The 945,321-nt window shown below is 41.2% G+C and overlaps 8 protein-coding genes and 1 non-coding gene across 11 annotated transcripts; 5 read left to right on the top strand and 4 right to left on the bottom strand.

The window, feature by feature from the left end:
- Positions 1-3,078: 3,078 nt before the first annotated feature.
- Positions 3,079-120,042, bottom strand: LOC124711507 (peptidoglycan recognition protein 1-like). The gene is made up of 6 exons (XM_047241621.1): positions 119,871-120,042; positions 85,685-85,826; positions 26,730-26,935; positions 10,951-11,164; positions 7,383-7,501; positions 3,079-3,776 (listed from the first exon to the last, which is right to left on the bottom strand). The coding sequence occupies exons 1-6, from the start codon at positions 120,040-120,042 to the stop codon at positions 3,574-3,576; spliced, it is 1,056 nt and encodes a 351-aa protein (XP_047097577.1). The 3' UTR covers positions 3,079-3,573.
- Positions 7,175-320,257, top strand: LOC124711589 (trichoplein keratin filament-binding protein). Of its 3 annotated transcripts, XM_047241738.1 has the most exons (11): positions 27,004-27,175; positions 141,946-142,129; positions 193,426-193,636; positions 202,528-202,816; positions 222,395-222,621; positions 231,741-231,869; positions 249,154-249,393; positions 268,036-268,141; positions 290,192-290,353; positions 303,330-303,473; positions 319,949-320,257. In XM_047241738.1, exons 3-11 carry the CDS (start codon positions 193,434-193,436, stop codon positions 319,976-319,978), a joined length of 1,530 nt encoding a protein of 509 aa, XP_047097694.1. In that variant the 5' UTR covers positions 27,004-27,175; positions 141,946-142,129; positions 193,426-193,433; the 3' UTR covers positions 319,979-320,257. The 3 variants fall into 3 exon arrangements, with proteins under 3 accessions (XP_047097696.1, XP_047097694.1, XP_047097695.1); XM_047241740.1 differs by lacking the exons at positions 27,004-27,175; positions 141,946-142,129 and adding an exon at positions 7,175-7,205; XM_047241739.1 differs by lacking the exon at positions 141,946-142,129.
- Positions 156,821-156,894, bottom strand: Trnat-cgu. The gene has a single exon. It is a non-coding gene; the product is annotated as a tRNA-Thr (tRNA).
- A 69,647-nt stretch (positions 320,258-389,904) lies between the features above and the next one.
- Positions 389,905-390,663, bottom strand: LOC124711510. Its single transcript, XM_047241624.1, has one exon. It carries the CDS (start codon positions 390,661-390,663, stop codon positions 389,905-389,907), a length of 759 nt encoding a protein of 252 aa, XP_047097580.1.
- Positions 390,664-391,649: 986 nt separating this feature from the next.
- On the top strand, positions 391,650-472,366 carry LOC124711511 (midasin-like). The gene is made up of 16 exons (XM_047241625.1): positions 391,650-391,819; positions 417,189-417,457; positions 417,952-418,185; positions 421,941-422,187; positions 423,509-423,659; positions 445,699-445,829; positions 447,167-447,330; positions 447,468-447,588; positions 448,411-448,577; positions 450,840-450,967; positions 453,575-453,727; positions 461,150-461,372; positions 464,741-464,852; positions 471,457-471,688; positions 471,861-472,077; positions 472,291-472,366. The coding sequence occupies exons 1-16, from the start codon at positions 391,724-391,726 to the stop codon at positions 472,364-472,366; spliced, it is 2,721 nt and encodes a 906-aa protein (XP_047097581.1). The 5' UTR covers positions 391,650-391,723.
- A 148-nt stretch (positions 472,367-472,514) lies between these two features.
- Positions 472,515-485,197, bottom strand: LOC124711512 (glycine-rich cell wall structural protein 1.0-like). Its single transcript, XM_047241627.1, has 2 exons — positions 484,002-485,197; positions 472,515-472,593 (listed from the first exon to the last, which is right to left on the bottom strand). Exons 1-2 carry the CDS (start codon positions 485,195-485,197, stop codon positions 472,515-472,517), a joined length of 1,275 nt encoding a protein of 424 aa, XP_047097583.1.
- A 776-nt stretch (positions 485,198-485,973) lies between these two features.
- LOC124711514 (midasin-like) lies at positions 485,974-641,731 on the top strand. The gene is made up of 24 exons (XM_047241629.1): positions 485,974-485,987; positions 486,773-486,958; positions 499,914-500,060; positions 502,965-503,103; positions 533,715-533,955; positions 541,077-541,285; positions 541,891-542,037; positions 561,200-561,452; positions 561,725-561,847; positions 565,516-565,703; positions 567,301-567,303; positions 573,978-574,110; positions 574,411-574,559; positions 580,727-580,899; positions 584,313-584,465; positions 584,604-584,746; positions 588,347-588,549; positions 598,172-598,294; positions 598,480-598,674; positions 604,397-604,687; positions 614,770-615,063; positions 631,658-631,786; positions 634,726-634,870; positions 641,721-641,731. The coding sequence occupies exons 1-24, from the start codon at positions 485,974-485,976 to the stop codon at positions 641,729-641,731; spliced, it is 3,792 nt and encodes a 1,263-aa protein (XP_047097585.1).
- A 726-nt stretch (positions 641,732-642,457) lies between these two features.
- On the top strand, positions 642,458-770,581 carry LOC124711323 (midasin-like). The gene is made up of 20 exons (XM_047241341.1): positions 642,458-642,509; positions 649,369-649,580; positions 651,673-651,830; positions 667,379-667,722; positions 667,843-668,060; positions 690,647-690,921; positions 693,622-693,919; positions 700,456-700,614; positions 716,623-716,789; positions 719,565-719,869; positions 728,551-728,682; positions 732,376-732,581; positions 736,320-736,434; positions 739,898-740,188; positions 741,967-742,176; positions 749,065-749,195; positions 752,881-753,040; positions 754,880-755,040; positions 765,497-765,684; positions 770,454-770,581. Exons 1-19 carry the CDS (start codon positions 642,483-642,485, stop codon positions 765,651-765,653), a joined length of 3,726 nt encoding a protein of 1,241 aa, XP_047097297.1. The 5' UTR covers positions 642,458-642,482; the 3' UTR covers positions 765,654-765,684; positions 770,454-770,581.
- LOC124711322 (midasin-like) lies at positions 770,463-917,370 on the top strand. Its single transcript, XM_047241340.1, has 24 exons — positions 770,463-770,747; positions 772,182-772,431; positions 777,992-778,218; positions 799,159-799,373; positions 804,123-804,454; positions 812,325-812,495; positions 823,694-824,083; positions 828,979-829,119; positions 829,947-830,923; positions 834,619-834,760; positions 837,531-837,722; positions 839,798-839,959; positions 849,779-850,013; positions 856,239-856,367; positions 864,937-865,262; positions 873,621-873,855; positions 883,056-883,240; positions 889,300-889,384; positions 895,049-895,347; positions 901,714-901,878; positions 903,719-903,853; positions 904,568-904,707; positions 910,227-910,473; positions 916,394-917,370. The coding sequence occupies exons 2-24, from the start codon at positions 772,192-772,194 to the stop codon at positions 916,571-916,573; spliced, it is 5,550 nt and encodes a 1,849-aa protein (XP_047097296.1). The 5' UTR covers positions 770,463-770,747; positions 772,182-772,191; the 3' UTR covers positions 916,574-917,370.
- The last annotated feature ends 27,951 nt before the right edge of the window (positions 917,371-945,321 follow it).

The following is a 945,321-nucleotide window of genomic DNA, read 5'->3' on the forward strand; positions in this document are numbered from 1 at the left end:
TGTCAGATAACAGTAATTGCAATCCACATTAAGATTCGTAACTTTTTCCGAAGTCTAGTTATCAGAACTACGCGATACGTGTCTGAATCTCTAGTTTCGTAGTTGAAACTGAATTAGTCTAAGATAGACCAACGCGTGTGTCGGATTGGCCGGTTGTAAGAACGAGACTCTGGGGTTGCAAGTACAGCACGGGCGGCATGTTAAGAAGGGGATGGACCAGTGAGAGAATAGCATCGTATAGCGGGAGTTTTAAATTGAAAATATTTAACTTATCGTAACGTTACATAACTTGAATTTTGTGAATTTTTTCCTATCATGTGTTGGATGTTCACTTGATGGGCCACATTGAACTGTGGGCCGCGTGCGCCCCGCGGTTTTGGACACCACTGCTCTATACGCTCCAGCACGATGCTGCTTCTGTTCACAGTATCATTCCCAAGCTTCTTGAAAACTCTTAAGCTGAATTCGACATGCACCGAGAACATTTTATTAAAGGTTGTTGTTGTAGTCCTTAGTCCGAATACTGGTGCTCTCCATCCTGTGCAAGCCTCTTCATCTCTGAATAACTACTGGAACCTACATCCTCCTGACTCTGCTTACTACACTCGTCTCTTGATCTGGCTCTACGAATTTTTACCCCCCCCCTCCCCCCCCATGCTTTCATCCAGTACTAAATTGGTGATCCCTTGATGCCTCAGAATGTATCCTGCCAACTGATCCATTCTTCTAGTCAGGTTGTGCCACAAATTTCTCTTCTCTCCAATTCTGTTCAGTTCCTCCTCATTAGTTACACGATCTACCCATCTAATCTTCAACATTCTTCTGTAGCACCACATTTCGGAAGCTTTTATTCTCTTTTTGTCCAAACTGTTTGTCATCTATGTTTCACTTCCATACATGACTGCACTCCAGACGAATACCTTCAGAAAAGACTTTCCAACCCTTAATTCTGTATTCGATGTTAACAAACTTTTCTTCTTCAGAAATGCTTTTCTTGCTATTGCCAGCCTACATTTTATATCCTCTATACTTCAGCCATCATTAGTTATTGTGCTGCTCAAATAGCAAATCTCATCCACTACTTTAAATGTCTCATTTATCTAATCTTAATTTCCTCAGACTCCCCTGATTTAATTTGGCTACGTCCCGTTATCGTTGTTTTGCTTTTTTTGTTGACGTTCATTTTATATTCTCTTTTCAAGATGATACCCTTTACATTCAGTTCTCTTCCACGCCGTTTGCTGTTTCTGATAAAGTTACTAAGTCATCCGCTTACCTCGAAGTTTTTACTACTTCTCTCTGAACTTTGAATTCCTGCTCCAGATTCTTCATTGGTTTCCTCTACAGTCTGCTCAATGTTGCAGATTGAATGAATAACATTGGGGATAGGCTACAAGCCTGTCTCACTCCCTTCTCAACCACTGCTCCCCTTTCGTGGTTCTCGACTGGTTTCTGTGCAAGTTGTTAATAGCCTTTCGCTCCGTGCAATTTATCGCTGCTACCTCCTGAATTTCAATGAGAGTATTCCAGTCAACATTGTCAATACCTCTCTCGAAGTCTAGAAATGTTATGAACATAGGTTTCCCTTTCCTTAACCGATCTTCTAATAAGTCGTAGGGTCAGCATTGCCTTCCGTGTACCAACATTTCTCCGACACCGTAAGTGATCTGCCCGGAGTGCCGGCTTCTACCAGTTTTACCATTCTTCTGTATATAATTCGTGTCCGTATTCTGTAACTGACTCGCAAAATTGATAGTTCGATAATAGTCGCATTTGTCGTTACTCGTTACAGTCGCTAAAAACTCCCAAATAACAGGAGTTTTTAGGTAAGAAAATATATATGAGAAAACATATATTTAGAGCACTGTCCCGGTTTATAGATAGCTGAAAAGTTACCTGTTTTGTAACTAATTGAAATACTGTAACAACAATCTTCTGAAGACATCAGTCATGCCAATTCCCTGATACAGTACTATCTGGTGAGCTCCTAGAATTTGAGCGTCCTTAATGATTATGGTAAATATCAGGACGTAGTAAAGGCGATGGCACATGATGGTGCATTTTCTGCAGTGTAAATCGCCATAAATACCCTCAACTGATGTGACGTTTATGTCCTTGCTGAACTGTCACTGTGTGCAACACGAAAAGAAATTGTCACTTTCTATGCTAGAGCATGCTGAAAAGGAATGCCTCCGAATTTATGTGAAACTCTGTTTAAGGAAGCAAACATCTTTATTCTTCATGTCTACTTGTTTGCAGCCCTCTGCTATTGGAGGGCTCAGAATTGTTGCGTGATATATGGCGACGTGTTAACGTAACTATGTCGGTGCGTGACAAACAGCGAGCTGTACTCAAGTTCCGAATTTGAAGAGTCCATCCACACACGGACGTCATCATGGCAGTGCCAGACCACACACGCCTTGGGCTCTCTCATCGACCATCCTCCACACAGTCGCGGATCGGCACGATCATATTTTCATTTGTTTCCAGAACCTTCGAGACCTTGACTTTGATAGCGATGAGCGGTGCAAGCAGAGGTCAGGTGGTGGCTCCGCCAACAAAACCAAACATTCTGTAGCGACAGTATCAAAAAAATGGTCTCTCGTTGGGAGAAATGTTCGCCGCCAGAGTAACTATGTTCAGAAATAAATATGTAGACATGAAGAATAAAGATGTACAATGTTGATAACATTTGTTTTATCTAACAAGCTTCAAGAATTTTCGCATGAAAATTTCGGAGGACTTTTCAGCACGTCTTCCATCCATTAAGAGACTCGACGAAAATTTCAATTACATATTGTCGTACTTGAATTAACACTTCTCGTCGACCAGACGTTATTTCTCGATTGTGAATTGTATACGAAAGTAAATGATTTGTCCTTATGTTTTTGGAACGTGATTTCTTTTTCTGAATGTTTCTTTCTATCAACAGTCTACTTGTAACGTTTCATCTTGCTGCGAACTGAGTAGAAACTAGTTATGACAGAGTTTTGGATAACGCTGTATCGAAGGAAGACAGTTTTCTTGCCTGGTCGTGCTGCACTAAATTTGAGGTAAGTACAGGAGAATGAAATACACTTTCCTTGAGAGTTTGTTTTATATTTTTACGTGAAAGTGACAGTTCAGTACACCGCACAAGCTCTGGACAATTAGATGATCTTACGTGACACTTACTGAAAATCACATCATATACTGACCGAATCACTTTACACAAGGGAAAACAATAGAAGTCTTAGAGGCTTTTCTTTCGTGGCTAAGAGTAGGTCGTACATTTGTTTACGTAACTGATCTGCACGAATGACCAGCTATGCTGTCACTCGTCGTACCCTGCCGATTGAGTTCCTGATATACTGCTACATTGTGCAGGAACGGTAAAGCAAACTTCTTCATAACAGCCATTAATTTTAATATTTGTCGTCGTTTTTGCGATGGTACAGTATAAAGAAACATTTCAGTCACTCCGATGAGAATATTGCCCTCGCGTCCACGTCACGCGCTAAAAAGGCACTCCTTACATTACACAAGATTAGTAAGTTGGACCGACGCTTAAGGAACCGCCGCCGGCTGGAAGGCCTACAGCCTGGGAACGATGTCGCGGAGCGAAGACCAGTGGGGCCACTTCTGAATGTTGGCGAAGAACGCGTCGCCTGGACACTCCGTGGCCCTGACCTGCCGGTGGCCGAGCAGCTTGTAGTCGGCGGCGATCTGCCCGCGGGCGACGCCGCACCGGATCAGCTGCTGGCCCGCCTCCAGCATCGCCGGCGTCGGCAAGTTGCCTGCACACAACACGCACAAACATTGTCCGGAGGTTGCAGGTACAGGTCTGTGGGAGAGAGAGAGAGAGAGAGAGAGAGAGAGAGAGAGTTGCGGCACGTTGTGACATCGACACGGACACAATTGTAATAGCAGGCGACATAGTAAAACATACTACACTCAGGTGAGAAAGAAACTGGTATACACCTGCCTCATACCGTGTACAGCCCTCGCGAGCACGCAGAAGTGCCGCAACACGACGTGGCGTGGACTCGCCTAATGTGTGATACAGTGCTGGAGGGAATTGACATTACGAATCCTGCAGGGCTGCCCATAAATCCGCACGAGTACGCGGGGATGGAGATCTCTTCTGACAGTACGCTGCAAAGCATCCCCGGTATGCTCAATAATGTTCATGTCTGGGAAGTTTGGCAGCCAGCGGAACTGTTCCTGGAGTTACTCTGTAGCAATTCTGGTCGTGTGGGGTGTCGCATTGTCCTGCTGGAATTGTCCAACTCCGTCCGAATGCACAATGGACATGAATGGATGCAGGTGATCAGACAGGATGCTTACGTACGTGTCACCTGTCACAGTCGTATCTAGACGGATAAGGGGTCCCATATCACTACAACTTCACACGCTTCACGCCATTACAGAGGCCCCACCAGCTTGAAAGGTCCCCTGCTGACATGGAGGGTCCATGGATTCACGAGGTTGTCTTCATCCCCGTACACGTCCATCCGCTCTATACAATTTGAGACGAGACTCGTCCGACCAGGCAACATGTTTCCAGTCATCAACAGTCCGATGTCGGTGTTGAATGGCCCAGGTGAGGCGTAAAGCTTTGTGTCGTGCTGTCGTCAAGGGTACACCAGTGGCCCTTCGGCTCCGAGAGGCCATATCGATGATGTTTCGTTGAATGGCTCCCAAGCTGACACTTGTTGATGGCCCAGCACTTAAATTTGTAGCAGTTTGCGGAAGGGTTGCACTTCTGTCACGTTGAACGATTCTCTTCAGTCGTTGTTGGTCCCGTTCTTGCACGATATTTTTCCGGCCACAGCGATGTCGGAGATTTGATGTTTTACTGGCCTCCTGATATTCACGGTACACTCGTGAAATGATCGTACGGGAAAATCCCCACTTCATCGCTACCTTGGATATGCCATTTCCCTCCGCTCGTGCGCCGACTATAACGTCACGCTCAAACTCACTTAAATCTTGATAACCTGCCATTGTAGCGGTAGCAACTGATCTAACAACTGGGCCAGACTCTTGTCTTATAAGGGTGTTGCGGACCGCAGCGCCGTATTCTGACTGGTTATATATCTTTGTATTTGAAGGTGCATGCCTCTATCAGTTTCTTTGGCGCTTCTGTTTAATACTGTCAGCTTTGATCCTAATTGTATGGTGAAGCTGTTATCAACCAGAAGTTTGTTATGAACGGCACCTTGTTTGACTAGGCGCTGTACTGTTTTGGAGGTGATACGCTGTTGCCTCCTATCAACCTCTGAAGTGACTCAGTCAGCCGATTAAAGGGGGAAGAGCTTGGAATCCGAATCACCGTGCAATTTGGCATTTATAAATGATTTCCAAAGGTGACAGAAGCTTTAAGTGCCAGAAAAACTTCTAAGGCTGACTGGGGATTGAATCATAGACCATTGGATTTGTTGGCTTGATTTTTCTCACTTCCTGGCAGCCTAATAGCTATAAATACTACCATAACAAAAGGGTGAAGCAAATTATTCACCGCAGCACGTCACGTCACAGGTGACTAGCACCAGCAGAAGTCACGAAATTGGGACCATTTTAATTCCACTCTTAACAATGAATGAGAATAAACTAATCAATTACTTGTTTATTATTCTGCGTGTCTTATTCAGCGTGATTGTTTAGGAATACTTTCTATCCGTTTTAGGCTTGTGGCCTATACAATGTGCGTTCCATTCTGTGCATGAGACTTTTCTCATCATCTCCTGCGTGTGTCCAAGCCAGGGTGCTATTCTTGAAGCAGTAACGTTAACTATGATACTATGATACAATGATACGATAATGTGAGTAGCGGGAACTCTCTTATTTTCGTGTTTTCGCTTATTGTGTGTTGTGTTTCTGGGGCACAGGTAACGAGTGTGGGAAACCGGCTGTAATCAAATTCAGAATTGTATAAGACCAGTGGTCATTTATCGGCACGTTGATTCAAGGCGGGTCTGCCTCTCCACCTGGCCTGGCTTGCCAATGCAATTTTGCACGTTTGCTTTTTTCACTGTTGTTCATGTTAAGGCACTTACAAAATTGTCAACCAACAGTCAAAAGTCGGCCGTTGTGACCGAGCGGTTCTAGGCACTTCAGTCCGCAACCACACGGCTGCTACGGTCGCAGGTTCGAATCCTGCCTCGGGCATGGATGTGTGTGCTGCCCTTAGGTTAGTTAGGTTTAAGTAGTTCTAAGTTTAGGAGCCATTTGAACAATTTTTTAAAGTAAATCCTTCGCTATGCACAATTTCTCTCAGCAACAAGACAGTTTCATTTACGTAACATAGTAGTTTTTGAAACAGGTTAGCCTTAAGGACGAATCCAGAAAGCAAAACATAAGACGCAGTCTTCTTGGAAAAATAACGTATTTAATGAATTTTGAATTATGTAATTTAATACATTTTCATAATGTAGACACATGTTCTGGTTGTCTCAGTTTGGTGCAGGGCTTTCGATTTGATGCCACGTCAGTGGCTTGCTGATGTTCCTCTGTTCAAGTACTCGTAGCTCCTCATATGACCTCATAAGGCTTTCGTGAATGCGCTCCACATCTTTCCCCCACAGAATAATGTGAACTGCTCACTGGGAATCGAAACAGGGTCCAACCACTAGACGATACAAGCAGCCTTTTTATTAGGAAAACGTAGCCTTGCCGAAACATGATACTGAAGAAACTAATGCATTTCATTTGGGATGTATTATTTCGATGAGTATCGTCTTTTGACAAGCTATGCATCATCGTAGGCAATTCACGTATTCGTGGAACGTAACTATTTTGGAACGGAGACAGGAAGTAGTATTTGTAACTCATAATTTATATATTAGTCACTTATCGGGTAACGCAGTGTTCTATCTTATTGTTTTGCATGACTAAATTCGCTTACTTTGAGCTATTGAATTGCGTTAGGGGCATTGCGCACTTGTATGTAAATAGATCTAAACGTTATTTTCTTTTTAATTTTCTTCAGAAAACTTCGGAAAGGTGGAACAATCTATTTATAAGATAGTGATAAACCGTTATGTACAAGTATCGGATCGATTAGCTTTCGTATGTAACGCCACTTTAAAAGTGGTATTCTGTAGCAGCAGTGCTTCAAAATGTAGATCGTATTAAATTAAAAGTTAGACGGTACTTTCATTCATTTATTTATTTACTTTCTTTTCAGTGCCGTGTTCGCAGGGACGCTTGCTCGGTGCCTGAAGGTAAGTGCAAAAGTAAGGAGGGGGAAAAACAATAATTTGACGTGGACAGTGATATCTAGTGGGGGATGGATGTACTTGCTTTTCAACCTTTTTCTCTGCTATCATTCAAGCGGCTCATCTCAAAGATTAACCTGCACTGAAAACGAATGTCCTGCAACAAGTGTGTGGGATACTCACTCGTGTAGTCGCCGATGAAGCTGATCCCGATGCTGCGGCTGTTGTAGTTGGGCGCGTGGGCACCGACTATTCCCCAGCCGCGTCCTTCGTACACTTTGCCGTCGCCGCCAACCACAAAACTGCAAAGCAGAAAAAAAATTGCATTGTGCTACCTATTTTTGGTTTCAGCTTGCGCTGAGTTGGTCTGAAAGTGTTCAGTTGCGGACAGTTAATCGCTCATCCACTCAAACGTTACTCTGAATTTTTACTATGCACGTTTTCTGGGAACTGAGTACTCTTTGTCGAGACCGCCGTAACAGCTCATCTACCCTTTAGTGGAACATCCACAATTTTTGTCGCCCACCCCGGGACTCCGAGCAAGGCAACTAAGTGCTGAGAGACTGAGCTCGCATTCGGTAGGTTGGTGGTTTGAAAACCTGTCCGGCCATCCAGATTTACATCTTCTGTTTTTCTTAAATCAGTTAAAGCAAATGCCAGGATGGTTCCTTTGAATAGGAAATGGATGATTTCCTTTTCTATCCTTCCCCCAACACGCTTCATGTCAAACTACCTAGTTGTCGGTAGAATGTTAAACCCTAATCTTTCTTTCTTCTTCAATCCCGCGTCCGGCCATCCTGATTTAGGTTTTCCGTGATTTTCCTAAATCGATCCAAGCAAATGCTGGGATGGTACCTTTGAAAGGGCACGGCCGACTTCCTTCCCCATCCTTCCCTCATCCGATGAGACCGATGACCTCGCTGTTTGGTCTCTTCCCTCCAAACAAACAACAACATCAATCTTTCTTTCTTCATTTACACTGCCCGCTACACGTACCTCCTATATCATATTAATTATTCTTTGTTTCCTGAGAATTTGTCCTATGAATTTATTCCTTATATTGTGCCATAAAAATATTTTCTCCTCGATTCAGTTCATTTCGGTTCAGCTCTCTAGTTGTCCGATGTACTCCTTCAATCCTCAACTTTGTCCTGTCCACACCCCCCACCCCCCCACGCCATCTCCCCGCCGCCGCCCTGCACCGAACCCAGGGTTATTGTGCGGTTCGGCCCCCAGTGCCCCCCCCCCCCCCACCCTCATACCAGGCGATTGTAACCTCATATGTTTGCGTGGTAGGGTAATGATGGTGTACGCGTACGTGGAATTGGTGTTTGCGCAGCAATCGCCGACATAGTGTAACTGAGGCGGAATAAGGGGAACCAGCCCGCATTCGCCGAGGCAGATGGAAAACCGGCGTAAAAACCATCCACAGGGTGGCAGGCACACCGGACCTCGACACTGATCCTCCGGGCGGATTCGTGCCGGGGTCCGGCACCCCTTCACGCTCGCGAAGCAGCGGGTTAAACCGCGCGGCTAGCCGGGCGGGCTATTGTGTAGTTACTAGGGGGAATAATCACTGGCAGGAGGAAGCGCAAAACCACTGTACACCAGGCAGATAACAAAAAAAATTCTGAAACTGACAACATACTCTAAACTGAAGACTTTTGCGGAAAATAGGGAAAAATAGAAAACGAGATTTGGCGACCAATCTACACGTTGAGAACGAAGGTAGCAGTTAGCATTTCTGTTAACTTTAACTGTAGTTCAGACTTCATATTCAGACGCAGATGTCAACTGCACCGTTATTGGATGGCCCAGGTGGTCTGGTAGCTGGGGTAAGTGAGACCGTGCCAGCTCAGCGGCACAGTGCTGGTGGCTGGTAACACACTTTCGTGTTCAGATAGCGCGTGCGACTGAATGGTTCACTTCTTGCTGCCGCCCCCCACTGCTGCTGGATTTTTGAGGTGATTCCAGGGTGTGGTTCTTTGTACTGGCATATGTCTAATTAAACAAACAGCCTTCGGGGAAAGAATGGTCTTGATTTATACACGCATAAAGGAACACTGTAAGTTTTGTGTATTTACACAGAAATATGTTATCGGCATCTACATCCTGGAAACCACTGTGAAGTGCATAATAGAGGGCGCTTATTTTATCACATATTAAGTTTAATTTCCCTTCGGTGTGCGTAAGGAGCGCCGGAAGAATGACTGCCTAAACGCCCCTGTGCGTGCTGTAATTAGCCTAATCTTGCGCTCGGGGCGTATAAGCGAGCGACACGTAGTGGAGCTGTAGTACTTTCCTAGATTCCTCACTTAAAGCTGCTGCTTGGAAGTCTGTAAGCACTCTTTCGCAGGATAATTAGCGTCCGTCTTCATACATCAGACAATTCAGTTGCTTCAGCATCTCTGTGACACTCTACCGTTCGTCAAACAAACTGTGACCATTCGTGCTGCCATTCTCTGTATATGTTCCATATCTCGTGTTAGTGATATTTGATACGGGTTCCACATACCTCAGAAATATTTTATTGCGGGTCACGGATGTTTTGTAAGTAATCTCCTTTGTAGACTGCATTTCCCTAGTGCACTACCAATGAAGGAAGTGTTTCAACTACTGCAACTACAACTGAGCCGGTGTGATCATTCCAGTTAATATTCCCACAAATTGTTACAGTATTACGCATTTGTCGACCGATTCCATTTGTGACTTGTTGATATTGTAGCCAGAGGATATTAAATTTTTGTAATTTTGTGAAGTGCACAGCGTTGTATTTCCGTACATTTAAAGCAAGCTGCTAATCCTTGCACAACTTTGAAATCTTGTCAAGATCTCACTGAACATGTGCGCAATTTTTCGTTATACATCCTGAATCATCTGCGGAAAGTCCATGAGATTACGTTTAATACTGTTCGGAGGTTGCTTACACGTATATTACTCAAACGCCAGTGCCTGGTACCAGTTGCAGCGTACGGACAGGATAAGTATTTCTCGTAGTGACCGAATTTAAAAATGTAACATGCTTTCATAATCAGTTCATTAAGACATATATCTTATATTAAAACTTTAATACAATAAGACAAATGTTGCAGTTACGAACTGTGTGTTTGGCTTGAGACAACGTAATACACCGCGCACAGATACGCGGACTATAAAACAGTTCCTTGCATACACAACCCACGCCCACCCACCCACACAAAATGTTGAAAGGAAAAAAGTGTATCGCTTACTATATTTTCGCCGTTCATGCGTTAAAACGCCAGCATCACGCGTACGTTTTAAACTATTACTTATTTATTATTAATTCTATCAGTATCCACATATACTACTGAATGTACCTGCAAAATTATCATTCTGCGACACAGTTAACAAAATATGGCGTCATAAACATTGAGATGTGTGAAAAGTCCGCTGTCGCTTAAAACGCAACGCAAATTTCCCAGACTAATACTAGTCCACTTAGCGACTTCCAACAACCTTTAAGGATAATTTCAGACTTTTCCTCGCTTATAAACTTGAATACGTTTTATGCATGGAAGCTCGATGCTTTAAAGAATCTTTGGTTTACTGGTTGGTATACAATAGGAATAGAAATGGTCCCAACATGCATTCCTGGAGCTTGCCAGAATTTATTTCCACACCTGTGGAAGACTCTGCATCCAGGATACAATGACGCGCCGTGCCTACCGAGAAGTTCTCTGTCCATTGACAGGTAACGTTTTATCACGACCGGATGAGAGGACATACTCACTTGTAGCCGATGTCGTTCCACTTGTGCTGGAACTGGTGCATGTCCTGCATGGTACGCATGGCCTTCTTGCAGTCCTCGGTGGTGGCGCAGAAGCCCGGCTTGTACGTGTGGTGGATCACGACGAACGGCACCGGCGTCTTCATGGTCTCGCGGGCCGTCGGCGGCCGCGCCCCCCACTGCGCCCGGGTCACCATCTCAGGGCACCGGTCCGGGTCTGCAACGTTAGGCGGCTGGCGGAAGTGCTGCCTCCCGAAAGAGTACACTCTGCCAAACAGTGTTCTAGCGTGTTGAAGCCTTAACCTCCCACCGTGTACTTCCATCAAGTTTGGAATGGGTAAGTGGCTCAAATCGGGGAACTGGATGAAATAGTAGCAGTAAGCACCGTAACCAATCATCAGTTTATAGGTTGGTTTGATGGCGCACCCCAAGATCAAGTTGTAGGGATGATGGAGAAGTGTAAATGTATCAATTTCAGAAAAGGAACCCTCGTCCGGAAGCGAAGTCGAAATTTAAAAACAAAAATCGCTCTGATGTCTGTTACAGGGGATGTCTTTTACTGCAAGATCTTTGCTCTCCATATTTTGGAAGGAGGTGGTATGGACTAAAACAAGAAAACATAGTTCAATAAACATGGGGCTCCCAAATGTCTACCTTAAGAGGTATGAGCATTTGTTCAGGAGAAAAGGTGTGTTTCACAGTAGCTAAGATGAACATATCCTCATATCTCTTAAGGCATGCATTTTAGAGCAAGTAGTGTGTAAGTCGTGTAAGTCCAGGGACCGACGACTTCAGCAGTTCGGTCGCTTACATTCACACACATCTGAACATTTCTTGTTTTGATCCGTACTAACCTCCTCCCAAAACATGGAAAGCAAAGAGCTTGCAGTAGGAGAGATCCACGATTTTAGCATACAACTTTTGACTAGGTCGTTTCCGAACCAAATTGGTACATTTCCCCTTCTTCATCATCCCTCAATGTCTGTAACGTCATCACAGAATCACCCTGTACGTTTCCCGCCCGTCTTCCCCTACAGTGTTTCCCCTCAATTCCTCAGGTTTTAACACACATTTTGTCAGCCTGTTCCTTTACATAGTTTGCGTTTTCCGCATATATCTTTCCTCGCCGTTTGTTGCCAGAACTTCTCGACATTTGTGATCACGCCACTAAATTTGTAACATTCTTCTGTAACACCACATGTCAAACGCTTCGGTTTTCTGCTGTTCCGACTCTCTTTCCAGTCTATGAGTAACTACCTACAAACGCTCTGCTCTATACGTACATTCTGAAAAATTTGATTTTCAAATTGTGTCCAGGCTTTCATACTAGTAGACTTGGGAGAAATGCTCTTGTTGCCAGCGCTAGTCTGTTTCAGTTGTGCTTCTTGCTTCGTTTGTCATGTATCAATTTGTTTGTAAGATAAAAACATTCTTTCACTTCGTCTACTATAAGGTCCCTCAGTTCACATGTCGAGTTCATTGGTAAACGTGTTTCTGCCTCAATCAGACCGCTTGTACTACAACGAAATTCAGCTTATCTGTTGCAAAGTATGTCAGGAGAGGGGAAGAGTCCCTGCATAAGCTAATAGAAAAAAGAGTAGATTACTCCAGTTTTTTTAAAAAAAGAGCTTTAATGTAAATAATCCTTCACATTTTCTCTCTCTCTCTCTCTCTCTCTCTCTCTCTCTCTCTCTCTCTCTCTCTCTCTCTCGGTGGTCCATTGATCGTGACCGAGCTAAATATCTCACGAAATAAACGTCAAACGAAAAAACTACAAAGGACGAAACTTGTCTAGCTTGAAGGGGGAAACCAGAAGGCGCTATGGTTGGCCCCCTAGATGGCGCTGCCATAGGTCAAACGGATATCAACCGCGTTTTTAAAAAATAGGAACCCCCATTTTTTATTACATATTCGTGTAGTACATAAAGAAATATGAATGTTTTAGTTGGACCACTTTTTTCGCTTTGTGATAGATGGCGCTGTAATATTCACAAACACATGGTTCACAATTTTAGACAAACAGTTGGTAACAGGTAGGTTTTCTAAATTAAAATACAGAACGTAGGTACGTTTGAACATTTTATTTCGGTTGTTCCAATGTGATACACATACTTTTGTGAACTTATCATTTCTGAGAACGCATGCTCTTACAGCGTCATTACCTGTAAATACCACATTAATGCAATAAATGCTCAAAATGATGTCCGTCGACCTCAATGCATTTGGCAATACGTGTAACGACATTCCTCTCAACAGTGGGTAGTTCGCCTTCGGTAATGTTCGCACATGCATTGACAATGCGCTGACGCATGTTGTCAGGCGTTGTCGGTGGATCACGATAGCAAATATCCTTCAACCCTCCCCACAGAAAGAAATCCGGGGACGTCAGATCCGGTGAACGTGCGGGCCATGGTATGGCGCTTCGACGACCAATCCACCTGTCATGAAATACGCTATTCAATACCGCTTCAACTGCCACGCGAGGTATGTGCCGGACATTCATCATGTTGGAAGTACATCGCCATTCTGTCATGCAGTGAAACATCTTGTAGTAACATCGGTAGAACATTACGTAGGAAATCAGCATACAATGCACCATTTAGATTGCCGTCGACAAAATGGGGGCCAATTATCCTTCCTCACATAATGCCGCACCATACATTAACCCGCCAAGGTCGCTGATGTTCCACTTGTCGCAGCCATCGTGGATTTTCCGTTGCCCAATATTGCATATTATGCCGGTTTACGTTACCGCTGTTGGTGAATGACGCTTCGTCGCTAAATAGAACGCGTGCAAAAAATCTGTCATCGTCCCGTATTTCTCTTGTGCCCAGTGGCAGAACTGTACACGACGTTCAAAGTCGTCGCCATGCAATTCCTGGTGCATAGAAATATGGTACGGGTGCAACCGATGTTTATGTAGCATTCTCAACACCGTTTTTGAGATTCCCGATTCTCGCGCAATTTGTCTGCTACTGATGTGCAGATTAGCCGCGACAGCAGCTAAAATACCTACTTGGGCATCATCATTTATTGCAGGTCGTGGTTGACGTTTCACATGTGGCTGAACACTTTCTGTTCCCTTAAATAACGTAACTATCCGGCGAACGATACGGACACTTGGATGATGTCGTCCATGATACCGAGCAGCATACATAGCATTTTGATCACAATAGCCATACATCAACACGATATCGACCTTTTCCACAATTGCTAAACGGTCCATTTTAACACGGGTAATATATCACGAAGCAAATACCGTTCGCACTGGCGGAATGTTACGAGATACCACGTACTTGAAATATTTGGCCCGGTCACTATCAATGGACCACCCTGGATAGCTCCCAAGCTGAAAGAGATTTCGGTTAAATGCTGTTTTCATCTGAGAACAGACGACATACAAAATGCATTAATCCTCGCAGTTATAATACTCAGTCGAGATTTTATTGGAAGTGAGTAACTAAGCTGAAAAGGCTGGTCTCACCTCTGGCACTTGAATGAAACCTTGAATTCATCTCGCTTTCAGGGACTGAATGGGTTTCCGCCACGGCGGCCTTTGTAAACTAGGTCACTGCGTCGCCACCTGTTGAGTCGGTGGTCAGCTGGAAACAGAGCGACTGCCGAGGTGGTGTTTTTCTTTTCTGCACAGCTCTATTGGTTGCGTGTCGTCACGGCTGATCGCGTCAGCAATCCACGTCTCGACGAGGAGAGCAGTCACGGGGAATGACGGGCCGGAACAGCGGGAACGGCGGGCAGGTTCGCTGCTTGCCCAAGTGTACCCGTCGAGACTTGTTCGACGACTTCAGTCCTCGGGGCGACGTGGTTTCCTCCTCCAAGAAGGAATGTGATACATGACTGTTTCCAGTTATTAAAACGAAACGCAGTGGTCCATTTCACGTGGCCTATTATATGCAGGCAAGATTAATAAGAATTCCGCCTAAGCCTCCGTCTGCGGTTGTAAGAACAATGACGTGCATATCGCTCCATCTGTTTGTTCGCCCCCTGTGAATGTTATTTTCCGGAAGTGTGTGATTTCCTAAATCCTCCGATTGTTAACTCTCCTTCCGTTTCCTTCGTAATTAAGAGGAAAGATTTCGCATGGGCCGAGAATCTTTAATGCATATGCTAGCAGTTACAGAAATTTACAATTAAATTTTCGCGAAAATGTTCGTGAACAGCCACCCACACCCTGCCACAGTGGATTACATCCGATTTATTTTCCGTCAAGTGTCAGTGTCCCAGTAAGCTGTTTCAGGTATGATCCAATGATATGCTATGGCCAGGTTAGAGACTGTTTCGTATGTTAAACGTGATACTTTGGATTCACGCAATTAATCTAATTACGATTTCGTAATTGTGGTGAATACATTAAAAGACAGTACCGGTCCAGCCTTTCTATCGGTGTCTGATTTGAAATGGTTCTCATACAACATTTTATCCTCCTCGATAAAATGCGAACTTGCGCAAGTCTCAATGTTCATACTGCGCAACTTTTGAAGGAGAAAAAAAAAAAAGTGTCTCTGTTCGATCAGTGTCTGATTTGAAATGGTTATCATAGATTATACTATCCTCATCCATAAATGCGTATCTGCGCAGCAGTCTCTATGCTCATTCTTGTCAGTTATGCTTATGTTAATTCTACAGCGTTCCATCCTTTTTTTATTTTATTTAATTTTTTTTTTCAAAAGTCGCACTGATCGATCAGTGTCTGATTTGAAATGGTTCTCGCACAACATTTTATCCTCACCGATAAATGGATATTTGCGCAACAGTCTCAATGCTCATTCTTGTCAGTTATGCTTCTGTTAATTCTGCAGTGTAACATTTTTTTTCTCAAAAGTCGCACAGATTTTGAGCGTCCATTCCCTGGTTGATATATAAAAGCGTCTGTACTTGCAATTCAACACTGTCCATATCACTGAGAAGCTTAAATACATTGATTATTTCATAATCCTCAGTCGCAAAAACAGTAATTATGGAAGTGTAGTGAACCACTGCACTAGGGGGACTACAGAGGACGAAGACTGCCCCAACTCGCTCGCATGGCAAACGGGACCCCAGCGACGATTTCTCGGGCGTCTTCGCCAGTCGTTCTATCAAGAAAAAGAAACGGGATGACGAAAAAAAATTAAATTGGTGACGCATTTACAGCAACTAGTGTATCTGTAGATAATGTTGAAATTCCAAGGGTAGCGGAAATAATATACGAGGACCGAAAGATTGCCTGTAACTTGTACACAAGCCACACTGTTTCCCGTGTTGTTCATTCTGTACATTGGCCGCGCGGGGTAGCTGCGCGGTCTCGGGCGACTCGCCACGGTCCTTGCGGCTCCCCCGTCGGAGGTTCGAGTCCTCCCGCGGTCGTGGGCTTGTGTGTTGTACATAGCGTAAGTTAGTGTAAGTTAGATTATGTAGTGTATAGTCTTAGGGACCGATGACCTCAGCAGTTTGGTCCTATAAGACCTTACCACAAATTTCCAATTCTGTACACTGACAAGCAGGAAAAGAACCCGTAGAGAAAAAAGTAATTAAAGTTCAGGGAGAAGAAATAAGACTTCGAGTTTTAACTATTACACTTAAATCTGTCAGAGACGACAAAGGACTCGAAAGAGCAGTTAAACGGAATGGGTAGTGTCGTGAAAAGATGTTAAAAGATGAATAACTACAAAAGTAATACAATGTAGTCCTGTTAAATCAGGTGACGCTGAGATAGTTAAATTAGGAAATAGATTACCGAAGTAGCAGAAAAGTTTTACTCGTTGTATAACAAAATTAGTGAACATTTCCAGGTAAAGATGCATTAAGTGCAAACGCAAGCAACAAAAACGTGTCTGAAAAAGATGAACTGAAGGACTGTTTCTAGAATGACGTGTGGTTAGAAAGTGAAACTTGAACGATAAACAGTTCAAACAAGAAGAGAATAGAAGCTTTTGAAATATCACTCCACACGAGAATGCTGACGATTTGATGGGTAGATCGGATAACTAATGAGCTGGTACTGAATCGACTTGAGGAGAAAGTACATTTGTGGCACTACTTGACTAGATCAAGCGATTGATAGGACACAACCTGACACATCAAAGAATCTTCAATTTGTCAATGGGGGGAAGTGTGGGGAGAGCCTAAAAATTGTAATAGGTAGAACATGGCTTTACTTCAGTAAGCAAGCTTCAAATGGACGAAGGTTGCAGTTATGCTAAGATGAAGTGGGCTGCACAGGATAGACTACCGTTGAGAGCTGTATCAAACGATGTTTCGAACTGAAGAAAAACAACAACTACATCAGCAACAGCCATTATTAAGCATGGTATTTACTCACGGGCGATGTCGGTGAGTTGAAGCGCCGTTGCCAGAAGCAAAGACAACAGGGGCGACATGTCGAATGGCCGGTGGTGTCCGGTAGTGCGCGGGAGTCCAACGAGTACTGACCAACTTCCGCTGCGGAGGCCACGCTTAAAACAACCGCTGCGCCCGCCTGCTTCTGCCGCCGCTGCGCTCTCGTAGCTGGTATGACGTCATTTGCCCGTCCGCACAGCATTTTATCGTCCTATCATCCGGTATGTTAGCCGATAGCGCTGGACGGACGTACATTTTCCTGGATCTGTCTGTCTCTCCCCATGCTCTGCGATTCCATGCTTTCTTCGCTGTTATTTTTGAAGACTACAGGTACTTCATCGTAGGCTAATACATCACCTGTCTTACGAATTCGTTCGAGGGATAAATCTCTCCAAGTGCGCTTTGCTAAAAATCTCTATCTTCCAATACGTTGCTGTGTGACAGTTATTAATGAATGTGAGAAATACCAATTTGCACCGTAGTACGGATTCCACTTCACTATGTAGGTCCCATTATTGCTCCGTGGATCAATCAGTTCAAAAGCCAGATTGAGGTGAGTGCGTATCTCCTCCAGTAGAACCATGTGCAGCAAAGTACTCGAGTGCACAGGCAAGCACAATCGCAAATGTTTTGAGTGACTGGGCCATCATTAGAAGTTGTACGCTGAACAGCCTGATTTCACAGTAACATCACAAGTTTTGGCATGTATTGATGGCACACTGCGAAGCTACAAAGGAAAGATACCCGCAGTGTACACTAAACACCAGATGTGAGTTGAAAGATGCGACACTAGTATTGAACTGACATCAAAAGTAAAAATATAACCCTAACTCAGTAACTAGCATTAACTATAAGGGGCGATCACAGAGTTTCCGTTCCAAGGCTGCACAGTCCACAGTCGGTATATGCCAATCAGGTAAAATCGCCTTGAACACTGAGGCAGTTTTCCCACTGACGCACCAGGCTGAAGGTACTGGTTTTGCAAAATCCCGTGACCTGTTGCGCGAAGAAGCCCGGAATTCCCTGCTGCAAAGGCTCGTCCTCCAGCGAGGGATCGAGACTTTAGGGCGGGTCTGATTTACGACATTTGCGATATGGGGACTCGCGTTATTAGGGAGCAGCAACACCATTTTGTCGCAGATTTCCCAGACGTTTCAGCTTAATTGCGCGCCGTAATATCTCCATGGTTGCGCAACACCGTGATAGACACACCTGGTTCCTTGAAATCAATAACCAATAGGCATCCGTAAGAACAGGGTGAACATCACCTTTCCCTCAGATGCCTGGTTCTTAAACTTCTTGGGACGAGGGGACGATGGATGTCACCACTGCATCGTTTACGCTTTCAGACTCTCGTTCCTGTAAAGCACGAAGCTGGCAACCAGATCGACCGGCGTCTTATGTCGAATAGCAGTCAGCAGAGAACTTGGTGCACCATTCCACAATGGTGGTTTTCAACAGATACACTGCCCCATACGCATTCGTCTTCTTCCGATGGATATCTACAAGCTTGTCCTTCGGCAGCCAAGAAAAGAATTACGTTATCCTGTTCGGAAGCATTTAGTAATAACGTCGCCATAGTTTACGTTTCCACATTTACCAAGCGCTCGTCGAAAAGATACGAATGCCACACTAATCTCTTTGCCTACATGTAGGTGCTCTTATACCCGCATCAGAGTGGCGCTACGTTGCATATACGCTGCAGCAACGCCCTCTAACAGAAACTCTGTGATCGCCTCTTATATGTGAAAATATTTGACAGATATTACGAGTTTATGATTTCAACTTCAATACATTTGTCCTAAGCAGAGTGAAGCTGAATTTCCACAGCATATGCGAAATATACACTATGTGATCAAAAGTATCTGGACACCGCCGAAAACATACGTTTTTCATATTAGGTGCATTGTCCTGCCACCTACTGCCAGGTACTCTGTATCAGCGACTTCAGTAGTCATTAGACATCGTGAGAGAGCAGAACGAGGCGCTCCGCGGAACTCACGGACTTCGAACGTGGTCAGGTGATTGGGTGTCACTTGGGGCATGCCGGCCGATGTGGCCGAGGGTTCTAGGCGCTTCAATCCTTAACCGCGCTGCTGCTACGGTCGCAGGTTCGAATCCTGCCTCGGGCATGGATGTGTGTGTTAGTTAGGTTTAAGCAGTTCTAAGTTCTAGGGGACTGATGGACTCAGATGTTAAATCCCATAGTGCTTAGAGCCATTTGAACCATTTTTGAACTTGGGTCATATGTCTGTACGCGAGCTTTGCACACTCCTAAACATTCCTTGGTCCACTGTTTCCGATGTGTTTATGAAACGTGTGAAAGGACACGTACAGCACAAAAGCGTACAGGGCGACCTCGTCTGTTGACAGACAGACAGCCGACAGTTCAAGTGTTCAAATGTGTCTGAAATCTTGTGGGACTTAACTGCTAAGGTCATGAGTCCCTAAGCTTACACCTTATTTAACCTAAATTATGCTAAGGACAAACACCCACACACCCATGCCCGAGGGAGAACTCGAACCTCCGCCGGGATCAGCCGCACAGTCCATGAAGCAGCGCCCTAGACCGCTCGGCTAATCCCGCGCGGCGCCGACAGTTCAAGAGAGTCGCAATGTGTAATAGGCAGTCATCTATCCAGACCATTACAATGGAATTCCAAGAAAGTACTATGACAGTTAGGTGGGAGGTGAGAAAAGTTGGATTTCATGGTCGAGCGGATGCCCCACATCACGCCGGTAAAAAGCCAAAGGACGCCTCGATTGGTGTAAGGAGCGTCAACATTGGACGATTGAACAGTGTAAAAACGTTGTGTGGAGAGACGAATCGCGGCACACAATGTGGCGATCCGATGGCAGGGTGTGGGTATGGCGAATGCCCGGTGAACGTCCTTTGCCAGCATGTGTAGTGCCAACAGTAAAATTCAGAGGCGGTGGTGTTGTGGTGTGAACGTGTTTTTCATGACTGGGGCTTGCACCCCTTGTTGTTTTGCGTGCCATAATCACAGAACAGGCCTACATTGATGTTTTAAGCACCTTCTTGCTTTCCACTGTTGAAGGGCAATTCGGGGATTGCGATTCCATCTTTCAACACGATCGAGCAGCTGTTCATAATGCACGGCCTGTGGCGGAGTGGTTATTAAACAATAACATCCCTGTCATGGACTGGCCTGCACAGAGTCTTGACCTGAATCTTATAGAACACTTTGGGATTTTTCGGAACGCCGACTTCGTGCCAGGCCTCACCGACGGATATTGATACCTCTCCTTGAAGAATGGGCTGCCATTCCCCAAGAAACCTTCTAGCACCTGATTAAAGTATTCCTGCGAGAGTGGAAGCTGTCATGAAGGTCTAGTCTGGGCCAACACCATATTGAATTCCAGCATCACGTTATCAGTCAATCTCAGCCAGGTGTCCGGATACTTTTGATCACATAGCCCACGTACCTCCTTCCTGTTGCTTTTGAATATATTACATGCTTTACAGCCGAAATTATTGGTTTCTTCAAAAAATACGTGTGAAACACGAACTTAATAAAAATGTAACGTGCACTACCCGCATTTCAGTGCTACTCACAATTGAAGAATAAATAGATTAGTGCATCATTTATAATTTACGTCAGAATACGCTCTTAATATCTTTCGAATACATTTAACGAGTTTTCTCTTGCCACTGTGTTTTGCCTGCTGTAGTTCACAACACACCGATAATATTCTCATCTCTACATTTGTTTTATAATATACGCAATATACACTGATGAGCCAAAATACTTTAACCACCTGCCTAATAACTTGTTTGTCCGTCATTGGAACGAAATGCGAGTGTTATTCGAAAAGTAAGGAACGATCGGTCGCGGAGTGGAAACCACAGTGAAAATCCGATGAAGTTTTGCACAGATGTGTTGGGCAGTGTCTCTAGTACGTCCGTTACGTTGTTCTTTTTAGTTCTGAGCACACAGGGAGCACATAAAGGTACCTATAACAGTATTGTCTCCCTCAAAGTACGAGGGCCTGGTGAGGAATCTTGCCTGAAGCTATGCAGCCAACATTAAATAACTGTCGTGTGCTTTTTCTACAAGACAATTCTCAGCCGCATTCTGCAGGGGCAATGAATATGCTCCTACATCGTTTTCAATTGGAAATGATTGATTACCCACAATACAGCCCGTAATTGTCTCCCTCTGAGTTTCATCTCTGCTCACAAGAACCCTGGCTATAAGACAACATTTTGGCACAGACAACGATCTGTAGGCCAGCGTAGAGAATTGGCGAAAAGCGCTGGCGGCTGCCTTCTATAACGAGGGTATTGGAAAGTTTGTACAACGCTACGACAAACGTCTAAGTCGGATCGGCGACTATGGAGATAAGTAGCTGGAAGTTGTAGCTAACTGTTGCAAATACAACAGTTTTGATTTTCACTGTGGTTTCCATTTCGCGACCTATCGTTCCTTACTTTCCGAATAACCCTCGTACATCACTGATTCTGCGTATCAGACATCCGGCAGTTTGTTGGTAGCTTTGTGGAGGTATGTGGCATTAGATGCCTCCTACGCAGAGGTCGCGTAATTCACGTAAATAACGGGCCGCTGATTTGCGTACGCGGTGATAGCGCCCGACAGCGACCCAGATGGGTCGCCGCGACATCAGTGTGAGTTAACTATAATGCTCCTCAAAGCACTGTAGCACGGTTCTGCCTCCGAGACACAGACAGTTATACTGCTGAAAGATGTCATCGCCGTGGGCGACGGTCGAATCCTGATGGTCCTATACCCATTGCAATCGTAATCGACGATGTCGTTGGGTCAACATGTGAACATGTGGGGATGGTCTACTGCGGAGCTCTATGCTCAACAATTTGCGATGAACTGTCTGCTCCGCAACACTTGGGCGTGCACCAGCAGAGACGCCACAGATCACCATCCATCCTAATTTACAGAGCAGGCAAGCCTCCAAACGCCACATTGTGTGGAGAGTCCTGGACGTCCTCCTGTTTAGCACCTAGTTGTAGTTTCACTGTCCTTCTACCTCTTTCCGTAGACACTTAAGACAGCAAGTAGCACGTGAACATTCGACCAGCTTAGCCGTTTTCGAGGTACACATTCACAAGCTCTGCGTAATAATAATCTACCGTTTATCAAAGTCGCACGTCATTATGTTTCCGCATTTGCGGCCCATATCTTCGCTAGGGTGGTCCCCCTTCTGTGCCTGCTCCGCTTACTGAACTTTTGCTATCGCTTCACGTGCCCGTAACGCCATCAGGCGGCATCCAAAGTCGCGGTGGAAAGTGATCATAATGTTTTGGCTTATCGGTGTGTATCTTTGCTTTTTAGCGTCTACTTTACGACTGGAGTAATTGTCAATTTAATTGTTTTGCGTTTTATGCACTGAATACACTCAAAAGTAATTAATAGTTGCCGGCCGGGGTTGTAGGCGCTTCAGTCTGGAACCGCGCGACGCTACGGTCGCAGGTTCGAATCCTGCCTCGCGCATGGATGTGTGTGATGTCCTTAGGTTAGTTAGGTTTAAGCAGGTCTAAGTTCTAAGGGACTGATGACCTCAGATGTTAAGTCCCATAGTGCTCAGAGCCATTCGAACCACCCCTGCTTACCTTTTTGCACTTCCTGTCGATCTCATTTTTGAGACGTTTGTATTCCTTTACGCCTGCTTCATTTACTGCATTTTTATATGTTCTCCTTTCATCAATTAAATTCAATATCTTTTCTTTTACCCAAGGATATCTACTAGCCCTCGTCGTTTTACCTACTTCATCCTCTGCTGCCTTCACTATTTCACCTCTCAAGGCTACCCATTCTTCTTCTACTGTATCTCTTGCCCCTGTTCTTGTCAATCGTTCCATAATGCTCTCTCTCAAACCCTTAACAGCCTCTGGTTCTTTCTGTTTATCCAGGTCCTATCTCCTTAAATTCCTATCTTTTTGCAGCTTCTTCCGTTTTAGTCTACAGTTCATAACTAATAAATTTTGATTAGAATCCACGTCAGCCCCTGGAAATGTCTAACAATTAAAAGCCTGGTTCCTAAATTTCTGTCTTGCCGTTATATAATCTATCAGAAATCTTCCAGTGTCTCCAGGCCTCTTCCACGTATACAATTTTCTCTCACTATTCTTAAAACAAGTGTTAGATACGATTAAGTTATGCTCTGTACAAAATTCTCCCAGGCGGCTTCCTCTTTCATTACTTACGCCCCAATCCATATTCCCCTAGAACTACTTAAACCTAACTAACCCAAGGACTTCACACACATCCATGCCCGAGGCAGGATTCGAACCTGCGACCGTAGCAGTCGCGCGGTTACGGACTGAAGCGCCTAGAACCGCTTGGCCACCACGGCAGGCAAGCAGGGGTGGCTATAGGACAAATGTAAGGACGTACAAACATGTATCATTAGGGGTAAGATAGATATTGCCTACAGGAAAATTAAAGAGACCTTTGGAGAAAAGAGAACCAATTCTATGAATATCAATAGCTCAGATGGAAAACTAGTCCAAAGCAGAGAAACGAAAGCAGAAACGTGGAAGGGGTATATAGAGGGCTTATACGAGAGCAATGCACTAGAGGGCAATATTATGGCGATGGAAAATGACGTAGATGAAGATGAAATGTGAGATATAATACTGTGTGAAGAGTCAGTCACAGCACTGAAAGACCTAAGTCGAAATGAGCCCGGGAGTAGACAACATTCCATTAGAACTACTGACAGCCTTTGGAGAGCCAGCCCTGACAAAACTCTACCACTTGGTGAGCAAGATGTATGAGGCAGGGGAAATACGCTCAAACAAGATGAATATAACAATTCCAATTCCAAAGAAAGCAGGTGTTAACAGGTGTGAAAGTTACCGAACGATCAGCTTAATAGGTTACGGCTGCAAAACACTAACACGAATTCTTTAAAGACGAATAGAAAAACTGTTAGAAGCCGACCTCGGGGAAGATCAGTTTGGATTCCGTAGAAATGTTTGAACACGTGGGCAATACTGACCCTACGACTTACCTTAGAAGATAGGTTAAGGAAAGGCAAACCCAACTTTCTAGCATTTGTAGCCCTAGAGAAAGTTTTTGACGGTGTTGACTGTAATACTCTCTTTCAAATTCTGAAGGTAGCAGGGGTAAAATACAGGGAGCGGAAGTTTATTTACAATTTGTACAGAAAGCAGATGGAAGTTACAGAGTCGAGGGGCATGAAAGGAAAGCAGTGGTTGGGAGGGGAGTGAGACAGGGTTGTAGCCTATCCCCACTGTTATTCAATCTGTATATTGAGCAAAAAGTAAAGGAAACAAAAGAAAAATTTGGAGTGGGAATTAAAATGCCTGGAGAAGAAATAAAAACTTTCAGGTTTGCCGATGACATTGTAATTCTGTCAGAGACAGGAAAGGATCTGGAAGAGCAGCTGAAAGGAATGTACAATGTCTTGAAAGGAAGATGTAAGATGAACATCAACAAAAGCAAAAGCACAACGAGGATAGTGGAATGTAGTCGAATTAAATCGGGTGATGTTGAGGGAATTAGATTAGAAAAGGACACTTAAAGCAGTAAAATAGTTTTGCTATTTGGGGAGCAAAATAACTGATGATGGTCGAAGTAGAGAGGATATAAAATGTAGACTTGTTATGGCAAGGAAAGCGTTTCTGAAGAAGAGAAATTTGTTAACGCCGATTGTAGATTTGTCAGGAAGTCGTTTCTGAAAGTATTTGTATGGAGTGCATCAATGTATGGAAGTGAAACATGGATAATAACTAGTTAAGACAAGAAGAAAATGGAAGCTTTCGAAATGTGGTGCTACAGAAGAATGCTGAAGATTAGATGGGTAGATCATGTAACTAATGAGGAGGTATTGAATAGAATTGGAGAGAAGAGAAATTTGTGGCCCAGCTTGACTAGATGATCACCGGTTTATTATTGGGGGGAAGCGCGGAGGGTAAAAATCGTAGAGGGAGACCAAGAGATGAATACACTAAGCAGATTCAGAAGGATGTAGGTTGCAGTAGTTATTCGGAGATGAAGAGGCTTGCACAGGACAGAGTAGCATGGAGAGCTGCATCAAACCAGCCTCTGGATGAAGACCACAACAAACATGGCCCAAGACAAGAAGAAAAGTGTAGTAAATATGGACTCTAGTACAATAGACGGGTTTTATAATATCGAAGACGAGCAAGTGCTCATAACTCTTAAGGTATAAACTTTAGAGCCCATGTTTACTAGAAGCTTTTTCCTTGTTTTAGTCCTTGCTACCACCTCTGAAAGTCATGAACCCTACAATGTTAGCAATAGCAGTGCCGGAACATGTATACTACTGTCAGAGGTATCAGAAGAGTTTTCACTCGTCGGTTTCCGAACCAGGATCTCTTTCGTGAAATTGATACGTTTACCCTTGTCCATCAATCCAGAAAGTGTGTGACATCATCACGGAATAATTCTGTTTTAAGTCATTGCATAGTTTTCGATGGAGCACATGTAGAATGTAGGAAAAGTGAATTTTGCAACTGGCATGACAGAGGCTTTAGATGAGCATAGAAAAGTCGCTGATCGTTTCCTTTATCTTACAAAGGCACTGTGTATGCTACAACAGTCTCTGCAAAAGCTGAGAAAATGATAGAAACGATAAAGCAGCTGAGGTCGTTACTAATTAGTAGCGAGAGAAAGTATACTGGTATTACGGACTTACACGCACTGTAGTTTTGTACATAGCGTAAATTTAAATTTCGTCTTTCTTTCTGTTCCATGCAAAGTGACCCTAAGCCGAGTTCGCCATCGGAAAATGAGCGTAGATGACCGAAAGTCAGGTTTTCACTAATGAAAGAAATTTCATGAAATTATCACTGCTGGCGCTTCATTTTCTTGTCATACAGCAGTGTATCCCGTTCTTATAAGCTAGAAAGGTGTGTCCTCCGTGAAAGTTGCTGTAAAATCTACAGAACCAACCACAATGTGTCCGTGTGAAACACACACACACACACACACACACACACACACACACACACACACACATATATATTATGGTGGCCAGTGCCATATTTCAGGTTTAAAAATTATCTAGTGAGGCGGTGAAAGCAGATTTTATATTCAAAATTGAAGTTTTGTACTACGGTACGTGGAAACGTCAGTTTTCGGAAAAGCGCTGGAAATAGATGGCGCATACATCTACAATCTTTTAAATTGAGTTGAGGTATTAGCTGTTTTCCATTGTTTACCGATTAAAAGTTTTTTATATTGTTGCTCAAAGATGTACCAGGCGAATAATAATTCGTGGTATTAATGTACTACAGCCATCTGGTAAACGTTTTCGTCGAAACTAGTAATGAAAAGAGACTATAAAATAATCAAAACGTTTCATGAGTCGTGGCGGCTGTTTGCCAAGTTGTCGCACAGCCTCTGAGGCCGTAAGCGTACCACCAATCGCACGCGACCGCGCCCGCCGTGGCTACTCACTCGGGTGCACGGCGGCCGCGAGCAGGAACTGCACCACCAGCATTGCTGCCCGCCTGTCGCTCTGGACTTTCCTCCTGCTGGCCGCCCCTCGTGCCGACAGCTCAGACCGGCTCACCTTGCCCTGCCGCCTCTTTTTAAACTGTGAGCCGCCTGCGAGCGCCGGATTACTTAAACCGCCGCGCCGGACGAGCGTTGTTAACGTGTTGCTGCGCCGTTTGTGACGTCACTGTGCCCTGTGCCGGCAGCGGCACTTCCAGTGGTGGGGCGGCGAGGATCGGGGAAAGACGGTTTGGCCAAGCACAGCACAGGACAGCCCAGCTCTGCCGACCGACCAGGGGTTTCGCACGTGCGGCGGCCGCGGGGGAAACCACGTGCCAAGGCCGGCGGAGAGGTGACGGGACCGGAGAGGGGTCGCCGTCCACGGGGATTTTACGAGAGCCACTCGCGTAAGCAGCACGTGTCCACATTCATTTTAAAATAAATTTATCCAGTGTGGGGAGCTCAGGAAATTATGTAGGCCCATTAAAAACTGTCGAGAGATACCGCAACTAGCAGCAAACATTTAATTACCTTGTTACCGTTAACAATTTTCGCTATTCTTCCTCAGTTTCTGCTTCGCCGACTCTTGTATTGCAGCTAACAATGAATGCAATCCTATTCGGATTTTGTAACTGAACGTTTTGTTACTGTTTGCACTGTACGTGTTACACCTGATGCTATTAGACATCTGCAGTGCTATACAAAGAAATAAGCAACAGTTGAAAGATTTGTTGCAAAAAAAGCTATTTCCAGTTTTCCGACTTTTGGTAAACCGAAAAAGCTTTTAAAAAACAGAACTCTTAGATGTGTAAAATTTTTCTTTCTCTTTTTCCGTAATGGTTAAGCCAGTATTTACTCTTTCATGTTTCACGGCACGAGTCTCACATTTTTTATTTTGTTTGTGGACATTTGGCCAGCCGTCCTTCCACGTGTCTCATTGTTGGAACTACCACTTTCTTCGTCACAAAACAGGTATTATGTTTGCTGTTAGAAAAAAAAAATGGTTCAAATGGCTCTGAGCACTATGGGACTCAACTGCTGAGGTCATTAGTCCCCTAGAACTTAGAACTAGTTAAACCTAACTAACCTAAGAACATCACAAACATCCATGCCCGAGGCAGGATTCGAACCTGCGACCGTAGCGGTCTTGCGGTTCCAGACTGCAGCGCCTTTAACCGCACGGCCACTTCGGCCGGCTGCTGTTAGAAAGATTTCATAAAAAATGCCTGCGTCAGTCATTTTGTCTGATAACTTCAACTCAAATACAGCATTTATTGTACTAATACAAACTGGATTTCATTCTTCACATTCGCCCCTCTGCTAACGTCTGGCTAATCTGATTGCTCTATCTGCGTGTAGTCCATCTTGAGTTCGTCTTTCGCACGGTTTATTAAAACAATTTAGTACGCAACTTTTTGATGATTTGTGAGCTGACCAAAAAAATTGGTGCATATGCACAATCGTGACCTGTCACTAGGTGTAATAATTTATCGTCCCCACTTAACGCTTTGTGCCTCCAATTTCTAATTGAATTGAATTTCGTGTAAGTTCTCTAGGTTTCTAAACTTTCCGCCTTTCACGTACGGGAATGCGACTGCTGCTTTCACCATCTTCGCTAGAAGTAGTTTCTTTCACATCAGAAGTCTCAAACTAAGCACTAGCTCCAGAGCTTAATAATCTTTCCTTTTCCAAATCAATCATTATTCGTTCAGCAATGTACAGTGAGGAAACAACAACAATATGCTAAATAGAATCAAAAAATTATACACGACTGACAAGCACTCCGCTGCTGTATTAAGTTCCATTTAATTTAACTTTGACCGCAACAAAAAGGAGCTTCCTTTTTGATGCAACAAACTAACCAACCACTGTGATAAGAGGGGTTGGCAGATATCCGGTCCTGTGTGGCCAAATTATACAAGTTCGGACTGTCTGACTTTTTTGAGGCTTTTTACGATGAAGTAGATACCTCACAACTGAGGCCCGTTCCACGTTAATACCGTTATTTGCGAGTAATAAGCAGGATTAACGACAGGTACCATAAGGACATTCACAGAGTGATTCTGTGGTGACACAAACTTTCAGGAATGATGGAGAAGGATAACGTGTCAATTTGAGGGGAGGAAGCCGGCTACGGAAACGACCGAGTCGAAAGTTATAAGCGAAAAATCATTCTGCATTTTCATTGTACCTAACCGGCGCTGTAAAGGTTTGCTTCTTGAACGTAATTAAAAGCAAGTCTCATCGCATTGATGGGCGGCAGGCTTTTGTAATACACCGCTGTAAAATGTTATCATAAAACAAACTGCTAATTGAATTCGTCGGAATAAAAAACCCACGTTGACATAAAAGCGAAGCGACCGTTTCCTAATAACTGCGAATATTAAGGGGATGCCGCTTGTTAAGTCAATAATGTAAACTGAAGGCGGTAACCTATAATAATAATTATTTTTTTATTGTATTAAATAACTAGAAATGAAACCGATTGGTACGATACGGTGAAAACATTAACACTACAAAGTACGAATTTAATTAGCGGTTTCTTTTAAGATAATCTTTTGACTACCAGTGAGCCGACGTAGCTGCTAGAAAGAGCGCCCCATCGCTCCTAGCTAAAACATTCAGTAAATGGACAGTACTTATAACAACTTGGCGAAATTCTTTGTGCTTTAATTGGCAGCTCTGCAAGTCACGAAACGCAACAGCCAATGAGATACTTTTGTCTTGTGAAATTAAGATGAAAAAGTGTAACTTACACTGAATTTGAATTTCCAGACTTCATCAGTTGAACGAACAACGAAGTAGTCATAACGTGTAGACCATTAAACGTTAATTTGAGTTGTATTTGGCCTACTTTGCCTGTGCTAGGAATTACGTCGTCATGTCGTGCGTGTCAAAATTGTTAAGATGGATAAGTGTATCGTGAAATACAAAAGGACTTTGATAACCGTGATAGTGGTATCGAATCGACAGCGTGTAGCAGTAAAAGTGATCTATCTCCGGCAGCGTGTGACGATGAATTCTGTTACTATGGTAATTCCACAACAGATGATAGTGGTACTGAAAGTAAAAACATATACATGGATTCAGTATGACGAAAAACGACGGCAGAGTTTGTTTCTTGTGTAGGTCTGTGCGTGAAAACATGAGATTGTCTCTAAAAGCTGTCACTGCGAACAAACATTTCTGTAATGCGTTCGTTAAGTGCGACTTTAAGAATTGGTCCATTGCCCTAAAACGATTCAAATCTCATGCAAAAAGTAATTTGCATATGTATTCAGTTAGTACAAATAATTCTATGAAAGAAGGAGTAATTATTCTGTCATCAGTTAGTCATTCTAAAGCATAAGAAATGCAGGCCGCTACTGTTTCTTACTTCAGTATTATTGTTGGTTTGCCAAGGATTCACCTTGTCTGTTCATGGTGATGAGTCTTCTGATTTTGTCAAATCTTCTGAAATCACGTTCCGAGGATGTGCCCGTAATGAAACTCTGGCTTAATCAGACTAGTTAACAATTGGATGTCTCATGACATAATTAATATTATAACATTGATAAGCAAGTCTCTTCGGAGAATTTTGATTCAACAAATAAAAGAATATGATTTATATGCATAATGTTGGACGAGACATCCGATGTATCAGTTAGAGAGCAGATGTCTGTCTGTTTTCATTCTACTGACCAGAATTTTGCTTTTTATGAGTTGTTTCATGATTTTTATGAGCGCCTATTAACTGTGATAGATACCGTGTTTAAATCTGCGAAGGATGTATTATTAAGATATTCTATTTCTATGAACAATTGTAGGCAACCCTATGACGACGCAACAAACGTTGCCGGTTGTTTACAAGAATTACAGTCACGGATAAAAGAAACTAAGCCCGCGGCTATTTACATCAGTCGTAGCGTCCAATATTTCTACGGAATCCAAACTGATCTTCCCCGAGGTCGGCTTGTACCAGTTTTTCCATTCGCCTGTAAAGAATTCGCGTTAGTGTTTTGCAGCTGTGACTTATTGAACTGATAGTTCGGTAATTTTAACATCTGTCAACACGTGCTTTCTTTGGGATTGGAATTATTATATTCTTCTTGAAGTCTGACGGTATTTCGCCTGTCTCATACATCTTGCTCATCAGATTGTAATTCATGAGATATTCAAGAAAAGTGGGGATTTCTATTTTTTGACACAGTGGATCAAACAATAAGTAGCTTTAAAAGCAGGTTTCCGCCCGAAATTGCCACGCCTTCTCAAAATAGGCAAAGAAGATAGTAGTTACGTTACATCTTTCCAAAGTGACGACTTCGAGTATGCTAGACTGAGTTTTCATAGAGATATTTTGTTGGATGTGGTAAAATAACAATGTTACACTAGACAGCTTTTAAACCGTAGTGAAATACTTGAGTACGCAAGAGGATGACAAGTGTGTAGCTCTGAAGAACATAATACCAGAATATGTAAAATTATTGCGACTTCTTTTAACGATATCTGTATCCACGTGTACTGCAGAACGTTCGTTTCCTGCACTTAAAGACAGAAAACTTACACCAGAGCCGCCATGAACCAAGACCGGTTAAATCGTGTAGCATTGTTGAACATACATTCCGATCTCGCAAGGGAACTGAACCTTTAATCAACGAATTCATCAGCAAAACAACTGCCAGGGGTGGCACGTTCCAGTCTCACCCTGCTTAGATGAGTGGTCATCTATTTTACCAGTGTATGTGTACCTTGTTCGTCGCAGGTGATGAGGTGATGGTGGCGGCTAGTGAAGAGGATGATATTTGCTTTATGCTAAGAAAATTATTAGAATAATAAGATAAATGGGGATAGAAAGTAAACTTTCAAAAGATTGAATATCAATGCAGCGGAGAAAATGTAGGAAACATAATAGTAGATGGACAGCACGTCAAAGCATGTAAGACATTTAAATATTTTGACAGCATCAGATCGCAAGATAGGATAAGTAATTGAGGAATACAGCAACGAGTAGCACAGAGGAAAACAGCAAGCGAGAAGTTTAACCCCTGTTACGTTCTTCTAAGATAAGCTGGAAAGTAAAGAAGATGCTCTGTACAGCAACTTAACGGATACGACTGCTAGCAGTAGGGTTGCCGAGTGACCGGCCATGTATATGCGAGTCCGGCCTTCGTTAGGCTTTTCAGCGGTGAAGTAGATAACGTACAACTAAGGTCCGTTCCAAGCTAATGATACAAGCGCGAGGAAGAAGTATGAGGAGGACTAAGGTATATACCATAAGGATTTAAAGGTATATCAGTTACTGAAACTGGCAGAATATTGCTCTGCAATTCTAAGGCACAATGCCAATGCCGAAAGAACCGTCGAAAGGGTGTTCTCTTTCACAAACCCGCAGTCAACTAAGAAATTGCTAACCGACATGGTCACAGAGATAATGATGATGATGTGTAATTCAAAATTATCCTGTCAATAGTTCCGTGAAACGACTTCCAGGAAAAACGAATGGGTTCAAAGAAGAAATATTAATACTTAACTACAGGTTATTGTTATTTCTGTACAAGTGTAACTGAAGTAACCAGAGTTACTGCACAAGTGTTCTTTTCCGTTCTAATGCAGTAGGTAACTGTTTAATTTCTTTAATGAAGAACTTTTAATTATTTTGACATAAGATTATCTTAGGAAGAAAAGTAAGCACTTCATGTTACTTGCTCCCATAACTGTCAAATTATAATGTTCTTTGCTGATTATTTTTTAGTTTAAACACTTTTTTTTCATCTCTCAAAAATCTGTAACTGATTATTAGTAAACTATTGAGAATACCCAGCTGACTTCGAATCTCTTTGTAATAGGTAGCCGTGCTTTTAGGACAAAATATTACTACTGAAATAAACAACAGTTACGTTTACAATACTGGCGATGTTCTCGGTGTCATATCGCACGGTTACAACCTTTGTGTGCAAATACTGATGTAGTCAAGACCTCGCATTTTGAAGAAGGAAAGCAAAAAATAAGATTGAGACGCTGTTTTCTTACTTTAAATGCCATACCAATAATCAGAAGAGACTGAAAAAGAATGTGTAATGCCGACTTACATATGCTGTAGAATCAAGCGAGTATTCGTTTTGTGAACTGAAACGCCGTTTTCTTCCTGCAATGTATGTGTAATTGTGTGCCAGCCAGGCTTCGCCTTTTGCATTAAGCTATCTTCGGCGGATTTAATCTAGAATAATACAGTTTCGTTTTGTATGTGATACTTATATATTAGAAAACAGTTGACCCCATACTTTTTAAATGACTAAATCCTCACCTAACAATCATTCATTTGTGCGGCTAAAATCTGCATTCCCTTTTACATAACCATAGATTAAAGGTCGCAGTTATAAAACATCTACATATTTTCACGTCGCGCTCTTTTTGTTTTACAGTTTCAATAATCCGTTAGCTAAGTGCTGTGAAACACTACTATATATCTGGTAAGAACTGCTGATTTTCTTAAAACAACTGTAAGCGATTGCCCTTGCCACACTGACTGTTTACTAGTGTCTCATTACTTATCTGTGTATATGTGTGTTGCCCGCTTTTCCCTCTTGCAAGCTTAGTAAAAGTCTTTAAATGTTTATTCTGATTTATGTGCATATTTTCCGTAGAAGCTAGCTTGCGATTATGTTCTCTGAGATTTTGTGCAAATCAGGAGTGATTTGTCCCATATTTCCAGACTCTCATGCGTTCTTTGTATCACATCTCGCCCATTGTACCTGCTAGCTCCCGGTACTTAATGTAACATGTGATACATTTTAATGTCTTACTTGTTGGAATCTAAGAAACTGAACGATTCCCTTAATTCTTGGTGGTTATGGAAATCTTCATGAACGATGCCCATCTGTTATGGAATATTCAGTACCAGGTCTAATTCAATATAGATATAATTCAGGATCGCCATTAAATGATAGTCGTCGATATATATATTGTTGGTTTGCATAATAATTGACTGATCATTTGATTTAATTCAGAATAATCGAGTGAACTGAGCCAGAGGTGCAATTAGTGGCAGAATCTCAAGATTAATTAAAAGTATCTGCAGCCCCACGTGCTTCTCCTGGCTCGACAATAAATAATTTACATTTAACAAGCAGAGGACAAACCTCTGTCATCAAAGGATAGTACACATTCAAATTCTTGTATTTGTGCATGGGGGAGGCTAAAAGTAGACGACTCAAAGCTTAAACTTGTCATTAATCAGACAATCAATCGGTTCCCGAGTTGTGCACTCTATAAACTGAATCTTTAATAACAAAAATAAAGGAGTGCCCCCGTATACATTTGCGCAGGGGAAAATGCCATAGGATGTATCCTATAAAAAGGAAATCAGGATGTATGGGATTGATCATTGGCAGTAACGCCGAAATCCGGTTGAAATTGGACTGAACATCTGTTGTATTCAAACATTTGGAAAAATACGGCACATTTACACAAAACCATTATGGTTGCTGGTGCCTCCTTTAAGTAAGCACGCAAGTGCAACAATTAAGCAAACTCCTTGCCTCATGGGCTAGTAAACCATTAGTTACCTATTAACATAGGAATAATTTATGCTCAGAAATCATACGCGCAATTTGCATCCACGCCAGCACCACATGGAAAAAGGAAGAGCAGCTAGAACGATTACAACGTGCACCACGAACACACATAGTCGGCAAAGGCTTACGCATCAATGATTAAGCAGGAAATTCACAGCTCGAACTGAATGGGAATTGCGATTCGAAATGCAATTCAGATCGGAAATAGTGATTCAATAATGCACAGAAATACCGAGTCACTTAAAGCGGACAGAAAGAACCATGTGGCCGAACAAGTTCTGATGTAGAACAAACCACGAGCATTCCACAGTTCCGAAGTGTTAAACCTACAACAAATTGCAATGGCAAAATAATCACGACCTCAAGCATACTGTTGGCCACATCAAGTGGCATAACCATACAAGGCACCCGGACAGGGAAATAAAAAAAAAAACCGACGATACGAATAGTCATAAATGCACATAAATGTAGTTTAAACATTTAAACCCCACCAGTGAAGAAAAAGAGCTGAAAAGCGACGAGCTGAAGTCTCATTCGTTTTTCAAGCACGTGGCACAAGTTACACAAAGCCAGACCAAAATAAAATATTAACATTCCGAAAAATTGGTTAATCTGGAAAGTATTACCCACACAGTAAATTGCTGCGAAATAATTGCAAGACGAACAGTTTCCGAGAACTTACGACTTTCTAACCATCGACAAACTTGTGGGATAGAACAAACAAAGGAACACGTACTAAACGAATAGAAAATACAAAATAGAGATGAAACTAACGAAAACACGAATTCCAGCTGAGACCAAGCGTGGCTCGTAAACCACGCTCCCACATTCCTCAGTTTCGGCTGAACAAAGTTGTTGTTGTTGTTGTTGTTGTTGTTGTGGTCTTCAGTCCTGAGACTGGTTTGATGCAGCTCTCCATGCTACTCTATCCTGTGCAAGCTTCTTCATCTCCCAGTACCTACTGCAGTCTACATCCTTCTGAATCTGCTTAGTGTATTCATCTCTTGGCCTCCCTCTATGATTTTTACCCTCCACGCTGCCCTCCAATACTAAATTGGTGATCCCTCGATGTCTCAGAACATGTCCTAACAACCGATCCCTTCTTCTAGTCAAGTTGTGCCACAAACTTCTCTTCTCCCCAATCATATTCAATACCTCCTCATTAGTTATGTGATCTACCCATCTAATCTTCAGCATTCTTCTGTAACACCACATTTCGAAAGCTTCTATTCTCTTCTTGTCCATGTTTCACTTCCATACATGGCTACACTCCATACAAATACTTTCAGAAACGACTTCCTGACACTTAAATCAATACTCGATGTTAACAAATTTCTCTTCTTCAGAAACGCTTTCCTTGCCATTGCCAGTCTACATTTTATATCCTCTCTACTTCGACCATCATCAGTTATTTTGCTCCCCAAATAGCAAAACTCCTTTACTAATTTAAGTGTCTCATTTCCTAATCTAATACCCTCAGCATCACCCGACTTAATTCGACTACATTCCATTATCCTCGTTCTGCTTTTGTTGATGTTCATCTTATATCCTCCCTTCAAGACACTGTCCATTCCGTTCAGCTGCTCTTCCAAGTCCTTTACTGTCTCTGACAATTACAATGTCATCGGCGAACCTCAAAGTTTTTATTTCTTCTCCATGGATTTTAATACCTACTCCGAATTTTTCTTTTGTTTCCTTCACTGCTTGCTCAATATACAGATTGAATAGCATCTGGGAGAGACTGCAACCCTGTCTCACTCCCTTCCCAACCACTGCTTCCCTTTCATGCCCCTCGATTCTTATAACTGCTATCTGGCTTCTGTACAAATTGTAAATAGCCTTTCGCTCCCTGTATTTTATCCCTGCCACCTTCAGAATTTGAAAGATAGTATTCCAGTCAACATTGTCAAAAGCTTTCTCTAAGTCTACAAACGCTAGAAACGTAGGTTTCCCTTTCCTTAATCTAGCTTCTAAGATAAGTCGTAGGGTCAGTAGTGCCTCACGTGTTCCAACATTTCGACGGAATCCAAACTGATCTTCCCTGAGGTCGGCTTCTACCAGTTTTTCCATTCGTCTGTAGAGAATTCGCCTTAGTATTTTGCATCCGTGACTTATTAAACTGATTGTTCGATAATTTTCACATCTGTCAACACCTGCTTTATTTGGGATTGGAATTATTATATTCTTCTTGTAGTCTGAGGGTATTTCGCCTGTCTCATACATCTTGCTCACCAGATGGTAGAATTTTGTCAGGTCTGGCTCTCCCAAGGCCGTCAGTAGTTCTAATGGAATGTTGTCTACTCCCGGGGCCTTGTTTCGACACAGGTCTTTCAATGCTCTGTGAAACTCTTCACGCAGTATCGTATCTCCCATTTCATCTTCATCTTCATCCTCTGCCATTTCCATAATATTGTCCTCAAGTACATTGCCCTTGTATAGGCCCTCTATATACTCCCTCCACCTTTCTGCTTTCCCTTCTTTGCTTAGAACTGGGTTTCCATCTGAGCTCTTGATATTCGTACAAGTGGTTCTCTGTTCTCCAAAGGTCTCTTTAATTTTCCTGTAGGCATTGTCTATCTCACCCCTAGTGAGATAACCCTCTACATCTTTACATTTGTTCTCTACCCATCCCTGCTTAGCCATTTTGCACTTCCTATCAATCTTCTTTTTGAGACGTTTGTATTCCTTTTTGCCTGCTTCATTTACTGCATTTTTATATTTTCTCCTTTCATAAATTGAATTCAGTATTTGTTCTGTTACCCAAGGATTTCTACTAGCCCTCGTCTTTTTACCTACAGCGTCCTCTGCTGCCTTCACTATTTCATCTCTCAAAGCTACCCATTCTTCCTCTACAGTATTTCTTTCCCCTATTCCTGTCAATTGTTCCCGTATGCTCTCCCTGAAACTCTGTACAACCTCTGGTTCTTTCAGTTTATCCAGGTCCCATCTTCTTAAATTCCCACACTTTTGCAGTTTCTTCAGTTCATAACCAATAGAGTCCACATCTGCCCCTGGAAATGTCTTACAATTTAAACCTGGTACCTAAAACTCTGTCTTATCATTATGTAATCTATCTGAAACCTGTCAGTATCTCCAGGCTTCTTCCATGTATACAACCTTCTTTCATGATTCTTAAACCAAGTATTAGCTATGATTAAGTTATGCTCTGTGCAAAATTCTGCCAGGCGGCTTCCTCTTTTATTTTTCAGCCCCATCCATATTCACCTACTACGTTTCCTTCTCTCCCTTTTCCTACTACCGAATTCCAGTCACCCATGACTATTAAATTTTCGTCTCCCTTCACTATCTGAATAATTTCTTTTATTTCATCATACATTTCTTCAATTATTTCGTCATCTGCAGAGCTAGTTGACATGTAAACTTGTACTACTGTAGTAGGCGTGGGCTTCGTGTCTATCTTGGCCGCAATAATGCGTTCACTATGCTGTTTGTAGTAGCTTACCCGTACTCCTATTTTTTTTTATTCATTATTAAACCGACTCCTGCATTACCCCTATTTGATTTTGTATTTATAACCCTGTATTCATCTGATCAAAAGTCTTGTTCCTCCTGCCACCAAACTTCACTAATTCCCACTATATCTAACTTTAACCTATCCATTTCCCTTTTTAAATTTTCTAACCTACGTGCCCGATTAAGGGATCTGACATTCCACGCCCCGATCCGTAGAACGCCAGTTTTCTTTCTTCTGATAACGACGTCTTCTTGAGTAGTCCCCGCCTGGAGTCCGAAAAGGGGACTATTTTACCTCCGGAATATTTTACCCAAGAGGACGCCATCATCATTTAATCATAAAGTAAAGCTGCATGCCCCCGGGAAAAATTACGGCCGTAGTTTCCCCTTGCTTTCAGCCGTTCGCAGTACCAGACCAGCAAGGCCGTTTTGGTTAATGTTACAAGGCCAGATCAGTCAATCATCCAGACTGTTGCCCCTGCAACTACTGAAAAGGCTGCTGCCCCTCTTCAGGAACCACTGCGTTGTGGTTGCAACTACGGTACGGCTATCTGTATCGCTGAGGCACGCAAGCCTTCCTTTCCACCAACGGCAAGGTCCATGGTCCATTGGGGGGGGGGGGGGGGGGGCTGAACAAAGTAATTACCTATAAAATCGAACAATAACAAAAACACTACCAGTCCCTATACCGAATAAAATATTCCGCATAATTCTTACGATCTGAAGCTATGAAAGAAATGGATTGAGACTTCATCTAGACTGAAACTTACACGATCTCAGTCATTATATCTTCCACGAGCAACCTCACTCACCAAATTTCCAGAAACCAGAGAAAAGCGCACTAGCAAAATCTGTGTCCACGTAGGTAGCGGGAGTTGTCAGAACGAAACATTATCATTAAATATAGGAAGATCAACAAAAACTGTATAAAAGTAAAATGTTAAGATCTAAACGCTTTGTGCACCCTGCCAACTTGAGCACGATAGCGCTTCGACCAGAGGGGGCCAAACCTCCTTGCCTCACTCTTAGCCTACACAGCAGCTGGCTTAACTGCCACAGCAGCAGACCAGAAGTTTACCCACCACCAAACACACTGAAAACCCGATACCCACACACATCATTCACTCTGTCATTCAAAGAGTGGAGGAATGAGAAAGGAGGATAGGAGTACAACATTAAAACAAATCAAGTGTGAGGAAGGTAGAGGAAACACAGGTACTTCATAAATCGATATATATGCGTGTAAAACAGATAGATAACAAACATAATTTCAGAAAATGTGTGGTGTTGTGGCAAATAAGGACTAATTCATCAGCTGAATCTTCTTCCCAGCATGATTTATGATATTCACCGAGAACTAATAAGTGAGAAGACTCTAAAATTAGCGTTTTTGATCTAAACATCTACATCTACATCCATACTCCGCAAGCCATCTGACGGTGTGTGGCGGAGGGTACCCTGAGTACCTCTATCGGTTCTCCCCATCTATTCAAGTCTCGTATTGTTCGTGGAAAGAAGGATTGTCGGTATGCTTCTGTGTGGGCTCTAATCTCTCTGATTTTATCCTCATGGTCTCTTCGCGAGATATACGTAGGAGGGAGCAATATACTGCTTGACTCTTCGGTGAAGGTATGTTCTCGAAACTTCAACAAAAGCCCGTACTGAGCTGCTGAGCGTCTCTCCTGCAGAGTCTTCCACTGGAGTTCAAGTCAAATGCAGGGCTAAGTCATGTGATAGAGGACCTAAGGTCTTTATGTAAGGACTTTACAAATGAAGATCATGTAGTGATAGTGGGTGGGGCGGGAAACAGTTTGGACAGGGGTGGGGCGTATGACATAGGCGGTGACCTGGACAAGATAGCTTCCCTGACTCATGGCATCAACGTACACTTTGTTGAGCTGTTCCGGCGTCATGATCGACCACACCTTGATGGAGCTGTGAGGCGAATCAATGTGGGGTTAGGAATGGCTCTAAGGACAACCAACTTTGCTAAAGTTTCTCTGGTGCCCGTCGGACTATCAACAGATGGGGTTTCACTAGGCATGGCCTACACCGAAACAAGACTGGGAAGGGAAGATTAGTACAGCTGATTCATGAAAGTACAGGGGGTGGATCTCGCGCCACACTTGGTGAAATACCTGTTGTCAAAGGTAGGAAAAGTAGGTCTTTTTTAGGATAAATCCAGACAACAGGTTCCCCTGCCTAAAGAGTATTTCCAGTAGTTTAAAAACAGTTACTCACAAAACAGATTTTAACACTTCAAATATCACATATACCAGATGTCACAAAGAAAAACAAACCATTGGAAAGAGTAACACGGGGCATTTCACAGACTTAACAGTCCTCCATCAAAACATGCAATAAATAAAAAAATACAACTATTAGAAGTTGAGCTCCAATCTTTCAACTGCACAGTAGTTTGTACTATTGAGCACTGGTGTAGAGACACAGAAATCCAACATGTAGTATTATCACTGTATGAAAAGGCAAACTCTTAGTGCAGAACTACTTCAAGGGGTGGAGGATCATGCATTTATATCAGAAAAGGAACACAGTTCAAATCAAGACCTGACCTCAGTACAGTAAGTGAAGATAAACACTTTGAAATGTCAGCTATTGAATTAACAGGGCTTGATATCATCAAGAAATTAATCATTTTGTGTGTGTATAGATCTCCCAGTAGTAGTGTGGACACATTTTTCAATAAATTAACATAAGTTCTAGATAAAGTCTCAAGTACAAAGGTCAACATAAATCTTTTATTAAATAATAAAATTGCAGCCAAATAGCCATATACAGTTACTTTGCTTAACATTTACATTTTTGCACATTCATTTATCGATTTCACTCTTTTACTGCACAGTTCTGTGTGATATCGTTCACAGGCTTCGTTACACAGTTCACATACACAGGTTGTGGCTGGGTCGTGATAAATTTTCTTTTTGCAAATTAGATGATGAAAGCCGTGAATAGAAAATCTAGTTACGGCATGTCGCAGTTCGGAGTTTGGTGCTGTCCATGAGCGGTTCGTCATTGCTTCGGTGCCATAGAACTCCGGCCATACTTTTTCTCATTTGTCCTCTATGATCTTCAGTTGATTTCTGGAAGTCCTGGTGTGTGGCATCATATATCGAAGTTTGATCTTCAATTAGGAATGTCTCTCTCGCTAACAGGTACACTAGTCTAGATCTTGTTGTCTTTGAGAGACCTACTGCTGTTTTAAGATAAGTCGATTTTACCTTTTCTAGTGTTTCTAGATTTTTTTCTGTCAGGTGGTCCCATAGGCAAGGACTGGCAAGATTTTTGCCTTGAATAATTTCATGGCCGTTTCTAGATTGAGTAGGCGGATGTTTTTGATGTCCTGTATTGCTATTATTGCTTGGGCTGCACGTTCTGTGTTTTGTGAAGCACTTGGCTGTTCGTTGCAATGTCACCCCTAAGTATTTAAAGTCTGATGAGATTTTTATTTTTTGTCCTCTGATGTTGATTTCTGCATTCTTGGGGGTTTTGCCTCCTTTTCTGAAAATCACCATTTCTGTCTTTGTTATGTTAAGGTTTAGTTTGTGTTCACTGCACCATTTGTCTATTGTCTCAATGATTTTCTGCAGCTTCTGTATATCTGTTGAACCTACGGCTATGTCGTCAGCGTATGCATATATGTGTACATCATCTTCATTTTCTCCAATTCGCAGTACTTCTTCAGTGGCAAGAATGTAGAGTAAAGGGCTCATTGGGTCACCTGGTAAGACTCCGTTCGATTGCAAAATGAGGTTCGAAAAAGAGAGGTTGTCCGATATTGTGATTAAGTTGTATTAGAGGATTGACTTGATTATTCTTGCCCATATGCTATCTTCTCCCATTGTGTTTTCCAGTTATCGGACTATGAGATCTCTTTCCAGTAGGCTTTGGTGAAGTCTATGAACACTGTGTAGAACATTTGTTTCTTTTGTAGCGCTTCGTCGATGTTGCTTAGAAGAAGCCTGACTGCCGCAAGTGTTGATCTTCCAGATCTGAAGCCCATTTGTCGTTCTGGGAGATGACTGTCCACACAGGCTTTGATTTTTTGTATAATTATCTTTGAAAACGTCTTTAACTGAGTATTTTCCAGGCCTAAGCCTTTGTACTTGTTTGGGTCCGTCGGGTCTCCTCTACTTTTGTAGAGGACTTTTCTTGTCGAGTGTCTCCATTGGGTCGGAATTCTTCCAAGTTCCAGGCTTTTGTTGACTAATTTGATCCATATGTGCTGGAGGGCCTCTTTTGCATCTTTTATATGTTCATAATATATATTATCAGGTCCTGCTGCTTTCTTGTTCTTCAGTATTTTTATTACTTCTTTTACATCTTCTTCATTTATAGTTTCACATACATTGTCTTTTTCCTTAGTCTGTTTTCAAGGTCTCGTTCTCTAAAAAAGTTTCTATTTGTGTTATTTGTTCTTGCAGGTTTGTTAATTTTTCTTTATCTATTTTTCTTTGTGTGATTTGGGGGGCCTTCCTTGCTGGCGGTGACGTGACATTATCTGTGTGGGGACATTAACATCAACACTAATATCATAAATGAATCCAGCAGCATCTTCATAAACATCCTTCGAAGTTCTGGCATGACCCTATTGGTCAATAGTGCAACAAGGGTTGCTGCAAGCAGTAATTGATCATGCGGCCACAAATATGGACAGGGAAAAATGTGATGTAGCTGTAAAAGATCTCGGACTATCAGACCATCTCTGTCAAATAACAACAGTAACATCAGGCATCGAATCATTCCCTAAAGTACAAGCCTACAAACGACATCTATCAGAAATCAAAATAAATGATTTTCCAAAAGAACTAGCAAAACAAAGATGGGATTAAGTGTATAAGGAAACCAAAGTGAATACGAAATTCTCTAAATTCTCCACATTGTTTAAATTGAACTTTGAAAAGGCATTTCCAAAAGTATGCATGTCTGTATCAACATCTCACAAAAGCAGATTAAGAAGTCCTCCCAAACACTTGAACACGCCATTTCCATGAAAACAATTCACAACGATCCTGAATTCTTAACCTTATATCATAGATACAAAAAGATCTATAGGAAGGTGCTGATTGCTGCAAAAAAGTCATTTAATGACAAAATAATATATAATGCAGAGAATAAAAGCAAAGCAGTCTGGGATGTTATAAAAAAGAAAACTGGGAGAGGCAAACAAATGCAGAATATCTATGGGAGGGGGATAAGGTAATAAATGATCCACGACACTTACTAAACTATGTAAACGAGCATTTTTCAACTATTGTAGAGAAGTTACAGCAAAAATTCCCCAAAACAAATATAACACCTGTAAATAATGTTCCACTAAATAGAATGATGTTACTTCCACAGGGAATGAAGTCAATGTAACTGTTCAAAAACTAAAAAAAAAAATAAAAAGTCAGTAGGCTTAGATGAAGTACCAATGTGTGTACTGAAACAATGCATAGCGATTCTACAAGGCCCCTTGACAAATATAATAAATGAATCCTTCACATCAGGGACATTTCCAGAGCAGTTAAAACAGGCAAGAGTTGTACCTTTGCGTAAGAAAGGTAATTCAGAAGACATAGAAAACTACTGGCCCATTTCCCTGCTGTCAGCATTCTCAAAAATAGTAGAAGCAATTATGAAAGACAGATTAATGAATTACCTGAATAAATACAGTCTTTTAAGCGAATCACAGTTTGGTTTCCGAGGTGGCGCCGGCCGGAGTGGCCGAGCGGTTCTAGGCGCTTCAGTCTGGAATCGCGCGACCGCTACGATCGCAGGTTCGAATCCTGCCTGGGGTATGGATGTGTGTGATGTCTTTAGGTTAGTTAGGTTTAAGTAGTTCTAAGTTCTAGGGGACTGATGACCTCAGAAGTTAAAGTCCCATAGTGCTCAGAGCCATTTGAACCATTTTTTTCCGAGGTGGCAAAAATACGGAGTGAGCCATAGTAGAATTCACAAAAGTTGTACTTGATGCTCTTTATAAAGATGAGTGTGTCACAGGCATATTTCTGGATCTTTCTAAGGCGTTTGATACAGTCGACCACAAGATTCTATTAAATAAAATAGAAGCATTAGGAATAAGAGGGGTAGTTAATGACTGGTTTCGATCATACCTAGCAGATAGGGTACAAAGAGTAGAGATAACACATACTTCAAATAGATGTAAACATTTAGTAAAACACTTATCAGAACCAAAATACATTAATACTGGGGTTCCGCAAAGTAGCATATTAGGGCCAATACTGTTCCTGATATACACCAATGACTTTCCCAGTCGTGTTACTCATGGTGACAAATTTCTCTTCGCTGATGACAGCAATATTATAGTCACTGAGAAAACCAGGGAACTCCTTGCCGAGAAAGCAAATGAAACTCTCAAGGAAGTTTATGATTGGTCAATACGCGATAAAATGACACTGAACATAAAGAAAACTAATGCCATGAATTTCAGTTTGAAGAGGAAAAATGACAATGTTAATATAAATGTAGAGGGCACCTCTATGGACTGTGTAACATCAGCATCTTATGACCTTAGAATCCTATCATCAGTGTGTAACATGCAGTGTGTTTTAGTTTCATATTATTCATATGTACACTCAGTTTTTAGCTATGGCATTCTTTTTTGGGGAACAAACGCACAAAGTATGAAAACAATTTTCAAAATCCAGAAAAGAGCCATAAGAATAATAACCAAAAATACTAGCCCTGCTCATTGTAAAGATCTGTTCAAAGCACTGGGGATTTTAACTGTTCCATGTGGATACATTTGCAAGTCAGTTGTACACATGAAAAATAACATTGGTAATTACTGCACAAACAGCTCTGTCCATGACCATGCAACAAGAGACTCAACTTAAATTTACCAAGAAAAAATAAACATAAAACTCAAAACAGCATTTTCTACCAAGGAATAAAACTGTACAATAAATTACCAAAAGAGAGTAAAGAAATTGCAAAAATACACTTTTTAAAAAGGCAGCTAGAAAGTACCTGTTACGCAATAAATTTTATATTTTGAAGGATTACGTAGATAAAACAGAGTAGGGCTTAGATTTAAAAAGTTATACAAATAAATAATAATAATTATTATTATAAAACATCCAAAATTCCACATAACACCTACACTTTATGTTTTTTTTCCTTTCTAGAAATACTTACCCCCAAGCTTTGCATAGCACAATACTAACACCTCTTCCTCTTTCTGAGCTCAACATCTCACTCATTATGGAGGGATGCTGAACTCAGTTTTTCAGGAAGTTGCAGTACAGAAATTTCCCAGAGATCACGTGTGTGTGTGTGTGTGTGTGTGTGTGTGTGTGGTGGTGAATGAAGTGTTATGAAACAATGTGTGTATAGTGTGTGCAGTGACTGATAGTGAGATATGAGTGAACAGTGCGGCATTATATTATTTAATAAGTTATTTGTAAAAAAGTATTGTATACTGGGAGTAAATCTAATGATTGTCTCTAACTCGAAGTCTGTAAATATATGTGTTTACGAATTAGCTTATTTTAAATTGATCTAAATTTGTAAATACTTTGACATGTCCTATATCCGTGTGAAAAGAGATCTACGGATGAATAAAGCTGCTGCTGCTACTACTACTACTACTACTACTACTACTACTTGTTTATGATCAAGAATATTACGCCATCTTGCTGTTCGCGCGTGTCGGGAGAGGTGTACAGCATGTTGCGAGAAGGCTGTGAAAACTGTAGCGCGACTTCTGTTCGTTATTTATGTCTCTCTATGTGTTGTGGAAGTTGTTCTTTGGCGTGTGTGTACTTTCTGTTCTGTGTCCTTGGTAAGTTCTCTCAGTGCGGTGAAAGTGTGTTGTTGCAAAGTGTTGTGTTTTCGTTTATTACATTTTTCCCTTCGACTATAGCCTTTCGTATGTAGTAATTTTCTTCTACTGTTAGTTGTCAGTATAGACAGTTGCTGTTTTTCAGAATGTGTAGATCGTTTTCAATATTAGTGGGGTTACGATTTCTGTACATTAGATGTCCTGCGAAAGTTGAATGTGTGCTGTCACTCTTTAGAGCTCTCTCGTGCTCTGTGTACCTCGTTCGGAAGTTTCTGCTTGTTTTTCCTATGTATTGGGCCTCACAGGAGTGCTGCTCCAGTATTGGTGTTGCTGAGGAGCGCCTGCAGGGTGCCATCCACAAGGCGCAGTCATGGGCTCTAGCCCACGGCTTCCAGTTTTTAGCCACAAAGTCGTGTGTCATGCAGTTCTGTCGGCGTCGTACCGTTCATCCGGAGTCAGAACTTTACCTTCATGACGATCCACTCGCTGTAGTGGAGACCTATCGATTCTTAGGACTGGTTTTCGACGCCCGATTGACTTTGCTATCTCAATTTCGTCAGCTTAAGCGGAAGTGTTGGCAGCACCTCAATGCCCTCCGCTGCCTGAGCAACACGAACTGGGGTGCAGATCGCTCTACACTGCTGCAGCTCTACAGATCCCTTGTTGAATCCCACATTGACTATGGAAGTTTGGTTTATAGTTCGGCGGCGCCCTCAGCGTTGCGTTTACTCGACCCAGTGCACCACTGTGGCGTTCGCCTAGCGACGGGAGCTCTTAGAACGAGTCTGGTGACCAGCGTCTTGGTGGAGGCCAGAGTCTTTCCATTGAAGGTTGGACGTACACAGGCGCTCACCAGTTACGTTGCACACATTCATAGTTCTCCAGAGCATCCGAATTACCGTCTCGTTTTCCCGACCACTGCGGTTCATTTCCTGCATCGGCGGCCCAGGTCATGGCTTCTGATTACAGTTCGTACCCGATACACCCTGTGTGAACTAGAGTCCTTTCATTTACCATCTTCCCTCCGGGTCCATCTGCATACATCTGCATTGTGTATACCTGGGCCGAAGCTTCGCCTGGGCCTGCCACATGGTCCTAGGGACTCAGTTAACCCCGCAGTGCTCCGCTGTCACTTCCTCTCGATTCTTGACGTGTTATGGGGCTCTGAAGTGGTTTACACCAACGGCTCGATGGCTGATGGTCATGTTGGCTTCGCATAAGTCCACAGCGGCCATATTTAACGGCATTCCTTGCCTCATGGTTACAGTGTATTCACTTAAGAGCTGGTGGCGATATCTTGTGCACTTGAGCACATCCGTTCATGCTCTAGTGAGTCGTTTCTTCTCTGTACTGACTCCCTGAGCAGCTTACAAGCTATCGACCAGTGCTACCCTCGCCATCCTTTGGTAGCGACCATCCAGGAGTTCACTTATGCCCTGGAATGGTCCATTCGTTCAGTGGTGTTTGTCTGGACCCCAGGACTTGTCAAAATCCCAGGAAATTAACTAGCCGACAGGTTGGGCAAACAGGCCACATGGAAACCACTTCTGGAGATCGGTATGTCTGAAACTGACCTGTGTTCCCTATTACGCTGCAAAGTTTTTCGGCTTTGGGAGACGGAATGGCATAACAGTACGCTCAACAAACTGCATATCATTAAGGAGACAACGAATGAGTTGAAGTCTTCCATGTGGGCCTCTCGCAGGGACTCTGTGGGTCTCTGCCGGCTGTGCGTCGGCCATACATGGCTGACACGTGGTTACCTCCTCCATTGCAAGGACCCACCTTGGTGTCGATGTGGCTCCCCTATGACTGTCGTCCACATCTTGCTGGACTGCCCAATTTTAGTCGGTCTGCAGCGGACTTTTAACCTTCCCAGCACCCTACCTTCGGTATTTGGCGATAATGGCTCAGCAGCAGTTTTAGTTCTGCGTTTTATTCGTGGGGGAGGTTTTTATCATGCCATGTAAGGTTAGGTGTTCGGCCTTCTCTCCAGGGCCTCCACCCTCCCTCAATTTTAACTTTTATCACCATTCCTTTGCATTTGTTTGTCCTGGTGTTTTTCTTTGCCCTTCATGTGTCATCGTGCCTTGTCTTTTGGGGCGGACATTTTAGTGTGTTGCAGAGTGGCTGGCTCATCGTCTTTTATTCTTTTGATTAGCCAGCCCAGACCTTCAGCTATATGGATTTAATTCCTCCTCCTACTTTTACTTGTAGCGTCAGTTTTCCCCGTTTTTTGTTCCTTCCATTCGTTTTCTTTTTAGGTGTGGTTCCGGATTCCTTTCCCCCTCCTTTTACTTTCCCAAGCGTACTGCGGGTGTTGTTTTACCCTAAGCCTCGTTTGCTTCAGGAAAAAGGGACTGATGACCCTGTAGTTTCGTCCCATCATACCTGAAACCAACCAAGCAACCAACCAACCAGTGCTTGATTTCAGTTAGATATAAAAGAAACTGCAACTGTCGGCACCGCTTCGCATGGCTCGTACTGACAGAAACTCGGCGATTTTCCTTCCGCCACGTGACTCGCGTTGGCTACCAAACTAAACACGGCAGAGATATTGGTGGACGCGGTCTATACGCGTGTGTGGTCTAGTCTAAAGGTACAGGAGACGGGTCATCCACCTCTACGGCGGTGCTGGTGTTCAAAGTACTTAGCGTTTCTGGAGTCGGCAATTTGTGATCGTTAGTTGTCAAGCAAGTTATTCTTCCAGCACGGGAAGTCAACGTAAATTCGGATGTACGTACCCATGTACGACCGTGGATTTCTGACTAGTCATTTTCTGTTTTTCTAGGTGAGGATTTGCGCTTAGTGGGTGTGCGCGTGTTAGATAGACAGGGGTTTCGTGCCAGCTGGTGCAGCCCTTAGCTAGCTCCAGGAGTGTTTAACGAAAGGGACATCTCGGCGAGATCTGGCTGAAGCAAATAAATTACATTTCATTCCGTGGAAATTAAAACTTTTCACGTATTGACCGTGGAACTGTTAGCCTGTTCTGTTGTTGTGGAGATCTATGGCGGAATTCCCCAGGAACCAGCACGCGGCGACTTAGCCACTGTTGCGGTGTACGAGGGTGTGCTGAAAAGTAGTGCCTCTAAGTTTTTGAGTGATAATTCTAAAAGCTTTTACAATAAAACCAACGTGTTATTAACATTGTATCTTTTTTATGCCTCGTGTGTAAATATCGGCGGCCCTCTGCCGCTAGAAGGGTTTGTAAGGTTTCGGCGTGTAATGTAAATGTGTCGGTGCGTGATAACTCGAAGAGTTCTTTCACACGTGGAACATTCCGTCCTTCAGCATGACAATGCCAGACCACACACGAGGTCTGCGACATACGCAACAATCCGACGCCTTGGGTTCACTGCCATCGATCGTCCTCTATGTATTCCCGACTTGGCAAGATCGGATTTTCATGTGTTCCGAAAACTTAAAAGGACACCTTTGAGGACTTCACTTTCATAGTGATGAAGCCATGCACTGATAGAGAAAGATTGTGAGGTTCGACTATTGTCCTGGGATATGTACACCCCTAACAATTGACACCCTGCCTCCACTGTCTCCTGCTGGCTCCTACCAACTTCCGCAGATCATCATCACGGCAACAATGCAGGAAAAGGTTCAAAGTCAACAAGTAAAATCTCCACAAAAGACAACACCACAATTCAGTGAAGTTTCGGGATTGCAACGGATGACGTCGAGCTCTTGCCACCGTATTTCTCGGTTCGGGAAAGGACAATCTGGGGTTGCGGCGTGCTGTAATCGGCGGAACGCCTTGCCAGTGCGGCAAAGCCTACATTAGTCAGACAACACTCACCTTTCCCAGCTCAATAAGTCAGCCATTGCCGAGCACTGTATCTACACAGCTATTTCCGTGGATTATTCTGCCACGGAAATTCTTGGCCTCGGTTATTAACGAAACGGTGGAAATAAGTCTGGGGGAAGATCTTACTAATCGTGATGGCGGCTTTCAGCTGGATAAGGCGTAGGATCCAGTGATCTCTTTAATATCTTCAGAAAGAAAACATTTTTTGACCAATGTCACGTCTAACGACATTGAACTTTATTAATTTTGACACATACCGACAGAAAGCAGGCATGTAGTGTTAACCATTATGCATGAGACATGCGCACCACAGATAGAGCAGTATTCGAAGAGGGCACCAAACTCGACAGAGGTCGCTCATCATCGGCTGCCTTTGCGCATGCGTCTCCACGCCAGTTTTTGTTATACAGTTAGAGGTGTGAACTAGCAGTCTCCAGTGCAAAACACTCATCTGATGATGGCTGAATGATTGTGGGCCGAAATATCGTGCCAGGAAGTCGACGTCATCTGGTTGCAAACCCGAAACTTCATGGAATACTCTTTAAGTCGAGGAAATTTCAAGAATCACCACAGTTGAAGTTAACACAGAAACAAATGCAATATTCTGGCTTGAATTAAACCGTCATGTACGTCCGTTTAACGCAAAATACCACCCCACAGGTACCTGCTTTGCTCTACAGCCGTGCATAGGAAACCGAAAGCGTTTCAATTTGAAACCTAGGCCCACACTCGCGAACGCACTTCGTGATTGTCTCAGTTTTCTGTACTGAAAGAAATAATTTGCTTGATCGAGGGTGTTCACTTACTTCCGACTTCAGAGATCCCAAACAAAACCGCGACCTCCTCCATACGGGCACACGACTCTATTAACTTCTACGCTCGTGAGGACTGTTGCCCAATTTCTTGCTTCGCGAGCTCCAGAAAGCTCCCCGGAACTGTTTCAACACCCGTGCCCTTCAGCCGCTCAGACCCCGTAGCTGTATGCAGGGAGTTCCATGGTCATATCCCGCTAGCGCAAATGACGCTTTTCTCGGAGTTGCTGCTTCCAGCCAGAACTTGTTGAAATTTCTTTCCAAGAGGTGTTGGAAAACACCTAACGTCGTGCAAAGTGGCAAAGCAACCAATTACCCTACGACCACAAGTCATTTCTGAGGACTGGGGAGGCTGGAGACTGCTCCCTTCCCTCTGACACCAGAAGTCGGCTCTAGCGTACACAACAGCTGCGGGACTAGCAGACAGGCGCGGTGAAGGAATGGCATGTTGCACCCCCACTTTCTCCATTCTGTCGACTGTCCAAAACCAGTGTTATAGCCCAAGCTGAAACAAGTCTGTGCAAAATTCGAACTGAACATAAAAAAATTAAGCATCTTACTGCGTTTGAAGTCGAGGACTACAAAAGGTGGTGCGAGCTGTGCAAGAGCTTCGGCCAGATTTAAGACGGCTTACGAGTGAAATTGCTTGTAATCCAAAGATGTATTCGGATCAGACGCATAAAGTTTTGCGCTCTGCATACACTGAAGAGCCAATATGCTCAATAATGTTCATGTCTGGGGAGTTTCGTGGTCAGCGGAAGTGTTTAAACTCAGAAGAGTGTTCCTGGAGCCACTCTGTAGCAATTCTGGACGTGTGGGGTGTCACATTGCCCTGCTGGAATTGCCCAAGTCCACCGGAATGCACAGTGGGCATGAAAGCGTGCTGACGTGTGTGTTACCTGTCAGAGTCGTACCTAGACACGTACCTGGGGTTCCATACCACTCCAACTGCACACGCCCCACACCATCACAGAGCCTCCACCATCTTGAACAGTCCCCTGTTGACATGCAGGGTCCATGGATTCATGAGGCTGTCTCCATACCCGTACACGTCCATCCGTACAATTTGAAATGAGATTCGTTCGACCAGGCAACACGCTTCTAGTCATCAGTAGTCTAATGTTCGACTCCGAAACCCCATATTGATGATGTTTCGCTGAATGGTTCGCACGTTGACACTTGTTGATGGGCCAGCATTGAAAACTGCCACAGTTTGCGGGAGGGTTTGAGTGCTGTCACATTTAACGATTCTCTTCAGTCGCCGTTGGTCCCGTTCTTGCAGGATCTTTTTGTGGCCACAGCGATGTCGGAGATTTGATGTTATACCGGATTTCTGGCATTCACGGTACACTCGTGAAATGGCCGTCCGGGAATGTCCCGTCTTCATCGTTATCTCGGAGATGCTGTGTCCCATCACTCGTGCGCCGACTCTAACATCACGTTCAGTCTCACTTAAATATTGTCAACCTGCCATTGTAGCAGCAGTAACAGAGTTTACATCTGGGTCAGACACTTTTTGTCTTATATGAGCGTTGCCGTCCGCAGCGCCGTATTCTGCCTGTTTACATATATCTGTATTTGAATACGCATGCCTATACCAATTTCTTTGGCTCTTCAGTGTACATCGAAACTGTGTCAGTTACCATTTTATTCCTACATGAGATCAAATTTCGTGAAAAGTTAAATTCCACAAATTTTATAGGCTACCTTTTGTGGCTGCCATAATTTTTGAAATGTCTTTTTTAGTTCCCCTGAAAAGTTACTTGTCATCTGTTCTACCGAGGCACAGCATTTATTTGTGACCTTACTATAAGGGGGCAGTCAAATGTAAGCGAAACATGTGGGGAAAAGTAAGTAAAAAATGGTTCAAATGGCTCTGAGCACTATGCGACTTACCTTCTTAGCTCGTCAGTCCCCTAGAACTTAGAACTACTTAAACCTAACTAACCTAAGGACATCACACACATCCGTGCCCGAGGCAGGATTCGAACCTGCGACCGTAGCGGTCGCTCGACTCCAGACTGTAGCGCCTAGAACCGCACGGCCACTCCGGCCGGCAAAGTAAGTATAGTGTTTATTATTTTAAAAGTAATCGCCATAATTGTTAATACGTTTTTCTCACTGTGCGACAAGGCGGTTAATGCCGTCATGGAAAAATGTTTGCAGTTGCATACGAAAACATGGCAGTACACGGGCGTGCACCTCTTCATGTGAAGGAAATCGACAGCCACGAATGTCTTTCTCCAGGGCTGCAAAAATATGGAAATCACTTGGGGAGAGATCGGGACTGAAAGAAGGATGTGTAAAGGCTTCGCAGAGAAATTTTTGCAGTGTAGTCGAAATGACTTCGGCAACATGTGCGCTGTCCTACACGCTCCCGATCTCACCCCATGTGATTTCCGCATTTTTGCAGCCCTGACGAAAGGCTTTGGCTGTCTCGTCACTCTTTAATTTCTGCACGGTTTCCAGACTATACTGAACACACAGGCTGTTCATATGCTGCGAACAGCTGACAGTCGGCGCATTAAGAGCAACGCGCTGAGTTCAGTTTGTTGGCTAGTATTCAAACCAGTCGCGTGCCTGTAATGATATTCCAAAAGAACATGTCTTGCTTAGCATGCGACGGGCGAAAGTGCATCAGAGTTTCTCCTGAACTCAGAAAAATCGTCCTCAGTCTGACCTAAGCGACTTAGAGCCCAGTGGAACTCGAGAACAGGCTGAATTCTGAATGGCCTTCGGAGTAATCTTGTTGTTTTCTACATGAAAGTTACAACATATTTCGCCAGCAGCATTGAAACCGTGAGTGGCACACTGCGTAAGACAGAGATGCGTTAAGAGTGCGTTAATGTTGGGCCTGTGGCAAGCGTCAAGCCCGGCGAATAGAGCAGCGAGTAAAGCAGTGTTGACTGCTGGCCTTAAAATGGAAGCCAGTATAGTTATAAAGTTATAACGGAACTTTTTCCTTTTATGTCTTCCCGCAGTTTGTGAGAAACAATGCTACATGCGATCAACTATACTTTATTCTTGACCCCCACGCTGCGTATCTCCATTTACAAGATAAATTGAAACAAAAAAATACTGTACCTAATTAAATTTTTTTCAAGTATGTATTAGTTATTTGAAAGCGTAGAGTTTTCTTTTCCTTTTACAGTTGCAATTTTTGCAAAAATTGTGAGAGAGGTTAGTGAAGTTGCACAGAAAGATTGTCAGAAATGAAAACTGCAGACATTGAGGACTGCAGAAAAATTGCGGATGATTACCACAGTGTTTGAATTTTTCCTAATTGCTTATGAAATATGAAGCAAAAACACATTCGAATTATTTGTCCTTCCCATTCTGGCTCTGTGTTTAGAAACTTCAATTGTAAACATTATGTTCTGTTGTGTTACAGTGAGTGGTTGATACTAACTGTAAGTTTTTAGACAATGCTGGTCGTTACGGATAACGAAGCGATGGTGGAACAGGTATGTCTTCAGTTTTGTTTCTGAATTTTCGGACGAAAGGTTCAAAATTGCAGACGACAGTCGTTTGGCAGACTATGAGAAACTAAAACTCTAAAATGCTCCTTTGTATAATGTTTTTAAATGGGGAATATTAGCCACAGAAATATAACATTTAATAATTTACAGGACGTAGTGAACATATCTGACAGTGGAAACAAATACACTAACAATAAGCGTGTCAATTAATAAGCAGCCACTGGAAGTCTTCAGGATTTATCTTTGTTGGAAACCAATCATACCTACAACGATTATTACTGCGAACACAAACTTTTCCCACAGACTCGCTGTTTTCAGTTTTATCTTGACTTCATTCCAATATGAACCAAATTGTAGTAGTTTTTGTCTTTCTGGTCCATCACTATAGGCCTTGCAAGTAGTTGGGCCAATAAAATTTCCGACATCTATGTTCGATACAAGCAGGTTTATCGGCACTCATTCTGCTGCTCAGTTACTAATGGTGGCTCAGAACGCTGCTCGTATATAAACAGCGCTGTGAGAGTACTGTGTACACGTTCGCATACCTCTTGTCGCTTGTCGCAACTCTGACATGAACGCACGCCTAGTCGCGTGGTGCCCGGCCTGCGCTCGCTGAACAGCTGTTTACCTGCCCCCATGCTGTGCTGCCGCGCTGCTCGGTGTGACGTGGCGAATCTCTTGCCGGCGGGCCGCGCCTGCGCTGGTTGACGCCCTGGACCCGGCTCCCTACTTGTAGCGGACCCCCACTCCGTGGTCGCCGCGGTTTGCTGCTGCCTATCTTATCTCCGTCCTCCATAACCAGGCGGCGAGAAATTGTGCTGGCGCCGACCGGAACCCGACTGTGTGTGTGTCACGATTGGGGGCTTCCTGCGGTAGCCGGAATCGAAGTCACTTATCGTAGGACGTTTGACCAACTATTCGCCCATCCAGTTGGGACACAAAGTAAAGCCCCTTACACCAGCGAGAATGTGTGCTCACAAGTGGTACAACGTATTCTTTCTGGGAACAGGGGGACAGTTATTAAGCTTTATATGCGTTATGGGATCGTACGTGGTGACGTAGAAAATATACGTTGTTTGTTTCCGCGCTTAAATGGTTTCTAATTTGATGTGATGCAGCATGGCAGTCACCAATCGTAAGGAGATATAGTCTTCTTTTTTTTGTTTTCTTTCGCAAAATTTGTCAAATTGCAACGCAGCTGTATGTTCCATGTAAATGGTAAATCTTGGTCGAAATGTGATTCACTACTTACATTCCAGATGCCCGATCATAATTATCATGTATCCATGTCCACGCTACAGTTACGTGTCTGCCAAGAACAATTTCTCGGTACTTCGCCCACGCTATATTCCAACTCGTTCTTGGCCGTAATTTACTCCATTTTCTTGTCAATCAGATAAACGTCTTTCTTAGATTGTCACGGTTACACAAAATTCTCTCTCTTCATCTTGTAGTTAACTGATCACACTTAATTTGCGATCACTATAGAAGTCTACAACTGGCGTTTGTGATCACTTGAATTGTTCGTCGCAGGTAGTTCCGCGAAAGGTAGATGCCAACACTTCCGCTTCCGCTTAGGATTTGGCGACCAACTGAGCTTGAATTGGCTCGCGCTCGTTGGGGCACCCAACGCTCGAACGAGCCAGCCGTCTTAATTAGCCGACCGCCGACCAGCCGCTCGCTGCAGGGTCGCAGAAAATGTGAAAGTGGAGCTAGAGCACAAAGAATATCTCTTGAGTGTGGAAAACTGTGCTCGTACCAGTGTTTAGAAACGACTTCACGCTCGTAATTAGGTGTTCATAACCAGTTCATCAGCAGTACGTCTCGGTAATTTAAAGTATGCTCAGAGTAACCGCAGTTGCTGCATAATTTCCTTGCTACAACAGAACTAGTGTAGCATTCATTGTTAATTTTCTCTTATCGGTACATGTTCTGTAAAGAAACACGTCAACGTCAAGCGCAAAATGGTTTTATTTATACGTTTTGTTAACGTAGTCACCTTGTGTTTCATCCGATTTGATACACTGGTAAATGGAAATGAGCGTATGGCATCGTTGGCCGGGGGGCCCCATTCGGGGAAGTTCGGCTGCCAAGTTCAAGTCTTATTTCATTCGACCCACATTGGGCGACTTGCGCGCCTTTCATGAGGATGAAATTATGATGACAACACAACACTCACAATCAGTCCACGAGCGGAGAATATCTCCAACCAGGCCGGGGATCGAACCCGGGCCCACTTGCATGGGAGGCGAGCACATTAGCACCCAGGTAAGTAGGCGGACAATATACTGGTAAACCTTGTAGTCGTAACATTTGTTTTACACAGTTCATCACCAACAGGAATTTACCATAAGTTGTGAAACTTGTATAAAGATTCATCCTCTTTCTTTCTCAATAGTTTCATTTTATCTTGTATCAGTTAATGTTGTATGCAATTGTAAACCCTACTTTTGTAAACCACACCCAAAATAAAATGGACGTCCCAAAACTGCGGACAAGGATGAAAGCATCGTTAAATTTGGTTGGACAATCGGCGAGTAAAGTTGCATGGTACTCTGATCCCATGTCAGAAAAAACAACTATCGTAAAATGTAGTTACAGCCATATTCAGCATGGAAGTTGGTGTTAGTGCCACGGTGCTTTACTAGGAGTGCTCTTGTAGGGAGTGACCATTAAGCCGTCTTACCCGGTAAGTTATGTGGTGGTCTGCGCAGTTTGACGTGGACGCCGAACCACAGTGAGGTCCGGCGTTTTTCACATAAAAAAGGTCCTTGCCAGAGGCGAAAGGAGTGATAAGTGGGGGGAGCGCTTGACCGACTGTTGGCATCTTATAATGGCATGTGAAGAATGAACTGGGGCAAAGGTTTATGTAAGTTGAGTGTCACATTTGTTAAGTGCTGACCAGGAGAAAAACTGAAAACGAGTTTACCATCCACCTTTATAAGGTTTTAACGAGAATCTACTTGATGCTGTACAGACATCTGTCTACCTCTTCTCGCCGGAAACGAGACACAGTGAACGGAAGCCGGTCACTCTCCACGTAAAGGACAAAGTTTCGTATCTGCTGAAAAGGGTGAGGCGCAAGCGTTGTGGAACAGCTGGATGAAATGTTGTGTGGCCTAGACTGAAGTACGAACGGGAAACGAGCCATTCTTAGTGAGACTCCATCTGTCCACAGTGGTGGTTTGACTATAGGAAAGGAAAGAGTGGCAAAGTGCGAACTGTTACAACATCCACCTTCTTCACCACCTTTTGACTTCCGCGGTTTCGCGCATCTGAAGAAAGTTGTATTTGGGAAAAGGTACGATTTAGTAGAGAGGCTGTGGAAGTCACAGACTGGCGTTAATAGTTGCATCCAGCGTCCAGCTTCATTGTTGGAAGATATTCACTGCAAGAACGTGTTACTCGTACATACATAAACTCGAAATCTTTGTTCACGTGAAACGTTTATCTCCGCTTCATGTCTTCAGACAGTGCAAAGAATGCGTCGTGGAATGAGATGCTGATGACTACAGTATGTGTTCAATCTTTACACTGAGCAAGCAGTAAAGGAAACAAAAGAAAAATTCGGAGTAGGTATTAAAGTCCATGGAGAAGAAATAAAAACTTTGAGGTTCGCCGATGACATTGTAATTCTGTCAGAGACAGCAAAGGACTTGGAAGAGCAGTTGAATGGAATGGACAGTGTCTTGAAAGGAGGGTATAAGATGAACATCAACAAAAGCAAAACGAGGATAATGGAATGTAGTCGAATTAAATCGGGTGATGCTGAGGGAATTAGATTAGGAACTGAGACACTTAAAATAGTAAAGGAGTTTTGCTATTTGGGGAGCAAAATAACTGATGATGGTCGAAGTAGAGAGGATATAAAATGTAGGCTGGCAATGGCAAGGAAAGCGTTTCTGAAGAAGAGAAATTTGTTAACATCGAGTATAGATTTAAGTGTCAGGAAGTCGTTTCTGAAAGTATTTGTAGGGAGTGCAGCCATGTATGGAAGTGAAACATGGACGATAAATAGTTTGGACAAGAAGAGAATAGAAGCTTTCGAAATGTGGTGCTACAGAAGAATGCTGAAGATTAGATGGGTAGATCACATAACTAATGAGGAAGTATTGAATAGGATTGGGGAGAAGAGAAGTTTGTGTCACAACTTGACCAGAAGAAGGGATCGGTTGGTAGGACATGTTCTGAGGCATCAAGGGACCACCAATTTAGTATTGGAGGGCAGCGTGGAGGGTAAAAATCGTAGAGGGAGACCGAGAGATGAATACACTAAGCAGATTCAGAAGGATTTAGGTTGCAGTAGGTACTGAGAGATGAAGAAGCTTGCTCAGGGTAGAGTAGCATGGAGAGCTGCATCAAACCAGTCTCAGGACTGAAGACCATAACAACAACAACAACAACAACAACAACAGTATGTGTTCTTTTGTGAATGATGACAATTTCTTGAGATTCTTCAGCAAGCATGGTGATACGGCATATCAGTATTTAATGTAATTTCACAAGAGTTCTTCGCCGTTTTGATCTGGATTGGTACCGGATGAGACACACTAACATTGAAAAGGTTGAATAATTATACGGAGAGCTATTTTGCTTTTCATGTGATGTTTGTGATCCCGTATAGCAAAGCAAAACGAGACTGATGCGCCAAAACATTGTGACCACCCGGTAGACAGCGTGTTGGTCCAAACTCTGAAACGCAGTACGGGAGCGATTCTGCGTGGCACTGATTCGACAGATCCTTGGTAGCTGGAAGCTTGTAACCTCCCCCTCACTTGTCGACCTTAATGGAAATTTGGGAAAAGCAATCGTCACCGAAGTCAATTTGTCGGTAAAGAGGGAGGAAAGGGTTACATCTAAGTGAAAGGAAAAATGCAAATGAAACTGGTGGAAATTAATTTTGAAAAGGGGTAAAGTTAATAAAGAAAGTAAATGTGCGGCCGTTACGTTAACAATTAACTAGCGGTAATTAGATATTTGAGATTTGGGGAAAATTACGGTCGCCAGTCCTATGGACAATTACTATAGTAACTGAAAATGAAAGATTAATGCGCATATAATTGGCACTAGAAGCGTGGCAACTGAAGGTTGACACGTGCAGTGTGAAAACTGAATGTTTGTCAGCAGTAATAAATTTCGCTGCACTCTGACTTAATTTAGCAAAAGAATTAATAAAACCGGAAAATCGAAAGTTAATTTAGTGACTGAAGTTAATAGTGAGCTTTCTTTCTGAAGCACATCGAAATTCAGTAAAATACGGTTAGTCTTGGACTACCTCAACAATCATTTCAAAAGCTACTTGAATCTACGCAATTTAGAAATAAGAGATTTAACTTTGAACTTGAATTAAATAATTCTGAACAATTAACAATAGTAAAATTTAGTACGTACCAAGCTGAGCTGCAGTCACAGGTAACTAAAATACGGTAACAAAACTCGCACTCTTAATTTGTGCTTGTGCAATCTAAATATTGTAGCCAGCTATGAATACCTTAACTGAACTTTGAAATTAAAGCAGTGAAATGGAATGATATTACGTTAATGCTCGCGTTTGAATTTCAACGACACTCGGGCTCATTTCGGAAAAGGAAGGGACCCCGCTTGGTAATGCAATTGGGACAATGAGCAACAAAGGTTCATGCTAAGTTGCTGTAATTTTGTGCTGCAACAATTTTAAAAGTTTGAAAAGCTGAGGTCTGCCATACAGGTCTAAAACTTTACGTGCTTCCAGTCTTCCTTATTGCTTGATTGAAGGTTTGAAGCCGTCGATCGAGGAGGTGGCGACAGTCACTCATTGTCGGCCGACGCTGTTGCAGAAGCTGGATGTTGTCGCGCCTTCTTCTCGACACGGTCACCAGACGAAACGGGCTCTTGATGTGCGCCAGCTAATGCTTCCCGTCCGCGACACCATGTCAGAAACTATCATCGCAAGTCGAGCGCAATTACATGCTGCCAAACCCCGAAAGCGCGGCAACTCGCGGGAGGTTCACACAACACACCTGCTCCACTGCACCACCCCCGCCAGACTCAATCCCGCGTCCGACCATCCTGATTTAGGTTTTCCGTGATTTCCCTAAATCACTCCAGGCAAATGCCGGGATGGTTCCTCTGAAAGGGCACGGCCGACTTCCTTCCCCAAACTTCCCTAATCCGATGAGACCGATGACCACGCTGTCTGGTCTCCTTCCCCAAACCAACCCGCCAGACTCTCTCTGCTCTGCTCGCGCTCCACGCGGTAGAGTTAACACTACCAAAGATCCTAAACACTCGGGTTCTCCACACGACCTATCGATGTATTCGTTCGATAGCATAGTTTTCCCTAGGCCAGACGCAGCGTATAAATACAAATAATATTCACAAAACAATCCAATTATAAATCGACATTAATGCATAAATATATACAAATAGTAAAACAATTACAATATATAAAGACACAGAAATGTCATATTTTCGGGTAACAAAATAAGGAAGAATCTATTGTACAATAGATGGAAATAGAAGGATATGCATTTCCGGCGTTACAAGCTACCCCTGTGGTATCAGGTGGCTACGTACAGGTCACTCAATTACGGGTGGATGGTTTGTGGTCGCGGAGGTGGCGGCCGATATCGTCCCAGATGTCTTTGATCGAGTTCATATCAGGTGGATTTGGTGGCGAAGACATCAGTACTTATTAACAATTGTATTTCTCAGACTACTGTACCACGATGCTGACCTTGTGACACGTACAGTTATCCTGCTGGAAAAATGCCATCGCCGTCAAGGGGAACATCAAGCTTGAAGCAATATAGGCCGTCGTTAGTAATGTTTACGTAGTCCACAGCCGTCATGGTGCCTTCGATCACAGCCACAGGTCCCACGGAAGCCCAGTTGAATGTCCGCCGAGCATAGTAGTATCTCCACGGGCCTGCTTGTGTGCCACAGTGCATATTTCGAGCACGTATTCACGTGGATGAAGTCGTATCCGTATACTACCATCGACCTGGTGTAAGAAGACACGTTATTCATCCGACCAGGCGACGTGTTTTCACTGATCACTGTCCAACCTCGATGAGCGAGTTCCCACTGCAACCGTAACTGACGAGGCCGTTACTAAACATGGCAACACGTACCGGTCGTGAGCTGGGGAGCCCCACGTTCAACAAGACACGATGAACGGTGTGCTGGGAAAGTCCTGTGCCTGCGCCAGCACTGCAGTTTGCAGTCGGACCTCTCACGTCTACCTTTCTGCTTTACACAGCAGGCAAGCCTTCGGCCTGCACGTTCTTTGATTAGACCTGGACGTCCAACACCGTTTCGCTTACTCGTGGTTTCACCGTTCTTCAGCCACTCTCCACAGATGCTCCCGACAGTGGCATGCGAACAGCCGAGCAGCTTCGCCGTTTCCGAGATGCTCGTTTCCAGGCGCCGGTCCAGAGCCATCTATCGCCAGGGTCGCTTATGTCAGTGGATTTCCACATTTGCGGCATGAACCGTCGTCATTAGGAAGATGCCCCACTCCTCTCTGCTGCACTTACATACTTCTCTTAGGGCATCACTTGCCGCGACGCCAGCAGGTAGCATTCACTGTCGCGGAGAGCTGCGGTCAGAATGTTCCGCTGATGAGCGTACTCCCTTTGACGACATTACTGAGTCCTCTGGTGAACCTTGTCATGCTGAAGCAGCTTTCCATCCGTACGCGTCCATACCTGGCGGGGTATCCCACGCCTCAAGACGAACAAAGAGATTCTTAAGCCGTGAGTTTAAATTCGCATTAAACGAATGTCATCTTCGAGGACTAACATAACAGAACGCTGGTGTACCGTCGTATAGTGGGAAGTTTCGCTGTGGTATGAATATTTTTGTCTGGACTAAGCACGATTTGGCGACGATTGAGTGCCAGTCTTTCACAATGCTAAAGAGCGTAAGCTTTTAGGAAGTTTCCTGACAAATGAAAATTTTGCACTGGATCAAGTACAGCGCTCAGATCCTCGCCTTTCGCAACCATTTCTATACCATTAACCAGGCACAGTTGTCGAACCTTATGCAACAGCAATCTGGCAGTACCTCTCTCCTGTGGAAACTCCTCCTTACCTCTCCTGTGTGCCTCGTTAGAGTACAATTACTTGGAAAACACGCAGATGTAGCGGTTTTTGTCACACTGCCAACGGAACTACGTTATTTGCGTACATGCGTGGCTCGGTAGCTCAATGATTAAGCGTTAGACTACGAACCCTAAGCTTTGGGGTTCAATCCTCCGAGATTCCTAGTATTAATTTTTGTCAGTTACACTTCTTCCACGTCTGACAACGATATGTGCACGTAAAAATTATCAGTGAGCACCGTGCCTCGGAGCCCACGTTGAACCGTAGGTCCCCCGTAACCACCTCAGGCCAGAGGTTGGAGGGAGACGAGAGCACACACCACCTCCAACAGGAGGACGCCGCCTAGCGGAGCACTGCGCTGCTCACACCGACACTCCGGTTGAGGACAGCTTTACCTCAAGGCGTAACGTTAACGCTTAACGAAAGGTTTTTGCAAGCACAACAATGAAATACGTGTATGTACGAGGGCTATCCACAAAGTACATTACGTTTTTGAATTAAAAATAAATAAAGTATTGGAAATTGTTTTTATTATATACAGATGAAAGCCACACTTCAATACTACTTTTCTACATAGTTGCCATTTAAATTAAGACACTTATCGTAGCGATGGACGAGCTTGGAAATTCCTTCGTCGTAAAATTCGGCCGCCTGCGCCTTCAACCACGTGGTTACCTCTTCTTGAAGCTGTGCGTCGTCATCAAAAGGCTGCATAGCCAACCGCTTCTTCATTGCTGGGAATAAGTGGAAGTCGCTCGGTGCAAGGTCGGGGCTGTACGGCGGATGAGGAAACAACTCCCACTTAAAAGATTTGAGAACTTCACGAGTGGCATTTGCCGTGTGGGCCCGGGCGTTGTCGTGAATCAGCAAGATCTTTGAGCCCAACTTTCCCCTGCGCTTGTTTTGTATTGCTCTTCTGAGGTTGTGTAGAGTTTGGCAATACCTTTGAGAGTTTATTGTAGTGCCTCTTTCCAGGAAATCCACAAAAATCACACCTTTTCTGTCCCAAAAGACAGTCATTACATGGTTGAAGGCGCAGGCGGTCGAATTTTTCGACGGAGGAATTTCCAAGCTCGTCCATCGCTATGTTAAGTGCCTTAATTTAAATGCCAACTATGTATAAATGTAGTATTTAAGTGTCGCTTTCATCTGTATATAATTAAAAAAATTCCAATACTTTTTTTTTAAATTCCAAAACGTAATGTACTTTGTGGATAGCCCTCGTATGTACACTTTGTTAACAACAATAAATCTGCTCAATTTATTGTTTATTTTAAAACTTATCACGAGAAACGGTTTGGTAAATTTTCATACCAAAGAAGCAGTAGCAACTCAATTGCAAATGGCAATTCCAGCTGTTTTTTCCAGTGGTACATATATTTACCAGTCTGACATGAAGGGTTAAACTACGGAAAGCTCTGTCGACAATTAGTAGGCGGACGGAGCAGCGTTAGCACAGCTGAAGGGCGAACAGCGTCAGATGGGTTGGTGCATGTGTCGCCGAAGATAAGACGTGTAGGACGAGGAGCCGCTATCCGAAGATGTGGCACGCGGATAGTCCTGCCTTCTGTCGCCTAATCAGTCGGGAATTTAGTCACAATGAAGGACCTAGGGGAAGAGCTAACTCGAGATGGGTACTGTTATATTCCTTTAAATGTAAGTAAACCTGTTAATTTATAACAAAACTGACTGACTGTTATGAGTCAGCTATAGACTTCCGAAAATGCATAGGATGCACTGATCAGATTGTGGTCCCATCTCCCATCCATAGCCGAGGCAGGATTCGAACCTGCGACCGTAGCAGCAGGACGGTTACGGACTGAAGCGCCTAGAAACGCTCGGTCACAGCGGCCGGCTTCATTAGTCAGCACAGCGCTGGGCCGCCTATTTGTAATGTTGTTTCAGTCAGCGTTGCCGCAGCAGGGACGAGGAGGAAAGAAGCTTCTGCAGCACTTGCTCGCGAGGAGATCAGTGTTTGATGTCCCGTCGACGACGAGGTAATTAGAGGCGGAGCACAAGCTCAGTTTAGGGAAGGATGAGGAGGGGAACCGGCCGTGCTCTTTCAAAGGAACCATCCCAGCATTCGCCTCAAGCTATTTACGGACATCACGGAAAACCTAAGTGGGATGGCTAAGGTTTGAACCTTCGTCCTCCCGAATGCGAGTCCAACTTGCTCACGAGTGGAGACCAAGATTACAGTGGAGGAGCTAGTGGTAACCCATCTAGTTCTCGGTTCCAACGAGTTCTCAATGTCCTCGAGAACAGATCTCAGTTCTGGGTTCTCAAGTTCTCGATTTTTCGTTCTCGCTGCTCGGTTCACAGATGTGAATTCGTTTCCGTTGAGCAAAACGGGACCAGAGTTCTCGTTTCTCGGATTTGTATTCGCTTTCATACGGGCGAATTCTTTGGTTTGTTTAGTTGTTATACAAAGTAAAATATTACATTGAAAAAATGTATAAGAAAACATAAATTACTGGCGAAGCCGGCAGTGCGGAAACTGGAAATACAGCCTACTCTTGGTGGAACGTTGACTGCGCGTGCGGTTAGGGCTGCCGCCGGGTAGAATGGTCGCCTGGTACAAGTCTTTCTAGTTGGCACCTTGCCTGTCAGTCAGAACGAAATGATGATGGACAGAACACGCAGTCTCCGAGCGGAGAAAATCTCCGACGCGGTCAGGAATCGAACCTGGGCCCCTCCCAAGGCGTTCTGCCGCGCTGCCCCTCAGCTATGGACACCAATCTGGGTCAACCCTGGGAATTGCCCTAGCGCACCAATTTCGACTCTTTTGTTTCGACTTCGTCCACTTCGAAGGTATGGACTTGTCATAATACAAAATTTCTTATCAAGGCCCTCTGTGGTAACAGCATGCAATGGTTCTCTGTAATACCGGTTTGTTGTAGGACAACATACAACTGACCATGCGAAAAACAGTGTGATCTTACATCGGTGCCAACGTAATTGTCAGGTTTTGAGCCTTACGGCCTTGGTGGTCGAGCGGTTCTAGGGGCTACAGTCTGGAACCGCGCGACCGCTACGGTCGCAGGTTCGAATCCTGCCTCGGGCATGGATGTGTGTGATGTCCTTAGGTTAATTAGGTTAGTTAGGTTTAAGTAGTTGTAAGTTCTAGGGGACTGATGACCTCAGAAGTTTAGTCCCATAGTGCTCAGAGCCATTTGAATCATTTGAGCCTTATTTATAGTTGTTGCAAACGACACCTTGATAGGGTTATTGAACTCGCTTCAAGAGAACGAGTAAACCGGTCACAGTTTTAAACACAATTTTAACCCGCAAACAGGTACCGTTACGAAGCGTCGGAGGATTAAGACCGAGTAGTTGCATTACAGGAACGCCGACTTCAATCCTCAAACTGCGTGGCGGGAAACCAGCCGGATTCAGTAAATTTAGAAATTCTTGCTGAACAGCATCTACAGTATCGAGCGGTTGGTATTCTTTCTGTTTTGGTATTACTTTTTGCAGAATAATATTGTTTATTTCAAATGCATTATAAAGTTTCTGACGATTCTGGTTGCGTAGCAGTATTATTATCAAAAGCCGATAAGTAATACGTACAACTTCCTGATCATACAGGATCTCTGTTAAAAGCTACTGCGAGGAAGAAAACAAAACAGTGCATTGTTGTGTGTACAATTTTTGTTTGGAATTATGTGTACGAAGAAACAATATATATGGGGTAAAAAATTTGTCTAGTGGTTTAGATGTACTGCTATCGTAGTTAAAACTTCGATGAACGTCACGGCGGTTAGGTTGATGTCTGGCCGGGTGTGGTAACTGTCGTCTGCGGTCGCGGCTTAGTTAGTGGCTGGTATAGCGGAGATCGCGGGTTCGATCCCTGCGTGTATGTCCATTTTAGCATGTACTATTTCTGAGTGCGGTTTCCGTAAGAATCAAAATGGTAGTGTCACCCAACGACACATTTCAGATGACAGTCGTTTTCATATGTGAAAAGAAATTTTAAAGGAAAAAAATGAAAATATGATGAGCTAAATTGCTCAGTGATAGGCAGAGCAGTATAACGAGATTCTCATTGCTTACTATCTGGACAAAAATACCGCGAGGATAAGGCTCGGGACCTTTGCCTTTCGCGTGCAAGTGCTCTACCAACTGAGCTACCGAAGCACGACTCACGCCCGGTACTCACAGCTTTACTTCTGCCAGTACCTCGTCTCCTACCTTCCAAACTTTTCAGAAGCTCTCCTGCGAACATTGCAAGGTTGCACACCGTTTTAATCTGCCAGGAAGTTTCATATCAGCGCACACTCCGCTGCAGAGTGAAAATCTCATTCTGGAAACATCCCCCAGGCTGTGGCTAAGCCATGTCTCCGCAATATCCTTTCTTTCAGGACTGCTAGTTCTGCAAGGTTCGCAGGAGAGCTTCTGTAAAGTTTGGAAGGTAGGAGACGAGGTACTGGCAGAAGTAAAGCTGTGAGTACCGGGCGTGAGTCGTGCTTCGGTAGCTCAGTTGGTAGAGCACTTGCCCGCGAAAGGCAAAGGTCCCGAGTTCGAGTCTCGGTCGGGCACACAGTTTTAATCTGCCAGGAAGTTTCACTTTATGTGCTACCTTAAAAACATCCTACTGAAGACAGAAGTTAAATTGGTGAAACATGTCTGCGTAAAAGAAAACTATGAAACGGTGCCTTGCATAAGACCGAATTTCTCTCCAGTTTTTATTGGCATGCGCGGAAATAAGAAGAACTAAAAGTTCCAAAAGATGACTGCTTATCGGCAGGGACAGCAACAGGAAGGGGTTACGTGCATCGCTAAATGACCGATATTAGTCCACTGTTTTTGTCGTCACTAGGATAATTAGTATTTGACACTTAACTTGTAGCACTACATTTGCTAGCTACTCAACATCTAGAGGGCACAAACCCTTCTTTAAGGTGTGTAAAGAGTGGCAAGTGAACTGCTCACAAAATAATGAATTTGTATTCAATTATTTCGCTTTCTAGAACACATTTCCCAATTCCTCGAAGTTTTCGTTGTCGGCCATCTCTACGTCGAGCAGCGTTGCACAGCGTCAGCCACACACGGCCGCAGTGGGGCAAAGGGGAGCGACGCGACGACGCCGGCGACAGTGCAGCTCTTCGTGGTTACTTTGAGTGTAGCAAGTTGTCGCTTTGAATAGATCGTACGTAAATGTAACTTGCATAGAGAACGGTGCTGTTAAATTTTGTCGCTTACACCCTTTTACATCAGAGAGAGGATTAAGGGCGCGTTCTGTCCTTCCGGTCAACGCTAACAAGCAGAACTAGAGATCGAATGTGTCTCGTTCGAGACTCTCGACAAAAATATCGAAATTATCCAGAAACTAGAAACAACTCGACATGGGCTGAACCGTGCTGCGCGTTCTTGACCAGGAACGCAAAACAAACCTACTGTCAGTGTAAGAACAACTCTTTAGGAGAGCACCTAAATTTGTGAGACATCTCAGAACCTTGATCTGTACAAGCACTTCCAGAAGCGTGTGGGAAAATAGCGGCACGGAAGATATCTAGGCTGCTACAATCAATTAAAGCAATGCTTCAAAAGACCGTTTACGGAGAAGGTAGATAACTTCTACGATGTCGCTTAGCCTGACACGAAGTATGCAGTTTGTAGTATTCTCTGATTGCTTTTGCAGTCACATCACAGTCTCAGACTTTCAGCCTCTTCTGTATTTTTTTGTGCTCTCAGAGTAATTAATTCCCATAAAAACTTCAAATCGCGTTTATGCCAAATCCTTTTTTTTTTTTTAGTTCCCAAATATATTTAGTCCATTTTAGGATGAGAATATGCCCACAGTAAGTACTTTTTAGAAAAAGGAAGACTCTTGATGTCCGAATACATCTTGCCTGAGGGGCAAGGATGGTTACCTAACGTTTCATTTTATGTAAAACAATGTTCCATTTTTAATTTTGTGTACGTCACGTATAATAATAAATATTGTAGCAACTAGAATCTGTGTTGCACGTTCTTGGTAGCACAGTAATTTTACTCCTAAACACGCTCCTAAGCAGACGAATCAAGTCGTCGCAATACATTTTGTACTCGTTAGCTGTTAGTCGATGGCTGATTGCTCTGAAATATTTCATGCCTCCTCAACTGGCGATTAGTGGCCATTGTACAGGGTGTATCGAAAAGAATCATCCTATGTTAAAAAATCGTAACTATTATGTTATTTGAGATATGTGCGTGAAAAACTTACAGTTGGAAAGTGCAAACTATCGAGTTTTACATGGTTCCCGCTAGATAGCAGCAGTGTGTGCCCACTTCAGTTCTAGTAGAAATGGTGTCGGAACAACAGAAAGCATTTTGTGTTCTACGTTTTGCGCAGTGCTGGTCAGTAACAGCTGTTCAGCGCGACTTTCGTACTTCGTATGGTGTGGATCCTCCTACAGCACAGAGCATTAGACGATGGCATGAACGATTCCGAGAAACAGGTTGTTGGTGTGAATTCAAATTGCAGGACCGTCCCCGAGGGTCTGATACAGACGTCGAACGCATCCACAATAGTTTCACAAGGAGTCCGCAAAAATCCGCTTGCCGTGCAGCTCGATAGCTGAACATGGTCCCCATGTCCGTCTAGCGTGAGTTGCGTCGACGTTTACATATGAAATCAAACAAAACTCAGCTACTGCAAGCTCTTCGTGAAGGTGACAAACAACATGTGGAGTTATGTTACTTCGTTCTTGGGAATTTGACAGTCTTCTTCCACGCTTATGTTTGGTGACGAGGCAACATTTACGGAACTACCACATGAAGTTGTACAACTTGAGGAGGACTCTTTGAAATTTAATGTGTTTTGTTCACATTCACGGGAAAAGGTATATTGTCCATTTTTCTCTGCCGAGAACACTTTACAGGAACCACATATCTTGAGAACTTTCTTTTCCCACAGTTGTAGACTCATTCGAACGACTTCATTTACCAACAGGATGCGGCACCACCACACTATCATCTGGAAGTGCGGGAATTTTTAAACCAAAGGATTACTGAACGATGATCGGTTACATTGGACCAAATGATTCAGCCTTATATTAGTTGCCTCCACGGTCACCGGACCTGACTATATGTGACTATTCCTTGTGGGAGTTTATAAAAGACTGTTTATGTGCCTCCATTACCAACAGCAACGAGTGAACTGAGAACACTGCATAACAGCATCTGTGGGAGCTGTAACTCAAGGCATGCTCGCTGCAGCGTGGGAGCAATCCGAATACCGCATTGACATATGCCGAGCATCTCAAAGCAGGCATGAACATCTGTGAAAAGCTATGAAAAAAATTTTGAATTTCCCGTTCATCAAAATACAAAATTCATTGTATATGTTTATTAGTTTCGGAAATATAGACGTGCCAAATCGTTTGATTCGTTTTGATACATAATGTATTTCGGTGTTTGGAACTAATACACCAGAAAGAAACACGAAACTGCGACTTCTTTTCAGGGACGTCCGTGACATACTCCCAAACCCATGACTTCCTCATCGTTGGCGTCAATATCCCCTAGAAGTATTGCTTTCAGTACAGGTCTTTTCGATCTACGCCAAACGAAAGCTCAAGTGGAATGACGAGTTTTCCTCGCGTTTTTGCCGTTGTACGCCTGCCAAATTGGAGCTAGAGGTATAGTATTCGCTGTGAGGAGATGATCATATCGTTCCATTCCAGAAGACGCCCGAGCCCGTCGTTCTCAGAGTGGGGGCCGGTGAAGCGTAGCGCCAGAAGCGTGTTCACGCAGAGCCTCACGAGACGTGCATCGACAAACTGTCGAGTTTGTTGAGGCGTGCGCTCTCATTTCCCGTCCCTTGGCAGAACACTGGGGAGTCATCGTTTGTGCTCGCAGCTGACTACACTTGCAACGTGTGACAAACATGGTACTGCATGCATCCTTAATCCAATCACACCAGAAAAACTTAAGCCGTTAAACCAAAATAAGGACGCATATCGTCCTCATCAATTAAAATCACGTTGCTTTTTCATTTGAGGCATACAGAGGCCAAGGGGTTATGATAAGTGCGCTCTTTGAAAAATACGAGTTAAGTGCAGAAACATACATAAAAATGTACTGACCATGGGATATAAATGAGAATTCGACACGTGTTGATATCTAGTGGCAGCAAGTTGAAGTACGATGAAAACCAAATGATATCCTTGGAAGCCAACAGGGATATATGAAGCATATACCCCATTGGCTTCTAACAAAACAACTGTTTCGTGAGGTATTGTATTAACATGCAGCCAATTTTGTGGTGTTCACTTTGAAAGTGTTTCACACCGCTCATTGTAACTACAAATGAGCACAGAAGGGCAAACAAAGCATTTTTGTTGCTTAATTTTAAACAAGTTATTCAAATGACTATCTGTGGTTTAAAATTGAAGTCATTAGGTTTTGAATTACGTTGTAGCCAAAAGCCAGATCAAATGTGGTTCATCAGCTTGTTTTTGTACCAGTCATTCATTTATGGGGTGGAACCAGGATTTTACTTTTGTCGAAAGTGCAAACAAAACATGTCCAAATGAGAAATTTTTCTCAGAATATTAATAAATGGCTCTAAGCACTATGGAACTTAACACCTGAGGTCATCAGTCCGCTAGAACTTAGAAGTACTTAAACCTAACTAACCTAAGGACAACACACACATCCACGCCCGAGGCAGGATTCGTACCTGCGACCGTATCAGCAGCGCTGTTCCGGACTGAAGCACCTAGAACCGCTCGGTCACAACGGCCGACAATATTAATAAAGAGTTGTAGCAAAGCCCAGCTGCAGATTTCTAGTAGTTGATATGAACGATTCTTTCGTGAAATTGGAAAGCTTTCGAGGCAAATACCTTGCGTCTAAGATACCAAGGATACATAAGATGACATGGTCCCGACTGAAAAAGGAAGAGTCTTTTACATTATTTTTAAAGTCTTTAATTGCACCCATGACTTTTGCCAAAAAAGATCTTAACAGTAAAAAACCATTGCGTAGACAACTTAAAAAATTTCCAGAACCGGAACGAAGAACCATGTTGAATCCTATCAAATTAGCAGAATACGATGATCTTCAAAAGCTTCTGGATTTCATCCCCGCCCTGCACCTCAAATTCTATAAAGCACTAAAATATGTAGCAAAGTCAGGAAAGAAAGGAACACAAGAGAAATGAAACTTTACGAAGAGAATAGTAATCACGAAGAAAAGATTTTACTGATCCTGATCAGTAATAAAATGCCTTCTGATGAGTGGAAGGACAAACATTGTTGTTTGTTGCGTATGATTATTTTAAATATTTGCGAAACTAAACTGTTGTGCTAATGCTTTTCCGTTCTTCGTTAATAATGTAAAAAGTTTTAAAATACATTGATGAACTCAAGGCTTCGCTTTTAATTCAATATAAAGCCAATGGATATAAATGCAGTCTTATTAGTAATTTGCTGATAATATCAATCCATTGGTTGAATAACATTGTTTTTTTAAAGAGGTAGACAAAACCTTACTGACGATACAAAGTTTCAGAATGATAAATTTATCCAAAATTAATTATAACCTGTAAACTCTGACCTTAATTTTCATTAAATTTAAAAAGTGTCACCGCCCTTGGCCTCTGCGTGCGTCTTTTACAGAATTTTTGTGATTTCTGGGAATTCGCTTCCAAAGAGCAGTCGACATCAGTGCATGTTTGATGCCGTTCATTCACAATACAGCACGGATGCCAAGCTTTCTATTATTTGTAACACTAGTTGAATGCAACCGGAGCAGCTCGAACGCCATAGCCGCAGTCTACGATCAAAGTTCTGTGTCACCCCCCCCCCTCCCCCCCCCCCCGTCCATTTCCAGCAACAGCTGCCTCTGCTGTGGTCGTAACTGCAGTCGACAGACCGACGCTACCTACGGCTGCGGGCAGCTGATCAAGCAGATGCTGGTCCCGCAGCCTGCTCTTCTTCCGTACTGCGGCGTACACAGCCACGAAAATCAAAACATGGATTCCGATCCCGGTTCAACACACAAGTATCAGGAAATTTCAGTTCCTCACGATTTAGTTTTCCGTGGACCGAAATCTACGTTAAAGCTGTTTCGAGATTCTCTAAAGCAGCAGAACGCCATTGACACCAAATGTATTTAACTTGTAACTGCAAATACGTATACATTCCACACGTTATTCGCAAAACTTCTAACGGAATAGAACTTTTGTTTTAAGGAGATTCCGTTGTAATCTGTGATCCAAGTTCACGTTCGCTTGTTGACTGCTGTCTACTGACCCTTTTCACTCATTACTGCAGCAACATTGTAAGCGCACCCTTTTAGCGTTGCCGGATACAACAATTCAGAGAGGCAAGTTTTTTAACTTGTATTACAGTTTCTTTCTTTCTCGTTTTCTTCAGCGCAATCCTATAACTTTTGAAGGATTGCAGTATAAGGGTTCCTTTCCTTTCTGCTGGGAAAACTTTAGCCAGAGGCACTATGTTTGGTTTATTCTTACAGTGCGTGGTGCCGCAGTGGTTAAGACACTGGATTCGTATTCGAGGGATCTGGATACGGATTACCCGTCCGCACGAATTTAGATTTTGCATGGTTTCATACGTCACGTTGGGCCAGTGAAGACATGGGCTCGTTTAACAAACCCACTACCAACTCCTTCCCACAACCTCGTTCACTTCGAAGCAGACATTAAATTTTAAAGTACTTCAGCCATTGTTTTTGTTTCACACTAAATTTGTCGCAACTAGCGTAGCATTGCTTGTACTGCAGTCGTAGTCGCATACCGCCAGAAACAAAGATAGGCGAAATCGTCTCATACATGCGAACGACGTCAAATGTTTGGCAGAACAAGAAGGTGAAATTTATAAAGCAAATGTATTTCTTAACTAGAATATACGAAAAACACAGCCTAAAGATATCGACAGGAAAAATCGTTTGACTTTTAACAGAACAATGACAAGAACAAGAACTATTATTGATGATCGATATGCATGCAACACTATGCGTACCGAATATGTCCCAAACGTTGCGCATAAAAGCGGGATTTATCCAGTGCTCGTACCTTGGCTGCTACTGGTGATACAAACATGGGGCTAGTATTTAGGATAGCCCTTGGACTAGGGACCATTTGTATATCCAACAGAAGGGCCGTCCTACAGTACAGATTCAGTGTGAATATTATATAATTCCTCCTGCTTAGGCAAATGGAGCAAACTGGGTGGTTGTGCTCTATGATGGGCTTTTGTGGGACTTTTGAGGTTCCATTAGTTCATAGGCGGTTCCTCGGAAAACCCCGAGCAACGGTTTTTTACTACATTTTCGCCGTCACCAGTGGACCAAAATCCAGCTGAGGATTCCGAGACGGCTAAGCACGGCAGTTGGCTGAAATTTTTACCATATTTCCTAAATTCCCTCTCTGGAACAGCCTTGAAAATTTCCTTGGTATCTTTATCCGTTTCCAGGACAGATAGGTTCAAAGTCACCAAAAGTCTACACGTAAAATCCGGTATGAGGCAAAATCTAAATAATAGATAACCACAGCGAATTGCTCAAATTTTAAGGATGTATTCTATAGACATGTGTGTAGAACTATTTCCCCGTTTTCAAAAATCTTTATCCTTTATCGAGAACAGCTCAAAAACTTGTTTATTTGGATACGCTGTAAGTGAGACAACAGTGCTAGGAAAAGAGTGAAGAAGACAGTGTCACGGGGATGGTGGGAGTAATAAACAGAAAGATAAACTTATAGTGTGTGAGAGATAGCGATAATGAGAGACAGAGTGTGTGACAGTAACAACGAGGAAGAGAGAAACAGTGACAGCGAAAGAGACAGCAGCAGGAAGGAAAGAATGAGATATTAGCAGTAAGAGGCAGCAAGGAGGAGACGGTGGCAGTGAGAAGAGATAGCAGAAGTAGGACGGAACGAAGGAGACAGTAGCTGTGCCACAGGAGAAAGTGACAGAGAGAATGACAATGACTTGGGCTGAATGAATGATTGAGAATGAGCAAGTGGAACTAGATGGGTATGAGCGACTTCAAGCGATGGACTAGTGGGTGTGAGTTAGTTACTGTTAGGGGAGCTTTTGTGAGTCCGAGGTGAGTTCCATGTCAGAGAGGGCGCGAATATGTTCGCAGAAAAAATTTTTGGGGTAATTCTTAAAGGTGCTGAAGAAGGTACACAGAAGCGCCAAAGAAAGTGGTGTAGGCATCCGTATTCAAATACAGAGATGTGTAACCAGACCGAGTACGGTGCTGCGGTCGGCAACGCCAGTGTAAGACAAAAAATGTATGGCGCGGTTGTTACATCTGCTACTGCTGCTACAATGAGAGATAACCAAGATTTTAGTGAGTTTGAACGTGGTGTCGTAGTCGGCGCACGAGCGATGGGACACAGCAAAAAAATGGTTCAAATGGCTCTGAGCACTATGGGACTCAACATCTTAGGTCATAAGTCCCCTAGAACTTAGAACTACTTAAACCTAACTAACCTAAGGACATCACACACACCCATGCCCGAGGCAGGATTCGAACCTGCGACCGTAGCAGTCCCGCGGTTCCGGACAGCAGCGCCAGAACCGCTAGACCACCGCGGCCGGCGGGACACAGCATCTCCAAGGCAGCGATGAAGTGAGGATTTTCCCCTACGACCATTTCACGAGTGTACCGTGAATATCAGGAAGCCGGTAAAACATTAAATCTCTCACATCGCTGAGGCTTGAAAAAGATCCTGCAAGAACGGGACCAACAACGACTGAAGAGAATCGTTCAACGTAACAGAAGTGGAACCCTTCCGCAAATTGCTGCATATTTCAATGCTGGGCCATCAACAAGTGTTAGCGTGCGAAGCATTCAACGAAACATCATCGATATGGGTTTTCGGAGCCAAAGCCACGACACAAAGCTTTACGCCTCGCCTGGGCCCGTCAACACCGGCAATTGACTCTTGATGACTGCAATTATGTTGCTCGGTCGAACGAGTCTCGTTTCAAATTCTATCAAGCGGATGGACGTGTAGGGGTATGGAGACAGCCTCACGAATCCATGGACTCTGCATGTGAGCAGGGGACTGTTCAAGCTGGTGGAGGCTCTCTAATGGTGTGGGGCGTGTGCAGTTGGAGTGGTATGAAACCCCTGATACGTCTAGGTACGACTCTGACAGGTAACACACACGTCAGCACCCTAATGCCCACTGTGCATTCCGGTGGACTTGGGCAATTCCACCAGGACAATGCGACACCCTACACGTCCAGAATTGCAGAGGAACACTCTTCTGAGTTTAATTACTTCCGCTGGCCACAAAACTGCACAGACATTTCCGTTATTGAGCATATCTGGGGTGCTTTGCAATGTGCTGTTCAGAAGAGATCTCCATCCCCTCTTATTCTACGGATTTATGGACTCTCCAGCAGGATTCATGGCGTAAGTTCCCTCCAGCACTATTTCAGACATTAGTCTAATCCATGCCACGTCGTCTCCGCACTCGCGAGGGCCCTACAGGATATTAGACTGGTGTACCAGTTTCTTTGGCTCTTCTGTGTAGAATGAGGTAGATGGTACCCCACATTTCAGTCGGAGTCTTTTAAATAATCAGGAACATATTCGTATATATTTTGTGCTCCGATTGGAGCACTTTTCCGCCTGTGTATACGAGTGTCAGAAGAAGTTAAATATTCGACTTTTAGCTTAACGTGATGGTGCTGTGGGAAGACAGTGGACTGTTTTCCGTCCTTTTTTACATTTTATTTGCAGGGGTTGTGGTATTACTTACAAATACTGCAAGTATATAGAAAAAAACTAAGAAAATTTACATACATATGTGGAACCATAAACAGATGTCTGCAAAAAGAAAAAAAAAAGAAAAACAGAGGGAGAGTATAGAAATTTTGTAAGGCGTTACAGCAGAAATTTTGAGAGCGGAAAAAGGCTGTAATTGTTTTTCACAATTTAGGAATGTCCTTAGGAGTATCTGTGTTAAACACCTGCAGACTACGAAGTAATATCCACATGAAATAAACAAAATGCAGAACATGTTAGCAAAATAATTAGCCGAAGATAGTCAAAATCAAAGATAAAAGCAGAAAGGACGAAATCAAAAATATAAAAATGAAAGGAGAAAAGCCAGTGAAGTACTAGGGAAATGTTGATGTCGCAGATTCCCTAAGCTTACAGAGTGCGACAAGAAATAATGGAGTAGTTGGTCTGAAAGAGGATGCCGCTTCGAAGGGAACAGCTCATGCCACCAACATGACTGGTCGTCTCGAAATATTCTTGTGAAATGCATGATTTCTAACACTCATGATGTGTGATGTTGTTATCCGTAGAAAGAAAACTTATCGTATTCTCTGTGATGTCGAAAGCAGGGTGCTGTTTGGCATTAACAGAAAAGAGAACAATACTGGCCACGGATGTGGTTGGTTTATCACCAAATCTGATGAGCCAGTTTCCATGGAAATGCTTCGCGGGGAACCCTGTGACAGCATTGTAGAAACACACATATGAAACTTTAAAGTTACACTGCACATTGCTTCCTCTCTTTACATGGGCGTTTCTTCGGCAGCAAATAGACCCTGCTAGTTGAAACTGACAGATCATAGTAGATGGAATTACTGAGAAAATTGGAGAAACTGGTTAAATTAAACAAAACATCTGACGTGCACAACTCTCTCAACTCAAATGTGGTAGTAGTCAAATTCCGTGATGTAATGGAAATGGATATCTCAGAAATTAAGCAAGAACGTGCATCATGGGGAATAGTCGAAGTGGGAGAAATAAAAGTAAGAAATAATAGAGGTTTAAGGTTGAATAACAAGTAGTCTATTTTTGTTGTACTGATTTTTGTTTATATCTAACTAATTGTCGGCTTATTGGGCCATCTTCAGGGAACAACTGAGTAGCCTCCGGAAGGGACAGTAGCTCTTAGGCAACCAAATATTGTAAGCAAAGATAAATCCAATTGCACAGAATGGCTGCACCATTTTTTAACGTTGTAAATTACACTTCACACAATGGACAATATTAAACGCAATAAAAAAACTAAACTGCTTAATATTACAGTATTACTGGTTGTACGATTATAATCCCAAAGGTTATTAGATCGTGACATTGGACGAGAAACTGTGAGCCTGAGCAATCTTGATGTATGTTGTGCAACAAACTTCTTTTACGTTGTAAATCACAGTTTACCCAGCGGACAGTACTAAACACAGTACATTATTGAAATACAGTATTACAAGTTATATTGTTATAGTGTTTAAGTTTGAGAGGTAAGCAAGGAGAAGAAAATAAAATTCTGTTTTCTGATTTTGTGTAGCAGTATGTTTCATTGTGACGATCTGTGGATATGTGACTGGTTGATTGCATCGTATGAAGCCTTAAAGTGAGGATGTGATCAGCTGCAATTGATCATTTAGAATCTGCTGGGGGCTTTAAGCTAAATGTTTTTGTACTTCAAGTGCTTCTAACAGGCTTAGTTTTCTTTCTTTCTTGGCTGTATTTAGCACTTGTGTGTGGACTTCGTATCTGTGTCCTTCCTTCTGGCCATGTTCGGCAAAGGTGGAGTCTAACTTGTGGAATCTCCAGCTGCGTTCGTCGAATAAAGCGTGAGCTGCTGTGCCTCTAACACAAAATTAAAGCCGGCCGCGGTGGTCTCGCGGTTCTAGGCGCGCAGTCCGGCACCGTGCGACTGCTACGGTCGCAGGTTCGAATCCTGCCTCGGGCATGGATGTGTGTGATGTCCTTAGGTTAGTTAGGTTTAAGTAGTTCTAAGTTCTAGGGGACTGATGACCTCAGAAGTTAAGTCCCATAGTGCTCAGAGCCATTTTGAACCATAAAATTAAGTTTTATAATTGCAAGGTTTGAGAGTTGTCTAATTTGTCGAACAGTTTTCGTAAATATGGGATTGCACACATGTTGGTTTTAGATATGACAATTGCTGCAGATGGGGAGTACACATTTCTGCAGATGGGGAATACACATATTGTAACAACTTTCTTCATTGTTTCTTATGTAGACAGTTGTTAGTTAAGTCAGACATATGTTTAATGCTGTGCAATTCTGTCTGAAAATTCTGTTGTGACATTGGTATGGTTGCAAGACCATTCTTGAAGATGGCCCAACAAGCTGAAAACCAGTTAAAAATAAACAAGGACTAGTAGAACTATTACAGCTTAGTTGTTATTCAACCCTAAATATGGAATTGTTCTACAATTAAGTGATGGCAGAATCCTTATATAAGATTAATAATTCACAAACAAAAGTAATAGAGAGCCGGTGAAGACCTACAACCAATCGCCCCCAGCCCTGTCAATTTCATTGTGTCTCATAATACCCCGTCGTAGCACGAGTACATCACGGCAGGTTTTGTCCGCTTTAGGGTTACACCTGACTTCCATAACCCATGCTGACGCTTAGCCATATCAGAATGAGCTATACAGGCGAAGCAGCGCGCGAAAAATTCGGAAAGGTATTTCTTTATCCTGGAACTGACTGCGCATCTACAGCCATATGCATCAACTACATAGTATGAACCCAAGACCGCCCAATATTCACACCAAACTCTAGAAGTAAGAGACAAAACGCATCCTCTACGCGGAAGCCAAGAAATAATTTTAAATGGTGAAACCTCCAAGCTCTGCGACTTCATGTGCTTCCTTATTGAGGAAACATGTCGCTGAAGCAGATAGGTGTTTGGACATAAGTAACATCTAACGATGCAGAAACCAACACCATCAATATGCGGCTGTAATTGTACTTGTAAAAGCAAACAGGGTAAAGAAACGTCAAAATGAGTTGGCACAGCAGAGGTACAATAGAAGGCAAATTTAATAAGTAATGGTATAGAAGGCGTCGCAAAACAACGGGCTTTCTAACCTATCCTTTCCTCATGGCCTAAAAAAGGACTCATAATGTCATTCACAAACTGTCTCAGGTGCCATCACGTGTGATACTGGCACAGCTGACTGATGAGTATGTCAAGGGCCTATACGCCAGAACTGGCGAGCCGCTCCTATCCCCCGCGGCCAGTCCGCGTCTTGTCACTTCCACTAAGCTAATGCGAAATTACAAACACAGTTTAAAAATGAATTCCTTACCTCAGTGGCACGTAAATGATTCCAGTACACGTGTGAAGGAGTCGAGACTACTTTCACAGCAAAGACTTCCCTAATTGTGTCTTCAAGAGACATTTTGAAACTACCGGCGCTACTTCCTAGTGACGGGGTTGACGTGAGCTTCCATGAGGCCTGTGGATGTAAGGTTTCTTGGTAGTAATCGAGGGCACCGTGACAGCTGTGATCTGCATCAACATTTCCCTTAATCTAAGATAAGTCGTAGGGTCAGTATTGCCTCACGCGTTCCAACATTTCTACGGAATCCAAACTGATCTTCCCCGATGTCGGCTTCTACCAGTTTTTCCATTCGTCTGTAAAGAATTCGTGTTAGTACTTTGCAGCCGTGGCTTATTAAACTGATAGTTCAGTAATTTTCACATCTGTCAACACCTGCTTTCTTTGGGATTGGAATTATTATATTCTTCTTGAAGTCTGAGGGTATTTCGCCTGTCTCATACATCTTGCTCACCAGATGGTAGAGTTTTGTCAGGACTGGCTCTCCCAAGGCCGTCAATAGTTCTAATGGAATGTTTTCTACTCCCGGGGCCTTGTTTCGACTCAGGTCTTTCAGTGCTCTGTCAAACTCTTCACGCAGTATCATATCTCCCATTTCATCTTCATCTACATCCTCTTCCATTTCCGTAATATTGTCCTCAAGTACATCGCCCTTGTATAGACCCTGTATATACTCCTTCCACCTTTCTGCGTTCCCTTCTTTGCTTAGAACTGGGTTTCCATCTGAGCTCTTGATATTCATACAAGTGGTTCTCTTTTCTCCAAAGGTCTCTTTAATTTTCCTGTAGGCAGTATCTATCTTACCCCTAATGAGACAAGCCTCTACATCCTTACATTTCTCCTCTAGCCATCCCTGCTTAGCCATTTTGCACTTCCTGTCGATCTCATTTTTGAGACGTTTGTATTCCTTTTCGCCTGCTTCATTTGCTGCATTTTTATATTTTCTCCTTTGATCAATTAAGTTCAATATTTCTTCTGTTACCCAAGGATTTCTACTAGCCCTCATCTTTTTACCTACTTTATCCTCTGCTGGCTTCACTACTTCATCCCTCAAAGCTACCCATTCTTCTTCTACTGTATTTCTTTCCCCCATTCCTGTCAATTGTTCCCTTATGCTCTCCTTGAAACTCTGTACAACCTCTGGTTCTTTCAGTTTATCCAGGTCCCATCTCCTTAAATTCCCACCTTTTTGCAGTTTCTTCAGTTTTAATCTACAGTTCATAACCAATAGATTGTGGTCAGAGTCCACATCTGCCCCTGGAAACGTCTTACAATTTAAAACCTGGTTCCTAAATCTCTGTCTTACCATTATGTAATCTATCTGACATCTTCCAGTATCTCCAGGCTTCTTCCATGTATACAACATTCTTTCATGATTCTTGAACCAAGTGTTAGTTATGATTAAGTTATGCTCTGTGCAAAATTCTACCAGGCGGCTTCCTCTTTCATTCCTTGCCCCCCATTCCATATTCACCTACTACGTTTCCTTCTCTTCCTTTTCCTACTGTTGAATTCCAGTCACCCATGACTATTAAATTTTCGTTTCCCTTCACTACCTGAATAATTTCTTTTATCTCATCATACATTTCATCAATTTCTTCATCATCTGCAGAGATCGTTGGCATATAAACTTGTACTACTGTAGTAGGCGTGGGCTTCGTATCTACATTGGCCACAATAATGCATTCACTATGCTGTTTGTAGTAGCTTACCCGCACTCCTATTTTTTTATTCATTATTAAACCTACTCGTGTATTACCCCTATTTGATTTTGTATTTATAACCCTGTATTCCCCTGACTAGAAGTCTTGTTCTTCCTTCCACCGAACTTCACTAGTTCCCACTATATCAAACTTTAACCTATCCATTTCCCTTTTTGAATTTTCTAATCTACCTGCCCGATTAAGGGATCTGACATTCCACGCTCCAACCTGTAGAACGTCCTCCTGAGTAGTCTCCGCCCGGAAATCCAAATGGGGGACTATTTTACCTCCGGAATATTTTACCTAAGAGGAAGAATTATTATGTTATGGAATATATCCACGAACCCTCTGTCCTGGACCCAGATTTCACTTTCATATCAAGCATGTCGGTAATTTGTTCCTAGTATTGGATAGCATTAGTATGATTAATTCTTTTCATGATTCCACTGCACACAGTTTACACAGTAACCAACATGCGAACTCTCCAAGAGAGCTTTAGCATTTAAGCAACTTGGGAGCTTGTTAGTGTCGCCGTTTGTGGAGACGACCGTCGACCTAGTGTAGCAAAAATGTGATTCACCTGAAGAGCCGACACGTTTCCATTGACCGACGGTCGAATCTCGATGCTGCTGTGCCCACTGCAGCCGTATTTGACGATATCCTTGAGTCAACTTGTGAACACGTAGGGGTCGGCTGCCGCGAAGCTCTGTATTCAACAAAGTAGGATGAACGGTGTGCTCCGAAACACTTGTACCTGCACCAGCATTGCGCTCTTTCGGCAGAGATGCCACAGATCACCAACTATCCAACGTTATGGAGCAGACCAGCCTCCGAACCCCACGTGCTGTCAAGAGTTGTGGACGTCCAACCATTCAGCGCCTAGTGGTAGCTTGACTGTCCTTCTACCTCTTTAAGTATAGCCGTGCGGTCTAGGGCCCCTTGCCAGGGTTCGCGCGGCTCCCCTCGTCGGAGGTTCGAGTCCTCCCTCGGGCATGGGTGTGTGCGTTGTCCTCAGCCTAAGTTAGTTTAAGTTAGATAAGTAGCGTGTAAGCCTAAGGACCGATGACCTCAGCAGTTTGGTCCCATACGACCTTACCACAAAGTTCCAAAAAAAGTCTTTAAGTAGAGGCTCACGATAGTAGTAAGAGAACATTCGACCAGCTTCGCCGTTTTCTAAATACTCTTTCACGGGGTCTGGGTAATAACTATCTGCCCATTGTCAAAGTCGAATATGTCATTGGATTTCTGCATTGTGTTTTCTCTAGGGTGATCCCCCTTTTGTGTCTGCTACGTTTACATACTTCTGTTACTGCGTTACTTGCCCGCATTGCCACCTGGTGGAATCCATGCCCGCATTGCCACCTGGTGGAATCCAATGCCGCGGTGGGCAATAGTAATAATTTTTTGGCTGATCAGTAAATAGGAGACTTAGGGCTCATCTCAGCACACATAATTTGCTGTCAGAATCTGTTTGCCGCCACGAAGGAAGTATACACAGAAAAAAAATCTTTCCTATGTGCATGAGACCTAGAAAGGCTAAACTATGTGTTGAAGGCTGCAGCTAGGTTGTTTGATTCAAGAAAAGCATTTGAATGTGTAGTCCGTAGAATACTTTTTCGTAGTCTGGAACGTTATGGGATTAGGGAAAAAGCCAACAATGGTTCACTTAGTATCTGTGAAGTAGGAGTGGAATTTGTCCGCCAGTGTCCACAAAAAAGAAGAGGTTTGAAAGTCTCTGGGAAAATTTGACTCGTTCCACATCCTTACGAAATATCGTATTCATGATCCATGGAACTAGTATTTCTCTAATCTCTAATCATGTAAAGTGGGGGTGGGGGTTCCCACAGGGTTCTGTTCAGCGTCCACTGCTTTTTGTTGAGGTATATATGACACCGATCTGCCACTTTACATGACAAATAACAGAAAAATTGTTGTCCTTGCAAATGACAAGTGTCATTGTGAAAAATGTGGAATGTAATATAAATGATGTAGCTAATGAGGTAGTCAGTAACAGCAACACATGACTTTCGGAGAACAGATTAACTCTTTAGTCTAACCAAACACAGTGTTTACAGCTTCTTACATGCGCTTCTTGTAAATACGACATTTTATTACCTAAACGTGGTGAAACTGTCAGTTAAGTGGAACATTTTAAATTCTTAGTACTAGAAGGTAGATGCAGGCTTTGTCGGAAGTATCACGCTCACATCGTGCTTAAAACCTTACTGTTGCTGTCCTCACTATGAGAATCATCTACGGTGTCCATGACTGTGGAACGCCAAGACTTTTTTTACTTTCAATCTCGTTATCTGGTATGGTGTTATATTTCGGGGCGACTTTGTGCACTCGTCAAGCATATTGTTAGGCCAGAAATGGGCGGACGGCCTGATCTGCGGTTTCAGTTCGCGGATTTGTGTAGGCGGTGGTATGGAAGTCTCGGGATTAGTAACTTCGTGAATCTTCCGCATACACTACATCGTACAACTTGTTGGCAGTATGGACTCAGTCAGGAAACAATGCGCAACGTTCAATCAGTGAACGCTAGACAGAAAAACTAAATACACTTGGATAACGAATGCTTAAGAGTAGATGGGTAGATCAGGTAACTAATGAGGAGGTACTGAATAGAATTGGGAAGAAGAGGAATTTTTGGTACAACTCGACCAGAAGAAGGGATCGGTTGGTAGGACGCGTTCGGATGCAGCAAGGGATTACCAATTTAGCGGGGGCTAAAAATCTTACAGATGAGTAGACTAAGCAGATTCAGAAGGATGTAGGTTGCGGTAGTTACTCGGAAATCAAGAGGCTTGCACAAGATAGAGTAGCATGGAGAGCAATATCAAACCAGTCTTTGGAGTGAAGACCGCAACAACAACAAAAACACTTCCGTAAGCACTGGATGGAAAGTGGTTTATTATTCAGCGGGTTTCATTTTCAGTACGCTTCCAGCGGCCTTAAAAGAGTTGAGTCATAAATCCGAAGTATTCAAATCCAAGTTGAAGATTTCCTTGTGACTCACTCTTTCTATTCTGTACAGGAATTTCTCGTTAGCAGTTGACAACTTTTCTCAGTAATGTGATATTTATTCGATTACTATTTTTCGTGTTTTGTTAATTATTTATTTTGTTTATAAATTTTGTGATCAGCGTTTTGTAATCTATGTACTGACTCGTTCCATGGCTAAGTAACTTTGGCTCGAGTGGGTACACGGAATATGATAAATACATAAGCTAAATAAAATAAGTAAAACATATTGTTGGTTTTTCTGTATAGCATGCGCGTATCGCACTCACTGCAGTTGTATTGCGTATTCAGCGAAATATACCGGACAGCGTCCTCATGTACCCTAATATAGTCTGGGTGATGGTCTTTCAGTTCGGTACACACACACACACACACACACACACACACAGACAGACAGACAGACAGACAGACAGAGAGAGAGAGAGAGAGAGAGAGAGACAGAGGGGTTGTTGTGTTTGCCACGCTGCGACTTCACCTCGTGTACACAATTTTTGTCTGCGTCTTTAGTGACTGCCTTATTTTTAATTTTTTTTCTATTGTGTTTGTCGTACAAACGTGCTGTGATGCACGTCTTGGCTAATCTGTTGTAGTTGTTGTGACACGTGAAATACGCTGGTGCACAAATTCTCTTTCAAGCATGAAAACTGTAAGAACGGTCCTTGCCTAAAACTCAGGATGGCGAGAGTTGTGCAAGAGCGTGTGAGTCCTCCAGCTCCTCGTGGTGACATCACATCATCGTGACGCGGCCGGTTGCGTATGTGCCATCGACTAAGCAACAGCTTTGCAGGACATTGTACTGCGATAGCTGTCAGTGATAAGTGGTGAAGGGGGTTTACTACTACCAGCTACGATTTACAAGTTAGCAGAAACAGTTTCGTTATCAGAGGCGGAGGTGGAAGAACCGAGCGCATTGCACCGGTTTTTACTTATTGCCTCTTACGCTAAGACTGCAGTTTACACTATTTTGCAAAGGCAGTAACGTCAATCTACTGTTTTCAGTATCTCTAAGGAAGAAAAAAAAGAACAGGTGAAGAGGAGGTGCCTGTTTTGTGTCTCTTTGTAACCAATACACATGGTAGTTCATACTGATTCTGTCTCACCTCAAGATTATCTAAGCAGGATGCCGCATGCCGTATTTAAGCAAAGGCGCTGCTCATTCGTCTTCGCGTGCCGTTAGGGGGCAAGGAAAACAAATTATACAGATCATAATGGAAAAAAGAGACACCGTCCAGGTGACTTGCTATGTTAATTATTTGGGTAGCCAGTTTCGATCCGAAATACAGATCATCTTGACATCCAGTGAAGCATTAGGGAACGTTACTTTATCAGCCATCCGACAATAAGCGCAATTTCATCGTCCTCGTATAAGTGGAAGAGACATTCACGAGAGGTTAAAATATTAAAATAATAACACAAAGGAACATAAAGACTGAAAATACATTTACTTAATACACGACAGTTAATACGTATGAATTATTGCGGAATAAGGGTACACATGCACAAGTTTACGAAAGATAAAAGAAGTTGGCCACGAGAATGCACCACCTGCAGTAAGTTAGGGGTCGAGAAGTGCATTCTTGTCCTCATTGTTCACGAGTTATTTATTACTCTGCGCGTTTCGAATTTTTCGCCAGTTTTCTTTGATCTCATTTAATCTCATTACGTCTTCATCGATTTCATTCCCTGTCGATCCATTCACTTATTTTAGCGATTGTAAATCAATTTAAAACGAATGTTGCTGAATATAAATGTGTAAGAGGATGTATGTCGGATTTCCTTTTAACTTCTCGGTGTGCAGATGCTGTGCACATTGTCTTAGAAATTGCGCTTTGCCTTGTCCTAGTGATATTGGGAAGTTTCTTGTATAAAATTGTATGAAATGTGTTTTTTTGTGAGTCAAGTGAAATTTTTACATAAAAATAGTAATTTTAATTAAAATGCGTATTCCTTTCCGATTTCGGTTACAACTTCTGTGAACTTGATTATGACGCTTGTTTCTCGACCGGAGAAAATTTCCCTACTTTTATCGATATAAGACGGGAGACCTTGTGTATGTGAAGCGCACGATGGCGCACTGACTGGCAAAACTTGTGGCAAGCAGTGGTGGTGGTGGTGGCGGCGGCGGCGGCGGCGGCGGCGGCGGCGGCGGTGGCGACGACGACTACCACCACCACCACCACCACTACCACCACCACCCGTCCGTGACACAAAATTAGAGTTTCTGCAAACGCATTTTGTAGTTACTTAAAAAAATTACAGAAAATTCCAGCTGCTGATACTGTCATTTATGTACTACAAGATGAATAGATAGATTTTCAGTGGGATGGCGATTTTATAAAGCAAGAACGTAGTATGATTATGTAATTGATGGGCTCGTCGTTTGGCGGGCATATTTGTATTTTAGACATCGCTCTTCGTGTAGAAAATTTTAACCGCACGTAAGTCATAATGGACATTGAACCACTGACTAAGTTTCTGTAATTTGTTTTCTTTTCAGTTGTGGTGAAGGTTCACTTATGCTGCACTTAAATGGTAACTTGCCACAAGACAAATATCTGTTGTGTGTTTATAAAAATCGTTAAAACTCATTGGTCATTAATGAAGTACGACGTTCTTTCAAGAAAGAAAAGCTTTCGTGTCGTAGATTCAGCAGATGAGTATTGGAGATAGGGTAAGGCAGACTTAACGAAAGCAGCTCAGATAAAAGCCGTCTGTGCCTTCCCTACAAAACATGAGATCCTTTAGGTTTAATGTGACACACGGAACAAAAGAGTAAATATAATGTGCACTGAACTGATACATACCAAGTGAAGTGATAATGGACCTCAACCGTCGAAACGTGCTAAGAGCTCAGAAATTTGCAGAAGTTAGACATTTTGTGTTAAAAGGAGAACCGCCGCCTCTACGTATGGGATCGCCAAGGATTTTCACATATGACCATTTTGCATTTACAAAAATTCTAATTTCATATAATTACAATCTTTTTCGAGAAACCTGTCAGTCTAGACACTAAATATATTCAAAGACGCACCTCGAAGACATTATCTGAATGGGACGGAATCCTGTACAGACAAACAAATTATTACAATTTCAGAAAAATTAGATGATTTATTCAAGAGAAAGAGCTTCACAAATTGAGCAAGTTAACAACGCGTCGGTCCACCTCTGGCCCTTACGCAAGCATTTTTGGGCATGTTATTGATAGAGTTGTTAGATGTCCTCCTCACGGAAATCGTGCCAAATTCTGTCCACTTGCCGCGTTAGGCCTTCAAAATCCCAAACTGGTTGGAGGACCCTACCCATAATAATGCTCCAAACGTCCTGAATAGTGGAGACGAGCACAAAGACAAGTAGTATAAACTCTCGCACATTACCTTGCTGAAATGTAAGCCCAGGGTGGCAACAAAACGCGGCGTACAGTGCCGCCGACGTACCGCCGTGCTGTGAGGGGGCCGCGGGTGGCAAACAGTGGGGGCTGCTATCAAATGAATTGGCACCCCAGACGATCACACCTGGTTGGCGGGCGACGGTGTTATGCAGCGTCTCCAGATACGTCTTCCCTGGTCGTCGAGGCTGAATTCGAAGCGGGACTCATCACTGAAGCTAATTCTGCTACATTCAATGAGGTTTCAGGTCGAATGTGCCCGACACCACTGCAAACGGTCTAGCTGGCGTACAGAGGTGAGTGACGGTCGACGCAGAGGCGCCGTGAACTCAGCCCCCTTCTCTCTCAGCCGCCTGTTAATAGTTCTTGTGGTCATCGAAGTACCAATTACGCGGCGGATCGATGATAATGACGAGTGCCTCTCTGACGATTGCTCGACCCTCTCTTTCTGTCGTCTCTCTAGGTCGACCGATTCCTTCTTGAAGCCGTGTTTGGGCATGGTTCACCCACTTCTGGCAACGTGGTCGAATAATGGCACTCCTCCTATTCAACTATCGAGCGATTCGCCGATTACTGTAACCGGCTTATTTGAGCTCAACTACATGCCCTCTCTGAACCTGCTTATATTGTTCACGCGCGTGTCTGTGAGGCATCGTCAGATACCTGTGTGAATACCAATTTGTGACCAATTTGCATAACTCTTTCGTGATGCGTATTTTTTGCCGTAGAGTGTATGTTCCATATGACTCCAAACGTTTTGGTACATGGACGCTGTTTAGCTCCTAACCTCACAACTTACGTTGTGATGAAGGTAATGTGGTGGTGATTGTAATGTGGAAAAAACTTGCCGGTCCCAGACTGCTAACTACAAAACTGTGATTAACACAAAGATTGTTACCTTTCAGGTTAGGAAAGGTACTCATGTACACTGAAAAGCCAAAAAAAACTGGTACACCTGCCTAATGTCGCGTAGGGCCCCCGAGAGCACGCAGAAGTGCCGCAACACGACGTGGCATCGACGCAGCTAATTTCTGAAGTTGTGCTGGAGGAAACTGACACCATGAATCCTGCAAGGCCGTCCATAAATCCGTAAGAGTGCGAGGGGGTGGAGATCTCTTCTGAACAGCACGTTGCAAGGCATCCCAGATAGGCTCAATAACGTCGAAATCTTATCAGAATCATCATTATGCTAGAACAGGTACAGTGGAAAATGATTCCCATATTTATCGATCGTTGGTTCAGAAACTTTACCGTAAAAAGCTATTTATTTTGTAGGGAAGATGCTTCACAGGATTACATAAAAAACGAGCTGAAGAAACCGGTTTTTTTTAAAATTGTTGTTCGTGACAAAGACATTTTCAAAATCGATAACGGAAGTAGTGACAAAACGGACTAGTACCTTGGGAAATCGTGTAAAATTTCCAGTAGAACACAGTGAAGATCTTCTTGTTAAAGGTGTATACCATGATAATTGTGCGATAATGTTTTTCAGACATGATGTTGCAACTCACGGTAGCGTTGGATGACCAAAAAATGATGAGATATCTGTTTGGGTGAATTTCATTTGTGAGCGTGTTCTTGTCTGGGGAGTTTGGTGGCCAGCGGAAGTGTTTAAACTCAGTAGAGTATTCCTGGAACCAATCTCTAGCAAATGAAAATGAATAACAGTCCGCGCTCTAAGAAATTCTCAAGAATTTTAATGGATAGGCTGCTTCCCAGAGATGGAGACAATATACAAACGGCTGTTCTAAAAGTTCTACGAAGATATGTTATTCGTTAGAAAAATAAATCAGCATAAGAAAACCACGCTATGCATTCGAAACACAACCTGTTCCATCTCATCTGATATGTGATATGAGACAAGAATCAAAGACCAAGAAGAGGAATGCATCTGAGTTGTTGAAACTGCTGCTGTAATGCTGGTGGACATTGGATCACGAGTTTGTGAACTGGAGACATGTCTCCCTTCAGACATGTTCTTGGACGAAATAACGACAAATAAATCATTCACACGTCGTACTGTCTGCCACTGATGGTTCAGATGGCTCTAAGGACTATGGAACTTAACTTCTGAGGTCATCAGTCCCCTAGAACTACTTAAACCTAACTAACCTAAGGACATCACACACATCCATGCCCGAGGCAGGATTCGAACCTGCGACCGTAGCAGCAGCGCCGTTCCAGACTGAAGCGCCTTGTCACTGATGAACGTAACTAAACAGTGGCCAGTGGATGGTCATTAAACATGCGATTTCCATAAAACTGCTTAACGGCGATATTTACTAACCAAGTAGCTTTTTAGGCGCACTGTTTCCCTTTCTGCAAGCACATTTTCCTGCTCTATAACTTTTCTCCTATAATTTTTTCGTCAAATTGTTCATTTCTCAGACACTGCACGTTTTACAGCGAGGAAATAAGTGTTTATCGCATAGTGAAAAACTAGCGTTTTCTGATATAGTGTGGGAGTAACAATGCTTCGTGGAAGCACATTACAGATAAGTTCACATCAGTAGTGGAGCGGTGTATTTTCTGGCAGGAATTTCGCTGACATCAGCATCAGCATTCCTGAAATTGATGACATCAGCATCGTATTTCTCGGAGTGACAGACGGCAGCGTGTGGTGTTTGGAGAATGACATCATTATCAATATTTCTGTAATTCCCACTCCATCCCTGTCGCCCCCCCCCCCTCCCCCCGTGTCCAATGGCATTATGTGTTTATGGAAGCGGAGGGGTCCCAGAGCTTCAAAGTCGTGTAAGCTTCGCCCCTGCGCTTTCAGCGATTTTAATTTTCGTAGCTTGCTTGCATGTGTGCCATAATTTCTTCGCCGTCTGTACTTAACGTCGGGTATGAGGCAGCACGAGCAGCGATCAGTTGGGAAGAACAAGTGTGAGTATTTGTCAGTTATTTTTTTGTCATAACAACGTGGTTATTATTACGTAACGGCACGGCATGAGGGCAGCAGTGAACGTTGTACTGCTTCCATGCAAGGCGGTGAGAACTATTGCATGTGTATTTTTTGTTTTGTTTTACAGATGCACTGACCTATTGAAAAATTAGTAACATTATGGCATTTTCTTATTTATTGTGTTAGGTTTTAGTTGTTATTGCTACAAATGACGACTTAGATGCGTTCTGCGACATTGTAGTACCTCAGCAGTAGCTGCACTCCCTCTCGACAGCATACCTGCCTCACCAATTGGACATATTGTCGTTCGATTGTGCTGTAACAAAGCCACAGCAGCCGCCATCTGCAGCCCAAAAACCCTCTAATCCAGTGCTAGCAGATCTGCTGGACAAGGGCGTGGCATCGTTCCATGACCTACTACTGCCTGAGCCACAGCAGCATCTTTCTGCGTCAAGATATGACAGTCTTTTGGGCTGCCAAGAAATCAGGAGGAATATAGCATGATAATGCAGGGTGTGTACGACCCGGGAGATCCGGGGAAAACCCGGGAATTTTTTTAGAATTCCGGGAATTTTTCATTGTTTCTGTTTTCAGTTAAATTTTTGTAATTTTGACTGGTAAGAACCGATACTCTGACAAAGGATATTACTGTATCCCGCTAATGCAGATAATACTGCAGCACAATAAAACATGAACGAGAGAAAAAACGAAAGTAAAACTTAAGTTCCAAAGGAAATGCGCCATGTACAGCAACAAAACACAGTGCTCATACAAGAGTCTGCCAACAGCAAAACGTGTCAAAGGCTTTAGGAAGACTTCGTAACAACAAATTGCCTCCGATGAGCGTGACATCACAACTGTTAACATTAGCTTCGTTTTAGGAGTTACGAACGGGATCAAGCGCATGCGCAGTTCAGTAGTACCTTCCGCCGCTTCTGGCTACAGAAATATGGCTGTTGGCTGTGTAAGCAACCGCAGCAAGCAGATAGATGCTACCGGTAAAAATTTTACTGGAGCACCCAAGTTGCCAGATTCATGCATGCGCGGCAGGTCCAGACCTAGGAGGGGGGGGGGGGCAAATTCATATTCTTGAGGGGAAAAAACCGTTTGCACAAAGCGACTAGCACCCAGCGCACGTAAGTCTATCGATTATTCATATGACTCTGAAACGCATCCCATCGGTTTTCTAACATTTTTGAACACATTCTAAGTTGATTTTTGAATGCGTGCATAGTGTACACGATGTTTCTGTCAGGGGAACCCTTGTCGCATGTCCTACAGACAAAAGCGGCTACCCGAGCTGACCGAGTAAAGGCGTACGGCTGAATGCCAACCGCTGTCTGATTGTTTGGTTGATCGGGTTTGCGAATGATGAGCGTTGTTATAATTATTAGCGAAATCCATAGATACGGACTAGAGGAGTGAAAATAAACGAATAACAGGTAAGAAAGATTACTTATTACCTTCACGGTGTATCGAAGAAAATGAAATTTTGTCGGAAAATTTTTGGCCAGATCGCTGTACTAGTAAGGGCCAGTTGTACAGTCCCCATCTAGCAGCCGCTTTAAGTTCTATTCTGGAAGAAGCGCGGAAAACACGTTGAACGAACACGTAACAACGCCTAACCGGAGAATAATCGCGGGATAACTAAACCGGTGATTCTGCCAGAGTTAGTGAAGTTAACCTGTGAATAAGCTTTGACATTGGCAGGAATAGTTACAGAATTAGTGATAACAAGACTGTTTGTTAGAATGAGGAAGGAAAAGAAACGGGCACATCACACAAATTATGGAATAATATGACGATTCCAAGTTTGTATAAAAGTTTCGTACTACTACTTATCGATCTCATGCTTGAGAAACTGGAGCATATGAATGAAGTGTGAAACTATTCCCTAACGTAAAGCTTTTTGCTTGTAGTAGGCCTAATAGGCATTTGATATTGGTACTTTGTGATTATTTAGTGTGTGTTACAATTGTTGCAGTATTAGAAAGGCTTAGTTTGTTTTATCTAGCAGATAGTGACAAAATAGACGTAATCAGATCGGGAAACCACACAAGTCTTGGGCCCTATTTGTATTAATAGCTTTTTCAGTATTAGACAGCGACATTTCGATTTTTCATGTAGCAAAACGTTTGACGAACTTTCGCAGAAAGGAAAGTACGTCATGCAAAGCTGTAGCAAGATAAGAGAGAAAAAAATTCTAGGAGCTAAGGATTGAAGAAATTTGTATTGTCTTGCTTGTCCCATGTCATTACTGGGTCTATGTATCCTATATTTAATTTTATGTCACGCAAAACAGCAAGTTGTTAGCTGATAGGGAATAAAGAATGCATATTTTCTGAAGAGTTCTCTCTCTCTCTCTCTCTCTCTCTCTCTCTCTCTCTCTCTCTCTTATTTTTTTTTTAATTATATATATAAGAAAGAGGGACAGGATGTCACCATGACATTTTAATTTCCATTGTCCTGAGTATGGTTTGATGGCATCCATTACAAAATATACACGTTTGAATTCCACATAGCGAAATACAGTGACGTGCGGTAGAAGAATGCTGTGTAGGGAGGCGAGGCACTACACTTTGGCGCATTTACGACCAAATAACCTGTTATACATTTCCTCGAACACATATGTTTTATGCATCAGACTCTTCAGAAAACTGTGCACTACAAAATGAATATATTTTGAAATTTTTTTTTTTTTTTTTTTTAGTTTTTGACGTCCTATCTCAAACGCTCGAGGGAATGGCAGGGTATTGCCCCGGTTCGGAAAGATCATAGACCCGGGGCTGGGAAATATCATGGACCCGGGGCTGATGCTCAGAGTTGTCTGAGTTATACTGGGGAAGTGGGAAGTCTCCACGTGAACCATATTTACATTTAGTGATTTTGCTGTTTCCTCTTCGTTTACTGCTCTCACGTCAAATGAAAACAAAACAGATTTCTGTAGCCGGGAGCTATCAAGTGAATTAAAATACATTCACATAATTATAGAAGGCTAAAATGTGTTGTTAGTTGCAGATTTTTTTTTATTTCCACCTTCCCGACGGTCACGAATTAATTGCCTTACAGAACAATGAAGTTATTTTTGTCGGTTTGCCAAAGAAATTTTCTTTTATTAATCTTTTCCGCTGAGGCGGACAATATATTTGAAACGAAGTGTTTAATTCCACACACTGTTCGCTGCATTTCAAGTGCGTGTTTTCAACTTCTAGCACGTATGGCATTATGCCATAATAAACAACCAAACATGAGATAACACAGTATTGGTATTCCAAGAAAATTTACATCCCGAAAACCACATTGATAAGCTTAATATCAGGTCGTGGCCTACTCCACTGGGAATCTGCACATACGAATGTGCACTTTATATGTGCACATTTTAGTGTGGGTCACGAATTTCCAATGCTTTTGGAGTATCCTCTGATGTCTTGTTTCTTTTATGACATAGTGTAAGATCTTTTAATGTTTTACATGTTCGAACATATGGGCTCCCTACGGCATCGTAGCTGCGTAAGCGCGGTGACGCATGTCATCTGTCGCTCTCTGGCAACTGCAGAAACGAACCTATTTCTATCTGGTCACTTGAAAATATTCCGAATGATGGTTTGAAAAGCGTTACCATCAAAGCAAATTTCCTTTTACGCAAGTTGAACTATGTGCGAGAATGTACGATTAATTTCTTGACTTTCAACTCTTTTATGACGAGCCATTTAGATGATTTTCGAGCCCAGAAGATCAGACATTTATGTCGTTATTAAAAATTTTACTGGCACATTTGTGTGATATACCGTAAATTGTAATACGCGCATAAAAACCAACATTGTATGTGAAAGCGTAGCTTCTCTTTCAGCGTATTAATTTAAACCATTAACTTCTTCTGTTTATGTGTTCACGATACTTAAGTTATGTTGCTATTGGCCTACTACATCGCGTGTCGTAAGCTCTGGATACCCGCTGTAATCGGCTGGCGAGATCACGTGACATGAGCTTACAAAAGCGCATCGCAATCTCGATTTCAATGCTTCGGAAAATAACATGCGGTGTTTGGTGGAATTCGAATATATACCACACACACACACACACACACACACACACACACACACACACACACACACACACACACACACACACACACACACACACACACACACACACACACTCTCTCTCTCTCTCTCTCTCTCTCTCTCTCTCTCTCTCTTGGTGTAATTGTGGCATAGCACCAGCGTTACACCACCTTGTTTATGCCACAATTGTACTGTTGTCTTTGTATCACCACAATACCTTCAAGCAGTGTTATTTAGTAACCCTTAAGAAAAAAAGAACCTGTGTATCAAATGCAAACTATTGTCTACCTGTCTACAAACATGCACTGTTGCTCTCAGCCAATAGCTTTAGGGACTCCACTACTATGAGGGAGAGAAGGCATTGCATTATTATTATTATTATTATTATTATTATTATTATTATTATTATTCCAATTCTTGGGTTTTCGACATTCGCTGTTGTGAGAAGACCATTAACAGCAGAGTTAAGAAAAAGTACTTTGACTCTGCAGTGGGTGTGATTCATAGCATATGAAGTTATGTTTTATGACAACATGGTAAAAAAAGAAAGTGTGAACTGCATCTAGTAGTCACCTGGAAAAGATATAGATACCTAATATCTTGAGCAGACTTAATGCATTACATATTAAGACTTAGTGCTCTAAAGTTAGAACAGATAACATTATATGTGTAAATGTGCTACAGTATCACAACGTTACACTAATGTCAGTATCCATTCATAAAAATACCTGTGATTACCCGTCATTTTCGATCGATTTTATAAACACTTATCACATGCATAACATGTTATGGTCTTTTGTGGTGTATTGTGTGCAAAAATAATGAATTTTTTGTCAGTCTGGGACACTTTCCAGATTGGATAAATAGCTGTGGGTATAATCATAATTGGAAAATATCATTCATGGAAGGCTATTTTTATTGTTGGGATGGTAACCCAGTCCAGTGTTTACAGATACACATGTCGATCAACTTTCTCTCCAGATAAGGAGAACTGGGAGAATCACAGCATTTTATCATTGTTTAGGCAAGCATTCTGTAAGCAGCGAATTGTTGTGGCCATCCATCTGTAAACCTATGTTTTACGATGCATTAAATACTGAAAAACACTCAGTCGATGTAGGTGTGCATCCTAAGCATTTACAAAGAAACATCTAATGGTGTGAGCAATATCATAAACAGCAATGAGAACACACCACAAACTATTATTAGTGTGTGTAGCCTACCACGATTTTATAGACATACTGGTGCTGACCGATGCTGTTCTGTGGTCATGGAGTGATGTTTACAAAATATTAGTAGGCATAAATCTGTATTTAAGATCTGGGTATAGTTAGCAATCCATACATGTTTTCTTAGTTTATGCCTATTTGTAAGTGTTGACCTTGGTGGTTAGTTTCGGGTTGGGTTAACATTTGGAAGAAGTACAGTTTGTTGGTACTCTGACTAGATGGTAGAAATATCTACCTGCACCAGCAATAAGAACATATGAATTTACATATAGAATACTTGTCTATTGTGTGTAGCAGTGGGCGGTATGTAGGTGCTTCTAGAAAAAAAAACATCATGATGCCTTTATTTTATAGTAATTCAGTTCCCTGCTGCACTGACAAATGTAGCGGAGGGAAATATATCTCACTATATACCCCCATACTTGGTGGTGCAGATGTGTCCCTGCTGGCAGTAGCTGGGTGGTGAGTAGCAGAGAATATTGGAGAAAATCGATTTTCGAAAATGTGCTGTGTGCTGAATTCACAGTTCCCATACACGGGGTCATGCATCTTTGTTTGTGGCGAGTTGAGATAGGAACAGGACATAGCCATTGTCAAATGCAATCAGTATAGTGCTGGCTGGCTGTGTGGCATCCAGGTGGTGTACAGCGTATATTTTAATTTATTGGTACATGTTAAGGTGTGCTGCTAACACATGCATAGGTGCAGGGCGCACATTATTCCAAGGGGAAAAAATGAACAACACACTTATTATTAAATTATGTTTTCTCTTACACATCTAGTGGGTTGCACGGCTGGCAATTCTGTCAGGTGAGGTGGTCATGAGGTTGGCAAAATGTATCGTATGCGTTTCATATAGGTGCCACATGACAGGGTGAATCACATTGTAAACATGTGAAACTTTCTTTGCTGTAAGTATCAGTTTACTGCATGTGGATGTAATTGATGGGAAGGCATTGTAATGGTTACAGACATAGTGAATAATAAAAGTTTGTCTTTATTTATAGTAGAGGCAGTGCCCATAATCGTGTTAAAGGCAGCCATACAGGTACTTAAAAGGAGATTTGCTATCTTAATGTCAGGTAACTAATTGAGCCGTTCTTACAATTGCGTTTTGGGCCATTCCGCCACCTTTTACAAGTGGTCTACATTTGACAAGAATTACATGTGAACATGTTAATGTCTCTTTTTTTACAATGCACACACAGTACAGTAGTACAATATCCTCTTCATATATGCAGCGCAAATACTGTAGTTATAAATGGAAGTTAAACACACAAAATAAATCAACCATACACTGCAAGATATGGTGTGACTGTGTGTTGATTTCCTCATTATATAATTAAAACTAAAGACAAGAAGACAGAGGTTAGCGTTTGAGACACTGGTTCTTATTCATAAGACCTAAAATCTGATTCGATCAATAGATGGAAAATCCTGACAAGCTGGGGCTTACAAAATTGCTTAGTCAGTACGTTTAACAGTCACCTTCTCAGTACCCCTGTGCGCTGTCAGGGGCTAGAATAGACCCACAGCCCTTTCTTGCCTGTCATAAGAGATGACTACCAGGAGTGGTTTTATTTGGTCACTTTTTACTTTGGTATTTTGATTATCCTTTGGACTTCTGAAGGTCTTTGCTCTTTTCAATATGTTTAAGTCTTTTTCCTTTGGCTTTTTCAGCTTTTTAGTTTCTGGTCCCCATTTTGGGTTTGATCTTCTTTTTCCAAGTTTTACGAAAATGCGTGCCATTTGGGAAAGGACGCCTTACTGTGGTGCATTAACCCTCCACTGTGCACTGTTATTAGTTGATCTAACTCTGCAACCAAAATCCAGTACGGTAGTCAGTCCATCGTGATGGGATTGTAATGTATGCTCTCGGTGGTAGCTGGGATAACACAGGGATGGCACTGTTGATGCTTGGGCTGTAACGTCCCATGTCAGCCAAGGGATGGTGTCTATCGACTTTGCGGTACCAGGACTCTGGGCAACGGCTGCTGTGCCAGTTGGACTTTCATTGGAGGCATGGTGGCGCCCATGTGAAGAGCCTCTAATCAGAGTGGGTGGCATTGAGGCAGATGATCCGCAGTGAAACGGATCAGACTGTGCCAACACAGCCGTCTCAACAGCCAGGAACAGTGATTTTAAAGCAGAGGTTAACAAGCCTATGACATTTCCATCTTTGACCATACCTCAAGACGAGGGCCAGCTAAGGAGATATGGAAGTGGACATTTTGCCAAAGTTATTGGTTTATTCCCGAATTGACGGCGAATCTTTCGCTACAATGAAGCACTGTTTTTCGTTGAAAATACTGAAGATCGATTTTGGGGGGTTGCAGCAACAGAAAAGATGAGGAATAGATCTTTGCTGATCGAAACGTCACACGCCAACCAATCACAGGCACTTCAGGCCTGTGTCAAGGTAGGAGATGTGCTAGTCACCATTTCTCCTCATAACGAGCTCAGTAGAACTCAAGAGGTTATGTTCCATGGGGATCTAACGCTACAAAGTGATGAAAAGCTGCATACTAATCTGGCGCAGTGTCGTGTCCATTTGGTTTGCCACATCCAGAAGGGACCCAAAGATAATAGAGTGGACACTGGAGCTTTTATCCTAGTTTTCAACGGCAACATTTTGCCTGTGTAGGTTAAGGTCATGGTTTTTAGGTGTGATGTCAGGCATTTTCCTCCTTCGATGAGATGTTTTAATTGCCAGAGGTTCGGACACACCTCGCACAGTTCTAATGAGGCTATCTGTTGGGCATGTGGGCGAGCATCCCATGAGGGCAGCACTTGTGAGCAGCCACTCAGTGTGCCAACTGTCTGGAACCGCACCCTCCTCATTCACCGCAGTGCTCAGTGTTTAACAGGATAAAATTTAGGAGTCTAGAACACTTGACCATCTGTCTTACAAAAAGGTGCAAAGAAAAATGTTTGAAAGGCTTCATCCGACTGATATGGTCTCAAATTTTGCGACTGTTGGGTCACAGTCGATATGTCACGTGATGACAAGTCTTCGCACGACACCTCCTGACGTTGGTTGTATTCCAGGGTCTGCCCTGCAGCTGATGGAGGGAATGACGGCTCCCATACCCCCTAACCCTGCAGCATCGGTGGTTCCCAAACCAACGGTGTGGCAAGAAATGCCTAGTGATCCTGGGATGAGGACACCTGTCCAGGTGCCTCCTCCTCCCCCCCCCGCCCCCACGCCCCCTCCTCAAGAGACAAGGACCAGCTACCCCAGGCTGCAGGGCCAAGAAAAGTAAAATCCTCTTTGCTCCCGGAAAATAAAATGGGGAAATCTTTACAGAAATTGAAGTCTCACAAGGATAGGAAGGAAGATACCTTCTGAGGTTTCAGATGTTGCACTTGACACTCCTGCAAAAGTCAAACCTATGCACCTTGACGACAGATCACACAATCAGGTAGACTGCAACCTGGTAATGAGGTAAGCACACCCATCTTTTTCATTCGCCACTTTCTCAGACCTGACTCCAACGCTCCTTCAATGTAACTGTAACAGCTACCATCAGCATCTGACTAATTTCCATCATTTACTGGCCACTTATCCGTAATTGGCAAAGCACTTTAGGAAACACGGTTTACGGCAACTCACCTCCTGCTCTGAGAAACTACAAACCCTACTGTACCAATCGCATTAATGTCGAGAGAGTGCCCGTTGGGGTTTGTGGCCTCATATGCTCTGATATTTTCAGTGAGTAGGTGCCCCTTACCACTGAACTAGAGGCCGAGGCCATCTACCTGTCAGTTTGGATGACAATCTGTAATATGTATCTACCCCCAGATGGACCTTTCCACTATCACAAACTGTTCAGGGTTAGTGGAGGAGGTACCTCCCCCCTTCCTCTTAGTGGGGCACTTTAATGGCCATAATCCTCTTTGGGGCGGCAACACTTTGTCTTGCAGAGGTTGGATACTCGAACACATCCTTTCACAATTGGACATCTGTCTGCTCAACACTGGAGCTGCAGCACATTTCAGTATGGCCCACGGAATGCACTCAACTATTGACCTCACAGTTTGCAGCCCAAGTATCGTATTCCTGATTCAGTGGCGCATCCATGGCGATCTTTGGGACAGCGACCATTTTCCAATCATTCTCTCCCTCTTCACTCACTGACATCTGGAACATGCTCCACATTGGTCGCTTCGGAAAGCTAACTGGCAGGCTTCCTCCCCTACAGCACTTTTACAGCCAGTTGTGCGACGGATATCGATAAAGTGGTACAGGATACTATTATTCATGCTGGAGTAGGAACGATACCCTACACTTCCGGTGCATTCCAACGACCGCCGGTGCCATGGTGATGTGAAGATACAGCCGCAGCTATCAGGGAACGCTGCAGGACACTTCAATGGCACAAGCGCCATCCTTCTGTGGATAATTCAGTATCATTCAAGAGACTCTGGGCGAAAGCATGGTTTTTAATAAAGAAAAGAAAACAGGAGTATTGGGAGCAAAATGTATCACCTGTGCGTTGTCACACCCCATAGTACAAAGTGTGGACTAAACTCCACCGCATTTGCGGCCATCCACCAACCCCAGCTGTTCCTGGCATCCTTGTCAATGGTAACAGCTGCACTGATCCTGTGGTAAGTACCAAATGTTTTGTCGTACACGTTGCCGAAGTGTCCACTTGCAGTAATTACCATCCTCATTTCCTGGTCCGGAAACACCTTACTGAACGCCACCCACTATCCTTCCATGCACACAGCTCTCGTTTGTCATACAACACCCTTTTAACGAAAAAGAGTTTCTCAGTGCTTTGACAGAGTGTCGAGATACGGCCCCTGGACCTGACAAAATACACAACCAAATGCTGCAATCTTCATGTTGATAGCATGAAACATATTCTCACGCTTTTTAATCGTATTTTGTTGGAAGGAGAATTTCCCTCCCACTGGAGGGAAGGTATTATTATTCCTTTCTGCAACTGGGAAACTGTACTTTAACTAACAACTGACCAATCTCTCAGACGAATGGACTGTGTAAGCTATGCTACGGTCGCAGGTTCGAATCCTGCCTCGGGCATGGATGTGTGTGATGTCCTTAGGTTAGTTAGGTTTAAGTAGTTCTAAGTTCTAGGGGACTGATGACCACAGATGTTAAGTCCCATAGTGCTCAGAGCCATTTGAACCATTTTTGTGTAAGCTATTCGAACAAGTGGTAAACTACCATCTTTGTTGGCGCCTTGAAGCTGGAGGGCATATATCATGACTCCAAAGTGGCTTTTTGAGCATCCTGGTTCGTCTGGAATCTGCAGTGTGCAATGTTTTTGTGCGTCGCCATCTGATTGCTGTATTCTTGACCTACAGAAGGCTTACAGTAGCACCTGGCGGCATTCATACTATCTATATTGCAGGATTGGGGTTTTGGGGCAGTTCATCCATTTTTATTCAGAGTTTTCAGTCTCTCCGACATTTTCGGGTCCAGACATTTTCGGCTCCAGGTTCGACTCTCAGCAACAAGTATATAAGTATGCAGGAAACTGGAGTCCCTCAGGGATCGCTTCTGAGCATACTGCTGTTCACTATCGTCATCAGTGCTATCGTAAATGCAGTGGGTGTCACAGCCGCTCTGTCACTGTGTGTGGATGATCTTTGGCTGCACTATACCTCTGCATCACTGTGCACTGTTGAGCAACTGCAAGGGGCTGTTTGAATGGTACATGACTGGACTCTGGGCTCCGAATGACAGCTATCAATTTTCTCCTGCAAAATATCGTGAATTTTTGCCGGCTCCGGACTGTGGACCCGCTGCACTCAGAAGTTTATCTGGTTGACCAGTTACTTGAAGCTGTTGAAACTTTTCAGTTCTTAGGTATTTTCACAACAAGCTAACTTGGCTGCCACTTGTCCGTCAGGTCAAGGCAACTTGCATGATAAAATTAAATACGCTCCGTTTTCATAGTACCTCCTGGTGGGGTGCAGACTGCATTGCTATTCTGAAATTTTACGAAGCTCTGGTTTTGTCCCGCTTGTATTATGAATACGTTGCCTATGGGTCGGCAGCATCGTCTGTATTCAGCTTGCTGGACCCTGTACATCACACTTGCCTGCGGTTGGCAATGGGGGCCTCCTGTACGAGCCATATTGACAATCTCCTGGCTTAAGCTGGTGTCCCACAGCTGGGGGTTAGATGGCAGCAGCTTCTGGCTAATTATGCAGTCACAATCTGTCGGATGACAACTCACTCATGTCACTCAACCAGTTCCATAACCAACAGCTCACCGCCCAAAACTGGGTAAACTCCAACAGCCTCGTTCAGTCTGTGTCCCTACAGCTCCCACCCGACACTCCCAGTAGTCTGTACGGATGGACCTCTTTTGTGACGCCAAGAAGGATGCTGATCCTACCTTTCTCCGACACATGTTTCGTTCGATCCTCCACGATTATTCTAATTTGATATGCATCTACATGGATAGATCGAAAGTCAACGACAGGGTTGGTTACACTTTTGCACATTCGAAGGGACATGAGAAGCACTCTCCGCCGAGTGCCTGCAGTGTGTACACTGCAGAGATCTTTGCCATATCTCAGGCTTTGCGGTACGCCAAATCCCTGGCCACGACGAATTTCTGATCTGTAGCAATTCCCTGAGTTGCTTAAAAGGCTTATCCCAGTGTTATCCAAAAATATTTTGGTCGCCAACATCCACGACCTACTGGTTGACCTCTACAGCTCTTGAAAGACAATGACCTTCATCTGGACACTGAGACAAATAGGCCTTCCAGGAAATGAACTCGCAGACCGTAGTCACGTACATGACTGCAAAATGAGGAAACAATGCTCATCGAAACGGAACACCGAGGCATCCGCTACCCTCTCGCTATAGAAGATGAGTTGACTGTATAGGTCATCACCTTTGGATAGCTGTTGGAAACGCTCTACAATGCTGCAAACTCTTCCAGTCTCCGTATGTTGCATTGTCTTCGACATTTTTGTCAATGAGAAAGATCGCCTCTGTGCTTTCTTTCTACCGACCTGTGTGTTGTGGGAGCTGCATACTTGACACCTTGTGAGAGCCAAAGCCTGTGAGATCAAAGGATCGAAACGTATTAATATCATTTTAGCACCTGACACAGACCTAGAAGTCATGATAGAAAAACAAAGCGTATGACAGTGTATAAAACTGTGGTCGTACCCGGATTGGATGTGTTACAGCCGAAAAACAATATATTAAACTGTTTGTGAATGACCAATACAGGAACCCTCTCTTGTAACTGATAATCTGCTGGATATGGCCTTCCTCCAGTACAGTCGGCAAAACTTAAGCAGATCTGTGCAAGCGATTTCGAGCACTGGCGCCGTGCTCCAATGGGGCGATACGTATATATGTAATGTTCTCAATGTGAACACACAGACGGTATTTGTTTTTTCGATGTATCGGAATAGAGAGATGCGGTAAAATCTTATAGGAGGTTCTATTATTAGGAGTGGTATAACTGGTTAAAGTTTGGATGCAGATAGTTCTCTCAAAACTACACCGATTTTGCTCATAAAACTAATAGAAAGCGGATGTATCTATCCTCGTGGAATCATGCTTGTTTTTATTATTATCGTCACGATTCCGTGCAAAAAAAATAGGTGTTACTACAAACCCTGTGTTATTTCATAGTTCATAATCTGTAATTATAAAGTAGACACCAGTTGTATTATAGCTCGTTGTGGAACCCAGAAATGATAGTGTTTTTATTCCCGACATATGAGTAGATTGTGTGAAAAGGGTGTGATGACCAAATTGCTACAGAACTAGAACACAAGAATCTACGGTATGATAGAAAGTTTTCAGACACGTTAGTAGACCAAAAAATGTCAAATGTAAGCACGCAGATGGTAAGAGAGATAGACACGGTAAAATCTTGTAGGAGGTTCTATTTGAAGTGTAATTATAACAGTGATGCATTTTTTGCATCAGTTGCGGTAGCGTGTATTGGCTTCGATTACATGGACTGAAGGAGATTGTCGAGCAGGCGTCTGTAGCGAACTCTGGCGCCAAATGGCAATAGATACATTCGTCAGCTGTATGCTGTCAGGTAATACACTTACTAAACTCTCTGCCCAGTACCATATCTCACCAGTTGAATATGTTTCCCACCAAAAAAAATAACCTATCACCTCAGCCTTTTTCCTGTCGGCTTGTAGGTGTAGTGTAGAGTCGTGTTGTGAAATTCTTTTTCCAGCAGGATAACACCATTTGTATGGCGTCGTCAATTTTTGAGCTGTATTGCGATTTTGGGCAGTCCTTGTGTAACGCTATGCATACAGTTTTGTAATGAGGCCCAATCTTTATGACAAATTACCTAATTAGGACCGATCTTTACTTCAGTTTCCGATCTAAAATAAATAAATTACACTAACCTAATCTTCCTCTCCCGCATCTGTGCAGTTTCCATGTGTTTGGTGGGAGGGGGGTGCACTTGGGCTTTCCATCCAGGAGGATCAGGGGTGGCCGAGCGGTTCTAGGCGCTACAGTCTGGATCCTCGCGACCACTACGGTCGCAGGTTCGAATCCTGCCTCGGGCATGGATGTGTGTGATGTTCTTAGGTAAGTTAGGTTTAAGTAGTCCTAAGTTCTAGGGGACTGATGACCTCAGAAGTTAAGTCCCATAGTGCTCAGAGCCATTTGAACCATTTGATCAGAGTTCGGGTTCCAGAAAGGACACTGTCATTTTTAATTTCCTGCCAATTACCGGGTGGGAGGGTGGGATGGGACGTCATCACAGTCCTGGGACAAAGAAATTCCCGCCAAAGTTCGAAATTCCCACCAATATGGTAGGTGGGGGAAGGAAGCGGCACGTGCAGGCTGACGAAAACGCATGACGTCTTCCAGTGAGTGGGTGTAGTTGGGGGTGGTAGTTAATTGATCAGTTTAATTACTCTGCATATCAGTTTGATATCAAAGTTGTGGTGGTGACCACAGTACCGTACTTACTACTGTCGTGTAGTTTATGCATACCATGGGTCTAGGTGTATATCGGCTAGCTTCAAGCACACGATCGCTGGTCAGATAGGTAGTTAGTGTTCCTTCTAGTCGCCGTTTACGTTGGTTCCATATCCTCATAAGCTGGTCACAGTTTTGCCATGACACTTTCCAGAGAACGCATTATCGCTGTGCCGGGGCTGTATTTGATGGATCTCAAAAAACCCCGTATCCTGTGGATTAGAATGTTACGCATTAATATTTAGGTAATTACTTGAACAGAAAAATGACCTTAGTTCGCAAACTGTTCACGAAATTTTATTATAAAAATTACCTTTTTAAGTAATCTTGGCAAAGGACCCCACGAGTGACAACAGGATTGTAAAATGCATGTAAGTTGGTGCAGTATACAAGGAAGAACGGTTGGTATTCAGGGATATGACAGAGATGATCATTCGAAGCAAAAAATTCTAGTAAACGTGGGCTCTAAAATACGTACCTTAAGAATTTACGAACATCTTCGACTGTGAAATACATCTCTTCTTCTGAACAAGTGTTCATAGCTCTTGAAGTATGTATTTTACAGCTCATTTTTTGCTTCGAATGACGGTTCCTTTCATAGTCCTGAATATTAAACATTCTGCCAGAGACACCCTGTGTTACAGAGTACGTTAATTAAAATTTTATCTCCCCTCTGGAATGACTGAACTGTAATGGTTTAACCGTATCCTCGCATTCCCTGTGTCGAGAATAGTGGGATATACATAAATTCCTCACTTAAAACTGGTTCTTTAAATTTTCTAAGCAGTTATTTATGAGTTAACAAACGTCTTTCTTCTAGCGTCTGCCAGTGAAACACTATATCAACAATTCTATGACGCTCCATATTTTGTTTGATGCACAAGAGTGGGCCTGGAATAAGCGACTGCAGAGGCACCCCCTCCTGCATGCTGCCGTGTCTGACGTCAGAACGCCGTTGTGTCGCCAGTATGCGCAATTCTGACCGCCATTAGCGAAAAAAACATGGCGAGGAATCCCCCACGCTAATAGCGCTGAGTTACGTAAGCCTCGAGTATCATATGTTACTGCATCACTCGCGAGGACATCAGTCTTAGCAGCCGACCGACTTGAATGTCGGTTACTGATCCCGAAAGAGTGAACTTTTTGCATTGCACCGGGGCTGCTGTTGTAAGCTCCAGGTCTCACGCCAACCGACCGTAAATTATGCTGGGCGCGTCTGGAACCGCAACACCGTGTTGCCGAAGAGTGAGGCGGCCCAGCGACAGAATTTTGCTCTGCTCACTTGAGTCTGCCTGACCTTTCAGTCGTGGGACTTACACGATTTCTGTTGTATTGTTGCCCGGAAATTTCCTACGTCACCATACCTGAACAATGCTACGAAACTCTTCTCATCCTGATTCTACTCGTTTAATATGAGCAAATTTTCAGTGTGTGACGACCTCAGTCAGACAACAAACCATGAGAAAAAACTGAAAATGGAGACGGAGCTCGAGGTAAAAAATACAGATGAAACTTATCCGGCAACTATCAGTCATCGAGCCTATCCCACTCAAGTTTACTATCCGGCCGTAATCTGTACAGTAGGTCAATAGCTGACAGACAACGGTTTTATGGCTTGTCATAATTTGTTGATTTTCTTTCATTTGTGTATAATACACTCTAAAGACAAATAAAACACAATATCTCCAAACCAAACACCGTGTATTAGAAAATAAATTAGTACTCGCTCTGAATGAGATGTAAATTATGATGAATGAATACCAAATTTTCTGCATCGAGTAGTAATAAGCGCTTTCGCTTGTGTTTGTAAACAAAGGCAACTCCAGAGAAAAATCTTTCGCTATAAGCACACCCGCAAGGCGCTGGAAGATAAATTCTGGCAAACTTCGTCAGATTCTGATAGTGTGTCGCATTAGGTGATGATCAAACATATGAAGGTCGCGATTGCAGTCGGTTCGATGTGTCCCCAAACAATGGTCTATCTGGCTTCCAATCGTGTTTGCGTCTTCGCCGTCATACTGACTGCTATTACTTTCGTTGGCCACCTCGTCAATGTTTCGTGAGTCACAGTTGATTCACTCTCGTCGCCTCCACTTCTTTGAGCTGGCGTTTCGTTGAGAACAGTTTTTTGGAAAATATATGTAGGGCTTGGCATGTTGTAGTTTGTTCTAAATGTCTTGTAAGTCCGGTCCTTTCTACAGTAGATAATGGTTGTTGTCTAGTGCAGTCATATCTGCTATTAAGTAATGATATTTTATTAGCTTTTCGTTTACATCGCAAATCAAACTTCCTGTGGAACGATTCTGACGTATTGAATTTCTTTTCTCTAGATTTTAAGAGGATGTGGATGGTTACGACAGTATAGATACGGCAGCGGCTCTATCTTTATTAATCGCTCGTAACTTACCTAGATGTTTCGTTTTTAAATGATTTTTCATGGCTGATATGTACCTGTCAAGAAAAAAAATCGTTGTGTTTATGATAGTTTAGGTATTTTTGTTAATTTAAATGATTTTTGTAATTGTGTTTCACAGAGACATCCAGGCAGCCCAAACAAGTTTAATTAAACCGAATATTCGATAAACAAGTAGGTAGTAAACGATATTAGTCGTGCTGTCTATGGGCAAACAGCTTGTTGATAAGTGTAATGAAACAATTCAAAACAAAAGAATAAAAAACAAACTAAGGCTCATTTTCTTTCTCTGCTATGAAAAATTGGAATGCGACATAACAAACTAACGGAAAATTTATTCTTGTCATTTACTATGTTAATACATTCCCAAACGTGCATTTTTTTTTTTGCCGATGACATTTTTCGTAATTTATCTTGCAGTTAACAATTTACTTTCAGTAATAATGTCGAACGAGAAATGAAAGTGATCGCAGCAAGGAACAATCAAATAATCAAGTCAGTCAATCAATACGTCATACGCCCGCATAACTCTTGAAGGACAATCCCTGAATTTACCCGAATACTCCCGATCATCTACGCGTGACCGCCACGGGCTCACCCAGATCTACACGTTACTACGTGCTTCGTGGCAGAGTCACGGCAGAATATCTGGCGTATACACTGCTGCTGTTGTGAAAATGGCAGTACCAGCAAGGAAGGAACAGTCCGAACCGTTCCCAAATCTGGAGGATGTACAGAACAGTGGAAGCATAATAGGTGATTACGCTGCAGACAGATGATGTGCACTTGGGACCAGCAGCGCCCTCTTTCGTGCGGCCAGGCAGCCGATTGTTAAACGCCGAGATCAGTCATGCAGACCCGTCACACATAGTGGAAACGTGCCAGCAAGTGCCGGTACACCTCGTCGATATCAAAGGGCGCAATATCAGCATATGAGGGACGTCGAAAGGAAAAGAATGATTGGTTTCCGGAAAATGGGTTTTTTTCATACCGCGTCATTGGCAGCCTGGACACATCTGCGTCGACGGTCGGGCGCCATCTGAGGACTGTATTGATGGGGGCGGCATGCGTGCCGTTGCGTCCCGCCTTCCACTGACCAGGAACTGCGAAGGCCTCAGATTGCAGTGGGCGCGTGTCTCAAGACGAGACTCACTTCAACGTGTCCCAAGATGATGGCCGCGTACATGTTAGGCGCTGCCATGGTGAATGCAACCGGTCACACTGCAGGATGGACCCATGTTGAACTCGTAGAGAGCAGGATCATCCTCGAGTAGGACAACACTGCCACCAGACACTGAACTCTTAGTAATACGGTAACGTCCCTTGGGAGAACTTGTATTCCGACGGTCCCCCAGAAAATGGCGGGAACTTCAAATTCCAATAGGACAATGAAACACACTTGTACTAACCTAACATAATGGCGGGAAAAAGGTCACTTGGGCTACATCAACTAACCCAAGTCACCTGACCGCCACCTCCTCCTAAGGATTCGTGGGAAAAGGACTCGACCAGAGCTGGGATGCTTGGGAGAGGAAGTTGTGTACTTTATTTTTTTTGGAACAATTTATTTAGGGATGGAGTATATTTATCACAGTGATAGAGAACACACGCTCTGACATGCCACACAGCATACAGACCTGCAAACTACTCCTACATAACTTATGTATAATGCTCTACACATGCACTTCATAATTGTAAACCGTCAAAATAACGCATTGTACAGCCTACAGACATGCAAAACACTCGTAAATAATGCAATACATTTACATCCAGACAGCCAAACAACTCGCAAATTGTTAAAATAATAATCCATCCAAAAGACTCTGCAAACATGCTTGCTAGACGTCAACTGTCGAACTCGTGCACCAGTCTTTATTTAAACAATTAGAGGCAGCTGTGTGTTCGCCACCATGAGGTCTGCAATCCAACTGATCTAGTAAATAGTACAACCATCAGAGGACACTGTCATCTGTTCCGTCATGTAACCCAAGATGGCAGCCATGACGTCAACTGATGATGCAAGTACCATTATCCAAACAGTGTGTTCACCAAGGTCTGGACCTTGACCACAGTACCACCACCAGAGAGCGCTGTCTTCCATTTCGTCACATAATCCAAGGTGGGTGGGGGGGCAAAATGGCGGGAAAACGACTCTGCCTGTGCTGGACGTAACTTTTTATTTTGCAGGCAGTGTCTCCACCACAATATGTAGAGTCCAGCTGGCCTAGTACACAATACTGCCACCAGAGGGTGCTGTCATCCACCCTGTGATGCAATCCAAGATGATGATCTGGGGTGGGGGAAAATGGTGGGAAAAGGACTCTGTCTGTGCTGGACATGAGTCTTTATTTTGCAGGCACTCTCTCCACCACGAGATGTATAGCCCAATTGGCCTAGTACACAGACTGCCACTAGAGGTTGCTCTCGTCCCTCTTGTGACAATATTTGAGATGGTGGTCTGGATGAGTGACATGGCGTGAAAATGACTCAGCCTGCACTGAGCTGCTGGGTAGAGTAAGCATGGAGTGTACTCTATTTATTTTGGAACATTTTATTGAGGGATGGAGTATATTTATCACACTGACGTGAAACACTCGCCCTGATGTGCTTGGGGTCACTATACACAGTCTGCAGACCTCTAAACTACTTGTAAATAACGACTCGAGACACGCAACCAACTCCTGATTTTCCAAAATAATTTCAGCACAGACATGCAAACTGCTCCTAAATAATGCAGTACACTGATGTGCAGCCACTAAATCGTGAACTGTCAAAATAACGCATAGCACAGCCTACAGACCTGCTTGCAAAATAATGCAATAGACACGCAATCAACGTGCACAAGCACCGCCCCCCACATCTTGTCCACTGGAGCGCACAGGAGATTAGTGGCAGCCCTTACGAAGTGACGCGGCGTCACCTCTCAAACAATAAAGAGACACATGAGGCGGCGGCATCACTTTCATACTTGACACCTGAGAAATTCCTCTCAGAATACGTGTTCATCAGTGCAGATGCTCCAGGGGCATGCACGCCGACACAGCCGCGAGCCACCCCAGGTGAAAGTCGCCTCTATTTTTGAGTATACAATTAGTGTTATACCGATGCCACAGACCTCCAAGGCATGCTCACGCCGGACTCATATGCTAGAGGCCTTTGGGCAGCACGTGTCTTTACATTGATGACAGAGTAGCAGAGGGTGCATTGTTGCTAGAGCAACATGAGACAAGCGTCTAACCCTGCTTAACTGCCCAGCGTGACTGACGCAACGCCGTGAAGTGTACGCTCGTAAGTACAAACCTTTGCAAGCACATATAACAAGGTTCTCAATCTTATTCTGATAGCACTTGACTATGTAAAAAAATAAGAATGGAGTCGACCTCACGGAAATGGTACAACGTCCCAAAAATAGTTACTGCTCATGTAGAGGCTCCTATGCACCAGCACAAAGGATGTGAATGAATCGAGCATTATGATTGGCCCTTATCGAATTTACTGGCCGAATTACTGACGCCGCCGGTATCGAAGCACCGTCCACCTTTTTTCCTTCTGCAGACGAGATTTTCAACGGTTATTTTACAAAGATCACCATATTACACTGGTAATTAAATCTTACAAACTACCATATATATATATAGTCAAATACGGTAAGACTCTTACGCATTTACACTGCTCCCACACCAAGGACGAGAGCTTGAATATTAGTGCGCGAAACCTATCTCCAACCCAGCCATATATCACCGTGTACCGTGTTGATGTAGTAATAATACAGTTCGTATCCTGCGCCAAACAGATTCAACCCTTTTGTATCATTCATACATACACCGTGAAGATGGACAGTACCGTATATATACTTCTCTCAGCACTAGATATTTTCCCACAGCCGATGATCAGAAGTCATCCACCCCCAACGTACAACCATAGCTACCCTCAGCGGACTGAAGTCGCTTTCAGAGCTGTTCTACAAATTCGGGATCGTTTCGCCTCGGCGCAATCACGTTAATGTTTCTCCTCTGAACCTGCTTCCTTGCTTGCTCGCTTTTCTACACACATCTCCAGATTCAAGGCTTACAAGAACACGTGTATTTTTCGCATGATTATCCATAATATTATACCATTTCGCGGTACTTCTCGATATCAAGCACTAGGCAGCAACTCACCGATCGCTAGCACAACGTAATTCCCAAGAAATAAACTGAAAATTATTTCTCTACAAACCCCCAAGCTTTAGCGACGGGCAGCTTGCTGTAAACCACTGATTAACTAGAAACAAATAGAGGAAACTGATATTTCCACTCGCGAATACCGATGTCGGTGATGTAACACATTCCAAATCATCCCTATAATTTATACAAGCCAACCAACGTCTTTCCCATGTCTAGAGAACAGGAATACGTGTATTCCACATGCTAGATGCACACACCACAATCGATCTTCTCTCAACTAAATAAAGCCGCGAAATGTAAAGAAGCAGTCAACCGAACAATTTACATCCAAGGGAATAACAGTCCATCGCAAACGCACCTCCATACACAATCTTCTCCATTTTCCACTTGACCATGAAAGCTTCCCAACACATACTAAGTTTTAGTTCGCGATTCGGTTGTCTAGAGGACGTCAAAGTTAACTTAAGATACATTCCTACACTCCAACAGACCTCTGCATTTGGACAGCTGCTGCCGTTAACAGGAAACGTGAATCATTCCCACCACAGGCCATGCAAACATGGAATCATTCTATAAAACCGGTCACATATACGTTTTATCATTATACTTTCAATTAAATGTTACGATCGCGGTCTCAATTGAGCGGCATTCGACAATGAGCGAAGTATCAGAAATACACCCTGCTGAAAGCTATGGCTCTGGAAATGGAAATATCTGTATCTTCCTTACGACTGGATGTAGTTATTTTCTTTACACATGTCGGAACACAAACACATACATTATAAGCCTGATGCTCGAATGCATACTGCTGATAATAATAATCGACCAATAAATGATTCCACACGATGCAAAATAATACGGACCGAAAATCAACGATGGATGGGCATGTCTCTTAGGTTTTTCGTGCGAGTCCTTCCACTGTGTCTTAGAAAGAGAGACGTAATTGGCCAGACGTTAAAAAATGCCCGATCGCAACAACTACTGCATGTTAGTGTCACAAGCGATCTTGGTTCTACAGGTGCAAAAAAGGATCAATCTTAAAAGCTACACCCGCTTTACAACATTACCTCTGAATGAGGTGATTTTTTCCGGACAAATACCGTGATGGTGATCGTGAGAATGGTATTATCAGACCAACACAGAGCCCACGATATAACTTTGTGGTAAAATTACCGTATTTTGAAAGAGATTCGGCTAAGGAACAAGGTATGTAAGCAGTATTTGCGACTCCCTCACACCGCCCCAGCTTCTGAGATCTCTAGTGTTACGCTATCCGCTAGAAATGATATCCATGATTTGGAATCATGGTCTTTCCATTCAAGCACATAAATGCGTTGGATCCTATTGACAACTCTTTTAATGAGTACAGCTACTACTCAGTCATATTTCTGGCCCTCTCTTATCTGGAAATGAGTCACCTCTCCCGAACCTAACTGCTACAGTAAAATTCCAACGTGGTTTTAGTCACCCACTACGCATCTTGCAACTGCTCCCATTTCTACAGCCTTCCACATGTGATCGTTCCAATTTAAGTCGGAACTGAGCAGAAGTCGGAGAAAGACATATCCACCACCTTCTGCAACCCATGTAGAAACAGAACGACCTTCGTTAGTGCAACTGGACCGTGTTTTGAGCATTTGGTGGAAATGCGTGCAATGTGATATGTCTCCAAACTAGATGCAGATACTACTGTCCGAAGCACATTCACATCCATTCAAATCAATCAGCCCAACACACTATCATCGTTTTTCTCTACCCCCCAACAGAGAAAAATTATGAACTATAAAAGATCCACTAACTTCATCCGATATAGAAGTCACCTAGGCACCGATGCTGGTGCAATGACGCATACGGCGGGGTATCGCAGATAAAGAGATTTCGCAATGCTCCCCAGAATAGCGCAGTATGCAGCCCTCCAAGCATTCCTAATGGTCTACCACGTCTCTCACCGAATTTACACCTCAAACTGGTGCTGTTACTGCCGCCTGTGTGGCACGATCCTATTAGATATACAGGCACTGCAGAGGCCACTTTAAAGTTTGATCGCCTATACTCTAGGCAAATGATCGTATCCCACAGACTGTACTAAATCGCATGAGACGCACCCTCTGGCCCTATTTAGTTGTCTGAAACACTGTTTTCTAACACGCTTTAGTACAATGCCACGACTTCGAGGCCTCTGCCAGGTTCTGAACTGGCATTTAGAAGTTCTGATCCACGGCCTTTTGCAGGAAACTAGATGTTGCACGGTTTAAATCATGTTCTTATAGCGGATAGCATAACATGCCGCACATCGGCTGATTTTAAATAAAAGACGGTTACAACATAAGCAAACTGGATGAGTTTGTAGTTCCCAAACTACAGTCTGAAAGTGATTCACGAGCTCCACATTTAGACTCGTCTCTCACATTCACAGAATAGCTGATGGCTCTGCGTTCCCTTTCAATTGATTCCTCATATTGCGCTCGTGTAAGTGATCAGTGTTTCGGAGCTATCCACCCCAGAAGGTGCTGTCTATCTACCAAAACTCATTCCTCGACTCAAGCAAGAGATATCAATCATTATGTGGTAACAACAGCATGCCAGTGCACGGATGGGGTGGAAAGAGACACCTTCAATGTACTCTAATAGTAGGCATCACAGTTGATAGTGCTAACAATGTTAGCAATTTTAACAGTAACTTCAACACCAGCCAAAGATGTGACAGCATGTTTCCCCAATTTCAGTATCATAGCTGAACCACCCCCTCTCCACTTTGCGAAGATCATTGCGAACATTGATAGATGACTGTGCAGTACGTTCATTCAGTGTTAATTCTTGAACACATAAATCATCAAAGTATACCAGACAGCGCTCCACACATTTCTATCGCCTCAAGCGTAGTGTTTAATTTACGTTCTATCTCTCTGTGTATGGTAGTCACAGGGCATTCTCGCTATCTTAGGGTAAAATTAGAGAGTGAAAGACCCTCCTCACACTGTCATTGACCAACCCGCCCTGCAGCACCGTTAGCGAATTAATCTGCAACCGACCGGAAGAAGACCGCTACACTTCACGTCTCGTAAATGAATGGAACTTTCCGAGTCCTCACCCGTCTTGAGATGTGCCCATGTCGAGGAGCTTAGCACTCCTTATCGATGTATAGTAACAGATTCCAAAGCGCTGTGATATAATAGCAGACAGTTAAGGAGAACAAGAAACCAATGATTTTTACGCAAGATGGAGCTTCAGACGGATGGAGTTCGACGCATTTTTACGTAAATCAACCAAGCTATCAACTAAAGTACTGTTCTAGAGTCTAGGATCGGTACCTGGAAGCTATTGGTAAGAGAGAACATTAACACACACACACTCCTAAGGCTACAACATTGTGCTCTTAAAACAGGCTATAATGTTAGATCGCCTGCGTTTCCGACGTATCAGTCATATGGAATGTAGCGTTGTTAATATTTCATTGTGAGAAATATATTCGAAGCGCATGATATACATTCTTGTTCTTGGTTACTCTACGATTAACTATGTTATCGAACAGTAAAATTAAAAAAACTACTTGTGTAAAACACTTTCTCTGCATTATACGAGCACAATATAACTTTCTGGAGACGTATAGTGTCCACTGTTCACACCCAATCACGGTTCAGAAATTATACGATGCCTACATCAGGCCTATATAAAATGATTGTTAGTAGTGGGGGATACCTCCTACAAAGAAACAATTAACGCATAGCAGCAGTGTCAGACATGTGAAAATTACAAGCCATTCCATCACTAACTCTGTAAACAGTACATCTGTCAGGCAAATGTGTACACGGGGATTGCAGCACCTCACAAGCACCTATCGCTAACTTAGGTGTGATGCTGAAGTCTCGATTTTACACCCAAGATGCGAAACGGGCGGTGGAGTACATCGCATAAATCAAAGTTCGTTTAGAGGCATGTGTCAAGTTTCATTACACCTTAGGTGGAAGTCCTCTGATGAATGACAGGTTTAACGTTAACGATCACAAGTAGACAGTGCTTTAAACCACATACAGAACACGTGGATGTATATGAGTAGAACGCACGCTATGTCACGCGACTGATGCATCTGGACAGAACACTAAAAAACTGACCTGAAGCAACTTCCCCTTCGCTAGAATGCATCAGCCAACCATTAAATCGTACATCGTTACAGCTCCATCTCAATCGATCACCCCGTTACCTCTCTGTTATCCTTTAATGCAGATGCAAGTAAGTTTAGAGGTGAATAGTTCCCTGTCCTCCTAAAAAACATCAAATACAGTAGTCAACTCGCGTGTAACACTGGTACCTCAATAGAATTACAATATAATACCACCTCAACGGAAAAAAATTGACTGCCCCCCCTGATTCCCTTCCTTTCGATGTCGATGTTTTCTCAGATTCCTCTTGCTGTCGCATACTTGTTCCCATGTACAAATTGTTCGGCGCGAACCAGAAGATACGCAAGTGCTTTCTCAATTTCCCCACAAATCGATGTATATTCGGTCATTTTATACCTATTCCCTCGACATTTGACGCAATTCTATCGATTTTATGTCAGATCTATAGATGCGATCATGACATAACCTCTCGTTCCGTGTTCTAAAGTTGCTTGTAAATGTAGCACAGCTGCCAACACCTAGCTCAAATGCACTGATCGGGAGGTGTAATACAGCACTGTACTCGACAGTATCCAGTATCCTCCACATTCGGAGAGTGTTTGCTCTGTTTTGTGTATGTCTGTTTATATGCATGTCGGAGTCCATCTGTCTGGGGCTCCATCGTGCATAAAAGTCATTCATTTATTGTACTTCTTAACTGCCTGCTATTATATCACGGCACTTTGAAATCTGTTACTATACATCGATAAGGAGTGCTAAGCTCCTCAACATGGGCACATCTCGAGATGGGTGGGGACTAGGAAAGCTTCATTCATTCATGAGATGTGGAGCGCAGTGGTCTTCTTCTGGTCGGTTGCAGATTAAATTGCTAACGGTGCTGCAGGGCAGGTTGGTCAATGACAGTGTGAGGAGGGCTTTCACTCTCTAATTTTACCCTAAGATAGCGAGAATGGTCTGTGACTCCCACACGCATCGAGATAGATCGTAAATTAATCACTATGCTCGAGGTGTTAGAAATACGTGGAGTGCTGTCTGGTAGACTTTGATGATTTATGTGTTTGAGAATTAACACTGAATGGACGTACTGCACAGTCATCTATCCATGTTTGCAATGATACTCACAAAGTGGAAAAGGGGTGGTTTATCTGACACTGGAATTGGGGAAACAAGCTGCCACATCATCAGCCAGTGTTGAAGTTAATGTAAAATTGCTAACACTGTTAGCGCTATCAACTGTGATGCTTATTATTACAGCACATCGATGGTGTCTTTTCCACGCCACCCGTGCACTGGCAAGCTGTTGGCTACCACATAATGATTGACTGATATCGCTTGTTTGAGTTGACAAAAAAGTTTTGGTGGATGGACAGCACCTTCTGGGGTGGATAGCAACGTAACACTGATTGCAAACATGAGTGCAATATGACGAATCAATCGAAATGGAACGCAGAGCCATCAGCTACTTCGTCAGTGTGAGAGACAAGTCTAAATGTAGAGTTCGTGAATCACCTTCAGACTGTAGTTTGGAAACAGACGCAAACGCCATAAAACTCTTCCAGTTTGCTCATGTTGTAACTCTCTTTTATTTAAAATCAGCCGATATGTGGCATGTTATGCTATCCGCCGTTAGAACATGATTTACACCGTGCAACGTCTAATTTCCTGCAAAAGGCCGTGGATCAGAGCTTCTTAATGTCAGTTTAGAACCTGGCACAGGCCTCGCAGTTGTGGCAGAAAAATGAAATGTTTTCACGCCTTTATTTAGCTGAGAGAAGATCGATTGTGCTGTGTGCATCTAGCATGTGGAATACACGTGTACCTGTCCTCTAGACATGGGAAAGACGTTGGTTGGCTTGTATAAATTATAGGGATGATTTGGAATGTGTTACATCACCGACATCGGTATTCGCGAGTGGAAATATCAGTTTCCTCTATTTGTTTCTAGTTAATCAGTGGTTTACAGCAAGCTGCCCGTCGCTAAAGCTTGGGGGTTTGTAGAGAATTAATTTCCAGTCTATTTATTGGGAATTATGTTGTGCTAGCGATCGGTGGGTTGCTGCCTAGTGCTAGATATCGAAAACTACCGCGAAATGGTGTAATATTATGGCAAATTATGCGAAAAATACATGTGTTCTTGTAATCCCCGAGCCTGGAGACGTGTGTAGAAAAGCGAGCACGCAACGACGCAGGTTCAGAGGAGAAACATTAACTGTATGCATCAAGGGGAAACGATCCCGAATTTGTAGAACAACTCTGAGAGCGACTTCAGTCCGCTGAGGGTAGCTATGGTTGCGCGTTGGGGGTGGATGACTTCTGATCGTCGGCTGTGGGAAAATATCTAGTGCTGAGAGAAGTATATATACGGTACTGTCCATCTTCACGGTGTATGTATGAATGATACAAAAGGGTTGAATCTGTTTGGCGCAGGATGCGAACTGTATTATTACTACATCAACACGGTACACGGTGATATATGGCTGGGTTGGAGATAGGTTTCGCGCACTAATATTCAAGCTCTCGTCCTTGGTGTGGGAGCAGTGTAAATGCGTAAGAGTCTTACCGTATTTGACTATATATATATATGGTAGTTTGTAAGATTTAATTACCAGTGTAATATGGTGATCTTTGTAAAATAACCGTTGAAAATCTCGTCTGCAGAAGGAAAAAAGGTGGACGGTGCTTCAATAGCGGTGGCATCAGCAATTCGGCCGGTAAATTCGATAAGGGCCAATCGTAATGCTCGATTTATTCACATCCTTTGTGCTGGTATATAGGAGCCTCTACATGAGCATTAACTATTTTTGAGATGTTATACCATTTCCGCGAGGTCGACTCCATTCTTATTTTTTATATAGTCAGGTGACATCAGAATAAGATTGAGAACTTGTTATATGTGCTTGCGAAGGTTTGTAGTTACGCGCGTACACTTCACGGCGTTGCATCAGTCATGCTGGGCAGTTAAGCAGGGTTAGACGCTTGTCTCATGTTGCTCTAGCAACAATGCACCCTCTGCTACTCTGTCATCAATGGTAAAGACATGTGCTGCTCAGAGGCCTCTAGCATATGAGAACGGCGTGAGCGTGCCTTGGAGGTCTGTGACATCGGTATAACACTAATTGTATACTCAAAAATAGAGGCGACTTTCACCTGGGGTGGCTCGCGGCTGTGTCGGCGTGCATGCCCCTGGAGCATCTGCACTGATGAACACGTATTCTGAGAGGAATTTCTCAGGTGTCAAGTATGAAAGTGATGCCGCCGCCTCATGTGTCTCTTTATTGTTTGAGAGGTGACGCCGCGTCACTTCGTAAGGGCTGCCACTAATCTCCTGTGCGCTCCAGTGGACAAGATGTGGGGGGCGGTGCTTGTGCACGTTGATTGCGTGTCTATTGCATTATTTTGCAAGCAGGTCTGTAGGCTGTGCTATGCGTTATTTTGACAGTTCACGATTTAGTGGCTGCACATCAGTGTACTGCATTATTTAGGAGCAGTTTGCATGTCTGTGCTGAAATTATTTTGGAAAATCAGGAGTTGGTTGCGTGTCTCGAGTCGTTATTTACAAGTAGTTTAGAGGTCTGCAGACTGTGTATAGTGACCCCAAGCACATCAGGGCGAGTGTTTCACGTCAGTGTGATAAATATACTCCATCCCTCAATAAAATGTTCCAAAATAAATAGAGTACACTCCATGCTTACTCTACCCAGCAGCTCAGTGCAGGCTGAGTCATTTTCACGCCATGTCACTCCTCCAGACCACCATCTCAAATATTGTCACAAGAGGGACGAGAGCAACCTCTAGTGGCAGTCTGTGTACTAGGCCAATTGGGCTATACATCTCGTGGTGGAGAGAGTGCCTGCAAAATAAAGACTCATGTCCAGCACAGACAGAGTCCTTTTCCCACCATTTTCCCCCACCCCAGATCATCATCTTGGATTGCATCACAGGGTGGATGACAGCACCCTCTGGTGGCAGTATTGTGTACTAGGCCAGCTGGACTCTACATATTGTGGTGGAGACACTGCCTGCAAAATAAAAAGTTACGTCCAGCACAGGCAGAGTCGTTTTCCCGCCTTTTGCCCCCCCACCCACCTTGGATTATGTGACGAAATGGAAGACAGCGCTCTCTTGTGGTGGTACTGTGGTCAAGGCCCAGACCTTGGTGAACACACTGTTTGGATAATGGTACTTGCATCATCAGTTGACGTCATGGCTGCCATCTTGGGTTACATGACGGAACAGATGACAGCGTCCTCTGATGGTTGTACTATTTACTAGATCAGTTGGATTGCAGACCTCATGGTGGCGAACACACAGCTGCCTCTAATTGTTTAAATAAAGACTGGTGCACGAGTTCGACAGTTGACGTCTAGCAAGCATGTTTGCAGAGTCTTTTGGATGGATTATTATTTTAACAATTTGCGAGTTGTTTGGCTGTCTGGACGTAAATGTATTGCATTATTTACGAGTGTTTTGCATATCTGTAGGCTGTACAATGCGTTATTTTGACGGTTTACAATTATGAAGTGCATGTGTAGAGCATTATACATAAGTTATGTAGGAGTAGTTTGCAGGTCTGTATGCTGTGTGGCATGTCAGAGCGTGTGTTCTCCATCACTGTGATAAATATACTCCATCCCTAAATAAATTGTTCCAAAAAAACTAAAGTACACACCTTCCTCCCCCCAGCATCCCAGCACTGATCGAGCTCTTTTCCCGCGAATCCTTAGGAGGAAGTTTGCTGCATTCCGCCTTCTTAGCGTTGCAGTTTTAATGGGCAAGAGCAGACTCGTTCTTTCAGTGTTGTGTTTGGTTGGCAGTCTGTGAAATCTCGCCCGTTACATAACTATTAGACACTCTGTGTCTCTCAGAAGGACACAAATGACTGAAACACACTTTTGCGGTGTATCCCAGGTCAGAGAAGTGAGGGGAGGCTAAGTACGTCATCCGTCGCGTCTGGAAAAGTACGGCAACAGCTTCGACTGTGTGCTTCCCCCAGAGCAGTTTTCGCGCGGTCATCCGCCAGCTGGCTGCGCCGGCAGCAAGGCCGAGTCGCAAGGTTTTTGTTCGGACGGGGCGCCGGCGGTGGTGCCCGCAGCGGCGTGACTCACCGCGCCGCTGGAGGCGACCGCTCCAGCACAGAACCAGACTCCGGCCGCTTCCAGCGCCGGCTGTGCTTTCCCTGCGTCCGCCATCGCCGCCATCGGAAAGCCAAACCCTGACCCTGCAAACTGGCGGCTTGCCACGCCATGTCAGGGGCAGCCACCCACAGATCAAGGTGCCGTCAAATTCGCGTCAACCATCAAGATTTGCGTATTCTTTGGTTAAGCTAACTCCATGATGGCGGATGCTGGAATACATGCTTTAGAAAGGACACGGCTGATTTCCTATCCCAACGATCCCACTGTCAACGGACGACTGAACTGCAATTTTCCTGCTTTCCATTCGTTGGAACCCGTAGATGGAACAGTTGTGGTCTGTTGTGCCCTGACTCATTCAGTCTTCCTGCCTCTACAAGCATACAGCTCTCCGTTTTTTCAGCGTGCACATGTACATATTTCTGCATTCATACTCCGCAAACCATTGTCAAGTGCGTGGCAGAGGGTCCTAACCATTGTACGGGTTATTAGGCTATTCCCGTGCCATTTGCGCGTGGAGCGTGGGAAGAACGACTGCTTGAACGCCTCTGTGCGAGATGTCTAATCTTGTCCTCGCGATCCCTTCGGGAGCGATACGTAGGTTCCACACATAAAGTTGGTTTCTTTTAGTAAGCAGGCTTCCGCAGAATAGTTTGCGCCTATTATCAAGCGTCAGTCATATGAGTTTCTTCATCATCTCAGTGACACTGTCGCAGGGATCAAACAAACCAGTGGCCGTTCGTGGTGTCCTTGTTTACGTTCAGTTTGTTCCGTTAATCCTATTTCAGACGCATCGCACGCTTTTCAGCTGTATTCTAGGATGGGTCGCACGAGTGTTTGATATGTAATCTGCTATGAAAACTGCCCGGTATCCTACCAGTGGATACTAGTCTGCCTACGACAAAACCGATGTGATCGTTTCAGTTCCTTTCCGTACACTAACAACTGTTGCCCTCGGGCACTTGTGTGGGTTTAGCGATTCCAGTTGTAACTCATTGATATTACGGTCGTAGGGTACCACGTATTTCGTTTTATGAAATGCACAATTTAACATTTCTGAACTTTTTTTACAAGTTTGCCAATCTTCGCACCACTTTTAAATCTTATAAAGATCTAACTGAATATATCTGCGGTTCATTATTTCATATAGTGCCTAATTATACGTAGATAACTGTGTGGCTGCAATTATTTTCTCACTGAAAGCTCGTTTCTCGCTGCCATAACCGAAATTAATACCATATTGACAGTAAACTATCAGTTTCACACACATCGGAAGCCAAGGTTAGAAGTGCTGTTTACTTTACCAAAAGCTCTGCTAGCAGTTTTTACTCCCTTCTTTTTGTCTTTTGCTGTGCATCCAGTGCCGTGATCGCTATAAGTTAGTAATTGATCCTGTTTCTCCATTGTTAACTTGTACAGTTTTCTTCTCAGTGTGTTCATTGTCTCTCATTTTACTCTTCTTATATTTCATTCTCAAGCCTACTTATTAACTGGATTCTTACAAGTGCCTTCACGTTCATAGACCTCCTGTTTTTTCCCCAGTCGTTCCTGTTCCTTTTCAACAGACAGATCGAGGGCGAAAAACCTGACCGTTCGTACGCACAGTAATCCTTACGAATTTGAATTTGTTGATAAGTCCACTCCGCGAGGTGATGGAAGTTTCACGTTGTATCTTCAGTATTTCTTGCTTGGCCTTCTGAAGATCGAAGAATGCTACGCGAAAATTAGGTCCACTTGTGGTGTCACCACCAGACACCACTCTTTGTTTTTTTTTTTCTTTTTTTTTTCTTTATTGTGATTTCATTCCCCTGCCCCATATGAACAGGGGAGGGCTGTCAGCAGCACAATCCGCCGCTCTTCAGCCGAGTGACACGACAACTAAAACAAGAATAAAATAATACATACATAAGGAGATAAAAAAGGGAACATAAAACAGAGTAAGGGGAGAAAATGGAGGTAAAAATACACTGACATGTAGACGTTCATTGGGGACAGCTAAAAAAGTCACCAGAAAGTTAAAAAGAAACACAGTTGGCGATTCTTAAAACACAGAGAAGACACTGGATGCTCATGCACAGGTTAAAAGTTGGCCACAGTATTAAAAGCACTCCGAAACAACGCATTTAAAACCCACTTGGAGCACACACGACGAAGAATAAAACTACCAGGTGGGACCTGCCGAGGGAAAGGTCAGAGAGGATGGAAAAGGAGGGGAGAGCATGGGGCAGCTGGGGAAGCGGCGGGATGGAGAGAGGAGGGGCAACCGTGGGTTCACGAAGAGGCAGGAGACACATGGGGCAGGAGAGGAAAAGGGAAGACAGGGCAGGAGGGAGCGCAGAGACATTGAAAGAAGGCACATGAGATGGAGGGGGAGTAGGAGGGGAAATCCGCTCAGAAGGAGGGAGGGGGAGGAGAGGGAGCCCTGAGGAGGAGGCAGGAAGAGGGGGTTAGAGTTGGTAGGAAGGGTAGATGTCAGGGCGAAGCTCATCATCCGGGAGGGGTAGGCGGTGGAAGTTGTGTTGGGAAAGGAGATGGAGGGTGTGGAGATGGAGAGAGGGAGGGACACAACGGTAAAGGCGCGGCAACTGGTTGGGAGTGGAGAGGAAGGGAGACACCAGGGGGTGAGTGGGATCAAGGCGGCGGACAATATATAGTGTGCGGATGTGTTCAAGGAAAAGGAGAAGGTGGGGGGAAGGGGATGAGGTCATAGAGGATGCGCGTGGGGGACGGAAGGCGAGGCGGAGTGCATGGCGTTCGAGGATTTGGAGGGCTTTATAGAACCGGGGAGGGGCGGAAATCCAAGCGATGCTGGCATAACAAAGGATGGGGCGGATCATGGATTTGTAGGTGTGAAGGATGGTGGAAGGATGCAGACCCCACGTCCGGCCGGACAGGAGTTTCAGGAGGCGGAGGCGGTTGTGAGCTTTGGTTTGGATGGTAAGGAGATGGGGAGTCCAGGTGAGGTGGCAGTCGAGTGTGAGGCCAAGGTGTTTGAGGGTAGGAGTGAGGTGGATAGGACGGCCATAAACGGTGAGGTAGAAACCATGGAGGCGGAAGGAGCGGGTGGTGCGGCCTATGATGATCGCCTGGGTCTTGGAGGGATTAACACACCACTCTTGCTAGGTGGTAGCCTTTAAATCGGCCGCGGTCCGTTAGTATACGTCGGACCCGCGTGTCGCCACTATCAGTGATTGCAGACCGAGCGCCGCCACACGGCAGAAGTAGTCTAGAGAGACTCCCTAGCACTCGCCCCAGTTGTACAGCCGACTTTGCTAGCGATGGTTCACTGCCTACTTACGTTCTCATTTGCCGAGACTATAGTTTAGCATAGCCTTCAGCTATGTCATTTGCTACGACCTAGCAAGGCGCCATATTCAGTTACTATAAGTGCTATCTTCAATAATGTATTCTGAGCAGATAATATTGTGAATCATGTACCGTCAAGAGCGACGTTCATCATTAATGGATTAAAGTTAAGTATCAAACTAATTACGTTCGCTTTCTGAATTCTCATTCCTTGTCATGTTCCAGACCTCACGTCAGTATAGTTCTTCCCTCATCATGCCAGCCTGCGTCAGCTAAAATGCGTGCATTTCGGCCTCCACTCGTAACACGGTGTTGGCTCTTCATCCAACACAAAACCACTTGCTACCAAAGATCGTCTTGTAAGTTCCCTCAGCGTTTTCGCAAACACTCTTCTGCTGTTTGCTGGTTGACTGAATCTAGCAGCATGTTTCGTTCTCTAGTTGAATCGGAACCGGAGGTGATCGCAAACACTCCTACAGTGCTCGAGAGTACGTTGCAGAGCAGCTCCATTGCTCTTGTCTACAATTATCTTGACACACCGGCGTCATCTGTTTGACCTCCCTAAAATTGAAACAAACTAGTTTCACTTCATAGTGTGCCGTAAAGTTAACCTTGGCGGCTGATCGCTAATGTTACTACTAGAGTCGACCATATTTTTGCCCTACACACATGTGCGTTATCATACATCACTCTTTACTCTAGGCATGCGGGTATTGTCTGGCGACCCAATGACTTCGATGTAATTCGGCATACTAGACGAAACCCACTTCTAAAGTAACTCCTCTCAAAGGATTTACATCTCCACGCTTCAAAGACAATTTGCTTGTGTGGATCGTGTTACTCTCTTAGAAAAACTCAAGTTTTATGATACTGGTTTGAATCATACTTAAGAAACTGACTGCAAAATGTTGTGCTGAATAACTCAAACTATGGTGGAAGGCCAGGAAATTTTAGTGACTAGGGAGAAATCACAAAGCGAGCCCCCTCAACAAGCAAAATTTGTACTTTTTATAGACGATTCTTGTGTCATAATAAGTCCCATTACAGAGAAAGCAACGTAAGAGTAGGTAAATAATGTTTTTCCAAGAATTATTAAGTGGTTTTCTGAAAATGAGTTGTCCCTAAATTTTGGAAAACACGCTGTATTCAATTTTTACAGCAAATATTCATTTCAACAGTTGATGTAACACATGAGCAGAAGTCAGTAAGTAGGGTAGAATGCCCCAAATTTTTGGGTGTACATTTTTGATGAAACTGTGAACTGGGAAGAAGCATATTAATTGTTCTTCGTATAATTGCTGGTCTTTGAAATTAATGTGTCAACCTCCTAACATATTTTAGATATATATCCACTCAATAATGTCGTGCGGAATAATTTTCTGGGGTAACTCGTCACTTAGAAAGAAAGTATTGATTGCACAAAAGAGAACAGTAAGCATAATCTGTATTGTTCGTCCACGGACGTCATCACAATACATATATTCCCAAATGAAATTCGTTATAAATATTCCATTACAATTTGAGAAGAACAGTAAGTTCCATACCTACAACACTATAGGAGAAAATGATCTTCATTACCCATTGTTAAGCTGTCAGTGTCTCGGAAGAGAGTTCATTTGTAGCAATAAAAGGTTTTGATCGTTTGCCCAATACCATAAAATAACTGAGAGGTAGCAAAGCAAGTTTTAAATCAAACTTGAAATTATTTATCCAGGACAACCTCAAGTCGCACTAAAATTGTTTTGCCCGTGGAAGGAATTGTTAAATGAAAGTGTTTATGTGCGCCATACTTCACTATATTACGATAAGCTTGCGGACACCAGTCACTAACAAGTCTTACTCTAAGCTGCACAAAGACTGAAAAGTCAATACGCACACATCCACCGTAGCCAGTTTATGGTAATTATGAATTATTCTTCACAGAATGTTTACAAACTGGTTGTTTATTTTAGAATGGCTCATTAAAATGTTGCTATAAACAGTCTCACATTACACAATGTTCACGTTCGCGAGTAAGCATCACGCTACGCGGAATTTTGTTATTTTAAACGTCACCAAAAGTTCTGAATTTCACACCGTGCATTAAATCGAACTTTCTTCCACACTTTACGGCGCTTCTCAACACGTTTTGGTACCGAAATATATATTACTAATTTTCAACGGAGCACATACCAATAGGTCTTATCACTATGAGATCCAAGCCCAGACTCTACTTCTCTCTCTACGTAAATGAACATAGTTCACCAAAAAAAGGCACGAATACCCTAATTACTGATTGACAGAAAAACATCATAGCCAATCGCAAAGAAGTATCAAGCCCATTCAGTCCCACGCATGTATACCGAACCAATCAAAATTCGTCACTGAATCAGAACAGTAAATTATCATAAATAAATTTTGAAAACTCACAAAAATAAAATTAATTCCCTTTTAACAAAACTATTTTACGGAAATCATTACCTCATTTCCCCAGTACCGTAAACTGGCGAAATAGTTTATAATAAATGCCTCGGTACGAATAACTAACTAGGCGCTGCAGTCTGGAACCGCGCGACCGCTACGGTCGCAGGTTCGAATCCTGCCTCGGGCATGGAAGTGTGTGATGTCCTTAGGTTAGTTAGGTTTAATTAGTTCTAAGTTCTAGGGGACTGATGACCTCAGATGTTAAGTCCCATAGTGCTCAGAGCCATTTGAACCATTTGAATGAACAACTAATACACACATCATTCTCCAACATTCCTCACGTGACCAATTACTTCACTGTATAGTGTAAAAATTTTACATAAAATAGTATTCCACATTCACACCTTCTTTTATTCTCACAACTAAACACGACAATAGTAGTAATTAATAAACAGTTAGAAATATAAACAAACAAACCGGAAATAAAATTGACAGTATTTTGACTGCGGCTCAAACAGTGCCCGTCAGTTAGTGACCTCTATCACACCGCACAGAAACTGCATACACTCGAGCCATCTGACACCACGTGTCATGCGCGTGACTCGTGCACTTCTGTTCACTATGCAGTGTCTCATCTGAACAGCCATGATTGGAGGCGCTACTCCTCAAGTGGATTAAGAGGTTGAATTGCCGAGATGGTTGACGTCTATGAGGGTATCGTGCCGCATACACTGTATAAGAACGATCTGCATTCTTTCTACACTCTCCATCCACCATGAGCATGTCAGCTTTTGCTGCATTGTTAAATCCCATCATCCACTCACGACCTACTGCTTGGACTGTCACACACTAGCTGACTAGCAAGTAGCAGTGCACTCAAGTAAGACACAAGCGCAATGTAAGCAAACATGACAACATCGTACCTAGCAACTATGCAGTCTGAGTGGCACAAACAAGTGTCGATGTGGAAACTTTTCAAAATACGATATCTCGTAAACGACTCGCACTAGAATCCTGCGACAAATACCACAGACATTGTTGTGTACGTTTGCACAGAAATACACTTTCCAAGTATTATTACAATCTGTTTATTGGCTAACAGTACGAGACCCTGACTACCAATTCACTTTGTGAAAACCGCACACCAGTAGCATTTCACAGCCGGCAGTAGTGGCCGAGCGGTTCTAGGCGCTACAGTCTGGAACCGCGCGACCGCTGCAGTCGCAGGTTCGAATCCTGGCTCGGGCATGGATGTGTGTGATGTCCTTAGGTTAGTTAGGTTTAAGTAGTTCTAAGTTCTAGGGGACTGATGACCTAAGATGTTAAGTCCCATAGTGCTCAGAGCCATTTGAACCAACCAAGCATTTTACATTTCCTCAGTATTTACGGTGCAAGATTTAGGTGATTCACCGTGTGTATGGCGAACAAGAAAGCGTGGATGAGGTGGTTAAGTTCACCGAAAGGATTCTCAATTTCGATAAACAAAAAAACATTTTTCCCAAAAGCAATGGTATACTGTCTCTGGACTTTCAGTGTACAGTATCTATTTCAAGAGTAAATTTTAGCAAGAAATCGATTGATGGTACTGTAATAAAGTGAGTAACATTTTTTCGATCGCATCATATAACACGAAAAATATTTCGGTCCCTCGGTTTCTTGATAAAACGTTATTCGCTGTATATAATCCTCGCGCAGTTGATGTGTACAGGAACAAAATTTTTTCAGTTTGAGTGTTCCTTGTCCGGTACGGAACCTGCGTTACGACCTGTGACAGGGAAGTGTAATAAAGTGACGGAAACCCTCTGCTTTTCGCCAGTCCGCGAGAGGAGTGCCGAGTTAGTTGAAGTCGTTGCGACGGCGCGGTCGGCCTCTCTTCGCAATTGTGGCTCTGTTCTTAGAAACGAAATCACTTTCGGTATTTAAGCTTGAGTGTGGGTAGCGCGCAACGTTCCGTGTCACAAGTAAAACATAAATCAGAAATGACAGGCATTCTGACGTAGCTGCAATTTATCTTACACTTAGTACAATGGGTTATAAAAAATTAGTGTGTGAGAAAAACGGTCGTGATGTAGACCCTAACAAGTTTTAAATGCAGTTCACTGGAGATCGACGCTAGCAGTCCTTCGAACGGTACATCCTTTTTCATTCGCTCTCTTTCACTGTTTTCCTGTGCCATTTTGTTAAATACAAGGTGGTAATATAAACGATGTGAAGGCAGAATCAGGAAACATGTTATTAACGTAGAGAAGAAACACCATTGATGCCAAGAACAATTTTTGTCAAACATCCCTTTTGGCCGTATATAGGTAATAGTGGATTATGTTACAGACACAGTATACTTCTGTTGTGTTCGTCTACACGTGTGTTTACAATGATACTACTGCTGATGAAACAAGTCGGGCTGTTTTGAATAATACCAGAATTTGCTTAAGTCGGACTTGTTGCGCCTTCAGTTTCGTTTCTCTTTTCTTGTTTTCCCTAACTTGTCGGTTCCCCTAGTTGTGCGTATTTCTTATGCACACACAATGACAAATCAAGGGTTATTTCTGTGGAAAATGTATTTTGACTGATCCACTATTTAGTGAGCCACGCTGTTTAAGAGAAGGCAGTTTTTGGTGCCGGAGCAAAATACAATTGCTTATTCGTGCTTGCAGTACCCTGGCGGAGAAGTTACAGAACGTCCCGAGAGTGAGTGAGTGAGTGAGTGAATGAAGTTAATTGGCCTGAACCAGCCTTTTCCCCGCCGCTTCGCCCGCGTATTCGTCCTAGTACGAGCGTACTGAACATACCTCCTCCTCCGCCTCTCTGTGTCCACCTCTTCCTCCCTCTGTATCTTCAATCCCTGACCCTCTCACCGTATCCTCCCCCTACCTCTTTCCATCTCCTCGACTTCCTTTTCCATCTGCCCACTACTCCTCCACATCATTCACCTGTCTCGCGCAGCACCCCCTCCTCCCCTCACTTTGTCCATTTTCTCCTCTCCTTTGGTTCAAATGGCTCTAAGCACTATGGGACTTTTACATCTAAGATCATCAATCCCGTAGACGTAGAACTACTTAAACCCAACTAACCTAAGGACATCGCACACATCCATGCACGAGGCAGGATTCGAACCTGCGACCGTAGCAGCAGCGCGGTTCCGGACTGAAGCGCCTAGAACCGCTCGGCCACAGCGGCCGGCCCCCTTCGTTCCATCCAGTCCCTCCTACGTCCATCTCAGCCTGTCGCCAGCCATCCGCGTCAGCGTGCGTAGCTCCTGCATTACAGTTCGATAAAAGATGCCGATACGGCTCCCAGTTCACGCCTTTCGTGCAGAGCATTGTACACATCAGGGGCCTGAAAATAATTGATTTTTCCTGACGTACAGCCCTCAAGCGAAGCAGGTCAGTAAAGCAGGCCGATACTACTCCAACACAACACGCCGGTCGTACAAATATGCCTACATGTAGGAGACCGGAAAACATTTTTTTCAGACTGCCCTGCAAAGAAGGTTGACAAGGGAAGGCGATACCATTCCCACACAACGTGACTGTTGTGCAGGTCGGCCAATATGCCAAGAGCTGGAAAAAACACAGTGGAGTCAAGTGGTGACAGACGGTTGAATGGTATGCTCAAGGAAGCGATTCTGGACACTTTTACTTTGGTTCTTGAAGAAAGCAGACGTATCGGTGATGTAGTGCGTTTTGCGGTCGATTGGGTGATAGATTCTAGGCGGTGAACGACAGCTACACTGAAGAGCCAAAGAAACTGGTACACCTGCCTAATATCGCGATAGGGCCCCAGCGAGCTCGCAGAAGTGCCGCAACACGACGTGTCATGAACTCGACTAATGTCTAAAGTGGTGACGAAGGAAATTGACGCCATGAATCCTGCAGTGCTATCCATAAATCATTAAGAGTACGAGGGATGCAGATCTCTTCTGAACAGCACATTGCAAGGCATCCCAGATATACTCAATAATGTTCACGTCTGGGGAGTTTGGTATCCAGCGGAAGTGTTTAAACTCAGTTTTGCTGAAGCAACTCTGTAGTAATTCTGGACGTATGGGGTTTCGCATTTTCCTGCTGGAATTTGCAAAGACCGTCGGAATGCACAAAGTACATGAATGGATGCAGGTGATCAGACAGGATGCTTACTTATGTGTCAGCTGTCAGTCGTATCTAGACGTATCAGGGGTCCCATATCACTCAAACTACACACACCCTACACCGTTACAGAGCCTCCACCAGCTTGAACAGTCCCCTGCTGACATGCAGCGTCCATGGAATCATGAGGCTGTCTCCATACCCGTACACGTCCATCCGCTCGATAGAATTTGAAACGAGACTCGCCCGACCAGCAACACGTTTCCAATCATCAACAGTCCAATGTTGGTGTTGAGGGGTCCAGGCGAGGCGTATTGTTTTGTGTTGTGGAGCCATCAAGGCTATGCGAGTGGGCCTTTGGCTCCGAAAGCCCATATCGATGATGTTTCGTCGAATTGTTCGCACGCTGACACTTGTTGATGGCCCAGCATTGAAATATGCAGCAATTTGCGGAAGGGTTACACTTCCGTCACGTTGAACGATTCTCTTCAGTCGTTGTTGGTCCCGTTCTTGCAAGATTTTTTTCTGGTTGCAGCGATGTCGGAGATTTAATGTTTTACCGGAATCCTGATATTCGCGGTACACTCGTGAAATGGTCGTACGGGAAAATCACCACTCCATCGCCACCTCGGAGTTGCTGCGTCCCATCGCTCGTGCGCCGATTATAACATCACGTTCAAACTCACTTAAATCTTGATATCTACATCTACATCCATACTCCGCAAGCCGCCTGACGGTGTGTGGCGGAGGGTACCCTGAGTACGTCTATCTGTTCTCCCTTCTATTGCATTTCAGTACAATTTTCCATTGTTACAACCTCTCGATACACCACAGCATCATCTGCAAAAAGCCTCAGTGAACTTCCGATGTCATCCACGAGGTCATTTATGTATATTGTGAATAGAAACGGTCCTATGACACTCCCCTGCGGCACACCTGAAATCACTCTTACTTCGGAAAACTTCTCTCCATTGAGAATGACATGCTGCGTTCTGTTATCTAGGAACTCTTCAATCGAATCACACAATTGGTTTGGTAGTCCATATGCTCTTACTTTGTTCATTAAACGACTGTGGGGAACTGTATCGAACGCCTTGCGTAAGTCAAGAAACACGGCATCTACCTGGGAACCCGTGTCTATGGCCCTCTGAGTCTCGTGGACGAATAGCGCGAGCTAGGTTTCACACGATCGTCTTTTTCGAAACCCATGCTGATTCCTGCAGAGTAGATTTCTAGTCTCCAGAAAAGTCATTATACTCGAACACAATACGTGTTCCAAAATTCTACAACTGATCGACGTTAGAGGTATAGGTCTATAGTTCTGCACATCTGTTCGACGTCCCTTTTTGAAAACGGGGATGACCTGTGCCCTTTTCCAATCCTTTGGAACGCTACGCTCTTCTAGAGACCTACGGTACACCGCTGCAAGAAGGGGGGCAAGTTCCTTCGTGTACTCTGTATAAAATCGAACTGGTATCCCATCAGGTCCAGCGGCCTTTCCTCTTTTCAGCGATTTTAATTGTTTCTCTATCCTTCTGTCGTCTATTTCGATATCTACCATTTTGTCATCTGTGTGACAATCTAGAGAAGGAACTACAGTGCAGTCTTCCTCTGTGAAACAGCTTTGGAAGAAGACATTTAGTATTTCGGCCTTTAGTCTGTCATCCTCTGTTTCAGTACCATTTTGGTCACAGAGTGTCTGGACATTTTGTTTTGGTCCACATACTGCTTTGACATAAGACCAGAATTTCTTAGGATTTTCTGCCAAGTCAGTACATAGAACTTTACTTTCGAATTCATTGAACGCCTCTCGCATAGCCCTCCTCACACTACATTTCGCTTCGCGTAATTTTTGTTTGTCTGCAAGGCTTTGGCTATGTTTATGTTTGCTGCGAAGTTCCCTTTGCTTCCGCAGCAGTTTCCTAACTCGGTTGTTGTACCACGGTGGCTCTTTTCCATCTCTTCCGATCTTGCTTGGCACATACTCATCTAACGCATATTGAACGATGGTTTTGAACTTTGTCCACTGATCCTCAACACTATCTGTACTTGAGACAAAACTTTTGTGTTGAGCCGTCAGGTACTCTGTAATCTGCCTTTTGTCACTTTTTCTAAACAGAAAAATCTTCCTACCTTTTTTAATAATTCTATTTACAGCTGAAATCATCGATGCAGGAACCGCTTTATGATAGCTGATTCCCTGTTCTGCGTTAACTGTTTCAAATATTTCGGGTCTGTTTGTCACCAGAAGGCCTAATATGTTATCGCCACGAGTCGGTTATCTGTTTAACTACTCAAGGTAGTTTTCAGATAATGCACTTAAAAAAATTTCACTGGATTCTTTGTCCTTGCCACCCGTTATAAACGTTTGAGTCCCCCAGTCTATATCCGGCAAATTAAAATCTGCACCCAGAACTATAACATGGTGGGGAAATCTACTCGAAATATTTTCCAAATTATCCTTCAGGTGGTCAGCCACAACAGCTTCTGAGCCAGGGGGCCTATAGAGACATCCAATTACCATGTCTGAGCCTGCTTTAACCGTGATCTTCACCCAAATTATTTCGCATTTCGGATCTCCGTCAATTTCCTTCGATACTATTGCACTTCTTATCGCTATAAACACGCCTCCCCCTTCACTGTTCAGCCTGTCTCTGCAGTATACATTCCAATCTGAGTTTAGGATTTCATTACTGTTTACGTCTGGTTTCAGCCAACTTTCTGTCCCTAGTACTATATGGGCGTTGTGACCGTTTATTAATGAGAGCATTTCTGGTACCTTTATATAGACGCTCCTGCAGTTTACTATTAGCACATTAATATTGTTATTCCCTGTTGCATTTTGCCTACTCCTACGTTGCCGCGTCTCAGGAGGCGTCTTGTCGGGCCTAGGGAGGGAATTCTCTAACCTAAAAAACCCCCATGTGCACTGCACACGTACTCCGCTACCCTCGTAGCCGCTTCCGGCGTGTAGTGCACGCATGACCTATTCAGGGGGACCCTACATTTCTCCACCCGATAGCGGAGGTCGAGAAATTTGCACCCCAGATCTCCGCAGAATCGTTTGAGCCTCTGGTTTAAGCCTTCCACTCGGCTCCAAACCAGAGGACCGCGATCGGTTCTGGGAACGATACTACAAATAGTTTGCCCTGATTCCACCCCGCGAGCGAGGCTTTCCGCCTTCACCAATTCCGCCAACCACCTGTACGAACTGAGGATGACCTCTGAACCCGGACGGCAGACTGTAGCGGCAGTAACCGACCTAACAACTTCGCCGGACACTTATTGTCGTATACAGTTTTTTGCCGACCACGGCGCCCTGTTCTGTCTGTTTACATCTCTCTGTATTTGAATACGTACGCCTATACCAGCTTCTTTGGCGCTTGAGTGCACAATACTCTGATTTTTTTCCAGTTGCATTATGGAAAAGAGAATAAACAGATTTTGAGTTTTTAGTCGTGATCTCCGATGTGTTGAAATCATCATGTTGAACCGTGAACTATTTTGAGCTGATGAATATTTCGTGTATTGTGATCACGAAATGGACTTAGTTTTCACACGCCTTGGATTACTATTTAGCTTGGGGACTCTGCTACCATGCTCGTAACGCTCTCAACGTAACAGTTCTGGATTTGATAAGATTATTTTCTGTCTGTATTTTTTTTATTTTGATATCGTAGACCACTTTCCGTTCAGTTGAGACGTACTTTCATGGATAAACATTATCCAACATAATTCTCTGTCGTTTACATCAATTACAGCTATTAGAATAGAACCCTTTTTATTAAATTATTCATTTATCTTTTATTTTATATTTCTGTGTATTTTATTAACTCGCAATTGTAGCCACTGTATAGACTGTTTGACTGCAGGATCACAGCTACAGGTTATTATTTGCAGCTACTTATCTGCTGGACATGAAAGCGGACGTGCGCGGCTCGACCCTACGAATACGTCGAGCTATTCCTTTTAAACAGAGCTGTGCATAGCCCAGTTACCTAAGATGCGAGCAACGTCAAGTACAGACGCAGTTGGTTTGTTCACGTGGAATGCTGTTCAGAGAACAAACACTCAGCGGAAAACTGCTAGGTCTGGGGACGGAGTAAGCCCCCTTCGCCCAGTCGGGGCACGGATAATGATACCTGATCGTAGGGCTGATACATGCGAAAAATGTGTCCGAATGAACTGTACTGGTGCGATCAGACCCATGGTCTGAATGATTATTTATAAAGGTATTTTAAAATAATATTACCAGAGTGAAAAATGCTCCTGTCATAGCACAAAGAAGGCGAATATGTCTTGGGCGGGTTCAGGGATGCAAAAGAAGGAAACCGGATTTTTCGTCTTGTCTGGCAGCTTCAAAGGCTCGTAAATCAAAACTTAGTGACATATTGGCGTCTTTTCCCTTCAGAGTATTAGTAGCCAAGTCATGTAATACAATGCATCGTGTCAAGCAAACTAGATGCATGATGTCATGTCGTATTAACATAAGCACATACCATCATGCCATCCAGCATGGAGTTTGTCATGCCGTGCAATATGACACAGCGTGTCATTAAAAGTTCACGATACATGCTTCCACACTCTGGAATACTTTCTATTATAGACGCACTGTCTAGACGCACATAAATTTGTGTCTATTTGTCCTTTCACTCTTCAACATTAATGTAACATAGGTTGAGTTTGGCGGGAGAAATGGGCCTCTCGTGAAAAAAATCGACCACCGCCCCACCCAAAAGTCAAAAAATTATTAGCGTTCCAACCCCAGAAATGTTATCCCTCCAGAAAAACTTTTTTAGATGTCTCATGTATCCTCTTAGGCCATATTTCTTAATATATTGTTTACTATGGCTGGCGAATCTTTTGGATTTTGGACACAGGATCAAGGACTTTGGCTATAAATTACAAAATGTGGGTGTATTAACGCCTTGCAGCTAAGGAAGCACACTGCGCTAAGGAAATAGAGTTAACTCGTAGAAAAGCGCGAATATGTGAAGATGTTTTGATTTAAATGTCTTTGAAGGCTACATCCCTTCTTTTACGCAACTAGTTCGGTCTGGGATATGTTCACTTTCTTTTGTGCTACGATAAAAGCATTTTTCATTCTGTTCCCAAAATTTTGACATTAAACCGCCTTAGCTTGGTATTCGATGCAGATTCTTGTTGACTTGGGCGACGACTGATCGGGTATAGGTTTTTTTTATTGTCTTCCGAACCATTCTGCTCGAGTTGGCCTTATTTACGGTTACCTACCTAGTGTGCTTGAGCCGGTCCAGTGTACCTCCTGTGCCCTCAAAGCGCACAGGCCTCACCACACGTGTGAGTCACGTGCCCCTGTGATGTGTTTTGTTTTATTTTTTTCTTTTCATTATTTTCTGTTATCTGGTGATTTTGATTTATATTTTTAATTTTTAAAATTTTAATTTTTATTGTTTTTTTGTGTTATAGTTACACACATTTTATTCATACAGATGCAAAACGCTGTATATGCAGACATATCTTAAGTAACCAGCAAACATAAATACGATACCGAAAGAAATATTAAATACTGCGGGAAGTTTATGATGATAATGTCTGTAAATAGTTTATATTATGTAGATAAACTTACGGTATCACCATATTACATAGCTAAACATACTTAATTGCTTACTTTGTCGTAAGCTGAAGTATTTGTGCAACAAATAATGAATTATTGAAAAGCGTATCCCTTGTTATTATCTCTTAAAAGTCTTGTCTTTTTTTAAAGTAAGCAATAATAAAAATTGAAAACTAACAAATGACTGGTAGAAAAACTCGCGTCACTAATTTTGGCGTGAAATGTTGCAACGACCGATCGGAATTGGTAGGCTGAAATAAGTAGAACAATTGCGAAACAATACATGCACGTCAAAATACTATCAACTTTTCAGTCCTGTAATAAAATTGTCAAACTCCAGCTTGTTTTGTTTGAAAATAAATTTTCTGCAAGACGGCATAATAATTTCTGAAGAAAACGCAGTGAATCATTTTCTATTCATTAAAAATAAGATGACCTTTTTTTGACAATTATTTTTATAATTGCAGTTTCCGGTTTAATTTAATTTTCTGCGTGGTCATCGCTAAACCTTTTTAAATGCTTGGTCAGACATACCATTTTGTACAAGGCTGGACATAATTCTGGATTGGTACGTGCATTATTTTATACGCGCACAGATTTTTGATGATTTAAAGCCAGTGATATAAACAACGAAACGATAATCAACTGTAATAACAAGTTTTTTAATTATGCAGGGTGAGTCACCTAACGTTACCGCTGGATATATTTCGTAAACCACATCAAATACTGACGAATCGATTCCACAGACCGAACGTGAGGAGAGGGGCTAGTGTAATTGGTTTATACAAACCATAAAAAAATGCACGGAAGTATGTTTCTTAACATAAACCTCCGTTTTTTTAAATGGAACCCTGTTAATTTTGTTAGCATATCTGAACATATAAACAAATACGTAATCAGTGCCGTTTGTTGCATTGTAAAATGTTAATTACATCCGGAGATATTGTAACCTAAATTTGACGCTTGAGTACCACTCCTCCGCTGTTCAATCGTGTGTATCGGAGAGCACCGAATTACGTAGGGATCCAAAGGGAACGGTGATGGACTTTAGGTACAGAAGAAACTGGAACAGCACATTACGTCCACATGCTAACACCTTTTTATTGGTCTTTTTCATTGACGCACATGTACATTACCATGAGGGGTGAGGTACACGTACACGCGTGGTTTCCGTTTTCAATTACGGAGTGGAATAGTGTGTGTTCCGACATGTCAGGCCAATAGATGTTCAATGTAGTGGCCATCATTTGCTGCACACAATTGCAATCTCTGGCGTAATGAATGTCGTACACGCCGCAGTACATCTGGTGTAATGTCGCCGCAGGCTGCCACAATACGTTGTTTCATATCCTCTGCGGTTGTAGGGACTTCACGGTACATATTCTCCTTTAACGTACCCCACAGAAAGAAGTCCAGAGGTGTAAGATCAGGAGAACTGGCTGGCCTATGAAACGCCCGTCGAACGTGTATCTCACCCCACATGGTAATGTACATGTGCGTCAGTGAAAAAGACCAATAAAAAGGTGTTAGCATGTGGACGTAATGTACTGTTCCAGTCTCTTCTGTACCTAAGGTCCATCACCGTTCCCTTTGGATCCCTACGTAATTCGGTGCTCTCCGATACACACGATCGAACAGCGGAGGAGTGGTACTCAAGCGTCAAATTTAGGTTACAATATCTCCGGATGTAATTAACATTTTACAATACAACAAACGGCACTGATTACGTATTTGTTTATATGTTCAGATGTGCTAACAAAACTAACGGGGTTCCATTTAAAAAAACGTAGGTTTGTGTTAAAAAACAGTTCCGTGCATTTTTTTATGGTTTGTATTAAGCAATTACACTAGCCCCTCTTCTCACGTTCGATCTGTGGAATCGATTCGTTAGTATTTGATGTGGTCTACGAAATATATCCAGCGGTAATGTTAGGTGACTCATCCTGTATACGAATGTAGCGCTTAAAATGCAGCGCATTTCTACGAAACACAATTTCATTTGCACACGCGTTGTGTTTCGCACTCGAACGATATAAGATTTTTGGAAAAGCTTCTTATAATTACCCTAAGAATATATTTTTGCTATAATCTGTATCACGTTAAGCCTTTTCAGCAAGTGCGATTCGCGTAACGTAAATCCGCATTTTACATGCAACGTGGCAACGGCGAAAGATGTCACAGAACAACAGGACAACCATCAATTACATGTATTTGTTCACCCTCTCGCGGACTTTGAACAGATTCTCACAAATTTGTGAGATAGATGTGGCGCGCGTAGAAACACTCACAGGAAACGTGTTGTTTTGCACGTAAAATCCGCATAAAGGCAGACTTTTGAATGCGAGTTTCCAATTTTATCGTAATAATTCATTTCATATTTATATGAAGCACCTTAAGCCTTTCCGCGCATTCGATTCACTTAAGAACGAATTTTATTGGATAAAAAGAATTTCGTTTTGGCATTATCCATTTATCTACCTTCGTGCTAAGTTAGAACCGGTTCGTACAAGTGTAAAGTACCATATAGAAGTGGCGCACTTCAAATACCTCGCAGAAAGCGTGTTTTCCCCCATGAAGTCCAAACGATGCAAGATTTTTAAATGGTTAAAACTTGTCTTAGACCTACCGGTGAACCAAATTTGAACCACCAGTCTACCTCCAACCCGGATTTATTTACGTATTCCTTTTTTTGCACTTATAATCCGAACGACGTTGACTGTTTTTGCATGTAAAATCCGAACAGTGCACATACAAATGGTGCCATTAGCTGAGCATTATTTTCAGCCCAATTAAAATCTCTTGCAGAATAAATTAATCGATTCGCACAATTTGTCTGGGCGCCAGCTCGGGTTCGTCGTTCAGACGTGTTTAATATACTGTAACAAAGCTGCAGTGAGACAGATGTTCGAATACAAGTGGGCGGGCTGAACCAAAAAATTTTTTTACCCCGTTCCTGGCTCAGGTACGTACTGAGCACCAAGAACCCCCCCCCCCACCCCCACCCCCAAAAACGTGATTCTGCGCGTCGCCTTTTCATACATGTTTTTATTGCGCTTGCGCTCTGTAACTAAACCACATGGTGTATACGATACTGAAAATCATTCACCAAAGTGAAAATCGAATCGAAAAGAGTACCATCATGCACATAAAAGTCCCCTGAAATTATCAGAGAAACGTCCGCAGCTCGTGGTCTTACGGTAGCGTTCTCGCTTCCCGCGCACGTGGTCCCGGGTTCGATTCCCGGCGGGTTCAGTGATTTTCTCTACTGGGTGTTGTGTGTTCATCATCATTTCATCATCATTGACTTGCAAGTCGCCAAAGTGGCGTTAAAGAACTTGCAATGCGGCGGCCGAACTTCCCCTCATGGGGCCTCCCGGCCAACAATGCCATATTTCATTTCGTCAGTGAAACGACAGTGCAGATGTTACAAAATTTCAACAGCTAACTACCTTTACGCCATTAAGATGCTGTTCAGGAGATAAATGAACCCGCTGGTTAAACCTTTCCTACTAGATTTAAGACAGACCGTACGCTGACTGTGTACCTAAGTCACCACATTCACTAGTAGTATGAGGACTAGGTCCGCAGCCAAAGTTTCATCATGACATTTGCCCTGCTAGATTGTGACTACTCGTATGGGGTATAACACCACGGATCAACTAAAGAAAGGGATACAACTCGTCGGTTCTGACCAATGACGGCGTATGTAAATCATAGATGATAATTTGTGAGCCATAAATAATAAAGCAGTTATCTTGGGAAACGAAGCGTCGAATCGTTTCGTTGTTGTTCGTCTTTTTAAAGGATTTGTGTACAGATGTGTGGTCAAAGTCGAGGCGGTGTATCCCATTGTTCAGTATTCCCTCATATATTATCCCTTTGATGGTGGCCAGATACGACATACAAGCCACGCAGTTGCTCGGACGCAGCTTTTACCGACGTCGCTGGCCGCCGCTGCCGCCCTTCCATGTGAGAGACAGCCAGGCCTCCGGCGGCCGCTTTGTCATCGAAGCTCGCCGGTGGTTCCCCCTCGGCGATAGTGCGAGGCACGAGCTTTCTGCGCGGCCGCTTCGCACCCAACTGTCCGGCTCGCTCGCAGCCCAGCTCAGCTGCGTCGGTCTCTTTTGCGTCGCCAATCTCTCTCCGGGCGTTGTTCCGATGATGCAGTACAGCAAGAAGATTGAAAAGCGAAACGTCTTTATTTGCTCTTCGATATTGACATCAGAGCTGTCAGACATCGTTTATACTGGAGTGAATGTAAAGCAACATTCGCATACAGTTAACCAATGTTCTATTACAAGCGTTGATGTGAGGAAACGGAAGGAGAGCGTGCGACGGGGGACAAGCATAGTAGTGCGCAAGTCCTACGAATGCTGCGTAGTAGTATTTTTTACAATCTTGAGACAGGTTTCACTCGATAAACACTGTTTCCAGTTACAGTGTAAAACATCTTCATATGCAGATATGAATATTTGCATGACTAACACGCAGGCAAATCGATGTTGGAGAAGAAGAATGCAGGTGCCTAAATTTGTGTGTAAGTGTGAAATGCAGTGCACGTAACACTGAACTGCATCTCCAGCCGTCCTCAGCGTCACCCTAAAGCTTGGCGCGTATGTCGCTTGACGCTTTTCGCTGGCTTCGCATTACAACTGAGGAGCAAATGGAAAATCAAAACGCACTTTACCGACGAGCAACGTAATATAGACATTCATGGAGGGGGGGGGGGGGGGGCAGTTACATGAAAACGAGACAGATGCAAAGGATCTAAGTAAAGTGTTATTACGTCGACGGTAATCGCCGTAACTGTTAATACATTTATCTCACTGTGTCACAAGACGGTCAGTGCCTTCATGTAAAACCATTACGTACCCATGTGCGCACTTCTTATTTCGTAGCAAATCTACGGCTACAAACGTCTCTCTTCACGGCTCCAAAAATATGAAAACCTCGTGGGAAGCGACGTTGCCAAGGTTGTTTCGACTGCGCTGCAGAAGTTTCGTTGAGAAGCCCTGATACGTTCTCCATACAGTCCCCATCTGTTCGCATGCGATTCCCATATTTTTGGAGTTTTCGTCACGGCGAGGACCACCTTGTCTCAGAGAGGTAGTTGGATAAATGCATTAACTGTTATGGCGATTACTTTATTATTTCAAAAGTTTGCTTACTTTTTTCCCGTTTGTTTCCTTTCAGTTTCACTTGTCATTATATGTTACAAATGATTTCGCATTTCAATAGCTGCTACATCTGCGATAGTTCCTACTGGCTGCAGTGGCACTGTGGAGCATTTCAAGAGTTTTACTAAAACACTTATAAGGCAGAGAACGTCAATAAACTATGATTAATGAAAAGTGGAACTTACGTAAACCTGTCATACAGGCAGCTTGATCTGCTAATTCTTTCTTAGAGGACAGGTAACATGTTGGCATCAAAAGGATAATCACTCACCACGTCTTTCGCATATTTTTAATGTTGAGCAGCATAATAGATATGTATCCGTACTTGATTTCTTCCAAACACATTTGTTGTGCTTTATAAAAAGCTTGTGCTTATTCACTTCTTTTCTACTTGACGAAAGCATGTAATAAATTGATCACCTCTGTCACCTCCCCAGTTGTACCGTTGAGATCTCGGTAATTTTCTGCCAGTCACATTTCTTTTTCTTCGGCATATGCTCTCGAGTCCCACAACAACCTACTATACCTGTATTCTTCTGTCACCAACATTACATAGGACGTACTCTTCACGCCACACCGTCGTTGACGCTCGTCAACACCAACAGTATTTCGCATGAAAAACAAGAGCATAGCCGTCTGCGCTGCTAGCGCCGAAGCGGAGAGGACGCGAAGATCTTCTGATGGTTTGTCGAAAGACCGCCAACGAGCAGAACACGAGCGAGCACCAGCGAATACGAACGGAATAAGAACAAATGGTATTCGCTCGCAGTCTCCTACCTACCGTTACACAAGTTCACGTTCGCTGATGTTCGTTTACTTGCCTTCGCTCTGGTGTAAACCAGGCTTCCGAGTAATGAGTAACTTTTGGATCACGTGTATTGCGTCGCTGTCGAGTCAGCTACCAGTTGCAAAGTGTATGTCACTCCTCAGTTTCTGCCCAGAAACACTTTTCAGAAACGGCGGGCTGGGGAGAAGGGATGAGGGTGAAGGCACATCTCGTATTAAAATACTGTTGACGATGTAGCAATCTACGCCGCTAGAATCGGTGTATTAATTACTAAAAATCCTTACGACTGTATACTACAGTCTTGAACCGTATAGTGAACAGCAACGCTCTATGAAACTGTACTGCTGGCAGCCGCACACAGCCTGTTTAAGTTTCCTACAAATCACCAGTACATGGCAGTACAGTAACCTCATCATTGATTTGCCGTTGACATTTGCCAGTTTTAAAACCGGGCATTAGTGTTGTCGGTGTTTTGCGTTGTTGCTGAGGCTGGTAGCGTCTAAAACGGGCGCGAACGGCGTTTGATGTAGACTGATCACTGTGATGGACACGGAAATGCCGCGTACTCATGTGAGACAGAGTTTGAAAGGGGTCTTCATTTTGCAGGCTGCTCAAACCGCGCAGTATCCAGCTTTGTGGGGCATTTGAACCTGACGGCAGCGTGACGTCTGACTGCGTGCAGGCGTACTCCTCGTCAAGGTTCCGGTCGACCACGTGTGACCGCCACGTGGGAGGGTCGCACCGGGGAGAACGCAACCCCTCCACATCTGCGCCTGCCATCCAACAACAGGTAATGCACTACCTAGAACGTTCTGGACCTCCCGCACTCGTACTAGCGGCAGCTGTACCGGGGAGTACCGCCCCACGCGCAGGCTGGCGTTGACACCACAGCACGGACGGTTGCGTTTGGAGTGATGGCGTGACCAGGAAGCGTGGGCGTGGACTGGGACTAACGGCGTCCCGCAGTGTGCTGCTCTGAGCCGCGGTTCTGCACTGCTTCGTACTTTTTGACAGTAGCGTATATGACACGTACACTGTTTGACGAAAAGATACGTAATTAACAGTTGCCATTAAATAAAACAACAGTATGATCACTGTTTCAGATAAAAATATGACTTTTTTGCCTGGAATAATTTCTAAACTACAGTAAATGCAACGAATTGGAATGCAAAAACAGCCGACTTGCCCGGAGTGGCGTATGACTTGCGGCAGAGAAGCTAATCATGCGAATAACGAACCATATCATTGATGATCAGTTCATTGTTGGTTACTATATAGGGAGCACCGTTAGATGCAACAGCTCTTTTGCTAATATCAGGTACTTCAGTACAGAATGTTCGTTTCTTTATTTTTTTCTTAGCTTGTGGAACTCGTCTTAGTGTAAATGCATTCTTAATAATTGCAAAGAGCAAGAAGGAGCTAAGTTCCAAAATTTATTTCTTAGTGGATTCCGTCTCATTCTTTCATTTTAAATAGTTTTGTTATCATTCTGACTTTTCCTGTTGCAGTATCTACCATTTCCAAAATTATCATCTCTAAATTATTATTGTTGACGAATACTGTTTCACCATTACGAGAACTCGCTGTTGTTGTTGTTGTTGTGGTCTTCAGTCCTGAGACTGGTTTGATGCAGCTCTCCATGTTACTCTATCCTGTGCAAGCTTCTTCATCTCCCAGTACTCGCTCCTCAGTACTCACTCTTCATCTCCCAGAACTCACTAGACCGACATACTCGCCGGAAGAGAATTCGGCAACTGTGTTGATATTAGTGAAAATTTTGTATATCTTTTATATTTAAGTCCCAGTTGCACATTTTTGGTGCTCAATACTTCAGTCGGTACAAACGGTACGCGTATACAATCACATTGTTGTCAGCCAACCAGTCTGTTTGTGTGTCCGTTCGTTCGTCCGTCCAGCCATCCGTCCGTTCTTAAGACTGTTAAGACCCCTTTTGTTTTCAGGAACGGGTGGAGGTTAAGTTGATATCTATATCGCATTCTAAGATCTACCGTCTCTTCGCGGTGTTAAAATTAAAGCTTTTACGACAATGCTCTCAAAAGATACGGCCATTTATGTCACATACTCGCAAACCCACTCATCAAAACTTGTAAGATACTTCCCATTGACCTATAATCATGAAATTTGGCAGGAAGCAAGGTTCTACAGTACAAGTGAAGTTAAAAAATCCGAAAATTGTTAATTTACAATTGCATCACACGACAGTTACATTTTTTTGTGTTTTGTTATTCGCCAGTACGCCTGTCAGTCTGTTAAGATCCCTTTTTCTTAGGAACGGGTAGTTGTATCAAATTGAAATTTATCTCACGTGCGTCTATGGTCCATTAGGGGTGTAAAAAAATTAAGCATTGTAATTCAGTGTAATCAAAAGACACGGCTATGTATGTCACATGTTTTGATATCTTGCCAGTATAACAGGTAAAAATCGTCGAGATACTCGATTCGCGGAATAATGAACTATGTAAAATTAAGTTTCTAGCAAGCCCTCGGTGCACGGGTCCTACCTACACTTATCCGGATTTTATTTACAGTATGACTAATTTCGATGCCCCTCGATCATCTTCAGATCTACGTAGTTGCGGAAGCAACATGTCGTTTCTGTACCGGAACTACAAATCGAACAGAGCATTCATTGTAGTCCCGATAAAGACGCGACGGGTTGTTTGCGCAGCTGCGTACATCTGAAGTGATCCAGGAAGGAGGAAACTAGTCATATTGTAAATAAATAAATAAATGAGGAACTGCGACCGAAAAATAAACGACACATTAATTTTGAAATTATTTGAATTAGTCGCTAATTTACTTATCATTTAACTCACAAGACAACGAAGTTAAATTTATGCAACACAGTTTTCGTAATTGCTCACTTTACAATATAGTACAAGGATTTCCGTCCGCCAATAATTAAGGGCATTAATTCCTGCGCGTCTTTATGTGACGATTGCACGAGTGTATCACAGATTTGAAAATTTTGTGCAATACCAGAACTTTTTTTTTTTAAAATATCGGTGACTCACTCAGCCAAAAGCGTTCGTGAAAAAGTTTTAACTAGTATTATTTCACTACTTCGTAATTTCTAGCTGTTTCATATCTTTCGTTAGCCGTCAACCATCCACAATTTTTAAACTTCTTGCTTCATTACTGAATCGTTTGTTGAGAATTATTTTATCTTATGACTGTTAGTGTAGTTCTAACGAATTCATAAGAAAGGTTGTTCCATAAAATTTCGGGCGTGCAGCCGCATAAACTTCACTTCTTCTTCTGATGTTTCGGCTGCATGCCGTCCAGTCATCTTCAGAATGGGCCGGATGCGGATGACTGACGCTCAAGCACTTGCTCCGTCTTTTTAAACCCGTGGACCGCGCCACTGCGCTGCGGCCACTGATACATTAAGGCGCCAGAGACGATGATCGGCAGGCAAAGAGGTAATACACATGCATGAAATTAGATCTATGGTTGCATGGTCGATCCACACGGTGATATCGATGTGTCACTGCGAGCTGCACCATTGCGACGTCTTTGTGAGTTTACTATAGAAAGTGCGGGATTCCATGATTTGTAGTCCCAGATAGATGAGGGCGAGGCTAAAATTTCGACGTTACCGTACACCGTAGGGTGGCCAGTGCCTATACAGTGTTCTGCCACCGGCGATTTATTAGGTTGTAAGAGCGGGGTGTACCTGCGGTGCTCTGTGCATGTCTCATGTACTGTACGTGTCGTCTGTGCAATGTATGAACGGCGACAGTCACAGGGGATCTTGTAAACCCAAGGCTTCCGAAGCACCAAACCATCTGTAACAGGACCCAGGAATACCGCTGTCTCTTCTGGAGGGCGAAAAAATCACTTTCACTTTGTTTCTGCTGAGGATCCGTCCTATTTTTGATGATAGGCTCCCCACGTATGGCAGAAAAGCCATGGATTTAAAACTTTCCGTGTTTTCTTCCGCATTCCGGATGTGTACTTTTTGTTTCATTCGTAATGTTTTACCTTTCTGGTCTGGAGTATACGCGTTGGTTTTAAAAACCCTTCTCAAGTGTAGAAACTCGTCCTACACCCTGCTCTCGTCAGCAACTACGTGTGCTCTGTGTGTCGGATTGCTGAGAACACTCATCGTCTGCGAAGGATGGTGGCAGCTATTTTGCCGTAAATATAAATCCGTATGTGTCGTTTTCCGATGTACTGCAAGTCCCAAAGTGCCATCATATTTGCGTCATGCCAGAACATCCAAAAATGGAAGGCCTCTATCTTTTTCGATTTCCATTGTGAACTAAATTTGTCTGTGGATGGAATTGAAATGATTAAAAATTCTTTTAATGTGTCTTTACCATGGGGCCACATTACAAAACGTGTCTTCAACATACCTCCAAAATACTGTGTGCTTCAAGGTAGCTGATTCCAGCACCTTTTTGTTGAAGTCGTCCATAAAGAAGTTGACCACCAAGGCCACGAATGAAACCAACAGGGGCGTAAGGAAAGCAGAGACAAAACACGGAAATCCATGGATTTTCTGCCATATGTGGGAAGCCTGTCGTCAAAAACAGGACAGATCCTCAGCAAAAACAAAGTGAAAGTGATTTTTTGCCCACCACCAAAGACAGCAGCACTCTTGGGTTCCGTTGAAGATGATTTGGTGCTTCGGGAGCCTTGGGTATACCAGATCCCCTTGTGGGTGTGGCCGTTCATACGTCGGACAGACGACACGTACAGTACATGAGAGATGCACAGAGCAGAGTGCTGCAGCGCTCCCTGTTTGACCGGACACGGCTCGCCTGTTGACGGGGGGACCGAGCCGCTCGTGTCCGGCCCCACACGACTCGGCTCGGACACGTACTCGCCCCGTGTCTGTTGTCCGGATACCGGACTCGCGGATAACCGAGCATGACCGGTCACCACTGACTTCTCACCTCCCCTCGCCCCGGCTCTGCACTGTACTGTACAAATCCAACGCCTCTCTCTCTCTCTCTCTTTCTCTCTCTCTCACACACACACACACACACACACACACACACAATGTATTTATCTCTGTCTCTCTCTCTTTTAATACAAAATTAACGTTTCCAAGGACGGGTAAGTGATACTGCTAAATTCATAAAGCACTTGGAAAGTAAAATGATATTTCGATACAATCGCGGATAGAACACGAGTCTCATTTCCAAACAGAAGATATATTTTTCCTTTCATTAATAGGAAACATTAAATTAGTGTTGTCCCTATAATCTAGAAGACAACCATTTTCATAAAGAAAGCATACAAAGAACATTAAACATTTACAGACGTGACTTGTCGTACTTTTCACATGTTTGCAACAGAAACAAAATTATAGTTATTGTTGATCAGCAGTAAATCACTAACGCGTTCCGGATTTAATTGGTTGCGGCGATTTGTTAGTAACATGCCGGCTTTACTGAAGCATCTTTCACTAGGTGCGCTTGTTGCTGGGATGCATAAAATACGTCTTGCAACAGCAGACAGGCCTGTCAGATCTGTTTCATGTCTGCTCCACCACTTTAAGATATCATCATCTCCGGGGTGCATTAAAATGTAGAGATCTACTTCATCTGCTGCGGATGATTTGATGTTCCTCCATTCCTATCAACTATCTCTCTTTCTGGGTGGTGATGACACAGTACATGAAGGATCTATGATAATAAACGAAATGCAAGTAATACAGGACTGATGTGGAAATCATCGAGAAGTTCCCGTAAAAACGAGGTGTTTTACGTTAATGAAGTATTATACGAATCATAACATTCCCGTTTTTCTATAATACACTGTCCACCAACTATACAAAAACGATTATGTTAATGATTGCATGTTGTACCTGCGTAAGTAGCACACATTTGTTGCACATTGCTAAGAATTTCCTGCTTTTCATTTATTTCAAGCATATTAAGATCACGGAAAGACGGCCAAAGAAACGTAGCAATTTTATGTCTGGAAGTGATCACAATCTTCTCACAAACGAAAGCCAAGGCTCAATTTTTAATCCTTTGTACCTCCTGTTAAAAATACATATCTGCTAGTACACATCAATTACGCTTGTTAATTATAAATCTATCGCGTATCATAATGAAACAGTGCTTTTAACTGCAGTAATCACTCACCTGACGGTCAATGTCATTGACACTGCAAATTTGTTGCAGTTTGTGAAACCAAAGAACTAACTGGATTGTCGGTTCTTTTTCGCCTTCTAATTCATCTGTGGCCTCTTTAAATGGTCTCAGGAAATGCGCAATTTTTCCTGCAAGCGCACTATCATATCCTTGCAATCTGTAAGCGGAGTCCTTTTCCGTCAGCAAAGCAGCAACTTCGTTATACTGAGTGTGTAAGGATTCCAGCACAGTGTACAAGCTGTTCCAGCGAGTGCAGACCTCTTGTTTTAACGATGATTTCAAAGACGAGCAGAGGCCACTTTTCTTAATGCATTTTGCAGTATTTATTGTTGATGCGACGTTCGGGGCATGATTTAACAAGAAGTTATCTTCATCGAAAGTATGGCTAAGTGCTATGTTTATACAATGAGCAGCACAAGGAATCCTTTAGTGATTTTCCAAAGCCTTTACACATTGGCACCCTGGTCGGAGACAAAAACAAAAATGTGCAACATGTCCGGCGAAATGTCCCAATCAGCCATCCTCTCTTCAGTTTCTTTCATAATACACTCCTGAAAATTGAAATAAGAACACCGTGAATTCATTGTCCCAGGAAGGGGAAACTTTATTGACACATTCCTGGGGTCAGATACATGACATGATCACACTGACAGAACCACAGGCACATAGACACAGGCAACAGAGCATGCACAATGTCGGCACTAGTACAGTGTATATCCACCTTTCGCAGCAATGCAGGCTGCTATTCTCCCATGGAGACGATCGTAGAGATGCTGGATGTAGTCCTGTGGAACGGCTTGCCATGCCATTTCCACCTGGCGCCTCAGTTGGACCAGCGTTCGTGCTGGACGTGCAGACCGCGTGAGACGACGCTTCATCCAGTCCCAAACATGCTCAATGGGGGACAGATCCGGAGATCTTGCTGGCCAGAGTAGTTGACTTACACCTTCTAGAGCACGTTGGGTGGCACGGGATACATGCGGACGTGCATTGTCCTGTTGGAACAGCAAGTTCCCTTGCCGGTCTAGGAATGGTAGAGCGATGGGTTCGATGACGGTTTGGATGTACCGTGCACTATTCAGTGTCCCCTCGACGATCACCAGTGGTGTACGGCCAGTGTAGGAGATCGCTCCCCACACCATGATGCCGGGTGTTGGCCCTGTGTGCCTCGGTCGTATGCAGTCCTGATTGTGGCGCTCACCTGCACGGCGCCAAACACGCATACGACCATCATTGGCACCAAGGCAGAAGCGACTCTCATCGCTGAAGACGACACGTCTCCATTCGTCCCTCCATTCACGCCTGTCGCGACACCACTGGAGGCGGGCTGCACGATGTTGGGGCGTGAGCGGAAGACGGCCTAACGGTGTGCGGGACCGTAGCCCAGCTTCATGGAGACGGTTGCGAATGGTCCTCGCCGATACCCCAGGAGCAACAGTGTCCCTAATTTGCTGGGACGTGGCGGTGCGGTCCCCTACGGCACTGCGTAGGATCCTACGGTCTTGGCGTGCATCCATGCGTCGCTGCGGTCCAGTCCCAGGTCGACGGACACGTGCACCTTCCGCCGACCACTGGCGACAACATCGATGTACTGTGGAGACCTCACGCCCCACGTGTTGAGCAATTCGGCGGTACGTCCACCCGGCCTCCCGCATGCCCACTATACGCTCTCGCTCAAAGTCCGCCAACTGCACATACGGTTCACGTCCACGCTGTCGCGGCATGCTACCAGTGTTAAAGACTGCGATGGAGCTCCGTATGCCACGGCAAACTGGCTGACACTGACGGCGGCGGTGCACAAATGCTGCGCAGCTAGCGCCATTCGACGGCCAACACCGCGGTTCCTGGTGTGTCCGCTGTGCCGTGCGTGTGATCATTGCTTGTACAGCCCTCTCGCAGTGTCCGGAGCAAGTATGGTGGGTCTGACACACCGGTGTCAATGTGTTCTTTTTTCCATTTCCAGGAGTGTATTTACTCCCGTCTTCTTAACGTCAAAGGAATTTTGTTGTAAATAAAACATTGTTCACAAGAGACCAATCTGTGTTTATGTAATGTGTTGTAAGCGTCAAATAGTGCACCTGATTATGCGAATCAGTCCACATATCAACTGTCGCAGCACATGTTTTATTAATAACTTCCGCAATAACAGAAGGCATTATGCTGTTTCGTATTGCATCAGCTTGTTCTTTGACAAGTCTGCTTATAGTAGAGGGATATGGCATGACATCTGCCAAGTTAACTTCTCCGTAATGCACACCTAGATGTATTAATTCTTGGGCTAGTTCTCTGAAACCTTCAGCGGAAACAAAATTAAAAGATCTCATATCTTTAACACACATTGCAACACACTTTGCTGTAATACTATTTTTATTGCTGCCGGTATCCCTGGAGGAGCTGTATCTTTGTGAGATTTCTTGCAACTGTATTTCTTTAAATGAGTAGTTCCCGACTGGAAAAACAATAATGTGGAGCAGTTTATGCGCGATACGTACCCAGTAGACCCACTCTTTTCGTCCACAACTAACAGAAATGTACTCCATACTTGGCTTTTTAGACCTTCCCGTTTCTTCAATCTGTAAACATTGGTTTCAATCTTGCGTCTTACTACACTGGCTTCCTCGCGCTGCATGATTACAGAGAGAGACACGCCACAAATGAGAAGGCCGTACTGGCTGCAGTCTCACAAGGATAATGACATTTGTAATGTGTTTGAAGTTACCTGCTACGTATTCGGTCACGGCATCTATGCTCGGTCGCGAGAACTAGTGCGGGCAGTCTATCCAAGGGTGTGCTCGCTCCATCTCGTATTTTGTGCTCGCTTACTCGGTCATGCAGGACTCTAGCACAGAGCACCGCAGGTACACCCCGCTCTTACAACCTAATAAATCGCCGGTGGCAGAACACTGTATAGGCACTGGCCACCCCACGGTGTACGATAACGTCGAAATTTTAGCCTCGCCCTCATCTATCTGGGACTACAAATCATGGAATCCCGCACTTTCTATAGTAAACTCACAAAGACGTCGCAATGGTGCAGCTCGCAGTGACACATCGATATCACCGTGTGGATCGACCATGCAACCATAGATCTAATTTCATGCATGTGTTTTACCTCTTTGCCTGCCGATCATCATCTCTGGCGCCTTAATGTATCAGTGGCCGCAAGCGCAGTGGCGCGGTCCACGGGTTTAAAAAGACGGAGCAAGTGCTTGAGCGTCAGTCATCCGCATCCCGCCCATTCTGAAGATGACTGGACGGCATGCAGCCGAAACATCAGAAGAAGAAGGGAAATTTATGCGGCTGCACGCGCGAAATTTTGTGGAACAATCATTGTGCCGCGAAAATACCAAGATGCATATCACATTAAAGATTTTGATAATTTTCAATCTTCCTGGTCCAAGAAAAATGTTTCGGTAGTTAATTGCTATAGATCTTGAATATTCCAAACTGCAACAAAAACATAAAAAAGCTGTACAAATTACTGTCGAAGTTCGTGAGGAATTGAGCACAGAATTTTGCAATCTCCTTATACTGAATGCCACGACCAGGTGAGCTCCCTTAAGAGCGCCGAACAGTTGTAAGGTGATGTGCTAATTCCTGACATTACTGTGGACGAGGCAGTAGCAGCCAATTTTTTCAGTCTCTGCAGTGGTTTGAGGACTTGTGTCTGGCCTCCTACTGCGTTATAACTCACCGGAATTTCACGTTCTTTCAGTCTGTCGATGCATCGCACTAAAGTAACTGGTGTATCTTTTTAAAAATAACCCACCTCACATGCTGCAGAAAAGACTTCCTGCGTGGAAAATACAACTCTCATTTTTATTCCGGCGACTGACGTGTGGCAGCTTTCCGCCGAATCTCTTCGATTTAGATACGAGGAAATGAATATACTTCTCATCTTTCCACAACTTCTCCTAAGAACTCCGCTCATTCCACGATGAAACGTTGTTACTGCTTTCGTCGTCTTTTTAACTCCGATATCACTATTTCTGATGCCCGACGAGTACAGAGAGTTATGTAACCCAGTTCACGTATAATCAAAGTTGCTTCAGAGGTGGGAAACGTGCGATACGGGATCAACTTTTACCCGGCGATCGCTACCGATGTCGTTTGTAATGTGAGTAAAAGGAAGTTGGGTGTCGGTACATAAGTCAAATTTATAACTTTAGCCTTATATTCTGCAAGATGAAAGAATAGGCGTTGGTTTCTAACCCTCACTCTTACGTTTCCGACTGTTATTTTCCGGATGCAGTGCTTTTTTGTGTGATTTTCCCCTTGTTGAAGTAAGGAGACGAGTGTGATCTTGTGGACCCTGTAAATAGAAATACTTGTGCCCGCATTTAACAGGAGCGGTTGTATGATTTTCTTCGTTCTCGGCTGTGCCTTTGTATTTAGCATCTGATGCGTTTGGCGGCGTGTTGCTCAAGAGGGAAACTGCGTGATTATTATTGCAATTTTTGAGTGACTCCTTGGTGTTATTTCCTGCGAATAACTATTCCGACCGTATTAACAGTGCAAAGGAAAGGGGATAACTGCTTGTTCATATTGCGGTTTCAACAGTAGAGAGTTGAAATTTTCTCATTTTTCTTTAAAGTGTTACATTCATACTTACATAATCATGATTTCGGCTTCAAAGTGCCATTATCAAGTGTTTTAAGTGTTATAAATTGCCTAGGATGGCCTACTGTCGTATTAAAATACACTATTAGACACATTGTCTAAAGTTTATCAGCACCTCACGCTGACAACCAGCAGCATATTTGTGCTTGAGAAAAGCTGATATCGCATACTCGACACACGAAGCTAATCTGCCGAGTAATGGATGTAACCAGGCTAATGTTAAACAAATGACTGTGCCGTTAGCGATCTGGAGGAAACTTGTAAAGGAAATGATTCCGTTCCACAAAGTAGATGAGAGATTACAGGTACACTTGATACGGTTCTTCGTCGAATTGGTATGAAGGCATATACAGGTTGGCTATCGAACGGCTTCCGTGGGCAATTTTCACTATATAATTATTGACCAGATTTAAAAATTAAAAATGTTTTCGTAAGCTGCTCAATAAGATGTGTAGTCTTACGTTAAAAGTTTAACACAGTAAGACAAGTACTACTGCTAGAAGCTATACGGCGTGTATATTGAGCTAGTATAACTTACGGCTTGCAAATTACTGATAATATATTAATGCAGTATCTGAGAACAACAGTACTTAGAGACTTTAAATATGATTTCAAACCTTTTGCAAACTACGATATTGCAGTTGCTGTGTTGTTCAGAAGTGTGATGCAAAGTTCCTTCGGACATGTATGCACGTAAACTTCTGTTGCTTAGATGCTTAACGTCAAATATTTAACACATCAACTCGTTTGTAAAGGAATCAAATGTTTGATGCTGTTTCATACGGGGTAATTTGATTCTTTGAAGAATGTGGGTAGAGGCTTTTCTGGTAACACTAAACTACGATGCTTAAAATATTCAGTTTGGCTTGGGATGCTACTTAAGGGAACGAGGATCAGCTGAATAAAAATACTAAAACTGCTAGTTGTATGTGGGTATCTGACAGCTTAATAAAAAACAAGGGCGGAGCATGTTACCCTGTTACTGTTGTGTCCGGGATGGTGGACAGGCCATCCAACGAAAGAGGCGGCCGGCCGCCGTTATGTCAGTATGTGAAAAACAAGTGGTCAAAATACGTTGTAACGAAAGTGATGTTCAACAAGCGTCCAGTGCTGGTGGATCATGCTGTCGGATGAGGAAACTGTGTTTACCACCTCCATCCAATCGCGCCCCCGCTTACACGTGATCCTTCTGCCGCACAATGAGGAAAACGTGCTGGGCGGATCGCAACGCCCAACCAACTTGCCTCCTTAGCCGCTTCGTCGGCTGCATAGTTTCCCCATATCCCGATATGTCCCCGTACCCGACAGAGTTTGCACCTGGTGGAAGTGCTGGATACATTTGCTGTACATACTGCAGGGCACAGAGGGAGTCGGAGCACTACCGTGACGGCTGCTCACCGGCTCGAGTGCCTTTAGGACTCTGTATCTCTCGGCTTCATAATTTGTTTGTTGTTCTGGAAGGCGGACTCTGAAGACCGTATGTAGAACAACAAGTGAACAAACGAGTATATTCCACAAGTTACAACCATCCGTATATACGAGGGCAGTTCAATAAGTAATGCAAGACATTTTTTTTCTCGGCCAATTCTGGTTGAAAAAACCGGAAATTTCTTGTGGAATATTTTCAAACATTCCCGCTTCGTCTCGTATAGTTTCATTGACTTCCGACAGGTGGCAGCGCTGTACGGAGCTGTTAAAATGGCGTCTGTAACGGATGTGCGTTGCAAACAACGGGCAGTGATCGAGTTTCTTTTGGCGGAAAACCAGGGCATCTCAGATATTCATAGGCGCTTGCAGAATGTCTACGGTGATCTGGCAGTGGAGAAAAGCACGGTGAGTCGTTGGGCAAAGCGTGTGTCATCATCGCCGCAAGGTCAAGCAAGACTGTCTGATCTCCCGCGTGTGGGCCGGCTGTGCACAGCTGTGACTCCTGCACTGGCGGAGCGTGCGAACACACTCGTTCGAGATGATCGACGGATCACCATCAAACAACTCAGTGCTCAACTTGACATCTCTGTTGGTAGTGCTGTCACAATTGTTCACCAGTTGGGATATTCAAAGGTTTGTTCCCGCTGGGTCCCTCGTTGTCTAACCGAACACCATAAAGAGCAAAGGAGAACCATCTGTGCGGAATTGCTTGCTCGTCATGTGGCTGAGGGGGACAATTTCTTGTCAAAGATTGTTACAGGCGATGAAACATGGGTTCATCACTTCGAACCTGAAACAAAACGGCAATCAGTGGAGTGGCGCCACACCCACTCCCCTACCGAGAAAAAGTTTAAAGCCATACCCTCAGCCGGTAAAGGCATGGTTACAGTCTTCTGGGACGCTGAAGGGGTTATTCTGTTCGATGTCCTTCCCCATGGTCAAACGATCAACTCTGAAGTGTATTGTGCTACTCTTCAGAAATTGAAGAAACGACTTCAGCGTGTTCGTAGGCACAAAAATCTGAACGAACTTCTCCTTCTTCATGACAACGCAAGACCTCACACAAGTCTTCGCACCCGAGAGGAGCTCACAAAACTTCAGTGGACTGTTCTTCCTCATGCACCCTACAGCCCCGATCTCGCACCGTCGGATTTCCATATGTTTGGCCCAATGAAGGACGCAATCCGTGGGAGGCACTACGCGGATGATGAAGAAGTTATTGATGCAGTACGACGTTGGCTCCGACATCGATCAGCGGAATGGTACCGTGCAGGCATACAGGCCCTCATTTCAAGGTGGCGTAAGGCCGTAGCATTGAATGGAGATTACGTTGAAAAATAGTGTTGTGTAGCTAAAAGATTGGGGAATAACCTGGTGTATTTCAATGCTGAATAAAACAATCCCTGTTTCAGAAAAAAAATGTGTTGCATTACTTATTGAACTGCCCTCGTATAACATCTCGAAACAATCTTAAAAATTGAAAAACTAAACTTTTAAAAATGTAGTCTGGAGTACGAGATTTCTTGTGCTTGGATCTCTGAAGACGCAAAGACAGCAGTTTGTTAGATGCCTGGCTCTTTAACGTGAGGCCTAATATGAACAATCACTGACGTGGCAGCCGTGGCGTTACCGTAACCGCTCGCGGAGCACAGGCACAGGTAAACGTAAACACCGGACTCACCGCACGCTGCCTGCGACATGCTCGCCGGTGGACACGTGTGCTGGCCTCTGGCGTGCTGGGCGCACACTGCTGGACGGTCTGACGAGAAGGTCGCACTGTTTGTTCCGCAGGTGCGGCACGGCGAGGAAGTCTCGCGCAGCAGCACCTGGAGGGGAGCCGATTCAAGTTCAGTAGCGTTGTACGACCGGCAAGGAAGTCTGCTGTGGCTGCGCTCTCTCCTGCACTAATGCCACGACGCGGGTCAGTCAGCTGTCGGTCGGCAGAGCACTTCCCCGTAGGTCACAGCGAACCGGCGAATTTGGATTCATATAATACTAGAGGAGCGCCATCACCAACTGGACGTGCATTTCGGAACGAAAGGGACAGGTGTTACCGGCACACATAGTGTCTTTCGTTTATCTCCTGTAAACATAGGATTGTTTTGTGTTTCGCACAAATTTCCTGCCAATGGGTCCAAAGCGGAGGTCCACAATAATTAGAAATTTGATGGGTTATGTAGATAAATAATTGAAACTTTAGATAGAGCCAGTAACAAGTTGTATGGATTGCATATGTCATTGAAAAAGTCCTAATCTTCTTTACGCTCGGTTTTTAAAACGTGAAATATCTGTAGTATTGAAATATTCGTTTTGCCCATTCAAACATACTTGCTATATTATTAAATTTGTTCTGCAGAAGTGACACTTAAAAGAGACGTACACCAGCTCGAAGCAGCTAAAACCAAGTAAAAATGATTTCAAAATGCGAATATGTTTGTTCTCTCATTTAGCAAGATCTTTTATTCGTAGAGTTCTACATTCCTGGAGCCTTGATCTTTGAAGGTTAACGAATCCAAAAGAAACATAAGCACAAATCGTTTTATAACAAGCGGGATCATAAGAGTTGTAAATGAGGTATCGTTTCATAGAGAGATAAACATTTTCTTGAATCAGTACAGGGTGTTAGGCGTATACATACAGATATTGAGATCCTTGTTAACTTAATATGTACCCACATTAGTGGATTAGTGTCTTTTTTTTTCTCTCTCTCTAACAGTCTTCCTGGAAACACATCACATGATTTACTGCCTGGTGTTTTCTGCACGTTTGTGCCACAAAGTGGACTACGCCCGTCAGTATAGTCTCTCCGTTTTGTATCCATGCGTCCACGATACTCTGCTACCCAGAGGAAAATAAATGTCAGTGGCTTGCTCTTGCTACACGTACTTGGAGGTACTAACCAACCTAAAACGTACTAATCGTAATAGGTATAATTATTTGTCCCCAAATGAAGTAAATACCGATGTAATGTTGTTCAGTACATTGTTCTCAGTCATCTGTATGATCTGTACTTATACCCGTTACACCTCGTGTATATTCACACATATAGTACTTACACAGTCGTAGTTCCCTGAATAGAATTTCCGGTGTTCGCTTACAATTCGCTTACAATCAAAGTGCAAATGCTGAGTTTCAGTGAAGATAACGAGAGCAAGCCGCAATTCGTCAATAATAAACAATCTGTTCTTTCGGACATACCATTGGTGATCTTGCAGCTCTCGAAGAATGAAATTACAATGAAATCCAACCCTTTAGCTGCTTTCAGGCGTTGATAAATATCAACAGGGACATTTGAAAATGTCTGCCCCAACCGGGACTCGAACCCGGGATCTCCTGCTTACGTGGCAGACGCTCTCTCCGACTGAGCCATCGAGGACACAGAGGATAATGCGACTGCAGGGGAGTGTCTCTTGCAAACTCCCCATAAGACCCACACTTCCAACTTACTGTCAACACACTACATTTATAGTGCCCCTGCCCACTATACTGATTACTCGCGCCATTCACTCTACTGATTCCCGTAAGAGTTCGGGCAATGTGACTGCATCCGCACTGAAGAAGATCGTTGGCCGGTAAGCCTTATCTATATGAAGATGATATCTGTTCTTTCGGAAATGTCCCGGATTCGAGTCCCGGTCGGGGCAGACATTTTCAACTGTCCCCATTGATATTTATCAACGCCTGTAAGCAGCTAAATGTCTAGATTTCGCTGTAATTTCATGAGTCAGATCTGGTCTGACTACAATTTGCTGCTTTAGATATAACACGCAAGTAATAGCATTAACAGGAAATTACCCACGTAGATCAAAAACTGCTGTTGATGAGACAGTCGAGTAAGTTTCTTATTTTAGCTTGCTGCGACGTCAGTTGTAACTATGACAACATTAAACAGATTCCAAGCTAAGCATGGAAATTTAAACGCAATTTCAAAGGAAAAACAAGAATAGGAATATAATTCAAATGTCAATAAAATTTTCTTGGTTCCCAAGCCATATGAGTTCGAATAAAATACTTGAGCTTTCGATGGCTGTATCTGCCATTGTCGTCAGGAGTAAAAACCACTGACTGCCTGGACTATTTTTTTCCTTTATTGTTATCTCTCCCTCCTCACCCCCATGTGAACTGAGAGGGCGGGGCGGCTGGCAGCGGCACGAACAACCCACTCTTCAGCCAGTAGAATTTACTTCTAACTTAGATGCTAAAAGAAAAGAACAAGGAGACGTATGTACTATGAATTTAAAATTACTTTAAAAGGTGATGTTAATGGGGGGATAGAAGTAATGTAATGCTGTCTTCATTGATTCAGTGTTGGTAGGACGGATTTATGTCGAGGCAGAGTACGTGGTCCGGGAGAGGGAGACGGTTGAAATTCCTTTGCGAGAGGATGTGGAGGGTGTGCAGGTGGAGGGTTGGTGGGATGTGTGAGATGTAGCAGCACACTAGGATTGCAAAGGGGAGGGGACACAGTATGATTGTCGGAGTCGGGTTTACGTGTGGTGTAGGTTATTCAGAGGTGTTCAGTGTGAGTGAGGAGATATCGAAATGTACTGAGTTAAAGGATTCTTGTGGGGGAAGGTAAGCGGATGCAGAAAGCGAGGCGGTAAGCATGGAATTCAAGTATCTGGATGGACATGTAGAACTTGGGAGGGGCGGATATCCATGCAACATTTGCATAGCAAAGGATGGGGCAGATCAGCGGTTTCTATGTGTGAAGGACTGTGGAGGGGTGCAGTCCCCACGTTTTGCCTCTTAGTAGTTTGTCTGTTTTGGGCTTTCTGTTGGGTGATTGGTAGGTGAGGTCTTCACATTAGTTGCTGTTCGAAGGTTAGTCAAGGTATTTTAGCGCGTTAGCTGGATGAGACGGTCGTAAATTGTGAAATGGAAGTCATGGAGATGGAAGCTCCCGATGGTGTGTCCTGTAACTATTACCTGCGTTTTGCAGGGGTTAATCTTTAATGAGCCATTGATTGCACCAGGAGGTAAATTGATTCAGGTGGATTTAGAGGGATTGTTGGGATTTCTGGAGCATAGGATAGAGGGCGAGGAAAGTGATGTCATCACCATACTGAAGGAGGTGGTTTGGGCATCGGCAGTGTATAAGAGGTAAAGGAGAGGGGAGGATCCCTGGGGCGCTCCTGCAGTGGGGTGGAAGGTACGGGAATTAGTGATGGTAAAAAGACATAGGACGGCCGGTTGGAGAGGAAGGACGCAATAAGACAGGAATAATTGATTGTAAGTGCATAACTCTTGAGTTTGGAAAGGAGACTGGAATGCCCTGCGTGGTTGCGTGCTTTCTCTAGGTCAAGGGAGACAAAGATGGCGGATGTACAATTGTTGAGCTGTTGGGATAGGAGATCGGGGTGAGGTTCAGAAGTTGATCATCAGCAGAAAAGGAGGGACAGAAGCCAAATTGGGTAATAGAAAACAGATGCTGTTGGAGCAGATGTTGGTGGATGTGTCAGGAGAGGATTGATTAAAAGACCTTGCTAAACACTGAGGTGAGGCAGTACGAGGAGGTATCAGTGGGGGGTTTGTTTGGTGAGAAAAAAAATTAGGATTTTGGAGGCGTTCCACAGGTTGGGATGGTAGCCTCTGGAGAGGATGGTGGTATACAGGGTTGCAAAGGTGATGAGAAAGGAGAAAGGGCATTCTTTGAGGTGGCGATAGATAGTTCAGTCATGACCAGCGGACGTCTTGCATTTCCTGTGAAGTACTTGTTTTATGTCCTGTGCTGTGACTGATGTGTTTAATTGCGTTTCTGGTATGTTGAAGTACCAGAAGCTGAGGGCCAGGGGTGGTATCTGTGTATTCGGGGACAGAAGGGAATTGGGAGCAGTCAAAGTGAGGGTCGTCAGGGATGGGGAAGATGCCTGAGAGATAGTACACAAAGTGAGTTGCTTTGTTCACGTCGTCAGGTAAGGGTCGGTCGTTGTGAAATATCGGGTAATGAGGGATGGGATGGGAGCCAGTAAGTTGGTGGAATGTTTTCTCGTATTTGGGAGAGTTAACTGGGAGTGTAGCATTGAGTCTGATGCATGTCCAGTGCCAGTTCCGGCGTTTTCCAGCATTGAATAAATTTCTAATGCGTCGTTGTATTTGCCAGAGGTGTTTGAGCGGTTCCCAGTCACTAGCCTTTAGGGAGGATTGACGTAAGCGATGGGATTCACGGAGGAGTGCAGCTTGTGGGGGAGAGTGGGGCGCTGAGGATATATATAATAGTGATATGGGGGAGATAGCATCTGACAAGGTCTGTTTCAGGATTCCTGGTAGGCATTCCATTTGGTACGGGAGCAGTAATTGATAACATTTGGATGGGGTGCATGGCGATGGAGATGGAGTAGTGTGTAGGAAATGGCGAGGAGGACAGGTACGTGATCATTTCCAATTGGATCGAGGACTTGTGCAGTGAGGTGTCCAAGGAGGTTGGGTGATGCTAGGATGACATCTGGGGTTGTGTTGCTTTCGGACAGGTATGCTGTGACATGGAGACAATTTCACCTTGGAGGGGTTGAGTAAACTGGTACCACAGTTGGAATTCAAAAGCGGATCTATTATGGATGTTGAGGTCAGTGGCAGTAATATAGGTGCAAATGGTACATTCGATGTTGGTGATGAAATCATAGGAGATGGGATTATTAGGTCGGTTGTGGATGGTAGGACAAATAAGTTAGGGGTTTGAGGAGGAGGCTAAGTGTAAGCTGTTCGGTGAGATTATTGAATAAGGGTTGCGGCCGAATGAGGATGTTCCTGTGATGGCCAATTGCTACTCCACCTCAGGCCAGGGAAGGGGAAGGGGGAGGGGGAAGGAGGGTTATCAGTGTGGTGGCGGATGTAGGGAGAGGTACGGATGGTATGGTGTGGTTGGAGGAAATGAAGGTCTCGATGTTGTGTTGGGAAAGGGTATGCATACAAGGGCTTATTGGCGGGTAGTGAGCGGATGTTGCTATATAGGATGCTGTAGTGCTGTCACAGTATGATGAGAGGCTTGGTAGTGGGATGCGGAAGTAAGTGGTGGAGAGGTTTACACGAGGGTGTCGAAATGGGCGGGTTTTGGTACGGTTTTACGCTTCTATGGCCATGATTGTAGCCTCTGGAACCAACCATAGAGGGCCGAAACGACGTGTGCGCGGAAGGCGAGTTGTGCAGATCATAGTAATTCCTTGCCGCCGCGGGACGAAATGAACGTCAGGTGGCGTAAGGGGCCGGCACCAAGTTTGAAACTGCCACTGCCGCCTCCCTACATGCATGACACATCCGTCTCCGCTTCGTTTCGATATACAAAGCCCGCCCCCACGTCGTACTAAGCGTGTACTTCTTGTCTCTGTTAAAAATACTTGTTTATTCTAATCGCAGTCGCCTCCTTTATAAAGGAATTACGGGTATTTTGACGCATGAACCGAGACTCTCGCGTTTTCTAACTGTATTCTGTGTCTGTTTTCTGGACAGTGCTCGACTATGACCGTCATGTCAATCTCCCTTTGTTTAATATGTAGCTTGTGTTCGGTACAGCGCTCTGCAACTGTGCGAATTGTCTGGCCTATATCGACACTGCCGCACTCACAAGGGACACTACACACACCGGGCAGACGAAGAACTATGTCGTCTTTAACAAGGCGCAGCGTATCTCGTTGACTTGGGAGCGGGCCGAAACACTGGTGTCAGTGCAAGTCTCTGCAGCACACGTCCTAACTCGCTGCCCGTTGTCACACAGAATGGCAGGAAAGCTGCTGACTTGGCCTCTTCTGCCGATTCACAAGGCGTTCTTCTTCGGCGTCATTCGAAAGCGTTTGCAATGTCTCTCTTGCTATAATCATTGTCTCTCAACGCGTGTCTCAAATTCTACAATTCAGACTGTAAACCTTAGCCTACATCACCATATAGATTCGTTTCAAAAAGTTGATCCCACAGCTGGGGACGTATCCTTGTGAGGCTGAGCTTGTGATTTAAAATAGTGAACAACTTGAAGTCGTGAGTTAGTCTCATTGATCAGCAAGTATACTTTTCCAATCTAGACGTGTTCAAGAAAATGGGTATTGTGCTTAGCCACTTAGCGGATTTCTAGTAAAGTGTTGCAGATTAGTGAGCAATGCACGTGCCCCGTGGGAAGAGTCCTCGTATCGGAGGACAGCGCAAGTGACGAGCTGGCCAGTGGTGGTGGTGGTGGTGGTGATCAACGAACGAGGCGGATGTCGCGAGGTCAAACTGAGCGTGGTGTGTAAGTTCGTTTCTGTGGAAACTTGGAGTTTGGTGTGTATGTGAGTTTCGACCAGATGACTCTGAGTTGTTACCTTGCTTCGTTTTTTGTTGATGTTGCCGAAGGAGTCGCAGCCCTGGGGAACCTTTTTGAAAGTAGTTTGGCTGCTACTGGTGGAAGAGCAGGGATAATTTGAATCGTGTCACGCGGGCAAAGCGAAGCAGATGATTATTATGTAGACTGATTTTGAAAGTGTAGCAGTTTAAAAAACTGATGCAGGGTACGGTCGGGAGTCGAGTTTCGCGCGACACCACGACCGACCACTACGGGGACAGACAAAGGAAACGTATCACCTTGTCCACCTTGCTACCTGAATCATTTTCAAGAATCCAGGCACCTAATCTTGTTCCTGTGGATTACACAGACTGCATAAATATGTTGTTGCATATTGATTGGCTACTGTATGAAATACACTTTCGTATTAGTAAATTATCTTATATACACCGCTGGGCCGGGGTCCCAAATTACGAAATTTTACTTACTATGTATAATTATTGAGTGTAATAGGAAGAATAAACCGTTAAAGTTGTAGGCGATTGAGTGGGGGTGTACAGGATGTGAAATTCAGTACAGAAAGCCGTCACCTCTCGACAGCGACGTTGGTGCTGCCCCGGCTGTGTATGGACTGGAGGTGAAGCTCGGGTGGCCTGCCGCCTCACTCAGCAAGCTCCGTTCCAAGGTTCACCAGTCGTGGTGCTGCCGACCAGAAGCAGCCCGTGACCACGTGTTTCCAATGGGGGGGGGGGGGGGCGGCCAGCAGTTGAACACCCTCTGTGCGGAGGTGGTTCAGAACAGCGCGGGCAACACGCCGTCTTGCGACCGACACGCGATCTTGCTTTATCTTGCTGATGGACAGGTGTGAGAACACAAAGAAAGCCGGTAGTCGGCGTGCTGACGCTCGCGCGGGAGAATACATGAACGAGTGCTGAATTTATGTGAAAACTCATAAAAATTTTTAAATGAAACAAACGATATTAATGCTCTACACCTTTATTCTTTATGTCTTCATATTTGCTCTCTGTCACTAGAGGACTGGTTGTTGTTGTTGTTGTTGTTGTTGTTGTTGTGGTCTTCAGTCCTGAGACTGGTCTGATGCAGCTCACCATGCTACTCTATCCTGTGCAAGCTTCATCGTCTCCCAGTACCTACTGCAACCTACATCCTTCTGAATCTGCTTAGTGTATTCATCTCTTGGTCTCCCTCTACGATTTTTACCCTCCACGCTGCCCTCCAATGCTAAATTTGTGATCCCTTGATGCCACAGAACGTGTCCTACCAACCGATCCCTTCTTCTAGTCAAGTTGTGCCACAAACACCTCTTCTCCCCAATTCTATTCAACACTTCCTCATTAGTTACGTGATCTACCCATCTAATCTTCAGCATTCTTCTGTAGCACCACATTTCGAAAGATTCTATTCTGTTCTTGTCCTAAATATTTATCGTCCATGTTTCACTTCCATACATGGCTACACTCCATACAAATACTTTCAGAAATGACTTCCTGACACTTAAACATATACGCGATGTTAACAAATTTTTCATCTTCAGAAACGCTTTCCTTGCCATTGCCAGTCTACATTTTATATCCTCTCTATTTCGACCATCATCAGTTATTTTGCTCCCCAAATAGCAAAACTCCTTTACTACTTTAAGTGTCTCATTTCCTAATCTAATTCCCTCAGCATCACCCGACTTAATTCGACTACATTCCATTATCCTCGTTTTGCTTTTGTTGATGTTCATCTTATATCCTCATTTCAAGACACTGTCCATTCCGTTCAACTGCTCTTCCAAGTCCTTTGCTGTCTCTGACAGAATTACAATGTCATCGGCGAACCTCAGAGTTTTTATTTCTTCTCCATGGATTTTAATACCTACTCCGAATTTTTCTTTTGTTTCCTTTACCGCTTGCTCAATATACAGATTGAGACAACCCTGTCTCACTCCCTTCCCAACCACTGCTTCCCTTTCATGCCCCTCGACTCTTATAACTACCATCTGGTTTCTGTACAAATTGTAAATAGCCTTTCGCTCCCTGTATTTTTTTACCCCCGCCACCTTCAGAATTTGAAAGAGAGTATTCCAGTCAACATTGTCAAAAGCTTTCTCTAAGTGTACAAATGCTAGAAACGTAGGTTTGCCTATCCTTAATCTTTCTTCTAAGATAAGTCGTAAGGTCAGTATTGACTCACGTGTTCCGACATTTCTATGGAATCCAAACTGATCTTCCCCGCGGTCGGCTTCTACCAGTTTTTCCATTCGCATTATAGCGTGTAAAATGTTGGTATGTCACGTAACTATGTCGGTGAGAGAGAAACACCTTGCTGTAACCGAGTTTTGAATTCGATGAGTTCGTCCACACACGAGCACTGCGACATGTGCAACTGTTCGGCGCCTTTGTTTCATTGTTATTTGTCATCCTCCGTACAGTCTAGAGTTGGCTGCATCCTATTTTCATCTGTTAAAGAAGACCTTCAATGAAAATTTTGGAAATTGCTGATGTCATCAGTCCCTAGGCTTACACACTACGTAATCTAACTTAAACTAACTTACTCTAGGGACACACACACACACACACACACACACACACACACACACACACACACACACACACGCCCAAGTAAATATGTACACATCAAGAATAAAGATGTACAATGCTAATAATGGTAGTTTTATTTAAAAACCTCGTAGAATTTTGATATAAGAAATCGGCTTTCCCTTTCAGCACGCCATATTATATCTGCTTACAACATGCACATGCAATAGATGACCAACCAATAATCGAACAAAATCACAACGTTCATTTTAAGGATCATCACTATTTTGCAACGTGAATAACGATGTTTCATACTATTTTATACACAGAACAACCACAGCTAAAAGAACTTTGTTAATATTTAAAAGTCTTCAATCCGTTTTCTACCAAAAAGGACTTAGAAGTTGTGGGATTCACTGTGAATGATGTCTCTTAAAGCCACTTCAGCTGTTTAGTAGGCCTCTATTGGGAACAAAAGCAGTTCCGCACCGTTACAGATGCATCCTCAGGTGATACACTATTAACTGAAAAGTAGTTTTTCAAAAAAAGAATTTTATAAAGAAAGTGAAGGAGGGAATTTTTTTATAAAAATTCTTAGAAATATTTGTCAAACATACATTAACTGTGACACTGTCAGATTTTTTAAAAAGTCAATGCTCACATGTTTAGCCCTCAGTCAGACAGATAGCTATGATGCCCCGTAGTTCAGTTGCAAAGCGAAAATGTTAATCCATTATAGGTTGTTGTCAACAGTAAAACTGGCGTTAAGCACCAGTACGCGAATGTCAAGCTGGACACACGGGGTGATTACACCTAATATAAAAAAATAAATGCAACCATTAAAATTTATGTCCATAGGGTGTAAAAAACTTAGTCTACGGGTTCTACGATGCTAAATAATAGCAACCCACCGAAGTACTGGTGCGTTTTGAATCACTTACCATTAAGCAAATGTAAAACCGCTGACTGTTTGTTAATACCAGTGCTACGGACTAGTTCTACTATAAACTCATATTGCCAAACATTCATCCCCAGTTTGACAGTTTGATACCATGAATCATGAGATTTGCTGCGATGGAAAACTATGAAAAAGAATGAACCTATGGCAAGAAACCACTTGCGATGTACGTGACCGACCTTTATGGTAATGTAATGCAAGTGGCACGAAAGTAAAAGTAACGTTACTTAATCAAGCGTGTTTTGCAGGGACGCCATAATGAAAAGCATAAAATAAGTAAAAGAAATCCTGTAATATGTTTCTGCTCCGGCAGACGTACACCCAGTTTTTTAAATGCACGTTCCACAAATATTTTTTAAATTTTTTATAAAAACATGTTCCCCCTTTGTCAATAAAATCCTATTCTGAAAAACTGCATGTCAGTTAACAGTGCCTCATCGTAGGCAGCTAAAGCGGAAGAGTCTTGACTCACTGTGAATCTCTTCGATTTATTAGACCTTATTTAGCAAAGAAAGGGTTTGAAGATTCTTGAATGTTAACAATGAAAACGATAATATTGTGAAGCTACAATATTTTCATGTCAGTACTTATCTTTTGGAATGGCAGCAGTCGTCCAGCGGTAGACTTAGTTTCTTCAAGATCTGAAATTAGTTGGTCTACATCTTCATCCACATCTGCACTTTGCAAAGCACCCTGAGATGCGTGGCAAAGGGTACATCCCATTGTACCAGCTATTAGTGTTTCTTCCCGTTCAGTTAAAATACGGAGCACGCGGAGAATGATTGTTCGAATGCCTGTGTGCGTGCAGTAATTATTCTAATCTTATCGTCATGGTCCCTATGCCAGCCACACGCAGTGGGTTGTAATATATTCCAAGAGCCATTATTTAAAGCCGGTTCTTGAAACTTTGTTAATAGATTTTAACGCGATAGTGTACGTCTATCGTCAAGAGTCTTCCAGTTCAGTTCCTCCAGTATATGTGAGACACTCTCCTACGAATTAAACAAACCTGTGATCATTCGTGCTGCCATTCTCTGTGTACGTTCAACATCCCCTGGTAGTCCTATCTGGTACGAGTCCCACACACTTGAGCAATATTCTAGAACCGGTCGCACGACTGATTTTTTTAAGTAATCTCCTTTGTAGACAGACTGCACTTCCCCCCGTGTCCTACAACAAGTTGAAGCCTGCTTTACCCACGACTGAACCCATCTGATCATTCCATTTGAAACCCCTAGAGAGTGTTAGACCCAGGAATTTGTATGAGTTGGCCGGTTCCACCAACGACTCATTGGTATTATATAGTCACAGGAGACTACATCTTTTTTCGTTTCGTGAAGTGCAAAGTTTACATATGTGAACATTTAGAGCAAGTGGCCAATCTCTGCACCACTTTGAAATCTTATCCAGATATGGCTGAATATTTGTTCAGCTTCTTTCACATAGTACTTCATTATAGATAACTGCATTATCAGCACAAAGCCTGATTTTACTATTAACATTGTCTACAAGGGCCCCAACACACTTCCCTGAGGCACACCCCCCGAAGTTACTTCTACGTTTGACGATGACTGTGCATCCAAGATAACATGCTGTGTCCTCCCTAACAAAGAAGTCCTCAATCCAGTCACAAATTTCTCTTGGTACCGCATATGCCTGAACTTTTGACAATAAGCGTAGGTGCGGTACTGAATCAAAAGCTTTTCGGAAATTAAGAAATACAGCATCTACCTAGTTGCCTCTCAGTATGTCATGTGAGAAAAGTGCGAGTTGGGTTTCACATGATCGATGTTTTCGAAATCCACGCTGGTCGGCACTGAGAAAGCCATTCTGTCCAAGATACCTCATTATGTTTGAGCTCAGAATATGCTCTTAAGATTCTGCAAGAATTTTATGTCGAGGATATTGGACGGTAGTTTTGCGGATCATTTCTACTACCCTTCTAGGTGATGGGTGTGACCTGTGCCTTTTTTGCCACAACTGGGCACGGTTTTTTGTTCGAGGGAACTACGGTAGATTATAGTGAGAAGAGGGGCTAACTCATCCGCAAATCCAGTATATAATATGATAGGGATTCCATCGGGGCCTCGACGTTCAGTTTTAATAATTTCAGCTGTTTATCAACATCACTGACACTAATACTTGTTTCATTCATCTTTTCAATGGTACGAAGATTAAATTGGAGAAATTCTCCTGGGTCTTCCTTTGTAAAGCAACATTTAAAAACGGAGTTAAGTATTTCAGCTTTTGCTTCCTACCCTCAGTTTCAGTTCATATTTCATTCGGTAAGGACTGGACACTACCTTTGCTGCCACTAACATCCTATACATACTTCCAGAATTTCCTTGGATTCTGTGAAAGATTGCGTAGTCATTGAAGGCATCACGCATTGCTCTCTTGACAGCCAAACGCGTTTCATTCAGCATTTCTCTGTCTGTAGCCCAGAGAATGGTAAACTGTGGTTATTTTAAACTTGAGCCAGAGTTCCTCTACATGCTCCTGCCCTGTGCTGAAAGCTTCAAGTACCCCATTGAGATATGGCACTACTGATTTTTTATCTAGTTTACTGAAAATATACATCTTTCTGCTTGTTTCAGTTGTCCTGTGTACTTTGGTAATCATTGTTGCCACAACCACGTCATGGTCACTAATATCAGTTTCGATGTGGACATCCTCTATTTGTTGCCATTAGATCCGATATATTTCCATCATGAGTGAGGTTCCTAACTACCTGTTCCAGGTGGCTTTCAGAGAAGGCATTTAGAAAAGTTCACACTATGTCTTATCACGTCCACCACTAACAATACTGTAATTGTTTTAATTAACTGCTGTAAGATTAAAGTCTCCACTGATGATTACAGTATGATAGGGGAACTTCCATACAAGTGAACTGAGGTTTTCTGTACAGTTTTCGGTTGCATCAGGAGATGAGTCTGGTGGGCGGTGGAAGGATCCATAATCATTTTCCCCAAAAATTTCACTGCTATCAATTTCAGGTTTCAACCAGCTAGTATTATGTGAGCTTCAATTCTTTTAATGAGTGCTTCAAACTCTGACATTTTGTTGCGATTGCTTCGGCAGTTTACCGTAGGACTTAAATACTCCCAACTGTGGTAGATATTTCTTTCGATCTTACACTGATACTTCTGGGTTTCCTACAGCTATCGTTATGTGGATTGGATGGAGAGTCGCCTAATCTAAAAAACACTTCTGAGCACCCCACACACAGTCAGCTAACTGAATAGCAGCCTCTGATGTGTATTGCACACCTGACCTATCCCTGCGGCTCTCAGCCGTATGGCACAAGTGCAAGGAGTCGCAGGCTAGCTTGTCACAGAACTGTAGAAGTCTGGTTCAGGTCCGCAGCTCGTGGTCTAGTGGCCAGCATTGCTGTCACGGGGTCCTGGGTTCGATCGCCGGCGTGGTTGTTTTTTTTTCTGCTTGGGGACTGGGTGTTTGTATTGACCTCATCATTTCATCATCATTTGTGAATGTGACTAGATTGGACTGTGTAAAGATTGGGACTTCGTACGGGCGCTGATGACTACGCAGTTGAGCGCCCCACAAACCAAACATCAACAATCTCTGGTTCAGTCCTTCTACTCGACTCAGAACCAAAGGGCGACGATCAGTTCTGGGGACAACGCTGCAAGTTGCGAGCTTCGTTGAAACTCCATCAGTGCCTGCCGGAACAGCCTCTTCAACACGGCTGAGTGAGGCCCCAGGCATATGCACTGAGTGCCTGATGTCCCTTCCTGCCCCTTGGTGCCATTTCCCTAAGGGGTGCCACCATTCTCCGTACGTTTGAACTGCCGACGATTAATAGTCCCTTACCCTTCTGTGTTTGCCTCCTCCGAAACCAGACAAAACATCTTCACCTCCAACTAAGTGAGAAGGCTAACGCCACTTTTAACATAGCTGATTTGTTGCCAGTAATATTCGACAAAACTATCAAAAGAATGCCTATAAATTGGCTCTTGACCTCGCAGTCTTATGACGGTAATCAGTTAACAATTTCGGAGAAATATACCCGACCTCCTTTACTTTTCTAAACTTACTTGCAACTACCTACTCGCAGTTATGGCGCGAATGACAACTCCAAATAGTCTAGTAGTCAGTGTATGTATCTGATGATTTTCAGTAAAGTAAGTATTATCTGTGTTTTCGACAACGTCGATGAAATTCTGATTTTATGTAATAGTTTGCTACATTAAAACGTATTTTTGCCTTATGCAGTATCACCCTGTTTATTTAAACGGGTCGTAATAAATATCAGGGTGATTACGTGTTTGGAGTCAACTTATCCGGTGTGAAAATCGCACTAAAATGTTTTCATAATTTATAAAATGAGTAGTAAAATAGCAAACCAGGACGAAAATAGTAAAAAACTGAGATTCTGAAAAAAAAGTTGAAGATTACGAGAATGCGACGAAAAAAGGGTATCGGATGATTCTTATACTAAGAAGTCTGTATCGAAAGATTTAGTTTAGAAGAACGAAACAGCCTTGGGATTTTATAAGGTGCACACGCGGAAGTCTGTGAGCTACCTTGTCAAAATGCAGCAGTATTCGGACAAGTCAAATGTCATGCGCACTCTTGCCGCTTACAATCTTTCTCAAACAATTGAAAAGAAACTGCTGAATAAAAAAATTGTTACCTCATCATAGAGTCTCATTCTTCAGCTTCATACTGAACTGTCTATCGTTTCGTTAATGATCAACCTTTCTGTGATATTTAGAAATTAAGTAAGCAATCATACGAAATTAGAATGGTTTCTGATGAAATACAGATGTCGCTGTGAGTTTTTGTATGGCGCATGTTAGGTAATGCCTTAATGCGTGTGAAATGTAGCTAACATACTAAATTTTACTTTCAGCTCTGGAGGAGATATACAGGGTGGTCCATTGATAGTGACCGGGCCAAATATCTCACGAAATAAGCATCAAACGAAAAAACTACAAAGAACGAAACTCGTCTAGCTTGAAGGCGGAAACCAGGTGGCGCTATGGTTGGCCCGCTAGATGGCGCTGCCATATGTCAAACGGATATCAACTGCGTTTTTTTTTTTTTTTTAAAAATAGGAACCCCCATTTTTTATTACGTGTTAGTGTAGTACGAAAATAAATATGAACGTTTTAGTTGGACCATTTTTTTCGCTTTGTGATAGATGGCGCTGTAATAGTCACAAACGTATAAGTACGTGGTATCACGTAACATTCCGCCAGTGCGGACGGTATTTGCTTCGTGATACATTACCCGTGTTAAAATGGACCGTTTACCAATTGCGGAAAAGGTCGATATCGTGTTGATGTATGGCTATTGTGATCAAAGTGCCCAACGGGCGTGTGCTATGTATTCTGCTCGGTATCCTGGACGACATCATCCAAGTGACCGGACCGTTCGCCGGATAGTTATGTTATTTAAGGAAACAGGAAGTGTTCAGCCACAGGTGAGACGTCAATCACGATGATGCCCAAGTAGGTGTTTTAGCTGCTGTCGCGGCTAATCCGCACATCAGTAGCAGACAAATTGCGCGAGAATCGGGAATCTCTAAAACGTCGATGTTGAGAATGCTACATCAACATCGATTGCACCCGTACCAAATTTCTGTGCACCAGGAATTTCATGGCGACGACTTTGAATGTCGTGTACAGTTGTGCCACTGGGCACAAGAGAAATACGGGACGATGACAGATTTTTTTGCACGCGTTCTATTTAGCGAGGAAGCGCCATTCACCAACAACGGTAACGTAAACCGCCATAATATGCACTATGGGCAACGGAAAAGCCACCATGGCTGCGACAAGTGGAACATCGGCGACCTTGGCGGGTTAATGTATGGTGCGGCATTATGGGAGGAAGGATAATTTGCCCCCATTTTATCGATGGCAACCTAAATGGTGCAATTTATGCTGATTTCCTACGTAATGTTCTACCGATGTTAGGCTGCTACAAGATGCTTCACTGCATGACAGAATGGGGATGTACTTCCAACATGATGGATGTCCGGCACATAGCTCGCGTGGCAGCTGAAGCGATATTGAATAGCATATTTCATGACAGGTGGATTGGTCGTCGAAGCACCATACCATGGCCCGCACGTTCACCGGATCTGACGTCCCCGGATTTCTTTCTGTGGGGAGGGTTGAAGGATATTTGCTATCGTGATCCACCGACAACGCCTGACAACATGCGTCAGCGCAGTGTCAATGCATGTGCGAACATTACCGAAGGCGAACTACCCACTGTTGAGAGGAATGTCGTTACACGTATTGCCAAATGCATTGAGGTCGACGAACATCATTTTGAGCATTTATTGCATTAATGTGGTATTTACAGGTAATCACGCGGTAACAGAATGCGTTCTCAGAAATGATAAGTTCACGAAGGTACATGTATCACATTGGAACAACTGAAATAAAATGTTCAAACGTACCTACGTTCTGTATTTTAATTTAGAAAACCTACCTGTTACCAACTGTTTGCCTAAAATTGTGAGCCATGTGTTTGTGAATATTACAGCGCCATCTATCACAAAGCGAAAAAAGTGGTCCAACTAAAACATTCAAATTTCTTTATGTACTACACGAATATGTAATAAAAATGGGGGTTCCTATTTTTTTAAAACGCAGTTGATATCCGTTTGACCTATGGCAGCACCATCTAGCGGGCCAACCATAGCGCCTTCTGGTTTCCCCCTTCAAGCTAGACAAGTTTCGTTCTTTGTAGTTTTTTCGTTTGACGCTTATTTCGTGAGATATTTGGCTCGGTCACGATCAATGGACCACCCTGTATATCCCAAGTCTCCAGAAAATGCATTGTATGTAGGGTGCTCACTTCCGCTATACGCATACGACATTATGAGTGAGGTATATCCATAACATCTAGGGTTGCTAGACGTACGGTTTTAGCCGGAACAATAAGGAATTTTCCTGTTCTGTTCCGGGCACGGTGCAAACCTTCAACCGTACGCCAAACGTTCCGATTTTTAATCTTCCAGTACCAAATTTTACGTTTTTCATGCTAGGGAGCGCATTTAGACTGAGAGTGAAACGGATGTGACGTCAGAAGCAGAACTGCGTTGTTTACAGTCTATTAACAAATTGATCAACGAAGCCTGCCTAGCTTTAGCGCGGCAGAAGTCGGTCGACTGCGGCCTGCTAATGTTTTGTGTCGGTTGCTGCCAACCTCAGCCAGTGTTGCGAAGTTAGGGGTTTTCCCCCAAATTTTGGAGGAAGCTAGATGGAAAGGGTTTTTTGTAGGTGCTTCATTTTTACGGAGGGATTATTGGGGGGGGGGGGGGGGAGACTGAGAGAAAGACAGAAAACGCGCGCGAACGATAGCGGTTGAGTTCATGGAGACTAGAGCAAAGGAGTGTGCACAGCGTGGTTGAGCGTTGGACACGAAATCCGTACCTCTTGTGGCGGCGCTGCGGTCGGCAACATCTAAGACGTGTATATATGTAGACGGTGGCGCTCAATGGTATTGTACTACTATTGGTGGATGTTGCGCCCGCGGTAGAACACGGAACTATAGAAAGAACAGATTTCCAGTACGCTGATACTACGTATTCTTCTATCCTGTGATCACGCCTTCACTCTATTCTCCATGGTTGAGATTCTAACGTGGCCAGGTACCTGATGGCCTATGTAGCAGCGTATTCTACTCCGTAAAATTACGAAGTACGTTACAATTGCCTTTCTGAAGTACCACGAAATGAACAAGAACATCATTGAATAACGATTGGTGCTTATATTCATGGTAGAATGCCAAAAGAAAACGCTTTCGATACCATGCGAAATGTTGGGAGACTGATCCAGAACTCAAAGGTTTGCAGCCAATTTTTTTTTATTAATTGGTATAAAAACTGTACATAATATATCGCATTCTAGTCGAAATATTACATTCTCTTTATCATACTCTATCCGAAATAAAAGAATAACCGAATGTGATCACGGAAAATCTAAATTGGAAAGTAAAATGAGGTTAGGGAGATAACCTAATCTCCGGTGTCAGATTGTTTCCATCAGACATTGTTTTGCAGCAATACTCGTAATGAATTGTCATGTAAATGTTGGTTCTTCCGATCAATATTTATTATACAAGAATTTCTTCGAAGCTTCCAGACCAGGAGACCAGCCACGATTTTCGCAACATTTTCTTAAAAAAGGTAAAGTACGTCAAGTATGTCAGTTGTCCGTACGTTTCATTTCAGTTCGTGGAATGGGGTTGGGTTGTTTTGGGGGAGGAGACCAAACAGCGGAGTCATCGATCTCATCGGATTAGGGAAGGACGGGGAAAGAAGTCGGCCGTGCCCTTTCAAAGGAACCATCCCGGCGTTTGCCTGGAGCGATTTAGGGAAATCACGGAAAACCTAAATCAGGATGGCCGGACGCGGGATTGAACCGTCGTCCTCCCGAATGCGAGCCTAGTGCGCCACGTCGCTAGGTGACTTGTGGAATGCCTTTGAACAGGAGCTTGATTTGGCAGTGACTGACTATTACTTCCAGGTGTTGCACATTAATTTTATTTCTATATCAGTTCGTTAACCTGTCTAGCTTATGAATGAATCATGGGGATATTTCTATCGGCACGGCATTTTGAATATTTTCATGCTTGCACTCGTGACGTTTGATATAGAGGTGGTGTGAAAGCTCTTTTTAACTAATATGTTTACATTTATTCCGTTCCCCAAGTAGTTGAGGTGGTCTTTGCAACTCATTTAAAAATTGTCTAAATCTTGTCAATCTGGTTTAATTTGCACTGATAAATACCGTTATATATTCTTCAATTTGGTATTATTTTTATTACAGGTTGGATAGGACCTGATCCAACTGATTCATGCTCCACGACTTGCAAGTACCGTCGAATTACGAAGCGCACAAAAAGGATCTGGTGAGTCATGCAGAGACTGAAAAATCTGCAAAGTCATGCAAAACTTTGACTTCAACGTTCAAATCAGTTTCGTTGCCTGCGATTTCGGATCTAAAACTCCATCATACTAAATGTTCGATGTTAATTAAAAATTTGCATGCTTCAGCATTTGGTAGAAGCAATTGGTGATGGTCCGTATTCGATCATAATCGATGAGAGCACTGATCTTTCAACGCAAAAAGTTTTGTGTGCTATGCTGCGGTTTTTCTGTGCAAAGAAAAAGGCACTGATCACAACTTTTTACAGATTGATAAAAATAATTGATGCTAATGCAAAAAGTATGCTCGGTGCCATTAAAGCTCAATTAGAAGAAGATGGTTTGAGAGTTGAAAATATGGTCGAGATTGGCGTCGAAGTTGCGAGTGTCATGGTTGGGAAACACAATTCTGTCACCGCTCTGTTTAAGAATAAAATGGTGACATAATTGTCATGAGTTCCGTTTGTCATTCACTCCATTTGTGCGCTGAAAAGGCATCGCAGACATTACCGCGTCAACTGGAATTCCTTGTACGGGAAACGCGTAATTGGTTTTCCTACAGCCCTAAACGATCAGAAAAGTATAAGATACTGTACAAAACTATGAATGGCACTGGAAAACCAAAAAAGATTCAAGGCCCTAGTGGAACACGTTGGCTCGCACGGTCCGAGGCAATTACACAATATTAGATCAGTGGGAAGAACTACAACTGCTATTTTCAATTGCTAAATCGGAAGATAAATGCTTTATGGCTGAACAGCTTTATGATATGACAAGAGTACCATTCAAAGCTTTTCTGGCCTCCTTCAAATTGGAACTGAAAAGTATAACGCAACTGAATTTACTTTTCCAAAGTGACCGCGAGGAACCTACTAAGTTGCTCGAAGATCTATTTTTGATATTCAAAAGTTTACGGCAAGAACTTGATGTACCATCGAGCCTACAGAAGGTGAGTGACAGTGAATTTGCGGATTTTGATTTCGAGTCCCATCTAATGCATACATCCGTAATGTATTTTGGCTATCAGTTTCACTCCATTGCAGAAAATATCGACGAAAGACTTACCAGATGCCAAAGAACAGTGCAAGAAATTTCTCTGTACTTTGGGGCGAGAAATTCAAAAAAGATTGCCAGATAATCTGTCTATTCTGAAGACGATGGCCAATCTTCACCCTCAAGTTGCGTTTGCCTCAAATAAAACTGAGTGTGTCTGGAATTTTCACTAAAATTTAACAGAACTCACTTACACGGCGACAAGAATGAAATGGAATCGGAATGGAATCAGTTACAAAATAAGTCGTGGTCGAATGTAGCCAACACCGTTGAATTTTTTACCGAGGTGTTTCAAGATTGTGATTTCGCTGGACAAAAGCGTTTTGGAAATATAGCCAAATTTTCAATGGCACTGCTCACGCTACCAATACCAAACGCAAGTATCGAACATGTAACTATAAATAAATTGCTCAATAACCTGCCTCTTGGAGTACTTCAAAGTATCATGATAGTAAGATTTACATTGCAAAGAGACTGCGGTTCGTGTGTCAAATTCGTTCCATCCACTCGTATGCTCGAATTATTCAACGTCAATATTCATGGTCCCAAGCTCTCAGGCAATAGTAAAACGCAACATGATACTCAAGCCTTTGACGAAATGTACGATGTTTTGTAAGTCGAAATCGGAGCACATTTTTATCATTCCCGAAATATTTTTGTTTCATGTTAAATTAGAAGAATTCGTACTGTGTGTTATTTTTTTTTTTTCATTATCATTATTGTCTTAACTTTCAGGTTTACTAACCTCGAAGTTAGTGAACAAACTGCATTACCAAGTTTTTCTAATAATGAGTCAAATACCCTTACATAAAAATGTCTTGTTTTATATCAATTAACGACATCACAACGCTTAGGAATTAGTCGAAATAATTCGCCAGTGTCTGTTTATCATAATAGGGTATTTAGATTATAAGTTGCATTGTATAAATTACAGTCATGTAAATAAAATCATTTCTTCGTACCCGAGTGTTTTTTATTAATAGTTCAGTGTTTCTGTCAAACACAGATGCCTATCTGGAACGTTTTCTAGGAGTTGGCAAAACTGACCTCAGCGATGCAACACACAACCTTGCTTTGCAGCCGTTGCGAAGTAATTGTTGTGGTGTGTTCTTTTTATTGCCAAAAATGTAATTTTTATTGCTGGCTGTTTTCAGTTTAGAATTATCTATGATACGGAATTAGAAGCAAAAAAACACCGTCATTCAACATGAAAATATCAGTTCCGATTGGAGCCTTGCTTGGACATAAATTGGTACCGGTATTATAATAAGTGCGAGTTTAGTAGTAACACTGCGTGACGGAACTGTGGCTTATTCTCCTAACACCGCACCCCGTTAGAATTTTTCTTCTTTTTGTAAACAAGCTGTACTTCCACTCTACGCAGCAAGGCACATTGTTTCCTTCATTTCGGGAGCAGGTTCAGCACTTTATCGCAAGCCGTCGTATATTTTACGTTTTAGAACTTATTTCGTTGTGGAAGTAGTGTGTTCAAAATAGATAAAGACGCTTAACATCTGTAAACCACACCGATGAAGTGTCTCTACAAGGTGGTCTCTGTTGAAGTAGAAAAGGTATGTAGTAGGTACGTACATACATACATTAATCCTTGTTCCATAGATCATGAACACGAAATTTCGTAATGATGTGGAACGTGTCATTTAATTATGTGGAACGTGCCACTAATTTCAACATTTCTAGTTTTCAAGGTAATAATAGACCTGTTTAGGGAATTATAGAAAGACACTATTACTAGTGCTTCTTTCTTCCTTTTCAGATAACAGCATCTTAGGTCACATTCGCGTTTCACACAGTTAAACATCATCTTAGCTATGTAGCACTCACTGCAATGTAAAAATATCTTCTCAGTTATTTCCGGATTCGACAATTGCAAATAAAATCACGTGTGGTAAAACAAGATCGGCATTAATTACTGCTGTTTTGGAACCATATAGCGTCAATAATTTAACTCATAAATTGAAAGGTAAAAGTTTTTTGTTGTGGGGTTTCACGCTTCCAACAAAGGTAATCAAAGGTGTTAGTAATCATAAGTGTTAACCTATTTCTGTAAGGTACTTCGATGTGCAAGCAGGCGTGTCCCACAGATTTCTAGATTTCTGTGAGGACTCTGGTGAATCTGCATCTGCAACGTCTGAGCTGATCTTGAAAAGGATTCCAAAACACAAGTTGAATTTTTCCCAGGTTTCAAGTTTTTCTACAGACAATACAAATCCAAACTATGGGAAGAAAAACTCTGTTTATGTTCACTTAAAAAAGAAATATCGTGATATAGTGAAATCAAATCGCTGCGCACATATAGTCCATAACTGCTGTAAATCTGGTGTGAACGCTATGTCAATAGAATTGAAATGTTAGTCATTAAGACTTTCAACCATTTCTCAAATTCAGCTAAAAGGGCATCTCAGTTGAAAGATTTCTTTCGAGTTGTTGATATAGAATACAGTGCTTTGTTGAGACATGTACCTACAAGGTGGTTAAGCCTAAAGCCTGCCACAGATTGTTGAAAAATCTCTTGCAGTTATATCAAACGTTTCTAGTGTAGATGATTGCGCCAGCTTCATTAAAAACAAATTGATAGTAGTGTCTGGTTCAGAAAAACAACTTATTGTAGTGGAAATATATCTAAAATTTTCCTTGCACTTAACTGACATTTTTTCGAAGGTTGTACTCATCTTAGAAAAAAATAAACTGACAATATGTGAAGTATTCCATGTGATGAGTTAGAACATGGGACAAATGATCTGTTTTTAGGTATAAGGTGCAACAGTTGCTTAATAAATTGGAGGACCTGATCCCAGGTGAAAAACAAACACAACTGGAAGAATGCAGACATTTGTATGAAGTTTGTCTGAAATATTTAAATAAATGGATTGCATATCACTTGGAAATAAAAGCCGAGTTTCAAAATACACTCCTGGAAATGGAAAAAAGAACACATTGACACCGGTGTGTCAGACCCACCATACTTGCTCCGGACACTGCAAGAGGGCTGTACAAGCAATGATCACACGCACGGCACAGCGGACACACCAGGAACCACGGTGTTGGCCGTCGAATGGCGCTAGCTGCGCAGCATTTGTGCACCGCCGCCGTCAGTGTCAGCCAGTTTGCCGTGGCATACGGAGCTCCATCGCAGTCTTGAACACTGGTAGCATGCCGCGACAGCGTGGACGTGAACCGTATGTGCAGTTGACGGACTTTGAGCGAGGGCGTATAGTGGGCATGCGGGAGGCCGGGTGGACGTACCGCCGAATTGCTCAACACGTGGGGCGTGAGGTCTCCACAGTACATCGATGTTGTCGCCAGTGGTCGGCGGAAGGTGCACGTGCCCGTCGACCTGGGACCGGACCGCAGCGACGCACGGATGCACGCCAAGACCGGAGGATCCTACGCAGTGCCGTAGGGGACCGCACCGCCACTTCCCAGCAAATTAGGGACACTGTTGCTCCTGGGGTATCGGCGAGGACCATTCGCAACCGTCTCCATGAAGCTGGGCTACGGTCCCGCACACCGTTAGGCCGTCTTCCGCTCACGCCCCGACATCGTGCAGCCCGCCTCCAGTGGTGTCGCGACAGGCGTGAATGGAGGGACGAATGGAGACGTGTCGTCTTCAGCGATGAGAGTCGCTTCTGCCTTGGTGCCAATGATGGTCGTATGCGTGTTTGGCGCCGTGCAGGTGAGCGCCACTATCAGGACTGCATACGACCGAGGCACACAGGGCCAACACCCGGCATCATGGTGTGGGGAGCGATCTCCTACACTGGGCGTACACCACTGGTGATCGTCGAGGGGACACTGAATAGTGCACGGTACATCCAAACCGTCATCGAACCCATCGTTCTACCATTCCTAGACCGGCAAGGGAACTTGCTGTTCCAACAGGACAATGCACGTCCGCATGTATCCCGTGCCACCCAACGTGCTCTAGAAGGTGTAAATCAACTACCCTGGCCAGCAAGATCTCCGGATCTGTCCCCCATTGAGCATGTTTGGGACTGGATGAAGCGTCGTCTCACGCGGTCTGCACGTCCAGCACGAACGCTGGTCCAACTGAGGCGCTAGGTGGAAATGGCATGGCAAGCCGTTCCACAGGACTACATCCAGCATCTCTACGATCGTCTCCATGGGAGAATAGCAGCCTGCATTGCTGCGAAAGTTGGATATACACTGTACTAGTGCCGACATTGTGCATGCTCTGTTGCCTGTGTCTATGTGCCTGTGGCTCTGTCAGTGTGATCATGTGATGTATCTGACCCCAGAAATGTGTCAATAAAGTTTCCCCTTCCTGGGACAATGAATTCACGGTGTTCTTATTTCAATTTCCAGGAGTGTATTTTGAAATTAGCCGAATCATTTTGTGTTGTTGATTTTCTTAGTGTAGCTAATATGTATTCAGAGGTCGCTATGGTTTCTGATTTGTTTTGGGAGGAAGGAAATGAGCATTAGAAAGCAAAGTTAGTTACTATGGCAATACCACAGATGGGTCTGCGTTATTGAAATGATTGGCGCATCAGAATTGTGCAGTGTTTTAGTTTTAGTTACATTTCTTTTGAGTATATTTCCTTCAAATGCATTCATGGAGAGAGTTTTCTCCATTATGAACGTTAAATGGAGGGATGAGCGAAACAGATGTTTAGTTGATCTAATAAAAAAATTAATTGTACACTTTTTGCACTGATTTTTATAAGACAGTATTGTCTAATGAAAGATGTTGAGAATTGCATGCTCACCTTCATTGTGTTGAGGGTATTATGAAGAAAAAATGCAGTAAGTATTTTAAACAATTTCAGTGTCGGTGAATGTGTTCCCATTTTCCCTCACTGAAATCTGGCGACCCTACTCGTATCCCATAAACTGTTCGAATTATCGAAACGAGTTTTGGCAGATTTACCATGAAAACAGGAAAGTCTTTTGCCATATGTCTAACATGTGAAACTTTATTTGCTGTAGTGTACGATAACTACAAAATTTTAAAGTGCAGCAAAAGCTGGTGAAATGGGAATTGGAGTATGTTTGCAACAACGAAAATGAAGAAATTAGAGTTTTATTGTTATAGCAAGAAAGAACTTTTTCATAAGCTTCCTTCCTTGTCCTCAGTTGCATGTTTACTGTTTAAGAACTCAGTCGTATAAGGGGCGTTCAATAAATAATGCAACACTTTTTTTTTTGAAAGAAAAAAAAAGTGTGTTAAATCTTACGGCACTTAACTGCTAAGGTCATCGGTCCCTAAGCCTACACACTACTTAACCTAAATTATCCTAAGGACAAACACACACAGACAGACACACACACACACACACACACACACACACCCAAGGGAGGACTCGAACCTCCGTCGGGACCAGCCGCACAGTTCTGAAAGCAGGTTGGTCTTATACAGGATTCCAGTGCACCATATTAGCCCCCCTCTTTTGGCTACAAAACCCTATTTTTCAATATAATCTCTGTTCAATGCGACGGCATTACGCCACCTTACTGCAAGGGCCTGTATGCCCGCATGGTACCACTCTGCTGGTCGACGTTGCAGCCAACATCCTGCTGCATCAGTAACCTTCCCATCATCCACATACTTCTTCCTGCAGAGTGCATCCTTCATTGGGCCAAAACGATGGGAGCCGGAAGGGGCGAGATATAAGGTGCATGAGAAAGAACAGTCCAATGTGAGCTGCTCTCGGGTACGCAAACTTGTGTGAGACCTTTCGTCGTCATGGAGAAGGAGAAGTTTGTTTGCATTTTTGTGGCGCAAACATTCTGAAGTAATTTCTTCAATTACCTGAGGTTAGCACAATACACTTCAGAGTTAATAATTGCACCATAAGGGAGGGCATCAAGCAGAATAGTCCCTTCAGAGTCCCAGAAGACCGTCGCCATTGCTTTTATCGGCTGAGGGTACGATTTGAATTTTTTCTTCGGATGACGGGTGGTGTGGCGCCACTCCATGCACTGCTGTTTTCTTTGCGGTTGAAAGAGATGAACCTACGTTTCATCGCCTGTGATGATTTTCGACAAAAAAGTTGTCACTTTCGGCCTCATAATACGTAAGCTGATTCGTACAGTTGGTCCTTCGTTGCTCCTTATGGTTTTTATGGCGAGGAACACATCGGGCGCACACATCTGGTGAACGAGTGTGTCAGCGCTACCAAAAGAGACATCCAGTTATGCAGCGAGGTAGCTGATTGTGATCCGTCGATCACCTCGAATGAGGGTGTCCGCAAGTTGCAACATTGCAGGAGTCACAGCTGTCTGCGGCCAGCAGGCATGCTGGAGACTGGTCAGGTTTGTGCGACCTCGTTGCGGTAGTGACAGACGTCTCGCTCAACGACTCATAGTGCTTTTGTTCGTTGCCATGTCTCCGTAGACATTCTGAAAACGCCTGTGCTTGGAAGGCACGCCCCTTACTGGTGCCATTTTGAAGCGTATGCAAAGCGCCGGCAGCTATCGGAACTTCATGAAACTATAGGGGCTGAAGTGGGAATATTTCACGATGTCCCACAATAAATTCCGCATTTTTTCAACAATAACTGGTCGAGGAAAAAAATCATTACATTACTTGCTGAACGCCCCTCGTACGTTAGCATTAAGTGAGATGTAGCTGTGTAAACTCCACTGTTTTTTGACAAAAGAAGTGAAAATCAATAGCCGGCCGCGGTGGCCGTGCGGTTCTGGCGCTGCAGTCCGGAACCGCGGGACTGCTACGGTCGCAGGTTCGAATCCTGCCTCGGGCATGGGTGTGTGTGATGTCCTTAGGTTAGTTAGGTTTAAGTAGTTCTAAGTTCTAGGGGACTTATGACCTAAGATGTTAAGTCTCATAGTGCTCAGAGCCATTTGAACCATTTTTTTGAAAATCAATATGACTCCTAGAAAAATTTAGGCATTACTCATAACTCGCCACTGAAGATGCTAATCGGAAAGAAAAAAAGATTAAAAAATCGGGCGAAAGTAAATCGCTGCTTTTGATGAAATTCCAGCGGAATCCTACAACTTAGTGTATTTTTAGTAATAACAATTGTAATTGAAACTTACCAAAGTATTTTCTATCTACATCTCAGCGCTCTAATAAATAAGAAAAACAAGACTGTTAAGGCTTTCGTAGCCACTTGTTGACAAACTACCTGTTGGCTTCTGGTTCTTTGTCCGACGTTTTCTGGTGGGGGGTGAAGCTCTGACGACGCTAGCCACTCGTGCTGGCGAAACGTTAGAAAAACCATCAAAAAAACGTCAGATAAAAACCCGAAACAAGAGCCAATAGGTAGTTTGTCAAATAAGAAAATATTCACACCACATGGCATACTATCTTTTTGTTCCTGTCCATGTACACTGTGATGTACTGAACTAATTTACGATAAATGTATTTTAGCTAATCGCAGCTTTTACGAGTTTTCAAATAGTTACTTTGCTTCAACAAAGGCAACTATTTTGAAGCCAAAAACGAAAGTAGTCTATTCGTAAAAACCCTGTTGATTCCTTCTGTGAGCCTCTTGCAATCACCCATTATAATGAAAATGAATTAAATCCTTAACATATCACTAAATACTGTATTTGAGGCGAAAAAGCTGAGGAATTCACTCTGACAGGGGATGGAAACAAAAAGACTAGTCTTGCCATGCGCTTCGTCACAGATCTATTGTATACTATATGTGGCCCAGGTTTAGAGTTGAACCGACATGTTGGTTTGTGACAAGATGCGTACATGGATTGTCGTACATCTCATTATGATGATGTCATAGTATACCTGAAGATGGTCTGGACTGAAACTGTCCGTGTAATAAAGTGACAGTATAGCTGAGTGCTAACCATTCTTCTTTCAAAAGTTTCTGGAAGCTTTAATTCAGCGCCTCCTTAAAATTTGCCATTTTCGGTACCGAGGAGTGAAGGAAAATAATACGTAATTAGATAAAAATCCAGGCTCTAGTTGTGATGAACAGTCTGGAGGTATCGATTAGGCATAGACAGTGTCGGCAATTGATCTTTGTTTTACAGAACGAGCGGAGAATTGCATAAAATTACATCACAGATTATCGCAGTGCTTTGTACATAGAGGGATTCGCATTCCAGTTAAATTTGAATATGTTTTAACGAGGAAGACAGTCTCGAAATGTGGCAGAAATTTCAGTGATATTCTGGTAGTATGTAAAGTACACCAACAGCAAGACACAATCGATACCTTCACTGCCCAATAGCATTGGTGATGCTACCAATGCCCATAGTGCCACTCAAGCGGAGTTACTAAATATAGTTACTAAATATTGTATTCCTTCACAATGTAATCCGAAGTAAATATTCCAGAATACTAATCAAGAACTGCTGCCAACATGCCTAACTTAGAAGTACAAGGGCTGTTCAATAAAGAATGATCATAATGTTTTTTCACAACATATCTTTACTCAACCTCATAATTTTGATGGTCCTTTGTCACCGTAGTCTCCCTGAAATGTGATGCACTTGTCCCAGCGTTTCTGCCACTCTTCAAACACATGCTGGAAACTATTTTTAGAGAGGTCCTTTAAAATCGACTCCGCAGCCTTCACCACTGCTTCTGATGATTGATAATGCCTCCCACGAAGGCGCTTCTTCATGTTAGGGAATAGAAAAAGTCACATGGGGCTAAATACGGACCATAGGGAGGGTGAGGGATGCACTTCACGTTGATTTTTTTCAAGACATTCATCAACAACATTGGCAATATGCGGCCGCGCATTGTCGTGGTGCAGCATCCAGCGTGCTTCACGGAAATGTGGTCTTTTTGCGCCTGATATGGACTTGCAGTGTTTTCAGGACATCCCTGTAGTATTGGTCAGTTACTGATGCGTGTGCAGGTACAACATGCTGATAAACTATTCCCTGAATATCGAAGAATTAGATGACCATAACTTTCCCAGCAGAAGCAACCACTTTTGCTTTTTGAGGGGTTGGTGATGAAGATTTCCACACTGGGCTTTGCTGTTTGCTCTCTAGATCAAAATGATGTAGCCAGGTTTCATCAGCAGTGATTACATTTGAAAGAAACTCCGGATCTTCCTCTAACATCAACTTTAACTGCATGCAGACCTGCACGCGAATGCCCTTTTGTTCGGGAATCAACAGTCTTGAAACCCATCGCGCACAAACACGTGTCATGTGTACTTTTTCTGTCACCAACGTATATGTGGCACCCAATGAAATATTCATTATTTCAGAAAGTGGTCTTAAAGTAGTTCATCGATCCTCTCTCACAATGACAATGGCAGTGTTGATGTTTTCTTCCATGAGCAGTAACTGGAGCACCGAGTCCACCTTCCTTTGAAATTGATTGTCTCCCCTCTTTAAACATTTTAAACCACTTCGAGCTGTGCTGTAGGGAAGAACAGACTCTCCATAGGCCTCCTGTAATGTAGTATAGCCTTCAACTGAAGATTTGTCGTGACGAAAGCAGAATTTGAGCCGCATATCGTTCCTCGCTTGTTACCTCCTTTGCAGCGGTAGGCGATACTGAACATGTCTGACCTTGCCTGCCTCTCACAGGCGGGAACCATGAGTCCCAACAATGAAACTACTACTATGGCGTGTTTGTTGCACATTAAGCTAACAATATCATAAGATTAAATTTTAGTGCGAGAAATTATGATCATAAAAATTATGGTCATTCGTTATTGAACAGCCCCCGTATATATCGTCGGTGTGATGAAGTAACTCAGATGTCTTAATAAAAGCAAGTTTTCTGGTCCAGATCAATCATTACGCAAGAAAGGATGTAGGAGTAATTCCCTGAATTACAGACACAAATCACTGACGTCGATATACTGTGTTCGAACATTATGAATTACTTCGAAAAAGACAATGTATTAACAGATAGTCACCACAGATTCATATAACATCGTACCTAGGGTGACCATACGTCCCGATTAATCGGGATTATCCCGTTTTTTAAGGCTCAAAAATTTGTCCCGACTTTTTTTAAAAAAACAAGCTATTTGTCCCGATTTTCAAGGATTATTTTCAGACATTTACAAAGTGGTTAAAATATTTTCCGAGTGTCGATTTTGTGAACTATCAATTGAAACTGACATTTCGTGCGTTGGTACCCCCTGATAATGTACAGCTTAAGCACTATAATTGTTGCGTACTCTTATTTTCTTTGCTTTTGCTTGCCCTTATTGTCAGCACTCTAGAGATGGGCAAACTGAAACACGTAACTGTTTCGAAACAAATGAAACAGTACAATGTAATGTTTCGATACGCTGTTTCGAAACAGTGAAACAGTTTGTGTTTAGTAATCTAATAAACCTACACATTTTATCATATTGAATGTCTACTGTATAAGTATGTCCATATAAACACAAATGAGGAGCGAGAGCGCTAATCATATTGCAGAAAGTATGAAACTATCACTTAGGCGTATAGGCATTTCGAATTTCCTGCAGCAAATCCACTGCTTTCGTGTCGTGTGACTTTTGTACTTTTCAATTGACTGAGGACAGCCATAGCTGAAGACAGAAGAACCACCACGAACGGAACTGGAGGTGGGAGCAAACTGCAGAAACTACGGACGTGCTACTGGGATTCCCACATTCCGTTAATGCGGGTAATATACCCATCCTGCTAATTTCCATGCACACAAAGGGAATCATTGTGGATAATAGGCACATTGACTATAGACTCACAGATAATTCGAATAAATAACAAAATATAACAGAAAAAAATGTTGTCTTTCAAGGTGTTTCGAACCGTTACTATAAATTCACCATGCTCCCCAGCCCTTCCCGTTCACCATTACACTATAAGTGATATGTCAAACAGATTCGCATTCGGAAGGACGACGGTTCAATCCCGCGTCCGGCCATCCCGATTTAGGTTTTCCGTGATTTCCCTAAATCGCTCCAGGCAAATGCCGGGATGGTTCCTTTGAAAGGGCACGGCCGACTTCCTTCCCCATCCTTCCCTAATCCTATGAGACCGATAACCTCGCTGTTTGGTCTCTTCTCCCAAACAACCAACCAACCATCAAACAGATTGCTTGCAATTATACCTACATCAAATTTAAGTATGTGTCTAATAACTGTCACTCTACGCCTTCTTTATTCAAAATGTTGTAGGTCTACTTGGGTTTCTTAATATGATTACTATACATGAACAGAGAAGCGTATGTTATGAAAAAAGTGTAATTTAACTGAATGATTTTCACATATTTATTATTTTGAATTTGAATAGTACGCGTTGTTTTATTGTTTGGTTAGTGTTTATAATGCAGATGTTACGCCATTTCGGAATAGGACAGTCAGCTAGAAACGAAGCTTTATTTTCGGATATCTTAAGCTTCATGCTATTGCCTGTCAAAAAGATTTCGACACTCTTGAAAGTGTTTCATGAAATGGTATGTTGTGTTTCAGTACCTGTGCCGGCCCGAATCTCGTCCGACACAGAGCGGAATGAAACATCACTGTTTTGATACAGTTAGTCCGTTCCAAGCACAGGTGGACTGAAACAGCCTTATTTTGAAACAACGATACAGTTTCTGTGTCTGGCTCGAGATCGAATCTGGTCCGGTTATCCGAGACAGGGGCGGAATGAAACACCACTGTTTCGAAACAGAGAACCACAGCCGTTCCGAAACACTGAAACAGTTCCACGTATCGATACACTGTATCGAAACATAGAAACAGTGGCCAAGTCTACAGCACTCAGTATCAGTTTCGTGAAGTGCTAGCACGTCGTGGCGATGCGGAAACGAAAATCAAAGTTTTCAGAAGAGCTCCAGAGGAAATTTCCTTGCTTCACTGCTACAGACAATGACTGTTCAGCAAAATGTAACGTATGTAACTGTGCTGTATCCGTGTCTCATGATGGTGCTGCAGATCTCAAGCATCATATGGAATCAGAATACATAGGAAAAATCTTCTATCGGCAGGTTCCTCGCAAAAAATGACGAGATATTTTGTAACTTCAAATACACAGGAACAGAAAAACGTAGCTGCAGCAGAAGGAACCCTGTCATTCCATGTTGTTAAACACCACCAAAGCTATCGTTCTAATGACTGCAGTGTTCAACTAAACAAAAAACATTTTCCTGATTCTAAGATTGCAGAAAATGTTTCGTGTGGAAGAACAAAGTGTGAAGCAATTATCAACAATGTTATAGCTCCGCATTCCCAGAAACAGGTAATAGCTGCTGTAAACAGTGCAAAATACTTTTTAATATCTACTGATGCTAGCAACCAGGGACAGCAGAAAATTTGCCCTGTGATAGTTCAGTATTTTTCTGTAAGTGAGGGTGGACTGCAGACGAAATTGCTTGATCTTGATGAATTGCAGAACGAGAAGTCCGAAACAATTACCAATTATCTTTCTCATGTTATACAGTCATTCAGTATCATCTCAAAGTGTGTTGCATTTGGTGCAGACAATACTAACTGTAATTTTGGGGGGTTAATGAAGAAAGAGGGTAATAATGTTTTCACACATCTGAAAGAAAAATTAAAAAACTCTAACATTGTTGGCATAGGTTGTCCAGTACATGTTGTTCACAACACACTTCAAAGTGCTTGTGATGTTTTACCTGTTGACATTGACTGCATTGTCATGAAGTTGTACAACCATTTTCATATTTTTTCTATTTGTGTTGCAGAACTCACTGAATTCTGTGAATTTGTTGGTGTCACTTACAGAAATTTACTTTACTTTTCCAAAACAAGGTGGCTTTCATTGTTGCCAGCCATAGAAAGGATCTTGAAAATGTATGAACCTTTGAAATCTTATTATTTGTCACAGTCTAACTCAAAGTGCCCTGCAACCTTAAAGAGTTTTTTCAGTGATCCTATAAATGAATGTTATTTACTTTTTGTACATTCACAAATGAGTGTTTTCCAACAATCCATTCTGAGCATTGAGAAACAGAATAATTCCATATGTGAAGTATTAGCAGTCTTAAATAAAGGTTTGACAAGTCTAAATTCAAGGAAACATGAACATTTTGTACCACTAAGTGTAAACAAACCGTTGAATGATTGTGATGACCAGTCTGTTAAGAAATTTGAATAGCAGTATCAACGTTTTATGATGCTTTAGTAGACTATTTATCCTCATGGTTACAGGGTATAGCTGAGTTTTCTGTATTCTCATGGATGATGCTCACAGAACCACCAGAATGGTCAGTAGTTGAAAATACTTTAATGTGGCTAAATGAAAAGGGCATTCTGGTAAATGACAGCCTCTTATTTGATAAAATAGTTCATATACAGTCATTTGTAAAACAAGTGGAAACAAAAGTGAACAATGGAATCAGTTGATGGCACATGAAAAATGGTGTAGGTTTTTTCAGATCTTGCCAGTGTAATGAACAGTTCAGAGAATCGCTTAATATAGCGCAGTACTTCTTTTCACTCCCTGCCCACAACGCAACCGAAGTTTGCAGTCGTCAAACACCACATCAGAAGCGCTGCAGTAAACAGAATTTTACGGAAGACCAGCCATGCTATTGTGAAGGAGAGGATACTTCATACCAGGTATGAACTAAACATGAACGCTCGCCTGTTATTTAGTTGCCATTTATTTCTAGCCGAAGTCCTCTCACCATTGGACTGGGAATGGGTGGATATGACTTTGGCGGCACACCAACGAGCCAGTTTAAGCAGGACTACGGCGAAACAGGCCGATAAATTTGAGCGGCTTAACCGTGATCAAGGAACTACTGGGTCCAACGGCATTCACCGCACTGTTATCAACTTCTCTGACAAGGAACTTGATGAAGCTACCATCTCGGCTCTCAGTAAAGGATTGAACTTTGCCCCAGCTCCACGTACGTTACCGGTGGTTGAGATCATTAGTGGAGTGGAACAAGCAGTTCGTCATCTTCCTCAAGAAGCAGCGGATGACGTAAGGCTTGCTACTAGCCGGATTTTAGCGACATCCAAGCCGCCTAAGTCAAACATCAGCAGAGAGGAGAGACAAGGACTGAAATTGTTGCAGAAGGATGAAGATCTAGTTGTTTTACCTGCTGACAAGGGGAACGCCACGGTAATCCTCAATGCTACAGATTACCATAAGAAAGTTGGATTATTACTGGAGGACAGCACATACCGGGTTCTCAGACGGGATCCCACATCGGCGCTCAGCAGGAAGACAAGGGAGCTACTAAAAAACTCTGGCCTCTCCGACGAACTGGTGAAGAACTTACGGCCGAGAGCACCTAGGCCACCAAGACTGTACGGTTTGCCAAAGGTTCATAAGGAGAGCGTCCCGTTGAGACCGATTGTTAGCGCTATTGGCTCTCCTACGTACAAGCTTGCAAAGCACTTAACTAAACTGTTGGCGCCTATAGTTGGTCACTGCCCACATCATATTAAAAATTCAAAAATGTTTGTTGATATCATAAAACAGATGAAGATAGGCCCAAGTGATATCATGGTCAGCCTCGACGTGGTTTCTCTTATCACCAAAGTACCTGTGGATGACACATTACAATTGTCTGCTAATTTCTCCTCAGAAATTTTGAAGTTGTTCCGGTATACCTTGACGACCACTTATTTTTTATACAGTGGAAATTATTATGAAATGACGGATGGAACAGCCATGGGCTCGCCACTGTCACCAGCAATAGCGAATTTTTCATGGAGGACTTTGAAGAACGAGCCCTGAGCAGTGCTCACCTCCGCCCATCATGCTTCTACAGATACGTCGACGATACTTTTTTAATCTGGCCACACGGCAGCGACACGCTGCAGCAGTTCGTCGAACATCTGAATGGTGTACATCCAAACATAAAATTTACATTGGAGGTAGAGAAGGAAGGGAAGTTACCTTTTTTAGAAGTGTTGGTAGAGCGAAAGCCGGATGGACGACTGGGCCATTCTGTGTACAGGAAGCCAACCCATACAGACTTATATCTGCATAGCCATAGCTTCCATCATCCGTCTCAGAAGAGAGCTATGCAGAATACTTTAGTACACAGAGCCAGGACTATTTCCGACAAGGACCACCTCGGTCCCGAGGTCAACCATTTTACGACTGTTTTCAAGAGGAATGGTTATTCTGCCGGTGAAATTAAATCAGTATTGTCCAAGAAAGTAAGACACGATGCCGGCCACATACAAGAAGAGGACCAACACATAGCGCGGCTTCCTTTTTGCGGTGCTACAACGAGCAAAATAGCCAGAGTCCTGAAGAGGCAAGGAAGAAAACCAGTTTTCCGACCACCTAGGAAAATTAAGGAAATGTTGAGACCAGTCAAAGATAGTCTCGGCTTAAGAGTGCCAGGAATTTATACTATTCCTTGCGAATGCGGCAAGAATTACGTGGGCCAGTCTGTAAGAACCGTTGCCGACCGCTGCATCGAGCACCAACGCCACCTGAAATACAGGTATTTGGAAAAATCAGCGGTGGCTGAACATAGCCTGCTTAACAAGCATAAGATTTTATTTGAAGAAACCAGAGTAATAGCCCACACATCGAATTACTGGGACTCTTGTGATCCGGGAAGCAGTCGAAATTAGACTTAGCGATAATAACTTTAATAGAGACAACGGCTATGCACTTAGCAACACTTGGAAGAGTGCACTGGATAAAGAAAAATCGCAGAGAAAAACTTTTCGCACTTTACCACAGACTGTGACTTTACCTCCTGATTTAAGGGATGGCGCTGCAAGCAACGCGGGATAGCAACTACATCTATTGAAGTAGAGGGCACCACTTCGCTACGCGCCATATCGCTGACGTATTCCAGCCAATAAGAAGCCGTCCTTTGCATATAAAAGTGTGAACCTCGCTAGTTCACGACAGTCAGTTTTAGCCCTGACGACGACCATGGAGGTAGTGGTGGAAAGCTTGGAGATTTATCCTGATTTGACGCGGCATGTACACCGAGAAATTTTTACTCAAATGTTGAAAGAGTTTTCAGCTTACTATCGTCACAGTGGACAGATGAGAGGAATAGATTTACGGTGAGGAGCGTTAAGTGTATTTTACTGACTTGTTTAAACTTCAGTAAATACAGTTGCACCGACTTCTGTTCATACCTATTAGGCAAACCTGAGTTGCTGAATGAAATTTCATCTTTGAAGAAATATGAGTGCAGTGTGGAATCGACAAAACCATAAATTCCTTGTGTTCACTAAGAACTTTTTTTGTAGTTATTGTTACTGTATGTCTTTCTACATTCTGTGTTATAAATGTTACATTTCTTAATAGCAGATTTCTGAAAACTTGAAATGTACTTCTTTCCAGTCTTTCCATTCTTTGTTTGGTTTTGTATACACACACACACAGAAATATCAGTGAAGGCTATAAATGCAGAGGAAGAAGAAATGTTAGCATTAAAAGTGATATTTAACGAGAAACAAAAATTGTCCCACTTTTTGGCCATGAAAATGTATGAAAGTCTTACTTTTGTCCAAAGAAAATATGGTCACCCTAATCGTACTTGTCAGACACAACTAGCTCTTTATTCTCACGAAGTAATTAGTGCTCGCACTGATTCCATATTTCTAGATTTCCAGAAGGCTTTTGATACCATCCCCAGAAGCGGCTTCAAATCAAATTACTGGCGTCTTTAGTATTGTCTCAGTTATGCGACTGGATTCGTGATTTCCTGTCAGGGAGGTCAGAGTAATTGACGGCAAGTCATCGAGTAAAACAGACGTGTTTTCTGGCGTTCCTCAAGGTAGTGTTATAGGTCCTCTGCTGCTCCTTGTCTAAATAAACGAATTAGGAGACAATCTGAGCAGCCGTCTTAGGTTGTTTGGAGGTGATGCTGTCGTTTTCCATTTACTAAAAGATCAGAAGATAAAAAAAAAATATTTGAAAACAATTTATCCAAGATATCTACGTGGGAAAAAATTGCAATCATGCAATTGACTCTAAATAATGAAAAGTGTGGAGTCATCCACATGTGTACTAAAGAGAATCCACTAAATTTCGGTTACACGATAAATCAAATACATCCAAAGGCTGTAAATTCGACTAAGTACCTAGAGATTACAGTTGGCGATAACATAAACAGGAACGATCTCATAGACAATTTTGTGGGGAAAGGAAACAAAAGACTGCGATTTATTGGCAGGACACTTAGAAAATATAACAGACCTACTGAAGCGACTGTCTTACACCACACTTGTACGTCCGCTGCTAGAGTACTGGCGTTCAGTGTGGGATGCGCATCTGGTATGGGCGACCGAGGACATCGAAAAACGACATCGAATAAGTACAAAGAAGGGCAGCTCACTTTATACTATCGGAAAATGGGGAGAGAGTGTCATGGATATGTTTCACCCGGGTAATTGGGGTGGTAATTTTTATGTCGTCACGTTTTCCCTGTAGAGCTGTACCATGGGAAGCAGGGAGAGGATGTTGTTTGGTGGCTGGTAACCTCTTTCAATAACACAAACTGCGCTCCTATATTAGCAGGGTTCTTTATTCATAAAAATGGAAAGTTTATAGTCGTTGTGGTACAAGCTCTGTGTGATAGTCCACGTTAGCCTCATTGCTGGTGAAGTACAAAGTCCACTATGTACACTACTCGGGTCGCTATGTGGTGTCTGGGACTGTCTGCGACTGCAAGTGACTGGGCTGCGACTGATGTATCGGTGCCTCACTGGATGACAGACTGGAAAACTAACTGGGACGCGGCGGCGATCCAAATACTGGCGGCCGAGACGGCGTTGGCGGCGCGCGTCCTGCGAGTCTGTTTTTGGCTTCTGTCGATCTTCTCGCAACCTCTGTGCTGCATGGTGTGCTGGCGCCAGATTACGCCAGCACAGTGATCACTAAAAGAAAGGCGTTTTTAGTTGCAGCGTGACCTTCTCACGAAATTTCAATCCTCAGTTGTTTGCCCCGAAAGCGAAAATATTTCTTGACGCCCACCCAAATAGGAGGAAATGATTATTTTGATAAAATAAATCAGAGCTCGCAAGGGAAGATTTGAGTGTTCATTTTTCCCACGTGCTGTTCGAGGGTGGAATGGTGAAAAAGTAGGATGGACCCTCTGCCAGGCACTTAATTATGCATTGCAGCGTAGTCGTGTAGATGTAGAAAGGGGCACTTGATTGCAAAAAGGTATAGAACCATAGAAGTACACGAATATAGCGAACTATCTGACGAATGTCGCGAAGAGGAAGCAAAGGAGCATTAGAGATTTTTCTGGAGTCGCGGCGACAGCTGTGACTCTTGCAGCTGTCACCTGACCGCTGACCCGGCGTCTTGTGTTGCAGGGTGGGGGATGAGCCTGTTCGAGGGCGCGACGACGGCGCGGCCGCCCTCCGGTCGCAGGCTGCAGCGCCAGGAGGAGGCGCTGGTGCGCAAGCGCAACGCGGAAGACGACCGGCTGCGGCACTGGGACGGCGTGCGCAGCTACTTCTGCGACTGGGACCGCCAGATGACCCAGTACAACAACTGGGCGTCGCCGCAGTACTACCAGGCCAGGTGCGCCCACGGCTGAGGCCGCGCTAACCTCTCCATTTGAACTGAAATATCTGTTGTTGTTGTGGTCTTCAGTACTGAGACTGGTTTGATGCAACTCTCCATGCTACTCTATCCTGTGCAAGCTTCTTCATCTCCCAGTACCTACTGCAACCTACATCCTTCTGAATCTGCTTAGTGTATTCATCTCTTGGTCTCCCTCTACGATTTTTACCCTCCGCGCTTCCCCCCAATAATAAACCGGTGATCATCTAGTCAAGCTGGGCCACAAATTTCTCTTCTCTCCTATTCTATTCAATACCTCCTCATTAGTTATGTGATCTACCCATCTAATCTTCAGCATTCTTCTGTAGCACCACATTTCGAAAGCTTCTATTCTCTCCTTGTCCAAACTATTTATTGTCCATGTTTCACTTCCATACATGGCTACACTCCATACAAATACTTTCAGAAACGACTTCCTAACACTTAAATCAATACTCGATGTTAACAAATTTCTCTTCTTCAGAAACGCTTTCCTTGCCATTGCCAGCCTACATTTTATATCCTCTCTACTTCGACCATTATCAGTTATTTTGCTCCCCAAATAGCAAAACTCCTTTACTACTTTAAGTGTCTCATTTCCTAATCTAATACCCTCAGCATCACCCGATTTAATTCGACTACATTCCATTATCCTCGTTTTGCTTTTGTTGATGTTCATCTTATACCCTCCTTTCAAGACACTGTCCATTCCGTTCAACTGCTCTTCCAAGTCCTTTGCTGTCTCTGACAGAATTACAATGTCATCAACGAACCTCAAAGTTTTTATTTCTTCTCCATGGATTTTAATACCTACTCCGTACTTTTCTTTTGTTTCCTTTACTGCTTGCTCAATCTACAGACTGAACAACATCGGGGATAGGCTTCAACCCTGTCTCACTCCCTTCCTAACCACTACTTACCTTTCATGCCCCTCGACTCTTATAACTGCGATCTGGTTGCTGTACAAATTGTAAATAGCCTTTCGCTCCTTGTATTTCAACCCTGCCACGTTCAGAATTTGAAAGAGAGTATTCCAGTCAACATTTTCAAAAGCTTTCTCTAAGTCTACAAATGCTAGAAACGTAGGTTTGCCTTTCCTTAATCTAGCTTCTAAGATAAGTCGTAGGGTCAGTATTGCCTCACGTGTTCCGATATTTCTACGGAATCCAAACTGATCTTCCCGGAGGTCGGCTTCTACTAGTTTTTCCATTCGTTTGTAAAGAATTCGCGTTAGTATTTTGCAGCCGTGACTTATTAAACTGACAGTTCGGTAATTTTCACATCTGTCAACACCTGCTTTCTTTGGAAATAGAATTATTATATTCTTCTTGAACTCTATCAGCTACAAATTTCTTTTCGTGTGCGAATGGGCGGAAGCTAGCGGCTACCAAATCTGGAAGCGATGGATGTTCCCAAAAATTCGTACTTCCGGATATACGCATACACGCTGCTCATCCGTGTTTTGTAACGTTGTCGACCCACTTCGAGCGTTCCTTTTATCTCTTCCTTTGAGCTTCCTGGCGGCCGGAATCCACACACTCTGCAGATTTACTTGGAAACGTTCATTGGCGGATCGGAATTAATCCTGTGCCCTATTAAAACCAGTTTTAAATACCGATCACCAACCTCGCTTCGAGACATTGTTAAAATGTTCAGTAGTTCGGCATTACCTCCAACGCTAATAAACCTCCTGGAGCAATATAACTGCTTTCAGAAACATTCAGAGATCGGACCTCTCGATCGAAAAATGTACAGCGTTAATAGTTTATACGCCGCTCCCAGCAACGAACGTTCAAAGTCAGTTGGTCAACGACACACAAAGACGCCACACTTCTATGTTCCACAAAAACAAATTGAATTCGATTAAACCTCAGGATGCAAATCACTTGTAGGCCTATCCGGCCCCACCTGCCGCTAGCTGCTATCCCGGCGATCCAATATGAGGCTTTCTGCCTACGGACACGAGATCGCTCGACAGTCACTAAATCCGACCACTCCCCCTGAACTCTGCAAATGCGTCAGTCAGATTGCTGTGCCCATGCTCGGGAACCAGGTTCTTCAGACCTTCTCTCTCAGGTGTCACGAAATTTGCCTGCTAATCGCCGAGAGGGCTGTCAACTGACTTCATTTTACTAGCTGACTTCTCCATTTTATGTCCCATAAACCTATCCCCTCCTTTAAACGTATTGTGGAATAAAGTTCTTTCTGCTCAGTTTCAGTGAGTATCTCTTAGATAGTTAGATATTTATATGATAAACCCATTTTTCTGTAGCACCACACTTCAAAAGATCCTATTCTTGTCTGAACTGCTTATCGTCTACGTTTAACCGACGTATAAGGCTGCGATCCAGATAAAGATCTTCGGAAATTATTTCGTAACAGTTAATATTTATATTCGATATTAACAAATTTCCCTTTTTCAGAAACGCCTTTCTCGCATTAAATATCCCCACTACTTCAGACAAGTTCAGTTGTTTTGCGGATCAAAGAGCAAACCTCGTCTGCTACTGTCAGCGTTGAAACCATACTCGCCGTGGCGGACAGTATCCACAGATGTGCCCACACAGCCATCTCAACAGTGGAAAGAAGATACAGCAGTGTCATTCGACAATTCAGAATATTCATCAGTGTCGAGCCGTGTCCTTATATGAAGTTAACATGGTCTTAGACGTGTCATTGGCACTATGCAAGCGATTTTCGTGGCATTTATGACGGCATGAAGGTAAGGGAAACACAACGGCCTGTGCACGAACAGAGAAAATCAAAGACGCGGACGGGAATCGAACCTGCGCCCCTTCGGTTAGCAGCCTCCGCGCTCAGCACGCAGCCGCTGGCGGTGTGCGCCGCGCGACGCCCTGCTCCGGCGCCCCCGCGTCAGCTGACTGCACTGCTCGCACACGTAGAGTCAGCCGCACGAGGGTCGCCGGCGTGGCTTTCATCCGCGACACGCAAGTCCGTAGCCAGTGCTCGAAAGCCCTGTAGCTATGTAGCCGCCACGTCCAGGAAAGTCTTCGAGAGCACTCGACTCGAATACGTTCTCCACGTACAGTTCAGTAGACCGCCTCGATCTGGTGACTAGCAATCCTCGGCGGGTATCACCATAACAACGAAACCGGAAACAGTTCAAAGCCAGTACGGAAAAATTCGGAACGCAGCTCAAAGTCAGTATGGAAAAATTCACACAAAAAGACCACATTCATATTTCCGTGGAAACAAACTGCGTTTATTGATGTCAGCTAACCCTAGCCAAGTCCGTCACTTTTATCTGACACCACTTCCAGCTGGCTATCGCATCATCCCTGTTCTCTGAAGCCTCTTCTTACCCAGCATGTCTGCGTTCAGTAATCTGCGACGTTCATTGCGAAGAACGGGGAAGTGTGTGGGCAAAATTCGTTCGCCGTGCAGGGGAACGTAGTTTCAAATGCTTTGTAGGCTTTCCGTACCGGAAACGAAACCTCGTCGATCACGAAAGGTCACTAACTCCAGGCTTGTGAAATGATTGCAAACTCGGAACACAAATAGCACCCCAGACTGCCCAAAACTTGTCGCTTCATGCCCAGTTCCCACGGACTCTATTTTGCGAGCTCCAAAATCCTCTGTGCGAAATTATTGTACGTATGCATCTTTGAGCAAACCACAATCAGGAACGAAATGCAGGCATTCTCGTTAGCTATTTCCTGCTGCTTCTCACAACGCTTCTTTAAGGTGCTGCCATCTGGCAGGACACTTCAGAACCTTTCCTGCATCGAATGTTGGAAAAATTACTCACTGTCTAAGGCAGCCCTGTAGGATCCGACCACAATCCACTTAGGAGGATTACAGAAAGATCGTCCAATCAGCTCCAGTTTGCAGAAAGCCTCCTTCCCTCAGAACGTGACCCTTTTGTAGGCAATAGCCAAAGCAAGGGCACACAGGCATGGCCACGAAATGAGGCATTACAGTGTCTCATTTCCTAATACACTGATATGACAAAAGTCAGGGGATAGCTATACGCATATACAGGGTGTTACAAAAAGGTACGGCCAAACTTTCAGAAAACTTTCCTCACACACAAAGAAAGAAAATATGTTATGTGGACGTGTGTCTGGAAATGCTTAGTTTCCGTGTTAAAGCTCATTTTAGTTTCGTCAGTATGTACTGTACTTCCTCGATTCACCGCCAGTTGGCCCAATTGAAGGAAGGTAATGTTGACTTCGGTGCTTGTGTTGACATGCGACTCATTGCTCTACAGTACTAGCATCAGGCACATCAGAACATAACATCATCAGGTTAGTGTTCATCACGAACGTAGTTTTGCAGTCAGTGCAATGTTTACAAATGCGCAGTTGGCAGATGCCCATTTGATGTATGAATTAGCACGGGGCAATAGCCGTGGCGCAGTATGTTTGTATCGAGACAGATTTCCAGAACGAAGGCGTCCCGACAGGAAGACGTTCGAAGTAATTGATCGGCGTCTTACGGAGCACGGAACATTCCAGCCTATGACTCGCGACTGGGGAAGACCTAGAACGACGAGGACACCTGCAATGGACGAGGCAATTCTTCGTGCAGTTGACAATAACCCTAATGTCAGCGTCAGAGAAGTTGCTGCTGTACAAGGTAACGTTGACCACGTCACTGTATGGAGAGTGCTACGGGACAACCAGTTGTTTCCGTACCATGTACAACGTGTGCAGGCACTATCAGCAGCAGATTGGCCTCCACGGGTACACTTCTGCGAATGGTTCATCCAACAATGTGTCAATCCTTATTTCAGTGCAAATGTTCTCTTTACGGATGAGGCTTCATTCCAACATGATCAAATTGTACATTTTCACAATCAACATGTGTGGGCTGACGAGAATCCGCACGCAATTGTGCAATCACGTCATCAACACAGATTTTGTGTGAACGTTTGGGCAGGCATTGTTGGTGATGTCTCGATTGGGTCCCATGTTCTTCCACCTATGCTCAATGGAGCACGTTATCATGATTTCATACGGGATACTCTACCTGTGTTGATAGAACATGTGCCTTTACAAGTCCGACACAACATGTGGTTCATGCACAATGGAGCTCCTGCACATTTCAGTCGAAGTGTTCGTACGCTTCTCAACAACAGATTTGGTGACCGATGGATTGGTAGAGGCGAACCAGTTCCATGGCCTCCACGCTCTCCTGACCTCAACCCTCTTGACTTTCATTTATGGGGGCATTTGAAAGCTCTTGTCTACGCAACCCCGGTACCAAATGTAGAGACTCTTCGTGTTCCTATTGTGGACAGCTGTGATACAATACGCCATTCTCCAGGGCCGCATCAGCGCATCAGGGATTCCATGCGGCAGAGGGTGGATGCACGTATCCTCGCTAACGGAGGAAATTTTGAACATTTCCTGTAACAAAATGTTTGAAGTCACGCTGGTACGTTCTGTTGCTGTGTGTTTCCATTCCATGATTAATGTGATTTGAAGAGAAGTAATAAAATGAGCTCCAACATGGAAAGTAAGCATTCCCGGACACATGGCCACATAACATACGAGGGCGGTTCAGAAAGTAACCTCCGATTGGTCACAGTGCGGGTTGTGGGGGGAGTAGCGACGCCATCTGTGCGTTCACGCACTCAACAGGTCAGTCGGCATCAAGCCGTGGTCGAGTGAACGTCGTACCTGCGCTAGTTTAGTTTTTGTGGCAGTTTGAAATGTGTGCTGCAATAGAAAACCCCGTCAAATGTGAAGTGCGTGCTGTCATAAGGTTTTTTACAGCCAAAGGATATTCTGCAGCAGCTATTCATCGTGAGCTTTGTGCCGTGTACGGACCAAGAGTTATGAGTGAAGGAGTTGTCCGTGAATGGGTACGTTTATTTAAAAGTGGACGAGAAAACGTTCATGATGAAGAGAGGAGTGGTAGACCATCATTGGTGACTGACGAACTCGTTCAGACAGTCGATGCAAAAGTTCGTGAAAATCGACGTTTCTCAATGTCGGAGTTGTCTACTGGTTTTCCACAGATTTCTAAGACTCTCTTGTACGAGATAGTGACAGCAAGATTGGGTTACCGTAAGTTCTGTGCACAATGGGTGCCCAAAATTCTTACCGACCACCACAAAACTCAAAGAATGGCCTCTGCATTAGACTTTCTGTCACGTTATGAGGACGAAGGAGAACCATTGTTAAACAGAATCGTGACCGGTGACGAAACCTGGATTAAGTACGTGAACCCTGAGACAAAAGAACAATCAAAGATGTGGGCACATTCAAATTCGCCTACCAAACCAAGAAAAGCCTCGCAAGATTTTTCTGCCAGAAAACTGATGGCAACGGTGTTTTGGGATGCCAAAGGGGTGTTGTTGGTTGAATTCATGGAACGTGGTACGACCATTAATCAAGACGTGTACTGTGAAACAATAAAAAAGTTACGACGGGCTATACAGAACAAACGCCGTGGTATGCTGACTTCCGGTATGGTTTTTTTGCACGATAACGCCCGTCCTCACTCTGCTCGCAGAACAACGGCCCTTCTTGAGTCCTTCAAGTGGGACGTTATCAACCATCTACCTTACAGCCCAGACCTGGCGCCAAGTGATTATCACTTCTTCAAGCATTTGAAGAAATGGCTCGGGTCACAGCGGTTTGATAACGACGAAGAGCTCAAAGATGCGGTCACAGGCTGGCTCCAGGCACAAGCGGGTGATTTTTATGCAGAAGGAATTTCAAAGCTTGTGAAGAGATACGATAAGTGCCTCAATCGCTATGGAGACTATGTAGAAAAATAGTGCAAAGATGTAGTTGTAAGATGTATTTATTAAAATATTTTTATTTAACTTGGTGTATTTTTTTAAATCAACCGGAGGTTACTTTCTGAACGGCCCTCGTATTTTCTTTCTTTGTGTGAGGAATGTTTCCTGAAAGTTTGGCCGTACCTTTTTGTAACACCCTGTATACAGATTGCGGCAGTGTCGCATACACGAGGTATGAAATGGCAGTGCTTTGGCAGAGCTGTCATTTGTACTCAGATGATCCACGTGGAAGGGTTTATGGCGTGGTTATGGCCACACAATGGAAATTAACAGACTCTGAATGCAGAATGATAATTGGAGCTGGACACATGGGACATTCTGTTTTGGAAATCGTAGGCAATTCAGTATTCAGAAATCCATAGTGTCAAGAGTATACCGAGAAAACCAAATTTCAGGCATTACCTCTCACTACCGACAATGCAGTGGTCAAGTTTCACTCAATCACTGAGAGCGGCGGCATTTGCGTAGAGTTGTCAGTGCTGACAGACGAGCAACACTGCACGAAATAACAGCAGAAATCAATGTGGGACATACAACGAGTGTATCCGTTAAGGCAGTGCAGCGAAATTTGGCTTTAATTGGTAATTGGATCTGGCAGCAGACGACCGACACGAGTGCCTTTACTAACAGCACAGCACCACCTCCGGAGCCTCTCCTGGGCTCGTGAGCACATCGGTTGGACTCTAGAAAACTGTGGTCTGGTCAGATGAGTCTCAATTTAAGTTGGTAAGAGATGATGGTATGGTTTGAGTGTGGTGCAGACTCCACAAAGCCATGGATCCAGGTTGTCAACAAGGCACTGTGTAAGCTGTTGGTGGCTCCATAATGGTGTGGGCCGTGTTTGCATGGAATGGACTGGATCCTCTGGCCAAACAAAACAAATCATTGACTGGAAATGATTATGATCGGTTACTTGGCGACCATTTGCAGCCATCATGGACTTCATGTTCCTGAACAACAGTGTGCCATAGCACTGGGCCATAATTGTTCGTGATTTGTTTAAAGAACATTCTGGACATTTCGAGCTAATGGTTGGCCACCGACATCACCTAACACGGGTCCCACTGAAAATTTATGAGACAAAATCTAGAGGTCACTTTGTGCACAAAATCCTGAACGGCAACACTTAACATGATTATCGATGGCTATTAGAGGCAGCATGGCTCACTATTTCTGAAGGAGACTTCCAGGGACTTGTTGAGTCCACACCACTTATTAAAGTTCTTACACTACACTGGGAAAGGGAAGTTTGACGCCATATTAATAGGTATCCAACAACTTTTGTCTCCTTAATGTAAATTACCCCAGCATTATCCGATTAAATTTTAATACACTCTGTTACCCCTTATTGATAATCTTATAAACAATGTCGAAGATTAGATGGGCTGATAAGGTAGAGAAGGAAGTGGTTCTCTGCAGAATTGGCGAGGAAAGGAATCTGTGGAAAACGCTGACAAGAAGAAGGGACAGGATGATAAGACATCTGTTAAGACATTAGGGAATAACTTTGACGGTACTAGAGAGAACAGTAGAAGAAAACACAGGGTGGAATACATATGGTAAATAATTGAGAATGTAGGTTATCAGTTGCTACTCTGAGGTGAAGAGGTTGGTGCAAGAATGGAATTCATGGCGGGCGGCATCAAACCAGTCAGAAGAAAGATGACAAAAAGGGAGAGGAAGAAGAAGAATAAATATTTTCAGGACATTGTCAATTTCTTTCAACTGAGCTCTCAAGTCCTTTGCAGTGTGGCAGATTTATAATGTCACCAGCAAACCTTAAAGTCTTGTAGCAGTCAATAAAAAGTGTAGTGTGTGTTGAACCCCATAGATGTATTTCTGAGTTAGTAGTACGTAAATAGTTTGGTTGTATATATTGAACTTTGTCGTAGATTAAACTTAGAAAAACATTCAGTTACGTAAATATTTATCACGAAGCCTTATTTTCCCAGGGAAAATGAGCATTACGTGTGGACACATTTATACATTCCGTGTCACGGTAAGTTGTCACGAATCTGACATGTAAAAGTAAACTAAGATAATCTAGAGAGACTGTACACTACATGCTTTGGAGCTAGGTTGTCTCCTCACACAGCCAGGAGCGGCTGCAGAAGGAGGCTGCGGAGAAGCAGCGGCGTGCGTGCCTGGAGCAGCGCAGGCAACGCCTCCGCGAGCTGCTGGAGGCAGAGAGGCAGCAGCTGGATGCGGAGCGTGCGGCGGCAGCCAGGGAGCGGGGGCGGGGCCGGGGGCGGCCGCCACTTCAGCTGCAGGAGGCATCGCTGGCGGCGCTTGAGCTGCGCAGGCGCGAGGACGCGGCGCGTCTGCGCGAAGCCGAGCTGCGCCTCCACCACCAGTGGTGCCGCGGGCAGCCCGTACTGAGGCAGGTGCGGGCAGCCACTCTGGGCAGAATTAAAACTGACACTGATAAATGTTCTGTAGCACATCACTATCCAGCCACTGGACAGGAAATTGCACCTGTTCATACATTTCTCCCATCTGATTCCCAGCAACTTCTATAGTAATCTCCACAACAAAATAACACGAATACTATTTAAAGTTAATATTTTAGAATTATTTAATAGATACCACTCACCATTTTCATAGCATAATATGTAAGGTGCTGCTTCCTGCCAGCAGTCTTAAGAAGTTTCTTTGTAACAGTGGATGGAAAATGCTCGCTGTTCTGAGAAAGTCAAAAGCCCTTAAATTAAGTCACCCTCACAGGGCTCAACTGTAACCCATTTAGAAGGATTTCACAGAGACCAGACTGCGACAACCTCCTCGCTATGAGTGACTTTTTGTCATTGGTGCAATTAGTCTCCAATCACACTGGCCACTAATCTGTTACATCTCTGTTTTTCCTTTATTTCTTCAACAGTCAGTTGCTTTCTTGATGTAGATGAATATAGATCTTTTTGAGAACACAGATTTTCATTGACAATTGAGACATCTTTCATACAGTAAGTGGTGTATTTGGATGCAGTCAACTGATCCCTAATTCTAAAATCCAGTGTAGGTAATCTTCAGCTGCCAAAAAGTACAAAAAGAGAAAATACATGACCAATTGTTTAATTTTGCTTTTTGGGGGCTGAGTATGCTGTTGTGAACATGTCCATGGTGAGCTCAGGGACCTTGAGTATTGGAGCTTCTCCTCTTACCTCATGCCACAACTCATCCCATCCCTCCCTCACTGATTCTGTTTATTCTTCTCCTCTGACTCATCAATAATGTTGACTTCTTTGATGTGCACTGAGCTTGCACAAGGACTTGAATTTTTGTCATTAGCTTTCGTCATTTAGGTTAAATCTTACCATCATTTCTGGCAAGTTGGTTTTGGTTGCTAGTACTGGGTTCGATTCTCAACTTTCTTTGTAAAGGCTGTATGGGGCAGGCTGTATGGGGAAAGTCACTAAGTGTGGCATGAATTGCATGGCATGCAATTCCATGTTATTCACCTGTTGTCTGTGATAACGGACAAGTGGCCATATACCAGTGTGGCACCCAACCTCCTGTGTAGGGGGGTGAGGGGTGGGTAGGGGGTGTTGCTAAGTATTCCCTTGACTTCTTAGTGACTGCACTTTCGATACCTGAGTTGTCCACTCTCATCAGTGCTGAGGAGAAAGTGCCCATTGCATCAGGGACTCTAGGACTCCGTGGGATGGTTACCTGTGTCATGTAGCAGTTTCTGTGGCAGGGTACTATTTCCCTGTCAGGATGCCATGAGGAGGGGGGGGGGGGGGGAGTCCCTGGTTGTTAAGTGACACAAAGGTAGGCAATACACAGTGGAGAGATTCTCAACCATCACAAGCTGGTGGCTGTACACATGCAGCAGTTTTGCCTTACAGATGAAATCGGTACAATGCTGAGAGATATAATCCCAAACTGCTTCCTTCCTTAGCTACACTGTGGGAAGAAAACTGGTTTAAGAAACCAGGAGAAGCATATGCACTATAGTACAGTAGAAGAGATAGTGACCCTTTCTGAATGCAGAAACATCGTTCATAGTAGAACAAATAGAATTAAAATTCAGTGCAATCACTTCAGTAGATAAAATGAGAAGTGGATGGTATATTAATCAAAAAGTCAATCTCCCACTCATCTGGAGGCACTGCTCCAGTTTAACATACTTGGTGATCCCTTGTCACAATTACATCTAATAAGACCCTCATTGTGGTGCAAGGAATAATTTGTCATTGTGGCCTTACACTACAAATGGGTGAAGAAATACGGGTTAATTTAGAAACATTCCCCTTGTCCAAAGAAGTCTGAAAGATAGCAGGAGATACACTGGAGGTGAGTTGCACCCAGAAAAAGGAAACTAACTGTCTTTTGACATGATGTCAAACCCATGTGTGATGTTAAAAATACATCTGTATGTGCAAATGACTCATTTTGTAGAGATTATGGTCAACCATTACAAGGGAATGCACCACATGGAGAACCACTGGTTTGCATTAACTGTGTGGAAAGTAGTCCCTTCCACTCAGTGACTTACTAATTCTTTGCAAAAAAACACAAAATACAGGAGCATAATAGTTTTGACCGATTAATTAGTTTTGAAGTTTGGAAGAAATAAGAATGCTTACATCCTGTACAGAGGTTAAGAAAGTACTCACTTTCTCCTCTTGACAGTCCCAATGGTCTACCAATCACAGGAAGAAAAAGAGGGTATTCTGTGCCTACTATTCCTTCTGTATCTGCCTCGACTACCATGTAGTCCCATTCTCCAAGCAGAGCAGTAACCTTCACAACTGATCCCTATTTGGGGAGGGCTACTTTCCATCCTTAGATCCAGCCAACAAATCACCAGCATCCCATGCCTCAGATGAAGGAAGGACATTGGCCATTGCGTAGTCCATTCATCTTCAGTTCCTGAAACCTGCCCAGATATTTCCCAGCAGTAAATAAAACTCCATAATGATTAGAAGAAAATGGAAAGGAACAACTTGACAGTTTTGTAACCTCAGTGGCCATGGGGCTACGGCGTTCCCTACAGAAATTATGAAGGTGGACAATAATTTCTCAACAGGTAAGTATAATCTATTCACACTGAACTGTGGTATATTTTTCACAACTTTCACTGTCTATTAAAATGCATACAGTGATTATCCAGTGGTATGAAAACGTCTGCTTCTGCCATCTTGCTGAACCTATACAACTAATGAAACACTACCCGGGTTGGTATAGCCTTGTGCAAGAAACCAGATTCTCAACTGACTAATGTGGGTATTACAGCCTCATTGATAGAAATGTATGACAGAACGAAGGCTGACTAATAAATTAAGTGGAATGCATATCCCGCACACTGTGTAATTATAGAGCAAACTCAACAGACAGGCAATGTGCCAATAGGAACAGTAGACATATTTTCTTATGAAATGTATGAATAAGGATGAAATGAATATTGTAATAAGCGATGTGATCTCACCAGCAAATGTAGACACCAGGGAATATTTAGAAACTAAAATCAACTCAGATTTACAGACATGATGACTTAAAATTTATTAAGATAGAGGGTGAAAGAATGATGCAAATCATGCTGAGATACATAACTAGACCTAGGTATGAAAAGTTGCAATCACTTGTCTCAACTTACACAGCGGGTAGATTAATCTTGGTGACAAACAATCTGCCTGTAGTTATCAGAGAATTATGTGACCTACCACATCAGATCTACTCAAAAAGATTAGAACATTTAGGTCTACACACCTACACGGACTTGAATTAGAGCTCCATCTCCTGTCACCAGTACTGTATTGAAATGTATTTCACATGACGACTAATACTCACCTCCATACTTTCGTTATTTCCTTGGATAAGCTAGCCCTAAGGCAGTTATTGTAGTTAGAAAAAGAAGTGTAATGATTAATGAAACATTAAAAATGTGTAGTGAATATTTGTCTTGTATTGTAAGATCAAACGAGCAGATATGCTCACAAATACATATGCACAGTATTCAGACCACAGATATTAAAAAATGTCAAGGAAAGTGACACGTGCACTCTCAAAATTTGTGATAGCTATGGAGATAAGTGATAAAAAAGAACACACTCTGGTTTAGCAGGCACACAGATGACGAGGGGGGGGGGGGGGGGGCAGAAGGTTTTAGACACAGTCCAAGAAATTCGCCTGTTGATGAATTATCCAGGGCAATCCATGACTAGCATGGAGAGCTGGAACACCTACTAATGTACAAATGACAGTAACAAATATGTTATAAATAAAATTTCCGTGTAGACCGTCTGCTTTGGATTGCGTAGTAGTGATCTCAATATAGTTACATTAACAGTTAATGATAAAAAATCTTTAAGAAGCAAATTGGAACAAGCTATGTGATACAGTAGCCCACATCACCCGTTCACTGTGTTAGTATAGAGCTAAGTGCACAGGCCCTGTAAGAAATAATACAAAACATACAACATGCACATACCCAAAACTGCCATCTCACCATTAAAGAATATTCTGTGGCCACCTGAGTTGACATATATTACACTGCATACAAGGTGATGCCAGAAGAGAGCAGTCAAAGGTCCATCGATGTAGCCTAACAGGTATAATATAGAAACCTGAAGTCTTAATACTAAGAATTGCTTGGAAAGCTCAAACAAGCACAGTGGGAAAGCTTACTGACAAAATTGGTTAAAGATTGATATTTTGGGATAAACTGTACAAATTACTGATCTTACAAAGAAGATCGAAGCTTGAATCGTTCTGCCCACAATAAAGGCTGAAGACAGATTGGTGATCCACAGCTGGAGACAGTCAGCAGAATATCTATTTTTCAACTCGTCCCAAATGCCAGTCTAGAGGCAGATCAGCTGTGTTCAAAGCTTAGATATGCGTTACAAAGTGAATGCACTAATTATTAACTACACGGTTTACTGAGGAAGAAGTAGCCATAGCCATAAAGAAATTTAAAAAAATTGTAAGATTTCAGGACCGATTAATATTTAAACTGAGGCATTCAAACAAATAGTGCAAATCATTTCATTCCTAACCAGACAGCTTAATGATTCATTAAAAATGGCCAAGGTGCCTGCCAGTTGGAAATTAGCGAAAACTGTAGTAGTCAAAAAGTTCAGGGGTGAAGGTCAGACAAATACTACAAGCTATAGGCCAATCTGTCTGGTTACCATGTGAGGGCTGTTCAATAAAGAATGATCATTATATTTTTATGGTCATAATTTCTCACACTGTAATTGAATCTTACAATGTTCTGTTAGCATGTAACAGATACGCTGTATTACTTTCATTGTTGTTACTTCTACACGGTCCAGTCACATTAATGTGACCACTGCCTATGTTCGATGTCAGTGTGCAAAACCACTGACAGGTGGCGGGTGGCACCACTAGCAGTGGATGGTATGTATAACTTGACGGGGGAGGCACGGAAAATAGTGCAGTTGTTGTTATTGTAATGCAGAAACAGAGCAATTTATCTGACATCCAGAAGGGCACGATCATTGGCTTTTGGCCCAAGGGTGGAAGCATTTCCACAACGGCAAAGTTTTTAAATTGTTCACGTGCTGCTATCTGTCGTGTCTCTTCGAGGACTGTTCGGCGAACGTTGCCGTGTACGGGTCTCCGGAGCAGGCACCTGGTTCATCCACCCATTCTGACAGCTGTTCATCAGCGATGAAGGCTGGAATTTACGTGCCGATACCACAACTAGATGTCCACTGAATGGCAACAGGTGAGCTTTTCAGATGAATCAAGTTTTGTGCTCCATCAGACAGATGCCCATTGGCATGTATGGTCTGAAATCAAACACCCTGCAGCAATCGATGGACGGGTTCGGGGTGGAGGAGGGAGCATTATGGTCTGGGGAATGTTTTCGTGGCATTCCTTGGGTGATCTCATCATTCTGGAAGGCAGAGCGGATCAACATAAGTATGCATCTATCTGTGTGGACCATATTCAGACTTTTGATAGGGAATCACATTAATGTGATTGGATAGTGTAGTTCCTACCTGTGAGAGGTGGACAAGCTGAGATATATTCAGTATCTCCTATCATAGCAACGGAAGTGACACACAGTGACCAATATGTGACTTTGAAATTTTGCTTTCAGCTCGACAAATTTTCAGCTGAGGCCTATGCATTGTTACAGAAGCCTATGGAGAAGATATTCTTCCCTACAGCATAGCTCAAAGAAAGTTTAAATTGTTGAAAGAGGGAAGACGGTCAATTTCAAAGGAAGGTAGGCCCGATGATCCAGTTACTGTTCAGCAAAAGAGGACATCGACACCACTGCTTCGTTGTGAGAGAGGATCAATGAATACTCTCTAGAATATTGGAAATTTCATTGGGTGCCATTCACCAGTTGGCGACAAACAATTTACACTTGGGACACATTTTTGTGTGGTGGGTTCCAAGGCTACTAATTATTGGGAAAAAAAGGACATTTGCTTGTGGGTGTGCATGCAGTTGAAGTTAATGTTAGAGGAAGATCCATAGTTACTTTCAAAGATGATCACTGCTGATGATCACTGCTGATGAAAAGTGCCTACATCATTTTGATCCTGAGAGCAAACAGTAAAGGTCAGTGAGGAAAAGGATTGGTTGCTTCTGCTGGGAAAGTTATGATAATCTTATTTTTTGCTTTTTGTGGAATGATTTATCAGCATGTTGTACTTACACATACATCAATAACTGTACAGTACTTTGGGGATGTCCTGGATGCTGCACCAAGATAATACACGTCTGCATACTGCAAATGTTTTGACTGAGTTTCTTGCAAAAATCAGTGTGAAGTGCACCCCTCACCCTTCCTACAGCCTTCTGTAACCTGAAGAAACACCTTCGTGGAAGCAATTTCTCATCACCAGAAGAGAAAGTGAAGGCTGTGGAGGTGATTCTGAAGACACTTTTTGAGAAGTGGTTTCCAGTATTTTTTTGCAGACTAACAGAAACACTGGGTCAAGTGCGTAATATCTGAAGGAGACTGTTTTGATAAGGACCATCAAAATTATGAGGGGCAGTAAAGGTATGTTCTAAAAAACAGTATGATCAATTTTTATTGAATAGCCCTTGTACTTGTGAAGATCCAGTGACTCCCTTGTGGCAGTTTACAGCTGCACATGGAGCTCCATGGATATAATCAGTGCCAGTTTGATTTTAGGAACTGGAAAATTTTTGAAGATGTGGTCAAGAATGAGACCAAAACAATACGCATGTAGTAAAAAACATGCAGTTGCAATATTAATTTTCATAGTTAGGAGCATTCGACAATTCATGGTGGCCAGAGTTATTTCTGCGTATGTGAGAGCTACAGACACCCAATGTCTGTACTACAGCTTTACTGATTATTGCAGTGGTAGAGCTGTGGAATGGTCAGAAGAGGAATAAAAATTATAAGGTGTGCCAGCAGGGGTCAGTTTGCAGGGTAGTATTTTGGGATTTGGCAATCAACCCTATCTTGTACCTGTTGGAAGATGTCCAAGTCAATCGGGTGATAGGATTTTCTGACAATATCTTCACTCTGGTGTAGGTGATCTCAAGAACTGAGATGGATGTAATGGCAATAAGGTTCTCTCCAACATTCTTCAGTGGTATGTAGAAAATAAATGAACTATAGCTCTACTTGGAACTGTGTACATACTCTTAAAAGGTCAGTGTCTTTTCCTAGAAATACTACAGTTAAATTAGAAAACATCTAATCACGAGGTCAACAGTCACATGGTACCTCTGAGGCCAGCTGGAAGAAAGGTGTAACTTCACACAACTCAGACAGACTGCCAAACACTAAGCAAGCAACATTGTGCACAAAATTGCCTGCACCTCTACAACTAACTAAAAGCTACTGCTGCATATGTTCAAGACATATCGCAATTTCATGCCCACATTGTGGTTAAGGGTCTGGGCATACAGGCTTCTGTGTGTGGAATAGGCAAATCTGGGGATTTGTACAGAGGGAATGTGCTCCTCAAAGGGGTTTTGGTATCATACAAACCAATGCTTTGTGGTTGATCCTCAGGACTTACCCAGCAAATGTTGTGGAAAGATGATGTATGGCCTCATACTAGCTACATTAAGGGGGTTTCACAGAAGCCCAAGGTATCACAGAACAAAGAGTAGCAAGCATGGCTCAACTCCTGAACAGGTGAATGTGTGCCAGCGTACCGGCGACAACAGTGAATGGGGCCAAAGAGAACTTTTCCCCGTTATTTGTGAACATCCTTGACTGAAAAACCTCAGGCAGGGCATGGTATATTACTCACATGAGACATGGCTCATGTGCAGTTTATCTGTACAGATTCAACAGGAAAGACTATTACATATGTCATTTTGGTCATATAGGAACATTTGAGTACATCATATTTAACTGTCACAACTTATATTCTGTTCAATGTACTTATTGAAACAAAACCTTTCGTTTATGAACTATTAAGGAATTATGAATGGTGATTGACAGTCATTTTTAGTGGCTTGCCATCACAATTTTTTATCTTAAATATCTTTGTGACTAATGCCCTTTCGGCATATTTATTATTTTATAAATGACACATAAGTACTGCTAGTCTTTCACGATGATTCTGTACTTATGCTCTGTATCATACATTTTTAGTCATAATTCTGTGACCATTTTATAGACCATTCTTTGATTTAAATTCTGAGGAAGACACTCCTAGCAGTGCTGAAACCCGGTTAATTCATTAAAAATTGTGACCGAGGGCTGTTTTCTTTCAATTGTAACTATTCACTGTCTCTGAATGTGCAGCCCTAATTACTAAGTCAGACAAAGGGTGCTATTTAGTTATTGCTTATAACTCTGAATATATTTCAAAAACATTAGATTTCTTTAACTAAAATAATATTTCGGAACTGCACGAAGATCCGACTCCAGTTTTACAAAAAAGGGTCAGGACAGCCATCAACAGCGCAAATTTCCTACTCAAACCATTTCAGAAGAAAATGCTCATTAATATGAACCCTCAGCCCCCAAAACTTTGGTCTCAATTTAAAATACACAAACCTAATCATTCAATTTGCCCGATATCTAATAGTATGAATAGTGCATACCATGATCTGGCCAAATTTCTACATGAAACTCAGAGAGAATCATTCGTTTTTGTGAACAATTTTTCTGTCCCAAATAGTCACACCTTCGTCCAAAAAATAAAAGATTTAGAATGCAGTTCGGACACCAAGTTAGTTTCTTTCAACATCAGAAACCTTTATACTAATGTCCCCGTACAGGAAACGCTTAGAATTGTAGAAAAAAACTTACGTCGGTTCAAAAAAGATATTTCAGATGAACAAATCACAGACTTCATGAATCTCATCTCAGTTGTAGTCAAGTTCAACTATTTCAAATGGACATTTGTACCAGCAATCAGACGGTCTCGCTATGTGAAATCCGTTAGCTAGTGTCCTCGCTGATATTTTCATCAACTCCCTAGAAGAAATTTTTTTAAATTGTTTTCCATCTGCGTCACTAGGCATTCTTTCATATTCCAGATACGTTGACGATATTCTAATCATCTACAAAGGACCCGCTGACGGTGTTGATCGTATCTTTAACCTATTCAATGATCTTCAAGAGAAAATTTCTTTCACTATCGAATTTGAAAATGAGGGCCGTCAATAAAACTTCCGTGACTTGATGCTTACCATAGAAACAAGTAAAATTTCTTTGAGTATTTTTTGTAAAGTAACATATACCGACCAGATCGTTCCTGCATCTTCTACTCATCCACAATCACATAAAAAAGCCTTCTTTCATTCTGCTGTTCACCAAGCCATTTCCATCCCACTTTCTAAAGAAAAGTTCAACAAAGAAATCAATTTACTTAAAACAATAGCAGTTAACGAGTATAAACCTAACATAGTATAAGACGTCCCCAAAAAGAAAACTGCTAAAATAATTACTATGCTAGGCACTTCCGTTATTGAGTCTAACTCAAAAGAATATTTCTCTATTCCTTTCATGGGGCCTATCTCTTTATCAGATCCAATGCATTCATGGTCTCTGAACGTCCAGCCATGTACAAAATTTTGCGGTTTTGAGTGTGTTCATACCCATCTACAGAAGGAGACATTAGTTCAGCAGATAAAACAAATATCAGGTCTAATATTTGTTCTCAGAATTCACATTTTCATTTCCCTTTTTATAATTGTGACTACTGAAATATTAACGCAGTTTGCTTTTAAATGTGATGAAACACCACAGTAACACATGTCTGACAAGAACAAGAAGTTATCAGTTTTGTTGTACATATTTAAATATGTCTGCTTGTGTCTGTATGTGTGGATGGATATGTGCGTGTGTGCGAGTGTATACCTGTCCTTTTTTCCCCCTAAGGTAAGTCTTTCCGCTCCCGGAATTGGAATGACTCCTTACCCTCTCCCTTAAAACCCACTTCCTTTCGTCTTCCCCTCTCCTTCCCTCTTTCCTGATGAGGCAACAGTTTGTTGCGAAAGCTTGAATTTTGTGTGTATGTTTGTGTTTGTTTGTGTGTCTATCGACCTGCCAGCGCTTTTGTTCGGTAAGTCACCTCATCTTTGTTTTTATATATAAGGTTACAGTAATACACTTTACACGTAAGTATTTATATAACACATTTCATAAATTTAAATATTCTTCAATGGAGTAAAAACAGTGATGCTGTAAATATGACTTTAGAGATTTTCCAAATGTATTGACCTCGGTGATAGCTTTAATGTTTTCAGGAAGTTTGTTATAAAGCTTAACTCCCATGTGAAAAGTACCTTTTTGGCACAGTGCTGTGCTGATTTGAGTCATATGTAAGTTTCTGTTTTGTCTGGTAAAGTGATCATGTATATCACAGTTTTTTTGCAGTCTCCAGTCCTTGCCTATTACATTTAATTTAAAGAACAAAAGCGTGTCCATAATGTATACACATGGTAATGGAGGAATACCAGATTTCTTAAACAGGGGTTTACAAGAGTCTCTAGGCTTGCACCCAAACAAGATTCTAATGGCCCTTTTTTTTGGTTAGCTGTTTTAGAGTTTCCCCAGAAGGTGACCCCATATCTGAGACGAGAATGAAAGTACGCATGATATGCATTCAATACTGTTTTCTCACTACAGCATGATTTTAATGAACAAAGAAGGTAACATATTTTACTCAGTTCTGCACTGAGATATTCAATATGCGTATTCCATCTGATGTTACTCTGCAGCCAAAGTCCTAAGAATTTGGTTTCAGTATTGTTACCAACTGGTTTGTCATTGATAGAGACTGATGGGATAAACATGTCCTTGTGGAATTTTGGAACAATGGTTTTCTTACTGTTTATTACAAGCTGATTACTCTGTGCCCAGCTGCTAAGTTATTTCGTGACCATGTTTACTGTCTGCTGTAACTGTTCATCGTCGTCACCTTTTAGTAGAATCATGGTGTCATCTGCAAATATGATTGTTTTGTGTGCATCAGCATTTAAGCTTAGATCATTTATGTACAGAAGAAACAGAAGGGGTCCCATTACTGATCCTTGGGGTACACCACATTTAATTTGTTTATAGTCCGATAAGTGATTAGATACAGTTTTTAGTTCAATATTTGTGTGCTTGATGCTCACTGCCTGCTTATGATTAGTCAGGAAGTAACTGATCCACTTGTTGGACAGACCTCGAATACCATATCTTTCAAGCTTTGATAGCAGAATTTTACAGTCCACCATGTCAAAAGCTTTTGACAAGTCAATTTCATTTCATTTTCATTATTACATCTTCCATGTCACCTTGTTTCTTGATCCTCTCTTTCTTGGGATCTCAATATGAATCTCTCCGTCACTCGCTGAACAACTCTCAGTTTTGTAATTGTTTTTAGATTACGAATCGTGTTTCACTTCTAACATGAGATGTGATAATACACACAATTTGTGAATTTTCATTTTTGAAAATTTGCTTTTCAAAATCTCATTTAGTTTACAAAAACAAGTCCCTACCTTATCTGCTCTTTTATTTATAACCTTTCCTGTCTCTACAGTCCATGTTTTCAACCACCAAAAGTACGACGACTCATCAACTGGTACTGCGAAGTAATTTTTATCTTATATTATTTGTTTTCATCGTGGTACTTACACATGATGTTAGTTTTATTATAAGTGATTTTCAAGCCTGCTTTCAAACTGACTCTATCAGGTTTATTCATATGTTGCAGCAGCTTATCTGCACTAACAGCAAACAGTGCAACTTCTTAACAAAATAAAGGTGGTTCAGATATATTTTATGAGCACACATTCAGTCATGGTTTGCTCAGTGTAAGCATATAAAAAGTTGCTCTGAGACTTAAGAAAATAGTTTCTAGTGTCATTAGAATATCCATGTCAGTCTCCTCTTTTCAAGTGCTGAATTTCTCACTATCCTAATGAAGTGTTACAGAAGGCTTAGCATTAATGTACATATTCTTCAGTATTCTAAGACTCTGTGCCTTGTTTTTCAAGCACTGTTAGTACAATTCTGTTTAACTGACTCCAAAGATTTTTCTGAATCTGTGAATCCCAGAAAAAGTTGTTATTCATCTCATTCACCTATTCTATCATTTCATGCTCGACTTGCGAGTAGTCCAATGTGCTATATCCATTTCTAAAGCCAACTTATTCGTTTGCTTCATTAAAATTCAATGCCTCTGCTGTATTGCTTTACCTTCAGCTTTTACCATTTGTAATGATATTACACCATCCTCTCACGCTTTTCGTTTGTTCGTACTGTGAAATACTTTATACCCACGTCTTGTATTGCTTCTCTGATGTTATTATTTTCATGATCAGTTATCTGTTTGTGACTTACCTCTCAAACCATGCTAACATTTAAATAAGTCACCATGGAATGCTTGTGCAATTTTGTGTTTATTGTTAGTTACTATGCCATTTGTCATCTTAATTGATGAAATGTTTTATTTGTCAAACATAGGTCTGAGTTTTGTGTTCTTCATGTCATTCTTTTAAATAAATTTTTTGTCATATTACTATGGTATTTTCTCACATTTTCTTGAGGAAATTTTCAAATTGTATTTTTAATTCTGCGTATTATATCATGTTTCTGTTCTTTGTGCTTGACACTCTGCCATTTTTTTCTAGTTTCCTCATCCCATTTGATATTTTCTTTTGCTTTCATCACATGTGCAGAACCCTTTGCTTTCTGCAAGTTAAGTAGTTGACTTTATCATCTGTGCTTGTACTGTTTTCACTTTTCTAATATGCTCCTGTACAGTCTTCACTTTTCTATTATGTGAAACACGTTCCTTATTTTAATATGATACATTTCCTTTTTTAAAATATGATCCTGGATAGTATACAGCTACATTTTTCTGGTGTTAACAGCTGAATTGGATGAAGGATTAAATGGTGTGGATCGGAAAATAAAGGTGATAGTGTGGAGATAGAGGAGGGGGTGACTGAGGGCTGGTAAGGAAAGACATCAAGGACACAAAATATGAATGTGGCATCAGTGGTTTATTGTGGTGCAGGAAGGGAAGTTGCATGGTGGATATGATTAGGTGGAAGGGTGGATTGAGGGGAAGAGATTGAAAAAAACGATGACTACAATTACAGAAAGTTAGAGTGTAAATTAGTGGGCTGAAGTTAGGAGGAGGCCATGAAGTCAGGGATGGAGGCGAGTATGAAACGGGCAAGTGGATGTGAAGGCCAAGAGGTCTGCAGGAGCAAAGGATGTGTTATAAGGACAATTCTCATTTACATAATTCAGAGAATCTGCTACTGGGAGAGGATCAACATGGCACAAGTTGTGAGGCAACCATATAAAGTTGAGCATTGTGTTCTGCCCCTGGATAGTTGCCCATGCCCTTGGTCGCAGTTGGCAGTGGCCTTAATTTGGGTGGCAACTGATTGGTGGTCAGGCCTACATAAAAGCATGTGCAAAAGGTAAAACAGAGTTGGTATATGAAATGATTGCTTACACATATGTCCCTTCCTCTTACAGGGTATATGACTGTGATGGGACTGGATGAGGGTGTGAAAAAGACTTGTTCTGCACTGGGGTATTCTGTGAAGGAGATGGGAATATATATGCCATATGTATGGACAGAATGTTTTGTAGACTGCATTGGCAGCATAGCAGTACTCTGAGAGAGACTGAAAGGATTGTGGGTAAGAAGTTCCTAATTTTTGAGCATGATGGTATCTAGGCAAAACCCTGGCAAAGGATGTGTTTAAATTGTTCCGTCTGGTGTGATACTGAGTAATGAGGATGAAGGTGGCCAAGTTGTGGAGGAATGAGGACAGGGTGTCATGTCCCTGGCTCCAAATTGTGCAGTTATCACCAATGCAGCTGAACTAGCCAGGAATTCAGGATCTGAGTACTCTTGGTAGAGCACTTGCCTGCGAAAGGTAAAGGTGTTGATGTCGAGTCTTGGTCTGGCACGCAGTTTTAATCTGCCAGGAAGTTTCATATCAGCACTCTCTCTGCTGCAGAGTGAAAATTTCATTCCGGAAACATCTCCTAGGCTGTGGCTTAGCCGTGTCTCTGCAATATCCTTTCTTCCAGGAGTGCTAGTCCTGCAAGTTTTGCAGGAGAAGGTACCTAAAAGCACTCCTGTATTAGAATTCAACATTGTGACAAAATTTCAACACAGTCGATCAAGAACTTTTGGAGATTAACAATTTTGAACAAACTGACATTTACATTTTTATAACGTTTCCCTTTTATTAAATACATATTACATATATGCAAGATGGAATTCCAGTAAGAATATAAAAACATGTGAGTATTTTGATGCAATTTGTGTCAAAAGTTCAAAGCTATTGGTCAAGAACTTTCAGAGATACATGCTTTTTAATGAACAAACATTTACATTTTTATTTACATAGATGTTTAGTTGTAAAACATATGAAGAGTAGATATTGTCTGTGTAGATAAATTTTATTTTTTAAACATTCTTTATTTTACAAAACTTCTTTGAAAACAGCAGTTACAATCTGATCATCATTTACTTCTTGGCTGTATGTTTCTTTAGCACAAACATAAATATCACTGAGTTTGCAAACTCGTAAAAAAGCCACATATAACTGTCCCTGTGAGAAAACAGGTTCTGGTAAATACAATTCTGCCCTCTGAAGTGTTTGACCGTTGGCTTTATTAGTGTTTATAACTAAGGCCAGTTTTATTGGGGATTGTTCCCTTACATTTGGAAAGGCGTGGTTGTATCAGAAGGTATTTGCAGGGTATGAGCACAGTTTTATCAGAGTTAATGAATTTAGCAGTGATGATGTACTTACTCACATAAGTGAGTTACCACTAATCTCACACCATTAATGAATCCCTGATTAGCATTAAGACTTTTAATTAATGGAATAATAGCATTTTTCTTTGAAAACAAATGATATGGTAAATCAGGCAGATTTAAAAAGTTCAAGAAATCTATGGAATACAATGGAATGTTCTTTTATTTCTTCAGTTTGGATAGAATCATAACTTGAGTAACCCTTTGCCTTTCCAGGTAAATAACACATTAATTGAGTGTTGTACTTGCAATCATGAACCATGGACCTTGCCATTGGTGGGGAGGCTTGCGTGCCTCAACGATACAGATAGCCGTACCGTAGGTGCAACCACAATGGAGGGGTATCTGTTGAGATGCCAGACAAACGTGTGGTTCCTGAAGAGGGGCAGCAGCCTTTTCAGTAGTTGCAGGGGCAACAGTCTGGATGATTGACTGATCTGGCCCTGTAACACTAACCAAAACGGCCTTGCTGTTTTGGGTCTGCGAACGGCTGAAAGCAAGGGGAAACTACAGCCGTAATTTTTCCCGAGGGCATGCAGCTTTACTGTATGATTAAATGATGATGGCGTCCTCTTGGGTAAAATATTCTGGAGGTAAAATAGTCCCACATTCGAATCTCCGGACGGGGCCTACTCAAGAGGACATCGTCATCAGGAGAAAGAAAACTGGCATTCTACGGATCGGAGTGTGGAATGTCAGATCCCTTAATCGGGCAGGTAAGTTAGAAAATTTAAAAAGGGAAATGGATAGGTTAAAGTTAGATACAGTGGGAATTAGTGAAGTTTGGTGGCAGGAGGAAGAAGACTTTTGGTCAGGTGAATACAGGGTTGTAAATACAAAATCAAATAGGGGTAATGCAGGAGTATGTTTAATAATGAATAAAAAAATAGGAGTGCGGGTAAGCTACTACAAACAGCATAGTGAACGCATTATTGTGGCCGAGATAGACACGAAGCCCACGCCTACTACAGTAGTACAAGTTTATCTGCCAACTAGCTCTGCAGATGATGAAGAAGTCAATGAAATGTATGATGAGATAAAAGAAATTATTCAGGTAGTGAAGGGAGACGAAAATTTAATAGTCATAGGTGACTGGAATTCAAGAGTAGGAAAAGGAAGAGAAGGAAACATAGTAGGTGAATACGGATAGGGGATAAGAAATGAAAGAGGAAGCCGCCTGGTAGAATTTTGCACAGAGCATAACTTAATCATAGCTAACACTTGGTTCAAAAACCACGAAAGAAGGTTGTATACATGGAAGAAGCCTGGAGATACTAGAAGGTGTTAGATAGATTATATAATGATAAGACAGAGATTTAGGAACCAGGTTTTAAATTGTAGACATTTCCAGGGGCAGATGTGGACTCTGACCACAATCTATTGGTTATGAACTGTAGATTAAAACTGAAGAAACTGCAAAAAGGTGGGAATTTAAGGAGATGGGACCTGGATAAACTGACTAAACCAGAGGTTGTACAGAGTTTCAGGGAGAGCATAAGGGAACAATTGACAGGAATGGGGGAAAGAAATACAGTAGAAGAAGAATGGGTAGCTTTGAGGAATGAAGTAGTGAAGGCAGCAGAGGATCAAGTAGGTAAGAAGACGAGGGCTAGTAGAAATCCTTGGGTAACAGAAGAGATACTGAATTTAATTCATGAAAGGAGAAAATACAAAAATGCAGTAAGTGAAGCAGGCAAAAAGGAATACAAACATCTCAAAAATGAGATCGACAGGAAGTGCAAAATGGCTAAGCAGGAATGGCTAGAGGACAAATGTAAGGATGTAGAGGCTTATCTCGTGAGGGGTAAGATAGATACTGCCTACAGGAAAATTAAAGAGACCTTTGGAGAAAAGAGAACCACTTTCATGAATATCAAGAGCTCAGATGGAAACACAGTTCTAAGCAAAGGAGGGAAAGCAGAAAGGCGGAAGGAGTATATAGAGGGTCTATACAGGGGTGATGTTCTTGAGGACAGTATTATGGAAATGGAAGAGGAGGTAGATGAAGATGAAATGGGAGATATGATACTGCGTGAAGAGTGAAGAGTTTGACAGAGCACTGAAAGAGCTGAGTCGAAACAAGGCCCCGGGAGTAGGCAACATTCCATTAGAACTACTGACAGCCATGGGAGAGCCACTCCTGACAAAACTCTACCATCTGGTGAGCAAGATGTATGAGACAGGCGAAATTCCCTCAGACTTCAAGAAGAATATAACAATTCCAATCCCAAAGAAAGCAGGTGTTGACAGATGTGAAAATTACCGAACTATCAGTTTAATAAGTCACAACTGCAAAATACTAACGCGAATTCTTTACAGACGAATGGAAAAACTGGTAGAAGCTGACCTCGGGGAAGATCAGTTTGGATTCCGTAGAAATGTTGGAACACGTGAGGCAATACTGACCCTATGACTTATCTTAGAAGAAAGATTAAGGAAAGGGAAACCTACGTTTCTAGCATTTGTAGACTTAGAGAAAGCCTTTGACAATGTTGACTGGAATACTCTCTTTCAAATTCTGAAGGTGGCAGGGGTAAAACACAGGGAGCGAAAGGCTATTTACAATTTGTACAGAAACCAGATGGCAGTTATAAGAGTCGAGGGACATGAAAGGGAAGCAGTATTTGGGAAGGGAGTGAGACAGGGTTGTAGCCTCTCCCCGATGATATTCAATCTGTATATTGAGCAAGCAGTAAAGGAAACAAAAGAAAAGTTCGGAGGAGGTATTAAAATCCATGGAGAAGAAAAAAAAAGTTTGAGGTCCGCCGATGACATTGTAATTCTGTCAGAGACAACAAAAGACTTGGAAGAGCAGTTGAACAGAATGGGCAGTGTCTTGAAAGGAGGATATAAGATGAACATCAACAAAAGCAAAACGAGGATAATGGAATGTAGTCTAATTAAGTCTGATGATGCTGCGGGCATTATATTAGGAAATGAGACACTTAAAGTAGTAAATGAGTTTTGCTATTTGGGGAGCAAAATAACTGATGATGGTCGAAGTAGAGAGGATATGAAATGTAGGCTGGCAATGGCAAGGAAAGCATTTCTGAAGAAGAGAAATTTGTTAACATTGAGTATTGGTTTAAGTGTCAGGAAGTCGTTTCTGAAAGTATTTGCATGGAGTGTAGCCATGTATGGAAGTGAAACATGGACGATAAATAGTTTGGACAAGAAGAGAATAGAAGCTTTCGAAATGTGGTGTTACAGAAGAATGCTGAAGATTAAATGGGTAGATCATATAACTAATGAGGAGGTATTGAATAGAATTGGGGAGGAGTTTGTGGCACAACTTGAGTAGAAGAAGGAACCGGTTGGTAGGACATGTTCTGAGACATCAAGGGATCACCAATTTGGTACTGGAGGGCAGCGTGGAGGGTAAAAATCGTAGAGGGAGACTAAGACATGAATACACTAAGCAGATTCAGAAGGATGTAGATTGCAGTAGGTACTGGGAGATGAAGAGGCTTGCACAGGATAGAGTAGCATGGAGAGCTGCATCAAACCAGTCTGAGGACTGAAGACCACAACAACTATAACTTGCAATCATTTATTGGACATGCAATCACCTCTAAATGGAATTGAGAAACATTTTGGTCATTGATTTCTTTGACATTGAATGTAGTGGTAATAAAATTGTCATAACTACAAAATAATGTTTAGGAGTTTTGATTGCTTCAGTGAAGTAACCAGTTTGATTATGTAAATCGCCATTACCACATTTAAGTAACTATTCATTGAAAATGGGATCATCATTTGCCCTCATATTTTGAGCTAACTTTGGAATTTTAACATGAGGCAATAAGGGTACTGTTGAACTGTAGTTTCAACAATGGCTGTTGTACTGGCTTGTCTAATGAAGGGTAATACGTGACGGAAATCTCTACCAAACAGAATCATTTTGCCTCCATAAGCGAGATTATTATTCATGAGGTTCCTTAATGTCAATCAACAGTGCATAGCACATGTTTGGGAACCACTAAAATCTCATCCCAGAAGATGTGGTCAGAGTCACAGAGAAGTTTTACATCCTTCGTGTGAGTGTGAATCGATGAGAGTGCTGTGTTCAAGATGAGTAGCTTGAAAATCATGTGTGGCATGTGTCCCCCAGGTAAGAGATGGGCAGCAAAAAACCTTGTTTTCATCTTGTCAAATGTGACACAAAGTTTTGTAGACAAATGTTTTACCGGTGTGTCCTGTCCATCAGTGAAGGAACTGTTAGAAATTTTATTTCTTATTGAATGTAAGACTTGTTCATGTGTTGCCTTTTGTTCTATATTTACCTTTTGGTAAGCTGTCTTGCCATTTGTATGGTCTTGTATGCTTGTGTTGTGTGTTGTGTGACATTCACAACAGGGGTCACCAGGTTGAAATGTTGGCAAGATTTGCCATGATATGTAAAAACATTCTCCTATTCTAGCAGAGCGAGGTTGTAGGCATCAGGTAGCACATACTGTCTCTGAAAATCTTCTGAAAGTGCGTCCTGAAATGTTGTCCACAACTTAGGTATATTGACAGGAAAAAAAAAGAATGAGAACAGAATATACAGATGATGGTGAAGAACCGTGATGTTTTCAAAATAATGTTTTTGACAAAAACAATAACTTTTAAACAATGTGTGTATTTTTCATCATTAGTGGTGAAAGAAGTATTGAAAATGATGGATCAGTCATTAATTTTGGTTACGTAAAAAAAATAATGTTGAGAAATAACATAGATTATTCTCAGTACATAATTGTAATATATTTGTAGTGGGAACGGCAGAAGCAGCAGCAATTGGTTCAACGGGCGTGGGTGGATCAGGTCAAGGAGCAGCAAGAGCTAAGAGCAAAGAGAGAGCAGGAAGAAATGGAAGCATTGCGTGAGCGAGAGGCTAAGCTTTTGGAAGAACAACGTAAGCAGGAGGAGCTGAAGGAGCTGAAGAGAAAGAAGGCTGAGTTGCTACAGCAGCAGCTGATGGAGCAGGTTGCTGTAATAAAGTAAGAAACATTATTTAATGTAAGCGGACAAATAAAATAACTGCTCACCAGGTGGCTGCAGGAGAACACACACATAAAATAAGGTTATACTCATGCAAGCTTTAGGAGCCAGTGGCTCCTCCTTCCGGCAGAACGGTTGAAGGGGAAGGAAGAGGGGTAAATAAAAGGACTGGAGAGGTTTAGGAAAAGGGTGAGATTTCAGAAAAGTCACCCAGAACTGCAGGTCAGGGAGACTTATCAGACGGGATGAGAGGAAAAGAGGCTTTCCTTCTCATCCCGTTCAGTAAGCCGCCCCTGACCCGCAGTTCTGTGTGACTTTTTCTGAAATCTACACCTTTCCTTCACCCCTTTCCCTCCCCTTCAACCCTTCTGCCGGAAGGAGGAGCAATTGACTCTGAAAGCTTGCATAAGTATAACCTTCTTTGATGTGTGTGTTCTCCTGCCCCACTTAGTGAGTAGTTTTTTTTAAATCTATCCAATTACATTATATTGTCGTAAATTGGTTATTTTCATTGTTATAAGAAACAGTATGTGTGGCATATGTTGCTGATCGTTATTGAAGCATTAATAAATACTGCCAACAGAGTATCTGCTGTTGTGACAAATATGTTACTAGTAGGCATTCTTTCTGTAAGGAATGCCCCCTTTTCCTGTGCTAGTCTACTTTTGATGTCTTCCTTGCTTTATCCATGACTTATTTTTTGCTTTGAAGGTAACATACTTCCGTAATTGTTCTATTTCGTGGTCCCAAATTTTGATGGTAAATTTTTCACTAATCATTACTTTTTTCAGTTTCTGTATCAATAGACTGTCTTTCCATTCAGTGTCCTCACTTTCGTCATAAGAGGATGGTAGTGTCATCAGCAAATCCTATCATTGATGTCCTTTTTGCATGAATTTTAATCCTACTCTTGAACCATTATTTTATTTCCAGCATTGCTTCTTTGATGTACAGATTGAGCAGTAGGAGAGAAAGACTATCCTTATCTTACATTCTGTTTAATATGAGCAATTTTTCTCAATCTTCCATCCTTACTATTGCTTGTTGGTTCAAATATGTATGGTATATTACCTGTCATTTCCTGTATTTTCACCAATTTTTCTGTGAATTCCAAACATCTTGCATTAATTTACATTGTCAAATATTTTTTCTTGGTTGATAGATCCTATAAATGTGTCCTGAGTTTTCTTAAGTCTTGTTTCCATTGTCAAGCACAACATCAGAACTGCATGTGGTGCCTTCACTTACACTAAAGCCATTCTGATCATCATCTAACAGATTCTCAGATATTTTCTCCATTCTTTTTGTCAGCAGTTCAGTTGCATGAACTGTTAAGCTGACTGTGAAATATTTTTTACACTTATCTGCCCTTGCTATCTTCAGGATGGTATGGATGATATTTTTCTGGAAGTCCAATTGGATGTCTCTAGACTCGTGGGATATAATAGTTCTTTCATTGTTTTGTAAGCATGTTATTGGAAATTAACTTACACATGTCCTTCAGAAGTCAATATAAAAACACTTGCTGCCAACACATTTTATTGCATGATCTCCTCCATTACTGTGCACAGTATATGTAAAAGTGACAGTGGTACCTTCCAAAAAATCTGTTAATTACTTTTATGAAAAACCATATGTCTGCTTGTGTCTGTATGTGTGCAGATGGATATATATGTGTGTATGTGTGTGTGTGTGTGTGTGTGTGTGTGTGTGTGTGTGTGTGTGTGTGCGTGTGTGTGTGCGTGCGAGTGTATACCTGTCCATTTTTCCCCCTAAGGTCAGTCTTTTCGCTCCCAGGATTGGAATGACTCCTTACCCTCTCCCTTAAAACCCACATCCTTTCGTCTTTCCCTCTCGTTCCCTCCTTCCCTCTTTCCTGATGAAGCAACTGTGGGTTGCGAAAGCTTGAAATTTGTGTGTGTGTTTGTGTGTTTTTTATTGTGTCTATCTACCAGCACTTTCTCGTTTGGTAAGTCACAGCATCTTTGTTTTTTAATACATACATACTCTGTAAGCCATGGCAGAGTGTACCTTGTACCGCTGCTAATCATTCCCTTTTCTTTTCCACTGATAGGTGGAGTGAGGGAGAAATGACTTTGTCTATAGCTCCTTACAAGTCCATCATATGAAATTAAAACTAAGGGCCATAAAGGATGCTCCAAGACTAATGTATATGAGTGACAATTAAAGCAGAGATCTGGATTTCTTTATAATATATGTTAAAGACTTCAGCAGCTTTGCAAAGCAATAATTATATCTATTTCTGTTCTCTGCAAACCACTGTGAAGGGCATGGCAGAGAGCACTCCACAAAACAACACACATTATGCTTTCTTCCTAATGAGAAGTCATTTCTGTATACAAGAAAAAAATAATTGCTAAAATTGAGGCCTGTGGAACACCTTAACTTATTTATTTATTTATTTATTTTCTGTCCATATAACAAAAAGTTTTAGGACATTGTCAGGAAAATTTAGATTACATTACACATATACAGTAAAATATTTACATTCTTTCATAACAACATATGGATCAGACCCATGTCTGTACACATTATTTTTTAAAAGGGCACTACAAGTAGATTCCTCTAAAGTGTAACACAATTTAGCTTATATTTATAATAGTACAGTACACATAATACAGTGTATAATTACATTCTTTCATACGACTGGTAGATTGGAGACATTGTCTATATACACTGTTTTCCAAGATGGCACTACAATTTAAAGTCCTCTATAGAGTAACAACACTTCTCTATTAATAATTGCTTCAGTCTACTCTTTAGCATATTTAGATTTACTTTCTCGAGTTCACAGAGTAGTGCATTGTAAAAAATTGCTACCATTCTTTGTGGACTGTGGTCCATTGCCTTTTTATTGGTCACAATTCTATGAAAATTTTCCCTTCCCCGTGTAACATAGTTGTGTACATTTCTGTTTCTCATATTAAATTCAGGATTTTGTTTCACGAACATGACTGTCTGCAGTATATAGATGGAGTACACCGTAAGAATTTTATATTTTCTAAAGATGTCTCTACAAGGCTCTCTCTTCTTTACCTTGGCTACCATTCTTACTGCCTTTTTTTGTAATCTAAAAAGTCTATCTATATGAACTGCTGATGCCCCCACCCCATATCTCAATACCATACTGAAGGTGCGGATCAACTAACCCAAAATATATTTGCTTAAAGTATCATGGTCCAAGAAGGCTGAGACCCATTTCAGTACACACACATTTCTACTGATTTTCTTGCAAATATTATCTACATGTTCTTTCCATGATAAGTGTTCGTCAACAACGATGCCCAAAAATTTATGTGAATTTGCATATGCAAGACCCAATGGGGATGTAAATACTGTATCAGTTATGACAGCATTATAACTGTGGATGAACTTCATTATTACCATTTTGTCTTTATTTACAAGAAACTTGTTTGCTGTAAGGTTTGCGGACAGAGTATTGAAACTGATCTCGGTACTGTTAGCTGCAGACTGCATATCACTGCCACAGCCGATGAAGGATATGTCATCAGCATAGCTTACAACCATGCAATTTTGGGGTTCATATAAGTTATTTACATATACAAGGAACAGAAAAGGCCCTAGTATGCTTCCTTGAGGCACACCACATTGAAGTGTCCTGAAGTTTGATTTGGTTGTTAGGAGCTGCTCATTATTTTGGTAAGTTAGCTTTACACACTGTTTCCTGTCTTTCAAATAGGAGGGAAGTAGTTTCGAGGCTAGTCCTCTCAACCCGTACTCTTCTAGCTTACACAGAAGAATGGTATGATTCACAGTATCAAATGCTTTACTCATATCTAGGAAAGTGCCTATTACCTTGTCACTTTTGTCCAGCTTATTTAATATTTCATGTATAAAAGATGCTACTGCTGTTGTAGTAGATCTCCCTTTTCTAAATCCATGTTGTAGGTTGTTTAACAGATTGTGTTTGGTGAAATATGATTCAACTTGATTTAGTATTACTCTCTCTAACAATTTTCCTAGTTCTGAGGTTAATGATATTGGCCTGTAGTTTTTAGTGTCAGTTTTTAATCCCTTTTCAGTAATTTTCAAAAGGTCAGGGAATACTCCATTTCTGAGGGAGGTACTTATCAAGTGAGTCAGGGGTTTCACTAATTCATCCCTGCATTCCTTTAGCAGTTTAGGTGAAATGTCATCCCAGCCACAAGACATTTTTGATCGAAGTGCTGATATGATTGCTAGGATGTCCCTCTCAGTAATGCCGTGGCTGTAACAGGACTGGCTAGATTTTCCAAGACTAAAATTTTGTGGCTTGACAGTAACTTCATTTGTACCAACTGTACTGAACTTTCGTATAAATTTCTCACACACTTCTTTTGGGTCATTTATTTCTTCACCATTTTCTTTTAATGTTATGTTGCTGTGTTCATAGGAATTCTGTTTCCCACTTTCTTTATGCATTATTTTCCAGGCAGTTTTACTGATACAGCTAGAGTTCCTTATTTCAGAGGTATATTTCTGTGCTTTTAGGTTAGTCAAGGACTCTCTGTATGTTTTTCTGAGCAGTTTATATGTTGTTGAGAAATATTGTAGTTTAGTATCTCTAAAAAGTATATAGCAATCTTTCATTTTCTCCCTCAGTTCAATAATTTCAGAAGGGAGATTCTCGGCTTTATGGTTTACAGCTTTATTTACTTTTTTAACTAAAGGACAGGTTTGATTTAAAGTGTTACTGAATAACTTATAAAAATATTCCCATTTTTCATTCACTTCAGTTGCATTGTACACTGGTTCCCATTTTTCATTCCCTAGTGCCATCTTAAGTTTAGAATAATTAAATTTTCTTTTATATATAACTTTATCAATTTCAGTTACATCTATGTTCCCTACATCAGTTTCCATAGTAGGGCTCTGTTATCACAAATGTAGTTTTCTAAGGTGTTTACATTTACTTTCTCTTTTCCTACATTTGTGAGAACATGGTCAATACATGTCTTCGTATTTGCAATGACTCTTCTAGATTCTGAATTCATTTGTTTAAAGTTATAACACTGTAATACATCCATATAGCACAAATAGTTAACACTATTGTTTAATGAGTCTATGTTGATGTCTCCAACAAGCAACAAGTGTTTTTTATACACTGCTGTCCCCTCCAGCAAGTCCTCTAGGCAATGTAGAAACTCTTCTGTGTTACTTCCAGGTGACCTATACAGTGCTGCTATAATAAGGCTGTTGTTTCCGTACTTCAGGTTTACTGCTGCAACCTCAAATACCATTTCGGTACTCAGATAATCTATCCATTTAACTTTTTCACATTTTACATCATTTCTACTATAAATGCCTACCCCACCACTTTTGTGTGTCTTTCTGCAGTACAAGTTTATAAGTTTGTAATTTTTTAGCCTGTAACCATATGCTTCCTCTTCCTTGCATCCCAATTCACTCGCTAGGAAGAGGTGTGGCTTAGTTTCATTTAGGTAAACATTCAGCTGCTCTGTTTTATTAGTTACATACTGGACATTCTGATATGCAAGGCTTAATTTATTATGCTTTCCCCTAAAAAACATCAGTCTACTTTGTGACTGAGAATTCTGTTTAAATCATCTTTTTCTTTGATAATTTACTATATTTTGTCACACAAGAAATTTTTGCCTTCAAAATTTAGGTGCATACCATATCTGGTATGTAGGCTTCTTTTCAGTTTACCTGTATTTAATATTTTACATTTGCCAAAATGAGCACACATTTGTTTCATTTTAATGTTTGTTTTTTGAATCAACTTATTTATACACGAATTGTACATGAGACCATACCTGTGAGGCAGCATTGTAATAATAATGGTGTTTCATGATTTATTTGCTTCTAGGAAGTTTTCCAGGCTTGCTAGGCAATTTCGTTCTTCATTTCTTGCGATGTCATTGGCACCAGCTATACACACTACATATTCATTCTCTTCTTTCTTGTTTCCCTGCAGGTCGACATCAGTAACAGATTTTGTACTTGCACCTGGTTTCACTATTCCTATTGCTTGGATATCTTTGTAATTGTCCTGTGAAACACTCGCCAAATTTCTGCCGTGGCTGTCTGTTAATAAGAGAAATTTGTACCTTTTTCGACGGTTTGACGGTCGTATTTTTTAAGGTTTTTTTTGTTAGTTTTGCCACTGCATAGTTTATGAAATTCGTTTCCGCCACATTTCACACTTTCACATTTACCACTGTTGGTTTCTGGTAAGAGCTGAGGCACAGGTAGGGCAAATCTAACTGTTTTGTGTGGGTTTTCACTTTTTTTGCTGTGAAGATTACTTTTTGTAACGTTTTCCATAGACACACTCAAATTTACCTCATATTTCGATCGAGTCACTTGACTACAGTTTTCGGAATAAAGGATATTAAAATTGTTTTCACACTCGAAACTTGGTTTACTCACTGTAGGTGACATTTTTTTCGCCTTGTGCTTTACATTTGCCGTTTACTGTCTTCCATTCCATCGACTTATAGTTACTAACTTTTGGCAGTACACCCATGCTTTGTTTCGACCTAAGCTCCATATTTTCATGCCTTAGGCTGTCATTTTCTCTTCTTAATCCTAAGATTACTGATTGTAAACTTGAAATACGTTTACTATACATTTTAAGTTCATCTTAGCACTTCACACAAGCGATCTTTTTAACTACATCACTGTAATTTAGTTTAGCAGTAATATCATGTACATCTGTACTTGCTGCCAAATTTTTACAAAAAAAAAAAAAAAAAAAAAAAAAAAAAAAAAAAAAAAAAAAAAAAAAAAGTGAATCTAGTGTTTATTTTCTTCCATGTTCTTTTTTTCTGTTACCTGAGAATAATACTCCAAATATGTGTTGATGCATTCATTTGGCAAGCCCCTTACACCATACTATTCATGCTTTTAAAATTAACTCTGAGATTTTCGTTTGATTGTCCAGTGCATTTGAAAAATATTTTATTGGAAGCAGCTGTCACTGTTGAGCACTGTGGCCTGAAACCTTGTTCCACTCGCTGTCACAGTCAGAACTTCACGAGGTGGAAGAAGATTGAAAATAAAAAGACACCTCTTTAGGCTTAGCTTCCAACACACGGTAGTTTCTGAGAAAATGATGATCTAAGCTTTGGTGCTGGTTCATCGCTATCCTTACACTGGAAAAAATGATGATCAAAGCTGGTTCATTGGTATGCTTGCACCAGATAAAGTCAAACGTGTCAGTAGCATAGTGGTTAATAGCAAAATTTCAAATTTTTCTGTCTTGTGTTCGTATCCAGTCTTACACTTTTTTCCTTGGATATCACAAAGGTATATGACATCACATTAAATCCACCAACCACCAACAGTACCTGCATGTTGATAGCTGTCACCCCTTTCACATTCAAAAATCCCTCTCATACAGCCTAGCCACCCAGGCATGGTGTACCTGCAGTGGCAAAAACTCCCTTGCTCAGTACGCTGAGGGTCTCACCAAGGCCTTCATAGGCAGGCACTATCCCCCAGACCTAGTCTGCAAAAAGATCTCCTGTGCCATTTCTCCGCACATCCCTAGTCCTTCCACCAACCCCAAGAACCAGCCACAGACCAGCGTTCCCTTTGTCACACAGTACCACCCCGTACTGGAACAACTGAACCACATCCTTTGCCAGGGCTTTGATTACATATCATCATGCCCTGAAATGAGAGAGATCCTACCTAAGATATTTCCCACCCCTCCTAAAGTGGTGTTTTGTTACCCACCCAACCTCCACAACATACTAGTGCATCCCTATGCCACTCCCAATCCCAACCTCTTGCCACAAGGATCATATCCCTGTGGAAGACTCAGTTGCAAAACCTGCCCATTCCACCCATCCAGCACTTCCTGTTCCAGTCCTGTCACAGGTTTATCCTACCCTATCAGGTGCCCAGCCACCTGTGAAAGCAGTCATGTCATTTACCAACCCTGCTTCAATCGTTACACAGCTTTTTATATTGGTATGACTACCAACCAGCTGTCCATCAGGATGAACGGCCACTGCCAAACATAGCCAAGAGCAAAGTAGACCACACTATCCCTGCTATTCATTTCCCTTCACCAGCCCCTCCAGATTGCTGCTTGCACCCCAAGTGATAGTTGCATTCTGGCCCGAGATGCCGGAGCTGGCAGTCGTTTGTGAGTGAGTCTTGCTGGCTTTTGATTGTGAATGGTGTGTGTCCCGTCCTCACTAGTGAAGGCTGTGGCTTACGTAAGTGTCTTTTAATCAGCCGTCTGCAACTTGACGTGTCTTCTTAATGTTGTTGATATTCACACGTGAAGTTTCTCGAAGTCCACAGCAAATTTGGTTTTTGAGTCCAGAAACCCAACCAAAAGTAGGTTCCCAGTTTTTTCACCCTTCTTTCACCGTGCAAGATGTGTGCCATACACCATCCCACTATCACCTACTCAAGACCTGTCACAGGCGTGTCCTACCCCATTAAAGGCAGGGCTACATACGAAAGCAGTCATGTAATCTACAAACTAAGCTGCAACCACTTTGCTGCTTTCTACATGGGCATGACAACTAACAAGCTGTCTGTCTGTGTGAATGGCCACTGCCAAACTGTGGGCTAGATAGAGCTGGATCACCCTGTTGCTGAGCACACTGCCAAACATGACCTCCTTCAATGAGTGACTGCTTCATATCCTGCCCCCCCCCCCCCCCCCCCCCACACACACACACCATTTTGCCCCAGGACCTTCACTAGTCCCTGTGTCCCACTTACTTATCTCCTTCCCTACCCCCACTCAAATGTTACACACACACATTCTATCCTGTAAATGCATCTGCATAGTCCTTAACCAATCCCTCCAGCAAATTCTTTCAGTGCTGAACCTTGCAGCCCCACATCCTGTTCCCACCACATCCCTGCAGACCCCCACAGGCAGCACCAGATTTTCCACACCACTATACTTTTATTATAAAATCATCATCTACCTGACAGTATTAAAGCAATGTAATTCAAAATGAAATTACAACAACTTGTCCTTGTGATTGATATAATTTTTTAAAAAATTGCTTACTGTAGTGTGATGAGGGAGGAAATGATGGATGCAAGCCACCATAATCATCAATTGCCAGCTGAAAGTCTTATTAAAATATGGCAATTCCAGGGAGAAGGAGAAAGAATCAGAAGCTTTAAAAAGGCAAGAAGCAGAAGCAATAAGGAAGCAGGCAGAACTGGAAGAACTACGGCAGCAGAGAGAACGAACTCAAGAGAAACTTCGAAAGCAACAACTGCAGTGAGTTCAGGAATACCTCAATAAGTAAATCGAGAATGAGTGGGAGAGAAAGCGGAGTGGAGGAGAGAATATCTCTCTCTCTCTCTCTCTCTCTCTCTCTCTCTCTCTCTGTCTGTCTATCTGTTCATTATTCTGTGTGGTGTTGTCATCATTTATGAATTGTTAATAACTTATTTCAGCTGTGATGACACTATGTTTGCTGCTGTCATTTTGCCCACTTTGCTTTACTTTATTGTAGTATGTGTACAAAACAATATTCACATTATCATTCATTGCACAAGGGAGAAATAAAAATTACCAGTAATGTGCAGTAAATCATACATTGTACATTTTCCTTCTTATTTATACATATCCTAAGAATGGCGTGAAATTAACAAACCTGTAGAGTTGCATCAAGTCCTCCCTCTGTTAAAACAACTTAGCATTCATTTAATAAATAAAAATAAAAAGTAAAAATGCTGAGGAATGGTACAGTAAGACCCACTGCTCCATCTCCTGCACCAGCCTCTTCTCAGTCCATTCCAGTTTCCTGCCCCAATTCCAGACTTTTATGCCCTCATTATTGGTTATTTATTTCAGTTTGTTCAGTTCATCTATTCTGTCCTTTCATTACCACTTTGTATGTCGTCCTAATCTGGATCCTCCACCTTCCCATGTACTACCCCTTTTATTTATCTCATTGATCCTGCATGTGGTGCTCTAACCTGCCCCATCCTATCACATTCCTCCACCTGCCCATCCCCTCAAAGCCCCACATGAGCTCAGGACTGGTACTTTGCTCCACTCAAATTCCACCCCAAGGGAGCTTACAGTTGCTTTGTAAGTACATGATTGGTTAACGCAGGACTCTGATCTCTTGTGGTGCTAGTTCCTCTTTCCATACCATAAGTATAATTCACCAGCTATCCTCTCCTTGGGCTCATTACTCTTTTGTGGGTACGTGCATGGCAAGCATGGTGCCTTGAGCCATTGCAGTGCCTTCCTTTCCTGTACTGCAGTCCTATTGTCTGATTGCACCTCCTCTCTGACTTGGTGTGTAGGACGGCTTCTGTCTTGAGAATCTGGCTTTGCTCTTGGACACTGACTAGGGTTACTAATTCAAACTTTTTTCCATTTTTCCCAAAAAATTTGTTGACTAAGCTGTGTTCATTCTGTGGAATTGGGTTTGACACCCATCTTTTTCAAAAAGTTATGGTAATATGGGCTGTGCAGAGAAGTTCACCTATTGTGAAACACATTCCATCCACTGTTCAATTCTGTCTTATGCTCCTCTTGTCTGAGTCAGTCAAGACAGATTAGACCCCTGAAATGTAACATACTAGCCAGTCCATTGTAGGGGTCATCAGACACCTGTACAGTCGTAGGGCCTTAACAGTGTTTGGAATGCATTGTTGATGTCAGAGTTGCAAATTCCTCACATACGCAAAGGAGTATGTACCTGTTGATTTAGGGTCGTGGGGACTCGTAGTGATGGCTGCCGTGCTGGGCGTGTATTGCTGTGGTGGGGGTGACACCTGCGGGTAGAGCCCTTGTTTGCAACCATGTTGGATGATCTGCAATGAAGAGCATAAACCTTTCACACATATGGTCAGAAGGTCTCAGAATTCTCACCAGACTGAACGAACTGGTACAGTGAGGGAAGGGACAGTCAAAAGGCTTTCCTTTTACTGACAATGGCATGTGACCAAACTGGTGGCGAATCGTTTTGAGTACAGAACCACTGTTCTTACATATTGACAAAAAACGTGAGGAAGTAGCATCCATTAGCAGCCTGGAAGTGGTTGTACCCTCATTAAAACAGCAGTACCTACTCAGCCACAGGCACTGGCCTGCTGTGAGAAGCTCACTGATGTCGCCATCACCTTCACTGCCCCCTCTCCACAAGAACCTCTTGTGTGGTCCAGGGTGTTATTTCTCATTGAGATATCATGTTACAGACACATGGAGGACTGTATGAAAAATTTGGAAAAATGGAGTGTCTGTTTTGTTCACTGTATGCAACTGCTAGGGGGGGGGGGGGGGGGTGAATGAATCATAGAGTGGGTACTTCAGCTTTCAGTTTTGACTTTCAAAGAGGACATATTACCTGGAAAGGTTAAATATTGGTATCCTTCTGTAATATAAAGTGTTTCTTACCTCATGGGGTTTTAATGCTAGTGTTTTGGACAAATGTTGTCAACCCTGCATCAGCACCTCCGTATGTGGAAACTGCAGAGATAACACTCCCCATGTTCTTCGATCTATCCCATGTTAAAGAAAGGAAAAAAAAGATGCAGGAAACAAAAGCCTTAACCACCTTCTGTATTCTGAGACAAAGAAAAAAATGTAAACCTTCACATCCAGTTCAAATGCCCACAAACTGTACAAACACAGTAATTAAACTCTATCTATAATAAAGGTGAAGTGAACTGGTTTTCTCTCAATGGTAGGCCCAGGTGGCCCCTGAATTCTTCTGTATGTGAGGGGGACAAGACCCTTTCCCCTTTGTTCCTTCTAAACCCACTTCATGGACCTTGTTTCCCTACCCTTTGCTGGAAAAGGAGTCCAAACCATCCAGCATTGCCCAGCACAGGATAACCTTCACCTGGACTTTATTGGCAGACTGTCGCTGCCTCAGGGTACGACATTTTAGTGCTCCGTGGAGATGTGAACTGTGGGCTGCAGGACAACTCGTTCATTCTCCCTGTTTTTTTTTTTTATAGAAAACCAAATAACCCCCAACTACAGCTAAAACTTCACAAAGAGAACAAAAATAACAAAGAAATAGGACAAGGAAAAAACCAAAGGTGGAGGTGTACCTGACAGCATCAGTTGCACCGGAACCCTCTTCCCCTGTACCACTGAAACTGAAATTACCTATGTTGACATCATCCTTAGTCAGCATGTGGTGCAGGTAGACTGAAACATGACCCATCCTCTCACTGCCTCCCTGCCACCCCTGGGTACCTATACAACCACCATCCAGTGGACCTGTTATGTAATTTTCACCACCTTGCAGAACTCAATCACCTACTTACCTTTTATCCATCATAATGTATAGCCCTTCAGGTAACTAGGTTCCCTGAAACATACCCCTACACTATATAGCTGTTGTGCCCATTTCAAAAGTAGTGTTGGCCCTGAAAGGACATCAGCTGGTGTCTGGACACTGGTGCGTGTGGATATTTTTAGTGATAAAGTTTAATCAGTAAAAGGTGTGGCTGTTTACATAAATGCAACTATGGATTTTACTCTCTGTAATGCCTATCTCTCTCTAGACAGGAATCAGACACATCAGGATATAGTTGACTTGATCTGTTAGCTACCTCCACCTTTTCGCCTCCCATTCTATTTTGGTACTCGCAACCGATTGAGGAGCGGTGACAGGGTACTGCAATGGAACAGCAACAGGTAACCACAGACCTTGACTTATGCTTACTAAACAGAGGCACACCATCTCATTTTAATGTGGCACATGGAGTGTATACAGCCATTGATCCCGTGATGTGTAGCCCTAGTCTTGTCTCTTCAATCCAATCCAGCACACATGATAACTTCTGTGAGAGTTATCACTTCCAATTGTCATGACCCTCCCACACCATTACTCAACCAAGTGTCCTTGATGATGGGCCCTCAAGAAAGCAGCTTGACATGCTGCTTTCAATGCCGCCATACCATGCAGTAATACTCTACAAATGAATATGACTGCCCCATGAACCATGGACCTTGCCGTTGGTGGGGAGGCCTGCGTGCCTCAGTGATACAGATGGCCGTACTGTAGGTGCAACCACAACGGCGGGGTATCTGTTGAGAGGCCAGACAAATATGTGGTTCCTGAAGAGGGGCAGCAGCCTTTTCAGTAGTTTCAGGGGCAGCAGTCTGGATGATTGACTGATCTGGCCTTGTAACATTAACCAAAACGGCCTTGCTGTGCTGGTACTGCGAACGGCTGAAAGCAAGGGGAAACTACAGCCGTAATTTTTCCCGAGGACATGCAGCTTTACTGTATGCATGGAGAGCTGCATCAAACCAGTCTCAGGACTGAAGACCACAACAACAACAATGACTTGATACAGGATACAACTACTTCAGTACTAGACAGTAAAAACAAAGAATGATGATTACACTTCCTGTAGCAACATGTGATTTGGAGCATGAGTGAAACTTAATACAAAATGTATAACTACAGACTCATAAGTCTCAGGAATGTTCTGTGTACATTGCTTGAATGAGTGGTGAACTGATGGCTGTGTTGGATTCTTGAGACAAGGGATCTTTTGTGCAACAGCCAGTGTGGATTTAGAGATGGTTGATCCACAACTGATGACTTAATTTGACTGAAGTCTGCTACATAGACAACTTTTTCCCATCACCCATACCTCACTGCTGTCTTCTTTGACTTCAGGAAGGTCTATAGCACATCACAGTATACGAATGGGGCTTTAGATCCCCCACCCTTCTTCTTTCTCTCCAGTTGTTTTCGTCCAAGTTGAGGCATCCTATAGTACACTCCATATATTAGGAAATGGACTTCCATAGGGTTCTGTGCTCAATGTGACCGTTTCTCTGATAGCAATTAATGGGCTTGCAGTGGCTGTGGGGTGTATAGTCTCACTGGCCTGTTTGGTTTACTGCCACTGTATGTGACTGACTTTTGTGTTTCCTACTGTTCTTCAGTCATGAACGTTGCTGAACCCCAGATGTAAGGTGCCATAAGGAAAGCACTATCCTTAGCTCTCACACATGACTTCCAGTTTTTCACCACAAAGACACTTGTTTGTACTTCTGCCAATGTAGAACCATTCATTCAGATTCAGAACTTTCCTTTTGTTGTGATCTACTAAAGTCATATCATGTTTGGGACTTTTATGTGATGCTTGGTTGATGTGTCTACTGCATATGTACCAACTTAAAAAGAAGTACCCGTTAAAACTCAATACGCTCTACTACCACAATCGCATCTTATGATGCGTGAACTATTCCATCCACTTGCATCTGTGCAGAGTACTAGTCCTATCCTGACTGGTTTACAGGTGTCTTGCTTGTAGATCAGTGTAGTCACTTCGACATTACAACTTCTGGACCTGGTTCAGCAGTGCGGGATCCAGCTGGCAGCTGGCACCTTTCAGACTAGACTTTTGGGCAGCCTCCTGGTCGAGGCTAGGATTTCTCCTCCATGGATGAGACATCACCAATTACTACTGAAGTATGCAGAATATGCTCACAGCTGTGCTGAACACTCAGCTCACCATATCCTTTTCCGTAACACACAGATTTGCTTCCCTTAGGGGTGATCCAGGTCTGGTGTTCCAGCAGTACTTTGTCTGGAGTATCTTTGTTATGACCTTCACCTCTCACCATTGTACCCTCTCATCAGGATATCTCTGCAAATGCTCTCTGGTGCATACCTTGTCCAAAAATCTGACTGGACCTTTCTACTTTACCAAAGGATATGATGGACAACTCAGTGGTTGAGTCTCTCAGTTCTTGGTGAATTTCTTGACTCAACAGTCATCTGTAATGACAGCTCAAATGTCGACACACGTTTTTGGGATCATGAACAACATTCAATACCATCTGAGTGAATTGTTTTACAGCATAATTAGTGGCCACTTTCCAATCCCTTCCTTATATTTGCATTTGCAAACACAAAAGTGTCATCATTTAAGCAGCCTGCAGACAATAGGCCAATGCTATCCTAGAAACTCATATGTTTTGACCATTCACAATCTTATTTCTTGCCTCGGCAATACTGGGACCTTGACTGTATTCCTGTGTGTCCCAAGTAATCTAGCGATTCTTGAAACAATCTTGTTGGCTAGTTAGCAAAGAAAGCTACTGAGATGAAATCCTGGAAATGAGAATACTGGGATCCAGCTTGCAATTGACTATGTCTTCAACTTTTGGTGGCTTGGAATAAAGAATGGCTCATTATGGCCACTACGAACAAGCTCTATACCATTAAGGAGTCCACAAGTACAAGACCTCCTTCTCCTCCTCACCCTTCTCTAAGGAAATGTACTGTCATTTGCTGGCCGTGTATCGTCTGTACCTGACCAACTCGTGGCCACATGTTCAGGTGAGAGTATTCACCCCATTGTTGTAACAGGAAAAAGAAAGAAAAGGAAAGTCTGTCATTGGGTTATATCCTGTTAAGAGAGGCCCAACTTCACTGCTTCTCAATGAACATTGCAACTTGACAACTCTTTATCTCTACTGTTAAGTCCACATCATAGTTTTACATTTTATTCAAGAGAGTGGTTTGTGTACACTCATTGAAAGCTTATCTCTATGATCCCATTTCCTTTTTTCCATTCTATGATGTGAACATTCAGCCAGTATTCTACAGTGAAGTGGGGTCTGCTGAACGGTTGTAGAAGTTAACCTCCCGCTGCAGAATAGACCTGTGGAGTAAAGCGGGAGGGGGGGGGGGGGGGGTTTGCTAGGGTCGCTCTCTGGCTGCCTCATTGCAGCTTCTTGCCTTTTGCTGTTTTCCTTCCTTGCCTCTACTATTCACCCAGCTCTCTGCCTTAGATGATGCCACAAAGATCAAACTAGCAGGTCATCCTTTCTCTCTCTCTCTCTCTCTCTCTCTCTCTCTCTCTCTGTGTGTGTGTGTGTGTGTGTGTGTGTGTGTGTGTGTGTGTGTGTGTGTGTTTCTTATAATTTTTCATGTTGATCCTGTTGTTCATAAGTCATTTATTTATGGTTTATTTAGCCAGGGGTTCCCAGATATTGTACTGTGCACCACTTGGCATTTTTTAGAAGTTTTGGTGTACCACTATGGCTTGTTCACTTTTTAATGAACTGTGAGCTGGTGGGGATTGGGGGGGAGAGGGGGGGTGGGGGGTGGGGGGTGGAAGGTTGAGCGATGTCTGCCTCTGGAGTGAGGAACAGAATGTGGTGAATAATTTTGACCATTTTGCCCAGTGTTGACAATACACATATGGTTTTTGCATCGTGCTGCCAGCTACTGTGTATGGTGGAAATGTGACACACAGGTAATAAGGTTTTGTGGAAGGACTATTTTACAGAGTCATTCACATTCACATGCGGTACTTACTTGTCACAAATAATATGAAATTAAACTAAACTGGTTCTGATACAAATATCCAGTGTTAAGAGAGGAATGACATTTAAATATTTATCGAACTTTTGGATCACAAATAATGTAAACCAGTTGTGCAAGAGAGTAATAAACTGAACATGGACTAAAATAAATCAGTGGCCAAAAAGCACAAATATTTAGAATCATATCAAACTTTGGTGGTAAATCAGACTTCAAAATCGGTATGTAGTCATTCTGCAAATTTAGATTATGATGAAAGAACACTACGTGTATCAGTTGGAAGCAAGTTGCTGTTTATCTTTATCACAGTTTCAGAGTCTGGCTAGATTGAGTTCAAATTGGCTCGCAAGTCTTCTTCAGCACTAAGTCTGTTTCTATATTTATTTTTAATGTACAGAAGCTCAGGAAGCCCATTTTTCATCCATGTAAGCAGTAACAAACAGTGCCAAAAATCAGATTACTTGTTTGGAAAGAGAACGGTGTTGTGGTTTTGTTCCCACCCAAAAAGAAAACAGTTTTGTTTTTGAAAACATCTTCCATTCAAATGTCATTACTCATGTCAACGAAAGTTTATTTCATGATTACTTCTTTTGTTACCTTTCGTTAAAATTGATTTCTTACCTAGTCATATTTTGTTTAATCTTTGGGAAAGTACTTTCCAAAACTTTTCTGAATGATCTCTAGTTGTGTAACAGTGTCTTGAAATAAATCTTTCATTGTCTTCCAAAAATGATGTAAGAGTAGGGAATGTGAAAAAGTTATTATTCAGTACTTGTGAACTAAAGACAATATTTTGTTATCTGCTTAGAGAGCTGTTGGGCCTTGTCCTTGTAGCCCCATATTCAAAATGTGAAACCTGTCAAGGATATCAGCTAAATAGGGCAATCTTGATAACGACTGATCATCAGCAAAACAGTTCTTCATGTCACTGTTTTTGCAACTGAGAATCATAGAAGCCACGAACCTCTGTTCCGATATCCGGCTTAAAATCTTGCCAAGAGAGAGCCATCTTCCGTCAGTATGAAAAAGTGAACTTTTTAATTTATTTCCCACATCTTCACAGAATAGCGTGAACAGCCACGAGTCTAGAGTCATTGCTTTAATTAAGTTTATAACCTTTCCAGCATCTGTCAAAACCATATGAAGTGTTTGTGGCATTTCCTTAGAAGCCAATGCTTCTCGGTGTATCGTATAGAGTGTGCTTCGACAATTGGGTGCAACTATTTTCACTTTTGCTGCCAGCTCTTTCAGTGACTGTGCATTGCCTTGGCTCTGTCTGTACAAATATCAACACTTTTTGCCAAGGAATACCTACTTTTTACAGATGAAAGTCAGTCATATTGAATATGTTGTGTACTGGAATATTTGATTCAAATGGTTTGCAAAATAAAAACTCTTCTCTTAATTCTTCATGATAGCCAAAATGTACAAAAGTGAGGATCTAAGCCTTGTTTGTGCCATCTGTAATCTCGGGTACTTGAAGAGTGATATAAGTGCACTCTTACATTCGTAATAACAATGTTTCTTTGGTACTGGAAGACGTGTTTGGCAGTAAGAGAGGTTTGCCAATTGTGTGAGGTTTTCCTTCCTTTGCAATTCTAAAACTAGCCACGTATGAGGGTTTTATCAAGTTCATATCAGTGTTAACAAAATTTGCCATTCATACAGATTCATTTTTACAAAGCATAAATTTCCTTTAAAAAATCTATAGGTTTACCAATCGTGCTTTGATTTGAAAGCATTTCTAAGCTTGCAATGCATTGATGAAGTGGATTATCACTGGTTTCTGTGCCAACCTTTACTGCAAATTGCAAATTGTGAGTAACTTTTTACGTAAATGACTTTCCACAGAGCATCAAGCATGGACAAACAATATTGTTTGCAGATAACTTAAATGTTCTAATCAGTGACAAATCACCAGATGCACTGAAAGAAAAAGCCGAACAAACACTGAACATTGTACGTGTGTGGGCATCCAATAATAAACTAACACTAAATTAAAAAAAAAAAAAAAAAAAAGAAATGCTGTTAACTTCTGTGTCTCCAAAAAACCACACTATAACAACTTTAAGTTAAACGATGAAACTATAGGATGTGTAGATTACACAAAATTTCTTGGTATGCATGTTGACAGTCAGAGTGGGAAGAACATATTAAAATACTTACTCTGCAGTCAGAATTCTAAGAACATAGCATATTGTAGCGATTCTGTTAGTGTGATACTACATGTGTCAGATCTGTATATTTTTCTTATATCCACTCTCTTATTACCTATGGAATAATATTTTGGGGATTTAATGGTAAAAATATTCAAATAGTTTTCAAATTACAGAAAAGAGCAATTCGTATAATAACCAGGAGTGGCAGTGGGGCTCACTGCCTTGAACATTTCCAAAAGCTGGAAATCCTAACTGTCCCCTGTGAATACATTTTTCAAAGTATTATGTATGTAAAAAAAAAAAAAAAATAATAATAATATTGACTGCTATGTTAAAAATTCTGTAGTACACAGCTATGAAACTAAAAACCAATACAATCTGCATCTAGAGAGGGAAAAATAAAGTTAAAACTTAGCAGAGCTTGTTGTACAATGATGTTAAATTATATAATAAATTACCCCAAAATATAAAAGATATTGACACAATTGGACAGTTCAAAACAAAACTAAAAAATTTTTATTAAATAAAAGTTATTATGCAGTAACAGACTATCTGAATTAAAACATGAAGCATAATTAAAGTAGCCTGCATTGTAATACTTGAGGAAATAATTATAATATGAAATCCAGAATTGTACAGTACTATAAGAAAATTACATAAGGATATAAAACTAATGCAAGATACTTTAAAAATGTGTGTAAATATTAATTTTATGTGTATAAATTGTAGGTATATTGTATTGTATATGATTTTGCTGACGAAATCCACACAATGTAAATTGTTACATGGATTAATAAAGAAATCAGTCAATTAATCCTTGCGATTAGGTGTTGGTTTAAGTTTTTTAACTGCATACTTGGAGGTAGGAGGAGCTTGCTTCGTTAAATAACACTTCATGGTTAACTTAAAACACAATGACGTGTGTCACACAATCACAGTTACAGTGGTCAAGAATCAGTTTATTGTAACACTCCAGTTCCAGACACAAACTTTCTTCACATCACAATGTCATTTAACGTAACGTCCAGCAATGTGACACTAACAACAATTAACCGTTCACTGTGTAATGCCTACTGCAGCACGACACATTAGTGCACTGTGTAAGTTGGCAGTAGTCGCAAAACGGCATGAAAACTTTTGTATAACCACTAACAAGGCCCAATCAGAGTATCGTAAATGTCAAAACAAGCTGAAACACTCCTGGTCAAGGCAGCAATGATTAATGAAGGAAGTGGTGGTAAGCATACAGTCTGATCTTCGTGTGTCCTTCATACACTCTGAAACAAACATTATGTGTTAAATCCATTTTCTTTAATATTATCTAGATTCTAGTTTTATCAATCAGTTTTCTCATTGTCGTTTTTCTTTAAAAATAAAGTAACATAATAGTATAATTTTACTTACATAAGAAGCAGTCAAATGAAAATGGACATGTGGAAAAGAAGTGAGTAAACTTTATTATTTCAGAAGTAATCGCCATAATTCTTAATACATTTGCCCTATGGGTCAATCCATACCAAGTGGTCCAAGGAAAAAATAATTGGTTGCTTGACCATCTCAGAAAAATTTTATATTTGCTGGGTGAATTCCCCAATATTTGGTAGTCACAAAAATATTTTTTAAAAAAATTATTGTTTATTATTTTGAAATGGCAGCCATATTTGTTCCAGGCCGCATGCGTTTTTTTGGTATTTGCAAGCATCTACATTTTTTACAGTTACTCAGTAGTGAATTGCCCTAAGCCTTTCAGATAAAATGCATTCAGTTCAACACACTCTGGGCTACAAATTAACATCATTATCACTTAGCTGAATGTATTCTTTAATATATTTTACTAGTTCAAAGTTATCAGCCACAAATTAAAAAAAAATACCTCAATTTTTGAACAATAGTTTTCCAAAGAAAGATTAAATTCTCAGCTTTAATATTTTTTCTGCTATTACACTGTATAGTATAGTTACTTTTTACAGAATGTCAATGGTCAGCAGCTTACACTGTAAAAAATACACTATGTTAAAAAATGGATTTTTTTTTAAAATTTTCCGTTTTGTCGTCAGCAATATCTTTGTTGGGGACCAGATAAAAATCTTGAAATTTCACAGTTAATAGACCTGTATGAAATCAAACTTCATTATTAATTTCAAGGTTTGCTTTTTGTCTTTCAAAAATTTTCTTTTAGCTTTTGCAGTAAAATGATGCATTTTCAGATTTTAAAGGTTAGCCACCAACACTCCAAAAAACTCTTCTCGTGATTTTATGACTGTCACCATTTCAGTTCTGTCTTGTGTCATCCATTGTTACACACACACACACACACATTATGGGTGCCAGATGCCCCTGCAACAATACACCATCTTGGTGTCAACTCGCAAAACTTTGATCTTCCAACTTTAATGTCAGGATTTACTTTTTTAAATTCAGTGAACAGTTCATTTAAATTGCAGAACATTAACCTTTTTTGCCAGACATCAAATGGCTGTTATTGTCATCATCATAATACTTAATAACTTTATTGATTGTGTTTTCGTCTACCAAATTATATGCACTTTTCTTTTGTAATGCTGGTAAAATTCCCTGTTCTTTTACTAATTGCCTTGTCAATTTAACAAGACATTCTGACACATTAAATTCATCACTAACTTTTGCTCGACTCTAAGAATTCAGCAGTAAACTGATAATCTTTATTTTATCCTCTTTGTTTGAAGTACCGCATTTAGTTTTTAGTTTTTCTATCAAATCATCATATTCGGTTGGTGAAGTTTTAGTACTTCCATCTGTTTTAGTACAAATTGTATTTTGAAATGAAACTTCCAAATTCTTTTTGGCTGTAGCTGCCACTTTCTCAGTTTTTGTATTCAAGGCACTTGGTCTTTTATCTTGACTTAGTTTTCTAATTTTACTAGCAGGCGGTATACCCGGGATACAAGCTGTATCTACTTTTTTAATGGTTGCTGATAAGTCACAAAATTCTGTATCTGAGGTTTCACTATCCTTTCTCTTTTGAATTACAAATATCTTGGAATAACATGTTGGACACAATGATTTTCCTGGTATGAGATTGACAAAAGAGCTTTTATTTTTAGAATAATGATCAAATGTTATTTCTTGCAGACCTTTTGTTATAGGTTTCTTATGTTTCTCAAAAGAGTTCATGCAAAACTGACCAAAAAGGTGATAAAAATTTCTTAAGTATTTCATTTCATGGTACTTGCACGTTGATTTGACCTCTGGGCCGACTCGTAAGTAAAACAACACTTTTTCTTCTTCACTGTAATCTTCGATTAAAGTAATGTCTTTAGGATACACTACATACACACTTTTGACATGCTTCATTAATAATAACACCAACAGAACACTGACACTCCATTTTTCAACTGCACACTTCAAGAACTTCTAGCTAATTTAGTGTGAGTATACAATTGTTGGTGTAAGGGGGAAGACAACAGTCAGACTTGTATAGGCTTGCAGATGCAATTGTTAGCCTGCTGAAACAATTACCACAGCATTATTTTGGCAAATAATCATTAGCTAGTGTAATGTGGTGTGTTACATTATGCAATTGGTATACTTTATTTGATTAGCCTACCAGATATTGCAGATGTTAAAAAAAGTATTTTCGACTCATGTTTGTAATCCTTTTTCAATAACTTCCAATTGAATCTCAAAGCTGAAATTTATACTGAAGTTTGATATCATAAAGGTCTATTAACTGTGAAATTTTAAGATTTTTATCTGGTCCCCCAACAAAGATATTGCAGGCCACAAAATGGAAAAATAAAAATAAAATCAATTTTTTAAAATAGCGTATTTTTTAGGTGTAAACTGCTGACCATTGATATTCTATAAAAAGTAACTATACTATACAGTGTAATAGCAGAAAAAATATTAAAGCTGAGAATTTAATCTTTCTTTGGGAAACTACTGTTCAAAAATTGAGGTTTTTTTTTTTTTTTGTTTTTTTTTTTAAATTTGTGGCTGATAATTTTGAACTGTCAAAAATATGTTAAAGAATACGTTCAGCTAAGTGATAATGATGTTAATTTGTAGCCCAGAGTGTGTTGAACTGAATGCATTTTATCTGAAAGGCTTAGGACAATCCACTACTGAATAACTGTAAAAAAATGTAGATGCTTGCAAATACGAAAAAAATGCATGCGGCCTAGAACAAATATGGCCGTCATTTCAAAATAATAAACAATAATTTTTAAAAAAAAATATTTTTGTGACTACTAAACATTGGGGGAAACAAATACTAACAAAGAGATAGAGGGGCTGGCCAGTACTTACCTCAGCTCAGTACAGCCAATAGATACACAAAAAACAGAACCAAAAATTTACGTTCCTAGCTTTCGGAACAAATGTTCCTTCATCGCGGAGGAGAGAGGGGAAAGAAAGGGAAGAAGGGAAAGGAGATTCAGTTACTCACAACCCAGGTTATGAAGCAACAGGGAAAGGAAAATAGGGAGGGTAGCAAGGATGGAGGCATGGTTGTCAGAGGAAGCCAAAGATATTCTACTGTAAGTACTGTGCCAGCTTCAAACCAAAGAGGATGCATACAGAAGTAAAGAGGTATATAGTATAAAGATAAACACAACTATGTAGGATGAAAAGATGCATGAATGGCTAAAGAGGAAAGGGAAAGAGGAGAAGACTGAGGAGTAAATGGGAGTGAGGTGGTTTAACGTAGGTTCAGTCCAGGGGGATGGCGGGATGAAAGGATGTGTTGGAGTGCAAGTTCCCATCTCCGCAGTTCAGAGGGACTGGTGTTGGGTGGGAGAAGCCAAATGGCACATACAGTGTAGCAGGTTCCTAGGTCCCTAGAATTATGCTGGAGGGCATGCTCCGCTGCTGGGTATTGGACATCTCAAAAAATACGAATAATTTAACAGACGAACTGTCCGCCTAGGAGATGTCCAAAAAATATGAATAATTTAAATGACGAACTGTCTGCCTAGGAGATGTTTCTGTTTTTTGTGTATCTATCGGCTGTACTGAGCTGAGGTAAGTACTGGCCAGCCCCTCTATCTCTTTGTTAGTATTTGTTTCACATCTTTATATGAGATTTTCCATTAAACATTGGGGGAATTCACCCAGCAAATACAAAATTTTTCTTAGATGGTCAAGCAACCACTTGGTATGGATTGACCCCTATTGTCAGACAAGATGTTGAATGCCTTCATGGAAAAATGTTTGTGGTTGCCCCTGGAACCATGATTGTATCCATATGTGTAACTCTTCATTTGAAGCAAATGGACAGCCATGAATGTTTTATCTTCAGAGCTCCAAAAATATGGAAATCGCATGAGGAGGAATCAGGATTGCATGAAAGTCATTTCAGGTCTTCTCAGCGAAACTTGGGCAGTGTAACCAAAACCACCCTGACAACATGTGGGTGGGCATTTTGGTGACAGGTTGTTTTGACTACCCTTAAAGGGTTTCTGTGGGAAGCCCTTACACCTCCTTCATACAGTCCCGATCTCTCCCCATGCAATTTTCATGTTTTGGAGCCCTGAAGAAAGACATTTGTGGTGGTTCATTTGCTTTGGACAAAGAGGTGCACACTTGGGTACAATCATGGAAGCATAGGCAACTGCAAACATTTTTCCATGAAGGCAATTCACCATCTTGTTTCACAGTATTAATAGTAAGGGTGATTACTTTTGAAATAATAAACAGTTTACTTACTTTTTTTTTTCATCTTTCTCATTTTCATTAGATTTCCTCTTATATCAGTATATGTTTTGTTTACTTGTATGTGTACCACCTAAAATGTCCTCGTGTACCACAGTCTATGAAACCCTGATTTAAGCTGACCAGATTAGGACCTTAACATCCTGTCTTCCGTCGGACCAGCAATAACATGCATCAACACATACATTAATAATAATAATTGGCATTAACAGTATTGTAACGTATAAGAAAGTGCAAGTAGATGAATGACGAACAGTAACTTCATTTAACGAAGGTTGATTCAGCACTTGCGCATGCAAGAGAGCGGAGCGAACTGCCTCCGGTCAGAACACATACAGTGTATATACAGCTACAGGACATTCCAGTACAATGATTCTTGACATTTGTGGATACTTTTAGAATGAACTCGAACCGAATATAGAAATTAAAATTGTACAGTCCAAGTGAGTTATGAACTTGTGACCCTCCATGCAACAGTGTAGTATCATCACCACTACACCTCAGTTCTACTCAGCTTCTTCTGCAACAGTATTATTATTATGGCATTAAGAGTAAGAATAATACTGATTACTTCAGCACATTTGAAGCCGTGTTTAGTATTATCATAAACAGAAGGAATAGTGAAAGAGAAGAAGACTGAAAATTACATTGACAATAGCTGTTACAAGGTAAAGTCTTTCAGTAGAGGAATGTTTTACAAGGGAAGGGAAGAGAAGAGTGGAAGGCAGGGGACCTTGACAAGAATGAGTTGTGGACAAGTATGTGGGAGAGATGATATGACAGAAGGTGGTCTATTAGAGTCTTTTGAAGTGTGAAAGGAATTTAATTTTTCTGATATTTTGTGACATATCGTTCCTAAGATGGGTTCCTGATACAAAAAATAATTTTGGGAAGATGGCTGTATTACGTAGTGGTATAGAGTGCATTTTACTTCGTTAAGAATTTTTATCATCATTGTAAATTTCACTCCACAGTATTTCAACTGGACACTTGGCAGTCATCTTTCAGGTGAACCATCGTGGACTGACAGAGGCATTCTCTGCTGTACCTTTTATAGCACCCTGATAATATTTCTGTGCATGTGTCAGAGTCACGGTGACAGGACAACCACACAGTGCCCTCGTCGGTGGAACTGCAAGGATCAGCTGTCTTCAGCGTTGCCACTTGCCACAGTCAGCGGAGTATTCTGATGTTTTCGTCTGGAGCAAATCTTGGAGATGACAGGATTCCACGCATTATCCAGCTGATAGCCATTGTCACAGTTCATTAGATTTTCCGTGATACATATTTCAATGGATTTTTTTATAATGGAGTTCCAAAAAGCCATTCCTGCAGCCAAAATTAATGTTTTGTCATACTCCCTTTGTTGGAAATAATTCCTTCAAAATAGCAAGAATCCTTAGTAATTTTCAGGTGAAAGTGATTTTCCACCCACCATCTAAGATTTCGGACCTGCTGGGATCAGTGAAGGATAACTTGTTATTGGAGAAGGCGGAAATTTACAAAATACTTTGCCATTGTGGTACGGCCTATATAGGACAAAAAACACACACAATGGAAGAATGTTGCACAGAACATTAACGCTGCACTCATCTTGTGCAACACAGGAAGTCAGCAGTTGTGGAACATTGTCTATTGACATTCAATGAAGTACGACAAAACATTAATTTTGGCCACAGCAACATCTTTTTGGGACTCCATTATAAAAGAATCTGTTGAAATATGCATCGTGGAAAATCTAGTGAACCATGGAAATGGCTACCCACTGGATAATGCATGGAATTCTGACATTTCCAAGATTTGCTTCGGACAAAGACGCCAGAAAACTTCGCCGACTGCAGCGATTGGCAATGCCGGAGATAGCTGATCCTTGCAGTTCCACCAGCGACAGCACTGCCGCCAGGTGGTGTGTAGTCCTTGTGTCACCATGACTGTGATGCATGCGTGGCAATACCATCAGTGCGCCAGATAAGGTGGAGCGGAGAATGTTCTCATCAATCTACAATGGCTCAGCTGAAGATGACTGGCAGGTGACCACTTGAAATATCATGGAGTGAAGTTTGTGATGACCGGTTGCAGTCTTGAAATCTCTTCAAATGAGATGGAATGCAGTGATTGAGAAGACAGTAAGGAAACACAGGTTACGATAGTCTCTGAGCTTATCGGTGTGTAGTCATGATAGTTGTTTGCAGGCAGGAGTGAAATGGATACAGCCACAACCCCTCCAAAATTCCTGTCCATTCCTTTTTCTTTATAGCTTCTTAAGTAAGAACAAGTATTGATTGTTAAGAGTTTGTGATTTTATTTGTTTATTGATTTACGATCAATTTTAACTGTACATACAGATGACCTTCCTTTCATGGTATAAATTTTATTGTTTTTGCAGTGTATTTCACCGACAGCAGTATCAGCTTCAGTTACGTAAAAGAGCTCGTGAAGTATTAGAACAAGTAGAGGAAGATCTTAAAATGTTGGAAAGGATCATTGCACTAGAACAAGAAGAGGCAGAGGAAGAAAAGATCCAAAGAGCAGCATTAAAATTACAGATGCTGAGAACACAACATCAGTTAAAAATGCAACGGGAAGAAGAGAAGAAAAGAATTGCAGACATGGAGTTAATGTTTGAGTAAGTCTCAGTGTGTAAAAAACTATTACTAACTAATTGTACTCGTAGCTGTTTTGTATTAAAATGTAATTCTAAGTCTTTCACATGGAACTGCATATGGTAGTCTGCACTACACTACATGACACTTGTCAGTGACAGTTTGAAGCATGGTAATTGTCCTTCATGTATGACCTGTCTTAATACAAAATTAGTTTTATAATAGGTATTTTAGTAATTGGAGGAATTCAGATTACAATTTTCTGTTAAGTTTTTTAACATTCATGTGCAGTTAGAAAAACCTGATGTTTCTATTCTCCCTACATTGAGCTGTAATAATAGTGTGTGAAATGACACAAAAATTCAGACTCATAGGGTGAGAATTTTTCATTGGAGATAGGTTTTGCAATTTGGGAGAGGTTAGTAGGAATGGTTGATCAGTCCAAGAATATGAAAAACGTCCTGGGAAGTTTTGTGGATAAGGAAAATAAATGAAAACAAAATTAGTACTGACTTATCGTACCTTGAATGATTGGTGCTCAACAACTCTTGGATATTTGTTAAAAGACATCAAAGACATTGCTTAAACCAGTTTTTGGGTTTATAATCCATCATCAGTGGCATCCTGATGCAAGGGAACAAACAACTGTATGTGCATCAGTTTCTGCAAAATGATAACTGTACATGTGTAGCAGTAATCTAAGTGTACTTACATTATGCATGTCACAGACTTATATAAACGTCATCTTAGAAATAATGAAAGGACTCCTTGACCTGTCAGTTCCACATTTACTCTATATGACAGTTTGTCAAACATTATGAAGAATTGTCACTGGCCAATATTTAACAGCAGTAACATATATGACAAACTGTGTACTGTGTTGCAGGACATATTTCAGATCCTGTTGTATTAACTGACAAGCATGTCATTTCATTGCTAACATTGCTATAGAAGTGCACATGTAAGTAGACATATTACTGCTATATATGTACAGTTATCATTTTGTAGAAATTGATGCACATATAGTTTTGTTCCTCTGTATCAGATGCTACTGATGGTGTGTTATAAACCTGAAAACCGGTTTTGGCAAATAAGACATTTTTGGAGCAGCTCATGGTGTATAGAAGATATATTTTAATAAAATGAGTACTGACTTATCATCGTAAAATCCTTTACTGCATGCATTCACTACGTTGTTCCAATCACGATTTGAAAGCCTCTGTAGAATTTGTTTACACATGTAAGATAACAGAAAAAGAAGAGTGAAGAGCTGCATTAGGAAACACTGAAGAGTGCTTAGATAATGTGTTTTGTTAAGAGGAAAGCAGTTCAAATGATGAAATTATGAAATACGTGGGAAGTCAGGCTTTCTCAGTGAATTTCATTGATTCATTCTTCTCAGGTTATCAGACAGGTCATATTGTTGTATGGTTGCAACATTGATAACTTGAGAAGACTTCTTGAATTCTCTAATAATGTCAAAGAAATTTGGGGTGGCTAATACATACAGTCAAGGAGGCACATTTCTCAGTATTGACAAAATAAAAACAGATAACTGTGTTTCTTGGCTTTTGAACCCACGTTTTTTTTTCTCAAGGAGCAGAGCATTTAGTTAATGGATCTTTTACAGGAGAGGGTGAAGGGATGGGTCGCAGATCATTTACAACTGAGGCTGAGAGGGACCCTCCTTTTATGAGGAGGTAAAACAGCAAAGATAGATGGAAAGCTGTTGGAGAGAGTAGGAGATAGTGCGTTAGTAATCACTGTACTGGCTTTGGTTCAGAAATAGTTGAAGAGTGTATAAAGTGAGATGTAAAGCATGATTAGAAACACAAAATAAAATGCAAATTGAAGGAACAATGACGGAACGCCGGCACGAAGATCAAGAACGATACAGCAGAGGGGGCTGTGAGATGACGTCAGCCAGTTGCATGCTGATGGGACGTCACCACCACAGGAGCAGCGTCTACACAAAGAGAATAGAATAGAAGTGGCGCGCTGCCTAGCCGTGGCCGGACAGAAGAAGATGGGCACTAGTAGACCCGGACAGTAAAAGACACGCACTAGAAGAGTCGCAGTGATGTTAAAGATAGCAGTGACTTATGAACTTGTGTGATTATCTTACATGAAAATTGTATATGTTGAAGGACATTGATTATTTGCAAGTCATCAATTGCTTGCGGCAACTCATTGTAAATACAAAGTTTGCCGCCGCTCGTACCTCACCTGTCATTCAACGACATCTTCGCCTCTGTACTTCTGCCTCGACTGACATCTCTGCCCAAACTCTTTGCCTTTACATATGTCTGCTTGTGTCTGTATATGTGGAGATGGATATGTGTGTCCGCTCCTGGGATTGGAATGACTCCTTACCCTCTCCCTTAAAACCCACACCTTTTCGTCTTTCCCTCTCCTTTCCTCTTTCCTCATGAAGCAACCCTTGGTTGCGAAAGCTTGAATTTTGTGTGTATGTTTGTGTTTGTTTGTGTGTCTATCAACCTGCCAGCACTTTTGTTTGGTAAGTCACATCATCTTTGTTTTTAGATATATTTTTCCCACGTGGAATGTGTCCCTCTATTATATTCATATCATTAATTTTGAACCCAACAATTACATTTGTTATTGTCACTGTTACATTTCGAAATCTTTCCTGTCATCTTATTTTCTCTTTCTGTTTTTGCAAGTAGTTTCACTTTGTATTCACCTTCTCCTCTTTACCAAATCTACCATACAATTTTATCCCACCTATATATACTCAATAATACGTAACCCACTTCCAAACCATAACCAAAAAAATTTTTTCCCCTTTCAGCACTACCGCTGCTATAAAATCCACCGTTTCCAGTTCACAAACAGTTCCTTTCAGCTATTAAACAGCCATTTCGGCTAGTTCTAATAACTTTCGCTTTTTTTTCCATTTTGTTTTTCCCACATCACTGATCTTTTTTAGCCGCTTTCCACAGGTTTTAACGTCATTATTTCTTCGTCAGACAATTGTTAGCCTCATTTTCACAATCTGCCACCACAAAACCACTCCTTTTAATACATTTATACGCAGTTTTTTCGAAATTTTCCTGAATTGCTCCACCCTTTAACGTGTTTTGGCGGCAACACAACCACCTAACCTTTGTGCACATCGTTGTCTACCAACCCAAGTTCACCACAGGATCAACATAGCCCAGCTTTAACCAACACTTTTTGCCTTTTTTCACACCAGATCTCCAGTTTCTTTCTAGTTCACCTTTATCTCTCCCCATATATTTTCATTTTCATTTTCATTTCAGCCTCATGTTACACTTTCCACCTTCTAATACCATGTCACCCTCACAACACCCCCACAATGACCCCATTAAGTTTTATTTACATTCCCTCTGCAAACAAGCCTTCGCCCTAGCCAGGTTACGCTTCCATATTTTATTTTCTCAGGCTTGTCTGACATTTGGCATTACCCTGAAAGGCCTTACACTTAAAGTTCCCATCTCTGGCTGCAACCCTTCTTTCCATTAGTCCCTATACCAATTCCAAACTGAACAATCCATTGCCCTCACCCATCTAATTCTTCACCTACACATCAATTCAGCCAATGAACACACCCGTCAACTCCTATCCTTAATAAAAGTCCTCAGTCTTTCCTCTCCCACATCCACACCAGCTGTTCAGAGCATCCTCCTACAGGCCAACCGCAAATTAGATCAGCATGCCACCCTCCACTCAAAAAACTATCCAATCTCCTGGTTTCCCACCTCCAGAAAGGCAACTCACTCACCCTTCACAACCTTTCCAGCAAACCTCAACCTCCTCTCATAGCACACAAACCCAGTCTCTCCCATCTACTCAATTTCCCACTTCCAGCTCCACTCCCTCCAAAACCTCAAAATTCCAATCAACACAATCTGGAACCACAACACCCTAATTCAGTAGTTAACCTTTCCTCCAAACCTCTCTCCCAACCCGAAACCTCTGTCCCATCCAAAGGCCTCACCTTCAGCCCCACTCCCAGATTCAACCAAACAGCCCTCGTCAAAGATTTACTGTCCTACACTCGTACTCTCTGCTGGAAATATCACTTTGCCACGAAGAAAAATAATCCTAATCCTACTCCTAATGATCCAACTCCCCAAGACACTATCCAAATTGAACCCTGCCTGGAACAGTTCTGTCCTCCGTCACAGCGGGACCCACCTCCTCTTCCTCAAAATCACCATCTCCAAACCTTCCAGGAATTTCTCACTTCCAGCCTTGCCTCTCAATCCTTCTTAAAAAACCGTAATCCTACTCCCAACATCACCACTGCTGAAACCCAGGCTATCCGTGATCTGAAGGCTGACCGATCCATCGTCATTCTTCCAGCGGACAAGGGTTCCACGACCGTGGTACTTGATCGTTGGGAGTATGTGGCTGAGGGACTGCATCAGCTTTCAGACAACACTACATACAAAGTTTGCCAAGGTAATCCCATTCCTGATGTCCAGGTGGAGCTTCAAGGAATCCTCAGAACCTTAGGCCCCCTACAAAACCTTTCACCTGACTCCATCAACCTCCTGACCCCACCGACACCCTGCACCCATACCTTCTACCTACTTCCTAAAATTCACAAACCCAATCATCCCGGCCGCCCCATTGTAGCTGGTTACCAAGCCCCCACAGAACGTATCTCTGCCTACATAGATCAACACCTTCAACCCATTACATGCAGTCTCCCATCCTTCATCAAAGACACCAACCACTTTCTCGAACGCCTGGAATCCTTACCCAATCCGTTACCCCCAGAAACCATCCTTGTAACCATTGATGCCACCTCCTTATACACAAATATCCCGCACGTCCAGGGCCTCGCTGCGATGGAGCACTTCCTTTTACGCCGATCACCTGCCACCCTACCTAAAACCTCTTTCCTCATTACCTTAGCCAGCTTCATCCTGACCCACAAATTCTTCACTTTTGAAGACCAGACATACCAACAATTAAAGGGAACAGCCATGGGTACCAGGATAGCCCCTTCGTACGCCAACCTATTCATGGGTCGCTTAGAGGAAGCCTTCTTGGATAACCAGGCCTGCCAACCCAAAGTTTGGTACAGATTTATTGATGACATCTTCATGACCTGGACTCACAGTGAAGAAGAACTCCAGAATTTCCTCTCCAACCTCAACTCCTTTGGTTCCATCAGATTCACCTGGTCCTACTCCAAATCCCATGCCACTTTCCTTGATGTTGACCTCCACCTGTCCAATGGCCAGCTTCACATGTCCGTCCACATCAAACCCACCAACAAGCAACAGTACCTCCATTATGACAGCTGCCACCCATTCCACATCAAACGGTCCCTTCCCTACAGCCTAGGTATAGTAGCAAACGAATCTGCTCCAGTCCGGAATCCCTGAAGCATTACACCAACAACCTGAAAACAGCTTTCGCATCCCGCAACTACCCTCCCGACCTGGTACAGAAGCAAATAACCAAAGCCACTTCCTCATCCCCTCAAACCCAGAACCTCCCACAGAAGTACCCCAAAAGTGCCCCACTTGTGACAGGATACTTTCAGGACCTGGATCAGACTCTGAATGTGGCTCTCCAGCAGGGATACGACTTCCTCAAATCCTGCCCTGAAGTGAGATCCATCCTTCACGAAATCCTCCTCACTCCTCCAAAAGTGTCTTTCCGCCGTCCACCTAACATTCGTACCCTCTTGGTTCATCCCTATGAAATCCCTACCCTCTGGCTCCTACCCTTGTAACCGCCCCCGGTGTAAAACCTGTCCCATGCACCCTCCCACCACCACCTACTCCATTCCTATCACCCTGAAGGTGTACACAATCAAAGGCAGAGCCACATGCGAAAGCACCCACATGATTTAACAACTGACCTGTCTACACTGTGAAGCTTTCTATGTGGGAATGACCGGCATCAAACTGTCCATTCACATGAACGGACACAGGCAGACAGTGTTTGTTGGTAATGAGATCACCCTGTGGCTAAACATGCCTTGGTGCACGGCCAGCACATCTTGGCACAGTATTACACTGTCCGGGTTATTTGGATACTTCCCACTAACACCAGCCTATCAGTACTCCGGAGATAGGAACTTGCCCTTCAGTATATCCTCTCTTCCCGTTACCCACCTGGCCTCAACCTCCACTAATTTCAAGTTGCCGTCGCTCATACCTCACCTGTCATTCAACAACATCTTTGCCTCTGTACTTCCGCCTCGACTGACATCTCTGCCCAAACTCTTTGCCCTTACATATGTCTGCTTGTGTCTGTATATGTGCGGATGGGTGTGTGTGTGTGTGTGTGTGTGTGTGTGTGTGTGTGTGTGTGAGTGTATACCTGTCCCTTTTTCCTACTCTAAGGTAAGTCTTTCCACTCCCGGCATTGTAATGACTCCTTACCCTCTCCCTTAAAACCCACATCCTTTCGTCTTTCCCTCTCCTTTCCTCTTTCCTGATGAAGCAGCGTGGGTTGCGAAAGCTTGAATTTTGTGTGTGTGTTTATGTTTGTTAGTGTCTCTATCAACATACCAACGCTTTCATTTGGTAAGTTACATCTCTTTGTTTTTAGATATATTTTTCCCATGTGGAATGTTTCCCTCTATTATATAAATACACAGTGAAGTATTGTCACTTCAATTACTGTAATAAACTCCATTAATATGATTTGCTTGTATGTTGTCTAGCTATCAGAGAAAGCAGCTTCCTAGGCACCCTGTAAGATACGAGTGGGCAGGATCCCACCGAAAGTGTTCACTAATGATGGCATTTGTAGGGGGGGGGGGGGGGGATTCAAAAAGAAAGAAAAGCATGTGGACTAATGGACGAGAAGAGTAAATAAATAAAGTGTGATAAAAACATCATGGAGAAAGGAAAAACTGTGTGTATTGGAAGGGGAGTGGGGGTTAGACTGACAGAGGCGAAGTCTGAGGCAGTTGTGGGGTGAGTGGACATATTATGGAGAAAGTTCCCAAGTCAACAGCTGGGGGGACCTTGGTGCTGGGTAGGAGGAAGGAAGTGGCCTGTGTGTTACAGCAGGCATTCAGGCTTTGCTGTAGAATGAGCCCACCAACTGGGTGCTGTTCAGCATACCAAAAGTGAAGTTTGTTTTACGTCCCTTCATATGTTCTGCCAGTCTGGCAGCAGTCATGTGATTTACAAACTAAGCTGCAACCACTGAGCTGCTTTCTATTTCGGCATGACAACCAACAAGGTGTCCGTTGCCAAGAGGCAGCTGGACCATCCAGTTGCTGAACGTACTGCCCAACACAATGTGCTTCACTTCAGTGACTGTTTCATAGTTGTGTGAATGTGTGTGTGTTTCCTACTTTAGAAGAATGTCTTTTGGCCAAAAAGTTAAATGTATAACAGTCTTTATGTTGTCCCTGTCTGCGATGCAGAATCTCTTCTATATGGTAACACTCTATCCTTTTGATAATAATGTATTCTCAGCAGCCAGAGATTGCAGTCACATGTGTGCGAGTTTCATTTGCCTGAGTGTGTGTGTGTGTTTACATTCTATCTCCAATGAAGGCCTTGTTGGCCAAAAGCTCGTTTTCTGACAGACTTTTTGTTGTGCCTATCTGCCACTCAGCATGTCTGCTATATGGTCAGTAGCAACTATCCTTTTCATAATATTGTTACATTCCATTCTGGATTTTCCATTGTTGAATTTTGTGTCATTCCAGCCAGGGTTTTCCATTGTTTTATGTTTGAGAAAATAATGCAACACGAGTATTTGAGAAATGAGATTAAAGGCCAGTATTTGCTTTGAAAGGTTGTACACAAATTTGCTTTAAACATACATAAACCTCATTTTTAACTTCATTATTCAGGTGAGTTCTAATGTTTTTTGGCTGTAGATTGTATCTGTAAACACCTTTGATAATTCTAGTATTTATTTACTAGTGATATATATGACTTTTGTTATTGCTCAGTCATTCTTACATTTGTGCCACTTCAGCTACTTCAGCATTTCAACTCAGACTCTTAGAAATAATTTCCCACCTCTAGATTGTTTATAGTTTATTGTAGCATGTGTCATAAATACATGTATATTAGTTGGTCAAAATTGTAGCATTATAGGTATTTTTCTTTTCAAATATAAACTGCAATCAGTCTTAGCCCTAATATTCACATGTAAAAATCATGTAAGCCAGAGAGGACATATTGTTTCATATTCATTGTCATGAAACCAATCATAGATGCTCCAAGCCACCTGAGGGGGTGCATTATCTTAGGAGATACAATCCCTTGTCAAGAACAATTCCTGCGCTATTGAATTATAACAGCCACCTAAACAGTTGTAGAACTACCATGTACCTCTCCTCTCATCATGACGATGTGGTATGTGGGAAACCATGCCGCAACAACTGTGTGCATTCAACCTTGCTTCAAAGTTGAGAAAAGACAGTCTGGATTGTACATGCCCCTGGATTTTCTTACATGTCTTGGGACTTAGAGTAATCCAGCAGTAGATAAATTGGTAGTACTGGTTCTGTATTCCTTGTATTAAGAGACCTTCATAGTTACAGTCACAAGTGGACTGGAAATAACAACTCTCAATGTATTATTGTTACACTGATATCATTGAGACCTCTAGAGGCACATTTAACTCAGCAGTTACTTCCATGGTAGTAGTTTTTATGTGCGAGGTACCTATAATCTGCAAAGAGTTTTTCTCTTACTGTTGTGTTTTACTGTTAAATTTTCTCATGGATTCTGTGTGCTACATAGGTACAGTTGCTCTAGATTCTCTTAGAGAATTTGTGGTTATTGTCACTTGTGTCTAACTAAAAACGTATCATCAATTTGCCCAGTTTTGAAAGTATACAAGGTTTCACATTATGATAGATCAACACCCCCATGTGAAGTTTACTGGTCTCCCATCGGGTGCCTCCCCAGGTGGCGGATAGGGGAATGCTCGCCAGGTAATGTGGATACTAGGGAAATAAAATACCCGGGGTGGACCAAAACCTGCAGCTGCTGCCTTGTAGTATATTAGCTTATCAAAGGCTGAGGGAGTTAACCCTGAAATCTTCAATTACGATAGGCCTAGCAAGCAAGTAAAAGAGCTTATTTGTAGTTGCTTTCAAGACACATAAGAGCCTCGGTAGATCAACACCACGCCACACTAGTCAGAGCACACCTGAAGTAGAAAAAGGCGATCTGAATGTACCCAGGGAAATGCGAAAACAAAAATAGTTGTCATATTTAACCTATTTTAATTCATTAGTGTACATGGAATTATATTTTTAGGTTAGTTACATTACAGAGAATATATGTGCACTGCATATGCATGTGCCATAAAAACAATAGGTTAAGTCCTCTACAATTATCCTAAAAACACCCTTTGGAAGGGTTACAAATTTTAACTATATGGGAATACTATACAAATATTTTCTAGAGAAATTTGTTGTAAGTAGCCCATCAAAAAGGAAAGGAATAATAATGTCCACTTTTATGATGAAGAAACAGGGCATGCATTGCTCTTCTTTAAAGTTGGCAGTAGTACAAGAAGGGGGCAACAAGTTAATCCCACTCCAAGGAACAGTTTTAAAAACACACCTAATGATGTAAAATTCCTAGCAAAATTAGCTTTGAAAAGAAACTGAAATTGGTGACTCCTCCTATTCCATAGGTATTTTTTTTTTAAACCTGTAACATACTTAGAGTAAAACAATAACTTACATACTAAAATTTCTCAAAAATTTATTATCTATTGTACTTTGTCACCTTAAAAGGCAGAAGGTATACCCATACTTAATCACATGTCTAGACCATCTTTGTGTTTTGCAGATGACATTGCTTTGTTTGCATGTCCTGGAGATAACCAATATAAATTAATGGAACATCAAGATATAGCAAATTTAAAAGTAGACCACAAAATCTGTTATACTGACACAAAAAGACTGCATAACGAACTTCTCATTAAGAAAATAGTAAAAATTAACAATGTAATCATATAACCAGTTGATGAATTTTTGTATTTAGAGAAGTTAAAGACACTGATTGAATGGACAGCAAAAGATACAAACAAAAGGGTAGAAATGGCCTGTAGTATTTTTAGTGTGCTAAGTAAGGAACAAAGTTTACCATCAGTGTGTGTTGCTAGTTTTGTCTTCTTGCAGTAAGACATGTACATGTGATATGAAAATCATTCAAATATAATACATAACAGAAAAATTGAAAGTTACTTAGCAAACAAGTGAATCACACAATCGAAATGACATAAACTTGAGCAGGACATGTACCCAGGCGAAAGTGTATGAGGTGAACCAAAGGAGTTCTTTCCTCGATGCCAGGAGATAAGTTGAGACAGAGATGATGATCTAATCAAAGGTGGCCTGATGACATGAGAAAAGATGAATAAGCAGCTTGGATGTGTGTACATGAAGACAACAATGCATGGAAAAGTTTGCAATTCATTATTGGATACAAGTATAGTCATCCTATTAACAGATGATGACAAAACATAATAGTATATATTTAACAGTACCCTTCAGTCCTGACAATTGTGGATATGTTTCTCTCCTGGCAAGTTCATTGTCAGTGGGGCTGAATAATGAAAGAATTTCATTAAAAGACCGTCACTGTGTCTCCTTTAGGCAGTACACCTAATCTGTGCCAGTAACTGTACTGATACTAGAGACGTCATAGATGTCAGTGATGGAGGTACTTTAGTAATTCAGCAGTCTATCTGTAGCCTCTGAACATTGAGTGCCCGTTTCCATGTTTCACTGGAACTGCGTTTGGAAGGATGGTGGTTCGAATTTATCCAGCCATTCTCGCGTCCGTCGGTCGTTGTAATTTAATATATTATTTATTGGTAATGTTGATTGTTGCCGACTCACATGGTTGGCCTTAATCAAAATATTTCATTCAATTCTGATTTACAATTAAATGCTTTTGTGAAGTTCTCCTTTTTTTTAACAATATTAAACTTGAGTGGAAATTATTTTTTACGTTAATGAATGTTAGACTCATTGAATCTTAAAGCATGAACATATAAGTTGAACAATGGAATAAACTTTTCATATTAATTTCCTTGGCTAGTCAGTTCACTTTGAAGCAAAAAATCTTTAGTTATTAATTACAATTGCGGCCCACACACGTACGAGAGTATTTCTTCTTACCTCCGTTAACCATTGCATTGTAGTTGTAGTCTGAGTCTGGCTCTTGGCTATTGTACTGAAAATAAGAATCTTAAAGCTATGTATTTTCTGCAGCGTCGGGCGGCTGTGGAGAAAAATGTATGTTATGTTAATAGCAGGCGAGTTTTTTGCTTCCGCTAAATTTTATAAGTTAATATCGCCACATAATGGCGTCATTGGCTGCATCGGCCACTGCGATTGTTGTACTGTAAATTACTCGAATGCAGGTTAATTCAAGGAAGGCAGACATGAAATCAGGATCACCTCTTACAAGTTAAAAGTTCACAATAATATTATATCAATATATTATCTGCGTAATTAGTACAAATATGCTTGCATTTGCCAGCACTCGCAAGATGTCTGTCTACACGCAACCAAGACAAGAGAAGAAGTGAAGAGAACTAAAAAATTAACAAAAGAGCGTATCTAGTAGTCTCTTTAGATCATTTTGTTATATTTCTTTGCCCTTGAAACTTACACAGAGAAATTATTATAATACGGGTACATGATAAAAATGTATATTATTCAATTTTTAAATGTCTCTTCTTTATAAATACTGTTTTTTAAGTATTTTTGTATTATTTCAAAGGGGACACTATACCATCCAGATTTATGCTTTCCGTGGCTTCACTAATTTACTTGAGGCAAATGCTGGAATGGTTTATTTGAAAAGTATACAGCCCATTTCCTTGATCATCCTGCATCTCTAATGACCTTGTTGTCATTGACAGGATGTCAAACACAATCTTCCTTTCCATATGTTGCTAAACATGTAGTAACTGTTGTTGCGTAAAATTACTGTTGTGTAAATCTGATCTCTACAGGTTCCATGAGTAGACTGATGAATAGGAGTTCATGCAGTACGAGGGCTGTTCGAAAAGTACCCAACCTTACTTTTTATTGTCGAAACCCGTAATGGTATTGGCACGTGTATGCTACATATGTTTGTAGGCATATGTAGTACGCATGCCTGATCTTTTTTTTCCAATTACAGATACAACTAGTCACTTGCTAGACGTTGACAAGTGAACATTTGTAAGTGGTAGTCATCGGATTGTGTGTTGTGGGCCAAATGACAGAAAAAGTGAAACAAAGTTATTGCATCAGATTTTGTTTGAGGCTTGGCAATTCTCAGATTGAATCAAGCTGCAAGATTCAACAAGTTTTGAAATACCATGTAAGGGCACTAATGATACAGGATAGATTAATCATGATCAGAGAACTCGAAGATAAGGTTAAAATTAATATTGGATGCATTTTAATGGAACATTTGGACTTCAGGAGGAGTTCAGCAAAATTTGTGCTGAAGTTGCTGACAACTGAGCAGAAGCAATTTTGTTCGAAGATCGCATAGGACTTCCTGGATACTGTGAACAGTAACCCCAACTTTCTTACCACAGTGATTACAGGTGATGAGTCATTGGTTTTTGGGTATGACCCAGAAACTGTCATCACAATGAAAGCATTCGTCGTCTCCGAGACCCAAAAAGTTAGGCAGGTCCACAACAATGTGAAGTCGTGCTGGCCATCTTTTTTGACTCCAGTGGCATGGTCCATCACAAGCATGCCCCAATGGTACTAATATCAATAAGAAGTACTACCCAGAGGTTCTGCATCACCTTCATGAAACAGCGAGATGCAAACAGCTGGACCTGTGTGGGCAGCAGGCAGTTTGGGTCTTCACTATGATAATGCATCTTCTCAGCATTCTCAGTTAATTCAATTCCCTGCCCGCCCCCCCCCCCCCCCCCCTCTTTCTTTTTTTTCCCACACACAATACGACTGTGATTTGTCAGCCTCCCTTTTCCCCTGACAGCATCAAGTGACTTCTGGCTTTTCCCTAAACTGAAAAAGACTCAGTAAGGGTCCAGATTTCAGGATAGGGAAGACGATATACAGAATTCAACAGAGCAGCTGCACACCATTCCAAAAGAGTATTTCCAGCAATGCTACTAGCAGTGTCAATAGTTTTGGGAGAGGTTTGGAAAATCTGAAGGGAACTATTTTGAAAGTGACTAGTGTCAAACAGTTGTATCTGAATAAAGATTGATATTATAAATAAAAGTCAGATAATTTTTGAATAGCCCTCATATATACTTTCAGCAGCATATGAAAGTAGGTGATTGGTGCTGAAACCCTACAGAGGAATATACCATGTTGTTTACTTTTTAGTGAGATTGGTGAGGTTCCCAAATTTTCTCCATTGTACGTATCAACATAGTCTTTGATGGCATACATACATTCATTAGCCTCTGAAGAATTTCAATACAACACAATTTGGTCCTTCTTTATGTAAAATACCACCACTTCAGTTGTGACAGATTAGCTTATTACAGTGTCGACTAGGAAAAGTAAACCCAATGCTGCTAGAAAACCAAGATAAATATACCTGTCATTGTGTGTTAGGAAAATGTTTTGTTGAACGTATAACTGAACTATCACTGCTGATCTGATGCTTGTTACTGTGAGCTTCCTGGAGTAACATCATGACCCTCATCTAAGGATAAAATATCTTTTATGCCATCTGTATTTGAATTCTGTAAACCCAGTCCTCCCTATTTTTGTGTTTATTCATTTGCATATTGTGTTTTCTGTAAGAAGAAGGATATATAAAGGGTGTCTCAAAAGAAAGTATATACATTTGATTCATCAAAATAAGTACAGATTGAAGTCTATCGACAAAAATCTTTATTTATTATTGAAATATATAGTTTAGGAATTGATTTCTTAAAAGCAATGTCATTTAAATGCAACCCAGTTCACCTACAGGACTCACTGAAATGATGAACAAACTTTTGCATCATGGCACAGCGTATAGACACTGGGACAGCTGCCATTTCGCTATGGATATTTGCTTTCAGACGCTCCAGAGAGGTCGGATTATTAACATACGCTGTAGATTTGACATATCCCCATAAGAAAAAATCTGTGGGGCTCAAATTTGGACTGCATGGGGACCAATTGATGTCATCCTTCCTGGAGATCAGTTCGCCAGGGAAAATTTAATGAACTCGCTGTATACATGCATGGGATATGTTTGATGTGGCTCTGTCTTGCTGGAACCAGTTATTTTGTTATAACCAGGAAAGTTTGCAATTCAGGCACCAAAAAGTAATTTAATATCATCACATAATGTTCCGAATTCTGCATGACTGCTCTCGTCCTGAAAAGAAATATGGGCCAGTTATGCTCTAAGCTGACATTGCAGCCCATACGGCAACTTTTGATGAATGGAGGAGTTTCTCATGCTTCTGTTTAGGATCATTGCACTTAAGTTGCACTTTAAGTTTTGCTTATTGACACGACTACTCACGGGAAAATCAGCCTTTACAGAAAACAATATGTTTATAAATGAAGGAGACTCCATCACATCATTAACTGCAGCCTATGCCTGCATCCTTAGGCTTTAATTCTTGCACTAACTGGATTTTGTACGGGTGCAGTTTAAGGTTTTTTGGAAGAATTAGGTGCAGTGATAATCTATGCACATTTAAAGAACTTGCACACTTATGAATGGAGAGGTTAGGATCATCACGAACAGACTGATTTACATTCTTGATTATGTTGGTCACCCAGATTTGAGTTTGGCCAGTGTTGAACCGATCTCCTCAAACATTTTGATCCATTTCTGGATAAGGGGAGCACTTAAGGAACATCATGTACATTATGCTATCCGTGATCGCTGCAAAATTTCCGCCATGCTACAGTCAGCGAATGACCATTTTTTGAAAATTCTGGCACACTTGACTAATGAATTCTGAAAGGCCAAGCACTCTCCTCCAATTTGTGCAGAGAGCTCCTCAAATATAAACTTCCTTTTGAGGTGTCCTGTATAATGCAGTCTCTTCCTAGGGCAGTATGAGGAAACTTGCTAAAAGCCATATCAGTACCAGATTAGTGGTTGTTCATCTTGCCGATTTAATCAGAATTTTTCTTATCTGAATGTACAACGAACCAGCCATTTGAGTTATGTTGTGCAAGTAGGTGTCAACAGGCCCTTAGTATGCTCTTGTATCTAGTCTTGACAATAGAAATCACATAACTCAAACAATGGAAAGTCCAGGATGGAATAACAACAGTATTATGAAAAGGGTAGTTTGCTACTCACCTTACTGAGAAGTGCTTGATCCGTAAACAGGCACAACAAAAAGACTGCTATATATTCAAGCTTTCAGCCAGAAGGCGTTCTTCTGAAGTAGAGAACACACACATGCTGGCCACAAGCTTAAGTACTTCCCATTCCCTATCTACCTATCCCCTTCCCTGCTCTCGCTCCAGCACCATGCAGCCTTCTATTTATTTTATTTACACATCTAGTTCCATTGGGCCAAATTGAGGAGGCAAATCTCCAAGGTCATGGAATGTGTCAGTACATGAAATTACAATATGAAAGTAATGACAGATAAAATAAAATGTTTATGAACACAACACAATCAACAACATAATAACAAGTGTCAGCTTGTGAATCATCAACAAAACATCATGGATAAGGGCTTTCAGAGCCAAAGTTCCACTTGATGACTGCACGACATGAAGCTTTATGCCTTGCCTGGGCCGTCAACACCGACGTTGGACTATTGATGACTGGAAACATGTTGCCTATTCGAATGAGTCTTGTTTCAAGTTGTATCGAGCAGATGGATGTGTATGGGCCTGGAGACAACCTTATAATTCCATGGACCCTGCATGTGATCGGGTGACTGTTCAAGTTGGTGGAGGCTCTGTAATGGTGTGGGGCATGTGCAGTTGGAGTGATATGGGACCCTGATACATCTAAATACAACTCTGACAGGTGACACATATGTAAGCGTCCTGTCTAATCACCTGCATCCATTCATGTCCATTGTGAATTCCAACAAACTTGGGCGGTTCCAGCAGGACAATGTGACACCCCACATGTCCACAATTGCTACAGAGTGGCTCCAGGAACACTCTTCTGAGTTACACACATCCTCTGGCCACCAAACTCCCCAGACATGAGCATTATTGAGCATATTGGGGATACCTTGTAAAGTGCTGTTCAGAAGAGATCTCCACCCCCTCATATTCTTACAGATCGATGGACAGCCCTGCTGGATTCGTGGTCTCAATTCCCTCCAGCTCTACTTCAGACATTAATCCAGTCCATGCCGTGTCGTGTTGCTGCAGTTCTGCATGCTCGTGGGAGCCTTACATGATATTCAGAAGGTGTACCACAGTTTCTTTGGCTCTTCAGTGTTGTCTCCTGTATATGGTGAATAGCAATATGCCCTTTTCTTAAAACACGTAAGCCAAGGTCACTTGAGTAAAGTCTCTCATTGTATCATAATAAAGTAAATAAATTCTTGTTTTGTTGAGTGTGCAAGAGTTGTTCAGTAAATAATGCACCAAAACAATTTTTTTCTCAGAGCATATTTATTCATAGGAGTTAGAATTTGGCGACAGTATCAGTCAACATTTTTTTATATGTATTGTTTTCTATATAGTTCCCAGTGCATTCTATAGCCATATGTCAGTGTTGTGTAAGAGCATGTATTTCCTGTTGGTAGCAGCTCTTGCCCTTTGTGCATAGTTGTGTTTTCAGTGCATCTTCAAAGTTTACTCCATATCAAGCAAACACATGAGTGGAGCAGCCTTCAGTTGCAGTATTAATGCTTTATGGCATTCTGGTTTTTGGAGTATACAGTGTATTTGTAGGTTCTGTCATTAGCCAATGTATTATTATCTTGAAGAAGCACTTGTTGCTATCCAGATAAACAAGGTGACTGTTTTAAACTTTTATTTATGAATTACAAATAAGGTGGATCGTGACCTAAATGAAATTCTGTGGTCCTAAAGACTTAGCACTGGCAGTGAGTGGAACCTGATTGGGTGTTTCCTGCCGAGGAGAAAGTGTAGGCAATGAGAAAAGATAAAAACTTTTATTGAAGTCCAATTGACTTTATGCAGAATACGAACCCAGAACCCGCAATGATGAGGAAAACGATACAGACCTTAATTGGTCCAAACAGATAGAAGTCTGAGGGTGCCAGGTCTGGGCTATAGGCTGATTGAGGCAGTGATGTCCATCCCAGTTTGATGATGTGCGCCCAGGTTCTGACGGTTGTATGTGGCTGTGCATTGTCGTGTTGGAGAAAAATTTCTTTTTGATGCTTGTCAGACCAAACACGTCGTAAACAGTTTTTGAGTTTGTCCTGAGAGTTAATATATGTGTCTGAATTAATGCTTTACCCTTTTTGTAATGCAAACACATCCATGAGAATGTCATCATCACTATCTCGAAAGACTGTCTTCATTAATTTGTCAGCAGAGGAAGCTATCTTGAATTTCTTCTCATTTTGTGATTGAGGATGGTGCCACTCCTGTGACTGCCTTTTTGTTTTTAACTCATAGTGAGGCACCCAAGTGCCAAATCACTTCAAACTTTTCCAACATTTCAGATGAAACTGCTTTTCTTTGGACCTTGTGGTCTGTTTTCATGGAACCCATCTTTAGCACGCATTTGAATATCCATGAGTCTCAGTCAAAAAAATCACTTAAATGAGGTTGTTTCCAAATAGTGTGTCCTCCCTATATTAATACATGGCTTTGAAACTTGGATTTGAAACAAGTTTTTCGAAAGCAAAATAACAGGAGTTCAGGATGTTGCAGAAAAGTGTAAAGACTCTAAAATAGGAATGGGCAAGATATATCACATGAAGAAATGATGGAAGGAAGACAGGAGACAACAAGGCAGACCACCCAATCATTGAATAAAGAACTGAAGAAAGTAACAGGCACCAACTGAAAGAGGACAGAAGAAGGCAGAGATAGAGAGACAACAAAAGGTTGAATTCGGAGAACTCACTAGTACATGTAGGGTGTTTCAAACTCTTTGTGACAAATTTCTTGGGATGATGTATCATGCCATGGGGAACAAGTATTGTTAGAGACAGAATGTTTGCCCATGCTTTTCAGTGATGCTAGGCATCCTTTAGTATTTGCTGGTCCTCAAACAAGATTTCACAGAACTAACAGTGTCTGCTAACCATGTGTGTTGCATCCACATACTACCCACCACAGAAAATTGAGATTTTCCACAAGAAAACCATAAGAATGGGTGTCTCAAAGTGAAAGATGTTTCATAAATGAATCAGAAACTTCAGTTTTGCCTTACATGTGGAGCAGGTGACTTGATAGGCAACACAGATTGCGTGTGAATGCCAGAGAGTGTCTACTCCCTGTCATCTCTCATATGCATGACTAATCTTAAATGGCGCCTAGCATTGCCAGAAAGCATCAGCAAACATTTTGTCTCTAACAGAAGTGGTTTCTCATGACGTGGTCTATCAACCCCAGATGTTTGTTGCAAGGACCTTGAAATGTTCCTTAATTATCTATTGAATGACTCGCTATAATTTAGTATTAAAGTGTTGTGACAATGCTTTCTTCTTTGTTTACCATATTTGAATTTTTTTTACGAAACATTTCAGCTCTTGATCAGTGAAGACTGTTATGTTACATGATCTTTGAATAATTTCTGAAACAGTGCTTAATGTTGCAGTGAAGAAGCACGGTTGATGTGGCAAAAGCAGGAATCTCGTTGGAAAGCCGAAGAGCAGGCCAGAGAAGTGCTGATGTTACAAGTCCTCCAGGCTGTGCAACAGCAGGTACATCTGTCGCAGCAGCATGACTGTATGGTTTATGTTGTGAAATGTTGATGTCATGGCATCATATTTCTTCTCTGCTCCTAGCATGTAATTTTATGTACATGGGCAATGGCAAAACCCATTTATATGTGACGGAAAGTGAAAAGTTTCCTTACACCAAAATAACACTTAATAATTTATTATCTAATCCCCTTTTAGCTGGGTACACTTTGATCTGCATGTATCAAGTGAGCAGATTACATGCTTTAAGTGTTAGTTTGTAATGTCCAGAAATATCCATGCATGGTTAGCATAAGCTCTTTACTTGACTCGGAATGTTTTCCAGCCACATGTTTGTTTGGATATGATAATAGGTGAGCCAATCTTATGAAAGGAGTGAATGTTCCAACAATTTGCACCCCATTTCTCCTCCCTCCCAGCTGTAATGCCTTGGTCACTCCTCGGCCAAGTACTTTTTGGAGAGAGAGAAAGTAACACAAGATTTCTTTTTATGAAAGCTTATCTAAAAAGATTTCTTGATCATGGAAATTTATTGATAACTTTGCATAATGCCTTCAAAGTAGATTTTCATTTTATTCTTTTTATTTTGACAGTTAGCATATGATGATCAATTTTTGTTCAGTTAACTTCATATTTCTAACACGATAAATCAGTAAACCACCTTGACCCTGGGAAGTCTGACAAAATTTAACAAGTGGCAATAATGCAATGTCCATACTCAACAAGTGACTGTACACATTTGACTGTTTTCTACAGTAGCTCCGTGTGGACTACTGTTCTAACACTGTCCTACGAAAGCACACAAGCATGTGGCATTGTCAACTGTGGGCACGTAAATACGTATGTAATAAATTGCTTGGATACGAAGCTGTTACATTTTAAATAACAATGTAGAAGACAGGAAAAGTAGAGAATACATATAAACATTAGGCATTGAAGTTATTTTAATTGGCAGTTGTTTAAATATCGTTAAAATAGTACACATAGTCAGTTCTACTTTTATGGGCAGAATTCAGTATGTGTACTTTGACCCCCATGTTCCAGCAAAGCCAACTAACAAATTTCTGGAAACTGAAAATCTAACTGAAATATTTCATAAAAATGTTATTTTAGTAAAAGTCTAGATTTTTGTGATCAGAAAAATTAGAATAAGAGAATAACACTGAATTTTCAAAAGGACTATATTTGGAGATTTGAATACGTCTAGAGTTGCACTAAGTTCTCAGAAAGAGGGGTCGTTTATTAGAATAAAGAAACTAAAGACTTTGAAAGAAGGTTGTGTGTAGATCACAGTACTGGACGGTATTTACAACTGCAGTAAATAACAAATGCAGTGGGTACACCTACATAAGCTTTATTAGCTGACATAAATATATGCAGCTGCCTTGGACCATGACTAAAGTCACACTATTCTTTCTATGCATAGTCTAAAGATCATTCTCTTCTCATGGCAGAGGGCTCTGGAAATGGCACTAAGATCGATACTCACACAGGGCTTCCTACTGGTAATGAGGAGGAGCACTGTGGGTTGTTGCATTGCTGTGTGTTGTTGCGTCGCTGTGTGTTGTTGCGTCGACGTGGGCAACTGGATTGGCCATGTTGTAACTTGCACATTTCTCAAGTGATTGTCATAATTGATGTGTAAATAGATGACATGGTAGTGTACCAGGTGTGCTGCGGTGGATATCATGGTTGGTCGTAGCTTGGCGTGGATGGCCAAGTCAGAGGCGATGGTGGTGGTGATAGAACAGCGGGAGTTTGGTCATTGAGAGACGACTGTGCTGGTGGGAAAGGAAGTTGCAGCATGCCTTGATCGACAGTAGCACTGACCGAGGTGTCATCCTCAGGATGTGGTACCTTGTAGAACCCAGGTAGGCTTGAGATGGGAGAGGGAGACTGTCATGGGCTTGCAGTGAAGCATGATAACAAATGGCTGTGGCCCGCATTGGAGTACCAGATATGGACTAGTGTGTGGCAATTGCAGAGCTGTCCGAACTGTGTCATCGGTCACTGTGAAATATTCACAAGTAGAGAGCTCTTTGTGTACGAGTACTGTGGGGGTTGTATGGGGAGCCAGAGGTGGCAAGTGCATCTTCTGAGTGGTGTGACGAACATGCAGTGAGTGTGCCAGTGGGTCCTGTTGTTGGGCATCATTAATAGGTCCTGCAAAGACAGCTGGTGTGACTAGTGGTTTCCCATACATCACCTTTGCTGGGGAGATACGTAAATCTTCTTTATATGGGGAGCAGATCCAAGGAGAATCCAGGGCAGCACTTCCATCCACGAAACATTGTGGTACGTTAGGGCTGCTTCGTGGTCCTGTGTCACTTCTCAATGAGGCCATTGCTCTGCAGGTGATATGCTGTTGTCCACACGTGGGCATTGAAGACATCTGACTCAAACTGGCAGCCCTAATAAGTGGCAACCAGATCGAGCACACCAAAATGAACAATTCGAGGTTTCCATGAAGGTACATGCAACCATTTCAGCGGTGTTGTCACATAAGGAAGTTGCTTCAACCCAATGAGATGTTCTGTTGTTGATCAAAAGTGGGTAACGGAATCTGTCAGAATCCTTGAGTGGTCCAACAGTGTCCAAGTTGACATGACGGAATCTCATCTTGGAATAGGGAACCGCTCGAATTGTGGCTGGGTATGGCAGTTCGTTTTTGGACACTGGCATGGAAGGCAACTCTGCACTCAGTGATGGCCATCACACTTGACATCAGATTACACAAACATGTCTGTCACTAATTGTACAAACGCTTTGTTACTCAGGTGGCTGAAGTTGTGTAGTCTGTCAAACATTTTAGACACATAGTGATCGAAACTGTGAACTTTGACTCTGTCTTGAGAAACGTCTCGGAGCAGTGTTATATTAGTGGAGAGGAGAGTGCAATGTTCAATCTACAGGATTTTAACCATATCATTAAGATGATCAGTGATGATGGAGCCCTTTCCTTGCTTGGCTACCATAAGTTAATAATCATACTACAGAAATATCACACAGATTTGGGACAGATAGTCGGTGATGATGTGGTCTATGCTGTGAATGTGACGCACATCAGTAGTACACTGCACGATGAGGTCTAAGTGTCTGTACTGCCGAGATATGGCATCTTTGGAGGGATTTCTAATGGTGTTGACCAGTGGCTTATGGTCATTGGCTTATGGTCAGTGTCTTCTCGAAAATGTTTAGCACCCATACACACAGCGAAAAGCTCACTGTCGGAGGCCGACAATTTACGCTGAGACTGTCAACGATCTGCTGAAGTACCACAATCACCATAGATTTTCTAGCATCAGTGGTGAGTGTGAGATGAGCTTCTGGGTTTGGGGGGGGGGGGGGCGAGAGAGAGAGAGAGAGAGAGAGAGAGAGAGAGAGAGAGAGAGAGAGGGAGGGAGGGAGGGAGGGAGATTGGTGGTCTGCATCAAGCTGTTCTTCGCTTCATGTGATGCCTGTGTCTGTGATAAAAATTGAGAATCCTGAGAAGGAAATGATGCAAGTCATGGTAAGTTTCGAGAAGAGGCAAGTTTTTAAGCATGTCAATTCGTTCGGTGATTGGCTTAATGCTGGACGCATTACATGTGTGACCAATAAACATTACTTCTAACTGATGTAGCTGTGACTTGGCTTCATTCATGATAATAGTACCCTGCTGCAGCGTGGTTAGAAATTGTTCTAGGTGAACTGTGTGCTTCTCTGAGGAACATGAGAAAACCAAATTATCATCAAGATTCATATAACAAAAGGGGAAGTGATGGAAGAGGCCGTCAATGAACTGATACAATGTTTGACTAACATTCTTTAAGCCATAAGGTGTAAGAAGGTATTCGTTAAGTCTGATTGGTATTATGATGGCAGCCTTTTGTATAACGTCAGGGCGCATCGAAATTTGTACATCTACATCTATATCTACATGGTTACTCTGCAATTCACACTTAAGTGCCTGGCAGAGGGTTCATCGAACCATTTTCATACTACTCTACCATTCCACTCTCGAATGGCGCGTGGGGAAAAAAGAACACCTAAATCTTTCCGTTCGAGCTGTGATTTCTCTTATTTTATCATGATGATCATTTCTCCCTACATAGGTGGGTATCAACAAAATATTTAGGCATTCGGAAGAGAAAGTTGGCGATTGAAATTTTGTAAATAGATCTAGCCGCAAAGAAAACCGCCTTTGCTTCAGTGACTGCCACCCCCAACTCGCGAATCATCAGTGACACTCTCACTCCTATTGCACGATAACATGAAATGAGCTGCCCTTCTTTGTACTTTTTCGATGTCCTCCATAAATCCTACTTGGTAAGGATCCCACGCCGCACAGCAATATTCCATCAGAGGATGGACAAGTGTAATGTAGGCTGTCTCTTTAGTGGGTTTGTCGCATCTTCTAAGTGTTCTGCCAACAAAGCACAGTCTTTGTTTCGCTTTCCCCACAATATTATCTATGTGGTCTTTCCAATTTAAGTTGCTCGTTATTGTAATTCCTAGGTATTTAGTTGTTTTGACAGCCCTTAGATTTGTACGATTTATTGTATACCCAAAATTTATCGGATTTTTTTAGTACCCATGTGGATGACCTCGCGCTTTTCTTTGTTTAGTGCCAATTGCTACTTATTGCACCATACAGAAATTCTCTGTAGATCATTTTGTAATTGGAATTGATTGTCTGATGATTTTACTAGACGGTATTTACAGCGTCATCTGCAAACAATCTAAGGGGGCTGCTCAGATTATCATTTATGTAAATCAGAAACAGCAGAGGGCCTATGACACTACCTTGCGGATTGCCAGATATCACTTCTGTTCTACTCAATGATTTACTGTCCATCACTATGAACTGTGACCTCTCTGACAGGAAATAACTAATATAGTCACACAACTGGGACAATACTCCATATGCATGCAATTTAATTAATAGTCAGTTGTGAGGAATGGTATCAAAAGCCTTTTGGAAATCTAGGAATATGGAATTGATCTGAGATCCCTTGTCAACAGCACTCATTACTTCATGGGAATAAAGAGCCAGCTGTGTTGCACAAGAATGATATTTTCTGAATCCGTGTTGGTTATGTATCAATAAGTCATTTTCTCCAAGGTGATTCATAATGTTCAAGTACAGTATATGCTCCAAAATCCTACTGCAAACTGAGGTCAGTGATATGGGTCTGTAATTCAATGGGTTACTTGTATTTCCCTTCTTGAATATTGGTGCGACTTGTGCTACTTTCTAGTCTTTAGGAACAGACCTATCGTCAAGTGAGCGGTTGTATATGATTGCTAAGAAAGGCGCTGTTGTGTCTGCATACTCTGAGAGGAACCTGATTGGTATACCGTCTGGACCAGAAGACTTACCTTTCTTAAGTGATTCGAGTTGTTTTGCAACACCTAAGATATCTACTTTTTGATTTGCAGGTAAGCATGTTTGCTGTTGATAACGCTAAAGATTGTTGCATCTGTGAGCACATGTGTAAAGTCTTGGAGATTCAGGCCAGGGTAGCTGCATGGATTATTCTAGAATTAAGAACTCTGTAGTTGCCATAAAGTCTTGTTTCACCATCTTTCTTGGGAAGAAGTTTAATTTGTGATGCCTAGGGGCTGTCGGATGGTGGACAATATCTGCATGTAAAAGTTCATGAATAGTGTTTTCAGTTGCTTGTAAATTTGCAGGGGAGAGGCAATGCGGTATGTGTCTGACAGGAGGACCATCTGTTGTCATAACCCTAAGCATCATACCGACGCGTACTGCACACGCATAAGCCCGAATGCAGGTGGTGGCTGGGACCAGTGCTCTGTCTGTTAACTAACACTGTAGTTAGTAGCATACCGACTATGAGGTGTGCATTGTTGTTAGTCAGCTATGCTGAGTGCTTCGCTGAGAACCATCTGGAGGCAGGTGGCAAGGGGAAGGGGGGCACCTCTTACGTGGTGGCCAGTTTTAAGTTATTGTTGACATCTAGCATTTGTGCGTGGCGCAGCAGAATGCCTGTGAAGTCCAGACCATGGCGGTGAGGAGGGTGCACAGTATAGGGTAGTAGCTGGCCCGTGTCAAATGAGCTCACTTATAAGTGTGCATACTGTTGCAGGTTCGGTTATTGACACTTTTATGCTGTGGTGGAGGTCAGAATTTTCATTGTGAAGTACTTGTGCTTCTGTGAAGAAGTCACTGTATTGCTGCTGAGAGGAGAGAATGCTTTGAATCGTGGACACGTAGTGGATTTTTTCTATCATAGATTCATGACTAGAAATATATCTGGCAGAATACATTGTAGTAGGTGTAGTCTAAGAGAATTGTCCTCAGACCGCAGCCGAGGTATTGTGGTGTGTTGACGCCACATGCACTATGTCAGGCAAAAGTTTGTGCTGGTGTAAAAAGTCCATGCCAATAACAGGCTTGTGCACATCCATGAGCTAAAATGTCCAGATGCATTATAAATCCAGTGTAAGCTGAACAGTGCACAAGATGATGCAATGGATGGAGATTTCTGAGTCATCTACTGAAGTGTAGACTAGTGGGCGTGCTGTTATAGAGCAGGGACTTGATATCAGAGCCGATATCAACAAGGAAGAATTGTTTTGTAGTTAGGTCTTGAACGAAGAGGCATTTGTCCGTGGGTACCGTAGAAGAGATGTGAGCCTGTGCACCGTGCAAGAGTGATAGGTGACTATGTTGTGATGAATGGCCTGAAGCATCTATTTCAGCCCGCTTGGGATCTCACATGTTTTTTGATATTTTCAAGCTGTCTGCCCATAGGTAGTATGACACCAGCGGACCGATGGTCGTGAAGAGGTCGCATTACTGGGTGTGACCTCATCTCTGGTAGGGGCAGGGTGTTCTTACTGTAGTAGACAATGAAGCATGATGTCACCCTCAGGTCACATTAAGCTGCTCAGCTGGCTGTGGTTGGCAATGAAGATGGTATCACCCATCTGCTGCCTGGTGTGTCATCATCCTGTTTGTTTATTAATCAACAGTGATGGATGATGAAGGACATACAATCAGTTAGCATGAGTCATTTCTCGAGAGGTTCAGACTTGTGTAGTCATTGCTAGTTGAAGTTCCATTGGTAGTTTAACCATCCATAGCATCCGTAGTACCACGTTTGGCACAGAGGGCACAGAGACATCGCCAGATGTGTCACAGAGTGTTGCCAAAGCCTCCTGTACTTGTTGTTCAGGGTTATGTGATAGGTGTTGTTGGAGTGCGAACTTCACTGCATCGAACTTGTTTGTTTGAGGCAGTGACAGTGTGACGTTACTGATGACTTCCGCTTGAACTGGTAGGTGGCAGAGTTAACTGACATATCTAGCATCACCACTGAGGACTCCTGTTGCCATAGAAATATTCACAATCGTCGTGAACCACAAAGGGCTGTTAGCGACATCAGAAGGTGGCAATTTGAGGAGAGTACTAAGCTTTGGACATGAAGTGAAGGCCGAATTTGCAGCATTGTCTCTTGCAGCAGGCAAGGTGGCTGCTGATTGTGCGTGAAGCCTGGTTTATTGTAATGAAATAGTAAATGTCTGGATGTTTGCATTTCATGCTGTGGAAGATGCAGGAGGCGCGCAACTTGTCACATGTATGTTGCACTCGGTTTCAAATGGGAGCATTGGCCGCAAAGGCACTATCCTTCAGATCTGAAAGCAGGTCCAGAATGTGAATCGACATATGTGACAATTGTTTGTGGCACGCAAATGGTTGATGCGGGTCGGTATGCGAATGTTCATATTACACGTGTGACATGGAAGGAGCAGATGATACAAAAATGTTGCTACAAACATTATGGGATCATTGTAAAACTATTGATAAACATAGTTGTACTCATGGCATGAAACTGGATTCACAAGTGATAGGCATTGTTGAGGTACAGAAGGTTCGATGATGTCTGTAGAATGTTGTGAGCTCATATGTAAGTAGTATTTTTATTCATATAAAAACAAAGCAGAAAAGGAAAAAAAATACTATGTATGTTAGGAGTGGCATTATAGCAAGTGGGGCTATCCCACCGTGGCATATTTTGATGAGAATGTTTACCGTAGCCTTGGTTGATGTTAATGATGTTGAGTCATCAGTGCACTCAATTTTTGACATTGTTTGTGTGCACTGAGAGCATGTCACATCCTGCACTGCAGTCCTTCCACCACTGCACTCCAGAAGCGATTTGCTGGTTTGGGCATTGTGTGGTGTTACATTGTCATAACAAAAAATGACGAAATTTTGAAGAATTGCGAATTTCACAACTGACTCGGGGTCACTGATGTGGGTGGTTCATAGTACAAGCTGTTATTTTATGACTGTCATAAGAAACTAATGCAGCAGATACAACTGAGTAAATTTTATTACCTGACATAATTACGTGCAGCTGCCTTGGACCAAAACTCAGATTGCACTACTCTCTCTCTGCACGGTCAAAAGATTGTTCTCTTCTTGTGGTTGGTTGGTTTTTGGGGGAGGTGGGGGGGAGAGCGGGGGGGGGGGGGGGTGTGACCAAACTGCTTGGTCATCAGTCCCTACTTCTTGTGGCAGAGGGCCTCTGGAAACTGCATGGAGATTAATACTTCCACGAGGTATGTCGATCATAAAACAAATAATTATTAGCTTGGCTGGACTTGAAAGTGCACGTGGTTTACTTTATATTTCTTTAAATAAAATGTTTCTACATGACTATGTATATTATTATTATTATTATCATCATCAGTAAAGTGTAAACTATACACTGAATAATAAGGTTTAGAAAATTGCACCTTGGAAATAATTTGGTAAGTTCCCATGTAAATAGTATTTTTATTCATGTAAAAAACAGGGAAAAAATATTATTTTTATTCAGGGTGGTGTTATAACAAGTGGGGCTATCCCACCTTGGCATATTTTGATGACAATGTTTAGTGTATCCTAGGTTGACATTAATGATGATCTCTTCAGGTACTGCATCTTGCATATTACGTATTATTCAGAGGTTCAGGCTGTCAACCAAATGAAAGTGTCCATCTTGATACCTGTTAAAATTTTATCAATGCTGTTGTTAAATATTCCAAAGAGAAGCTTTAAATAAATGTCTTCAATGTTTTTTTTTATTGTGTAAAGCCTACAAGGAAGTACACCATTCGCGGAGGTATACAAATACGAGCTCCTTGCAAGATGAGTGATTCATGTCACATGAATTAAAACAAAGTGCAGACTCGGTAGACATAAATGCTACATATAAATGGACAAGTGAAAAGTTCGAGAACAAAAGATAGCATTAAAAGTGTAGCTGAAAATGAATTTCTCATAATTGGCGATTCCATGTTGAAAAATGTCATAGTGCCAACCTGTGAAGTTGAAGCCTGCCCAGGAATTAGGTTCCATCAGTTCAGTAACTATTTTAAAAGCATTGCAAATTGAAGAGAAAACATCAAAAAAGAAGCGAACCAAAATTACAAAGCCGTTTTCTTCTATGTTGGGACAAATTCCCTTTGAGGATACAGTGAAGAGGAAATTATTAACAAATCAAAAAATATAATCTGATCAGCCAGAAAAATTTACCCTGCTTCCAGGATAGTGATCAGTGGAATCATAAACAGGAAGTTGATGAGTGACAGTTATATCAGTCGAATCAATTGCAGACTCAATGAGTGTTGTGACAGACTAGGTGCTATATTTATAAATTCAGATACGAGTTTGGGCAAGGAATGTCTAGCCAAGGATGGACTGCATCTAAACAGACTAGGATTGATGACCTTCAACAAAATGTTTATGGATATTTGCAAAGCCATTGAAACTAAGGGAAACTAATATTTACTGGAAGGGATGTAAAAGAAAAATGCCTATTAGCTGAAAAGAAAACTGATAAAGAGTGTCTACGAAAATGTATGTTTAATACCATTAAAACAAGCAAAAATTCTTATTTGATGCACTGGAATATAAATGGCTTAAATTCTAAATCTTCCAGCAGCCTAAGCTACAAACTCGATGAGTTACAATTCTTCCCACAGAATGTAAAAGCATAAAAATTATTTGTTTAAATGAACACTGGCTTAGCTCTAATACAATAAATATTTTAAATAAAATTGAAAATTTCTATGTGCAAGCAGCTATTGCAGGGAGAAAAAAATCTCACGGAGGTTGCTGCATACTCCAGGATTCTTCTATAAGCTATGAAGTGAACACAGATTTTAATTGTTTAAATGAAGATTGCATATTTGAAAGTTGTTGTATAGAGCTTAAAGACCTTAATATGTTAATCATTTCAATTTACAGAATTCCAGAAAGGGCCTTAGTCACACCTTTCCTCTCCAAATTCCAGTGCTTGCTAGATAAACTAAAGAAAGAAAAGAAGAAAAAAATTGTAATAGCAGCAGATTTTAATATGACAATAAACAATTGACAAAATTTATTGATTCATTTAAAAAGTCTGGTTTTTAAATAAGTTTTTTGGAGTTCACTAGAGAAAATATCCACTCAGCAACATGCATCGACAACATTGTAACAAATTACTACTTTGATAATGTACATCAATTCTGTCTAAACTTAGGACTTTCTGATCACTCAGCCTCGTTTGTCTCACTGCCAAAAACCGATACACATATTATGAGAAAAATATATCAAAAGAAGTGTCAATAAAACAAATATAGAAATATTCTTTGAGGAACTAAGTAAAGTTAAGTGGTGTTTCGGGGATGGTGATTCAACAAATGAAAACTTTAGTACATTATTAAACAGTTTTCTTGAAGTATTTAATGAAACTTTCCTGCCAAGATCATATTGTAACGAAACACCAAGTAAGATAAGATGGTTCACACCAGGAATAAAAATATCCAGTGAGAGGGAAAGGAAGCCACATAATCAGCTGAAGCACAACAAAGATCCTGATTTTGTAAAATATGTTAGAAACTATAAAACTATTTTTAAAAAAGTTGTGAAAGCCTCAAAACAAATGGCAAATAACAAGTTCATTCTTGAGCGGAAAAATAAAACAAGGGAAGTATGGTCTGTAGTGAAGTGTGAATTAGGCGTCTGAAATCACAAACAAGATATTTCAAAAATCAAACTTAAGGAAAAATTGGTTGTAAATCCAGCTCAAAATATCTGAGTGCTTCAATGAGTACTTCATAAATATAGCAAACTCTGATTTAGACATAGCAAATTACGAGCAGAAAGTAAATAGTTTTGGGTTAAAAGGTAATACCAGTGAATGTCTTAAAAGTTCAACACAGTCTCAGCAAAATTTGTTGAAAATATCACACTCTCCTTAAAACACAAAAAGTCTGCTGGCTGGCGTGGGCCACCCACCAAAATAATTAAAGATGTTTACAACATAATAGCTCCTCCTCTCTCTCTTAAAATATGCGTAAGTAAAACCATTGTTTAAAAAAGGTTCACAAGATGATGTGGGAAATTATCACTCCATCTCTGTACTCCCTGTCATATCAAAATTATTTGAAAAAATTGCTGCTTTACAGATACAAAGCTTCATCACACAGAATATCATTTCACATAACCAGTTTGGCTTCCAACAAGGCAAAAACACAGTAGATGTGATACATGAGTTAATTGAAAAAATTACTTCATAACTATATAATAGAGGAAAACATTCCACACGGGAAAAATATATTTAAAAACAAAGATGATGTGACTTACCATACGAAAGCGCTGGCAGGTCGATAGAAACACAAACAGACACATACATACACACAAAATTCAAGCTTTCGCAACAAACTGTTGCCTCATCAGGAAAGAGGGAAGGAGAGGGAAAGACGAAAGGAAGTGGATTTTAAGGGAGAGGGTAAGGAGTCATTCCAATCCCGGGAGCGGAAAGACTTACCTTAGGGGGAAAAAAGGACGGGTATACACTCTCGCTCGCGCGCGCGCGCGCGCGCGCGCATACACACACACACACACACACACACACACACACACACACATATGCATCCACACATATACAGACACAAGTAGACATATTTAAAGACAAAGAGTTTGGGCCAAATATATCAATATAATAGAGGGAAACATTCCACGCGGGAAAAATATATTTAAAAACAAAGATGATGTGACTTACCATACGAAAGCGCTGGCATGTCGATAGAAACACAAACAGACACATACATACACACAAAATTCAAGCTTTCGCAACAAACTGTTGCCTCTCCTTCCCTCTTTCCTGATGAGGCAACAGTTTGTTGCGACAGCTTGAATTTTGTGTGTATGTATGTGTCTGTTTGTGTTTCTATCAACCTGCCAGCGCTTTCGTATGGTGAGTCACATCATCTTTGTTTTTACTTCATAACTAGATACGAAAGCTAGGTCGCAGGAATATTCTGTGATCTTACAAAAGTATCCGACTCTGTAAACCATGCCCTGATGCTTTTCAACCTCAACAGGTATGGATTGAGGAATATTGCTTTGAAATGGTTTGAATCATATCTCTGGGAGAGGAAACAAAGGGTAGTAATCACATCAAATGGAGCAGATTACGTCTCAGAGTGGAAAACTGTGTCACAAGGTGCTCCTCAAGGCTCAATCTTTGGACCCAAGGCTCAATCTTTGGACCCAATTCATTCCTGTTCAATGTAAATGACTTACCACTCGACCGCCTAGTGTAGCGTAGCGGTTGCATTTCTACCTACCACGCAGGGGGCCCAGGTTCGATTCCTGGCAGGGGACTGGGTGTTGTGTGTCCTTCATCATCATTTTCATCATCATTGACCCGCAAGTCGCCGAAGTGGCGTCAGCTGAAAAGGACTTGCAATATGGCGGCCGAACTCCCCCATATGGGACCTCCTGGCCAACAATGCTATATGCTCATTTCATTTGACTTGCCTCTCCATATAAATAATCATTTAACTTTGTTTGCAGATGATACTTCTGCCCTAATTAAAAATAAAAATTCTGACAGTATACCACAGAGTATCATAAATACTTTAAGTTATCTGGAAACATGGTTCAGTCTAAATGGCTTGAGGCTGAACATTTCAGAAACCCACATCATGAGTTTCAAAGCCAAACAGTCAAAAACTGAAGAAATCTGCATCACTCACAAAAATAAAAAAAATGGAAGAACTTGACTCGGTCGGGTTCCTGGGAATAAACTTGGACAGAACTTTGAGTTGGAATTCTCATATAGATTATCCAGCTAATAAATTAAACAGCCTTGCATTTGCAATGGAAATTTTGGCCTGTGCCACTGATATGGCCACCAGAAAAATAGCATATTATAGCAACTTTGAATTAGTTATTGGATATGGCATAATTTTTTGGGGTAACTTGGGAAACATCACACAGATTTTAAAGTCGTAAAAAATAATTCGCAACATGTGCTCTGCACAGCTGAGGGCATCATGTCTACCATTATTTAAAGACCTAAAAATATTAACTGTCCCCTCATTATACATCTTTGAGGTGGTTCTTTTCTGTACGCGGCAGAGCTGATCTATTAAAAAAACAATCATTTTGAACATTCATATGATACAAGACATAAAGAAAACTGTATCCTCATCTCTCATCGTCTAAAACAGCTTGCTCAGACTCCTCAGTGTATGAAAATTCACAACACAATAAAAGGGTGTGGCATAATGAATATGAAGATAAATATTTTAAAAAGCAAGTTACATGATTTTCTAATTGAACGATGCTACTACTCTGTGGAAGATTTCATGAAGTATGTAGTGATACTTTGAGCTGGATCCCTAAAATGGAATAAAAATTTATGATAGTTATAGTAGATATAAATATTGTAAGTTTGACAAATTTTAAGTAAGTAACTGCTCCACAAAGTATTATTGTAAGTGTGACAAAATTTTAAATAAGCAAATTGTAACCTTGACATGTCTCCTGTACATCAGACATATGTTCTGAAATTGTGTACGTTATGAAATGAATAAAATACATTTCACAGTTCACACAAGATATTTTAACAGAGACTGACTGTGCAGAACACCTCCTATTGAAAGCTAAATGGAGAATGACTTACTCTTCACAGTGCCTATTTAAATAGGAAGGTTTTTATGAAATGACCAAGCACAGAGTAATCTAGGGGCCCTTTGCTTGTTGATTTCCTTGAGCGTGGAACCACAATTACATTTCTCTGAAGATACTGTGCAGAAACTGCGATGCAGCGTAAAGTCAAAATGTCCAGGAATGATGTCGTATGGAGTCATCCTGTTGTATGGTAATGCCTATTCCCACACTATTTATTTATTTACATTTCCTTTGCGTGGAGCCATCGTAATGATGGCTTTTGCAATCGTCAGACTTAATACTATGGTTATATTTACACTTATAAAATACACTATATTGTGTAGCTGTTGCTTCTTATGTCTATTTTTTACATTTATCACATTACAGCTGTTACAATCGGTATCTTAAAATTTGTTGAAACAACATAAACATTTTTCTATTAAAAAAGATTTTAATTTTGTTTTAAAGACGTTTCCCATGTAAGTTCTTAGAGCGTTTGGTAGCTTGTTGTACCAAATTAAGCCACTGATATATGGACTTCTATCAGTCATTTTTAACATTGTTCTGTTACGGAAATAGTTACACTTTGTTCTAGTGTTGTGATCATGTACGTCACTGCCCTTGATAGCTTCTGTTGGTTGACTTATAAAAAATACAACTATTTTGAAGATGTACAGAGAATATATTGTCAGATATTTGTGCTGCACAAACACTTCACGAGATGAATCTCTATGTCCCATCCCATGTATATGTCTCATTGCTCTTTTCTGTAGTAGTAGTATTCTTTTTAAATGTACATTGGCTGCACAAGCCCCATAGTTCAATTCCGGGATTAAGATAGGGGTAAAGTTTTCCATAATATACTAATTTCAGTGCTTGGCTAGGAACTATCTTTGCGAGCTGGCTGAGGAGATATGTGGCACTACTGACTTTCCCGCATACGAAATTAATGTGGTATGCCCATCACAAATTTTCATCAACATACACACCCAGGAATTTACCATTTTCTGTTGCAGAGATATTACACACACTATTCATATTGTTGTGGTGAGAACTGCCTGTTTTAAATGTCAGTAGTTGATATTTGGTGACATTCATCTTGAGTCCCTGATCATTGAAGTATTTTGTTACTTCTGTTATACCACTGGTAGCAAGAGATTCTAGCTCATTAGATTCACTTCCATAGAATAAGATTGATATGTCATCTGCATACGTTACAATATGGGAGTTAATGAGTTGTGCAATGTTGTTAATAAATATAAGGAAGAGAAAGGGTCCAAGGATTGAGCCCTGTGGTACAACGTGTAATAAAGGTTCACTGGTGGACTGAGAGTTCACAATTTTATTACCTAGTTTTTATGACAATTTAGTGCTTTGCTACCAATCAGATGAAGGCTACAGTTTGGCAGTTTCGTTGGGAAACACTGCAATGTCGTCCATACAGTCTGGATCTTTTCCATGTGATTTTCACATCTTTGACAACCTGAAGAAAGGTGTATGTGGATGTTAGTTTCAGTCGGACATGGAAGTGCAAGAGTGGGTGCGGTTGTTGGTCCATCAGCAGCCAACAGGAATTGATCATCTCGTTCCCAGTGGGATAAATGTCTTAATGTTGGTGGTGACTGCTTTTGAATGGAACCATTTCATGGTCCATTTGAAGAGAGTGTTTGGTTTTCATTTGACTTTCCATTACACAACAAATCAGATAAACTATAATGCAACATGTAAAAACACAGAAGCAAGATTTTCATTGGTGTTAGTGCGATCTCTGTACGAGACTAGTAATTTTGGATTTTTGTTTTTGCATATAGTGTAATTTCCACTTGGAAGCAATGTATAAATGTGGCAGAATATTTCAGAACATAGTGAAGTACATGAGGCCACAGTACAACAGTAACCTGTTTATGGAGTATTTATCACTTAATTTATGTGCAATGCAAAATTACTGCATAAATCTTTGTTCATCTCTGTTTTAAGATACAGTGACGAGCCAAACATTATGATCACTTACTTAAAAGTGTGTTGGTCCACCTCTGGAATGCAATTCAGCAATGATTTTGCAAGCCATGGACTCAACAAGTACTTGACAGGTTTCCACAGGTTTGTGGTGCCAGGTGCTTATGCACAGGTCACACACTTCTCATAATTTATGAGCAGTCGATTTCTGGATGCAGAGCTGATGCTCGATAGCATCCCATTTAGGTTTTATCGGATTCAGATAACCTGAATTTGATGGCCAAAATGTCAACTTGAGTTCACTGTCATGCTCGTCAAACAGTTGCAGCATGATTCTGGCCTTGTGACACGGACAGTTATCCTGCTGGAAGATGCTATTGCTATTGGGGAAGCATAAGGGGTTATAAGTGGTCCCTGGTAATGTCCATATAGTGCACATACAACATAGAGCCTTCGATTACAACCACAGATCCCATGGAAGCCCAAGTGAATGTCTCCCATAACATAATACTGCTCCCACTGACTTGCATCCATGGTGTCATGCATATTTTGAGCAGCCGTTCGCCTGGAGGACAGTTTATCTGGACACAACCATTGATCTAGTGTAACAATAAATGGGTGACATGATTTGATTCCATTGATTTGTGTTCCAATCTCAATGGTCCTGTGCCCACTATTATCATAATTAATGATGATGTTGGGTCAACATGGGAACATGTAGGGGTCCTCTTCCATAGAACACCGCATTCAACACTGTGTGCTGAACAGTGTTCTCCAAACCATATGTGCCTGTGCCAGCATTGTACTCTGTTGCCAGATCTGGCACAGATTGTCGCGTATCCTGCTTTGGGGAGCAGTCAAGTCTCTGGTCCCTGTGTTCTGTGATGAGGTGTAGGTCATTTCTGAGATGCTCACTCCCAGGCACTGGCCACAACAATCTGGCTTTTGCCAAAGTTACGTGAGTCAGTGAATTTCACATTTGCATCATTTAGCATCGCTAGAATGATTCCCCATTCGTCTCTGCTCCCTCATATGCTTCTCTTACTGTGTCACGTGCCCTCAGTACCAACACGCAGCATACAACGTTGCAGTGGGCAGCGGTCATAAAGTTTTGGGCATATTTGTGTGTCAAGGCATAAGTGCAGTTTATGATAAAAACTGCTAACCTTCCTTCTTCAAAATTTCTAAAAAATGGTTGAGATGGCTCTGAGCACTATGGGACTTAACATCTATGGTCATCAGTCCCTCAAAATTTCTCCAGTCAAGTTTTCACAGTGTCAAATCATCAAACATTACTCCTGGAGGCACCAATTGCTTTTAGTTCACTGCTTCTTTACCTTGTCTTATGGTCATGAAATTGGCTGTTACTTATGATTTAGTTATTTTACTGTCATTTTTGATTAATTGTTTGAATGTATATACTGCATAAATAATCATAATATTAAACTGAACGCACCTATAAGCACTCAAATAATCACTAATTTTCACAAAATTGGTATACTACTTATCCTCGGAGTCTTTCGCGATGGCATACATGAATAAAACGTTCTCGATTTTCAAGCCGTGTCAATTTGAATAAATTCCTTGAGCTTTTGATGACTATCCCCACCATTGTCGTGAGGAGTTCACTGACTGCCGGGCTGCTACAGTTTCTCACTTATTTTAGAACATGTTTTTTTGCTCGCGTATCATGTCATTTCTGGAAACCCAGAATCTACTATGTAGGAATCAACATGGATTCCAGAAACAGTGATCGTGTGAGACCCAACTCACTTTATTTGTTCATGAGATCCAGAAAATATTAGATACAGGCTTCCAGGTAGATGCCATTCTCCTTGACTTGCGGAAGGCGTTAGATACAGTCCCGCACTCTCGCCTGTTAAACAAAGTAAGAGCCTACGGAATATCAGACCAGCTGTGTGGCTGGATTGAAGAGTTTTTAGCAAACAGAACACAGCATGTTGTTATCAATGTAGAGACGTCTACAGACGTTAAAGCAACCTCTGGCGTGCTACAGGGGAGTGTTATGGGACCATTGCTTTTCACAATATATATAAATGACCTAGTAGATAGTGTCGGAAGTTCCATGCAGCTTTTCGCAGATGATGCTGTAGTATACAGAGAAGTTGCAGCATTAGAAAATTGCAGCGAAATGCAGGAAGATCTGCAGCGGATAGGCACTTGGTGCAGGGAGTGGCAACTGACCCTTAACATAGACAAATGTAATGTATTGCGAATACATAGAAAGAAGGATCCTTTATTGTATGATTATATGATAGTGGAACAAACACTGGTAGCAGTTACTTCTGTAAAATATCTGGGAGCATGCGTATGGAATGATTTGAAGAGGAATGATCATACAAAATTAATTGTTGGTAAGGCGGGTGCCAGGTTGAAATTCATTGGGAGAGTCCTTAGGAAATGTAGTTCGCCAACAAAGGAGGTGGCTTACAAAACACTCGTTCTACCTATACTTGAGTACGTCTCCTCAGTGTGGGATCCATACCAGAGGAGATAGAGAAGATCCAAAGAAGAGCTGCGCGTTTCGTCACAGGGTTATTTGGTAACCATGATAGCGTTACGGAGATGTTTAACAAACTCAAGTGGCAGACTCTGCAAGAGAGGCGCTCTGCGTCACGGTGTAGCTTGTTCCAGGCTTTGAGAGGGTGCGTTTCTGGATGAGGTATCGAATATATTGCTTCCCCCTACTTATACCTCCTGAGGAGATCACGAATGTAAAATTTAGAGAGATTCGAGAGCACACGGAGGCTTTCCGGCAGTTGTTCTTCCCGCGAACCTTACGCGACTGGAACAGGAAATGGAGGTAATGACAGTGGCACGTAAAGTGCCCTCCGCCACACACTGTTGGGTGGCTTGCGGAGTATAAACGTAGATGTAGATGTAGGAGTTCGTACTGTGCTTCAACAATTATGCTCAAAGAAATTGCCAAAATTTGAGCAAAAGTAGTGTCCTAACAAAGAACAGTGTTTTTACTTCCCAAATGGGCAATTTTTGATGTGTCCTGCCAAACTTGGTTTAAATTAAAATGTGTAATGAGCCTGTGATCATTTTCCTCTTGTCTAATATCCAAGAATTGTAAAAAAAAGTTACCAAAATGTTTTGAAGGCATCAAATTTATTCTTCTTTTGGAACGTGTATTGAAGGGGTTATTCCTTGTTTTTATGTTGGAAGTAAAAACTCATTTGAACTATGCTTGGAAATAATGAAATTCTGGTGATACATGAACATGTCCGCTTGCTACCAGCTATGCACAATCATATTATCCATATTGATAACAGGTTTCTCATACCCAAATGTTCATTCAGAACATTAAATACCTGTTCAGATGTTAATCATAATTTCACAGAACTACACTTAGCAGTTGTGCAGGACAGCTCAGCAGTTTTCGGGTTCAAGGCCTTTGTCAAAAATAGGCAACAGGCAAAAGGTGCGCCCACACACACACACACACACACACACACACACACACACACACACACACACACACCACTTGAATTTCATGGTGCTACAGGATCATAATGAACTACATACATATCATATTATATTACTTGTGCCAAATTATCCATAACACTGTACAGTTTTTCTTCTCTCTGCTGGATTCTGCACAACTAAGCTCGATTCACATAACTTACGTATCTTTATCTAACAAGTTAGCAAAGGGGTGAATACTTTTGTGCTTTCAGACACCAACAACAAATTTTCAACACATCAGACTCTTTATTTATATGAAGTAATGAGTGCTATCAACAAGGGTCCTAAAGTTGACACCATATTTCTAGATATTCATAAGACTTGTAACAATATTCTTCACAAGCAGCATCTAACCAAATTACATGGCTGTGAAATGTTGTATCAGTTGTGAGGCTGGATGCATGATATCCTGTCAGAAATATAACAGTTTGTAGTGATTTAGGAGAAGTTATCCTAGTGAAAACAAAGTGATTTATGGGGTTCCCCAGGGAAGTATTATAGGCCCTCTGCTGTTCTTAATTTGTGTGAATGATTTTGGAGTCAATCTGAGCAGCTGTCTTAGAATGTTTGCAGATGATGCTGTAGTTTGCTGTCTATTCATCAGAAGATCAAAACAAATTGTAAAATGATTTAGACAAGATATCTTCTTGGTGCAAAAAGGGGAAAATGACTCTAAACAATAAAAAGTGTAGAGCCCACCTCATGAATACTGAAAAATTGATTCAATTTAAGTTACATAATAAATAGTACAAATTTAAAAGATGTTTTTTCAACCAGATACCTAGGGATTACAGTTACAAACAACTTAAATTGGAATCACCACATAGAAAATTTTGGGAGGAAGGTGAACCAAAGACTGCAATTTTTAGGCAGAACACTTGGAAGATGTGAAAAATATACGAAAGAGAATCCCTACAGTGCTATTGCCCATACTGTTCTGGAACATTGGTGTCAAGCATGGGATCTTTACCAGATACGGTTGATGGAGGACAATACAATAGTACAAAGAAGGGCAACTTGTTGAATTGTGAATTGTGGTTTATCTGTCTCATAAGCTACATAATCAAAATCATTTGATTCAGATACAGGAGATATATCAAATTGTGGTAGAATTTCACTGTAAACAAAGAACTGCTGATGTTAACAAATAGCATTATAATAGTAAGAGAATATTGTTGTATGTACATACATACAATGAAATATAACACTTAATTACCCCTTGTTCAAATTACCATTCCATCCTTTATGAATTCTTCTATTGAATAGTAGCATTTCTCTCACAGAATCTGCTGTAGCCTCATTTTTAAGATTTCTGGCTTCATATTAAATATGTTTTTGTTCATTAACTTGTTATATATGTTGTCATCCCCATTTACTGTGGAGTCCGGGCATGTAATTTCAACTGGTGTGTGGGTAGCATAAAATTATTTTTATTTCTTCTGTTACATGTATGGTTAAAATTATTCCTCAAATAACTTTTGTCTGTTGTGTAGGAAGATTATAATTTCATAAATGTATATGGAGGGAACAGTCAGGATTTGTGGTTTCTGAAATAATGAGTGAGAAGACTCCGTTTGCTATGCAGTACACATGTATTGGACAATTTTCTTTTGCAGTTCCAGTATTCGAGATACACTACTTGAACTTCCACAGAAATTTATTCCATATCTAATGACTGATTCAAAATAACTATGGTAAACAATTTTTTGTGTACTCAAGTTGGTGGAAATTGCTAGTATTTGCGTTGCATATATAGAACTGCTTAGTTTGTTTGATGGGAAGTCAAATTGTATATTCCAGTGTAAGTTCTTGTCCACATTTAGTCACAGGAATTTGACTGTGTAAACTTCATTTATAGGTTGATCGTTATGTTGTCTTTTAAGTTCCGCACGTTTTGAATGTTTCGTTTTGAAATGTACCAAATGGGTTTTTGCAATGTTCAGTTTCAACCCATTTAACTGGAACCAGCTTTCTAGTGTATCCAGTATGCTTATGATAGAGCTCGAAATTTTTTCTGCATCTTCATCTTGGATTAAAGAAGAAGTATCATCTGCAAACAGAACTGATGGGGAATTTATATTTATGGGTAAGTCATTTTGTATTACAGTGAAAAGGGAGGGTGGAGGGGGACAGAGGGGAAATGTGTTCAGATAAGATAAGTGGGTTGTGGGGTGTCTGTCATTAAAATAAAGGGATTTTTTGCTGTGGAAAAATATTTTCATGAAATTCCAGTCACCTTCCTTATCCTACAAATGCAAAATAGTTTTTTTTACTCCCACCTACATAGAGGGAAATAACTTTTGTTACGAAATTAGAGAAATCCTAACTCACACTGAAAGATTTAGATGTTAATTTTTCCCACATGCTATTTAAGAATGGAATAGTCAATAAATAATCAGAAAGTGGTTCCATGGATCCTCTGCCAAACATTTAAGTGTGAATTGCAGAGTAGTCACATAGCTGTAGGTAAAGTGAGAAATTCAGTTAAAATACGATTTCATGTCAGCCACTGATGTATAACCTTCCTCCTCCTCTCTTCCATTAACCTTTAAGTAAATGAGACAGTGAATTTAAGCAGTAATTTTTTTTAATCATAGTAATAAGTTTCAATAGTTTGTTTGTATTGCAATATGTCTTCATTTAATTTTGTATCTGTTCAGCTGGAAGAAAAGCTTCAACGCAATCTGTCAGAACAACGTGCTCTAATACTGGAGCGAGAAAATATTCTTGCTGAGGTGGAAGCAGCACATCAGCAGCTTCAGGCAGAACGAGAGGAGCAGGGACTTGCCAAGAGAAATCACAAACTGGAAATTGAGAAACAAGTAAGTTCGACCTGCCTGCATCTCATATGTGTGTTCCTAGTAGCAAGTACTCGTTTAAAAAATAGGACTGAGTATGGTTGGGGATTTACAAGGTTGGCAGTTTCTGATACTGCTTTCACCTTTCCTCAGTAGTAAACAGACTAGTGCAATGGAATTACAAATGAATTGTTAGTGTATGTGTAAAGTGACTGTATTTTTGCCATGGAATTTTGTCATACTGAGAAAGTATGTTCTGTATTTATACTTTTGGTATTGAAACCGTTATTCACACTATTACAGAGTGACTTGAGGTGTGTGTTCAACAAAAAGTGGAAAAAAAATTAGAATTAATTTTAACATGTATGAACACTCATGAGAGCTGTAAATACACGATTTAAAAAGGATGTTTGTAATATAGCAAGGTATTCCCCCACCCCCAGCCCCTTCTCCGTGCCCCTCCTCCCAACCTCCCAATGCTTTGAGAACCATTACAGTTACCTTCATGTTTATCAAATTGGTATCTTTATTCCTTAATTTTTTTGAGAAATAATAGTGAATACATGTTGAAAGCTAATATATTTAATATAACTGAGTGGGTGTAGCATTAATTGTATCTTATTTCTAATGTGGGGTGGACAGGGAGGAGATACATAAATAATCGTTCAGACACAAAGCAGCTTGAAGGCTTTCGATGTACTATAAGACGTATAATGTTTTAAAAGATCAGTAACATGCACATAAGCCCATGCAATTGACTAATGGGTTTTATATAGTGTGCTTAATGTAGATGGTTTTTATACTTTTCCTGCATTTATGATACAAACTATTTGACTCAGTGTGATGGCTTTGATGGCTAGGAGGGATTTTTCTTTTCTTTTGATTGGTGGGCAGGGAGGGCAGAAATTACTGTGCAATAACTATGAAACATTTTTTTTTCTTTTTATTCTTTATAGTCTTTTAAAAATGGCTGATACATTACATGAAGGAAAAAAAGACACAAAAAGTCTCCCCAGGCTCAACTCAAACAATGGAAAATCTAGAATGGAATGTAACAATTTTATGAAAAGGAAAGTTGCCATTCTTCCCCCTCCCCACCCAGCCGCCTCCTCCTCCTTACCTCCACCCAGTTGCCACTCCCATCATGCACTGCTGCTGTGTCTCAGCTGCCAGAGGCTGCAGTCGTGTATCTATTTTCGACAAAGGCCTTTGATGGCCGAAAGCTTATTTTGTGACAGTCCTTTCGTTGTGTCTATCTGCAACTCAGCATCTCTGCTGTATGGTGAGTGGCAACTTCCCTTTTCATTCCCCAGGCTCAAATATATATTGTTGAAGTTTGTAGGAGGCACGTACAGCAGTCACTTTTTTACTTGTTTAAAATAAAATTTCTTTTTAAAAAATACACTGATCATCATAAGAATAGCTGCACCCAGAAGGACCTAGCTGATCCACTGTGAACTGGGTTTGGATGTTGCACACCACCAGCTGTGCCATTGATTAAGTTTGCACTTGGGGAGAGACAGTGGAGCTGTGATGTTGCATCCATATGTCCCAAAACAGCTGTGCTGGCCATTATGATAGGGGGAGGCGTCACTAGGGCATCACCTGAGCATTCTCTGTGCCTGTGGAATAGGCTCAACAGTGGGGTGGGAGAGTCTGGGGTAGTCCTGCTGCACACCACACCTGTCGTACGGACACCACCATTGCCCATTGCTGGTAGCACGACATGTAGTGTCTTAATGTCCAGCACGTACCGTAAGGAGGGAGGACCGACAGATTGTTCGCCACGCTCAAAACAAATCCGACAGTGGTGATAGGAGCCATTCGATGGGCTGTACTGCCATGCGTACAACAACCCGTAAATGCTAGTACCGTTGGCAGGTGGTGGCACTGTGCACGGCTCACCGCACACTGACCGTTACAGTAGCTGCCACTCTCACCCACACAGTGTGGTGCCTGACTCACCTGGTATCGACAGTGTTAGACGTGTGGTCCTACAGACTGCTGGAAGTTCATCTCCAGCGACGAGTCCCACTTCTGCCCTGGAAGCAAAAACCACTGCTTCCATCTTTGGAGGTGCAGTGGAGCATACCATGCAGTGGAGATGATATCCTACGGGCCCCGTTCACTGTTAGTGTTCCTAATAGGCTCCCTGCCAGCCACACCACACGTGGAGGAGATCCTTAAACCAGTGGTTCTACCGTTTGTGAATGCTCACACACTTGCCCATTTCACCACTACGACACTCATTCTCATATCACTGTCACCTCCTGAGACCATGCTCTGCAACTGCAAATACTCTGCTACAGATAGCCAAAATGTGGAGGAGGCTCTGAATGTGGCTTTCGAGGCTGCAGGGTGCGGTCATTTTGAAGTTTTGGCTTAGGCTGGCACGAAAGGTGCTTGTCGCTCAGAGTTCGAGGCTATCATCTGTTTGTATGGGCAGCTCGTGGAAGTGGTGACGGCCTTTGGCCTCCCTCATTAAGCCCAAGTAGAACTCACAATTTATGCTATTGAACTCAGAATTGATAGAGTTCCTTTGGTTTGGATCCAAGTAGAGGATCTTAACTGGAGGCTCCATCGATTCTGTGATGGTCTTAACTGCAGATTTCTGCACCTATTTTGTGGGGTGGAGAATTGTAGGACTTCCTTGACAGGTCAGGGGTGCACTACAGAAAGGAAGCAGCTATTTGGATAGCAGAGTGCTTGTGGGGTGTTTTAGGCTAGGCATTAGTTTTAGGTCCTCCAATGAATGCTCGCCAGTCGTTACATAGAGAGAGAAAATCAGATGGCATAGAAAGTAAAGGTATTTCAACTGTCAAAATTTTTACATTAAATTGTCGAAATATTCATAACAAAGCTCAAGAATTTACTGCCCGCCGTGAAAGTTGTCATGCTCAGATTATTCTCAAACTGAGATCTGGCTGAAAGCCAAAGTAGAAAGCTCGGAAATATCTAGCAAAGCATGGAATGTATATCAAAGAGGGAAAAGTTAATTGCAGTTGACAATTTGAAGGTAAAAATTGAGCCTGACTGTGAAATTACCTCGATGTGTGTAACAGTTCTTGGGAACTCAGGCTGATTATGGGATGTTTCTATCAGCCACATGATTCCATTGTGACAGTTTTTGAATCATTCAAAGAAAGTCTATACACAGTAGTGAAGAAATACCCAGGTCATGTAACATTAGTTGGAGGCAACTTTAACGTACTGAGGATAGAATGGGACATCTATGGATTCATTGCAGGCGGTACCGACAGTCAGTCTTCTGAAGTAGTTGTGAAAATGTTCTCCAAAAATGGTCTTGAGAAGCTAGTTTGTCAACCCACATGGAATGGAAATATTTGAAACCTTGTACTTAAACCGGCTTAACCTTACTGATAGTGTCTATATAGAGGCAGAGATTAATGATAATGATGTCATCACAGTAGTGATGCATACTTAAGTTAATAAATCCATCAAGAAGTCTAAAAAGTACTTTTGTTAGACAGAGTGGATAAGCAGTGGTTAGCATCCCTCTTCGACACTGAATGAACTTAAGTTAGTTCTGATGCGCATAGTGGAATTATGGGTAAAGTTTAAACAGGTTGGAAATTGCACTGTTGGGAAGTATGTGCCGAGTAAGTGGGTTAAAATAGGAAATTCCCACTGTGGTTTACTAATGTAATTCAGGAAATTCAAAGAAAGCAGAAACAGTATTATGAAAAGGAAAGTTGCTACTCACCATATAGCAGAGATGCTGAGTCACAGATAGGCACAACCAAAACACTCGTCACAAATAAAGCTTTCAGCCTTTAAGGCCTTTGTCAACAACAACACACACACACACACACACACACACACACACACACACACACACACACGACTGCTGTCTCAGGCAACTGAAACCACACTGTGAGCAGCAGCAGCAGTGAATGATGGGATTAGCGATTGGGTGGAGTAAGGAGGATGCTGGGGCAGCGAGAGGAAGGAATAGTATGGTGGGGACGGTGGACAGTGAAGTGCTGCAGGTTAGACAGAGGGCAGGTGAGAGGTGGGGAAGGGAGGGGTAGCATAAAAGGAGAGAAGTAAAAAGACTAGTGTGATGGTGGAATGATGGCTGTGTAGTGCTGGAATGGAAACAGGGAAGGGCTGGATGGGCGAGAACAGTAGGATTATGGGAACGTAGGATGTATTGCAGGGAAAGTTCCCACCTGCATAATTGTGTTGGTGGGAAGGATCCATATGGCACAGGCTGTGAAGCGTCATTGAAATGAAGGATGGAGCGTGTTCAGCAACAGGGTGGTCCACTTGTTTTTTGGTCACAGTTTGTCGGTGGCCATTCATGCGGACAGACAGCTTGTTGGTTGTCACGCCCACATAGAATTCTCCATAGTGGTTGCAGCTTAGCTTGTAGACCACATGACTGGTTTCACAGGCAGCCCTGTCTTTGATGGGATAGATGATGTTCATGACCAAACTGGAGTAGGCGGTGGTGGGAGAATGTATGGGACAGATCTTGCATCTAGGTCTATTATAGGGGTATGAGCCGTCAGGTAAGGGGTTGGGAACAGGGGTTGTGTAAGGTCGGATGAGTTTATTGTGTAGTTTTGGTGGACGGCAGAATACCACTGTGAGAGGGGTGGGAAGGATAGTGAGCAGGACATTTCTCATTTCAGGGCACAGTGAGAGGTAGTCGAAACCATGGCGGAGAACGTAATTCAGTTGCTCCAGTCCTAGGTGGTACTGAGTTATGAGGGAAATGCTCCTCTGTGGCCAGATGGTGCGACTTTGGGAGGTGGTGGGAGATTGGAAAGACAAGGCATGGGAGATTTGTTTTTGTACAAGGTTGAGAGAATAATTGCAGTCTGTGAAGGCTGCAGTGAGACCTTCGGTACATTTGGATGGACCGCTCGCCACTGCAGATGCAACGACCATAGGTGGCTAGGCTGTAGACCTTGATGCAAGACCTGTCCCGTACATTCCCACCACCACGTACTCCAGTTCAGTCACGAACATCATCTATCCCGTCAAAAGCAGGGCTACCTGTGACACCAGTCATGTGATCTACAAGCTAAGCTGCAACCACTGTGGTGCAGTCTATGTGGGCATGACAAACAACAAGCTGTCTGTCCACATGAATGGCCACTGATAAACTGCGACCAAAACACAAGTGGGCCACCCTGTTCCTGAACATGCTCCATCCTTCATTTCAGTGACTGCTTCACAGCTTGTGCCGTATGGATTCTTCCCGCCGACACCAGCTTCTCTGAATTGTGCAGGTGGGAACTTTTTCCCTACAATATATCCTACATTCCTGTAACCCTCCTGGCCTCAACATTTGTTACTCACTGTCCTCACCCATTCAGCCCCCTTCCTGTTCCCATTGCAGCACTACACAGCCGTTATTCCAACATCACACTCAATCGTTTTACTTCTCTCCATTTCTGCTAGTTCCCTCCTACCTCTCCCCTGCCCTCTGTCTATCTTGCAGCACTTCACTGTCTGCCACCCCTACCATACTATCCCTCCTACTCCCCGCCCCAGCCTCCACCTTACCCCAACCTAGTCGCCACTCCCATCATGCACTGGTGCTGCTGCTCGCAGTATGATTTCAGTTGCCTGAGACTACAGTCGTGTGTGAGAGTTGTGTTTGCATTTGCGCGCGCGCGCGTTTGTGTACACGTCTATTGTTGACAAAGGCCTTAATGGCCAAAAGCTTTATTTGTGTCAGTCTTTTTGTTGTGCCTCTCTGCGACTCAGCATCTCTGCTATATGGTGAGTAGCAACTTTCCTTTTCAAAATATTGTTACTTTCCATCCTGGATTTTCCATTGTTTAAAAGAAAGCAGAAATTGTTACCTCTCAGTTGAAAAATGAATATGGATATATCGACAGATAAAAGGAGAAATTAATGCATTGATAAAAAGATCAATATACAAACAACAACTTTCACCCTCATACCTCAGCAAATGCCAAGAAACAGAGAAAATTCAGCTCCTACGTAAAATCATTAAGCAGTTTGAAGGCTTCTATCCAGGTGCTCATTGACCAGTCGGGTGTGGTAGTAGAAGTCAGCAGAAGGGAAGCTGAAGTTTTAATTTTATTTTTAAGAAATTATTCATGCCAGAGGATCATTCAGACACACTGTTATTTGACCATTGCATTGATTCCTGTATGTAGGACATACTATTAGCCATCCCTGGCGTACAGAAGCAACTGCAAGAATTGAAAACAACCAAATCGCCAGGTCTGAATGGAATCGCTATTTGTTTTTACAGAGAATACTGTTCATCATTGCCCTTACTTGGCTTGTATTTATTGCAAATCTTTTGCTCACTGAAAAGAGTCCAGAAAAAAGTGTAGGTCACTCCTATATATAAGAAGGGTAAAGGAATGGACTTACAAAATTACAGACCAATGTTGTCAACATCTGTTTGCTGCAGAATTCTTGAACATATTCTAAGTGTGAATATAATAAATTCCTTCATGACAGAAAAGCTTCTGTTGACATATCAACATGAATTTAGAGAGCATTACTCATATGAACTCTTTTCTCACATGATATCCTACAAACCATATATGAAGGGCAACTGACAGATTCCATATTCCTAGGTTTCCAGAAAGCATTTGACACGGTGCCCCTCTGCAAACTGTCAGTGGAGGTGTGAGCATATGGAGTAGATTCCCAGATATGGGAATGGCTCAAAGACTTTTCACATAATAGAATACAGTGTTATGAAATGTATTCACAGTTGCAAGTATGAGATATTACAACAACTGTATGGTTTTTACTATAGACACACAATAATTTGGGCCAGACGTGGACTCAAATCTGGATTTCTCGCTTATCTCAAGTGGTTGCCCAAATCACTTCAGCTGTCTGTACACACCTCCTGGACTGATCCAAACTTCCACAAGTCGTAATGTCTGCATTCTAAAGTGCTCATATTCCATTCGTAAGATTTCCATATAGGGATAGACAATGTTTTTCTCATCAGTTTGCCGTGCTTTGGCATGAAATACATTTAGTGCAGTGTCTGTATTTGATAGTGTCTGTATAGTTCAATGCATATGTCCTTGAGAAATACGTGCATGTCTAGATTAGATTAGATTAGATTAGATTCAGTTTTTGTTCCTTAGATACAAATAATGAGATGATTCTTGTGGTTGTGAAACATGTCAGAAAGAATAATATAAAAATTTTTTTACATATAATACTTGCTACCCTGATAATTTGTCAGGAGATTGTCGAAATAGGTGAATACAACGCGGTAAACTGTGCCATCTAATATTTACAAAATTAACACACTGTCACAATGAAACACTGTTATGCACTATTAATAAATGTATCATACACAAAATACCTAATCTTGACTGTTGTGACCAAGTGCTGTCAGAACTGAAATCTAACAGATATTTTTACTTAAGCTGGCTTAACAGTCTCTGTTAAGATATTCGTCTATCGAGTAGAAGGAGTTGCCTGCAAAAAAAGTCTTTCAAACTCAGTTTAAACCGTGCTTTATCTAAAACCAAGTTTTTAATGGTTGCTGGCATTTATTGAAAATTTGTGTTCCTAAACATTGGACCCTTTTTGGACCAAGGTAAGTGATTTTAGGTCTTCATGTAGATTGTTCTTATTCCTAGTATTGATACTATGTATTGAGCTATGGCTGGAAATAGAGATGTATTAACTTGCAACAAGTTTCATTAAGAAATAAATATACTGAGAAGCAGTGGCTAGAATACAAAGTTCCTTGAACAGGTTTCTACATGATGTTCTTGAATTTACACCACAAATGATTCTTATCACACACTTTTGCACCCTAAAAACTTTTGCTCGGCTTGATGAGTTGTGCAAGAATATGATCCCATATGACATAATAGAGTGAAAGTAAGCAAAGTATGCAAGTTTTTTTTATATTTATACGCCCTACATCTGACATAATTCTCACAGCAAACACAGACTTGTTTAGGCACTTAAGCAATTCTGTGGCATGCCCTTCCCATCTGAATTTATTATCAAGTTGTAATCCCAGAAATTTAACACTGTCAACCTCTTTGATCTACATGTCTTCGTATGTAATACTCATGCTGGAAGGAAATCTCTTACAGGTTCTGAACTGCATGTAGTGGGTCTTCTCAAAGTTTAATGACAGTGAATTAGCTTTAAACCACTTATTAATGTCAGTGAAAATTTGATTAGCAGCTATTTCTAAATCTCTACTTGACTTGCTACTTATTGCAATGTTTGTATCATCTGCAAGCAAACCAAACTTAGCATCTGGCAATGTAACAAATGAGAGGTCATTAATGTACACAAGAAAAAGCAATGGAACCTTGAGAAACACTACATGTAATTAATTCCCAGCCAGATGAAGACTGACTGGTACTTTGCAATGACCCCCTTAGTTTCCTGTTAGTTAGATAACACTTAAACCATTTTGCAGCATTGCCGGTGACATCATAATATTCTAATGTACTTAAGAGAATTCTGTGGCTCACACAGTCAAAGGCCTTTGACAAGTCACAGAAAATGCCAGTAGCCTCTAATTTATTATCTTACGAATTAAGTACATTCTCACTGTAAGTGTAAACAGCTTTCTCTACATCAGAACCCTTAAGAAATCCAAACTGTGACTTGGACAATATATTATTTGCAGTCAGATGCTTAAGGAGATGCTTGAACACAACATTTTCAAATATTTTTGAGAAAGCCAGCAAAATAGAAATTGCTCAATAGTTTGATGGTATATCTTTACCCCTTCTTGTAAAGAGGCTTAACTTCAGCATATTTTAGCCAGTCTGGAAATATTCTGCTGATAAGAGATTGATTACACAAAAAACTTAAGATGGAACTCAACACACATGAGCAGTCTTTGATTAACTTCATTGATATGTTATCATACCCACTGGAATACTTAGTGGGAGACTTGAGCATCATTTCCATTTTACTGGAGTTATTTTTAAAGACTGGTCTCAGATACTCCATTGCACTGTTCACCGAACCTGATAACCCCAAGCTGTCAGTAACATAAATGAAGTACTTGTTTAAGAGGTTTGCAACACTACATGTATTTGCTACCAAAGTCTCACTTATTTTTAGGGCTATCTGTTCCTCTTCCTTTTTGGCCCCACCTGTCTCTGTCTTCACTATATCCCATACAGTTTTTTATTTTGTTGCCTGATGTAATTATCTTTTTCTCATAATAAAGCTGCTTCTATTCCTGGATTACTTGCTTAAATACTTTGCTGTATTCCTTGTAATACATTACAATTTTAGCATCAGAGCTGTTCCTAAATAGTAGATACAGCCTCCTTTTTGCCCCACATGATACCTTTATTCCTTGCATAATCCACGGTTTATTTTTTGACTTCTGTGTGATTTGAGTTATCTTTAGGGGAAAAGAGTTTTCAAAAGTGGAGGTAACGGTGTTTATAAAAGCTATGTATTTTCCATTTGAGTCAGAAATATTGTAAACATCTATCCAGTTCATGTCTTTGAGCAATTTCCTGAATTTCTCAATTTTCGACTCATTTATTGCCCTCCTGTGCTCAGATTTAATAGATTTTTTTTTTATCCTGACAAGTTTCAATATTAAACACAAGATGTGCATGTCATGATCAGATAGCCCATTTACTATTGGTTTTGTGATATGACTTTTTTTCCTAGATTCGCTTACAAAGATATGATCAATAGCAGTCTCAGAGCATTTACATAGGGGACTGATGACCTCAGATGTTAAGTCCCATAGTGCTCAGAGCCATTTGAGCATTTACATATCCTAGTAGCAAAGTTCACAGTAGGAACTAAATTGAATGATAGTGTTACTGACTGCAGTAATTGTTCACTGACAGAGCTTTTCAATAAATCCACATTAAAATCACCAGCAACCTATTTCCTTGTTTTCTACTGTGAGATGGGACAGCAGAGCTTCCAGATTTTTTTTATGGAGAGGTTAAAATTTCCTGAAGGTCATCTGTATATACCTACTATTATAAAGGACTTATTATGAAATACTACTTCTGTTGCACAAGCTTCTAAGTCCTACTCTGAGCAAAATCTATTAATATCAGTATTCTTGAAATCAAAACAGTTTCTGACAAATGTGGCAACTCCTCTTTTCTCTACACAAATAAGAAGCTAACTTGAATCCTGTAACATTTAACATATCTATGCCATTAGTCACATGATGTTAGAGAGACAGGTTATATCAACTGGTTTGCTCAACTCTAATTCTTCAACACAAATAAGCAACTCATTAAGCTTACCCCTTAGTCCTTGGATATTCTGATGCAATAATGATAACTGATTTTTTGCACTGGCTGAATTACAACTGTATGAACCTAATTTTCCTGCCAATTTTTCAGTATCTCTAATTTCAATCAGAGGCTGTCTGCTTGAATTGTGTACATTAGAATTTCCTCTCTGACTGCCTGTTTTTATCAATGTGAATGTCATTTTCAGCCTGTCTCTGAACATCTTTTGTTTCTGACCTCCCTGCCATAAAAAAACTGCTGATCTGTCACTTGTAACCACTGGTACTTTCCCACTTGTGACAGTGCCCCCCCCCCCCCCCCCCCTCCCCATGTTATTAGCTATTAGCCCAGACAGTTTTCTCTTCCCTTTCCTGTTGAGGGGAATGAGGTGAAGGCCATGCGTAGTATAGTCCCACCTGCTGATAGAGCCAACAGGAACTACACTGATATGAGACCACATATCTGATCCAAACAGCAGTTCCACCTCTAAATTATCCCTCCTAACAGAAGAGTTTAAATGAGGCCGGTCATGGCACCTCAGAACAGACACAAACCCAACACAAATATGTCTGGTTGCTGAAGCTATCTTTACCAGGTCACTCTCAATTGGATAATTAGGGTTCCTATCTATTCTGTTGCCTGCCCCACCCACTATTACCCCTGTCCTCCTTTGTGAATTCTTTACAAAGTGAACCTACATCCTCTATCATTTGACCCAGAGTTGCACTAGGTTTAAAAAACTTATGACCTGGTAACCTGACCCTAGTTCATCCTGCAACGGTTGCCCAACACCTCTACCATGTGAACTACCTAACAACAAAACTTTCTTCTTCTTCACAGCTTTTTCTGACCTCTTACTTTTCAAACACTTTTTGAAAGTTTGTTGTGTCCTGTCTACTCCTACACCTATTTGTGGCTATTCCGAAGAACACTTACGTCAAACTATAGACACTGCATTAACCGTAGAACCCCTCGTGTTGTCCTTAGTGGTGAGTGTTCAAGAGAGACAAGGGTATTGTCAGGAGTGCTCCAGGGAAGTGTGATAGTACTGCTCTCATTCTTTATATACGTGAATGATCAGATGGATAGGGTAAGCAGCAATCTGCAAATGTTACTGACAATGCTGCAGTGTACGGGAAAGTACCGTCGATGAGTGACTGCAGAAGGACATAGGATGACTTGTACACAGTTTCTAATTGGTGTGATGAATAGCAGCTTGCTCTGACTGTAGAAAAATGAAAGTCAGTGGAGATGAGCTGAAAAAAATAATCCGGCAATACCATATTAATGGTGTGCCGCTCGACACAATCACATCAACTAAATATCCGGGTGTTATATTGCAAAGAGATGTGAAATGGAACAAGCACATAAGGACGGTAATGGGGAATGCAAATAGTCATCTTTAATTTATTGGTTGAATTTTAGGAAAGTGTATTTTGTCTTTAAATGAGATCATGTATACAACTCGAGTGAAACCCATTCTTGATCACACAGTGTATGGAATTTCCATGTTGTCAGATTAAAGAAAGACATTGAAACAATTCAGATGTGTGCTGCTAGATTTGTTACCAGTAGGTTCTGTTAACACATCAGTATTGTGAAGATGATTTGTGAAATCAAATGGGAATCCTTGGAGGGAAACCGATGTTCTTTTTGCCAAACACTATTGAGAAAATTTAGAAAATCAGTATTTGCAGATGACAGCAGAAAGATTCTACCTCCACCAAAGTAATTTCACATAAGGACTGTGAAGATATGATAGGAGAAATTAAGGCTTGTACATAGGCATATAGACAGACATTTTTCCCTTGTTCCATTTGTAAGTGGATCAGGAAAGGAAATACCTGGTAGTGTTACAGGACACTCTTTGCCACACACAGTACAGTGACATGTATGTAGAAGTAGATTGCTAATTGATTTGAATGCAGGCCTCATAGCATTTAGCCACTGTCCTGGTTAACATATGCTTTCCTCCTCAATTATATCTGCAATAAATCAAAAACCCTATTCCTCGATTTGTCAGAAATTATTAGTTTAGTGGCCTGATTTGTGTAAAGAGATTCCTAAAGAGTCTGCCTGGTCAAAAATGGATCCTGCATAATGAACTTTGACTTACATTTAATTTGAAAACAAATTGTAGGAAATTCAGTCCTTTCGAAGGAATGACTGTCAGTTGACATCTGAAGAGTATGGTGAAGCTCATCAGATTTGGTGGGTTGCAAGAGCTGACCTCTCATTGTAAAGAAGGGAGGAAAAAATAAACTGAATAATAAAATATACTGAATGGAGCAAGATGTCTCATTGCATGGAAAATGAGAATAATTGAAGTATAAATTGGCTATTTGTTTGTGAGAGGGCGTGTGCTGAATTGGTTTCATTTTTTTCTGCTTTAAGTTTATAGTTATTTTGGAAATGGTATAATGGAGGATAAAGTGAGCTACATAGCAGTGTTCTTATCTCTGTTCATCTCTGTATGGTAGGGAAGATGTTAATTGTTCAAGACAAATATTTTTGAGAGTTTAATTGTTCAAGACAGTGATCCTAATTAAAAATGAAATTGGTAGTAGGTTTCTGCAGTTAGCAAAGTACACTTATGTAATAACTTCATAGAACAGTTGAAAATGATAAAACAAAATATCATTGTCTTAATGCATAGTTGTATTTCTGTATTATTGTGATGTGTCCAGAGAAATTTATTTGGAAACCAGGATGATTGCTGAAACATTTATATTAAGAGCCTTCCTTTTTTTAATCTTTTTCAGCTATTGCAAAAACAACTAGATGAAGTGGACCAACTCCAAAAGGAAAGAGAAGCTGCTGAACGAGAAAAACAAAAGATCATTGAAGAGGAAGAACGGATCCTTGCTGAGATGAGGCGCTTGGAAAAAGAAGCTTATCTGTTACCAGTAAGTTCTGCCAATTTATAGATCAATATATTATGGATCTGAAAGGAGAATTTAAAATAAATTCGTGTTTATGTTTTTACCACTAGAAGAAAAATGGTGCCTTGACCTTGTGTTTGATTTAAAACATACTATTTCCTGTTGAACAGTCCTTAGTTCATACTACCAGTCAACTCAGAGACATTATTAACACATAAGTAAATCAGTTTCAACTTACGCTTCTTCCCCTCTCCTCAGCTTGGTTCTTAGGGCATTAAATAAGTGGGTTACACGAAAACAAGCTGTTACCTGACTTTTCCTATTAGTGAATTACTTTGTAGTTTCATTTTCATCAGTCTGGTAAGTTAAATTGATTGACTGATTGATTTTTAATGGTCTAGCTTTTATTTCATTCACCAAACTTGTACAACTGATATTGGAAAGGTCAAAATGAGGATGCAGTTATACTTAATAAGTAGAGGAGAGAAAATAAGTACATAGATATTCATATAATCCTTATTTATCAGTAACTGTTGAAGGACAGTTGAAAATAAAGTACAGTAATACATAATACCAGCAAATTAGTAGGAAAATTAAAAATAAAGTACTTGTTCTTACAATTAAATTTTTAAGTAACATTTATTTTACAGATCCAGGAATTATTTTACAGAATAGAAACAGTGCTTTATTAGAAATACCTTTAGTTATGTTTCAAGTATTGGCTATGCAGCAATTTTTAGTTACTTTTTTATTTTGTTGAGTAGTATGACATCATTGTTAATTATGCTTCTTTGATAGGCTGTTCTGGAATATTTTTGGTGCGCATTTTATCTCCCTTTGGTACAATATTTATTTACATCATGTTTGTTGGTACTGCAGTTACGGCTGCTAGTATGTAGCATCACTGCTCACTCAAAGTTGTTGGAGGGAGAGGCACGTGGATGAGGTATTTCCTAAATCCACACAATTAAAAAACAAAAAACAAAAAATCACATAGTGTGACATCAGTTGACGTTGGAGGCCAGTGATGCAGTGCGAAATCCATCTGACCCTTATTGCTGATCCACTGCTGAGGAAGTGCTGTGTCCCTCTCTCGATGCCACATCACACAGTTTCAAGTACATTGTACCACTTTGAACATAGAATGCAAAATACCTTTTCTTGCTGTCTTAATAGCTATCTTGACTTGATACACGTTGGGTAATGAAAGAACGAGCGAGTGAACTGTTTGCATCAGGGTGACACCTGGTGGCAACCATATGAATCAGTAACTTACGAATGGTGCCAAGATAAAATTTTGTTTTCAGTCATTAGTTAAATGTACCGTAGGTTTCCATCTTCATTCATGTGGTAGATGTAATCTTCTGAAACCGGGTGAATCTTTTTGAACCACCCCATACTGGTTACTGCTTAGGGTGTCCACAGCTTTCAGACTAATGCATTGCACAAGGACATCAAAGATCTGATGCAATACAAAGCATGCAGACTTCTCAAACAAGACTAGGAAGCATTCGTGAGTAGTTTGAAAGCTCTGGACATGCTGTAACAGCAACCACAGGATACTATTATCTTAAAAATGAAAAGTAGTCTAGGAATCTCATTTTATTTTGGATCTGACTGTGACTACTTTTGAATTGCAACAATTATGTGATGTTCTCATTATTATTTACTAGTTTACAGGTATTCTTAACAAGTAAATGTTCCCTTCTAAGGTCAGCAGCTCATAGTCCAGTGGTTAGCATTGACTTCCGGAAGGCGTTCGATACAGTTCCGCACTGTCGCCTGATAAACAAAGTAAGAGCCTACGGAATATCAGACCAGCTGTGTGGCTGGATTGAAGAGTTTTTAGCAAACAGAACACAGCATGTTGTTATCAATGGAGAGACGTCTACAGACATTAAAGTAACCTCTGGCGTGCCACAGGGGAGTGTTATGGGACCATTGCTTTTCACAACATATATAAATGACCTAGTAGATAGTGTCGGAAGTCCCATGCGGCTTTTCGCGGATGATGCTGTAGTATACAGAGAAGTTGCAGCATTAGAAAATTGTAACGAAATGCAGGAAGATCTGCAGCGGATAGGCACTTGGTGCAGGGGGTGGCAATTGACCCTTAACATAGACAAATGTAATGTATTGCGAATACATAGAAAGAAGGATCCTTTATTGTATGATTATATGATAGCGGAACAAACACTGGTAGCAGTTACTTCTGTAAAATATCTGGGAGTATGCGTGCGGAACGATTTGAAGTGGAACGATCATATAAAATTAATTGTTGGTAAGGCGGGTACCAGGTTGAGATTCATTGGGAGAGTCCTTAGAAAATGTAGTCCATCAACAAAGGAGGTGGCTTACAAAACACTCGTTCAACCTGTACTTGAGTATTGCTCATCAGTGTGGGATCCGTACCAGAAGATCGGGTTGACGGAGGAGATAGAGAAGATCCAAAGAAGAGCGGCGCGTTTCGTCACAGGGTTATTTGGTAACCATGATAGCGTTACGGAGATGTTTAACAAACTCAAGTGGCAGACTCTGCAAGAGAGGCGCTCTGCATCGCGGTGTAGCTTGCTCGCCAGGTTTCGAGAGGGTGCGTTTCTGGATGAGGTATCGAATATATTGCTTCCCCCTACTTATACCTCCCGAGGAGATCACGAATGTAAAATTAGAGAGATTAGAGCACGCACGGAGGCTTTCAGACAGTCGTTCTTCCCGCGAACCATACGCGACTGGAACAGGAAAGGGAGGTAATGACACAGTGGCACGTAAAGTGCCCTCCGCCACACACCATTGGGTGGCTTGCGGAGTATAAATGTAGGTGTAGATGTATCTCAATTTTGTTGGGCCCCGAGTCAGATTCCTGGCCGGGTTGGAGATTTTCTTGATTTGGGACTCAGTGTTTGTGTTGTCCTAGTCATTCATCTCATCTTCATCAGACATTCAAGTTGCCAAGTGGCGTACACTACAAGCAATTGCGCTAGGTGGCTGAACATCGCCAGATGGAGTCTGTGGGCCAGTAATGCCATTTCATTTCTCTTCAAAGAGAAGTAATAGTGATAAAAAAGGCTCCAGATTTTTTGGCTTTATTCAGACCCTGGGATCAGTAGCTTCAGATACTTGTAGCATTCATGTTTCAGCATAAAGACACGATAGACCAGTCACATGAAAATGCATAACAGTTGCAAACACAAAATAAAAGATTTTAATCCAACCAGTGGCAGATTATTATTGTTCCAAAATTTTTCTTTTTGATTTCAGTGTTTCCAAGATGCTCCAACTCCCCTTTGCACAATGTTTCAGGCACCCCAGAATCTGTAGGTCCAACTGTGTTGCCAGTGGTTGTTTTACAGTATGCTCACCAATTAGGGTAAATTTTCCTTCAAAGGTCTTCATCGTGCACATTTTAATTGTTCAACAAGAAAGCAAATTTTCAGGAGAAAAATAAGCTATTTTAGACATACTGATTTGGCCTTTGTTGAGTCAGTCAGTATATATGTGTTAAAATTAATCTTGCATATTTTTATAAGTACACAATTGTAATTACACAACTGCTTATGTTGTCTTTGGAAAATAGCACTGTTTTAATTTTCCTGGATGAATAATTCTGGATTTGCACAGTTATGACATTTTTCTGCTGAAACACTCTGGTTAAGCTGGGTTACTCTTTGTGGAAATAGAATGCTTGTTTTGCTTGTTTTGAGAAAACATAACAAAATAGATCAAAACCATAATGTTTATTGCAGTAGAAATATGCATAAGCAACAGCAACAGAAGAAAGTGAAAAATTTAACTTAGTTTCTGTTGTAATTACACTAAACGTGTGTAGAATACAGAAGTGGAAAACTCAAACCTATGGGTGCTGCCAAAAATTCAGCTATCTAATAAGACACAAATATTATGAAAATGACACACTATGCACTAATCCAGCTGGCATTAACTTATGGCTTGGTTCTGTGAGAAGGCACCTCCAGATCAAACATTAATAGGGCATTTAAATCACAAAAAGAACAATAAGAATGATAACCAATCTTAAATGGAGAATCATGTAGGCCAGCAGTTAAAGCTCTTGAGATACTAACACTAAACACTACTGAGCATATACCTATACAACTCGTATGCTGGGCAAAATTCGAATATGTTGCGAATAATAAAGATATCAAGACACAGCACAACCATGACACAAGGAAATGGAACCTCTTCCACAAGCCCATACACTGTGCCATGAAATACCAAAGCCATAAGCACAAGAAAAACTCTCCTCAAACTTGAGAGAGAGATTAAAATACTTTCAAAAAATTTCTTAAAACATTGGAGAGAGTAAAGAGTTACTATAGTATAAATGATTTTATGTTACTATAGCTCAAGACAAACTTCAATATGGTACTAAAATAAAAAAAGATGTAACTTACATTAAACAGAAAATATGTTCTTAAAGAAGAATAGAAAATGCTATGAAACCATATAGAATATATATGTAAAATAGAGGAAAGAAAGGCAACTGCTTACCTGACTGATGTGTGTTACAAAGAAACGTGCAACAGAAAACAGTATTCACACTAGCTTTCGAGCTCTTGCCCTTTCTCTTGCAACAGTACACACATTCACATACACGAACCATGTAGACACCCAAATGCAGCAACTGCAGTTGCAGTTTGACTGACTATTGTTTAGTGCTTATTGGAGAGCACTTGCCCAGGTAGAGAGAGACGGAGATTGTGAGTGGGTAGGGAAGGATGCATGAGGCAAGGAATGGGCAGTGGGATAGTGTGAATTAGCTTGTTTGACAGGTGACTCAGTGACTGCCCAACAAGATGAAAGGATTTCTATCTCTCATATGCTCTACCATCTGAACTACTACCATTGTGCTGTGTCATGTGTCGAAAGACCTGCCTCACGCTATCCCGCTACCCACTTTTCACCTTGTGCACCTGTCTTTATCCCTTCCCCACCTCCATCTACCCAGGCAACTGCTCTCAGTAATTGCTGATCAACAGTCTCCCTCACTTGGCCATGGGTATATGCATTTGGGTGTCTGTGTGGTTGTGTATTCAAATGTGTGTACTTTTCCTAGAGAAAGAGCAAGAGCTCGATAGCTAGTGTGACTACTGTCTTCAGTTGCATGTTTTTACATGAATGACACATGTCCATCTGCTGTAGGTGCATGGTAGCCTTTCCTTTATTTTACATATTATTCCATTCAGAAACTTCCCATTGTTGTCATATAGAAATATGTGTACATAATAGCATGAATGGTGCAAACAAAATTGTAATCCAATATGATGAATACCTCCGCAAATGATCGTAATTTGCTAAATGCTAGTCTGTAGACAATATATGTTTATCAGTGCATGTAATAGAATTTTATTTGGTCTATCAATATATTTTGTCTACAGATCCAATAAGCAATAAACGTCCTCAGTCAGTAGATTTTATAAGACTGACATGCAAACCCCCTACTAATTTGGTAGATGCTGATAGCAATTCCATATTTCAGCTGGGATATATTGGCAGATATCAAGTAAGTCTTTCTTTTGTGTGGTGAAAGTTTATCATAGAAGATAAAGAAAATTGAAATTTTAGCTATCAACAGTATTCATTTCCCAGTATCTCTCAGCCTTTCCACGATGCTTTGATGAGACAATAATGTTGTCCATGCATGAAACTTGGTATATGCTGAGCAAAACATTTGAACAAGTTCAACGTGTAATTACGGTCCCAGTGATAGTGTAGTCAAATAAATTTTCAGCACTAGGTGCAGACTATGGTAATAAAACCAATGTAGACAAACAGAAAAGCAAATACAAAACTCCCAAAATAAATAAATAAATAAAAAATAAAAAAAATAAAGTTAACTTTCTGATGCAAAGGTGCACCAGAGGACCCCTACCATATGCTGACAGTCATGTAAAAGACATCTCCACACACTTCCATGAGAGTATGTGTTCAAAACATTCAGTTGTCGCTAAGGTTAAACCTGGTGTCAAGTTAACTGCAATGGTGGAGAATATTGTAATAGAGACAAGCCAACTAAATAAAGACAATCAGGTTATGATTATAGGTATTGGAAACGGTGTGTATAAAAAGTAAAACAAGACTGCTCTGTGATGCTCTCGAAACAGATTACCAAAACTACTTAATATAAATGTCATCATCGCAACTGTGCCAGGGCAGCATGATCGGCCACAACAGTTAATACTACATCTACATGTACATGGTTACCCTGCAATTTACGCCTAAGTGCCTGGTGGAGGGTTCATCGAACCTTTTTCATACTACTTCTCTACCATTCCACTCTCGAATGGTGCGTGGGGAAAAGGAACAACTAAACCTTTCCGTTCGAGCTCTGATTTCTCTTATTTTTGATGATCATTTCTCCCTACGTAGGTGGGCCTCAACTAAATATTTTCACATTTGGAAGAGGAAGTTGGTGATTGAAATTTCGTAAATACACTCCTGGAAATTGAAATAAGAACACCGTGAATTCATTGTCCCAGGAAGGGGAAACTTTATTGACACATTCCTGGGGTCAGATACATCACATGATCACACTGACAGAACCACAGGCACATAGACACAGGCAACAGAGCATGCACAATGTCGGCACTAGTACAGTGTATATCCACCTTTCGCAGCAATGCAGGCTGCTATTCTCCCATGGAGACGATCGTAGAGATGCTGGATGTAGTCCTGTGGAACGGCTTGCCATGCCATTTCCACCTGGCGCCTCAGTTGGACCAGCGTTCGTGCTGGACGTGCAGACCGCGTGAGACGACGCTTCATCCAGTCCCAAACATGCTCAATGGGGGACAGATCCGGAGATCTTGCTGGCCAGGGTAGTTGACTTACACCTTCTAGAGCACGTTGGGTGGCTCGGGATACATGCGGACGTGCATTGTCCTGTTGGAACAGCAAGTTCCCTTGCCGGTCTAAGAATGGTAGAACGATGGGTTCGATGACGGTTTGGATGTACTGTGCACTATTCAGTGTCCCCTCGACGATCACCAGTGAGCAATTTGGCGGTACGTCCACCCGGCCTCCCGCATGGCCACTATACGCCCTCGCTCAAAGTCCGTCAACTGCACATACGGTTCATGTCCACGCTGTCGCGGCATGCTACCAGTGTTAAAGACTGCGATGGAGCTCCGTATGCCACGGCAAACTGGCTGACACTGACGGCGGTGGTGCACAAATGCTCCGCAGCTAGCGCCATTCGACGGCCAACACCGCGGTTCCTGGTGTGTCCGCTGTGCCGTGCGTGTGATCATTGCTTGTACAGCCCTCTCGCAGTGTCCGGAGCAAGTATGGTGGGTCTGACACACCGGTGTCAGTGTGTTCTTTTTTCCATTTCCAGGAGTGTAGATCTCACTGCAAAGAAAACTGCCTTTGTTTCAGTGACTGCCACGCCAACTTGCGAATCATAGAAGTGACACTCTCACCCCTATTGCGCGATAACACGAAACGAGCTGCTCTTCTTTGCACTGTTTCGATGTCATACCTCGTAAGGATCCCATACCGCGCAGCAATATTCCAGCAGAGGGTGGACAAGTGTAATGTAGGCTATCTCTTTAGTGGGTTTGTCACGTCTTCTAAGTGTTCTGCCAACAAAGCACAGTCTTTGTTTCTCCTTCACCTCAATATAATCTATGTGGTCTTTCCAATTTAAGTTGCTCATAATTGTAATTCCGAGGTATTTAGTTGAATTGACAGCCCTTAGATTTGTGCGATTTATCATAGCCAAAAGTTATTGGATTTCTTTTAGTACCCATGTGAATGACCTCGCAGTTTTCTTTGTTTAGTGCCAATTGCCACTTTTCGCACCATACAGAAATTCTCTCTAGATCATTTTGAAATTGGAATTGATTGTCTGATGATTTTACTAGATGGTAAATTACAGCGTCATCTGCAAACAATCTAAGGGGGCTGCTAAGATTATCACCTAGATCATTTATGTGAATCAGGAACAGCAGAGGGCCTATGACACTACCTTGTGGAACGCCAGATATCACTTCTGTTCTACTCATGTCTATGACTATGAACTGTGACCTCTCTGAGAGGAAATAACAAATCCAGTCAAACAACTGAGACAACACTCCATATGCATGCAATTTAATTAATAGTCACTTGTGAGGAATGGTATCAAAAGCCTTCTGGAAATCTAGGAATATGGAATCGATCTGAGATTCCTTGTCGACAGCACTCATTACTCCATGGGAATAAAGAGCTAGCTGTGTTGCACAAGAACAGATATTTTCATAATCTGTGTTATGTATCAATAAGTCATTTTCTCCAAGGTGATTCATAATGTTCAAGTACAGTATATGCTCCAAAATCCTACTGCAAACTGAGGTCAGTGATATGGGTCTGTAATTCAATGGGTTACTCCTATTTCCTTTCTTGAATATTGGTGTGACCTGTGCTACTTTCCAGTCTTTACGAACAGACCTTTCGTCAAGTGAGTGGTTGTATATGACTGCTAAGAAAGGGGCTATTGTGTCTGCATACTCTGAAAGAAACCTGACTGGTAAGAAACCTGACTGGTATATCATCTGTACCGGAAGACTTGCCTTTCTTAAGTGATCTGAGTTGTTTCGCAACACCTAAGATACCTACTTTTACGTCATTCATGCTAACAGCTGTTCTGGTTTTGAATTCTGGAATATTTACTTCATCTTCTTTCATGAAGGAATTACAGAAAACTGCATTTAGTAACTTCGTGACCAGAATCTCTTTGGGTTTTCTACCATGTTTTGAGACAATGTTTCATTGTGGAAACTATTAAAAGCACCTCACATTGATGTCCGCTCTAAATTTCGAGCTTCTGTGAAACTTAGCCAGTCTTGGGGATTTTGCGTTCTTCTGAATTTGGCGTGCTTTTCTCGTTGCTTCTGCAACAGTGTTCTGACGTGTTTTGTGTACCATGGTGGATCAGCCCCATCTCTTATTACCTTATGCGGTATGAATCTGTCTATTGCTGTTGATACTGTATCTTTGAATTTGAGCCATACCTCGTCTACACATACATTATTAGCTTGAAAGGAATGGAGACTCACTCTTAGGAAGGCATCAAGCAAATTTTTATCTGCTGTTTTAGATAGATATATTTTGCGTTTATTTTTAGTGGTTTTGGTTTATATGGTGTTGAGCCTCGCTACAATGACCTTGTGTTCACTAATCCCTATATCTGTCATGACGCTCTCAATTAGATCAGGATTATTTGTAGCTAAGATGTCAAGTGTGTTTTTGGAATCATTTACAATTCGTGTTGGCTCATGTACTAATTGTTCAAAGTAATTCTCAGAGAAAGGATTTAGTACAATTTTGGAACATGTTTTCTGCCTACCACCAGCTTTGAACATGTATTTTCGCCAAGAAATCGAGGGTAGATTGAAGTCTCCACCAATTATAACTGTATAGGTATGGTGTTGAGCCTCGCTACAATGACCTTGTGTTCACTAATCCCTATATCTGTCATGACGCTCTCAATTAGATCAGGATTATTTGTAGCTAAGATGTCAAGTGTGTTTTTGGAATCATTTACAATTCGTGTTGGCTCATGTACTAATTGTTCAAAGTAATTCTCAGAGAAAGGATTTAGTACAATTTTGGAACATGTTTTCTGCCTACCACCAGCTTTGAACATGTATTTTCGCCAAGAAATCGAGGGTAGATTGAAGTCTCCACCAATTATAACTGTATAGGTAGGGTACTTAACTTGTAATGAGATTCAAGTTTTCTTTGAACTGTTCAGCTATTACATCATCTGAGTCGGGGGGTCGGTAGAAGGAGCCAGTTATTATTTTGGTACGGCTGTTGAGTATAACCTCTACCCATAGTAATTCGCAGGAACAATCTATTTCAACTTCACTACAGGATAAACTACTACAAACAGACACAAACGCACTTTATTTAATCTATCCTTTCTGAACACGGTTAGTGCCTCTGTAAAAATTTTGGCAGAATGTAGCCCCATCTTTAGCTACCTTTCTGTTCCTATAACGATTTCAGCATCAGTGTTTTCCATCAGCGATTGAAGCTCTGGTACTTTTCCAACAGAGCTACGACAATTCACAACTACAATACCGACTGTTGCTTGGTCGATTCTTGCCATTTCTTTGCCCTGTAGCCTTTGAGACTGGAGCCCTTTTTGATCTTTCCCGAGACTGTCTAACCTAAAAAACCGCCCAGTCAATGCCACACAGCCCCTGCTACCCGTGTAGCTGCCTCCTGTGTGTAGAGGACACCTGACCTATTTAGTTAAACCTGAAACCCCATCACCCTATGGTGCAAGTCGAGGAATCTGCAGTCTACACGGTCCCAGAACCATTTGAGCCTCTGATTCAGACCCTCCACTCGGCTCTGTACCAAAGGTCTGAAATTGGTCCTGTTGATGATACTACAGATGATCTCACTAGCAAGACTGGCAGTCTTCACCAAATCAGATAGCCACCGGAAACCAGAGAGAATATCTTCCGATTCATAGCGACACACGTCATTAGTGCCGACATGAGCCACCACCTGCAGTTGGCTGCACCCTGTACCCCTCATGGCATCTGAAAGGACCCTTTTCACATCTTGGATGACTCCCCCCGGTATACACATGTAGTGCACATTGCTCTCTTCCCATCAATAAAGAAGTAAACTTCCATAGTTTTCAGCTGGAAAAAAAAATGAACTGTGATGAACACACAAGCCACAGACTGCTCTTAAACAGAAAAAGGAAAGGCTAAGCTGGTTTCCCAGTTAAGTGAACTGTGCGACAAGTGTATTAAAGGGGAGGATCCTATTGCCCTGGATTGCAAGCGCAAGGCTTTCTTGGGATAAAGAAGCATTGCACTAGTGTCCAAGGACCGCAAATCTCTAGAGGAACGGAAGGTTCCAAATGATTGGAAAAGAGCACAGGTAGTCCCAGTCTTCAAGAAGGGTCGTCGAGCAGATGCGCAAAACTATAGACCTATATCTCTGACGTCGATCTGTTGTAGAAGTTTAGAACATATTTTTTGCTCGAGTATCATGTCGTTTTTGGAAACCCAGAATCTACTATGTAGGAATCAACATGGATTCCGGAAACAGCGATTGTGTGAGACCCAACTCACTTTATTTGTTCATGAGACCCAGAAAATATTAGATACAGGCTCCCAGGTAGATGCCATTTTCCTTGACTTCCGGAAGGCGTTCGATATAGTTCCGCACTGTCGCCTGATAAACAAAGTAAGAGCCTACGGAATATCAGACCACCTGTATGGCTGGACTGAAAAGTTTTTAGCAAACAGAACACAGCATGTTGTTATCAATGGAGAGACGTCTACAGACGTTAAAGTAACCTCTGGCGTGCCACAGGGGAGTGTTATGGGACCATTGCTTTTCACAATATATATAAATGACCTAGTAGATAGTGTCGGAAGTCCCATGCGGCTTTTCGCGGATGATGCTGTAGTATACAGAGAAGTTGCAGCATTAGAAAATTGTAACGAAATGCAGGAAGATCTGCAGCGGATAGGCACTTGGTGCAGGGAGTGGCAACTGACCCTTAACATAGACAAATGTAATGTATTGCGAATACATAAAAAGAAGGATCCTTTATTGTATGATTATATGATAGCGGAACAAACACTGGTAGCAGTTACTTCTGTAAAATATCTGGGAGTATGCGTGCGGAACGATTTGAAGTGGAACGATCATATAAAATTAATTGTTGGTAAGGCGGGTACCAGGTTGAGATTCATTGGGAGAGTCCTTAGAAAATGTAGTCCATCAACAAAGGAGGTGGCTTACAAAACACTCGTTCGACCTGTACTTGAGTATTGCTCATCAGTGTGGGATCCGTACCAGAAGATCGGGTTGACGGAGGAGATAGAGAAGATCCAAAGAAGAGCGGCGCGTTTCGTCACAGGGTTATTTGGTAACCATGATAGCGTTACGGAGATGTTTAACAAACTCAAGTGGCAGACTCTGCAAGAGAGGCGCTCTGCATCGCGGTGTAGCTTGCTCGCCAGGTTTCGAGAGGGTGCGTTTCTGGATGAGGTATCGAATATATTGCTTCTCCCTTCTTATACCTCCCGAGGAGATCACGAATGTAAAATTAGAGAGATTAGAGCGCGCACGGAGGCTTTCAGACAGTCGTTCTTCCTGCGAACCATACGCGACTGGAACAGGAAAGGGAGGTAATGACAGTGGCACGTAAAGTGCCCTCCGCCACACACCGTTGGGTGGCTTGCGGAGTATAAATGTAGATGTAGATGTAGATGTAGTTCTGATGTGCCTGAACCCTATTCACTTGAAGCAAACCCATACTGCGAAATAAGTCATTGCAGAACAGTACTAAAGATCCAGTTCATACTGTAATTTATTGTAAAAATTGTAACCTAAATAAATGTTATCAGAGCAAAGTTTTAAACCTATAACAAATCCCTTAAACGTGATGCATTTAAATGTTCAGTGTCTCGGGCACAAACTGGATTTATTGCAAATATTCATAGAGGAGCACTCGCCACATGTACCGGTCGGCCCAAACATGGACCAAAACCAATGAAAGAATATATTGCAGATCAGAAGGTTACCTGTTAGCAAATAATTGTTGCAGGCAATTCTGCAAAGTGGTGGTGTGGCAATAAATGTTAGTAAACATGTAACTGTTAAAAAAAAATCTAGTCTTGAACACCACACTACAGAAGGTTCAGTTAAAATACAGATAATCATCTGAAATTAGCTGACGATAACATGACTGGCGTATATAGCCCACCATTGCACATGTAATGTGCTTTATGGACAGACTTAGTAGGGTAGTTGGCCACACTGGACTGGCCCTAATCACCTTGCTAAATTTAGTGACTGTAATATAGATGCAAATTCTAATAGTACAGTAAATTAGATACTCACTGATGTATTAAGGTCAAATAATCTTGTAAATATAGTAAGACCAGACACTAGAGTAAAGGACACTTCCTCCACTAGAACAGATTATGCTATTATCAGCAGAAATATTATAAATAAGGTAAAACTCAAACAGTGGAAATTCCACATAGGAATATCAACAGTGTAGGAAAAGACAGATTATCACTTATCATAAAGAACACATGTCAAGTTGCAGACAGGCACAATTAAAAGACAATCACATAAGCTAAATTATAGTAGCCTAGATTTTCATTACTGTGACCACTTTTGTCATGTGATAGAGTACATAAATTCAGCTGTGCCAAAAATAACAAAGATCCTTATGCAGAAAGGAACTGTGAATAACACAAATGTTAATGCCTTTAAAAATAATCCTGATTTGTTTGATGATGAATGGAGTGACTTCTGTTCAACCCTGTTGAGACATTATGACTACTGCTGCCCTGTTAGAGAAACCCAAAAGGTAGTTAAGCATTGTCAAAATGGTAGTAACCATATATGAACATGGAACCATTCGGCATAAGACATGATGGTAACTTTGTAAAAAGCCCAAGCACTAAGCGTAATATTTTTAATAACTATTTCACTTCACCTACTAACCAACCAATCCTTGTTATAGATTCACAAGTTGATACCCCATGCCATCTCACTCAGTGTGCTGACTTTGAATTTGGGAGGTAAACGAGCAGGAAGTTGGAAAGTTATACACATGCTAAAGAAAAAAAAAATTCATCTGGATGGGAAGGCATAGCCGACACAATTACTAAGGGGTGCTTAAAATAAATCTTATAACCACCTATCTATGTTATAATTGCAGCATTAGGTAAAATATGTGTCAAACTCTTCTAAAAATAAATGTTTTGAAATCAGTGTACAAAAAGAGAAGTAAGGAAGTTGTATATAACTGTAGACCAATATCATTAATTTCCACCTTAGGTAAGATATTCACAGGTATTATCCTGTCCCAGCTTAGTGCCTTTTTCACAAAACGCAAACTGCTTATAGATTCCTAGAGTGTCTTTAGAAAAGGCTAAGTATGACCATAGCAGCTACACATTTCTCCCGTGAGGTGTACTGCCTGTCTGAACAGAGGATGCAGATCTCAAGTGTATCTGTTGGACCAGAGGGTGCCAACTGCAGGTGTATTTTTAGACCTAACAAAAGCATTCAACACACATGGCTTACTTCTTTAAAAAACTGAACTCGTATCGTTTACAGGATCCACACAAGCATCGTATAGCCACATATGTGTTGAACTGTAAGCAATACGCTACACTGACATTTAAATTAGTTGAAGAAATTATAAACTTTCAGTCCATCAGTGAAACAGTCATACAGGGCGTACATTCGGGCTCAGTCCTTGTTCCTTTTCTCTTTCCCCTATATATTAACAACATTGCTTTACCTATTAACTCCCATGATATAAGGTATGCAGATGGCCTCTCAGTCTTATTCTTTTTTAGAGAATATAAGGGATTATAATCTTTTGGTACTAATGGTGTAAAATAATTAATGAAATACATCAACAGTCAGGGCCTCAAACTGAATGTAACCAAATTTCAATTGTTGACATTTAAAACAGGCAGTTCTCACAATGCCAATGTAAGTAATATATGAAACATCTTGGCAACAGAAAAATGCAACTGTAAATATCTGCATGTGTATGTTGATGAAAATCTGCACTGGACAAACCACATGAATTTTGAGAATGAAATTTTCACTCTGCATCAGAGTGAAATGGAACTTACTTGCACACATTTTTAATCTGCCAGCAAGTTTCATATTCATTTTCTATGTGTAAAAGTCAGTAATGGCTTATACCTCTATACCCAGCTCACCAAAATAATTCCTACTCAAACATTACATCTGCATGAAAAGAATATTGCTGTTACAAAAATGAGCAATAAGACTTGTACTTGGGATAGGCCGTAGAGAATCATATCATGAAGTTTTCATGCAGCACAAATACTTTACAATATTCTCTGTATACATATTTAAATTACTTACATTTTTATGTCAACCAGCTGCAGTTATCAAGTGCAGTGGTGTACATGAGCACAACAAAAATATATAACTACTTTCAGAAAAGCACAAACTTAAAAATGGCAGATTGGAGCCCATGCATCAGTGGTTTGATGTGGTTTAACAATCTACCAAATTATTTAAGAACATGTAAGAGGATTGATTTTTATTACTAAGTTAAAAATCTTTTGTAATAGAAAAAATGTTTATATTTATTCAGTGAATTGTAAGAAACTGCTTTTGATATTAACCAATAGCATATAAGCTATGTATTAAATAGATGTAAAACACAATAGATGTAAAACACAACTATCATATCAAGTAACATAATTTGTAAATATAATTTTTGTCATACGGGTTATGTCTGTCATTTGCAAAAGCCATTGTTGTGCTGGCTCCATGCAGAGAAAATGTAAATAAATAAACAAAGAAACAAGCCCACAGTTGCAGGATGTTGTGACTTTTTCTTCCCCTTAGTGTAGTAGTATCATTGTCGTAGGGTCATCAGATGAAATTCGTTAGTGGACACGCTCAGTTATTTTGAATGAGCCTCAATACATTTGTGGGTTGGGTCACTAAGGTTCCTGAAATCCCCTGACTCAACACCTTGCAAACAAGGAATGCATTACCATTGGCTTTGACTATGATCGGATATATGGTTCTTTCCTGTAGGGAAAACCTCTATGACATCTTACAAAACTTATACCCTGTAATAAGGAATTTCTCAAGTTTTGACTGAATGTTACATCACAATATTTGAACTCTGTAAATATTTAACATATAGCTACATATTTTTGGCTACATAAATTATAAAGAATCTTTTTTCATTATGAATAGTAGTTATGATGCTCTATTCATCCCATCAGGTGACAATTTTCCAGGAACAAGAGCATTTCTCCATGATAGGAAAGGTTATCCACTGTTCTTCAGTGCCTTGTGTTTATTGTCCTTCCATCACAAATGTTCTTTACACATTCTTCTTTTATTCAACTGTTTTTATTACCACAACATTCAGTACATTACCCATGACACTTTCACTTACAATGTTGTTTTCTACATCAAAGAATTTTATGATTTGATTGCTAATGTGAGGCGGAAACAGTCAAACTAGCGGATGCAGGGTGTCAGATGCAACGCTGTTCCAACTGTAACTCACTTTCAACAAAAATGTTGGTTACAATGTTGTTCAGGCAGATGATTTGTTTTAGTTAAAGAAAAAAAAGGAGAAAAAAAATTTCTCTCTGATATTGCATCTAGAAATGTAATTTCTAAGGAATTCCTGAGCAGCAACCCCTGACATATGTCCTTTTCTGCTGAGCCATTCGCTTACACGTTTTCTTGGTAGATAATTATTTTACCTGTGCAAGTATACATGTACAAAAAATATATTATTTCTGACTTTGTGGCTCTATAGTAATGGAATGCATTTACCCAAAACAATGTTTATATTTATTTTTTAGAATTAAAACAGTGTGTGGCTGTGATGTTAATTTATACAATCCTTCTTTTGCTGGAACAATGTTGTTAACTTTCTTATTTCTAGACTGAATCATAATAGTAAATAAAGTTTATTCCTCTTATTTCAGAATCATCGTAGGAAGCGCATTATTTGGTGACAAGCTTAATCAGTAACTGCTAGAAGATTGCTGGTTGGTGCTTTATTTGTTGTTACAACATGAATGTAATTTGATGATTTTGTGCCTAAAAGTATTGTAACATATGTTGTGCATTGATATTATCTGTTTCATTGTTAAATCGTTATTGCACTTCTATTACCAGAATTCAATATAATGTGTTTCTAGTGTAACTACAGGACCACATCACGTTTTATGTTTTTATCTGAATTGCTTGTTGTATAACATGACCATGCTAAATACAGATTTTATATCACATCACTGTAATAGTTTTATCATAACTGGTATTAGTAACGCTGATATATTCTCATAGAAATAATGAAACATTATTTTTATATGAAAATTAAATAATTATGACCATGAGCACACACCCATTTCACTCAGTAAAAATTAGTGTGCAAACACTTATTTAGATTTTCCTTTCTCCAAGCTACTCCATCCAAGCCAAATAAGACTGTTATGATTTCCAAGTTAATAGTAGTATAGTATTCTGCCTTACGGGAGGTCTTGTCATGGGTTAAGTCTCTTCCACTTTTGTCTGCCCATAGCCAGTCTTTTCATTTCCCACGATTGCTACACGCAATGAATGAGTATGACCCATTTTGTAGGATTGAGTACTGTGAGTGGTTTACTAACATGGTGCGCAGCGATGAAGAGTTTGCAGAGATGCTTGTGTCGTCTGATGAGGCACAGTTCAAACTCAATGGTACAGTAAATCGCCACAATTGCATCTACTGGGCTGCTGAAAATCCAAACATCCGTGTAGACAAAGCCGTGAATTTGCCAGGAGTAAATGTGTGGTGTGGGTTGTCTTACCGGGCCTTGATTGGGCCATTCTTCATTGACGGCACAGTTACCGGTGAGGTGTACCTTCAGAAGCTTCAGACATCGGTTTTACCTATCATCCAAGACTTGTATGGAGATGAAAGACTTTACTTTCAACAAGATGGTGCCCCAGCTCACTACCAAAATCGTGTTGGGGCGTATCTCGACGAAAATCTACCAGGATGATGGGTAGGCCGTAGAGGTGCTGCGGAGTATGTACCATGTTCCCCAGACCTAACTCCTCTGGACTTTTACCTGTGGGGAACACTAAAGCATGTTGTTTATTGACAAAAGCCATGCACATTGGATGAACTTCAAGAATCCATTGTACATTCATGTGCAAATATCCAACTGAACACGTTGCAGTCAGTAGTTCGTGCTGCAGTTCGGCGGCATCGATTGTGTGTGGATGTTAATGGTGCCCATTACAAACACCTATAGTGATACCTTTAAGTTGGACTTTAAGCTACACTTTCACGTAAAATGAGACAACTCCGTCAATTAGTTTGCAAGTTATGGACTTTTACCAGTGGATACATTTTTTTGGACCCCTCTGTAAGACCAGTGTACTATTGTTTAACTTTCGATAAGCCTCATTAATAGTGTGCAGGCAAACCTCCACACACTGCTACAATAGTTTACTGTTGAACATCTACGAGGAATAAGAAACATAACCCCAAAGTTCACAGTTCTTGGAGAATAGAAAGGTATGTATGGAGCAGACACTCTGATTGTTTTTACACATGGCCTAATTGTTTAAAACTTTTTCCACAGTTAAGTTGAAGCATTGTTGTTCTAACCAACACCGTTTCCTCATCTGAAACCCGGCCGTGGACTGACTGTCTCGTGACCAAAAATTGGGCCCTTATATATCGGGGCAGTCCTCAAGTTTAACACTATTTTCAGCACATTGTTTCTCGAAAACCTCCACCTTTATACTATTGTCATCACAAAGCTTCTTTTTCTCTTCCACAACATTTACGACTCAATGTTAATTTCTCATTTGTATTATCACAATCTTTAACTACCACATCAAACTTCTTATTTAATTCTGAAAGATAATTTCTTTCTCCAGTTCATCCTATAAGTTAACTATGGCAGTTCTGATGCTGTCTGTTTTCTTTTCCACCCTACTAATGTCTTTTATCATATTACTAATGTCTGCTTTTGTACTCATATTTCTCAAACTACTCATAATTTGCATTAACATCGCTTCCAATTTTCTGACTGCCACAAACTTTTGTCCTTGCTGATTTTGCTACTATATTCCTCCTCCTTAACCTTAACAATTTCATCCACTTCAGTACAGTTTTCATCCATTTCGCTCTTTACAATAGGAATTTCATCCCCATCCTTCAAAGTTACTTTCATGTCTGATTTATAACTACCATTGTCTACAGAACCATCCCTACTTAGGTCTTTCTGTTCACTTAAAAAGTTAACCTTTACAGCTTTGATGTCAGTCACAATGTCTTGTTCGTTAAAGGCACTCATTATGTATCACTTAATACAAAACCGCTTTTGCTATGAAATTACCTTATTTTCATTCACTCTTCTTCTGCTGCTCTGCTGCTGCTGTTGTGGTTGTCACTTGGTCCATCATCTGCACGGCTGCGGCAAGTTGTAATTCTCTCAGCGAGGTGTCTTGTTTATCTTGGTCAGCTATGTCCACCTGTGTGCTGATTGGCTGCTCCCGTACTCAGCAGCTGCTTCCATAGAACCCGCTCACTGATTGGCTGCCTGCACCTTCTTTGTTATGAAACCCCAGTGCTGATTGGCTGTATCATCCCTTCCATTTAAAACTGTACTGTAAACCACTCGAGTTCACACTTCACTGTCAAATTTTATGAGTTCTAGTTTATTTTGCCCACTTACAATATTCCTCACCTGGGGCACCATATGTAGCGGTTCACCTACTTTGTTTCTTCGTTTATTGTCCTCGGTGTTGACATACTGGCTGAAAAAATAGGGGTTGGATGTGCAACTGCTGTCTACTGTAAATGATGTATCTGACAGATGAACATTTGCGCCTCACAGTCTTTTACTTTCACTTTTCACAGCCCTCCACGTACACATTTATATGGCCAGTGCACTATTGTTTAACTTTCGATAAGCCTCATTAATAGGTTTCAGGCGAACATCCACATACTGCTACAGTAGTTTACTGTTGAACATCTACGAGCAGTAAAAAACATAATCTCAAAGTTCACAGTTCTTGAAGAATAGAAAGGTACGTATGGAGCAGACACTGTAATTGTTTTTACACACGGCCTAATTGTTTAAAACTTATTCCACAGTTAAGTTGAAGCATTGTTGTTGCTCTAACCAACACAGGTTCCTGATCTGAAATTCGGCTATGGACTGACTGTCTCGTGAACAAAAATCGGGCCCTTATATATCATCACAGTAATAGGTGCTGAAACTACACATTGTTCGAAGTTTAATTTACAGAAATTACAATTAAAACTCAACTCATTCAGTTAACTGAATACATAAAAAAATTGGTTCTTTTTAACAGTTTTTTCTACTACAAGAGTAAGTCCAAATTATTTGTTTAAATCACGAAATGAACAAATATAAGTACACAAACAATACTTTTGACAAAACTGTTAACTGCTTTGGCTGGTTTTGCTAACATGTTTTCAAATAGAGCCAAATACATACTTTTAAGATTATTAGTATTTCATCTTCCAAATGTTTATAATTAATACAGAAGTCAACAATAGAATTTAAGTTATGAAACAATTACTGATTTCACCCTATAACAAAAGATACTAACTAGAAATAGTTAAAATAAATAAGAAAATCAATTACATGCATACATAAGCACAAAATTAGATCTGGTGTTGTATTCTTTAAAACTGAAGGCCAACCTTTCTTTCTTTATGAAAATGCAGATTATACTCGCGTATGTTAATAGTAATTATTTGAAAGTGAAAAAACAAATTTAAGTAGGCAGATGGCAAAACAAGAAGGGAAATAAAAATATCCCAGCTTGCTTCGTCACAAGCCCCATTGTTGATGGGATGTTAAACTGTAAACACCCCTCCTTTTCCTGCATTGTAGTAGCATAATTTGTACATGCTTACATAGTGTTTGCATTTTTATGCTATTTATCTGCTGCAGAACAATGTATGTAATCGGTTGCTTGAAGTGAAACCCCTCTTAAAGAAACAAAATAATTAAAACAAAAGTACAATAAAATAAAAATTCAACATGGAGTTCTCAGATGCCACCTTCCACATATCCCTTGGGATATCTGAACTTCAGGAGCAATCTGTTACTGTACCCCAATGTTTCTACCAATTTGCTTCTCACCGTTCATATGGCACTTGCTTGTTAGTTGTACAGTTTTTTTCACTTGCCTATCAAAAATGAATATGGAAATTTATTTTTCTTCATTTCAAAACATGCTTCGATTATCTCCTTCTGAGCTATACACTTCACAAAACAATTAGGGAATTGAAAGATATATTAAAAGCAAAATTTTTACTTCCTCCAATGTCAAGCATGAGGATTATATTTTCATTTACAATATGGTACAGGTGCTCTACTAGCATTGTTCATTACTCAGAAAGTAAAAGGGCTATTTTATTCTCTTAGGAAATCACAGAAACACGTGACCTGCTCATATAAATATGTGATCCATGTGAATGTTCAACAGTACTTTGGACCTGCAACACACGGGTTTAGTGTAGTTACCTGTGGGTTCTTGAAAGAATTTTTTTTATTACCTGAGAGCTAAAACCACTTCAGCAGTACTTCCTCTGTGTGAATTCAGTTCATGTTTAATTTGAGTCAGGTCATGGTTCAACACTAGCTACAGCATTTTAGCAGTAGTTTTACTTTGTAGTGTGTCATGTACCAACTGTATGTGTATGAGGCCAGTTGTCCATCTCCTCCGGAGGAATTGATATGGACAGGCTATGGTGCCCAGGTTGATGCTATGTTCTTTGACTTCTGGAAGGCATTCTGTATTGTTTGTCACTGTTGCCAATTGGTACAAAATACAAGCATGTGTAATATGAGGCTGTTCACAGATGATACTGATGTATTAGGAGAAGTTGCTATGTTAAATCGTGCGGAAAGGTGTCATGAAAATATTCATCCATCTCCAGTGGCAGATACTACAATAGTGGTGTTTGTGCATTATGGGATGGTTTACTGTTAAAATTCTGAAAGCATACATTGTTAGTGTCAGCCAACATATTTCTTCCCAATACATATTTGATCATGGAAGCTTAGTGGAGTAACACTCATACATGAAGTTATCGCCACTTGTTGTAAGGTGACTTTCATGGTATGGAGGCAGACGTACATGGAAAGAAAAGCATTCATTATATATGTTACTGATATATATGGCAGTAGTAATAAAAAGCTCGGGAACGATGGCCTTTGTAGTCTGGTCCCTTCAACCCCCACAAACCAACCAACCAAAAAGCTCAAGGAAAACCTTTCCTATTTCTTTCTGCTGTCAACCATAGCTTATGTTAAAACCACAAATGGGAATAAAAAATCCATTCTGGAAGCCAAAGCAGCACACAACTTCAGTGGTATTGAAAAATGCGCTAGTAAGTTCAAAGCCACATGGAAATGAATAAATGGTGTTGCTAATGACAAAAGAAATGACAAAATTAATCTCTCTCTTCTCAAAAACTACATCAGTTGAGGTAGGAATTACTATTATGGTACCAAACCTGATATTAGCTCATAAGAGTTCCTTTCACACAATTTTTATAGATCACCAAATAAATGCAAGTACATTTGTGTTCTCTGTGGTTTTACCTGGTTGCATCCTAAAAACAGAAAGGCAATTGGATTCATCAGACAGTGTAGATATATATGACATATCTTGCAACTTCCTGAAGAAAATAATAGATTGTACTGTATATCCTTTAGCATATTGTATAAACAAGTGTACATCTGAGGGTATTGTTCCAATGAGCTTCAACAGTCTAGGGTAGTTAAAGTATACAATGTGTGTGTTCTGCCGCAGCTTGGCGAGTTGATGTTTTATCTATACAATTAAATAAAAGTATACAAATAGGGTGATAAGGACTGTCCTAGGCAGGAAGGTCAAGGCACCGTAGCAGACAAGGCAGCAAGACAGTCTCGCAAAGTCAGTTGAAGCAAATCAGCAAATTTATTTGCTAAGCAGAATTGTCGGGTTCTGTATTTATATCCGTTATTCAGTAGGCGAGTTTTCCAGACAGCCAGAAATAGGGAAGTTAGCTAGGGTATTGGCAAGCCAGGGCCCCGTTCATGTCAGATCAGCCCGCGTTTGCAGAGGCCAAGGCGCAGAACAGGGCAAAGAATAATCCATGAGTAGAACCAAACAGCCATAGAACTTCAGCTGATGCTAGTATGACAAAGAAAACAGACTTGCAAAAACCAAAACTCAAACACAGGTTAGTTGAAAATGAGACAACTAATGAACAAACACCAACACAACAGCCAACTGAAAATATACAGCAAGATCTAACAGTTATAGATATTGACCAAAATGGAGAGCAACACCCAAATATTACAGACACCATTCAAGAGGACATTCAACACACATATAACATTGTTATTCAAGTTTATGAACAGGGCTACACTACTCAAATGAAACCGAAGAAAAAAAGCCATTTAACAGACTTTGAGTCTGACAACGAAGAGACAATTACAAAAAATTATACTGATTGTGAGCATGCAGTTCGTGTTTCAAATCTAGAAAAAGGTGAAACAACAAAGACATTGTACACTAAATTAAAACAAGTAAATCTGTAAAACAAGTAAATCTGGCACAAGAAATAAAGGACATAAAATTTAGTCAAAATGGTAGTGTAATTCTCACCAGTAAAAACCCAAATATTGAGAAACTAATTGTCAAAAAACTAAACGGAAATTGCTGATCAGAAATGAAAGTTGAAGCAATGGGACACTATTACAATTTTAGACAACAACAGCAAAGAAATTTTGGGAATTTTGTTCCAAGTTTGACTGTAGTCGTAACAAAGGTTGACTTTGATGTTACAATTAATGACGTTGAAGAAGTTCTCAAGAAACTAGACCTCAATTTTGTCAGGGTAGTTAGAATGAAATCCAAAGAAACAGGAAAGGAAATTGCAAAATTGCGCGTGATTACGCATGATTACGAGTGATCAACGCACAGTAGATTATCTTCTAAAAACTCATTTGAAGATGTTTTGCAAGGTACATACAGTAGAAACTTCAAAGCTTCCTCCTCCACAACAAGTACAGTATGTAAAATCTTGTAGCTTCGAACATTCTACTAACAACTGCACAAAGCCACCAAAATACGGTAAATGTGCAGGTCAACATTTTACAAGTAGCTACGCAGCTAAAAACGTAAAACCAAAATGTCAGACATGTGGAGAAGACCACAAGATGTTAGATGTCCCAAGAGACCAAAAGAGGCCGCATCGATTGACACAAATGCCAAAGTACACTGCATCAATACACTATTTACAAAGGAAGCTGATATTGATGAAAAATATGTTCAAGTAGATGATCTTCTTTGAGCAGCTACTACAGCTCTGATCATTTTACTACCTGATAGGAAGAATAAAATAGAAACAGCCATTGGAGATGTAGCGAAGGAATTTTTCAACAGGAAAATTGCTATTACACAGAGCTTAAACTCCATGTGTATCCACGTAAACAATCTTCAGGACCAATTACATACAATACAAGAACCACTACAGTTGGCACCAAAGCAATGGCTAGCTTTAAAAAAGAATAGTCGACAGAGAAATATACAAGTAGAAGGTGTTCCTTCTCCAAAAGCTGACAGTACTTAAAACAAATATCATAAAGAATAGAAACCAGCTCTAATTTTGAAGATAGCATACAAAAATGGATCCTCGAGAAAATAATGTAATTGCAGGAGAAACCATTATTGCCTTTGTCAATTCAAATGGCATATGATTGAAAATTAATTTAATAGAACATCTAATAGAATCAGAAAACGTCATTTTGACTGGTATTGCAGAGACAAGGCATCTGAGTATAATAAAGATCAAGGATTTTATATGCCATAGATATGATACTAATACCAGTGGAAGGAATGTTAGTGGAGGAGTAGCAATATTACATAGCAAAAACTTTCCAGCAGTTAGGATAGATTTTCCAGAAAATTTACAAAATGTACAAGCTGTGATATTAAAGACACAAACAAAAACTAAGAAATTCATCTTTTAACAACAATATAGATCCCTCCAAAGGACAGATTACCTATAGAATTTTTTGAATATTTATATGACAAGTCTGAGCTCTTTCATTATTATGAGTGATCTACACGCAAGGTCTAACATTTTAGAGATTCTGGAACGAATACAAATGGCAGAATACTAGAGTCTATCCTTACGAAGAGCCTACTTTTATAAACCACAGAGGTACATCAATACCCAATCATATTTTATACAGTATCAATATACATCGACATTTTAGTGCTCACTGGATAGGCAAAAGTATTGCTAGTAATCATCTACCACTATTAGTAAGAACTACAATGTACCATTCTATCAAAAGCCAACAAAGTACAAAAGTAATATACAATTTAAAATAGATTTTCCAGAAAATTTAAAATACGTGGATCAAGAAAAATATCAAACATTGCTTGATGAAAATATACCAGAAGTGACCGATATAACAACAATTGAAGAATTAAACCAATATAACGATGCCATTGTAGCAGCTATAAAACAAGCGGAATATGAAAGTGCCCCAGTAAAAAGAATAAAAGGGAATCTAGAAAGGGTACCTGAAAATATTTTGGCAACCACAAAACAAAAACGTAGGATATATTGACGGTTAAAAAGATTTCAATCTGAGGAATTGAGAATAGAATGGAACAGGTTGAATATGCTTGCGACAATTAGCAGATTTTTGCTCACAAAGATGGGCAAAAACGTGTGTATTATTAGATCACAAACAATCGAACAAGTTGTGGAAGACTTTTAAACATATTTATAGGAGATAAAATGAACAGTGATCCTCCACTACAATATAGTGGGAATATAATAACAGATAGTCAAGAAAAAGCACAAATTGTAGAGAAGTTTTAATAGAAGCTCATAAAATACCTAAGGATCCACTTTTTAATAATACATACAAACAAAAAGTTAAAAGAAATGTCAATGATTTTAACATCCCCAGAGGTTTTAAATGAAGAACAATTAGCACTGATTCAAGAAATTACAGAAGAGGAAATAGATAAAGCAATAAATAATGGCAAAAACACAGAGAAAATAATTAGAACTTTACACTGCCTGTACAACAATGTTTTAAAATTAAAGCAAATACCGAAACAATGGAAAACAGCGAAAGTAATTATGATACCAAAACCTGGAAAACCATTAAATAATCCAACATCCTATTGCCTTATAACACTATTATCAACTATTGGAAAATCTTTTGAGTCCATATTAAACAGACAATTACATAAATTTGCAGAAGAACAAAGGCTTTTACCTAAAATACTAGCAGGTTTTAGACAACATCATTCAACTATAGATCCGATTATTAGAATATGTACTAGTATTACCAAGGCTTTAAATATCACAGCTTTTGGTAGGGTATGGCGACCAGGATTATATTACAAGCTTATAAACTTTGGTATCCCAATTCAATTTATCTTACTCCTTATTTCTATTATTGACAATAGACCTACATATGTATCAGTCAATAACAAACTCTCTAGTCCATTCATTCCAGAAGCCTGGGTGCCACAGGGTGCTATTCTTTCACCTTTGCTATACAGCTTATATACAGCTGATATTCCACAGCCTACCCATTGGAATGAAGGCTTGGTACTTTCTGCAGATGATACAGTTTATTGGTGTCATGAGAGAAATCCGAAGAATTGAATAATACAAACACACAATACCCCACAAAATTAGAAAAATGGCTCAGCACCTGGCATATTAAACCTAATGCGCAGAACAGTCAATTGGTGAAATTTAGACACAGAAATTTTACTACAAATAAATCACAAACACCAGATAAAGTAAAGTTAAAACCCTGGAGAGAAGAAATCTTACCAAAACCAAAACCAAATTATTTAGGTCTTATAATGGACACAACACTGTCATGGAAGTCTCACCTATATAATATCCTAGTAAAGGCAAGGAGAAAAATCGGACTTCTAAAGCTGATTTGAGGACATATAAGAGGAGCATCCAATAGTACATTAATTTATACTTATAAAACTTTTATAAGATCAGTCTCGGAATATGGGGCACCAGTATGGATTGCAAGTAAACAGCAAACAGAAAGAGTTTTAAGCATAGAAAGAAGAATCCTACGAATTGCTACTAGATCAAGTCTCTATATTACAAATCAAGACATATACACTCCTGGAAATTGAAATAAGAACACCGTGAATTCATTGTCCCAGGAAGGGGAAACTTTATTGACACATTCCTGGGGTCAGATACATCACATGATCACACTGACAGAACCACAGGCACATAGACACAGGCAACAGAGCATGCACAATGTCGGCACTAGTACAGTGTATATCCACCTTTCGCAGCAATGCAGGCTGCTATTCTCCCATGGAGACGATCGTAGAGATGCTGGATGTAGTCCTGTGGAACGGCTTGCCATGCCATTTCCACCTGGCGCCTCAGTTGGACCAGCGTTCGTGCTGGACGTGCAGACCGCGTGAGACGACGCTTCATCCAGTCCCAAACATGCTCAATGGGGGACAGATCCGGAGATCTTGCTGGCCAGGGTAGTTGACTTACACCTTCTAGGGCACGTTGGGTGGCACGGGATACATGCGGACGTGCATTGTCCTGTTGGAACAGCAAGTTCCCTTGCCGGTCTAGGAATGGTAGAACGATGGGTTCGATGACGGTTTGGATGTACCGTGCACTATTCAGTGTCCCCTCGACGATCACCAGTGGTGTACGGCCAGTGTAGGAGATCGCTCCCCACACCGTGATGCCGGGTGTTGGCCCTGTGTGCCTCGGTCGTATGCAGTCCTGATTGTGGCGCTCACCTGCACGGCGCCAAACACGCATACGACCATCATTGGCACCAAGGCAGAAGCGACTCTCATCGCTGAAGACGACACGTCTCCATTCGTCCCTCCATTCACGCCTGTCGCGACACCACTGGAGGCGGGCTGCACGATGTTGGGGCGTGAGCGGAAGACGGCCTAACGGTGTGCGGGACCGTAGCCCAGCTTCATGGAGACGGTTGCGAATGGTCCTCGCCGATACCCCAGGAGCAACAGTGTCCCTAATTTGCTGGGAAGTGGCGGTGCGGTCCCCTACGGCACTGCGTAGGATCCTACGGTCTTGGCGTGCATCCGTGCGTCGCTGCGGTCCGGTCCCAGGTCGACGGGCACGTGCACCTTCCGCCGACCACTGGCGACAACATCGATGTACTGTGGAGACCTCACGCCCCACGTGTTGAGCAATTCGGCGGTACGTCCACCCGGCCTCCCGCTTGCCCACTATACGCCCTCGCTCATAGTCCGTCAACTGCACATCCGGTTCACGTCCACGCTGTCGCGGCATGCTACCAGTGTTAAAGACTGCGATGGAGCTCCGTATGCCACGGCAAACTGGCTGACACTGACGGCGGCGGTGCACAAATGCTGCGCAGCTAGCGCCATTCGACGGCCAACACCGCGGTTCCTGGTGTGTCCGCTGTGCCGTGCGTGTGATCATTGCTTGTACAGCCCTCTCGCAGTGTCCGGAGCAAGTATGGTGGGTCTGACACACCGGTGTCAATGTGTTCTTTTTTCCATTTCCAGGAGTGTATAATTTAGTAAATATATTACCACTACAGTGCCGACTTATTGACCTTGCCAGCAATATAGGAATGAATAGACTTCACTCTGATACGTTAACAACTAAAACATTAAAAGAAGAATTTGTGTTCAGTCCTGAGACTGGTTTGATGCAGCTCTCCATGCTACTCTATCCTGTGCAAGCCTCTTCATCTCCCAGTACCTACTGCAACCTACATCCTTCTGAATCTGCTTAGTGTATTCATCTCTTGGTATCCCTCTACGATTTTTACCCTCCACACTGCCCTCCAATTCTAAATTTCTGATTCCTTGATGCCTCAGAATATGCCCCACCAACCGATCCCTTCTCGTAGTCAAGTTGTGCCACAAATTTCTCTTCTCTCCGATTCTATTCAATACCTCCTCATTAGTTATGTGATTTATGAATTTTAATTTTCCATGCTATCAGTATAAATTTCCATCACACACTGTATCACAATGTATTAGGGAGACTAATGAAGAATTTGATAGAACAATTCCAATTGGACCTTCTAATAAAATTAGCCATTTAATTAATGAAAGCTGAAGTGTAAATGTCAATTCTATAATAAAAATTAAATAAATTATGTGAGATACTAGAGAAAAAATACCATATAAAGTAAACCATTATATAAGATACATTATCCCAGGTGAGGTTTTTGAGGGGTTTTCCCTACCTGTAAGGCGAATGCCGGGATAAAACATCATTTCTCCTCAGGAACAAGAAGAAAAGAGGAAGAAGCAAATTAAGAGGAAAAAGGAAGAAAGCAATAATGAATAGGAATAGAAGACATATAATGTATTATTGAAGAATTATTGTTATTGAATTGAATAATCAATATTTCAAGTAAAACAGGAAATATCAATTTTTCCCAAGCAATATAAATAAATGGAGTCCCAACAGTATTAAAGCACCTATGGCTGAAGAGAGCTAAGCTCTAGATACAGCCCAACCTTGTAAGAGGGGATGAAAGATGGAAAGAAAGAAAAAAAATTTATAGTCCCAATATGCCCTTAAATATTGGAATGCATCATTTACTATCAGTTGTCTGTTTCCTATCCTCAGTGAAAATCATGAAGTGTTGAATGGTATGAACAGTCTAATATGCACATAATGTGGATTGAGAGTAAACCAAAGAAAGGTGAAAGTCTACATCTACATCTACATCTACAACCATGCTCTGCAAGCCACCTGGCGGTGTGTGGCGGAGACATGTCTGCCTGTGTCTGTATATGTGCGGATGGATATGTGTGTGTGTGTGTGTGTGTGTGTGTGTGTGTGTGTGTGTGTGTGTGTGTGTGTGTGTGCGTGCGTGCGAGTGTATACCTGTCCTTTTTTCCCCCTAAGGTAAGTCTTTCCACTCGTGGGATTGGAATGACTCCTTACCCTCTCCCTTAAAACCCACATCCTTTCGCCTTTCCCTCTCCTGCCCTCATTCCTGATGAAGCAACCTTGGGTTGTGAAAGCTTGAAATTTGTGTGTGTGTTTTTTATTGTATCTATCTACCAGCACTTTCCCGTTTGGTAAGTTACAGCATCTATGTCAAATAAAATGTAATTCATATATACAGGCATTTATGTACCTATGTGTCCAGTTTGACAAGAATGGGACAGGTAGTCATTCACGGCCTTATAGTGTCAGCCATCCTCACATTTGAATAGTGAACTGTGGAAAGACCAGAAAACTTTGGAAAGACCAGAAAGGATGAAACTTGAAGCATGTGAGATGCAGTGCCATAGAAGGATGTTGAAAATCAGGTGGAGCAATAAAGTAACAAATGAAGAGATTCTCTGAAGAATAGGTGAGTAGAGGAATATGTGGGAAAGATTGACTAGAAAAAGGAAAAGAATGATATGACGTGTTAAGACATCGAGGCACAACTTACATGATAATAGGGGGTAAAGCTGCAAGGAAAAGCAGAAGTTGTAATATATCCAACAAATAATTGAGAACATTGGGTAGAGATGTTACTCTGAGATATAGACTTTGGCACAGGAATTCATGGTGGGCCACGCCAAGCCACTCACAAGTGGCATGCAGATCACGGGCTTATGACAGGTGACCAACTGAAGCAGCAGTCACTGCTGTTCTCCTGCAGGGTGCATGTGTACCATAAGATGCCCTCGGATGTGGTTATCAGTTGCCATCTACAAATAATTCCAAAGAGGGCAACACTCTTCAGTGGCTCCAACACATGTAGCGACCGAGCATATTGACTGCCATAGAAACATTAATTTCTTTCCAAAACACCATAAGTACCACAAAGTCTTGCTAAAGAATGAAGGAGAACTTGAGGGAATATGCAAATCATTGTCTTTCAGCAAGCTAGTCTGACAGTTGCTGTACTCATTTTGATTGGAAACTGATAGTTTTGCTACTGGACCCTGAAAATCAATCTGCATAAACAAGCAATATAGTGACTCAGCTGACACAAAACAAACACAGAATAAGGAAAAGAAAACACACAGGATAAAAACAAGAATACACCATTCACCTAGATATCACATCACTTGGTAAAGGACACAGTTTACGAATGAGTCACTTAAAAACCATCTAGTGCCATGGAAATAGTGACCACTCGCACCATTCCATCATGCCCAGTGTGTACTCCAGTGATGGCCAGCTTCCAGGATAAGGGTGCCATGTTGTCTTCCTTTACAGCACCCAATGCACCAGATTGCATTTTCACAAAGGTGACCATCAGCTTAGTTTGCTGCTCCAGGTGATGTATATAGTAAGGTGACCACTGCCGAAAGACCTGGAGCTCTTGCAGCAGTAGCTCCCAGCTTGATAGCAGCTCAGTTGGCTGTACCTAGGGCTGGCTGCGGGATACTTGTCACTGGGGGAAATGATGGCTGAGGGCTTTGGGATTAGTAGTGTAGTGTATCGACTGTATATGGGCATATGATATTGCACTTCATGTGGTGTTCAGATGTATGATGCAATGTTCCTTCAGCCACGCATGCATGTCTGAAGCAACGGGCACTGTGGCAAGTAGCGCTGATATGAAATATATTGACATTTGCAAATATGGACAACTGTCAGCTGCATAATGGAATGATGACAATGAAAATTTATGCCACATCAGGACTCAAACCAACTGTGTGTCTACAACCTGCAATCGTCATACATTCATTATGTATATGCCCATACAGGGGAGACATATTAATTGAAAGTTGATTGCCCAGTGTCGGTGGATAAATACAGTATTGCAGGACCAGTGTTGTTCAGAAGTATGGTGCAATGTTCCTTTGGACATCGTGCATGTCTGAACAACACGGGCACTGCATTATCGTATTTATCCACTGACACTAGGCATGCAACATTTCAATTTAAATGTCTCCTCTCTACAGGAATATACATAATGAATGTACAAATGCAGGTTGTAGGCACATGGTTGATGACATTCGGAAGTTTCAGTCTGGCCGTGAGTCATGCTCTGCCAGCCTAATGATAAGGCAACCGCTCACGATAAGCTTGGAAATCCGGGTTCGAATTCTGGACCATTACAAATTTTTGTTGCTGTCATTCCATTACATAGCTGATAGTGGTCCACATTTGCAACTGTGAATACATTTCGTGTATATATAGGCATACAAGTGTGAGCCTGAACGATGTATTGCAGCAGTGCTGACAGCAGTCTAGCATGGGATGTTGCCACTGTATTAATTCATCAAGGCTAACAAAATGTTGGGAGGCAGGTTTGCTTGCTGAGAGAGTGGGAGGAAATGGACGTAGAAATTGGGAATGAGGAGATGTACAGAGAGAGGGGCCAGGAGGAGAGAGTGAGATGAGGCAATGGACGGAGAGAGAGGGGGAAGGAAGAGGAGATGGACAAAGAAAGGGGGAGGGGGAGATGGACAGACACAAGGGGACATTAGGAAATATATCCAATTTCCATACATATTAGATATGTGTATGTTCTTTTTTCCATCTAACCAGACTGAGCCACAGCAAAGCATGGCTGCATACAGCTGTTTATTGAAAGAAAATAAGTAAAATATTTCATCACTGATTTATCTTTTGCCAAGATTTGCAATGATCCTAAGTGCAAATGTGGCTGAAATAAGTTGTTTTAGGTGTTCCAAAATGTTTAAATTCTCGTCAATATGGACACCTAAGAATTTTGAAGTTCCCCCAATTTATTAATTCCTCACCATATGTTACATTTATCGCTGGTGTAGTACCCCTAGGTTTGCAGAACTGAATATGTTGTGTCTTTAAAGCTGAGTGTGAGACCAATCACAGAAAACCAGTCAATGATACTTTTAAGAACATTGTTTACCATTTCTTCTGTTGTTGCATGGATCCTTGACTTGATTACAGTACTAGTGTATCCATAAAAAGAACTAATTCTGCTTTTTCTATATTAGATGGAGGATCAATTACAAATAAGAAGAACAATGGTGGACCTAAGATAGAGCCTTGGAGAACCCCATATGTGATCTCCCCTGTCAGAATAATATACCCTAATTGCACTGGTTGAATTGTAGAATGCAACATTCTGCATTTTTTCCATTAGGTATGACATTATTTGTTGGTTGGCTATAGCTTTAGTCCCATAAAACCTCACTTTATATAGTAGAAAATTGTGATTCACATTGACAGATGCCTTAGATAGATCACAGTTAACATCGAACGGTGCTATTTTGATCTCTCCTATTGTCTTTCATATAGAGGGATTTAACAATGGCATATTTTAATCTCTCAGGAAAGATGGCTTGTGTTAGTTATGCATTACGTATTTCAGATTAGATGAGGCTTATAACACGGGAACAAGTCTTCATTATTCTGTTGGAAACACCATTAAATCCAGATGAACTTTTGTTTTTGAGGGAATATATAAATTTCTAAATTTCTGATACATTTGTGGGTTCTTATCTCTAGACTCGTCAGAGGTAACAGAAGTAATCCAACTGTAAGAAACAACATGATCTTTAATGTCTGAATCAACTGTATGCCTGAGAGCACAAGAGTACATCACTACAGAGTAACACAGACTGAAGTCAAAAGATCTTAGCGTTCGTCATCATAGAGGCTTAGCAGCTTTAGATCCCCTAGGATGGAGTGGTGTTCGGATGGTACTGGAAGAGACAGTCGGCAATATTGCGCGACCAGCCATGGTGTCTTGGCAGGTCCCCAAGGGAGACATGACAGGACCATTTCACAATGACTGGGGCATCTTGTAACCAGCTGGATGGTCATAGATATCAGCATGCATGGGAATGATGGATCTCCGGTGCATGTGCCTGGTCATGTGAATGTGCAAGTAGCAGGACAGTAATGGCGACACTACTTTGTCTGTCTATGGCTGCCATGATGTTGTCCTCATTGGCATCACTCAGTAACTGGAATGAGAGCAGAAGGGTGATTGTGAGCGGTGGGCGAGTCATTGGCAGAATGAAGAGAAATGACAAACATGAAGATAACTCTGTCATGAGGTTGGGGCGACAGATCCTCAATGCAGAATTTGGGCCAATCGGCATTGAAGACCACAGCACTGAGAGGGGAGGAGGGTTACAAAGCATGGAATGCCTGAGTAACCTAACCACTTCTGGAGAGGCACTGTGTCTGGGGATACACTGAGGAGAATAGACCACTGTGTGGAGTACCAATCACCAGCAATGAGGGTATCATCTGTCGGTACCACATCTGTACCTATGTATGTAGATGCAGTATCGAAGCAGATTTGAGTCTGTTTAAGGAACTGTCTGATGTTTTTCATTGAGAAGAATGCCGTTGTGTTATCCACATGGCTAATGACACTATGCAGACTAGAGTATGGCAGTTGGAGAGATGCATGAATGGTGTCGTAGGCATAACATCACAAACTCACAGTGTGATCTCAGTGTGCCAGATCACTGTATATGAACACTTGCAGCAGGGTATGAAGATGCTGTGCAGGTGTATATACATTCATTATGTGTGAGTGGTCACACTCATCTAGAACAGGGAGATTTTGTCCTGAGATGGAAAGCTGGCATCCTCGATGAACCCAGCAGGTAGAACTAAGGGCTCACCATAGAGGATATCGGCAAGGGAAGAATTCAGGTCATCTTTTGTGAACCAAATGAATGCCGAGAAAGACCCATGGTAGGGCTTCTGACCAGGACCACTGTGGCACATGGGAGCAGCTTTAAGAGTACAGTGCCGACGCTCAACCAGTCTGTTGCTCTGCATGTGGTACACAGTTGTATGAAACCTTTTGACAACACACAGAGAGTGTAATGTGGCAAAGAGTAGGGATCCCTGTTTGTTGGTAATGGATGTGGGGCATGTGAAACATGAAATCCACTCAGAAGTGAAAGCATGCATGACAGAATTGGCCATCTAAGGTTTAAATCTACATTTTCATCTACAAAGCATTTGCTTTTACTTTTCTATTTCTCTGTCCTGCAAATTGTTAAATTCAAGCCAGTTGAGGTTCCAGTATTTTATGCTATCTTGAACTTGCTAAGTAAACAGTATTTCAACTATTTGTAAGTTTATTTCATAGTTTCACTTGTATCTTAATAGTGTCACCTTAAACATGTGTTGTAGCTTCCCTTGCCTGAAGCACAACATTACAGATGTTCTTTGCAGCTAATACTTTTACCACATTGAAGACATCATGACTCACTGAAATGTTTTGAAATACATCTGAATGCCCTCTAGTTCATTATGTACTTCTGCAGTTGAATAAAAATTAAAATTAAGTTCACTAACCCTTTGTAATTCTAGCAATTGGACACACAGCATTTATCTGCATAGACTGTCTCATTTCTGATAGTCCATGGAGCGATGATGCAATATTTTACTTCAAAACTTTCCATATTTGGAGACTAGAATGAAAAAATTATATGTTTTCAAAACAATTCTGAAAAAGTGACTATTCCACGCAACTATTCATAGCATGGACACAACAGAGATTTAACAAATGAGCGCACTGCAACGAGAAGAAAGTCCCAGTAGATTTTTTTTTTTAAGTGCATATGCTTGAGCTCCCTGATAGATGCCTCTCATACAGTTCCCCCTGTCATAACCCTGCCCATGATAGCCTACAGATGGTAATCCATAAAGTTTCAGCCCATCGCAAATAATTTTAGTGGCTGACCGAATATTCTCCTGGTCACAATCACCAAAGTTGAGGAAATGCGCCCTAGTTCTGTATGGATTTTCTTCAACAAGGGCAAAGTTGTGCAGTGAAAAACATTTTGCTCTGTTTGGTCTTCACTGGGAGTTACTTCGGTTTAATGATTACTGCATGTAATGGTGCCCTTTAGCATCATCACAAGCCGTGGCACCTACACCATCCAGCGTGCAGAGTATGGGTGTTGTGCACAAGGAGGAACACAGTTGCTTCCCGTGTAGCCAAAGGTTGCGTTAAACCAACAGAGTGGATAGACATGGCGGGGAGTAAGGAGTTTGTCTTCTGTGCCACCTCACCAGATGGAGATTTAACTGGAGATCCAATGTGCGATTGGGTGGGGTGTTGGCTGATGGCATCGGTGGTGGTAAAACCGGTGCAGGTGGTGTTAGTGACTGGCCAACCAGGTGGGATGTTCTGCTGTGTTGTGTGTGCTCTCGTGTGACCTCTGCCTGCCGAATGTGTTCTAGGTGGGGGAGGAGGGGGGGGGGGGCGGGTTATAAACACTGTCACCAACCTTCTTGTCTGCTGAAGGGCTTGGAGTTGGAAGTAGCTGCTGACAATGGACGATTCTATGTGCCTAACTCGCCAGCCTGAGTTTAGTCTCTAAGGCGTCTGCTGAGTGTGTGAGCTGCTGAAGTTCTAGATCACATGGTAGTTTAACAAGCCATAATGTCCAAAGGGCGATGTCTGGCATGACACCAGTGCCAACCTTTACCTGGTGGTATCACCACAGCTCTGAAGGCAATCTGTCGCCAAGTTGCTCCTCGTGGATGATATGATGAATTCCTTCTGTGGGTGGATGCAGTACGTGTTTGATGATAATCGACACTGCGGTAACAATCTTGGGTTGTGCAGAAGCTCAAAATCAGGTCCCTAATGAGGTCAGCATGGGTATGAAGGTGTTGGCAGTTAGGATGCTGTGCTTGTCCAGAATGTGATCCATGAGGGTGAAGCACGTATTTTGATTTTCGTTCTGGAGCTGTGGTAATGTGGGGAATCTGCCAGCTGGGACATGCTGCACGGAAGCTGGTTGTCTCACAGCTCAGTGTATGATGCAAGAGAGGCCACAATGTGACAGGTTGCGATGGTACCTCCGCACCAGCAGGCATTGAGATGGAGGAGGTTGGCGAGGTGTGTCGTTCGGGATCTCCCGGGGTGGGAGAGGGAGGCATGGGCAAAACGCTGACCACATGTGTTACATGGTGCGGTAGGTGCAGAAGTGAAACTGACCAATGCTGATGGGATGACCATGGTCATCGAAAGGCGGGACAGAAAGTTTGTGAGAAATTGCTCCAGCTACAAGACAGAACCCAGTGGAACTTGTGCATGATGTGTCCACTGCCCATTAATGGTGACAAACTGACGAAGGTGGTGGATACACAGAAGCAAAAGGTTGTGAGGTGAATTCTTGCTTCAAATTGTGTAGACCCATCAGTGTTGGCAGACAGAGATTGGCAGATGGCGTACGTTGCGGTGTGCAATGGTGCCATCGTATGATTTTCCCGTCATGGTGGTGCAGTCACCCTTAGGTTACACACACATGGGCCAATATAAAAGAATGTACATGTGCATATGAACCTGGACTTGCACCTTTCATTGAATCTCTGTCTCACAATCAAAGTGTGGTGCATAGGCAGGGAGTGTGGAGTCTGATGCATTCCACAATAACAGTCCATTGTCTAGGTAGGCTGACACTGAATACCAATACCAGTACCAGTAAAATAGTATCAGTGAAAATAGTACCAGTGAAATAGTTAATCATAAAGGAAAAAGCATCCTAAGGTCACCAATGTGGGTTCTTGTCCCTGTACTTGTCAGAAGTAAGAGATGTAACCCAACTGTAAGAAACAACGTAAACTTTATGATCTGAATGCAAGTTGCGCGTTGTTATCCTTGTGCTACTTGCTAAACCAGCACTGTCTGGGGAGTCAGAAGGATGTGGAGACGATGTTGAGGCTTCCTTAAATGGCAGTGAGCAGGACGAGGATTATCTGAAACGAGGCACGTTGTTAGTTGGGCAGTTCCACTTGTAACTGATTAAGACTGTTGTGGTGTAGGTGTTAAAGAGCAGTCCTCTTGTGCAAAAATTTGTGTTATTTTTCATAATTTTGCAGAAGCTGATATGCAAGAAATATGTTTAGGAGGATCCATAGCATCAGAGGTGCAGAGACAGGACCATGTCAATCAAGAGAGATGACACCAAGTGTGGCATTTTTGTTGAGGGGGCATGCACACAAAAAAGTGAAAGTGATGCAATTAGAATAAGTGACAGTGACAGTGTTGAAGTTGTTCCAGAAACTTAACAAGTTATAATCCTAGTTCAACTGGAAATGAAAAGCTTTTAGATTTTGATATCAGACTTTGGAGTGAAAAAATGCCACTTAGCAGTTTAGGGGTAGAAGATACTATTAGTTGGGGAGCTAACACAAAACATCAAATAGACTGCCACAACACCAAAAAAATCAATGTTTCTCCTCAAATACACTCCTGGAAATTGAAATAAGAACACCGTGAATTCATTGTCCCAGGAAGGGGAAACTTTATTGACACATTCCTGGGGTCAGATACATCACATGATCACACTGACAGAACCACAGGCACATAGACACAGGCAACAGAGCATGCACAATGTCGGCACTAGTACAGTGTATATCCACCTTTCGCAGCAATGCAGGCTGCTATTCTCCCATGGAGACGATCGTAGAGATGCTGGATGTAGTCCTGTGGAACGGCTTGCCATGCCATTTCCACCTGGCGCCTCAGTTGGACCAGCGTTCGTGCTGGACGTGCAGACCGCGTGAGACGACGCTTCATCCAGTCCCAAACATGCTCAATGGGGGACAGATCCGGAGATCTTGTTGGCCAGGGTAGTTGACTTACACCTTCTAGGGCACGTTGGGTGGCACGGGATACATGCGGACGTGCATTGTCCTGTTGGAACAGCAAGTTCCCTTGCCGGTCTAGGAATGGTAGAACGATGGGTTCGATGACGGTTTGGATGTACCGTGCACTATTCAGTGTCCCCTCGACGATCACCAGTGGTGTACGGCCAGTGTAGGAGATCGCTCCCCACACCATGATGCCGGGTGTTGGCCCTGTGTGCCTCGGTCGTATGCAGTCCTGATTGTGGCGCTCACCTGCACGGTGCCAAACACGCATACGACCATCATTGGCACCAAGGCAGAAGCGACTCTCATCGCTGAAGACGACACGTCTCCATTCGTCCCTCCATTCACGCCTGTCGCGACACCACTGGAGGCGGGCTGCACGATGTTGGGGCGTGAGCGGAAGACGGCCTAACGGTGTGCGGGACCGTAGCCCAGCTTCATGGAGACGGTTGCGAATGGTCCTCGCCGATACCCCAGGAGCAACAGTGTCCCTAATTTGCTGGGAAGTGGCGGTGCAGTCCCCTACGGCACTGCGTAGGATCCTACGGTCATGGCGTGCATCCGTGCGTCGCTGCGGTCCGGTCCCAGGTCGACGGGCACGTGCACCTTCCGCCGACCACTAGCGACAACATCGATGTACTGTGGAGACCTCACGCCCCACGTGTTGAGCAATTCGGCGGTACGTCCACCCGGCCTCCCGCATGCCCACTATACGCCCTCGCTCAAAGTCCGTCAACTGCACATACGGTTCACGTCCACGCTGTCGCGGCATGCTACCAGTGTTAAAGACTGCGATGGAGCTCCGTATGCCACGGCAAACTGGCTGACACTGACGGCGGCGGTGCACAAATGCTGCGCAGCTAGCGCCATTCGACGGCCAACACCGCGGTTCCTGGTGTGTCCGCTGTGCCGTGCGTGTGAACATTGCTTGTACAGCCCTCTCGCAGTGTCCGGAGCAAGTATGGTGGGTCTGACACACCGGTGTCAATGTGTTCTTTTTTCCATTTCCAGGAGTGTATGTTTGAACACATCTTAAAAAAGGGGGAAATTTCAGAAAGGAAATGGCTTGTTTGGAGCAAAGAAAAGCATTTTACTGCCTGTTTGCCAATTGTTTTCGTCTATAACTCTAATTCGTCTCTATGCTACAGATTGGTATTATCAGAAGCCTAGAAAAAGCTAAAATAACAAGAAAGTGAATGTGAGAGCAGTGCTGATCACAAAAGGTCATACTCTTCAATGGTACAAACTAAAAAATGGTAAAAGGTAATTCAACCATAGAAAATCTTTTACACCAGAACACTAAGAGAAGAGCAGCATTAGACCAAAGTATTGCATAGCGTAATCAAAGCAGTTCTATTTCTCACAGAAAGAATTTTAGCTTTGAGAGGAGATAGTGACTTAGTAAGACATCGTCAAAATGGCAATTTTTTAGACTTCTTAAAGTTTTTGATAAAGTTTGATCAAGTTGCGAAGAAGCATTTAAGAAATGATGGAGTGTTGCAAGAAGGAAGATAAAAGATGGTTCATTATCTATAACATGATGTTCACAACTTTATTTTATTTTGCGTATGGCTAATACAGACATATCATGAAGTTAAATTACATATACATATGTACATATTGACACACAAGAAACTTAAGTTTGTCTTTACAACTGAATATCCAGTCCTTCAATCCAGCACACTGCATCTGGAGTTGCTAGCAGGAAGTCCTCTTTGGCACCGTGATACGCTCGAATCCTGCATTCACTGACAGTGTGGTGGACAGTCTGGTACGGAGCCCCGCAGTCACAGGCTGGATCAGGCAGCTTCTTCCACTTAAAGAGAGCATCCCTGCATCAACCATGGCTGGTACGGATTCTGTTGAGAGCAGTCCAGGTCTTGCGTGGTAGGTCGAATCCACTTGGAAGTTTAGCACCTGAGAAAACGTTATGCAGGTGCACATCTGTCACTGCTTCCCACCGAATTTTCCATTCTTCAAGAGGTTTGAAATCCTTAGCAACCATGTCAGCAGCATCGCACAGAGTTGGATGGCGTGATTTCAGTCTCTTACAATTTAAAAGTGGCAGGTCGCTATGCATGGGTAGGTTAGAATTCCTGGAGATCTTGTGGAATTCTCTCATAAGGGCAGTACATCTGCGTAGATCAGGAGGCATTATACCGGTTAACAGTGGAAGCCAATAAACTGGATTAGATCTGATTGCGCCAGATATTATGCGCATTGTCATATTCAGCTGGGTATCAACAAGCCTTGTATGATGACTGTTCATCCAAACAGGTGCACAATACTCAGCACTTGAGTACACCAAGCCCAGAGCTGAAGATCGCAGGGTGGTTGCTGAAGATCCCCAGGTAGTTCCGCATAGCTTATGGAGGATGTTGTTTCGAGTCCTCAACTTTTGAGCTAAGTTAAGAAGGTGTTGTTTGAAGCATAGTGTACGATCCAGGATGACACCAAGATATTTTGGGTTCCAATTGTGATGAAGAATTCTGCCTCTGAAACTTACTTCCAGTTTCACGTTCGCCAACCGGTTATTCAGATGTAAGCAACACACTTCTGTTTTACTCACACTGGGTTAGAGTCTCCATATTTTGAAGTAATTATCTAATGCAGACAGGTCATTGGCTAGAATCTCTTCTACTGTCTTCATTTCCTGATGTTTTACAGCTAGAGCCAGGTCATCGGCATAGCAATATTTTCTGGACGAAGTGTCAGGTAGATCAGATAGATATAGGTTGAACAGTAAGGGTGACAGAACTGATCCTTGAGGCAATCTGTTTTTCAGCTTCCTCTCCTTACTTATGTTGCTTCCAATGATTACCTGGAACTTCGGTCACTTAGCATGCTGTTAATCAGTCGAGCCATTGTTCTACAGGGTATGATGCGGAGAAATTTGTAGATAAGGCCTTCCCTCCACAGTGTCGAAGGCGGCAGTTAGATCAACAAATGCCACTGTTGTTTTCTGCTTCATTTGGTATCCTGACTCTATGAAGGATGTGAGAGACAATACTTGGTCGCAGCAGCTACGCCCTGGTCTGAAGCCTGCCTGATCAACTGGAACATTCTCTAGGATAGCACTACTTATTCTGTTATATATTAGCCTTTCAAAAAGCTTGTAGCAGCAGCTAAGTAGGGCAATGGGGCGATAGCTTTCTACCTTGTAGCTGGGTTTGCCAGGTTTCAGAACAGATATTGTCTTCGCCTTTTTAAACTCCGATGGAAGTTGACCAGTCAGCAGGATGTCAGTGAAGAATTCTGCCAGCCATTTCTTAGCTTTTCATCCCATATGGATCAGGAATTCTGGATGGATACCATCGAATCCAGGCGCCTTAAGAGGTTTGAGGTCCTTCAGTCCAGAGCCAATGTCTGAAACTGTGAAGGGATGGGTGTACTCAGATGAGGGAGATGCCTTCTTTTTCAGGTCATGAAGCTGTCGTCTGATATGTCTTGTATGTTTCTTGTCAGGAGGTACTCTTGAGGTAGTAATGATGTGGGAAGCAATTTGGTCTGATGTTACTTCGGAATTTTTTCTGCATGCTGGTGCACTTCCTCCCAGTTTTCTCAGAAGACTCCATGCTTTTCTGCTCGAGTGGGTGAAGTCCATATTTTCGACTGTTTCTGCCCATTTATGCCTGAGAGACATGTCCAAGCTGGACAATAGTTCCGTAGCTATCTCTGGGTCACCACTTTGCTGGAAGTGTTGGTACAGTGTTTCACTTTCATCATTCCATCCCGGAACATATTCTTTTCAGTATCCTCTTGGCATACACTTTTTAGATGTTGCTGTTACTGCACCAATGAAGCGTTGATAGTTATTATGTGATGGAGGTATCCATCGAATGGTCTTATCCAGTTCCGCTGAAAACTTCATCGAGTCAGCTTTCTGGAAATTCCATTGAGCATGCGGAGTTGATTGTATGACAGGAACCGTGCAACCAATTTGTATTATTACAGGTCTGTGTTGGCTGTGAGGAAAGGCATCTATCACTTTCCTTGTGGTGTTGATGGGAAAGCCAGTTTCGTTGCAGCTAACAAAGCATAAGTCAGGATTTGAATCCTTGTCCCAAGCAGCTGACCTGAAAGTGCCTTGATCTTTGGCATCAAACACTAGATGAAGATTATTCTCTTCGACCCATTCTGCAAGCATGCTCCCATTCTCATAATTTTGAGAGTACTTCCAAAGTTTGTGGTGACTATTGAAGTCTCCTATGTAAATTGCAGGATGTTCTGCTGTGTGTAGGACAAAATCGGGCCATGTTGTTTTGGGTGGTTTGTAAACATTTGTAATAGCAATGCCGTGCAATTGTATGACAACTTTATGTACAAGTTCACAACTAATTTATTGATACAACAGGAGAATTTGTTCACCAAACTATTTGAAAAGAGGTGAAGTGTACTTTTCTCTTATGATCGAAGTAACTCCCAGTGAAACCCAAACAGAGCAAAATGTTTTTCACTGCACTACATTGCCCTTGATGAAGAAAATCCATACAGAATTAGGGCACATTTCCTCGACTTTGATGACTGCGACCAGAAGAATAGTCAGTCAATAACATTGAACCATCACACTCCATTAAGTAGATGTGAAAAGTACTGAATGTAGGCAATGGGATAATTGTCTGTAATGGTATGAGCATTAAGTTTTCAATAGTTGCCACAAAACCAGAATGAACCACCCTTTATTAGGGGCAAACTTAATGATGTAACAGAAATTAGTAGAAATTCATTTGTTAAGAAAAATTGTAAACCCTTTGGAATAAGGTTATTTCCGTATAGTGTGAGAATCATAAGCATGCCTCTGATGTGACTGGACGTATTTTTGTATTTTGTGCGAACAGTGTAATTTCGGCTTTGTTAATGTGAAAAATAAAAGACTGTATGATATACTAAAATGTGAAAAAATATATTTAATTAAAAACGAAAATTCTGCAACAACAATCTTCAAATTTATTTAGATCCATTCAACCGTGAGGACCTAAAATGTAAAATTTTCAGCTTCAAGAATCAGACCCCTAGATAAGAAGAACTGGAGCCGTGACGAGCTAAGTAAACTAGAAAGTTTATTGTAATCTTCACTCCTCTCAGTTCTTCATAAAAGACTTTACTTAATGTGGACAACAGATGGATTTAGGATGGAGGAGGGAGATTACACCTTGACTTTTCATGTTGCTGATGTCAACAGCCCAGTCCTCAGAATTGACTTTCTTAAAACTCTGGCCCCTCTGCAGACCTACACGCAGCATCATTGCTACACCATGCAACAGGTATACATATTCCAGGCTCCTTCAACCCTTTGAACCCATCTCCTTTGGTGAAAAGTTATCCATTGCTAGTCACTCTCTCCAATTACTTCTTGTTGACTGCTCATTTCACCAACTCCCTGGTTGAGCTCACTACCCAGCACTATGAGATCAACACCTTACAGATACACAACATACAACTTCAACAGCTGATTGACAATGCATCGGGTAAACTGACACGTACTCAACACACTATCAGCAGCATCATCAGTCTGCAGCCAACTCAAATTGCTGTCATGCGCACAGCAACAGCTTCACCTCCCATCGAGATCTCCATGTCTACAAGTTAAGGTGAGTGACACTCTTCCTACTAGCATATCATCTGATTGTGCATGGGATGACTTGCATGTGTCTAGTACGCCTAGGTGCAATTCTGGATAGTATCTGTCATAGGATGACTATTACAGAGGGTCCTCTTGTGTGATACAAGGCCCGCCACCACACTCATAAGAAACTGTGCCACATGAAAAGAATTATTAATGAACTTCTAAATGTGGACATTGTATGCCCTTCAGACAGTAACTGGTCTCTCCCATACAGTCAGCCACTAAAGGACTTGCGATGAGCTGGAACATTATGGCTTACCATTTGTTGGCTATCATGGGCAGGGTTATGGCAGCGGGAGCTGTATGAGTGGCATCTATCAGGGAGCTCAAGCATATGTAGTTTTTTTTTTAAATCCACTGGGACTTTTTTCTCGTTGCAGTGCACTCATTCATTAAATCTCTGTTGTGCCCATGCTATGGATAGTTGCATGAAATAGTCACTTTTTTCAGAATTGTTTTGAAAACATATAATTTTTTTCATTCTAGTCTCCAAATATGGAAAGTTTTGAAGCAAAATATTGGATCGTTGCTCCATGGACTATCAGAAATGACACAGTCTGCATAGATAAATGCTGTATGTCCATTTGTTAGAATTACAAAGGGCTATTGAACTTACTTTTAAATTTTATTCAACTGCAGTAGCACATAATGAGCTAAAGGGCATTCAGGTGTATTTTAAATCATTTCAGTGAGTCACGATGTCTTCAGTGTGGTAAAAATATTAGCTGCAAAGAACATACACAACATTGTGCTTCAGCCAAGGGAAGCTACAAAGGATGTTTAAGGTGACACTATTAAGAGGCAAGTGGAACAATTAAATAAACTGAGAAATAGTTGGAATACTGTTTACTTAGGAAGTACAAGATAGCAAAAAATACAGGAATATCAACTGGCTTGAATGTAACAATTTGCAGGACAGATAAATGGAAAAGTAAAAGCAAATGCTTTGTAGGTGAAACTATTTATTTAAACCTGAGGCCAGAGGACAGTTTTATAACAAATATTTTTCATTTTGTATTAGATACAGTTGCAGGAAAGTTAACTATAAGGTATGCTGCCATAGTCATCATGATGGACACATTTGATTGTTATGGAACTATATAAGCGTAGATCATCCTACACTATCAGAGTGCATAGAACACATAGAAAACATGGCATTTTTGTATAATGTAGATGTTAATAAGAAGGATTTGAAAGAACACATTTTGCAGATAAAAAACTCATGCAGTTAATTTTAGGTCTGAGTAACTCCCCTTCTGCACCTCTTCGCACTCTTCATAAATGCAGTTTCAATAGCGTATTTCCAAATATAACGACAGCTTTACAGGTTTTCTCCACCTTGCCTGTTACTGCAGCCTAAGCAGAGTGGTCATTCAGCATTCTTGCTAGAATTAGGAATAGTCTGAGAATTAGAATGGGATCTATGATCACTGTAGAGTCAGAGTTAGACCGCTCATTAGATTATACCAGAATTATAAATGAGCTCACATCTAAAAAAGCCTGGAAAGAAAATATATACTGGTAAACTATCAAGTTTATGTAGAATATGAGCATTAAAAAAAAGTTTCTTAAAAATAGGTATTGTTTGTTTTCTTTGTGTTAAAATTTTGTGGCTTTATCCAGAAAACCAAAATTTAAACCAAAAAAAAAAAGTGGGAGCAGGACTTACTTGAGGCCTGAAAATCCTAGCATCAGTCCTGGTGGTCCTCTTTCCCCCTTTACTTGTTGCCTTCATCCAGTTCCAATGGTCTCTTCCCCTTCCAACCCATCTAGTTCAAATTCCATACAATCTAATTCAATCCGAAAGGCACAAATCTTTGCTTCATATTCAGTGATTCTACTGCAATTTCTGCATGGCCTGCAGTCCCAAAGGGAGAAACTCTTTTGAGTTCCCCATTCAATTCCCCCTACTACTGCCCACCACTCACTGTCTGGTTACTCTAGTGACATCCATGCTTATTAAATGCTTAAACATGTCATTAAGACATAAATTTTTATAATTGTATATTGCAGTTTATTAATCTTAAATATACACAACCTAAATTATTTGATTCAGCTACAGGAGGCACATCTGTTTGTGGTAAAATTTCACCATAAAGATCTAACACATAATTACGCCTTCTCAAATTATCATTTCATCCTCTAGGAATTCTCCCACAGAACCTTCTGTGGCTATCTTCTTAGAATCTCATATCAAATATGCTTTTGCTCATTAACTTGTTATATATTGCTATCCCAATATACAGTGGAGTCTGGGCGTATAATTTCAATTTGTGAGTGGGTAGTATAAAATTACTTTTGTTTCTTGTGTTATATGTGTGGTTAAATTAATTATCCTCAAATAATTTTTGTCAGATGTGTAGGAAGATTATAATGACATAAAGGTATATGGAGGGAAGAGTTAGGATTTGCAGTTTCTGAAATAATGTGCGATTGGATTCCGTTTGCTGTGCAGTATACACATATTTCATAATTTTCTTCTGCAGTTTCAGAATTTGAGACACACTATTTGACCTTCACCCCCAGAAAATTATACCATATATAATGACAGATTCATTATAACCATGATATGCTATTTTTTATGTACTCATGTCTGTAGAATTTCCTAGTATTTGCATTGCAAATGCAAAACTGCTTAGTTTATTTGATACACAGTCAGGATGTGTATTCCAGCTTAAGTTCTTGCCCACATTTAGTCCAAGGAATTTGATTGCATTTTAAGTTCCACACATTTTGAATGTTTGGTTTTGAAGTGTACCATATGGTTTCTTGCAATGTTCAGTTTGAACTCATTTAAGTGTAACAAGTGTGTTTATAATGGAGCTCAGAATTTTTTCTGAGTCGCTATCTTCAATGAAAACAGAAGTATCATCTGCAAACAGTACTGGTGAGGAATTTATACTTACAGGTAAATCATTTACATAGAATAGGAACAGGATTGGTCGTAAAGTGGAGCCTTGAGGCGCACCTTGAGATACTGTACTCCATTTAGAATAATAATTCAGTGCATTTGAAGTGATAGTCCCCGTTTGTTTTATATTGTGCAAATATATTCAGAACATTGCCCTTAATCCCATATTTGTTTAATTTGTAGATAAGCAGGGTATGGTTCATGAGTCAAATGCTTTTGTAAAATTACAGAAGATACCTGCAACTTTATTTCTCAGACCCAATGATTTGTATATCTTTTCAATAAAGTTATCCATTGCATCTGGAGTGTTTTTTCCTGGTTGAAGTACAAATTGGTTACTTACATTAATATTAGTTTTTACAGTAAAATTATTGATCGGGTTTTGCAGCTGTATCCATTGCATCTGGAGTGTTTTTTCCTGGTTGAAATACAAATTGGTTACTTACATTAATATTAATTTTACAGTAAAATTATTGATCGGGTTTTGCAGCTGCATTCTCCAATACTTTCAACAGGACTGGAAGAATAGAAATAGGATGATAGTTTCCAATACTTTCCCTCAACCCCTTCTTGAGCAGAGATCTGATTTTGGGATACTTCAACACATCAGGAAAGCATCCTTGTTCAAAAGATTGGTTGATTATTTTGGTTGGGGGAGGTGCTATTATGTCATATACTGCTTTACTCAATTATTGAGTATCCGATCCTACCAAGCAGAGTTTTTATTTTTTGATGATAATATAACATTTTCCACGTCCTTTACTGTGACTTTTTTTTTAAATCTGAGAGATACTCATCTTCTTGGTGGAGGCCAAAGGTATTTATTTTACTCATAAACTATGCTATGTCAACATCTAACTTTGCCACATTTGTTAAGAATTCATTCAAACAGTCTGATATTTGAGATGAGTTTACAATAAAGCTATTATCTACTTTAATTCTAGATATTTCATTACTACTAAACCTAATGTCTAACCTGACTGACCAAGTTAGGTGGCGTAGTGCTTAGCATATTGGACTTGCAGTTGGGAGGACAACGGTTGAAACCTGTGTCCGGCTATCCTGCTTTAGGTTTACTGTGATTTCCCTAAATTGCTTCAGGCAAATGCTGGGATGGTTCCTTGGAAAGGACACGGCAAACTTTCTTTCCCGTCCTTCTTAAGGGACTGATGACCTTGCTGTTTGGTCCCTTCCCCCAAATGACTCCATCCCCTAATCTGACTGCCAATGGGGCTCACTGCCTTTGTCTTACTTTTGTGTTGTCCAATGAACTTATTGTTTATCATTTTTTTGGCTGCCTTAAAAACTTTTTTAAATATAGCTTAATAGTATCTAACGTACTCATTAAAATGTCTGTTTTTATTACATTTCAGTCCATTGTGGAATTGCCTCTTCCTGGCACTAGAAACTTTTATACCCTGAGTTATCCATTTAAGTTCACTAGTTGCTCTGTTACATATGGTTCAAAAAAAAAAAAAAAAAAAATTGCTACTTAAAAATTTGGCAAAGTTACTACTACTTTAAATACAGCTGTTGTAAGCCAGTGAAACCTCTCCTAATTTATTACTAAATACAGATCAATTTTTTTCAGTGAAGTTCCTTTTCATATGCCTTTTGTACCACGAAATTTCTTTGTTAATATTAGATTAGATTAATTATTCATTCCATAGACCCATAAAAGAGGGAATCCTCCTGGGTGTGGAACATGTCAATGAATTGTGCAGAGTGGTCAGTGATTCCTAAATCTACACAGAAGTTATAAACATCTTCAAACACATAATTTGTTACAATATTATTATCAATACAGGTCGCTGACTGCATTTATTCTAGTGGATTTCAGGACGTTTGCTTTGAACTCAACCTTTTTTTTTAAGTCAATGAATTTGGATGCATCATTGCTTTCAACTATAATATTAATACAGGGTATACATAAAGTCGGGGAACACTTTCAATTATTTATTGCACAAGGACTAAACATTGTACGGATGTCATCCATATAACATTTTGAAGAGAAACTCCGAAAGTTTTATTTACAAACATTTGATATGCGAACCATGAGTGACCCGGCAGACGTCAATACTGTAATCGAATTCTTGCCATACCCGTCACTTCCCGTAGTCTCTCTCGGAGCTCTGCTACATCACGTGGTAGAGGCAGTACATATACCAGATCTGTAATGTGTCCCCACAGAAAAAAGTCACACAGAGTGAGATCTGGTGATCGGGGAGGCCATTTCATGAAACAGCTGTCCCCTTCTGTAGCACAGTCGCTCCATCGATGCGGCAACTCCGTGTTCAGGTACCCATGAACTTCACGATGAAAGTGGGGTGGAGCCCCATCCTGCTGAAAGATGAACAGAGAGTCAGTCTGCATTTGAGGCATCAGCCATTGGAGCAACATGTCCAAGTAGGAACATCCAGTGACAATGCTCTCAGTGAAGTGCTCTCACACCTGAACTCTCCATCTTTGTGACTAGCACTGACTATCGACAAATTACCAAACTGCGCTGTGGCGGCATACATGAAAAAAAACTTTCAGGGTTTATCTTCAAAGTGATATATGTATGATATCTGTACAATGTTTGGTTCTTGTGCAATAAATAATTGAAAGTGTTCTCAGACTATATGTACACCATGTACTGAAGTCAGCATCTATTACAGTCTTTTTTCCTTTTTTCTATATTGACAGTTTCAATCAGGCAATGTCATTTCATCAGAAAAACTTCAATTGTAGCTTTTCCTGGGGCTCTGTAAATTGAAACTACTATGACATTAAGATCCCTCAACTCGATACAACTCAAATGTACACTCATCATTCAAATGATTAAAATCATTTCTTATTTCATATTTTATATCACAAACAGTAAGTATGCAAGAGCCTTCTCATGACTTCTCTCATCTACAAAAGTTGTTGGCTACTTAAGAATTTTCAATTTTATTAAGAATTTTAATATTATAAAATGTAAGCCTATGTTAATTGAGGTGAATATCTTTGATACTTTCATATTCAGAAAGAGTCATTTGTAACTCGTCAACTTTATGACTTTTGTTTGAAAATTCAGCTCTTAGACCATTTATATTCAAGTGTTTTATGTAGCGACATTTCTTTCTTGAGCACCATTTCAGACTTGCTGTTTTTGTTATCAAACACTGTTTCTCACCCCAACCATTTCTTATAAGTTTTCCCTATTTTTTGGAATTTTACATGTATCAGCGAACATTTTACTAAGAATTGTGGAGCCTATCTTTTTTTAAATGAAGACCTTCATTGCCCAAGCCTTTATTGGTTAAGAAAATATTCAGATTTAAGGTCAACACAGAACCATCACATCATGGCACCATCATGTCAAGGTGTATTCATACCACCCGTCGCATCATGGACCGAGCGAGGTGGCGCAGTGGTTAGCACACTGGACTCGCATTCAGGAGGACGACGGTTCAATCCCGTCTCCAACCATCCTGATTTAGGTTTTCCGTGATTTCCCTAAATCGTTTCAGGCAAATGCCAGGATGGTTCCTTTGAAAGGGCACGGCCGATTTCCTTCCCAATCCTTCCCTAACCCGAGCTTGGGCTCCGTCTCTAATGACCTCGTTGTCGACGGGACGTTAAACACTAACCACCTACCTACCTACCTCGTGTCATGGCATGTCAAGTCAATTCAAGCCCTGTGGTTTCAACTCACATAGCTGTCCTCAACTGTTTTTTCATGGGGACTATGATCTTCACAAGATGATTTTCAACTGTTTTTATGTGCAAAGTGCATACACACAGTGCAGTAGCTTATATATGTGGATGCTGGAGTCCACATTAGTACAAAAATAACTTTTGTTGGACTCACATATTTTGCAGTTTGTATATTATAGAATAAAGACATAAGAGCAAAACAATGCAAAAAAAGAGTTCTGGTCCAAAAAATCTCATTACATGGTACAGGTGGGGAATTTCACACACTACACAAGGAGCTCAAGGGACAGGAATCTGTATTTTATATTTTAGAGAGTTGGAGCACCAGTTATTCCATTTGTTACGTCAAATTGCACCCATAATTACTAAAAGGAACTCAATGTTTTGAGATGTCATCACATGCCATGAAAGATTGGTTTATTTGAGTTTGGTTGCCAATCCAGTGTAGATTTTTGTGCAATAGTCATATCTTCCTCAATATCTTTCCCCTCAAGATTCATAGGGTTTGTGATTCTTCAATTTCTCCAGGCATATTGCATGATGAAATAAATCTCAGTTATAAGGAAGGCAAATCCGGGATGCTCTACATCCGACACTCACAACACAACCGGCAGAAACTAATGAAGAACCTGAGGAAAACATGGCCATGGCATTCATTCCGTTTTGTGGGGCCATATCAGGAAAAGTTGGACACATTTTACGCAAATATCAAGTAAAAACCATCTTCTGCCCTCCAACTAAAACCAGAGAAGTTCTTGGCAGTGTTAAGGACGACCTCAGTTTACGTAAATCGGGGGTTTACAAAATACTGTGCCAATACGGTAAGGAATACATAGGTCAGACAGTTTGCACCGTTGAAGACTGATGCCATGAACACCAACGGCACATGAGATTGCAACAGCCTAATAAGTCTGCAATCGCTGAGCATTGCCTGTCAGAACTTAGCGGCATGGATTATGACAAGACGAAGGTCCTAACACAGACTTCAAAATATTGGGACTGTATCATCAATGAAGCCACAGAGATCAGAGTAAGAAAACTTGAACTGAATCGTAACAGCAGCTATTCCCTTAACCAAGCTTGGGAACCAGTCATTACCCAGATAAAGGAGAAGATAGACGTATTCCAGAATGTACTGACTTTGAGGGCAGGGGGAGGAACCTCTGAAACACCACTGGAAAACCACCTGGGTGCGGACCTACGAGGGAACACCCAGATGCTGGGCCACAAGCCGGGCGTCAAACCACAGCATGGAGGGGGAGTGGCAATCTGATATATACCTCACGACAAACCATCCCTTGGCAGTCCGTCAGCACACCTGATGATGGCAACAAGGTCGATTGCTGAAATATTGTGTCCTTTGTACACTTACACCAGGCTGTTCACCCGAGATTTATTCATAGGTTTTCTTTACATCTTGCATTTTGGTTTTTAATAGTTAGAGTGCCTTATGTGTACTGAGGTTAGCTAGTGAAACCACATAAATATTGCTCACTGGTGCTTACAAAATTGTTTCACACACATTCCACAGAGCTACTTTACAGTAAATAAGTCTGCCACAAACACATTTTTAAACAAACAACTGTAATATATTACTTGATGTGTACTTCACAGAAAAGCATTTTTCCACTGTTGCAGTGTCTGTAGGTTTCAGTCAGTTTCCATAGAAACCATTATAAATGCCTGGCAACATACAGATAATGTAATAAAACGTAACATCTTCAGCCATCCTTATGATGTTATTTATTTTATCGCTACCAGTTTCAGTGCTTCAGTGCACCATCTTCAGGACTGCATACATAAACAGTAATAATAACATCATCAACCGACCACCATGCAATACAAAGACAAATTAAAAACAGAATGAGAAACAAGGACAGGTTCTACAGGTGAATTTACAATAATCATTTGATAAAACCAACAGATACATCCATTGTCACATACTTGAAGTATACTATAATGAATTTCCACTCTAAACATTGTACAAATATACTGTTTATTAATAATTTCATTAATTAAATAGTCCATGATTTTTAATGGCAAATTGGATGATACATTGACTGCACAATACTGAAATAACCTGCTAAATGACAAAAATAACTGTAGAAAATCATAAATGTGTGAAAGAAACTACAGCTCAGAAATAAGTGAATGGTCCAAGTCCCTCAGACCTCCAGTCACAACAATGGACATACAAAAATTTACTAATAAATTCCACTCACTAATCATCTGAGTCTATCCACATTACTAGTTTCACTTCAAGTTGCAGCCATTTTGCAGTCCATTTTATTGTAAAATATTAAATACAGTACAGGTATGCATAAAAATACAGTTTATAAATGTAGTATATGGCAAGTAATTTAGTACATTCATGTACTACAATTCAGACTGCTGCCTCACTGCTTCAATTAAATTTTCATCATTTATAATAAAATTATAAATTTTAACAGAAGAAATAACAAAAAGAAACAATATAATTTAACTGGATAGATAAAAAAATCTACTCACCAAGCAGTTGGCAGTACACACACATAAAAGAGGGCTGTAATTAGGCAGAAGTGTTTAAGAGGAAAGAAGATGAGTGAAAGAAAAGGACTGGAGAGGCCTAAGAAAAGGGGTAGACTTCAAGAAGTTGTCTCAAGCTGCACATCAGGGGAGACTTACCGCATGGGTTGAGAAGGAAAGACTGATCGTTGGGGACTGCGCAGACGAGATTTAAAAACATGAGAGCCTAAAGGTTGAAGACGGGGTAATATACAAGACTGCTTAAACATCATGCATGAGTTAATAAGAGTGAAAAGCTAAGTGCTTTGTACATAACAGAGGTGGGATGGGGGCGTTGAAAAATAGACGGGTAAGACAATGAAAGACATAAAAAACTAAAATGGAATGAAGAAACAAGTAGTTACTGTGAATAAATGCTGCAAGAGAAGATATTAACATAAATTAAGGCCAGGTGGGCGGCGAGGACCAAGGGCATGTAGCACTAGTTCCCACCTGCGGAGTTCTAAGAAACTGGTGTCTGGGGGAAGAATCTAGATGGCGCACATGGTGAAACAGGCACTGAAGTCATGATTGTCATGTTGTAGAGTGTGTTGCAAGTATACACCCTCTGCCTAAGCTCTTTCATCTTAACTGATAATTTGGTGGTAGTCTTGCTAATGTAAAAGGTCAAACAGTGTTTACATAACAACTGGTATATGACATGAGTTGTTTCATAGGCAGCTCTCCCTCTGATAGTATATCTTTTGCCAGTTACAAAGCTGCTATAGGTGATGGTAAGAGGGTGCGTACGGCAAGTCTTGCAGCAGAAATGGTCACAGGGGTGGAGCCATAGGGTAGGGAGACGGGTACAGAAGGAGCATAGGGTCTGACGAGAATATTGTGGAGATTGGGAAGGCGACAAAAAGCTTTTCTAGGTGTGGTGGGCAAGATTTCAGGCAGAATGGATCTCATTTCAGGGCATGATTTTAGTAAGTCATGGCCCTGTCGAAATACTTGTTAATGCATTCCATACCAGAATAATACTGAGTAACAAGTGTTGTGCTCTGAAGTTGTAAAAAACAACAGTACCAGGATTGGATGTTGTGGCCAGGGAAATATGCTTTTGAACTAGGCTGGTGGATTAATTATGAGCAGTGAAGGCCGAAGTGAGAGTGGCGATGCATTGCAATAAAGAGTCTGCATCTAAACAAATACACTCCTGGAAATTGAAATAAGAACACACTGAATTCATTGTCCCAGGAAGGGGAAACTTTATTGACACATTCCTGGGGTCAGATACATCACATGATCACACTGACAGAACCACAGGCACATACACACAGGCAACAGAGCATGCACAATGTCGGCACTAGTACAGTGTATATCCACCTTTCGCAGCAATGCAGGCTGCTATTCTCCCATGGAGACCATCGTAGAGATGCTGGATGTAGTCCTGTGGAACGGCTTGCCATGCCATTTCCACCTGGCGCCTCAGTTGGACCAGCGTTCGTGCTGGACGTGCAGACCGCGTGAGATGACGCTTCATCCAGTCCCAAACATGCTCAATGGGGGACAGATCCGGAGATCTTGCTGGCCAGGGTAGTTGACTTACACCTTCTAGAGCACGTTGGGTGGCACGGGATACACGCGGACGTGCATTGTCCTGTTGGAACAGCAAGTTCCCTTGCCGGTCTAGGAATGGTAGAACGATGGGTTCGATGACGGTTTGGATGTACCGTGCACTATTCAGTGTCCCCTCGACGATCACCAGTGGTGTACGGCCAGTGTAGGAGATCGCTCCCCACACCATGATGCCGGGTGTTGGCCCTGTGTGCCTCGGTCGTATGCAGTCCTGATTGTGGCGCTCACCTGCACGGCGCCAAACGCTCATACGACCATCATTGGCACCAAGGCAGAAGCGACTCTCATCGCTGAAGACGACACGTCTCCATTCGTCCCTCCATTCACGCCTGTCGCGACACCACTGGAGGCGGGCTGCACGATGTTGGGGCGTGAGCGGAAGACGGCCTAACGGTGTGCGGGACCGTAGCCCAGCTTCATGGAGACGGTTGCGAATGGTCCTCGCCGATACCCCAGGAGCAACAGTGTCCCTAATTTGCTGGGAAGTGGCGGTGCGGTCCCCTACGGCACTGCGTAGGATCCTACGGTCTTGGCGTGCATCCGTGCGTCGCTGCGGTCCGGTCCCAGGTCGATGGGCACGTGCACCTTCCGCCGACCACTGGCGACAACATCGATGTACTGTGGAGACCTCACGCCCCACGTGTTGAGCAATTCGGCGGTACGTCCACCCGGCCTCCCGCATGCCCACTATACGCCCTCGCTCAAAGTCCGTCAACTGCACATACGGTTCACGTCCACGCTGTCGCGGCATGTTACCAGTGTTAAAGACTGCGATGGAGCTCCGTATGCCACGGCAAACTGGCTGACACTGACGGCGGCGGTGCACAAATGCTGCGCAGCTAGCGCCATTCGACGGCCAACACCGCGGTTCCTGGTGTGTTTGCTGTGCCGTGCGTGTGATCATTGCTTGTACAGCCCTCTCGCAGTGTCCGGAGCAAGTATGGTGGGTCTGACACACCGGTGTCAATGTGTTCTTTTTTCCATTTCCAGGAGTGTATGTTTGCCTCAAATGCCAAGGCTGTATGGGAGGGAACATTTGGCATGGAAAGGATGGCAACAGTCAAAATGTAACTACTATTGTTTGTTAATATGTTTAATGTGGACTGAGGTGTGTAGCTGGCTTTTGGTGAGGGCAAGATCAACATCAAGGAGGGTGGCATGGGATTCGGAATAGGACCATGTGAAATTTAATTGGGAGAAGGTATTCAGATATTCCAGAAATTTCAACAGGTCAGTCTCACCATGAGTCCATATGGTAAAGATGTCATCAATGTATCTACCCCAAACCAGAGGCTGAAGACTTATGGATCCCAGGAAAGGCTCCTCCAAGCAACCCCAAAGGTGAAGTAGTTGTTGGTAAGCATAAAGTTGATTAAGATGAGTAGGAAGGGCATTGTAGATTTGGAATCAGGTGTGTGCTGACTGAGCAGATGTTCAGCAGCAGACAGACCATGCTCTTGGGGGATGTTGGTATAGAGGGATGTAGCATCAATGGTGACAAGCAAGGTGTGTGGTGGGAGTGATCTGGGCTCGGATTTCAGATGATATAGGAAATGGATGGTATCTTTGATGTAGGAGAGGAGTCTTTGTGCTATGGGTTGCAGGTGCTGATCAACTAAGGCAGATATATGTTTGGTGGGTGCTCTGAGGTCAGCAACTATAGGATGGCCATAATGATTGCGCTGTGGATCTTAGGAAGGAGGTAGAAGGTGGGTGTTTGTGGTTTGGGTGGGGGTGAGAAGTTCTATGGATTGAGGTGTTAGTCCTTAAGAGGGGCCTGGGGTTTTAAGTAGAGACCGCAGGTCAGTTTGAATCACAGGGATGGGATCTTGATGCCAGACACTGTATGCAGATGTGCCGGACAGCTGGTATAGACCCCCAATAACATCCTCCTTTTGTCCACGTACTACAGTGATAGATCCTTTGTCTGGTGGGAGAATAATGATGGAGTCATCAGCTTTTAGGGAACGTAGAGCCTGGAGTTCTGCAAACGACAGGTTAGGGTCATGTTGTAGGGACCTGAGGAAGGGTTGTGAAGCAATGCTGGGTGTGAGGAATTCTTGTAAGGCTTGTAAGGGATGATTTTGTGGTAGTGGTGTGGTGGATAAAGTAGGGATCATGGTCTGAACTGTTCAAGGCAGGGTTTGGTGTCAGGTTTGCTGTTGGAAAGGTTTTGGGATTGGATTGCAAAGTGATATTTCCATGTGCTATCATGTGTGAAGGAAAGTAGGTCCTTAACCAAAGCCAGCATGATCAAATGCAGGTTTAGGGCTGAAAGTAAGACCCTTAGATAATACAAATAATTCAGGAGGGGATAATACATTAGATGAGTGATTAAGAACACTGTACTGTTGTGACTGTTTGTTGTGATTATGGGTTATTCTTGGTCTGGGAGGCAGTGGTGAAAGCTGTGTGATGTTAAGGAGATTGGCCAAGCTTGGTTTGTAGGAGAGGAGTTTTGGTTGATGATGTGGCTGTTTATGGAGGTGCAGAAGGGTAGGAAGAGAAACATCACTGTTCAGGCAGTTTAGGAAAAGGTGGATAGCTTTTTGAGGTGAAGTCGGGCATGTTGTTCCAGTTTGAAGTTGCCTTGGTGGATTGTACCATTCAGGGAAACATGAGGGGTAGATAGCTGCAGGATTTTTCCACCTCTCAGGTTTTCAACTCTCGTCCAATGCAATCCTCAACAATCAGTCATTCCTTGTCACCCCGTATGGTATGTCTGCCCTGACCCGTGGTTCTGGGTGACTTTCCCAAAATCTAGCCCGTTTCTCAAACCTCTCCAGTCCTTTTCCTTCACCCGTCTTCCTTCCCCTTCAACCCTTCTCCCTGAAGGAGCCACTGGCTCTGAAAGCTTGCCTAATTATAACCCTCTTTTATGTGTGTGTTCTGCCACTGCTTGGTGAGTAGATTTTTTTATCCATCCAATTAAATTATTTTGTCAAAAATTGATTGTTTTTGTTGAAAATAAACAATTTTTAACAAATTAGAAAAATAGCAAATAATAAACAACTGATATCTACCAAGAAAACCGTGATGAAACCAAATATGGAGATATGTTTATGGCCTTGTATTGGGAGGTTATGAGCTTGGGGGTCACGTGATCAACAATGGTTGGATGACATCATCCATCAAAACTTTCTTCCTGAGTAACCTTGACAGTACTGTGACAAGACATGATGGAATGGCCAGTGTTGATTCCAACGTTTGAAATGCATTGCAGAATGTTTTGACAGGATGGGACATGACGAAATGTGACATGACGGCCAGTGTGAATTGGCCTTAAATGTGATGTTAAAACCTTTTTCACTAAATTAATACAGGTGCTGGATAATATAAGTAAGCCTACAACACATAATTCTATTATTTTTGGAGAGTTAAATATTAATATGATGAAAGTGGATAGAGTCAACAATGGACTGGAGTCTGCAAAGGATTCTTGAATGTCTTGTACAGTTCCAGTATTGCACAATGGATAACAAATGCCGCAAGAATAATCAAACACTTATCCTCAATTACTGACAATATTCTGACAGATATCAATCATAAATATTGTAAGGTAGTGTTAAAAAACTTGGGGTACCAGACTGTCTTGGTAAAATTGCAGCATTTAAAATATCTACAAAGCACCAAAGAGCTACAGAAGGGTGTTTTGAAATCAAGAAGATGTGAATTTGCAATGCAGATGACCAGACAGATATAGTGAGAAGCACATTGAAGAACACTTGTAAATGAGAATTCAACAAATTCATGAATATATTCAAAATAAAATGTGAGATAGCATTGGGGACTCCAGTAGAAAGTACTGGGTAACAAAAGGCATAAAAAAAAAAATCCTCTGAAACTGCCAAGTATCTTAGTTGAAGAGTGACCCAGCCTACCTACAATTTTTTCTCAGACACAAAAGGACATACAGAAAACTGGTGTAGAAAGCAGAAAAAATCCAAAATGATAAGACCATGCAGAACTAAAAAAATAAAAGCAAAGCCATTTGGAATATTGTAAAACAGGAGACTGGTAACACAGAGCCAAAGCAGATGAACATGAAAATTAGAAATAAAGATAATTTGATAATTAACCCTAAGGACATGGGTAAAGAACAACTTTAGTGATACAGCACTGAAACAGCAAGAAAAGATTCCACAAGTACAACATACAGCTACCAATAACTACTCCATACCTTACACAATGCTGCTTCTATCCACCACTTGGAGCAAATCAGTAGGATTGTCCATACATTTAAGAGTAAAATGTCCACAGAGTAAAATGTCCACAAGTGTAAATGAAGTTTGAATATTTCTACTAAATGACTGCATTAGCACTATAAAAACACCTCTAACGACATTATAAATGAGCCATTCTCACCAGGTTTCTGGCAAAATTTCTTCTGGTACATAAAAAGGACAATATAGAAAATATAGATAATTAAATACCAGTTTCATTACTCTCTTCCTTTTCAAAAATAATAGGAAACTATTTTGAAAAACAGACTTACGAATTATTTAAATAAACACCAACTTCTGTAATTATTTTCATCATAGCAGTGACAACAGCAACCGTTACGAAATTGTCTCGAATGAAAAACGGCCCACAGTTGCACTAAAATATGTTTATTTTTTTTTTTTTTTTTGACCATGGTTTCTGCTATAATAATATAGCCTTCTTCAGAAGTCATACACACTAATAAATTAAAAATGTCTCAGACCAGTGGCTGTGTCAAGACAAATAAAATAACTTCAACAGACATAAGCCTGTTTCAAACAGAAGTAAAATTACATATGGCACCATATGTCTTCTGCCACTACCTCTGTTATGTAACAGAGGTAGTGGCGGAGGACAAAACCACATGTAATAATGGATCCAAAGTAGCCTTTATATGCTACTTTCCATGTACTCATACCAGTTGTAGTTGATGATATTTGCATTGCAAATGCAAAGGTGCTCAGTTTGTTTGCTAATTACTGAACATGTGCCTGCCAGCTCAAATTTTTATCCAAGATTTAATCACAAGAATCTGACTGAGTCAACTTCTGCTATATCTTATTTGATGTGATAATATTAATGTGCTCACATTTTGACTGTTTGGTTTTGAATTGCATCATGTGACTCTTAGATATGTTTGTGCTCACATCGCCAGATGTCCCATTAATGAGTCTATTTCCACACACTCCTAACAGTGTCAATTTTTATTATTATTTAGTTATTTTTCACCTTTTGATCACATTTTGCCGTGATATTGGATACCTCAGGATATACAGGGTGTACATAAGGTCCGGGAGCACTTTCAATTATTTATTGCACAAGAACTAAACATTGTACAGATGTCATAGATATTGCATTTTGAAGAGAAATTCTGAAAGTCTTTTTTTACAAACATTCGATATGCGAACCACGAGTGGCCAGCAGACGTCACTACAGTTATCAAATTCTCGCCATACCCGTCCCAGCACGGCAGCGTCGACTGTGGCAGGCGCTTCCCGTATTCTCTCCTGGAGCTCTGCTACATCAGGTGGTAGAAGCGGTACATACACCAGATCTTTAATGTGTCCCCACAGAAAAAAGTCACACAGAGTGAGATCTGGTGATCGGGGAGGCCATTTCATTGTTTTTGTTGAACTCCAACACAGAGAAAGCTCGATCCGCACCTGACCTCCCCATATTTGCGACTAGCACTGACTATCGGCAAATTACCAAGCTATACTGTGGTGGTATACATGAAAAAAAACTTTCAGGATTTCTTTTCAAAATGACATATGTATGATATCTGTACAATGTTTGGTTCTTGTGCAATAAATAATTGAAAATGCTCCCAGACTTTATGTACACCCTGTATGTAGATGTGTTACAAAGTGGTTGGTATTTACATAAAAACATCAATACACTATATTTTTCTTGCATTTGTGGAAAGAAACTGAACGTTTAGAGTTTACACCATATAAATAAAATTACACTCATACATACACAAAGTAGTTTGAGATGGAGTTCAGAAAGTACATGCAGCTGTGCATAGTGTGCATACATGTAGTTGCCAGTTCAATTTCCTTACATAACTGTACATGATATTTGTAGAAGAAATCTGCTATTTAGTGATTTTATGTACTTGCATCTAAGATCTCTCTTACACTGTAACAACAGCCTGAGACATGGTGGCATCTTAATTCCAGTCTGAAAGTGGACAACATTTTTAAATTCTTTATGCTGCATGGAAGTTTTCTTTTTAAATATATAACTACAACAATTTCAGGATCTTTGTCACTTAAGAGTATTTGTATACATGTGGTAGTTATCTTTACACCTAGCTCTGTAACATATGTATCGTCTTTAAGCAAAGTTGGACAGTTTATTTTTATGAACATAACTGTTTCATATATGCTCAGAGCAGGCACTGTCAGTACATCTTTAAATTTATTTCTGCAGTATTGGTGATAAATTGCGTTGCTTATGTCAGTTATAGTATTGGCAGTGCACAGGGCTTCTGCAGGGCAAATACAGGGCAAATATGTATTTTTCTAAACTATATGGAACAGCTTTTGAACCACATATATTCAAAGAGCAAAGATTTTAACTGTGACAGGGGATTTTATTATAACATTCTTCAATAATAATAATAACAGGAGACAACTAGAGCACCTTATGAAATAATTTAACCTGATGACAGTAGTTAACTTTCCCACTGGAGTAAAAAGCACCTGTCAGAGCTTAATTGACAATACTTTCCTGGACAGATTAAGGACCAGCTCTATCATTGTAAGGCAGAGTGTCAATGGACTGTCAGATCATGATGGTCAACTGCTTACAGTACATGACGTTAACATGTGTCGAAAACCTAAGCATTCCTTTTAATCTTTCAGGCCAGTCAATAATGACAAGCTAGAAATCTACAACCTTTCCTAGCAGTAAATTGACTGGAGCCCTATATATGTGGAAAGGAATGTTAATGACAAATTTAACAAGTTATGTAATGAGTTTGTTCCGTTGTTTCAAACTGTATTTTTAAAAAAATCTTAAGAAACAATTTGCAGGGAGCTAATGGGAACCCTGGGTTACTGAAATGATCAGACTTTCCTGCCAAATGAAAGAAATTTATTTGAATCTGTCAGGTTTTCTGATGATCCAGTTGAAATGAGAACTACAGCTTGTACTGTAATATTTTAAAAAGGGTTATAAAAAGTCTAAAACTATGTACATCATATCTGAAACTGACAACTCAAATAATAAAGCAAAAATGATTCGGCAAGTTATAAAAACAGAGAGTGGGAAAAAAGTGAAATATATGTTTGACACAGAAATATGTCAGAGTGAACAAAAAAACACAGAGGAAATTGCTAATATCATCAACAGCCATTTTTAACAGCTGAGAAAATTGGCTGTAAAGGCTCAGTGAGTGATGCAGTAGCACTTCTGCATAAAGGTGGCAGTGCCATAGTTGGTCAGGTGCATGTTTTCCCATCGCAGTTAGTGAGATCAAGAAGACAATCAAAGAGATGAAAGCAAAAAATTCTTCTGGGGTTGATAATATTTCTGCGACGATATTTAGGCACTGTCTTGGTTCTATAAGTACAGTCTTCTGTTACATTTTTAATGAATCCCTAATTCGAGATTAGAATACACCTTTTCAAAACAGGTGAAAAAAACTGATGTATCAGTTACCGCCTAATATCCCTGCTAACAAGTTTCTCCAAGGTCCTAGAGAAACTGGTGTTCAGGAGAACTGTTAATCACCTGAACAGCCATAACATTCTCTCCCAGTGTCAGTTTGGTTTCTGGCAAGGCCTATCAATTCATGATGCTATTTTCTTCCTCACTGAGCAAATTGGCACCAATCAGAATCCTATGTGACCTATCCAAGGCATTTGACTGTGGCAACTGTGAAACACTGTTAAATAAAACGGACATCGATTGGTTAAGTGGAATAATGGGGACATGGATCAAATCTTATCTTACAGGCGGGAAGCAGTGGAATTTCAGCTTTATCCACAGTCAACACTGGAGTTTCAGAAGACTTCGTGCTGGGCCCTTACTATTCCTTATGTTTATAAACGATCTCCCACACTGTCACCTGTTAGTGACTAAGTTCACCCTATTTGCTGCTGATACTTCTCTCTTAACAGGTAAAACAGCAGGAAAAAATGTGGAAAATGTTCTGACATAACCACAAGTGCCAGAACAAGGATGCAGAATGCAAGAGCAGGGAAGGCGGTGAGGAAACATTGGCCAATGGTGTGCGGGATTGGACCACACCACACCAGGGATGACATTTGGAAGAAGTGAATATAAACGTGCTCCTGCTAGCCTAGGCAGCTCAGACTGGCACCAGGTCATGGACGTTAGTTATCAGTAATGTGTGTCAACTTTCCTGAATGTTTCACATATTATGGACACTAAATTATATTGGTTGTTGCCCTTCATTTGCGACTACTACTTGTAAATCTCCAAAGTTAAGTATTGTCAATTGCTTTATAGAAATAGAACTACTAATGTTATTTATATATAAAAACAAAGATGAGGTGACTTACCGAACAAAAGCGCTGGCAGGTCGATAGACACACAAACAAACACAAACATACACACAAAATTCAAGCTTTCGCAACAAACTGTTGCCTTACTGGCAAAAACAGAAAGAGGAAAATAAGACGACAGAAAAGATTTCGAAATGCAACAGTGACAATTATATAAAAACAAAGATGAGGTGACTTACCGAATAAAAGCGCTGGCAGGTCGATAGACACACAAACAAACACAAACATACACACAATTCTGTCGTCTTATTTTCCTCTTTCTGTTTTTGCCAGTAGCTTGAATTTTGTGTGTATGTTTGTGTTTGTTTGTGTGTCTATCGACCTGCCAGCGCTTTTGTTCGGTAAGTCACCTCATCTTTGTTTTTATATAATATTGATATCACTAATGTTATTTGTTTGAATTGGTGTATAGTGCTCCAAGGACGCTGCATCCCGTGGGCACCCTATTAGCGACGAGGAGGCAAGACCCCACAGAAACTTTTTCTAACTGTGCTTTTAATGTTATTTCAAATGCTATAACAGTAATGGACTCTCTTTGCGTGTCAATAAAATTCATTATGTACAATATCATGTGACACAGAAAGAACAAGAGAATATAAAGTGTAAAGTATACAGAACTGGAGTCTGCTATGTTCTTGGGGGTGTACCTTGATAGCAAATTAAATTGTTCCAACCACATCCTAGTTCTATAAAAAAAACTTAATTCTGGAGCTTTCACTTTGCACGTAACTGCTTCATCTACGTATAAACGATGCCATTAGAGTTGCTTATTTTGGCTATTTCCATGCACTGTTATCTTATGGCATCATCTTCTGGTGTAATAAGCCCCTGTCAAAACAAACTATTCGCTCAGAATGGAACTATGCGCATCAATAGTGGTGTGCATCCAAAATACTCGTGCAGGAATCTGTTCTGGAACCACCAGGTTTTTACAATGACGTCTCAGTACATCTTCTCTCTTGCATGTTTCAGTAATAAAAATCACTCTCCCTTCAAAACCAGTAGTGAACATCATACGTGCAATAGAAGGTCAGAAGAGGATTTATATAGTAACGTCTACATCTACATCTACATCCATACTCTGTAAGCCACTGGGCAGAGCGAGGTAGAGATTACACCCCACTCTACCAGTTATTAGAGTTTCTTTCCATTCCATTCACATATGGAGGGCAAGGAGAATGATTGCTTGAATTCCTCTTTGTGAGCTGTAATTGTTCTGTAGCGGCACAACCGTTTAGGATAGGGAAAGTTAGTTTTGTGCGATATCCGGAGCACAAGTTACAGCCAGGTGGGGGCCGGATTGCAGTAAGTTACACATACCAGCAGTTGCAAAGACAAATAGAGGCCACGGGGGCATAGAACTGCTGAAGAGGGCGCACACAGCAGTTTCCATGGCGCAAGTCACAGGTAGAAGGGGCCCACTGGCCAACCTAGCGTGTTACGCGTATGTGACTTGGAGCGGCGTGTTAGCAAACCAGGGGCACACAGCCGAGTATAAATTGGTGCCGTTTTCTAACGAGTTTCATTCAAGTGTGGCAGCTCTCCGGGACGGCGAGGTGTGCCACACCAGCAGGCTACATGCAGCAATAGATGAGGCAACAGCATCCCAGTCCACAGCGGGTCGTCGTTTCGACCCTCTGAGGCCGATGTGGGGTTCGCAACCAGCCAGCGGCGGGCCACTCTTCGGCTCGCTACTGTGGGTAGTCATCTCAGCTCCCGACACACGCTGGAGACCTCCGAGGTGAGGGTCGCAGATACAGATGCCGGATAGCGGGTGTTCGTCGGTCGCCACAATCTCAGCCACGCCGGCGAGGAGAAGGACGCAGCTGGTCACCCGTGGCTCACACCTAGCAGCACTGAGTAGGCTGCTGGCGCAGCCACCCTGACATCATCAGAACTCAGTGGGCTGGCCGAGGCCGGCACGACACAGCGCTGCATTGCACAGGCTGCTGGGGTGCTTCTTCAGCATTGCGGGGCCGTGTGATGCTGACCGAGGTGAACGGAGCACTGTAGTGGAAGCAAATAAATCATTTGGAAAGTTCTTGCCGAGTTTAATATGCCACATTTGACATCTGATACCACAACAGTTCTAATCATATCCTCAAGGTCTCTACATGAGTGATACATAGTGGGTTGTAGTATACTCCTACGATCATAATTTAAAGCCAGTTCTTGAAAGTCTGTTAGTAGACTTCCTTGGGACATCTTATAGTCTATCTGTTCAGTTTCTTCAGCATCACTGTAACACTTTCCTGTAGGTGAAACAAATGCGTAATCATTTGTACTGCCCTTCTCAGTATATGTTCCATATCCCCTGTTAGGTCTATTTGGCACAGGTCCCACACCCTTGACCAATATTCTAGAATGGGTCGCACGAGTGATTTGTAAGCAATCTCCTTTTGCTTACTGACTGCACTTTCTCTGTGTTGTACCAATAAACTGAATACTATCACCTGCTTTACCCACAACAGAGCCTATGCGATCACAGGGTGTATACGACCTAGGAGGTCCAGGAAAAACCCTGGAAATTTTTCATCTGGGGTGAAAACAGGGAAAACCCAGGTTTTGTTTTTGAATCCCAAGAACTTTTCATTGTTTTAGTTTACACCTTAAAGTTTTGTAATTTTGACTGATAAGAACCAGTACTGTAAAAAAGGATATTACTCGATCTTGCTACTGCAGAATAGTACTGCAGCAATAAAATATGAACGAGAGGAACAAAAACGAAAATAAAACTTAAGTTGCACAGGAAATCCGCCATACACAACAACAAAACACAGTGCTCATCCAAGTGTCTGCCAACAGCAAAATGTGTCATTTAGGAAGACTACCGGTATGCAACGCTTCATTAACAACAAATTGCCTCCAGTGAGTGTGACGGCACAACTGTTTACAATAGATTCGTTTGAGTAGTTGTGAGCTCGTACGCATGCGCAATTGAGTCGCTTATGAGTAGTACCTTCTTCCACTTCTGGCTACAGAAGTGTGGCCGTTAGCTGTATAAGCAGTAGCAGCAAGCAACCAGATTCTACCCCGAAAAATTTTACTGGCACGCCAATGCTGCCAGAATAGCGCATTCACAACAGGCCCAGATTTAGCGGGTGGAGGGCTAACCGAGGTATCTTCCCCGGGTTGCAATTTCGGATTGGGGGGGGGGGGGGGGATGGACGCTAAAATCATATTATTGAAGATAAAAATCTTGTTTCACAAAGCGCCTGGCATCCAGCGCATATTGGTCTTTCGATTATTCGAATGATTTTGAAACGCATCCTTGTTGGTTTTTGAATATTTTTGAGCACATTCTAAGTTGATTTCCGAATGAATCATAAGGTAATTTTTGAATGCGTTCACAGTGTACGTGATGTGTCTGCCAGGGGAATCCCCGTCATATCTAGAAATAAACTTTCCTGTAGATAAAAGGGGACGGGGCTAAACGAGCTGAGCGGAATAAAGCCGAACGGGTGAGTTCCAATCGCTATTTGTTTATGCGGCTGACTGGGTTTGCGAATGATCAGCGTTATTCTAATTACTAGCGAAATCCATAGATTCACACTAGCAGAATAGAAATAAACGACTATCAGAAATAACAGGTAAGAAAAATTACGTATTATCTTCTCGTTGTGTACAACAAGATGAAATTTTGATAGAAAATTTGTGGCCAGACCGCTACACTATAGTAAGGGCAAGTTGTGCTGATCCTGGGTAGCAGGCGCTTAAGTTATATTCTGGAGGTAGAGCGGAAAACGCTTTGTACGAATACATAATAACACCAAACCGGAGAATAAACATGGGATAACTAAACTGGTGATTGTGGCAGGGTTAATGAAGTTAACTGGAGAATAAGTTTTTACACTGGAAGGAACAGTTGCAGAATTAGTGATGACAAGATTGTTTATTAGAACGAGGAAGGAGATGAAACGGGTACACCACATAAATTAAGGAAGACTACGACGACTCAAAATTTATATAAAAATTTCGTACTACTACTTTTCGATCTCGTGCTTGAGAAGCTGGAGCATATGAATGAACTGTGAAACTATTCGCTAACATAAAGCTTTTTGCTTGTAGTAGGCCTAATAGGCATTTCATATTAGTACTTCATGTTATAAAAACGACCATTTGTGCCAAAACAGTCTCATTTATTTGGTGTGTGTTACAACTGCTGCAATATTAGGCACGACTATTTCGTTTTGTCTGATAGACAGTGACAAAATACACATAATCAGATTGAGAAGCCACATCAGTCTTGGGTACTATTTGTATTAAGAGCTTTTTCAGTATTAGAGAATGACATTTCGTTTTTTAATGTAGTAAAATGTTTGACGAACTTTGATGAGGTAATAGTTCTTTCCTTAAAGGTGTGGCGCGATTAGAGAGGAAATGTGTAATGTCATGCCCCTGTCTTATCTTTACTGGTTCTACGTATCCTATATTTTATTTTATGTCACACAAAATGGCAAGTTCATTTACATCTACATCTACATGGATACTCTGCAAATCACATTTAAGTGCCTGGCAGACGGTTCATCGAACCACCTTCACAATTCTCTATTATTCCCATCTTGTATAGCACGCGGAAAGAACGAACACCTATATCTTTCCGTACTAGCTCTGATTTCCATTATTTTATCGTGGTGATCGTACCTCCCTATGTACGTCGGTGTCAACAAAATAGTTTCACGTTCGGGGGAGAAAGTTGGTGATTGGAATTTCGTGAGAAGACTCCGCTGCAACTAAAAACGCCCTTGTCTAATTATGTCCACCCCTAATCCTGTATCATTTCTGTGACACTCTCTCCCATATTTCACGATAATACAAAACGTGCTGCCTGTCTTTGAACTTTTTTTATGTACTCCATCAGTCCTATCTGATAAGGATAGCACACTGTACTGCAGTATTCTAAAAGAGCACGGACAAGCGTAGTGTAGGCAGTCTCCTTAGTAGGTCTGTTACATTTTCTAAGTGTCCTGCCAATATAATGCAGTCTTTGGTTAGCCTTCCCCACAACATCTTCTATGTGTTCCTTCCAATTTAAGTTGTTCGTAATTGTAATACCTAGGTATTTAGTTGAATTTACGGCTTTTACATTAGACAGATTTATCGTGTAACCGAAGTTTAACGAGTTCCTTTTAGCATCCATGTGGAAGACCACACACTTTTCGTTATTTAGGGTCAACTGCCACTTTTCGCACCATTCAGATACCTTTTCTACAACGTTTTGCAATTTGTGTTGATCTTCTGCTGATTTTATCAGTCGATAAACGACAGCGTCATCTACAAACAACCGAAGACGAGTGCTCAGATTGTCTACCAACGCGTTTATATAGATAAGGAACAGCAAAGGGCCTATAACACTACCCTGGGGAACGCCAGAAATCACTTCTGTTGTACCCGATGACTTTCTGTCAGTTACTACGAACTGTGACCTCTCTAACAGGAAATCACAAATCCAGTCACATAACTGAGACGATATTCCATAAGCAATTTCACTATGAGCCGCTTGTGTGGTACAGTGTCAAAAGCCTTCTGGAAATCTAGAAATACGGAATCGATCTGAAATCCCTTTTCAATAGCACTCAACACTTCATGTGAATAAAGAGCTAGTTGTGTTTCACAGGAACGATGTTTTCTAAACCCTTGTTGACTGTGTGTCAATAGACCGTTTTCTTCTAGATAATTCATAAACCTACTGCATATCGACGCTAACGATATGGGCCTGTAATTTAGTGAATTACTCCTACTACCTTTCTTGAATATTGGTGTGACCTGTGCAACTTCCCAGTCTTTGGGTACGGATCTTCGTCGAGCAAACGGTTGTATATAATTGTTAAGTATGGAGCTAATGCATCAGTGTACTCCGAAAGGAACCTAATTGGTGTACAGTCTGACCATAAAACTTGCTTTTATTAAGTGATTTAAGTTGCTCCACTACTCCAAGGATATTTACTTCTACGTTACTCATGTTGGCAGCTGTTCTCGATTCGAATTCTTGAATATTTACTTCGTCATCTTTTTCGATTTTCTGCACAGGTTTCGAGGCAAAGTTTCATTGTGGAAACTGTTATAAGCATATACTATTGAAGTCTGTGCTAAATTTCGAGCTTCTGTAAAAGATCGCCAATCTTGGGAATTTTGCGTCTGTTTTGGCATGTTTGTTTCGTTGTTTCTGCAACAGTATTCTAACCGTTTTGTGTACCTAGGAGGATCAGCTCCGTCGTTTGTTAATTTATTTGGTAGAAATCTCTCAATTGCTGCCGATACTATTTCTTTGAATTTAAGCCATATCTGGCCTACACTTACATTGTTAATTGGAATGAGTGGAGATTGTCTCTCAGGAAGGCATCAAGTGAATTTTTATCTGCTTTTTTGAATAGGTATATTTTTCGCTTATTTTTCGGGGATTTGGGGATTACAGTATTCAGTCTCACTACGACAACCCTGTGTTCACTAATCCTTGAATCGGTTTTAATGCTCGTTATTAACTCGGTATTATTTATTGCTAAGAGGTCAAGTGTGTTTTCACAACCGTTTACTATTCGCTTGGGCCCATGAGCTAACTGCTCGAAATAATTTTCAGAGAATGCGTTTAGCACAATTTCGGATGATATGTTATGTGTACCTCCGGAATTAAACATGTATTTTCGTCAACATATCGAAAGTAAAGTGACCACCAACTATTAGCTAATAGGCAATAGAAAGTGCAAATTTTCCGAATAGTACATATTCCCCTAGTTACAAATAATCCCATCCAATATTAATTGTGAGTTTGTTGTAAGAGGGCCAGGACGTCAAACCAGCCAACTGGGAGCAGGAGAGGTACCACAGGACATTTTAATTTACACTGTCCCGAATATATTTTGATGGCAGCCACACAATGCTGTGTGAAGAGGCATGGCACTGCACTTTGGCACACGTGAGACCAAATAACATGTCTTATTCCTCAAACACGTATGTTTTATGTGTCAGACTCTTCAGAAAGACGTGCGCTACAAAATGAACGAATTTTTTTCAAAAGTCAATTATTTAAATTTTGGGCGTCTGGAAATATCGTAGATTTGGGGCTGATGCACAGAGCAGTCTGAGTAGTGGGGAGGTGGGTAGTCTCCACGTGACCTGTGTTTACGTTTCGTTGATTTAGCTGTTTCCTCGTTATTTATTTCTCTGATGTCAAATGAAAACAAAACGGATTTCTGTGACAGTCAAGCATTAATCACCTTGTAGAACAATGAAGTTATTTTGTCAGTTTGCTAAAGAAATTTGGCTTTTATTAATCTTTTCCACTGATGCAGTCGATTTTATTTGAGACAAAGTGTTTAGTTCCACACTATTGGCTAGTTTCAACTGTTCACTAAATTTCATGTGCACATTTCATCTTCTAGCACATATGGCATCTTGCCATAATAAAGAAACAAACATGAGGTAATGCAGTACTGGTACTCCAAGAAAATTGACACCCAAATCTTGACATACAAATCTGCACTTTAAGCTGAATTATGCATTTTATTATGGTTCACGAAATTCTGATGCTCTTGGAGTAACCTCTAATAGTCTAATGTCTTGTTTCGTTTATGACATAATATAAGATCTTTCAAAGTTTTAGACATACGAACATATGGGCTTCCTGTGTCATTGTAGCTGCGCAAACGCGGTGACTTCTATTACCTGTCGCTCTCTGGCAACTGCTGAAACGAACCTGTTTCTAACAAGTGGCGGGAAAATATTGCGAATGATTGTTTGAAAAACGTTACTTTCAAAGTAAATTTCCTTTTATGCAAGATGAACTATGTGCAAGGATGTATGATGAATTTCTTAAATCACAGAGCGTTTGACTCTCATAAATCAACTCTTCAAGGATAATCATTTATAAAAATTTCGTGTCCAGATCAGACATTTATGTCGTTGTCAATAATTTTAATTACACGTTTGTGTGATTTATCTTAAATGCAACACACGCAAAAAATATCAACATTGTATGTGAAAGCTTAGCTTCTCTATAAGCTTATTAATCTTAAGAGACCAATATTATATGTGAAAGCTTTTTTTTCTTGTAGCAACACTATGTATATTAATTTAAACCATTAACTTTTACTACTTGTGTGTTCGCACTGGTTAACAGTGATGTTGTTATTGGCTGACTACATCACGTGCCCTGTGCTTTGAATATCCACTGTCAATGGCTGGCGAAATCATGTGACTGCCTTAGAAAAGCGCATCGAAATATCGATTTCAATGCTTTGGAAAGTAACATGCGGTGTTTGGTGGAACTCGAATTTATACTTAAGTACTACGAAAATATGCGGTGTACATGTTAGAGCACAACAAAAATCTTTCCAAATTTTTTTTTTAGTTTTGTTTTCTAAAGTGTTGGGAAGTTCTGCGCTGGTGTATCAAACCATAACCATTCAAAGGATTGATAAGTTTTACAGTTACAAGGAAAAGTTTACTGTTGCTTAATATGGAAAAGTGATTTTTCACCTGGGAGAAAGTGTGTTTTTAACTGGGAAAAATCCGAAAATATTTTTCCTTGTCCATCTATACACCCTGGATTATTCCATTTCATACCCCTACAAATAATTACACCCTGTTACACAAGTTACCAAGTTGAGTTGGCAGATTTCAACATTGACTCATTGATATTATAGTTACAGTATAGTACGTTATTTTGTTTTGTTTAGTGTAGAATTTTACATTTCTGAACGTTTAAAACAAGTTGCCAATCTTTGCATCACTTTGAAATCTTATTAATATCTGAGTGGATATTTATGCAGCTTCTTTCAGAGAGTATTCATTATTGATAACTGCATCAACTGCAAAAAGTCTGCAGTTACTATTCATATTATCCGCTATGTCATTGATATACAACATGAACAGCAGGGGTACCAACACACTTCAATGGGGTACAGCCACAGTTGCCTCTGCATCTGCTGATGACTCTCCATCCAAGATAATATGCTGGATCCTCGCTATCCCCCTAATCCAGTCACAAATTTTGCTTGATTCCCCATATGATCGAACTTTCAACAATTAGCATAGGTGTGGTGCTGAGACAAATGAATTTTGGAAATCAAGAAATACTGCATCTACCTGACTACCTTGATCTAAAGTTTTCAGTATATGTGAGAAAAGTGTGAATTGGGTTTCTCATGATCGATGTTTTCGGAATTTGTGCTGCCTGGCATAAACTAGGCCATTCTGTTCAAGATACCTCATTATGTTTGAGCTCAGAATGTGTTCTAAGATTCGACAACAAACTGATGTCAATAATATTGGACTGTTTTATGGATCAGTTCTTCTACCCTTCTTGAATATGGGTGTTACCTGTGCTTTCTTCCAACTACTGGACACAGATTTTTGTTCAAGGCATCTACGATTGCGTTTTAGCTAAAGAGGGGCTAACTGAGCCGCAAATTCTCTATAGAATCCGATATGGATTCTTTATTCAGTTTTAATGATTTCAGGTGTTTCTGAACAGCACTGACACTAATATGGATTTCACTCATCTTTTCAGTGGTATGAGGATTAAATTGGGGCAATCCTCCTGGGTTTTCCCTTGTAAAGGAACATTTGAAACAGATTTAAACATTTCAGCTTTTGCTTTGCTACTCTTAATTTCAGTTCCTGTCTCATTCACTATGGACTGAACACTTTTGGTGCCACTAACGGCCTTTACATACAACCAGGATTTCTTTGGCATCTACGGAAAGAGGTAGAAATACAGTGAAGTTACCACTAGGCGCTAAATGATTGGATGTCCACAACTCTTCACAGAATGTGGGATTTCGAGGCTGTTCTACTCTTTAAAGTATCTGTGGCATCTCTGCCAAAAGGAGCACAGTGCTGGCGCATGCACAAGTGTTTCGGAGCACACCATTCATCATACATTGTTGAGCATGGAGCTTCACAACAGATCACCCCTACATGTTCACATGTTGACCCAACGACATTGTCAATTACGATTGCAGTGGGTATGGGACCATTGGGATTCAACCATCGTTCAGTGGAAATGTGTTAGCTCTTTGTGTGAATCACATTATTGCTACACTACGATGATGGTCGTCTCCACAAATGACGTCATCGAGGAGAATAGCAGCTCAAAACGTGCAGCATATCATGGATGTAGGCTGGTGGGAACAATGTTATGCTGTGGGAGGCATTCTCCTGTGCTTGCGTCGGACCTGTGATAGTAATTAAAGACATGCTGACAGCTGCAAATCACCTGCATCCCTTCATGTTTGATGCCTTCCTCGATGGTGATGTCATCTTTTACCAGTATAACTGTCCATGTCTCAGAGCGAGAACCATACCACAGTGGTTTGAGGAGCGTTATAGTGAACTCACATTGATGTCTCAGCGACCAAATTCGCGTGATGTTGATCCTACGGAACCCAACTGGGTTGCTATCGGTCGTCATCACCGCGTACGCAAATCAGGGGCCTTTAATTTACGCACATTGCATGATCTGTGCGTAGACATCTAATGCCACATACCTCCAGAAACCTACAACAAACTGTTGGATCCCTGATATGCATAATCAGAAATGTGCTTTTGTTCCAAAGATGGACAAACAGGCTATTAAGCAGGTGGTCATAATGTTTTGGCTCATCAGTGTATATTATGCAAATAAACTGAGTCAAACTTGACCCTTGTACAGAAAGAAGTAATCTATTCAAGCACCAAAGTTTACAATGCTCTACCTAGGAACATAAACTGCCTTGTTCTTGAAACCTTAAAATTCAAGACCAGAAGTATTACATGATACAAAATTCATTCTATTGAATTATTTATTTAGTACAAATGAGCAAGTATTTTAGAGGTTTTTTTTGCAGTGGAGACCAGGACTAGTTGGCATAGTTTTTATTTTATGATTTTTCTATTTTTTCCTATAGCACTTTCCGCTTATATGATCGATGCTGCAGATAGGGTATCCCTTTGCTATTAATTAATGATGAAAATATCAATTAGAATTGCATGCTGAATTTGTAAAAGAAATATTTATTGAAACATTACATTTATGCCAATTTACCCAACATGTGGGGCAAGTTGGCACAGGTTCTGGGGTAAGTTGGCATGGGTAACAGGATCTGAGGAATAAATACTAGTTGGAAACTGGGGCACTTTTATTTCAATGGAATATGAAGGACATAGGGTGTTGACACTTTCTTACTTTTAGATCTTTCAATTGATAGTACATTTTGTATTAGTTTCTGTCAAAATGGCAACAATATTAAATGAACACAGGATAGTTACATGATAATAAAATAAAAAATAGCAACAAAATTATAGAATCACAACTTCATGTCCACCAAGAAAGTAGCTTGATTCCTCACTTGAACTGGCGGTTTTAGTTTTCGCACAATTTTGCTTCTGTTTTACCAAATTGAGTCAGGAATATCAGGCCATCTCCAAAATTACTTTTCTTTCACCACTGTGGAAACAAATATTTCATCACAATCAATTTCCAATATCTGTCCAGGATACAGACGTGTACCATGCTTCACCACACAAAGTCTTCCATGTCATACTGCTCCAAATTGTCTACTTGAACTACATTCACGATGTCCTCTTTAGTAGTCGGTGTTGGCAGGCATTCTCGAGATGGTGGAGACTTGGGCTCATATTCCTCCTCAGTGTCTGTACTTAGTGGGAAACCGATGCTATCCTAAGAATCAGCATTGCTTATTATATCTTACGTTTCGTCTTCAGATTCTGTCATTCCTGAACCATTTACCTGAGAACGTTTTCCCTTCCTCTTTTTTTGAGTTGCAGCCGTTTTGCCTGTCTACTCTAAAATAGACTTGCTAACTGACATTTGCTTACTTTTTTCTAGTACAACTTTGGTAGGAGTGTCTGTCAAGACAGCAGAGTGTCTCCTTTTCCTTCGACAGTTAGACAGTTTTCGTAGGCCTGCTTTTGGAAAAGAGCGAATTTCTTCTGTTGTTACAATTTGGGACGATGATGGTGTGTTTGGAGTAGGTGCATCAGTGGAAGACGAGATGGAAGGACCATATTGAGGAGGCAGAACAGTTACAATGTCGGCATTCACAGTCTGGACACCATCAGGAAGCGGGCGATTAGTGGAACATTATGACAAAGTCGAATTCATGAAAGATGTCAGGATTGAAACGGCAAATCCCGCTTACTCTATACCCTGCAATGATATTGGATGGAGCTGTTGCAAGCGGAAAAGCTGTGTTCACGATGCTAGGTATGTCATAAACTGAAATCGTTTGACCAGGATGATTACTCATCCAAACATCACAAGCAGTACTGATATTTCTTTTAAGTGGCCCAAACACACTCTGGTCCAGAGGCTCCAATTTATAACTGCAATGTGGGGGAAATGATAGGACAACCACCCCGCTTTTTCTTTCAATAAATCAAGTGCTTTAATAGACAGATGAGAGTCGTGGTTGTCAAGCAGTAAAAGTGTTGGGTGATGTTTCGAACTTCTAGAATAGCGAATGAAGTGCTTGGAGAACTTAATAAAATTTGTTTCTACCATCCAACCTAACTTGTTGGTATCGCCATCAGAGCCAGCTGGAGCTACTCGAACAAAATGTGGTTTGTATTTTTCTCTAGGAAATGTAAAGAATGGAGTAATATCATTACCTCCAGTTGATACATGTGTTGCTAGGGTTACGAGCTTACGTCTTTCAGCAGAGTTTATCGTTCCAATTTGTTTCATACCTTTTCTTGATACCACTCTGTCTGGTTTCTGTACAGTTGTGATCCCCGTTTCATCCATAGTCCATATATCTTGAGCTTGCAACTTCAGTCCATCCAATTTTTTTTTAAAGCAAACTGAAGAAATTGTTCACATTTACTTCATTAAAACTGGTGGCTCTGGCTATGCTCGTGGGTTCAGGTGTTTGGATGGATAAACTCTGATGCCTCTTCAAAAAATACGTCTACCAGTCAGGTCCCGCCATTTTCTTTTCCTCCCAAGAAAGTGGTACATTAACTTCATTTTTGGTGGAGTACTGAAAACCAAATTTTCTAACTTACTTTGGGCTTAAGCCGACATAAATATCTGAAACTTTCTTAAGGTATTCACGTAACAGATACTCCTGTTCAAGAGAGAAATCCTGTAACACAAAATACGAATTAAGTCATCTGTTGCGAACCTGATATATGACAGGCATGTGTAGTAGCCAGTTAATGGCCTTGGAGCTCAATAGGCCCACAGGCAAAAGCTTACATAACAATTTTTTAAAAAGTTATGTCACTTGGCTGATACCTAGCTTCCTAGGAATTTTATATCCACTTAGAACATCAAGGACTTCATCAGTGGAGGCATTACATTCTCTCGCTTTTTGGAAATACCTATCTAAGCTTCGTGCAAGTGTGTTGACTTCTTCTGGTGTGGTGGCTAGGCTTCTTTTGTCGTTGATGTGAGCACGTATGGCATTCTTTATATTCTGCACAGTACACTTCACTCGTTCCGTATTTCTCTTGTAATTCCTCATTGCAAACCTTCAGTGAAATGTGTCAGAAAGCAGTTAAAAACGTCAGCAGATGCCTATGTGAAAAAAAGTGAATGAGGAGTAAGTTGGCATACACCACGTGGACTATGCCAACTGCCCCTAAGCCAAGGTGCCAACTTGGCCAAACAACACATTTTAGAAAAGATGGAAGCCTCGCTGCTACACAAAAAGCTTTACAAAGCAGTTCAGTGCTTTAATACAATTATCATTGTCTCCTCTACCCATCACAGCTGCTTAAAATTCCCAGGCATGTTCTAGAACTTCACGGAATGACAAAAACTTAAGAGTGAGAGAAAACACAAGCAACATGAACCCTTCCTCTCTAGGAGTTCTCATCATACTGAAACTACAATTTAAGGTACAACGTCGTTAGTGAGTCTGACTGTTAGGATCCTAGCTCTCAGTCCTTACAGTGCTAGAAAAAAGAAGCAGTGGGCTACCTGACCCCATATTCCAACTAGCCCCGGTCTCCCCCACAGATGAGTGAGCCATTTAATGTAAGCATAAATTTAGACTATTTCTACTATGAATGAAACACAATGTGTGCAAATTGATGAAAAATATTATTTTAAAGGCAAGAAAACGTTTTATTATCTTTATAATTACACCCTGGATACGAAAAAAAACACATTTACTCAAAGAAACACAGAAGTTACATACAAGCCAAGAATAAAGATATTGACAGCAGCGTCATGGAGCAGCACATAAATATAGACGTCAAGGAATTTTTTTCTTTTCTTTTAACACTTCTTCCAAAAGAAAAAATAATGAAATTATTGCTTTGTGTCTTGCATGCCAATTTCTGAACATAGAAAATTAAATCGAACTCGTTCAAGGGGTTTCGTCAAAATATCTGCCAACTGGTTGTGTCCATCAATGTGTTCCAAGAAAATCTCACCGTTCAGATATCCTTCACGAACATAGAAATGTCGGACCTCTATATGTTTAGAACGTCGATGATGTTCTGGATTTTTTGCCAACTTCAATGCACTAGCATTGTCAATGTAAAGAACTGGAGGCTGCCCCGACATTTCCACTAATTCTGATAGCAGATGACGTAACCAAACTAACTCTTTCGCTCCTTCACTAGCTGCAATTATTTCCGCCTCGGTTGTGGATGTGGCCACTACTTTCTGCAACTGACTTGTCCATGACACTGCACCACCTGAGTACTTTGCAAGAATTCCAGTTGTTGAGCGCCTTGTCCGGTTGTCACCTGCGAAATCTGCATCAGCGTAAATCTTTAACTCTTTTTTTTTATTATGTACAATTCCAAAATTTAAGGTCCCTTTCAAATACCGGAAAATGCGCTTTACTCTATTCCAGTCTTCAGTGGTTGGTTTCTCCATAGCTCGAGCAGCTTTATTGACTGCAAAAGTGATGTCTGGACGAGTTACTGTTGAAAGGTACATGAGACAACCAATTGCTTCACGGTAGGGTACAGATGACGAAACTTCTTCGTTTTGATTCTTGTCCTCACGTCCAATAGGAGTAGAGATTGTATTGCATTCTGTCATTCGAAATCTTTGCAGAATTTCTTCTGTGTATTTCTCTTGACTTATCATTATTGCTCCATCTTCATATTGCTTTATTTTTATGCCAAGAAAATTGTCAAGACTGCCAGTTATTATTTCGAATTCATGTTGTAAAACATCCATAAAAACAGCAATTTCTTTCTTGTTACTGCCGACAATCAGGCCATCATCAACGTAGATTGCCACATAAAGGCTATTTCCATTTTGTCTACGATAAAATAGGCATTAGTCTGCATCACTGTTTGAAAAACCAGCTTTCTTCATGAACTCAACAAAACGTTTGTTCCGGCAACGTGGCGCTTGCTTCAACCCATAAAGACTTTTTTTTAAGAAACATACTCTGCCTGTACCATCTTCGAAACCTTCTGGTTGTTCCATATATACTTCATCTTCAAGTATTCCATTCAAAAAAGCTGTCTTTACATCGAATTGTTCTAGCAGCATTTTCTTTGAAGCAGCTACAGCCAACAGAGTCCGTATGGTGTCATAACGTGCCACAGGGCTAAAGGCATCATCGTAATCAATTCCTGCTTTCTGAATACAGCCTTTTGCAACCAATCTGGCTTTAAAGCGAGTACCTCCATTGACTGCGGCCTTTCGCCGTAGAACCCAGCGGTTTTGCAATACTTTGGTATTCTTCGGACGGTCAACCAGCACCCAGGTATTGTTTTTCTTTAGTGATTGAAGTTCTTCACTAATAGCTTGCATCCATTCTTCCTTCTCGTTTGACTGCAATATTTCTGAAAAACAGTTTGGATCTTTGTATTCAAGTGCATCAACTATTGTTCCCATACAAAAGTCACCACTTTCCATCCAGGTTGGTTTTGTTCGTTTTCTTTTATTCTTCTGTTTCTCTTCATTAGAAGATTCAGCAGCTTCTGCTTTTAGAAATTGTGTTAATTCTTTATTTTCATCAAATTCACTCGACTCTTGACTTTCTCTAGAATCGAGAGTGCCAATTTTTTCTTGAGTTTGGCTTCCTCCAGAAGTGTACAGCCTAGGAGATTTATATTGGTCATCTTTAAATGAATTCGGATCATTAAATTCTTCCTGAGGGACTTCAAATTCAACATCATCACTATGTAAATCACAAACAATTTCTGGCTTAAATTTCACATCGTGACTCAACAACACTTTTCTTTTAGATGGAATCCAAACTCTAAACCCATCTTTGTCATTAACATATCCAACAAGTCGTCCAAAAACTGCCTCATCAAACTTGGAACTGAATTGTTTGTTAATGTGAACATAGCAGCCTGTGCCAAAAATTCTGAGATGATCAAGTCGACCTACTGGTCGATTAAACCATTGTTCATAAGGGGTTTTATTTTCAACTGAAGATTTTCCAGTACGATTTATTAGGTAGACTGCTGTGTTACATGCCTCTGCTCACAACCCTTTAGGTAATTTACTCGGATTTAGCATTGACCAGGCAGCTTCAACAATGGTCCCATTTTCCCATTCAGCCACACCATTTTGTTCAGGAGTGTAAGCAGGAGGAATCAGTAGCTCTATTCCCTTGTCTGCAAGCAGTTCACTGAGATTCTTACTGTTGAATTCTTTGCCACCATCACATCTAAATTGAAAACATGTCTATTAGTTCGTGCTTCATTTAAAAACAGCTTAAGCACAGTACACATTTCACTTTTGTGTCTTAAAAAGAAAATTCGACGAAATTGACTAAAATCGTCTTTGAAACATACATAATAATGCTTGCCTCCAAAAGATTTCGTGCTCATTGGTCCATTGACATCCACATGGATTAATTCACCAATACTGGTAGCGCGTATTGTTCGTGTTTTGAATGGCAGCCTATGCATCTTTCCAACCGCACAGCCGTCACAAAATTCACTCTTGGCATCTTCCACATTAATGTTAATTCCTTTTAAAATATTCTTCACATGTTGTTTATTTTGATGACCAAACCTTTCATGGTACACTTGCAATGTTTCGGATGAAGTCATCAAGTTCACATGATTCATTTTTGCATTTCTAACAACACGCATGTTCAACACATAAAGTCCATTTTTCACATAACCTGTCATAACAATATTGCCACTGACTTGTTTTCCAACACAGACATTATTATAACTTGTTGGAATTGTGTGAACAATATATTTCGTGTGTGACGGCGCAAAGTGCACTGTGTAAAATAGACCTCTTTGGCATTGTCTAACACTCTTTGTGTGTGCTAATTATTCTGTTGTGTATATATATATATATATATATATATATATTTGTTCTTGAATGTGCAAATATAGTTATTAGTAAAATGTCCTTTTTTCTCCTTAATACTTATTCAGCTGCGCAAATTCCAGTAGGTTATGGGCCCAGGCTGCATTTGGAATAAGTATATCAATAAAATAGTAGGGAGAAAGTATTGGAAAAGTTCCAATTTACGTGAAGTGCGAGTTATCCTTACAAGACGATCGTAATTTTTTTCTGCATTATTTTTCGGTATTCTTTACGCCAATAAAAAGCAAGTTACCGTTAAGAATGAGTGCGGCACAAATTCCACAGATTGAAAAACTTGTAGGTCGCGAAAACTATGCAACCTGGAAGTTCGCAGTAGAAGAGTATTTACGTTTAGACGACCTATGGGACGTGGTAGATGGGACAATGAAATCCACAGATCAGAATTATTCAAATAAGGATAGGAAAGCAAAATCAAAATGGATATTACTGATTGATTCGGTGAATTATGTTCACGTTGAAAAAGCTGCTACAGCGAAAGAAGTCTGGGACAATTTACGAAGTGCATTCGAGGATGGTGGTCTTACGAGAAAAGTAGGATTATTATGCGAGTTAATTGCCACTCGTCTGGACAAATGTAAGAGTGTAGACGAATACGTTGACAAAATAATAACCACGTCGAACCGACTGAGAAACATCAGATTCGAGATCGCTGACGAATGGATAGGAACATTGCTGTTGGCAGGACTGCCCGAAAGGTATGCACCTATGATTATGGGACTTGAAAGCTCGGGTATACCAATCACAGGCGACAGTGTTAAGGTGAAAATCCTGCAGGACGTAAAGAGTGCTCCAAGCTGTTGTACATTGGAGAAGGAAGGTGCGTCTGCTCTCTACTCAAAAAACAAAAAGAAGAAATCGGTGAGGTGCTATAAATGTCAGAAGATGGGACATATTGCGTCTCAGTGCAAAGAAAAAGTAAGCCCAAGATCAGACACTCAGCAAAAGAGGTATGTTACTGATAGCCCAGAGAGAAGGACCAATAACAAAGGTAAGGCACTCTCATGTTTTTATTCTTTTGGTGGGATGAGTAATCGTGATATGGAACGGATTTTAGACTCAGGTGCATCTGTGCATAATGTTAAAGATAAATCACTTCCTTATGACATCAAAGATAAGACTCATATGGGAATATCTACTGTTGATGGCAACAAGCTCCAGTGTCACCTGGCTGGGAAACTAGATATACATGTAAGTGTAAATGGTGAATCAGATATGGTTACAGCACACAATGTTCATTATGTGAAAAATGTGGCAACTAACCTGCTGTCTGTAGGGGAAATTGTCAAGAAAGGAAATACAGTCACTTTTGACATGCAGGGGGCAAGAGTAATCAGTGAAAGTGGTGAAGTTATAGCTACAGCAAGTAACAAAAGGGGTATTTTTAAGTCGGATGCCATTGATAGTAAACATAAAAATGTTAGTGATTCAGTATATTCAGCAGAAGGTTTTTTATGGCACCGGAGGCTTGGACATCTAAATAGAAAGAGTATGTCTATAATAAAGGATATGGTAAAGGGAATACAGAATTTTAGTGTGTCCAAGGATCCTTGTAAGACATGTATAAAGGGAAAACAAGCAAGGTTACCCTTCAAGACTAGTAAGAGTAAATCCACAGAAGTCTTACAGTTAATGTATGTGGCCCGATGGAGTGTGAATCCATAGGTGGGAGTAATTATTTTCTTACGTTTATTGATGATTACTCACGATATACTCATGTTTATTTTCTTAGTTCTAAAGACCAAGTGAGAGATATCTTTGAGGAATATTGCAATATCGTTGAAAGGTAGACGGGAAAGAAGATCAAGATCATCAGGTCTGATAATGGGAGAGAACATATTAACCAGAAATTGAAGACACTTCTGGCAGAAAAGGGAATCAGACATCAAACTACCATAAGGTACAGCCCATCTCAAAATGGGGTTGCTGAGGAGGCTAATAGGACCATTGTTGAGAAAGCAAGGAGCATGATGACTGACACTGAATTATCTAAAGATTTTTGGGCAGAGGCAGTGTCAATAGCTGTATATTTGAATAATAGATCACCTACAAAAGCATTCAAGAATAGAACCCCATATGAGATATGGATAGGAAAGAAACCTGATCTAAGCAATATAAGGGTTTTTGGGTGTGATACAATGGCACATATTCCAAAACAGCTAAGAGGAAAATGGGATCCGAAAGCTAAAAAGTATATTTTTGTAGGCTATTGTGAAAATTCAAAGGGCTACCGATTAATGGATCCATTGACTAAAAAGATTGTCACAAGTAGAGATGTAATATTCTTTGAAAATAGAAAGGACTCAAAAGAGAGCAAAACCACTAAGTCAACTGCACCTAGTTCAGAAGGTGAAACCTTGTGTGAGGAAATAGAAAGTGAAGAAGAGGAAGACGACAGCCAAGGACAAATGGATACAATTTATGATGACAATCAGTTAGAGGATGAAAAAAATGAAGAAAACTATGTAAGGCATTCTTCTCGTGTACCAAAACCGAAGGGATATCCGGATTTTGAGATGTATACAGCACAGTCTTTTAATGATGAGCCAAGAACAGCAGAAGAAGCAATGAGTGGCCCAAACTCTCAAGAATGGAAAGAAGCGACGAAGAGAGAATTAGAATCTTTATATCAGAACGAAATCTTTGAATGGGTAGATATGCCAGGAGATAAGAAACCACTGCAGGCAAGATGGGTATTCAATTTGAAGAACCCTGAAAGCTCATCACCAAAATACAAAGCAAGACTTGTGGTAAAAGGATATTCACAAAAACAAGAGGTAGATTACGAAGAAACTTTTTCACCTGTAGTCAAGTATGCATCATTGAGATATCGTTTAGCCTTGGCAGTAAAACGAAATTTTATAATTCATCATATGGATGTTAAAACGGCATATTTAAATGGGAAATTGGTGGAGGAGGTATATGTCATTCCACCAAGGGAAGCAATAAAAAGCAGATCAGAAAGTAAAAAGATTTGGCGTTTGAAAAAACGTATTTATGGACTTAAACAAAGTGGACGTTGCTGGAATCGATGTCTACATGAAACTCTAATAAATATGAATATGAAGCAATCCAAGGCAGATCCCAGCATTTACTATAAAGGGAGAAAAGAAGAAATAATAATAATGGCGATATGGGTGGACGATTTTTTTATCCTGACTGAAAGTGAAGGGCAAATGAGAATTTTCAAGAAACAGCTGCAAACCAAGTTTAAGGTGCATGATTTGGGAGAAGTCAAATGTTATTTAGGTATGCAGATTACTAAGGATGAAGAAAAACAAGAATTGATCATAAGTCAATCATCATACACGGAAAAAATATTAAAGGAATTTGGCATGAGTGATTGCAAACCCGTAAGTACTCCAATGGAAGTATGAGTGAAGTTAAGTGTAAATGGGACTGATGTGGAATGTGATAAGAATGTTCCTTACTTAGAAGCAGTAGGGAGTCTGTTACATTTGTCGCAAACGTCACGACCCGACATTGCTTTTGCCACCAATGCAGTGAGCAGATATTGCAGAGACCCAAAGGAAAAGCACTGGAAAGCTGTAAAGAGGATATTCCGAAACCTAAGAGGAACCTCAAACTATGAATGGTAACGCAAAACTAGAGGGATATAGCGATGTGGACTGGGGGAGTGAATTGGGAGACAGATACTCCACCACTGGCTGCTGTTTTAAATTAATGGGGGGCCTCACATCATGGTCCTGTCAAAAGCAAAAAACTGTTGCATCGAGCACCGTAGAGGCCGAGTATATGGCACTATCTTACACCACACAGGAAGCATTATGGCTACGAACATTAATAAGCGAAATAAAACCCAATTTAATTGAGGAACCTACAACCATCTTCTGTGACAATAAGGGAGCCATAAACCTAGCTAAAAATGCTGTTACTAGTGCTAGGACAAAGCATATTGATACACGATACAATTTCATTCGGGACCACATAGAGCGACAGAACATTGCCGTGGACTATCTGCGCACAGAAGACATGTTAGCTGACCTTCTGACCAAACTCTTGGAAAGGGAGAAGTTTGAGAAGATTGTGGGACTATTTGGTTTATCTTGTGGAAGCAACACGCAAAATATAAGTTCAAGGAGGGGTGTTGGAATTGTGTGAACAATATATTTCGTGTGTGACGGCGCAAAGTGCACTGTGTAAAATAGACCTCTTTGGCATTGTCTAACACTCTTTGTGTGCGCTAATTATTCTGTTGAGTTCGCTGTATATTTTGTTTTTGTTCTTGAATGTGCAAATATAGTTATTAGTAAAATGTCCTTTTTTCTCCTTAATACTTATTCAGCTGCACAAATTCCAATATAGCTAAAATTAGTACTGTAGCCTCTGCAGGCAATGGCTCTCACAGATAACAGGTTAACACTTGCGTCAGGGACATACAAAACATTGTCCATTCTAGCATTGTACCATTTATTGTTTCGTCGAATTTGGATGTAAACTGTTCCTTGACCATACGCACACATTTTGACATCTTGTTTTCCCATTGAAATTACTTGAGGAACATCAAATTCACTATACGAAACAAAATACTATTTGTTGGGAGTGATATGATTTGTAGCGCCACTGTCGCAATACCATTTATTTGGGTCACTGTGATTACTGGTACACACACCCATAGCGTATGAAGTAAATGCAGCGTGTTCACTTTCTCGCTTCTTCTACACTCCTGGAAATGGAAAAAAGAACACATTGACACCAGTGTGTCAGACCCACCATACTTGCTCCGGACACTGCGAGAGGGCTGTACAAGCAATGATCACACGCACGGCACAGCGGACACACCAGGAACCGCGGTGTTGGCCGTCGAATGGCGCTAGCTGCGCAGCATTTGTGCACCGCCGCCGTCAGTGTCAGCCAGTTTGCCGTGGCATACGGAGCTCCATCGCAGTCTTTAACACTGGTAGCATGCCGCGACAGCGTGGACGTGAACCGCATGTGCAGTTGACGGACTTTGAGCGAGGGCGTATAGTGGGCATGCGGAAGGCCGGGTGGACGTACCGCCGAATTGCTCAACACGTGGGGCGTGAGGTCTCCACAGTACATCGATGTTGTCGCCAGTGGTCGGCGGAAGGTGCACGTGCCCGTCGACCTGGGACCGGACCGCAGCGACGCACGGATGCACGCCAAGACCGTAGGATCCTACGCAGTGCCGTAGGGGACCGCACCGCCACTTCCCAGCAAATTAGGGACACTGTTGCTCCTGGGGTATCGGCGAGGACCATTCGCAACCGTCTCCATGAAGCTGGGCTACGGTCCCGCACACCGTTAGGCCGTCTTCCGCTCACGCCCCAACATCGTGCAGACCACCTCCAGTGGTGTCGCGACAGGCGTGAATGGAGGGACGAATGGAGACGTGTCGTCTTCAGCGATGGGAGTCGCTTCTGCCTTGGTGCCAATGATGGTCGTATGCGTGTTTGGCGCCGTGCAGGTGAGCGCCACAATCAGGACTGCATACGACCGAGGCACACAGGGCCAACACCCAGCATCATGGTGTGGGGAGCGATCTCCTACACTGGCCGTACACCACTGGTGATCGTCGAGGGGACACTGAATAGTGCACGGTACATCCAAACCGTCATCGAACCCATCGTTCTACCATTCCTAGACCGGCAAGGGAACTCGCTGTTCTAACAGGACAATGCACGTCCGCATGTATCCCGTGCCACCCAACGTGCTCTAGAAGGTGTAAGTCAACTACCCTGGCCAGCAAGATCTCCGGATCTGTCCCCCATTGAGCATGTTTGGGACTGGATGAAGCGTCGTCTCACGCGGTCTGCACGTCCAGCACGAACGCTGGTCCAACTGAGGCGTCAGGTGGAAATGGCATGGCAAGCCGTTCCACAGGACTACATCCAGCATCTCTACGATCGTCTCCATGGGAGAATAGCAGCCTGCATTGCTGCGAAAGGTGGATATACACTATACTAGTGCCGACATTGTGCATGCTCTGTTGCCTGTGTCTATGTGCCTGTGGTTCTGTCAGTGTGATCATGTGATGTATCTGACCCCAGGAATGTGTCAATAAAGTTTCCGCTTCCTGGGACAATGAATTCACGGTGTTCTTATTTCAATTTCCAGGAGTGTATTTTCTTTTATTGCTGTCACGAGTGTTCTGTGGACACTATGCTGCCCAGTGACCTAATTGTTTGCATGTATTACGCGGAAACTTCTGTTTTAATTGTGACTTCGTCATCTTTACTTGCTGATTACTTTTTTGCCGTTTTCTTGTTTTAGAAACGACAAAAGCTGCACTTCCATTAATGCCTTGTTCACGCAGTTCAATAGTACAGAGTTTTTCAATCAATAAATTCAAGCTTTGCTTTTCTGTCGGTATCGTATCCCAGAGACCCTTAAAATTGTCGTAGTCTTTTCCCAGTGTAGACAAAATTCCACCATTTAAGATTCTTTCAGGTAGCGTATTTTCTTCATGTTTTGCTAATTCATCGTTCAGGTCTACAAATAACTTTTGCAGTTTGGCCACATGTGCACTAATATCTTCCGTTTCATCACGTTTAACACGGAAAAATGTTTCAATCAACATATTCAAACGCTGAGTACTGCTACGTTCAAATCGGGCGCGTATTTTGTCCCAGATTTCTTTAGCATTCTTGCACATTAAGAGGAGTTCTGCAACAGTTTTACATAGCGCACTTGCTATAAGACTTGCTGCCTTTACGTCGTCCTTGTGCCATTCCACATACGCTTCTTTTTGTGCACTTGTCGCATCTTGCGGCAACTCTACACGTTCATGTGTACCGTTAATAATATCTTCTAGCCCATATGAACGCAGCACCGTAGAAATATGCCATTTCCATTTGGCCCAGTCCTCAGGTCCTTCAAGCTTATCAACGCTGACCTTATAATCACCGCTAGCAGTCATGTTTCTTTAGAGACATAGGCTCATTTCAAATATTGTTTTAATTAAACTATGTTGTTTGCCCTTTACACGTGTACTGGGCCCATAACCTGATGAAAAATATTATTTTAAAGGCAAGAAATTGTTTTATTAACTTTATAATTACACCCTGAATACGAAGAAAAACACATTTACTGAAAGAAACACAGAAGTTACATACAAGCCAAGAATAAAGGTATTGACAGCAGAGTCATGGAGCAGCGCATAAATATAGACGTCAAGGAATTTTTTTCTTTTCTTTTAACACAAATATTATTATTTCTGCTCATGTATTATGATGTAACGTTAGCTGCTACGATTTTTATCATGAAGCAATAATAATGTATTGTATGGACCGGCAAATATTGTGATAATACTGATTTATACCATATCCTAGTCACTCTTTGCTATTGGGATGAAAGGAAGTCACAATAAACAAATAAATAAAATTGACATTGAAGTATCGTCACGTTGCAGTTTGGAGAAAAGCATCTACTTCGACATTTACAGCCTTTCAGCACGAGTCAATGTAGTGCGCGCAGAGGAAGATTAAATCCAATTGACTGCTGGGAATTAACAGGGAGGTATACGCAAAACTGTTCAACACTTGGTCTTCTTCCGGAAATCCAAATAAAATTAAGTCCGAAACCTCCCTTAGATTACAACAACAGACAGTGTCAAAACTTCATAAAGATGTGAAGTTCTCATTAGTCTGCACTGTGCCCTTCATGAAGATGTGAAGTTCTCATTAGTCTGCACTGTGCCCTAAGATGAGGGTCCAAGAATGATATATGAAAAAAAAATCCTTGACGCAGGTTCCAATGGTAGAAATACGCAAATGAAAGTTTTGGAAGCTTGTAAGATCAGCCTTGACGTCGTGCAAGTTTATTACCAACCTTTGGCGTATTAAGAGTTGTGGCGTCGCGTATTATCTTTGGTTTGTTTGTAGTCAGTGTGCGCACGTGTGTTTGTCGTGGTTGATGTGTGTAGCTGGTAGTGCGAATAAAAACTGTATTATAAGTCTTGTGCTATCGACGTCCAAACCATGAAGACTGTAGACCAGAAGACACTGCTAACGAATGGACTGAAAAATTTGTGGGGCCAACATTCCTTAAAAACACTGTGTGCCGAAAATGTTGCGGTCAGTACATGTTAGAGAAGTTATAGATTGTTTTGTTTGGGCTTATGCTGGTGTTAGAAGAGTGAAGTTGATAGGACGATGTATGCATGCGACTGTAAAAGTTGTTAAGTGGTGAAATTTCATTATCTTACTTGTAAGATCTATTGCAATCTTTCTACGTCGTTTTTATCTATGAAAGTATTTGCTATGGACATTATTGTGGAAGAAATGAATTAAATGTAGTCTAAAAATCTACTCTCACGAACATTTACGTTTTGTACGGGTAGACGTACGTTGCCTTTACTGTACCTATGTTTAACTTTGTTATTCTTATGCTCTGTAACCCGAGCATGCATAATTTATGGAGTCGGAAGTTGCGTCTCAGTAGAAATATGTTTGACAGAAAGAGCGCATGTCAGAATTCGTTATGTGATCTGCTATAGTACCGCTTTTCGTAAATGATGGAAGCTAATTTGCACAGTACGTCGCTTTCTATATTAAATTATAGGCTCCACCATAGGAAATTGGGGTCTAGTGCAGCAGGGGATACAACCCGTCGGCTTTGGACAAGGACGTCACAAGCCGCCAGAGAGCAGTTTACCATTTTCGCTTTTGCTGTTATGTTTCAGTTTCGTTTTTTTACTGATTGCTTAATAAAGTGGATCTGTTTATTCTATCTCGTGAGATTTTTTTTTTCTTAAGCTAAAAACACTTATCAGCCACTGAAGGGGGCTACAACACTAAGAAGAATCGCTTCTCGATTGGCCACTTGTGACGTCATTGTCCAAAGCCGACGGGTTGTATCCCCTGCTGCACTAGTCCCGGAAATTGAGTGGAACTGTTGGCAGGTTTGCTGAAAGAAGGGCCATATTAGCCTTCTTAGGGTCTACACTGATTTAAAGTTCTCATTTTTTCCCTAATCATGTCTTGCAAGCAGACTCACTCTTATGTGCTATCAAGTGCATTATTATTGTCACTTGCTAGTATTTAGAGCAACAGATTTATATTATAGAATTATCCTATTCTTTCCATAGAATATTGTAGAACTGTCCATGCTTTCTGTATCATCTTGTGTTCTAGAACTTAATGGAGGCAGTCTGTTCTCCAAACCAGTTCCAGTACTGTTGTATAAATTGATCATTGCATAGTAACCTCTGCTCATAAGTGTTCCATTTTAGACATCAGTGTCATGTGGGCTGGTAAAAGTTACATATTGGACACCCCCCCCCCCCCCCCTTTACATTTTTTGGTATGGAGCAGATGTAAAAATTACGCTTTGCTACCAGTCAATTTGTTACCACAACCAGATTTTCCACTTTTACATTTGTTAGCTTTGCCAACTCGCAACCAAATTGTGACCAACCCAACTGAGACCTGGAGCTGCATTACGGATGAGTCTGTCACAACAACCAAGATTTATGGGGGGGGGGGGGGTCCACTACTTAACTAACCTGTGAGCCTTGCAGTTTCCATGTTGATTCCAGAAATGAAAAGTAAAATGAATTTCACTTTTCTTGTGGCTGTGTTTGAGACATGGGACCATGTCGTGGATTGGTCTGCCACCATAGCCAAAATCATGTGCGTGTTCACTATTACACTGTAGTTTTGTGAGCAACGCACTTATGACTGAACTGTCCAGGAATGACACAGGACCAGATTTTACTTCTGCTGCTATCTCCATCATACATTCGAAACTTAAGACAAGTGCAAAGTGATTATTACTCACAACTGGTGCCTTTGGTTGACCCATGGGGCATTACAGAAGCATCTGATTCCACCCATCTGCTTTGACTCACGAGGAAGCCTCCTTGGTTACCCAGGCCTGCCAACCAAAACTTTGGTACAGATTTATTGATGACATCTTCACGATCTGGCTTCACAGTGAACAACTACTCCAGATTTTCCTCTCCAACCTCAACTCCTTTGGTTCCATCAGATTCACCTTGTCCTACTCCAAATCCCATGCCACTTTCCTTGACATTGACCTCCATCTGTCCAATGGCCAGCTTCACACATCCGTCCACATCAAACCCATCAACAAGCAACAGTATCTCCATTATGACAGCTGCCACCCATTCCATATCAAACGGTCCCTTCCCTACAGCCTAGGTCTTCGTGGCAAACGAATCTGCTCCAGTCCGGAATCCCTGAACCATTACACCAACAACCTGAAAACAGCTATCGCATCCCGCAACTACCCTCCCAAACTGGTACAGAAGCAAATACCCAGAGCCACTTCCTCATCCCCTCAAACCCAGAACCTCCCACAGAAGAACCACAAAAGTGCCCCACTTGTGACAGGATACTTTCAGGACCTGTATCAGTCTCTGAATGTGGCTCTCCAGCAGGGATACAACTTCCTCAAATCCTGCCCTGAAATGAGATCCATCCTTCACGAAATCCTCCTCACTCCTCCAAGAGTGTCTTTCCACCGTCCAACTAACCTTCGTAACCTCTTGGTTCATCCCTATGAAATTCCCAAACCACCTTCCCTTCCCTTGTAACCGCCTCCGGTGTAAAACCTGTCCCTTGCGCCCTCCCACCACCACCTACTCCAGTCCTGGAACCCGGAAGGTGTACACGATCAAAGGCAGAGCCACTTGTGAAAGCACCCACGTGATTTACCAACTGACCTGCCTACACTGTGAAGCTTTCTATGTGGGAATGACCAGCAACAAACTATCCATTGGCATGAATGGACACAGGCAGACAGTGTTTGTTGGTAATGAGGATCACCCTGTGGCTAAACAAACCTTGGTGCACGGCCAGCACATCTTCGCACAGTGTTACACCGTCTGGGTTATCTGGATACTTCCCACTAACACCAACCTGTCAGAACTCCGGAGATGGGAACTTGCCCTTCAGTATATCCTCTCTTCTCGTTATCCGCCAGGCCTCAACCTCCGCTAATTTCAAGTTGCCGCCGCTCATACCTCACCTGTCTTTCAACAACATCTTTGCCTCTGTACTTCCGCCTCGACTGACATCTCTGCCCAAACTCTTTGTCTTTAAATTTGTCTGCTTGTGTCTGTATATGTGTGGATGGATATTATTGTGTGTGTGCGCGAGTGTATACCCGTCCTTTTTTTCCCCTAAGGTAAGTCTTTCCACTCCCGGGATTGGAATGACTCCTTACCCTCTCCCTTAAAACCCACTTCCTATCGTCTTTCCCTCTCCTTCCCTCTTTCCTGATGAGGCAACAGTTTGTTGCGAATGCTTGAATTTTGTGTGTATGTATGTGGCTGTTTGTGTTTCTATTGACCTGCCTGCATTTTCGTATGGTAAGTCACATCATCTTTGTTTTTAAATATATTTTTCCCGCGTGGAATGTTTATATAAAAACAAAGATGATGTGACTTACCAAATGAAAGTGCTGGCTGGTCGACAGACACACAAACGAACACAAACATATATATATATATATATATATATATATATATATATATATATATATATATATATATATATATATATAGAGGGAAACATTCCACGTAGAAAAATATATCTAAAAACAAAGATGTGACTTACCAAATGAAAGTGCTGGCAGGTCGACAGACACACAAACATACACACAAAATTCAAGCTTTCGCAACAAACTGTTGCCTCATCAGGAAAGAAGGAAGGAGAGGGAAAGACGAAAGGATGTGGGTTTTAAGGGAGAGGGTAAGGAGTCATTCCAATCCCGGGAGCGGAAAGACTTACCTTAGGGGGAAAAAAGGACGGGTATACACTCGCGCGCGCGCGCGCGCGCACACACACACACACACACACACATATATATATATATATATATATATATATATATATATATATATATATATATATATATATATAAACTTACCAAACGAAAGCATTGGTACGTTGATAGAAACAATAACAAACAGAAACACACATGAGTCATTCCATGTAAAATCAACACATTTTTAATAAAAATTTTACCTCAGCGTCTTAGATTTTGCTGAAAGTTTGTATACTTATGGCTGAAACTAAGAAAAATACCAAATTTCAATTTTTTACCTCAAACCATTCCTGAAATATGGTCATGTAAACTTTTCAAAAACTGGCTATAAATGTGTGAACGGACATTTTTTTAAACTGCCCTAGGAGCTGCCCTAATTGAGTTAGAGTACTGGGAAAGGTGTCATTTTGCAGCATTTTTCATGCTCTTTCCAGTGATAGACAAAAAAACATAGCTTCTAATTAATAACTTTTTTCAAAATGGTAATTAATATTTTGATTTAGTTTTTTTACAAAAGTAAATAATTGAAAATTTTCGAAATATTTCCATAACTACTTCACACTGTTGTTAATCACATGGCAAAATTGAAATGTGGGATGATGATGGGTTCATTGTTAAATAAAAAAATTATTCCGGACTTGTTTTTCATTAACGGCCCTAGTTTGACCAAACTGACTATTAAGGTAGTACGTCAGTAGAGGACTGTATACATAGGGCTTGATGTCTTACAATAATTCAGAGACTGGAGCCATTGTTGAGATGATGTAGTCTGCATTGTTACCTTCTAAGGCTTTGTGTGCCTACAGCATTATTGTGCACTGTGGTTTTGGTGCAAATCAATGGTTACCTTTGTGTTGACCAGTCTCTATCTATTATATTTAATAGTTCATTTTCAAGTAAATCTAGACATTGGAGGACAGTTTATAAGTGGTTTTTGTATAAATATGGAACCAAGTAAAAAGTGCAGTGCTGTAAGAGTCCAGTGTTGTAATCCATTGAAGAAGTCAAATCATTTTATTAGAGACAGAAAACAACTGAGAAATGTCACAACATGGATGCCCAAATTATTTCCTCAAATACCAAGTGGTGCCAAAGATTTGTGATAAATGTAGGAAAGATGTAACCAAATTGAAAAATACACCAGAGCCCATCAGTGATGAAAGTGTTGAAGAAGAATCTTCTGGATCAGAGATAATCATCCGAGACCATGACCCTGACATCACTCCAACTTCAGTAGCTGTTAAAACATTTAATACAACACTTCAAGAACTAGGTGAGTCCCCAATTGACAAGAGAAAACTAGGCATTACGCCAAATCAAAAGTGAAGAAAATCTCATCAATGACACACAAACTTTTTGTTTCTCCTGAAACTTCTTCATCAGATACTGATACTGATGAATCCGTTCTTGAAAATCTTAAAAGAAACTTTAAAAATTCTATAAGCAGAGCAAAAAAACTAATGATTTTACAAGTTTACCTGAAAAGTGTAGTGTCAGGAAAATAATGAGGGAATTTAATGCTCCTAATTTCATTGTTCAGCAGTCCAAAAAAATTTTGAAAGAGAAAGGATTCATGGAAGGTCCAAACCCAAAACCAGGGAAGTGTTTACCAACAGAAACTGTCAAAACTGTACATTCATATTATGAAAATGATGAAGTTAGTAGGGCAATGCCAGGTATTAAAGATTGTGTGACAATTACAGAAACAAGTGGAAATAAAACAAAAAGACTTATATTGTGTAACCTTAAAGAAGCTTACAAGCATTTTAAAGATAAGTTTGCTAACATAAAAATAGGTTTCTATAAATTTGCTGAGTTGAGACCAAAACATTGTGTATTAGCTGGCCGGAGGGGCACACACATTGTCTGCGTGTGCACATCTCACCAAAACAAAACGTTAATGATAGAAAATGCCAAACTAAATACAGTAACAAACAGCAGCTTAAACAATTATAAGCTGTGCATTGCAAAAATGCTTTGCAACCGATCATCAGTTGATTGCAACATGGGAAACTGTGAATACTACTCAGGAGAAACTGTCATACGTAAAATTTTAAAAGACTCTTTTCATGAAAACTTGATTGAACAAGTTCAGTTCCGACAGTGGATGTCAGTTGACCGATGTAATCTGGAAATTGTTCAGAAAACTTCTGAAGAATTCATAGATTTATTTTGTAGTAAGATGTCAACTTTGATTCGGCATGACTTCATTGCCAAGTAACAACGAACATTCCACAAGGAAAACCTTATGGAATCTGAATTTGTTGTCATACGTGATTTTTCAGAAAATTGTAGTATAGTTCTACAGGACGAAGCTCAGAGTTTCCACTGGACAAGAAAACAGATTACCATTCATCCTTTTGTTATATATTACAAACAGGAAGACAAAATTGAGCATATGAGCTTTGTCATTGTTTCTGATTGCCTGGAGCACAATACAACTGCAGTTTACACCTTTCAAAAGAAGCTAATTTCATATCTAACAAATAAATTTCAAAAAATTCCAAAAAAGATATACTATTATTCTGACAGTTCTGCCGCTCAGTATAAAAATAAGAAAAACTTCCTGAACCTGTGCCTTCATGAGGAAGACTTCAACATAAAAGCTGAGTGGCACTTTTCAGCCACAGCACATGGGAAAGGGCCTTGTGATGGAGTAGGGGGCTCAGTAAAGAGACTGGCAGCTCATGCAACTTTGCAATGGCCATACCAAAATCACATCCAAACCGCACGAGATCTATTAGAGTGGGCAGTAGATAATACCACAAATGTTGATTTTGCATATTCCACTCAAGAAGACTACGCTACTTCAGAAATATTCTTAAAAAGCCGACTTGAAGATGCATTGACAATCAAAGGAACACAGCAATTTCACGCTTTCATTCCCAACACTACATCAAAATTAATAGTCAAATACTTCTCAGGTGATATGCAGAGTTGGGAGAGGGAAGGAACTACATCACCAGACAAACTGAAGTTACAAGATGTATCAGGCTATGTCACCACTGCATATGCCAGAAACTGGTGGCTTGGATACATTTTAGAAAAAAACGGAGAACTTGATGAAGTGAAAAGAACTTTTCTTCATCCATGGGGACCAGCTAAGTCATTCTCTTATCCTGCACATGCAGATGTCCTGTGGGTGTCAGTTGTGGATGTTCTCACAAAAGTGAACCCATTTACTAAAACAGGGAGAACATACATTCTTAATGAAAGTGATGTAAAACAAACCCAGTCAGCTTTATTAAAATGTAATATGTGAAATTCCAAGATAATTTATTGGGAAACTGCTTTCAACTCAAAACTTAACTTTTGTCTCAGGTTAGTGTTAATGTATATTTTATAGAAAGGTGTTTCAAAATTATTGTTAGTACCTATTGTGTTAAATTTAGCTATGTACAGAATCAACTTAATTATAAAATATGCTGATTACTTTTGGTTTAATAAGGTGATGTTTTGATATTTCTAATACTTTTTTTACTTACCTTTCAGTATATTTTAAAGAAATTCCTGTTTGTTAAAGGTCAATTTGGTCAAACTAGGGCCGTTAGTGAAAAACAAGAGTCCAGTATAACTTTTTTTAACAATGAACCCATCATCATCCCAGATTTATATTTTGCCATGTGATTTACAATAGTATGAAGTAGTTACAGAAATATTTGGAAAATTTTCAATTATGTACTTTTTGTAAAAAAATTAAAATTAAATCAAAATATTAATCAGGATTTTGAAAAAAGGTTATTAATTAGAAGCTACGTTTTGTTGTATATCCCTGGAAAGAGCATGCAAAATACTGCAAAATGACACCTTTCCCAGTTCTTTAGCTCAATTAGGGCGACTCCTAGGATAACTTTAAAAAAGTCCGTTCACACATTTTTTGGCTGGTTTTTGAAAAGTTTACATAGCCATATTTGAGGAATGGTTTGAGACAAAAGATTGAAATTTGGTATTTTTCTTAGTCTCAGTGCCCACTATAAGTATACCAACTTTCAACAAAATCTAAGTGGGTGAGGTAATGATTTGACATGGAATGACACACACACACAAATTTCGAGCTTTCGCAACCCAACCTGCCAGCGCTTTCGTTGGGTAAGTCACATCACCTTTAACAGAGATGAGGTGACTTACTGAACGAAAGCGCTGGCAGGTCGATAGACACACAAACATACACACAAAATTCTAGCTTTCGCAACCAACGGTTGCCTCATCAGGAAAGAGGGAAGGAGAGGGAAAGACGAAAGGATGTGGGTTGTAAGGGAGAGGGTAAGGAGTCATTCCAATCCCGGGAGCGGAAAGACTTACCTTAGGGGGAAAAAAGGACAGGTATACACTCGCGCGCACACACACACACATATCCATCCACACATACAGACACAAGCAGACATATTTAAAGACAAAGAGTTTGGGCAGAGATGTCAGTCTTCTCGTTATCCGCCAGGCCTCAATCTCCGCTAATTTCAAGTTGCCGCCTCTCATACCTCACCTGTCTTTCAACAACTTCTTTGCCTCTATACTTCCGCCTCGACTGACATCTCTGCCCAAACTCTTTGTCTTTAAATATGTCTGCTTGTGTCTGTGTGTGTGGATGGATATGTGTGTGTGTGCGAGTGTATACCTGTCCTTTTTTTCCCCTAAGGTAAGTCTTTCCGCTCCCGGGATTGGAATGACTCCTTACCCTCTCCCTTAAAACCCACATCCTTTCGTCTTTCCCTCTCCTTCCCTCTTTCCTGATGAGGCAACCGTTGGTTGCGAAAGCTAGAATTTTGTGTGTATGTTTGTGTTTGTTTGTGTGTCTATCGACCTGCCAGCGCTTTCGTTCGGTAAGTCACCTTATCTCTGTTTTAATATATATTTTTTCCCACATGGAATGTTTTCCTCTATTATATTGATATATAAAAATAGAGGGAAACATTCCACGTGGGAAAATATATCTAAAAACAAAGATGATGTGACTTACCAAACGAAAGCGCTGGCAGGTCGATAGAGACACAAACAGACACATACATACACACAAAATTCAAGCTTTCGCAACAAACTGTTGCCTCATCAGGAAAGAGGGAAGGAGAGGGAAAGACGAAAGGATGTGGGCCTCAAGGGAGAGGGCAAGGAGTCATTCCTTTGCCTTTACAAATGTCTGCTTGTGTCTGTGTATGTGCAGATGGATATGTGTGTGTGAGCGAGTGGATACCTGTCCTTTTTTCCCCCTAAGGTAAGTCTTACCGCTCCCGGGATTGGAATGACTCCTTACCCTCTCCCTTAAAACCCACATCCTTTCGTCTTTCCCTCTTTCCTGATGAGGCAACAGTTTGTTGCGAAAGCTTGAATTTTGTGTGTATGTATGTGTTTGTTTGTGTTTCTATCGACCTGCCAGCGCTTTCGTATGGTAAGTCACATCATCTTTGTTTTTATATTTTTCCCACGTGGAATGTTTCCCTCTATTTTTTTATATATATATATATATATATATATATATATATAATGGAAGGAAACATTCCACGTGGGAAAAATTATATATATATATATATATATATATATATATATATATATATATATATATAAAAACAAAGATGATGTGACTTACCCAACGAAAGCGTTGGCAGGTCGATAGACACACAAACATACACACAAAATTCAAGCTTTCGCTACCCACGGTTGCTTCATCAGAAAAGAGGGAACGACGAAAGGATGTGGGCCTCAAGGGAGAGGGCAAGGAGTCATTCCAATCCCGGGAGCGGAAAGACCCTCCCTAGGGGGAAAAAAAAAAACAGGCATACACTCACACACACATCCATCCGCACACACACAGACACAAGCAGACATTTGCAAAGGCAAAGAGTTTGTGCAGAGATGTCAGTCGAGGTGGAAGTACAGAGGCAAAGATGTTGGAAGACAGGTGAGGTATGAGCGGCGGCAACTTGAAATTAGCGGAGGTTGAGGCCTGGCGGATAACGAGAAGAGAGGATATACTGAAGGGCAAGTTCCCATCTCCGGAGTTCTGACAGGTTGGTGTTAGTGGGAAGTATCCAGATAACCCAGACGGTGTAACACTGTGCGAAGATGTGCTGGCCGTGCACCAAGGTTTGTTTAGCCACAGGGTGATCCTCATTACCAACAAACACTGTCTGCCTGTGTCCATTCATGCCAAAGGACAGTTTGTTGTTGGTCATTCCCACATAGAAAGCTTCACAGTGTAGGCAGGTGAGTTGGTAAATCACGTGGGTGCTTTCACACATGGCTCTGCCTTTGATCGTGTACACCTTCCGGGTTACAGGACTGGAGTAGGTGGTGGTGGGAGGGTGCATGGGACAGGTTTTACACCGGGGGCGGTTACAAGGGTAGGAGCCAGAGGGAAGGGAAGGTGGTTTGGGGATTTCATAGGGATGAACCAAGAGGTTACGAAGGTTAGGTGGATGGCGGAAAGACACTTGGTGGAGTGGGGAGGATTTCGTGAAGGATGGATCTCATTTCAGGGCAGGATTTGAGAAAGTTGTATCCCTGCTGGAGAGCCACATTCAGAGACTGATCCAGTCCCGGAAAGTATCCTGTCACAAGTGGGGCACTTTTGTGGTTCTTCTGTGGGAGGTTCTGGGTTTGAGGGGATGAGGAAGTGGCTCTGGGTATTTGCTTCTGTACCAGGTCGGGAGGGTAGTTGTGGGATGCGAAAGCTGTTTTCAGGTGGTTGGTGTAATGGTTCAGGGATTCCGGACTGGAGCAGATTCGTTTGCCACGAAGACCTAGGCTGTAGGGAAGGAACCGTTTGATGTGGAATGGGTGGCAGCTGTCATAATGGAGGTACTGTTGCTTGTTGGTGGGTTTGATGTGGACGGACGTGTGAAGCTGGCCATTGGACAGATGGAGGTCAATGTCAAGGAAAGTGGCATGGGATTTGGAGTAGGACAAGGTGAATCTGATGGAACCAAAGGAGTTGAGGTTGGAGACGAAGTTCTGGAGTTCTTCTTCAGTGTGAGTCCAGATCATGAAGATGTCATCAATAAATCTGTACCAAACTTTGGGTTGGCAGGCCTGGTTAACCAAGAAGGCTTCCTCTAAGCGACCCATGAATAGGTTGGCGTATGAGGGGGCCATCCTGGTACCCATGGCTGTTCCCTTTAATTGTTCGTATGTCTGGCCTTCAAAAGTGAAGAAGTTGTGGGTCAGGATGAAGCTGGCTAAGGTAATGAGGAAAGAGGTTTTAGGTAGGGTGGCAGGTGATCGGCGTAAAAGGAAGTGCTCCATCGCAGCGAGGCCCTGGACGTGCAGAATATTTGTGTGTAAGGAAGTGGCATCAGTGGTTACAAGGATGGTTTCCGGGGGTAACAGATTGGGTAAGGATTCCAGGCATTCGAGAAAGTGGATGGTGTCTTTGATGAAGGATGGGAGACTGCTCCAGTCCCGGGAGCGGGGGGACTTGCCTTGGGGGGGAGGGAGGGACGGGTGTACGCTTGCACACACGCCCGTGTCCATCCGCACGTGCATGGACGCGGGCGGACATTTGTAAAGACAAATGTCTGCTTGTGTCTGTGTATGTGCGGATGGATATGGGTGTGTGTGCGCGAGTGTATACCTGTCCTTTTTTCCCCCTAGGGTGGGTCTTTCCGCTCCCGGGATTGGAATGACTCCTTGCCCTCTTCCTTGAGGCCCACATCCTTTCGTCTTTTTCTCTCCTTCCCTCTTTCCTGATGGAGCAACCGTGGGTTGCAAAAGCTTGAATTTTGTGTGTGTGTGTTTGTTTGTGTGTCTATCGACCTGCCAGCGCTTTCGTTGGGTAGGTCACATCATCTTTGTTTTTTATATATATATATATATATATATATATATATATATATATATATATATATATATATATATATATATATATATGGTTATAATAGAGGGAAACATTCCACGTAGGAAATATATATCTAAAAACAAAGTTGATGTGACTTGCCAAATGAAAGTGCTGGCAGGTCGACAGACACACAAACAAACACAAACATACACACAAAATTCAAGCTTTCGCAACAAACTGTTGCCTCATCAGGAAAGAGGGAAAGAGAAGGAAAGACGAAAGGATGTGGGTTTTAAAGGAGAGGGTAAGGAGTCATTCCAATCCCGGGAGCGGAAAGACTTACCTTAGGGGGAAAAAAGGACAGGTATACACTCGCGCACACACACACACATATGGATATGGATATATATGGACGGATATGTGTGTGTGTGCGAGTGTATACCCGTCCTTTTTTCCCCCTAAGGTAAGTCTTTCCGCTCCCGGGATTGGAATGACTCCTTACCCTCTCCTTTAAAACCCACATCCTTTCGTCTTTCCTTCTCCTTCCCTCTTTCCTGATGAGGCAACAGTTTGTTGCGAAAGCTTGAATTTTGTGTGTATGTTTGTGTGTCTGTCGACCTGCCAGCACTTTCATTTGGTAAGTGACATCTTTGTTTTTTTTTATATATATATATATATATATATATAGGGAAACATTCCACACGGGAAAAATATATTTAAAAATTTTGATATGTCTGCTTGTGTCTGCATATGTGTGGATGGATATGTGTGTGTGTGCGCGTGCGAGTGTGTACCCGTCCTTTTTTCCCCCTAAGGTAAGTCTTTCCGCTCCCGGGATTGGAATGACTCCTTACCCTCTCCCTTGAAACCCACTTCTTTTCGTCTTTCCCTCTCCTTCCCTCTTTCCTGATGAGGCAACAGTTTGTTGCGAAAGCTTGAATTTTGGTATGGTAAGTCACATCTTTGTATCAAATGACTGAAGCGATTTCACAGCTCTACAATAACTTTATTATTTGAGATATTTTCACAATGCTTTGCACACACATACAAAAACTCAAAAAGTTTTTTTAGGCATTCACAAATGTTCAATATGTGCCCCTTTAGTGATTCGGCAGACATCAAGCCGATAATCAAGTTCCTCCCACACTCGGCGCAGCATGTCCCCATCATGAGTTCGAAAGCATCGTTGATGCGAGCTCGCAGTTCTGGCACGTTTCTTGGCAGAGGAGGTTTAAACACTGAATCTTTCACATAACCCCACAGAAAGAAATCGCATGGGGTTAAGTCGGGAGAGCGTGGAGGCCATGACATGAATTGTTGATCATGATCTCCACCACGACCGATCCATCGGTTTTCCAATCTCCTGTTTAAGAAATACTTCTGCTTTAGCCTTTTCCGTAAGATTTTCCAAACCGTCGGCTGTGGTACGTTTAGCTCCCTGCTTGCTTTATTCGTCGACTTCCGCCGCTACGCGTGAAACTTGCCCGCACACGTTCAATCGTTTCTTCACTCACTGCAGGCCGACCCATTGATTTCCTCTTACAGAGGCATCCAGAAGCTTTAAACTGCGCATACCAGCGCCGAATGGAGTTAGCAGTTGGTGGATCTTTGTTGAACTTCGTCCTGAAGTGTCATTGCACTGTTATGACTGACTGATGTGAGTGCATTTCAAGTACGACATACGCTTTCTCGGCTCCTGTCGCCATTTTATCTCACTACGCTCTCGAGCGGCAAAAATCTGATGTGCGGCTTCAGCCGAACAAAACTTTATGAGTTTTTCTACGTATCTGTAGTGTGTCGTGACCATATGTCAAGGAATGGAGCTACAGTGAATTTATGAAATCGCTTCAATCATTTGTAATAGCTCTCTCTCTCTCTCTCTCTCTCTCTCTCTCTCTATATATATATATATATATATATATATATATATATATATATATATATAATGGAAGGAAACATTCCACGTGGGAAAAATTATATATAAATACAAAGATGAGGTGACTTACCGAACAAAAACGCTGGCAGGTCGATAGACACACAAACATACACACAAAATTCAAGCTTTCGCAACAAATTGTTGCCTCATCAGGAAAGAGGGAAGGAGAGGGGAAGACGAAAGGAAGTGGGTTTTAAAGGAGAGGGTAAGGAGTCATTCCAATCCCGGGAGCGGAAAGACTTACCTTAGGGGGAAAAAAGGACAGGTATACACTCGCACACACGCACATATCCATCCACACATACAGACACAAGCAGACATATTGTCTTTAAATATGTCTGCCTGCGTCTGCACGTGCGGATGGACATGCGCGTGTGTGCGAGTGCACACCTGTCCCTTCCTCCCCCCAAGGTAAGTCCCTCCGCTCCCGGGACTGGAACGACTCCCCACCCTCTCCTTCAAAACCCACCTCCCCTCGTCCTCCCCTCTCCCCCCCTCCCCCCCCGACGAGGCAACAATTTGTCGCGAAAGCTTGAACCCCGTGTGCATGTTTGTGCTTGCTTGTGTGTCCATCGACCTGCCAGCGTTCCTGTTCGGCAAGTCACCCCATCTTTGTATTTATATATAATTTTTCCCACGTGGAATGTTTCCTTCCATTATATATATATATATATATATATATATATATATATATATATATATATATATATATATATATATATATATATATATATATAAAAAAAATACAAAGATGAGGTGACCCACCGAACAAAAACGCTGGCAGGTCGATAGACACACAAACACACACACAAAATTCAAGCCTTCGCAACAAATTGCTGCCCCACCAGGAAAGAGGGAAGGAGAGGGGAAGACGAAAGGAAGTGGGCTCCAAAGGAGAGGGCAAGGAGTCACTCCAATCCCGGGAGCGGAAAGACCCACCCCAGGGGGAAAAAAGGACAGGTACACACTCGCACACACGCACATATCCATCCACACACACAGACACAAGCAGACATATTTAAAGACAAAGAGTTTGGGCAGAGATGTCAGTCGAGGCAGAAGTGTAGAGGCAAAGAAGTTGTTGAAAGACAGGTGAGGTATGAGTGGCGGCAACTTGAAATTAGCGGAGATTGAGGCCTGGCGGATGACGAGAAGAGAGGATATACTGAAGGGCAAGTTCCCATCTCCGGAGTTCGGATAGGTTGGTGTTGGTGGGAAGTATCCAGATAACCCGGACGGTGTAACACTGTGCCAAGATGTGCTGGCCGTGCACCAAGGCATGTTTAGCCACAGGGTGATCCTCATTACCAACAAACACTGTCTGCCTGTGTCCATTCATGCGAATGGACAGTTTGTTGCTGGTCATTCCCACATAGAATGCGTCACAGTGTAGACAGGTCAGTTGGTAAATCACGTGGGTGCTTTCACACGTGGCTCTGCCTTTGATCGTGTACACCTTCCGGGTTACAGGACTGGAGTAGGTAGTGGTGGGAGGGTGCATGGGACAGGTTTTGCATCGGGGGCGGTTACAAGGATAGGAGCCAGAGGGTAGGGAAGGTGGTTTGGGGATTTCATAGGGATGAACTAACAGGTTACGAAGGTTAGGTGGACGGCGGAAAGACACTCTTGGCGGAGTGGGGAGGATTTCATGAAGGATGGATCTCATTTCAGGGCAGGATTTGAGGAAGTCGTATCCCTGCTGGAGAGCCACATTCAGAGTCTGGTCCAGTCCCGGAAAGTATCCTGTCACAAGTGGGGCACTTTTGTGGTTCTTCTGTGGGGGATTCTGGGTTTGAGGGGACGAGGAAGTGGCTCTGGTTATTTGCTTCTGTACCAGGTCGGGAGGGTAGTTGCGGGATGCGAAAGCTGTTTTCAGGTTGTTGGTGTAATGATTCAGGGATTCCGGACTGGAGCAGATTCGTTTGCCACGAAGACCTAGGCTGTAGGGAAGGGACCGTTTGATGTGGAATGGGTGGCAGCTGTCATAATGGAGGTACTGTTGCTTGTTGGTGGGTTTGATGTGGACAGACGTGTGAAGTTGGCCATTGGACAGGTGGAGGTCAACGTCAAGGAAAGTGGCATGGGATTTGGAGTAGGACCAGGTGAAACTGATGGAACCAAAGGAGTTGAGGTTGGAGAGGAAATTCTGGAGTTCTTCTTCACTGTGAGTCCAGATCATGAAGATGTCATCAATAAATCTGTACCAAACTTTGGGTTGGCAGACTTGGGTAACCAAGAAGGCTTCCTCTAAGCGACCCATGAATAGGTTGGCGTACGAGGGGGCCATCCTGGTACCCATGGCTGTTCCCTTTAATTGTTGGTATGTCTGGCCTTCAAAAGTGAAGAAGTTGTGGGTCAGGATGAAGCTGGCTAACGTGATGAGGAAAGAGGTTTTAGGTAGGGTGGCAGGTGATCGGCGTGAAAGGAAATGCTCCATCGCAGCGAGGCCCTGGACGTGCGGAATATTTGTGTATAAGGACGTGGCATCAATGGTTACAAGGATGGTTTCCGGGGGTAACAGATTGGGTAAGGATTCCAGGCGTTCAAGGAAGTGGTTGGTGTCCTTGATGAAGGATGGGAGACTGCATGTAATGGGTTGAAGGTGTTGATCTACGTAGGCAGAGATACGTTCTGTGGGGGCTTGGTAACCAGCTACAATGGGGCGGCCGGGATGATTGGGTTTGTGGATTTTAGGAAGAAGGTAGAAGGTAGGGGTGCGGGGTGTCGGTGGGGTCAGGAGGTTGATGGAGTCAGGTGAAAGGTTTTGCAGGGGGCCTAAGGTTCTGAGGATTCCTTGAAGCTCCGCCTGGACATCGGGAATGGGGTTACCTTGGCAAACTTTGTATGTGGTGTTGTCTGAAAGCTGACGCAGTCCCTCAGCCACATACTCCCGACGATCAAGTACCACGGTCGTGGAACCCTTGTCTGCCGGAAGAATGATGATGGATCGGTCAGCCTTCAGATCACGGATAGCCTGGGCTTCAGCAGTGGTGATGTTGGGTGTAGGATTAAGGTTTTTTAAGAAGGATTGAGATGCAAGGCTGGAAGTCAGATATTCCTGGAAGGTTTGGAGAGGGTGATTTTGAGGAAGAGGAGGTGGGTCCCGCTGTGACGGAGGACGGAACTGTTCCAGGCAGGGTTCAATTTGGATGGTGTCTTGAGGAGTCGGATCATTAGGAGTAGGATTAGGATCATTTTTCTTCGTGGCAAAGTGATACTTCCAGCAGAGAGTACGAGTGTAGAACAGTAAATCTTTGACGAGGGCTGTTTGGTTGAATCTGGGAGTGGGGCTGAAGGTGAGGCCTTTGGATAGGACAGAGGTTTCGGATTGGGAGAGAGGTTTGGAGGAAAGGTTAACTACTGAATTAGGGTGTTGTGGTTCCAGATTGTGTTGATCGGAATTTTGAGGTTTTGGAGGGAGTGGAGCTGGAAGTGGGAGATTGAGTAGATGGGAGAGACTGGGTTTGTGTGCAATGAGAGGAGGTTGAGGTTTGCTGGAAAGGTTGTGAAGGGTGAGTGAGTTGCCTTTCCGGAGGTGGGAAACCAGGAGATTGGATAGTTTTTTGAGGTGGAGGGTGGCATGCTGTTCTAACAGGGTGAGTGAGTTGCCTTTCCGGAGGTGGGAAACCAGGAGATTGGATAGTTTTTTGAGGTGGAGGGTGGCATGCTGTTCTAACAGAACTATTCATGGGTCGCTTAGAGGAAGCCTTCTTGGTTACCCAAGTCTGCCAACCCAAAGTTTGGTACAGATTTATTGATGACATCTTCATGATCAGGACTCACAGTGAAGAAGAACTCCAGAATTTCCTCTCCAACCTCAACTCCTTTGGTTCCATCAGTTTCACCTGGTCCTACTCCAAATCCCATGCCACTTTCCTTGACGTTGACCTCCACCTGTCCAATGGCCAACTTCACACGTCTGTCCACATCAAACCCACCAACAAGCAACAGTACCTCCATTATGACAGCTGCCACCCATTCCACATCAAACGGTCCCTTCCCTACAGCCTAGGTCTTCGTGGCAAACGAATCTGCTCCAGTCCGGAATCCCTGAATCATTACACCAACAACCTGAAAACAGCTTTCGCATCCCGCAACTACCCTCCCGACCTGGTACAGAAGCAAATAACCAGAGCCACTTCCTCGTCCCCTCAAACCCAGAATCCCCCACAGAAGAACCACAAAAGTGCCCCACTTGTGACAGGATACTTTCCGGGACTGGACCAGACTCTGAATGTGGCTCTCCAGCAGGGATACGACTTCCTCAAATCCTGCCCTGAAATGAGATCCATCCTTCATGAAATCCTCCCCACTCCGCCAAGAGTGTCTTTCCGCCGTCCACCTAACCTTCGTAACCTGTTAGTTCATCCCTATGAAATCCCCAAACCACCTTCCCTACCCTCTGGCTCCTATCCTTGTAACCGCCCCCGATGCAAAACCTGTCCCATGCACCCTCCCACCACTACCTACTCCAGTCCTGTAACCCGGAAGGTGTACACGATCAAAGGCAGAGCCACGTGTGAAAGCACCCACGTGATTTACCAACTGACCTGTCTACACTGTGACGCATTCTATGTGGGAATGACCAGCAACAAACTGTCCATTCGCATGAATGGACACAGGCAGACAGTGTTTGTTGGTAATGAGGATCACCCTGTGGCTAAACATGCCTTGGTGCACGGCCAGCACATCTTGGCACAGTGTTACACCGTCCGGGTTATCTGGATACTTCCCACCAACACCAACCTATCCGAACTCCGGAGATGGGAACTTGCCCTTCAGTATATCCTCTCTTCTCGTCATCCGCCAGGCCTCAATCTCCGCTAATTTCAAGTTGCCGCCACTCATACCTCACCTGTCTTTCAACAACTTCTTTGCCTCTACACTTCTGCCTCGACTGACATCTCTGCCCAAACTCTTTGTCTTTAAATATGTCTGCTTGTGTCTGTGTGTGTGGATGGATATGTGCGTGTGTGCGAGTGTGTACCTGTCCTTTTTTCCCCCTGGGGTGGGTCTTTCCGCTCCCGGGATTGGAGTGACTCCATCGTCATTCTTCCGGCGGACAAGGGTTCCACAACTGTGGTACTTGATCGTCGGGAGTATGTGGCTGAGGGACTGCGTCAGCTTTCAGACAACACTACTTACAAAGTTTGCCAAGGCAATCCCATTCCTGATGTCCAGGCGGAGCTTCAAGGAATCCTCAGAACCTTAGGCCCCCTACAAAACCTTTCACCCGACTCCATCAACCTCCTGACCCCACCAACACCCCGCACCCCTACCTTCTACCTTCTTCCCAAAATTCACAAACCCAATCATCCCGGCCGTCCCATTGTAGCTGGTTACCAAGCCCCCACCGAACGCATCTCTGCCTACGTAGATCAACACCTTCAACCCATTACATGCAGTCTCCCATCCTTCATCAAAGACACCAACCACTTTCTCAAACGCCTGGAATCCCTACCCAGTCTGTTACCCCCGGAAACCATCCTTGTAACCATTGATGCCACTTCCTTATACACAAATATTCCGCATGTCCAGGGCCTCGCTGCAATGGAGCACTTCCTTTCACGCCGATCACCTGCCGCCCTACCTAAAACCTCTTTCCTCATTACCTTAGCCAGCTTCATCCTGACCCACAACTTCTTCACTTTTGAAGGCCAGACATACGAACAATTAAAGGGAACAGCCATGGGTACCAGGATGGCCCCCTCGTATGCCAACCTATTCATGGGTCGCTTAGAGGAAGCCTTCCTGGTTACCCAGGCCTGCCAACCCGAATTTTGGTACAGATTTATTGATGACATTTTCGTGATCTGGACTCACAGTGAAGAAGAACTCCAGAATTTCCTCTCCAACCTCAACTCCTTTGGTTCCATCAGATTCACCTGGTCCTACTCCAAATCCCATGCCACTTTCCTTGACGTTGACCTCCACCTGTCCAATGGCCAGCTTCACACGTCCGTCCACATTAAACCCACCAACAAGCAACAGTACCTCCATTATGACAGCTGCCACCCATTCCACATCAAACGGTCCCTTCCCTACAGCCTAGGTCTTCGTGGCAAACGAATCTGCTCCAGTCCGGAATCCTTGAACCATTACACCAACAACCTAAAAACAGCTTTTGCATCCCGTAACTACCCTCCCGACCTGGTACAGAAGCAAATAACCAGAGCCACATCCTCATCTCCTAAAACCCGGAACCTTCCACAGAAGAACCCCAAAAGTGCCCCACTTGTGACAGGATACTTTCCGGGACTGGATCAGATTCTGAATGTGGCTCTCCAGCAGGGACACGACTTCCTCAAATCCTGCCCTGAAATGAGATCCATCCTTCATGAAATCCTCCCCACTCCACCAAGAGTGTCTTTCCGCCGTCCACCTAACCTTCGCAACCCCATGAAATCCCCAAACCACCTTCCCTACCCTCTGGCTCCTACCCCTGTAACCGCCCCCGGTGTAAAACCTGTCCCATGCACCCTCCCACCACCACCTATTCCAGTCCTGTAACCCGGAAGGTGTACACGATCAAAGGCAGAGCCACGTGTGAAAGCACCCACGTGATTTACCAACTGACCTGCCTACACTGTGAAGCGTTCTATGTGGGAATGACCAGCAACAAACTGTCCATTCGCATGAATGGACACAGGCAGACAGTGTTTGTTGGTAATGAGGATCACCCTGTGGCTAAACATGCCTTGGTGCACGGCCAGCACATCTTGGCACAGTGTTACACCGTCCGGGTTATCTGGATACTTCCCACTAACACCAACCTGTCAGAACTCCGGAGATGGGAACTTGCCCTTCAGCATATCCTTTCTTCTCGCTATCCGCCAGGCCTCAATCTCCGCTAATTTCTAATTTCATTTTGCCGCCGCTCATACCTCACCTGTCTTTCAACTTCATCTTTGCCTCTGTACATCCGCCCCGACTGACATCTCTGCCCAAACTCTTTGCCTTTACAAATGTCTGCTTGTGTCTGTGTATGTGTGGATGGATATGTGTGTGTGTGTGCGAGTGTATACCTGTCCTTTTTTCCCCCTAAGGTAAGTCTTTCCGCTCCCGGGATTGGAATGACTCCTTACCCTCTCCCTTAAAACCCATATCCTTTTGTCTTTCCTTCTCCTTCCCTCTTTCCTGACGAGGCAACCATTGGTTGCGAAAGCTAGAATTTTGTGTGTATGTTTGTGTTTGTTTGTGTGTCTATCGACCTGCCAGCGCTTTTGTTTGGTAAGTTTCATCATCTTTCTTTTTAGATATATATACTGGAACAACTGAACCACATCCTACGCCAGGTCTTGGATTACCTATCATCGTGCCCTGAAATGAAATGAGGGATACTCTACCCAGGATACTTCCCAACCCCCCCCTAAATTGGTGTTCTGTCGCCCACCCAACTGCACAACATCCTAGTCCATCCCTGCACCACTCCCAATCTCAACCCCCTGCCACAAGGATCATATTCCTGTGGAAGACAGGTGCAAAACCTGCCCACTTCACCCATTCAGTGTTTTCTGTTCCAGTCCTGTCACAGATTTATCCTACCCCATCAGAGGTCGGGCCACTTGTGAAAGTAGCCATGCCATTTACCAACTCTGCTGCAGTCATTGCACAGCTTTTTATATTGGTATGACCAGCAACCAGCTGTCTACCAGGATGAAAGGCCACCACCAAACTGTTTCTGAGAGCAAAGTAGACTACCCTTTGGCACAACATGCAGATGAACGTAACACCCTTGATTTCAGTGGCTGCTTCACTACTTGAGCCATCTGAATCCTTCCCTCCACCGCCTGCTTTTCTGAACTGTGCAGATGTGAGTTATGCTTTACAACACACACTCTGCTCTCATAATTATGCCAACTTTAACCCACGATAACATACTGTCTCCACACCCTCCACCCAATAGTTTCCACCCCCACTGTCCTATCACCTCCTCCCCATTCTTGTCTCCCACCCTGTTTGTCGGCAGCCCTCCGCCAATGCATCTGCCCCTCTTTGCCCGCTCCTCTCCTTTTTTATTCCTCTTTCCCTACCTCCCTGCCCCACAAGCACCTGATCTGCACCAGTTGTCAGTCTAGTCCTTGCACATTCCACCAGACAGTGTTCATCTCTCTCCCCATCTGTACACTACTATCCCTTCCCCACACCCTCCAGATTGCTGCTTGCATCCCTGTGTGTGTGTTTACTGCTGAAGGCTGTGGCCAAAAGCTATATGCGAGTGCCTTTTGACCATGCCTGAATGCAACTTGAAGTGTCTTCTTTATGGTAAGTAGCAATCTGTCTTTTTCTACATTGTTGATATTCCTACCTGGAGTTTCAATTCTTTGATACAATATCAGTGAGTCACTTTTGGAATCAGCCAACTCATACAAATACCTGGATGTAGCACTGAGGGATATGTCACATAAGTTCAGTTGTGGGTAAAGCACATGGTAGACTTAAGTTTATTGGTAGAATATGGGGGGGGTACCATCAGTCTGCAAAAGAGATTGCCTACAAATTACTCGTGTGACCAGTTCTAGAATATTGCTCGAGTGTATGTGACCCGTACCAGTTGGGACTAATATGAGATATTGAACGTATACAGGGGAGGAGAGCATGAATGGTCACAGATTTGTTTAATCCATGGGAGAGTGTCATAGAGATACTGAAGGAACTGAACTGGGAGTCTCTTGAAGGTAGTAAACTATCCCAAGAAAGCCTATTAATTAAGTTTCAAGAACAGGCTTTAAATGATTACTTTAGAAATATACAACCCCGTATGTATCGCTCACATAGGGATTGTGAGGTTAAGATTACAATAATTACTGCATGTACAGAGACATTCAAAGAATCAGTCTTCTCACACTCCATATGTGAATGGTATGGGAAGAAACTGTGGTAACTGTTAAAATAGGACATACCCTCTACCATGCACCTCACAGTGGTTTGCGGAGTACAGATGTAGGGGTAGAATGCAGGTGGCATGAGGTGGCTCGAAGCAACAAGAAGAATATCCTCGCATTATCTAAAGGGACAGCACACAGTGGCAGCTGGGAGCGAGAGCCTAGACCACAGTGGCCATTGTAGCGGGACTTTGAATTTCGCCGCGCTACACTCGTTCCCTCACACAAAAATTATACTGTCAGAGCGGTATGAGCGCTCGACGGCAGAGAAAATACTAAAATTGTAACTCTTTTTTGTTTTTCTATCCGTTTCTTTATTGTCTCTTGATAGCCGAAGCTTAAGGCAGACGTGATCTGATGGAGACGTTAAAAAAAACTTATTAGCTAGTCTTGGTTTGATTTTAATGTGTAGACATATTGTGGAAGTTGTTAAGAAATTCGGAGAATGGAAGTAGCAAAGTAAATTTAATTGCATACAGTATCGAGATGATTTTATTTGGTATAAATTAGTGATTCCTGGACGATTGCAAGATTTTGGAGCAGACTTTTCACGCAGAATTGAAGGAGATTTTTGAAGACCTGGACGCCGCACGAAAGAAGACGTGTTAACCTGGTAAAGAATGAACTCTAAGCTACGCCATTTCCCCCTGTCAGTTACATTTTGTTATTCTCTGTTCGTTTTCAGTAATTTTTGTAGTGGAAATTGGTTTAACTTTTGCTCAAAAACGCCACAAGGACCACCCCAACAATAGCTTTTCCGAAATAACGAAGTCCGATAGCTTTTCTGTAATACAAAGTCCGATTTGCTTTTCATTCTTTCCCTTTTTCATGGTCTCGCTTCTCCATTTATTTTTTATTAACCACTACACCATGTGCCGTATGCATAGCCAGAGCGAACAAAACATTCCTCTTCCTCTTCAGCACAGCAGGCAGCCAGTGCGTTGCACTGTCAGAATGTATGTATGCACCTGTCACGTACTCTAGAGTCTTTCTCTTATTATTTTACAGAAACTATCTATGATTTTTTTTGCCACTGATAGCCTCATATATCAGCACCACGATGAACTACCTATCATTTCGTTAATAGTCATAGTTATTGTGAGATTTTGAAGTTACGTACCTCATTGCAAGACATTTGAATAGTTTGCAATTAAAAATTGGAGTCACTTTGAGTTTACATTTGCTGGTTGTAAAACACAGGTAACATATTGGATTTTTCCTTGAACTTAGGAGGTGTTAGATACCTGTCTCCAAACTCAAGAAAATGGATCTGTGCAAACAATACCCATGTGCTCAAACAACTTGGCTGTAGTGAGTTATCCATATGTCATATTTTACAAATGGTTTGAGATACTGAAATGATATGTTGGCAGATGGTAGTACACAAATGTGGTTCGGTGGCTCAGTCCCAGACTACAAATCCAGAGGACTCGGGTTTGATTCCTAGTCAATCCTTGGATTTTTATGTCACTTATCACTTTTCTCACCTCTGGCAGTGTTTGTCGACGTGAAAAATACTGAGATATGCCACGGTTCGGAATCCACGTTAAACTGTAGCTCCCTGTGTAACTGCCTGGGCAAGTCAATTCAGAGGTGACAGGTAGGCAACGGCATACCACCTCCAACAGGGCATCGCCTAGTAGAGCTCTGTGGTGGTCAAAACAGTCTTTGGATTGATGACTGCTTTCCTTTAACACACAAAGAGAAAAGTATTTGGGCACGTGATTGATATACGAAATCTTCATATGTATCATGATATAAGTAAGTATAGACATTTTCAGTGGACTAATGTTTTTTTATAATATTGAAGAAGTTACTATCGATAGCTGGTGAAGGGAGAAATTGTGTTGGTGTGCTTGTGATTTAGGTTTACGTCACAATTGTGAGCATGTTAATTAAGTTATGAAAACTCTACTATGTTAGGCAGAAGAAGCAAAATTTAACATGGTAGCAACACAAATGCAAGTGTTATTCTGAACTCACCACTCGTAACACCTCTCTGAAGGAAAAAAAGAAGGTTAACAAGTTAGGTGAAACTAAGTTGCCACTTTTTTTTCCAGTGCAATCCTGTAACCTGTGTATTTCTACTAATGAGCAATTGAGACTGAAACTTGCCAGAGGATTTCGTTCTACGTCTCAATGTTCTGTGGATTATGGAAAAAAATATCTTCACGGAAAATAGTATACCAACTTTTTGTTCCTTTCCTTTTGCAGAATGAAGGACTAAACTTATTTGTTTAAAATATCTTATAATTCAGCAAATATATTGATAATCTAATCTGTTTTCTTCTTGCGTAGTTGTGATAGTCGTAGTGGACTCAAAGTTTTAAGTATATGAAATAGTTAAAAGTCAAATAATTGTCTCAATGAGAACACCGCAACACACACACACACACACACACACACACACACACACAATATCACTGAAATTATCTGCCATGATATAGATTCTGCCAGTTATTGTAGGGAACTGGAGTCCTATTAACTTCTCTTCAAATAGGGCTCTGCTACTCAACACAAGGTTTCCCCAGCTAAAGGACCACATTAACCTTCTGCAATTGAGTCTGTGTGTGTCACATTTTATGAGAGTCCACTGTGTTTGCACAGAGAGGGCAGTCAGTAATTTGCCTTCGAACTGATACTCTGTATATGTTGTTAGACACTAAGTATGAAGCATATACTAATTTTTTTGTTTGGCTCGGTATTCTTGTGTTGGGAAGCAACACACAGAGTTCTTTACTGGGCTCAAGCAGCTAACCTTTTTTATGTTTAGCATCTCTAGACTTTTTGCAGCTTGTGTTCTGCTATTTAAAACAATTATTTTACAGCTCATGCTGACTAATTATCGGATTATGACTGAACATTTTCTCAGTTAGTGCATGGCAGAATATGCTGCCAAGCACACTCAAACCTAAACAAGAACAAGGTCTTAACAACAAGACATTTGTCATTTTTCTTCCATATTCAATTTGTAAATTGTTAAAAAGTAAAGGAATAAATACAAATTTAAAAAATAATAATAGAAATAAGGTGCAATAATTTTAAATAATTTATGTTTTCAGAAGCTGTCCACTGAGAATCGACAGGCACTTCTCTGCTACATATCACACTTGCTTATACAACCCAGCCTTACTGAGCAAGTGGCAAAAAATTTCCCTCAAATTGTGTTGCAGTTGCTTCACATAGCTAAAGACTGGAACAAACTGCAGACACTTTTCAGAAATATTAGCCCATCTCTTCATATTATGATATACGAGAATGAAAGTGAAAGACATAAGAAAATCTGTGTGGCTCTTGGAAAGCTAATAATGTTTCACCCGGATGCACTAAGGTATTAGTGATTTGTTTTAATAATGTAATATGTAGCAATAATAGTGTTAACAGTAGATTAATAAACAAAACAAGTATTTGCAGCCGCTGATCTGCAACTAATTGATGCACGATGCAGAGACCCATGTTTCTGTACACAAAATTACGCTAGCTTTTGAACAATCATTCATTTTCTAATTGAATTACCCACACTGACACACGTAATGAAAAAGATGTTCATATATGCACATCTGTGGTAACGGTGACACAGGTGTGAGATTGTGCATCAAATTAGAAGAGATGTGGTGATTTGAACACTAGTGAATTTTTCTGTACATTTATGTATGTGTGTGCACCAACCATCAATCAGCAACCAGTTCCTTGTACTCCCACTTTTATTTATTCTTTTCATCACGGAATTTCCATTAACGTAGAGTATATATTTCAAATTGCACATATTAAATTTCTCTACTATTTATATAGTTCACAGAGACAGTGTTACACTTTTTGTTGCAGATTCAGCTTGGAGTATTTTGAAAAATATCCTGCACCATTTACATATCTTTTTTCACATTCGGAAGTTGCTTGGAACCGTGCTATATATGTGGACGAACAAGTCTCAGATTACGATATTATTGCATCGTGCTACAGCTTTCTGTCCACCTCCTGTGATCATTTTCGGCAGTGTTGGAATTGGGCTGCATTTACTGAGTTATTGAGAAGATACAAGCATAACAGAAAACTGATGTGGTAAAGTCAAGCACTTGTTTCTAGCAAATTTTATCTGTCCTTTTTGCACGAGTTAAAATTTTTGTATTAAGTAAGTAAGAAATCTGTATTAATTATTGATGTATGTGTTCTTAAGGTATTTCAAACACTTCTCTTTCTTGCAAAATTTATATTAGATATTAATTCATGTTGTTCTATTGTAAGTCAGTATTGCCATGACAAGTAGGTTCTTAGGTTCCTCTTGTTGGATATAAAATTGTAATTGAGGAGTTGAGAAAATCAACATTTCTTGCAGTTTTGATAAAATGTTAGATTAATCAGTTATGGAAACCATGGACCTTATTGAGATGGGTGACTTGCATTCCTAAGCGATACAAATAGCTGCGCTGCCGAAATGGAGGTCTGGCTGTGGAGAAGCCAGACAAAGATGTGGTTCCTAGCCAATAATTGCCTTGCTATGTGATAATGTGAATGGCTGCAACTACAGGTATTATCTTTTTCGAGGACATGATGATCTGATGTGTGGGTTAATGATGATGGCATCATTGTGGCTAAAGTATTCTATAGGTCAAACATTGCCCTAACCACACCTCAGTGGCTACTCAGATGGAGGAGGGGGGGAGGGGACTAGTGTTCAGTGGGTTGGAGAGTGGAATGTTAAATCCTTAACTAGCGTACATGTCAGGAGCTCAGGTGGGTATCCAGGGTGTTTTTCCTACACGTAAAATGAGAAATGCCAGGATTCAGAGAAAAATGGTTTCGTTCCCAAGAAGTACCACTAAGGGGTACAATATTCATGAAAACTGGCAACAGCCACAGAGTGAACCGCACATGGTATGGAAAGAACATTTTGCCCTCAATAGGAAGGACTAGTGGACATGTCCAGAGGTTAAGAAAGCCGGCAGGCACGAGAGTGACCCACAGTCATGGCCGCTACCTCACTGACGCTCTCGCGCACCTCAAGTGGTGGCACCCAGTTGTCCCATCGGTGGGTTTGTGGCAGAAAGTTGGCGTCTATCTCTCAGCAGTACCGTGGTGACGCCCATAGCTCAGTGTAATAACGTGGGAGCCAGCCACAAGTACTGTGGAATTGTTTACATAACTGCTTGTGCCACTGCGTGAGGCTAAGTTAAAATGATGGAAGCAGAATATGATAAAAATTTTTACCATTGTAACCCATTACCATGTACATCAGGTAGGAAGGTTAGAGAATTTAAAAAGAGAGGTGAATATACTGGAGGTAGATATAGCGGGCAGTAGCAAATTGTGGTGGAAGGAACAACATGATCTCTGGTCCAGAGAGTGCATGTTATAAATACAAAATCAAATAAGGATTATGCAGGAGTAGGCGTAATAGTGAATAAGAAAATAGGAGTGTGAGTAAACTACTGTCAACAGCATAATGAATACATTATTGTAGCCAAGGTAGTCACAAAGGTAACGCCCTACTACATTAGTGAAAGTTTATATGCCCACAAGCTCCATGGGTGATCAAGAGGTTGAATCAGTTTATGATGAGGTAAAAGAAATTACTCAGATAATTAATGGAGAGAAAAATTTGTAATGGGGGACTGGCATTCGATAATAGGGAAGGTAAGGGAAATAGTTGTAGAATATGGAGTGTGTGGAGTGAAATGAATGAAAGAGGAACCCTCCTGGTAGGATTTAGCAGAGAGCACAATTTAATCATTGCTAACACTTTGTTTAAGAATCATGAGAGAACATAATAAAATGCAACACCTGCAGCCGTCCTTTCTCTAGTACCTTCCGCCACGGAAGTCGAACACACGGCAGAACAAACGGACGTGGTCAGCCCATAGAGGGCTCCGCCTCCGCGGCAGCTATTCCGCACAGCGAGGGTGCCACCGCTAAGCCGCGTGCAGACAGCGGCCAATAGCCGCTCCCTCCGGTTTCGTATATAGGGACCCGCTCTGCCCTAGTCCAGCCAGTCTGGTACTCGCTCTGGATTTCGTTTCTGTCTCGGCGGTACTGCATTCTGGTTGTTGCTCGTTGTTGACATTTGCCTGGCTCTGGTTCCGAGTGGATTTACGTTTGGTGGTGTTGTGGTTTCCACAAGCCTCCGTTGTTTATCTCTTCCTCGTTGTGTCGCTCATAGTCGGTCGTGGTCTGTTGTTGTCAGTTGTCGTTGGTCTGTCGTCTGACTCGTCCTGTGTTTACACGGTGGTGCGTGCTCCACCGCCGGCGGCTCCGATCTGCAGCCCAAGGCGTTCCCGCTGTTGGTTGTGGTTACTACACTTTCGATGTTAATTGTTATGTAGCACCCAGTTTTGGTGACTCAGTACACCATGTGGTTGCAGACATGCCTTTGCTGTTAGAGTATTGTACGGAAGCTGGTTCATAGATGTTGGCCACTGATGGGATCATGTATGCAGCTTTTCACCCTCTCAATGCCAGTTAAGGTCTGAGATGGTATACTAAATCACTGAAACTAGTTGCCGTATAATACATACTATGGAAAGGACGGCTGCAGGTGTTCCATTTTGTTACGTAAGTGAATGGCCAAAGTGCCACAAACCTGCAGTGAGGAGGACAAACGTACAAAAACGTGAATGAAGATTGTGTACATGGAAGAGGCTGGAGACATTGGAATGTTTCAGATTGAGTACATAATGGTAAAGCAGAAAGTTCAGAATCAGATTTTAAACTGTAAGACATTTGTTGGGGCAAACATGGACTCTTGACTGTAATTTATTGGTTACTGACTGCAGAATAAAACTGATGAAATTTCAGAAAGGTAGGAAATTAAATTGGGACCTGGATAAGTTTAAAGAACCAGAGATTGTGGAAACTTTCAAACAGATGGCATAGTGAAGGCAGCAGATTATCAAATAGACACAAAGGTAAGGCCTAGTAAAGTCCCTGGATATCACAGGAGATAATGGATTTAATTTGCAAAAGGAGAAAAAAATGAACTATGTGAAAAGAAATACAGACACGTAAAAAATGAGATTGGATTCATGATTAGAGGAAAGATTGGTGCCACCTGTAAGACAATTAGAGACCTTTGGAGAAAAGAGGAGCAGCTGTATCAAAATTAGGAGCTCAACGGGCAAAAAAGGGCAAGGTGGAATATGTAGAATGGCATACAAAGCAAATAGATTTGAAGGCAATATTACAGATTTAGAAGAGGAATTAGATGTTGATGCGATGGGAAGTGTAGTATTGTGAGAGGAATTTGATCAAGCACTGAAAGACCAAAGTCAAAAAACAGGGTGCCTGCTCCTTTGTTTTCATTTTACCGTTCACACAGATCATTCTCCAGATCATTGTCAGTGAATTACTGTGTTAGTAAGGCATAAAGTGATGAGAGAACAGTGCAAAAATGAATATGTATAATATCGTATTGACCTGCATTTAACTGATGATCAAGTAATGAGGAGTAATCTGAATGATCGCTACTTGTACCGAGGCAAAACTTGTAATTTTCAGAGGATGAACAAGTTAAAACTTGCTAAGTGGGTATCTACACACAATCAACATGCCCCTTGATAAACATCTTCTTTTTTAGTATTTCTTGTGAATAGCTAATCACTTTCGTCTCTGGGTGATCCAACTATTGACGCACCTTTAGAAAAACTGTTAATAATGTATGTGCCTGTATGACATTCCAGTTGTTCTAATACTTGGTAGAGTATCCATTAACTGGGTATAGCCTCCAAGTTAATCAACAATGTAAGATAAATCAATATATTTTTTGTGTGTTGACAAACTGCCTCAATTAATTTTCTAATGTTTTTTTTTTTCCCCCATTCCAGGGTCGGTCTTAATTGTTTAGCAACTGTGACCGGTATGTCAGACTCGGAGCGGCGGTACTTGTTGCACGGACAAAATGCTACTGAAAATTATCTTATCGAGTTTGACGAATACACGGAAAAACTCAGTAATATCAAAGTCGTGTCATCAGACATTCTCGAAGCACCTTCATCCGACTCGTGTTCTATGCTGGGATCTGTTATTACAGTTGCTGGCTTTCAGTTTCCAGTAGTTGATCCAACTAAGCAGGTACCTGGATATATTCATCCTGATAGCATGTTTCTCATATGTGTTAATTAGTTTGTAAGTTTAGTGTAGAATATGGTATGTATACATTACTGAGTGATAGACTATGTCAGCAGCTTTTCAAAATTGGAAAGATTTTCAATGCAGAAAAGCAGTTACAGTGGAAACTCTCTTAACAAGCACTTCCCATAATGCACAGTTCGCATAACGAGCAAAACAGATTGCAAAAAAAATGACTCGCTCAACGAGTGGTGTTTCCCACGAGTGAAAGCAATTTAGTGAGTGTCCGCCTGCACCGACAGCAGTTGCACGGGATCCGGTGTAGCCGTCGGTACATGTCTGCCGAGCCACCCCTCCAGTTGCTCTGTATCTGGAGCGCCCCCTGCCACTGCAGTGCGGGGCGGCTGGCGGTAGCCATTCGGCCCACTTGCTCTTGGACCCACTATGCTACAATAACTTCATTCGTGCTTCACCCTTGACATTGAAACAGTTGGACTCTGTATCTTGCTGCATTTTTTTGTAATGACTCTTCATTTGCTTGGTGGCATAAGAGTTAAGTAAATAGTCCATTTTTTGTGTTAACTGGTTCTCTAATGATTTCTGCTCCTGTCCAGCATTCCTACAAGGACAATTGGCACTCCACTCTGTAGCCCACCTCTCCTTACCATTGTGTACAAAGTACACTACAATGTATGTTTAATTTCGAATGTCTTGTCGCCCTTTACACACTCTGGCCAGTTGAGACCCTTGCTCCTCCATTACCTTCACTACAAAACACAAGCCTGTGCACATTTCTGTGGAAGACTGAAACCACACGTGAACAAACAGTACCACGTGAGAACACTGAAAATGCAGCTGGCACTGACCTCTGCCATTGCTTCAGTGTGTATATGGAAACAAAGCTGTGAAGTGGACAAATCACAGCACTTCACGCCTGACGGCATCGTGTAGCCGGCATGACCTTGAGGCACCTATGTACCTATTTTGGTGACGGCCACTTTAGTCTCGTATCGAGCCAAAAGTATGTGGTGATTAGTGCCCAAAAAAAGACATCTTTCTTAAGTTATGGACTCTACTCATTCTCTTTGGTTCTCCTCTGTCCCCTGCAGGGTAACCATTACTTCAATGGTGCAAGCAACTGGCAGTGAACAGCAGTGAATCGCCTGAAATTTTCCATTTTCTCCAGTTGAATGTGGCTTTGTGTGCAGCATGTTTACTAGTTATAAATGCCCCACCATTTGGATGCACGGGTAGAATAAGATTTATCATTGAAAACTTTACACTTCTCGAGTTAACTGTAAAGTCTGTGTTTGATGGTTTGCAGAGAGATGAGCCCCTCCAGCGTGGCGTACAAACTACGGAGCAAAACCTGCGTAGCCTCGCCTTGGCACTGGTCTCAGGTCGTGCTATCTGCCTCCAGGGACCAGTTGGTTCTGGCAAGACAGCTTTAGTTGAACACTTCGCTAATCTTACAGGTAACTACAGGCCTGTTTTATTATTTCCATTTTGGTAAGTCATGGAACCAAGTGTCGTATATGCGTGCAGGTATTTGTTTATATATCTAAAACAAATATGATGTAACTTACCAAACAAAGGCATTGGTATGTTGATAGACACACAAACATACACACATAATTCAAGCTTTTTGTATTTGTTTAAAAATACAGGTATTTGTTTAAAAATACAGGTATTTGTTTAAAAATACAGGTTAATGTGGACCCGAGACTGCCCAGATAACTGAAAAACATGTGTAATTTACAAACACTGATGTGCCTCTCAGAAATTGGATGTTTACAAAACATGCTGCATGTCACATCTGAAAACCTGCCACATTACTTAAGTGTTACCCACGTGAAACAATGAGTTGAATGTTGATGACATTTAGCTCCTATAGAAAGCACTAAGCAAATATATAGACAAACTATAGGCTGCAGACATTTTACAAGGATAGAGTCTTCACATTTCTATGGCTACAGTTACATTTATACGCTGAAAACCACTGATGTGTGTACATCCCATTTGTATCAGTTATTTGGGCTTTTCTTCCATTCCTTCACATACAAATCAAAGGAAGAATGAGTGCTTAAATACCTCTTTGCATGCTCTGATTAATCTTGTTTTGTCCTGGTGATCCCTGTTTGGAGTGATATCTGGGGGGGTTGTAGTTTATTCCTCGGTTCATCACTTAAAGTTGGTTCTCAAAACTTTCAAAATAGGATTTCACAGGACAGTTCATGTTTGTCATCATGCGTCTGCCAGTTCAGTCCTTCCAGCATCTTCGTGACACCGTCCCTTGGGTCGAACAAACCCGAGACTATTTGTGCTCCCTTGTTTGTATACGTTAAGTACCCCCGGTTAGTCCTATTTGGTATGTTTAGTATCTGAAGAACGTGTAACAATGCTGTGCACTCACACTGCTGGCACAATTGTAAACTGTATGAGCCGAATGTGGCTTGACAACACCGTGGGAGCTGAACCGACTTGCGAGTCAATTTGCAGAGCAGCAGAGAGTTCGAACGCTGTGAAGAGATCGATCACAGAGGAAAACGCAACACGTGACCAGTACGAGTGACTGACACATGAAGACATGAAAACAGAGCACAGCAGCAGGTGAAGGATCAGTCTGTGGTCACTCAAATCAGAGTTAGATATACCACGCCAGGACTGTTGCCTGCCCTCCGTGTCATTGTCATGAACTGTTCCACTGCAATAACTGACCCAGCTCCGCTGCATCCAGCTCGATGTCTGCTGGCAGTAACACTTAAGTGTGCGTCCCATGCTCTTGAGCAGTATTCTAGCATTGCTTGCACGAGTGCATTTTGTGCGGGCTCCTGTGTGGACTGATTACATTGACCTGGTATCCTTCCAAAGAACAAAAGTCTGCCAGATACTTTACCTATGACTGAGCCTATGTGATCGTTCCATATCCTATCCCAATAAAGCAAATTGCGAATCTTTGCACCACTTTGAAATCTTATCAAGATCTGAATATTTATGCAGCTTTTTTCAGACAGTACTTCATCATAGATAACTGCATCATCTGCAAAACATCTGAGGTTACTATTAATATTGTCTGCAATATCATTAATACACAACACGAACAGCAGGGGTCCCATCACACTACCCTGGGACACACCTGAAGCCATTTCTGCATCTGACGATGACTCTCATCCGAGATACCTTGCTCCGTCCTCCCCACCAAACAGTTTCAATCCAGTCTCAATTTTACTTGATATCATTTATGTGTATACTTTTGATAATATGTGTAGATGTGGTACCGAGTAATTTTTTTTAAAATGTTTTTTTTTTGGAAAATTGAGGAATACAGCATCTACCTGACTGCCCTCATCCACGTCTTTCAGTATGTTATGTGAGAAAAGAGCAAATTGCACATGATCGGTGCTTTTGATTTCTTATTGGTTGCATGGAGTAAGTCATTCTGTTTGAGGTAACTCGTGAATTTCTACAACAGTCAAACAATGAAAGGTAAAGGATGGAATGTAACAATATTATGGAAAGGAAAGTTCCTACTCACCAATAGCGGAAATGCTGAGTCACAGATAGACACAACAAAAACAGTGTCTACAATATAAGCTTTCAGCCAACAAGGCCTGTGTCGAAAATAGACACGACACACACACACACACACACACACACACACACACACACACACACACACACAAAACTGCAGCCTCTGGAAGCTGAAACCACACTCACACTCTCACTCTGACTCCCCATAGAGATTCCTTTGGGCCATTGACCTTAGATTTCAGCTATTTCTCAGTGCTACTGACACTGACGTGTATATCACCCATCTTTTCACTGGTACAAGAATTGAATTGGAACAGTTCTCCTTGGTTTTCCCATAGCAAGATACAAGCTTTTGTGAATTGAGTAAGATATTTGGAGACATTAATGTACACCCAATGTGTGTAAAGGACTTAAAGTGCAGAATTTTTGTAGGGAAAAAAGTGTAAAATGACCTAGGAAACATATATGCTACATTTTTATGTGGTTTAAAAACATAAAGGAGTGAATCAGAATTCCCCTTGCCTTTGTGACAAAAATGGTAGAGTGAGTAATGTTTTATCTTCTGTTTTTAAGTGCTACCTTCTAAAGCAGTTGGATGTGAAGTTTGAATGCAATGAAGGAACCTTGTGAAATTTTGAATTACATGCTCCATATATTTAAACTGTTGAAAATATGTAGACATCCATTGAGAAAGACATATATCGAAGCTGATTACTAACTGTTGTGAGATCCTATGGTCGCAGCTCTGCTGCAGTCACTGCAAAGCTTTTCATGTTGTTATGACTAGCACCCAGCTGTCCACCAGAATGAACAGCCAATGCCAAACTGTGGCCCAGATCGAAGAAAACCACCCCGTGGTGCAACATGCAACTGCCTGATTATTGGGGCATTGACGTTCGTCACCACCTAAACGATTAACTTCCGTATCGCTGGATTGGGCGTAGTAGTGAAGATGATGTGACTCTGTTCCTGTGGCCACGAGGTCACCTGACCTATCGCTTTTTGACTTTCATCTTCAGGGTACATTAAGGAACATGTTAACGTACTCCCACTGCCAAGAATATTGGAACACCTCATAAAATGCTTCAGTGCTGCTGTGAGACCATTGACAGGCTGTTGCTATATAAGGTATCCCTACCACTTAGATGTGTGACCAGAGGGGAACTTGTAGAACATTTGTAGAGTGCAAAATGTAAACTTGATGAGTTTACAGTTCTATTCATGCATCAGTAATTCTTTGGAAAATACAGAGCTATGAAAATTAATCATTTATACAGGGTGTTTCTGTAAGAGTGTTCAAAAATGTAACAGAATGCTCCACTGAACAAGTTGAGGTAGGGAACCTGTGGTTGGAGAAGCCAGCTTAAGGAGATATTGAAGTAAACTTGCCTAACACTTTGTCTAGGATTACTGTTGTACAGCTTATTTACAACTAACATGTGTACAAGTTTACACATACTGTGCTCTTTATTTACATGCACATTCTTTGTTTTCTGCTAGGAAACAAGGTGGACGAGCTTGATTACCTGGAAGTAATGATGCAGGTTTTGTTTACATTACTTGTCCATAGTGTAGATCTGTTGTATCATATTTACATTGTCCCATGAGAGAACGTTCTATGAATCAGTGACAGACCCATTCATTACTCAGTGCTATTCAGAGATGTACAGTACAATACAATGGAGTGCACTGGTACAATATTTCCTGGACACTGGATTGGAATAGGAGGGTTGCTGGACTGGAATAGGCGGTCCTCTTCCATGGCCTGCGAGGTCACCTAAGTTGAATCCCCTTGATTATTTCCTATGGAGACATCTAAAATCACTTGTGTACGAGACCCCAGTGGCTACGAAGTTGGAGTTAGTCTTCAGAATTGTAGCTGCCTGTGATGTGATTTGAAATACACCAGTGTTATTTGTCAGGGTGCATCAAAATCTTGTTCGTGTATGTCCTGCTAGCATTGAGATTAATGGCTGTCAGTTTCAACTCATTTTGTAAGGTACAAACAAGTGATATATTCATTGTGTCGGTGGTGGTATTTGCAGTTAACTAATGTAAATAAAAAAGTACACATTAATGTGATTTTATTCCAATTATCTCCTTAACCTGGTTTCTCTGACTCCAGGTTCCCTACCTCAAATTTTTCAGTGGAGGATCCTCTATGCCCTGTTAAATTTTTGCACGCTGTTACGGATACGCCCTACAGAATTGTATATTGACCTTCTCACAGAATTGCAAGCAGGTGCAGTCTCTTTACATTCCCAGAATGTAGCAGTTGCTCATTTTTCCCTCCATGTCGATTACGTGGCCAACAAGACTCTAAAGGCTCATTGATCATCTTATGTACTTACTCCCACCTGAATGATTGTTAATACACAAAATATGCTATGGACTCTAGTTGATAAGATCCATAAAAGCAGTAAAGTGAATTGTTAGTAGTGCCAGGATAGCTCAGACAGTTTTGAAAAGCTTTATCCCAAAAAGTAAATGTTGTAATAAAATTTTCATTTCCCAGGAAGTTTCACAACCTATGCCTCCTCAGTAATGGGCAAATCACTTCAGGGTCATTCTCGATGTATCAATATAGTTTTCATTACAGATTCAATTACTGTTTTCAGACAGACTGCTAGCTTGTTGCTGTTGTCGATGGTGTTGTTACTTTGAGTCCGAAGATTTGTTTGATGCAGTTCTCCATGCTACTATATCCTGTACAAGCCTCTTCATCTCTGAATGACTACTGCAACCCACATCATTCTGAATCTGCTTACTGTATTCATCTCTTGGTCACCCTCTATAATTTTTATCCCCCACACACCTATCCAATACTAAATTGGTGACCCCCTGATATCTCAGAATGTGTCCCACCAACAGAGATCCCTTCTTCTAGTCGGTTTGCACCACAAATTTCTTTTCTCTACAATTTTATTCAGTACCTCCTCATTAGTTACATGATCTATCCATCTAATCTTCAGCATTCTTCTGTAGCTTCTACTCTGTTCTTTTCTAAACTGTTTATTATCCATGTTTCACTACCATATTAGGCTACACTCTGCACAGATACTTCCAGAGAAGACTTTCTAGGTGTTAAATCTATATTAGATGTTAACAAATTTCTCTTCTTCAGAAATGCTTTTCTTGCTGTAGCCAGTACATGTGTCTCTACTTTGGCCATTATCAGTTAGTTTGCTACTACTTAAATATTATAGTTTCCTTGTCTAATTCCCTCAGCATCCTCTGATTTAATTTGACTGCATTCCATTATCCTTGTTTTGCTTTTGTTGATGTTAATCTTATACAATCCTTTCAAGACATTGTCCTTTCTGTTCGGCTGCTCTTCCAAGTCCTCTAAGGTCACTAAAAGAATTACAATCCACCCAGAGAGCTCACCACTCTTTGGTGAGTTCGTCCTTGACTACCATGGGCCCCCAGCCTTTGCAATACCTCTTTCCTTTCAATGCTACATGTCCGTTCTCCTCTTATTCTTTTTTCCCCTGTCTTGGTGAACATATCCTGGATAGTTTTGTGTATGTTTTCTGAAGTTTCGATATCCTCTGCATCAGAACAGTCCCTCATCTGTTCTTTCATTCTTTCTTCTCCATTTCCTCCCCTTCCTCCACTTTGGATTTTGTGGTTTCTCTTTGTTTCTCCTTTCTCCCTTTGTGCTCCTGAAGTTTGGCCCATGAATTTGACGCATAATAGGTGACTGGGTAAGGTGTAGTTCCCAGCCCCGGGTTGACAGGTAGGGTTCGCATATACCATCTGGTGCAGGCCAGGTCCACGGAGGTGTGACTGCTTGAGCTGTTACCTTCCCAATTGCCAATTGGTCCGTCTGTGTGGAGTTCATGAGGTGTGACTGGAGGTGTGAACTATCACCTAAGGTGAGTGAGTCCCATCTGATGCGGCCCCCAGTGGGAAGGGCATGCCGTCGGAGACACAGGTAACCACGGGGGATTTTTTTCACGCTGAGCCAGTCACCATCTCAGTCTACATCAACTAAACATAAATGGAATGAGGCTAAAGATTCCAAGAATCTCCTAGCTGCACTTCGGTTCCTCGTGGATTGTGTACTGAAGGAGGTCAGTCCTTATTATTTAGAAAGGTGTTGACACAATTGCAGGCCCTGTGCAGTCCTGGTCTCATGTAATAGGATTTTCCTTCTAGAGACCAATTGTGTTTTTCAAGCCCAACAACTGCTCACTGGTTCACTTCATGACTTTCCTGTTCGTGTCGAGGCCCATTGTCAGCTGAATTCTTCATGTGGTGTTATTTACACTCGGTTGCGTGATGATCGGGCCTAGGGAGAAATCCAAACGTATCTCTCCAATCAGGGCATCACTGCAGTCCATCGAGTAATGGAAAGGATGATGCAAACATAGTGTCTACGTGCACTCTTTTTCTCACTTTTGTTCAAGTGGTTCTTCTATCAAAGTTTAAGGTAGGCTATGAAGTCGTCATGTTCCGACTGTACATTCCAAACCTCACGCATTGCTACCAGTGTCAATGCTACAACCACACTCATGTGTCGTGTCAAAACACAGCCAAATGTGTTACTTGTGGTAGAGATGCTCTAGAGGGTGTTTGCCTGTCTTCTTCTTCCCACTCTATCATTTGTAATGGCAACCATGCTGCCCCGTCTCATGAATGTCCCATGTAGCTCGATGAGCAGGCCGTTCAGGAGGTCCAGGTGAAGGAAAAAGTACCCTACCCTGTCACTCACAAGTTGTTTGCTAGTCAAAAGCCCTTTATTTTACCATCCGGCACTTGTAGTACTGTTCTTGCTATGCCTCACTCTAAGAAGGATACAACCACACAGATTTGTGACTTCCAATTCACAACCACAGTTGTGAAACTGCCCAGTAGCATGGTAGCATCTCTGTCTCCTCCTCCTACAGCCGCACACCGAGCCACCAAATCTTTGTCCTCAGTGGTGAAATCAACTGCTACACAACCGGCAGATTGGAAAAGACACAAAGGAATACTCCCACAAAGACTTTGTACGTCTTCCAGCCAACAAATATCTGAGTCTTCATCTGCCAACTGTAAAGACCCTAAGAAATCAAACAAAGGCAAATGATCTTCTCCTTTCGCCAGCCTGTAGATTCTCTTCAGTGGTGTTGTTGCACGATACCCTCACCCGGTCGACCTACATTTCAGTGGTGCACACTGCCTACCATTTTTCTGCCCTGGAATCTGCAGGCCGACTCAGTGAGAATACCGATTCCGTGGAATATGATCCTTCAGCCTCTGCGCCCTGCAGCAGTGAGTCTTTAAAGGCTGGCACTCGGCAGCCGCCTCTTTGACTCCCCTTTATTTGTTCCCTCGTCCCCATTCCCCATTATGACTTCTCTTGAATGGAACGTTTGTGACATTAGATCCGACAAGGGAGAATTGTGGCTGCCTTCAGGAAATGAAATTGCGTCCTCGTAACCGCTTTGACCTTCCAGATTTCCTTTCAGTCCTCATTGATATTCTTCCCGAGGATGGCATTCAATCTCGTGGGGGAATTATACTACTCATTCAGGATGATGTGTATGGCCAAACTGTCTCATTGAACACACAGATGCAAGCTGTTGCAGTCTGCAATGTTTTCCTGGTTTCACCTCTTCTCTCTGCTATGACTACATCCCTCCATCATTCACTGTTGCCAGGGCAGACTTTCTCCAGCTTATTGGTCAACTCCTTGACCCCTTTTTGCTGCTCGGTGACTTTGATGTGGACCATCCCGCTAGGGGCTCTTCAATAACCGTCCTGAGGGGTGCCTTCTTGACTGACCTTCTCAATCAACTCAACCTCATCCGTTTTAACACTGGAGCACCCACGTTCCTTTTAGACTCTACACACACCTATTCCCACTTGGACCTCTCGTTTGCACTGCTCAGCTTGCCTGTTGTCTCGAGTGGTCCTTTTTTGTTGATTCCTACTCCACCTACGTTTAAACCCAATTGGCAGCTTCCAAAGGCCAGCTGGAGGCTATGCTCCTCCGTGGTGACCTTCGATGACCAACATTTCCCCAGTTGTGATAACCAGATAGAGAACTTTACATACCACTGCAGAACGTTCCATACCTCACACTTCATCTGTTGCGCACCGTGTCCTGCTCCCCTAGTGGACTGAGGCATGCCGTGACACGATTCGCATGAGGAGACAGGCTCTCCACATTTTTAAGTCATCCAACAATGACGAACTGTATTCATTATAAACAGTTGCATGCACATTGTTGTCGGCGTCTTTGGGATAGCCAAAGAAGCTTTCGGAATTTCATTTACTAGTTCTTTTAACAGTTTCACTCCCTCTTCCACCATGGAGGGCAACCTCCATCGGCTATCTGGGACCAAGATCTCTTTCCAGATTTCCAGCCTGACCATAGCAGGTGATGCAATTGTGGACCCTGTTTCTATCTTCAACACCTTAGGCGGCTATTTTGTTGAGATTTTGAGCTCCACCCATTATCATCCCACCAGAAACGAGTGGAGGAGGCTCAGGTGATACTATTCTCCTCTCAGAGTTGTGAATGCTACAGTGTTGCCTTTACTATGGGGGAGCTATATTACGCTTTCACTTCATCCCGATCTTCTGCCGCAGGGCTGGACTATGTTCACATCAGATTTTACAGCACCTTTCTCTTGCGGGCAAGCTTTTTCTCCTTCATATGTGCAGTCGCATCTGGGCAGATGGCACACTTCTCAGATGCTGGTGTGAAGCCACTGTCATATTCATATCTAAGTTTAGTAAGGGCAAACACCTTCCTTCTAGCAGTGACCCCATTTCTCTCACCAGCTGTGTTTGCAAGGTGATGGCATGCACAATTCCTGACTGGCTGGTATGGTGGCTCGAGTCTTGCAATCTGCTAAACACTGCACAATGTGGATTTCGAGCATGCCGTTCTGCAGTTGACTATCTTGTCTTTTGACAATTCATATCATGAACAGCTTTCTGCTGAAATACCAGACTGTGCCCATATTTTTTGATTTGGAGAAAGCATAAGACACCTGCTGGAGGACTGGTAACCTCCATATTCTATTATGGAATGTCTCCCGCTGGGCATCTCTGGCTCTTTTTTTGTTGATGACTTTGTGTGCCTTTCTCCATGGACTCGTCTCCTAGAGCAGCGTCTTCAGCAATGTCTCAATTGTCTTTACTCATGGAATATTGACCATGGCTTTTACTGTTCCACTGACAAAACCATTTGTATGAATTTCTGGTGTCAACATAACCTCATTCAAACAGTAGTCGATTTGTGTCTGCATCGTAAAGCTGTTCTTGATTGAAAATGTCAGTTTACGAGCCTAATTCACATCATTTGCGGGAGGTGTTACTGTTTTGTTTCAATATTTGCTCCAACCCATCATTGGCACTAAATAATGAATGTTCCAGAATTTTTTTAACAGACCTTGTACACTAGAGTGTAAGTGGTTTTTAAAAAAAGGGCATTCAGTCACGAAATGGTGAACCATCAAAGGTTGTCAAAATGAGCACAAATTGGTGGGGGATCACCACTTAACAAATTATGAAGGCTAAAAAGTCAGTGCCCAATGAGCAATCTAGCTAAAATGATCTCGAGACAAGAGGACCAAGAGGAGGTCGGCCCCTCATACTTATTCTAGGACAGGTCGCACGAGTGATTTGTAAGCAATTTCTTTTGTAGACTGGTTGCACTTCCCCATATTCTACAAGGTGTATAACTTTGCTTCCGCCGTTTGCTGATAGGTGGCGACAGCGGTAAGTAGCAGTCGAAAGGAACAGATCGCAGATGTCAGGCAGTTAGCTTGGATCTCGGACAGTAACTAGCAGACACACAATAATGAAACTTCCGGTAGTTACACATCAAATACAGGCATGTGCATGGATGTCAACCGCGTTGTGTTGTCGCCAAATTCGTTCCACAGCTCGTGGGTTAAGATCAGAAAGACCTTTGCCTCACAATCTGTGAAGAGCTTTTGGATCGTGCAGATGACAATGAGATGTTCCTTAACAGAATCACAACTGGTGATTACACTGTGTTACACGACGAGACATGGGTCTACAGTTATGACATTCAGACCGAGGTTGAATCTTCACAGTGCGTTGGGAAAGGTTCTCCAAGACCAAGAAAAGCTCACAATCGGTCAGGAAAAAAAAAAAAAAAAACAACAACAACTCGTCAGGTCATCTCAAATGTCAAAGCCATACTGATAGTTTTCTTTGACTTTAAATTCATGCCAAAGGGTCAGACTGTTAATGGATAGTACTATAGAGATGTTTCGTGACTCCTGCGAGAAAATGTGAGAGAGAATTCATGGCTGTTGCATCACAATAACACACCCGCACATTCATCCCTGTTGGTGCATGGCTTTTGCACAAAAAATGAAATCACTCTGCTGTGTCATACTCTGTAGTCTCCAAACATTGTCCCCTGCGGACTTTTTTTTTATTTCCAAAGTTGAAAACCCCATTGAAAGGACAAAGTTTTGCAATGAAAGACAAAATAAAAGAAAATTCGCAGATGGCATTTTTCATGATCCAGCAAGAGGCATACCAAGACTGCTTCTGGAAGTGGAAATGGCATTGAGAATGAAGTATTTAGTTGTGTAGGAGAGTATTTCAAAGGAGATGATGCTCAACAAGTAAAAGGTAAGTGTAGAAAAATTTTCTGGATAAAATTCTGGAATTTTTGAACAGATCTCATACGTTTGCCATCTGAGTTAACGGTCATTTTAGTAAAGAGCATGCGGGCTGTCGACCATGTTTCACTTTTTATCAATTGTAGCAATACGGTGAAGAACATGTAATCTTTGGTTTGGATCCCACTGTCTCTACAGCGTATTTTGTGGATCTTTCTACAAGAGGAAGTCCTTGTTCTTAGCTCTCTTTCCTCCCAGTCGGATAGTTGCTTTTAACTTCTGTTTCTTATTAGTGTTCTAAGGTTATGACATAGGTGATTATGGCCTGAGTTGTTTTTGCATCAAAAAAGAAAAAAAATTAAAATGTCGGTTGCACACCTTGAAGTTTTTATTTCTTCTCTCTGAACTTTAATTCTCACTCCAGATATTTCTGTTGTTTCCTTTACTGCTTACTCAGTACACAGATTGAATGACATCAGGGCTGTGTTAAAACCCTGTGTCACTCCCTTCACAACCACGGCTTCCCTTTCGTGCATGTCGATGTTTATTACTGCCATCTGGTTTCTGTACAGGTTGTAAATAGCAATTATCTCCCTGTATTTTATCCTGACTATCTTCAGAATTTCAGAGAGAGTACTTCATTCAACATTGTCAAATGAATTTTTTAAGTCTACAAATGCTGTAAGTTTATTTTTGCCTTTCCTTAATCTGTCTTCAAAGATAAATCGTAGCGGCAATATTGCTTCGCGTGTTCCTACATCTGTTTCTGAAATCTCTGTCTTACCATTATATAATCAATCTGAAATCGTCCAGTGTCTCCAGGTCTCTTCCACGTATGTTTCTTACATTATTCCTATACCAAGCATTAGGTACGATTAAATTACGCTCTGCGCAGAATTATACAAAGTGGCTTCCTCTTTCATTCCTTTCCCCCATTCCATATTCACCTACTCTTTTTCCTCCTCTTCCTTTTCCTACTATTGAATTCCAGTCCCTCATGACTATTAAATTTTTTTCACTATTAAATTTTCATCTGATTGAACTAGCTGAATAATTTCTTATATCTCATACATCTCTTCAATCTCTTCAACTGTGCAGCTGGTCATCATATAAACTTGTACTACTGTGGTTGGTGTGGGCTTCATGTCCATCTTGACTACAATAATGCATTCAGTATGCTGTTCTTAGTAACTTACCTGCATTCCTATTTTCTTATTCATTATTAAACTTACTCCTGCATTACTCTATTTGGTTTTGTGTTTATAACCCTGTAATCACCTGGCCAGAAATCCTGTTCTCCCTGCTGCCGAACTTCACTAATTCCCACTACATCTAACTTCAATCAATCCCTTTCCCTTTTTAGATTTTCTAACATACCAGCCCAATTAAGAGACCTCACATTCCACGCTCCTATCTGTAGAACACCAGTTTTATTTATCCTGATGACAACAGCCCCCTGAGTCTAATTTGATAAAACACTATTTTTTCTGCTGTGAAATAAATCACAGTTCACTTTATTGTGTTGCTAACAATATGATTGACAGCCGCTGTGAATCGGTGTGTTGGAAGAGCTGCCGAGACTCGTGTATCTGTGATAACTGTACCAGAGGTACGTCAAGTACTGTCCTCTCCTGTGGGTCTTGTCTCCTCTGCAGAGAGTACGGGATCTGTCATTACATGTCCACTTGACTGCGAGTGGTGTGTTAATGGTAGATTTAGGTGTCTTGTAGAGGGTGGACAGTTATCAGGGAGGTCTCAGGATGTTGTGCCGATCTCCCTAACCAACAAGATTGGGATGCTGTCTTTCCCTGAAACTGATCCAGTGGGTCTCACTTCACCTGATGTGGGGAAACCTGTTTTGTCCGGTACCAGGATGGCAAATGCAAAAAGGTAGGGGTCTATTAATCATCGACAGTTCAAACATACAGCGAATGGTGGTACCCTTTGAGGAGATGGTGGCAACAGACAGAAAAGGACAGCAATTGGTGCACTCGGTGTGTATGCCTGGAGTCCTCATTCAACATTTTGAATAGGCTGTTCTGGCAGTCATTGAGAGACCATATTGCAACCAACTGCCGATTGTGGTGCACCTCGGAACAAATGATGCCTGTCGTCTGGGCTCCCGAAGTCATTCTGGGGTCATTCCAGCGACTGGCAGAGAAGGGTGAGAAGTCCAGCCTTCCGTGTGGAGTTTCAATGAAGATTACAATTTGTAGCATTGTCCCCAGAACTGGTAGTGGCCCTTTGGTTCTGAGTTGAGTGGAAGGACTGAACCAGAGACTTCAAAAGTTCTGTGACAAGCTAGGCTGTGACTCCCTGGACTTGTGCCATAGGGCTGAGAACTGTAGGGTCCCCCTAAATAGGTCAGGTGTGCACTAAACATCAGAGGCTGCTACTCGGATAGATGACTGTGTGTGGGGAGAGTAGGCGACTCTCCTTCCAATCTGGATAATGACAGCTGTAAGAAACCCAGAAGTAACAGTCCGAGTTCAAATCAAATGCCCGCCACAGGTGGAGTATTAAAATCCCTAGTGGAAAACTGCTGAAGGTTTTGCAACAAACTGCCAGAGTGTGAAGCACTCGTAAAAAGCAGTGAAGCCCACGTAATACGAGGTACAGAAAGCTGGTTGAAACCTGAAATTGATATCAGTGAAAGTTTTGAAGAAAATTTAAGTGTATATCGAAAAGGATAGGCAAATGGGAGATGCAGGTGGTGTATTTGTTGCAGTAGACAAAGCTACTGAGATAGGAATTGAAGCTGAATGTGAGATTATTTGAGCAAGACTGACAAGGGGAGGCCACAACGTTGCGATCGCAGATTTACTTCAAACTCTCTGTACACCTTTAGTGGGCCATTAAAACTAAAACAGCACAGTGTGCAAGTAGTAAGGTGCACTACTGTGGTAATTCCGAGAAAACTGCAAGAGAAGTTTTATGCATATCTTATGTGGCTTATGTATCTGTGCATAGGTGACGGAAGTTAGTTCGTGGTGGTCAAGTGATTAGCATTAGAGCTTTGTAAGACGAACATGTATGAGGCAAAAAGTTATAATTTAAATTTTCCATGTTTCTGTGACAAATACCATTGTGCAACGTGTGATGTCGAGAGCATATTCCACGAGTAATTGTACATTACTTTTGTGTTCTGGTACGTAGTGACTTGCTATATTGCTTATTGTGATTGATGTCATTCACATCATTATTTATTGGAGTTTGACCTGGGCTTTTGAGCCGGCCCCTCATCCTTGAAAATTTAATTACAAATAGTAAATAGTCAAATAACATATGAAATTCACTACAGCTATATGAAAATGAATGTCTTTTTTCTTTGTTACCTCTCAATTGTCATAAATTAAATAATGTGATAAGTAATGAAAAAACATAAATTAAATGTAAATGGATTCGAACCGCAACCTCATTCACGATCCACTTGCAACACCCAAACAGTAACTGCTTTGTCACGATGACTTCTTATGATAAACTTCTTCGCATTGATACGTCAGTTATCTAATAGATGCATAAAACTTCTCTTGTGATTTTCTCAGAATTGCCAGTGTAGTGTGCCTTACTACTTGCACATTATATTGTTTTAGTGGCCCACTAAAGGTGTTCAAAGAAGTAAATCTGTGATCCCAACCTAATGGCCTCCCCTTATTAGTAACAGGTTTGGGAATAAAATAATAATCGGATCCTTCTATCGCCCACCAGACTCATCTCCTGTTGTAACCAAAAATTTCAGAGAAAACCTCAGTTCCCCAATCATATTGTAATCATTGGTGGAGACTTCAATCATCCAACAATTGATTGTGAATATTACAGTTTTGTTAGTGGTGGGTGTGAAAGACATCCTGCGAAACTTTACTGAATGCCCTCTGTGAAAACTACCTAGAACAGATATTTAGGAACCCCTGTCATGATGGAAATGTATTGAATCTAATGGCAACAAATAGAACTGACCTCTTTTAGGATGTCCACGTTGAAAGTGACCGTGACATGTTTGTGGCAACAGTGATTACCAAAGTACTAAGGACAATTAAAACTAGTAGAAAGATATATATGTTGAGTAAACTAGATAAAAAATTGGTAGTCTCATATCTAAGTAGGAGCTTGAAACTTCCAGCACAGATCAGGAGCATGTAGAGGAACTCTGGCTCAAGCTTAAAAGAATATGGGAGGGAACCTCCATGGTATACAGTCACTGTAAAGAAACTTCTAAATAAACAGAGATTACTGCATAATAGGTGTAAAACTAAGCTTACAGCTATAGATAAAAATATGTTAAATGAAATGTGTTTAGCTGTCAAGAGAGCAATGAGTGATGACTTCAGTTACCGTGTAGCAGAACATTGTCAAATGATCTTTCACAAAACCCAAAGAAATTTTGGTCGTATTTAGAGGCTGTTACTGTCACCAAAGTTAGTGTCCAGTCCCTAGCGAATGAGACAGGCACTGAAATTGAGGGTAGCAAAGTAAAAGCTGAAATACTTAAATCCGTTTCCAACTGTTCCTTTACAAAGGAAAATCCAGGAGAATGACCCCAACTTAATCATTGTATCACTGAAAAGATAAGAGAAATAAGTATTAGTGCCAGTGCTGATGAGAAATACCTGAAGTCATTAAAATTGAACAAAGCTTCAGGGCCCGATGGAATCCTTATCAGACTGTATACTGAATTTGTGGCAGAGTTAGCCACTCTTCACACTATAATCTCTTGTAGATCCTACGAACAAAAAACTTTGCCCAGTTCTTGAAAAAGGCACAGGTCTACCCGTCAACAACAACGACAGCAGTAGAAATTAGCCACAAAGCTACCACCCAATATCCTTGACATTCATTTGTTGTAGAATCTTAGAACATATTCTGAGTTCAAACATAATGAGGGATCTTGAACAGAATGACATCGTCAGTGCCAAACAGCATGGGCTTTGAAAACTACAATCATGTGCAACCCACCTCGCACTTTTCTCACATGACCTACTGAAAGCAGTCAGCTAGATGCAGTGTTTCTTGATTTTTGAAAAGCAGTTGACTCAGTACTGCACCTATGCTTATTGTCAAAAGTGTGTTCATATGGGGTATCAAGTGAAATTTGTGACTGGATGAGAACTCAAAAAATTCTATAACATCAATGAGTCACTGTTGGAATTGGGCAACTCATACAAATACCTGGGTGGTACACCTTTCGCCATTTTTTCCCCCAACATTTGAGGCTTTAATGAAACAAATTGGTTACACATGTATCATTCAAAGTATTTTCCATCGCTGGCCACTACTTTCTCCCATCTTTCGGGCAGTGTACGAATCCCGCGTCGAAAAAAATTGTTCATCTTTTGAAGCAATCCACGAATCGATCCAATTTGTGACTTCTTCATGAGGTTGGAAGTGTTGGTCAGCCAGGCCATGCACCATTAATCTAAACAGGTGATAGTCAAAGAGTGCAATGTCTGGAGAATATGGCGGATGGGGTAGGACTTCCCATTCTAACGTTTCAAAGTTCGTTTTGACCTCTTTTGCAACGTGGGGTTGAGCGTTGTTGTGCTGCAAAATCACTTTATTGCGCGTCTCGCTGTATTGCAGCCATTTGTCTTTTAATGCTCCGCTCAAATGCATTAATTGTGTTTGATAACGAGCACCTGTGATTGTTTCACTAGGTCTTAACACCTCATAGTACATGATGCCAAGTTGGTCTCACCAAATGCAGAGCATGATCTTGGAGCCGTGTATATTCGGTTTGGCCATCGACATGGAAGCGTGGCTGGAATATCCCCATGATTTTTTGCATTTAGGGTTTTTGTTATGAACCCATTTTTCATCCCTGGTCACAATGTGATGCAGAAATCCCTTTCTTTTCAGCCTCTGAAACAACTGTTCACAAACGCCATTCAATGTCTCTTGGTTTCACCTCACACGGGATCCAAGTTCCTTCTTTCTGAATCATACCCATAGCCTTGAGACATTGTTAAATGGTTTGCTGTGTCACTCCCACTAATCATGCCAATTCTTTTTGAGTTTGACGCGAGTCTTCACTCAGCAATGTCTCCAATTCTGCATCTTTGAAAACATTCTCTCTTCCACCACTATGCCAGTCTACGACGTTAAAATCACCATTGTTGAAGTGGTGAAACCACTCACAACACATTCTTTCACTAATGGCATCCTTACCATACGTACTTGAGTGCATTTGATGAGACTCAGCTGCTGTCTTCTTCATATTGAAACAAAACAGTAACACCTCCCGCAAATGATGAGAATTAGGCTCGTAAACTGACATTTTAAATCAAGAACAACTTTATGATGCAGACACAAATCGACTAATGTTTGAATGAGGTTAAGTTCACTGAGGTCCAAGCTAACTGCCCGACGTCTGTGATCTGTTTCTTTCGACCGCTACTTACCGTTGTCGCCACCTATTGGCAAACGGCGGAAGCAAAGTTGTACACTTAGTAGAATGTGGGGAAGTGCAATCAGTCTACAAAAGAAATTGCTTACAAATCACTCGTGCAATCTGTCCTAGAATATTGCTCAAGTATGTGGGGCCCGTACCAGATAGTACTAAGAGGGGATATTGAACGTATACAGAGAAGGGCAGCACGAATGTTCATAGGTTTGTTTGATCAGTTGGAGAGTGTCACGGAGATACTGAAGGAACTGAATTGGCAGACTCTTGAGGACAGGTATAAACTATCCTGAGAAAGTCTACTAACTAAGTTTCAGGAACCCGCTTTAAATGATTACTCTAGGGAAATACTACAACCCCCTATGTATTGCTGATACAGGGATCGTGAGGATAGGATTAGACTAATTACTACACGCACAGAGGCACTCAGGCAATCATTCTTCTAATGCACCATCTGCGAATGGTACAGGAAGAAAACCTAATAACTGGTATAATGGGACGCACCCTCTGCCATGCACCTCACAGTTGTTTTGCAGAATATAGATGTAGATGTACTATGAAAAACGTAGTTCCTACTCACCACTTTCGGTGAGTCACTTTTGGTGAGTGGGAACTATCTTTTTCATAATATTGTTGCATTCCATTCTAAATTTTCCATTATTGTGCTGGAGTATAGATGAAATACTTTTTTGTCAACAGAGTTAATGAACTCTTGTCCCTTCTTTGTCTTCAAACATTTTTACAACAAAACCAAAGGATTAATAAAAGTTCCTTTTGGGAAACAAAGAGGAATTGGCAGCTCGATGTCCTGATTAAGTTAATTTTCTTATTTCTTAGGATCTTTGGCAGGTGTGGTAGGCATTAGAATTGCCAATGGATGAACTTCAGTGCCCTGTCATGTTAAATTACTCCACACAAAAATACAAAAAACAATGCAACAGAACCAATTTTTATGGAAGTTGCAACGTATTAAAATAGAAACTGTTATTAACATACTGGATTACAGTGTAATAAATTTTGACATTACCTGTGATCGAGCAGGCAGTAGGAGTGCCAGTTCCAGTGTCAACAGTTTTGTGATACTGCATCTGCTGTTGACTTGTCATTAGGCTCTCTGTCCTTGCACATGCTGCTCAGTGAGAAGCGGATGTGTGGTACAAAGCATTTCTCACAAAGAAGCTACTGAAATTTCTGCCCATTAGGGCAAAGTGGATGCCGTGTAGCCCTTCTAGCTCTGTCTGAAAGCACTGGCAGTGTCTAGGACCAGGTGAATTGCACAAAAAGTATAAGCCCCTCTGTTATCAGTCTTCTCTGTACTTACTGCTATATAATTAAAATGTGCCACATATGCAGTTTTGTGTATTAATACATATAAAAGGCTACTAACTGTAAACGTTTGTAAAATTGGCACTTATGCAGTTTAGCAGGTACGGAAAAAATTTTTCATTTTTTTTTTCAAAATTTGATCGATTATAGTCAAATTTGATACGCTGATTACGAATACGATATTTATTTTCGCCCCAGTCAATTATTTACATCAAAAAAATTGTTTTAAATTCTTTTAAAAATTTTTTATTTTTCAATATTTTGTCGATATAGTGAATTCTGATGTACTGATTTCGAATATAACATCCATTTTCATTTTCCCTTGACCGTCGGCGATATCTTCTGCCCGATAAGCGCGGCGCTGCCGATGACGCAACATTGCGTAATACACTAACTAATCAGTATTTTCAAATCATAGGCGGCCGCTGCCGCGGCCGCATTCCAAAAAAAAAACTCCCAACCTAACCTCAAGTGGGCTACGCTACAGAACAATTTATGCAGTTTAGCAGGTACGGAAAAAATTTTTCATTCCAAATGTATCTGGCTTGGAGAGCTTTGTGGGTGCATATGTAAAGTTTGTTGGTGATTGTACTTTGTATTTTCATAAATAAAGCTCGGTTCTGCGATTTCTTTGAGAGTCTACCTGAATGTTAGGTAGGAGATTTTAGTTTGTACTCAAGAGTGCCTGACACACAGATATTTTCTCTAAATGATTAGCCTTCCTAATGCTTTAGGCTGTTCCTTGCTTTCCTGTATTTTAAAAGCAATTTTAGGTTTTGTTTAAAAGAGGGTGAATCTGTACGTTTATGGGAGAATGTCATAGAAATTAAAAATGGACTTTTAACAAATATCTTATGGTTTCAGTTGAACTTTTGAGATTTTCTTCACATTTGTCACTGAGTGTTTAAGTATGCTAATAACCGTGCAGTTGACAGCACATGTGTATTTCAGTTTTGTAAGGTTTTTAGCATGGTCCCCATATAATTATGGGACCTCAAAAAGATCTTTACATCTGCAGGCAAGGGACACAGTCCTTTACATATTCTATTTACCACAAGCATTTAGGTCTGGCCACAGATACTTGCAGAACTAGCTACAGACCAGCCTCTGTGGTGAGGCTCTATGGATTACTACTATCTGTCAGATGGCTGCTCCTCTCATGATGTGCCTGACATATTGCTCTGTCTGCTCACAGTGGCTGAGTTTCAATCCCCCCCCCCCCATTGCCTCCCCCTTTCCATGTAATATTTGAGATTCATGTGAAATAAACCCTTGTGGCACGTGGTGTGAACCACATTTCAGGCCTTATCATACAGTATGTTGTAATTGTCTGTCGTCATAGAGACTGTAAACCTCCAGTGTGGTTTGATACTAATATATATGTTACTGGGGGGGGGGGGGGGGGGGGGGAATGAATTGAAGAGTTTCCTGATTCATTCAAATTTTATTATAGAAGTGACACATATGGAGTACACAGAGTGATTACATTTACAGATGAATCGCTCAAATGGTTCTGGAGTGCCAGTTGTGGAAGGATGCTGAAACAGCCATATTAGTGCTAAGTGTGTTCTTCAAGTGCAGCGTCACCTGTCCCCTATTTTGTGCCACGATGCACGTATTTTTTATGTTTTACACAAAACAGCCTAAATCACATTTTATGCAACTATTATGATAAATTTATGTCAGATTACACCCTCTTCATATTTACAATTAAAATACTGGACTATTGCTACCACTTGCATCAGCTGATAGGTGTCATTGGTTTTAGTGACACACAAAAGCCAATGTTGTTAGTAGCAACAGTCCATTCTTTTAGTTGAATGTCCAAAAGTGGCATAGTTCGGCCAAGACTGATCGTAACAGGTACATAAAACCTGATCTAGGCTGTTTTATGTGTGAAATAATGAACTGACGTCAATAAATTCTCCTGCACCAAAATAGTTCCTTTCTGTATTAAGTTTTTGTTTGGCTTCCCAACTTCTAAAGTAAACTTTAGAAAAGAAAAGTTGATTTTTTTTTATTTTTATTTTTATTTTTATTTTATTTTTTTTTTTTATTTATTTTTTTTTTTTTTTATAATTCTGGTTGTAACTAACAAAATCGAGTTCTTTGGAAGCTTTCACCAGTTATTATCTTACTACGTTTTATTTACTTTTTCTCTTTTACTCCTTCCTTAAACTTTATTTTTATCACTATTTTTAGTTTAGTTTAATCTGGTGTGTGTTAATTTAGCTCCAGTGGAAATTAGCACATTGTCACATGTTATAAATAATTGTCTTTGTATTTCGTTCTCATACATATAATCCCCCTCCCCCCACGAACCATGGACCTTGCCATTGGTGGGGAGCCTTGCGTGCCTCAGCGATACAGATAGCTGTACTGTAGGTGCAACCACAACGGAGGGGTATCTGTTGAGAGGCCAGACAAATGTGTGGTTCCTGAAGAGGGGGCAACAGCCTTTTCGGTAGTTGCTGGGGCAACAGTCTGGATGATTGACTGATCGGGCCTTGTAACACTAACCAAAATGGCCTTGCTGTGCTGGTACTGTGAACAGCTGAAAGCAAGGGGAAACTACAGCCGTAATTTTTTCCTGAGGGCATGCAGCTTTACTGTATGGCATGGAGAGCTGCATCAAACCAGTCTCAGGACTGAAGACCACAACAACAACAACATCATATAATTCTGTATTTGGAGAAATATAAGAGGGTCATCCAAAAAGTAAAGAATGATTGTGCATCATGCCCGGCCCCGACCCGCACCACTGCAATCGCAGGTCTGCCAGTTAGTTCCTTTCCCTGTCTCAGTGTGAGCTGAGGTTCCTTACAGAATGGTCACACCTCTTTGTTCTGTAACATTTTGAAATGGAGACACTCGTCAAGAATCCCACCAGATGCGAAGTGTGTAGTTTCATTTGTTTTCTGAGTTCGTGCCAAGAGGAGGAACAATCCGTTCAGAGGCCTGCTGTGAAACTTTTCAACAATTTTGACATGCTATTCAAAAGGAGAGAGATGGAATGTTGCCGGCAAAGACATTTTTGATTTGTGACAGTGCATGGCCTCATGCATCAGCATAAACACAGCAAGAACATCAGTGTCTTAAGTGGGAAGTTTCTGGACATTTTTCTTGCAGCGCTGGTGCCAAGTGTTTTTCGCATATTCTTGACACTAAAGTAATTTTAGAAAGGAAACAGTTCATTAACAATGAAGGCCTCAAAAGTGACATCTTTGCTCATATCTTGGCTGTAGAACAATACAATATGGGAATTGAAAAACTTATCTCATGTAACAATAAGTGTCTTTACTACTATGTTGACTACATTGAAAAATCGAATAAGGTACAGGATCTTTGTAAATAAGTTTTGTGTCATAATTTTTCATTTTTATGAGGTTATGTGAAAACATTCCGTATTTTGTGGACAACCCCCATATGAAAGAATGTTATGTAAGTTCTTTCAGAATATGGAATGTGTCATGTATTGAAAGCATTAAATTACACCTAGCCACAGTGAGACCAGATATGCTATTTCTGCGATATTCAGCCTATTCTTATTTGAGCATGTCTTGTTTCTTATTAAAATCAGCATGAATTAGTGTATTGAATGGTTAGTGTGCCATTTGGTAGAAAATTTCCAGTGTTACAGCAAATATGTTATATTTGCAGGGCGTGGTGGCCTCCCACACCTGACTAAAATCCAGCTTGGTGACCAGACAGACAGTAAAATGCTGCTTGGTTCATATCGCTGCACTGACATCCCTGGGGAATTTGTTTGGCAGTCTGGAGTCCTTACAGAGGTAATAAACGCTTTGATTAGGAACATTGCTTCTAGTTCTCACTGAGCTCATTCAAATGTGATGAGTATTATAAATTTTAGTAAAATGTAAGTTTTAGTAAAATGTAATTAATTGAAGATATCTTTAAAAATTGTGCTAATTATTGTTATTACAAATGCGGCGTATATTGTGCGAAAGATGAGTAATGTATATCAGTAAGAACAAAGGTCTGTTACACAGGAATCAGTTTGGATCTGCTAGGGCAGTATAAACTGATGATACCTATATATTTGTTTTCCTTAAAGAGAAAAAAGTGGCTAAGCTTTACTAATACCATATGTATTAAAAACAAAATGAAAGGAATAATGAGTGTTTCAATATACAAAAAGGATTTGTAATGAAAATTCATGGAAATAATTTTTGATTCCTGACACAAGTTAGTGTGATATTCAGATTTTAGATAAACACTGGATTACATTCTGAGCAATATTTCTTGTAATTTCTCTGTCATGTAAGAAAGACACTTCACTTCAGAAATTTCTCTGCATATTGCATGCCCCATTCTTGTTAGAAACACTAGGTGATGGTTTTTATCTTTTAATTTCATGAGTTTATTTTTGTTTATTAGATATAAAGTAATTCTCATTTCACTCTCTTACTTTTTCTAGTCTACTATCAGTTGATTATTCCCCATAATTTAATTATTATTTCCAATGAGGCAGGGAGTAAAAAAAAACAGCCTTTAATTGTATACAAGTAGTGTTAAATAATAAATAGGAACATAGACAAAGGGAGCCGGCCGCGGTGGTCTAGCGGTTCAGGCGCTCAGTCCGGAACCGCGGGACTGCTACGGTCGCAGGTTCGAATCCTGCCTCGGGCATGGATGTGTGTGGTGTCCTTAGGTTAGTTAGGTTTAAGTAGTTCTAAGTTCTAGGGGACTGATGACCACAGATATTAAGTCCCATAGTGCTCAGAGCCATAGACAAAGGGAATGGAGCTTGTGTGTTTATGTGAGCAGGTGTGGAAACACTGGAGAAGAACGGAAATTTGAAAATTCTGATACATCATTAGACTTCATGAAAGCATGCCATTCCACTACTTAATGTCTCTACTCATTTCATCGGTTGTATCCCACCCAGGAGTTTCTATTTTTCATATTATCATTAGTATTTATATTTTTACATGTAAGTTGCATATTATGTTTAGCTCCTATTTGTCATTGCAGCTTACTGTGATTGTTGTTTCATATTTGTTTTTGATAATATTGGGTACATCCATTGCATTATAGCTGTTACTGTAAATTTTACATTGCGTATAAATTATAAGGTACAGTAATTTTTGCATTTCATTGTTTACAGGCTGTTGAAAAAGGCTATTGGTTATTGCTGGAAGACATTGATTCAGCACCAAGTGATTTAGCTTCTGTTTTGGCATCTCTTCTTGAAACTAGACATCTTTTTGTGCCAGGATATCGCGATTCAATACCAGTAGCTCGTGGGTTTCAACTGTTCTTGACTCGTAGGTTGGTATAGTTCTAAGAATTACAAAAAAGTACAAAAAATGATTGGTTGAATGCTAGAACTCTAGTTAAATCCATAGGCCCTTTGTTTGAAATTTAAATTATAATTTTCTTTCACATTTTTCGTCTCATTTTCATAGATTTACAAAGAGTGGAAGTGAAAAGATAAGTGTGTCATCATCACTGTTGGAGTCTCATTGGATCACAGTGGATATCAAACCTCTTAAAAAGGCAGAACTTCTGCAAGTTGTCAAGGGGGTGGTAAGTAATTGCTCGAAATTAATTCAGTTGCTTCTTCAATTAGAATCTTTCAACAAGTACATTTAATTGGATTTTAAAAAATCTACTCACTGAGCGATGGCAGGAGAACACACACATTTAGAAAAATAGGTTTTACTTGTGCAAGCTTCAGAGCCACTGGCTCCTCTTTCCAGCAGAAGGATTGAAGGAGAAGGAAGAGGAGGAAGGAAAAGGTCTGGAGAGGTTTATGAAAAGGGATAGACTTCGGAAAAGTCATTCAGAACCCTGGACCAGCGGGAAGTTAATGGACGTGATGAGAAGGAAAAACTGATTGTTGGGGACTGCACCAGATGAAATCTCGTCCGGCGCAGTCTCCAACAGTCACTCTTTCTTTCCCATCCCGTCTGGTAAGTTTCCTCTGACCTGGGGCTCTGGGTGACTTTTCCAAACTCTACCCCATTTCCTAAACCTATGCAGTTCCTGTCCCTTCATCCCTCATCCTTCCCCTTCAACCGTTCTGCTGGAAAAAAGAGCCATTGGCTCCAAAAGCTTGTGTAAGTAAAACCTTTTTCTAAGTGAGTGTTCTCCTGCTGCCACTTTGTGAGTTATTTTTTATGTATCCAGTTACATTATATTGTCAAAAATGGAGTACCCCATTTCCTAAACCTCTCTAATTCCTTTCCCTCTACCCCTCTTCCTTCCCCTTCAGCCATTCTGCTGGAAGAAAGAGCCATTGGCTTCAAAGGCTTGCCTAAGTAAAACCTTGTCAAAAATTGATTATTTTTGTTGTTATAACAGTAACATTTGCTATGTGACGTACTTAAAAACTATTTTTTATTTCAGTTCCCTGTTCTGGAGCACAGTGCTGAAAATCTAATCAACACCTTCTCAGTATTTTCACAAGGAAGGCATGAGGAGAATCCTGAACAAATGGTTAAGAATCCCATAAAGAAACGTATTCTTGAAGAGCTGAAGCAGAAGCTGGGAAGTGGAAGACTCACTTCCACAAGGTATTAACTGTTTGTATCAGTCATTGGATAAAGGCTCAACCTTTTTTGTGACATATGTGCATGGAATTCTGGCTTGATCACATCTCATTACTCATTTCAGTGCACCATTTTCCCTCTGTCCTTCACCATTTTCCCTCTGTCCTTCACCATTTTTCCTCTGTCCTTCACCATTTTTCCTCTGTCCTTCACCATTTTTCCTTTGACCTTCCCCTTCCCCTTCAGCCTCTATGTATCCACATTCATACTGTGCAAACCAGCATAAAATGCATGGCAGTGGGTACATTCCATTCTGTCACATACTAGGGTTTCTTCCTGTTCCATTTGTGTGTGGAGCATTGGAAAAATGCTTGAATGCCTTTGTTCTCACTGGAATTAGTCTAGTTTTGTTTTCACAGTCTTTACAGGAAAAACATGTAGCTGGCTGTTATATATTCCTAGACCCCTCACTTAATACAGGATCTTTCTGTTATGCTGTTCCCTAGGAAAAACAAGCCTGTGACCATTTGTGCTGCCCTTCTGTTATACATTCAGTATCCTTTGACACTCCTATTTGATACAGGCCCCACACACTGGATCAGTGTTCAGTAATGTGTTGCACAAGTATTTTGTAAACACTCTGCAATCGTAAACTTATTGCAGTTTCCCAGTATTCTACCAGTGAAGCAAAGTCCAGCACCTGTGTTAACCTACGACTGAGCCTATGTGATCATTTCATTTTGAATCCCCACAAATTGTTGTATCCATGCATTTGAAGGAGTGGACTGATTCCAGGTGTGACTCATTGCTGTTGTAGCCAAAGGAATATTTGTTTATCTGACAGTGCTGTGTGACTTTTATATGCATTACTTCACATTTCATCTCCTGGCCAGCTGTACTGCCTGATAATTAATTAGTGAAATAAATATACTTGAAATGCTGCATATTGCTCTGCGTGATTGAACTGGCCACCATGAGGTTAAAGAATGTTTGTTATGATGGGTCAGAATGTTTGGTCTTGCAGTTAACACAGAACATGGCCTCTGTGTTTCATCTTATAGTGTTTATTAGTGCCAACTTCTGAAAAAACTTGTATCACTTGAATTGTGTGGTCTGTCTGTCTTTTTAAAAAAAAAAATCCTCCTGTGGGCTACTACAACAGAAAAGTGTTTTAGGGCTACTAGAACAGAAAACTGTTTTAGCTTCTAACCGCTTAACATAAAACACCAAGTTAACTCATTTTTTTAAAATTTTGACTGAAACTTACAATCCCAAGTATATTCCGGCAAATTAAGAAAGGACCTTCAAAGAACTGAAACCCTACTTGTATCCGTAGTTATGTGTTTGGCTACTAGGGAGCATCTGCTTCTGCATTTGTAGCCTGGCTGTCATGTTTTGCTTGAGGTGGTTGTCACTAGGCCTAGATATCATCTCTACTGTGTGCAGCTTTGGATACTTGACAACAAAACATGTGCTCTCTCCACCCCCCCCCCCCCCCCCCCCCTCCCCCCCCGCCCATATTGTTGTTTAGGCAGTACTTTCAAAAAAGATTACTGTAGTGATCCTGAGTTTGACATAGAGTTTAGCAGCTCAGAAAGTGAAGAAGAATCTAATGTTACTTCCTTAGAGACTGAAAGTGACACTTCATCTGTTGAGCATCAAATGCTTGCCAATTGTATGAGATAAAAACATCCACTCTGCTGCAGCCAGCTTTTCCACGATTTATGTTCACAGGAAACCATTGTGAAATACATGGTTGGACTTCATAGCTACATGGAAACTAAAAGATGACTTCAAGTTTCAGGATATTTTAGTCAAAGTCCAGTGCACAAGTATATTTGGGATTTTACTATCACCAATTTTAAAAATTTTGTAACTCATTATTTGGAGCTTCAAATGCTGTGTTTATATATTTATATGTAATGTCATTCATTACAGAATGTTTTTCATGAATAAAAAAATTATTTTTGTAACATAATTTGGAGAATAAGCGGATGGTTTAAAGAAAATAAAACAATATTAAGAGCAGTGAATGTTTAAATTGATCGTAGATCGTGTAATCACAAGACAAAAGTCTCTCTCTCTCTCTCTCTCTCTCTCTCTCTCTCTCTCTCTCTCTCTCTCTCTCTCTCTCTGAACATTGACATGTTGCACATCTGAATACTCATGATTCACATAATCAGATGTATCTTACTGTAAGTCTTCATTATGAAGTAGATGCACTTGTTAGTTCTGTCAGTCGATGTGTTTCAGATATGTAGAACTAATTGTGTTTTTGGCCCTTAGGGATCTTTTGAAATGGGCTGTGCGCTGCAGCGAAGTTTACAAACATAGTCCAAAGGGAAATAAAGATGCTGCATTGAACGTCTATGCCGACGCTGTGGACATCTTCTGTCTTTCCGAGAACAAGAAAGGTGACTATAATGATAGGAATGAATCATTTTAATGTTAATATTCATATCTAGAAGTCATCTTTTTGAATTATTTGATTGAAGGTGGGCAGTTGTAGAATAATAAATTTTGCTCCTATGTGCTTATAAACTCCTGTGTGGTAACGTTTGCAAATCAACTCCCATTTTCACAGGAACACGCTATGCTGCTCTGTTTACCTTTCAGCAGCTGCTCTTTATGTTGTTAACAAGTTAATTTTCTCCGTGATTGTTACGAGTGTAGTTGTGGCACTGAGCATGACTTATTGTATTACAAGAGGTGCCGGCACGGTAGCTCAGCGTGTTCGGTCAGAGGGTTAGCTGCCCTCTGTAATAAAATAACTGAGCTAATCGATCAACAATGAACTGAAACGAGTGTCTTTCGACGTCCGCCCCGAGCAGATACAACGAACGAAAACGAACAAAATGCCGGCATGGTAGCTCAGCGTGTTCGGTCAGAGGGCTAGCTGCCCTCTGTAATAAAAAAACTGAGTTAATGGATCAACAACGAACTGAAACGGGTGTCTTTCGACGTCCGCCCCGAGCAGGTACAACGAACAAAATGAGATAAAAAAAAGAGGTGAAATTCTATCACTGCCAATAGGCAAATTTAAAACTGAAGCTGCTGATCCTAGGTTATGCACGAATCACAGTTTAGAAGAAATTAGTGAATTCAAATAGCTCTCAGAGTGAGTCACTGAAGCTTTTCATGCATTTTATGCAGAGATGTTGGCTATCAGGGCTGACTCAAAGTACTTCACAAAAGACATTATTCATAACACAAGGTACTACACAGTGTTATTGTACACAATGATTCATGCAGACTGCTGGAAGTACTGTTCAGAGCTTCCGTGCTTGGACAAGAGTACGAGTAACTAATGAAGTTCATCAATATATATTACTTCATAATGATATGGAGGTCAAATTTAATGTTGATGGTATTGTAGTGAACCAAGCAGTACTTTGATTATACTTTACATTAGATGTTTTAAAATTTCTTGAGCAATACATTAGTCTGGTGACCAGTTGTATTTTTGAGGCTAGAAAGACTAGGTTAGCACACCTATGGCACTAGTTCTGTGAATTAAATGTGCTTAAAGATGAACATAACAGTAGTGTTTCCTGGAGGTGGGAAACTTCAGTTACAAATAACTTTTTTATTACTGACTCTCTAGAAAGCAAAAGAGTGATTGAAGCTCTCAGATGAGCTACATCTTATGAGAAATGAACAATTGTTAGTTCACAACATTTTTCAGAGCACACGGTTTCTGAACATTGTAGAGTACAGATTTAACTGAAAAGGAAATATTTTATTTTTTAAAAGCCATTATATTCGTCTTTGATTGTACAAATTAATGGCAAATATAATATCTTTTACAATGCGGCACATGAATGTGAATCTTAGCTGTGAGAAGTTAAAATGTTTTATGATCAGCCAAGTGTACCATTGGAATTAGCACAATTCAGGTAAACAGGTGAATAATGAAGTGTAATGAAATATCAACTAGGTAAGAATTTTGATAGTTTCAGTAATAGTGGAGCATTTACTACCAGTGTAATGCAGAAAAACAGAAAAAAACTTAGTTGTCTAAGGAGTAGAATTATAGCAAATGGAGTTACTCCATAATATTGTGTTTGTAAGTTCTGGAAGGTAAGTACTAACCAGCTCTCATATTCAAACAGTGGAAAATGCAGGATGGAATAATGACAATATTATAAAGAGGATAGATTGTTACTCCCCATGGAGATGATGAGTCATAGAGAGGGACAAGAAACAGACTACTGAACATGTAAGCATTCGGCCAGAAGCTGTTCTTCCAAATCAAACAGCATACATCGACATACATTCACGCAAATGCAGCTCACACACATATAGGGAACAGCTCCTCTACATGGTGAATAGCAATCTATCCATTTCAAAATAATGTCTCTCTCTCTCTTTAATACAGCACTGTATTATACTTCCCTCAGTTAATTTTCCTTTACATACAGTAATTGCCCATAGTTTGGATTCCACATTAAATTACAGGTAAAACACTGTTATCCAAACCAGGTACTAGCTTGCCAATTACTGCTCGTCTTTAAGAAGCAACAGGAGTATTGTTAACAAAACTTTGCCTTTACTTGCTCTAAAGCAACTTGTACTCACAGTATGAATGAGGATTTGTTATGATGTACTGAATAGCCACTTCCTGCAAAACACCGACACCATTCATAAAGAGTAGACCTGATGAAAAAATACATACCATGTCTGATACAGATATTACATTGCATTTTCACACAGAATTGACTTGCCGAATCAAAACATACAACAAATGCATTTGCAAACAGTGAAAGCAGCCACTTCGCTGTGACTATTTCTAGTCTTTGCAGTGGTTTGATTTAGTATTATGCCATTGTTTAAGTCATAGTTAAATTATGGCAACAAAACTAGCTCTCTGAGTCATCACAATAGATTTAAATACAATTGCAAAGTTATTAAGTCCTTGTTGTATCACCCTGTGTTTCATTTAAAATATTCTCATGCAAATATAGTCTGAAAGAATCAGCAGAATGTGTAGAATAAAACTTTCTTCTGTCTTTTCTTTGCAGATGTGCGTATTGCTGGTGCTAAAGCCGTGGGGAGTTTCTTGAGTGTGCTTGTGGATGCAGATAATTATCTTAATGTGCATAAGCCCACAATTTCTGAAACAGATCGTCAGATTACAGTTGGACGAGCCACACTGCTGAAGAAGAAAACTGATGGTAAGTGATATTGCTGAGCTTGTAGGAATAATATCCCCAGAGTGAAGATTTTTAATGTGATGGCAGTGTAGCAGAAATCTGTCCCGGAACAATTTATTTGTGGGGCCCATTAGTTATAACTTAAGTTGGTAAATGACTTCATAAATGTGGTGATTCTGGATCAAATCTGAAGTCAAAATCTTTCACTGACTCTCTAAATAATGTCATCACTTTGTTGCTGTGTCAGTCAGCAATGTGATCAAGTACTGTTACATGAAGCAGCAACTTGGTACAAATCTACGCATGCAGTGTTGGCACAACAATAATATCATCAGTATTCACAGCAACATTGTTTTGTCTTTCTTCCCATTCATAGCATGTGCACGTCTTCACCAACTGTGAATCTGAACACAAATAACTGTAGTCTCCAACATACTAAAGTAACAGTGTCAAGTTCTAAGTTGAAATTTTAGTGACAGATAGCGTGAAAACTGAGTAGACTTTGTTCAAATACCATTTAGTTTCATTCCCAGGATTTTGTGCACATAACATTGTGTTCTGTTGATACATACGCAATTGAATGAGTTAAATGTCAACTAGATGTGCAGAAATGACCACAGAAAGTTATTAATATTGTGATTTGTTTCCATTAAAGACAAGAGTGTACATTAATGTTGGCTTTGCAGTGTCAAACCTTGTTATGTGCCTGTTGACTGTGCAGTGTTACTTCTATGTACCAATTGGCTGTCTTTAGTCACATTATTGTGTGTGCCTCACCCAGGATTCTCCATTATTGTATTGAGGATAGTGTGTATATTAAGTAGCAGGTGAACAACAGTCACAATTTGTCTAAGATGGAAACCTAGGAAGAAGATAGTCATTTAGAAGTACTGGAAAAATTGGGTCAGGTGGTTTAAAGCGTGGAATATTCGTGGAGTAAATGTAGAATACAATTCCCCATGGCCTTGTTGAAGGAGTCATCCCACTAGGCACCATAGCTTTTTAGGCGGTCTATAGCAAATGTAAATCATAAGCACTGAAGTTGTAAATTAGTAATATTATGAAAAGGAAATCGCTACTCACCAGGAAGACGACACATTGAGCTGCAGGCAGGTACAATAAAAAGATAGTTACACTTTGCCTTCTTCAGAAAGGAAAACATTTGCACACGACCGCAAACTCTGGCTGCACTGGTCAGAATGTAACTGCGTTGGACAGCAGTCCAGAGTTGGGTAGGGGCTGCAGCGACTACACGGTGGCAAGACGAGGCTGCCAGTGGATCGTCGGGAGGCTGTCGGGGAGGGAAAGGGAGGGGGACAACAACAGAAAAGCAGGAAAGGAGAGGTGCAGACAAGGGAAAAAGACCGATGGGTGCATTGGCAGAGAGCGGTGCACAAGGAGGATGAAGGGATGTGAATTGGGAGAGTGTGATAGGACAGAGAGGATGGGAACTGTCGGATGGTGTGTGTCTGGATTCTTAAGTTACCCTAGGTTGAGGCTGGAATGATTTAGGGAGGGGAGAATGTGTTGTAATGATAACTCCCTCCCGTGGAGTTCAGAAAAGGTAATGGTGGAGGGGAGGATCCGGATTGCCCGTGTTGTGAAGCAACCATTGAAACCGAGCATGTTATGTTCAGCTACATGTTCTGCCACAGAGTGGTCCATTTTGCTCTCAGCCACTATTTGGTGGTTACCATTCAGCCAGGTAGACACAGGTTGGTAGTAATACCAATATATAAGGCTGTACAATGATTGCAGCAGAGTTGGCATACGACACGGCTGCTTTCGCAGGAGGCCCGGTGTCTGGTGGAGTGGGATATGCCTATAAAAGGACTCGAATGGGAAGTGCTGGGTGGGTGTATTCAGTAGGTCGTTTAACTGGGTCTTACACAGGGATATGATCCCTGTGTCAGTGTTGTTGATATTCCAATCTTGGCTCTCCATTGTTTGATTTTGCCTGATGACATTTTTCCCATTTCACAACCAAATGATGTTTCCCTTTGTTACTATTCTCTAAAGCATTATTCTTCTGCGTTTCTGCTCTTTCTCTTCGTTCTTGTATTTTTTTCACTGCCTTCCAAACTTCATGCACTCTGATATCTGAGCCACACTGTACCAATGGTCTAGTCACCATACAACCCTTGGTTATGTGACTGTGTGGATTGTTAGTGCAGCCTCTTATACCCCAAATTTCTCCCACGAATAATAATAATAATAATAATAATAATAATAATTATCCCTGTTGGTCACATTTTCTGCCTCATCCTCATGTACTCTCAATTGTTATCATCCACCGAGCGAGGTGGCGCAATGGTTCGACACTGGACTCGCATTCGGGAGGACGACGGTTCAATCCCGCGTCTGGCCATCCTGATTTAGGTTTTCCGTGATTTCCCTAAATCACTCCAGGCAAATGCCAGGATGGTTCCTCTGAAAGGGCACGGCCGACTTCCTTCCCCATCCTTCCCTAATCCGATGAGACCGATGACCACGCTGTCTGGTCTCCTTCCCCAAACAACCAACCAACCAACTAACCGTTATCATCCAGACCTGACTGAGGCACACAACCTGTGAACCTCGACATAATCAATCTCCAGACTTCCATCTCACCTTCACATCTCACTTCCCTTGTCCTGACATGTACATATTCACATAACTCATTTGTTCCTTTTTTCCCCATGTTTTTGTATGTTCGTTACCTGTTTGTGCATGTTTGTATGTCTAGGTACTTGTGCATATTCTTGCATATCTTTACATATCTTTATGTGTTTGCTCTTATGTGTACATATTTGAGCATATTTTTGGATATCTGCACATACTTTTACACACCTTTTTCTGTTATCCATCTCCCTTCTTAACCTCCCAAGCCTTCATTTGCCCATTTGCTATACCATTTTCCATTTCGCCGAAGCCATCCCTGCCATGGTGGACCCCTGCACAGCTTTCTGCACCAGTTTAGATAAGTATCCCTTTCCCTGGTTAAAACACAGTCTCACATTCCGTTCCTTAAATGCTGCCTAAACCATTGAACCCTCCCCCTCCCCGCGACAGCCTAATCATAAAAATTCCGTTCCTCGGTCACACCCCTCATTTTACAATGATCGTCACCTTTTTAGGTTCCGCCAGTTCCTTGCCCTCAAAAACTGAAACTGCAAAAACACATCACCATGGCACAAGAATCCCAGAACCCCCTCTCCTCCCTTTGCGAGATACTGATACTGTGCAATCTGTACCACATACATGACATCTCTGAAACTGAATCCCTTCCCCTCTATCACTGGGAAGAGCATTCCAGACACCACCTCTATGAGGTATCCAGCCCACTGACATTGTACTGCCTCCTCACGACACCACTATCCGACACCTATCCTACCCACAGTGTTTATCATCAACCCCTCATAGAATCCATGCCCTGCCTAGCTGATCCTTTCACCTTGCCACATCTCCCTAAACTCCCCACCAACACTCTACCTAATCCAGAACTGAAACATTCCTGTAACTCTGTTGTTAACATTATCATCAAAACCCTCAGCTCCACAGAAGTTTCAGTCCTGTCCAAAGGCCTCACCTATAGCCCTACATCCAAATGTAACCATTCTAGAATTGTCAAAGACCTACTCTCCTTCTTCCGACCCTGCAGTGGAAGCACTTCTTTTGCCACCAATCCCTCCAGGCAAAACCAACCTAATTCCAACATTGAACCCTGCCTCTTCTGGTTCATACCACCACACAACCACGATCCCCGCTCCCACCTAACCATCCATTGGTCACCTTCTAGGAATTCCTTACCTCCAATTTAGCCTCAACATCCTTCCCCAGTGCCCTTCTTCACAACACCAACCATTCAGCAGAAGAAAGAGTAGTCATACACGATCTCAAAACACATCCTGACCTATCATCCTACCTGCAGACAGAGGTTCCACCACTATCATTATGAATCACAGTGATTACCTGGCATAAGGCCTTTGCCAATTGTCTGACTACTCCGCCTATAAACTGTGCCATAGTGGCCCTATCCCAGAACTCCAACATAATCTTCAATCCCTGTGTAAAGTCTTATTCCCTTCCCAGAACCTCTTCCCTGAATTCGTTTTCCTCCTCACCACTATGACACTCCGCACAGGTGCCTTCCTGATGTCTACAAACCCAACAATCCTGGATACCACATTGTTGCTGGTTGTGTTGCTCCCACTGACTGACACCTCAGCCGATTGCCTGAAATGGAGCCTTCCGCATCGCAGATGTCCGCCATATCCTTCAGACAGTCCACGTTCCCCACCCCCTTTCCATCCTTGATCCCTACTCATCATTGTTGACACAACTTCCTTATACACTAACATTCTTCGTGCCCATGGTCTTGCCGCAATGATGGACATTGTTTCCCAACATGCTTCAGATTCCAAATTCACTACTCATTAGTCATACACGTTACTAACTTTATCAGAGCACACTACTTCTCCTCTGAAGAGAAGCTATACAAACAGATCTGCGGCATAGTCATGGGCACTCGAATGGCACCCTCCAGTGGCAGTCTCTTTATGTCCCATCTAGAGGAAACGTGCCTAGCCTCCCAAACCCTGATTCTGACTTAGATTCATTGACGATAACTCCATGGCTGGACTCAGGACCAAGGCACACAACCTCAACATGTCCTCTTCCATTGCTTCATCTGGTCCACCTCAACCCAGTGCCATCTTCCTGGACATTGCCACCACTTCCTCTCTGATGGCTCCACCAACATCTCTCCACCAACCCACCGACAGTACCTACATTTCGACAGCTGCATCTGTTCCGCACCAAAAAGTCCTTCCCGTACAGCCTGACCACCTGGGGACAGTGTACATGCAGTGACAAGAAGTCCCTTGCCCAGTATGCTGAAGGTCTCATAAGGGCCTTCACGGGGAGGCACTATCCACTGGACCTAGTCCACAAACAGATCCCCCTCGCCACATTCCCACACACCCACAATCCTCCAACCACCCTCAAAAACCCACTACAAAGGGGTGTCCTCTTTGTGATGAGACACCAGTCCCGACAGACAGTGAAACCACATTCTTTGTTAGGGATTTGATTATCTATCATGATGTCCCAAAATGAAGCACATCCTATCCAAGATGCTTCCCATCCCTCCCAAAGTGGTGGTCTGTCACTTGCCCAACCTCCACAGTACTCTAGTCCGTCACTACGTCACACTCAGTCCCTACCCCTTGCCATAAGGATCATATCCCTGTGGAAGACCCAGGTGCAAGACCTGTCCAATCCATCCACCCACCCAGCACTTCCTATTTCAGTCCCATCTCAGGCTTATCGTACTCCGTCAGAGGCAGGGCCACCAGTGAAATCAGCCATGCCATATACCAGCTCTGCTGCAGTCATTGCACAGCTTTTTATATTGTTGTCCACTACCGTGAATGACCACCGTGAAACTGTGGCTGAGATCAAAGTGGACTTGCTTGTGGCACGATATAGCTGAACACGACATGTCTGATTTCAATAGCTACTTCACCACCTGGACTATCTGGATCCTCCCGTCCACCACCAGCATTTCTGAACTGTGGAGATGGGAGTTATCCTTAAAACACATGTCTCTGCTCCTGAAAGCATCCCAGCCTCAATGTACAGTAAACTACTGTCCCCACACCCTTCTACACCCTTCACCCAACAGTTTCCACCCCCTCTGTCATGTCACCTTCTCCCAATTCACATCCCCTCATCCTCGTTGTGCGTCATTCTCTGCCAGTGCACCTGTCAGTCTTTTCCCTTTCCCTGCACGTCTCCTTTCCCATTCCCTGTCCCCACCCCCTTTCTCCCCCTACTTGTCTTACTCCGGATTGCTGCTTCCATCCACTGCAGTTGCCTCCTGGCTGTGGTGGCCAAACAGTGGTCTTGTTAGCGTGAGGTGTGCGAATGTGTGTGTGTGTGTGTGTGTGTGTGTGTGTTCTTTCTGAAGAAGGCTGTGGCCGAAAACTCGGTGTGTAATAGTTTTTTTGTTGTGTCTGTCTACAACTCAGTCTGTCATGTTTATGGTGAGTAGCAATCTGTACTTTTCATAATATTGTTAATATACCATACTGGTCTTTCCATTCTTTGAAAATGTAAATTAGATGGGTCGGGTGGAAAATCTAAACCTGACTTTGTCAAGTAATACACAATTTGAGTTGTAATATAACTGGGTAGATTAAAAAAAATCTGCTCACCAAGTGGCGGCAGGATAAAACCGCATAAAAGCTAAGGAAATGTGCAGGTTTCTAGAGTCGACAGCTCTTTCTGGCAGAAGGGTTGAAAGGAAAGGAAGAGGGATGAAGGAAAAAGATTGGTGACTTTTAGGAAATGTGGAGAGTTCCGGTGAAGTCACCCAGAACCTCAGATCAGGGAGACTTAGAGGGGAGGATGAGAAGGAAAGACTGATTTTTGGGGACTGCACTGGAGGTGCTTAAAGGTGGAAGATAGGATAATAAACAAGATGGAGATTACTGACAAAACATTGTACAAGAGTTAATAAGAGTGGAAAGGTAAGTGCATTATATGTGGTGTACTTGTGGGGAAAGGGGGATTGGGAGAATAGTCGGGTCAGAAAATAAGACATAGAAAACTAAAAGGGAGTGTAGAAATGCTGTGGCTGAAGAAATTAACATAAATTAATGCCAGGCGGACGGCAAGAAGCGAGGACATGTTATAATGCCAATGCCTACCTGCATAGTTTGAGAAACTGGTGTGTGGGTGGAATCTAGATGGCACTTGTGGTGAAACAGGCATCACAGGCATGACTGTCATGTTGTAGAGCTTGCTCTATGACATAATATTAGCTTGCCAGTGTACACCCTCTGTCTGTGCCCATTCATTGTAACAAGTAACATGGTGCTAGTGATATCAATGTAGAAGGACAAACTGTTTATGTAACAGCTGGTACACGACATGTAGTTTGACAGGTGTTCTCCCTTTGATAGCATATGTTTTGCCAACAGTGGGGGCGGTCACAGGAGTAGGAGCCATAGGATAGGGAGATTTGTGCAGAAGGAGCATAGGGTCTGACAAGAACATTGAGGAGATTGGGAGAGTGACAAAAAGCTAATATAGGTGTGGTGGGCAAAATGTCAGAGAGAATAGACCTAATTTTAGGGCATGATTTTAGGAAGTCACAGCTGTGTCAAAGTAGCGGATTAACAAATTCCAGACCAGGATATTATAGAGTGACAAGAGGTTTATTTCTATGTAGTTTGTTTGAGGGCTCAACAATACCAGCATTGGATGTGATGGCCCAGGAAATCTGCGTTTGAATTAGGCTGGTGGGGTAATTATATCCAGTGAAACTGCTAATCCATATTTGTTTGTTGAGCTTAACTTTTACGGAAATAATATTCTATTACTGAAAAGAAATTAAAAAAATATATAGATGTGTGAAATTAGTAATTATTTAACCAGTATCCCTTTTTGTTTCTACAGAGATAGCAATTCAATGTGCTCAGCGAATTGCCCTTGTCCCACCTGTGGTTCGACTTCTAGAAGGAGTAGCCCGTGCAATACAGTTTTGTGAGCCAGTGTTGCTTGTTGGTGAAACAGGCACAGGAAAAACTTTCCTCATTCAGCACCTAGCACAAAGAACTGGAAATCCACTACTGGTCATCAATATGAACCAGCAGAGTGAAACAACAGATCTGCTCGGAGGGTTAGTATCTTTATCTTCAAATTTTAGGTGATAGGCATGTCCCCAGAGGTTATTACTGCTATAAGAGTATGTACACTATTGCTGCTTTGGGAGTCATATCTTTTTGTCAGTTAAAAAACTAAAAAGCCTACTTTCACAATACTAATGTACAGGGAAGGAGCTCAGTTTGATTCTTTTTTAAATATTCCTTTGATGTAACATTGAATTATTGGCTGATTAGTAAATGGTGTTATTTTCAACCAATCCCCATGAAGCAATTTCTTACTTTCTTTGCCATCCCATTGTAAAACATGTGTAAATACTGTTTCTTATTGCCTTCTTGTTAATGAGAAACTTAATGAAGAATGCCTATGTTGTACTACACTTGAATGAGGCGTTTCAGATTAATTGTAAGCGATGATAAAAAACTTTCCATTCAAAGGCTGTACAGTCCAGAATCGGTATAGCAGTCGGACAAGTTCGCTGTGAGCATTGAGGCAAGCATCCTACTGCTGCACCAGGTTGAAGGTATCCATTTGGTAAATCACCGTGTCCTGCTGCATGAAAAAGTCTGTATTCCCTGCTGCTCATTCTCATCCTACAGAAATCATAGACCTTTCAAGGCCTTTTTAAGGGACCAAAGGCGCAATAATCGCATGGGGATAGATCAGGGCTCTAGGATGGGTGTTTGAGTGTGTCCCACTCGAGTTAGCATAACTTCCTTGTTTTGCCATATGGAGATGCATGATGTAATGAAGCAGCAGCACCCCTTGTCACAATTTTCAAGGATGTTTCACTTTTAATTGCTCATGTTCTTCAGTCTCCAATGGATGTCTGCCGGTCTTTGTCCCACAGCAGCCGAGAAAAGAACAACTGCAAGCTGGTCCTGTTTGCACGCATTTGGTAATGTCACCATAGTTCACATATCCTCATTTACCATCCGTGTATTGGAAAGACGTGAATGCCACACTAATCCCTTGCCTACATCAGAGTCATGCTATGTCGCGTGCTCAAACAGAAACTTTTTGGTTGCCCCTTTAATAAAAAATTAATGGCGTAAATATAATTCTTGTGTCACTCTAGCAACTATATTGAATATTGAAATCTTGAATGTGGCAGCAGTCTGCAATTGTAGCATTATGGATGTAATGAGAATCAGCCAACCAGTTGCACATCAAAAGTTTATTCAAACCTTTATCTAGGTTTCGGCAGATTTAAACCTGTCTCCCTTGGAAGCAGGAAGAACACATGCCACATAGTGCACAAATAGAAAAACGAAGTCACAGGGCTTAGTCAACGATAAAATGACCCGTCTAAATTCTATGGCATAGCCGTATGGCATAGTCAACAGTAAAAGTGATCCGTGTAAAATCTAAGTTAGGTGTGTACCATACACACAAACAATTGTCTACATTTTCCCCCCAAATTTAAGGGCAAAACCTGGGGTGTGTTGGTCAATTGTAATAAGGTTGGTCCTGCTCTGCCTCCAGCAGTAAATCCTGTTATACTGTAGCATTGTTGCAGCCTCAGTCTGTGATACTTCAGTAGCACCTTAGAAGTGAAGTATTAACCACATGTTAACTTGTTAATTACGGCCAAAAGTCCTTGTTGTCAATCCTACACAGCTAAAGAAAAACTTAAAACAATTGAAGAGGTTCTGTATGTACATCAATGATCTGATGCATAAGGTGAGTGGCAGTCTGTGACCGTTGGCTGTAATGTACGGGAAAATGTCATTTTTGCGTGACTGTAAAAGTGTGCAGGATGAAATTGACATAATATTTATTTGGTGTGGCGAATGGCAGCTTGCTGTAAATGTAGGAAAGTGTATGTTAACACAGATGAGAGGGGTAAAAAATTCTATAATGTTTGAGTATAGTATTAGTGATGTGCTGCTTGACGCAGTAGTGTCAATTAAATAGCTAGATATAACATTGCAAAGTGATACAAAATAGGATGAAGGCGTAAGAATGGTAGTGGGGAAGGCAAACAGCTGACTTCATTTTATTCAGAGAGTTTTAGGAAAATATAGCTCATATACAAAGTGGACCACATATAAAACTCTAGTGTGATTCATTCTTGAATACTGCTAGAGTATTTGGGATCACTGCCGGATTGAATAATGGAAGACATTGAATTAACTTAGGGGTGTGGTGCTAGATTTGTTAGCAGAACATATTACGAAGATGCTTTGTGAACTCAAATGGGAACTCCTGGAGGGAATATGATGTTCTTTTCAAGGAACACGGTTGAGAAAATTTAAAGGACAGCCATTTACAGATTACTGCATAATGATTCTACTGTTCTCAATGTACATTTTGTGTGAAGACGACAAAGACAGCATAAGAGAAATTAGGGCTTATCTGCAGGCATATAAAGCCATTTCTCCAATGCTCTCTTTGCATGTGGAACAGGAAAGAAAATGACTAGTAGTGGTACAGGGCACCCTCAGCGATATGCCATGCAGTGGCTTTTGGAGTATGTATGTAGATGTATAGAGATAAAAGTGAAAATTGTAATAGGAAAGCATAAAAAAGGTATTGGGTTGTATTGGGTGGACTCAAGAAGCAAACGGTACAACCTTAAAAGAAAAACTGAACATGGAACAACTCAAGTGGACCATTGTGGCTAACAAAGAATTCCACCTTTCCTTTCCATTTGATTTTACTAATTCATGTTGATTAATTCAAACCCATCTGTCTGTCTATGCAAAATTATCTTAACTTCCAATTTCAAGAATACCAAAGTGAACAACCATGTAAATGAAAATGGAAAGCATTCAGATCAAACTTCTAACATTTTATGCTTTTGGAGCCTTGCTATACAACTCCTATCTAGCTGTTGATTACAAGAATACATTAATTCGGGTTATTTCATTTCGCAAAGTAGATATAATTATGAGCCATGACATTTTCTGTGAATATATCTTGTGCCTTTCATGCAGTGGTGTCTCTTGTATGGTATTGTGATAATAAATAATGTAAACAGAGAGGAAGAGTACTTTAGTCACACTTAGTCGATTTTTAGTAAGGAGAAAATTTCATTGGGTGAGAATAGGTTATTGTTATGTTGATGTGTGATTTAATGAGGGTAGAAAATGTATCAGAAAACCTGTTAGTTGTATGCCAAATAAAAATATCTTATTGTTGTTTGGTATTTCAATCATGGGAAGACGTAGCTATTGTGCTGTGTTCTTGTTCTGCACTTGTTTCTGTAATGTAATTTATGACAGTGACTTCTCTCTGATCTTGCTACATTTGTGTTTTATACTCATACTATTTTTAAGAAATATAATGAAAATAATTTAGTATCGTATCTTAACATTTGTAATTTCTGCAAATCATTTCATCCAATGTACCTAATGAATCCTTTTCCTTTGTGACTTACAGTTATAAACCAATGGATCTGAAGTTTATAGTGAGACCTGTGAGAGAAAAATTTGAGAGACTTGTGCGTAATCTTGCATGGGAAGATGGCCTTAAATTTTTAGTGAAGCTGGCAGTAAGTATATAGTTTTTTCTGTTTTTGGATACTGTCCAGTTCTGTATGACGATTTAGTGATAGTGGAAATAACCTAAATGTTTAATATGTTCCATTCTCCTGATGTTTATTGATTATGATGCAATACAGATAGTAAATCATTAACATACATAATCAATCAACCAACAGATTTTTTCCAGTTCAGCCATCTCATTTTCAAAAATATGAGAGTATATAAATTGTGTATGGTCACTACAACTTATTTTCCACACATTGAATGTTTCCTTTCATTTTTATTGTTCCCAGCTTGACTTATTGCCACAAAAAAAGTTGTCATGTTGATTAATTGGGTTTCTGCCGTTTATTCGTGTCTTTCCTGCACAATATTTCAACTGCGTGACTCTCAGTCTTCTCTAGGTGTTGTTCGATACTGATTCCTGTGTGTAACGAGTCCGGTATTTATGCCTACATTGTGGTAGGCATTCCATCTGCGGTCCGCGACTCATCTGGCGCTCTGTCCGTGGTGGTCCGTGGTGTGTGCTGACCAATAGCAACGGCTGTAGCATTTTCTTCTAGCCGTGGCTGTTTCGCATGCTGTGCGCATACTTTGTGGCTATTATCTATTGTCAATATAACTGAATTCAGTTCTGAATGGCGTCCAAGCTGTGCTAGACGTTTTATCTGCCGACTGTCATCATTTGAGTCCTTCTGTGAATTGAGACATTCTGTTACTGTGTGGTGTGCCATGTTAGGCATTCTGTCCGAAGTTCTTGTCCCCCAGGAGCCGCTGCAGTGTCATTTTCAGGCCGATTCTGTTCAAATTGTTGCCTGAGACTTGGAAGAATGCCCTAGGATATTGTGTCTGTTGTCTGAGGTATCATTTCATGTACGTCCATTGTTACATGTACTGGGCTCTTACCCCTAATTCCATCTTTATGCTTGTGTCGCTTGGGATCTTTATGTTGCCTACATTGCATCTTCAGAAGATCGAGTGCTGGGTGTCCTGATTAATGAGATTATGTGCGACCTGAATCTCAATAGATACTTTGATAACGCTGTCCCAGTATCTTGAAGTTTGTGTTAAAATCTTGGCGTCATTATACTTCATAGAATGATTTAGTTCTATACAATGCTTGCCAATCACTGACTTGGTCGCCTGTCTCAGCCTGGTGTGCCTTTAGTGCCCTTTGCACCTGATGTCAACGGTCCTGATCGTTTGGCAGATGTATGCCATCCCACATTCACATGGTACATGGTAAATGCCCGGTTTCTGTAGACGCAGGTCATCCTTCACGCTCCCTAGCAGAGTCTTAATCTTGGTGGGTGGATGGAATACGCTTTTAATGTTATGTTTCAGGAGAATTCTGCTGATTTTGGCAAATATCGGCCCAACGTATGGCAAATGTGCAACCTTTTACATTTCTTCATGTATCTCTTCAGGAACCTCTGGTGGCGATACAGGGCACAGTGTCTTTTGAACATCTTGAGAAGAGTATCCATTTTTGTAGAACACAGAATGTAGATGTTCTATTTCTGTCGCCAAATTATCCGGATTTGACAGAGTTCGTGCCTGGTGAACCAGCATTCTGAGTAAACCGTTTTTCTGTGCGGGTCGTGGCAGCTGCTGGTGTGCAGGTACAACTCAGTGTGAGTGGGTTTGCGGTACACACCGTGACTGAAGGTACCATCTCCCTTCCTCTTAACTAGTACATCTAGGAAAGGGAGTAATACTAGTCAGCAGATAAAACGGCTAGCACAGCTTGGACGCCATTCAGAACTGAATTCAGCTATACTGACAATGGATAATAGCCACAAAGTACGCACACAGCGTTTGGAACAGCTGCAGCTAGAAGAAAATGCTTCAGCCATTGCTATTGGTCGGCGCACACCACTGACAAAGTGCCAACGCACTACGGACTGCACAGGGAACGCTTAGCACAACACAGGAAAAAAATACAGGACTCGTTCAACACTGGAATAAGTGTTAAACAGCACCTGAAGAAGACTGCGAGTCATGCAGTTGAAATATCGTGCAAGAAAGACGCGAATAACTGGCAGAAACCTGATTAATGAACTTCACAACGCCTCACCGGGAAAGGCTGAAGAATTACAAAAAAAAAGTTGTTATTGTTATAGTAAATTGTAATTCAGCCCTAAAATGTTCCTGCATTATTTGTCTTGTAAATTTAAAAATATTTAAAGTTCTAGTGTAATGTGGCATATGATCAGTTGCTCACAGAGACCAGTAAGCTTTTGTCCCATGAATAGAACAGCTGCTTTGCTTTCCAGGTTTTAACATAAGTTACAGGCATAACACAACTTTCTTACAAAAAAGTGCTTATATTCCCTTTTTGTAAAATTCAGTTCATTGAAAGTTACCGGTGCGCAAGTCGCCCAATGCGGCGTCGAATAAAATAAGACTTGCACTTGGCGGCTGAACTTCTCCGAATAGGGGCCTCCCGGCCATTGGTGCCATCCGCTCATTTCCATTATTTCCATTGAAAGTTGGCCCACAGTTCTTGATTTTTGATTTGTTACTTGCTCCACACTTCAACTCAAGTATTGTTATGTGTTTTAATGTTATTCTTCTGCCACTGTTGCAATATGTTGTTCCATTTGGTTACCAAGTGAACTGGTGCAATGGTAAAACATTAGACTTATATTCAGGGTGGTCACAGTTCAGATTCTCATCCAGCCATCCTGATTTAGATTTTCCACAATTCCCGTACTTCACTTACGGTAAATACTGGCACGATTCCTTCAGTAGGACACAACTGATTTTGATACCTTCCCATCACCAGTCCAAGCATGCACTCGGTCTCTAATGGCCTTGTTGTTTGTGGGACATTGTGCCCTTACCTTCCTTTTGTCTGTTCCATTTTATTCCTTTAACTTGCGCCTCTCTCAAGCTCATTTTACGTGAATGTCACTTGTGTATTTTAAGTGTTAGAAAAACTGAAGTTAAGGGGAAACGGAGCTAAAACTGACCTTAGTTTACAGGGTTACTAATACATACTTCCATAACAACATATGTATGACGATGTGATTAGAAAAGTCTCTGCTGATCTATTAAGCATTATGATATTCCTTAAAATTGAAAACTTATTCACTAGCATTGAAACAGATTGTTGTAAATGATATATTGGGTGATCTGCATTTATGTTTGCCAGAGTCAGATTGGTCAAAGCATCTGAGGAACACCCATCTTGGATTCATTATATTTACTTAATATACTAAGAGTACTTAGAAAATATAACAGATTACTAAAGGGTCAGCCTACGCTACGTTTTTCCGTCCTCTTTTGGAGTACTGCTGTGCACTCTGATATCCTTACCGGATAGGATTAATGGAGTACACTGAGAAAGTCTAAAGAAGAGTGGAATGTTTTTTATTATCGAGAAATAGTGGAGAGAGTTTCACTGACGTAATACAAGATTTGGGGTGGACATCATTAAAACAAAGGCATTTTTTGTTCCGGCAGAATCTTATCATGAATTTTCAATCACCAACTTTCTCCTCCAAATGCGAAAATATTTTGTTGACAACGACCTACATAGGGAGAAATGATTATTGTAGTAAAATAAGGAAATTATAGCTCACACAGAAAGATATAAGTGTCTTTTTTTTCTGTGCACTGTTCAAGATTGGAATAATAGAGAACTATTGTGAAAGCGTTTCGATTAACCCTCCGCCAGGCACTTAAGTGTGATTAGCAGAGTGTCCATGTAGATGTAGATAAACAGCATGTTAAGTGATTAAAGTAAATGCAAGGGAGCTCCTCAAGGTACTGTGACCAATCTTATGTTAGTTGATACATATCTATGGCGTAAGACGTAGAAACCACACTGTATGCAGATGATCTGGTTATTTTGACTTCATTACCAAACAGTCATAAATCACCTTGAAGGGTGGGCACATGAAAACCTTAGGGAAGCAAGCAATTGGAAAAACCTACTATCAGATATTTTCTTTATGTCACTCTTACCCAAAAACAACTCTTAAAAACTGGAGGGGAAGATCTGCAGTAGAATGAACATATATATCAAAAATTAAACTGGAGGCATACATAAATAAAACTGCTGATAAAGCAAACAGCAGACTCAGCGTAGTAAAGAGGTTGGGGATAGCAAATGGTGATGTTAAAGGGCAGTGCTCAACACACCTGCAAAACCTACATAAGATGAATTTTAACAGTAGTGAAGCACTTGTTGTGGCTATTACTAGGAATATCAGATGATTAGAAAAAGTCCAGAACCAAGCATTAAGAATCATAACTGATGGAGTAAAATCAACACCTTGAGCATTGTAACTGGGTTAGAATCTCTTTAAATAAGTATTCAAAGTTTAGCACTGCTCAGATATGAGAAACTAATTCGTCTATCCAATCGTATTAAATTTCTAAAAGATAAAGAGTCATGTAACAATAATAGTAGAAAATTGAAAACGCAAACTAGCTTCATCCAAATTGTAGAATACATAAGATACAATATCAGCCGCCAAGAGTTGATGTTAAAAAATGTATTTTCCCACTCTCTCCAACTCTGCTTTCTCCGTTGCAATACCAGATAGACATAATTTATAATTTAAAAAAATATGAAACATTAATCATTAGAGCTACAGCATTGGAAACAGTAAAACTGAGATACCCTGAAGTTCAGTAGCTCCACGTCTACACAGATGGTTCACTAATGGAAAAAGAAAGAAAAACATTGGCATAGGAGTGTACAGCAAAATTTTCTCTCTCTGTCGATTTGTAGGACCACACCACTCAGAGTTAGAAGGTGAAGTTGGAACCACCGTAGTTGCATGTCAGCAAAACAACTATTTACGCATATTCGACAAAGCAATTATATTTTGTTATTCCATAGCAGCAAATATTGGCAGTTATAAACACGAAACATCCAAAAATAGTCCAAGTTAGGTATCCAGGAAGTAATTGCAGCAGCAGAAGAAGACAAATTGCAATTAAGTGGATACCATCTTACAGTGGCTTAAATGGTAATGAAAAAGCAGATTTTCTATCCAAAAAAGGCAGAAAGATTAAATATACTGGGAAAAACTAACATGATTTATTTTTATTGGAGTGCATTATTAACAATACATTTAATGAAGAATTAAAATGATCCAATAAAAGATCCGGAGAAACCTCATGGGGTGACTGTAGTGCCTGATGGACCAAGAGGAGAAGCAGTAGCCAAATTCCACTTGGCTACTGGATATGACTGACTGGCCACCTATCTGCACAAGATCTCCATCTTGCCCTCACCAACGATCGGTTCGATCATGAACAAAAACATATAACATAGTGCAAAAAATTAAGTGACTGTAATTCAGGCTTAACAATGTTGTATTGGGAATCAAGAGCACAAATGATGGTAAATCAAGTGTCAGAACATAATAATAATAATAATAATAATAATAATAATAATAATAATAATGTCCATTATTTTAATGTACATTGGCCTATTTTCTAATGGGGAGAGAGAGAGCAATTTGATACTACAATTTAGTAACTAGCTGAAACCAGTGATATTGTGCAGTTGTGGCAAATAATAGAAAATAAAATAATAATTGTAATTACTTTAACTCACCTCCCTTCAGTTTCATGTTTCGTTCACTGCTTCAGTATTTCTGCCTAATTATATACAGGGTGATTCAAAAAGAATACCAAAACTTTAGGAATTTAAAACTCTGCGACGACAAAAGGCAGAGCTAAGCACTATCTGTCGGCGAATTAAGGGAGCTATAAAGTTTCATTTAGTTGTACATTTGTTCGCTTGAGGCGCTGTTGACTAGGCGTCAGCGTCAGTTGATGCTAAGATGGCGACCGCTCAACAGAAAGCTTTTTGTGTTATTGAGTACGGCAGAAGTGAATCGACAACAGTTGTTCAGCGTGCATTCAAACGAAGTATGGTGTTAAACCTCCTGATAGGTGGTGTATTAAACGTTGGTATAAACAGTTTACAGAGAATGGGTGTTTGTGCAAAGGGAAAAGTTCTGGACGGCCGAGAACGAGTGATGAAAATGTAGCACGCATCCAGCAAGCATTTGTTCGCAGCCCAGGAAAATCGACTCACAGAGCTAGCAGAGAGCTGCAAATTCCACAATCAACTGTATGGAGAGTCCTATGAAAAAGATTAGTTATGAAACCTGAACGTCAACTACCCGAGGCGATGGATAGGCCGCCAGGCAGCCCGTGACAGAGCACTTCATCACTGGCCTCCAAGAAGCCCTGATCTTACCCCCTGCGATTTTTTCTTATGGGGGTATGTTAAGGATATGGTATTTCGGCCACCTCTTCCAGCCACCATTGATGATTTGAAACGAGAAATAACAGCAGCTATCCAAACTGTTACGCCTGATATGCTACAGAGAGTGTGGAACGAGTTGGAGTATCGGGTTGATATTGCTCGAGTGTCTGGGGCCATATTGAACATCTCTGAACTTGTTTTTGAGTGAAAAAAAACCTTTTTAAATACTCTTTGTAATGATGTATAACAGAAGGTTATATTATGTTTCTTTCATTAAATACACATTTTTAAAGTTGTGGTATTCTTTTTGAATCACCCTGTATATCAACGTAGTTGGTGCAACCATTTCTCATGATTTTACTTTGCTTTCACAGAGAGAGTATCATAGCCGAAACTGGAAAATGGTACTCCTTATGATGAAGCGTAAAACGTCTTCTGTCTTGAAGAAGTTACGTAAGAAGTCTAACCCCAGTGAAGAAATTACCACTATGATTTCAAACTGGAAACAGTTAAGTGGTGATTTGTCACGGCTAGAGAAGCAGATTTCCTCTAATGCTATGGCCTTCACTTTTATCGAGGGAAGTCTTGTCAGAGCTGTCCGTGAAGGTGAGTTCTCTTAACCTTTCCTTCCATAGAGGTGGGGAGGAGGGAGGAATATCGTATTTGAGTTGAACTTTGCCAGCCAGCCACCAATGTACATCTTCATTCAGCTATATAAGTGAGAAATATCTGATTTTGTGGTTTTATTTGTGTGTTAATTATATCTTGATATGAATAGGAAAATGGGTGCTCCTTGATGAAATCAACTTGGCACCACCAGAAACGTTGGAATGCTTGTCAGGGCTATTGGAAGATGGAGCTGTGGGTAGCCTCCGCTTATTGGAACGAGGTGATGAGCAACCTGTTCCAAGGCACAAGGACTTTCGTCTCTTTGCTTGTATGAATCCTGCTACAGATGTCGGCAAGAAGGAACTGCCTGCTGGCTTACGTAACAGGTAAAACTTAAATTTTATATCTCTTGAAGAGTCAAAATTTTTCCCCTGCTGCACAAAAGCCTATGAATTGATGACATGATGATGATGATGATGATGATGATGATGATGATGATGATAACAATAACAATTATAATTATATAATTAACAGTCTTTCAACCTGCCCTTCAAAGAATTTCCATGGAGTTGCATTACATCATTGGCAACTTGTTACAGAATTGTCTTCCAGCAGAAAGTGGACTGTGACCTGTGGCTCTCTTATTTCTTCATAATGTATGATGATCACATCTGATTTGTGTGTCGTAATGATGAATGTCTCTCTTTATGATGCAAATTTCTACATTATCTTTTACAAATGTAATTGTATTAGGGACACACAATCAGTTAATTGTACTTGATGAAATAGTCACTTCAGGCTTGACATTTACTTGTATTAGTATTTATTCTATCTGATCCCTTCTGAAGCTGGAATACTGAATCCATGTAGACTGTGGATTGCCCATCTCCAGTTTCAGTTCCCTATTGCAAAAGTGAATAGATAAAGCCATAATAGATTTGTTTTAGGACAGGAGGAGTTGTTATACTTGTGGGGCATTTTATTAAGTACATGTTGCACCTAATCTTTCTACAGATGAGTTTGTACATGCCACTTGAGTTTTATGGTATCTTCTTTGTCATCACATGCTTCTTCAGCCTGGGTCACCATATACTGGAACTACATGGGGTGGACAAAAATATGGAAACACTAAAACACAGCACAGTAATACAGTGTAGGAAAACTGTTGGCATTCAAAAAAGCACCTAGTTATCTCAGAATGGATAAATACAGGTCCAGTATATTTTTTTCTTCTCACAGAATAGGGGCAAGCTCAGGAAAGGTAATGATGATAGAGATCGATAGCAACTACACGTCCTTCTTTCCAAAGTAGGCCACAACGGCTCTATAATGTAGAGATCTGGTGACTGTGGTGGCAGGGAGATGTGACGGTTTGTCAAGCAGCCCTGGACAATGCAACTGCATGGACAGGGGTGTCTTGGAACACAGTATCACCATGGGGGAACAAATATAATATCTTCGGAAGGACCTAATCATCCAAAATGCTCATATAATCCACGGTAGTAATGCAAGCTCTCAGAGTAACTTTGGGGTACATGGAATACCGTGACATGACTGCTCGTGTCATCACTGAACCCACACTATGTTTCATTCTTGGGATGTAAACTTAGCCAGAAGTTGGAAACAGTGTCAGACAAGACTCATTCTACCAAATAACATGCTTCCATTGCCACACCATCCACATTTCATTGCTTTGGCACCACATTTTCCTGGTAATGGCATTTGCATCACTAACTTGGGGTTTTGAAATTCCAGCTGGCCCTGCAATTCCCAGCTTATGGAACTCCCTCTGTGTTGTTCTGGTGCTGGCAGGGTTCACGAGTGCGACATTCGGTTCTGCAATGACTTTTGCAGCTGTCGTCCTCTTATTTTTTGCCACAGTCCTCTTCAGTGACCAGCTTTTGTGATCACTCAACATACACTTGCACCTGTATTGTTAGTTAGTGGACAATGATTTTCCACTTCCCCATATGCAGTATAAATCGTCAGTACGGTGTTCTTGAAACACCAAACACTTTGGCTACCTTGGTCATGGAAGTACCCATCATACGAGCACCAACAATCACATTAGCTTTGCTTCGACATAATGTACTCACAACTAAACGGAACATTGTTCTGACCACGACTGACACGTGCAATGTATTGAGGGCATTGAATATATGCCATCCATGGTCAAACCCAACACCAACACCTGCAGGCTTGGCTAGCATCTACATCTACATCTATGTCTACATGGATACTCTACAAATCACATTTAAGTGCCTGGAACAGTGTTCATCGAACCACCTTCGCAATTCTCTCTTATTCCAATCTCGTATAGCACGCGGAAAGAATGAACACGTATATCTTTACGTGTGAGCTCTGGTTTCCCTTATTTTATCGTGGTGATTGTTCCTCCCTATGTAGGTCGGTGTCAATAAAATATTTTCACATTCTGAGAAAGTTGGCAATTGGAATTTCGTGAGAAGATTCCATCACAACGAAAAGCGCCTTTCTTTTAATGATGTCCAGCCCAAATCCTGTATCATTTCTGTGACACTCTCTCTCCCGTATTTCACGATAATACAAAATGTGCTGCCTTCCTTTGAACTTTTTTGATGCACTCCGTCAGGCCTATCTGGTAAGAATCCCACACCGCGCAGCAGTATTCTAAAAGAGGACGGACAAGTGTAGTGTAGGCAGTCTCCTTAGTAGGTCTGTGACATTTTCTAAGTGTCCTGGTAATAAAACGAAGTCTTTGGTTAGCCTTCCTTCCAGTTTAAGTTGTTTGTAATTGTATAGTTGCTTTTAGCACTCATGTGGATGACCTCACACTTTTCGTTATTTAGGGTCAACTGCCACGTTTTGCACCATTCAGATATCTTTCCTAAATCATTTTGCAATTTGTTTTGATCTTCTGATGACTTTATTAGTCGATAAACGACAGCGTCATTTGCAAACAACTGAAGACGGCTGCTCAGATTGTCTCCCAAATCGTTTATATAGATGAAGAACAGCAAAAGGCCTATAACTCTACCTTGGGGAACACCAGAAATCACTTCTGTTTTACTCGATGACTTTCTGTCAATTACTACGAACTGTGACCTCTCTGACAGGAAATCACAAATCCAGTCATATAACTGAGACGAGGCATGCAATTTCAGTATGAGCCGCTTGTGTGGTACAGTGTCAAAAGCCTTCCGGAAATCCAGGAATACAGAATCGATCTGAAATCCCTTGTCAATAGCACTCAGCACTTCATGTGAATAAAGAGCTAGTTGTGTTTCACAGGAACAATGTTTTCTAAACCCATGGTGACTGTGTGTCGATAGACCTTTTTCTTTGAGGTAATTCATAATGTTTGAACACAATGTATGTTCCAAAATCCTGCTGCATATCGATGTTAACGATATGGGCATGTAATTAGTGGATTACTCCTGCTACCTTTCTTGAATATTGGTGTGACCTGTGCAACTTTACAGTCTTTGGGTATGGATCTTTTGTCGAGCAAATGGTTGTATATGATTGTTAATATGGAGCTAATGCATCAGTATACTCTGAAAGGAACCTGATGGGTATACAGTCTGGACCAGAAGACTTGCTTTTATTAAGTGATTTAAGTTGCTTCACTACTCCGAGGATATTTACTTCTACGTTACTCATGTTGGCAGCTGTTCTCGATTCAAATTCTGAAATATTTACTTCGTCTTTTGTGAAGGCATTTCGGAAGGCTGTGTTTAGTAACTCTGCTTTGGCAGCACTGTCTTTGATAGTATCTCCATTGCTATCACACAGAGAAGGCATTGATTGTTTCTTGCTGCTAACTTACTTCACATACGACCAGAATCTCTTTGGATTTTCTGCCAGGTTTCAAGACAAAGGTTCATTGTGGAAACTGTTATAAGCATCTCACATTGAAGTCCATGCTAAATTTTGAGCTTCTGTAAAAGAACGCCAATCTTGGGGATTTTACGTCTGTTTTAAGTTTGGCATGTTTGTTTTGTTGTTTCTGCAACAGTGTTCTAACATGTTTTGTGTACCAAGGAGGATTAGCTCCGTTGTTTGTTAATTTATTTGGTATAAATCTCCCAATTGCTGCCAATACTATTTCTTTGAATTTAAGCCATATCTGCTCTACACTTATATCATTAATTTGGAATGAGTGGAGATTGTCTCTCAGGAAGGTGTCAAGTGAATTTTTATCTGCTTTTTTGAGTAGGTATATTTTTCACTTATTTTTCGAGGATTTGGGGATTACAATATTCAATCTCGCTATGACAACCCTCTATTCACTAATCCCTGTCAGTTTTGATGCTCGTTATTAGCTCAGGATTATTACTTGCATTTATATTCAAGCATGCGTTTCTCATGGTGTTCCAATCTATGTGTTTTTTCCCATATATTTCATTCAGAGGGTGCCACTACCCCTTCATATTTTTTAAAATTAATGTCAGTCTCATGTCACCAGTGTCTCTTTTGTTTTTCTCATCACTTCATGTTATTTGGGGCTCCCCTTATTTCCTGCTGCTTTTCAGTTCTCCTGGGACTATTTATAGCTGCCCTCTGCCTTTGACATTCTCATTTTGTGCACTACCCAAAAGTTGTTTCTGTTTAATTTTAATAGTGGTATCACAATCGTGCTGGAAAATGATGTCGGGCGGCATCTGTGGAACTGCATAGTTTGGCAACATGTGAAGATAGGTGTGAGAAACGGACCAGTTATCCTATGTTTATGAAATCCTAACCACACATTAACTTTTGGTGTGCCCATTTCGTACAGAATCACTTATTCTGGAGCCTCACTTCCCCCTGTTTGACATTTATGTCTGTTAACTTTGCTACTACATATGTGGAATGATGTAACATTTCGGCAACAAAATCACATTGTCTGTGGTGATCCTCAGGCTTAATTTGATGAGAAAGTTGGAGTTTGTAAGCATGCAGCCAGGGACGTTTGTGCACAGTGTCACGCACTATCGAATGGGGCACTCCTAGTTCCGTACTAACTTGTCAGGTGGCTTTATGTGGACTTCTGGTGAATGCTTTGGACACCCATTCCTCGGTCGCTCCCTTCACATGCGTTTTAGGATGTTTTCCATCATTTGAAATCAAACTTCCGATTTCTCAAAGAGTTCTGTCCCACTGGTAAGTGGATTTGTGTGTGGAAAGATCCATTTTCCATTCTCTTCTTGCCCACCGCTGGACATTTGTTACAGATTTTAACTCTGTTAACGATAGCACACACTGCAACTTTCGTTGTGGTATCCAAATGTTGGCTGTTAAAAGCACGTCTGCCTGCTGCACAGTAAATATTTGTACGCGTGCGCTATAGGACTCAGTGCTGTTCACGAAATGAGGAGGATCGCGTCTTACAGAGTGTCTCTGTCGTTTGCATATTTACCCAGCAACGTAAAATGTCGAGGTCTTTCATTATAAGTATGCGTGTACCTCTAGCCTGGACACCCTGCATTAATGTTAACATTGGTTAGAGCTACTATGCTCTTAATTTTTCCTTTCTTCATTTGCCCATTATCCATATTTTATTAAATATGGCAGTATTTTATGGTATGTTAGGCACATTGCATCATTATAATTTATAAGAATCATAATTACAACAGACAGTATTCAGATTTCCAATTTGTTGTGTATAGCTTATAATTGTATGAAAGTTGTCTTTCCAGTTATGCTGTGTGGGTACTGCACTGTTTGAATGTGGATATTTGTGCTGTCTGCCTATTAATGCTGTACTTACAAAGGAAGTATTGTTGCATCACCATTTGAAGAAAAGGCCTGTTCAGGGCCTGAATGTTACTTTTGTTAAACATTTTTATGATACTTTAGAGCATTTGTTGCATATCAGATAAAAAGAATGAACCAAATTTGAGAAAGAATGGAAACAAATTTGCACCAACCTTTTAGCATAGACTTTTTGTATATGTATGTTTTTTAAATCGTTTTTTTATTCCATTTATGTAGTTAGTCTCAGCAAAAAGTGTGGTTTTTGAACATAGAGCAGAGAATGCATTTCAACAAAGCAGTAGGTTTGTTCCTTGGCACCTCTCTCTCAGAATGGACTTTGACTCTTGCAGACTATTTCTCCAGATGGAGGAAACATGCCAGACGTAGCAGTGCGCTAATTAAAGCTACAGAGTTGGATGCCGTATTAAGACAAATTGGATGCTATACAGACACTTTTCTGTGCTAGAACATAGTGACAGCACCCAGGAGCTGGCGAATCATATTACTTACGTGCTCTACAATCTACCTTAGAGTTTTCATGCAGATTAAGAAGACAGGCTTTCCCCTGCTGGTGCAATGATGAATGACACTGCACAATTATGGACAAGTAGGTAGCTCTCCAAAACCTAAAGAGCAAACCTATTGCATAGAGGCTTGCAACCTTTCATATAGTGATGGAAAAATGTGTCAGGATTACCAAGAAGAGAATGTAACATCAACTCCTGAATACCATAAACCATTCCATTAAATCAATACAAGTACGGAAAGTTGTAAGAAGGATTAGGAAGGGAGATAAACCACATTATCAGTGTTATGATGATAAATGGGAACCTTGTGAGGGGGGTGGAGAAGTAAATGGAAACTTCTCTTTGTGTGAGTTAGCTTTGGCTTTTTCGGCTGCACGACATGGCACAAAGTCACAACAAAATCCCTTAACACGTGTTGTGATACCTTGTTGGGAACACTAAGGAACCTTCCTCTAATGTTATAAAAAATACAAGCAACAGGGCAATTTTGCTGTGGGAGAAAGCTATTTTAATCCCATCAATTAAGCCTTGTGTATAACAAACATGAATGAGTATCTATTGTACTGTTGCCTCAGTAGCTGCTTAGGAAATACAATTAAAAAGATGTGTAAGTGCCACCAGATCTTGATCATAGAATCAGGCCAGATGATTAGCTGTGTTTGGTGTGGGTTCCAGAAATGCTATTCCAGATTTGAAATACTGTGTCAACCTGCCTACACAGACATTATATAATGGGATTTTCAAACAATGGAAACTTCAGGTAGGAATATCAACAATGTAGGAAAAGATAGATTGCTACTTAGCGTAAACATGACATTTTAAATTACAGAGAGGCACAATTCAGAGGAAGCTTTCAGCTGCAGCCTTCGTCAGCAAAAGAGAAACACACACCATTCATACACACAAACATGCACACCTCACACACAAGTGACTGCCAACTGTGGCATCTTTGGCCAGAATGCAACTATCATGTGGGATGGAAGCATCATTCTGGAGGGAGTAGGGCAGGGGAAGGGATGGTAGTGTATGGGTGAGGGAAGAGAGGAATGCTGGCTGGTGGAGTGTGCAGGGACTAGAATGCATACAGGCACAGCATCAGGAGATTGTGGGGCAGGGAGGCAGGGAAAAAGGAGCGAAAAAGGAGAGGATCAGGAAATAATGGGCAGATGCATTGGTAGTGGGCGGCAAATAAAGGGTGGGAGGTGAGAATGGGGAGTAGATGATAGAACAAAGGGGGTGGAAACTGCTGGGTGGAGGGTGTGGGGACACTATGTTCCCGTAGGTTGAGGCTGGGATAATAACGGGAGAGGGGACTGTGTTGTATGGATAAATCCCAAGTGTAAATCAGAAAAGCTGGTGGTGGAGGGAAGGATTCAGATGGTTTGAGTAATGAAGCAGCAATTGAAACAAGCATGTTGTGTTCAGCTTCATCTCTTGCTCTTGGCCACAGTTTGGCAGTGGCCGTTCATCTTACTGGACAGCTGGTTGGTAGTCATAACCATTATAAAAAACTGTGCAGCGATTTCAGGAGAACTGGTAAATGACATGGCTGCTTTCACAGGTTGGCCGACCGCTGATGCGATACGATAGACCTGTGACCGGAATGGAAGTGCTGAGTGGGTGGATTGGGCTGGTCTTTCACCTGGGTCTGTCATAACGATATGATGCTTGTGGCAAGGGGTTGGGATTGGGAGTGGCTAGGGATGATGTGATGGTTGGGGGTGGGGGGGGGGGGTGGCAGAACACACCTTCAGGAGGGGTGGGAAGTATTTTGGGTTAGATGTCCCTCATTTCAGGACATCATGACAGGTAATCAAAGCCCTGGCGAAGGATATGGGTCAGTTGTTCAAGTCTGGGGTGATACTCGGTTCTATCGCTGACATCCTACTGCCGCCTCAGGGCACTGGTATCCAACCTCTATCCCTATCCTACCCGCAGTGTTCCTCCTTGGCCACCCCTTACAGCACCTAAACTGTGCCTAGCTGACCCTTTCAACTTGCCACATCCCCAAAACTCCCTACCAACACTGCACTAATTCTAGAACTGAAACATTCCCTTAACACTGTTGTTAACCTAGGCAACAAAAACCTCAGTTCCACAGAAATTTCAGTCCTATCCAAAAACATCATCTTTAGCCCTTTTGCCCTACACTCAAATTTAAACATTTTGTACTTGTTAAAGGCCTACTCTCCTTCTTGCAATCCCTGCAATGGAAGTACTTCCTGTAGTCAATCCCTCCAAGCAAAACCAACCTAATACCAACATCGATCTCTGACTCTCTCAGTTCATACCACCATCCAGCCGTGATCCTCATACCCACCCCCATCCTCCTCCCACCTAACCATCCTCCTCCCACCTAACCATCCTCCTCCCACCTAACCATCCTCCTCCCACCTAACCATCCTCCTCCCACCTAACCATCCTCCTCCCACCTAACCATCCTCCTCCCACCTAACCATCCTCCTCCCACCTAACCATCCTCATCACTGTTGATGCCACCTTCCAAGAAACCAACATCCCTCATGCCCATGCTGTTGAACACTACCTTCTCCAATGTCCTTCAGACTCCAGACCCACAACCTCCTTCCTCATGCATCTTACTAACTGTATCCTAAAACACAACTACTTCTCCTTGGAAAGGAGACAGATAGAAACAAACACACAGCACAGCCGTGGGCACCTGCGTGGCAGCCTCGTGTGCCAACACGTTTATGGGCTGATTAGAGGAAACCTTCCTAGCCTCCCAAACACCAAATCCCTAGTCTGATTCAGGTCCATTGATGGATATCCTCATGATCTGTACTCAGGGCCAAGACACAGTATCTTCATTCCTTCACAACCTCAACACCTTTTCTTCCATCCACTTCACCTGGTAGTCCTCAAACCAGTGTGTCATCTTCAGAGACGTTGGCCATCTCCTCCCTGATGGTTCTATACACACCTCTGCCCACATTAAACCACCAACCACACCTGTGTTTTTGTGGCGGTCATCTGTTTCACACAAAAAAATCACTCCCATAGGGTCGAGATATGTGCACTGACAAGAACTCTCTTGCTCTGTATGCCGATGTTCTCACAGAGGCCTTGTCAGACAGGCACTATCCCACTCCCATACCATTTCCCCCCACAACTCCAATCCTCCCACCACCTCCAGAAACAAGCCACAGCACATTATCCCCTTTGTCACCTAGTACCATCCCGGACTGGAACAACTGAACCACTCTTTCGCCAGGGCTTTGATTACCTATCGTCGTGCCCTGAAATGAGGGACATCCTATCAGAGATACTTCCCACCACTCCAAAAGTGGTGTTCTGTTGCCCACCCAATCTCCACAACATCCTAGTCCATTCCTATTGCACTCCCAATCTGAACCCCTTGCCACAAGGATCATATCCCTGTGGAAGACCCAGGTGCAAAACCTGCCCAATCCACCCACCCAGCACTTCCTATTCCTGTCCTGTCCTGTCCTACCCCATCAGGGGCCGGGCCACATGTGAAAGCAGCCATGTCATTTACCAGCTCTGCTGCAATTGTTGCACAGTTTTTTTGTATTGGTATGACTACCAACCAGCTGTCCACCAGGATGAAAGACCGCCACTAATCTGTGGCCAAGAACAAAGTAGACCACCCTGTGGCACAACTTGTGGCTGAACATAACACTCTTGATTCCAGTAGCTGCTTCACTATGTAGCGGTTCTGCCTGCTTTATTTATTCATTTGTTTGATGTCCTTGGTGTCATCGTACTGCATTTCTAGACTGGCTGAAAAATGGGTTACGGATTCTGACACTGACTACTGTAAGTAAGGTAGCCAACAGGGTCATAGTTGCATTTCACAGTACTTTAATTTCACTGTTCACAACCCCCTAATAATACACAGTTATATGGCCAGTGCACTATTGTTTAACTTTCGATAAGCCTCATTAATAGTGTGCAGGCAAACCTCCACATACTGCTACAATAGTTTAGTATTGAACATCTGCGAGCAGTAAAAACATAACCACAAAGTTCGCAGTTCACAGAATAGAACGCGGTGGTCTAGCGGTTCTAGGCTCTCAGTCCGGAACCGCGCGACTGCTACGGTCGCAGGTTCGAATCCTGCCTCAGGCATGGATGTGTGTGATGTCCTTAGGTTAGTTAGGTTTAAGTAGTTCTAAGTTCTAGGGGACTGATGACCACAGATGTTAAGTCTCATAGTACTCAGAGCCATTTGAACCATTTGAACAGAATAGAAAGGTACGTATGGAGCAGACACTGTCAGTGTTTTAACACAAGGCGTATTGGTGTAACACTTATTTCACTGTTAAGTTGATGCATTGTTGTTGTTCTAAGCAGCACAGATTCCTCGTCTGAAACTCAGCCGTGAACTGACGGTCTTGTGAGCAAAAACTGAGCCCATATATATTAACACAATAATAGGTACTGTAACTACACATTGTTTGAAGTTTAATTTACCAAAATTACAATTAAAACTTAACTCATTAAATTAACCGAATACATTGAAAAATTGGTTCTTTTTAACAGTTTCTTCTACTGGAAGGGTTAAGCTGAATTATTTGTTTAAATCATGAAATTAACAAATATAAGCACTTAAACAATACTTTGGACAAAACTGTTAATTACTTTGTAATTAATTAATGGCTGGTTTTGTTAACATGTTTTAGACTAGACCCAAATAGATACTTTAAGAATACTATCATTTTGTCTTCCAAATGTTTACAATTATTACAGAGTTTATATTTGTTTACATGTCAACAATAGAATTATATACCTAAAACTAAGAACAAAATTAGATCTGGTGTTGTTTATTTTAAAACTGAGGGCCAATCTTTCTCTATTATGACAATACAGATTACATTCACGTTTGTTAATGGTAATTAGTTCAAAAATGAAAAAAAAAAAAAACGAATTTAAGTAAGGCAGATGGCAAAACAAGAGGGGAAGAAAAATATCCCAGCTTGCTTCGTCACAACTACCCAACCCATCTGTGTCCTGCCTCCCACCACCTGCTTTTCTGAACTGCGCAGAAAGTGAGTTATCTGTATAACACATTGTCTGCTCCCTTAGTTATCCTGGCCTCTACCTACAGTAACATACTGTCCCCACACCCTCCACCCAACAGTTTTCACTCTCTCTGTCCTATCATCTCCTCCCCTCTCCCCCTCTCCTCTCCTCCTCCCCCTCTCCCTCTCCTCCTCTCCATCTCCTCCTCCTCCTCCTCCCTCTCCTCCTCCCCCTCCCTCTAGCCTCGTCCCCCTAGCCTCCTCCCCCTCTCCTCCTCCCCCTCTCTTCCTCCCCCTCTCTTCCTCCCCCTCTCTTCCTCCCCCTCTCTTCCTCCCCCTCTCTTCCTCCCCCTCTCTTCCTCCCCCTCTCTTCCTCCCCCTCTCTTCCTCCCCCTCTCTTCCTCCCCCTCTCTTCCTCCCCCTCTCTTCCTCCCCCTCTCTTCCTCCCCCTCTCTTCCTCCCCCTCTCTTCCTCCCCCTCTCTTCCTCCCCCTCTCTTCCTCCCCCTCTCTTCCTCCCCCTCTCTTCCTCCCCCTCTCTTCCTCCCCCTCTCTTCCTCCCCCTCTCTTCCTCCCCCTCTCTTCCTCCCCCTCTCTTCCTCCCCCTCTCTTCCTCCCCCTCTCTTCCTCCCCCTCTCTTCCTCCCCCTCTCTTCCTCCCCCTCTCTTCCTCCCCCTCTCTTCCTCCCCCTCTCTTCCCCCCCTCTCTTCCTCCCCCTCTCTTCCTCCCCCTCTCTTCCTCCCCCTCTCTTCCTCCCCCTCTCTTCCTCCCCCTCTCTTCCTCCCCCTCTCTTCCTCCCCCTCTCTTCCTCCCCCTCTCTTCCTCCCCCTCTCTTCCTCCCCCTCTCTTCCTCCCCCTCTCTTCCTCCCCCTCTCTTCCACCCCCTCTCTTCCACCCCCTCTCTTCCACCCCCTCTCTTCCACCCCCTCTCTTCCACCCCCTCTCTTCCTCCCCCTCTCTTCCACCCCCTCTCTTCCTCCCCCTCTCTTCCTCCCCCTCTCTTCCTCCCCCTGTCCTCTCTTCCTCCCCCTGTCCTCTCTTCCTCCCCCTGTCCTCTCCTCCGCCCCCTCTCCTCTCCTCCGCCCCCTCTCCTCTCCTCCGCCCCCTCTCCTCTCCTCCGCCCCCTCTCCTCTCCTCCGCCCCCTCTCCTCTCCTCCGCCCCCTCTCCTCTCCTCCGCCCCCTCTCCTCTCCTCCGCCCCCTCTCCTCTCCTCCGCCCCCTCTCCTCTCCTCCGCCCCCTCTCCTCTCCTCCGCCCCCTCTCCTCTCCTCCGCCCCCTCTCCTCTCCTCCGCCCCCTCTCCTCTCCTCCGCCCCCTCTCCTCTCCTCCGCCCCCTCTCCTCTCCTCCGCCCCCTCTCCTCTCCTCCGCCCCCTCTCCTCTCCTCCGCCCCCTCTCCTCTCCTCCGCCCCCTCTCCTCTCCTCCGCCCCCTCTCCTCTCCTCCGCCCCCTCTCCTCTCCTCCGCCCCCTCTCCTCTCCTCCGCCCCCTCTCCTCTCCTCCGCCCCCTCTCCTCTCCTCCGCCCCCTCTCCTCTCCTCCGCCCCCTCTCCTCTCCTCCGCCCCCTCTCCTCTCCTCTGCCCCCTCTCCTCTCCTCCGCCCCCTCTCCTCTCCTCCGCCCCCTCTCCTCTCCTCCGCCCCCTCTCCTCTCCTCCGCCCCCTCTCCTCTCCTCCGCCCCCCCTCCTCCGCCCCCCCTCCTCCGCCCCCCCTCCTCCGCCCCCCCTCCTCCGCCCCCCCTCCTCCGCCCCCCCTCCTCCGCCCCCCTCCTCCGCCCCCCCTCCTCCGCCCCCCCTCCTCCGCCCCCCCTCCTCCGCCCCCCCTCTCTCCGCCCCCCCTCTCTCCGCCCCCCCTCTCTCCGCCCCCCTCTCTCCGCCCCCCCTCTCTCCGCCCCCCCTCTCTCCGCCCCCCCTCCTCCGCCCCCCCTCCTCCGCCCCCCCTCCTCCGCCCCCTCTCCTCCGCCCCCTCTCCTCCGCCCCCTCTCCTCCGCCCCCTCTCCTCCGCCCCCTCTCCTCCGCCCCCTCTCCTCCGCCCCCTCTCCTCCGCCCCCTCTCCTCCGCCCCCTCTCCTCCGCCCCCTCTCCTCCGCCCCCTCTCCTCCGCCCCCTCTCCTCCGCCCCCTCTCCTCCGCCCCCTCTCCTCCGCCCCCTCTCCTCCGCCCCCTCTCCTCCGCCCCCTCTCCTCCGCCCCCTCTCCTCCTCCCCCTCTCCTCCTCCCCCTCTCCTCCTCCCCCTCTCCTCCTCCCCCTCTCCTCCCCCTCTCCTCATCCCCCCTCTCTTCATCCCCCCTCCCCCTTCTCCCCCTCTCCTCATCCCCCCTCTCTTCATCCCCCCTCCCCCTTCTCCCCCTCTCCTCATCCCCCCTCTCTTCATCCCCCCTCCCCCTTCTCCCCTCTCTTCTCCGCCCCTCTCCTCCTCTCCCTCTCCTCCTCTCCCTCTCCTCCTCTCCCTCTCCTCCTCTCCCTCTCCTCCTCTCCCTCTCCTCATCTCCCTCTCCTCCTCTCCCTCTCCTCATCTCCCTCTCCTCATTCCCCCCTCTCCTCATCCCCCCCTCCTCATCCCCCCTCCTCATCCCCCCTCTCCTCATCCCCCCCTCCTCATCCCCCCTCTCCTCATCCCCCCTCTCCTCATCCCCCCTCTCCTCATCCCCCCTCTCCTCATCCCCCCTCTCCTCATCCCCCCTCTCCTCATCCCCCCTCTCCTCATCCCCCCTCTCCTCCTCCCCCTCTCCTCCTCCCCCTCTCCTCCTCCCCCTCTCCTCCTCCCCCTCTCCTCATCCCCCTCTCCTCATCCCCCTCTCTTCCTCCCCCCTCCCCCTCCTCCCCCTCTCCTCCTCTCCCTCTCCTCCTCTCCCTCTCCTGCCACCTGTTGACAGAGCTGCAAAGTTCACACAGCTCAGCACAGCCTCCTTGACTGTCAAACACTGATCTTTCGACTGTCATAACGTTTACCAATTGAGCTGCCGGTTTTAAACAGGACAAGCGTGCCCGGCTCCCTGTTGTTAAAAGTTTTTCTTAGGCATTTTCGGGACATATTGTCTCGACATGTATCTGCGTGAGTGAGTCAGTGTTTTATGAATGGTAGTGGAAAATGTTATCACACAATTCAGGCTTTAACATCCAGTTTTTGTTGTTAGTGATTTTTCTTTTATGGGCTTTAGGCCACGGTCAGAGGTGTATGCCTCTGCCCAATGCTTCGTCTCTCAGTGCTATGGACATTGTCAGTTTGTGCAAAGCTTCAGAAAGCGATATCGAAGTTAAATTCGGCAAACTGGTCACTTTATTTATTTATTTATTTTTCTTTTACAATGATTACTGACTTCTTTTCTGTTAAAGAAATTAATTTCCTACATTGGCTGTTTTTTTTTAATTTTTTTTTTATTTATTTTTTTTTTTTACATCCATTTTAATTTTATTTTGCACACTACAGCATTCTGGTTTTGTAGCAATTTTCAAGCAAAATCTTTAGCCAATTAAACACACATTTTGGGTTACAGTCACATAATTACGTATGTGATATTTGGTTTGCTGGGCTAAAGAACTGTAGCCGTGATACCCGGCAGTACAAACCTGTCCGTGTAGCGTCCATCCTCGACTTGTTTGTCAGTCTGATGCTCCTTCACACTAGTAAATGGCTTGACTGCATATTACTGTTCATACTGAACCAAATATAGCGGCTCTTGAGCTCAACTGTCCACACACTGAGCATAAAATTGTATGACTACAACCCAGAACATATGTATTTAATGGGTTTAACACAAATGCAGGAAACTAATTTCATTCAATAAGTGTATTATGGCTGTGGACTCTGTTGCAAATAAAACATTTATTTTTTTCTTTGTAGGTTCACAGAATTCTTTGTAGATGAACTTACATCAGAGAGTGATTTGAAAGAAATGATGCATTGTTACATTGGACAACTTGGACTCGGAGCAAGAAAAATAAAGGATTTAGTGCAGTTCTATTGCAAACTGAAAAATGTTGACAGTTATAGTCTTTGTGATGGGACTGGAAATAAACCACACTACAGGTGAGAAACAGATAAATTGGCCCACCTTTAGATTGCTGTTTCGATTCCTGTGATTGGAAGAAATGCCTATGAAAGTTCACAGTATGTCAGACACAATTATTTATTTCTACTTTAAAGTGTATGTTTTTGAATAACATTTAGATAATTTTTTGCTACTTGAAAAATTGTGGAAGTATGACACTCTTTAAAATGTTTCTGAAGTTACACCTAAAACTTTTTTACAAATAGCAGATAATATTTGAAATTCACTGACAAATGTGTATATAGCACTTGTGATTAATAACTTGGGGTGAAACTGTCCAGTGTTGGTATTTATTCTGAATGTGTGTGAAAATTAGGGCAAGAGACAATATTCACAAATATCAGAATAAAACAAGTAGAATTGCCTTAGTAAAATTAGTTACTGTCTTGTGTTAAGAGTACTATGGGCTATTTTTATTCGATACCTGTGTCATGATCGTCACCACCACCAACACGCCTTATGTTATATCATTGTCTTCCTCTTTCCTTATCTTGTAAGATCGAGCAAAGGATATTCTTAATCTGTTTCCCATCCTTTTAGTTGGCTACATGTCCTGTGGCAGTCCATTGTCTCAATTAGACGTCCAATCCATCTTCTTTGCATTTACGTTACAGACTCAATTACATCTTCTGCTCAGGCTGCACCCAGAGTAGATTAATTTGTTTTTCTGTCATTCTTAAGAATTCCCAATAAGCATGTCTCCTTTGCTAGTGTACCAAAAGTATGGCAGGCTATTATTATTCTTCTTTTAATTTATTTTGCTATCTTTTCGGTCGTCAATGACAGCCTCAAATACAGAAACTACTCTGTTGGTTCTGTGATTTCATTGTTAATGTGTACAACTTTTTTTCGGTGCATTGATTATACCTTATTTTAGTCTTAACTGGAGTGATTTTTCAGGTCTACTTTCAGACTTGCTCTGTTATGTTTTGAAACAATATAATGAAGGGATAGTTGCTACTCACCAGAGAGAGGAGATGCTGAGTCGCAGAAAGGCACACCACAAAGACTGTCACACAATTAGCTTTCAGCCAAGAAGGCTCTTGTCAAAAATAGACAACATACACGTACACACACACTCACGCAAACACAACTCACACACACATGAGCACAGTATCTGGCAGCTGCAGCCAAATTGCAAGCAGCAGGGCATAGTGGGAGATGCAACCAGATGGGAGTACAGAGGAGGCTGGAGTGGTGAGGGGGAGGGGTAGCAAGGTAGGGATGGGGGACGGCAAAGTGCTGCTGGGAGTGTGCAGGGACAAGGTGGAGAGAGGGTAAGGCAGCTAGGTGCGGTCAGGAGGTTAGACAGATGGTTGGGGGAGGGGGGGGGGGGGGGGGTGGTGGGGGGGGGGAGGGTAGCGGAAAAGGAGGGTAGAAAAGAACTGTGGGTGCGTTGGTACACTAGAGGACTGCATAGTGCTGGGTTGGGAACAGGGAAGGGGCTAGAGGGTCAGGACAAAGACTAATGGAAGTGGAAGCCAGGAGGGTTATGGGAACATGGGATATATTGCAGGGAGAGTTCCCACGTGTTCAATTCAGAAAATCTGGTATTGGTGGGAAAGAGCCATAGGGCACGGACTGTGAAGCACTCACTGAAATGAAGGACATCGTGTTGGGTGGTGTGCTCAACAACAGGGTGGTCCAGTTTTCTGAATTGTGCAAGTGGGAACTCTCCCTGTAATATATCCGATATTCCCGTAACCCTCCTGCTCTCAACCTTCGTTGATCATTCTCCTTAACCATCTAGCCCCTTCCCTGTTCCCATTCCAGCACTACACAGCCCTCTATTCCACCAGTGCACCAGTCTCTTTAATTCTCTCCTTTTCTGCTAACCCCCCCCCTCTCTCCCCTGCCCACCATCTAACCTCCCAACTCCACCTATCTGCCCCACTCTCCACCATGTCCCTGTATGCTCCCAGCAGTGCTTTACCATCCCCCACCTCTATCCTGCTATACTCCCCCTCCCCCAGCCTCTTCCTTAACCCCCCTCCCCCAGCCTCTTCCTTAACCCCCCTCCCCCAGCCTCCTCCTTAACCCCCCTCCCCCAGCCTCCTCCTTAACCCCCCTCCCCCAGCCTCCTCCTTACACTCCCCCCCTCCCCCTGCACTCATGGTTGCCTCTTCATAATGCCCTGCTGCTCGCAGTCTGGCTCCAGCTGCCAGACACTATGTTCGTACATGTGTGATTTGGGTTTGTGTTTGACAAAGGCCTTGTTGGCTGAAAGCTAATTGTGTGATGGTCTTTTTGTTGTGCCATTCTGCGACTCTGCATCCCCCCCCCCCCCCCCCCCCCCCCATACGGTGAGTGGCAACTATCGCTTTCATTGTATTGTTACATTCCATCCTCCATTTTTGAGTGTTTCTTTATGTTAAGTTTTTCTTTTATTTATTTACCTTTGCGTCCACTGTAGCAGAATGTACAATATTACCATCAAAAAGAAGGCAATTCAAATCTCTGCCAATACATTTATCTGACTTTCCTCACTTTAGTGGTCCAAAATAGGAGAATGGCCAGTTTATGGCAAAATATTTTATCTCAAAAAATTCTACATTGGCCTAGAATCATTGAGGAGAACTAGAAGAATTATTGAGAAGTAAAGCCCATTTTTACATAAGCAACTGCTTGTTGTAAGTGCAAGTCACATGCTTGCAAGTAAATTAACATGTAACCGCATTGTGAGTAGGATGGTGATGTCAGTGATCAATTGGCTGTGTGAGTATGTAGTTTTAGGATTTTGAGTATGCTGAAGACTGCACATGCAGAAACAAGCCACTGTGGCATTGTCTGCTAACACAGGAAGTCAACTTATCTTTGGCATGCTCACTCCTTGTACACTAATGGATTTTGTGATTTTATATTTTCTTAATCTTTATTTTGTTTGCTTTGTTGTTGTGACATGGCAATGGTTGCAAAGTTGCAAAGTATGTTTTTTCCTACCGGTGTTCTTCCACAAGAGATAGGAAATAATGGAATGTAAAAAGGTGTTGAAGTTTTACAATACATGGACAAAAAAAAGGCTTACACTGTACACAAACAAGAAAGAAAATAGGTAAATAGTTTTTTTAGTAAAATTGATTCAGCAGTGAAAAGATTAGATCTGTTAAACAAGAGAGATAAAACAATGAAAAATCCAGGGTGGGAAAATGACAATATATGAAAAGGATATTTGTTCTGCATGCCAACTAGCTCTGCAGATGATGAAGAAATTGAAGAAATGTATGAGGAAATCAAAGAAATTATTCAGATAGTGAAGGGAGACGAAAATTTAATAGTCATGGGTGACTGGAATTCGGTAGTGGGAAAAGGGAGAGAAGGAAACGTAGTAGGTGAATATGGATTGGGGCTAAGAAATGAAAGAGGAAGCCGCCTGGTAGAATTTTGCACAGAGCACAACTTAATCATAGCTAACACTTGGTTCAAGAATCATAAAAGAAGGTTGTATACATGGAAGAAGCCTGGAGATACTGAAAGGTTTCAGATAGATTATGTAATGGTAAGACAGAGATTTAGGAACCAGGTTTTAAATTGTAAGACATTTCCAGGATCAGATGTGGACTCTGACCACAATCTATTGGTTATGAACTGAAACTGAAGAAGCTGCAAAAAGGTGGGAATTTAAGGAGATGGGACCTGGATAAACTGACTAAACCAGAGGTTGTACAGATTTTCAGGGAGAGCATAAGGGAACAATTGACAGGAATGAGGGAAAGAAATACAGTAGAAGAAGAATGGGTAGCTTTGAGAGATGAAATAGTGAAGACAGCAAAGGACCTAGTAGGTAAAAAGTCGAGGGCTAGTAGAAATCCTTGGGTAACAGAAGAAATATTGAATTTAATTGATGAAAGGAGAAAATATAAAAACACAGTAAATGAAGCAGGCAAAAAGGAATACAAACTTCTCAAAAATGAGATCGACAGGAAGTGCAAAATGGCTAAGCAGGGATGGCTAGAGGACAAAAGTAAGGATGTAGAGGCTTATCTCACTAGGGGTAAGATAGATACTGCCTATAGGAAAATTAAAGAGACCTTTGGAGAAAAGAGAATCACTTGTATGAATATCAAGAGCTCAGATGGAAACCCAGTTCTAAGCAAAGAAGGGAAAGCAGAAAGGTGGAGGGAGTATATAGAGGGTCTATACAAGTGCAATGTACTTGAGGACAATATTATGGAAATGGAAGAGGATGTAGATGAAGATGAAATGGGAGATACGATACTGCGTGAAGAGTTTGACAGAGCACTGAAAGACCTGAGTCGAAACAAGGCCCCGGGAGTAGACAACATTCCATTAGAACTACTGACGTCCTTGGGAGAGCCAGTCCTGACAAAACTCTACCATCTGGTGAGCAAGATGTATGAGACAGGCGAAATACCCTCAAACTTCAAGAAGAATATAATAATTCCAATCCCAAAAAAGGCAGGTGCTGACAGATGTAAAAATTACTGACCAATCAGTTTAATAAGTCACAGATGCAAAATACTAACGCGTATTCTCTACAGACAAATGGAAAAACTGGTAGAAGCTGACCTCGGGGAAGATCAGTTTGGATTCCGTAGAAATATTGGAACACGTGAGGCAATACTGACACTACGACTTATCTTAGAAGATTAAGGAAAGGCAAACCTACGTTTCTAGCATTTGTAGACTTAGAGAAAGCTTTTGACATTGTTGACTGGAATACTCTCTTTCAAATTCTAAAGGTGGCAGGGTAAAATACATGGAGTGAAAGGCTATTTACAATTTGTACAGAAACCAGAGGGCAGTTATAAGAATCAAGGGGCATGAAAGGGAAGCAGTGGTTGGGAAGGGAGTGAGACAGGGTTGTAGCCTCTCCCCGATGTTATTCAATCTGTATCTTGAGCATGCAGTGAAGGAAACAAAAGAAAAATTCGGAGTAGGTATTAAAATCCATGGAGAAGAAATAAAAACTTTGAGGTTTGCCGATGACATTGTGATTCTGTCAGAGACAGCAAAGGGCTTGGAAGAGCAGTTGAACAGAATGGACGGTGTCTTGAAATGAGCATGTAAGATGAATGCCAACAAAACCAAAACGAGGATAAAGGAATGCAATCGAATTAAATCAGGTGATGCTGAGGGAATTAGATTAGGAATGAGACACTTACAGTAGCAGATGAGTTTTGCTATTTGGGGAGCAAAATAACAGATGATGGTCAAAGTAGAGAGGATATAAAATGTAGACTGGCAATGGCAAGGAAAGCATTTCTGAAGAAGAGAAATTTGTTAACATCGAGTATAGATTTAAGTGTCAGGAAGTTGTTTCTGAAAGTATTTGTATGGAGCGTAGCCATGTATGGAAGTGAAACATGGATGATAACTAGTTTGGACAAGAAGAGAATAGAAACTTTTGAAATGTGGTGCTACAGAAGAATGCTGAAGATTAGATGGGTAGATCATATAACTAATGAGGAGGTATTGAATAGGATTGGGGAGAAGAGAAGTTTGTGGCACAACTTGACTAGAAGAAGGGATCGGTTGGTAGGACATGTTCTGAGGCATCAAGGGATCACCCATTTAGTATTGAAGGGCAGTGTGGAGGGTAAAAATCGTAGAGGGAGACCAAGAGATGAATACACTAAACAGCTTCAGAAGGATGTAGGTTGCTGTAGGTACTGGGAGATGAAGCAGCTTGCACAGGATAGAGTAGCATGGAGAGCTGCATCAAACCAGTCTCAGGAGTGAAGACCACAACAACAACAACAACATCATCATTTGTTCTGTACCTTATAGCAGAGATGTTGAGCCAGAGATAGGCACAAGAAAAGACTGTCAAATAAGTAAGCTTGTGGCCAAAAAGCCTTCATTGAAATTAGACCACACACACACACACACACACACACACACACACACACACACACACACGTGCACGCAAACGCAACTCACACACACACATACCCTTAGTCTCTGGCTGCCGAGGCCAGACTCACAAGAGAAATAGTTTTTGATGTTGCTTGGCGCTTGGAAAGAAAACAATATACAATGGATAAAGTAGAAAGATGCTATATACAGCCATCTAAATATTTTGTGACGTGTTTTTAAATAGGAGTCCATATTTCCTTGAATAAATAAATGTGGATGTTTTGATTTGTTTGGATGATATGTTTCCTATTCTTTCAGCTCTCACAAGTATGAAGAACTTAATATACAACCTTAGACAAGCACATCCACTAAGAATTTAGCATTGGTTCTCAATAAATTCTGTTATCATTGGTTATTGTTACAATCTGTTACAATACTTTGATTCTTTGGTTCGTCATAATTTCAATTTCACTGTTTATCTGGCAAACTGCATAGAAAACGTCTCTCCCAACATGTGCAGTTTTGACACTGACATGTCAACAAAAATATCCACTCAGGACATGTGAGACAGGGTACACACACAAAATGCCAGGGGTGCTGCAGTAGACCCACTTGCCACAAGTAATCAATTGAGACAAGGAAGTCACTCATGTGAAAGAGGCTTTAGTAGTATAAACACCTGATCAGTAGCCGAAGTTCTTATCACAAAACCAGCCCCTCGGAGGGCTCGCAACTCTGTGGTGAGTTTGTGCTTGGTTACCGTGGGGCCCCAGCTGTTTGTAGCACCTTTTGTGTTCCATGCCACCTGTCTACGCTCCTGTTATTGTGCCACGTATCGTGATAAGCGGGCCTTTCATTAGATCTGGTGAAGTGCCCTACTCTGTTATTCGCAAGTTACTGGTCAGTCAAAAGTGCTGCATTTTACCACCTGGCACTTGCTCCACAAAGGGCAGGGCCAGGTAGACTTGTGACCTCAAATTCAGCACCACGGTTGTAAAATCATTTAGTGTCATTACAGCATCCCCGTCTCCTTCTCATCCAGCTGTGCAACGATCCACCAAATCTTCGCCTCCGGTGGTGAAATCACCCGCTACACAACCAGAAGGTCAGAAAGGACAGAAGGAATACTCCCGTGAAAACTTTTATATTCTTCCAGCCAACAAACATTTGAGTCTTCAATTGGCAACCACAAAGGCTCCAAGATATCAAACAAAGAGAAACGGTCTTCTCCTTCACTACATCTGAGATATTCTACAATGTGTCGCTGCATTATAGCTTCACCTGGCTGACCTCCATTTTACCAGTGTGCACTGCCAACTGTTTTTATGCACTGGAGTCCACAGGCCAACCAAGTGAGAATGCAGTTGCCTCTGTAGATGTCATGAGTCTTCGAGGGCTGGCACTCAGCAGCCATCGAGGTGACAACCCTTTATTTTTGCCCCCCTCCCCTTTCTCTGTCATGAATCTCCTCCGATGGAATGTTCGTGGCATTAGATCCAACAATTACGGGTGCTCTTGGAATCGCAGCGTCCAGTTGTTTTCTGCCTCCGGGAAACAAAATTGCATCATCACGACTGCTTTGACCTCTCACAGTTCTTTCCAGTCTGCTTTGACTTTCCCCCCAAGGACAGCATTCCATCTCATTAGGGTGTCATGCTGCTTATCTGGGATGATGCACATAGTCAAACCATTGTACTGAACACTGGGCTGCAAGCTGTTGCAGTCTGCATTTTTTTTCTGCTCTTTGTAACGTCTATATATCCTTCTGTCATTCAGTGTCATCAGGGGAGACTTCCTCCAATTTAATGGTCAACTCCCTCACCCCCTTTTGCTGCTCGGTGACTTTAACACACATTGTCCCCTCTGGGGCTCTTCCAGAACTTGTCTGCTTGTGCGCTTTTGGCTGACCTTTTCAATCAACTCAATCTCATCTGACTTAACACTAGAGCCCCCACGTCCTTTCCATACTCGACGCACACCTATTCCCACTTGGATCCCTCGTTCTGCACTGCCCAGTTCTCCTGTCATCTCGAGTGGTCCGTCCTCTCCGACACATACTCGTGTGATCGCCAAACAACATTTCCCCAGTTGTGATGACTGTGTAGAATGGCTTACAAACGTTATCCTTGTTGCTCCAGAACATTCCATTCCTCACATTTCATCTTTACTGTGCTGTGTCCCAGCCCCTAGCTGGACTGAGGTTTGCTACGACACAATTCGTGTGTGGAGACGTGCTCTCCGCATTTTTAACCATCACCATATGATGGCAAACTGTTTTTGTTATAAATATTTGCGTGTGCGGTGTCATTGCAGCCTATAGCAACCTAGCTGGATTTTATTTACTAGTCCTTTTAACAGTTCATGCCACTTCCTCTTCCATCGTGTGAGCCAGTCTCTAGCGACTCTTTGGGACCGAGGTCCATTCCCCAATTTCTGGCCTGACCGTGGCAGTTGATGTCTCTCTGGACCTCCTGGAGTCCATTTTCGGCTACTGCTCTGGCAGCTTAACTTCCTGTTACTTTCCACTTCCCTGATGGATGTCAACCCTTCACCACCTTGGCTTCATGCTGCGACGGCTCATGTTCACCGTAGACTTCATTCGCTTCCCAAGGAAACTACTGCAGACGTGATCTGTCACTGTAAGTTTCTCGACCTTCACACGGAACTTAGTAATAGTACCTTTGCGTATATGATGGCTCTTGGACTGACTGTGGCGTCGGGTGTGCCTTCACCGTTGGCACTGACAATTTTTGGTATTGGCTTCCAGCACACTGCTCAATATTTATTGCAGAGCTCTTCACCCTATATCAGGCAACGCAATGCAGCTGCTGACACAGGCTTTTCAATTCTGTCATATTCTCTGATTCTCTCAGTGCCCTTTAGAGCCTCTGTGTGCTGTACACAGTCCATTCTTTAGTGCAACAGGTTGAAGAAAACCTCCACTTGCTCACTCCTGAGGGAGATGATGTGATGTTCGTGTGGGTTCCCGGTCTCGTCGGTCTGATGGGAAACGAATCTGCTAATCCTGCTGCCAAGGCTGCATTCCTCCTACCTCGGCCAGCAAGTTCTTCCATTCCATCCTATTATCTCCATGTTGCTGTCTGTCAGAAGGTGATGTCACTTTCGTGTCACCACTGGTCTTCCGTTCATGGGAACATGCTCCGGGGGATTAAACCTCTCCCAGAGGCTTGGCTGACCCCCTCTCGGCCCTCACGCCATGAGGAGATCATTTTAGCTGGGTCACATTTTGGGCACTGTCATTTTAGCCGTCATCATTTGTTAAGTGGTGATCCCTCACCACCTTGTACTCATTGTCATCAACCTTTGATAGTGTGCCATTTCCTGACCAAATGCCCTTTTTTTTAACCACTTACATTTCAATGTATATTTGCCTTCTGAGTTATTGGGCATTTTTACGAACGACCCGTCAACCACATTTTACCTTTTATCTGTCATAGCAGTATAGCAGTGGACATTATTTAATCTTTAGTTCAGGACCCCAGTGTGTCTACAGTGTATTTGTGGGTCTTTCTCCAAAAGGAAGTCCTTGTTCTTAGCTCTCTTTCCTCCCACTGACTGTGCTTAACGTGTAGTAATTTTTAATTCCTTTTTTTGTATTACTGTGTTGAGGTTCTGACATGGGCGCTTATGACCTTAGTTGGTTTTGCACTCTAAAACAAAACAAAACAAAACAAAACAAAACAGTCGCCAAACCAAAATAGATGGAAAGATTTGTAACTGTCCCATGTTGCTGTGAAGTGTAAAAGGAGATAATGATTAGTGTGTCACTGCCCACACAAGACAATAGTTATTTTTTCTTACTTTATTATTATATTCTGTTATTTGTAAAAATGGTATATTAATCCTAAATCTTGGAAACATATGTTATTTGTAAAAATAGTACCCTAATCTTAAATCTTAAAAACATATAAAGCAAATGATAATGTTAACAAAGAGATAGAGGGGCTGGCCAGTACTTACCTCAGCTCAGTACAGCCGATAGATACACATAAAACAGAAACGAAAATTTACGTTCCTAGCTTTCGGAACAAATGTTCCTTCATCGCGGAGGAGAGAGGGGAAAGAAAGGGAAGAAGGGAAAGGAGATTCAGTTACTCACAACCTAGGTTATGAAGCAAAAGGGAAAGGAAAATAGGGAGGGTAGCAAGGATGGAGGCATGGTTGTCAGAGGGAAGCCAAAGATATTCTACTGTAAGTACTGTGCCAGCTTCAAACCAAAGAGGATGCATACAGAAGTAAAGAGGTATATAGTATAAAGATAAACACAACTATGTAGGATGAAAAGATGCGTGAATGGCTAAAGAGGAAAGGGAAAGAGGATAAGACTGGAGAGTAAATGGGAGTGAGGTTGTTTAACGTAGGTTCAGTCCAGGGGGATGGCGGGATGAAAGGATGTGTTGGAGTGCAAGTTTCCATCTCCGCAGTTCAGAGGGACTGGTGTTGGGTGGGAGAAGCCAAATGGCACACACGGTGTAGCAGGTTCCTAGGTCCCTAGAATTATGCTGGAGGGCATGCTCCGCTACTGGGTATTGGGCATCTCCTAGGCGGACAGTTCGTCTGTGTCCGTTCATGCGCTCAGCCAGTTTAGTTGTTGTCATGCCGATGTAAAAGGCTGTGCAGTGCAGGCATGTCAGTTGATAAATGACATGTGTAGTTTCACACGTGGCCCTGCCTTGAATTGCGTATGTTTTACCAGTAGCGGGGCTGGAGTAGGTGGTTGTGGGGGGGATGCATGGGGCAGGTTTTGCGGCGGGGTCGGTTACAGGGGTAGGAACCGCTGGGTAGAGAAGGTAGTCTGGGAATATTGTAGGGTTTAACAAGGATGTTACGGAGGTTAGGGGGGTGACGAAAAGCAACTCTGGGTGGTGTGGGGAGAATTTTGTCAAGGGATGATCTCATTTCAGGGGTTGACTTGAGAAAGTCATATCCCTGGCGGAGTAATTTGTTGATGTTTTTGAGGCCAGGATAATATTGGGTGACAAGGGGGATGCTTCTGTGTGGTCTGCCCTCCGGATTAATGGCAGTTGGCCTGGCACACCAGCCAAACTGTGTGTGGTTTTTAGTCAGTTTTTCACACTTGTATAGGTGTCTAGCAGGATGGTAGTCCACAAGGCTTGTTCCTCATCTCTCTCACACACAAATAACTAAGATACAGCTACACAGAGCAAAATTTGCACAGTTTGCAGACAAATAGTGCACAAAAATTTCTCACTATGGAGTAGTTGTTGATGTTTGGGGTGAGAGGAATGGCACCCATACCGGAGTAAAAAGAAAAAGTAATTGCCAAATTGTAGGTAGATGATTTCCCATCATTAGTGGAGCATACCACAGATGAAACAGAAAAAAATGAAGAAGGTTGTGTAGTGAACATCATGGAAACACTAAACCTCATAAATGTTTCTGGTAAATCCAAGACATTATTTCATAGTCACTACCAAACTGCAAAGCGTCTTTCAAAAACTGTGAGTCATGTCACTATTGCAAAATGGTTTTTGCAGCTCAGGTATTGAAGAGCATAAAAGAATGAGCCATTTGAAGATAAGTGGCTTAGAGGGGTCCAGTAAATATCCTCATTGGTCTGTGGAGCAGTGGTGGAAATGGCTTTCAGGAAATGTGTTGTCACACTGTAAAAGTGTTATTTATAAGGGGCGAAGTGAACCTAGCATGTGCCTGCAAATGCTATGTATCTGAGAGTCTTGTGGTTACAGTGGAACTGGTTGAAATTGATGTAATGGCCTGAGGGTGTTTTCACTAATTTCAGTAAAAACCATCAGCTTTGACTGACAAGAAAACAAATTAAAGTGTGTATGAAAACAGTTTATAGACGACAAAAAACATGTTACACTATGCCAAATATTTGAATGTGGATATTTTTGGTACCTGCCTGTTAACACTATCCTTACAAAGGAAGAATTGTTGCATCATCATTCAAAGAAAAAGCCTGTTCAGTGCCTGAGTCTTACTCGTATTAAACATTTTTGGGGTGTGGTAGAGTGTCTGTTGCATATCCGATAAAAAGAAGTAATGAAGCTTCAGAAAAACCGGAAACAAATCTCATCTTCACAGTATCAAAGTATCAAGTAAGTGACAGGAGTTCTACATGCCATTAATCATATGACGGATATCTTTTGAGGGAAAAGTAGAATGTTTGGTGACTAGGAGTTGCACCAGTTTGTGTTGCTAGTGTAAAATGTTTCACTTAGAAATGAAAGTTAAGTTTTTTTAATAGTTTGACTCTGTTTCCCTCTTCTTTCAGATTGATCTCCTGAAGACCATATAACACACAACATTATTTCCATTGCAATAATTACCACTAGATTCCTCTTTGTTGCTTGTTGTATCTGTATTGGTCAACATTGTTGTTTATGATAAATTTATTGTGATGGTATGTAAAACACGTATACTCTGTTTCAGAAATGGCTTAATATGTAGAAATTATTCCACCAGCCATTTTCATTTCTCCATGATGATTCTTTCACTCTGAAATGGAGCCTGCAATGTTTTGAAACTACTTTGCAGATGAGAAGTTCCCAGAATGAATTTTCAGTCTCCAGTGGAGTGTGCACTGATTTGAAACATCCTGGCAGATTAAAACTGCATGCCAAGCTTTAACTCGAACCTGATGCATTTGTTTTTTGTTTTTTCTTTTTCTTTTTTTTTTTTTTTTTTTTTTTTTTTTTTCGGGCAAGTGCTCTGTGCCCAAACTATCCATCTAGGACTCATGATCTGCCTAGACAGCTTCACTTCCTCATGAAAGGCAAAGTTCCTAGGTTTGAGTCTTGGTTGGACACACAGTTTTAATCTGCCACGAAGTTTCACATTGGAGCACACTCCACTGCAGAATGAAAACTCCATTCTGTAAGTTTCGCAGGAGAGATTGTGTGAAATTTGGAAGGTAGGAGATGAGGTACTGGCAGAGGTAGAGCTGTGAGTTGTACTGGGACAGCTTATTCAGTAGAGCAGTTGCCCGTGAAAGGCAGAGTTTGCAGGATTGAGTCCCTCTCTGGCACAGTTTTAATCTTCCGGGAAGTTTATTTTCATAGTGATTTTGCTATTTTCTTAACTGATAATGTCCCAACTTATTACCTGTTGCAGTTTGCGGACATTGTGCCGAGCTCTGACTGTTGCTGCAAAAAACCTGTGTGGGTCGGTGCCACGTTCTCTGTATGAAGCCTTTTGTATGAGCTTTTTAACGCAGCTGGACTATAATTCTCATCCAGTTGTAGAGGGAGCTATAAGAGAGTAAGTAATAACACTATTATAAAAACTTGAAGTGATCACTAAAAACTAAAGCATTTCTGTAGTGTACTATTCACTTAAGTATAATTTTATTTTATGGTTATCACTTTGGTATCTCAATCCGAGACCACATTGCTCATAAATGGAGTACATAACCATTACATGTACGGAGAATACAGTTACGTTCAATTTTTAAGACTTTTTTAACATTGGCCTCTTAGCTTTTCATTGGTGAGGGCGATGTGAGTACTTTGAAGATATCAGTGATGCAAAGGTTGACATTATGTAAAAACCACAACAGTCTATGATTGCAGGTATTGTTTTTTTGACTAACAGGTTTCATTTGTAGTGATCATATTGAGATTGACCTGCATTCTTGAAGTTAATGGAAAGGCAAGGACTTCAGGGACACAGATTAATCTGAAGATGGTCATTACAACTGAAACTGGTCATTGAATAAAACAGATACATACTTGCGGTTTTCAGATTTAATTTTTTCTTCTCCATGGCTCTTGACAAAACCGTTTGCTGTGTGCAGAATTTAATCGTGGAATAACTTTAGAATAATGATAAGTAAAGATATTAACTGTGTGGCTTATTTAAAAAAAAGTGTATTTTTGGATGGACATGTTATGGTGACCAACAGCCACTCTATGATTTGTTATTTGTCTGGATACATTTCAGGTGGTACTCATTTTCATCCAGAAGCAATTTTATAAAATATTTCTAGCATGAAAATGGGCAATGTGTGTTTATGTCAATGACAATGAATAAATAAGTGCTTGCTGTTAATCACTGCAAAATGTCCCACCAAAAGTATATATTGGCTGTGAGGTATGATTCACTAAAAAGCTTCAAAGATATGTGCTTTTCTCCACTTGCTTTTTTTTTCCACAACTAAATTTTACACATTTTTATTTCCTTTCATTTGCAGTTGTACTCTTTCTATTTCTCACGAAGTTCTTATCTCTCTTTTATGCTGAGGGGGAAGTCCTGGGTCAAATTTAAATAATGCAAGGAGTAAATGAAGCAACTCACAACATACACTGCTGGGTGGGGTGAAGGGTGAGAGGGAGGCAATGCCCTCAAGGACAAGGCCATTTTATTGACAAGCAATGTGACAGCTTGTTCATCATTGTAGGAGTATTTGATACTAAAGGCAGACCAAATGAAACTCGTCACAGCAAAGGGTGAGGAAACAGTCGTATCAGTTCATTACGTAGCCCCCTCTGCGGCAGCACACCTGCATATTCTCACGTGCAAATGATCGTGAAGTTGCCAAATGTCATCCTATAATATATTGTCCCAAACATCTTGCTCCATTTGTTGCAGTTTGTCAACGGTTCTTGCAGCTCTGGAGATTGACTTAAGTTCCCATTTCGCCATGTCCTGTACTTGTTCATTTGGTGAGAAATATAGTGATCTCGTCGGCCGGGGCAGTTATTGTACACCACGAAGAGCACCTCGCATCGCACTAGCCGTATGTGGACATGCACTGTACTGCTGAAAAAGCACATTACCTTCATTTTTTTTTAAAACTGACTGTAACACAAGGATAACAACCTGATGTGCATTTTATTGGGCAGTACCCTACATTACCCTGCAGAAACACCAAATGTGACAGCAAGTTGCAGCTAGACTGTGGTGAGGTGTTGTATTGGATGAATTGGGGGATAATAAAAATAAAGCAGGATGGGGAACGGTGGCCAGTGACTGCAAAGGAAAGGCAACAGTCACACAGGACGGGACTCTGGCACCGGCAGACTAGCCCTGGTGTGAGAGAGCTGTGTGGTGCACAAAGATGTGGGAGGCTGAGGTCAGTGGGACTGCAGGATCAAAGGGTGGAGTGCAAGAACAGTCCTCATTACAGTAGTTTGGAGAACACAATTTGGGTTGTGAGATGGCAGCGACTGTGAAACAGCCACTGAAGTTTAACCTGCTGTTCTCTTGGGCATATTCAGCCACTGAGTGATGAAAGTTGCTCGTGGCCAGTACTCTGAGGTGGCCATTAATTCTGGTGGACGGCTCGTCGGTTGTCGTGACCACGTAAAAGGTCGTGCATGAGCTGTAACAGAGCTGATTCAGTATACAACATTATTGCTTGCAGTAGTGGCTCTGCCTGTGACTGGATATACCTGTGAAGGAACTGGAGTAGGATGTGTTCTGTAGGTGCACAGGACAGGTTTTGCACAGGAGTCTTCCACAGGCGTGTGATGCGTGTGTACAAGGATGGACAAGAATATTCTGTACTTTGGGTGGACAGTGGAGTACCACATGGGGTGTGACAGGAAGCATTGGGGGTAAGATGTTCCTCATTTCTGGACGCGTATGTAGGTTGTCGAAGCCTTGGCGAAGTATGTCACTGAGTTGTTTGCTCTCCCAGCCAGTGGACTCCTTCCCTCCAACTGAGTCTTTCCCTTCTTCCTCCTTATCCCCTCATTTTTCCATCCAGTAAAATCCCTCACAACAGTCTAGCTGCGGACATGTGAATGTTTGTGTGTGTATTTTATACTAGTTTGCTGTGTAGCAAATTATTCAGTCTTGTTTATGCGCCTGTCTACCATTGTGTGGTTAGTTATTACTGTTACTTTCTCTGTTATTTATCATTTTTCTGTTGTCTTTGATGTTTAGATTTTACATCACATGCAACACATTATTTGGAGTACTCCAGAATTTCAATCTGTGCTATTTCTTCCATTTATTTCCTAGTTATTCCAGACACAATGTGTGTGTGTGTGTGTGTGTGTGTGTGTGTGTGTGTGTGTGTGTGTGTTTTATTCGAAACCTTGTTTTCTGGTGACTTTTACATTATAAGCATTGTTTATTTTCTTCTTTTGGGAGTTTTCTATATTTGTAGTACTTATGACTTTGATTTCCTATTCATTCAAATTGTGTTGGAATTTGCAGTGCTGTGCTGTCAGGTAAAAAAGACACTGGAAATGAATTAAACAGACAGTTGCCAGTACCTGCGAAAGAGAACTTGTATGTTTGTGTTGAAGGATTTTGGATCCGAAAAGGAACTCTGGATCCATTTATTCCACAGAAGGTAATAAATATTTGTAATACTCATTTTGTACTTTGTAATGTAACTAAACTATGGAAAATCCAGGATGGAATGTAACAGTATTATGAAAAGGAAAGTTGCTGTCTTGTGTGTGTGTGTGTGTGTGTGTGTGTGTGTGTGTGTGTGTGTGTGTGTGTGTGTGTTTGTCTTATTTTTGATGAGAACCTTGTCGGCCAAAACCTTATATTGTGACAGTCTTTTTTGTTGTGCCTATCTGCAACTCAGCATCTCCACTATATAATGAGTGGTAACTTTTGTTTTCATTATTTTATTATAATGTAATTGGATAGATAAATTGGTGGTGGCAGGAGAACACAAATATAAAAGGTATTACGCATGCAGGCTTTCAGAGCCAGTGGCTCCTTTTCTGGCAGAATGGTTGAAGGGGAAGAAAGAGGGGTGAAGGGAAAGGACTGGAGAGGCTCAGTGAAAGGGGTACAGTGCAGAAAAGTCACCCAGAACCCATGCCTGGGGAGTCTTACTTCTAATTCCATCGAGTAAGTCTCTCCCAACCCAGTGTTGTGGGCAACTTTTCCGAACTCTGCCCATTTTCCTAAACCTCACCAGTGCGTTTCAATCACCTATCTTCTTTTCCCTTCAAACCTTCTGCGGGAAGGAGGAGCCACTAGCTCCGAAAGCTTGCATACGTAATACCTTTTATATTTGTGTTCTCCTGTCACTTGGTGAGCAGACTTTTTAGATATCCAATTACATTATATTTTCAATTTGTACTTTGTAATTGCATATAAGTGCAGTTGTAGATACTTAACAACCAATGACTGATAAGTGTACACGGTCAGAATGGTATCAGGAGCTCAGGCGGGTATCCGGGAGGCTATTCTTACACATAAAATGAGAAATGCTAGGAATCAGAGAAAAATGGAATTATCCCCAAGAATTACCACAAAGGGGTGCAATATTCACAGAAACTGGCTATGGCTGTAGAGTGAACCACGCACGGTCCTGACTAGAAAGAGCATTTCACTGTCAGTGAGGAGGACTGGTGTTCACATCCAGAGGGTAAGGAAGCTGACAGCAAGAGAGGAGCCACTGTTGCGACCGCTACCTCGCCGAAACCTCGTCTACCTCAGATGGTGGCACCGGGTCTTCCCATTGGCGGGTTTATGGAGAAAGTTGACTTCTTTCAGTCAGCAATACTGTGGTGGTGTCCCTAGCTCAGCATAATAGTGTGTGGGAGCCAGCCACAAGTACTGCAGAGTGGTTGAGGTAACTGCTCACGTCAATGGCTGAGGGTAAATTTACAAGATGGAAGTAGAATACAATACAAATTTTTATCATACATAAGCACAATTCATCTTTTAATTGGTGTCTGTATTTATGAGCAGAAAGATATTAAGAAGTAGGAAGTTGGATGTGCCTGCAAGTCATGAGTGTACTGGAAACATACGAATTTGAGGGAAACATTGTTTTCTCATTCCAGTTGTGGCACATTATCTGTATCATCTAAAGAAAAGTGATGATTCTAATATAGTTTAGTAAAAAAGTTATACTCACAGTTGTAATAATGTACAGAAAGTTCAGGTTGAGAATTAAGAATTATTTAGGAATAAAGCAGACAACTCACTGAAAGGCAGAAGCGCTGTGTCATCTAGGTACACAAACAAAAGGTACAGAGCTTTGCTAGCTTTTGAAAGGGACTTACTTTTTCAGGTTTGTAGGGAAAACATGCACGCAAAAACACACACACACACACACACACACACACACACACACACACACACACACACACACACACGCACACACGCACATGCCTGTCTCCCTACATTTTACTCATTTGACTGCCAGCTCTTTTCTGGCCCACCGTGATTGTACTGGGGCGAGGTGTGGGGTGGGGTAAGATGAGTTGAGGTGAGTGATGGAGAGAGGCGGGAGGGTGAGAGGGAGTTGCAGGGGAAGCGTCTAGCAGCTCGTGGGAGAGTGGGAAGCCGTCCGTGGGCTGGCTAGGAGTGCAGATAGAGGAGGCAGGTGGCTGACAGCTGGGCTTGCAATTTCACGGACTAGGGCGTGAGATGGCAGCACACAACTAGGCTAGCTAATGGGGGGCCCCAAATTGGATGGGGGTACTGGGGCAGGAGATGGTGCACGCGCCCCCCCCCCCCCCCCCCCCTCACACACACACAAACAAATTGGGTTTTCCCCCTGCGGGTCTGGGGGTGAGAATAGGCTTGAGGTATTCCTGCCTGTCGTAAGAGGCAACTAAAAGTATCTCACGTCTTTCGGCCTTTATGTGATGGTCCCATGTGGGGTTTGACCTCCATTTCAGAGCGAGCCAATTTGGGAAGGGTGCCTTACACATTGCACCGTGTCCATTGTGCATTGAGATCTTTAGCCCACTTTCTCGTCGTGGCATTGCAGTCCAACTCGTCCTCCATCTCTTGAGTGAGGACACCTTCCTGGGTGCGATTTCCTCCACCCACTATGTAGTGTCGTTTTCTATACTGTCGATGACCGTGGAATTATTTGCACCTCGTATCCAGCACGGTAGCCAGTCCGTTGTGGTGGGGCCGCCATGTACCCTGTTGGATGTAGTCCCCTGACTACACAGGGATTGCTCTGCTGATGTCTGTACCGTTAACTCCCCACATATGCCGAGGAGTAGATGCCCGTCACCCTGGGGCATCGGGACTCCTGGCAGTGGCCATCCTGCCAGGTGGCCTTTGTGCGGCTGGGTGGCATCTGTGTGGAGGGCACCTGGTCGGAGTGGGTGGCATCATGCTGGGTGACGCTCGATGAAGCGTACCACGTCATCACTCGCTGGTGATCAAACACCAGCAATCTCTAAGCATTCCGAGTCTCAGTACAATGCGAGGAAGTATGACCCTAAATCGTTCCCCTCCGTGGCCAGACCGTGGGAGGAATGTCAGGCTGAGGATGACAGTGAACCTTGTTTGCCCCGGTACCTCGTATGTACGAGAGCTGACGGGGACTCCTTTGTCTTGATGAAGCCTCAGTTATTTGTAGAGCATTTAGAGGACAAGTTTGGGGAGGTAGCATTCAGAGGACAAGTTGGGGGAGGTGGAGAGCTTGTCCAAAATGCGGTCAGGGTGAGTCTTGATAAAAACAGCATCCTCTGCCCAGTCAAGGGTATTACTCACTTGTGACAAGCTGGGGGATGTTTCCATTACCATCACGCCTCATAAGAGCTTAAATATGGTCCAGGGTATTATATTCCACAGGGACCTCCTTCTGCAGTCTGACGACAAGCTGCAAACCGACTTAGAGCGACGAGGAGTTCGTTTCATCCGGCACCACAGTCGGGGTCCGAGGGATAATCACGTTGCCACCGGTCCCTTCAACTTGGTCTTCGAGAGTGACACAGTACCCGAGAATGTCGAGGTGATGGTCTATCGCTGTGATGTCAAGCCATATATCCGTCCCCCAATTTGGTGCTTTAAGTGCTGGAAGTTCGGGCACGTGTCTTCCTGCTGTACTTCCAGCATCACATGTTGAGATTGTGGATGTCTGTACCATCTCAATACTCCATTTGCCCTGCCTCCCACCTGTGTCAACTGCGGAGAGCGTCATTCCCCTTGCTCACCAGACTGCAGGATTTTACAGCAAGAAAGGAAAACTGTGGAATACAAGACCCTGGACCGACTAACGTACACTCAGGCCGAGAGGAAATTTGAGTGCCTACATCCTGTGGCTATGACCTTCTCTTATGCTGCCGCTACGAGAACAGTTGTAGTCCCGTCAGTTCCACGTGTTCGAGTCAGTTCTCAGAGCCGGAAGACTACACCTGCCTTCTTGACGGTGGGGGGGCATTTCCCTCCTTTATCACCTGCCTCAGGAGGAGCACTTTCCCCCCAACCCTCAGGAATACTAGTCCCCACTTCTCATCCAGAGAAGCGTACGTCTTCTGTAGCTCCTCTTGCTAGGAAGGGGTCCCTTGGGTCACTCCCTTCCCAGGTTTCTGCTAGTGGTAAAGATGACTCCCGCCAGTGGCAGAAGTGCCCAAAAGCAGCTGGTCAGACGGCTTCACGATCAGCCTCGGTGATGCCCTCCCAGCCAGAGAAATCCAGAATGAAGACCCCCAAGACCAAGGGGTTTGTGGTGGCACTCACACCACTGCTGAGGATGAGGTGGAGATTCTGGCTTCCACTGAGGACCTAGATCTCACTGGGTCCTCAGACACAATGGGTGTCGATTGCACAGGTACTCATCTGGTGGCAGTAGGTGACTCGGAGGTGTAGACTGCCTCCTTGCATGCTTCGTGCCTTCCCAGTCTCACGATCCCGTAATCGTTCAGTGGAACTGCGGTAGTTTTTTCTACCAACTGGCTGAACTACGGTGACTGTTAAGCTTTACACCTGCTTTCTGCATTGTCTTCCAGGAAACCTGGTTCCCGGCACTGCAGACCCCTGCCTTTCACTGCTACAGGGAATATTACAAGAACTGTAGCGAATATAATAGAATGTCAGGTGGAGTTTGCGTTTATGTCCTGAACTTTGTATGTAGTGAACCTGTGTGCCCCTTCAAACTCTGCTTGAAACTGTGGCTGTCAGATATGGACGATGCAGGAAATAACTGTCTGCAGTGGATATCTCCCCCCAGATGGTGCGGTACCCCTGAACGTATTGGCTGCACTGATAGATCAACTCCCTAAACCTTTCCTACTTTTGGGAGATTTGAATGCCCATAACCTCTTGTGGGGTAGCACCGTAATTACTGGCCGCGGCAGAGATGTCGGAAATTTACTGTCCCAACTCAGCCTCTGCCTCTTAAATACTAGGGCCACCACACATTTCATTGTGGCTCATGGTAGATACTCGGCCATTGATTTATCAATTTGCAGCCCAGGACTCCTCCCATCTATCCACTGGAGAGCACATGACGACCTGAGTGGTAGTGACCACTTCCCCATCTTCCTGTCACTCCCCCAGCATCATGCCCACGGACGCCTACCAAGATGGGCTTTAAACGAGGCAGTATGGGAAGTCGTCACTTCTGCTGTCACCGTTGAATCTCTCCCACACGGTGTTATCGATGTTGTGATAGAGCGAGTCACTACAATGATAATTTCTGCGGCGGAAAACGCGATCCCTTGTTTTTGAGTGTGACCCCGGCGAAAGCAGTCCCTTGGTGGTCACCGGAAGTCGCTGAGTCAATTAAAGACTGTTGGCGAGCTCTACAGTGACATATGCGACACCCTTCCATAGAGCACCTAATAGCCTATAAGCGGCTCCGTGCCTGTGTTCGCCAGCTTATGAAACGATGGAAACGAGGGTGTTGGGAGAGGTACGTGTCGACCATTGAGTGCCACATGTCACCTTCCCAAGTCTGGGTGAAGATCAGATGTCTTTTTGGGTACCAGACCCCAACAGGTGTCCTTGGCGTTGACATCAATGGCGTGCTCTCTACCGATGCAGACGCGATTGCTGAGCACTTTGCTGAGAACTTTGCTGAGCTCTATGTTCGAGCCTCTGCATCATAGAACTACCCCCAGCCTTTCGCACCCTCAAACAATGGATGGAAAGGAAAGTCCTTTCGTTCACTATATGCCGCAGTGAACCCTAAAACGCCCCATTTACAGTGTGGGAGCTCCTCAGCGCCCTTGCACATTGCCACAATGCACTTTCTGGGCCGGATCGGATCCACTGTCAGATGATTAAACATCTCTCGTCTGACTACAAGCGACATCTCCTTGTCATCTTCAACCGGATATGGTGCGATGGTGTCTTTCCATCTCAATGGCAGGAGAGCACCATCATTCTGGTGCCAAAACCCAATAAAAATGCGTTTGATGTGGGTAGCTATCGGCCCATCAGCCTCACCAACGTTCTTTATAAGCTGCTGGAATGTATGGTGTATCGGTGGTTGGGTTGGGTCCTGGAGTCACGTGGCCTACTGGCTCCATGTTAGGGTGGCTTCTGCCAGGGTCGCTCTACCACTAATAATCTTGTGTCCCTCGAGTCTGCCATCCGAACAGCGTTTTCCAGATGCCAACATCTGGTTGCCTTCTTTTTTGACTTTCGTAAAGCATACGACACGACCTGGCGACATAATATCCTTGCCACTTTGTATGAGTGGGGTCTCCAGGGCCAACTCCCAATTTTTATCCAAGACTTCCTGTCGATCCGTACTTTCCCTGTCCAAATTGGTGCCTCCCACAGTTCCCCCCGTATTCGGGAGAATGGCGTTCCACAGGGCTCTGTATTGAGTGTATCTTTATTTTTAGTGGCCATTAACGGCCTAGCAGCTGCTGTAGGGTCAGCGGTCTCCTTTCCTCTATATGCAGATGACTTGTGAATTTCGTATTGATCCTCCAGTACTGGTGTTGCTGACGGCGCCCACAGGGAGCCATTCACAAGGTGCAGTCATGGGCCCTAGCTCACGGCTTCCAGTTTTCAGCCGCGATGTCGTGTGTCATGCATTTCTGTCGGCGTAGTACCGTTCATCTGTAACCAGAACTTTATCTTAATGATGATCCACTCACTGTAATGGAGACATATCGATTCTTAGGACTGGTTTTCGACACCCAATTGACTTGGCTACCTCACCTTTGTCAGCTTAAGTGTAAGTGCTGGCAGCACCTCAATGCCCTCTGCTGCCTGAGCAACACCCACTGGGGTGCAGATCGCTCTAGGCTACTGCAGCTCTACAGAGCCCTCGTTCAATCCCACATTGACTATGGGAGTCTGGCTTACGGTTTGGCAGCACCCTCAGCATTGCGTTTACTCGATCCAGTGCTCCACTGTGGCATTCACCTAGTGACGGGAGCTTTTAGAACAAGTCCGGTGACAAGTGTCCTGGTGGAGGCCGGAGTCCCTCCATTGAAGGTTAGGCATTCACAACTGCTCACCAGTTACATTACACACATTTGTAGTTCTCCTGTCCATACGAATTACCATTTCATTTTCCCAACCACAGCGGTTCGTCTCACGCATCAGCGGCCCAGGTCAGGGCTTACGTACAGTTCGCTTCTGGTCTCTTCTGTCTGAACTGGAGTCCTTACCATTACCACCTCTCCTCAAGGTCCATTCACGTACACCTCCATTGTGTACACCTAGACCACAGATTGTTCTGGACCTTTCACACGGCCCGAAGGACTCCGTAAACCCTGCGGTTCTCCGCTATCATTTCCTCTCAATTCTCAACATGTACCGGCACCGTGAAGTGGTTTACACCGACGGCTCGATGGCTGATGGTCACGTAGGCTTTGCGTATGTCCATGGAGGATGTATTGAACAGCACTCTGTGCCAGATGGCTGCAGTGGATTCACTGCAGAACTGGCAGCCATATTGCGTGCTCTCGAGCACATCCTCTCGTGCCCTGGTGAGTCAGTTCTCCTGTGTACTGATTACTTGAGCAGCCTACAAGCTATCGACCAATGCTACCCTCGACATTCTTTGCTAGCATCCATTCAGGAGTCCATCTATGCCCCTAGAATGGTCCCTTCGTTCAGTGGTGTTTGTGTGGACCCCAGGACACGTCGGATCCCAGGCAACAAACTTGCAGACAGGCTAGCCAAACGTGCTACACGGAAACTGCTTCTGGAGATGGGCATCTCTGAAACTGACATGCATTCTGTCTTATGTGGGAGGGTTTTTTGGCTTTCAGAGACAGAATGGCATAACAGTACACACAATATACTGCGTGTCATTAAGGAGACTACAAATGTGTGGAAGTCTTCCATGGGTCCTCTCGCAGGGAATCAGTTGTCCTCTGTCGGCTCCGCATTTGGCCATATGTGGCTAATGTGTGGCTACATCGTCGGTTGCGAGGACTCACCTTGGTGTCGCTGTGGCTCAGAATTGACGGTTATCCACCTCTTGCTGGACTGCCCACTTTTAGCCGCTCTGTGGCGGACTTTTAACTTCCCCAGCACCCTACTTTCAATGTTGGGTGACAATGTGTCGACAGCAACTTTAGTTTTACGTTTTATTCGTGAGGATGGGTTTTATCATTTAATCTAAGTTTAAGCACATGTCCTTTGTCCCTCTGTGTCCTCCACCCTAGTGCTTTTAAGGTGGAGGTTTTAATGTGTTGCAGATTGGCTGGCTTCTCGTTTTTATTCTCATGGTCAGCCAGCCAAGGCAATCTGCTCTTTTGTTTTGATCTCTTCTACATGTTTCTTACCTCTCTCTATGGTTTTCTTGTCTGATTTTGTTCATTTTAGTGTTTGTTTGTCCTTCTGTCATTTTTGTGGTTTTTCTCCTTTATTCCAGCTGTTTTTTGTAGGTCTTGATTATTTTACTCCCACCCGCGTGGAATTTTTTTAATCAGAATGAGCGACCAGTGACCTAGCAGTTTGGTCCCCCCCCCCCCCCCCCTTTAAACCAACCAACCAAAATTGCTTTCTTTTTTTGGGAGGGGGGGGGGGGGAGCAATGAATTATCTTGGATTTAGACGAGGAAGGTTATGGGAGTGAAGGATGTGCTGTAAGGATAACTCCCATCTCCACATCTAACAAAAGCTGGTGATGGTGGAGAAGATCCAGAGGGCATGGTTTGTGTAGCTGCTCAGCTGTGTGCCATCTGCCTCCTCTACCTGCTCTCCTAGCCAGCCCACGGACGGCTCCCCACTCTGCCACGAGCTGCTAGACACTCCCCCCACAACTCCCTCTCAGCCTCCTGCCTCTCTCCATCCCCCACCCCACCCCACCTTGCTCCATACAATCACCATGGGCCATTGACTGAGAAAAATGTAGGGAGGCAGGCGTGCATGCATGTGTGTGTGTGCGTTTTCCCTAAAAGTGTGAAAAAGAAGTGCATTATGAAAACTAGCAAAGCTCTGTACCTTTTGTTTGTTTACCTATCGATGACTCATCGCTTCTGCCTTTCTGTGCACTGTCTCCTTTATTCTTAAACAATTTGATTACAGGTCACTTGTGAGGTAAGGTATTAAAAGCCTTTTGGAAATCTGGAATCAGTTTGTAATCCCTTGTGGATAGCACTGAATGTTTCGTGTGAGTAAAGAGCTAGTTGTGTTTCACGGGAACAATATTTTCTAAATCCATGATGACTACGTGTCAATAGACCGTTCTCTTTGAGGCAGCTGTTCTCGATTCGAATTCTGGAATATTTACTTCATCTTCTTTGTCAAGGAATTTTGGTAGACTGTGTTCAGTAACACTGGTTTAGTGGCACTGTCATCGATAGTACTTCCATTGCTATCGTGCAAAGGAGGCATCGATTGTGACTTGTCACTTGCACACTTTACATATGAGCATGTAACCTCCCCCCTCACTTATCGACCTTAATGACAGTGAAAAATTAAACCGCGTGTACCTAATGGAAATTTGGGAAAAGCAATCGTCGCCGAAGTTAATCTATCGGAAAAGAGGGAGGAAAGGGTTACATCTAATTGAAAGGAAAAATGCAAATGAAACTGGTGGAAATTAATTTTGAAAAGGGGTAAAGTTAATAAAGAAAGTAAATGTGCGGCTGTTACGTTAACAATTAACTAGCGGTAATTAGATATTTGAGATTTGGGGGAAATCACGGTCGCCAGTCCTAAGGACAACTACTATAGTAACTGAAAAAGAAAGGTAATTACACATATAATTAGCACTAGAAGCGTGGCAACTGAAGGTTGACACGTGTAGTGTGAAAACTGAAAGTTTGTCAGAAGTAATAAATTTCGCTACACTTAATTTAGCAAAAGAATTAATGAAACCGGAAAATCGAGAGTTAATTTAGTGACTGAAGTTAATAGTGAGCTTTCTTTCTGAAGCACATCGACATTCAGTAAAATAAGGTTAGTCTTGGACTACCTCAACAATCATTTCAAAAGCTACTTGAATCTACGCAATTTAGAAATAAGAGAATTAACTTTGAACTTGAATTAAATGATTCTGAACAATTAACAATAGTAAAATTTAGTACGTACCAAGCTGAGCTGCAGTCACAGGTAACTAAAATACGGTAACAAAACTCACACTCTTAATTTGTGCTTGTGCAATCTAAATATTGTAGCCAGCTGAACTTTGAAATTAAAACAGTGAAATCGAATGATGCTGGCGTTTGAATTTCAACGACCCTCGGGCTCATTTCGGAAAAGGAAGGGACCCTGCTTGGCAATGCAATTGGGACAATGAGCAACAAAGGTTCGTGCTAAGTTGCTGTAATTTTGCGAGGCAAATGGAACAATTTGAAAAGCTGAGGTCTGCCATACAGTTCTGAAACTTTACGTGCTTTTAGTCTTCCTTGTTGGTTGATTGAAGGTTTGAAGCCGTCGATCGAGGAGGTGGCGACAGTCACTCATTGTCGGCCGTCGCTGTTGCAGAAGCTGGATGTTGGCGCGCCTTCTTCTCGACACGGTCACCAGGCGAAACGGGCTCTTGATGTGCGCCAGCTAATGCTTCCCGTCCGCGACACCATGTCAGAAACTATCATCGCGAGTCGAGCGCAATTACATGCTGCCAAACCCCGAAAGCGCGGCAACTCGCGGGAGCGTCACACAACACCTGCTCCACTCGCTACTCCCGCCAGACTCTCACTGCCCTGCCCGCGCTCCACGCGGCAGAGTTAACACTACCAAAGATCCTACACACTTTGATTCTTCACACGACCCATCGATGTAATCGTTCGATAGCAGTTTTCCCTAGGCAAGACCCAGCGTAAAAATACAAATAATATTTACGAAACAAACCAATTATACATCGACATAAGTGCATAAATATATATATATCCAAACAGTAAAGCAATTACAATATATAAAGAGACAGAAATGTCATATCTTGAGGTAACAAAACAAGGAAAAAAATAATAGTACAATAGATGGAAAGAGGAGGATATGCATTTCCGGCGTTACACGTGCCCCACATTGTCTGAGGATGTTCGTGTAACGTAAACAGACTCAGAAAATGTCCCAAAAAAGAAACAGCGGAAATGCATATGCTCAAAACATCAACAAAATTTAGCATTCGTCTAATTAACCATAAATCAATTTTTAGACCATAATAACTGAGTGGAGACACTCCTAATCTTATTCCACTCTGTCATCTTGCACAAAATAAAACAGGTTGACAACATATTAAAATTCATAGAAGATATAGAAAATGGTTTAGCTATTCCAAAATCGTCAAAATTCCTAACAGTATCAAGAAATGGAATATTATTTACAAAATTAATCAGACTACATGGTCATAAAAACAGGTAGATCAAAATACGCAAATTAATAATTAATTACATAGAATACACATTTTTACATAACCCTTTCATAATTAATATTCTCGTCATGGGAGTCCATTAAACGCTAAACAAGAAAATAACACACATCAGATCGAAAAAAACATAAATATTGACAGTAGAATTCTTTCAGCTGTCCAGGAAGAAAACAATTCCGCCTTCCGTACTCGCAAGTACAAAGAATGCCGACAGCGGCCCAAGAGCCGACAGCGGTTCCGCCCCGCCAGTATTGTTGCGCCCGCCTGTGCGGCACGCTTGATCTCACTCGCCTGTGTAACGGTATTTCCAGAACGTCCGTTTCACTGAATTCTTTCGGTAAAACTCACTCCCGAGTAATCTCAAGGAGTCCATAAACACTATCACAGTGGATAACTCAACACTGTCCATCATCACACATGTACAAGCCTGAAACTTAAAACAGCGTCTAAGTACATCGGCAATGACTAGTAAAACACATATTCATGGAATCTTACAGCTAGTTACAAAACCATATTTACATTGCTTAATCTACTGTGACTCAGCTGAAAACTTAAACTAGCAGCTTGGATTTTTCAATTGATAAATGATCACTCTCTCTTAAATCACTTAGTCAAAATTAATTACTTATTAATTACAACTTCTTTAATGTCCTCTTGGTCAGGCAAAAGCATGGCAATCTAGCAAACCTTAAATCTTACACTCTATATTTACATATTGTACAAATTACCCATTGTGTGGTATTAATCGATCCTAGGTTGGTACAATTTCAAGTCTACTATATTCCGTATACCTAATCGTTTTCCAGAGCTTGGATACTCTAAGCAATAAGCATTTGTGTGAGGTATACCAATGACTTTATATGGTCCATTATAAACAAACTTAAATTTAGAGATTTCATTGTCTATCTCGCACGATTTCTCATGAGCTTTTACAAGTACTAAGTCTCCGATTGCAAACTTGGCAAAACGCGCTTTAGCGTCATGACTACGTATGCGAGCATCGGCTTTTAGCTTCATTACTTCTCGCAAACGATCTTTTTTCACACCAATGCTAATGTCAATCCGTGGAGGGAATTTGATTATCTCTTCCACTAAACTTTTACTTCTGTCATCCACCAAGATTTCCTCTGGAGAAAATCCCGTAGATTCATGTCTCAAGGTGTTCATAATTCTCTCAAATACTGCTACATATTTGCCCCATGCCCTATGGTTGTGATGGCAATAGGTACGGCAAAGTCGGCCTAGCTCGCGCATATACCTCTCAGCGGGATTCCCAGCCGGACAATAAGCTGAAATATGGATCACCTCGACCCCATTACTTTCCATGCCTTCATTCCACAACTTAGAAGTAAATTGTGCCCCATTGTCTGATAGAATCGCCTTGGGCTTACCAATATGAACAAAATAATCGTTCACAAGCTTGCTATAGACCGCTTTGGCTGTAGCTTTCCTAATCGGGTATAGCTTGATGAACTTGGAAAAAGCTTCTAGCACTACTAAAATGTAGGCAAAGTTTCCTGATGACTTGGGCAAAGGTCCGTACAAGTCCACGCACAGTAATTCAAAGGTGTCGTTAGGCCTTATACTTTGCATAGGACCACGACTCGTACAGTTGGTAACCTTCACCTTCTGACATAAATCGCAAGTTTTCACTCTGTCAGTAACACGTTTTAACATGTTGTTAAAATGCACTACTTCACACAGCTTTTCCGTACATTTCTTCGGTCCACAGTGACAATACGCCAAATGGTAGTAGTCTATTATTTCCGTGACGAATTTGGTGGGCCAGCATACCCGCCAAATATTACTATCTTCACCCTTACGTATGTACAAGATATGATCGTATATCTTGTAATACTTCCTTAATTTCTCTCCTTCTGGACTCCTTTCGTCATATCGGGTTTTCACCATATTTAAACTACCATCCTCGTTCTGATGACGACGTAGATTCTTACAGATGTTCATTATTAATTTACGTCCCTCAACTTCTTTAAAATAGTACAATTTGACCACTCCATCTGCCTCATCTTTCAACAGACCTTGATTAGACTCGGGCAACCGCAACAGCGCATCCGCTACGCAATTGTCGGTCCCTTTAACGTAACAGATGTCATAGTTAAATTGCTGTAAATACAGCGACCACCTAGTCAGTCTTTCGTAAAGTAGTTTACAATCCTTCAGATAAGTGAGCGCCTTATGGTCCGTATGAATAATCACCTTACGGTCCCATAGGTAACCCTTGAACTTCTTGAATCCCCACACGATAGCGAGACACTCTTTCTCAGAAATCGTGTAGTTTCGCTCACTTTTTGATAAAGTTCGACTCGCGAACACTATCGTCCGGTGTTCCTTATCCTCTCCTTTACCAACTTCTTGGAACAGTTCTACCCCCACCCCGTAATTCGACGAATCCGTTCCCAGATGGAAGGGTAGCGATAAATCAGGATGAAATAGTATGTTAGATCTTAACAACTCGTCTTTTAATCTCTCGAAAGCGGTCTGACACCCGTCAGTCCACACAAACGGAACATTTTTGCGTAAGAGGTTATTCAAATTTTCATCATTAAACACTTGTCCTTTTACAAATTTACGGTAAAATCCTGTGAGCCCTAGAAAACTTTTTAACTGTTTCCTAGACTTGGGTGGAGGACAATTCCTTATTGCCTCTAGTTTCTCTGGGTCTTTCGTAATACCAGCAATGGTAATTATATGCCCTAAAAATTTCAGTTCCTGCTTCACAAATTCGCATTTCTTTAGCTTTAGAGTCATTCCGCCACGGTGCAATGCTCTAAAAACTTCATCTAACAGGTCACAATGGTCATGCCAAGTGGCATTGGCCAACAATAGGTCGTCAACATATACAGTTAATCTTGAACTCAAAGCCGGTCCTAGCACTTTATCTAGGGCCCTGATGAATACGGACACAGATATATTAAGTCCAAACGGCAGTACTCTATACTGATAACACCTGCCCGCAAACAAGAAGGCGGTGTATGGCCTAGATTCTTCTTCGAGTTCTATTTGCCAGTAACTAGCCGTCAGATCGAGGCTAGTCATGAACTTAACGTCATGAAAACGTTGCAAAATCTCCTCCATACTCTCTGGTCTGTCTGTTTCACGTTGAACGACCCTATTCAACGTGCGTGCGTCAATCACAATACACACACTACCATCCCGTTTTGCTACAATGACCAAACCGTTATTATATGGACTCGTACTTCTTTCAATCACTCCCCATTCGATCATCTTATCTATCTCCCGTTGCACTGCTTCCTTTTTGGACAGCGGTGTAGCATACGGTCTCACGAAGAATGGTTCGTGCGGAATCACATGCAACTTGCATTTATATCCTTCCACAAGACCCGGTTTGTCTGAAAACACACTCTTATTCCTCATTATTACTTCATACAGGCCCCGTCTTTGTTCGTGTGTTACGTTTGACACACCGTCTACAATACTTTCCAATTCACTTTCTACACTATTGTCAATGCCGAGATTCCTCACATTACGGCAGTTCAAACTCATTCCTACGTCAATGTCATCCGGCCAGTTAACAATGTGTATAGGCTGGTATTGCCTATGCACACCGTCTCCTGCCTCGTCAAAACTAACTATCATTGTTTTATCTAGTGACATACCTGTCAAAGTTTTGCTTTCGCAATTAATCACTGCACGGTACTTTAATAGCCAATCTAACCCGATAATTACTTCCGTAGTTAAGTCTGGCACGACGACAAACTCTTGTTCAAATCGTGCCCCACATATCTCGAAGTTGACAAAAATCTGTTTTGTGACCGGTTTACTGGCTTTCCCAGTAGCACCGATAATTTTCACTCCTGTTACTGGCATAACTATGATGCCGGGTCTGTCTTTCAGTAACTCAAATATTTTCCCAGATACAGCACTCAGTTCTGCACTGGTGTCAATCAACACGTTTAGTTGTAGGTCGTGCATATTAACAGACACTACTATCTGTCTACACTTGTCCTCGACTGTTTCTTTATTTTCCCACAGTAAATCCTCGTCTATATCCAGGTCATTCCAGAAAAAACCGTCCGGCTTTGATCCCAAATCCGGCTTATCTGGCGGCTTTTTCAGCCTCTGTTCACATACAGTTTTAATTTCAACACGTCTGTCCTGAGGCTTAGTCTGTAGCTTCGCCTCCAATACCGAAACCTTTTCCTGTAACTTGTCAACTAGTGAGTGTTGCTTTGCTATCAATTCACTAATTGTCACCTTTGTTGATTCCACTTTGGTCAGATTGATCTCATCTGCCAATCTACCTGGAGGAATGTGCCCAGTAGCATCTGAAATTACTTCCTCTGGATCTGCGCAACCCACGCTGCTATCGTCTGACTGTATAATGTCAGCTCTAACCTCATACACGCTGTAATCTATGTGCTTTTCTACCAGTCGTGTCCGGCTATCACTAAAATTTTCGTAATCTTTCTCCTTAATACTCTCGCAACGTTTAAACTGGATGTTCGCGTCGGATGGGTCGGCTACTTCTACCATTACAACTTTCGGTAAAGTCTGCCGGTTAGGGCCAGAACTTTCCGTTACTACTTCAACATTCAACTCCTGCGGGACGAAGCACGATGCATCTTGCTCGTGCTCCCCCTTAACATCAACTATTTCTAGTAAAGTCTGCCGGTTAGGGCCAGAACTTTCTATCACTTCACAATCACTATCTTCCTGCGGGACGAGACGCGGTAAATCCTGCCCACGCTCCCCATAAACACTTCTCCCGTACAGGCCCCTCTTAGTTCGTCGTATATTTTTTATTTATTTATTTATTTATTTATTTAACCTGATCAGATTAGGGCCATCAGGCCCTCTCTTACATCGGACCAGTGTTTCACACATGCAGCATTTCACACATCAGGGTTACATCATGAACATAGTTTAAATGAGAAAATTAGCTTACTCTAGTGACAATATGAATAAAGAGTAGTGACTAAGACCTAATAAAGTAAATGCGGAAGTATTTTTACAACAGTTGCTATGCATACAGATTATGATAAAAGCAATAATAATAACAGTAAAACAAAAAATCAAATAATAATGATGAATATGACTAAGACCTAATAAAGTAAATGCTGGCAGTATTTTTACATCAGGTGCTATACATACAGATTATGGTGAAAGCAATAATAATAACAGTAAAAAAAAATCAAATAATAATGACAAACATGAGAAAGAGTGGCAATAATAATGAAGGTTTGTGCAGATGTACATTAATATATTGGTGTGTAAAGTAGATGTTTACTAGTATAGCGAGTTTTGGGTAAGGGAGGTTTAAGGAGGGGGAGAGAGGGAAGTAATGAGGTGAAGTGCACTCATGTACAGAGGAAGGCATTACTGTTGCTTAAGTAGATACGTCATTAACTGTCTTTTGAAGCCGGTCATGTTTTTAAGTTCTCTAACATAACGAGGGAGGTTATTCCAGAGTCGGGTTCCCGCTACTGTAAAGGACTTGGAGAAGGTGACTGAGCGATGCAGTGGAACGGAGAGGATTTTATTATGATGGGAACGTGTGTTTCTGTCATGTTGTTCCGACATGAGTGTTAGGGAAGAGGAGAGATATGAGGGACAGTGTACATTTATAAGGCAGTAGATGAGACAGAGTGTATGGAAATCTCTGCGTTTGTCTGCACGCAGCCAGGACAATTTTGCATATGCTGGTGAAATGTGATCAAAAAGTCGAACGTCACAGATATATCGGACGCAGGCATTCGTGACCAGTTCTAGACGTCGGGAATTTTCCTGAGAGAGGCCTTGTAGGATAATATCGCTGTAGTCAATGATTGGGAGTATAAGCGTTTGTACTAATTTCTTTTTCAGATCGAAAGGGAAGAGTTTTTTATATTTTTGTAGGACATGAAGGGATGCTGATGCTTTTTTGCACACTGCAGTTACGTGCTCTGTCCAATTTAGATTTTCATCAATTATTACTCCCAAACTCTTTGCTGATGGCGAGAAGTTAATATTTGTTCCATTTAGGATAAGAGGTGGTACGGATTCCCGATGTTTTGGGCTAATGAGCTTAGAGTGACCAACAAGTACCGCTTGGGTTTTAGATGGGTTTAGTTTTAGACCTATGTCCTGTGCCCAGTTTGACAGCGCATCGAGGTCAGTATTGAAATTTTCAATAGTTTTCTTGAGATTGCTTGGTTTCGCACTTAGATACAACTGAAGGTCATCAGCATACATATGGTATTTGCAATAGGTCAGGACCGATGACACATCATTGACATAAAGAGAGAAGAGTATAGGACCTAATACTGAGCCTTGGGGAACGCCTGACACTACCTGCCGCCATTGTGATTTTATATCCCCAGACAGGACGCGTTGCTGACGAGACATCATGTATGAGCGAAACCATTGCATTGCGCTTTGTGAGAAATTTAGACCGCTAAGTTTGGCTAGTAAGATGTCGAAGTCGACAGTATCAAATGCTTTGCTGAAATCTAAGAAGCAAATAATAGTCGCTTCTTGTCTGTCCATGGCAAGTTTCAGGTCATCTGTCACCTTTATCAGAGCGGATGTTGTGCTTCGATGTTTACGGAAACCTGATTGGTATTCGTCTAGTAGGTTGTTAGTAGTTAGGTAGTTGGTGAGCTGGTCATGAACTATATATTCTAAGGCCTTTGATAGTGCAGGAAGAAGGCAGATGGGGCGGTAGTCAGAGGCTGCTGTGGCGATGTCCTTTTTAGGCAGTGGCTTAATTTGTCCCAGTTTCCAGGCCTCAGGGAAAACACTTGTGATTAATGAATCGTTGAAAATGTCTGTTATAGAGGGCAGTAGTTGGTCAATAATAAGTTTTACCATCTGGATAGTGATACCATCATGTCCAGTAGATGCTGATCTAATCCGCATTATGGCTTTCTTGACAGTACTGCAAGTGACGTGCTGTAGATAGAATTTTTCTTTGCTACAGTCGTTCATCCCAATGAAGTAATCAATGATTCTCTGTTTTTTTTGCGGATCAATTTTGGTTGCAGGTAATGTGAAGAATCGGTTTAGTTCTTCAGCTGGGACCATGGGATTTTCCGCAACTTTTATTTTGCCTAAACCGAGACTACGGAGATTTTTCCACAGGATAGCTGGTCTACATCTATTGTCAGCTAATGTACGGGCATGTCTGAGCTTAGCGTTTCTCACCGCTTGACTGACTTTGTTTCGTTTCTGCTTGTATACAGCGTGATTTTCCGGTGTAGGGTGTATCTTGTATGCTCGATGTGCAGCATCTCTGAGATTCATGAGCTGTTTTAGTTCATCAGTCAGCCAAGGTGCAGGTTGCCTTTTTACTTTTCTGGTCTTTATTGGAGCATATTTGTCATATAGCTGAGTAATTTTGTTAGTGAAATCGTGGAGTTTGTCGTTTATGTCCATGAGGGGAGTAGAGGTCATCCCCCAAACTATTTTTTGTGCCTCAGTTTCGAGTTCAGGCAAATTTATGCGTTTGAGGTCTCGGTATGTAGACAGTTTTTGTTTCTTTCTAGGGCATTCTAGTGAATACGTCATGGAAATGATGTCATGGGCAGACATGCCAGGCGCAGATATTTGAGAGGTGCGGATTATTCTGTTCGGAGATTTCGTTGCGAATATATCTATGAACGTGTGACTGGTAGTCGTGTGATGAGTTGGTGCCAGCTGAAGTAGCGTCATATTTGAGGAAGAAAGCATCCTCTTAAATTTCCCAGTGGAAGGACTATTGCACAGAAAATTAATGTTAGTGTCACCAGCTATAATTACATGTTCATATGACGATTCGAGACTAGAGAGGGCAGTTTCGAAGCAGGCGAACCCACCTACTTTAGGAGGTTTGTAAAGGACACATATTAAGCACTTTCTGTTAAGTGATTTGATCTCTATGAACATATATTCCACTTGTTTATCTACATTGTTGTCGGATGTGTGTAGTACTGTAGGTGACAAATCAGAGCGTATGTACGCCCCTACTCCGCCCCCTCGTCTGTTGCATCTGTCGTGCCTGAGAAAGATATAGCCATCTAGGTTTACGGAAGTTGTAGGAATACTTGGTTTGAGCCAAGTTTCTGACAAAAGTATTACGTGTATATCAGCAGCTTGAAATATATATTTGAACTCGTCGAAGTGAGCTGGCAGAGACTGGACATTTGCATGTGCAATATGCAGCTTGGTGCGTTCGGGTGTTGATTGCCCGAGGAGGCTGCCGACCGATGTTTGCGGGTCGTGGTTGGCGGTGACAAGAGGGTCTGGCATGAGGAATGCGGAAAGCGTGTGAAGCAGAGGCGGGTGAGGGAGTGTCCTCCCAGTTCTGTGCAGTGAAAGCGGCCGGGAGGGGGTAGGTCCCCGGGGAGACAACGGGATCTGCGGCCAAGGTCAGCGAGGTCTGCAACGGTTATGGAAGTAGCAGTGGGCTGGCAGGGGAAGGAATTTCGCTAAATACAACGGGAGTAATCTGCACGTTATGACACAGTGTGATATTAATTGCACTTATGAGGATAACAACTAAAGTATGATGGTGGGTTGCTAATTAAGGATGGAAGTGAGACTACCTAATGCAATAATTAACAAAATTACATGAGAAAAACAATTAAAAATGAAAATAGTTATGTGGAGAAACGAAGAGTTGATAATACAAATAATAACAAATATTACACGAGAAAAAATAATTAGAGATAAAAAAATAGTTATTTAGAGAAACGAACAATTTGATGATACATTAGTTACGATATGGTTGACAGTGTAAACAATATAAACATACAGGTTAGTGGCAGCAAGATTAGACATGATTTAGCTTCTAAAGCACAGGCTTTCGAGTTCATTAACACTGCAAATTGTTTTCTTTCCGTTTTCGGTCTTAACCATTATCCTGCCGTCATTTGTCCATACGTTATGTAGCCCAAATTTCGAAATCGCGCTCTTCAAAATGTTTAGTCTTTCAGAGGTCAGATCCTCGCGTACTGTCAGACCCGACTTCGCGAGATTCTTCTTTGCTCTGAAGATTTCAGATCTCTTCCTATACGACATAAATTTCACTATTATAGGCCTTGGTTTTGTATAAGTGACCGAACTGCCTTAACCAGACCTCATCCCTCTCTGCATCCCCTCGCTCGATGACGGACGTTTTATCCGACATCTGATCTTCTTTCAACACTTGCGAATCATTCTTAAACTCAATCTCCAGTTCCGCTGTGGGTATTACAGCTGCCACTTTATAATCTATTTCCGGAACACTACTTACATTGTTCTCACTGACAGTGAATGTATTTTCTACTGCCGTGTCTACAGCTGATCTACTACTTGTGGGCGCACTCCTTTCTCCTAATACTGGCACACTCTCCCGCCGTTGATTATTCCATACGGAATTTTCATAACGACGACACCTGGGTTTTCTCCTGTTATTGGGCCGCCAAAATTTCTCCACGCCCGGTCGGCCCCTCACCGGCGCGGCTAATGGTTTCCCTGTCTCGTCCCAGCAGATACGCTCCCCTGATACTGCTGAGGCGGCTGGTCACACCCTCTGGCGTTATTACTATTCTGCGCAGCCCGTATCATGCTAGTATGATACTGGTTTCCGTCATTCCGGTTATTATTTGCATTGTACCGATTGTCATTACGGCCCGAACCATTTTTGTTATTGCTGCCATGGTTGCGGTATGCATTATTCCCATGGTTATCGTTGTTGTGGTACCCGTTGTTGTTACCACGGCCTCTACCACTGTCGCGATTATTGCGCCAATTGTCCTCGTCCTCAACTCTTTCCAGGAAATCATTGATTGTCCTGTGATTGCTTCCTACGTATCGTTTTGTATCATCTGGAAGCTTCTTGTAGAGTTCCCAGACTATTTCGGATTCCGAGCGGCGATCACGCAAATATTCCAACTTGCGGATCCAGCCCTCACAAAACTCCTTCATCGAGCCACGCGAATTCGCATCGAAAGGCCTCGATACGACAAATTTGCGCCAGACACTTTGCTGTTTTTGCTCTGACCAGTATTCAGCCAGAAACAAATTTTTAAATTCGTCAAAAGTCAGGTTCGTAATGTTGAGGTTTAAGCCCCAACGCTTGGCATCACCAGCCAACACATCAATAATGGCATTAATTTTTCTCTCATCAGTCCATGATCTGGGTAAAACTCTTTCACAATTCTTAATGAAATCCGTCGGGTGTATACCGCCTTTTTTCAAGGGGTCGAACCGCTCCTCTTTCGTCAACAACTCCGAACTATGTGCACAGATTGGCACATAGCTCTGTTTTTCGTCAAGTTTCCTTTCTAATTCCGACACCCTCGTAATCACTTGGCAAGTGGTTGTCGCAAGCGTTTCCACTTCCCTCTTTTTCTCTTCGCAGGTGTTAGCCTGCTTCGTCACTTTGGTACCTACTTCGGATACTAAAGCCTTTAAAGTTTCCACCTTCTGATGATCCTCTTTTCTCACTAATTGAATTTGTTCCGTCACCTTATTCTCGATGATCGGAGCAACTGCGTCTGCTACACTTTTCTCGATTCTGCTAATTTCGGAATCAAAACGAGTATTTATGCTCGCAATTTCCGCCTGAACGCCTATCATTTCCTGTTTAAGATTACCGATTTCGGTATTAATTACAACAGTATCTTCTTTGATTTTATCAACTTTTGTGTTAAGAACTCCAACATTGTTGATAACAACGTTAATACCTTTGTTCTAGCATTCGTTCAATTTTTTCAGACTGAGCTACTTGCTTGGCAGCCTGAGCTTCTTGCTTAACAGCCTGAGCTTCTTGCTTGACCGATTGACTCTTGATTTCGTTAATCAAAACATTCAATAAATCAGTTAAATTCCCGGAAACTACCGGTTTTACTTCCGCAGCAGCTTCCTCTTTAATTTTCCCCCCGTATTCGTCATCAAGGGATTCAGATTTGATTTTCACTTCCGATTCCGAAACATTTTCTAAAGTTTGGAATTCCATTTCTGCTCTTTGTTGCATTTCGTCGGTCGCGTCTTTCATGCTAGCCGCCTGCCCCTGAACAATGGGTACCGCGGTGCGCGTTTCCCACTGTTCGACCGATTGTTCCGTATCCAAGTCTACCAAATTTTGGCAATAGTTGCCTTCACTCATTTTAATAATTTTCAATATAACTGCCAAATCTCAAATATAATTAGGACTACTCCCACTACTTATTCTCGCTGACGTAACGGCCTGTACGTAACCAGTACTTTGTTACGAGATTTGCACCATACAAAATTCGTGTCCAGAACAACCTCAAAACTGAAGATTGTCCTGTCACCAGGTCGCCACGTGTAACCTCCCCCCTCACTTATCGACCTTAATGACAGTGAAAAATTAAACCGCGTGTACCTAATGGAAATTTGGGAAAAGCAGTCGTCGCCGAAGTTAATCTATCGGTAAACAGGGAGGAAAGGGTTACATCTAATTGAAAGGAAAAATGCAAATGAAACTGGTGGAAATTAATTTTGAAAAGGGGTAAAGTTAATAAAGAAAGTAAATGTGCGGCCGTTACGTTAACAATTAACTAGCGGTAATTAGATATTTGAGATTTGGGGGAAATCACGGTCGCCAGTCCTAAGGACAACTACTATAGTAACTGAAAAAGAAAGGTAATTACACATATAATTAGCACTAGAAGCGTGGCAACTGAAGGTTGACACGTGTAGTGTGAAAACTGAAAGTTTGTCAGAAGTAATAAATTTCGCTACACTTAATTTAGCAAAAGAATTAATGAAACCGGAAAATCGAGAGTTAATTTAGTGACTGAAGTTAATAGTGAGCTTTCTTTCTGAAGCACATCGACATTCAGTAAAATAAGGTTAGTCTTGGACTACCTCAACAATCATTTCAAAAGCTACTTGAATCTACGCAATTTAGAAATAAGAGAATTAACTTTGAACTTGAATTAAATGATTCTGAACAATTAACAATAGTAAAATTTAGTACGTACCAAGCTGAGCTGCAGTCACAGGTAACTAAAATACGGTAACAAAACTCGCACTCTTAATTTGTGCTTGTGCAATCTAAATATTGTAGCCAGCTGAACTTTGAAATTAAAACAGTGAAATCGAATGATGCTGGCGTTTGAATTTCAACGACCCTCGGGCTCATTTCGGAAAAGGAAGGGACCCTGCTTGGCAATGCAATTGGGACAATGAGCAACAAAGGTTCGTGCTAAGTTGCTGTAATTTTGCGAGGCAAATGGAACAATTTGAAAAGCTGAGGTCTGCCATACAGTTCTGAAACTTTACGTGCTTTTAGTCTTCCTTGTTGGTTGATTGAAGGTTTGAAGCCGTCGATCGAGGAGGTGGCGACAGTCACTCATTGTCGGCCGTCGCTGTTGCAGAAGCTGGATGTTGGCGCGCCTTCTTCTCGACACGGTCACCAGGCGAAACGGGCTCTTGATGTGCGCCAGCTAATGCTTCCCGTCCGCGACACCATGTCAGAAACTATCATCGCGAGTCGAGCGCAATTACATGCTGCCAAACCCCGAAAGCGCGGCAACTCGCGGGAGCGTCACACAACACCTGCTCCACTCGCTACTCCCGCCAGACTCTCACTGCCCTGCCCGCGCTCCACGCGGCAGAGTTAACACTACCAAAGATCCTACACACTTTGATTCTTCACACGACCCATCGATGTAATCGTTCGATAGCAGTTTTCCCTAGGCAAGACCCAGCGTAAAAACACAAATAATATTTACGAAACAAACCAATTATACATCGACATAAGTGCATAAATATATATATATCCAAACAGTAAAGCAATTACAATATATAAAGAGACAGAAATGTCATATCTTGAGGTAACAAAACAAGGAAAAAATAATAGTACAATAGATGGAAAGAGGAGGATATGCATTTCCGGCGTTACAAGCAGAATCTCAGTGGATCTTCTCCTAGGGTTTGAAACAAAACTTCACTTTGGAAAATATTATACGCATCTTGCATAGAAGTCAGTGCTTCTGTAAAAGAATGGTAATTTTGGGGGATTTCTAAAAATTATTTACAAAAGAATATACAAAGAACAGGTCCCACATACACAGGTCTGTTTCAGAAATACTTTTGCTACTCAAGAGGCTCTGTTCTACATTCCAAAGCTATGTAGACATGAACTGTTGACGCCTATGCCTGTTTTATCATCAAAAGGTTTTTGGTAGAATATAACATTACAAGATGGCTGCAATGGTAAGAGATGTAAGATGGATGAAAAACACCTCTGGATCATAATTAATCTGTAATGGAATCAATATGCTGCTGTAAAAGTAGAAAATGAGAAATATGACACATTAAATACATGCCAAGGAGTGGGGCAGGGCTGTATTTTGTTGCTGCCAATATTTAATCTTTATTCGAAATATATCTTCAAAGAAGACCTTGAAAAAGTTGAGGAAGGCATTGTCTTTAATGGGGAGGAGCTGAACAATATCTATTACACTGACAATACTGCAATGTATGCTGACAGCTTGAATAGTCTTCAGCGTCTTGTATCCCAAATCAACGGCCTAAAACTCTACATTAAGTAAAACAAAATTAATTATCATCAGCAAGACAAGAAAGACATAACAGACTATCATCTAAACATTAATGCTAAATTTATTGAACAAGTAAAAAATTACACATCTCAGAACTAACATTAACAACCAGTGGGATAACATGCAAGAAATTGAAATCTGCATTTGAGAAGTCCAGAAAAGCATTTTGTAAAATCATTAATGTGTTCAACAGCCATCATCTCCCAAACAAAACAAAACTAAGATATCTATGTTGCTATTTATTTCCCATCCTCTTCTGCGGAACTGGGACCTTGACTCTGAGGGAGATGATGGGCAAGCAACTTGAGGCATTTTGAGATGTGTCTGTACAGTCGAAAGCTAAGTGTGCCGTGGACAGGTAAAATTACTAACAATGGCATTCTCCCCAAAATGAAGAAAGGAGAGAGAATTGTAAACACATAACATGCAGAAAACTGTAATATCAGATCCATGTAATCAGAAATGGAAACAGAAACAAACAGCTGCAGAACACTCTTCAAGGAAAGATATCAGGCAAAAGAGGTTGAGGAGGAAGGAGGAGGAGGACAAGAAGAACAAGAAGATGATGATGATTAAGAAGAAAGCACATGTATCCAGAACTAGAATTGTAGATACAAGTTTACCAGTGTAGTACAGATATTTCATGGAGCACATAGTTTTTTTTATAGACTCATTATCTGTCATTATCTGTCAGAGACAGCAAAGGACTTGGAAGAGCAGTTGAACGGAATGGATAGTGTCTTGAAAGAAGGATATAAGATGAACATCAACAAAAGCAAAACGAGGATAAAGGAGTGTAATCGAATTAAATCAGGTGATGCTGAGGGAATTAGATTAGGAATGAGACACTTAAAGTAGAAAAGGAGTTTTGCTATTTGGGGAGCAAAGTAACCGATGATGGTCGAAATAGAGAGGATATAAAATGTAGACTGGCAATGGCAAGGAAAGCATTTCTGAAGAAGAGAAATTTGTTAACATCGAATATAGATTTAAGTGTCAGGAAGTCGTTTCTGAAAGTATTTGTATAGAGCATAGCCATGTATGGAAGCGAAACATGGACGATAAATAGTTTCGACAAGAAGAGAATAGAAGCTTTCGAAATGTGGCGCTACAGAAGAATGCTGAAGATTAGATGAATAGATCACATAACTAATGAGGAGGTACTGACTAGAATTGGGGAGAAGAGGAGTTTGTGGCACAACTTGACAAGGAGAAGGGACCAGTTGGTAGGACATGTTCTGAGGCATCAAGGGATCACCCATTTAGTATTGGAGGGCAGTGTGGATGGTAAAAATTGTAGAGGGAGACCAAGAGATGAATACACTAAGCAGATTCAGAAGGATGTAGGTTGCAGTAAGTACTGGGAGATGAAGCAGCTTGCACAGGATAGAGTAACATGGAGAGCTGCATCAAACCAGTCTCAGGACTGAAGACCACAACAACAACAACAACAACAATATAGTTTTTTTTGTAGGCTCATTATCATACTTTTACAATAAAAACAAAATATTTTTGGTGCAACATTAAGAATTGGTAATCACTCAAAGAAGGCAGGTGGATTTAAATAATGTATTAGTAGTAACATGGTATTTACATGTTACATGAGGTAAATATAATGTAATGTGTTGCAAGTGAGTTGTTTGTAAATGTTTGGTCCGTGCATTAAGGCTCTCTGTAATTTACTGAGATTGCAGAAAGGATCGCATCCCTACATTTTGTTGTTGTTGTTGTTGTTCTTGTTGTGGTCCTCAGTCCAGAGGCTATTTGATGTGGCTCTTGATGCTACTCTGTCCTGTGCAAACTTCTTCATCTCTGAGTAACTATTGCAATCTACATCCTTTGGAATTCTGTTTAGTGTATTAATGCCTTTGCCTGTACGATTTTTACCCTCTGCACTTCTCTCCAATACTAAATTGATGATCCCTTGATGCCTCAGAATGTGTCCTACCAACTGAGCCCTTGTACTAGTCAAGTTGTGCCACAAAATCCTCATCTCCCCAATTCTATTCAGTACCACCTCATTAGTTATGTGATCTACCCATCTAATCTTCAGCATTCTTCTGTAGCACCACGTTTCGGAAGCTTCTATTCTCTTCATTTCTGAACTATTTATCGTCCATATTACACTTCCATACATGGCTACACTCCATACAAATACTTTCAGAAAAGACTTCCTGACACTTAAATCTATACTCGATGTTAACAAATTTTTCTTCTTCAGAAATGCTTTCCTTGCCAAAGCCAGTCTACGTTTTGTATCCTCTCTACTTCGACCATCATTAGTTACTTTGCTTCCCAAATAGCAAAACTCATCTACCACTTTAAGTGTCTCATTTCCTAATCTAATTCCCACAGCATCACCTGATTTAACTAGATAACATTCCTTTATCCTCGTTTTGGTTTTGTTGGCGTTCATCTTACATGCTCATTTCAAGACACGGTCCATTTCCAAGTCCTGTGCTGTCTCTGACAGAATTACAGTGTCATCGGCGAACCTCAAAGTTTTTATTTCTTCTCCATGAATTTTAATACCTACTCCGAATTTTTCTTTTGTTTCCTTTACTGCTTGCTCAATATAGGGGTAGAATAACATCGGAGATTGGCTACAATCCTGCCTCATTCCCTTCCCAACTACTGCTTCCCTTTCATGCCCCTTGACTCTTAGAACTGCCATCTGGTTTCTGTACAATTTGTAAATAGCCTTTCACTCCCCGTATTTGACCCCTGCCACCTTCAGAATTGGAAAAAGAGTATTCCAGGCAACATTGTCAAAAGCTTTCTCCAAGTCTACAAATCCTAGAAATTTAGGTTTGCGTTTCCTTGATCTACCTTCTAAGATAAGTTGTAGGGTCAGTATTGCCTCACGTGTTCCAACATTTCTACGGAATCCAAACTGATCTTCCCCGAGTTTTTCCATTCGTTTGTAAAGAATTTGTGTTAGTATTTTGCAGCCATGACTTATTAAACTGATAGTTCAGTTATTTTGATACCTGCCAACACTAGCTTTCTTTGGGATTGGAATTGTTATATTCTTCTTTAAGTCTGAGGGTATTTCATCTGTCTCATACATCTTGCTCACCAGATTGTCATGGCTGGCACTCCAAGTCTATCAGTAGTTCTAATGGAATGTTGTCTACTTCTGGGGTCTTATTTTGACATAGGTCTCTCAGTGCGCTGTCAAACACTTCAACTACATCCTCTTCCATTTCCATAATATTGCCCTCAGATACATTGCTGTTGTATAGGCCCTCTATATACTCCTTCCACCTTTTGCTTTCCCTTCTTTGCTTAGAACAGGTTTTCTGTCTGCTCTTGATATTCGCACATGTGGCTCTCTTTTCTCCAAAGGTCTCTTTAATTTTCCTGTATTCAGTATCTATCTTACCCCCAAGTGATATATGCATCTACATCCTTACATTTGTCCTCTAGACACCACTGCTTAGCCATTTTGCACTTCCAGTTGATCTCATTTTTGAGACGTTTGTATTGCTGTTTGCCTACTTCATTTACTGCATTTTTATATTTTCTCCTTTCATTGATTAAATTCAGTATCTCTTCTGTTACCCAATGATTTCTACTAGCCCTTGTCTTTTTACTTACTTGATCCTCTGCTGCCTGCACTATTTCATGTCTCAAAGCTACTCAGTCGTCTTGTACTGTATTTCTCTCACCCATTATTCTCAATCGTTCCCTAATGCTCTCTCTGAACCACTCTACAACCTCTGGTTCTTTTAGTTTATCCAGGTCCTGTCTCGTTAAATTCCCACTTTTTTGCTGTTCCTTCAGTTCTAATCTACAGTTCATAACCAATAGATTGTGGTCAGAGTCTACATCTGACCCTGGAAATGCCTTACAATTTAAAACATAGTTCCTAAATATCTCTCTTACCATTATATGATATATCTGAAACCTTCCAATGTCTCCATGTCTCTTACATTTATGCAAACCAAGTGTTAGCGATGATTAAGTTAGGCTATGTGCAAAATTCTACTAGGTGGTTTCCTCTTTCAATTCTTACCCCCATTCCACATTCACCTACTACTTTTCCTTCTCTTGCTTTTCCTACTATCGAATTCCAGTCCCCTGTGACTATTAAATTTTCATCTTCCTTCACTATCTGAATAATTTCTTTTGTCTCATCATACATTTCTTCAATCTCTCCGTCATCTGTGGTGCTAGTTGGCATATAAACTTGTACTACTGTTGTAGGCGTCGACTTCGTGTCTTTCTTTGCTACAATAATGCGTTAACTATGCTGTTTGTGATAGCTTACCCATGCTCCTATTTTTTTATTCATTATTAAACGTACTACTGCAGTACCCAGATTTGATTTTGTATTTATAACCCTGTATTCACCTGACCAGAAGTCTTGTTCCTCCTGCCGCCGAACTTCACTGATTCCCATTATATGTAGCTTTAACCTATCCATTTCCCTTTTAAAATTTTCTAAACTACCTGCCACATTAAGGACCTGGCATTCTAAGCTCTGATAAATAGTACACCAGTTTTGTTTCTCCTGATAATGACATCCTCCTGAATATCCCCTGCCCGGAGATCCAAAGGGGGGAGTATTTCACCTCCATAATATTTTACCCAAGCAGACACCATCATCATTTAACCATACAGTAAAGCTGCATGCCCTCGTGAAAAATTACGGCTATAGTTTCCCCTTGCTTTTAGCCACTCGCAGTACCAGCACAGCAAGGCCGTTTTGGTTAATGTTACAAGGCCAGATCAGTCAGTCGTCCAGACTATTGCCCCTGCAACTACTGAAAAGGCTGCTGCCCCTCTTCAGGAACCACACGTTTGTCTGGCCTCTCAACAGATACCCCTCTGTTGTGGTTGCACCTAAGGTACGGGTATCTTTATTGCTGAAGCAAGCAAGCCTCCTCACCAATGGCAAGGTCCATGGTTCATGGGAGGAGGCGATCACTACATGTGATGAATAAAATATTGAAGTGCTAGAAGGCTTTACCTATGAGTCATTTCTGAGCCTGCCCATCATGGTTGATGTTTTCTGTGGGATTTGTAATTTCTCACTCATGTACAGTGCTCTTTGTTAAATAACAATGTCCTTCAAAATATGCTGTAATCTAACAATTACTGAATGTAGAAGCTCTAAGAGCTATCCACATTGTGTTGTCCTGTCCTTTCCTATTGGAAAATCTCTTCCTTTTTTACATGCCATTAACATATGGTGGCTTAGTGAGGTGCAAGATGAAATGGTGCTTGAAAGAGAGTGTTATCTGATCCTTGCCTTTTGTGGTCAGGTTAGCATCCTTTATGTGACATGTTTTGCATATGGTCATTGTAGGTCCTTTGATTGAAGTCAACTTGTGTAATACCACAGGGACAGTAGGTTCAGTTATGAAGCATCAAAAGTTGTTGTATGTAAACTTTGTACTGTACTGTAAATCCTGTGCATCATTGTATAACCATGTAGTCTTCGATGATTTCATCCGTTTTCTTAGTCATCCATTGTTCATTCACCAGTTTCATCAGTGGGCTACAGTTTAGCAGCAGTTCTATTTTGTATTCGTGAGTAATGTAGAGTGTACTTTGTACGTGTATCTTTAATCTGTCGGTATTGTATTATTGTTTGAGTCTCTCATTTAGCTGTATCTTATTAATTCTGTCTAACAAACCTAGATTGTGTTGAAACAGTTCAAAGGAGCACCTTTTATTGCACATTAAATTCAAGGTGTGCTGAATTGTATCATATGAAATTGTCTTACAAATTTTTATTTTATTCATTATATCTTAGGATAATATATAAAGTTAAGCAAAGTCAGCCACTCACTCATAGCACATCGATGCATGGAACACAGAAACATATATTTCTCCATCCAGGAATTTCAAATATTGTTAACTATGTTAGAATAAAACATACTGATTTTATAGATCTTTAAATATTTATAAATTTGATGACCATAACTTTGGCTTTCAGTACATATTGACAGAATCTGTTAGCCGCAATTTGCGAGACCTGGCACGTATTGTGTCTTTGGGCCAACTGCCTGTGTTGCTGCAAGGTGACACGTCAGTTGGCAAGACGAGTATTGTGACTTACTTGGCTCAGATAACAGGGCACCACTGTGTGCGAATCAACAACCATGAACACACAGATCTGCAAGAATATGTGGGTTCTTATATTGCTGATGCTTCTGGATCACTAGTTTTCAGAGAGGGTAAGTTTAGACTTTGTTAAAAAGTGATTTCTTATATGTTTTCTGTTCTTTGAATCCTTATCTGTTGTTAAGACATAAAAATTTATACAAGTGCTGAAACCAAATGTTCTCAGTGTTTGAGCAAGTGTGTGTGTGTGTGTGTGTGTGTGTGTGTGTGTGTGTGTGTGTGTGTGTTTTATTTGTACTCTAGCTCCATCAAAGAATTTATCCTGAAATCTGGAAAGTTTCCTCTCTCTTTTGCTTGTGCGTGACGGTGACTTAACACTTCTGCTGTTCGGTGAGTGGTCTCCTTCACGCCTCAATTATGTATGTTCTCCCAGAACTTAATTGATGGTTATACACTGATAAAAATTGCAGAGAATGTAAAATAAACTTCATTGTTTTTTTCCATATGTTGTAAGTGTTCTGTATGACTCCTCTTGATCATGCAGACAACATTTAAGCGCTAACCCATTTCACACCGCATTCAAGCATATGCAAAGCCACTGACGCGAGTGCATTAGAAAATGGGCATTTTGTGTTCCAGAATTGTTTCCGGCAAAGGAGGCACATACACAAGTTGTTTCTCATAACTCTATAAAAAGGAAACCATAGATGTTAGGTCCAGGAATCTAAGTGATCAAGAGCAGAACACTGTGTTGTCCTGTCCTGTTTAACTGGTCCAATGGCATGGAAAATGTTGATTTAATAATATGTGACCCTCTATACCCAAGTGTGGGGGAGCTTCATCTCTCTGAAAAATGTGGTCTTTAGAATCTGTATATCATGCTGTGGCATCAGCAGGCATTTGAGAATGTCCAGGTAAATGTTTGTTGGAACACTTAGCTCAGTGAAGAGAAATGGGCAGTAAAATTTTTGTGCTGACATCACACAGAACATGTTAACTTTTGATGAGACGTGCTGATGTTCAGCAAATATTTGTTTGTGCATGGCTTCCCGTGTTGAAGCAGCTTACTAAAGCATTTGACATAGTCTTCTGTTTCAGTTCCTGTAAATTTTGAACTATGTACAATGCCATTTCCTGTTTTGTTTTGAGAACACTCCAAATCATTGTGAAATTTAAAGCTTTATTGGTTTCTAGAGAGTCCCATGAAATTTCAGGCAAACTGCAGGTTATCAGTAACTTCCTGCCGTGATGTATTGGTGCAGTCTTCTGGTTATTGTCAGCTGTGTTCTGGTGACAGTACACTGGGTTCTTCTGTTTAAAACTGCTCAAACACAGGCCCGACATGTGCATGGTGGACCCAGTTACAGACGACTGCTGTGTAAGAGCACGTGAACACCCTAACATTCGACATCTTGTGGATTTATTAGTTATTTTTCTTTGAATGCTTTTAAACATAACATAGATGCTGTAACCTGAAAGATACATCACATAAATCTACGGCGCAACTTCTCCTCTAGACTCTGTGAAGCTTGGCATCAGGGTTGTGAGCGCACCTCCAGTTGTGCACATTTTAAGGAACTTTTGTACATACACAACGTGTGTGACATAATTGTCTTACAGGCCATATACGTATGGATTTGATAAACAACGTGCACAGTTCACGACCCTTGTCACTCAACTAGAGGTTTACGTCAATGCCACCAGGTTGTAGCACACTGCGGCAGACTTTTATTCTCGTTGGCTCATCATAAGTCCTGCTAGGTGGTAGCACTCTCTTCAGGTATGATAATTCACTTGCTATATATTGTAGTAAAATTGGATCGAACATCAGTATATGTCAAAGTCGTACTGATAGGAAACATATTTTGTGGGTTTCTGAATGAGTATATTAAGTTATGAATTTTATCATACAGTAATCCATTTGTGGCACTGAGAATCATAAGGGCCTAAACCACATCACCACCAGTTGTGAGATTATAGCATTTATACGTGCTAGTAAAATATTTAGTCAGGTTTATCTGTGCTTTAGGCCCACATTGTACATATGGGAATTCACAGAAAGCTGTATCACTGGTTTCCCTGATATTCACTTCAGTGTGGGATCGCTGGGGCATGCTTTAGGGCCGTATGGATCTCAGCATCTCATTTGTATTCTAGTCAAGTGACCATGTTGGCAGACATTACCACTTGTGTTGAATCGTTTCCACAAATGTCATTTTGTATTTGGTATTGGTTGTTTACTGTGTGGGGATCTGATTTTGGGTGCAGTGTAAACATGAACTATGTTGAATCTTTTTTAAATGCTAACAGAAAAGTAAAGCTGTGAGGCGGGTCATGAGTTGTGCTTGGGTAGTTTAGTTGGTAGAGCACTTGCCAGCAAAAGGCAGTGGTCCCCAGTTCAAGTCTCAGTCTGGCCAAGAAAGTTCATATCAGTGCACATTCCTCTGCAGAGTGAAAATCTCATTCTGAGAACAGAAAAGTAAATTACCGGGAAAAGTTAGTCGCAAAGGAACTAGGGTCCCTGAGAACAGGTCCTTTGATTGAGAGAGTGAAAAAATCAAATAAGCATGATTACAAGCGAACATTTAACAAGGAGGTGTACCATTAACACAAGTTGTTGTATGGATGCAGTGTAAGAATATCCAATTTTCAGCCCAGAAGTAAATTCCTGGACTGTTGGGGATCTTGTACATTTGTCCGAAAAAATGGAAAAGCATAAGAACTCCCATTTACACAAAAATGCGAAACGGAGACTTGCGAAAGCTTACACATTATTTTGATATTGGCCTTTACTGTACTTTATTGTGTACAAAACAACAAAATTCCAGAAAACAATTCCTTCTTTTGTTAGACAAGTTATGCATATTATTATTATTATTATTATTATGACTGTTGTTGTTATTGGCAGTGGCTGTAGTTGTATAAACTTGTTCAAAAGTGTAACTGTTATGCAGTGGATGCTATTAATTTCACACTCTCAAATTTATCTGAATCTAAAAATTTGTGAACACCCAGAATGTATAATCACAAGTCGCCACTGCCCGGTTGTCACTGTACGTGCATTAATAGAGCTTATGCCTGTCTGCTACAAGTCTGTGTGGCTATGAGCGCCCTCTGTGGAACTATGCTGGCTTCCTTCATTATCTAACTGAAGATGGCCAGAAGGCTGTGCAGCGAAATATTATGGCCACAAGTTATTGACATCCATCAGTTCGCCTGAAATTTCATGTTTGTGGCATTTGTAACGCCATGCTGGTTTCATACACTGATTTTTGCGGACTAAGTTCAAACAAAGCCTGCCAGATTTTTCCATGTGCACGGACATCCCATTTCTTCACCTACAGATGCTGTCTGCAATGTTGTTAGCATTTGGAGGTGCTAGATTGTGTCACTGAAAAAAAATCCACACACTTTTTTTTTGTCAGTTTGTATATTCATCTTGCTGCTTTCAGCAGAATTAATCCTGGGCAATCACGAATATGATAGCTTTCAATAAGTTTCATTTTATAAAAATGCATGATTATCATTTTCTCTCCACTCCACGCCTCCCCTTTCCAGTATTGTCAAAAATTTTAAAATTAAAGTCTTTCCTCCCTCTGCATTCTTTCACCATTGTCCTTCCCCTGCTATCCTCTCCCTTGTCATCCTGCACCTCACGTAGAAATAAACTGTTAGTTAATTGCCCCCCCTTTTTTATATGTTTTTGTAACTAATTTCATTTACTTTTCTGTTCAAGTTTTGATCAGTTTGTGAGGTGATACAGAGTAACACTTTTCGTGTTTTTAATATGCGTAAAAGATCAGGTCCTGCTAATGCATTTCAACTCTGAGTGAGTTCTTTGGGCAGAGTAAATTTCACCTGCTATGGTGGTTGAGTGGCTTCTGGGCATTAGTAACCACATTCAAATTTGAATGTCTTCAGTTACATTCCGGTATTTTCATTTAGCATCTTTGTATGGTCTGATGAGCCTCTTGGCATGGAGATCCGAGGCAACTTGTCTTTCATTAGGTTGCTGCTGGATTTTCTATGTCTATTCATTCACTTATGTAAAGTTAAAGTTTATCTTATCCACACATCACTTTTTAATTGAATGTTTACATTTTCTGTTACTTGCGAAGAGTGATTTATAATTTATTTTTCCTACCTTTCTTTCCCAACTTATAATACCAGTATAATTACCAATTGAGAATGAAAGTGTGAGAGACAAATTTTGATTGTGGAAAATCTTGCTACTTGGCCTCAGTAAAGAGTTTTACTAAGGCAGGATGTACTTCTTGCTACAGTCAGTGTCTAGATCATGTTCATTGGCTGGCATTAATGTCCTGCCAGTGTCTCTCGAGCCCATCAGTAAGCACTTTCTTTTGCTCTTGTGCTAAAGGCCCTCTCCATTTTCTGAGTACTTATTCAACTATAAAATCCTGGTAGCTATTCACCATTCTTCTGAAACCATCCCTGCCATTTATTTTATCTTCAGCACTGTCCATCTCTTGTAGATCTCTCTTGTATTCTTTCTTTTAACTTTGGGTAAGTTTTAGAAAATTTCAGTTTCAGAAAATCACAGATTTTGTTTGTGAGATGGTCCTTACCCATACAGAAGACGTGGCGTTAGAACAGTACTCATTCCTTTTTAATTGCCATCATTGTCAGAGACATTGTTTCCACCTTGCTGTGAGTTTCTTTCTGGATCTCAGTTGAATATGTCTCTCAACCTATCCTTTGCCTGTGATCTTCTGCAGTATCATGCATTCTTTTTTAAGTAACTAGTCAACAGGTCCTTTTCACTAATAAGTTTTCAGTGCATCACTTCTTTTAGCTCTCAAATATTGAATAAAAGACATTTTTATCAAATTTTTAACAACAAAGCTGCTGTTTATTTGCTGGCTGACAAAATTCAGGCTTTGCCAATTTGCACAACCCATCTATTACAGAGAACAAAATTTTGCTGCGAGTGGATGTGTCAAATGTGGGTAATAAAGATATCAGTGATAAAATGGTTCTTATGGTAATTACTTATGTATTTGTATTTAGGATATGTTTGTCACTGATATCTTTGTAATCCACGTTCAGCACATCCATTCACAAAAAAAAAAGGTAATAGGTGGCTTGTGAAAATGGGCAAAGCCCAAAACTAGTGAGCCAGCAAATGAACAACAGCTTTGGTATTAAACATTAAAAAAAAAAATAAAAAAATAAAAATGTCTTTTCCTTTTCAGTTGATTCAGATTATCACTGAAGTGTACAAACCATATGGTCTTACAACGGTCTGTAAAGTGTTATTTTGGTTTCTGTGCTCATCATCTTCTTACACTGAGATGACAAAAGTCACGGGATAACTCCTAATATCATTATCACAGCACATTTTGTGCAGTGTAGTGCAGCAGATGAGAGTGGCATGGACTCAATAAGTCATTGAAAGTCTCCTGCAGAAATCTAAGCCATGCTGCCTCTACAGCCGTCCATAATCCCGAAAGTGTTGCTGGCACAGGATTTTGTGCACGAACTGACTTTTCAATTGTGTCCCCTAAATGCTCTAAGGGACTCACGTCAGGCGATCTGGATGGCTAGATGGTTAGCTCGAATTGTCCGGAATGTCATTCAAACCAATCGGGAATAGTTGTGGCCTAGTGACATAGCGCCTTTTCCTCCATAAAAATTCTATCATTGTTTGGGAATATGAAGTCCAGTAATGGCTGCAAAAGGTCTCCAAGTAGCCGAACATAACCACCAGTAACATATCCAGTCAGTAATCGGTTCAGTTGCACCGGAGGACCTGGTTCATTATCATTACAGGTAAGCACCGCCCACACCATTATGGAGCCACCACAAGCTTGTACAGTGTCTCGTTAACATCTTGGATCCATACCTTCGTAGAGTCTGCATCACACTCAAAATGTACCATCGACTCCTTCCGACTGAAATCAGGACTAATCTGACCAGGGCACGGTTTTCCACTAGTTTAGGATCCAACCAGTACGGTCACGAGCGCGGATGAGGCACTGCAGCGATGTCGAGTCGTTAGCGAAGGCACTCGCATCAGTTGTCTGCTGCCGTAGCCCATTGACACCGAATTCCGGTCCACTGTCTTAACCGATATGTTCATCGTATGTCCCACATTGATTTCTGCAGTTATTTCGTGCAGCACTGCTTGTCTGATTGCAGTGACAACTCTACTGAAATGTAGCTGGTCTCAGTAGTTACGTGACAGCCGTCAGCCATTGTGTTGACCGTGGTCAGAGGTAATGCCTGAAATTTGGTATTCTCGGCATGCTCTTGATGCTGTGGATCTTGGATTATTGAATTTCCAAACAATTTCTGAAATGGAATGTCCCATCTGTCTAGGTCTAACTGCCATTCCGCGTTCAAAGTCAGCTAATACCCACTGTGTGGCCATAATCGTGCCTGAAGTCTTTTCACGTGGACCACCTGAGTACAAACGACAGCTCCGCCAATGCACTGCTCTTCTGTACCTTGTATATGCGGTACTACTGCCGTCTGTATATTCGTGTATCGCCATCCCACGGCTTTTGTACTTAAACTTCTGTTCACTTTCAATCTTCCTGTGGTCAGTTAAAATCCATTCTGGCCCATTGCTGATGTTCATCATGTATTTTGTCTTCTCACAGGAAGTGTGTTGTCCTACTCTGTGCTGTTTCTTTAAGATAGTTTATCTTTATGATAGCTCAACTGGTGGTAGAGAAATGTTTAAGTTATCTGTGAAAACTTGAAATTCAACATGTACACCCTTTATTTCAATTATTTACTTGTTCAGGAGTAATGTGACTGTGTGGCTCACAAACTCTTTGTTTTCTATTGTGTTTTTATTTTGGCTTTTTCTCATTCTTGGCTCATTCTCTTTTTTTTTTTGTTTGTTAAAATGTCCTGCGGTCATGTGACATTAAACCTGATCTTTGGACTGAAACATAGCTTTAATTCACATATCCTTTACTCTTTTGTGAATATTGTCCTCTCTTTAATTTCTGCTGGTCTTACGGCTTTTCTTCGAATATGTAAACATCCTTCAGCTAGCGAAATTGAGTTTCCTGTGACAATCGATTTCAATAATTACAGCTATTTTTTTGACCCTTTGCAGAGACAAACATCAGCTGTGAAAGTCTGTGCACATATGTGTACAAGGTCATGATTTCTAATGTCATTTGTTCTCACCTTAGAAGTACTGCATTGGAGTCTGAGAGAGTCTGAGGGAGCCTTAGAGAGAGAATTGAAAATGTTACAGGTGCTCTGGCAGAGGCAATGAGACATGGCCACTGGGTTATATTAGATGAGCTGAATTTGGCACCAACAGATGTTCTGGAGGCTTTGAATCGTGTTTTGGATGACAACAGAGAGCTATTCATTCCTGAGACACAAGAAGTCATATCGGCACATCCAAACTTCATGTTGTTTGCAACGCAGAATCCACCTGGTCTGTATGGTGGGAGAAAGGTAATTTCCAGGACTTCTTAGACACTCAATTTATTGTAAGATTGAAATTTTAATTCTTGAGTTATGTGAATGTCGTATGTTATGTTAAAACAAACATATTCCAGTACAAATTTGTCTGCCACTGAAAGTTTTCAAAGTTGTGCTCCACATATAATTGATTATGCGACTGTCTGTTATGGTTGGCACAGATGTCCTTTCTCTACAGACTGCATGCATATTTGGATATTTGTGCCTGCATGTGTGCACAGAAAGCTTCTAATAGTAAAGAAAAATCTGTTTGCAGTTGAACAGACAGTGGGAAAAAAAAACCTGTTACATGCCACTAACTGGAGCCAGGCTATATCAGTGGAGGTATTTCCCTTCTCTTTGGTATTTTTATTTGTGAGTCTTTAAGGAAAGTCAAAGATCTAAACAAGTCAAAGGCATTCCACTTACTGAGACTATGCATAGGACTACGCCTGGTAAAGCACCATGTATTCAGAACTACCATTGGACTGATATCAGCTTTACTTAAATAACTTTCCTAAATTTAGTGGTGGCCACAACTCAAATTTTAGCCCATATATATAAAAATTCCTATTTCAGTTCTAATTTTTATTTTGCAGTTGCTGTCCAGGGCATTTCGCAACCGGTTTGTCGAGTTACACTTTGATAAAATCCCGTCACACGAACTGGAAACTATATTAGAGAAGCGCTGTGAACTGCCTGAATCTTACGCTCGTCGAATGGTGAATGTGATGAAAGATCTACAGGTATTTAACGAAAACTTCCTTTTTAACTTTTTTGCTTTTCAACTGCTGATTTGTGCAGACTATTGATTTAGCATGTAGAATGTGTTACGAAGGGCATATTGTGTGCAAAGTGAAACTTTTGGCTTCATGAAAAGTGCGCAAAAATGAATTTAAAATTCATAAGTGCTGGCTTCTACCTGGTCTTGTGCTGACTGTTTACAGTGCGAAACAACTGAACTGGGAAGTACAATAGAGTTGAAAGGGAAAATAATAAAACTTCTATGAAGTGAAGTGATATTGGATCTCTCGGAAAGGAGATTAAATCCCTGAAAGAAGCAAATACTAAGCTAGCGAGTGAATAAACATCCTGTGTGTGGAGATCCATTGCCAGGTGCAACACACAACTGTGAAAATTCTTGTGTGCAAAGTACAACAAAAAACTGAAAATTCTCATCTGCAAATTACAGCAAAAAAAGACTTGGAGAACTTATTGTGAGAAAAATCTGTAAATAAATGTAGCTGGAAAACGGTGACATACATGAGAAAAAAAAAAGAAACAGAAATATTTTATATAAGTAAGGTAACAGAAATTAATTTCTTGTTATTGGTGATCTTATATTGAAAAATGTAGTGGTTCTGCACTGTGATATTGATGTTCGCCCTGGCAAATGAGCAAACATTTTCAAAATATCATGAACATGAAGCAGTCTAACTACAAAAATAATAACAGTCCTGAGACAGTTCAAAGGTGTTATAATTCATGCTGGAACAAACTGAAATCAAATCGGCAGCAGTTGGGAAGGAATCGAAAACAAACATGAAAAATAATTGACTCAGTTTGTATGTATACAAGATAAAGACAGGTAATCAGTGGAATTTTACGCAGAAGATTGGTGAGTAATGTTTACATAAACAAAATAAACAAATTAGGCAACAGTGCGATGAGCTTGGTGCAATATTCCTCGATCCAAACAAATTTCTAAGTGAAAAATGTCTGGGGAAGGATAGCATGCACTTAAATATGATGTTCAGTCAAATGAAACCTGGTCAGTGCATCTACCTTTGCCTTACACGTAAGGTGGCACCACGTAACTGCGGGTATGGTGGCGCCATCTATTGATAGAGAGACCGACGCGTGTGCAATGTTTGATGTTGTGTAGCGGCAGTGTGATTTCACAACGAAGAGAAGGTGGTCACGCAAGTTATCGTCCAGTACCGAATGTGCAGGTGACTAAGCAGGAACAACAAGGAGTAATTGGATTTTGGGCAGTGGAGGGAGTTGGAGGCCATGAAATGTATCGACGGATGAAGGCTGTGTATGGTGAGTACAGTTAGTGTTGTGGAAAGGCGCAAACAATTCTTTGAAAGGAGCAATCGATTCACAGTTGGCGACGAAGTTTGTGACTGGCTCCAGGTCTGGGTCCGACAGCAGCCTACTAGCTTCTTCAAGGATGGAATCGACCAGCTAGTGTCGCAATGGGATAAATGTGCCAACAGTTTCGGTGACTATTTTTGAATATGTGTACCGTGCATAGCTACATTATTAAGTTAATAAAAGTGTTACCATTACTTTACACTAGTGACTGGGTTTCATTTGAATGCCCCTTGTAGACTTAGCTCAATGACTTTTAGTCAAATGATTGTGGACATTTGTAAAATAATTAAAAATAAGGAAAACTGATAGGGTCCGAAGGGGTGATAAACCTAAAATGTACCGTGAAAATAAAATACATGAATATGTTTGAAATGACAAACCAAACAAACTTGTGCAAAAGGACAATAGAGCAAATAGAAGAGAAAGTGCTGAATGTAGTAAAAATAAGCCAACAATTGTTCACCAAAGTAGTCAGTGTCTAAAAAATAAAGATGCAACAGCTAGAGATTGAACTGGAGGTCATAGACAGCTCTGTTGTTTGTATCACAGAACACTGTGCAAAGTATCGGAAATTAATTATTTAAAGTCTTAAAGTTTAGCCTGTGCATCTGTAAAGTGCGCAGGTTGTTGTATCTATGTGAAACAAAACTATCCGTATAATGTTAGAAGTGATCTATGTGCAATCAGTGAAGAGAACCATTTTGAGTTAACTGCAGTAGAATTGAGACACCAGTGTTGTTGTGGTCTTCAGTCCTGAGACTGGTTTGATGCAGCTCTCCATGCTACTCTATTCTGTGCAAGCTTCGTCATCTCTCAGTACTTACTGCAACCTACATCCTTCTGAATCTGCTTAGTGTATTCATCTCTCGGTCTCCCTCTACGATTTTTACCCTCCACACTGTCCTCCAATGCTAAATTTGTGATCCCTGGATGCCTCAGAACATGTCCTACTAACCGGTCCCTTCTTCTTGTCAAGTTGTGCCACAAACTCCTCTTCTCCCCAATTGAACTCAATACAATACCTCCTCATTAGTTATGTGATCTACCCATCTAATCTTCAGCATTCTTCTGTAGCACCACATTTTGATAGCTTCTATTCTCTTCTTGTCCAAACTATTCATCGTCCATGTTTCACTTCCATACATGGCTATACTCCATACAAATACTTTCAGAAACGACTTCCTGACACTTAAATCTATATTCGATGTTAACAAATTTCTCTTCTTCAGAAATGCTTTCCTTGCCATTGCCAGTCTACATTTTATATCCTCTCTACTTCGACCATCATCGGTTATTTTGCTCCCCAAATAGCAAAACTCCTTTACTACTTTAAGTGTCTCATTTGGTAATCTAATTCCTGCAGCATCACCAGACTTAATTCGACTACATTCCATTATCCTCATTTTGCTTTTGTTGATGTTCATTTTATATCCTCCTTTCAAGACACTGTCCATTCCGTTCAGCTGCTCTTCCAGGTCTTTTTGCTGTCTCTGACAGTATTACAATGTCATTGGTGAACCTCAACGTTTTTATTTCTTCTCCATGGATTTTAATACCTATTCCGAATTTTTCTTTTGTTTCCTTTACTGCTTGCTCAATATACAGATTGAATAACATCGGGGAGAGGCTACAACCCTGTCACACTCCCTTCCCAACCTCTGCTTCCCTTTCATGTCCCTCGACTCTTATAACTGCCATCTGGTTTCTGTACAAATTGTAAATAGCCTTTCGCTCCCTGTATTTTACCCCTGCCACCTTTAGAATTTGAAAGAGAGTTTTCCAGTCAACATTGTCAAAAGCTTTCTCTAAGTCTACAAATGCTAGAAACCTAGGTTTGCCTTTCCTTAATGTTTCTTCTAAGATAAGTTGAATGGTCAGTATTACCTCATGGCTCATACCCCTGTAATAGACCTAGATGCAATACCTGTCCCATACATCCTCCTACCACCACCTACTCCAGTCCAGTCACTAACATCACCTATCCCATCAAGGATAGGGCCACCTGTGAAACCAGTCATGTGATTTACAAGCTAAGCTGCAACCACTGTGCTGCATTCTATGTAGTCATGACAACCAACAAGCTGTCTGTCCACATGAACGGCCACTGACAAACTGTGGCCAAAAAACAAGTGGACCCCCTGTTGCTGAACACACTGCTAAACACGATATCCCTCATCTCAATGACTGCTTTACAGCCTGTGGCATATGGATCCTTCCCACCAACACCAGCTTTTCTGTATTTTGCAGGTGGGAACTTTACCTGCAATACATCCTACATTCCCGTAACCCTCCTGGCCTCAACCTTCGTTAGTCACTGTCCTCACCCATCCACCCCCCTCCCTGATCCCATTCCAGCACTACACAGCCATCATTTCACCGCCACACCCAGTCTTTTAATTTCTTTTTATTTCTCTCCTTTCCGCTACTTACCACCTTCCCCCTCCGCACCTTCTCTCCTGCCCTCCGTCTGAACTGCAACACTTCACTGTCCGCCACTCCCACCGTACTATCCCTCCCCTCCCCCTCCCCGCCTCAGCCTCCTCCTTCCCCCACCCAGTCGCCACTCCCATCATGCACTGGTGCTGCTGCTCGCAGTGCAGTTTCAGCTCTCTGAGACTGCAGATGTGTGTGCAAGTTGCGTGAGTGTACGTGTGTGTATGTGTGCATGTGTCCCCCCCCTGCGGGTTCGGGGGTTAGAATAGGCCCGTGGTATTCCTGCCTGTCGTAAGAGGCGACTAAAAGGAGTCTCAAACGTTTCGGCCTTATGTGATGGTCCCCTCTCGGGTTTGACCTCCATCTATCTAAATTATTCCGAAGAGCGAGCCAATTGGGGAAGGGCACCTTACATGGTGCACTGTATCCTTCGTGCAATTAGACCTATAGCCGTCTTTCTCGTCGTTGCAATGGTGTCCCGCTCGTTTTCGATCTCTTGGGCGATTACCACGCTGCACTCTGCAGTGTTTCTTTTAACTGTGACGACGACCTTGGCCATTTTTGCACCTAAGATCCAGCACGGTAGCCAGTCCGTTGTGGTGGGGTCGCCATGTACCCTCTTGGTTGTAGCCCCCTGACAACACAGGGATCGCTCTACTGATGCCTGCGCCGTTCACTCCCCATGTATGCCAAGGAGTAGATGCCCATCTCCCTGGGGCATCAGGACTCCCGGCAATGGCCATCCTGCCAGGTGGCCTTTGCTGTGGCTGGGTGGCGCCCGTGGGGAGGGCCCTTGGTCGGAGTAGGTGGCATCAGGGCGGATGACCCGCAATGAAGCGTGGTACATCATCTATCGCTGGTGGGCCTCCACCAGCAGTCTCTAAGCGATCGAGGTCTAACCTCAACGTGAAGAAATTGGATCAGAGATCGTTTCCCTCCCTAGCTACTCCATGGGAGGAACGACTTGCTCAAGAAGGCAGTGGAGAATATTCACCCCGGTACCTCGTGTGTACGCGGGTTGATGGAGAATCTTTCATGTCGACCAAGCCCCAGTTTTTTGTGGAGCATTTAGAGGACAAGTTCGGGGAGGTGGAGGGCCTGTCCAAGATGCGCTCTGGTTCTGTGCTCATCAAAACGGCATCCTCTGCCCAGTCATGGAGGTTGCTCAATTGTGACAAGTTGGGGGATGTTTCCGTTAGCATCACGCCACATAAGAGTCTCAACATGGTCCAGGGTATTATATTCCACAGGGATCTTCTTCTGCAGTCCGACGATGAATTACGCGCCAACCTCGAACGACGAGGTGTTCACTTCGTCCGGCGCGTCCATCGGGGTCCGAGGGATAATCAGGTAGCCACTGGTGCCTTCATCTTGGCCTTTGAGGGTGATGTCTTACCCGAAAAGGTTAAGGTGATGGTTTACCGTTGTGATGTGAAACCATATATCCCTCCTCCGATGCGGTGTTTTAAATGCTGGAAGTTCGGGCACATGTCATCTCGCTGTACTTCCAGCATCACGTGTCGGGATTGCGGACGTCCTTCGCATCCTGATACTCCATGTGCTCCGCCTCCCATTTGTGTTAACTGTGGAGAACACCATTCCCCCTGCTCACCGGACTGTCGGATCTTCCAGAAGGAAAGGAAGATAATGGAATATAAGACCCTGGACCGCCTGACCTACACCGAGGCAAGGCGGAAATATGAGCGGCTACATCCTGTGCCCATGACATCCACCTATGCCGCTGCTGCACAAGCAGTCCGATCCTCTCCCGTGTCGTCACGTACTGCTGCCTCTCAGCTATGTCTCAATGCACCGGCCCCCTTGGTTGTGGGGGGCACTTCGCCCATTGTTGCTCCATCTACTCCAGGAGCAACACCACCCCAACCATCGGGGACATTCGTCCCCCCTTCCCAGCCGGAGAAGCGTAGGGCTTCTTCGGCCACTCCAGCCAGGAAGGGGTCCCTTGGGGCCCTCCCTTCCCAGGCTTTGCCCAGTGTCAAAGCGGACCCACGAAAAGTTTTGAAACAACAACCGGTCGCTGGTCATAGGGCTTCACGGTCGTCGTCCGTCCCTGAGACTGACCCAATGGGGCCCTCCCAGCCAGACCCTCCCAAGGCACAGCGTGCGAAGCCGTTGAAGAAAAAGGCTCCCAAGCAACCTGACATTGCGGTGGCACCTGTCCCACTGCCACCCTCAAACTCTGCGTCTGAGGACGAGGTGGAGATCCTGGCGTCCGCTGAGGACCTCGATCTCGCCAGTCCCTCCAGCGCCATGGAAAGCACTGGCACAGGTGCTCACTTGGAGGCAGCAGGTGACCCAGCGGCGTAATCTGCCTTCCCAGTCCCGTCACGCCTTTCCCAGCCATGGACAACACCATCCTCCAGTGGAACTGCGGCGGTTTCTTCCACCATCTAGCTGAGCTCCGCCAACTTATCGGCCTTCACTCTTTCTTCTGCATTGCTCTCCAGGAAACTTGGTTTCCAGCAATGCGAACCCCCGCCCTCCGTGGCTATCGGGGTTATTATAAGAACCGAGCAGCTTATGAAAGGGTGTCTGGTGGCGTCTGCATATATGTTCTTCACACTCTGCACAGCGAGTCTGTCCCTCTCCAGACGCCTTTAGAGGCTGTCGCTGTACGCGTGTGGACGCCAAAGGCTGTTACTGTCTGCAGTCTTTACATTCCGCCGGATGGTGATGTCTCGCAGCATGTCCTGGCTGCATTGGTCACCCAATTGCCGCCACCTTTCTTGCTATTGGGCGACTTCAACGCCCATAACCCTCTGTGGGGTGGGTCAGTGGCCACAGGTCGAGGCGCCATCGTTGAGCATTTATTGTCGCAGCTCGATCTCTCGCTGTTAAATGATGGTGCCTTCACACACTTCAGTGTGGCACATGGCACCTACTCCGCCATTGACCTTTCAATCTGTAGCCATAGCCTCTTACCGTCTGTCCAATGGAGTGTGCATGACGACCTGTGTGGTAGTGACCATTTTCAGATCTTTTTGTCACTACCACAGCGCCACTCTTCTGGGCGCCCTAGCAGATGGGCTATGAATAAGGCTGACTGGGACTTGTTCTCCTCCACTGCCGCTTTTGAGCCTCTCTCTACCGATGACATTGATGCGGTGGTTCAATCGGTCACCACCGGCATCGTTACTGCCGCCGAATCTGCCATTCCCCATTCCTGTGGGTCCCCTCGGCGGAAGGCTGTGCCTTGGTGGTCGCCTGAGATCGCTGAAGCGATTAAAGATCGCCGGCGGGCGCTCCAGCGTCACAAGCGACACCCCTCCCTCGACCACCTTATCGCCTTCAAATGGCTGCGTGCGCGGGCCCGCCTCCTTATCCGCCAAGGCAAGAAGGAGTGCTGGGAGCGGTATGTGTCCACCATTGGCCTCCATGTCACTCCCTCGCAGGTCTGGGCCAAGATTCGACGCGTCTACGGCTATCGGCCACCTGCCAGCGTCCCTGCGCTCTCACTGAATGGAGCAGTTTGTACTGACTCCGACGTCATTGCCAATCGCTTAGCAGAGCATTTTGCTATGAGTTCCGCTTCTGCGAATTACCCCCAGGCCTTCCACTCCATTAAAGAGCGGATGGAACGTCGGAGCCTTTCGTTTTGCACCAACCACCCAGAATCTTACAATGCTCCATTTAGTGAGTGGGAATTTCGCAGTGCCCTCGCTGCTTGCCCTGATACCGCTCCTGGGCCAGATGGCATCCACTGTCAGATGCTGAAACACCTTTCAGTGGACTGCCAGCGGCGCCTTCTCGATCTTTACAACCGTCTTTGGGTCGAGGGGGAGTTTCCGTCGCAATGGCGGGAAGGCATTGTCATCCCCGTTTTGAAACCTGGAAAGAACCCTCTGGAGGTGGACAGCTACCGTCCCATTAGCCTCACCAACGTTCTTTGCAAGTTGCTTGAACGGATGGTGAGCCAGCGCTTGCATTGGGTACTGGAGTCTCGGGGCCTTCTGGCTCCGTCTCAGGGTGGGTTCCGTAAAGGCCGCTCCGCCGCCGACAATCTGGTGAGCCTGGAGTCGGCCATCCGTACTGCCTTTTCCCGCCGTCAGCACCTGGTCGCTGTCTTTTTCGACATGCGGAAGGCGTACGATACGACGTGGCGTCATCACATTCTTTCTACGCTTCATGGATGGGGTCTTCGGGGTCCTCTGCCGATTTTTATCCGCAATTTTCTGTCGTGTCGTACCTTCCGCGTGCAAGTCGCGGCCTCGTATAGTTCCTCCCACGTCCAGGAGAACGGTGTGCCACAGGGCTCTGTTTTAAGTGTCTGTCTGTTTTTAATAGCCATTAACGGGCTTGCTGCGGCCGTGGGAAATTCTGTCTCCGCTTCCCTGTATGCTGACGACTTCTGCCTTTATTACAGCTCTACTGGCATTGCAGCTGTTGAACGTCAGCTACAGGGCGCTATCCGTAAGGCGCAGTCTTGGGCTGTAGCGCATGGGTTTCAGTTTTCGGCAGCCAAGACCTGCGTTATGCATTTCTGCCGGTGCCGAACAGTCCATCCTGAGCCGCGGCTTTATCTTGCCGACGAACTCCTTGCTGTGGTGGAGACCCACAGGTTTTTGGGGGTGGTTTTCGATGCCCGGTTGACTTGGCTGCCTCATATCCGGCAGCTGAAACAGACGTGTTGGCGGCATCTAAACGCTCTGAGATGCTTGAGCAACACCCACTGGGGCGTCGACCGCTCTACACTGTCGCGGCTCTACCAGGCGTTAATCCAGTCCCGTCTGGATTATGGGAGCCTGGCTTATGGCTCAGCATCCCCATCTGCGTTACGGGTGCTGGACCCGATTCTCCACAGCGGGATACGCCTTGCCACTGGTGCTTTCCGCACCAGCCCTGTGGACAGCGTACTAGTGGAGGCAGGTGTACCTCCACTGCGGTTCCGACGCCAACGTTTGCTGGCCGCTTATGCTGCCCATGTTCTAAGCTCGCCCGGGCATCCAAACTATCGTCTCCTGTTCCCGCGGTCGGTCGTCCGTATGCCAGAACGTCGGCCCCGGTCTGGTTGTACAATAGCGGTCCGCGTCAAGGAGCTTCTCTCTGGGCTCCAGGGTTTCACTGTTCCACCTCCTTTCCGGGCTACTTTGCATACACCCCCATGGTGTGTTCGTCGCCCTAGCCTTCGGCTCGACTTGGCACAGGGCCCTAAGGACTCAGTCCCTCAAGAGGCCTTCCGCCGCCGCTTTTATTCCATCCTGGCCACGTATCAGGGCTCTGGTGTTGTTTACACTGACGGTTCGATGGTTGCTGGTCGTGTCGGATATGCGCTCACTCTAGGGGACCTTTCCGAACAACGTTCCTTGCCGGATGGCTGCAGCGTTAACACTGCTGAATTGGTCGCCATCCTTCGTGCCCTAGAGTATATCCGCTCCTGCTCAGGTGAGTCCTTCGTTATCTGTAGCGATTCCCTGAGCGGTTTACGAGCTCTCGACCAGTGTTTCCCTCGTTCTCGTTTGGTGATGGCTATCCACGAGTCTCTGCATACTCTCGCCTGTTGCGGCCGCTCTGTGGTCTTTGTGTGGACCCCCGGTCATGTCGGTATCCTGGGTAACGAACATGTTGACCGCCTGGCGAAAGAGGCCACCAGCAAGCCATCTCTGGACCTTGGCCTCCCTGAGACTGATTTGCGGGCAGTCTTCCGCCGCCAAATCTTGGCGCTATGGGACGAGGAATGGCGCGAACTGACAATGTCCAATAAACTCCGTGCTGTCAAGGAGACGACGGCTGTGTGGCGGTCATCCCTGCGAGCCACTCGCAGGGACTCGGTAGTTCTTTGCCGGCTCCGCATTGGCCACTCCCGGCTGACACACAGTTATTTACTGCGCAGGGAGGACCCTCCTGTATGTCGCTGCGGGGCGGCTTTGACAGTGGCCCACATTCTGTTGGCCTGCCCCCTTTTAGCTGTGGTCAGGCAGACATTTGCACTGCCTGCTACGCTCCCTGCCCTTTTAACAGACGACTCCACTATGGCTGACTTAGTTTTACGTTTTATTCGGGCAGGGGGATTCTATCATTTACTCTGAGTGTTTCTGTTTTATTTTATCGTTTTGTGTTGATTCTGGCCTTTGGCCTATGATTTTCCACTGATTTTTTAATGTGTTTCTAAGTGGTTGGCTTTTCCTTATTTCTTTCTATGGTCGGCCAACCACCGTCACACTCTGTGTGGTTTTCGTTCGTTTTGTCTTGTCCTTGTCTGTTTCTCTTGTTCTGTATCGTCTGTGATCTCTTCTGTTCCTCGTTTTTATTCTCTGTGGGTGTTCTTTGTCTTTGGAACAAGGGACCGATGACCGTAGCAGTCTGGTCCCTTTCATCCCCCCAAACCAAACCAAACCATGTGTGCATGTGTGTCTACTGCTGACAAAGGCCTTAATGGCCGAAAGCTATAATTGTGTGAATCTTTTTATTGTGCCTATCGCGACTCAGCATCTCTGCTATATGGTGAGTGGCATCTTTCCTTCTCTGGAACTGTGGTAAAAGGTAGACTTGTGAACTATTTAAATAATTACAACTTCTTTTCTAGTGACCAGTTCAGTTTCCAAGCAGGGAACGGTACTGAATTGGGAACAGCGTATCTAACAGAACATGTCCTAGATGCATTGGATAGAGGGAATTATACAGCAGGTATATTACCTGATCTAACTAAATCTTTTGACACAGCTGAGCACAAAATACTGTTAAAGAAGCTAAATGAACTGCTAATGGTTGGGGGGGGGGGGGGGGGGTGATAAAGTGGTTTCAATCATACCTAGAAAATATAGTGCATTTGACTGAAATTACCCAAATATCAAGTAGCTCCAAAAATATATTCAAACATAATTCTGACCCTAAATACACTCCTGGAAATGGAAAAAAGAACACATTGACACCGGTGTGTCAGACCCACCATACTTGGTCCGGACACTGCGAGAGGGCTGTACAAGCAATGATCACAGGCACGGCGCAGCGGACACACCAGGAGCCGCGGTGTTGGCCGTCGAATGGCGCTAGCTGCGCAGCATTTGTGCTCCGCCGCCGTCAGTGTCAGCCAGTTTGCCGTGGCATACGGAGCTCCATCGCAGTCTTTAACACTGGTAGCATGCCGCGACAGCGTGGACGTGAACCATATGTGCAGTTGACGGACTTTGAGCGAGGGCGTATAGTGGGCATGCGGGAGGCCAGGTGGACGTACCGCCGAATTGCTCAACACGTGGGGCGTGAGGTCTCCACAGTACATCGATGTTGTCGCCAGTGGTCGGCGGAAGGTGCACGTGCCCGTCGACCTGGGACCGGACCGCAGCGACGCATGGATGCACGCCAAGACCGTAGGATCCTACGCAGTGCCGTAGGGGACCGCACCGCCACTTCCCAGCAAATTAGGGACACTGTTGCTCCTGGGGTATCAGCGAGGACCATTCGCAACCGTCTCCATGAAGCTGGGCTACGGTCCCGCACACCGTTAGGCCGTCTTCCGCTCACGCCCCAACATCGTGCAGCCCGCCTCCAGTGGTGTCGCGACAGGCGTGAATGGAGGGACGAATGGAGACGTGTCGTCTTCAGCGATGAGAGTCGCTTCTTTCTTGGTGCCAATGATGGTCGTATGCGTGTTTGGCGCCGTGCAGGTGAGCGCCACAATCAGGACTGCATACGACTGAGGCACACAGGGCCAACACCCGGCATCATGGTGTGGGGAGCGATCTCCTACACTGGCCGTACACCACTGGTGATCGTCGAGGGGACACTGAATAGTGCACGGTACATCCAAACCGTCATCGAACCCATCGTTCTACCATTCCTAGACCGGCAAGGGAACTTGCTGTTCCAACAGGACAATGCACGTCCGCATGTATCCCGTGCCACCCAACGTGCTCTAGAAGGTGTAAGTCAACTACCCTGGCCAGCAAGATCTCCGGATCTGTCCCCCATTGAGCATGTTTGGGACTGGATGAAGCGTCGTCTCACGCGGTCTGCACATCCAGCACGAACGCTGGTCCAACTGAGGCGCCAGGTGGAAATGGCATGGCAAGCCGTTCCACAGGACTACATCCAGCATCTCTACGATCGTCTCCATGGGAGAATAGCAGCCTGCATTGCTGCGAAAGGTGGATATACACTGTACTAGTGCCGACATTGTGCACGCTCTGTTGCCTGTGTCTATGTGCCTGTGGTTCTGTCAGTGTGATCATGTGATGTATCTGACCCCAGGAATGAGTCAATAAAGTTTCCCCTTTCTGGGACAATGAATTCACGGTGTTCTTATTTCAATTTCCAGGAGTGTATATAAATATAGGGGTACACAAAAATCAAATGTGGACAAACAGTGTTGTTTGAAGATAACTGTAACATACTGATCACTGAGAAATCACTTGAAGCACTAAGAGAGAAACCTGAAGAAACACTTAGCTGCATATGCGCATGGAAAATAAACAATAGAGTACTTAGCTGCATATGCGCATGGAAAATAAACAATAGAGTAACAATTAATATAAAGGAAACAAGCACCATGAACTTCTACATAAACAAAATGCCAGATTACACAACCTGAAAATAAATAATGAAGTTAGATAATGTGTGGAAAGTACAAACATTCTGGGAATGCATCTTGACTGTCAGTTATGTTGGGAAAAAGTGTAAAAATACTTAGTAATAGAATCTCTACAGTATGCTGTGCTTCAGAATTCTTACATCAGTATGTGATATTTCATTCATCAGATCAGTGTATTTTGCTTATATTCATTCTGTTATTAACTATGGAATAATTTTTTTGGGGAATGAATAAGAAAAATATTCAAGCTATATTCGGACTGCAAAAAAGATCAATACATATAATGACCAAGACTGGAAAAACTGCTCACTGCCTCAAACTGTATAAAATGCTGGAACTATTAATGGTAGCTTGTGAATATATTTTTCAGAGTGTTATGTACGTTAAAAAAATATTGACCACTATGTTAAAAATTGATTAGTATATGATTATAAAACCAGGAACTGCTACAGTTTGCATCTGGACAGAAAAAGTAAAGTTAAAACTCAGCAGAGTTTATTGAACATTGCTATCGTGTTATATAATAAATTACCACAGCATATAAAAGACATAGATACTCTTTCAAAACAAAATTGGAAAATTATTTACAAAATAAAAATTTTTACACGGTAATGGAGTACCTAAATCAAAGCAGCTTACGTATTATAAGAAGTACTGTTTCTAATGTGTATATGGAAATAATAATTAGCCAAGACTATTAGAAAACAAATGTAATTAGATCACAAAATCCATTGCCAATTAATGTATAAGAAATTAATCTTAAAACCATAAAAACTTCGATGTTTTTCATGATGAAATCCATACAATGTAAATTGTTTCACGAACTAACAACAGAATCAGTGAGTCAATCCAATCAGTCAGTAGCATGTCTTTGTGTAATTGTGTTACTTCAATTAATTTCCTCTGTGACTTCATGGTGCCTAAATCTAGATTTTGCACAAAATAAAATTGTGTGTTAATGTTGGACTCTCAAATGTAAGGAGTAACTGTAACATTAGTTATTTAAATAAATCATGTTTATGTATCCTTGTCCCCAGAGATGTACAAGACATGTATGTATGTCATGTGAATATTGTTATTTCTTTTTAACTGATTTATGATTAGCTCCTCCCTGTTTAACTAAATATTCTTCTGTGGAGCCAGGAGGAAAAAAGTAAAATTATTCTGCCTGTTACTGTTTTACAGACAGGAAGTGGTCAAATATGATTCCGCCACATTGGCTTATTGGAAACTTTTCTTCTCATATACACAGAAGGTCATACACATTGTAGGATCTAAAAACGATAGAACCTTGTGAAAAAAATACTACATAAATTACAAACAAAGTAAAGTAGTGATTGTATAAAAAGTGAAATTATCTTGAGGAAACTATAAAATTATGAGGCAGAATTGGTGGCACTTGCTAATCTCCAGGAGGTGATATACCAGTACCGTCTGTTTATTTCCACCGAGCTTTATCTCAGTCAGTGTGAAATGCCAACTGTTTTTAGTGCATAAAAAAATTCGAGGACTAAGGAGCAAAATTTTTGAACTACTTACGTGCATTGATGAATTAAGAGTCATCTAACTTGGCTGACATAATCTGCCTCTCTGAAAATCGTGTGACCACCGGTACAGATGTGTTAAGTGCGGCAGGATTTAAGTTAACTTCTCACTTTTGTAGGACAGAAATGGAGGATGGAGGAGTTGCCTCATTCGGCAGGAATTTCTATAAATTTAATAACGTAGAAATTCATAAGTATTATCTAGAGCAGCATATCGAAGCATGTGCAGCAGAAGTAGAATTTCATTGTAAATCATTCATAATAGTAAGTATATACTGGGTACCAGCGGATATTTTCAGTCTGTTCGTAAATCACTTTCAAGTCCTACTGTCCTATTTAACAACAGAAAAGAAAGAATTAGTGGTTACTGGTGATTTTAATGTAGATTTTCTTGAAAACTCTTCTACTAACAACTTATTGCAGTCAGCAGCATTGTCTTTCAAATTCATTCAGTAACTTTCCAGCAAGAACAGCTAAGGGGTCAAAGATGGCCATTGATAATACCTTTATAGAAATGTCTAATGAACAAAATTATATTATAAAAACCAATAATAAGTAGCCTCTCAGACCATGATATGCAGTTCCTTTTGCTAAATGTTAATACTGATACAAACTAGATGCAAGACCTGTCTCATACGTCCTCCCATCACCACCTACTCCAGTCCGGCATAAGCATCACGTATCGTATCAAATGCAGGGCTCACTGTGAAACCAGTCATGTGATCTACAACCTAAGCTAAAACCACTGTGCTGCATTCTCTGTGGGCGTGACAGCCAACAAACTGTCTGTCTGCATGTATGGCCACTGACAAACTGTGGTGGAGAAACAAGTGGACCACCCTGTTGCTGAGCATGCTGCCAAACATGACATCCTTCATTTCAGTGACTGCTTCACAGCCTGTGCCGAATGGATCCTTCCCACCAACGCCAGCTTTTCTGAATTGCGCAGGTGGGAACTTTCCCTGCAATATATCCTACGGTCCTATAACTCTCCTGGCCTCAACCCTTGTTAATCATTGTCCTCTTGCATCCAGCCCATTCCCTGTTCCCATTCCAGCACTACACAGCCCTCAGTCCACCATTGCACCCTGTCTTCTAACTTCTCTCCATTTCTGCTACCCCCACCCCCCACCTATCACTTGTCCTCTATCCTCCATCTAACCTCCCAATTGCACGTAGCTGTCATACCCTCTCCCCACCAGCACTTTGCTGTACGCCACCCCTACCGTACTATCTCTCCCCTTCCCCACGCACCGCCGCCTCCTCCTTACCCCCACCCAGTCACCACCACCTGACTGCACTGGTGCTGCTGCTTGCAGGGCAGCTTCAGTTGCTTGAGACTGCAGCCATGTGTGAGTGAGTTGCATTTCCGTGTGTGTGTGTGTGTGTGTGTGTGTGTGTGTGTGTCTATTTTTGACGCAGGCCTTATTGGCTGAAAGCTTTATTTGTGACAGTCTCTTTTGTTGCGTCTGTCTGGGACTCAGCATCTCTGCTATATGGTGAGTAGCAACTTTCCTTTTCATAATATTGTTGCATTCTATACTGGACTTTTCATTGTGTGATCTAAATATTATAGATCAATACAAAACATATGGCAAAACATTGAAGATAGTAATAGAGACATCATGCATTATGAGGAAAAGATAACAAAATAAAGATAATATGGAATATAATGAAGGAAGAGACTGATAGAACTAGAGATGAAGAGGAGCACATAGCATTAAGAGTAAATGATACATGGATAACAGATGTGTGCAGTGTTCATGACTTTTCAATAAGCACTTCATAACTGCTACTGAAAAGAGGGAGTGTCATGTTCAGTAGATGCTGCCACGGAACATCTTAGACCAGTCACTACAAATAACTACAATAATACGAGTACAACCCTCACAGCAACAGCAGAAGAAATGTCTACCTTAATCCTTAGAATAAAAATAATCTTGTGGCTGTGATAATCTGTCAACAAAGTTGATTAAACAGTGTGGCTCTGAGTTTAGTGACATTTTAAGTTACTTGTGTAACCAGTCTTTTATCAGTGGAACATTTCTTTAATGATTGAAATATGCTGTAGTTAAGTCTTTGTGTAAGAAACGAGATACAGAAATACCATCAAACTTCCATCCAATATCACTTTTGCCCAGATTCTCAAACATTTTAGAAAAAATAATAAACAGTTGTCTTCTTAACCAAAAGACCACAGATAAAATATTATCCAAGTCACAATTCGGATCTCTAAAGGATTCTGATATTGAGAAGGCTGTATTACATGCACAGTGAGAATGTACTTAATTCAGTAGACAATAAATTACTGGCTACTGGTATGTTTTGTGATCTGTCAAAAGCATTTGACTGTGTACATGACGGTATGCTTTTAAGTAAATTATAATATTACAGTGTATCAGGAAATGCTGCAAAAATGGTTCAAATCATATATATCTCTGACAGAAAACAAAGGGCACCAATAGGAAAGAGACGTGTATTAAGCTGTCAGCCATCATCCAACTGGGAACCAATAACATGGGGTGTCACCCCAAGTTCCATCTCAGGGACCTTAGTTTTCCTTGTGTATACCAATGACCTTTCATTAGTAACATTACCAGATACCAAGTTTGTTTTGTTAGCAGATGATACAAAGACTGCAAGAAATAACAAATCAAGTATAGTCTCACAAAGGTCGGCTTATGAAATTTTCATAACATTAATCTACATCTATATGGCTACTCTGCAATTCACACTTAAGTGCCTGGCAGAGGGTTCATCGAACCATTTTCATACTACTTCTCTGCCATTCCAGTCTCGAATGGCACATGGGAAAAAGGAACATCTAAATCTTTCCATTTGAACTATGATTTCTCTTATTTTATTATGATGATCATTTCTCCCTACGTAGGCGGGTGTCAACAAAATATTTACTCATTCAGAAGAGAAAGTTGGTGATTTAATTTCGCTGCAAAGAAAACCGCCTTTGTTTCAGTGACTGCCACCCCAACTCGCATATCATGTCAGTGACACTCTCACTCCTATAGCATGATAACATGAAACGAGCTGCCCCTATTTGCACTTTTTCGATGTCCTCCGTCAATCCTACCTGGTAAGGATCCCATACTGTGCAGCAATGTTCCAGCGGTGGTCGGACAAGTGTAATGTAGGCTGTCTCTTTAGTGGGTTTGTCGCATCTTCTAAGTGTTCTGCCAAGAAAGCGCAGTCTTTGTTTCGCCTTCCCCACAATATTATCTATGTGGTCTTTCCAGTTTAAGTGGCTCATAATTGTAATCCCTAGGTATTTAGTTGAATTGACAGTCCTTAGATTTGTGTGATTTATCGTATACCCAAAATTTATTGGATTTCTTTTAGTACCCATGTGGATGACCTTGCACTTTTCTTTGTTTAGTGCTAATTGCCACTTTTTGCACCAAACAGAAATTCTCTCTAGATCATTTTGTAATAGGAATTGATGGTCTGATGATTTTACTAGACAGTATTTACAGCGTCATCTGCAAACAATCTAAGGGGGCTGCAGGAGTAAATGATTCCTAACCAATTCTTGGTCACTGAACATTGAAAAAACATGCTATATGCAGTTCATAACTTGCAAAAGAATTCCTACTGTTACATACCTAAAATATTATGACAGACAAATAGGTGATGTTGACAGTGTTATATTCTTGGCATTACAGGTTGATAATAAGTGTAGCTCTGGAGAGCATCTGCTCAGAACTGCTGAAGTGCCTAACCAAATCTCTCTTTGCTATGCAAATGTTGTCAGACATAGACGATAAAAAAAATCAAAAAGCTAGTGTATTATGCCTAACTTCAGTCCATAATGTCATACAGGATTATTTTCTGGGGTAACTTATCAAACAAAACTAAAACTTTTCGAGCCAAAAAATGTGCAGTACGAATTATTTGCGGTGTGAGCTCAAGAACGTACTGCAGAGGGCTGTTTAATGAAAAAGTTTAACTAGTAATAACAATATTATGGAAAGGATAGTTGCTACTCACGATATAGTGGCGATACTGAGTCGCTGATAGGCACAACAGAAAGACTGTCACAAAATGAGCTTTCTGCCAATCAGGTCTTTCTTGAAAATAGGCCCCACACACACACACACACACACACACACACACACACACACACACAACGTCAACAGCAGAAGCCAGACTGCGAGCAGTGTCAACTGTGATCTGTAGCTGGATTTGTCAATGTCTAGTTCTGAAAAATCATGCTTTGCACAGTAGTTGTAATACCACTTTATTAAAAAACTAATAGTGTTGGATAAACAACAGACCATTTTCAGGTATAAAAAAAAGACTTGCATCAAATAGTGTCCTGTAATTGATGTCATTTTTTATATCTGAGGGTGGTCTGTTATATGATAAAAAATGGTAGCGTTTAGTAAAATAACATAATAGCTATTGTGCAGATCATTATGTATCAAAACTGATATCACCTAACTGTGTGAGTGCCTTTTTGCATAGATGCCTATTGGCGCTGTCACTTACGTGGTAACAAAGTCCTGTCTTGCATTGTTGGTATTAGTGGTTGTTAACTCACTACTTAATATTTGTCTCCTTTTGTGTACAGACAGATTGTCCTGTGGTCATGGCAGTCTTGGCACCACTCGCATGCCAACAGTCGCGCAACTTTCAAATCTGACAGTTCTTAAGTGTGCTCTGTGTTTGTAGTCAAGCTTAATCTGAATTGAGAAACATTGTCTGAAAATTCCTCCTGCTGCTTACAGATTCCCCACTGACATGCCATACACACCCTTTAGGTCAATTCTTGAAAGATGCACCAGTAAATACAGCATCTGAGAATGGGAATGACACATTGTCTGTTCTGCAAACTTCGTGCATGAATTGTAGTTCCATTTATGCATTGTTGCTCTGCATGCAAAAGGTGCTGTATTACTTATGAGTCTGGTAACATTGCAAACCGTCTCGTAGAAGGTATAATTTTTGGTGTCCAACTGTGTTTACAGTTCCATTTTATGTGTCGTATTTAAACAACTGATGTCATCTTTGTAAGATTCTGTGAGTGACAAGATGTGCTCGTGGCCTGGATCCAGGATCACACAACTCCAGCCAGTGAGCCCATCTCCTAACAAGCACTCTCTCTCTCTCTCTCTCTCTCTCTTTCTCTCTCTCTCTCTCTCTCTCTCTCTCTCTCTCTCTCTCTCTCTCTCTCTCTCTCCCCTCTTTGTTTGTGTGTGTAAAAGATAGAGCTTAACCATTGGTTTGTCTTTTCTAACAAATGGTTGCAGCAATAATTATTGTTTGATTTAGGTCCACCGGAGAAGCAGTGTTGCTTTTGCTGGAAGTAAGGGATACATGACACTTCGAGACTTGTTTCGCTGGGGGGAGAGGTACCGACGTGCTCCTCACAGCAGTGGTTTCCAGGACTGGAAAGAATACATGGCTGAAGAAGGATTTCTCGTACTGGCCTGTCGAGTTCGCTGCAAGGAGGAGGAGGAAGTGATCTGGAATGTAATCACGAAACATTTTGGCAGCTCCCCCAACCGACAAAATCTGTTTTCATGTAAGTCTTCAGCTGTTGTACTCATGATGTGGCATGCCATTAGCTGAGTACAAATAAACACAATCTGAAAGCATTTGCTTTTCTCATAGTTAATACATTTCTTCTGCAAATTTGTACATCTTATGTAGGCTCTTTTGAAGTTTTAGTTGTGTTCTTCCATTGTTATCTATGCATGTAGGGCTTTGACAGTGATACTTCTATCATACAACAGTTATAATTTTCCACATTTCAAATTGTTCTCACATTACATATGTTCATTTAATTGTTTTTAGTCACAGACAACACATCCTTGGTTACGTCGCCAATTCTGCAGAGAATTAAAGCTCTTAGCAGTAAAAATCCAGACAGTGGTATTGTGTGGACACATGCTATGCGGAGAATGGCAGTACTTGTATGTAAGTATTTTTACAATAATGTGTTCTTCTCCTTTAACCAATATTCGGATTTAATTATGTACTTTAACCATCAGCTAATAAACAGTGTTTTCCTGTTTGTGGAGACACTGTCATGTTATGTAAGCAACAGCGGATCTCCCCCCCCCCCCCCCCCCCCCCCCCCCCCCAAATCAGAGGTTCGAGTCCTCCCTTGGGCATGGGGGTGTGTGTGTGTGTTGTCCTTAGTGTAAGTTAGTTTAAGTAGTGTGTAAGCCTAGGGACCAATGACCTCAGCAGTTTGGTCCCATAGGAACTTACCACCAAGATGTTATATAATCAGTCTAACAGGGAAAATGAAATTCAAGTTACTTTCTCAGAAAAAAATCAATTTTAAATCAAATATCATTGCATTTCTGCTAAACTTGACATTGATCGTGGGGCAATTATTAAGATAGTCTTATTAAAATTACTTGATAATTCACACTTCACGTATTGGAGCTTGTTTCCTCCAGTCAGAACGCTAAACATCACGTGCAAACCATCCGCTGTTGCCAAAGTGCCACAACAGCTGGTCAGTTCACTTCCAGTTCCATTTCCGGCATTCATTCGCAATGTTTGTCTTTCATGAATCGTGGGTCTGGCACTTTTATTTAATATTTCGTTGCAAATATAACTTCTAATGAAATACAGTTTTCCTTCACAGCAGTAACCGAATACTACTGGGTACTTCTGCACAAGACGTGATTCGGCATCACATATATATTTCCCATAATGAAAGATATCTGCGTACAGTACATAAGCTTTGCACTACATTGCGAGAAGCCAAATTTCTGAAGACTGCAATTCATCGCTGCGACGGGAGTACCACGATCATAAATATAATTACGTAACCAAGTGTTGTGGCATAGCATAATGGTTAGTGTACAAACTTGATGTGTTGGAGGTCATGGGGTTGAATCTCATCAAATGTAGCAATTTTTTTTTTATTTCTAAATTTAATCGAATGAGTCCAATTAATTGCTCTTAATTTCTTTTTATCACTTCATTATCATCATCTTATTGACTCTATTTGCTCTTATTTTAGTTTCATGTCATTCTTGGATTTGGAAGCTGCTTATGTTACCTATAATCTGCAACCAACTGCCTACCAGGGGTGCTCATTGGTTGGTAATGCAGCAGCTCATGTAGCCAGAGTAAGGATATATTCAGACAACTGATTATAGCAAGACATTCCTGTTTGCTTCTAGCTCTGAAACTGAATTTTTTTTTGTCTTGTTTGCTTGTAGAGGTTAGCTTTAATCTCTCTCAACAAAGTGATTGTGATTTTTTGTTCTGCTGTGGATTACTGACTGCCGTTTTCTCAAATACACTGCACATCATGAGGTTGTGGTTAGCTTAAGACACAAGTTTAAATTCAGGCCAACAAAATGCATTTTCTGACGCAGTTCAGTCGTTGCTCACTTAAAATCAGCTGCCAGCACAGCATCTTGCATTTCTGACATACTTAACGGCAGCCACTTTTCAACATTGCTTTGTATTACACATTAACAGCATACTCACACAGTAACTAGCACCAGATCAGTTATCCACTGTACATACATACATACATACATACATACATACATACAAAAACACGATACATAGAGTTGATCTACACACTGATACATTTTGTTGTTAGGACATTACAAAATGTTGTTTACCATTTAATTTAAAACACAACATTGTATTTACAAATTGCAAGTAAGATGTATGATACAAAACATTTATGGCCCCGGTCCCTTTCCAAACATGACAACATCAAAAGTTCTGTTCTAACTAGGAACATAAGGAAACACAGGGCCGTAAAAGAGATAAAAAATTCTTGGATCACTGAACGTCATCAACTAGAATATTACACATCTCGACACTTAACAGCTGAGGGCGCGCAGGCTTTATGAAGGTCCCATCCGTGTCACGTGTTGCTGGTGTAGTACTGCGTGTGCACAGCAGACCTGGAGACGGTGGTTGGTGACCGGGCTGTCACTGGCGGCCGCCATGGTTAACTGCGTGTGCACTGCTGGAATGTTGGGGAACACTGAGCTTGCTGCAGTGGTCTGACTTCGTTCGCTGATGTGGTAGGTGCAGTGAATGGTGGGTTATTACATTCCTCTTTCCTTGCGAGGGGAAAGACCGGGCATTGCTGTCCACAATGATGTTACTGAAGAGATGTCCAGGGCAGTGCTGAGGGCGGCAGCCGAAGGTACGAGAAGTTCCCAATTTGTCCGAATGGGTGAAGTGAGTGGGAGGAGGGCAAGCGTGCTGCCCGCAGGCCCCAGGGGGACTGGTGGACCAGAGCAGCAACAAGGGGCAGCAGCCGTCTGGATGTCGGAGTCCCCAACAAGGGGTGGAGGCATGGGCTGCAGTGGATAGGAGAGGCTCTGATTCTGGTGGCGTGCCCCGGGTCTATTTTCGGTGCGAACTCTGAAGACCAGGTGACCACACTAGCTGTGGATGAAGGCCAGAATTCAGTGAGGGTGCCATCCAGTCATCGTGGCTCATGCTGGTGTGCTGACCAGGAAAGTTGACAAAACTGTCACTGCTGGGAGGACGTACCCAACGGCAAAAGGTCGAGCAGTGCAGACGACTGATGAATGTGCCGGAGCTCAGTGGGGCTCTTGGACCCATTGGTGTCATTCTGTAAGAGATTGAAAAAAGAATGTGAGAACTTCCTCAGCCAGGAAATCGTCTATGTACCTGCGCAACTCTGGATGGAAGGAAGGTACTGTGCTCTAGCAAATGCCATTGTGTGCACAGAGGCCTTGAAAGTTTGTACCATGGACTGGGGACCATTCTCCAAAACTGGGGTGCGAGGCAAGCCTTATATGGATAATATCTTCAACAGGGCCCTGAAGTCACATCTGCTATCTCAGACCGACCACGAACAGCATAAGGAAAATGAAAAAGAGCATCAGTTGCCAGTAACCAGAAAGTGACCAAAAAGAATCGGTGAACTCATTGCGAACTCTTTCCCGAGACTGTGTAGGGACCGACCATTGCGAAGGAACTTTGTGGCACCACCTGTGGGGGAAATATCCAGTAGCTCAGCCTGGCTCAATGTAGCTGATAACTGTTCCAGCATGGCTGTATGTACCTGCTGTTGTTGCAGAAGTAGCTGCAGTAAATCTTGCATGGGAGAGACAAACAGCAGGAAAACCACAAAACCTGAGTTGTATGAAAATTCCATCCTCACGCATCACCACTTCTCGTCATACAAGGAACGTGACAAAAGACACGACTGTGAAAGAGATACAAATTTATTAAGTCACAGAGTGACATCAACTAGAATATATGAAAGCATATTACACATCTCGATGCTACTGACAACTGAAGGCCCAGAGGCCCATGCACCTCCTTATAAAGACGCTATCCACACCAGGTGTCGTCGGTGTAATGCTGTGGGCATGTGGTGCTCTCGGAAACAACGGTCGGTGACCAGCTGCCCTTGGCGACTGCTTCGAGTAATTGCGGGTGTGCCATTTGAATGTCACTGCACACTACGCTTGCTGTAGTGCTCTGACTTATGTCAGGTGTGGGCTGTAGGTGCAATAGCCAGTTCAGTAATCTGTGCAGCTCTCTCTGTCTTTTTTAATGTTTTATGTTGTGTGTGTTTGAAAACTGTTTTATATCGAACTCATACCACTTTGTTGCAGATAAAGCATTTGAGTTCGATGAACCAGTGCTTCTGGTGGGTGAAACTGGTTGTGGAAAGACAACTGTAGTCCAGTACCTTGCAGCTCTACAGGGTCACACTCTCTACACACTGAACTGTCACATGCACACAGAGGGCTCTGATTTCCTGGGAGGTCTACGTCCTGTTAGGCATCGTAGCCAAGATGATGTAAGTTGCCTTCATGTAATTGAAAAATACTGTCTCTGTACAAATGTTAGCAAAAATCCAGTTCAATTAAGGCATGTCATAACATTTATCAATTTGAATATTTAGTTTCCTTCTCGTAGCATCTTCTGAGCAATTATTATTTTGCAAGAAGTATTAAATTATATTATTTTGAAGCAGTTATTTTTATTTCAACAGTGGATGTGTATGCTTTGTTGTCTAGTTTTAACGTCCGTGGTATGTACTTCCGAAATGTTAAGGGAAGCCATTTTGATCTGGACATGAAATTTATACCAAAATGACATTTTCATCATATTAGAAAATAACATAATTTTTGAATTTTGTAAGTTCTTTTTAGAAAACAACAACTTTTGAGCTGTAATAACAGTTCAGCATGCATCCCCGTGTAATTTTACCATTACTGTAATAAATTAGCAGTGAAACCATCTTGACCACTTTGTTTTTTTGACATCCTATGTTGGGCTGCCATTTATATCTCACAAGTTTGCTTTATTTTCAGAGTAAAATCTGGGTATGCCCTCTTTTTCATGATGGATACAATGTTTAAATATGAAAATTCTAAAAAGCTTTGTAATGTTGCTAAAAATATGTTGTGATTTAACATGCTTTATCAAGGGAGATATGTTGCCTTTCCTAAATTTCATTTTTATCTAACATACCAAGCTTCATAATATCACTTCACTCCACTTGTGCAGAATTCTGTAATACACTTTACCCACTACATCCAATAGGCTGATTCCTATGTAGCTACTGTAGTTCTTTTGTATTACTTTTTAAAATTGTATGTGAGTATCATGCTTTTAGAACGGCACTGCTTTTCCAGTATATGTTAACGAAATGCAACATTCTTAACATTCTGAACCAAATCTCCCTCTATAACTATTTAATTATACCACACCCACCTCAGTATTTTCATATGAAAAGAAGAAAAGAAAGAGTTGAATGGAGTCATATGTCTTTACACAAAAGTAATGCCTCTTCTAAATCACACATTGTACTAAACTGAGTAAGTTTTCAGTAATTCATATTCATCTCAAATTTGGCAATTGTAGAATGCAAGGGCCTTCAGTGTTAATTTTTATAGAATTATATTCTTCAATTGCTGCTTCATTCATTCACTCATTCATGGGATTCCATAGCTCCTATCATGAACCCTCAGGGATGTAGAAGTTGTTGATAAATACCTTGGCAGAAAATTAGTTGTCATAAACTTCATTCTGTAGACTAGAGGTTTTTAGATAATCTATAAGAGGCTAAAAAAAAAATTGGAAAAAAACTGAAAATTTGGAAATCAAATCATCTTATGCGAATTACTTATTTTATACAAGACTTCACTGATGATTATCAGTAAACAATAATAATACGTGTGCCATCACAATGAAAGGCTATTTATTTCCTCATTAAACTCATTTTTTGGGCCTTCTTTTTAGATTTTGCATTAGTATGGTGAATGTAAAAGCTTTTGCATTGACAATCATTGGCATGTTTTCTCTCTTCATGTCCCCTGTAAAATCTTTGGGAATAATGGCTGATGGCTCACTGCAGAATATTGGAGTAGTATACATATTTACTGAACTAGCCAGTGCACAGAGAGGCAGCTGATGCCACTTGTAGCTGTTGTGATTGGTGTTCAGCATTGTAGGGAAGGAATGCTTTGATGGTTGGAAGGTTTCATGAATAAACGGAGCAGTGAACCTAGCATTGCCGTTTTTAAAGTAAGATGAGAACTTCGTGTCTGAATAACTGTTTGTTTTTATTTTTCTGACTTTTTATGGTTTTTAGCTGCATGCTTATGAAGGGTTAATACAGGCATCCAGATGATGGGAGCTGGACCCCCATCATCTGCAAGTTAAATGAAATTGTTGCGAATGTCTCAGGAAAAATGTAAGGGATGATCAAAAAATTTCCTTTTGAGGCTGTTGCTGCAACTTGGCGTGACTCTGTTGTGATATGTAGGCAAGGGCTTAGTGTGGAACACGTGTCTTTCCAACACGTGTGCGGTAAATGCAAAAATGTGATCTGTGGTGACACTATCTCCAAATGCGTCGAACAGTACCAGTGTGCTGTTATTCTTTTCTTGGATGCCAATGGACAAACACTGGTACACATCTGTTGCAGAATGAAGAATGTGTATGGGGCAACATGTATCTCAAAAACCCCAATTTCGGAGTGGTGTGCCAAGTTCTGGGTGCTGGTGCTTCATGATATAACAAATATTGTAACACAGAAATGGTGTCGACTCAGGGGAGACACTCGAGCACCTGGCCTATAGGTCTGATCTCTCCCGATGCGATTAGCATGCCTTTGGTTCCTTAAAAATTGTGTTGAAGTGTTGACAGTTTCTGTTGGCTGAGGACGTGCAGCTGGTAGTTATGGACTTCTTCAGGAGCAGAACATGGTGTTTAACCAAACGGGTATCTTCAACTTGGTGCAGCAGTGAGATGATTATGTCAGTGTTTACAGCAATGTTGCCTGATTGGCATACCAATTCTGAACTGTACGGCCTTCAAACAAAGTTTTTTGATTACCCCTGATAATATTATGATTGCTAAAAGGTGTTCCACATATATCTTTGACTGATATACACTAAATGAAAGTTATTAAGAACTGCAAAGAGCCACTTGACAATGTAATATGTTTCTGTAAATTCTTGTCTATCTGTCAGTCAGAAGGGCTTGGACTGTACCCCCTCCCCCCCCCCCCCCCTCTCTCTCTCTCTCTCTCTCTCTCTCTCTCTCTCTCTCTCTGTGTGTGTGTGTGTGTGTGTGTGTGTGTGTGTGTGTGTGTGTGTGTGGTGTTGTTGTTGGTGGTGGGAGGGGGGGGAGGGAGTGCGGCGTGCGCCACATCTCCTCCTAAACCAGTGGACTGATTTCAATCAGACTTGGTACACACGTCCCTTACTGTCAGGAAACAATCACTGTGGGGGTAAGACCCATCTCCATATGATAGTTCAGGAGATATGATGTCATTAACAGTGAGATGCGTAAAAAAATTGCTGCATCACGCATGACATTTAAATTTATTACTTGCTTGCTACTAACTCTGTCCACAACATATTTTGCAGACAGTATCCACATACACTGCTGAAAGTACTTACACAAATGTGTCATTCTATGACACGTAGTTCGAGATGTGTCATCACAAACACCGAGATGCGTAAAAAAAAAAGTCTTATCTTGCATATAGTTTTAATACATTTATTTCTTACTACTAAAGCACCCTTACAGTGGAGTCGATGTAAGGAAATCCCTGACACCTGAATCCTGACAGCGCTTTTGACAGCTCTCAGCTGCGAACTACAAATGACTGTAGGGGAAAACGACAGACATCTGTAGATCTATGAAGAGACATTGCCATAGAGACATCTACAAAATCGCGATTAGGTATGTGATGCAGGTGTATCCAGTATACAGAAACTTACACTATAAACAGAGTTCATTTTTTTGTTTTCAGTTCTAATAGAAAACTGGCAAAATGAATACCCAGGCGTGCCTTGTTGGTCAGCTAGTTTCTAATAAAGTGTCTACCGTGGTGGTACATGGTAACTTGACTGCATGTAGGAAAAGGGAATATGAATCTCTTACAATGAGCCGCATAGCTCCCAGAAAAGATCCAGCAAAATCACTCTGGAGACATTTCCACAGGCATGTGAGCTTTAGCCACGACAAAAAACTTTGTGTAGCTGCTGTGTGATACATTCTGCATGCTAGATGATTCTGCACAACATGTAGAATGTATTTGTTAATTTTTGACAAGTAAACATACCTCCTAGCAAAATTTTTCATCCTTTTAATTTCCCATTGTAGTTAGCATAGTAAATTAAAAATACAGTGTCAGAAGCAAGATAGAATAAAAACCCTGCATACTTCATTTTCAAATTTTGAGAAAAGCATGCCTTTGAAACTTTGGAATTTATCTTGCTTTGCAGCATGTGGCAAAGGAGGAGATGTTCTTCTGTTAATAGCATGGTTGGCACCCTTGTTGCACGTACTGCATTGTTGTGCTTAGAATGGAATCTGCTCTGTAGCTGTTTCTTTGTTCTGGATGTGATGGTGAATTCCTTCAAGGCTTGGACAGTGCAATGTTTACAGGTGCAGAATGTGATTAGTCAGGGCAGAATAGGTGTGGACATTTTTAGGGAGCATCCAGGTAGAAAATTAAGTTTTTCATAGATGATTGCTTGTAAAGGTTACAATTGCGTGCAACCTGCGTGTTTTGCAAGGCCACCTGTCAGCATCGGTTGGCCCAAGAGGCAATTGTCTTAGAAACGTAAGTTTACCATTTATGCCCTAGTTACCTGAGAACTTGCTGCTTGGGCCAAGACTTTTTCAGCAGGGTCCACCAGTCGACACACGATTTCTCCCCCACATTCCTGTTGGCTACACAATTTGAGTACACTGGGGGCAGATTTGTTCTCTGTAGTGCAGGCGAACGAATAACCTCTGGTGAGCTGACAATGTTATTTCGCACATAGGCCACAGTGAATTATAATTGAACTTTAGATGATAATTGACTGGCTAGATCTTCTGTACAGGTTGTCCATTTGTAAGTGTATAGTTTCTTGCTGTTGATCTCTCAATCACGAATCATAGGCAATGTAGATAATGCATCTGCATTTGAATGTTTTTATAATGGGTATTAATAAAGGGAATAATGAAAATTTGGCAAGTATAAGACCCAGTTCTAAAGTGGTAGTGCCGTTCAGTCGGGCACTTTGGTTATGGCTCGAATTGGGAAAGAAAATACTTGTGAGTAGTAGTAAGGTGAAAGATGTTGCTGTATACAACGATTTTAGATTTATGTACATCAAAAATAATGGTCAGAGTTTCCTTTAAATTTGAGAATATTGCTCTTATATTGGTGACATTGTTTTAATGAAAAAACCAAAAACCTCTCAGACCCATTTGGAAATTTATGGGATAAGACTGCCAGTTGCTAGGACCAGGACACAACTAGTCTTTATTGGTTTTGAGTTTTTGAAAAAAGTTTTGTCGAGCCTGAAACCACTCAAATGTTGTGCCTTCTTGAGTTAAGGTCCTCATAGTGTGAGAGATATTGGCTGCTCAAGGTATAAATCACATGTTATTTACTGAGGGACTTGCAAATGTTTCAACGTTGTTGGGAGCAGGCAATTGCTCAGTTTCAGAATGAGTTTTCACTCTGCAGCAGATTGTGTCCTGATTTGAAACTTTCTGGTAGATTAAAACTATGTGACAGACTGGGACTCGGACCTGAAACATTTTGTGGGCAAGAGTTCTGTTGACTGAAGTATTTAAGCAGTACTCACAATCTACCTTCACAGCTTCACTTCCTTGCAAAAGACAAAGGCCTCAGGTTCGAGTCTTGATCTAACACACAGTTTTAATCTACCAGAAAGTTTCAAATTTGCACACATTCTGTTGCAGAGTGAAAATTCATTTTGGAAACAATCCCTCGGGGAGTGGCAATCCATGTCTCCTAAATATCATTTCTTCCAGGAGGGCAAGTCATGCAAAGTACACAGGAGAACTTCTGTGAAATTGGGAAGGTAGAAGAAGAGGATCTGGTGGTACTAAAGCTGTGGGGGCAGATAGCTCAGTAGAGCACTTGTTCCACTAAAGCCAGAGATCCCAGGTTTGAGTTTCAGTTCATCAGAAAATTTTAGTTTGCTGGGAAATTCCAGTTTTTCAAGTGCTCTGAGATTCTCGTAATTTGGATTGAGACCTTCCTTTCTTTTGATGTGCCTTACATATGTCACAATAGGTTGGAAGGGGTGAGGGAGAACATTTGGAATTGCTACATTTAAGACTTTGCTGTGAAAACTGCTCAGACAATAGTTATATACTATGCAGATGTTCATCATTTGTTTTATCTGTGATGATATTGTCATCAAGGTAATTAACATATTGTGGAATAGGTTTCATAAGTTGTTCCAGACATCTTTGGACTGTTGCTGGGGCACCTGAATTGTAACCTGTTGTATTGATGCACCCTGAAACGAGTGTTGATGACAGTAAGTAATTTTTTGGGGCTCTTGGTCTGAAGGGGGAGGGCAAAAATAAGTGTTGGACCGATCTGTCATGGAAAAGCATTGCTGAATTCAAAGCTGCATGAACAATTCATCAGTTCTTGGTTTAGGATATGGGTCTAATTCTACTTACGCATTCACTGTTCCTGGGGGCTGTGGCTAAGCCATATCTCCGCAGTATCCTTTCTTTCAGGAGTGCTAGTTCTGCAAGGTTCGCAGGAGAGCTTCTGTGAAGTTTGGAAGGTAGGAGACGAGATACTCGCAGAAGTAAAGCTGTGAGTACCGGGCGTGAGTCGTGCTTCGGTAGCTCAGATGGTAGAGCACTTGCCCGCGAAAGGCAAAGGTCCCGAGTTCGAGTCTCGGTCGGGCACACAGTTTTAATCTGCGAGGAAGTTTCACTTTGCTTACAGTTTGAGGATGAGTGTCAGATAATATAATATAGATTCTATTCAATGAGAATATTAACGGATCTAATAATGGGTATAGTTCCTGCACAAAATGGTATAAATACAGATTTGTTGTCAGCAAAATTGTACAGCGCTGCTGTGAGTCTGCGACTTGACTTGCCAGGAAATGCGGTATCTGTTGTCTTTAGTAGATGTCCCATTCCTCCTTGGCCTCATCAGACAATGGAATGCCAGGATGGCTGTAGTTGATGCCACTGCCGAGCTTCCTGCAGTAGATTTCAGGAAGTGCAGTACTGATGTTATCTTCTGCTGTTGTTCCGGTAACTGTTGAATGACTGAACAAAAGGTCACTCGGTGAAGTTAGAACTGTACATTGTGACATTGCCCTACACACCACCTATGCATTGCTTGAAATACATGAGTGGTCATCTAATCTTACAAGCCAGTTTTCATCATTTATGTTGGTAGCACACAATACGCATTTCCTCGTGATGCTCTGTTTAAATAAATGCTGTATCAAAATCCTGTAAATGGATAAGTTTACCATAGGATAAGGCAGGCAAGTTATGAGAAGAAAAAAATGTCCACAATCCAGTTCCAAGCAAGATTCCGGTAGCAGCAGACACGGGTGAAGTGTGAAAACAAATCTAACACAGTCTGAGGAATCACACATTTCACCTCATAAGGCACACAGAGATAGCTGAAGAATGTTGACACTGGCAACCACGAGAGTGGCTTAAGGCAAGCTATTGCCAGCATTTCACAGGCCTGCAAGGCGGCCTCGGACCTCTTGCCAGACAGTTTGCAGCATCTCTGTCAGACAATGTGCAGCATTCCCACCAAACGTTGTAGCAGTTATACGAAATGATGATGCATTTTCCATATCGCATTTGGCGGGGCTATTAAACTCAGTTTCTTTCCTGTTGTAGCAGGCAGCTTGTTAAAGATATTTGCACCAGAATACAAAATGTTGAAATTAAAATATAGAGGCAAATTATATACTGAAATTTTTGTATAATGTACTGTATTTGTAAATCATAACCTGTCAGAAGTTGTTAGCTGCAAACATCTTTACAGAGTAAAACCATTTTCAAAGGAGTGGAAGGTAACAGTTAAATGATAGTTCACGTTTCAAAAGGAAAATCATCTCAAGAACTGTAAAAATATGAGACAGAATTTGTGGCTGTTTGTTACCTTCAGGGTATATGTCAGTACTGCTGATAGATGGATTGAGGATGGTTCAAAAAGGAAGGGCAGGTCACTGAAACTCCAGGTTATGATGGACCCAAGGGAAGACAAAGATAAAAAGGGTAAGGGGAGGAGGGGAGATAGTTCATGATAAATATTAATACAGCCTAAAGATTTAGTTGATGGCTGCACTTCTTTTAATGTGTTATGTTGATTTATTCTATGTGACTGAATACTATCATTCATTATGAAAACTACAACACAATGAATTAATGCCTAAATGAATATTGTACAGTATAGATGAATTATTGAGCAGTAAATAAGCACATAAATGAGGTGGTGCTTTCTGTAATGCAGATTTCTAGTTTACATGATTTCTCAGAGGATACACAAATGTTAAATATAATAATGTACTATTGCTTTCCTAACATCTCCTGCTATGACAGTCTTCCTACTCACTGTTTGAAAGCTTAATGATAATGTAAGTTTAATAGTTATTTGTAAATTTACCATTGTTTGCAAAACATTCTTCTTTTTCCATTTTTGTGCATTATCTTAGTTAATGGCTGAGTTCTGTAGTACAAGGGTAAAAAATCTGTAATGCTGACAATTTAATTTTCCAGTGGATATAATGTTGCTGTTTGTCTTTCCTAGGACAGTCCACAGAAGTTATTTGAATGGGTAGATGGCCCCCTCATTAAGGCAATGGAAGAAGGTTCATGGTTTCTCTGTGATGAAATATCACTTGCTGATGACAGCGTGTTGGAGAGATTGAACTCATTACTAGGTTTGTTGATTCATTTGAAGTCCTTTCTTACACATCTGTCATTTATCAAAGCATTTTACTCTGTACATATGAAAACTGCTTTGAAATTGCCAGTAACTCTCTGTTATACTATAAATCTAGCAGTAATAGGCTGAGATCATTCATTGATTATGAATGAGCCAATTCCATTTCTATGATTCTTGAGTACAGTCTTAATAATTGTCACAAGGCGATTTTTTAAGCAAATAGTGCAAATATTTATCGAGATAGTATAAAGCTTATGTAGTCCATCATTTGACCTGGTGTTTTTTCTTGTTTCAGAGCCAGAGCGAAAACTCCTGCTCTCTGAAAAAGGTAGCACAGGATCAGTTTCTGATGGTGCATGTGACAGCTCTTGTATTGTTACAGCTGCTCCATCCTTTAAATTTGTTGGGACAATGAATCCTGGTGGTGACTATGGAAAGAAAGAGGTATGCTTCTAACAAAAACTGATGGAGCATAACAACAGTGGTATAGATAGTAATGGTGGTAGCATAATTTGCTTGGAACATATGGAAAAATGAGTGTTCAGTAATAGAAAATAAACAAAAATGTCAGCATTGGGTTTTATACCTCATTGCCAGTACAGTGTTACCACAAGTCTGTATTGTCCATGAAAGAGGAGGCCAATCCAATGCCAAAGTGGATTCTTTCAACTAAAATAACAAAATTAAGAGAAGTGGGAATAAATATTATTAATTTATAGTAGTATTGCAAATATTGTAGTGGATGACTGCAAACTGAGATAGTAGTCTTTGCCCCAGATAGCTGATGATAAAGGAATCAATGTAAAGGTTGAAAAGGAAATAAGATATCTTGAATAGCTAGGTAATTATAAAATTAAATGTTTTACTGGATCTGACAGCCATCAGTTCCGCTGTTTGCAATCAGAATTTGGGAGGACAGAATTTGAAAGACATCAGCTGTTTTTCAGAACAGGCAATTCCCTATCAGTGAAGGACAGTAAGTGTGTGGAAGTGAGCTAGTTAAGAAAAAAAGAAGAAATGGTGGTGTTAGTAGGGAAAACCTGCTTAACATTCACATACAGAATATTTACAAATTTACATTTTTTCATATTATACTATTCTAGTTTGCTTGCAGCTCCAAATGCTCAATCATTTTCTTCTGGGTGAGCACCACAGCCTCATTAAATTTGAGGAAGGACATCATTCCAACAGGCTGTATTTTAAAGTCATACTTTATTCAACACTTTTATTGCAGGCATAGCTCACTTTCTGTTCTTAACCCCCCCCACTTGTGGGGCTGCCTGCATTGCCACCTGCGCCGCCCCCCGCCAGTCAGCCTGCATGCTATTTGCTCGTTTCTTTTGTCAGTTGACTCAACTAAATCGAGTTATGAATTGTACTTTCCTATGTAGCATGCACGTCCAAGTCATCGAATTTTATACTTTTCTGTCTGGCACATACATAGCTACCACATACCTACAAGAAAAGTCGTGGCCATTCTAGTGATCTCGAAAAGGTTGTTCTGTCTGGCATTTGTTCAAGAAAAGTGGAAAATATTCTACTGTTTTCTTGTACAGAGAACCTTCGATACGTAGCGTTATAAATACGTACTATTCGCCAAGTAGGAAGCTAGTTTACATTCAGAAGCAGAAATATTAAGAGAAGAATGACTATGTAAGAAGTCCTAGTTATAGCAAGTGCAGGTCTGAAGATTAGTCAAGAGTGAGAGTGATCAGTTGATTGTGAAGTATTAATAACAGAAATTCGTAGTAATTTCTCAGAAAAATATTGTTGCAATATTCGTAACAATATTTTTACTAATAATGTGACAATAGTTTCCCCATACCCAACTTTTAATATGTGTTAGGTATGGGAAACTGTTGTTGTGTGTATCTCCGTAATAGTGACTTTCGAGAAGATTCCTAAAGACACATTGTTAGTATGTAGGCCCTCTATCGAATGCACTAGAAAGGAAAGGAATTGACAGTAAGAGTTCCATACACATAAATTGCTGGATGACGTCATCATTGGAAACTCACCCTTATATTATACGTCATAAGATACACATTGGCTTGTTGCTTTCACAGAAGGTATTTTTTCACACTCCATAAAAGTCTGGAAGCGAACATTCTGGCAGCGAGAAACAACCGAGCCACATGTATAAGAGAAGCAGAGTTGCTGCCAGGTAGTCAGTGTGAAAGCTACAATTGTCGCGATAACTTGGAAGTGATAAAAAGTGAACATCTGTGATTATTGGCTATTACCATGGACTTTGGTCAGTGTTGTGTTTAGTGATATTAGAAATATGCGAAGTGTGACCGTGTGCGTTTTAGTGCTAAGTGTACTAATGTTTCATTTTTCAGTGTGAATAAAGTGTATATTCGAAAATAATTGGCATCTAATTAACCTATGTCATAACAGTATAATAAAATGGATCATTATGTAATAAGAAAAAGAAAAATAGAAACATCTGAAGATTCTGGTCACCATTCAGCCGCAAAACCAGCGCCAGATGTACAGACAGAGTGCAGCACTTCGTCGAAACTTCCACAACAAAGATTATCGACTGATTCCTTTAATCCCATGGATATTGGCGATTATTTGGATATATTAGTGTCAGGAAATATTAGTGATGCTATAAAACACAAGCTTTTCAGAGCTCCAAGGAAATCTGAAATAGGTTATACCTTTCCTACTTCCGAGCACAACAAGGGAGGATGGGTTGAATGCAGAAAAGTGCACGATGATCGCTTTGAACAGTATCCATGGCTGGTGTTCTCAAAAGTTAAAAAGGGACTTCTTTGCATTAACTGTTCAATTTTTGTGAATAATAAAGTGGTTGGAGGAAAGAAATCCATTATCGCCAAGAAGCTTGTGACTGAACCACTAACAAAGTTTGCCAAACTTACTGGTAAAGATGGTGACCTTGAGACCCACTCCCAGCTCAAGTACCACGTTGAAGCGTCAACAGATGGTGACACAAGACGACCGCGAACTTGAGGTCGTAAATCAATTGTCAAGACAGAGAATGGAAAGCATTAGGGAAAACAGAGACTGTCTTGTACCTATAATATAAACAGTCATATTTCATGGAAAGCAAAATATTCCTCTGTGGGGGCATAGAGATGATGGAGTCTATTAGAAAATGAAAATGATCGTGAAAGTATAGTGAGTAACGAGGGAAACTTCAGAGCTCTTCTAAGATTTAGAATTGACTCTGGAGACTTGCCACTAAAACATCACCTTGAGATCACTAAAGCGAACTTACTTAAGTAAAACAATGTGTAATGAACTTATTTCATGCTGTTAAACAGTCATGTTATTGAGGATACTGGAGGAAGTCGAAGATTCTCGTTATTACAACATAATTTTTGATGAGACTGTGGACATAGCGCACATCACCCAACTGAGTTTAGCTGCAACATATGTTGATGGTGACGGCAAATTACATGCAAGATTTTTGGGTTTCATTGACATCTATAAAGACAATGATTGTAGTGGAAACATTGATGATGAACCTCAAGAGCGTCAAGATGAAGAGTGTAGCGTTACTGGTGAAGTATTAGGTACTATGATTCTAAGGAGAAAGGAAAGCCTTTCGGTGTCACTGGAGAACTGTGTGGGTGTAGGCAGTGATTGTTGCTCAGTTAATATGTCAGAATTGAAAGGAGCTGTGGCTTACAATAAAAAAGAAAACTATCAACATGCAAGTAGCACAGTGTCGAAGTCATCAGCTCAACCTCGCTGTCTCTCGCAGTTGCAAAGTTGCAAGTGTGAGAAACTCACTTGGTATTATCGAAGAAGTATCATTCTTTACAGCATCTAGCCAGTTGTGTGCGACACTGAAGAGTCACCTAAAACCCTCGCTGCAGTCACATTGTCAAACGAGACTTGTTGAGCGACATGATGCTGTTATTCAGTTTGCAGCTGATCTCGGAACAGTTTGCAAAGTTCTTAAAAAATACAGTGGTGGAGGGATAGAACAACGGCTGCCAAAGCCAATATTCTCCTTCGAGCTCTCTCTAATTGTGAGTTTATCATCACTCTGTTTACACTGAGCGACATTAAGAGCATAACATATCCACTCAGCAAGATCTTACAAGACCCTAGTTTGGACGTCGCGATGGCAAAAGCAAAATTAGATTTGACACTTGAGGTGTACGATAACATGAGAGCTAATGCTGATAGCCACTTTGCTTGTATTGTTGAGGAGGAAAAGGCAGTCATGGATGATTTAGACGTGGAGATGAGTTTGTTATGGAGATGAGTGTTCCTCGTCTTACAGACGAGATAGACAAAGAGACAGGGAAAACTGCGATCATAATGATGATGCTATGACATATTGGAAAAGAACTGTTTTTATTCCCACATTGGACCATGTTACGACTGACGAGAGAACATTTTGCTGCAGAAAATATTTATCATTTTAACATACTTGTGCCCTGAGAACAACTGAAACCTGACAGTTATAAATTGAATCAGTGCTTAACTGAATTACTGTTCTTTGAATAAGAATCACTCTTTGTGATTAAAAAGAGACTAATTGGAGAGATTCTTCAATACAAGCAAACGAGCATAAACACCCTTAATGGTCATGGTTCTATTATGCAATCATTGTCTGTTTGTCCTAAATCTGACTCTCCTACTTTGCACACTCTGTACAAAATATTTGCTTGTCTACATGCATCTATTGCTACAGTAGAGAGAAATTTTTCAACATTGCTGCATACAAAGACATGGCTGAGGTTGACAATGGAGGAGGATTGACTTAATGGGTTAACTCTGTTGAGCAGTCACCCTGACATTGATTGTTCTGTTGACGACGTAATTAACAAATTTTCCAGGAAGAATAGGCGCATAGAATTCATCATTTAAGGAGGACAACCTCAATTGTAACTTTTTTACATCATAAAATGGCATTGTCTTGTGTGTGTCATAAGATGGCATGTTCTTGTGTGTGTGTGTGTGTGTGTGTGTGTGTGTGTGTGTGTGTGTAATCAGTTTAAATAAAACTTTCTTAAACTTTGTGTGACTTGATTATTTTTTATTGTGTAAAAGTAAAGGTAGCTCACGATATCTTTAGCAACACCTCCGTGAGGTTTTTCTGCATCCACCGCTGGTCTGGTAGAATGATGTCTTTCCTTAAATAAAGTGCTGTTTCTAATGTTTCATACTTACAATGTTTTGCTTCTGACTTCTTGCTAGTCTACTTGGAGTTGTTCCAAATTTCCAAATGAGGCACAGTTCTCCCATTTATGTTGTTAGTTTCCTTTCATCTCCTCTCCTCTCTGTAATTATTGTGTAACTAAGCATTAACCCTCTATGTACAAGCTCAACAAATTGCTATATCTGCATAGTGAGAAACAGTGTAGGAAGCTGTGCTGCACTGTGAGAATTTGTTCAATTACTTGAACATGTGCATCTTGGGAATTCTGTGTAGCGTGGATGCTTGTTCTCAACTACGGATATTTATTATTACTGCTCTTGAAACATGTAAATTATCAACTTTAAGTAAATATTGCATGATAGAGATAATATTTAACTATATCTGGATACAAAAATGATTACGTGGTAGACATTACTTCAGAATTTGTGAGTGGATTTTTTAAATGTTACAAATCTGTGAACTTAGGCATTTGCAAGCCAAACTATTTTTGTTTCTGATAATGGCTCTTACAGTACTTAACAGAAGGGGAGGAGCAGCATTGTCACTCGTGAGGCTGATGAGGAGAGTGGCTGTTGTTGTGTGAATACCTGACCTAGTGAGGTGAGCCAGTTGGGTAAGAATGCCAAAGAAAGGTGTGAGGTTAATGGTGTATCAGTTACTCTTCTCTGCAATTAGTTTATGGGAGGAGTGGATCTTTCAGATTCACTGATTTCATTCTACAAAATTGACATCAGACTGAAGAAGTGCTACCATTGGCTATTTTTTCACTTACTCGATATGACGGTAGTAAATGCGTGGCTAATGTGCGTGAGAGGCCGTGACCCTCTCGGTGTACCCGAGAAAAAGCAGAAGCCACTTCGTCACTTCAGAGCTGAAATAACTGATGCCCTGTGTAAAACCAACGTGGTCATAAGTAGGAGAAACAGGTGAAGAGCTTCTTGAAGTGTAGCTACTGAATATGCAAAGAAGAAGAAAATAGGGCATGCATCAAAGCCATTTTCCCAAAAGGTTGTTCACAAAGACAATGTTGGACATTGGTCAATTGTGTCCGAGAAGAGAGGTTCATCCTAGACACCAAACTTCCTTTGAAGTCCGTCAGCTATCTTCCAGAAGTGTAACATTAATTTGCGCATTGAGAAAAAAAAGAACTGTCTTCTGGGCTTTCGTTAGGAATAAAAAGTAAAAGACTAGTCAAAATTTGAAATTCTTAAATATTTTCAAATGTTGGGCAAAAAAAATGTAGTTATCGACAAGCCGACACTTACCTGTATCCTTAAAAGTCTAACAAAAGTATGTAACACTACAAAATTATTATATGAGGTCATCTTAATGTATTTTTTATCAATATATGTTTATTGTCACCCTTAAGTAGCACAGATATAGCATTTAGAATTCTTTTTCTTTATTGCTTTGTAATTCTGTCTTTGGAGGGTTAATGATTAATGATCAATGGCTTCTGTTCCAGCTTTCTCCAGCTTTACGCAATCGATTAACGGAGATATGGTGTGAGTCACACTCAAAGCGGGAAGATTTAGAACAAATTCTAAAAGTTAATCAGAAGGGTGGCTTGCAGTTAGATGTCTCTGTTCTTGTTATGGATTTTCTCGATTGGTTTACCAGTACAAAAATTGGCTCAAAGTAAGTGGTTTTTATTGCTCTACCATTGGATACTCCTTTTTAATTGTTAGGTACTTCTTTGTCTCATAAATTTACAATATTTATGCTGTGGATTTGAGTGCAGTTGTATTGCTCTGCTGTATAATAAGTTGTAATTGTCAACAAGGCATGATTCTGGATGTGCTGTTGTCGTACTAAATAAACAAAAGTAACTTATTGTCATTTCCTTATGTGAAATATGAGAACAATAGTTTTCACATATTTGTATAAAATTTTTTATCAGTTTTACTTGCTGATTTTGGATGTCATGACGCATCTGCCAATTAAACGGGCAGTACAAAAACATCTACATCTGTGCATACACTCCAGAATCCGCTGTGTAGTTTGTGAGAGGGGGTTAATCCATACTAATACCAGTGATTTTTATCCTATACGATTCACGTAGTGAGTCTCTGCACGCACCTTGATCTCTGTTGTATGATCTCATGATCGATACATAATGTGTATAGTGGTGACAACCTAATTATTACATGAGTGCTTGTTCTGTGAATCTGCTCAGCAGAACTACAGCCTGGCCACCTGGGGATGGCATATCTGCAGTGACAAAAACTACTTTGCCCAGTGTGTCATGAACCAGCCCTGCTGCAGCCATTGCACAGCTTTTGATATACGTGTCACCACCAACCAGGGTGAACGGTCATTGCCCAAGTGTGGCCAAGAGCCTCCTCTCAGTCCATGTCTCCCCATGCTCATTGTATGGTGCTGTCTGCCAGTGGATCCACCAGTTTTTTCACCTTCTCTCCTCAATTCTGACCTCCCTCCCCCCCCCCCCCCCCTGCCCCCCCCCCACCCCCCCACCCGTGCCCTACACACTGCCTGGCATCCTTGTGCTGCCACCATCTAGTCACTGCATGGTCTGCCAGGTGCCAGGAGGGAGCGCTCACTTCCTGCCCCCACCCATGCCCTGCTATCCCTCCCCATTCCCTGCCCCACTCCGGCTTGCTGCTTGCATTTGATGCAGTTGCATTGTGGCTGAATATAGTCATCATGTGTGTAAGGCTTAGCTGAAAGCTCGATGTATGACTGTCTTCTCGTTGTGCCTGTCTGCAGCTTAACGTGCCATCTTTACGAAGAGTAGCAGTCTATCCTTTTCATAATGTTGTCGGTATTTGAACCTGGACGTTCCCTCATTTAATACTGTCTTTTGTACGGGCTTCCCTTTCACTATTTCTCTCACCACCTCATTTCGTACTTTATCCATTCTAGTTAGACATCTCTTGTTTCTATGAAATTTCATCTTGTGAACCTTTACCCTGCTGACCGGCCTTTTCTTCATGACTTAAGTCCCCGACGTGTACGTCAGTAAAAATTACTCCCTCTAGTCTGTAGTCACATTTTATTATGTCTAATTGCTACTGGTTTAAATACCGTTAGGCCGTCCTGTGATCATGGAATTACTACACAGAGTTGAAATATAGTGTAATAAACATTTTCTAAAGATCTTTCTCTGTGATAGCTATTGTAGGTATATTTAAATGTTTCTTAAAGAAAGTATTAACTATGTGCTTTAAGTTGGTTGTAGGGTGGCCTGTTGGTACAATAATCGTTAGACAAATTAAAAGAGTGACCACACACTAAAGCAAATGAGTTTTTCTTTTTTTTATGACGTTTAGGCAGGAATATGTATGCGGCATAAGCGAGTGCTAGAGCACAATATGCTCAGTGTAACACTTGTTTGCTGTCTGGTGGGGCATCTATGCTGCAGACCAGGCTTCATACACTCTGCAAGAAACCATGAGGCTGCCTCCCTGTCTTGCTTATCTCCTTATCATTCCTCCTCGCTCTCCATGTGCTCGATACTTCCCACTTTCATGTAATTGCTTTATAATACTTACACCCATTGCTCTCCTCATCCTGTTCCTTGTTGTCACTATCACTTTACCAAAATAAAAATATTGCTTATGTCATCGCCACCTCTGTGCCATGATGAGAAATTTTATCCACTGACATCTGAACTATATAAGTAATTTTAAACAGAAAATTCACAGAGACATAGGTTTCTCTGTGCACTATTTTCGAAGACTGTCTTGCCGGCATTTCATCCTGTGCGACTAAATTCTATTGCCACTCACTGATTCGTTGAATGGGAAGGAAGAGGGGTGAAGCAAAAGGACTGGAGAGCTTTAGGAAAAGAGGTAGATTATGGAAAAGTTACCCAGAACTGCGGGTCATGGGACACTTACTGGACAGGACGAGAAGTAAAGACTGGTTGTTGGGGACTGCCAACAATCAGTCTTTCCTTATCATCCTGTCAGGTAAGTGTCCCATGACCTGCAGTTCTGGGTTACTTTTCTGAAATCTACCTCTTTTCTTAGATCTCTCCAGTCCTTTTGCTTCACCCCTGTTCCTTCCCCTCCAACCCCCCTGCCGGAAGAAGGTGCCACTGGCTCCGTAAGCTTACATAATTATAACTTTTTATGTGCGTGTACTGCTGCTGCTTGGTGAGTAGATTTTTTTATCTATCCAATTACATTATACTGTCAAAAATTGATTGTTTTCATTGTTAAATTATGTTGCTGTTTCATTCTATGCTTTAATTGCTTTGCTAATTGTATCAAAGTAATCTTTGACTGGTGGAGTTTGCACTGAAGATGCATTCAGATAATTGTGCAAGATCACATAGAAAATTCAAATAGTGTATTTCATTGTTGGATGTTGATATTAGTGGGTTGTATTAGTGTTACATAATTAAATAGCTGTTTTTCAGTTACTATCAAAGTATCTTCTTGTATTCAAAAGTTATTGAGGCCATTGGAAGTGGAGGTATAGTTCAGATGATGGAGAATGGTACAAGGAATCTGTTAAGAAAGTTTCACTGAATTCACCTAATTTAATCTAAGAGCAGCACAGAAGTTGTGAATCTGGACAGTCAGAGAGGGCTTTGAACCCTGTTCTGTCCAGATTCAGTCGGTACTGTAACCAATGCACTGCATTGCTCAATTTTAAGTCTACAAAAATAATTCTTAGGTTGAACAACATAGTTATCACTCTCGCCCAATTCAGCTTTGCATGAGTTTTTGTGATAAAACTAACTGTGGTTAGGTTAGCAAAGCACCAGGCATACTCTCGCTCCAAATCTGTCAGTGTGTTTTATGGTCCATTAATTGTTTTTGTTCATTGTAAACAGCATATACGAGGAATATGATGATGATTTCATAAATTTATCACCTACCTGACATCCTTTCACTGAATAAAAAATAAGCATTTTATTTGCAGGTAAAAAATAATGGATATTTTGAAGTCAGGTGATGCAGTTCACCACATTTTGCTGATAATTAAGTTTTGCTACACCAGAGTAACCAGATTTTATGTTACTTTTGTAACAGTTAATATGATTTACGTAATGCAGCATAACTTTGGTGACATTTTTACAGGTTTCGTGTAAATGTCCGTGACCTCATCACATGGGTAAACTTTTACAATGTATGCACATCACTGAAAGGGATGTCTCCTGCACTTGCTTATGTACATGGCGCTTTCCTGACGTTTCTTGATAGCTTTGGTTCAGGGATCACTTCCAACGAAAGGTCAGTATTCTCTCTCTCTCTCTCTCTCTCTCTCTCTCTCTCTCTCTCTCTCTCTCTCTCTGTGTGTGTGTGTGTGTGTGTGTGTGTGTGTGTGTGTACAATATAGAAATTTTTTTTATTAAACCCCTTATTTTTCAGTGAAGAAAATTTGAACATTTTGAAATCAGCTGCTGTGCAATTCTTGGCAAAACAAGTGAATATCTCAGAAGAAAGCTTTGAGCAGCCTGCTAACATTATTCGGGGCAAAAATTTATGCATTCGTCCATTCTCCATTGAGACAGGTTAGTATATATAAATATAGTATTTTTATAATTATGCTTGTGAATTCCAGTTTAAGTTGTTGCCTGGTTTTGATGGGTTTTAGCATTTAATCTTTTATATTTTTCATTTCGTGATTGGAACATATTGAGATCCATAACTGCTTTTGCAAGTTTTGCTAAAATATGGTTTGATATAACTGGAAGTGATCAGTGAAGTAAAATATTTATATCATGCATAGAAAGAATCTTTTGTGTAAGCACTAGTTCCAGATGGAAACAAAGAAAAATGTAAAGTTGCTAACTTTTAGAATCAGGAGACCATTCTTCTGACAGAAGTTAGAAAAGGGTGGTTGAAAAAAGTGGATAAGCCTTAAAGATTTTGAAAGTCACCCAGGACGCCAGGTCAGTAGACTTGCCACATTGGAATCTCTATCTTAAACTCTCCTTTTTTGTGAGGAGGAGGAGGAGGAAGAGAAGTGTTTGACCCAAGACCTAGTAATTTTCCAATGGCTTCCACTCAGTAAACACATTTAGTTAACTGGTATTATTGCTGTAATAGTGTCATTGTTAATAATAATAGTAATGAGGTAGTGTACTTCTTAACACTCATAATCAAATGATTTTAAGTAATGTAAATTATGTAACAAATAATTGTTTGTGGATGTAAGTTGCTGCTACTGTTCAGAGATGTATGGTATAGGTGGCAGAGATGTAAACATCATGTTATAAAGTACAGTATAATGATATAAACTTCTGTAGTCACTTGAGGTTTACATGCAGCCAAAACATTCTATACAGATTTGTTTGATGACTCTTAACATTGTTTTTATTTCTGTAAGGAGTTAGAGATGTTTACTTGACTAATGGGAGTAATGAATGCTACAAATATGTTAAACAACTTAAGGCTGAATGTAAAATATAACATCTGTTCAAAACTGCCAAAATATTTCAACACATTAAAATTAAAATCCTAAAGATAATTGTTTCTACCCAAACAGCCTTTACAGTAATGATGGTGTTTGTTCTTGGAATTCATTGCGTCTTCAGTTGTGACATCCAAATGCAAGAAATTGCTGGATACTATTCACTTAAAAGGGAAGTCCCACTGTTGTTACTCATTTTCTACATTCATAAAAAAGAGGCTACTTGTAGGGAGTGGATGATTTTCGTATAAACTGCAATGCAACCCCCCCCCCCCCCCCCCAATTATATCTGCACAATGCACTGTTCTGTTTGCTCTGTTTCTGAGTTATACAAAAAAGAAAATAGGTATTAATTTGAATTTCATTTCTCATCTTTATGTCATCTACCAACCATAAAATAATTCCGCTCTAGTGGACTAAAAGACTTTTTTGGGGAACTGAACTGAGAATTTCAAGGAATACTGCACTTGTTTAGTGGTATGTCATAGAGCAGCATGTAACAATCAATGAGTCCTGGTTGGAAATTGTAATTGGTCAATTGACATGAAGTGTACCAAATATGGATTTCTTGCAAAAATAATTAAAACATTTGGTTTGAACACAGTTGTACAAGATAATGAACCAGTCTTTGCTGTGCGGCATAGATGTGTTTGCCAAACAGAAGCAATTGGAAGCACTAAGTATGATGCAAAGTTGCCAGCTTTTGGAACAAGACACTCCTCCCCATCCTCCTCACAAAAAAGATGACTGAGTAACATGAGGAATTGATTAAGACAATTTGCCTTGCTTATATATAAGTAGGGGGGAGGAAGATTTAAACACCCAACTTCTTATTAGGGTTTGAACTTTTGAATTTTGTCATTAAATCACTTTATGTGAATGCTGAAGCGATTTCTACAGCAAAACAGCAGTTGTATCATTCTGCTACTTGTCTTGCTGATATTGTTTTTTTGTCTTCTCTACTCTCAACATTATTGGGATGTTGAATGTGTAACACTGCCTCACATATGTGTATGAAAGTTATAATCATACTAAAACTAAACTAAACTCCGCTCGAACGGGCTGTGAAGGCCTAACGGTACTGACCGGTTGCCATGTCATCCTTAGCCCACAGGCATCTCTGAATGCAGATACGAGGGGCATGTGTTCAGCACACCACTCTCCTGGCTCTTTTGTCAGTTTACAAGACCAGAACCGCTACTTCTCAATCAAGTAGCTTCTCACCGCTTGCCAACAGCACTCAGTAGACCAGATAGTCGACCATCCAAGTGCTAGCCCAGCCCGACAGCACTTAACTTCAGTGATCTGACTGGAAATGGCGTTACCACTGCGGTAGGGCTGTTGGCTGTAATTATATTACTCAGTGATATTTTATTCGACATATATGCCGCATGATATTAATATAGGGGAGTCATGGTAACAAGTCAAACACGTCCACAAGTGTTAGCATCTTGATAATTTTGAACTCCAAATTCTGCAGTATTTCAGTGTAGGAAGACTGGAGATAAGTGATCAACAAAGAATTCCTTTTGTAGATGAAACAGTAAAATTATATGTATGTGCAACTTTTGAAGATAAAACAAGGATAAGGTACTACTGTTGGTGTGTATGCTCAGCAGCTATTGTAACCTGGACTATTAACTGAGAATTATGATAATGTTTGACCGAGTATGTTTTGAACAATGTAGGAAACGATAGGCTGCTACTTAGTTAAGGCTGTGGCTGAATGCTCATATGTAAGTGTCTCTTAATTGTGCTTGTCTGCAACTTAACTTGTTCAATCTATCTTTTCCTACATTGTTTTATTTTGAGTATGTTTTTACCTGTGTATGAGACATAATGTGCACAAGATTATATTATTTAGGCTGTGAATTACATTAAATGATGATTGGATTATCACTGTAAGCAAAAACAGCAACTAGCCACAGTTAATTATTATATTTATCAAAAAAGAGTTATTACTGGTTTTGAACCAAGAGGTTTGTCGTATAATGGCTGTTCAAACTACTTTATGTTAAATAATTTATGTCAGTGAATTGTGTTTGCAAGGAATTGCCCTGCAGGTATGGTTCAGTTATTTACGTTTCCTGAATCATAATTGTGACCTCTCGCTGTGATATGGACTATCTAGTTTCTGGAGATAGTTCACTTTCTCAGTGTGACACACACACACACACACACACACACACACACACACACACACACACACAGAGAGAGAGAGAGAGAGAGAGAGAGAGAGAGAGAGAGAGAGAGAGAGAGAGAGAGTGTGTTTCAGAAATTGTTCTGTGGAGTAGTAAGAGTTGTCAAGCACAAGCTATTTCAGTTTGTGTTATAAGTTAATTTTGTCATCTTTTAAATTCTTTAAATTTCTCGGTAGGTGGTAAAAGACTTTCATGCTAAAGTGAAACAGTATACAATAAATAAGTAAAGAAACCATTGCACTCCCATGATCATCAAGTTATTATTACAACTGATTTCAAGCTGGACATACAGTAACTGACAAATGTATGTTCAGGTTCATGTGTCCAAACTTCCATTCAACACAATAAGAGTGCAACCAGTTGTGCGTGTCAGCTGTGTATATTTTATCTTTAGAACAACAATCTGGTGTCAAGTTATGTGGGACTGTTCATTGTGTAACTTTGCATATTTTGTTGATAGAAAGTAATGGTAATATTCATATCATTTCTGTCAACAGGTCCGTTGCGAAATCCTCTGAAAGGATTTACCTTTGATACGAAAACAACCCTATTAAATGCAGAGCGTGTGCTGCGAGGCCTGCAGTTGACCCGGCCTGTACTGTTGGAAGGCAGTCCAGGCGTTGGAAAGACAGCTTTAGTTGCTGCTCTGGCGTGTCTTGCCGGGCATCACCTTGTACGCATCAACATATCGGAGCAGACGGTGAGTAAACTGTCTTTACTGTTTTCCATCATCTTCCAAATGTATGTCTATTTGAAACTGTTTTTCTTGTTGTTATATACCTCTACTATTGTCCTGTAATGTCTCATGCTCCAGTCTAATACAGACTTTTTCCCTGCCTGCCTAAGGCCAGCTGTGTTCCTTTTTGAACAACTGGCTATTTTTGTGACTGATTCATCTCATCAACTTCCTGAAAGGCATTTGTTATGTAGATTGTACTGTCCTCGTACCTCCAAATGGCTTTCCAACAATTCGAATAAAATAAATAAAAAAGTCAAGTACAGTTAATTGTGGAGTTGTTAGACTGTAATCAGGGGGTTGTTGGGGGGGGGGGGGGGGGGTTATGTAGTATCAAGAGCTGGTATACCACATAACATAGGAGCCAGCAGGATCAATCTGCTGGGTACACCCGTCGCATACATTTTAGGCCCTATGGAATTTGATTTTCATGTTAGTGGGTATATAGGGGTATCTCTTTTACCACAAATATTTTACCCCCCCCCCCCTCCTCCTTCTCTCTCTCTCTCTCTCTCTCTCTCTCCTCTCTCTCTCTCTCTCTCTCTCTCTCTGTGTGTGTGTGTGTGTGTGTGTGTGTGTGTGTGTGTGTGTGTGTGTGTGTGTGTAGGTGAGTGGGCACATGCTACTCCACTCAAGTAGTTGATATAGCATATATAGTGCTGGCCAGTAATGTTATTGCACCGGGAAGAGCACATGATTGGATTTGTAAGTGATTTGGGATATACAGGGTGCAACATTCAGAACAGAGGACCACCATCTCTGACACAGCCAGCAGTGACTGCGATACGGCTGGCCATCGAGTTGAACTGGGCTCAAATGACAAATACGGGTACGTCATTCAGTGCTGCTTCGAGCCTGTGCCGGAGTTAGTCAGTCATAGAGGACAGCATGTGGTGGCTGGTGGGTCTCTGAGCTGACTGTGGGCACATCTGGAGTGGGAAAGAGATCAGAAGAATGTGTTGGCCAGGGCATCAGTCCAATACCCAGCTGATCGATATAGGTCAGGACAGTGCAGGGAAAGTGTGATCTCTCATTCTCTTGCAAAGCTAGGATACGGCCACTGGCCTCGACATGCCATAATTGCTGTGCTCGCTATCCCCCATACCGTAACCCTAAATGCTTGGTCCAAATGATGGTGATAAATGCAGTCTTTCAATGTTCATTCTCCATCGATACATCTGTTCTGATGCTCTATGCAGACTCATCTGAGAAGACAATGTTGTGCCACTCCAGTGTCACCATTGGGCAGACGACTGTTGACGCGCATCTCCCTTCTGCTGCATCATGTGAAACTGCAGCTATGGTTGCTGTGCTGACAGTTTGTGGCATTGTAATCATCATCACACTGTATGTGTGGATAGTTGTCTTGCTGCAAAAAAACCCACGTTCTGTGACGTGGCTGTCCGACTCTGCACAGTCGAGCGTACAGTATGTTTGTCCCCTCGGGCACTAGTCATGTGGGGTCATTGAAGTCGTGCATGGCTCTGAGCATGGTCCTCTTGAACCCACCTATTCCTATTTTCATGACAGTCGTGGGATCCCAGCCAACATTAGCAGCCGTATCACAGAATTGCAAACCGCGTACTGGGAAGGCGACGAGCGTGCTGCTCTTGAATCTGACAAGTGATGGTAGACACTTATGCGAGACGTAACACTTCTCGCAAAAAACTAATGCACCAATATGATTTCTGAATGAGAAACCTGCAGTGTAATCTTTACCGTTTAAAAAAGCAGATAAAAATTCACTTGACACCTTCCCATCCCCAAGATTGACAAAGTTTTATGGAAGTTCAAAATTTAGTGTGAACTTCAATGCGAGATACTTTTAATAGTTTCTACGACAAAACTCTTTTCTCGAAAACTGACAGAAAACCCCAAGAGATGCTGGTCATACGTAAAGTACATCAGTGGGAAGACACAATCAATACCTTCATTGTGTGATAACAATGGTGATGTTACTGATGACAGTGCCGTGAAAGCACAGTTACTAAACACAGTTTTCCAAAATTCCTTCACCAAAGAAAATGAAGTAAATATCCCAGAATTCGAATAAAAAAAAAAGAAAAAGAAAGAAAGAAAAACAGCCAACATGAGTAACTTCCACTGATGAGGCAAAACGTTATGACCATTGCCCAACACAATACTGGATGCTACCTGGTGGCATTGCTGGCATGCGACACTGTAACAAAGGTATGTAAGCGGAGCTAGTGAAAATATGGGCTGCAAATGGGGAAATCCAAGGAGAAAAACAATTTTGACGAAGGCCAGATTATTATTATGCAGAGCCTTTGAATGAATATATCGAAAACCGCAAAGCTGGTAGAATTCTCACATGCTGCTGTCATGAGCATCTACAGAAAGAGGTAGAAGGACAGTGAAACTGCTACTAGGAGCTAAATGGTTGGACATCCACGACTCTTCCCCGACCGTGGGGTTCGGAGGCTTGTCTGCTCTGTAAAGTAGGATGGATTGTGATCTCTGGTACCCAGCCAAAAGAGCACACTGGTGGTGCATGCACAAGTTTTTCAGGGCACACTGTTCATCGTCCTTTGTAGAACGTGGAGCTCCGCAGCAGACCACCCAAACATGTTCACGTGTTGGTCCGACTACATTGTCAGTTACGAATGCAGTGGGTACGAGACCATCAGAAGTCGACCTTCAATCAGTGGAAACGTGTTAGCTCTTTGGGTGAATCACATTTTTGCTATACTAGGTAGCTGGTCATATCCACAAACTCTGTCATCGAGGTGAATGGCGGCTCGAAATGTGCAGCACACCACAAACGCAGGCTTGTGGGAGCAGTATTATGCTATGGGAGATATTCTCTTGTGCTTGCACAGGACGTATGGTAGTAACTGAAGACGTGCTGACAGCTGCAAATCACCTGCATTTCTTCATGCTTGATGTCTTCCCCAACGGTGAAGTCGTCTTTCAACGGTATAATTGTCCATGTGTCTGAGCCAGAACCATGCTAAGTGGTTTGATTAGCATTATAGTGGACTCACGTTGATGTCTGACATAAATCCTATGGAACCCATCTGGGTCACTATCAGGCACCATCACAGCGTACACAAATCGGTGGCCCGTTACTTATGCAAATTACATGCCTTGCACGTAGACATCTAATGCCACATACCTCCACACAAAGTGTCAGATGCCTGATAAGCAGAGTCAGTGATGTATCTCATTCCAAAGATGGACAAACAAGCAATTAAGCAGGTTGTCATAGTGTTTAGACTCATAAGTGTAAAAGTAGATATGCCTAGTGCAGTGAAGCAGCTTGAAACACTTAATTAAGGCAAGGCCTCTGGTCAAGTGTATACCAGTCAGGTTCCTTTCAGAGTATGCTGATATACTAGCTCCATACGTACCAATGAAACACAACCATTTGCTCGTCAAAAGATTTGTACCCAAAGACTGGAAAGTTGCACTAGTTGCACAAATATTCAAGAAAAGAAAGTGTAATCCACTGAATTACAGACCCATATCACTGACATCAATTTGCGGTAGGAGTTTGGAACATATACTGTACTCAAACATTATGAATCACTTCGAAGAAAACTATTTATTCACAAAGAGCCAACACGGATTCAGGAAATATCGTTCTTCTGAAACACAGCTATTTTTTTATTCTCACAAAGTAATGAGTACTATCAACAGATTGATTCCATATTTTTAGATTTCCGGTAGGCTTTTGACATTGTTCCTCACAAGCGACTTCTAATAAAATTTCATGCATGTGTAGTATCATCTTAGTTGTGTGACTGAATTCATGATTTCCTATCAGAGAGGTCACAGTTTGTAATAACTGACAGAAAGTCATCGAATAAAACAGAAGTAATATCTGGCGTTCCCCAAGAAAATGTTGTAGGCCATCTGCTGTCCTTGATCTACATGAACGATTTAGGAGACAATCTGAGCAGCCCTGTTAGATTGTTTACAGATGATTCTGTCAGCTACTATCTTGGAAAGTCATCAGATGATCAAAAAGAATTCCAAAGAGATTTAGACAAGATATCTGGATGGTGTAAGCCAGTGGCTGTAGGTAATGAAAAGTGTGAAGTCATCCACATGAGTACTAAAAGGAATCTGCTAAATTTTGGCTACACAATAAATCACTCAGATCTAAAGGTAGTAAACTTAACTAAATACCTAGTGATTACAATTGCGAATTACTTGAAATGGAACAACCATAGATAGTATTGTGGGGGAAGCAAACCAAAGACAGATTTATTGGCAGAACACTTGAAAAACGTAACAGTTCTACTAACGAGACTACTTTCACTACACTTTTTCACCCTCCTCCGGAGTATTGCTATGTGGAGTGGGATCTGCATCAGATTGGACTGATGGAGGACATTGAATAAGTTCAAAAAAGGGCAGCTCGTTTTGTATTATTGCAAAATAGGGGAGAGAATGCTGCAGATATGGTGCATGAATTGACATGGTGGTTATGAAAACAAAGGCAGTTTTCAACTGCAGCAATACCCTCTCATGATATTTCAATCTCCAATTTTCTTCTCAGAGTGTGAAAATATTTTTTTGGTACACACTTTGATAGGGGGAAACGGTCACTATAATGATATTAGAGAAATCAGAGCTCACACAGAAAGATTTAAGTGTTTATTTTTTTCTGTCTGCTGTTAAACAGTCGAATGGTAGAGAAGTTGCATGAAGGTTGTTCGATGAATCCTCTTACAGGCACTTAATTCTAAATGGCACAGTAATCATGTAGATGTAGATGCAAAACTATAGAACTAGATGGCATTTCTGCTACCTAATTTGTGCAGTTGTGTTGAAATGCTTACTATTTTCATATCCAAGCATTTAGTACACTTCATTCCAATCATTTTAGTGTTTCTTCTTTGGTATTAATAAACCACTTCAGCTGTGTTTAATCCTTTATTTTTAGATCACTACCGGTTTCTTGGCTCTAAGAGCCACATCTTCAAGTGAACATATAACTAGAACATTAGAGCTAAAAAGTTCGGAACTTTTACCCAACATTTGAATAAAGTATTTAGCTCTAATGTTGTAGTTATATAGTCACCTGAAAATGTGGATTTTGGTGCCATAAAACTGGTAGTGATCTAATGGTAAAGGAGTGAACAAAAGGAGAATAACATACTATAGTTATACACATATACAGCTGAAGCTGTTTATGTGAAATGTGTTTTATTCATCTCATGACGTCAGACTTTCAGAACCTGTCTGATGTGCAGGAGACACGTCAAGGTTACAGTTTGCTTATTTGAAATTTTGGCATACTTAACAATATTACTTGGTGAAGAATTTACTTATTTAAAATTTGTGAAACTTAACAATATTTACATCCACTATACCAATCATAAATTTTTATTCCATTTTTGGGATTTAAGTATCGCTTCATCCTTCATGAAATCTTCCACTGACAAGGGAACCTCCCCATCGCACCCCCCTCAGATTTAGTTATAACTTGGCACAGTGGATAGGCCTTGATAAACTGAACACAGATCAATTGAGAAAACAGGAAGAAGTTGTGTGGAACTGTGAAAAAATAAGCAAAATATACAAACTGAGTAGTCCATGGGCTACATAGGCAACATCAAGGAGAATGTGAGCTCAGCAGCGCCGTGGTCCCGTGGTAGCGTGTGCAGCTGCAGAAGAAGAGGTCCTAGGTTCAAGTCTTCCCACGAGTGAAAATTTTACTTTCTTTATTTTTGCATAGTTATTATCTGTCCGTTCGTTCATTGACGTCTCTGTTCACTGTAATAAGTTTAGTGTCTGTGTTTTGCGACCACATCGCAAAACCGTGCGATTAGTAGACGAAAGGACGTGCCCCTCCAATCGGAACCGAAAACATTTGATCGCAAGGTCATAGGTCAACCGATTCCCCCACAGGAAAACACATCTGATATATTCTATACGACACTGGTGACGGCATGTGCGTTGTCGACCCACCTAACTTGTACACTTGGCGAATGGGTAAAAAGATTCTTCTACCTTGCCCGATTTAGGTTTTCTTGTGGATGTGATAATCACTCCAAAAAAGGTGATGAAAACATAGGAGTTTGTCACATAAACTGAAAATAAGAAATTAAAGTTTTCACTCGATGGAAGATTTGAACCACAGACCTTTCGTTCTGCAGCTGCTCACGCTAACCACGGGACCACAGCGCTCCTGGCTCACCCTATCCTTGATGTTGCATATCTTCCCATGAACTACTCAGTTTGTATATTTTGCTTATTTTTTCACAGTTCCACACAACTTCTTCCTGTTTTCTCAATTGATCTATGTTCAGTTTTTCAAGGCCTATCCACTGTGCCAACTTATAACTAAATCTGAAGGGGGTGCGATGGGGAGGTTCCCTTGTGAGTAGTAACATCTTTCAACTAGAAAATCACATAACCCGCTTTTTAAAATATTTATCTCTATATTCATTATGTCACACCCTTTTATGTTATGAGTTTTCATGCTGGTACTGAGGAGTGTGAGCACACAATTATAAGCGATGTGATGGGAGCATAAAGTTTTCTTTGTGTCTTGTACTGCATGAGCGTTCCAAAAAAAATTTTTTTAAAAATATATCAGCTCTGCTGTGTAGGAAAAGAATCACCTAAGAGATGTATAAAGAGGGGACAGTTACTATTTTTAGGTCTTTAAATAATTGTTGACATAATGCCCTCGGCTGTGCGGCGTACATTTTATGAATGATTCTTTTTTGCAACTTTAAAATTCGTGTAGTGTTTCCCAAGCTTCCCCCCAAAATTACGCCATATCTAATAAAAGATTCAAATTAACTATAGTATGCTATTCTCCTTTTGTCCATATGAGTGGCACTGGCTGAAATATCCATTGCAAATGCAAGACTGTTTAATTTATTCGCTAGATATTCTATATATAAATTCCAACTCAAATTTCTGTCTAAGTTTATTCCTAAGAACCTGACTCAGTCACATTCTTCCATTTTCTGATTATTGTAAATAATACAGATTTCTTGAGTTTTTGACTGTTTGGCTTTAAAACTTGTCATGTGGGTTTTTGAAACATTTAGCCTTAAGCCATTTAGATTGAATCATGGTTCCAAGTTACTTAACATATTCATGACACTCTGTGGGATATTGTCGGAATTTTCATTTTCAATTAGGGCAGAAGTATCATCTGCAAACAAAGTTAGATGAGTATTTATATTGAGAGGAAAGTCATTTATGTAGAACACGAATAAAAATTGCCCAAGGATTGAGCCTTGAGGAACACCTTGTGACACAGTTTTCCACTCCTCGAAGTAATCTCCTTCATTTGATGTGATTGCTATCCCTTGTTTCTTCTCCATGAGATATGATTCAAACCATTTCAAAGCAATATCCCATATTCCATACCAGTTGAGTTTGAAAAGCAGCAGGGTGTGGTTTACAGAGTCGATTGCTTTTGTAAGATTACAGAATATTCCTGTAACTTTAGCTTTCCTGTCTAATGATGAAGTAACAGTATTATGAAAAGCAAAATTGCTACTCAACTCTCTCTCTCTCTCTCTCTCTCTCTCTCTCTCTCTCTCTCTCTCTCTCTCTCTCTTTCTCATGCAAACACAATTCACACACATGACTACAGTCTAAATATTGTACTGTGTATTTGTAAAGCAGCAATTTTTCCAAATACAACAATTTTTGATGTGACTAGGAGTATAGAAATGGTGTGATAATTTCCCGTGTCGTCCTTCAAACCTTTTTTAAACAATGGCTTTACTTCTTCATATTTCAAGAGATTGGGGAAGTAACCTTCCTCAAATGATTTGTTTATTATGAGAGAGAGAGGATGAGCTATTATGTTGTAAACTCTTTTAATTACTTTGGTGGTTATCCCATCCGAATGTGCAGAGTCTTTGTCTTTTAAGGAGAATATGACACTTTCAACAAGTTTTGTTGAGACTGTGTTGAATTTTTTAAGACTTTCACTGATATAGCCTTTCATCTCAAAACTATTTACTGTCTTCTCATAATTTGCTAATCTAAATCATATTTTGCAACATTTAAGAAGTGCTCTTTGAAGCACTCAGATATTTGAGCTGGATTTATGACAGATATTTCCTTAAGTTTGATTTTTGAAATGAAATGTCTTGTTTGTAATTTTTGACACCTAATTCAGACTTAACTAAAAATAGTTTTATAGTTCCTAACATGTTTTACAAAATCAGGATCTTTGTTGTACTTCAGCTGATTGTGTAGCTTCCTTTTACTCTCACTGGAAATTTTTATTTCTGGTGTGATCCATCTGATCGAACTTGACGTTTTATTGTAATATGACATTGATGGGAAAGTCTCATTAAATACGTGCAGAAAACTATTTGAGAATGTATTAAAGTTTTCATTTATTTAATCGCCATCCCCGAGAGAGCACTTTACTCAGTTTCTCATAGAATATTTCAGTATTCCATTGAAATAAGTTTTTCTTGCATTATGTTTATCAGTTTTTGGCAGTGAGACAAACGAGGGTGAGTGACTAGAAAGTTCTAAGTCTAGACAGAATTTATGTATATTATTAAAGTAGTAATTTGTTATAATGTTATCAGTGCATGTTGCTGAGTGAATATTTTCCTTGGTAAATTCTGAAAAATTCAATTTAAAACCAGACTTTTTCAGAAAGTCACTCAATGTTATTGATTCTTTTTGTCATTTGCAGTGTTTATATTAAAGTCAGCTGCTATTACAATGTTTTCTTCTTTTCTTTCTTTAGTTTATCTAGCAAACACTGGAATTTAGTGAGAAATTGTGTGGCGTATGCCCTTTCTGGAATTCTGTAAATTGAAATGATTAAAATGTTAAGGTCTTTAAGCTCTACACAACAGCTTTTGAATGTACAGTCTTCATTTAAACAATTAAAATCTGTTTTCACTTCATTGCTTACAGAAGATTCCAGGAGTATGCAGCAACCTCTGTGAGATTTTTTTCTCCCTGCAGTAGCTACTTGCAACATTGAAATTTTCAGTTTTATTTAAAATATTTAATGTATTAGAGGTAGGCCAATTTTCATTTAAACAAGTAATTTTTCTGTTTATACATTCTGAGAGAAGAATTTGTAAGTCATTGAGTGAGGTGGCACAATGTTTAGCACACTGGACTTGCATTCGGGAGGATGACTGTTCAATACCACGCCCGACTATCCTGATTTAGGTTTTCCGTGATTTCCCTATATTGCTTCAGACAAATGCTGGGATGGTTCCTTTGACAGGGCACCGCTGACTTCCTTCCCTAATCTGATGAGGCGCAAGACCTTGCTGTTTGGTCTCCCCCCTCCCCAATTTGTTAGTCATCAAGTTTGTAGCTTAGATTGGTCGAAGATTTGGAATTTAAGCCATTTATAGTCAAGTACATCAAATCAGAATTTTTGCTAGTTTTAATGGTATTAAGCACACATTAATACCCAAGATTATTACTAATAACTGTGGTTCCCTACATACAGGTTTGTCTGCATTTTGACATCTGTTGTGTGCTGTCTTCATTGTGCAGCTTAGGCCAGCAATGTGGAAAATGTATTTTCACTGTTACAGGTTCACTGGTTGTGTGTGTCAAGTGAGGTGTATATTGAGTGACCCATGGCTTTTCATTCCAGGATATTTCAGATTTGTTTGGAGCAGATTTGCCAGTAGATGGTGGAGGTGAAGGACAGTTTGCATGGCGTGATGGTCCCTTGCTTAGAGCTTTAAAGGATGGGGACTGGATACTCCTAGATGAGGTATGTCAGTTGTTCATTTTTCTTAAAATTTTGTGGAATTGAGTGTGTGTGTGTGTGTGTGTGTGTGTGTGTGTGTGTGTGTGTGTGTGTGTGTGTGTGTGTTTGTCAAAACATTGAACTGACAGTTGGTGGTGTTTCTGAATGTCCCAGTAACATTTTGACATGTAACTCATATTTCCTTTCAGTTGAATCTAGCATCTCAGTCTGTATTAGAAGGCCTCAATGCTGTATTTGATCATCGTGGAGAAGCATATATTCCAGAACTGGGATGTTCGTTCAAGTTACGGCATCAAACACGATTATTTGCCACACAGAACCCACAGCGCCAAGGTGGAGCTCGTAAAGGTTTACCACGATCTTTCCTTAATAGATTCACACAGGTGAGCGGCAGAGCTTACTCGTGCCTTTTCCTTCTATTCGTGTTTCTAAGACAATGTTTGTCTATTAGTTGTTCCATAGACCATACCCATATACACGAGGGCCATCCAGAAAGTACATTATATTTTCGCTTGCAGTAGTTGTGAACAGACTAGTGCAGCCATATTGTTGTATGAGCGTTTGTCTGCTCAGTTGGCATCTAGCCATACCAGCATGAGGTTTGTATTATTTCCTATTATTCCACAATGAAAGTTTTAAATTTGTGCTGCAATTGAAAATCCCGGGAGTTGTGAAATGTGGTCAGTAATAAGGTTTTTGTTGGCAAAAAACCATAAACTTACTGAAATTTATCGGCATGTGTGTGAAGTGCATGAAAACAAAGTAATCACAGAAGCTGAAGTGCGCCAATGGTGGATTACATTTAAAAGTGGATGAACTAATGTTCACAGTGAAGTCCAAGGTGGACGACCAAATATTGTAACTGATCAATTAGCTGCGAAAGTCAATGGGAAGGTTCCAGAAAACTCCTGATTCACAATGTAGGAGCTCTCGATCAGTTTTCCAATAATTTCACAAAGTTTGTTGCATCATATTGTTGCACAGAAGGTAGGTTATCAAAAATTGTACAAGAAGGATACCGAAAATCTTGACAGAAAACTACAAGAAACAGTGTATGATTGTATCATTAATATTTCCGGATTTGTACAGAACAGATGGTGCCTCATTTGTTGATTGAATCATAACTGGAGATGAGACTTCGGTCAAACGTGTGAACTGCAAGACCAAATTGCAGTCTGTGGAGTGGGGCACCCAAATTCCCCAAAAATCCAACAAAATACTGAAAAGTGTTATCTGCAAGAAAAATTATAGCTTCTGTTTTTCGGGACAGGAAAGGACATGCTTTTGCTGGACTTGCTTGCACATGGCACAACAATACGCTCTGTGAGTTATTGTCAACTTTGGAACACTTGAGCTTGAGCTCAAAACTTTTGTTCTTGCACACCAACAGTTGACCACATGTGGCAAACTGCACTCGAAAAGTATTTGGTGCTTTCAAGTGGGAGATGGCACCTAGTGACTACTGTCTTTTTCCAATGGTGAAGACTTGGCTTGCAATGCAGCACTTCCAAAACGATGCCGGACTGCGGGAGGGTGTGACTAACTGGTTGAAGTCTCAGACAGCAGAATTTTATGAAAATTAAGTTTCAGAGTTTGTTCACTGCTATGGTAAGTGCCTAAATTTGTGTGGAGACTGACTGTTTTGGAAAGTAATATTTAAGTGCCACTTTCAAACGAATAAAACATCAGTTATTACCTATACTTTTAAAAAAATTCCAAAATGTAATCTTCTTTCTGAGTAGCCCTCGTGTATCCAAAATAATGAAAAAAGTAATTGTATGCAATTTAAAAATTTTTCTGTAAAAATAACTAATGATTTCTATCCAAGAATTCCTCTATGGTATAAGAGTTGTTGTTAAGGACCAACATCTTTAATATAAGTTTGAAAACACTTCTGCTATCTATCACACAATTTTATTTCTGCGGGTAGGTTGTCAAAGAGTTGTACAGCTGCATATCTGAGTGTAACTATATTTAATTTCAAATATAGTCTTACTTTTAGTGGTTTAATTTGTCGTTAATTAACAGAATGGTTTGTGGAGTTCTGAGTAGTAAGGATGCAAGTTGTGTTTTATTGTTTTAAACAGTTTATTCAAGTGTTTTCTCAGCATAATTTATACTTTCCTCATAAGTTATGCTTTTTGAAAACAAAGATAGAATCTTCTCTTATGAATTGCCATTGCTGAACTGTGCTAGAATCAAGCTTGATTACCCTGTTGCTGAACGTGACAACACCATCAGTGAGCTGTGCCGTTGGGATTCCCTCTCCTCTCCACCTGCACATCTGATCAGCATAGCTGGAAACTGTCCCTCCAGAATATTCTGTGTTTATACATTCCCCTTGATCTGAAGCTCCACTTTTTTCATTCCCTTGCCCTTACTCTTTCCCTAAGGCTGGTCAACACACTACTGTTTGCACACATAATATTTCTGTAGACAAATCATAGTGTGTGGGCTGAAATTCTTTCCATTTGAGATCTTCCAAAAGTCAGACCATGCAGTTATAAGTTTGTGCAACCCCCCCCCCCCCCCCCAATATTGCATCCCACCCTTCCCCCCTGGTCTCTCTGTCTGTCTGTCTGTCTGTCTCTCTCTCTCTCTCTCTCTCTCTCTCTCTCTCTCTCTCTCTCTCTCTCTCTAAACTGAAATCAGGGCTGAGTGATGTAAGAGGAAGAACTACTACTTTTATGAAGTATAGGTTATTTACCAGTAATTCACTTAAATGCTTTACTGCTAGTCATAACCAGTTGTTAGTAACTTTACATGGCTGCTTCTGCCTCTTTACGTACAACATGGGTTATTCCACATCCTTGAAGGTTCTCAGTCTTCATAGGATTTACAGAATACTACCGAATGAAGAAGAAGAAGAAGAAGAAGAAGAAGAAGAAGAAACAAATCGGAATTTTGAAAGTAATCCATCTTGTGGCAATCAGGAGGGATAGTGAAGAAGAAAATAAATTACTTGAGGGCAATATATTAATAAGAGTTGCCAAAATAAATCAGTCACTTTGAAGAAAAGCAGCTTTTGTGAAAGAATAGTGTAGTAATCATTGTCCTAACATTTTATAACATGCATTGCATCTAAGACAACTTTTTTCACAGAACAAATGTAAAATATTGACTAAGCTCTATCCCTGTTATGAAACAATGGATGTGAATGGATACACCAGTGCAGTAATTATTGAATTTTCTCATTTGAGAGAGCTGAAGGGTGATCAGTGTTAATTGTTAAAAACCATTCAACAGCTAAGAAAGCATAAAATATTTTTTTGATTTAAGACAATCTGTTTCAGCAGACTATACTGTCATCTTCAGGTCTTAAAATATTTTTGTTTAAGACATGTTCATTTTATGCTAACATTGCAGACAATATTTCAAGTGGATAAAAATAGCACATTATAAAAGGTTTATCATCACTAAAAAAAAAAATAAAATAAAATAAAATAAAATAAAATAAAGCACCTTGTGCTACAGGCTATGTCCATATACAATTTGTTCAGCAATGTTGTTCTGTTGTTGATGATAAATTTTGTTTTTATCCACTTGACATCTTGTGTGTGATATCAGTGTAAAATGAACATATTTTACAACAAAAAGATTTTAGGGCCTCAAGATAACAGCATAGTTGAAACTTGTTGTCTTAAATAAAAAAATAAAAAATACACTCCTGGAAATTGAAATAAGAACACCGTGAATTCATTGTCCCAGGAAGGGGAAACTTTATTGACACATTCCTGGGGTCAGATACATCACATGATCACACTGACAGAACCACAGGCCCATAGACACAGGCAACAGAGCATGCACAATGTCGGCACTAGCACAGTGTATATCCACCTTTCGCAGCAATGCAGGCTGCTATTCTCCCATGGAGACGATCGTAGAGATGCTGGATGTAGTCCTGTGGAACGGCTTGCCATGCCATTTCCACCTGGCGCCTCAGTTGGACCAGCGTTCGTGCTGGACGTGCAGACCGCGTGAGACGACGCTTCATCCAGTCCCAAACATGCTCAATGGGGGACAGATCCGGAGATCTTGCTGGCCAGGGTAGTTGACTTACACCTTCTAGAGCACATTGGGTGGCACGGAATACATGCGGACGTGCATTGTCCTGTTGGAACAGCAAGTTCCCTTGCCGGTCTAGGAATGGTAGAACGATGGGTTCGATGACGGTTTGGATGTACCGTGCACTATTCAGTGTCCCCTCGACGATCACCAGTGGTGTACGCCCAGTGTAGGAGATCGCTCCCCACACCATGATGCCGGGTGTTGGCCCTGTGTGCCTGGGTCGTATGCAGTCCTGATTGTGGCGCTCACCTGCACGGCGCCAAACACGCATACGACCATCATTGGCACCAAGGCAGAAGCGTCTCTCATCGCTGAAGACGACACGTCTCCATTCGTCCCTCCATTCACGCCTGTCGCGACACCACTGGAGGCGGGCTGCACGATGTTGGGGCGTGAGCGGAAGACGGCCTAACGGTGTGCGGGACCGCAGCCCAGCTTCATGGAGACGGTTGCGAATGGTCCTCGCCGATATCCCAGGAGCAACAGTGTCCCTAATTTGCTGGGAAGTGGCGGTGCGGTCCCCTACGGCACTGCGTAGGATCCTACGGTCTTGGCGTGCATCCGTGCGTCGCTGCGGTCCGGTCCCAGGTCGACGGGCACGTGCACCTTCCGCCGACCACTGGCGACAACATCGATGTACTGTGGAGACCTCACGCCCCACGTGTTGAGCAATTCGGCGGTACATCCACCCGGCCTCCCGCATGCCCACTATACGCCCTCGCTCAAAGTCCGTCAACTGCACATACGGTTCACGTCCACGCTGTCGCGGCATGCTACCAGTGTTAAAGACTGCGATGGAGCTCCGTATGCCACGGCAAACTGGCTGACACTGACGGCGGCGGTGCACAAATGCTGCGCAGCTAGCGCCATTCGACGGCCAACGACGCGGTTCCTGGTGTGTCCGCTGTGCCGTGCGTGTGATCATTGCTTGTACAGCCCTCTCGCAGTGTCCCGAGCAAGTATGGTGGGTCTGACACACTGGTATCAATGTGTTCTTTTTTCCATTTCCAGGAGTGTATTTTGTGCTATCTTAGCTGTTGAATGGTTTGTAGTAATCATACAAGGTGAGCACAAAGTCTTGCCTGATTATAAAAATTTGACAGTATAACCATTTGACATAAAAAGTTACATTTGATGCAGTTACACAGGTTAGTGTTACTAGTTGTTGTGGCCAATAGATGGCACTAGTGCTCCACAACACCGACACGGTCTGTTAGTCACAGTAGTTGCTGGCGAAATGACGTCAAAGCAGAAGAAAGCACATTGTGTGCTTTGGTTTCACGAAATGAAATTGCCCGTCAAAGTTCAGCGTAAATTTCAGGCTTCTTATGGTCGCAGCCCTCCTGACGTTAAATCAGTAAAGCGATGGTATGCAATGTTTAATGAAACAGGCATCATTTAAGATCGTCCTCGAAGTGGCAGGCCTCGTGTGAGTGATGCAACTGTTGATCGTGTTCGGCAATCGTTTCAACGGAGTGCGTCTAAATCAACTCGTCAAGCATCACGTGAACTTCAGATACCGCAAGCAAGTGTGGTGAAGATTCTTCATGAAAGGCTTAGGTTGCATGCTTACAAAGTGCAAATCGTGCAGGCCTTGCAACCGAATGATTTGCTGATACTTGCTGAATTTGCAACTGAGATTCTCAACACGATTGATGGCGCTAACGATTACTTAAATCGCATATGTTTTATCGATGAATCCACCTTTCGTGTCAGTGGAATGGTAAATAGGCAAACTGTCCGTATATGGGGTTCGGAGCCTCCACATGCTACTGTGCAGTTACAGCGAGAAAGTGAATGTTTGGTGTGGCCTTATGCATAACAAGGTTTTTGGACCATTTTTCTTTGTGGAAAAATCCACTACTGCTATCATTAACGTAGACGTTTTGCAACAGTTCATTTCACCACAGTTAGAAGAATATCAACCATGGATAACTTTACAGTAAGGTGGAGCACACCCCCACTGGATTGATGTATTAGATCATATAGCAGCCCTTCAACCATTAATAGTAAATTTAATGAGTTTTTATTTTTCAGGTCTACATCTCAGCTTTGACAACGGATGATCTTGAAGCTGTGTTGAGTGCAAAATACCCCAAGTTAGAGCAGAACCTTATCCGTCAGATGGTACAGTTCAATGAGAAAATTCGCTATGAGACCACAGTATTAGGTCTGTGGGGTCAGCGAGGTGGTCCTTGGGAGCTGAACTTGAGAGATCTTTCACGATGGGCTAATGCTATAGTTGCTGGTGAAGCATTTGACAATCCAGGGCTGTATCTACCACTCATTTATGCATCTAGAATGCGCACACAGCATGACAGAAAACAGGTAACAATAAAACTTCTGATGGAATTGAATGTATCTAATGCTTGTATTGCAGTTTAATTTGTAGAGATGTCTTTGGAAGTAGAACAAAGAAATTTATAAAGCCTTGGTATTCTAGTTAATCCAAACAAAAACGGCAAACAATACAGATAGCCTATGTTAAAAAATGTATGAATGAAACTATTTCACTGATAAAGTTGATAAATGACTGGCATTATTCTGTTATGTGTACAGACATAAAAATATGAATATTACGTTGACGCCATCCATTACACTAAACTGAGAAGTTTTCACTCTTCCCTTGTATCACTACTAAATCTTTATATACTAACACCTACACTTCCTAAACAATTCCATTTTCAGTCTTTACTTAATTGTGAATACAGTATCACTCATTGCACTAATCAATTGCATTTATTTAACTTTGCTGCTCTTTTTGATTGGTAAGTTTACAGTAAAAGAGGAATAGAGTGGTGCTAATTGAGATGGGGCTCTTATTTTACAAAATTTGAACTATGAAAAATTGAAGATATTAAGCCAGGCTGGTATTTAAACCTGGCATCCCTGTTTATTGCAGGCAGTTACTATAGCTATTTAGACCATCTCAGCATGCCTTCAGAAATGACAGAAACCTTCATAGTTCCTATTATTTCCAGACTCTAAAATCTGAGATTGTCCTTCAGGGTATGTGAGAAATGCACAGCTAAGAGAAGGAGTTTTCTAGAGGCATCGAATTTGCCTCAGGCCCAGGGATGTTTTTATATGTGGAACCACTGTAAGCAAAGACATAAATTAAATCAGTCTACTTATGTTGTTTCTGTGATGTCATTCATCTGTTGTGATATTTGTAAGATAAGGATTTGTACCTGATTTTCCTGCTCACTACAAGTAGCCTCCTACATCAATTAGGCTACCTGAGCATGGATGCAGGAGTGTCTGAGATTTTCAGTGTCACTGCTGGTGGGTTTCACCCAAGTACATACAAATGATATTGATCTCTACACTTCCATAGGAAAGGCATCAGATTTGGAGAACAGATTTATGGAAAAATGGCAGAGGTAGTGTTGATGAAAGTGTTAATGACAAGTGGATAAAAATGAGGGAAGGACTCATGGACTCTGCCAAAGAAGTACTAGGAATTAGAGTATCCCAAAGCACCAGGAAAGAATGGATAACAGAAAACATGTTGAAAAAGATGGAAGAGCGCAGAAAGTGGAAAATGGTAGAAACTTAGAAACTGAAGAAGGCAAAAAGAGGTACAGGAAACTGAATAATGAATTAAGAAGAGAAACTGAAGAAGCAAGAGAAAAATGGATGAAACAGAAATGCGACGAAATAGAGAAAATGGGGAGAGAGGGAAAGTATGAAATGATGTATAGACTGGCTAGTGAGATAGTTTTTGAATGTAAAAGAAAGAGGAATAACATGGGAATAGAAAGAGCGGATGGTACTCTAGCAGAAGAACCACAGGAGGTTTTGAACAGATGGCAAGAATATATTGAATGCCTGCATAAGGGGGATGAAATGCAAAGCGAAATTAAGGTTGAAGAGGAGCAATATGTGCCGGAAGATGGAAAGGGATTTACCATCTTGGAAGCAGAAGTAGAAAAGGCGCTGAAGGAGATGAAGAATAGAAAGGCATGTGGAATAGATGATTTGCCAGCAGAACTGTTGAAGAGTTTGGGAAACAAGGCAAGAAAAGAAATAGTCTACCTCTGTAATGAGATATATGACAAAGGGGAATGGCCTGAGGACTTCGCTGCAACAGTTATGATACCAATAGAGAAAAAGAGAAATACTAAAAAATGTGAAGAGCACCGGACCATCAGTCTAATTTCTCATGCAGCTAAAGTCTTGCTGAGAGTGCTGAATAGAAGGTTATATGGCAAGCTGGATAGAGGGATTGCAGAGAAGCAGTTCGGATTTAGAAGAGGAAAAGGAACAAGAGATGCTATTGGCCTGCTAAGAACTGTAGGGGAAAGATATATGGAAAAGGGTAGAGAAATCTTTCCTGTTTATATAGGTTTAGAAAAGGCTTTTGACAGAGTTCAGTGGAACAAGCTGATGGATATCTTGAAGAGGAAAGGAGTAGATTGGAAAGAGAGACGACTGATACAGAATCTATATTTACACCAGAAAGTAAGGATGAGGATTGGAAATGAAATGTCAGAAGGAAGTAGCATTGGACGAGGTGTTAGACAAGGTTGTTGCCTTTCCCCACTGTTGTTTAACGTATACCTTGAAGAGATTATTGTGAAAAATTTAGATGGGAAAAGAGGAATATGTATTGGTGGAAAGAGAATAGAATGTATAAGATTTGCTGATGACCTGGTATTAGTGGCAGAAAGTGAGGGGACAGTGAATAACATGCTCAAAGTTCTGAATGAAGCTTGTGTGGAATATGGGATGCAAATAAACAGAACAAAAACAAAGAGTATGGTCATCAGTACAAGACGCAGACTATCCAATATTAAAATAGGACAATCTACCATTAGCCTAGTAAGTGCATTTAAATATCTGGGAAGCACAATAACTGAAGACTTAAGATGTCACCAGGAGGTGAAAATTCGAATTGCCATAGTGAAGGAGGCATTCAACAGAAAGAGGAGACTCTTATGTGGCAAATTAGATAAAGGACTAAGGAAAAGGCTTTACAAATGTTTTGTTTATATTGTGGCACTATATGGGGCAGAAACATGGACGCTGAGACGAGAGGATGAAAAAATGTTAGAAGCATTTGAGGTGTGGATGTGGAGGAGAATGGAAAGAGTGAGTAATGAAAGAGTATTGGAAAGGGTTGGTGAGAGAAGATGTCTGCTGAAGGTTGTAAGAGAAAGGAAAAAGAACTGGTTGCGACATTCATTGAGAAGGGAGTGCTTGCTAGTAGTTGCTTTGGAAGGATTGGTTTGTGGGAGAAGACTGAGAGGAAGAAGGAGATACAAGGTGATAGACGACATAAAGGGAAGAGGAAATTATGCAGACCTGAAGAGGGTGGCAGAAGATCGGATAGCCTGGAGAACTACCATGTGAAAACCTGCCTTTAGGCAGAACACTGATGATGATGACTTCCATTGGTATTAGCATCTCTATATCATCTTTTAATTAATTCTGAGAAGGGTGAATGCCACACTGTGACCAGACAAAAGCTTAACAATCCAGTTGTTGAACATGTCCTCAGCCTTGTGGGTCAATCCATACCAAGTGGTCCAAGAAAACAATAATTGTTTGCTTGACCATCTCAGAAAAATTATATATTTTATGGGCAAATTCCCCAATGTTTAGTAGTCACAAAATATATACTTTAAAAAAAATTATTGTTTATTATTTTGAAATGGCAGCCATTTTTGTTCCAGGCCACATTTGTTCCAGGCCACGTGTTTTTCGTACTTGCAAGCATCTACATTTTTTTACAGTTATTCAGTAGTGGATTATCCTAAGCCTTTGAGATAAAATGCATTCAATTCAACACTCTGGGCCACAAATTAACATCATTATCACTTATCTGAATGTATTCTTTAATATATTTTAATAGTTTAAAGTTATCAGCCACAAATTAAAAAAAAAATCAATTTTTGGACACTAGTTTTCCAAAGGAAGATTAATTTCTCAGTTTTAAATTACACTTTAAAAAATACACTATTTTAAAAAATGGGTTTTTTAAAATTTTTCCATTTTGTGTCCTGCAATATCTTTGTTGGGGGACCAGATAAAAATTTGAAAATTTCACAGATAATAGACCTTTATAACATCAAACTTCAGTATAAGTTTCAACTCTGAGATTGAATTGAAAGTTATGGAGAAAAATTACAAATGAGTCAAAAATACATTTTTTAACATCTGTGATATCTAGGCTTATGGAATAAAATATATCAGTTACAGTATATAATTTAATCATATCTATGATTACTTACTTTTTTATTGAAAATAATCTACTCTTATTACATTATATTGTTCTCTTGTTATTTGTTTTTAGTACATCGCTCATAGACCATTTGAGAAATTTGTTCACTCAGTTTGGGTATTAGATTATAAGTTTGCCCAGACACAGTTGTAAATTCCATGGGAGACAACTTCCTTAGTACATTTTTAAGTGGCATCCAAACCTGATCCTCCTCAATTTTTTTAAAAGATGTAGGGTGATAAAATACAACATGTACATCTTGGTTTTGACAGTCAATATTATCAACTTTGCCAACCCACCACTGTTCATTGTAAACAAAAGCCACTATGTCTTCATTTTGAAGAACCAGTTGTACAAGTTTTCCACACTGATGAAGTTCACTATCAGGCCAAGTTGGTGTGATCTTACACTTCAGTAAGTTGTGTGAATGGGGTACAAAACAATGTAAAGATTGAGTACCTTTAATCTTCTGACAGGTGTTGTACCTTTCCTTCAAGACACTGTCACAGACTTCTTGTATTTCCTCACATTGTACAAAACATAGGTAATTCCTTTGATATGTTTTTTGCAGAATTCAAACATTTCTTGGGGTGATATGATATGATTGTCATCGGTCCACTGCAGACTTGCTTTTGTGACGGCTCACTTTGGTGTACTTCTGACACCATGACAAGCTTTCTTCCCATGGCATGAAGTGACAAAGTGCCATTCTACATCAAACCCAAAATCTTTTTTATGGAAGGAGATGTTAATAAATTTTTTTTTGTTTTTATATTGACTTGCTGCCCCATTTGAAAAGTAAATCAGTTTTTTATGGAAGGGTGGTGCTGTTCAATGAAGTTTATTAATTTTAGTTGAAAAATGTGTACTGCTGTAGTGTTGTGTTCAAGGTAGTCACTTACGGCACAAATGCTGTACTCATTAGTTTATCTTTAAATAGAATACAAATGGATGAACTGTGGCCTGTTTGTTTACCCAGAGGTACCTTTGTGCCTCATCTTGAACAACAAAGAAATAATTTTCTGAAAAGTCAGCAAGAACCAAGCATTCATCAGCTGCCAAGGTTTGCTTTTTGTCTTTCAAAAATTTACTTTGAGCTTTTGCAATAAAATGATGCATTTTCAGATTTTCAAGGTTAGCCACCAACACTTCAAAGAACTCTTATGACTGTGACCATTTCAGTTCTGTCATGTGTCACCCACTGTTTGTACGAGGGCCGTTCAGAAAGTAACCTCTGGTTGATTTAAAAAAAATACACCAAGTTAAATAAAAATATTTTAATATATACATCTTACAACTACATCTTTGCACTATTTTTCTACATAGTCTCCATAGCGATTGAGGCACTTATCATATCTCTTCACAAGCTTTGAAATTCCTTCTGCATAAAAATCACCCGCTTGTGCCTGGAGCCAGCCTGTGACCGCATCTTTGAGCTCTTCGTCATCATCAAACCGCTGTGACTTGAGCCATTTCTTCAAATGCATGAAGAGGTGATAATCACTTGGTGCCAGGTCTGGGCTGTAAGGTGGATGGTTGATAACGTCCCACTTGAAGGACTCAAGAAGGGCCGTTGTTCCGCGAGCAGAGTGAGGACGGGCGTTATCGTGCAAAAAAACGATACCGGAAGTCAGCATACCACGGCGTTTGTTCTGTATAGCCCGTCGTAACTTTTTTATTGTTTCACAGTACACGTCTTGATTAATGGTCGTACCACGTTCCATAAATTCAACCAACAACACCCATTTGGCATCCCAAAACACCGTTGCCATCAGTTTTCTGGCAGAAAAATCTTGCGAGGCTTTTCTTGGTTTGGTAGGCGAATTTGAATGTGCCCACATCTTTGATTGTTCTTTTGTCTCAGGGTTCACGTACTTAATCCAGGTTTCATCACCGGTCACGATTCTGTTTAACAATGGTTCTCCTTCGTCCTCATAACGTGACAGAAAGTCTAATGCAGAGGCCATTCTTTGAGTTTTGTGGTGGTCGGTAAGAATTTTGGGCACCCATCGTGCACAGAACTTACGGTAACCCAATCTTGCTGTCACTATCTCGTACAAGAGAGTCTTAGAAATCTGTGGAAAACCAGTAGACAACTCCGACATTGAGAAACGTCGATTTTCACGAACTTTTGCATCAACTGTCTGAACGAGTTCGTCAGTCACCAATGATGGTCTACCACTCCTCTCTTCATCATGAACGTTTTCTCGTCCACTTTTAAATAAACGTACCCATTCACGGACAACTCACGATGAATAGCTGCTGCAGAATATCCTTTGGCTGTAAAAAACCTTATGACAGCACGCACTTCACATTTGGCGGGGTTTTCTATTGCAGCACACATTTCAAACTGCCACAAAAACTAAACTAGCACAGGTACGACGTTCACTCGACCACGGCTTGATGCCGACTGACCTGTTGAGTGCGTGAACGCACAGATGGCGTCGCTACTCCCCCCACAACCCGCACTGTGACCAATCGGAGGTTACTTTCTGAACCGCCCTCGTATTTTATATTGTCAGGCATCAAATCGTCTTCTTCAGATTCTTCAAACATGTCAAGTAAGGCTTGTTTGCCTGGACAATCTTCGTATAATCCTTTGATCATACAATTGTAACTGTCAATATTGCATACCATAACTTCCAACAGGTCTTTATAGTCAACTCTAAGATTGGCCCCATCTATCATCAACTTTACGTTCTGATGATCAAACAAACGCAAACATTATGGGTGCCAGATGCCCCTGCAACAATGCACCATCTTGGTCTCAACTCTCAAAACTTTTATCTTCTAATTTTGATGTCAGGATTTTCTTTTTTAAATTCAGTGAATAGTTCAAGTTACACAATATTAACCTTTTTTATCTTTGAATTTTAGAACCATTTTCTTTCACAGAAACACAGTCTTTTTTGCCAGACATCAGATGGCTGTTATTGTCATCATCATAATACTTAATAACTTTATTGATTGTGTTTTCATCTACCAAATTAGATGCACTTTTCTTTTGTAATGCTGGTAAAATTCCCTGTTCTTTTACTAATTGCCTTGTTAACTTAACAAGATGTTCTGACACATTAAATTCATCACTAACTTTTGCTGGACTCCATTCGACAGTAAACTGATAATCTTAATTTTATGCTCTTTGTTTGAAGTGCTACAGTTAGTTTTTAGTTTTTCTATTAAATCATCATATCCAGTTGGTGAAGTTTTAGAACTTCCATCTGTTTTAGTACACATTGTATTTTGAAATGAAACTTCCAATTTCTTTTTGACTGTAGTTGCCACTTCTCAGTTTTTGTATTCAAGGCACTTGGTCTTTTTGCTTGACTTAGTTTTCTAATTACTAGCAGGCAATATACCCAGGATTCCACAAGCTGTATCTACTTTTTTAATGGTTGCTGATAAGTCACAAAATTCTGTATCTGAGGTTTCACTATCCTTTCTCTTGTTAATTACAAATATCTTAGAACAACATATTGGACACAATGATTTTCCTGGTATGAGATTGACAAAAGAGCTTTTATTTTTAGAATAATGATCAAATGTTATTTCTCGCAGACCTTTTGTTATAGGTTTCTTATGTTTCTCAAAAGAGTTCATGCAAAACTGACCAAAAAGGTGATAAAAATTTCTTAAGTATTTCATTTCATGGTACTTGCATGTTGATTTGACCTCTGGATCGACTTGTAAGTAAAAAAACAGTTTTTCTTCTTTACTGTAATCTTCGATTAAAGTAATGTCTTTAGGATACACTACATACACACTTTTATGACATGCTGCATTAATAATAACACCAACAGAACACTGACACTCCATTTTTCAACTGCACACTTCAAGAACTTCTAGCTAAATAAGTGTGAGAAGACAATTGTTGGTGTAAGGGGGAAGACAACAATCCGACTTGTATAGGCTTGGAGATGCAATTGTTAGCCTGCTGAAACAATTACCATGGCATTATTTCGACAAATAATTATTAGCTAGTGTAATGTGGTGTGTTACATTATGCAATTGGTGTACTTTATTTGATTAGCCTACCAGATATTGCAGATATTAAAAAACGTATTTTTGACTCGTGTTTGTAATCTTTTTTCCATAACTTCCAATTAGTCTCAAAGTTGAAATTTGTACTGAAGTTTGATGTCATAAAGGTCTTTTAACTGTGAAATTTTCAGATCTTTATCTGGTCCCCCATCAAAGATACTGCAGGTCACAAAATGGAAAAATTAAAAGAAATCCATTTTTTAAAATAGTGTATTTTTAAGTGTAAGCTGCTCACCATTGATACTCCATAAGAAGTAACTATATTATACAGTGTGATAGCAGAAAAAATAGTGGAAAACTACTGTTCAAAAATTGAGTTTTTTTTATTTTGTGGCCGATAACTTTGAACTATTAAAATATGTTAAAGAATACATTCAGCTAAGTGATAATGATGTTAATTTGTAGCCCAGTGTGTGTTGAACTAAATGCATTTTATCTGAAACGCTTAGGACATTCCACTACTGAATAATTGTAAAAAATGTAGATGCTTGCAAATACGAAAAAACTCATGTGGCTAGAAACAAATATGGCCACCATTTCAAAATAACAAACAATAATTTTTTAAAAAATATTTTTGTGACTACTAAACATTTGGGAATTCACCCTGCAAATATAAAATTTTTCTGAGTTGGTCAAGCAACCAGTGCTGGACCTCTTGATATGGATTGACCCTTGTGTGGTCAGCTTGAGTGTTTTGCAATTCAGACTATTTGAAAACCACAATACTGTAAATTATGTTCACTTCTTATGTCTCATATTCATGTGTCTTGCATGAACTGTGTAGCGTCCTGATTATACTTGATTCCTTTCGACTTTCAGTGAGGAATATCCTCCTCTATTAACATTGTGCTGTATATATCTGTGTAAAATTGATGCTTTTTAAAATCAATGAGTATTAAAAAGGAAACTGGAGCAAGTTGTTTTCATTAGTTATAATTGGTTGTACATGAATTATAGAAGATCCTTGTCTGTTAAATTAAACTTTTTTGGGAGGATAATATTTCAGATGTGTAAGTGTGTGATTACAGACAAATTTAGTTTGGGAAATGCAAATCTGGGAACAGAATCTTTTTGTCAGGGCTATATTTGAGTTCAATTCATTAGACTAAACTTTTTATAAATGAGTCAAAAGGGAATGTTAAGTGTTTTTTGCTTCATTTCCCAAATAAAATGTTATCCCTCTCAGTTCTTTACATCAGTTTGATTGCAGAGAGTTATGAGATATTATAGAGTATGCAAAAATCAGTGCAAGATGTAGAAAAGAAATTGAAAATACTTGCAAATTCATAGTAATTGTAGTATTATTGGGAATGTAATAAGGCTGTCCAAAGTGTGCACATTTTCAGTGTGTGTAATAGCTAATGCGCTCAAATGAGGTAATTGGAGATGGAGAGTGGATGAAAAAAATGCTGTGTGTGTGTGTGTGTTTGTGTGTGTGTGTGTGTGTGTGTGTGTGTTTGTGTGTGTGTTCGTTCGCTCATGAAAATACATTACTTCCAGTGGTTCACATGAAAACGTAGCCAAATCAAACAAATTGATAAGTTCATGAATCCAACTACCAGAAAATACTTCTACTATAGAAAGTGAGTATGAAGGGAAGTGGATATCTTGTATGTTGACAGAAAATTGTTGTAGTGATTCAGGAGGAAGACTTTTAGTCCAAGAGGTGATGTTAACAGTTTACTTGGAAGTGACTCATTTTTGTTGAATATTTTTCATAAATATTTGTGTAGAATAAGTGCTACAAACCAAATACTATAGGAACTCAGAGTCATATCTTAGTTTCTTTGATTACTTGTAATTTCTTTGATTACTTGTAAACCATCCCTGATTTGGTGGGGGAGGGCTACATGTTTGAATTCAGTGCTGAAAGTTCAACCAGGATCACAAAGTATTTCTCCAGAAAAAAGGGATTTTATTTTAGATCAGTGTTACTGATGATTAGGTTCTTCACTTGGTACTCATCTTTGGTATTGTTATCTTGTCATTGAAAGTTGTAAAATATCTTGATTCAACATCAAGCAGAGGATACACAGAAGTGCCCACATTTCAGTAAAATTCTGTAATTACCACATTGTGAGTCTTAAATCCCATTGAATATTCTGTATGGCATCTTAATATTCTTGTTTGTCTGTTGAGTCAGGTCTTTAGGGTGGCTGCAGAGGAAGGTTTCATAGTGCCAACATGCGAGTCTTCAGTGACAATCACGACAGACATGCTTCATGTCGGTGAAACGACAACAGAAAGGCTGGGGCGACAGATGAAGTTGGGGAGAATGCGTGGTTCGCTTGAACCACATCCCAAACGCCGCATGCATTTACAACTGGCGGCATCGACGTCTGGTCCTTTCTCGAGGGATCCAGTGGTTCTGAGGAGCTTGCAGCCAGCTCTGCATTCACTTCTCCGGTGCCTTAGTCTGAAATGGATGCCTATATTAGTAAGTTGATGAGAAACTTTGAACTGGTTTGGTAAGAATTTCATGTATTGTACTCCAAAATTGCTAACTTCTTATGTAATCTGTATGGAGATCAAAACTGAAGAATGACAATATGAATAATGTAAGAAGCAAAGATAACAATTCGCCTAATGGTTGAGTGCCGAGTTGTCAATAGGCATGTAAACTAGAAAGAGAACATTGGTAGCTCTCGGATGGAACCTTCGTCAGAGCTATTGAGCACATATCGTACACAGAGTACAGCTGTATTGCTCCATTGTCTCAGCTGACTGCAATGTGCCACAGCTCCATTGGGGTGTGAGGGTTTGTGTCAGGTGGAATGTGCAAGAGGAGAAAGGAGGAGGAGAGATGGATGGGAAAGGGTGGCTGACGTTCTGGGAAGGACAGGCAGGCAGAGCCGGTGCACAGGACAGGAACTCGGAGCGGCACTGGCGAAGTTGTTCTGACCACAGGCTGTGCACGGTACACAGTAGCAGTAAGAAGAATAGGGAGGGAGGTCAGGATCACAGGTCAGGGGTAGAGGTGGGGGAAGAGATTGCTTGGATTAAGCCTGGGAGGGTATGTTTCAGGGATAACACACATCTAAATAATTCAGAGAATCTATTGTCAGGGGTAGGATTCAGAGGGCACAAGCTGTGAAGCAGCCATTAAAACTGAGCATTTTGCACTCGGCAGCATGTTCTATCAGTGGGTGGTCAACTCTGTCGTCGGTCACAGTTTGGCTCTGGCCATTCATTCCAGTGGGCGGTTCGTTGGTGGGAATGCCAACATAAAATGCTGTGTAGAAATCACAGCAGGGCTGGTGTATGACATGATGTCTTTCACAGGTGAGCTTGTCTCCGACGTAAGCCTCTGGCAAAATGCTTCCAATCTGATAGCAGGCACATCATGACTACTTAAAAAAAACAGGTGGATTAATAGAATTCTCATTGTTACAGTTATTAGTTTTACAGTTATGGGTGGGGATGGGGGGTTGGGGGTGGGGGGGGCGCGGCGGGGGGGGGGGGGGGGTAGAATAGCCAAAAATTTATTGACGACCAGTATCATATGTCAAAGCTTAAATTTTCTTGTATCTATACTGTATGTATATTAATTTAAACCATAACGTTTTCTTATTTGTGTGCTCACACTGCTTAACAATGATGTTATTGGCTGACTATACATCATATGTAATATGCTCTGAATATCTGCTGTCATTGGCTGGCGAGATCACATTATGTGAGCAATGAGTGGATGACAAAAGCGTGTCACAGTCTCGAGTTGAGTGTTTCAGAAGATACCATACTGTATGTGGTAGAATTTGTGTTTATACTTTCATAATATGTAAATTCTTGTTGTAGTCTTCAGTTCGAAGACTGGTTTGATGCAGCTGTCCATGCTACTCTATCCTGTGCAAGACTCTTTATCTCCAAATAACTGTTCCAACCTACATCCTTCAGAATCTGCTTATTGTATTCCTCTCTTGGTCTCCCTCTACGACCCCCCCCTCCCTCCCTCTCCCCTCCCCTCCCTCCCTCCCTCCCTCCCTCCCTCTCCCCTCCCCTCCCTCCCTCCTCCCTCCCTCTCCCCTCCCCTCCCTCCCTCCTCCCCTTCCCCCCCCCCCTCTCTCTCTCTCTCACACACACACACACACACACACACACACACACACACACACACACACACACACACGCACGCATTCATATTTCCTTCTAATACTGAATTGGTGATCCTGTGATGTCTCAGAATGTGTCTATTTATTTATTTCGTATTGCAGTGATCCATGTTGTGACAATATCACAAGTTATGAAATGTGTCAGAGATCTTTGATAGCACATAAAAACAAAAGAAAATGATTTCATTTTACAGTAAACAGTTACTTAGGTTCTACAACAGAAAATCAGTTTACAAAATAATAAGTGTTACATAAAATAAATATTTCAAAATCTGTGTTTACAATAAAGAATAGTCAGGATTACAAATGTAGATTTAGGCATATGTTTGCATTTAACAATACAAGAAATGCTAAATACTGTAGTTCAGGAACTCTTCTATGGTATAAAATGATCCTTGTAATAGGAACTGCCTTAAACTTGTTTAAAACAAGACCTCGTCTTCTAACAAACACTGAATTCTTAAAGGGAGGGCATTAAAAATCTTATAGCCAGTGAAATGGACACCTTTCTGTACCATTCTTAGATTTGCCTGTTCATAGTGGATATCGTGTTTTCTTCTTGTCTCATGACTATGATACTCACTATCCAGCTTAAAACTGGATTTTTCTTTCCTTATGAAGCACATCAAAGAGTATATATATTGCACAGTGGATGTAAGGATTCAAAGTTTCTTAAAAAGATTTCTGCATGTGGCTCTAGGGTGGACTCCACACATGATCCTTATGGCTCTTTTTTGTGCACACAGTACTTTTTTAGCCAGTGACTGATTTCCCCAAAGTAATTCCGTATGCCATAATGGCATGAAAATAACCATAATAGGCTGACTTCATGGTTTCCATACTTCTATAAGAAGAAACAATATGTAATGTGTAAGTTGCTGAACTCAATCTTCTTCATAGATCCAGGATGTGGTTTGGCCAGATCAGTTTGCTGTCGATATGCAAGCCTAGGTATTTTGAGGTATCCACCACAGTTATCACCTGCTCACCTATTTTTACTACTATTTCTCCATCTTTTAATGTTGTGTGGAACTGAACAAAGTTTGTTTCAGTGTAATTTAAAGAAAGGTCATTAATGTTCAATGAGTTCACTGTTTCACTTAAAACCTTATTTGCTGTTTCCTCAAGTTTATCTACTGAATTATCAACAAGTAATGCAGTGTCGTCAGTAAAAATGGTGAATCTAGAATATTCCGCACAGAGAGGCAGATCATTTATAAAGATAATAAAAAGTAGGGGGCCCAGAACTGAGCCTTGGGTCACTCCACATGTGATTGTACTCCATTCTGAAAATAATGGGACTCGATTTTGTCTATCCACTACAGTTTTCTGTTTCGTGTTTGACAGGTAGGAGTCAAACAATTTCCCTGATGAACCACTTATACCGAGATGTGCAGCTTTTTGTAAAAGAATCTGGTGACACACAGTCAAACGCTTTTGTTAGGTCACAAAAAATCCCAACCACCTTCAGTTTTTTCTTTATAGATTCCAAGACTTCGCCAGCAAATGCAAATATTGCATCTTCTGTTGACTAACCTTTCTGAAACCCCAACTGACTTTGTCTGAGGATATTTTGATCCCCGAGATGCTTAACTATCCTGGCAAGCATTAGTTTCTCTAAAACCTTTGAAAACTTGTCAGCAGTGATATTGGCCGATAGTTAGCAGCATCCGTCTTATCTCCCTTCTTGTACAGTATTTTTACAACTGCATACTTAAGCCTCTCAGGAACTATTCCTTGCTTAAGTGATGCATGAAAAAGTGGCAAAAGTCTTTACTTACATGGCTGCAGCAGTATTTTATTAATTTGTTAGAAATATTGTCAATCCCAATAGAGTTTCTACTTTTCAGACATTTAATAACTCTTTCAATTTCTTGAATAGTGACTGTTGTTACCTTCATGTGTTGTACTGAGCTAGGTACTATTGCTTTCAAAGGATTGATGGTTTGGTTTATGGAGGTTTGTAAAACTATTTTTTCTGTTACTGTTAAAAAGTGTTTGTTTAATGTGTCTGCTACTAGTTTTGGATTGCCAACAAGATGACTCTCACTTTTTATATGGATGTTTTCACTACCAACTGTATTTTTTCATGTTTCCTTCTTTATAAAATTCTAAATAGTTTTTACTTTATTTCTTAAGTAATCGGTTTCTGCCTTCAAGCACATGTTCTTTGCTGCTTGTATGGTCTTATTCAGAACTTTATTGTAGAGTTTATAGTGCATACTCCTACTGGGATCATTTGATCTCTTGGCTGCTGCATATAGTTCTCTCTTTGTTTTATAAGAAATTTTGTTGTCTTTAGTAATCCAAGGCTTGTTTCCGGATTTTAACATGTTTTCACCACTGACTCTTTTGGAAAGGTTTCTTCAAAAAGACTTCTAACTCCATTGATAAATATATTAAATTTTCAATTAACATCAATTGCAGCATACACAGGAGACCAGTCCACTAGTAGTCCAGTGAAACTGCCAGAAAAAAAACCTGTACCTTGCAAAAGGTGGGGTAGAAGATTTTATTTTTTTTAACTCGTTCATATTGTTGGAAAGGTTAGAAAACCAAGTTTTGCCAACAAAATTTCTCTTGGGAAAACTTTCTGCTGTCAAAAAACTTCGAAAATTTTGGACTTTTTTCAGTTTTTTCAAAATATCTCAGTTTCATTTGCTCCTATCGCTTTGACGTCTATTTTCTTTTTTAAAGAGCACAAAATTCTCTACAAATTTGATTTGTACCATTTTTTTCTACTCTCAATATCTAAGGCACTACAGTGCGTCAAAAAATACCAATTTTTCAAATTTCGAGCAAAGTGGCAAATTACCTAATTTTTGAACACTGTTATTTCAGTTTCTATTTGTGTGGTATAAACATATTACTCATCATGTTATTCATTGGAATTTACCATCTCACTCTGCTGCAGGGCCAGGACAAACAGCATCATATTCAGTAACTACGAACACATTCACGTCAGATTGTGTGAAGTTTATTTGTGTTACAATATGTAATACGATTGCATGCAGGTGCTGTACATTTTCTACAGTTGATTGACGTTAATGACCAGTTATAAGAAAAAGTATGTAGGAATTGTTCTTTAGCGGACAAAAGTGTATTTATTCTTTGGGGGTCGGAAGGCAATTATCTCTAGTGATTGTTCACAGCGTGCTGACAGCTATTAGCACACAACAATAAGGGTCCTACAGTTTGGAGTCGCTTCCATTCAGTACATGTTGTGGTGCTGAAAATGAGTATGTCTGACATGAATTTGTGTTTCATTTGCGAAAAAACTGTGGTGAGTGGTGGATGCAATGTGAAAAAGAAAGGACTGAGCACACTTATCGATTATAGTGCTCAACGCAGGGAGTCTGCTCACACCTGTTTTTTGAAAATGCTCAGTGAAGTGATGGTGCATGAAGTATGCTACAAGAAGTACATTAATGAGAGAATGATAGCAGCTAGCCTTCAACATCCTCAGGAACCAACAGGCGTGCTACGTCGGTCGCAGGAAAAAGGTCAGTTCAAGTTCAAAGAGAAATGCTTCTTATGTGCAAAAGAGAATTCTGATGACTTTCTAACCAAGCAGTTAAGACTGCCATATGCCAAATGAAATTTTGATGGAGGGTACCTTATCCACAAAGTGACTTGTACTCGAAATGTTTGCTTCAAGTCAATAGCTCAAAGCTAGGTTTCTTAACTGCAACGTCAATTTGGATCTCAATTTGCTATTGTATTTGATGGGTATCCATGTGAGGGAGACAAATGTGGCACAAAGAGTGCTGAGAGGATTCGTAGATCCAAAAAACATTCTTCGGTTGACGTTGTGGTTGAATCAGAGATGGTGAACCAAGTCCGTCAGGACAAGTTCTTGTACAACGAACAAAACAAGATGCGTTTGATCTTACTTCTTAAAAAGGAATTTCTGGAGTGTAGCGTTGAAGTGCACCAGCCACAAGAAGATGCTGACGTTATGATTGTAACATCTGTCATTTCAAGAACCAAAGATTTTGGAAGTGTTGTCATTGTAGGAGATGATGTGGACCTGCTTGTGCTCATGATCGGTTTGGGTCAAGGCATTGAAAACTTATTTTTCTTAAAGCCAGGAAGAGGAAATGCAGAGGACAAGTGGTTTTCCACTGCATCTTACAAGTTTGACAGTGAATATATTCTGTTCACTAACGCCTTTAGCAGATGTGGTGCAACATCCACTCTTTTTGGTCAAGGAAAAATTAAGTGCTGCAATATTGTTGTGAAAAATGAACACCTAACCTCAGCGCTTTGCACATTCAATGAACCACATGCTACCCGTGAAGAAATAATAACAGCAACAAAACAGGTTACTATCGCATTGTATAGTGGAGGTGTCAGCAGTTCCCACACGCTGGACCATTTGCGGTACCAGCTATTCGCCAAGTCTGCCACAAAAAGCAAACTGAATCTTGCACAGTTGCCACCTACACTAGATGCTGCACATCATTCGTTGCGGACTTACCAACAAGTCCAAAGTTGGATGGGAAACTGGAAACCTCCTGAGAAATGGGGCTGGAATCACAGTGACCACGGTCCAATACCCCTTATAATGAGCCAAGATCCAGCACCTGAAGCACTTCTTCACATTGTTTGATGCTCATGCAAGCTGAACTGTGGCGGAGCGTGCTCCTGCAGAAAAGCGGGTTTGAAATGTTCTTCAATTTGCAAGAAATGTATTGGGGTCAACTGTGAAAATGTGCAAAAATTTTTATATGAAGACAGTGAAGAAGATGTTATGGAGGATGTTGAGGAAACCGCTGACGAAATCAACGAACTTGCTGAGGCTGACTCGCTGTTTAAAGAAGAGGTCAATCTGGGATCAACTCTAGGTACAGACCCTGAATCCGTAACTCAAGGTATTTCTGGTGACACTGAGGAACCTGGCCCATCAAAACGTTGGAAGTGATGCTCATATCTGTCTCAAGTGCGCTAATGTGCGATATTACAAGTATTACACACCCAGAACTGCCAACATTTTTTAGTAACTGACAATGCATTTTAATTGTAATAAAGCTACTTATCTTTAATGTCAACTGTGTGGCTTTTATACACAAGAATAATTACCTTCCTAATTAGGTTGCCTATTGCAGCTAATAATAGTTCAGTTTCCTGAGACAATTTATTTTGTGTGTGTGTGTGTGTGTGTGTGTGTGTGTGTGTGTGTGTGTGTGTCTGTCTGTCTGTCTGTCTGTTAATAATGTGTTTTTATATTTATAGTTTTACAAATACCAGGGCTGAGGTGGCCCATAGTGAACTTCAGGTAGTGATGTAAGAATCACAATAGTTGGGTGCCCAGCAATCCTCATGTTGCATACAGAGAAATTGAATACTTGAAAGTGATGTCGTAAATTCCAACATATAACATGATGTATAATGTATTTATACTACACTAACAGAAACTGAAAAAATAGTGTTCAAAAATAAGGTATCTTGCCGCTATGCTCAAAATTTGAAAAATTGGTATTTTTTGAGGTGCTGTAGCCTCTTAGATATTTGGAGTAGAAAAAAATGGCAAGAATCAAATTTGTAGAGAATTTTGTGCTCTTTAAAAAAGAAAATAGACGTTAAAGCGATAGGAGCAAATGAAACTGAGATATTTTGAAAAAACTGAAAAAGGCCGAAATTTTCCAAGTTTTTTGACTGCAGAAAGTTTTCCCAAGCGAAATTTTGTTGGCAAAACTTGGTTTTCTAATATTTCCAACAATATGAACGAGTTGAAAAAATAAACTCTTCTACCCCACCTTTTGCAAGGTATTTCTGCAATTTGACTGGACTATAGCTGTAATTGCTGATTAAAGTTTTCAGTGGTGTGTTCATTTATAATACTAAATTTTTTCCAGATGAAATTTTCTTTCCTTTGTACATTTATTTGGTTTAGAGTGAGGAATTGCCCTTCATGAGCAGAGAGGCCATTTATAATACTTTTCACAGTTAAATTATTGTAAATATCCTTATCTGCATATACATTATCTATTAAAGTGCTAGAACTGGCTATCACTCTAGTTGGAGTGTCTATCACTGGTACTAAGTTGTAACTGTACATCAAGTGTTCAAAATCAGTTTTGTTTCTATTTTCTGTTAAAAACTCCACATTGAAGTCACCCATAACAGTGGTTGATTTAGTTTTCCAATATAGGTGGGACAGAAGTGATTCTGTTTGTCTCAGAAATACATTCAGATTTCCAGCAGGTGCCCTGTAAACATCCAGTACAGTAAATGTTGCACTGTCTGCTGTTAACTCGATGCCACACACCTCAAAATGCTGTTCATCACAGTATTTGCTTAAATCTAGAGATTAATACACTAGATTGTCTTTTACAAATATTGCAACTCCACCTTTTCTCATAATAGATATACAGTAATGTGCAGCTGAACTAAAGTTCTCAATTTGTAGTATGTGGATATCACTCATAACATGATGTTCTGAGAAACACAGTTTACCGGGCTCGCTTTCACACTTGTCATTTTAATGTATTTGCAACTGGTCTATTTCGTTCTTGAGATTACATATATTTTGGTGGAATAAAGACAGAGTTTAGATTTTTGCTCACCCCTGCATTTGCATGATGTTTGCTAGGAGTGGTTTTTTCCAGTACAGTAATGGTAGTATTGCTTGAGATGTGGAAGACTCATATTGAACACACGAGAGAGATGTTTCGTGCAGCTTGGAACCCTTTTTTCTCATGTTACTCACCATAAAAAACACTGGGTTTGCTTTCTGTTGCATGTAGGACAGGCAACAGTTTCTGCTGCATGTGTTGATGTTTCAGCTGTTGGTGCTGACACTGATGATTCTGCTCCTTTTTCATGATGCTGCTGAGACTGGTCCCACACTGGTACACAGAACTTTGCTGTTCGCTCTCTCTCTGTTCGCAATGATTTCATTTATTGTTTTACACACAAAGTTTTTTCCTTCGTAATTTAGTTGCATTCCGTGTTTGGTATGCTAGCATCTGTCCAATTTCCCTATATTGAGGGTGTTACATCTTCCAAACAAAGAACACATTTGTTTTATTTTAATATTAGTTTTTCAAATTTCTTTGTTGAGACACGAGTGATACATTAGATCATATCTGTGTGGTAAAGTTGCAACTACTGTATTTCGCTGTTTATTGCATTCCAGGAACTTTGGTAGTTCCATTAGGCAGTAATTTGCTTCATTTTTTGCGATATCATTTACACCCGCTGTACACACCACAGTCATTTTTCCTCGACTTTTTATTGTGTAAGTCGACACCAATAATGTTTTTTGTTGTTGCTCCTGGCTTTACAATACCTGTTGCATCATATTTTTTGTTTTCTTTGAAAAGTCTCGTCATATTTTTGCCGTGACTGTCCGTCAAAAATAATACACTACTGTCATCTTTGCGCTGTTGTATGTTTTTGTTGTTTTTGTCTTCCTCATTCGTCCCATTACTACGTGCAAAAGATGGCATGCTAAAGTTCGTGTTCCCATACCGATATTAGGCGTAAATCCACCTCTTCACTCACGGAAAGAACATGAAATTTGTTTTTAACCACCAACTGTTTGGTGTTTTCACTCCCTGGTGATGTTTTCGTATTTACATCTCTATTTTTGTATGGTATTTTCGTCCACTCATTGGGGTCTTTTTGCGGAAGAGAAATGGACTTTTGTTTGACTAATGATCCATTCTTTTGGCCAAGTTGTGCATGCCACAGATTTCTCTTCTCTCCAATGCTATTCAGTACCTTCTCATTAGTTACGTGATCTACCCGTCAGATCTTCAGCATTCTGCTGTAGCACCACATTTCAAAAGCATCTATTCTCTTATTGTCAAAACTATTTTTTGTCCATGTTTCACTTCCATACATGGCTACACTCCATGCAAATACTTTCAGAAAGGAGTTCCTCACACTTAAATATATACCTGATGTTAACAGATTTCTCTTCTTCAGAAACACTTTCCTTGCCTTCGCCACTCTACATTTTATATCCTCTCTGTTTCAACCATTATCAGTTACTTTGCTACCCAAATAGCAAAACTCACCTACTACTATAAGTGTTTCATTTCCTAATCTAATTCCAACTGCTTCACTTGATTTAATCTGACTACATTCCATTATCCTCGTTTTACTTTTGTTGATGTTCATCTAATATCTTCCTTTCAAGACACTGTCCATTCCGTTCAACTGCTCTTCCAAGTCTTTTGCTGTCTCTGACAGAATTACAATGTCATCAGCAAACCTCAAGGTTTCTATTTCTTCTTCCTGGATTTTAATTCCTACTCTATTTTTTCTTTTGTTTCCTTTACTGCTTGTTCAATGTACAGACTGAATAACATGATGGATAGGCTACATCCCTGTACCACTTACTTGTCAAACACTGCTTCCCTTTCATATCTTTCAACTCTTATAATTTCCCTTTGGTTCCTATACAAGTTGTAAATAGCCTTTTGCTCCCTATATTTTACCCATGTCACCTTCAGGATTTTGAAAAGAGTATTCCAGTCAGCATTGTCAAAAGCTTTGTTTAAGTCTATAAATCTATAAATGTAGGTTTACCTTTCCATAACATATTTTCTAAGATAAGTCGTAGGATCAGTATTGCCTCGCGTGTTCCTGCATTTCTCTGGAGTCCAACTGATCTTCCCAGAGGTTTGCTTCTACCAGTTTTTCCATTCGTCTGTAAAGAATTTGTGTTAGTATTTTGCAACCATGACTGATTAAACTGGTAGTTTAGTAATTTTCATACCTGTCAGCAACTGCTTTCTTTGGAATTGGAATGACCACATTCTTCTTGAAGCCTGAGGGTATTTCACACATCTCATACACCTTGCACACCGGATGGAAGAGTTTTGTCGTTGGTGGCTCTACTGAAGCTATCAATAGTTCTGACAGAATGTTGTTTACTCCCGGGGATTTGTTTCGCCATGTTTCAGAGCATTGTCAAATTCTTCTCGCAGTATTACATGTCCCATCTTCATCTGCACCCACTTCCCTTCCTATATTATTGTTTTCAAGTTCATCTCCCTTGCATAGATGCTCCATATACCCCTTCTACTTTTCAGCTTTACCTTCTTTGCTTAGGATTGGTTTACCATCTGAGCTCGTGATATTCATACAGCTGCTTCTCTTTCCCCCAAAGGCCTTTTAAATTTTCCTGTAGGCAGTATCTATATTTCCCCTAGTGAAATATCCACCTAAATACTTACATTTGTCATCTAGCTATTCCTGCTTAGCCATTTTGCACTTGTTGTCAATCTAGTTTTTTAGATGTTTGTATTCCCTATCCCTTGCTTCATTTGCTGCATTTTTAAATTTTCTACTTTCATCAGTTAAATTCAATGTCTCTTGTGTTATCTAAGGATTCCTCCTATGCCTAGTCTTTTTGCCTCCTTGATCTTCTGGCTTTACTATTTCATCTTTCAAAGCTACCCATTCTTCTTCTGCTGTTGTATTCCTTGCTCCTGATCTTGTCAGTCGTTCCCTAATGCTCCCCCTGAATCTACAACCTCTAGTTCTTTCAGTCTTTCCAGGTCCCATCTCCTTAAATTCCTACCTTTTCACAGTTTCTTCAGTTTCAATCTACAGTTCATAATCAGTAAATTGTAGTCAGATTCCACATCTGCCCCTGGAAATGTCTTATAATGTAAAATCTGGTTCCTACGTCTCTGTCTAACCATTATACAATCAATTTGAAACCTTCTTGTGTGTCCAGGTCTATTCCACATATACAGCCTTCTTTTATGATTCTTAAATTCTCTTCTCTTTCCTACTATTTAATTCCAGTTCCCCATCACAATATGGAAATACACAGTGTAAATGTTGCCATACATAAAGATCTTTCCTAAACACATTTTTTTTTTTGGTTGAGTTTCATTTCATAAAATTCCAGTGAATAAAACCTTCACCATTCAAATGAGTGATAAGTTGTGCAACTCCAAGGGAAAGTATATTGCCACTTAATGTGGAAAAATGTACTTTCACTTGGGAAATGATGTATTTTCACCAGGGAAAAAGCGTATTTTCATCTGAGAAAAATTGTACTTTTATCTGGGAAATCTAGGAAAAACCCGTGTGGGTTTTTTATTTTTATTTTTTTTATTTATTTATTTTTTTACTTGTTTGCGTTTACACCCTGCATTTCTTCCATACTCACAAATTTATTATGGATGCAACTATTTTTATGAATTAGGTCACATATGCACATTAACAAAAATACAGTTTTCAAATACTGCACAGCTCTATCGGAAAATAATCGTTATTATAGTTCATCCCAGTACTACTCAGTAATGCCACCCCTTTCTATCATACTGAGACATGTGACCTCACAACCTCCCATAGACAACAACACTGCACTGAGTCAGTCACTCCATTATATGTTTAAAAGAATTAAGACATATTTGCCCCCACAGGGCGTCCACAACTCTGTTGTGGATACGTGCGTGGCAAGCACGGGACCCTGAGCTGGTGTGGCTCTCTTTCCTTTCCGGGCTGCACACCTTCCCTTTCCACATTCCTCCCTGTCCCCAATCTCTCCCCCTGCCCCTTCCCTTCCCCTCCCCTCCCCCTCACCCTCTCTTTGGGAGTATGTTTTGTGCCTACATCCGGAAACAGGTGCTTGTGACTGTAAGGCATGGTTTCTCTTCTTTTTTCTCTATACTGGAAAGTCTTGTGTCCTCACTTTGTCCTCTTTTTTTTCCTTGAGTCTTCTCTTTACCTTCTTCTTTGCTGCGGCATTTGAGACCACTTCTCTTCTTTCCTTTTCTTTGTTCCTCCCTTTCTCTTTCTTTCCTCCCTGTGCATGCCTGAAGGCCGACCCACACATTCCCAGGTGTAGCTGGTGATGGGGTAATGCATAATTCCCCACCCCGGCTAGACAAGTAGGACACATATGTACCTCCTGGTAAAGGCCAGGCCCAGGGATGGGTGATTACCCGAGCTGGTACCTTCCAAATGTGCCGACTGGTCGCTCCATCTCTTTCTCGGGAGGTGTGGACAATCACCTAAGGCAGGAGTGCCCTCAGAGAGGGGCTCCTCACTAGGAAAGAGCGCGCCATCAGAGAAGTCAGTAATCATGGGGGATACTTTCACAATGGTTTCCTTTACTTCTACAAATTCTGCCCACAAGAGAAAGCTAGGTGAGTCTCAGCCACAGAACATTCTTCCATCAGTGGCAAAGCTCCTAGTTGTTTTTCGATCTGATGAAGGTCAAGACTTCTCCACAGTCAACCCTTTCATTATACAGAAAGGTGTCAATGCAGTTGCAGGTCATGTAAAGTCTTGTTCCTGGTTACGAAATGGCACCTTGTTGGTAGAAACAGACGGTGCCCTCCAGGCACATAAATAGCTTCGAACTTTACTGCTACACACACTCCCTGTCCAGGTGGAAGCACACCGTACTTTAAATTCATTGCTCGAGATGGTTTATACAAGATCACGCAATATATTATCCAATGAGGGCATTCAAAATTGCCTATCTGACCAGGGCAAAATGGCCATACATCGAGTCATGAAAAGGGTTGCTACCGACCTGCACACTCTTCTTGACATTTGACAGGGTTCATTTTCTGTCGAACATTGAAGCGCGATATGAGATCATTTCAGTTTTCCCTTACATCCCCAACCCTATGGTTGGCTATTGGTGTCAGCGGTTTAATCCTACCAGCCAGTCATGTTCCAAGTTTTCCCAAGCTGATTGGACTCTTTTCTCCTCTCTAGCAACATTTGATGACCAATAATTTCCTAGCATCGGTGATCAGGTCACTCATGTTATGGAAGTTATTCTTACAGCCAGGGATTGTTCCATACCTCTTACCTCCCCTTTGCCCCGACACCCCCTAGTTCCGTGATGGAAAGAGGTGTGCCGTAATGCAATACGCAAGTGGAGATGTGCTCTTCGTGTTTTCCACCACCATCCTACGTTGGCCAACTGTGTCCACTATAAGCAGTTATTTGCATGATGCCGTCGCATCATCTGCGATAGTAGGAAGGCAAACTGGTACTTCTTTACCAGCTCCTTTAACATATTCAATTCCTCATCTGTAGTTTGGAGTTGAATTCGACAGTTATCTGGCACATCTAATTTCTCCCTGATCTCTGGGCTAATTGTCGTGCAGGATACCTTAGTGGACCCAGTTGCAATTTCTAACTCATTGGGTCAACACTTGGCTGGGATTTCGAGCTCTTTAAATTAGCCACCAGCCTTTCTTCTGAAGAAACAAGCAGCGGAAGTGCGACCTCTTGCTTTCTCCTCTGAAAATTGTGAAAGCTATAATACCATTTTTGCTATGTGGTAACTCCAACACACACACCCTTCCTCTTGCTCTTCCACCACAGGACTGGTTGGCATCCACATCCAGATGTTTCTGCATTTATCATACTGTAGTCTGCATTACCCCCTTTGCCTGTATAATCGAATTTCGACCGACAGTACCTTACCCAGAAGATGGCGGGAAGCTACCGTCATTCCTGTTCTGAAACCTGGAAAGGACAAACATCTCCCATCCAGCTACTGCCTCATATCTCTCACGAGTAGTGCACGTAAGGTTTTGGAGTGTATGGTAAATTGACATTTAGGCTGGTGGCAGGAGTCCCGAAACCCCCCAGTGTGGTTTCCAAAAGCATCGTTCCGCAGTTGACCATCTTGTTGCTCTCGCCACTTATATCATGAATTATTTTCTCTGGGAACGCCAAACGGTAGCTATATTTCTTGAACTGGAGAGGGCATATGATACCTGTTGGAGGACAGGCATCCTCCGCACACTGTTGTATTGGGGCTTTCTAGGTCGGCTACCATTTTTCATTTGCGAATTTATGACAGAGCGCACATTTAAGGTGCGGGTGAACACTACTCTCACTCCCGTATGTTCTCCCAAGAAAACGGGGTGCCCCAGAGCTCCCGATGTCTCGGCTCCCTCTTTGTTGACGATTTTACAATCTACTACACCTCTCAGTGGACCAGCCTTCTTGAATGACGACTTAAAGGATGTATCGATCACCTCCACTCATGGAGCATCAAAACCAGCTTCTGGTTTTCTCCCAGTAAGACTACCTGTGTAAATTTTTGGCGTCATGCAGAGTTTTATCCGCCTTCCCTACTTCTAGGCCCTGTCGATCTTCCGCTCACGGACGTTGCCAAATTCTTGGCACGCATGTTTGACAGTAAACTGTGCTGGTCTTCCCATGTTTCACATCTTTTGGCTGGCTGTCTGTGATTCCTCAACACCCTCCGTGTTCTCAGTGGTACTTCATGGGAAGCGGACCAAGTGGTCCCCCTCCACCTATATTGTGCCTTAGTGTGCTCGAAATTGGACTATGGAAGCATAGTTTACTCATCTGCATGGCCGTCTTCTTCGGCGTCTCAACTCTGTCCACCGCCATGGATTGTGTTTAGCATCTGGAGCTTTTTACACCAGCCCCGTGGAGAGCCTTTACGCTGAGGCTGCTGAACCTCCGCTGTCCAATCCGTGATCTGTCCTTCTCAATCGTTAAACTCGTCATCTGTCTTCCAAGCTTGCTCATCCGATTGATGCCCTTTCTTTCAACGTCTCCTTGGATTTAGGGTATGCAGGCCGCCCATCCTCTCTACTACCACTGGGAGTCTACTTCCATCAACTGCTACATTTCCTTTCCTTCCAATTTCCTAAAACTTTCTTGACAAATGGCATTACGGCGCCACCTTGGCTTCGCCCTCAGACCTGCCTTCTCCATGACCTTTGCTAGCTTCCCAAGGATAGTGCCCCACCTATAGTTTATTGTCAGGCAATTGCTGCTCTGTGCGTACAAATGGAGGATGCCCCATTTATTTACACTGAGGACTCAAAGACCACATTTGGTGTTGGGAGTGGCTATATTGTTGGTGACACCCTATTAGATTTTGGCTTCTCGACCATTGTTCGGTTTTGACTGCGGAGCTTTACGCTGTTCTCCAGGCTGCCAAATACATCTGTCACCGTAAGTGGATACAGTATATTATATGCTCTCGCTCAGCTCTCTTCTGAACCTCCAAGCTCTTTATCCCGTGCAACTTCTGGTCCACTGGATTCAAGACTGCCTCCACATGCTCCACTGGATCGCAGGGCATGTTGGTATCCGTAGAAATGAGGCAGCTGATATAACGACAAAGGCTGCTGTCTCTCTTCCTTGGCCGGCATTCACACGGTTCCCTTTGCCGATCTACAGTGTTTTATGTCATGGTGTTGGTCTTTTATGCCACACACATTGGTCTGCACTTCCCGATAATAAATTATGGAACGTGAAACCTCCTCCCTGTGCTTGGGCATCTTCCTCCCAGTCTTCTCGTCGGGAGGAGATAATTTTAACTAGACTCCTGACAGGGCACTGTCTTTTTAGACATCGATATCTTTTAAGTGGCGATCCTCCCCCTCTTTGTCCCCACTGCTCTCAACAGTGTACGGTGCCCCTGTTTTAATCCGCTACTTGCCCGTTTACAGCTGTCGCCTGATATATCTTCCATTTTAGCAGATGACACGGGCTCAGCCGATCGCGTCCTTGAGTTTATCAGTATCAGTGAGAAAACATCGGTCATCTGAAGCTCCCTTCAATAGCAGTTTTCTAAGATTTCCTTGCGTTTTTGGTTTCCGTCCTCCTTGAGTTTCACTCCCATTGCTGCTGCTGCTGCTGCTGCTGCTGTACAATTTGGTTTTTTATCCTTCACTAAGCCACAGAATGGGCGCTTATGACCGTAGCAGTTTTGTGTCCTAAAATCATATTTAAAAAAAAAAAAATTGCATATTTGACAGCTCCTGTAGAATAATCCTTTCACTATTTTCTATTTGCTGCCTGAGTTCTTCAGCAAAGTGAGAGATGACATATTACTCCAAATGGTGTCAGCTACGCTGTTATTGCATATCCAGTCTTCAGGCTGGCATGGAGCCTTTGCTATTATTAAGATCTTCTGCTCTTCCTCAATTGTTTCAGGTTGGACCTTCCGGCTCTGGGAAGACTATGCTTGTCAAACTAGCAGCACAACTGGCAGGACGTGAGCTGCGCGTACTTTCATTCAATTCTGCTATGGACACAATGGAAATTTTGGGAGGATTCGAGCAGGTAAGATGGATATTCACTAAAAGTTCACTCGTAGTCCAAAAGTACAACAGTTTGTCATTAGATTGGAAAAAGTATATCGTTGTTATATTCTTGTAACAGATTTGCTGTCTATCATGTAGTGCAACAATATAATTTAGCATTCTGGTGAGTGCATCATCTATGAAAAAATAGACACACACAGGTCATCCCCGTTTCCAAGAAGGGACGTCGAACAGATGTGCAGAACTATAGACCTATATCTCTAACGTCGATCAGTTGTAGAATTTTGGAACACGTATTATGTTTGAATATAATGACTTTTCTGGAGACTAGCAATCTACTCTGTAGGAATCAGCATGGGTTTCGAAAAAGGAGGTCGTGTGAAACCCAGCTCGCACTATTCGTCCACGAGACCCAGAGGGCCATAGACACGGGTTCACAGGTAGATGCCGTGTTTCTTGACTTCCGCAAGGCGTTCGATACAGTTCCCCACAGTCGTTTAATGAACAAAGTAAGAGCATATGGACTATCAGACCAATTGGGTGATTGGATTGAGGAGTTCCTAGATAACAGGACGCAGCATGTCATTCTCAATGGAGAGAAGTCTTCCGAAGTAAGAGTAATTTCAGGTGTGCCACAGGGGAGTGTCGTAGGACCGTTGCTATTCACAATATACATAAAAGACCTTATGGATGACATCGTAAGTTCACTGAGGCTTTTTGCGGATGATGCTGTGGTGTATCGAGAGGTTGTAATAATGTAAAACTGTACTGAAATGCAGGAGGATCTGCAACGAATTGATGCAGGGTGCAGGGAATGGCAATTGAATCTCAATGTAGACAAGTGTAATGTGCTGCGAATACATAGAAAGAAAGATCCTTTATCATTTAGCTACAATATAGCAGGTCAGCAACTGGAAGCAGTTAATTCCATAAAATATCTGGGAGTAGGCATTAGGAGTGATTTAAAATGGAATGATCATATAAAATTGATCATTGGTAAAGCAGACGCCAGACTGAGATTCATTGGAAGAATCCTAGGGAAATGTAATCCGAAAACAAAGGAAGTAGGTTACAGTGCACTTGTTCGCCCACTGCTTGAATGATGCTCACCAGTGTGGGATCCGTACCAGATAGGGTTTGATAGAAGAGATAGAGAAGATCCAGCGGATAGCAGTACGGTTCGTTACAGTATCGTTTAGTAATCGCAAAAGCGTTACTCCAGTGGAAGACTCTGCAGGAGAGACGCTCAGTAGCTCGGTACGGGCTTTTGTTGAAGTTTCGAGAACATCCCTCTAGGAGTCAAGCAGTGTATTGCTCCCTCCTACGTATGTCTCACAAAGAGACCGTGAGGATAAAATCAGAGAGATTGGAGCCCACACAGAGGCATACCGACGATCTCTCTCCACAAACAATACGAGACTGGAATAGAAGGGAGAACCGATAGAGGTACTCAAAGTACCCTCCGCCACACACCGTCAGGTGGTTTGCGGAGTACGGATGTAGGTGTAGATGTAGATGTAGACAAGTGAATTGAATGCCAGTACTGGTAAATGCTGATTCTTCGTAAAGCTATCAGCATTTGTGACAAGTGCTGCATTCTTTTGAGTGTTTTGGGTACCTCTAAAGCACCACAATTTTTTTTATTTTTTTTAATTTTTCATCTGGTAGTTTATGACTGCCATTTGCATGACAACACACCACTAATGTTGTGCGCTGTTTCTGTTGCTAGTAACCACGAGCTTCCTTCTCGTTCTTGGCAGCTAATGTTTTTGAAGGAAGCACCTTGTAAAAGAGTCCTGTTTCAGCAGCGTTATACAAGGCATCAGCAGTTAAATCTTCTTCTTCTATTGTCTTCTGTATCTTGCTTACAAACTCATCAGCATCCTTATCGTTCGCTAAGAGACTTTCCCCGGTGACTGTCAGCTGCCGAATGCCGTGTCGTTTTTTCCAGTTTGATATCCAACCTTTGCTCGCTGCAAACAAGTTACTACCGCCAAGTTGTTTGTTAAATGCAGCTGCTTTTTCCTTTATAATCGGGCCACTGATTGGAATTCCTTCAGTGCATTGTTGTATGAACCATCTATAAACAGCTACCTCAAGTTCTTCATTCTTACTCTTTCGCGTAAGCTTCCTTTTTCCCAACTCACTATCCATTTGTGTTGAGTACTGTCGAATAACATCATCTTTCTTTTTAATGTCATAAATAGTTGCTCGTCAAACTTGAACTCAGCAGCAAAGGCTTTCTTCAAAGAACTTCAATTTAACTTACCTACAATTTCGAGTTTCTGCTTAAGGTCCAGAGTAAAGTGTTTCCTTTAAGAAGACATTACTCCGAACTGTAAAGAAAGCTACAATTTCAAATACAGTATATAAAGCTTTGTTTAACGAAGCATTGTTGCACATGATAATTCATTGTGCATGTGCTTTTGGATGTGTGCCGGATTACTGAGAGGTCGGGCTACTGAGGGCCGGATTAGCGAGATTCTAGTGTAATAAAGACACATTTGCACCAAAATATTTGAGTAGATGACCATACACCAAAATATTTGAGTAGATGACCATTAGTCACATACTTACAGCATCATATTTATTACATTCTGCCCTACCATGTCTAGAGTGCCATGCAAAATTTTGCTTATTTCACCCGTGCTTACATTTCTCAAAAACAGCACCTATCCTGCTTTTGCTCTTGGAGAATGAATTCATGTAATTAAAAAAAAAATGTTCATCTTTCTTATCTGTCATATATTACCCTTCTCTGTATCCATAGCTTCTCCTTTTGTGCATATAATAGTTATACAGTTATTACGTTATTTACTTACCACAAATTGTTATATCAAGCCTGTGATACTTTTTCTGCTACTGAAGTTACGAAATTTGATGTTAAGAATTATATTCATTTAAATATTTTATATAATGATTTCATGCAACTTTTTTTTCCTCTAAAAATGAGTGCAGGTTGACCACTGGCGAAGACTGTCAGATATTTCAAGAGAAGTTGAGTGGATAGTCTATGCTTTTGTACGTTCATTGCTGCTGCAAAATGAGTGGCATGGATTGTCAATTCTGCAGGAATGGCATGCTTTCTGCCAAAATGCTACTGGTAAGTTGTTTTTGTAAATATGCTTTGTTTTACTGGTATATCTCCAGCACTGCCACTCAACTGTACAATCTGCCTACTCCTTGAAACATATCCTTTTGTATACCACAAATGCCAGAAATTCTTGAATGGTATTATTTCCCCATGATTTAAGGAAACTGTAAAGCTTAAATTAACTTGTCTGTTAATTTTCTTCTTTATTACTAATCACAAAGGACTGGAAAACTTCCCATTTGGCAATAAACGAGAAATTAATGCTGTCTCAAAATGCAAAAACACAAAATTACCTGATAGACTCTATTTTATAGTGAATTGCTTTCATATATACTTTTTTATCCGAGATGGTTTGAAATAGCTTTATTTTCTGTGCATAAATATTGAAAATTCATCTGCTGAAGCCAAATTTGGAAAGATAGCAAGCGTAAGAAAGTGTTTGCAAAATAAAAAGTGCATAAACTCAGTGATGTGTCAGTGCACTTGATGGCCTGGTGCCATAGCAGTTGTGGTCGGTTGAATGGTTTGTTTAAGATACATGACCCGCAATGCGTCGTAGTACTCAACTGTGTGGCTTAGCATTTTATAGCAAAGAAACGGGTATGATTGTCTATTGGATTAAGTTCAAAAGTTGTTATAATGCAGACACTTTAAAGTGGCAAGTTAGGTAGCGGATGTTTCAACCAGTGGTTGTGTCAAGTACAGCTAGAGGTCATGCCCGAACTGTGTCGTTAACAATACTCTGCAAATCTCAACAAGGAGTTGTCCACTAGCTCTTCCCAAATGTTTTGTAGTGTGCATTGCTCATTGTATTCTTTTCTTATTTTGGAATGTGTGATGCGACTAGTCCTGGTCCATCACGTATTTCCAGTAAGACCCGTCCAACGCCACAGAAGATTAGTGATCCCTGCCCTGTGAGAGGGCAGTCAAAATTCTTGTTTGTTTTTGCATTCGTGGTCATCTGCCACTATATGAATATAGTGTCTGCACCTTAGCGACTGGTAAACAAAATCTGCCATGCCGAAATTCCTTCTCTAACCTTAAAATAGAGTTACTTTCAGTTCTATGTCTGTGCTAAGTGCCTTGTCAGTTCTATCTGTGGCATTATCAAGCATGGATCGCACAACTATAAATGCCCACGAAGAGTCGAACTTATCTTTCTGCGGATTTTGTAATCATTGAATTGGGTGGGAAAAGGTAAATAAAGCCCAGAAACACCTTAAATCAGAGATGCAGTCAATTCACTGGTGGAAAAATGTTACTCTTTTCAATAGAAGAGTCATTTGTTGAAAGCTTAAATATGGTCAAACGAAGAAATCAAAAGTCATTTCGGGAGGGGGGGACTGTTGAAGTTCTTGCAAACCCCAAACATTTCAAACAAAATGTTTGTCTTCACTCATGTAGTGTGCGACAGCCTTTTAAATTTGTGCATCTTTCATTGTAAATAAAAACAAGTATATGTGAATGTTGCCGAAAGTAGATGCTATATTTTCCAGTCCCTACTAACCATAAATGAAGATGTGCTTCCTTTTTGGGTGTGGATTAGAGAGAGAGAGAGAGAGAGAGAGAGAGAGAGAGAGAGAGAGAGAGAAGAAAGGGGGGGGGGGGGGGGACAGAGGAGGGTCCCTCCAGAATAAAAAAGTAGCAGTAAAATCCTAAAGCATTTCACATAACTGTACACTAATACGAGGTGTGTTCAAAAAGCAAGGTGACTTTATATTTTTATGTAAATCATCAGTATTCATGTCGTCCCCTTAAAAGCAATCCCCCTCAGGTACAGTACACATGTGCCAACGATTCTTCCAATCCTCGAAGCACTTCTCATAAGCACTTTTTGCTACACCCTTGAGTACTTCCAGTGATGCAGTTTTTATTTCCTCCCTTGATAGGTCTCTTCAGTTTTGGGAACAGGGAAAAGTCGCCAGGGGCCAAATCCGGTGAATACGGTGCCTGAGGCATGATGGTCATGTTGTTTTTGGCCAAAACATCTCTCACAAGCAACGATGATTGAGCAGGTGCATTGTCGTGATGCAAAAGCCATGAATTGTTTTTCCACAATTCCGGACAGTTTTGCATATTGCTTCTCGTAAACAGCGCATAATGTCAAGGTAATACTCCTTATTAACCATACGACCTTGAGGCGAAAATTCATGATGTACTATGCCACGGTAATGAGGGGGGGGAGTGAGCAAAACTTTGACATTTGTTCGAACTTGGCATGCTTTTTTCGGTTTTGGCCCTCTGGGATTCTTCCATTGGGATGACTGGGCTTTGTTTTCTATGTCATAACCATAAACCCGTGTTTTGTCCCCAATTATGACCCTTTTGAACAAATCAGGATCATCAGTGATGTCATTCATGAGCTCCTGATCGATACTCACACCATGGTTCTTCTGATCAAAATTGAGAACTTTTGGAACAAACTTAGCCGACACACGTCTCATGCCCAAAACATCAGAAAAAATTGCACGACATGAACCGGCCAATATGCTGTCATCCTCAGCAACTTTTCATATGGTAATTCGACAATTTTCGAAAACAATTTTCTTCACAGCTTTGACATTTGTAATCTGTTGTTGATCGGCTGGTGCATCCAGAGTGAGGTTCGTCATTGGCATCTTCTTGGTTGTCTTGGGAGAGGTTTTACTACTTGTAGATTTTTTTTTTTTTTTTTTTTTTTTTTTTTTTTTTACTTAGAGCAGACTCACCGCATGCCACTGTCAACATTTCAAGTGTTTTAGAGCATTTGATTCCATTTTTCACACAAAATTTGATGCAAATTCTTTGTTCCATTTTTCATAATGATAGAAAATTGCTGAGCACACTAAAACACATCTAACCTTTCTATCTGTCACAAACAATAGAAGTATGCTGTTCACTTGAAATTGTGAACATATGTTTGGGGCATGTGTACCAACATAACAAAAAAAATTGATAATCGAATGTACGTTGCCTGTGCAATTTGAAAAGTCATGTTACTTTTTGAACAGCCCTCGTACAGTAGTGTACCTCTATATGCACAAAATAATAGCTCTAAACCATATTGAGATAGTATAGTAATGCCTCACTCTCAAAAACTATTCTACTGTACTGACTCCATATTAAATGCTTTTATTTATGTTGTCAGTTTACTGAGAGTCATCAGTGACACAGACAAACTTCAATGATTATTTGCTATGTTTGTCTTCACTTTTGACAATGTTGACTGGAGTACTCTCTTTCAAATGCTGAATATGGCAGGGGTAAAATACAGGGAACGAAAGGCTATTTACAGTTTGAACAGAAACCAGATGTCAGTTGTAAGAGTCAAGGGCACAGAAGGGAAACAGTGGTTGAGAAGGTAGTGAGACAGTGTTGTTGCCTATCCATGATGTTATTCAGTCTGTACATTGAACAAGCAGTAAAGGAAACAAAAGAACAAAAATGGAGTAGGATTTAAAATCCAGGCAGAAGAAATAAAAACCTTGAGGTTTGCTGATGACATTGTAATTCTGTCAGAGACAGCAAAGGACTTGGAAGGGCAGTTGAACGGAATGGACAGTGTCTTGAAAGGAGAATATAAGATGAATATCAACAAAAGCAAAATGAGGCTAATGGAATGTAGTCGAATTAAGGTGGGTGATGGTGAGGGAATTAGATTAGGAAATGAGACACTTAAAGTAGTAGGTGAGTTTTGCTATTTGGGTAGCAAAGTAACTGATAATGGTTGAAATAGAGAGGATATAAAATGTAGAGTGGCGAAGGCAAGGAAAGTGTTTCTGAAGAAGAGAAATCTGTTAACAGTGAGCATATATTTAAGTGTGAGGAAATTTTTTCTGACAGTATTTGCATGGAGGTAGCCATGTATGAAAGTGAAACATGGACAATAAACATTTTGACAGTAAGAGAATGAAGCTTTTGAAATGTGGTGCTACAGAAGAATTCTGAAGATTAGATGGGTAATCATGTACGTAACCAGGAGGTACTGAATAGAATTGGGGAGAAGTGGAATTTGTGGTACAAATTGGCTAGAAGAAGAGGTAGCGGTTGGTAGGATAAGTTCTGAGGCATTAAGGGATCACGAATTTGGTATTGGAGGGAAGTGTGGAGGGTACAACAACAACAACGTGTTTTCACTTAGTTACCCTCACCAGATACCTGTTTGTTCTTCATATTTTACATTTGCTTAACAAATACATTTATTTTCATTTTACTTTAAATTGGACATTTACTATCTTAACCCTTACTAAACAATCTGTATCACAACATCACAACGTTTGACTTGTTGAGTAATAAAATACAGGAGGATCATTCTGACAAATTTCAAACAACGAAAGTAGCCTTGAATCTCCCCCCCCCCCCCCCCCCCCCCTTCCTTGCCACAACAACATTTAATAAATAATATTTCATATCAACTTTGGAAGATTTTTTATGACACTTATGTAAAGATTCTGTACGTCAGGGGAGACCATAAAGCAATCCTTAGCAGTTGTTTTCAAATGGTTTTCTTAATTAATATATTCATCACGTTTTTATGTCACTCCCTACATATCCCCTAACCACATTAAGAAATTTTATATCTACACTTAGTGTTAATTGTGCCTATTGCCCTAAAGATTTTAAAAAAAGCTGTTATCAGGCCGTATTTATCACTCTCCTCATGCAAGTGAAAAATTTGTGCTTTCTACGAAGTTAATAAATGTGATCTGTGGTTTTGCTAGTTTTACTGTCTCTCAGTTTACATACAGGGTGGTCAGATCATGACTGGAGGAGTTTGAAAATGCGGACACATCTGTATACTCGGATATCTGTCAAATTGATGAAAGGAAACAATATAGTTCATATTGCATAGGGTTTGACTTTATAGGTTTTCCCGGCGTAATAAGTCATGAAAGTCTCTTTGGGTTTGCTGCTGGATCCTAAAATCAACTTGACTGGATATTTAAGTGATCTAACTGGTCACCATCTTCAGGAGAATGCTGTTTTGCTGATGAGTCCCGCTGAGAACTTTTGGTACACAGAGCGTATGCCATTTCCGACGCAGACAGCTTAACCCACGAACATGTGCATTTGATGCCTGTTTTTAAGGAAAATGGATACCCTGAGAAGCAGATTTGTCAGGCTATGGAGTTTGAACCATCACTGGAGGTGCATGAAGAGGAACATAGATGAGTGGCCTCTCTTCCTTATGCTGGAGGCATATCATTTAAGATTGGACAAATTTTAAGGAATTTTAACATTAAAAGTGTGTTCCATCTACCGAAGATTAGGGCACTACTCAGCCTTTTGAAAGATGATTTAGGGCTTAGGAAACCCGGTGTATATAAAATTCTGTGTCAATGTGGGAAGGCTTACATTGGCCATTTGATTCGCACAGTTCATGACGGGTGTGTGGATCATCACTGTCATACGAGGCTACAACAGCCGGGAAAATCAGCAGTAGCAGAACACTGCTTAAATGAGGGACAAGATATGAAATTTGATGAAACTTTGGTAGTTGCCAACATTTCCAGTTTGTGGAACAGTGTCTACAAAGAGGTGATGGAAGTTAGGTTGGCAGATTAATTAACAGAGACAATTGGTTTCCTCTTAGCAGGACGTGGAATCCTGTACTATCCCACATCAAAATTGAACATTATTTGGTGCGGCCCTGAGTGTGTGATATTGTTGCTGCCAGTGTTCTACTAAGTGCGGCACCACCTCCCAGTCTTGGAGACAGCAATTGTGATGGTCGGTGCATGCGCCGTGTACTGAACGGTGGCCTATATAGGACGTCGATTTGCAGCCTGTCATCAGTTCGGAGCAGGACTCACCAGCGAAGCAGCATTCTCCTGAAGATGGTGGCCAGTTGGATTGCCAAAGTATCAAGTAAAGTTGATTTTAGGATCTGGCAGCAAACCCGGAGAGACTTTCAATGCATAGGGTTGTTGCACACAGAATTTTGCTCAACAGTGCTCCAGAACACATGGAAAATGGAGAATATAGTGTGGTTTCGATGGTATGGAATGGAATGGCATGATAATGTTGTGATGATCTTTATGACCAATTCAATAGAGAAAGTAACAAACAGAGGGGAAGGGGGGGGGGGGGGTTGTGACAATTGAGTGTGTTAGAATATGACATGTTATGCACTGCAGTCCACAATGCAACCTCTGAGCCATCGAAATACGTTAAACAGTGTCATACTGTTAGTGTATTTCAACATGCTTTCTTAAATGTTTTATTTACTAGTGCACTTGGAATAGTCATAGCAGTTTTAAGGACGTGTCCAGTACTTGAATATTTAATACAAACTGCATAGTCACTGCTACTCAAGCTTAGAGAGAGAACAAATATAAGAGCTGGGTGAATGGTTATTGGCTGCTGTCATAATTCCCATACTTAATTGTTCATTGCAGATATTTTGAATTTTTGTTCTTTCTTATTCTGCTGCTAAGTCTCTCTAAAATGCCTGTGAATTAATCACATAAATTACGAGTTATCCCACAGGAACTGTTGTGAGATTGATCTATGTGTACACACGGTAGCCAGTAAGTTCCTTAACGTAACCTCCCAGATCAAAACAAAGTATTTCTAGCATCATCTGCATGAGAGTGGCGTAGTCACATATTTGCTTATCATTTTTGTTTTAATAACAACTTTTTAATTATTTTAATTTATATTTGGTAAAACCAAAAGTAATGTTCCATAATGCCACTACACTAGAAACTGACGATTACAGCTGAATGTGACTTTGAACCATGAATTTTCTTAAGTCCTTATGATCTGGTTTCACAGTGATATAATCTGGGATTAACATTTATAGAACGCAGATTCCCAGGTTAAGTTTGATCTGAAACTATTTTCTGTCTTAGTCTAATGTTAAATGCTTTATATGCAGCCTACTCCTAAAAAAACGCTAGACAAGCGACGTGGACCAATGCTTAGTACAATTGACTCACAAACGGGAGGAGGAAGGGAAGAGGAAGCCACAACTGGCTGTGTGGGTTTAGGCATCACTAAATTAAGATTTTTTAATATGAGTGATTGGACTGATTTCTTGCCTGTCTTTGTTCTACCCAAGATTATGAGGACAGTACACTGAAGATGTCCATTGTCCACTTTCAGATAACATTATGAATATTTCCCATTATTGTATTTTGAATTGGCTGTTTCGTGGTATCATGAAAACTGATTTGATCACATTTTGTTCTTGTAAGTACCTCTCATTTCCCATACATGCAGTGAAAAACAACATACTCATCTCCCTAATGTCATATACCTATATCTTGAGGTACAGTGCAGTCTTTCACTATAGTTTTACTTATAAACTTGTGATGTTATTGTTTGTATAATTTGAATGGTTCCTGTGGAACTAGTATTGATACTCATGAGTAAGAAATTATGTTTAACATAGCCTAATAAGATAACTGTTGGTTTATCTACTACCCTTTTTTCAGATAAACAACAACAAAATAGTGTGAATGATTTCCTCATGAAAGTTAATATTTTGGAAGATATTGTCGCAGACATCTCTTCTAGCCCTGTAAAAATGGTACCAGAGAATTCTGTGCAACAAATACTGGAAAATCTTGGCAACAAGCTCACTGATTTAAGATCTCAAGTAATAGCTGATGGCAGTCTAAGCGTTGGTGGAAAGTTTATGTGGGTAGACAGCATCCTGATAAAGGTGAGACATTATCTCTGTCTGTCAGTGACAAATACAAGATGTTAATAATAATACGTAGAGGTTCATAAAACATTATAACGTATAAGTAGTTTAATTAGTGCTACACTTTGGCCTTACCCTCTAAAAAGTTGTTCTGAGGTCTTTGTTTCTCAGAAGTCAATGTACTGACTGAAAAATCTCTGAGACAAAAATTCTTTTTCACTTCTCTTCCTTTTTGTGAAACTAAATTTACTGCCAAGTGTTTCCACTGGTCTTGCAGAAGCAACTCACATATTTTCATTAAATATTAAATAACTGTGAATATTTGAGATTCTGTATTACTGAGGCGAAGAACTTACCTTATTGAAAAATGTATCATAGTGGATAACAGTTGACTGCATTAATTTATCCACGACATTGATAATTTAGCTCTCTGGTTGTGGATTACATTACATGTAGAAGCACAGCAAGTGGCAGTAAAATGATTCTTGTACACTACATTCCTCCCATGACAAGCTGTACAGTGGCTTGCAGAGTTCAAATTTAGATGTGCACTGAACAAAGTGCTCCATAATCTTGTTTGTTTTATGGTAGAGACTTTATTGCAGGTTCATAACTATGCCCTACCAAATAAATGATTGAATGAATGAATGAATGAATGAATGAATGAATGAATGAATGAATGAATGAATAAATAAATAAATTGTGTCACTGTTGAGGAGTCATTTCCAGAAGAAGAAAAAAAAACAATAATATGCTCTTTGTGCTCTCATTAATTATATTCAGTTGTTGGTTGTGCCACACACTGGGATGTTTCCTACTTCAAAAATGGGATAAATGTCTGCTGTAAGTTTACCTTCATGGGACATGGGCATTAAATTAAACATCATCAACTAGTTGTTCACAATTATTTTATCACTCTCAAAGTATGCCAGTGCTGTCAGTGTGTGGACATTTAACAAACCTGACAATTCCCATGTTGTTAATCCCCAGCAATCTGTTGACCAAATCCTATTGTTTCTCAAGGTCATTTAAATCAGTGTCCTTCGACATCCATTGCACACCTGGCCAAAAAGTGGTATTTATGCGCCACAGAATCTGATAAATACATTTCTTGCGTTGTCACAAGCCAGTCACTTTTATTTCTGTAGTAACAGGTTGATCATAATAATCTGGTTGATCATTCATATGTTCATTAAACTGTTTGTTCAAGCATTGTGCAAAGGAATACTGGACAATTTTTAGATTAATTGTTGTTTGTGTTGATTTGTGGTGCTCAACTTTGCGATTGTCAGCACCCTTCAAATTCGTGTATCTCTCTTTGTCAGTGGTAAATATTGCAGGATGGATTGTGATGTATAGTTGATATTAGTGAGCAGCATATGACCAGTAAGGGATTTTTAAATAGTATAATTAGTCATTGTGAATATTATTAGTTTTTCCATGTTTAGAGAGTGCCGTTTTTCACATCTTTATGCGCAGTTAATGAAAGGCCACTCCAGTTGCTCCACCACTGTACAATTTTCAGACCCCCCCCCTCCTCCTCCTCCTCCTCCTCCTCCTCCTCCCTAGAAAATGGGGGCTGGATGTGAAGGCCGAAACTAATCAAGCCCTTAAATAAAGAACATATCAGCAACTGTAGTGCAGCTGCCATTCATTGTGCATTTGCAATAACGTAACTGTACAGGCAGGGCTAATTGTTAGCCTTTTGGTCTGCCTTTGAAATTCAATACTTCAGCAGTTCTGCTTGGCAAGAATTCAGCAACTCCTTGGTAAGCTCCCAGAGGTTTGTGGTGCCAGATGTCTACACTCAGGTAACACAATTCCCATAAAATTGGTCCAAGGGTTTGTGACTTGGAGCTGGCATCCAGTAGAATTCCAGATGTGTTCTATCAGACGAATCTGGTGTGCGAGACATCACCTTGTGCTCACAGTCGTGCTCGTCAAACCAGTTTATCACAGTAGTGGTCTCATGACAGGGACAGTTATCCTGCTGGAAAATGCCGTTACCATTGGGGAAGACATCAAGTGTGAAAGGATGCGCGTAATCTGCAAGAATGCTCACATAATCCCCAGCTGTTATGATGCATTCAATTATTGGTGTAGATCCAATAGAAGTCCATATGAATGTCCACCGTAGCATGATACTACTCCATCAGCCTGTGACTGTTGCACATTGCCTGTTTTTAGTGGCTGGTGGCTTGGATGACTGCGATTGTAGTCACAATCATTGACCTGGTGTAACAAACAATGTGATTTGTGTGAGGAGATAATACGTTTCCTTGATCTGAGATGTACGATCCCATGCCCCCTGCAATCATATTTTACAATCCTGTTGGTTCATCAGGGGAACATGTAGAGGCATTTGCTGTGAAGCCCAATGGTCAACTATGTGCTCAGAACGTTGTGCTTGAAACCCCTTGACACTCAGGCCTGCACTAGTACAGTACTCTGTCATCAGAACTAACGGCACATCAGCTTTTTCTGAGATGCTTGTACCCAGACACTGAGCCATAAAAATGTGCCCTTCGTCAGAGTTGTTGATGTGTGAGTGTTTCCCAATTTGCAGTATTCAGTCTCATGGGGGGCAGTTCGTTTTGCAAAACACTGTTCAGAAAGTTTAGAGAAGTGGCACATGCAACAGACTGCAGAATGATTCTACTGCTACCAATGTGCTATTTTTACTCTTTGTTTTCCCCGATATATTGTTCTGTTGTTTTGTTTGCTGTGTCACTTGAATATCATTTTGCGTTACAGGTTATTTTAAAGCTAATAAGTTTTGCTAACCCACAGCAGTCGGTGAGACCGACGTGATCTACAATGATCACAGTTGTTAAATTCGACACACATTTGCACTCCGTACCGTGCCGCGTCACACAAAGTACGGCCGTGTCCACCATGTGGTGCATCTTCCACGCTCCACACCTGATGTACAAAAGATTTTAACTGTGTGTGCCAGTGATCTAGATGCACTAGTGCAGACCACTGATAGAATATCTGAAACGTATTTGTCTGCACGAGTTGCAGCAGTTAGCCCACGACAGCTGGCAAATGGCAACTTTGATGTGCTACGGGCTCAGATCACCGAACTTACCGTACAAGTCACTGCAGTGCTGGCTCAGAACAACAGTTGTTGATCCCATTGCTATCGGTCACCCAGGAAATGCAGTCGCGCACCTTTGGCTACAAAAATATATTGGTACCGTCTCCGATTTGAGTTCGAAGCACAGAAATGTAGCCGATTTGGTAAGCAGGGAAGTGCAACAGGAGCTCAATGATGAAGGCTACAGACACTACGAATGGCAGTTGTCGGTTGTTTATTACTGACCGAGGTGTCCTTAGCAGACACATTTGCAGAGGTATCAGTCTACTCGTCCATCTGTCTGCAATCTCGTAAGTGTGATGTTTGCCACCTCTTTGCTGCCAGTGGCTTTACAATAGCTGCTGTGGTCTTGCCACATTAGTGTTAAACCTAGGTCTACGACACAAGCTCGAGTGGCATTTTGTCGTGGCAGGCATTACACATCCTATACTGAGAGCAGATTTTTTATCATTTTATGGACTCGTGTCCGACCTCTGGCATCGACGCCCCCTTGACATTAGCACTAACTCAGTTAGCAGAGGACTAGAACTTAATGTGCATGATTCTGGTGTCCAAGTGATAACTGGAGATCCTCAGTTTATTGAACTTTTGAGCAGCTCCCAGGATCGTGTGTCGAACACCCACATTAGGTCCTGTGCAGCACTCCACAGTGCACTACATTTTGATCACATACGGGCCACCTGTTCGTGCTCGATGACATCATTTAATGCCACAGAAACTGAAAGTGGTTAAACACGAGTTTGCATCGATGCTCGCACAGGGGATCTGATGTCCATAAGTAATGGTTGAGCATTTCCCCTCCGTGTGGTACCGAAAAATAACAGTGGATAGCATCCTTGTGGAGACTACCAACAGCTAAAAGCAAGAATGATTCCAGACTGGTCTTCTTTGCCACACATCAAGGATTTCACATCCAGTGCGTATTCTCTACATAGGATCTCATTAGAGCTTTTTACCAGATACACTTTGCACCAGATGACATTCGCAAGACAGTTGTATGCACGCCTTTCAGATTGTATGAGTTCACCCGCATGCCTTTCGGTCCATGTAGCACTGTTCAGATGTTCCAGAGATTTATGGATGCGACTTGGGTTATTGCTGTGTATGTGGACAGTGTTTTGGTCATCCCACACTCAGAAGCTGAGCACCTGTCACATCTGTGACAACTCTTTACCACCTTTGTGAGCTTAGACTCATTATTAATCCATCCAATTTATCTTTGCGGGTGCAGTTGTTCAGTTTCTTGGCTGTACCATTAATGCTAAAGGAATTCAACCATCAAAAGAGAAGATAGATGCAATACTTGATTTTTGACGACCTACGACAATCAGTGTCACAAACTTTGGTCGCAATTTCGTTCGTAACCACGCCCTACTGGCTGTGGCACTGAACAAATTCATACAAAGCAAACCGTTACCGAAGAATAAACTTCACTGTAATATAGAAGAGGAAATGGCATTTTTCTGATTTGAAGACTGCTATTACTGAAGCAGCACTCTCGGTGCACACAATACCACGGGCACAGCTTGTACTGATGGCTGACACCTCTGCCTCCACACTCTGTGCTGCACTACAACAGCATGTGGATGGATACTGGGAACCACTAGCCTTCTACAGCAAAAAATTGTGACCTTTGCACCAAAATTGGTCAACATATGACCATGAGCTGTATGTTGTCCTTGCTTTCATCAGAAAGTTCTGACACATTGGAGGGACAGAAGTTTGTTTTGGTAATGGATCACAAGTCGCAAATATATGAAACTTCCTGGCAGATTAAGACTGTGTGCCCGACCGAGACTCGAACTCGGGACCTTTGCCTTTCGCGGGCAAGTGCTCTACCAACTGATCTACCGAAGCACGACTCACGCCCGGTACTCACAGCTTTACTTCTGCCAGTATCTCATCTCCTACATTCCAAACTTTACAGAAGCTCTCCTGCGAACCCTGCAGAACAAGCACTCCTGCAAGAAAGGATATTGCGGAGACATGGCTTAGCCACAGCCTGGGGGATGTTTCCAGAATGAGATTTTCACTCTGCAGCAGAGTTTGTGCTGATATGAAACTTCCTGGCAGATTAAAGCTGTGTGCCCGATCGAGACTCAAACTCGGGACCTTTGCCTTTCGCGGGCAAGTGCTCTGCCAACTGAGCTACCGAAGCACGACTCATGCCCAGTACTCACAGCTTTACTTCTGCCAGTATCTCATCTCCTACATTCCAAACTTTACAGAAGCTCTCCTGTGAACCTAGCAGAACTAGCACTCCTGAAAGAAAGGATGCAGCGGAGACATGGCTTAGCCACAGCCTGGGGGATGTTTCCAGAATGAGATTTTCACTCTGAAGCGCAGTGTGCGCTGATATGAAACTTCCTGGCAGATTAAAACTGTGTGCCCGACCGTGATCGAACACGGGACCTTTGCCTTTCGTGGGCAAGTGCTCTACCAACTGAGCTACCGAAGCACAACTCACGTCCGGTACTCACAGCTTTACTTCTGCCAGTATCTCGTCTCCTACATTCCAAACTTTACAGAAGCTCTCCTGCGAACCTTGCAGAACTAGTACTCCTGAAAGAAAGGATATTGCGGAGACATGGAAACATCCTCCAGGCTGTGGCTAATGTACTGTGTGTGTGTGTGTGTGTGTGTGTGTGCGTGTGTGCGTGTGTGTGCGCAAGTGAAGATTCCATGCAAGATCATCTGTGGCTCGTTCTGTGATCTGTTTTTACTCTGTTTTGTTCGCTCTGTCACTTGAATGTCATTTTGTGATAGGCGTTATTTTAAAGATAGTAAAGTGAGTTTTGCCAACCCGCAACATTGCATTTGGAGTGGGACAGGAAAGGGTATGACTAGCAGAGCTACAAGGTAATTTCTGCTGTGCACTTTGTGGTGGCTTGTGGAGTATGTACATAGGTGTAAGTGGAGCTGTAGATCCAATTATAAATTTATACCCTTGATACTGTCTCGCTCAAACAATACTGGATGCAGTTTCGTTTCTATCCTGGTGGATTCGAGTTTCTCATTTACTGCGACAAATACAGCATCTCCATTGCCAATTATCCTAGCCTTTCAACATATACTTTGATTTACCCAAAAAACCGTAGTGCTGTTGATTTCGGGTTTTGGCTAGGTTTCTGCCCCCGATATTATGCGAGTGCTACTGCTGTGTAGGTGGCACTTGAATCCCTGGAACTTTGTTGTGCGTATAAAATGATTGGCTCTGGGCATAAACTAAATATGTTTAAGAATGCTGGAACTTCCCATACTGTACCATTACTGTGGCATCGGCCGCCTCCTGACAATGTTGGAAATCTACAAATGTTAGAGAACAGCCTCTTGTGGTATCCTTTTAACAGTTACATTTCATGTAGTAGGTGATACTGTTGTATTCACTACACTTTTTATGATATGTAAATAGGTTTTGGTCACAGCCTTCAACAGAAAAGGAAATAGAAAAAAACACACACACACACACACACACACACACACACACACACACACACACACACACACTCGTTCACACGGCACCTTACGCATAGATGATTGTCATCTCTAACAGCTCAAACCAGATACTTCATGTGGATTATTAATGGCACTATAATGCAAATAATTCATTAATAAAAACACACACACACACACACACACACTCGTTCACACGACACCTTACGCATAGATGATTGCCATCTCTAACAGCTCAAACCAGATACTTCATGTGGATTATTAATGACACTATAATGCAAATAATTCATTAATAATAAGAGGTCAACACGGTATCTCTTGCAGGCACTCAAGGAGGGATGTTGGCTGCTTGCAGATAATGTGAACCTGTGTTCGCCAGCTGTTCTGGACCGATTAAACGCTTTGATGGAGCCTGGAGGAAAACTTGTAGTTGATGAACTTGGTGTGAATGCTGATGGAAGGGTTGTTTCCATTGAACCGCATTCAAAATTTCGTCTTATTATGACAATGGATCCACATCATGGAGAAATTTCAAGGTATACTGAATTTCATTTTATTTTTGTTTCAGTTTGGTGTTGGTTTGTCATGTAGTATTTTGATTTGCTTGTATCCTTTATGTGTTTCATATTTGTCTTATAATGTAAGACCTACAAAGGCCAAGTGGTCTGTTGTGACTGACAATTCACAATTTTTCACAAACACAACTTTTATTGATGTAAGTTTACAAGGTCGATGACTGAACATAAAAACGAAGGGTAAATATAATGATGCCAGTAAGTCTCCTAATTAAGGCAAACAAAAGTTCACAAAGGTTCATGGTTACACACACACACACACACACACACACACACACACTAGTAACAGTTCAATTCAGAGACGAAGACGTAATCTTCTATGGTTGCAGAACACGAGGTCGGCATCCGACATGAACTGAACTGTGGGGCTGGTTCTAGCCCCTATATAACTGTCTCCAGCCAATCAGGTTTTGGCATAGTGATACTTCCTGCAGGCAGTGGCTTAAGATCCCCCTGCAGGAAGTAGTGCTCGGAATGTCTGTTTCCATTATCTTGTACGTAAATAGCTGGTATTTACCATGGTGCTTTTGGTATGCCTAGGGCACAGACAACCTTGTCCTCTGTAGTCTAATATGGGTTGCCGGTCCTCAGGGCTACCTTGTCTCCGGTATAACATGGTCTAGCAGTAAAATACGTGCGTGGAAAGTGAATGAGTGTCAGATCGAATCTTGGCTGAACCTTTTGTATTTTATTATTATTGTCTTCCCATTCTATCATTTAACCTAGCACACACCTCTCAGTGATGTGGAGATTCGCCAGAATCAAAATGTTGTTCGGATTTCACGTTACACTTTCCCCTGTTGCACAACTGGCTAGTGATGTGCAAGTTGTCTAACCGATGTCCAGTTGTTCTAGACCAATTGCGTAGCGAAAAACTTTTTGAATCCAGAATTTCTGGTTTTAAATTTTTTATGCAAAAAGTAAAACATTTTTTGAAAAACTGCTTCAGCATGGAATGCAGCTTCACTTTGGCGAAGAGTTCTCGGGCTTCCAGCCGGGTGGCGATGTCTTCAAACTGTGACGTTTCGACGAGTGTGTCACTTGTCGAAACGTCGCAGTTTGAAGACATCGCCACCCGGCTGGAAGCCCGAGAACTCTTCGCCAGCTGTATACGCCGGGAAAGCATACATTCACAGCTTCACTTTGTTTACATAAAGTAAGTTTTTCAACAGCAGAGCAGATGACTGAGCTTTCAGCGTTGTGTGAATGAAAAGTAGATGCGAATGTGATTCTTTGCGTAGTAGGACATCAAAGTTTGCCATAAAAAATATGACAAAGGATTGCAGCAATGAATCTCAACACTCAATGAGTGTGTACTAAGCTTTACAATGGGAGTGTCATGATCGGCTTCATATTTGCATCAGACTTCTTTTGTGGGCTTCAGGTAGGATCCATTCAGCCAGCCTCTAATAGATGATATTCTACAAACTGAAATATATATCCAAGCACACACACATTTACACCCATGATTTGCATAGAATATTTACATTGGTAATAAACAGATTGATTATATCATGATGTGTTCCCATAATTGCCAGGAAGTGTCACTCAGACATTCATGCCTCCTGAGAACTTTCCTGGAGTGCTCTGCTTAAATTGTTTAAGTTATATCAAAGTGATTATATTCAGTTAACTAATGTTGTTCTCTGAATTTCCTACATAGCTCTATGCAGTGTCTCGTAAAGAAAATTACTACTACGCCAGACAGGGCATGCAGCTATAGATACTTTGTGCTGCCTTTGCGAAGCTGAGGTGGACTGCTAGATATTTTATAAATAACTGATCCTAATTGATTTCATCAGCGACTTTAAATAAACAACACACAATTAAATTAAAAATGTTAACTAATCTTTCATTCATGTCTACCATTTGTGTCATCTTTTTAGCAGGCTGTTTGGCCGTTGATTGCTTACAGTTTGCTCAGAAATATTGATGAACTACAGGAAACATTAGTGATATCAGTTAGCTAATCCCTATGTTTCTTGATTTTTGTTTAATGTCCTAAAAGGATTCTCTTACATTGAATTTTATTTATTTATTTATTTGCTTTTAGGGCAATGAGAAACCGTGGTGTGGAAATATTTATACAAACAGAAGAGGATTTTAGGAACTTAGATGAATTGTCAATTCTTTTTAGATGTGGAATAAAAAATTATCACCACCAAAGTGCATTATTGGATGTTCATCATGCTGTCTGTAGCATGCTTGGAGGTAAAGTACAGCCATTATAATATTAATATTGCTACTACTGATACATTTATATATTTTGTGAGTGTTATAATTATATTATTGGATATTTTCTTGAAATGTGTTTGCAATACATTATGATGTAATGTTGGGATCTCGGAGGTTTGAATTCTTTTCATCCTCGTGCCTATTACAATTAACTTCACTAATATCCAGAAGTAACAGAATTATATTTTAACAAATTGTTTATAGCAGAGCACCTTGATTCAGATCAGTGTCGGCTAGAATATGTAATTGTTGCTAAAACTGCCATCTTGAATTGTATGTTCCTGATTTCATGCTACCTTCCGAAATAATTTTCCCCATTACATATGTATTCACATGTGATTACTGTATATCATTTATGGCTGAAGGACATTTGCAGGCCCAAATTCATAGAACAGTGTGACATAATTTTCTCTCTTCTTACATAGTTTATAAAAAGAATCACACAGTGTATTGATCGGTAAAGCTGAAGGCCTCCCTAAGATATACTGAAAAATATTTTACATGAGGGAAGAAGTATTTGAGAACTGGAGCTTGTTGTTGAAATGGATGGTGGATTAGTAGGGGGTTTGTAGGAATTTAACATAGCAATGGAGTAATAATGAATTAAGTTTAAAAATATCTCATTGTGCATTGGGGTAAGGAATGTTGAATCCCCACTTGTTGGACAGTTATATAACCATTGTCCATAAATCTGTTCTGGCAACTGGAAATTGGACCTGCATTCGTTCTCATGAAACCATGAATATATATTCATCTCCAACAAGTGAAAGGCTCACAGTAAATGTACTTGCTTGGCCTCATAGATGATATACATGGTGCTTCCTTTAGTACGCTAATTGATCATACTGAGGAGGTTTAGTTAGCTCACATTTAACAAGAATGATGAGTCTTCAGATAAGTCAAGGTTGTCATTAAATAACCATTTATCATTAACACAGTATTGCCAGATTCATCAACAAAAATTTTTTCTTGAAAAATCCAGAATGGAATGATGACAACATTATGAAAAGGATAGATTGCTACTGACCATATAGGGAAGATGTTCAGTCACAGAGAGGCACAACAAAAAAGGGAAGGTAAAATGCTGCCTGTGAGAGCATGTAGGGGCGTGGTAGGGCAAGGGTACGGCAGCTGGATGAAGTCAGGAGGTTAATCAGGGAGAGGGGATGTTGGCAGGTGGGTGAGGTAGGGGAGGGAAAGAGAGGAGGGGGGGGGGGGGGGGAAACCCACTGTGGGTGAGTTGGTGGAATAGATGGCTGTGAAGTGTGGGAGTGGGAATAAGGAAGGGTATAGTTGTATAGTTGAGTGAGAACAGGGACTAACAAAGGTTGAGGTCCCAGGGGCTTTCAGGAATGTAGGATATATCGCAGGGAGAATTCCCACCTGTTCAGTTCCAAAAAGCTGGTGTTAGTAGGAAGGATCCAGATGGCATAGGCTGCAAAGCAGTCACTGAAGTGAAGGACATTGTGCTGAGCAGCATGCTCAGCAACTGGGTGGTCCAGCCGTCTCTTGGTGACAAATTTTTTTGGTGGCTATTCATGCGGACAGACAGATTGTTGGTTTTCATGCCCACAGCCCCACCTTTTATGGGATAGATGATGCTTGTGAACTGACAGGACTAGGTGGAGGGGTGGGGTGGGGTGGGTGGGAGATGTATGGGGCAGGCCTTGCATCTAGATCTATTACATATTGTGGGGATATGAGCCGCATGGCATGGGGTTGGGAGAAGGGGTAGAGTAGGGATGGACAAGGATATTGCATAGATTAAGTGGGAGGGGTAGTGGGTAAGATATTCCACATTTCACTGCACAAGAAGAGGTAGTTGAAACTGGCGGAGAATGGAGAATGTGATTCAGTTGCTCCAGTCCTCGGTGACAAAGGAATGTGTCAGAGTATCAATAAATGATCTTGGAGGGTGTATAGCGTGAGCAAAATAGTGCAATACTTTTCCCCCCCAATTTTTCTTTTAAGGATAAAACACACCCCGAAAGGTAATTTGGCATTTTAGTTTTATAAGGAATGCCTTTTAAACGGGCACATAAAAAATGTTTTTCATATAAAAATTCCTGTGTAATTAATGTTCTTTAAAACTGTTTAATCAACTTTTGTAATAATTTGAAATTTTAAAAAATACCACACCACCATCTATTTGTTTTGAAAACTGGAAGCTTTGGTTACAACTCAAATTAAAGAAGCTTGCAAGGCACTTTCATCCCTGGGTAATAAAGCTTGTTTCTGAAATAACATTTTTGGAAAATAAACTATATAAAGTGTGCTGTCAGAGTATTTTCAACATGGCTAATTCATTACAATTCTAATTATTTATTTTACTTGTATTTGTTGCTTGGTTTACATTGTTATTTTATGTTTTACATTGTTTTTTCCTTTTTCACAGAATATACAGGATGGGCAAAACAATATAAAATAAAATTCAACACAGTTTCAAATTGTCACAGGTGATCCTCTAAACAACCCTATTTGAGTCAGGCATATTTCAGTAGATTGGTAAAGCCTTGGCAAAGAGCATTGATTAGGTACTTGTGACTGCAACTTCATTGTATTGTTTCTGAAGTGGAGATTGGCGTCATAATCATTCAGTAGAACTAGATCTGAAAATCTTCTCAAAAGGTTCTTCCAACATTGAAACCCGTATACATTCCATGGCTCTACCTGTGCCATCATTAAGCATATTGGGGTCACCAGAGGGACAATATTCAAAACTAGGAGGGAGGAGGGCAGGAAATTTGGACCAAGAGTCCTTGTGACAGTATAATATTTGATAGATTTTTTAACGCTTTCTTGACCCTATTTAACCATAGTATTCCCATAAAGAAAATAAAAATAATGTACAGCAGCCACAAATCCAGATCTCAAAACAGACAAAATATGTGGTACATGAAACAGCTGACAGATCTAAAAAAACAAGTTTTGTTACTGTACAAACATATACAGGTTTGAAGTCAGACTATGCCAAGTCAGCCTATGTGGAATGCACGAATGAATACAAAAAAGCCATCCTGCAAGCCAAGAAAACCTACAATGCCAACAGCATACATAATTCCACCAATAAATGCAAAATTGCTTGGAAAGTAATTAACAGTGGTGCCACAGATACTAAAAAAGACAAAATTAATATCCCACCTCAAACACTCAATGAGTTTTTTTATTAATTCAGTGAAAGAAATAGGAGATACAGTTATCAAACCAGACATTAGTGCATCAGAGCTACTGTCTAAAAATTGAGGTAGACAGTCACTAAACACAAGCATGCTAACTCTCTCCGAAGTATTGCCTAGATTTGTACAAGGGGTCATAAAGCAACTGAAACCATCTGATAACTTAGATATATATATATGACATATCATGCAACCTGCTGAATAAAGTGTGTGATTGCATTGTGTACCCTTTAACCCATTGCATAAACAGTGCTTACTTGAGGGAAATTTTCCTGATGAATTAAAACTGTCTAGGATCGTCCCAGTACACAAAAAGGGAGATAAAGACTCTCCATCTAGTTACAGGCCTATTTCAATAGTACCAGCATTCTCCAAGGTAATGAAATCTATCATGTACCAACAATTATCATGTCACTTTGAGAACCTAGGAATAATTAATGTTACACAATATGGGTTTAGGAAGAATCTGTCGACCATTGATGCAATCGACACAGTAGTCAGTTACATCCTCAAAGTTTTTGAGGACAAAGGCTTTGCTCAGGTTTCTTTCTGTGACCTAAGCAAGGCCTTCGACTGTGTTGAGCACACACCGCTACTAGAGAAACTAAAATCTTATGGCATCAAAGGAAACAGTCTCAGACTATTAAAAGCTTATCTCAGTAACTGTAAACAGGTAGTTTGTGTTTGGTAAGGAAATGTCAAACATAGAATATGTTAAAGTAGGTGTGCCTCAGGGATCTGTACTGGGCCCCTTCCTGTTTCTGATAATTATCAATGACATCCCCTCCTTTATTAGATCCACCACTGTATTGTGCACAGATGATATGACTTTTATACATAGCAGTAACAATCTTAAAACCTGTGCTGAAAATACACTCACTCACGCAGCATATTGGTTCAGAGCAAATGATTTCTTGCTAAATGAAAATAAAACTCACCAGATAATCTTCACTCTAAGAGACAAGCCACTATTTGATTACCCTAGTTCTGTTAAATTCTTGGGAGTTTTTTTAGATGAAAAGTTATTGTGGGGCAAACATGTAAACTATATTAGTAGTAAGCTATCTCGAGTAATTTATTTATTAAGACAACTCAGAAATTGTCTACCTGAAACATATGTCAGATCATCTTATTTTGCATTTTTCCAAAGTATACTATCCTATGGTGTTATCTTATGGGGTAATTGTAGTCATATACATGACGTCCTATTATTGCTGAAGAAAGCCATTAGGATAATTACAAATTCTTCACATAAGGCTAACTGCAAACCCTTATTTCCTGAACAAAAAATTATGACAGTAATAAACCTCTATATGTACACTGTCTTAATCAATATGAAGAAGAACCTACAACATGTGAAACTTGGAGAAAATGTACATTGTTACAATACAAGAAGCATCAAACACATATACAGGCCTTACCACAGATTATCAAAATCAATAAATAGCTACGAAGTCACAGGGCATAAACTAATTTAATAAGCTGCCACAGGCTATACAGGATCTTCCTGAACATACATTCAAAGAGAGACTGCATGAATAGTTAATTGCCCACCCGTTCTATGACATCAATGAATTCTTCAACTGTAAAATGCAGTAATCCAATAGATGACCCACTGTACATTTATTGTAATATAAGCTAAAATATTTCAGTAGTCAATACATTATCACACTGTATTGTAAATTGTATCTTCATTTGACGTTGTCAATTGCTGTAATGGCCTGAAGACAATAAAATATATATTATTATCTGGTAAGCAAACATGTGACCGTGTTGAAAGGTGTTTTGTTTTCCAGTGAGGTCCGTATGAAAGAACCCTTTAGAGCATCAATTAGTAAAATATGTGTATATTATGGAGTGGTAAAAAAAGAATGTAAAACATAAAATAACAATTTAAAACATACAACAAGTGTAATATAAGAATGTTGAAAATACTCTGACAGCAAATTGTGTGGAGCTTATTTTCTAAAAATAGCATTTCAGAAGCTTTATTACCAGCGATGAATGTGGCTTGAAAGCTTTTTAAATTTATGTTGTAAAACTCAGTGTGGCCTCAGCTGGCAGAGGCTTTGGTCGGTGTGTGTGTGTGTGTGTGTGTGTGTGTGTGTGTGTGTGTGTGTGATCTATTTTTGACAAAATTCTTATTAGTGGAAAGTTTATTTTGCGACAGTCTTTGTGTTGTTCCTCTCTGCGACTCAGCATCTTCGTTATATGGTTAGTAGCAACTATCCTACTCATAATACAGGGTGTCCCAAAAAGAATGACCCAATTTTAATTTGTAATAATATTTAGACAAATCTCACTAGGTAACTGAAACAGTGCTAGATGTAATCAGCAGGGTCTAGAGTTTCAGAAAAAATCCGCTAGATGTTGCTATGAGTGCTGACCTGGAGCGTGCAGCCAGTCTCACGCAATATGGCGTCAACATAACAGCAGGCATATTGTGTTATTGAATTTAGTCATACTCAATCAGTGATCGCAGTTCAGCAGGTGTTTCATATTCAATTTCCTGCTAAACCACTGTCACCAAGAACATTCGACAGTGGTATAAACAGTTTGAAGAAACAGGGTGCCTCTGTAAAGGCAAAAGTCCTGGCCGGCCACGAGTTCCTGAAAAAATTGTGGAACAAATCCGCCGAGCATTTGAGTGGATGTCATCCATGCAACCAATGGAGGACATATTGAACATTTATGATGGGTTTTTATAAACTTCTGCCTTTTATGAGTAATTTAGTATGCAATTTGTTGGTGTTAAGCCCTTCTTCCTAATAAATAATTCTATTTAAAATTGGGTCATTCTTTTTGGGACGCCCTATATTGTTACATTCCATCCTGGATTTTTCAAGAATATTAATTACATATGAACTTTTGTACAAAAAACATTTTTATATATCATTGTTTCAAAGATATTTCCTCCAAACCTAAAATGCCACATTACATTTCAGGGTATTTTTTACCCCTTTAAGACTGAAATTGGACACAAACAAAAAATAGGTATTGCACTATTTTGCTCACCTACACACCTGCGTAGTTTCATCAAGATCATTTATTAACACATTGGAATATTCCCTTGTGAGTCACGAGGGGACTACTGCTTTGTTGCTCTATGGTGGGGCTCTGGGAGGTGATGAATGACTGGAGGGGTAAGGCACAGGAGGTGTGCGTGTGCGTGCGTGCGTGTGTGTGTGTGTGTGTGTGTGTGTGTGTGTGTGTGTACAACATTGGGACAATAATTTCTTTCTGTGAAGGCTTCAGTGAGACCCTTGGTATATTGGGAGAGGGACTGATTGTTAGTACAGATGCAACGACCTTGGGTGGCTAGGTTCTATGGAAAGGACGTCTTGGAGTGGAATGGGTGGCAGCTTTTTAAATGGAGGTGTTGCTGGTGGTTGGTAGGTTTGTTATTGACAGAGGTACTGATGTACCCATCTTTGAGGTAGTTGTGTAGAGGAAGTTGTGTTGAGAAGTGCCACATGAAGCGAATGGCAGAGAAGGTGTTGAGTTTCTGGAGAAATGTGTATAGGATGTCCTCATCCTTGGGCCAGATCATGAAGGTGTCAGTGGTGAATCTGAACCAGGTGAACAGTTTGGGATTTTGGGAGGTTAGGGAGAATTCCTCTGGAAGGCCCATGAATAGGTTGGCTTAGGATGGTGACAAGCAGGTGCCCATTGCTGTATTACAGCTTTGCTTGTAGGTGATGCCATCGTAGGTGAATTAGTTGTGGGTGAGGATATAATTGGTCGTGGCGATTAAGGAGGAGGATTTAGGTTTCTATTGAGTTGGACATTGGGAAATGTAGTATTCAGGAAGAGCAAGGCCATAGGCATTAGGGATATTTGTGTAAAGGCCACCATGTGGTAAAGGAATAAGAACTGTGGAGAGTTGCTTGAGGAAATGATTGGTTTCTATACACAGGAGGGTAGGTTCAGACAGTAAGCAGATTTTCTCTCAGTGGGGTCACATTAACTGGTCCTAAATGGGGTATCCTGGATGGCTGGGTTTGTGGTCTTCAGGAAGAGTATAGAAGTGAGGAGTGTGGGGTATGATGGGGTGAGGATGAGAGAGAGAAAGAGATATATAGAGAGAGTTGGGGGGAGGTTTGGGGGGGGGGGGGCTATGGATTTGAGGAGAGACTAGAGATCCTGTTGGATTTATGGATTGGTATTACTGTTGCAGGAGTTTATACGACGATGAATCTGACAGAGAGCTGGTGGAGTCTTTCCACCAGGTAATCCCTATTGTTAAAAACCTCAATGGTGGATCCTTTGTTGACAGGTAGGAGTGTAAGATTGGGATCAATTTTTAGATGGTGGATTGCAGTTCTTTCTGCATACATAAGGTTAGCTTCCGTGTTGAGGGATTTGGGGAATTGTGGTGAGGCAAGGTTTGAGGTTAAGAAATTCTGTAATGTTAACAGGGATTGATTTGGCGGCAGTGGGGGTGGATGGAGAAGTAAACTGAGTCAGGCAGGGTTCAACATTGGTTTTGGGTTGAGTCTGATTGGTAGGGTTGGTGCAACCACTGTGCTGTGTTCTATGTGGGCACGACTACCAACAAGCTGTATGCCCGCATGAATGGCCACCGACAAACTGTGGGCAAGAGGCAGCTGGACCACCCAGTTGCTGAGCATGTTGCCCACCACAGCATTCTTTGGTTCAGTGATTGCTTTACATCATGAGCCATCTGGATCCTCCCTACCAACACAATCTTCTCTGGATTGTGTGGATGAGAACTCTCACTGCAATATATCCTTCATTTCCATAATCCCCTCTACGTCAACATGTCGACCTTTGTCAGTCCTTGTTGTCACCCACAATCCCCTTCCCTGCTACCATCTCTGCACTAGACAGCTTTCTGTTCTCACCAATGCACCCAGTAATCCTTTTTCCCCTTATCTCCTTTTCTGTTCCCCCCATCTAACATCCCGACTGCACCTAGCTGCTCTACCCTGTTCCCACCACCTCCCAGCACACTCCTACAAGCAGCATTACACACTTCTTATCCCCACCACTCATAGATATCTTCTCCCATCAGACAAAGGTGCTCACAGTCCGACTTCTTTGGCCAGATACAGTAGTCTTGTGTGTGTGTGTGTGTGTGTGTGTGTGTGTTTTGTAAGAAGGCATTTTGGCCAAAAGCTCGCATGTGTAGTAGTCTTTCATTGTACTTGTCTGTGACTCAATATGTCCTCTGGTGAGCAGCAATATATCCTTTTCTTAATATTGTCAAAATAAGTTCTTGAGCAGTTATTAAACCATTTGAAAAATTCTCCTATTATTGCTCTCAAAAAAGCCGAATATGCTCCTCTGTGAAAGGCTGTGACAGAAAAGTGTGGAACCAGCTCTCACAGTCCTCATTCCGCCTTTCTCACCAAAAGGTTTGGTGTGTGAACGTATTCACACACTTATAACACAGAACATTCTTAATAGTTTTACCCATTCTCTCTCTGTAATGAATCATTCATACCCATCTAGTCCCTCTCACTGCCACTGTCTGTGTATATCTCTTCTCCACTGCCTCCTTCTTCTCCCATTAGTGCTCTCTCTCTCTCTCTCTCTCTCTCTCTCTCTCTCTCTCTCTCCGTCTGTCTGTCTGTCTGTGTGTCCCACTCTCACTGTATCATATATGTCTCTCGCTCTTCCTTATCACTGCCAGCTTCTCTGCCACTTTCACTGTCTCTCTCTCTCTCTCTCTCTCTCTCTCTCTCTCTCTCTCTCTCTCTCTGTACCACTCCAATTGTCTTTGTCCCATTCTTTTTCTTTCTCACAGCCACTGTCTCTTCCTTTATCACTTGCTGTCAGGTGTCCTTGTCTTCACCCACCATTATCTCCTCTCAACACCTGGAATTGGGGATGCTTTGCTTAGGCTTTTGATCCCTAGACCAGGAAACTTAAACATGTGGGTATTAGAGGTGGGGAGAAAGTGGGCAATTTTTTTGTGTTAGAGCTTGCCAGTCTCGGAGGGTTGGGCCCCTCGAGCTTATGTAAGGTCTCTTTTCACCTCTCGTTTTCATTTCCACTGTCTTGTCTCTCTCTTTACTCACAATGCTTCAATATCCATCCATCTCTCTCTCTCTTTTACTGCCACTTTCTCACCCCCACTATCAGTGTCTCCTCAGTCTATCTCTCCAACTGGCACTGCCTCCTCTCTTCCACTGTCACTGTGTCTCTGCTACTGTCTATCAGCATAAAAAAGCGTGAATATGGTTGCTTGCTGATATTTTTGATGAGAAAGGTGGAATGAGGATTGAGGCAGCTGATTCTCCACTTTTCTGTCAGAGTCTCTTAAAGAGGAACATACTCACCATTTTTGTGCTCTGACAGGATCTATTTTCCCTTCTTTTTCCCTGTTACAATAGGGTGTGCTGTTTATATACACTGAAGCGCCATAGAAATTGGTATAGGCATGCCTATTCAAATATAGAGACATATAAACAGGCAGAATACAATGCTGCTGTCACCAACACCTATACAAGAAAAGTGTCCGGGGCACTTGTTAGATCTGTTACTGCTGCTACGATGGCAGGTTATCAAGATTTAAAGTGAGTTTGAACTCGGTGTCACAGTCAGTGCACGAGCGATGGGATGCAGCAGCTCCGAGGTAGCGATGAAGTGGGGATTGTCCCATACAACCATTTCATGAGTGTACTGTGAATATTGGGAATCCAGTGAAAACATCAAATCTCTGACATCGCTGTGGCTGGAAAAAGATCCTGCAAGATCTGGCCCGATGATGACTGAGAGAATTGTTCAGCGTGACAGAAGTGCAACAATTCCACAAACTGCTGCAGACTTCAGTGCTGGGCCATCAACTAGTGTCAGTGTGTAAACCATTCAGTGAAACAAAATAGATATGGGCTTTTGGAGCTGAAGGCCCAAGCGTCTACCCTTGATGACTGCATGACACACAGCTTTACACCTCGCCTGGGCCAGTCAACACTGACATTGGACTGTTGATGACTGGAAACATGTTGCCTGGTCGGTCGTGTTTCGTTTCATGTTGTATCAAGCGAATGGACGTGTATGGGTATGGAGACAGCCTCATGAATCCATGGACCCTGCATGTCAGCAAAGGACTGTTCAGGCTGGTGGAGGCTCTGTAATGATGTGGGGTGTGTGCATATGGGATCCCTAATACGTCTAGATACAACTCTGACAGGTGACGCATACATAAGCATCCTGTCTGATCACCTGCATCCATTCATGTTCATTGTGCATTCCAACGGACTTGGTCAGTTCCTGCAGGACAATGTGATATCCCACATATCCAGAATTGCTACAGAGTGGCTCCAGGAACACTCTTCTGACTTTAAACAGTTCTTTCCAGACATGAACAATATTTAGCATATCAGGGACACGCTGCAACATGCTGTTCAGAAGAGATCTCCACCCCCTTGTACTCTTATGGATTTATGGACAGCCCTGCAGGATTCATGGAGTCAATGCCCTCCAGCACTGCTTCAGACATTAGTCCAATCCACACCACATAGTGTTGCGGCACTTCTGCGTGCTCGCAGGGACCCTACACAATATAGGCAGGAGTACCAGTTTCTTTGGTTCTTCAGTGTATTTAAGTAAAACAAATTCTGTAGGTAAGTAAAATTCATATACATGTACATGGATACTCTGCAAATCAAATTTAAGTGCCTGGCAGAGGGTTCACGAACCACCTTCACAATTCTCTATTATTCCAATGTCGTATAGCGCGCGGAAAGAACGAACACCCATATCCTTCCGTAAGAGCTCTGATTTCCCTTATATTATCGTGGTGATCGTTTCTCCCTATGTAGGTCAGCGTCAACAAAATAGTTTCACATTCGGAGGAGAAAGTTGGTGATTGGAATTTCGTGAGAAGATTCCGTCACAACGAAAAACGCCTTTGTTGTAATGAAGTCCATCCCAAATCCTGTATCATTTCAACGACACACTCTCCTCTACTTCGCGATAATACAAAACGTGCTGCCCTTCTTTGAACTTCTCGATGTACTCCATCAGTTCCATCTGGTAAGGATCCCACTTGCGCAGGCATTCTAAAAGAGGAAGGACAAGAGTAGTGTAGGCAGTTTCCTTAGTAAATGTTACATTTTCTAAGTGTCCTGCCAATAAAACGCAGTCTTTGGTTAGCATTGTCTACAACATTTTCTATGTGTTCCTTCCAATTTAAGTTGTGCCTAACTGAAATTCGTCGGTATTTAGTTGAATTTACGGGCTTTAGATTTGACTGATTTATCGTGTACCCGAAGTTTAACGGGTTGCTTTTAGCACTCATGTGGATGACCTCACACTTCTCGTTATTTAGGGTCACTTGCCAATTTTCACACCATTCCGATATCTTTTCTAAATCGTTTTGCAATTCGTTTTGATCTTTTGATAAGTTTATTAGTTGACAAATGACAGCGTCATCTGCAAACAACCTAAGACGGCTGCTCAGATTGTCGCCCAAATCGTTTATATAGACAAGGAACAACAAAGGGCCTATAATTCTACCTTGGGGAATGCCAGAAATCACTTCTGTTTTACTCTATGACTTTCCGTCATTACTATGAACTGTGACCTCTGTGACAGGAAACCACAAATCCAGTCACATTACTGAGACGGTATTCCATAAGCACGCAATTTCACTACAAGCCACTTGCGTGGTAGAGTGTCAAAAGCCTCCATCCAGAAATATGGAATCGATCTGAAATCGCTTGTCAATAGCACTCAACACTTCATGCTAATAAAGAGCTAGTTGTGTTTCACAAGAACGATGTTTTCTAAATCCATGTTGACCGTGTGTCAATACACCATTTTCTTCAAGGTAATTCATAATTTTTGAACACAATATATGTTCTAAAAGCCTGCTTCATATTAACGTTAACGATATGAGCCTGTGATTTAGTGGATTACTCCTATCAGTTTATTTATATCCTTCAGCACATTTACACACTTCGACATACGAGGTGCATTCAAGTTCTAAGGCCTCCGATTTTTTTTATCGGGACTGGAAAGAGATAGAAACATGCGCATTGTTTTAAAATGAGGCCGCGTTCATTGTCAATACGTCCCAGAGATGGCAGCACCATACGGCAGATGGAATTTTACTGCCAGCGGCGAGAATGAGAACTGTTTTAAATACTTAAAATGGCGACGTTTTCCTTACTTGAACAGCGTGCAATCATTCGTTTTTTGAATTTTCGTGGTGTGAAACCAATTGAAATTCATCGACAGTTGAAGGAGACATGTGGTGATGGAGTTATGGATGTGTCGAAAGTGCGTTCGTGGGTGCGACAGTTTAATGAAGGCAGAACATCGTGTGACAACAAACCGAAACAACCTTGGGCTCGCACAAGCCAGTCTGACGACATGATCGAGAAAGTGGAGAGAATTGTTTTGGGGGATCGCCGAATGACTGTTGAACAGATCGCCTCCAGAGTTGGCATTTCTGTGGGTTCTGTGCACACAATCCTGCATGACGACCTGAAAATGCGAAAAGTGTCATCCAGGTAGGTGCCACGAATGCTGACGGATGACCACATGGCTGCCCGTGTGGCGTGTTGCCAAGCAATGTTGACGCGCAACGACAGCAATAATGGGACTTTCTTTTCGTCGGTTGTGATAATGGATGAGACGTGGATGTCATTTTTCAATCCAGAAACAAAGCGCCAGTCAGCTCAATGGAAGCCCACAGATTCACCGCCACCAAAAAAATTTTGGGTAACCGCCAGTGCTGAAAAAATGATTGTGTCCATGTTCTGGGACAGCGAAGGCGTAATCCTTACCCATCGCGTTCCAAAGGGCACTACGGTAACAGGTGCATCCTACAAAAATGTTTTGGAGAACAAATTCCTTCCTGCACTGCAACAAAAACGTCCAGGAAGGGCTGCGCGTGTGCTGTTTCACCTAGACAACGCACCCGCACATTGAGCTAACGTTACGCAACAGTTTCTTCGTGATAACAACTTTGAAGTGATTCCTCATGCTCCCTACTCACCTGACCTGGCTCCTAGTGACTTTTGGCTTTTTCCAACAATGAAAGACACTCTCCGTGGCCGCACATTCACCAGCTGTGCTGCTATTGCCTCAGCGATTTTCCAGTGGTCAAAACAGACTCCTATAGAAGCCTTCGCCGCTGCCATGGAATCATGGCGTCAACGTTGTGAAAAATGTGTACGTCTGCAGGGCGATTACATCGAGAAGCAACGCCAGTTTCATCGATTTCGGGTGTTAATTAGAAAAAAAATCAGAGGCCTTAGAACTTGAATGCACCTTGTGCATAAACGCCAAATAAGTAGGCATGCTGCAAGGTTAACGTAAAATCATTTCCCATCCATTGCATGTTTGCTTTACACTACTTTACATAAAAGTGCACTGCATTTTTAGGCTACACCTACACTATGTGATCAAAAGTATCCAGACACCTAGCTGAAAATAACTTAAAAGTTTGTGGCTCCCTCCATCAGTAATACTGGAATTTAATATGGTGTTGACCCATCCTTAGCCTTGATGACAGCTTCCGCTCTCATAGGCAAATGTTCAATCAAGTGCTGGAAGGTTTCTTGGGGAATGGCAGCCCATTCGTCGTGGAGTGCTGATTTGAGGAGAGGTATCGATGTCAGTCAGTGAGGCCTGGTGCAAAGTCGGCATTCGAAAACATCCCAAAGGTATTCTATAGGATTCAGGTCAGGACTCTGTGCAGACCAATCCATTACAGGGATGTTATTGTCGTGTAACCACCCGGCCGCAGGCCATGCATTATGAAAAGGTGCTCGATCATGTTGAAAGATACAGTCGCCATCCCCGAATTGCTCTTCAACAGTGGGAAGCAGGAAGGTGCTTTAAACATCAAGGTAGGCCAGCACTGTGATAGTGCTACACGAAACAACAAAGGGTGCACCCCCCTCAGTGGAAGACATGACCACATCATCACACCACTGCTTCCGAATTTTACTGTTGGCACTACACATGCTGGCAGATAAAGTTCAGCCGGTGTTCGCCATACCCACACCCTGGCATCAGATTGCCACACTGTGTACTGTGATTCGTCACTCCACACAACATTTTTCGATTGTTCAATTGTCCAATGTTTACACTCCTTACACCAAGCAAGACGTCATTTGGCATTTACCGGTGTGGTGTGTGGCTCAGCCGCTCAACCGTGAAATCCAAGTTTTCTCACCTCCTGCCTAACTGTCATAGTACTTGCAGTGGACCCTGATGTAGTTTGGAATTCCTGTATGATGATCTGGATAGATGTTTGCCTGTTGCACATTACAACCCTCTTCAACTGTCAGAGGTCTCTGTCAGTCAACAAATGAGGTCAACCTGTACTCTCTTCGTGTTGTACGTGTCCCTTCACATTTCCAGTTCACTATCACATCGGACATAGTGGACCTAGGGATGTGTAGGAGTGTGGAAATCTCATGTAGAGACGTATGACACAAGTGACACCCAATCACCTGACCACGTTTGAAGTCCGTGAGTTCTGCGGAGTGCCCATTTTGCTCTCTCACGATGTCTAATGGCTACTGAGGTCGCTGATATTGAGTGCCTGGCAGTGGGTGGTAGCACAATGCACATAATATGAAAAACATGGGTGTCCAGATACTTTTGATCACTTTATACAAGAAATACAGTGTTTGAAATGCAAGTTCAAACAATTTTATATAGCAAAATAATTTTTTTTTATGAGTTACTTACACTGTCAGCTGGCACCAACGAATAATTTCCGGGTCAAGACAGCCTGTATTGACATGAATCACCCATTTTAGAGAGACAGTGCATCATAAAGTTTGTCCTAGCAAAAAATGGCGACTAAAACATAGTTTGGTAAACTCAGAACCCTTCCTGTGTGTTCACTACGTCTGTCAAAACTATGTTTTCACCTCAAGCTGGATGCAATGTACGTATTTTATGTGTATAACCATGGTAACTTTGAACCTCTCGATCTCAGTAACATATAACTATATTGAAAAAAGTTTTGAGATTCCCTTCATCTTAAGAATATATAGTAAAATTTTTGTTGATTTGATGTGGATGAAACAGGAATATGGTGTTTCTAGATAAATGTCTAAAGAATGTACACTTAAAATTTGAGCCCTTTGCACTGTTAATTATGTTGATAATTGTGATCCACAGTGCAAAAATGGTTAAAAAAGGGTTTTTGCGGTTTTTATGCATAAATACAGTAACTAAAGTTACTGGATCTCCATAAAGATATTTTATATCTTTTGCAGTATTGATGGGTGATTCTAGCTTTACCCGTGACGTTATCCGTGGTACATTTTTAGTATTGTTGCAATCCTCTTTGTGTTACGTATTCATATTTTGTTTCACGCAATTCAAGTAAAAGAAAGTGCTTATTGACAGTTTCAGATAAAACACTCAACCTCTCAAGGCTAGAACAGACAGCTTCATTACTGTGGCATCAACTTGCACGAGGCCACAAGGCACTGACATCTCTCCCCGCTGCATGTTACGATGTTTACACTCGCGCTGTGGGCAGCAGTCAGTCCCTTCGGGCCAGCATCCAACAAGTCCTCGTGGAGAAGCTGTCGCGGTACAGGAGCTTCCTGAAACACAGCACTCGGGAAGACACTTTTCTTCCACTGTCAGTACTCGCGAGCCCTGCGCCACTGCTTACTACGAACAGCGTTTTCACTGGACTGAAGGGCTCTGCTGCTGCTGTTTTGACAGTAGCAGCAAATGTGGAGGTTTGTAGTCGTGGATTGTGTGCAGCTGTCTGCGCTTGCCCGCAACACTGTCACTTTGTATTGTGGATGTTGCTTGACCTCTCTGTTCTGTTGTTTAATTCGTTTTGTCATTTCTTGCAGTTGAGTAGTGAAACAATTTCCATGGTGACAGGTGTCGATGTGGCACAAAATTCCACAAGCCTTCTTGAAGACCTCGCATTTGTTCTTTTTTCTATGATGTCACACAGAGAAATGCAATTGGCTGACATTTGGCTACTATACAAAGTTCAGCCCAGTGGAAATGGAATTCTTCAGCCTGCTTTTCAAATGTACCATAAACTTTCAATCAAATGGAGGAGGTAATAGGACGTAAAGTGCCCTCCGCCCCACACCGTTGGGTGGCTTGTGGAGTATTGATGTAGATGTAGATGTAGATGTAGATGTAGAAACTCATATGAGATAAATGTTTTTTCCTGTGATGATGAGGTACATAATTATACTGAGAAAAAGGATTAGTGAATTTCCATAAAGATTATATGAGAAAAATGAAACAAAAAAATTTAGTATCCACGTAGTTAGGAATAGCAAAGTTGCAGTTCTTTTGATATACTAGTCAGTGTGTTTCATTAAATCTTTGTAACATTCTTGAGGACACTGTGCTAAATGGCATATTGAAGGGCAGTATTATTTAAATAATGGAAAATCCAGGGTGGAATAAAAACAAGGCGAAAAATGTATATTGCTACTTACAACATAGAGGCGGCATTGAGTTAAAGACAGGCATTTTGCATTCTTTTTCATTGTGCCTGTTTGCAACTCAACACTCCCACCGTTATCCTTTAGTTTATTTATGTGTTTGTAACTTGACTATTTCTCGTAAAAGCACAGGGCGTGTTAGATTCATTGCAGACATAATTTATATATAATCCTACATAAAGGATATACATAATTTATGGAATTATGCAAGAATGGAGTAAGGGAAACCGAGTCAGTATGGCTGAACAGGGGTTCAAAGCCCGCTCCTGCCAAATGTGAGTCCAGTGCCTTAACACTACACAAACTCGCTCAGTATTTTATTTGAGAAGCAAACCCTCAATAAAACCACATGTATCTGGAGACCATAATTAGCTTTCATCATCTGCCAGAACTAGAAACATAACATTCTCAAACAAGAATCTTTGTAGTATTACACTTCAGAAAAATATATAGACACAGCCACCTCCCAACACGATTTCCTTCACAATTATTCGTTTTAACTGATTATGTTCACTGATGTGGTGTGTTGTGACTGTATTACAGTGTGTATACGACCTAGGACAACCAGGAAAATCCCGGGAATTTTTTCATCTGGGAGAAAACCGGGAAAAACCTGGGAATTTTTTAGAATCCCGGAAATTCTTCAGTGTTTTAGTTTTCTGTTAAATTTTTGTAATTTTGATTGGTAAGAACCGATACTCTAACAAAGGATATTACTGTATCCCGCTACTGCAGAATAACACTTCAACAATAAAACATAAATGAGAGAAAAAATGAAAATAACTTAAATTGCAGAGGAAATGTGCCACATACGACGACGACACACATGCTCATGCAAGCGTGTGCCAGTAGCAAAATGTGTCAAAGGCTTTAGGAAGACTTTACAATGGTTCATAACAACAAATTGCCTCCGATGAGTGTGAAGTCACAACTGTTTACATTAGATTCATTTTAGCAGTTACGAGCAGGTTTGTGCGCACGCGCAGTTGAGTCACATTTGAGCAGTAGATTCTCCCGCTTCTGACTACAGGAATGTGGCTGTTGGCTGTGCAAGCAGTCGCAGCAAGCAGCTAGATGCTACCGGGGAAAGGGGGCGCCAAATTCATATTCTTGAGGAAAAAAGCTAGTTTCACAAAGTGCTTAGCATCCAGCGGACGTTCGTTTTTGAAAATTTTTTAACACATTTTAAGTTGATTTCTGAATGAATCATAAGTTGATTTTTGAATGCGTGTGTAGTGTACGTGATATCTCTATCAGGAGAATCCTCATCGTATCTAGAAATAAACTTTCTGCAGACAAAAGGGGACGGGGCTATATGAGCTGAGCGGATTAAAGCTGAACATATGAATGCCAATCGATGTCTGATTATGTGGTTGATTGGGTTTATGAATGATCAGCATTGTTATAATTAATAGCGAAATCCATAGAGTCAGACTACCAGAATGAAAATAAACGACTAACAGGAATAACAGGTGAGAAAGATTATGTATTATCTTCTCGGTGTATCCAAGAAAATGAAATTTTGACAGAAAGTTTTTGGCCATATCGCTACACTAGTAAGGACCAGTTGTACAGTTCCTGGCTAGCAGCCGCTTAAGTTCCATCCTGGGAGTAGCGCGGAAAACGCATTGTACGAACACATAATAATGCCTAACTGGAGAATAATCGCTGGATATCTAAACCGGTGATTGTGGCAGGGTTAGTGAAGTTAATCGGCGAACAGATTTTGACAATGGCTGGAATAGCTACAGAACCGGTGATGGAAAGACTGTTTGTTAGAATGAGGAAGGAGAAGAAACGGGGACATCACAAAGATTACAGAAGAATAAGACAATTCCAAATTTATATAAAAATTTCATAATACTACTTTATGATCTCGTGCTTGAGAAACTGGTGCGTGTGAATGAAATGTGAAACTACTTCCTAACGTAAAGCTTTATACTTGTAGTAGGCCAAATAGGCATTTGATAGTGGTAATTCGTGAATTATACAGGGCGTTTCAAAAAGAAAGAGCAGATTTCAAACATTTATTTCTCAAAAACTACAAATGATAGAAACACAATTCCAACGGTCCTTCACTCAATATGAGTACCAAATGTTACACAACAAATATCAAAACTGTACCTCAATATGAGCACCATTTGTTACACGACAAATATCAAACCGGTATCTCATTTCTTGCCACACACGACGCAACTGGTCTTTAGTTACCGAATTCACGGCCGCAACAATTCGATGTCGTACCTCTTGAAGAGTAGCGGGCATAGGTGGGACATAAACACAGTCCTTTATGTACCCCCACAAATAAAAATCGCAGGGAGTAAGGTCTGGTGACCTGGGAGGCCACAGACGATGACATTGATCTTGTGCTCCTGCTCTTCCAATCCACCGTCCTGGAATGGTGTTATTTAGGTACCGTCGTACAGGTTCAGAGAAGTGTGGTGGGGCGCCATCTTGCATGAAGATGAAGTGATTTGAATCTTCCTGAAGTTGAGGAAATAGCCAGTTTTCTAACATGTCCAGGTAAATGGTTCCTGTGATAGTTTTCTCCATGAAAAAGAAAGGTCCATAAACTTTGTTTACCGAAATTGCACAAAAGACGTTAACCTTTGGTGAGTCTCTTTCATGTTGAATAACGTCCCTCGGAGTTTCACTCGCCCAAATTCGTACGTTATGCCGATTAACTTTACCAGAAATGTGAAACGTTGATTCATCTGAAAAAATTAATCGTTCGGCAAAATTGTCCTCTTCCATGTCCTGTAGAATTGCAGTTGAAAATTCGAACCTTTTGTTGTGGTCGTCAGGACGTAATGCTTGCAATAACTGCAGTTTGTACGGCTTCATGTGCAGACGGTTACTCAGAACGCGCCATACCGTTGTTTTAGACATGTTTAGTTCGTGACTTGCCCGTGCCGTGGATTTTCTAGGGCTCCTTTCGTAAGCTGCACGGACACGCTCGACATTTTCATCCGATGTGCGTGGACGACCCGTGCTTTTTCGCTTGCAGATGCAACCATCTTCTACGAATCTGTGATGCCACTCATAAATTTGCTTATGACGAGGCGGCTGTTTGTTGAATTGACGGCGGAATGCACGTTGCACACCAACAATGGACTCTAACTTTGCAAATTGCAGCACACAAAATGATCGTTCCTGTGGTGTCGTCGCCATTTTCCTACAAACAAACGCCAGCGCCACTGCGGATTTGCATGGAACTTCTGCGCGGACCATTGAAAAACTTTGAACCTTTCTCTGACAAGAAACGTTTGAATTGTGTTTCTATCATTTGTAGTTTTTGAGAAATAAATGTTTGAAATCTGCTCTTTCTTTTTGAAACGCCCTGTATTTTGTCGTGTTATAAAAATGACCATTTGTGGCAAAACAGTCTCGTTTCCAAGAAAATTTACATCCCAAAAACCACACTGAAAATCTTAATATCAGGTCGAGGTCTACTTCACTGGGAATCTGGATATACGAATGTGCACTTTAAGTATGCATTTTAAATGTGCACATTTTAGTGTGGTTCACAAAATTCCGATGCCCTTGGAATATCCTCTGATGTCTTGTTTCTTTTATGACATAATGTATGATCTTTCAGTGTTTTACACGTACGTACGTACGGGCTTCCTACGTCATGGTAGCTGCGCAAGCGCGGTGTCGACTGTTATCTGCGCTATCTGGCAACTGCTGAAATGAACATATTTTGAACAGGTCGAGGAAAATATTGCGAATGGTGGTTTGAAAAGCGTTACTTTCAAAGTAAATATCCTTCTACATAAGTTGAACTATGTGCGAGAATTTACCATGAATTTCTTAAATTACAGAGCGTTTGAATCTCATTTAAAAAATCAACTCTTTGATGACGAGTCATTTAGAAGAATTTCGAACCCTGAAGATGAGACATTTATGTCTTTATTAAAATTTTACTGGCACATTTGTGTGATAGATCTTAAAGTGTAACACGTGCAAACAAGGTCAACATTATATGCGAAAGCTTAGCTTCTCTTGTAGCTTATTAACCTTAGAGACCAATATTATATGTGAACGCTTTTCTTTTCTTGTAGCAACACTGTGTATATTAATTTAAACTATTAACTTCCCCTGTTTGTGTGTTCGTGCTTCTTAACAGTGACATTGCTGTTGGCCGACATCATCACGTGTCGTATGCTCTGAATGTCCACAGTCATCGGCTGGCGAGATCACGTGACACGAGCTATGACTGGCTTACATAAGCGCATCCCAATCTCGATTTCAATGATTCGGAAAGTAACATGCAGCATTTGGTGGAATTCCAATGTATACTTTTGTAATACTGTCACTTAAAACGGAAAAAGTGTGTTTCCACCTGGGAGAAAGTGTGTTGTTAACCGGGAAATCCGGGAATGTTTTTCCTTGTCTGCATATACACCCGTATTAGAAACAGGAAAAATAACAAACTAACAACAGAAACATTGTTGTGCAAAGACAAACACAGAAAAGCTAACATATTCACTTACATCATAGAAACACTCTGCTCCAAAAGCTGTTCCTTTCTCCAGCCTCTTTACAACACCAGTGTGGCTCATATGTCTTTGAGTACGAGTTGTTCTTTTGACTGCCAACTTTATAAACTGTGTTCTTGAGTGATAGAAATGTGCATTTACAGTGTGTCCTTAAACTGTGGATATGTCTAGCAAAAGTGGTGAAAAACAAAGATGATGTACCTTACCAAACGAGATGTCTGCCCAAACTCTTTGCCTTTACAAATGTCTGCTTGTGTCTGTATATGTGCGGATGGATGTGTGTGTGTGTGTGTGTGTGTGTGTGTGTGTGTGTGTGTGTGTGTGTGTGTGTGGGTGGGTGCGTTTTAGAGTAAAATGGTGCAGGACATTTGGAATTCTGGAAGGGGGGGGGCGGGGGGGGGGGGGGAAGGCTGTAGAGAAAGATGGATAATGGTGCAATATGTTCAAGAACCAAGAGGGAACAAATGAAATACTCAGATTAAAAAAGGCGTAAAGCAGGGAAAGATGAAAGAACAATGAAAAATTAGCAAGCAAGGAATGCTAAACAAGTAGGGAGAGATAAAAATGAATACTGAAGAAAACAAAGATGTATGGAAGGCATAATTAGAATATCTATATGATTCTACAGCTGATCATGAAAGATTAGTCTTAGAGGATGAAGAAGAATGTAGACAAAAATCAGTGGGGACAAATAATGGGGAAATGAGAATTGGAGAAAGCTTTCCAGGATCTTAAACAAAGGAAAGTGTTGGACTGTGATCAAATGGTGTGTCAGACACTGAAGGCCTTAAGGACTGTTGCTGTAACTAGAATTACAAATGTAATCAATGGAATATATTACACAGGCCTCCTTAAAACCATAATGGTGCTCTTACCAAAGAAATCCAATGCCAGTCAATGCAAAGATTATATGGCAATTATTTTTATGTGCCATGTTACTGAGGCTCTGACCAGAATAGTGCTGAGAAGAATAAAAAGGAAAATAGAGGAGAGTATGGGAGAAGATTAATTTAGATTTAGAAAATGAAGAGGGGTAAGAGGTGCATTTGGGTGTTGGAGGATGATCCCAAAAAGATTTTTGAAAGTGAATAGAGAAATGTATGTTTGTTTTAGCAACTGAGAAAAAGCATGTGACAGAATTGATTGGCGTATACTTTTGAAGGTTCTGAAAGATACTGGTATAGATTGGTAGGGCAGAAGGTTGATAAAGCAATTCTGTGTGGGATAGAAAGTGCTGGTTTGAGCAGAAGATGAAACTGATATGTGGGTATTGGAAGAAGTGTGTGACAGGGTTGCTGTGTGTCACCAGCACTTTACAGTATATAGGCTGGAAAGCTAATCAATAAGGCCTTGGGAAAATCAAAAGGTCTTGTAGTTGTAGAAGAAAGATTAAAAACCATCATGTATGTGGAACAGAGGAAGAGCTCCAGGTAATAATGGAGGATATTGTAAGAATGGGTTATGAATTTGGGGTGAAACTGAACATTAGGCAAACCAAAGTGATGAGAATTGGAAAAGGAGCTGACTCGATTAATGTACCACTAGACGGGATGATATTTGAAGAGGTTCAATCATTCCGATATTTGAGAAGCTCGATACGTTGCAGCAGAAGTTGTACAGAGGAAATGAGACATAGAATCTTCATGGGAAAGAGAGCTTTTGGGAAAGTGAAAGCTTGCTGACAGCCAGAAGCATCCCCATTACACTTAGGAAGAGATTTGCCAAAATGTTTTGTGTTAAGTGTGGTGTCTTGTGGTTTTGAAACAATGAAAGAAAGTTTTGAAATGTGGTTATGGAAAAGAGTGGAGAAAGTGAAATGGGTCGACAGAATGAGAAATGAGGAGGTGCTGAGCAGGGTAGGAGAGGAACTTCATGAGGATGGTACAAAAGAGAAAAACATCTTGGGGCATATGTTCTGTAGGAACTGTCTACTACAGAGAATCGTCGAGGGAAGAGGATGAGGAGAAGAAGAAGGTGGTTTGAAATGCTAACAGAGGTGAAAGTAAGAAGAAGTTACAACCAAACAGAGGAGGTGCTCAGGACATCCAGCTGACACCTGTCTGAGGACAGGAACGTATGAAAAGCAGTGACAAGATCAAGGGACGGTATGATAGGATGTCTGTTATGACATCAGGGAATGCGTCTGTGGTATTAGAGGGAGCTGTAGAGGGTAAAAACTGTAGGGGAATACAGGGATTTGAATACATCCAACAAGTAATTACGACTGTAGGGTGCAAGTGCTACTCTGAGGTGAAGTGGTTGGCAAAGGAGAGTAATTTGTGGTGGGCAGCATCAGATCAGGCACTAGACTGAAGGCACATTTTCTAGTTCCATAATTATGTTATTGACACTTCTTGCTTCTGTTTCCTCCATGATGTCATCAAATCGTAATTTTTATAATGCTCAACTCACCCAACCGTCGGTAACAAATTGAGATAAACTGTTTACTTTTCCTCTTGATTAAGATGTTTAGTTATTTTGTTTGTCATTATTTGTTGGTTATGCATGTCATCAATTATTTGCCATAAGCGTAAGATGGAAAAACTGGTAATAATTGATTATAACAGCTGCTGCAGAAGATTACCATGAAAGTAAACATATTGTTCTTTCCAAAGTTTTCTTTTTACTTAAATATTAATTTCACGTGTCTTTGTTGAGAAATATTTATTCTAAGCCCTGTGTTTATCTTTTGTCACTTGCTGTATACCTTCATTCCAAATTTTTCAATCATCTTTTGCATCCATTTAATGCTTTTTTGCTAATAATTTCATTTTCAACTTTTTTGAAAGGCTTTTGTATTATTCCATTCATGTGCTATATTTCTATTGTTTAGGGTTGTCTGTGAATATTCAGTTAATCTTTTATGAACATTGTACCGTGAGAGAACTTTGTATATCTCGGGCTTTGTTTTTCACAGTGTTATTTCAAACTTTCCTCCACCATATACAAAATCCTATCTTAAAAACCACTATGAAGTGGTCGCAGTTAATGTCAAGGCCTCTAAATATATAAGAACACCTAATTTTTGAAGCCATTTATCTATTAATTACTACATAGTCAATCAGTAAGTTTAGTCTCTTGATGTCCAGATAAATTTCCTTGTAGCTAGAGCAAGCATTGCCTGCCGGGGAAAGAGAGACCATTGAAATTAACTTTATCAGACAGCCACATTGCAAGCAATATTTTCATTTTCATCAGTTTTGCTCTGTAATTTTACAAGAGCATAGTCAGAAACTCTGGAACTGACACTGTAAAATATACAGCAAAGTGTGACAATGTGGAATCTTACATTGATATTAGAGAACATATTTTACTTAAAATATTGTAAATTACATTTAAAATTCAGTAATTGGTTGATTACATTCCCTGCAACAGAGATTAAGTAAGTTGTACAACAGTGGCTGCAAAATCTACGACAACGAATATTTGACTATAAAGTAGCATTCTCATTATACGAGATGTGTTGTTGTTGTTGTTGTCGTCTTCAGTCCAGAGACTGGTTTGATGCAGCTCTCCATGCTACTCTATCCTGTGCAAGCTTCTTCATCTCCCAGTACCTACTGCAACCTACATCCTTCTGAATCTGTTTAGTGTATTCATCTCTTGGTTTCCCTCTACGATTTTTACCCTCTACTCTGCCCTCCAATACTTAATACTTGATGCCTCAGAATATCCCCTACCAACCGATCCCTTCTCCTATTTCTCTTCTCTCCAGTTCTATTCAATACCTCCCCATTAGTTATGTGATCTACCCATCTAATCTTCAGCATTCTTCTGTAGCACCACATTTCAAAAGATTCTGTTCTCCTGTTGTCTAAACTATTTATCGTCCACATTTCACTTCCTTACATGGCTACACTCCATACAAATACTTTCAGAAGCGACTTCCTGACGCTTAAATCCATACTCCATGTTAACAAATTTCTCTTCTTCAGAAACGCTTTCCTTGCCATTGCCAGTCTACATTTTATATCCTCTCTTCTTCGACCATCATCAGTTATTTTGCTTCCCACATAGCAAAACTCCTTTACTACTTTAAGTGTCTCATTTCCTAATCTAATTCCCTCAGCATCACCCGATTTAATTTGACGACATTCCATTATCCTCGTTTTGCTTTTGCTGATGTTCATATTATATCGTCCTTTCAAGACACTGTCCATTCCATTCAACTGCTCTTCCAAGCCCTTTGCCGTCTCTGACAGAATTACAATGTCGTCGGCAAACCTCAAAGTTTTTATTTCTTCTCCATGGATTTTAATTCCTGCTCCGAATTTTTCTTTTGTTTCCTTTACTGCTTGCTCAATATACAGATTGAATAACATCGGGGATAGGCTACAACCCTGTCTCACTCCCTTCCCAACCACTGCTTCCCTTTGATGGCCCTCAACTCTTATAACTGCCATCTGGTTTCTGTACAAATTGTGAATAGCCTTTCGCTCCCTGTATTTTACCCCTGCCACCTTCAGAATTTGAAAGAGAGTATTCCAGTCAACATTGTCAAAATCTTTCTCTAAGTCTACAAATGCTAGAAACATAGGTTTGCCATTCCTTAATCTATTTTCTAAGATAAGTCGTAGGGTCAGTATTGCTTCATGCATTCAACCATTTCTATGGAATCCAAACTGATCTTCCCCGAGGTCGGCTTCTACCAGTTTTTCCATTCGTCTATAAAGAATTCGTGTTAGTATTTTGCAGCCGTGAGTTATTAAACTGATATTTCGGTAATTTTCACATGTGTCATCACCTGCTTTCTTTGGGATTGGAATTATTATACTCTTCTTGAAGTCTGTGGGTATTTCACCTGTCTCATACATCTTACTCACTAGGTGGTAGAGTTTTGTTAGACCTGGCTCTCCCAAGGCTGTCAGTAGTTCTAATGGAATGTTGTCTACTCCCGGGGTCTTGTTTCGACTTAGGTCTTTCAGTGCTCTGTCAAGCTCTTCACGCAGTATCATATCTCCTATTTCATCTTTATCCACATTCTCTTCCATTTCTATAATATTGTCCTCAAGAATATCGCCCTTGTATAGACACTCTATATACCCCTCCCACCTTTCTGCCTTCCCTTCTTTGCTTAGAACTGGGTTTCCATCTGAGCTCTTGATATTCATGCAAGTGATTTTCTTTTCTCCAAAGGTCTCTTTAATTTTCCTGTAGGCAGTATCTATCTTACCCCTAGCGATGTGCACCTCTACATCCTTACATTTGTCCCTGCTTAGCCATTTTGCGCTTCCTGTCGACCTCATTTTTGAGACGTTTGTATTCCTTTTTGGCTGCTTGATTTACTGCTTTTTTATATTTTCTCCTTTCATCAATTAAATTCAATATATCTTCTGTTACCCAAGGATTTCTATTAGCCCTCATCTTTTTATCTACTTGATCCTCTGCTACCTTCACTATTTCATCTCTCAAAGCTACCCATTCTTCTTCTACTGTATTTCTTTCTCCCATTTTTGTCAATCATTCCCTAATGCTCTCCCTGAAGCTCTCTACAACCTCTGGTTCTTTCAGTTTATCCAGGTCCCATCATCTTAAATTCCCACATTTTTGCAGTTTCTTCAGTTTTAATCTACAGTTCATAACCAATAGATTGTGGTCAGAGTCCATATCTGCCCCTGAAAATGTCTTACAATTTAAAACCTTGTTCCTGAATCTGTGTCTTACCATTATATAATCTATCTGACAGCTTCCAGTATCTCCAGGCTTCTTCCATGTATACAACCTTCTTTTATGATTCTTGAATCAAGTGTTAGCTATGTTCTGTGCAAAATTCTACCAGGCGGCTTCCTCTTTCATTCCTTAATCCCATTCCATATTCAACTACTACGTTTCCTTCTCTTCCTTTTCCTACTATCGAGTTCCAGTCACCCATGACAATTAAATTTTCGTCTCCCTTTACTATCAGAATAATTTCTTTTATCTCATCATACACTTCATCAATCTCTCCATCATCTGCGGAGCTAGTTGGCATATAAACTTGTACTACTGTGGTAGGTGTGGGCTTCGTATCTATCTTGGCCATTATAATGTGCTGACTATGCTGTTTGTAGAAGCTTACCCGCATTCCTAATTTCCTATTCATTATTAATCCTACTCCTGCATTACCCTTATTTGATTTTGTGTATATAACCCTGAGTCACCTGACCAGAAGTCTTGTTCCTCCTGCCACCGAACTTCACTAATTCCCACTATATCTAACTTTAACATCTCCATTTCCCTTTTTAAATGTTCTAACCTACCTGCCCAATTAAGGGATCTGACATTCCACACTTCGATCTGTAGAACGCCAGTTTTCTTTCTCCTGATAACAATGTCCTCCTGAGTAGTCCCCACCTGGAGATCCGAATGGAGGACTATTTTACCTCCGGGATATTTTACCCAAGAAGACACCATCATCATTTAACCATACAGTAAAGCTGCATGCCCTCGGGAAAAATGGTACGAGATAAGGTCCTGTATTTATACACGTTGGTTCAAATCTACTTCACGAAAAACTATTGAATTTCAACTACTACAGTAACATTGAAATATGGTTAGCTGCTGCCATTTGTTACAAAATTCATATTGACACTGGAAATGGACATTTATACTTTGGTCACTGCTTTTATGGGCATGTATATAGACATGTCATTTCTGAACTGGATAAAATTTCATCATGCTTCAGTATATGTCAAAATATATCTTAAAACTACATCATTAAAAATATCTTTACATATATGTCACCAGAAACATACATTAAAAAAGACACTTTTAAAAATATTTATATGAGGATAATACAGCAGGTAGTTGGGATTATGTCTTGAATGCTTATCTACAGCACCTCTTTAGATAACTGGAAGAACCCATATCAGTTAAATTCATTTTCTTCATTTAATAAATTTTGTAGTTTTTCTTTTTCCACAAAAATTTGTAATTGTTTCAAGACATTTAGCAAAGGGTCTTCATTGGTGGTATGGATAATTTTTTGCTGACTTGAATCTTCATAAAGTACATTGACCAGACTCGAAAAACATTTAATGTTGTTGTTGTTGTGGTCTTCAGTCCTGAGACTGGTTTGATGCAGCTCTCCATGCTACTCTATCCTGTGCAAGCATCATCATCTCCCAGTACCTACTGCAGCCTACATCCTTCTGAATCTGCTTAGTGTATTCATCTCTTGGTCTCCCTCTACGATTTTTACCCTCCACAGTGCCCTCCAATGCTAAATTTGTGATCCCTTGATGCCTCAAAACTTGTCCTACCAACCGATCCCTTCTTCTAGTCAAGTTGTGCCACAAACGTCTCTTCTCCCCAATCCTATTCAATACCTCCTCATTAGTTATGTGATCTACCCACCTTATCTTCAGCATTCTTCTGTAACACCACATTTCGAAAGCTTCTATTCTCTTCTTGTCCAAACTAGTTATCGTCCATGTTTCACTTCCATACATGGCTACACTCCATACAAATACTTTCAGAAACGACTTCCTGACACTTAAATCTATACCCGATGTTAACAAATTTCTCTTCTTCAGAAACGATTTCCTTGCCATTGCCAGTCCACATTTTATATCCTCTCTACTTCGGCCATCATCAGTTATTTTACTCCCTAAATAGCAAAACTCCTTTACTACTTTAAGTGTCTCATTTCCTAATCTAATTCCCTCAGCATCACCCAATTTAATTTGACTACATTCCATTATCCTCGTTTTGCTTTTGTTGATGTTCATCTTGTATCCTCCTTTCAAGATACTGTCCATTCCGTTCAACTGCTCTTCCAAGCCCTTTGCTGTCTCTGACAGGATTACAATGTCATCGGCAAACCTCAAAGTTTTTACTGCTTCTCCATGAATTTTAATACCTACTCCGAATTTTTCTTTTGTTTCCTTTACTGCTTGCTCAATATACAGATTGAATAACATCGGGGAGAGGCTACAACCCTGTCTCACTCCTTTCCCAACCACTGCTTCCCTTTCATGCCCCTCGACTCTTATAACTGCCATCTGGTTTCTGTACAAATTGTAAATAGCCTTTCGCTCCCTGTATTTTACCCCTGCCACCTTCAGAATTTGAAAGAGAGTATTCCAGTTAACATTGTCAAAAGCTTTCTCTAAGTCTATAAATGCTAGAAACATAGGTTTGCCTTTTCTTAATCTTTCTTCTAAGATAAGTCGTAAGGTTAGTTTTGTTTCGCGTGTTCCAACATTTCTACGGAATCCAAACTGATCTTCACCCGAGGTCCGCTTCTACTAGTTTTTCCATTCGTCTATAAAGAATTCGCGTTAGTATTTTGCAGCTGTGACTTATTAAACTGATAGTTCGGTAATTTTCACATCTGTCAACACCTGCTTTCTTTGGGATTGGAATTATTATATTCTTCTTGAAGTCTGTGGGTATTTCGCCTGTCTCATACATCTTGCTCACCAGATGGTAGTTTTGTCATGACTGGTTCTCCCAAGGATGTTAGTAGTACTAATGGAATGTTGTCTACTTCCGGGGCCTTATTTCGACTCAGGTCTTTCAGTGCTCTGTCAAACTCTTCACGCAGTATCTTATCTCCCATTTCATCTTCATCTACATCCTCTTCCATTTCCATAATATTGTCCTTAAGTACATCGCCCTTGTATAAACCCTCAGTATACTCCTTCCACCTTTCTGCCTTCCCTTCTTTGCTTAGAACTGGGTTGCCATATGAGCTCTTGATATTCATACAAGTGGTTCTCTTCTCTCCAAAGGTCTCTTTAATTTTCCTGTAGGCAGTATCTATCTTACCCCTAGTGAGACAAGCCTCTACGTCCTTACATTTGTCCTCTAGCCATCCCTGCTTAGCCATTTTGCACTTACTGTCGATCTCATTTTTGGGACGTTTGTATTCCTTTTTGTCTGCTTCATTTACTGCATTTTTATATTTTCTCCTTTCATCAATTAAATTCAATATTTCTTCTGTTACCCAAGGATTTCTATTAACTCTCGTCTTTTTACCTACTTGATCGTCTGCTGCCTTCACTACTTCATCCCTCAGAGCTACCCATTCTTCTTCTACTGTATTTCTTTCCCCCATTGCTGTCAATTGTTCCCTTATGCTCTCCCTGAAACTCTGTACAACCTCTGGTTTAGTCAGTTTATCCAGGTCCCATCTCCTTAGATTCCCACCTTTTTGCAGTTTCTTCAGTTTCAATCTGCAGTTCATAAGCAATAGATTGTGGTCAGAATCCACATCTGCCCCTGGAATTGTCTTACAATTTAAAACCTGGTTCCTAAATCTCTGTCTTACCATTATACAGGGTGGTCCCGAATTCATGGTACAAACTTTAATGGTAGGTGCAGGACATTGTAACAAGGATATATTGTATAGGAATGTATAGTCCCAGGTGACGCGGTGAGGCGTAAACAGGGGAAATAACGGCCGAAAGGAAAACGAAAGATTTTATTGAAATCGTTGTTGACAAGTGTCATGTTTACAGTAAGTGTTCAAAATTGCGTCCACCATGAGCGATACATGCTTGACAGCGTCGGTGCAGCGATTGGCGTACACGTTCAAAGATGCCTGGTATTTCACGCACACCTGCAGCAGCTACAGATATGCGAGCAACGAGATCCTCATCTGAGTCAACTGGAGTCTCATAAACAAGACTCTTAAGATGTCCCCATAAAAAGTAATCGAGGCAAGAGAAATCAGGAGATCGGGGTGGCCAAGGGACTGGTCCACCACGCCCAATCCATCTAGCACCAAACGTGGCATTCAGGTAATTCTGTACAGCAGTGCTGAAGTGTGCTGGCGCTCCATCGTGCTGAAACCACATGCGGTTACGAATGGCGAGCGGAACATCTTGCAGCAGTTCTGGTAACACTTCTTGCAGAAAAATAAGATAGCTTTCGCCACAGAGTCGCGTGGGTAGTAAGTATGGCCCAATCAAAAAGTCGTTCACAATACCAGCCCACACATTAATACCGAAACGTTGTTGATACGCATGTGGACGCGTTGCATGTGGATTATCTGTTGCCCACACATGGGAATTGTGCGCATTAAAGACACCCTCGCGTGAAAATGTCGCTTCATCTGTAAATAGCACATGACCTATGAAATCCGGCTGCAACGCACATTGCTGCAACAACCACTGGCAGAAGTTCACGTGAAGAGGATAATCTGCCGGATTCAATGCTTGTACTTTTTGAAAATGGAAGGGGTGTAAGCGATTTTCATTTAACACTCTGCATACAGTCTGATGACTCACATGTACGTCACGCGCAACAGTTCTTGTGCTTGACTCGGGTCTATCAGCCACTATGTTCAAGATGCGTTCTTCCAGTCTTGGAGTGCGTACAGCTCTTAATCGACCAGCGTCATGTCTGTTGACGTCGAACGTACCTGTTTCACAAAGTTGACGATGTAACCGTTGAAAAATTCTATGATCCGGCATTCGTCGATTAGGATACTCCGCGCGATACATTCGTAACGCAGCTCTGGCGTTACCATTTGCACGGCCGTACATGTAATGCATGTCTGCTTTTTCTGCATACGTAAAGTCACCCATCGTCTACGGCAGCACAATTGTGAATGGCGCTTGTCCCTACTGCGATACATCATGTTCATCTACTGCCCTCTACCGGCAGTGACACCAGCCGATCACTCCATTTCTCTTTCCCCTGTTTACGCCTCACCGCGTCACCTGCGACTATACATTCCTATACAATAAATCCTTGTTACAATGTCCTGTACCTACCATTAAAGTTTGTACCATGAATTCGGGACCACCCTGTATAATCTATCTGATACCTTTTAGTATCTCCAGGATTCTTCCAGGTATACAACCTTCTTTTATGATTCTTGAACCAAGTGTTAGCTATGATTAAGTTATGCTCAGTGCAAAATTCTACGAGGCGGCTTCCTCTTCCATTTCTTCCCCCCCCCAATCCATATTCACCTACTATGTTTCCTTCTCTCCCTTTTCCTACTGACGAATTCCAGTCACCCATGACTATTAAATTTTTGTCTCCCTTCACTACCTGAATAATTTCTTTTATCTCGTCATACATTTCTTCAATTTCTTCATCTGCAGAGCTAGTTGGCATATAAACTTGTACAACTGTAGTAGGCATGGGCTTTGTGTCTATCTCGGCCACAATAATGCGTTCACTATGCTGTTTGTAGTAGCTTACCGGCACTCCTATTTTTTATTCATTATTAAACCTACTCCTGCATTACCCCTATTTGATTTTGTATTTATAACCCTGTAATCACCTGACCAAAAGTCTTGTTCCTCCTGCCACCGAACTTCACTAATTCCCACTATATCTAACTTTAACCTATCCATTTCCCTTTTTAAATTTTGTAACCTACTTGCCCGATTAAGGGATCTGACATTCCACGCTCCGATCCGTAGGACACCAGTTTTCTTTCTCCTGATAATGACGTCGTCTTGAGTAGTCCCCGCCCGGAGATCCGAATGGGGGACATTTAATATACGTTGTAAAAAACACTGTAATTTAAATTCCAACTGTATGGCATTAGGTGAGCATTTAAAGATAACTAACCATACTTTAGGTGAGATTCTAGGCAACATCAAAATTGTTCACACTAAAAGTCTTGGAAGAATTAGAAATTTTTATGGAAAAGGGGGAAACCCGCAAAATTGATTAAATGAACAAAACAAATTTAACATGCAAAGATTCTTCGTGTTATTTGAATAGGTGCTGCAGATAATCATTCAAAACATAAACTTAACTAGCTGCTGTATTATCGTAAAAGATGTATTTTTTTTAAATAGCTTAATTTCTGAATGTGTATTTTTGGCGATGTATTTGTAAGGATATTTTTAAAGACGTATTTTATATATATTGCAGCACAATGAAATCTTCTCCAGTGTAGAAATGACAGGTCTATATACATGCCCGTAAAAGCAGTGAATGAAATATAAATTTCCATTTCTGGTACAACATGAATTCTATAAAAAATGGCAGTAGTGTACCATATTTCAATGTTAGTGTAGTAGTTGAAACACAGTAGTTTTTCGTGAAGTAGATTTGTACCAATGAGTAGGAATACAGGTCCTTTTCTCACTCAATAAGAATACTTTATTATCTTTGAATATGTGTTCCCACAGATGCTGCAACCACTATTGTATAGCTGACTTAATCTCTGTTGCAAACAATATAATCAGCCAACTACTGTATTTTAAATGTAATGTACTACAGGGTGGTTATAATTAAACTTTCTGTATTTGGCACGTTACAACACAGAAACTAATTACTGTACTTGGACCAAACTTGATATCATTAATGTAAGGAGATGGGGAAGAGAGATAATGCAGAATCAATTCAATTGAAAAACTTTTAATGTGCTGCCACGGTACATCATACCATTACATACCAGTACCATTACTGCTAAAAAAGGTGCTCAACATGGCACCCTTCAGTGTACAGAAGAGTCGGAAAGCACAGGATGGCATTCAGCACAGCAGAATGGAACATGTCTATAGGTATGCTACCTATCAGCCCCACAACCAAAAATCACTGAGAGTGAGATCAGATGATTGTGCCGGTCAAGCATTTGGAAACAATTGACTGATGATTTGATAATTTCCAAATGCGTTTCGTAGAAACAGTTGAACTTCACAAGCAATGTATGATGTGACCCCATCTTGCATGAAAACTATCTAGTTCAATGCATCTCTCTCCTGTGGGGCAGGTATGACATGCTGGCGAAGCATATTGTAGTAACACTGGCCAGTCACACTGCACGGCTTTGGTCCTTGAATGCCAACGTGTTCAAAAAAGAATGGTCCAGTGATGAACATAGCCGTGAAGCCACACTGCACGGTGACACATTCACCGTGCAGGGGAAATTCATGCGCAGCGACTGGAGGTGAAGCAATTCTGTGTGTTCACCTCATCTGTCAGAGAAAAATGAGCTTCAGCTGTCATAAGGATTGTCCAGAGCGAGCCCTCATCAACTTCCGGATTCCATTTGAGAATGGTTCGAAGCATCTTCCGTACAGTGGACCATGGATGTTCAACTATGGTGACGCAGCACGCGCACTGCCTGACGATTGGGAAGTGCACGCAGCATTGTCTGCCATAGCAACAGTGTTTCATCAACTACCTGTGGTGCAACTGGTCATTGGCTTGTTCCCAGAGCAACACCCAGTTCTCCAGTTGATTCGAACTACTTCATCATGCTCCACACAGTAGGTAGACAAAGAGGACCCTTCTGTAATACTTTCAACCGGCAATGTTCTTGAAATGCAGCTGCAGCATTATTATTGTTTTGATAACAGAGCTTCACCTGTAATGCCCTGCTCCTTTGGTCCAATCTCATGTTGACACGTCAACAAATGCAGTGAGACGGGTCATGTGTGTGAGACTACGAATCATGATGACTGATCACAGCACCTGGTGGCCATAGTTGGAACTGGACGGTGGCATTGTGATGCATGGAAATCGTGCACCCCATCCTCTGGACATTAATGCTACCAAGGTAACTAGTTTCCATGTTATAATGTGTTAAAAGAAAGCAGGTGTTGACAGATGTGAAAATTATCGAACTATCAGTTTAATAAGCCACAGCTGCAAAATACTAACGTGAATTCTTTACAGCTGAATGGAAAAGCTGGTAGAAGCTGACCTCACGGAAGATCAGTTTGGATGCTGTAGAAATATTGGAACACGTAGCCGGCCAGTGTGGCTGAGTGCTTCTAGACGCTTCAGTCTGGAACCGTGTGACCATTACGGTCGCAGGTTCGAATGCTGCTTCGGGCAGGGATGTGTGTAATGTCCTTAGGTTAGTTAGGTTTAAGTAGTTCTAAGTTCTAGGGGACTGATGACCTCTGATTTTAAGTCCCATAGTGCACAGAACCATTTGAACCATTTTCGAACGTGTGGCAATACTGGCCCTATGACCTAGCTTAGAAGATAGATTAAGGAAAGGCAAACCTACATTTCTAGCATTTGTAGACTTAGAGAAAGCTTTTGAGAATCTTGACTGGAGTACTCTCTTTCAAATTCTGAAGGTGGCAGGGGTAAAATAAAGGGAGCGAAAGGCTATTTACAATTTGTACAGAAAGCAGATGGCAGTAATAAGAGTAGAGGGGCATGAAAGGGAAGCAGTGGTTGGGAAGGGAGTGAGACAGGGTTGTAGCCTGTCCCCAATCTTATTCAATCTGTATATTGAGCAAGCAGTAAAGGAAACATACGAAAAATTTGGAGTAGGTATTAAAATCCATGGAGAAGAAATAAAAACTTTGAGGTTCGCCAATGACGTTGTAATTCTGTGAGTGACAGCAAAGGGCTTCAAAGAGCAGTTGAACGGAATGAACAGTGTCTTGAAAGCAGGGTATAAGATGAACATCAACAAAAGCAAAATGAGGATAATGGAATGTAGTCAAATTAAGTCGGGTGATGCCGATGGAATTAGATTAGGAAATGAGACACTTAAAGTAGTAAATGTGTTTTGCTATTTAGGGAGCAAAATAACTGATGATGGTCAAAGTAGAGAGGATATAAAATGTAGACTGGCAATGGCAAGGAAAGGGTTTCTGAAGAAGAGAAATTTGTTAACATGGGGTATAGATTTAAGTGTCAGGAAGTCTTTTCTGAAAGTATTTGTATGGAGTGTAGCCATGTAAGGAAGTGAAATGTGGATGATAAATAGTTTGGGCAAGAAGAAAATAGAAGCTTTCGAAATGTGGTACTACAGAAGAATGCTAAGTATTAGATGGGTAGATCATGTAACTAACGAGGAGGTATAGAGTAGAATTGGGGAAAAGAGAAATTTGTGGCACAACTTGACTAGAAGAAGGGATCAGTTGGTAGGACACATTCTGAGGCATCAAGGGATCACGAATTTAGTATTGGAGGGCAGTGTGGAGGGTAAAAATCGTAGAGGGAGACTGAGAGATGAATAAACTAAGCAAATTCAGGAGGATGTAGGTTGCAGTAGGTACTGGGAGATGAAGCAGCTTGCAGAGGATAGAGTAGTATGGAGAGCTACATCATACCAGTCTCTGGACTGAAGACAACAACAACAACAACAACAACAACATGTTAAATAGGGAAAGTTTAATTGTAGCCACACGGTATATTGAAAATGAAATATGTTCTTTAATATTAATGTTAAGATTTCATATTATCACACTTCATTGTATGCTTTACAGTGTAAATTCTGGAGTTTCTAATTACACTCTTGTAAAACTAGTTTTCAAATAATCTCTCTCCATTATATATTATTTTTGGTTTACCGTAGTGTATTTTGAGTTAAATTCATTTAAATGAGATACGTCTGCCGGCTGCAGTTGTCTTGCGGTTCTAGGCGCTTCAGTCCGGAACCGCGCGACTGCTACGGTCGTAGGTTCGAATCCTGCCTTGGGCATGGATGTGTGTGATGTCCTTAGGTTAGTTAGGTTTAAGTAGTTCTAAGTTCTAGGGGACTGATGACCTTAGATGTTAAGTCCCATAGTGCTCAGAGCCATTTGAACCATTTTTTTGAGATACGTCTGTCATTATTTCTGTATACAGGTGTTGGACAAATATTTGGAAGCATACTGAGAAATTCTTGTTTGAATATAGAGGTAGATGCTAGCCGAAACTAGAGGATGTGCTGTTCTGAGTGGCACCTGTGAAATGTCTTCAGTAATCTGTGAGCGTGAGTCAGGGTCAGAACAGTGTTCTGTGTAGTTGTCAGTGCCGAGTTAATTGAAATGTGGGCAAATTGTTGGTGCTCGCACGGTGTGTGTGCTTCAGTGACTAAAGGAACCGAAGTGTCGGGTGTTTCGAGAGGCGCCACATCACAGATTTATATCGCATGCAGGAAAAGCGCAGAATCGTCATCTGCTAAGTCACAACGCAGACGAAAATGTGTGTCGAATTATCGTATTATCGTGACAGACAGAGAGGATTACGGTGAAAAATAGGAGATCGACAGTTGCGAAAGTTACTGCACAACTAAGTATCCGACTTGCGAACTCTGTCAGCACCAAAACAATGTGAAGGGAGCTCCAGAAACAGGGAATTGCAGTGCCACTACCAATTTGTATAGTGCCTTGCTGACAGCTTGGGTCCACAGCTTCGTGGGGTGTGTGCAGTACTTGAATCCTACCTTCAGCTCTTACCAACTAAAATTGGGACTCACCTAATCAGGCCACGGTTTTCCTGTCGTCGAGGGTCCAACCGATACTGTCATGAGCCCAGGAGAGGTGCTGCGCACGGTGCCGTGCTGTCAGCAGAGGCATTCACGTCGGTCGTCTGGTGCCGTAGCCCATTGATGCCAAATTTCGCTGTACTGTCCTAACAGATACATTTGTTGTATGTGCCATATTGATTTCTGTGGTTATTTCTCGCAGTTGTTCCATTCTGCATTTTCCATTGTTTGAAGGACTTAGTGTAATTGCTGAATGATGTCTGGCAGTCTTTTTGTTTGTAGATTGCTACTGTCCACATAAAGGAGAGACAGAGTCGCAGACAGGCACAACAAATAGACTGCTGAACATTAGAGCTTTGAGCCAAAATGCCTTCTTCTGAAGTAAAAAACACGTATACATTCACACAAGAATAACTCTCACACGTGACTACTACCTCTCAAGAAAGAGTGAGTGATCTTCTTCTTCTTCTTCTTCTTCTTCTTCTTCTTCTTCTTCTTTTTTGTGTGTGTGTGTGTGCGCGTGTGCGCGAGTGCGCGCGTGTGCCCGTGTGCGTGTGTGCGTGTGTTTTTCTACTTTGGAAGAAGACATTTTGGATGATGAAAGGTTAAATGTAAGTCTTTTCGTTGTACCTGTCTGTGACTTATCAGCTTTATGAGGTGAGTAGCAATATAATATTGTTATTGTTCAATCCTGGACTTTCCATTACTTGTAATATTCCCTAGACTGATAGGGTACAATAATTTACTGATGTAGAAGTGACAGAAACAATCTCTGATAATTTAATTTAATTTGATTTGATTTTTTCATTGGTCCAGTGTTATCATGCTGCACAGTTGCAGAAGTGAGTACTGGATAGATCAGAATGTGGATACAGTAATATATAATATAAGCAAAAGACGTTTACAAATTAAAATTAGGTATCTATTTCTACAATCTAAGTTTATTATTAATTATTTAAGTTACGTTTATTTTATATATACAGAAAACATTGTTCAGAATAGAAACAGTGTTTTATTAGAAATGCTTGTAGTTTCATTTTAAGTGTTAGGTATGTAGCAGTTTTTGTTTCCTGTGTATTTTATTGCATGTTATGACACCAATTTTAATCATCCTGTCCTAACACGATAATGTTTTGGAATATGTGGGGTGTGTATTCGATTACCCTCTGAGACAGTAGTTGTGTACAGTCTTCTTTTGCATCAAATTGCATGTTTTCAAGAGCTAATCCATAGTAAATAAGACAGTTTCATAGAGCTCTTCTTTGGACTCAACAAAAAATAAAAAATAAAAAATGCTAATTGTAAGAGTTTAGCTGGCCTAGAAATTCAGTGAAATAGTACACCAGCTTGAAGCTTATTCTCAGCTATCATTCCAGTTATTTCACTTGAGGCTGCTTTACTCATATGTTTATTTTCGCTCCATTTTTTAATTTTTTTCAATTTTTGTCGAACTTTGTTTTGGGAAGATAAGTGATTTATTAAAATACTAAATTAGTGTTTAATTTTTTGTGTCAGAATATTATGGTATATTGTGATTTAAATAACGATGTCATATTAATATTTTTGGTTGTAGATTGATCTGCACTGGAGTTGTGCCGAGACGGTTGGGTGTGGGCCTGCAAGAAGTCGATATCTGTGACTGGAAAGAACTTCCGTGGGATGTACGATGGTTGCCATTTGCCCAACAACAGTGCAGTAACATTAATCTTAACTGGCATGCTTACTGTGCCACAGTAAATAGCATACATGTTTTAAATTATTTTACCTTCATCAGTCACCAGATGGAAAAAAGAAAAGTAAAGCCTTCTAGTCTCACACTGTTGGATCTCTCGCAGAAGTTCACTAAAGGTAAGGGGGTACTATGTGCTGCTTTATACAGTTGTGATTGATTACGTTTTCATTCTGCAATTCCATGTGTTATCCATGCAAATTTTTGAGTAAAAGACGTTTAAAATTCAAAGTTGAAATGTTGCTGGTTCTGTGGTACCATAGCTAGTAGTGAAACAGTTTCAGAAACCATATAAATGAGTCGTTATGAAAGTGAAGTGTTTAAGAATACACGGGAGTTAATCTGTCCCTTGTAAATATATTCCTGCACTATAAAAAATACTCATCCAGCAGGATATGAATCCCACTGCTTTGATCATATTTTTGCTGTATTATTTTCATTTGGCAGTAAATTGTTTAACTACCTTTATCACTTTCTGATTTTAATGGATTGCTGCTGAGTGTAAGTCAAGTTGTTTACGTTTTCTGTACTATGTTTCAACGAGTGGCCCAGCCATCTTCCTCAGGTACTGTGAGTTTTGCTGTTATGTATACTGACTGCCTTTCGCCAGCCATACTGTTAATTGCTGTTGGCCCCATGCCACTATTTATTCTGAGTTCGACTCCTGATGCCCATTACGACCTTTGATTCTCTCTTGTTTTTCAGAGCCCATACTGATATTCCTCGAAATGCACTTTGTCCTAACTTTTTCCATCTTTGGTGGATGTGCCAGACCCAAAATCCTATTTAAATTGAAATCTCTGTCCCTGTTTATTATTAGATTTTCTAAAATCTTTATTTAAAAAGAATTCGTAACTACACTATCTCAGAAACTTGCCATTTACACCATGATACTAATCTCCTTGTGTTTCATTTCGTGATGTGATTTGAGACGGTCCTTGATGACAGTGCATCTGCCCAATCGTTTTGATCAGGTGTACAGAATATGTTAGTGTATGAAAATTAGGAAAATTAAATCAACATTTTCATCTCAAAAATTTGATTTTAACTGTAATGCAAAATATGGTGAGATTAGATACAAGGTCAGTTCAATCGTAATTTCACACCAATGGTGTGTTGGAACGTAACATGCTTGTGTTTAGTGCATGACTGCCACAAGTTTCATTGTTGTATGTCTGCTAGTTATTAGTCAGTGCTGTTTTGAGTAGAACTATGTGTCGCACAGATTGCGAATTTTGAGATGGAAGAGTTAGAGCAGCAACGCATCTGCATTAAATTTTGCTTGAAACTCAATAAAACTGCTACAGAGACACACCAGATGATGCAGGAAGCCCATGGTGCTGAGTGCTTATGCCGTACTCGGCGTTACAAATGGTTAACACTGTTTAAAATTATGGCGTGGCGGAAGTTAAAGATGACCCTTATTCAGAACACCCTTCGATGTCTACCGATGATGCTCATATCTGAAACATCTACGAAATTGTGCGTCCCAATGAAAGACAGACTGTCAGAGAGATTGCAGAAGAGTGTAACATTTCAGTTGGACCCTGTCATGAAATCCTGACACAGCATCTTGAAATGCATTGTGTTGCTGCCAAATTTGTCCCATTACTCATGATTCAAAAGCAGAAAGACCGTTGCCTCGCCATCTGTGAAGAGCAATTTTGGATCACGCAAGTGAGAACAAGATGTTGCTTGAGACAATTATAACTGGTGATGAGAAATGGTTTTACAGTTATGATGTTGAAACCAATGTTCAGTCTTCAGAATGGGCCGGGAAATAGTCTCCAAGACCAAAAACGCTTGTCAGGTCAGATCAAACTTCAAAGCCATGCTGATAGTCTCCTTTGACTTTGAAGGATTAATTCATCATGAATTCATGCCACTATCGAGACATGTTGCAATGCCTGTGGGAAAATGTGAGAAGGAATGGACTGAAATGTGGCTACACAATTCATTCTTCTTGCATCACGCTAACGCACCCGCACATTCATCCCAGTTAGTGTGTGGCTATTGCACAAAAAACAAAATAACTGTGCTGCCTCATCCTCAGTACTCGCCAGACCTGGTCCCTGCAGACTTTTTTCTTTATTTCCAAAGTTGAAAACCACATTGAAAGAACGGAGATTTGCAATGATAGACAATATGAAAGAAAATTCGCAGGCAGCACATTGCACTTTCCGGCAATATGCATACCAAGACTGCTTCTGGAAGTGGAAATGGCATTGGGAGTGTTGTATAAATTGTGTAGAAGAGTATTTCGAAGGAGATCATACACTATAAGTAAAAGATAAGCGTGGAAAAATTTTGTGGAATTTTTTGAACAGACCTCGTATGTAGGTTCTGTAGTCCAGGTTCTTATCAGTGCCACCACCTAATAAGACTTCAGAAAGTTCTGTTTTCTTTGTTGGTTTAGTTTCATTTATTGTTCAAGACGTAGTTTAATTGGCTTATTTGCTACATAGTGCATCTTCTACAAAACAAATAAGTTGTTTCTTATTGCTTATGCCCCATCTGGTCATACTGACCAGTGAGCATCATGAGTACTACATTTGCAGTTACAGTTGAGATACCACTGGAGTATGTGACCCACGTATGCCTCACATATGGTCGTAAAATGACTGCATAGAGGCATATTTGCCTTCCAAAAGTTAATATGTCATATTTGTTTTATTCTGTACTTCACTGATATTTAAATGATATGTTTTTCTAAATTTTGAATTAAATAATTTTGATCTTTAATAAATTGAAGTTAGTAAATCATAACCTGATATTTGCTTAAACTCTTTGTTTTACAGTTAATTGATTTTCTTCTGCAGGTGAAGTTGATTCCGTTCATTGCCAACAGTTGCTGCTGCAGAAACTCTACTCTTTGGTTACTGCAGTCAACATTTGTATTGAGCAATTGGCAGTAATGTGCCCAGAAATGTTCAGTGATGATAACAGTTTGGCAGAAATTATGAATTCTGTTACGTGGGTTGAACGTTTCACCCAACAGGGGTATCATCCTGTTCCCAAAGGAGGTGTCAGGCCAAGCTCTCTTGAAATGTTGACTCTGCATTTTTGCTGGTTGCGAAAGCATGTCATTCCGTTAATTACCAATGATAGATTGTGCAGGTGAGTTATACCACGCAAAGTTTAATCTACCTTATATTAAACTGAAATGAGCAAGGCTGAAATAGTATATAGTAAGTTTATCACAAAGCTGCTTGACCTACACATGGGCCACTGAAATATGTCACTTGACAGCTCACATGTTGTTGGCTATAGCTGCCTTCGCACATTCTCACAGCTCTGGTACCGAAATATGTTTTGTGAATGCGTGTTACTATCACTACACATACAAGCCACTGCATAATAATGTATATGTAAGTATAACAGAAAAAGTGTTTCTGACAATGGAGAAAATAATTACTGTGAAAAGAATTTTATAGTATACAAGAATTGACACTAAAACCATCATCATAACAATCACCATCATCAGCAGCAGCAGCAGCAGTTATTAACTGTTTATTATCACATGTAGTTGGCTTCTCCAACAAGTTTACCAACATGATCTACTTCCTTCTTCCATGAGGTGGCATCTACAGTAGCACGAACTTAATGTAACAGCCTTTCCACTTCTTTTGTAGTCAAAGACATTATTATTTCAAATGTAAGTTTGACATCACTCCAAACCAATTCAATTGGGTTGAAATGACAGTGATAAGTTGGTAGCCTAATTACCATATGACCTAGTTCCCTTGCAGCTTCATCTACTCATATGTAAGTGCCCATAGGCTTATTTTGTTTCACAAGTGAATGTAACAGCAGCTTTGTCATACCCACTTCTGCAGCAGTGTCTGTTGCCAGCAACCACTGCACTATAATATCCATAAATGTGCCGACAAACTGCAACAGTTTGGAATGAATCAAGATCTGTAACTGCGCGAGGCTGCTTTTCCTTTTTTCTTTTCAGTAGTACTTAAAAGTACACTGTTTTCTCCACAGGGGCTGTTCCACACAGTTTACTTAATTCTCTTGCAAGTATTGAAGTAGCCCCCTTTCCTTATTGCAGTTCTTTGACTGAGTCCTAGAGTTTTCCAGTGTAAGCTCTAAAACTTCATCCGCAGAAACTGATGGACACCTACTAGCAGAAACAAATTATTTTTCTTGCTTGTAAAACTCAAGTTCTAAAGCCTAATTATTTAACAGCACTCCACAGTGCAGCAGATTATTACTTGGTGAATAATGTCTTTTTGATGAAATTTTTTAATAAACAAAAACTGTAGTCAAAGTGGTAACACGACACAACTATATAGAAGCAGGCGGTTACACACTAACATCCAATGGTTACATAGAAGCCAGCAACATGATAACGTTGATTTCGGAACTGACTTTTGTTGTTGTGCTGTTGTTGGTTCAGAAGACACAGTGCCTCGCATTCCGTGTTTGTTTGTCAGTACCATGTTTCAGCGGGCCAAGGTATATGTCAGTTCCACTTACTGTTAATAAGATTACTTGTCTATAGAGCACAAATATTTGTCCCTTCCCATAGTTTAGTATATTTGTTTGTTTGACTAGGAAACTGGAGCTTGTCATGTTTCTGCATTTTGTTTTATTTTGCCAACATTGACCCTTTGCTTTTGCAACCATCTTTCCTTCACTTTCATCAGACAGGCATTTTCCTTCAGGTGATAGATCTGAGTTGGTTGTACAGTGAGAGACATCGTCAGTGGTTTATTGTTATTGACCCCTTAAGGGATTGTTTTGTGTGCAAGGGACACTTTTTTTCAGTAGGAGCTGTCAGCAAAATAATGAGGGATATGTAAATGCATGGACCCCACAGTTTATCATTGAATCAACAGCTTTTTTGGGCAGTTTTCTTACCAACTGAGCTACCGAGGCATGACTTGCTCAGAATTCAACCTGACAGTACCCCTCTCCAACTTTCGAATTTCTGTAGGAGCTCACCTATGTACCTCGATAACACCTATGGCAGAAAGGTGTTGGTGGAGAACAGCTTAGCCACCATTCGGGGATCAGTGATTATTTGCAAAATGAATCTTTCATCAGTGCATGGTGCATGGCAGATGGTACCTTGTACCACTAATTGTTATTCTCTTTCCTCATCCACTCCCAGATAGAACAAGGGGAACACAACTGTTGACATGCCTCCATACAAGCCCTTATTTCTCGTACCTTGTCTTCACAGTCCTTACGTGAAATGTGTGTTGGCGGCAGTAGAATTGTAGTGTGGTTTCACCTGCAAATTCCTGTTTTCTAAATTTTCTTCATAATGTTTCACAAAAAGAACACAGTATTCCATTCAGGGATTCCCATTTGAGTTCACAAAGGACTTCTGTCATACTCGGGTATTGTCCTAACCTACAGGTAACAAATGTAGGAGCACACCTGTCAATTGCTTCAGTGTCTTTCTTTAGTCTGACCCGCTGCAGATCCCAAATGTTTTAGCAGTCCTCAAGAATGGGTTGTGCTAGTGTTCTGTACACTGTCTCCTTTACAGGTGGGCTACACTTATTTAGAATTCTCCCAATAAATCAGAATCGACCGTTCCACTTATCAAGTAAAATTGGAAGAAACAGTGAGGACAATTACTCTATATAATGAAACCACCAAATCAGACATAGATTTAATTCAGGGCATGTGTATAAAGAAATAGAATGCTTTCACTGGGACAAATGTCTACAATAAAGAAAGAAAACAGTACAGTAATTTAAGACTTCTGTGTGTGACAACACTCGCATAGAGAACTGACCAGACGGAACAAATGTGCCTTTCAGAAGGGAAGATTTTTAAAAGGTCCATTGGACTGGGCATGTGGTGCTTTGCGTTTCATTGTGCTGAGTGTAGTATACACGTATGGATCCTGTGCTGGCCCTTATTTCCTGCCGGGCCCAGGCATTTGAAAGTTCCAACAAGTTTTTGTTTGAATCTTGAGGATTATGGTAAAAATTGGAAGTCTAATGCACCAGCCATGTAGAAATACAAAGAAACATCACAAAGGGATGTGGACAGAAATCGATTTGGGGGTCTGTGTTGTATTTAGTGGCACAACACTTCTAAAATACACAAAGAGCTGGTGCTTGCCTGACAAATAAAAACAGTAGTAAATAAAACATATATCCTTCTGAAAGGAAAATTAACTACAGTGTGGACTATGATCATTATGCTAAACAAAGTTTTAATCAAAAGACACCAGATACATATTTTGCTCTCTATCTCCTTGAGGTTCTGAGTTGCAGAGACCATATAAAATTACTGACAGAATATGTGTAAAAATAATGCATTAAGTTGCCAGCTTCATCACTGTTCAGTATTCAATACCAACCATACAGTGAGGCAGTTTCATAGGGTAGTCTTTATGTTTAAAGCTCAGAGGCAGTGCTGAACCACATAAACAGACACATGAAAAGCTATTAATGCTTCTGAGAAAAATGCGAAGGGGTATACTCTTAAGAGTGAGAAATGTATACAAAACAATGCCAGTAGATTCCCTACTTGTTATCTTGGGAATATATATACCTCGAAGACCTTTAACTACAAAGGAGAGTAGCTCTGAAGAGAAAATACATGAAAAGAATGTGGACAGTACATGGTGTGTTACTGGGTATTGGAGCTGCAGTACTGACAGGGAGTGGCAACACATGTCGGCATCACTTCTGCCAAACACTAAAGAATAAAGTAGGATGGAGCATTTAGTTTCCACAAGATAAGTGGTCCAATTCATCTCTGGGCACGGGTTTATTCTTCATACACCTATTTATACAAAATTCAGATCAAAGAAAACTGACAGCGTTGTGTGTGGTGAGACTGTAACACTGGAAGATAATATTTCGCATTGTTATGGTGCAGCTCCTGATTCAGAATGATACAGGTGTGCTGTCAGAGCAGTACACACTTATGAAGTTCTGTATTCCTCAAAATTAATGAATTCTTGCAGACAAGTCACAGAAGGAACTTTAAGCATATATCACTGCAAGATGTGCGATATGATACTCCAAGTGAGTGTGATGTCACAATGCTTAAGACCATGCACATGTTTTTTGGAATGTTAAGACTAAAATCCCTACCTAACCATTGATGTTTAGGTCTTCCGTGGTTTCTCTAAATTGCTTTAGGCAAACCTCAGGCTAGTTCAATATGAATTGGCAAAGCTGACTGTCCAGTCCACACACACACACACACACACACACACACACACACACACACACACACCAAATACTGTGATTGGTGACAACAAAGCTTGACAGCAGATGGAAAATTGGACGCTTGTCACTGCCAGGATGCCAACAGTCCACGAGAAAGAGGGATGATGCGACTTTGGTATAAGTAAAGCCATGTGACAAAAAGTGAAATGTGAGCTCCACATGTCAGTTCTGACATTGAACTGTGGTGGTTTTCAAGGACTGGCTATGACTAAATTTGGACATTCTATCGGTTAGACCTATGATGTGATGCGATGGCAGCACATGGCAGTGGCCTGAGTTCAGTGAGAAGCGATCACAGGCTCTGCGTAACGATATTTTTCTCATACAGTGCTTCAGTAGTAGAACCGTATGCACTGGCTACAATGGTTGAAGACAGGATCCATTTCACGTTAGCTGTGCCCCTCACATTTGAAAGACATGACTCCAGAACCACTCTAATTTGCTGTGACGATAATAACAACAATAATAACAAAAGAGAAATATACTGCTATTAATAAAATAATTAATATATAAGTACAACTAAAACCAGAGACAGTTTACAACAGAATGGAATATAGGAATGCCATCAACAAAATACAGGGATTCAAAGACCGAACGCAATCAAAGAAGACGGGAACAACCTGGTCGCAAGAACGTAAAGAAGCCCACTCAGAAAAAATGAAGAAGTACTGGGAAGAACGCAAGAAAAAGCACAAGAAATGACTGATGCTTAGCGTAGTCCAAAGTTGACTGTAACGAATAATAATAATAATAATAATAATAACAACTAAAACAGTGCAGATTGTTTGAAACATACTAACATACGTTCCAGCTGGCAGTGACTTTCTGATTGAGATATAATATACCAATACATGAGTGTAAGGCACTTATCTGTAGTATAATGACATTTCAACATAACCGTGTCACAAATTTGACCTTGCACGGAAATGTGTGGTGATTAAACTGACTTGTTGCATCTGCTACATTAAGTGGAAGAGCACTATGTGATCAAAATTATCCGAACACTTCGCCGAAAATGACTTAAAAGTTTGTGGCGCCCTCCATTGGTAGTGCTGGAATTCAATATGGTGTTGGCCCACACATAGCCTTGATGACAGCTTCCACTCTCACAGGCATATGTTCAGTCAGGTGCTGGCAGGTTTCTTGGAGAATGGCAGGCCATTCTTCATGGAGTGCTGGACTGAGGAGAGAGATCGATGTTGGTCTGTGAGGCCTGGCACGAAGTCGGAGTTCCAAAACATCCCAAAGGTGTTCTATAGTATTCAGGTCAGGACTCTGTGCAGGCCAGTCCATTACAGGGATGTTATTGTCGGGTAACCACTCCGTACATTATGAATAAGTGCCTGATTGTGTTGAAAGATACAATCACCATCCCCAAATTGCTCTTCGACAGAGGGAAGCAGGAAGGTGCTTAAAACATCAAGGTAGGCCTGTGCTGTGATAGTGCCATGCAAAACAACAAGGGGTGCAAGCCCCCTCCATGAAAAGCACAACCACACCATAACACCACCACCTCCGAATTTTACTGTTGGCCCTACACACACTGGCAGATAATGTTCACTGGGCATTCGCCATACCCACACGCTGCCATCGGATCGCCACATTGTGTACCGTGATTTGTCATTCCATACAACGTTTTCCCACTGTTCAATCTTCCAATGTTTACACTCCTTACACCATTCGAGGCATCATTTGGCATTTACCGGCGTTATGTGTGGCTTATGAGCAGCCGCTCAACCATGAAATCCCAGTTTTCTGACCTTCCACCTAACTGTCATAGTTCTTGCAGCAGATCCTGATGCGGTTTGGAACTCCTGTGTGATGGTCTGGATAGATGTGTGCCTATTACAAATTACAAACCTCTTCAACTATCGGCAGTCTCTGTCAGTCAACAGACGATGTCAGCCTGTATGCTTTTGTGCTGTATGTGTCCCTTCACATTTCCACTTCACTATCACATTGGAAACAGTGGACCTTGGGATGTTTAGGAGTGTGGAAATCTCGCATACAGACATATGACATAAGTGACACTCAATCACATGACCACGTTTGAAGTGCGCGAGTTCTGCGGAGTGCCCCATTCTGCTCTCTCACGATGTCTAATGACTTCTGAGGTCACTGATATGGAGTACCTGGCAGTAGGTGGCATCACAATGCACATAATATGAAAAAATTATTATTTTTTTGGCAGTGTCCAGATACTTTTGATCACATTGTGTATGTTCCAGTACTGCATTTTATGTTTCAGTAGTATGTGATCATAATTTAAATTACTGTGTAAGACAGCATCTCTAGTTACGGTGTGTGGAAATGGAGCAGTTATCTATAAGCCACATTTTGAAAGGAGGAACAATAAGAAAGAAATCAATTAGTCATTTTGAGCCACGTCACTGAATTATCCATATCTGTTAATTATAGCACTTTTGCATATCCTTTTTCTAGAATCATACCACGTGCACGTGAAGTTCTGCAGATAGCGAGAAGCCTTAATGAAGTGTTCTTACAAGGTACATCAGCTGTTATCACAATCAGTCGGCGACTGCGTGACATTATAGGGTATGTTCTTCATATGGACTGTGATCTTCGTGTGAAACTTAACAGGTAAGAGGGATATTGTGGAAGCAATCATCATATGATATAATCCCTGTAATAGCTTAAAAATATAAAACATAGGACTAAAAAACCACTAATCTTCACTGCAAAACTACTATTTCGATTACTGTTTATTACTCTTTAGTCCTAAATGCAGACTGTCAGAAATGTGATTGTAATGTTATAACATCGTTCAACGATAATATGATTTTACATAAATATTTTTTACCTTTATGCATTTTATGTTGGTGTACATTGAGGTGTAGGTGAATATGGAAAGGGGGTAAGAAATGAAAGAGGAAGCCGCCTGGTAGAATTTTGCACAGAGCATCATTTACTCATAGCAAACACTTGGTACAAGAATCATGAAAGAAAGTTGTATACATGGAAGAGGCCTGGATATACTAGAAGGTTTCAGATAGATTGTATAATAGATTTAGGAACCAGGTTTTAAATTGTAAGATATTTCCAGGGGCAGATGTGGACTCTGACCACAATCTGCTGGTTATGAACTGCAGATTAAAACTGAAGGAACTGCAAAAACGTGGGAATATAAGGAGATGGGACCTGGATAAACTGACAGAACCAGAGGTTGTAGAGAGTTTCATGGAGAGCATAAGGGAACAATTGACAGGAATGGGGGAAAGAAATACAATAGAAGAAGAATGGGTAGCTTTGAGGAATGAAATAGTGAAGGCAGCAGAGGATCAAGTAGGTACAAAGACGAGGACTGGTAGAAATCCTTGGGTAACAGAAGAAATATTGCATTTAATTGATGAAAGGAGAAAATATAAAAATGCAGTAAATGAAGCAGGCAAAAATGAATACAAACGTCTCAAAAATGAGATCGACAGGAAGTGCAAAATGGCTAAGCAGGGATGGCTAGAGGACAAATGTAAGGATGTAGAGGCATATCTTATTAGGGGTGCAATAGATACTGACTACAGGAAAATTAAAAGAGACCTCTGGAGAAAAGAGAACCACTTGCATTAATATCAAGAGCTCAGATGGAAACCCAGATCTAACCAAAGAAGAGAAAGCAGAGAGGTGGAAGGAATATGTAGAGGATCTATACAAGGGTGATGTACTTGAGGACAGTATTACGGAAATGGGAGAGGATGTAGATGAAGATGAAATGGGAGTTATGATACTGTGTGAATAATTTGACAGAGCACTGAAAGACCTAAGTCGAAACAAGACCCCAGGAGTAGACAACATTCCATTAGAACTACTGACAGCGTTGGGAGCCAGCCCTGACAAAATTCTACCATCTTGTGAGCAAGATGTATGAGACAGGTGAAATACCCACATACTTCAAGAAGAATATAACAACTCCAATCCCAAAGAAAGCAAGTGTTGACAGATGTGAAAATTACCAAACTATCAGTTTAATAACTCATGGCTGCAAAATATTAACACAAATTCTTTACAGATGAATGGAAAAACTCGTAGAAGCCGACCTGGGGGGAAGATCAGTTTGGATTCCATAGAAATGGTGGAACACATGAAGCAATACTGACCCTACGACCTATCTTAAAAGATAGATTAAGGAAAGGCAAACCTACGTTTCTAGCACTTGTAGAATTAGAGACAACTTTTGACAATGTTGACTGGAATACTCCTTTTCAAATTCTGAAGGTGGCAGGGGTAAAATGCAGGCAGTGAAAGGCTATTTACAATTTGTACAGAAAGCAGATCGCAGTTATAAGAGTTGAGGGCCATCAAAGGGAAGCAGTGGTTGGTAAGGGAGTGAGACAGGGTTTAGCCTCTCTCCGATGTTACTCAATCTGTATGTTGAGCAAGCAGTAAAGGACACAAAGAAAAATTTGGAGTAGGAATTAAAATCCATGGAGAAGAAATAAAAACTTTGAGGTTTGCCGATGACATTGTAATTCTGCTAGAGACAGCAAAGGACTTGGAAGAGCAGTTGAACGGAATGGACGGTGTCTTGAAAGGAGAATATAAGATAAACATCAACAAAAGAAAAACGAAGATAATGAAATGTAATCAAATTAAGTTGGGTGATGCTGAGGGAATTAGATTAGGAAATGAGACACTTAAAGTAGTAGATGAATTTTGCTATTTGGGGAGCAAAATAACTGATGATGGTCGAAGTAGAGAGGATATAAAATGTAGACTGGCAATGGCAAGGAAAGCGTTTCTGAAGAAGAAAAATTTGTTAGCATCGAGAATTGATTTAAGTGTCAGGAAGTCGTTTCTGGAAGTATTTGTATGGAGTGTAGCCATGTATGGAAGTGAAATGTGGACGATAAATAGTTTGGGCAAGAACAGAATAGAAGCTTTCGAAATGTGGTGCTACAGAAGAATGCTGAAGAGTAGATGGGTAGATCACATAACTAATGAGGAGGTACTGAATAGAATTAGGGAGAAGAGAAATTTGTGGTACATCATGACTAGAAGCAGGGATCAAAGGATCACCAGTTTAGTATTGGATGGCAGCGTGGAGGGTAAAACTCATAGAGGGAGACCAAGAGATGAATACACTAAGCAGATTCAGGATGATTTAGGTTGCAGTAGGTACTGGGAGATGAAGAAGCTTCCACAGGATAGAGTAGCATGGAGAGCTGCATCAAACCAGTCTCTGGACTGAAGACCACAACAACAACAACAACAACATGCAGGTTGGGCACAGTCTTATTTGAGATGCCATTACATGCTGTTCTTCCCATACTACTGTATTTTGATCATGAATTGTTGTAAGCGTGCACTGTAGTTTTTGTGTGATGTAATTGAATTGGGCATTTTTTTAATTCTTACATAATTGGTGTATTATTTCTGGTCTGCCTGAAGGTAGCCATAACTGCTAGCTTGCTCGATAACATGTACTAGGACAAAATTAGCTAATCACAAATGGAATTGAATAAAATGTGGCAGAGAGAGCAGCAAAGAGGAGATGGGGCATGGAAAGGGGGGGGGGGGGGGGAGACATGCTGATGGGCATGACCAAGCAGGTGGGGGAGGAGGTGGGGAGTGTGGAGGAGGAGATGAACATATAGGGGGGAGGGGGGGGGGGGCAATGATGTGGGCAGAGAGACAGGGGAGCATGTGGTGGTAAATACAGCTTCATACACAAAAAGTCTTTCAAGAAGCTTCTAAATTCTGCTGTAAACACTTTTATCTTATTTATGTGGCAACTGTGTATAACCAAGCGAAGTGAACAGTTTTGTAATAAATGCAAGCTATATGCCAGGCTCAGTCAAATGAAAACAGGACAAATGGGAGGAGTTAATATAAACTGTTTGTTATTTCAAAAGTAACTTGTGCTTGATTTGTGACTTTATGCGACGGCACACCTTACTGGTACCTCTGACAAAAAGAAAGCACTAAAATAACATTTTAAGGCATCTAAATTTCAAAAAAACGTCCCCCAGAAGTTCACAGTACCAGAACCTTTTTTGCAAATCAAGCACTGGCAGTAACTTTTAATAGAGTTATCCCATTGTGAGACGAGAGGTTCAGTGCCCTCACAGAAAAATGTTTGCGGCTGCCCATGGAACCGTGATTGTACCAAGGCATGTGCCTCTTCATCTGAAACATATCGATGGTCATGAATCTCTTTCTTCAGTGCTCCAAAAATATCAAAATTTCGCATTGAGAAATTGTGGCTTTTTGGTGGATCTTTAAAGGCTTCCGAGTGAAACTTCTGCAGTGTAGTCAAAACAACATGCAGAGCAGCCTGGGAAAGTTATGGTGACCATTTTCTCTGACCGCAAGAGCCCACTGCTCGTAGACTTTCTGAAAAATGACCCCACAATTAGTACACAGCAGCATGTCAACACTTTTCAAAAGTTAAAGAGTGCTGCAAAGTCCAAACTTTCAGAAATGTTGATGGGCAGTATAATTATCTTGGTGGATGATGTCTGCCCACGTGTTACCAAATGCCAAATATATTTAGACTTTGCTGCATACATTTTTCTGGGAAATCCTTACACATCCTCCATACAATTCCAATCTCCTTCCCCCCCCCCCCCCCCCCCCCCCCCTCCCCCCCCACCCTCCCCCAATGTGATTTCCATATTTTTGGAACCCCAAAGAAAGTGATTTGTCACAATCGATTTGCTATGGACGAAGAGATGTACAATCACGGTTCCGAAGACAGTCGCAAACAGTTTTCCATCTGTCTCATTTTCATTTGATTGCCCCATATGTTTTACACATCTAAGAGCAGAATTACTTCATGAGAATCTTTGGAAGCATTCTATCAATAAAGAAAATATTACAATACATCAGTTTGTTAATACTGTGTGTGGCTAAAATGAAGCATTCAAAAGGAAATAAATTGTGTTGTTTAAGAACATGTGTGTAATAGTGCTGAAATTTGATTTATATTATATTCACATTCACATATCAGTGTTGTATCTCTCCCTATTATAATGACTTCTTAATGCTGTTATTTAGCACCTGTGATAACATTTTAGAACCCTGAAGATGGAGTTGAAGTTCTAATAAACCAATATTCCATGCTGTAGGAATGTTCTCGTAGAATGCAAATACTTTTGGATTAAGAGAGATCACTCATTGAAAAGCAGAAGCGTTGAGTTATCAGTACGCACATGGGGGGGGAAACAACTTGTTATCTTTTGGAGTTACATATTTGAGAGCTAAAATGCCCCCCCCCCCAACCACACACACACACACACACACACACACACACACACACACACACACACACACTTATGTCCCTTTATGGTGCCAGCTGGAATAACATTGGAAATGCTGCATTTCAGCAGGTGGACTGGTGGTGGTGTGGGGAGTGTCAGGTGGAGTGGTGAGAGGGATGCAGGGGTCAGGGAGAATGACTTTCATGTGGGCGACCAACAGCTCGGAGGAAGCAGTCAGTTTCCTGCCTAGGAATGTGACAGGGAGGGGTGGCTTGTAATGCACGATTGTAGAAGCCAGTAATGAATGCGACACTCCGTGAACATGATGTGGAGATGTGAAATGGAAAGAGGTGACAGGACTGGGAAGGGAAAATTTTAGGGCTACCGTATTTACTTGAATCTAAGCAGCACCTGAAAAATGAGACTCGAAATCAAGGAAAAAATTTTCCCAAATCTAAGCCGCACCTGAAATTTGAGACTCCAAATTCAAGGGGAGAGAAAAGTTTTAGATCTCACCTCCAAATCTAAATGAAGTTGGTCCATTGTAACATGAGACACAATTTAGGTCAAATTGATGAAGATAACAGCTACAGTAGTTTGGTTCGAGTTGTAAGCTCAGCATTTAAGCTTTACCACGTAGCCATTGCTGTGCGTCAGGTGCTCCGTCCGTATTTATACGGGCACCCTTCCTTTTTCACGTGCTTTGTCTGGTTTGAATTGATTGCTTATTTTGCTTTGATCTGATAAGTGCCGTTCTCTTTGTTACAGGTGTTTGTGTCACTCTAAGCTGAAAATGCATTATTGTACTGTGTCATGCATTGTTTGTTGCATTCTGATAATCAGTGTTTACGACCTGTCACTGCTCGCGGCACGGCTTGCTTTTGTGTGCGCTAACGCCGCTTACAATAAAAAAAAAGAGAGGAATTGTCTCATTAGCGAAATAATGGCAAGAGACTGCTATTTAATAGACTGCATGTGATAGAAGATCTTCTGAACAAAAGTTTAGAGAAAATTTTTCTCTCTTTGAAAATGTTTGCAGAGTCCTCTTTAGTACATTACATTCTGCACAGAAATTAGTCATCTTAGATTTAAAAATCTAGTCCGTTGCCGTGCTCCATTTCTGACTGTATCATTATTTAGCATAAGATTAATACGAATATAAACATGACATGATATGTATATTCTTCCACATTTGCAGTTATCTCACTCTAGTTTCGTAGTTTATTAGGCAGACAGGATTTAAATGAGATAGCAGCAAACATGAAAGAATACATGGCATAATGTTTGCATTCGTGTTATTCTTATGGTGACGTGAATACTGCATGTGATTCACAATTCGTAAAAGTTCCTATTAGCAACCACCTCTTGTCACAGGTAGGAAATAATTCAGAACGTAGAGTTGGCATCACAAACAGTCTTGCCAGTCGTGTTTTCGTAGCAGATTTTTAGTGATGACTTCAAATGCAGTGTGTGTGTGTTGTTGTTGTTGTTGTTGTTGTCTTTAGACTGCAGACTGGTTTGATGCAGCTCTCCACGCTTTTCTATCCTTTGCAATGCAGAGTAGCAACCGTAATAAAAAAAAAGAATGAAAATAACTTAGAAGTTAAATGCTGAAATTTAAAACAAAATTTTATTAGGTTTGTAATACATCTTATACGAAATGTTTAAAATATCAGTCGTGATTCTGAACCACTGTTACTTGATTCTTTGTTGCTCATTTCTTCATACAGAGCATCGTCCTCTGTACCATCTAGTGCACTGGATATCGAACATTTTTTAAATGCTTGTTGCGTAGTCTGATTTGGAACACACTTCCATGTATCATAAATCCATTGTCACACTTGTGCGTTTTACACGTCCTGTTGGTGTCAGTTGTCTGTTGCTTTTTGAAAGCCAGTCTGCGTACATGTGTTTAAACTTGTCCTTAAATGGTTTATTCAAACAGACGTCAAGTGGTTGCAGAATTGACATCATCCCGCCTGGAATTACTGCCAAGTCTGTTTTGCTTTCCCCTAATTTTCGTTTTACTGCAGGTGTTGTATGGCCTGCGTAGGCATCTAATACCAACAGGCTGTGTAAACCAAGCATTGCGCCGGGACGACGATTCCACACATGCTTAATCTATTCCAGCATCATGTCCTCCGAAAACCACCCAGTACCGTTTGCTCGTACAATTACAGCTTTTGGAAACACTTCCGATTTCGGTAAAGTCTTTCGCTTGAAAACTATGAATAGGGTTTATTTACGTCCATCTGCTGTGCAAGCCAGCATGACGGACATCCGCTGTTTTTCACCCCCTGATGTAAGAACACTTGTCTTTCTTTCCTTTGGCATCAACCTTATAATTTGACGGCATGTCAAAATATAAGGGAGTTTGGTCAGCATTTCCTGTCTGACCAAGAAGGTGTTGCTTTTCAGTGCACCTCCTGATTATGAAACGCTGAAATTCCACAAGTTTTTCTTTTTTCAGCAGCTTCTGTACAACTGAAGTTCGCCTCCGAAGTGAAAAACCCCAGCGCTTCATAAACAGATCAATCCATCCGCGACTAGCCTTAAAATTTTCGGTATTTTGTTCTCTAGCAATTTCGTGTGCCTTAATTTTTAAATTTTTGGCGTTCACAGGCAGGAATTTCTGACACTGTTGATTAACAAATTCATTTAAAATCACGTCTAGTGCATGATATTGGCCCCAGTTTGGCCCACTAAATGCTTTTTGCTACTTGAACATTCAAATAATTTGTTTCTCTGCAGTCGCCATCACCTGACGTTGCTCTCATCAGTCCCGTATTGCAGACTTGCAGCACGATTAGAACTTCGTTCCCCAAAAGAAATTTCTCCCATCTTGAATTTGTACTATAATGAAAGCGCTTCATCATGGTTCACTAACACCAACAAGCACTTCACAAACTTCCACGAAGCAATAGGTGCCGCTGCTTGAAATCTTAATGAGCCCCAGCATAATCAACTTGTGTAACAATCCTAAAGCCTTGTGCATTGTTGGTATTTTTGTGTAAAGAAATTTATTATTGTTGCTACAAATATTTGAAAGGCTGCTACAATCGAAGACAAACAATACGGAATTTCTATTTACTTCTTTGGATAATGTACGAAAATGCAGTGGTCGAAACTCGGGGCAGAGAAAAAAGCTCGTCTTCTACCTTTTCTTAAAATTTATTTACTGACATAGAGGTTTTGGCGCCAATATTTATCTTAGTGCCTGCAAAGCATGCCTGTGTAGCGCTACACATATTTGACGGAATAAGTCAGTTGTTGCGGCACCTACCAACATTTTTCAGAACTTCCAATTACTTTGCTCTCGATTCTAAGCTGCAGGTGGTTTTTTGGATTACAAAAACTGGAAAAAAAGTGCAGCTTAGATTCGAGTAAATACGGTAGGGTTTGTAGCGACAGTGGGTTACCGCAGATTGATGCCAGGACAGTTATGGGAGCATAGTTCAGAAAAGCTGGTAGTGGAGGGAATGATCCAGATGGCCTGGGTATTAAGCAGTCATTGAAATTAAGCATGTTGTGCTTCTAGGTGGTCAGCTTGGTTCTTGGCCACAGTTTGGTAGTGGCCATTCATTCTCCTGGACAGTCAGTTAGTAGTCATACTGACATAAAGTGTTGTGCTGTTTGCAGCAGAGTTGGTATATCCCACGCCACTTTCACAGGTGGCCCAGTCTCTGTAGGGGTAGCATAGTCCTGTAGCAGGACTGAAGGAGGAGGTGCTGAGTGAGTGGATTGGGCAGGTCTTGCACCTGGGTCTGCCACAGGGATCATATCCTGGCGACAAGGGATTGGGAGTGTGGGAGTGATATAGGGATGGATTAGTAGGTTGTGTAGGTTTGGTGGGTGATGGGGGAACGCTTCAGGAGGAAGGGCTAGGGCAGGATAGCCCTCATTTCAGGGCAGGCTGAGAGATAATGAAAGCCATGGGGAAGGATGTAGTCCATGGTGATATTTGGTGACCGGGTGGGGGTCTCCTTCACAGCTGATTCTTCTTGTCTGGGGGGAGGGGGGGGGGGGAATTGGGGTGTGTGGATTAGGTTCAGGGGGTGGGGGATGTATTGCCTGTATGTGAAGGCTTTTGTGAGGCGCCTTCAGCATACACGGCAAGCGAGTTCTCGTTACTGCAGATAAGCTGTCCACTGGTGACTGGGCTGTATGGGGGATGACCAGTCCACCTGATCAGAATACAGCATTGGCACTTTTAGTCCATCCAGCACTGTGTAGGGAGCATAGGTGTGTGTGTGTGTGTGTGTGTGTGTGTGTGTGTGTGTGTGTGTGTGTGTTTTACTGTAACTTGTCAGAGATAACTCCTAAAGCTAGCAGGTTTTCGCCTGTTGACAAAACAGCGCTTCTGCTTAAGGATGACTTCTTTTTTGACAACTCGACATTTCTACCCTTTGCCGAGTGGTCTCCTTTAACCCAGAACCAATGTTACAAATAATTGGTATATTTTTTGACTAATAATATTATATATTTAATTTGTTGATATGTCAGCTTGTGCTACTGTTTGGGAAGTACACTTGTTTATTTGCTAAAAGTAGAGCAAACTGGATAAGGTGTTACAATACACTCGTTTATTTGCTAAAAGTAGAGCATACTGTATAAGGTGTTACAACAGTGAATGGCACATACCAAATGGAAGTCATCCATAAATTGGCTGGTAGACGTATAAATATTGTACTGACATGTCATATGCAGTGTGCTTACGATAATTAAAATTGTCTTAGATATATGGTGTGGTAATTACATAACAAATTAGAAGACTGAGTTGATGGGCAGTACTTAGCACCAGGAGGTGAACTGTGTGGTACTACCAAAACTCACATATAAAAGTGAGAGAGAGAGAGAGACACACTGCCGAGCTTTCAAAACTAGTAGACCTTTCATTAAGGAGGGGAGAGGTTTAGGCTGGGGGATGCTGAAAAGGAAGGGCAGATCACTACTGAGACACCAGAATGGGACAGCCCCACACCTAGTGAGAGCAATAGTAGACAAAGGAAACAAATAAAATATTAATCTAAATTTTGTTTCAGTGTCAGATTGAGTAATTCATTTAAAATACTTCACCACATTTCACATCAATTTTTTATTCTTTCATAATCATTCCATAATGTCAGAATATACACTTTTTCTAGTTTTCTCTAGGATTGGGGCAGTTATTTATTTATTTATCATATGGTGATACAGAGCTTGGACCAAATACATAATTTTAAGAGTATACAGTGTAAGGAATGAAAAGCAGAATACAGGTACAGAATCAAATGTCCAAAGTGTTATGCTAAATTATGTACACATTACACAAGTTCTTAATTTCTAAGTCCAGTGTGTTGACCCAGTTGAGTGCTTCAGGTGATGCACGGTGGATATCATTTATTGATCCCTTGAAGGCTCGTTTCAGGCATTCACCAACAATGTGATTTATTGTTTGTAGGGCAACTCCACAGTCACAATGTGGAGATGTTGCCCAGCCCCATTTGTGCTTTAGATATCCGCAGTTCCCTTCTCCTGTTCGAATGCGGTTGATGATTCTCCACTGGCATCTGGGGAGTGTGAAACTTGGAACTTGCATGGAAGGCTTTTCAACCAGATGACCGTTGAACACTGATGATTCTTCCCACTGACTTCTCCATACTTCGTTGATGTTAAAGTTGGAGGCTTCAAGATGTTGTGCAGTTTGCCAATGTCGTTTTCTTGACTTCAGACGCTGATGTTCCCCTATTAATATATCACTGTGTACGAGTGGCTGGGGGTTCTTCTGAATGTTTCTCCAAATCTTCAGGAGAGCATCTGATCTTCGTAGAGCTGGAGGTTGGATATTACTTAAAACTGGTAGCCGTGCAGTCTGAGTGCTAATTATGCAGCCTGTGATGAGTCGCATTGTCTGGTTGAGTTGCACATCTATCTTGCTACAGTGAGCACTGTTCATCCAAGTTGGACAACAGTATTCAGCAACAGAGTATGATAGTGCCAAAGCACTGCAACCCCAGGAGGTACCAACAAGCTTCTGAATGATATTACGGGTCTTTACTTTTGCGGCCACGTTGGAGAAATGTTGTCGGAAAGTTAGGGACCTATCGAGTGTTATTCTGAGGTACTTGTGTGTGCTGCAGTACTTTAAGGTTTGTCCTTGGAGTTTAACTTCTGGTTTATAGTCAGAGTGTCTGTTCCGTAGGTGGAATGCTGAAGTAAAAGTTTTCTGAGGGTTTAGGCGGAGGCACAATTTCCTGAAGTATGTGTCCAGGATTTCCATGTCAGCAGTTAATGTTTTTTCAACAGTGGTGAAACTGGAGCTCTGGGTTACCAAACAGGTGTCATCAGCATATATGAATTTCCTTGAGGTTGTGACTGGCAGATCATAAATGAATAAGTTGAAAAGGAGAGGGGCCAATACAGATCCTTGAGGTAGTCTGTCACTTACTTTGAAGACTTTGCTTCTGTCATTATCAGAGTAAATCTGGAAAAGTCTGTTGCTTAGCATGTTGCTAAGTAGGTTTGTGAGTTTCCGACACTGAGTGATGCTCACAAATTTTAAGAGAAGGCCTTCTCACCATATAATGTCGTAGGCGGTGGGTAGATCCAAGAAAGCAGCTATGCTTACACATTTCTTCTCATATCCATTTTCAATATGGGTTGTTAATGCAAACACTTCGTCATTACAGCTTCTACCAGGCCTGAATCCGCTTGTTCTATGGGTATTTGTTTATTAATTCTTTCATAGATCCTGTTGTAGATGAGCATTCAGTAGTTTGTAATGCTTAACAGGGCTATTGGGCAGTAACTTTCTACTTTAGTTGGGTCTTTGTTCAGTTTAAGAGTTGCTATTAGCTGGTTTTTCTTGAATAATGGTAGGAGATTTCCAGTGGAAAGAATGTCTGAGAAGAAGTTAGGGGGAGCAAGGTTACTCGCATCTGTGACATACCCTAAGTCACATGTGCCTCTTGGGTGGTGCTAAATGAGTAACAACGTGAGCAGTGAAAACGATATTTTCACAATTACAGCAAAAATTGATAGTGTGACAATAATCGATGTATACGAGCCTCCCGGAGTAAACTGGCCTACTCCTCCTCTACTGTCTCAGCAACATCCATCTCTATTCCTGGGCGACTTCAACAGCCATCATAATCTATGGGGATATTGTGAAAACGACAGTAATGGTGAAACTCTTTGTGAATGGATAGAAGCCGAAAACTGGAAGTAATTTTTGATGCCAAGGATCCACCTACCTTTCATTTAGGATGTTGGAACAGAGGATATACACCTGATCTGTGCTTCCCAACTCACCTTCACAGCACCCATACCCAGATACGCCACTCAATACTTAAAGATTTCCTCCACAGTCAGCACAGACCTATTATTCTAGAGACTGGAATATGTGTACCCCTTGTGCAGTTGCATCCGAAACTGAGGTGGAATTTCGAGAAAGCTAACTGGACTGAATTCAGAAAACAAACAGATAACCATATCAGATGGGTAAAGCCAAAACACACACTAACTACAGTCGGTTTATAGGCATAATTAAAGGACCAGCCAGACGATTTATCAATAGAGGCTATTGTAAAGAATATACACCTGCCTGAAATGAGGACAGTAAAAAATTTCTTGAAGAATATGAAGAAAATCCAACTGTTAACAAAGCTACGGACCTTCTGCAGTCACTTGATGAGAATAGGAAGATCTGACATGAAACCGTAGAATCATTCAACCACACACATTCAAGTCGAAAAGCTTGATCTGTTATAGGGGAACTGTTTGTGAGACTGTATGTGTATGTCAGCATTGTAAGGAAAAGATAGATTGCTACTTACCGTACAGGTGACGCGTTAAGTTGCAGACAGGCACAATTAAAAGGCACTTACACATTATCTTGCACCCACAGTCTTTGTCAGAAAAAGAAAGAGAAAAAACACACACACACACACACACACACACACACACACACATTCATTCATTCATACAAGCCAGCACACCTCATGCAGACATTAGCACTCTGGTCCGAGCTGCTATAGGTGGCGGTCGTGTGTGTGTGTGTGTGTGTGTGTGTGTGTGTGTGTGTGTGTGTTTTTCTCCATTCTCTCTCTCTCTCTCTCTCTCTCTCTCTCTCTCTCTCTCTCTCTTAAATATGAAGTCTATGCCTGAAAGCTATTGTGTAAGTGTCTGCCTGCCTGCAACTTAACGTGTCATCTTTATAGTAAATAGCACTATATCTTTAACTTGTAATGTTCTTATTCCAACTGGAGTTTCCATTGTTTTTATATGTCTGTGTGTAGTGATTAGTCAGCTCGTTAGTTACTTAGTTTAATTTGTCTGTTACCTCTGAGAAAGGCTGTAGCACAAATGGTTAGTGATAATTTCAGTTTTGTGTACAAGAGAGTTCTAAATACAAAAATTATTTTATATCTGACAGCTACTTTCTAATGTCTTGCTAGTTGATTGCAAAGTAGTTTGTATGATGTACTCTAGTACTATGTTAATTATCATTATTTAAGGGGAGTTGGAACACCCTATCCTGACAATGTTAAATTTAATGTCTTGGCTTCCCTGTATTTCAGGAACCACTGTAGCCATTGACATGAAACTTTTACTGGACATTAAATTGTATGTACTGAGTCTACTGAAGTACAATAATTGCATTTCAGCCACTGCTTTTGGAAATACAATTTTTTAATTATACGGTTAAAATTTTGTGTACTTTTTTGGACATTATCCTAAATAATTTTAATTATGCATATTATTATGTTCTTCTTTTAGTTCAGTAGACTCAGGATATGTATGTTATTACTCCCTCAAAATTTGAATCTCTACTCAAAGTGGTTTCTGAGATTTAGGGAAAAATGCAACAGAAAATGTAAATTTTCAGGAACGGCTTCTAAAGTTTCAAAAGACTGTAACTCACTTAATATGTCTTAATTTTTTATTTTTAGTCACTCAGAAACACCCTCCATCATACTGTATATCATTGTCTTGACCTTTTCCAAGTTTTTTCTTCTTTTCTTCTTTCTAGACTCCAACTGTGCTGCATACTCTGCTTTATCAATGCGAACCTTGTCCATCCGTTCAAGTTCTCTGATGCAGTTAGCTCCAGGATTAATTCCCATATGCTGTAGCACTTTCACCCTACCAATGCTGCCATCATTGAAAGCAATAAAAGCATTACTGACTCTCACTTTAGTGTCTTCATTCTAACAAAAACATTTTTTGGTAAGCGAGTCCATATAAGATTATTGAACGACTACTTGGGATTTTGGGTCTGACCATGAAGACAGTTCTTCAGTAATTCAGGATTTGCCAGGTCTCTGTAAATAGGTTTTATGATATCTATGAATGCTTCTGGGATGGGATGTTTATGGCTGTATGTACTGTTTGAGTACTGGGCATTGTTGTAATTGCACCATGAATCTGGTCTTGGGGGGCAAAGGTGGTGTACTGGTTTTTCATCAGTTGACAATCTTTGGAAGAAGGTGGCCCATACTGCCTGCTTCATTTTCAACAAATCCTCAGTATTATTTCTAATGGCCATTGCATAATGCTGCTGTAGTTCATCAATCATTTTGTCTGGCAGCCTGCCTCTTATGGTTTTCCCATTTTTCTTGTCTCTCAAACTTTGTTTCAACTTCCTTGACGTGGTGCCTATCCTCTTCTGGACATGACCTTTATAACACAGCAATCCACAGCCTTCTGTAAAAGACATTACCGATTTTATTAGATCTTGAAGTAAAGCAAATAAAAATTTTAACATTTTCAACTGGTGTAGATAATTACAATTTTAAATCATCATTAGCACCTAAACAAGTTGAAGATTGGCTTAGAAAATCATTTGACAGAGAAGCACCATGTAAGGCAACAATAACTGGTGTAGTGAATTTAAGAGAGTGCTTTTTTTAGTGATGAATTTTGTGAAGGACATCAAAGGATGCTGTTACTAATAAAAATATTACTGCTGTCTGAATAGTGCTTGAAGAAGATAAACTGACAATTTATATATAAAAACAAAGATGAGGTGACTTACCGAACAAAAGCGCTGGCAGGTCGATAGACACACAAACAAACACAAACATACACACAAAATTCAAGCTTTCGCAACAAACTGTTGCCTCATCAGGAAAGAGGGAATTTATATATGTATGTATTGCTATTTGAACAGTGCTTGAAGAAGAGCAACTTTTTTTTGGGGGGGGGGGGGGGGGGGGGGGTTGACACTCGACATTTGTACGAGCCAAATTCCAAAACATTTTACACTGACAATTAGACATGAGTAAACTTTGTTGTGGATGGATTCCATGTAAAATGAAAATGCATTGATTAGAGCAAAAAGCTCTGGAAAAATTCCAAGGGGCCACTTCAAATTGGTTTGGAATATTGCCACACGTGACGAATTTTGGATTTATTGTTGTGATCCTGAAAAGAAGAGTGTCACCTCAGTAGATCTTTTGAACAGAACTAAGGCCACAAAAGTCCGATGAATTCAGTGCCGATAAGAAGATAGTTGCTAGGTGCTTTTTTTCCCTTTTTTTTGTGAAGTGGGCCATATTGCTACTATTGTTACAAGATAGACATACTGTTACTGCTGATTGGTACACATGTCTGTTTACACAAAAGTTTTTGAAAAAGTTGGCGGAAAAATACTCAAAAGAAAAAATAATTTTCCATCATGACAAAACATTGTCATATGTAGCAAAACCAACGACGTTACTTTTTCATCGTCAGATGAAAAAAGTGGAACATTGTAGAAACCTTGTTTTTGAAGTCCCTCAGAAATAATGGCATAAAATGCAAAATGTATTGGTGCTAAAGGGGAATACTTTGAAAAACAATCAAATCATCTATGTATTTTTTAAAACTGATTCTTGTTTGATTTTCTAAAGATTTTTGGTGTTACCCTCATATGTGCCTGTCAGTTGCTCAACACCTTCATTAATTTTGTCTCTAATGACTTTGTCTTTGAAGGAATGTCAAAACACTAATCCTCCTCCTCCTTTTTAGCCTCAGTTTCTTACAGATGTACATAGATAATTTGGTAAGCTATGTTGAGCAACATTATGAGATAGATTGTGTTTGTACATTCTTCTTTAATGTAATCTTTATCTTATCATCAGTGACAAAGGCCTTTTCTTCCATTAATACATGGAAATAACTTTTTAGTATAGTCACCAATATCTAATTTCTTTATGACTGAAAGAACACAATTAAGTATTAGTTCTTACAGTTTAGATTAGAGATCAGAATCACTTTTTTAATGTGTCACACCAATAGTTTCAATGACAAATATTGGTGTAAGTATTAAATTAAACTTGACCCTCACCCCTCATCTGTCTAGTCTTATTTTAGTTGTGTACATTGTTTAGCATCATTTTGAAACATACTGATTACATGAATTTCTCTTCTCCAGGACTTGCGCGATACTTAGCTGCTGGCAAGAGCACGAAAGAGAAGCACAGAAGCAATTTGGTGCAGAGTGGATTAAAGCATTCTTAACAAAACCATCAGGTGTAAAAACACGAGAAAATCTTATTGAGGCATATCGCATGTTATGGTCAGATTGCAGTTCTGCAGAAGGTAATTACTTAAGGAAAAATGTTCACTGCAATTCAGTAAGGTGTGGGATATTGTAACACTTCTGCTTTTCATACAACAGTAAACATTTTCGTGTTTGTTCAATAACACAGGACATATTTTTGAAAAAGAAAATGCTGGTCATGCATTCAAGTAGCACTTTCTGTCATCTACTTAATTTTACCATAGTCGGACACAAAAGAAAGTTCAAGAATGCCCATCACGAGCTCTCATGCACCCTGATGCTATGAGCTCCAAACACTCTTAAAAGTGCTACCAGAAGTGCTGTGGGAGTAGTAACGTGTATCAGGATGGACAGTCACTAAGTCAATGTGTTTACAAAATGATTTACTGGAACCTGCTTGTAAAATATTGTTTTGCTTTTATTCATAGACAAACATTGTATTTTTCTAGATATTTCAAAATACAAGTATTTTTAAATATTTGGAAGCAAGATGCAACAGTTATTAGTGCCATTCTTCAAGCTGATCAGTCTGTAAGTCTGTAAATATATTTGTGTCTATTGGTATTAGATGTATCAAAGTGAAAAGTCACTTGAGACAACTCAAAATTTTGAGAGAGAATAAATGGACAGTGCTTGACCAATAGACACATGTGAAAGTAACATAACATCGTCCTAGTATTAGCAGTAGCTGCTTAGTGCTCTGAAAGTTTTCTTCCAGCACTTCATGTTCCAAGCTTTAGACAGTATGTTGGCCCTCCCGTTAATTAGAGAGATGCTGGTGTCAGTGCAGAGAGATGGTATATTGGCCGATATGAAATATTTATCATCTTATTTTTCGAAAACTGTTTGGTGAAAAATTTTAATTTTCGCCCATATTACAGTCCGAAATCTTCACTCGATAAAGAATTGAATTTCTTTTTGTTATCCATCATGCATACTGTGTGGCATCAAATTAAGTAAAACATTGCTCGAAATTTTAAAGAGTTCGTAGAGATACAAATGCATTATGTATGCTTTGCATATGGTTAATTTTAGCTCATACATTGCAGTGAATGAAGAGATATCAGAATTTTCTATGAAATTGAGAGCAGAATGTTATCTGATTTTGTTCTAGAGTTATTGGGGTTTGTATCCAATGGACGGTTATGTCCGACAAGCCCGTACCTGTCTTCACGCATTGTGAATTCTGTATTCATGACAATCATCATATTTCATAAACTATTCCAATGGCCTTAATTATCTGCGCCCTATAAGTTTTGTTCTGCGTTGTTTTGCTGAAAGTCTCTGAAGTTTCAACAGATGTGAACTAGTTCAAAAAAACTGATTTAGGTGACACATGGGATCATCTATGTTTCAATGAAAGTTTATTGTGTTAAATTAAAGGCCAGTCTAATTGTGGTCTCCTTTGAAACAAAGGAACTTGAAGGGTATCATAGCAGACACTCCTCTATTGTAGATTGAAACTAGTTCACTTATCCGTCTAACACAAATTACTTAATGAACTACTAATAATTCCCCTAGAATTTAATCATTTAAGTTCATTGTTGGAACTATCTGCAGTCTCAGCATAACTCACAATATCAGTGATATTAAATATCTCTATAACTTCTGTGCGTTTCATTAGTACAGCCAATCTACCATTAGAGATGCTATTCAACGTGTGCTGGCTGCCACACAAAACTCGACACACTCCCACCAAACTGAACTGCCAAACTGTTCTTACCACACAACTGGCCACAATGGTTTCCAATGCTAACTGCCCGCTGGCCACAGCTAATTGCACTCCCGGGTTCCTGTTCTTCTATACACTCATCTCCCTAGCCTCTACCGAGCGAGGTGGCGCAGTGGCTAGCACACTGGACTCGCGTTCGGGAGGATGACGGTTCAATCCCGCGTCCGGCCAACCTGATTTAGGTTTTCCGTGATTTCCCTAAATCACTCCAGGCAAATGCCTGGATAGTTCCTTCGAAATGGCACGGCCGACTTCCTTCTCCGTCCTTCCCTAATCCGACGAGACCGATGACCTCGCTGTTTGGTCTCTTCCTCCAAACCGACCCCAACCCTAGCCTCTGATGCCACAAATTGACAGCAGAATGTTTCTCACAAGTACAATGTAAATTATTCATCACTTTATTGTTTGCGTAACAGGCAGATCTGAATTCTTGCAATGATGTAAGTTATTCATAATTCATTAGTATAATGTATGGTGCTCTGCCCAGTTAAAGTCAATGCCTGTAACAAGAGCTTGTCAGTGACATTGTGTTTGTCAGAAACAGATTAATATTAATGAAAATACACATTTTGTAAGCACCAGCACACTCATTGCAGTATCAGTTCCGAAGTGATTGCTCCAGAGACAGTGCATTGTCGTCAGCAGTTCTGTCCAGTTACTGTACGGTTGAATGTTTTAGCAAGTTAGCATCAGCATGTATGTGCGGTGCACGATTTACTGTTTGCCCCTCAAATATGTTCCTCGATGTTCCACAGTAAGAACATTCATTGTAAGACATTCACGTCCATTCGACACAGCCATTAGCTGATCTTGAACGTGTTACTACTTCTTCTCTTGTTTATAAATAGCTGGTGCATAGCCACTGTGTTTGTTAACATGAGTAGGTTTGACAAAATGTATTAGAAGTATCACTCTGATGAAAAGAGGGAATGAAGGTTTAAAATCAGATTAGTCACTCTTTCCTTTCTTGTAGTAAAAATTATTTTTGGAAACATGCCCTATGACTCCATTTTATACTTACTAGAAATAAAGAAACTGAATTCTACACCAATATCTGAAATGTAATCTTTCGCATTCACAGTTACACGTTTGTCAGATGATGCTATCAGTAGCTTCTCAGCCGAAGATGAAGATGAAGATGACCATCGTACAAGTGATGCAGCATTTGAAGCAACTACTGTACCTTCAGAATTGTGGCCAGTCATGGAAGTACTGTCGCTTCGCTTGGGGATGGCAGCTCTTGCTGTGTTGTTGCAGAACCCAGACAAAAAGTCGGAGGAGGACAGCAAGGTGGTCGATGAAGCTGCTAAATTTTTCTCTCGGTTGCCCAGCACCCCCCTGAAGCTCGCAGCAATCTACCTGACAGCAAAGCACACAAAGTTACAGGTAAATGAAATTACAGGTATTTTCCCACTGTATGCCTTATCCTCATAAGCACATTCATTTGCAGCTTGATTGGTAATAAAATAGAAGGCTAAGTGTTGTATGAATAAATTCACATTTTAAAGGTGTCAAATATCATAAAAAGGATAGATTGCTGCTCATCATATAGTGGAGATGTTGAGTCACAGACAGCCCTGATGAAGCAATTTTAGAAAATTCTGGAAGCTCAAGATTCAGCTACTTATTCAAATTCGTCTTTTAATTTTACACAGAATGATTTCAAGTTAGTGGTTCTTACCATGAAGATTAAAACATTTATTGCCATTAAAAAGACAAGGAGATTTTTTTATATGTTGCATATGTAAGCCAGTTGTCAACTTGGCCAACGAAATAGTTTTGTTTATTTGGTTCTTCATATTACTCATAATATGTGTATTTTGTTCAAATGTAGAAACTGGAATAAAATACTTTTATGAAGTTTATGTTTTAGGATGTTTTATTACCAACAGAAATTCATCCAGAGTTGGTAAATTTTTAAAAGAACTCTGATCCTGTGCTTCCAGCAGTTAAGAAATGGTAGCTAAATTCAAACATATAATACCCATTGTAGATAGTCCATCTAAAGAATGTCTAAAAACATCATGAGAGTGAAGAAAAGAAATTTTTGAATGTTTAACACCAAAGGTGCTAATTATTTATTGATACACTAGTTTTGGGCTTTGCTCATTTTCACAAGGGCTTTGGCCGTTTCACAAACCATGCATTTTGTGCTTGGTATAGGTTTGGTTTGGGCAGTTCTGTTTATGTCATCTCACTTAAACATTACTCAGACAATGGAAATTTCAGGATGGAATAACAATAATATTATGAAAATGATAGATTGCTCCTCAGGTGTATAGAGGAGGCATCGAGTCAAAGACAGGCATAATGAAACATTTAAACTTGCAGACAAAAGGCCTTCTTCAGAGCTGCAATACGTGACACACTGAAAACCTTTATATCGTGAGAGTGCTTTATGTGGTATTGCACAACTGATAATTGATGGTTTATTAAATAGCTGGCAATACCATTGGCATATTCAGTTCAGTGCATTTCACATGAAAAGTAATAGCTAGGTGGGTGCCAGATTTGTTAATTGCTGACCCCCCTCCCATTCAAGAAAGGAGGGGCGGGGGGGGGGGGGGGGTAAATATGGAAATAAATTTCATCATAATGTTTGAATTATTTTAAAATTTTATGTACCAATATGTTACTCTGGATAGGAATCCTCCACACCAGAAACTAAACAGCAGTCAAAACAGCTTTGCTGCTAAATTTTATAATTTCTTCCTAGTTTCAACCATCACATTTTCCAAATTGGAAGATACTGAGACAAGTGATTGTGGAATACAAAATCAACAAAAATTTGCTCAACAATAGAAAGGCATCAGAGATTCTACACAGATTATGTGAAGGATCTTTTTCATCTTGTACTTGCAGTTTGTTGTAGGTTCCTGTAGCAACAAAAGGTACTAACCGATTGGAAAAAATGCAGACCATTTCTGTTTTGAAGGAGGGTTGTAAAGGCACATAGTTAATAAATGAGACATTGGTAACAAGTTCATGTAGTGTTGCAAACCACTTAAACAACTACTTTCTTTCTGTTACTGATAGCTGCGGGTTATCGGGTTCAGTAAACAGTACAATGGAATATCTGATACCAGTCTTACAAATAACTTCAGTGAAATGAAAATGATACTTGTGTCTCCCAATGAAGTAGCATCCATCAGTAAATCCTTAAAATCAAAGTATTCTAGAGGTTATGATAACATATCAGCAAAATTAATCAAAGCATCCTCATGCAAGTTGAGTTCTGTTTTAAGTTATTTGTGTACTCAATCTCTTTATCAGCGGAACATTTCCAGACTGGCTAAAATATGCCAAACTTAAGTCTCTTTACAAGAAGGGGGATAAAGAGATACCATAAAATGTTTGAAAAGGTTGTCTTCAAGTGTCTACTTAAGCATCTTACTGCAAATATTATATTGACCAGTTCACAGTTTGGATTCCTTGGGGGTTTCGATATAGAGGAGGCTATTTACACTTACAGTGAGAATGCCCTTAATTAATTAGATAACAAATTAAAGGCTAATGGCATTTTCTGTGACCTGTCAATTGTTTTTGACTGTGTGAACCACAGCATTCTCTTAAGTAAATTAGAATTTTATGGTGTCTCTGGCAATACTGCGAAATGGTCTTATCTATCTAACAGGAAACAAAGGGTGTCACTGTGAAATACCTGTGCAGTAAGCAGTCAGTCTTCATCTGATTGGAAATTAATTACATGTGGTGTTCCTTGAGGTTGCATCTTGGGTCTCTTGTATTTTCTTCTGTACATTAACGATCTCTTGTCTGTTACATTGCGAGATGCAAAGTTTGTTTTGGTTGCAGATGATGCAAACATTGCAATAAGTAGCAAGTTAAACACAGATTTAGAAATGGCTGCTTATCAAATTTTCACTAACATTAATAAAGGGTTTGAAGCTAATTCACAGTCATTAAATTTTGAAAAGACACAGTTCAGAGCCTGTAAGAGATTTTCTTCCAGTATGTGTATAACATATGAAGAAATGCAGATTGAAGAAGTTGACAGTGATAAATTTCTGAGATTACAACTCGGTAATAAATTCAGTTGGGAAGAGCATACCATAGAATTGCTGAAGTGCCTAAACAAGTCTGTATTTGTAGTGAGAATGATGTCAGATGTAGGAGATATAAATATATTAAAAAATTGCATACTTTGTTTCCTTTTGTTCTGTTGTCTCTTATGGTATCATATTCTGGGGTAACTCGCCAAACTGAACAAAAGTTTTTAGCATGCAAATGCATGTAATAAGACTCATTTGTGGTGTAAATTTAAGAACATCATGTAGAAACCTGTTCAAGGCGCTGTGTGTTTTGAGCACTGCTCCTCAGTATATTTATTACTTAATGAAATTTGTTGCAAGTAATATGTCTCTATTTCCAACCAATAGCTCAACTCATAGTATCAATGCTAGGAATAAGAGATAATCACTTAACTTGGTCCAAAAAGGGTCCAGTACTCAGGAACACACACTTTTAATAAATTGCCAGCAACTACTAAAAACTTGGTTTCATATAAATCACTGTTTCAATAGAGTTTGAAAGATTTTTGATAGGCATCTCCTACTCTATAGATGAATATCTTAACAGAGACTGCCGGCTGGTGTGGCCGAGTGGTTCTAGGCGCTTCAGTCTGGAACCGCGCTGCTGCTGCTACAGTTGCAGGTTCTAATCCTGCCTCGGGCACGGATGTGTGTGATGTCTGGAGGTTAGTTAGGTTTAAGTAGTTCTAAGTTCTAGGGGACTGATGACCTCAGATGTTAAGTCCCATAGTGCTCAGAGCCATTTGAACCATTTAAAAGAGACTGTCAGGCCAGCTGAAATAAAAATGTCTATTAGATTTCAGTTTTGACAGCATCTGGCCACAACAGTTAATATTATGTATTTTGTGTATGATAAATTTATTAAAAGTGCGTAACTATGTTTCATTGTGACAGCGTATTAATTCTGTAAATGTTAGCCGTTCCACTTCACTGTAATGTATTCAGATATTTTGACAATCTCCTGGCAAATGATCAGGGTAGTAAGTATTATATTCAAATGTTTTATGTTATTAGTTTTAAATTTTCTGACTTGTTCCACACCCATAAGATTCATCTCATTTTTGGGTCTGTGGAACAAAAACTGAATCTAATCTAATCCAACCTGGGTCTCAAAAAGTGGGGATGTACCAAGTTCCGTGTGAATGCAGTACACCTGATAGCTGATACACAATCTGCGCAATTGAAGATTGATGTACAGAACACACCACAGCAAGTGTGCAATAAGAGAACATTGCATTGGGAATGGACATAAAATTAATTTACAGCAAGCAAAAGTCTTGGTTACCACTGATAAATTTTTGGACTCCATTTTCAAAGAAACAATTGAAATCAGTGTGACATAATTTAATCAATAGGAACATTGGTGTCCAATTTAGCAAGACGTGGGAGCCAATACTAAGCTCTACCAAAGCAGAACGTGACATCCGGGCACAAGATGTGACAGCCCGGTGGAAGGAAGTCAATCGAAGGCACCCCTCTCTCTCACACACACACACACACACACACACACACACACACACACACACACAGTTGCAGCAACATGCCCTCACACCACCGAGCACAGCATCGGGCTAACGAGGCCCGAACTCTGTAGGTATAAATACTGCCAGCATGCAGCTGAACCATATTTCCATCAGCACCAACTGATGATGGTGGAACAGTTATTCACAGAAATATCATGGACCTTTGACGATTGGCTTCAGCTGTACAGCCGAGAACCTCAGAAGCAGCATATGCTCCGGGAAAGCCTCAGATCACATATATCTTTATAGTTATACTGCAAACGAAGATCTGGCGAAACTTGGCTTGGTTTATTTTTGTATGAGATCCAGAGCTCCTCGGACAATGGAGCCTAGGTTCATATTGTGTCCTTTATCTCAGAAGGCAATTGATAGATATTTGCACTGTCACTTAGTGAACAAAACAAACATTTACTCTGTAGTGGACCAGACTGGTGACCAATTTCAGCACTTTCTTGCAAGTAGAACTCAATGTGTCACTCTTAATAGGACAAGATCATCGAGCATAGAGTTAACTTTCAGTATACCCGGAGGGAGTGTTGTAGGATTGCTACTGTTTACAGTATATATAAATGATGTGGATATAGTTAAGAAGCTCCACCAGGCCATTTACGGATGCTGTTGTCTCTAGGAATGCTGCAATGCCGGAAGGCCGTGGCAAAATGCAGGAAGATCTGCTGAGAGTCAGTGTCACTGCTGGAAACAACAATCAGCCATCAGTCGGTTTGTAACCTCTGTTGGGCACGTGGATACCCCAGCATTGTACGTCGATGATTTTTGCATCTGGTGCAGCTCCCTCTCGGTAACATCTGTGGAGCACCGGCTCCAAGGTGCCACCTGGCGGGCCTCTGCAAGGGCCGTCTCCCACAGCTTCCAGCTTTATCCGTCCAAAACTCGAATTATGCATTTTTGTCATCGACCCACAGACCGACCCAACCCAGAATTTTATTTGGGTGACCAGCTCCTCGATGTTGTATCACCGTCCAGTTTCTTGGGTGATATTTTTGATAAAAAGCTGACGTGACTGCTCCATATTCACCACCTGAAGACTGCACGCATGCTGAAGCTTAACGCTCTCCACCTCCTGGCCCACACTTCTTGGGGTACAGACTGTACCACACTTCTCCATCTTTACTGTGCTCTGGTTTTGTCCAGACTAGATTATGGTAGTCAGGTTTGTGGCTCAGTGACTCCTTCACACTGCAAATACTGGACCCTGTTCACCATTGCGGGGTGTGTCTGGTTAATGGTGCCTTTCGCACTAGTACCGTTGACAGTCTCATTGCAGAAGCGGGGATTCCCCCTCTACAAATACGATGGAGCCAACTCTCGGTTTCTTTTGCAATCACAATTCACCAATTCCCTGACCGTCCCATGTAATATGTCTTCTTTGCCAACAAGGGAAGTCTCTCTCCTGATAATGCCCGTGGGTGGGATTGCCTGTGGGAATGCGTCTCACTCCCCTCTGTCGGGATCTCTGTCTCCACTCACTGGAATGCGCCCCGTGTATCCCCCCCCTGCTCCCCTCCCCTTCTATAGTGATGGTTCTAAGATGATAGGTAAGGCAGGACACACTTTCACATCTCCTACTGGTTTAGAACACCATTTATTGCCGGGATCGTGGTAGTGTGTTCTCAGCAGAGCTCCTAGCTATTCACAGGGCCCTCCATTTTGTTTCTCAGGCCTCCCTCCACAGTGTTTTAATTTGTACTGACTCAATGAGCAGCCAGCAGGCTATCAACCCAAACTACTCTCATCACCCTTTGGTCTCTGCTATCCGTGACCTCCTCTCTGCCTTTGGCCGTGCCACCTGCTTAGTTGTCTTTCTCTAGGCCCCAAGTCATGTGAGCGTTCTGAAGAATGAACTGGCTGACCATTTGGATAGAGAAGCAAATACTTCTCCCCGTTCCCTTTCATGATTCCAGCTGTTGGGTATGCGGTTCTACGTCAGATCTCTCTTTGCCCAATAGGAGAATGTCATCTGGTGCGCTACTTCTCACAGTAATAAACTCTGTACAGTCGAGGAGGCTACTGCAGTTTAGCGCTCTTCCTTCTGCTCCTCTCGTAAGGAGTCCACTGTTTTATACCATCTACGTATTGGTAATATCAGGCTCACCCAATGTTTCCTCCTGCTTAACGAACCACCCCCACTGTGTGATTGTGGAGCCAGATTGACGGTATCCCACATATTGTCCTTCATGCTAAGCATAGTCTTCCAGATTCCTTAATTTTAATATTAGCAGACAGCTCATGGACGGTTGAACGTGTCCTCAGTTTCTTGCGTGAAAGTGGTTTTTATTTTCAGATGTAAGGTTTTGCTTCATCCCTGGAACAGCGCTGTGAGGTTTTGGTTGGGATCTCTCTTCATGTTTTGTCGGTCTGGGACCCATGACCACTCCCCCATGGACAGACTACTATTTCACCCCTCTGTTTTTCCAGTTCTTAGATTTAGTCTACCCTTTTATGCCTTCTACTGTGTGTATTTATAGTTTGACTCCTCTGCCTAGATCTGTCCACTTTTAGTGGACCCTCTCTCATCCGTGAGTAACTTTGGAATTGTGGGACTGATGACCTTCCCATTTAGTCCCATACGCCCCCCCTCAATTAATCTGAGAAGAGTTTAATTGACATGAAGCCAGACTGTTCAGCTGCCAGAGACTGTGTGTGTGTGTGTGTGTGTGTGTGTGTGTGTGTGTGTGTGTGTGTGTGTGTGTGCGTGTGTGTGTGTTTTCATCTCCAATGAAGGCCTCATTGGCTGAAAGATCACTTTCTGACAATTATTTTGTTGTGCCTCTCCACAGCTTAGCATCTCCACTATAATATTGTTAATTCCATCCTGGATTTTCCATTGTTGGTTTTCTCTCCCAAATACCTCTCGTGAAATGACCTTGATGAGAATATCAGACAAATCAGAGCTGACATGTAGTGTTACTCTCAGTTGTCCTTGCCATGAACCACCTGCAAGTGGATCAAGCAAGGGGTAAAATTGATATTGGTACAAGAAGTGTCCTTCGCCACACTCCATGAGGTGATATGTGTTGCATAGATGTAGATATGAGTGTTCCATCTACCCTCTGTCACAGAAATCTGGTGTCATCTGCTTCACCAATTGCTGCAGTTGCCAGAAAGCTAAATGTCAGTGAGAATACAGTAGCGTGTTGGAAATTGGATGTACTGTATTTTATGAAGTGGTTATGACAGTTGTAAATGCATATATTGCAGAAATCCCAGAATTACACTTGTGTGGTGAGGTCTATTTGCTGGAAACATATTAGATAGTGTGTCTAAAAAGTGTCTATGCCGAAATTTGAGTGCATTTATGACCGAAAACGTACATTCATTGTGTGGCTAAGAAATCTTCATATTTTCCTTAAAAGTGTTAAGTTAATGATTTGTTATGGACATAACATTACAGTAATACTTGTTCCATAGCTCATGGAAACGACTTTTCACAATGATGTGAAACATGTCAGTTTAGCATAAGGTTTCTTCACAAGATATAAAATTATTACTTTTTTTTCTTTACAGTTAATGCTTCATATCTAAAAATTCATCTATTGATTAGGAGGAGTTGTCATTCAGAAATTATTTTAATTTGTTTTTAAATGCTGGTTGACTATTTGGTAAATGAACAAGGGCTTTAGTGGAAGTTAATTCTCCACTTTCTGTGCCAAAGTCAGATTTAACCCAGAATAGTGAAGATCATCCTTTCTACTAGTGTTACAACTATACAATTTGCTGTTATTTTTGAACTGGGATGGGTTATTAATAACAAATTTCATAGGTGAATATTGTGAAGGTACTGCGAATATCCCTATTTCCTTCAATAAATGTCTGCAAGGTGATCTTGGATAGGCTCTGGCTGTTATTATGATTGCATGCTTTTGTGCAATGAATGCTTTTTCTCTTAATGATGAATTACCTCAAAATGTGATGCAGTTTGAAAGCAGTGAATGAAAGTGGGCATAGTATGCTAATTTACTTATATGTTTATCACCAAAATTTGCAATAACCCTAATATCATAAGTAGCTGAACTCAAATGTTTCAGCAGATCATCAGCGTGTTTCCAATTTCTCACCAGTTCACACACCCAGAAATTTTGAACATTCTGCCTTATCAACAGATTTCTGATCAAAGTCTATATTTATCAATATTGTTGTGCCATTTACTGCACAGAACTGTATATGTTGTGTTTTCTCAAAATTTAGTGAGAGTCCATTTGCAGAGAACCACTCAATAATTTTCTGAAAGGTATTGTTTACAATTGCCTCAGCTAATTATTGTTTGTTGCATGCGATTACCGCGCATGTATCATTAGCAAAAAGTAATCACACCCAGCAAACAAGAATTAGCTGAGGAAATTGTAAATAATGTCTTTCAGAAAATTATTTAGTTATTCTCTGCAAATGGACTCTCAGTAAATGACATGAGACTTGTATAAAATCTTTTGATAATATTTTCTGGCTTTCTTAATGCAATGGTTTCTTCTTACTACAGGATGGAACAGTACCTGAGATGATCAGATGGCAGTTAGCACACCTGGTGAAGTCCCTGGCATGTAATAATACTACTGTAAAGTCTGCAGAGAGTTTAGTAGAGGTGGTGGATTTAGAAGCAGACACCAGTAAGGTATGAATTGCCCAACTTTTATCCCAAAATGTGTGAAAAATAGTTTTTGTCCCAGAAAATTAAGATTTGTATAGTGGAAATAGATTTAAGATTTATATAGTGGAAATAGATTTCAAAGTGTTCACAAAATCAAAACACAGATTTCAAAATGCTCACGAAATACAACAGTTCAGTATACCTGTGTTAATGAAATCAGTTGTAGTCACCTTGCTACACCAGCATTCATATTCTGCCTCATTTGCAATAGCACCTCACTGGGCACAGGGAATTCAGGGAAGTGAAGCCACAGATGAAGCAGTTGAGAATGTCTACATACACCATATTGTATCTCAGTGTGCCATCCACATACAAGTTATCAGCTTACTGTCGAGTCACAGGATCACATAAAGTGAGCAAAAAACTGTCTGAGGTTGAGGAATAAGGAGCTGCCTTTAGTTAAGCCAGTTACGTGGCTGTGGAATTCCCCCTCTTCAGCCTGTGAGAGTAGTTACACTGTAATGTCCTCTGGACAGGACACATCCAGGTAGTGCACTGGTTCTGTCTCAAGCAGAGTATGGCATCTGTGGTGTCCATATGTTGTACAACATATCTTAACTAAAGTAAAGTTGTTTTTGAGCTGAAGGTTTATTTGGACACTGCTGTGCGTTACCAGTTGTGGTCCTGTTGGAGGTGGTATGACCTTCCTCTAATTTTGAAATTACTTACCCATTCACTAGGACTACAGTTACAATGTGGACTCTGAACCACAGTGCAGCTTGATATTTTTCACATTTGTGCAAATCCTTGTCAGAGTAGGAAAAAAAAAAGGTCAGAATAAACCCTACGACAGTTTGGGAACTGAACTGCAGACATTCGGTTTGGTATTTCGACAGTTATCCACTTGACCACCAAACCACACTATGATATATATCGCTATACCTGGGCAGCAAGTGGTCAGTCTGTCATTCACCACTGTGTTCCAGGTGATGATGACACAAGTGTAAGTAGGAGATGTACTGTGTTTTCAGGGTGGCAACGCATCCGTTGTTTATGTTTATGAGTAACCAGCCACATTACATCAGCTTTCGTGTTATTTCTTCCATTTGTATAATTTTGTCAAATGTACCTTCTTAAAATATATCTAAAAACAAAGAGTTTGGGCAGAGATGTCAGAGGAGGACAACACACCACAGAACACCCACTGGTCTGTCAACTATGTCCCGTATGCTGCTCTTCTGCTCGAGACTCCTCGACTGACATCTTTGCCCAAACTCTTTGCCTTTTAATATGTCTGCTTGTGTCTGTATATGTGTGGATGGATATGTGTGTGTGTGCGAGTGTATACCCATCCTTTTTTCCCCCTAAGGTAAGTCTTTCCACTCCCGGGATTGGAATGACTCCTTACCCTCTCCTTTAAAACCCACATCCTTTCGTCTTTCCCTCTCCTTCCCTCTTTCCTGACGAAGCAACCGTTGGTTGTGAAAGCTAGAATTTTGTGTGTATATTTGTGTTTGTGTGTGTGTCTATCGACGTGTCAGCGCTTTTGTTTGGTAAGTCACATCATCTTTGTTTTTAGATATATTTTTCCCACGTGGAATGTTTCCCTCTATTATATTCGTACCTTCTTAAAATGTAGACATCTCACAGTGTTAGTTTCTATATGCAACAGAGCTAACTTGCGTGCCACAGTGGAGTGTAGAGTGAGTGAATGAGCTTTCAACGAAGGTTGTATGTTATCAGTTTTAAAGATTTCAATTGTTTAAGGAGCGAAGGTAACAACTGACTATATACTAGTGGCTCCAAGTCATTGAAAGGCACATTAGCGAGACTAAGAACTTTGCTATCCTCTCCTTTGACCTCCCGTCCACTAATAACTGTGCTGCTGAGCACCTTAAAAACTGGAGTTTTCACGATCGTTCACAATTTTGTGTTGCGTTGAGGTATGTCTTGCACAGTTTTTAGTGAAGGCATTCAGTCGTGAGGGATGTTGGCAGTCGACCACCCACTCACATTCGTGGGCAGTCTGATTGCTGCAAGAACCTCACAGGCACTTCTAATTTTTTGCTTGTGTCCCATCACTTGTGGACGCACCTGTTAAGTGACTCTTCAGAGAACATTTATTTATTCAAGTCAGAAGCAAATGCAACACACGATAATTACCATTAAAGAAAAAAAAGAGAAAAAAAAAATTATTAAGCTACACTATCATTGCTCAAAATCTTGCAACATCAGTTGCGCTCGGAGTCTCGAGCAGAAGAGCAGCATACGGGACATAGTTGACAGACCAGTGGGTGTTCTGTGGTGTGTTGTCCTCCTCTGTCACAGTTGGTTGTATCCACAAGGAAGTGCTATTTCTGGAGGTTACTTCTGGCTCTTCCAACTCCAGTCCAAAGGCGGGTGAGTGACTCCCGTAGAAGATTATTAACAAAATTGTTGAGTATGCCATATAAAAACAATATTTATAATGCTTACACCTCTGGACACAAAATTATGGACTGTGCTCAGCAAACATCATTTGATCAAAAGTATCCAGGAAACCGTCCGCTGCTCGTGGTCTCGCGGTAGCGTTCTCGCTTCCCGAGCACGGGGCCCCGGGTTCGATTCCCGGCGGGGTCAGGAATTTTTCCTACCTCGAGATGACTGGGTGTTGTTGTGTCATATCTTCATCATCATCATTCATTCCCATTACGGTCGGAGGAAGGCAATGGCAAACCACCTCAACTAGGACCTTGCCTAGTAAAACGGTGCGGGTCTCCCGCATCGTTCCCCTACGCTCTGTAAAGAAGCATGGGACTTCATTTCCATTTTTTTTTTCATCCAGGAAACCACTAGTGGACATTATTATGGGGTGTGTCCACCCTTCATCTTTATGGCAGCTTGAACTCTGCTGGAGACCTTTCAGTGAGGTGTCTGAATGTCTTTGGAGGAGTGGCAGCCTGTCCTTCCTCAAGAACCAAACCCAGAGAAGACAATGGCGTTGGATACTAGGATGTAGTGCAAAGTCAGCATTCTAACTCATCAGGTGTTTGGCTTGTGAGACTCTGGGCAGGCTGGTCCATTTCAGGAATGTTACTGTCCACAAACCATTGCCTCACAAATACTGATTTATGAAAGGATGTATTGTCATCCTGATACAGTTGGTGATCGTGTTCAAACTGTTCCTCTATTGTACATTAAAATGTGTTCATATCTTTCCACATTATAACAACAAAAAGTACCCCCAGAGCAAAAGGCCGCCCCCACCCCTCTCCTCCACCCCCTGTGCCCCCGTACTTCACTGTTGGCACTACACATGATGGCAGGTAATGTTTTCCAGGCATTTGCCAAACCCAAACATTAAATATCAGAAGTAATGTTGAAGTGAAGATTATTCTACTTTGAAAACTTTCACTAAATTGCTGAGAATGGGGTAACAAAATAGATGTTTCTTACATATTTTAAAGTATATCAGGATATTCACATAATCCAGATTTGCACTGTATTGTTGTGGATCTAAACAGTTTTTATATAGTATTTTTTGTTCTTGTTAAAGGTCAAAAGCAACATCAGAGTCATAGCATTTTATGTGAAGTTGTCCAGGTCACCAAGTGGCATATCATGCAATGAACAGTTATACTGTCTAATTTCCATTTCAGTTTATTTTGTATTAATTTGAATAATGACACTTTTGAAATGATTAATTGTTGAAGTTTGATTGTGTTCCATTCTTCTCAGATAACTTCTTGTCTGCCACATTACTCTCTGTTGGCCTTACATAGTTGGAGACTGGTGGAAAAGGCATTTGGCATTGGTGCAAATGGAGACATGCTGCAAAATGTTTCACTCAGTGATTATAAGGAGCACTGCATCAGACTGGAGATGTTGCGTGCATTTTTATGGAAAAATGCCATTGCACTTGACAGCAGTTACCTTGATATTGTGTGAGTATCCAACTGCAGTGCATTCCGCTTCACTTCCTAATAAGGCTCTAAAATTCCAAACTAGTATCAGAGGTACATCTCTCATAAGAAATGCTGATCTTTTCCCATTGAGGCTGCGTGCCTCTTAAATATATGTTGTGAATTGTCTGTTGTTTCAGTTAAATTGGGTACCATTTTCTTTGTGAAACGTGAAATCTTAATGAATACAGTTAGTTGTATTAAGTTTTATAACCAGGTCTTTTTTCCCAACCCAAAAATTATAAAAACTAATGATTGGTGTGATATTTAGTGATCATATTCCATTAATTATGCCACTCAGAAAAAAAGCAACAGGAAATGTCTTGTGATGGTGCCAAATGGTTAGTCCTGCTGAGTTGCTCTTCTATACAGTATCCCATCAAGCAAACCAGTTGCTTTTTTACCTGCGATTGTGCATACTTTAGGTATACACGACTCTGTTTAAAAGAATAGCTTGATGTAGTTATAGGGTGAGCTGTGCACATCTGCTTTCGTGCCTCACAGCTAATTGGCTGAAAATAATAACCAGTAGTTGTGGTCCTGCAGTTAAATAGTCTATGCATTCGCTAGAATTGTGAATTAATAAAATACACAGAAATATAAAAAAAGAGATAAATAAATAATTTAACGAAAGAGGGTTCTGTTGTAGCATCTGTAATTGATGTAGATGATGAAGAATTATGTTGAGAAATGTTTATTCAAGAAAGGATATCCCAAATAAATGGAAAATGCCTGTGCAATAATTAAATATAATATAGACCGAAACTCTCTTCTAAACTGCAGTTAAGTAACATTGAGAACATTATGAGAATGGTAGCAAAATCCACAAACTAGATAGTTAAAAAAGATACGTGAAAACTAAGTCCATCTCATAATCACAGTACATAAAATATTCATCAGTTCAAAATAGTTCAGAGTTCAAGATGATGATTCACAAATTGAGGCACATGATACAAATAATAGTAATGGATAATCCAGGATAGAATGTAACAATAGTATGAAAAGGAAAGTTGCCACTCACCATATAGCGGAGGTGCTGAGTCGCACAAAAAAAAAAAGGACTGTCACATATAAAGCTTTCGGCCAGTGAGGCCTTTGTCAAAAATAGACCCCCCCCCCCCCCCCCCCCACACACACACACACACACACACACACACACACCACTGAGTGTGGGGTTCAGTTGCCGGAGACTGCAGAGAGAGAGAGAGAGAGAGAGAGAGAGAGAGAGAGAGAGTGTGTGTGTGTGTGTGTGTGTGTGTCTGTCTATTTTTGATGAAGGCTTACTGGTGGAAAGCTTTATTTTGACATAGTCTTTTTGTTGTGCCTATCTGCAACTCACCTTTCTGCTGTATGGTGAGTGGCAACTTTCCTTTTCATAATGAAGAATAGTAACCCATACTCTGTCTATCGTCAGTTCTGTGATACAGGCAGAAAGAATTAAAGTTGTACTCTGGAGCACATTTAGACCTTTTGAAATATAAAGTCCCATCAGAATAAAAAAACTCCTCCATGATCGAATACCACTTGTTACCACATGGAAGCCTGCCTCCTTCCAGAACTAATGTAAAATTGTCCAGAATCGTTCCCTTGAGCTCTTCACTTGAAAAAGTCCCAGTCTTCACTTTACCTCTACTGTCTGCTTTCCCATCAGCTGATGAAGACAATTCCCACAAAAAATACAGCATAACTAAGCTTTACAGATTTGTTTTGAGTCAACAAGATCACTTCCCAGACAAAATTAATATGTTAAATCAATATTTAAATAAAGTATAGTTATAAATATTTGGTCACATTGAGATCATTCACAATAATTACAAAAAAAGGGTTGTTCGTAACTAATAGGCTAGTATTCATGTGCATTTGCACCCACGTTACATGACAACAAATTGTTTAAACAATTATTTATGCCTTCTTGACAGAATCATCTTTATTTCTCTTTTCTAGTGTAGCACCCACTAACACGTGTGATTGACCACTTGTAAAATAGCACAGTTTTGTAATAGCACTTGCAATCAACATTTAAGTAAAGTTACTAGCCAAATAGTAACCTGCTCATTACATAAAAACACAAGTATAACAATATGTGACTTATTCATACTGTATTCGTTTGCAGTGTAGTTGTGGAGAATATGACATTCTGATAAACATTTTTCTAGTAAAAAAGGTATAAATATTTCATAAATTAACAAATAAAATAGATACACATGAATGGCTTTCTGGGATGATATCTATCATACTACATATAGTTTCTGGAAATTGCTCGAGACATTTCAAAGTTGTTAATTCAGAGATTCCTTGTGAAAATGTTTATTTGTTTTGAATATTAACATTTGTAATTTTAAAGATATTGAAATATTGGTGAATCCTTGGATGTGCCTCATTTTCCGAGATCGCAGATGTATTCATATTTGGTTTAATATTCTTTTGTAAACTATTATAGACTCCTAAAGAGCTAAAAGAAGCCATCTTTCAGCTTGTCTGACACCCCGCAGTTTTTAGAGCATTGTCTCCTGCATAATGGCCATACGAACAACAGCCATCCAAATTCCCAGCTTTGGGATTTACACATATCTGGTGACACTGCTCGTCCTTGCACCTGGCTCACCTGCGGCAGCCGCTGTGTCCCGCCCAGACGAGACACATTCTCTGCCCTGGGGCCAGCCAGCTTTCAGCTACACAAGCAAATTCACCTCCCCTTATACCAGTTGTAAGCAACTGATTAGCTTGCCTACATATGCGTAATGTTAAAATATGTAAAGTGTACGTTTGTGCAGTTGGCATGAGTGCTAAGTTATTGGTATAGAACCATCTTCGATTATGAACGTTTTTGTGAAATGCTTGTACACTGCAAATTTTATCTTCACTTTTTATTTCTTATTAAATAGTGTTGATATGGACATGCTGTCTCACAGGTATTGGTAATTAAAAAAAAAAAAAATTGCTGTACTTTTGAGGCAAGGAAATTGCTGCTTCCATTAGACTTGTAAATATCAGTAAGCTGACAACAATATGGACAAAATATTGAAATGAAAACAAAAAGAATAAGGAAAGTTGTTAAATGTCACCTTGAAACTTTGGACAAGAGAAATATATAATATTATAGGTGGGATAGAATACACAGGACAAAATAATTTCCGGGAAATTCTTTTCCTTCATTTTTAATTACTGCCAATTACTTGTTTGGGCATGGCATATTCGAATTTGACTATTATATTAGTCTCGTACCTATTAGCAGTGCTGCATTTTACCATCTACTAACTAGTAACATAATGCAATATCATAGCTAAGATATTGTCGGCCAATGAGTTCCAAATTTTATCTGTTGGTGTAGCCAACTTCTTTTGATACTTAAAAAACTAAGTTTCAACATTCCTTCTTCTGACCCTCGTTTTATTGATTATGGCACTTTATTTCTGATGAATTCATTGCTAATGGGGCATTTGTAACTTGACTGCAATATGAAGGGGAGAGAGGGCCGAAGAAATAAAAACAGAGTGATGCAGAAGATTTCAGTAAATCTGGCCATAATTTTGTCAGCTGAGAATAAGCATGGCATAGCTCAAGATCTTTGCATATATTTAGTTTGATGCTAATGACCCACTCTTTTGTATTATAAGCTAACTTAACTTGTATACTTTTGAGAAATTTCTTTTTTATGCTTAACATGCCTCTTGGTTTTTGCTTTCTGTTAGCTTACTGACATTTTGTTTTCAACTATAGGTATTATGACGCTTTAGCTTGTAAAGGAACATTCAGCTGGTTCCTAGATGCCCTGATACATTCAGTGCCAAGCTCAAATAGTCTGCTTACCAGCAGTCTTTCTATTAGTGAAAAGGTTCGTATACTCCATTATTGAAGTGAACAGTATTTTTTAGAATTGATATTTTATGCCATAAAAAAATTCTGCCTCCTTATTTTTTTAATAATTATTGTATCTTGTAGAGCAATATTTTGCATTGTTTTATATTTATTTACTTTCGTTTTTAGAGTTACAGCAACTATTTCATTTTGTAAGTGAGCACAGTAAATGCAGATGGTTTGCTGACAGATACACTGTATATACAGGATGTATAAACTTTTAAGTCACAGTACAATGGTACAATGTAGAATAATAGTTCCTGACTTAATATTTGCAGTGAAATAAAAGTAAAGTGAAATAAAAGTAAAGTGAAAAATAAAAGTAAAGTGAAATAAAAGTAAATGATCTGAAGGCTGACCGATCCATCGTCATTCTTCCGGCGGACAAGGGTTCCACAGCTGTGGTACTTGATCGTCGGGAGTATGTGGCTAAGGGACTGCGTCAGCTTTCAGACAACACTACTTACAAAGTTTGCCAAGGTAATCCCATTCCTGATGTCCAGGCGGAGCTGCAAGGAATCATCAGAACCTTAGGCCCCCTACAAAACCTTTCACCTGACTCCATCAACCTCCTGACCCCACCAACACACCGCACCCCTACCTTCTACTTTCTTCCTAAAATTCACAAACTCAATCATCACGGCCATCCCATTGTAGCTGGTTACCAAGCCCCCACAGAACGTATCTCTGCCTAAGTAGATCAACACCTTCAACCCATTACATGCAGTCTCCCATCCTTCATCAAAGACACCAACCACTTTCTCGAACGCCTGGAATCCTTACCCACTCTGTTACCCCCGGAAACCATCCTTGTAACCATTGATCCCACTTCCTTATACACAAATATTCCGCACGTCCAGGGCCTCGCTGCAATGGAGCACTTCCTTTCAAGCCGATCACCTGCCACCCTACCTAAAACCTCTTTCCTCATTACCTTAGCCAGCTTCATCCTGACCCACAACTTCTCCACTTTCGAAGGCCAGACATACCAACAATTAAAGGGAACAGCCATGGCTACCAGGATGGCCCCCTCGTACGCCAACCTATTCATGGGTCGCTTAGAGGAAGCCTTCTTGGTTACCCAGGCCTGCCAACCCAAAGTTTGGTACAGATTTAGTGATGACATTTTCATGATCTGGACTCACAATGAAGAACAACTCCAGAATTTCCTCTCCAACCTCAACTCCTTTGGTTCCATCAGATTCACTTGGTCGTACTCCAAATCCCATGCCACTTTCCTTGACACTGACCTCCACCTGTCCAATGGCGAGCTTCACACGTCCGTCCACATCAACAAGCAACAGTACCTCCATTATGACAGCTGCCACCCATTCCACATCAAATGGTCCCTTCCCTACAGCCTAGGTCTTCGTGGCAAACGAATCTGCTCCAGTCCGGAATCCCTGAAGCATTACACCAACAACCTGAAAACAGCTTTCGCATCCCGCATCTACCCTCCCGACCTGCTACAGAAGCAAATAACCAGAGTCACTTCCTCATCTCCTCAAACCCAGAACCTCCCACAGAAGAACCCCAAAAGCGCCCCACTTGTGACAGGATACTTTCCGGGACTGCATCAGACTCTGAATGTGGCTCTCCAGCAGGGATACGACTTCCTCAAATCCTGCCCTGAAATGAGTTCCATCCTTCACGAAATCCTCCCCACTCCACCAAGAGTGTCTTTCCGCCGTCCACCTAACCTTCGTAACCTCTTAGTTCATCCCTATGAAATCCCCAAACCACCTTCCCTACCCTCTGGCTCCTACCCTTGTAACCGCCCCCGGTGTAAAACCTGTCCCATGCACCCTCCCACCACCACCTACTCCAGTCCTGTAACCCGGAAGGTGTACATAATCAAAGGCAGAGCCACGTGTGAAAGCACCCACGTGATTTACCAACTGACCTACCTACACTGTGACGCATTCTCTGTGGGAATGGCCAGCAACAAACTGTCCATTCGCATGAATGGACACAGGCAGACAGTGTTTGTTGGTAATGAGGATCACCCTGTGGCTAAACATGCCTTGGTGCACGGCCAGCACATCTTGGCACAGTGTTACACCGTCCGGGTTATCTGGATACTTCCCACTAACACCAACCTGTCAGAACTTCGGAGATGGGAACTTGCCCTTCAGTATATCCTCTCTTCTCGTTATCCGCCAGGCCTCAATCTCCGCTAATTTCTAATTTCAATTTGCTGCCTCTCATACCTCATCTGTCTTTCAACAACATCTTTGCCTCTGTACTTCCGCCTCGACTGATATCTCTGCCCAAACTCTTTGCCTTTACAAATGTCTGCTTGTGTCTGTGTATGTGCGGATGGATATGTGTGTGTATGCGAGTGTATACCTGTCCTTTTTTTCCCCCTAAGGTAAGTCTTTCCGCTCCCGGGATTGGAATGACTCCTTACCCTCTCCCTTAAAACCCACATCCTTTCGTCTTTCCCTCTCCTTCCCTCTTTCCTGACAAAGCAACTGTTGCTTGCAAAAGCTTGAATTTTGTGTGTATGTTTGTGTTTGTTTGTGTGTCTATCGACCTGCTAGCACTTTCATTTGGTAAGTCACATAATCTTTGTTTTTAGATATAAATAATTCATTAGTTATAGCCAGACTTAATTACTAACATAATTATCTTAATTTCAAATATATTTTGTTCTATTCAAGGATGAATATATACCATAAATTATTCACAGTAATTAAGGCTAAGTGCACTTGCTTGTACTTTTTATTGTTACATGTATGCTTCAGTAACACTGATCAGAAGTATTATGAAAAGGATAGATTGCAAACAGCAGCAAGTTAATGACTATCCTAAATTACTATTAACATACTTGTTGTCAGCCAAGGGCAACCATCGTATTGGTAGATACACGTTCCTGATAAAAGTCAAATCCTGTACCTGATTGAACAAACATTAATCATTCTATAAATCAGATCAGTTGCTACTACTCAATGAATATCTTAATAAATTCCTGTAATGAATTTAGTAGCAAAAGAATTTCCTAAGAAGTTGGATTTGCAGAGATCTGAAAAACTGTCATCTGTCTAATTACATTTGTGTGATACTGTTGCCCTTTATGATTAATTCAAAATATCTAGTTACAGCACTTCTGAAATGCAGTAATATTTGATTTGATTTTATGTCTGTGGTGAGATATTTCATGGCCATTGCAAAACCAGATCTTTAGTGGCTAGAAAACCCAACATATTTTTGCTTGCTTTAATAGTTGTGCTTCGGTATTTCTTTATTTATCAAATAAATTTTGCAGTAATTTTGTGTACAAAATGTATGGGAAATATATAAAAAGAAAAGAAGAGAGAAAAAAAAAAAACTAGCGTCCAGGTGACTATAAATTGATCAATATTAAGTTTAACTCTAACTGTAAAACATGGAAGAAAGTAAGTCAGACTTGATAATATTTATTGGTTTTTTCATTCCAGATTGATACCGCAAGAAAGTTTCTGAGGATTGCCGAGCCTCATAGAAATTATACAAACAACCTGAATGGATGTCTTTCTCTTTGTGAGTCTTTTGAAGACATAGTGCAGTTTCACGAACAATTGCAGCAGGAACTCAGTCGCGGAAAATCTACTGTGCAGATCAGAATCACTGCAATGGCAAGCCAACTTTGGTTTGCAATGGGCCAATTTCAGATGTCAATATTTACTCATCTCGGTCTTGTCGATCCTGTTAGGAAGAGGACGATGAAGTTGTCCTATGCCAAGGAAGAGGTATTATGTGTGGTAGTATTTTTGAATACATTTAACTCAATTTTTGTGTCTGTTCATTTAAAATAAAAAAATTGGAAGGAGGAAAGTTGCCATCATTGGCACGATGAGAGTAGGCGGGCGGGGATGGGCAAACAGCTGACGTGCAAGCAGTCTTGCAGCTGGGCTGCAGCACACGCAGCCGTAGTCAGTTTGCTGAGCTCGGATGGCTGGTGGTGGCCAAGCGGGTTGTGCATGTGCAGAAAGTGTGCAGTCAAACTTTCTGGTGGCTTGCCTACACCAACTGCATTTGCCCGCAGGCGAGCTGGAGAGTGTTGGTGGATGCCCGTGCCCGATGGGTCGGCATTGGAACAGCCTGGTCTGGAGCTGAGCATTAGGACAGAGGAGAGCAGGTGTGCTGAGGACTTAGTTCCTGAGTTGTAAAATTTTTTTTTTTTTTTTTGTGTGTGTGTGTGTGTGTGTGTGTGTGTGTGTGTAACATTGATACACGGTATACTTTTATGCATTGAGTCAGGATGACAACTCTAGTTTCATGTGTAATACCTTGGAAAGTGACCTGATCATCTTTGTCAAGTGCTGTGATTGATGATATTGTGTGTACTTGCCACCTGGGCTCAGACACTGTGAACAAAAATGATTAGGTTGTCAGAATGTTGGAGAATCTCTTAACATTGTTTCAGGCACAACTTCCTTCAAATTAAATATGCAGCCATTTTACCTTCACTCGTGTCATAATAGTGCTGTTATGAACAGTTTATTAGTAACTTAATGGGGGGAAATGCTCCAATATTCAGTAAATAATATTTGCCTAATGTTAGAGGAGTTAAATACAGGAAGAATACTTACAATTCATAACAGTTAATTTATTGTGTGTATGAAACCTATAACTGCAATTTTTTTTTTTTTTTTTTTTTTTTTTTCCAAAAATAATTCTAGTAATATGGACTGATCTGTGTCTATTTTCACAAATTTGTATCATGGACTTTTAAACATTTGACATGATATTGAATGGAAAATATTTCTCAGTAACTGGGAAGACTATTTTGTTGTGCTGTCTTTTCGCCTTTCTTCATGTCATGAACTTCTTTGCAACCACACCCAGAATCAATGGAACAAATCAGACAGAGTGTCAGGCCACGTATCACACTAGACAGTTTCCTGCTTTCCTAGGATGTGTCTTCATATTCTACTGGTATATTTACGTTGTCTTTAAGGATTGTAGTGACCATTTACAGCTGTCAGCATTTATAGCAATCACTCTAGAGACCAGCCGGAAATTTAGTTCTACCTCCCTTTGTGACTTTTGTTTTCTGTGCTCCTTGTGTTCTTGCAAAGATATGAAATACAAGAAGAGCTTTACCTCCAAAATTGTTGACAACTTGGTCACTATGTTATGTAACCTTTTTTTTTTCCCGTCCCATTAGGTAGTTGAGCAATGGTTTTCACCATCGTCTTTTGCAGATCAAGAATATTTTAATCAGGACACCGCTTGTATTTCATTGAGCACACATTTAAAAGTGTCATCTTAGTTCTGTGTTAGTAAATACTACTGTATGATATCTAGGGAGATGAAGATAAAACCTATTAGTTCACATGTGAAAACAAACATTGTTTATGTGAATTTATAAGGGCTCTGATTGTCCAGAAACTGAGTGATGCATTTTTATTGTTTCTGATTTTGATTGCACAAAAGTTGTCATCCACATTGTCCATTTGTAATATTCTTATGAAAGAGAAATGTTTTTACTCTTATTTGAACATTGTAAAATCTTTGTCTGCAGTTGGAGTTTGTCGAACGTCTTCTCAAAGCGTTTGAGGTAACAGCAAGACTAAAGAGCCGAAACTGGGAAGTTATTCCAGATGCTGAGGTGCCACCCTTCATTCGTACCTTAAGGCTTCTTAAGGCAATGTTGAACGAAAAATGCACGAAACTTGAACAACAAATATCCACCAGGCCACAGAATGCTAAGCCTTTCACACTTCTCAGGAAGGTATGACTAAAATGTACTGCATTAGTTGAGACTTTTTTTAAAAAGTATGGAGATGTTGTATTGATACTCCTATCAAACATAAATGGGTAACGTGTAAGGAATTCTGCATACCCCCTATAGTTCGCAAAACAATACAAGTATAATGCAAGAAAGTGAAGTGTATGTCTGGTGAAGAGAGTAATGCTCTGCACTGCCATTGTTCTTAGGTAGACTGTTCACAGAGTTTTACAGGCAACATATGATTGGTGCACACACACACACACACACACACACACACACACACACACACACACACACAGAGAGAGAGAGAGAGAGAGAGAGAGAGAGAGAGAGAGAGAGAGATAAAAATCTAACAATGAATGTGAAGTAAGGAACTCGACACACCAGGAGTAACATTGTACCAATGCAAAAGACTTGTTAATAGATGAGGCACTGATTCTAAATTCTCACACCCGCAGTAGAATTGTGGCTGCAAAAATTACAAAACAAAAAGAAACTACATTTTAATTGCAAAATCTTGTAGCAGTAGATGGTGATGAGGCTTTTTCAGCGGTATTTCCCACAATGATTGGGCTGACTGCGTTTCACCTCTTATAAAGTGGTATCTTGTAACTATATGTTTGGTTTGACTCTGAAAGCCACTAGCCTTCGACAGGTCAGTTGCTCATTCTTGTCACACGCTAGTTCGGTTGGGTATTTCTTATTGGGTTTGGAGGTAGTTCACTGTGTCTTAGCCTTTGAAGCCGCAGAGCCTTCTGACGTGCTGAGGCCAGGGCCATATGTTGTGCATCAGTTGTGGATTCAGCTACTGTTAATTATTTCTTTCTATGCCAGGACATCACTGCTTCTTGATATTTAAAAGATATTCAGTTGTTAACTTTATATCCTAAAAGGAGACGACGATGAACAGTTACAGCAGACAGTAAACACGGTCACGAAACAACTTAGCAGCTGGGCACAGAGTAACCAGCTTGTAATAAACAGTAAGAAAACCGTTGCTCTAAAATTCCACAATGTTCCTAACAAGGACATGTTTATCCCATCAGTCTCTGTCAATGACGAACCAGTTGGTAACAGTGCTGAAACCAAATTCTTAGGACTTTGGCTGCAGAGTAACATCAGATGGAATAAGCATATTGAATGTCTCAATACAGAACTGAGCAAAACATGTTATCTTCTTTGTTCATTAAAATCATGCTGTAGTGAGAAAACAGTAATGAATGCATATCATGCGTACTTTCATTCTCGTCTTAGATATGGGGTCACCTTCTGGGGAAACTCTAAAATAGCTAATAGCACTTTTAAACTACAAAAAAGGGCCATTAGAATCTTGTTTGGGTGCAAGCCTAGAGACTCTTGTAAACCCCTGTTTAAGAAATCTGGTATTCCCCCATTACCGTGTGTATACATTATGGAAACCCTTTTGTTCTTTAAATTAAATGTAATAGGCAAGGACCAGAGGCTACAAAAAACTGTGATATACATGAGCACTTTACCAGACAAAACAGGAACTTACATATGACTCAAATCAGCACAGCACTGTGCCAAAAAGGTACTTTTCACATGGGAGTTAAGCTTTATAACAAACTTCCTGAAAACATAAAAGCTATCACTGAGGTCAATACATTTGGAAAATCTCTAAAGTCATATTTACAGCATCACTGCTTTTATTCCATTGAAGAATATTTAAATTTATGAAATGTGTTATATAAATACTTGGTGTAAAGTGTATTATTGTAAGCTTAAATATGTATTATTGTAAGCTTAAATATGTGTTATTGTAAGCTTAAATATGTATGCCTTGAAATTACTTTCAGCCTGTATATTTATAACTTGACTTGTCCAATGTCTTACGCATAAGCTGCTATGTAGACAACAGGACCAATAAAATACAATCTACAATCCTTAGAATCTCCTGCCCAATCTGCATCACAGTAACCTATTATGTGGCAGTTCTCTGCTTTAGAAAGCAGTAGCTTCATGCTCTTGGTACCTTTTGGGTATCCATAGATCCTTCTGACTGCCACCAGCGTATCCATGGATTATTACAAAAGTAGCTGACAGTTCATATCGAGTAAATGAGGTCAGACCTTGTTGCTATATGAACCAAGACTATTGCTTCATGATAGGGTATGTTCTTCATAACTTCTTGCTTGTATTCTGTTTTTGGACTCATATCGAGAGTGAGCACCAGGTTATCGTCCACTGGCGTAGATCAGGTTACATTTTTTTTAATCGAATCTGTTGAGAATTTGCTGTACATAGTGCATGCTCCATCCACAGACAATGTTTTCTGTGCTTCCTAATAATTTGGGTATGTAAACAGTTAGTAGCTTCACTGAGCTGGAAGATTTCTGGTAGATTGTTTTTGAGGAGATCATTCTCTCCTTGTTTGTTACTGAAAATTAGCATGTTGTCCACACAAAGAAATGTCAGAACCTTGATTTTTGCAATAGTCATTGTCATGTTTTTGAAGTTCACATTCAACTGTGTACCGTCTAATTTCAAGTTTGTTTGTTTGTTGTTGTTGGTCCCCCCCCCCCCCCCCCCCCTCTCCCCTGCCCAAGTGTCATTCACTCTCCTCAAAACTGGATCTACTTCTGTAGTATTCACATAAGTCTCTCCAGGTAAGTCAAGAAAGCTGTATCAGCATCTACAGGGTTATTACAAATGATTGAAGCGATTTCACAGCTGTACAATAACTTTATTATTTGAGATATTTTCACAATGCTTTGCACACACATACAAAAACTCAAAAAAAATTTTTTAGGCATTCACAAATGTTCGATATGTGCCCCTTTAGTGATTCGGCAGACATCAAGCCGATAATCAAGTTCCTCCCACACTCGGCGCAGCATGTCCCCATCAATGAGTTCGAAAGCATCGTTGATGCGAGCTCGCAGTTCTGGCACGTTTCTTCGTAGAGGAGGTTTAAACACTGAATCTTTCACATAACCCCACAGAAAGAAATCGCATCGGGTTAAGTCGGGAGAGCGTGGAGGCCATGACATGAATTGCTGATCATGATCTCCACCACGACCGATCCATCGGCTTTCCAATCTCCTGTTTAAGAAATGCTGAACATCATGATGGAAGTGTAGCAATTGTAAACGGTAAGGCTTCTGCTTTAGCCTTTTCCGTAAGATTTTCCAAACCGTCGGCTGTGGTACATTTAGCTCCCTGCTTGCTTTATTCGTCGACTTCCGCGGGCTACGCGTGAAACTTGCTCGCACACGTTCAACCATTTCTTTGCTCACTGTAGGCCGACCCGTTGATTTCCCCTTACAGAGGCATCCAGAAGCTTTAAACTGCGCATACCATCGCCGAATGGAGTTAGCAGTTGGTGGATCTGTGTTGAACTTCGTCCTGAAGTGTCGTTGCGCTGTTATGACTGACTGATGTGAGTGCATTTCAAGCACGACATAACGCTTTCTCGGCTCCTGTCGCCATTTTGTCTCACTGCACTCTCGAGCGCTCTGGTGGCAGAAACCTGAAGTGCGGCTTCAGCTGAACAAAACTTTATGAGTTTTTCTACGTATCTGTAGTGTGTCGTGACCATATGTCAATGAATGGAGCTACAGTGAATTTATGAAATCGCTTCAATCATTTGTAATAGCCCTGTACATGATCAATGTCAAGTTCACGTTCATCAGCCACAGCGAATAAGGACCTTAATGATTATACCTGATAACTGGTGCATATGTTTCATCCTAGTCCAAGCCTTGCTTCTGAGCATGACTTTTTCTGGCGAGTTATGCTTTGTAGGGTACAATGTGGCCTTTCAGATCTGTCTTAGTTTTGACTACCCATTTTGCATTTGTTGGCTTCTTGTCTGAATGTAAACTGACAGACACCATGTGTGGTTCTCTTTACAAGATTGTAACTCTTCTTCCATTGCCTTCAGCCAGGTTTCAGCATTGTCTTCCAGTGAGATGGGATTGGCTTTAGTTGACTGTTTAGCCCAATAAGTAATCACGTCATGTAGCTTCTTTAACTATAAAATGCTTGATGACCCTTCAAACAATGGAAAATCCAAGATAGAATATAGCGACTCAGCATCTCCACTATTTGATGACTGTTCATATTGACTCTATGTGCAGCAATTGCTCATTGTCATCATTTGCATTATCTGGGCTTAATTCATAATTGCTGCCAGTGTGCAGTGATTGATGTTATAGTCTCAGGTTCACCTTTTTTTCTAGCTCAGTTGTTGTTCTTGCATTCTGTTTCTGTTCTGTGAATAGAATGAACAATCGGTTTGGATCCTGTGACTCGATTTCTTCTTTATACAGTATAGAAGCACCTTCATAAAAAAGTGTGTGCCATTTTATTGATTCTTCGGCAATTTGTTTCAAAAAGCCTGTAAGCTTTTAATTCTTCACAGAATGCTACCAAGACATACTCAATATTTTTGTTGCCCCATTGTCATTGGTTAGTTCCCAGAATGTGAATGTAGGCCTTGCTTCCAAATATTTTGAGATTTAAAAGGGGGGCAGAGACAAGCTTGCAGTGGCTCTATTATGCCCTCAGAAACGTTCACATGGGCGTCCATGGGTCCAGTGGAGATTATGCAAGGCACCATGATGACCAAGGAGTATCTATCGTATGCTCTTTACAGGCCATTTACACTGTTTCATGACAATCATGTTTGCCTATGACAGTGGCACTTTTCAGCAAGATAATGCACCATGTCACAAGGCCAGGAGTGTGATGGGGTGGTTCGAGGGGCTGATGTGCTGGCCTAGCAGCTCGCCAGATCTGAACCCAATTGGACACATCTGGGATGGGACTGAACATGACATCAGAGCTCATCGTCTCTCCTCCCCGGAATTTACGAGAGTTAGGTGACTTGTTTGTGCAGATGTGGTGCCAAATTCCTTGGTGACATACCAAGAACTCATTCCTTCCATGCCATGATGCTTTGCCACTGTTACCTGTGGCAAAGGTGGACATACTGGCTACTAGATAGGTGGTCATAATGTTCTGGCTGATCAGTGTAGACATCTGTTGGAGGAGCCAAGCTACAAGCTATTAATTCATTACAGAATTCTCTTACATTTCTGTATGATTATGTTGTACTAAACTGGAGATTTAGCATTGCCAAGTGCCACAGGAAATATTGTGGCTTTACCACACACCAGTCACAGTATTACTTAGGTTTGTTTGGTGGTCAGGCTGTTCACAGGAACTTTTGCCCTTCCCTTGGTGCAGTTGGTGGTTTTGGCAAAGCCCTGCAGTTGAGATGAATGTGAAGAAGTCCTACATAACACTGCGAAAAAAAGTTCCCAGTCTGTTCCCAGTCCCTTCCTCGTACAGCCTTTATTGAGCTACAGGGAGGGCACATTCCAGACCTCTTGCTGGTGTACTCTGGCACCTTTTCCCATCACAAAATAAGCATGACTTTGTAATGTCCCTGCCCAACATCCATCCCCAGCTCCGACAAGCACAGCTCCTGCTCCTGCTGCACATCATCAGTACTTCACCATTCGTCTCGGTGGAGAAGCACTTTGAAAGTGTATGTCCTGTTTCTCTACTTTGAAAGTGACATTTTTGGTGTTTAATTTTTTTTTAATAACAAACAAGTTTTCTTTTTTCCCCTAGCCCAGATTTGTAATTTTCCGGGTTAAATTTTAAGTAATGACATACGAGCAAAAATATCTTTTGTGACTATTTTCTAGCTTTGTTTCCTGACTCATTAGATTGCTGGATCTAATCAAAGGGGTGGAAGTCAGGTTGTTAAATCAAAGAGGAGGAATCAATATTCATACTGATCATACAAGAAGTTCTTTGTATGTACTAGTGAAGTATGCTTGCCTTTTTGGTACTAAGGTAATCTCTCTTCAAAAAACATTGATTTGAAACTGTCAATCATTTGACATACGATAAGTGCTGTGTACTTCCATACAGATTTAGTTTTCATTCAGATTTAGTTTTCCAACTCACTGAGTCAGCGATATAAAAATTACCAATTTTTAAATGTTGCCCCTTCTTGGATACGTTTTTGTGGATGTCCATGACTTGTTACTAAGTTTCTGGATATGTTAGGCTGCAGCACGATGACAATATTGTGTGTGTGTGTGTGTGTGTGTGTGTGTGTGTGTGTGTGTGTGTGTGTGTGATTGTGTGTGATTGTGTGTGTGCGTGTGTGCGTGCGTGCGTGTGTGCGTGCGCGCGCACACCTTTGTGGTGGATTGCCTCGGCTATCAAGTGAGTGCTTGCCTTTATTAAATTTACAAATTGTGCAAATTCTAACCTTACCAGTAAAGTTCTCCAGATTGTGCCTAACAACTGTCAAAAGACCTGCTGGAGGCTGTACAACCCTTTCCTCACATCTCTTTTTATTCATTTATTTTTCTCTCCTGCTCGTCTATTATTTACATTTGTGTAGGTTATGTTGCAAAGAGAATTTATGTCTTATGTCTAACATAGTCCCTGGTGTGAAATACCATCATTTCCGAGTACTTTTAGGTCATATCTTTCAAAAGAAAATCCATTTTGTTGTTATAAATAATTTACAGATTGTGGACTAACTCTCTCTTAATTTTTCATGGTTAAGTAAATTTTTAATAATAAGTTACAGTAGCAAGAAAGTTTTTGAAGAGACACTGTCAGATTTTGTCCTTTTTCTAAAGGGGTGGGGTGAAGGAGTACTGTGAAAGTGAGGTCTCATAAGTCCATGCATGTGAACTAACAACTCTAAAACAAACCCTGGGTCTAACATTTTGTACTGAATGAAATGTTGCTATCATTAAGAGTATATTCTAGTTTCTGAATGAGAGCTTTGAGTTATGAGACCAACTCGTGCTGATCCCTAATCCCAAAATACTTGCTAGAAATTGTCCAATAACAAATGGAGTTTTATTTACTTATTTGATATTTTGTGCACAGGAAATCGAAAACTACAAGTTGAACCTTCATGGAAAAATGGGAGAACTTAGTAAGCAACTCTCAGCAGTCACACACAAATTACTGCAAAAAGAGGCCCAGAATGGTATGACACAGGGAATCCCAGAAAACAGGTAATCAGTATTCGTAAATTCTTGAGTTTCTCCCGGCGTATTTGATAATCAAAATATCCACGGGTATGCTGCCGGTCTATAGTGTCCAACGGGCACAATATTTCGGCGATCAAACATGTCGCCATCATCAGGTGAACTGACGGACTGAGCTCCTGTGAACGTGCCGGCACGCAAATCCGTACGCTATGGCTGCTCAGAGGGAACTGGGTTCGGTCGCGGCGGCGGCCGATTTAAATACCCTCTGCCCGCGGCGCGCTCCCTCCGCCGTCCGCGCCCAGCGCCACGGTCGCGCGGTGAAACAGATTGCGACGGCGTCTGAGATGACGTCGGTGTGATGGCTCTGTCCGCCGTGGTCGTCAGAACTATACGTCTGCTCGATTTACTCTTGATTAACCCGATCGCTGGTTCCCAAGCCTTGCTAAGATTATAGCCACAGTCACGGTTTATGAGGTCGTCATTGGTGCGAATTTCGATGGCCTCTCTAACAACGCTGTCCCAGTATCTCGACGTCTGTACCAGAATCCTCGTGCGGTCATACTCCATGGCGTGATTTTCCGACAAACAATGTTCAGCGACCGCCGACTTGCTCGGATACATCAGTCGAGTGTGCCTCTGGTGTTCACGGCATCGATCCTCGACGGTACGCATCGTCTGACCAATATACGACTTGCCACATTGACACGGAATCTGGTACACGCCGGCCTTCCTCAAACCGAGGTCATCTTTGGCGCTCCCCACCAGTGCACGAGTTTTATTTGGAGGACAAAACACAGTTCCGACCCGGTGTTTCTTCAGAATGCGGGCGATTTTCCCCGAGAGTGCGCCTGTGTATGGAATAAATGCAGTGCCTACCTCCTCCCTCGTGACTTCATCCATCTCAACAGGTTGTGCTGCAGTGGTTGGGCAGAGATTCAACGTGCTCTCCGCCCAACCACTGCAGCACAACCTGTTGAGATGGATGAAGTCACGAGGGAGGAGGTAGGCACTGCATTTATTCCATACACAGGCGCACTCTCGGGGAAAATCGCCCGCATTCTGAAGAAACACCGGGTTGGAACTGTGTTTTGTCCTCCAAATAAAACTCGTGCACTGGTGGGGAGCGCCAAAGATGACCTCGGTTTGAGGAAGGCCGGCGTGTACCAGATTCCGTGTCAATGTGGCAAGTCGTATATTGGTCAGACGATGCGTACCATCGAGGATCGATGCCGTGAACACCAGAGGCACACTCGACTGATGTATCCGAGCAAGTCGGCGGTCGCTGAACATTGTTTGTCGGAAAATCACGCCATGGAGTATGACCGCACGAGGATTCTGGTACAGACGTCGAGATACTGGGACAGCGTTGTTAGAGAGGCCATCGAAATTCGCACCAATGACGACCTCATAAACCGTGACTGTGGCTATAATCTTAGCAAGGCTTGGGAACCAGCGATCGGGTTAATCAAGAGTAAATCGAGCAGACGTATAGTTGTGACGACCACGGCGGACAGAGCCATCACACCGACGTCATCTCAGACGCCGTCGCAATCCGTTTCACCGCGCGACCGTGGCGCTGGGCGCGGACGGCGGAGGGAGCGCGCCGCGGGTGGAGGGTATTTAAATCGGCCGCCGCCGCGACCGAACCCAGTTCCCTCTGAGCAGCCATAGCGTACGGATCTGTGTGCCGGCACGTTCACAGGAGCTCAGTCCGTCAGTTCACCTGATGATGGCGACATGTTTGATCGCCGAAATATTGTGCCCGTTGGACACTATAGACCGGCAGCATACCCGTGGATATTTTGAGTATTCATAAACTTAGTTTTAATGTAGGCATGCAGTTGGTTTAGTGGTACAAGGAAGAGGCTGAAGCAAAATATTCATAAAATTAGTGAGTTTTTGGATATGTGTGTAAAAAAAACCAACCTTACTAGGAGCTTGTGAGATTTTAAATTTTATGAGAAAAGAAACATACACTGTTAAAAGATACATTAAGCTGCAGATTCAATGCGCGAATAGAGCAAGAAGGGTGAAAATAAGTTCTATGCCTCAATCAAAATAACAAAGTGATTGACAGATGAGCATTGGAGGGACCAATATTGCTGTCCACATTTGCTTGTGAATGGAATGTGGCTGTGGTAGCAATAACTGAGCATTTCAGTTATGGATACATTCATATGCTGTCTGTTAACAGCCTGTGTTAGATGTTCTGTCACATAAATTGCTCACAGAAATGATGTAAACAATACAAACAAATCACACTTGTTATTTTACTGACTGGTAGCATTGTTTGAAACTTTTTGCAACTGACTTATAAGGTAGCAATGTGATGTGACAATGATGAACAGACCAAGCTGATTCTCTGATTGATCAATATTATTCTGTGAGTGGTTGTTCTAAGGGTAGCTGTACTGAAACAACTAGTTACCAAGTCACATTTTTTATTCTGAGTCAGGTATAGAGAAGGATACAATCACCCTTAATAGCAACAAGAGTCTCACAGGAAAGTTATGTGATATTAAGTATGTAAATCATGTCACCTGGTATCTTCATATGTCATTGATGGCTGACATTGCTGTGTTCTACCAATAGTTGTTTGACATGATCACTTCCTTTAATTGTATAGTAATTTACTGATTTCATCTGCCACTATCTCTTTCCTGCACACATTGCTGGACTTGCACCCCTGAGTTAAAAAGTAAAAAAATTATTGTAATAATAATAATAATCATACAGTCTTAAGAGTTGTAAAGAGGTCTCAAAATATGAAAATGAAGGCTCAATAACATGTGTTACGGCATGTTCTTCATGATCTTTATTCTTGCAAGGAAATTTGTTGTGGGTTTGCAACTGATGATAATATTTCAGAAAATAAATCATCCATGTCCCCAGTTGACAATTTTTATTTATCCTGTCATAACTAGTTTTGAGACCAAAGCATCATCATTTGTCATACCTCATCACTAAATCTTGACTACTATAAAGAAGGTACAGAATATGGAAATTAAGGCCAACATTACATCACTTCTGTGCTCATTATAACTAGATTAGATTAGATTAATACTAGTTCCATGGATCATGAATACGATATTTCGTAATGGTGTAGAACAAGTCAAATTTTCCAATACATGACATAATTAAGTTAATTTAACAACATAATTAAGTTAATATAACAACTTTTTTATTTTTGTTTTTTTTATAATTTTTTTTTCCTTAATTTATATCTAAAAATTCCTCTATGGAGTAGAAGGAGTTGTCATTCAGAAATTATTTTAATTTCTTCTTAAATACTTGTTGGTTATCTGTCAGACTTTTGATACTATTTGGTAAGTGACGAAAGACTTTAGTGGCAGTATAATTCACCCCTTTCTGTGCCGAAGTTAGATTTAATCTTGAATAGTGAAGATCATCCTTTCTCCTAGTATTGTAGTTATGCACACTGCTATTACTTTTGAATTGGGTTTGGTTGTTCATAACAAATTTCGTAAGAGAGTATATATACTGAGAAGCTACTGTGAATATCCCTAGGTCCTTAAATAAATGTCTGCAGGATGATCTTGGGTAAAGTTACTAGTATTGTTATCATTGTGTACACTAATATGTGGGATATGGTAAGATATAAATTTCTGTGTCATAACAAACAGAAGCAACTGTGCAATGGGAGTATATGGGTGAATACCTTGATAAAGTGGTTACATTTCCATTCCAGAATGTATGACATTTTGAGTATAAGAAGGGAGGCAGTTGATGTGATTGACACGGCATTCGGTATGCGAGAATCGCAGCAAGCATTTACTGCCAGGCTTCAGAATATGTATGGAGACCACTACCCAGATCTTGTGACTCCTATTCTGTTTGCTCTTACTCAGGTATGTTGAGAATTGGATATAATGTAAGTACATAAGGGAAAGGTAGATTACTACTTACCATAAATGTGACACATTAAGTTGCAGACAGGCACGACTAAATGGCAATTAGTCATCAGCTTTCTGCCACAGCCATCGTCAGAAAAAGAAACACGCACACATTCATTCACACAAGCAAGCACACATCTCGCACACACGTGACCACCATATCTGGCAGCTCAGATTAAAATGCGACTGTCATGTAGAACAGAAGCAGCACTCTGGAGGGAACTGGCAAGGGAAGGAATAGCATTGTATGGGTGGGGGCAGGAGAAGAATGCAGTCTGGAAGTGGGTGCAGGGACTAGACTGCTAATAAACACAGCATTGGAAGGGATATGATCTCTGTGGCATGGGGTTGGGATTATGCGTGGCATAGAAATGGACTAGAATGATGTGGAGGTTGGTTGGGTGACAGAATACCACTTTAGGAAGGGTGAGCAGTATCTTGGTTAGGATATCCCTCGTATCAGGGCACGGTGACAGGTAACCAAAGCCCTGGCGAAGGATGTTCCAGTCCGAGGTGGTGTTGGATGAGGAAGGGGGCATTCCTTTGTGGCTGGTACTTAGAGGTGGTGAGATGATTGGGGTTGTGAGAAGAAGTGGCATAGGAGATCTGTTTGCAGACTAGGTCAGGGGAATAGTGCCTCTCTCTGAAAGCCTTCATGAGACTGTCAGCATGCTTGGCGAATGCGTTCTTGTGCTGCAGATACAGCATCACTGGGTGGTCAGGCTGTATGGGAGTGATTTTTTGGTGTGGAATGGATTACAGTTGTCGAAGTGCAGGTGCTGTTGGCGGTTGGTGAGTTTAATATGGACAGAGGTGTGGGTGGAGCCATCAGGGAGGAGGTGGCCAACATCCTGGAAGGTGGCACACTGGGTTAGGGAGTACCAGGTGAAGCGGCTGGGAGAGAAGGTGTTGAGGTTGTATAGGAATGAAGACAACATGTCATGGTCCTGAGTTCAGATCATGAAGATATCATCAGCGAACTTGAACCAGGCTAGGGGTTTGGCGTTTTGGGAGGCTAGGAAGGTCTCCTGCAGGTGGTCCATAAACAGTTGGCATAGGAGGGCGCCATGCAGATGCTCATGGTTGTGCTGCAGATTTTTTTGTATACTTACCCTTCAAAGGAGAAGTAGTTGTGTGTTAGAATAAAGTTGATAAGGTATATGAGGGGTAGTGGGTTTGGAGTCTGAAGGACAATGGCAATGGTAGTGTTCAGTAGCGATAGGACTGTGGGGTCGATGGATGTTTGTGTGTTGGGAGGTGGCATAAACAGTAATGTGTAAGGCTCCAGAAGGTAAAGGGGTGTGGTTGGTGAAGACTTGGTGAAGAAAGTGGATGGTACCTTTGACATAGAAGGCTAGGTTACAAACAGTTGTTTGGAGGTGTTGGCCAGTGAGGGCCAAAATTCTTTCAGTGGAGCCACAATAACCGGTCACAATGGGGCTTCCAGGGTTGTTGGAGCATGTAGAAGGTGGGTGTGTCATTGGGGTGAGGTTCTGGGAAGAGCCTAAGGCTTGAAGCATTTTGGATTGGAGGTTATGTTGGATGTCTGGGATGGGATCACTCTGGCAACATTTATAGGTAGATGAGGCAAATAATTGGCAGAGCATATAGCTTTTCTTAGTGCCCCTAAAGATACAAGAAATGATGATTGTGAAAGTTAGTACGACTCTTTTCATTTATTCTGTTCTTTGTATTGTTTGTGCCTTGATGCATTATATTGTTGCTTATTTGCTCTTGTCTACAATCTCATTTTTATATTTCGTTACGTGTTGTTACTCTTCATTTGTGACACAGGTTTCATATGCCATTGAAGTACAGTGCAGTGTGATCCATAAACTTATTGAACCAAATGATGATACTTGGAAACTGCTTTGTTATCCTTCTATTGGTACTGTTTATCAAACAGTCAATGAAATTCTATTGAAGTCAAGCTCAGGAAGTGACTGGAGTTTTCAGTGAGTATTTGCAGTGCATACACACTTTTGACTAAATTACTTTGTGAAATAATTGTCAAGTTTTTGAAAAGTTAGATCTGCCTTTAAATACTGCACTCACAGGGTTTTCATTAAACTGCTTGGTGGTGGTGGTTTTTTTTTTTAACTAACATTAAATGATTAAGCTTAAGAAAGAAAGAAAAGACATGCAGATACTCTGATTCAACACTTCACATGAGAGGATCTAGAGCACACACAAATTAAATGTTACTTATCATGCTGTTACTATGTAGTTTATTTGTAACAGGCACTGTGATGACTAGTTAATGATTTTCAGCATGAATTTTTCCTGAGTGTGAAATGACACAGAATATACCAGTCAGAATCAGTGACATACCGTATAACAGGAACAAATATGTTGGTCTGCTAGACTGTATTATAGTTGCTTTTTCCATGCATCCCGAAAAAATTGCAGTATATTTGTATAGCCTGTCTTACCTTTTATTTCATAATATAATTTACGTAACCATAATTATTTCATTTAAATAAAAGGTCTGTTCATATGGTTGGCAGCAGTTTTACCAACAAGTCACTTTTATTGCTTGTAGTCACTTTCTTTTCTTCGAGTTTGTGTGTGTGTGTGTGTGTGTGTGTGTGTGTGTGTGTGTGTGTGTGTGTGTGTGTGAGAGAGAGAGAGAGAGAGAGAGAGAGAGAGAGAGAGAGAGAGAGAGAGAGAATTTGTTTGTTCACTGCACACATTTTTACCCACTTCATTGGAACATTACAGAAAATGGAGCCATTGATACAGTTGCTTCACAGTGAAATATAGGGACTTGTTCACGTGTTGATAGGAAGAATATGAAAACCATTAGTATTAAAGGCTTGTGAACTATCAGAAGATATTTTTCAGGAATCCAGTTCACTACATCTAGAAGACATGTTTTGTGATGATGGTGTTTTAGCAGAGGTTACCCAGTGGGCATCTGAAATGGACTGCCCTAAGTTCTTGACACAGTTTAGGAGGTATTTTACTGAATAGAGACTACTCAGTAGGCATCTGAAATGGACTGCCTTAAGTTCTTTATATGGTTTAGGATGTATTTTACTGAGCCTTGTAAATATGTTATTCTTAAAGCTATCCTCGCAGGGCCAAGCAATCTACAGCATTTTTGATGTCTTCATTCATGTAACAGAATGTCAGCAGTAAGTACAAGTGATATTGTAAAGATCACAAAAGCATTACTGCAGGATATTGATTGCAATCAGCTAGTGGGTGAATGGAAACTTCTCCAGTTGGAAACCAGCATAAGTTAAAGTATAACACAAACTCCAAGTGGCAGTTATTGGAGCCAATTCTTCAGTATGAAATGCGTGACAGGAGAGTCAAAATATCCCCAGATAAGTAAAGTGGTGAAAGCAGCTCTAGATCTGTCTCACAGGCTTGCTGAGGGTGAAAGGAGTTTTTCTGCATCAAGACGATATCTTGGTGGTTCATGGTGTGGGTTCCTGTTGTCATGTCCTAGTTCATGAACCACGGGCAATGTATGAGTGTCCAAGTAAGTAGTCCTGACAGTTGGAATACCAGTTACTTTGGAATAAGACTGGGCATCTCGGACATCTTCTGAGTCGTGGTCACCTTTGTGCTCAGACAGCAAAGACTACCAAATCCACTGGTTAGTCCCTCAACCGTTAGGGGGAAGTAAGGCCAGCAACCTGCTTCTCTGGTACTTTAAATATGATGCTGGCAACAATCAGAGCAAAATGCCTCGGACCTTTGGAGGTGACGGACTCCCACCTCTAATTGACAAACCAGGGAATCCTAAGACACGACTCGGCAAACGAATGATAACGAGATGGGGAGCTATTAATATCAATGGGGGCTACTCTGGGAAGAAGGTAGAGCTGGCAGAGGCTGCAAGTAAGATGGGGTTGGACATTTTAGCTGTTAGTGGCATTCGGGTAAGAGGTGAGAAAGAAGAGGAAGTGGGAGAATACAAGGTCTTCCTGTCAGGAGTCAAAGCAGGAATAGCACAATGGGGTGTAGGGCTTTACATCAGGAAAGAAATGGAACCCAACATAGTTGCAATAAGGTATGTAAACGAACGACTGATGTGGATAGATTTGACGGTGTCTAGCAAGAAAATTAGGATTGTGTCAGTATATTCGCATTGTGAAGGGACAGATCAAGATAAGAAGGATAGTTTTTATGACACACTCAGTGATGTGTTGTTAGAGTAAAGGACAAGGACAGTGTTGTGCTCATGGGTGATTTTAATGCCAGGATTGGAAATCGAACAGAAGGGTATGAAAAGATTATGGGTAGATTTGGAGAGGATATGGAGGCCAACAGGAACGGGAAACAACTCTTGGATTTCTGTGCCAGTATGGGCTTAGTAATCACAGTCTCCTTTTCTAAACATAAGAACATTCACTGGTATACTTGGGAAGGCAGTGGAACCAGATCTGTCATTGACTATATAATAGCAGATCAGGAATTCAGGAAGGTTGTGAGGGACACACAAGTATTCAGGGATTCTGTGATGACACTGATCATTATTTAATCTGCAGTGAAATTGGGATTGTGAGGCCGAAAGTGCAGGAGGTCAGGTCCATATGTAGGAGGATAAGAGTGGAGAAACTTCAGGATAAGAAAATCAGGCACAAATACATAACAGCGATCTCGGAAAGGTACCAGTTAGTTGAATGTCAATTACAGTTATTGGAAAAGGAATGGACAAGGTAAAGGGACACAGTGCTAGAAGTGGCTAAAGAATGTCTTGAAACAGTAGTGTGTAAAGATAGGATGAAGCAAACAGCTTAGTGGAATGACACAGTCAAGGCAGCCTGTAAAAGGAAAAAGAAGGCGTATCAAAAATGGCTACATACTAGAACTCAGGTAGACAGAGAAAGTTATGTTGAAGAAAGAAACAAAGCCAAACAGATAATTGCAGCATCCAAGAAGAAACCTTGGGAAGACTTTGGAAACAGGTTGGAGACTATGGGTCAAGCTGCTGGAAAACCATTCTGGAGTGTAATTAGCAGTCTTCGAAAGGGAGGTAAGAAGGAAATGACAAGTATTTTGGACAGGTCAGGAAAACTGCTGGTGAATCCTGTTGATGCCTTGGGCAGATGGAGGGAATATTTTGAAGAGTTGCTCAATGTAGGTGAAAATACAATCAGTAATGTTTCAGATTTCAATGTACAATGGGATAGGAATGATGATGGAAATAGGATCACATTTGAGGAAGTGGAGAAAATGGTCAATAGATTGCAGTGCAATAAAGCGGCTGGGGTGGATGAAATTAAGTCTGAACTCATCAAATACAGTGGAATGTCAGGTCTTAAATGGCTACACAGGATAATTGAAATGGCGTGGGAGTCAAGACAGGTTCCATCAGACTGGACAAAAGCAGTAATCACACCAATCTTTAAACATGGGAACAGAAAAGATTGTAACAACTACAGAGGTATCTCTTTAATCAGCATTGTGGGTAAAATCTTCTGAGGTATTGTTGAAAGGAAAGTGCGAGTATTAGTTGAGGACAAATTGGATGAAAATCAGTGCAGGTTTAGACCTCTTAGAGGTTGTCAGGACCAGATCTTTAGCTTATGGCAAACAATGGAGAAGTGTTACGAGTGGAACAGGGAATTTTACCTATGCTTTATTGATCTAGAGAAGACATATGACTGGGTTCCAAGGAGGAAGTTATTATCTGTTCTACGAGATTATGGAATAGGAGGCAAACTTTTGCAAGCAATTAAAGGTCTTTACATAGATAGTCAGGCAGCAGTTAGAGTTGACGGTAAATTGAGTTCATGATTCAGAGTAGTTTCAGGGGCAAGACAAGGCTGCAACCTGTCTCCACTGTTGTTCATATTATTTATGGATCATATGTTGAAAATAATAGACTGGCTGGGTGAGATTAAGATATGTGAACACAAAATAAGCAGTCTCGCATGTGTGGATGACTTAGTTGTGATGGCAGATTCGATTGAAAGTTTGCAAAGTAATATTTCAGAGCTAGGTCAGAAATGTAAGGACTATGGTATGAAGATTAGCATCACCTAAATGGATTGAGTGCCAAATAGGAGGAATAAAGTTATAACAGGTGGATGGTTTCAAGAACTTAGGATGCATATTCTCACAGGATGGCAACATAGAGAAAGAACTGGAAGCAAGATGTAGCAAAGCTAATGCAGTGAGCGCTCAGCTACGATCAACTCTCTTCTGCAAGAAGGAAGTCAGTACCAAGACTAAGTTATCTGTGCACTGCTCAATCTTTCAACCAACTTTGTTGTATGGGAGCGAAAGCTTGGTGGTTGTTGTATGGGAGCGAAAGCTTGGTGGATTCAGGTTACCTTATCAATCATTTTTTCCCCCATAATCTTTTAGATAACCTGTTCGCCATATGCCACTTACACTAATAATAATAAAGTAATGTAGTAATGTCACCACCCCACATTTCTACACTGGGGATCAGGCATTTTTGAGGCGGAGATTTACCAGAAAATAGAGCAAACTATTTGTTTTAAGAAAACTAGTCTGCACGTAGCTGATGACCCATTTGATGGTATTTATAGATTCTGCTCTGTATATAGTTATACAAATAACGCTGTGCATACCACATACAGCTGTGTATACGTGTACCCCACAAGTGGTACCCCAACACAAGAATGAAAACTTGGTGAATGTACTATGAGGGCACTGAAAATTCAGCAGTACAAAAATAAGAAAAATTCTCATGGTGTGGATGTAATAACTGCTGTGTCACCAACAAGAATCTGGGTACATCATTTGGTATCGCACACAGTACTAACTCTATTAAAAATAGGACTACCACACCATTATGATGATACAGAGAGCAAGGATCAATAACCAGTCAGTGCAGGATTATCAGTATAAAAATGACAATCCATGCTGTTAGCACAGCAAGTAGAGGAGAATGTGTGCTAACTCCACTAGTTCACTGTCCCTGCCACGACATGTCAGTTGCTCTGTGTGTAATACAATTGAAAAATTTCATGTAATGAAGAATCATTTAGAAAAGATATGCATCACATGATCTTTGCAGCACCATACAATAGAAATTTCTACACAGATGTAATCAAAATTTTTTGTTTATAAAATGTGTCGCCACAGAAACTGTTGACACAGGGCTTTACCGCGATGATATTTTCCATCTGCACAAGAACTTTAAAATATCTTTTGATGGATATGTGAATAGTGTTTTTCTTCTAGTAGAATCGTAGTATCTAATACGCTTAAGCACACAATTTCGGAAGAATTCCCCTTAAAAGGCACAAAAACTTGTGTATTTGAACAGGTCTTTGTACAGGAATTTGCTGCTTTGTTTGGGCTTGACCTTTCCTTAATTTTCCTCAGATTAACAGAAGGATACCATTTCTAGTCACCAGTAACGATACAGGATTTGAAATGACTAGTGTTGTTCAAGAGCCAATTGATGACAAGCAAGCAAGAGATGCACGTAAGGCCACTTGCTGATTTTTGTGACTTTGGCGTATAGCATACCAGTTCTCAAACAGTGCACTGACATGGACAATTGTGGATCAATGTGCTTAAACGATCTTCATCAAACCTTGAAGGTCTTCCTGAATGTAGAGTCACTAATGTCAAAATGGTCCTCCTTAAAATGAGAAAACTGTTTTCTTGCCATGCTCTGCCCAACAAAATTATCCTCATATATTGCACTAATGTTTGTGGCTGCCTCTGGTGCTGTCACCCCTATATTGAATTCGAACAGAAGAATATGTTGGAAATGTTCTGATGTCCCCAGTTGGCATTCCATTGTCTAGCACCCACAGCCCCACTCACTATCTCCAAATGACAAAATGACAACTCAAATAACTACAGTGAACTACAAATCAAATATTATAACTGATAAATAAATCCATCACGACCTAAGTAACAACATGCAAAGCAAAAGGGCTATGCACTTATGCACCAACTTAATACTGTGAAAGAGCCTGTGAGTGTTTGTCATAAAAACATTGCATACTACAATTCAGCAGTATATTGTAAAGGAAATGTGTACATACATAACACGGAAAAAAATGTTGCCTATGGAAGCAAGGAGCCAATAAAAAAATTTAAAAAAATTGATGTTGCCTAAGTATGCATTCTGTATATATGAGGCATATCACCTTTGTTGACATTTGACATAATGAAAAAAAAAACATTTTTTCTATGTGCTTTTCATGAAAAGATGCCGACAGTGAAGACAGCCACAGCTGAACATCGTTTTTTGCATCCTCGTCACAATCAAAAAAGCTTCCTCCGAAAGCACACTTAAAGCTGAAGAACAAGTGGTAGCCACAAGGTGTGTAATGGAGGCTGTATGGCAGGTGGTCGAACTGCTCTCGGTCAAACCGTTGAATAACGTTATGAGTGACACCAGAAAAACGGGGACTTGTGTTGTCACGAAGCAACACAGTGCTTGGCTGAGCATGCCATGTTTTTTTTGGCAGTGTCATACCACATTGTCGGTTTCACCTCTGGGAAGCAAAAAAGTACACGTGATGTTTTTGTGCTGACAATGTTGTCTTGCATTTTTGTTTTTTGGGGTATCATAGGTGCCTCGACTTCATTGATGGAATGTTTTGATTCTGGACTGGCATGATAAACCCTAGTACTATCACTGGTTACAATTTTTTTAAAGAATTCATCTCCCTCATCTCTGTATTGGGTAAAAAAATGTCAAAACACTGCCAAGTTGCTTCGTTTTATGGACATCAATAAGCGTTTTTGGAATTCAATGGGAGTACAATTTGTGAACATTTCTGCAATTTCTGACAATCTCATGCAAAACAGTTTTTGAAGTTTGTGGAAACTCAGCATTCTTGTTGTGAACTATGTGTTTCCACAGTGGATGTTAATTCTGGTGGAAGACTAATGGACAAGCGCACATGGTGCACTGTCAGAAGTGCTGATGCATCATGCTTGAAGTGTGGTGGGAATTTAAGGCATGCCAGTGTTTCCTTGATTTGGAGTGTACGTCTCTGCAATGATGGGAAAAGCTTTTTTGCTGGGGGGGGGGGGGGGGGGGGGGGGGGCTGGGAGGAGGAGGGATGAATATTAGCTCATTGCCTATTCCTTTTGCTCATCTAGAAGTCATGTCAATGCTATTCAGAACTGATTTATTATTTTGTTGTTCTTCATCAGTTTTAAACTTTCTTTGAAGACATTGTTGCTACTGTCTTGCAGAAACTAGTACCCAGACCTATGCAGTTTAAACAGACAGCTTTCACATTGTAATCTGATGCTATACAGCTATATGATTACTGTAGTATTGCAACTTAACCTATTGTAAAAGTGGATTTTTGAGGGATATGCAGGGCTACTAAATCATTTTCAAAGCTCTGTATTTTCCAAAGTGTTACATGTGCAGATATAATTGATACATGAATAGAACTGTAAACTTACCAAATTTGCATACTGCACTCTACAGATGTTCTACAAGTGATGCTTTCATCGTGTGACACACATCTGAGCGGTAGTCAGTTTCATTCCATATGTGATGTAACAATATCCTGTCATATCAGAGCAGCACTGATACATTGTCTGGGCTGTTTCGGTGTTCATGGCAGTGTGGGGTATGTAAATACAGTCGTTAATGTACTCCCAAAGAAAAAAGTCACAAAGCATTAGGTCAAGCAACCGGGTGGGGGGGTGAGGGTACAGACAAGGAAACAGAGCCACATCATCTTCACCGCTATGTCCAATCCAGCGATGCAAACGTTGGATTGGGTTGAACTTCAATGCCCTAGTGAGATGTGCCTCATCTTGTTGGAATCTTAAATTCATGGAATCAGCAGTCAGTAGTGGAAACAGTGATAACAGCAACACATCGAGGTAAGAGGTAATTGTCATAGTCTTCTCACAGAAGAGCCGGCCGAAGTGGCCGTGCGGTTAAAGGCGCTGCAGTCTGGAACCGCAAGACTGCTACGGTCGCAGGTTCGAATCCTGCCTCGGGCATGGATGTTTGTGATGTCCTTAGGTTAGTTAGGTTTAACTAGTTCTAAGTTCTAGGGGACTAATAACCTCAGCAGTTGAGTCCCATAGTGCTCAGAGCCATTTGAACCATTTTCTCACAGAAGAAAAATGGTCCGTATGGCTTTGTCTGTGGGACAGCATAGAAAACATTAACCTTTGTTGAATCTTGTCGTGTTCTGCAATTTCGTGAGGATATTCAGTGCCCCACATTCTCACATTGTGGTGATCGTCCTTTCCAGATAAATGGGAGGCTGCTTCATTGCTGAATATCAGCTTGGGGCAAAATGTTCATGTCAAGTGGTTTCTGCATTGTGATGACAAGTGAAAGCAATAATTTTCTGATTTTAGTTATTGCACAAGCTACAGACATTATGGTTTGAAATTTAACCACTGTCGAAAAATGTTCCCACAGTTTGTTGCAGTATCCTAAGTTTGTGTCTTGTGTGAGCCACTGATTTTTTTGGACCGTGTACGAAACTTTCCCTCACCTTCTCCAACCAGTGCCCATAAATTGTTGATACCGACACGCGGTGCTCTGTTTACGTGGCGTTTCGGTTTTGTAATTCCTTCTGCGTGTATACTGCACTGTTGTAACAGATAAACATCTCACATATTGCAACACAAAAAAATCTCTTTTTTGCATTGTCAACATTTTGTCAATACTTGCACTCATAACACCAGCTAGTGGACATAGTGCAAACTGAGTGAGTTTACTGTTCTGTTCGTGCATCAGTCATATTTGTACGTGTCAAACAATGGAAAATCCACAATAGAATAATAACGATATTAGGAAAATGAAAGATGTGATAGATTGCTACTCACCATACAGAGGAGTTGTTGAGTCACAGACAGGCACTACAAGAAGACTACTGAACAAAAGGCTTTCTTCTAGTGTAGAAAACGCACACACTTTCGTGGCGGCCACCAAGACCAGACTGTGAGCGACTGCACCTGATTTGAGAGGCAATCTGGGTGGTGGTGGTGGTGGTGGTGGTGGTGGTGGTGGTGGTGGTGGTGGGGGATAGCAGGATAGGAGTGGTGAAGGGTGTAGTGCTGTTTGTGGGAGCACGCAGGAACTTGGTGGGAACAGTAGTGCCAGTAAGTGCAGTCAGGGGGTTTGTCGGGAGGGCAGTGGAAAAGGAGGAAAGTAGAGAATGGAGGGGACAGCGTTTATTTAGCTGTCTTTTTGTTGTGCAAGTCTGCAACTCATCAGCTCCTCCATATGGTGAGTAGCAGTCTTTTGTCTTTGTAAGTGTAATACTTTGGAAAATATAGAACTTTGAAAACAAATGAATCATCTATAGTACCTCTGTATATGACACCTCATTTTTTATTGGCTGAGTGAATTGGGAGACACGGTTTCCTGTGTCGTATCATTCCATTCTCTTGCACTGAGGAACTCAAATGTGCCAGTTGAAAATAAATTACGTTCAAAGATTTTTGACTGAGGAAGCTACATAGGATTGAAATTGTTGTCTGATGGCAATGCCTAGTATTGACAGTGTATACAATCAAATGTCGAGATAATTTCAAAATCAAAGAGTAGTACACAGCAAATTGCAGCCACATTATTTGGAAGTACATTAATCACTTCATGAGTGATGAGTAATAGCTATACTATATCGTTAAGCATATCTAAGCTGTTAGTCCTTGCCAATAATAAGTGAGATCTGAGGGGTAACAGTTTGACTTCACATTAACGTGTAGTCAAATGTGCTGGGGTGGGTGCTTGAAATAACAGCGCAGTTTCTATAGATGCCGCCTCACCCATCAGTCGTAGTCTCTTACACGATTTTATGCATTGCTCGTGGTTAGTCGTAATTGATTTTTATCACTCTTTGAACTCATTGTCATTTTCTACTCCCATATGTTTAAGTAATTTATATCTGGATTAAATGTGGGGAAGGTACAGAGGACTGCAACTGCGGTTGTTGTTTTACTAGAGATTGCTTATCGTATAGCATATATCGGTGGAAGAAAATAAAGAAAAAAGGCTTCGCCTGTGGCATAAATTGTAAGCAACTTTGTCCCTGTTTCATTATAGCTCTGGTGTCCTTGCTGATATTTATTTGTCTTATGAATCAGTCATGAGAGAGAACTTCAAAAAAATAAAATATTTTGGGGTTATTTGAGGAGTCACTTTTCGACTTGTTTATTATCTTTCATGTTGTGAACAAATTGCAATTTACTAAACTGATCAACTAATTCCAAATGTAGCAAGTATGTAGTCATCAGTATATGGATTGTTTCACGTCAGAGTTCAGTCAGTTTATTTGTTGTGAGCTTTTTATGTAATTAAGGCAGTTTCATACATACTTTGTTGAAATGTTATTGTAGTTATTATTATCACCATCATTAGTTAATTTAAAGGCAAAGAATCAACTTGTTCTAATTGATATTATTGTGCCTGATTCAGTTATTTTAATTATATACTAAGTGTACTTCTAGTTGTAAATACCATTACAGGCAGTGCATGGCTAGCTTGCATGACCTCGGATGTCTGATGTCTGTTATGGGTAACTACAATGATAACTGCAGGAAAGTATGGGCACATTTACATAACCATCTGAAATATGTTGTGTCCATTTGGAAGAAACAGGATGATGAAAAAACGGTTTCGTGAGAAGGAGAAAGAAGCATCTTTATGTACACAAGTGAGTCACAATTTCCTTTAGCCTTATCTTTGTTTCTATTAACAACCTTTTATGTTTAACAAATTTGAAAAATATTGTGGTGCTGTTATTGTTATTATTGTAATATTCCTCTAGACATACACTGGACCACACGGTTATTAATCTTGGCAAGATTTCCCTCTTTGTCCCGTGCTCTGTCATCTCGACACAATGACTGAGCGAGGGTAGCGCAGTGATTAACGCACTGGGTAATGATTCAAATCCACGTCCAGCCCTCTAGATTTATGTTTTCTTTGATTCCCCTTAATTGCTCCAGACGGGTGCCAGGATGGTTCCTTTGAAAGGCCAAGGCTAATTTCCATCACCATACTCGAAACATTCCAAACTTGTTCTCCGTCTGTAATGACCTCGAAGTAGATGGGACGTTAAAACTCCAATCTTCTTTTCTTTTCTCCTGGCAGAATAGTTGTTTTTAATTCCTGAGTCAATCTCACTCTAGTTTCTATACACATTTCCACTGTTTTTAGTAAATGCAGAGGATCAGATGCTCTAATAAGCGTCCTATACTGATCTATGTCGTGAATCGTGTTTTTGGTCAGTTTTTAATCGCTCAAGATCTTTCCCAATAAATGTTGTTCACTTGCTTTCCCTCTAAGGACAGTAGTGATAATCCTTGAATTTTAATAAAGAGAAACTAAAGTGATTGCCAGGCCATCAGGAAGACTTATTTCAGGATGTCCTTTCAACGTCCACCTTTGACAGTACTTTCACCTAAGTACTTAGATCATCTTGGTTGTCAGTAATATACATCAGTATTGCTCTTGCATGCTTCCTAATATTGTCTCTCCATCTTCCATCAAGCCATTGTCTCAGTGTTTCTTATCTCTTGGAATCCTTCTTCCATGTACCATCTAGTCTAACATTTAAATCTATATCTACATATATCAATGTTTCTCCTTTCTTTTGCTGACTTCAGTTTCAACACCAGATCGATCCACGAGCAGTGGAATGTAAAATTTTGACTCACTCATTGACCAGAACTTCCTGGGATTTTCTGATAGATTTTTCAGCAGAATCTGACAATGATAACACCTGTAGGCTTCACACATGACCCTTCTTGTGGATGCACCAGTTATTATATTTTGCTCTATCAGTTCATTTGCAGACATAGTATTCAGGATTACCTTAAGACCGGTTGTTTTTACCACCTATAACATACGCATAATCTTCCCATTTTATACTGGGCAGGTTGAAGTCACCCTCTGCTACTACCATATCCCTGGGGTAGTTTTGTGTTACCCAGTTTAGTTTATTTTTAAGTGATACCAAGCACATTTCTGAATCTGATGAGCAGTAGAGACATCTAATAGTGAATCAAAGTCCACCAATCTTGTTTGCTCTTGTCTGTATTATTTTGCAGCTGAATTCATTTTGGACCCTGCTAGAGCTAATGTTTCTGCTTGTCACCATAAACTCTCTTCATCCATTAGAGTTTTATATGTCTTTTGAACGCGAATTCCATGTGTTGTCAGAAATTTTACTAGTCTCCACTTCCAATTTCAACCAACTCTCGGTTTTCTAGTAAGTCACGAAGGTGAGTACTTCATATGAAAGGTATGAGCACTGGGTCTTTGCTGTGGATACTGTAGCAGTTCACAAGTGATATTTTGAGATTCTTACTCTCCGGATTTGCTAATTGGTCTGTTGAGATAATTGGTTTATCTGATGCTTATTTTTTCTATTGGATGCCTCAAAGATTCACTTAACACAAAAAGTACATAGATAAATAAAAATAAAAATTTGCAATCCACACAACCTCTGCCGCTCAAGTGGCCATTTGTGGTACGTAGCGCCGAGGCCGACTTTACAAGTTTCCCCCGAGTAGTGCAAGTCGGAGGAATCTGGAGCCCGTCTCATCACAAAACCTCTGTTTAGACCTATCACTCAACTCCAATCCAGAGGACTTCAACCTTTTCCTCGGAATGATGCTGCCAATAGACAACTGTGCTGAACTTCATGAGGGTAGCTAGCTGTCTTCACCATGTAAAAATACACACTCTTCTGGAGATATCCATTAATAAAATATTTTCAGATTTCAAGCCACATAAAGTGGTTTACGGTCCACGAACTTTCAGCAGAGATTTCCTCCTTTCCATCGGTTGACTGTTGTGTGAATGCAGTAGCTGCGCTTATATAGCCATGCCGTTGTCAGTGACGCCCCACACCATATATGGCAATGTTTCGGTTGCGCGACCACCTTGCCAGCTTCAACTCCCCAATCACAGGATCCACTGTCTTTATTGATGGTGTTGTCAAATATTTTGATCTCTATTACTTCATTCATTATTCTGTCAGTCTGTTAATAATAGAGGTATTGTCAAACGCAATTCACTGTCCGTTTTCCAGTGCATGTTCTGCTACAGCTGGTATTTTAGGACAGCAGAGGTGAAAACACTTCTCACGTTCTATATGGCACTGTTCAATAGTGCAGACAGTCTGACTGACCTAAAACTGTCCACACCCACACGGTATTTTGATTTTGTATACTCCAGGTATTCTGAGGTCTGTATTGTCTTTCACAGGCTTCATTAGTTGCCAGATGCACAGTAAAAATGCAATCTTCATTGAGTCTTCTTCGGAGGCTTTCTACTGTTGTGGCTTGGATGAAACTGCTTGTGAAATTTGTCTTTTATTTTAACCATTTTCCTCGAAAACTTTTCGTAAGTGGCTGAGTTCCCTCTGCAGGTTTTCGGTGTCTGGGACAGTTACAGCTCGATATACCGAGGTCCTCAGAACAGCCCGTTTTTCTGCTTTGTGCTGGTAGCTGGTGGCATGCCGATACCAATCTGTGTGGATAGGCATGCAGTAAATGCTATAACCGAGGCATCCATTGGGTTTACAGTGGACAAGAACGTCCAGCAATGGCAAGGAACTGTCCTTCTGTGCTTCCATCGTGAACTTTATGTGGTCGTGTGTGTTGATGATGTGTTCTAGGAGCCCTTCCAGCTTTTCATGCCCACAAGGCCATATGATGAAAGTGTTGTCAGCTTGATAAAAACGCCTAGGCTCTGCAGGAGCCGTGTCCGAGGTGATGTCCTCAAAATGCTCCATAAAGAGGTTGGCTACAACTGGGGCTAATGAGCTCCCCATCACAATGCTGACCGTCTGGTTGGAGTATTCTCCACCGTGTAAAAAAAAGATGACTTGAGGGTATGTTTAAATAAATCTACAATGGTGACATCAAAGAGCTGGGACAGCAGGTCTATAGTGTCTGTGATGGGTACACATGTGAATAGGGAAACCACATCAAAGGTAATCACAATATCCCTGTCACCGAGGTGTAGACATTTAATTCTATCGATGAAGTCCACCGTATTTTTTATATGGGGCATGCGATGTCAAACAAACATCAAGAGGAAGCGTTGCAAATCTAGAGATTGGTGGTCCGTTGGTCCTCACTATAGGCTTTAAAGTAGTACCCTTCTTATGCACCTTTGGCAGACCGTAGAATGTGGGTAGTCTCACGTCAGTGCCGGAGGGAGAAGGTTTTTAATAACTCTCTCTTCCAGCGAGGACAGTTTGAGAAGCCCCCAGGTATTCCTCTCTATTCTGTATTTTGGGTCGTGAGAGAATTTTTCGTACGTGTCTTCCTCCAGCATCTGTTGGATTTTGGTGTCATAGTCAGCTCATTCCATGAGGTCAGCAGCATTTCCCTTGTCAGCTACCAGGACGATGACGAGAGGATTGTTGCAAAGAGCACGGAGGCCATTGCATTCAGCTCTAGTCGTGTTTGGTGCTGACAGCTTGAATTTTAAAAGAATGTGACTCATTTCTCTACAAATTTGTTCTGCAGTTTCACTGGAAAACTTGAGAAATGCTTGAATGACACCACTTAATATGTCAGCAAAAGGGATATTTCGTGGTGAAGCCACCCAGATTACACACATTCCCCTATTTTATTAATGTCTTCAAACAGTGAAAACTCCAGGTAGGAATATCAACAATGTAGGAAAAGATAATTGCTACTTACCGTGACGTGTCTTATTTACGGTTGTTAATGTCTTCACTGTGTCTGCCATTCTCTGGAAAGAACTGAGAGCCAGGCAAAAGACATCTCTGCCCGCGCGTAATGTTTAGAAGTTATTAATATAACATCAAATAAGTATCAAATAGCATGTTATTTGATGGTGTAGGTGCTTATTGCAAATATTTCAGCTTGATTGCAGTCTTACGGGAACTTGAAAAATGTATGGTGAAAATCCCATTTTCTACATATTGATAACAAAATTTCCTGGTGAGTAACAGAGAAACAGAACAAAGAGAAGGATCTCAAAAATGAATCTAACCAAATAAAGACAAAAAATGGAACTTGCCAGATGACAGCTGACGTATAGATGTGCAGAACCTGAGAAAAAGCTTGTTTTAATAATAGCCCTCCCTGAATGTAGTGCAAGAGTGGAAAAGGCCAATAGAAATAATAATCTTCAAGAACTATGCAGTACTGTCATCCAAGATCCTTGATTGCTGAGTTCCCTCTTGTCCTTTCCTGCTCTCTCTTCTGTATCCCATGGTTCAGAGAGACTTTCACACAGTCTCCTTTAGTAGTCCCTCTTTTTCAAAAATCTTTCCCTTGCTAATGGTAAGTATCCCACTGCAAATGAAAGTATTTTAATGTATCCCTTTAATTATTGTACTTTCATAATAAAAAGAAGTTGAGCCTACAAAAGTGAGTTGATGCAATTTTGATGTCTTTTTCAGTTATTTATTTGTTTATTTATATGTTGTGACAGGAGTACTGTATCAGAAGAACAACAAAATGAAGAGGAGCTAAATAAACTCTTTCCAGTGTGGAGCACTCAAGACTTTTCAGAATTCCAGCCACAAAGCCTTGAACAAAGCAGGCCAGTTTCAGATAGCGTGGCATCAAAGGATTCACAGCAGACAAATCCTTTATTAACGGAAGATGATTTCTACTCAGTAGTAAAGCTACACGGTTCTCTTGTAAGAGCCTTCAGTCACTCATTGTGGCTTCAAGGATCAGCCAAACAGTACACACCTGATTTTTCAAAGGCATTACTCCTCAGGTCTGGCTTCTACATTAATTCATTAGATAATAACATTACATAACTGGTTCCTCTTGGCCTCGCCCCTCCGCCCTCACACTCATCCCTTTCATTCAGTTCAACCTCCATACTTCCTCTCCCTCAAGTTCATCCCATCTCTCACCCCCCCCACCCCACCCCACCCCCCCACCACCCCCAGCCCTCACTTTCCTGCCTCTTTTCTCACTCCCTTGCCCTACGTATTAAGCACAATCTTTTTCTAATTCACACCTTGTCCTGTTTCATTCTCTGTCTTGCTTTCACACTTCCCATCTCTCACTGCACAGCTCAATATCTCTCTCTCTCTCTCTCTCTCTCTCTCTCTCTCTCTCTCACTCACTTCACTCTCCTTCCATCAGTAATTCTTCCACATATTTTCATCACATGTATGTAAGACATAAAGTAATATTTGAAATAGAATGAAATCAGTAATTAATTTCTTTTGACAAAAACTAATTTTATTTATTTTTTATTTTTTGATTTTGTAATTCTCAGCAGTTTGTGATCTGCGTCTCTGTAAACACTCAGTTATCAATTTTGAGTAAAATTGGACGAAGTATTAGGATTTGTCTCACATTTTTAAGTATTTTTAAGTTTCTATCTTAAATTAATGTTGTATGAAGGTGTAATATTGCACTGTCATAAATTTAATATTTGCATAAAAAATTTCAGTCGAGTCAAGTAACAGAAGGTGAGATACATGTAGTTCAAGCCACAAAGAAACACACTCCTAAATCTTTGAAAAGTTCTTTTCTAATGAATGAAATCAATTGATAACCTGTAGAACCAACAAGGAGGTTTCACTTTTTAAAGACTAAAAGTTAAAGTAGAGGGTTGTTATAATTAAACTTTTGCTACTTGGGAGGACCCCTATGAAAAACTACTGGTCTTAGGACAATGAAATTTTGTGGAGATACTTGTAAGAACATGTAGAATAGAAATAACAAGTAAATCAATGAAAGAAGCACATTTTAATTTCTACGCAGGAGGATAACAGGTGTTAATTGCATGATTTCTGGCTGTGATGCTGCATGAAGAACAGGATTTATCACAAGGGAGAAGTTGGCAAGTAACTTGAAGTTTGTACAGGTGCTGTTTTACAGTTACTCACAACACTTTTCAAACAGTGGGCTGTGGAATGTTCAGCTGTCGTGACACAGCTTATGCATGGCTTGGAGATTACACATTGTACCCAGTATTCTCAGCCATGGCAACAGTAATTTCTTCAACAATTTGTGGCACACCTGCCCACTGGCCTCTCCCAGTAGCAATTCCCGTAAAACGCCTTCAATACAGAAAAAACGTGTAGTTCCTTTTTCCAGTGATTTGTATGTTGTAACTAATATGTTTTATTCCAGAGATGAAAATGCAAAAAATATTTAACAAAAAGCAATTTTTTTTTTCATACAAATACAGGTATGAACACATGCATGAAGACATTCCAAATATTCTTCAGTCACAGAACAGCTTTGTTGACAGTAAACTAATTGCAAGTCTTCTGGTACTGGCGACAACAGAGTCACACAGAAAAAGAGTTGAAAAAAGTGATTTCTACCAAACGGGGCAAATCGAGGAGACTGCACGATGCCTTCCTGTGCTGAGGAGAATTCGAAGTGATATTTGTAAGCTCTTAGAGCAGTTCCCAAATTTTCCTACATTGAGTCAGGTTGGTATTAGATTAAATGAAAGACAGATTAATAAATTGTTGCTAACCAATTCTCTCTCACCAAACTCGGAAAAGGTAAACTACATGTGGTTCAGACTTGTCAAAGATTTTCTCCCATTGTATGCCATATCTAAAATATGAAGATAAACGGATAGAAGTCAATGTCAGTGTTAAATTCTTCCAATTACAACTTGTTAATAAATTCAGTTGGGAGCATACCACAGAACTACTGATGCACCAAAATAAACTTTTATTTTCAAGCTCATCAATCCAATGTAAAGTTGTCCAAGTCCTAAGAATAGCTTGAATTATTTTACATGTGAACTCAAGAATATCCTTCAGAGGCCTGTTAAAAGGACTTGGAATAGTAACTACTGCATCCCAGCATATTTGTTCCTTAAGGAAATTTGATATATATTTCAGACCAACACCTCAATCCATGGAATCAAATCTAGAAATAAGAATAATCTCCGTAAAGATGTACAGTGACTTACTTTGGTCCAAAAATGTGTCTTATTATTCAAAAATACACATTTTCAGTAATGTGGCAGCAACATAAAAAGTTTAGCTACTGATCAAGTTCAGTTTTGAGGAGTGCAGTGGATTTATTCTGCTACTGCATTGATGAATATTGTTGTAGAACCAGTTAATAATATCAAAAAATGTGAATGTTATGTAAAATTTGACTTCCGCACAATGCAGTACAGTAATGTGATACATGTTAACAACTGTTGTAAACTGCTCTTGTTCAGTGATGCTGGGCTACAATATCTCAAGAATTATCTTGTGCACTTTGATGTATATACATAATTTAGATGCAAAGGTAAACACTCTATGAATAATAGAGGCAATGAGTCATCGACTGGCATATACACAAGACTCAAAACTTTTCTAGCTATTGCTATAAGTACTTTTTCTGAGCTAGAGTACACCACACACACACACACACACACACACACACACACAAAAGTGAGGTGTTTTGTCAAGTGCAATGGTGAGGGGAGAAAGGAGTCATGAAGCAAGAGCGAGGCTTGAGGTAGTGTGGCTGATGGCTGGGAGGGAGGATGCAGTTACTTGGTACATGAATGTGATGTGGACACGCACTGGTGAGTTTGTGCAGCCCATGATGATGATGATGACAGTAACTTAGATGGGTAGATCAGGATGGAGTATCAGAACAGAGGGACAACAAGAAAATCCAGGAAAAATGTGGGAATTTTTTCATCAGGGAAGGACCCAGCAACTTTGTAGAATTTCAGTAATTTTTCAATGTTTTAGTTTTAAGTTGAATTTCGGTAATTTTGACTGGTAAGAACTGATACCGTAAAAAGAATTTTACTGTAGCCTGCTACTGCAGAAGTAAAACATGAGAGAATGACACTGGAATAAACATTAGTTGCAAAGAAAATGCACCATTTACCAAAAAAAAGGGGGAGGGGGTCAAAGGCTTTATGATGAAAATGATGAAAACTATGCAATACTTCCTAACAACAAACTGCTTTCGAAGAGTGTGATATCACAACTGTTTACATTTCTAACGGGTCATGGGAAAATATTGTGAATGATGGTTTGAGAAGCGTTATCTCAAAGTAAATTTCCTTTTATGCTGGATGAATCATGGTACGTGTGGGAATGAGCAACTAATTTCTGAAGTTGTGGAACATTTGACTCTCATTCAAAACTTAGCACTTTGAGGACCAGCCACTTCGAGGAATGTCAGACCCCGAAGACCAGCCATTTAAGCCATTATTTAAAATTTTACCAATACATTTTTGTTTGATATATCTTAAAGGATAATATATGCTAAAAAATAATAAGCTTAAAGGTTAGTTTTTCATATTTATTTAATTTTTTCACAGATCACAAGTTGTGCAATAATGATTGCAAAAAGTATAGGTTGAAATGCTAGACAGAACATGTTAATATTTGGGGTGCAATAGTGAAATTTATAATCGTACTTGTCCAAAATATTTAGCTGCTGCATTTTAAGCTGTGCTGTTAGGATCCTGCCTAACCATCACATGGGGAAAAACAGCAAGAAACTTTTGATTACCAATATTATAAGTGAAAGCTTAGCTTTTCCTATTTGTGTGTCTGCACCACTGATCAGTGTTGTTTCTATTGGCTAACTGCATCATTTGTCTTATGCTCTGAATATCTGCTGTCATTGGCTGGCAAGATCACGACATGAGCTGTGATTAGCAGACAAAAGCACACTGCAATCTTGACTTCAGTGCTTCAGAAGCTACTGTGCTGTATTGGATGGAATTCATATTTATACTTTCATAATACCGAAATATGCAGTGTAATTTTGGTGTGCGTTAAAGATCTTTCTAAAACACATTATTTTTTGCTGGATGTCACTTGCTAAAGTGCCAGGAAGTTGTACATTGTTGCCTAAAAACTTTACCATTTAAGGGATTGATAAATTGTACAGCTCTGAGGGAAAGTATATTGTCATGTAACACAGAAAAAGTGTACTTTCACCCTCCGGGGTATACTGTATCTTGTTCCGGAAAGAAAGTATTTTCACCCGGAAAAAATTGTATTTTTAACTTGGAAATACGAAATTTATTTATTCGTATCTCTTTATTTTTTTGGTGTATACTCCCTGGATTAAGAATTTTTACATCACATTTCTACCAAATGGTTAGAAAAATATCAGTTGAATTAACAACTTTTGTACTGTCTTCACCAAACATATCTTACTTACACTGTATCAGACTTCTTTGTTCAAATGCTTCGAATTAGAATGAATCGCAAAGATCGTTTGTAAGGTATTTCCTTAACTAATGTCCATTGTTCATATACGCTTGTGCTTTGTGTCTCTGCTTATCTCCAAGGCAGACTTTAATCTCTGCATCTGAGCTGGTACTTCCTCTCTCAAAGTTGCTGCAATTGCCGTCCCAAGTTAAAGACCTGCGTCACACCTCAACATAGACCACCACACGCATATAAAAACAACCCCTCACACAGTATTTGTACCTTTAGATTTGATATCTTATTTTGTAACTTTTAGTTGCGAGTATCGTTCATCAGAAAGTAGACGTAGGGACAAGCACCACTCCTCTGTAATGGTATGTGTCACTCAGCATGGAGTGTGAGGCAGCCAGCAAAGTTTTCAGTCTTGTTTGTGAGCATGTCTATGAGTTGTTGCCTCTACTATTCTGTGAGTGGTTATAATTGCTGGAGCTCATCCAAGATCATCCTGCAGACACGTATTTAAAGAGCTAGGGATCTTCATTGTAGCCTCTCAATATATATATTCACGAATTCAAAAGTAATAGCAGTGTACATGGCTACAATACTAGTGGAAAGGATGATCTTTACTACTCAAGGTTAAATTTAACTTTGGCTCAGAAGGGGGTACATTATGCTGCCACAAAAGTCTTTGCTCACTTACCTAATAGCATCAAACGTCTGACAGATAGCCGTATAGCATTTAAAAGGAAATGAAAAGAATTTCTTAATGGCAACTCCTTCTACTCATTAGATGAATTTTTGGATATAGTAAGTGGGAAATTTCCCCCCCCCCCCAAAAAAAAATAAATAAATATCATGTAATATTTTGTGTAATGTAATATCTTGTATAGACACATTGTATTAACCTGACATGTTCCACATCATTACGAAGTGTCATACTCATGATCTATGGAACAAGTACTAATCTAATCTAATCTAATCTAATCTAATCTTTACTCCTAATTTATTTACATTCTGCCAGAACTTTCTATTACTATATCAGGGTGCATAAGTTTGTGTGTTTGTAGTAAGTTTAATTTTGCTCCATAAATGAAAATCTGTTGATTCCCCCCCCCTCTCCCCCTCCCGTCCCTCCCTCCCCCACATCTCCCCCTCCCCCATCTCTCCCCCTCCCTCCCTCCCTCTCTCTGTCTCCCTCCCCCATCTCTCCCTCCCCCATCTCTCCCTCCCCCATCTCTCCCTCCCCCATCTCTCCCTCCCCCATCTCTCCCTCCCCATCTCTCCCTCCCCCATCTCTCCCTCCCCCATCTCTCCCTCCCCCATTTCTCCCTCCCCCATTTCTCCCTCCCCCATTTCTCCCACCCCCATCTCTCCCTCCCCCATATCTCCCTCCCCCATATCTCCCTCCCCCATATCTCCCTCCCCCATATCTCCCTCCCCCATATCTCCCTCCCCCATATCTCCCTCCCCCATATCTCCCTCCCCCATATCTCCCTCCCCCCATCTCTCCCTCCCCCCATCTCTCCCTCCCCCCATCTCTCCATCTCTCCCTCCCTCCCCCCATCTCTCCCTCCCTCCCCCCATCTCTCCCCCTCCCCCATCTCTCCCTCCCTCCCCCTATATCTCCCCCTCCCCCCATCTCTCCCTCCCTCCCTCCCCCCATCTCTCCCCCTCTCTCCCCATCTCTCTCCCCCCTCTCTCTCCCCCCCATCTCTCTCCCCCCCATCTCTCTCCCCCCCATCTCTCTCCCCCCCATCTCTCTCCCCCCCATCTCTCTCCCCCCCATCTCTCTCCCCCCCCATCTCTCTCGCCCCCATCCTTCTCCCCCCCCATCTCTCCCCCCCATCTCTCTCCCCCCCCATCTCTCTCCCCCCATCTCTCCCCCTCCCCCATCTCTGTCCCCCCCATCTCTCTCCCTCCCCCCTCTCTCTCCCTCCCCCCTCTCTCTCCCTCCCCCCTCTCTCTCCCTCCCCCCTCTCTCTCCCTCCCTCATCTCTCTCCCACTTTCCAACTCCCCACCTATTTTAGTTCCATGAGGACTATTTAACTTAGTATCTCAGGCAGGGATAGTAGCTAATCTCCTTTTATGAAATGCATGTAATCCATTCCAGTTTGACATGTTTTACTTCCTTGAGAAAGCCCTCACTATGGATGCATGGAATATAAAGTATATCGGACCTACCAGAATCACATAAAGTCTGTTGGTGGCGTGTTTTAAAGTATTTCATTCACAGTCTGTTATAAGTTATCTGTGAAAATGTAGTGTGCATCTTCAGAGTGTCATTCTTGAGCTACATGTCACTCTGGTATTGGCAGGAAGGTATCCTCATAAGAAGGACTCAGCTGATTTCAGGATGTTACTTGTTTATGAGGATTAAAACGTTTGTGTACCTATAAGGAATATGATTTTAAAATTTACTTATCTACCCATAGCAGATCATAAAACTACAAAAATGGTTGCTTCTTCCTCTCAGCCGGTCTTGTTGAGGTGAAGTCTTAAGAATTATGCATGATTTATATGTTGTCTCATTATGCACACAGATTTTAGTGAATCATTTGTGTTCAAGCCTGTACTAATAAAACAAAACTACATGGTTCCAGAGACCTTTTCAAGGCTCAAACATCTATGATGTATGTAAATGCAGACTGAAGTGACAAGTGAAAATTTGTCCCAAGACCAGGATTGGAACCTGCATATCCTGCTGGAGACCCAGGTTCATATCTCGCCCTTGGTACAAATTTTCACTTGTCACTTCAGTCTGCACGTATACATCACCATCTCTAATAAATCAACTACCTGATAATTTATTGTTCTTAATTATGTATTTTAATAAAGAACTGTTTCAAAATTTCCCAGATGCTCATTGTGGTGGACCGAATATTGGGATTTCCTGTCTCAAGCCCACTACCACGCTTTCTCACGGGGCTGGAACTTTTGCTGAGTAAGTTTGAGGAATGGGAACAGAATGCTCACCAAGGTGTTAGTCTGCTGGAACACCGTGCTGCTCTGACACAGCTGATTTTCGACTGGAGGCGGAAGGAACTGGACTGCTGGAAATCGGCATTCGATGCTGCTTTGACCAGGTAACTGGAAGGGGATTTGTTGGGGTCTAAAAACACACAATTTGCAAACATGTGGTACGGTTCACTCCAATTTGGTTTTTTGCAGAATATCTATCAACAGAACATTCCGCTTACGAAAAGGGTAGTCAGCATGATCTTGCTAGCTAATCTTTCTTGTCCCCTCCCCCCCCCCCCCCCACTCCTCCCCCCCCACTCCTTCCCCCTCCCTTCTCTCTTTCTTTGTACAACAGAGTACTGTCTCATGATTTACTAGTTATCATTGTTACCTATTTATGCAAGAGTTCTATGTTGGATTTTCAGTTTCTTGCTACCTGTGTACTAAGCTCCAAGCTACAAGAGATTTAGTCCGCTGTGTATTGTCTTTTGCTATTATAACTTAATAAATGAACTCTTCTTTTCTATAATGCTTTCATCATCCAGCCATGATATACTCCACTAAGGCACGTATACCACATGATAACCAAAGAAGACATGTCAAGTTGCAGTCAGGCACTTGGCCACTAGGCCATTAGTCCAGATTATGAAGATATAATCAATGAACCTGAACCAGACTATGGGTTTGGTGTTTTGGTAGGTTAGGAAGGTCTTCTCTAGAAGATGTCCACCTGGGGACAGCGTATCTGAGTGACAAAAACTCCCTTTGTCACTATACTGGGGGCTCACTAAGGCATTCACAGACAGGCACTATCCACTAGACCTAGTCTGCAAACAGATCTCCTGTGCCATTTCCACTCACATCCCCGGTCCTCCCACCACCCTTAAGGACCAGTCACAAAGGAGCACTCCCATCATCACCCAGCACCACCCCAGACCAGAACAACTTACCATATCCTTCTCCAGTGCTTTGAACACCTATCATCGTGCCCTGAAATGAGGGCCATCCTACTCGAGATACTTCCCACCCCTCTTAAATTGGTGTTCTGTTGCCCACCCAACCTCCACAACATCCAAGTCCATCCATATGCCACTCCCAGTACCAACTCCTTGCCACAAGAATTGTATCCCTGTGGAAGATCAGGTGCAAAACCTGCCCTATCCACCCACCCATCTCTTTCAATTTCAGTTCTGTCACAGGATATCCTACCCCATCAGGGGTTGGGCCACCTGTGAAAGCAGCCATCTCATTTATCAGCTCTGTTGCAATCATTGCACAGATTTTTTATATTGTTAAGAGTACCATCCAGCGGTCCACTAGGATGAACGACCTCCACCAAACTGTGGCCCAGAGCAAAGTAGACCACCCTGTGGCATAACATGCAGCCGAACTCGAGACCCTTGATTTCAATGGCTGCTTCACTACTTGAGCCATCTGGATCCTTCCCTCCACCACCAGCTTTTATGAACTTCACAGATGGCAGTTATCCTTACAACACATAATTATCCTGGCCTCAACCTAAGGTAACATACTGTCCCCACACCCTGCATCCAACAGTTTCCACCGCCTCTGTCATATCATCTCTTCCCCATTCTCATCTCCCACCCTGTTTATTTGCAGCCCTCTGCCAGCTTATCTGCCTGTCTTTCCCTGCTCCTCTCATTCCGCCCCCCTCCCCCCACCTCTCTGCCCCACAACCTCCTGATGCTGCTCCTGTTAGTGTTCTAATCCCTGCATACTCCACCAGACAGTGTTCGTCTCTTTCCCCAACCATTCCCTTTGCCGCTCCCTCGTGATTGCAGCTTGCATTCCACGTAATAGCTGCCTTCCAGTCTGAGATGCTGGAGTTGGAGTTCGTGTGTGAGTGAGGTGTGCTTGCTTGTGTACGTGAATGGTGTGTCTCTCTTTTTTACTGATGAAGGCTGTGGATTATGTAAGTGTCTTTTAATTCTGCCTATGTGCAACATAACATGTCGTCTTTACCGTAAATAGCAATCTGTCTTTTCCTACCTGGAGTTTCCACTGTTTGATTTTTGCTGAACGGCTTCCTTCCATCCTACAACCCTGCGATGTTTTCCATTGTTGCTCTCTGTAGCATTACTCTTCTCAGTGTCCATTCTTTCCTTTGTTTATTCATTGCATTCCAAACTGTATCTACTTCTGAGCCACAATGTATCAGCGATCGTCCACATACAACACAGACTTTTTGTGACCACACAGGTTGTTGATGCAGCATCTAATGACTTAGATTCTTTCCTCCAATATTATAATTATATTTATCCCTATTGATCCCACATCATCCCTCTTCCTGATGAACTCTAGCATTTTATTTTCCACACTTGCCCTTGACACACACACACACACACACACACACACACACACACACACACACACACACACGCACGCACCCTGTACCTCATCATTCCTTTTCATCCTTGTATCTGTACTTTTTAACGTATTTGTGCATATTTTTACATGGTTTTGTGTATTTTTACATATTTGTTCATATTTTCTGGTATTTGTGCATATTTTTGTGTATCTTGTGTGAGTTTCTTCTTGTTTTTACGTTTTCTTTGTGCATCTTTACACATCTTTTCACTAATCCAGCTCCTCTCAGAAACAGTAACCCCTATTGTGCCCATTTCTGTGTCATTCCCGTTTCCTTTTCACCATTCCTGCCACAATGAACCCTTGCTCCATCTTGCTACAGCAGTTCAGGAAAGTATCCCTTTCCGTTGCTAGAAACCAGACCCACATCCTGCTTCTCAAATGCTGCCTAAACCATGGAATCCCCACAAATGACCTACACCTTTTCAGGCTCCACCAGTCCCTGGCCCTCACAAACCTGGTACCACGAAAACACATCTCTATGGCACAGGCATCCCAGAACCATCTCTGCTCCCTCCACAAGATACTATTACTCTGCAATCCCTACTCCATACATCACATCACCAAAATTGAAACCTTTGCTCTCCAGAAACTGGAGGAGCATTCCAGACGCCACTTGCATAAATTATCCAACCTGCTGACATCCTACTGCTGCCTCGGGTCACCATTATCCGACCCCTATTGTACCCACAGTGTTCCTCCTCGTCCCCCCTGTTAGCACCTAAACCCTGCCTACCTGACCTTCTCAACTCGCCGCATCCTTCCAAAACTCCCTACCAATTTCCACCAAAACCAGAGCCAAAACATTCCTGTAATACTGTTGTTAACATGATCATCAAAACCCTCAGCTCCACAGAAGTTTCAATCCTTTCCTAAGGCCTCACCTTTAGCCTACACCCAACTTTAACCATGCTAGACTTTTCAGAGACCTACTCTCCTCCTCCCAATCCCTGCAATGGAAACATCTCTTTCCCACCAGTCCTTCCAATCAAAACACCCTAATTCCAACACTGGACCCTGCCTCCCAGTTCGTACCACAATCCAACTGTGATACTCCCCCCTCCCACCTGCTTGTCACATTCCAGGGATCCCTTACCTCTAACTTAATCTCACTATCATTCCCTGGGTCCCTTCCTCAGAACACCTACCTTTCAGTAGAAGAAAGAACAACCACAGACAATCTCAAAACAAATCCTGACCTTATTATCCTACCTTCAGACAAAGGTTCCACTACTGCTGTTGTGAATCACAGTGAGTACCTGGCAGAAGGCCTCCGCCATTCATCTGACTCCACCTGTAAACTCTGCCAGAGTGATCCCATCCCAGAAGTCCAACACAAACTTCAATCACTGCTTAAAGCTTTACGCTCTTCCCAGAACATATCCGCAAAATCCATTTCCCTCCTCACCCCTATGACACCTCACACACCCATCTCCTACATGCTCTCCAAAATATATAAACACAACAATCCTGTATGCCACATTGTGGCTGGTTGTTGTGCGCACACTGAACGAATTTGAGCCTTCATTGACCAACACCTCCAATTATTTTATTTAGAAACATTCGAACTAGTCTTGCAATGTGTGATGAGTGCAGATGTTGCTGTAGGATAGTCAAAGAGGGAGTGGTCTGTGTAGACTGTGGGATGGAATTTCATTGGGGTGCTTGTAGTGGGAAACTGAATGGGGAAGTCAGTGAGGCTCTCCATGGAACTGTAGGCTCTGCAAAAAAGACAAGAGAATCACTGAACAGAAGGCAAAGATTTGTGCCCTTCAGGCTGAATTAGATCATGTGAAATTGAAACTAGATAGATTGAAGGGGGGAAAATGTCGTGGGAACTGGGTAAAGGTAAAAAGCAATGGGCGAAAGTGGAGCAGCTCGACAACTTCTACATTTGAGCTATCAATATCGAATAAATTTGGCTCGTTATCTGAAGTAGGAGGGGAAGAGCCTCATACAGCCGTAGGTTACAGTAGGGTGCAGCGGGCTTCTAACCGAGAAACTCAGTGTAGGTTGGTACCGAAAGAGAGTAGGAATAAGAGAGTCTTGCTGCTAGGTAGTAGCCATGGGAGGGGCATAGGCCAGATGGTGCAGGAAAAGTTAGGAGCACAAGTATTGTGAAGTCAAGTGCTAGCCATAGCCAGGTGACAGAGGACATAGGAAAATTATGCAAATGTTTCGGCAGAGAGGATCACATCATTATAGTAAATGGTGCAGGAAATAGCATGGCTAAGAACAGTAGGGGTTACCAGGATAAAATAGGAGTAGCACCTACATACACAAATGTGAGTTTCATGGAGGTCCTGCAGAATCTTGACCAGCTCCAGGTTAATACTTCTGTGAGCCGTGTTTACTCAGAGTTGAGCAGGTTACTGCTGACTGAAATGAATTCTCACATGACCACAGTGCCTGTTGGTTCAATTGGGAGATGGGGTTATACTAGACATAGCCTGCACCTGAATAGGAGAGGGAAAGATAGGTTGGCTGAACTTTTTGCAGGAAATGTACAGGGGGCCACCATCACACAGTGCAAGATCCGTGTGGTTACTGGTGTCAGAGGGGCCCCTTTTTTAGGATAAAATCAAGTTTCAGGCATCCTGTTTCGAAAGAAGTCACTGAAGCAGAAGTGTCCCACAAGAATGCACAGAAAAGTAAGGTTAGCTTATTCGACCAAAATTTCAGAGGATTGAGTAATAAGGTAGAAGAGCCTCTTGCCTGCTTGCAAAATTTAGAGGAAAAGAAAGACATCCTGTGCCTGTCTGAGCACCACATAATCACAGGGTTAGATAAGTTACATATAGAAAATTACAGTCTAGCAGCTTACTCGTGGAGAACTAATATGGGAAAAAGAGGAGTTGTTGCATATATTAAGACAGAACACAACTTGAAAAGCATTGACACAAGTAGATTTTGTAGTGATCAGCACATAGAAGTGTGTGCTTGTGAATTAATGCTGGAAAACAGTTCACTTTTAATTGTAACAATACATAGATCCCCACTGGGAAATTTTGCATTATTTATGAGGAACCCGGATTACTTACTGTGCTGTCAGTCCGACATCAGCAAGCAGTTAATAGTTAGTGGTGACTTCAGTGTAGACTTCCTAAAGGATTCTGATAGGAAAAATGATCTGGAAACATTTTCTGGATCCTACAATTTGCTCTCAGTAGTTAACTTTCCAACACAGGTGGATGGAAGACAGTAGGTCCCTAATTAATAATATTTTCTTTGGTGAAGTAACAAATGCTCTCTCTGATTATGATGCACAGTTAGTCAGGATAAATGACATAGTGCTTTACGGTGTGAATGCACCTCAGTGGAAGTCAGGTAGAATCATTAATGATAACAGGGCAAATGTTTTTAAGAGTAGTTTACGAGAAACAACCTGGCATGAAATTTACAAAGAACCAAATGCCAATATAAAATTAAATCTATTCCACGATAAAATTCGTATCAATATTTGAAAATAGCTTTCCGCATAAGCTAATCGGAAGGGACATTACACAGCCGTGGAAAAAACCGTGGATCACTAAAGGGGATTAAAGTATCTTGTGAAAGGAAAAGGGTAATGTATCTTTTGGCAAGAACAAGTAGAGACCCTGCAGTGGTCGCACACTACAAGAACTACTCAAAATTACTATGAAAGGTTATTAAAAAATCAAGAAACATGAACATAATGTCAGAAATCAGTACGTCTGACAACAGAGTTAAGGCAGTATGGAATATAGTGAAGCAAGAAACAGGATAACATTAGTACTGAATTGAATGGAAGGGTTATAAATGACAAATCGCAGGTAGCAAATGTATTTAATAATAGAAGAAAGCATAGGGACCAACAGTTAAAGAGAAAGATCACAGCAATATGTTTAAGAAGTAACCCTCATAAAATTACATCATATGAATGTACCACCAACTTCTACTTCTGAAATTAAGAGGTTCACACTTTCTCTCAAGAATAAAAGATCTTCTGGTTTTGATGGTGTTTCCAATACAATACTAAAGGTTTGTTCCTATATAATAAGTCCAGTACTCAGTATTGTCCTAAATATGTAATGCATCTCTAACTCGAGGCATTTTTCGAGAGACTAAAATATGCCGTTGTTGAACCCCTCATTTAAGAAAGGTGAGAAGTCAGACGTCAGTAACTACTGACCTGTTTCACTGCTGACTTCATTTTCCAAAATTTTTGAGAAGGTGACGTGTTCTAGAGTAGTATCTCACCTCGGCAACAGTAATATTCTCAGCAAATCACAGTTTGGTTTTCAGTAGGGTTGTGCTACTGAGAATACCATTTACATGTTCACACACGAGGTGTTACAAGCATTAAATAACAAAATAGCACCGGTAGGTATTTTCTGTGATCTATCCGTGGCATTTGATTGTCTGAATCATAGTATACTCCTAGATAAATTGAAGTTTTATGGGACTGATGTTATAGCCAACAAATGGATCGTGTCATATCTAACCAAAAGAATGAAGAAAGCTGTTCTTAGTAGTAATTCTGCCAACATAATCCAGGGACATAATTCTGACTGGGGAGAAATCACGTACGGGTTTACCTGAGGCCGAGTCTTAGGTTCGCTACTGTTTCTCATATACACTCCTGGAAATGGAAAAAGAACACATTGACACCGGTGTGTCAGACCCACCATACTTGCTCCGGACACTGCGAGAGGGCTGTACAAGCAATGATCACACGCACGGCACAGCGGACACACCAGGAACCGCGGTGTTGGCCGTCGAATGGCACTAGCTGCGCAGCATTTGTGCACCGCCGCCGTCAGTGTCAGCCAGTTTGCCGTGGCATACGGAGCTCCATCGCAGTCTTTAACACTGGTAGCATGCCGCGACAGCGTGGACGTGAACCGTATGTGCAGTTGACGGACTTTGAGCGAGGGCGTATAGTGGGCATGCGGGAGGCCGGGTGGACGTACCGCCGAATTGCTCAACACGTGGGGCGTGAGGTCTCCACAGTACATTGATGTTGTCGCCAGTGGTCGGCGGAAGGTGCACGTGCCCGTCGACCTGGGACCGGACCGCAGCGACGCACGGATGCACGCCAAGACCGTAGGATCCTACGCAGTGCCGTAGGGGACCGCACCGCCACTTCCCAGCAAATTAGGGACACTGTTGCTCCTGGGGTATCGGCGAGGACCATTCACAACCGCGTCCATGAAACTGGGCTACGGTCCCGCACACCGTTAGGCCGTCTTCCGCTCATGCCCCAACATCGTGCAGCCCGCCTCCAGTGGTGTCGCGACAGGCGTGAATGGAGGGACGAATGGAGACATGTCGTCTTCAGCGATGAGAGTCGCTTCTGCCTTGGTGCCAATGATGGTCGTATGCGTGTTTGGTGCTGTGCAGGTGAGCGCCACAATCAGGACTGCATACGACCGAGGCACACAGGGCCAACACCCGGCATCATGGTGTGGGGAGCGATCTCCTACACTGGCCGTACACCACTGGTGATCGTCGAGGGGACACTGAATAGTGCACGGTACATCCAAACCGTCATCGAACCCATCGTTCTACCATTCCTAGACCGGCAAGGGAACTTGCTGTTCCAACAGGACAATGCACGTCCGCATGTATCTCGTGCCACCCAACGTGCTCTAGAAGGGTTAAGTCAACTACCCTGGCCAGCAAGATCTCCGGATCTGTCCCCCATTGAGCATGTTTGGGACTGGATGAAGCGTCGTCTCACGCAGTCTGCACGTCCAGCACGAACGCTGGTCCAACTGAGGCGCCAGGTGGAAATGGCATGGCAAGCCATTCCACAGGACTACATCCAGCATCTCTACGGTCGTCTCCATGGGAGAATAGCAGCCTGCATTGCTGCGAAAGGTGGATATACACTGTACTAGTGCTGACATCGCGCATGCTCTGTTGCCTGTGTCTATGTGCCTGTGGTTTTGTCAGTGTGATCATGTGATGTATCTGACCCCAGGAATGTTCAATAAAGTTTCCCCTTCCTGGGACAATGAATTCACAGTGTTCTTATTTCAATTTCCAGGAGTGTATGTAAATTATCTACTGTTTAATGTACAGCAAGCAGACTTGGTTCTTTTTGAGAATGACACTAGTGTTGTAATCACTCCCAGTATACATACAGAAATGGAAGAAATGGTGAACAAAGTTCTCAAAAGTATCATTTACTGGTTTCCTGCCAGTGGTCTGAATTTCACAGACACACATCATAATCAGTTCTGCACCTGTATGGGTACTGCACTAGTGATAAGTGGGTGGAAACTTCAAAATTCTTAGGTGTCCATATTGATGAGAATTTAAATTGGGAAAAACACATTTTGGAACTCCTAAAACAACTTTGTTCAGCCACAATCGAACTTAAAATCGTAGCAAATTTTGAGGAGAGAGAAATAGTAAGTTTACATATTTTGCTTAGTTTCACTTAGTAATGTCATATGGAATAACGTTCTGGGGTAACTCATCTTTGATAAAGAAGGTCTTCATTGCCCAAAAATGTGCTGTAAGAATAATATGTGGTGCTCACCTGCTATCATCGTGTAGACATCTGTTTAAGGAGTTGGGCGTTCTGACTACTGCTCCACAGTATATTTATTCCTTCGTGAAGTTTCTTGTAAATAATCCACTACAGTTCAAAAGGAACAATGAGGTACATAATTACAATACTAGAAGAAAAAATGACATTCATTACTCAGCTTTAAAGTTGTCTTTAGCACAGAAAGGGATGGACAGTGCTCCAACAAAAAAATTTTGACCACTTATCCAGTGATGTAAAGTGTCTAACAGATAGAAAGATAAAACTTGAAAATAAATTGAAAAAGTTTCTCCTTGACAACTCCTTCTATTCCATAGAAGAATTTCTATGTTTGTAATGTGTAAAAGGTGATGGGTAGGAATTGTTAACTCAATATGTATATCTTGTTTTCATTTTTTGGGGGGGAGGGGGGATTATATGGTGATGTTTAGAGTACAAGTAGATGTACAAATTAATTTGCAATATGAATATAAAATGACTTGTTCCACAACACGACAATTTACCATGCAAAATGATCCATGGAACATGAAAGTGACTGACTGACTGTCTGACTGACCAACCAACCAACCAACCAACCAGCTACTTGTAATCTAGCCTCCCACATCAAAGGCACCACCCACTTCCTTTACCAACTCGCCACCATCCCCCACCCATTTACCTCCTGACCCCACCTCCCTCTATACCGACATCAGTCATGCCCATGGTCTTACTGACATTGAACACTATCTTTCCCAATGTCCTTCAGTCTTCAAACCCACTACTTCATTCCTCGTACACATTTCTAACTTTATCCTAACCCACAACTACTTCTCATTTGAAGGGGAGATATGTAAACAAATCTGCGGCACAGCCACGGGTACCTGCATGGCACCCTTCTATGCCAAACTTTTTATGGGCCATCTGGTGGAGGCCTTCCTAGCCTCCCACAACACCAAACCCCTAGTCTGTTTCAGGTTCATTGATGATAACTTCATGATCTGGACTCAGGGCAAAGACACCCTATCTTCGTTTCTTCACAACCTCAACACCTTCTCTCCCATCCACTTCTTGTGGTCCTCCTCAACGCAGCATGCCACCTTCCTAGACGTTGACTTCCTCCTCTCTGATGGCTCCATCTGCACCTCTGACCTCATTAAACGTGCAGACCACCAACAACAGTACCTGCTTTCCGACAGCTGCCATCCCTTTTACACCAAAAAATCCGTCCCATACAGGCTGGCCACCCAGTGATATCGTATCTGCAGCAATGAAAACTCCCTTGCTCACTATGCTGAGGGTCTCATAAAGGCCTTCACAGAAAGGCAATAACCCCCAGACCTAGTCCGCAAACAGATCTCCCATGTCATTTCCCCTCACATCCCCAATCCTCCCACCATCCTCAAGAACCAACCACAAACGAGTGTCCTCTTCATCACCCAGAACCACCTGAGACTGGAACAACTGAACCGCTTCATTCACCAGGGCTTTGATTACCTATCATCATGCCGTGAAGTGAGGGACATTCTACCTGAGATACACTCCCGGAAATGGAAAAAAGAACACATTGACACCGGTGTGTCAGACCCACCATACTTGCTCCGAACACTGCGAGAGGGCTGTACAAGCAATGATCACACGCACGGCACAGCGGACACACCAGGAACCGCGGTGTTGGCCATCGAATGGCGCTAGCTGCGCAGCATTTGTGCACCACCGCCGTCAGTGTCAGCCAGTTTGCCGTGGCATACGGAGCTCCATCGCAGTCTTTAACACTGGTAGCATGCCGCGACAGTGTGGACGTGAACCGTATGTGCAGTTGACGGACTTTGAGCGAGGGCGTATAGTGGGCATGCCACGCCAAGACCGTAGGATCCTACGCAGTGCCGTAGGGGACCGCACCGCCACTTCCCAGCAAATTAGGGACACTGTTGCTCCTGGGGTATCGGCGAGGACCATTCGCAACCGTCTCCATGAAGCTGGGCTACGGCCCCGCACACCGTTAGGCCGTCTTCCGCTCACGCCCCAACATCGTGCAGCCCGCCTCCAGTGGTGTCGCGACAGGCGTGAATGGAGGGACGAATGGAGACGTGTCGTCTTCAGCGATGAGAGTCGCTTCTGCCTTGGTGCCAATGATGGTCGTATGCGTGTTTGGCGCCGTGCAGGTGAGCGCCACAATCAGGACTGCATACGACCGAGGCACACAGGGCCAACACCCGGCATCATGGTGTGGGGAGCAATCTCCTACACTGGCCGTACACCACTGGTGATCGTCGAGGGGACACTGAATAGTGCACGGTACATCCAAACCGTCATCGAACCCATCGTTCTACCATTCCTAGACCGGCAAGGGAACTTGCTGTTCCAACAGGACAATGCACGTCCGCATGTATCCCGTGCCACCCAACGTGCTCTAGAAGGTGTAAGTCAACTACCCTGGCCAGCAAGATCTCCGGATCTGTCCTCCATTGAGCATGTTTGGGACTGGATGAAGCGTCGTCTCACGCGGTCTGCACGTCCAGCACGAACGCTGGTCCAACTGAGGCGCCAGGTGGAAATGGCATGGCAAGCCGTTCCACAGGACTACATCCAGCATCTCTACGATCGTCTCCATGGGAGAATAGCAGCCTGCATTGCTGCGAAAGGTGGATATACACTGTACTAGTGCCGACATTGCGCTTGCTCTGTTGCCTGTGTCTATGTGCCTGTGGTTCTGTCAGTGTGATCATGTGATGTATCTGACCCCAGGAATGTGTCAATAAAGTTTCCCCTTCCTGGGACAATGAATTCACGGTGTTCTTATTTCAATTTCCAGGAGTGTATTTCCCACACCTCCTAAATTGGTGTTCCATTGCCCTTCCAACCTCCACAACATCCTAGTCCATCCTTGTGCCAGTCCCAATCCCAACTCCTTGCCACAAGGATCATATCTCTGTGGAAGACCCAGGTGCAAAACCTGCTCTATTCACCCACCCAGCACTTCCTATCCCAGTCCTGTCACAGGTTTATCCTACCTCATCAGGAGCTGGGCCACCTGTGAAAGCAGCCATGTCATTTACCAGTTCTGCTGCAGTCTTTGCACAGCTTTTTATATTGATATGACTACCGTCCAGCAGGATGAACGCCCACTGCCAAACTGTGACCAAGAGCAAAGTAGGCCACACCACCCCTTTCCCTTTGCTGCCCCTTTCAGATTGCTGCTTGCATCCCACTTGATAGTTGCATTCTGGCCTGAGATGCGGCATTGGCAGTTGTGTGTGCATGAGGTGTACTTGCGTGTGGGTCTCTCTCTCTCTCTCTCTCTCTCTCTCTCTCTCTCTCTCTCTCTCTCTCTCTCTCTGTTACTGGTGAAGGCTGTGGTGGAAAGCTTTATGTAAGTGTCTTTTAATTGTGACTGTCTGCAACTCGACATGTCTCCTTTACGGTAAGTAGCAATCTGTCTTTTCCTACGTTATTGATATTTTTGCCTGGAGTTTCCATTGTTTGACATGATAACCAAACCTTTTTATAACATCTATCATCCTTGGGTGTTTGGGTTATTACTGGTATTTTAATTTATATCCCATTCTTGTTGCTGGACTCATTACCATTGTATGAGGAAAGAAGAATAGAATTTCTTGGTCATCATTGTTATTTTAACTTAGTAGTTTTGGTTTTTATTTCAACACCATTCTCATATTTTTGTTGTTTTATATTCATTTTACATGTACTTATTTTATTTTATTTTATTTGTGTTGATGAAAAGTTGTCAGTGAAGTATAAGAAGTGGAATAAGTAAAATTAATAATCCACCACTAGTTGAGGCATTGAGTTATTGATCGACATACAAACTAGACTGAGAATGTCGCAAGATATCAAATAAATCCTAACAGGCACACACCTGCATTGCTGACTACAGTTTGTAGGCTCTGTAGTGATACTGTGCTGAGAGGTCGTGTCAGGTAGAGTGTGTGAGGAGGAACAAAAGGTGAGGAGTGGGGCTGTGGTGGTTTCAGAGTATTCAGTGGCATGGTGGAGATCAAGTCAGCACATTACACATTGAATGCCACAGCCTGTGTGACACTGCCTTTGGCCTGTTCACATTCTGGCGGCCTGTGGGGTGGAACTCCTTTCTTAAACGATGCAGTCAGCTGGAGCATGACATGTAATCAATTGAATATTTGAGTCTTTAGTGTATTTGAAGCCTGTGGCTTGATCATGAGGTGCATTTTACTGGGAGTCAAATGGTCTTTAGCTCTGTTTGTTTCATCATTAAATTTTGTAAACTATTATCATCCATATCACAATTCAATAGTCATATAATGTACATTTTGTCATGGGTACACTTGTACTCCACTGTAATTCACTGATTATACACTTACATCAATGTACGTTATTTGGTTAGTGAATTGTGGTACAGATGAAAATAGTTTACAAAATTTAATAAACAACATGCTGAATTAATGAACATGGGACTGTACTAAAATGTACCTGATGATGAAGCCATAGGCTTTGAAATGCATTGTGTTAGAGAACTCGATGAAGAAGGATTTCTTAACCCAAATAGCCATACGAAAAGCAGTGAAGGCACAAATGCCAGTAATGAACAAATTGAATTATCAGTTGTTACAAATGGTGTTGTGCACACTGAATTACTCTGAGATGACGAAAGTCATGGGATAGTAATATGCACATACATAGATGGTGGTGGTATCGCGTACACAAGGTGTAAAAGGGCAGTGCATTGACTGAACTGTCGCCTGTACTCAGGTGATGTATATGAAAGGTTTCCGACATGGTAATGGCTGTGTGATGCCAATTAACAGACTTTGAATGTGGAATATTAGTTGGAGCCAGATGCACGGGACATTCCATTTTGGAAACCAGTAGGCATTTCAGTGTTTCAAGATCCACAGTATCAAGAATATGCCTAGAATACCAAATTTCAGGCACATCATCTCACCATGGACAACACAGTGGCTGACAGTCTTCACTGAACCAAGAGCAGCGGTGGTTTTGTAGAGTTGTCAGTGCTAACAGACAAGCAACACTGCATGAAATAACCATAGAAATAAATGTGAGACATAAGACAAGTGTATCTGTTAGTGTGTTGTGTCGAAATTTGGCATTAAGGCCGGTATTACACTATCAAATTTCTTTGTCAAAGATTTGATCAAAGATGTGATCAAATATTCATCTAATATTTGTGACAAAGATCTTTGATGTGGCACTTAAAAGGGGAATTACACTTTCATCATATTTTTCGTCAAAGTTCAAGATAGCTGACAACAACAACTTGTTATTAACAGCAGCAGTTGCATGTACCACAATTGCACTGCGTGCACATGTGGAAGAGAAACGGGGGGAAAAAAGGAAACATACCTGGGCAAAGCCGTGGGTTTTACGACGACATGATAAAAGCATTCAACAAAACTTGTTATGTGAGCTTATAGTGGAGGACATCAAGTCGTACATAAGTTACTTAAGAATGGATGAGCTTACATTTCTGTATGTGCTCAGTGAAGTGTATCCTCATATCACAAAGCACAGACTCACTTAAGAACTGCTAAATCTGCAGAAGACAGGCTCACTGTAACACGTCGATTCCTTGCTACAGGAGAGCGTTCGGTTAGGTCAGGTTTCCAGTCTTCTTAATCTATTTTTGTATTCAGGGTGCCTCACGTTGTAAAGTGCTTCATCAGCTTCATACATCTCTATTAATTTTGTAGTTATCGGTACACGCCAATTGTAATTTACTGGTAATGTTTATAAAAAAATTACAGGTGACAGAACATTGCAACGATGCTAGTGCTCCACGTGGTAACACGTACATTGCAGTGAACAGATGACAAGCGACTTCTTTGATCAAATCTACTGCGAGGCCCTAGATTTGATTAAATATTTGACGACATTTGACGAAGTTCCCTATCGCATCATCAAATTTCTTTGACAAAGATATTGAACAAAGAAATTTGATAGTGTAATACCGGCCTAATGGGCTACAGCAACAGATGACTGATGTGAGTGCCCTTGCTAACAGTATGATTTTGCCTGTAGCACCTCTCCTGGGTTCGTGATCATATCGGATGGACCCTAGATGAGTGGAAAACTGTGGCACGATCAGAAGTGTCTCGATTTCAGTTGGTTAGAGCTTGTGGCAGGATTCGAGTGCAGCAGACTCCACAAAGCCAGAGACCCAAGTAGTCAACAGGGCACTGTGCAAGCTATTGGTGACCCGATAATTGTGTCAGCTGTGTTTACATGGAATGGACTGGGTCCTGTGGTCCAACTGAACCGGTTGTTGACTGGAAATGGTTATGTTCAGCTACATGGAGACTATTTGCAGCCATTCTTGGACTTCATTTCCCAAACGATGATGCGCCATGTCACTGGGTCACAGTTGTTTGCAATTGGTTTGAATAACATTCTAGGTAATTCGAGTGAATAATTTGGCCACCCAGATCACCCAACATTAATCCCATTGAACATTTGTGGGACATAGTTCAGATGTCAGTTCAAGCACAAAATCCTGCACTGGCAATACTTTCGCAATTGCGGACAGCTGTAGAGGCAACATGGCTCAATGTTTCTGCATTTGAATCCGTATCACATCCAGTTGCAAACACTACGCCAAGCGAAAGGAGATCCTACATGATATTAGAAGGTGTCCCATTACTTTTGTCACCTCAGTGTATTTTACTGTTTGACTTGTCATGCAGGAATGACTTGTCAGCTGTTTCCATTATTGCTGGAAAGTAGCTGGAGCACCCAACTACACCAAATGTTAGGCTCTTGTATTTGTGCAACTTCTTCTTCTTCTTCCTCCTCTTAACATGTCAGTGACACCCATTTAAATGAAGTGTAGTGCCTCAGCAAGGTGCATTGCTTTTGTGTTTCCTGATAGCAGATCCTCTTGTGTCACGAGGAGATGGTGTAAACAGGGCAGTGAAGGAAATGGATCATCGTCTGTTCAACACTGCATGCACGGGACACATCTGGGTTATCGCACGGTACCCATTTGAACAAGAAACTTATAGTTCGGCCAGATCCTATGTGAAGACAATTAAGTGATTTCCATGTTGGTCACAACAGACTGTTTCATGTGGGCAGATCCTCTTTTGGAAGTATTCAATCACTTTTAGCTCTTTCCTGCCAGTGCTGAGGTCTCTCTTCCGCCTTTGACTTCACTAAGGGGTATGTACTTGAGATGAAACTTTTCCTACTGCGAAGATGTATAGCAACAGCTTCGTGCCCATGATGTGTGTGTCTGTCATCATTGTTCACTTTGCTCCTCTCGGATTTCGCAATTACTATCTGCCCAATATCGGCTGGAGCTATCCTGACCAAAACCTGGATCTTCTCAGTTGGGGCTGGTGTCGAGCATTGTGTCACCTGGTGGCAAGTTTGGCAAAGAGCAATACCAACGTGTTCCAAGTGGCAGGATTGATGCCACACTGGGGAAGCATATTCTCCTGCCAGGCAGCACAAGGCTAGAGCTGAAGTCAAAGTACTTGTAGGCTTGCATCACAACGTGTGCATTTTTAGTTTTCTTTAAGATATTATTTCGTGCTGCAACCTTCAGTTGGATGTGTCACAATGTTCCTCAAATGCCAGACTCCTATCAAGAATAACCCTTCGGTATTTAGGGGTAGAGATGTGAGTGAGAGGAGTTACCAGCTATGAGACGTTTAACCTGCAGGTAGCATATTTGTTACTGGGATGAAAAATGCTGACTGCTATTTTAACATATTTGTTACTGAGATGAAAAATGCTGACTACTATTTTGCTTGAATTTGGCTTCAGGCTGTTGACCTCTTAACACTTTCCCAGATCAAGACGAGGAGACATAAAATGTTTTCAGTGTCTTTAATGTCTTACATTGGGCAGAGGTGGCCACATTGTCTGCATAAATAAATGAGGTGCAAGCCTTGTTATGTGGTTGGTCATTGGTGTACATGTTAAATAGTGTGGGAGTAAGAATGCTTCCTTGGGGAAGACCTTTTCTGTTGCTCAGGTGTTCTGCAGTGTTCTTCTTAAAGCTGTTTGTCTTTGGTTGTGTTCTACACCTTTAGGAGAAGTTTTCTGATGTTTTCCATGTCGTAGGCCACACTCAGGTCGACAAAGGCAACACTGGTGTCAGTACCTTTCTCAAAGCTATCCTCAGTATGCTGGGTAAGATTCAATACCTGCCCTGTGCAGGACCACCCAGGTCGGAAACTGGCTTGTTCTGTAACGAGCTTATGTTCTATGAGTGGAGTGAGGCAGGCTAGATGAATTTGTTCAAATAGCTTGGTCAGATGGCAGAGTAAAGATATTAGCGAAAACTTTTCAGGTAGTCTTATGATTTTCCGGGCTTGATCAGAGCGATAACATGGGCTTACCTTCAGAGTTTCTAATTGTTGAACATTTCCAGGCAGTCATTGAACGTCTGGTGGAGCCAGTCGGTACCCCTTCTGCCAAGGTGGTTTAACAATCCTACATATACATGTCTGCCCCATCTTTCAGAGCTCGGATACCATTTGTGATGTCTTCTTTTGTGATGGGGCGACTGATACCATCGGTTTCTTATTTTATATTGCATGTTACATTATCTGTAGTTTTCAGATGCTACCTGCTGCACTTCCCATTAAGTAGACGTTGATGGGTGATTTCATTTGGCGTGACGTTGCTAAATCGTACAGGTTTGTGAGTGCCATTGGAAAATGTCTTAATTGCGGACCGAGACTTCTTGCAGTTTTGTGTAAAGTCTAGATCTGTCTTCAGCTTGCACCACTCAGCTCTGTAAGGGAAACCTACGACTGCATTAGTGTGTCACCTAACTCCCTCATTATGTTGGAGAAAGGGTCTTCCACAAAGCTGCAACAATAATCGTCATATAGCTGCATATTACCATCTTGTAACCATGATACGTAGCTGGTTCTGCAGCCTTTTGCAATGAATTTGTTCTGCTGACATGCTGCTTTAAGTAGGAGTTTGATAAATGCATCATAGTTCTTTGGATTTGAATCTATTTCCAACACTTTATCTTCAACCATTTTGCTGAAGATGTCCCTCTTGGTGTTTTTAAAGTTGAATTTGTATTGAAGGCATGTGACTTGAGGTTGTAAAACTTTGTGGGTGGTACACATAACTGGTCTGTGTTGTGCGGAGGGTATTGCTTGGAGAACCTGCTTCTTTATTATTTGCCTGGTGTACAACTGACAAGAAGGGGATCAGGGATGTAACTCTTCTCTCATTTACAGCAGTAGAATGTCTTGTCTTTGGTTGCTTTAGATCACAGGTGAGCTTGCGTTGCTGGCACTCTGTCCCACAGCTCAACTTAAAAGTTCATCATTGTTACCTGCACTATATCCCCAATCAGTGTGGTGGCTGTTGTAGTCAATGATAATGACTGTTTTCTGGTTAGCAGTAGGGGGATTGTAGACAGAAGTTGCAGTGCACTTTTCGAATCCCATAGCTAGGATTTTGAAGTCCTCATCATCTTTTAGATAAGCAGATTTTATCACAAGGCTTGGTTTGCAGAATATTGCAATTCCATACTTAGAGTGAGGTGTCTCCATAACTAATCTTATGCCATCAATTCTTTGTCAGCAGTAGTTCATAAGATATTGGGTTTCTTGTACGCATAAAATATCACAGTTTTTGACATAGGTCAGATAATAAGACTGAATTCGTGGTTGAAAATCCCTTGATGTTGATTGATCAAGGACAAATACAGCTCAGAATGTGTGTTCGTTAAAAGGAGTTGGTGTTCTGCATCGTCAATTGTAGGTATCCATCCACTGACTCATTTAAAAGGTACTGACTGTCCGCTTGTATAACAGCTCTTACATGCATGTTATGGGATATGATTATTACTGCCTGAATATTTGTGGCTATTGTAAATGCACTGCATGCAGTGTGTGTGTGTGTGGGGGGGGGGGGGGGGGCATTTTTTTATTACTTCCCTCAGCATTGTCCACTGACTTGATAACAGTTGCTTGAATAATACTCTGAGTCTGTAACATGCTGAGTTATTCATTTATAGTGTACTGTAAAGAATAGGGAATGTCGCAGCATTGAAAGAGTTTATGTACCACTGATGACATCTTGGTTATGTGAGCTGTAAAGTTATTCACACGTCCAAGCACATGACTAAACAGTGCTGTCAAATGCTTATCCAACACATCTAATGTTTGGTTGGGGATGTTGTCTACAGATGTTAAATTGATTGGTCTCTTCCATGTATACAAAATTCTTTCACTACTGCTAAACCACGTCTTAGCAAAGATTAGAAATTGGAAAAATCTGGATTTTGCAGTAGATGCAAAATAATGTGAATTCTGCCTCAAAATGCAAAAACACAGAATTACCAAATAGATGCTATTTCATGGCAAATTCTATACTGAGGAACTATTTTATCAGAGATAGTTTGGATAACTTTACTTTTGGCATATTAATATCGAAAATGTAACCAATTTTCCGTTTGTGACATTGTACATCGTTTGGCAAAGCCCAATTTGGAAAAATAATGTGCATCAAAACCTGCCTGCAAAATAAAAAGTGCACAAATGAAATGACCTCCAAGTGTGCCCCATGCTCTGGTGCCATGATAACTGTGGGTGGTTGAATGATTTATTTAAGATACATGCCATATAATGCAGCTTAATATTCAGCTGTGGGATCTACCATTTTATAACAAAGAAATGCATACATTTATTTATTAGCTAAAGTTCAAAAGTTGGTATAGTGTGGACACTTTTAATGTGCCAAATTAGGTGGTAGATGTTTGAAATGATGGTTGCATTGAATACCTCTAGAGGTCAGGTGTGAAATACCTTGTTAACAGTATTCTTAAAATCACAACAAGCAGTTGCACGGTAGCTATTCCTGGATGTTTTGTGTTGTGCATTGCTCGTTGTTTACCTTTCTTATTTTGAAGTGAGTGATGTGTCTAATCCTAGTCCATCACGGATTTCGATTATGATGCTTACAACACCATTAGAGTTATCCTTGCGACAATAGTGTGTCAGTTCTGCTTTTGCAGAATGTGGATGTGGGCTGCTGACTGTGAGAGGGATGCAGGGCTCGTTTTCCTGCACTGCTCCTCTCCCCTTGCATGCTCAGAATTCTGGTTTGTTTATACTCATGGTTGGCTGCCGCTGTATAGTGTCTGCAATCTGCGCTATAGCAATCGGAAAAAAAAATTGTCACTTTTTTCGACTGTGCCGAACCCCTAATGCTTGAGTAGAGTTATGTAATTTTGGTTACTTCTACTCTGCACCTTGTCATTTCTACCTGTAGCACTGTTGAGCATGGATCACACAGCTATGAATGCTCATGAAAGGTAGAGATTAATATTCTGCAATCAGTAATCATTGAATTGAATGGGAAAAGACAAAGAATGTTGAGAAATACCTTAAATCAGAGATGACCCATGGGAAAATGCTGCTGTTTTCCAAGACAAAAATCATTTGTTAAAAGTTTAAATACAGCCATACAGTTTTTGCATGAGCAAACATTTCAGTATTTCAGTCAAACAGTTCCCAATCAGCATTTTTCAAACTGTAAAATTTTTTTTAGAGAGAGAGAGAGAGAGAGAATTAAATCCTGCTCCCTGCATAATTCTATCAGCTGACTTCCCTTTCATTCATTCCCCCCCCCACCCCACCCCACCCCACACCCCCATTCCATGTGTTCTTGTACTATTTTTCCTTCTCTTCCTTTTCCCACTATCAAAATCCAATTCCCTGTCACAGTTAAGGCTTTGTCTCTCTTAACAGTTTGAATAATTTAATTTACCTCGTTATAAATTCTTTCAAACTACTCATAATCTACAGAACTAGGATGCAAATATATCCTTGATTTCCTGAGATTGGTCATGGTTTTTGTGTTTATCTTTTGCTATGATAATCCATTCACTATGCTGCCCAACTCACATTTCTATTTTTTGTTTATTTGTTTATATTCTTTGTTTATTATTACATCTATTCTTGTACTACCCCTATTTGATTATGCATTGATGGTATCTAGCCTGCCTATATATTTGTGTGTGTAACATTCAGCTTTACACCTGTTTCTTTCTGTGACTCTGTGTGAATTGTTATTACTTATTTTTTTAGAGTAATCATCATCCATATATGTACTGAACTTTTTCCCTTTGCAAGAATCATCATCTTCTAATTTACTCATAATTTATATTTGTTTCTTTTTCTGATTGCAGGGCGGAAACTAAAGCCACAAAATGGTGGTTTTACCTCTTTTCAGTAATTGAGTCCTTTGTCTCTGATGAAGGAGAGAAAACTTCTATCGCTGAATTGGAAGGAACGTTGAAAGCATTTATAGAAAACGGAACACTTGGAGACTTTGAAACCAGACTTGAGATGCTTTTCAACTTCCACTGTCATGTGCTGCATATGGAAACTTCAGAAAGGCAAGGTAGGATAGTATGGATAATTCTCTCCTGCTTCTATACATTCATTCTTCATATTTTGTGGATTGTGTAGGAGAACACTCGGGGATATGAAATGCGTTAATGTTTCCAAAACAGAGAACAGAAAACCAGGAACTGGTTTTGCAGTATTTCTTTACAAGCATGTGCTACTTTACTGAAATATAGTTTCTTCCAGCTGGAAAATGCTCCTCTCAGAGCACAAATAAATCAAATACTGCCCTCTGACAGAAAAGGGGGAACCAGCAGCCTTAATCCTCATTCCACCTTCCTCACCAAAAATTTTGACACACGAATGTATTTGCGTCGTCCTTTTCCCCTTAAGCCTTCATACTCAGTGTCTCCATCTCACTGCTACCATCTATACGTGTCTCTCCCCCACTGTCTCCTTTTTCTCTGATTAGCATGATCTCCGGTCTGTCTCTCCCACATCCCTTTCTCTCTTACCACTTTTGGTGTCTCTCTGTCCTACTGCCATTGCCTTTGTCCCATTCTGTTTCTCTGCCATTACCACTGACTGCTTCTTTTTTGCTTGCAGTCTGCTTTCTTTCTCTTGTCCACCATTGACTCCTCTTCACACATGCCCTTGGGGAAGGTTTGCTCAGCTTTTTGACCTCTAGACTGGGAAACTTTTACACATGGCTGTAGGGAGTGTGTGAAAGTGGACAAATTTTTCGTGTTAATAGTTTGCCGGTCTTGGGAGAAGGGGTGAAGGAGGGGAGGGGGCCGTGTCCATACACCCCCCCCCCCCCCCCCAACCCATGCCTATTTTATGTTCTCCATTCATTCTCTTTTTCATTTTCACTGTCTCCTCTTTTTCATTTCCACTGTCTCCTCTTTTTGCTCCCACTGCTGCTATCCCCATCCAACTCTCATTGTCCTTTACTGCCACTATCTCTCACTATCACTATCTCCTCTCTCATTGGCTAACACTGGTATTCTCTTCACCCATCTCTCTCTCTCTCTCTCTCTCTCTCTCTCTCTCTCTCTCTCTCTCTCTCTCACTGCCACTTTCTCTCTCTCACCACCATTGCTTTCTTTCTCTTTCTCTCCTACTGCCACCGCCTCCTCTCTCTTCCACCATCACTGTCTCTCTGCCACTCTCTTTCAGCACAGAAAATGTGAATATGCAAATTTTTTTGTGAGTAATGCAGAATTAGAGTTGAGGCAGCTGGTTCCCCACTTTTCTTTACAAGAGGAACATAATCACCTCTTCTGTTATTTGAGAGAAGCATTATTTCATCTGGTTCTCTTCTCTTCCCTATTACAGCAGAATATGCTGCATATATAAAGTGAATTCAGTAGGTCATTAAAGTTTTAATATTTTATCTATATACTTCCAACAAATTTGCATGTCTTGACACACACACACAACAGATAAGTACGCCTGATATATGGTATACTCAAATTCATCTCCCATCCAATGCAAGTTCACTTTACACTACTATACATAAAATGCACAACATTTTCAGACTAAACCTACAGTATCCCAAAAAGTACGGTGTTTGATTTGCAAGTATAAAGAATTTCTTGTGACAAAATATTCTTCCCTGAGGTGCTTACGCTACTAGAGGGTGCTGTCGAATGATTTTCAGATCAAAGGTGTGCAGTGCCCATTATATAGAGTTTTACTGATGAAAAAATGGCAACAGGCATGATATTATGTGCATAAGTATGGTAACTTTGAAACCTCTCGGTCTCAGTAATGGATAATGAAATCAAAATATCTTTTTTCAATATCCGCCAAGAACATCATTGTAAGAATATATGCCAAAAATTTCTATGATTTCCCATGAACAGAAATTATAGAGGTGGCAGCCCCCACAACTGGTACTTTTGGAACCCAAAAATTATGGTTTTCAAGGTTTTCTCGGTTACTGCCCATAAGCAATGGTGCTTTTATAAGCTGCCTAAGGCCCACCCTAGACCACACCTGAATTAAGAGAATCAGCTGATTTGCTGAATTTGCCTTGGCTAGAGGAAATCTGTAATGTTTAAATTTTGACCCTATACTATAGTATAGCTACAGCATGACCATTCTTTCGGTATGTATACAAATGGTTGCTAGGCCAAGGGCTGTCCAAAACACTTGACCTCTTATCACTGTCAGACCTGAGATGTAATCCCCCTGAGAAACTGCCTTTTTCCACTTGGCTTTTTGGAACATATTGGCAGTGTGCACAGTCGTGCATGAACTGATGTGTGCTTACATGTGCTAATTGAAATACAATAAATTTGACAGAAACTGTACTAACCTGAACAAATCTGCATCATCCTCAGGTCTAGTAGTTACATTTAATCTATTACTGTCAAAAATACTTACCTCGAGCACACTGAAAACTATCCAAGAGAAATAATTATCTACATGCTGTAAAGAAAATAGATCTATTTGTAACAAACTATGTTGAATTATTAAACACAACTTTCAAAATTATTTTTGTTAAATACAATGTGACCCAGAAATTTATAAAACCATTATTTCCATGAAAATTTATGTCTTTAAAAATTTTGTAATTGTTTACTGTCACATAAGTTAGGTAAGTCAAAAAAGAACCAACAAGGACTGTTTTATTATGAAACCCTTTAAATGTTTCATGGGAAAATGTAAATGGCATTCCCAAGTGAGCAACCTGTTTGATATCCAAACTCTGATGTGTTATGTATCTTTTTATGAAGTTGGGACACAGTTCTAATGTAAATTGCCTTCCTAGATTTGTAACAATATTTTACCAATGAAATAGGTTTGTAGTTATAGATATACTTTTTTTAGCTTTCTTATGTGAGATTACCACTCCACTTCTATTCCTTGTGTGAGGAAAAGATAGGGAGTGTGATACGAATCCTTAATGTTTTTTGTACTTGAGTTAAGATTTTCTGGATTGTTTGAGGACAATTTCTTAATGTTCTAATTATTTGTTATGACTGTCTTACATAGATTTTCAATAATCCCTAATGAGAAATATCTTTTGAGTAGGGTTGTGTATCTTACTTTCCACCTTTCATTTTTGTTTTTTATTTTTTTAATTTACCAATCAAAACACAATTGTCAGTCATGGGATATTCTTCAGTGATTCAGCAGTAAAACTGTATTTATGAAAAAAAGAGATCCAAATCTGAATCCTAAAAGGCAGTTTTTCAAGGCACATCTGAGCCTGGACCCAAGTGATTCACAGCTTTCATATCATGATAAATAACTTCGTGCAGACAACTGACTGGCAGATAGGCAGCGCAACCTTTAAATATACAGGACATTTGGCTATTATAGGAACAGGTGAATGAGGGGAGTACAGGATGGTGAAACGAAAAAATAATCCCAATAAACATACATCTGGAAATCGGCTGTCTTCCTGACATGACATGTTATGACTGAGAATATGAACACCATATGACATTCTCCACATGGTCACATTTAATGTGAAGGCAGGCTTCACAGCTTTCCATCGATGTCCATTACACATTTAAAAATCCAAGGTGTGTTCTGAATGCATAGACAACTGTCCACAGTGAGTTTATAGAGGCTGTCGACAGGGCTGGAATACACCAAAGCTTCATCATCATAAAAAAAAAAAAAAAAAAAAAAAAAAAAAAATCATATTGGGGAATCTGGGAGGCTTATGTATTGTTGAGCCACAGCCAATACACTTGTTGTCAACTGCTATTTGCTGGTACTTAGGTATCCAGAATTATGATAACATCAAATGAGGGCAGTTTATCACATTTTAATTGATGCATCACTTGCAGACTTACCTCATGCATGCTGTCTTGTGCTAGTAGTGTTTAAAAATGTTAATTCTTCTAGCAATACTGACAAACTGGGCTGTCTGACTTCAGAAATGCAAATTCTAACTCATGTCATTGAAGCAATCATATAACCACATTTGTTTATTGAAAAATCGCACCGTACAAAATTAAAATGATAAACACACCTTAAATTTAAATTCAAATAGAAATGAAAGCTCTTTAACCAATTTTATACATCACATAGGATGGTCTGAAGTTCATTTTCTAATTGTAAGTGAAGGTTCAATTCTGAATACTCAAAGAATACACACATGTAAGATAACATTCTTTTATTGACTCATAAAGCACATTGTACTTGAACAAAATGAGCAATCATTGATTATGTGAGGGTGAGAATGAATGTGTGTGAGATAGTGGGCTGTTAAGCCACATTAAAATTTGTTTTATAGTAAGCAATCAGTCAGGGAGTGGGTGCCATAAGCAGCATGTAATCCCTACATTGATAAGTAATATAGCTTCTCTGGATGGCAGCCGCTCAAGACAAAGGTACCACTGCCACGCCAAGTATGCACTTGTAAATATTTTAAATAGATTTTAAATCGTACGATTGCACGATAGATTACATTCACCCCCAGTGGCAAGATACTTCGACTACTAGCAATAAGTAGGTTTTGAGCCATTTCATATCCACATGTGATTATGATTTTTATTTTGATTTAAGATATTCAACTGATTTTTCTTTTTTATATTGATTCAAGATGCATTTTGTTGTTAGTACAATGTTCTTTTCATGGTTGAGTTGAACAAGAAAACAAATATTACATAGTGATAGATTTTTTTTTCTTTTTGAAACAGATTGTAGCCTGTTAGGCCCTTTCATTTGTACCTATAATTGTGAAACACCTTGTGTACATTTCATTAATCAGTAATGTAATAGTGTATATCAACTTGTTTTCATGTATAATTGATGTTGATGTTGTTTATTGTCTTTTCAGAAGTGATGTTGTGTTTGCTGTGGAACTTATACAAGAGGTTTTCGCAGCTAAAAGTACCTATAGCAGAGCGTCTCGCACGTCTGAGAAACCCTATAGAACGAGAACTACGTGATTTTGTAAAGATTTCCCACTGGAAGGACACAAGTTACTGGGCAGTGCGGGAAGCAGTTGCTAAGAGCCACCGCACTGTCCATAAGCGTATTCGAGAATTTGAGAAAGTGTTGGCTGAACCAGCTCTTGTTCCTGGTGTAGGAGTTAAAACTGGAGGGACAATTTTTGTTAGATTCCCCACAGTTAATGCTGCTGCCTTCATTATGCCTTTGGCTTGGCGAGTAAGTCCAGTATTTAATTACTTTTTTTATTACAGCTTTGTTGGCCTTTGTATGTACTTCAAGTTCATTAACAATTCAGTCCCACTGTCGCAGATTTTATGTTTCTTTGTAATATATATATCGAAATGCTTTAGAAAGAAGTATCTTAAAAAACAACAAAAAAGACACCATGTCCTTTCTTAAAGTATGTAAAGCTTTTTTTGTTATATGGTGTTATAATGCTAAGCAACAAGGAAGGTGATTGTATTATGCTTTGACCAGGAAGGGAAACAGAGCATACATTGCCAACTTGATCTCTCGGGCCCTACATCAGATGCTTCATGTCTTCTCCTGGCAGTTGGCAACTTTGGAACAGGCTACATGTGAAGAGTCAGTGGCTGCTTTTGTCAGTTTCGTAAATGATTAGTGTAAAAGGATAACAAGAAAATCAGTGATGTATAGAGTGTAGATTACTCCATCAGTACTTGGAGGAAAATAGATGTATTAAAGACAGAAATACACAGTACTGATGGTCCACACTGTTGTGGAATATCAGTACTGTTTGTTTCAGTTTATAATGTCAATGCTGTGTGTATTGCACGAGGTAGTGGAAAATGTTTAGTCGAATATAAGAAATGGAAGGAATAACGGCTTTGAATGGTCGATATGCACATAGATAAGACAGGAAAGTTGCTAAGCTTAGGGACATAATACGCTTCAGAGCTGACAGAATACACACACACACACACACACACACACACACACACACACACCAGTCATACATGCCCACTGTCTCAGTTGGCTACATTCTACCCACACTTCATCTCGACTAGGGTGAGAGGTTTACTGTGAAGCGGGTATATTACAGAGGAAGAAGAAGAGTGTATGAGTGTGGAACAAAAGAGGTAGGGTGCACAGGGACAGGGACAGGGACAGGGACAGGGACAGGGGGGGGGGGGGTGGGACAGGGACAGGGATGAGGGCTAGCAGCTATTGATGCCAAGAGGACTGCTGGCTCCAAGGGGGGAAGGGGATGAGTATCCAGAGGGCACAGGATAGGACATGACACAAATAGGATGTGCTGGGTGTGTGCATAGGTTGGGTCTTGCACCTGTGTCTTCTCAGGAGTGTGACCTATTTTGAAAGAAGTTTCAAGGAGGGACCAAGATATTTCGTAGATTGGGTGATTCCGAATCAAAGCCATTTTATTTATGACACACACATAATGTGGGAAGGCAGGGGCAGAGTGTGCAATTAGTTGGGTATTGATGCAACTACTTCAGTGTCTTACCTACTTACAGTTTTGTGTCTTGTGAAAATGGATAATGGCATTATTGGTTTGCAGGACCTCCCATGGAGCTACTCCTTTGACATCTCTCTACATACCCAACAAAAACTTACTGGGAAAAAGTACTACTGTGAGTTGAGAAATACAATGCAGAAACATGGCAGACAGCACTTTATTGTTTTGCATTACATATCTCAAATATCTGTTCCCCCAAGATTGTGTCATGAACTGCCATTTTATACAGGAAAGGAAGAAAAGACGAGCCACATCATTTGGCCTTTTCCATTCTGTACCTCATGCTGTCCATCCTTTCTTGCTCTCTCATGATTTTTTTCCTCTTCTCCTTAAATTATTTACAAAATCACTTATCTTTGTTTCAAAGGATAATACTTTTGTAAATTTTGTTTGGTATATTTTGAAAATATCGTCTTAAACCTCTACAGTTGGGCTCACTTTGTTTCTTGCAGATGGATCAATACTTAAAAAAAATAAATAAATAAATAAATAAATATATATAAAAACAAAGATGAGGTGACTTACCGAACAAAAGTGCTGGCAGGTCGATAGACACACAAACAAACACAAACACACACACAAAATTCAAGCTTTCGCAACAAACTGTTGCCTCATCAGGAAAGAGGGAAGGAGAGGGGAAGACGAAAGGAAGTGGGTTTTAAGGGAGAGGGTAAGGAGTCATTCCAATCCCGGGAGCGGAAAGACTTACCTTAGGGGGAAAAAAGGACAGGTATACACTCGCACACACGCACATATCCATCCACACATACAGACACAAGCTTGTGTCTGTATGTGTGGATGGATATGTGCGTGTGTGCGAGTGTATACCTGTCTTTTTTTCCCCCTAAGGTAAGTCTTTCCGCTCCCGGGATTGGAATGACTCCTTACCCTCTCCCTTAAAACCCACTTCCTTTCGTCTTCCCCTCTCCTTCCCTCTTTCCTGATGAGGCGAAAGCTTGAATTTTGTGTGTGTGTTTGTGTTTGTTTGTGTGTCTATCGACCTGCCAGCACTTTTGTTCGGTAAGTCACCTCATCTTTGTTTTTATATATAATTTTTCCGACGTGGAATGTTTCCTTCCATTATATAAATAAATAAATAAATAAATAGACAACCAGACTGTGGTTAGTCAGGTTAATCAAGTCAGCTTCAAGCTGCAGTGCTAATTTTCAAAATCATTAAGTAATATGCATTCATTAACGCATAGTACTCCATAAATCCCATAGTGAAGGAAAGCCTCTAGTGATGTGGAATGATTCAAATTTTACATCAACTGGCAAAAGCAGCTACTTACTGCAAGCTACTTCTGTATCATGTAATACAACCATTTAAAACTAGTTTTGATGTACTTGCATTGCTAATTATTGGAAATGATCCTAGATTACTTCATTGCTATATATCTCAGTTGAAAAAAATTAAGGCTGCTGCTCTTTCTCAGATACTATCAGGCGTCATTATCCCAGACAGGTTAATAACTTATTAGATATTTTCTTTATTGTTAACCATAATTTATGTATCCAGGTCCAAATATCTTCATAAATTGTGGGTATTCTTTTACTTTAGATGTGAATAATTGAGCATACCAAATTTGATGCCTGATGGTAACATAAGTCTTTGCATGAGTGTATAGCACTCCTCTCCAAACACTACATTGTGGCTGTGAATTTCACAGTTCATTCTGAATTCCCTCTTTATTCTGAGCCATAGATACCATTAAAGTGTAAATGTTTTGGCATGTAAGTGCAAGTACCCTGAGGTCCATGAGGCAGCTTCTTCAAGATGTTGGGTTATTGACTTTACACAATATTCATACTGCACGTCTGTCAAATAAGTGCCTTTTTGACATTAGCTGCATTGTTCCAAAAGATTGTGAAATAGAACGTTGCTAAGTGAAATTATGTAAAATATTATAGCATTCTCCTCTGCAGATGGATTTTAACAGCAAAGCAGGCAGCACTGAACTGTTTGGTTAACTTAACCAAGTACTGCCCCCCCCCCCCCCCCCCTCCCAATCAGATTGTTGTCCATTCGGATGCCTAGGAAAGCTTCACAAGGGCTTTCTTTTATTCGATTCCCATTCATCTCCATTTCTGTCACCTGTAAATTTTATTTTTAGAAATTTTAGAACATGCATATATGTAAGATTGTAAATAATTTAGGAATAATGTTAATAATTTACTGAAGAGCAGAGGCATTGAGTCATTGGCAGGCATGTAATAAGAGACTGAAAACTTTCCCATCATTTGGACAAAACCTTTTTTGAGCTAGTATGTAGACCCCCCCCCCTCCGCACACACACACCTGTACAGCTTCAGTGTGTTGACTGAATGCACAATGCTGAGACTGCATTTCTGCACGTTGACTGGGGTGAAAGATTGTGTTACGAGGGGAAAAGGAGATGAAGAGCATGAGGGAGGGTTGGAGAATGTTGGCTGTCGGCTCAGCAGGGGATAGTAGGTGTACTGGATAGGAACACGAGAGGGGCAGCAGGTTGTAGCGGTTCTGTCTGCTTTATTTAGTTCATTTGTGATTATCCTCGATGTCAATGTACTGACTGAAAAAATAGGTGGTGGACGTGCAGTACTGTCTACTGTAAATGATGTAGCCGAAAGAGGCACAGTTATGTTTCACAGTCTTTTACTTTCACTTTTCACAACCCCCCAATAATACACAGTTATATATGGCCAGTGCAGTATATTTCTAACTTTTTATAAGCCTCATTAATAGTTAGCAGGTGAACCATCCACATACTGCTACAATAGTTTACTGTTGAACATCTACAAGCAGTAAAAACTTAACCGCAGAGCTCATAGTTCTTGAACAATAGAAAGGTACATATGGAGCAGACACTGTCAGTTTGCTTTAACACACAACCTAATTGTTTAACACTTATTTTACGGATGCATTGTTGTTGTTCTAACTAACACAGGTTTCTCGTCTGAAACTCAGACGTGGACTGACTGTCTCAGGACCAAAAATTGGGCCCATATATATCATCACGATAATAGGTACTGAAACTACATATTGTTTAAAGTTAAATTTACAGAAATTACAATTAAAACTTACGTCATTCAATTAACTGAATACATCAAAAAATTCCGTCTTTTTAACAGTTTCTTCTGCTGCAAGATTTAGGACGAATTATTTGTTTACATCATGAAATTTACATATATAGTTATGCAAATAATACTTTTGACAAAACTTTTAATTACTTTGGAATTAATGAAGGGCTAGTTTTGCTAACGTGTTTCCGGCCAAATAGGTACTCTGAGAATACTAGCATTTCATCTTCCAAATGTTTACAGTTATTACAGAATTTATATTTTTTTATATGTCAACAATAGAATTTAAGTTAGGAAACAATTACTGAGTTCACCCTATAGTGAAAGTATTAATTAGGAATAGTCAAAATAAATTAGAAAATCAAATACATACATAAAACTAAGCTTAAAATTAGATCCGGTGTTATATTCTTTAAAATTGAGGGCCAACTTTTCTCTTTTATGAAAATTCAGATTATGTTCACGTATGTTAATACTAATTATTGAAAAAACAAATTTATGGAGGCAGATAGCAAAACAAGAGGGTAAGTAAAATTAACCCAGCTTGCTTCATCGCAGGGCGCTTGGGATACGAATTCGAAACATGGATATCGACACGGTGAGTTTGTGCAGAACACGATGATGATGATGATGATGATGATGATGATGATGATGATGATAAGGAGGAGTGGATTGAGAAGGGATGACAAAACAGGAGGGGGAGAGTCTGTGGTGAAGGGGGTGTGGGTGCAGCACAGGGGAAGTTAGGATGCAGGTGGCACAGATTGTGAAGCATTCATTGTTCTCTAACATGTTGTGATCAATGGCACGGTCCACATCCACCACGGTGGTAAACTCTGCTATTTACTACAGTTCGGCAGTGGCCATTCATTCAGGTGACCAGCTGGTTGGTGGTTATACACACACAAACTCTATGCAGAAATGGAAGCAGAGCTGGTATACCGCACAGCTGCTTTCACATATTGCCATGCCTCTGATGGGGTAGGATAAAGCTTTAATGGGACTGGAGTAGGATGTTCTGAGTAGGTGAATTGGACAGGTCTGCCATCTGGCTGTCCATAGGAATAGAGCCCGTGTAGCACAGGATTGGGTGTGGTTACGGCATAGGGTTTTACCAGAATACTGCGTAGATTAGGTGGACGGCAGAATTTTACTTTAGGAGAGGTGAAAAGGATTCAGGGTAGTATGTCAACATTTGCAGGTAGGATGATAGATAGTTAAGCCTTGGCGAAGTATATGGTTCAGTTGTTCTTGTCCAAGATGATATTGTTTGATGAGAGGGTGTTTCTTTGAAACTGGTTTTTGGAGTGGTGGGAGGATTGGGGACGTGTGAGGATATGGCATTGAACATCTGTCTGCAGACTAGATTTGTGGGATGGCACTTGTCTTTTGGAGCCATTGGTGAAGCTTTCAGCATACTGGGCAAGATAATTTTTGTCAGGCCAGACTATATAGCAGTCCTTTTGGTGTGGAAGGGATGACAGCATTCAAAATGCAAACTGATGAGTAGTGGGCTTGTGAACAGAAGTATTGATGGAGCTGTCAGAAAGGTGGAGGACAATGTCCAGGAAGGTGGCACATTTGACTAAAGGGGACCATGTGAAGTGGAAGGGGGTCGAAGGCCTTGACTTCGTGCAGAAATGAGGATACGGGGTTTGGACCTGGGTCGAGTTCATTAAGATACCATCAGTGAACCTGGCCTGGACAAGGTGTTTGAACCATAAACATACACCATATCTGCATATTCTTCATTAGTGTGGATATGTGGCATTTTAGCTGGAACAGGTACAATCACAGTTAACCGATTCTTCACTCGGACACACTATCAGTCCCTCACACTTTCACTCACAACATACCGTGTACAAGTGTGTGTTTAATGGGCTAGTTTAAAGACGGAAATCCTAAGCAAAGAAGCAGTAAGGTAGGTTGGGCTAGAATAAAATGACCGAGAGTTTCAGTGAGTAAGACGCACACTTGCAAGCCACTAGCCCGAAAACAAATGTACGTGAAATGCGTTCTATCACTGATACCATCCAGAATAGGGCATATTGCCTTATGAATCTTTTTGCATTAAATAAGTGTTCGTGTCGTATCCTGTATATCGATCATTCCTGTCGGGGCACCCTACATATGGGAATAACAGTGAGTAGAGCGACGGACATTCCTGGACAGCCACACGTGTTAGCACGCTGCTTCCGGAATTCGGGCAGGCACACCGGCCCCGGATCAAATCCGCCTGGTGGATTAATGACAGGACAGGAACCAGTGTGCCGGTCAGCCTGACTTTTGTGTGTATGTGTTCACATGCAATTGGGCAAATACTGGGCTAATATGCAGGTCCCACTTCAGTTACACAACTAGCAAACATTTGGAAACATTCACACTGGATAACACTCGGTCCAAGTAGATGGGGTACACAAATTCTGTCCACAGTGAAGGGGGGTGTCGTCAGGAAGTGAATCGGTCACTCTCTACCACTAACACTGGCCGATCCAGGCTAACGTGCTGACCCTGTGAGGCATGGGGGTAAGGAAAAAGAATGAGATGGGAGTAGGACTGTGATGTGGAGCAAGCACAGAGTCCCAGCTGCAAGTAATGCAGATAGCTGGCTGTGTGCGATTCATTAGTAGGAGACTGGAGACTCCAGCTCATCTGCAAAATACTTCTAATGGCCGATACTCGAGTATGGCTCGAGTGCCTCGACCTACATCTCGTCAGACTAACAGGGACACTGATTGTCTATAAAGGATGATGTTGTTAATGGCCACGGGCTTATTTGACTGTCAGGAAGGTAACAGATGTGATGATAAATCTTAATTGATAGCAATTGGAAGAAAGAGACACTACATACAGCAAGAGACTGCTCGGGAATCTACAGGAATTACAAATGTGTGCTGCGGTGTTTTGTTTGACCTCCTCTGGTCACATGCTACAGTACTGTACAGGGCGGATTTCATTGTGTACCAGAACAGAAAACAGATCTTAAAAAAAAAAAGAAACATACTTTTTTTAGTAGGTAATTTAATCTTTGCCTTTCCCCTCATATGTTTTGTGCTGTGCCCTTTATTTTCATGTTGTTTAAGTATGTTATTCACTCTGTTAGATGGTGTATTTTCTTTAGCTGGCCACTGTGGCCGAGTGGTTGTAGGCGCTTCAGTCCGGGACCGCGCTGCCGCTACGGTCGCAGGTTCGAATCCTGCCTTGGGCGTGGATGTGTGTGATGTCCTTAGGTTAGTTAGGTTTAAGTAGTTCTAAGTTATACGCGACTGATGGCTTCAGATGTTAAGTCCCATAGTTCTTAAAGCCATTTGAACCAATTTTGTATTTTCTTTTATGCATATTTGACAGTTTTAATGGAATTACATTCAGAATATTGTGTTATTTTGCAAACTTTCAAACAGAAAGCAAAATAGCTATCTAAAAAAAATACCTCTGACTCTCTTTCTTCATATCCAGTAATAGCCCAAAGTAGGTGTATATGAGAAAATCGGTAAATATGACCTACTGTTTTTCTTTCATTCTTTATAGAATCTCTTCACAATGGGTGATGTCCTTCCACACCTGGAATCACTGTTTATGAAATGTCGACGACGCAGCCGCCAACTTGCCGAGAGAAGTGAATATGGTATGCTGCTTGGTACACTTGCTTCAGTAATGAATGAACTTTTTGAGAGAGCAGATGAAGATAACAAGACGGAGGTATGTAATTATCTTTGTCCGGTGCTTATTGTAAGTAAAATTTCAGTTTATAGGTAGAACTAACCTTTTATTTGGAACAGAAAATACTGGTGACACAGATCCTTGTGAAAGTTTGCTATTTCTACAGCTCTTTGTGCTGACACCACTGTCTGTGGAACTGCTTCTTGTTTTGTGTATAACAGTTACCGTGAGTATTCCTTTTTCTGACGTTCTTTGAAATATCAGGTTGCAAAATGTTGATTGTTGTTTGCATTTTCATTTTATGTAATTTTTCCCTCCTTCGTATCATATGCAATGGAGAGGGATGAGGAAGAAGAAATAGATCAGTTGTTCGACATTTTCCCTTTCCATTTAATTTGTCAACAGACTTTACACTGTGTTACTTGGTTTTAAGATTTCTTATCTTAGATGTCTCATCTTAGAATATTACACTTAAATTAATTATTGTCATGCTGGCTAATTTTAAGAATAGTTACTGTATGGAATAATTGTTTGTATTTTTCTGCTACCAGTCACATTTATTTATTTTGTGTTTAATGTAACACATTGTAATATGTTCCGAGCATCTTTTACTCATCATCATGCATTTTGGGATGTCAAAATTGCTGTGGTATCAACCACAACAATGAGGCACAGTTCCACATCAGCAGAAGACAAGACTGGACGTTGAATTTCAGCGACCCCCTGCCTTCCCACTCTCCTCAAATTCCCTGGTGACCACTCCAGAAGTGGAATGAGTGATGAAAACAGTTGTAGGTTAATTCAGACTAAGACATTTTATCATTAAGTAATATCTGTATGATGATGAGCAAGAAATGCATCTAAAAAGACATTATGTTCTGACCAGTGAAATATGTAAAGATAATCGTGCATCTTGCAAATAATCTAAAAGTGATGAACACCTTTGAAACCTCTAGAAATATTGTCTCCAACTTTCCAGTTCTATAACTGTGTTCAGCTTTTCAACAGTGTTTTGCTGTTGAAACTGTATGAAATTTGTATCATATTAAATATTCATCTTCTAGTATTCCAGAAATAGCTAGCTAAGTTTTGACTATTATTTAACAATTCAATTTTTGGTTTCTACAAAACTTGTTTCTTGCCATCCAGGCATGATAATAAATGGTTATTTCGTAATACTAAAAGCCATTGCTAACAAAATATTGTCAGGTTCATATTAAACCAAATTTTGAAGGTGTATCTTGACATTAGTGAAGCAAAACAATACAGTCTGACCACCATTGACCAGTGGATCAGGATACTTTTTATCCACTTTAGCTTTTTCTTAATTACTCATAAGCCAATCATTGAGTTTCACTTGTTTCAATTACGTAACCTTGTTCAAACAAGTGTGTATTTCACTTGAGTCACCATGTTGTGGTAAGACCTTTGATTCACTGTTCAGCTTCTTATTAAATGCAATATTAATTATATAAGTAATAACTAGAGAATAAAAGTCTTTTCATAATGATGTTTTAGTGTTGTGTCAACTCCAGATGCATTTTGTGTATGTGTTATTCTACTGGGTGAGACTCTGAGATTCTAATAAAATATTAACATTCTTAGTGCCATGCTTTTTCAAGGTTTGTAGGGGAAACTGCCATTACTTTTGACTAACTTGTAAAACCCAATAACACTTGCAGTGAAATCTGTGAAACAGGGTGAGGCACTGAGCAGCAGACAGTCATGGATCAGTTGTTTTACACAAATGGCCTCTGGAAATCAGCTGTTACAGTTTACAATTTAGTCAGAATAATGGCCATTTCTCTTCAAGTAAATATCAGATGTACAGCTTCGTGATCACTCTAATAAGTCGCTCCGTCCTGTTTATCCAACAAAATACATAACTTGTATACCTAAACACATTTCAGAAATGATTGTGCTTGTTCTTCTTAGTGATAGAGGAAATGTGGCAGCTATAACCACAGTTCCAGAGGAAATATTGGAGTGATTGCATAACCAACAAGAAACGGTTTACAAAATCCAGTTTTGGGAGCCCCATGTGAACATAGTGACTGAGCATCATGTCATAGTGTCGGGGAAAAACAGTGGTTGTATGTGCCTTCTCTGAAAGTTAGGTAGTTCCCTCCTCCTCTTCTTCTTCTTCTTCTTCTTCTTCTTCTTTTTTTTTTTTTTTTACATTCCTGTCTACTGACTGCTCAGTGTTGCCTCCATTTGATGAGTACTCACATACACGTATTCTTCTGTCCTGTTCATTTTTTCCCATCATTTTCAATAACAGTTTTTTTAAAGTAAATGTGCTTTGATTTGTGTTAATACACAGTGTGCTCATAGTTGTAAACCTTTATTGAGTTTGAAAACTGAGGTCTGTGGTGAATAAAACTAATAAATATTCATCAGTTTCTTTGCCATATTGTGACTTGAGTAGAATCTTCAAAAAAGTTTGCCATTGATATTCTGAATTTGTTGTCATTAAACACTCTAAATCGCAGGGTCAAAACTTGCCCATATTACATAAATGTTGGCCATTAGATACGGGATACTATAGCTTTGTACAATGAAATTCACAACTCACTAAATACTGTGACGTGTCTTGCACCTGGAAATGACAGTGAATGTTCCTTTGGTGTTTAAGGCAGAAGGATTTTATATATATATATATATATATATATATATATATATATATATATATATATATATATATATATATATATATATGGTTATAATAGAGGGAAACATTCCACGTAGGAAATATATATCTAAAAACAAAGATGATGTGACTTACCAAATGAAAGTGCTGGCAGGTCGACAGACACACAAACAAACACAAACATACACACAAAATTCAAGCTTTCGCAACAAACTGTTGCCTCATCAGGAAAGAGGGAAGGAGAGGGAAAGACGAAAGGATGTGGGTTTTAAGGGAGAGGGTAAGGAGTCATTCCAATCCCGGGAGCGGAAAGACTTACCTTAGGGTGAAACAAGGACGGGTATACACTCGCACACACACACATATCCATCCACACATATACAATCCGAAACCTCTGTCCTATCCAAAGGCCTCACCTTCAGCCCCACTCCCAGATTTAACCAAACAGCCCTCGTCAAAGATTTACTGTCCTACACCCGTACTCTCTGCTGGAAATATCACTTTGCCACGAAGAAAAATGATCCTAATCCTACTCCTAATGATCCAACTCCCCAAGACACTATCCAAATTGAACCATGCCTGGAACAGTTCCGTCCTCCGTCACAGCGGGACCCACCTCCTCTTCCTCAAAATCACCCTCTCCTAACCTTCCAGGAATTTCTGACTTCCAGCCTTGCCTCTCAATCCTTCTTAAAAAACGTTAATCCTACTCCCAACATCACCACTGCTGAAGCCCAGGCTATCCGTGATCTGAAGGCTGACCGATCCATCGTCATTCTTCCGGCGGACAAGGGTTCCACAACTGTGGTACTTGATCGTCGGGAGTATGTGGCTGAGGGACTGCGTCAGCTTTCAGACAACACTACTTACAAAGTTTGCCAAGGCAATCCCATTCCTGATGTCCAGGCGGAGCTTCAAGGAATCCTCAGAACCTTAGGCCCCCTACAAAACCTTTCACCCGACTCCATCAACCTCCTGACCCCACCAACACCCCGCACCCCTACCTTCTACCTTCTTCCCAAAATTCACAAACCCAATCATCCCGGCCGTCCCATTGTAGCTGGTTACCAAGCCCCCACCGAACGCATCTCTGCCTACGTAGATCAACACCTTCAACCCATTACATGCAGTCTCCCATCCTTCATCAAAGACACCAACCACTTTCTCAAACGCCTGGAATCCCTACCCAGTCTGTTACCCCCGGAAACCATCCTTGTAACCATTGATGCCACTTCCTTATACACAAATATTCTGCATGTCCAGGGCCTCGCTGCGATGGAGCACTTCCTTTCACGCCGATCACCTGCCGCCCTACCTAAAACCTCTTTCCTCATTACCTTAGCCAGCTTCATCCTGACCCACAACTTCTTCACTTTTGAAGGCCAGACATACCAACAATTAAAGGGAACAGCCATGGGTACCAGGATGGCCCCCTCGTATGCCAACCTATTCATGGGTCGCTTAGAGGAAGCCTTCCTGGTTACCCAGGCCTGCCAACCCGAAGTTTGGTACAGATTTATTGATGACATTTTCGTGATCTGGACTCACAGTGAAGAAGAACTCCAGAATTTCCTCTCCAACCTTAACTCCTTTGGTTCCATCAGATTCACCTGGTCCTACTCCAAATCCCATGCCACTTTCCTTGACGTTGACCTCCACCTGTCCAATGGCCAGCTTCACACGTCCGTCCACATTAAACCCACCAACAAGCAACAGTACCTCCATTATGACAGCTGCCACCCATTCCACATCAAACGGTCCCTTCCCTACAGCCTGGGTCTTCGTGGCAAACGAATCTGCTCCAGTCCGGAATCCTTGAACCATTACACCAACAACCTGAAAACAGCTTTTGCATCCCGTAACTACCCTCCCGACCTGGTACAGAAGCAAATAACCAGAGCCACATCCTCATCTCCTCAAACCCGGAACCTTCCACAGAAGAACCCCAAAAGTGCCCCACTTGTGACAGGATACTTTCCGGGACTGGATCAGATTCTGAATGTGGCTCTCCAGCAGGGATACGACTTCCTCAAATCCTGCCCTGAAATGAGATCCATCCTTCATGAAATCCTCCCCACTCCACCAAGAGTGTCTTTCCGCCGTCCACCTAACCTTCGCAACCTCTTAGTTCATCCCTATGAAATCCCCAAACCACCTTCCCTACCCTCTGGCTCCTACCCCTGTAACCGCCCCCGGTGTAAAACCTGTCCCATGCACCCTCCCACCACCACCTATTCCAGTCCTGTAACCCGGAAGGTGTACACGATCAAAGGCAGAGCCACGTGTGAAAGCACCCACGTGATTTACCAACTGACCTGCCTACACTGTGAAGCGTTCTATGTGGGAATGACCAGCAACAAACTGTCCATTCGCATGAATGGACACAGGCAGACAGTGTTTGTTGGTAATGAGGATCACCCTGTGGCTAAACATGCCTTGGTGCACGGCCAGCACATCTTGGCACAGTGTTACACTGTCCGGGTTATCTGGATACTTCCCACTAACACCAACCTGTCAGAACTCCGGAGATGGGAACTTGCCCTTCAGCATATCCTTTCTTCTCGCTATCCGCCAGGCCTCAATCTCCGCTAATTTCTAATTTCAATTTGCCACCGCTCATACCTCACCTGTCTTTCAACTTCATCTTTGCCTCTGTACATCCGCCCCGACTGACATCTCTGCCCAAACTCTTTGCCTTTACAAATGTCTGCTTGTGTCTGTGTATGTGTGGATGGATATGTGTGTGTGTGCGAGTGTATACCTGTCCTTTTTTCCCCCTAAGGTAAGTCTTTCCTCTCCCGGGATTGGAATGACTCCTTACCCTCTCCCTTAAAACCCATATCCTTTTGTCTTTCCTTCTCCTTCCCTCTTTCCTGACGAGGCAACCATTGGTTGCGAAAGCTAGAATTTTGTGTGTATGTTTGTGTTTGTTTGTGTGTCTGTCGACCTGCCAGCGCTTTTGTTTGGTAAGTTTCATCATCTTTCTTTTTAGATATATTTTTCCCACGTGGAATGTTTCCCTCTTATATATATATATATATATATATATATATATATATATATATATATATATATATATATATATATATATATATATATATATATATATATATATATATATATATATATATATATATATATATATATATATAAAAAAAACAAAGATGTAGTGACTTACCAAATGAAAGTGCTGGCAGGTCGACAGACACACAAACAAACACAAACATACACACAAAATTCAAGCTTTCGCAACAAACTGTTGCCTCATCAGGAAAGAGGGAAGGAGAGGGAAAGACGAAAGGATGTGGGTTTTAAGGGAGAGGGTAAGGAGTCATTCCAATCCTGGGAGCGGAAAGACTTACCTTAGGGGGTAAAAAGGACAGATATACACTCGCACACAAACACATATCCATCCGCACATACACAGACCTTGTTTAATGGGGGGAGAAAGTGATTTTATTTTATATAATATATTTTATAATGGGAGACCAATCATGTCAACTAATTATGACTGAACATGAGGGAAAGGTAATTATTGGCATGCACTATGTTACATAACACACAGCATGTAAAATGGCATATTGCAATAATTACATGAGATATTTATGAATATATTGGTATAAATGTTGTATAAGGAATGGTATCATGGCACTCAAATTTCTTTGGAACTTTCTCCTTTTGTTATAACAAAAATAGTTTTCTATTTTTCAGTGTTCATTTTTGTATGTCTGTCCTGATATTCCTAGGAGGAGAACTGTTCAATGATCTGTAAGATAATGATATTAGTTTGTTTTGTGTGAAACTCCGATCTATTGTGAAAAACAGTTCAACACCAGTGTAGATTTAACAGCTTGAATATATATGTTATCATTTCTTGCTCATATTCAAAAGAGAGAAATTTTTACAGTTCATACAAATCTACAAAATAAATGTTTTACTGAATGTTAAAAGTTGCAAGAGGTTCTAAAACCTCCAGTGTTCTATCCATCACACGTATCATCTTGTCAGAAAAAGTGAGTGTTGTGCTTTGAAGATAATGTGAGCATTCCTTTGCACCAAAAAAGTTTATTTTATCATCGGAGCAAGTATTTTATCATGTGTAAACAATTTTATATTTATATTTTACTCTTCACCAAAGCCAAAGCCAACAAACAATAATCGAAGATGTCGACGTGCAGATTGGGGTGCCGAGAAATGGAGCCACCATGACCAACCCATGTATTAATAAAACAGAACACTACATATTCATAAATATGATGGTAGATAATGTTGGAACTCCATAACGCTGTTTACAGATGATACTATTGCACACAGTTGAGACGTCTGTGATAGTGAGTAGTTCTCTGTCATCCCGAAACTACGTAACCAGTGCTGCAACCAAAACAGTGTCTTCTAGTAGTATGGCAAATTTCTTGCAAAAATTACAAATATACTTTTGCTTCCATATGATAAACAGATTAACAGGTTCTGACAGTGTGTCATGTGTTCAAACACTTCTCATTTTGGAAAAGATGGCACTGTCATTGGGGGTTGAGTATTTCATTATGTTCTTTTATTTTTTTTATATTTTGTATGACATGGTGCCCAGGTGATTGCATTGTATAAAATATAAAAAAAATAATAGAACACTAATCATTGACTGATAAATGAAACTGAAAATACCTCTCTCCAGTGCCCTGTTGGTTTTCATTGTGAGTGATAGAATCAAATTAACAGTGGTGAAATTGTAGATGCTAGGCATTACTCCATATGTAGAGATTTATGTATGCTGTATATTTCAGTACGTAGTGTTTGCTCTATGGATTTGGTGCACCAAACAGGAACTAACTAAAAGTGCAACTGCAGTGGACTATCTATGTAACATTTTCTTCCTCCTTTCTATGTTATTACCCCTGTTCAGGTTTCGAGTTAGCATTTATTAAGATATCAGTCTCTCAAAATAACTCTGCCAAAACACCCCTCAAGTAGGCTGCTGAATCCTTGACAGCATCAGCAGTACCACCTGCGACAACTTTTATTTATCTATCTATTCACTGCCCGTATAACAGTCAGCTTTCAGACATTGTCATAGTTTTAGATTACACATGTGATGAGATAAGGTTCTACTAAATTTTCTTCTTTTATCAGCAAAAGACAAAGGCTTCCATTTATATAAAAATAGTTTTAAAATACATCCTTTCTGAAAAAAGTGACTCAGAAATTATCAGTTTTCCATTACAAAAACAAGCTTGTGGCTCTTCACACTAATGGTTTTACCAGGATACATTACAACTCAATTTTTTAAATACAGTATGAATATTAATAAGTGTTTCAGTTCACTCTTTAAGGTATTTAGCTGTCTTAATATCAGAGTGTAGTGTATTGTAAAAAACTTTGTCCCTGTTGTATGTGGTCAGTTGTCTGCAGTCTTTTTATTACTTGTAATTCTGTGAAAATTTTCCCTTCCCCATGTGTTAGTTAACAGGAATTATTGCCTTTGAATAGACATAGAGTAGATGATAACTATTCTATATTTTATGAAAAATTGCTACAAGGATCTCTCTTGTTTACCGTAGTAGCAACTCGTACTGCCTTCTTTTTCATCTGAAAAGCCTGTCTGTATATGCTGCTGGTTCTCCACCCTGGATTTCAACACCATACTGCCAATATGGATTTATCAGTCTGAATTATATTTGCATTTAGATATTGGTTCAGGAAGGCTGAGACTCATTTTAGTAAATACATACTTTTACTGACTTTCTTGCAGATATGATTTATATGCTGTTTCCATGATAACAATAGTAATTACTGGATGGAATAATACGTAAAACAAGCAAAAGGCATCCACTCGCCAGTCGTGAACTAATGTGTGGTGCATAGAAACGTGCAATGGAAAACAGTATTACACTAATTTTCTGGCTCTTGTTCTTTCTCTAGTACACACACACACTCACACACTCACTCTCCCGTGGCTGTTGAGAGACTGGCTATTGATTATCAATTATTGGGAGCTATTGTATACGTGTAGATGGGTGTGGGGAGGGAGTACGGAAGGATGCACGAGGCAAGAAGGGGGTGGGTGGGTGGGCAGTTTGAGGCAGTCGCTGCACATTGAGATGAAAGGAGGTCAGTGGGCAGAGTATATAAGAGATACGAGAGAGAGAGGGTGTGAAGGGAGGAAAGGAGGTGAAGGTGGATATGGAGACAGAGGGGGAAGAGGAGCAAGAGGGGAGTGGAAAAAGGGGGGGGGGGGAAGAAGAGTGGTGATAGAAGGCAGTACATGATCTGGACAGAGAAAGAGTGGTGCGGACAGGAGAGAGAATGGAAAAGGTAAGGTGAGGCATGGGAAACAGATTAGCATAGGCTTAGGCCAGAGAGATTGTGAGAGTGCAGGACGTGCTGGAGAGACAGTTCCCACCCTAGTAGTTCAGAGAAACTAGTGCTGGGTGGAAGTGTCCAAATGATGCATGTAGTGAAGCAGCTGTAGAAGCCATTTGCCTTCTGGTGCGCAGGATGTCGTATAAAGAATTTCAGGAGTGTACAGTGTGCAGCTCATTGTTGGCAGCCTGATTGCAAATTGAGAAGACAGAATTCAGTGCTGTTATTAAACATTTGAAGGGTTGGAATGCCACACAAATCAAAACAGAATTGCATGGAGTTCACATGAACACTGCACCATCATTGGAGACCATTTACTTTTGTATTAATGAATTTAAGCGCAGCCCGACAAGTGCCGAAGACAAAGTACGCTCTGGCTGTTCAGTTGTGATCACCGCAAAGGAAACTATTGACAAAACTAATGATATCGTAATGCGAGACTGCCAAATAAAAATCTGTGTAATTACTGAGACTACAGGCATCTCAACTAAGTACTACAGGCATCTCAACTAAGTGAGTGCGTAATATCCTGCATGGAGAATTGGCTATGAAGATGCTGTGTGTGAGGTGGAGACCACGATTGCTCACAGTCGACCAGAAGCACATCTGGCACAACATTTCGACACAATTTCTGGTGATGTTTAATCACAATCCGCAAGGATTTTAGTGCCAATTTGTGACTGTTGATGAAAGCTGGATCCACACCAAAGTCAAAATGGCAGGCAAAACAATGGACAAAGATTAATGAAAGTGCACAGAAGAAGGCAAAGACCATTTTATCAGCTGGTAAGACGATGGCCGCTGTTTTTGAGGATTGAAGGAATAATCGTCATAGTTACTTGGAAAAGGGCAGAACCATAATTGGACTGGACTTTGCTTCATTGTTGGATTTTTTTAAACTTGTGTTAGCTGAAAAATATACCAAGGTTGGCATGCAGAAAAGTGCTCTTACTCCAGGATATTGGACCATCCCACACATCAGCGATAACAGTGGTAAAAGTGCATTAATTGGGCTCCAAATTGGTTCCTCATCCACCCTATTCACCAGACTTAGCATCAAATAACTTCTTCCATTCCCTAACTTGAAACTCTGGCTTGCTGGGAAGAAATTGTCTTCAAATGAGGAAGTGATAGTTGCAGTCAACAAGTATTTGGCAAGGTTTGACAGAATCTGTTTTTCTGATGGGATGATAAAGTTGGAGGGTCACTAGATCAAGTGTAATCCCTCAAAGGAGACTTACATCAAGAAGTAAAGAGAACTGTTTATGAAAGAAATATTTTTTTATTCTTTTACCAGACTTGTCAAATCACCTTGGCTACTTTCACACATGGCCCTGCCTTTTATTGGGTAGGAAATGCCTGTAATTTGACTGCAATAGGAGGTGGTGGGTCGGTATATGGTACAGGTTTTTCACCTGGGTCAGCCAACAGGAAGTGGTCCATGAGGTGCAGAATGAAACAGGGATGGACAAGACTATCAAGAATATTCTGTAGCAGTCACTGTGATTTGTGACCGCTGTGCTGGAGTGTTCATCTGCAGAAAGGATGATAATCTCTGGATTGGTTTCCAGGTTAAGGATAGCTGGGTGTTCCATAGCAGTCCTTTTGTAAGTTAGCTTAATACACTGTTAGTAGGAGGGAAATAGGCTTCTCCCCTCATCCTGTATTCTTCGAATTTATGCCATAAAATGGTATGATCCACAGTATCACGAGCTTTAACTGTATCCAGAAAGGTGACTGTTCCCTTGACTCCTTCACCCAATGGAAGATTTTTTTTTTTTTTTTTTTAAATTCTGAGTTATCTTTTTGTGCTATATGGCTATAAAATTTTGGACTACTGTTTTGCCCAATGATGTAATAGCACTAACAGTATTAAGAAAGGATAGATTGCTATGCTCCATAAAGATGACATGTTATTTATTTATTATTTTCCAACGTGGAATTTCCAGTATTTAAAACACATTATTCCATCAGGAAGTACACTTCTTCTGAACATTTGTGCACCCGACACAGTCTCATTTCCAGATATTTTCTGCAATATCTGTCATTCACTTGTAAGTTATTTATGTTAAACATGGATAAAAAATAAGATAATTTCCATCCTGTGGAACAAATAGTACCAATTTTGTGTGCTAGAACCAGCTTCTCTTTTATTCCATTTATTTACATGTAATTGCCTGATATTTTAATGAAATTAGATATTATTTTCTTTGATCTGAATTTGTTTCAGGTGAATAGATCATTGCCCAAAGAGAAACAAAAGTCAGAAGCTAAGCACTTATTGCACAGGAGACGAAAGACACTGACTGACATCTTTCACAGTTTGCAGTTAATGGGACTGTCATATCGCACTGGACGCCGTCTCTGTGAAGATCAGACAATGAGCTGCTTCGTTCTCTCGCCAGTTGATCCAGTGATTGCAGTCACTAGCCCCGATGCAGAGCTTCTTTCTGCTCATGCTGCTGATTCACTTATAAAGCAGTCTTGGTTGGGTTGTGAAAACCTCTCCTGCTGTGCTGAAATACATTATGAGCAGCTTGTTGGTTTTCTGAAATCACCAGCTCAGGATCTTGGTCCAGCAAACATTGAGAGACTGCAAGGCTTTGCGTTTCATCTTCTGGTAATGTGTTAATTTGATTTATTCTTTAAATTGTAAGACTTCTACAGGCCTTTGTCTGTGCAAAATCGAAAGTGGAAGAAAAGCTCTAATATTAATTATTTCTCATTCTCTTTGTGTAGTTGTAATTTGTTATATATAAACAAAACAAACAAAAAACATAGTATCCTATGACTATAATGAGTAACTGTTATCAGCCAAGTCATACAAATACCTGGGTGTAATACTTCGTAAGGATAGGAAATGGAATTATCACATAGGCTCAGATGGGGATAAAGTAGGTGGTAGACTTCTGTCTATTGGTAGGACACTGGGGAAGTGCAATCAGTCTACAAAGGAGATTGCTTACAAATCACTCATGCGACTGGTTCTAGAATATTGCACAAGTATGTGGGATCCATACCAGATAGGATAACAGGGGATATTGAAGTATGCAGAAGGGCAGCACGAATATTCACAGGTTTGTTTGACCAGTGGGAGCTTGAAATAACTGAGCTGGAAGACTCTGGAAGATGGTCGAAAACTTTCCCAAGAAAATCTACTGACAAGGTTTCGAGAACCAGCTTTAAATGATGATTCTTGAAATATACTTCAATTCCCTAAGTGTCGCTCACATAGGAATTGTGAGGACAAGATTAGAATTATTACTGCATGCACAGAGGCATTCGAACAATCATTCTTCCCATGCTCCATACCTGAATGGAATGGATAGAAACTGTAATAACTGGCACAATGGGATGTACCCTCTGCCATGCAACTCATGGTGGTTTGCAGGGTACAGATATGGATGTAGAATAAGCTGACAAGGAATAATTGAATTGTAAAGCATTGCCAAAATAGGAATTTCTGTGTTTTCACTACCTAGTGTGTAACTTTTCTTTTGAAAAAATAGCTTCCAAGTGTAAATACGGAAAGCTGAGTTTCACACAGTCATTTTGTGTCCACTCCGACTGAGAAGCTGCACTCAATGGAAGTTGTCATATTTGAGCATGAGGTATGCGATTGAAGGGAACAGTTTTGCTGTATAAGCTGTAAACTTATTTGAAATACACAATTACATCACATAATTTGCCAATTTCGAAACTAGGTGATTTTCAAGTATGCGTGAGCATATAGTCCTCCTATATTTTTTGAGCCTCTTACTGTCTGTCATTCAGTAATATTTGTTCAGACCATTTTGCAGGGTTATACACTCGTGTACACCTGTGAATTATGAAGGTGTCAAAATTGACAGATCATGTGCAGTAGCTGTTTATTTCAAATGAAGTAATGGTCTGTGCAGGAAAATGGCTTCTTTCATTGTATTCATTATAGCCACATACATTAGTCATGGTGTCCCATTCGAGAATTAATAATGTGATAAAACTTCATATTTGTAATAACATAACAGCTTCTGGTGTAACTACACTCCTGAAAATGGAAAAAAGAACACATTGACACCGGTGTGTCAGACTCACCATACTTGCTCCGGACACTGCGAGAGGGCTGTACAAGCAATGATCACACGCACGGCACAGCGGACACACCAGGAACCGCGGTGTTGGCCGTCGAATGGCACTAGCTGCGCAGCATTTGTGCACCGCCGCCGTCAGTGTCAGCCAGTTTGCCGTGGCATACGGAGCTCCATCGCAGTCTTTAACACTGGTAGCATGCCGCGACAGCGTGGACGTGAACCGTATGTGCAGTTGACGGACTTTGAGCGAGGGCGTATAGTGGGCATGCGGGAGGCCGGGTGGACGTACCGCCGAATTGCTCAACACGTGGGGCGTGAGGTCTCCACAGTACATTGATGTTGTCGCCAGTGGTCGGCGGAAGGTGCACGTGCCCGTCGACCTGGGACCGGACCGCAGCGACGCACGGATGCACGCCAAGACCGTAGGATCCTACGCAGTGCCGTAGGGGACCGCACCGCCCCTTCCCAGCAAATTAGGGACACTGTTGCTCCTGGGGTATCGGCGAGGACCATTCGCAACCGTCTCCATGAAGCTGGGCTACGGTCCCGCACACCGTTAGGCCATCTTCCGCTCACGCCCCAACATTGTGCAGCCCGCCTCCAGTGGTGTCGCGACAGGCGTGAATGGAGGGACGAATGGAGACGTGTCGTCTTCAGCGATGAGAGTCGCTTCTGCCTTGGTGCCAATGATGGTCGTATGCGTGTTTGGCGCCGTGCAGGTGAGGGCCACAATCAGGACTGCATACGACCGAGGCACACAGGGCCAACACCCGGCATCATGGTGTGGGGAGCGATCTCCTACACTGGCCGTACACCACTGGTGATCGTCGAGGGGACACTGAATAGTGCACGGTACATCCAAACCGTCATCGAACCCATCGTTCTACCATTCCTAGAGCGGCAAGGGAACTTGCTGTTCCAACAGGACAATGCACGTCCACATGTATCCCGTGCCACCCAACGTGCTCTAGAAGGTGTAAGTCAACTACCCTGGCCAGCAAGATCTCTGGATCTGTCCCCCATTGAGCATGTTTGGGACTGGATGAAGCGTCGTCTCACGCGGTCTGCACGTCCAGCACGAACGCTGGTCCAACTGAGGCGCCAGGTGGAAATGGCATGGCAAGCCGTTCCACAGGACTACATCCAGCATCTCTACGATCGTCTCCATGGGAGAATAGCAGCCTGCATTGCTGCGAAAGGTGGATATACACTGTACTAGTGCCGACATTGTGCATGCTCTGTTGCCTGTGTCTATGTGCCTGTGGTTCTGTCAGTGTGATCATGTGATGTATCTGACCCCAGGAATGTGTCAATAAAGTTTCCCTTCCTGGGACAATGAATTCACGGTGTTCTTATTTCAATTTCCAGGAGTGTATTTCTTCCAATGAGGTATTTGATATTAATACAGAGTCATTCAAATGTCCTCTGTAACTGTGTGCACACAGTCACCCCATTGAAAGTTTCATTAAGCGTTCTGGTTCTCACATCAGTGACAATGACTATGCACCTGCATAGTGCCAGGTTGACTCACAGCACTGCTGCTGCTGCAGCACTTCAGCAGGTGGACTAGGTTGGAGTGGGGGTTGTGTCTGATGGGGTGAGTAGAGGGAGAGGGGAGTGGGAGGAATGGAGAGAGGTTGAGGTTGGGTGGTTCATCAGGAGGCAGCCAATTTGCTGGATTGGAATGCAGGAGGTTGGGGTGCAGGTGTACGTGCTAGACGTGTGATGTATGGATGTCTGGGGGGGGAGAGGGGGGCGTCGTAAACTGGGAGTGGGTGACAGGATGGAGGAAAAGAAAGCTGTCGAGTGGAGAGTTTGGGGACAGTGAGCAACTTGAGATCGAGGCCAGGTCAATTAATGGGAGCAGAGGACGTGTTGCTAGGATAACTCTTGTCTGCGTAGTTCAGTGAAGCTGGTTGTGTAGGGGAGAATCCAGATGGCTCGTGTTGTGAAGCAGGCATTGAAATTGAGCATGTTATGCTCAGTTGCATGTGTACCACCGGGTGCTTAACTTCGTTCTTTGCAATGCTTTGGCGGTGGCCATTCGTCCTGGTGGACAGGTGCTCGATAGGCATACTGACATAAAAAACTATGCAAGGTTTGTAGCAGAGTTGGTATGTAACATGGCCCCTGATGGAGTTGGATAAGCCTGTGACAGGATTGGAGTAGGAAGTGCTTGGTGAATGGATTGGGCTGGTCTTACACCTCTGTCTTCCATAGTGATATGATTCCTGTGGTAAGGGGTTGGGATTGAGAGCAGCATAGGGATGGACTAAGATGATGTTGAGGTTGATTGGAGGATGGAACAACACTCAGGGAAGGCTAAGAAGGATGTTGGGTAGGATTTCCCTCGTTTCAGGGCATGAAGAGAGATAATCAAAGCCCTGATAACAAGGGAGGTGCTCCTATGTTGCTGATTTTTTAGATTGGTGGGAGGTTTGGGAGTGTTTGGGGATATTTCTTGGGAAACGTGTTGCAGACTGGGTCAGGGGAGGTGGGTGTAATGCTTGTCTGTGAAAGCCTTTGTGTGACCTTCAGCATACGGGGTGAGGGAGTTCTCGCCACTGCAGATGTGTTACCCATAGGTGGTCAGGCTTATGGGAGAGATTTTTTGGTGTGGGAGGGATGACAGCTGTCGAAATGAAGGTACTGTTGGTGGTCGGTGGGTTCAGTGTGGACAGAGGTGTTGATTGAGCCATCAGAGAGGGGGTGGTCAACGTCTGTGGAGGTGGCATGCTGGATTAAGGAAGACCGTGAGAAATGGATGGGAGGCGAGGAGTTGAGATCGTGAAGGAATGAGATGGGCTGTCTCAGCCTGAGATCTTGAAGCTATCATCAATAAACCTGAACCAGACTAGGGGTTGGGAGTTTTGGTCTCCTCTGGAAGGGCTGTAAGTAGGTTATCATAGGAGGGTGGCATGCGGGTGATCATAGCTGTGCCGCAGATATGTTAAATCGTATTATGTAGGACATATTAAACAATACAAGAATTTTCACAAATACCATACAGTTCAAAAAGAAAAAGAGTAAATAGCTTTTTCTGAGAGTAAGTACTGTTCCACATTTTGTGTTATATTATTCATATCATTAAATATCTTGTAATACAAACTTTTAAAAGTAGCCTGTTTGTTAGTTCAGAGAGTAAGCAAGTTCCATTCCAGATTTCTTCCAAATCTATCCAGCCGTGATTTCAGCATGAAGGAGTAATATACATTCTCTCTCTCTCTCTCTCTCTCTCTCTCTCTCTCTCTCTCTCTCTCTCTCTCTCTCTCTCTCTGTGTGTGTGTGTGTGTGTGTGTGTGTGTGTGTGTGTGTTTCATGCTGTTCATGCACCATCCATATCTGGATCAGAGAAAATAGCTACATAGCTCTAGGTTATATTATACTCTCATCATTCCAACTAATTTTCATTGTTTTATATATAATATATATAATTTTGTGACAGGCACTGGCAAGAGAACAAAAATCGATGATAAGCAGTTCAGTAAAACAACTGCATGGGTTGCGGAGAATTGTGATGGAACTCTCAACCCATTGCCAAGACACTTGTGATGGGGCTAAACCATCAGAAATTGTTCAAGCAAAGGTAAGTAGATTTATAGACTTGACAAGTAGTCTTATTATCATAGGGCCCCCGTTCTCTTTCTGAAGAAAATAAATCGCTTTGCCATGGTAATATTAACTTTGCCCTAAAGTTTATGGTAAAGTTGCAAGTAACGATACTGCAATGCTGTTCATTGCTTGGGGCTTTATGATGTGAATGTTGACCATGTTGTCTTGGAGCAATCTCACATTAGATTTTCTGTTAGTTTTGCATTATTCTGTAAAAGGTTTTTAATCATTGTTACATTATCAAAGTATATTGTCAGACGGGTAGGTGCTGACAGCCCTCAATCACAATTAATAAAATAATCCAGGCTATTACACTGCGAACGAATGAATTTCACATTAAAACCCAACATTTTGTCCCCATCTGCGGAGAAGACATTCTCAAGGGGGATCATTGCTTCTTTGAGTGTCAGATTCACATCCTGGCTCACTACTGACTGCAACAAAATTCTGTTTGTGTGTTCTCTTGCAGTGGCCTGATGTCATTTGTGTAGTTGGCTGTTGTCAGTTGCTGTCGTCAGCTGTTGCTATTGCCCCATGGTGGAAAACTCGTACACGTATTCAAAGCATCATGCCACTGTGCGAGAGAATACGTAAATAGAATTTTGGATGCTCAAAGAAGCTACGACCTGCTTTGAAAATGTCCTCCGCAGGTGTGAACAAAACCTCAGGTTACAATGTGAAATCCATTTGACCACAACATAATAGCCCAGCGTTCTTTATTAATTATGACAGATCCAGCTGTGAAAGTTTACACTTTACAGCCCTTAGGTCTCTGCTAAATGCATGACTTATTTGTTCCAGTCTCGTGTGGTGGATTTGCTGGCAGCTGTGCAGATGTGCATGGAGCAGTTTCGCGTCGCTCTCAAGTCTTGCCCCTCTACATCGTCGCCTCAGGTGCCCCAAGTGTGGTTATCTACAAAGAATCACATGCCTGCTTTGGTGTCAGCATCATACGGTGATGCTGAATGGCGAGATAGTGATGCTCTCATTTGTGACATTGTTTCGACGACTGGGAATCTGAAAGCCTCTCTTGATATCCCTGTTATAAAGCTGAAATCAGTTGTGGAAGCATACAGTGGTTTACAGACAATTATGCAAAAACTCAAGAAATTGCAGTTAAAATTTGAAGAGGACGATACAAACCTTTCACAGAATCCGTTGGCAGAATGCCTTAGGTGGCTATCCACACATGTACATCAGGAATTGGAAAGTTTCCACCAGTCTAGTTTATTTGCAACAGTAAATTCACCATCATACAAAAGTGGTTCACAAGTGTTAGGAAGTGAACCAAAAACAGATGATTTCATGTTTGATGTGTTAAGTCAAGTTCCAAAAGTTCATCTGTCACCTGATCTTCTGCGAGACCCTACTTTTAGGCCCAAAATGAAAGAAACCCTTGTGAAAATTATGCTGGTTGTTCAGAAACTATATAAAAGGAGTGACAAAATATCAGTAGGTGCAGGAAACGATGATGTCTGCAATGTGATGGCGGGGGGAACTGACATGGAAGAAACACAGGGTATTGATAAGGAAAACAACATGACGAAGAATGCTGTGAATGTCATAAGTTCCACTCCATCTGTGGATAGTTTTGAACATGAAAGCCATCATGAGCTTCAAAAGGATCACTTTAAGGAGAAGATACTTGGTGGATTAAAAACTGACATTAGTTATTTGAATCTGAGTGCTATCTTTGACACTGTTTCAGATATTAAAAACATGTTAATTAGTGTATTAGAAGTAGGAAAAGAAACAGAAACATCTGTGTATTACAAAAGGTAAGAATGTAAAATAATAACCAGTATTAACGATAGGGTAGAATAATTAGAGTAATGGAATACACCTATATTACTATTGTTAATCCTGGATATGTTCATAAAGTAGACATTATGTAGCGTACCCTAATTGAAACTGTTTCAGAAAAAAAGTACTAATGATATTATTTCTTTCTATCACATGCACTATTTCATGAAGATGTAAAATTATGTGAAGTACCTTGGCACTTACACGTTTGCAACTGAATGGCACAATGGATTACGTGTACCATGAATAGTTGTCAGTGTGATTCTATTACTAAAACAGTTTTGTATGACCTTTTTGTCAGTAAACAGAACATATTACGAGGGCATGCTGGAAACTAATGCCTCAGAATTTTTTATTCTGTTATCAATATCGGTTGAGGCATTACATGTCACGCACATTACTCGGTCGACTTTCCCACTTTGCTGATGAAAGTTATGACACTCTGATGGTAGAAGGCTCCAAATTGTAGCATGTAAGAATGGCTGTGTGTAATGTAACTATATCAAAGGGTGCTGTAATTGAGTTGTGAACTGCCTCCAATTGAAATCCACAGAGAAATTAAAGCTGTGTACAATGAATGTAGTTTTGACATCAGTAATGTGAGACGTTGGGTTGTTTTTGCTTGTAATGGAGAAACCTCTGTGTGTGTGTGTGTGTGTGTGTGTGTGTGTGTGTGTGTGTGTGACAGAACTCAGAGCAGATGACTGCACAGAGCAACTGATGAGACCTATCGGAATTGGGTTGATGAACTCACCAGAGAACTCGCCAAAAACTCTGCTGTCTGCTAAGTTTGGAGTATCATGAGAGCATGTACAGGCTGTCATTGCAGAACTGCTGTAAAGAGAACTCAGTGCATGAATGCTTGTTCCTGACATGAAACAGAGGAGTCTAACATCTGTTAACAATTTCTTTTGCATTTTTAGTGTTAGAGTGGTGGGTTCCTTGACAACATTGTGACAGGTGATGAAAGCTGGTTTCCCATTTTGACTCAGAAAACAAGAGAGCAAGAGTAGAGTTCTGCCACGAAGGATCATGGACCCAAAAAAGTTCAAGACAATGCCGTCAGTAGAGAAAGTCATGCTCACAGTGCTCTGGGGTGTTCGCGATGTCGTGCATTTGGAATTCGTGCCCAAAGACACCACCATAAAGTCTGCACGGTACTATGACACCCTCAGAAAACTAAAAGCACAAATTCAAAGAGTTCCTCCATACATAGAGCATCCTGCCCTTGACCGTGATGTTTCCATGCCTTACACAAACGCTGTGGCATCTGCAATAGTGTGATGCCTTGCATTCACTGTTATCAGTCATCCTCCGTGCTGTCTCAACTTGGCTCCATCAGATTTTCATCCATTTCCCAAACTTAATCCACTTCAATTTGATAGTGATCGATTGTTTTAAGCAGAGATGAGCCTGTGGCTCTGCCAACAAAGTCAAACATTCTACAATGACAGTATTGACAAACTGTTCCCTCGTTGGGAGAAATGTGTTTGTCACCAGCATGACAGTGTAGAGAAATATGTAGATGTAACAAATAAAAATGTAAGTGTGTTCTATTTCAAAACCTTTAAAAGTTTGTACATAAAAAATTTGGAGGCATTACTTTTCAGCATGCCCTCGTATCATCATATAGTTTTGTGCAATCAGTATGTTGTGTCCAAATTAAATACTGATGTTGAATTTTAGGACATAGGACATTAAAAAATGAAAAATATTGAAATAAACAATCTTCTTTACATGTTAATTTTCAAATCTGATGTCATACATGCAACAACAGTTGCTTAACTGAGTGGCTTAAGGTAGTGTTTTTGTAAACAAAAGCCTCTACCTGGATCAGAATAACAAACTGATTGACAGTTGGTTGTCAGCAGGAGAGCTGTGCCATCTAATCTCACCATTGTCACCTCTCTCTGCTATTTTAAGTGCCAGTTACAACAGTCATTTGTGGAATGTGCCAGCAGGTGGCAACATAACTGCTGTGATCCATTTTGAGTTTTATTTCTCTGCACCATTTGTTTATTTTATGCAACAAAATGTTGGATGTTGCAATAGGAGCGAAAGTGCACAGTAAAGTGATATTACTGTTACTATCCTTTAAAACAAGCTTGGTATGGCATATTAGCATGAAGCATGTGAAAGTGTTCAAATCACTTTGTGTTGTTCTGATCCTGTTCTAGGCTGGATAATTACTTGATCAAGAGAAGTCAGCAAGTCATTCTTGTTGGATGTTGGCATTAGTAATGTGTGATGCCACTGATTATTCACTAAGTTACATCACAGTTATAGAGGAGGTTTGTTTTGGGGGACGGGGTGGGATGTGGGATGGGGAGGGGGGAGGGGGGAGGGAGGGATTGGAGGGGATAATATCATATCTCAGAAACAGACAAATATTTGGGATTCTTCTTTGCATGTACTTAACATTGTTGTAGCTGTTTGTCCCTGATACTATGAATCTTGATTTGACCCAGGAAAGTTCATTCACAATTTTTTCTTCATCCATGAATTGTGTGTACACATTTTGATGAGGTTTTTGAATGACACTTAAATTTTACTTCTAGTATGTGTGACTGAGATGTGACAACAAATAATAAAATTTAAAAGTAACCTCCAAAAGCATATCCTACTTCGTAATCCAGCTACCCATTAAAATAAAATAAAAACTTGCCTTCTGTATTAGATGTAGTAGCATCTCTGAGGGTGATTCTGTAAGGGATTGTGGCTGACTCTAGTGCAGAGATAGATGATAACTCCGGAGTTAAATTGATGAAATGCAACAATATGCAATGATGTCAGTGAAATCTGTTCAAAGCTGCTGCATTAATAGGAGGAAATGTCAATGATACTGACACTTTGGATGGGGACAGGAGGCTTGCTCAGATAACATGATGGTGTTGTCATCTTGTGGTAAGTAGGAGACTTGGGTTTGAATTCTATTAAAACATAAAGTTTCGTCTGTTGCAGCACTTTCATTACATTGCATTTTTAGCATTTTTGAACAGATTACACTGATACTGTGTTGTTTCATTGATTTCACCCAGATTAATTACATGCCCTTCATTCTGAGTCGGTTGGTATAAATTTCTATGGGATGGTAATCAGTGACCTTCAGCAAGATCCATTTTCCCAGCACACTGTTCCATGTAGCTTCCTAGTAGCTTTTGGTATACAAAAGTAGCAGAAGGAAAGATAAGTGGCAGTGAAAATTTGGAAACATAAGTCCCAATGAAAATCTAATGGCATGTGCATGTGCTGTTGTGTGTCTATCATAATCTTCATAGTATCAAGTAACCCAGTAGGACACATTCAAAAATATTTTACTGTCTCCTTCAACAGTCTTCCATTTAGCCAAATCATCCCCAGCCCAATTCCTCCACATTTAACCCACCATATTACATACAAAGGTATCAGAAACAGAAGATTTATGTTAAAGCATTTGACAGTATTACAATAAGGAGAAGGAGAGTAAAAATGAACATGAGCTTTTGTATCTGTGGGCAGAATGATTCAGTAAAAGAGCTTCTACGGAAGAAAATCAAATTGTAGAAAATAATAGGCAGTATAAAAAATGTAGGACATTTGTTGACTGAATTATTGCATATTAATTATCTATCTTCAGTTTGTGGGTATTTATTGTGTTAGTGATTGTGTGTTTTATCCCCATGCTCCACAGGCTGATTCAGATGCTGCTGCCATTCCTGCACCAGCTGGCACTCCTTGCAGAACTTACTGTATTTCAACAAATTCAGGCATTTCATGTATCATGCCAGTTACTCAATAAACTGTTGCCTTTGTTCCAGCATCTTGCACAAAAGGTAATTTTATTTCTCTCTCTTGCATCAGTGTAATAGTTGCATAATCATATATGAAGCTTTTATGCTGTAACCAGTACACTAAATTAATTATTTAACATAAGAAGTGGTAATTCGCAGTATGTATGATAGAAATACTTAAAAAAGAACACATTACAAAAACAGGAATTGCAGGATATAAAAAGGCAAGGAAAGGAAATCACTCATTTGTAGTTGATTGCTGTGTGATGCATTCAATCAGCTATTGATGAAAGGTTGCCTTTCTTTGTTTTAATTTAAAATAGAACACCGTACTGCTAACGTTTGGAACAACTGGTTCCTTTTTCAGAGAGAAAAAAAGGGATTGAGTGGAGAGCTTGGAAAAGGAAAGGGGGTAGGAAAATGAAGGAATCCCTCTCTGTTTCTTACTCAGTCCTTCCCATTATCTCTGAAAAGAAGGTGGTGCATTGCTTACTAATCTACTGTCTGTGATGTTCTGGGCTGTCTGACACCTCAGATAGTAAGCCGTTACGCAGAATTGGATTGAACGCTCACATGTGCAGAACAGAAGTTTTGCCTTCAACATACATTGCCTCGCAGGTTGTAGGACTTCAGTGTGACATAACATTTGCCCCTAAGCAGTCATTGTTAAGCCAGCAAAATCAGATTGTGTTTTTTGTGTGTGTGTGTGTGTGTGTGTGTGTGTGTGTGTGTGTGTGTGTGTAGTCACAGTTGTGGTTTCAGAGTGGTCTTTATTTCATTGTCTATAAAAATGAGCTACTCCTCTATCTTAACTTCCCGTCATTGCTCACAACTGGTGTTACCTACACACAGTTTGAGGCAAGAGTGCGGATGGCCCCTCATAAATCTTTTTCACTCAGATGTCAGTATTTTTTTTGCTATGGGAAAATATGTGATGGCCACTGTTCTTTTATTTATTTATTTATTTATTTATTTATTTATTTAAGGTTTATTTGAATCGTACAGTTTAACCTATTGAGTGAAAAGTCAGGTTAACAGCAGCAAAGGTAGTAGAATGACACTCGTGAAGGAGGATGATGGCATCTTATATAGTAACATTGTTATTCAAATGATGAAAAAGAAACTATGTAGGGAAAATCCACCAGAACTTCTCTCCCTCTCCCTCTCTCCCTCCCCTCCAAAAGCATTTTAAATATTAATTGCACAAAAAAATCATTGTCCACATTTTAGATACTAGTTTTATAGTTCCACATTCTGACAACCTTATTTTATATAAAGACTTGGAAAATAGAAGAAATGTCTTAGAATGTTGTGTATAACTGTTGTCTACAGATTAACACTGCTCAAATTACACTCAGTGGTTTGATGACAGAGTAATCCCAAACAATTAAACTAATCTTATCTTTGTATCATAAATACATTGTCTTACAGTCACAGAAATTGGCCGTATGATAGCACACTTCTTCCAATACAACTTATCGCATGACTAATGGAAATAAGAAGAAGTGGCAACATATGTTTTCATATTTTGTATTGACTGGAATGGTGCCATGAAAGCAGGTTTGACCACTACCAAATACAAATCAAACTAAATCCCTATCAAATAAGAAATGATTTAAATTTCTTTGGATTATACCCTGATGTGCCAATACATTATGACCACCTGCTTAATAGTTTGTTTGTCCATCTTTGAAATGAAATACATGACTTACTCTGCATATCACGGATCACCGACAGTTTGTCGGTAGGTCTGTGGAGGTATGTGGCGTTAGATGTGTATGCGCAGGTCATGTAATTTGCATAAATAATGGGGCCGCTGATATGCATATGTGGTGCTTGCGCCTGATTGCGACCTGGACGTGCTCCGTAGGATTTACATCAGACGAATTTGGTTGTCCTGATGACGTGAGTTCACTATAATGCTCCTCAAACCACTGTAGCATGGTTTTGGCTTGCAGGTGGTATGCAGCTGTCAGCATCAAATCTTTGATTACTACCACAGGTCTGATGCAAGTACAGGAAAATGTCTCCCATAGCATAATACTGCTCCCACCAGCCTGCACCGTGTGCTGCACGTTTCGAGCTGCCAATGACGGCGTTTGCGGAGACGACCACCAACCTAGTATAACAAAAATGTGATTCACCCAAAGAGTTGACATGTTTCTATTGATCGACGGTCAAATCCTGATAGTCCTGTGCCTACTGAAATTTTAGTTGTTGATGTCTTTGGGTCAACATGTGAACACTGAGTACTAGGCTGCTGCGGAGCTCTATGTTCAACGATGTACGATGAATGATGTGCTCTGAAAGACTTGTGCATGCACCAGCATTGTGTTCTCTTGTCAGGGATGCCACAGATCAGCATATGCCCTACTTTACAGAGCAGACAAGCCTCTGAACCCCACATTCTGTGGAGAGTGTTGGAGACCCAACCATTTAGTGCCTAGTGGTAGTTTCACGGCCTCTCCACCTCTTTCTGTAGATGCTCACGACAGAAGCATGTGAACATTTGACCAACTTTGCCATTTTCGAGACACTCATTCACAGGCATTACGTAATAATAACCTGTCCTGTGACAGAGTCGCTTATCTCAGTGGGTTTCCCCATTTGCAGCACATATCATTGCTAGGGTAATCCCCGTTCGCCTCTGCTGCACTTACATACTTTTGTTACTGCATCGTGTGCCTACAACGTCACCGTGCGGCATGCCACCTTGGGGTGGTTTGAACATGGTGGCTGTAATTTTCAAACTACATTTAACTATGTGTAATTAAATTGATCAAATTATTATTTTATTTCTTTTTTTCTGCAGGGCTTTGGCATACCTCCTGATCTAATGCCAGATGATGAAGGTGAGGATTCGGGACCTGCTAAAGGAGGTATGGGGCTAGGTGATGGCGAAGGTGAGACAGATGTTTCGGAGCGAATTGAGAGTGAAGATCAGTTGGAAGATGCCCGCCCTAAGGGACAGGAGCCAGAAACAGATGATGAAAAGGAGTGCAAGGTGCGTTGTGTATATCATATCCTATTGATTAAATCTGCTTAAAGGAAGTGTAAGTAGTTCATTTGTTGTCTGTTCTTGGGACCATAAGAGCTCACCAGATAAAAAATTGGTCGCTCCTGGAGAAATTATGACAAGCATCATTTAACACTGTGTAATTTTACCCCTGAACTCTATAACTGCCTGGATTCAGTTAGGAAGTGAGTCCACATCGCGGGGATGCTGATGTCAGTATTTTCCCAACTGTTCCAGTGTGTCCCACAGATTTTCTGTGGGGTCCAAGTCAGGTGATTTTGCCGGACAATCAAGATGTAATTGGATGGGGGACTGTTCAGAAAACCATTCACATATTCTTCCGGCAAGATGAACTTCATTGTTGTTGTCTTTGTGTGGATGGACCTTCATTCACTGCCTGCAGAAACTGCTGTCGGGTTTGGAAACAATTCTGATTCTGAAACACATATCCGGTCCCTCTCAGTCAGGATTTTTTTCTGAACACATTTTTGATGACATGTTTCATGGCCATGTGCGATACACCATTGCTTGTAGACAGGTTGAACAGTCTGCTGCAAAGCACCAATGCAGCAACTTCACACACCATATGGCCAAGGGCATGACCAAACACAATTCCCCTTTGTGCCACTCTGTCAAGTCCTTACATTTACCTACAGTAACGCACAATACCTGCTTGAAACATAAATGTTTCACTGATCACACCACCACATGCTCACATAGAGACTGTGTGTGCACAGCTGAGCACGTGACTCGATTGCTGTGCCCCTGTAAAAGCTGAGATATTTGTCTGTGGGTGTGCACTGGGCTGACTAGTTTTTTTGTTCAGTGAGCTTATGATGATGAGCTGAACATAAATGTTGTGCTTCTGACATACAGGTGAAAGTAGCTGATATGAACTGCAAAATATCTGAAGAAATTGTCATTATTTTTATGTTTTTACAATTATTTAGAGACTTGTCTAGAATATAGTATAGTCCCGATCGTTCTCGCAACAGAGTGGGACATTGTCAGTTATCTACATTTCTTAATACAAAGATGCCAATCATTTCTATTGTTCTATTTTGTTCCTATTGCCTGCTCTATTCCCATTTAAATTTCATCCGTCAATCAACATCTTAAAGCCAAATGCTGAGGGGGTTTCTGGGGAACAAGCAGCTGATTTCGTTCCCCAGCCTCTTTCAGATACGAGCTTCTGCTCCGTCTCTAATGGCCTCCCTGCCAATGAGGTTATAAATCCTAATCTTCCTTCCTTCAATACAATGTTCTCTAATATTTCATCATCACTTTCAGAAAATGTCAGTAGTACTTGGGTTTTGAACCAGATCTCTGTTTATGCTGGGGATCATCATTATTCAGTACTGAATTTTTCTTTAATGAAGGCCAACCTGCTACAGAATTATTAATTGTTGCGAGCTATAATAAAAAGGGCGAGATCATGAATGCTATATTTTCAAATAGAGTTAAGTATCATGCTACAAAGTACTATTAGCTGCAACCTCCAGTTACACCTTATACATGTTCAGAGTGTAAAAATGCCACAGTAGTATACACTCCCATATGGCAAGACACTTTATTTTATGTCGGATACATTTGTTCAGTAACTTTGGTCTGTATGGCTGTAAATGGGGGGGGGGGGGGGGGGATGGGTGTTGCCATGCTTACTCCTTATTTTGGACATTTGGGTTTATGATAGGATGGCACATGGCGTACCTTTCACATAAAAAATGTTGTGCACGTTCAGGAAGAGTGGTACAAATTTTCTTGAGTCATTGTTCAGAATTTATATGATAATTTCTGCCATAAGATTATATACCATACAACCATAGAGTGGCCTTAAAATCCTCAGTTTTTTAATAGTCAGTGAAGTTACTCCATGTTTTGCCCATTTGCAGATGATGTATCTGTCACTGTGACCAAAAGTAAGTATTCTTGGTATTAGTTTTTAATTATTCTGATCACCCCCGCCTCCCTTCCCCCCCCCCCCCACCCCCCTCTCATGTCCTTTCTGTTTTGTGTAGAATTTAAAGTCCAATAATGTTTCATAACTAAATTATTTTATACAGGAGGAATCGAAAGGAATAGAAACATCAGAGGATTTTGGTGGTAAAGCACAAGATATTGATAAAAGTGGAGATGATGAGAATGAATCAGAAGGTAATAGTGAAGAAGATTTGGATGCTGAAATGGATGACACTACAGGTGCAGAAGAGAAACTTGATAAACAGGTATAATATTCTAGTTTTAACTATCATTTCGTCGAACATTGGAATTACGATTTTATTATATCTTTTAGATTACTGCTTCTCTTCACGTAAAAAGTTGAAAACAGTTGCTTGGCACATTATTTTGATGCTGGTATTAAGAAGCTTCTTCCAAAATTCAATAGCAGAACTACCACTACATTTTAGTCCTTTTAATCTCCATCTTTTTTTTTTTAATTCCAGTAGCTCCAACTGTTAAATACTTTATAATAGCCAGTAAGACTGGAGAGCCATTTGCCACAAAGTCAGTGGCAAAAGATTTTCTAGGAATTAAAGTTAATAAAGTGCATTCAGATAATAGATTGGAATATCAGCAATGTAGGAAAAGATAGATTGCTACTTACCATAAAGATCACACATTAAGTTGCAGATAGGCACAATTAAAAGACACTTACACAAAGCTTTCAGCCACAGACTTCATGAGAAAAGGAAAGAGAAACACTCACCATTCATTTACACAAGTGAGCACACCTCATGCGCACATCACAACCAATTATGGCACCCTGGACCAGAATGCAGCTGTCACGTGGAATGGAAACAGCAATCTGGAGGGGGGCAGGGAAGGAGAAGGGACAGCAGGGTATGGCGTGGTGGTGGTGGTGGTGGTGGTGGTGGGGGGGGGGGGGGAGGAGGAGGAGGAGGAGGAGGAGGAGGAGCACTGTCTGATAGGACTAGTCTGCTAAAAGATGCAATGTCTGGCCGAAAACTTTTTGTAAGTGTCTATTAATTGTACCTGTTTGCTACTATGAAGTTTCCTGCCAACTTTACCTTCTTAAAATTTTTCATTTTCGAAGTTTGGTTTATTTGCAAATCAGCATCTTTATTGATATTAGTAAACTGTTACCTAATATTGGTCTAATAATCCAGAATTGTTTCATAATAAATAAATAATAATAAAACTGAAAAAAATTTTTGTAGTTTTCACATCATAAATTAAACATTTATAAAGAAATCATATCGGTGATTTTCCTTCTCATTTGTATCCACAACAAAGTTGCAGATAAAATTTCTGAGATGCCATTGCCCATGAGCTCCATGCAATGTTTAGGGCACGATATTTTATTACACGACATAACTGTGCCACAGTCAGTAATGGAAACATTTTATCGATGAACCGACAAGTTGAGGGTATTTGGTCACAACTCCTGTACCACTGATTTTAACACTGTGTCTATCTTACTGCCATTCAGATAAGACTCTGACATTGACAAAGGTATCAGTAAATGTATGTTTCTTAACTGCCTCCAGTGAATTTTCGATTGGTTCTTTGTACCTAACATAGATAAAAGGGAGATCATGTGGTGATAATTCTGAAGTAGAAGAGCCAGTCACACTGAATCACTCACTCTAGTTTCCATGCAAACAATATTTTTTATTTATACATTGACATGTCCATTTTTTTTTTTCAACAAAGATCTCTTTCTGCTTGTTATCAGCTCTCTAACAGTGCAAGATTGATACTAAAAAGCCACTCATTCCTAAGCTGAAATTACAAGATTAACGTCTGAAAATGGGAATATCAGAAAAAGTCAAAATAACTGTGATTTCATGCTAACTCTCCACAATTGAAGCATAATTCTGCTGCCAAATTTTTTTGTCATTGGGAATGGAAAACTACTGTTACTGATTGCTTCACACTTTGTTCTACAGGATGTTAATGCTCGTCTTCCAACATCCGCAGTGGACCACAAAGCATTCCCAGATTCCACAGGTTCAAAGTAGTTGCGAAAATTACAAGGGAAATGTCATAAGTAATGCACCTTTTTTTTTAAAGTACATTTTTATTTTTTTTTCTCTTCAATATCTGTTAACACTCCTCTCAACCTCCCTGCTTCTCTGTGACTGAATCCCAATGTGTCAGAAGCTCTATTATTCCATCCAGGACTCATATCCGAGCTGTAGGGAGGATGTGGCAACAATTCCAATCTGTATTCACAAAGCTTTTGAGCTACAACATTGCCAGTATGAAGTCAAGAATTGCTGTGGAGACGAGTGGCCCAGTCTCGAGCAACTGAGGTCAGGTTTTGTGCTCTTCTCTGCACAGATTTTGCGTGAAATTATGGTAGTAATACACTGGTGTGAAAACGTGTTCCACACGGGACTCGATCTGTCTTGATGTTTTGGCCATTACCAAAAATCTTCATTTGATTGACTGCATTGAAATGCGATGGGGAGTTCCCTTGTTAAACAGGAGATTACTTACTGTATGGCTCTGTGGAACACAATATAGAATCCACATTTAAAAAAATAGATGACCAAAGAAAATGTTTTCTTCAAGAGTCCACTCTAATGAATTATGTTTATTTCAGGTACTTGTAGAATTTTTCCCTCCTCGCAACTCAAAATCTTCACAGCAGCATCACACTGAATCTTTTCCTTGCATGGTTCACTGCTAAGACCTCATTCTTAAACGAGTAAAATAGCACCAAATGGGAGCACAAGACAAAGTCCAAATATTATTTGCATAGTGAGACCATAAATCACAGACAGAAGCCTCTAGCGTTAAGCTATCAGAGTTCCTCTTCAGATATCAGATGTGTCTTCAGCTGCTTCTTCCTCATTCTTTTTCTTCACTTCATGGATTATTCTGTAGGTTTATTCTGTTAGGATTTTCAAAACATGCAACATATTCAGTTCCGCACATCTAGGGGTACTATGTCAGTGATAAGTGTAACATGTGGCCACGAAATAATAAATGGGGTGGAAACTTCAGAATTCTTAGGTGCCCATATTGATGAGAATTTAAACCATAAAAAACCCATTTTGAAACTCTTAAAATAATTTAGTTCAGCCAGATTTCCTCTTAGAATCATTGCACATCTTGAGGAGAGACAAAACAATAAGTGGACATATTTTGCATACTTTCAGGCAATGGCATCATATGGAATATTGTAACTTATTTTTAAGAAAGGAATTTTTCATTGTATATAAAAATGCTGTAAGAATAATACCATGGAATCCATATTTTACATTTTCATGTGGTCCAGACTTAAAAGCAAAGTTGAGGAAAATATTAAAAAAACCCTAAATATGAGCAAAAACACATTTAATTTATATATAGGATTAGAAATCATAATCCTCTCCAATACTTTGTATAAAATCTAAGTGAGGGAAATGAAATGTGCAATACAGTGTTTATGCAATAACTTGTGGTAATGAATTGCATCAGCTCTTAAAAACTCACAGATTAAAAAATTAGAATTGGTATTTGGGTACAAGATAATGAGCTGTTTTGTGACATGCTATGATAATCAAGCTATTTTCTGACATGCCATGACTACAAATTATATGTTCGAAACACATGTTTTAGAGAGATCATTCTTTGTGGTCACCCAGAAAAAAAAAAAACTTGATGAACAAGTTGAATTAAACCAATAACATCACAACAGCTAAGCGGTTAAACCATAAGCATAAATGCGGACATCTGCTTCATGACATACTTTGTCACCATCGCTGTTATTGTTTAATGCTTTTCTTATGAGCTGAAATTCATATTCCCACCACTGTTAAAGTGTTATTTTAGGCTTGATGAGAGAAACAGAGACATGAAGAAATGAATTTACTTCCCCAACTGACGTTACAAGCTTATTAGAAGGCAGCTCAGTGAATTTCTGTACGCTGTAAAATGTATATTTGAAAGTAAGCTGAGGCGCTATAGTTTCACTTCATACCCTTTATCACTGCTGCCAGTCTTTACGATCTACAGTGTGTGTGGCGTAAAGTATTTATACAATTAGTATATGTAGTTGTTGCAAATCTATCATGTCAGATTTGAACATGAAAGTCTTGAAAATGTTTTATCGCAAAATCCTTGATCTATTTCCGTGTGACATCTCTGTCATAGCACTTCATCTGCATGAAAAGTATAGTTTTAGCACTTCACAAAATGCTTTCACGTCTACCTGCACTCCCATCACTGAAGGGCCATTACCCCTCTCCACACATCTAATAGGTGAGCTCATTTGACATGTTTTAGTATGGTGTGGTGGCTGTGCTGGCTGATGGGTGACTTAACAAGTCACCAGCCAATAAGAGTTCAGTAGCAGGAAATGGGTGATGTTTTCTCGATTATGACCGATCAGATTCTTTGAGACTCGGTGTTTGAATTTGAAAGGTTGACGATTGATATTGTTGCTGAATACAATACTTCAGAAATACATGCAAAAAGATGAGACTGAATTATAAGTGGCACAAGAAAAGATGGTGGCTGGGCCCTTTCATCATGTATTAGCTCAGTTCAGAACACTTTGCCACAACTGTCTTGTTTTTCCATTACCACTGCAACGTAGCAGTTGTGTTGGCAACACCAACCGTGGATTACATCAGTTCCTTTCTCACACCTCCTCTCCCCACAGTGGCCTAAAATATCCTCTTAATGTTGCCACCACCAGTGGAGCGAACCATCTGTTATATGAGCCACTTTTAACTTGTTCGTCAGCCATAGTGGCCGACCGGTTCTAGGTGCTTCAGTCCGGCACCGCGCGACTGCTACGGTCGCAGGTTCGAATCATCCTCGGGCGTGGTTGCATGTGATGTCCTGAGGTTGGTTAGGTTTAAGTATTTCTAAGTTCTAGGGGACTTACGACCTCAGATCTTAAGTCCCATAGTGCTCAGAGCCATTTGAACCATAACTTGTTCAGTCACATCAAATGTCAATAGGAAGAAAATGGGACGAAGTCAGGCAAGACGTCGAGCAAGAACTTAGAATCGAGGTAAACCTTATTAGGAAGAAATGCAATATCAGGGAATTTTTAGCATTGATCTTACAGGTTTTTCACAGGAGCTACGAATTTATGATGTAGAATTGCAGAAAACGTAAAATTGGGGAATGTACAATCGAGGTTCCACAGTATGTGGTGCTCACACAAGATCAAATTGTAGACTTCTCTTAAAGGAGTTGAGCATGCTGACAACTGCTTCACGTATATTTATTCCCTCATGATGTGTGTTGTAAGTAATCCACTACAGTTCAATAGGAACAGTGATTTATGTAATTACAATACCAGAAGGAAAAGTGACATTCATTATTCCATGTTAAGGTTGTCTGTTGGAAGGAGTGCACAATACTGCAACAAAAATTTTTCATCACTTACCCAGTGATGTAAAATGTCTGACAGACAGCAAAGTAAAATCTGAAAACAAACTGAAAAAGTTTCTCCTTGATAACTCCTTCTAGAAGAATTTTTATTACTGTAATTTGTAAAAGGTGATGGCTAACACACATAATCTGTATATTTTTTTCTTTTTGGCAGGGTGGGGAGACCACTACAACAACTACTTTAAAATATTTTGAATCTAACCATACCTACAAATCAATTTGCGATGTGAACATAAAATAATTTGTTCCACATCATTACGATCTGTCATGCAAAATGATGTGTGGAATTTGGAACTATCTAATTATATTGTCTGAGACCACTGTCTCTCTACTGGTCATCCTGTCGTGGTTGATTACAGTCATATCACAGAAAAATGCTGAGTCTTGGTTAACCAGCATCTACAACCAGTTGTCTGTAGTCTCCTTATAAGAATCCAACAACTATTTACTTTTTTTGCCACCTTTCCCCATCCTGTTACAGTGAGACTCCCCACTTGGTCACTGCGGATGCTACACTATGTAATCAAAAGTATCCGGACACCTGGCTGAAAATGACTTAAAAGTTCGTGGCACCCTCCATTGATAATGCTGGAATTCAATATGGTGTAGGCCCACCCTTAGCCTTGCTGACAGCTTCCACTCTTGCAGGCATACATTCAATCAGGTGCTGGAAGATTTGTTGGAGAATGGCAACCCATTCATCATGGAGTGCTGCACTGAGGAGAGGTATTGATGTCGGTCGGTGAGGCCTAGCATGAAGTCAGCATTCCAAAACATCCCAAAGGTGTTAGTAGGATTCAGCTCAGGATTCTGTGCAGGCCAGTCCATTACAGGGATGTTGTTGTCTTGTAACCACTCCGCCACAGGCTGTGCATTATGAACAGATACTTGATCGTGTTGAAAGATGCAATCACCATCCCCGAAGTGCTCTTCAACAGTGAGAAGTAAGAAGGTGCTTTAAACATCAATGTAGGCCTGTGCTGTGATAGTGCAGTGCTAAACAACAAGGGGTGCAAGCCCCCTCCACGAAAAACACAACCACACCATAACACCACCTCCTCCGAATTTTACTGTTGGCACTAAACACATTGGCAGATGACGTTCACCGGGCATTCGCCATACCTACACCCTGCCATTGGATCGCCACGTTGTGTACCATGATTTGTCACTCCACATAACGTTTTTCCACTGTTCAATCGTCCAAAGTTCATGCTCCTTAGACCAAGTGAGGCGTCATTTGGCATTTACTGGCATGATGTGTAGCTTATGAGCAGCCGCTCGACCATGAAATCCATGTTTTCTCACCTCCAGTCTGTCATAGTACTTGCAGTGGATCCTGATGCAGTTTGGAATTCCTGTGTGATGATCTGGAGAGATGTCTGCCTATTACACATTACAACCCTCTTCAACTGTTGACAGCCTCTGTCAGTCAACAGACAAGGTCAGCCTGTATGCTTTTGTGCTGTATATGTCCCTTCATGTTTCCACTTCACTACCACATCAGAAACAGTGTACCTGGGGATGTTTAGGAGTGTGGAAATCTCATGTACAGACGTATGACACAAGTGACACCCAATCACCTGACTCTGTTCGAAGTCCATGAGTTCGGCAGAGAACCCCATTCTGCTCTCTCACGATGTCTAATCACTACTGAGGTCACTGAATGGGGTACCTGGCCGTACAATGCATCTAATATGAAAAATGTATGTTTTTTGGGTGTGTCTGGATACTTTTGATCACATAGTGTACTTCCCTATACACTAAAAACCTATTCCACGGCTCCAGGTACCCGCAGGTATATTCATGGATATCTGGAATAATAATTATTTTTTGGGTCAAAGCAAGAATGAATGCATTTATTCGTAGCATGTATCTGTGGACAGTGTCAGTGTTAAGTTGCAATTTTCACTTACATGCAGTATGTGTAGTCGATATACAAAATAGTGTGAAGCAGTGCTACACATTGTTTTGGAAGGGTAGTTGAAAACCTTCAGATATTCTTGGATGTCTGCAGCACCCATTTTCAGTAGAAATTTGCTTTCTTTCTTTATCTTCGACCTACAGTCACTTTACACATGTCTGTTCACTTTACATTATTGAGCCCTTATATTTCATGCAATCTGAGAAACATGTTCCCCAAGACAACCCTGACCATAGAAATAGATACCTGAAATGTACAAGGTGTGATTTTTATGATATCCTTAACTATTGCCTTTTGCAGTGACCCTCTTTAGCAATGAAAGAAATGGCATGGACTGAATTTTGTGCAAAATGAAACAAAATGACTGTACTATACTGAGAGAAACCAAACTGAAATTAATTATTTTGCACAAAAAAATTTGTAATTTTTGATGAAAAAGAGAGAACTCAAAAGACATAGCCACTTCACGTGGAAAAGGTGTACACTCATAAAAGACACAAATGTGGGACTTTATGTTTGGTGAAGCATAAGTGTGATGCTGTGGCATTGTGCTCAGGGTTTTTGTTGTGAACCAGAACGGCTCTCTCGGATATTTGCGAATCACACAGGTGCGACTCATCACCTCAGACAACTGCCTCATCTTGCACCCAACGTTCAGATAGTATTATTTTTTCCCTGAACAGTATGTTAAGCACTAACATTGCCATTTTATTGTAAGTGCATTTATACATGGAATATTTCAATATAATAACAGGACATTATTGTATTTGAGATGGAAGAATTGCATAGTATCAATTTGAAACAATGGTAAATCTGCAATGGGATAACAATATGAAAGGAATAGAGTGCTGCTCGCCACTTAGAGGAGGCATTGAGCAGCAGACTGGCACATTTAAAATAGTTTCAGCCCAGCAGTCTACGTAAAGTAGCACTCAAAAGTATTTTGACAACATAAAATTCGTTATTATTTCTTTTAAAATAAGATGCTACCAGACAGTATCTTGAGTATAGTGGAGAACAGTATAACTGTGACTATTCGAAGGTGTCAGATTGTGACTTGTTTGTTTACATTCTGTGCTGCTGGTTGAATGCAACTTTCAGTGAGCTCAAAAGTATATTGACACACAGTTTTCTCCATGAATTCGTGGATGTTACTTGCTTCTTAGTTCTGATTGCTAGTGATATTTACTTATAGTGGTTGTTTAAATATACCGAAATGTAAGGAATATTCCAGTGACACTTTTGGAAGGTTGCTGTCAACAGCTGTTACCTAAAGTATAAAATGCATATTTGAACCATCAGCTGTTTTTCCTTTAAACACAGACATCTACCGGTTTTGGTCTTGGATCATCATCACTTAAAATAAAAACAGCTGATGGTTCAAATATGCATTTTATACATATTCTAGTGACTTTAGAAACATCTTGATAAATGCACTGAAGCAAGGACTGAAACAAACCGAAGTGTGTTGTCAGCTTGTTAGTACATAGAACAAATTATATAATAAACGGAAGACTGTCAAAAATAAGCCTCACAGTGGATGTCCAAAAAATATCTCCTAAAACAGATCATATCATAAAAAAGTTATCAACAAGCGATGTTTGCAAGTCAGCTGTAATGATACAAAGAGAATTAAAAGAAAAATATAACATCGACACTCACATTTTCACTGTCAAATGACACTTGAAACTCATTGGAGTACATGGATGAAGACCGACGAAAAAGCCTTTAATGTCTATGAAAAGCAGGAAGTCCTGACTTGCAAATGGGCCCAGATCATGGTCAAGTTCAGACTGGAGAGTGACAAGAGCAAATTTAATTTAATGTCATCTGATGGTACCAAGTATATTCGACATCCTGTAAATAAAAGCTATGACTTTCGGTACCTAATTCCCATGGTCAAATATGGAGGTGTGATGATTTGGGGATGTTTTTCACACTCTGAAGTTGGACCAATAGTTCGAATTCAAGGTAATATGGATGGGTTCGTTTACGAAAAACTATGGAAGACTCAAATGCTACCATACGCTAAACACCACATGACAGCTGGAAGCTATTTTCAACAAAATAACAATCCCAAGCACAACTCCAAGTGCATTAGTGATTTTTTTTTTTAAGCGCAAAAAAAAATCAGGGTTTTGGAGTGGCCAAGTCAAAGTCCAGATTTGAATCCTATAGAACATATGGGGGAGGAGTTGGATCACACAATAAGAAAAAAAAAATTATTCAAGAAGCTCTCAAAAATGAGTGGGATAAAACTCCGATGGATCGATTCCAAAAGTTGGTAGACTCAGTACCGGCATGCTGTGAGGCTGTCATAAAAGCCAAGGGATATTCCACTAAATATTTATTTGCTTATCATGGTAGATGATAATTATGTGTTAAAAATATTTTTCAACAATGTCAAAATACTTTTGCTCCACCATTGTCCACGTTAAAAAAATTGCACTCTATTATGTTGCGAACAAGGGATACTTGGTCACTGCTCTATAGAACATTGAATATCCATCAATGAAATAAATTACTGATTTAAATGTGTAATATTTGTTTGTAATTAATCCAATTAATATGTTTGTCAAAATATTTTTGAGTGCTAATGTATAAATGTGCCTGCCTGTTGTTAAACGCTTCCTCTTAAGTGATGAGTAGCACTCTGTCCCATTCATATTGTTATAATAACAATCTCTACGTTTGACTTTGTAGTTTGGTTTTAAAACTAGCAGTACAATATAAATGCTGTAACTATTATTGTTACTTTATGAAGGTGTGGGGTAGTGACTCAGAGGATGAGAAAGAAGAGGAAATGCCTGAAGATGATGCCAGAGGGGGAGAGAAGGATGGGGAACCAGAACTTGGAGCAGCCAATGGCAAAAGGAAACGTGATGAAGAGAGTGATGAAGAAGCTGGGAGTGGTGATGAAAAGCGCAAACAACAGCGTCCAGAAATTAATGAAATGGATGAACCTGAGCCAGATGATGATCAGATTGACCCATATCATGGTAAGTCATTAACTCTTATCAAATGGTTTCTAAGTTTTACTGTGCAAATTCCAAAATTATATGTTAAAGGGAGTGTCATTAAACTCTGCTTCTAGCAGAGGACATTATTGGGGTTCTGCGCTGCCAAGTAAACGTGGTAATCTTGAAATGGCCAAGCTGTTGAAACAAATTGTGGAATAGTGTAGGAGCTTGACTGTTCAAAGCTTTTGCACTGGGCACTAAATAACAGAAATAATTTGTGTGTTTAAATATCCGAAATTCAGATTTCAGCATACGGGCAATGAAGTGCCTCTTGGAAGGCCATGCCCCCAGGACTTCTGACATGGTCAAAAGGTCTCAAGTGTTCATTTAAGAGAATCCAAGGCAATTGTTGCAATAATTGGTATACACGAACTGACAGTGTATAGAATTGCCAAGCGAATCTTCAATAAAAAGCCTACACATTGAAGTTAAGACAGATGCTCACAAAGAATTCTAGGGCAAGTACAGTCAGTAGCTGGTGCATGCAGCTGTGTTGGTTGAAAAGCAATGCTGTGGGTGACTCAGATTGTTTTTAGGCAAGATGATTTTCAAGGTACGTGCAAAAACAACTGGAGAAATGACTTCTGGCTAGCACACGAATTAGAGTACACACTGTTGTTGCGAAAACAAAATTATTCCTCTATCTTCATGCGCTAAGAATTGTGTCTATAGGGTCATGTCATGACCTTTGACACCCCCCTCCCCCCAATTTGTTGTCATGCAGCTTTACAGTGAACACGAGTGCTACCAATCATATAATTAACAGGAATTTTCAACAAAAGAATATAATTTGTAAGAAGAGTAAGTAATGAGGGATTTGTAAGTTTCCTTTTAAATTGGCAGCGATTCCCAGTTTCTTGATTTATGTTAGATGGGGTTAGCCAAATATTTTTGCACCAGAGAACACAACTTCACTCTGATATCTAGACAAAAAGGTGAACTCTAAATGATCATTTTCGTGCCCTGTTTTGAGGTTGTTGAGAACTCATTTCATCTGAAACTGATTTTTATTATTAATGACAAAAAAAAAAAGGAATTAAGAAATAAATGTACTGGGAAATAAGTTATCTACTTTACATAATTTCCTAGCCATTTGCTTCCGCTGAATACATACATCATTCACATTACATGTTCTGTTTCAGAAGGAAATTCTGCAGGGAGTAGAAATATTCAAAAGCACCAATACCATTGTCGTTAGAAACCAGTACCATGAGAGATACTTCTTGGACAGAAGTCCTGCCAACCTATCCTGTCAAAATTGGATGGAACAGTATGGGGTTGTGGAATGAGCACTTTGGCATTAGCCTTTGTGTACAGTGTGACTGAATATTACGGTATATTGATAACTTTTACTTATGGACCGTCTGACAGCAACTGAATAAAACACAATTTTAGTGCCATACGCGTTTCACCTTTATTTTCTGCAAGGCATCATCAGTGGCCTGGAATATGTACATATGTTAGCTATTTTATTTACATTTTTGTCACTGTGCCTATAGGTTATAAACAGTTCTGGTGGTTGGTATTTCCTATTAAGTAGTAATGTTTTGAACTGTACTTACAGGTTGCGTGGACAGTTTCGTACATACTACGCTCCTGTTGCATATTTGGTGTTGTTGTTCTTGTTATGAACGCCAATTTGCGGTTTTTTCCACATTCCACAGCACTATGCACTGAACGCTTGTTTTAATGCAGTGTTTTGGTTTCTGTTGCCGACTGTCAAATGTTTCTGCCAAAGATCAAATATTATTGCCAAACTTATGAGAGTAACTATTGAAGTATCTGATATTTGATCTTTGGCAGAAACATTAGACAGTCGGCAACAGAAACCAAAACACTGCATTAAAACAAGCGTTCAGTGCATAATGCTGTGGAATGTGGAAAAAACTGCAAATTGGCGTTCATAACAAGATCAACAACACCAAAACTGCAACAGGAGCGTAATATGTAAGAAACTGTCCACACAACCTGTAAGTACAGTTCAAAACATTACTACTTAATAGGAAATACCAACCACCAGAACTGTTTATAACCTATAGGCACAGTGACAAAAATGTAAATAAAATAGCTAACATATGTACATATTCCAGACCACTGATGATGCCTTGCAGAAAATAAAGGCGAAACGCGTATGGCACTAAAATTGTGTTTTATTCAGTTGCGGTCAGACGGTCCATAAGTAAAAGTTATCAATATACCGTAATATTACACGCAACTGAGGAAGACAGGACCAAAAAAGTTGAAGATGGCTGAATATTGTTCACCAGTCTGTATAAGAAGTGCATATGTAGCTAAAGTGGACACCCAAACTGAAAGAGGCAATGTGGATAATCTCTGGAACACTTAGGGCCATCAAATGTGTCTGGCTTTCCATCCTAGCAAATACAGAGCCTCCTGAAATTCGGTGGTAACAGTTAATCCTAGACAGCCCAAAACTCTCTATACACCAAATCCTGACACCTACAAACAGGCTTAAATCTAGGTAACCTTTGTGGAAAATGAATGAAGAACTGAAAGGCAGAGTTAAAGGCAGCTTGGAAAGAACTATGGTCTGCAAGTGAACATAAGAACCAAAGTTTGGTGAGTGACACCAACAAGAAGACTGAAGGATTCAACCTAATGAGAAAATTGAGGACAAATTTGAATTATATTGGAACGAGTTTTGCCAAATTTAAGGAACTGATTAACAAATAGGGCCTTTTGGATGGTCTGGGGTGTGAGTGTGGTAGAATCCAATCAGTTGGCCATTTACTTGTATGTGAATTCTGTGAACTGAAGGGTATATACAGAGTCAGCCTTAGGATGGCTAAAGAATATTTGTAATATAATATAAAATTACAATAACATAGTATTGTAATTTAGTACAAAGCTATGAGAAGATTTGAGCTATTAAATCACACTAAGTATTTAATCTGAATATAATAGAGGGAAACATTCCACGTGGGAAAAATATCTCTAAAACAAAGATGATGTGACTTACCAAACGAAAGTGCTGGCAGGTCTATCGACCTGCCAGCACTTTCGTTTGGTAAGTCACATCATCTTTGTTTTAGATATAAGTATTTAATCTGATGGTTGCCTTTGTAAATGCCGAATGAGTATATGAATAACTAGTTATTCAATATAATGGAAGGAAACATTCCACGTGGGAAAAATTATCCTTCCCTCTTTCCTGATGAGGCAACAGTTTGTTGCGAAAGCTTGAATTTTGTGTGTATGTTTGTGTTTGTTTGTGTGTCTATCGACCTGCCAGCACTTTTGTTCGGTAAGTCACCTCATCTTATTTTTATATATAACTAGTTATTCAGCTTGATGCTCTGTTCTGATGCCACCAGCTGCTTTCTGCTTGTTTGTAATGGCATAGTATAAGCTTTTGAATTAAGATTTTAACTGTTCATTGTGAACCACTAATAGGATTGTGTGGCTATCATCTGAGCTGTCAGGTAATGTTAACATTGGACCCTTTAGTGGTATGCTCGTGTTGTCAGTGATCGTTACAGATTTTGAGCTGCCCTTTAAAGTCATTGTAGTTTAAGGATAAGTCTAGACCCAGTACAAATCCTTGAGAGACCCTCCAAAAAGGGATATCTTTAATACCAAAATATGTTAGATTACTAAAAAGAATTTGTGGTCTGCACATTCAAAGGCTCTGGCATGGTTATAGAATCTCATCTCTTGTTTAGCTGTTGTTGTTGTTGTTGTTGTTGTTGTTGTTGTTGTCTTCAGTCCTGAGACTGGTTTGATGCAGCTCTCCATGCTACTCTATCCTGTGCAAGCTTCTTCATCTCCCAGTACTTACTGCAACCTACACCCTTCTGAATATCCTTAGTGTATTCATCTCTTGGTCTCCCTCTACGATTTTTACCCTCCACGCTGCCCTCCAATGCTAAATTTGTGATCCCCTGATGTCTCAGAACATGTCCTACCAAGTTGTGCCACAAACTCCTCCCCAATTCCATTCAATAGTTACGTGATCTACCCATCTAATCTTCAGCATTCTTCTGTAGCACCACATTTCAAAAGCTTCTATTCTCTTCTTATCCAAACTATTTATCGTCCATGTTTCACATCCATACATGGCTACACTCCATACAAATACTTTCAGAAACGACTTCCTGACACTTAAATCTGTACTCGATGTTAACAAATTTCTCTTCTTCAGAAACACTTTCCTTGCCATTGCCAGTCTACATTTTATATCCTCTCTACATCAACCATCATCAGTTAATTTGCTCCCCAAATAGCAAAACTCCTTTACTTCTTTAAGTGTCTCATTTCCTTAATTCGACTACATTCTTCCGTGGTTTCCCTAAATCGTTTCAGGCAAATGCTGGGATGGTTTGTTTGAAAGGGCACGGCCGATTTCCTTCCCAATCCTTCCCTAACCCGAGCTTGCGCTCCGTCTCTAATGACCTCGTTGTCGACGGGACGTTAAACACTAACCACCACCATCGACTACATTCCATTATCCTCATTTTGCTTTTGTTGATGTTCATCTTATATCCTTCTTTCAAGATACTGTCCATTCAACTGCTCTTCCAAGTCCTTTGCTGTCTCTGACAGAATTACAATGTCATCGGCAAACCTTAAAGTTTTTATTTCTTCTCCATGGATTTTAATATCTACTCTGAACTTTTCTTTCGTTTCCTTTACTGCTTGCTCAATAATACACACATTGAATAACATCGGGGAGAGGCTACAACCCTGTCTCACTCCCTTCCCAACCGCCGCTTCCCTTTCATGCCCCTCGACTCTTATAACTGCCATCTGGTTTCTGTACAAATTGTAAATAGCCTTTCGCTCCCTGTATTTTACCCCTGCCACCTTTAGAATTTGAAAGAGAGTATTCCAGTCAACATTGTCAAAAGCTTTCTCTAAGTCTACAAATGCTAGAAACGTAGGTTTGCCTTTCCTTAATCTTTCTTCTAAGATAAGTCGTTGGGTCAGTATTGCCTCATTTGTATGGAATCCAAACTGATCTTCCCCGAGGTCAGCTTCTACCAGTTTTTCCATTCATCTGTAAAGAATTCGTGTTAGTACTTTGCAGCCGTGACTTATTAAACTGATAGTTAGGTAATTTTCACACCTGCCAACAACTGCTTTCTTTGGGATTGGAATTATTATATTCTTCTTGAAGTCTGAGGGTATTTTGCCTGTCTCATAAGTCTTGCTCACCAGATGGTAGAGTTTTGTCAGGACTGGCCCCCCTAAGGCTGTCAGTAGTTCTAATGGAATGTTGTCTACTTCTGGGGCCTTGTTTCGACTCAGGTCTTTCAGTGCTCTGTCAAACTCTTCACGCAGTATCATATCTCCCATTTCATCTTCATCTACATCCTCTTCCATTTCCATAATATTGTCCACAAGCGCATCGCCCTTGTATAGACCCTCTATATACTCCTTCCACCTTTCTGCTTTCCCTTCTTTGCTTACGACTGGGTTTCCATCTGCGCTCTTGATATTCATGCAAGTGGTTCTCTTTTCTCCAAAGGTCTCTTTTATTTTCCTGTACGCAGGATCTATCTTACCCCTCGTGAGATAAGCCTCTACATCCTTACATTTGTCCTCTAGCCATCCCCGCTTAGCCATTTTGCACTTCCTGTTGATCTCATTTTTGAGACGTTTGTATTCCTTTTTGTCTGCTTCGCTTACTGCATTTTTGTATTTTCTCCTTTCATCAATTAAATTCAGTATCTCTTCTGTTACCCAAGGATTTCTACTAGCCCTCGTCTTTTTACCTACTTGATCCTCTGCTGCCTTCACTACTTCATCCCTCAAAGCTACCCATTCTTCTTCTACTGTATTTCTTTCCCCCATTCCTGTCAATTGTTCCCTTATGCTCTCCCTGAAACTCTGTACAACCTCTGGTTTAGTCAGTTTATCCAGGTCCCATCTCCTTAAATTCCCACCTTTTTGCAGTTTCTTCAGTTTTAATCTACAGTTCATAACCAATAGATTGTGGTCAGAGTCCACATCTGCCCCGGGGGGTGGCCAGAAGACTGTGCATCAAAATATCATGGCACAAGGTTACTGACATTCGACAGTTTGCTAAAAATTGTATGGAACAGTCTTCATTGTTGTTCCACATCCTTAATCATTTATATTACAGTTTGTTTGTCGCCTAAGAGAATGGATGACAGGTGGAGCAGTGTTGCTTTTATTTTATAAACTGTTGCTTTTATTTTATAAACTTTATTTCTTTGGCAGGCAAACAACCACCAGAGCCTGAGCCTGAAGCATTTGACCTACCAGAAGACCTACAACTGGATGATGGCGCAGGAAAAGATGATGCAGAAGCAAATGAAGGAAACCCATTTGATATTGATGAAATGAAAGGTCTGTGATTGGATCTCTTATGGCATATTTTTATCGGAAACATTGAAAATTAGTTATTAGTAGGTCTAATGAGATATATGTATGTGGTTACATAGATTATTATGTGTAATTATGAAAAGGATAGATTGCCACTTACTGTAAAGGTGACACATTGAGTTGCAGACGGGTACAACAAAAAGACTGTTACTTTTGGCTAAAGTCTTCTTCGGAAAGAAAGGAAAAAACACACACAGAGAGAGAGAGAAAGAGAGAGAGAGAGAGAGAGAGAGAGAGAGATATTCACACAAGGAGGCACATCTGAGACACACATGACTGCTATCGTTGGCCGCTTTAGCCTGTCTGCCAGCTAAAGCATCCGGAGATGGTGGTCATGTGGGACTGATGTGTTTCTGCTTTTGTGTGTATGTGTGTGGCTCAAAGCTAAGCGTGCAAAAATCTTTTCATTGTGCCGAACTGCAAGTTAACTGTTTACTGTGAATAGCAATCTATCCTTTCCATAATTGTTGACATTCCAAACTGGACTTTCCATTGTTAAGATTATTGTGTGTGTTCTTCCTATTTGAGCAATGGCACATTATGGAATAAGGAAAAACTTTAAAATGTACCTTTTCTGGATAATGTAGAAGTTTTCAGTTGGTGTTGCCAGTTAATCATTTAACAGTTTGGTGAAAGTGATGTCCATGTAATGGACATCACTAATATTAAAGTATATTACATCAATATAAGTTGAATTTCGAATTGCTCATGTGACATGGACCCTGTTTTCTTTTAGCCTCTTGCTTTATTAAATTTCAGTATTCATAATAATATCCTTCTGAAAGTTACAAAAATTGAGTAATGGGAAGGGAATACGATTGGGCTGACCAGGGATAATTTTTTATAGTATTATTCTGCCTAAATGTACTTTGAGATGATGACATAAAATAAAAGTTGTGTGAAGTAATGTATATTCAGAGAGAACTTGAGGAGGAGTGAGTGTCATTGTTGTTGTGATCTTCAGTCCAGAGACTGTTGTGATGCAGCTCTCCAGCCTACTCTATCGTGTGCAAGCCTCTTCATCTTCAGGTAATTACTGCAACCTACATCCTTGTGAATTTTCTTACTGTATTCATCTCCTGGTGTCCCTCTACAATTTTTACCCCCCACGCTTGCTTCCAGTACTAAATTTGTGATCCCTTGATGCCTCAGAGTGTGTCCTATTAACTGATCCCTTCTTCTAGTCCGGTTGTACCACGGATTTCTCTTCCCCCCAATTCTATTCAGCACTTCCTCATTAGTTACCCATCTAATCTTCAGCATTCTTCTGTAGCACCACATTTCAAAAGCTTCTATTCTCTTATTGTCTAAACTATTTATCATCCATGTTTCCCTTCCATACATGGCTACACTTCTTACAAATACTTTCAGAAAAAAAACTTCCTGACACTTAAATGTGTGCTCAATGTTAACAAATTTCTCTTCTTCAGAAATCCCTTTCTTCTTGTTGCCAGTCTACATTTTATATCCTCCCTACTTCGACCATCATCAGTTATTTTAATCTAATTACCGCAGTATCACCTTATTTAATTCAACTACATTCCATTATCCTTGTTTTGTTTTTGTTGATGTTCATCTTATATCCTCCTTTCAAGACATTGTCTATTCTGTTCAACTGCTCTTCCAAGTCCTTTGCTGTCCCTTACAAAATTGCAATGTCATTGGCAAACCTCAAAGTTTTTATTTCTTCTCTCTGAACTTTCATTCCTACTCAAAATTTTACTTTGGTTTACTTTACTGCTTGTTCAGTGTACAGATTGAATAGCATCAGGCATAGGTTTCAACCCTGTCTGACCCTTTTCTCAACCATTGCTGCCCTTCCATGCCCTTTGACTCTTTTTACTGCTGTCTGGCTTCTGTACAAGTTGTAAATAGCCTTTCACTCCCTGTATTTTAACCCTGCTACTTCCAGTATTTCAAAGAGAGTATTTCAGTCAACATTGTCAAAAGCTTTCTCTAAGTCTACAAATGCTATAAATGTAGGTTTGCCTTTCCTTAAACTATCTTCTAAGGTAAGTCGTAAGATCAGTATTGCCACGCGTATTCTTACATTTCTCCGGAATCCGAACTGAGCCTCCCCGAGGTCGGTTTCTACCAGTTTCTCCATTCTTCTGTAAAGGATTTGTTTTAGTATTTTGCAACCGTTGCTTATTAAACTAATAGTTCAGTAATTTTCATACCTGTCACCACATGCTTTCTTTGGAATTGTGATTATGATATTCTTCTTGAAGTCTGAGGGTATTTCGCCTGTCGTGTACATATTGCTCACCAGATGGAAGCGTTTTTGTTATGGCTGGCTCCCCCAAGGCCCACTAGGTCTAACAGAAAGTTGTGCAATGTCGGGGCCTCGTTTTGACTTAAGTATTTCATTGCTTTGTCACATTCTTCACACAGTATCTTATCCCCCTTCTCATCTTTGTCTGTGTCCTCTTACCTTTCCACAATATAGCCCTCAAGTACATCTCCCTTGTATAGACCCTCTGTATGCTTCTTCCACCTTTCTGCTTACCCTTCTATGCTTAGGACTAGATTTCCACCTGAGTTCTTGATATGCACATAGATGGTTCTCTTTTCACCAGAGGTCTCTCTAATTTGCTTGTGGGTACTATCTGTCTTACTCCTAGTGGAACATGCTTCTACATCCTTACATTTGTCCTCTAGCCACTCCTGAATAGCCATTTTGAACTTCCTATCGATCTCATTTTTTAGAGATTAGTTTTCCTTTTTGCCTGCTTTATTTATTGCATTTTTATATTTTCTCATTTCATTGATTAAATTGAATATCTCTTGCATTGTTCAAGGATTTCTACTAGCCCTCGTCTTTTTACCTATTTGATCCTGTGCTGCCTTCACTATTTTATCTCTCAAAGCTGCCCATTCATCTCGTACTGTATTCCTTTCCCGCGTTCTTGCCAGTCATTCCCTAATGCTCCCTGTGAAACACTCTACAATGTGACACTCTACAATGTGGTTCTTTCAGTTTATCCAGGTTCCATCTCTTTAAATTCCTGCCTTTTTGCAGTTTCTTCAGTTTTAATCTGCAGTTCACAACAAATAAATTGTGGTCAGAGTCCACATCTACCCCTGGAAATTTCTTACAATTTAAAACCTGGTTCCAAAATAACCATTATAAAATCAGTCTGAAACTTTCTGGTGTCTCCGTGTCACTTCCACATATACCACCTTCTCTCATAATTCTTAAACCAAGTGTTACCTATGATTAAATTATGCTCTGTGCAAAATTCTACCAGGCAGCTTCCTCTTTCATTGCTTTCCCCCAGTCCATATTCACCTACTGTTTTTCCTTCTCTTCCTTTTCCTACTATCAAATTTCAGCCCCCCATGACTCTTAAATTTTCATCTCCCTTAACTGGCTGAATAATTTCTTGTGTCTCATCACACATTTCTTCAATTTCTTCATCCGTTTAGCTGATTGGCATTTGAACTTGTACTGGGGTGGGTGTGGGCTTTCTACATCTACATTTATACTCCGCAAGCCACCCAACGGTGTGTGGTGGAGGGCACTTTACATGCCACTGCAATTACCCCCCTTTCCTGTTCCAGTCGCGAATGGTTCACGGGAAGAACGACTGCCGGAAAGCCTCCATGCACGCTCGAATCTCTCTAATTTTACATTTGTAATCACCTTAGGGGGTATAAGTAGGGGGAAGCAATATATTTGATAACTCATCCAGAAACGCACCCTCTCGATACCAACAATTAATTTTATATGATCATTCTACTTCAAATTGTTCCGCAAGCATACTCCCAGATATTTTACAGAAGTAACTGCTACCAGTGTCTGTTCCGCTATCATATAATCGTGCAATAAAGGATCCTTCTTTCTATATATTCACAATACATTACATTTGTCTATGGTAAGGGTCAGTTGCCACTCCCTGCACCAAGTGCCTATCCGCTGGAGATCTTCCTGCATTTCACTGCAGTTTCCTAATTCTGCAACTTCTCTTTATACTACAGCATCATCCGCGAAAAGCCGCATGGAACTTCCGACACTATCTACTAGGTCATATATATATATATTGTGAAAAGCAATGGTCCCATAACACTCCCCTGTGGCACGCCAGAGGTTACTTTAACGTCTGTAGACGTCTCTCCATTGAGACCAACATGCTGTGTTCTGTTTGCTAAAAACTCTTCAATCCAGCCACACAGCTGGTCTGATATTCCGTAGGCTCTTACTTTGTTTATCAGGTGACTCTGCAGAACTATATCGAGCACCTTCCGGAAGTCAAGGAAAATGGCATCTACCTTGGATCCTGTATCTAATATTTTCTGGGTCTCATGAACAAATAAAACGAGTTTGGTCTCACACGATCGCTGTTTCCGGTATCCATGTTGATTCCTACATAGTAGATTCTGGGTTTCCAAAAACGACATGATACTCGAGCAAAAAACATGTTCTAAAATTCTACAACAGATCGACGTCAGAGATATAGGTCTATAGTTTTGTGCATCTGCTTGACGACCCTTCTTGAAGACTGGGACTACCTGTGCTCTTTTCCAATCATTTGGAACCTTCCGTTCCTCTAGAGACTTGCGGTACACAGCTGTTAGAAGGGTGGCAAGTTCTTTCGCGTACTCTGTGTAGAATCGAATTGGTATCCCTTCAGGTCCACCTTGGATACAATAATGTGTTCATTATGATGGTCATAGTAGCTTACCTGCATGCCTATTTTTTTTTACTCATTATTGAACGTACTACTGCGTTGCCCGTATTTTATTTTGTATTTGTAACCCTACATTAACCAGACCAGAAGTCCTGTTCCTCCTGCCACCAAATGTCACTAATTCCCACTATATCTAACGTTAACATAACCATTTGCCTTTTTAATTTTTCTAACGTACCTGTGCGATTAAGAGATGTGACATTCCACACTCCAATCAGTAGGATGCCAGTTTTGTTTCTCCAGATAATGACATCCCCCTGAGTAGTCCCCACCCAGAGATCTGATTGGGGGACTATTTTACATCCAGAAAATTTGACCCAAGAGGATGCAGTCATCATTAAACCATGCATAAGAGCTGCGTGCCCTCGGGAAAAATTATGGCTGTAGTTTCCCCTTGCTTTCAGTACAGCACAGCAAGACCATTTTAGTTGATGTTGCAAAGCCAGATCAGTCATTCATCCAGACTGTTGCCCCTGCAACTACTGAAAAGGCCACTGCCCCTCTTCAGGAACCACACGTTTATCTGGCCCATCAACAGATAACACTCCATTGTGGTTGCACCTACGATATGGCTATCCCTATTGGTGAAGCGCGTAAGCCGCCCCCCCCCCCCCCCCCCCCACCCCAATAGCGGGGTCCGTGGTTCAGAGAGAACTTCAGGAGGGGGAGTAGGTGCCATTGTAGTACGATAAAGAAAGAGCAGTGACAACAAAACCAACAAAGCATGAAGAAAGGTAGATCAAGAAATTCTACATAGATATTATTGTTGCAAAGATAGGAAAATTAAAAGCTAATTCTTCAGTCTTGGACTCCCAGAATAAAACACAAAGAAAGTGATAAAAACAAACAATGGAAAATCCAGAATGGAATGTAATAAGACAATGTAAGGCAGTGATAACAGACAGATAAGTGGGAAACTTGTATTAATTTTATTGGGAAGAAAGGAAAGCCGAAAGAAAGCACCACCTGGATCACTGACTACATTCGTTATGGTGGTCACCAGATCTGATGTAACGTGCAGCCACTATCTTCTGACCTGTAACTAGTGTTGCAAACTACAGTTTGCCCTAAAGTCCTTTTGAGCAAATTGCAATTTGTGACACTAGTTTTAAATCTGAAGGTGGTTGTGCATCTGTTTTGCCAGTTTATATATCGGCAAAACACTTGGCCTCTCTGCTCCGGCCACACGTGGGGAAGACTGTCACATACATTAAGGACTCGGGACATTTCATTGAGAAGCTGAAGAAACTCAAACTTGCACCAAATGACATCCTGGTCAGCTTTGATGTTGTTTCGTTATTTACGAAAGTGCCGCTCAGTGACGCTCTGGAGCACATCGGTTCCATTTTCCCGCAAGACATCAGAAAGCTCTTCCAGGCATGTCTCACCACGAGCTATTTCACGTGGAATGGCGATTTCTACGAACAGCTGGAAGGCGTCGCCATGGGTAGTCCTCTCAGTCCAGTGGTGGCCAACTTCTTCATGGAACAATTCGAAGCTTGGCGACTTGCAAACCTAAGGTGTGGTACAGGTACGTCGATGATACTTTCGTGGTGTGGAGGCATGGTGAAGAACAGCTCGGTGACTTCCTGAGACACTTGAACAGCCTCCATGCCAACATAACATTTACCATGAAAGTAGAAAAGGACAAAAAAACTGCCATTTCTAGATATGCTGGTCACAAGGGACAGCGAAAACCAGGGACACAGCGTGTATCGAAAACCAACACACACGGACTGATACCTGCACAAACTGTCAGACCACCACCCGAGCCAGAAAAGAGGCACGATTAGTACGCTCGTAACGAGAGCAGGACAAATATGTGAGCCGCAACACCTCAAACGAGAAATGCAACACCTGGAAACTGTCCTGAGGAGCAATGGGTTCTCCACAAATTATATTAGAAGTGTAACAGAGCCGAACACTCGGTGAAGTAAGGAATCAGAAAAAGAAATGTCGGGTCCGGCCTTTCTGCCATACATTCCCAGAGTGACGGACAGAATCAGCCGTATATTGCGCAAACGTGTCGAAAAGACGATTTTCGAACCGACAAGGAAGATCAAAGAGTGTCTTAGATCGAAGGAGAAAAGGGACCCACTTTCAATGTCGGGAATATACCGTATACCTTGCACATGCGGAAAAGTTTATGTCGGAATGACTGGACGATCCATTAACACCAGGATCAAAGAGCATAAGCGACATTCCAGGTTGGGGCAGGTGGAGAAATCGGCCGTGGCAGAGCACGCACTGAATGAGACCGACCACGTAATAAAATTTGCCGACACGGAAGTTCTGGCTGTAGAGAAGCACTATCACACGCGCTTGTTCAGAGAAGCTGTAGAAATACAAAAACGCGCGAACAGTTTAAACAAGAAAGAGGAAAGCCTTAAGGTAAACGGATCCTGGCTTCCCGTACTGCAGCAAACAACCGTCGCAGGTGGCAAGAGGAGAACCGCACCGGAAATGACCGCGGAGAAGCCCTCGGACGTTGGTGCACCAGGTACATATAGTCTGCGGCCGCGTGCTCGGCTCCAGTTCACCACCGGCATTGGAGGGTGAAGCTTTGACAGTGCCATCCACTCGTGCTGGCGAAACGTCAGGAAAATCATTATATGGACGTCGGCCGAAGAACCCGAGACAGAAGCCAATAGGCAGTTTGTCAACAAGTGGCCACGAAAGCCATAACAATTTTGAAATAAATTCCTCATTGGAATGTACAAGTAAATAATGGAAGGAGTAACTGTAGCAATCATAGCAACAGTTGAGGCATCGAGTCATCAATAGTGACTTAAACAAGATTGAGAATGTCACCAGCTTTCGGACAAATCCTCTTTAAGAGTTGCAGTGACAGCACAGTGTAGTCAGCCGGGACAGTGTAGCTGTGCTAGTGTAAATGTATTCTGTTAGCTCTGATCAAGCAACCATCAAATAGCTAACAATTTCCTCAGTTGTGTTTATGCTTGTGTTGACGGGTCAATGTGTCAGCTGTATGGCGAGTTGTTCCTTTGCTCTTTCTGTTACTCACATAGAAGAAAGGTATGTATTTGCACAGAATATGTGTTTTCTTATCTTGTTATTGATTCCTGTAAAGATGATTTTCTTTTTCTGTGAAAGAACTTGAAGAAGGTACACATGTTTTATTGAAGTTACGTTTAATATTGAATTGTTTCACACACACACACACACACACACACACACACACACACACACACACACACACACACTACTTTCTGTGTTTCAATGATTTGGCACCATCTCTATTTGTGATTTTTCTTTATTTATTGTACGGAATTTCAGTCTTAGCCCATTATCAAGAATCTTGTTAAATGGAAGCAACATAAATTTAGTACAGTGACAATCAATTAAAAGTTAAACATGGTAACAAATCAAGTCTTACAGTGTGTTAGGATCGATAAAAACTTTCGTTAGGATCAATAAAAACTTTATGTATAAAAATTCAGTGTTGGCATGTTATGCCATACAGTTAAGGGACCTGCACTTATAAGCACAATGATAGTGGATGCCATTCAGATATAACAATTCCAGAGACTTGTACAGCATAATTTGCTATTGCTGAATTTTTGTACAGTAATTTTTATTAATTTTTGCACATTTAAGATCTGTTTTATTATCCTATCCAATTTTTTACAAATTGTCAATGCACTGAACTCATGTTGCTTCCATGGTCTAAGAGCAAAATTGTGCGATAGTACAACAAATAGAGAAAAAATGACAGCTGCAGGTGATATCAAAACATTTAAGTGTTTCATAGCAGCTGCAGACCCACCTTGAGTGAAGATAATTTTAATGTGATTACATATTTCTAGTTTCTTCATTTTCAGAACAAAAAGAGCCAGAGAAAGAAAATACAGATGAAACATCAGAGGGGAAGGAGAAAAATGATGACAAGACTGAAGAACCAGAAAGTTCAAGTGAAGATGAAATGGATAATAATGAAGACCCCAATGGAACTACAGGGTTGGAGCAAGGAGCTAGTGATAAAGAAGAGGAAAATGCTGAGATTACAAAAGGAGAAAAAGATGGGAAAGAAGGAGAAAATGAAGATAAAGGGAATGACCAAGAAGAAGCCAGTCCGTCAGATGACCAGCCCAGTCACAACGCTGCAGAGCCAGCACCAGAACAGGCAGAAGCCGGCTCAAAAGACCAGGTTCGCTTCTGATATTTGTTACTGATAAATTTTAAGCATCCACACATTTACTGTAATTCTTTTTGTATTTGGTTGAGAGAATTTATACAGGCATCCTTATAAGCTGTTACATGTGTCAATGTGTTTCAGATGATGAATATCCACGTTTGTCTGGTCTGCCATGTGATACCCTCATATGAGGATAGTTTTTTCAGAGTCACATGTTACAGAAGTATCAACAACATGGTTGCAGTATCCCTCATTTTTAAGTGGCTTATTCAGATTCCCTCAGTGAACTTTATATTCTTGCAATGTCCCACAGTGAACTTCACATTTCAAGACCCATGTGTAGCATTAAAGAAGTGCAAGGTTTGTTAATAATAACTTTGAGGAGCATTTTGTGTTTTGTAAGTAGTGCATCTTACTGGACCTATGTTACGATAAATGCAGGAACATTTCAGTATGTTGCTGAATGTAAGAATTTCATTAATGGGTTCCATATGTACATGAAAACTAAATGTCGTGTGGCAAGGAGGGGACTGATGACCACAGCTGTTAAGTCCCATAGTGCTCAGAGCCATTTGAACCATTTTTTCGTGTGGGAAGGGCCTCCCGGCAGATAAACCCGATCGCCTGGTGCAAGTCTTTTGAGGTGATGCTACTTCAGTGACTTGCGCGTCGATGAAGATGAAATGATGATAATGATAATGAAGACGACACAAACACCCAGTCCCTGAGCGGATAAAATCTCCAACCCAGACGGGAATCGAACCCCCCATCCCCGGCATGACAACCCGGCACACTGTCCATTCAGCTGTGGTGGCGGGCCATATGTACATAACTAGATGCAACTATCGGTTCTTAATTTGACTTTACAGTTGACCCCGAGTATATACAGGGTGAGTAAGAAGGAAAGGTAAGTGTTTCTGATGGGTGATAGCATTAGTGATTCTGAACAAAAAAACTTTATGTGGACATATGCCCTATTCCGAATGGTTTCCGAAATAGAACACTTTTAATGTACATTTGTATTTATTTTCTGTATTATTTATTGTCATTGTTTACAACATACCACAGTAGTATAGAGGAAGTTGAGGTGGACATTTTGATACAGGACACTTGTGGTCAATAAAGTCAGAAAACTACCTGGCCTACAAAAAGTACCTAAGCTACATCGCACGCACGTCGCGTGAGACTTTCAATATTCTTGCGATCTCTTTGTGCAAACTGTTAGTCCTACCTTTTTTTTGTTGTAAATTTAATTTAGTTTAATGGTGTACGGAGACACGTTTTCATTGGAGTGTGGGGTTCTTGAGTTATTAAGAAAAAATGTACAAAAGTGATACTAAATGTCTTCTATCTCAGAAACCATTCACAATAGGACATATGTCCATATGACGTTTTGTGTTCAGAATCCTTAATACTATCATGTCTCAAAGCATGTACCTTTCCTCCTGACTCACCCTGTATTTGTGTTACTTTATATAACATCATCATTATTGCTGTGCTCTCAGTATTCATTCACTGACACAGCTTGAAATACTACAGCAGAAAATTGAGCATTGTTCTGCTGTGAAAATACTATGATCACAAATAGTTGTGGGAGAGATATAGTGTACTGCTACCTGTGAGTAATTAACATCATTTCTGCTATTTTCTGCGAAAGATTCAGAAATGATTAGTTGACTATGAAATAACTGATCAGATACTCTTCTTTTAAATTTTTGGTATGAAACATAGCAATACCTTTTGTTTAAAAATAAAAGATGGATTAATCTTGGGCTTTCACTGCTGGAGGCTGTAGTTTTGTTTGCTGAGAGACTCAGAAGAGGTGGAAAATGTGTGATTTTTTACTAAATGGGGAAATAATACAGGATTGTAGAAAAGATTGACTTCTAGAGTAAATGTTTTGCTGTGTTACAAAGTTAATGGTTCAAACTTGTTTTTAAAAAATCATATAAATATGATAATAGAAAGCCCATCACAAAATATAAATAACGTTACAACACACACACACGCACACACACACACACACACACACACACACACACACACACACACACACACACACACAGAGACAGACAGACAGACAGACAGACAGAGAGAGAGAGAGAGAGAGAGAGAGAGAGAGATAGAGATAGAGAGAGAGAGAGGGAGGTTATCTCAGTCTTTTTTGTGTGTGTGTGTGTGTGTGTGTGTGTGTGTTTTATTCACTTCTTAACTCTGAAGGAGGACATTGTCTGAAAGTTCAGCAATGTACTCAGTCTTGTTTATATGTCTGTCTTTCACTCAATGCCTCAGCTCTTCAGTGAGTTGTTATCTTTACTTCTTTCATTATATACGATGGTCATCCAGAATGTAATGAACAATTGTGTGCCACACCCAATGCTGACACCCCCCCCCCCCCCATCCTCACCACCACAATTGTAATAATGCCAGTTAACTCCTTTACTCGTTTTCAATGTGAGCTGAGTTTTGTTGCTAGGTGGTTATGCTTTTTTGTTCTGTAACCTTTTGAAGTAATGGCCACAACCCTGTCTCACTCCGTTCCCAACCACTGCTTCCCTTTCGTGCCCCTCTACTCTTATAACTGCCATTTGATTTCTGTACAAATTGTAAACAGCCTTTCGCTCCCTGTATTTTACCCCTGCCACCTTTAGAATTTGAAAGAGAGTATTCCAGTCAACATTGTCAAAAGCTTTCTCTAAGTCTACAAATGCTAGAAACGTAGGTTTGCCTTTCCTTAATCTATCTTTTAAGATAAGTTGTTGGGTCAGTATTGCCTCATTTGTATGGAATCCAAACTGATCTTCCCCGAGGTCAGCTTCTACCAGTTTTTCCATTCGTCTGTAAAGAATTCGTGTTAGTACTTTGCAGCCGTGACTTATTAAACTGATAGTTCGGTAATTTTCACATCTGTCAACAACTGCTTTCTTTGGGATTGGAATTATTATATTCTTCTTGAAGTCTGAGGGTATTTTGCCTGTCTCATAAGTCTTGCTCACCAGATGGTAGAGTTTTTCAGGGCTGGCTCTCCCTAGGCTATCAGTAGTTCTAATGGAATGTTGTCTACTCCCGGGGCCTTGTTTCTATGTAGGTCTGTCAGTGCTCTGTCAAATTCTTCACGCAGTATCATATCTCCCATTTCATCTTCATCTTCGTCCTCTTCCATTTCCATAATATTGCCCTCAAATACATCACCCTTGTATATGGACCCTCTATATACTCCTCCTACCTTTCTGCTTTCCCTTCTTTGGCTTAGAACTGGTTTTGCACCTGAGCTCGTGATATTCATACATGTGGGTATTTTTTCTCCAAAGGTCAAAGAATTTTCCTGTAGGCAGTATCTATCTTAGCCCTAGTGATACATGCCTCTACATCCTTACATTTGTCCTGTAGCCATCCCTCTTTGTTGATGTCTTTTCTTTTTATTTAGTTATATCAAAACCTTCTTTACTTTCTGGATGACCCACATAGTTTTTAAAACATGTTATTTTGATGAGCTCAATGTTAGCTTCCAGTAACCCACCAACTGACTGATTTTTGATAACTGTAATTTGCTTCTCCCCCTCATTCAGACTTGCTAGTAGCAGAAATTACTGAAGGTCCAACAGGAACGTAAAACATTTAATAAAAATGTGTAATCAGTTAAAATTTAAAATAATATTAACATTTGTTAGAGAAAGAAATATTTCTTTATTTTATGAAAAGGAATAACTGTGGCAGTGTTCACAGAAATTGTTGTTAAAACATTTGCTTTTAACTTTTTATGTATGTTTGACATTGTGTCAGTTGTCGGGGGTGATCTGAAAGCTATATTATTCTTGATGACTCAAGTTTGCCTAGATCACTAGCAATTCTTTTTATTACTGTAATCGGTTTTGACAGATTTGTGTTGTAATCATTGTGTCTTGTAACGTTATTAGATGTACATGCTCATTACAACACTGAAAGTCACATAGTGATGTTACAATTTGATACAACATCATTATGTGATTTTTAGTGTTGTAACAAGCACGTACATCTGATAATATTACAAGATCCGGTGATGACAGCGTAGATCTGTTGGAACAGGTTGCAGTAATAAAAAGAATTGGTAGTGACCTTGGCAAACTTGGTTTTTCAAGAATAGTAATTTCAATTTTTCTTAGCATTGCTTCTGTTGCCCCTATTTTGGTGAATGCTGCACTTACTTCACAATTGTTGTTATTGAAACAACACAAGACGTAGCAATCAAAATTCTTTTTTTGATAGTTAAGAGAAAAATAGGACGACTTAAAAGACATTCTGTCTCTATATTCCCTACCCTCCCTACCCCTTTTCAAGCTCATGCGTACTCTTGAAATCGTTAAGTCTTAATACAGACTGACAGTCTAAAGGTGCTGTGTTTATCCCTTTGCGACTCTGCAGATGCATTAGCTGCAAACGGCTGTTAAATGAAGAGACAAGGGGATACGTGCAATGGTGGAAGGTCACGCGTGCCACTGATTTGTGCCTACAGATCACCAGCTGCATGTGCAGGCATTTCCCAAACACAAATGGGGAGACATGTACAACAGCTCTGCAACTGTCTGTGTTTCAGTTCATTTGGTGCTCTGTTATACCATATCCCACTCTTAAAAGATTCAGTTCTTGCACGCTTCTAAATTTGCTTTTGCTGTAGCACTTTGGCTGGGTGGTTTAATGAGAAACATGTGGAAACTGAAAAGCATTATCTTGAAATTTCATGTTTATGGTTAGTTAATGCCATGGATTATAAAATCAGAGGGAAATCAAAAAACTGTCTCAGTTCCTCACAGATTGGAACGACCTGGAAACAACAAAGGCAGTCTTGAACAAAATCCTTTGTTCATACTTCTGACGAATACATATTGAAGAAGAGGAGTGGTCTGGGCCCCACAGTGTGCTGGACCCATACTGGTGCTTTCACAAACCCTTTTGATTCATAGTTTTCATCAATTACAGCAAATAAAAGAATAAGAATATTGAAACTGTGCTTGTAAATGATATCTCTGCTTCCACTGTTGTATGCAGAACCTTTTTTGACATCTAAAGCTCCCAAACAGTGTGGCAAATTCCACATAACTTCAGAGTCTAATGCTTCATCCAACTACTCTTACCTGGAGTTTGGATGCTTAAGGTAAACAAAAAGGAAACTACTAAAAAATCTAATTAAACACTTTTGACAAACAAAGACCCCCTCTTGCCACTGAAAACAAACACACACACACAGTAATGATGGGATTTGATTGATATATACAGGGTGATTCATGAAGATATGCAAATATTGTAATATGTTATTCTACAAGTAAAACTAAAGAAAAAAGTTCATATAAACATAGGACCACAATACTGCAAGAGGTTAAAGTAAAGTACGATTTCCGTTTATTTTGTTGTTATTGGTCTGATGAATCTAATAAAACATACCCCAGATGTGTATCTGCAGTAGTTTTCCAGAACATCACAAGCAGCAAAGAAGTAATTTTGTAAAATTTTTAATTTATTAACTGCTTGGCCCAATTTGTTTTTTAAATTTCAGAAAATTGCACAAAGCTTTCAACAGAAGGTGTAGAGAATTTAGTTTTGGAAAAATGATGGTAATAACGTTAACGGAAACTGTATGAATGTTTCAGATAATCTGCTTTCATTAGTATCGTAGCAGACACAAATTCACGTTAAACTAGAAAAAACAATGCTCAGTGTTAAGGAAGTTGTACAATGTATGTACAATTTCACAATACATTCACAATAAATGTTCAAAAATGTCTCCACAGAGTTCAATGCATTTAGCTGCATGTGTATGAACAGATTTTGTTGCTCATTTCAGTTTCACAGCGTTGGTCTTAATTTCATTCATTGCATTCAGAATGCGAGCAAGTAATCCCTCACATGTATTGACTTTATCCTCATAAACTATGTCTTTCATCTATCCCCATACATAAAAATCCATTGTGTTAAATCGGACTGTGTGGATGGCCACAGACGTGTAGCACCACAACAAATATGTTTCTGGGGAAAATGTTCAGTTAAATGTGTAGTAACGATGTTGGTGAAATGTGGAGGCACACTGTCATGTCGGAAATACATTTGCAGTCACGTAGCAAGTGAAATATCTTCGAGCAAGCGTGGCATTTCTTCTTGAAGGAATTGTAAGTACATCTCACCAGTTAGATGTCCTGGTGAAATGAGTGTTCCAATAAGGTGTGTGTTGATTATACCACACCACACATTTATGCTAAATTGCTGCTGGAAATTTCGTTGCACTGTTGCACATGAGTTTGCTTCAGACTGTACATGCTCATTATGTAAATTGTTTATACCATCTCAAGTAAACTGTTCCTCATCAGTAATAAAATGTATTTGTGTAACTGCTGATTAGTATTGAACCATTTGCACAAATCCAAATGAAGGGCAGGATCTCCCTGATGTAAATGATGCACGTTTTCTTTTTGGTAGGGATCAGCGTACGCCATACCCTAGATTGTGAAATGCCTAATCGTTGAGATATCCGTCGTATACTGGTAGCTGAGGTATGTTGAACAGCATCCATAATATCCTCATCATTGTCTTCAGGTATTGAGCGCTCGTGCTAATGCTAGGTAGAGAACCTGACTCCCGTAACATTCGAAATACTCCACTGATTGTTTATGCAGTCTGAAACCTCAGAGTTGGATAACATACATGATATTTTTTAACTGCAGCCATAGCATTACCATCACATTTGCCATAAATAAACACCACATTGGCATATTTTTCTGTCGTGACTTTGGAAGGCATCCCTATTTCACAAATAATCTACATTGTTGTTATGTTCTTTCACTGAACAATGCAGAAAACTAGCTTATTTCAATGTTAGGAAATGACTGAAACAACTCACTAACAGTTGCCAACAATGACATAAACCTTTCGACATTCTTAATGGAAAGTAAACAAATTTACTTGTATAATAATCTTTGCATCTCTGGATGTTCTGGAAAACTACTGCAGATACACGTGTGGGACATGTTTTATTAGATTCACCAGACCAATAACAACAAAATAATTGGAAATCATGCTTTACTTTAACCTCGTACAGTTTTGCAATGGCTTCATATTAGCAAAGTTGCTAAATGTGAGGCAAAATCTTTTATTAGCCATAACTCCGTAACTAAACATTTGCAGACCTATGTTTATATGAACTTTTTTTCTTTAGTTTTACTTGTAGAATAACATATTAAAATATTTGCATATCTTCATGGATCGCCCTGTATATAAAAAGAAACGTGTTATCCTGTCAGTGCTTCCTTTCTGTGTACCCCTACTGTTCAGAAATATGTATTAACATATTCTTAGACTACTGACTGCAAACATTAAGCAAGAAGTGTCTGTTTTGCTTTCCAGATAAAGAAATATTAAGTGGTTGTCAACCAAGCTTAATGTTGTTTTCCAGGGATTTCACCAGAGCGTGCAAAACTTTAGGGGTTACATTATATTTTAATGCAATATATACCATGAACTGAAACTTCAAACTGTCATATTTGTCCACAGTAGCAAGAACTAGAATTGGAAGAGGTAATCTTGTTGCCACGTGTTGTCTGCGCATTTTGCTTTTTTCTCTGCTACCAGTTGTCCAACCGAATGAAATATTACTTCAAAATCACAGGTACAATTGTTGAACACAATAGTGCTTGCCATTTTTATATTTTCTACCACATTCACACATTCAATATGCGTAAGGTATTTTCTATCCCAGTGTGTGGGCTTTTGTTTAATATTTTGTCTTTGTCTGAAAATATACTCGCTATGGCGACAGATGTGTTGATTGCCGGAATGTGTGTGTCATTCTGGCTCGGTGTGAATGGCATTGCACATGGCACACGTGTCAAGCATGATGTGTGCACCTATATGTTTGCCTCTTCTTGCGTGTGAGGCAAACCCAGGCTCGTAGGAAGTAGGCACATGGCACACAGATGGAGACGCACACTAATTGCCAGTAATACATAGTTGGGTAAGGATACACCAACAAAAATCGTTAAAATCCAGAAGAGCAGTTGTTGTTCTGATTAAGAAGGCATAGCAAGAAACTGTGAAAATCCTATGTCAACTTAGTTGTATCTTTCATGAACATTGGTTTGAATTTTAATTTCATCTCTTTCACTTTGTTGTTGGCACTCATTGTCTCTGATACACCTTTCTTTAGCTTGATTAGCAGGCCACTGAGTGAGAGAGATATATATCCTTGCTATTTTCATTGTGTTGCATTTTCTCCTTCTCTGCTTTCCCCTAAATTCAGTTTTAACTTTTTTTGTTAACGTTGACTCGTGCAGTCAGTGAAAACCTCAGAATTTCTATGCAGTATCACTCTGTAAATGGTATTACAAAATAATTTAATTTTTTCAGGTGTCATCAGTCCCCAAAGAAGATGAGAAAGATTCCAAAGATGGAGGAGATGCAGGAGATCCAGGTGAAATGGAGCAGTCAGGAGTGGGTGGAGCACAAATGAAAGATGATCAGACTGGGCACCAGGGGAGACCAGAGGGAGACAGTACGCCAGAAGCACGAGCAGACCAGCAGGGGCAGAGAGATGTGCGCAAGAGGGACCGACCAGGGCAGAGCGATGCACAACGTAGTCTCGGTCAGTACTTTGAAACTGTCGATTGCTGAGTTATTTATACTACAAAAAATTCTTGCTAGTGCATAGTTGTATTTGAGTTTACTGCTGACCATCAGCTTTGCAACATCAGAAACTATAGCAAATAGCAAAATTGTGCTTTCTGTGTGCAAAAAGTGTAATAAGATAGTAGTATTGTAGATGATTTTGGGGGGGGGGGGGATATGGCTGCAGTATTTATTACATACAACTATCTCTAGCGTCAGCAACAGTTTTGGCCTGACTGGGCGTAAGATCGAACTGAGCTCGGCTGACAGATACGGGTAGATCGTTCCACACCATTTCAGCTGTATGACAGCGTTCGTCGATCGTAGTGACTTACTTTTGGTGGCTTGCCAGTGTCTCGCCATCCCGTAACCAGGTCTTTTCAGTAGTTGAGAGATACAAAGAATGTGCTGCCCAGGGTGGCCATTGAAAACCTTCTATGTTCCATCAGAACAGACTGGGCAACATGAGGCCTCGAAGTGATATATTGAAAGGTAATGTCACAGAGATCTCAAATGTAGGGCACAGTCATCAACCCTAACATACCCACCACGTAATGACTGCTGTCCAGATTACCAGCTTGGTGCACCGGAGATGTGCATCCAGCAGCACCCCGTGCTGGCACACCCGATGTGGGCCCTTGTAGTGACAAATGCAGTTTGGCAGTCACTTCTCGGAGCCAATACACACGGGTACATACATCCACTGTGATGCTGTACTCGGAACTGAGACTTGTCTGGAAAGATGGAGTGGTGCCACCCCAGTGTTCAGTCTTATTGCCGGATGCACGATTCTCTGCCTGCCACATTAAGTAATCCAGAAACGACCGTCAGTGTGATGATAGTTACGATGCTCGAGGTGTCGCTGCATTGCCTGTGCAGTCAGCTGCGTTGCTGCAAATGAACCCATTTCCTGTCCTGCAGATGTGGCTGCACAACCCTGTACAGCTGAGCAAACGGCGTTTCTGTCTTCCTGGGCAGCAGGCGTGCACGGCCAGAGAGAACCGGCACAGCATTGAGTATGGCCCCTGTGAGCTCGTCAGTTTCGTATTCACGTGACAGTTGAGAGATCCCAACTGACATGAGCAACAGTTTGATAGCTCGTGATCCTGTTGCTGTCAGAATCCGGTCTTTTTGTCCTACTTAAATAACGTAATTTTCTCACAAACTACCAACATTCCCGAATCGTAAAACCGACGTGTAACTTTCCTTATATATATGGAATTGAGATGGCATTGCTCTTACCTACTTGCACTTAAATGTTAATCATTTGCAAATCCAAGCACATAGTACACATCAAGCCAATTTGCTGTTCGTTGGATGCGATACTCGTGGTGTTGCAGTTTTATTGACCAGGAGAGTAAATATTTCCTCACCCCTAAAGCTGAGTTGAACCTCATTGTGCTTCACTAAGCACAATCTTACTGTAAGTGGTGTGCCTACATACAACTACACTCACATCTATATCTATATCTACATTCCACAGCCGTCATAGATTGTGAAGAGTAACCTCCCTGTAACACTTCCTTCGAGTTTCTCAAAATTACTTTCAACAGTGTAAGGGAAAGGTAAATTGCTACTTACCCAAAGTTGACATGTTAGGTTGCAGACAGGCACAATTAAAAGATTACACATCATCTTCCAGCCACAGCCTTCATTAGCAAAAGAAGAAAAACACACACACACACACACACACACACACACACACACACACATATATACACACACTCCTCACACACATATGACCTCCATCTCAGCATCTCGGATCAGAATGCATTCTGGTGGTCATGTGTGCCTGAGGTGTGCTCGCTTATGTGAATGAATTGTGTGTGTGTGTGTGTGTGTGTGTTTATTTTATTTTTTGTATCACTATATACTGGTCAACACATAGAACATACGAACTTTTTGTGTACATTATAATAGAAATATAAGGTTACCTACAAATTGTGCGCATCTATATCAGGTGACGTGAATCTAGAAAACATAGAACTCCATGGATACTGAAAATGTAAATTTAACCATGCCCATTTGATTATGATAGGGTCCATTGTGGTTTTCGTGTGTATGTGTCATAGCTGTGAAATATGGGATGGTAACTTGCAGTTTGTGCACAGCAAGATGTCTTTTTAAAAAAGTTGAATTCTGTCTCCTAGCAGGTACTGAATCCAGTCACAGATCTGAACCACTGTAGTTGGAAGAAAGCACAGGTTACACCCATCTACGAGAAGGGTAGCATAAGTGATCTACAAAATTGTCATAAGATATCACTGCAATCTACCTGCTGTAGAATCTTAGAACATGTTGTGAGCTTAAGCATAATGAGGCAGCTAGAACGGATTTCCTTTCCAACCACCATGGATTCCATAAACATCAGTCATGTGAAACCCAATTTGTACTTTTCTCACTTAATGTTCTGAAAGCCACAGATCAAGGCAGTAGAGTAGATGCAATATTTTCTGTCTTCCAAGAAGCTTTTGATTCAGTACCACACCAATATTTATTAAAGTGTGATCATGTTGGGTGCCAAATGAAAATGAGGATTTCTTGGCAGGAAGTATGCAGAATATTGTTTCACATGCAGATTCATCAACAGATGTAGACATTATATGTAATGAAGTACCATCGGAGAAAAGCTGGAGAAATGTTCAGTCAGATGTTGATAAGATTTTCAAGTGATTTAAGGACTGACAACTTCCTTTTAAATGTTCAGAAATGTAAAACTGTGCTCTGCACAGAACACAGAAATATAGTATAGCATGACTACAATGTCAGTGATTCACAATTGAACTGCTTATTGCAGAAACCTCTCATGTCCAATAGGAGCATTTTGTTCCCCCCTCCCCCGCCCGCCCAGGAGAAGGAAAAAAAACTAGATAATTCTTAATATTTACTGTGGCGATATACATTGTTAAATTTGTTGGACATGAGGTGTTCTGAAAGAAATGTAAACACATTTAAGTGAATTAAACAGTTTCATGTAAAACCCATTACTAAGAGTACGTGTTTCACCACAGTATTACATCAGTCACTTTTCTTTGTCCACTTACATCGTTTGGAAGTTTAAATTATTGTAGAATCACTTAATTTCTTTGGGATAAAGTGGGTAAGGTTTGATTTTTTTTTAAACTGCCATTTTTTGTCACTAATCATTGGCACTTCAGGTTGTGATGGAAAATCTGAAATTTGCTCTGCATCTAAAAGTCTGAAGGTATGTTCTGCAACAAACCAATGAATGTTCGAGTTTTCATCGCATCAGGAGTAAGGTTGCTGTATGAAAACTCGAGAAAGTCTGAAATTGAAAAATGCTGCTTTCTTTCTCAAGGAATTTTCCTTCCTTGTGATTCCACAGATGCCACATTCTTCTTGTAATGCGCTGGCCACTGTGAGTTGAAGTCGTGAATTCTTCTTTATTCACCATGTGTACTGCGAAATTTCTTAGAGCTAGAAGAGAGGATTAATTCCGTTTACTCCACTGGCAAGTACACTGTCAGTCATTTTCACATTTCTCTTCACAACACTGAAGTCCCTGTCACAAGGCAGATAGCAGTACCCTTAGCTGGCGAAATAGTGATGGATTGAATCAAATTGATTAAATCAAATCTTAATGCTGGACATTTTTGGCAACATATTAATTTACATAACTTAAAATAAAGGAGAAAACTTCATTGGGGCTGCTTTCAGGCATTGTTTCATCATATTTTAAATCACGTATATTGGACACATTGTTAGTAAGCTGACACAAATAGAATGGGTCTTGAATGGGGATAACTGGAAGCATCAGATTTTGCATCAATCCAATGCAGATGCCGGTGACATCTACAGAATCTCTGCACATTTTCTGCACACACTCAGTTGTCTTCTTTTATGAATTAATAGCTTGGCTAAGTCCACACGCTTTGCACAGTCGTTTAAGGTAGGAATTCTTATTTTCACAGTTAAATTCCTTGCAGGTACAACATCTATCCACCTGTGGTTGATCAAATTTCAAATTGAAATTTTCATTAATTATTTTCCAGTGATACCAATATGTAACTTTCACTTAATGGTATTGCGATTGAAACAGATCGCACATCTTTTTCACATTAAGATATGAAGCCAAGTATTTGTACTCTCTACTTGTGTAGAACAGAGAGAGAATAGAATTGGGGAGTAGATGTATTTGTGGTGCAACTTGAATAGAAGAAGGGATCGGTTGATAGGACACTTCTGAGGCATCACCAATTTAGTACTGAGGGGAAGTGTGGAGAAGCTTGCACAAGATAGAGTAGTGTGGGGAGCTGCAGCAAATGAATCTCTGGACTGAAGACCACAATAACACCAACAACAACATTTATGTAGTGTGTGTCATGAATTGGAAAACTATTTATGCGGTTCTCAACTAAGAATGTTACTTCAGCTGAATATGCATTTTCTGGCTGCTGTTTTCCCCACTTGTCTTTGGGGGACTTAGTCGAGATTAGTAGATCTCTTAATCTCAGCAGTCTGTCATCAGAAGCACCATACATGGGTAAAAATGCGGACTTACAGACTTGAACATGGTCATCAGAGCTAAAGAGCCAATATTTGTATGTATAACCTTTGGGTTTGTTGTTGATAGGTAAGCTGTTGTCACCTTACAATCTTGGACATTTCCTTACAATGTCACATACTTCTATTATGCTCATTTTTAGTGTTGAAACTTTAGAACTTAGAATATAATTCCGTCATTATGTCTGAACTAATTTTAGTAATCATGCATTTCCACTTACACCTGCAATAACAGAGCAGTGCATTCGTAAGACGAATAATAGTAACAGAATAACCAAACAATAACATTAGTTTCACTGGCATTGTTAATGCACATGGCTTACCTGCAATCGACACCTTTTTCTTTAGGCGTAACTGTTTCTCCTCTATAGTTCAAGTATTCAGTGTTTTTAGTTCTGCTTTCTTTTATTGGTTCTGATTGGTATATAACTCTTTTCGATCCTTTCTTTCTTTTATTCAGACCGACTTCACCACTGCCACATGCCATTTCACTTGGAACTGATGCATAAAATCTGAAATGTACATCCAGTAAAAGTGTGGGAAGGTACCAGAAGCAGTAGAATAACAAGTGACATTGTCAACCTTACAATGAATAAAAAGCCCCTCATCTCCTTGACATGTGGTGTTCCTGCATCAAATGGAAACTTCCACCAATTACTGGACCCACTGTTTACCACTGACGTGAGGGGTTTCCACACAAACCGATATGTCTATACACAAACTATCATATGATCACATAATTTCAATTTGCTTAAAAAGTGAACATCTGGAGGTGCTGCAACAAGCAGTTCAGTGGGAATCTGTCAACCCATGTAAATACGTAAGAGAAACAATTTGGGAATTTTGAAACAGAATGATAACATAGGCTCAGTCATTGGAAAAAGCAGCTGCTAGACTTCAGTTTGGAACTGCAAAGAATTTACAAAGGAGGCTGCTTAGGAAACACTGACATGACACATTGTAGAATATTACTCATGTGTGTGGGAGCCATACAAAATACAAGTAACAGTGCGTAAAGAAGGTCAGAACGCATAGTTACACATTTCTTTGACCCGCAGAAGGATTTCAGAGAAACACTGAAAAGTATCAGCTGGCAGATGCTTGAAGATAGCTATCATCTATGCTGCAAAAGCAAACTTACATAGTTTCAAGGAGGAATGCTAAGGGAGAACTCTAGGATTATACTAAAGCGTCATATGAAGCTCTCATGTAGGGACCTTGAAGACTAATCACCACACGATTGGACTCGTTCATTCTAGTGGTACTCTATATCTCTCTGGCTTTATTATAATACCTAAATTATTACTCAAATAGGACATGAGAACTATACGAAATGTTATGTCCAGTCTCTGCACATGTGGCTTTATTACTGGCAGCACTGCATTTTCTCCGAGTCTGCAACATTAGATTAGCCGTAACAGTAGCCATTAGCTTATCAATGAAACTAAAATTGGTAGTTGTTGTACAAATACTGAGATATGCAACTAAATATTCTCACTGTGCATGCTAGAATAGTCATCTGAGGTTTGTTATCAGATCTGAGGTTTGTCATCAGATAGAGAGCAAATTCATTACAATAACTTGTGACACCTATGGAATGAATTGAAGCAGCTGATCCTACATTTTCTCCATGTTGTAATATCATCAATATTAGGAAAAGAATAGATTGTTCCTCACCATAAAGATGGCATGTTAAGTGGATTGGAGGGGGGGGGGGGGGGGAGCACTATCTGGAGGAGTGTGCACAGACTAGATGTAGCCACGACAAGGTTGCCAAGTGCAGCGTCAGGAGGTGGTGGTGGTGGTGGTGTGTGTGTGAGGGGGGGGGGGGGGGGGTTAGTGGGGGCAGAGTGGCAAAGGTGAGGTGCAGCTAAGAGGAAAGATGGACAATTGTCTTGGCAGAGGGTGGCACATAATGTGCGTGAGGGATGTGAATAATGTAAAGGTCATAGGACAGAGGGGGTGGAAACTGTTGGGTGTAGGACATGGGGACAATGGGTTACCATAAAGTGAGGTTGGGATAATTCGAGAATGGAACTGCTGAACCACATCATTCGTCAGGCCTTGCATTATCTATCATCCTACCCTGAAATGAGGGACATCATATCAGAAATACCTCCCACCCCTCCTGAAGTGGTGTTCTGTCACCTTCCCAACCTTGACATCGTCTTAGTCCATCCCAGTACAACTCCCGGTCCCAAACCCTTGCATTAATGATTGTATCCCTGTGGAAGACCCAGGTGCATCACCTGCCGAACCCACCCACCGAGCACTTCGTAACCCAGTCCCATCACTGGTTTATCCTACCCCATCAGCGGCTGCACAACCGGTGCAAGCAGCCATGTCATATGCCAGCTCTGCTGCAATTGTTGCACAGCTCTTTATATTGGTATGACTACCAAACAGCTGTCCAGCAGGATGAACGACCACCACCAAACTGTGGCCAAGAGCAAAGTAGACCACCATGTGGCACAACATGCAGCCGGGCATAATATGCTTGATTTCAGTGGCTGCTTCACTTCTGGATCCTCCTGTCCACCACCACCTATTCTGAAATGTTCCGATGGGAGTTACTCCTACAACACATTCTATACTCCCGTGATTATCCCTGCCTCAACTTATGCCTCCATATAGTCCTTGTGCACACTACCAGACAGCACTCTTCCCTACCAGACAGCACTATTCATTCTCCAGATGAAGCAATCTTACACAGTTAACACTATATTGCTTGTAAGCCTGCTACTAACGGTCTGGTGCTCCCTTTCAAGGTCACAAACATACAGGGTGAGTCACCTGACATTACCGCTGGATATATTTCGTAAACCACATCAAATACTGACGAATTGATTCCACAGACCGAACGTGAGGAGAGGAGCTAGTGTAATTGGTTAATACAGACCATAAAAAAATGCACGGAAGTATGTTTTTTAACACAAACCTACATTTTTTTAAATGGAACCACATTAGTTTTGTTAGCACATCTGAACATATAAACAAATACGTAATCAGTGACGTTTGTTGCATTGTAAAATGTTAACTACATCCGGAGATACCGTAACCTAAAATTGACGCTTGAGTACCACTCCTCCGCTGTTCAATCGTGTGTATCGGAGAGCACCGAATTACGTAGGGATCCAAAGGGAACGGCGATGGACCTTAGGTACAGAAGACACTGGAACAGCACATTACGTCCACATGCTAACACCTTTTTATTGGTCTTTTTCACTGACGCACATGTACATTACCATGAGGGGCGAGGTACACGTACACACGTGGTTTCAGTTTTCAATTACGGAGTGGAATAGTGTGTGTCCCGACATGTCAGGCCAATAGATGTTCAATGTGGTGGCCATCATTTGTTGCACACAATTGCAATCTCTGGCGTAATGAATGTCATACACGCCGCAGTACATCTGGTGTAATGTCGCCGCAGGCTGCCACAATACGTTGTTTCATATCCTCTGGGGTTGTAGGCACATCACGGTACACATTCTCCTTTAACGTACCCCACAGAAAGAAGTCCAGAGGTGTAAGATCAGGAGAACAGACTGGCCAATTTATGCGTCCTCCACGTCCTACGACACGCACATCGAACATCCTGTCAAGGGTCAGCCTAGTGTTAATTGCGGAATGTGCAGGTGCACCATTATGCTGATACCACATACGTCAACGCGTTTGCAGTGGGACATTTTTGAGCAATGTTGGCAGATCATTCTGTAGAAACGCGATGTATGTTGCAGCTGTTTGGGCCCCTGCAATGAAGTGAGGACCAATGAGGTGGCCGCCAATGTTCCGCACCATACATTTACAGTCCACGGTCGCTGTCGCTCTACCTGTCTGAGCCAGCGAGGATTGTCCATGGACCAGTAATGCATGTTCCGTAGATTCACTGCCCCGTGGTTTGTGAAACCCGCTTCATCGGTAAACAGGTAGAACTGCAACGCATTCTCTGTTAATGCCCATTGACAGAATTGCACTCGATGATTAAAGTCATCACCATGTAATTGCTGATGTAGCGACACATGAAACGGGTGAAAGCGGTGACGATGCAGTATGCGCATGACACTACTTTGACTCAGTCCACCGACTCTCGCAGTGTCCCGTGTACTCAAGCGTCAACTTTAGGTTACAATATCTCCGGATGTAATTAACATTTTACAATGCAACAAACGACACTGATTACGTATTTGTTTATATGTTCAGATGTGCTCACAAAACTAATGTGGTTCCATTTAAAAAAAACTAGGTTTGTGTTAAAAAACATACTTCCGTGCATTTTTGTATGGTTTGTATTAAACAATTACACTAGCCCCTCTCCTCACGTTCGGTCTGTGGAATCGGTTCTTCAGTATTTGATGTGGTTTACGAAATATATCAAACGGTAACATTAGGTGACTCACCCTGTATATGTTATGTTTTACATGGTTTTAAACAATGCAATGGTGAAAGATAATCATTTGCCATGTAGTTAAGGCATTGGTTGAAGATTGCTTAGTTTCTTGTGACAATTTTTACCAAAATGCTGAGTGCTGTCAAATGTGTTGTTATTCTAATTAATTTATTGCATACTAGTGTTATATGAAATCTTAAAGGAGACCGAATATGTAGTATAGATTCTAAATGATTTTCTTTGTAAATGCAATTTCTCTGTAGGTGATGTGAAAGAACCAACAGTAAAACGGCTGAAGACTGTGGATGTTACAAATAAGGAGCAAGAGTCCAAGTCAGAGGATGAGACAGAAGAAGGGGCGGATTTAGGCCGCAGTGCTGATCTCTACCAACACATACGTGATTCCAAAGAAGCATTTGATGCACACACTATAGATGCGGCCACAGAGGTTCGTATCAAAATGACATTGAGTTTTATTTTTCAGAAATTGTGAACCCAGGAACAGTTGCTGCATTAATAATGGAAAATGTTGATCTGTTTAAATAGTTGCCATTAACAGCATTCTCTCTTTATATTAATTAATTAATTAATTAATTTCGACAGACAGTGAGAGAAATAGTGAAAGAGAAACGCATACAAGTGTGTCTAGAAAATACAAGATTAAGATGGTATGTGCTTGTTAAAAGTGTAGGAGCTAGCAGGATACTAAGTCAGGCCCACGAAATGACAAAGTAGTCATACGGAGTAGGTTTGCCAGATATGTGAGTGGCTCAAAGACTTTTTAAGTAATAGAACTCAGTATGTTATGCTCGATGACGAGTGTTCATCAGAGACAAAGATATCACCAACAGTGGCCCAGAAAAATGTGATTGGACTGCTATTATTTTCTATATACATAAATGATCTGGAGGGTAGGGTGAGCAGTAGTCTGCGGTTGTTTGCTGTAAATGCTGTGATGTGTGGGAAGGTGTCGAAGTTGAGTGACAGTAGGAGGATATGAGATGACTTGGACAAAATTTCTAGGTGGTCTGACAAATGGCAGCTAGCTCTGAATTTAGAAAAATGTAATTTAGTGTTACAAAAAGTAATTGGGGTAGACAAAAAATCTACTCACCAAGTGGCGGCAGAACACACACGTAAAAGAAGGTTGTAACTAGGCAAGCTTTTGAAGCCAGTGGCTGCTCCTTCAGGCAGAAGGGTTGAAGAGAAAGGAAGAGGGATGAAGGGAAAGGACTGTAGAGGTCTAGGAAAAGGGGTAGATTTCGTAAAAGTCACCTAGAACTGCAGGTCAGGGGAGACTTACCAGATGGGATGAGAAGGAAAGACTGATTGTTGGGGACTGCACCGAACAAGATCTGAAAATGTGAGAGCTTAAAAGTGGAAGACAGGGTAATATGCAAGACACAGATTACTGCTAAAACTCATGTATGAGTTAATAATAGTGAAAAGCTAAGTTCATTGTACGTAACAGAGGTGGGAGGGATAGTTACTGCTCCTTTATTCATTCCATTTTAGTTTTCTACATCTTTCAATTTCTTACCTGCCTATTTTTCACCCTCTCCGTCCCACTGCCGTAATGTACAATGCACTTAGCTTTTCACTCTTATTAACTCGTACACGATGTTTTACAGTAATCTCTGTCTTGCATGTTATCCTGTCTTACACTTTTAAGCTCTCAGTTTTCAAGTCTCGTCTGGTGCAGTCACCAACAATCGATCTTTCCTACTCATCCTGTCTGGGACAGAAAATCCGAGATGAGATAATGGCAGTATAATGACAAGGATAGACTGCTACTCACTAATCACGGAGATACTGAGTCACAGACAGCCACAACAAAAAGACTAATAAACACGTGAGCTTTCGGCCAAAAGGCCTTTTCCTGAAATAGACAACATACACCCACATTCACTCAAATGCAGTTCGCACACACAGGACAACTGTCTCTGGCAGCCATAATGTGTGTGAGCTGTTTGTGTGAATGTGTGTGTGTCTGTGTGTGTGTGTGTGTGTGTGTGTTGTCTATTTCAGATAGTTGTTTTTCTCTCACTCTGTTTATGGGTGGAACAGGAAAGGAAATGGCTAGTAGTGGCACAGGATACCCTCCACAACACACCATACTGTGGCAATGTTACCTGGGAATAACATTGCAAAGCAATCTGAAATGGAATGAGCTTGTGAGGATTGTGTTAGGCAAGGCAAATGATCGACTTTGGTTTACTGGGAGAATTTGGGGTAAGTGTGATTCATATATGTAAAAGCAGACAACATACAGGCTGCTAGTGTGACATATCCAAGCACTGGTTGAGGTTTTTGAGATCCTCACCGAGTCAGATTAAAGGAAGACATTGAACCAGTTCAGAGGCGGGCTGCTAGATTTTCTACTGGTAGGATCGAACAACACTCAAGTATTACGAAGATGCTTGGGAACTGAAATGGAAATCCCGGAGGGGCATTCTTTTTGAGGAATGCTATTCAGAAAATTTGGAGAACCAGCATTTTAAGCTGACTGCAGAATGATTCTTCTGTTGCCAATGTACATTTTGTGTAACAACCATAAAGATAAGATATAAAAAACTAGGGCTCATACAGAGACATACATATAGTTGTTTTTCCGTCACTCTGTCTGTGAGTGGAACAGGAAAGGAAATGGCAAGTAGTGGCATAGGTACCATCCAACACACACCATGCTGTGGCTTGCAGAATATGTATATAGATGTAGATTTAGAAGGGAAGACCAAGAGACATACAAATCGTCAGAGTGAAGGAGTGTGTGATGGAGGGAAGAGAAGGCTGGGACAAATGGTGAGAGAAACCTATTGGGGTTCCAGAGAAAGATTGGAGAAGCTCATGTTCTGAACAGACCAGCCAGGAGCTGGAAACTGTAATAGTAGAAGAAGAAGAAGAAAGATGATTATGATTATTTTAAATTTCTGACAGTAGTAGCCAGCTTTAATAGTCCCTGATTCATCTGTTCAAAATAAAAGAATCCCCATTGGCAACAGCTTTTGTGACCTAGGGGAATATGTAGTTAATAGCCACTGAAATAGAAACAGTTATAAAACTCAAGTGAAATAACTTTGTGATCAGCAGTGGCAGAGGGTAATGTTGCTCTTGTGTGCGCAGCATTTTATGTTCTCGTGTGCAGAATCATAGACAGTATCTAAACATTTGCTTCAGATTGCTAGCACAATTTTCTTTGTAACAGTGAGTGTAGGGTGCTGAGGCAGCAGTGGTAAAAATGGGATGTGTAAATCAGTATTTTAATTACAGGTTTAAAGCCAATAACAGCTGCAGGTCAGGTGTTCAGTCACGAGCAGTAAATGTTAAGGACAAAGTGAATAAATGCAGTAATGTAAATTCGGGAATGAAAATGATAATGAAAATTAAGATAGGTACCACCTGCCTGCAGCTGATTGATGTGTGGCACTTGCACATGTAACAGTGCAGTAAATTTCACTATTTTGCTAGGCACCTAGGGTGTGAACACAGGTTACCACAAAATGGATGCACTCACTTTATGTCAAATTGGAAATATGTTGATTGTATTAAAGGAAAAATTGATCAAGAAAAACAGTAAACTACGAGACAGAGTTGTTGGCGAGTACTCGCTTCAGGTGTACGTCTGTCTCACCCTCGGGCCTAAGTGACCCGTTCCTCCTTTTTTAACCTCCCCCAACCTATCCCCGTCTGCTCTTCAAGGAACAAACTATTAGTCACGAAATCTAGGTAGTTTATCACTTTTATACATGTCTGTCATCCACTGCCGTAGCCGAGTGCTCGTGAGGCCGACTGCCGAGCAGGGGGACCTGGGTTCAATTCCCGAGTGGGTCAGGGATTTTATCCACTCAGAGACTCGGTGTTGTGTTGTCCTCATCATCATTTCATCATTATCGATGCACAAGTCGCCTGAGTGATGTCGAATAAACAGACTTGCTACAGGTGGTTGAACAACCTCAGATGGGGTCTCCAGGTCAATGATGACGTACAATCGTTTCATTTCATGTGTCTGTCAGCAGTACTACACATTTTGCCTCCTGAAGATGTGTATCATTCCTTCGTTAACAGTTGTAGTTAACTGGGTATTGTTGTGGGAGTATATCTTTCACACTACAGAGAGCAAGACAGATCGAGTAGGGTGCGCGTGAGTATGCCAGTGGAGCTGCAGTAGTCTGTCTAATTGACTCCTAAGAAGAAAAATGAGAACAACTGTTAATGCAATGTAAGATTTTATTATGACCATATATTAAAGAGGAACACGAGTGGCATTAAAAATTTGTGTGCGGTGCAGTAGGACAGCTTGGGGCATGGCTCAGCTTGCCTGCAGTTACTTGATACACAGGGTGTATCAAAAAGAATCATCCAATTTGGCACATCTATATTTCCAAAACTAATAACATATGCAATGAATTTTGTTTTTTGATAAACAGGAAACTCAAAGTTTTTTTTTTTTAATACCTTTTCATAGGTGTTCAATATGCCCCCTTGAGAGGGGATCACCATTTACTGACTCCAGAATTTGTAAACACTTGTGCTGAGATGGAAGACTCAGGTGCTGAACTGTGAAATAACTGTCAGACTCCATCCTGTTAAGTTTCACACTGTATGCGCTGACAGGGTATTGGATGTTACTAGTATAGACTATTTCCTGTGGCCATTGATTCATTCTGGACAAAGGTAATGTTAATATAAAAGTTATAAAAGCTACAGGTTGGTTGGTATTGTATATGCTTCCATTGGCTTCCTAAGAAAATGTCTTGCCAGTGATGCGTACTGGAATCTGTAATACTGGAATGGTGCATAGAAATGCTTGAACTGTGGCATTACTCACAAGGATAAGAATAGTCATAGAGCTCGTCAGCTGTAGTAAGGAGACTGGCTTTTCTCAGCAAACCAGTCTGGAAAATATCAGAAGGTGTTTAGCTACTGTCGATAACATCTGAGGGAATGACTTGGTTATGTCATACCCTTTCAGTGGAAGCTGATCTCACGAATTGTGTAATCTGGATTTTAGAGCAGTCATTCCTTCCCTTCTTCACCAGTGAATGTGCACTGGCCAACCAGGGCATTAGGATCACTCCCAGTCTACTATTGATATAAACGCACCCAGGAGATAGCAGCATCAGTAGGCGAGGAATGACACACGTATGGTGCGTGTAGTATCAGTGAGCGAGCTGATTGTGTGTAAACTGGGGAAGGGGCGCAATTTATCTGAGTTTGACTGAGGGGAGATTGTAATGGACCAGAGGCTCTGCGTGAGCATTTTGGAAACTGCACAATTTGTCAGACGTTCAAGGAGTGCTGTGGCGAGTGTCTTCGACAGGTGGAAAAACCGAGGTGAAACCACGTCCAGACGTCGTGGTGTCGATAAGCCACCCCTCGTTAAGATATCGGACATTGTAGGCTTGGCAGACTGGTAAAAGAGGACGGGGGGTGAACTCTGACAGAACTGATATCAGGCTTTAATGCTGGACAGAGTACAAGTGTGTCTGAGCACACAGTGTATTGAACACTTCTAACGATGGGCCTCCACAGCCGACGCACGTGCCGATGTTAACACTGTGACGTCGTCAGGTACGACTGAAGTGGGCACGTGACCATCAGCACTGGACATTGGTGCAGTTGCAGAGCATTGCGCGGTCTTACGAGTCCCGATACCTTCTTCAAAAAGCCACTGGGAGGACACAAATCTGCCATTTTCCAGGGGAACAGCTCCTTAACCTTTGTACTGCAGGACAGAGACAAGTTGGCAGTGGCTGTGTGATGCCCTGGGGAACATTCACGTGGGCACCCGTGGGTTCAGTGGAGCTCGTGCAAGGCATCATGACAGCCAAGGAGTATCGTACACCGGTTGCAGAACATGTACACTCCTTCACGACAATCGTGTTTCCCGATGGCAGTGGCATTTTTTAGAAAGATAAGGTGCCGTGTCACAAGTCCAGGAGTGTGATGGAGTGGGAAGTTCCAATTTATGTGCTAGCTCTCCAACTCACCATATCTGAACCCGATCAAACACATCTGGGTCGTGATTGAATGTAGCGTCAAAGCTCTCTGCCCCCTTCCCTGGGATATACGGGAATTAGGTGACTTGTGTGTGCAGATGTGGTGCCAACACTGTCCAGCAACCTACCAAGGCCCGATTGCTTCCGTGCCACGCTGCATCACCACCGTTATCTGTGCCGAAGGTGGACATACCAGCTAATAAATGGGTGGTCATAATGTTCTGGCTGGTCAGTGTATACCTTCTTTTTCTCTTTATTATGAATCTGAAGGAAAGTTGGAAACTTGTGGTAGCTTAAGGTTCAAGTGTGTTTTTAAAATTGTGTGTTTTGAGCCAAGTTCCAGTATCTACTGGATTGGCAGCTGTTAAGTTGATGCTCCCATCATTAATATTTTGAATAGATTGAAGTTTTTTTTCCCCCTCCTTTCTTCATGCTTCAAGTATCATTTCAATTTATTCCAGGATACCTTTAAACATGTGCAGAATTCTTTATTTCTTTTATGTCCTAGGAGCAAGCAGAAAAACAGCCTGTTCCAAATTTGGAAGAAGAAAAGGGTGAAGAACTGAATGATGATGATATAGAAATGATAGAAGGTAAGAACATAAATGCCTATGAAATTATCATGAGAAAGAATTCATAAAATAGATTCAGTTGTAATACATTTTATATATCTTCCTAGGTAACTTAAAGTATTTTACATGAAAAAAAAAAAAAAAAAACCCTCATGTCAGGAGTTCTCTGCAAATGTTGTAGTTGGTCAGTTATTCTTCTTCATGCCAGAATACTGCTCACAGTTCACTGAGGTCCAAACCTTATACCAAACGTCTTGTGTAGTGTTTATTCTGTAACAGCCTTGCATAATGTGCACGTATAATGTTCGTTCATGATCTATATCAGTGGAATATGCAACAACTTATGCACTCGTACAGCACGAAATTCAGTGGGTGGTGATGTGTGTGAAAGCCTATCAATATTATGTAGTGATGGGTGCTCCCATTCTTCTATAGTTGAACAATGTGATACAAATGTGAGAAGTTGACAGAGATTAAAATTAAGAATGAAGATTCAAAGTTCAGTATCCATCAACAGTTGTTATGCACTTGCATGATTTGCTGCACTTTAAACAAAGTAGTTTCTGTCACACACGATAAGGTGTCTTGCAGAGAGTGATGTAGAGTCATACACTATTTGATCAAAAATATCCGGACATCTATTAATAAAGGGTGTATCCTCCCTTCAGCTTTATTACAGCTTGAATTCTGCTGGGGACAACTTTAAGTGAGTTGTCTGATTGTCTGTGGAGGAATGGTAGCCCGTTCTTCCTCAAGAGCAGAAATCAGATAAGTTAGTGATTTCTATGCTGGGGTCTGGAGAGAACTCGATGCTGTAACTAGTCCCGTAAGTGCTGTGTCGGTTCAGGTCAGAGCTCCGGACGGGTCAATCCATTTCAGAAATATTGTCGTCCACAAACCGTCGCTTCGCAGATGCTACTTTAAGGCAGGACGTATTGTGCCGATAGAAACATTCATCATTTCTGGACTTATCCTCTGCTGTATGCAGTACACATTGCCGTAAAGTGTGTTTATATCTGTTTCATCTTGTGTTCCCTTTAGCACAGTAAAGGCACCACACCCTAACTGTGAAAAACTCCCCCATAACGTAACACTACATCCTCCATTCTTTACTGTTGTCACTACACGTGATGGATGGCAGGTGACATTCTCCAGACATTCACCAAATTCAAACCCTTCCATTGGATTGTCACAGAACGTGTTGTGATCCATCACTCCAAATCATTCATTTTCACTCATCTACTCCCAGTGGCATCTTCCTTTACATCTCTTGAAGTGTCACCTGGCATCGAATAGACACACATGTGGTTTATCGGGAGCTGGTTGACCATTATACCCCATTCTTTCTAACTCCCTACACACAGTCATTGGCTAGACGGTCTGCTGGTAGCACTTTGATTCCTTCTGCTGATTTTCATGTGATTTTCTGCAACCGTCCTCTGCAGTGCTCGATGGTCCCTGTCTGTCAGAACGTGAGGTCTGCCTGGTCTCGGTTTAGCTGCGGTTGTTCCTTCACCGTTTTACTCCTCAATCACGTCACCAATTTTCAACTTGGGCATCTGTTGAAGGACGGGAATGTTCCTGTAAACCGTGCAGTCTTTGTCAAAATGCGAAAAGTGGAGTGATTTATCTGATGTCCAAAAGAGTATAATCCTTGGCTTTCAAGCCAAGGAAAGAAACATTTCCGAAATAAATAAGTTTGTAAACTGTTCACGTGCAGCTGTGGTTCAAGTGTACCGTGCCTGGAAAAATGGCACTATCCAAAACTGGCCCCGAGGCAATTGTAGTGGACCACGGGCCATCGATGACAGGGGTGGGCGACAGCTGTGGAGATATTTCCACACGAACAGACGTATGACTGGCCACCCAGAGGAACCAAGGGCCTACCGACAGTGTCTCCTCAATGACCGGTCAATGAAGGCCTCCGCAGCAGGCACTCGATTCGAGCTGCTATGCCGACTGCAGTCCATCGGCGCCGGAAGCTGGAATTTGCGTGCCATTACCACAACTGGACATCCACTGTATGGCAACCGGTGCCCTTTTCAGATGAATCACATTTTATGCTCCAGTGAACAGACGTCCATTGGTACATACTGCCCTGCAACGAGGGTCAGAAGGGTTCAGGCTGGTGTAGGCAGCTTTACCATCTGGGGAGTGTTTCCGTGGCATTCCCCGAGTGATCTCATCATTATGTAGGGCACAGTGTATCAACACGAGTACGGCTCTATCTCGAGATTCATTTCCAGTTCTACCACAGTTTGTTTTTTCCTCAGCACAGTAGCATCTACCTGTAGAATGATGCAACATGTCACACAACTCGCTGTGTACCTGTGTGGTTAGAAGAGCATCAGGATGCATTTAGCGTACTCCCCTGGCTACCCGAGCCCCTGCCGATTTAAATCCAGTCGAGAATCTGTGGGACCACCTCAAATGGACAGTTCGCGCCACGAATCCTCGACCGAGAAACCTAGCACAGCAGGGCAAGGCAATGGAGCTGGCACGGCTCCACGTCCCTGTCATTACCTTCTAGAACCTCATTGACACACTTTCTGCACATCGACACTTTAAAAGGTGGTTATTCGGGCTTTTAAAAGGTGGTCACATTAATGTGACTGGACCGTTTAGTTGGTTACTCTTTCACACGAATCCTACTGCCCCGAGATTTAATAATAAGTTGATTAGGTACATAAGGAAGATGTTTCAGTACACCGTGTTATGTCATCATTTTGTGTTACCTTTTACTTGCTAACCAATAAACACTATTTCATATCAACAATAAATCAAAATTTAATCTTAAGTTTGGCATCAAAAACTCAACAAAATGTCACAACTATGCTATGAACTATCTTTTGATTGCATTACCATCTTCAGAAGCATACCTACCTGCAACTTCATAAAGATATAATTTTTTATGTTCACGTAATGTTAATAGTGATGAATAATACAATCTAATATTTGCTGTCCAGACATGTTGTAAGGCAGAGTTACAGTGTGCTCCCCATTATTCGTGTATGGATTGTTCATACATTTAAAAAAAAAAGAAAGAAAAAGAAAAAAAGAAAAAAATCACCATCACGAAGTTGGCAGCGCAGACGCTAAGCTGAACCAGCAGTGGAAGACGACTACACCGAGCCACGCCCACTGAGAATGGCCAGACACTGGGTGCTGATGCTGTTGCCATTACTCATCCACTGTATATCCTCCCGCATACATGTTTGAAAATATCTCGATTATTTATGCACCTCCTTCCCCACGTTATCCCAAATAATCAAGACTGTCAGGTTGCCTCGCTTTAAGTTTCTGTACCAGACAGCCCTAAATTTTCTTTGCAAACTTTTAGTAATTATTCTTAAAAGAAAGATCCTCTCAACACCAAAATTAAGTAATGGATTGGAGGTGTAGGTTATTTGGTATGTTTTTTGGCTGATTCACTTACGCCATTAAGTAAATTATTTCAACTCTTGAACTAATAGGGCTCAAATCCCCTACTCTCCACTTCACGGTATATCACGATTCACCTTACGCGATGCATTTGCCTCGTCTCTACCGTTTCTTGACCCTGATTTTCATACTGGATGACAAGCAATTAAATAGATCGCCTGTAGCAGTGCTACAAGTCTGGCCTGATTGATAACAATATACCCAAAAAGAAAAAGACATAGAACTCTGTTCCTGCTGTTTTCTGACTAAAACAAACTAGTGCTGAAACTTCCTGGCAGATTAAAACTGTGTGCTGGACCGAGACTCGAACTCGGGACCTTTGCCTTTCGCGGGCAAGTGCTCTACCATCTGAGCTACCGAAGCACGACTTTTACAGAAGCTCTCAGAGTTCGAGTCTCGGTCTGGCACACAGTTTTAATCTGCCAGGAAGTTTCATATCAGTGCACACTCTGCTGCAGAGTGAAAATCTCATGCTTCAAACTAGTGCTTTTTATAGTGGTAACAATATACGCCGTATACCATTCAACAGTGGATATAATATCAAAACTTAGAATAATATTTTGTTTATAGAACTTCTTACACCAGTCTACTCTCATCTGATGATGACCAAGTAGTCTATCAGTTCATAAACAAATAAAAATTATTTCAAAATGTCAATAAAAGTGTTCTCTCTCTTGTTATTGTCATCATTATGTACTAAGCACAGGTGGAAATTTCTACGAATACTGTCAAATTAATGTAGAATGTCCTGTATCACCCTTTTCTTTGTTATTCAACCTTATTCTTGTGCATTTGGTGACCATCTTTGGCTTTTGGTTCTGACAGCTCTGAAAACATTCCACCCGTTACCACTACTTTATATCTTCTGTGTCTTTTATTAATGTCAAGTTAAGGAGATGGAATTTGTCACTTTCAAAACTCTGAGATTTGTTGCTTATATCTGAATATGTGTGTCAGCAGTGCCACAGTTTTGCATAACTTTAAAAATATTATTTTTGTGTGAGTCTTTAAACATATTGCAAATTTCCACAAGAACTTAACCATACTTGTCTTCATAGACGTGGCAGAATGAAGACTAGAACCAAATATGGAAGCACATAAGCTATTGTTTTGCACACAGTCCTTTCACATACAAATTAGCAAAATCCTCAGTTATGCTCACAGAACCCTCTGCTTTACCTGTGGAAGTAACTTGTATGTAGCTGAAAAGCATTGACATAAAAAAATATATCTACTTTACATTACAGTTTTCTGTTTTCATTTTGTCTGTTAATTGGACAAGATAAACATTTGATTATAATGTTGCAACAGAAGAAATGCTGTCTGCCATTAAACTGATTTCCAAGTCTATTGGAACTGAAATGGAATGATATATATTACTTATAATAACCAATAACATATGCAAGAAATGTTATTTCTTTCAATAAATTCATAGATGTTCAGTGCCTATAGACAAACACCTTCATTTATACTACTTATTTTCCTTTCTGTCCCTCTGATATCTCTTTTTGTGTTGGTCTCTGCTCAAAAAGTTTTTCTGTCATCGTCTTTGGCATACAATCCTCTTGAGCATGACACCTAGTGTTTTTTCTTTGTATTATCTAGTACTGGTAGTATTTTCTCTACAGTTCTTTTAATACTTTTTCTTGTCATTTCTGGAAGCTGTCCCGGACCATACTTTAAATTGTCTTTTTTGCATATTATGCTTCATTTCCGTACCCAAAATTGCACACTTGTCCCTTCATAACTTTAAGCATGTTTTGACAACATTTTTGAAAATCACAATTTTCTTTTCATTTATAAAACATTTAGTATTCTTTGAGAATGAAATTTACACTCCACAGCAGAATGTGTGCTGATATCAAACTTCTTGGCATATTAAGGGAGGAAGTTTCACATCAGTGCAGAGTAAAACTTTCGTTCTGGAAACGCCCCCAGGCAGTGGCTAATCCATGTCTCTATAACATCCTTTCTTCCAGGAGTGCTAGTCCTAGAAGTTACACAGGAGAGTTTCTGTGAAATTTGGAAGGTAGGAGATGAGGTACTGGTGGAAGCAAAGCTGTGAGGGCGGGTTGTGAGCTGTGTTCGGGTAGCTCAGTCAGTGGAGCACTTGTCCGCAAAAGGCAAAGGTCCCGAATTTAGAGTCTTGGTCCAGCACACAGTTTTAATCTGCCAGGAAGTTTCATTTAGTATGCTGTTGTGCTCATTGTTCAGATCACTGTTTTACTATTTACATGTTTGTAGATCAACCACCAGCTAATGAGAAGAGTCCACAGCAGCGTATTCCAGCTGAGAATGTTCCTGGTGCGAAAGACAAGTCTGACCTTGCTGGAGAAAATATGGACACTGGTGGAGATGGAGAAACTAATGTAGAAGTTGAAGGGGAGCGTGTAGAAACAGTTGGTGTGAAACGAGGTGCGGAGACTACTTTCAATACCACGATAAAAGAAAGTGAATCGGTTCCTGTATTGAGACAGGTAGTGGAAGAGGAAACACAAGCCATACGACTGGCTCTTGAGAAACAGCTAGGGTCTTGGGTACAGGTAAGTGTGTGTCTGCACAATTTTACATTCTATATCTACATGTATGTGACTACCTGCAATTCACTCTTCAGCGTTTGGTAGAGCATTCGTAGACCTATGTTCAAACTATTTCTCAACTACTGTCAATCCATCATGGAATGGGACATCAGTCACTTAGACATTTACCAAAGAAAAATCAGCAAAGAGCCATACATTTTCTTTTTTAATTTTTTAACATAAAGCTGTTTAATGATTTTTCATTGGCAAATTTCACAATTGTTCCACTCTCCAATAGTATGTGGGAAAAATGAACACCTAAATCTTTCTGTGCAAGCTCTATTTTTTCTTATTTTATTACAGTGGTCATTTATCACTATGTAAGTGGGAGTCAACAAAAGATTTTTGCACTGAGGAGAAAATTCGTGATTTAAATTTTGTGAAAAGATCTTGAAGCAATGAAAAAGCCTTTTTTCAAATGATGCCACTCCAATTTGCATATCGTATCCACGAAAATCTTTACTCTACTTCATGATAATACAAAATGTGCTGCCCTTCTTAAAACTTGTCAATGACCTTTGTCAATCCTGCCTCGTAAGGATTCCATACCATGCGTCAGTACTCTGGAAGAGGACAAACATATTGTAGAGAATGTCTTTAGTATCATCTTCCAAGTGTTCTACCAATAAAATAGTCTTTGATTTGCCCTCCCCACAACATTTTCTTTGCGATGATTCCAGTTTTAAGTTTTTCAGAATAATAACCCTAGGTATTTTAGTTGAATCAACAACCTTTAAATCTGTGTGATTCATTATGTAACCAAGTGTGGCTTCAGCTGCCAGAGGCTGCAGTTCATGTGTGTGTGAGTTGCATTTGTGTGTGTGTGTGTGTGTGTGTGTGTGTGTGTGTGTGTGTGTGTGCGAGAGCGAGCGCATGCGCACGTGTATCTATTTTTGACAAAGGCCCTGTTGGCTGAAAGCTTATTTGTGACAGTCTCTTCATTGTGCCTATCTGCGACTCAGCATCTCTGCTATATGGTGAGTAGCAACTTTTCTTTTCATAATATTGTTACATTCCATCCTGGATTTTCCAGTGTTCAGAATTTTTAATGGATTGTTTTTAGCAGTCATGGAGGACACACACTTTTCAGTTTTGGATCAGTTACCGTGTTTTGCATCTGTGGAATGAAAACTGAATCTAATGTAACGTAATAGATAATTTGTCTAAATCACTTTGCAATGTAGCAAATGGCCCTTAAAATCTCCTTGTTGAACACAAGATATCACTTCTGTTTCACTGGGTAACTTTCCATTAATGACTGTGAATCGTGACCTTTCTGACAGGAACACATGAACCCAGTCACACAGCTGCAAGACAGTGTTTTGTCTACCACTGATTTCAAACGTATTTTTGCCAAAAACCGAGGGTAGATTAATAGCTCCACCTACCATAATTGTGAGAGTTGGGTTCCTATTCGAAATGGGATTCAAATTTTCCTTGATCTGTTCATAACAATATTATCCAGGTCAAGAGGTTGAAAAGGAATCAATTATTAATTTATTCTGATTGTTGAGAATAATCTCTATCCATATTAACACCCCAACATCTATCTTATTTCAATTTCACTGCAAGGTAAACTACTTGTGTAACAGCAACAAACACGCCACCACCTACTGAATTTAACCTACCCTTTCTCAACACTTTTAGATCCTTTGTAAAATCTTCAACTAAACTGGCTTTAGCCATCTTTCAGGCTCTGGGTCTTGCCTGACACAGCTACAAAGATTTACAACCATTCTGAACATTTAAATCAAGTTTCCCATCTTTATGTCACTTTGAGACATTATCAAAATCTTCTTGAATATTTGTGCAGCTTTTTCCCAGACAGTACTTCATTCCAAATAACACCTTCACGTGCAAAAATGTGAGGTTACTGTTAATTTTGTCTCCAAGGTCATTAATATACAACATGAATGGCAAGGCCCCCAGCACACTTCCTTGGGACACACCTGAAGTAATTCCTACATCTCTCAATGAGTCTCTGTCCGAGATAAAATGCTGTGTCCTTTCTAATAAGAAATACTCAGTCTAGTCACAATTTCTGTACCTCAGGCCTTCAACTTTGTGTTTGAAGACAACCGTGCCCAATTATGGTTCAGGCCACAAGTTTCTCAATGTGCAAGCTACCTATCACTCAAAAACTGGACTCATTTTATATGAGAACGATATATAGATGTCTTGTGACTTGCCTCTTGACTGATGCTATGTCCTTTTGTCAATTTCTATTATTATTCTGAAAGAACCATTAGCGGAAATGCTGAGTCACAGATAGGCACAACTAAAAGACTGTCGAAAGTGAGATTTTGGCCAGCAAGGCCTTCGTTGGAAATAGACCACACACACACACACTCTCTCTCTCTCTCTCTCTCTCTCTCTCTCTCTCTCTCTCTCTCTCTCTCTCTCTCTCTCTAACACACCTCGCATACACATGACCACAGTCTCTGGCTGCTGAGGCCAGAATGTGGGCAGCAGCACATGATGTGAGAAGCCCACTGGGTGGTGGGGGTAGGGAGGATGCTGGGGTGGGGAGGGGGAGGGGGAGGGATACCATGGTAGGAGTTGGGGCTGATAAAGTGCTGCTTGTGGGAGCATGCAGGGATGAGATGGAGAGAGGGAAGGGGAGCTACATGCAGTCAAAAGGTCAGACAGAGGGCCGGAGGGGGGGTGGTGGAAAATAGGAGAGAATTAAACTATTGTGGGCACGTTGATGGCATAGAGGGCTGCGTAGTGGCAGTGCTGGAATGGGAACAGGGATGGAGCTAGATGAGTAAGGACAATGACTAATGAAGGTTGAGGCCAAGAGGGTTATGGAAATGTAGCATATATTGCAGGGAGAGTTCACATGTGTGCAGTTCTGAAAAGCTGTTCAAGGGAGGGATTCCGGGATTAAGATGGCACAGATTGTGAAGCAGCCATTGAAATGAAGAACGTCGTGTTGGGCGACATTCTCATCAACGGGGTGATCCAGCTGTTTCTTTAACACAGTTCATTGGAGGCAATTCATGTGTACAGACAGCTTGTTGGTTGTGATGCCCAAGTAGAATGCAGCACAGTGGTTGCAGCTTAGCTTGTAGATCACATGACTGGTTTCACAGGTAGCCCAGGCCTTGATATGGGATAGGTGGTGCTTGTGACCAGATTGGAGGAGGAGGTGGTGGTGGGAGGATGTTTGGGACAGGTCTTGAACCTAAAGTCTGTTACAGGGATATGTGCCATGAGGCAAGGGTTGGGAGCGAAGTAATCCTCTTGGTTCAGAACAACAGTGGTGGAGCCTACATCAGCACATAGGATTGGTATCAGTTTTTGGGTGGTGGATTGCGGTTCTTTCTATGGATGTGAGGTTAGTTTGGATGTTGAGGGATTTGGGGAATGATGGTGAGGCAAGGTTAGAGGTTAAGAAATTCTGGAAAGTTAACAGGTGTAATTAGGGAGCAGTGGGAAGGGGGTAGGTCACAATTGGATCCCTTATCCCTAAAAAAACTCTCCACCCTGTTCAGTTCCAGGTCCTGCCTCGGACAACCACTGTCCACTACCTCCACAACAACCTCCAAACCTCTCCTATGTCCCCCTGCCTCACAGACATACTACATTTACTTCATCCTCCAAAACTCCCTCCCACCACCACATGAAATCCAGAACCTAAACTGACCTGAAACATAGTCATGAACATTTCCACCAAAAGCCTTAGCCCCAAAGAGATATTAGTTCTTTCCATAGGGCTCAACTTTTGTGCCGCTTCCAAATTCAATCATGGAGGACTTTTTAAAGACCTTTTCTCCTTCTGCCGGTCACTGAACTAAAAATACTTTTTTGCCACCTACCCTACCCTTCAGACTCAACCAAAGAGCAATGTTTTGCCTGACTCAGTCCACTCCCCCATCCTACCATGATCCACCCCGACTGCCCCAAATCACTCAACATGCAAACTAACCATACACCCACAGAAGGATCTGCAAACCACCACCTAAAACCTGATCCCGAGCTTACAATCCTTTGTGCTGACAGAGTCTCCACCACTGTTACTTTGAACTGCAAAGATTACCTGGCAGAAGTATTCCACCAGTTGTCAGATCATCCACCTACAACCCCTGCCTCAGTGACCCCATTCCAGAAATCCAGCAGGATCTCCAGTCTCTCCTCAGATCCTTAGGCCCATCCCAATACCTCCCCCCAGAGCCCATCTCTCTCCTCACCCCTACCATTCCCCACACTCCTTCTCTTCAGCATGCTTCCAAAAGCCCGTATACCCAACAACACATGACACCCCACAGTGGCCAGCTACTTGGCCACCACTGAGAGAATCTCTGCTCCTGTAGACCAGACCTTCAGCCTGTCACCTGCAACCGATCCTCCTACATAAAAGATAGCAACCATTTCCTCCACCAACTCCTCACAGTTCCTGTTTCTTTACCATGTGGTGCCCTGCTCATCACTGTCACTTCCCTTTACAGTAACATTCCTAATGCCCATGGCCTTACTGCTATTGAACACTACCTTTCCGAATGCCCAATGGATTTCAAACATACGACCTCCTTCCTAATCACCATGACCAACTATATCCTCACCCACAATTACTTCAACTTAGAAGACATTAAAACTAAACTAAACTCTATCCAAATTAAAACTAAACTAAACTGTATCCAAACAGGCCATGAGGGCCCAGTGGTACCGAGCAGCTGTCATTTGATCCTCTGCCCACAGGCATCATGGGATGTGGATATGGAGGGGCGTGTGGTCAGCACACCACTCTCCCAGCTGTATGACAGTTTACAAGACTGGAGCCGCTACTTCTCAATTGAGTAGCTCCTCAGTTTGCCTCACAAGGGCTGAGTGCACCCTGCTTCCCAACAGCGCTAGGCTGGCCGGATGGTCACCCATCCAAGTGCTAGCCCAGCCCGCATGTTTCAGTTCTGGTGTCATCCATGAGTGCCTGAATGCTAACCTTGGTGTTACCAATAGCCTCCGCATATTAACAGAATTTCTTTCAGTAAGATTTTGCTAAGGTAGTCATTGAAGGCTTTATGCATTGCCGTTTTACCAGCCTAATATATTTCATTCAGTGTCTGTCTAAACCCTGAGTCTTGTTTTACACCTGTTGTGCATTAGTCCCTATTTCATTTAAAATTTCTTTACAAAGGGTGTTAATAACTCCTCATGACCTGTGCTGCAAGGTAGATATCTTTGAACTTGGGCCACAGTTCGTCTACTTACTACTAGCCAGAGCTCAATGCTTCGAATGTCTGCTCGATGTGACACTACTGCTTCCGTACCTAGTTTACTGCCCTTTGTACTTTGTTAATCATTGTGAAATGGAATGTTCCACCTCCCAATCAAATGCACTGATATCACACACCTCGTCCATGCTGCACTTGGCTGTCACGCCAGTGTCCAGAACGAAGTGTGGTGAAAGTCTCATCATTGCTCTGGAAGAACTATTCCATTTACCACAGTTGAATGATAAATTGTCTCTCTGCAGCACAGCTATGAAAGTTGAGAAAAAGTAACCACTCAACAACAAATCACAGGTGAATGATGAGTGGTGTGAGAGTGTACAGTCTCATAAAAGAAGAGAAAATGGTGGAATATGACTGGGGGAGGGGGGGATGGTTGAAACCAAGGTTGTGATGTATGGGATTGAGTAAGTAGTCTATTGCATCTTCAAGCATGGAATATTTGCTGTAGTAATATTTGCCACATACACAGTTATGAGGTAGTGGTGCTGGAGGGTATTGACACAGTTGTTGATCTAGGTTGGGTGGGAGCTAGAATACGACTGTTAGGGATGAGGGTAGTTTTTTTGGGTGTGATACCCCTCTTTTCAGAACATTAGAAGAGGATGTAGAAGTAGCCAGTCAGTCAAAATTAAAACCCCATTTGGAGGCAGCCATGTGATGTACCAGATTTGTTGCAATTAGGCTTCATAATTATGTTTGAGTATAATAACTAAAAAGCTATATATCTGCACAGATGGCCACGAACAGGCTACGATTAACCACAAACTCAGAACACCTCATTCTGGAAATGCTGTCCACCACAACATGAAAGATTGGTGATAAACTGTGTGTCTGCAGAGGCGTTGTTGTTGTTGTTGTTGTTGCTGCTGCTGCTGCTGCTGCTGCTGCTATAGCCCTGCTGAAATTTCAATTATCATAATATTTATTTTGATGAATATGCATCAACATAAAAACTACTTCTCATTAGTATTTATCTATTGTCTCATGGTGTTGTTTCCATTAACACATATTGTGTTTATAAACACACTTTTGTTAGTGGCACATTAGATGGTGATTAAACTATAAACTGTTAAGAAGCTTCACATACTTTTTACAGCCACCATCTGATGCAGAAGCAGAAAGAGCTTGGGATTCTTTCAGCCACACCACTCAAGAATTGGCTCGAGATCTCTGTGAACAGTTACGCCTCGTGCTAGAACCAACTCAAGCATCACGTCTTCGTGGAGATTTCAGGACAGGGCGTCGAATTAATATGCGGAAGGTTGGTATTGCTCTGATTTATACACGAGTAAGTTCTGAAACAAGTAAGAGATTTAATACAGAAAATTTATGAACTTGACCTCCAACGACTTTGTTGTGTCCATAGTTTGTACGAGGTGTTTGGGCAATTCTGAACAAATGACTAAAACTTCAATGCATTTATTTACAATATGTACAGCATAGTAAGATTACAGATAGTTTTAGTATCACTGATTGACTGTGCACCACACTGTCTCCCATACAATAATGTTCATCACTTGCTAAACAGAGCCGATCATTTTCCAGCCATTATGATAGTAGTAGCTTCGTGCTTAGGTGCTTAGTGGTCTCACTCCTGATCTTCCATGATCTGGAGCAGAGCTCAGCATGAGGCATCTCAAAAAGACACACAGACAGATACATTTGCATGCAGTGAGGAGAAGCAAAGATGGTCTGCTCTGGTGGCATCTGGAGCACCATCCGCAATAATACAGTGAGCCCTGTAGGTGGTAGCACCTGACGGTGGCCTGTTCAAATGCAATTTTTGTGAAGATGTCTGTGGCGTGCAGGGCACCGTGTTCAGTCAACATAGACATTGTCGACATCGTAGACCTCATTGGGAAAACAAAAGAAAAGTCTATATTAAACTATATTAGATGATATTATTACTCAGGAAAGGTAAATGCGTTATGAGAGTGCTGCGCTGTATTTTTGTTATGCACCAGCAAGTCAACATATGGTGTTTTATTAGACTATGGTAACATGTTTCTTCATTCCTCTCAGAAATTGAGTTTTCATAATTTTAAAAGTAATTATTTTGTGCTGCATGACATCCTCGTTTTAACATCTTCCACTCCATTACTCCATTCTATTGAACATTAATACACTCTTCCTGACTGAACATACAGAAGACAAATCAGTTTATTCTTTGGGCCTTTTCTATCTCCTCTGCTCATTCTCTTTGGTGAAAATTCTAGACAGGGGTGGGAACAATACTTTTGCTACCTGTAGGCCTGAAGTTTATTATTTCAAAAACTTGATTCATTTCATCTTGTGAAGGCAGAGAGATGCTTTGTGTCAATCTAGTTTCTGTCCTCTGGAAGAGAGCCAGTGACCAGTGTCGGGAACTGAATAAAGTAGTTTTGATCGAGAGAAACATATAATTAAATTTTAAACAAAAGTAGAATAAAAACAAAACTGAAGAATCCTGTGGTATCAAAGATCTGAGTAAAGCGTAGTCCCGAGACACAGCAACTGGGGAAACGAAAAAGTTGGATCTGTGTGACCAAATACAGTTAGAATGTTGAGCTGCAGACAGGCACAATGAACAGACTTTTACTGTCTTGTGTTGAACAAAAGCAGCAGTCTGGAGTGGGGCGGGGAAGGGGGACGGTCAGTAGGGTACAGGTGGAAGGAGAGGCGAACGCCTTTCTGGTGGAGTGCACTGGGGACCAGTTGGCAGCAGGACACGGCTGCCAGGCACAGCCTCCCGATGCTCCTTCAGGCTGTGCTCATTTCTCTACCCCCCCCCCCCTCCCCCCCCCCCCCCCCCCCCACCAGCTGTACCCGACTATCCCTCCCTCTTCCTGCCCCCACTCTGGATTGGTGCTTTCATTCAGTGCAAAGACCTTATCAAAATAATGATGAAAAGCACACCAGAGACAGATTCTAGTTTTTGTACACTACCGTTTTCAGCTTTCCCATTATCATTTTTCTCATTAGCTTTTTTTTTAATAAATAAAAAAAGTCCAACACTCCATGTGTTTGCAGTGTCAGCTTAGCTGTTGTAGCTGTTAATGATACTATAACATACTATTTCACTAAATACAGCTGTCTTCTTATGTAATCTGTTAATTTTTCAGGTTATCCCATATATTGCTAGCCAGTTTCGTAAGGACAAAATATGGTTGCGTCGAACAAAACCGTCAAAGAGAGAATATCAGATTGTTCTAGGCATAGATGATTCTTCCAGCATGGACTATAACCAAGCCAAAGAGGTACTCTGTTCTTAAATACAAAATTATTTTTTGTTGTTTTTGTTTTCATGTTGCTGTTACCTTAGCTAAAGAATATTTTCCAGGCTTTCCCATAATGTACATATCGCTCTGTTCGTGTAAAAATACTACATTCCTCTTACATGTAGAAAAGGGAGAGAAAACAGAGAATCAGTCAGAACTACAATGTTTGAAACTCATACAAAACTAAAGAGAAGCTAGTATTTAACTCTTGATAAGGGAACCTGACATTCAGAAAAATAAAAAAGTTGTCTTCGTCCTATTTTAAGTGCCTCCTGTTACTTTATGAATTGCAGACATTATCAAGACAAGCAGCTATATGAAATATAGAATTAGGCCTTTATTTAGTGTAATAAATCAGCACAAATGTAAAATGGTATCAAGATATAACTATTGTGGGAAGACATATTGTAAGTTTAGTAGTAGTTCATTACTTGTTGTAGAGAGACAGTTTAGGATACCTACGCCTGCTCTCAAAATGCCTTTCTGTTGGTAATTTTTGATGTATGATCATTTGTCACTGTGCTTCAATTTTTAAAAATGTATTTACATCATGGAAGTGTGTGTGTGTGTGTGTGTGTGTGTGTGTGTGTGTGTGTGTGTTTTTGTGGGGGAAAGGATGAGTTGTTCTATAATCTTTCTCCTCACTTTGAATATTTTCTCAGACCATTCTAAAGCCCTTGATATTTTTAACAGATGACATTTGAGTCCGTGGCCCTGGTCAGCCAAGCGCTGACTCTCCTGGAAGTGGGTGAACTCGGAGTTGTCAGTTTCGGAGAGGACATCCACATCCTACACCAACTGGGACAGCCGTTCACCCACACCAGTGGTGCAACGTAAGTAACTGATTTGTTGTTAGTGAATTTGAGATAGATAAACTGAAGATTGCAGTATGATGACCGTCATGAATCCTTAACATATCACCACCTAGCCAAGGGCATAAATAATCATTTCTTTGGGGGGGTGGGGGGGGTGTTCTAACTCTGACTCTGTTCACGTACAAGATGTTCATCCTGGCCATTACTGGTATTCATCCCAAAATATTAGCAGCTGAACTGTCATAATGTGTTTCAATGTTTAGACTTGGAACACAGTTTGTATCCACTGCAAATTCTGATACAAATGAATGGAAATAAAGACACTGCAGTTGAAAAATTATAATGCTTATTATGTTGATATAACTTGCTAGTACTTAGAGCCTGTAGACTGCACGTTATGCGACAGTCCATTTCTAGTGCTTTCTTTTTCAGCATATTCTTTAATATTTCAAATTGGTCAGCCTTGCTTAAGTTTCTTCTGTCAACAAATAAAGAGATGTCAACTTTTTACAGGTGGAATTGCAAATGGAGAAATATTAACACAATCATTCCTATGTGAATTTAAGCATCACACAGAGAATAAAAGGTGAAAGTAGAACTATTTTAAACATCTTCGCAACATTTTTAACACCTTCGTAACATTTTTTAGGTCTTCATTGGGTGATTCCTGTTTTGCTACTTTACTTTGTGATTGCGCAGTTCCTTTTTGAGCTGTTGACTCCATGATAATTTCTAAAAAGAGGCAATAAACATATGAAATGTTTGAAATTTTGTCGACATTGTAGGGCTAAAATAATCATAAATGATATGTGTTAAAGAAAAAGAATGAAAGTAGTTTAAGCAAGGTGATTTGTAGAACATGTGTTTTCTAATGTATAATCTGAAAAGTGAGGAATGATATAGAATGAAATGTTTAAGAATTCCACACACTGACTTCGTTAGTTTCCAGAACAGGGGTACCCAGACTTTCTGCCACTGCCTACTGCACAGCACTTTTAGAAATTTAGGTTTATCACTGTAGGTTTTTCTCTTTTATAACAAACCCTGGGGTGGAGGAGAGGTGAGAGTGGGTGCAAAAAGTTGAGCGTTGACTGCTACAGAGGTGAGGACTGGTACAGGAGGGATAATTTTTGCCATTTTCTTCAGTAATGACAACACACGTGTGGTTCTTGCACCGCGCCGGTCAACAACTGTGTTTGGTAGAAATGTGATGTACACAAATCATTAGGTTTCGTGGAAGCACTCTTTTACAGAGTTGTTCATGCTCACATGTGGTGTTTATTTGTGGCAAATAATATGAAATGAAATTAAACTGGTTCTGATACAAATCTTCAATGAGTAAGAAATGAATGAGATTTAAAATATATATATTAAACTTTTACATCACAAATAATGCAAACCAGTTGTGCAAGAGAGTAATAAACTGAACATACAGTGTAGTAAATTAGAGTCCAAAAAGCAAAAAAAATGTGGGCTCAAATTGAACTTTGATGCTGAATCAGACATCAGAATCAGTAATTAGATGCTTTTCAAATTTAGATTATGATGAAAGAACATCTACATGTTTCAGGTGGAAGTATGTTGCTGTCTCTCTTTAATTGGAGCTTGAAAGTTGGCTCAGTTGAGGTCAGCTTCACCCCCAAGTCATCTTAAGCACTAATTCTATTTCTGTACTTATTTTTAATGTAAAAAATCTTGGAAAATCCACTTTTACGCTTGTAAGTAGTAACAAGTGGCACCAAAAATCTGATTGTTCACTGCAGAAGAGAAGGGTTCTGTAGTCGTCTTTCACTGAACTGTCACTAGTCACACCAATGAAGTTTTCTTTTGTGATTACTTCTTCTTGAAAATGGATTTGTTGTCCAGTAATATTTTGTGAAATATTCGGCAAAGAACTTTTCATAACTTTTTGAAGGACCTCCAAATGTGTAATAATGTCTTGAACTAAATCTTCCATGGCTGCTAGTTCATTGTCTTCCAAAAGCGATGTAAGAATAGATAATGCAAAAAAAGTTATTGAAAGTTCAGCACTTGTGAACTAAAATGAGACAACTTTCTTTTCAAAGATGATATTTTATAACATGCTAAGAAAGCTGTTGGTTCTCCTTCTTGTAAACCCTTATTCAAAGTAGGAAGCCTGTCAAAGATATTAGTGAAAAAGACCAATGTAGATAACCACTGATCATGAATGAAAAAATTCATTGTATAATGTACCAGTGTTTTTGTCACTGAGAAACATAAAAACCTCAGACCTTAGTTCACGTATTCTGTTTAAAGTCTTTTTGTGAGAGAACCACTGTACCTCAGTATGTGGGATCAAACTTCTAAATTTACCTACCATATCTTCACACACCGGAATTAGACATCATTCTGTTAGAACTACTGATAGCCTTGGGAGAGTCAGCCATGGCAGAACTCTACCATCTGGTGAGCTGGATGGATGAAACAGGTGAAATACCCTCAGACCGCAAGAAGAATGTAATAATTCCAATTCCAAAGAATACGGATGCTGAAATAGGTGTGAAAATTACAGAACTGTCAGTTTAATAAGTCATGGCTGCAAAATACAAAGGCTACTCAGAAAGTAGGGAATGTTTTGACATTAAAAAAAACTAAGTACAAGAAATACATTTTATTATATACATCTGAAAGAGCGACTGACGTGCTACTTTTACACCATCACCAAACACATTGAGGCACTTATCATAGCAGTGGACAAGCTTTGAAAGACCTTCGTCATAAAATTCTGCCACCTTAGTCTTCAGCCAGTGAGTCGCGCCTGCCTGGAGTTCCATGCAATCATCAAAGCGCTGTGTTGCAACCCAGTTCTTCATCTTGGGAAACAAGTGGAAGTTGCTTGGTGCAAGATCGGGGCTGTAGGGTGGATGAGGGAAAATTTCCCATTTGAATGAATTAAGGAGTTCTTTAGTGCAGTTTGCAGTGCGAGGTGGGGCATTGTCATGCAAAAACAAAATTTTGGATGTCAGCTTTCCTTGGCGTTCGTTTTGAACTGCTCTTCTAATGCTGTGCCAAGTTTGACAGTACCAGGCAGAATTTATGGTTGCTCCACGTTTGAGAAAATCAATAAGAAGCACACCTTGCCCATCCCAAAACACTGTCACCATCAACTTCCTTGCTGACAAACTTTGCAAACATTTTCTTGCTTTTTGGGAGGACCTTGTGTGCCCCCACTCCATGGACTGTAATTTTGTCTCGCAATTGATGTGTTTTACCCAAGTCTTGTCACTAGTTATGATTTGATCCGGTAATGAATCACCATGTTTGTGGTAGGCCTCCAGAAATGTCACATTGCCCCCATTTGCTGTTCTTTATGGTGCTCTGTAAGCATTTTGTGCACCCATTGTGCACAAAATTTGTGGTAGCCTAGCTTTTGAGAGACAGTTTCAAGCAACAAAGTCTGTGAAACTTGTGGAAAAGAAAGTGAAAGCTCCATTATTGTGAAGCGATGGTTTTCAAAAAAACGTTTCATCAACTTCAGCAGCAAGATTGTCAGTCACAGTACTTGGGCGTCCACTCTTCTCTTCACCATGAATGTTGGTTCGGCCATTTTTAAACTGAATGCACCATGTCCAGATGGAACATTAATTCATTACGTTGTTTCCGTACACTTCGCACAGTAAAAGATAAATTTCTATAGGTTTTAGGTTTTTTGCCAACAAAAACCACATCACAGACTGCACCTTACAACTGGCGGGATTTTAGATTACAGCGCACATTTCAAATTTGAACATCAAAAGAACCAGATGCACAGAGATGTTCCCACTGTCACAGATGGATGCCAACTGAGCTGCTGAGCACGCACGTACCAAAAATACACGCAATCGGCACGTGCCTAGTGGCATCAGACGAAATATTCCCTACTTTCTGAATAGCCCTCGTACTAACATGAATTATTTACAGATGACTGGAAAAACTGGTAGAAGCCAACCTCGGGGAAGATCAGTTTGTAGAAATTTAGAAATACCCAAGGCAATACTGACACTATGACTTAGCTTAGGGGATAGATTAAGGACAGGTAAACCTACGTTTATAGCATTTGTAGGCTTAGAGTAAGCTTTTGACAATGTTGGCTGGAATACTCTCTCTCAGTTTCTGAAGATGGCAGGGATAATAAAGAGGAGTGAAAGGCTATTTTCAGGTTTTATAGAAACCAGATAGCAGTCGAGGGGCACGAAAGGGAAGCAGTGGTTGAGAAGGGAGTGGGACAGGGTTGTAGCCTATCCATTATGTTATTCAATCTGTATATTGAGCAATCAGTAAAGGAAACAAAAGAAAAATTTGGAGTAGGAATTAAAATCCAGGGAGAAGAAATAAAAACCTTGAGGTTTGCTGAAGATATTATAATTCTGTCAGAGACAGCAAAGGACTTGGAAGAGCAGTTGAATGGACAGTATCTTGAAAGAAGGATATATGATGTACATCAACAAAAGCAGAACAATAATAATGGAATGTAGTCAAATTAAATTAGGTGATGCTGAGGAAATTAGATTAGGAAATGAGACACTTAAAGTAATAGGTAAGTTTTGTTATTGGGGCAGTAAAATATCTGTTGATGGTCGAAGTAGAGAGGATATAAAATGTAGACTGGCTATGGCAAGGAAAGCTTTTCTGAAGAAGAGAAATTTGTTAACATCATGTACATATTTAAGTGTCAGGAAGTCGTTTCTGAAAGTATTTGTATGGAGTGTACCCATGTATGGACGTGAAACGTGGATGATACACAGTTTAGACAAGAAGAGAATATAAGCTTTCAAAATGTGGTGCTAAAGAAGAATGCTGAAGATTAGATGGTAAGATCACATGGCTAATGAGGAGATATTGAATAGAATTAGGGAAAAGAGAAAGTTTTGGCACAACCTGACCAGAAGAAGGGATCGGTTGGTAGGACACAATCTGAGGCACCAAGAGATCACCAATGTAGTAAGGGGGGGATGTGTGTGGGGTAAGAATCATAGAGGGAGACCAAGAGATGAATACACTAAGCAGTTTCACAAGGATGTAGGTTGCAGTAGTTACTCGGAGATGAGGAGGCTTGCACAGAGTAGATTAGCATGGGAGGCGGCATCAAACCAGTCTTCGGACTGAAGGCCACAACAAGAACAACGGCAACATCTTCACGCAATAATGTGACCAACTGTGATTTTAGAGCCCTTTCCATGGTGAAGTTTATAACCTTTACAGCATCTGTCAAAACAATATAAACAATTTCAGGGCTTCGGGCATATTATACATATTTTATTGTAACTGTTGTGTCATTATTTTCCTAGATGATAGCTCTTTGTGATTTTCTGGTTTTGTTTCCAGATATTATAATTTTAACTATTTGAAAATTAAGCACTTCATGTGAATTCAAAAGTCAAAATGATCTTTTATTAATAATGTAATGTCTCCTATGAATGACTGAAGGCATTCGTGTCTGTAGAACATGTTATTGAAAAATCTTTTCATTACTTACTAGCTTAATTAATTAGAACAAATATTACAAGATTTGTAAAAAGATGATCTTAATTTTACAGACTGCTGCAACACCTACGTTTTGATCAGCGAAGTACAAAAGTGGGCTCCTTAGTCCAGTTTGTGACTGAGATGTTTGAGAACCATGGGACACGCAGCTCTGCAGATCGAGCACAGCTCTTAGTAATCTTGTCTGATGGACGTGGTGTTCGCAGTGAAGGGAAGTTGCTTGTAGAAAGGGCCGTTGGTCGAGCACGTCAAGAGCGAATTTTCACTGTGTTTATTATTATTGATAACCCAAAATATGAGGTATGTACATGATTTTCCTTTTGAGAAACCTCTTCCTTCTTGAGCATTTTATTCATATCAATTTCAGTAGTTACTACATAGTATGGATTTTTTCCCCATTGTGTATGGAGCTCTGTATTGAAATATTGGACTCGTACAAGTCATTTTGTAGCATGGTCAGTTACTCTTTAATTTACTGTTAGATTCAGTCACAAATTACAACGATGGAAAAACTTTTTTGCTAAAAATACCTTATTCTTATGTTTTTTAGGGTGGGAAATCCAAATATGACACTTAAAAAACTGTATCACCCACCATTTCTTCACATTTTATAGTTAAATTTTTTAAATTAAGTAAATTTTTAAAAGATTTACAGCTTTTATGTAGTTAAAATAATTTAAAAAGGAGGTGTAATGAATGTAGATGACTTGGGTAACATGCTGAAAAACATTTGCTGGATAAAAAAAGGGGGGTCGATTCTGCTTTTGTGTTAACAGATGGTGTTTTGTTTACTGTCAGCCTAACCTCACTTTCCCGTTTCCTGCACATGTGCTCAGTACAATGTCTAATCATGGTTGGAAAAGCTTTGCTTAGAGGTTTTGTTATATTTGTGGTGAATTTGTGATTAAAAAACACCAAAGAAACATTGCAGACTTTGTAAAAAGGGTTTATCTATCATACTTTGGATCTAAACTTAGTGATCAAGATAAATCTTTGGTGCCGCCTAAGGTATGCTATGTGTGTGTTGAAGAACTGAGAAAATGGTCCAAAAAGGAGAAAAAAGTCTTTAGCTTTGCTGTTCCTATGATACGGAATGAGACAAGAAATCATTCCGATTTTTGCAGTGTTGATATTACTGGTCACAATTCGGAAAACAAGAAGGCAATAAGCTACCCTAACTTCCGTCCACCATCCGACCAGAAGGACATGGTGTAGATTTGCCAGTTCCTGAACCACCAGATGATTTAAATTCTATTCAGAAGTATTTTCTGATGTACAATCTAATTTAGATGAACCAGATGATGATGAAGTCCACTGTAATACAGAAAGTCTAAAGCCCAAATTGTTTACTCACACTGAGCTTAAGGATTTGTTTAGGGATCTGGGCATAACAAAAGAAAAAGCTGAATTGCTTGGCTCTAGATTAAAAGAAAAGAGCTTATTGGCAGTTGGAACCAGCATATACATGTATAGAAAGAGAGAGTAGCAATTTTTCAAGTTTTTTCAACAACAAGGTGATTTAGTGTACTGCTCAGTAATTCCCAGTCTGGTGAATGAGTTTGGTATTGAATACAAAAAGGAAGACTGGAGGCTGTTTATTGATTCATCCAAAACTAATTAAAAGACTGTTTTATTACACAATGGAAACATGTATGCACTTCACCGAGAAGTTCAGCAAGCAGTTCATCATAGAAAAAGCTACACAAGAAGCTTCAAAGAAAAAAGAGAAAGAAAATACAAACCAATTCTAGCTGACAAGTGAAACCACTATTAACACATGTAATCATTTTAAGTAGCTTACTGTAAATACAATACATGTTGTGTTTCACTAATTTCCCCATCTACCTTATAGCATAGGATTTTTATACTACATAATAAAAAGCATATTGCCTGAAAACTACGGGTGATACAAAAAACTAAGGCTAGATTTGGATTCAGCTCATAAAAATCTATGAAGATCAGCTACCAAAGTAAAAAAAATTTTTCGAAAAAAAAATTTTCGTTGATCTTTGTTATCAAAAGATTGGCCCTCACAATTAAATTTGTGCTTTCAAACCTTTAGTTTGTAAGTCAACTTGATGGTGATCCGCGATTTAAATTAGTCATTAAATTTTTTTAATATAATAGCAGTTTTTGGCAGCTAGCAGATGTCATTCCTGAGGCCAAAATAAGAGAGGTGAAACAATGTAGCAGACCGAATAGTAGGAAGTAGTAGGGAAGTCACCATCATGCAGAAGCAAATCCGTTTGTTATCTTGATTTGGCAAGCTGTGGCTGCTCTGTTTGGTCGATGGGACCATACTCCCCGGATGTAGGTCCTTGTGTATTTGATTTGACTCTAAAGATGAAGGAACCACTTCGTGGCATTCACTTCAGAACTGTTCCAGAGATTCGACAGGCAATAGACAGCTCCATTCACACCATCAACAGAACAGGCTCTGCTAACGGTATACTACCCCTTCCACATCACTGGTAACGGGTTCTACACAATGCTGGTGACTACTCTGAAGGACAGTAACAGATGCAAACGTGTAACTCTTTTATATCGGTTGTGAATAAATAGTTGCCACATTTTAAGTTCCAACCCTCATATATCTGAAAGTATTGTGTTTGAAAAACAGATTTCTGAAATGGGTAGTTCTCTTGTGAAAGTGGAATAGAAAGTCAACTTAAATTGCTAATAAACAAAATACTGCTGTACCCTTAAATTTGAATGTAGATTACGTTAAAGAATTTTCTTACCTTCCTGCAACATTGTATTGTATTTAACTAGAGCAGTTAAGGATTACAATTGACTAGAAAGAGTGACGGGTTATTTTTATTTTGATGAAGAGTTGTCAGATCTCAAGCTACAACATTGCATATTATTTCTGAACAACACAGGCACTGCAATGTTCCTTTGGTATGCTTGTCCAAAAAAAAAAAAAGTGCTGGACTGGGACTTAAACCCAAATTTCCTGCTTATTGCGAGTAGTTGCCTTACCATTAGGCTATCTGAGCACACTTCGTGACCAGATCTGACTTTCATATGTTGTCAACCATGTGTCTGTCAACGCCCTATGGAAGTTTGAATCTGGCCATGAAGCACGCACATATACCCTACTGGAAAGGTCATTCCAGTACACAGCGGATGGTTATCCACACTCGCAACTGTGAACACATTTCATGTATTTCATAATGACTGGAGTCACCGCAGTACCTATTCCTTTGGACATCCATGCATGTCCGAAGGAACACTATTTCACTTCTGAAGAACAGAGGTACTGCAATATTGCATTTAGCGAGCAAGCGACTTTCAGTTGAAGTGTCTCCCCTGTTGAGGAATATACGTGATGGCTGTACGGGTGCAGGTTGTACTCACATGGACATGTGGGTGTTTGGATCTGGCCGCGAAGTGTGCCCAGATAGCCTGTTGGTAAGGCAACCGCTCACAATAAGGAGGAAATCCAAGTTGAAGTCCTGCTCCAGCACAGATTTTCATTGTTGTCATTCTGTTATAAAGCCAGAGGTTGTCCATATTCACAACTGTGAATACACTTCATATATATCTCAAGCTCTGTAGGATTATGAAACCTATTTTATAGTTGCACATTATGGCCTTTTTGGAAATGGAAATGCGAAATATGAATCAAGGAGTAGTCCTCGAACAGCAGCCTCATAAGAAGTAAGTTTCTTCTTAGCATAGTTCTTTCATTGTCACATTGTGTGCCATAAATCACAATTTGAAGGAGAGCATTCAGGGATGAAGACTGAGACAAGTCATTAACAGGCGAAAACAGCCACTGCAGGCTACTTCAGTAAAGTATAGTAAGATGACCTTGAACTTTGTTAGAGAACAGAGTCATGTGGCCGATTTCTTCATCTCCTGTTGGCAAACTAACCAGACTCTTTGATTCAGTTACCATAAATGATCATAAGGCTGTGACAGTTTATGATTAGAGTTAATCTATTCACAAGTTACTGATTAGGGCTAGTTGTCTACATTAAATAAAGTTCTCATTTTTAGACTAAAACACATTGATTCCATATGTTAGCCACCCTTTTGCTTGGCTTTTACTGTAAATGTTCCTTCCTGTTGTAAAGGAAGACTGAATTCATATGCTCTAAGAATATTTTTAGGAAATAACAAAATTTGTCATCTACCTTGTGCTCTTGGTAACAGTCATCTAATTATTCATGCAGTAAATACTCTATGAGTTGTGTGACTTGAGTAAGCATTTAGATTCTTTGAAATTCTTAGCAAAATTGACAGATGATCAGAAAAACTGTTCACTATCACATCTAGTTCATGAAAGATGCTTGGTTTTAGTATTAAATTATCAAGTGCTGTTGCAATATGTCCTCCTGTTCTGATTGTTACTGTGAGGATCAGACCATAGCTGGACGTCAGCAACTTTGAAGTGCTCTTCGATCAGAACTACCCGAGATGAAATAAATAGTGAAACCTCTACATCTAATAGCTCCCAGTTGTTTCTAGTGGGTATTATTATTGCCATTTATAATGCTTAAATGAGTCTAAACATTTACTGTTGGGGCACTGTGTACTGTCAGATCTGTTATCTTGTATGTTCCCTAGTCTATTAATGAAGTACAGTACTGAAGAATTACTTTGTGTAATTGGTCTGTGGCTTGGGACTTTCTCCTCTTTTTCCATATGTTCACATATATTGTGCCCCTACTGTCGCATGATATTCACTTGGACCCATCTGAGTATATCTGTTCCATTTCTGTTTAGTTCAGTTATTTGCGCATTCCACAGATCATATTTGCAAGCTCTCCCTGTGATGTGGAACGAGTCAGTTTTAGAATTATGGCACACTCCTTCAGTGTAAACTATGGCAACATACTGACCATTTACATGGCGGTTTTAAGTCACAAATTAGGATACATTGCAGCCCTGCCACATCACTCTTTAGGACAAAGACCTCCATCAGAGGGAGGACACCCACTTGCACGCAGGCGTACGTGTGCACAAGTCACACGCACGTGGCCACTGTCGTCTCCGGATACCGTGTCCCATCTGCAATGAGCAGACTGGGTCTCTTATTGAACATGAAAGGCGTTGAAGACTGAAAAAGTATGATTCCATATTTGCTGAGCATGCTCTGAATGAATGTTATTCTTATGATATTAAATGTGATGTCACCCATAGCGGAAGTACATACAGTTCAATTATGCGCCCTTCTAAAGTAGCAACAGCCAATTAATATTTCCCTTGTCATAAGACTGTTCCCTTCCTCTGCTCCCTCTTCCTCACAGTCAGCAATTATTTTCTCCATGTTACATAATAGTCTGTGCCAGTACTCACTTGTGTACTGTTTTTTAGCTTGTAATTCATTTACTTTTAATCCTTATGGTTAAAGTAATATAAGATTTATTTGTTCTTCTATGTGAATTTTGCCAAGCCTGTGATTTGTATAGATGTATGCTTTTATAACGTCATATATCTTTGGAAAATCATTATTTGTACAGCTTTAAACTTTTGCTGATGATGTGTGGACTATCTGTTAGTCTCAAGTTTTCTGAGGATGGCTAGAATGCTGAAAGCTGGTTCACAGTGAACTGTTAAATAAATATTATTGTGGAACATCAGTATCTGCATGTCAGTTTGTAATATGTCTATGTCCCTCCAAGTACTGACAGAATATTCCACAAGTAAAGGAACATTGAAAATCCAACCAATTACAGCCAGAACAGCAGATTATCATTATTCAGAAAATATGTTTAAACTGTGGACCCCATTGGGTGTACAAATATCCATTGTTAACTTCACTCCAGTCTTAATTTTTAAGCTCTGTCTTAACCCTTCTGTAGATTTATTATGGTGCACTAATCTCTAATCTATCATTGCTGAGGCTTTGGTGAGTAAGGGGAAAAAAGCTGCAGACAACAGTCACTATATAAAGGCAGACCTTGTATTAAGCTTGAAAACTGAGAGATACATATAGTGAAGTGTCGACAGTGTAAGTTGCATTGCATTCACAAGCAACTGACTAAATGTAAGAAATGTGAAAGTCTTGTTTCCGTAGGTGCTTTGTTATTTACAGATGGTGTTTTCTTTTGCTCCCCTAATTTGCAGGCAAAATTTGTTTGTTTATGGATACATTTATTTAGTTTTCACTGTGTGTTGCAATTAATTTTTAGTTGTGGCTATAAACATATGCCAGAGCAGTTATTTATTTGCTTTATCTGAGAGTGGTGTGTTTGCATCTGTGTTTCAGACATCAATTTTGGATGTGCGAAATACTGACTTCACTGGCGGGAAAGTTAAATTCACATCGTACATGGATGACTTTCCATTTCCATTCTACGTAGTGCTTCGAGATGTTAGTGCTCTTCCGGCAGTTCTTAGTGATGCCCTGAGGCAGTGGTTTGAATTAGTTGTAACATTTGATAGTTAGAGGTGGTTGTTCTTGCATTTATGCTCTTAATGGTTCCTGTTTTGTATTCTGTAACTAAGCTGTGGTTTATTGCATTAAATATGTCACCACAAGTGATTTTACATGTAACAAAGGTAATGCAACCCTGCAGTATTTTGTATTTTAATGTGCATGTATGTGTTCAGTAAATTCCAAATAAGGACTGATATGGAATGCAGTTACAGTGGTAGCAGACTTTTCTGTGAAGTATTGAGATGTAAACTCCAAATATTTTTGGAGAATTTTAATCACAACAGTGATCGCATTATGAAGTTTTCTTTTTTTCACTTTCCTTTTAGAGTAAAAAATGAGTTTGTAAGTGTCAGAATGTACCAGTATTGCTTTTTCCTCCTCTTCCACTATAAGGTCTAGAGAGAGCTTTTTATTTTATCACGCAAAAATACATTTTGACTCATGTTCTGTTCCACACTCAATCAAATGAAATTTAAATAAATTATTGTGGTTCTGTTCCTTAGAGATTTTTGATTTTATTATGTTGTTGTTATGATGCCAAAATTGAGTTTCACTCCAAATTTGTTGTGTGTAACATGACAAAATGTGAATAAGCTCCTACTGTCCATGTTGTTTTTTTTTTTTTTTTTTGTACCAATTTTGAAGACTGCTCGTAGATTACTTTTGTACCAATTAATTACTGTATTGTGAGTGCTAAATATGAAAGAGAACATTAATTCATTAATTTATTTTTATCAAGGATTGGTGTTCCTGTCTTTGCACTCTGATACTACTTTATCACCATGTACTGTGTATTTTTGGTTCATGTAAATTTATTTTTGTTGATTGTTTTATAGTTCTGTACATGTGAATCAAATTATGTATGATTTTGTGAATAAAATATTTGTATATGTTCTTTATTATAACATCATCTTTTGAACACGTTCTCATCCCTATATTGTTGTGCATGACACTGTGTTGCAAATGTGAGGCATAGCCTACTGCAAAGCTGGACATGGGCTGTGGGTCCCACTTACCACCTGTGGTGTTGTTCTGCTGGTGACACAGGAATATCAATAAAGAACGCACAAAAGATGCCCAGCTGCAGATCAGACCTCTGCCTCGGAATCGAGCAGTGGTCCTTTATATAACAGCTTGTGCATAAGACATTGGAAGAGAGAGAGAGAAAGTTCTGCAGAATTGACATTTCTGTGTATCCATGATTAAATTACAAATCATTCTCATTTATATACTCTACTTCCCCCACTTAAATATTCTTCAGTCAAGTGAAATGCTGTGATATAACTTTAAAGATTTTCCAAATGTTTAGACCTCAGTATTTGCTTTTATGTTTTCACGAACTATGTCATAAAGCTTAACTTCCGTGTAGAAAGTATCTCTCTGGCACAGGGTAGTGTTGGTTTGGACCAAATTTATGTTTTTTGCCTGCAATAGTGATCTTTCTTTCCCCCAACATTTGCAGGAATGAATGAAGTATTGTAAGAAAGGTTTTCTAACTGGCCTCTGACATTGCGTACTGATTTTGCACTAAAACTGACTATTTGTGGAACATGTTAACATAAAAGAGACTTTTAACTATCACAGGCAAAAGGGCATCATGGATCCCAGCTTCATGTGTATATTTTACTAAGCTAACTTATTAATAATGGATAAGAGACTTCTGTTTCTTGTTGCCTTATTACAAATATCATTTTATTTGTTTTAAAGTCCTTATTAACTGTATAATTTGTATTCAGCATTGTCATAGATAATAATCGTGACCACACATTTGTCATTGCCACCTACTACCCGTATTCCTATGACTACACTTAATCCAAGTACTCTCGTTATTTACAAAAATAAAATTATGGAAGTTTTTCCAGGGTCCCCTGTTCACAAGTAATGCTCGACTGATTGACACCAGGGATAAACTTAACATCACCTGTTTCAAGCAAGCCTTTTCAATTGACAAGAAGACAGTTGTCTATTGAAATTGTATTTGCGATTACTGTAAACAAGTTGCAAGGACAGACACTTAAGAGTGCAGGTTTTTTTTTAACCAAATACCATTTTTATTCAAGGACAATTGCATGTGCCTTCTCGAGGATGACTAAATCAACTAATACTTTTGTATCCCCTAAAGAAAGTGAAAAATAAAAAGTACAAGAAGATTACATTCTTTCGTCAAATATTGGTCGCACCGAGGTACTGTAATTGCTCTCTAAAGAATTCTGTTAAAAACTGTGAATGGGAGGATGGATAAAAAGATGTATCACAAATTCATGATTATTACTTCACTTCATTCAGTTCATTTTTAAAGATGTTTTCTCTTCATCCCCACAACTATTCTTATACCCAGTGACTACACTTATTCACACTTATTCCCAATCAATGAATGAATGAAAATGACCTGTGTTCTCCCGTTGAGGGCAAAGACCTCCTACAAGTAGTGGTAGTTGCTTTTAAAGACTCACGCAGTGAGCTAGTCCATGTAAGAGTACCGCACTTAACGCACACTACACATTGAATTATACTTGATCACTTATTTGCAGTTCTAGTTCTTTCTACTCCTTTCTATTTTTGGCTATGCAGGTCCACTGTCTTCCTGTTTGTTTTCTGAATAAGTCCGACCATTTGCGTCTCGGTCTTCCTGGGAGTCTCTTGCCGATGTGGTATCTTGTGCCGTCCATCTGTCGTCCTGCATCCTTACCACGTGGGCGCCCCATTTCCATTTGATCTTCGCAACCTGTTGTGCTATGTCTGTTGTTGCTGACATCTCTTGTGTATCGAGGTGTTCAGTATTCTGTCTTTCAGAGAGATGCCAAGTATCTTCTTCTGCATTTTCCTTTGGCATACCTGTAGTGTGTTTCTCTCTTTGGCTTTGAGAGCCCATGTCTGGCATCCATACAATAACACTGGAAAAATACAGCTTTTGAGTGCCTCCATTTTGAGCCTCCTATTCAGGGTTCTGTCTAGCAATATGAACTTTAAGGCCCAGAAAGCTTTCCAAGCTAAGGAAACTCTTCATTTTATTTCTTTTTCCATTTTGTTGTTAAAGGAAATTATTAGGCCTAAGGATATGTATTGTGATGCATACATTAGCTCCTTTCCTTCCCAATGACTGCACTTATTCCAAATACAGTCATTATTTAAAACTATCAAAGTGCAAGAGTTTCATATGGGTCCCCTGGTCCTGAATATTACAGATATGTTTTGAGTACACTATCCTCACTTATTACCTTTATTTCAAAGGCCACAAGTGTTTTCATAATGTATACACACGGAAAAGCAGGAATACCGGAGATCTTGTTCCATTAAGTTTCGGGTGTGCAGCTGCAAGAAATCTCCAAGACTGCGGCTCACTCTGAAGGTGGTTGAACGTTATACAGCCGAAATATTAGAAGAAGGAAGAGATTTCTTGCGGCTGCACACCCGAAACTTAATGGAACAGTCTTTGCGCCGCCAAAACCTGAAGATTCACACCTGAGATCTTATACAACACTATGAATCAGGATAGATTGCTACTCACCACATAGGGGAGGTGTTAAGTGGCAGACATGCATACTTAAAAGTGCTCTAAGCTATTGTACAAAGTTCTGATTCAGATTTAGTAAACACACACCCATTCATGCACGACTCCCACACACTGTGGTCTCTGGGCACTGAGACCCGTGCATGCTCCTATCACCAACTCCAATCTTGTCACAGGCACTTCCCACCCCACAAAGGCAGGGCCACGTGGTCTAAAAAATTAACTGCAACCACTGTGTGGCATTCTGTGTGAGAGTGACCACTAACAAGCTGTCAGTCCACAGGAATATTCATCACCAAACTGTGACTGGAAGATATTTGGAGCATGAAGTTGCTGAGCATGCTGCACGACAGGGTGTGCTCAACTTCAATAACTGCATCTGGATAGTTCCCTCTGGATAGTTCCCTCTGTGAGGGTATAGTGTCCATACATGGCAATGTATTTGTTGTTTGTTAATAATTTAGATACATATATATATATATAGTTATCGATTAAGTTCATTGAGTGTGTTGTAGCCATGGGTACCAGTATAAGTTAATCCTTGCTTGATGACAATATGCTGGAGACCAGTTATTGTTGTGGTGTGAATTAGTTGCAATTGGGCTCTCAGCCAGGACGGAATGAGCTGAGCTCGGATAGTGCATTCAATGGCACTGCTTGATAGCAGTCTTAATTCTTTTATAGTGTGACTGTACCATAATCAGTCGTTGCTTAAGTTTCAGTGTGGAAGCGATCGGTAGCAAATTGTGGCTTGTAGATCGAAATGCTGAATGTTATCAACAGGGTAAATGTTTACGGAGTGTTTGAATGAATTATAATTAGTGACCCCTCAATGGTCGATGTTCTTACTTGAAACAGTCTTCTTAGTATCCCTGGAGTAATTATTTAATAGGATTAGCTGTACGGAAAGTTTGTTGGAAAATTAAGGCAAGAGTGTGACCTAATATAGTGGGCCTGGAGGAACATCGACATAGTCATTATACGTGGAGACTGATGACAAGGACGTCAAATCCTGCAACAATCTTTGATCCGGAGCCTGATTGCCAGCGTCTATGTATGGTGAGTGAACTACACATTTTTATTGCGCTCGACTTCCGAGCAGTGTTGGACAGGAAAAGAATGATAGGCTGTGAATAATCTCGTTTTGATTATAATTTTCATGCGCAGTATATAACTGAACAACAATGCTTAATCAAACAGAGAATGATATCATAATTGACGGAGAGGACAGTGTTAATCAGGACAGTGGTGATATGGATCTTGTTAATGAATCAGATGTATGTGGGAGAATTCAAAATGTAGATGCCCTGGAAAGTGAAAATACAAACTTGAATGTAAATTTGAATCACAAGAGGCAGTAACAGACAACAGTTGGATTGATTCGGGGATCAGAGTGAAATGTGACACATTCTACTCAACAGTTTCAACGAAATGATGCACTGTGGCAAGATAATTACAGATGTCAGTAGTGGGACCAACAACATGACAGTCAACAGCGACACAATGACAGGTGAGCAGATGAATGTCCAAGAAGTTACGGCATAGTGATGACCACACCTGAAACAATGAGAGGAGAGAAAATGATTTTGGTTGGTGTAACCAGCAGACAGTAGATGATTGAAGAGTTAGGGTCATTCGCCAATCATAGATACAGATGACAGACATTGACAACATGCATGATCTCTCGTAAACTAAAAGTAATTTGTGACGAGACCTGCTCTGGAACATCTGAACAGCCAAATGAGTCAAATAGGAGAATACAAGTGATTAAATGTGAAAATGAAGATATTAGAGCTGAGCTATTTAGACAAGATACACACAATGTAGATGAAGTGCTGTATACAATGATTGAACTTAATGTAAGTGGTCAAAAAATTACAGCAATTTTGGATTGTGGTAGGAGTAATCTCTAGAAGTTTTATGAACAGCTTTGTGAAATAGAAGCGATACCTGTTTTCCCTGTCAGTAACATGCATATCATTACAGCAACAGAACACAGAAGTCATGCTATTACTGGACAGGCATTCATTAGATGCAAGATTTTAGACAAACATTTTGAGCTGGTGGTATTGATTCTTGATTCTTTGACCATGGATTGGATTTTTGGCAATGACTGGCTGGCAGAAAGAAGATATAAGATTTGTTATGGAATAGGATGTTTAAATATTTGTGATGGGTATGATGCTTTGGAGGTTAATTTCATCGGTGTAGTAGAAGAAATGGAAAATGTGTGTGCAGGATTAGGAATTAGAGTGAGTCAGTCGAGACTCCTGTTGTACTTTTTAGGCTATGGACAGACTGGGTGAAGATTTTTCCCAGTGAGTTAGGATAAGAAACTGGTTGAGTTTTCTCCCTATGATCTGGTAGTAAGATGTCAGACTTAATTTGTTTGGGAATTAGTACTACATGAATGTACTTCAAGTTCGTCATTGCATCGCTTTGAATTGTACTGTGTGCATAGGACAATTACATTTTTTTGCGAGATGATCTGTTAAAGTGAAGTGATCCTGCATGTGTTCTTCCTGCATTTACAAGGTGCTGTAACATGACAACACTACAGCACTGCTACGTCAGAGCGTGCAAGCTGCTAGCTTACAGGAAGTAACCAACATCACAACACATGACATCCAACAGTTTGTGGATTCTCTGCCGAGCGGCACACGATGACAACTAGCTATGCTACCTTACCACCACCAACCCATTGTGACAAACAGAGCTGTCATCTGATAGTTTAAGAGTTGTCTGATGAGCAGTACTCAGTGACATCCAGTCATTCTGCATTACCAACACAGCTGTACCACAGTGAGTGGTGCAATCTTTATAACACCAGTCGACCACAGCATCTCAAGTGGACCGTTGTTCTGCCCAACAGGCCACGGATGATGTGTTGTTTATCAACAAATCCACGTGATGTGGAGCAGTAACATTGTTATGAATCCTGTGTGAAGTGTTTATTGTATTAATCAGGTATTTATCAATAAAGTGGAGTACCCATGAGCATAGTAATTAAATGTGATACAAAAATGCAGCAGAAAAATATTGTTGGATATTGCAAAGATGTAAGGTATTTATGTATTCCAGTATTTGTTTCCTGCACTGCATGCCTCTGAAATTTTGCTCTTCTGCCTTTTCTTTTCTTTTCGAATCTGTTGATTACTAGCAATAGTGGATGTCACATTGGTTAGTTTGTGTGTGTGTGTGTGTGTGTGTGTGTGTGTGTGTGTGTGTGTGTGTGTGTTTAGTAAAGCCCATGATTAATTCTCTTTTTCCTGTATCATTTCACCTTTGGTTATGATGATAGCAAGGACATTACATTTTATGAATGATAATTATGGTCGAGTTTATCAGTGCTTTATTGACTGATCTTATGAAACTGATTACTTCATTGTCTAATTAAAAAGTTGATTACTCATCAGCTACTTTAATTGTCAGTTAGGAATTTGCATAACAGTGGTAGTTGAATGAATGTATATTGTGCATTACAGAAACTGACTGTTTATGACTTATTGATCTTTCAGGGACATAAAGTGGATTGTTTTGATGATGTTAAAAATACTTTCTCTTAGTAACGATATGGTGCAGTAACAGTCTTTGAATGCCAATAACTTAATTATTTCTTTAATTAAGGTTATATTTTATACTCTTCTTCCATTTTTACTTTATGATGCCATAAATTTTGAGGCAAAATTAATTTTTAAGATTTGGGGATATGTGTGCGTACATGGCTATGTATCTGCCATATGTTGATTATATATAGTTATTGATGAAGTTCTCCATAGAGCATGTTATAGCCATGGCTACCAGCATAAGTTAATCTCTGCTTGCCGGCAATACGCCAGAGACTAGTTATCATTGTGTTACGAGTTAGTTGCAATTGGGTTCTCAGCCAGGACAGAGTGAGCCGAGCTTGGATAGCGCATTCATCAGCACTGCTCAGTAGTCGTCTTAATGCTTTTATAGCGCACTCTTGCCATGATCAATCATTGCTCAAGTTTCAGTTGAAAGTAATCAGTTGCAAATTGTGACATCTAGATTGAAATACTGAGTGTTATCAAAAGTGTTAATTTTTACTGAGTGTATGAATAAATTATAATTCTTGACCCCTTAACAATTGATGTTCTCACCTGAAACAGTAGTCATAGTATCCCTGGAGGAGAGATTAGCTATACGGAAAGTTTGTTGGAAAAGTAAGGAGGGACTGCGACTTAATATAGTGGGCCTGCAGGAATACTGAAAGGGCCGTTAAACCTGTACCACCAGCTTTTCTGAATTGCCACATATCCTTTGTTCCTGTAACCCGCCTGACCTCAACCTATGCTGGTCACTTTCTTCACATGCCCCTATCCACATCTCTGCTCCCTCTCTTGCCTCAACATACCTTCTGTCTTCCCAGTGTCCTTACCGTTTCTCTGCTTTTCTCCTCCTTTGCAGCTTAGCCTGCCATTCCTACAGCTAGCAGCCCACATCCTGTCCCTGCACATTCTGACAGGCAGCACTACAGCATGTCCTTCCATCCCTACCATGCTACCCCCCACCTCCCCCCCCAGTCTCTTGCAAACCTCCACTATGCACCCCAGTTGAGATCACCATCACCACCACTCTTCAGCCAGGTCTCAGCATTCGATGACGATAATTTTGTGTGTGTGTGTGTGTGTGTGTGTGTGTGTGTGTGTGTGTGTGTGTGTGTGTGTGTGTGTGTGTGTTTTTGGGGGTGGGGGATACATGTATATATGTATATTTGCGTGTGTGTGTGTGTGAGAGAGAGAGAGAGAGAGAGAGAGAGAGAGAGAGAGAGAGAGAGAGAGAGTGTGTGTGCACATTTCTCCATCCAATGAAGGACTTTGTTGCTAAGTTGTTTTGTGATGGTGTGATTCTTTCTTACTTCCCCTTTTAACAGAAGTGTACTGTCATCTGCAAATATGATACTTTATGAACATCTACCTTTAGACTTAACACTGATAAGCCAAAACATTATGACCATTGCCCAATGCAACGTTGGATGCTGCCTAGTGCCGTTATGGGCACGTGATGTGGTAACAAAAGTATGTAACTGGGAGCACTCAGATGGGGGGTCATCCTACCGAAGATATAGGCTGCAAATGGGGAAATCCATTGAGAAAAGCAACTTTGACAAAGGGCAGATTATTATTAGCCAGAGCCCGTGGACAAATATCTCGAAAACTGCGAAACTGGTTGAATATTCACGTGGTACTCTTGTCAGCATATATGGAAAGATGGAGGAGGACCGTGAAACTACCACCAGATGCTAAATGGTTGGACATCCATGATTATTCACAGAATTTACACTTCATAGGCTTGTCTGCTGTGTAAAGTAGGACAGATGATGATCTGTGGTATCTCTGTCGAAAGAGCAAATGCTGGTGCGCGCAATGTTTCGGAGCACACTGTTCATCATATATTGTTGAACACAGAGTGCCACAGCATGCCACCCGTGTGTGTTCAGATGTTGACCCAACAACATTATCAAATTGTGATTGCAATGGGCATGGGACCATCGGGATTTGACTGTCAGTCGAAGGAAACATGTCAGCTCTTCGGGTAAATCACAATTTTGCTATTCTACGTCGATAGTCTTCTGCATCATCAAAGTGAATGGCAGCTATAAACGTGCAGTGTGCCACAGACACAGGCTGGTGGGAGCAGTATTATGCTATTAGAGACATTCTCCTGCATTTGCATTGGACCTGCAGTAGTAATCGAAAGCACACTTGCAGCTGCAAACCACCTGCATCCCTTCATGCTTGATCTCTTCCCCAACAGTGGTGTCAACTTTCAGCAGTATAATTGTCCATGTCTCAGAGCCAGAAACTTGCTGCAGTTGTTTGAGGAGCCTTATGGTGAACTCCTTTCTCCCGTTCTTGTCAATCGTTCCGTAATGCTCTTGCTGAAACTGTCTACAACTTGTGGTTTTTTCAGTTTATCCAGGTTCCATCTCCTGTCTCCTTAAATTCCTGCCTTTTTGCAGTTTCTTCAGTTTTATAACAAGTAAATCATCAGAGTCCACATCTGGCACTGGAAATGTCTTACAATTTAAAACCTGATTCCTAAATCCCTGTCTCACCATTATATAATATATCTGAAACTTTCCAGTATCTCCAGACCTCTTCCACGTATACGACATCCTTTCAAGATTCTTAAAACAGGTGTTAGCTATGATTGGGTTATGCTCTGTGCAAATTCCTTCCCCCCACTCATTATTCACCTACAATTTTTCCTTCTCTTCCTTTTCCTACTATCAAATTCCAGCCCCCATGAGTATAAAATTTTCATCTCTCTTAACTGTCTGAATAATTTCTTGTATCTCACCATACATTTCTTCAATTTCTTCATCTGTGGAGCTGATTGGCATATAAATTTCTACTACTGTGGTGGGTGTGGGCTTCGTGTCTATCTTGGCTACAATAATGTGTTCACTATACTGTTTGTAGTAGCTAACCGGCACTCCTATTTTTTTTTATTCATTATTAAACCTTCTCCTGCATTATCCTTATTTGATTTTGTATTTATAACCCTGTATTCACTTGAGCAAGAGTCCTGCTCCTTGTACCACTGAACTTCACTATTTCTAACTTTAACCTATCCATCTCCCTTTTTAAATTTTCTAACGTACCTGCCCAATTAAGTGATCTAACATTACACGCTATGATCTGTAGAACACCAGTTTTGTTTCTCCTGGTAACAACATCCTCCTGAGTAGTCCCCACCCGGAGATCGGAATGGGGAACTTTTACGTCCGGAATATTTTACCCAAAAGGATGCCATCATCATTAAACCATAAATAAGAGCTGCATGCCCTCAGGAAAAATTATGGTTGTAGTTTCCCCTTGCTTTCAACCATTCACTGTACCAGCACAGTGAGGCCATTTTGATTGATGTTACAAAGCCAGATCAGTCAGTCATCCAGACTGTAGCCCCTGCAACTACTGAAAAGGCTGCACCTACGGTATGGCTATCTGTATCACTGAGGCATGCAAGCCTCCCCACCAATGGCAAGGAACATGGTTCATGGGGGGAACGAAATACAGTAGTAGAAGAATGGATAGCTTTGAGAGGTAACATAGTGGAGGCAGCAGAGAATCAAGTAGGTAAAAAGACAAGGGCCGGTACAAATCTTTACGTAACAGAAGAGATATTGAATTTAACTGATGAAAGGAGAAAACATAAACATGCAGTAAATGAAGCAGGTGAAAAGGAATATAAATGTCTCAAAAATGTGACTGACAGGAAGTGCAAAATGGCTAAGCAGGGATAGCTAGAGGACTAATGCAAGGATGTAGAGTCATATATCACTAGGGGTAAGGTAGATACTGCCTACAGGAAAATTAGAGAGACCTTTGGAAAAAAGAAAGTCATCTGTATGAATATCAAGAGCTCAGATGGAAACCCAGTTCTAAGCAAAGAAGAAAAAGCAGAAAGGTGGATGAGGTGTACGGAGGGTCTGTACGAGGATGATGTACTTGAGTGCAATATTATGCAAATGGAAGAGGAAGTAGATGAAGATGAAATGGGAGATATGATACTGGGTGATGAATTTGACAGATCACTGAAAGACCTAATTCGAAACAAGTCCCCAGAAGTAGATAACATTCCATTGGAACTACTGATAGCCTTGGGAGAGCCAACCATGAAAAAACTCTTCTGTCTGGTAAGCAAGATGTACAAGAGAGTCGAAACACCCTCAATATAATAATAATAATATAATAATAATCCCAGTTCCAAAGAAAGCAGGTGCTGACAGGTGTGAAAATTACCGAACTATCAGTTTAGTAAGCCACGGCTGCAAAATACTAACATGAATTCTTTACAGACGAATGGAAAAACTGGTAGAAGCTGACCTCGGGGAAGATCAGTTTGGATTCCATAGAAATGTTCGAACACGTGAGGCAATACTGACCCTACGAGTTGAAAGGCAAACCTATGTTTCTAGCATTTGTAGACTTAGAAAAAGCTTTTGGCAATGTTGACTGGAATACTCTCTTTCAAATTCTGAAGGTGGCAGGGGTAAAATACAGGGAGCGAAAGGCTATTTACAATTTGTACAGAAACCAGATGGCAGTTATAAGAGTCGAGGGACATGAAAGGGAAGCAGTGGTTGGGAAGGGAGTGAGACAGGGTTGTAGCCTCTCCCCGATGCTATTCAATCTGTATATTGAGCAAGCAGTAAAGGAAACAAAAGAAAAATTTGGAGTAGGTATTAAAATCCATGGAGAAGAAATAAAAACTTTGAGGTTTACTGATGACATTGTAATTCTGTCAAAGACAGCAAAGGACCTGGAAGAGCAGTTGAATGGAATGGACTGTGTCTTGAAAGGAGGACATACTCGTAAGATGAACATCAGCAAAAGCTAAATGAGGAAAATGGAATGTAGTTGAACTAAGTCAGGTGATGCTGAGGGAATTATTAGAAAATGAGACACTTAAAGTAGTAGATGAGTTTTGCTGTTTGGAGAGCAAAATAACTGATGATTGCCGAAGTAGAGGAGATACAAAATGTAGACTGGCTATAATAAGGAAAGTATTTCTGAAGAAGAGAAATTTATTAACATCAAGTACAGATTTAAGTGTCAGGAAGTCTTTTCTGGAAGTATTTCAATGGGGTGTAGCCATGTTTGGAAGTGAAACATGGGCGATAAATAGTTTAGACAAGAAGAGAATAGAAGCTTTCAAAATGTGGTGTTACAGAAGAATGCCGAAGATTAGATGGGTAGATTACGTGGCTAATGAGGAGATATTGAATACAATTACGGAGAAAAGGAATTTGTGGCAAAATTTGACTAGAAGGGATCGGCTGCTAGGACACATTCAGAGTCATCAAGGGATCACTAATTTAGTAGTGGATGGAAGTGTGGGGGGTAAAAGTTGTAGAGGGGGACCGAGAGATGAAAACACTGAGCAGATTCAGAAGGTGGGAGGTGAAGAAGCTTGCACAGGATAGAGTAGTACAGAGAGCTGCATCATACCAGTCTCTGGACTGAAGACAACAACAACAACAACAACAACAACAACAACACAGTGAACGATATATTGTCAACAAACTGTTGGATCACTGATATGCAGGATCAGAGATATATTTCATATTTCGTTCCAAAGATGGACAAACAAGCTGTTAAGGAGGTGGTGATAATGTTTTGGCTCATAAGTGTAGATCGTTAATGTACAATACGAACAGAAATGGTCCCATTAATGTCCCTTGAGGTACACCACTTTTAATTAGAGTATACTCTGGTAAGTGTTCAAAAATAATTTTAATGTCAAAATTAGTGCTCTAAATGCTACTGCTTGTTTACAACTCAGGAAGAAACTGAACCAACTCAAGTACCATACTTTTCAAGCTTTGATAGCAGAATCTTACTATCGGCCATGTCAAAAAGCTTTTGATAGGTTGACAAATACTCCTGTTGTTCCTGTCTTCTGTCTGTCAGGCTTAGTATTTACTTAATACACTCGTAAATGGCATTTATTTGTGACTGCTTATTTCTGAATCTGTTTTGCGTATTATATAAGATTTTACTCATTTTCACACATTTCATAAGGTTCTAATACTTCTTTTAATTTTTTTAAGGCATGAGGAGATAGTATTGGTCCTGTAATTATTTATATTATTTCCCCACCTCATTTATAAACTGAAATTATCTCAACATTTTCAGTAGATCGGAGAAAGTGTCTGCTTCAACTGAGCACACACATTTATGTGTAACCATGTAACAGAGCAAGGTGCAGCTATCCTAACTGAACTGTTCTTATACCACTCCCAACATTAGTGTATTTTTTTCCTTTATTTAATGTCATTTCATTAACAGCACATACACAATTCACAAAATAATTAATTTCTTACTCTTACTTTATTTCATTGAACTTTAATATTTTCTGTATTGTTTCTCAGTTACTAATGATTATATTATAGTTTGTTCGCACGAAATATTTTTTCTAAACAAATATTCACGATTTCAGTCATATAAAAAACGTGGAATGTGCAATTTTTATTGAGCGAGTAGTTTCTCTATTGGATTAATACATCTGAACTACTACTTGACAAATGTTATACTTTTTGCAAAAACTTCCTATATAAAAAGTTATTCATATTCAAAAATTTGGGTTCCAGCAAATTCAAATCTTAAGCAGTAATTATTTCAAAAATTCAGCACTAGTTTTCTATCCTGGATATTTTCTGATTCCAAAAATGGCTGCTTAGACTGGCTCTTTTGTATATGGTAATTTTGTGTCCTCTAATTTTACTGTCTTTTATGTTACTACCTAAAATGTGGGCTAATACCAAATTTTGATTTTTAAACTTACATGCATCTGTAAGTAGACACCTTGTACAATGACTGAGTCATTGGTTAGCTGTTGAAAAGTAAACTTCATTGAGAGTCAGTAGTAATCATCCAAAATGTATACACTGCATAGTCGGTATTGAGTTACTTGGAGTCCCTGGTCAACTATCACAATGTTAACTTCATGAGAGTCAGTCACTAGATTGTACCCATTGTGTGAGTAACATGTAGCGAGTTGGCAAATTGTACAATTACTATAATATCCTACCTGCGTGAAAAATTCTGTTTTGGGCCTCAACATGTGTATTTCAAAGCTGAATGGAGAATATTGTTGTGTTAATCTGCTATCAAATAATTATATGATATAGTGTTTGTGAACTTAACTATGAACTTCGTTTATATGTTTAAACTGTTTCATGTAACAAAGCTGGTCATCATACAGTGACAGTGATAAATAAACAAGAAGAGATCAAAAATAAATTATTGCAGTGTGGTGTATGTTATTTGCCATATGTTTGTAAATTTTGCTGCATCCTGTTTAGCTGTTGCTGGTGTACAGTACTGATTTTAATTGATAGTAGGTAAAGCATAAAGCATTTTCTTGGTTTTGCATAGTATTCTGATGTTATTTGTAGCTCTTTATTTAGGAGCTTTTAATCTGCTTACACAGGCTGGTTTCTTAGGACAACAGTGTATGTAGTAGCCTTTGGCTATGTTGCAAAATACACTGAAGAGCCAAAGCATTATGACCTCCTGCTTAAATAGTGTGTTGGTCCATCTCTGCAACATAATAACGCAGCAGTTCTGCATGGTATGGACTCGAAAAGTCCATGGTAGGTTTCCGGAGGTATTTGGTATTACATGTCTACACACATGTCATCCAATTCCCATAAATTACAGGCTGGCAATTTGTGGCAATGGAGATGACATTCAATAGTGTCCCACATGTGTAGCATCGGGTTCAGACCGAGGGAATTTGGAGGACAAGACATCAACATGAGTTCGCTGTCATGTTCCGTGTATCTGCTTGGGAGAAGATATCAAGCAAGAAGTGATGTAATGTTCACATATTCCACAGCTGTCATAGTGCCTTCAGTTACTGCCTATCCATGGACACGCATGTGGACATCCCTCATAGCATAATAATGCCCCACCAGACCGTGTCCCTGGTGCAGTGCGTGTTTCCAGCAGCCTGTAACCTGGATGATGGCATATCCACACACAACCATTGAGCTACTGTAATGAGAAATGTGATTTATCTGACCATGTGACATGGCCCAAACTCAGTGATCCATAGCCCACTGTAATCATAATTGATGATGTAGTTACTTCAACACGGGAACATGATGTGGTTGCTGCTGCAGAACCAGAACCCCATGTTCAACAATGCGCACCAAATGGTGTGCTCTGAAACAGTTGTGTCTGCATCAGAATTGTACTCTGTCAGCAAATTCGTCCCAAATCGTCACCTACCTTGCTTTATAGAGAGGAAAAGCCTCCGAACTGCACATTCAGTACTGAGACATGGGCTTCCAATACATTGCTGCTTACTTGTGGCTTCATTGTTCAACTGTTTCCAATAGATGCTCATGTCGGTGGCACATGAACAGCCAACAAAATTCACTGTATCTGAAATGCTCGTTTCCAGGCACCAGGCCATAATAATCTTTCCTTTCTCAAAGTTGCTTATGTCAGCTGATTTTCCAATTTGGAGCCCATATCATAGTTAGAATTATTCTCAGTTCACCTATGGTCTTCTTATATACATTCCTTTCAGCATTACCTCCCCGCAGCACCCCAGGCAGCATTAAATCTTGCTGTGGGCAGTGGTTGTGATGTTTCGGTTCATCAATGTAAATAATTTTTCATTTTCATTAACAACAGGTGTGTTGTGGATAACCTTCCAGATTATATTCCAGAAATATTTATTTGACTTAAAGCTATGACTTCAAAAGTTCAGTGTGCATATAAAAATATTATTGATAGTAATGATTTCCATAATTTTTGTTGAATGAAGGGGATTAGATTATATGCATGATTGTAAAGGTCTATAATGTATCTCAAAAACAATATTATGAGAAAGAAAGTGGCCACTCACCATATAGTGGAGATGCTGAGTCACAGATAGGCACAACAAAAAGATTTTCATTTGCTTAACCAGATAATCGTCAGAGATGTGTTTGGAGGCAACCCGTTCAGGCTGAACGCCTTAGACACACTGTCCTGCGAGTGCAACAAGGTGGAGGTTCCCTGATGTTTTGGGGTGTCATTATGTGGGGCTGAGGTATACTGCTGGTGGTGCCACAAGGGCTGTACGATACATGAATTCCATCTTCTGACCAATAGTGCAACCATATCAGGAGATATTTGCGAGGCATTTGTCTTCATGGATGACAAGTCACGTTCACATCGTGCACATCTTGTGAATGACTTCCTTCAGGATAATGACATCGCTCGACTAAAGTGGCCACCATGTTCTCCAGACATGAACCCTATCGAATGTGCCTGGGATAGATTGAAAAGGGCTGTTTGTGGATGACATGACCTTGCAACCACTCTGAGGGTTCTATGCCAAATCGCCATTGAGGAGTGGGACAATCTGGACCAACAGTGCCTTGATGAAATTGTGGATAGTATGCCACGACAAATACAGGCATGCATCAATGCAAGAGGACGTGCCACTGGGTATTAGAGGTACTGGTGTGTACAGAAATCTGGACCACCACCTCTGAAGGTCTCGCTGTATGGTGGTACAACATGCAATGTGTGGTTTTCATGAGCAATAAAAAGGGCAGAAATGGTGATTATGTTGATCTCTATTCCAATTTTCTGTACAGGTTCCGGAACTCTCGTAACTGAGGTGATTCAAAACTGTTTTGATGTGTGTAATTCCTTGTTGATCTGATTTACTGAGCTGGTAATCATACTAATGTTTCAAAAGAGGAATAAAACTCAGTATTTGTTTGGCTTATTGTCGAAGCTGTATTCACTGGGTCACAGTCAATACTATTTCTCTCCTTATCCATCCTTTCCACAAAGAACCTGTGTCCTTTACCACATGGCAAGACATGCACTTTGCTTGAATAAGTTTGTGCTCTGCTATATGCAACAATTTTCCCCATATCACTCTAGCCGTAGGATTTTCCTCCCATTTTTACTACTTTTTCTGAACCAATTTGTTATCTAGTGAAAGCTTGCTAAACCTTTTCTACATGTAGATCTATGAGCAGCAGTGACTGTCAAGGTACTGTTTCCTGTCTGCAACCCCTAATTTCCTGCCACCACAGCCCAGTTCTCTTTGTCCGTCTCTTTCCATAACCTTTTCACCCCATTTTAAGACTATTTGTATCAGCTTTAAGTGGCCTAACTTTTCCTCTCCTATTCAGCTATTATCCTGTCTTGTGCTCAGGTTATATAATATAGGAAAAATCTTGCTCAGTTGAGACTTTGGCTATGGAAGAATCTATCATAGAAAGTGAAACTGACACACATTCATATGCAGTGCTTGTGCTGCCTCACAATTAGTGTTGCTTGTGGGGTCCATCAAGGATCTGATGGTTGAGAAAGTCTCTGAGTGATCATTGTACGGGGCATGTCTGGCATGTTCTACCGCCACCGCAGAGCACTAGTATTACAGTTCTGCACATTTGCAATCATCTCTCTGGTTCACAGTCTTTCCACTCATGATATTACAGCTGGACTGCACCATGTATACATTTGATAGTGATTGTTCAAAATGTTTATGACTCTGAAGTCTGTTCTGTAATACAGTGTTTGAATGCAAAGAATTTTAAGCCAGCTGAAATTTGTCATCAGTTGTAGAGATTTATGGTGAAAATCTATTGACTGATGGTATAGTGAGAAAGTGGCTGAGAGAACTCAATGATGGATGAACCAATGTCCGCGGAGAAGTTTGGAGAGGGTTACCTTCTGTTATCATTGATGGTTTGATTCAGAAAGTGAACGAGAAAATTTGTGAAAATGGATGGATCATAATAAGCATATTTAGTGATGTTTTTCCACAAATTAAAAAAAAAACTTTTTTGCATGGGACTGTCACAAATCACTTAAATTTTCACAAATTGTTTTCCCAATTGGGTTCCAAAAATGTTTATGGATGTCCACAAAACAAAGCGTCTTGGCAGCGTTTTGACATTTCTTACCTGATGCATTGATGAGGGATGTGAATTCTTGGACAGAATTGTGACTGGTGATGAAACTTGGGCTTGTCATGTCCCTCCGCAATCAAAACAACAGTTGATTAAGTGAAAGCACTACTGATCGCCCAATAACATAAAACTTGAAAACAATGTTGTCTGCACAAAAAAATGATGTGCTGTGTTCTGGGACAGACAGGACATTCTGCCCCCTAAGTTCCTTCCCAGTGATGGAATTATCGATGCAGTGTGATACTGTCAAACATTGAGAAATCTTCGTTGCGCAATTCAAAACAAAAGTAGTGAAATGCTCAGTTGAAGCATTGTTTTGCTTCATGACAACGTACGTCCCCATTCTGCTTGTCTCACTCAAAACCTTATTTGACATTTCGCTTGGGAGCATTTCAGTCACCTGCCATATAGCCGTGATCTCACACCTTGTGGCTACAACCTGTTCTCCAACTTGAAGCACGCTTTTGGAGGAAGGAACTTTGACAGTGAAAAACAGTGCTCAGCAGTGGCTGTCTTCACTGGCAGCATCTTTCTGTGATAAGGAAATGGAAAAGTTGTTTTCACACCATATCAGATGTCTGAACAATGGTGTCAACAGTGCAGAAAAATAGTTTAAGAAGCACTCTTGCTTGCAAAAATAAATCGTGGTTTGAAAAAAATGTTGTAAAAGGTTTTTTCCAAAATGGTTCTTTCTTTCTCAATATGCATCATACAACAGTTTGTCTTTCCATAAATACATGACATTTTTTTAAATATACGGACTAATGTTCCTTTCTGCACCCTGTTGCCATCATCATAAAATTTTGTTACCCTATTCAGTTTTTTATACCACTTTAAAACACCTAAATGACAATTTAGTTGTGAGTTGCACTTGTGGGAGTGTGTGTGTGTGTGTGTGTGTGTGTGTGTGTGTGTGTGTGTGTGTGTGTCGACGAAGGCCAATGGCTGAAAGCTATATAATTGTGAGGTATTTTTGTTGTGCCTATCTGCGACTCAGCATCTCCACTATATGGTGAGTAGCAACTTTCCTTCACATAATATTGGTAAACGACAATCATGATTCATAACTCATCTGTAGATATAATTACTTTTGAATGTATTGCTTTTTATGATTTGTGTACAATATTTATAAACAGTTTAACTGACAGCGGTAGGCAAAAAGTTTTGAACAAAACTGGATCAGATAGGTTTAGACTACAAAAACAAACAAAGTAAAATTACGGTTTAACATCCTGTCAGCATTGAGATCAATAAAAAAATGGGCATACACTTCAGTAGGATATGGGTGTGGGAAAAGGGGTGGATTGTCCCGGCTTTTTGAAGGAAGCATCCCAACCACTTATCAGATCTGACTTTCTCAGTTACCTACATACAGACTGTCCAGCTGACAATCTTGTATTGGGGTCTTCAGTGCAGCCAAATAGGTCTGATTAGGAGAATATAGCGATTTTATGTGATATCTCATTGCTTTTAGTGAGGGGGGGAAAAAGTGCCTGCAAGTGAAATACAATAAACTTCAAATGATTCAACTGCAATTGAACAATGGTATATCTCTTTCCTGTCACTTAGATGATGTAAAGTAGTTCTTGTTCCAGTTCTTAAAGAGCACTGCCTCTTAATGCGTACCTGCCTGCTATGTTATGAATTGCTTCTTGAATGGCTGTATCCAGGTGTTACTATCACAATGCGCCATATTTTAACAGTATGGAGTTTTGTGGCAGATCACCGTCAAATGAGTTGGTTGGAAGCTTGCTCTTTCTTTTAACCGATGAAACCACTAGTATCAAATGTGATGTATTGTATTGTATGTTAACCGGGGTCCTAGAAATGACAGAGAGGTTCCGTCCCTGCTGTAGCCACAGTGGTCCACAACCCCACGACGACTACCGCAGTCCACTTCATCCTTCCGCTGCCCCACACCGAACTATTCTTTCCAGGTTATTGTGTGGTTCAGCCCACAGTGGACCCCCACCACCAGTGAAAGTCTCGCTCCAGATGAGTGAAACCCCTCTGTTTGCGTGATAGAGTAATGGTGGTGTAAGCACACATGAGAACTTGTTTGCGCAGCAGTTGCCGACATAGTGTAGCTGAGGTGGAATCAGGGGAACCATCCCGCATTTGCCGAGGCAGATGTAAAACTGCCTAAGAACCATCCATAGACTGGCCGGCTCACCAGACCTCGACACAAGTCCGCTGGGTGGATTTGTGCTGGGGACCAGGAGCTCCTTCCCACTCCAGAAAGCCGTGCATTAGACTGCACAGCTACCTGGGCAGGCTGATGTGAGATATTACAAGTTGACTCCATGTCTTTTAAAATTGGTTTACTAATTATTATGGGTCTCAATATATTAAAAAAGATCATTTTTTAACTGAACTGTTTTGTTATTGGAAGGGTAGGGGGAAAAAACCATAATGTTCAGATACAGCATTACAAGTGTACTGTTCGACACAATCACATCATTTAAATATCTGGGTGTGACATTGCAAATTGATATGTAATGGAATGAGCATGTGAGACTGTGGAAGGGAAGACAAATGATTGACTTCTGTGAAGGAGACCACATATAGGACATTGGTGCAACCTATTTTTGAATAATCTGGAGTGTTTGGGATCCATACCAGGTCGGACTGAAGGGGCCCTCAAAGCAATTCAGGAGTTGGGCTGCTAGATTTGTTACCTGTAGGTTCAAACAACACATAAGTGTTACGGAGATGCTTCAGGAACTCAAATGTGAATCACTGTTGGAAAAGAGATGTTCTTTTTGAGAAATGCTATTGCTAAAATTTAGAGAACCAGTATTTGAAGGTGACTGATGAATGATTCTACTGCTGCCAGCATACATTGTGCGTAAGAGCCACAAAGATGATATATGAGAAATTAGGGCTCGTACGGAGGCATATAGGCAGTCGTTCTTCCCTCACTCTTCAGATGCCCAAAGTGATTTTAAGCTTGACACGGTACAAGAAAACTTGTACTTTAGATTACATTTTTACAGCTTTGTTGTCTCCGATTTTAAGTACATAACATAGTCTCAACATTGTTTATATAGATGGATCCCAGCAAGAGAATGTCCTCGATTGTTCCGCTGTTTTCCCTGATAGGGTTTTCAAAGAATATCTTCTGGAACAATTTACAAACCATTATGCGCAGTTATATGTCATAATGATAGCACTGGAGAAGATACACAGACATCACTGCACAAGGTTCCTCGTCTGTTCTGACTCTCTTAGTGCACTACAACTACTTCACCAAATGTATACGACTACTTCACCAAATGTATCCAGTAGACCAGTTGATTCAGCTCATCCATGATTCTTTACAGTGGCTCCATCACCTTGGCAAGGAGGTGATCTTTTGCTTGATATCTGGCCACATCGGGATATAGGGAACAACACAACTGACGAAGCACCCAAGGAAGTGTGTCGGGATGGTGTCGCCCGTCAATGTCCCGTCCTATTGCACGCCGTCATCACACTTTTTGACAGACATATTATGTGTCAGTGGGAGAATGAATGGTTGAGGGTGACAGAAAACAAACTGCAGTCCCTCAGGTTGACCACACAGGCATGGTGGACCTCATGTCAGCCTCGCTGCTGGAAGGTGGTTCTGCTTACCAGGCTGCGAATCGGACGTAGCCCTTCCACCTCTGACAGGAGGATCCATCACTCAATGAGGTTTGTGGTGTGCTACGTTCAGTTTGGTATATTCTGGCAGTGTGTGTCTTATATACTGATATCAGGGCAGCCCTCAGTCTCAGTAGAGATCTGCCCACCACCCTTGCCGATACTGGCTCCAGTGTTACAAGAGTGTTGACATTTTGTAAATTGTCAGGCGTCATCCCTAAATTGGTGGGGAAGGGAGGCAGACTTAAATGCATTATAAACAGCACCACATGTGGTAACAGCCTTTGCCCCACCCATGAGATTGACCTGCTTACTTTTTGTCAGGGTGCTAATGACCACGATATTGAGCACCCCTCGCCTAAAATCATCACCACCATCATCTTTAGGGTCATCACTGGCAGAATTCTAGTGACATTAAATCCACTGAACAGAGGGGAAATAGAGTCCTATTATTCTTCTGGTCCAGAGTCTCAAAATTAAGACAGCTCTGTAAATCTCATTGGTAATCTAATTGTTCAGTATCTTCTCGGATGTGCTCATTTGTCCTCAGCTAATTATTTCTCATAATAATACAATGAAAGCTATGACAGTGTGAACAGTATTTTCAGATACTCATGGCCACTTGCTGTACTTTCAAAACAGACTTCTAGGTCAGTTTTTCCAAAACTGTGTTTCACGGAATACTAGTGTTCAGCAGGCAGTGAATAACAGCTCCATGAAAAATTTTTAAAAACATTATTTCTATGTTATTAATTACACAGCTCTACAACAAAAATGTTTTCTTGTTGCCAGGGATATTTGAACGTATACTGGGTATGATGAATCTGAAAAAGGATTTTCCCAATTGGCTCTAGTTTCTGACATGCAACATTTAATTGTTAAATTGTCAGTAAACTGCTTGTGAATTCCATAATTCTGTATGCCTATTCATTTTATATTTTGTGATTGCATATGTACAAATTTAATATCTTATATGTTACATGTTTCATAGGAGAATGTGAGATTATGGGATGTGATAGTAATTTGAGACACCCTCTTGTGCCACACAATTTCAAGAAGAGTCAGTTGGTAACACTGCTGCATTGAAGGTCAGGATCCTGCATCCACAAGAGAACACAAGAGAAAATCACACAATCAGAGTTTTTCCAAACACTAATTGTAATGTTTCTAAAAGACTCTGTTTTTTCCTTTCTTCTTCTATTACATGCTGAATCAACAATGAAACTGCATTTTTGTTGTCCTTTTCATATGTTTTTTTTCTCATTTTCATTTGTCTGTACACAATGTGGGTCGATTAATATTTTGTATATTGAATATCTACATATTGTATGTTACCATAATAAATAGATCCAATCTAGCAAAACGAGTGACATATTCGAATTCAGAGCCATAAAGTTAACAGATTTTTCTTATTTTTTTAAGAAAATTCATTAACCTTGAAATAAACAAGGTATTCAATCAAAGTACCAGGATTATAAAAGTGTTCTGTGAGAAGAAGAGTTTGGGAACACCTGCTCTAGATAAAATCAATATAAAACCCCAATTCCTGGTAAATTGATTATATTAAAAGAGGGAGGGAGGGAGGGGGGGGGAGAGAGAGAGAGAGAGAGAGAGAGAGAGAGAGAGAGAGGATAGTCAGTAGACGCTGCTAGTACTGGGTTATCAGCAGAATGGTACATCACATTTTTTAAAGTGTCCCAATGCTCCTGAAAACTGTTATAATGTTGAAAACTTGTCATTTGTTCAGCTTGGCCTGCAACCATTTACCATCAAGACAGTCTAACTTCAATTTAAGGCACAGCTGTTCCCGTTAGATGGGGCTAGATGAGAAAGTGGTCACTGGAGTGTAGACCACTGACCAGTTCGCACTGGACAGAAGTACCTAAGAGATATAATGACTTTTTAACTGTTCAGAAAAACAGAATTCCTCCAATATTTATCGTGCAGATGTTCTCTTAACTCTAACTTCACCCAAATGAACGAAAACGTCATCTAACTCTACATAAATACTCTGCAATCCATCTTGTGGCGTGTGTTCGAGGATACATTATACCACTACTAGCCATTTCCTTTCCTGTTCCACTCGCAGATAGAACATGGGAAATATGACTGTCTATATGCCTCTGTATGAGCCCTAATTTCTTGTATCTTAGCTTCATGGTCTTACCCACAATGTACATTAGAGGCAACAGAATCGTTCTGCAGTCAGCTTCAAATGCCGGTTCTCTAAATTTTCTCAATAGTGTTTCAAAAAAGAATGTCGCCTTCCCTCCTGAGATTCACATTTGAGTTCCTGAAGCATCTCTGTAACACTTGTGCATTGTTCAAACCAACCAGTAACAAATCTAGCAGCCCACCTCTGAATTGCTTTGATGTCTTCTTTTAATCCAACATGGTATGGATCCCAAACACTTAAGCAGTACTCAAGCACAAGTTGCACTAATATTCTATATGCAGTCTCTTTTACAGATGAACCACACTTTCCTAGAATTCTCCCAATAAATTGAAGTAGGCCGTTCGCCTCCTTCCCTACCACAATTCTCACATGCTCATTCCATTTCATATCGTTTTGCGGTGTTACACCCAGACATTTAAATCATGTGACTGTGTCAAGCAGGACGGTACTAATGCTGTGTCTGAACATTATGGGGTTATTTTTCCTACTCATCTGCATTAACTTACATTTTTCTACATCTAGAGCCAGTTGCTATTCATCACAACTAAACATTTTGTCCAAGTCATTTTGTGTCCTCCGACAGTGACTCAACTTCGACACCTTACCATCCACCATATCATCATCAGCAAACAACCACAATTTGCTGCCCAGCCTATCTGCCAATTTTTTTATATAGAGAGAGAATACTAGCAGTCTTACCACACTTCCCTATGGCACAAACACTCGCTGTCAAGGGAACACACTGGGTTCTATAACTTAAGAAGTCATCAAGCCACTCACATATCTGTGAACTTATTCCATATGCTCATACTTTCTTTATCAGCTTGCAATGGGACACCGTGTCAAAATCTCTCCATAAATCTAGAAATATTGAATCTGCCTGTTGGCCTTCATCTATAGTTTGCAGTATTTCATGTGAGAAACAGGCAAGCTTATGTTTGCACTAGCAGAACTTTCTAAAACCGTGCATATTCATGGACATAAGCCTCTCAGTTCAGAAAATTTATTATGTTCAAACTGAGAATTTGTTCAAGGATTCTGTAGCAAACCAATGTTAGGGATATTGGTCTGTAATTTTGTGCATCAGTTCTTTTGTCCTCCTTATACACTGAAGTCAACTGTGCTTTTTTCAGGTCACTTGGGACTTTGCACTGGTCGAGAGAGTTGTTATGAATGCAAGCTAAATAATGGGCCAATGCCATAGAGTACCCTTTGGAAAACCAAATTGGGATTCCATCTGGTCTCGGTGACTTATTTGTTTTCAACTCCGTCAGTTGTTTCTCTACATGAGGGATGCTTATCACTACGCCATCCATATGGGAGTCTGTTCTATGGTCAAACAACGGTACGTTTGTACGATTCTCCTGCTTGAACAGTTTCTGCAACGTGAAATTTTAAAATTTGGCTTTGATTTTGGTATCTCCAATTGTCACCGACTGGTCAACAAGTGACTGTATGTTAGCCTTAGACCCACTTAGGACCAGAATTTTCTCAGGTTCTCTGCCAGATCTTTAGCTACAGTATGGCACTGGTAGTGTAGTTGTACGCTTCATGTACAGACACACGAATCTCTACCCACCTTCGCTTTTATGATCGATTTAGACAGGTCCGCTTCAGTTGTACTAATATTTATTTAAGCCACAAATCCAATGTGTTACCAAATACAATAATTTCATACACTGGAAGATCGGATTTTAAAATCCCAAAGCAGGTCGTGGTTTTAGTAGATATTAGTACAACTGAAGTGGATCTCTCTAAATTAATTATCGTGTGTCTCAGTTGCAGATGTCCTACATACGAAATCTTGTGTAACCTTTGCTTTTCGTCATTTGTGTGTTCTCTTCTCTGCTTCCTCAGCAGTGTCCGAATCTTGTTACTAAACCGTGGTGGGTCTTTTCTGTCCTTAATCCACTTACTAGGCACATAATTCTCTAGACCAATATGCTTAAACTTTGTCCATAATTCCTCTACATCAAACTTACTGGAAGTAAGTGATTTCAGTCCACTGTTTAAGTGAGATGCTAACAACTGCTTATCTGCTTTTTCTAGCAGAAATACTCTCCTAGTCTTCTTAACTGATTTATTAAATTTTATAACCATAGTTGCTGTAATAACATCATGATCACTAATCCCCATTTCTGTAGTACACTGACAATGATCTCGGCCTATTTTTAGATACAAGGTATAAGGTATTTCCATTGTGTGTGTGGGCTGCTGAACTAGCTCTCAAGACAGTTTTCAGAAAATGTGTTCAAAAGTACTTCACACGACTGTGTCAGTACCTCCTGCAGTGAATCCATAGACATCCCACTCTATATGCAGTAGGTTGAAGTCGCCTCCAATTAGTAATGCATGATATGAGTATTTATGCACTATTGACCATAGACATTCTTTGAATGACTCTGAAACTGTCACAGCAGAATCGGGCAGCCAGTAAAAACATCCAATGGTTTACTTGGTTTCACCTAGACCTGTTATACACACCCAGATAATTTCACTGTCACACTCCATTTCGATCTCAATACAGGGAATATTTTTGTGAACTGCAATGAACACTCTCATTCCTATGGTCTCTAATTTGTCTTTCTGATATACGTTCCGTGGCTCGCTATGTATATCAGAGCTTTCTGCTTCAGGTTCCAGCCAGCTCTCAGTGCTGAGAATAATTTGAGCACAAGAACTTTCCTGGGGCAGTAAATTCAGCAACTTTGTTATGAATATGTCGACAATTTACTGGTAAAATTTTAACAGTCAGTTTCTTTACTGTGGGCAGAGGTTAGTAGAGTCCCCAAAGCACATTTTGTGTTCGACTGGCGTAAAGATGTGCTTACAAGAACGTCACACTCTAGTGATTCACAGATTTGTGTAAGTGCAAGACTCACAGTGGAGAAACATACTCTGTGCAAGTATTAGACTTGGATTCAAGGCAGCTTCCTCTATTGAAACTGTACCATTACGTACCACACGGTGATGAAACAAATTACTTGTAAACATAAATCACAATACCATGTGGAAAGACATGAGATTGCAGGCATAAACCTAAAGATTTACCCCACTAAACTCAAGCCGTTTTTTCATGGCTGTTCATGGGTTAGCAGCAGGCTGAATCACTGTCTCACACTGTGACCACATGTAAACACAATAACCTAATCACACTTGAAACCTGCCAGCTCAGAATCAATTGCACATTTGGTGCACTACATCCTCACACTGTCTGTTATCGTTGTCATCAACTGCTCTGACCGTGAACGAAATTTAAGCAATACAAGAAGCAGCCTTGTGAAGTTTGTAACTCACACTCTTAGCTGGCTTCCATAGCTGTTAGTTCCCGAATATATTATAGTTATTGTTGAGTTTAGGGTGCTCTATGGTGTTGTTATTAGTGTCTACATCTGCATCTACATCTACATCGATACTCTGCATGCCGCTGTATGGTGTGGGGCAGGGGGACCCTGTACCACTACTAGTCATTTCCTTCATGTTCCACTCATCATCATGGTCATCAGCACCCTGATGAAAAGTCAACAATCCGATCTCATGGCAGGGGACAAAGGCTGTCCCCACATGCGGTGCTGTTTATAATGAATTTAAGTCTGCCTCCCTTTCCCACCAATTTAGGGACGAGGCCTGTCAGTTCACAAAATGTCAACACACTTGTAACAATGGAATCAGTATTGGCGAGGATGGTGGGCAATCTCCATAGAGACTGATGGCTGCCCTGATATCAGTATATAAGTAACATGCTGCCAAAATATGCTGAACTGAAAGTGGCACACCACAAACCTCATAGAGTGGTGGATCCTCCTGTCAGAAGTGGAAGCCACGTGTTAAAGGGCTATGTCTGATTCGCAGCCTGGTAAACAGAACCTCCTTCCAGTAGTGAGGCTGACATGAGGTCCACCATGCCTGTGTGGTCAACCTGAGGGACTGCAGCTTGTTTTCTGTCACCCTCAGCCATTCATTCTCCCACTGACACATAATGTGTCTGTCAAAATGTGTGATGACGGTGTGCAATAGAATGGGACACTGACGAGCAACACCATCCTGACACGCTTCCTTGGGCGCTTTGTCAGCCGTATCGTTCCCTATATCCCGATGTGACCAGGTATCGAGCAAAAGATCACCTCCTTGCCAAGGTGATGGAGCCACTGTAAGGAATCATGGGCGAGCTGAATCAACTGGTCTACTGGATACATTTGGTGAAGTAGTTATAGTGCTCTAAGAGACTCGGAACAGACAAGAAACCTGGTTCGGTGATGACTGTGAATCCTTTCCAATGCCATCAAAATGCCATATAACTCCACATCACAATTTGTAAATTGTTCTGGAAGGGACACTTTGAAAATCGTATCAAGGGATCCATCTGTACAAACAATGATGAAACTGTGGTACATACTTAAAATGAAGAAAACACAGTTTTAAAAATGTAATCTGAAGTACAAGTTTTCTTGCACCATGTCAAGCTTAAAATCAGTTTGGACCTCTGAGGGCATAAAGGCAGCAAAGCATTCCGTCCCTGGCTGTGTATTCGGAGGTCTGACAGATCCAGATCATTGAGACAGTCAGCAGCATGTATCCTGAATCACTTGGTCTCAGGAGGCCGACTCCTCAACAGATGTTCAAAGTTGGGTTGGACCACTGCACTAAATGCCAATGACTGAGGTGATGCTGAGATTTTCAATGCCTGTTGAGCCAAAAGGACATGTCACCAAATCCAGAGTTGTGATCCACCAGCCTCTGCACACAGACTCTGAACTGGACTGGTCCGAAAGTCTCCAGTTGATATCTGAATGCCCTCATGGTGGACAGCATCTAACATCATGAGGTAGGAATTCAGTCTGATCTATAGACCACGCTGCCATAATCTAAATGTGATCAAAGAAATCCCCTCTAAAAATGCAGGAGTTGGGACCTGTCAGCTTTTCTGCTAAGGCATTTCAAAATATTCAATGGCTGGAAGCCCTTCATTCACAGGTCTTCCA

This window comes from Schistocerca piceifrons, chromosome 8 (genome assembly GCF_021461385.2).
Source record: "Schistocerca piceifrons isolate TAMUIC-IGC-003096 chromosome 8, iqSchPice1.1, whole genome shotgun sequence".
NCBI lineage: Eukaryota > Metazoa > Arthropoda > Insecta > Orthoptera > Acrididae > Schistocerca > Schistocerca piceifrons.

Excerpts from the sequence above, each read along its gene's own strand:
- LOC124711507 (XM_047241621.1), bottom strand. The coding sequence starts at position 120,042 with ATGGCGGACGCAGGGAAAGCACAGCCGGCGCTGGAAGCGGCCGGAGTC. Across the intron at positions 26,936-85,684 it reads GCTTGCCACAAGTTTTGCCA|CAACACGTTAACAACGCTCG; the intron begins GTCAGTGCGCCA and ends CAAACGGCGCAG. Across the intron at positions 7,502-10,950 it reads TGGAACGACATCGGCTACAA|TTTTGTGGTTGGCGGCGACG; the intron begins GTGAGTATGTCC and ends TCTGCTTTGCAG.
- LOC124711589 (XM_047241740.1), top strand. The coding sequence starts at position 193,434 with ATGAGCCTGTTCGAGGGCGCGACGACGGCGCGGCCGCCCTCCGGTCGC. Across the intron at positions 249,394-268,035 it reads GACATGGAGTTAATGTTTGA|TGAAGAAGCACGGTTGATGT; the intron begins GTAAGTCTCAGT and ends TTAATGTTGCAG. Across the intron at positions 303,474-319,948 it reads AAGAAGCTTATCTGTTACCA|AATCATCGTAGGAAGCGCAT; the intron begins GTAAGTTCTGCC and ends CTCTTATTTCAG.
- LOC124711510 (XM_047241624.1), bottom strand. The coding sequence starts at position 390,663 with ATGACTGCTAGCGGTGATTATAAGGTCAGCGTTGATAAGCTTGAAGGA.
- LOC124711511 (XM_047241625.1), top strand. The coding sequence starts at position 391,724 with ATGAAGACTGTAGACCAGAAGACACTGCTAACGAATGGACTGAAAAAT. Across the intron at positions 391,820-417,188 it reads TGTGTGCCGAAAATGTTGCG|AAGCTGTCCACTGAGAATCG; the intron begins GTCAGTACATGT and ends TTATGTTTTCAG. Across the intron at positions 471,689-471,860 it reads TGTCAGAGCTGTCCGTGAAG|GAAAATGGGTGCTCCTTGAT; the intron begins GTGAGTTCTCTT and ends TGATATGAATAG.
- LOC124711512 (XM_047241627.1), bottom strand. The coding sequence starts at position 485,197 with ATGAGGAGAGGGGGAGGAGAGGGGGAGGAGGAGAGGGGGAGGAGGAGA. Across the intron at positions 472,594-484,001 it reads GGCGGAGGAGAGGAGAGGGG|GGAACTGAAACTGGAGATGG; the intron begins GCGGAGGAGAGG and ends CTTTTGCAATAG.
- LOC124711514 (XM_047241629.1), top strand. Across the intron at positions 503,104-533,714 it reads ATCCATTTATTCCACAGAAG|TACATATTGACAGAATCTGT; the intron begins GTAATAAATATT and ends TTTGGCTTTCAG. Across the intron at positions 561,453-561,724 it reads CCGACAAAATCTGTTTTCAT|TCACAGACAACACATCCTTG; the intron begins GTAAGTCTTCAG and ends AATTGTTTTTAG.
- LOC124711323 (XM_047241341.1), top strand. The coding sequence starts at position 642,483 with ATGTGGGTAGACAGCATCCTGATAAAG. Across the intron at positions 719,870-728,550 it reads CAAAGCACACAAAGTTACAG|GATGGAACAGTACCTGAGAT; the intron begins GTAAATGAAATT and ends TTCTTACTACAG. Across the intron at positions 753,041-754,879 it reads TTCTGTTTGCTCTTACTCAG|GTTTCATATGCCATTGAAGT; the intron begins GTATGTTGAGAA and ends TTTGTGACACAG.
- LOC124711322 (XM_047241340.1), top strand. The coding sequence starts at position 772,192 with ATGCATGAAGACATTCCAAATATTCTTCAGTCACAGAACAGCTTTGTT. Across the intron at positions 799,374-804,122 it reads GGAAACTTCAGAAAGGCAAG|AAGTGATGTTGTGTTTGCTG; the intron begins GTAGGATAGTAT and ends TTGTCTTTTCAG. Across the intron at positions 834,761-837,530 it reads TCCAGCATCTTGCACAAAAG|GGCTTTGGCATACCTCCTGA; the intron begins GTAATTTTATTT and ends TTTTTTCTGCAG.